At 47.2% G+C, this 1,153,433-nt stretch overlaps 3 protein-coding genes across 6 annotated transcripts; 2 read left to right on the forward strand and 1 right to left on the reverse strand.

Annotated features, from left to right (window-relative positions):
• The first annotated feature begins 256,454 nt into the window (after positions 1 to 256,454).
• Positions 256,455 to 921,169, forward strand: LOC138480711 (zinc finger protein 729-like). Of its 3 annotated transcripts, none has more exons than XM_069612417.1 (2): positions 256,455 to 256,853; positions 915,032 to 921,169. In XM_069612417.1, the coding sequence occupies exon 2, from the start codon at positions 916,493 to 916,495 to the stop codon at positions 918,965 to 918,967; it is 2,475 nt and encodes an 824-aa protein (XP_069468518.1). In that variant the 5' UTR covers positions 256,455 to 256,853; positions 915,032 to 916,492; the 3' UTR covers positions 918,968 to 921,169. The 3 variants fall into 3 exon arrangements, with proteins under 3 accessions (XP_069468518.1, XP_069468516.1, XP_069468517.1); XM_069612415.1 differs by lacking the exon at positions 915,032 to 921,169 and adding an exon at positions 285,970 to 292,728; XM_069612416.1 differs by lacking the exon at positions 256,455 to 256,853 and adding an exon at positions 822,117 to 822,516.
• LOC138480712 (zinc finger protein ZFP2-like) lies at positions 371,189 to 437,137 on the forward strand. Of its 2 annotated transcripts, none has more exons than XM_069612418.1 (2): positions 371,189 to 371,313; positions 431,253 to 437,137. In XM_069612418.1, the coding sequence occupies exon 2, from the start codon at positions 432,881 to 432,883 to the stop codon at positions 434,003 to 434,005; it is 1,125 nt and encodes a 374-aa protein (XP_069468519.1). In that variant the 5' UTR covers positions 371,189 to 371,313; positions 431,253 to 432,880; the 3' UTR covers positions 434,006 to 437,137. The 2 variants fall into 2 exon arrangements, with proteins under 2 accessions (XP_069468519.1, XP_069468520.1); XM_069612419.1 differs by lacking the exon at positions 371,189 to 371,313 and adding an exon at positions 423,090 to 423,535.
• On the reverse strand, positions 620,121 to 621,926 carry LOC138480482 (zinc finger protein 268-like). The gene is made up of 2 exons (XM_069612261.1): positions 620,574 to 621,926; positions 620,121 to 620,489 (listed from the first exon to the last, which is right to left on the reverse strand). Exons 1-2 carry the CDS (start codon positions 621,924 to 621,926, stop codon positions 620,121 to 620,123), a joined length of 1,722 nt encoding a protein of 573 aa, XP_069468362.1.
• Positions 921,170 to 1,153,433: the final 232,264 nt, after the last annotated feature.

The raw sequence follows: 1,153,433 nt of genomic DNA on the forward strand, positions 1-1,153,433 counted from the left end.
TGTTGGATCTTTCTGAGTTGAAAAGCAGGCACCCTAGATAGAGGGTATTGGAGTAGTCTAGGTGCCAGAGGATGATGGCCATGATTGCAGAGACTTTATAGGGGTAGAAGAGCTATGGAAAGATCTGCTTGAGAATGCAGAGGTCGACGGTGCATGATCTGGAGACAGCATAGAGGTGGTGCGAGATGTGGCGCGAGAGGGTCAAGTATGAGCTAAAGGTGCATTCTAGGTTTTTGACAGAGGGCGATGTAGTGGCAGGGGTCCTATGGAAGGCGGCCATGAGGTAGGTTGGGGAAAGAGAGCTGTTTGGCCACAGATTAGGATTTCAAGTTTCCCAGGATCGAGGAGGAGGTGGTTGTTCATCATCCAGCGGTCTACGTCTGAGAGGCAAGATGCAAGATCTGGGAGGGGTGAAGACGGGGAGTTGGGGATCTTGAAGGTGATTTGAGTGTCATCGGCATAGCTGTAACAGGGGAGATTGTGGGAGCGGATGAGCGCAGGAGGGACAAAATGTAGAGGTTGAAGGGGAGAGGGAGGCTCCCTGAAGGACTCTGTGGGGGGCAGAGGCGAAAGGAGGGAGGAAAATGATTTGGGAGAAGCCAGAGAGGAAAGAGGAGATGCATCTAAGGGCAGTGTCTCTGATGCCTAAGTCAAAGAGTCTGTTTGTGTAAATGGAGTGGTTGATCCTGCCGAACGCTGCTGAGATCTGTGTACTGCATTCCACAATCCCTAGGCACAGGTGGTCATAGTGGGCACTGCATGTGAAGGGCAACCAGTAACCATCCAGATGTTTTGGCCTACAACCCCCATGATCCTTCACCTATGACACTGCTGGTTAGGGCTGATGGGAATTGGTGGCCAAAACACCTAGTGGGTCCAATGGGCTAGCCTTTTACATACATTTTCCTCTCACAGAGAAACCAATATAGGTTCTCGTGTCCCCCCGCTGAGAGGATGAGTGGAAAGGCCCAGTGACTGTTGGAACTCAAATGAATGCATGGGGATAGATATCAGGAGCAGTATGAATCCTCAAATGCATAACACCTGGATTGGCCTTTGGTCTGATTTCCGAGCAATGCCTCAGCAAGAATCACTGTGAGGAAAGATGAAGCCCCAAGATTCACTCAACCTTTGCTGCAGGATGAGTGAGCACATGGAGTCTCAATTGGGTGACATAAGGTCCTTCAATCTTCAATCCTCACCAGAGGAGGGGCTTTAGATGTACAGGACATAGCTGAGGCAATGCTAGTTCCTGGGTTTTGCAACAGGACTAGATGTCAGAAGAAGGACCAAAGGCTCCCTACTAGCATACTTGCCAACCCTACCGATTTTTGTAAAAAAAAAAAAGAAAAAAAATGTTTTTTTTATTTTTTTTTTTTTACAAAAATCAGTATTTGTTGCCACTAAATCGGTAGGCGGTAGGACTGCTTAAAAAGCGGTATCCGACCGCCTAAATCGGTAGGGTTGGTAAGTATGCTTTCCTGTTCCTCAAAAACAATGTTGCTTAATACCTGAACTCGTACATAAACAAATATTCAGGGAAAAAACGTGATTTGCAAGGGCGTTAAGGTAATTCAGGCAAAGCTGCCGTTACTTTCTGCCCCCCTGTTGCACAGCATATGACCACAACGATGATATCAGGTAGGACATCATTGATTACATCACTGATGACACCACTGGTGACATCACTAATTATATCATATATGACATCACTGATTACATCACTGATGGCATCAGACATAACACCTTATATGGTTTAGCTAATGAAAGATTTGATTAAATAAATATAATTTTGAAATTGTAGGACTATTTTATTGCACATTATAATTTCTACTGTAATTATGAGGCACATTTTATTCAGCTGTAATTTCTTTAAATGTAGTGTATCCTCTACAGCATGAGGTATGTACAAAACTGAATGTATTAAAAAATAGGACAGTATTTAAAAATTCTTCTCCTTTTGCAGTTTATCTGTTTCTTTAATAGTAAGTTATCAATTTAGAGAATTAAAACGGAACATAATAAACATTTAATTGCATGTTAACAAGTAATGTTTTTATTTATAAACATAATTTCTTTTGTCTATATATATGAAAACATTTTGTTAAAGGGACGTTATATTTAAGTTGCACTAATAAAAACCTATGAAATTCAATGAAAAAACTTTATTAAAGGGATGTGTGACGCTCACCTGGTATCCACGGGACGCCACCCTGCCCTGGTTGGATGATTTGCATTCAAATCCTCTCCCGGTCCCTTGGTAAGGTCTCCGGTCAAAGATGGGTCTGCAATATAGGAGAGCTGGATTCAATACCAGATTGTCTTTATGTTTTCCCACCTCCCTTGGCCTCAACTCCTTCCTCCCCCTTGGGCCCTCTCTTCACATTAATATTGTAAAAGGTTGATTCTCTGTCCTGCTCCTCGTGGCAGGGGCGCATAGATGTGGGGGGCGAGCAGCGACCAAGTTACTTCACTGGTGCAAGCCCCTCTGCAGTAATCCAGGCCTGCTGCGACTCCTTAGGTTTGCTGCTTTACAGTCTTTATATGCAGTTCTTATGTTCCTCTTAGTTCGAATAATAATGTCTTGCTTCTTTCCTTTTAGGTATGGAAAGGTATTTTGGTGTTGTCATACAGTTTGAAGATGAGCATGGGCCGGTAGGCGAGAGCACGGTGTGTGTGATGCTGTCCGGTGAGTAATGCGCGATGTGCAGCGCTGTTTCACCTTTTATATTGCTAACCTGTGTCTTTTCTCTCCTTGCAGGTTGCGATGTTCCTTGCCGAGCGCTGTAATGTTCCAGCGATGATACTGACCAGGAGATGACTACCCAGGTAAGAATTGTGTGGCTTTCTTCGATCGGGAAGAAACGTGAGTAAATGCTTACTAATGCTGTCTTTCTTTCTCCTCTTTCCAGGTTATGGTATTCCAGGATGCATGCGGTGCCGGATGATGGAGTTCGTACCTCAGGTGAGTGGAACTGAAGTCGGCGATGGATTGAAGACAGGATACTGGTCCAGGTAAGTTTCGTAGTGTTCTTTCCCTCTCTGCAGGTCCTTGGTTTCAGGTAAGCTGGCATCAAAGAACTGGACACGGTGAACGTTACGCTGCCCACAGCGGAATAACGCAAAGCATTTTCTGCTGTTTGGGTGCGGTTTAAGTAGTCTCAGGTAAAGTAGTCCAGGTAAAATAGTCCCAGGCCTGCCACACCGAAAGTAGTCCATGTAAAGTAGTCCCAGGCCTGCCACACCCAAAAGACTAGACCGCATAGCTCAGTTCCTTGTAACTGAGCTATGTGTGTGCCTCCATGTTGGCTGAACCCCCCCAAGTTAAATAGTCTGAAGTACATAGTCCCATTCTAATGTTGGTCTTCATGATGGTCATGAGCCTGGCGCCAAAGGCACCAGGAATGACTCCAAGAGAGTCTTGGATGAGGTTTTAAGGCCTTTGACCTGGCCCTATCTGGAAGGCTGACTTGCCAGTGAGGGCCAGGGGTAAGGGTAATGACAGATGTTATGGTTATGGTTACAAGGAAAACCAAAAAACCTCAAAACTTGCCTGTTATGATAAGCTAAGCAACCATAACTCGCGCCACCACTGTGCACTGCTAAGACTAACACACAGGACACCAAAGATGGGCGGCTTATAATTTTGTTCCCCCGGATGAACCTCAGTCTCCATCTGGGATGACCTGAAAAGAACAGCTGATGCAGAAGGCTGCGCTGTACTCATCCTGCTGGACCTCTACGTAGCCTTCGATACCATTGATGACACCAACCTACTAAACAGGCTACAAACACTAGGAATCAGAAACACAGCTCTCTCTTGGATCTCCTCACATCCACATCACTACTGGTAAGGAAAGTGTCCCACAAGGAGCATCCCTATCTCCCCTAATTTTCAACATCTACCTAAAACCCCTGCCCGCAGTCAAACGCTCATACAATCGTACCTGCTACAACTACGCAGACGACACCAGATCTTCCTCAAAATCTCAAGGCTACGGCAGTCCGGACATGTCGCCATGCCTCTCAGATATTGACCAATGGATGACGTCCAACCACCACATCCTCAACCCTGGGAAAACTGAAATCCTAGATTGCGGGAAAACAGCCCTCATGCCCCAACCGATTCTGTGGCCTCAACCCCTAGGACAAGCACCAGCAATCTCTAGCATGGTAAAAAACCTTGGATGCACATTGGATTCAGATTTAGCCCTCACCCAACACACCACTACCATATCTAAAACCTGCTTCTTCCATCAACGGATTCTCAGGCGTATCTTCCCTTGCCTCACCTACCCCCACCATTTCTCGGCCATCACCTCCATCATCCTGTCCCCCCTAGATTATGCAAACTACCTCTACCTAGGTGCACCGGCATCGCAACTAAGGAAACTCCAAAGAATCCAAAAAGCGGTAGCGCACCTGCTCATTAGACTACCCGCCAGAGAACACATCAGCCCTACACTAAAAGTCTTCCATTGAAACTAGATTGGTCGACGCACCACCTTTAAAGGCTTGTGCATCACCCACTGCGCCATCCAAAACACCAGACCGGAATTCCTCTGAGACAAAACGTTCCCTACCAACCCTCAAGGGATCTCAGATCTCGCACATGCTAGTGGTCCCACCTCACAACTCCTCCAGGCTGGGTGGTTCCTCCCTTTCCGTCCATGCGCCAATCATCTGGAACTCCCTACCCCTACACATTTGCAACACTGAAAACCACCTGAAATTCAGAAAGGCCCTGAAATCATGGCTCTTCCCATAATATCCCCTTGAATCCTCCCATCTCGAAACCACACTGCCAAAGCCAACTTTCCCTTACACCGATTATAACAGAGTGGCCGGCAGCATATGTAGCGGCTCACTTGACATACTGTCGCACCATGCACAACAACGTTCCTCCCTAACGAACACACTAGGAAAGCCAGCAGCACCACAACAAATACTCCCGCCCTCACCACTCTGACCATCACACCAGAGGGACCATGAACAAGGAGACCACTCTGTCTGCACTGGACAAAGATGGTTCCGGACGAACAAATTCAGAGCATACGGTACATATACCTCACACCACGTCTGTGGACACAGGCCGCAGGCACGGCCAAACACTCAAACACCTGACGTAGCTCAACACCTCTGCCACTAGCATACAGCGGCTACCAACGAAAAGAAATTTGGTATAGATGGTCACACATCGACTCACTCAACAATAGCAATTTATCACCAACCACCAACAGCGCCCACCCATGTGCCTGACCGTTTTGGGGCCGCTAAGTCGAGCCTAGCCCGCCACCTAATTACTAGACATGGCAAAAATCCACACATGCATCTCCTAATCTAAAACTTGTAGCACTCCCAGCACATTGACTAAGGTCACTGAGGGCGTTCCAACCACAAAGCACATTGAGGCCATACAAATGTGGAAAGAGCGCTATATAAATAACCAAATACAATATAATACAATTTACAAAACAATACAAGTACATATTTCTTTATAATAAGCACATCTAAACATTTAAATCTGTACATTTAAGATGTATGAAACAATCATCACGACATATAAACGACATATAAACGACCACCTGCTCTCTTACTGCCCTGATGCTCCAGACCACTATGTTTGTAAATATGTACATTTAGGTTGTCACCTGTTTTGACGTAGACATCGGTCATGTGACAACCCACTCCTTGTATATAATATTGCCTATATTGTTCTTCTCTGTAAGTTATGCCTCCTTGGCATGCATTGTTTCCATGTTTACGCGTCCAGCACTGTAACCACAGCCGGACCGCGTACCTTGTATGTAACTAAGCTTTGCAAACCTCTTCTTGCCTCTGCGCCTTGCTACCTCCCGGTTAGGTGCACAATATAAATAAATAAATACTAAATACTAAATCAGGTTTCAACATCTTTCTATTTCTATTTAATTCTATTGATATTTTTGTACTAATGTATCTGCATATTATATTATCTTACAAATGTCTTACATATATTTGCCATAATCAGGTACATTCTATACAATGGACAAGTAAAGATATTTATGAAATAATACATATGTATACTTTAATTGTAGCATTTTACGAAATACTACAAATGAAAGCTTCACAAATAATGGTGTCATGCATGTGTAGACATTTTTTATACAATCTTCTCATTGTTATTAAGTACACTGAAAGCACATGTATAGAGAGGTCCTATAAATATTGTAACATAGCCAATGTCTGATGCCATCAGTGATATATGATGTAATTAGTGATGTCATCAGTTATGTCATATGATTTAATTATTGATGTCACCAGTAATGTCATCAGTGATGTAATCTCTGATGTCATCATTGTCTTCATATGCTGCACAACAGGGGGTGGCAAGTTAAGGTGGCTTTGCCTGAATTGTCTGCTGAATTTCAGGGGTTTTGTTGAATTTCATTTTCACCTTTACGTCCCTGCAGCAAACGTTTTTTCCCCCCATTTCAAAGGTTTTGCTACAATGTATTGCTCACTTTTACATCCCTGCAACTAAATTATTTTCCCTGAATTTCAAAAGTGTTGTTACAATTTATTGCTCACCATAACCACTGTGCAACTAAAGTTATTTGCCTGAATAATAATATAATTGTATATTGTAGTGGGACCGCCACACTGTAATATACAAAGAAGAATACTAACTAAGCATTTATGTACTTTGGAAGGTAATCTGTTATATTGGAATAAACTTTCCTAATTTATTTTCAAAAGAAATTACTAAAAATATTATAAGTACCATTTCTATGTCTATAATAAAATATTTACTTTCTAATCTACATTTCTTTACGTTGCATATTAACCAAACCTTGAATTCTTAGATTAATCACAATGCACACAAGGACATACTTTCTTTTGTATGAGATAATTTTTTTATAAAACTTGTCATTCAGAAAAGAATGTGTTCATGTAATGTTATTACAGTAAGGAGAATTGTAAATGTAAGCATTGACTATTTTCATAACACTTACTACTAAACATGCGTTACTTCTATCTATTCTTAATTTTATTTTTACTACTCGAAAAATGCATATTATATTATGTTTGAAATAACGGAAATAGATTTACCAGAATCAAGTTCTTTCCCTGCAATTAAGTATTGTAATGGTTTACTAATACCTGATATTCAAACCATGTGTATAACATTACATATTTTTATTTTAAACTTTATAAGTTGAGAAGTACTACAAATGACTGCTCCTCATGGAATCATATCATACTTCTCTCTCAGTGTATTGTTCCAAGTCATGTTATTATTTTAAGTGTAATAAAATAGAATATGTATCAAAAGAGGTCAACAAATATATTCTAACTTATTTAACCAGTAATGTCACATTTGATATAATTATTTATCTCATCAGTGATGTCATGTATGATGTAATTAGTGATGTCACCAGTGATTTTATCAGTGAAGGGGGCTTGCTTGAATGTTGATTGCTGAATTTCAGGGGTTTTGTTGCGTTAAGTCTGATCACCTTAACACTCTCTTCACCAAGGTTTTTATCAATGAATTTCAAAGGTTTTATTGCTATGTATTTTTCACACTAAATCTGATAACCTTAATTCTCTCCTAACTAATGTTTTTTCACTGAATTTCAAGGGTTTTGTTATACTATAGTTTCTTCAGGACCACTAGCAATGGCATTCGGTCATGGCCACTGTGCATGTTGCACCAATAGGTTTTTTTGGGGCCCACTAGCTGTGCCCTTGGGCATGGAGATCCATAGCCCCCTAACTGGGAGATTTGATCACTGCAGGTGTAAAATTACTTTGTTTTTCACTCTCTACTTGCTCCTGCAGGATTCCTCTGATGTTCCCCCAATAATGGCAACAAACTAAACATACAGCGGCATTGAACTACCCATGCCCATGGGATTTCGCCGGTTTTCCCCTGATAATGCTTGAAAATCTCAAACTATTCCCTGTTCTCACAGGCACTCGCCAAGTACCCCTCCTCTTTCCATGATCCATCCATTCCCCTCAACTGCCTTTATCCTCCCTGGCCCTCTTATGTCCATAAACCCCTATCACTGTTTGGTTCGTGTAACACATTTATTTCTCCGAGGTGACTTGAAATAGGAGTGCTGAATGTCAGGGGTTTTGTTGCATTAAATCTGATCACCTTAACTCTCTTAACTAATGCTTTTTCAGAGAATTTGAAGGGGTTTCCTATACTTTAGTTTCCTAGAGGCCCACTAGCATGGCCTACGGCTGTGGCCACTGCACATGTTCTACCAGTAGTTTTCTTTTGGGCCCACTAGCCATGGCCAGTGGCCACAGCCGAACGTGTTGCATAGTTTCTTGAGGTCTCACTAGTCATGGCCTTCGACCATGGCCTCTGTGCGTGTTGCACTAATATCTTTCTTTTGGGCCCACCTGCCATGGCCACTGGAAATGTCAAACCATTGCTTTGTTGCCAAACACTGATTGCCACCTGTCCAGTAGATCTAGGCACTGCAGATGTTAAAGGTTTTTTTTTCTAACTCCTTTGAGAAACCAAAGGTGTCTCACTGCCTAAACCTCGAGAATCTGTCATCCAGGTGACCAGGACACGGCCATCACTATTGAATCCAGTTCCTGGGGTTGGACCAGTGAGGGAGGATCACCAGGGAGTGGGACGCCGACGGGTGAGACGCGGTATCCCCCTTCGTTTAACACTTTATCCCCATCCTCTCACGTAGGACATTCTAAACCACTACCCCCCCTTTCTGACTCTGAACACTTTCGCCCAACACAAAAGACAACGGACTAATACTCAAACTGTTTCCCTGACATGTCCTGACACCAGGGTCAGGCAAAGTCAGTCAATTGATCAGAATCACACATATCTGATGACCGTTTCCCTTCCCCACAGGGATAAAAGGTGGAGCCAGAGAGCACAGTACGAGGAAAGCGAGTACGGCAGATGGCACGATGAGACGGCTACCAAGTGGCAGTTCAAGAGAAGGAGAAAGGCGGCGGGAAGTGAGAGGGTGGCGAGGAAAGAAGTGACCTTGCCCTTTTCGTCCCTGGCCCACTGAACCTTCGTGGAGGAGAATTTAAGACCGTGAACAATAGCACAAGTGTCCTGCTGCAGATGTCAACGGTACACGGGGCAAGCCTATGCAGATAAGGTAGAGCAGTGGAGACTCCCGTGTCCGTGGTACCGGCCTTGACTACAACGAAGCCAAAAGCCAAGTGGTTCATCACAGCCGGTGCGGCATTGCTGCTGTAATCTCGTGAGATTCCTACGGTCTTCCTTTGTGAACCAACCTTTTTCTACCCGTAACTGGCACCCCACCCATCCCCAAATCCCCAACTTCACATGGTGTCTTCTTTCCCACTCCCAACCTCTAACCTGATGTGATTGCTATTTATATAGCACCTACGGCCAGGCCATCTAAGCACTGTGGTTTAAAACAATCAGTGTTCCCATTTCCCGAGATATCACTGCTTTAAATGGGGATGCCACCCCCGCATGAAGCCAGGGTGGTGGGGCCACTTCCTGATAGTACAGCTGGGGGTGATATTTAGCGGGAGGACCTCATGGGGAGGGAGGACCCCATTGAGGGCAGTAACCACATAGGGAGAACACAGTAACCCTTTACCTGTCCCACCTTTTCTGAAGCCCCTTCTCCATACCCTCCACCAAGTACCACAATATACTGTTGTAGCATCTCTCTAATAGAGATAACTAAGGAAAAAGACACTCACACAATAACCAATAACAGTATTGGGACGAGGAAGAGGACGTGAGTAATGAAGATTACTAACCGGCATACACTCTAGCCTTTGTGACAACGTGATTGGTCCACCGTCATTCAAAAGGAGGCCGGGGAGAGAATGATTGCATCTTCATTCTCAGCTCGGTACAGATCGAGCACATTGTGAGTGCCGCAGAGACCCACATCAGGAAGAAGCGGGTGGCACGCAGGAATAAGGCAGACCTGCGGAGGACTGACAAAGCAGGTTGTGAACCAAGAAGAGGAAACTTACCTGCTGGTTACCGGGGCTGCAGTGCTGAAGCCAAACCAGTAGCAAACTGCAGGGCAGGTACGCGAAGGAACACAGAAGGTCCTGCTGAACCTGAGAAGCCGCCACAACTACTGGGAGAACCTCGAACAACCAGAGAGACAAGGCCAAGGCCATACAGGTACAAGGGCGTCTAGTCTCTAAGGTTGGGAAGACTCAGAGAGCATATGGGGCACAAAGTGAAGTGAAGGAAGAATAATCACCAGGGCAGAGATCCCATTGGAGCGGATCTGGGACCCAACACAGAAATACATACCCGAAATAGTAACAGGGGGAACTACGAACTTTGTAAATATAAAAAGCACCCACAGACCTTGTCAGGATAGTAAACCAAATCTGTGGACAGAAGGAAGATGGAAGCGAGATACCATTGTGAAGAACCAAGTGAAGGGGACTGGGACCCGTAACAGAAAGGCATACCCCAACCCATATCAGGGGAAAGTACGAACTTTGCGGAAATAAGTGAAATTCACATACCCTGCCAGGAGAGTAAACCAGGGCTGTGGAATAGAGTGAAATTCGATAAAAGGAACACTGTCAATGAGTACCTGAAGGGGGTCCGGGATCCAGGTTGGGGAAGTGCTCCCTAAATTATATTCAAGAGGAATACAATCTTTATATGTGACATCAACACTCAGAGACCTTGGCAGGAGAGTAAACCAAGGCTGTGGGTGAAAGTGAATGCAGAGAGGCAAAACCGAGAATTGAAGTCTACTTGGCAAGAGAGTGGACCAGAGAGAGGGGTATACACACCAGGGTCTGGGACCCACAAGAAGTGAGAGGAAATGTCACAGCCCAGTTTGGGAGAAAGAACCAGACTATTTTACTTTGTCGCAGCCCCTGGAAGGCGGGTCTGCTCACCAAGAACAAACTTTGGGCAACACTGGAAAGGCTCTGGGGAAAGGGAATCAACCCCCAAGCCTGGTGGAACTTTTGTTAGGTTTTCTAGACTGTTTTTTAACTTGAATTTTGGAACTGCAAAGCTGGGCTGCAGGGCGGCAGCCAAAAGACATTTCCCCTTTTCACCTTTTGTTAAGTTTAGCTTGTGAGGGATAGGCTAGGAATTGGACACAGGACGGTATATTTAATTTGGGCATTCTGACACTGATATCGCTAGTTTTGCTGAGGCAAAAAAAATAACTCTTAGAGATAGGGCTAGTCAGGATTTCCTCCAAACCCCTTTTTATTGTTGTGAATACATGTTTTTATCAATCAATATGCCACCCTTGTGCAAGTCTCTTACTCCCAGACCCTCACACTACATAAACAGAAGAGTTTTTGGTCACTTTGTGAAGTCAAGAACGTTATTAGACTCTTTAAGGTTGTGGGGAGTACATTCCAAAGTTTGATGGCATCTGTTTTCCTCCTCCAAATAGCATTTTGAGTTCTTTCATTTGCAGCTTCCCCCGGTAATATCGCGGGAATCGCTCACATCGGGCAAATAAATGGCCGCTCTTATATTCTCATATCTGAAAAGCATCTCTGCTGCAAAGCTCCAAGGCGGATTTATATAAAGGTTTTAAGGAACGGGGGGGCACCCCTATGTCTCTGTTGAATATATAAAAAACTACTGGATGGCTTGACCCAAAACCAGTCAAGTAAATTAAGTCAATGCTTTGTGCCCAAATTGTTTGTTTGTTCCAAATCTGCCAGTGGTTTTCACGCTACGACTGTCTCTATGGGAAAATGAATGTGAGCATGCAGAGAACAGCGTTGATTGGTTTCTAAATAACATTTTAATTTTTTTATTTTTATTTATTTGTATATAATCAAAAAACGATTTTTACAAAGGAAGTTAATGGTGAAAGTCCGTAGGTTCAATTTAACAAATACAGTTTGTTAATTCTTAATTCGTCTCCTTGTAGTTGAACTGATTTCAGAGGTGGTTGCTCGAAGTTGGAGCTACTGCGTCGAGGAATCTTGTAGAAACATCACTTTAATGATGTATTGCATGATGTTTACTGGTGCCAGTAGCCATGAAGTTCTAACACCTTCTATCAGTTTTTGCCAGCAAACCTCCTCATCCATAAGAACGAAGTTGGATAAGGTGCCTTTTAGATATTTGGAACGAATCTCTTGTGTAGCCAGGCAAGCTAGAAGCAGATGGCGGATGGTTTCTATATCCGTCGAGGGTCCACAAAAATGGCAGGTGTTCGTATTAGATAGACCTCTGATAGCCTGTATTTCATTAGTTTCAAGTAGAGTTAGGCGGATTCTCATGAGAAAGTTACGCGCCATTCTATTCGGAAATAGTTTGATGTAATTTTGGAGGGTCTCTAGTTTTTTGAAGTTCTGAGGTAGATGTATCGTGAGTTTATTTGTGCTTGCGGTTTCTAATGTCTTTATCCAGTCCAGTTCTCTGATTTTTTTTAGAACTTTTACAGGATTTGATTGGAGTTCTGTAAGAGGATTCAATTCAGCACTACAGCCAAGTTAACGCCTAGTCTAGAATACTGAATGAAAACCCTTATTGATATATCTTTAGGTCCAGTTCATGCGTCCTGGATGACTACCCTTGTATAACACCCCTCTCTTGGAATCCCCCTGACCCCACTGAGCCAAGAAGTAGTTCTGTTTTGCAAGTTTAAAAGGTTTATTTGATAAATTAAAATATATATATCACACTTTATAATAAATTAATAATTGAATATCACACTTGATCTGATATGGTAAATATTAACAACGGAGAATCTGGCACTAGCACACTTCTTTATAATGACTAATGAGTTGACCTGAAATGGATAAGGTAGCACACCGGTAAATAGGAACAAAAGTATAATGTGGTAGAGGATGCTTTATGTAGGCTCAGGTGGATGCAATATTCAATGAATACAGTACAGAAAATACGCAATATGATTTCAACCAAACAATGTAATCACTTTTCTCTGGCTACTCCCTCCCCCCCTCTTTATGCAATGCAAGGAAATGGAAGGAAAACACACAGTTCTCAGAAATGCAATCAACTGTAATTCAGTTCAATCCCAGCAAGCTTACAGAAAACAGATAGGAGTTTTGAAAACACAGGCAATGCTTGGATATGTGCTGGCAATGAATGAGAAATATGCTAAATTTGCTTTTAATTCCCTTATAGAGGTTCAGGGTGAGTGGTATCTAGTTAATATTAGTCCAGGCTCACACTAGCAATGATGCAGGGATAGTTAGCAGGTTAAACGAATTTCTGGCCAATGGAAAGCAAACAGCAGCAGTTTTTACATGTGAAGAAATTGCAAATCGCGGTAAAATTCGCGGATGCGCCGAGCGCTATTACAAAGGAACCGCAAGGACTATCTCTACCGTTTTGGGGTCCTAGAAAAGCCTGGGATCTCAGCTTCCAAATGAAAGTTATTGCAAGTCTCTAGCCCAAACGGTTGCGGAGATATGAGCAATTTAGTAAAGGTCGTTTTTGGTTTTGTAAATTTTAAACGCACACTTTTTCAAAATGACAAGTGACAAATTTTTGCAGCTAGAATGACAGGTGACAGCTAGGAGGCAGTTCTACTTAGGTTAAATAGATTGAATTAGATGAATTTAAACTAAGAGATGTGTTCTGAGTTTTGCTAAGTACTCACAAGAGATTTTGAACAGGAAAGCGACTTGGTCACGGACTTCAGTCTGGTCAGGTCTTTCCGGGTTCTGCTCACAGCGCCTGGCCTCTGGAACTGCTCACAGGGGTCTGGTCTCTGCTAGGCACCGGTTCTTTGGGTCTCTCTGCTCTGGATAGATTGAAGTCTCTAGTTTGGCTTTCTGGAGTTTGATGGAGGTAAGTATGGATTTTTCCGGCAGAGCGTCCCGCTGCATATGGATTTGGAAAGTCCCTATCTGTCCTGTCTGTCTGCTTTTATGTGTTTAGAATGTGGGTGTGTTCTAGCATCACTGACCCTACCTCTCTCTCAGCTTCTAATTGGTCAAACTTCCATTCCTCCGCTTGATTGGCAAACTGAACTGTGAGTCAGATTGATGTCATTTTACAGCCTGCAGAAAGTCCACTCCTCCTGTCAACTTACACACAAATCTAGATTTGAAACAAATACATATTTGCAGAGGTACATATTGTTTTAAAATCATATGCACCCATCATGCATTACAGGAGGTATCCCCTGTTCAAACTCTGCTCTTCCTGGGAGCTTGCATTCAGAACTGGCACATATTTCACTTTTTAACTGCTTTTTCAATTTCCGACATGGACCCAACTTTACATACATGTGTGCAGGGGGTAGGGACATTAACTGATGAAGTTTCAGATTTTTAACATGCACACATTTAGAGTAATATCCACTTTTCCGCTAAAACCCCCCTGAACATACCACCGGTTCCTACCACGTCTTAAACTGTGGGCAGAAAAATCACAAGAATTATGGTATCATTTATAAAAATTTTCACATGTCCGCTCTATGAATTATCCCCCTTTTTATAAAACCATATCCTTGCTGCAGGGGTGTGTCTTTTCAGGTCACATGGTACAGAAACCAGTCTTTCCAGTTTCTGCCAAGCCAGCTTGCTTCTCACAGGCAGTGCTCCTCCCAGCTTCTCCAGGAGGAAGCCACTTTTTACGACGTCTGTAATAAAAAACCTTTGCCTGAGTGGAGAGGGCTTTGTTCACTCTCTGGCAGAGCACAGGAAATTCAATTATCAGATAGATGGCATATCCTTAGCCTGGGCAGCAAAAGGAAGGTTGGCCTGGGAACACAGTGGTGACTCAAGTTTCACTGCTGATGGGTAGTTGCTAGGCAAAATCAAGTTCCTTAAGCCAGACTTTCAGCTAACTTTTTGTTGCTTTTAAAATAACTTGTAATTTTACACATGCAGCTAGAATGCTGATTCTAAGTGCAAAACTATGACATTTCAACAGTTACAAAGGCATGTGACACCAAACATAGGTCACTCATTTAATTTAACATTTTCGATTTTGGTGGTTTTAAATCCAGTTGTAGTTAGGCTTAAGCTGCTGACTCCATAGCATTTTTGTTATAAGCATTGTTTTTGGGCTCTTCATTTCCCAGATTTTGTAGGCACACAAAACTCCATTCTGCCAAATGTCTGCTGGTGTTCAGTGAATATTTTGCACATGTTGCAAGGTTTGAAATAGGCATTTTGCTTGCCTTCAGAAAAACACACAGAGTGGTTTTAAAACGCCGGCTTTTGGATAGTGGTGAGTACTGGTACTGCACTCATTTTTGGGATTTAAGAAATGAATTCCCCACACTTCTAGGTTGCATTTGGCAATCAGCATTGCCATTCCCAATGGTTTCAGACTACTGTGCGGGTAGTCCAATGGTGGTTTTAAAGCGCTTTGAAGCTAACCGGCGCTACTGTTTTTCCTTTGGCAACCCATTTCCCTCATGGCAACCCGGCCTTTCATTCTCGCACTGGTGGGTGGCAAGTGAGGCAACCATTTTGGTGGGCGCACAACTGCGCAGCTTTCCTGGATTTCGGCGCACATGTGGGTTTTCCGCCATCTTGAATTTCCTAAGCCCACAGCACCAAATGTTGTAGCAGGGTAGCTTAAACGTGGGTCAGGACACCCTACAAGCCCCCCCACGTGACTGCACTTTGAGTTTGGGTCGATGGGGAGTCGCGTGCCCAAGGGTTTTGACCCACGCACCGGTCTGTCCGCATAATCTTCTTCCTCTTCTGTAGATGGCACAGTTCAGCATCTTCTTCTCCATCCGGTCAGATCGATCAGTTCTCCTCGCCGGTCCTGATGGGAAGATTGGGCGGTACCCCGGGCCCGTTGTGTCTTTGCTCCCGGTCTCCGGATCGTCCTTCTTGGTCATCCTTCATGGTTTCATCTCTCCTAGGATGATAAAGCAAAAGCGGCAATATCTACTCATAGACGTTTTTCCACCACTGTTGAGGTAGTGGGGCAGCATATGCATTTTATCATAACGAAACATTACATTCTTATTTTGAGAAAAAAAAAACAGTATCACTAGAGACAGTTTCATGTAAATCACAATATTTTAGAGACTAGATGTGGTATGTTTTATGATTGGACTGAATTAGTCTGAGACAGTACCCGCTAGGATTCCAGAGGATTCCTCCAGTTGTTGCAGAGTGTGCCTGGGATGGCAACATTTCAACTGGTTTATGTGGACCCACTTGTCTTCCCCCTCTGCCGAACCGCCTTTGGGGATGCGGATCTTGTAGGCCACAGGGGAGATCTTATCGACGATCTCAAAGGGTCCCTTCGATGTAGGCAAAAATTTGCGCTGCTTGGCCTGGTTCCTTTGGAAGTTGTATAGATAGACCCGGTCTCCCACCTGATATTCCTTCCTGGAAGTTTTCAGGTCATAATGGGTCTTCATGCTATCAGCCGATCTTTCTAGATTCCGCTGAGCATAAGCAAAAGCATGTTGAAGGTGTTTCCTTAAATTCTCTACATACTCATGAGTAGTGGAGGCATTTATCAGTGTCTGCTCTTGGGTCCTATAGAGCAAATGCTGAGGAAGCACCATCTTGCGCCCAGTCATCAACTCAAATGGTGACATTTTGGTTGCAGATGAAGGGGTAGATCTGATAGCCATTAGGACCAGAGGTAATCGGATATCCCAACTTGGCCCAGAATCTGCCACAAACTTCTTTAATATGCTCACAATTGTCCGGTTATATCTCTCTACTGCCCCAGAAGAAGCTGGTCTATAAGCAATATGCAACTTCCTTTTGACCCCCAGTATCTCCCACATCTTTGTCATTACTTCACTGGTGAAGTGGCTACCTCTGTCTGACTCAATCCTTTGAGGTAGACCAAAACGGGAAAAGATGTGGTTAATCATCAAGGCAGCTGCAGTTTCTGCCTTGCAATTTGGGGCTGGGAGACATTCCACCCACTTGGTAAACAAGCATGTCACAGTCAACATGTACTTATTCCCCCTAGCCGAGCGAATCACAGGACCTACAAAGTCGATTTGTAAATCTGACCATGGCAGTGTCATTCCCCTCTTTTGTAAAGGCGCCCGGTGCGTGAGGGATGATGGCTGAAATTGTGCACACACAAGACACCCCTTCAAGTATTGGTCGAGGTCCTGCCCCATGTGTGGCCAGTAGGCAACCTCTCTTAAGATTTCCAATGTTGTGTGAAACCCCCTGTGACCGGCCGTGGCCGCATCATGGGCGTGACTTAACATCAGGCTTCGGAATGAGGTAGGAACCACCCACTGATCGTGGCCAGCTTTGGATTTCCTTACCAGCAAACCGTCTTGGATTCGGAACATTTTTGGACATTTCATCAACACTCTTAGGTCCTCTTTCCCAATGTAATCGGTATCCGTCAGGGGAAAGTTCTCAGGGTCCTCAAGGTGCTGGTAAAATTTACCAATTATTGGATCCCCCTTCTGAGCGGTAATCAAATCAGCATCAGGGGTCTCCTTACTCCATTGTGCAATTGAAAGGTCGTTGTTAGCATTTGTCTGGGACCTAGTGATAGCAGTGACCTGGATTTCCCCCAACAGGGACTCAATCTCAATTAGATCCCCTTGGATGGCCCCGGTTTTGGCCAGCTGATCAGCTAAGTCATTTCCAGTTTTGTCTGGTCCCTCTACTTTGGAATGACCCTTGATCTTCTTCCAATAGATGGTCATCCCATTCGAGGTGACCAGATCATCAATGTTTTGGATCAACTTCCCATGTTTCAAGGGTTTGTTGTTAGCACATAACATGCCTCTGGTTTTCCAATTAACCAGGTGCTCCACGAACCCGTTCCGTACATAATCCGAATCTGTGATTATGACCAGTTCGTGGAGTTGATGTTGGACAGCAGTGAGGATGGCCTGATGCACAGCCATCAATTCTGCCACCTGACTACTTCGGGGACCAATTTTGAATCCGGCGGAGGGTTCTGGGGACTCATTCACCCATGCATTCCCTACGCCGGCCACCAGTTCTTTCTCCCCGTTGTTGTCGACATGGTAAGAGCATCCATCCACATACACAGTGGGCATTCCCTCACACTTGTCTTCTTCAAAGACTTTGTGGGGGGAATTGAGGTATGCCTCCATGTTGTCCTTTATTTTTAGACTTTCGTCCTCGAGACAGTTTTCTCTGGCACAATCATGCAAGTCAGCCAGACCTTGCGCGAGGGGACTCTTCTTGTTTTGGCCATATCTGACCTCCACAGGAAAGCCTTGCATTGACAGAATCCAGGAAGTAATTCGGGAATTACTCACATTTCCGGCCCGGATTCTGTCACTTTGGAGATATTGCAGAGGCTGGTGTGGAGTCTCCACTATGATGTGTTCCCCCTGGATAAACGGGCGGTAATTCTTCAATGCCCACACCGTTGCCAGGAGTGCCTTCTCACAATCGTTGAATTTTTCCTCCACAGAGGATAAAGTTCTGCTCGCATAGGAGATTACTTTATTGACCTTGTCATGCTTTTGGTATAATACTGCCGTCAAGCACGTATTAGAGAACCCTGTCTCCAGGAAGAACTCCTTGTTTCTGACAGGGTAAGCTAGGCAAGGCGCTTGTGAGAGGCTTCTCTTGAGTTGTCTTACTGCCTCGGCTTGTTCTGGACCCCATTCCCACTTGACCCCCCCCTTCAGGAGATGAATCAGGGGTCTGGTGATCTCTGCGTAGCCCTCAATGAACTTTCTGCTGTAATTAGTCAGTCCAAGGAGGCTCCTTAGTTCCCGCAGAGTTGTGGGGTCTTTCAGTTTCTGAAGTGCTTCCACTTTCTTTTCCTGGGGACAGAGACCCTGAGGAGTAATCTCATGCCCCAAGAAATTAACACGGGTTCTACACCACTGTGCTTTCTGAAAGGAAAGTTTTGCTCCGGCGGCCCTCAACTGTGTCAGAACATAACGGATCTCCGCTATGTGTTCCTCAACAGTTGAGCTTTTGATGAGGACATCATCTACATAAGCCAGGTTACCCCTTGCACCCAAGTCGGGCATGGCCTTGTGTAGAAAAATATTGAATTCATTGCCGGAGTTGAGGTATCCGAAGGGAGTCCGGGTCCATGTGTACTGCTGGCCCCCAAAGGTAAAAGCCAGTTTGTATTGGTCCTCCCTACTGACAGGCACGGTCCAGTACCCATTGGTCAGGTCTATTGCAGTGAATACCTGTGACCCCTGGATCTGGGCCAGCCCTTGGTCAATGTAGGGCAGAGGCCATCGGGAAGTATGGACCCGTTTGTTGAGCTCCCTAAGGTCGGCGCAGAGTCTCCACTGGCCGTTTGGCTTCAATATTCCCAGCACCGGATTATTGAAGGTGCTGTGGACTGGACGGATTATTCCCCGGGACTCAAGGTTCTTAATTATTTCAGTAAGGGACTCCATTGATGCGAGAGGCAAGCGATATTGCTTCACAAACACTGGAGTCATGCCAGGGTCCGTGGGGATTGTTGTGGTGTGGATGTCGGTGCGACCACAGTCATATGAGTCTACCGCAAAGAGATCTTGGAAATCCAAGAAAACTTGTTTCAACTTTTGCTTTTGTTCCAGAGTCACACAGGCATCAGCTAGGTTGACTCTCTCTTCCACCATCTGCCTGAAGCCTGGAAAGACTTCTGGTTTGGCTATTTCAGCGGCCTCCTCCAGCTGGGTGGAGAAGTCCCTGGTCAGAGTGCTGATTTGGACCGGAGGCTTCAGGTGGGAAAGGCAGCCCTCATGGACCTGGAAAATCACCTCATCCCTCCTGAAGTCACAGGTCTAAGTAAAAGGCGGCAGTGACGTCTCGCACGACCCAACAATTATGGACTATGCTCTTGTTGCCAATGGAGATTTTGAGCATACACCTGCTTGGCAGGAGATGTTTGGAGTCAGGTGCTTCCAGGTCCATTTCCCATTTGTCTATCAGTTTGAAGGTGGGAATGGCTGGTTCTTTTGGGAGTTGGCGAAACATGGCTTCGCTGATGAAGCTCTTACCGTTGTTCACACACACTCGAGCGAGAACAGAGTCCTTCCCATCATTTAACTGAACAGGGATGAACAACTGCTCTCCAATTTGCTGAATATCAGCCAGGCTCTGAGCTGATTTCACATCTTTCTGGACTATAGGAGTGGGAGTTTCAGATTGTGGATTGGTATAGAATTTCAGAGTGTTTCCTTCCAGCGTGGAGTACCACTTTAGACTGGAAGGAAGGTTGATTTTCAGAAATAGAGAGGACCCCCCATCACCAGTCTGTTGTCCTACTGCTATTACTGTCACGTCTGGAATTTGGCTATTCTGGAAGTGAAATTCTACTTGGTCAGATTTTTGTTCAACCATGTGGCATGTGCCGTTTAAACTAACATGGTTGGCACTCCGTTTTAATTTTATGGGTCGGCTAGTCTGAGTCCAGAGGACCTTGTTTACGCAATCTATTAGGGGTGACAACCTTCTCAGGAGGTCATTCCCTAGTAACCAAGGGTTGCCCTCTGGGGTCACAACTATGACCGGGTGTTTCAACTTATGTCGCCCGATCTTAATGTCCAAGTCTGCCGTCCCCTCGACGGGAATTTCCTTCCCGTCAAAGTTCTGCAGTTGTCCAGGAAGAGAGGTGAGAGGAATTTGGTAATTCTCTCCCCTTCCTGCATTCAGTTCGTCAAAGGCCCTTCTGGACAGAAGGGTAGCTTGAGATCCAGTGTCCACCAGTGCTGAGATTGTACCCTGCCCCTGTACTTGTACCGGGGCATAATATCTTCCCTCCTTCTCCTCAAGGGGGCACAGATAATGTACATTTTTGGACAACTGGTGGGCTAATTTTCTGGTTTTGGACATCGCTAGCGAGGAGATTTGGGCAGAATTCTGTGGAGAGTCTTGGGAATCTGAAAGAAAAAATTTGCAACTGGAGATCAGAGCCATTGTGGGTTCCCCTGGCTCCGTTTCTGGGCCGCCCCCCCCTTTTTGGAGGCAGTCGCCAGGATGGGTTTGAACCAGGGGATTTTCTTGCTGTTGGTTCTGGGATGAGATGGTGGGCGGCGGTAGCTCAGTCTCCACATCTCCCCAGTCTGGATTTGCATCCCTAGGGACCCATTTTTCTTTGGGAGGAGTTCCCCCCTCTCTGAAGGAGAAGATCCTTTTCCCAGGATCCTCTGAGGATCCCTCTCCCTCAAATTGGAAGATCTGTACCTCCTCCTCAAACTGAGTCTGTTTGGGTCTTTTGTTTCTCCTACCCCCCCTCTGCTCCTTAGGAGGCAGACTTTCAGGGGCAAGAGATTTTGTTTCCGGTTCCTGGGTTTCCAGGGGCTGTTTACAAGTGAGGAAGGAAGCTTCCTCCAAGGCTTTACACCCCCCTTCCCTTTGTGCCTCCTCCCTGGGAACCGGTGAGTTATCGGGGTGCTGCCCCCGTCATTGTTCTGGAGCACCAGGTCCAGAGTTGGGTGCGTTCTGCGCCGGCACGCCCATCTGAGGGTTCTGCTGAGCCCTCAGTATGTGACCCAGATCCCGCGCCATGTTTTGAACCTGGCGCTCTAACTGGGAAACCCGCTCAGGCTGATACGGGGCCCTGTTTTCTCCCCTGGGCCGATCCCGGGAAGGGTAGCTGTCCCTCCTCTGGTAGTACCCCTGGTTGGGAAGATTTTGGTACCCCTCCACCCTTGGCCTCCCCTCTCCCGGATTCAGTGGTCTGGGCTCAGGGAATTGAGGAAAGAAGGATGGATGATTTTGGGGTTGGAAGTCGGGTGGATATCTGGGGAAAAAGTTCTGCCCAGGGTTTGGTAAATTTCTGCCCTCCTGTGGGAAGTTTGGAGGGAAGTTCCCTGGGTTAGGTGCTTGTCTGGATCCCCCCCCTTGGGCTGGAGGAGTCCACACATAACCCAGGATGGGTCGATTACCTTTGTAGCGAGGACTTACATAGTCAGGAGAGCGAGGGACCCCATTTGTGGGGCTGCCTCCCTGGCTCCCTGTCTGCGACTGGCCCGAGGACCTTCTGGGCCTAGCATTATTAGGTGCAGGTAGGTTTTTAGGCCCCCCCATCTCCAAATCCAAAACGGGGGTGACCTTTACCTCTGCCACCTTGGCAGCAGCAGGGGTGCTGTTGGCTTTGGGGTTTTTCTGGGCATTGCTTTTATTTTCTATGGGCTTCTGCACCTCATAGATGCGGGTAGCCTGTTCTATGACCCAGTCTAAAGATCTTTTCTCGTGAAAATCCCTCACGAGCTGGGTCATGATATATTTGGGCAAGGCATGGAAAAACGTGTTTATAAATTCACGGCTATCCGTGCGCACCCTTCTTGTGGTCTGTGCAAAAGCCCGCTTTAACTCCTGCACAAATTCTTGTGGGGCCTGATCCTCCCCACATTGCAAATTGTAGGCTGCCTTGCGAGCCTCTTGAGGATTTCTGTGAACAGAAAAATGTTTCAGGATGGCCGCCTTATATGTGGACCATCTTAAATGATTTTGATCCTCCAGCCCCGCAAAGAAACTGGAGTATTCCGGGGAGAATGTCCACTTTACATATTGAATACAGCTTTGGCTGTCCTTCAAATGGAAAGTCTCCATCATTTGTTCAAACAACTCTAAGTGCTCCCAAACAGAATACTTAGCGTTCTTATGGTAAGGCGTGATGACGCTCCTGATCGCCTTAATCTGCTTTAAGGGGTCCTTGAGCAAGGCCCTTTTTGCCTTATTGGCCTTTTTGGTTCGGGTAACCCTTGTCCATTCTTCGTCGGACTCAGAGGCACTGCTCCCAGAGGTTCCCGTCTGTTCTTCCAGGTTTTCCCGGATTCTGCGAGCCTGGGAATGGCTGGCAGAATGTGGGGACCTGGTCTCCTGTGTCCTGCGCAGTTCAGAGGAGTCTTCAGATTCCTCCTTGCTGTCAGGATTTGATGGGTACCCCCTCCACTGACCTAGCTGGGCAGAGGTTTTCAGGATGCCCTTAATGGGCCTACTCTCCTGGGGTTCCCCACTGAACTGTATTGTACTTGGGTGCCCATACCCGGATGCCCACCCCTCCATTCCTGGATGGTACTGGCCTATGAGCCCCATACTCTTAGCTGGATAGTAATCTGCCATCCCTGTGGCCCTGTGCTCATGTGCGCCAGGGGACACGGGGGTGGTAGAGTCCAGGGACTGGGGAAGATGAAGGCCCCTGGTGTTAGGGCTCCTGCGGTTATGGTCAGGAGTCTCTCTTTCCCAGCGGACCTCATCTCTATCCGCCCCTGCTCCCTGTTGCAATGCAAGAGCCTGCATTTGTGCTTTCAGTTCCTCTGTTAAGGCCTTACTCGACTCTATCAGTTTCTCCTGCATCGCTACCTGTTGCTGGAGCCTATCATTGTGTTGACAGAGGGCCTCATTTTCCCTCTGTGCTTCCTGGTTGGTCCTGGAGAACTGGGCCAGTCTTTGCTGCAGGAGGGTTACCTCCTGAGCTGTGTCCCTATTGGCCTGCTCCTTTCTTGCTAGAGCATCCTCCACCCTTCTGGTGTGCTCTACCAAGTTCTGGTTTTCTTTTTGGAGGTCACCCAGCCCCTGGTGGGCCAGGTGATTTTCTTCCATTTTCCTTTTTAAATGGCAGACTTCCTGGCCTAAGGCGTCTCTTTCCTGACTAAGAGCCTGCATTTGTGCCGCCAGGTCGTCCCTTTGCCGTTGAAGGGCACCAGCTTTTTGGCGCTCCTCATCAAACTCTGCCTGGGTATCCAGGTCTTTCAAGATCAGCTTGTTGCTCTCTACCTTCACTCTATCTAGATGACTTTGCAGGGTGGCTACCTGCTCCGTGCATGCCCTGTTAAAGTCTAATTGTTGCTCCAGCTTTTTCTGGCTCTGCAGTAAGGAGTCCAAACTGTCTTGGTGCTCCTTCTGTAGGGCCAGAAATCTGGTATCCTGTTCTGACTTTTCCTTTTGCAGCACATCCATATCCTCCTTTATTTTAGTGATGTACCGTCTGCTGTCATTTTCTGACTCCTGGCTCCTCTGCAGCCTCTGCTCAGAAGAGTCCAGATCAGATTGGGCCTTCTGTAATGCCATCTGTTGCCTATTTGCCAGATTTTGGCTTTCCGCACATCTATCCTGCATGTCTCCAACGTATAGGTACAGGTATGCTGCTATCCTGGCAATCTTATTGTGTTCCTCTTTGGCTTTAGGAGCCATATATAGTTCACTCAGGGCCACATGTAAGGGACCCTGATCTCTATATATATCTGACCCTATTTCAGTGACCTGTTGTGTGATGGCCTGCAACCACACATCCTGGCCCTGTTCGGTCCATTCACCTCTCACAAATAGCTTATGCAAGAGGTGCTCTCTGGCTATTTTCATGTCTACTAAGGTCGTCATTCTAGAGATTGGTCTCTGTCCTGACTACAGAAGTTTGTATTTTATTTTTGCAGAACAGAACTTTTCTTGGAGTGTCCCTTTTGAGGAATGCTTCACAGCGTAATGCAGCGTGGTGATCCGACCGGATGTATGTATCCCGTCAGTTAGCACACTGTATTAAGCTGCACAAGTGGTAAATCTAACCCCACGTCTCGGCTCGAGCCCCCACTTTGTAAGAGGATTCAATTCAGCACTACAGCCAAGTTAACGCCTAGTCTAGAATACTGAATGAAAACCCTTATTGATATATCTTTAGGTCCAGTTCATGCGTCCTGGATGACTACCCTTGTATAACACCCCTCTCTTGGAATCCCCCTGACCCCACTGAGCCAAGAAGTAGTTCTGTTTTGCAAGTTTAAAAGGTTTATTTGATAAATTAAAATATATATATCACACTTTATAATAAATTAATAATTGAATATCACACTTGATCTGATATGGTAAATATTAACAACGGAGAATCTGGCACTAGCACACTTCTTTATAATGACTAATGAGTTGACCTGAAATGGATAAGGTAGCACACCGGTAAATAGGAACAAAAGTATAATGTGGTAGAGGATGCTTTATGTAGGCTCAGGTGGATGCAATATTCAATGAATACAGTACAGAAAATACGCAATATGATTTCAACCAAACAATGTAATCACTTTTCTCTGGCTACTCCCTCCCCCCCTCTTTATGCAATGCAAGGAAATGGAAGGAAAACACACAGTTCTCAGAAATGCAATCAACTGTAATTCAGTTCAATCCCAGCAAGCTTACAGAAAACAGATAGGAGTTTTGAAAACACAGGCAATGCTTGGATATGTGCTGGCAATGAATGAGAAATATGCTAAATTTGCTTTTAATTCCCTTATAGAGGTTCAGGGTGAGTGGTATCTAGTTAATATTAGTCCAGGCTCACACTAGCAATGATGCAGGGATAGTTAGCAGGTTAAACGAATTTCTGGCCAATGGAAAGCAAACAGCAGCAGTTTTTACATGTGAAGAAATTGCAAATCGCGGTAAAATTCGCGGATGCGCCGAGCGCTATTACAAAGGAACCGCAAGGACTATCTCTACCGTTTTGGGGTCCTAGAAAAGCCTGGGATCTCAGCTTCCAAATGAAAGTTATTGCAAGTCTCTAGCCCAAACGGTTGCGGAGATATGAGCAATTTAGTAAAGGTCGTTTTTGGTTTTGTAAATTTTAAACGCACACTTTTTCAAAATGACAAGTGACAAATTTTTGCAGCTAGAATGACAGGTGACAGCTAGGAGGCAGTTCTACTTAGGTTAAATAGATTGAATTAGATGAATTTAAACTAAGAGATGTGTTCTGAGTTTTGCTAAGTACTCACAAGAGATTTTGAACAGGAAAGCGACTTGGTCACGGACTTCAGTCTGGTCAGGTCTTTCCGGGTTCTGCTCACAGCGCCTGGCCTCTGGAACTGCTCACAGGGGTCTGGTCTCTGCTAGGCACCGGTTCTTTGGGTCTCTCTGCTCTGGATAGATTGAAGTCTCTAGTTTGGCTTTCTGGAGTTTGATGGAGGTAAGTATGGATTTTTCCGGCAGAGCGTCCCGCTGCATATGGATTTGGAAAGTCCCTATCTGTCCTGTCTGTCTGCTTTTATGTGTTTAGAATGTGGGTGTGTTCTAGCATCACTGACCCTACCTCTCTCTCAGCTTCTAATTGGTCAAACTTCCATTCCTCCGCTTGATTGGCAAACTGAACTGTGAGTCAGATTGATGTCATTTTACAGCCTGCAGAAAGTCCACTCCTCCTGTCAACTTACACACAAATCTAGATTTGAAACAAATACATATTTGCAGAGGTACATATTGTTTTAAAATCATATGCACCCATCATGCATTACAGGAGGTATCCCCTGTTCAAACTCTGCTCTTCCTGGGAGCTTGCATTCAGAACTGGCACATATTTCACTTTTTAACTGCTTTTTCAATTTCCGACATGGACCCAACTTTACATACATGTGTGCAGGGGGTAGGGACATTAACTGATGAAGTTTCAGATTTTTAACATGCACACATTTAGAGTAATATCCACTTTTCCGCTAAAACCCCCCTGAACATACCACCGGTTCCTACCACGTCTTAAACTGTGGGCAGAAAAATCACAAGAATTATGGTATCATTTATAAAATTTTCACATGTCCGCTCTATGAATTATCCCCCTTTTTATAAAACCATATCCTTGCTGCAGGGGTGTGTCTTTTCAGGTCACATGGTACAGAAACCAGTCTTTCCAGTTTCTGCCAAGCCAGCTTGCTTCTCACAGGCAGTGCTCCTCCCAGCTTCTCCAGGAGGAAGCCACTTTTTACGACGTCTGTAATAAAAAACCTTTGCCTGAGTGGAGAGGGCTTTGTTCACTCTCTGGCAGAGCACAGGAAATTCAATTATCAGATAGATGGCATATCCTTAGCCTGGGCAGCAAAAGGAAGGTTGGCCTGGGAACACAGTGGTGACTCAAGTTTCACTGCTGATGGGTAGTTGCTAGGCAAAATCAAGTTCCTTAAGCCAGACTTTCAGCTAACTTTTTGTTGCTTTTAAAATAACTTGTAATTTTACACATGCAGCTAGAATGCTGATTCTAAGTGCAAAACTATGACATTTCAACAGTTACAAAGGCATGTGACACCAAACATAGGTCACTCATTTAATTTAACATTTTCGATTTTGGTGGTTTTAAATCCAGTTGTAGTTAGGCTTAAGCTGCTGACTCCATAGCATTTTTGTTATAAGCATTGTTTTTGGGCTCTTCATTTCCCAGATTTTGTAGGCACACAAAACTCCATTCTGCCAAATGTCTGCTGGTGTTCAGTGAATATTTTGCACATGTTGCAAGGTTTGAAATAGGCATTTTGCTTGCCTTCAGAAAAACACACAGAGTGGTTTTAAAACGCCGGCTTTTGGATAGTGGTGAGTACTGGTACTGCACTCATTTTTGGGATTTAAGAAATGAATTCCCCACACTTCTAGGTTGCATTTGGCAATCAGCATTGCCATTCCCAATGGTTTCAGACTACTGTGCGGGTAGTCCAATGGTGGTTTTAAAGCGCTTTGAAGCTAACCGGCGCTACTGTTTTTCCTTTGGCAACCCATTTCCCTCATGGCAACCCGGCCTTTCATTCTCGCACTGGTGGGTGGCAAGTGAGGCAACCATTTTGGTGGGCGCACAACTGCGCAGCTTTCCTGGATTTCGGCGCACATGTGGGTTTTCCGCCATCTTGAATTTCCTAAGCCCACAGCACCAAATGTTGTAGCAGGGTAGCTTAAACGTGGGTCAGGACACCCTACAGTTCCTCTTCACGACACTCAACAGAGAGTAGCAAAGAGACATTCGTTGCGTTCCATCTGGTCAGCATGGTGCAAGTAGAGGCCGACAATTCTTGGTTTATCAATCTATAGACATATGGATTCTCCTTTATTATGCATTTTCTGTATAGCATTAAGGTGCTGCAATCTACCGATGACTTTAATGATAAAAGACTAAGTTCTCGTCCGATCGTTGCTATAGATGTCAAGAGGGAGATTAGGCATGGCATCTGCGCCGTAAGTTAGAGAAGGAATAACCTTTTTTTGTAAAATTCTCTTACCGGAATTGCTGAAAATCGACCATATTTAATGTCAATTGCTTTCCCCTGAGCTGCAAGCTTTTTTGTTTTGTCGTAGAGGACTCCTTGCATAGCTTCTTCCTTCCCAGAACTATCCTGAGTCACCCCCAAATATTTCAGGTCACTCACTCTTTCTACTATGGCTGTTCCCAACCTAAGGGAGGTCTTTTCGTTCTTCATGATAGTTTTTTCAATTATCATAATTTTTGTTTTTCTTTCGTTGATGTCAAGGTTGTTGTCTGCCATGTAGGACTGTAGGTTATTTAATTGATGCTGGAGGCCTATTGGAGTATGGTCCAGCAGGATCAAGTTGTCTGCATATAGCAGGCGACTTATCTTTTCTCCTCGGATTTTTGGTGGAAAGGAACGGATGGTCTTTTCAGATTCTTGAAAGTCACCTAAGTACGCCCAAAACAGAGCCGGTGCCAGGGGACAGCTCTGTTTGACACCTCTTGCTGTGGTAATCTCCTCCGAGAGGGTCCCTTGACGGTTTAAACGGACTTGCATAGTGGTATTTGGGTACAGGACTGTAATTGGATTCAAGATCTCATTATGGCACTTCCAGGCTATGAGTTTCGACCATAATCTAGATCGATCCACTCGGTCGAAGGCCTGAGAGAGGTCAATGAAGGCAACAAAAATACTTGGACTGCCTTCTAGGACCTTACTTTAGGTTACTCAAGCTCAATATGTTTGCGCTTGTGCCCATGTTGTTTTTTAACTCTGTTTGGAGGTGATCTTGGCAAGGGGCTTTACTTGCCCATAGTGTAAAGTGGTGTAACAATAGGGGTCCAAATACTTTACCTATTGGATCCAAAAGGGCAATTGGGCGATAGTTTGCTGGATCGCTATGCTCCCCTTTTTGTGAATAGGTACCACATTTACTGTATTTCATGACGGCAGGATAGTTCTTGAATTGGCACATCGTTCGAAGATCTTGCTTAGCAGTGATGACCATGCTTCCGGATAGGTTTTCAAATCTAGATTAGTTATACCATCAGGTCCTGGGGCACGTGAGACTTTCAGTTTCTTTATTAGGTCAAAAATATCTATTTCGGAGTCCAACCTAATCCATGGAGAATCTGGCATCTTAATCTCAATTTGGGACTTTTTTGGTTTTTGGAAAAGGTTTTCAAAGTAGATCTCCCATGTTGCTTCGCCTATTCCGTTTTGTTGCGATGGTAGGGCTCTTGTCGATGTTGAGTGTAATAAGGACCAGAAATCTTTAGCGTGGTTACCATTGATTGCTTTCAGGATATTTTCGGCATCTTGTTGCTAGAGGACTGCTCGATGAGCACGTATCCATGCTTTATAAGATCTTGTCACTTCTGTAATGACATTTCCGGCAGCAGACGGATCAAGTTTTTTAGTGTGTCTCTCCTTACTTTGCGTCTTTTGTCTACAACCAGCTTGTCAAAGGCGTGTTTAGTTTGAGAATGTAGTGCCGTCTTCTTCCGAGATGGTACTTTGTAGGTGGTTAGTAGAGAGATGTAATCAACCTGTACATGGCCTTCACTGGCTGCTAGAATGCTACAATTAGCTGTCAGGGCTCTTATTGCGGCCTCTGTCATTTTTAATCATGTTCCTTGGTTATTTAGCTCCAGGTCGGGGGTCATTTTCTCATAAGAGGGTGTTTTTGAAGACCAGCAAGTTAATAGAAGATTGTGATCACTTGCTGCCGTCCTCACCACTTCAAAAGCCGTTATCAATTCTAGTAGCGGGCATGTCACGAAGATATTGTCGATTGTTGATTGTGAATCTGCTCGTTCCCAGGAAGGGATTCGATTAGCATCAGGGAAAACTGCGTCAAGGTGAAGAAAGTCTCTTGATTTCATTAGTTTCATCCATTGAATGGCACGTTGATCTGCCGGTGTTTTATTACTCTTTAGTTTGTTTTCAGCTCCTTTGTTTTTGCACCCAATGTTTAAATCGCCACATATAAGAATGTGGTCCACCTGATAGGTAAATTGCACTGAATCAATTTCAGTCTTTATCATTTCCAAACATTTTTTGGTTCAATTGAAGCTGGATTCCAATATGTATTGATGATTATAAGAACCTTTGTCTTGTTGTCTTTTTTCTTAGCTATAGCTACTGTCCAATTTAATTTTACCACTAGCATAGATTGATTTTCTTTCAGTTTTTGGTCGAGCATGATTCCACAGCCTTTGCAGATGGCCATCAATAAGCCCGAGGTAGGGCGACCTGCAATGCCTTTTTTAGCCGGTGCTACTGCAATTTCGTAGCCATCCAGGGAAGGACTTTGTAAGAGCCATGTCTCCTGGAGGCATATGATTTCGTAGTCCCCTAGCTGTATGTCCCCAGGGATGGTTAGATGCAGAAATCCATGAGTGTTCCATGAGCACATCCTAATTAATTGTTGATCAGTTGGCGGGCGAAGTTTGCTTTCCTGGGTGTGCTCTTGGAGCCTGAGTGGCTATCTTTGTCGTTGGAGGGTCAAGGCTTTCCGAAGCCAGGACCACATGGCCTGAAGTGAGAGGCCGGTTTCCGCTCTAGTTGTTGCTGGGTGCATGTCATTCCACACACTTCTTGAAAGTTTAGGGGATGACCCATTGTTTAAATCTTGAGTTTGCTTGCTCAGCATCTGTGTCTCCTCTTGAATGTCTTTCATATTAGGTTTAGGTTTGTTTTTATTGCCCACAGTGTGGGGCCTTGTAGGTTCCTTGGAGTTTACTGCAGATGGCATGTAGAGGTCGTTCGAGGCAAGGTTTGCTCTACCGGACGAAGAATTTATGGTTTTCTTGTTCGATCTACTATGTTCAGATGGGTTCTCTTTAAACCCGTTATGACGTGAATGTATTTTCAGGTCGTTTTCCTTTTCTCTGGGTCTGGTCTCTCTGATATTTCTGGTTGATTCGGTTAGGTCATAACCCATAATTAGCAGATCTTCAGTTGCTGCTCTCAAGAGATTGTTCACTGTAAATGATGTGATGTAAAGATGGCTAATGGCCTTTTGATGATGATGACTTGAATCAACAATTTTCAGGTCCAATGTCTTTACTGAGCGCAGTTTTGGGATATGATGGAATAATTCTATCACCGCTCTTCTGTTTAAAGTGACTTCATAACGGTTTCCAGGAATCTGTTCCAACTTGAGTATCCATCTTGTTTCTCATTATGTTTTTTTTTATGGTAGACATCTGTTCTTGATTTATACTGGACTATTTTCGCTGCCTTATCTTGCTCCAACTGGTAGTTTCATCTACTTGACGCTACTTCTGGGGGTAGTTGTTTAGATCTGGGAAGCCTGTTGTAGTTGGACTCAACTAGGCGCTTTCTTACGGTGTTTGATTTTTTTGTCACTTCATTTCGATGGGCACCTACAGATTCAGAGGAATTCGGTGGGGAGTGTTTCCGGGATTGAAACTTTTTTTTGTGTATCTCCATTAGGTGGAGTCTCTTTTCCTCCAAAGTGCAAAATATGGGCTCTGTTAGAGCTGAACCATCCATGCTGGACTGTACAGGTTGGAGGACTGTGTTATGTGTTTCCAATTTTCCACTAGGGCCCGGCTGAAGACTAGGTATGGCGTCACTTATGTGTTGCGTAATGTTCATCATATCTGCGTTTCAAAGAAAATCATCTATTGATCTAGGAGACCAGGTATCTCGGTCCGTTGACCTTTGTTCGAATTTCTAATACTTCTTTTGGGATTGTTCTTGGTGTAGGTTCAATCGTTTGCACCTTTAAGAGGAGTGGAGGTGAAGTAGTTTTGCATTTTGTTTGCCCCAACTGCTGAAAGATGGGCTCTAATAATGGTTTAGCACCGCTTGATGCATTCATTCCAGACGTGTGGTTAGCAGATAAGATGCTTACAGTTGTTGATGGCGGGGTGGCTGTTGAGTCAATGAAGGGTAAGGTTTGTGTTCCTTCTGTCTTATATGTTTTCTCCACGTCGGCAAAGTCTTTTGGGGCTGCTAGGCCTTCTTGTGAGTTGAGGGCCAAGCAAGGCTGTTGGTTAGCAGGGGTATAAGCAGACTTTGTTTTTGACTCAACAGCCATAATGTACCCTTCTAAGAAGATGAGTTTGGTTAGCATCATTGCTTGAATCGATGTATGATCCTTAAGAGAGTCGCTGATTGACTCATATAGTTTAGTGAAGAGTGGGAGGGCAATGGTTATTGCAGACATCAATGTGCACATGTCCGTTTTTTTCGATGGCGTTTCTCTTGCAGGTGTGAAGTTTTGAGGTATGGGTCTAGTCATGGGAGATGGAGATGTCCGGGAAGTTGCTGATACTCTCCCTTGATGGCAACTTCTGTTGGGCAAGTCTCTTGGAGGTTTTTGAGGAGGGCTATAATGAGAGGGGTTTGAAAGTGGAGAGTCGATCGCTTTACCAGGTAGTTAATTGATTCCAAGGATGCTTTTCTCAGGTGTATTTCTCTTCCTCCCAGGATGGTAAGAAGAGCAAGGGTCTTCCTGGCTTTCGTCGTTGATTTCTTTTGTCAGGTCTGGGTCCAGATCTATTAGGTGGTCGACAAAATCACATTTAGAAGGAAGAAGAGTTTCTGGGATTTTTTGACATTGACCCGGCTTTCTTATAGATGTTGGGGTCTTCTGCGCTTGAGGTTAAGTTGCAAGGCTCTTTGACAAGAGCGTCATAGTGCTATTCCCTTGTGGGTTGTCATCATATACAGTTCTTGTTTCATGTTGAGCAACTTGACTGTCCATATTATTATAACAATGTATTTCAGTTTTGGAGCTTTCAGCAGTGCATTGGGCCCCTGATTCTTTCGTGGTCTTAAGGAATGCTGAAAGATTCATAGGTGATTGGCTCGACGCTATTTCTTCCTCCATAGGAGAGGAATCCCTTGTTGGAGGGGCCAGAGGAGCCAGTTCTCCGTCACTAGACTGCCTTCTCAGCCTTTCTGTGGGCAAGTTCAATGGGTCCGGCCTTTGTTGGATGTAAAGGTTAGACTTCCGAGTGGCTACAGCAAGTTTACGCTGTTTGCACTGCTTCAAGCATTTCGGCGTCTGTACGTTCTTTGGATCTTTCTTGAATGACTTTAGAATGTTTGGCAACAAAAATCTGATAAAGGTTTTAGCGGTGGAAGCATTTTTTCCCACTTATTTTTGCTGAGGTAATGCTCGTACCACGACCTCTATGAGTATTAGAAGATTTGGTACTGTGGGCTTGCCTCAGAGAGGACTTGGCTGGTTTCTTAATGATTAACTGTATTTCATCAATTTCTTGTAAGGCATCTCTCAAGTTTCTTTGTCTTTTTTTGTGTTAGGGAAATCACTTAAATCTTCCTCTTCTTGGACAGAGTCCAAGCTGTAATTTCTGCCATTTTTTGCTAAGTGGCTAGATCGCTCAGTTGGGGAATCAGCGGGTTAACATATATCAGCGCTTTTACTGAGACAAAGTTTGGGGGCGGGGCCACAAGTTGTGGGCTCAGCGTTGTCCGGATGGTCTCTTGAGAGGACTCGCACAAGCTTAGCTGCCGCTCAATCTGAGGCAGCCCATCGGATACTCTGTCCCTATCCTCGCCCCCCTCCTGCACCTCCGAGCCTCTCGCAGGATCGTTCGACTCGCCGCCATCGAGGGCAGCGTCCCGCAAAGCGCCATGCGGGGAATCGGCTCCACCCCCAGCGGACGCCACAGACGCCAGAGCCGGCCGAGCCGAAGGACCCAGAGCCGTCCCCCCTCCGGGAGACGACGGTGAATTTGGCTGGGCGGGACAAACTGGGGTCTGCTTAAAGGCTGGGGGGTCAGCATTGTTGTAATGAGTAGCCCATTGTGGGGGTGACTAGAGAGGGGTTTTGGCTCCAAAAACTTGTCATTGATACCATCAATTGACCCTGGTTTACAGTGGGGTGGGTCTAAATTGCTCTCCGGATAACTGGCAGCCTCCAAGGCACAAGGCCTTGATTGGTCTGGGCTTACTACGGTAGTGACGCCCGTCTCTGGGGTAATGGAGCAACAGGGGGTTTCAAGTACCTGGTGAAGTTCCGCTGGTTGATGCTGCCAGAGACGGGAGCTTTTTAAACAGCGTTGGGCATCTTCTTCCAATAGGGGTGCAGGAATAGGCGAGAGGGCCGTCTTAGCAGTCTTTGCCGTCTTGCCTGTCATGACTGCAAGACTGCCACTCTCCGCCACTCCATGTCCGCTCCGCAGACTGAATAGGCTTATGTAGGTTCTAGGCACACCTCCTCTGTGCTAGCAAGGGACAACAGACTCTGGATAGCGGACTGCAAGACTGCCACCCTCCGCCACTCTGCGTCCGCTCTGCGGACTGAATAGGCCTTTGTAGGTTCCAGGCACACCTCCAGGCACACCTCCTCTGTAGTAGCAAGGGACAACAGACTCTGGATAGCAGACTGCAAGACTGCCACTCTCTGCCACTCCGCGTCCGCTCCGCAGACTGAATAGGCCTTTGTAGGTTTTAGGCACACCTCCTCTGTAGTAGCAAGGGACAACAGACTCTGGATAGTGGACTGCAAGACTGCCACCCTCCGCCACTCTGCGTCCGCTCTGCGGACTGAATAGGCCTTTGTAGGTTCCAGGCACACCTCCAGGCACACCTCCTCTGTAGTAGCAAGGGACAACAGACTCTGGATAGCAGACTGCAAGACTGCCACTCTCTGCCACTCCGCGTCCGCTCCGCAGACTGAATAGGCCTTTGTAGGTTTTAGGCACACCTCCTCTGTAGTAGCAAGGGACAACAGACTCTGGATAGCGGACTGCAAGACTTCCACCCTCCGCCACTCTGCGGACTGAATAGGCCTTTGTTGGTTCCAGGCACACCTCCAGGCACCCCTCCTCTGTAGTAGCAAGGGACAACAGAGTCTGGATAGCGGACTGCAAGACTGCCACTCTCCGCCACTACGCGCTTTAATTATTTAACAAATTGGTCCCAGAATTACTAGTTTGTGGGGAGAGGGGTCCCTGAGAACCCTTTGGTTTAGAACTGTTCATCCAAATCCAACCAACAAGTGAAAAGTTAGTAGCCTCTCTCAACCCCACCGCTGCAAAGCACCAACCCCCATATTAAGGTTTTAAGGCGCAGGGGGCATCCCCTTCTCTGTTGAATATTTTTAAAGCAACTGGATGGATTTACCCCAAACCAGTCAAGACATTTAAGCCCACACTTTGTGCCCACGTTGTTTTTTATCTGGCCCAAATCTATCCAGCAATTTTCGCGCTACTGCTGTTCAAAAACAGCACTTTTTCTCTATGGGAAATTGATTGGGCTAAAAACTGTGAAACTGTGGCATTTTGTTTTCTTTATAATTTTTCCATTTCAAAAGTTTTGTTCCCAAAATGTGCCTTGGCAAACTTTACGTTTTGAAATATTTCATTCAAATCCATGCAGCAAATGAAAAGCTTTTAGCAATCGAATTTTGGGAGAAAATGGCTGCTTTTTCACTTCTGAAATGCCTTTCAGCATCTCTGCTGCAAAGCACTATAGAAGATATCTCTATAAATGTTTACTTTGGGAGAAGGGGACACTGCCTTCTCCATTACATTTAAAAAAAGTGCTGGAGACAGTAACTCCAGACTTCCAATTGATCGTGAGTCAATGCTTCGTACCGAAGTTGTTTCGGACCTAGTCCAATTCCGTACATGACGAAAATTGCCCTTTTTTGTCTATGGAATATTTAATGGGGAATAGGCCGAAAATCCTTTTTTTTGTTTCCTTTATAACTTTTTACTTTTTAACGGATCTTTCCTAACATTCCTGTATGGGTGTATATAGGGGGGGGGGGCGTTAGGGCGGGGCTTGTGCGTACAAGCATGAATGTTCTTGCCGTTTGAAACTGCTAAGCGTTTTGCTATAATGTAAAAGGCAACATGTATTCAATGTAAGGTCTAACACATACATGAGGATGCTTTGAATATAAGGCTAACACAGGGAAGTGGAAGTGCTTTGAGTACATCTCTGCTGTTTGAGACACTATGTTGCTATGCAGTATAGACTGGCCTTTTATCTAGGCGTTATATTCTAAGTATGCCATGTTGCGCTGCTATTTAAGCGTACAGCACATTGCTTGCGTGCTTCTAACCACTATATTGTAGCACTGCTTTCTACTTGGCCTTGTCAGGTCAAAGCTAGATCACTGATATGAGGGGAATACTGACATGAAATGGTATCTCATGCGCTAATTTTACCCTGCAGAGGCAGAATGGGTCCTACCAGGACATCCCCCCTAGATGCCAGGCGATGGGAAAATGAGCTGCATCATCCCTCTACATCTACTGCCACCACAGTTTACCGCTTCTCCCCTTGGCAAGGGATACCACTTTTTCTAGGCAATTTTTGAAATAAATCAGATCTCTTTGGGGTATTCAGTGGTGCTCAGATCGGTCACTATTTAGTGCTTAGATTTCTATGAAGCTTTACACATTCTACCAATTACACACTTTAATGTGTGTCTGTCTGACGTGTGTTATAGACATGCTTTATACATGATTCATCAGGCATGTGTGTCTCTTGTCCTGATTCTTCAGGCAAGGTCATCAGTTGGCCATTTATATCCCATTGCACATTCACAGGATTATCAATAGGGCTTCCCTCTCCTCTTAAGTCCGAGGAGGACAGGGTGTCCACAGTGGCATTAAGATGTCAGAAAACAGGCCATGTTCTACTTTGAGATCTTGCAATATATCCCCTGCATCTGGTGTCCAGGGGACCCTCTGAGCCTTCAGTTCATCCTCAGCAGGCTGGCGTAGGGGTGGGCCATGCCTCCTCTGCGTAGGGGTGGGCCATGCCCCCTCTGCGTAGGGGTGGGCCATGCCCCCTCTGAGCCTTCAGTTCATCCTCAGCAGGCTGGCGTAGGGGTGGGTCATGCCCCCTCTGAGCCTTCAGTTCATTCTCAGCAGGCTGGCGTAGGGGTGGGTCATGCCCCCTCTGAGCCTTCAGTTCATCCTCAGCAGGCTGGCGTAGGGGTGGGCCATGCCTCCTCTGCGTAGGGGTGGGCTATGCCCCCTCTGAGCCTTCAGTTCATACTTAACAGGCTGGCGTAGGGGTGGGCCATGCCTCCTCCTTCAGTTCATCCTCAGCAGGCTGGCGTAGGGGTGGGTAATGCCCCCTCTGAGCCTTCAGTTCATTCTCAGCAGGATGGCGTAGGGGTGGGTCATGCCCCCTCTGAGCCTTCAGTTCATCCTCAGCAGGCTGGCGTAGGGGTGGACCATGCCTCCTCTGCGTAGGGGTGGGCCATGCCCCCTCTGAGCCTTCAGTTCATACTTAACAGGCTGGCGTAGGGGTGAGCCATGCCTCCTCCTTCAGTTCATTCTCAGCAGGCTGGCGTGGGGGTGGGCCATGCCTCCTCTGAGCCTTCAGTTCATTCTCAGCAGGCTGGCGTAGGGATGGGCCATGCCCCCTCTGCGTAGGGGTGGGCCATGCCTCCTCTGAGCCCTCAGGCTGGCGTAGGGATGGGACATTCCTCCTCTGCGTAGGGGTGGGCCATGCCCCCTCTGAGCCTTCAGTTCATTCTCAGCAGGCTGGCGTAGGGGTGGGCCATGCCCCCTCTGCGTAGGGGTGGGCCATGCCCCCTCTGAGCCTTCAGTTCATTCTCAGCAGGCTGGCGTGGGGATGGGCCATGCCCCCTCTACGTAGGGGTGGGCCATGCCTCCTCTGCGTAGGGGTGGGCCATGCCTCCTCTGCGTAGGGGTGGGCCATGCCCCCTCTGCGTAGGGGGGGGCATGCCCCCTCTGAGCCTTCAGTTCATCCTCAGCAGGCTGGCGTAGGGGTGGGTCATGCCCCCTCTGAGCCTTCAGTTCATTCTCAGCAGGCTGGCGTAGGGGTGGGTCATGCCCCCTCTGAGCCTTCAGTTCATCCTCAGCAGGCTGGCGTAGGGGTGGGCCATGCCTCCTCTGCGTAGGGGTGGGCCATGCCCCCTCTGAGCCTTCAGTTCATACTTAACAGGCTGGCGTAGGGGTGAGCCATGCCTCCTCCTTCAGTTCATTCTCAGCAGGCTGGCGTGGGGGTGGGCCATGCCTCCTCTGAGCCTTCAGTTCATTCTCAGCAGGCTGGCGTAGGGATGGGCCATGCCCCCTCTGCGTAGGGGTGGGCCATGCCTCCTCTGAGCCCTCAGGCTGGCGTAGGGATGGGCCATTCCTCCTCTGCATAGGGGTGGGCCATGCCCCCTCTGAGCCTTCAGTTCATTCTCAGCAGGCTGGCGTAGGGGTGGGCCAGGCCCCCTCTGCGTAGGGGTGGGCCATGCCCCCTCTGAGCCTTCAGTTAATTCTCAGCAGGCTGGCGTGGGGATGGGCCATGCCCCCTCTGCGTAGGGGTGGGCCATGCCTCCTCTGCGTAGGGATGGGCCATGCCTCCTCTGCGTAGGGGTGGGCCATGCCCCCTCTGCGTAGGGGTGGGCCATGCCCCCTCTGAGCCTTCAGTTCATTCTCAGCAGGCTGGCGTAGGGATGGGCCATGCCCCCTCTGCGTAGGGGTGGGCCATGCCTCCTCTGCGTAGGGATGGGCCATGCCCCCTCTGCGTAGGGGTGGGCCATGCCTCCTCCTTCAGTTCATCCTCAGCAGGCTGGCGTAGGGATGGGCCATTCCTCCTCTGCGTAGGGGTGGGGCATGCCCCCTCTGAGCCTTCAGTTCATTCTCAGCAGGCTGGCGCAGGGGTGGGCCATGCCCCCTCTGCGTAGGGGTGGGCCATGCCCCCTCTGAGCCTTCAGTTCATTCTCAGCAGGCTGGCGTGGGGATGGGCCATGCCCCCTCTGCGTAGGGGTGGGCCATGCCTCCTCTGCGTAGGGATGGGCCATGCCTCCTCTGCGTAGGGGTGGGCCATGCCCCCTCTGCGTAGGGGTGCTCCATGCCCCCTCTGAGCCTTCAGTTCATTCTCAGCAGGCTGGCGTGGGGATGGGCCATGCCCCCTCTGCGTAGGGGTGGGCCATGCCTCCTCTGCGTAGGGATGGGCCATGCCTCTTCTGCATAGGGGTGGGCCATGCCCCCTCTGCGTAGGGGTGGGCCATGCCCCCTCTGAGCCTTCAGTTCATTCTCAGCAGGCTGGCGTAGGGGTGGGCCATGCCTCCTCTGAGCCTTCAGGCTGGCGTAGGGGTGGGCCATGCCTCCTCTGCGTAGGGGTGGGCCATGCCCCTCTGAGCCTTCAGTTCATTCTCAGCAGGCTGGCGTAGGGGTGGGCCATGCCCCCTCTGCGTAGGGGTGGGCCATGCCTCCTCTGAGCCCTCAGGCTGGCGTAGGGGTGGGCCATGCCTCCTCTGCGTAGGGGTGGGCCATGCCCCCTCTGAGCCTTCAGTTCATTCTCAGCAGGCTGGCGTAGGGGTGGGCCATGCCCCCTCTGCGTAGGGGTGGGCCATGCCCCCTCTGAACCTTCAGTTCATTCTCAGCAGGCTGGCGTGGGGATGGGCCATGCCCCCTCTGCGTAGGGGTGGGCCATGCCTCCTCTGCGTAGGGATGGGCCATGCCTCCTCTGCGTAGGGGTGGGCCATGCACCCTCTGCGTAGGGGTGGGCCATGCCCCCTCTGAGCCTTCGGTTCATTCTCAGCAGGCTGGCATAGGGGTGGGCCATGCCTCCTCTGAGCCTTCAGGCTGGCGTAGGGGTGGGCCATGCCTCCTCTGCGTAGGGGTGGGCCATGCCCCCTCTGAGCCTTCAGTTCATCCTCAGCAGGCTGGCGTAGGGGATGGGCCATGCCTCCTCTGCGTAGGGGTGGGCCATGCCTCCTCTGCGTAGGGGTGGGCCATGCCTCCTCTGCGTAGGGGTGGGCCATGCCTCCTCTGCGTAGGGATGGGCCATGCCTCCTCTGAGCCTTCAGGCTGGCGTAGGGGTGGGCCATGCCCCCTCTGAGCCTTCAGTTCATTCTCAGCAGGCTGGCGTAAGGGTGGGTCACCAGCCGCTTCTGCTGGCTCTTGTAGCATTTCTCACAACTTTACGAGACTAGAGGATGCTGACATATATGTTTGTCTTGCACCCCTTGGCACCAGCCCCCTTTAGAACACAGCCTACAATGTAGTATCAGATGGGCAAAGGGTCCCTTGTTTGTCCACTTTCATCCAGTTTTTGAACCTAGACGCATGTCTTTTACCAATTAAATATAGACAATGCCACAACTTGATTTTTGTATCAAAATATATCACCATTTTATTTTCGTATAAAAATATGTAGCAACTTTCTGTTTTTTTACATATACATGAACAAAATATACACGTTTCTTTAGAAGAAAAAAATCATAAGGGAGTATTTACTTTTCACTTGTTTTTTCTCACTATTTTTCCATATTCAAGTAAAACAATTATTCTATTCTGACAACCATTCTCTAGGGCAAGTCATTCGGAAGCAGTTCATTTTCAATCTATTGTGCTATCTAAATTTCACCCCAAGATCTTCTCTGTCGATCCCATCTACTGTATGAAAGACGACCGATAGTCTGCTTTTTGTTTTCACATAGATGGTATTTCATTCATCCATTCTCCCATTACACCAACATACATACCCGACATGTTTCATTCCTCATGTCCACTCTCATACTTATTACCAGGAAATTCTTCAGGCGAAGAAAAAACACAATACACAACACACAAATCGTGTTTCAAAATTGCTGCTTGTCCTCAATATTCGCCTGGTTTCAGGTTCCTTTCTTGTCCCTTTCAAGTACTCTAGGTCAATCTCTGGATGATATTTCTGTGAAAAAACAAGATATATAAAGATGGTTCTTTTCGTAACCAGTCTTTTAAATGTAGTTCAACTCCTATATTTTTTTTTAGAAACATATTTCCTTTAATAGGTTCATTAGTCCCTATCCATCTTCTTTTTCACTATTACATCCCTTTTAAACTTGTTCGGCAAACCGTCACAACATTTTGCTGATACAGTTCTCTCTTCGTTATCATCCTCACGCTAATATTTGAAAAACGTCTAAGGGGAATCTTAAGAACACCAACTTTTTTAATTCTATATTATACTTCTGTCTCCTGAGTTTTGAATCCTGGAAAATGCTTATCATGTAATCTGTGGCTATTCTTGATGTTACACTATCACTGTAATGGACTCGTACAGCTCTCTCTTATAAGTTCCCGTTCCCCAATATTTACACCATCCTATAAATACCTGTAGGGTGCTTTTCCGATGGATTACTCGTTCACCTCCTAAGTTTGCCAGGTCTTATTCTTGAGCCTGCTTTTCTTGTTATTCAAAGTTTTTCAGGGGTATTTCACTTCTTCTTATACCTGTGTGGTAATTTGGGGAACAGAGTATCACTTGTCGTTCTAGTTAATTATTAATAACATCAATCACATTCCCTTGTTGTATCATTGTATTTTTTACCTCTTTATGAGCTATTCTTTGTCACAATGCTTAATTCCAGGGATTTATAGCCTTCCTTTTGGAGTTGTAATGGTTGCAGCAGCTCTTTAATGTCTTCTCATTTAATCTGCCGGCACGGGCTGTGGGATGGTTTTTGTATTACCTGTGTAGGTGAGATATTTAGATTTACTTAAAGAGTGTCTGTCTCTCTTATACTTTTATCATTCTAATTTGCTGGCTACCTCTAGTCATACGATTCATTCAGCTTACAATGGTTATCTCTGTGGTTCCCGTTCTTTTTTCTGTGCAGTCTCCTGCGCTCCCAAAATTTCCGCTCCTGTGTACTTTTTCATCACGCTCAATCCCGATCGGGATCCGGGTTAGAGGAGGCGAATCTTCCTCTCTCCTTGGGTCCTTCTTCCACGTCCTACTCCCGCTGCCTGCTGCTTTCCATCTGTCTAGCCTTCCGTTTGCTGTATTCTTTGTCTTCCATGTTTTCTAATCATAGTGACATCATCACGTCTCTTCCGCGTTTTTTAAGGTCCTTTCCTCAAAATATGTCCTATGTTATTCCTGTTCCCTTGGTGATTTTTTTCGGTGCTGTGCTCCCGTTCTGTGCTAGTATTCACTTACCTTTTTCTCTCTAATCAGCGGTGGGCGACGTTATACATCAGGGATTGCTGTATAATACTCCTTCTCCCTTCTCTGCATAAGGCACTCCTGATGGTTTCTAACAGAAAACTGTGTTTTCTTCTTTTTACACTTATGTTTGTTTACCGTTTCCTCGCTGCTCAGTGATGAGTAGAATACCAACACGGGATCGCCGTGTGTCATTCATTATCTTTGCCATCCCCCAGCTCATCTGTATGCTCCATATTATTCGATGTATCTGTAACTTGATGGTAACACAGGGACGCGGGTTCTTTTGGTTGATTCCTACATTACTCGGGTCTTTCATTTAGTCTGATTTCCATGCTTCTTGTCAGGAAAATGAATTCTTTTTCCTTTTTTAGAAGTCTCTTGCGGTCCATGTTGGTATCATTACTTACTTTCAGTTTAAAAATCACTGACCATCTCAACTCTTCGGCTTTGTGTATTTTTTCTATAAAGTGTCCCACTAATGGTGCTGCGTGAACACGGTTCTTGATACAGCTCTTATGTTCTGTTATCCTTGTTTTCACCTTTCTTTCTGTTTTTCCCACATATGTTTTCTCACACGGGCACCAAATGCAATATACCACAAATGTGGAATTGCAATTTGTCAGGGCTCCCTTGTTTCCATTTTGTCTCCAAGCCTAAGTCAATTCCTACTGTTTTTCTGGTCTGTTGACAGCATGTACAGCTTCGACACGGGTAATGACCCATTGGGGACTTCAATCCCCACTTTTCTGTTAATGTAGGTTGCTTTTTCTTTTGTGATGTGATGTCATTCCTCATCACTTGGTCCTTGAATGTTTTACTCCTTCGAAATGAAAACAGAGATTTCTCTTCTGGACTATTACTTTTTTCCAGGATCTTCCAATTGCGATAGATGATTTTTCTAATTCTATTTGATAGATTACTGTGTGTTAGCAAATACTATGCTACTTTTTTCATTTTTCGTTGGTTTTTGTTGGTACTCAAGGAGGGCCTCTCGGTTATTGTTATCTGCTCTCTTCATTGTTTTTTTTGTCAAGTTTGCCGGATATCCTCGATTTTGCAGATTTTTTCTCAATTTTCTCTCTCCTTCTCTGTAGTCTTCTCTATTGGTATTGTTCCGCTTGAGCCTTTAGAAATTGGCCGAAAGGCAAGTTGTCTCGTATATGGACTGGATGAAAACGTAGTGCAGAATGGCATTACGATTGGTGGGTTTTCTGTATGGTTTCACAAATAGTCTTCCGTTCGTAGCATCCACTTTTATTGTGATGTCCAAGTAGTTGATCTCTTCTTTGCTGTAGTTGTAGGTAAATTTCAGATTTTGATTTTGTAGATTTACCCATGCAAAGAACTCTAACATCGTATTTCCAAATTAGCAGCACATCATCTATATGTCTTTTCCATAATTGGATGTTGTCTATGAATGGATTACTTACTATCTTGATGATGCTTTTTTCAAATGCCTCCATATACAGGTTGGCTATACTGGGGGCTAGTGTGGCCCCCATTGCCGTTCCCTGTATTTGCTTGTAATAATTTCCATTGAAAAGTAAATAGTTCTCAGTGAGTGCTACTTCTGCGCACCAAAGGATAAACGAGCTCGGGGTCTTACTGTCTCTTGTTTCGCTCAGCAGTTTTTCCTCTACGACTTCCAATGATGCCCTCTGTGGTATGTTTGTATAAAGAGCCACCACGCCTAAGAATATTAGAATTTCTTCTTTGGGATTGAATGGTCTCCCCTCTATTTCTTTTATTAGCTGTGTCGTATCCTTTACGAAGGACTCCATCTTTTTAACCATTGGTTGCATGAATATATCCGCAAACTTAGAGAGGGCTTCTAGAACCGAATCACATCCTGACCCGATTGGTCTCCCTGGTGGTCTAGTGAGGGATTTATGGATCTTAGGGAGAACATAGAATTGCATATCTCCAGCACCTCTCTTATATGCCCCCTCTGAGCCTTCAGTTCATTCTCAGCAGGCTGGCGTAGAGGAGGGTCACCAGCTGCTTCTGCTGGCTCTTACAGCATCTCTCCAGCACCTCTCTTCTGTGCCCCTCTGAGCCTTCAGTTCATTCTCAGCAGGCTGGCGTAGGCGTGGGTCACCAGCCGATTCTGCTGGCTCTTCTAGCATCTCTCCAGCATCTCTCCAGCATCTATATTTCAGGGTCCAGGATTTCTCTTCTCATTCCATTGGTGCAGAATTACTCCATGGTTGAACTGGACATGGGGGTCCAGTATATCTCTCCACTCATGTCTCCTTTGTACTCAGTATTTGGGAGAATACCGAAGCCCTGATATCAAGGATATTCTGTGTGGGCACATGCCACAACTGCCACGCCCATAAAACCTCTGGCAACTGCTCCGTGCTGCAATGCCATGGGGTGGGTTATCTGGGTTCTCCTGATCAGGCCCCCCCCCCAAGTTCTGCATTAACCTGTTCCAAGCTGCAGGGGAAGGGCTGCCATTGCAGGATTAGCTCCATGCATTGGCAAAGCTGTGGAAAGGAGAGGTCTTTTGCAAAGTGGGCCTCAATGCACACACGTGTGTTTCTTGACTGCGTCAAATAAAAAGAAGCCCTTTCCCCTGTAAGCCTCACATCAAAGTGTAAAGAGACCACATTCTTTCGGTGTGAAACGTAGGAAAGCTCAGCTGCTTTTTTACTTGGCACACACGGATGAAGCTCATTCTCGCAGTGGTACCAACGTAACGGGGGGCAGCCTTTTCACGATGAAGGCAGATACATGCGTTGAGCAGCTTCAACGCATGGACCTGCTCACCCTGCCACCCTCCCGCACTGCCTCCGGGCCACCCCTTGCACTGGGGTGTGTATCTGTACCCATACAGCCCCCCTTTTTTCTTCCTGTACTTATCAGACCTACCCTGTCTGCTGCCTTAAACATAGGACTTGCAAATTGCTGGCTGCATTACCACTGTTTGTTGCCTTTATTATTTATTTATTGTTATTTATCTGTTTCTCCTCTGCTTTGCACTTTCCACTTCTCCCTCCTTCCGTGCACTTTTCCCCTTCCCCTCTCCCATGCACTTGCGCGTTCTCAATCTCACTGGGCCTAGTAAGATCGCTGTTTTGTTCTCCCCTGTTCCCCTCCTTTGCCTTGTCGCGCTCTGAAACACTTGTGTATGAGCGCGATAGAAATAAAATATCAATCAATCAATCAATCAACGGATGGCGATGCTTCCTTTGCCACAATGCCTTGCTTCTCGGCACTATGCTTGTTCCAATGCAGCAGGTGCTTTTCTTTTTATCACTGGTCTGGTCTGGGGATGCTCAGGCAGAGCTTGTCAGGATGCAGTCGTCTAGGTGTCTTCTGACACTGCAAGGCCTTGCTTCTTGGCGCTGTGCTTCTCAGCGCTATGCTTATTCCGATGCAGCAGGTGCTTTTCTTTTTATCACTCATCTGGTCTGGGGAGGCTCAGGCAGAGCTTGTCAGGATGCAGTCGTCTAGGAGTCTTATGACACTGCAAGGCCTTGCTTCTTGGCGCTGTGCTTCTCGGAGCTGTGCTTATTCCGATGCAGCAGGTGCTTTTCTTTTCATCACTCGTCTGGTCGGGGGATGTTCAGGCAGAGCTTGTCAGGATGCAGTCATCTAGGAGTTTTCTGACACTGCAAGGCCTTGCTTCTTGGCACTGTGCTTCTCGGAGCTGTGCTTATTCCGATGCAGGAGGTGCTTTTCTTTTCATCACTCGTCTAGTCGGGGGATGCGCAGACAGCGCTTGTCAGGATGCAGTCGTTTAGGAGTCTTTTGACAATGCAAGGCCTTGCTTCTTGGCACTGTGCTTCTCGGCGCTGTGCTTATTCTGATGCCGCAGGCGCTTTTTTTTTCATCACTCATCTGGTCTGGGGATGCTCAGGCAGGGCTTGCCAGGATGCAGTCGTCTAGGAGTTTTTTACACAATCATTTCTTTGAACTGCAGAGGCTTTACCCACTTATTGTCCCCCACAGGTTCCCTTGCACGTATAATGACCCATACTGGTTTATGTCTCCAGGAAACCTGGCTGATCTCCCCTGTTATAATGAACGGATATTCGATATATCAGTCATTAGCTAAAAAAGGCCTACGAGGGAGGCCCTATTGGGGTTTGATCATAGGAGTACTGCATGTCGTAAAAACACCAATTGCGACGATATTCTTGTTGCTGTTGAAGTGGAAAGTTATTATGGTGGTGTTATGGAAAGAATTCTGGTAATCAGCCTATCCAATCTGCCGGGGGCCAACCGAAGAGAGAGTATTTAGGAGGCCATGCATGATCTACTGGTCTTATGGACCCTGGTCCCCGGGAATACAGCTATCATAGTTACTGGTGACTTTAATTGCCACATTATAGGGGGCAAGGGGACCCTGTTAATCCTCATCTAATACCCAAGAGTGCTATGACTCACTCTCTTGATGACCCAGAGGGCCTTTGTTGGTTGGACATTTTCTGTAGTTGGGATTTGGAAATGGTAAATGGAAGGACTCTTAGTGATTGCCCCGGGAATCATACCTGGAAAAGTGGCAAAACCCAGAGGACACTTGATTATATTTTTGTCAGTCCTGAAATTGCGCCCCGAGCTAAGGATATGAAGGTAAATCCTAACTTGTGGAGTGACCACGATTCACTAACTCTAACGTTTGTTGCTGACGAAGTTTATCATAATCTTAAACCTATGGGTAATATGCGAGTTAACCATGCTGCGACTTGTATATATTGGTCGGAAAGAAATATAGCTAAATCAGGTCTGGCAGTACCAGCAGAGCCTATTCTTGATTGTAATCCATTTATGAAAATGTTGGTAAGTGCTATTGAGAAATGGTTTTCCTTATTTACTAGAACCCATGCTACTTCAATCGTGGGGATTATTGTTAAAACTAAACCCTATGATAGGAGCATAAGAGATGCCAAAAGGGAACTTAGAGCGGAAATACGTAGGGCAAGAAAAACTTGCGCTACTCATGATGCCTTCCATTCCATCTGCAGGACAATCAAGAATAGGTTTAGATCTAGTACGAAATCAAAGAGATATTTAAGAAAATCACACGATAGCAGGAAACAATCCAAGTGCTGCGCTCCAAGAACAACAGAAGTATCTGGGAGTTATTGGGGAACGCCAGGGGCAATGAGGAAATTCCTTTGATTAACTCCATTTGCGAACAACAATGGACGAGCTTCTTGGAAAGCCATAACATTCGGGCTAGTCAAGAAGGCGTGGTTGTAGTAAACTCTTCTCCCATCTTGCCCTCCTATTAAAGTGACCTGCGATCTGCTAATCTCAAAGATCAAGAGTTTAAAATCTTCTCGAGCACCAGCTCCTAACGGTTTAGCTAATATTGTACTTAAGAGCAAACTGGAATTCTTGGCAGGCCTATTAAAAATCCTCTTTGAAAAAGTATTGGCTGAGGGGAAAATACCACTATCATGGCAGAAAGCCATATTAATAGCAGTATTTAAGAGGGGTAACAAGATGGAGCCGGGTTAATTTAGACTACTGTCTATGTTAGATTGCACTGGCAAACTCTTTGCAACACTTTTATTGAAAGAGTTACAACTTTGGGTGGATAACTCAGGCCTGCTTAGTCGATTCCAGTGTGGATTCAGAAAAGGATACTGCACTACACTCAATCTTATAATTATGGATACCCTACGCATGAGAGCTAGAACAAGTAGTAATCCACCACTGTATGCTCTTTATGTGGATTTCAAAGCAACTTTCGATTCGGTATCTAGAGATAAACTATGGTTAAAATTAGAGTCAGTTGGCTGCCCAGATGCATTGCTATACTACCTGAGGTTATTACACCAAAACACTTAAGTATCCCTTAAACTTGACTCCCAGAGGAATATGACCAGACAGAGTACAAAACAGGGGAGTTAAACAGGGTTGCGTGACTGCACCTTTACTCTATAACCTGTTTGTTCATGACCTCCCTGTGACCGTATCAATTGTACATAATTGTCCCCCAATGATTGGTACTATCCATTGCCCAGTTTTGGCTTATGCTGATGATCTGATACCCAGTCGCGCCCCTGGGAGGAATCCCCAGGGTGACTGACATTCAAGCGACCATCAGACAGGCGTAACCTTGGGCCACAAGGTGCGTTCGAAGTGTCGATGAACAATGTGTCCTGCAATTCACACTAATTCTTGCAGCTAGGTGTTCTTCATGGACACGTGAGCCGAGTGATCCACTGCCAAGTCACAGGCAACGTTTTCTTTGTTCCAAACGTCAGTCTGAACCTACTGGTGCTGGAGAGGCCGTGGGAGGCAGCGCAGCTTGTCCCACCCACGGCGAGACAGCCCAGCGCCCCTCTAGCTTCCCCACTTGGGAGTCTGCCAAGACCATTGCGGTTTCAAAACAAAAACAAAATCCAGGGGCTCAGCCCGGGAAGCCTGCCCGCCGCCTGCAGCAGCATGGTGCTCCCCACAGTGATGGAGTCAGGCCGCTCTGCTGCCGGCCCACCCAGCCCAATCCACTCATCCTTCCCGACCACCTGTGGTCCCCTTTCGGGGGCAGGACGGAGAGACGGGCCAGAGACAGCATGAGCAGGGGGTCGGGTGGGACCGCTAGAGTCTTCAAACCCCAACCCGGTCACACAAGTGCTCCAGCCCTCACTCAGACCCACATGCTCCATCATTCCCTGACATGCCCCCATTATATGCCCTGTCCCTCCATTCCAGATCCACAATGCCCCCGCCGTTCCGGAATCCACCAAAAGGCCACATCCCTTCCTCCAGACCCATACCATGAAGTCCCATCCTCCCTCTACACAGCAATATAACCCATCCCGCCCCACAACCAATGAGCCCCCATTCTTCCCTCCAGACCCACACTAATGTGCCCCATCCCTCCATCCAGACGCACAACAATGTCCCCATCTCTCCCTCCAGACCCATAGCCATTTGCCCCATTCCTCCCTCTCAGAGCCTCACCAATATGCTCCATCCACCCTCTCAGACCCACACCAAGATGTGCCATACCTCCCTCTCAGATCCACACCAAAATACCACCATGCCTCTAGACCCACACCAAGATACCGCATCCCTCCATTCCAGAGCCCACCAAGATGCCACCAGCCCTCCATGCCAGACCCCACCAAGATGCCACCAATCCCCCTAGAGAACCATACCTTGATGCGCCATCCTCCCTCCACACAGGAAGATGCCCCCATCCAGCAGTCCAGACTCAAACCATGATATCCATCTCCACACACCAAGATGCCCTATCCCACCCTTCATACCCAGATACATTTGCCCCATCCCTCCCTCCAGACCAATGTGCCCCATCCCTGCCAGACCCACACCAAGATGTCCCCATCCCTCGCTCCTGGCCCACACAAAGATGCCCTATCCCACCCACACCAAGATGCCCCATCCCGCCCTCCCAACCAACACCTAGATGACCCCTGCCACCCTCAAGAACAGATGCCTCATACCTGTTCCAGACCGACACCAATGTGCCCTCATCCATTGCAGACCCCCCAGGATGCCACCATCAGTCCCTCAACACCCAGCAAGATTCCCCCATCCTGCCCTCCAGAACCACACTGTGCCCCCATTCCTCCCTCCAGACCCACATTGTGCCCCCAGACCCAAACCAATGTCTCTCATCCCTCCCATTAAACCCACACAAATGTGTCCCCTACCTTCCCTTCAGACACACACCAAGATGCCCCAGCCCACCCTCCCAGCCCACACCTAAATGACTCATGCCACCTTCCAGACCAACAGATACCCCATTCCTGTTCCCGACTGACACTAATGTGATCCATCCATTGCAGACCCCACCAAGATGCCACCATCGCTCCATCCACACAGCAAGATGCCCCATCCCGTCCTCCAGACCCACACCTAGATAACCCATCCCTCCCCCAGACCTGCAATGTGCCCCCATCTCTCCCCCAGACACAGACCAATGTCCCCATCCCTCCCATCAAACCCACACCAATTTGCCCCATCCCCTCCCTCCAGACCCCACCAAGATGCCACCATCCCTGCCTCTAGACCCACCCCAATATGTCCCATCCCTCCCCAGACCCACACCAATGTGCCCACATCCCTCCCCAGACCAATGTGCCCATCCCTTTCATCAAACCCACACCAATGTTCCCACCACCTCCCTCAAGACCCACACTGATGTCCCCATCCAAACTAGGATGCCCCATCGCTCCCCACAGACCCACACCAATGCATCCCTCCCATCAAACCGACACCAATGTGCCTTCATCCACTCACTCCAGAGCCACACCAAGATGTCCCATCTCACCCTCCAGATGCCCACAGATGTCCCCATCCCACCCACACCAGAATGCCCCATCCCACCTTCCAGACCATCAGATGCCCCATACCTTTTCCAGACCAACACCAATGTGACCCCATCCTTTGCAGACCCCACCAAGATGCCACCATCCCTCTATCCACACAGCAAGATGCCCCCATCTCGCCCTCCAGACCCACACCTAGATAACCCATCCCTCCCCAGACCCGCAATGTGCCCCCATTCCTCCCTCCAGACCCACATTGTGCCCCCAGACCCAAACCAATGTCTCTCATCCCTCCCATTAAACCCACACAAATGTGTCCCCTACCTTCCCTTCAGACACACACCAAGATGCCCCAGCCCACCCTCCCAGCCCACACCTAAATGACTCATGCCACCTTCCAGACCAACAGATACCCCATTCCTGTTCCCGACTGACACTAATGTGATCCATCCATTGCAGACCCCACCAAGATGCCACCATCGCTCCATCCACACAGCAAGATGCCCCATCCCGTCCTCCAGACCCACACCTAGATAACCCATCCCTCCCCCAGACCTGCAATGTGCCCCCATCTCTCCCCCAGACACAGACCAATGTCCCCATCCCTCCCATCAAACCCACACCAATTTGCCCCATCCCCTCCCTCCAGACCCCACCAAGATGCCACCATCCCTGCCTCTAGACCCACCCCAATATGTCCCATCCCTCCCCAGACCCACACCAATGTGCCCACATCCCTCCCCAGACCAATGTGCCCATCCCTCTCATCAAACCCACACCAATGTTCCCACCACCTCCCTCAAGACCCACACTGATGTCCCCATCCAAACTAGGATGCCCCATCGCTCCCCACAGACCCACACCAATGCATCCCTCCCATCAAACCGACACCAATGTGCCTTCATCCACTCACTCCAGAGCCACACCAAGATGTCCCATCTCACCCTCCAGATGCCCACAGATGTCCCCATCCCACCCACACCAGAATGCCCCATCCCACCTTCCAGACCATCAGATGCCCCATACCTTTTCCAGACCAACACCAATGTGACCCCATCCTTTGCAGACCCCACCAAGATGCCACCATCCCTCTATCCACACAGCAAGATGCCCCCATCTCGCCCTCCAGACCCACACCTAGATAACCCATCCCTCCCCAGACCCGCAATGTGCCCCCATTTTTCCCCAGACACAGCCCAATGTCCCCATCCCTCCCATCAAACCCACACCAATTTGCCCCATCCCCTCCCTCCAGACCCCACCAAGATGCCACCATCCCTGCCTCTAGACCCACGCCAATATGTCCCATCCCTACCCAGACCCTCACCAATGTGCCCCCATCCCCCCCAGACCAATGTGCCCATCCCTCTCATCAAACCCACACCAATGTGCCCATCCCCTCCCTCAAGACCCACACTGATGTCCCCATCCAAACTAGGATGCCCCATCGCTCCCCACAGACCCACACCAATGCATTCCTCCCATCAAACCGACACCAATGTGCCTTCATCCACTCACTCCAGAGCCACACCAAGATGCCCCATCCCACCCTTCAGCCCTACAGATGCCCACAGATGTCCCCATCCCACCCACACCAAAATGCCCCATCCCACCTTCCAGACCATCAGATGCCCCATACCTTTTCCAGACCAACACCAATGTGACCCCATCCATTGCAGACCCCACCAAGATGCCACCATCCCTCCATCCACACAGCAAGATGCCCCCATCTCGCCCTCCATACCCGCACCTAGATAACTCATCCCTCCCCAGACCCGCAATGTGCCCCCATTTCTCCCCCAGACACAGACCAATGTCCCCATCCCTCCCATCAAACCCACACTAATGTGCCTCCATGCCCCCCCTCCAGAGCCACACCAATGTCCCCATACCACCCAAATCAGGATGCCCATCCCTCGACAATGTGCCGCATCCCTCCCATCAAACCCACACCAATGTGCCCCATCCCTCCCATCAAACCCACACCAATGTGCCCCATCCCTCCCATTAAACCCACACAATGTCCGCCATCCCTCCCATTAAACCCTCACCAATGTGCCCCATTGCTTCCCTCAATGACCCACACCAAGATGCCCTAAAGCACCCGCCCAGCCCACACCTAGATGATCCACATGCCACCCTCCATACAAACAGATGCCCCATACCTGTTTCAGACCGACACCAATGTGCCCCCATCCATTGCAACCCCATCAAGATGCCACTATCCCTCCATCCACACAGCACGATGCACCCATCCTGCCCTCCAGACCCATACCTAGATGAACCATCCCTCCCCCCAGACCCACAATGTGCCCCCATCCCTCCCAGAGACCAATGTACCCAATCCCTCCCATCAAACCCACAACAATGTGACCCCATCCCCTCCCTCGAGAGCCACACTGATGTCCCCATCTCACCCAAACCAGTATGCCCCATCCCTCCCCAATGTGCCCCATTACTCCTATCAAACCCACACCAATGTGCCCCATCCCTCCCATCAAGCCCACACCATGTCCGCCATCCCTCCCATTAAACCCTCACCAATGCACCTCACCCCCGCCCTGCAGACCCATACCAAGATGCCCCATCCCACCCTCCAGACCAACAGATGCACCTTACCTGTTTCGGACCGACACCAATGTGTCCCCATCCATTGCAGACCCCACCAAGATGCCACTATCCCCCATCCACACAGCAAGATGCCCCATCATGCCCTCCAAACCCACACCTATATGAGCCATCCCCCCAGACCAACAATGTTCCCGCATGTCTCCACCAGACACAGACCAATGTCCTCCATCCCTCCCATCAAACCCACACCAATGTCCCCTATCCCCTCCAGACCCACACCAGGATGCCCCATCCCACCCTCCCAACCCACACCTAGACGACCCATGCCACCCTGCAGACCAACAGATGCCCCATACCTGTTTCAGGCCAACACCAATATACCCCCATTGTTAGGCAAGATTTCCACAGAGCTGGTAAATCTTCCTTTCCTGGTTCAACCCCAGAACTTTTTGCTTTTCTAGTGATATTTTTCATTAATACCTCAGTGAGTGGGAACCTTTTTCCACACTCACCCAATCTTTAACTCTTTTTATGGGTGTCATTTTTAAGACTCTCCATAGTGTATTTTTAAAGTTATCATTTTTAACAACTTATTGGCAATAAGTGCCTGTTGTTGCTGGGTTGCCCTAGGGGCTCCCCATTTAACTTTCCTGTGCTAACCTTGAGTGAACTACAGTTCCCAAAGGGAGAAAGGATCTTTGGATCCCTTTTACATTGTGTTAGGTGAAACCAGCACACCCCGCATTATGTGGATCCCCTTTCACACTAAAGCTGTAACAATTCTGTTACAGTGACAAGCTTACCTTTAATGGCTGGTGGCAGTGATACCTTTTACTAATTTTGTGCACCTTTACCGTGGGCTGTAATCACAGCTGCAGTAAAGGCACCTAAGGGTTCTCATTTTACCATAATGGCCCCTGTCTTCTTTTTCTGCCATTTTAGTGTTTCTTGTCGTTACTTGTTCCTTCCCCTTAGATCCAGGGCGCGAAATTCCTTTGTGTGAGTTTTGTCTTCGGTGGGAGTCCCCTAGACACCCCGCCCAAGCTCCAGTCAGTCTGTATGCACAGGAAGTGGGGGAGGAGTCCAAAAGTCCCCCTTCCTTTGTCTTACGCCTTGCTTCAACTGGGACAAATCCCAGTGGGGGGCTGGCTGTCCTAAGTGGACAACCAGACGCCCCTTTATTGTAAAATGCGGGGAGAGAATGCAGAGGTTGTGCTGTAGTTCATGATAAATACTGGTAACCTGGAAGCTGAAGTCATGTCCACCACTGGAACAGAAGAGGATGACGAAGGAAAAGCGGCAGAGATGATTTCCAGCGACCGGAGAGCTTGCTGTATAACCGGAGCCTGCAGCAGCCCTTCCTTCCAATCGACCTGGGGTCTCTGAAAAAGATGACCCGAACCGAGAGCCTGGTGAGACCCACTAGACTCAATAAGACCTGCATTTTGAGCCGTCCCACGGGTTGCTGCGACCTTGCGTTCTTGCAATACCCCAGTATCCTGAGACCTCCAGCCACTGTGTGGTGCAGTCTTCCGAGTTTCGAATCTCGCTGAAACTTCGTGGGCATCTTGGTGTATCTCCAGAGACACGAATGGAGTCCGAAAGGTCCCCTCACAAAAGTGCTGGACCTTTAAAATGACGAGAATTCAACCGCAATGTTCTGTCTTCTTCTGTGCTCCTTGAAAAGGTGCCAAATAAGCAGCACCACATTCAGCGATGAGGGAAATCTTGCCTAGAACCTTCTTCATCGATCCCTGCTGCAAAGTCCCTTCTGAGGTCTTGTGTTCAGTCTCCAGGACAAGGAACCCACTAACCGGGTATTTGGCTGCAGTCCCTGAAGTTATCCTGCTGGAATATCTTCTTCATTGCTGAGGTACTGTGTTGGCTTGGGTATATACTTACCTTAAGCCTTTTGGGATTCTGTGTAGTCCTGGGGTGTTTTCCGTGATTGGGAGGTCCCTCATCCAGTGCACCCAGCACCACTGCTAGAATCCTGCTGGGGTGTTTTCTGTGAAGCCCCTGGACCCTTTTCTAACCCTAGAAGTAAAGTACTCACCTGTTTGCCCAGTTTTCCTAAGGAACTCTGACTTTTGCTACTAAAGAACTTATTCTAACACTGCCTGTTGGTCACTAGTCCTAGTGACCCCCCTTCTGCCACTGAGAACACTCATGCTCCAAGAATAAGGGAAAGACTTTGAAGGGACTGGGACTTCTGCCTAGAAAAGAAATCAAGTGTTTTACTTACTTGTAAAGAGTTGGTTGGTAACTGTAATTCTAAGAGTGAACAGTTACAAAAGTTCTTACTGATCTTGAATGTGTGATGCACTATTCTTAAAAGTATGGTTAACATCTTTTCTTCCTTAACCACTGTTCTGCCAGTCTAATAGAAAGTAGATGTGAAGGTATTTTACTCTCCTGCGATTAGGTTGTGCCTCTTTACAAAAGTAATGTGTTGGTTTCACCAGATTATTCCTGTAGGGTAATTGTATGAGTGTCCTCCAACTGTTGGTATCACCAGGTTAGTTCTATTAGGATAACTGTATGAGTGTCCCCCAACTGGGTCTTGCCTCCCCTGACTTGCTGCTAGCCTGTTCTTAATAAGTCTACATTAGGTTGTTGCCTACCTAGAATAACTATTCAGTAAAGTGTGACATTGGGTTTTACTTTCCCTTCGTTTTGAAGTATGTGGGTTTTACTTACCTTGTGTTAGCTGTGTGCCATCCAAAACAAGTTACCAGAGTTATTGCTTACCTCAACCTGGGGTTCCCTGATTTCAAAAGCATCTGTAATTGTATTTTACATCCTTAGGTTTTACTCACCTAGTATAACTGTGTGTTATGACAAAAGTAGTTATATATTTTTACTGCACCTAGGATAAGTGTTTCACTATTCACCAAAAGTATATTGTCCAGTTGGCTGTTTATGTGATTTGTTCCAAGAGTCACTGTACAACTGGAAGGGCCTACTGCCCTTGTATTACTGAATGTAATCTGAAAGTAAACATTGCTCTTTTACTCCCAAAGAATAGGCTTGGCCTATACTTAATGTGTATAACAAGGTTTTGACTTCCCTAGAATTACTGTTAGGTGTTCCAAATAAGGTCTATACTTGGATCTGTGGATTTCAAGTGTAGTGTTGTGTTTTTATACTGTGATTTAATATAAGGGCCCTCATTACGACCCAGGCGTTGGACCATGGTGCTAATAGCACCATGGTCCATGCCGGTAACTTACCGACTCCACCATGGCGGAATGGGGAATTACCGCCCCATTCCGAGGTTGGCGGGGTGGTAATTCCCCATGCCGCCATGGCCCTTCCCCATTCCCATTTTTGCCCCATAGGGCTCAATGGGACTGGGGAAGGCGCTAATTACGGCACCGTAAACAACGGTGCCGTAATTAGCTCCTAGGTCCCTTTGCGGGTTGGTTTTTTAACGCCTGCTAAAGTGCCACCCGCAAAGGGACCTCGTAATCAGGCGTTAAGGGTTTAATGGCGCTGCCACCTTTTACGGCGCTGTTAACCCCTTAGCGCCTGGGTTGTAATGAGGGCCAATGGGCCTCATTCCGACCCATGCGGTAAGTTACCGCCTGGGTCGTACCTTTACCACCATGGCGTAAACTACGTTTACGCCATGGTGGTTGGCGGACTTACCGCCCCATTCCGAGGTTGGCGTAATTAACATCAAGGTCCCTTAGCGCCATGGATTTTAACACCTGCGCTAAGGACCTTGTAATCAGGCGTTAAGGGTCGGCGCTGTTTACGCTGCCGTAAACCCCTTACCGCCTGGGTCGTAATGAGGGCCAATGTGTTAATACTTACTTACCCCTAGATTTATCTGGGCCTACCTGTATTTAAATAAATTGTTTATTTTTACAATACATAGTGTTTCAGTGTTTCTTTGGATCATTTGTATTTTTTTTATTTATTTGTATTTACCAAAAACTATTTGGTTTTAACAAAAGTGAAGATAACTCTTGTCCTTATAAACATTGATCATCTGTTTGCACTTTCTTTTTTCATTGTAATCGCGCAACATTTGCTTTATCATTGTCCTTCTCTTTGCGCTATCAGCGTAAAAGCATGTTGCAGAATTTTTACCGTAGCAATTGTCCATGAAGTTCAGGCGTGGCCACCATGTCTCTTCCTCGCGAAGTGAAGAAGGTTCCAGGACAGTTGACAGATAAGATTGTCTCATGTTTTGTAATGCTGAGCATGATGTGAGAAGGTGTTGGACTGATTCCACGGCCTACGCGTCTTTGCACAGCCTGCAGATGTTTGTTGAGCTTAAGCCTCTAATGTGTAAGATCTCATTAGTCGGCAGTAAATTCAGCTTTGCTTTTATAAAAAGCTGTCTCAAGGGTCTGCTAGGAAATTATTTGTATATTTCCCATGGGTCATTGTATTTCCTTTGCAGAGGTGGCAGACGGCTCAGGAGTTTGTTCTTTTCAGCCATCTCTAATGTGGTGATCCAATCCAGTTCCTCTGGTTTTCTTTCTATTTTGAGCGGGTTTGAGAGCAGGTCTTCGTGTGAGCAGGCAATTGATTTTAGTTGTTCCTTTTTTTTGTACCCCAAGGTGTTAACATTTTTGAGCCGCCTGTTTTGATTTCAGTGGCCATCAGGTTATACAAGGTTGGTGACTCTGGAAGAAGGATTTTTCTGTACAAAGACTTACTGTTGTTCACTAGTGCTTTTAAAGAGATCAGCCCCAATTCTTTCCTAATTGCAGGTAGTGAGGTAGATTTGGGGACGGAGAGCAGTGATCTCCAGAAAAAGCCTTCAATCTTTGGCCAGATTTTATCTGGCAACATGGGCAGTGCCTCGACGCCGTACGTCAGGCCAGGGATGACTTTTGTTTTGTAGTATTTTAGTGCCGGTAACAGCGAAAAGCACCCACATTTATTGTCCAACATTCTCGCTTGTGTCGTCATAGTGCATGCTTTAGACCAGATGAAGCTTTGCATACCCGTTTCTTGTCTGGTATTGTCAAGCATGACTCCCAAATATTTGAACATTGGGACTGTTTCGATCAACGTGTTTTCCAAATGCCACATAGCTCTGGGGGCGCACTTGTTCTTTTTGCCCAGGATCATTATCTTCGTTTTTCCTGTGTTAATTTGGAGCTTATTTTTATTGATGCACTCTGATAAGTTTGTTAATTGGCGTTTGAGGCCGATCAGAGTCTGGTCAATCACAGTGATGTCGTCCGCATAGAGGATTCCTTAGGTGGAAATGCCTTCACGGCGTCCATTGATTCCTTGTAGTCTCCAATAAAGGCAGTGAAGAGTGCCGGAGCCAGGAGGCATCCCTGTTTTACCCCCCTTTTTTATTGGAATACTTTCCGATAGGGTGCCATTTCCATTTAGCTTTACCTGCATCGATGTTTTCGCGTATAGTGCTTTTATCGGATCCATGAAGTTTTATGGGCAGTTTCCACCTTATCGAAAGCCTGGGTAAGGTCTATGAAGGCTAAATAAGTTTTTGAAGTCCCTTCTATTGCTTTACTTTTTAAAAGGCTGAGGATCATGATGTTGATTGAGGCCCCTGAGTTCTTCTGAAAGCCAACTTGAAAAGGGTCATGTAGTGGTGCCGACTTTGGCCATGCTTGAAATTCGTGCAGTATTAGCATGCCGAAGACTTTCCCTATGCAGTCAAAAAGCGCGATCGGTCTGTAATTTGATGGATCTGCTCTGGCGCCCTTTTTAAAAATTGGGACCACCACGGATGAGGTCCATGAACTCGGGACTGTTTTTGCATCGGTACAATTTTCAAAGACTTTGCTGATGAAGGGTGCCCACTCATCTGGGAAGGTTTTAAGGTCCATATTTGTCACTCCATCCAGCCCTGGTGCACGTGAGGCTTTTAGTTTCCGTATGATTGACTTAATGTCCTCTTCGTTTGAAAGATTGCACCATGGAGCATTGCTTTCATGGACTGGTGTTTGCATCTGCCCATCTGAGCCTTGGAAGAGGGCTGAGAAGTGTGCGATCCAAGTTTCTTCGTTCACGCAATTTGCTTGTGACAGTGCTAAGTGCGCCCCTGAAGTTTTGATGAGAGACCAGAATTCTCCTGGGTTTTTACTTCCCAGTTTATTTAACATCTCTTCCGAATCTTTTTGGTACATAAAGATCCAATGGTTTCTCAGCCACACGCTATACGATTTCCCTTCATTGCTTGCTTCCTTTAAAGCTGTTGGGGTGTTGATTTTTTTTGCTGTTCTTTTTAGGCGTCTTACCAAGGCTCTTTTTGCAACTAGAATCTTGTCATATTGGTGGATGTTGGAGTCCATTCCAGTAGGTTTTTTTCTAGTCTTGATTTTATATAGGCTCAGTAATGGCTGGTAGTCAGGGGTTACTACTGTCTTCGGTCCATTGCTCTGCATTTTTTTTTGATAATTGAGGTTTAAAGTTTTTATTCTCTTTGTTGTCAATTTGAGGCGGTTTCCTTGAACGTTTGGCTCAATTTGAGATTCGCAATAGAGGGGCGCACGGTTTGGGATTTCCCATGTGGCTTTCAGAAGATTATGGTCGCTTGCTGCTGTCTTTATGATTTCGAAAGACGTTGCCAGTTTTAGCAAATTGTCTGATGCGAAGATGTGGTCGATGGTGGCACTGAAGGTGTCTCTTTCCCAAGTTGGCAATCGATTACGGTTTGAGAATGCCTTGTCAAAATTATAGCAGCCACGTGACGCCATTAGCTCTGACTATCTCGCACCTCTTTTTTCAGCTGGAGTTTTGGGTTGTTGCTGTGTAGCCAGAATAGGAGGACATCTGGCATTTAGATCACCGCATATTATAATATGCCCCACTTTTAGTTCAATGAGTAGGTGGTCGAGTGTTTTTTCGATGGTCTTGAGAAACTCATCATCTGAGATGTTTTTGGGGTTTCAGTACACAGAAATTATTGCAACTGATAACTCTTTTGTTGCCTTAGTATTCTGGTCAAACATGGTCCAATTCGTTAATACTGCCAGATGGTTTAGGGATGCTGCCAGCATTTTTTTAATGCTGACCCCGCTGCCTGATTGAACCGCCAGAAGAATCCCAACCGATGGACGGCCCAAGGCACTTTTTTTGCAGGCGAGAATTCGATGGCAAAACCATCAAGGTGGGGTTTTTCCATTAGCCACGTTACCTGTAGGGCTAAGATATCAAAGTTGCCCAAATTTACATCGCCCTTTTTCAGTAGGTGTTGGTGGCCCCGCGTATTCCATGAACCCATCTGCAAAGAGGTGAGTGGCTGCGTGTGCTCCTTCATCCTTCCTGTCACTCGAACCTCGTTGCCATGGGTTGCGGGTTGCGATTTCTTGGCATAGGCTGATAATGTTTTGGGTAACCATGCCCATAGTTGTTTCATAGGGGAGAGGGCTGTTTCTGTTTTGGCAGACTTTTGTAGGTTTGTGGCTGGTACAGATGGATTGGCTCGTGATTTGGAGATTGTTGGCGTAGGTAGCGCTCTTTCCTCCCTATTTTTAGAACTCCTGTCCATGCTCCTGGGAGTAGTTGTGGGCCCCTTTGATGAATCGTTCTGTTCCTCATTTCTTTATTCCTTTGCATACATGGCTCTGACGGGTTTCTGGTTTCTTTGATGCTTCTATCTGAGGGCTTGGCCCTGTGTCGGGGTAATCTTTGGGCGCTATATAAGTCTTCAGTTTTGGACATATAGCGAGTTGGTTTGTTGCTTGGTATATTCATCGACCCACAGTCCCTTCTGTCCGATTTGGGGCTAGCGTTGGCTATTATTGATAAATAAAAGCCACGTTGTAGGAGCTCTTCTAAAGCCTTGTTGATCGAAAAGGGCATGGCAGCCAACTTTATGGGGATATAAGCCTTTGCAATCGGCCTTCTGTGGTACGGTTCCACCCACGCGTAGTCCTCTGCTCTCAAGCAATTCAGTGTGGTGATGTTACTGAAAATGTTTCTTACCATCCTCCTATTAAGCACCATCTTCTCGTAGTTTTTGTGCGATTGTTCTAATTTCAGGGTTAAAATTTCCCAAATTGGCTCTTTCTTGCGTGATTTGTATGGGGTCTCTTGATCCTTTGATCTATATCTCCTCTGATTATGTTCTTTCACGGTCGATTCGGCCTCGCTTCGCTGGTTGATTCGTGCATGGTCGCGATTGGCCGGCATACCTATCGTCTTATTGTTATGATTGCAATGTTCTTTATGCCCTTCCTTTGAGTTCTGTGTTCCCCTTCTCCTTGGATTTGTCAGAGAGTGTGACTGATTTCGCTGCTTTTCTTTTGCTAGCTGTCTACTCTGGAGCTTTGATGAATTTTCTTGCAATTCAACCCTTTTCTCTTTGGAAATTGAGTTTTTTCTACTGTCTTCTTTTTTTGGCATCGGGTTTGATTTAAATTTTCTTGCTTTTTTCGCTTTGTGAGTAGTCAATTTCATCTTCCAAGTCGCTGTGTGAATACTGCGAATAGTTCATGGCGGTTTGATCCGCTAGAAAATGGTTAATTGTTCAAGTGGAGTTTATCACTGGTTTTCGCTGACCTTTCTCCATGATGGCCCCATTTGTGTCGTTTCTAGTTTGGGGCGTCTCTTTCTTTTTTTTCCTTTCTTATTCTGTTTCCGAAAGTGATTCTGTAATGATTTCTGATGTTGAGCACAAAGGCTTCTCTGTCCTCTTGGATAGTTTCAACAGGACTTCTTTGTTTGTCGTTTCCGGTTTGCTTATTTCTCTGTTACCTTTTTCAGATAGCCTTTCAGTGTTTTCTGCTGTAGAGCTCTTACAGAGGGTGGCTCCTTCCCTCTGACTCTTTGCCAATGTAGTGCACTTCTTGGGAGAGCTTGCTTTGAAGAAAAAGACCTTGGGTAGGTTAAACTTGGCGCCCTTGTTGTTTTGGAGGGGATTGAATATGCTAAAATTGCTTCTGTTCTGATCCTTCCGGGGAGCTGACTTAGATTGAGTTTGCTCCGTTTGCATTGATTGCGAGATCTGCAGCACCATTTTTACCGTCTCTTTGATTGTGCTAGATTTAGTGACTTTGGTTGGGCTCACTCGTTCGCCTGTCACGGTATGTCCAGGAATTTTCTCTTTGTTGCCCATAGGTTTTTTCTGGTCTGTAGCTACTATATACCCTTCTAGGTATATAAGTTTGGTATGCATCATGGCTATCATCGTCACGTGATCTTTCAAACTTTCATTTATGGCCTCGTAGAGTTTGCAAAAGGGGGCCAGCGCTATGGTGATTGCAGACATTATTGTAGTCATGTCAGGTTTCTTTGTCGGGGTCTCCTTTGTCATTGATGGCCATTGATCTCCATGGCTCTGACACCTCTGTGATGAATTTAGGGAGGAATCCTGAGAGCTCACCCTCCTAGGTGAGTAGTGTTTTGAGTAAGTTGTACTGCTCTTGCGTGGTTGCAGTATGATTTCCTCTAGGGTTCTTTCCCTCCTTTGTCTCTGTGGCGTCACGGTTTCTCTCCACTTGTGTGTTTCTTCCACGGTTGTAGGTGTTCATTACTACTCAATTCTGGGCCTATAGAGCCGGCCTTCGGATCCAAGGTTTCATTACTTGTCCTTTTGACCGGCTGAAGATCAATGTGTGGTGATTCCTGCACAGATAGTGCCTCATTTGGCTTAAGATTTGGTTCAGTCTTTTTCAGTAGCGGATCTTGAGGACTCATGGTTTCGCTGGTTAAGGTCTCTTCTGTGTTCGCGTTTAGTGAGTTTGTAGTCACAGCTGAGCTGTTTTTGCTATTTTTTGGGGAGGCGTGGCTCGCCGCTTCAATCGATGGAGTGACCCTAAACTGTTTGACTGCAGTTTGTTTAGCGACCACTGGGGCGCCTTTGTTTGCATTTTTGGGGCCGGCGAAGGTTCCTTTATGGCTTCAAGAATCTCGGCGTCAGAAAGCTCATCAAAGTGGTCATGATTTCTCTTTCCCTGATTCTTGGAGGCAAGATTCGCTGAGGTGCTTTGCACCATTTTTTGAAAGAATTTTTTGATTGAAGACACTTGTGGTTTTTTGTGCTTAGTCAATCGCCTGTGAGCTGAGTTTATTCTCCCTGACACCTGGGCGCTTGGGGCTGGTATTTCTGACGTTGGGGACTCTCTGTAAATGCCCTTTGTTGAGATCTTGCTTTCCGCCGTTAGGTTGTTTATTTTTTGGGAATGTTTCAAGATAGCCGCCTCCGGTGTCGTGTCTTGAGATTTATTAATAGCGCTGTGGATTTCTACGTCGCCATCTCCAGACTCGGACTCGTGTATTGTTGGCGAGTCTGGAGCAGGGATGCAACCGTTTCTAGACGCCTTACGGTCCTCTTTACAGTTGCTGGCCCCTCCCTGCAGACTAGAGCCGCGCTCGCTGGATGAACTCGCAGCTTGTGGAACAGCTGCAAGGGGCTGCAGAGCGGAGACCTGCGCTTCGGTGAGCAGAAAGCTTGAGCTGGTGAGTGTGGCGTCGGCGGCCTCTGGGATGTCAGGGCTCATGTTTTGCTGAATCTCCGATATCTCCGAAGTCGGAGGTAGCTTTGCTGGATTGATTGAGTGGGTGGTAAGTTCAGAAGAGAAAGCGTCCTCGGTGATCACAAATGCCTCAGCTGAGTCGGCCTCAGGGTTTCTCCCCGTCGACAGCCCTCTGGCTGCCGATGGAGAGGATTTACCCGCTGCTTGATTTCGCGGACAATCGTTTGACGCATAGTTTTCTTCCTCTTCTTCCGCACATTGTAAGGGCTTCAGCTGAATTTCAACTTGGCTGTTCGTGGCTGCCAAGCCGCCATTGATCTGTGCCGTAGTTTGTAGTTTTATGTGCGGCTGTGTTGAAAACGGAACTTCTCCATTTTGTAGATGCCGATTTTCGCAGAGCCTTGATGATGCCGACTGAAGTTGGTTTCTGGCAGCTTGCTGTCCCGCTGGCGGTTCTTTCATGTCCAATTGTATTTTGGAGCTGCGTAGGTGCCGTTTGTCGCCCTCCCCTTCAGTGTGTAAATTCTCTGGATTTTCAAGTGGGGTAGTCACGGTCGCGGTTGGAGACATGTCTAGTAGTCCTGCCGGCCTGACAAAGACTGCAAAGTCTTCTCCAACCTCAGCGACAAGCTCTGCGGCCGCTCCGCCGTTCACAGCAGTTTTTATGGGTCCTCCCACAAAAACTAGACAAAGTAGAAAGCAGACTCAAGGCTGGAAAGGAGCTGGGACACGAGGAAGAGTGCTGACTGCAAAGACAGCCTCCAACCTCAGCGACAAGCTACCTGTATTTAAATAAATCCTTTATTTTTACAATACATAGTGTTTATAGTGTTTCAGTGTTTCTTGGGATCATTTGTATTACAATTTCACTTGTACTGTGTCTACTGCCCTTTCTCCCTCCTAATATAAGCCTGGCTGCTCTGTCTACGCTACCCTGAACTCAAGTGGTACAGCCTTATACTAAGAGTGGAGTCCTGTACTGCCTCAGTTGAATGGTTTTGCTAAGCCCTTAGTTGGACTTCAGAAAAACTGTCCTAACACCCATCCATTGCAGACCCCACCAAGATGCCCCTATACCACCCTCTAGACCAATACCATAGTGCCCCAGCCTCCCTCTACGTAGCAAGATGCCCCTTCCCCCTTGCAGACCCATACCAGGAAGCCCAGGTGCCCCTCCCGAACCACAGCCGACCCCCCCTAAAACCACCCATCCTAAACACACACTCACCATACATTACACGACCCTATTAGCCCCCTTTTATCAGTTAAACAGCACCACCCAGTGTCCCTGTTCCCTTTCCTAGCCCTCCATACCTGTCACGGTGAAGGGATGAACAGTATTGTTAAAGTCCATGTACTTTTCCGCTCCCCGTCTCCCTCTGGAGTCTTGCAGAAACTTTCCCAGTATCCCGAATAAAATTCCCACCGTTACCGCTGCAGATTCCGTGGCACTCGCAGTGGCAGCCGAAGCCTTCCCTTGCACTAAAAGTGCTCACATAAATCACAATGATGACGTCGGAAGTCACGTGAAGAAGAGTAGGAGTGGCCTTGCATTGCTCCGTTCCTCGATTGGTAACTAGACACTACCCTGCCCGCTCCCGGGTGTGGCGCTGCCCGATGACGGGACGCACATGCGGCGGCATGACATTGCACGCTGCCGCGTGCAGTATAAATAAACGGGGCGTTCCCGGCCGCGGGAGTGCGACCGGGAAGCCCGAGCCCGAAGGACGTGTGTGTGTGTGTCCTTTGTGCGCTGGGGGCTTACGGGAATCGCCGGGGGTCTGGACACACCCCCAACAGTGGCGACGAGTGGGGAGATGATGCCTGGGCCCGGCGGTGACGAATCTGCAATTTTTCTCTCTGAAACGGAGTATTGCTGAAACTTCATTTCGTGCCGTAGGCCGTGCATCACCCACGCGGCTGGCGGCCATTTTGAATACAAGGCCGTGGAACTTCACAGAGCTCCGGTTTGGGCGATGAGTGGCATCCAGGCCTAATTTTTGGACACACTGCTAGCAGGCAGTTATACCTGCATGCCTATGCCCTAAATTTTGCGTCGAGTGCAAGCAAGAAGGAGGGCTACAATGGCTGGGCCTGCATAGCCCACAATTCCTTCTTGACTAAATTTTTGGGCCAGCTGAAGGCTGGGGCCTTCTATATCCTCTTCATCATCAGATTGGTGGCCCTGGTGGCCCTGTTCTTCTTCATCTTCTTCATCTTCTTCATCAACACGGAGGTGTGTTGCAGTGGTGTTTTTTTTCACTCATCAGACTGGTGGGTCTGCTGTTTTTGGTCCTCTTCATCATCACGAGGTGTGTTGCAGCTGTTTTCTTCATTGTGCATCCTGGGAATCGTCAAGCCCGGTGGCTGGGGCTGGACTGTTGGTGTTTGCTTGTGAGGGGAGAAATGTACTCCTTCCCATCTTTACTCCACTGGTGAACTTTCCTTTCCCTGGATGGGGTCGAAGTTTGAGTTGCAGCCCCCATTTCACATGCTGGGGGTGCCTGTGCGCTCAGACTCATGAGTGACACTGAGGATTTAGACGGCGGACAAGCAGCAGCGGTGCAGCAGCCTCCCATTCAGCAGCCTCCAGTGGTGCAGTGGCCTCCAATTCAGCAGCCTCCACGTGCTCAAGCAGGCTACCTCCAGCGCAGCCGGCGGTTGCACCTATTGTCCAGCCAGGACTTCCTGCCATGTCCCAGGTACGTGCTCATGCGGCTTTGCAGCCCATCCCGGACTTTGATGTCTCGGACCCGCCTTCTAGCTTGGGGCCCAGATGGAAGAGGTGGGTGGACCTCCTGGACATGTACTTTCGAGCTGCTCAGGTGGCAGATGACGACAGCATGCTGGCAACCAGGCTGTACTCGGCAGGGCCCTCAGTCCAGGAAATCTTTGAATCACTTCCACCAGGGGATGGGTCATACGATCAGGCAAAGGCCGCGCTTCAAGCTCATTTTCTGCCTCTTGCCAACGCGGACTATGAACGTTTCGTGATGTTGTCCACCAAACAGAAAGAGGACGGAACTTTGGACACTTTTTATGGATGCCTGCGGCGTCTGTCGCTGGCCTGTGCATGGGGAGATGCGGACCACATGGTTAGGACCATGCTCATTCAGGCGTGCTCCTCAGGCAAGCTCAGACGCCAGGTATTAAGGGAGCCCGGACTCACGCTCCAACGTATCCTCGAACTGGGGCGGTGCCATGAGGTGTCTGAGGCAAGGGCAGCCAGAATGGAGGCTGGGTCGCGCTCCATCAAGACCGAGGAGGTGTGTGCCATGTGACGTGGCGGCAGAGGTACCAGAAGGCCTGGCAGTGGACCCCGTGACAGAGCTGGAAGGACAGGGCAGGGGAGCCTGCCAAAAGTGTGGGTATGACCTGCCCCGCGGCAGGAAGAACATGCGGAAGGTGTGGGCTGCGGATCACTTCTCGAGGGTATGCAAGGTGCCATGCCTGTGATGGAGCCGCGAGGCCCGCCCCGATCCGGGCTTCTTCGTCAGGGTAGACCGCCGAACGTTGACCAGGTGGACCAGGGTGAAGAGGATGCCCAGGCAGAAGAAGCAGACGAAGAGGAGGAAGAGAACGTTTTCTTCGTCTCCAGTGTGGCGGTCCTGAAAGGAAAGAACAGGAGACAGCCGAGGTGCATGGTGGAGGTCAACCGGTCTCCAGTCCCAGTCTTGGTGGACACAGGGGCGTCAGTCAACGTAATGGCCCGGGGAAACTACGACGCCATGGTCATGCCCCCCAAGCTGGTTGCACCGAAAGCGCGCATATTCGCCTTCGGTGGTCTGGACCCCATCCCTCTGGACGGTGCTTTTGTGGCGAAAGTGGAACACGACGGCTCGCAGATCATGACACGCTTCTACATGAGCACCAACACCCTGCTAAGCTGTGCAGCGGTGGAGGCCCTCGGCATCGTAAGTTTTGCGTACTCCGTCTATCTGGAGGACATTAATGACCTGCTGGAGAAATATGCTGCATTGTTCAGTGGGATTGGACAGATGGCTGGTGATCCAGTAAGACTGCATATTGATGAATCTGTGCAGCCCATCGCCCTGAAACATCGCAGGGTACCCTTTCACCTTCGTGAACATGTGGACAAGGAGCTGGACAACTTGGTCGATTTGGACATAATTGAGAAGGTGGAGGGTCCAACTCCCTGGGTGTCCCCGATTGTGGTGGCACGGAAGCCCAAACAACCAGATGCCGTCAGAATCTGTGTCGCCATGGGGCTGCCGAATAAAGCGATCAAGAGAGAGAGACACCTCACCCCGACGATTGACGACATCATTGCGGAGGTGCAGGGCGCTTGCTTCTTTTCGAAGCTGGACCTCCGTGCAGGCTATCACCAGGTGGTTCTTCACCCCGAGTCGAGGTACATCACCACCTTTACCACACACTGAGGGCTTTACTGCTACAAAAGACTGAGCTTTGGTGTGTCCTCGGCGGCAGAAGTTTTCCAAAACATCATCCGGGGCGCCCTGGCAGATCTGCAGGGCGTCTTGAACATCAGTGATGACATCCTGGTGTTTGCAAAGACTGAGGTGGACCACCTGCGGCGGCTGGCGAAGACGTTTGAGAGGTTGCAGTTACTGGGCCTCACCCTCCACAAGGAAAAATGCGAATTTCTGCGACCATCGATAGAATTCGTTGGCTTCGTGTTTAAAGAGGGCTGGGTGTCACCAGATCCAAAGAAGGTCCAAGACATTAAAAAGGTGCAGCCTCCGGAATCCGTGTCCGATGTGCGGAGCTTCCTGGGTATGGTTACATACTGTGGACGGTTCATCCAGAATCTCGCCTCCAGGTCAGAACCGCTCAGAGCACTGACAAGGAAAGAGTCCACCTGGAACTGGGGCCTGCTTGAGCAGGCGGCCTTTGACGACATCAGGGGTGCGCTAACTGCAGAGGACACCATGTCATTCTTTGACCCTGTGTTACCATCGGAGATCATTGTCGACGCCAGCCCGTTTGGCCTGGGAGCCGTGCTGATGCAGATTGATCGCGATGGGGGTGTCCGCCCGGTGGCCTATGCCAGCAAGGCACTGTCGGATACCGAGCAACGATATTCGCAGATTGAGCGTGAGGCAGAGGAGACCGCATTGTTGTGCCTCAAGCCAAGGTGAATGATGTGATCACTCTTGCCCACCGTGGCCACCAGGGTGCCGCCAAGACCAAGGCCCGCCTCAGACTGAAAGTATGGTTCCCAGAACTGGAACGGAAAGTGGACGACTTTGTGACGGCCTGTGTCTGGTGTCAGGCAGCGTCTCCTCTGCAACGTGAGCTAGTCATCGAAGCGATGCCTCGAGGGACGCGACCATGGGAAATCGTTCATGCGGACTTTGGCTCCACCACGATGGAAACCCACTTCCTGGTTTTGGTCGACGAATACTCTCGATACCCGGAAGTGGAGTTTGCGGAGTCAGTGGCATTTGAACACGTCGTGATGGCCGTGGAAAAGGTGTTTGCGGCCCATGGATTCCCCCACACACTGTGCTCGGACAACGGGGCACCGTTTCAGAGCGAGCGGTTCTCGGAGCTGATGGAGAGCTGCGGGATAATCCACCGGAAGATCACACCCCTCTGGCCAAGGGCCAATGGAGAAGCCGAGCGGCTAATGAGGACTCTAAACAAGACCTTTAGAATCGCCCAAGGCCAGGGACAGTCCCTCCATAGAGCTCTCTATCAATTCCTGAGGGTATACCGCACAACTCCACATGCCTCCACCGGGGTGGCACCGGCTTAGGCGTTATTCAAGCGGTGCCCTCGTGGACTGTTACCAGAGGTGGGTGAGAAAGAACCGGGGGTGATAGACAACCAGCAGGTCGAGGCAGACCGGCGAGTGAGGATCGAGCAGGAAAAACATCCAGCGAGGGCTTCGACCGCAGCGGCTGGAGCCGGGCGATGAGGTCCTCATTCGAAATAGACACCCCCATGGAAAGCTGTCCCTTCCATATGAGCCGGAACCGCTGGACGTCATTGCAGTCAAGGGATCTATGGTGACTGCCTCCGACGGAAGGTCCGCAGTAACACGCAATGTGAGCTTCTTCAAGAAGCTAGGGGACCCAAGGACTGACCCGCCCCCAATCCGGACTTACTGGTGGTCCCTGAGGACGGAGGAGATGCACCTTGCCTGCCTGAGTCCCTGGCCCGGGAAAGGCCATGGACAGATCACCCGTGCCGCAGGTGAGCGGGAGGTACCCCCAGAGGGCTGGGCGAGGGAAACCCGCTCACCTCAGCGACTACGTGTTGGGATACTTATTTGGTCGGCCCGAGGCTGATGACAATTAAGTAAGGGGACCCGGGGGGATGCGAATAAAGGGGTGTTTTGAAGTTGGGTGTTAAAGTTGTATTGTTGTTTTGGTTTGCAGTGTGTAGTTCTTAAATGCTTTGTTGTTTGTCCTCCCGAAAAAGGAGGAGTGTGGCGCTGCCCGATTGGGGTACAAATAAACGCGGGAGTGCGACCGGGAAGCCTGAGCCAAAAGGACGTGTGTGTGAGTTCTTTGTGCACTGGGGGCTTACGGGAATCGCCGAAGGTCTGGACACACCCCCAACACCGGGGGTCAGACCCCATGAACCAGCCTCCCACAGACCCCCGCCCTGCATGCCACCCCCACAGTGATCCCAGGCTGGGGGTCCTGAATGCCCGCACTCTGGGCTGAGGAGACCCTCTATCCTGCTGCCCCTCCCCTTTTCCTGCCTGAGCCTGTGTGCCCGGGTCTAGCTGCCTGCTGCTCCTGATCACTGTGTTCCTGCCTGTGTGCCCGGGTCTAGCTGCCTGCTGCTCCTGATCACTGTGCCTGCCTGTGTGCCCCGGGTCTAGCTGCCTGTGTGCCCCGGGTCTAGCTGCCTGCTGCTCCTGATCACTGTGTCCCGCTGCCTGTGTGCCCCGGGTCTAGCTGCCTGTGTGCCCCGAGTCTAGCTGCCTGCTGCTCCTGACCACTGTGCCTGCCTGTGTGCCGGGGGTCTAGCTGCCTGCTGCTCCTGATCACTGTGTCCCTGCCTGCGTGCCCCGGGTCTAGCTGCCTGCTGCTCCTGATCACTGTGCCTGCCTGTGTGCTGGGGGGGTCTACCTGCCTGCTGTTCCTGATCACTGTGTCTGCCTGTGTGCCCGGGTCTAGCTGCCTGCTGCTCCTCATCACTGTGCCTGCCTGTGTGCCCTGGGTCTAGCTGCCTGCTGCACCTGATCACTGTGCCTGCCTGTGTGCCGGGGGGTCTAGCTGCCTGCTGCACCTGATCACTGTGTCCCTGCCTGTGTACCCCGGGTCTAGCTGCCTGCTGCTCCTGATCACTGTGCCTGCCTGTGTGCCGGGGGTGTCTAGCTGCCTGCTGCTCCTGATCACTGTGTCCCGCTGCCTGTGTGCCCCGGGTCTAGCTGCCTGTGTGCCCCGAGTCTAGCTGCCTGCTGCTCCTGACCACTGTGCCTGCCTGTGTGCCGGGGGTCTAGCTGCCTGCTGCTCCTGATCACTGTGTCCCTGCCTGCGTGCCCCGGGTCTAGCTGCCTGCTGCTCCTGATCACTGTGCCGGGGGGGGTCTACCTGCCTGCTGCTCCTGATCACTGTGTCTGCCTGTGTGCCCGGGTCTAGCTGCCTGCTGCTCCTGATCACTGTGCCTGCCTGTGTGCCCTGGGTCTAGCTGCCTGCTGCACCTGATCACTGTGTCCCTGCCTGTGTACCCCGGGTCTAGCTGCCTGCTGCTCCTGATCACTGTGCCTGCCTGTGTGCCGGGGGTGTCTAGCTGCCTGCTGCTCCTGATCACTGTGTCCCTGCCTGTGTGCCCTGGGTTTAGCTGCCTGCTGCACCTGACCACTGTGTCCCTGCCTGTGTACCCCGGGTCTAGCTGCCAGCTGCTCCTGATCACTGTGTCCCTGCCTGTGTGCGGGGGTCTAGCTGCCTGCTGCACCTGATCACTGGGTCCCTGCCTGTGTACCCCGGGTCTAGCTGCCTGCTGCTCCTGATCACTGTGCCTGCCTGTGTGCCGGGGGTGTCTAGCTGCCTGCTGCTCCTGGTCACTGTGTCCCTGCCTGTGTGCCCTGTGTCTAGCTGTCTGCTTCACCTGATCACTGTGTCCCTGCCTGTTTACCCCTGGTCTAGCTGCCAGCTGCTCCTGATCACTGTGTCCCTGCCTATGTGCCGGGGGTCTAGCTGCCTGCTGCACCTGATCACTGTGTCCCTGCATGTGTGCCCGGGTCCAGCTGCCTGCTGCTCCTGATCACTGTGCCTGCCTGTGTGCCGGGGGTATCTAGCTGCCTGCTGCTCCTGGTCACTGTGTCCCTGCCTGTGTGCCCTGTGTCTAGCTGCCTGCTGCACCTGATCACTGTGTCCCTGCATGTGTGCCCGGGTCCAGCTGCCTGCTGTTTCTGCTGCTTCTTCCGCACATTTCCTGCTCTGCAGCTTGATGAGCTGCTCTTCCAGAGACCAGCGAAGTCGCCCCGCAAAGGCTCGCCAACTATATCACCCCCCTCCCCAGAACTCCGGTGTACTTAAAATGTCCCGCGCGATTTCTGATGGGTTTATATGCAGTTTAACGAAATTAGTCATAACATTTTCACACACGCACCATTTGGATAGTTGCCAACATGATACATTCCAATTTTCTTTGCATTCTGGGACTTGTAGTCCGAGTTTTATAATGGGAAAATCTGAACTACAAGCCCCAGAATGCAAAGAAAAAACCAGGACTGGATAGGCACCTACAGATTGGAATTGCTCATTTTGGCAACTGTGCATGTGTGCAAAATGCAAGTACTTGCCACACTTCAGGGAAACGCACTTGGAGTTGGCATTTGAATTATAAAGAAGCTGCATCACCCAGGATGGTAGGGAGGGGGCGGGGGTGTGCTGGGGGTTCACCCTCACCATGTGCCTGTGTGGGGGATACCTGGGGGGTTTGTGCCACAACTACTTCCTTAGTGGGCGATGTAAAAGGGGCACTGACTCGTGGGGTCCATTTCCTTTTTCCAAGTGCTTGCACCCCCCACCCCGCTCGCCCCCTCCTCCCCCAGGCACAGCCTTTTATAATGCAAGGCTGCCCATCTGTGTCATGAGACAGCTACAGGGCGTCGCCCACCCACCATTTATGTTTATATAGCTCCATTAAAACTTTCCCATGGATAATCTGTAGCTCCTAGCAGATAAGGGGTGCATGTTGGTCTCCTATTTTATCGGAACGTGCAAGTGCTGAGCAAGAAGTGCTGTGGGGGGGGGGGGGGAGTCCCGGTCTGCGCTAAAAGAAGTGCTAAGTAGGGAAGGAAAAGGGGAAGAGGCAAAGTGCAAGTGCTAAGGGAAGACCAGGGGCAAGTGCTAGGGAATGCAGGTAAGTGCAGGGAAGGGGGGACTGGACTGGTGGGGGGGGGGGAGGCTGGAGCCCTGTAGTACTCAGGGGGAACCAGACAACAAGTCAATGAGACAGAAGAAGGTATTGGCAGGGGAGGGGGAGAGTGAAGGAGGAGGTGAAAAAGAGGGTCTTGCGGAGCTTCCAGAATTTAACGAGATCCGGCTCAAGCCTGAGAGGGGCAGGGAGACAATTCCAGAGAAAGGCTCCTGCAGAGGACAGACATCTGCCCCCCCGCCCTCCATCCCCTGCGCTGTCTGCCTGGAGAAGCATCTGATTAGCAGAGAGTTGGAGCTAGCAGACCGAAGGGACCCAGCGGCTAAGTATTTAGGGAAAGAGAGTTGGATGTAGCGGGGTCCCAAGAAGCAGAAAGCCTTGTAGATGATGCAGAGGGTCTTGAATTTGATCCTAGCAAAAACCGAGAGCCAGTGGAGAGAAATTAGGGCTGGTGAGATGCCGTCATATAGTGGCATAGATATAAACATAGCACAGCGAGGAAAAGGAACTATTGACTCACAAAAATATGCATGCAGGGGTGGACTGGCCTACAGAGGTGCATGCAGGGGTGGACTGGCCAACAGGCATACATGTGATGAATCAGCTTCCAGGGCATCAGTGGTCCAGGGATGAATATCGGTTTCTAAACCATCAATCAGCCCCACACCTCTAGTACACCAGAAGCGATCCAAACAGATTGGAACACAAGTCAATTATAAACCTCTTTGTCTAATTTTGGTAACCTGGACGGAACGGCAGGCTTATCTCTGCTTGGTTGTGGATTGGTGGTTAGTTGCAACACAGCGAAAAAATGCAATTATTACCCAATGATAAAAAAGACTGTCCAGTCAAGGTTGTATAAAAATATCTACTTTATTATTATCACAACAGACAGTTCTAGCACACTACAAAATACAACCCACCCTGTAAAGGAACACAGAGGACAGAAAGTTTCACGAAGGAAAGGGTGGCACTCTGGACACTGACAGGAGGGTAATCGGTAAAGAAATCGGTCTTAATTGTTCAAGGTTATTTGGTTTCAGCACCAAGGGAGCAAGGGGTCGTAAATGTGACTAGTGGCCTTCGAAGAAGGACCAGGGGGACAGAACCACAATGTACCTGGTGATTCGAATGTTTGTGATGCTCGACAACATTGAGTCGGTTCCTGGACGCTTTGCAGGTTCTGCGACAGAGTTCAAGATGGAAGACAGCTGCGAGTATCAGGCGGCAGGCAGTTCTGAAATCTATGCTGGATGGTCGGCTGCAGGCTGGCCTACACGGCGGCTCAGCGTCAAGAATCAGTGCCTCTGTGCTGGTTGGCAGATCTGCAATGCTGGTCGACACGTCTCGAACGGCTTGAGTGACTGCAGCGTGACAAGTCAGTGGTGCCGCCACTCGCGGTTCGAGGGCTCGACTGCCTCGAAAATGTCCTTTAAAGATGGACGCTGGTTGAGGCTTTTGTGGCACTCCTCCTCCTAGCTTCTTCAAAGGGCTTGTGTCGTCCTTTCAAGGCGGACAGCCCAAAGCTGAGGAGAGTGTTTGCAGGCAATGGCTTTGTCCTTTGTTTAGAGACTCTCTGGCACTTCCCACCTAGGAAGCTTGCTAGCAGAACCTAGCAGGGCACGCTGTGTGCTGGCTGGCTACTGCTTCTGCAGCTGCTGGATGGGTCCTCTGAGTTTGGTATCTCCCTCTGTTCGCTGGGAGATGTTTAGGGGAGGAATCTTGCTTCCCTCTTGGAAATCCTGGCCTTCCTTCACTGCTGGAAGATGTAAGGTAGAGTGTACCACATGGGCCCCAGTGATTGGTGCAGGCTAAGCCTACCATAATGAACCAGTCCTGGATCCCCACCAACAATCTTCTGTTATGCATGAGGTCAGACACAGAGCGCTCTGCAACAGGAAAGGTAAGGGTTGCCAACATATACTCCTAAATCCCACCCATCTTCTTGTCTGTTGTAGATCAAAGTGGCTCTCTGGTTAAAGGAGCCCTCTGAGACTCTTGATCAAAGCACAGGTCCCCCTTGAAGTTTTTGATGAGAGCAGACTTCCTGTCTACCTTAAATCACATACTTCTCCCTCTGAAAGGGGTCCACTCTGCAGGGGTTGCTTACGGTATTAGTGTACCAAGACATTCAATTCACTATCCTCCATAAAGAGGGGTTTGAACTAGCTTCAAGTTGATACATTATGTTTCAAAGAGTTGTTAGCCGTGCCTTCCTGTTGTCTGTCCTGCGACCAAGCCCCTTTCACAGGCGTGCCTTAATTATTTCTCATTAGTATGCACTGCCACCAGCCCATCTAGACTAGGAGGCAGATCCATGGGGCCTTTTGATATTTTAATTAGTCTGCCCATGGCCAGCGGAAGATGTGCCTTTCCCCTTCTTGAGATGCTTTGATGTACCCGTGTCTGTCACATTCCAGATGAACATGACATGGGAGGATGGCGCCTGTAGGCTGTGCCCTCCTGGAGTACACGTGACTATGTGGTTTGTGCAGTGAGCAGGGAAAATGTGTGCAGAATGGCCTCACACATATTCGGAGGTTGAACTCCCATCATTCAGTTTCATTTAAAAAAAATCAAAACGCCAAGGCGAGCGCACACTCCCCGTGCAGCTGGTCGAATTCCTCACAGTGCATGCAGGGGTGGACTGGCCTACGGATGTGAATGCAGGGGTGGACTGGCCCTCAGGGCACTCTGGTGATTTCCCAGTAGGACTCTGCGTCGCGGGCCTCTTTTTAGTGTGGTTCTTGGGAAAGGGCATGGGATGGCTCAAAATGTATAATATGGGGCCCTTTGAAAATGGTTTCCAGACCCTCTTTTGCTTCCCAATGCACCCTGTGTACGTGTTGCCGCATGTGTGTTCGATTAAAAGGATGGACCTTAGAGCTTCCAGGCATTCTGCACTTGGGGCATATAGTATTTGTTGCATTAGGGGAGTTCTATAGCACATAGGTAGGAACCAGCAGAGTGCTGTACATATCATGGAGGTTAGCATATGAGGCGGTACTGTATGTGGCATGGGATGTTCTAGCCATGTGGGTGGGGTGTCATGTGGGAACGCAAGGAGCCTATGTGGCTGCTGTGTCCACGTGAATCTGTGCTTTGTAAATCATTTATGCTTAATTAAGAAAGATAGCAATTCCTTCCTTCACATTTTTAAGAAACCAAGCACGCATATATGAATGCAATTTGTAAAGCGTAAGCCTCGCTGAGCAGAAACAGAGCGTTGTACATAGGGTGCGCCCCAGGGGTTACAGGTGGGGTCCTACACATCTAGGGTAGCCAGTCATAATGTCGAATGCAAAAAGTCGAATCCAAAAATGTCGAAAAAATAAAAATGTAGAAAAAATTAAAATGTCGAAAAAAAATGTGAATGTGTTTTTTTTTTATTTGTATGTTTTTTGGGCTTTAGCTAGTAAAAAATGAACGGGGGGGGGGGAGGTGGGGGAACCCACCCATTAAAAAAAATAAAATAAACATTCAAAAAAAAAAATTCCGACATTTTTGCATTCGACTTTTTGGAATTCGACTTATTCACTATAAACCCACATCTAGCAATGCTGCACCACTGGCTGTATTGGGGCCATGGACACACCCTAGTGGGGGCACTGTTCATCCCGTGGGGCTGACGAGAGTCCGGGGTTCGGAGACCATTTTTTGACATTTTTTGACTTTTGTCAAAGGGCACTCCTCCTTCTCAGTAGGTCATTCGCCTCCTTATTCGGTCATCAGTATATGCATCATTAACACCAGTGTTGCCAGGGTCATTCCACTGCTGGTGTTGCCAGGGTCATTCCACTGCTCGTGTCTCGGGGGTCATTCCACTGCTGGTGTTGCCGGGGTCATTCCTCTGCTGGTGTTGCCGGGGTCATTCCACTGCTGGTGTTGCCAGGGTCATTCCACCGCTGGTGTTGCCAGGGTCATTCCACCGCTGGTGTTGCCAGGGTCATTCCACTGCTGGTGTCGCCAGGGTCATTCCTCTGCCGGTGTTTCAGGGGTCATTTCACTGCTGGTGTTGCCAGGGTCTTTTCACTGCTGGTGTTACCAGGGTCATTCAACCGTTGATTTTGCCAGAGGCATTCCACCACTGGTGTTGCCAGGGCCATTCAACTTTTGGTGTTGCCAGGGTCATTCCACTGCTGTGTTGCCATGGTCATTATTCTGCTGGTGTTCCCAGGGCCATTCCTCTGCTGGTGTTGGCAGGGTGATTTCACTGCTGGTGTTACCAGGGTCATTCAACCGTTGATTTTGCCAGAGGCATTCCACCACTGGTGTTGCCAGGGCCATTCAACTTTTGGTGTTGCCAGGGTCATTCCACTGCTGTGTTGCCATGGTCATTATTCTGCTGGTGTTCCCAGGGCCATTCCTCTGCTGGTGTTGGCAGGGTGATTTCACTGCTGGTGTTACCAGAGACATTCAACCGTTGATGTTGCCAGAGGCATTCCACCGCTGATGTTGCCAGGGCCATTCAACTTCTGGTGTTGCCAGGTTCATTCCACTGCTGTGTTGCCAGGGTCATTTCACTGCTAGCTTTACCAGGGTTTCTGAGTTGGCCTTAGAATGGTTTATATCTTTTCTGAAACTTAGAGTTGAGGTGGTGAAACTAGAAAACGTGACCTCTTTCCCAACTACATGCAAAGGTGACTTGCCACACCCAACAGAGTTCATGGCATCACTCATGCCACACAAGACAAACCAATGCAACATCACCACACTTCACACTGCCACTCCCTAACAGGATAATTTTGAAAATGTAGTTGCTACACAACTACTCGCCAGAATCAAACAACTCCACCTCCTGAATGACTATCAGTCAGTGTCTGCCAAAAGTTTTAGCATCGAGACAGCCCCCATCCAGGTGGTGGCTGATGCCCTCCAAATCATGGATAAGGGTGACCCATGCCTCCTCGTCCTCCTTGACATCTCAGCTGCATTCAACACCGTCGACCACTGCATCCTTCTGTGATGCTGGAAATGTATTGGAGGGACAGGGCCTCCCTGTCCTTGTCCTGTAGTCCTTTTTCATTTGTGTTCTGTATTATTTTCAGCACAGGAGTCCATGTGGGACTCCTGGCAGTGCAGCTCTTCCTGTTTTTGGTTTGGTGTACAGACCCATGGGATACCCTTATGGCACCCATGGGTGGGGGTGCAACCCGGTACCTCTGGTGTATGTTTTTGGGCACCTGTGTGTAGCCCACAGAGCAGGGTATGGGCTGGTGGCACCTCCATGCTGAATTTGACAGGTGCTCTGAGTATCCTTGATTTTGGGATACCCAAGCCCTGCCATTGGAATCAGTTGATTCCTGATAGGAAACAAGATGGCCCCTGTGGTCCCTTGCCTTCTATTGCCTGTTACCTTGTTTTCCCAAAGTCCTGGGAAGCCCTGACTCTGTCCCTCCCCCCTGTCTGGCTGTTAGGTGGAAGTTCCATATATGGTGTTGTTGTGAAGTCCAGGCCAGACTGGCTGGAGCCTTCCCAGTGACTGTATGTTGTGGGTACACCCTGTGGGTGGGAGCTGGGTGAATGAAGTGTGTGACCAATATGCACTTCTTGTTGTGGATGTCTGGTTTCTGGTATGAGAGACACAGACTGAGACAGCCCTGCTCAAAACTGGCATGAGTGCAGTGTGTAGTGTTGAATGGCTGGGTACTTGTCCCAATCCACATTCCTTGTTGTGAGTGTCTGAGAGGGAGGCGTATGGCCTGAATGCACTGTATGCCTGATTGGCTGACTGACTGCATGAATGCCCTTCTGTATGATTGGCGGCTGAGTGTGACCCAGAAGTGTCAATGAGAGACAGAATAGTATATCTGGGACCTCTCATCACTCGAAATAGTTCAGAAGCTGAGTTGACACTTGAAGAGTAACTGGAACTGATTATCCTCAACACCCAGCCGGAAGAAGAAGAACTGCTGCTGCATTTGCTTCGACCCGATCCGAAAGCTGTCAAGTTCGTCGAGGACTGATCCGAAAGAGGACCTGGGCATGCGCCCTCTTCCTGTGTTCCGAGGGACCATTGAGCACCGCCAACCTACGCCAAAGCTCCCTGGAAGTCAGAACCTCGAAAGGCTGCCGACCGGAGACGGGGACCGCAGAGGAGAACGAAGTGAAGCACCCAGATATCGACGCTGTCGAAGTCCATTGCCGTCGACCAGGGTTCAGAGTATCGCCGTAACCGCTGGAGGCCCGTCAAAGCCGTGTTGCCTAGAAGAGGGGACCGCTTGCCACCGTGCCGCCGACAACCGGAGCCGCCTGCTCCTTTGCCCAAGACTGTTGAATCGACTCCCTTGTCCGCACAACGTCGACCGCTTTATCCCGCTTTATCGAGAAAGTCAAGGACGCCGACGCCCTGAGGAGAATCCGCCAGCGGGTTTTCCACCACCCAAAGATCACAAAGGCTTCAACGACTCGATGCCCTTGTCGGGCCACAGTTCTTCAGAAACTCTTTGCGGTCCTGACCTATCAAACCCCGAGGTGCCCCGCACACATCATCCTGGCAAGACGTCGCCGACAAGTACCGCCTGGACCGATGCTGGGGTCTCAGCACCCTCGAACCTTTCATCAATGCTGTCGACGCCAAGTTCACCTTCTTCAACGCCTCTTGAAGATCCGTGGCTCCTGCTTTAAAGGGAGTCACACAAGAAGGATCCATCAATGCCTCTTCGAAGAATTCTGCTCTACCAGGTTCATTGGGGGGGGGTAGAAACATTATAGAAAGAAATAAGACTTATAGAACAATATATGGACTGGGCTTGTGATACATCTTTATTTTACAGGTTGCCCAGGTGGGGGGATCTCCACACAGAACTGTGTCTAGTGGTAGGGGCCAGTATTCTGCCCATTGTTCTCACCAACTGCTTTCCTCCTATGTCTATTGTTGGTTGCCTTTATTAAGTGATCTGTGTGACATTTGACCAGAGTATAGTTGATGCACTTTAATGAGATCTGATAATAATTGTGTTACCACTTTCGAACTGTATATATCTACCATTGTTGATTTTCTGAGCACAAAGTGAGTTATTGTGATAGTGTACATAACCTGGAATATTAATTATATAAAGACTGTGGTTTAACTAATACAGTGTGTGGACATTCCTTTGTGGGGGCTTGGGGACTACACTGTACTTGCATCACCTCCTGAGAATCTAGGCCTTGATTGCTCGACTACGTTACCAATAATAGAGAATCTTGGCTGGGGTCCTCTTGTTAAACGGAAATCATATAGTGCCTCCTTTTGATTTATATTGGCCTAAGCCTAGTCGCTCTATGGGGAAAATCGCATTGCAAAGTTCCGATTTTGGATCGACTTCGCCACCATTTTAAGAGTCATCTGCCATTTTGATTTCTGTTTGTATATTCTCTGTTCTAAAATGGTGGACTGTGTTTTCAACTTGCAATCAAGCCTCCTGACCTTTGAGTTCTGTTAATGTTTAGACAGTCCAAGGGCCGACTGTTTAGACTAGGTAATGAGGCCTTGTACTATACATGAACTGTTGTCCTAGCATTGTCTACGCTAACAAGCCTCATCCATGAATACACATCTGGAACAATGTAATGTAAACTCCAAGCGCGGACATAGGCTGAATTCGATTGAATGCAACTTGTAAAGGGAGCTTGCTGTAGGATTTGGGAACATACGTTGCCATTGTATCACTGTGGAAATACAAACATGTATAATCTTTTGTAAAATATTATGTGAACCGAATGTGAACTAGGCACACACTCTCGACCGCAGATTATTAACGTGAAGAGGGGCTGGACAATATTACTCAAAACTGTATAAAAGCACGAATGTTTAGATGTCCAGCACTCTCTCTCCTCTCTTTGACGGGCTGGTACTCATTGCGGGGTGTTGAGAGCCAGATAGCTATCTGTGTTTCTTTGTAACTGTGCAGAATAAAAGATCTGTGAATCTTTTCAGCCCGTGATTGGTGTATTTCATTTGTGCTACTCAGCCTCGATATTTCTTTAATCTTACAGATGGCACCCAAATAGGGACCCTCAAGATTGATGCCATCTCGTTGAAAAGTTGACACGGCTATCGGACCGGGATCTGACAGTGAGAAAGGGGGCCCCTTCTTGGATGAGACGCGACACCTCAACAGTACTGCACGACCCGATCCCTGGACGGTGAGCATGCGGTCCGAGACAGCATCTTGACGAGGGTCCATAAATCGAGACGGGCAGTTTTGCCAAAATCACCAACCACGAGGGTCCTTTGTTGTCCTTAGTAATCTGATCGGAACTCCTTTGTCCTTTGATCACGTGAGTCGTGCCCCGATTCCTAAGTATCCTGATATTTGATTTGGCACATTGTTCTCGCGAGTACAATTATTGACCAGGTAACACCAGTAATCTGACATGCCTGGGAAAATAATTTGGCCATCCGGCACCACAGGAGGGGTAGCCGGCATGTACTATGTACTGTAAGTACGGTATTGGTAGTATAGTGTTCAGCGATATTTGGCACAGACAAACTAGACATGCTTCCGAACTTCAGTGGCCAATCAATGGTAGCTTTGAGGTTTCTCGTATAGAATATTTAGAATCTATATTGTTAAAGAAAAAAGCTAGACCTGCATCATTTGATATATTACAAAATTGGAAAAAAGAAGCTATGAAGCAGCTTAAAAGTAGAGAGAAACATGCGCACCGACATATGTTGAACACCGAGAAAGCGTTATTGTATGATCAACAAAAACATTCAGAGTCAGTTAGAAAGATGGATAGGGCTTTTCAATTTGGTATACAGAAAATATACCCATCTAAAGATTTTCATGCATCAGATGAATTGATTGATAAACCTTTAAATGAACGAAGACCTGATGCTACTGCACCTCCACCTTATGTACCTATTCCTGTTGCTTTACCTCTTCCTGCTATTGTTCCTCCTCCCGTAGTAATTCCTGCTCCTCTTATTACTCCTTCGTCACTAGCTATTGCTCTACTTCCTATTGTTGCTCCTCCACCTTTGCCTGCTGCCATGGGTCCGGTAGATTTGTCTTTGACACCAGTAATAGCACCTTTGTTACCTATTGTACAAGATTTGTCTACTCTTTCTCTTCCAAGTGGTTCTGTTCCGCTTGTAGTTGATAAGGGAGCGGAATTGAAAATTGTAACTCGCAATACAGTTTCTAAAGAAAGAAAGCGAGATCTGAATGCATGGGCTAGACAGTGCATGGAGAAAGGTGAACAATCTGATGTCTTAGCTACACTCTCTAACCTAGATAGTTTTTCTGAGAAAAATGTCTTTATTGAAGGGGTGGGAGTTCATTTATCCATAATGTGGAACAGACTGAATGATGTAGATATCCCACAAGGGTTAAGGGATCTGAATGTTTTAGCATATTCAAGAGATACTGCAGAGAAAGTATATGAGCACGTCGAGAGGGTATTTGAGTTTATAAGGGAGTTAGAAAGGTTACAGAATGATGAAATAAGTGGTGATAGTTTGGGTGCTATTTTTGTACAGAAACGGTTCCTTCCTCTTTATAAATCGATGAGTGAAGAAACGCGAATTTGCACTAGAGATGCACTTAGGTGGATTTCAGACATGTCGATATCTCCCGTAGAAGTATATGACACATACTGTCAGTATACGCCAGAAATAAGTGATACAGGTAATGGTAGAATACCTATAGGATGAATGTATAAAAAGAAAGATTTGTTGTCCCACAGAATTATTGAATATCTATAAGAGAGCTTTTTCGTCTGACACTCCTTCCGCTGCTTTAGCACTCGATTTAGCTCTGTTGCTCAGTAAGCGTTCGGAGTTGCCTGTTTCTCAGTTACCTATGAGAGTAGTTCCTCCGACATTTGTTCCTAAAGTTGAAGTTCCGGCTAATGCCGCAACAGGCATTGCCGCCTATGACATTGACGCACATTATGTATCGCAGTTTGTTCACGTCCTGTTCTCAAGACAGGAAGTGAATACCATTAGACAATCCATCCCAGATATTAGAAAGAATCCAACAGGGTTTTATAAAGAGATAGAATCTGTCTTACAGTTGTCAGTGTTCACTCTGGGTGATATAGATTTGCTATTTCCTGTGCTCCTACCTGCTGATTTGTGGAAACAGATTAGGACTGTAGACGATGCAGCAGGGCTGGGTGACACATGGGATAATTTGGTCAGACAAGATAGAGATAGGCCAGCTTGTGAAAGACCACCGCAGGTAATACTGACTTTGCCTGATAGAATAGTGGCAAAATTAAAGACTTTAATTCCCGAAAGAAGGATAGTTTGGGACAAACTTACTGCTTGTGTTCAAGGAAAATCTGAAGGTGCTACCGAATTCTTTAATCGGTTCGAACAAGTATTTTCAGATTTTAGTGGACAAGATTTAGGCTCAGAGTCTGGAAAACTATTATTTGTGGACACATTTGTACGTGGATTGCTATCTGACATCTAGTCGCAAATTATGACTTCAGAGAGCGCATGGCAAGCTAAGTCTCAGTCTGAAGTGTTGCATATGGCTCAGTATTATGAAAACCGAGTCAATAATGAGAAGGAAAGGATTGAAAAGAAAAAGGGAGACTTGAAAACTAAGGTGTTGCTGCAACAGATTGTTAGAGGACCTAGAGGGGGTAGTACACTGTTTCAGGGTCAGTATGTCCCACAAGGTACTGTGCCGTTGGCTCCTGTACACGCAAACCAATGTGCTTATTGCAGACAAGAGGGTCATTGGCGAGCACAATGCCTTATCCTCCAGCAGAGGTCGAATAACACATATGGTATCATGGGTAGATGATCCAGAGGCCACCCTGGGGCAGGGGGTCCTGGAAGAAGCCAGTTTTCTCCGAATTCTCAGTCCTTTTCGCAAAACAATCAGCCACTGAGCGTGGATAATAGAAACATTTTTTGATAATCCTCTGCTGCTTATCTCTCTGGAGACCTTTCCTTCGATGATATATTGTTCCGCTAGGATTGCCCGAAGCAGGGCCTGGAACCAATGCCTATTCCCGTTAATCAGAGAGGTCCCTACGTAGAGATTATGGCGGGAAATAGGAAACATCTATTTTTGATAGATACAGGAGCACAGAAGTGTTCCATTGATCATTCATGGGTTCCAGACATTCCACTGTCAGGGCAGACTAACGTTTCTGTAGGGTTTTCTGGTACGCCAGTGGTTAGTCCGGTTTCTTTGCCAGTACTGATTTCACTGGGTCCATTCACAGATCACTGTCCGTTTCTTTTGACAACAAACTGTGGAGAGAATTTGTTGGGGTTGAATCTGTTGAAGGAATTAAATGTAGTAATTCATTGTTCTTCGGATGGAGTGCATTTGATGATTTCACCACAGCAATTTTCTGCCTCACAGTTTCTGACTAGACTTTTGCCGCCGGAATTTAGTGACGTTCGAGTGTTTATGGGCGATTGATGACAATGATGTCGGTGTTTTACAGATTGAGCCTGTTAAAATCATTTTTAAACCAGGAGAAAAGCTGCCACGAATTCCACAATATAAGATTTCGGTTGATGGTGAGCAAGCTTTGAAGTGTATAGTTTCTGATTTTGTACACCATGGGGTAATTGAAGATATTGCAGGTAGTTTGTGCAATAGTCCGATTTTACCAGTGTATAAGAAAGGGGATAATGCAATTCCTTTCCGTTTTATTATTGATTTACACGCTATCAACAAGATTGTCGCTCCACAATTTCCTATTGTGCCTTATGTGACGACGATATTAACGATGATCCCAGCTTCTGCTACTCATTTTAGTATCGTAGATCTTAAGAATGGCTTTTTTAGCATTCTTATACACAAGGATAGCAGATACCTGTTCGCGTTCACCCTAGGGGGACGCTCGTATACATTCACCCGTGCGCCACAGGGATACATGGAAAGTACGAGCATTTACAGTAGGGCTTTGAAAGAGCAGCTCGATACACTTGAGCTGCCTACTACTTGTACATTGCTTCAATATGTCTCTGACCTTCTTTTAGCTGCAGATTCAGAAAGTGCTTGTAAAGAAGGCACTGTGTTATTGCTTATTCATCTAGCAAAACATGGACATAAAGCTTTGTTGAAAAAGTTTCAATATTGTCGACAGGAGTTCGCCTATTTAGGCTATCTCCTGTCAAAGGAGGGAAGAAGATGGACACCTGAATGAATTAAAATCATTTCTAGCATGTCTGTCCCAAATACACAGAAGGAAGACAGAGCCTTGATAGAAATGGCTTCTTACTGTAGACAGTGGTTCCCAAACTTTTCGCTAGTGATCAAACCAATGTTGGCGTTGACAAAGAAGGGCATTTCTTTGCCATTGCCGTGGAACTTGGAACACCAGAAAGCTTTTGATTTACTCAAGACTGCATTGTATTCAGCATCGGTTTTGGGCACACCAAATTAGGAAAAGGCATTCAAGTTGTATGTGCATGAACGTGATGGATGTGCTTTGGCTGTGTTAACGCAGGAACATGGGGGGAAGAATAGGCCGGTGCAGTTACTTTTCTCCACCCTTGATCCTGTTGCATGCGCTTTGCCTAGATGTCTGAGAGCGGTCGCTGCTGCGTCTGTAAAACAGAGCGAGGGTATGGTCCTAGGCCATGCTTTAACATTGTTGGTACCTCACTCTGTAGACGTTCTATTAAACAGAACGCAAATGCCACATCTCACTTCCCCACAATTAACGAGATACAAATTGATCTTGTTTGCCCCGCATATTCAAATTAAGAGATGTTGTGTACTGAATCTGGCTGAATTATTACCTCTTCCGCAAGATATCGCTTGCAGTGACGAAATGTCACATGACTGCCTTTATTCCACAGAGCAAGAAACTAAAGGCAGGATTGATTTGAAAGATACACCTTTGAGCAATCCTCAAGGGGGGCTGTTTTGCGATGGCTCCTGTTTCAAACTTCCGGATGGTACATCCACTGCTGCTTATGCCATCACTACACTAAGAACGATTGTGGAAACCAAAAGAATTTCGCATAACTCCGCACAGGCCGCAGAGATTATTGCATTGACTCAAGCTTGTCAACTTTCTGAAGGGCTTAGAGTAAATATATATACTGACTGTCAGTATGCCTTTGGGGTTGTTCACAACTTCGGTAGACTTTGGGCAGAATGAGGTTTCTTGACCTCACATGGAACGAAGATACAATATGGCACCTTGATAGTTCAGCTACTCTCAGCGCTTGCACTTACCACTCAGCTAGCAATTATGAAGTGCGCGGCACATCAGAAAATCATAGACGATGTAGGAAAAGGGAACGCTTTCGCTGACCAGATAGCTAAACAGACTGCTACTGATCACTATTCAGATATGTACACTACAAGGGAAGCCACAAATGTCTGTACTATAGATGAAGGAATGGATTCCATAAAGAATATCCAAGCAGATGCCACTCTAGAGGAAACTAAGCAATGGGCTGAGGGCTTGGCGAGGTTGGATGATGATGGGTGCTGGGTGGATAACTTAGAGGGAAAATGGATGTTGCCAGACGCATACATGACTATTATGGTTTCAATGGCTCATGGTCCCACTCACATATGCGCTAGGAAAATTTGCAAAATGTTAGAAACTGTTTGGGTAAATGTTAACATCCCGAAAACTGCTGAGCGTTTTGTCCAGACTTGTATGGTCTGTCTACAGCACAATGTAGGGAAGGGTACATCAACACCAAGGGGATGTTTTGGTCCACCTTCTGTCCCTTTTGAGATAATCCACTTTGACTTTATTGAAATGGAGTGTTGTAACAACCTCAGATATGTTCTGGTAGTTATTTGTGCTTTTAGTAAATGGTCGAAGCCTTTCCTGTGAAAGATGCCTCAGCATTGACGACAGCGAAAACCATGCTCAAGGAATATTTTCCTAGGTTTGGTTTGCCGAGGGTCATCTGGTCGGACAATGGTCCACATTTTATCGCTGCTGTTATCCTACAAATATGTGTGGGATTACAGATCGATAAACGGTTCCATTCAGCCAGACATGCTCAGAATGCTGGATTGGTATAGCGGCACAATGGAATTTTGAAAAACAAACTCGCTAAAACGTGTTCCGGCACCAATTTGAAATGGCCGGACGCCTTACTGATAGTGTTACTCTCTATGCGCACAACCCCACAGACTAGGACTGGGCTCTCCCCGTATGAGGTTGTGATGGGGAGGCCAGCTAACATTTGGAATCTTCCTAAGCCTAGGGCTTTGAGGGATATAGAGCATGTACTTCTTTCTGAATATTGTGTACGGTTAACTCAAAATCTGTATTTGATTCATTAAAAGGTGCGAAAAGCCCTCCCAGCCAAATACGAGGGGCCAGGTCACAGCATCCGACCTGGTGACTGGGTGCTGACTAAATCGTTTGAGAGAGCATCCTGTCCTGCACCACTTTGGAGAGGGCCCCACCAGGTCCTATTGGCCACACAGACTGCCGTATGAGTAGAGGGGAAGCGTCATTGGATCCACGCTTCACATGTCAAGAGGATACCTTTCCCTTTGCCACACGACGAAGAAGACAAGGAGAAATTTACTTGCTCTGTTACCAGCGATCAACCAGCATTACGCAGCACAGAGGGTTTTTCGGAGACACTCCCCGAGCCCGCAGGACCTGGGGAAACTGCTGCTTCGTCTCCACACTCTTCTACAGATCCTTTTGCACCTTTGTCTGGTTCTGTTGCAAATGCATCTCTTCCTTCAGGAAGAAACGACACACTGTTCGCAGATCACATGGTACCATGAGTCACAAGGTACAATCTGCGTCCACAGCACTAGTCACACTGCATGAATACGACTGTGCCCACTGAGGAACAACTTTGCCACTTTCTCCACTGAAAGAAAGTAGGTGGCTGGGGACTGGGAAAGACTAAGAAATCACGTGATCAGGAGATCACCAGCAAACGGACTATGGAGATTTTCTCAGGAACTTTTCAGAGGAGAGCTTCAAGGAACAATGCCTGTTATCGACGCTACTCGTGCAGTACAAACAATCACTTATGTGGCTATCAATGACAATAGACAATCAAACACATGGTCTTTTAAGACGTATTGGCCCTCATTACAACACCGGCGCTAAACCATGGCGCTATTAGCACCATGGTTGCTGCCGGTATTGTAACGAGTCCGCCATGGTGAAATGGGGAAGTACCACCCCATTCGAAGGTTGGCGGGGCGGTACTTCCCCATTTCACCATGGCCCTTCCCCATTCCCATTTTTTCCCCATAGGGCATAATGGGAATAGGGAAGGCGGTAATTACGGTACCGCAAATTGCGGTACTGTAATTAGCACCAAGGTCCCTTTGCGGGTCCATTCCTTAATGGCTGGTAGAACCAGCCGTTAAGATGGGAACCCGCGAAGGGACCTCGTAATCAGGCGCTAAGGGATTACTGGTACCGGTACCGGTAATCCCTTAGTGCCAGGGTCGTAATGAGGCTCATTGTCTTCTTGTAATTGTGTTAACCAGTTTCATAGTATTAGCTGCCTTAGGATTTTGGTAGATGGAAGAAGTATGCTCACTTGAAACATTCTTGCCGACTGAGTATGTTCCTACTGTATCCACACCTTTTGTGCACCTGCACACTCTATCTCCTAGGGACTCTCAACATAGACAGAGCTATCATAACAATACATTACTGCTAATAATGAATGCAACTCATGCCATTTTGAACAGAACGAACTTCTGGATATGCTCTCATTTGCCGCAACATGGGGGAAAAGGGTTGGGCTGGTTGATTCATCCTTTGCCTTTAACTACTGCATGTTATGCTTCTCTACGGGCACTATTCTTTGGCCGGTGGAATGATAGCATCTCAGGGAATTTTGATGGGACGAATTTGAAAGGGGAGTCCTAACGCCTCTGGGATGCTCACTCTTCGCAAATAGGAGCAAGCTTAATATTGCTTCTATTAGGCCTTCTGATAGACTGTCCCGACCTTTTCAATCTCTGATTTCTTTTAAGATGCTCCTATAGGTAATAGGGATGCCATGCCACCTTCTTACACTGTTAACCATAGCCCCATCTCTATTTCCTTCTGCATACAAAGGAATGGTACTCAGTCAATGGGCGATTTCAAGGGTTGCACCAGTGTTGCAAACTTGACCAGTGAGGACAGACCTTTGTATGTAGGCGAACCTGTCTACTTCGTTTGCGGTAATTAAGCTTATCCATGGCTACCTAGGGATTGGCAGGGAACTTGTTATTTGGGAATACTGCTACCAGGGGTATATGTCACCAGTACCACTGAAATCTCTAGGGCTCGTCCTAGGCGGGACGAGAATGGCGATATGCCTTAACAAGTTCTGGGCAATGTAGCAAAATCCTTTGTACCTTTTTGGGGGCAGATTATGAATTCCGAGGACATTAGAAGACTAGCAAGAGTACTGGAGAGAACCATCAACCGGACCACTGACATACTTTATAACATGACTCTAGAACAAAAGGCAATCAGATTAGTGGCGCTACAAAACCAGATGTGGATAGACGTCATCTTGGCTGAGCGTGGTGGAGTATGCAAATTAGTGGGGTCCACTTTTTTGCGTTTTCGTACCAGATTCCTCCCCGATCAACTTTAAGGCAATACATAATCTGCACGTCCTGAGTTCAGAAGTACATGTTCCTGAGGGAAATTGGGATCTTAGTGCTTGGTTCTGGGACTTCTTACGATCTTGGGGATGGAAGCTTCTCTCGGTCTTATTGATAATTCTGGGTATTCTTTTGTTTTGCTGTTGCTGTATACTATGTCTTCCTGCCATATGTTCAATGTTAGGGGGATGTTGTGCACAGACTATGGGAACATTAGGATCAAAGGTACACGCACCGGGAAGAATGACCAACAAATTTGTGATGAAGGAAATTTCCGCCGCAGATCTTATGGTGATTGATATATCTGATGAATGTGATTCAGGATGTATGGACATTGAAACGTGGTGTTACTCGTGAAGCGACTAATTTTTAGTTTAGCACTTGGCTTAGGCCAAAAGGAGGGTTTGTTAAACAGAAATCATATAGTGCCTCCTTTTGATTTATATTGGCCTAAGCCTAGACGCTCTATGGGGAAAACTGCATTGCAAAGTTCCGATTTTGGATCGACTTTGCCGCCATTTTAAGAGTCATCCGCCATTTTGCTTTCTGTTCGTATATTCTCTGTTCTAAAATGGTGGACTGTGTTTTCAACTTGCAACCAAGCCTCCCGACCTTTGAGTTCTGTTAATGTTTAGACTATCCAAGGGCCGACTGTTTAGACTAGGTTATGAGGCCTTGTACTATACATGAACTGTTGTCCTAGCATTGTCTACGCTAACAAGCCTCATCCGCGAATACACATCTGGAACAATGTAAAGTAAACTCCAAGCGCGAACATAGGCTGAATTCGATTCAATGCAACTTGTAAAGGCAGCTTGCTGTAGGATTTGGGAACATACGTTGCCATTGTATCACTGTGGAAATACACACATTTATAATCTTTTGTAAAATATTATGTGAGCCAAATGTGAACTAGGCACGAAGTCTAGACCGCAGATTATTAACGCGAAGAGGGGCTGGACAATATTACTCAAAACTGTATAAAAGCACAAATGTTTAGATGTCCAGCACTCTCGCTCCTCTCTTTGACGGGCTGGTACTCATTGCGGGGTGTTGAGAGCCAGATAGCTATCTCTGTTTCTTTGTTACTGCGCAGAATAAAAGATCTGTGAATCTTTTCAGCCTGTGATTGGTGTATTTCATTTGTGCTACTTAGCCTCGATATTTCTTTAATCTTACACTCTGTGCCTCGCCTCTACAATATAGAGAGCAGAAGTACAGACCCCCCCTCCCGTCTTTACACCTTCTCTCCCTCGTTGCTGACAGGATGGGATTCTCTGGCACTGTCCTTAATTGGTTTACCTCCTCCCTCTCGGGCAGACACCATGCTGTCTAGTTGAACTCTTTGCATTCTAAATGCCTCCAGGTCTCCTGTAGAGTCCCACAAGGCTCCATACTCTCACCAATCCTTTGCAACCTTTACATGGAGCATCTGGGTACTCTCTTCAAAGATCCAATATAGCCATCCACAGATACGCAGACGATACTCAGTTGTACATGAGAGTAAATTGCGTGCAGGACATCATTTATCTCCGCGATTACCTAGCCATCATCCCAGTCCTGGATGTCGACTGCCTACCTCAAACTAAACCCATCCAAGACTGAATTCGTCCTCATCGGACCGCATGCTCAAAAACAACTTATGCACCTAGGATTTGATCTACAACTCTCAGACTCAGTAAATTTCTTTGGCTTCACAATTGACAGAAATCTGCCCTTCCAGAAACACATAGCCAAGAAGGCCCAAATAGCCTGGCTCAGAATCTCTACCCTTCAAAACATCAAACCCTTCATCCCGACTCAGGACATCTGGACCGTAATTCAGGCCCTTGTGTTTTTGCACATCGAAAGGGGAAATGTTCTACTGACAGGGCTCCCAGCTGCTCACTTAGCTTCCCCAAAAGCAGTCCACCACGGTGCAGCACGTCTTGTTACGGGAGCATGGAAATTTGACTGAATTACCCTCGTCCTACGCGAACTGCATTGGCTTCCACTCCAAGCCAGGATACTGTTCCAGACTGCATCCATCATCTCCAAAGCAGTCACGAGTAGTACACCAGCGTGCTTGGTGGCTAAGCTCCCCAAATCTGGTGGCGCAAGCTCCTCTTGCAGCAAAACGATCAACCGCCTTGAATCACGACTCGTCCGCAAAGAGAGGACCCGCAAACAATCCTTCTCTTGCCATGCACCCACCCTCTGGAACTCGATCCCGGTGTTGGCTGGGAATGCCCCCCACAATTCTCCAATTTCACAAATCTCTGAAAACATGGCTCTTTCAATAACACCTGACAAAGGACTAATTCCAATGGATACACATACTGTTGTGATCCTGATTTCATGCATATCTTCCATAACATTAATGATGACGCTGAGACATGGATTAGGTCTTACTTCTTTTAATGTCTCATATTAACTCTCTCACAGCTGTCCCCAGCCCTACCTTCCACATTCCATTCTCCAGGCTCCCTTGCCTACATTCCACATTCTATTCAGCCACAACATCCCCCCCTTACGTATCATCTGAATTCATCATACCCAACTGTTCAAGGTGTCCACAATTCACAGTCTACTTCTGTTAACTAATAGACCGTTGAATAATACACAATTTGTGCTCTGCAAATAAAATACTCCCATCAGAGCCAGGCCTCTCACATTCCTGTGTCATTGAATCGCCTCTGTTATTCTCTTGTGAAGGTTCCTTCCTCACAAGGCACATTGTGATGTAAAGTTAATGCTGTGACAGTCAACCAGCGTGCTTCCACTGACAATATACCCACCCTGTACACTTTTACCTTGGCATCCCTTTTTTCTTGGTATCATTGTATGGTACAGCATAACCAATGTGTTTCTCCTTATTTCCAGTTCTGTTTGAGTTTTTTTTAATGCAGTCTGTGCCTGAATTTCTCCTTCTCAGTTATTCCTTAATCTGCCTCCATGTTCTCCACTCAGCTGGGTTATTGTATCTGGAATGAGTTGTGTTGTCATCGTTATTCAGTCACAGTTTATCACATCCTGCTCTCCATACAGGTAGTGAGAGCTACTGTCACTGTAAACTCATTACTGCTGACTTCAGGAGCCTCCCTGTTACACCCCTCACACTTTCCACTGCATCCTTCACTTCATCATATCTCCCCTTTCCTTCTCTTTTTCCTTTTTTGTTTTTTTTTTAGTCTTTCTTCGTTGAGCTTTTGCAGGCTGTCATTATTGCTTTGTTTTATTTTGTAATGTATTCCACGACTTTCAAATTACTCTGTCATTGCAGAAGCAATCTCCAAAATTCTGAACATCCATCTTGTATTACATACCAACATGCATCTAGACGGCTGTCACCCATTTGAGAAGCACGTTGCCAATAACACACAAGTTCATCTGCCAGAGATGAGAAAATTGAGTCATTTGGCTTTCCATCCACCAACATTTGACATTTCGGAAATGTATCATAGAAGTTCGAGAAAGAAGTTGACACAGAGAAGGGAAAGCAGCATTCAAACTCGTCTCCTCTCCCCCAAGTGGATGTTTTTTTGTGAACCGCTGGATGTCTTTGAGTGGGGATGAAACACACGTGAGGAACTCCAGTGTTTGTGCAGTATTTCAGCAGAGGAGTTCTTTGGCATGAAAGGGCTCAACTTCTCAGTGCTGGCACTTCTCATATTGTAGTCCTTGCACAGCCTGTGTCTATTAAAGTATTGTTTCAGATTATTAAAGTGACCTAGACTGTGGCATGCCATCTGTTATATTTCATCACTGTTTCTTCCTTCTTTTGATGTTTCTCCTCCAACTCATCCTGGAACATTTCATGGAAGAGCGAAGCATCCCCTGTTGCTACGCCAACACCTTTCACATTAAACTGCAGCCCTCTTCTCTCCATGCCCCCCCCCCATTTTTAAAGTTCTTTGTGGTTAGACCTTCTTTCATTTGGCTTTACTGCCTTGACAGACTCTCTTTGATATAATTCTCTTCTCTTTGTACAACAGCATTTACATTTGCACCCTTTGTATTCCTTTCATTTCCCATTATTGCTCATTTTAAATTGGCAGTTTTGCCCTGCGTTGAAACAGTGCTGCTATATTGACTTCTTTATTGTTCAGGAGCAAGTGCCACTATTTTATCCTCTTTCACACTTCGTTCCTCCCTCTTTCCTGCTTTGATGTGGTGTGCATTATTACATCCTCTATCTCACTGCATTGCTATGCCAACCTTTCATTTCCTTGTCATTTATTTCCTCTCATTTCATTCTCCACTAGTGTCTTTATTTTGTATTATTTCCATTGAATTCACTTTCATTTCATTTTCATTTGTATTTTGAATCAGGTGACCTTTTGCCTTTAATTACTTTGCTATGTTTTCTTTTCAGATTACTGCATTAATAGATTGAACACGCTAACACCAAACACGCACGACCTTTACAGTTCAGGGTCCATAACAGTTCACCAGCTGTGCCGCATCTTCACATTGCAGCAATCTTACGTTTTCAATTTGTACCCTCTCTTTATTTAGCAGGTAGTCCTAATGCTGATTGCACCAAATGGCAGGTTTGAGTCAAAGTTGTAATTTTTAGTTAGGCAACACATAACTCAAAATGGTGCATTGGCATTAATGTAAACGAAAAATACATGTTACTGTTCAAAACACGGTGGCAAGTTTTCAACGTTTTGTTTATTTGCCAGATGATCGAGTGCAGTGGACTCTCATGTATTCCAACATTATTTCCCTTTCTTCATGTTAACCTGTTCAAGTTGGCAGGAACACTGTTAGTAAATGTAACATTACAGTTTCCTTTAATCTTGTAATGTTATCATGAAATGTTATCTTTCATCACAATATTGTAATATGTGATTGTTTGGGCCGTATACTCCAGATTACAATAGCATTTTGTTTCTAACTTCATTCACCTCATTTCATAATATGGTTAGGAAATTGCTTGTATTTGCACTTGCTGGGTTGCCATGGTAACCTTTATGACTTCACTCAATGTGGCCATGCTTCCTTATGACCATTATCTTTTCAAGCAAAACAAATACAAAACAAAACACTGGTCCTGCGCTCAGTGAGGTTTGTTTACATTCAATTTTAATTTAAAATAAAATGCTTTCCTGATGGAGCGGCTCTTTCCATTAATGAATATACAGCACCATACACAGTGTTACTTAATAAATTGCAGGTTTCAATGGCCACACACCAGCTTACTATTAATCACAACCATACACACGCTGCATCGGCATAAATTCATAAAAGCCAGCTTAATACATTGCAGCATAATGTTCATTTCTCCTTTGGGTTTGTTTACTCTATGGGCTTAAAAGCGCAGCGCATCTTACCTTCTCCATGACTGCTGCAGTTTTCTTTTCCCAACTGATGTCACTTCCAACTTTGTCACGTTACCTTTATTTTGCTTGTTCCTTGTTGTTTTTCTTTATTTTATTTTTTTGTGCAACCTCCTCCTCAGGTCACTTTGGCCCCTTCCTTGGGCAATATTTCTTTTGGCCTCCTCCTTGGGCAATCTTTCTTTTCCTTTGGCCCTCTCCTTGGGCAACATTTTTTTCTTAGGCCCTTCCTTGGGCAACCTTTTCCTTGGCCATTCCTTGGGCAACCTTTTTTCCTCTGGCCCTTCCTTGGGCAACCTTTTCCTTGGCTCTTCCTTGGGCAACATTTTTTTTTCCTTTGGCCCTTCCATGGGCAACCTTTTTTCCTTTGGCCCTTCCTTGGGCAACCTTTTCCTTGACAACCTTTTTTTTTTTCTTCTTTGGCCCTTCCTTGGGCAACCTTTTTTTTTTCCTTTGGCCCTTCCTTGGGCAACCTTTTTTCCTTTGGCCCTTCCTAGGCCAACCTTTTTTCCTTTGGCCCTTCCTTGGGCAACCTTTTCCTTGGCCCTTCCTTGGCCAACCTCTTTTTTTTTTCTTTGGCCCTTCCTTGGGCAACCTCTTTTTTTATTTCTTTTTTTATTCCAGCCATCTCCTTGGGCTCATCAGTGTCCTTTCAGCCATCTCCATAGGCTGATCATTAGTTCCTTATTGTCCAGCTCTTTGAGCCATACTTTTTTTTAATCATATGCATGGGTCGGTCATCTCCTCGTCGCCAACTGTTGTGATCCTGATTTCATGCATATCTTCCATAACATTAATGATGACGCTGAGACATGGATTAGGTCTTACTTCTTTTAATGTCTCATATTAACTCTCTCACAGCTGTCCCCAGCCCTACCTTCCACATTCCATTCTCCAGGCTCCCTTGCCTACATTCCACATTCTATTCAGCCACAACAGACCTCAGACCTCACAGTACTGCGCTACTGTTAAAAGATGCCAACCCAAATGCCAACTACCCACACTCTGTACAGCGCTTCGCTGCTCTCGAGCTAGGTCCAGGCTTTAAACAATAAAATAAAATGAAAATAAATCAAGCACTCCCGTAGCTGTGTACACAGATCACCGCCTTCCCTCCATACCACATGCAGCACCCAAGGCAAACGCATTGAACTGACCCAGCTCCCTCGCGTTGCTGAAGGTCACTCAATAATCTGCTCAACTGCACCCACATTTGACTGGCAAAGCCACCAGTCCTGACCTTCCCAAAACACCTCTCAATACACACCACACACACCTCAGTCGATCCCAAAGACGCTGTCAGTGGTAATCCTTGATGCCACCATCCACCTTACAGAACCGGGTGGCCCCAATTAACGTGCAGTCCTTTCTTGATGTTCATTAAGTGAGACCAACCATTGCTATAGTTACCTAGACACCGTTCCAGCGTCTTGGAAGTTTCCTAGGAAACTGCGACCATTGTGAGGGATGCCTCGCCCGCATCCAGACACTCGCAGCCGCAGCCTCCCACCTTCTAAATCCATGAAAGACAGAACGCTAATACATTCTGTGACCGCAGCTTTCGACTCTGTAAATCCATGAACCGCGGATTACTGACTTCGTGTGCAGCACGGACATCAGTATCAATACTAGGTAAGACCAAAATCAAAGAATCCATTTCTATTATTGAATCCGATAGTGCCCCGTCATGGCGTTATCACGATACATTGCATGACTGTGAACCACATTATCTCTTTAGGCTCCAGTCTTGAAAGCACCGCAAGTTATGACTGCGTTTCTAGGACACATGAACCGGTGAACACTTTCTTCGGTACGCGGCGCGACATTTACAACTACGCTTCCTACGCGGTCCCTGTTTCGCGTCCATTGAGAGGTATGCTTGGCGCATTAACTTTTGTAACTTTTCTTCCTATTATACTCGCCTGACCATAATTCTAACCATTTCAACATGTTACCGATCTGATACTTACCATCTGTAACCCTTTTGAAACACTCTGCCTGAGCAAACCTCCATACTCGCATTAATCACATGTATTCTTTGCTCCCATGTAGGTTGCCGACCTGGCAACAGGGAGGTTGACAACCTCATTGAAGTTTGAAGACCTATATTATCACTACACGCCTCACATGCTGTCACGTATCTGTTTTCACGAGTGTCATTAAGGTATGTAAGTTTCCACCTCTACTGAATATGCCGTGTTTGGCAACAATATTCGTTCAAAATAATAACCAGTCATATTTGGAGATTATGCCCGGGTTATTAGCACTTCTTAAATGCAGATTTACTGATGGGGAGGATTATATATTGGTCATAATGACGATTCCCCGTGTGGGGTAGGTGTTTATTGGATTAAATGAAACCTTAATAATGATCATGAACCATCCTTTTACTTGTGATTAGGTAGTTTATCAACCTGCATCAAGGGGTGTTGCCTATTCGTATTGAATTCATGCTCCACGAGCACTTAATCTATGATTATTTACTATTCAGAAATTTGATATGCTTTTTCATTTTACTGTTTTGCAGTTTACACTTTGTTTGGCTCAAGAAGAAGGGATTTGGATCTCGAAACGCGTCAGCCATTTTACTTGAATTGTAATTGTATATACTGTATACTCATAATGTACATAACACTTGGCATTTAACTTTGCTCTCAGCATCGTAAGATTCATTGACAAAGATTGAGCCTTAGTAATTCAACTTTTTGTTTTTTAAATACATGACTGCTATAAACATTGTTTGATTGAATATTTACCTTACCAAGTACTCTACATCTATATGTTGTATGAAGACTTATACTTAACCGTTACTACACGGTATACCAATAGTGTGCAGGGGACGGCAGGCTCCTACCTTCAGATCCTCTTTTCTCTCATTACGGATAGGTATTTGTGGTCCAGTGCCAGGGTCACGTTTCTTCCCCCGCACCATAGGTATTTGTGGTCCAGTGCCAGGGTCACGTTTCTTCCCCCGCACCTTAAAAGAATATTTATTTTACTTACATATGTTTCTAATAACTTAACATACTAGGCGAGTGCATCTACAACCCTTCCTACCCATAATCTAAAGAACACACCCAGCTCTACACCTGGCACCCACACTCTCCCCACCAACAAATACTTCACACCGCATGGGACATACACACAGATCACTTCCCCCTCTCCAACACTACGCAGCACTTACTACACTGTACAATACTTTAATATGTAACACAACTCACCACACAAGACACACATCTCCCCCATCCTTCCACACCACCCAGGTGAGCTCTCTTGATAGCATCTCTTCTACACAACCACCCCTTTCTACCATCAATCAGAAGGCTCTACTTGCTATTCACCTCCACACTAAACATTTTCCTCTCATCAACCCTGCACTGCACCTACCGAACCTTAAATATTCAAATATGTAAAATTTTCACCATTCCCTACCATCCTCCACACACAACACACGCACACTCACGCGTGCACACACACACGCTCAAAATAATACTTCTTCTCTATTACATTTGTATTTGAATTGCGTTTTATTTCTTGGTTTGGGGGACATTTACATCAGAGATACTGTGCATATAACACATACAGTTTGTAGAGGGACTTCATAAGGAGGGTGCCCTGACCAGGTTACAGCTAACACCCAGAAATGGATTATCAGTGATGCAAAGAGGGCCCTACGCTTAGACAGGGACTACTTGATTATGTGCAACACACGAGCAATGATAGTTGCATAATACATAACTACATTTAAGCCATAAACTGATTTCATAATTCAGTGTTTATTACACAGTATGCCAAAAAGTGTTTCGCACCCAGCGAGCTTTCTCAAGGCCCTACATGCAAAAAGACAAGCATTTGTAACATGAAGACCAGTGCATCATTGAATGGAATGAAAATCTAGCCCTGTAGTGTAACATATAGCAACAGTAGACGTGTAACCGGATTTGCTAAGAGGAAACACTAACACATGTTATTCAAATTGCTTAATAGTTTTGTACAAAACAAAATGATCTTTGCCAGCCAGACTGCAATAAGGTTCTTCAGCTGCATATACATGTTCCCTTTCAGTGCCAGTGTCCTTTTGCATAATCATTATACCTCCTATTCTAGCTGAGTGGGTTCTGCAGGTGCTGTGGGACACATGAGGCAGCAACCAAAGTATTCCAGCACATGTTGGAGCGGAGCAGAGGGGTCTCATTGCTTAGCACCTGTGAGTCTTTCATATATATTTTGCTTATAGTTGGGTAGTGGTTGTTCATGTGCCTCTTTTTACCAGAGTTAAATTGCAAGTAAAGCACACATGTTTTACAGGTATGATTGTAGCCTGTGGGTCATCCTCAGCCCTATTCTGATGTACATTATAGATGGTGGGTAGCTAGGTGGTGAGGGCTAATGCCTACGAGGGGGATGGGGACAGTGACTGAAGGCCAAATATAAATATTATAGAGCTTTTTTTAAATTATTGTTACTGTGTTTCAGCCAAAAATAAAAAAATGTACTTTTCATTAAGTTGACACTTTACAAAACAAAGTCCATTTCATCATACATAAATGAAACATGATTTACCGCAAGTTTCAGTCCACCAATCCTCGGGTAATCCTGCTTGCCACTTCACCCATTAGGTGGCAAGCTCAAGAGTTGTCAGTACTTTTAAGACTTCGATTGATATAAATGTCTCATTACCCGAGGAAAGTCTCTGCCAGAATTCCTGTGTCTCTAACCATTTTTCACAGTGTACAAAGCGAGAAAAGGAAGAAATCGTCACATCTCTAATCCCCAGACATCCATAAACAGGGGGCGTAAGGACTGTTTTCTGGAGCGCCCACATGCTGGACAGGTATCGATTGAATCTTTCTGCTTGAGTCTGCTGGTTATGATTTCTCTCATTGGTAATCGGTTTAGACGAAATCTTATTAAAGTATCTCTTCCGCACGGATCTGGGAATTTTACTGGAACAACTCCTTTAGGTTTGTCCAAGAGAGAATGACTCTTATGGAGTTTTAAGCCACATACTTTGTCCATGGTCTTGATCCAGTCAGACTCCATTAGAGCTTTCTTCATCTTGGCAGGATCATCCATTAAGTCTTTCAATGTTTTAGAGGTCTCTGCCAGGATGTCACCAATGGTCTTCTACAGTTTCTTCAGATAGATATTTGGATGGTTTAATTCGTCCATTGATATCTCTTCAAACAGTGTGTTTAACATCAGGCTCTTAATGCAACAATACAGCTGTATTAGTCTCCAGTGCATAAAGGCCCTTAATGAGTTTAGGCCCAGAACGTAACGGAGGGCAGCCAATTGTAGTGTTAGGGAGAATTCTCTTCTAGAGCTAATTTCCCTTACCTATAGAGTCCCCCAGCAGCTTTGCTGGATTTGAGGGGTTTATTTTTTTCTCCTGCTAAGAGTGAGACCCTTTTTTTGCCACTCTTAGACAGATTGCTAGTGTATGTTTTAGGTTATCTTATGTGCTTATGGTCTATGGGGTTTTCTCACCCTCATAGGAATCATCTTTTTAACATGTGTGTTACACACCACCCTCCGTGCCGTACCACAGGGATGTCGTAGCGACCCCCAAACATAGACTCCATACCCTGGGACTGACTACTGTCTCGCAGGGCATGTCAAGTCCCCATCGACTTTACTAGTCAATAATTATGAACTAAACCAGTACAACCCATTTTACTATGGAGGTACTGGGAAGGGTTAATAGTTTTTGCCTAGTGTTTATTTCGAGGGGGTACCGTACAGTCCCTCTCTCAAAAGTTTCTGGCTGGTGGCAGTGGTTACTACCGTAAATATTCGACCCCAAATATTTCCTTATGGGATTTTCCCAATTATTCGAGGCTACCACTTTTAAAGACATTCTCTAACGTACCGCCGGTTTATTTTAATATTAACTTTACTCCAGTAGGCTTTTATTGCCAGAACTTTAATAATATTTCTTTCTCGTGTCTTTCTCTGAAATCCTAACCCGGGTCGGGAATCCTTTGTTCGTCCTTTTGGCAGGCTTCTCCACAGAAGCCCTCCTCTCGGCACCACTGAGTCTGGGGTAGACAGGATGTGTGGGTGGGGGAATAGACACCCTGGACAGGGTTACCTACGCAATCCAAGTTGCACTCTGCACTGTGTGAGTGACAGCTAGGCTGTATGAATGGGGGTCTTGCTGCATAAAAGCAGGGTCCTGAGGACTGGAGGACAAGACGTCATCCCTGGAACTAAGAAGCTGAAGAGGAGAGAAGCCAAAGACATCTGCAATGACTGAACCACCAGTGAAGCCCTGCTGCAGATCCTCACCACTTTTCTCCAACGACTCGAGAAGATCCTCACCTGCAAGAGTCTTCTTCCCTTGAGCTGGTGGGGTCAACCAGTTCGCCAATGGTCTTCGAGGACCTACTTTGGTCGAATCGCCAGTGCCAAGCACTAGGAGACCGGATAGCCAGGCACCCGTCCACCACGACTGCGATTTAAAGGAGCGTACCTTTTTTTCCGTTTGGGCAGCACCGCGGCTGATTTCATCTCTGGGCAGTGCAGTAACTCGAACCTTCCTCCACGACGAGAGCCTCTCTTCCTCTGCTGGATCTCCCGAACTGCAGGAACTGCCAGGAACCACCGCCACCGTAGGAGCCTCTTCCACGTTTTAAGGTACATTGTTCCGCCAGGCCTCCCGTTTCATTGGGTATTGCTAAAGGTGTTTTAAATCCTTTACTTACCTTCTGGGCTGGCCGCCTTTTCGTCTAACATTATCTTTCTACGTCCTGCAACCGCCTTTTCAATTGTTTAACAAAGACTTGACTGCAGCTACTAGAACATTTTGAACCTAGGCACTTTGCCTTGTACCACTGAGTCTGGTACAGGCCTATTGACTTTGGCAAAATCTGTTACAAGTGCCTTCTCTAGATTGTTTCTCTTCAGGAAATGTGTTGGTGCACCTGAAACTCTTATAACCACCTTTTCTTCCCCTATATGTATTGCTGAAGTGCCATTTTGCTCGGTTTTCACCAAAGTATTGCTGATGCTAAAGTACTGCCTTGCTTAACTTGTTCACAATCCAATTGGGAAGTGTTGCTGGTGTGTTTAGGAGTCTAACCCTGTATAACTTGTTCTTTCCCTCCCTCTGAAGAAATTGTTAGAGTGCCATTTCTGCTTGGTTTTCACTGTGCCGTTTTGCTCGGTTTTCAATCTTGCTCAAACTTGTCTACAATTTAAATAAGGGAGTTGTGTATACTATTCCAGAGTGTTTTAACTCACTTTATGAATAGTGATTTGTGTGTGAACATCAGAGTGTGTAAAATAAATATATATATTCTTTTTGATACAAAGCTTTGGTCAGTGTTTCCTTGTTCCATAGTACTGTTGTCCTATTGTGTAAACCCTGTATACTGCTCATCTCCCTCTTGAGATAAGTCTGACTGCTTAGCCATAGCTACCAACTAAATCATTGTGGTACAGACGGATACCAAAGGGGATTTATTGCATATACCTGTAGTCTTAATCGTCTGTAGTGCTCCCTAAGGGAACTGCAACGGATTCTGCCTAACAGGTAGTGACAGTAGAAGGCTCAACAACTTCTTCCATAGTCTACCTTCTAGCCGTTCCCAGTTCAGTCCCCAGGCCTGCGACTCAATGCCCATGCCGTACAGCAGAGATGGTATCGCTTTGCCCTTGTAATACCTAATGAAAGGCAAAATTGAAAACTTACAATGCAAATTCTTAATCAGTTTCATTTGGGATAGAGCTTCATCCACATTTGCTTCCAGAACATCTTCCACCCATTTCTTATTAGGGCCAGCCAATATGCAGAATCCAAGGTAGATGAAATCCCCACTCTGTTTTATTCTCTGCTTTTGCACAGACCAGCAAAGATCAATCTTGTTTGATTTGAGAACCTCATAAGCTGGATTTTCCCAGGGTTGATGAGATGTTTGTTGCCCTCTGCATACAAGCGTATGACTGACATCAATTGCTGTATTCCTCTAGGGGTAAAATCAAGCAAAACAATGTTGTCAGCATATGCCAACCAAAAGATCTTTTTCCTACCAATTTTAGGGCTCGCCTTGTCCCCTTAAGAACCTATCTCTGTCCGCAAGATAAAGGTTAAAAAGGAAGGGGGCTAGGAGGCATCCCTGCCTTACACCCCTCTCTGTGTTTATCATAGTAGATAGGTGACCATCAGCATCCAGTTTTACCTGGATCGATGTATTCTCATGCAGATAAATAATTGCTGCCCGGAGTCCTTTAGAGAAACCCCAATATCTCGACTTAGCCCCTGGGGCGGGACCTATTTATGATGTCGAAAGTCTTATAGAGGTCCACCATGGCCATAAACAATGTGCTCTTTCCTACTTCCCATACGTTCTCTTGAAGCATATTTACAATTAAACCATTGGGGAGAGTGGACATGCCTTTCCTAAATCCTATCTGACATTTTTCCAGAATATTATTCTTTTCAGCCCAGTTCTCCAGTTCCAAAAACGATCTTACTATCTGTGTCTAGAAGGGCAATTGGACGATAGTTGGTAGGATCGGTCAAATCACCCTTCTTGTGTATTGGTACAATGATTGCAGTCTTCCAACTTTCAGGGCACTTTCTTAGGGCAATGATGTTTTCAAAAAGGGTGTGCAGGACATCCTTCCAATTGCACGCATCCGATTTCAGAATTTGGTTTGTCAACCCATTAGGACCCAGAGCTCTCGACAAAGATGACTTTATCAAGAACGCCACTGTTTCCTTTGTCAAAATCATATTTATGATTACTTGAGCATATGGTCGTCTCCATCAGGGGTTTATTTAGTTCTCATATGAATGATTTGAAATGGACTGGGTCGCAGTCAATACTTAGCTGTACTTCTGTTATCGACCCGACCATTCCTTTTACTCTACTATTGAATTTTCATCCACTCCTTTTGAACCTTACCAGTCTATTCCCACTCTGATTCAACTCTAGACTGCAGGAATATACAGGCTTGCACTCCTCCCCAGGGAACATTAGTTCTGGAGTTACCATATTATGATCACCTTTATTTGTGGTTTTTACAACCATTTTGCCACATTTCTCAAAGATATCTCGAGATACAATTATATAGTCAATAATCGAACATTGGTCCCCATTCTTCCATGTAGCCACTGGTAATAAATCCCCCTTTACACTCCCGTTGCAAAGGAGAAGGTCTTGGTCGGCCAGAAATTGTAACCACTTTTTCCCATTCTCATGTGCAAAGGAGTTTTTAATTACCGACCTTGATGTAGGCAGAAGGTTTCAATTTGGATCTCCAGCTGTTAATATATATGTGCTGTTTCTTCATTATCTAAATCCTTGTCAAGCTCATTAGAGATCTTCCTCAAAAACTCTCACAGCGCTCGGGGTTGTAATACAAATTTACCACCAGCAGGCATCTTCTCTTCTCCCTCCTACCCTTCCTTTCGCTCTTCTCTAAAATCTTATCTTTTCCACTCCCCTCCCTAACACCCTTCGCTTCCACTCCTTCTTCTCCCACCCCCTCATTCCTCACCTCTTACTCCTTCTCTCCCTTACCCTCTCCATCCTCTCTAACTCCTTCCTCCCCACCCCCTTGCTCTCATCTAGTCTTACTCTTTCCTCTCTTCTTCCTTACACATTCTTGCCTTGCCTCTTACTTCCGCTCTTACCGCCACTAATACCTCCCCCTCCCTACTCCCTACTGCCTCCTCACCTCAGCAATATGTAAATTGTCCTTTATACGGTTTTCGAGTTGTGATTCAATTGCCATCTTATCCTTGTTCTATTTTTCCTTGTTCTCATGTAAACCACTTTGGATTGAAGGGCTATATAAATTCAATCAAATACAAATGCATCTCAGGACTCCTTTTGAATTAAACTATAATTTGGCTGCTAATATACCACGCTGCTCACACTTTAGGCTAGTCACTTTTTTAATTTTAGCCTTTCTAGTGGCCATGATAAGGCCTCCAGAGGGCTGACCCATCGCATTGTCAGTTGCCAATTGCTCCAGTGTATTGAAACCATCTAATCTTAACTTATCCAGCAGCCATGTCTCTTGCAATAAAACTATATCGAAAGTGTCAGAGATATCTTTCCTGGTGGCTTCGTTTGTAAAACTCCTGAATCCTCTGTTGTTCCATCTAAGAACATTTATATTAACATTTGCTAAATATTTCAGTCCGGATCTCTGGCAGCATTGACCACACATTGCTACTAGTTTTCTGTGAGTTTTTTTAGCCTTGTGCGCTCCAACTTCCAACCTTTCCAAATCTGTGTCTACCGAGCCACGCTGCCCCCACTTCTAATGTTATCAATGCCTCTGAACATTGTTTTTTTTGTAGTCACTTTATAACCTTTAGCTAAAAGATTGTTTTGTGCGGCTAGGAATGCATTCACCCCTAGATGCCATCATAATCCTATTTCCACTATGTTTGTGCAACGTTCATAAGGGAAATGAAGAAAGTCTAGATAGTGAGAAGATAACAGATATAAGTCTGGTTTCTCTTCTACTAGCTTCAGGATGGCGTTTCTATTTAAAGTGCATTGTTTGATTTCCAGGTCACTCTGTTCCCCCCAGGCGTGTGGACGTGTGAAAAAAGAGCTGGAAAATTCCTCATCGACTGGAATCGCTCCTGATTCTTTTGGAGCGCTAGCTTCAGGGACCCTCCATTGCTGAAACCTGCTCATTTCCATTGTGATCTCCCCGTTGCGAAGTCAGTGTGTTCTCTGATAAGGGAACGGGGTCCTCAGATGCTCGCGATGTTTGTAAAGGATTAGTTGTGGTTATTTCTTGGGGAACTTTTCCTGTACATGGTGTACTTTTTGTTTTTTTCCCGTTTGGAAGATCGAGGCCCAACTAACCACTGTTTTTATCTGTTGTTGGTGAGTCTTCATATTCTTAGAAGATTGTCCCGCCTGGGTTTCAGCGTTGGCCCTCCCAATGTCTTATGAAGAGTGCATTATTTGAGGTTCACTGTCGGTTTGTTGCCCTGCGTTCCTTGTCGTTGGCATTTATCTGTTTTGATATTCTGATTTTCTTTTGCGCTCGATGGTGTATCTATATTTAGTCTCAGGGGAGGAGACGCTGTACAGGTGTCCGCTTCCACAAAGTTTTCTTTCATAACCTTATTTTCCAGTAGATCCTCCACTTCATTTATGGCCGTTGAACGACCCCTTATGTCATTGTTTCTATCTGGTGTGACATTAGAATCCGCTGAAGGGGGTGCATCTGGGACTCTAATTCTTCTATAGGAGGTATTTTGGGCACCGGTTGTTCTTGCGGTCCCCTACCTGTGTCTGGATTTAAGGGTGGGATATGTAAAGAGCCCTCCTCTGTCCTAAATTCGGGTGGCAATTGGTTCATGCTTTCATTGTTTCCCTCTTTTTGGACCTTTTGATGCTGCTGTGTTGCACTGTATTTCTGCAGGATAACGAGTATTATTGATGCAAAGTCTCCAACGAGTCTGACGTTGTTTGAGGGAAGTTCAGGGTTGATCTGCTCTGTTTTTTCAAATATTCCTGCAGCATACACACTGATTTTTTTTTTGTAAAGTATTTTATTGGCATTTATATAAATACAACACAACCATCAAACGGTAACACAACAAACAAACTAAATCAAATTAACTAATTAACTACCACAGTCTTCATAGGTCAATATATTGTTCGTAATTGTGGGGGCGGGCGAGGGGCTGGTGTGCGGCACACCCAAGTTCACGGGGGCTTGGTTATCAGGTTGACCATTCTTGGGGTAAGTCAAAAGCTAGTCTATAGTGACGGTGAAAGCTCAGGGGGGTTTTTGGTCGGAGGCAAATTGGATGTCACGCACCAGGGCCTTCCATGAGTCTAGGGTGTCGTTGGAGTCATCATCGTTTGAGCGGGTTCCATCCTGCCAGGCCCTGGTCTCTGCCTCCGTCCACTTTTCCAGGTCCATAAGCCAACGTCCGTGCCTTGGGCCCCTTGGGGATTTCCATGCCATTGCAATGGAACGTTTTGCAAGGATGCAGGCTAGGTCCATTAGCTTGACCAGGTGTTTGTGTTTGCTAGGCCTGGGATGAGCTCCCAATAGGCATTCCTTTGGGTTCCACTCATATCTCGTGAGTCCCGCTGCGGTGCAGGTACGTTCCACCATGGACCAGAAATTTGCTGTTTTGGTGCAAGTCCAAAACATATGGACCATGTCCGCTTTGTCATTTCCGCACCAGGGGCAGTTCGGCGGTGCATGTTTGTTGAAGGTAGCAACTCTTAGTGTGGTCATGTATGTCCTGTATAGCACGTTCAATTGAACCTGTTTAAATCTAATGTTCCTCGACACCTCCTTGGGGTATAGTAGTATTCGCTCCCATTCACTGTCGGTTAGCGCGATCCCTAGTTCGGATTCCCATTTCTGTCTCAGGGACGCGCTTTTCGGGTTGGGTCTATCGTTTAGTTTGGTGTACAAGCGGGAGACCGGTTTCCAACCGTCTGCTAGATCGTACATCTCCTGGAGGAGGGGGTCCGGTGGGGGTTCTTCTGGCCAGTCAGGCCACTGTGCCTTTGCTGTCCGCTTGAGGCGGTGGTACCACAGGAACTGGGTGTTCGAGATGCCTTCGTTGGCTTGTAGCGATTCGAGCTCTCTGAACGTGCCGTCTTCAAACAGATCTCCCCATGTATAGATTCCGGCTCTCTCCCACCTCCTGGCTGTCGCCAAGTCCGCCTGAGTTTTGCACACATCCGCCAGGATGGGAGTATTGGGATTATAGGGATGTTGCAGTTGTCGAAGGAAGCCAATTCTGGCCCATACCTGCCTGCCCAGGTTGACAATCATGGGGACTCCAGAAGTTTGTTTCGTCGGGTTCCAAAGCATTTCTTTAGGGAACAGTTTGGGAGTCGGATGTCGCAGGAGCCCTACTTCTGCTGAGAGGTCGTCAGAGAGCCATTTCGTTGTGTGGCTGAGCTGCGCGGCTAGGTAGTACCTTTGCAGATCGGGTAGTTGTATCCCACCTTCTTTGTACGGGAGCGTGAGTGTGGGTAGGGAGATCTTGTGTCTAGACGACCCCCATATAAAGTCCTTGATCAAAGAGTCTAGTTTTTTGAAGAAAGGAGGTCTGATGTAGAAACATAAGTTCGTGAAGTGGTATAAGAGACGGGGGAGAACTATCATCTTGACTATTGCCGCTCTACCCATAACTGCCAGTGGTAACTTCGACCAGAAGTTCATAGATTTACGGAGGGCTCCTACTGCTTTTTCGGTGTTGTGATCGTGCGTGAGCGCTGGGGTATGGCACACCTTGATTCCCAGGTATTTGAACTGCTCTGGTTGCCATTGTATCCCAACATCTGGGAGGTCGGGCGCATCTAGACCCCTGAGTCTGGCCAGTGGAAACGCACACGACTTTAGTTTGCTGAATGTTATTCCAGAGTATCGAGCATAGTTGTCGAGGATGTCCAATGCGACTTGTGCATTGAGCTGGGGATTATTCAGATATAGGAGGACGTCGTCCGCATACATGGATATTATGGCGTAATCACTGCCCAGTCCAATGCCCGCGTCGAAGTGTTGTGTCCTGAAATAAGCAGCCACTGGATCCAGGCCCAGTATGTATAACATTGGGGATAGCGGGCATCCTTGCCGCGTGCCCCGCTGTATCGGCCAGGCTTCGGACAATATCTTGCCAGTCTTCACTCTCGCTGTCGGTGTGTTATACAGTACCTCGACCCACTTTACAAAGCTCTCGCCAAAGCCGAATTCTTTTAGCACTTTGATCAGCCACTCCCAGTAGATTGAATCGAAGGCTTTTATGGCATCCAAGGAGAGCACCGCTAGGTCCTCGTCCCGATCATAGGTCTCTGCCATGATGTGTTGGAGCCTCCTCAGGTTCGCGGTGGTGTTGCGTCCTGGCACAAAGCCGTTCTGGTCCTCATGAATCAAGGTTCCAATCACCCTCGCCAGCCTCTTAGCCAGGATTGTCGTCAGGATCTTGCAGTCGTAGTTTAGCATGGCAATCGGGCGGTATGATTCGCAGTTATTGGCGGGTTTGTTGGGTTTGAGTATAGGGATGATAATTGTCTCTTTCATGGTGTTGGGTAAGTTTCCGTTTTCGTATGCCTCCATACACACCTTGTGGAGGGTCGGGGCAAGGGTCGCATCATACGCTTTGTAAAATTCAGGCGGGAGCCCATCGCTCCCTGGGGTTTTTGCAGGTGGTCAGCGATTTAATCGCGTCTGTCACGTCCTCTATAGTGATTTCCGCATCCAGTAACTCTCTTTGGGCCTCCGTCAGTCTTGGGAGCTCAATCTCGGCCAGTGTGGCCTTTATGTCGTCCACTGGTATTTTGGTGTCGTGGGCGTACAATCTGGAGTAGAAGGCCGCAAAAGCTGAGTTGATGTCTAGCTGCGTCCGGTGAGTTATCCCCCTTTCATCGGTTATTTCAGTTGGGAGATGTCTTGGGAACTCGCGCCTACATAGCCAGGCCAACATTCTACCAGGCTTATCCGCTTCTTTGTGAGCTCTGGCCGTGTAGGTCGCGTAGTCAAATTTGGACAGTCTGTTCCCGGCCAAAAGGCACTCCTCCCGGGTGCTCTTTAATTCTATTTCGGCGTCCGGCTTGATATTGATTCCGGATTCCAGGTGGGTGATCTTGTTCTCCAGTTCCTCCAGTTCCAGTCTCAGGAGCTTACGGATACCAACGGCACCTGATATTACTTCACCCCTTGTTACAACCTTCATGGCCTCCCATAGTGTGTTCCAGCTTGACACTGAGCCTTTGTTAATGTCTAGGTATTCCTCAAGTTTGGTGCCAAGTTCCTCCCTAAATGCGTGGTCTGTGAGTGCTGCGGGTGGCATTCTCCATAGGGGAATAGGCGGTCTGGGACCTCTCGGGGCCCATTGCATGATCAGCGGTGAGTGATCGGATATGGTTCTGCCTAGGTAGAGTGTGTCGTCCACTTGTTGAGCCAGCTCACGATCTATGAACAGATAGTCTATCCTCGTGTGGACCTTGTGCAGGGCAGAGTAATAAGAGTAGCACCTCTCGGTGCGATGTTGTTCCCTCCAAATGTCCACCAGGTCGAGCTGTTCTATTGCAGTGTTTAGCGCGTTGGATGCAGGGCTGTTTGAGAGACGGGGGGGTCTGATCTGTCCACAGCGCCGTTTCTGATGGAATTGAAGTCGCCACCCCATATGAAAGCGCCCTCTCTCCGAGGAATCATTTTGGCACTGAGCATTGAAAGGTGTGAGGGTATTCCATGTTGCGGAAAGTATGAGTTCACCAGGCAGATTGGCGTGGATTCAATGGTACCCCATAATATTAGGTATCTGCCCTCTTTATCAGCTTCATAGCCCAATAGGTGGAAGGGCACAGTCGGACTCACCCACGTAAACACTCCTCTGGCGAATTTGGAGTATGGGGCCCCTTTCCCCATACCTCCCCATCTATCAGATAATTTGGCCGTGGTTTCTTCCGTGAGGTGGGTTTCTTGAAGCATCGCTATTGACACCTTTTTCCTACGCAAGTAGGAGTGGATCCGGTTCCTTCTCAGATACGTGCCCATGCCCCTCACATTCCACGTAATCACCTTAAGTTGGAGTGCCATTGGGCCTGCGTCTTGGTTTCATCTTCCCTGCCGCCCCCATCTCCAGGTGGTGTGGCTTTCCCTCTAGGTTCTGATGTTTTCTCTTCCGCCTCCCCCAAGGGCCTCCGGCCCCATGTTTCTTCTCCGCTGATATTCTGAAGACTGTGGTGTGAACAAAAACAATTAACAAAACTGTAACTGGTGCGCCCAGCAACAACAGGGTCTTGCTGGTGCTCAGGCGCTCTCGTACCGTCAGGACCCATCCGGGTGTCGGGCACGAGGGGGGTCGGTCAGGCAACGGGCCTGACCTGTACTGTTCGTGGGAGGCGGGGCCCTGTGCCTGGCGTGGGCCGAGCGAGGGCCGTATCATCATTGCTAGCTGTTGGGTGATTTTACCTTCTCTTAGGTCATTTGCGTTACGTCCAAGTTGGGTTTATGAGTCACGGTATCTTCGATGTCTCAGGCGCGGGGGGTTCATCAATTTTCAGTAGGTTGAGGGTCTTTATCTGCAGCTAGATTGTTGTCTTCTAGCCACATGTTTGCGGCTGCCGGGGATTCCAAGAAGATCGCCCTGCCCTTGTGGATCACTTTCAGTCTAGAGGGGCATAGTAACATATACTTCAGGTTCAGTTGCCTGAGTCGGGCTTTAATCGGCACAAATGAGTTCCTTTCCCGCTGGACTTTCGGGGTGTAGTCGGGGTAGATCGTGATCTTCGAGCTCCCACGTTCGATGGGGCCCTCCTCTCTGGAGTGCCGGAGGATGGTCTCTCTGTCCTGGAAGTTGAGGACTTTAGCAATTATAGGGCGAGGGTGTAAGCCTGGCGGGGGTCTCTTCTGTAGCGATCTGTGCGCCCTTTCAATCGAAAATCCTTGCGTCAGTTTTCCAGCGCCCACCTCCTGTTGTATCAAGGATTCTATATAGGCCGTCGGGTTCGGGCCTTCAATTCCCTCCGGTACCCCCAGTATTCTGATGTTGGCGCGTCTGGCTCGGCCCTCGGCCTCCTCAGCCCTGGCCTCGAGTGTGAGCACCTTCCGTTCTAAGTCCAGGACCTTGACTTTCAGCTCCATTGTATCTCCCGACGTCTCCTTTATGGTTGATTCGGCGGAGGTTACTCTTTCTGTCAGATTGCGGGCATCCTGGCGCATGAGTTGTAGCTCGGATTTGAACTCTCCGATTCTGGAATCTATAAATGCGCGCAGTGATGCAATTGCCTCCAACACTTGGGCTTGATTTTCGGGAGGGTCTGCCGGTTTTGTTCGGGGAGGTTCGGGAGTGGAAGCGCATGGCTGCGGAGGAGCTGTAACTTTAGCGGACACATACGTGTCCATGGTGGTTGCCTTCGTCTTGTTCCTGGCCGCCATGATGGGCGTCACTCGGTCGTGTGAAGGCGAATGACGGCGGGCGAGGTTGGGGAGCTTATGGTTCCGAAAGCAGGGTGATCCGGTTCGGGCAGAGTTAGTGATCAAGTTCTCGGGGGAATATACAATGGCACATGTTCAATTAGTTTACGCCCTCGCCCAGCGCTCTCCTCACCTCTGCCTTCCTCCGCTGTCGATGGCAGGGGTCCCCCGCACCGGGGGTCGGGGCGGCCTCACTCGGTGCCGTAGTCCAGGGCACGGGCCCGGTCGGGAGCCCCCAGTTGGCTCCCCGCTGCAGAGGTGGAGGCTCTTCTTCCCCGCGGCAGCAGTTTACAAGCCGGTTTCACTGCGAAAGCGGCTGGCGTTCTCCTGCGACATCAGCTCCGAAAGATGGCCGCCATCTTGGGTCCCGCCATGGGGGGGACCTTTATCGGGAAGAATCCGTGGGTTTGGAAGTCCGGGTCCAGGGGAGGACCACAGCAACGTATTCGGGGTCGGTTCCCCTTCCCTTGGAATCGGTTCTTTCCGTCTCAGGTGCAATTTTAGGCAGGCAAAAGGATCAGGATACGGCACCTCGGCCAGAGCACGGCGACTCAGCTCCCACTCGCCATGAGCTCCAGGCCACGCCCCCTGCAGCATACACACTGATATTTGTATTTCACTGGATTGGAAGATATTGGCAGAGATAATATCCTTGATATTGTCATAAAGTTTCACAAAAGAACTTATCACTGTATTTAAGGCCGCGATAGAAGGAGTTGTCAACTTAATCCTATCATGCATTCCTTTTAAGCTTTCATGCAAGGTTTGCCTCGATGAATCTCCGGAAATAGAACAGAACTATTCACTGGGTGTTCGGTCAAGATGGAGTCATGATCTGTTTTAAAAGCACCCCGTGAATCTCCTCTGGTATTTAGCTCAATGGGGTTGATAAGGCTTAAGCCTGGAAGAAGCAAAATGGGAACGTCCATTCTTGGCAAGGCTTCCAGTATGCTTCTGTCTGAAATATCCACGTCTGAGCCGCCTTTTCCATTCTTTAAGAATTCCCTCCCTGTAGTTGAAAGTGTTCCTAATTTTTGGAAAAAGTTCTTCATTTACTTTTGGGATCTTCTCATATCCTAGTTCACATCTTGGTAGGAAAGCTTCGTAAGAACATTAGTATGAATGACAGCCGAGGGAGGGAAAATAAGAAAACTATCGTCATCGAGCGGTTCTGGCGCCGCTCAAGAACTTTTCCCCATGTTCTGTGGGGTTTCCTTTGGGGGTTGAAGTAGAAGTTTTCTCCCTCTCTTTAACTCCAACAGCTTTTCCCAATTTAACCAATAGATCTTTATTTTCTGAGGTTTGACTTGCTAAGGGGCAGACCGTTCTTGTAGCCTCCTCCGTGCCATGTCTATCTAAAATTGATCCCTGGGGCAGGGAGGCAGCGGCCTCTGAAGACATCATGCCGCTGACATCCGCCCACCTACACTGGTGAGTAGATTGGCATTACACGATGACAACAATACCAGCGGTTCTTGCTGGGCAGTGGGTAATTCATTTAGAGCATTTGAATTGCTTACATCACTGTTCCTCTCCTCATGGAACTCCATAAATGCCGGCTCTGGACCTGAACAGTAGGGCGCTGTCTTCCTTGTTACTTGTGAGCCGCCCTCCGACAGATCTTTGCTACTTCGAAGATTGTACATGTGTGCATACGAGAGCTTTTACTGATGTTTGAAATATTCGGATTGCCAATTCTCGTGCACTTTATTCAGGAGTTCAAAGGAAGATCCCGCAGTCACCCGGTGACAAAGATAGGACCCCAACTTCAAAGGTTAATTGACAGCAACTCTGTTAGTTAGAGAAGATCAAATTCTGGTGCTCACACAGACCGCAACATACTTGGGGGAGACAACATTGCCACGACTCCCACAGCCAACACTTTCGCCTGCTTACCACTATGTGTACTATGAACACCCTTGGTGTGCCAAAAGTGGTCGACAGAACTGTTTCACTGCAGCAGTAGTAGTATAAGCCTGCAAAGGGTCACGTGATCCGTCACGTGACCAGGGCAGGCACCGCCTCCTCCAGGAAGTCTTTAGCGCCCAGCAAGAGCCTCACGCTGCTCGAAGTGCTGAGGAAAACAATAGCTGCCAAATGAACGTTCTGCACACAAAAGCACTCCTTTCAAGACTGGTAACACTCTTTCAAGAGTCTGTACCTCCAGCAGAGAGGGACCAAGGATGGCACTCCTCTTACTTCTTGATTCCCAAAAAGGACAGAGGACTGCGATCCATCTTGGACCTGAGAGGTTTGAACAAGTTCCTCAGGAATGACAAGTTCAAGATAGTCACTCTTTTGCAGATCCCCCAGGCCCCTCAGCCCCAGGATTGGATGGTGTCATTAGATCTTCACGATGAATTCTTCCATGTGCCAATACATCCAAAACACAGGAGGTACCTGAGGTTCGCCGTTAGCAGTTCTCACTATCAATTTTCAGTTCTGCCTTTCGGGCTCACCTCCTCCCTGAGGGTCTTTACCAAACAGATTGCAGTGCTGACAGCAAATCTTAGAAGGGGAGGGTTTTGCATCTACCCCTACCTGGATGATTGGCTGTTCAGGGCTTGATCAAGTTCTGGAACATTTCAGCAGCACCTGCCACTCCCTTCACAGACTAGGCTTCTTCTCCAATTTCAAGAAGTTCCACATGACAACTTCCCAAAAACTTCATTTTATCAGAGCGGTCCTGAATTCTTCCTCTGGGAACGCTTCGCCCCCCGAGGTAAGGGCTCAGCGTATTCTGCAGATGGTCATGAAGTTTCAAAATGCCCACCATCTCAGGGCCTTCAACCTTCCAAGGTTGCTCAGTCTCATGGCATCCTGCATTTTTCTGGTGTCCGAAGCCCATCTGATGATGAGATCCCTTCAGTGGGCCTTCGGGTCGCAATGGTCAGTTCTCTGGCAGGATGACAGATCTTCTTCAGGTTCTGAGAAAGGTTGCGCAGAATCTTCAGTGGTGCGCCTACAGGGAGAATGTGATGAAGGGGGAATCTTTTTGGAAACCATGGTCGGAGGTGACGGTAGTCATGAACGCCTCTCACAGGATGGGGAGCCCACATGAACAAACAGACAATCAGCGATCCTTGAACTCCATCGTAGTCCTGACTTTATAGACACCTTTTGGAGCAGAGAGCAATCAGACAGGCGCTGATGGCCTTTCTGCTTTGTGTACGGGAAAAGAACGTCCTATAAATGATGGACAACACAGTGGCAATGCATTACCTCAACAAGAGAGGAGGTGTAGGGTAACTACTACTGTGCAGAGAGGCAATGCAAGAAGGAATCTCTCTGGCAGCCGTTCACCTAGCTGGAGAAGAGAACACAGTGGCGGATGCTCTGAACAGGCAGAGGACAGCCTCCCACGAGTGGGAGATGGCTCAGGAAGCCCTGCAAGACATCTTCAAACCCTCAAGTGGATCTGTTTGCGCCCAGTAGGAACAGGAAGTGCAACCTGTTCTGCTTTAGGGAATTTCCTCAGAAAGGTGCTCTGGGGTACGTGTTCGTAGTTGAATGGGAATTTCCACTCCTGTATACGTTACAACCAGTCCCCATCATTCCTCAGCTGGTTCAGAAAGTCCACGATCCTGATTACTCCAGGTTGGTCCGGGAGGATGTACCCCCAACTTTTGCACATGTCCACCTGCCCTCCCATTCGTCTTCCTCAAAGAGCAGAGAAGGAAGACTGCCTTCTCCACCCAGAGATCAAAACCCTGAACCTTCATGCCTGCTTTCTGGGAGGTTAGGTTCAGAGATTGGGATCTCCTGGAGGATGTAATGGAGGTGTTGCTTTCGGCCAGAAGGCCAGTAACAAAGGCTCTATAGCGCTGCCGTTGGAACCGATTTTGCAGCTGGTGCAGATCTAAGGATATGGTCCATTCTACTTGTGACACTATCGGTGTTCTCTTTCTTGCTACATCTGGCCCATCAAGGGCTACAGGTTTCCACTGTGAAAGGATATCTAGCGGCGCTATCCATTTTCAAGCACTTGCCTGAGCAGGGTTCTTATTTTAATGTTCCCATTCTTGTCCAGTTGCTGAAGGGACTGCCAAACATCTTCCCAGCGATTCCTTTTAAAGTTCTGCTTTGGGACCTTAAATTAATGATGCCATTCTTAATGGTGGCTCCTTATGAGCCTCTTCATTTGTGTCCGCTTAGGATGTTGACTCTGAAGATTGTCTTTCTGACAGCGATCACTTCGGCTTGCATGGTGAGCGAGCTTCTTTGAGTTGCAAGCCACTGTTTACTACATTTTATAAGGAGAAGGTTGTTTTGGGGGCTCGCCCTTCTTTTCTGCCTAAGTTGGTGTCAGAGTTTCACCTGGCACAGAAGATTATCTTGCCATCATTCTATCTGCCCCCTCATTCTTCCAAGGATGAAGAGAGGCTTCATCGCTTGGACTCCAAGAGAGCGTTGGGCTTTTACATTAGCAGGCTCGCTAAAGTTAGACAGGAGGTCAGCTCTTTGTGGGATATGCTGGTCATAGGTCAGGACAGGCTGTTACTAAACAGGTGCTGTCTCGGTGGATCATTTTGTGTATTACAGAATGTTACACCTTGACTGGTAAAGAGGTCCCTGGTGGTCTGAGAGTGCATTCCACAAGAGGTGTGGCTTCCTCTTCAGCTCTTCAGAGAGGGGTGCTGGTGCAGGACAGTTGCAGTGCTGCAACCTGGTCTTCACTGCACACGCTTTACAAGACATAACTGCCTTGATTCTGTATCGGGTACGGAGGCTACATTTGGCAGAGCTGTTCTTCACGGCATAAATCAAAAGTACATTCTCTTTCCCCACCTCCTTCTGCATGCTGCTATGGAAGTCTATCAATTTATTTTAACTTCTTTTTATTAGCATTTATATAGACATATCACATTTGTGTCCGATTACATTGCCACTGTTTCAGAACATTTACACATGTTGTATTTCCGCCTCCATGGGACAATGTTAGCTTGACAACCACAGCAAATCAAAAAAGAAAAACTAAACTATAACAAAAACAACAACAAAAACAAAAACTTCTACTCATGTAGTGGATCCAACTTCACCGGATCCAACTTCACAGGATCCAGCTTCACAGGATCCAGCTTCACAGGATCCAGCTTCACAGGATCCAACTTCACAGGATCCAGCTTCACAGGATCCAGCTTCACAGGATCCAACTTCACAGGATCCAACTTCACATAGCATTAACACATGCTCAGGTCAGGGCCATGGTGTGGCTTTTTAAATGTTTCTGCTCCCCCCCTCCATGGTGAACAATCCAACTGTGTGGTGCAATCAACCATTGCTGGGCGCCGACTTGGGTGCACAGCCACAACCAGTTCAGATGTTAGCGTTATAGTGTACAGTGGTTCTTTGCTTTCAAGGGGGTTCATCATCCGAGGGGTGCAACATATTGCATACCAGTGCTTTCCAGGACTCCTATGTAGCACTGGCCAGCACCTCCTGCCCGTTAATTTCATTTATCCATATTGTAGTCTCAATTTCAGACCAGGACTCAAACTCCCTGTACCATCGAGTATACTGTGGACCACCTGCACGCTTCCACGCCATGGCAATGCTTCTTTTGGCTAGGATACAGACCATGTCTATGAACTTTACTATATGTTTACATTTACTAGTCTTAGGATAAGCGCCCAATAAACAAATTTTTGGGGTCCAATCATACCTTGCGACATCCGCACTCCTACAGGCTTGTTCAATTTGTGCCCAGAAACTCTGAACCTTCCCACAACTCCAAAACATGTGCATCAAATCTGCCCCCATGTTGCCACACCAAGGACATAGTGGTAGGGCTTTGCTGTTGAAGCTAGCCACCCTGCTCGGTGTCATGTAGGTGCGGTGCAACACATTTAGTTGGAGCAATCGGAAGCATGGATTCCTAGACGCCTCCCCAGGGCAGCCCATCATCAGATCCCATTCTTTCTCTCCAAGTTCCTCCCCAAGATCTAGTTCCCATCTGGCCCTCAACTCAGTGCTCTTAGAATTGGGCCTATCCACCAAATTGCTGTACAGTCTAGACACTGGTTTCCAACCGTCTTCTAAGGTATACATCAGGGTCCAGAATGATGTTGCCCCCGCCTACTCCGGCCATTTCGACCACTTCCGCTTCGCAACTGCCCTCACCTGTAAATACCACAGGAACAGACACTTAGGCACCCCCACCTGTTTAGTTAAGGTGTCCATTTCCTTGAACACACCATCCATATACATGTCTCCCCCACTTTGTGAGGCCCCTGTCCTCCCAACGCCTTGCCATCATAAGTTCACTGTTAGTTTTGCAGACATCTACTGCCATTGGGACATCGGGCGAATATGGGTTCTGCAATTTTAGTAGTTTCTGTGTTCTATGCCACACACGACGGCCCAGAGTCACTAGTGCAGGCACACTGCTGAAGCAGCCTACTGGTAGCCATAAAATCTCCTTCAGTTATGCGGGGGCCACCAGTTGTTGCAGTACCAGTGATTCCGACGTTGGTTCGTCAGAGAGCCATTTGGTGACGAAGCTAAGTTGCGCTGCCAAATAGTATCTTTCCATGTCTGGCAGCTGCACCCCACCGCCTTGTAGGGCAGGCGTAGTATTGTTAGTGCCATTTTATGCCTCTACATGCCCCAAAGGAATTCCCTGAGCATTGCTTCTAATGTGCAGAAAAACGGGTGTCTAATGTAGTGGTGGACATTTTGGAAAAAGTACAAAGATCTCGGCAGGATTATCATTTTCGTTATGGCAACCCTGCCCATTAGTGACAATGGTAATTTCGACCAGCATGTCATAGACCTTCTCAGTCGCTGTACCACACCCCCTGTGTTGCAAGCGTGCATGGCATCAGATGTGTGCATAATGTGCACCCCTAGATATCTGAAAGATTCCAAGCACCAAGGGAGTCCCAGTTCCGGCAGGTCACACTTGTTAATCCTATCAGCCCAGCCAATGGGAACAAACAGGAGTTCCCTCTGCTAAAGCATATTCCCGATAACCTAGCAAAATTATCAAGTACATCCAGTTCCAGCGGTTGTGTTGCGGGTTCCGAAGAGAGCAGGAAGTCGTCCGCATATAGCGAGATCAGGTGACCAACACCTCCACGCATATGCCTGCCTCCAGGAACTCCTTGCGGAGATAGATTGCTATTGGTTCAAGCGCTAGCACATATAGCATGAGTGACAGAGGGCACCCCTGCCTCGTACCTCTCTGTATGTCCCAAGCCTCAGACACCTGCCTACCCATTTTTTACACGTGCCACCTCCGAAGCCTTGAGTAACCTCACGTTGATGAATTGTTCCCCAAATCTGAATGCCCAAAACACTTCGAACAACCACTCCCAGTACAAGGAGTCGAAGGATTTAATAGCGTCTAGTGACACCACCGCGTACTGTTCGTGGCCATGAGCGGTCTGTGCCACAATGTGTTGCAAACGCCTCGGGTTTAACGCAGTACTGCTGCCCGGTATAAAGCCGTTCTGGTCTCCATGAACCAATCCTCCAATCACTCTGCAAAGCCACCTAGCCAATATTGTCGTTAGAACTTTCATGTCATAGTTGAGCATGGCTAATGGGCGGTAGGAATCGCAGCTATCAGTGGGTTTCCCTGGTTTGGGGATCAGGATCACTAGCGTCTCCCTCATGGTTTGAGGAGCACACCCTTTGTATAAGCCTCTGTGTATACTTTGTGCAGCACTGGGGCCACCACCTCCGCGTATGTTTTATAGAATTCTGGGGGCAGACCATCGCTGCCGGGGGTTTTACTAGTGGTCAGCGAGCTGATTGCCTCCTTCACCTCATTTAACGCCTCTTGCTGCACGGTTCCCAGCCTAGGCAGTCCTATCTACTTAAGGGTGCCTAATACTTCTACCTGGGGTACCAAATTCTCATGCCTGTACAACTTAGAGTAAAAGTTAGCGAACACATCGTTGATGTCTGTCTGCGTTCTGCATAGATTGCCTTCCCCGTCCCTCAATTCTGTAGTTGGGTGCCTAGGGTTTTCCCTTTTGCATAGCCACGATAGGAGCCTACTAGGTCTGTCCCCTTCTGCGTGGGCCCTGGTGCTCTTAACTCTGTGGTCACATTTCGATAGCCTGTCCCTTGCCTCCCGGCAGCGTCCCCTAGCATCTGCTAATTTAGTTTCTCCAGCCTGCTGCCCATTCTCCCGCGCCTCCAGCTGCTGGATTTCCTCCTCCGGCCTATCCAGGTCCGCCCTCAGAGTCTTTCGTATGCCTCCCGCGCTAGCCATTACCTCCCCTCTAACGACGACTTGTTTCCCAGATAGCTCCCCACTCCTTCACACTACCCATATTGTGTTCCAAGAACTCCACTATTTTCACTTTCAGCTCATCTTTGATCTGTTAAAGCGTCATTGGGCATGCGCCACATTGGACGGGAGGGGGTCGGGGTCCTCTCATGGTCCATTCCATCACCAACGGGGAGTGATCTGAGATTGATCTGCCCAGGTAATGGACTGCTCCCATTTCCATCATTTGGGTCCTGTCCACAAAGAAATAATCTTTCCTAGTATAGAGGCCATGAGGCGAAGAATAGTATGAATAGCTCCTATCCTAAGGGTGAGTTTCCCTCCACAAGTCCACTAGGTCCAAATTCATTAGTGCTGTGGTGAGCGCTAGGGATGCAGGTCCCGCATTGCTTTTGGTGGGATTGATCGGACCAGCAGCGGGTCCCTGGCACAATTAAAATACACCCTGCCCCCATATGACAAAACATTCCCTGTGTTGTGCAATTCTAGCCTAGCGCTTACCATGTGGACATGCGACTGGATACTGTGGTTGGGGAAATAAGAGTTTACTATGCATACTTCAACCTGATCTATGTGACCTCGCAGTATCAAGTACCTCCCATCAGTGTCTGCTTCCATGCCCAGCAATCAAAACGGCACACTAGGATGGAACCATGTGAACACCCCTCTAGCATGCCTGGAGTATGCCACCCCCCCATCTCTCATTAATCTTTGTGAGCTCCTCTGCCGCCAGGTGGGTCTCTTGCAGTAATGCAACGGATATTTTTTTCCTATCTAAAAAGGATTTGACTCGGTTTGTGCGTAGGTACGTGCCTAGTCCCCTCACATTCCACGTCAGTACCTTGATGTCAGACGCCATGTGATTGCTTAGTGTACGTGCACCACCCACCACTTTCTGCTACCCAGCATTGCGCTATGGCATTCACAGTGTCCCCCGCCCTTCTGCATGAACCATATTTACTAGTGTGCGACCATCCGCAGGAGGACTTTACAGACAACAACTCAACAAACAAAACTACCAACTTTTGCCCAGCGACTGCAAATTGTAGATAGTTCTCGGGCGCAACCGCACCTCTGGAGCCTGTCCAGGCCATTGGTTGCGGTTTAACAGATGCCGGCAACAGGCCAACACCTACCTGTGTATGGGATTGGTCTATGAACCCAAGACAGGAAGGTAAACATTGCTCCCATCTAAGTTGGTCAGCAAGTGGTACCGTGCCACTCACAGCCTGCACACATTCACAAAACACCTGCTGCCATATCAAACAAGTACATGGTTACCCCTTCTTGTGGTTCTTGTGCACCCCCACCCCACTCCATCAGGCAGTAACTCAAATGATGGGTTCTGCTCCATCCCTAGATTGTTGTGTTTCAGTCACATGTTGGCTGCAGCCGGCGTTTCCAGGAATTGTGCTTTGCTCTTGTGATAACCTTAGCGTGCCGGATACATAAGCATGTACTTAATGTTAAGGTGCCGAAGCCTGGCTTTGATTGGTACAAATGAATTTCTTGCTCGCTGTGCTGTGGGCGTGTAGTCCGGATAAATGGCAATTTTTGAATTATCACGTTGAATCTCACCTCCCTCCCTGGAAAACTTCAAGATTACTTCCCGGTTTTGATGTTTTGAAAGTTTAAGATTTTTGCTATCATTGGGCGCGACACCGGGGTGGGCGGGGAGGGGGGCGTTTCTGCAGGGACCCACTGTGGGCCATCTTCACCACAAATCCATGCGACAGGTTGCCTGCTCCAACTTCTTGAAGTAGTAAGTTCTCTACGTATCTAGTAGGGTTCGGGCCTCCATTCCTTCTGGTATTCCCAGCAGACGCATGTTGTTCCGTCGGGCTCTCTCCTCGACGTCCTCAGACCTCGGCTCCAACACAGTGTTTCTCCTCTCCAGCTCTTTCACCCTAGATTCAAGGTCTCTCGTGGACTCTTGGGTTTCCTTCAGGCTCCACTCTGCTGTTGTCGCCAGGTTGCGGACATCCTGTTGCAGCAGCTGCACATCTGTTTTCACTTCGGCTTTTTTGGTTTCCACTGAGGTTCTTAACGCTGCTACTGTCGCCAATACCTGGTCCTCCTTCCCACCAGGATCCGTCGACTCTGTTTCCTTCTGCACGATGCTGGTACTCTGTGAGGAGTCGCTGCGCCTACGAGATCCATTAAACGAGTCCATGATTGTTGGCTTGTTTTTCCCTTTGGTGGGGGACATTTTCTGTGGCTGTGAAATTGCTTCCTATCCGCCTTAGCAGCACAGCACCAGATTTTGTTTGGTGTGTTTATGCAGAGAACACTATCGAGGGAGTCTGCAAATTGCACTTGTCCGCACCTTGGTCCTCCAGCCGAGGTCGACTGTGTGACTTAGAAATCTATATCCGTGGGGCAGTCACCAATCTGCCTCCCCTGTGTTGCACAGTCTGGTATTCCTGTAGTGACCAGTGGCCCTGTTTCGGAGCACTCCTTTTCTAATTAAGCGCTTGGATTTACGTAGTTGCTTTGGAACCACACTTCTGTACACCACATTTGGTTTCCTGCGTAAGTCCACAGCTCTAATGTGGATGTACCAATTTATACTGTTAAGTTCAGTGCTTTTTTAGCTGGTCAATCAACTAGCGGTTTCCGGCTTTTGTGCACCCCTGTCAGCACTATTATACTTTGCAGTGTCTTCGGTATCAACAGGTGAGCTTCCCCACAGTGCTCCTGTGTGCCCCCAGTGCTTTTCAGCCGTGCGCCTCCCGGGCACCGTTTCTGCAAAAGTTTGTATCAGTGCTCCATTGATCGGGGGGGAGGGTCTCCTGATGGTGTTGTCCACCTCGACTGGCAATACTCCAAGTCTCAGAGTGAAGCTCATGCCAGTCTTCCTTGATCTACTCAGGCAATGATGTTATCTTCCAGGTTCACCCCCTCTTTTGCAGTCGTGTGGCGCAACCCGCTGCAGTTTGCCTGATTTACGCTGTCCTCACCCCGTTCCGCCGTACTGTATAGCTCTTTGTCCGTATTAATGTTTCAAGGGCAAATCGCCGTTCTCCCAGCACTTTCACCATGACTGCAGGCAGCCAGAGCCATAGTGTTTTCTGGCCCTCCGAACAGCCATGCCGTTTCTATTATTCTAGGGCTCCCGGGCTGCTTATCTGGTGCGTGCGTTCCTTGTTGATGGGCCCTGACCACGTACCTTCTGGAGCCGCCTCCTCCGTATCACACTGCAGCCCTTCCTGCTGTAGTCCGTTGTGTCCTTGTGCCTCCTCACGGTCGCGACCTGACAGCGTAGCTGCTGCTTCACTGCTCGTCTGTCATCGGCTGGGCTTTACCTCGCACTGTTGAGTGTTCTCATCCTCCTCACGAGTCCCACCGGCACCGCTGCTGCGCCAATCTCTCCGTTTTTCTTGGTGGTCGGTCAAAAGGCCGAAAAAAAAATCTCGAATAACAAATCTCGAAAAAAAAGGCCGAAAAAAAAATATCGAATTTTTTTTTATTTTTTATATATGTATTTTTTGGGTCAGGTAAGTAAAAAAAAGGGTTACAATAAAAAAAAATAGAAAAAAGGGGCGTTGGGGGGGAACCCCCCCATTTCGAAAAAGAAACGTCAAAAAAAAATTCGATATTTTTTTTTTTGGCCTTTTTTTTCGAGATTTTTTTTTTTAGTTTTATAAGTTCGGTATTATGACTATAAACCGTTTTTCTTGCCATCAGGATCTTTGCCGGCACTCCACTGCTCTGCTCCCTGTTGGGACTTTATGCTGGCACCCTGCGTTATCAGCGCTAGCCTGCCACTGTACTCTGCTGTTATCCCCTGCCATTCAGGGAACAGCCTACTACAAGTGTGCCTTGTCTCATTGCTTCCCACAGCTGCAGGCTCAGCGTGCTGTACCGCTGATCACAGCCCCTCCTCTTCTTCAGCATCGATCTGCGGCTGCATCTGCCATCTTTTAGCGCTGGGTCCCCTGCATATAACCGTTGTTTTCCCTGCAAAACTACTCCAATTCTCGCTGGTGTCTCGCTGCGGGGCTGGGGAAACGCTTCCTACGTTTGCAGATGTGTTTCAATTCTTGCAGTTCGAAGCAATCTGCTGCATTTCAGGATCTTTGGTAGGATCACGAAGAGAACACCATTCAAACTCTTCCTCACTCCATGGGCTCAGGCCACGCCCCCATGGGAGTCTATTAAAGGTGAGGAATCCGTGGGAGGACACGATCCATTGTAGGAACACATTTCTTACCCCAGTAATGTTCTTTCTACTGAATGTTCCTCCCACAGATTCCTCATCACCCTCCCAGCCTGCCCCTCCATCTTTGGGAAAATGTCCTTATCTTACATCTTCCTCTGTTTCAACATCTTGGTTCTGTAATCTTCAAGACAGCAGTGCATTAAGAGGGGAACAGCATGAACCGAGTCAATGGGTGCAGTCTGTGCTACTTATACCAGTGTCAACGTCATGGGCGAGAGCGGGATGGGAGCCGCCAAGGAATAACGAGTCGACGACGCACAGCACCCTCTGCTGTCAAAAAGATCTCCGAAGCTGCAAGTACAGTATTGTATATATAAAAGATGAGGAATCCGTGGGAGACATCCAGTAGAAAGAACATTTCTATGGGTAAGTGATTTGTCTCGATGTTGCTGTAATGGGATGGCTAGCAGTTGTTCTATGTACTCCTCTGAGTAACCTTATTCCTTCTCAGAGAAAATCACAAGCTGCAGGGAAAGTGGCCTGGTGTTTGCCTCTGGTTTTCCTCTGCAATTACTATTCTCTGGTGACACTGGTTCCATTTTGGTTTTGTAGAGTTCCTCTGTTTGTGAGATCTTGGTCTCCTATTGGGGGTTTCCTCTTTTGTTCTCATCAAGGGTGGCCTTCCTGCTTCCACCTGACCCCCTCATCCGTAAGTCCCTTGCGTCCTGGATTTTACAGGTGTGGTCTCTGGTTCTTCCTCTTGTCTGGTACGGGCACCTGACTCTCTGCTCCATAGCTGCCAAATTAGCCACCTCCTACCATGCTTTCCTGGGGTCAAGCCTTCTGGGAAACCTTCAGATTCTTATGCTCTAGCCCAGGCCCTGGACTGACTTCTCCCTAGTGGTGGCCATTAGTTTTCAGAGATGTCTCCTCTCTTTCGCATTTTGGAGCTGAACGGGTTCGGGAGATTGTTTTACCATGAGCACCTGGTTGTTACTGGGGTGCTTCGGATGACTGATCACAGTGAATAGTTTGTATAGTAAACTTTTATGGTTTCGTTGTGCAGGGAGAAATGACACAATGCAGACGCTGGGTAGGTCCACTCGGAGATCTGGCGCTGCCATCACTTTCTTGTTTGTGGAGACCCAGTAAATATGTGTGTGCCTCACCTCATTAACGCTTTCCCACGGAGACCGTGGTCGTGATATCAAGGCCTGCTGAAAGTATAGAAGACCATTCCTGCGACTCATGTTTTTGGTGGTAGTTCCTGGGTGGTGAAACCCCCGATGTTCATCTTCTGCTCTCATGTTCCCATGTCATTGAGACAATGGGTGATATACATATTACACGGTCTGCGGTACACGGCCCTGTAGTTATGGTTAAGTTGCTCAACTCCTAGAAAGAGTACTTTTTGGGTGACTTATAACGTGCCCCCCCCTGAACGAATCCTCATCAAACTTTGCAATAAAAGTACATATGGCCCACTCAGAATGATTTTGGGATGTTTGGTGCTGTGTCGACCTGGGGGGAGGGGGTTACTGGAGGTATCCCAACATTTTTTAAATCCTCATAAACGCAATGTAAAAAAGATTTTCCTCGCACCTACAGCCCAAACCGCTGGACCGATTTTCATCAAATTTGCGCCAGGAGTGGTGACTTGGTCCCGAAAGCGTGCTTTTGTAAACTTGGTTTAAATCGATCCAGTCATTTTTTTAAAAATGGCTAAAAAGTAGAAAAAGTAAATTAGTGATAACTGGGTCTGGTCTGCGGACTCATTTCCTGATTCAGAGTGATATGGACACCCCCTGGACCAATCAGAGAGCAGCGTGATATTCGCGGACATAATATACACCCGCTAACTGGATGTTTAAAAACATGAGGTGGGTCATATTTTTTTAAACGTCACTATATTGGATCCGCGGGCAGCTACCATTTTCTGCAGACATTGCGGTAAAAACATATTAAATAACACAACATTGCACTTGGTAAACTAATCAAACAGTCTCTGGGGAGGTGATGGATGATTATGTGGATGGGATATGGCATTAAATGTCCGTGAACACCCGCAAAAACACATTTCTTTTGTATGCTTCACGTGCATGTTTGCTACAATCCTGTCCAGCACTTCCGGTTGCAGATGCACGCAGATTTTTTTTCCCATTTAAACCTAGGGCTTCGGCCATGCCTCATGCCCCAATAAGCAAATTGGAGTACACATTTGTCCTTGCTCAGGGCCAGGCACACTGCCCAGGCACCAAAGTTATATCACAATTTGTTGTACTTACGTTTTGACACTTTTGAAAAATAAAACACATGACAGATTTGCAAATCCATGCTTTGAGGTCCTTGCTGATGCTCCTCGTGAATGTTTGCTGCAATCCTGTCCGGCACTTCGGGCTGTAGCCACGAGCCCATTTTATTTCCCCATTCAAACCTATCCTGATTTCCATAAACTTTACCACATAGCCTGTCCCTAGTGGCCATGCCCACTTAAGCCCCATTGCCGGTTCCAAGTGTCAAACTTTACGTACAAACAATAGTCATATTGCTTAGCCCCCACTTGACAAAATCCATTCAGACTATGCACAAACATTCAAGGTTGGGTCTATAATCTTTCGTAAGACTTTTGTGCAACAAAGTTATAAGCCATCTAAAAATGATGACACCCCCCTCTAATTTTGCCCCTCTTGAAATAATCTCACCAAACTTTGCAAAAACATTAAAATCTGGGTCTAAAATATTTTTGCAACTTTTGTACTGATTCGTCAAACAGCACTACATTTATAAGCCTTTCAAATATTTTGGGACCCACCCTCTAATTTTGCTGCCTCTGGCCGAAACAACGGCAAACATTGCATAACCGTTTAGGGTCTGATCTAAAATGATGTTGCAAAATTCCATGGAGTAGTAGTCGCTGGCGCCAAAGTTATAAGCCGTACAAAAACTGCTTTTTACCAAACCTGTAATGCAGAAATATGCATGGATGTCCCCTAACATGAGTTGTTTGCCAACATCTGAGATGGTCGTGGACATCGGAGAAGAAAAACCCTGATTTTGGTATTTTTATGGCCATATTCCATCCCATCCTCATCACCCCTGACCTCCACAGAGATAGTTTCATTTGTTTGACAAGTGCAATGTTGTGTTTTTTTATGTTTTTACTGCGATGTCCACAGACTACAGGCTATATCTGCGAATCCAACATGGCGTCCGTTTCCAAGGTTTTGATGCACCCCCCGTCTTTAACTGACCAATTAGCGGACCCATACGATGTCCGCAAACGTCACACGGCTCTCTGATTGTTCCAGAGGTGTCTGCATACTCTGAATCAGGAAATTAGTCCACAGACTGGACTCAGATATCACTATTTTTTTAACCTACTTTTTTGACATTTAAATAAACCTACTGGATGGATTTACACCAGATTTACAAAAGCACACGTTTGGGACCAAGCCGCAGCTCCTGGTGAAAATTTGGTGAATATCTTTACAGCGGTTTGGGCTGTAGGCACAAGCAAAACATGTTTTCCATTGCGTTTATGAGGCTTTCCACACATTCCCTAAAACATTACCCCCTCCGGACAAAACCGCACCAAAGTTCAGAAAATCATTCTAAGGGGGCCAGATACTTTCTTTGCAAAGTTTGGGGAGGATTCATCCTGGGGGGGCAAAGATATAAGCCACCCAAAAAGTGCTTTTTCTATGAGTTGAGCAACTTAACCATAACTACAGGGCTGATACCGCAGGCCCTGTAATATCTTTATACCCTGTGCCAGCGTACGGGCCTTGCCACACACCTCCTCCCTTTGCCTGAAGTCCTCCAGTTCTGGAAGTGGAGAGAGAGTACAGGGGTCTATGTAGATGGACAAGTTGAGGGCGAGTGTGAGGCCTGTATGCGTATAGTTCTGCCCACCTCCCTAGTGGACATCAACTCATCTTGATACTGTATCAGTTACACATTAAATATTGTTTTCGTGCTTGTAAATCTGGTTTGTTTTATTATTTTGTAGTTGAGCTGGAACTCTTTCAATGTGGTATCGTGTTCCTCGTGTTGCCATTTATAGGTCTGCTACACGGATCTACCATGAACCTCTATCCTTAGGAGTTGCTGAAATAACTCCTCAGACCTTTTTTCATTTGCTGTTTTAATATTGGGATTAGCCACTCCCTCTCTTACCTGTCCAAAACAAAACCCCAATCCTTTCTGAACTCTGTGGGGTCCTGAAAGATTCTGGGTTCTGTTAAGTTCATAAGACCCTTTTCCTCTGTGGACTAAGGCTTGGGCACAAGAAACCAATCTCCAGACAAGCCAAGCTCTCTAAGACCAATAGGTTAGTGATTTGATGCAATATAAAAGCATGGTCATTTAACCTAACATAACTCTCCCACAGCAAATCGTTTAAGAGAGATTGCATGTATCATGTGCCTGTGCTGTTGCCATAAAGTAACTTTTGTGGGGGTGGGGGGGAGAGGATCCTTGTTGTTGCTAGAGAGCCTTGTGGTCTATGTCATCCTATATTTTAATTGTATTACATTACCTATAAGCTAAATATGCATTAATGGTGTTCCACATAATAATTATGCATTTTATGTCTTGCTCATAAAACATTAAATCCAGGATTCTTTTCTTCAATCCAACAGGAAAACTATCCACAGTAATGGAACTTTTTTGAATGGAGTCCTGTGTAGGAATAGATCTGGAAAAGTTTGTGCAAGAAGCCTTTTCCCAGGACACCTAATGGCTCAGGCTGCAGAGAATCATTCCACATTCTCTACCTTTTGGAAAGCTTATTGTTGTCAGAAATCTTTGAAAGCAAATAACCTTTGCTAGACAGTCGATGATATTAACCGTCATAACAGGGAATGACTCACTGTTTCTGTGAATGCAACCCAAAGGCCAAAAAACTACAAAGGAGTGGAAAAGCCACAGGAGAGGACTTGTAAATGTAGAAATGGCCACATAAAGACTCACAAGCCTATCCCTCAGAACTCTGCATGGTGGGAATCCTGGGAGAAACTGATCCCCAAGTGTCAGCAAGTTGAAGCCACTGGTACCCTGTGTCCAGCATAACCAGCTAACCTCCACCTTCTCTGGCACCGGGGATGGCTGACGTGGTTGCTGAAGTTCATGGTAAATGTTGACGACGGCACAGCAGCACCTGCCAGAGTAGCATCTGAAGACACTGAGCTGCACTTACAAAGGCTAACAGGGAAGTGTGTGATCATACAGAGCGTTGTGCTGGCATGACCTGCCATCTTAATAATGTACATTAAAGTCATTCCTGTTATGCAAAGAAATACCTGCCCTAGTGATGCACTGTCCTGTTGAGTGAATTTACTGACTGTATGAAAGTGTTTTTTATAAGGAGAAAATGATTCTGGAGCCATTAGCTAATGAGATCGTTCTACTGACTGTTGAGATATGTATACATTCTAAAGGACACAGATTGGAATCCTGGCAAGGCCAACTCAGTCTCTCAGTATTCCAAGGTTATCAAGTGAAAATCAACTTTATATGGGTAATATTAATTATGTATATAAATGTCCTATGTGCAGTGCTTTAGTGAAAAAAACTATATAAATATCAAATTATAATTATTACCCCAAGGAGTGAACACATGAACTCCAGTTGTGGAATGATTTTGTTAGGATGAAATAGCTTTATGAGCCGAATGCCCACTCAATGGAGTAGACTGTATATATGTTCCGAATGCAGCAAAGGATTTTGTAACACTTCCCATTTAAAGAGGCATCACTCAGGACACACCACACCGGGAGAACTTAATTGCACTAGAGCAAATGATACAGCTTTAATAACGCAGGAAAATGAACCAGAGGCATCACACTGAGAAATAACAATGCCCCAACGCAACACCATCATAGTGACACCAGGAACACTGGAGGCGTCAAGGCTTTCATTATAAATCAAAGGTGATCAGACACCTCACAACTCACACTGTGGAAAATCCATACAAAGGACAGAGTGTGGCAAGGATTTCTTTTCAGATAGAAAGCTGAGGCTACATCAGCCAACGCACATTAGTGTGAAACACTACACATTCACTAAGTGTGGCAGTGCTTTCATTACAAACTCAAACCTAATGTACATCAAAACCCTAGTACTGGCGAAAAACCATTTAAAGGTACTGAGTGTGACAAGACATTCATTACAAATAAACAGCTCATCATGGACCGCAGAAAACAAACCTGCGAGGGACCACACAAATGTACAGAGTGTGACAAGAATTTAATTAAAAAGTCACACCTGAAGCGCCATCAGGCAGCACACACTGGAGTGAAACCATATAAATGTACGGAGTGTGACAGGGCTTTCCCTACAAAGCAACACCTGAAGCACCATCAGGCAGTACACACAGCATGAAACCATTTAAATGTACAGAGTGTGAAAAGGTTTCACTACAAAGACACGCATAAAGGTACACCAGGCAGCACACACTGGAGTGAAACCACATGAATGTACAGAGTGTGACAAGGCTTTCATTACAAAGAGGGATCTGATGCTACATCAAGCAGTACATGCTGGAGTGAAACCATATGAATGTACAGATGTGACAAGGCTTTCATTACAAAGATGGCGCTGAAGCGCCACCAGGCAATACACAATGGAGTGAAACCACATGAATGTACAGAGTGTGACAAGGCTTTTGCTATAAAGAGTCAGCTGACACTACATCAGGCAGTACACACCGGAGTGAAACCATATGAATGTACTGAGTGTGACAAGGCTTTCATTACAAAGATGGCGCTGAAGCGCCACCAGGCAGTACACAATGGAGTGAAACCACATGAATGTACAGAGTGTGACAAGGCTTTCATTACAAAGAGAGAGCTGATGCAACATCAGTCAGTACACACTGGTGTGAAACCCTATAAATATACTTAGTGTGGCAAGGCTTTCATTGCAATTAACCTGATCAGACACCAAAGAACTCACACTGGTGAGAAACCATACATGTGTTTTGTTTGTGGCAAAGCTTTCGGTCATTCAGAGGGTCTCTCAATGCATCAAAAATACCACACGTGTGAGAATCTATATACATTTACTGAGTGTGAGAAAGATTTCATTACAAAGAGACAGCTGATCAGTCATCAAAGAATTAATTTTAACTAGAAAACATATATTTGTGCAACGTGGAAAATCTTTCTGCTAAAAACGTTCTATCATTACATCAGAAATGCTTCACTCTGTGAAACCATATATGTGTTCTGAAGTGCAGAAAGACTTTCATTTAAAACAGTAACTAATACAGCACCATCACGGCCACACTGGTGAGGATGAATGGGAATGTTATGATGTGATGAGGTTTACAAGAATAATATATTGGTACATCAGAGTATTCATAAAAGTGAGACGCCATGTGAATGTTCGCACAGTAAAAAAAACTTTTCAGAAAGAGTTGACTGCTAAGCCTTTACCATATAAATCTACTGAGTGTGTCCAGGCTTTCATCTAAAAGGAGATCTGAATCGACATCAAAACGCTGCTGTAGCAGAACATTATACATTGTCTGGATGTTCCAAAACTTTCTGGCAGAGGTTTGTTCTATTGCAACATCAGAAATACTGCACTGTGTTATGGCAGAAGAGGAAATAGGGCTGTATCAGATTAGGGATTTGAGAAAGTAAAGTGTAGGTAAAGTGGTGAGCGACAGGTAGTGTTTCTTAATTCTATTGGTCCTCTTGCTAGGTGGCTATTTTATGACTGATACATTCTGAACTATGCTGGGCATGTTCTGCCGCTCTACCTGCTTCTCATCGTTTTCCGGAAGCCCTCACTAGATTCATTCCTGAAAGATGTTCATGAGAGCACAAGGTTATGAGGGTGCCGTTGAGTATATTCATTTCTGAGCAAGGTTCATGACACCATGTGGTTCTGGCTGCCCCGTGGGTGTAATATTGCAGTATCTCCCAGAAGCGCATACATATCTTCCTGGGTATGTGTTGTAGATTTCCTGTGCTTTGCTGTTGGAAACAAAGAAACAGCAGATTCTAAAAGATTTGAATATGGGCCATAAACCAATATTCAGTGATTGGGTCAAAGTGATCCAGTATGCAAAGTGCAAACAAAGATGCAACATTAGTACCTGGCACGCGCGGCTGAACAGGAATACTGTGGTGATTGGCACATTTGCGAGCCATACCACACGGTATTCCCGTCCACACCGTGCGTGCCGGCTACGCTGTTCCTGGCGGGGGCGTGGCAGCCCCTCAGCCAATGAGGAGGCTCGAAACGGGGCAATCCCCGCTCCGAGCTTCCACACGGCTGGAGGCTTCCATCGTCCCCCGCCGGAGACTGCGGGAGGTTTATTTATTTATTTTTTTCTTCCTCCCCATCCCCTCCCTTCCGCCCTCCCGACCCCACTTACCTTCTTTTTTCTTCTGCTCTTGGAAGCGAACGCGCTGGGAAGACTTCTGTTTCCAGCGCGTACGCTCCTGATGGCCACCATGGAAAGGGAAAACGGACTACGTTTTCCCTTGCGGCGGTCATTTTGTTTGCCGTTTTTTTTGTTTTGTTCCGAAACGTGTTTCGGAACAGAAAAAAAAGCAATTAGTACCCCGGTCTAACGGGCCAGGGTACTAATGGCAATAAGCCCCTCGGTGGCAGGCCAATACCGCCCAAGTTAATGGCCCCGGGGGCATTACCTGGGGCGGTATTGGCCCGCCACCTCGTGGCTTATTGCCACAGTATTTGTTTTTCCATTAATTAGCTCTGTATTTGATGATACACTGTGTGTCCTTCTCCCTTTGTACATTTATCTCTTGTGCATCTTTTTACTCAAAACATAAGATTTTTAAACTGTGTTTATCCTCCTGAGTAGACAGGTTTTCATTTTAGGAATGGATTTAGGATGTGTATTGTATTCATTTTATTTGGCTTTCTATGTGGATTCACTTTGTATTCAGCCGTGTTAGCTCTTAAATATGGAATTAAGAAATCCTACACTGGTGTGAAACCATATCAGTTTTCTGAACTGTATGCGGGACATCTGTCGTTACAGCCAGGAGACACAATTTCATTGTATGAAGTGTGACACAGCTTGCATTAACACAATCTACACCACAGAGAATCACTTTAAATGTACTGGGTGCAACAAGTCTTTCATCATCCAGAAACATCTCATGATGAGGTTGAAGCACCTTCCTGGTGAGAAAGCATGAGGGTGTCCTGGATGTGATCAGGCTTTTTCAAGCAAAAAACTATTCTGTAGTAGCCGCATTCAAACTATTTAGTGCCCCAGTGGGTGGGGGGAGAAAAGTATGGCTTTCTAGCCACGGTGTCAACATTCCAGTTAAACCAAAAATGGATAATTTGGGCTACTGCTGCACTCATTGCAGCGAGGCAGCCCAATGCAACATGGCCCCTGCCGCACATGCTCAGTGTGATGAGACAAAGTCTCGGGGGGTGGGGCTCACCCAGGAAATACACACAGCCTGGAATCATGTTCTCTCTAGCACTTGGATCCTGCTTCCATGCAGTTTCCATTGGAGGAGTGGAGTGCATCTTGATGGGAAATGGCACGGAGCAGGTGAGTGTTGTGAAGTGCTTGGTGTGAGTGTCTGGTAAGGAAGGGATGTATATTGTGAAGTACTTGGCTCACTGGCAGACTTACACCTCCTGGGAGCCTCGCAATCTGGGACAGCACCTTTCCAGGCCCATTTCAGTGCCAGCGAATATCGCGAATCAAGACAGGCACCTCAGGTACCTCTTGCCCCCTGGCACTCATCTCGGGCAGCCACTCTTTGGTGCCCTGCAGTCCAAACAACAGTGCAGCACCTGGCACAGCAGCTTGACCTTTTGCCCTGAGTTTCATGTGCCTTCATTTAACCATACAGCAGGGCCTTACTTATTTCCTTCCCTCCTCCTGTGGTCCGCTGTGCAGGAAGCCCTGGGTGATGGGTCTACTTTTAGGAGCAGTGTGTCCTCTCTCTGCACCCCCCACTGCAGCTTACTTGTGTTTCTCTGCTTCCTGTTCCAGATCGGGAACAGCGCACTTGAGTCCTTCTCCGAGACCAACTCGTCGCCAGTGTTGTAAAGGGCTCTCCATGACACTTCTGGTGTGTTTCTCCAGAAGATCCTTTATTACTTAATAGGAACCCACTAGCTCCCACCACCTAGGACCACATCTTTCCAACTGTCTGTGCTGGAACCCTCACACAAACAATCCCTCACTCTTACACAGGTGTCCAGATAAGCATTGTTGTGTACGTGGTACACGAAGCGCGCATGCGCGGCCCAGCGGGCCGGCGCATGCGCGCCAGTTAATAAAGGCGGCGCCCGGGGCAGTTCGCGCCGGAGCACCGGAACAGGCAGACGTCTCCGGTGTGTGTTCTTGCGCGCCGCATACGCGCGCTGGTGCCCAGACCCAGGGGGGCCCACACTCCACCACAGTGCCTCCCCCAGGTTACAACACTGGCGACGAGGAGGTACGGTCCGCTTCCGTGCCCGACTACCTCGGAGAGACGGAAGTCTGCCGTATTACGGACCCGCGGAGCGCCGGCGGCCATCTTCTTTTCACTCGCTCCCCTTCACACGTGGCGACAGTGGTTGCGGCCCGACTGGGTGCTCGTGCGCCACTCGCCAGCGGTGTTGGAGAACACAGAAAAATAATTTTTGGAAAGCCCACAGTCCTGCAGGCGCAGGGCTGTGGCAATTAAGAAGAAAGAAGTGGGTTTTACACCCCAACCCTACTACGAGACCAGGACAAGCCACCCTTCCCTCAAGACAGCCAACTGTGAGTACGTGGCGCTGAGATGGGTGAAGAAGCTGACGATGAGGGTGCCGCCGCCCCAATCCCTCGCAGAGCTCGTAGCTCCCTAGCCCCCATGCCGGAATTCGACACTACTGGCCCCCCTTCCAAGCTGGGCCCGAAGTGGCTATTGTGGGTCAAAGGACTAGATATGTTCTTCAGGGCAGCTGGGGTGGACGATGATGACACCAAAATCGCAACCATGATCTACTCGGCAGGCGCAGAAGTCCACAAGATCTACGACTCCCTCGTCATCCCCGTGGTCACGTATGACGCAGTCAAGCAGGCACTCAAAGACCATTTTCTCCCCATGGCTAACGTGGATTTTGACAGGTTTGTCATGGGCGCTGAGAGACAATTGGACGACGAGCCCCTAGACAAATTTTGCGCCCACCTGAGACACCTGGCGACCTCCTGCAGATGGGCCAACGAGGAAGAAATGGTCCGCAACCAACTACTGCAGGGGTGCAGCTCCGGTAAACTTCGGAGGCAGGTATTGAGAGAGCCTGGCCTGACCCTCCAGCAAATTTTGGACCTGGGTAGAGCACATGAGCTGGCGGAAGCCAGAGGTGCGAAAATGGACGCTGCCACGTGACCAGGGAATAACGAGGACGCATTTGCAGTAGGACGGTCAGCTGCGGGTAGGTCAAGATGGGCGCCGAGAAGGCCCGATGCCACTCCCACACCAGGCAACGCCCCATCGTGCTCGTACTGTGGGTATGACCTCCCCCACAGCGGTGACTGCCCGGCAAAGTCGAGAACATGCGCCCGGTGTGGCACACCGGGGCACTATGCCAGGATGTGCCGAGCTGCTTCTCCCGTTGCAGCAGGAAGGGGACCAGAGAGAGTTGGACGAGGAGGCACTCGCAGAGTGAGAGGCATCTCCTCGATCGATCAGGGCCTGCAGGACCTGGATATCGCAGAAGAAGAAGAGGAGGAGGAAGAAGTTTTCTTCATCTCCAGCATCGCGAAAGGTCCCGGCACGAGGCGCCAACCCACATGCACTGTCAACATCGCTGACGTTCGCACCCCCATTCTCATCGACACTGGGGCTTCGGTCTGCGTGCTAGCCACCAAACATTATGTGGCCCTGCCAGGCCCGCCGGAACTGTCAGCGTCCACGGCAAGAATATATGCATTCGGCGGGGAAACACCCTTACCCATCCAAGGCGTGTTTGTTGCCCCAGTCTCTCATGGACAAAACGCCATCAAAGCAAGATTCTTCGTCACCAACGTCAGCCCACATTCCTTGTTGAGCTGTGCGGCGTCAGAAGCGCTCGACATTGTCCATTTCACGTTTGGGGTATACCACGCCGATCTGAAATGCATGCTACACAAGTTCGAGTCTCTCTTCAAGGGCATTGGCAAACTGAACGCAGAGCCCATTCGCCTGCACATCGACAAGTCCGTGAGGCCGACAGCCCTCAAACACCGCCGGATCCCTTTTCACTTAAGGGCCCAAGTAGAGGAGGAGCTGCAACAGTTGGTCGACCGAGACATCATCGAAAGAGTGGAAGGCCCCACCCCTTGGGTTTCGCCTATCGTAGTAGCCCCAAAGCTGAAACAGCCGGGGGCAGTACGCATCTGCGTGGACATGAGGCTCCCAAATGCCGCCATCAAAAGGGAGCGTCACCTCACACCCACTCTAGATGACATCGTCGGAGAACTTCAAGGCGCCAAAGTCTTCTCCAAACTGGACCTCAGGTCTGGGTACCACCAGCTGGAACTGCACCCCGAGTCGAGGTACATTACGACGTTCACTACGCACGAGGGGTTGTACCAGTACAAGAGACTTAACTTTGGGATCTCGTCCGCGGCTGAGGTCTTCCAGAATGCCATCAGAGGAGCCTTGTCCGGTCTGAAGGGTGTCATTAACATGTCCGACGACATCTTGGTCTTCGCCAGGTCGGAAAGTGAACACCTTAAACGGCTAGAGTGCACGTTTGAGAGACTACAGGCGGTAGGCCTAACCCTGCACCAAGAAAAGTGCGAATTCCTCAAAGACCGGCTGGAATTCTTCGGGTTCACCTTCCATGCGGGAGGCATATCCCCGGACCCTGGAAAAGTGAAAGACATAAGAGATGCGCCGCCACCCACTTCACCGGCGGAGGTTCGGAGCTTCTTGGGGATGGTCAACTACTGCGGCCGATTCATCAAAGACCTGGCCTCCGTGTCAGAACCACTGAGGGCACTTACGAGAAATGACGTGGCTTGGCAGTGGACGGTGACTGAACAAAGATCCTTCAATGCCATCAAAGAAGCCCTGTCAGAACAGGAGACAATGGCCTACTTCAACCCCAGCCGGGAATCAGAGATTGTGGTCGATGCCAGCCCAGTAGGACTGGGGGCAGTCCTCATGCAGGCAGACGAACTAGGGGCCATGAGACCCATAGCATACGCCAGCAAAGCCCTCACCGACACGGAAAGGCGGTATTCCCAGATTGAAAGAGAGGCCCTTGCCATCCTGTGGGGGTGCAAACACTTCAGAATCTACATCCTCGGCAAACCCGTCGTCGTGGTTACAGATCATAAACCCCTGATTCCTATCCTGTCTGGAACATCTTCCAAGCCGCCTCCCCGTATCGAGAGATGGATGCTGTCCCTCATCGAATACGGCGTCAAGCTGGTATACCGCCCAGGCACTCATAACCCCGCTGACTACCTGTCTCGCCACCCAGGCACGAGGAACGCCCAGAGTCCTGTAGAGGTGTCAGACGCTGGGGACGCTGTGCATCTCGTCGTTGAATCAGCCCTGCCAGTGGCCCTGTCAAGAGAGGACATTGCGGACGACTCGAACTCTGACGAGGCATTCCTGAGAGTGAAAAAGGCGGTGGCTACAGGGGAGTGGCGGGACGTCCTCCTAAACAATGCCAGAAGAAACCCAGAGGTACAAAGGGACCTACAACTGCTGTGGAAAGCTCGACACGAGCTCTCGGTGTCCACGGACGGCCTGCTGCTGCGTGGGGACCAGATCGTGATCCCTAGATCACTGGTCACGAGAGTCCTCCAGTTGGCCCACACAGGGCACCAAGGCATGGCGAGGATGAAGGCGCGCCTTAGGCTGAAGGTCTGGTTCCCCGATCTGGAACGCAGGGTGGCCGAATTCGTGAGGACCTGCATCCCCTGCCAGGCCACGAGTCCTGCGGAAAAGGGTCCGCCCATTCAGGCCATGGAACGGAGCGACGTGCCATGGGGAACAGTGCAAGCAGATTTCGGCTCGACCGGGAGAGGTCTACATTTCTTGGTAGTCACAGACCAGTGGTCGAGGTACCCGGAAGTGGAACTCGTGGAATCCACCGCCAGCGATCACACCATCCTGGCCATGGACAAAATCTTCGCCACCCATGGTTTCCCACTTGAGATCTGCTCAGACAATGGAGCGCCGTTCCAAGGGCAGCGGTTTGCCAGATACTGCGCGGAACGAGGCATCAAGCACCGAAAGGTGACCCCGCTGTGGCCAAGGGCCAATGGAGAGGTTGAGCGTTTCATGCGGACGCTTAACAAAATTTTTCGTATCTCTGTCAATGGAGGGGAGGACCTGCGCCACAACTTAATCGACTTTCTCCGGGAGTACCGGTCCACCCCACATCGGTCCACCGGAATCGCACCCGCCGAGGCGCTGTTCAGGCGAATACCCAGAGGGCTGATACCAGAAGCGGGAGACCGACGCCCAGGAATGATCGACGGCGCACAGGTGGCAGCAGACAGAGCCGCGAGGAACGAGAGCGAGACAACAACACGGAGGCTGCCGGAGAAAGAGATAGCAGTAGGAGACACCGTCCTTGTCCGGAACAGGAAACCGGAAGGAAAACTCTCAATGACTTACGAAACCCAACCAATGGGAGTAACTCACGTCAAAGGCTCCATGGTCACGGCGGCGAACGCGCGAGGGGCGGTGACCAGAAATGTGTCCTTCTTCAAGCGCATAGGACCCGTGGCAACGGAGGAAGATCCCGATCCTGACCAAGGACTAGCGGCAGAGGCGCCGCCGGAAGGCGTTGAACCGCCCGAAGATCCTGGGAGGCCAGAGAACCTCGAGAGGAGCTCGCCCAGGTACCCATGCAGGGAAGGGCGCCGCCCCCCACAAAGATTCCAAGACTTCATCATGGACTCGGCAGCCTGAGTAACTAAGTCTGTTAAGTATAAGTTGTTTTGAGCCATGTTGGCTCCCCATGTTTAATGTGTTTGTTGTTTGAGGGGGAAAAGGAGGGATGTTGTGTACGTGGTACACGAAGCGCGCATGCGCGGCCCAGCGGGCCGGCGCATGCGCGCCAGTTAATAAAGGCGGCGCCCGGGGCAGTTCGCGCCGGAGCGCCGGAACAGGCAGACGTCTCCGGTGTGTGTTCTTGCGCGCCGCATACGCGCGCTGGTGCCCAGACCCAGGGGGGCCCACACTCCACCACAGTGCCCCCCCCAGGTTACAACAAGCATCATGTCAGGCCTTCTTACGCTTTCAACACCTTCCTCTAACATGCGCCTTGCGTTAGGCAACACGCTCCACACCTTTTACTCCAGTTTTCCCCCAGTGTTGGCTTGGCTCCCACTCAATCCATGCCCATGCTTTCCTGATGTGGATGTGTTGGATCATAATCAAGAATGTCTTATTTTATTATACAGGAGGCGGGTGTTTGGGGGTGCAGACGGGTATAATTAATGCTGAAGGCGATATCTGACTATAAAAGGGACTGGTGCATTCTTGGGCATTTCGCATTTTTAGCAATTGGCTGCTCCCTAACTCACATGGCTAGTCTGGGCATCAGGCTCCAGTGGCGGCTGCTATCATGGGGCGGCCGGGTGCCGCCCCCCAGAAAAAAAGAGAGAAGCTAAAAGAGATTCAATCAGAGAACTTCTCTGATTGAATCTCTTTTAGCTTAGAAGATGCTGCATTTCCGTTGCCAACAGCACGGGGGAGCTGTGGCAAGGAAACAATAGCGTATAGGCCGGCCCGGCTTTCACAGCGGGGCACGTCCCAACTTAGCATATTTATTTCTATAGTAGAGTGCGTGGAGCTCCTAGCTCCACACACTCCACGTAGCCCCTTTAATTAGAAGCCTGGTGGGGCGCTTCAGGGGTGGTCCCGCCATTATAAAAAATGTGCGCAAACAGCGCACTTATTCCCTCGCCTGCCATGGATACAGTAATGTCATTGGCCTGCAAACAGCCAATGACATTACTATATCTATGACTGGCGGCGCAGGGTGTGTGCGTGCGCCTGCACCGCCTTCACACGTCTGTTGACTGTTTCTCTTTCTTTTCTTTCAGCCCGACGACGAGTCAACAACAACACACGAGTGTGCTGCTGCACAGTGACCAGCCCAGCGGCGGCGTGGTAAGTACCCCATTGTTTCTTCTCTGTTTGGGCCCGGGGACTCGGGAGTGTTACACTTACACTCCCCTCTCCGGGCCCAAACTATGTGGTTCACCATGGCCCAGGCCCAGTCAACACTGAACGACGTGTAGGCCAGGGCCTGCACGTCGTCCAGTGTTGCTGCCGAGCTGACTGCCGTCAACTTGGGGCGAGCCTTGGTGGTAGCAGGTCACCCGCTACCACCAAGGCGGGGGCCACCTGGGCCAGGCGGCCCCCGCCTTGGTGGTAGCGGGTGGCCCGCTACCACCAAGGCCTGGGCCTAGCCTACTTTGTTTAACCCCGGTCCGTGCGTGGCCCAAGGGCCTTGCCTTGGGCCACGCCGGACCAGTACGCAAGCAAGGCCCAGGGCAGACAGGTGTGCGCTGCTGCTGCCCATACTGCAGTAGCGGCCCGCGACCACTCCCACATCTGCTAATTGTGCCGTTTTATATTTTCTGCATTTTTCGACAAAAAATGCAGAAAATATAAAACGGAAAACGGCACAAGTCACCAGGGAGAGCGCTGGCAGGGAGGGGGCCTCTCCCTGCCAGGGGTCTCCCTGGTGACTTGTGCTGTTTTATATTTTCGGCATTTTTTGTCAAAAAATGCAGAAAATATAAAACGGCACAATTAGCAGATGCAGGAGTGGTCGCGGGCCGTGGCTGCTCAGGACCAAAAGGATCGTTTGAGGCAGCCCTTGGAAATGGGGTCAGTGTTGGAGCAATGACTGCATCAGTTTACCTCGCTGAAAGGGCTGCAAATTGGATTGGCCAACGTCTTGGCTTCCGATCCCTGTCTGAGGACATGATTGGTTATTTATAATGCACGTAATACCCAGAGGTTTCTAAGCGCGGACCTGGGGATCGAACCTGTGTTGCTCCACTCGTCTTGCTTTTAAGACGAGCACGGTGTCCCTGAGCTATCCTCCCGAGACAACTTCTCTTGGACTTAATGAACTTGCTCCACACTGATTGAGTCTGGTTGATCAGAATGCAATAGAGATGTTGGTCGACAGGCGATTAATTCTCTGGGAAGTCTGGACCCGAGCGCAGGAGAGCAGCGTAAGGGGAGCGCATGCAAGCTGCTAGGCGCACATGCACAGAATATCTCACAAGAGCTCTGTGAGGTGGGTGAAAAATATAGGAAGTGTGAGAAATTCACCTCAGAGGTTACGGGCTTTTTTGCGGTGCCAGAGGTCTTTGGTTAGTTGCTCAAATGCGGGGGGCACGGTTTGTCATGGATGTCCTTTTCTTGTTGGTTTAATCTGTTAAAGGTGGGGTGGCATGTTTCCCTACTCTGCACTTCTGAAGTCAGAGCCACGTGGCTGGGATCCCCTCAGTAATTAAGCAGCAGAACAATTTGCAAGTTCATGGTCCTTACAATGAACATTTGCAGTGAGTAATGTGTGATTAACATGTGGCCCAGGAATGCTTAAAACCCGTCAGTGTGTATTATTTACTGGGCTGTTTCTGTCACGATGCACTGCTGACAGATACACCTCAGACACCCCAACAATGAATGCAACCAAACATTGCCATCCTCATGGTAGATGCATCTGCTCATGTGCGTGTGTGCATAAGCAGAGCTCAGATGTCTCCCATGGCCATGCAGTGAGAAGGCCATTGAGTCCTGTTTTTGCTTGGAATTCTGGGACTTGTAGTTTTCGTACATTTCAAATGGGTAAGAAAGACAATTTCCAGAATCCAAAGGGAAAACGCAAGACTGGTTGTCCTTCTCGTGCACAATCACACGGAAGCTTGAGAACGAAGTAGAAGAGATGCTCATCGTCGTTTTATTTTGTGCATTTTTGTCTTGTGGTATGTTTTTTCCACCAACCATACATCTGTAACTAAAAGTCCCAGAATGCAGAGCAAAAGCAAGGACTAGATGAGCAATTCCAAAACAAGATGGCAGATGTTGACGTGTATGTTGTAAGTGCTTGTTTGGTTGCTTGTGAGCATCCCTCTGTTACTCGGGGGCGATGTAATGCGAGGTGGGAATTTCCACACCACCACAGTGGGAGAGCATCACCCCTCAACAGTCACAGGCGACAGACTGGATCAGTTGCTTGGGGCAAACATTTTACAGCGTGCATGTAGGTTTGTTTTCTTCCATAGATATTTGCGTACAATTCATATCGGAGGCGTAGTGAGGGGAACACGAGATCCAGAAGGGGCGATTTCTCCGCCAGTGCAGGTGGCACACATTTCACTTGGGGACTCTCGCAGACTCTTTAGAGAGGATGCGTTTTCTCTGCCGCGTGAAATGCTAGCAGGGAGCGGGGTAGTCCCTATGAAGCATGCGTCCTCCAATGAAAGAATGCCCTGCACTTCAGGAGCAGTGGCTGCCTGCCTGGGGCACGGAGGAATGTCATGTTTTCGTGGTACCATTAAGGGTTCAGGCAGGTACTTCCTCCAGAATTCAGCTGTAAGGGATGCCCGAGGGGGGTTGCGGCGGGGTTGTCCCTTTGGAGGCGCAGCTCATCCACCACTGATGTCACATATTTTGCTGCTGAATTGTCAATTACTAGCATAACCTGAGAACAGTGGGCTAAGTCTGTGAAAAGACATACAATCTTATTGCATAAAAGTACCTCTAGGGACATTAAAAGTGACTGTGTCAGCCGCTTCTGTTTACTTAAGCCCTTGTCCTCTAGACAATAAGAAGCAGGCCCTATAAGGATGAGACAACAGTATCAGGGCAGACATGAGTGAGCGCAGGAAGCTTAGACAATCAGCCTGCCCTCCCTAACTGACAGCTGATATCATTTTTAAGGACGCTTGCTGAGAGCGGTGAGTCTGAAACGCTTGAGTGGTAGCCTGCTGCTCGTGCTCTATGGTAGCTTGTGAATGCATGGTTTTTTAATGTTCTGGGAGTGTTTGAGGCACATACAGAGGAGAGCCTTAAGGTTGCTGATTAGGTGGGCACAGCGTAGACTCTGCTACTGCTATTGTAATCGACAGCCACAAACTTTCCGTCAATGGACCCCAAATGCCAGGGTGACGCAATGGCTGTGTAGAGTATGGATGCTACTGTCCAGGCTGGCCATTCAGACCTACAAGAAAATCATGTTACTGCCGCCATACTCAGCGCATCAGCCATCCATCCTGCATGTGCAGAGACCTTTAGGGCCTAATTCACAGAAGCGTTTCATAATGGCAAAACCCCATTGGAAAACGTTCTGTGAATCAGGGCCTTAGAGTAAGTGGCTGTGTGTGTGAATGCTTCAGATGAGTCTAGTCAGCATGCAAGTCCGTTATCTCTCTCTTTGGAACACAATGTTTAAATGGCTGCGCCCCAGAAGCAGCCTGTGATCAGGTATTTCTCTGCAATAAATAGCCTGTTTAAAAGTTGATGAAACACACTTTCCATTTGCAGGCTGCCAGCCACTCCCAGTAAAGGGGCAGCGAATGTGCATACCACGTGTTGCACAACTTTGAGCAACTGAAGCAATGGCAACTCAGCAAGGCATACAGCCATTAGAGGTAGGACAAATGTCGCATTAATTAAGTGGTTAAAAACTAAAGTAATATTTTAGCTTAGTTTCCCCCTTTCAGAAAATGCCTAAAATCCCACCTTACTAAGAGGATGAACGCATGTGAATGCCAGTAACAGCATGACAAACATTTGTTTCCATCATTACTGACTATATAATGAATGTCTTTATGCATGCACCATAGTACCAGCTATTCTCAATACAAGCTGCTGTAAAATACACCATCACACGTAAGAATAGAGTACCACCATTAATATGTAAAACCGAATGCTTTTTTCATATTTCGGTGGGTTTTTGGACAGTAAATTGCACATTTTGTAGGCCATTTTTCCAAAGATTTTGCGGGGGGAAAACCCCCCCGCAGCCTCCTTGGGGAGGTGGGCTCGGGAAATTTACACCCCACCAGCTTTCAAACTCACCAGCCGCCACTGTCAGGCTCTCTGGGGGCTCTGTGCCACAGTGGCTGGGCTCGGCTGATTGGCATTGTGTGCCCTCTGGCTGGCAGAAGTCTGCATTAATCCCCTGGTGGCCTGGCATTCTAGCACATCTGTAAAAATAGGCTGTTTCAGCCCCTGCAAATGGCAAGATGTCGGCCAAGAACCGCATTCATAAGTGCTTCTGGGTTCTGCGTTTATTTTGTTTCAGTATATAATGTGCAGTTGCCTCTTTTAGTGTCATCCCTTCGTGCAGCACGAGAAGGTTTGGAATATAAATGTATGCAGTCTTCGCTTGATCTAGTGTTCATTGTGTGCATTGCTGTCTCTAGGCGCTACACCAAGGAAGGTGCCGCTGTACTATGCGTCCATGTGCATCAAATTCATCATGCTCTCCCTTCCATGTCACCTGTCCATGTGGCCAGGCTCCTCACACTGCCTATGTGCCCAGGGGCCCTCACACTGCGCTCAGCTCCACACCCTCTGCTTTGTCTACAAGTATGCCCCATTAGTCCTCAAGTTGTATCAATGTCCACCCCAGCCCAAATACACCCCCCCCACATGCTCCAGACTCGCTCCTTGACCCCAAATCTGGCCATTCTCCCCCTATTATCACGACCCTCAAGGTACGCACATGGCACTGCCCCAAAGGGCTTGAAGCGCCAAGGCATAACAGGGCAGAGGAGCTGAGCCCCCACCCCGCCTGCTCCGTCACTAGTGAGGCATGGGCAGGAAAAGGTAGTGGGGCCATATACCCAGATAGCTAGTAATTATAATTTTTTTTATTGTGATACAGTCAAAATTAGACATTGAATTATACTAAAACGTTCATTACATCCTTGTAAAATACAATACATAAAATAGGAGACCAACATATATTTCACAATCAGTAGGTCCCTTCAACATACAAATGTTCTCGTATGAACTATTGCTCAGTCTCTTATAACATAAAACCATTCAACTGGTTCGCAACCCGTTTTTATACATTGAGCCAAAACATATTCAAATCTTAATCAGTTTATCGTTCTCTTTCAGAAATGTCAAAACTTCCAGCAACAAGACGTCTCCTTCCCTTACCAAAGTCTCAACCAAAAATCATCCAATGACAACCAAGGATTGTTACGGACAAATCTAGGCAGGGTCAGACTGGTCCATAACATTGTCTTGGCACCAATGAAAAAGTGGCCCACAGTTGCAAATGGCATGTCTGAATAGTACCCAAGTGTGACGTCCCAGTGGTGTTAGTGCACATGCGCGGGCCTCGTTACGGTCCCGCGCATGCGTGGTTGAATAAAGTGCGCCCATGCGGCAGTTCCCGCCGGGACGCGGAGCAAGCAGCATCGCGTCCCGTGTCTTCTTGTGTGGGTCTTGTGGCTGCGTGTGTGTGAGGGCCCCGCGGCCATATACAACATCTGGCGACGAGGCGGGATCGGCGCCACAGCGCTCGCCCCACGAACGGGGGCGTGTGACACACGCCTCCGGCAGCACGAGAACGCAGGACGAAAACATTCGGTTGTTTCAAGGCAGTAGCGGCCTGCACAGGTGCTCGTGCGCTGCCACGAAAAACAAAATCAATTTTTGGAACTCTTGTTATTCCCAGCAACCTGGGGACAACCCGAAAAAAAAAAAGAAGAACCGGACACGCGGCCAGTGACGGGACACAGCGGAAGGTGTGCGGAACAGTGCGTCAACCAGGTTAGCGGCCTCTATTACACCGAGAGGTGCCTGTGCGACCTGTGAAAATGTCAAGCAGTGAGGACGATGCAGCAGTGGCGACAAGAGTGGCGAGGACACAACGGGGTTCGCTGCTGCCCATGCAGGAGTTCGACATGTCGGGGCCCCCGTCCAAGCTGGGTTCCAGGTGGCTCCTATGGGTCAAGAAGTTGGAAATGTACTTTACTGCGACGGGGACGTCGAATGACGACGCAAAAAGGGCGACCCTTCTGTATTCAGCTGGCCTGGACGTTATGCGAATCTATGAATCATTTGCCCTACCGGTGGTCACGTATGACACGGTCAAGACCGCGCTGGAGAACCACTTCATCCCACAATCAAACGTCGACTACGAAAGATTCCTCTTCTGCAAGGAAAGGCAGAGGGAGGAAGAATCTCTCGATCAGTTCTGCGCCAGACTGAGAGTGATTGCCAGCACGTGTCGCTGGGACAACGACGAGCTGATGATAAGAAACCAGGTGCTCCAGGGCTGCAGTTCGGGCAAATTGCGACGTCAAGTGCTGAGGGAGCCAGGATGGTCACTACAACAGATACTTGACAGTGGGAGGACGTACGAGCTAGTAGAGTACAGAGGTGCGAGCATGGACGCAGCGGTCAGGCCAAATGTGAGGGAGGAGGCCTTTGCCATATCCAAGAGAACAAAGCAGAAAGAAAAGTGGGCCTCGAAGACATCGGAGACCAGGCATCCGTCCGTGCCTGGGACGATTTGTCCGGACTGTGGATATGATATACCTCACGTGGAGGAGTGCCCCGCCAAGATGTGGTCGTGCGGGCGATGCAATGGTCTGGGGCACTATGCTCGAATGTGCCGCGCACCGGCCCCTGTTCCCACGCAGAGAGGCCCCGCAAGAGCGAGAGGCGGCGGATTCAGAAGGCAGCGCAATATTGCTGCCCTCGAGCAGGAGATACGGAGACTGCAGCTCGCGGAGGAAGAGGAGGAAGAGGACGGGGACGAGGAAGAAGTTTTCTTCATCTCTAACATTGCCTCAGGGAACAAAAGAAGGAGGCAGCCCAGGTGCGTGGTGGACATATTGGGTGTGCCGACCCAGATACTGATAGATACAGGCGCGTCGGTGTGTGTGCTGGCCGAGGAAGACTATCGGAAACTTCCAGGCCCGCCGCCACTGGACATGTCCACGGCGAAGATATTTACTTTTGGAGGGGACACCCCGCTACCACTCAAGGGTGTGTTCGTGTCACCGGTGTCAAAAGGGGGCAGAAACATTAAGGCCAAATTCTTTGTTACGGATGTGAGTCCCCACTCACTTCTCAGCTGCGCGGCGTCGGAAGCCCTTAACCTGGTTCATTTTGCATATGGGGTGTACCAGATTGACATTGAAACACTGCTGGACAGGTTCTCGAGCATCTTCGAAGGCATTGGGAAACTCAAAGCACCCCCAGTGCGCCTCCACATCGACGAGTCGATCAGACCGACAGCCCTCAAGCACCGCAGGATCCCATTTCACCTGCGGGAGAAAGTGGAGGAGGAGCTCCGATCACTAGTGGAGATGGACATCATTGAGAGAGTGGAGGGGCTAACGCCCTGGGTGTCCCCGATAGTGGTGGCCCCCAAGCCAAAACAACCAGGGGCCGTGAGAATCTGCGTGGACATGCGCCTCCCAAACACCGCTATTAAGAGGGAGAGGCACCTTACACCCACTCTGGATGACATCATCGGAGAGCTTCAGGGGGCGAAAGTGTTCTCGAAGTTAGACCTACGAGCGGGCTACCACCAGCTCGAACTACACCCGGACTCTAGTTTCATAACGACGTTCACAACGCATGACGGCCTCTTCCAGTTCAAACGTTTGAGTTTCGGCATCTCATCAGCCGCCGAAGTTTTCCAGAACACCATTAGAGGAGCGTTGGCTGGTCTCAAAGGGGTGCTGAACATGAGCGACGACATTTTAGTCTTCGCGGACTCGGAACCGGAACACATGAAGAGGTTGGAGGACACGCTCCGGAGGTTGAAAAACTTGGGGCTCACCCTCCATCAGCAAAAATGTGAATTCTTCAAAGACCGCATTGGGTTTTTCGGGTTTATATTCCACGCAGCTGGTGTGTCGTCCGACCCAGCCAAAGTGAAGGACATCAAGGAAGCACCCGCCCCCCAGTCACCTACGGAAGTGAGGAGTTTCTTGGGGATGGTAACTTATTGCAGGCGCTTCATCAAGGGGCTGGCGTCGCTGGCGGAGCCACTCAGGATGCTGACAAGGAACGATGCTGAGTGGAAATGGGGGGCCAACGAGCAGGAGGCGTTCCAGACTCTAAAGAATGCTCTGTCGGATGGAGACACCATGGCCTATTTCAACCCCAAAGTAGAGTCCGAGGTGGTGGTGGACGCTAGTCCGGTGGGAGTGGGGGCGGTGCTTATTTCAACCTGACGCACGTGGAGACATGCGCCCCATCGCGTATGCGAGTAAGGCCTTCTCGGACACGGAAACAAGATACTCACAGATTGAACGGGAAGCGCTAGCCATCCTGTGGGGCTGTCGCCACTTCCGTTTGTACATACTGGGCAAACCCGTAGTGGTGGTGACGGACCACAAGCCACTCCTGCCCATTCTGGCAGGGGGAGCCTCCAAACCTCCCCCCAGGATCGAGAGGTGGATGCTGGCCCTAATGGAGTACGGGGTGAAACTCGTATACCGACCAGGCACAAACAACCCGGCCGACTACCTGTCGCGCCATCCCAACAAGGAGAGCGCTGTCACCGACATCGGTGCGAATGAATGCCACGGGCTGCTGTGTCAGGTGGTGGAAGGGTCCCTTCCGATGGCAATATCGAGGCTAGAGATGGCAACGGAATGTTCCAAGGACGAAGTATTCACCATTGTCAGGAATGCCGTGAGAAGCGGCGAGTGGAGGGAAGTGCTGCAGGACAACTCCCGCCGGCAAGCGGAGGCGCAGAGTGACCTTCAAGCGCTCTGGAGGGTCAGGGATGAGCTCTCAGTCGCGGACGATGGACTCATTCTTCGAGGGCGGCAAATTGTAATTCCGCGAGCACTGCGGTCAAGGATCCTCGAACTTGCCCACATTGGACATCAGGGGATTGTCAGAATGAAGGCTCGGCTGAGAAACAAAGTCTGGTTCCTGGACCTGGAGGGGCGAGTGGAGAGTTTCGTAAGGAGGTGCATCGCATGTCAAGCGGCGGCCCCGGGGGACAGAGCTCCGCCGATAAGGTCGATGGAACGCAGTTGCCGTCCGTGGGAAACCGTCCATGTGGATTTTGGCTCGACCGGTCGGGGGATGTACTTTCTGGTGGCAGTGGACCAATGGTCCAGATATCCCGAGGTGGAGGTGGTACACTCGACGGCGACAGAGTTCACAACGAAGGCACTGGACAAAATGTTTGCCTCCCATGGATTCCCAGACCTCCTGTGCTCGGACAATGGACCACCTTTCACTGGCAGCCAATTCGCGACCTACCTCCATGAAAGGGGAATCAGGCATCGCAGGGTGTCCCCGCTCTGGCCGCGGGCCAACGGGGAGGCCGAAAGAATGATGAGGACTCTCAACAAGGTCCTGAGGATCTCCGCCTGCGGCGGTGAAGACCTGGAGAGGAAGCTCGTGGAATTTCTCAGGGAATACCGCACGACGCCCCACCAGTCCACGAGAGTGGCCCCAGCCGAGGCACTATTTGGGCGATGCCCACGGGGAATGTTGCCGGAGGAGGATGGCCGGCTGCCCGGAGCAATAGACGATGATGATGTCCGGGACGTACGGGCCAGGCGCAATGATAAAGAAAGTGAAAGGAGGGGCCTGCAGGAAAAGGAGGTGCAAGTAGGGGACGCAGTACTGGTCTGGAACAGGCACCCCGAGGGGAAGTTGTCCCTGCCCTTCGAGCCGCGCCCGTGGAAGGTAACACACGTGGTGACGGCAGCCTGCGACCGAGGGACAGTCACGCGCAACCGGTCGTTCTTCAAACGCATTGAAAGACCGGCAGAGAATGGACCAGCAGAGGAAGGCGCAGGGCAGGCTGGTCCACCAGAAGATCTGGAGAGCGGGCAGGCGGGCCCGACAGGCGGTCCAAAGAGGGGGAAAGATGAGGAAACATCGAGGCGGGAACATGGAGACTCTCTTCCGCCCCCCGCCCCACCAAGATACCCCACCCGCCGTGAAAGGCGATTGCCCGGGCACCTCAAGGACTATGGACTATGTCCTGGACTCACGTGACTGGACTGAATGAGGCAAGGTGAGACTCAGGTGGTCATGTGGCCGCCCGGAATACCTGGCGTGCAAGGTGATGTGAGTTTGAACTGTTTACGTTGTTTTGGTTAAAGTTAAAAAGGGATGTGACGTCCCAGTGGTGTTAGTGCGCATGCGCGGGCCTCGTTACGGTCCCGCGCATGCGTGTTTGAATAAAGTGCGCCCGTGCGGCAGTTCCCGCCGGGACGCGGAGCAAGCAGCATCGCGTCCCGTGTCTTCTTGTGTGGGTCTTGTGGCTGCGTGTGTGTGAGGGCCCCGCGGCCATATACAACACCAAGGTTTTTTTTGGATACAATGTGATGCAAATTGGCCATTTTAAAGAATATTTGTTCAGCAACACTGGTCAAACCTACTAACTGCAGAGTGAAGTAGTTCATCAAACTGGCCCACATTGGACAAAAAAGTGGCCCGCAGCGGAGGTGCTTTATAGTGGCTGGGAACAGGGGTTTCTGATCGAGCGCTGTTTTTTCCTGAATTTGAGTGCATGCATGTTAGAATTGGTCTAGTGCAGGTCAAGTTTTTCCTGTGTAGTTTTGCACCTCTCCAGTTGTGCTGTTGTCGGAAGTGTGGCTGTACGTTGTAACAGCGCTGGGGCGTAGGAGACACATAAAATCTGGGTGGGACAGGGGGCACCGTGGGGACTTTGCTAATGTGAATATTGGAGAGGTGGCTCAAGACAGACACCCAGCTCATCTATGCAATTCGGGATGCAAGCGATGCAAAAGACAGACCAATGAGAGTTTTAACATGATGATCCCACATCGCATAAAACAGGTGTTTCAATTGCCAAAGGTTATTCACGTTCGCAATGGCGGTGTGTTTTTAATCAGAGCACATGCAAATTGCACATGGAATAAAGTATATTGCAAGTCACCGACCGGGGAGAGCCATAACCACATACAGGAAAGTAGTCAAACCTCGAATCAAGGTCAAGAAACATGCACTATACTTTTCCTTTGTGTCGCGGCAGAGTAACAACCGCTTAAAAAGCGTGGCCACTGTACTATCTGCTTTAATATTTGCCAACAAATTTTAATGGTGGCAGAGAATCTGGCAGGTAGAGCCAGAGCACATTGGGGTCTTGAGGGGTGGGCGTGGGGCGGGGGTCAGTTCCTCCCTGCCGTATTCTCATGGGTCACTGCACGAGTGAGTGACAGGCAAGGCAAGCAATTCAGGTGGACCCGCCAGCATGCTTTCACTAGTACCTGAGGGGGATGCAGTACCCGTCCCCGGGTCATATGGGAGCACCATTTTAAAATGTTTAAAAAACTAAAATTAGGTGAGAAGTTTAAAAATGCCACAGATGTGCTAGTTCTTTCCACCTGAATATTTAGGAGGGGTTTATCTACTATTTCAATCCAGTCCTTGTAATGTGGGAAATTTGTATCGCAGGGGGTCGGGTGCCATGAAGTACCCAGAGGAACTTTTGAAAGAATACCATACTAAATTGTAGTGGCACTGTCCGGAGGAGAAAGCAAACATTATCTGCAACTTTGGTTGTAAGTAACTTGTAAGAGGAGCTTCTCTGCGATTTAACTGAACATTATGATGCTATGAACTTCTGTCCGCCTTACCAGAAAATATAAATGTAGAGCTCCCTAGGACACTGACATTATGATGCTATGAACTGCCCCTCCACCTTACCAGATAATATAAATGCAGAACTCACTAAGACACTGGACATTATGATGCTATGAACTGCCTCTCCGCCTTACCAGAAAATATAAATGCAGAACTCACTAAGACACTGGACATTATGATGCTATGAACTGCCTCTCCGCCTTACCAGATAATATAAATGCAGAACTCACTAAGACACTGGACATTATGATGCCATGAACTGCCTCTCCGCCTTACCAGAAAATATAAATGCAGAACTCACTAAGACACTGGACATTATGATGCTATGAACTGCCTCTCCGCCTTACCAGAAAATATAAATGTAGAGCTCCCTAGGACACTGACATTATGATGCTATGAACTGCCTCTCCGCCTTACCAGAAAATATAAATGTAGAGCTCCCTAGGACACTGACATTATGATGCTATGAACTGCCTCTCTGCCTTACCAGACAATATAAATGTAGAACTCACTAAGACACTGTACATTATGATGCAATGAACTGCCTCTCCACCTTACCAGATAATATAAATGTAGAACTCACTAAGACAGTGGATGGTATAGTGCTATGAACTGCTTCTCCGCGTTACCAGATAATATAAATGCAGAACTCACTAAGACACTGGACATCATGATGCAATGAACTGCCTCTCCACCTTACCAGATAATATAAATGTAGAAATCACTAAGACACTGGACCTTATGATGCAATGAACTGCCTCTCCACCTTACCAGATAATATAAATGTAGATCTCACTAAGACACTGGACATTAAGGTATCAAAGAAATAGAAGCTAATAAGAACTATGACCAGAACACCAACAAATGATTCAGTGGCAAACATGCCGCACTCAAAGGGCAGGTCGCAACCTAGAAGGCACACATAGAAGCTCTCCCAATGACAAACTAGTCTGTAAAATTTATAACAAGTGCAACCGTAAAACTATTGGAAGAAAGTGAAAGATATACTATCAAAACTGCATCCATGTGGCACAACGGAACACTAAAGAAGTCATCATTTACAAGGGGATAAACCCACAACAAACCATTAATCAAGCAAAACCCCCAGAGGACAGGCCTCACACTTGCTAAGGCCTCCGAGGATAGTATAGCTGCTATCCAACCCAACATTAACCACTAGAAACAAAGGCAGAAAACCCCAAACCCCCCAGAGGACAGGCCTCACACTTGCTAAGGCCCCGGAGGATAGAATAGCTGCTATCCAACCCAACATTAACCACTAGAAACAAGGGCAGAAAACCCCAAACCCCCAGAGGACAGGCCTCACACTTGCTAAGGCCTCCCGGGATAGAATAGCCGCAACCAAAACCAATATTAACCACCAGAAACAAGGGCAGAAAACCCCAAACCCCCAGAGGACAGACCTCAAACTTGCTAAGGCCTCTGAGGATAGAATAGCCACAAACCAAACCAACATTAACCTCCAGAAAGAAGGGCAGAAACCCCAAAACCCCCAGAGGATAGGCCTCATACTTGCTAGGGCCTCCCAGGATAGAATAGCCGCAACCCAACTCAACATTAACCACCAGAAACAAGGGCAGAAAAACCCCAAACCCCCAGAGGACAGGCCTCACACTTGCTAGGGCCTCCCAGGATAGAATAGCCACTATACAACCCATTAACCACAAGAAACAATTAGATATGGCAGAAAAGCCAAAACCCTAGTCACTCGCCAAGGTTTCTGGAGTTTAATTGTTGTGGTCTAGGAACTCATAGTTAATCTGACAGAATCACAGACCATAGTGCATCATTAGAATGAGGTAACATCCTTGAGTACATCACTAGCACGTCACTATGACAGCCCTCCTAGAAACCCCAGCACTGCCCTGGAAATACCTGAAAACTTCAGACCAATATCTAACAGTCCTTTCATAGCTAATACACTGGAAAAGACAACTGCCAATCAACAGGTCCATTACAGTCAAAACAATCGTATACTTCATGAACACCAGTCTGGTTTTTGCTCGCATGGGAGTATAGAAACAAGTTTCCTTGCATCCTTTCCAAAATAAAGCAACAAGACGTATTCTGGGACTCCAACCCTGGGGTCCACGTCTCACCAGGTCTGAAATCTGCTGCACTTGCCGATTCCTCGAAAACAACATTCCCTAATATCTGAACTCACACATAATCAAATATGTACCAATACAGTCCCTTCTCATTGCACTTAAGAGCCACCCACTGGCAGCACTTACTGAGACACCTGCACTTCTAGTCACCCCCTAAACCCCCTTGGCACTTCTTCCTTTCCCTCTTCCCCGCACTTGCACGATCTGATTGACACAATGCCTAGTAAAATCGTTGTTTGTCCTTCTTCTGTTTCCCCCTCCTTGTCTTTTCGCGCCTAGGAACACTTGTGTACAGGCACGTTATAAATGACTTATATCATATAAACCATTGTTGGAATTTGCAGGTATATTTAGGTTTAAGACAACCCTTTCTTGTAAAGAAAAGAGCCATCGTCTCCACCGCTTCATTATGAAAGTCGATGTAAGAGTGTGTAGTGGTGGAGACGATGGCTCTGAGCTGGCAAATTATTCTGAATCCACCACTACACACAGTGGTGGATTCAGAATAATTCGCCAGCTCAGAGCCATCGTCTCCACCACTTCATTATAAAAGTCAATGTGAGAGTGTGTAGTGGTGGACTCAGAATAATCCGCCAGCTCCAAGCCATCGTCTCCACCACTTCCTTATAAAAGTCGATGTGAGAGTGTGTAGTGGTGGATTCAGAATAATTTGCCAGCTCAGAGCCATCGTCTCCACCACAGTATAAAAGTCGGTGCGAGTGTGTGTAGTGATGGACTCAGAATAAATCACCAGCTCCAAGCCATCGTCTCCACCACTTCATTATGAAAGTCGATGTGAGAGTGTGTAGTGGCGGACTCAGAATAATCCTCCAGCCCCAAGCCATCGTCTTCACCACTTCCTTATAAAAGTCGATGCGAGAGTGTGTAGTCGTGGACTCAGAATAATCCACCAGCTCCGAGCCATTGTCTCCACCACTTCCTTATGAAAGTCGATGTGAGAGTGTGTAGTGGTGGACTCAGAATAATCCACCAGCTCCGAGCCATCGTCTCCACCACTTCATTATAAAAGTCAATGTGAGAGTGTGTAGTGGTGGACTCAGAATAATCCGCCAGCTCCGAGCCATTGTCTCCACCACTCCCTTATGAAAGTCGACGTGAGAGTGTATAGTGGTGGATTCAGAATAATTTGCCAGCTCAGAGCCATCGTCTCCACCACAGTATAAAAGTCGGTGCGAGTGTGTGTAGTGATGGACTCAGAATAATCCTCCAGCTCCGAGCCATCGTCTCCACCACTTCCTTATAAAAGTCGATGTGAGAGTGTATAGTGGTGGATTCAGAATAATCCGCCAGCTCCGAGCCATCGTCTCCACCACTTCCTTATAAAAGTCGATGTGAGTGTGTGTAGTGGTGGATTCAGAATAATTTGCCAGCTCAGAGCCATCGTCTCCACCACAGTATAAAAGTCGGTGCGAGTGTGTGTAGTGATGGACTCAGAATAATCCGCCAGCTCCAAGCCATCGTCTCCACCACTTCATTATGAAAGTCGATGTGAGAGTGTGTAGTGGCGGACTCAGAATAATCCTCCAGCCCCAAGCCATCGTCTTCACCACTTCCTTATAAAAGTCGATGCGAGAGTGTGTAGTCGTGGACTCAGAATAATCCACCAGCTCCGAGCCATTGTCTCCACCACTTCCTTATGAAAGTCGATGTGAGAGTGTGTAGTGGTGGACTCAGAATAATCCACCAGCTCCGAGCCATCGTCTCCACCACTTCATTATAAAAGTCAATGTGAGAGTGTGTAGTGGTGGACTCAGAATAATCCGCCAGCTCCAAGCCATCGTCTCCACCACTTCCTTATAAAAGTTGACGTGAGAGTGTATAGTGGTGGATTCAGAATAATTTGCCAGCTCCGAGCCATCGTCTCCACCACAGTATAAAAGTCGGTGCGAGTGTGTGTAGTGATGGACTCAGAATAATCCGCCAACTCAGAGCCATCGTCTCCACCACTTCCGTATAAAATTCGATGTGAGAGTGTATAGTGGTGGACTCAGAATAATCCGCCAGCTCCGAGCCATTGTCTCCACCACTCCCTTATGAAAGTCGACGTGAGAGTGTATAGTGGTGGATTCAGAATAATTTGCCAGCTCAGAGCCATCGTCTCCACCACAGTATAAAAGTCGGTGCGAGTGTGTGTAGTGATGGACTCAGAATAATCCTCCAGCTCCGAGCCATCGTCTCCACCACTTCCTTATAAAAGTCGATGTGAGAGTGTATAGTGGTGGATTCAGAATAATCCGCCAGCTCCGAGTCATCGTCTCCACCACTTCCTTATAAAAGTCGATGTGAGAGTGTGTAGTGGTGGATTCAGAATAATTTGCCAGCTCAGAGCCATCGTCTCCACCACAGTATAAAAGTCGGTGCGAGTGTGTGTAGTGATGGACTCAGAATAATCCGCCAGCTCCGAGCCATCGTCTCCACCACTTCCGTATAAAAGTCGATGTGAGAGTGTATAGTGGTGGACTCAGAATAATCCGCCAGCTCCGAGCCATTGTCTCCACCACTCCCTTATGAAAGTCGACGTGAGAGTGTATAGTGGTGGATTCAGAATAATTTGCCAGCTCAGAGCCATCGTCTCCACCACAGTATAAAAGTCGATGTGAGAGTGTGTAGTGGTGGACTCAGAATAATCCACCAGCTCCGAGCCATCGTCTCCACCACTTCATTATAAAAGTCAATGTGAGAGTGTGTAGTGGTGGACTCAGAATAATCCGCCAGCTCCAAGCCATCGTCTCCACCACTTCCTTATAAAAGTTGACGTGAGAGTGTATAGTGGTGGATTCAGAATAATTTGCCAGCTCCGAGCCATCGTCTCCACCACTTCATTATGAAAGTCGATGTGAGAGTGTGTAGTGGCGGACTCAGAATAATCCTCCAGCCCCAAGCCATCGTCTTCACCACTTCCTTATAAAAGTCGATGCGAGAGTGTGTAGTCGTGGACTCAGAATAATCCACCAGCTCCGAGCCATTGTCTCCACCACTTCCTTATGAAAGTCGATGTGAGAGTGTGTAGTGGTGGACTCAGAATAATCCACCAGCTCCGAGCCATCGTCTCCACCACTTCATTATAAAAGTCAATGTGAGAGTGTGTAGTGGTGGACTCAGAATAATCCGCCAGCTCCAAGCCATCGTCTCCACCACTTCCTTATAAAAGTTGACGTGAGAGTGTATAGTGGTGGATTCAGAATAATTTGCCAGCTCCGAGCCATCGTCTCCACCACAGTATAAAAGTCGGTGCGAGTGTGTGTAGTGATGGACTCAGAATAATCCGCCAACTCCGAGCCATCGTCTCCACCACTTCCGTATAAAAGTCGATGTGAGAGTGTATAGTGGTGGACTCAGAATAATCCGCCAGCTCCGAGCCATTGTCTCCACCACTCCCTTATGAAAGTCGACGTGAGAGTGTATAGTGGTGGATTCAGAATAATTTGCCAGCTCAGAGCCATCGTCTCCACCACAGTATAAAAGTCGGTGCGAGTGTGTGTAGTGATGGACTCAGAATAATCCTCCAGCTCCGAGCCATCGTCTCCACCACCTCCTTATAAAAGTCGATGTGAGAGTGTATAGTGGTGGATTCAGAATAATCCGCCAGCTCCGAGCCATCGTCTCCACCACTTCCTTATAAAAGTCGATGTGAGAGTGTGTAGTGGTGGATTCAGAATAATTTGCCAGCTCAGAGCCATCGTCTCCACCACAGTATAAAAGTCGGTGCGAGTGTGTGTAGTGATGGACTCAGAATAATCCGCCAGCTCCAAGCCATCGTCTCCACCACTTCATTATGAAAGTCGATGTGAGAGTGTGTAGTGGCGGACTCAGAATAATCCTCCAGCCCCAAGCCATCGTCTTCACCACTTCCTTATAAAAGTCGATGCGAGAGTGTGTAGTCGTGGACTCAGAATAATCCACCAGCTCCGAGCCATTGTCTCCACCACTTCCTTATGAAAGTCGATGTGAGAGTGTGTAGTGGTGGACTCAGAATAATCCACCAGCTCCGAGCCATCGTCTCCACCACTTCATTATAAAAGTCAATGTGAGAGTGTGTAGTGGTGGACTCAGAATAATCCGCCAGCTCCAAGCCATCGTCTCCACCACTTCCTTATAAAAGTTGACGTGAGAGTGTATAGTGGTGGATTCAGAATAATTTGCCAGCTCCGAGCCATCGTCTCCACCACAGTATAAAAGTCGGTGCGAGTGTGTGTAGTGATGGACTCAGAATAATCCGCCAACTCCGAGCCATCGTCTCCACCACTTCCGTATAAAAGTCGATGTGAGAGTGTATAGTGGTGGACTCAGAATAATCCGCCAGCTCCGAGCCATTGTCTCCACCACTCCCTTATGAAAGTCGACGTGAGAGTGTATAGTGGTGGATTCAGAATAATTTGCCAGCTCAGAGCCATCGTCTCCACCACAGTATAAAAGTCGGTGCAAGTGTGTGTAGTGATGGACTCAGAATAATCCTCCAGCTCCGAGCCATCGTCTCCACCACTTCCTTATAAAAGTCGATGTGAGAGTGTATAGTGGTGGATTCAGAATAATCCGCCAGCTCCGAGCCATCGTCTCCACCACTTCCTTATAAAAGTCGATGTGAGAGTGTGTAGTGGTGGATTCAGAATAATTTGCCAGCTCAGAGCCATCGTCTCCACCACAGTATAAAAGTCGGTGCGAGTGTGTGTAGTGATGGACTCAGAATAATCCGCCAGCTCCAAGCCATCGTCTCCACCACTTCATTATGAAAGTCGATGTGAGAGTGTGTAGTGGCGGACTCAGAATAATCCACCAGCTCCGAGCCATTGTCTCCACCACTTCCTTATGAAAGTCGATGTGAGAGTGTGTAGTGGTGGACTCAGAATAATCCACCAGCTCCGAGCCATCGTCTCCACCACTTCATTATAAAAGTCAATGTGAGAGTGTGTAGTGGTGGACTCAGAATAATCCGCCAGCTCCAAGCCATCGTCTCCACCACTTCCTTATAAAAGTTGACGTGAGAGTGTATAGTGGTGGATTCAGAATAATTTGCCAGCTCCGAGCCATCGTCTCCACCACAGTATAAAAGTCGGTGCGAGTGTGTGTAGTGATGGACTCAGAATAATCCGCCAGCTCCGAGCCATCGTCTCCACCACTTCCGTATAAAAGTCGATGTGAGAGTGTATAGTGGTGGACTCAGAATAATCCGCCAGCTCCGAGCCATTGTCTCCACCACTCCCTTATGAAAGTCGACGTGAGAGTGTATAGTGGTGGATTCAGAATAATTTGCCAGCTCAGAGCCATCGTCTCCACCACAGTATAAAAGTCGATGTGAGAGTGTGTAGTGGTGGACTCAGAATAATCCACCAGCTCCGAGCCATCGTCTCCACCACTTCATTATAAAAGTCAATGTGAGAGTGTGTAGTGGTGGACTCAGAATAATCCGCCAGCTCCAAGCCATCGTCTCCACCACTTCCTTATAAAAGTTGACGTGAGAGTGTATAGTGGTGGATTCAGAATAATTTGCCAGCTCCGAGCCATCGTCTCCACCACAGTATAAAAGTCGGTGCGAGTGTGTGTAGTGATGGACTCAGAATAATCCGCCAGCTCCGAGCCATCGTCTCCACCACTTCCTTATAAAAGTCGATGTGAGAGTGTATAGTGGTGGACTCAGAATAATCCACCAGCTCCGAGCCATTGTCTCCACCACTCCCTTATGAAAGTCGACGTGAGAGTGTATAGTGGTGGATTCAGAATAATTTGCCAGCTCAGAGCCATCGTCTCCACCACAGTATAAAAGTCGGTGCGAGTGTGTGTAGTGATGGACTCAGAATAATCCTCCAGCTCCGAGCCATCGTCTCCACCACTTCCTTATAAAAGTCGATGTGAGAGTGTATAGTGGTGGATTCAGAATAATCCGCCAGCTCCGAGCCATCGTCTCCACCACTTCCTTATAAAAGTCGATGTGAGAGTGTGTAGTGGTGGATTCAGAATAATTTGCAAGCTCAGAGCCATCGTCTCCACCACAGTATAAAAGTCGGTGCGAGTGTGTGTAGTGATGGACTCAGAATAATCCGCCAGCTCCAAGCCATCGTCTCCACCACTTCATTATGAAAGTCGATGTGAGAGTGTGTAGTGGCGGACTCAGAATAATCCTCCAGCCCCAAGCCATCGTCTTCACCACTTCCTTATAAAAGTCGATGAGAGAGTGTGTAGTCGTGGACTCAGAATAATCCACCAGCTCCGAGCCATTGTCTCCACCACTTCCTTATGAAAGTCGATGTGAGAGTGTGTAGTGGTGGACTCAGAATAATCCACCAGCTCCGAGCCATCGTCTCCACCACTTCATTATAAAAGTCAATGTGAGAGTGTGTAGTGGTGGACTCAGAATAATCCGCCAGCTCCAAGCCATCGTCTCCACCACTTCCTTATAAAAGTTGACGTGAGAGTGTATAGTGGCGGATTCAGAATAATTTGCCAGCTCCGAGCCATCGTCTCCACCACAGTATAAAAGTCGGTGCGAGTGTGTGTAGTGATGGACTCAGAATAATCCTCCAGCTCCGAGCCATCGTCTCCACCACTTCCGTATAAAAGTCGATGTGAGAGTGTATAGTGGTGGACTCAGAATAATCCGCCAGCTCCGAGCCATCGTCTCCACCACTTCCTTATAAAAGTCGATGTGAGAGTGTATAGTGGTGGACTCAGAATAATCCGCCAGCTCCGAGCCATTGTCTCCACCACTTCCATATGAAAGTCGATGTGAGAGTGTATAGTGGTGGACTCAGAATAATCCGCCAGCTCCGAGACATTGTCTCCACCACTTCCTTATGAAAGTCGATGTGAGAGTGTGCAGTGGTGGACTCAGAATAATCCGCCAGCTCCGAGCCATTGTCTCCACCACTTCCTTATGAAAGTCGATGTGAGAGTGTGTAGTGGTGGACTCAGAATAATCCGCCAGCTCCGAGCCATTGTCTCCACCACTTCCTTATGAAAGTCGATGTGAGAGTGTATAGTGGTGGACTCAGAATAATCCGCCAGCTCCAAGCCATCGTCTCCACCACTTCCTTATAAAAGTTGACGTGAGAGTGTATAGTGGTGGATTCAGAATAATTTGCCAGCTCCGAGCCATCGTCTCCACCACAGTATAAAAGTCGGTGCGAGTGTGTGTAGTGATGGACTCAGAATAATCCGCCAACTCCGAGCCATCGTCTCCACCACTTCCGTATAAAATTCGATGTGAGAGTGTATAGTGGTGGACTCAGAATAATCCGCCAGCTCCGAGCCATTGTCTCCACCACTCCCTTATGAAAGTCGACGTGAGAGTGTATAGTGGTGGATTCAGAATAATTTGCCAGCTCAGAGCCATCGTCTCCACCACAGTATAAAAGTCGGTGCGAGTGTGTGTAGTGATGGACTCAGAATAATCCTCCAGCTCCGAGCCATCGTCTCCACCACTTCCTTATAAAAGTCGATGTGAGAGTGTATAGTGGTGGATTCAGAATAATCCGCCAGCTCCGAGTCATCGTCTCCACCACTTCCTTATAAAAGTCGATGTGAGAGTGTGTAGTGGTGGATTCAGAATAATTTGCCAGCTCAGAGCCATCGTCTCCACCACAGTATAAAAGTCGGTGCGAGTGTGTGTAGTGATGGACTCAGAATAATCCGCCAGCTCCGAGCCATCGTCTCCACCACTTCCGTATAAAAGTCGATGTGAGAGTGTATAGTGGTGGACTCAGAATAATCCGCCAGCTCCGAGCCATTGTCTCCACCACTCCCTTATGAAAGTCGACGTGAGAGTGTATAGTGGTGGATTCAGAATAATTTGCCAGCTCAGAGCCATCGTCTCCACCACAGTATAAAAGTCGATGTGAGAGTGTGTAGTGGTGGACTCAGAATAATCCACCAGCTCCGAGCCATCGTCTCCACCACTTCATTATAAAAGTCAATGTGAGAGTGTGTAGTGGTGGACTCAGAATAATCCGCCAGCTCCAAGCCATCGTCTCCACCACTTCCTTATAAAAGTTGACGTGAGAGTGTATAGTGGTGGATTCAGAATAATTTGCCAGCTCCGAGCCATCGTCTCCACCACTTCATTATGAAAGTCGATGTGAGAGTGTGTAGTGGCGGACTCAGAATAATCCTCCAGCCCCAAGCCATCGTCTTCACCACTTCCTTATAAAAGTCGATGCGAGAGTGTGTAGTCGTGGACTCAGAATAATCCACCAGCTCCGAGCCATTGTCTCCACCACTTCCTTATGAAAGTCGATGTGAGAGTGTGTAGTGGTGGACTCAGAATAATCCACCAGCTCCGAGCCATCGTCTCCACCACTTCATTATAAAAGTCAATGTGAGAGTGTGTAGTGGTGGACTCAGAATAATCCGCCAGCTCCAAGCCATCGTCTCCACCACTTCCTTATAAAAGTTGACGTGAGAGTGTATAGTGGTGGATTCAGAATAATTTGCCAGCTCCGAGCCATCGTCTCCACCACAGTATAAAAGTCGGTGCGAGTGTGTGTAGTGATGGACTCAGAATAATCCGCCAACTCCGAGCCATCGTCTCCACCACTTCCGTATAAAAGTCGATGTGAGAGTGTATAGTGGTGGACTCAGAATAATCCGCCAGCTCCGAGCCATTGTCTCCACCACTCCCTTATGAAAGTCGACGTGAGAGTGTATAGTGGTGGATTCAGAATAATTTGCCAGCTCAGAGCCATCGTCTCCACCACAGTATAAAAGTCGGTGCGAGTGTGTGTAGTGATGGACTCAGAATAATCCTCCAGCTCCGAGCCATCGTCTCCACCACTTCCTTATAAAAGTCGATGTGAGAGTGTATAGTGGTGGATTCAGAATAATCCGCCAGCTCCGAGCCATCGTCTCCACCACTTCCTTATAAAAGTCGATGTGAGAGTGTGTAGTGGTGGATTCAGAATAATTTGCCAGCTCAGAGCCATCGTCTCCACCACAGTATAAAAGTCGGTGCGAGTGTGTGTAGTGATGGACTCAGAATAATCCGCCAGCTCCAAGCCATCGTCTCCACCACTTCATTATGAAAGTCGATGTGAGAGTGTGTAGTGGCGGACTCAGAATAATCCTCCAGCCCCAAGCCATCGTCTTCACCACTTCCTTATAAAAGTCGATGCGAGAGTGTGTAGTCGTGGACTCAGAATAATCCACCAGCTCCGAGCCATTGTCTCCACCACTTCCTTATGAAAGTCGATGTGAGAGTGTGTAGTGGTGGACTCAGAATAATCCACCAGCTCCGAGCCATCGTCTCCACCACTTCATTATAAAAGTCAATGTGAGAGTGTGTAGTGGTGGACTCAGAATAATCCGCCAGCTCCAAGCCATCGTCTCCACCACTTCCTTATAAAAGTTGACGTGAGAGTGTATAGTGGTGGATTCAGAATAATTTGCCAGCTCCGAGCCATCGTCTCCACCACAGTATAAAAGTCGGTGCGAGTGTGTGTAGTGATGGACTCAGAATAATCCGCCAACTCCGAGCCATCGTCTCCACCACTTCCGTATAAAAGTCGATGTGAGAGTGTATAGTGGTGGACTCAGAATAATCCGCCAGCTCCGAGCCATTGTCTCCACCACTCCCTTATGAAAGTCGACGTGAGAGTGTATAGTGGTGGATTCAGAATAATTTGCCAGCTCAGAGCCATCGTCTCCACCACAGTATAAAAGTCGGTGCGAGTGTGTGTAGTGATGGACTCAGAATAATCCTCCAGCTCCGAGCCATCGTCTCCACCACTTCCTTATAAAAGTCGATGTGAGAGTGTATAGTGGTGGATTCAGAATAATCCGCCAGCTCCGAGCCATCGTCTCCACCACTTCCTTATAAAAGTCGATGTGAGAGTGTGTAGTGGTGGATTCAGAATAATTTGCCAGCTCAGAGCCATCGTCTCCACCACAGTATAAAAGTCGGTGCGAGTGTGTGTAGTGATGGACTCAGAATAATCCGCCAGCTCCAAGCCATCGTCTCCACCACTTCATTATGAAAGTCGATGTGAGAGTGTGTAGTGGCGGACTCAGAATAATCCTCCAGCCCCAAGCCATCGTCTTCACCACTTCCTTATAAAAGTCGATGCGAGAGTGTGTAGTCGTGGACTCAGAATAATCCACCAGCTCCGAGCCATTGTCTCCACCACTTCCTTATGAAAGTCGATGTGAGAGTGTGTAGTGGTGGACTCAGAATAATCCACCAGCTCCGAGCCATCGTCTCCACCACTTCATTATAAAAGTCAATGTGAGAGTGTGTAGTGGTGGACTCAGAATAATCCGCCAGCTCCAAGCCATCGTCTCCACCACTTCCTTATAAAAGTTGACGTGAGAGTGTATAGTGGTGGATTCAGAATAATTTGCCAGCTCCGAGCCATCGTCTCCACCACAGTATAAAAGTCGGTGCGAGTGTGTGTAGTGATGGACTCAGAATAATCCGCCAGCTCCAAGCCATCGTCTCCACCACTTCCTTATAAAAGTTGACGTGAGAGTGTATAGTGGTGGATTCAGAATAATTTGCCAGCTCCGAGCCATCGTCTCCACCACAGTATAAAAGTCGGTGCGAGTGTGTGTAGTGATGGACTCAGAATAATCCGCCAGCTCCAAGCCATCGTCTCCACCACTTCCGTATAAAAGTCGATGTGAGAGTGTATAGTGGTGGACTCAGAATAATCCGCCAGCTCCGAGCCATTGTCTCCACCACTCCCTTATGAAAGTCGACGTGAGAGTGTATAGTGGTGGATTCAGAATAATTTGCCAGCTCAGAGCCATCGTCTCCACCACAGTATAAAAGTCGATGTGAGAGTGTGTAGTGGTGGACTCAGAATAATCCACCAGCTCCGAGCCATCGTCTCCACCACTTCATTATAAAAGTCAATGTGAGAGTGTGTAGTGGTGGACTCAGAATAATCCGCCAGCTCCAAGCCATCGTCTCCACCACTTCCTTATAAAAGTTGACGTGAGAGTGTATAGTGGTGGATTCAGAATAATTTGCCAGCTCCGAGCCATCGTCTCCACCACAGTATAAAAGTCGGTGCGAGTGTGTGTAGTGATGGACTCAGAATAATCCGCCAGCTCCGAGCCATCGTCTCCACCACTTCCTTATAAAAGTCGATGTGAGAGTGTATAGTGGTGGACTCAGAATAATCCGCCAGCTCCGAGCCATTGTCTCCACCACTCCCTTATGAAAGTCGACGTGAGAGTGTATAGTGGTGGATTCAGAATAATTTGCCAGCTCAGAGCCATCGTCTCCACCACAGTATAAAAGTCGGTGCGAGTGTGTGTAGTGATGGACTCAGAATAATCCTCCAGCTCCGAGCCATCGTCTCCACCACTTCCTTATAAAAGTCGATGTGAGAGTGTATAGTGGTGGATTCAGAATAATCCGCCAGCTCCGAGCCATCGTCTCCACCACTTCCTTATAAAAGTCGATGTGAGAGTGTGTAGTGGTGGATTCAGAATAATTTGCAAGCTCAGAGCCATCGTCTCCACCACAGTATAAAAGTCGGTGCGAGTGTGTGTAGTGATGGACTCAGAATAATCCGCCAGCTCCAAGCCATCGTCTCCACCACTTCATTATGAAAGTCGATGTGAGAGTGTGTAGTGGCGGACTCAGAATAATCCTCCAGCCCCAAGCCATCGTCTTCACCACTTCCTTATAAAAGTCGATGAGAGAGTGTGTAGTCGTGGACTCAGAATAATCCACCAGCTCCGAGCCATCGTCTCCACCACTTCATTATAAAAGTCAATGTGAGAGTGTGTAGTGGTGGACTCAGAATAATCCGCCAGCTCCAAGCCATCGTCTCCACCACTTCCTTATAAAAGTTGACGTGAGAGTGTATAGTGGCGGATTCAGAATAATTTGCCAGCTCCGAGCCATCGTCTCCACCACAGTATAAAAGTCGGTGCGAGTGTGTGTAGTGATGGACTCAGAATAATCCGCCAGCTCCAAGCCATCGTCTCCACCACTTCATTATGAAAGTCAATGTGAGAGTGTGTAGTGGCGGACTCAGAATAATCCGCCAGCTCCGAGCCATCGTCTCCACCACTTCCTTATAAAAGTCGATGTGAGAGTGTATAGTGGTGGACTCAGAATAATCCGCCAGCTCCGAGCCATTGTCTCCACCACTTCCTTATGAAAGTCGATGTGAGAGTGTATAGTGGTGGACTCAGAATAATCCGCCAGCTCCGAGACATTGTCTCCACCACTTCCTTATGAAAGTCGATGTGAGAGTGTGTAGTGGTGGACTCAGAATAATCCGCCAGCTCCGAGCCATTGTCTCCACCACTTCCTTATGAAAGTCGATGTGAGAGTGTGTAGTGGTGGACTCAGAATAATCCGCCAGCTCCGAGCCATTGTCTCCACCACTTCCTTATGAAAGTCGATGTGAGAGTGTATAGTGGTGGACTCAGAATAATCCGCCAGCTCCGAGCCATTGTCTCCACCACTTCCTTATGAAAGTCGATGTGAGAGTGTGTAGTGGTGGACTCAGAATAATCCGCCAGCTCCGAGCCATCGTCTCCACCACTTCCTTATAAAAGTCGATGTGAGAGTGTATAGTGGTGGACTCAGAATAATCCGCCAGCTCCGAGCCATTGTCTCCACCACTTCCTTATGAAAGTCGATGTGAGAGTGTGTAGTGGTGGACTCAGAATAATCCGCCAGCTCCGAGCCATTGTCTCCACCACTTCCTTATGAAAGTCGATGTGAGAGTGTGTAGTGGTGGACTCAGAATAATCCGCCAGCTCCGAGCCATTGTCTCCACCACTTCCTTATGAAAGTCGATGTGAGAGTGTGTAGTCGTGGACTCAGAATAATCCGCCAGCTCCGAGCCATTGTCTCCACCACTTCCTTATGAAAGTCGATGTGAGAGTGTATAGTGGTGGACTCAGAATAATCCGCCAGCTCCGAGCCATTGTCTCCACCACTTCCTTATGAAAGTCGATGTGAGAGTGTGTAGTGGTGGACTCAGAATAATCCACCAGCTCAGCTCCGAGCCATCATCTCCACCACTTCATTATGAAAGTCGATGTGAGAGTGTGTAGTGGGGGACTCAGAATAATGCGTCAGCTCTGGAAGCAAGCCCTTATAAATTGAGGGAAGACATTTTCTTGAAACCACAGAGGACCAATGCTGACCCCCTACCATTTGCAAATTCTCAGCGCTATAGCAGAAAGAACCCTGAGTGCTCCCGTCCACCCCATAGAATTCGAATGAGATATGTTCCAACCCTTAGAAAGAGACTAGGGCATCCCAATGAGTCATAGATATCCGAATATAACCCATACGACTGCTCCAATGCTGAGGTAGAAAAGTAACATGAGCCGGTGACTCCTCAGCGAACCTCCCATTGCAAGCTCGCAGGCCTTGAAAATATAAAATAGAAGGCACCCTACCTGCCAGGGTATAGGAAGATGAGGGAGGAGGAACAACAGGCGCTGGGATGCCCCAATGTTCATCCTCACCTATTAGATCACCTGGGAGTTGATTTGAAGCCTCAAACTGACAATTAAGATCGCCAGGCAGACGACAAACCGTAGTCGAGGACCCAGCAATACCAGTGCATTCATCATGAACGCTAGCTGAGCAACATGTTACCTTAAATATACATTCAGTAAGGGTATGCTGGGGCCTCCATTGGGGCCTCCCTTGGGCCTCAGCACCATACAAAACATCTCTGGGGATCCCAATTCCAAACAACTGCAAGAGACCTTCAGACTTATATGCACCAAAATTAGGAGACCCCCCTTCGGGCGCCCACCTTTGGATTGCTCTGCTGGCTTGACCAGTAAGCCACGTTTCCTGCAGGCGGACGACCTTATAGTTCTCAGTCAAAGCGTGCCAATCAGGATCCGGTAGCTTACTAGCCAGACCACTCACATTCCAGGACAGAATAGCACACAAATCAGCAGGCGGGGCCCTTCCTGATTGAATAGAACCCCCACCCTCAATGTAACGACTAATACAAGGGAGGACTGGGGAATTAATCACTTCAGAGCCCAAGCCCAAATCCCCCCCTGGCTCACTTTGCCCGGCAGGTCACCCTCAAGAGGGGGGATCACATTCATGCAGAGATAAACACTCCCTAGAGCACCCCTTGAAATAACTCTTGCAGCATCCAGAGGTGGAGCCTTTAGTACTGAGTCTATGGTTGCACTAGGTCAATCCACAATCAGGTTCATGTCCCCAGACTGTGGACCACGGCCCCCCTTTCCGGCCCATCCAGGGCCACTAATGCAGAAAACTGGCCCAAAATTGGATCATGGCAGGATTCACAAAGATGCCAAGTTTTAAATGCTGCATCTAAGCACACCACAATCCCTTTGCTTGCCAGAGCAGCCTTACAATTCAATATACAAGTTCTGACGAAAGGATTGATCAGTTCAAACCTAACATTACACCCCTCCCCCCGCAGAACAAACATACCAAGAGTATTCGGCAAGTCGAAAAAATAGCACTAGTGATGTCATTAACTTCTAGACTTCCGAGAGAGCTTCCACCAGAACGCGTTTATACGCACTCTTGTTCCCAGGGGTCCTGCCCTTGAAGGTAAATATAAGGTTTGTGGACCGCCATCCCTGTAGCGGATCCGATGCAGACTCCTTAAGTGGGGCGGCCCACAGCACCACAGGCAGATACTTCTCCAGTGGGCTCCCACGCAGTGCCTCATCAACTTCAAGATGGAGAGCTGGTTTTGCGACCAGACCACTCCCATTCACAGACTTGCTGGTCTCGCGAGCTTGGTCACCCACCTGCCAAAGATGAAAGCTCCACAAAGGGGATACTCAAGTCTCTTCCTGCGCTCACTGGAGTTGGAACTAGTGGCAACTGGTTTGCCTGGCTCACCGGCGACCGAATAATCACCTCTTGAACTGTTCGGCGGACTTCAGCCCTAAACCAGTCACCTGGATTTTGTGATGCTCTGTCCACCGTTTGGTGCCTTGAACGAGCAGGTTCCATTATCTTGGTCATTAAGGGGCAAGAACCATTATTGGAGCAGGGTCCCATTTAAAAGTCTCTCAATAATACTCAGACATTTATCAGCACGACCCCCACCATGCCTCCTGGCTTCACTCTGCTCCCAGACCACATCCTCCAGTTCCTGTAAACGTTGCCCAATGTTCACCATAAGGGCGAAAAAAGGCGATAAAGAAATGACCCTTGGGCTCCCTTGTGCTACACCAGAGCCTGAACCAGGGCCATCCTCCCCATCACAACCATACGGAGCATGGTGAGCATGCCAAGCTCAGCCTGGGCAGCTCCACCCCTGGGCTCAAGGCCTCTGGCAGGGGATCCATGCTACCCCCATTATTAGGTCGAGGGAGACCATCGTGAGGGCCGTAAGCAAGTCCTCAACACTATACCCCTGGTGTGAGCCACAGGCCTCTGTAATTATTTCTCTAACCACAGGGATATCCCTAAAAACTCAACAGTGGGGCACCATTCACACCAGAGTAACGAGCAGTAGAACAAGCAGTCGCTACATGCAACAGTGGACCCTCGCAGGCAATGCAATCCACCACACCATTCTCCTCCCTAGACTCCGTAGCCTCCATTGGATCTCCTTCCAATTCAGTCAGACGATGCCATGACCAGAGTTTGAGTTGACAGTTATCCAACTATAGATGATCAATTGGGCGCTCAAGAGCCTCCAGAGTAGATCGATCTGAGGGCTCAGGAGATTCTAGATGGGTTATAGCCCGTTGCAGTTGCACCCTTCGGCGCAACACTACTGCTGATGCTACTGGCACTACATCCTGGCAACATAAGCAGCTCCTCAACTGGACCTGGGTACCCTACTGGCACCCCCTGAGAGCTTACCTGGGCCTCCCTCAAATGTGCATTGAACGTGACACCGGCATGATTCCTGCCCCACACGGGGCCCAGAACGTCACTTGAGTCTCTAACATTTCCATTCACACCCCTGGTGGGATGTTCCAACAGCCACAAAAGTGAGTTATTAGCAGCCTCCAGAGGCACTCCTTGGACTGGAGCCAATACTTTCTGGCGTCTCAGGGCCCACCTTGCGGTAGATTGCAAACGTTTATTCACCCCTTGTGTGCTCTTAACTTCCCAAGACCTGCCCTTTTGGTTTTTGACATGGAGAACCATCTCGGCCTATTCTAGGCCAAGACCACGGCTAGAGGAAACTCAGCGCCCTTGCAGAGAGAAGTAGGTGGTAGGCTCAACCGTATCTAGGCATATTTTTTGTAGGTGCACATATTCCAGACCCAACGACCTCAAGGCCTACCTCGGCCCACCAGTAACAAGACACCCTCAGAGGGTTTGATCTCGTAAAACCATAGCTGAAGAGGAAAAGAGGGAAAGTGGGAACAGAGGAAGGAGCAGCTCCACAACACAGGGAGCGCCCCACGTCCCACCCCTCGTCACCCTGTGCCTGTGCCCTTGAAGGCTGAGGTGTGCAGCGGTGGCGGATGCCCTAATAATGCAGTTTTGATGCTGCTACTGGAGTGATAATTGCAGCCAGTTTAGTGAGCCACACTGAAACTCACAGCAGCTCATACTATTGCAATTCTGTCACCGCTGTCACTCCTATCTCCTGCGATGAATCCTACAGATCCCTCACTGAAACTCTGCCTAACGTCTCCTCCCAGGTGGCCAGGGAAAGGCAGGTGCTTCCTGATCCTGACTTCGGGGGCCAAGGAAAGGCAGGCGCTTCCTGATCCTGACCTCGGGGCCAAGGAAAGGCAGGCGCTTCCTGATCCTGACCTCAGGGGCCAAGGAAAGGCAGGCGCTTCCTGATCCTGACCTCGGGGCCAAGGAAAGCAGGCACTTCCTGATCCTGACGTCGGGGGTGGTGTACTGCAAGAGGATCACCTGGGAGGAGACAGGGCCCAGGGTGGTGAGGAGATGCCGTGGCATGAGACGCTGTATTTCTCATTGAAAGGGGATAATCTTTCAAAGATGCCAACATGTCATGGCCTATTGCTGTTGTGATATATTTGAACCCCATATTAAATCTATGGATGTGGGCAAAGTGGGTGTGACATCTTTAAATGCCACCAAGAAGAGAAACCATATGTCTTGTACGGTTAAACCTCCCCTCCCCCCATTCCCAAAGGTGCAGTGAAAGGACAGCTGTAAAATAATAGTATAAATGAACTGCCTTCCCCTTCTAAAATAAAACATGGTGAAGAATCCCTAAAAATACATGAAGGAAGGGATTCTGCAGTTAAAAGTAGCAAATTACCAATGGAACCTCATTTTGCTACTTGGGCCTTCAAGTCCCATAATCGCAAAGGTACTGGGACGAGGAAGAGGGCTAAAGGGCAATGCAGGCATGAAGGTCAGGCAATTACGCCTAACAGCCCACACCTGAGAGAGGCTGAGAGGCTCAACAAGCTCCCTCAGGGGCAGGCTTTTAGTAGCAGTTGGAGTAGCAGTTGCAGTCGTTGTTGGAGATGGAGCAGTAGAAGCAGTTGGGGCAGAAGGAGAGTGGCAGAAGCAGGAACGTGGCCATCAGAGTCAGCAGAAGTGGGATGAAAGAAAGGGCGCCGGGACTACAGACCAGCAAATTCCAATTGCCAGTCCTATGAGGTCCTTTTCCGCCAAAGTCTCAAGTGCAGAGGTTGTGCAGCGGGAAGCGTGAGAATCAAAGGATTTCCCATCTGTGAACCTCATTGCAGAGATCTCGCAGCTAAGAGCGTACCACAGAACGTGCCCGGAAGCTGGGATGCTCCAGAGGGTCGTGAGCTGCAAACTCAGTGCTCCTGTGGCCAGGCTGAAGACCGCTTGTGATGAAAAGTGTGTCCATTCGGGAGAGCCAGCAAAGAAGTCCTGCATTGTGTAAATGGATTTCAGAGAAACCGGTGTGTGTTACTGAACATTCTGTTCCCTTTGCGTATTGTTAAAGCAGGCAACAGTAGCAGCTGGGTTCACTCTCGGAGTGAAACTGAAGGAAATACCTGGGGTACTCTGGTGTGAGAGTACCCCGGGTAGAAGTTGAATATGCTGTGAAGTTATCCTTACAAAGAAGCATTTGTTGTTCACGGTGTTAAGAAGGAAACACTGTGCCATTACTCTGAAGCAGTTGTTGTCCATGGTGCTAAGAGGGACACACTGTGACATAATGCTGGCAGAGAGTCAGTTGTTGTTTGTGGTGCTTAGTAGAAGAAAGTGGAGTAAGCCAATATCAACAAATAACGTTCTATGAATCTTATAATTTGTGGCAAAACTCATCCTGACCGAGAACATCATTGGTGCTATTTGGTGAACTTAAACATATGCATTTCAAGGTGAAGAAGGATCTTTTCTGTGTTTAAGCGTGGATTGTTGGAACCTTTCTTTAACAAACTGACTTTGTCAAGAACTATATTAGAATCTGGATTTTCTTGTTTCTTTTTTGTTGAACAGTGGAACTGAATCCATCTTAAAACCTGGGAAAGGGAAATTCACCTGGGTTGTAAAGAGAGACTATGAATGTGTCATCAGTACAAGTGGTGTTGTTTTGAATTGCCATATTTTTTCTTTTGTATTTTATGTATAAGTGTGACGGCCAGATATCCATTTTTAGAGTGTTTTCTGTAGTTTATGTTAGGCAGGGTATGGATAGTGAGGTGTTTGTTGAACTTTGTATTTAAATAAAATTACATGTTTGGAAAAATCATCTAAAAGTTGTCCGCCTCACATTTCTGACCCCTCACATATGGTGTCAGGGTGGGATCGGAATCAGTTGATACAAACTGGGGTTCCACTATGTATAGGGCAGATTCTGATCAGACGGAAATTGAGTCAGAAGAGGATTGGCCTGGCCATGCTCCTCTTTTTCTTGAAGCTTATACTTCCCCTCATGCCCCTGGTTCTGTTACCTCCCTTACTGGGGAGGAAATTAATTAGAACACTTTTTCCATCAAAGGAACTGGGGGGATAAGAGAAATTCCTTGTAATCAGTGGCCTCATAAGATGAATGGAGGAATGCAAAATTTTAAAATCTCAGCCCAAGCTATTTTTTCAAAAAGACACCCAGTAGAGGGAAATACCTATTTTTTGTATTTTCCCCAGAATTACATTATACCTGGGAAAGATAAACATTTGTGAGTAGTTAGATGGTGTTGCAGGACCAAACTATCCCAAGTCTCAACAATACAACATCAATTGGCAGCTTATGTACTTTTTGCAACAATTTAAAACACTACCAGATACTTCATTACAACTGTAACAAAGGCATGGTATCAAACAGTAAGAAAGACACAAGTGACCACAGTTCAAGGGTGTTTATTGAACTTCAATTGGGTTTGAAAAACGCTTATCTATTCCTAAATCTAAAGATGGGAGCAAGCTACAACCCTCAAATAATAATAACGCAGTCGTAGTGGTTCTTGTTAAAAATAAAAGGGCCTATACTATTAAACCTTCTGCCAATCCTTACCTCTAAATACAAATAGTGTGACAAACAATGTTTATGCAAAAGAAAAGTGTTCAAGAAATGATATGTCAGGATATTCAAGCCGTTGGCTTCCCTTCCCCACGTTTTCAGCACGGGACAAGCCGGGACACTCAAGCTTAGCACAGTCTCTTGCTTCTCTAGCACATGAATGCCATTCAAAACTTCAACATCAGAGGACCTTATGTGCCAACGTCTCTTTGCCATTTAAAGTGTCTTATTTCAGGGGGCCTGATGCAACATGACAAACATCAAAGTTCCTTTCTTCATAGGATTTCACATGTACAACTTCTCGGGTGATTTACTGTTCACCCCGGGTCCCCCTATGCAGGGTTCAGACCCACTTTAACACAAAACCTTCAATTGGTCTCCCTCTGCCGGGCTCGGACCAAATTCACGTACTTTTCCAAACGTTCTCTATTTCATCAAAATCAAAGGCTTTCGATTGTGCGCAGGATTTTGCTTGACCCGTCACAGGACTACTTCGATTCACATTTATTCGTTCTCTTTTATTTTATTTATTTTATTTTATTTTGTATTTATAAAGCACAGAAAGCCCTGAGGCATATAGGCGCTGGTTACACAAAGTGCATGGTACAGTACATAAAGTGCAAGAGCAGTCATGTGGTTACATTGTCGAAGTAGGTGGTGTAGGCCACACCTCAGGGAATGGGGGCAACATCAGGCATGCATTCAGCATTACAGACAGAGTAGGTATGTGTGCGAATACTGGAATAGCCTCATCTCATGTTACAGGGGGCTACATCCGGCATGCAAACCGCATTAGTGACAGAGTAGGTATGTGTGCGCAGACTGGAAAAGCCTCACTTCATGTTACGGGGGCTACATCAGGCATGCAAACAGCATAAGAGACGAAAACCAGAAGGACATCATTACAGCAAGGATGCTACGTAAGGTCAAATCAGGAAGTACAAATCAGGTACATAAGGTCAAGTCAGGTGAGTTGCAGGAAGCATCCATTTGCAGTAAGATGCTACTTAAAGTCAAATCAGGTATATATGTATTAACAGCTGGATTGCAGCAGTGTTCTAGAATACAAGGATACATAATAAGCTTTGCGATGAAAAGCATAAGGAGGCATGGAAACAGTAGGAGCACATGGAGCGTTAATCATTTGTGGATTGAGGTTAGCCCATCTACAACAAGATCAACATTTTCAATTGGTCTCCCTCCGCCGGGCTTGGACCAAATGTATCTAATGTTATTACTTCTCAGCTGGATACCTTACAGAGGCCTTCAATTGAGCACCCACGCAGTGTCGGTGTACCGCTCACCTTGTATCCACAGGGACGCCTCTCGACAGGTCTGGGACTTCTCTGGGAACACTGCACCTTCTCCGGGATTCGTGATGCCAATGGTCAGTTCTAGAAGACAGGAGGTGGGTTTTAGCTACTACACTTTCCCTTCGAGGCCCACCTCTCCGTGCTCCCCTTGCGGTTCCCCTTGGGACTTCTCTCACCTTGGTTTTTGTTAAGGTGCGCTCTCCGTCCTGCCGTGCTGGGCAGGGGCGTGTCATCGCTGGGCACGGTGCCGCCGAGTTATTTCACTGGTGTGGGCCTGGAGTCCAGACCGGCTGCGACTCCACTTTTGAGCTAAGTCTTTCGTATTAAGAATGAATGCCTGTAATTGTAGATGTCCCAAATAACCTTCACCTTCTTTATTGCAGATGCCTAAGGGATGATGGTGAAATCGAGCTGATACAGGAGGCTGAGCTCGAGAAGGTGAAAAGTGCGCAAAGCGCAGCGCTATGAGCGTCCTTGAAAGTTGGCTAACCTGTGCTGTTGTTCCTTGCAGGTCGCGGGAGGAATCCTGGAAGAAGGTGATCGAAGGGACCAGACGCCGGATGGACGATGTTGGCGTGGTGATGGACTTCCAGGAGAGCTTGGTAAGTAAGCTTACTTAATGTCTTATTCTCGTCCTTCTTCCCAGGGATGTTGCTGGAGGAAGATAGCGAATGTCCAAGAAGACTCCGGGCGGATGGCGGAGCTGGAAGCTGGGCAGGTAAGGATGACTGTGGTTCTTCTTCGCCTCTCACCCGTGCACGCCAAGATGCTGAGCAGGACCCGGTGAACGTCACGCTGCAAGAGCACAAATAACGCGAAGCCTCGGGTCGGGCGTGGTTTAAATATCCAGCAGGTATCCCAGGTGTCTTCGGCGCGGGCCCCGCCCTGGATGCTAGACTGCTTGTTGCAGTTCCCCATTGATCCTTGTGGGGGCAGCCATGTTAGTCCATTGTCCATTGAAACCCATACCTGCCATGTGAGCCTGATGCCAACGGCACCAAGACTGACTCCAAGGGACCCGAGAGGGGCAGAATTGGGCCCTTCGGGCCTTGTTAAAATACTGTGGCGAGGGCCAGGGAGCCCGAGTTCCTTGGCCTGGTGCTCGGGTCGTGACAGCTCTCCACCCTAAGTCCCCTCTCAAGGTGGTTCTCCTGTCAGGTCCCGGTTTGGTGGGGTACTCTTGATGGAAACGCTGAAGCAGACGTGGAGCATGGATGTACTCACTGGGTTCCCATGTCCTGTCCTGTGGACCGTATCCCTTCCAGTCCACTAAATAGTAGAGTTTTGGTCTCACATACTTGAAGTCCAGGATGTCCTTTACTTCGTATACGGGTTCCCCATGAACGATTACGGGCCCTGGTGGAGTAGTTAGTTAAGTTCCCAGCTTCACTGGCTTTAGAAGAGATACGTGAAACACCGGGTGTATCCGCATGTGGGCTGGCAGTGTCAGCTTTACTGCAGCTGGGTTAATGATGGACTCAACAGGGTACGGTCCTAGAAACGGTGGGCGAAATGTCCGAGTACCCTTTAGAGGTATATGTTTGGAGGCTAGCCACACCATATTCCCTACTTGGTAGTCAGGGGCTTTGGTGCAGTGCTGGTCCGCGTACCTCTTCTGGCGCGCCTTAGCTTGTTGCAGGTGTTCGTGAAAGCCTGCGAGTTGGTCGTGTGGAGGGTTGTGACGGCCGGCATTTCTAGGGTCGTAGGGACGTCTAGCTCGGAAGTGCGAAGGTGCCTCCCATATGCCGTAAAGAACGGCGTTTGCCCAGTGCTGCTGTGCAACAAGTTATTATAGGGGTACTCGGCGATCCATAAGAGATCCTTCCAGTCTCCTTCCACCCGGTGAAGCATGCAGCGCAGGTATTGCTCGAGAGTCTGATTCGTTCTCTCCGTTTGACCGTCTGTTTGGGGGTGATGGCTAGTGGACAATCGAATGTCTATTTGGGCCAACGAGCAACACTTTCTCCAGAAGTTTGACACAAATTGGGTACCACGATCCGAGATTAAAACTGATGGGAATCCATGCAATCGCACCACGTGTTCGAGGAAGACTCTGGTGAGACCGGAGGCATTAGGCAGACCCTTGAACGGGAAGATGTGGGCCATCTTAAGTCCACGATCACCAGGATGGTGTTATAACCTTGACAGGTGGGTAGATCGGTAATGAAATCTAGTGATAGCGATATTGTAGGAGTCCAGCAGGTCTTTGCTTGGAGGATTTGTTCTGGGCACAGATACCGCAAGAAGAAATGAAATCAATTACATCCTTACGCCACGTTGGCCACCAGTAACTTATTTTCACCTTAGCCAAGGTTTTAGCAATCCCCGGGTGGCCTTCCATTAGGGAGTCATGATACTCCGAGATGACCTGTTTTTGAAGTTCTTTCACCGGCACAAACAGCCGGTTTCGGTAACAAGGCAATTGGTCCTTAATACAGTACTGTTCTCCTCTGGAACCCCATTCTCGCAGTTGCTCCTGGGTTAAAACTTGCCAGACTTCGTATAGCAGCTCGTCCTGAGTCATGGTGGTTGTGATGCCCAAGATTCTGTCCCCTGGAATGATGGCCACGGGGTCCAGAGTTATATGCGCCACCTCATCGGTGCCCATGTGAGAGAGAGGATCAGCCTTGCCATTTTTACGGTACATGATCACATAGTCGTAATCTGCAAAAAAGGGCCCAGCATAGCTGCTGAGATGATTGAGCCTTTGCATCCTTCAGATATTGGAGATTTCGGTGATCCGTTATCACGGTGATGGTGTGTCTGGCTCCCAACAGGTAGTGTCGCCAAGCCTTGAAGGCGGCCTTAATGGCCAGTAACTCTTTATCTGTGATGGCGTAATTGAGCTCCAGTGGCAAGAACTTTCGTGACTAAAAGGCCACTGGATGCAGTTGGCCAGTTGTCAAACGGGAAATTATATTGTGCCTCCTATTGCAATGAATATATGTATATTGGCCTACGCCAAGCTGCTTGTAATCCACTTGCAAAGAAATCCGTGTTGCTTCAAATCAATGTAAACCTTAGAATCAATGTAAACCGCCATTTTAGGTCAATCCGCCATTTTAGGTTCTCTCTGTAAAGTCACCCTGTGAGTTAAAATGGTGGACGATGCCATCCCGAAATACAACATGGCCGTCTTGACCTCTGCGTACAACTAATATGTAACTTGCCTGCAGGCCACTTGTTGGGGTCGTGAACTGAGACCTTGTCCTTCGTTGACCTGTGCGTAAAGGATTACTCGTGCCAATTAAACTAATCCGCAAGCATATGTTAAGAACAATGTATCCAAATACTGAACTGAGAACACTTGTTTAACTACATTGTATTAATGTTTGAGAAGACTCTTTAAGGAATCCTAAAATACACTGTTACTGTGTAGACTTGTTGGCGAATGCATTAAAGGCAAACCCTAAGCATATAGATGTGTGAACTCGGCATGAACCCTAGATCAGTAATGTATTAGAGGAATATTAACCCACAGTAGTGTTGGACATCATGTTCGCAAAGGGTATAAAAGTGCGACTAATTCTAATGTACAGTCCCACTCGCTGAGCACACCAAACCATGCTGGAGTTCGCTGTGTTGTACTGAGGGCCGATAGCGATCTGATTGTTTTGTCCTTTGAAACTGTTCAATACAAATTAAAGATCTTTGTATGTTCCTTTGTAACCTGTGTTCGATGTATTTCCTTTTGGGGTACGCAGCCCCAATATTTTCTCTTTGTTTTCACAGTTGGTGCCCGAATAGGGACCCTCAAGATTGATGCCAGACTGTTGAAGGTTGACACGGGCTATCGGACCGGGATCGGACGGTGTAGGGGGCCCCTTCTGAACGAGACACGACACCTCAGCAGCGCTGCATGACCCAATCCCTGGACGATTAGCTTGTGGTCTGAGGCGGCATCTTGACGAGGGTCCACTTATCGAGGCGGGCAGTTTTGCCGAAATCACCAAACACAAGGTAGTATTTGTTAGAAAAAGAATTTGAAATCCGATCGGACCTCCTTAGGATCGATCAGGTGAGTCGTGACCCGATTCTTAAATATCCTGATTATTTGATTTTGGTGTATTGTATCTGCAGACACAATTATTGACCAGGTAACACCAAACATTTGATATGCCTGGGAAATTGTCTACCTGCTACAGGGCATTATTCCGCAGCGATAGACAATCTTTGGAATTTAGTCGTCCGGCACCACAGGAGGGGTCGCCGGCTTGTACTATGTACTGTAAGCATGGCATTGGAAGTATAGTGTTTAATGATATTTGGCACAGACAAACCAGACATGCCTCCGAACTTCAGTGGCCAATCAATGGTAGTTTTGAAATCCCTCATATTGAGTATTTAGAGTCAATTCTATAAAAGAAAAAGGCTAGACCTGCAGCCTTCGATGTTTTACAGAATTGGAAAAAAGAAGCGTTACAGCAACTTAAGAGTAGGGAAAAATATGCACGCCGTCATAAAACGAACGCCGAAAAAGCATTGTTGTATGACCAAGATAAACAGTCTGAGTCAGCGAGGAATATGGATAGGGCTTTCTCACTTGGCATTCAGAAAATCTATCCTTCTAAAGATTTCCATGTTTCTGATGAATTCATTGACAAATTGTTAAATGAGCGAAGGCCTGGTGCCACTGCGCCACCTCCGTATGTTCCTCTTCCTGCTGTTGTGCCTCTTCCTGCTGTTATTCCTGCTATTCCTGCTCTACCTGTTGTTCCTGCTCCTCCTAATGTTCCTCTTCCTCCAGTTGTTGTTCTTCCACCTGTTCCTGAACCTCTTACTATTGCACCAGTAACAGTACCTCCATTGACTTTTGCCTGCTCCCCCTCTTCCAAGTGGTCTTGTACCGCTTGTAGTCGATCAGGGTACGGGGTCAAGGGTTGTCACTCGTAATACTGTACCTCCAGAGAAGAAACATGAATTGATTGCATGGTCTAAGCATTGTATGGAGAGAGATGATCAAGCTAACGTTTTCGCCACACTTTCTAATATGGATAATTTTCCTGAGAAAAATGTTTTTATTGAGGGGTTAGGGATACACTTATGTGTAATGTGGGGCAAATTAAATAATGCAGATCTTCCACAGGGATTGCGAGATCTAAACACTTTAGCGTTTTCAAGAGACACTGTGGAGAAAGTAAATGAGCATGTTGAGAGGATATTTGAGTATAGAAAGGAGTTGGAAAGGTTACAGAATGAGGATGACAAGGGGGAAAGTATCTATGTACAGAAACGGTTCCTTCCTTGTCGAAAACCGATATCTGAGGAAGTACGGATGTGTACGAAAGACACGCTTAGATGGATCTCAGATATGTCGATAACTCCAATTGAGGTATATGACACATACAGTCAGTATACGCCAGAAATGCAGAGGAAAGTGATACAGGTAATGATAGAGTACCTGCAGGATGAATGTGTAAAGAGAAAGATTAGTTGTCCCACAGAGTTATTGAGCATTTATAAGAGAGCTTTTTCACTTGACACTTCGACTGCTTTAGCGCTCGACTTGGCTCTGTTGCTTAGTAAGCGTTCGGAGTTGCCTACTTCTCAGTTGCCTATGAGAGAGGTTCCTCCGACATTTGTCCCGAAGGTTGAGATTGCGGCCGATGCTGCGGCGGGTATAGTTGCTGTGAACATTCCTGCACATTATGTATCACAGTTTGTTCACGTCCCGTTTTCAAGACAGGAAGTGAACACTTTTAGACAATCTATTCCTGACATTAGGAAAAATCCGACAGGATTCTATAATGAAATAGATGGAGTCTGTCTTGCAGTCCTCAGTATTCACCCTGGGTGACATTGATTTATTATTTCCTGTACTCCTGCCCGTAGATTTGTGGAAACAAGTTAGGACCATAGACGACATACCAGGGTTGGGAGATACATGGGCTAACATAACTAGACTCGATGGAGAAAGGCCAGCTGGTGAGAGACCGCCCCAGGTGATACTAACTTTGCCTGATAGAATCATTGCAAATTGAAAACCATAATTCCCGAAAAAAGAATTATTTGGGACAAGCTTACGGCCTGTGTCCAAGGGAAGTCTGAGGGTGCTACTGAGTTCTTTAATCAGATCCAACAGGTATTCTCGGATTTCAGCGGACAAGACTTAGGCACAGAGTCTGGGAAAAGATTATTTGTGGACAAATTTGAGCGTGGATTGCTGCCTGACATCCAGACACTGATTATGTCTTCTGAGAACGCTTGGCAGGCGAAGTCCCAATCAGAAGTACTGCACATGGCTCAGTACTACGAGAATCGTGTCAATAATGAAAAAGATAGAGTTGAGAAGCGAAAAGGTGATTTGAAGGCTAAAGTATTACTACAGCAAATTGTTAAAGGCCCCAGAGGGGGTAGTTCGCAGATTAGAGGTCAGTACGTTCCACAAGGAAATGTGCCCTTGGGTCCTGTGAACATTAACCAGTGTGCCTATTGTCGACAAGAGGGTCATTGGCGTGCACAATGCCCCATCCTTTGACAGAGGTCGAATAACACATTAGGAAATATGGGTAGACGATCCAGAGGTCGCCCGGGTGTCGGGGGCCCTGGTAGAGGTCAGTTTGCACAGGATCCTCAGCAAACTTTTTCGCAGGATAATCAGACTCTGAGTGTGTATACTAGAAACATATTTGATCATCCTTCTGCTGCATATCTATCTGAAGAGCTTCCTTTTGATGACATTTTGTTTCGGTAGGATTGCCCGAAGCAGGGTTTGGAACCTATACCTATTCCCGTTAATCAGAAAGGCCCCTACGTCGAAATGGTAGTGGGAAATAGGAAACATCTGTTTTTGATAGATACTGGAGCACAGAAGTGTTCTATTGATCATTCTCGGGTTCCAAACATTCCACTGTCAGGGCAAACCAATGTTTCTGTAGGGTTTTCAGGCACACCAGTTGTTTGTCCAGTTTTTTCGCCGGTACCTATTTCTTTGGGTCCCTTCATGGACCACTGTCCTTTTCTGTTGACTTTGAATTGTGGAGAGAATTTTATGGGGTTGAATCTGTTGAAAGAATTAAATGCGGTAATTAATTGTTCTTCTGATGGAGTGCGTTTGACGATTTCACCACAGCAACTTTCTGTCTCTCAATTCCTAATCAGACCTTTGCCGCCAGAATTCATTGATGTACCAGAGTGCTTATGGGCAATTGACGACAATGATGTCGGTGTTTTACAGATTGAGCCTGTTAAAATAGTCTTGAAACATGGAATTGAGCTGCCACGCATTCCACAGTATAAGATTTCAGTTGAGGGCGAGCAAGCTTTGAAATGCATTGTTTCCGATTTTGTGCATCGCGGGGTGACTGAGGAAATTACAGGTAGTTTGTGCAATAGTCCGATTTTACCCATGTACAAAAAAGGCGATAATGCAATTCCATTCCGTTTCATAATTGATTTACATGCCATGCAGAAAGTCGTTGCTCTGCAATTTCCAATTGTGCCTGATGCGACAACAATATTAACCATGATTCCAGCTACAGCTACTTACTTTAGTGTTGTGGATCTGAAGAATGCTTTCTTTAGTATTCCTATACACAAGGACAATAGATACTTGTTCGCGTTCACCTTAGGGGGACGCTCGTTTATATTTACTCGTGCACCTCAAGGTTACACAGAGACTCCTAGCATCTACAGTAGGGCTTTGAAAGAACAGCTTGATACTCTTGAATTGCTCTCTACTTGTACATTGCTTCAGTATGTTGATGACTTGCTTTTAGCTGCAGACTCCGAGAGCGCCTGTAAGGAGGACACTGTTTTGTTGCTTATTCATCTAACTAAACATGGTCACAAAGCTTCGCTTAAAAGGTTTCAATATTGTTGCCAGGAGGTCGCCTATTTAAGCTATCTCCTGTCAAAGGAGGGAAGAAGATTGACACCTGAAAGAATAAAACACATTTCTGGCATGTCTGTCCCAAATACACAGAAGGAAGTTAGAGCCTTGATAGGTATGGCTTCTTACTGTAGGTTGTGGATCCCAAACTTCTCACTAGTGATTAAACCAATGTTGGCTTTGACAAAGAAGGGCATTTCTTCGCCATTGTCGTGGAACACGGAACACCAGCAATCATTTGATCTGCTCAAGACTGCATTGTGCTCGGCACCGGTTTTGGGCACACCAAACTATGAAAAGGCCTTTGTGTTGTTTGTGCATGAATGTGATGGATGTGCTTTGGCTGTATTAACGCAGGAACATGGAGGGAAGAATAGGCCGTGCGGTTACTTTTCTTTCGCCCTTGATCCTGCGCTTTGTCAAGATGCTTGCGAGCTGTCGCTGCTGCTGCTGCGTCTGTAAAACAGAGTGAGGGAATGGTCCTAGGCCATGATCTAACCCTGATGGTACCTCACTCTGTAGATGTTCTTCTGAACAGAACCCAAACGCAACACTTCAATTCCGCAAGGTTGACGGATATGAATTGATCTTGTTTGCTCCTCACATCCAAATGAAGAGGTGTTGTGTTCTTAATCCGGCTGAACTCTTACGTTTCGCGCAAGGTACTGCTTGCGGCGACGAAGAGTCACATGACTGTCTGTATACTACCGAACAAGAGACAAAGGGTAGAATTGATCTAAAAGACACTCCTTTGAACAATCCACAAGGAGAGCTGTTTTGTGATGGCTCCTGCTTCAAACTTCCGGATGGTACATCCACAGCTGCTTATGCAATCACCACATTGAGCACGGTCGTGGAAACCAAAAGAATCACGCATAACTCTGCGCAGGCCGCAGAGATTATAGCATTGACCCGAGCTTGTGAACTTTCCGAAGGGCTTACAGTAAACATATATACTGATAGTCAGCATGCCTTTGGGATGGTTCACAACTTTGGGCAGAGAGAGGGCTCTTAACTTCGCATGGCACAAAGATCCAACATGGCTCCCTAATAGTACAACTGCTCTCAGCGCTTGTGCTCCCTACTCAGTTAGCTGTCGTGAAATGTGCAGCACATCGAAAGATTATAGATGATATAGGAAAAGGGAATGCTTTCGCTGATCAGATAGCTAGACAAACTGCCACTGATCTCTTTACAGAGATGTATGTTTCAAGGGAGACTGTAAATGCTTATGCAATGGACGAAGGTGTTGGGTCTGTACGGGATATCCAAGCCGATGCCACGTTAGAAGAATCCAAGAGGTGGGCTGAAGGCTTGGGGAAACTCGATGAGGATGGGTGTTGGGTGGACATAGTTGAAGGGAAATGGCTACTCCCTGACGCATATGTGATGATATGGTCGCTATGGCCCATGGCCCTACACATATATGTGCCAAGAAAGTTACTAAAATGTTAGAGAAAGTTTTGGCAAATGACAACATTTTGAAAATTGCCCAGCGCTATGTTCAGGACTGCATGATGTGCCTACAACACAATATGGGAAAGGGGACACCAACTCCAAGGGGAAGTTTTGGGCCACCTTCGGTCTGCTTCGAAGTCATTCACTTCGATTTTATTGAGATGGAACGTTGTAACAATATGAAGTATGTGTTAGTTGTCATCTGTGCTTTTAGTAAATGGGTCGAGGCTCTCCCTGTCCAAGATGCTACAGCCATGACTACTGCGAAAACCATGTTAAAGGAATGTTTTCTTCGGTTCGGGCTACCTCTGGTCGGACAATGGTCCACATTTTGTCGCTGCTGTAATTCTGCAGATATGTGCGGCATTACAGATCGACAAACGGTTCCATTCGGCCAGACACGCTCAGAGCGCCGGACTAGTAGAAAGACACAATGGTATCATCAAGAACAAGCTCGCTAAAACATGTGCCGGCACCAAACTAAAATGGCCGGATGTTACTCACCACTCCGAATAGGTCGAAGATGCGGAGAACACGACCTTGGAGGAGTTGGTAGTATAGAATTCCGAATTCAGCCTTCCATCCCAGCTCCCCTGAGTACAAGACTCAGGCTTCCTCAAAGAGGGGCTCTTTTCCACAATGTACCTCTCTGCTGTTTCAGTTAGAACAGACAGAGATGTCAATTGAGTAAAAGAGCGGGGAGAACACACACCGCCAATACCAATGCTGCAAAAGAATACCAAGATATTAGACAGTGTTGATGTGTTGATGTTAAACAAGTGATTAGAACAGTTAAAATGATTGGACAACTACCTATATGGATATTGGAGTGGAGTTGCGTTTCCCCGGGATAATCCACAAAGAATAACACGAATGAGTGGAATAAATCTAAATCAGTATCGGTTCCCACTTTAGCTATAGAATTGATAACAACTGACCTGAGTAAAGATAAATGGAGTAAGAGGAGTCCAGGATTGTAAGAGGAGTCCAGGATTCTGAAGACAACGACAGGAGAAAATAAACAGGGAAGTTAGTATAGGTAAGTAACCCCGAACGGCACGAGGGACGCACTAGGGTCGGGTTGGTGCAGTTCAGGAAAGCGTTCATATGCACTGAAGAGCGAAGAGCAATCTCACAGGAAAGTCACTCAATGTCCCAGAATCCAACAGAAAACAATGTTCATGGAAGACAGTAGATATGTACCTGAGTACACGAGTATAGTTGAGTAGTTGTTGAGATGATCCGGATGTAGACAGCAAAATTGATGTGCAGAGCGGCAACCAGGGGAGAACCGCAAGACACAGAAGAGAGCCGTGTCCAGTAGCGTTCCTGAGTCCAACAACCAGACGATCACAACAAGAACAAGGGAGAAGACGAAGCAATCCAAAATTCAGGCAAAAAGGTCAAAACCAGGAGTTCAGATAAGGATTCGTGTAGGGAGACACGAAGAGGAAACGGATGAAACCGCGTGTAGCTGGTAACGCTAATTAGCAGCAACGAGCCCCTTGGAAGACGGTGGTTTTATAGTTGTAAGAGGGGCGTGGCTTGCTGTACGTCTTCCACGTACAAGGCGTGTCAGGTGACCTGGAGTGCGTCGACGTTTGTACAGACGCCATGGTAGCTTGTACCTGGACCATAGAGGAGCCTTTAAAGAAGTTGTATTCTGCAAGGATGCTGGCGGGGAAGTCTGAAGTGTAACAGCGGACGCCTTACCGATCGTGTTACTAGCCATGCGTACAACCCTTCAAACTAAGAATGGGCTCTCTCCATTTGAGGTGGTAATAGGGAGACCTGCCAATATCTGGAATCTTCCGAAATGTAGATCCTTTAAAAATGTTGAAAATGTACTTCTTTCAGATTATTGCAGCCAGTTGACTAAAAACCTGTATTTGATTTATCACCAAGTGCGAGAGGCTTTACCTGTGCGATACGAGGGCCCGGGCCACAGCATTCGGCCTGGGGACTGGGTGCTTACCAAGGCATTTGAGCGTTCTTCTGCCTTGCACCTCGTTGGCGATGTCCATTCCAGGTCCTGCTGGTCACACAAACGGTGGTGCGTGTCTCAGGCAGAAAACATTGGATCCATGCGTCGAACCTCAAGAAACTTCTTCACCCAGTGCCACACGATACAGAAGAAGCAGAACCCCTCGCTAACGCTGCAACCAACGATCCCAAAGCAATAAATAGCGCTGAGAGTGCATCAGAGAATCTCTCTGAGCCCGTGAGGCTTGGGAAACCCGTCATCTTGTCTCCACACTCTCCAAAAGTTTCGCTTCCGGAAACTGTCATTTCGAATTCTGCATCTTCACTTGCTCTTGATACGTTGCTTCCAACGGGAAGTGACGACACATTGTTTACGGATCAATTAGTAGCGGGAAAAGCAAGGTACAATCGGCGTCCAAGGAAATAGACTTACGGCACGGTTTTGCTGTGCATCTGATAGACTTACGGCACAGTTCGGCTGTGCATTCGGAGAAGGAAAAGAATTATCGAGGGCTTGCTTTTTGCCCAAATAATTGTTTGAGAAAAGGGGATTCTGTTGGCTAGGGTTGTAGAAGGACTAAGAAGTCGCGCGGCCGGGAGGTCGCCAGCAACGAACATTGGGGGTTTCTGTTTGAAGACTACAATGCCTGCCACCGCTACCGCTCGTATGGGACTTGTAAATGATCGTGTGACCAGCCGGAATAATGGACAAAGCACTTGGGCCCCAAAAATGTATTGCTGTGTTTTTATAATAATATTTGGTTTTATAATAGTCAGTGTCTTAAGCCTATGGTACCTCAAGGAAACTCATCCTTTAGAGTCCTTGTTACTGACTGAAAATGTACCCACTGTTTCTACTCCCTTCGTACATTTGCATACTCTGTCCCCTAAGGACTCCCAGCATAGACAAAGGTATCATAACAATACTCTGTTACATATCATGAATGCTACGCATGCCATTTTTAATAGGTCCAACTGTTGGGTCTGTTCGCATTTACGGCAACACGGGGATAAGGGGCTAGGTTGGTATATACATCCTTTACCTTTGACAACTGCTTGTTATGCTTCTCTTAGAGCACTGTTCTTTGGCCGTTGGAACAATAGCACCTCTGGGAACTTTGATGGCACTAATTTGAATGAGTTTGAGAAACGTGTTCTGACTCCCCTGGGATGCTCGCTTTTCGCAAATAGGAGTAAGCTCAACGTTGCTTCTATCAGGCCTTCTGATAGACTGTCTCGTCCCTTTCAATCTTTCATTTCCTTCAAGAAGGCTCCAATAGGCAATAAGGATGCCATGCCGCCTTCCTACACTGTTAACCATAGCCCCGATTCAGTTTCCTTCTGCATACAGAGGAATGGTACTCAGTCAATGGGAAATTTTGAAGGTTGTGCCAACGTTGCAAATTTGACTGGGGAAGACAGACCTTTCTTGGCATATTTGTATGTAGGCGAACCTGTCTACTTTGTTTGCGGTAATGTAGCATTTCCATGGTTACCCAGGGATTGGCAGGGAACCGGTTATTTAGGGATCCTGTTGCCTGGGGTGTTCATAGCTAGTACAATAGAGGTTTCAAAGGCTTGTCCACAGTGCGATGAGAACGGTGATACTCCAGCACAGGTTTTGGGAGATGTGGCAAAATCATTCGTGCCATTCTGGGGACAGATAGCGAATGCCGAAGATATCAGAAGACTAGCGAGAGTACTGGAGAGAACATCAACCGGACCACGGACATACTCTATAATATGACATTAGAACAGAAAGCGATAAAACTAGTAGCGCTCCAGAACCGCATGACATTAGGGGGGTAATTCATAGAATGCAGCGCACAAGTGGCGCACGCGGCTGGCGCACAGTGTGCGCGTGTGAATCCCTGCGCCACCCGTGTGCGCTAAAATCCATTTCCGCGCACAGCGTATTCATGAATTCCAGCCACCAAAACCAGCCGTGGCGCACAGTGGCGCAGCGACCCTGCAGCAGCGCCAGTTACGCCCCCAAGAACGCCTCTCGTGCAGGGAAAAGCCATCAAAATCCCCAATCCAGCGCAAAGGGCTGCGCTAACCCTGTACCAGCACGGCAAGCGGGCTACGTGTATCACTGGGGTGCGCGGGAAGTACCTCACGCGATTGACCCCGTGCGAGCAGGATACGCGTATTTCAGGGGTGCGCGGGAAGTTCCACATGCGATTGCCGCAGGGTATGTGTATTTCAGGGGTGCGTGGGAAGTTCCACACGCGATTACAGCAGGGTACATGTATTTCAGGGGTGCGCGGGAAGTTCCACACGCGATTGGCCCCGTGCGAACAGGGTACGTGTATTTCAGGGGTGCGTAGGAAGTTCCACACGCGATTCCAGCAGGGTATGTGTATTTCAGGGGTGCGCAGGAAGTTCCACACGCGATTGGCCCCGTGCGAGCAGGGTACGCGTATTCCAGGGGTCCGCGGGAAGTTCCACACGCGATTTCAGCAGGGTACGTGTATTTCGGGGTGCGGGGGAAGTTTCACACGCGACATCAGCAGGGTACGTGTATTTCGGGGTGCGGGGGAAGTTTCACACGCGACATCAGCAGGGTACGTGTATATCAGGGGTGCGCGGGAAGTTCCACACGCGATCTCATCAGGGTACGTGTACTTCGGGGTGCGGGAGAAGTATCACACGCGACATCATCAGGGTACGTGTATTCCAGGGGTGCGCGGGAAGTTCCACACGCGATTCCATCAGGGTACGTGTATTACAGGGGTGCGCGGGGAGCACCACACGTGAATTGCACATGTGGGTCCTCCCAGGTGTTCCCTCTACACCCTCCACGGCCCCTGCAGGTGGCTCACACCACAGGGGCCTACCCTGCACATGTCCTGCAGGCACCCCATCCACCATGGCCATGCCCCCCAGCCAACCCACATGTCAACTTGCACTACTGCCCACCAACGCATGTCCCCCTGCACCCCCAGCCACCAGGGGCACCCTCCACCAGGCCCCCACCCATGTCTCCCACCCCCCCACCCCCCAGCAGTGCAGGGGCACCCTCCACCAGGCCCCCACCCATGTCTCCCACCCCCCCCCCCCAGCACTGTGGGGCACCTGCCAGAAGGCCCCCAACCATGTCCAACTCATGTTCACCACCACCCCCACCCCCCAGCACTGTGGGGCACCTGCCAGCAGGACCCCACCCATGTCTCCCACCCCCCCACCCCCCAGCAGTGCAGGGGCACCCTCCACCAGACCCCCACCCATGTCGCCCACCCACCCACCCCCCAGCAGTGCAGGGGCACCCTCCACCAGGCCCCCACCCATGTCTCCCACCACCCCCACCCCCCAGCAGTGCAGGGGCACCCTCCACCAGGCCCCCACCCATGTCTCCCACCACCACCCCCCCCAGCGCTGTGAGGCACCTGCCAGCAGGCCCCCACCCATGTCCAACTCATGTTCCCCACCCCCCCCACCCCCCAGCACTGTGGGGCACCTGCCAGCAGGCCCCCACCCATGTCCAGCTCATGTTCCCCACCCCCCCACCCCCCAGCACTGTGGGGCACCTGCCAGCAGGCCCCCACCCATGTCCAACTCATGTTCCCCACCCCCCCACCCCCCAGCACTGTGGGGCACCTGCCAGCAGGCCCCCACCCATGTCTCCCACCCCCCCCCCACCCCCCAGCACTGTGGGGCACCTGCCAGCAGGCCCCCACCCATGTCTAACTCATGTTCCCCACCCCCCCACCCCCCAGCACTGTGGGGCACCTGCCAGCAGGCCCCCACGCATGTCCAACTCATGTTCCCCAGCCAACATGTCATCACAATCTAGATCCCTGGTCCCTATGGTCAGCCTCCAAATGCAAAACACCCACCCGAATATTGCATCCACCCACTCATAATTGGCAATTACATCACAGAACACCAAGTTCCGAAACAAACACATTTCCCTCAAATACACCCAATGGGTATCAGTGAATCTCAAAACCCATATCATGAAATGCATGAAACCAATGAGATACCACACATTGAAGTTCACTAAAAAAAATATGTATTAAAGGAAACATAAATAGAATCAAAAATAAAGAAACAGAAATGTGAATGTACAAAAATGAAAAGAAGCATGTCCGTGAAAAAAGCAAAACCAAAAATCAAATTCCAAAGTAATGGTGTCCAAAGTCACTGTCCACAAAACAAAATCCAATGGGAAATAAAAAAGAAAGCCATTGCCCCATGGTTAAAATGTGAAAGAAAAATACAATCCAACAGTGAACTATGTACATGGAAACAAGCCAGGGTCCATTATCCCAACAAAAGAAAGGAAACCTATCTAACTACACTAACTAATAAAATAAACTATATACACAAATGTGGCCAATGTCCGAAAGGTCCAAAATAAATCCCAAAAAAAATGAAACCTAACACTACCTACATAACTATGTACAAGGGCAACGGGCTAGTTTGACGGCTCACTTGTGGATGTCCCGGGCCAGGGCATCATCGAACTCCTGCTCAATGTCCCGGAGGCGGTCCTCCTCCATGGCCCTGAGGGTCCGCAGGGCCGTCGCCGTGTCCACCTCCAAACCCCTCCGGATTGCCCTGAGGCACTCGGCCCGCCTCAGGGCCCTCCGCATGGAGTTCTCCGCCCTGACCATTGTGAGCCGTGCCTCTTCCGCCCGCTGCTGCTCAGCATCTATGGCGTGGCCCAACCGCTGCCACACGGAAGACACTCTCTGTCCTGGGTCCTCCTGCCCTCCGGCCGATGCCTGCCCCTCCGATGTTGAAGGCCCCGAGCCTTCATGGCTCCCACCACATTGCTGCTGCTGCTGTGCCTCTGCCCGTGCACTGCCTCCTGCTGCCTGCACATCCTCCGCCGGCTGTGGTGCAGTCGTTGATGTGGCCACCCCTGCTGGACGTCCGACTCCCGACTGTGGCAGGGATGCCTCCTCCACCAGCCTGGCCGCACCGTCAGAGGCAGCTCCACAGGGCACCCAGGTGACTGATGGGTGGGAAGATGGCACGGAGGACGACTGGCGCGTAGGGGGTTCAGTTGAGGAGGGGGTTGTAGCAAGCCCCAGCAAACGGAGGAATCCGGCCTGGGTGACCTGTCCCAGCAGGCTGACGTGGTCAACGAGCCATTCGAGATGACGTGCAGTCTCCTCATGAAAAGACTGCAGGTCACCTCGCATGGCCCGTTGACGCAACGCCACACCAGTCAGGACAGGCTCAACCCGGACCCGGATAGCCACATCCGCAGGCAGAGGAAGGCCAGTTGACGTGAGCTCATCCCCTGCCTGAAAAAGTGTCTGGACATAGGCATCCCTGCTGGTGCAAGATGATGCAGGGACAGGATCAGGGACAGGATTGCACACAGGCACCTCCGCGGCGGCCTGTGCTGCCTCCTGTCCCTGGTCCTGCACTGCACCACTAGCACCAGTGGGATCCCCACCTCCAGACCCCGTCTCTGGTGCTTGCACGGCCTCCTCCTCCACCAAACCCCCCACCAACCTGGATGACTCCGTGCCATCTTCCCCTGTTGGGCCCTGTGGGGTCCCAGCTGCCCCTTCTGCTGCCGAGGAGTCCAACTCCAACCTTCGCCTCTTGGACCTCCCCCCGGCAGCTGTGGCCTGGGACGCAGCACCGGACTCCTCACTCCCCGACAAGATGACAACATGGGAGGGGAGCCGGGCCTTGCGTCTCCGGCTGGCGGTGGGGTCCCCGCCGCTGTGCTCCACAGCACCTTCTCCGCCCTCTTCATCAGTTGACGCTGCAGACAGGGAGAAATAAAACACAGGCATCAGGGCACTGTACAATGGACACATACACACATGACAGTTGTACATGAGTGGCATTGGCAAACCTCAGACATGTCATCACAATCCCCAACACACATGTCATTTCAACTCGCGCACAAGAGCCATACCACAGTCATATCGCAACTGCCAGCACCATCCATACACATACAACAGCATGAGCAGGCAAAGGTGAGCCAGACATCACATGCAACACAGGAAGTGCACCACACATGTACACACACCACCACACTTGCATGCATGTGTACACCTCTGCCAAGTGTCGCAGTGTTCAGATGGGCATCCATGTCACATCTGCCGATCAGGCTTCCACATACCGCTGTCACATGCATCCATGTTGCATCACTGTTGCACCCTTGTCAAATACACACACATGCACATGTACACAGTGCTGATACATGCAGCCAAAAACAACATACATGCGTGACTTCACGGACATGTCTACTTACATACACATTCATCCAAACATGTGTGCCCACACAACTGCATTTGGCATGCAAGCCTACACACACAAGCACCATCCATGTCTCACACATTCCAGCCCTCGCATGTGTTAGCCCCACGGCCCTGTACACCCCCACCCATACTCGACCCCATACAAACAGATGTGTAACCTGCACACTACTGAAAAATCACCACACGCACATCTCACAATCAGGATGCATGTACACTTACCGCTCGACTCCAGACGGGTCTGCTTCTCTAGGACCTGGATATGGAGCGCTGGGGATATGCGTTCCAGGACCCTCATCTGTTCTTCTGACAAGTGGCCCCGGCGCCCCTTGACATCCGCTGCCTTCAAGAGGCGCCGGGCCTTGTTCAGGGTCCTGGACCTGAAGTCCTCCCAGCGCTTCTTGACATGTTGTAAGTCGCGGACTGCCACCCCCTCCGCGTTGATGGCAGTCACGATGTCAGTCCAGATCCGAGTCCGTCCTTCCTTGTCGGCGCGGGAACTTCCGAAGAGGGCATCATACTGCCCCAGGACTTGCTCCACCAGGACACCAACTTCAGTGGCACTGAAGCTGGTGCCCCTCTGCCTCTCTGGCCAGGGGTTGTCAGTGGTCTCAGATGGTGTTTGCCCCGACATGACAACCCCAGAGGCAGGAGTGGGTGGGCAACTGGGTCCTGGGGCTGGTCTGTGGAGCGATGGAATCCCAGTCGGGAGTCTTCGGTTCCAGCAGGGGTGGTCACAGCAACAGCACCCCTGGCTGATGTGCAGGCAGCAAATGGCAGGGCACGTGGGCAGCAGGCAGTCAGGCAGCAGCAGATGGCAGGTGGGAGTGTGCTCGGGCCTCTGGGGGGCAGTAGTTCGGCCTTCTGGGCAGGAGCGTGGTCTTCCGTGTGCTTAAGCGTGGCCAGCTTGATACGGAGTGATTTGGCATGTGAAAAATCTGCACGTCAGTGTGTAATTTGAGGAAAGGCCCTTAGCGCGTAAGCGCGTCTGCACGCATACGCATTTTCATTGGACAGAAGGCCCCTCAAGCGCAAGCGCCCCTGTGACGTGACGCGTACAGGCGTGCATGGGCATTTCAGCGCGCGTGAAAAACTGCACGTCCGCGTGTAATACGAGGAAAGGGCCCATGCGCGTAAGCGCGCGTGAAAAACTGCACGTCCGCGTGTAATACAAGGAAAGGGCCCATGCGCGTAAGCGCGCGTGAAAAACTGAACGTCCGCGTGTAATAGAGGAAAGGGCCCATGCGCGTAAGCGCGCGTGGAAAACTGCACGTCCGCATGTAATACGAGGAAAGGGCCCATGCGCGTAAGTGACGTGATGCGTGCGTGTTAAAGGTGAGCGGGCCCAGTAGTTCGCTGTACGTGCCTTTCGTGGAGACTGACGTGTGTTGCTGCTTCCTGTTGTTTCGCGCGCCATCACAACTTCACAGCTATCAAGGACGTATCTCTTCTTTTGGCGGGGGTATTGGCTATGCGTGTTTTTCTGCATCGCGCTAGTCAGACGGTGAGTCGCACACGCTCTTTTTCCCACTGCGGGTGCCCCTGTGTATCGCACCCATTTTCGATGTCATAGTAGCCTGCGTGTCCCACGCGTACGCGTTATTCGTGTTACTGGGTGCCACCGCGTACTGTGGGAGGTTGAATCCACGCACGTAGGCTGCAGGGTTGCGTGCACGGTTTTACTGCAGTTTTGGGGTGCCTGAGCATTGCGTGACCCGTCACCACATCACCAGGGTCACATACAGCCTTGCAGGTGCAGGGGGGCTGTTAACATCTTGCTTCCCACCCCTTCACCCCAATTGCCCAGGTCAATTGTGGTGTACACCTCCCATTGGCACCACTCCATCTGTGCCAGCACTTCTACATCAGTGCCATGGTTGGGAGGCCACCAAAGGTGAGGGGCGCCTCAGCTGGGCGTCCTCCTTGTGGCGGACGTGGTCGGGGATGTGGCCGTGGTGACCAGGGAGTAGGGGGACTCCAGGGTATCCAGGGCAGCCACAGAGGGGGAAGAGGCAGGGGTGCGCCACTTGAGCACAATGTTGTGCCATGTGTCGGTGCAGTCATGCCACCACCCCCTGTGGTTCCGGGGGATGCAGCTCCTGCATCTGGCACTGGCACCCGTTCGACCCGGCAGTCTGTTCCATCGACTGCCACGGGCCCAAGGGTAGTGGTAGCTGCAGGTGCAGCTGTGGACACCGACACCCAGGCTCAGGGTCTGCCAGCGCACCCTGCTGATGTTGCTGCGCAGGGTCCATTAGTGGGCACCCAGCTGCCACTGACATGAGTCAGGCCTTTGGTCATCCCTCCACCTGCCACTCCCTTGGCTCAATCCACCGAACCCACTGGTCATACTGGTCAGGGCGGCATTAGCAAGGCAGGGTCTGCGCCACAGTCCAAGAGGAGGAAGGTTGCACCTGCAGCACAGGCTGGGACCCCACACACAGCCACGACCTCCTGCACGTCGAGGAAGAAGCCTTTCTGTAAGCAGGAACTGGACTTCCTCGTGGACTACGTGCGGGGCCACAGCCGTGACATGCTAGTGGGTGCCAATAGTCAGACTACGGCTGCCCAACATGACACCCACTGGAAGAATGTTGCGGAACATGTCAGTTCATTCGGCCATGAGGTGCGCACAGCGCAAGAGTGCAAAAAGCGTTGGAATGACATCAAGCGCAGCACTAAGGCTAAGCTTGCCTCTAATTACAACTTGACTCTGGTGACTGGCGGTGGGCCTGCACCAGAGGAGGAAGAGCTCACTCCGCATGAGGCTCTCGTTGCGGAGTTCATACCACCTGAATTGGTCAAAGGAGTGGGAGAGATGCTGGACTTTGATGCGCAGTCCAGTGAGTGTTGATGCGTGTTTGTTGAGGACGTGTGTGTTTCACTTGTGAGATGTGTTGTGCATGATTGCTGCTACATGTGACGTGTACATGGTTCTGAGGTGTAAGTAATGCTTCCGTCATGCATGTCTCCTCTGCCTGCATGCGGGACTCCATGTAGGCATGCTCCCTTGCCCCTCCTCAGCCACTCTGCACCCCAGTTCCACCTTTGCACTGGTCTGCTTCAATCTTGCCAATGTGTAGTTTCTTGTTCATGTGTCCTGTGTAGATGCTAACTTCCAGCGTAGAATCTGCCAGACATATGCCGTGTGGTACAGCCTTAGTACTTGATGCAGGGTATCTCACTTGTACTGTGCATGGGTCAGATGTCCCGCAGGGATATGAGTGCCCATTCATGCTCCATGTGCATTGCACGCATGCCCCTATGTGTCCTTGACTGGATGATCACTGTAATATAAGTCCTTGGTTACATACATTGCCTGCCATCTCATCAGCCTTCCCATGTCAACTGTGGCTCAGTCCTGCGTTGCACACATGTTTAGGCTCTGACAATCTGTGTGGCTCACAGGCCTCAGCCTGTTCAATGGCCAATGACTCTGTCCAACTCTTGTTGTGTCTTCTTCACACGTGGGCGGCCTCCAGAGTTTTCATCATGTGTCCTGCCTACTGTCCCAGCATCATTTGCAGTGTTGTCATTTGAATCACATTAAGCTGTTGATGCCAGTCAACACTGCCTGTCAATACACAAGTGTATGGTCAGCCTTTTCATACCATGCTAGGCATCCCTGCTTTGGTACTGGGGTGGAGGGGTGCTTGGCTTCTAGATATCGTACACATTGAATGCACAAATCACGTGATGCGTGAATTTCACATTGCACTGCCTTCACATTTCCTGGCACACACCATGGAGTGCTTGTACATGTAGGTAGTGAGTGGCGTACACATTTTCTGCACTGCATAGACCCACTTCCATGGAAACTGCCACCTTTCAACAGGTCTGATCACAGAAGCTATTCAAAGTAGACCCAGCATGCATGCCAGGTTATATGTTGTGTGTCACATGTCTGCCGGATGCGTTTGCTGTTGGTGTGTGTGTGTGTCATGTGCTTCTGACATGTGTAGTGACCTTTTTTCTCTCTATTTTTCAGGTGATGACGCAATGGAGGCAGAGGATGGTGTTGTCATGCCAGACACAGGGTTGGTAATACCACATCAACCCGGCACTAGTGGGGGTTGTGGGGTGGTAGGCCACGAAAATCCCCAAGTGCTGCAGTCCATCTTGTCTCTGGCTGCCTATGAGTCCAGCCCTGATGACGACTCTGACGTCCATGTTGAGTTGGATGAGCATCAAGTCCATGTGTCAGGGGTGAGTGATTCTGATGTGGACACTCCTCTGTCTGCGACACCTGCACTGAGGGATCAGACAGTCTTGGTTCCTCCGCCCGTGGTGGATCAGGACGCAGGGTCACCCTCCACACCAGTCACTGATGTGCCTGGGACATCACGTCGACGGGGGCATGTAGTCGTGCAGCCGCGGGCGGTGCCAACACAGCGAGGACCCCCGGTCCTTGGGTCCCACAGGGGTCAAGCCCGGCAACGCGGTCGCCGCGCGCAACCGCTGTATACTGAGTGGGAGCAAGACATGACTGCCAATTCCGAACGGCAGGGGGCAGCAATGGAGAACATCGCTGAGAGCATGGAGCATGTGGCCCGATCTGTGCTCCCCCCTGCTAGGCAGGTGCTTCTCCAGCAGCAGGCGGCACAGTCCATGGCCCGCTCGCTCAGGTTGGGCATGTTGGCCTCAGATAGGGCACGCCAGGCTGAAATGTCGTCTCTGCGTCAAGCAATTGCTGCTCATGCACAGGCGCACATGGATGCCCTGAGATAGGAGTATGCTTCCCTCAGATCCACTCTGGGTGTCCTTATGATGTCCCAGAGGCAGCAGGCAGAGGAGAGGTTTGCACAGCTTGAGCGTACCATCTCGGCTGAGCTACAGGCTTGCCGGGAGGTGCAGCGGTTGTCCATCCAGGCGTTGCAGGAGGAACTCCGTGTTACACGTGCTACCTTGCAAGAGGAAGCACGTGTATCACGTGAGGTTCTGCATGCAGACCTATGTCACATCGCCACACAGAACCAGGCTCACCCGTCCGACAGACTTGCTGCCGACGAGGGGCAAGCTGTGGCTAGGCGTGGCCAGGCTACTGTGCCACGTCCTCCTTTACAGGATGAGCCAGACTCGGACGACCATCTATCTCCCACATAGGTCGGGCTGTGCAGGCGTTGAGCCCATGGAGTTTTTTTTTTGGCTCAGCATCATCGCATGTGGATGTTGAGCAGCACCCTGTACCTCCCCCCTCCTGGGTGCCTCCCCTCCCCCCCGGGTCGTATGTGGCCATTTTTGATTTTTCTTTTAGTTTACTTAGTTAGGTTTCTGTTTGATAGTTAGTTTAATTAGGTAATGTAGGTTTTCCATTGTTAGTGTAATTAGTTAATAGTTGATTTAGTTTAAAATTGCTAGTCTATTGTGCTTTCATGTGACGGTGCGGTGCTTTGTGGCTTTTGAAGGCATCCACTGTCTGTTCCAGCTGGGCCCTTCAGGCTTGTCTTGTGTATGTGTTTGCTGCTTGGGGTCCTTGACTCACATATGCCACTCCTGCCTCCCTTATCCATGGGCTCGCAAGGATGGTTTGGTGTTACAGAATATTACACAAGGGCTTTGGACTGTCATATCTGTGGCATGTCTGGTGCTGTGTGACTTGTGTTGACACCCCTAGTGGGGGTGATTTTGGTGTTATTGTCCACTGTTCAGCTTTTGCTAGATGGGGTGTGTCATGATTAATGTGTACATTGATTGCTATGCATTGTGTAGCATGTTTCATATCTTTCCTGTACATGTGCTTGTTGCAATTCATGCTGTAGATAGTGTTCCACACTTTGGATGTGAAAGACGGACTGATGGTGTGATTTGTGATGTGACTCTCTGACATGGTCAAGTAATGAGATGCCTGATGAGACACACAGAGATGACTTTGAAGCATTAATCATGTGTTTCATGCCCTTTCTGCAGGGGGGATGTGCCTCCAGGGCACCTTTGCCAGCAGACATGGTTCATTGGACTACGGAATTCTGGACCCGTTTGTTGGTGCCCACATGCACATGTGTGCACAAGCAGATGCACAGGGATTGCAGACCCACATCCTAGAACTGCTGACATGTTCCAAGGAACTCCAGGCAAGGTGAGCAGCACAGGGGGGCCACGACACAGCAAAGCTTGCACCAGGCGAGTTGCACATGCAGGCTTAGTCACAGCACTGAGGGTGATCTTAGACGAATATTGGTGTTGGAGCACACAATGCAGCTCAGATGTGTTGGTGGACTGATGGCTGTTGATAGTAGGGTTGTCTGGGACACATGCAGGGGCAGTGGCACATACCCTCCGGTACACCAAGGTCCATTGAGGCACTTGTATCAACCATGTAGCCTTCCGAGACATGGAAAGGGGCAGCTCACAGGAACATACAGCAAGGGACATACTCGGGTGCAGTGCATGTCTTTTCCATGTACTTTATGATAAATGCACTGCCAACTTTGTTTCGGTCATGGTGGTACGCAACTTGCTCTGAAGTCATGGCTTGCTATATGGGTCTGTCTGCTTACCCAGGGAACATTGCATGTTGTGTGAATTGTGACACATTGGTGTTCCATTTGCCACGCACCCACCAGCGGCTGACTTCCTGCATTGACTGTGTATGACCCGTCACAGGGGTGATGTTATATATGGGTACGAAGCATCGACACCAGATTGTCTGTTTGTAGAGTAATTTGTTGCTATGGGGCATGTTTGGTGTTGTGTTTTTGTGTAACTGGCCCGTACAGGTTGTTGACTGTGGCTCTCTCTTTGCAGCATTGCAGTGCTCCTGTAACCGGACCTGAGAGTGCGCAGGCAGGAGGCCAGCACTCAAAACCAGAGCTAAGTGTCTTGTTTTTCTTTCGAACTGCTCTGCATAGGCTTGCTGGGGAGTGTACTAATGCATGGATGTATGTGTGGTTCAATTTGGTATGTTTTTTCTCCCTAATCACCCGTGATCCTATGCAATTTTGAACCCTGTACCCTCTACCCGGTGTTCCTGCTTCCCGTACCTATCCAAGCAACGTTCCCTGACCCTCTTTCCCCACTGGGGTTGCGGATGCCTGTGTAAGCCCCGAACTTGCAGGTGCCAAAACCCTAGAGGGGGTGGTTGGTTCGTACCACTCCTGAGCCTGGACTACAGAAGGCCATGACAATGATGTCCAAGTTTGTTTGGATTGTGTATGTGTTCATGCAGGTAGTACATTTTCGTGCATTCCCTAGTTTCATGTGTCATTCCTCCTCCCCTCTCCTGCCACTCATTCCAGTCATCCAGTGTGTCAACACCTGTCCCGACTGCATATCCCTGAACCTCCTTCCCCACCAGGGTCTCAGGGGCCTGTGTGAGTTTGACCTTGCAGGCACCCGGGACATGGTGTGGGTGGTTGTTTTGTGACACTCCCGCGCCTGTACAGGGGACCTGTGACAGTACACATCCGTTCATGGTGCATCATCCTATGTCATGTACCACACATGTTTCACATCCTGTCGTGACATTGTTTTGCTGTGCTACCTTGGTTGTTGCATCATTGTGGTAGTACTTGGCTTTTGTGAGGTACTGCTATGTCAAGTCATCTACTGGAGGGTGTTCTGGTTCGTTTTTCTGGCTTGGGTTTTGTGATTTTGGACATTGAATATGAGGGTGCAGGCACCTTTTTACACACAAGGTGGGAGATGGTGACGAAGGGTAAAGGTGATCCTGTGGCCAGGTGGAATTGAGGTTTGAAGGCTCCATGACCCAGGTGTAGTTGTTCAGTGGGTCATGGTCATTTGTGAGGGAGGGGGGGTTGTTGTTGATAGTTGCCTTGCCCTGCAGTGTGATGGGAACTCTGACATTGTAATGGTGGTATCCTATGTACATGTTGTGTTCTGCTGATCAATGCCTGTTCATGTGTTGTGTTTTCCTTTCAGGTGCGAGGGGATAGTTGTGGTTTGACATGCTGGGGTGTACACATGGTGAATGTTCACATGTGATGTGTAGAGAACACTAATGGTCACTTGAGTGCACATGCATATGTGGGGTGCATGTCCTTGCAGAACCACACACTTGCACTCTGATTCACTACATGTACTCCCACCCTTGCATATCCACATGTACACTGTTTGCCTTCTGGTGCCCACTGTGTCCCTGCAGCACATGTTCTGTGACCGATTATGGATCCTGTACATGCCTAATTTGCTGTTTGATGTGGTCTGTCACTTAGATGTGATGCTCAGGGTGTGCATCACACACAATGGCTGTTCACTGTGCTGTGCGCTAAGCAGTGTGTTGCAGGAGTAGGACACTGCACACCTGAGCTGCAGGGTTGATTTAGCAATGCACAATGTGCATGTAGACAGGCATTCATTGTTATGTTACGTCTACGACTCTTGTAATGCATTTGGAAATGACTTATTTTGGGTGGGAGATTTTGTTGGTCTGTCATTTCATCTGATTCCGGGTCAGGCATCATTGTCTGATGCCACTGTACATTTAGGACATGGCAATGTGTACCTTATCGTTACTGTGTTGGTGTATAGGTATTGCTTGCCATGTCATGTTGTGGTTTGGGAGGGTTTGAGTGACATGACAGTGATGGCCATGGCCTGTTTTGCAGGTGTGTGTGATGCACACCTTGCATGTCAGGGTCATCCGCTTCTCAGAGCAACTAGCTGGGGGTAGATCTCTCTCCGCGGCAGGGCCCTCCCTCTGGAACAGACTTCCTGCCTCACTTGAACTTGAGGGGAACCATCTCCAGTTCTGGAAGCACCTCAAGACCTTCCTCTTTGCTTCTGCTTTCTCTCTGCCTCTCTCTTGCAGAATTCTTCACTGGAACTGCACTGGAGCTGCAACTGGGCCACTCTCACTGACCTCGGTCCCTGGCCCAGCCACTCTCCACTTGCACTGCCTCCCTGGCAACCCCTGCACTGCGGTACTTTCTCTCTATCCCTACAGCCCACCCTTCCCAGCACTTGTCTGCACTTACCATTGCAGTTGCCACCAGCCGACCTATGTATTTCTTTTTTGGGCTACTTCCCCTGTACTGCACTCCCCCCCCCCTTGCCCTTGCACTTTTCCCTTCCCCCTACCCCTGCACTTGCACAATCTCAATGACACCTGGCCTAGTAGTACCGTTGTCTGTCTTCCCTTGTTCCCCCCTCCTTGCCTCATCGCGCCTTGAAATACTTGTGTATAGGCCATATCATGTCATATGTCATATGTGTGCCTTTTGGTCACACAGGATAGCTTGTGTTTAAGTAGCTAGGGATGCAGACGATGTGGCACTTCCATGGCAACTACCTCAGGGTGGTAGGGTTGTGACAGTTGACTGTCTCTTTGTCATCATCGATTGTCACCTGGTATGTGCCAGGCCTGTGTGCACTCCGCAGGGGTGGGAGTTTAGGTGAAAAATGTGGCCACAAGCTGGGTCCGGGCTTCCTCGCCACGTGCCCTGTCCCCTCCCATGAGCAGCGCCTGTGCCTGTGGTTGGGGATGTGGGGGCACCACCATGTCCACCGGGACGCCCTGCCGTGTTGCAACATTGTGCAGGACACATGCTGCCACAATGATCCTGCACACTACTGGTGGTGCATAGAGTAGTTGCCCACCAGAGCGGTCAAGGGAGCGTAAACGTGACTTGAGCACTCCGAATGTGCGCTCCACTATGCCCCTGGTTGCAATATGGGCGGCGTTGTATCTTACCTGGGGTGGTGTGGTGGGGTTCCGGATTGGCGTCATCATGTGGTTGCTCAGAGGGTAGGCACTGTCCCCTGGGGAGGTGATAATAGTTGAGATTATTAGGGTTTGGATATTTGTCTGTGTGTGACTTGCATGCATGTGCAAGGGCATTTGTACTGACCTAGGAGCCATGTGTCGCCATGCTGCCCAGCTTCCAGGGCCCGGCTCAGGGCGGACATTCTGTATATGAAACTGTCATGGGTGGAGCCTGGGTAGTTTGCATAGACAGAGGTGAGGATTCCCTTTGCATCGCATACCACCTGTACATTGATGGAGTGCCAGTGCTTGCGGTTTCGGTAGATGTGCTCAGTGGCCCTAGGTGGACGTAAGGCCACATGGGTGCAATCTATGGCACCGAGCACTTTGGGGAAGTGTGCCACCCTGAAAAAATCCAGGACAACGGCCTGCGTTTTGCGGGTCTTCAGGGCATGTATATGTGCCTGCGGACTGAGGGGCGCGCTGTCATGATTGCCAGTGCCTGGTGTAGGCAGCGTGACTGCGTGGCCTTTGAGACCCCCCCACTATGGCAGTGGTCCGCTGAAATGACCCAGTGGCCAAAAAATGCAGGACATTGAGCAGCTTCTCCAAGGGGCTCAATGCTTGGGAGCAAAGGGTGGGGGATGTAAGGTCATCTTCCTACTCCCTGACCAGGTCTAGGATGATATGGGGTGGAAACCTATACCTGCCGTAGACCTGGTCATCAGGCATCCCAAAAAGGCTTGTCCGTGGTGCGAAAATGCGTGCCCTGGCTATTCTCCTCCTCCTGCGGTGTCCCACGATCAGTGCTGCGACAAATGGGGCATTCATCATTGCTGTATATACGCGTTTGTTGTTTGCGCGCACTTTTATGCTGTGCGTGGGGACGCTTCCGCCTGCCTTCATGTGGCGGACGCGTTGACGCCTGTGCACGTCTTTTGCCGTGCGCGGGTTTCCCGTATTCGGATACGTGGTAAAACTGTACGTCCGAGTGTCATCGCGTGTAATCGGAGGGAAGTGAGCGTACACGCGATTGGCCTGGGCACGTGGTTTCGGGGTGCGCGGGAGCTTTCACACGCGATTGGTGGAAATCCACGTGTGCTCTGTCATCACGTGTAATGAGGGAAACACCCGCGCGCGTCACGTCACAGACATGCTCACGCACTAAGGTCCGTTGGTCCAATGATATTGCATATGCGTGCTGCCGTGCATACGCGCTAAGGGCCTTTCCTCGAATTACACGAGGACGTGCAGTTTTTCACACGCGCTGAAATGGCCATGCACGCCTGTACCTGCCACGTCACAGGGGCGCTTGCGCTTGAGGGGCCTTCTGTCCAATGAAAATGCGTATGCGTGCAGACGCGCTTACACGCTAAGGGCCTTTCCTCGAATTACACGCTGACGTGCAAATTTTTCACGTGCCAAATCACTCCGTATCAAGCTGGCCACGCGTAAGCACACGGAAGACCACGCTCCTGCCCAGAAGGCCGAACTACTGCCCCCCAGAGCCCCGAGCGCGCTCCCACATGCCATCTGCTGCTGCCTGACTGCCTGCTGCCCACGTGCCCTACCATTTGCTGCCTGCACATCAGCCAGGGGTGCTGTTGCTGTGACCACCCCTGCTGGAACCGAAGACTCCCGACTGGGATTCCATCGCTCCACAGCCCAGCCCCAGGACCCAGTTGCCCACCCACTCCTGCCTCTGGGGTTGTCATGTCGGGGCAAACACCATCTGAGACCACTGACAACCCCCGGCCAGAGAGGCAGAGAGCACCAGCTTCAGTGCCACCGAAGTTGGTGTCCTGGTGGAGTAGGTCCTGGGGCAGTATGATGCCCTCTTCGGAAGTTCCCGCGACGACATGGAAGGACGGACTCGGATCTGGACTGACATCGTGACTGCCATCAACGCGGAGGGGGTGGCAGGCCGCGACTTACAACATGTCAAGAAGCGCTGTGAGGACTTCAGGTACAGAACCCTGAACAAGGCCCGGCGCCTCTTGAAGGCAGCGGATGCCAAGGGGCGCCGGGGCCACTTGTCGGAAGAACAGATGAGGGTCCTGGAACGCATATCCCCAGCGCTCCACGTCCAGGTCCTTGAGAGGCAGACCCGTCTGGAGTCGAGCGGTAAGTGTACATGCATCCTGATTGTGAGATGTGCGTGTGGTGATTTTTCAGTAGTGTGCAGGTAGCACATCTGTTTGTATGGGGTCGAGTATGGGTGGGGGTGTACAGGGCCGTGGGGCTAACACATGCGAGGGCTAGAATGTGTGAGACATGGATGGTGCTTGTGTGTGTAGGCTTGCATGCCAAATGCAGTTGTGTGGGCACACACGTTTGGATGAATGTGTATGTAAGTAGACATGTCCGTGATGTCACGCATGTATGTTGTTTTCGGCTGCATGTATCAGCACTGTGTACATGTGCATGTGTGTGTATTTGACAAGGGTGCAACAGTGATGCAACATGGCTGCATGTGGCAGCGGTATGTGGAAGCCTGATCGGCAGATGTGACATGGATGCCCATCTGAACACTGCGACACTTGGCAGAGGTGTACACATGCATGCAAGTGTGGTGGTGTGTGTACATGTGTGGTGCACTTCCTGTGTTGCATGTGATGTCTGGCTCACCTTTGCCTGCTCATGCTGTTGTATGTGTATGGATGGTGCTGGCAGTTGCGATATGGCTGTGGTATGGCTCATGTGTGCGAGTTGAAATGACATGTGTGTTGGGGATTGTGATGACATGTCTGAGGTTTGCCAATCCCACTCATGTACAACTGTCATGTGTGTATGTGTCCATTGTACAGTGCCCTGATGCCTGTGTTTTATTTCTCCCTGTCTGCAGCGTCAACTGATGAAGAGGGCGGAGAAGGTGCTGTGGAGCACAGCGGCGGGGATCCCACCGCCAGCCGGAGACGCAAGGCCCGGCTTCCCTCCCATGTTGTCATCTCGTCGGGGAGTGAGGAGTCCGGTGCCGCGTCCCAGCCCGCAGCTGCCGGGGGGAGGTCCAAGAGGCGGAGGTTGGAGTTGGTCTCCTCGGCAGCAGAAGGGGCAGCTGGGGCCCCACAGGGCCCAACAGGGGAAGATGGCACGGAGTCATCCAGGTTGGTGGGGGGTTTGGTGGAGGAGGAGGCCGTGCAAGCACCAGAGACGGGGTCTGGAGGTGGGGATCCCACTGGTGCTAGTGGTGCAGTGCAGGACCAGGTACAGGAGGCAGCACAGGCTGCCGCGGAGGTGCCTGTGTGCAGTCCTGTCCCTGATCCTGTCTCTGCATCATCTTGCACCAGCAGGGATGCCTACGTCCAGACCAGTTTTCAGGCAGGGGATGAACTCATGTCAACTGGCCTTCCTCTGCCTGCGGACGTGGCTATCCGGGTCTGGGTTGAGCCTGTCCTGACTGGTGTGGCGTTGCGTCAACGGGCCATGCGAGGTGACCTGCAGTCTTTTCATGAGGAGACTGCACGTCATCTCAAATGGCTCGTTGACCACGTCAGCCTGCTGGGACAGGTCACGCAGGCCGGATTCCTCTGTTTGCTGGGGCTTGCTACGACCCCCTCCTCAACTGAAACCCCTACGCGCCAGTCGTCCTCCGTGCCATCTTCCCACCCATCAGTCACCTGGGTGCCCTGTGGAGCTGCCTCTGACGGTGCGGCCAGGCTGGTGGAGGAGGCATCCCTGCCACAGTCGGGAGTCGGACGTCCAGCAGGGGTGGCCACATCAACGACTGCACCCCAGCCGGCGGAGGATGTGCAGGCAGCAGGAGGCAGTGCACGGGCAGAGGCACAGCAGCAGCAGCAACGTGGTGGGAGCCATGAAGGCTCGTGGCCTTCAACATCGGAGGGGCAGGCATCGGCCGGAGGGCAGGAGGACCCAGGACAGAGAGTGTCTTCCGTGTGGCAGCGGTTGGGCCACGCCATAGATGCGGAGCGGCAGCGGGCGGAAGAGGCACGGCTCACAATGGTCAGGGCGGAGAACTCCATGCGGAGGGCCCTGAGGCGGGCCGAGTGCCTCGAGGCAATCCGCAGGGGTTTGGAGGTGGACACGGCGACGGCCCTGCAGACCCTCGGGCCATGGAGGAGGACCGCCTCCGGGACATTGAGCAGGAGTTCGATGATGCCCTGGCCCTGGACATCCACAAGTGAGCCGTCAAACCAGCCCGCTGCCCTTGTACATAGTTATGTAGGTAGTGTTAGGTTTAATTTTTTTTGGGATTTATTTTGGACCTTTCGGACATTGGCCACATTTTTGTATATAGTTTATTTTATTAGTTAGTGTAGTTAGATAGGTTTCCTTTCTTTTGTTGGGATAATGGACCCTGGCTTGTTCCCATGTACATAGTTCACTGTTGGATTGTATTTTTCTTTCACATTTTAACCATGGAGCAATGGCTTTCTTTTTTATTTCCCATTGGATTTTTGGACAGTGACTTTGGACACCATTACTTTGAATTTGATTTTTGGTTTTGCTTTTTTTCACGGACATGCTTCTTTTCATTCTTGTACATTCACATTTCTGTTTCTTTATTTTTGATTCTATTTATGTTTCCTTTAATACATATTTTTTTAGTGAACTTCAATGTGTGGTATCTCATTGGTTTCATGCATTTCATGATATGGGTTTTGAGATTCACTGACACCCATTGGGTGTATGTAAGGGAAATGTGTTTGTTTCAGAACTTGCAATTGGTGTTCTGCCAATTATGAGTGGGTTGGATGCAATACTCGGGTGGGTGTTTTGCATTTGGAGCCTGACCATAGGGACCAGGGATCTAGATTGTGATGACATGTTGGGGAACATGAGTTTGATATGGGTGGGGGACATGGGTGGGGGCCTGGTGGAGGGTGCCCCTGCACTACTGGGGGGTGGGGGTGGTTTGGAACATGAGTTGGACATGGGTGGGGGCCTGCTGGCAGGTGCCCCACAGTGCTGGGGGTGGGGAACATGAGTTGGACATGGGTGGGGGCCTGCTGGCAGGTGCCCCACAGTGCTGGGGGGTGGGGGGGCTGCAGAACATGAGTTGGACATGGGTGGGGGCCTGCTGGCAGGTGCCCCACAGTGCTGGGGGGTGGGGGGGGGTGGAAGACATGGGTGGGGGCCTGCTGGCAGGTGCCCCACAGTGCTGGGGGGTGGGGGGTGGGGAACATGAGTTGGACATGGGTGGGGGCCTGCTGGCAGGTGCCCCACAGTGCTGGGGGGTGGGAGGGAACATGATTTGGACATGGGTGAGGGCCTGCTGGCAGGTGCCCCACAGTGCTGGGGGGTGGGGGCGGTGCGGAACATGAGTTGGACATGGGTAGGGGCCTGCTGGCAGGTGCCCCACAGTGCTGGGGGGTGGGGGGGAACATGAGTTGGACATGGGTGAGGGCCTGCTGGCAGGTGCCCCACAGTGCTGGGGGGGGTGGTGGTGGTGGGTGACATGGGTGGGGGCCTGGTGGAGGGTGCCCCTGCACTGCTGGGGGGTGGGGGGGGTGGGAGACATGGGTGGGGGCCTGCTGGCAGGTGCCCCACAGTGCTGGGGGGTGGGGGGGGGTGGGGAACATGAGTTGGACATGGGTGGGGGTCTGCTGGCAGGTGCCCCACAGTGCTGGGGGGTGGGGAACATGAGTTGGACATGGGTGGGGGCCTGCTGGCAGGTGCCCCACAGTGCTGGGGGTGGGGGGTGGGGAACATGAGTTGGACATGGGTGGGGGCCTGCTGGCAGGTGCCCCACAGTGTTGGGGGGTGGGGGGGGTGGGGAACATGAGTTGGACATGGGTGGGGGCCTGCTGGCAGGTGCCCTACAGTGCTGGGGGGTGGGGAACATGAGTTGGACATGGGTGGGGGCCTGCTGGCAGGTGCCCCACAGTGCTGGGGGGGTGGTGGTGGGTGACATGGGTGGGGGCCTGGTGGAGGGTGCCCCTGCACTGCTGGGGGGTGGGGGGGTGGGAGACATGGATGGGGGCCTGCTGGCAGGTTCCCCACTGTGCTGGGGGGTGCGGGGGTGGGGAACATGAGTTGGACATGGGTGGGGGCCTGCTGGCATGTGCCCCACAGTGCTGGGGGGGTGTGGGACATGAGTTGGACATGGGTGGGGGCCTGGTGGATGGTGCCCCTGCACTGCTGGGGGGTGGGGGGGTGGGAGACATGGGTGGGGGCCTGCTGGCAGGTGCCCCACAGTGCTGGGGGGTGGGGGTGGTTTGGAACATGAGTTGGACATGGGTGGGGGCCTGCTGGCAGGTGCCCCACAGTGCTGGGGGGTGGGGGGGGGTGGGGAACATGAGTTGGACATGGGTGGGGGCCTGCTGGCAGGTGCCCCACAGTGCTGGGGGGTGGGGGTGGTGGGGAACATGAGTTGGACATGGGTGGGGGCCTGCTGGCAGGTGCCCCACAGTGCTGGGGGGTGGGGGGGTGGGAGACATGGGTGGGGACCTGCTGGCAGGTGCCCCACAGTGCTGGGGGTGGGGGTGGTTTGGAACATGAGTTGGACATGGGTTTGGGCCTGCTGGCAGGTGCTCCACAGTGCTGGGGGGTGGGGAGTGGGGAGTGACCAACATGAGTTGGACATGGGTGGGGGCCTGCTGGCAGGTGCCCCACAGTGCTGGGGGGTGGGGGGGTGGGAGACATGGGTGGGGGCCTGGTGGAGGGTGCCCCTGCACTGCTGGGGGGTGGGGGTGGTGGGAGACATGGGTGGGGGCCTGGTGGAGGGTGCCCTGCACTGCTGGGGGGTTGGGGGGGTGTGAGACATGGGTGGGGGCCTGGTGGAGGGTGCCCCTGCACTGCTGGGGGGTGGGGGAGGTGGGAGACATGGGTGGGGGCCTGGTGGAGGGTGCCCCTGTACTGCTGGGGGTGGGGGGGTGGGAGACATGGGTGGGGGCCTAGTGGAGGGTGCCCCTGCACTGCTGAGGGGTGGAGCGGGGTGGGAGACATGGGTGGGGGCCTGCTGGCAGGTGCCCCACAGTGCTGGGGGGTGGGGAACATGAGTTGGACATGGGTGGGGGCCTGCTGGCAGGTGCCCCACAGTGCTGGGGGGTGGGGGGTGGGAGACATGGGTGGGGGCCTGGTGGAGGGTGCCCCTGCACTGCTGGGGGCTGGGGGTGGAGGGAGACATGGGTGGGGGCCTGGTGGAGGGTGCCCCTGCACTGCTGGGGGGTGGGGGGCGGTGGGAGACATGGGTGGGGGCCTGGTGGAGGGTGCCCCTGCACTGCTGGGGGTGGGCGGGTGGGAGACATGGGTGGGGCCTGGTGGAGGGTGCCCCTGCACTGCTGGGGTGTGGGGGGGTGGGAGACATGGGTGGGGGCCTGCTGGCAGGTGCCCCACAGTGCTAGGGGTGGGGGAGTGGGGAACATGAGTTGGACATGGGTGGGGGCCTGCTGGCATGTGCCCCACAGTGCTGGGGGGGTGTGGAACATGAGTTTGACATGGGTGGGGGCCTGCTGGCAGGTGCCCCACAGTGCTGGGGGGTTGGGGGGGTGGGAGACATGGGTGGGGGCCTGGTGGAGGGGGCCTCTGCACTGCTGGGGGGTGGGGGGATGGGAGACATGGGTGGGGGCCTGCTGGCAGGTGCCCCACAGTGCTGGGGGGTGGGGGTGGTGGGGAACATGAGTTGGACATGGGTGGGGGCCTGCTGGCAGGTGCCCCACAGTGCTGGGGGTGGGGGGGGTGGGAGACATGGGTGGGTGCCTGCTGGCAGGTGCCCCACAGTGCTGGGGGGTGGGGGTGGTTTGGAACATGAGTTGGACATGGGTGGGGGTCTGTTGGCAGGTGGCCCACAGTGCTGGGGGGTGGGGGGGTGGGGAACATGAGTTGGACATGGGTGGGGGCCTGCTGGCAGGTGCCCCACAGTGCTGGGGGTGGGGGGGGTGGGAGACATGGATGGGGGCCTGGTGGAGGGTGCCCCTGCACTCCTGGGGGGTGGGGGCGGTGGGAGACATGGGTGGGGGCCTGGTGGAGGATGCCCCTGCACTGCTGGGGGGTGGGGGGGTGGGAGACATGGGTGGGGGCCTGGTGGAGGGTGCCCCTGCACTGCTGGGGGGTGGGGGGGTGGGAGAAATGGGTGGGGGCCTGGTGGAGGGTGCCCCTGCACTGCTGGGGGGTGGGGGGGTGGGAGACATGGGTGGGGGCCTGGTGGAGGGTGCCCCTGCACTGCTGGGGGGTGGGGGGGTGGGAGAAATGGGTGGGGGCCTGGTGGAGGGTGCCCCTGCACTGCTGGGGGGTGGGGGGGTGGGAGACATGGGTGGGGGCCTGGTGGAGGGTGCCCCTGCACTGCTGGGGGGTGGGGGGGTGGGAGACATGGGTGGGGACCTGCTGGCAGGTGCCCCACAGTGCTGGTGGGTGGGGGTGGTTTGGAACATGAGTTGGACATGGGTTTGGGCCTGCTGGCAGGTGCTCCACAGTGCTGGGGGGTGGGGAGTGGGGAGTGACCAACATGAGTTGGACATGGGTGGGGGCCTGCTGGCAGGTGCCCCACAGTGCTGGGGGGTGGGGGGGTGGGAGACATGGGTGGGGGCCTGGTGGAGGGTGCCCCTGCACTGCTGGGGGGTGGGGGTGGTGGGAGACATGGGTGGGGGCCTGGTGGAGGGTGCCCTGCACTGCTGGGGGGTTGGGGGGGTGTGAGACATGGGTGGGGGCCTGGTGGAGGGTGCCCCTGCACTGCTGGGGGGTGGGGGAGGTGGGAGACATGGGTGGGGGCCTGGTGGAGGGTGCCCCTGTACTGCTGGGGGTGGGGGGGTGGGAGACATGGGTGGGGGCCTAGTGGAGGGTGCCCCTGCACTGCTGAGGGGTGGAGCGGGGTGGGAGACATGGGTGGGGGCCTGCTGGCAGGTGCCCCACAGTGCTGGGGGGTTGGGAACATGAGTTGGACATGGGTGGGGGCCTGCTGGCAGGTGCCCCACAGTGCTGGGGGGTGGGGGGTGGGAGACATGGGTGGGGGCCTGGTGGAGGGTGCCCCTGCACTGCTGGGGGCTGGGGGTGGAGGGAGACATGGGTGGGGGCCTGGTGGAGGGTGCCCCTGCACTGCTGGGGGGTGGGGGGCGGTGGGAGACATGGGTGGGGGCCTGGTGGAGGGTGCCCCTGCACTGCTGGGGGTGGGCGGGTGGGAGACATGGGTGGGGCCTGGTGGAGGGTGCCCCTGCACTGCTGGGGTGTGGGGGGGTGGGAGACATGGGTGGGGGCCTGCTGGCAGGTGCCCCACAGTGCTAGGGGCGGGGGAGTGGGGAACATGAGTTGGACATGGGTGGGGGCCTGCTGGCAGGTGCCCCACAGTGCTGGGGGGTTGGGGGGGTGGGAGACATGGGTGGGGGCCTGGTGGAGGGGGCCTCTGCACTGCTGGGGGGTGGGGGGGATGGGAGACATGGGTGGGGGCCTGCTGGCAGGTGCCCCACAGTGCTGGGGGGTGGGGGTGGTGGGGAACATGAGTTGGACATGGGTGGGGGCCTGCTGGCAGGTGCCCGACAGTGCTGGGGGTGGGGGGGTGGGAGACATGGGTGGGGGCCTGCTGGCAGGTGCCCCACAGTGCTGGGGGGTGGGGGTGGTTTGGAACATGAGTTGGACATGGGTGGGGGTCTGTTGGCAGGTGGCCCACAGTGCTGGGGGGTGGGGGTGTGGGGAACATGAGTTGGACATGGGTGGGGGCCTGCTGGCAGGTGCCCCACAGTGCTGGGGGTGGGGGGGGTGGGAGACATGGATGGGGGCCTGGTGGAGGGTGCCCCTGCACTCCTGGGGGGTGGGGGCGGTGGGAGACATGGGTGGGGGCCTGGTGGAGGATGCCCCTGCACTGCTGGGGGGTTGGGGGTGGGAGACATGGGTGGGGGCCTGGTGGAGGGTGCCCCTGCACTGCTGGGGGGTGGGGGGGTGGGAGAAATGGGTGGGGGCCTGGTGGAGGGTGCCCCTGCACTGCTGGGGGGTGGGGGGGTGGGAGACATGGGTGGGGGCCTGGTGGAGGGTGCCCCTGCACTGCTGGGGGGTGGGGGGGTGGAAGACATGGGTGGGGGCCTGCTGGCAGGTGCCCCACAGTGCTGGGGGGTGGGGGGGGTGGGGAACATGAGTTGGACATGGGTGGGGGCCTGCTGGCAGGTGCCCCACAGTGCTGGGGGGTGGGGGTGGTTTGGAACATGAGTTGGACATGGGTGGGGGCCTGCTGGCAGGTGCCCCACAGTGCTGGGGGGTGGGGAACATGAGTTGGACATGGGTGGGGGCCTGCTGGCATGTGCCCCACAGTGCTGGGGGGGTGTGTGGAACATGAGTTGGACATGGGTGGGGGCCTGATGGAGGGTGCCTCTGCACTGCTGGGGGGTGGGGGGGTGGGGATCATGAGTTGGACATGGGTGGGGGGCTGCTGGCATGTGCCCCACAGTGCTGGGGGGTGGGGGGGAGGGTAGGAGACATGGGTGGGGGCCTGCTGGCAGGTGCCCCACAGTGCTGGGGGGTGGGGGTGGTTTGGAACATGAGTTGGACATGGGTGGGGGCCTGCTGGCAGGTGCCCCACAGTGCTGGGGGGCGGGGGGGTGGGGAACATGAGTTGGACATGGGTGGGGGCCTGCTGGCAGGTGCCCCACAGTGCTGGGGGTGGGGGGGGGGGTGGGAGACATGGATGGGGGCCTGGTGGAGGGTGCCCCTGCACTCCTGGGGGGTGGGGGCGGTGGGAGACATGGGTGGGGGCCTGGTGGAGGATGCCCCTGCACTGCTGGGGGGTGGGGGGGGTGGGAGACATGGGTGGGGGCCTGGTGGAGGGTGCCCCTGCACTGCTGGGGGGTGGGGGGGTGGGAGAAATGGGTGGGGGCCTGGTGGAGGGTGCCCCTGCACTGCTGGGGGGTGGGGGGGTGGGAGACATGGGTGGGGGCCTGGTGGAGGATGCCCCTGCACTGCTGGGGGGTGGGGGGGTGGGAGACATGGGTGGGGGCCTGGTGGAGGGTGCCCCTGCACTGCTGGGGGGTGGGGGGTGGGAGAAATGGGTGGGGCCTGGTGGAGGGTGCCCCTGCACTGCTGGGGGGTGGGGGGTGGGAGACATGGGTGGGGGCCTGGTGGAGGGTGCCCCTGCACTGCTGGGGGGTGGGGGGGTGGAAGACATGGGTGGGGGCCTGCTGGCAGGTGCCCCACAGTGCTGGGGGGTGGGGGAGGTGGGAGACATGGGTGGGGGCCTGGTGGAGGGTGCCCCTGTACTGCTGGGGGGTGGGGGGCGGTGGGAGACATGGGTGGGGGCCTGGTGGAGGGTGCCCCTGCACTGCTGGGGGTGGGCGGGTGGGAGACATGGGTGGGGCCTGGTGGAGGGTGCCCCTGCACTGCTGGGGTGTGGGGGGGTGGGAGACATGGGTGGGGGCCTGCTGGCAGGTGCCCCACAGTGCTAGGGGTGGGGGAGTGGGGAACATGAGTTGGACATGGGTGGGGGCCTGCTGGCATGTGCCCCACAGTGCTGGGGGGGTGTGGAACATGAGTTTGACATGGGTGGGGGCCTGCTGGCAGGTGCCCCACAGTGCTGGGGGGTTGGGGGGGTGGGAGACATGGGTGGGGGCCTGGTGGAGGGGGCCTCTGCACTGCTGGGGGGTGGGGGGGATGGGAGACATGGGTGGGGGCCTGCTGGCAGGTGCCCCACAGTGCTGGGGGGTGGGGGTGGTGGGGAACATGAGTTGGACATGGGTGGGGGCCTGCTGGCAGGTGCCCCACAGTGCTGGGGGTGGGGGGGGTGGGAGACATGGGTGGGGGCCTGCTGGCAGGTGCCCCACAGTGCTGGGGGGTGGGGGTGGTTTGGCACATGAGTTGGACATGGGTGGGGGTCTGTTGGCAGGTGGCCCACAGTGCTGGGGGGTGGGGGTGTGGGGAACATGAGTTGGACATGGGTGGGGGCCTGCTGGCAGGTGCCCCACAGTGCTGGGGGTGGGGGGGGTGGGAGACATGGATGGGGGCCTGGTGGAGGGTGCCCCTGCACTCCTGGGGGGTGGGGGCGGTGGGAGACATGGGTGGGGGCCTGGTGGAGGATGCCCCTGCACTGCTGGGGGGTGGGGGGGTGGGAGACATGGGTGGGGGCCTGGTGGAGGGTGCCCCTGCACTGCTGGGGGGTGGGGGGGTGGGAGAAATGGGTGGGGGCCTGGTGGAGAGTGCCCCTGCACTTCTGGGGGGTGGGGGGGTGGGAGACATGGGTGGGGGCCTGGTGGAGGGTGCCCCTGCACTGCTGGGGGGTGGGGGGGTGGGAGAAATGGGTGGGGGCCTGGTGGAGGGTGCCCCTGCACTGCTGGGGGGTGGGGGGGTGGGAGACATGGGTGGGGGCCTGGTGGAGGGTGCCCCTGCACTGCTGGGGGGTGGGGGGGTGGGAGACATGGGTGGGGACCTGCTGGCAGGTGCCCCACAGTGCTGGGGGGTGGGGGTGGTTTGGAACATGAGTTGGACATGGGTTTGGGCCTGCTGGCAGGTGCTCCACAGTGCTGGGGGTGGGGAGTGGGGAGTGACCAACATGAGTTGGACATGGGTGGGGGCCTGCTGGCAGGTGCCCCCACAGTGCTGGGGGGTGGGGGGGTGGGAGACATGGGTGGGGGCCTGGTGGAGGGTGCCCCTGCACTGCTGGGGGGTGGGGGTGGTGGGAGACATGGGTGGGGGCCTGGTGGAGGGTGCCCTGCACTGCTGGGGGGTTGGGGGGGTGTGAGACATGGGTGGGGGCCTGGTGGAGGGTGCCCCTGCACTGCTGGGGGGTGGGGGAGGTGGGAGACATGGGTGGGGGCCTGGTGGAGGGTGCCCCTGTACTGCTGGGGGTGGGGGGGTGGGAGACATGGGTGGGGGCCTAGTGGAGGGTGCCCCTGCACTGCTGAGGGGTGGAGCGGGGTGGGAGACATGGGTGGGGGCCTGCTGGCAGGTGCCCCACAGTGCTGGGGGGTGGGGAACATGAGTTGGACATGGGTGGGGGCCTGCTGGCAGGTGCCCCACAGTGCTGGGGGGTGGGGGGTGGGAGACATGGGTGGGGGCCTGGTGGAGGGTGCCCCTGCACTGCTGGGGGCTGGGGGTGGAGGGAGACATGGGTGGGGGCCTGGTGGAGGGTGCCCCTGCACTGCTGGGGGGTGGGGGGCGGTGGGAGACATGGGTGGGGGCCTGGTGGAGGGTGCCCCTGCACTGCTGGGGGTGGGCGGGTGGGAGACATGGGTGGGGCCTGGTGGAGGGTGCCCCTGCACTGCTGGGGTGTGGGGGGGTGGGAGACATGGGTGGGGGCCTGCTGGCAGGTGCCCCACAGTGCTAGGGGCGGGGGAGTGGGGAACATGAGTTGGACATGGGTGGGGGCCTGCTGGCATGTGCCCCACAGTGCTGGGGGGGTGTGGAACATGAGTTTGACATGGGTGGGGGCCTGCTGGCAGGTGCCCCACAGTGCTGGGGGGTTGGGGGGTGGGAGACATGGGTGGGGGCCTGCTGGCAGGTGCCCCACAGTGCTGGGGGGTGGGGGTGGTGGGGAACATGAGTTGGACATGGGTGGGGGCCTGCTGGCAGGTGCCCCACAGTGCTGGGGGTGGGGGGGGTGGGAGACATGGGTGGGGGCCTGCTGGCAGGTGCCCCACAGTGCTGGGGGGTGGGGGTGGTTTGGAACATGAGTTGGACATGGGTGGGGGTCTGTTGGCAGGTGGCCCACAGTGCTGGGGGGTGGGGGTGTGGGGAACATGAGTTGGACATGGGTGGGGGCCTGCTGGCAGGTGCCCCACAGTGCTGGGGGTGGGGGGGGTGGGAGACATGGATGGGGGCCTGGTGGAGGGTGCCCCTGCACTCCTGGGGGGTGGGGGCGGTGGGAGACATGGGTGGGGGCCTGGTGGAGGATGCCCCTGCACTGCTGGGGGGTGGGGGGGTGGGAGACATGGGTGGGGGCCTGGTGGAGGGTGCCCCTGCACTGCTGGGGGGTGGGGGGGTGGGAGACATGGGTGGGGGCCTGGTGGAGGGTGCCCCTGCACTGCTGGGGGGTGGGGGGGTGGGAGACATGGGTGGGGGCCTGGTGGAGGGTGCCCCTGCACTGCTGGGGGGTGGGGGGGTGGAAGACATGGGTGGGGGCCTGCTGGCAGGTGCCCCACAGTGCTGGGGGGTGGGGGGGTGGGGAACATGAGTTGGACATGGGTGGGGGCCTGCTGGCAGGTGCCCCACAGTGCTGGGGGGTGGGGGTGGTTTGGAACATGAGTTGGACATGGGTGGGGGCCTGCTGGCAGGTGCCCCACAGTGCTGGGGGGTGGGGAACATGAGTTGGACATGGGTGGGGGCCTGCTGGCATGTGCCCCACAGTGCTGGGGGTGTGTGTGGAACATGAGTTGGACATGGGTGGGGGCCTGATGGAGGGTGCCTCTGCACTGCTGGGGGGTGGGGGGGTGGGGATCATGAGTTGGACATGGGTGGGGGGCTGCTGGCATGTGCCCCACAGTGCTGGGGGGTGGGGGGGAGGGTAGGAGACATGGGTGGGGGCCTGCTGGCAGGTGCCCCACAGTGCTGGGGGGTGGGGGTGGTTTGGAACATGAGTTGGACATGGGTGGGGGCCTGCTGGCAGGTGCCCCACAGTGCTGGGGGGCGGGGGGGTGGGGAACATGAGTTGGACATGGGTGGGGGCCTGCTGGCAGGTGCCCCACAGTGCTGGGGGTGGGGGGGGTGGGAGACATGGATGGGGGCCTGGTGGAGGGTGCCCCTGCACTCCTGGGGGGTGGGGGCGGTGGGAGACATGGGTGGGGGCCTGGTGGAGGATGCCCCTGCACTGCTGGGGGGTGGGGGGTGGGAGACATGGGTGGGGGCCTGGTGGAGGGTGCCCCTGCACTGCTGGGGGGTGGGGGGTGGGAGAAATGGGTGGGGGCCTGGTGGAGGGTGCCCCTGCACTGCTGGGGGGTGGGGGGGTGGGAGACATGGGTGGGGGCCTGGTGGAGGGTGCCCCTGCACTGCTGGGGGGTGGGGGGGTGGAAGACATGGGTGGGGGCCTGCTGGCAGGTGCCCCACAGTGCTGGGGGGTGGGGGGGTGGGGAACATGAGTTGGACATGGGTGGGGGCCTGCTGGCAGGTGCCCCACAGTGCTGGGGGGTGGGGGTGGTTTGGAACATGAGTTGGACATGGGTGGGGGCCTGCTGGCAGGTGCCCCACAGTGCTGGGGGGTGGGGAACATGAGTTGGACATGGGTGGGGGCCTGCTGGCATGTGCCCCACAGTGCTGGGGGGGTGTGTGGAACATGAGTTGGACATGGGTGGGGGCCTGATGGAGGGTGCCTCTGCACTGCTGGGGGGTGGGGGGGTGGGGATCATGAGTTGGACATGGGTGGGGGGCTGCTGGCATGTGCCCCACAGTGCTGGGGGGTGGGGGGGAGGGTAGGAGACATGGGTGGGGGCCTGCTGGCAGGTGCCCCACAGTGCTGGGGGGTGGGGGTGGTTTGGAACATGAGTTGGACATGGGTGGGGGCCTGCTGGCAGGTGCCCCACAGTGCTGGGGGGCGGGGGGGTGGGGAACATGAGTTGGACATGGGTGGGGGCCTGCTGGTAGGTGCCCCACAGTGCTGGGGAGTGGGGGGGTGGGGTATATGAGTTCGACATGGGTGGGGGCCTGCTGGCAGGTGCCCCACAGTGCTGGGGGGTGGGGGGTTGGGAGACATGGGTGGGGGCCTGGTGGAGGGTGCCCCTGCACTGCTGGGGGGTGGGCGGGTGAGGAATATGAGTTGGACATGGGTGGGGGCCTGCTGGCATGTGCCCCACAGTGCTGGGGGGGGTGTGGAACATGAGTTGGACATGGGTGGGGGCCTGGTGGAGGGTGCCCCTGCACTGCTGGGGGCGGGGGGTGGGAGACATGGGTGGGGGCCTGGTGGAGGGTGCCCCTGCACTGCTGGGGGGTGGGGCGGGTGAGACATGGGTGGGGGCCTGGTGGAGGGTGCCCCTGCACTGCTGGGGGGTGGGGGGGTGGGAGACATGAGTTGGACATGGGTGGGAGCCTGCTGGCAGGTGCCCCACAGTGCTGGGGGGTGGGGGGGTGGGAGACATGGTTGGGGGCCTGGTGGAGGGTGCCCCTGGTGGCGCAGGGGGACATGCGTTGGTGGGCAGTAGTGCAAGTTGACATGTGGGTTGGCTGGGGGGCATGGCCATGGTGGATGGGGTGCCTGCAGGACATGTGCAGGGTAGGCCCCTGTGGTGTGAGTCACCTGCAGGGGCCGTGGAGGGTGTAGAGGGAACACCTGGGAGGACCCACACGTGCAATTCACGTGTGGTGCTTCCCGCGCACCCCTGTAATACACGTACCCTGATGGAATCGCGTGTGGAACTTCCCGCGCACCCCTGATATACATGTACCCTGCTGATGTCGCGTGTGAAACTTCCCCCGCACCCTGAAATACACGTACCCTGATGGAATCGCATGTGGAACTTCCCGCGCACCCCCGAAATACACGTACCCCGCTCAATCGCGTGTGTAACTTCCCGCGCACCCCCGAAGTACACATGCCCCGCTCAATCGCGTGTGTAACTTCCCGCGCAACCCCGAAATACACGTACCCCGCTCAATCGCGTGTGTAACTTCCCGCGCACCCCCCGAAATACACGTACCCCGCTCAATCGCGTGTGTAACTTCCCGCGCACCCCCCGAAATACATGTACCCCGCTCAATCGCGTGTGCAACTTCCCGCGCACCCCCGAAATACACGTACCCCGCTCAATCGCGTGTGTAACTTCCCGCGCACCCCCGAAATACACGTGCCCCGCTCGCACAGGCCCAATTGTTGTATGTTGCCACTTTTGTAATGCGCAGGGAAGCTACCGCCTGCCTTTGTGTGGCGGACGTGTTTCGGCTTGTGCGTGTCTTTGGCTGTGCGTGGCTTTGCCCTATTCGATTCCATGAATACGTGTGGTTCGAGTGCATGTGGGCGTTCCGTCTGCTTCCCTGCAGTACATACCCAGTTACGCCCTTATTTTTGCGCGTTGCTCCCCATTCCGCGCGTTACGCCCCGTGTTCCGCCCACTTTCTGGTGTATGCGCCGAGGTTGTGCGCTTTCACTGTGCGCGTCCCTGCACGGGTTTGGCGCACATCCCGAGGTAAACACGCGCAGGGACTTCCATGAAACGCACGCGTGCGCGTGCGCCTCTTTTTTTGCGCTTGCGCCTGCTTGCGCAAAGATTTTCCCCGCACGTTTGGTCCATGAATCGGCCCCCGAATGTCATTCTGGCTGAACATGGTGGAGTGTGTAAATTAGTGGGGTCCACTTGCTGTGTTTTCGTGCCAGATTCCTCCCCAACTATCTTCAAAGCAATACAGAATCTGCAAGTCCTTAGTTCAGAAGTGCATTTTCCCGCGGGAAAGTGGGATTTTAGCGCTTGGTTCTGGGACTTCTTGCGATCTTGGGGTTGGAAGGTACTTTCGGTCTTACTGATCATTTTGGGAATTCTGTTGTTTCTTTGTTGTTGTATCCAGTATATGTTCAATGCTAGGGGGATGTTGCGCACAAGCGATAGGTACAATAGGACATAAAGTGTATGCCCCAGATAAAACCTCCAAGGAAAATGTGTTAAAAGAAATTTTAGCGAATGATCTGATGGCAATAGATATTTCTGACAGTGATTCAGGGTGCATGGACGATGATGCAAGGAGCTCAGAAGTAGTTTAGCACTTGGCATATGCCAAAAGGAGGGTTTTTCAAACGGGAAATTATATTGTGCCTCCCATTGCAATGAATATATGTATATTGGCCTAGTCCAAGCTGCTTGTAAGCCACTTGCAAAGAAATCCGTGTTGCAAGGTCCTGACCTTAGAATCAATGTAAACCGCCATTTTAGGTCAATCCGCCATTTTAGGTTCTTTCTGTAAAGTCACCCTGTGAGTTAAAATGGTGGACGATGTCATCCCGAAATACAACATAGCTGTCTTGACCTCTGCGTACAACTAATATGTAACTTGCCTGCAGGCCACTTGTTGGGGTCGTGAACTGAGACCTTGTCCTTCGTTGACCTGTGTGTAAAGGATTACTCGTGCCAATGAAACTATTCCGCGAGCATATGTTAAGAACAATGTATCCGAATACTGAACTGAGAACACTTGTTTAACTACATTGTATTAATGTTTGAGAAGACTCTATGAGGAATCCTAAAATACACTGTTACCGTGTAGACTTGTTGGCGAATACATTAAAGGCAAACCCTAAGCATATAGATGTGTGAACTCGGCATGAACCCTAGATCAGTAATGTATAAGAGGAATATTAACCAGTAGTAGGGTTGGACATCATGTTCGCAAAGGTTATAAAAGTGCGACTAATTCTAATGTACAGTCCCACTCGCTGAGCACACCGAACCATGCTGGAGTTCGCTGTGTTGTACTGAGGACCGATAGCTATCTGATTGTTTTGTCCTTTGAAACTGTTCAGTATAAATTAAAGATCTTTGTATGTTCCTTTGTAACCTGTGTTCGTTGTATTTTCGATATTTTCTCTTTGTTTTCACACAGTATGTGAGTCCCTTTGCGATAATACTGCACCCATTGCCATACTGGACGCATCCGTTCCCACTCCATAAGGAAGATCTGGGCGTGGATGTCACAAGATTGGAGCAGAGGTAATCTTCGCCTTGAGTTCCTGGAAGGCCTTTTCAGCCTGTTCTGTCCAACAAAACGTCTTGTTGCACTTCCTCAATAATGAAGTAATCGGGTGTACTATTTGAGAGAACCCGGGAATAAAATGGCGGTAAAAGTTCGCAAAGCCCAACATACTCAGGACTCCCTTGATTGAATTCGGCGCTGGCCAGTTGAGGACGGCGTCGACCTTGTGAACGTCCATTCGTATGCCTTTAGGGGAAAGGATGAAGCCCAGGAACTCTACTTCCGTAACATGGAACAAACACTTCTCCGGCTGGCGTAGAGATGGTGTTGATGGAGCTTGGTCAGAACTGCCCGGACGTGCTTAACGTGATCTTGTTCTGATGCCGTATACACCAGGATGTCATCGATGTAAACTAAGGCACAGACATCAATTAGCTCTCTCAGAACATTGTTCATGAAGTATTGGAACACGGCTGGGGCATTGCACAGGCCGAAAGGCATCACTTGATATTCGTATAAGCCGTACTTGGTACGGAACGCCGTTTTCCACTCGTCCCCTTCTTTAATACGCACTAGATGGTAGGCACCTCTAAGGTCCAACTTGGTGTAAATCTGGGCTTCCTTGACCTGATCTAATAACTGTGGGATCAGAGGCAGGGGATAACGGTTCTTGACGGTGATTTGGTTCAATGCACGGTAGTCGATGCACATTCTCAATTCTCCTTCCTTCTTCGGTACGAAGAATAACAGAGCCACTGCCGATGACTTAGACGGGCGGATGAAGCCGTGGGCTAGGCATTGTTTCAGGTACGTTTTCAGGTATTGGTTTTCAGGTTCAGTGAGCATGTAAAATCGCCCACATGGAATTCGGGCTCCAGGTAACAGATCGATCTGGCAATCGTAGGGCCTGTGGGGTGGCAAGGTGTTCGCTTGCTCCTTTTGGAAAACATCTTGAAAGTCCTGGTATTGCATTGGTAGAGTAGCGACCCCCCCAAGGACACTTACAGTACCCTCTCGAACGGAAGAACTAGCATGCTTCCCCTTCCGTCCTTTTGGATAGCAAGTGTGCGTGCAGCCATGGGCGAAGACCAATTCGCGAGCACGCCAGTTGATCCGTGGGTTATGTGCGACTAGCCACGGCATTCCAAGGAGTAATCAGAACTGCAGTGCTTTCATAAAATCAAAGGTGATGATTTCGCAGTGACCATCTTCACACAGGAGAGTGAGTTCTGTGGTGCATTCGGACACAGGATCTGAGGCGATCTCAGTGCCATCGACAGTGGTTACAGTCTCAGTGGTTGGCTTAGGGCAGAGTCGTAGCCCCATCTTTGCTGCAAGCTCCTGATCTATATAATTCCCCACTGCTCCGCTATCAATATAAGCTTCCAATGAGTGAATGTTTGATGGCTGCTGGTGGGTGATTAAGATCACGGGTAGAGCAAAATGGGAGATCTGTAGTAACGCTCACCTGGTATCCACGGGGACGTCACTCAGCCTGTTCTGACCTCTTACGACCTCAAACCCTTCCCTGGAGCCTACTCGACTGGAGACTGGGACTGAAACACAGGATTGGTAGAGTTTAACTCCCTATTGTCTCTGTGTGCTTGAACCCCTTCTTCCCCAGGGTCCAACCCTTCCCTTTGATCCACAGCTCACCTTGTTTTCTTGGAAAGTGTGCTCTCCATCCTGCTTTCAGCGCAGGGGTGCGTTGATTGATGCAGGCTCGTTGCTGCCTAGTTACTTCACTGGCAAGAGTCCAACAGGTAAGTATAATGAGTCTTTTGAACAGTTCTCCAACTTCGTTTCTTTCCTTCCTTAGATGATGGCCGGCATCCGGGGATGGTGACCTGCTGCTGAGATGAGTAGCGCTGAAGGTGAGTGAGAGCGCGATGCGACCCTTTCGTATTTGTATTGAACTGAGTTCTTTTTCTGTGTCTTTTAGGTGCCGCGACGTTTTCAGCATGGATGCCGGTTATGAAGAAGAAATGAGGTGAGTAAGCGCGGTATGTGGCGCCTCTAGATGTTTCCACGTAACCTGGAATGTCTTTTCCCTCTTGCAGATGGATGAGAAGTTCCGGAGACAGAGTTCCCCCAGAGCGGCTGGGATTCAGGTAAGCGTTTGAAGCTCGTACAGTCTTTAAAAATAAGCAAAGATTTGCTGAATGCTTACTAATGCCTTTTTTCTGTTCTTTTCCCTTTTTCTTAGGAAGCGGCGTGCCAGGATGGGAATGACACCGCCGAAGATGCCCGCAGAACAGAAGAAGCGATGAATGATGAGCAGAAGCGCTGCAAGGTAAGGCTGTTCCTAACAGTGTTCTTGTTCTTGCAGGAGCTGAGCGCAGAAGAAAGATGCAGGCCTACTGGAGACCGATCCGAACACGGTGAGTGTCACGCTAGAGGTGCAGAAAACACAAGGCATGTTTCTCAGCCTGGGCGTGGTCTAAATAGTTTCTGGGTATCCCAGCTGTCTCTGGGCTGAACCACACCCAAAAGACTAGACTGCACATGCAGTTCTGGGAACCGAAATATGTGGGGGCATCCATCTTGTCCCCATCAATGCACTACAAGTCCAATCCCCAATGTTATCCTATGGGAGTGAGTGAATCTGGTGCCACAAGTGCCAAGTCTGACTCCAAGTGGGTCTTTGGAGGGATGGAGAGGCCCTTGAGGGCCATGTAGATGATCGTGGCTGGCTCCAGCCTGACATCTTGGAGGGCTGGGGACATGAGGGGCAGGAATCATGACAGTAGTTGAATCTCCTCGCTCGACAATTGGACCCCTACAATTGCCGGGCTTGGCAGTTTTCCGACTCCTCACTAGGGGTCTCCTTATCTGTAGCTCTGACGGTTCTTCTTAGCGGCTTGACAGGACATTCCTTAAGGAAGATTCTGGCTTTCCCACAGTACAAGCACAACTGCTGCTTTCTCCTCTTTTCTCGTTCTGCCTTGGTCAAGGGAGGCCTAACTCCTCCTAGTTGCATGGGTTCAGTGGCACCTTCGGATCCCCGCTGGGCTTGATCTTTGGGCCGCACGAACATGGGACGAGAATCCGGCTTACTACGGTCATTTTTCTGATCTTGCAATCGCCGGTCCAGTTGCACCACCAAGCTAATGAACTCGGCACAATCCCGGGGTGGATCCACCACTTGGGCCAAAATGTCCTTTAGCTCCCCTCGCAAACTCCGGTGGAACAAGGTGGTCTGTTTGTCCTCCGGCAAATATGCTTCGACCACCAGTCTATTGAAAGTGGCGATGTACGCCAACAGATCCTGGCTTACTTGACGAAGGGAAAAACGTTCGTTATCTAAAGCCTGCCCATGGGAGCGCCGGGCGAAGAGCTTTTCCAGTTCCTGCTGAAAACCTCCGAAGTCTTGTAACAGGGGATCATCCCAGCTGATAAACAGCACTTCCACTCAGGTAGGATAAAACGAAGGCCACACGCGATTGGTCATTGGGAAACGCCCCAGGTCTGCACAGAAAATGGAGGCGACACTGATTCATGAAGGTCGTGTATCGTCGAGGGTCCCCCGAGAAACGCTCCGGTGGAGCTAGTGGTACTGTTCCAGGTAGGTTGATCTGGACCGGATTATTTGTTGGAGTTGGCGTTGAAGAGTCGATTCCCGGCAACGGGGCTTGCCCGGCTTGCGATTGAAGGAGTTGTCTGCCAAGATCATCAGTTCGTTCTTTGGCCACAATTAGTTCTCTCCGCAAGGTGTTGGTTTCTTGTCGGGCTGAGTGGACCTCTGCACATAACTGCCCCAACAATTGGGCCAACTGGTCTGTTTCCGAGGTTTCCATACTAGGCGCCCGGGTACGGCTTCGCGTTCTGTAACGTTCACCTTGTATCCACAGGGATGCCTCTCGACAGGTCTGGGACAGTTCTGGGAACACTGCACCTTCTCCGGGATTCGTGCAGCCAAGGGTCAGTTCTAGAAGACAGCAGGTGGGTTTTAGCTACTACACTTTCCCTCGACGCCCACCTCCCCATGCTCCCCTTGCGGTTCCCCTTGGGACTTCTCTCACCTTTGTTTTCGTTAAGGTGCGTTTCCATCCTGCCGTGCTGGGCAGGGGCGAGTCGGCGCAGGGCACTGTGCCGCCGAGTTACTTCACTGGCTTGGGCCTGGATTCCAGACCGGCTGCGACTCCACTTTTGAGGTAAGTCTTTCATATTAAGAATGAATGTCTGTAATTGTAGATGTCCCAAATAACCTTCACCTTCTTTATTGCAGATGCCGAAGGGATGATGGTGAAATTGAGCTGATACAGGAGGCTGAGCTCGAGAAGATAAAAGGTGTGCAAAGCGCAGTTCTATGAGCGTCCTTGAAAGAAGGTGATCGAAGGGACCAGACGCCGGATGGACGATGTTTGTGTGGCGATGGACTTCCAGGAGAACTTGGTAAGTAAGCTTACTTAATGTCTTATTCTCATCCTTCCCAGGGATGTTGCTGGAGGAAGATAGCGAATGTCCAAGAAGACTCCGGGCGGATGGCAGAGCTGGAAGCTGGGCAGGTAAGAATGACTGTGTGTCATGCGATGAAGTAGTAGTGGCTTGACAAATACCCTCTTTGGTTCCCTTCTCCTCACCTGCACTTGGTTCTTCTGATGAACTGTCTGTGTCTATGGCTCTCCTTTCTCTCCACAGGTCCAGTCCTTTCCTGTTGAGTTTGGGACGAGCTCCACTGGAAGCCACCCTGCCCGCTGTCAAACAGCAAGGCAGAAGGGACCCTCAGGGAGTCCGCCCCCGATCCCAGGGAAAAGCGTGGCTGAAAAACCCTGGTGTGCTTGGATGTTGTAGCACTACGAATATCGAGGCTGAAGGCTTTCCGTTGATTAGGATGAGAGGACTTCAATTCCCAGAAGACACCGCTGGAGTCAAGCTAACGTACGTAGCTCTGTTTGGATGAAGACCGTAGCCGAGGAACGAGGAAGAGGTCTGCAGAAGGCTGCGATGGGAAGGAGCATACAATCGTAGATGTATGTACAACAAGTTAGTAAAGAGCATTAGAGTGGTAGAAGGATCAAGGACGACAAGGTGGGAGGAACTGAGGAGTAGAGGAATCACCAAGAGAGATCAAAGGCTCAAGTGGGGAAAAAACAAGGGGAGTCAGGGAGGAGCACTAGCGTACAAAACCTGGCGAGGAAAGCAAGGTTGCAACGCCACGATTACCGCGAATGACGCCTATATATATGCGTCATGACGTTAACGTGCAGTACGTGGGAAACTAGACCGCTGGTGGAGGAACGGAATCAGCCCTTCCATCGGCTCCATAGCTTCCATGGAGCGCGCGTCATGACAGTATAACCCCTTCGCTAAGGCCGTCCTCCAGGCTTGCCCGGATGGTGTCTGTGGAATATGCGTAGGAGTCTGGAGGCATGTAGATTTTTGGCTGGTTCCCAAGATCTTTCTGTCCAAGGGTATCCTTTCCACAGTACGAGGTATTGTAGGACTCCGTGTTTGTAACGTGAGTCTAAGATGCGTGAAACCTCATACTCTTTGGTGTCATCATCCACACTGGGTATCCTTCTTCTGGAGGTTCTCAGAAAAGGATCAGGTATATATTCCTTAAGAAGCGAGGTATGGAACACTGGATGTATTCTTCGAAGAGAGTGCGGGAGGTTTAGCCGAAAGGCCACAGGATTGATCCGTTGATTTATGGAAAACGGTCCAATATATCTCGGAGTGAATTTACCTGAGTGGACTCTCCGGGGAAGGTATTTAGTGGATAACCATACCTTGCTTCCTTTCTTCCAATCAGGATTAGGTCTTCTGTCTTTGTCAGCCCATCTCTTGTAAGTCTGGCGACTGGCTAACAGGGTTTCTAGAGCAGACCTATGAGTTTGTTTCAGAGTGTCCAGTAGTAGGTCTATAGTAGGGACATTAGTGGGTTGAATAGCAGGAAATGGGATGTGTTTGGGTTCGTACCCATATGTACATTTGAAAGGACTCATTCCTATTGCAGTATGCTTGGTGTTGTTATACGAGAATTCTGCAACCGATAAGAGATGATACCAGTTATCCTGAGTCTGGTTGCAGTAACATCTTAGGTACTGTTCAAGTGTCGCGTTGAGCCGTTCGGTCTGTCCGTTTGTTTCTGGGTGAAAGCCAGAAGACAACGCTCTCTGAATCTGCAACTGTTTGCACAAGGTTGTCCAGAACCTGGAGGTGAACTGGGTTCCTCGATCAGACACAATTGAGGAAGGCAAACCATGGAGACGGACTACCTCCTTTAAGAACACGTCTGCTGTGGTAGTGGCAGAAGGAGTGCCTTTAAGAGGAATGAAATGAGCCATCTTACTGAAGGAGTCGACCACTACCATGATGGCAGAACATCCTCCCGATCTGGGTAACTCAACGATAAAATCCATAGATATGTGTTGCCAAGGCCCAGCAGGTGGTTCCTCTTGTTGTAGCAGCCCCAATGGTTTAGCCGAACTGTGTTTGCTTTGAGCACAAACTGGACAGGAAGAAACGTACTCCACAACATCCTTATTCATCTTTGGCCACCAGAAGTTCCTCTTCAATAGTTCTAGTGTAGCAGTACGGCCTTTGTGACCAGCCATGGGAAGATCATGGCACCACGAAAGAGCTTGGTTCTGGAGTTCTTGGGTGGGTAGGTAAAGCAAGTCATTTTTAAACAGGTATTCTCCTTTGTAGGATAGAGAGGGGTCTCTTGGAAGAGAGGTGGCTTTCTGGGCTTGCAGAACCTGTTGTAAATAATTATTTACTGTTCCTATGAATCTCTTCCCATTGAGCAGCCATTCCTGTTCGGGGTGATTCCCTGATCCTTCTTGATGGCTGCGGGAGAGTGCATCAGCTAAGTGATTGTCTTTACCCGGTAGGTATGTGAGTATGAAATCAAATTGGGAGAAGTAGTAAGCCCAACGAGCATGACGTGAGTTCTTGCATTCCATCTGTTGGAGAATACTTAGGTTCCTGTGATCTGTTCGTACCTGAAACGGGTATTTCGCTCCTTGCAACAAATGGCGCCATTCCTCACAAGCCTGTTTAATTGCTAACAGTTCCTTCTCGATCACCGAATAGTTTCTTTCACTGGAGGTGAGTGTCCTGGAATAATAGGCAATGGGATGTTCAAGTTGATCCTCCTTCCTTTGTAGCAGAGCTGCTCCAATAGCCCCTTGTGAGGCGTCGGCTTCTACGATAAAGGGTTGAGACTGATCTGGCTGCCTGAGGATAGGTGCCGAGGTAAATGCTTGTTTGAGCTGATGAAAAGCGTAATCTGCTTCTGACGTCCAACGGAACTTCACCCCTTTCTTTAGCAAAGCTGTGATAGGTAGGACTATGTTGGAGAAGCCTGTGATGAATTTACGATAGAAATTTGTCAGCCCCAAGAACCTCTGGATGTCCTTGACAGAGTTGGGAACAGGCCAATTGTTAATAGATGTAGTCTTGTTAGGGTCCATCTCAATGCGGTTTTTTGACAGTATAAAGCCCAGATATGAAACCGTAGAAACCTCAAAAAGACATTTCTCTGGTTTGACTAATAGGTGGTGGTCTCGAAGTCTCTTGAGCACTTCTATTACGTGTAGACGATGTTGTTCAATAGTGTGAGAGTACACTAAGATGTCATCCAAGTAGACTACAGTGGATTTGAACAGAAGATCACAAAAGACCTTGTCCATAAATCTTTGGAACTGGGCTGGCGCGTTAACCAAACCAAAGGGCATTACCTTGTACTCGAAATGACCTAATGGAGTACGAAAGGCGGTCTTCCATTCGTCCCCTTGTTTGATTCGTAGGAGATGATAAGCCCCTCTGAGGTCTAGTTTGGTGAACCATCTTGCCCCTTGTACTGCTTCCATGATCTCCTTTATCAGAGGCATCGGGTATCGATCTCGGATGGTTTGACTATTCAGGCCCCTGAAGTCAATACAAGGTCTGAGTTCCTTGGTTCCCCTCTTTGGTATAAAGAACAGAGAAGCACCAGCTGAGGAAGTAGATTCTTGTATCAAGCCATTCTGGAGATTGCTGGCTAGGTAGTCTCTTAATGCTTCCTTCTCCGGGAGGGATAAGGGATACATTCTCCCAAATGGAACTACCGCATTAGGTATAAGGTCGATCTTACAGTCCTCGGCTCGATGTGGGGGAAGAGGTCTAGGAATAGTGTCAGCAAATATGTCGGTAAATTCTTGATAGGCTACAGGAATGGAGTTAATACTCCTCGCTGGCACTGTGTCACCCTGATGTGAATGTGGCCCTTCCTCCCTCAAACAGGACTGCATACAAAGGTCAGACCTGAACTCTATAATGTTAGTTACCCAGTCAATTCCCGGATTGTGTTTTCTTAACCAGGGTATCCCGAGTATCACGGGAAAGTGGGCAGCCTTAATCAGATCAAATATCACGGTTTCATGGTGAGTCTTCATCTTAACCTTGACTTCTGTGGTTTCTTGTCGGATAAGACCGGAAGACAAGGGGGTACCATCCACTCCTTCTACCGGTATGGGTTGAGGCTTTTCTCTCCTAGGAATAGCGTATTTACTGGCCCATTGGTCGTCCATAAAGTTCCCAGCTGCACCACAATCAAGCATTGCCAGACACTCCACTGCTTGGGTAGAGGTCCATTCCAGAACGATCTTTAGGACCATAAGTTGGTTTGAGGGAGTACATGTTATAGGTGGATTTGTAACACAGGGATTAGCAAGAGAAGCCCCTTCCGTGTCCCTGCTCAGGGTCGGGGTCTGTCGTTTCCCGATCTTCGGGGAGGTACTTCCGGACAATCTCTTAGAAGGTGCTTCTCAGAACCGCAATACATGCACAAGTGCAGGTCTTTTCGTCTCTTTCTTTCTGCTGCACTGAGGGGACCCCTCGCTGCACCTATTTGCATGGGCTCTTCAGTCTGGGAAAGAGATCTGTCTGGAGTGGCAGGTGTGTATGAGGACGGTGTAAAAGGCGGATTGGATCTGGTCTTCCTTCGTTCTGCTCGTCTCTCGGAAATTCGAAATTCCATCTGGAGAGTCAGAGCGACCAGTTCTTGGAAGGAGGAGGGTCTTGATACTCGAGAGAGTTCATCTTTCAAGTCTTCATGTAGTCCTCTCCTAAAGAGAGTCTGCTTAACTGAGTCAGGCCATCCTGTCTCCAATGCTATCCTCTGGAAGTTTGAGGCATAGGTTTGAACATCAACAAGACCTTGTTTGAGGTCTAGCATGTTTTCATATGACGTGTACAAGGTCTCAGTCCTTTCAAAGCGTTCTCTGAATTGTAGTACAAAGGCATTGTAATCATTCAGAACAGGATCAGTTTCTGTAACTAACGGGGTAGCCCATGCTAGAGCGTTACCCCCAAGGTTTGAGACGAGGAAGCCTACTTTTGCTTTGTCGGATTCATACATCCTTGGGCGAAAAGTGTAGTATACTCTACAGGCATCGAGGAATTCCTTAATCTTCTTGGGGTTCCCTTCATACTTCCCACAAGGTATGGGCATAGGTGGGAGATCTCCCCGAACTTCTTCTCTCAGAATCATTTGTTGTCTCAGAGCGGTATTGTCAGCCTTAAGGGCGGTATTTTCTACCCTCATGGTTTGGAGCTCAGCAGTTATCCCCTGTATGGCATTGACCAATTCTTGATACTGCTCTAAGCTAGCCATCCTTTGGCGTTGCAAACTGTCATGCGATGAAGTAGTAGTGGCTTGACAAATACCCTCTTTGGTTCCCTTCTCCTCACCTGCACTTGGTTCTTCTGATGAACTGTCTGTGTCTATGGCTCTCCTTTCTCTCCACAGGTCCAGTCCTTTCCTGTTGAGTTTGGGACGAGCTCCACTGGAAGCCACCCTGCCCGCTGTCAAACAGCAAGGCAGAAGGGACCCTCAGGGAGTCCGCCCCCGATCCCAGGGAAAAGCGTGGCTGAAAAACCCTGGTGTGCTTGGATGTTGTAGCACTACGAATATCGAGGCTGAAGGCTTTCCGTTGATTAGGATGAGAGGACTTCAATTCCCAGAAGACACCGCTGGAGTCAAGCTAACGTACGTAGCTCTGTTTGGATGAAGACCGTAGCCGAGGAACGAGGAAGAGGTCTGCAGAAGGCTGCGATGGGAAGGAGCATACAATCGTAGATGTATGTACAACAAGTTAGTAAAGAGCATTAGAGTGGTAGAAGGATCAAGGACGACAAGGTGGGAGGAACTGTGGAGTAGAGGAATCACCAAGAGAGATCAAAGGCTCAAGTGGGGAAAAAACAAGGGGAGTCAGGGAGGAGCACTAGCGTACAAAACCTGGCGAGGAAAGCAAGGTTGCAACGCCACGATTACCGCGAATGACGCCTATATATATGCGTCATGACGTTAACGTGCAGTACGTGGGAAACTAGACCGCTGGTGGAGGAACGGAATCAGCCCTTCCATCGGCTCCATAGCTTCCATGGAGCGCGCGTCATGACACTGTGGTTCTTCTTTGCCTCTCGCCCATGCAGGCCAAGATGCTGAGAAGGACCCGGTGAACATCACGCTGCAAGAGCAGAATAACGTGAAGTGCGTGCCTCGGGTCGGGCGTGGTTTAAATACCCAGCAGGTATCCCAGGTGCCTTTGGCGCAGGCCCCGCCCTGGATGCTAGACTGCTTGTTGCAGTTCCCCATTGATCCTTGTGGGGGCAGCCATGTTAGTCCATTGTCCATTGAAACCCATACCTGCCATGTGAGCCTGATGCCAACGGCACCAGGACTGACTCCAAGGGACCCGAGAGGGGCAGAATTCGGCCCTTCGGGCCTTGTTAAAATACTGTGGCGAGGGCCAGGGAGCCCAAGTTCCTTGGCCTGGTGATAAGGTCGTGACAGCCGGACCACTCCGTCAAAGGTACTGTAGCTTGCTATAAAGTTCAATCACTTATGAGCAGTTTAACTTCACTAACGTCCATTATCACATGCGTTTTAACAATGTTCGTTTCAGCGCTCGCCATACAATGTTGCTACTTGCATTCTTGGCTTCAACACAGACCGGTCTTGTACCGGTCTCCCCAACTTAGCGGCTGTGTTGACTTCACTGATGCTGCTTTGTTCTTAGAGCCAAGGACGGTACCACATTGGCTGGCGAATCTCCCCACCTTGATTACTGACACGGGAGGGCCCCGGGTATCTCCGACACATAATGCAGGATTCTTCAGCCTGGATTCCTGGTCTTACGCTTTGTATTCTCAAGGTCTCGGGAAGAAATGGTTCCTTGTCGAAAAGGTCAAGGGAATTACTATCCTTGCAATGCCCTTCAGTTTTGCCATCTTTCCCCTCTTGCTCAGATGCCACCTTGAAACTGTTGTTTCCTCGTGTGCTTTGCCTCACTTAGCGTGTGCTCTCGTGCTCTGCTTTTTATCCGTGTGGGGGGGAAGTGCAATGGAAGTCAGGTGTGAGTGATTGTCGATAATTACCTGACACGGCTCGGTTGTTAGTCTGTTTTCCCTTGTAGCAGGCTGTCCATGAGAAAGTGTTCATGTTGTAAAAGGGGGTGGCTAGAGTTCCTAAATATCCTACTGGGTAGGATGGGGTAAAGGTGTTACAGGGATACGGTGAAGGTGATACTGCGTCTCACCGTCCGGTGTCCCACTCCCCGATGTCCCTTCACCCGGGTGGATTGCTCCACCCACAGGAACTGGATCCGAAAATGATGACTGTGTTCTGGCCACCTGGATGACAGATCCCCAAGGACTAGTGGATAAGACACCTTCTGATTTCTCACACAACCCACCCCCAAATTTGATTGGACAAACCCACTTCAAAGAAATCCCATCTTTTCCCAATTCTTCCCTTTTCAATGGCCAGTCTTATCTTGATTATCATCTTTAGATCAGATTCAAAACACACCTCTACTTGAGATTTGTCCGTAGTAGGTCATGATGTCAGTGCATGGTTAAATATTAGTATTGAAAATATAATTCATTGCTAGTAATAACTGGCCTAATGCCTTTATCTTTAAGAATGGTTGCACATTGTCCTGCTGATGTATTTTAGCAAATAGAGAAGGTCTGCATAAACAGGATTTCCTTTGAACTAGAGATTACAATCTCCATTCCACAGACTCCTGTCACTCAAAAAAGACCCAATTATTCTGGCCACATACAACCTCTGATGACCTGGAAAAACACTTGACCGTCCTATCCTGACCTCGGGCCTCATGTTTATTACCACCAAACAAATGACTAATCCACCTTAAAGGTTTGAATACAAAGGGCAAGATAACATCTGTTGCCTTGCAAGGACTGTAGACCATACCCTCTTTGTACAACCTTCTAACTAGGTAACTAATTCTCTTCTCCATCAAGAATGTTCCTGCTTCTTAGAATGCATGTGTAACAGCTAATTGTGGAGAAAAGCACCCATTGTGTGGATTTGTGCTTGAGTTGCATTTGCAGTTTTAATAGTGTATCTTTCTATGTGCGTGAAGATCTAATATGTATATATTCTAAATTAATATAATACTAAAAGTAACATCCCAGTTTGCGGCCATCCCCATCATCAATATGGTGTGCACAACATGAATCCCTGGTAATAAAGGGGCCCCGTCCTTGACCACCGCTACATTCCCCCCTTTAGTTAATACTTTAACTATCAAATCCCAATCATTTTCTTGGGGAACATCTCTACAACCATATCCCACCCCGGTCTCAATATGGGCATATTCCTCCGCTGAAACAATGCAACTCGTCCCCCCACTATTTCCGCAATCCTCCCGCTGAGCCACACAAGCATGTCAATTTGGTGGAGGAAGCAAAACAGCTTCAGTTTGAGTACCTTTATGGGATGAAGTAGTGGTGGCCCTAGACTCGGACAGGGTTACTATCATCATAAACATACCTATTAGTACCTGGGCAGAGCAACAACATAGGAAGAATTGGCAGGAACAAAAAAGAATAAGTAAAAAGACAAAAATAGGCATCAGAATCTTTTCATTAAAGTTCAACCAGGGAGGTACCAATGAAAATAAATCAATCCATGAGACGTTGGTGATTGCTGTGACACCTCAGGGAACCTGGCGACTTTGGACTAAATGGAAGCTGCGTCCGCCATTACTGGTTCCTTCACGTACAACGAAGCGCAGAGTACGTGTCTAGTCTTTTTCTACGCATTCCGACGCCCGTATATAAGCCACTCACTTCCGGGGTCGGATGCGTTGCAACTAACAGTTTTTCCTGATTGCCTGCGCTGCCGTACTCCTTGCACTTCGCTCCTCAGTGTTTTGCTCTCTTACTCGCCTCGTTTCCTCCCGGCCTTCCTCCTTGTTTTTCCATCTTAACCTCTCGCCTCCTATTCTTTGACCCTTCTCTTTCTACCTTCCGCTCCCATCTTCCTCCTGTCCCTTCCTCCCGTCTTGTGTTATTTTCCCTCTGTCTTGCTTTCTTTTCTTTACTTTCCTCCCCGTCTTTACCTTAGCCGTTCCTGTGTATCGACCACCTTCTGTTCAACGGACTGCCTTGCCTCACCCTCATTGGCGTTTATTCTTGTAATTCCTGTGTACCGACTCCTGCCTGCCTAACGGATTGCCTGCCTTTTCCTGAACTGTATTGTTGCTACCCAGATTTTCTACTGGACCTACACCCAGGTTAACCATCTCTGGACATTCCTCATCCACTCATCTCTTCAACTGAAGCATTCCTTTCTGGTTTTTTTTATGCCTCTGGCTTTTTCCCCACTGCTTAACGGCTGAGGAGGGTAGCCACAGTTCACCCACTGGGTGTCACTGTGGCGTCCTTTCACGGTCGTCCTTATCTGCAAAAAAAAAAGGGAAAGACTCGAACACAAGATAACCCGAAGCTTGCATTACATCGGAAAATCAGAGGTGAGGAGGAAGGGGAGGACAGGGGATCAGACTCTTCACAAGCAGAAGAGGATATAACAGATTTATCTGACAGATTGCAACGCCCGCAAATCATTATGGCCACTCCGCAACAGGTGCAGGAGTTCGTAGCAGCTGTCCAGAACTTGAACCTAGAAGTTCAAAACCTTAAAGGCGCTAATGCCGCTTTACAGCAGAGAGTTGCTGAACGAGACCCACCTACCACGGATCTCCCTCCATTACCCTTAGTCTCAGGGAAGTTTGATGGGACGCCCAAGAATTTGAAGGAGTTCTTGGATGCTTGTAACCTACATTTTTCATTCCGTTCCCATACATTTTCTTCGGGACATGCTAAGGTCGGGTTCATGATTACTCACATGTCAGGCAATGCACTGGCCTGGGCTACCCCGCTGGTCAACAGAGCAGATCCCGTGTTACAAGCCGTGTTACAAGACTACGAAGCATTCAAGACATTGATGAAACAGACCTTCCTACGTACTGGGAGTACGTATTTGGCCTCCGAGGACCTGTTGGACATCAGACAAGGGAACTCCGACCTAATGTCCTACATCACGTTGTTCAAACAAATAGCCGCAGAGGCGGGCTGGCAAGAACAGGCACAAAACGCCATATTCCAGAGAGGTCTGCGAGAAGAATTAAAGGACGAACTAGCACGCATAGAAAGACCTCTCACCTTCACAGATCTCATCACAGCCTCATTGCGGATAGATTTCCGATTAACCGAACGACGAGCAGAGCGTCGAAAGACAAAGATTGGGATCCCTATACCTCCTGTTTCCCTCCCTCTGACATCGCCTTCCTCGACACGCTCTACGTGAGAAGAACCTATGCAGATAGGTACTACCCGCGCCCCTCTCACGGTTGAAGAACGCAGAAGAAGGCGAGAAGGAAGTCTGTGTATGTACTGTGGATCTTCGACTCATTCACTTCGAGACTGCCCAGATGTACCCCCGGGACGCTCGGGAAACGGGTACCCTCGGTAAGTTTGGGGACTCACTACCGAGGGAATAGTCCTAGTCCCTTTGTGACCCTTTCAATCACTACCTTGGAAGGTAGTAACGATGATCGACTCATGGTGATGGCAGTTACCCTACTTATCGGCAAGACCTCTATTCAGACCCAGGCTCTCCTGGATTGTGGGGCCGCAGGAAATTTCATAGACACTCAGTGGGCCGAAAGCTACGGACTTATCCGAGTAGCCAAGACCGAAGATCAGAAGGTAGAGGGTGTTGACGGAGAACCTTTAAGCTCATGCCTGATTACTCATTCCACAGAGATCCTCACACTGTGCATTATGGAACATTCTGAACGTCTATCCTTTGACATTATCCGAGCAGCACACATCCCTCTCATCCTGGGCATAGGTTGGCTTCGTCGACACAACCCTTCTATATATTGGACCAGAAACCTTTTAAGCTTCCACTCAACCTTCTGTAAAAAGAACTGTCTGCCCAAACCTACCTTTACTACTATCCAAACCGCCAACGGTATAGAATCGAAGACAATACATTGTTTACCCTCCTTTCTCAAGGAATACACTGATGTAGTGACAGAGAAGATACCTCTTGAACTTCCTCCTCACAGACCTGAAGATTGCAGGATCGATCTACATCCTGGGGCTTTGGTCCCCTTTTGTCGGATGTTTTCTTTGACACTTCAAGAAAGAAGATATCTGCGAGAATATCTAGATAAGAATCTGGCCAATGACTTGATTAGGCCTTCTAGATCTCCTGCAGGGGCCTCTTTATTCTTCATCCCCAAGAAAGACACACTGGAACTGCGTCCGTGTATCAATTACAGGGGACTAAACAAGGTAACTACAAAGGACAGATATCCCATGCCTCTCATCTCAGAAATCATTCACGCCGTTCAGTCGGCCACAATATTTACCAAACTAGATCTACGGAACGCTTATCATCTGCTTTGTATCCATTCTGGGGATGAGTGGAAGACTGCGTTTAGGACCCCCTTTGGACTTTATGAATATCAAGTAATGCCATTTGGCCTTGTCAATGCTCCTTCCATTTTTCAACGCTTCATGGACAGACTCTTTTCTGATCTCTTGGGTCACTCAGTAATCATTTACTTAGATGATATCCTTGTTTTCTCTCGCACCCAAGAAGAACATTTTACCCACGTCCTGGAGGTATTTCACAGATTGCAAGAAAACCATCTCTCGGTCAAACTTGAAAAATGTGTCTTTTCGGCTAAGTCCATTTCCTACTTAGGTTACATCCTTTCCTCTGAGGGCATTGCCATGGACCCTCAAAAGGTCAATTCCATCCTTGACTGGCCGTCCCCTAAGACGGTTAAGGACATCCAGAGATTTCTTGGCCTTTCTAACTTCTATCGAAAATTCATCCCAAATTTCTCCCTACAGGTACTTCCTATGACCACTCTTCTGAAGAAATCCTTCTCTCCATTTCAATTGTCTCCTCAGGCGGAGAAGAGTTTTCAACAGCTAAAACGGACCTTTTCTTCGGCTCCTGTCTTAAGACAACCCGATCAGCACAGCCCTTTCATCGTGGAAACTGACGCCTCTTCAGCAGCTGTAGGAGCGGTCTTACTACAAGAACATCATAGTAAGGAACACCCGGTGTCCTATTTTTCCAAAACCCTAAACATCAGTCAACGTAATTACTCTGTTATAGAGCGAGAGTTACTCGCCATGAAATTAGCCTGTGCTGAATGGCGTCACCTCCTCCAAGGTGGGGAACATCCTTTTACCCTTCATAGAGATCACAAAAATCTGCAAGTTTTACGTCAATTTGAGTGCTATAATACCAGGCAGGCGAGATGGGCACATTTCTTCACCCAGTTTGACTTCGAGATCACCTATATCCCGGGCGAACAAAACCTGGTAGCTGATGCCCTGTCCCGGCGCAGCGACTATCTGTCTGAATCGGAATCCACGACGGAGTTGATGTTTCCTAGGTCCCAAAGAATTGGAGTTATTTCTACCTTTTTACAACGAGTCAGGGACGATTCAGGAGGAAGATTCGAGGACGAAATGCATGACAACCTGACGGAGTACGTCATTAAAGACGGACTTTATCTAGTAAACGACAAATTGTACTTACCCACGCCAGCTTTGAGGAAGACAGCGTTATCCTGGTGTCATGACTCAAAGTTTGCCGGACATCGTGGTATTCGTTGTACTCAGGATTTTCTAGTACGACACTTCTTTTGGCCCAACATGAGGGAAGATACCAAACAATATGTCCAGTCTTGTACCACCGGCCTTTGCAACAAATCCACCTCGCAACGACCACTGGGATTTTTGGAACCCTGTGCCATTCCTACTGGGCCTTGGTCCACTGTATCTACTGATTTCATCGTTGATTTACCAGAGTCACAAGGTTGTACCTGTATCATGGTAGTGATTGATTCTTTCACAAAGTTGGCGCATTTCTCACCCTTACCCAAAGTACCTTCTGCCTCCAGTATGGCAGAAATATTCTTGAAAGACATATTCAGGTTACACGGTCTACCTATTAAGATCATTTCGGACCGAGGCAGCCAGTATACATCCCATTTCTGGTCCGCTCTCTGTAAAGGCTTGGGTATAGAGAGAGCTCTCACCTCGAGATTCCATCCACAATCCAACGGACAGACGGAACGCCTTAACAGTACATTAGAGCAGTATCTCCGGTGTTTCGTTAACCAACAGCAAGACAATTGGGTCCAGTTACTTCCTATGGCCGAATTTTCTAACAATCACGCCAAACACTCCGCCCTCGGAATTAGTCCTTTTTTCTGTACATATGGTTACCATCCCCGCACCGTACTTCCATTAGTTCGCATAGAGAGCTCAGTTCCTTCGGCCAAAGCCTCATTGACGACCATCCGGGAGGCTCATAACCAGGCTAGGCTGGGATTGAAGGAAGCCCAAGAAAGAAACAGGACCCAAGCGGATAAACACCGCAGACCAGTTCCAGAATGGGGGGTCGGTTCTAAGGTACTCCTGTCGACCAAATTCCTACCACGTTGGGTACGTCCCTCAAAACTGTCCCCTAGATATATTGGGCCCTACAAGATCACTCGAGTCATAAACCCTGTGGCCTTTCGTCTACAGCTACCATCAAGCTTATGCCGAGTTCATCCGGTGTTTCACACTTCTCAACTAAAGTCCTTTTTTGAAGATAGATGGACCCGTAAGACAAGCAGCAACTCTGTACCCAAAGACGCTTCTAAAGATGTCTATGAGGTGGCCCAGATATGTGACTCCCGGTATCATAGAGGACGCTTAGAATACCTGATTCGTTGGAAAGGATACCCTATTTCAGAAAACACCTGGGAACCTAGATCTCATTTGAATACCCCCTTACTGTTGTACAAGTTCCATCGTAATAATCCGAGCAAGCCAGGAGGAGTGGACATTAGGAGGAGGCATACTGTCACACCTCAGGGAACCTGGCGACTTTGGACTAAATGGAAGCTGCGTCCGCCATTACTGGTTCCTTCACGTACAACGAAGCACAGAGTACGAGTATAGTCTTTCTCTACGCATTCCGACGCCCGTATATAAGCCACTCACTTCCAGGGTCGGATGCGTTGCAACTAACAGTTTTTCCTGATCGCCTGCGCTGCCGTACTCCTTGCACTTCGCTCCTCAGTGTTTTGCTCTCTTACTCACCTCGTTTCCTCCCGGCCTTCCTCCTTGTTTTTCCATCTTAACCTCTCGCCTCCTATTCTTTGACCCTCCTCTTTCTACCTTCCGCTCCCATCTTCCTCCTGTCCCTTCCTCCCGTCTTGTGTTATTTTCCCTCTGTCTTGCTTTCTTTTCTTTACTTTCCTCCCCGTCTTTACCTTAGCCTTTCCTGTGTATCGACCACCTTCTGTTCAACGGACTGCCTTGCCTCACCCTCATTGGCGTTTATTCTTGTAATTCCTGTGTACCGACTCCTGCCTGCCTAACGGATTGCCTGCCTTTTCCTGAACTGTATTGTTGCTACCCAGATTTTCTACTGGACCTACACCCAGGTTAACCATCTCTGGACATTCCTCATCCACTCATCTCTTCAACTGAAGCATTCCTTTCTGGGGTTTTTTATGCCTCTGGCTTTTTCCCCACTGCTTAACGGCTGAGGAGGGTAGCCACAGTTCCCCCACTGGGTGTCACTGTGGCATCCTTTCACGGTCGTCCTTATCTGCAAAAAAAAAAGGGAAAGACTCGAACACAAGATAACCCGAAGCTTGCATTACATCGGAAAATCAGAGGTGAGGAGGAAGGGGAGGACAGGGGATCAGACTCTTCACAAGCAGAAGAGGATATAACAGATTTATCTGACAGATTGCAACGCCCGCAAATCATTATGGCCACTCCGCAACAGGTGCAGGAGTTAGTAGCAGCTGTCCAGATCTTGAACCTAGAAGTTCAAAACCTTAAAGGCGCTAATGCCGCTTTACAGCAGAGAGTTGCTGAACGAGACCCCACCTACCACGGATCTCCCTCCATTACCCTTAGTCTCAGGGAAGTTTGATGGGACGCCCAAGAATTTGAAGGAGTTCTTGGATGCTTGTAACCTACATTTTTCATTCCGTTCCCATACATTTTTTTTGGGACATGCTAAGGTCGGGTTCATGATTACTCACATGTCAGGCAATGCACTGGCCTGGGCTACCCCGCTGGTCAACAGAGCAGATCCCGTGTTACAAGACTACAAAGCATTCAAGACATTGATGAAACAGACCTTCCTACGTACTGAGAGTACGTATTTGGCCTCCGAGGACCTGTTGGACATCAGACAAGGGAACTCCGACCTAATGTCCTACATCACGTTGTTCAAACAAATAGCCGCAGAGGCGGGCTGGCAAGAACAGGCACAATACGCCATATTCCGGAGAGGTCTGCGAGAAGAATTAAAGGACGAACTAGCACGCATAGAAAGACCTCTCACCTTCACAGATCTCATCACAGCCACATTGCGGATAGATTTCCGATTAACCGAACGACGAGCAGAGCGTCGAAAGACAAAGATTGGGATCCGTATACCTCCTGTTTCCCTCCCTCTGACATCGCCTTCCTCGACACGCTCTATGCGAGAAGAACCTATGCAGATAGGTACTACCCGCGCCCCTCTCACAGTTGAAGAACGCAGAAGAAGGCGAGAAGGAAGTCTGTGTATGTACTGTGGATCTTCGACTCATTTACTTCGAGACTGCCCAGATGTACCCCAGGGACGCTCGGGAAACGGGCACCCTCGGTAAGTTTGGGGACTCACTACCGAGGGAATAGTCCTAGTCCCTTTGTGACCCTTTCAATCACTACCTTGGAAGGTAGTAACGATGATCGCTCATGGTGATGGCAGTTACCCTACTTATCGGCAAGACCTCTATTCAGACCCAGGCTCTCCTGGATTGTGGGGCCGCAGGAAATTTCATAGACACTCAGTGGGCCGAAAGCTACGGACTTATCCGAGTAGCCGAGACCGAAGATCAGAAGGTAGAGGGTGTTGACGGAGAACATTTAAGCTCAGGCCTGATTACTCATTCCACAGAGATCCTCACGGTGTGCATCATGGAACATTCTGAACGTCTATCCTTTGACATTATCCAAGCAGCACACTTCCCTCTCATCCTGGGCATTGGTTGGCTTTGTCGACACAACCCTTCTATAGATTGGACCAGAAACCTTTTAAGCTTCCACTCAACCTTCTGTAAAAAGAACTGTCTGCCCAAACCTACCTTTACTACTATCCAAACCGCCAACGGTATAGAATCGATGACAATACATTGTTTACCCTCCTTTCTCAAGGAATACACTGATGTAGTGACAGAGAAGATACCTCTTGAACTTCTTCCTCACAGACCTGAAGATTGCAGGATCGATCTACATCCTGGGGCTTTGGTCCCCTTTTGTCGGATGTTTTCTTTGACACTTCAAGAAAGAAGATATCTGCGAGAATATCTAGATAAGAATCTGGCCAATGACTTGATTAGGCCTTCTAGATCTCCTGCAGGGGCCTCTTTATTCTTCATCCCCAAGAAAGACACACTGGAACTGCGTCCGTGTATCAATTACAGGGGACTAAACAAGGTAACTACAAAGGACAGATATCCCATGCCTCTCATCTCAGAAATCATTCACGCCGTTCAGTCGGCCACAATATTTACCAAACTAGATCTACGGAACGCTTATCATCTGCTTTGTATCCATTCTGGGGATGAGTGGAAGACTGCGTTTAGGACCCCCTTTGGACTTTATGAATATCAAGTAATGCCATTTGGCCTTGTCAATGCTCCTTCCATTTTTCAACGCTTCATGGACAGACTCTTTTCTGATCTCTTGGGTCACTCAGTAATCATTTACTTAGATGATATACTTGTTTTCTCTCGCACCCAAGAAGAACATTTTACCCACGTCCTGGAGGTATTTCACAGATTGCAAGAAAACCATCTCTCGGTCAAACTTGAAAAATGTGTCTTTTCGGCTAAGTCCATTTCCTACTTAGGTTACATCCTTTCCTCTGAGGGCATTGCCATGGACCCTCAAAAGGTCAATTCCATCCTTGACTGGCCGTCCCCTAAGACGGTTAAGGACATCCAGAGATTTCTTGACCTTTCTAACTTCTATCGAAAATTCATCCCAAATTTCTCCCTACAGGTACTTCCTATGACCACTCTTCTGAAGAAATCCTTCTCTCCATTTCAATTGTCTCCTCAGGCGGAGAAGAGTTTTCAACAGCTAAAACGGACCTTTTCTTCGGCTCCTGTCTTAAGACAACCCGATCAGCACAGCCCTTTCATCGTGGAAACTGACGCCTCTTCTGCAGCTGTAGGAGCGGTCTTACTACAAGAACATCATGGTAAGGAACACCAGGTGTCCTATTTTTCCAAAACCCTAAACATCAGTCAACGTAATTACTCTGTTATAGAGCGAGAGTTACTCGCCATGAAATTAGCCTGTGCTGAATGGCGTCACCTCCTCCAAGGTGGGGAACATCCTTTTACCCTTCATAGAGATCACAAAAATCTGCAAGTTTTACGTCAATTTGAGTGCTATAATACCAGGCAGGCGAGATGGGCACATTTCTTCACCCAGTTTGACTTCGAGATCACCTATATCCCGGGCGAACAAAACCTGGTAGCTGATGCCCTGTCCCGGCGCAGCGACTATCTGTCTGGATCGGAATCCACGACGGAGTTGATGTTTCCTAGGTCCCAAAGAATTGGAGTTATTTCTACCTTTTTACAACGAGTCAGGGACGATTCAGGAGGAAGATTCGAGGACGAAATGCATGACAACCTGACGGAGTACGTCATTAAAGACGGACTTTATCTAGTAAACGACAAATTGTACTTACCCACGCCAGCTTTGAGGAAGACGGCGTTATCCTGGTGTCATGACTCAAAGTTTGCCGGACATCGTGGTATTCGTTGTACTCAGGATTTTCTAGTACGACACTTCTTTTGGCCCAACATGAGGGAAGATACCAAACAATATGTCCAGTCTTGTACCACCGGCCTTCGCAACAAATCCACCTCGCAACGACCTTTGGGATTTTTGGAACCCTGTGCCATTCCTACTGGGCCTTGGTCCAGTGTATCTACTGATTTCATCGTTGATTTACCAGAGTCACAAGGTTGTACCTGTATCATGGTAGTGATTGATTCTTTCACAAAGTTGGCGCATTTCTCACCCTTACCCAAAGTACCTTCTGCCTCCAGTATGGCAGAAATATTCTTGAAAGACATATTCAGGTTACACGGTCTACCTATTAAGATCATTTCGGACCGAGGCAGCCAGTATACATCCCATTTCTGGTCCGCTCTCTGTAAAGGCTTGGGTATAGAGAGAGCTCCCACCTCGGGATTCCATCCACAATCCAACGGACAGACGGAACGCCTTAACAGTACATTAGAGCAGTATCTCCGGTGTTTCGTTAAGCAACAGCAAGACAATTGGGTCCAGTTACTTCCTATGGCCGATTTTTCTTACAATCACGCCAAACACTCCGCCCTCGGAATTAGTCCTTTTTTTCTGTACATATGGTTACCATCCCCGCACCGTACTTCCATTAGTTCGCATAGAGAGCTCAGTTCCTTCGGCCAAAGCCTCATTGACGACCATCCGGGAGGCTCATAACCAGGCTAGGCTGGGATTGAAGGAAGCCCAAGAAAGAAACAGGACCCAAGCGGATAAACACCGCAGACCAGTTCCAGAATGGGGGGTCGGTTCTAAGGTACTCCTGTCGACCAAATTCCTACCACGTTGGGTACGTCCCTCAAAACTGTCCCCTAGATATATTGGGCCCTACAAGATCACTCGAGTCATAAACCCTGTGGCCTTTCGTCTACAGCTACCATCAAGCTTATGCCGAGTTCATCCGGTGTTTCACACTTCTCAACTAAAGTCCTTTTTTGAAGATAGATGGACCTGTAAAACAAGCAGCAACTCTGTACCCAAAGACCCTTCTAAAGATGTCTATGAGGTGGCCCAGATATGTGACTCCCGGTATCATAGAGGACGCTTAGAATACCTGATTCGTTGGAAAGGATATCCTATTTCAGAAAACACCTGGGAACCTAGATCTCATTTGAATACACCCTTACTGTTGTACAAGTTCCATCGTAATAATCCGAGCAAGTCAGGAGAAGTGGACATTAGGAGGGGGCATACTGTCACACCTCAGGGAACCTGGCGACTTTGGACTAAATGGAAGCTGCGTCCGCCATTACTGGTTCCTTCACGTACAACGAAGCACAGAGTACGAGTCTAGTCTTTTTCTACGCATTCCGACGCCCGTATATAAGCCACTCACTTCCGGGGTCGGATGCATTGCAACTAACAGTTTTTCCTGATCGCCTGCGCTGCCGTACTCCTTGCACTTCGCTCCTCAGTGTTTTGCTCTCTTACTCGCCTCGTTTCCTCCCGGCCTTCCTCCTTGTTTTTCCATCTTAACCTCTCGCCTCCTATTTTTGACCCTCCTCTTTCTACCTTCCGCTCCCATCTTCCTCCTGTCCCTTCCTCCCGTCTTGTGTTATTTTCCCTCTGTCTTGCTTTCTTTTCTTTACTTTCCTCCCCGTCTTTACCTTAGCCGTTCCTGTGTATCGACCACCTTCTGTTCAACGGACTGCCTTGCCTCACCCTCATTGGCGTTTATTCTTGTAATTCCTGTGTACCGACTCCTGCCTGCCTAACGGATTGCCTGCCTTTTCCTGAACTGTATTGTTGCTACCCAGATTTTCTACTGGACCTACACCCAGGTTAACCATCTCTGGACATTCCTCATCCACTCATCTCTTCAACTGAAGCATTCCTTTCTGGGGTTTTTTATGCCTCTGGCTTTTCCCCCACTGCTTAACGGCTGAGGAGGGTAGCCACAGTTCACCCACTGGGTGTCACTGTGGCGTCCTTTCACGGTCGTCCTTATCTGGCCAAAAAAAAGGGAAAGACTCGAACACAAGATAACCCGAAGCTTGCATTACATCGGAAAATCAGAGGTGAGGAGGAAGGGGAGGACAGGGGATCAGACTCTTCACAAGCAGAAGAGGATATAACAGATTTATCTGACAATTGCAGCCTCAGTTTTCATGATCACTTTCAGTTTAGGCAGAGCAGCAATAGTTCTGGTGAGCATTTGTCATTGGAGACACAAATGTACAGCAGGTACTCCCGATTGTCTGGCATACTCCACCCTCCATTGCTGTCAAGACGTCCAGTATGTACCCATGGTATTCCAACTAGTTATTTTTCAAATTCACTGTGGTACCTCTGGTTTCTGCACAGGAAATGTCCCAAACCAGGTCCATCCCACATCATCGCCCAGTGCAATCGCCTTTCCACCCACCCCCTTGTTGTGGCAGGCATTTCTGTAGTCTTAGTAATCACTGGCTGCTGGACGATCAAGTGTGTTGGACAGTCCACCACATATCCTACATTCCAGATAGAGTTCTAGTGGGCACATATGAGCGTTGTTACCTCAAGGAAAAAACAATGGACTTTAAAGTTGCATTTGTCAATCTTCACTGGTTGCACAAAACTAAAGTCAGCAGATGATAGCACTCTCAGTGATGGTATGGTCGTACAGACCTTGAGCAAGTCTGACCTATTAGTGCGATTCCCAGTAAATGTAAGGGGTCCCCTGCCCAGAGTAAAGATGATTGGGTCCTTCATGGGGCTAGTTGAGTTGTGGTCTGTTTCACGTCCAGGTCTTGTTGGTTCTACTTTAGCCATGACTCCAACTTCAGGGCCCAGTAGGTTGTGGACCTCTAGCAACTTTGAACTGTTCGGCCTGTTTTGTCTGCATTCGATGGGGGCTCATCCACTAGCAACAAGCTGGTTAGTGTCCCCGGCGGCTTTGGACCCCCCCCTTTTCTTTGTTGAATTCCTCTGTGTTTCCTTTGTCTGTTTTTGATCCAGCATGATTGATGTAGAGTTTAAGGGTTATGTCAATTCCTTTTGCCCTTTGTTTAGACCTTTTCTGCTTTTTACATGTTGTCTCATTTTTGCCATTTTCTCCATATGTCTTTCCTTCCGTGTTTTGTAAACTGACCAGTCGTTTACCTCATCTACTCCGTCCTGAGAGGTTGTTGCTGAGGGGATAATAATTGCCTCCTGCTCAGCCCCTTCTTGGGTTTGCTCTCTGATTGTTTCAAGCGCAGTCCCTTCAGTACTAGTTTCTGGTGTCTCATTGTTTAGGGGATAGTTGGACATTTGGTCCAGCACTAGCCCCTGTTTTTTCACCTGCTCAAGGATCACCACGCATAATTTTAGCAAGATTTTTACCACAATGTGTAACACTCCGTCGGCCGCCGAAATGCTATTGCTGGTGTTCAAGTTGTTTGACTCCCTCATCTCATCAAATAATGCCTCTTCGTAATCCTCTGGTTCCTTCACTGTCTCAGGTTGAGCGATATTTACAGCCTCTGAGAGATTAAGTGGACGGGATGGGTATTACCTGTTTTTCTCCTCAGTGTGCCTCCTGGCAGGTCAACTGAAGGTTTCTCACACTGTCCAGGAAAATGAAATCTAGGTGTACTCCATTGTACTGTTTTTTATGCTGAAATGTCAGGCCTTTTCTCCCACTATCCAAGAAAATCAAATCCAGGTGTACTCCATGGCACAGTTTTTTAATGCTGAAATGTTAGGCCTTTTCTCCCACTATCTGGGAAAATCAAATCCGGGTGTACTCCATTGCACTGTTTTTTATGATGAAATTGTTGAAATGTTAGGCCTTTTCTCCCACTATCTAGGAAAATCAGGTCTTGATGTACTTCACTGCACTTTTTTTATGCTGAACTGTTAGGCCTTTTCACCCACTATCCAGGAAAATGAAATCTGGGTGTACTCCATTGCACTGTTATTTATGCTGAAATGTCAGGCCTTTTCTCCTGCTAGCCAGGAAAATCAAATCTAGGTGTACTCCATTGCACTGTTTTTTCATCCTGAAATGTCAGGACTTTTCTCCCACTATCAAGGAAAATCGAATCTAGCTGTACTCCATTGCGCTGTTATTTATGCTGAAATGTCAGGCCTTTTCTTCCACTATCCAGGAAAATCAAATCTGGGTGTACTCCATTGCACTGTTTTATATGCTAAAATGTTAGCCCTTTTCTCCCACTTCTCAGGAGGGTCAGATCTGGGTCTGCTCTCATTCACTGATGTGCTCTGCGAGCTTGGGTCCTAAAACTTGGGTCCTAGAACTCTGATTTCCCCCCACGTCCCAACTGGGAAATTTCATTGGGCGCATCAAATTCACTGCTGCCCCTGAAATTCAGCCAAGAGCCCTCCCATATACTCCCAGACTCCAAGATAGTCTAGCCAAAGAGAAGGACACCAAAGATCCAACACCATAAATGTATCCTGGGCCCATACACCTAACCTCTGACCCCCACAACCCAACCCCCAAAATACCCCAGACCACAACTGCTAACCGCCAAACAATAACTAACCTAAGGACACCCTTAGCAAAAACCGGAAGCTGTTGCCGGTAACTGGCAACCAGAACCAAAACCAAAAATGTAAATAAAGCACAAATTCTTAACTTACACAACAAAGGACAGCAACATGTCACGTCACAGAACAGCATGGCGTGAAAGAAAAACTGGAGAAGAAACAAATCAAAATTTACTACACCACACCACATCCTCAACACCTGAAATAATCAAGACGACGGAACATACTCCTACAAAAACAACCGAAAACAGAACAAATTCCAAGAGAAGGGAAACATCACTATACCTAACACTGTGGGCCTCATTACAACCCAGGCAGTAAGGGGTTAACGGCGCCGTAAAAGGTGGCGGCGCCGTTAACCCCTTACCGCCTAATTATGAGGTCCCTTTGCGGGTCCCTACCTTAACGGCTGGTTTTACCAGCTGTTAAGGATTGGACCCGAAAGGGACCTTGGAGGTAATTATGGTACCGCAATTTGCGGTACTTTAACTACCGCCTTCCCCATTTCCATTGAGGCCTATGGGGGCAAAAATGGGAATGGGGAAAGGCCAATGGTGAATGGGGAATTACCGCCCCGCCAACCTTGGAATGGGGCGGTAATTCCGCCATTCACCATGGCAGAATCGGTAAAATACTGGCGGTAACCATGGCGCTACTGGCGCCATGGTTACCGCATGGGTCGTAATGATGCCCCTTATCTTGCGACAGGCCAAAAACCAGAACAACCCAACACCACCTACAATGCCATACGTCACAGCAAGACACCAGGACGGCACAGAAAAGGAACAGAAGCAACAAGTAGGAACAGAACAGAAAACAACGTCCTTACTCCATACATCATCAAAACCTCAGGACACGCACACCAGCCACAACAAAATACATAAGAGGAACTGGAAGAAACCAGCAACTCAACACTCAATTTTGCGGACTTACTCATCAATGAAACTGACCCCACTGTACAAACCAGACAACCTAAGACCAACGTGGAAACCGACCTACGGGACGGAACCATTAAAAACAACAAAACAAAAACAGACTTATACAATCCACTGCAATCTAATAAACGGAAGATCTGTGTCCAAATACACCTCAGAGATCTACGGCCTGCTCTGCGATGGTTGAATCAACATCCTATTCATCACAGAAACCCTGTTGGATGACAACTACAAGATTACACTCCACAACTGCCTGCCAGACAACTTCAAATCCACACAGGAAAGAAAAAGAGGAGGAGGACTCACAATAACCTACAAGGAGCACATGAAAATAAAAACAGACGACCCACTAAACATCAGAGGCTACGAATCCCTCATCCTTCGCCTGACAGTGAACTCCAAAATGAACCTCACATTCATATTGATCTACAGACCACAGACCTACAATGCCACCTTCATCATCACTAATTCTTCACCAAAACTGCACTGATCCTGCAACTGGGCCACTCTCGCCGACCTCGGTCCTGGACCCAGTCACTCTTCACTTGCACTGCCTCCCTGGCAACCCCTGCACTGCGGGACTGTCTCTGTATCACTACAGCCCCCCCACCCCCTCCCCAGCACTTGTCTGCACTTACCTTGCACTTGCCACCAGCTGGCCCTATTTATTTATTATTTTATTTCTATTCTACTATTTGTATTGCACTCCCCCCTCCCCCTTCCCCTTGCATTTTTCCCTTCCCCCTACCCCTGCACTTGCGCGGTCTGAATGACACCTGGCCTAGTAGGATCGTTGTCTGTCTTCCCTTTGTTCCCCCCCTCCCTGCCTCGTCGCGCCTTGAAACACTTGTGTATAGGCGCGTTACAAATGCCATATCATATCATCATATCAACACCTTCATAGAAGCAATTGCAAACCTGGCCATCAAACATGAACCCCTAATCATCTTCAGAGACTTCAACATATGGCTCGATGAACAGAACGCAAACTCAGAAAAATCACAAATCGAGCAACTTGAAACAATGAAACTACGCCAGATGGTAAAAGGAGCAACACACAGAGCAGGACACACGCTCAACGCAATCGTCGCCAACAAAAAACTCATCACGATCGCACCACCAATACAGATCTCTGGAGCGACAACCTCATCATTCCCTTCATAATCAAAATACCAACAAAAACACGGGTTAAGCCCAAAAAACTTCCCACAGTCTTGAAAAGAAATTGGAAAACCATCAAAGGTAGTAATTTAATAGAACAACTGGAACTCACAAAACCACCAACCAACAGCCTGGACAAAGCAGACCTGAATGAAAAAACTGACCTAATCCAGAAATGGATCACAGAAACAAATGACAGTATCTGCCCGGAAAAAAACGTTCAAAGCAACACGCAAGCAGGCAACGGCAAGAAGGTTTACGCCCTTCCCCAATGCTATGCAAAGAACCAACAAGAAGCTTGAAATATAATGGAGGAAAAATTATGACCAGACCAAGAAATCAGAATACCAACGACAAATCCGAGCACACAATACGGAAATTCGCAAAGCCAAAAAGAATTAGTACGAAAACTGAATCAACAAAGCCACCAACACCCAAAGGGAACTGTTTAAGCATCATAAACGAAATAAGGAACCCACCTGGATGTAACAACACACCGGTACCTTCTCAAAAACTCTGCGATGATCACTTCAAAAATAAAATCACTGACATTCATCGGATCATCTTAAAGGGATAGTCCAGTAAAAAAATGTATTTTTAAAATAGATAGGCAACATAAAAAAAAATAATACTAGCACTTTTTTTAAAAAAAACTTCCTATGTAAAATTTTGAGCTATTCAAGCTCTAAATTCGCAAAAGCAAGCACATGGGCGCATCCATTTTGTGAAATGGATGCCCGCCTGTGCTGGCTTTTGCTTTTGCAGCACTAATGAAGGAAAAGCCAGCCAGCTGTAGTAAACAAAAGCTACCGCTGGGTGGCTTTTCCTTCATTGGTGCTTTACGCTGGAGGACGGGGACCGGAGACCAGAGCAGGAAAGCTGCAGCTGAATCTCAGTAAGTGCTATTTATTTTTAAAATGAAATAAGCACTAGCTGCAGTTTTTTTTCTAAGTTTTCCGGGATGGAGGAGCCCGGAAAACTTAGAAATAAAACCGCAGCTTTAAAAACGTTGTATTTATGTTTGCGGTCGCTTTTGAAGCGACCGCAAACATAAATACAACGTTGTGTTTGAAAACGCTGGGGTTTTTCTTTCCAAGTCTCTCAGGCTCCTCCGGCTCAGAGGAGCCTGAGAAACTCGGAAAGAAAAACCGCAGCGTTTTCAAACACAACCGCGTTGTGTTTCTGCCTGCTGTGGCTATCACTTTGGGTCTCCGGTGCTCCCCCAGGGGAGCACCGGAGACCCAAAGTGAAAGCCAAGGCAGGCAGAAACACAACACGGTTGCATTTACATGCCGCAGTGTTTCTGCCTACAGCTGATTTCCCATTTGAGGCTCTCGGGCTCCCCACGGGGGGCCCGAGAGCCCCAAATGGGAAATGCTAAATGCTGCAGTGTTTCTGCCTAAATTTGATTTCCCATTTGGGGCTCTCGGGCTCCCCACGGGGGCCCGAGAGCCCCAAATGGGAAATGCTAAATGCTGCAGTGTTTCTGCCTAAATCTTTCTTCCCATTTGGGGCTCTCGGACCCCCCGTGGCGAGCTCGAGAGCCCCAAATGGGAAAGCAGATTTAGGCAGAAACACAACCGCGTTGTGTTTCTGCCTGCCTTGGCTTTCACTTTGGGTCTCCGGTGCTCCCCTGGGGGAGCACCGGAGACCCAAAGTGATAGCCCCAGCAAGCAGAAACACAACGCGGTTGTGTTTGAAAACGCTGCGGTTTTTCTTTCCGAGTTTCTCAGGCTCCTCCGCGCCGGAGGAGCCTGAGAAACTTGGAAAGGAAAACCGCAGCGTTTTCAAACACAACGTTGTATTTATGTTTGCGGTCGCTTGAAAAGCATCCGCAAATATGAATACGTTTTTAAAGCTGCGGTTTTATTTCTAAGTTTTCCGGGCTCCTCCAGCCCAGAAAACGTAGAAAAAAAACTGCAGCTAGTGCTTATTTTTTAAAAAAAATAAATAGCACTTACCGAGATTCAGCTGCAGCTTTCCTGCTCTGGTCTCCGGTCCCCGTCCTCCGCGTACAGCACCAATGAAGGAAAAGCCACCCAGCGGTAGCTTTTGTTTACTACAGCTGGCTGGCTTTTCCTTCATTAGTGTCGCAAAAGCAAAAGCCAGCACAGGCGGGCATCCATTTCACAAAATGGATGCCCCATGTGCTTCCTTTTGCGAATTTTGAGCTTGAATAGCTCAAAATTTTACATAGGAAGTTTTTTTTAAAAAAAGTGCTAGTATTATTTTTTTAATGTTGCCTATCTATTTTTTAAAAAAAATGTTTACTGGACTATCCCTTTAAGCAGACCAACAAATCTGAACAGACTAAATACTCTGCCAACATTGGAACTACACAACAAACTCCGAAGCTTTGCCCAACTATCAGTAGAGACAAACTGGTAAAAAAATCTCATCCTGTAGCATGGAAAGCATTTATCTCTAGATGGTGTGACCTACAGAACTATCAAATCTCACCTTGTAGCATGAACACCGTTTAACTTGCGACTCTTCGAGCATGTACTAAAGAAGGGGGAGATACCAGATTCTTGGAAAAAAGCGATTATAGTACCGATCTACAAGAAAGAAAACAGAACAGACCCAAACAACTATCGACCGATCGCTCTGCTGGATGTGCTCGGAAAACCTTCTGCAGCCATATTACTGAAACACCTGCAGGCATGGCTCACCAAAATGGGAAAAAGAGATCCTCGGCAAGCTGGCTTTACCATGGGAGTAGGAACAGATCCTAATCTGATCTTGATCAACCTCCTAAAAATGAAGGCAATTAAAAAAGATACTGAAATGTATGTGGCCTTCATAGAACATAAAAAAGGCATTTGACAGTGTTGAGAGGCAACTCTTATGGAACAAGATGGCAAATTGGGAGCAATTAAGGCTCTTTACACAAACACCAAAATCCAGGTAAGAGTGAGTTGCGATGGATTGCTACCAAGAGAAATTCCCACCCAGAGAAGGCTAAAGCAGGGCTGCCCCTTAGCTCAGACGCTGTTTAACCTTTTACTTTCTGATCTATATGAAGACCTAAATGAAGTCAGGACATTTCCACCTTGAATCAATGGGCTTCCCTTAGCATGGTCTCTCTATGCCGACAACCTACTCCTGATGGATGTCACTGATAGGCTTACAGAGGAGACTGGCCAGTCTGCAGAAGTATGTCCTCAAAAACAGCCTGCAAATTAACAAGGGAAAAACCAACATTGTGGTTCTGAAAGAAATGAGGGGAAAATCGAAGAAACCTTTTAGATGGTCCTTGAACCAACTCGAACTTCCTTTGGTAAAGGAAATGGTCAACTTGGGGGTCTCCATAAGCTCAAGTATTGAGGACAAGCCCAGACAGCTGGAACTGAGGACTCGTGTCAATGTCCTAGCATCTCAGGGCGCAATAATTCATCAAAAATATGGCAAGTTCTCGTTACGGACGATTCTGGACTTCTATAAGATGAAAGTCATGCCAATAATCACATATGGAGCGGAAGCGTTGCTATGACTCCCTTGGAAAATGTGGAATGTACTGGAAGGCTTATTCTGGAGACGGGCTGTAAGGCTACCAAGAAGAACCCCAATAACAGCTATAAGGCATGAAATGGCCTTGATTTCTATTCATGGAATGGTAGTATGGAAAACACGGGCCTTTTATAGAAAATGCATCATGCGTGATACCCCAGACCCGTATTTGATACTAAAGCATCATGATTCCTCTGAAGATTTACCATTAAAGGCCTGGAAAGAAAAGGGAGTGCAAGGATATTATGGGCAATTCAGGAATTACAGAAAATACTTTGATTACCAACCCGAATCTAGCAAAGCGAAAGCTGTGGCAGCAGGATTGGATCCGAACAAAACAAGCAAAACGCAAGCATAACCTCTGGCTCGAATGAAACCATTCAATCATCCTCCAAAGTATTGAACAACATTTCCGAACGTGCAACATGGAAATGTCCTTCTGAAATTCCGTCTGAGCATTCTACCCACGCGGGAACCACTGGGAATATTTGCTACTACAGCCGCGGATATCAGCTGCAGATTCTGCAAAGTCAAGGAGCAACAAGAAACTCTGAAACATTTGGCCACAACCTGCGCAAGGCTCACGGCCCAAAGAACGAACTATTTGGGCAAGATCATAACGACTAAAATGTCGTATTCTATGGAGGAGTGGTGGAGGACAGTCTGTATGGGTGAAGACGTCAGACTAACCTGCGCGATATCAAACTTTATGAAAGAAGTCTTCCTTTTCACTCCAAATTCTACCAAATCGAACAAACACAGACCTTGAAGGAACCAGTAGTACTGCATGGACCAAATGGGGGACATCTCTTTCTTTCTACCTTCATCTTGACCCTGGCTGTACCTCAGTCACCAGCTCTCCTCTACTCCCTGACCACCTTTTTTGTATTCATGACAGTGTGGGACAGTTGTTTATATGTGACTAGGATGATTATCAAGGATAAAGGTTTTCTTTTGTACAAACCATAAATCTTAATTTTTTAAAAAAAGATGTTTGGTGTTGCGCCGCATCTGGATAGAATTGTGAAGGTAAACGTGCCTCACATCTGGAAAGGATTGTGGCATTTGGCCTTGAGCCATGTCTAGATAGGTTTGTGATGTTTGGCCTTTCACCACATCTGGACAGAGTTGTGAGGATGATCATGCGTCACATCTGGATAGGAATGTGAAGGTAAACGTGCCTCACATCTGGATAGGATTGTGGCATTTGGCCTTGAGCCATGTCTAGATAGGTTTGTGATGTTTGGCATTTCACCACATCTGGACAGATTTGTGAGGATGATCATGCGTCACATCTGGATAGGATCGTGAAGTTAAACGTGCCTCACATCTGGATAGGATTTGGGGCTTCGGCATTGCACCGCATCTAGATAGGATGGTGGGGTTTGGCCTTTCACCACATCTGGACAGCGTTGTGAGGATGATCATGCGTCACATCTGGATAGGATTGTGAAGGTAAACGTGCCTCACATCTGGATAGGATTGTGGCATTTGGCCTTGAGCCATGTCTAGATAGGTTTGTGATGTTTGCCCTTTCACCAGATCTGGACAGAGTTGTGAGGATGGTCATGCGTCACATCTGGATAGGATCGTGAAGGTAATCATGCCTCACATCTGGATAGGATTTGGGGCTTCGGCATTGCGCCGCATCTAGATAGGATGGTGGGGTTTGGCCTTGTGCCACATCTGCTCAGAATTGCAGAGGTGGTCATGCATCACATCTGGATAGGATTGTGCTGTTTGGCATTTCATTACACCTCTACAGGACTTTGGTGTTTGGCCTTGCGTCAGGGCCATCTTAAGCACTTTGGGGGCCCTGGGCATGGACATCTTTGGGGCCCCCTCCACCAAACCAAAGGAATGAAGGGATCAAGAATACTGGTCACGCATCCCCCCACCTCCACCCATCGCGCTCACAACCTATAGGTTGATATTCTGTCTCACAGCATAATGAGCATGTTTATTCCCTTTAGGTCCCCTTACCCTCTTCATTCTTGCTCTAATCAGAATGATAAACAAGTAGCATTTGAAGACCAAAATTAGCAGTATACAAAGAGGTTACTGTTCTAGTACATGCAGGATACTTTTTATCAATAACATCCAGGAAGGTAGATGTCGTATTAATGCAGGGCTGTATGTAAAAGGTACATGTAACCCATAATAGACAGAGAACTCACATTAGCTGCATCACAGAACGCAAATGTGCTCGTGCATGGATAGAGGAGACCAATTGAAAGGAAGGAGAAAGCATGAATAGTGGATGCAGATTAGAAACTACTAGGAAGATGTCTTTACCCAGACAGACTGAGATTAGAAGTGGGATATGGTTTTCTAATAGTGTTGCCATTAGATATCAAAGGAACAAATGCCTGTGGTGTGCGATATAAATATGCTCACTATTAAAGTAGAAGCAGCCCTATAGCCAGTTAAACAATGAATATGTCTTTTATGAAGATCATACCATGAGAAGAAAATCACTCCTGAAGGGCTGTCAATTTTGAAAGGTTTAGGGACTGGCAATATAAGACTAAATGTGATGCCCAGGATCACACACTGGTTAATGGCTGAAGGGGTGAAGCTGGAATTTGTGCCAACTCTGCAATTTCAATATTTAAACACTTTCTTTTCCAGTTCTTAACATGAACTAAAACAATTTCATTTTATAAAAACGAAATTGGAAAGTACACAAATCACATTACCAAACATTACAATTTTTTAACAAAATATTATAGAAGGGTATTATGCAAAATGGGAATGGTTCTAGCTTGATTCTCTCCGTCATCAAGGATAGTATATAAGTACCGACGTACCAATGTAATTTAACACATTTTATCTGGGTTTGTCTTTTGTATTTTAAAGCTTTAAATACTTCCAAAACAATGGCTTGTGACATTTTCATTTATAAACGTGCATAAAAACCTTTGACTTTTACCAAAAAGCAAACAGTTATTTTAATCAAACAAGCATACCTTAGAATATGCTTGCCTGAGGCCGGCAACATCTGGTTCGCTCTCTTCTGTCTACCAACCCTTCCACTCAATTGGCCTACATAAGAAGACAGATCAAGTAATGGGCTAATGCAAGAAGGCAAACCTCACAGAAGACATCAAAGTAATGTAAGATATATATTTGATGATTTGACCAGGATCACTTTATCGTCTGCTGGCAAATCCAGGATACACGCATGAACACTTTTGTTCCATAGTCTTGAATTTGGATGCTTATTCACCTCTTGGACTAACAGTTTATGCCACTGTTGGAGGCAATTGCCTAGGTTTTACAACAGCCCATCTTAACAAACCAATTTCTAGACCTTCACCATATGGAAGATATGTTAGTTTTTATAGCATTCACTATCTGGTGCAGGTACATTTGGTGATACCACCAGATTTTGTTCTGCAAAACCAAGTAAATATGTAGGCAATTTTATAAACTTCAGACATAGGAAAGGCTCAGCCAGCCTTGCTGGAATGTGATATTCTAATTTTGCATATGAACACATATCTCTGCAATGGGTGCTTCACACACTGAGCTAACTTCTGAAACATTGTAGAACTCAGTTTATCAATATGCATTCCACCATTGCCTATTGCACATGATCAACATAATTCTCACAGGAAGGAAAGAATGTTAGAGAGTTGTGCCGTAAGGAACACACAAACTATGTGTACACTATGTGTGTACCACAGTGAACACAGAAAGCAATACATGATGAATTGATCGAGGCAGAATGTTCTTGTCAAAACAGAAAGGCAATGAGTTTAGAGCCTCAGCAGCACCCCATAAAATATCCGGATGTGTGCTATTTAAGTTTGGTGAACAATGGAATCTTACTTCTTCAGATCAGGCAGCCTTGTGGGGCCCCCGTCCAAGGTGGGGGCCCAGGGCAAGTGCCCCTTTCGCCCTCCCATAAAAACGTCTCTGCCTTGCGTCACGTCCGGATAGGTTTGGGGTTTTGGCTTTTCGTCACACCTGGAAAGGGTCGTGGGGTTTAGACTTGCGTCACATCTGGATAGGGTTATGATGACTGGCCTTGCGCCGCGTCCAGACAGAATTGTGGGTGTTGACATGCGTCACATCTAAACAGTGATGTCACTGATCCTACTACAAATCTCACCTCTGCATAGACCTCTCAAACTCTAACCAAACACAACCATACCTGTAAAACCCAGCAAACCACACGCACTTCACTACAATGCAACAACAAAACAAACCACACATAGCCTCACACAACAGCACATGACGGCAACAAACCACACATAGCCTCACACAACAGCACATGACGGCTATCAACCGAAAAGTGCACCTAAGCTCAGCGAACGGTGTTAACCGAACTGATGCTGCCAACAGCACATCACAGCTTTCTTGCTCTTTTCCCGCTGAGTCCCACTAACCCATCCCACCCCCTTTCCTTTCAGACCCGCCAGAGCGCCAGGGAACCACTTTGGTGGTGATAATGCGCGGTATAAATATCCTTTAACATAACATTGAAACAGCTTGAAAGGTGGTTGGGAAATGGGCAGTTCCTCCAGTGGAGTGCATGAAATGACATGGACACTAGAGGGCGCTCGCCACTAAGCCTTGATGAAAAGCGCCGCATGCAAAATTGTAAAAAGAGGAAGAGGAGCAGTAGCAGAGGAAGGAAGCGCCTGGCCTTGCCCATGAGCCAGCCTCCCCCAGACCCCTGCCCTGCTGCCCCCCCCCCCCACAGTGATCCCAGGCTGGGGGTCCTGAATGCCCGTGCTCTGGGCTGAGGAGACCTGCCCACCCTCTCTCTTGCTGCCCCTCCCCTCTCTTCCTGCCCCTCCCCTCTCATCCTGTCCTCTGCCTCTCTTCCTCCCTCAGTCTAATCATCGTGTGCCTCTCTGTGTGCCCCTGGCATAGCTGCCTGCTGCTTCTGTACCCTGCTGCCTGCTGCTCCTGCTGCCTCTGCTGCAGGACCTGGCTGCACTTTCCCTGCTCTGCAGCTTGATGAGCTGCTCTTCCAGGGACCATCGAAGTCTCCCCAGAAAGACTCGCCAAGTAAGTCACCCCCAACCCCCCCTCCCCAGACCCCCGATGTACTTCAAATGTCCCGCGCGATTTCTGAGGGGTTTATATGCATTTTACCCAAATTAGTCATAACATTTTCACACACGCACCATTTGCGTAGTTCCCAACATGACACATTCCAATATGTAGGGGTTTATCCAGTCCTGGTTTTTTCCTTGCATTCTGGGACTTGTAGTCAGAGTTTTGTAATGGGAAAATCTGAACTACAAGTCCCAGAATGCAAAGAAAAAAACAGGACTGGATGAGCACCTACAATGTGTGCAAAATGCAAGTACTTGCCACAGTGCAGAAGCACGTGCCTGGAGTTGACATTTGAATGAAAAAGAAGCACGTGACGTGCTGCAGTTTTATTCTTACTGCAGCGCCCAGGTCAGTAGGGTGGGGGCGAGGGTGTACTGGGGGTTCATCCTTCTCATGTGCCTGTGTGGGGCATACGCTGGGGGGCTTGTGCTACCCCTACTTCCTTAGGGGGCGATGTAAGTGGGGCACTGACTCGTGTGGTCTATTTCCTTTTTCCATGTGCCCCTCTCCCTCCCGCACCCCCCCCCCCCAGGGACACCCATTATAATGCAAGGCTGCCCATCTGTGACATGAGACAGCTACAGGGCATCGCCCACCCACCATTTATGTTTATATAGCTCCATTAAAACGTTCCCATGGATAATCTGTAGCTCCTAGCAGATAAGGGGTGCATGTTGGTCTCCTATTTTATTTATTGAATATTTGTAAGGCGCCTATACAAAAAATGGTGTTTCAAGGCGCCACAAGACAAAAAAGAGGGGATGGGAAAAAGATTCCACAGCGATCCTACTAGGCCTTGTGACATTCAGAACGAGCAAGTGCTGAGCAAGAAGTGCTGGGGGTGGGGGGTGGGGGCGGAGTCCTGGTCTGCGCAAAAACAAGTGCTAAGTAGGGAAGGAAAAGGGAAAGAGGCAAAGTGCAAGTGCTAAGGGAAGGCCAGGGGCAAGCGCCAGGGAATGCAGGTAAGTGCAGGGAAGGGGGGACTGGGCTGGCAGGGGGCGCTGGAGGCGTGTAGTACTCAGTGGGAACCAGGCAACAAGTCAATGAGACAGAAGAAAGTGTTAGCAGGGGAAGGGAGAGTAAAGGAGGAGGAGAAAAGGAGGGTCTTGAGGAGCTTCCAGAACTTAACGAGATCTGGCTCAAGCCTGAGCGGGGTAGGGAGACCATTCCAGAGGGAGGCTCCTGCGGAGGACAGACATCTGCATCCCCTCCCCACCCCCCTGCTCTCTGCCTGGAGAAGCATCTGATTCGCAGAGAGCTGGAGCTAGCAGACCGAAGGGCTCTAGCGGGGAAGTATTTAGGGAAAGAGTTGGCTGTAGCGGGGTCTCCAGGCTCCAGAAAGCCTTGTGGATGATGCAGAGGGCCTTGAATTTGATCCTAGCAACAACTGGGTGCCAGTGGAGAGAAATTAGGGCTTGGAGAGATGCGGTCATATAGTGGCATAGATATGAAAATAGCACAGCGAGAAAAAGGAACTATTGGCTCACAAAAATGTGCATGCAGGGGTAGACTGGCCTACAGGCGTGCATGCAGGGGTAGACTGGCCTTCAGGTGTCCATGCAGGGGTGGACTGGCCTACAGGCATGCATGTGACGAATCAACTTCCGGGGCACCAGTGGTCCAGGGATGAATATAGGTTTATAAACCATCAATCCGCCCCACACCTCTAGTAGACAAGCAGGGATCCGAACAGATTGGAACACAAGTCAATTATAAACCTCCTTGTCCAATTTTGGTAACGTGGACGGAACGGTAGGCTTATCTCCGTAAGGTCATGGATCGTTGATTAGTTGCAACACAACAAAAATTATTTCCCATTGATAAAAGGTACTGTAAATCAAGGTTGTATCCAAATATCTACTTTATTATTATTACAACAACAAACAGTTCTAGCACACTCCAAAATACAACCCACTCTGTAAAAGAACACAGAGGACAGAAAGTTTCACGAAGGAAATGGTGGCACTCTGGATACTGACAGGAGGGTAAACAGTAAACCAATCAGTCTTAATTGTTCAAGGTTATTTGGTTTCAGCACCAAGGGAGCAAGGGGTCATACATTTCACTAGGGGCCTTCGGAGAAGGACCAGGGGGACAGAACCACAATGGACCTGGTGTTTCAGATGTTCTTGATGCTCGACAGCGTTGAGTCGGTTCGAGGACGCTTTTCAACTCCTTCAACAGATTTCAAGATGGGAGACAGCTGCAGGTATCAGGCAGCAGGCAGTTCGGAAAGCGATGCTGGACGGACGGCTGCAGGCTGGCCTACACGGCGGCTCAGGGTCATGAATCGTCTCTGTGCGGGTTGGCGGATCTGCAATGCTGGACGACGCACCTCGAATGGCTTGAGTGACTGCAGCGTGACAAGTCAGTGGTGCAGTGGGTCGTGGTTCGAGAGCTCGACTGCCTCACAAATGTCCTTAAAGATGGATGCTGGTTGGCTCTTGTGTGGCACACCTCCTAGCTTCTTCGCAGGGCTCATGGCTTTCTTTAAAGGCGGACGGCCCAAAGCTGAGGAGAGTGTTTTCATTCAACAGCCTTGTTCAGAGACTCTGTAAGTTTGCTGGCAGAAACTATCAGGGCATGCTGTGTGCTGGCTGGGTACCGGTTCTGGAGCTGCTGGAAGGGTCCTCTGAGTCGGGTACCCCCCTCTGGTCCCTAAGAGATGGTTAAGGGAGGGATCTTGCTTCCCTCTTGGAAATCCTGGCCTTCCTTCAGAGGCCGAAGATGTAAGGTACACTGTACCTTCAGCCAGGATCGAAATGAGTCCTCCTTCTTACTCATTTCAAAGTCACTGGATGATCTGCTAAGTGAGGGGTTCAGCTCTCTATTAAAGCCAAATGGGCTCCATTGATTGGTGCAGGCTAAGCCTACCTTAATGAACGAATCCTGGGTCCCCACCAACAATCTTCTGTTATGCGTGAGGTCAGAAACAGAGTGCTGTGCAACAGTAAAGGTAGAGGGGTGAAACATGTCACATCTTTCTGTCTGTTGTAGATCAAAGTGTCTCTCTGGTTAACAGGGCCCTCTGTGATCAAAGCGGAAGTCTATCTTGAAGTTTGTGACAAGAGCAGACTTCCTGTGTCCTTTAAATCACATACTTCTCCCTCTGAAAGGGGTCCGCTCTGCAGGGGTGCCTACAATACTAGTGGACCAAGACATGCCATTCACTGTCCTTCATACTGAGAGGTTTGAACTAGCTTCAAGTTGACACATTGCGTATCAAAGAGGTGTACGCCCTGCCTTCCTGTTGTCTGTCCTTTCACAGGCTTGCCTTAATTATTTCTCATTTAGTATGCAATGCCCCTAGCCGAACTAGACAATAGGAAGGCAGATCCATGGGGCCTTTGATACTTTAATTAGGCTGCCCATGGCCGGAGGAAGGTGTGCCTTCCCCCTTCTTGAGATGCTTTAATGTACCCATGGCTGTCACATTCCAGATGAACATGACAGGGGAGGACGGCACCTGTAGGCTTTGTCCTCCCGGAGTACGCGTAATTTTGCGTTCCGTGCGGTGAGCAGGGAAAATGTTTGTGGAATAGCCTCACACATTTTCAGAGGTTGATCTCCCATCATTCAGTTTCATTTTTAAAAAATCAAAATATTCCTCACAGTGCATCATGCAGGGGTGGACTGGCCTACGGATGTGAATGCAGGGGTGGGCTGGCCTACAGGGCACTCTGGTGATTTCCCGGTAGGCCTCTGCATTGCGGGCCTCTTTTGTGTGGTTACCTTATTCCAAATATGCTTGGGAAAGAGTTGGGATGGCTCAAAATTTATATTATGGGGCTCTTTGAAAATGGTTTCCAGGCCTTCTTTTGCTTCCCAGTCCAACCCGTTTACATGTTGAAGCATGTGTGTTCGATTTAGAGGATGGACCTTAGAGCTGCTGGGAGTTCTGCACTTGGGGCGTTTAGTATTTATTGCATTAGGGGAGTTCTACAGCACACAGATAGGTAGGAACCAGCAGAGCGCTGTACATGTCGCGGAGGGTAACATATGAGGGGGAGGTACTGTATGTGGCATGGGATGTTCTAGCCATGTGGGTGGGGTGTCATGTGGGAACGCAAGGAGCCTATGTGGCTGCTGTGTCCTCATGAATCTGTGCTTTGTAAATCATTTATGCTTAAATAAGAAAGATGGCAACTCCTACCTTCACATTTTAAGAAACTAGGCCTGGATGTATGAATGCAATTTATAAAGCGTAAGCCTCGCTGAGCAGAAACAGAGCGCTGTACATAGGGGGCGCCCCAGGGGTTATAGGTAGGGTCCTACACATCTAGCAATCGTTTACCACTGGCTATATTGGGTCCATGGACACACGCTAGTGGGGGCACTGTTCATCCCCTGGGACTGACGAGAGTCTGGGAGTAGGAGAACATTTGTTGACTTTTGTCAAAGGGCACTCATCCTTCTCAATAGGCCATTCGTATCTGCAGCATTTAACACTGGTGTTGCCAGGGCCATCCACTGCTGGGGTTACCAGTGTCATTCCACTGTTGGTATTGTCGGGGTCATTCCTCTGCTGGTGTTGCCAGGGCCATCCGCTGCTGGGGTTACCAGTGTCACTCCACTGTTGGTATTGTCGGGGTCATTCCTCTGCTGGTGTTGCCAGGGCCATCCGCTGCTGGGGTTACCAGTGTCATTCCACTGTTGGTATTGTCGGGGTCATTCCTCTGCTGGTGTTGCCAGGGCCATCCACTGCTGGGGTTACCAGTGTCATTTCACTGTTGGTGTTGCCAGGGTCATTCCTTTGCTGGTGTTACCAAGGTCATTCAACTGCTGCTGTTGGCAGGGTCATTCAACTTCTGGTGTTGCCTGGGTCATTCCTCTGCTAGTGTTGCCAGGCTCATTCAACTTCTGGTGTTGCCATGGTCATTCCTCTGCTAGTGTTGCCAGGGTCATTCACTGCTGGTGTTGCCAGGGTCATTCAACTTCTGGTTTTGCCAGTGCCATTCCACTGCTGGTGTTGCCAGGGTCATTCAACTTCTGGTTTTGCCAGGGTCATTCAACTTCTGGTTTTGCCAGTGCCATTCTACTGATGGTGTTACCAGGGTAATTCCACTGCTGGTGTTGCCAAGGTGATTTCACTGTAGCTTTGCCAGGGTTTCTGAGTTGGCCTTCGAATGGTTGATATCTTTTGTGAAACCTAGAGTTCAGGTGGTGAAACTAGAAAATGTTACCAGGTTCCCAGCTAAATGGCAAGGTGACTTGCCACACCCACAAGAGTTCATGGCATCACTTAAGGCAACACAAGGCAAACCAATGCAACACCATCTCATCAGCACAATTCACACCGCCACTCCCTAAAAGGATTATTTTGAAAATGTAGTTTCTACACAACTTCTAGCCAGAATCAAACAATTCCACCTCGTAAATGACTATCAGTCAGGGTCTGGCCAAAGTTTTAGCATCGAGACAGCCACCATCCAGGTGGTGGCTGATGCCCTCCAAATCATGGATAAGAGTGACCCATGCCTCCTCGTCCTCCTTGACATATCAGCTGTATTTGACACCATCGACCTCTGCATCCTTTTCTCCCTCGTTGCTGACAGGAAGGGATTCTCTGGCACTGTCCTTAATTGGTTTACCTCCTACCTCTCGGGCAGACACCATGCTGTCTAGGTGAACTTTTGCATTCTGACCGACTCCAGGTCTCTTGTGGAGTCCCCCAAGGCTCCATCCTCTCATCAGTCCTTTTTAATATTTACATGGAGCATCTGGGCACTCTCCTTAAAGATCCCAATATAGCCATCCACCAATACGTGGTCGATACTCAGTTGTACATGAGAGTACTTTGCGTGCAGGACATCATTTATCTCCGCGATTACCTAGCCATCATCCCAGTCCTGGATGTCGACTGCCTACCTCAAACTAAAACCCATCCAAGACTGAATTCGTCCTCATCAGTCCGCCTGCTCAAAAGTAACTTGTCCAACAATGGCTCAATGATATGCACCTAGAAGGATTTGATCTACAACTCTCAGACTCAGCAAAATCCTTAGACTTCACCATTGACAGCAACCTGCCCTCCCAGAAACACATAGCCAAGAAGGCCCAAATAGCTTGGCTCAGAATCTCTACCCTTCAAAACATCCAAACATCAAAGCCTTCATCCCGATGCAGGTCATCCCGACCGTAGTTCAGTCCCTTGTGCTCTCGCACATCGATGAGTGAAATGCTCTCCTGACAGGGCTCCCAGCTGCTTACGTAGCTCCCCTAAAAGAATACCCCGACGCTGCAGCACATCTTATGACGGGAGCACGGACATTTGACAGAATCACCACCATCCTACGCGAACTACATTGACCTCCACTCTAGGCCAGGATACTGTTCAAGACTGCATGTATCATCTACAAAGCAGTCATGAGTAGCACTCCAGCGTACCTGGTGGCTAAGCTCCCCAAATCTGGTGGCACATGCTCCTCGTGCAGCAAATCGACCAACCAGATTGAATCACAACTCATCCGCAAAGAGAGGACCGGCAAACAATCCTTCTCTTGTCATGCACCCACCCTCTGGAACTCGATCCCAGTGTTGCTTCGGAATGACTCCCACAATTCTCCAATTTCACACATTTCTGAAAACATGGCTCTATCAATAACACCTGACAAAGTACTCATTCCAATGGATGCACATACTGACGCACAGACCTCACAGTACTGCGCTACTGTTAAAAGATGCCAGCCCAAATGCCAACTACCCACACTCTATTCAGCGCTCCGCTGCTCTCGAGCTAGGTCCACGCTTTAAACAATAAAATAAATCATGCACTCCCGTAGCTGTGTACACAGATGACTGCCTTCTCTCCCTCCCACATGCAGCACCCAAGGCAAACACATTGAACTGACCCAACACCCATTGGCGCTGCTGAAGGTCACTCACTAATCTGCTCTACTCCATCCAAATGTGACTCGCAAAACCACCAGTCCTGACCTTCCCAAAATGCCTCTCATTACACACCACCCGCACCTCAGTCGATCCCAGAAACGCTGTCACTGTTAATCCTTGATGCCACCATCCACCCAACAGAACCCGGGAGACCCCAATAATGGGTCTGACGGGGCCCGTAATCTAAAGAACACACCTAGCTCTACACAGGGCACCCACACTCTCCCCACCAACAAACACTTCACACTGCATGGGACATACGCACAGATCACTTCCCCCTCTGCAACCCTACGCAGCACCTACCACACTGTACAATACTGTAATATGTAACACAACTCACCACACATGACACACATCTCCCCCCATCCTCCCAAACCACCCAGGTGAGCTCTCTTGATAGCAACTCTTCTACACCACCCAATTTACCATCAACCAGAAGGCTCTACTTGCTACTCACCTCCATACGAGACACACATCTCTCCCCATCCTTCCAAGCCACCCAGGTGAGCTCTATATATAGCAGATCTTCTACACCACCCCTTTTACCATCAACCAGAAGGCTCTACTTGCTATTCACCTCCACACTAAACATTTCCCTTCTCTCAAACCTGCACTGCGCAGACCGAACCTTAAATACTCCAATATGTACCGCAGCGCGCACAGCACAAATCTTCACCATTGCCTACCATCCTCTTTCTGACCCCACACCACCCAGGTCAGCTGACACACACACCCACACACTTACACACACAGGGTTAAAATAAAGATTTTCTTAGCAGGAACTTAAAGCAGCGCTTGGGTGTTTGGCATTCAGCATGGGATGCAAAATAATACTTCTTCTCTATTACATTTGTATTTGAATTGCGTTTTATTTCTTGGTTTGGGGGACATTTACATCAGAGATACCGTACATATAACACATACAGTTTGCAGAGGGACTTCATAAGGAGGGTGCCCTGACCAGGTTACAGCTAACACCCAGAAATGGATTATCAGTGGTGCAAAGAGGTCCCTACGCTGATCCAGGGACTACCTGATTATGTGCAACACACGAGCAGTGGTAGTTGCATAATATATAACTACATTTAAGCCATAAGCTGATTTCATAATTCAATGTTTATTACACAGTATGCCAACCGGTGTTTCGCCCCGAGCAAGCTTTCTCAAGGAGCTACATGCAAAAAGAAAAGCATTTGTAATATAAAAACCAGTGCATCATTGAATGGAATAAATGAAAATCTAGCCCCTTAGTGGAACATATAGCAACAACAGTAGACATGTAACCGGATTTGCTAAGAGGAAACACTAACACATGTTATTCAAATTGTTTAATTGTTTTGTACAAAACAAAATGATCTTTGCCAGCCAGACTGCAATTAAGTTCTTCAGCTGCATATACGTGTTCCCTTTCAGTGCCAGTGTCCTTTTGCATAATCATTATAACTCCTATTCTAGCTGAGTGGGTTCTGCAGGTGCTGTGGGACACATGAGGCAGCAACCAAAATATTCCAGCACATGTTGGAGCGGAGCAGAGGGGTCTCATTGCTTAGCACCTTTGAGTCTTTCATATATATTTTGCTTATAGTTGGGTAGTGGTTGTTCATGTGCCTCTTTTTACCAGAGTTAAATTGCAAGTAAAGCACACATGTTTTACAGGTATGATTGTAGCCTGTGGGTCATCCTCAGCCCTGTTCTGATGTACATTATAGATGGTGGGTAGCTAGGTGGTGAGGGCTAATGCCTACGAGGGGATGGGGACAGTGACTGAAGGCCAAATATAAATATTATAGAGCTTTTTTAAAAATTATTGTTACTGTGTTTCAGCCAAAAATAAAAAAATGTACTTTTCATTAAGTTGACACTTTACAAAACAAAGTCCATTTCATCATACATAAATGAAACGTGATTTACCGCAAATTTCAGTCCACCAATCCTCAGGTAATCCTGCTTGCCACTTCACCCATGAGGTGGCAAGCTCAAGAGTTTTCAGTACTTTTAAGACTTCGATTGATATAAATGTCTCATTACCCGAGGAAAGTCTCTGCCAAAATTCCTCTGTCTCTAGCCATTTTTCACAGTGTACAAAGCGAGAAAAGGAAGAAATCGTCTTATCTCTAATCCCCAGACATCCATAAACAGGGGGCGTAAGGACTGTTTTCTGGAGCGCCCACATGTTGGACAGGTATTGATTGAATCTTTCTGCTTGAGTCTGCTGGTTATGATTTCTCTCATTGGTAATCGGTTTAGACAAAATCTTATTAAAGTATCTCTTCCGCACGGATCTGGGAATTTTACTGGAACAACTCCTTTAGGTTTGTCCAAGAGAGAATGACTCTTATGGAGTTTTAAGCCACATACTTTGTCCATGGTCTTGATCCAGTCAGACTCCATTAGAGCTTTCTTCATCTTGGGAGGATCATCCATTAAGTCTTTCAATGTTTTAGAGGTCTCTGCCAGGATGTCACCAATGGTCTTCTACAGTTTCTTCAGATAGATATTTGGATGGTTTAATTCGTCCATTGATATCTCTTCAAACAGTGTGTTTAACATCGGGCTCTTAATGCAACAATACAGCTGTATTAGTCCCAGTGCATGAAGGCCCTTAATGAGTTTAGGCCCACATCGTAATGGAGGGCAGCCAATGGTAGTGATAGTAGAAGGTTCAACAACGTCTTCCTTAGTCTACCCTCTAGCCGTTCCCAGTTCAGTCCCCAGGCCTGCGACTCAATGCCCATGCCGTAGAGCGGAGATGGTATCACTTTGCCCATATAATACCTAATCAAAGGAAAAAATGAGAACGCACAATGCAAATTCTTAGTCAATTTCATTTGGGATAGAGCTTTATCCACCTTTGCTTCCGGATCATCTTCCACCCATTTCTTATTAGAGCCAGCCAATATGCGGAATCCAACGTAGGTGCAATCCCCACTCAGTTATATTCTCTGCTTTTGCACAGACCAGCAGAGATCAACCTTTTTTTGTGTTTGATTTGAGAGCCTCATAAGCTGGATTTTCCCAGGGTTGATGAGATGTTTGTTGCTCTCTGCGTACGAGCTTATGACCGACTTCAATTGCTGTATTCCTCTAGGGGTAAAATCAAGCAAAATTATGTCGTCAGCATATGCTAACCAAGAGATCTTTCCCCCACCATGTTTAGGGCTCGCAAGCGCATTGTCCCTCAAGAACCTATAAATTAGAGCTTATTAGGCGTTGATGCTGTTACCTCTTTTCTATTTCACGATTCAAAGCTCTGATGGAGACCAAAGGGGGCAAAAAACAGGGGGGCGATGAATCATTCACCCAGACTGTATCTGTAGGGTCAATCTGTTGCCCTGTTTCCCGTGGTGTTCTCCAGTTCCAACAAAGATCTTACTATCTGCGTCTAGAAGGGCAATCGGGGGGATAGTTTGAAGGATCAGTTCAATCGCCCTTCTTGTGTATTGGTACAATGATTGCAGCCTTCCAACTTTCGGGGCACTTTCTTAGGGCAATGATGTTTTCAAAAATGGCATTCAAGACATCCTTCCAATTGCACGCATCCGATTCAGAATTTGGTTTGTCCCATTAGGACCCGGAGCTCTCGACAAAGATGACTTTATCAAGAACTCCACCGTTTCCTTTGTCAAAATCATATTTATGATTACTTGAGCGTATGGTCGTCCCCGTCAGGGGTTTATCTAGTTTCTATATGAATGATTTGAAATGGTCTGGGTCACAGTCGCTACTTAGCTGTACTTCTGTTATCGATCCAACCATTCCTTTTACTCTACTATTCAATTTTCACCCACACCCTTTGAACTTTACCAGTCTATTCCCACTCGGATTCACCTCTAGACTGCAGGAATATACAGGCTTGGACTCCTCCCCAGGGAACATTCGTTCTAGAGTTACCATATTATGATCACTTTTATTTGTAGTTTTTACAATCATTTTACCACATTTCTCAAAGACTTCTCTAGATACAATTATCTAGTCAATAATCGAACATTGGTCCCCATTCTTCCACGTAGCCACTGGTAATAAATCCCTCTTTACACTCCCGTTGCAAAGGAGAAGGTCTTGGTCGTCCAGAAATTGTAACCACTTTTTCCCATTCTCATGTGTAAGGGGGTTTTTAAATACCGACCTTGATGTAGGCAGAAGGTTTGAATTTAGGTTTCCAGCTATTAATATATATGTGCTGTTTCTTCATTATCTAAACCCTTGTCAAGCACATTAGAGATCTTCCTCAAAAACTCTCGCAGTTTACAGCGTTCGGGATTGTAATACAAATTTACCACCACCAGGCATCTCAGGACCCCTTCTGAATAAAAATATAATTTGGCTGCTAAAATACCACACTGGTCACACTTTAGGCGAGTCCCTTTTTTAATTTTAGCCTTTCTAGTGGCCATGATTAGGCCCCCAGAGGGCCGACCTATCGCATTGCCAGTTGCCAATTGCTCCAGTATATGGAAACCGTCTAAACTTAACTTATCCAGCAGCCATGTCTCGTGCAATACAACAATAGCAAAAGTGTCTGAGATGTCTTTCCTGGTGGCTTCATTTTTGAAACTCCTGAATCTTCAGGTGTTCCATCTAAGAACATTTATATTATCATTTGCTAAAGTGACACATTTGTGGCTTCTAACTTCTGAAATATTTTTGTCAGGATCTCTCAAAGCATTCACCACACATTGCTACTAGTTTTCCCTGCGTTCTTTTTAGCCTTGTGCGCTCCAACTTCCAACCTTTCCAAATCTGTGTCTACGGAACCACGCTGCCCCCACTTCTAATGTTATCAATGCCTCTGAACATTGTTTTTTTTTGTAGTCACTTTATAACCTTTAGCTAAAAGATTGTTTTGTGCGGCTAGGAATGCATTCACCCCTAGATGCGATCATAATCCTATTTCCACTATGTTTGTGCAACGTTCATAAGGGAAATGAATAAAGTCTAGATAGTGAGAAGATAACAGATATAAGTCTGGTTTCTCTTCTACTAGCTTCAGGATGGCTTTTCTATTTAAAGTGCATTGTTTGATTTCCAGGTCAATCTGTTCCCCCCAGGCGTGTGGACATGTGAAAAAAGAGCTGGAAAATTCCTCATCGACTGGAATCGCTCCTGATTCTTTTGGAGCGCATTAGCTTCAGGGACCCTCCATTGCTGAAACCTGCTCATTTCCATCGTGATCTCCCTGTTGCAAAGTCAGTGTATTTGCTGATAAGGGGACGGGGTCCTCGGCAATGTTCCCTCTAGGCTGTGCGCATATGCGCTTGCCCAACTTCCTTCGGGGTGCCGCTCAGAGGAATTTCAGCAACGCACACAGACAATTCCTACCTATTCAAAAAGATTTAATAATGCAAAAGGCACAGCAGGTAGCTAATATTTGCTTTCTCTCAAAATGAAGCTAAATTAGATGAGCTAGTATTGATATTCTGGTCTAGTGTATTTACATGCCCTACTATGCACGCTTCACCATTAAAAACCCCACACCCTAAAAGTAGAATACATCCACAATAGGGTAAACACTAATATGAAAACGTTACTGCATTAACAGAGGATATAATTAAGAGATGTCTGCACACATTAACCACAGTATCTTCCCTCCTCACCCATGGGTACTACACTTGACACTATCACAATTATATCTTATGACTCGAACTTCCACTAAAGGCCTCATTCAGATATATGACAACCTTGACTCTGCCTACCTTGGATCTACAGAAGGTTACCAGACTTTTACCTACATGCACTTGTTTTATGTTTGTAATATGAATGACGTTTAAGCATGGCACCTTAGCAAAAGCGTCACCCACACTACGTAGCCCAGCTGTCAGCTCAAACATCAGATACTGAGTGCAAGTAACCAGGCTACTTGAATGTGCAACCGCATCCCTTGATTCCTATTCTTTGTACATGTGAAACACAAGCACTTTAAGCGGACCACCTTGCAAGTTAATGCATTCTAAAACTGAAATATTAATTTGCCCTCTAAGGATTTTTTACAGGCAGTATCATTTACCTGGCCTGCAAGGGATAATGGGTATGGACTATGCCTGCCATTATTTGTATATAGTATTAGGGCTACGGATATACAGATTACTAGAATGCTTTTCACACAATCTGCCACCTTTCCAAGTTTTCAAAGTTCCATAGGGCATAGACCGTAACAAATTATATGCTAACTCGCTGCTATGCAAAAACAGTTTCACTGAGCATTTGTATAATCCTACCCAACAATTTAAAGGTGGGGTATGTTGCAAACAATCTTGCATACACTTCATAGTAATTTTACACTCGCAGATTCGTGGCATTTTCTTCAACTGGACATACTATCATGGTGAGGTTTTAAATATGTTTTGCATTACAAAGTATTGTGAGCATGCAAATATCCCAGTTAGTGTTTTACTGCTGCAATCCCTCACTTTTTACAGAGCCCTGTCAACTGGTCTTGGAGGCTAGCACAGGAGCCGGGTTGGGGTAGAGATGGAAGGGCACAGGAGAACACTCCTTTGGGGTGGAAAAAGAAATCAGAAACGTTCAAAAATCAAATCAGACTTTTTGGCAGGGCAGGGCAGTGAAGGAAATGTGTTTGTTTTCTGAAGGATAGGATACTCTAGGAACAGTCTAGGAAACTGTGCCTTCGGTTTCTTTCTCTGCTCAGCTGCTGAGGGCTTTCCAATATGATAATGTGTTTGTGTTTATTGCCTCTAGCATCCCCATGTATTTTGTCCAACTGATAACAGTGAATTTCATAAGAGGGGTCCCTAGTTAAAGAAGAAGGCACTCAGTATGTTGTACCTATAAACATTACTGCTATTAACTTAAAAGGCAAATATATGTGATTTTCTTCAACGGTGCTCCAGACAAAACCTCAGTCAGAATGTAGTGGAATTGTGTCTAGGCTGTGGTGAGAACGGGTGGGCAGAGCTGTAAGCTGTATTATGTATCCTGTCATATCACTTCCTATGTCAGGGTTACAAGGAGGGCTCTGATATGATATTACTCCCTACTCCGAATCAATTGATTATTCAGGGAGTAAGAAAGGAATTAGCTTTGCCAGAAGGGATATTTCATGTTTAGTAAAATATGTTCTTTCCCCTTAAAATTCCTCTTGAGATTGGGCAGTAGTATTATTTGAGTTTCTACCAATGCCACTGCTCTGCGGGTCACTGATTCAAAGACAAATATCAGTGGAACTTTGTGGGTAGAAGCAGGGGGTAGGTTCTTATATGTTCATGGTTTCCTGTTTTTGTTGGGCACATTTTCCTGTTTTTAGGGAGTAACAATGGATTGTGGATATGCCTATTCACTGTAAGGCACAGGACCACTTAATGTGGATAGCAAGCAGGAATTCTGATCATCATATTCTGCGGTGCAGTTATTCAAATGAAATTATCGTCCTTACACACATTCTCCTGGCCCTTGAATTACTTCATTAAAGTGTCACATGAATTCCTATTTGCATGTTTTCTGACACATTCCTTTCAGTTGCCATTATTACATTAGCATAAAAATGTTATCCTGTCTGAATTCTTTGACAGCCACATCGGTGATAAGTGATATTTGCTTTTTTGTAATAAACATGAGTATTTTTTTCAAAAGGTTTTACACACTTTCTGCCTTGTCCATAAGCCATGTCGACAAATGAATAGCTACAACTAAACCTATTGTTTATCCCGACCATACAAAGGTTTTTTGTGCATACACATTTTTTTCTCTGCACATGAGTCATTTTGGTAAGGAACGATGGCATATCTTGAAGTCTTGGACTGATTGATGAGCCCTCCTTATAACTATTAAAAATATTTTTTTCAAGCCTGTATGTTCGGAAACAGTGATTCAATATGCACCTTTTACACTGACTCGTAAAGAATTGCAGTGGTTGGAAAGGAGACATTCTGTTCCAAACACTTTGGAGATTTTAGCTCACCAACTACACATGCTCACAAAGTAGCTTACCTTCTAATTTAGTTGCGCACATCGAAAATAAGTTGCGCACGAAAGCTAGGCATTTACGCACTTAAAATAATGAGAGGGAACTTTGGTCCTCAGATGCTTGCGATGTTTGTAAAGGGTTAGTTGTGGTTATTTCTTGGGGAACTTTTCCTGTACATGGTGTACTTTTTGTTTTTTTCCCATTTGAAACACCGGGGCCCATCTAACCACTGTTTTTATCTCTTGTTGGTGAGTCTTCATATTCTTAGAAGATTGTCCCGCCTGGGTTTCAGCGTTGGCCCTCCCAATCTCTTATGAAGAGTGCATTATTTGAGGTTCACTGTCGGTTTGTTTCCCTGCATTCCTTGTCCTTTGGCATTTATCTGTTTTGATATTCTGATTTTCTTTTGCGCTCGATGGTGTATCTATATTTAGTCTCAAGGGATGAGATGCTGTACAGGTATCCGCTTCCACAATGTTTTCTTTCATAACTATGCCATTATTTTCCAGTAGATCCTCCACCTAATTTATGGCCGTTGAACGACCCCTTATGTCATTGTTTCTATCTGGTGTGACATTAGAATCCGCTGAAGGGGGTGCATCTGGGACTCTAATTCTTCTATAGGAGGTATTTTGGCCACCGGTTGTTCTTGTGGTCCCCTACCTGTGTCTGGATTTAAGGGTGGGATATGTAAAGATCCCTCCTCTGTCCTAAATTCGGGTGGCAATTGGTTCATGCTTTCATTGTTTCCCTCTTTTTGGACCTTTTGATGCTGCTGTATTGCACTGTATTTCTGCAGGATAACGAGTATTATTGATGCAAAGTCTCCAACGAGTCTGACGTTGTTTGACGTTGTTTGAGGGAAGTTCAGGGTTGATCTGCTCTGTTTTTTCAAATATTCCTGCAGCATACGCACTGATATTTTTATTTCACTGGATTGGAAGATATTGGCAGAGATAATATCCTTGATATTGTCATAAAGTTTCACAAAAGAACTTATCACTGTATTTAAGGCCGCGATAGAAGGAGTCGTCAACTTAATCCTATCATGCATTCCTTTTAAGCTTTCATGCAAGGTTTGCCTCGATGAATCTCCGGAAATAGAACAGAACTATTCACTGGGTGTTCGGTCAAGATGGGGTCATGATCTGTTTTAAAAGCACCCTGTGAATCTCCTCTGGTATTTAGCTCAATGGGGTTGATGAGGCTTAAGCCTGGAAGAAGCAAAATGGGAACGTCCATTCTTGGCAAGGCTTCCAGTATGCTTCTGTCTGAAATACCCATTTCTGAGCCGCCTTTTCTATTCTTTAAGAATTCCCTCCATAGTAGGTGAATGTTTTCCAAATTTTTGGAAAAGGTTCTTCATTTACTTTTGGGATCTGCTCATATCCTAGTTCCCCTCTTGGTAGGAAAGCTTCGTAAGCACATTAGTATGAATGACATCCGATGCGGGAGGGAAAATTTTAAAACAATCGTCATCAAACGGTTCTAGTGCCGTTCATGGATTTTTCCCCATGTTCCGTGGGGTTTCGTTTTGGTCGAAGTAGAAGTTTTTTCTCTCTCTTTAACTCTAATAGCTTTTCCCAATTTAATAGATAGATCTTTATGTTCTGAGGTTTGACTTGCTACAGGACAGAGCGTTTTTGTAGCCTCCTCCATGCCATGTTTATCTTAAACAGTTCACTGGAGTGTCAGAGTCATTTGTGGCCAAACCCTGAACTCAACACTGGCGACGAGGATGGGATCTGGCTGTGCTGGGGGGACAGCACAAAAGGGAGACACCCACCGCCCCCCCCCCCCCTCTGAGAAGTGATCCTCTCTCAGGTAAGAGCGCTGAATGGCTGTGAGGCAATTGAGGTCCAGACAGAGGTGCAACAGAGGCAGAGGGGGCAAGAAAGGCCCAGACAGAGGCGCTACGAAGGCACTGGAATAACAGAGCAGCTATGGATGTAAAGGTGCTGCATGAGGCAGTGGAGAGGTTCTGCCAGGGCAGTGAGGCGCTACAATGGGCAATGAGATGTTGCAGAGGCAGTGAGGCGCTGCATGAAGAGGTGCTGCGAGGGCAGTTAGGCGCTGCAACAGGCAGTGAAGAGGCGCTGCAGACACAGTGAAGCGCTGCTAGGGGCAGTGAGATGCTACAGAGGCAGTGAGGCGCTGCATGAAGAAGTGCTGCAAGGGCAGTAAGGTGCTGCGACAGGCAGTGAAGACGCGCTGCAGGGGCAGTGAGGTGCTGCGTTAGGCAGTGAAGAGGTGCTGCATGAGGCAGTGAAGAGATTCTGCAAGGGAAGTGAGGCACTGCAAGATGCAGTTAAGAGGTGCTGCAAGAGGCAGTCAAGAGGCGCTGCAAGAGGCAGTGAGTGGTCGCTGCAGAGGCTGTGAAGTGCTGCATGGTGCAGTGAAGAGGTGAGGCGCTGCGAGGGCAGTGAAGTGCTGCACGGGGCAGTGAAGAGGCACTGCATAGGGAGTGAAGAGGCACTTCAGTGACAAGGGTGTGCTGCAAAGGGCAGTGGGGACAAGAAGTTTTAGTGTTGAAAGGTACAACGGTCTGCTGTAAAGTGCAGTGGGCTCTGAGACTTATGGTTATTAGAAGGAGCTGTGAAGTTCATTGGAGCAGCAAGGTTCATTCATTCATTGGCATGGTGAAGTTCAAGGTGGCAGTCTCTCATAAAGCATTTAAGAGAATTGAGACTGTACAAACATTCAGAAGAGTTGGAAGTTGTTAATGGATCTAGGAGGGGCCTGGGGCCCATGGACTGTGCAAACATCTGTTGCGCCAAGGCTACAAGCTATTGGTCATAGTGAAGGCAGCTGAGATCACTGACAAAGTTATCCGATGTCAGCGCTTACCGTTGACTGGAACCGAAGGGCTGCGGTTGGCTTGAGTGGAGTCCTGGAGTTTGGCATGAGTGCTGCAGGGGGAGGCCTGACCCAGTTATGAAGTTTGATGGGGATGGGAGCTCTGTGTTCCTCCGTTACTCTCTATGCAATGGTGAAGTAGGAGAGAATGCAGAGGTGCTGGCGATTAGAGTTGAGATACTAGAGCTGATATATATTAGTTTATTAGAGTGATGTTGTAGGTACATGTCTCTCTCTTTAATTGAGTTATGTAGTTTAACATATTTCTCTCCACAGGCGGACTACTGTCCATTACATGTGTTGCATGTGTGAAAAAGGTGCAATGGTTGAGGTGAACCGTTGAGCGGACTACTGTCCATTACATGTGCTGCACGTGTAAAAAGGTGCAATGGTTGAGGTGAACCGTTGAGCGGACTACTGTCCATAACATGTGTTGCATGTGTAAAAAGGTGCAATGGTTGAGGTGAACCGTTGAGCGGACTACTGTCCATTACATGTGTTGCATGTGTAAAAAGGTGCAATGGTTGAGGTGAACCGTTGAGCGGACTACTGTCCATTACATGTGTTGCATGTGTAAAAAGGTGCAATGGTTGAGGTGAACCGTTGAGCGGACTACTGTCCATTACATGTGTTGCATGTGTAAAAAGGTGCAATGGTTGAGGTGAACCGTTGAGCGGACTACTGTCCATTACATGTGTTGCATGTGTGAAAAGGTGCAATGGTTGTGGTGAACCGTTGAGCGGACTACTGTCCATTACATGTGTTGCATGTGTGAAAAGGTGCAATGGTTGTGGTGAACCATTGAGCGGACTACTGTCCATTACACTGTCTGTATAAAAAGGGAAATGTTGTTCCTAGACTTTGGTGCCATTGTTTTGGCATATGTTGGTAGACATGTATGCGGTGATGTGTGAGTGAAATAAGATATTAAGGTTTTGAGTGTTTATTAAATCTTCATTAGAGTTATTAAGTTGATAACAGTGTTCATCATTAGCTGTTCTATGTAGGCATATTAATATGTTCTCTCCACAGGTGGACTTTTAATTTTAATCCACAGATGGACATTGATGTTAATGTTAATAGATTTTGAAGTGGTGACAGGGTCTAAACCTTTTGGAGTTGGTTATGGTTATATATGAAATGCTTTGAATAATCTTTTGTTTTTCAGGTGGGACTTTACTGGACAAATCTTTTGATGAAATATTGATCTTGCCACCGATACTTTACTGTTCTTGTTGTTGTCCCTATAGGGGAAAGATGTGTTGTGATTAACTTTGCATTCATCCGGTGCAAGTGACTAGAATCTTGAGATGGAATGCAGGGCTTAGAATGTTTATCTATGAGGGAGTTCCAGGTTTGTTAGTTGCAAGGATGTAAGCCCTGAGAGAGGATGCCGGTGGGTGTCCTATGTCCCCTTTTACTTACCTGACTCTAAGAACTGTATTTGGTGTACCTAAACTTAAGTAAATAAGTTAACAGTTCACTGGAGTGTCAGAGTCATTTGTGGCCAAACCCTGAACTCAACAAGTAGATTGGCATTACACGATGACAACAATACCAGGGGTTCTTGCGGGGCAGTGGATAATTCATTTAGAGCATTTGAATCACTTACATCACTGTTCCTCTCCTCATGGAACTCCATAAATGCCGGCTCTGGACCTGAACAGTAGGGCGCTGTCTTCCTTGTTACTTGTGAGCCGCCCTCCGACAGATCTTTGCTACTTCGAAGATTGTACATGTGTGCATACGAGAGCTTTCCCTGATGTTTAAAATATTCTGATTGCCAATTCTCGTGCACTTTATTCAGAGGTTCAAAGGAAGATCCCGCAGTCACCCCGGTGAAAAAGATAGGACCCCAACTTCACAGGTTAATTGACAGCGACTCTGTTAGAGAAGATCAGATTCTGGCGCTCACACAGACCGCAACAAACTTACTTAGGAGAGACAGCAGTGCTGCGACTCCCACAGACCACAGCCACCACTTTCGCCTGCTTACCACTATGTGTACTATGAACACCCTCGGCGTGCCAAAAGTGGTCAACGGAACTGATTCACTGCAGCAGTAGTAGTACAGTAACAGCACAACACAGTACTACCAGCGAGAGCTCTCCCACGCCCACCCTCCCTCACAAATTGCAACTCACTGCTTCGGCAGTCTTCGACAGTCCCACCGTGTAACTATGGGCTATGGCACAGTGGGCATACAGCAGGTGCAGCTCCGCTTTTCCACACCGTCACCACCTTCACCTCGGCCGCCAATTGTTTAAGTGTGATGTTGTTAAAAGTTGTTCAAACGTCCAAACAGCATCCACCGACCTCACACTCCAGCAGGGGTCCGACCCCTAGAACGCCAACCTCTAGAACGCCAAAGTGAAGATCAGAGGATAGGACTTAGAGGATAGACACACCATGACAATGTAAATCTTCTCTTGGTTATCCAACATCTACACTGCTGTGCATCCAATATGGGGTGTGCTATCCACCTATACAATGAGATAGGGCTTTCAGCCCGTCTTGCATTGTGTTGACGCATGTCACTCGACTGCATTGAGTCTCATTGACATCAGTCATACACTTGACTTGTCACAGGCGTTCCTTGATACTCCATGACATTGGGAGTCTTTTCTCTGTTATCCATTATTTAAAGTACTGTGCATCGAATTTGTGGTGTGCCACCCGTCTATACAGTCAGACAGGGCTTCCAGTCGGTTATGCATCATGTTGACTCATTGTTTACATCGGGTGGTCATCGCGTTTGCACGATGCCGTCACGCGTGATAGTCCCGTGCTTTCCCCACTTGCAAGCATCAATGTGAGATGCTGTAGCATGCGGTGACGGTGAGTTAACCCTTTTACTGTTTGGACATTTTACATTTACTAGCAGCATGTCAGAAGAGTGGTCTCCTTGGCTTTTTGTTTTTTGCGGTTGCTTTCCTGGCATGATTTCAGGAATATGTTATCCGCTGTTGACTTGATGCTTTATAATTTATAATATAATTTGACACCCTGGTAAAGTTTTCGGCCGGTAGCCTGGCACTAAGGTTATTAATGCTGCGTGTGCACTGGCCACGTTTTCTTACTCTATGGGAGGTTGAGGCAGTGGCCGCGGAACACATTCCGGAGGGTGAAGAAAAGGATGGTTATCTCAATATTGTGCAAGTTGGCAAAGATGCTATGTGCCAGTCTCTGCAGTCAGGTCTAGGCTCATTGGATTGCCTGAGTCACGCTATGGCAGCAAGCGCTGTAAGCAGGTGTTTTGCGTGGCTGCCAGGTCAGGTTCTGCCCCGGACATTTAGGCGAGGCTGTTGGATGTGCCTTTCAATGTCTCACAGCTGTTCAGCTCTAAGGCCACCTGAAAGTCTGGAGAAGCTGCAGGCTGCTTAGGCAGCTGCAAAGTCACTGGGAGCTGTGATTCGGCAACCACATCAAACTCATTCAACATATCATAATTGGAGCAGTAGTTCCTTTCGATTTTATTAATCGATTGGAAGGACGAGAGGACAATTCTCTCAGAGGCCAGAGGAGGCTGTCTCGTAGGTCGTGAGGGTGGGTAAAGCTACTCATGCAACCTCTACCTTTTTTCCGTCCGCATCAGCCACAACACCAAAACCTCTTGATGCTTGGGCACTCAAACTGTAGCCCATGGTTACTGTCTCCCATTCCTAAAAAGGCCTCTGCATTGTCCCCCGAGCAGTCAGTCATTGAAGGATCCAGATCTGTTCCCCTTACAGGAGATTGTCACCCTGTTGGAGAAAGGTGCAATAGAGTCTGTACCTCCAGCAGAGAGGGACCAAGGATGGTACTTCTCTTACTTCCTAATTCCCAAAAAGGACAGAGTACTGCGATCCATCTTGGACCTGAGAGGTTTGAACAAGTTCCTCAGGAATGACAAGTTCAAGATGGTCACTCTTTTTTGCAGATCCCCCAGGCCCCTCAGCTCCAGGATTGGATGGTGTCATTAGATCTTCACGATGCCTTCTTCCATGTGCCTGCACATCCAAAACACAGGAGGTTCCTGAGGTTCGCCATTGGCAGTTCTCACTATCAATTTTCAGTTCTGACTTTCGGGCTCGCCTCCGCCCTGAGGGTCTTCACCAAACGGATGGCAGTGGTGGCAGCAAATCTAAGAAGGGGAGGACTTGCATCTACCCCTACCTGGATGATTGGCTGTTCAGGGCTTGTTCTCCAGATCAAGTTCTGGGACATTTCAGCAGCACCTGCCACTCCCTTCACAGACTAGGTTTCATCCTCAATTTCAAGAAGTTCCACATGACACCTTCCCAAAAACTTCATTTTATCAGAGCGGTCCTCGATTCTTCCTCTGGGAACGCTTCGCCCCCAAGGTAAGGGCTCAGCGTATTCTGCAGATGGTCATGAAGTTTCAAAATGCCCACCATCTCAGGGCCTTCAACATTCCAAGGTTGCTCGGTCTCATGGCATCCTGCATTTTTCTGGTGTCCGAAGCCCATCTGATGATCAGATCCCTTCAGTGGGCCTTCGGGTCGCAATGGTCAGTTCTCTGGCAGGATCACAGACCTTCTTCAGGTTCTGAGAAAGGTTGCGCAGGATCTTCAGTGGTGGGCCTACAGGGAGAATGTGATGAAGGGGGAACCTTTTTGGAAACCATGGCCAGAGGTGACGGTAGTCATGGACGCCTCTCTCACAGGATGGGGAGCCCACATGAACGACCAGACAATCAGCGATCGTTGGCCTCTATCAGAGTCCAGACTACAGAGACACCTTTTGGAGCTGAGAGAAATCAGACTGGCGCTGATGGCTTTTCTGCCTTCTGTACGGGAGAAGAACATACTTGTAATGACAGACAACACAGTGGTCATGCATTGCCTCAACAAGAGAGGAGGTGTAGGGTGACTACTACTGTGCAAAGAGGCAATGCAGCTCTGGTTTTGGGCACTACAAGAAAGAATCTCTCTGTCAGCCGTTCACCTAACCGGAGAAGAGAACACAGCAGCGGATGCTCTGAACAGGCAGAGGACAGCCTCCCACGAGTGGGAGATGGCTCACAGGAAGCCCTGCAAGAGATCTTCGACCCCTCAAGTGGATCTGTTTGCGCCCACTAGCAACAGGAAGTGCCACCTGTTCTGCTTCAGGGAATTTCCTCAGAAAGGCGCTCTGGGGTACGTGTTCATAGTGGACTGCGAATTTCTACTCCTGTGCACGTTACCACCAGTCCCCGTCATTCCTCATGCCTTCAGGAGGTTCAGAAAGTCCATGAGCCTGATTACTCCAGATTGGTCCAGGAGTACATAGTACCCAGAACTTCTGGACATGTCCACCTGCCCTCCCATTCGTCTTCCTCAAAGAGCAGACCTGCTCTCTCTGGAGGAAGGTTGCCTTCTCCACCCAGTGATCAAAACCCTGAGCCTTCACGCCTGGTTTCTGAGAGGTTAAGGTACAGAGTTTGTGATCTCCCGGAGGATGTAATGGAGGTGTTGCTTTCGGCCAGAAGGCCAGCAACAAAGGCTCTTCAGCGCTGCCAGTGGAACCCATTTTGCAGCTGGTGCAGAGCTAAGGATATAAGCCCTTTGACTTGTGACTCCATCAGTGTTATCTTTGATGCTACATCTGGCCCATCAAAGGCTACAGGTTTCCACTGTGAAAGGATACCTACCAGCGCTATCCGTTTTCAAGCGCTCGCCTGAACAGGGATCTTATTTTAAAGTTCCCATTGTTGTCCAGTTCCTGAAGTGACTGACAAACATCTTCCCACCGGTTCCTTTTATAGTTCCGGTTTGGGACCTTAATTTAGTGTTGAAATTCTTAATGGGAGCTCCTTTTGAGCCTCTGCATTCGTGTCCGCTTAGAATGTTGACTCTGAAGACTGGCTTTCTGACAGCGATCACTTCGGCTTGAATGGTGAGCGAGCTTCAGTCTTTGAGTGGCGAGCCACTGTTTACTACATTTTATAAGGAGAAGGTTGCTTTGGGGTTCGCCCTTCTTTTCTGCCTAAGTTGGTTTCAGAGTTTCACCTGGCACAGAAGATTGTCTTGCCATCATTCTATCTGCCCCCTCATTCTTCCAAGGATGAAGAGAGGTTTCATCGCTTGGACCCCAACAGAGCATTGGGCTTTTAGATTAGCAGGCTCGCTAAAGTTAGACAGGAGGTCAGCTCTTTGTGGGATATGCTGGTCACAGGTCGGGACAGGCTGTTACTAAACAGGTGCTGTCTCGGTGGATCATTTTGTGTATTACAGAATGTTACACCTTGACTGGTAAAGAGGTCCCTGATGGTCTGAGAGCGCATTCCACAAGAGGTGTGGCTACTTCTTCAGCTCTTCAGAGAGGGGTGCCAGTGCAGGACATTTGCAGTACTGCAACCTGGTTTTCACTGCACACCCTTTCTAAGACATTCCCTTGATTCTGTATCGGGTCCGTAGGCTAAATTTGATAAAGCTGTTCTTCACGCCATAAATCAAAAGTAACTTCTCCTTTCCCACCTCCTTGTGCATACTGCTATGGAAGTCTATCAAAGGTGAGGAATCCGTGGGAGGACACGATCCATTAGAAGAACACATTTCTTACCCCTAGAAATGTTCTTTCTACTGGATGTTCCTCCTACAGATTCCTCATCGCCCTCCCAACCTGCCCCTTTATCTTTGGGAGAATTTCCATATCTACATCTTCTGCTCTTTCAACATCTTGGTTCTGTAATCTTCAAGACGGCAGTGCATTAAGTGGGGAACAGCATGAACCGGGTCAATGGGTGCAGTGTGTGCTACTTATACCAGTGTCAACGTCATGGCCGAGAGCAGGATGGGAGCCGCCAAGGAACCACGAGTCGAAGACGCACGGCACTCTCTGCTGTCAAAAAGATCTCCGAAGCTGCAAGTACAGTATTGAATATATAAAAGATGAGGAATCCGTGGGAGACACATCCAGTAGAAAGAACATTTCTATGGATAAGTAATTGGTTCTTCTCGATGTTGCTGTAATGGGATGGCTAGCAGTTGTTCTATGTACTCCTCTGAGTGACCTTATTCCTTCTCAGAGAAAATCACAAGCTGCAGGAAAAGTGGCCTGGTGTTTGCCTCTGGTTTTCCTCTGCAATGATTATTCTCTGGTGACACTGGTTCCATTTTGGTTTTGTAGAGTTCCTCTGTTTGTGAGATCTTGGTCTCTCATTGGGGGTTTCCTCTTTTGTTCTCATCAAGGGTGGCCTTCCTGCTTCCACCTGACTTCCTCATCCGTCTGTCCCTTGCGTCCAGGATTTTACAGGTGTGGTCTCTGGTTCTTCCTCTTGTCTGGTACGGGCACGTGACTCTCTGCTGCATAGCTGCCAAATTAGCCACCTCCTACCATGTTTTCCTGGGGTCACGCCTTCTGGGAAACCTTCAGATCCTTATGCTCTGGCCCAGGCCCTGGACTGACTTCTCACTGGTGGTTGCCATTAGTTTCCAGAGATGTCTCCTCTCTTTCGCATTTTGGAGCTGAACGGGTTCGGGAGATTGTTTTACCATGAGCACCTGGTTGTTACTGGGGTGCTTCGGATGACTGATCACAGTGAATAGTTTGTATAGTAAACTTTTATGGTTTCGTTGTGCAGGGAGAAATGATGCAATGCAGACGCTGGATAGGTCCACTCAGAGATCTGGCTCTGCCATCACTTTCTTGTTTGCTGAGACCCAGTAAATATGTGTGTGCCTCACCTCATTAACGCTTTCCCACGGGAGCCGTCATCATGGTATGTAGGCCTGCTCAAAGTATAAAAGATCATTTCTGAGACTGAGGTTTTTGGTGGTAGTTCCTGGGTGGTGAAACCCCTGATGTACATCTTCTGCTATTGGGTTCCTATGTCATCGAGGCTATGGGTGATATATTACACGATCTCCGGTAGAAGCCCTTTAGTTATGGTTAAGTTGCTCAACTCATAGAAAAAGGACTTTTTGGGTGGCTTATAATTTCGCCCCCCCCGAACGAATCCTCCACCAAACTTTGCAAGAAAAGTATATGGCCCCCTCTGAATGATTTTGCAAAGTTTGGTGCAGTGTCGTACAGTGGGGTGGGGGGTGGGGGGAGCAGAGTTATTGTGGGTGTCCCAACATTTTTTAAATACTCTTAGATGCAATGTAAAAAAGATTTTGCTCGCACCTACAGCCCAAACCGCTGGACAGATTTTCATAAAATTTGAGCCAGTAGTGGCGACTTGGTCCCGAAAGCGTGCTTTTGCACATTTGGTGTAAATCGATCCAGTTGTTTTTTTTAAAATGGCTAAAAAGTAGAAAAATAAATTAGTGATCTCTCGGTCCGGTCCACTGACTCATTTCCTGATTCAGTCCACGGACACCCCCTGGACAAATCAGAGAGCAGAGTGATATTCGCATACATCATACACGCATGGTAATTGGATGTTTAAAAACATGAGGTGCGTCATATTTTTTTAATATTGGATCGGCGGACAGCCACCCTTTTCTGAGGACATTGCAGTAAAAACATATTAAAAAACACAACATTGCACTTGGCAAACTAATCTCTGGGGAGGTGGGAGATGATGATGGGATGGGATATGGCCATAAAATGCCAGCGAACATCCACGAAAACAATGTTTATTTGATGCTCCTCGCGCATGTTTGCTGCAATCCCGTCCAGCACTTCCGGCTGCAGATGCAAGCAGAATTTCTTTTCCCATTCAAACCTAGGGCTCCGGCCATGCCGCATGCCCCAATAAGCAAATCAGAGTAAGTTTTTGTCCTTGCTCAGGGCCAGGCACACTGCCCAGGCATCAGTTATATCACAAATTGTTGTACTTACATTTTGACACTTTTGAAAATAAAACACAGGACAGATTTGCAAAGCCATGCTTTGAGGTCCTTGCTGATGCTCCTCGTGAATGTTTGCTGCAATTCTGTCCAGCATTTCGGCCTGTAGCCACAAGCCCATTTTGTTTCCACATTAAAACATATCCCCATTTCAAAAAACGTTACCACATAACCTGTCCCTGGTGGCCATGCCCATGTTAACCCCATTGCCGTTCCCTCGTGGTCATGGCGAGTAACCAGATTGTCCGGGTCATGGCCCGGACAATCTGGCCACTTCTATACCTCATTCACCAATGGTCTATCACTATTTCTTGTACCTACATTATGACAATTTTCAAAAAATAAAACACAGACACAATTGCAAAACCATGCTTTCGGGTCCTTGTTAATGCTGCTTGCCTGAGTTCGCTGCAAATCCGTCCATGTTTGATTTTTGAAAATGGTCAAAATGTACATACAAACAATAGTCACATAACTTAGCCCCCACTTGCCAAAATCCATTCAGACTGTGGACAAACTTTCAAGGATGGGTCTATAATCTTTCTGAAAACATTTGTGCATATTCGTCAAACGGCAACAAAGGTATAAGCCATCTAAAAATGATGAGACCCTCCCTCTAATTTTACCCCCTTGTGACAAAATCCCACCAAACTTTGCAAAAACATTCAAATCTGGGTCTAAAATCTTTTTGCAACTTTTGGACAGTTTCATCAAACGGCACTAAATGTATAAGACTTTCAAATGTTTTGGGATCCCCACCTCTAATTTTGCCCCACTGGGTGAAACAGCACCAGACATTGCACAACCACTTAGGGTCTGATCTAAAATGATAATGCAACATTTAATGCAGTACATTGGGTGGCGCCAAAGTTATAAGCCACCCAAAAACTGCTTTTCACCAACCCTTTAATGCAGATATATGCATGGATGTCCCCGAACATAAGATGTTTGCGAACATCACAGGAATGTCCCTGAACATCTGAGATGTTCGAGGACATCGGAGAAGAAAAAAACCCATATTTTTGGATTTTATGGCCATATCCCATCCCATCCTCATTCCCCCTCACCTCCCCAGAGATAGTTTCATTTGTTTGACAAGTGCAATGTTGTGTTTTTTAATATGTTTTTACTGCGATGTCTGCAAACTTTGGGCCCTGACTGAGAATTCAACATGGCGTCCATTTAAAAAATGTTGACGCACCCCGTGTTTCTAACCGAACAATCAGCGGACCCATATGATATCCGCAAACGTCACATGGCTCTCTGATTGGTCCAGAGGTGTCTGCATACTCTGAATCCGGAAATTAGTCCGCTGACCGGACCCAGATATCACTATTTTGTTTTACCTACTTTATGGCCATTTTAAAAAAAAGCATTGAACAGATTTACACTAAATTTGCAAAAGCACGCGTTTGGGACCAAGTCGCAGTTCCTGGCACATATTTGATGGAAATCAGTCCAGTGGTTTGAGCTGGAGGCGCGTGCTTGCGTTTATGAGGATTTCCACAAATGTTGGGACCCCTTATAACGTTGCCCTTCCTGGAGGAAAACGCACCAAAGTTCAGAAAATCATTCTGAGGGGGCCAGATACTTTCTTTGCAAAGTTTGGGGAGGATTCATCCTGGGGGGGCAAAGATATAAGCCACCCAAAAAGTGCTTTTTCTATGAGTTGAGCAACTTAACCATAACTACAGGGCTGATACCGCAGGCCCTGTAATATCTTTATACCCTGTGCCAGCGTACGGGCCTTGCCACACACCTCCTCCCTTTGCCTGAAGTCCTCCAGTTCTGGAAGTGGAGAGAGAGTACAGGGGTCTATGTAGATGGACAAGTTGAAAGCGAGTGTGAGGCCTGTATGCGTATAGTTCTACCCATCTCCCTAGTGGACATCAACTCATCTTGATACTGTATCAGTTACACATTAAATATTGTTTTCGTGCTTGTAAATCTGGTTTGTTTTATTATTTTGTAGTTGAGCTGGAACTCTTTTCATGTGGTATCGTGTTCCTCTTGTTGCTATTTAAAGTTCTGCTACACGGATCTACCATGAACCTCTATCCTTAGGAGTTGCTGAAATAACTCCTCAGACCTTTTTTCATTTGCTGTTTTTAGTATTGGGATTAGCCACTCCCTCTCTTACCTGTCCAAAACAAAACCCCAATCCTTTCTGAACTCTGTGGGGTCCTGAAAGATTCTGGGTTCTGTTAAGTTCATAAGACCCTTTTTCCTCTGTGGACTAAGGCCTGGATGCCCAAGGCCTGGGCACAAGAAACCAATCTCCAGACAAGCCAAGCTCTCTAAGACCAATCGGTTAGTGATTTGATGCAATATAAAAGCCGTGTCACTTAACCTAACATAGCTCTTCGACAGCAGCATGGTTAAGAGGGATTGCATGTAATATGTGCCTGTGCTGTTGCCATAAAGTAACTTTTGTGGGGGTGGGGGGGAGAGGATCCTTGTTGCTACTAGAGAGCCTTATGTTCTATGTCATCCTATATTTTAATTGTATTACATTACCTATAAGCTAAATATGCATTAATGGTGTTCCACATAATAATTATGCATTTTATGTCTTGCTCATAAAACACTAAATCCAGGATTCTTTTCTTCAATCCAACAGGAAAGCTATCCACAGTAATGGAACCTTTTTGAATGGAGTCCTGTGTAGAAATAGATCTGGAAATGTTTGTGAAAGAAGCCTTTTCCCAGGACACCTAACGTCTCAGGCTGCGGAGAATCATTCCACATTCTCTACCTTTTGGAAAGCTTATTGTTGTCAGAAATCTTTGAAGGCAAATAACCTTTGCTAGACAGTCGATGATATTAACCGTCATAACAGGGAATGACTCACTGTTTCTGTGAATGCAACCCAAAGGCCAAAAAACTACAAAGGAGTGGAAAAGCCACAGGAGAGGACTTGTAAATGTAGAAATGGCCACATAAAGACTCACAAGCCTATCTCTCAGAACTCTGCATGGTGGGAATATTTGTAGAAACTTGTCCCCAAATGTCTGCCAGTTGAAGCTTCTGATACCCCATGTCCAGCATAACCTGCTGAACACCACCTTCTCTGGGCCTGGGGATGGCTGACGTGGTTGCTGAAGTTCATGGTAAATGTTGACGACAGCACAGCAGCACCTGCCAGAGTAGCATCTGAAGACACTGAGCTGCACTTACGGAGGCTAAAAGAGAAGTATGTGCTCATACAGAGCGTTTCGCTGGCATGCCCTGCCATCTTTATAATGCTCATTCCAGTCATTACTGTTATGCAGAAACATACCTGCCCTAGTGATGTACTGTCCTGTTGTGTGAATGTACTGACTGTATGAAAGTGTCTTGTATAAGGAGAAAATGATTCTGGAGCCATTAGCTAATGAGATCGTTCTACGGTTTACGCACTGACTGTTGCGATATGTATACATACTAAAGGACACAGATTGGAATCCGGCAAGGCCAACTCAGTCTCTCAGTATTCCAAGGTTATCAAGGAAAAACTAACTTCACATGGGTGAAGAAAACTATATAAATAACACATTATAATTATTACCCAAAGGAGTGGACATATGAACTCCAGTTGTGGTAGGATTCTGTTAGAATGAGAGAGCTTTATAAGCCAAATATCCCATCAATGGAGTAGACTGTGTACATGTTCCAAATGCGGCAAAGGATTTTGTAACATTTCCCACTTAAAGAGACATCACGCAGGACACACCACACCGGGAGAACTTAAATGACCTAGAGCAAATGATACAGCTTTAATAACGCAGGAAAATGAAGCAGAGGCATCACACTGAGAAATAACAATACCCCAATGCAACACCATCAGAGTGACACCAGGAAGAACCAATTTAAGTGTACTGGAGGCATCAAGGCTTCCATTATAAATCAGAAGGTGATCGGGAACCTCACAACTCACACTGTGGAAAATCCATACAAAGGACAGGGTGTGGGAAGGATTTTTTTTCAGGACAGAAAGCTGAGGCTACATCAGCCAATGCACATTCACTAAGTGTGGCAGTGCTTTCATTACAAACTCACAGCTGATGCTACATCAGAACGCTCATACTGGTGTAAAACCATTGAAATGTACTGATTGTGACAAGACATTCATTTCAAATAAACAGCTCATCATGAATCGCAGAATGCAAACTTGCGGAAGAACATACAAATGTACAGAGTGTCACAAGGATTTTATTAAAATACACACCTGAAGCTACATCATGCAGTACACACTGGCATGAAACCATTTAAATGTACAGTTTGTGACCAGGCTTTCATTCCAAAGAGATAGCTGATGCTATATTCGGCAGTACACACTGGAGGGAAACCATTTAAATGTACAGAAGGTGACAAGGATTTTGTTACGAAGAGTCATTTTTTGTTACATCAAGTAGTTCACACTGGAGTGAAACCATATAAATGTACAGAAGGTGATAAGTCTTTCATTGCAAAGAGCGAGCTGATGCTACATAAGGCAGTACATACTGGTGTGAAAACATTTAAATGTACTGAGTGTGACAAGGCTTTCACTAGAAAGACATACCTGAGGCTGCATCAGGTACTACACACTGGAGTGAAACCATTTAAATGTACAGTTTGTGACCAGGCTTTCATTACAAAGAGAGAGCTGATGATACATTCGGCAGTACACACTGGAGTGAAACCATTTAAATGTACTGAGTGTGACAAGGCTTTCGTTACAAAGAGTCAGCTTATGTTACATCAAGTAGTTCACACTGGCATAAAACCATTTAAATGTACTGAGTGTGACAAGGCTTTCACTAGTAAGACAAACCTAATGTGCCATCAGGCAATACACACTGGAGTGAAACCATATGAATGTTCAGAATGTGACAAGGCTTTCAGTAAAAGGTATTTACTGACGCTCCATCAAGCAGTACACACTGGAGTGAAACCATATAAATGTATGGAGTGTGACAAGGCTTTCATTAGAAAGAGAGACATGATGCTACATCAGGCAGTACACACTGGAGTGAAACCATATATATGTACAGAGTGTGACAAGGCTTTCACCAGAAAGACACGCCTGATGCAACATCAAGTAGTTCACACTGGAGTGAAACCATATAAATGTACAGAGTGTGACAAGGCTTTCAGTGGAAAGGAATACCTGAAGCTCCATCAGGCAGTACATACTGGAGTGAAACCATATAAATGTACTGAGTGTGACAAGGCTTTCATTACAAAGAGAGATCGGATGCTACATCAAGAAGTACACACTGGAGTGAAACCACATAAATGTACAGAGTGTGACAAGGCTTTCATTGCAAAGAGCGAGCTAATGCTACATCAGGCAGTACACACTGGAGTGAAACCATGTAAATGTACTGAGTGTGATAAGGCTTTCAGGAGAAAGAGTGATCTGTTGCTACATCAGCGGGTACACACTGGAGTGAAACCATTTAAATGTACAGTTTGTGACAAGGCTTTCATTACAAAGAGTCAGCTGATGCTACATCATGCAGTACACACTGGCGTGAAACCATTTAAATGTACTGAGTGTGACAAGGCTTTCACTAGAAAGACATACCTAATGCAGCATTGGGCAATACACACTGGTGTGAAACCATTTAAATGTACAGACTGTGATATGGCTTTCACTAGAAAGAGTCATTTGATGCAACATCAGACAGTACACACTGGAGTGAAACCATTTAAATGTACTGAGTGTGACAAGGCTTTCACTAGCAAGACACACCTAATGCACCATCGGGCAGTACACACTGGTGCAAAACCATTTAAATGTACTGAGTGTGACAAGGCTTTCATTACAAAGAGTCAGCTGATGATACATCAGGCAGTACACACTGGAGTGAAACCATATAAATGTACAGAGTGTGACACAGCTTTCATTACAAAGAGTGATCTGATGCGTCATCAGGCAGTACACACTGGAGTGAGACCATATAAATGTACAGAGTGTGATAAGGCTTTCATTGCAAAGAACGAGCTGATGCTACATCAGGTAGTACACACTGGAGTGAAACCATGTAAATGTACGGAGTGTGATAAGGCTTTCAGGAGAAATAGTGAACTGTTGCTACATCAGGCAGTACACACGGGAGTGAAACCATTTAAATGTACAGTTTGTGACAAGGCTTTCCTTACAAAGAGTCAGCTGATGCTACATCATGCAATACATACTGGGATGAAACCATTTAAATGTACTGAGTGTGACAAGGCGTTCACTAGAAAGACACACCTAATGCAGCATTGGGCAGTACACACTGGAGTGAAACCATTTAAATGTACAGACTGTGATATGGATTTCACTACAAAGAGTCAGCTGATGCTACATCAGACAGTACACACTGGAGTGAAACCATTTAAGTGTACTGAGTGTGACAAGGCGTTCACTAGAAAGACACACCTAAGGCAGCATTGGGCAGTACACACTGGAATGAAACCATTTAAATGTACAGACTGTGAAATGGATTTCACTAGAAAGAGTCAGCTGATTCTACATCAGACAGTACACACTGGAGTGAAACCATTTAAATGTACTGAGTGTGACAAGGCATTCATTACAAAGAGTCAGCTGATGCTACATCAGGCAGTACACACTGGAGTGAAACCATATGAATGTACAGACTGTGACAAGGCTTTCATTACAAAGAGAGATCTGATGCGTCATCAGGCAGTACACACTGGAGTGAAACCATATAAATGTACAGTTTGTGAGAAGGCTTTCATTACAAAGAGTCAGCTGATGCTACATCAGGCAGTACACACTGGCGTGAAACCATTTAAATGTACTGAGTGTGAGAAGGCTTTCACTAGAAAGACACACCTAATGCAGCATTGGGCAGTACACACTGGACTGAAACCATTTAAATGTTCTGAGTGTGACAAGGCTTTCACTAGAAAGACACACCTAATGCACCATCGGGCAGTACACACTGGCACAAAACCATTTAAATGTACCTAGTGCAGCAAAGCTTTGAGTTCAAAAGAAGGTCTGAAGCAACATCAAAGAATTCACACTGACGAGGATTCGTAGAAATATACCAAGTGTATAACCAGACAGCTGATGCTACATCAGGCTGCTCACACTGGCATGAAAACCTTTAAATACTCTGAATTAATGTTAAAGGATATTTGTACCGCACACTGGTCCCCTGGTGTTCTGGTGGATCTGAAACAAAGGCAGGTAGGTTAGGCGTGTTAGTAGGATAAAGTTTGGAGAAGAGCAAGGGAGCTGTAAAGTACTGTTGGCAGCTTCGGTTCGGTTAACACCGTTCGCCAGGCATATTGGTGTGTTGTTGGGTTCCGAGTCCGTCGTGTGCTGTTGCTTGCAGGTCTGTGTGGTGTGGTTGTTGTTACAGTGTGGTAAAGTGCGTGTGGGTTTCTGCAGTTTTAAGGGGTCTGGTTGTGTTTGATTACAGTGTTAGAGGTGTGTGAGGAGTGGTGAGGTTTTTAGTAGTTTTTGGGATTGGTTAGGATCATGAGATATGCATATTCCTATTGCGTCTCCTTCATGATTTAGAGAAGGTAGCTTCCTTTCGGTGATTAAGTTTCAGCGTCATAAGGCTGTCTCATCTCTCTGTCGTTATGCTAAGTTATTTACTTTCGTGTTTCCATCTTTGTATTTGGCCAGCCCTTTTATCCCAGTTTGTCCTTGCTGTGACTTAGTTTGGAGTGATTTATTTGCAAGCTAGGCCAGTATCCTATGTCCTTTCTCAGTGGGTAAGGTTGTTGGTAGTGTTGGGCATGTATGCTAATTTTGTTCTCTTGGGGTTGTTGCATATGTTCTATTCCACCTAGCGCTGTCTCTCTTGTTCTTGTAGGGGTTACCCTTAGTCGGGCTTGGGTGTTGTCTGTGCCATCATATAGTCAGTCAGTCTGACAATACTTTCATTACAAACACAAACACATATAATACAACATCTGAGCACTCACACTGGTGTGAAAGCGTACAAATGTACCGAGTGTGACAAGACTTTTATTACAATTAACAACCTGATCAGACACGAGATAACTCACACTGGTGAGAAACCATACATGTGTTCTGTGTGCGGCAAAGCTTTCGGTCATTCAGAGGGTCTCTCAGTGCCTCTAAAATACCACACGCTTTAGAAACTATATACATGTACTGAGTGGGACAATGATTTCATTACAATGAGACAGCTGATCAGTCATCAAAGAACTCATTTTAACTAGTAAACATATATTTGCAATGTGGCAAATCTTTCTGCCAAAAGTGTTCTAACGTAACATCAGAAATGCTTTACTCTGTGAAACCATATATGTGTTCTGAAGTGCAGAAAGACTTTCAAATAAACAGTAACTAATACAGCACCATCACGGCCACACTGGTGAGGATGAATTGGAAGGTTATGATGTGATCAGGTTTACAAGAATAATATATTGATATGTCGGACAAATCATACACGTGAGACGCCATGTGGATGTTCTCACAGTAAAAAAGACTTTTCACAAAGAGTTGAATGCTATGCCCGTACCATATAAATCTACTGAGTGTGTCCAGGCTTTTATCTACTTATGACGCTACATCAGAACTCTCCCGTAGCAGAACAGTATGCATTTTCTGGATGTTCCAAAGCTTTCCGGCAGATGTTTGCTCTATTGCAACATCAGAAATACTGCACTGTGTTATGGCAGAAGAGGAAATAGGGCTGTTATCAGTTTAGGGATTTGAGAAAGTAACGTACAGGTAAGGTGGTGAGCAACAGGTAGTGTTATTTGATTCTATTGGTCCTCTGCCTAGGTGGCTATGTTATGACTAATCCATTCTGAACGGTTCTGGGCATGTCCTGCGGCCCTTCGTGCTTCTCATCTTTTTTAGGAAGCCCTCAATAGATTCATTTCTGAATGAGGTTCATGACAGCACAAGGTTCTGGCTGCCCCATGGGTGTAATCCTGCAGTATCTCCCAGAAGCGCACACATATCTTTCTGGGAATGTAGATTTACTGTGCTTTGATGGTTAGAACTAAAGACGCAGCAGATTCTAAAAGATTTGAATATGGACCATAAACCAAAATTAAGTGATTGGGTCTTTAAACAAAGTGATCCAGTATGCAAAGTGCAAACAAGGATGCAACAGTATTTGTTTTTCCATTAATTAACTCTGTATTTGATAATATATGGTGTTTCTTCGTTTGTGTCTCTCCTCTATCTCTTGTGCATCTTTTTTTTCATAACTTAAGATTTTTAAACTGTATTTATCCTCCTAAGTAGACAGGTTTTCATTTTAGGTATGGATTTAGGATGTGTATTGTACTCATTTTATTTTGCTTTCCATGTGGATTCTCTTTGTTTATTCAGTCGTGTTAGCTTTTAAATGAAAGTTATACTTTGGAATAAAGAAATAACGGACAGCTGTTGTTGCAGCTAGGAGACACAATTTCATTGTATGAAGTGCGACGCAGTTTGCATTAACACAATCTATACCATAGAGATTCACTTTAAATGTACTGGGTGTAACACGTCTTTCATCATCCAGAAGTAAAGGTTGAGGCGCCTTCCTGGTGAGAAAGCATGAGGGTGTGCTGGATGTGGTCAGGCTTTTTCAAGCGCAAAACTATTCTGTTGCAGCCGCATTCAAACTATTAAGTGTCCCAGTCAGTGGGGTGGGGGGGTAGGGGGTTAGGCTTTCTTAACAGGGTGTCAAAATTCCATAGTTAAACACATACTCAGTGTGATGAGACAAAGCCTCAAGAGGTGGGGCTCACCCAGGAAATAAAAACAGCCTGGAATCATGTTCTCTCTAGCACTTGGATCCTGCTTCCATGCAGTTTCCATTGGAGGAGTGGAGTGGCTCTTGATGGGAAATGGCACGGAGCAGGTGAGTGTTGTGAAGTGCTTGGTGTGAGTGTCTGGTAAGGAAGGGAGGTATGTTGAGAAGTACTTGGCTCACTGGCAGACTTACACCTCCTGGGAGCCTCCCAATCTGGGACAGCACCTTTCCAGGCCCATTTCAGTGCCAGCGAATATCGCGCATCACAACAGGCACCTCAGGTACCTCTTGCCCCCTGGCACTCATCTCAGGCAGGCACTATTCGGTGCCCTGCAGCCCAAACAGCAGTGCAGCACCTGGCACAGCAGCTTGCCCTTTCGCCCTGGATTACATGTGCCTTTGTTTAAACCATACAGCAGGGCCTTACTTATTTCCTTCCCTCCTCTCTTTCTCTCTTTCTGCAGCCCCCACTGCAGCTTACTTGTGTTTCTCTGCTTCCTATTCCAGATCCGGAACAGCGCACTTGAGTCCTTTTCTGAGACCAACTCGCCGCCAGTGTTATAAAGGGCACTCCTTGACACTTCTGGTGTGTTTCTCCAGAAGGTCCTTTATTGCTTAATAGGAACCCACTAGCTCCCACCCCCCAGGCCCACATCTTTCCAGCTGCCTGTGCTGGAACCCTCACACAAACAATCCTTCAATCTTACACAGGTCTCCAGATAAGCATCGTACCAGCTCTTTTTACGCTTTTAACCCCTTCCTTTAAAATGCGCCTTGCGTTAGGCAACACGCTCCACACCTTTTACTCCAGTTTTCCCCATAGTGTTGTCTTGGCTCTCACTCAATCCATGCCAATGCTTTCCTGGTGTTGGATCATAATCAAGAATTTGATTGGGATAAACATGCCAGACTCATGTTGGGGCGGGCCCTTAAATGCGGTGGTAATAGCGTTAGCGCCGTATTTGAGGGCTACCGCCCAACTCGTAATTAGGCTGACAGTCTTTTAGGTGGCGCTTGGCACAGGCTGCTGCCAGTGGACTCTAAATTCAGAGGGGATAAGGATGCAAACACGCTGCCCCCCACCCGGGGTGTCCTCACTCAGACTGTGCAGTCCATGGCATGTGGTCATTGGGAAACATAGGGGTGTGGCTTGAGGCAATGAGGTACTGCTCCACTCTGATTGGTTAGAGGTGCCGGAAGATCTTGTATCAATGGAATGGTGCCGAAAGAACAAACAATACGCAAGTCTGATATTTTTGTGTGTGCTGAACCCCAAATCTGCAGCCGATTAGCACATTATCTAGGTTGGTCTTTATTTTTTGGCATTAATTTACACCCCTACTTGAGTAGCTCTGGGGTTTGGAGGCTTTGGCTCCTCAGATGTTCCTGACTACTTCTACCATCCATCCTAGCCAGTATAGTCGATGGTGGGGGATCATAGGAGTTGTAGTCCAAACCATCTGCAGAGCTGCAGTACACCGACCTTTGATCTTTCTCTGTGAAGATGATTCTCCAGTAAAATGCTTCGTATGTAGTGATAATTATTTCAGATCATGCGTGTGCATGACTAGCAAGCTGTAAAACTCTAAGTGTTGCATCAATTACTTCATATGTAAATCGGGGCCCAGCCGAGGCACCTAGGAGGACAGCCTCTTTTGCTCCCCTGTATCCCAGTACTAGCTGGGACAAGGCAAGGTGCCGTGAATTTTAAGTCTGACTGTATTCTCGTAGTCTGTGAGCCGGTTTGCAGCAGGCTTTCAGAAGTCATTTCTCGTTTTGGCTATAAGGTGGTGCTTTGCCCATGGCCAGGCTAATCCCTATGATTATTCCCACCCACCTCTGGCCCCCTCCCCCCCTAAAACACCTCCTCCTGGGATCTCTTTGAGCTACCTTTATCAAGACTTAAAGTCAAACTTTGCACTCAAAGTACCTGCCAGGGTTTTTTTTCAAAGCAGTCTTCTGTGAGCTAACAGTTTAATTGTTGGTTACTGGTGTAATAAACATGTCTTAACCAGTTCTGCCTTTTGCCATTTGATTTATAAGCAGTATGCATGTATTTCAAAGAAGTTCTTTTGAAAACAAGCATTACCAAAGCCAACAGTTTTGGCTTGTGCATGGGTATTAGATAGGCATTTGCCAGCCACTAGTCTTATATACCCAGGTACGTGCACCACTCTCAAACTGCTACTATTCATCTACGGTTAGTACCATTATGGCAGTGCCTGGAAATACCTTTCCCATATCTACACAAAAGCCAAAACTGTTGGCACTGCCAATGCTTGTGACTCCCTTGAAGTTGCATTTACTCTCACAGTTTAAATGGGGTGTAAAATAATCTGACTTGGAGGACTGCTCATGCATCAACATTCTCATATCACAGCATCTCTCTGACCTCACACATTCCATCCATCCATCCATCCAAGCACTTCACCTTCACAACAGTAAGCAAACCCAGTCCTTTCTGATTTTAGTCTGCTCCCTAGAACCATTACCACAAAATCCCTGTACATGCACAAAGTGTGACAATACTTTCATTTCATAAGGACATGTGATGCTGAACCAGAAAGATTCTACACAGAGAAATCATATAAGAGATCTTATGATCAAGGCTATATAGAGCGCAGCATTAACCACCAGAGTGATCTCAACTCTGTGACCAAAAAGAAGGGAAGTGGCCGGACCGCTATTGTTTGAAGAGCCAGGTTATCAGCACCTCTTCTGTATGTGATCAAGCAGAAATGCTATGAACTGCCTCGCCACCTAGAACTCACTAAGATACTGGACATTATGGTGCTATGAACGTCTTCTCCGCCTTACCAGACGATATAAATGTAGCACTCACTAAGACACTGAACATTATGGTGCTATGAACTGCCTCTCAGCCTTACCAGATGATATAAATGTAGAACTCACTAAGGCACTGGACATTATGATGCTATTAACTGCCTCTCCACCTTACCAGATAATATAAATGTATAAGTCACTAAGACACTGGACGTAATGATGATATAAACTGCCTCTCTGCCTTACCAGATAATATAAATGTAGAACTCACTAATACACTGGATGTTATGATGCTATGAACTGCCTCTCCACCTTACCAGATAATATAAACGTAGACCTCACTAAGACACTGGACATTAAGATGTTATGAACTGCCTCTCCAACTTACCAGATAATATAAACGTAGACCTCACTAAGACACTGGACATTATGAATCTATGAACCGCCCCCCCACATTACCAGATAATATAAACGTAGAACTCACTAAGACACTGAACATTATGGTGCTATGAACTGCCTCTCCGCCTTACCAGATGATATAAATGTAGAACTCACTAAGACACTGGACGTTATGATGCTATGAACTGCCTCTCCGCCTTACCAGAAGATATAAATGTAGAACTCACTAAGACACTGGACATTATGATGCTATGAACTGCCTCTCCGCCTTACCAGATAATATAAATGCAGAACTCACTAAGACACTGGACGTTATGATGCTATGAACTGCCTCTCCGCTTTACCAGACAATATAAATGCAGAACTCACTAAGACACTCGACGTTATGATGCTATGAACTGCCTCTCCGCCTTACCAGACGATATAAATGTAGAACTCACTAAGACACTGGACATTATGATGCTATGAACTGCCTCTCCGCCATACCAGACGATATAAATGTAGAACTCACTAAGACACTGGACATTATGATGCTATGAACTGCCTCTCCACTTTACCAGACGATATAAATGTAGAACTCACTAAGACCCTGGACATTATGATGCTATGAACTGCCTCTCCGCGTTACCAGACAATATAAATGTCGAACTCACTAAGACACTGGACATTTTGATGCTATGAAATGCCTCTCCACCTTACCAGATAATATAAATGTAGAACTCACTAATACACTGGATGTTATGATGCTATGAACTGCCTCTCCACCTTACCAGACAATAGAAATGTAGAACTCACTAGGACACTCAACATGATGACGCTATGAACGTCTTCTCCGCCTTACCAGACGATATAAATGTAGCACTCACTAAGACACTGAACATTATGGTGCTATGAACTGCCTCTCAGCCTTACCAGATAATATAAATGTATAAGTCACTAAGACACTGGACGTAATGATGATATAAACTGCCTCTCTGCCTTACCAGATAATATAAATGTAGAACTCACTAATACACTAGATGTTATGAAGCTATGAACTGCCTCTCCACCTTACCAGATAATATAAACGTAGACCTCACTAAGACACTGGACATTAAGATGTTATGAACTGCCTCTCCACCTTACCAGATAATATAAACGTAGACCTCTCTAAGACACTGGACATTATGAATCTATGAACCGCCCATCCACTTTACCAGATAATATAAACGTAGAACTCACTAAGACACTGAACATTATGGTGCTATGAACTGCCTCTCCGCCTTACCAGATGATATAAATGTAGAACTCACTAAGACACTGGACATTATGATGCTATGAACTGCCTCTCCGCCTTACCAGACGATATAAATGTAGAACTCACTAAGACACTGGACGTTATGATGCTATGAACTGCCTCTCTGCCTTACCAGACGATATAAATGTAGAACTCACTAAGACACTGGACATTATGATTCTATGAACTGCCTCTCCGCCATACCAGACGATATAAATGTAGAACTCACTAAGACACTGGACATTATGATGCTATGAACTGCCTCTCCGCCTTACCAGATGATATAAATGTAGAACTCACTAAGACACTGGACATTATGATGCTATGAACTGCCTCTCCGCCATACCAGACGATATAAATGTAGAACTCACTAAGACACTGGACATTATGATGCTATGAACTGCCTCTCCGCCTTACCAGACGATATAAATGTAGAACTCACTAAGACACTGGACATTATGATGCTATGAACTGCCTCTCCGCCTTACCAGACGATATAAATGTAGAACTCCCTAAGACACTGGACATTCTGATGCTATGAACTGCCTCTCCGCCTTACCAGACGATATAAATGTAGAACTCACTAAGACACTGGACGTTAAGGATGCTATGAACTGCCTCTCCGCCTTACCAGACGATATAAATGTAGAACTCACTAAGACACTGGACGTTAAGGATGCTATGAACTTCCTCTCCACCTTACCAGTTAATATAAATGTAGAACTCACTAAGACACTGGACATTATGATGCTATGAACTGCCTCTCCGCCTTACCAGATAATATAAATGTAGAACTCACTAAGACACTGGACGTTATGATGCTATGAACTGCCTCTCCGCCTTACCAGATAATATAAATGTAGAACTCACTAAGACACTGGACGTTATGATGCTATGAACTGCCTCTCCACCTTACCAGATAATATAAATGTAGAACTCACTAAGACACTGGACGTTATGATGCTATGAACTGCCTCTCCGCCTTACCAGATAATATAAATGTAGAACTCACTAAGACACTGGACGTTATGATGCTATGAACTGCCTCTCCGCCTTATCAGATAATATAAATGTAGAACTCAATAAGACACTGGACGTTATGATGCTATGAACTGCCTCTCCGCCTTACCAGCTAATATAAATGTAGAACTCACTAAGACACTGGACGTTATGATGCTATGAACTGCCTCTCCGCCTTACCAGCTAATATAAATGCAGGACTCACTAAGACACTGGACGTTAAGGATGCTATTAACTTCCTCTCCACCTTACCAGATAAAATAAATGAAGAACTCACTAAGACACTGGACATTATGATTGTAACGCTCACCTGATTCCCACGGAGGCGCTGATCCCGGCTGGGCTGCTATCGTTTCTTCAATTGAGAAGCGTAGAGCTCGGATGACTCTCAGGTCTGGGCTTCCTCTTATCGAATGTCTGACTTGCAGGGTAAGTTTTCTGCAGGTGGAAGAAAAAGGGTTAATCACCGTTTGATGGGATTCCTTCTCCCACCAATCGCCAGTTTCTCCCACAGCCTAGCTTTCTACTTGTCTCGGCGAGCTCTCACCTTAGGCGTATAAATGCTGAGCTCTCCATCCTGCGTCTGGTGCAGGGGTGCGTGGATTCCAGTTACGTCACTGGATGAGTTCAGTGTTGAGGCTCAAGTCTTTTGCGGCCTTAGTTGTGGATCTGGTGCTGGGATGCCGAAGAGCGATGCCGCCGTTACTGCACGAGCGGATGCCTGTAAGTATACTGTAGTCTTTATGCTTTAAAAGATGGGCACCTCAATAATGTCCCTTTTCCTTTGTTTCAGGCCTCGGGATGCTGTGGGCGTAGTTTTCCGTTGCCGCTGCACGTGCCGATGCACGTAAGTATAATGTTCGTTGGCCGCTTTTAATGGCACCTCTAATAATGTCCTTTTTCTAGTTTTCAGGTGCCGGGATGCTGCGGTTGAAGCGGCCGCTTCTGCGCGTGCAAAAACTGGTAAGTTAAGATGAATGCGACTGCCTTCACCCGAACCCCTTTTTAATTATGTCCTTTGCCTTTCAAGTGCAGAGAAGCGGCCGAAGAGAAGGCCGCGGTTAGCTCCATTGCAATCACGGATGGATCAGGTAAGCGGGTGCGGCTGCGAGCGAGTTGCACTTTTCTAACCTTATGTTTATTCTTTGCAGGTTTTGCCGGTGACTGGATTCCGGGATCTGGTAAGTATTGTGCTGTGTCTTTCTTCATCCACAGGTTGCTGCGCGGAAGCTGAAGATGACTCTGGACCTGGAATGCAGGAGCCGACTCGGTGAGCGTCCTGCTGCTGCTGCAGAATAACGCGAAGCACGTGTTTTCCATCGGGCGTGGTTTAAATAGCAGAGAAGTGCTTCCAGTGTGTGTTCTTCCACCGGTTCCACCCAGGTAAGAAAAGAGCTCCTGAATGGAGGGAATAGTTCCTCCCAGCCCTGATGGCTGGGGACTTCAACCAGACTGGATTGTTCTGGGTAAATATGCAGCATGATCTGCCTCAGGTAAGTCCACCCAAGCATTATTACACTGTTTATCAATATGAGACAGGCGCCTATGGCGCCGGGACTGAAACCCTTCATGAGCCTGGCGCCAAAGGCGCCAGGACACGGTCCAAAGGGCCCCTGTAGGGGTCTGCTGGGTCCGGAGTAGTGGAAGACGGGTCTGCTTCCGAGGGCGCTGGGCCAGTCCTGGCCCCTCGGGAGTAGCGCCCATGACGGCACCCCCCTTCAAGGCCCCTACCAAACTTGTCCTCCCCGGGGGTTTTGGTTTATCGGGAAAGGTTCGGTGAAATTTCTGGACTAGACGAGGAGCATGGACGTGGTCATAGGGTTCCCATGACCTTTCCTGAGGTCCGTAGCCTTTCCAGTCGATTAGGTAGAATAGCTTCGATCTGATGATTTTAGAGTCCAAAATGTCTTTTACTTCAAATTCGGGCTCCCCATTCACTTGAATGGGCTCTGGAGGATTGGTCAATCTGGTTCCAGGTTGCATGGGTTTCAAAAGAGATACGTGAAATACAGGATGTATTCTCATATGGGTTGGCAATTCTAATTTAACGGCCACTGGATTAATTATGGCCGTAATTGGATATGGTCCCAGGTATTTGGGGTTGAAGGTGCGAGGCCCTTTAAGCGATAAATGTTTGGTGGACAGCCAGACTTGATCCCCAACCTGGTATTGAGGGGCATTGCTTCGGTGTTGATCTGCTCCTTTTTTGTACCTTTCTTTAGCTTGTAGATGTGCAGTCGCTTCCTTAAAAGCTTGGGTAATAACGGTGTGCAATTGATCCACGGCGGGTGTTCCAAGATCTTGAGGTGGATCAAGGTTGGAGGTTCGAGGATGAATCCCATACAAGATGTAGAAGGGACTCTTCCCGGTACCCGAATGAACTGAATTGTTGTAAGCATATTCAGCTATCCAAAGGATGTCCTTCCAGTTACTCTCCGACTGTTGTAGCATGCATCGTAAATATTGCTCGAGAGTCTAGTTTGTTCTCTCGGTTTGCCCGTCGGTCTGGGGATGATGGCTGGTCGAAAGTCTTACATCGATTTGAGCTAATCGACAACAGCTATGCCAAAAGTGGGAAATAAACTGGCTCCCCCTATCTGAGATTAGTACTGACGGGAAGCCGTGTAGCCGGACGATGTTTTCAAGAAATACTTTGGCTAGGACTGATGCTGAAGGTAAGCCTTTTAGCGGAATGAAGTGGGCCATTTTAGAAAACAGGTCCACAATAACAAGAATGGTATTGTACCCGGAACAGGAGGGTAAGTCTGTGATGAAGTCCATGGAAAGGGTATGCCAGGGACACGGTGGGATGTCTAATGGTTGCAGAAGACCAGCCGGCCTCTTCTTCTGACCCTTGTTTTGAGCGCACACACCGCAGGACATCACAAATTCCTTTATGTCTTTTCTCCACGAAGGCCACCAGAAGTGTCTCTTCACCCTTTCTGTGGTTTTGGCAATGCCAGGGTGACCCTCAATTAATGAATCATGATAGCAGGAGATTACCTGTCTTTGTAAATCGGCGTGTGGTAGGAACAATCGTCCTTGGAAATAAGGCAAGTCATTGCTTACGGTGAAATCTTTTCCTTTTTGTAACCAGTTCAGTAAGTCTGGTGAGGTTACAAGTTATTTAGTTTTTTCTTCAATATCCTCAATGGATTGTGAAGAAATCAGACCCACGATCCTTTGTTCAGGAATTATTGGTACAGGTTCTGGATTGGCAACGTTATCTCCCATTCCAATTCGGGAAAGAGCATCCGCTTTGCCGTTCTTGTTGCCGGGCCGATAAGTGATCACAAAGTCAAATTCAGCAAAGAATAGAGCCCAGCGAAGCTGTCTGGAGGATTGAGCCTTGGCGGTTTTCAGATACTGCAGATTTCGATGATCGGTGATCACTGTGACGGTGTGTCTGGCCCCGAGGAGATAATGCCGCCATGCCTTAAAGGCTGATTTAATCGCTAAAAGCTCTTTGTCTGTGATGGTGTAGTTGATCTCAGGCGCCGAGAACTTCCGAGACCAGAATGCCACAGGATGCAGTTGGTTAGTCTCTGGATCTCTTTGTGATAGGACTGCTCCCATTGCTAAGCTGGAGGCGTCGGTTTCAACAATGTAAGGGAGGTCCGGGCGTGGGTGTTTCAGTATTGGCGCCGAGGTGAATTTAGCCTTTAGCTCTTGGAAGGCTTGTTCTGCTTCTGCGGACCATTCAAGCGTTTATTTTTTCTTAAGAGGGCGGTGATGGGTTGTACCACTCGTGAAAACTCTGGAATAAATCTACGTTAAAAATTGGCAAAGCCTAGCATGCTTTGAACGCCTTTCACGGAAGTAGGAGACGGCCATTTGAGGATAGCGTCTACTTTTCTCGAGTCCATGTGGACTCCTTTGGGTGTCAGAATAAATCCCAGAAATTCGACCTCAGTGACATGAAAAACACATTTTTCGAGCTTGGCAAACAGTTTATGTTGGCAAAGTTTTTCAAGGACCGCCCTAACATGATTTCGATGTTCAGCTTCTGAAGATGAGTACACAAGAATGTCATCTATGTAGACGACAACGCAGACATCAATGAGCTCTCTGAGGACATCATTCATAAAATATTGGAAGGCGGCCGGTGCATTGCATAGTCCAAAGGGCATCACTTGGTATTCAAATAGCCCATACTTAGTGCGAAAGGCCGTCTTCCATTCATCTCCTTCCTTGACCCGTACCAAGTGATAAGCTCCCCGGAGATCAAGCTTAGTATAAATACAGGCGTTTTTTACCTGGTCAAGGAGTTCCGGGATCAGAGGTAAGGGGTACCGGTTTTTTACTGTTATCTGGTTCAGAGCACGATAATCTATACGGGTTCTGAGGTCACCTTCTTTTTTTGGTACGAATAACAGAGCCGAGGATGCAGGGGACTTCGACGGACGGATAAAGCCATTGGCCAGGTACTGGTCTAAATACTGTCGCAGATGAAGGTTCTCAGGCTCGGTAAGGGCGTAAATCCTACTGCAAGGGGGAGTTGCACCGGGTAGCAAATCTATCTGACAATCGTATGATCTGTGGGGTGGAAAGGTGTTAGCCTGTTCCTTTTGAAAACCATCTTGGAACTCTCGATACTCTAGAGGTAATTGTGGACCGTCAGCCGTTACTGACGCTAGGCCAATGTTGGGTCGTGGATAACAAGTTGGTGTGCACTCTGGGAACTTTATCGTCTTTGCTCGCCAATCAATCTGAGGATTGTGATTCTCCAACCAAGGAATCCCTAGAATTACTTGGAATTGAGGAGCCTTGATCACGTCGAACACAATTACCTCCTGATGCCCGTCTTGGCCTAGTATCGTCACTTCAGTAGTGGTATGGGTCACTGGTCCGGAGGCGATTTCCGTCCCATCCACAGTGGTAATGACGTCTTTAACCACCTTTGGACAAAGAGGTAAGTTCATCCTGGAAGCCAATTCGCGGTCCACATAATTTCCAACTGCTCCGCTATCAATGTATGCCTTAATTGCATGCAAACGATCCGGTTGCTCTGGGTTTACGAGGACCATTGGCATTATGAAGTGCGAGGTGAAAGAACTGGTTTTTACGCTCGGCAAGCGGACCTCTACACTTGTCGGGCGAGGTCGTTTCCCGGCTCAGGCTTTTCAGAACTCTTATCAGAAGCTCCCACTGTCTGCTTAGGTGGTTTCACCGGGCAATCTCGAAGAAAATGTCCTGAATTTCCACAATAGAGACATAGTTGCATTTGTCGTCTCCTGTCGCATTCTTTCTGGGTTAGGGGACCCTTTACAACCCCAATTTGCATAGGTTTGACGGCTTCAACTCCTTTGGTGTGACTTTGAGGCTTAGGGAACATTTGTGTTTCAAACATGGATCGATCCGCCTTTCTGTTTTGTAGTCTGTGATCCAATTGGACCACCAAATCAATGTACTCTGAACAATCCTGAGGAGGATTCACTACCTGGGCAAGGACGTCTTTGAGTTCGCCACGCAAACCCCTGTGAAAAAGCGTGATTCTTTTGTCCTCAGGCCATCTGGTTTCCACGATTAGCCTATTGAATGATGCAATGTAGGCCAAAAGATCTTGATTGCCCTGTCGTAGGGAAAGGAGTTTGTTGTCCAGGGCCTGCCCCTGGGAATGCCTTGCAAAAAGTCTTTCCATATTTGCCTGGAAGGTCGGGAAATCACGAAGGATCGGGTCATCCTGTGTAACCAGAGGGATCGACCAATCAGCGGCACTGCCGCTAAGATACGAAAGCACAAAGGCTACCTTAGTCTGGTCAGTTGGAAAGGCTGCAGGTCTACAAAGAAAGTGCAATCGGCATTGATTTATAAACACAGCAAACCTTTTAGGGTCACCAGAGAAGAGTTCAGGCGGTGCCAATGGCACATTTCTGGGTAGGTTGAATTGAACAGGATTGGCTGAAGCTGCTGGGATATAGCTCCGTCCTGAATTAGGTAGCGGGTTTGCCCCGCTTGCGTCTGTAATAACTGTCTGGCGAGATCATCAGTTTGTTCTTTTGATATTATCAATTCCCTCCTAAGGGCATTCGTTTCCTGGCGGGCAGCATGAACTTCAGCTCTTAATTCCCCTAATAACTGGGCCAGTTGGTCTGTGTCGGAAGTTTCCATAGCGCCTGGGTAGGAGGTTATTGACGTGCTTCGCGTTCTGTAACGCTCACCTGATTCCCACGGAGGCGCTGATCCCGGCTGGGCTGCTATCGTTTCTTCAATTGAGAAGCGTAGAGCTCGGACGACTCTCAGGACTGGGCTTCCTCTTATCGAATGTCTGACTTGCAGGGTAAGTTTTCTGCAGGTGGAAGAAAAAGGGTTAATCACCATTTGATGGGATTCCTTCTCCCACCAATCGCCAGTTTCTCCCACAGCCTAGCTTTCTACTAGTCTCGGCGAGCTCTCACCTCAGGCGTATAAATGCTGAGCTCTCCATCCTGCGTCTGGTGCAGGGGTGCATGAATTCCATTTACGTCACTGGATGAGTTCAGTGTTGAGGCTCAAGTCTTTTGCGGCCTTAGTTGTGGCACTGGTGCTGGGATGCCGAAGAGCGATGCCGCCGTTACTGCACAAGCGGATGCCTGTAAGTATACTGTAGTCTTTAGGCTTTAAAAGATGGGCACCTCAATAATGTCCCTTTTCCTTTGTTTCAGGCCTCAGGATGCTGTGGGCGTAGTTTTCCGTTGCCGCTGCACGTGCCGATGCACGTAAGTATAATGTTCATTCTCTGCTTTTAATGGCACCTCTAATAATGTCCTTTTTCTAGTTTTCAGGTGCCGGGATGCTGCGGTTGATGCGGCCGCTTCTGCGCGTGCAAAAACTGGTAAGTTAAGATGAATGCGACTGCCTGCACCCGAACCCCTTTTTAATTATGTCCTTTGCCTTTTAGGTGCAGAGAAGCTGCCGAAGAGAAGGCCGCGGTTAGCTCCGTTGCAATCACGGATGGATCAGGTAAGCGGGCGCGGCTGCGAGCAAGTTGCACTTTTCTAACCTTATGTTTATTCTTTGCAGGTTTTGCCGGTGACTGGATTCCGGGATCTGGTAAGTATTGTTCTGTGTCTTTCTTCATCCACAGGTTGCTGCGCGGAAGCTGAAGATGACTCTGGACCTGAATGCAGGAGCCGACTCGGTGAGCGTCCTGCTGCTGCTGCAGAATAACGCGAAGCACGTGTTTTCCATCGGGCGTGGTTTAAATAGCAGAGAAGTGCTTCCAGTGTGTGTTCTTCCACCAGTTCCACCCAGGTAAGAAAAGAGTTCCTGAATGGAGGGAATAGCCCTGATGGCTGGGGACTTCAACCAGACTGGATTGTTCTGGGTAAATATGCAGCATGGTCTGCCTCAGGTAAGTCCACCCACGCATTATTACACTGTTTATCAATATGGGACTGAAACCCTTCATGAGCCTGGCGCCAAAGGCGCCAGGACACGGTCCAAAGGGCCCCTGTAGGGGTCTGCTGGGTCTGGAGTAGTGGAAGACGGGTCTGCTTCCGAGGGCGCTGGGCCAGTCCTGGCCCCTCGGGAGTAGCGCCCATCACAATGATGCTATGAACTGCCTCCCCACCTTACCAGATAATATAAATGAAGAACTCACTAAGACACTGGACATTATGATGCTATGAACTGCCTCTCCGCCTTACCAGATAATATAAATGCAGAACTCACTAAGACACTGGACATTATGATGCTATGAACTGCCTCTCCGCCTTACCAGATAATATAAATGCAGAACTCACTAAGACACTGGACGTTATGATGCTATGAACTGCCTCTCCACCTTACCAGATAATATAAATGCAGAACTCACTAAGACACTGGACGTTATGATGCTGTGAACTGCCTCTCAGCCTTACCAGATAATATAAATGCAGAACTCACTAAGACACTGGACGTTATGATGCTATGAACTGCCTCTCCGCCTTAACAGATAATATACATGCAGAACTCCCTAAGACACTGGACGTTATGATGCCATGAACTGCCTCTCCGCCTTACCAGATAATATAAATGCAGAACTCACTAAGACACTGGACGTTATGATGCCATGAACTGCCTCTCCGCCTTACCAGATAATATAAATGCAGAACTCACTAAGACACTGGACGTTATGCCATGAACTGTCTCTCCGCCTTACCGGATAATATAAATGCAGAACTCACCAAGACACTGGACGTTATGATGCCATGAACTGCCTCTCCGCCTTACCGGATAATATAAATGCAGAACTCACCAAGACACTGGACGTTATGATGCCATGAACTGCCTCTCCGCCTTACCGGATAATATAAATGCAGAACTCACTAAGACACTGGACATTATGATGCCATGAACTGCCTCTCCGCCTTACCGGATAATATAAATGCAGAACTCACTAAGACACTGGACATTATGATGCCATGAACTGCCTCTCCGCCTTACCGGATAATATAAATGCAGAACTCACTAAGACACTGGACATTATGATGCCATGAACTGCCTCTCCGCCTTACCAGATAATATAAATGCAGAACTCACTAAGACACTTGACATTATGATGCCATGAACTGCCTCTCCGCCTTACCAGATAATATAAATGCAGAACTCACTAAGACACTGGACATTATGATGCCATGAACTGCCTCTCCGCCTTACCAGATAATATAAATGCAGAACTCACTAAGACACTGGACATTATGATGCCATGAACTGCCTCTCCGCCTAACCAGATGATATAAATGCAGAACTCACTAAGACACTGGACATTATGATGCCATGAACTGCCTCTCCGCCTTACCAGATGATATAAATGCAGAACTCACTAAGACACTGGACATTATGATGCCATGAACTGCCTCTCCGCCTTACCAGACACTGGGCATTATGATGCCATGAACTGCCTCTCCGCCTTACCAGACGATATAAATGTAGAACTCACTAAGACACTGGGCGTTATGATGCCATGAACTGCCTCTCCGCCTTACCAGACGATATAAATGCAGAACTCACTAAGACACTGGACGTTATGATGCCATGAACTGCCTCTCCGCCTTACCAGGTAACATAAATGCAGAACTCACTAAGACACTGGACGTTTTGATTCCATGAACTGCCTCTCCGCCTTACCGGATAATATAAATGCAGAACTCACTAAGACACTGGACGTTATGATGCCATGAACTGCCTCTCCGCCTTACCGGATAATATAAATGCAGAACTCACTAAGACACTGGACGTTATGATGCCATGAACTGCCTCTCCGCCTTACCGGATAATATAAATGCAGAACTCACTAAGACACTGGACATTATGATGCCATGAACTGCCTCTCCGCCTTACCGGATAATATAAATGCAGAACTCACTAACACACTGGACATTATGATGCCATGAACTGCCTCTCCGCCTTACCGGATAATATAAATGCAGAACTCACTAAGACACTGGACATTATGATGCCATGAACTGCCTCTCCGCCTTACCAGATAATATAAATGCAGAACTCACTAAGACACTTGACATTATGATGCCATGAACTGCCTCTCCGCCTTACCAGATAATATAAATGCAGAACTCACTAAGACACTGGACATTATGATGCCATGAACTGCCTCTCCGCCTTACCAGATAATATAAATGCAGAACTCACTAAGACACTGGACATTATGATGCCATGAACTGCCTCTCCGCCTTACCAGATAATATAAATGCAGAACTCACTAAGACACTGGACATTATGATGCCATGAACTGCCTCTCCGCCTTACCAGATAATATAAATGCAGAACTCACTAAGACACTGGACATTATGATGCCATGAACTGCCTCTCCGCCTAACCAGATGATATAAATGCAGAACTCACTAAGACACTGGACATTATGATGCCATGAACTGCCTCTCCGCCTTACCAGATGATATAAATGCAGAACTCACTAAGACACTGGACATTATGATGCCATGAACTGCCTCTCCGCCTTACCAGACACTGGGCATTATGATGCCATGAACTGCCTCTCCGCCTTACCAGATGATATAAATGCAGAACTCACTAAGACACTGGACATTATGATGCCATGAACTGCCTCTCCGCCTTACCAGACACTGGGCATTATGATGCCATGAACTGCCTCTCCGCCTTACCAGACGATATAAATGTAGAACTCACTAAGACACTGTGCGTTATGATGCCATGAACTGCCTCTCCGCCTTACCAGACGATATAAATGCAGAACTCACTAAGACACTGGACGTTATGATGCCATGAACTGCCTCTCCGCCTTACCAGACAATATAAATGCAGAACTCACTAAGACACTGGACGTTATGATTCCATGAACTGCCTCTCCGCCTTACCAGATAATATAAATGCAGAACTCACTAAGACACTGGACGTTATGATGCCATGAACTGCCTCTCCGCCTTACCGGATAATATAAATGCAGAACTCACTAAGACACTGGACATTATGATGCCATGAACTGCCTCTCCGCCTTACCGGATAATATAAATGCAGAACTCACTAAGACACTGGACATTATGATGCCATGAACTGCCTCTCCGCCTTACCAGATAATATAAATGCAGAACTCACTAAGACACTTGACATTATGATGCCATGAACTGCCTCTCCGCCTTACCAGATGATATAAATGCAGAACTCACTAAGACACTGGACATTATGATGCCATGAACTGCCTCTCCGCCTTACCAGATGATATAAATGCAGAACTCACTAAGACACTGGACATTATGATGCCATGAACTGCCTCTCCGCCTAACCAGATGATATAAATGCAGAACTCACTAAGACACTGGACATTATGATGCCATGAACTGCCTCTCCGCCTTACCAGATGATATAAATGCAGAACTCACTAAGACACTGGACATTATGATGCCATGAACTGCCTCTCCGCCTTACCAGACACTGGGCATTATGATGCCATGAACTGCCTCTCCGCCTTACCAGATGATATAAATGCAGAACTCACTAAGACACTGGACATTATGATGCCATGAACTGCCTCTCCGCCTTACCAGACACTGGGCATTATGATGCCATGAACTGCCTCTCCGCCTTACCAGAGGATATAAATGTAGAACTCACTAAGACACTGGGCGTTATGATGCCATGAACTGCCTCTCCGCCTTACCAGACGATATAAATGCAGAACTCACTAAGACACTGGACGTTATGATGCCATGAACTGCCTCTCCGCCTTACCAGGTAATATAAATGCAGAACTCACTAAGACACTGGACGTTATGATTCCATGAACTGCCTCTCCGCCTTACCAGATAATATAAATGCAGAACTCACTAAGACACTGGACGTTATGATGCCATGAACTGCCTCTCCGCCTTACCGGATAATATAAATGCAGAACTCACTAAGACACTGGACGTTATGATGCCATGAACTGCCTCTCCGCCTTACCGGATAATATAAATGCAGAACTCACTAAGACACTGGACATTATGATGCCATGAACTGCCTCTCCGCCTTACCGGATAATATAAATGCAGAACTCACTAAGACACTGGACATTATGATGCCATGAACTGCCTCTCCGCCTTACCGGATAATATAAATGCAGAACTCACTAAGACACTGGACATTATGATGCCATGAACTGCCTCTCCGCCTTACCAGATAATATAAATGCAGAACTCACTAAGACACTTGACATTATGATGCCATGAACTGCCTCTCCGCCTTACCAGATAATATAAATGCAGAACTCACTAAGACACTGGACATTATGATGCCATGAACTGCCTCTCCGCCTTACCAGATAATATAAATGCAGAACTCACTAAGACACTGGACATTATGATGCCATGAACTGCCTCTCCGCCTTACCAGATAATATAAATGCAGAACTCACTAAGACACTGGACATTATGATGCCATGAACTGCCTCTCCGCCTTACCAGATGATATAAATGCAGAACTCACTAAGACACTGGACATTATGATGCCATGAACTGCCTCTCCGCCTAACCAGATTATATAAATGCAGAACTCACTAAGACACTGGACATTATGATGCCATGAACTGCCTCTCCGCCTTACCAGATGATATAAATGCAGAACTCACTAAGACACTGGACATTATGATGCCATGAACTGCCTCTCCGCCTTACCAGACACTGGGCATTATGATGCCATGAACTGCCTCTCCGCCTTACCAGATGATATAAATGCAGAACTCACTAAGACACTGGACATTATGATGCCATGAACTGCCTCTCCGCCTTACCAGACACTGGGCATTATGATGCCATGAACTGCCTCTCCGCCTTACCAGACGATATAAATGTAGAACTCACTAAGACACTGGGCGTTATGATGCCATGAACTGCCTCTCCGCCTTACCAGACGATATAAATGCAGAACTCACTAAGACACTGGACGTTATGATGCCATGAACTGCCTCTCCGCCTTACCAGATAATATAAATGCAGAACTCACTAAGACACTGGACGTTATGATGCCATGAACTGCCTCTCCGCCTTACCAGATAATATAAATGCAGAACTCACTAAGACACTGGACGTTATGATGCCATGAACTGCCTCTCCGCCTTACCAGATAATATAAATGCAGAACTCACTAAGACACTGGACGTTATGATGCCATGAACTGCCTCTCCGCCTTACCAGATAATATGAATGCAGAACTCACTAAGACACTGGACGTTATGATGCCATGAACTGCCTCTCCGCCTTACCAGATCATATAAATGCAGAACTCACTAAGACACTGGACGTTATGATGCCATGAACTGCCTCTCCGCCTTACCAGATCATATAAATGCAGAACTCACTAAGACACTGGACGTTATGATGCCATGAACTGCCTCTCCGCCTTACCAGACAATATAAATGCAGAACTCACTAAGACACTGGACGTTATGATGCCATGAACTGCCTCTCCGCCTTACCAGACAATATAAATGCAGAACTCACTAAGACACTGGACGTTATGATGCCATGAACTGCCTCTCCGCCTTACCAGACAATATAAATGCAGAACTCACTAAGACACTGGACGTTATGATGCCATGAACTGCCTCTCCGCCTTACCAGACAATATAAATGCAGAACTCACTAAGACACTGGACGTTATGATGCCATGAACTGCCTCTACGCCTTACCAGACAATATAAATGCAGAACTCACTAAGACACTGGACGTTATGATGCCATGAACTGCCTCTCCGCCTTACCAGACAATATAAATGCAGAACTCACTAAGACACTGGACGTTATGATGCCATGAACTGCCTCTCCGCCTTACCAGACAATATAAATGCAGAACTCACTAAGACACTGGACGTTATGATGCCATGAACTGCCTCTCCGCCTTACCAGACAATATAAATGCAGAACTCACTAAGACACTGGACGTTATGATGCCATGAACTGCCTCTCCGCCTTACCAGACAATATAAATGCAGAACTCACTAAGACACTGGACGTTATGATGCCATGAACTGCCTCTCCGCCTTACCAGACAATATAAATGCAGAACTCACTAAGACACTGGACGTTATGATGCCATGAACTGCCTCTCCGCCTTACCAGACAATATAAATGCAGAACTCACTAAGACACTGGACGTTATGATGCCATGAACTGCCTCTCCGCCTTACCAGACAATATAAATGCAGAACTCACTAAGACACTGGACGTTATGATGCCATGAACTGCCTCTCCGCCTTACCAGACAATATAAATGCAGAACTCACTAAGACACTGGACGTTATGATGCCATGAACTGCCTCTCCGCCTTACCAGACAATATAAATGCAGAACTCACTAAGACACTGGACGTTATGATGCCATGAACTGCCTCTCCGCCTTACCAGACAATATAAATGCAGAACTCACTAAGACACTGGACGTTATGATGCCATGAACTGCCTCTCCGCCTTACCAGACAATATAAATGCAGAACTCACTAAGACACTGGACGTTATGATGCCATGAACTGCCTCTCCGCCTTACCAGACAATATAAATGCAGAACTCACTAAGACACTGGACGTTATGATGCTATGAACTGCCTCTCCGCCTTACCAGACAATATAAATGCAGAACTCACTAAGACACTGACGTTATGATGCTATGAACTGCCTCTCCGCCTTACCAGACAATATAAATGCAGAACTCACTAAGACACTGGACGTTATGATGCTATGAACTGCCTCTCCACCTTACCAGACAATATAAATGCAGAACTCACTAAGACACTGGACGTTATGATGCTATGAACTGCCTCTCCACCTTACCAGATAATATAAATGCAGAACTCACTAAGACACTGGACGTTATGATGCTATGAACTGCCTCTCCACCTTACCAGATAATATAAATGCAGAACTCACTAAGACACTGGACGTTATGATGCTATGAACTGCCTCTCCAGCTTACCAGATAATATAAATGCAGAACTCACTAAGACACTGGACGTTATGATGCTATGAACTGCCTCTCCACCTTACCAGATAATATAAATGTAGAACTCACTAAGACACTCAACATGATGACGCTAGAACGTCTTCTCCGCCTTACCAGACAATATAAATGTAGCACTCACTAAGACACTGGACATTATGGTGCTATGAACTGCCTCTCAGCCTTACCGGATAATATAAATGTAGAACTCACTAAGACACTGGACATTATGATGCTATGAACTGCCTCTCCACCTTACCAGATAATATAAATGTAGAACTCACTAAGACACTGGACGTTATGATGCTATGAACTGCCTCTCCACCTTACCAGATAATATAAATGTAGAACTCACTAAGACACTGGACGTTATGATGCTATGAACTGCCTCTCCACCTTACCAGATAATATAAATGTAGAACTCACTAAGACACTGGACGTTATGATGCTATGAACTGCCTCTCCACCTTACCAGATAATATAAATGTAGAACTCACTAAGACACTGGACGTTATGATGCTATGAACTTCCTCTCCACCTTACCAGATAATATAAATGTAGAACTCACTAATACACTGGACGTTATGATGCTATGAACTGCCTCTCCACCTTACCAGATAATATAAATGTAGAACTCACTAATACACTGGACGTTATGATGCTATGAACTGCCTCTCCACCTTACCAGATAATATAAATGTAGAACTCACTAATACACTGGACGTTATGATGCTATGAACTGCCTCTCCACCTTACCAGATAATATAAATGTAGAACTCACTAATACACTGGACGTTATGATGCTATGAACTTCCTCTCCACCTTACCAGATAATATAAATGTAGAACTCACTAATACACTGGACGTTATGATGCTATGAACTGCCTCTCCACCTTACCAGATAATATAAATGTAGAACTCACTAATGCACTGGACGTTATGATGCTATGAACTTCCTCTCCACCTTACCAGATAATATAAATGTAGAACTCACTAATACACTGGACGTTATGATGCTATGAACTGCCTCTCCGCCTTACCAGACAATATAAATGCAGAACTCACTAAGACACTGGACGTTATGATGCTATGAACTGCCTCTCCGCCTTACCAGACAATATAAATGCAGAACTCACTAAGACACTGGACGTTATGATGCTATGAACTGCCTCTCCGCCTTACCAGACAATATAAATGCAGAACTCACTAAGACACTGGACGTTATGATGCTATGAACTTCCTCTCCACCTTACCAGATAATATAAATGTAGAACTCACTAATACACTGGACGTTATGATGCTATGAACTGCCTCTCCGCCTTACCAGACAATATAAATGCAGAACTCACTAAGACACTGGACGTTATGATGCTATGAACTGCCTCTCCAGTTTACCAGATAATATAAATGCAGAACTCACTAAGACACTGGACGTTATGATGCTATGAACTGCCTCTCCACCTTACCAGATAATATAAATGTAGAACTCACTAAGACACTCAACATGATGACGCTAGAACGTCTTCTCCGCCTTACCAGACAATATAAATGTAGCACTCACTAAGACACTGGACATTATGGTGCTATGAACTGCCTCTCAGCCTTACCGGATAATATAAATGTAGAACTCACTAAGACACTGGACATTATGATGCTATGAACTGCCTCTCCACCTTACCAGATAATATAAATGTAGAACTCACTAAGACACTGGACGTTATGATGCTATGAACTGCCTCTCCACCTTACCAGATAATATAAATGTAGAACTCACTAAGACACTGGACGTTATGATGCTATGAACTGCCTCTCCACCTTACCAGATAATATAAATGTAGAACTCACTAAGACACTGGACGTTATGATGCTATGAACTGCCTCTCCACCTTACCAGATAATATAAATGTAGAACTCACTAAGACACTGGACGTTATGATGCTATGAACTTCCTCTCCACCTTACCAGATAATATAAATGTAGAACTCACTAATACACTGGACGTTATGATGCTATGAACTGCCTCTCCACCTTACCAGATAATATAAATGTAGAACTCACTAATACACTGGACGGTATGATGCTATGAACTGCCTCTCCACCTTACCAGATAATATAAATGTAGAACTCACTAATACACTGGACGTTATGATGCTATGAACTGCCTCTCCACCTTACCAGATAATATAAATGTAGAACTCACTAATACACTGGACGTTATGATGCTATGAACTTCCTCTCCACCTTACCAGATAATATAAATGTAGAACTCACTAATACACTGGACGTTATGATGCTATGAACTGCCTCTCCACCTTACCAGATAATATAAATGTAGAACTCACTAATACACTGGACGTTATGATGCTATGAACTTCCTCTCCACCTTACCAGATAATATAAATGTAGAACTCACTAATACACTGGACGTTATGATGCTATGAACTGCCTCTCCGCCTTACCAGACAATATAAATGCAGAACTCACTAAGACACTGGACGTTATGATGCTATGAACTGCCTCTCCGCCTTACCAGACAATATAAATGCAGAACTCACTAAGACACTGGACGTTATGATGCTATGAACTGCCTCTCCGCCTTACCAGACAATATAAATGCAGAGCTCACTAAGACACTGGACATTATGATGCTATGAACTGCCTCTCCGCCTTACCAGACAATATAAATGCAGAACTCACTAAGACACTGGACGTTATGATGCTATGAACTGCCCCTCCACCTTACCAGATAATATAAATGCAGAACTCACTAATACACTGGACATTATGATGCTATGAACTGCCTCTCCGCCTTACCAGACAATATAAATGTAGAACTCACTAAGGCACTGGACGTTATGATGCTATGAACTACCTCTCTATCTTAGCCAAATTGCCATGGGTTCAATGGCCAGGGTGAATACGAGTAGGGAGAGAGTAGATCTCTTTTCTAAATGCAGTCTTAGGCACCCAGCTTGCTGCTTGACCTTATAGGCACAGTGTAGGAGATATAGCCCCCAGCATGCATCTTAACTCTCAAACACAGTCTTTGACACCCAGCCTGCTTCTTGACCTTCTAGACACACCCTGGGAGATATAGCACTGAGCATGTTTCTTAACCCTCAAAGTCTCAGACACCGAACCCGCTTCTTGACCTTCTAGACACACCCTGAGAGATATAGCACCCAGCATGCTCCTTAACCCTCAGACACAGTCTTTGACACCCTGCCCCGCTTCTTGGCCTTCTAGAAACATCCTCACAGATATAGCACAGAGAACGCTCAACCCTCAAACACAGTCTCAGACACCCAGCCCGCTTCTTGACCTTCTAGAAACACCCGAGAGATATAGCACCCAGCATGATCCTTAACCCTCAAACGCAGCCGCAGGCACCCTCCTCATTTCTTGACCTTCTAGACACACCCTGAGAGCTATAGCACCCAGTATGCTATGTAAGGGGGGCATGGTATCACAAGTATGACATTGACACAAATGTTACAAGTTTCAAAACCTTTATTAGATTCTTGGGGTTTGGAAAAAGGTCTACCTTGCCCATTAGATATGATGGGAGTAGCCTCTACCATCAAATAATAAAGAAAACACAGTCCTAGTCGGTCTATGTCAAATCAAAAATGGCATATACTAACAAAACCTAATGCCTGCCCTATCTCATATACAAAAAGTGTGTAAAGCGGAATGAGTATGCAAAGAAAAGTCAATGTTATAAGATGCATGTGATTAAGGTCAAGTGCCTGACTTTGCCTCACCTGATTAATGGGACATGTCCAATGTGATATGTAAGGGTTAGCCTCTTTACTCTCAGTTTCCCTTTTACTCGGCCCAGTGTTTATGTAGAAAGGGGGGGGGGTTGAGACATTGGAGAATCCTGTAGGGGTATGGGCACAGGAAAGGGGCAATACCCCATTGCACCATCTGTTGCCTCACCCCCAGTCCCTGAAGATGCCCCACACAGGTGATCCTCTCATACTGGTCCACCCCCAGGGTCTGGATCAAAAGGTGATGGCCGTGCCCGGGCCACCTGAGAGAGAGATCTGTGGGGACTAGCAAATGAGACACCCTGGGGTTTCTCACAAATCCTTAACCCTCAAAAACGGACACCCTCCTCATTTCTTGACCTTGTAGACACAGGCCCAGAGATTTAGCACCCAGCACACTTCTTAACCCTCTAACACAATCTTGGGTGACCAGCTCGTTTCTTGACCTTCCAGACATAGGGCCTCATTAGGACCCTGGAGGTAACCTTGACGCTTTTTGCGGCATGGCTACCCCCATTCCCTGAATGGGGAAATACCGGGCCATTCCGACATTGGTGGGCTCAGTATTTCCCCATTCAAGGAACCCGGACCCGGTACATCCTTCATTCCCATTTGAGCCCCTATAGGGCTCAATGCGAATGGGGAGGATGCTAACAACAGGCCCGTTAATGATGGGCCCGTTGTTAGCATCCTGGTCTGCTCCCGGGACACGCTAATGCGGGTCCCGCGAGCAGACCTCGTAATGAGGCGGTAGGGGGTAAACAGGGTCAGCAGCTCTACTGGCCCCGTTAAAACCCTACCACCAGGGTCATATTGAGGCCCATAGTCTCAGAGGTACAGCAATGAACACACTTCTAACTCTCAAACACAGTTGCAGGCACCCAGCTCACTTCTTGACCTTCGAGGCAGTCTCAGTGTTATAGTGCCCCAGACACGTCTTAACTCAAATACAGTATAACGACCCAGCTCGTTATTTGACCTTTTAGACACATTCTCAAAAATATAGCACTCAGCATAGCATGATTTTTATCCCTCCAGCACAGTCTTGGCACCCAGCTCAGTTCTTTACCTTCTAGACATAGCCCCAGAGATGTACCACCCACACTTAACCCTCAAAAACAGTCTCAGACACTCTCCCCACTTCTTGATCTTATTTACACAGTCTCAGACACCGGCTCATTTCCTGACCTTCTAGAGACAGCCGCAGAGATATACCACCCACACTTAACCCTCAAACACAGTCTCAGACATGCAGGCTGCTTCTTGATCTTCTAGACACAGTCTCAGACACTGGCTCACTTCTTGACCTTCCAGACACAGCCCCAGGGATATACCACCCACACTTAACCCTCAAACACAGTCTCAGACACCCAGGTCGCTTCTTGATCTTCTAGACACAGTCTCAGACACCCGGCAATCATTTGTCACATCCCAGATTTGGCAGCACTCCATCTGGAATAGGTGGAGAAGGATCTGCTCGATCTTCCAATCCCCTCCCAAGATGGCGTTTTGGTGTTACAATTAGAGGTCTGGTCTCCAGGCACCTTTGTGACTCCTTCCTCTTTCCTCCCACAACTGATGCCAGCAAGGGATTTATGCAGCTACAATCTGGACATCAGCGCGTCGCTACTCTGCTTTCTAGACGCTGCATGAGTTTGTGTCTACACCCATTTCTACCATTCCGAAGACTACCACGATAGTTGGCCATATACAAAGCATACCAGAACCATATCCGGAATTCCAAGATGTCTTTGCAACAATTCTCTGAATTACCCCCTCATCGAAGAGACGATTGCGTTATCAACTTGTTTCCAGACTATCCTATTCCGTTCAGAAGAATGTATATTTTCTCTGAAAAGGAAAAGAAGGTTCTTAAGGAATATTTACAGTCTAATATACAAAATGGGTTGATCACAAACTCAACTTCACCCACGGGATCGTCCTTATTTTTTATTCCAAAGAAAAACACGGACAAACTCTGTCCTTGCATAGACTTTCGTGGACACACAAAATCACAGTCCCGGACCCATACCCCATGCCATTGATGCCCGACCTCTTGGAGGCAAGATATGTATATCTTCTATATGTATGAAACTGGATCTCCGGGGATCATGTTATGCACGTCAAAGCTGGTGATGACTGGAAGGCGGAAGGCGGTGTTTCGTACTCCCTTTGGTCATTATGAGTACGGAGTAATGCCCTTCGGTTTGTCAAATGCTCCTGCCATCTTTCAATGTTTCACGGACCACGTCTTTGCCGATTTCCTCCTACATTCAGTCATTGTTTATCCAGCACGTCCAGATGGTCTTGATACGACTAAGGGAAAAATCACAGTTTTTGTAAATTGGAAAAGTGCGAGTTCAATCAGAAGAAAGTCACTTATCTGGGATACTTTCTGTCTGCTAAAGGCACTTCTATGGACCCAGCCAAGGTGTCAGCAGTTTTGGATGGCCTCCCCCCTCGACGGTACAGGAACTGCAACGATCTTTGGGATTTGCACATTGTCATAGAAAATGTATCTATCACTTTCCATAACCATCTTTCCTATAACCGCTTTACTAAACAAGGGAGCAGTCTTTAAATTGAGTGATGAGGCAGAGCAGTCCTTTACCGAACTAAATACCTAGTTCTCTCCTGCCCCAATTTTGCTTACTCCCGATCAAAACAAAGGATTTATAGTGAAAAGGGGTGCCTCTCATCAAGCATTGGGAGCGGTACTAATGCAGCTATATGACCAAGGACAGGAAAGTCCAGTGGCATATCTTTCCAAGACATTTTCACTACCAGAGCTAAATTATTCCATCCTGGAAAAAAAGACTTGCGGCCAATTAAAAGAGCCTTTGAAGAGTGGAGGCATCTTCTGTTGGGTGCTAAATTCCCAGTGGAGGTTAGAACAGACATTAGAACCTGAAAAGCCTGCAGTATGCTGAAACCCAGAATAGCCGTCAAGCCAGATGGGCTCATTTCTTTTCACCGTATAATATTACTTTTACCTTCATCCCAGGCATGGTTAATCTTAAGGCAGATGCCTTATCTAGAAAAGACACCCTTGTCTGCCACTATTTCATTCCAAACTGGTTTTTCCGAAAGCTGTATTCATTCATGTGATAAATTACTTTCTTCAGTGCATCCACAGGGAGACTCAAGCCCAGGATGCCCTGCGTCGGGTAATGGCTGACAAATAAAATATCATGCAAGAAATGGTTTACACTTTCATGGTCAAAGAGTGTATATTCCTACAGCCTCCCTCCAACAAGAGGTCCTGAGGATATGTCGTGATTCAAAAGCAGCAGGGCATCAGGGGGTTGCCAACACTCTGGATCTTATACAGACACACTTCTGGTGGCCTACTGTTACCACCGAGGTACAGGGTTATGTCCATTATGCCCAGGAGATCCCCCTTAGGACACTTGGTGAAGATGGCAAATCATTTCAACCAATTTTATTGTGGATCTGCCACCCTCTCAAGGATCAACAGCAGTTATAGTCACAATTGATTTCTTCACTAAATTAGCACATTTCCTTGCCTACCTGGAGTCCCCTCCACTGCCAGAATGGCAAGATTGGTCATCAAGACTGTCTATTTTCATCACGGTTTACCCAACACCATTCTATCAGATAGGGGTCCACAGTATACGTCATGTTATTGGCAACAGATCTGCTCCACTCTTAACATCAAGAGGGCATTGAGCTCTGGGTTTCACTCCCAAACCAAGGGCCAGGCAGAGAGTCTGAATCAGACGCTAGAGGGCTATCTCCGTTGTTTCATCTCTGCATTCCAGGATAACTGGGTGGAGCTGTTACTCTTGGCAAAATTAGTTTATAACAACGCAACTCATGCAGCCTTAGGGTTTAGTCCCTTTCGGTGCACTTATGGGTTTCATACTTTGTGTTTTCCTATGGTCTCTCCTACTTCCACCCAGTTTCCAGATATCAATGCCTTGGTATCAGACATCCAACAGGGGCACACGATTGCTCGTACAGCTCTCAAGGAGGCACAAGACTGAGTCAAGCATTTTGCTGATCGTCATCGCACCCCGGCACCTGACATTTCTCCAAGAGACATGGTGTGGCTGTCTTCCCGCTTTCTCACATGCCATCTGGTGCCTTCTAAACTGTATCGCAGGTATTTTGGTCCTTTTGAGGTTTTACACAACTGGAGGTCAGCAGCGTCTGTGCTCCAGCTTCCTCCTTTTTGGGCCAGGATTCTCCCTGTTTTTCATGTGTCCCAATTGAAGCCTGCTCTATGTGATCAGTTTCTTCATCATGCAGTCCCTCATCCTCCGGTGTTCATGGCCACTGGTCCGGAGTTGGAAGTGTCTGGGATATGTGACTCTCGTTATTTCCATTGTCATCTGCAGTACTTGGTGGACTGGGAGGGATATTCTCCTGCTGACCGTACCTGGGAGCCGTGCGACTTCAGTTCATCCCCCCTGTTGGTTCAGCGCTTTCCCTGGGAGGGAGCATACTGTCACATCCCGGATTCGGCAACTCTCCACCTGGAATAGGTGGAAAAGGATTTGCTCGATCTTCCAGTCCATTCCCAAGATGGCATCCGGTGTTCCAATTAGCAGTCTAGTCTCCAGGCACCTTCGTTACTCCTTCCAATACTGATGCCTGCAAGGAATTTATGCAGCTACAATCTGGACATCAACGCATTGCTACACTCCTTTCTAGACGCTCCATGAGTTTGCTTGTTTCTATTCTTTCTTCTGTACTTCTATGTCCCTCCTCCTATTCTGGCTTCAACTGCATACTCTAATTCTGCCTTAGATTGCAGCGAGAAAGCACAAGCATCTGTGCGCACACTGCATACCGACCTGCGCTCCTCAGTAAGGAGAATTCCTTACCGGTACATAGTGCCCTGCGCTCTCACTGATCCATACAATTACACACAGAACAATTACACTCAGGCCCTGTCCCTCTCCTCTCTCCTTCTTGTAGTGCGGCAGCTTCCAGCATCCTTTTCCCCGGAGGTTTCCGCTTCCTCATGCTTACGCATCACAAGACTAACTTGCACTTGGCAACGTAGCTGCCAACAAGCTGTTCCGTGCCTGCCCGAGAGACGGACCGAAGACAAACTCAGCGATCGGCACGCCATGGTTTTTTTCCCCAGTGGGTTTCCCTGGAAGCTTTGTTTATCCCAGATCATTATGCTTTAGGGAGAGTGGGGTGAAAGAGTTCCCAGGGAGCTTATTTTCCACCTCATGCTGTTGCATCAGATCATGTTAGTTACTAACTATTGCTTATTGTATGTTATATTATTGGCTTTTGTTGCATATCGGTTTCAGGATTGTTGACAGCATCTTGATCTTCTAGACACAGTCTCAGACACCTGGCCCACTTCATGATCTTCCAGACACAGTCTTAGACACCTGGCCAACTTATTCATCTTCTAGACACAGTTTCAGACACCCGGCCCACTTCTTGATCTTCCAGACACAGTTTCAGACACCCGGCCCACTTCTTGATCTTCTAGACACAGGCTCAGACACCCGGCCCACTTCTTGATCTTCTAGACACAGGCTCAGACACCCGGCCCACTTCTTGATCTTCTAGACACAGGCTCAGACACCCGGCCCACTTCTTGATCTTCTAGACACAGGCTCAGACACTCAGCATGCTTCTTGATCTTCTAGACACAGTCTCAGACACGTGGCCTGCTTCTTGATCTTCTAGACACAGTCCCAGACACCTGGCTTGCTTCTTGACCTTCTAGACACAGTCTAAGGCACCTGGCCTGGTTCTTTATCTTCTAGACACACTCGCCCCACTTCTTGATCTTCCAGACACAGTCTCAGACAGACGGCCCACTTCTTGATCTTCTAGACACAGTCTGAGACACGCGGCCCGCTTCTTGATCTTCTAGACACAGTCTCAGACACCCGGCCCACTTATTGATCTTCCAGACAGAGTTGAGACACTGGGCCCGCTACTTGATCTTCTAGACACAGTCCCAGATATACCAGCCGCACTTAATCCTCAAACACAGCTTCAGACACTTGACCCACTTCTTGATCTTCCAGACACTCTCAGACACCACTGGCCCGCTTCTTGATCTTCCAGACACAGTCTCAGACACCCGGCCCACTCCTTGATCTTCTAGACACAGCTTTAGACACCTGGCTTACTTCTTGATCTTCTAGACAGTCTCAGAAACCCGGTCTGGTTTTTGATCTTCCAGACACAGTCTTAGACACCCAGCCTTCTTCTTGATCTTCTAGACAGAGTCGGAGACACCCAGGTCGCTTCTTGATCTTCTAGACAGAGTCTCAGATGGCGGGCATGCTTCTTGATCTTCTAGACACAGTCCGAGAGGTATACCACCCACACTCAACCCTCAAACACAGTTTCAATCACTCTCCCCACTTGACCCTCTGGACACAGCCACAGAGATATATCACCCACACTTAACCCTCAAACACATTCTCAGACACCGAGCTCGCATCTTGTTTTTCTAGACACAGTCTCAGACATCCGGACCACTTCTTGATCTTCAAGACACAGTCTCAGACACCCGGCATGTTTCTTGATCTTCAAGACACAGGGCCTCTTTACAACTCCGGCGGTAGCCATGCTGGTAAACACAGCAGGCTGCTGGCGGAGTTGTGCTTTTTTCTGGCGCCTGGCTTTGGGGAATCGCCGGGCATTACAGCCCTGGCGATCCGTGAAGCCAGGCACTGTACAAAATGTTACTCCCCATTCCCATTGAGTCCCATAGGACGCTTACAGACTTCCGTCAAAGTCTGTAAGCGGCTGCTGTCCCACCTGCTAGGACCTGGAGGGCGGGATGGCAGCCGCTAACAGAACTCGGAGTGTGCCGATCTGGTAACAACAGTGCCAGTACGCTTACCGGAACCGTTGTCACAGGACCGGCACACTCTTTATGAGGCCCACAGTCTCAGACACCCGGCCCACTTCATGGGTTTCTTTTCTAGACAGAGTCTCAGACACCCGGCCCACTTCTTGATCTTCCTGACACAGTCTCAGACCCCCAGTTTGCTTCTTAATCTTCTAGACAGTCTCAGACACCTGGCCTACTTCATCTTCTAGACACAGTCGCGGACACTCGCCCCGCTTCTTGATCTTCTAGACACAGTGCCTCATCATGAGTTGGGCAGTATCCTGGCGGTGTTACCGCGGGATACCACATGGGCTAATAGTGTTACCGCCACCCAGTCAGGCGCTATTAGCGCTGGATCAAGGGTTGGGCGGTAATGGGTATTCCCCAATCCCCATTGTGTCCATTTGATCCAATGGGGCATTTTCGGTGCAATTAGCGTGCACTAATAGCGCCGCACTATGTACACCCGAAAATTGGCATTATGTTGGTGCATTTACCGCCACCTTAGAGCTAGGGGTAAATGCTGCCAGACTAGTGATAGGGCAAACCCTTAAATGCGGCAGTAATAGCATTACCGCTGCCTTTAAAGGCTACCACCCAACTCGTAATGAGGCCCACAGTCTCTGAAACCCAGCCCGCTTCTTGATCTCCTAGACACAATCTCAGATGGCGGCACGCTTCTTGAACTTCTAGACAGTCTCAGACACTCCCTTTCAGGACCTCCCTCAGAAATTCTAATAATTAAGGTGAAAGACTGTTTTTGTTTTAGCTCTGCTGCCATTTCTACAGAACAGAGAATGCCTCCTGTGTTATCTGACTGCTAACATGTATAATATTAAAGCATTTCTTATGGCTATGGGCAAAGTATTAAAGCGCTTTAAGTGTATGATTTGCTGCTCTTTAATGTCTCACATTAAATACAAATTGGAAAATGGTGTAATTGTTGATATTATACGCAATAATTATTTGAACAACCACAAGCCAGAAATTGATATAGAGTTACTTGTGGATGCTGCCTGCGTCTGTGTGGGGTAAATGTGGCAAGTGGGAAGTATTCAGGCAAGCTCCACCTTTAATAGGGGAATGGTTTTCCACACACTGGCAAGTCAGGCACCATTGGCTTACTCAGTTGCCCAAAATCACACATGGTGCCCTAGTGTTAGGCAGAATGACATGCAGTACCCTTTGGGAACACTACACACAATTAAGACTACAAGTGTCAGTACAATTTCACCTTTGGTACAAGCCTGTACTACACAGTAATGTGGTAGCAGTGGCTGAGCAGCCAAACGTATCTCAAGAGTAAAGTGAGCAGTACAAGTGGTTACACAAAAGGGGCAGCAATCACAGTGGTTCAAGCAAACACTTACTCAAGGTTTCTTGGTAAAAGAATATACATTTATTTACACAGTCAGTTGGAAAACATTCCACTAGCAAGAGCAGCTCAATATCACAATCTAATATACTACAATAGGCAACCAAACAGTTTCTGAACAAGTTCAGCTCTTCTGAAGCGGGAGCAAAATGGCTCTTCAGTTACTTTAGAAAGGGGTAAAAAGACAAGGTTATAAGAATCAACAGCATAAATACTTTCAGATGTAGGGCAAATAGTTTCAATTCACTACAACCAGCAATTCAATTCAATAGGCATGGGCCAAAGTCAATGTTTCAGAGTCTTGGATAGGATAGCACAGTTCTGGTAGTAAACAGATCAGCCTTTGCCACGGTTTTAGAAGTAGTTGGTCAGACGAAAAGTTAGGTGTTGGTTTAGGGAAGGACAAGCCTTCAAAGTCGGGAAAGTTTTGCAAACTTTCACTGCAGCCGAACGGAGCTCTGAACCGTACTTGCACAGTACCTTAAAAATGAAGAAGAGCTGTAGCTGAGGCAGTTGTTCCTGGCAGTTCCTGCAGATTTCGCTGTTGGCGAGCCTCAGTCATGGGGACAAGAAGGAGGACATCGGGAGGTTCCTGCACTGCCCAGGGAAGAGGCCACAAGCTTGGCAAAACGTCGGTTTAAGGTGTGATTGCCTTAAAGACCACAAACTGGTATCCTTCCCACTGGCTATCTGGTTTTCAACAGCACTCTGAAGAAAATTCAACCAGTATAGGGACGGTGTCCAGGTGACTTGCGAGTTGGTTGTTCCCACCAAACTCAAGGGAAGAAGTCATCCTTGAAGGGCTTCTCTGTCGAAGGAGTTTCAGGCAATTCGGACCTGCAGCAGGGCTTCACCGGTGGACCAGGAGTTTCAAAAGTCGTCTTCCTTCAGCTCGTCTTCGGTTCTCTCGTTCCAGTGGTCGACTCTGCTTTCCAAGTCCCAGAGGCCTGCTTTTAAACAGTTTTCCCCCAATTCATTCCAGCCTGGCTGCTTTCACACAGCAGGGTGGCTGTCCTTGCCGGACAGCCAGCCGGCCAATAATGCCAGAGAGCATTCAGGTCTCCTAGGAGACTAAGCCAGGGAGTTTCAGGCACCTCCCTCACATCCTGTCCACTCCAGACACTCAGGCGCCAGAGGAGGGCTTCAGCACTGAAGCCCGCCAAAGGCCAACAAACAAAGGGACCAAACCTGGTTTGGCGCGCAGAGTTAAACACAAGAAGGGAGTCTGTTTTTACAGATAGGTCTTGGGCGCCCTATAGGAAAACATGGCTGACCCGATTTTTAGCTACCGGTGTTCGCGGTCGGGAAAAAATCATGGTAGTTTGTTCAAAACCACTGCCACCAGCCATTTTAAGTAGAAAAGGGTAACATTTGACTGTTGCATAAGTGTTTAGACTCCGGGGATGCTAGGCAACCCCTCCAGCACTATATAGGAAGATAGTGTGTGCTGGGTCTGTAAATTTAAAAAGACTAGTAAAGTCAATTTAACTTTACATGCTCTGGGAGACAGTAGTCAGTCTGAGCGAAGGTATTTAAACCTTGGGGAGTCTGAAAGACACCCCTGTGCCACTGCACTGAAGGTGCTATGTGACACACAAGAACAAGATTATGCCTATGGAGTTGTTTAAAAACTCCATATCCAAAGAAAACAAAAGTAAAACACACATCAAAATACATGAAAGAGTGGTAATAAAGGCTCAAACTCTTTCCAGGTAACAATTAAAATCCTAGAAATCCAGCAAAGTTGCTGGGGGTCTGAAAAGGTAAAGGAGATTAGCACATTCTTGAGGATTCTCCCTAACACTCGCCCCCCCCCAGACTAAGGGACAGGAGGATTTAATCCACTCCTGGATGAATTTCCTTACTCCAGTCGGTCAAACATCCTGGAGAAACCATCAGCATTTTGGTGGTGACACCCAGACCTGTGTTCATTGGTAAGATCAAACCCTTGCAGGCTGATTGACCATCTCAATAGTTTAGGGTTTTCCCCTTTCATTTGCAACAACCATCTCAAAGGTTAGTGCTCAGTCTGAATCACAAAAGTAGATCCATACAAGTATGGCCTAAACTTCTTCAGTGACCACACAATAGCAAAACATTCTCTTTCAATGGTTGCCCACCTTGTCTCCAGTTGCTTCAGCTTCCTGCTGATGAAGCAAATGGGGTGCTCCCTACCTTTCTCATCCAGCTGACTCAGAACTGCACCTATACCTGTATTTGAAGCATCTGTCTGCACAATGAAGGTTTGGTTATAGTCAGGAGCTCTTAGGACTGGAGCTTGACAAAGGGCTCTCTTTAGGCCTTCAAATGCTTGAGTGCACTCCTCCTTCCACCTGACCTGTTACGGAATTTTGGGTGAGGAGACTACATTCAAGGGAGAAGCTACGGTCCCATAGTTCTCTATGAAGTTCCTATAGTAACCAGGAAGGCCTAGGAAGGCTCTCACCTGGGTTTGAGTAGTAGGTGTGGCCCAGTTTTGCACAGCTTGTACTTTACTAGGCAATTGTCATGAACCGCCGATTACGTCCGTTCTGGACTTCATGGTCCCTGACCCATAGAGGACTGAATTCAGTGATCCTTCCAGCATGGCCGTTGGATACGAAACGTAACTTACCAACCTTTACGCATTATGTTCAACTTCCTACAAAACAGTCACGCCCCGCGGCTCCCGCTTAGTGTGTTCAGAGGTGTGTTGTAGGAGTTTGCTCGGGTCTCCTCCTGAGTCCCGTTGTCCCATATCCTTGATTATCTCCTTTTCCCATTCCATTCCCTGAACTACCCCTTCTGTGCCTTTCTTCCTGGAATCCTCCGGTGCTCGGATCCAACTCCCGATCCTAAGTGGGGCACTGTTTCGGGAGAAGGATATCTGCTTCTCACCAATTCCTTCCTTGAACTCCCCAGGACAGAACAATCTTGTGATTTTACAGGCATACCTGTCACCTTCCAAGAAAGAGTCATACCCCATACTGGCTTTAGTGGATTGCGTAGCCATGGGCATATTCATAGACCATGATTGGGTCATCAGTCATCACATTCCCCGCAAAACAAAAGAGACAATGCAACCTGTTGAAGCCATCGATGGGAGACCCCTGTCTTCAGGACCCATAACCAAAGAGATTCTTCTTTCGATAAACAACCACCAAGAGAGGATCAGATTCGACATTATAAGATCTGCCCACTATCCCATGGTTCTAGGTATGCCCTGGCTGAAAAAACACAATCTCTTCATCAATTGGGCAGCAGGTTCCTTATTTCTTGGTTCAGAACATTGTATATCCCATTGTTTGTCTCCTACCACCTTACCAAGTCCCTTAGAAGACTTCCAAGAAACTCAACAACTTCCAGTAACTGTCTCCAACATTATCCGGATTCCCCAAGCTTACCAGACATACTCGGAATAATGTTCATCATATCCGAACCTGAAAAAAGGGCCCTCCGGGAGTATCTGGACACCAACCTGACAAATGGAACGATTCGACCATCCAAGTCCCCAGCGGGAGCTTCCCTCTTCTTCGTTCCTAAGAAAGATTCCAAGGAGCTTAGGCCATGTTTGGAGTACCGTGGCCTTAACCAATGCACTCTTAAGGACCGTTACCCATTGCCTCTCATCTCGGACATCCTGGAAGCAGTGAGAGGTGCAGTCATCTTCACAAAACTTGATCTCAGGGTTGCCTACCATCTCATTCGTATAAAGGAAGGTGATGAATGGAAAACAGCCTTTAGAACACCCTTTGGCCACTTTGAGTATCTGGTTAGGCGCTTTGGACTTGCTAATGCCCCCACAATTTTCCAACGTTTCATGGATCGGGTCTTTTCTGACATGTTGTTCCTTTTCGTCATTGTATACCTAGACGACATACTGATTTACTCCAAGGAACCTCAGAAACATGAACACGTTAAGGCAGTTTTACAGAGTTTACAAGAACATAAACTCCTGGCCAAACCTGAAAAATGCCTTTTCCATGTACAAACTGTTCACTATCTTGGATTTGTTCTTAGCCCAAATGGTATTGGAATGGATTGTTCCAAAGTTGATTCCATCTTATCTTGGCCTGTTCCTACCACTGTTAAACAAATCCAATCCTTCCTGGGGCTTGCTAACTTTTATAGGAAATTCATACCTGCATTTTCTGATATTGTGCATCCCATTGTCATGCTATTAAAGAAAGACACCCCCTTCCAGTGGTCCTCAGCTCAAGACTCGGCGTTTCAATGGTTAAAGACAAAGTTCACAAAAGCCCCCATCCTGGCTCAACCTAACACAGACCGTCCCTTCCTTGTCGAGACTGATGCATCCAACTACGCCATCGGAGCGGTTTTGAAACAAGAACTTGATGACAAGATAGAACACCCCATTGCCTAACTCTCCCGCACCTTGACTCCCAGTGAAACTCATTATTCCGTCCTGGAGAAGGAGTTGCTAGCCATTCGACAAGCCTTCACTGACTGGCGCCATCTCCTTCTGGGAGCCAAACACCCGGTACAAGTCCGTACAGACCATCGGAATCTTCAAGTCCTACAATCCCTGGAGTGCAGACACAGCCGTCAGGCCTTCTTTTTTGCCCAATATCAATTTCAAATCCATCACTTTCCTGGAGCACATAACATCATAGCTGACGCCCTGTCAAGACGTCCTGATTATGAACCCCTTGAGGACCAGACCTTTCCCAAGATGTTTCCCAACACAATATTCGTTGCTCAAGCCATTACTCTCCTGGAGGATATTCGAGCCAAAACCCAGTCCTCTGAACTTTGGAAGGAGTTTAAAGGAAACAATCGATGGAATCTCAAGATAAAAGACGGATACCTATTTAAGGAAACACGGCTAGCCATTCCCACTCCAGGGCTCAGACATAAGATCACAAACCTATGCCAGGATACCCTTCATTCTGGACACTGTGGAATCTCCAGCACCCTCCTTCTTGTACAGAGACAATTCTGGTGGCCAAGGATGAAAACCTGTGCAGTTTGTAACCAGAATAAGCATGACAACAGAATACCAGCAGGTCTCCTACACCAACCAGCATTACCAACTAAACCCTGGGAAATCATTGCCACAGATTTTATCATGGAATTGCCTTCTTCCAGAGGCTACACGACCATAATGGTTACCATTGATTTGTTCACGCATTTGGCTCATTTCACCCCTCTATACAAATTACCATCCTCATCTGAACTAGCTGGAATTTTTTTAGAACTCATATTCAGGCTTCATGGCCTACCCTCCAAGATCATTTCTGACAGAGGGCCTCAATACATATCCCAGTTTTGGAAGCAACTATGTCGGATATTGGGGATCCAACGTACCTTGTCCTCGGGATATCATCCACAAACCAATGGAGCTACAGAATGAGTAAACCAAACCCTGGAACAGTATCTTCGCTGCTTCGCCACCAAAGTCCAGGATGATTGGTCACTTTTGATACCTGTGGCCGAATTCGCTTACAACAATTTGGATCATTCAGCCATCAAGACCAGCCCTTTCTTCTGTAGCCAAGGATTTCACCCTTCAGTTCTACCATCCATTCTCCCACATCCTACCCCAGTTCCTATGGATGATTCCTGGATTGAAACGCTGATCAATGTACACAAAGAAGCAAAGGAACACCTAGAAAAGGCCCGAAAAGGTGTTAAACAATATGCAGACACCAAAAGAAGGCCTAGTCCTTCTTATTCAATAGGAGATAAAGTCTAGCTATCTTCAAAACTCCTTCCTCATCACCTACAACCAAATAAATTGGCTCACAGTTATTATGGACCTTTTTCCATAAAGGAAATTGTTAATCCAGTGGCCTTTCGACTCCAACTACCAGAGTCGTGGAAAAAGATTCATCCAGTCTTCCACACTTCTCTGTTAAAACCATATGTACAGTCCACTCGAACTGCCCCAAGATCTGATCCAGTGATTGTCGATAACCAACTTGAATACGAGGTCTCTAGGATTTGTGACTCCAGGTACCGACGAGGGCAACTACAGTATTTGGTCCAATGAAAGGGATATCCTCCCAGTGAACGCACCTGGGAACCCGTCTCTAACATGAATGCCCCCCCGGCTAATACGAAGATATCATCTTATCCACCCAGGCAAACCCAGAGGTGCGAGGATTCAGAGGAGGCATACTGTGATGAACCGCTGATTACGTCCGTTCTGGACTTCATGGTCCCTGACCGATAGAGGACTGAATTCAGTGATCCTTCCAACATGGCCGTTGGATACGAAACGTAACTTACCAGCCTTTACACATTATGTTCAACTTCCTACAAAACAGTCACGCCCACGGCTCTGCGCGTCTCAACGCTACCGCTTAGTGTATTCAGACGTGTGTCGCTCGGGTCTCCTCCTGAGTCCTGTTGTTGCATATCCTTGATTATCTCCTTTTCCCATTCCATTCCCTGAACTACCCCTTCCGTGCCTTTCTTCCTGGAATCCTTCAGTGCTCAGGTCACGGCGTTCTGTGCCTCCGACCTTGGTACTGTTTCCTTCCTGGTTCCCGGTCCTGGATACTTGAATGCTACTTGGCGTAGGATTTGCAACCCTCACGCTGGAATACGAAGACCTGCACATGGGCTTGTAAAAATCCCGGACTGTGCGAAAGAACACATCCAAGAAGGTCGCAAGCAAAGAGAAACAGGTGAGAAGTGGAGAGACTTGTGACAGCAATGGCCTGATTTCACCTCCTCCTGCCTCATGTCCTAGGTAGACCACTTTACTCTGACCAATTTGGCACTTACTCACCTTTATGGTGAGATGGGCCTGCTCAAGAGCCTGCAAAACATATCTTAAGTGGTCAACATGTTCTTTCCAAGTAGGGCTGAACACTGCAATGTCATCCAAGTATGCCATGCAGAAGTCCTCAATCCCATTCAGAACCTGGTTAACCATCCTTTGGAATGTTGCAGGTGCATTCTTTAGTCCAAAAGGCTTTACCTTAAACTGGTAGAGGCATGCTGGGGTTGAGAATGCAGTTTTCTCCTTGGCATGGTCTGTCAGTGCTATTTGCCAATAGCCTGAAGTGAGATCAAATGTACTGGGGTGAAACAGGTTTGTCCACCAGTTCATCTGTCCTGGGTAAAGGGTGGGCATCAGTCTTTGTGACTGCATTAAGAGCTCTATAGTCCACACAGAATCTCAACTCCTTGGATCCCACTAGTACAACTGGACTAGACCATGGACTGATAGAGGGCTCTATTAACCCGAGATCAAGCATCTTGTTGACCTCCTCCTTTATGTGGGTTCTTACATGATCTGACATCCTGTAACCTCTGTCTTTAACAGGTAAACAGTCACCAGTGAGAATATCATGCTGGCCCCAAAGGGTCAAGCCTGGTGGTAGTGAAAACAGGGAGGCAAACTGATTTAACAGAAACTTGCACTCCACCTGTTGTTCAGGTGTCAAATTAGGAGAGATTGACTCCTTCTATCTTCTCATCTAAAGACTGTCCTCTGAGGAGGTCAGGCAGAGGTGTACTCTCCTCCTCCTCTCGAGCTGAAGCTAGAAGCAAAGCTTCTACTTCTCGTCTTGAGACATATGCTTTTAGACGGTTGGTGTGAAAGACTCTGGGAGCCTCCTTAGGATTGCATAAGTCTACCAGATAGTTGACCTCTCCATGTTTTCCCACAACCTTGAAGGATCCTATCCACTTGTCCTGTAAGGCCCTCTGCCTTGTAGGTACCATAACGAGAACTTGCTGGTCTTGAGTAAACTCAACCATGTTGGCCTTCTGGTCATGCCAATGCTTCACCAGAGCCTGACCTGCTTTCAAGTTATCTGATGATTCTGCCATCATGTCTGACATTCTCCTTTGGAGACCTATCACATAGTCAGTGACTCAATGGCTTGGGGGAAGGAACACTCTCCAAACCCTCCTTAATCAGGGCCAAGGGGCCTCTAACTGGATGGCCATAGAGAAGCTCAAAGGGACTAAATCCAACTCCCTCCTGAGGGACTTCTCTATAAGCAAATAGAATGCATGGCAGTAGAAGGTCCCACTTTCTTCTAAGGGGCTCCTCTATAGCACATATCACGCTCTTCATTGTACAATTAAACCTCTCTACCAATCCATTCGTCTGAGGATGGTAGGCAGTTGAGAACTTGTAAGTTACTCCACAGTTTTTCCACATGGCCTGCATGGAGTGGGACATACAATTGGATCCCCTGTCAGAGATAACTTCCTCAGGAAAACCTACCCTGGTACAAATATCAAGTAGGGCCTTAGCAACCGCCTGAGCTTTAACAGTCCTCATTAATATTGCTTCAGGATACCTAGTAGCATGGTCTACTACAACCAGGATAAACCTGTTTCCTGAAGAGGTTGGAGGGTGTAAGGGACCAACAATGTCGATTCCTACCCTCTCAAAAGGGACTCCCACCACTGGGAAAGGCACCAACGGTGCCACATTCTTGGCTCCACTCTTGCCAGAGGTTTGGCAAGTGTGACAGCTTCTACAGAACTTATCTACATCAGACCCCAACTTAGGCCAGTAGAAATATAAAGAGAGCCTTTCCTTTGTCTTCGTGAAACTCAAGTGACTAGCCAAAGGTATCTCATGGGCTAACTGTAGGAACTGGAGTCTGCTTTCTAGAGGCACTATAGTCTTCTATAGTCCCCTGGGATAGACTCAGTAGGTTCACTGTAGAAGAGACCATCTTCCCAAAACAACCTATGCTTCCCTGGCTCTTGCCCATCCAGCTGGGAAGCTGCCTGTTGGCGAAGACCTTCAAGAGTAGGACACTCTCTTTGACCTCTGCTGAAGTCTGCCCTACAGGGTCCACCTTCTGCCAGTAAAGTCTGCAGCTCAGGATGGTCTGCAGGATCCATATCTCCAACAGAAGCAAGGTTATCTCCCAGCTCCAATTCCTCCGCAGCTTATTCAGCCACAATAGGTTGTTCCACACACTCAGCCTCAGCTGGTGGAGGAGTCACAGGTGTGATTTTGGGCAGTCCTCTCTGGGATGCCCTTGTTGGTAGCACAGGAGTGCTGGCTGTTTTCTTCCTGGAGGTTTTAGGTTTCCTCTTTTCCTCCTTTCTCTTAGAGATTGCAGTCAGTAAGTCCTGTGGACTGGGGGTTATAGCTTCCTCAATAATCTCCCCTTGAGAACCCTTTAAGGTACTCTCTCTGGCCTTCCTCGTCTGCTCCTGTTTCCTTTTGATGGGAGGCCTGGGGGTGCTTGATACAACTCCCAGAGTGTTTAAGTCATTCCCCAACAGGACTCCCCCAGGTACTTCGCACTGCACACTTGCAGGTATCTTGACAGTCATGTCATTGCACTGGATGAGAGCTGGTAACTGTGGAAGCATTTGGACCGGGCCTCCAGCAAGTTTTGTGAGGAATTTGGGTGCCTTAGCAACATCCTCTACCTTGAGAAAAGATTAATCACCTACAGTAATGCTGGCACCAGTGTCTCCTGACCATTCACAAGAACACTGTCTTTGTAATACTCTTTAGTATTGTCTGGGATGGAATTGTAGACATCTAAGTTCTACTGTTCCCACAGACCCAGGGACACTAAAGAAACACTGGCTGAGACTTTCATGGGTTCCTCAGCTAGTAAGTGAAAGTCTCCACTTGCCACTGGTACTTCATCCTCCGGAGAGAAGGCTAAGGAGACAGTGTGGATCCCTAAAGGTTAACCCTTACAACTGTGATCCCCTTTCACATGGTCATTTAACCCACAAGCATAACATTTTCCAAATGTCTTTATGAATCGGGGTTTGTTCTGACCTCCTTTTGGTTTAGCACCAAGAGGTACACTAGCCTGATTTGGTTTTCCTTGTGGCTTACCATTGTTATGTTTGGGGCCCTGTTTTGGAGTGGAGGTGTTAGAATTCTCTTTGTTGTCTTTCTTGTGCTGCTTTCCCTCATCCTTCTTCTGAGTTTCCCCAGACTCCTTTTGAGTGGCCCTGTTGGCAACACACAAGTCAGCAGCCCTTGCTAACTTCTTGGGATCAATTTCCTTAGAGTCCGCCGAGTGCTGTCTCAGCTCAGGAGAGCAGGCACCATAAATAGACTCCAACATAAACCGATTTCTCATACCTTCATAAGTGTTAACTTTGTTACACTTAACCCACCCATCTACGTTTTTCAAACAGTCACACACCCGGTAGCCCAAGGGGTACCATCATGCTTTTTGATGGTTCTAAATCTCTTAAAATACTGGTAAGGGTCTTCCCAAACCTAGCTGTTAAAGCTAGTTTCACACTTTCATAATCCATTCTATCAACTTCTCCCATTTCCATTACATCAGATGCAACAGGGGGTAGCCTAGAAAAGAGCCAAGGAATCAACTGATTCCTTGTAATGTTCTGAATCCCATGGTTATATTCAAAAGTTGCCAGCCAATCCAAAATATCAAGCTTAACCTCATACCTACTTACTGCATCTTTGGGCATGTGAGGCCTCTTAGGACTGGAAGATCTAGAAGACTCTGGGAGAGAACCATTCTGAAGAGACAACTTTTTCATTTCATGTTCATGATGCAACTAGTTTTCTTTGAGTTTAGGTTCTTGGTGCTTACTTTCAGTTTGGGCTTGGATTCTTTTAATTTCTAACTAAAGTCTCATTCTTTCAAGAGAGACACATTCAGGACTTAGTGTTGGACCTGATGGCTCCCTGTGGTTAAAGGTTGGGGCCTATGAGCAGGTAGAGTTAAAACAGGGCCTACATTTGGAGCCTCCTCTGCCTCCTCTAACTCATACATAACATTGGAGTTAGACTCTGAAACATTATCATCCTCATCATCATTTTACACATTTGCTGCAGGGGTAGGTGTTTCGGACCCACTCCTCAGACTTTGGTATTCCAACAATTTTTCTATCAATTCAACCTTTTTGCCTTTTACAGTGAGATTCCTAGCTTTACACATTTCTCTCAATTGATCAACTGTTAAAGTGACTAGGGTCTCCTGTCTGTAGCTATCCATATCAGACATGATAAAACAATTGCTTCTCTAGTGGTGCTTAGCCTGGGAAGGTTATTTGATCAAAGGTAAGAACAGCACTCACAGTGTAACAACTATACTTTATCCTCACCAATGTAAGGCAGAATCACATGCAGTACCCTTTGGGAACACTACACACAATTAAGACTACAAGTGTCAGTACAATTTCACCTTTGGTACACGCCTGTACTACACATTAATGTGGTAGCAGTGGCTGAGCTGCCAGACTTATCTCAAGAGTAAGTGAGCAGTACAAGAGGTTACACAAAGGACTAACAATCACAGTGATTCAAGCAAACACTTACTCAAGGTTTCATGGTAAAAGAATATACATTTATTTACACAGTCAGTTGTAAAACATTCCACTAGCAAGAGCAGCTCAATATCACAATCTAATATATTACAATGAACAAGATCAGCTCCCCTGAAGTGGGAGCAAAATGGCACTTCCGCTCCTTTAGAAAGGGGTAAAAAGACAAGGTTATAAGAATCAACAGCTCAAATACTTTCGGAGGTAGGGCAAATAGTTTCAGTTCACTACAACCAGCAATTCAATTCAATAGGCCTGGGCCAAAGTCAATGGTTCAGAGTCTTGGATAGGATAGCACAGTTCTGGTAGTAAACGGTTAGGATCTTTGCCACGGGTGACACCTCATCCTAACCCTTGACATGGACTTTATGGCTGTCACGGAAACCTGGCTTCATGCAGCCTCTGGACCTCTACTCTCACTAGCCATTCCACCAAGCTATAATATCATCAGACATGACCGCTCTACTAGCCAATCCAAAGGTGGTGGTATTGCCATCATCCACACAAATTCCCTCAACTTTCGCCTCTCCACTGTTCACCAAATCACATCTATGGAAGCCCTAACAGCCAAATTCACCCTCACTCCCAACCGCACCATCTCCTCCCAATGACACGGCTGTCCTGTCGATTGATGACTTGCTTACCAACGCAGGCTTTATCCAGCACGTCAACACCCCTACACATTCCAAAGGTAGAATCCTTGACTGGATAGCTGACCTTAACTGTGGACTCAATATCGTAGCTAACCAACATTGTGTCTGGACTGACCACCATTTAATCACATTTAACATCCCCGCTAAAACCACCAGCCCCTCTCCTGACGTGGCACCTGCCATCGCCACACGCAATAAGCGCAATATAACTTGTGACAAACTCCTCCCACTCATCTTCCCAATCCTGAATGAAGAGGCGCTATTAGGCACAGACCCCACTGTCCTGGTCGACAGCTTTAACCACGTTATGCTCAAAGCCCTTGACCTCATTGCCCCCTCCAAACTGAGAAAACCTAAACCACAAGCTCACCTCAACTCATGGTTCACACCCCAATTAAGAACTCTTCGTAAAGAAAAACAAACCGCTGAATCCCATTGGAGGAGTAACCCTACAGAAGACAATAAATCTAGTACCACTCTAGCTACCTTAAACTATAAGGAAGCTATACTCGAGGCAAAGTAACTTATAATAAACGCATTGAGCAAGCCAAATCCAATACCAAAGAACTCTTCAGAATCTTGAAAGAATTGGGAAACCCCTGTCACTGCATCAGACCCTTCCATAAAAGACAGTACCTGGTGCTTGAATATCCAAAATGCTCTCCTTGGTAAGATAGCCACTCTTCAAGACAAAATCAACAATAAACAGACTAGCCTACAATCCAACTTGCAACCTAACTCTCTCCCCACCATAGACAATTCTATCCCAGATTCACTAACTGACAATATTATCAAGAGCCTCAAACCTTCTAACTGCCAAGGGGACCTCTGTCCAGCACCCATCATCAAGGAAGCGGCCCACGAGCTAGCTCCTTTCATCACAACTCTCATCAATTCCTCATTCAGCACAGGGATTGTACCGGACAATTTGAAGGATGCCTGGGTTATCCCGCTCCTAAAAACCCTAACCTGGATGCTAATATATCCACTAACTACAGGCCCATTACCACGGTGCTGTTCCTACTCAAAATACTTGACCGAGCAGCCTACCTACAGATTCAAGACTATCTTGAAGCTAATAAACTCTTGGGTCTAAGGCAATCTGGATTTCGACCCCGCCATGGAACTGAAACTGCCCTTATCGACCTTAAAAGACAAATAGAAGATCTAAGAGATAAGGGCAAACTTGCCCCACTACTTCTTCTTGATCTCTCTGCTGCCTTTGATCTCGTCAATCATTGAATTCTGTGTCGGCACCTTAAACTAGCCGCTCACTTTTCTGATAAAGCCACAGCTTGGATAGCCTCATTCCTGGACAACAGATCGATGCGTGTCTTCTCTCCACTAGCAGCAGTATCGCCGGCACCCGTCTCCTGCGGGGGTACCACAAGGTTCTTGTGTCTCTCCCACGTTGTACAACATATTCACAAAACCTTTATTTGATATTTTGGACTATCTCGGTGTCACATATACTAATTATGCTGACGACACCCAGATACTCATCCCCATCTCTGGAGACTACATCGCCGACTCTCTCTCTCTGTGAATGCCATCTACCTAGTCATCCAAGCCTGGATGGCGCAACACGGACTCTGTCTGAATGACGAGAAGACAGAGCTCCTCATTCACGGCTCCCCTCAAAAATTATCTAAACTGGCCCCCGAGTTCAACTCCTTCATGATCGACGGTAACACCATCAAAGCCTCCAAGGACACCAAAACGCTAGGGATCTATCTTGACTCTACTTTATCCTTGGCCAGACAAACAAATGCAGTTTCCTCTGCAGCGGCTTACACCTGTGAGCTTATTACAGCTAGCCGCCCTTTCTTATCACCAGCCAATTGTGTCACACTTGCCAGGTCTCTCGTGCTGTCAAGAACTGACTACTGTAATTCCCTCTATCTAGGCACTAACAAATGTAACTTAAACAAGCTACAAATCATCCAAAATATATATCAGAGCTGCCCTCAACATCCCTAGGAACTGAAACATCTCAGCCACCAGACGCAACTTACGCTGGCTCTCCGTCACTCATCAAATTACACTGAAAACTCTCGCCCTCACCCACAAATGCCTTTCTTTTTTTTTTATTTTTTATTATTGTTTGATCAAAATGTGATTTTACAATACTGAAACTTTGTAGTAAACTACAATAAACATGTCTTTGTGTTTTCTGTTTTGGAGGCTTATTCTTTACTGTTCGCTGTTAACATTTAGTAGATTCGAGTCAATGTGTTCTAGCATTTTTGCAGTTGTTATTTGCCACGTTGTTTTGTCTCCCCCAATGAGTCTGCACCACCACAATTGCTCTTCTGGCAGTGTGCTGAAACCCGGTATCATTGGCAGATAGCACTGTCTAAGTGCTGCAGTCGCTGTACATGCCATAAGTAAATGTCTTATTGTCTCCTTTGGAGGTTGTGTGTCGTTGGAACAGAATCTGCAGGTGTTTGACTGTGCTTGCCCTCGAACATATCTTATTTCATTTGTTTTGAACAGGTTGAGCCTAGCTCGTAGAATTAGGTTCTGTGCTTGCCTATTTGGAAATTGCTTTATGTAGTTTTGCAGTTCATTTCTTTTTACAGTGAAACTTGGTAAATGAGCAATGAGTTTTAATGTCGCGGTATCGTCAATCGTTTTGGCCCAGTCCATATCTTTTATTTTCTTTAGCACTTTACATGGATTTGTGATGAGTTCGTCTTCATCTGAGATGATTGCATCTAATACTTTTTGATTTTGCTTTTGCCAGTTGGTTATCATATCACAAGTATTGTTGTTCATTTCTTGTTTAATGATACTGAAGATTTTGTTTTTGCTGTCCATTTTGCATTTGCGGTATAACATGATGGCATTGCAAGTTGCGGCACATTCTAGAGATTGTAAACTTAATTCGCGTCGTATTGCTACCCCAGGAGTCGAATTTGGTAGTTTAAGAACTTTGCGCCAGAAATGTGCTTCTAATTTGCACCAAACTTTCTGTGGAATCATCGGCATGGCTTCTATGCCATATATGATGGTGGGTACGACCTTCATCTTGTAGAAGTTTATTATTGGTTTCAGGGAGAATTTTCCAAATTTGCTGTCAATTGTTTTTGCTTGAGCTGCTAGTTTACTCATTTTTGTATGTAGTTCCTGCTGCATTGTGGTTTCATGGAGGGAACTATCCATGTAGACTCCTAGATATTTAAAGTTTGAGACCACTTCAATTTTGGTCTTGCCCAAATGCCACTGAAAGTTTTCCTTTCTTGGGTGACATTGGAAAATCATGATTTTTGTTTTATTGATATTGATTTCCAAATGATTGCTGTTGGCGTAGATTAGAAGGGCGTCAAGTTTGCGCTGCAGCCCAATTTGGGTCTGGTCAAAAATTGTTAGGTCATCTGCATAAAGTAGGTGTCCGATTTGCGTTTTCCCCAGTGTTGGTGGGAAGACTCGTGTTTGACTTCCCATATTTTGAATGTCGCCGATATAGGTGATAAAGAGTGCTGATGCCAGTGGACAACCCTGTTTGACTCCTCGTGTGGTGTTTATTTCGGCTGATAGGTCTCCTTCACGGCTGAGTCTGACTCTTATGGATGTGTCATGATGCAATGCTTGAATTGGCTCTAACAGAGCGTGGGGACATTTCCATGCTTCAAGTTTGTTCCACAAGAGGGATCTTTCAACTCTGTCAAAGGCTTGAGAGAAGTCAATATAAGCTGCGAACAGACGGTGCTTCTTTTCTAGGGTTTTTGCTTTTAGTATACTGCACACTAGTATATTGCATGTTGTACCTGTGTGTTTCTTGAACCCTGTTTGCATTTCATCATTACATTCTGCAGAGGCCGCCCATCTTTGAAATCTCGTCAAGAGTAATGAGGCGTATACTTTCCCCATGACATCTAGTAGGGCGATCGGTCGAAAGTTTGTTGGATCCGTGAGGCTGCCTTTTTTATAAATCGGTACCACGATTGCTTTGGTCCATGATTGTGGCACTGATCTCGTTTCAGTGCATCGCTTGAAGATGACGCTTAGCAAGGTAGCCCATTCTTCTGGATTACTTTTTAGTTCTTCATTACTGATGCCATCTGGGCCTGGTGCACGCAGGTTTTTCAATTTTTTGATGATGTCGATAATATCCTCTTTTCTATCTAGGTTCGACCATTGTACAGCTTTTAGTTGTTGCGCCTGTGGTTTTACATTTAAATCAGATTTGAAGACTTTGCTGAAGTGACTTTCCCAAGTGTGTTGACTGATGTTTAAGGTTTGATTGTCCTGTGATTGTTCAACGTTATGTATTAAGGACCAGAAATTCCTACTGTTGTTGTTAAGCGCTTTTGTTATTTGTTCGGCGTCCTCTTGGTACAGTTTATGTCTATATGATCTTACCCAGGCTTTGTATTTTGTTTTGATACTTTGAATCTCTGATGTACCGTCTGTGGCAATTTGCTTGGAGGCTGTTCGAAGAGCTCTTCTATACTCGCGCCTTTTATCAATTAGAACTTTATTGTATGCGTGTTTAGTATTTCTGTTTGTTGCGTTTCCTTTTCTTTTTGTTGTTTGTATATACGGCAACAGTAAAGGTTGGTAGTCGATGCTGGGGCATGTCGCTGAGGTGGTGATAGCCTTGTATTTTGCTGTGATTTTGAGAATTTCAGCAGTACTTAGTTTGATTCTGGTGCCTTTCGCGTTTGCCTCAATTTGTGTGTTCATTTGACAGTTTTTGTTGGTTTTGAGGTTCCATGCAGTTTCAAGCAGGTTGTGGTCGCTTGTTGGAGTGTGCCGCACTTTAAAAAGTTGTAGGCAGTGCAACATGGATTTGGATACATAGATGTAATCGATCGTGGAGGCCGAGGATGCTCGCTCCCAAGTTGCTATTCTGTCTGTTTCCACGAAAACACTTCATCCAAGTTGTATAGCTCACGCGAGTCGGTGAACTTTCGCCAAATTGTGCCACGGTGTACGGACGCCTTTTGTAGTTCCACTGCATTCATACTAGTTGTTTGGGTGACATTTAGATCTCCACATATCAAAATGTTCTCTATGTCATGTTCGGTTCTTACTGCATCAATTGTCCTTTCACAAAAGTCTATGAATTTTTTTGCGATGATTGCAGCTGGGTTCCAGTAAAGATTTATTATAACAATTTTTGGTAAATCTGTTTTATGATTTTCGTCGCCTTGCCAGGCAATCTCTACTGCCAAAATTGATTGATTTGCAATTATCGTTTGTACGATGGAGGCTCCAGAACCGTTTCGGCAGGCTATCAGGAGACCTGAAGTTGGACGACCCTTGCAGCAGGGGATAGAATGATCTGATATCCTTCTAGTGTGGGGGTTTGCTGAAGCCAAGTTTCCTGTAGACAGATTATGTGAAATTCTCCAAGATTGGGGCCTCCTGGAGCAGTCAGATGTATATGCCCTTGCGTATTCCATGAACATAACTTGATGTCATTGATGACTTCTATGGGTTCATTACATGTGACTGCTTCCGCCTGCTTCAGTGGCTATTGTTTGCGATGTAGGTTTAGTGCTTTTGGCAACCAAGCCCAGATTCCTGTTTTACTGCTTGTATTTGGGCTTTGCTTGAATTGAGCCATCGGTGTTGAGCCGACTCTTTGCGTGCAGGTTATTTTTGTGGTACCATCTATGATTGGTGTCCGTTGTGGCTATACCATCTTTTCTTTCTCCGTTGTTTTGTTGTTTACTGAGTCATTCTTGGTTTTGTAGTGCTCATTTTTGCTCTTATCATAATGTGATCTCTGATATTTCTTTGATGTTTCAAGTCCCTTTGTTACTTTGTGGTCTTTCTGAGGATAATCCTCTGTATCTTTCTTGGCATGCGTCTTGTACTTCGTGGTTAAGGGTTTGTTTTCCGTGGCGTCAGTCTCTCTAGTTTTAGCTGATTCGATGCGTTCTTCGTTTCTGGGTACTGTGAGGTCTTCCACGTAGTAACCAGAATTGTAGATGTCTCTTCTATGTTTTAGAATTTTTTTGAATATCGTTGAGGACGTTAGATGCAGTATTGTGACTGCCCCATGTTGCGTATGCTATGGTTCAACGATTTTCAAGTCGTCTGTGTGAAGTCTCTGCAAATCTTTAATTTGACGCAGTATTTTCAAGACCGTTCTTCGATTTAAAATAGTCTCTTCTTTGATGCAACTTCGTTGGGTCATTCTAATTGAATATTTTGAAACATTTTTTGTGGGGTATCTCCCGTCGTTTTCTTCAGTTTCTGTGTTTCTTGTGTTTGGAGCGTGAGATGCTTGTTTGTGTGGATCGTTCTGTTGTTTATGTCCTGAGCTGGGATCATGTTTGGTATTGTTGTTAGTTTTTCTTACTTCGTGTTCTCGTTTCTTGGGTGTATCTTTGTACACCTTTAGCGTTAGTTTTTTTTCTCCTTGAGGTTCTTGTGTTTTGTTTTGTGTTCGTACAGTGGTTGTTGACTCTCTGTCCGTTGTTGTTTTCTTTTTTGTAAGGCGTTCTTCTGATTTGTTTCTGATATATTTTGTTTTATTGATGTTCTTACTTTGGATAGTCTCCGTACATCTATCTGCGATATGGATTTGCTTGTGCTCTTTTTTGTTCTCACGGTATGCTGCACACTTTGTTAGACGATTTCGGTTTTGTTCCAGGGTTTCGAAGTCACGTTCTTGCAGCATTTCCGCATGTTTTTCTTCTGTAGTTGCTGCAGTCTTTTGTTTCGGTGATTATGTTTGTTCCGCCTTTTGATTGACTGCAACTAATGCTGTCGGTGAATCAATTACTTCATCCGAATATGTGCTCAGGTTCGTTAGGGGATCCGTTAAGTCCAGTTTATCCTTGGAGTTCCGTTCTTTGGTCAGTTTGTTTTTATAGTTTTTTACGTTTTCTGAATTTTCTTTTTCCCTCATTGTGGTGGCCGTTGAGCTATTCGCATTCCATTTTGGTACTGCGACTGGTGCTCTTATTTCAAGACTTGAGTTCGATTCTTTTTCTATGTTTTGTTTACTGGAGGTATTTTTTGGGACATCCTTTTTAGTGCGGGATGCAGCTGTTTCTAAATCGTTATTCGGTTTGTCTTTCCGGCCAGTTACCTCGAGAATGCCATATGAGGGGGTTGCAACTCTGATTTCACCTTTGTCTTTGAATCCATGCTCCCAGTCGGGATTTAACACCAACATTACCGGTGGCGTTTGTTGTCCCGTGGTCACATTGTTTTTACTGTTTGTTATCTCGTTATTGCTTATTGTGTTTTGCTGGGGTTTTTCTTCGTCAGTTGCTTTTATATCGACTGTTAAGTCAATGATGGTCTCTGTTTGTGTTCCTACTTGATTTGTATTGACTGACTTGCTCAGTCGATTGGACAGTGTTGTTTCATTTGTCATTTCTGTGCAGTTGTTAATCGTCTCATCGATGCGTAACTCAGTCGTACCTTTGTTGTTTATAGGATTTTCTTTTGCTGTAATGTAGCCTTCCAAGTATACTATTTTCATCAGAAGCATTGCTAGGATGACTTGTTGATCTTTTACTGCATCATTCATGGTCTCGTATAGTTTGCAAAAAGGATTGAGTGCAATGGTTATGACGGACATGATTCCTTGTAAGTCCGTTTTTTTCGAGGATGCCTCTTGTACTGCATTTGGCGTTTGTGGGCATGAAGTTCTGCCTGATTGATGTTCAAACTCACTATGACTTCTCCTGGGTGTTCGTGGTTGCTGTGAGCTTCTTGATTCCGTTTGTATTATTTTTTCTGTCGGAAGAATCCATTGGGGTCTGTCTTTTGTTTTATTCACTTGAATGTCGAGTTCCGCTATCTTTGGTCGTTTATGTGGTTCTCTTACATCTGCCACGTGATGACTGGTTGAGCATGGACTGAGATTCTGACTGGATGCAGCTGGTGATGTAGATGCTTCTGACGCAGAGGTCTGGGGCAGGCTTTCTCGTTCTTGTGTTTTGGCCGTGACCGCAGTGGCCTTTTGGGGCTCTTTGGATTCTTTGCTGCCTTGAATCAGTTGTTCGTTGCTCGTCGTGCTCTCCTGGTCCACGTTAAACGGTGTTGAGGGCTCACCTTCTACATTGTCTTGGTTAGGTGCGTTTTTTCCATTGGGTATGTCTTCGCCTATATTCTTGGAGAGGTTGGCTTTTAACATTTGTCTTATTGCATTCTCATCGCTTTCGTTTGTTTTTTCGCCTTCCTCAAGACTAGAGTCTGTTGATATGAGCCTTTGAGCTCCGGATTTGTCTGCTTGTGACGAACCTGCTTCAGGTGGGAGGTCCATTCTTCGTTGTTTTGCATGTGGTATGTTTTCGCTTATGGCTGTTAACATATCTGCATCAGAAATTTCCGCGAAGTTTTGTGATTTCTTTAGTAGCTGGAGTTCAAAGAAGTCAGTGAACATACGCATGGTGTTTGTTTTTTTCGATTTCGCGATGTTTGTGCTATTAATCATGCGCTCTTTCACAGTGTGTGATGCGTTTTTGGTGGATCGATTCATTTTGGTTCTTGCATGCATGTTCGATTTGTTATTCTTCTGATTGGTGAATTTATGCGAGCTCGATTGTCCGAGTATGGTTTCACAACAATCTCTGCTTCTTTTTTTCATGTTTCGCGCTGATGTTAGTGTGCTTTCTGCGCAGTTCTTCTCTGGTGGAGCGTGTTCCATACAGTTTACACTTTCTTGGAGATCTTCTTCATTGTTTGAGGCGTGTACTAGGACTTTTACTCGTTGATGAGCCCTCGTTGGTGATTGCTCCTCAGTCTGTTTTTCACATTTTTTTCCTTTCCGTTTGCACGATTCAGAGCTCTCTACTTCGGTTGCGAGTCGCATCTCCTTCATGTGCGCACAATCTTCCTCATCCGACGGCAATTCAGTGGTAACTGTTGACAGTCGAAACTTGGTGGGGCTCGATTGCAACGTTTCTTCAACGTCTTCATGTCGTGGGCATGTGTTTATTTCCTCACTTTGCTCTAGGCTCTCGTCATGCCTGCACTCCGACCCTCCTCCGGGGGTTGACGGTGTGGCTAGCTTGAGAGTGCCGAGTTGTGGGGAAGTTGACGTCTTGCCGTCCTCGCTCTTTTCATTATCCAACTGTTTACGACTTTTGACGCTAGTTGTTGTTTCCTCGTTTGCAGTAATTTCTGTAATTGTGGTGGGAGTGTGCACGGTTTTGTAGTTTTTTTCAAGATTGACTATCAGCGGGCTGGTGTGTTCACAACTCGTTTGCATGAGGGGTGCTAAAGGTGCATTGATGACTTCAGAGGGAGCGTCATTCTTCTTTGTTGGTCTATTTGTTTCGTTACTTTCAATAGCCACACCGGTTCGGAGCCCTCCCGCTCCTTTCCTCGAGCTACGGAGGCGACGCCCGTCTTCTACGTCCATGCTTGGAGTAAGCTGATTTTGTGCGCTAGGAACTTAAGTGCGTGTGTTTTAAGTTAATGAACTGCAATGTTAATGATTTCCACAGGGATGGGTGTTGGATTTGGAGCTTGTGGGGCTGGGTTCAAAGAAAGCTTAAGAGATCTTACGGCATGAGTTGAGCTTGTGTTTGTGGATGAGGGCACCGACCCAACCGCGGCCCTCCGCCGGACCATGCCAGACCACTTAGACACCACTTCGCACAGCGCGCGCTCCGCGCCACGGATGGTGTTTTATAGTTGTTGCAGCTCCTCCTTCAAAACAGTGGCAATGAAGAACAGACTCCGACCACGCCAGACCACTTAGACACCACTTCGCACCGCGCGCGCTCTGCGCCGCGGATGGTGTTTTATAGTTGCTGCAGCTCCTCCTTCAAAACAGTGGCAATGAAGAACAGACTCCGACCACGCCAGACCACTTAGACACCACTTCGCCAAATGCCTTTCTAATCAAGCACCACTCTACTTAGCCAATAGATTCACTCTACACAATTCTAACAGACCTCGCAGAATGGCTCAGACTAACTGCCTCGTCATACCACGCTTTAACCTGCAAAGATCGGGTGGAGCCAGCTTCCCAGTTATGGCGGCGAAACTGTGGAACTCGCTTTCCCAACTTAATAAGATCTGAACCGTACTTCCACAGTTTAAAAAATATGGCCAAAGCCTGGCTATTCGCACAAGACCCATCACCCATCTACCAATCACCTTCCTTGCGCTTACCAGCAATCATCACTCATGGTACATAGGTTATGCCCTTTCGCTCTCCCGTAACTTCTTTTTGTATTTATGTTTGCTTTATGTATATTTGTCTATGGTCTCTCTCGTAACTTCTATTTTGTAACATAAACTGTCAAATTGTATTGCCATGTTTTGTCTTATGATGCTGTAACTAAAACACGCGTCTGGATGCCCTCGGGCCTGGTGCGCTCTATAAATAAAATAAATACTAAGTACGGTTTTTAGAAGTAGTTGGTCAGACGAAAAGTTAGGTGTTAGTTTAGGGAAGGACAAGCCTTCAAAGTCGGGAAAATTTCACAAACTTTCACGGTGGCCGGTCAGAGTTCTGAACCGCACTTGCACAGTACCTTAAAAATGAAGAAGAGCTGTAGCTGAGGCAGTTATTCCTGGCAGTTCCTGCAGATCTCGCTGTTCCTCAGCTTCAGTCGTGGGGACAAGAAGGAGAACATCAGGAGGTTCCTGCACTGCCCAGGAAGAGGCCACAAGCTTGCCAAAACGTCGGTTTAAGGTGTGAGTGCCTTAAAGACCACAAACAGGTATCCTTTCCACTGGTTATCCGGTTTTCAACAGCACTCTGAAGACAATTCGACCAGTGTAGGAACGGTGTCCAGGTGACTTGCGAATTGGCTGTTCCCACCAAACTCAAGGGAAGAAGTCATCCTTGAAGGGCTTCTCTGTCAAGGGAGTTTCAGGCAATTTGGACCTGCAGCAGGGCTTTGCCGGTGGACCAGGAGTTGCAGCAGTCGTATTCAGCTCGTCTTCGGTTCTCTCGTTCCAGTGGTCGACTCTGCTTTCCAAGTCTCTGAGGCCTGCTTTTAAACAGTTTTGCCCCATTCATTCCAGCCTGGCTGTCACTCACACAGCAGGGTGGCTGCCCTTGCCGGACAGCCAGCCGGCCAATCACGCCAGAGTGCATTCAGGTCTCCTAGGAGACTATGCACAGGGAGTTTTGGGCACCTCCCTTACATCCTGTCCACCCCAGACACTCAGGCGCCAGAGGAGGGCTTCAGTACTGAAGCCCGCCAAAGGCCAATGAACAAAGGGACCAAACCTGGTTTGGCACGTAGAGTTAAACACAAGAAGGACATTTTCTAATAGAAACAGCGAAAAATATCAACCGGAGTCTGTTTTTACAGATAGGTCTTGGGCGCCATATTGGAAAACATGGCTGAGACGATTTTTAGCTACCAGCGTTCGCGGTCAGGAAAAATCATGGTAGTTTGTTCAAAACCACTGCCACCAACCATTTCAAGTAGAAAAGGGTAACATTTGACTGTTGCATGAGTGTTTAGACTCAGGGGATGCTAGGCAACCCCTCCAGCACTCTATAGGAGGATAGTGTGTGCTGGGTCTGTAAATTTAAAAAGACTAGTAAAGTCAATTTAACTTTTCATGCTCTGGGAAACAGTAGTGAGTCCCAGAGAAGGTATTTAAACCTTGGGGAGTCTGAAAGACACCCCTGTGCCACTGCACTGAAGGTGCTGTGTGACACACAAGAAAAAGATGATGCCTATGGAGTTGTTTAAAAACTCTATATACAAAGAACACAAAAGTAAAACACACATCAAAATACATCAAAGAGTGGGAAAAAAGGCTTGCACTCTTTCCAGGTAAAAATGTAAATCCTAGAAATCAAGCAAAGTTTCTGGGGGTCTCAAAGGGTAAAGGAAATTAGCACATTCTTGAGAATTCTCCCTAACACCTAGTACTTGGAGGAGCACCTTCTGCTCAGTGTTGACGGGACAAGGTGATATCGATGAAATGGCACAGCACAGAAAGTGAAAAATTGCACAAGTTTGCATGCTGGTATCTTGTGTTCACTGAACTACCTCCATTCACAGATGTTGGCGAGTGACATGGCTAGTACAGTAAAATCAGAAATTGTGCATCCTGAAAGAGTATTTATTTATAGGCAAAATAGGATATTGTAGAGCGTAATCTCGCAAGAGTTCACCCGACCTTTCGAGAGAGAGGACGCAATGAAATAGAAAGTACGGGCGCACGAAAGGCATTCACGGCATGGGTTAGTGAGGAACAGCACCGGAGCCCTAGAGCTCCGACCAGCCGGCCAAGCCCCATCTCCTGCCACCCTACCAACCCTATGACAACCCCTCTTAAAGACTCACCAAGTAAGCCATGGACTAGAATTACCACTGTGAGGCAACTGCGTGCAAGCAATATTAATTTATTGGCAATAAAGGCATTGTCACACTAGAAAGTGTCTGTGTGATAATTGGGAGGCCACAACATAATTGGTGACGAGGACAGAAGTGATGACCCACTGTGGACATCATGCAAGGCGCCACACCACCACCAGAATTTCTCCAGTCCCCAGGTAGGCCAACCATACCATGGCTGCAGTGGGAACCCATGTTTGTGATGTAAGTGGAAGCATTGGGTGGTGCAAGCTTTGAGCAGCATAGAAGAGGGCCATGCTGCTGAACTCACATGGGGTGGAAGGCCAGAGAATATTTGCAGGATTGAAACCCGAGGCGGCAGAGGTTGATAACCACAATGTCTATAAAGAGGCGCTGAGGCAGATTGTGAAGAGGTTTTCGTCTAGTGAGAATGTCATACTGCACAGAATTAGGTTCTACAGTAAGAAACAAGAGACGGCTGAGCCAATGCATGATTATGTTACGAAACTGAGAGAACTGGCTGCATTGTGTGCCTTTGGAGATACGTCGAAGAGAGTATATGCGACATGTTGACCCTGGACACCAACAGCCGCAAGATACAGGATAAATTAATCCTGGAAAAGATGCTGCAGCTGGTTATGGTGATACAAATAGCCAGAGCAGTGGAGGAGAACTCTGGGAGGCAGAAAGAATTTGGGGGGAGCTGCACCGAGCCTGAAGGTACAAGCTATTTAATTCAAGGGGAGATGGGAGAGATGGCAGCCGAACACCAAGGACAGCAGATCATGGAGAAGAAAACCGGCAAAATGCTACAGGTGTGCCAGAACCAGTCACCTTGCCAATGACAAGGAGTGTCGGCCAGGAACAAAGAGTGCTCAAAGTGCCGCAGATTTGGACACGTGGCCCCGCCTGCACGTGGAAAGGTAGGAAAATGGCTGCAGCGATACTCGGCGACACAGCTAGGATGGAAGAGTCATCGGAAGACGAGGGATGTCCTACCATAATCATGGTTAACAGCATTACTGCTCGCAGGGAAAAGTTGCACTGCATCATTAAAATAGACAGCAAGGAAAGAAGGGTCATAGCCGACTCTGGTACTGATCTAACTATACTACCCCTCGCTGTGTACAAAGAAATGGTATGGAAAGACTGAGTGGAAGTACGCACAATGAAGCACAGACCAACGGTCTTTGGCGGAGCCACAGTAAACTTGCTGGGCTGCATACGTTGCACCATTGAATTTAAAGGGAGGGTAACCAAGAGCAAAGTATACCTTTCCAAAAGAGGATCAGCCGTGCAGGGTTGGGACGATCAAGCAAAATTGCTGATGCGACTTGACGACAGCATGTAAGGACAAGTGCTATCACTCACCGCGGACGGCCCACCAGTATCGTCAGAGAACATTTTCGAGAGCTGTTCTCTGATGAAGCAGGAAAAATAAGGAATTATGTACATAAAATAAAGCTAAAGCATTGAGCCGTCCAAGTCAAACATAAAGTGAGGCCAGTCCCTGCAACGACAAGAGAAGCACTACAGGAATAGCTAGCCAGGATGCTCAAAGACGGGACAATAGAAATTGTAGAGTCGTCCGAGTGGTTGAGCCTGGTGGTCCTGATCAAGAAACAACATTCTAATGACCTGTGCATATGCATTATGCTCTGCGGCCTGAAACTCCAGGTGGTAACAGATTGCTACCCACTCCCCAGTATTAATGAATTACTCCTCCTAACGAAAGAGGCCAACGTTTTCTCAAAACTTGACCTGAGGGACACATACCACCAAATTGGCCTACACAAAGAGTTGAGGCTCCATACGGCATTTATAACCCCATTCGGCACATACCAGTTCACCTGCATGCAGTTTGGTCTGTCGTTAGCTGCTTCAGTTTTCCAACGCATGACGGACTCGCTACTGAGGACAATTGGAAATGTAGTGTACTTCCAGGACGATGTTCTGGCTTATGCAGCCGACATCCGAATGCACAATAGGGTGCTTTGTGAAGTGCTGACACGTCAACAAGAAGTGGGAGACTGTCTACGATTTGATAAGTGCGTCTGATGAAGTAGAGTACTTGGGCTACAAAATCTCAAGAGCGGGCATCAGCCCGAAGAAGGACCTGATCGAACCTATTGTGAAAGCACCTGATCCATCCAACGGGGATGAAATTAGATTGTTTCTGGGAATGGCCGAATACTATGCTAAGTTTGTACAGAACTTTTTGGAAGCCACAGCTCCTATCCGCAAATTAATGAAAGAGGTGTCTGAGTACAAGAGGAGAGATGAGCAGAAGAAGGCGTTTAAAAAAGTGGAGGATTGCATCACACATGCCCGCTGCCTACAGCCTTTCAACCCACAATGGAAGACCATCATAACCACAGATGCCAGTTCCTATGGCCTAGAAGCGACACTGACCCAAAGGAAGGGTGACGTGGAACAGGTAGTGGCATTTGCCTCAAAGGCGCTGTCACGAGCAGAGATTAACTACGTTACGTTTTCTAAACGGAATGACAGCGCCGGCTCATCCGTGGCGTTCACGCGAAGGACAGCACACTCATGGGCTCCCCTCTGGAATCGATATAGGTTGCCATGGCGCTTGTTTACACGCCAGAGCGTCTCGTGTCAGCTGACACCTTGCAGGCGTAAGGAACGCGCACCTAAACCACGCCCCCCTGTACTTTAAAGTACCGCTACTCGTACAGCTCTCTGCTGCTAATTTTAGCATTACTCTCCTTGCGGTTACGTTCCGTATTCCCTTCTGACATCCAGTCAGTGCTCTATTTTGATCTTCTGGTTCTCGATGCTTGGCTATTCTATTTGGACTGCATTTGGATACTCCTTTGGTTTTGGTTACGCCCGCTCCTTTACTGACCCGGACTCCTTCACGGACTGCCTGCCTTTTTCCAAAGTGACTTCCTGGTTCTACGGCCCACTAAGGTAATTGGTTGTCCTCTGTACTTGTCCACGGTCTCTTACTTGTTCCTGAGCCATTTCACTTGCTATTATCCTGAACTGTTCATACTAGATAAAACCGTCTCTGCTGGATTCCACCGTTAGCCTTTACTTTTGAACTTGGTTGCTACATCCTTTGAGACTTTAACATACAGTGAACTACTCACCAAGTGCATATTGACGCTTTCCGGTACATGCACCAACCCGTCACTAGTGCGACCCTCGTGCCGCCCAGGTTACTCTCCTGTACTAACCTTCCTTTTTTTTATTTTATCCTTTCGTTGTTTTCCTCCATTTGGACTTCATTCATTCCTGCCAGTTCTTCCTTCAGGTCTGTGTTTAAATTACTTACCCATTTATTTCTGGAATGCTCTGGTTTATTACATTGACGTATAGCGTAATAGTTTATTTTCTTTTATAGGTCAATCCTATAGCAGATTCCATTCCTCAAACCCCGCCTAGGTACTCCTTAGTACTATTGTTTTCTTGCATTCCTTCATACCTCCTCTAACCATCTTTGTATTCCTTTGCAGCATTGGTTGGCGGCGTGTGTTCTCCCCGCTCTTTTAGGCGATTGGCAATTCTGCCTGTTCAGGTTGAAACAGCAGAGAGGCACATCGCAGAAAAGAGCCCCTCCTTGAGGAAGCCTGAATCATAGAATTCAGGGGGTGTCAGGTTACCAGAGGCTGTCTTGTGAATATCTGTGGAAACTACCATCTCCAAGGTCATCTATCTACAGGCAGTGATCGATTACCGGAGCGGTGAGTAACAGAATTAGCAGCCTTATAATGTCCACAGAGGCTAGCGATGCCTTGACACAAATAGTGCAAATGGTCACGGATCTGAGAACCGACCTGACCAATGCTCAAGAGGCACTACACCAGCTCATGGACGCTATCCAGGCCTTGGTGACCACTCCGGCCCCGCAGGCAACCGGTGATGGGGCTATGGCTTCGGGGTCCGGTTTTCCAGCCACTACTCAGGAGTCGGTACCCATCATGTTTACCACACAATTCCCTCTGGCACCCCCAGAACGCTTTCTGGGGGATACTAAACAATACAGGACTTTCATTAATCAGTGTAAATTACACTTCTTGTGCCGTTCTGCTTCTTTTCCCACTTCTACCACTAAGGCTGCGTTTGTCTTGTCACATTTGGGTGGCACTGCGGCCGCCTGGCCAAACCCATTATTAGAATCCAACAGTCATGTGCTTTACAATTGTGATGCTCTTCTTACGATGATGAGTAAAGTATTTGATACACGCTACACTACTCAAGCTACCGATCTGGAGTTACTAAAGCATAGACAAGGGAACCATTCCCTCTTGGTTTATTTAGCTCGCTTTAATCAGCTTGCAGCTGAGACAGATTGGCCCGAAGAGAAGAAGACTGCAGTCTTTTATCAGGGTCTCTCTGACGAATTGAAGGACATACTCTCCACTGTTCCTATCATTCCTACTGTTTTCGGAGAATTGGTTGATTTAGTCCTCCAAATCGGCGCTCGCAAAGCTGAACGACGAGGCGAGAAGAAATCTGCCCCGTTTGTCTCAGCACCTGCAGAAACCTCTTCCACTACACTACCTGCTCCTGAACCAATGCAGATTGGTGTTGTCAGGGGTCTGCTCACTCCCGCTCAACGTGAAAATCGCAGGTCAAATATTCTGTGCATGTATTGCGGGGCCTCTGATCATTTGTTGGCCGAATGTCCTAAAAAACCCAAAAGAAAGGCGGGAAACGCCAAATCCCGACAGTAGACGGAGTCCCTACGTCGGGAAGAGCTACTCTGGACTCTCCTTTGTCTAGTTCTACTCAGTTGATTCAGCTTCCTGTCCTTTTTACTGTGAACCAGGGAGGGACATTCAAAGCAATGGCAGTGATAGATTCAGGAGCAACGCGTAATTATGTGGACCAATGCTTTGTTTCTATGTCTGGAATACCACTAATTCGCAAACCTACTCCTGAACTGGTTAATGCAGTTGACGGGTCAGTTCTTGTCTCTGGTATGGTGACACATCAGACGATCCCTTTGGTCATGTGCACCGACGAAGGCCATACAGAAGAGATAACTTTTGACGTTATTAAAGCTCCTGCCTACAAGGTAATTCTGGGTATCCCATGGCTGCATTACCACAATCCTGCCATCGATTGGTCAACCCACTTGATCCAGTTTCCTTCTAATGTCTGCAATACTCGCTGCACTTCATTGCCTGGAATCAGCCAGGACAGCCCCGCTAGAGCGCTAGAGTCCTCCACTATGCATGTTGGGGCCATTTCTAACACAGTTACCTCAGTGGTCCCCACTCAATATGCAGAATTCGCAGATGTGTTTGACAAAGGGATGGCGGAGGCCCTACCTCTGCATCGGATCTATGATTGCCCAATAGACCTAATACCGGGAATGAAGATACCCACTGGTAGAGTGTACTCGCTCACCCTAAAGGAAGATGCTGTATTGAAGGAGTACATCGACAAGGCACTTACTATGGGCTTTATCCGACCTTCGAAGTCTCCAATGGCGTCTCCGCTCTTTTTCATCCCCAAAAAAGAAGGGGATTTACGTCCCTGTATTGATTATAGTGCACTAAACGCAGCTACCATTAAAAATCAGTATCCTCTTCCTCTGCTTTCGGTCCTCCTCGATCAACTGGGCTTGTATAAAATCTTCACTAAGTTAGACCTCCAAGGGGCCTACAACCTGGTGCGCATGAGAGAAGGGGACGAATGGAAAACTGCATTTAAAACACGCTATGGCCTATTTGAATACCTGGTGATGCCTTTTGGTCTCTGTAACACCCCGGCTACCTTCCAGGCATTCATGCATTACCTATTTCACGACATCTTAGATCAATATGTCGTTCTTTATCTGGATGACATATTGATCTATTCACAGAACCTGACGGATCATATCCAACACGTCAAGACAGTTCTTCAGCGTCTAAGAGACCAACATTTATTTGTAAAGGCAGAAAAATGCATTTTTCATGCATCTGAAGTTCAGTTTCTGGGATACGACCTTACTGATCAGGGAGTTTGTATGAGTCAGTCTGACATTAAAGCTGTCTTGGAGTGGCCGGTGCCCAGGAATATCAAAGCTTTACAATCATTTCTGGGTTTCTCCAACTTTTACCGGCGTTTCATCAATAGCTTTTCTGACATCTCTGCACCTCTCACCTCGTTGACCAGTGCTAAGGTGCCGTATGTTTGGTCACCGGAGGCTCAAAAGGCGTTCGATCAGCTGAAATCTGCCTTTACTACAGCTCTGGTTCTTAAGCATCCTGACCCGGATTTCCGTTTCTTTGTGGAAGCGGACGCTTCAGGCTATGCAGTTGGCGCTGTTTTATCACAACAATGCCCACACTCAGGCGAAGTGCATCCCATCGCCTATTATTCCCGCGAGCTGACGCCCTATGAAAGAAACTATTCTATCATGGAACGTGAACTTCTAGCCATTAGAGATGCCTTCCTGGAATGGAGACACCACCTTCTGGGGGCTAAACACCCTGTTACGGTCTACTCTGATCACAGAAGTCTTCTGGCCTTCAAGTCAATGAAGTGTCTCACTGCCAGACAAGCGCGTTGGCACTTGTTCGTTTCACAATACCGGTTTGTTATCACCTATCCTCCTGCTAACGCTCAGATATCTGCTGTGGCTCTCTCCCGCCTTCCTACGGGGAATCATTGCCTACGGTCCGAGCCATTGCTTCTACTGCCAAACAAAGTCATCTGTGGGTGTTCAGTTCAGCCTTCCTTGCGTTCCATCATTACTGATTGGGTTTCTACCCATTCTACGGAGATCAATGAACTCAACTTGGAACTGGTGCAAGGATTGCCCTTTATTCAGGGGCGGGTCTTTATCCCACCGGGACAGGCCTGGACCTTGGCTCTTCAGTGGTCCCATGACTCTCTGATTGCAGCGCATCGAGGGGCTCAGAAGACATTGGAGGCCTTACGGCGTTGGGCCTGGTTGTCCACCATGTCTAGAGATGTACAAGACTACATCACGACCTGTGCCATCTGTGCTCAATGCAAGTCTTCGAGAGCTAAACCTATGGGTTTGTTACAACCTTTACCAATCCCGTACAAACGCTGGCAGATGGTGTCAATGGATTTCATTGTCGACCTACCGGATATACAAGGACGCAACACCATATGGGTAGTTGTTGACTATTTTACGAAGTATGCCTTGTTCGTGCCTTGTTCCAGATTACCGTCTGCCCCCGGGTTGGCTAGATTGTTTATGATGAATGTATTTCGCTTTTTTGTACTGCCTTCTGTCATCGTTTCCGAACGGGGTACGCAATTTACCTCACGGTTCTGGAAAGCTCTTACTGCTTCCCTTGGTATTGAGGATAGGCATTCGTCAGCGTACCACCCTCAAGCGGATGGCCAGACTGAAAGAACCAATTCCACCATTGAGCAATATCTACATTGTTTATGTCTACAGTTTCAGCAGTCTTGGCTCACGTCCTTGCCACAAGCGGAATTTGCATATAATTATTCTATGCACACGTCCACTGGGGTCTCTCCATTTTTTGCTCTGTATGGCTGTCATCCTAGGACGCTTCCTCTTGATCCGGCTCTGCCTGGTTCCAATCCAGCAGCGCGTGACTGTGTACATGATCTGGACCAAATACATTGTGATGTCCAATTACATTTGCTTCGTGCTCAGGACCGTGCCAAGAAATCTGCGGACCTGCATCGTTCTCCAGCACCAGCCTACCAAATCGGCTCGAAGGTGTGGCTTTCCTCCCGTAATTTGCAGATAGCAGGGAAGCGTTCTCTACTGCCTTGATTCGTGGGTCCTTTAGTTGTCTCTGCCGTCATTAACCCTGCTGCGGTCCGATTGTCTCTGCCCCATTCCTGGCGCATTCACCCTGTTTTTCATGTCTCTCTGGTTAAACCCTTCATCCGCTCTACTCAGTTGTCGAAACAGCCTCTTCCCATTCTGGTGGATGGTGAGGAGGAGTATGAGGTCTCCCACACACTGGACTGCCGGTTTTCTGGGGTTACTGTGCGGTACTTGGTGGTTTGGAAGGGTTTCGGTCCCGAGGATCGCGCTTGGGAACCTTTGGCCAACTTGCATTGTCCCGATCTATTGAGGGAGTTCCACTCCGCCAGGGGGTTGCCGGTGTCTTTGGGGGCGGATGCTGTTACGTTTTCTACACGGAATGACAGCGCCTGCTCATCCGTGGCGTTCACGCGAAGGACAGCACACTCACGGGCTCCCCTATGGAATCGATACAGGTTGCCATGGCGCTTGTTTACATGCCGGCGTGTCTCGTGTCAGCTGACACCTTGCAGGCGTAAGGAACACGCACCTAAACCACACCCCCCTGTACTTTACAGCACTGCTACTCGTACAGTTCTCTGCTGCTAATTGTAGCGTTACTCTCCTTGCGGTTACATTCCGTATTCCCTTCTGACATCCAGTCAGTGCTCTATTTTGATCTTCTGGTTCCCGACGCTTGGCTGTTCTATTTGGACTGCATTTGGATACTCCTTTGGTTTTGGTTATGCCCGCTCCTTTACTGACCCGGACTCCTTCACGGACTGCCTGCATTTTTCCTCAGTGACTTCCTGGTTCTACGGCCCACTAAGGTAATTGGTTGTCCTCTGTACTTGTCCACGGTCTCTTTCTTGTTCCTGAGGCCATTTCACTTGCTATTAGCCTGAGCTGTTCATACTAGATAAAACCCTCTCTGCTGGATTCCACCGTTAGCCTTTACTTTTGAACTTGGTTGCTACATCCTTTGGGACTTCAACATACAGTGAACTACTCACCAAGTGCATATTGACGCTTTCCGGTACATGCACCAACCCGTCACTAGTGCGACCCTCGTGCCGCCCGGGTTACTCTCCTGTACTAACCTTCCTTTTTTTATTTTATCCTTTCGTTGTTTCCCTCCATTTGGACTTCATTCATTCCTGCCAGTTCTACCTTCAGGTCTGTGTTTAAATTACTTACCCATTTATTTCTGGGATGCTCTGGTTTATTACATTGACGTAGAGGGTAATAGTTTATTTTCTTTTATAGGTCAATCCTATAGCAGATTCCATTCCTCAAACCCCGCCTAGGTACTCCTTAGTACTGTCGTTTTCTTGCATTCCTGCATACCTCCTCCAACCATCTTTGTATTCCTTTGCAGCATTGGTTGGCGGTGTGTGTTCTCCCCACTCTTTTAGGCGATTGGCAATTCTGCCTGTTCAGGTTGAAACAGCAGAGAGGCACATCGGAGAAAAGAGCCCCTCCTTGAGGAAGCCTGAATCTTAGAATTTAGGGGGTGTCGGGTTACCAGAGGCTGTCTTGTGAATATCTGTGGAAACTACCGTCTCCAAGGTTGTCTATCTACAGGCAGTGACTGATTACCAGATTGGTGAGTAACAACTCGACAATTGAAAAAGAAATGCTGGCCTGCGCATTGGGCAGCCGATTATTCCCGGAACTCCAGGAAAATTTCATTTTTTCTAGACATACGTCTGGGGCACCAAATTCCAACTGGCGACAGTAAAGACTGGAGGGGGGGGTCTGCACTTCTGCTCTCTATATGGTAGAGGAGAGGCACAGAGGACCCCAGCAAGATTCTCTATGATGGTAGCAATGGATGAGCAATCAAGGCTTAGCTTCTCAGGAGGTGATTCAGGGTGGTTCTTAAGTACAGTGTAGTCCCCAAGACCCCCCACAAAGGAATGTCCACACACTGTATTAGTTAAAACACAGTCTTTATATAATTAAGTTCAAGGTTATGTACACAATCACAATAACTCACTTTGTGCTCAGTAAATCTACAATGGCAAATATATACAGTTCTAAGTGGTACCACAATTATTATCAGATTTCATTAAAGTGCATCAAATGTACTCTGGTTAAATGTCACACAAATCAATTAATAAAGGTAACCAACAATAGACATAGGAGGAAAGCAGTTGGTTAAAACAATTGGCAGAATACTGGCCCCTACCAACTAGACACAGTCTATGTGGAGATCCCCCCACCTGGACAACCTGTAAAGTAAAGATGTATCACAAGCCCAGTCCATATATTGTTCTATAAGTCTTATTTCCTTCTACAATGTTTCTACCACCCCAATGTACCTGGAATAGCAGATTTCGGCGTTGGGTCGTCGACGGATCCTTCTTGAGTGGCTCCATTTAAAGCGGGAGCCACGGATCGTCGAGATCCCACAAAGAAAGTGAACTCGCCGTCGAGGCGGCAGCTTCGGTCCCAGCAGTGCTCAACGACGACGGAGTGAAGACGTCCTGCAAGGAAGAGGCGTGCGGGGCACCTCGATGTCGATAGGTCTGGTCCGCAAAGAGTTTGTGAAGAACTGTGGCAAGGGTGTCGAGTCGTCCGGCGTCTCTACGGTCTTTGGGTGGCAGCAAACCCACTGGCGGATGCTCCTCTGCACGTCGAGGGCCTGGCCTTCTCCGGCGGAATAAGGCGGGCGGCGGTGCGGACGAGCGAGCCTGTGAATCAAACGTCTTAGGCAAAGGAGCGTGCGGCTCCAGTCGTCAGTGGCACGGCGTCAGGCGGTCCCCTCTTCTGGGCAACACGGCTTTGACGGGCCTCCAGCAGTTACAGCAGACTTGCCAACTCTGGTCGACGACGGTGGACGGAATGTCCGGTGCTTATCTTCGTTCTCCTCCTGTGTCAAAGACCAGAAACCAGACATCCACAACAAGAAGTGCATATTGGTCACACACTCCATTCACCCAGGTCCCACCCACAGGGTGTACCCACAACATACAGTCACTGGGAAGGCTCCAGCCAGTCTGGCCTGGACTTCACAACAACACCATATATGAAACTTCCACCCAACAGCCAGTCAGGGGGAAGGGACAGAGTCAGGGCTTCCCAGGGCTTTGGCAAAACAAGGTAACAGGCAATAGAAAGCAAGAGGCCACAGGGGCCATCTTGTTTCCTATCAGGAATCAACTGATTCCAATGGCAGGGCCTGGGTATTCCAAAATGGAGGATACTCAGAGCACATGTCCAATTCAGCATGGAACTGCCACCAGCCCATACCCTGCTCTGTGGGCCACACACAGGTGCCTAAAAACATACACTAGGGGCACATGATTGTACCCCCAACCATGGGGGCCATAAGGGTATCCTGTGGGTCTGTACACGAAACCAAAAACAGGAAGAGCTGCACTGCCAGGAGTCCCACATGAACTCCTGGGCAGAAAACAATACAGAACACAAATGAAAAAGGACTACAAGACAAGGACAGGGAGGCCGTGTCCCTTCAATGAATTTCCAGCATCACAGTCGCCTTCCCAGACTGAGGTTAGGAAGCCTAATCTCCCACGAGATAGACACCCTCATCCAGACGGTCAGAATACCTTCTGGAAAGGCCATCTGCCTTATCGTGACTCTTCCCTGGTCTATGCTCTATGGTGAAGTCTAGCCCTTGCAGGCTAATGGACCACCTGAGCAGTTTCGGGTGTTCACCCTTCATCTGCATAAGCCACTTCAGGGGCTTATGATCTGTTTGGACCTTGAAGGTAGACCCCGTAAGGTAGGGCCTAAAACACCTAAAGTTCCAAACTATACTTTAAAAAAAAAATGTATATTTCAACAGTAGCCCACCTAAGTTCTCTACCCTTGAGTTGTCTACTGATGAATATTATGATCGGGTGTTCCCTCCCTTTGTCATCTAACTGGGACAAGCCAGCTCCAACACCGGTGTCGCAGGCATCCGTCTGGACGATAAAGGGTTTTCTGTAGTCAGGCGCACGCAACACAGGTGCCCTACACAGACTTTCTTTCAAGTCATCAAAGGCCCTCTGACAGTCTTCAGTCCAATTAACCTTCCTAGGCTGTTTGGGTAAAGTCAGAGCTGTCAGCGGTGCAGCTATGGTTCCATAGTCTGCCATGAAATTGCGACAATACCCAGTGAGGCCCAAAAAGGCTCTCACCTGGGTTTGAGTAGTGGGAGTCTCTCAGTCATGTACATCCTGTATTTTACTGGGGAGAGGTTGGATTTGACCCCCTCCTACCTCATGACCAAGATACGTGACTTTCCCCTGAGCTATCTGGCACTTGGTGGCCTTGATAGTGAGGTTAGCCCTTTTCAAGGCCTGCAACACCTTATCCAGATGTGTCAAATGCTCTTCCCAGGTGGAACTGTCGACGGCAATGTCGTCTAAGTAGGCCACACAAAAGGACTCCATCCCACTGAGCGCATGATTGACCAATCTCTGGAAGGTGGCAGGGGTATCCTTCAGCCCAAAAGGCATGACCCTAAACTGGTAGAGTCCCTCAGGTGTTGACGTCGCCGTCTTTTCCTTGGCATGGTCCGTCAGAGCTATTTGCCAATAGGCTGAGGTAAGGTCAAAGGTGCTCACAAATTTGGCAGCAGCTATGATGTCCACGAGCTCATCAGCCCTGGGCAATGCGTACGCGTCAGTTTTGGTGACGCCATTGACTCCTCGGTAGTCCACACAGAACCTCCAATCCTTGGTACTTGCCTGGGAACTTGCCTTGGGCACAAGGACCACGGGACTGGACCAGGGACTGGTTGAGGGTTCAATTACAGGCTCCAATTTGGAAGACCCACCAGCTAACCTGGTGGTTCTCAGAGTAGCACCTACATAGTCCTCCGGCTTGAGCAGGTCCTGTCCACCACTGTCGTACTTGCCCCAGTGTCTCTCAAACCAGTAGAAGGCTGGCCATTCAATCGGACACTTCTCAAAAACCTACAGGTGATCTGTGGGATAGTCACCAGTACTTTTGCGTACTGACCAAGTGAAACAGAGGAAATCTCTACAGGAGCACCGAATGTGATTCCGGTAGAGGAGGGGAGGACAGTGGCCTCCACCTCAGACATGGGGTAAGGGTAGCTCAGTCTGACAGCCTGGACTCCAAATGCCTTACCTTTACACTTGAGGTCACTCCTCTTGTGATCCAAAGCCCCACAGTCCCAACAAGTGCCAGGAACGCGGGGTACGGTACTGGAACCACTGGGAGCCTGCTTTGCAGCAGGTGGACCACTACTCTTATTCCCACCCACAGATGACTTATCCCCACTAGATTTGTGGGTCTTAGGAGAGGAAGGTTTTGGTTTACCCGACTGTGATTGCATTGGGGACTCCTCAGCTTTCTGATAGGTCCCCTTTTCTTTGTCCCTGTCCTTCCCACTGGAGTACTTAGGGGACACCAGGCTGGAGACCCACTTGTCAGACAGCCTCGCCAGCTTAAAGGGATCCAAAATGTTCTGGTCAGCAACATACTGACGCAGCTCTGGGGAACAGGATTCAGAAAAATGCTCAAAAAACAAAAGGAGGGACAATTCAACAAACGTTTTCACTTTGTATCCATCAATCCACCCCATCATGTTCATGTGTGCAGCACTCACCCAGTCAACCCAAGACACATTCTCTCTTTTCTTAAAATCCCTGAACCTTTTAAGGTATTGGGTAGGTGTCTTGCCAAACTTGGCAATCAAAGCAGACTTCATGCTCGTACTGACCCCTTTCTTCCACACTCAGTTTCAGAATACAGTCATATCCAGTCTGAGGCATTCTGCTTAACAAACACTTAGCCCAATCTCTCTTATCTACATCATGAATTGCACAAGCCATTTCAAACGCTTCAATCCACTGGAGGATATCAGAACCCTCCACAAACACACCAACCAAATCTTTCATAAACTTGGTGGCTGGAGACCTGCCACTCTCAACTGGTTTAGCTGATGTCTCCACTCTAGCTTTCTCTAGCTGGATTCTTTGGTGCTCAGTGTCCCTATCTTTGAGTATCACTTGCTGTGCCAACTCCTCTTTCTTCAACTCAGCTTCTGTTTCCAACTTTTTGTATTGAAAGGCTAACTGTTCCCGTTGTAACTCCAATTTTAAAAGTTCAATCTTCAGGGCTTCCCCCTGAAGAGCAGTCCATATTGGTTGCATCCCCCCCTTCACGGGTTTCACCGTCAGTCTGGTAGTCCACCAGGGCAGCTATCAGCTCAGCCCTAGACTTATCTTCAAAGTCTAACTCCCTGGCTTCACAAGCACTCTGGAGAGCCTCTAAGCTCATCCTAGTCAATTTACCATTTGCAATAGACTCCATTGCTTGTAATGCAGTTATCTTGTACACAACTAAACCTCAATTTAACAAAGTGCAGATATTTTGTAAGTGGCACGGTTATACACTGATTCTTAAAAGCATAAGCATCCCACAGCTGCCACCAGTGTAAAGACTGGAGGGGGGGAGGGGGTGTCTGTACTTCTGCTCTCTATATGGTAGAGGAAAGGCACAGAGGACCCCAGCCAAGATTCTCTATTACGGTAGCAATGGACGAGCAATCGAGGCCTAACCTCTCAGGAGGTGATGCAGGCTGGTTCTTAAGTACAGTATAGTCCCCAAGCCCCCCACAAAGGAATGTCCACACACTGTATTAGTTGAAACACAGTCTTTATATAATTATGTTCAAGGTTATGTACACAATCACAATAACTCACTTTGTGCTCAGTAAATCTACAATGGCAAATATATACAGTTCTAAATGGTAACACAATTATGATCAGATTTCATTAAAGTGCATCAACTGTACTCTGGTTAAATGTCACACAAATCACTTAATAAAGGTAACCAACAATAGACATAGGAGGTTATTTAAGATAACCGCATTATAAAAAATAGGGTAGTTACCACTGCCACCAGCCAAATCTTGATGAAAAGGGAGCGAAACAATGCTCCAAGGGAAACAGACAAAAAGGGATAAGAGTTAACCCTTTCCAGTACTCCATGTAAGATGGGGTGTACTGGGTCTGTGGTTTAAAGTGACTAAATAAAGTTAATGGCAACTTTATCTTTTCTGGGGGACAGTAGTCAGCCCCAGAAAATGGAGTCAGTGGGAAGTCTCAAAGACAACCCTGTGTCACTGCACTGAAGGTGCTGTGTAACACACATTAAAAATATGATGCCATGGAGTAGGTGATGCTCCATTGCCCAAGATCACACAAAAAGTAGAAACAGACACAGCAAAACACATGCAAGAGTGGGAAAAAGGCTCACACTCTTACCAGGTGAAAAAAATAAATCCTAGAAAACCAGCAAAGCTGCTGAGGGACTCAGTAGGTAAGGGAAATTAGCCATTCTGGAGAATTCTCCCTAACAGATGCAATGAAATAGAAACATACTTGCCAACCCTACCGATTTAGGCGGTAGGATACCGCTTTTTAAGCAGTCCTACCGCCTACCGATTTTTTTACACCAAATACCGTTTTTTTTTGTAAAAAAAAAAAAAATGTTTTGTACATTTTTGCCCACGCCAGCTCGGGGGAGTCTTTCAAGGGCTCCCCCGAGCTGACGTACCGGGAGAATGCGCGGCATGCAGGCTGTTAATGTCAAAGGCACCCACGGCGGTGGGCTAAAAGCGCCCCTCCGCCGTGGGTGCCTTTGGCAAAAGGCGCCATTAGCCCCCCACCACGCCAGCTCGGGGAGTCTTTCAAGGACTTCCCCGAGCTGGCGTAGCGGGAGAAGGCGTGGCATGCAGGCTGTTAATGTCAAAGGCACCCACGACTGTGGGCTAAAAGCGCCCCTCCGCCGTGGGTGCCTTTGGCAAAAGGCGCCTTTAGCCCCCCACCACGCCAACTCGGGGGAGTCTTTCAAGGACATCCCCGAGCTGGCGTAGCGGGAGAAGGCGCGGCATGCAGGCTTTTAATGTCAAAGGCACCCACGGCGGTGGGCTAAAGCGCCCCTCGCCGCGGGTGCCTTTGGCCAAATGAGCCATTATCCATTAGCCCCACCACGCCAGCTCGGGGGAGTCTTTCAAGGACTTCCCCGAGCTGGCGTAGCGGGAGAAGGCGCAGCAGGCAGGCGCCTCATTGTCATTGAATGCACCCGCCGCGGCGGGCTCATTCAATGACAATGGGCTGCTGACACGCCCTATTCCTATCACTACCTCCTCGCCTGACTATTTTTGAAACGTTAAGATTCCTACAGATTTTTGGTCACAGAATGTTGGCATGTATGTAGAAAGTGCGGGTGCGCAAAAAGGAATATGCGGAACAGGCTAGTGAGGGACAGCACCGCAGCCCCAGTGTTCTGACCAGCAGGCCCGGCATCATCTCCTACCAGCCCACCACCCCTATGACAACCCCTCTTAAAGAGTCACTCATAGCTCTCAACCATTTATGTCGCAAAGGCGGGTGAAAACATCCGTTTTTATTTTTGGCGGGTGAGAGGCCCATTGAAACGAATGGAAATGCAGGAGGCTTGGCGGGTGAGTCAGCTGTTTACAAGGTGGGTTTCGCCATAGCTCTCAACCTTTTTTGTCAGCAAGGCGGGTGAAAACACCCGATTTTCTTTTTGGCGGGTGAGAGGCCCATAGAAGTGAATGGACGTATGAGGGACTTGGCGGGTGATTCACCTGCTTTCAAGGCGGGTGAGTTGAGAGCTATGGCTTTTGCTCCTAATTGTGGTGTCACGTGTCCCGAGACGCAGGGTCACGGGACACACGACAGCAGGAAGTAGAAATAAAGGTATCACCGGAACTGGCGTCTTAACGCCAGTCCGGATTTATGCATCTACGAACGTAGTCGTGTGTTTACTTGCTGCGCCGCCCCCGCGCACTGCGACCCCAGCACGATCCCTGCGCGAGGGCCTTGCTCCGCATCTGCCACGCCTGCCGTGCCGGCAGGCGAACATCACACTGGCGACGAGGCGGTAAGTGGGTTGCGAGCCCCGACAACAACGGGAGTCATCGCACCCACGGACCCGCGTTTACACTATCGCGGAGCCGGCAAGACAGCGACGCCGGCCCCGCCCACCATCGGAGTCACCCTCCAGCGGCGGCGAAGAGTGGCCCCAGTACCCCAGGGCCCCAACAAGAAAAAAAAATATATATATAAATCATATTAAACAACACCCCAGGGAGCAGCCTCCTCAACCCTGGCAGCCGCATCCAGCAGTAATCACCGCCCCACGACAAGTGAGAAGCAATCCACGCAGGCCACACACAGCCTAGCCTGCCAAGACGCCGCACGTGGGACCATGCGCCGCACGCTCACCAGGCCCAACTACCACCACACGGTAAGATGCAACACAGCGCCCCAACACTGCACAACGCAACATGTCCGACCCGACGTTCAGCCCATCAGAGACCAGTGCCAGGTCCACGTCGAGGAGGAGCCTCACCGAGGAACGCACTGACCCCTCGCTAACCACGTTCATGCCACCTTTTGACCCGTTCACCAACGGAGCGGCCATCAGATGGGAAATATGGCTACAACAGTTCGAGATGCATCTTGATGCGAGAGACATTACTGCGCCCAAAAAAATGCGCACCTTTCTATGTTTCTCCTCAACATAGGATCTGCCGCCCTGCGCCTATTCAACGCCACGCCAAACAGAGGTAGCGATGCCAACTACGCTGCAGCTAAAGCCGCCCTTTCCAATATGTTTAAACCGGACCTCAACCCCGACTACGAGCGGTTTCACTTTTGCATGACGAGACAACGAGAAAAGGAGACAGTGGACAAGTTCCACGCTCGCCTTCGCGAAATGGCTGTAGGCTGCGAATTTCCAGACGAGGAGTTCGCCATCCGCCTCCAAATCATCAATGGCATCTCATCTGAGAAGCTGAGGAGGGCGATACTATCGGAGAAGAATGTACGGCTATCACGCATCCTCGAGATGGCACGACTCTGCGAACAAACTGAGGACCAGGTAGCAGTAATGGAAGCAGCCATTCAGAGGCTACCGCTAGACAACCCGGGACCGACAGAAGACGTAGCAGCCATCTCCCGACACCAGGGCACCCGCCCGAAACAGAACCCGAGAATGCAACCACCACAAAGGCGCGACCAATCGTGCAAGTGGTGCGGAGGTCCATGGCATAAAGGAGATTCCTGTCCGGCATGGGGGTCAACATGCAGAAAATGCAACCGCCTGAACCACTACGCCGCAGTCTGCCTAAATCCACCGAACAAAAACGACCGAGACGCAGACCCGCGGCCATCACAAGAACCACGAAGGAGATTCGCGCCCAAGGAACCCCGCCAACCAACGCGGAGAGGGAAAGCTAGGGCAGTCGACGAACCACAAAGATCCCAAACCACGAGCGAAAGCGACGAGAGTAACAGCGACTCGTCCCCCGAAAGGCAAGGAAAAGAAAGGAGAAAGAAGGGGAAGAGGCGAATACACCGAGTGCACCTAATATCAGCAGTGGACCCACGGAAGTCACGACAGAAGAGGAGACCAACATGCACCATCCTCTCCAATGGAGACCCACTGAAAGTAATCATTGACACCGGTGCCACAGTAAACGTCATGCCAGTGACCGCATTCAACAGTCTCAACCCCAGACCAGAGCTCCTCAAGAGGAAAGTCAGGCTGTACGCCTATGGATCAAAGAAACCCCTGCCTGTGCGAGGATCGTTCAAATCCAACTTCGCTCACAGTAACGCCAGCTGCCAAGCCCGAATATACGTGGTAGACGCCGGGTGCGAAACCCTCCTAAGCTGCAAAACAGCCGAAAAGCTGGAGCTGATACACTTCGCATTCAGTGCGCAACACGATGAACTACACGACCTCTTAGGGCGGCACAAAAAGCTATTCCAAGGCATCGGGCGCCTAAAAGGGAGAACGGTCAAGCTACACATAGACCCCTCCATCGAACCCAAAGCAGTACGGCACAGGCGAATCCCATTCCACCTGAGAGAGGCTGTAGAAAAGGAACTACTCAAGCTCGAAAACGCAGGAATCATCGAGAAGACGTCTGGACCAACCCCGTGGGTTTCGCCGATGGTAGTAGCCCAGAAACCAAAACAACCAGGCGCGGTAAGGATATGTATCGACATGCGGCTCCCCAACATAGCTATCGGCCGGGAGCGCCATGTCACTCCCACCATCGACGAGCTCATTGTAGACCTCACGGGAGCGACGATCTTCAGCAAGCTCGACCTCCGGTCCGGCTATCATCAGCTAAAACTATCAAAAGAATCCAGATACATCACAACATTTTCGTCCCATCTTGGCCTGATGCGATACAAGAGACTCAACTTCGGGATATCCTCGGCGGCGGAAGTATTCCAGCATGAGATCCGGAAAGTCATCACGGGCCTCGAGGGAACCACCAACATCAGTGACGACATCCTTGTATATGCATCGAACAAAGACGACCACCACCAACGCTTAGCAGCAGTCCTAAAGAGACTCGAGGATGCCGGACTGACCCTCAACGCAGACAAATGCAAATTCAACAAAAAGGAACTCTGTTTCTTCGGATACATATTCAGTGCAGCAGGAGTGTCCCCAGACCCATCGAAGGTACAAGACATAAAACAATCTGAACCACCACAATCAGCCTCGGAAGTGAGAAGCTTTATGGGCATGGCCACCTACTGTGCACGGTTCATCCCTGATCTTGCAAGCATCGCCAGCCCACTCAGGGAGCTAACCAAGAAAGACCAAAAGTGGGAGTGGACGGAGGTTCACCAACAGGCCTTTCAACAAATAAAAGACTCCCTGTCCGCCTCCACCACCATGGCGTTCTTCAACGTAGACCGACAGACCGAACTTCTTGTCGACGCCAGCCCAGCTGGCCTAGGAGCCGTGCTGACCCAAACAGATAAAGACGGCACGATATTTCCAATCGCGTTTGCCAGCAGGGCCCTCACCAAACCTGAACAGAATTACGCACATATCGAAAAGGAAGCCCTGGCCATTCTGTGGGGATGTCGCCATTTTAAAGTCTACCTGTTAGGGAAACGGGCGAAAGTTTTCACCGATCACAAGCCCCTTGTCCCGATATTCTGAGGCTCCGCCCCACATCCTCCCGCCCGTATTGAAAAGTGGATGTTGCAGCTGCAACCCTACAACATTGAAGAAGAATACCGCCCAGGATCGGATAACCCGGCGGACTACCTTTCCCGCCATCCGCGGCCAGCCACTGACAAAGAACAACACCACGCAACAGAAACGGACGAACACGTCTGTCACGTGGTAGCGTGCGCCCGACCACGAGCCTTGACACTGCAGGAAGTAGTGCAAGAAACAGCAGATGACACAGTCCTAAAACATACGGCCGCAGCCATACAGTCAGGTAACTGGAAAACTTACCTCATGTCAATGTCCCACCGAACAACCACTGCCCAAGCCAAACTCAGGGCCCTGTTCGGCATCAGACATGAACTATCTGTAGCCCCTGAAGGAGTAATACTGAAAGGACACAGGATCATATTACCGGAATCCCTCGAGAACAGGGCGCTCAAGCTGGCCCACAGTGGACACCAAGGGATTGTCAAGTCGACCGCCTACCTAAAGTCCCGAATGTGGATGCCAAACATGCACCAGAGAATTACTGAACTCGTAGAATCCTGCACAGCATGCCAAGCATCACGGAGACCAGCAAACCCCGAACCAATCAGCTGCGCCCCCCGAAGCCAAAAACGATGGGAGGCCGTCAGTATGGACCACTGCACCATCGCTGGAGAAGGATACCTGCTAGTAGTAATAGATGAGTTTAGCAGATAACCGGAAGTAGAACATGTTGCCTCGACAAACGCAGAAACCACCATCCTCACATTGGAGAAAATATTCGCCACACATGGCATTCCCAAGAAAATGAAAAGTGACAATGGCCCATCGTTTGCCAGTCAAGAACTAAGGGAATTTTTCAAAGAGGTCAACGTTAAACATCAACGCATCACCCCAAGATGGCCTCAGGCAAACGGTGACGCAGAACGCTTCATGTGATCACTGAACAAGATCATCAGGATCACCAAGGAACAAGGACACCCCTGGTTGAAGGCTGTATACCGATTTCTGAGGACACACCGACAAACCCCACACTCAGCCACAGGGGTCAGTCCGGCGGCCCTCATGTTTGGAGTTCCCATCCAGGCAGAGCTACCGATACACCCAGACTGGACAGCGCCAGACCCAGACATCATCGAGATAGAAGCAAGACGGGAAAGACAACGAGCGAGAAAGCATTGCTCGACGAGCACACCACAGAGAAATAAACCCGGGTGACACGGTCCTCGTCAGGAACCGGGAACCACCGAAGAAAATGTCCCTCAATTTCGAAGCACGCCCGTGGACCGTCACGACCACCAACCACAGCATGATTACGGCAACCCGCGGAAAGGAGACGGTAACCAGAAACGTCTCCCACTTCAGGAAAGTGCCCCAAGAAATGTGGGAAGAGCAACGGTCACCCCAGAGGGGAGGAGTAATGCACTCACCCCAAACACCCACGCCACAGCAGACCACAGAAGCGCCGGAAGAAGCAAATGGTGAAGTGGAGGCCGCCACGGAAAACGCGCCACGAGAAAGAAGCACCCGATACAGTCTGAGAGAAAAGCCCAGACCATCTTCCCGCCTTCAAGGGTTTGTAGTGGACGAAATATGCCAAAGAAGACGGCAGCAGAGACAGAGACATTCACCTATTCAGAAGTAAGACTCAATATAAAATGTTATGTTAACCGTGGGAGTTTTGCCTCCAAGTTGGGGAGGAATGTGGTGTCACGTGTCCCGAGACGCAGGGTCACGGGACACACGACAGCAGGAAGTAGAAATAAAGGTATCACCGGAACTGGCGTCTTAACGCCAGTCCGGATTTATGCATCTACGAACGTAGTCGTGTGTTTACTTGCTGCGCCGCCCCCGCGCACTGCGACCCCAGCACGATCCCTGCGCGAGGGCCTTGCTCCGCATCTGCCACGCCTGCCGTGCCGGCAGGCGAACATCACACTAATGACTAGAGGCAGGTTGCTACACAGCCTCTTTTGGATCGTGCCTTTAACTCTTTGAAGTAACAGGAGTATTTGCAGAATAACGTGTTGAGCGTGAGCTGTTAAAGCAGTGCTGGCTTTAAAGCAGCTTAAAATAAGTTAGCACCACTTTGCATTCTGGTAAATGATGTCCTACATTTATAAATGGCAAAATAACAATTCGAGTTTATAAAGTGAATGCACAATGACACCGGGGCTAAAAGTCACGGCCTGCTGAACAGCTTTTGTGAGCCCCTGTGCTGTACATGGAGAAGCCATTCTTTTTGACTAAGAAGCAACATCCACCACTAAGATGGCCGCCGCGCGGACTAGAAACTTTCACCGAGTTTCTAAAGCAAAGTTGGCGCACTCCGATTGGACGAATCGGGAGCCAATCATCACGGGCCCCGGGCCCGCAAGCCGGCTGCTCCCAGATGCCGGCACGCAAGGCCTCGCGAGCCCTCTGCCGGCACGCCGCGTGACCTACCGGAAGTCGGCAAAAGACGACCCCCAGGCTTGCGCTCGTTCAGGTAAGCGTGACGCAACTGTGCGTCACATTGGGTCTTATAAGGAAGATGCGTAGGAACGTAGGACCCCACGCGCCCAACCAAATCACTTCCGGGGCTCCCCCTCCCTCTCCTGTATAGCGCCACCTAACCTGCCCAATGGTCCACACAGGGATACTACCCCGCTGAGTATCCCCAGTCCCCGAGGTACACTGCCGCCCTCCCTCGAATGCTCGCCCACCACCCCCTCTGCCCCGCCCCACCCCCTGCTGTGGCCCTCGCCCGAGCCGCTTACCCGCCTATGAAGTCCAGTGGTGCAAATGGAAACAATGTAACTAATGGGGGTGTGGGAGGAGGACACAAGGGCCCCACAAACACCGAGGAGGGGTGGGGTACTGTGGAGGCGAAGCTGGCAGCGGTGCTCTGCTCAAAGGACATTTTCAAATTAATAACTTAAACATTATGCTGCTTCTTTCCAAACTCTGCACTGTTCATCACTTCCAGGGCAGTGGTGCACCCAAAGTAATGTTCATAAGGCAGTGATTTCCAGTACATTCAGGGATCCATAGACACGCTCTAGAGTAGAACCCTAGCAGGGTAGCTCAGTAGGTTTAGAGACCGATGCTGATATATTATATATTAAAAACGTGTTAATCGTGTGACTTTTTACAATTCCTTAGTAACACGTTTTATAAAATTATAAAATGTGTTTGGCCAGAGGATGGGTTGGACTGGGTATGGGATGGGTTGCTTATATTTAAGGTGGTCGTGTTGGAGAGGGGGGGGGGAGAGTTTAATTTCCCAATAACTGCCTGCACAACACAAGCATTGATTCCCGTGGTGTATATTTCAAGGCAGAAGAAAATAAAACGAGCTAAGCAAATGGAGCCAGGAAACGTGCAAGTGACATGAAATTAAGTCCCTCCTTAAAAATTAGGGGCTTGTTGGGGACACTGCTCTGAAGATCATTCTCTCGGAAGCCATCTCTGCAATGGCCACAAAAATAACGGTGGAGGGAGTGAGGAGTCCGGCCCCCTCTCTTCCTGAGAAGCCGAGCACTGATGTGATCCATTTGAAAGCATATCTCCAGGAGCACTCCTCACTGGAGGCGATTATCTGCATGCAATCTTTCATTAGAACGGAGGGGAGGGGAGAAACCTGGAAGGAGGGAGTTGGGGAAGCCAAGATTCCTCCCTCCTGGATAAACCCCTGGATCTGGAAGAATTGCTTCGCCTAGGAGTATTGAAGGAAGAATGTGGAGCCGCGATTACGATCTATGTTTCCTCTGGTGACTCCATCTCAGACCAAGGATAGGCCCAGGAGAAAGAAGGAAAAAACACAAAATGGGCTTATGCACAGATGAAGGGCCCGATACCAAGGAAACTGAAAAATCAGAGATCTAAGAAAATAAACAGCAGTAACTCAAGTTTTGCCAAATCCTTAACAATCCCTCAGGAAAACCTGTCCCCCCCAAGGTTAAAGTGACACCTAAAGAGGCCCAGAAGATGGCCCCGATCTTCTCCAAGTGTGGTCCGGTGAGAAAGTCCAATCACCAGACAGAAAGGGCCTCGCAATATTCACTAAATGATATAGAGGCAAGAGGAAGCTCGCTAGCAGTCTTAATGGCATCCTTCCCTACTGATCAAGAAAGAACTGATAGAAAAGCCCTTCATAGAGATCACAAGGTTGGTTTACTTGGTGAAGCGGCCAGGGGCCAAAACCTGGCACCCTTGAAACGGGGGCAAACTAGCCCGGAACTCCAGGAAAAATTCATTTTGGAAGCAATCTTTTACGATGCTGAGCTCAAGTATCTAAATAGAAACAAGGTTTTGGCACTTCTACAGGACAGTCCTAGTCTGGAAAAGTCGGTTTCAAATGATATTGACAGAATTGAGTTTAGTGATTTGGAAAGATGGGGTGTAGTGTGCTTAACTGTGCTTTCTATGCTAGTTAATAGGGGATTTATGCCGCAATTGATCAAATTCCACAAAGAGCTTTTGATGTGCGTAATAGGTCAGTACTGCGGGGCCACCCCTTGGGCAAGGGCCTAGGTGCCCTGCAAAGATATCAGTTGGATGGGGGTGATTGACAGGGGGGAGCGGGGTGCAGAACCTCCTCAAACGAGATGAGAGTAAAAAAATAGTGATTGGCATTGGCTCCTTAAACCCCAGATACATCGGAGTGATGTCCATGAGTTTAGGACCGATTTTTAACATCTGCTCATGGAAAACCCGGGGATTCCAGCATCTGCTTAGTCCGGGAGAAAGTTGTAAGTTCTTAAAAAAATACGACCTGGTGATCCTACAAGAGACCTCCCTTAATAGAAAGGTTAATATGGATGGTTACTACTGGCTTTACAAGGACCAGTTGGACGTCCAAAAGGCAGTCTCTTCATAGGAATACGAAAGCATGCTATCTCTCTTCAAATAACAGTCCGCGGTATACTAGCAGTGCATGCTTTCATGAAGTCAGAAGATAAGACACATGATGATAAGACATGTATACTGCAACTATACTGATAGGACTATGAAGATTGCTTGGACCCAAAATCTTAAGTACAAAGTATGGCGAGCGGATTGGTGAAGAACTTGTGACAAATAAGGGTCATACAAACATTTTCAAAAGCCAACTCAGGATCATAAGAAACTAGGAGTCTGTGCGCAGTATCTCTTCAGATTTCCGACATGGAAGGTGGGTTATGCCTTGTTAAGATTCAGGCTGAATGTTAAATGGAAAAGTGGGGATACCCAGTCTGAAATCTGCAGACACTGCTCATTAGTGAAACCATTGACCACCTTCTTCTCGTTTGTCATCCTTTGACTCTGCTGAGGGTGCTCTGCTTTGAAAAGTTTATATACTTGTGTGGGAGTTCTACAGGAAGGGTGCTATGGAACTCTTGCTGGGAAAAGCTTCCGTACACCCTCAGTAAATTTCTGTACCAATTTTTGGAAATGATAAAGTTAGTGGACTAAGAGGCGCCCTCTTCTAAGAAGTTGTTGAGATTCAGGCTACCTCCTCTGACTGGGTCCTCTTTCTTTCTTTCTTTCTTTCTTTCTTTCTTTCTTTCTTTCTTTCTTTCTTTCTTTCTTTCTTTCTTTCTTTCTTTCTTTCTTTCTCCCTCCTTTTCTTTTCTTTCCTAATTTCGTGGTAGGCTCCACAACAAAAATGCAGTAATTCTGAGTGTTGCATTTTAAAAACAAATTGTAAAAAATCTGTTATCTGTATTTTTAATTATATTAGAAAGAATATTGATTGTTGATGAAATTTTGTATAGATTTTAACTAAGGTATTGTTGTTTTATGATGAATTTGTGTAAGGTTTATAACGGTTTGAAAACTATAAGCACAATTAAGAAATTTAATTGGATTTTGGCCCCATGCCGCTCTCGGTGTCCAGCCAAAGGATCGAAAAAAAAAGGATCGAATGCCCTTTTTCTCGAATCCAAAAGGACAGAGAAAAAAAAAGTCGAATGCTTTTTTATTTATTTATATATATTTTTAAGTTTAGGATGCATAAAAAGTTTTTTATAAAGTTTCGGTCCTTTTGGTGTCGAAAAAAATGCATTTGAGCCTTTTGTTTTCGATCCTTTCACCTATAACTGCCGCTCTCCATACGTCTGTACCTTCCCCATTTTGGTGTGATTGTTGAGTCCCCGCACATTCCCACTGAGGATGGTGCACTGCTCACGCCCCACTCCCCTGATCACTGTATCCGTGTTATAACAAATGCTGTGTGCCGCGATTGGCAGTTGCCATGGCGTATACTGCAGCAAAGAGCAGCAAGCAGAAAACCACAACGCCCAGCTTCCCTAGAGCGCTGTGCACCGCGTCCCGTTGTACCTTCATACGTACGTTCTGTCACGGGACGCAGCGTCACCAGGAAGCAGCTGATTGTTCACCGCCCACGATAAGAGCCGGCATTAGCAATTCTCCAGTGCTTCACAGCTGACCGTTTTGCCATTGTGTTTCCGTGTATCTTGTTGTTCTCAGCTGTTACTCTGTTTAATTGACCCTGGACCTTCTTGACCTTCTTCTGGATTAGCGTTTTTTTGGATTGTTGAACTGATATCTCTGCCTGACCTTGCTCTCGGATTGTGATTTGGATTTTGTTCGCTTGGATTACCTTTGTTTCTGTCCTTTTTTTGGGGTATGTGAGATCAAGACTGCCTTGTTGCTCTAGGACCCTGTCCTATTGGATTGCTTCAGCTCCTCCTTTTTTAGTTTTGGTTATTTTTTGTTGTTTTTATGTTGTTGATACAAACACCAAGACTTCCTTGCTGTTACTTTGGGATACCAAGTTAGTCTTTCTTGGACACTTTCCTATCCTTAAGGCACGGGTCCCCAACCCAGTGTTGCCAACTCCTCAGTAAGAAAAGTAGCTATTGGCTATCCAAAAAGTAGCTAGAAGTAGCTAAATGACGTCATCGCCTAATTTGCATAATTGGACAGGTGCATGATGGGTGATTGATAATCAGAGAGGCAAACAACTGTGAATTTCACTTTAAAAAATCACCCTTCTACGAATGCACCAGTATGTCTGAAAACAAGAAGAATGTACTAGGTGTGACTCCAGGTGGCTTAAGGTTGCCTGTCCTGGCGCATAGAGCCCCAGAGAATTCATTACTTTCCCGGATCGAGCTGTATACTGAATTATGTATTGATATTTTATCATAGTACTTCTGGAATAAAAAGTTTGACATTTATGTTTTGCTATTTTCAATAACATGGTTGACTCCAGCCTTGTGGGTTTATTCTGACAAAATGCACCAATGGAGCTTTCTAAAATACACAACTGACCGCACACGATGGAAAGATGTTCAAATCTGTTAAATATTCTTAATGCAAGTGAATATTGAATTCACTTTCTAAATTCACTGGGGAAAAACCACAGAGCCGAAAGGCAACGTTTGCCAGTGCCCTGCATCAGCAGCCTGATCAGTGCAGCACTGCACGAAATGGAGCCTGACAGGCTGCGGGATGGGGTCACGCTCTGCTGTTGCATACACTGGTGACCCGACAGCTGTCAAGTCAAGAGTTACGTCCGCATTAGGTCAGTTGCTAGTGAGAAATCTAGCTACTTTTTTTTCATTGGTTTGGAAACCAATAGAAATAAAGTGTAATTCCCAAACCGATGGAAGAAAGTAGTTAGATTTCTCGCTAGCCGCTTTTTTAGCAGAAAGTCGCTAGGGGGGCACACTTTCTCGCTAAATATAGCGAGAAAGTCGCCAAGTTGGCAACACGGCCCCAACCTTTTGTGCACAATGAGCCAAATGTGCATATGAAATGAAATGGAATCATTCGAAAAATTAATGTTGAACATATCGGTGCTCAGTTGGCGGACAATTGATTGCAACAGAAATTAGAAATGTGATACACTTACGGCTGCTTATAGAACATTTTAATTAGCAGTACTTAGTTACTGACCACATGCAATTCTAGTTAAGGAAATGTTGAAAGCCTTTAACTTCGTTTGATGTTAACGAGTTGTTTACAGAAAATGTGGAGGAAATTCAGTGGTCAGTATTACATTTTTAGACACATAGGACCAGTCAAGTAGTGCAACAATATAGTAGGACTAAATAAACATTACCAGGGGTTTCAGCTACTCAAGCAAAATATTTTGAAGAAATTTAGTGCAAATGTTTGTACTTTGGGGTTCTGCCTGGGGATTTTATGGGATCTGTAGTGGCAAATGGTGAACTCCTAAGCATACAAGATCAGCAATACTGTTCAACAGTCATCAATTACTGTATTGTGGTTGGCTATTTCTTCCGGAATGCTTTGAAAAATTTACATTTCTGTTGGAACAAAGAGTTAACACTATCCTCTTGATTACATTTTCTAAAGGCCAGGGTAGGCACCACAAAGAAGATGTAACAGCCAGAGGGGCTGTTTGGCGATGCCTACGCTTGACAAGGAGGCATTGGAAAGAATAACTAACTCACAAGAAATTCAGATATTCTCTTAAAACAGTTCAGCGGCCACAAAGGAAAGGGTCAGTTTGAGTCTTTGGTTGAAACTAGCGAGGACAGAGCTATTGGCAAACAGCATACCCAAGTTTAGGAAGTCCAGATTATAAAAAGGGATGCGCCTTGGTTCAATGCAGAATATAGAATCTTGAAAAGAAAATTCAACCACGATTTAATGAGTGGTGTGTACTTGCCTGGTCAGAATTATATTTTCAAATTGGCATATAAAAACTGCCAAAAGACAAACATTCATTTTATTGAGAAACAATGGGAGCTTTTTTGAAGGACACCAAAATGTTTTATGTTGAATGCAGTTGTGGAGACGGGCATCATGCTATCTCCTTGGACAAGTAGTCCTTGGTTCACCAATCCCCCACGGTTATAGGCCAATTTCCTCCCTGGACCTTACCAGTAAGATATTCTCCCAATGTTTGTTGCACAGACTGGAGGAGTGGACTCAAAGTAACAATATATTGAAACCCTCCGAAATGGGGTTCAGGTGAGGGCCTACTACAGTTAATCACTGCTTCACTCTGAGCACCATCGTAGAGAAATACGGTAAGGTTAAGGGAGGGAGATTATTTTGGGCTTTTTTCAGATTTGTAGAACACAATTGATTTGACTGATAGGAACATAGTGTAGCATCATTTACATTTTATTGGGGTCCCTAGTGTTTTATTACATCTTATCCAACTGTGATATGCAGACATTTCAGCTTCTTTCATAATCTACAAGATCGGGGAATTATTGTTTTCCGCACCAATAAAGGTGAAAGACACAGATGCCAGCTGGCCCCAATGTATGCCTCCCAGATGGTGATTCTAGTACTTCTCTTGGGAAAGTCTCTCTACCCTCTCTGAAGGGTACATTTTATAGCATGCTTCTTTATGCCGAAGACACAGCTATTTTGGACTTGACCCCGGCAGGTCGCCAACAGGACCTGGTAAACACAAATGACTATTTTGGGAACTATAGTTTAAAATTAAATATGAGCAAAACAAAAATGATGGTGCTCAATAAAAGGGTGAAACATTGTTGCTGTTTTTTAAATGAATGCCAGATGAGGGGCAGTCTCATTTCTATTTGAGCTTACTCTTCTCAGAGTGTTGCTTGTCAATCATTTTATGAAGACAGCTGAAAGGGCATTATTAAGGAGTAAAGGTCAATTTATGTTTTTATTTCAAGTTGGGGGCATTCTGATTGGACAAGTGCTTGGAGGTATATAAGGCAAAGGTCTGTTCCGTTATGGAAGCAAAATCTAGGGTGGTTTAAACTGTTATATCCTGGAGGGGTTGCAAAATAAATTCATGTTTCAAATAGCAGGTCTCCCTGCAGATACACCTGATAGCGCCTTATGAGCTGAATTGGGGGTTGTTCAGTTTAAAGGTGTCGAGCAGTTAAGCTTTTTGTATTTTAGTGTTTTTTTATATAGCGCCTATACACTTGATAGTGTTCTAAAGCGCTCACGCACACTTCTTCTTTAAAAGAACATCTGGGATTTTCTGCTAATCATAAAATGAATTTCATTGCAATTGCAGCCTCCCATGGTAAGGAAAAATACTTGTGGTACAGGGGTTGTAAGGAACTGTCCATTTGTATATTGGGTGGGATATAACTGAATTTGGCACATTAAGTCAACTCAAAACGGCTCTTAGATCAAGAGCTTGTCCAATGGGGAGAGAGGCAGATGTCCTAAATATACATAGGCTGCACTCTAGCTTTATATGCAGATTTGTGTACACACATAAGATGGCAAGGAGAAATCTGTGAAATGAGATCCCCAGAATGCAGGCGTCTGATGCTAATGGTACGTTTACATTTACTCACCTCTCAATAAATTAAGGTGTGCAGGAGGAAGCACAAAGTGTGCCTGCAAAGAAGGAATCCATGAAGATGTGGTTCATTTTCTGTTTATTTGTCGTTGTTTCTGTGTTTTGTGTAAGCGTGGACACACTTGGGAGCTATGTTTTATTTAATTAATTGTAATGAACAGGGTTAAGTAGATGGCGTGTTTGAATATGTCAAAGCTGCTACTTTATGTGGTGTTTGTTCTATGATAATGTATGAAATATGATACTTGTTATTAAATGTTGCTAACTTAATGGAGTAAACAATTAAATACATATTATTAATACTAGTCATTACATGGTAGGCTTTAAAAATCACTTCACTGGTGGCTTTGGAGGTTACCTCCTAAGAATTATCTTGACATGTAAGAGTAAATGGTGCATTTTAAGGCTACTGGGGCTGTTACACTGATAAAAAAAGTGCTTAGGAATAAAAATAATACTTTTCTGAAGGGTTTGAAGCCACTTTTCTCTGCCCAAAAGGGATTTTACACAAGACTTGGTGGCAAACATTGGTCAAAACATGTGTGTGGCGGTGTTAACTAAGTATGTGGATTCCTTAATTGGCTTATTAATTAAAATTAACAATATAGGGGAAATGAATTTGGAAAATGTGACATCCATTATCCACGTGCCAGATGGGCAGAGTATCAAACAATGACAATTTTTCCACTATGACACTATGTAATAATAAATATAGGTGACACTAAAATTAATATTTCCGATACATATAATGCATGGTGGCATCAAACCAAAACCAAACAAAGCAGTGCGTGCAAATTATTTAATAAAGGAAAGTTGGCAATGCGTGCCGCTTATTTGCTCATTATGCTCGTACTCACTGCATAAAGGAACAGAATATGACAATTTTCTCAGGATACAAAACTGGTTCAATTATTTTACTCCTTCATTTGTCAGCTGACCACATTTTCTGAAGAGGACATCGTTTTAACAAGCAAAATGATAACATTTACCGAAACATAATTTGCATGGTGGCAACAAAAACAAAGATTGCGTGTATAAAAATAAGCCAGTTGGAACCACAGCAGGCTTATTGACCAACATCCTTACACAGTCCAGGACTATGTCCTAGCTATATTGCTACTGAGGTCTCATCCCTTCAGCACCTCCTTCTAGGCCTCCACGCCATGGAGGCCCGTAGCAACTGGCGAGCAACATTTTAGGGTGCTGCAAGCAACATGTTGCTCCCAAGATCCATGTTGGGGATCACTGCCTTAAGGCGTTCCTCGTGCCGTTCGCGATAGTTACCTTCCTACTTCCTGACTCCCTCTTGGAGATCTGGCCTCTCCATACCTTCAAGAACCCAACTGGAAAACAATCGGGTATGTTAGGCAGAAACCTGTGCAGTTCCCTCTGGGACCACTGCAAAAGATTTAAGACTACAGGTGTTGGCAGTAAACCCACTTGGTAGCAGTCTGCACCGCACAGATTCACTGTGGTAGCTGTGGCTGAGCAGCCAGACTTCCCTCAAGAAGAGTTAGGCAGTATACAGAGGATACATAATAGGTACAGAGGCACAATAGCACAAGCAAACACTGACCAGAGCTAGGTGTAAAAGTATAAACTTATTTATTAAAGGTACACTCATAAATTACACTAGCACATTAGAAAAGGTAAGAAAGTCAAACACAGTTACTATTACTCTTATGTACATCCCTAATCGTTTGTTGGACAATTCTAAGTTAACACCACTTATTTCCAACCAGAGGTGAGCGCTTAACGTTAGATGGTACTCCAACAAGTATTACCAAAAGGGAGGGAAAAGGCAGAAATAAAGAGAGCAGTAAGGTAAAACACTTTTCACATAAGGTTAGCAAAGGCAGTCATTGGTGGAACAAGGGGAATTAGTTTGGGGCCCGCTTTAGAGGGAGCCAGGCGAAAATGTGCCCAAGATCACACAATGTCACAAGTCTTTGCAGGTGAATAAAAAAGGTTTTACTACGGTTCTGAAAAGTTTAGTTAGGGTGTCCCAGACCTACCCAGGTTCGAGAGCCGAGGGCTAAATCTACCCCGTACAATCGGTGGCAAGGGAGGCCGGGCGGAACACAGTACCTTTAAAAGTGGAAGGATTCCTCCAGCGGTGGTAGTCGTTCCTGGTAGTGGGTGCAAGTTGCGGCGTCGTCCCGAGGAAGAGGTGATCTCGACGTGGAGGAAAGCTGCAGGTCGTTGCACTACCAGGGATGAGGCCAGCCGTGGAGTTCTCCGGTCACAAAGGATTTTTACCCCTCTTTCGCGGTTGAGGTAAAAAGTGGTATCCCGGTTGCCGGGGTGCTTGGCACAGGCAAGGCGGCCACGAGATGCTTCGGGACGGCGAAAAGAAGGCAGCAACTGGTTGTCCCCACCAGTTAAGGGAAGAAGACTCTCCGGCGGGAGATCTCCTCTGTCGTCGGGAAAAGTGGTGAGACGATTCTGCAGGGCTTCACCGGTGGTGTCCTCTTGGCAGGTCGGCTCGGCTTCTCCCTCTTCGGCTTCTTAGGTCCTGTGGCGACTTCTGAAGAACCAGTCCCAAAAACCCTGCTTTTATGCAGCAAACCCCCATTCATACAGCCTAGCTGTCACTCAAACATGCTAAGTGGTGAGCATGGTGGCTCACCACTTGGGCCAATCACACTAGAGTGCGACATGAGTTGGCAAGGCAACTCAGTCCAGGGTGCCTAAACCCCCTCCCACACCCCCTGTGGTATCCAGACAGAATGGCACCACTTTGGAGGGTTTCTGTGCAGAAGCCCGCCAAAAGTGGAACAAAGGCTCGACTCGGGTTCAGGGTTACTGAAGTGAACCTAGACGCCATTTTGGCGGTGAGTTCCGGCAAAAGATCCCAACCGGTGAATTTATATTAATTAAATAAACCGGCGGTATCTTTAACATTGCACCAAAAAGTGGTGCATCAAAAAACAATGGGAAATCCCATTGGGAAATATTCCGGTGGAATATTTCCGTGGTATCCACTGCCACCAGCCAGAACTCGGCGAGGGGGGACGGGACAGTACCCCCTCGACAACAGACCCAGGGGCAATCTAATTGCCCCTACCAGTACTTCCACAGTAAGATGGTTTGTACTGGTTAAGTTCCTAAGCTAAGACTAGTAAAGTCAATGGTAACTTTACAGACCCAGGGAGACAGTAGTCAGTCCCAGGGTGTGGAGGCTATGTTTGTGGGTCTCTAGGACACCCCTGTGCTACTGCACTGAGGGTGCTGTGTAACACACATTCAAAAACCAATGATGGCCTATGGGGAAAATTACCCCCTAGCCCATAAGCACATAGCAAGTCACAGAAAACTCTCTCAAGTCCTGTCCAAAAGTGAGGGTAAAAGAGTCTCACTCTTGGCAGGAGAAAAAATAAACCCCAGAAAATCCAGCAAAGCTGCTGGGGGACTCACTAGGTTAGGAAATTCAGCCTAAACAGAGAATTCTTCCTAACACTCGCCCCCCCCCCCAGACTAAGGGACAGGAGGATTTAATCCACTCCTGGATGAACCTCATACCTCTAGTCGATGACATATATCCTAGAGAGTCCATCAGCATTTTGATGGTGACACCCTGACCTGTGCTCAATGGTGAAATCAAACCCTTGGAGGCATATTGACCATCTCAATAGTTTTGGATTTTCCCCTTTCATTTGCATTAACCATCTCAAGGGTTGGTGGTCAGTCTGAATGACAAAAGTAGAACCATACAAGTATGGCCTAAACTTCTTCAGTGCCCACACAATAGCAAAGCATTCTCTTTCGATTGTTGCCCACCTTGTTTCAGGATCCTTCAGTTTTCTACTGATGAAGCAAATGGGGTGTTCCCTACCCTTCTCATCCAGTTGGCTAAGAACTGCACCTATACCTACATTGGAAGCATCAGTTTGTACAATGAAAGTTTGGTGGTAGTCAGGAGCTCTGAGTACTGGAGCTTGGCAGAGAGCTTTCTTCAGGTTTTCAAAGGCCTGATTGCATTCCTCAGTCCATTTGACCTTCTTAGGGAATTTTGGAGAGGAGATCACATTCAGAGGAGAAGCTATGGTCCCATAGTTCTCAATGAAATTCCTGTAGTACCCAGTGAGGCCTAAGAAGGCTCTCACCTGGGTCTGAGTAGTAGGTGTTGTCCAATTTTGCACAGCTTCAATCTTGCTGAGCAAAGGCCTTATTTCTCCACCTCCTACCTCATGTCCAAGGTAGACCACTTTACTCTGACCAATTTGGCACTTGCTCGCCTTTATGGTCAGATTGGCCTGCTCAAGAGCCTGCAAAACATATCCTAAGTGGGTCACATGTTCTTCCCAGGAGTGGCTGAAGACTGCAATGTCATCCAAGTATGCCATGCAGAAGTCCTCCATTCCAGCCAGAACTTGGTTCACCATCCTTTGGAATGTTGCAGGTGCATTTTTCAGTCCAAAAGGCATAACCTTGAATTGGTATAGGCCAACTGGGGTAGAAAATGCAGTTTTCTCCTTGGCATGGTCTGTCAGGGCTATTTGCCAATAGCCTGACGTAAGGTCCAGTGTGCTGAGGTACTTGGCTGCACCAAGTTTATCCACCAACTCATCTGTCCTTGGCAACGGGTGGGCATCAGTCTTGGTGACTGCATTAAGAGCTCTATAGTCCACACAGAATCTCAACTCTTTGGATCCTGCCTTTGGTACTAACACCACTGGGCTAGACCATGGACTAGTAGAGGGCTCTATTACCCCGAGATCAAGCATCTTCTTGACCTCACCTTTGATATGGGTTCTGACATGTTCTGACATTCTATATCCCCTGCTTTTGACTGGCAGACAGTCACCAGTGAGTATCTCATGCTGTCCCCAAGGGGTCAAGCCTGGTGAAAGTGAGAACAGGGGGGCAAACTGATTTAACATAGCTTTGCACTCCTCCTGTTGCTCAGGGGTCAGATCTGAAGAGAGATTAACTCCTTCAACCTTTTCGTCCAAAGGTAAGCCTCTCAGGAGGTCCGGTAGAGCGTCACTCTCCTCCTCCTCCTCCGATGAAGCTAGAAGCAATGCTCCTACTTCTGGTCTAGAGACATAGGCTTTGAGGCAGTTGGTGTGGAAGACTCTGGGAGCTTCCCTGGGTTTGCCCAGATCCACCAGATAGTTGACCTCTCCAAGTTTTCCCACAACCTTGAAGGGTCCCATCCATTTGTCTTGCAAGGCCCTCTGCCTTGTTGGGAGCATAACTAGAACTAGCTGGTCTTGAGTAAACTCAACCATGTTAGCCTTCTGATCATGCCAATGTTTGATCAGAGCTTGGCCAGCTTTCAAGTTGTCACTTGCTTCTGCCATCATGTGTGACATTCTCCTTCGGAGACCTATCACGTAGTCAGTCACTCTGACTGGCTTGGGGGAAGGAGCACTCTCCAACCCCTCCTTAATCAGGGCCAAGGGGCCTCTGACAGGATGGCCATAGAGAAGTTCAAAGGGAGAATAACCCACTCCCTCCTGAGGGACTTCCCTATAAGCAAATAGAAGGCATGGCAGTAGAAGGTCCCACTTCTTCTTAAGGGGTTCTTCTAAGGCACCTATCATGCTCTTCATGGTTCTGTTAAATCTTTCTACCAACCCGTTTGTCTGAGGGTGGTAGGCGGTTGAGAACTTGTAGGTGACTCCGCAGGTTTTCCACATGGCTTTCATGTAGTTGGACGTAAAATTTGTCCCCCTGTCAGAGATCACCTCCTTAGGAAACCCAACCCTGGTAAAGATACCAAGGAGGGCCTTAGCCACAGCCTGAGCTGTAACAGTCCTCATAGGAATTGCCTCAGGGTACCTAGTAGCATGGTCTACTACATCAAGGATAAACCTGTTGCCTGAGGAGGTTGGGGGATCAAGGGGACCAACAATGTCAATCCCTACCCTCTCAAATGGGACTCCCACAACTGGGAGAGGCACTAAAGGTGCCACATTCTTGGAACCAACCTTACCAGAAGTCTGGCAGATATGGCAGCTCCTGCAATACCTATCTACTTCAGCCCCCATTTTTGGCCAATAGAAGTAGAGAGAGAGCCTTTCCTTGGTCTTCTTGAAACTCAAGTGACCAGCCAAAGGAATCTCGTGGGCTAGTTGCAAGAACTGTTGTCTGTTCTCTTGGGGCACTACCAGGCGTTGGTATGCTCCAGGTTCCGATTCGGTTGGTTCACTGTAGAAGAGGCCATCTTCCCAGTGTAACCTATACTTCCCAGGCTCTTGCCCATCAGCCTGAGAAGCTGCCTGCTGGCGGAGACCCTCCAGAGTTGGACATTCTCTTTGTCCCTTACTGAAAGCTGTCCTGCTGGGTCCACCTTCTGCCAGTAAAGACTGCAGCTCAGGGTGGTCAGCCGGGTCCAGGTCTCCAATAAGTTCTGGACCTCCTACTAGCTCTTCTTCAGAGTCTAGTTCAACCAAACAGGGTTGTACCTCCCTCTCAGCCTCAGCTGGAGGTGGAGTTACAGGTGTAACTTTGGACAACCTCGGGGAAGTCCTTGTTGGAAGCACTGGAGTGCTTGCTGTAGGCTTTTTCCTAGGAGTCTTGGGTTGCCCCTTTGCTCCTGATCTGGTTGTTACTGCAGTAAGTTGCTCCACTGGTAGAGGAGTGATTTCTGTCATCTCCTGAGATAAACCTTGCAGGGTTTTCTCTCTTGCAGATTTGGTGAGCTCCCGTAACCTTTTACTAGGAGGTCTGGGGGTATGTGACACAACTCCAAGAGCTTTCGGGTCATTTCCCAGCAGAACTCTTCCTGGCACTTCACATTGTATACTGACAGGTATCTTCACAGACATATCATTACACTGGATGAGAACTGGTAACTGGGGACACATCTGCACAGGCCCTCCAGCTAACTTGGTGAGGCATTTGGGTGCCTTAGCAACATCCTCTGCCTTGAAAAATGATTCATCCACCACAGTTATGCTGGCCCCAGTGTCCCTGATGGCAGGAGTCTCCTGACCATTTACGTGGACACTGTCCTTATAATACTCTTTAGTATTATCTGGGATAGAATTATATACATCTAAATTCTGCTGTTCCCACAACCCCAGAGAGACTAAAGAAACACTGGCTGAGACTCCAGTGGGTTCATCAGCCAGTAGTAGAAAGTTTCCACTTGCCATAGTGACTTCCTCCTCTGGAGCGAAGGCTAAGGAGACAAGTTGGACCCCTGAAGGTTTACCCTTACATCTGGGATCTCCTTTCACATGGTCAGTAGCCTTACAAACATAACAGGCCCCAAAGGCCCTTTGGAATGGAGGCTTGTTCTGACCTCCTTCTGGTTTAGCACCAGAAGGTATACTACTCTGCTGTGGTTTCCCAGGTGGCTTACCCTTATGGTTTTGTTTGGGGCCCTCTTTGGAATTAGGATTATTAGAATTCTCTTTTGAGTCTTTCTTAGGCTGTCTTCCCTCATCCTTCTTCTGAGTTACCCCAGAATCCTTGTGAGTAGCCCTGTTGGCAACCCACAAGTCAGCAGCCTTAGCTAGCTTCCGAGGATCTAATTCCTGTGAATCAGCCAAGTGCTGTCTGAGCTCAGGAGAGCAGGCATCATAAATTGACTCCATCATTACAAGATTTCTCATTCCTTCATAAGTGTTCACCTTGTAACCCTTAATCCATCCCTCTAAGTTTTTCAACCCTTCACACACCCAGGTAGCCCAAGGGGTACCATCATGCTTTTTGAGGCTCCTAAACCTCTTAAGATACTGGGAAGGGGTCTTCCCAAACCTAGCTATCAAAGCTAGTTTCACACATTCATACTCTTTCCTATCCTCCTCCCCCAACTCCATTACCACATCAGTTGCAACAGGGGGAAGCCTAGAGAACAACCAGGTGAGTAACTCATTACCTGTGATGTTCTGGAGCCCATTATTATACTCAAACATAGACAACCAATCCAACACATCCAATTTAGGCTCATACATACCAATCAATTCCTTAGGCATCCGGGGTCTTTTAGGACTGGAACTTCTAGAGGAGCCAGAGAGAGAAGCATTCTCAACAGACAATTTCTTCATTTCTAGCTCATACCTGAGCTCCATTTCCCTTAGCCTTAGTTCTTTGTCAGTTTGAGCATTAAGTTTCTTGTACTCTAATTCAAGTTTCATTTTCTCTAGTTCAAAGTATTGAGGGCTAAATGTGGGACCTGGCAAAGGTCCAGTAGGTACAGCTGGTAGAGCAGACAGAGGCCTAGAGGGACTATCTACAACAGTTTCATCCTCCTCTTCTGGTTCTGACCCAAGATCATCAATACTTTGTTCCATACCAAGATCATTGCTGCTTTCTACATTTGCTGGAGTGATAGGTTCCTCTGGACCATCCTCCAGACTTTGGTTTTCTAACAGCCTTTCTATTAGCTCTATTTTCTTTCCTTTAGTCATGAGATTCTTATGCTTACAGAGAAGTCTTAGACAATCAGCAGTTTTTGTAGCAAGGGACTCTTGACTATAACTTTCCATAGTAGACAGGTTAAAAATGACTTTTTCTTTCTTGTGCTTAAGCTTTGTGGTTAGTTGCACTAAGGTATCTCAAAAGTACTCTAAAGTGTATACTCAATACAGATCCCACCGCTGTACACCAGTGTTAGGCAGAAACCTGTGCAGTGCCCTCTGGGACCACTGCAAAAGATTTAAGACTACAGGTGCTGGCAGTAAACCCACTTGGTAGCAGTCTGCACCGCACAGATTCACTGTGGTAGCTGTGGCTGAGCAGCCAGACTTCCCTCAAGAAGAGTTAGGCAGTATACAGAGGATACATAATAGGTACAGAGGCACAATAGCACAAGCAAACACTGACCAGAGCTAGGTGTAAAAGTATAAACCTATTTATTAAAGGTACACTCATAAATTACACTAGCACATTAGAAAAGGTAAGAAAGTCAAACACGGTTACTATTACTCTTATGTACATCCCTAATCGTTTGTTGGACAATTCTAAGTTAACACCACTTATTTCCAACCAGAGGTGAGCGCTTAACGTTAGATGGTACTCCAACAAGTATTACCAAAAGGGAGGGAAAAGGCAGAAATAAAGAGAGCAGTAAGGTAAAACACTTTTCACATAAGGTTAGCAAAGGCAGTCAATGGTGGAACAAGGGGAATTAGTTCGGGGCCCGCTTTAGAGGGAGCCAGGCGAAAATGTGCCCAAGATCACACAATGTCACAAGTCTTTGCAGGTGAGTAAAAAAGGTTTTACTACGGTTCTGAAAAGTTTAGTTAGGGTGTCCCAGACCTACCCAGGTTTGAGAGCCGAAGGCTAAATCTACCCCGTACAATCGGTGGCAAGGGAGGCCGGGCGGAACACAGTACCTTTAAAAGTGGAAGGATTCCTCCAGCGGTGGTAGTCGTTCCTGATAGTGGGTGCAAGTCGCGTCGTCGTCCCGAGGAAGAGGTGATCTCGACGTGGAGGAAAGCTGCAGGTCGTTGCACTACCAGGGATGAGGCCAGCCGTGGAGTTCTCCGGTCACAAAGGATTTTTACCCCTCTTTCGCGGTTGAGGTAAAAAGTGGTATCCCGGTTGCCGGGGTGCTTGGCACAGGCAAGGCGGCCACGAGATGCTTCGGGACGGCGAAAAGAAGGCAGCAACTGGTTGTCCCCACCAGTTAAGGGAAGAAGACTCTCCGGCGGGAGATCTCCTCTGTCGTCGGGAAAAGTGGTGAGACGATTCTGCAGGGCTTCACCGGTGGTGTCGTCTTGGCAGGTCGGCTCGGCTTCTCCCTCTTCGGCTTCTTAGGTCCTGTGGCTACTTCTGAAGAACCAGTCCCAAAAACCCTGCTTTTATGCAGCAAACCCCCATTCATACAGCCTAGCTGTCACTCAAACATGCTAAGTGGTGAGCGGGGTGGCTCACCACTTGGGCCAATCACACTAGAGTGCGACATGAGTTGGCAAGGCAACTCAGTCCAGGGTGCCTAAACCCCCTCCCACACCCCCTGTGGTATCCAGACAGAATGGCACCACTTTGGAGGGCTTCTGTGCAGAAGCCCGCCAAAAGTGGAACAAAGGCTCGACTCGGGTTCAGGGTTACTGAAGTGAACCTAGACGCCATTTTTGCGGCGAGTTCCGGCAAAAGATCCCAACCGGTGAATTTATATTAATTAAATAAACCGGCGGTATCTTTAACATTGCACCAAAAAGTGGTGCATCAAAAAACAATGGGAAATCCCATTGGGAAATATTCCGGTGGAATATTTCCGTGGTATCCACTGCCACCAGCCAGAACTCGGCGAGGGGGGACAGGACAGTACCCCCTCGACAACAGACCCAGGGGCAATCTAATTGCCCCTACCAGTACTTCCACAGTAAGATGGTTTGTACTGGTTAAGTTCCTAAGTTAAGACTAGTAAAGTCAATGGTAACTTTACAGACCCAGGGAGACAGTAGTCAGTCCCAGGGTGTGGAGTCTATGTTTGGGGGTCTCTAGGACACCCATGTGCTACTGCACTGAGGGTGCTGTGTAACACACATTCAAAAACCAATGATGGCCTATGGGGAAAATTACCCCCTAGCCCATAAGCACATAGCAAGTCACAGAAAAGTCATGTCCAAGAGTGAGGGTAAAAGAGTCTCACTCTTGGCAGGAGAAAAAATAAACCCCAGAAAATCCAGCAAAGCTGCTGGGGGACTCACTAGGTTAGGAAATTCAGCCTAAACAGAGAATTCTTCCTAACAGGGTATATCAAGATACATTGGGGTATTGGGTTCATATACTCATCTTGTGCTAATTGTACCTTTCTCTATCTTTTCAGCTTCTGTAAGAAGGTGCCTTGCATCTTCTTAGGCCTTTTGCTCAATGATCTCTTCAGGGCTTATATTTAAGGTCTTGACTGGGCTATCGACCTGCCTGAGATTTCCGTCCATTATTTGGTAAGCCTAACCGACTGTGAAGCCTTCATTCTACCACAGATTGACAACATGGAGCAAGCCCCTGACCTACTGCACAATTTAGTTCAGTCTATTACAGCCCAAAGGGCTGAGACGGTTGCGGCTAATAACCTTCTGCATCAAAGGCTTAATAATTTACAAGCCGCGCAACATCAATTACCCAATGAGGATCACCAGCCTGCCCCTAAACCCCCAGCTGTCGCAGCCCCTCAAGCGACTGCCCCTCTATTCATTCCCACTCCATTTCCATTAGCACCCCCTGAGAGTTTTTTTGGGGATCCGCAGAAATACCGTACCTTTTGTAAACCAAGGTAAGTTGCACTTTCTCTGTCGTCTAACCGCCTTTCCTGAAGCCACCACTAAAGCAGCATTTATTCTTTCTCATTTAGGCGGTATCGCTGTAGTCTGGGCTAATCTGTTAATGGAGACCAATAGTCCCGTTCTGTATGATATTAACACTTTATTTGAAGAAATGAACAAGGTCTTTGACACATGTTTCAAGGCACAAGCCAGATTATTGGAATTGACGCAGGGCAAGGTGACTCTACTGGAATATGTCACACGTTATCAACTAGTAGCTAAAACTGCCTGGCCCGAAGAAAAAAAAGCTGCAGTTGTTTTTTACAGGGATCTGAGCGAACAACTCAAATATGCCTTCTGTAGTTCTGCTATTCCTGTGACTTACTCCGAGTTTTACAAGTAGAAGCTCGGAGAACAGAATGAAAGGGTGAAAGCACCAGATTCGTTACTCCCCCCCCCCCATGTCCAAACCAGCCCTGCACATCCATACCTGAACCCATGCATGAGTTTTATGAGGGCCCCTTTATCCCCTAGAAGGAGAAAGAAGACTTGCCTCCAACCTTTGTCTCTAGTGTGGCCAAGCAGTGTATTTTATATGAGAATGCCCTAAAAGACCAAAAACGCCCTCTGGTTTTTTGAAGGCTCGTCCCTAGAGAGGGGTCATTTACCAGACCCCTCGATTCTGCTCCTATGCTTCTCTTTCTGAGTGCCCATTTAACCGCTCCTGGTTCAGCCCCTGTGCCGACTCTGGTGCAACGGGCAACTATATGGACATCGAAACAGCCGAAATGTTAGGGCTACCCAAACTAAGAAAGGCCAAACCAGAACCCATTAGAGCTTTTGATGGGACAGACCTGTAGTCCTCCATCAAACCGTGCTTCTATCTGACATTGCATCCGGATCACCAGGAGGAGATCATCGCAGCCCCACATTTTGGTATTATACTGGGCCTTCCCTGGCTCCAACTCCATTTCCCCCATATAGATTGGGTTACAAGAACGGTGGAATTCAAATCCTCTTACAGTCTCAATCAGTGTCTCATACCATCCACTTCCCCTTCCTCTCCTTGTCACGGTCTTTTGTCTGCAAGGCATTCTTTAGGTGCCATATTGCCTTGCTTACCCGCAGAATATGAAGGCTACCAGGATGTATTTGATGAGAAAAAACAAGACACCTACCTCCTCATTGCTCATACGGTTGTCCCATTGACTTTGTTGGAAATGCTGTTATACCAACGGGTAGAGTGTATTTCCTCACTAAACAAGAGGACCAGATATTGAAAGACTACATCGATACAGCCCTCCTCAATGTTTTCATCCGTGCATCATCGTCTCCTGCTGCCAGTCCTCTTGTTTTTTGTCATAAACGAGAAGGTGAACTTAGAGCATGCATCGATTACCGGAAAATCAATCAAATCACCATAGAAAATAATGACCCCCATTCCTCTCATCTCTGTTCTCTTCGACCAACTTCATGATGATGCATTATTTACCAAGTTAGATCTACGAGGGGCCTCCAATCTGGTTCTCATGAGAAACAGAGATGAGTGGAAGACAGCCTTTTGCTCTTGTTACAGCTTCTACGAATGCCTTGAAATGCCTTTTTGGCTTATGTAACGCACCAGCCACTTTCCAACGTTTCATGAACGAGATCTTTCAGGACATTCTAGACATATATGTAATATATGTAGTCGTATATCTGGACGTTATTCTCATATTTTCTTCTTCCTACCAAGAACATGTGAAGCATGTTCGGAAAGTTCTAAAAAGATTGCAGCAACACTCCCTCTATGTTGAACTAGAAAATTGCATATTCGATATCCAGGAAGTTGCGTTTTTAGGATTCCTTCTTACAGCACAAGGCACCCACATGAGCACCACCAAGGTAAAAGCTGTGTTGGACTGACCGGCTCCCTGTAATCTAAAGAAACTGCAAGGCTTTCTTGGTTTCTTCAATTTCTGTGGACGGTTCATTAGAGCTTTCTCTTCTACAGTGCCTACCTTAGCACGGCTTACTAGTCCATCAGTGTCTTAAGTTTGGTTTTCTGAAGCACAAAGAGCTTTTGATACACTAAAGGAAGCATTTGTTTCTGCGCCCATGTTGCAACTCCCAAATCCGTAAATGCCTTTCTTCATGGAAGCGGATATTTCTTCCTTTGCTGTGGCAAGAACAACACTACACAGTTCCTGAAAAGTAACTTTTGGCATGAAATAAAGACCCATTTCGAGTCTGGAGACACCATTCGTTGGGTGGGAAATTCCCAGTCACTGTTTACACAGATCATTTAAATTTACGTGACAGCCTCTTTGAAATGCACAAACATTAGACCAGTACGATGGCATCTCTTCTTTTCTGCCTTTGACTTCATCATTAAGTACCACCCCGCTTAAGAAAATGGAAATGCTGATTCCCTGTATAGAAGTCAAGGGGGTGGGGGATGTTACCTGTCACCCCTGAGTACATTTTAAAAAGGAACACTTTTTCTGTGTCTGTACCACCCCCAAACACCATAGTCTCTAACATCCGCTCCTGGGTCCTCACACATGAGAACGATCTTGCCGAATGGAATGCAGAAATACTGGAGGGGCTACCGTACATACACAGGCGCTTGTATATTCACACGGTCCCACTTAGACATCAAGTGTTAAATGGTATCATGATGTTTAAATTATTGAGCATCCAGGGCAACAGAAAACCTTATCTCTGTTACAACGCTGGTGCTGGTGGCCAAAAATGGCCAGGGACGTAACGACTTATATTTCCACCTGCTCTATCTGCACTCCTAGCAAGACAGGCAAAGCTCCTCCTCTGTGTAAAATACTAGCACTACCCGTACCTCACAAACCATGGTATATGGTATTCATGACCTACCACCTCGACTCCATTACGACACAATATGGTTTGTTGTTTATTTATTTTGGAATTTATATAGCGCACCTAACCCAAGGGCATCTAGGTGCTTTTCTTACATATGGAGTCAACTGGTATTAACTGGCATAACATATTAGTTATTTTCATACTTGCATATATACTTAGCCGTGGCATTTACATATCATGGCAAAAGGTAATACAGTTATTTACATAGTTACGTACATACAGATCCAGGCCCTAGTGCATGAAGATGTGAAGGAATAGGGGTGATTATGTATCTGAGGCAGGCTAACTGGAGGTTTGGGCATGAGTTAGTTACACGGTCCCCTTGTGAAGAGTAGGGTTTTCAGTTGTTTGCGGAAGATCCAGAGGGAGTCTTCTGCCCTGAGTTTGGCTGATATGGTCTTCCAATGTTTGGAGGCTACAGTAGGGACGCTACTGCCTCCTGCTTTCTGGAGTTTGAATCTCGGTGTGGCTAGCAAGTTCATGTGCTGAACACGTGGGCCTGTTGGATTGAGATATGGCAACTTTGTCTGCAAGGTAGGTGGGAGCAGACTTGTGGAGGCATTTATGTCAGGATACGTTTTTTGAACACAATGGCGTTCATGAACCGGTAACCAATGAACATTTTGTCTTGTATTGGAAATGTGCATATTTTTGGGAATATTGAGTGCTGCTCTTAAGGCGTTGTTTTGTATTACCTGAAGTTTCTGGATGTTTTGGTTCTTCGTGCCAGCATAGCAGTAGTCCAATCTGGTCAGAATGAGGGCTCTGGCCAGAGTGATACAGCTGTCGGGAGACAGGAAGGGTCTGCAAGCATTAATGAGTTTAGAGGTGTAGGCTGCCGCTGATGCAGTGGCATTGACTTGTTTAGACAGTGTGAGTGAGGGGTCCAAATAGAAGCCAAATGTTTTTACTTCTTTGGACACTTTCTTCAGGTTGCCGTCTATGTTGAAGGTTTTAAAGGTGTCGTTTAGTTTGAGCTGAAATTGTGACCCTATGACGAGAATCTCTGTCTTTTCGTCATTTAGGCATAGCCCATGGTGGGCCATCCAGGCTTGGATGGTTAGATAGATTGCGTTAAGAGTGGCAGAGTCTACGTCATGGGAGCCTGTGTTGGGGATGAGGATTTGAGTGTCATCTGCATAGATAGTGTAGGTGACACCCATGGTACATCACAAGTGACCGGGGTTGGTTGTGCTTCAGCGCTCAGAGAAAAACCTCTCATTGGTCTACCTGTCAGGAATGATTGTATCCATTGAGTGGCATTAGTGGAGAAATGGGCCGCAAAGGCTAGATGTTTGCATAGAACCTTGTGGTTGACAAGATCAAATGCTGCAGAGAGGTTGAGTAGCAGTGGTAAGGCTAATTTTCAATTGTCTTTGTTTCCGTCCCATGTCTTGGGCGAAATCCAGGTTTTCGAAGGCCGATGAGGTTAGATTAGACGCGTTATGAAAGGTGAGAGTTATAGGACGTAATCCTTGATGATTGCTGCCGGGCAATGGTCGCCGTGGCACCTAGACGTTTGAAGCTGGTGATGATTGTGATGCTGGAAATGCATCGGGGGGACAGGGCCTCCGTATCCTTGTCCTTTACTGCTTTTATCGTGTGTTCTGTCGTGTTTTCCACTCAGGAGTTTGTGTGGGACTCCTGGTGGTGCAGCTGTCTCTTTTGGTTTGGTGTACAGACCCATGGGATACCCTTATGGCACCCATGGGTGGGGGTACAACCCTGTGCCCCTAGTGTATGTTTTTGGGCACTTGTGTGTGGCCCACAGAGCAGGGTGTGGGCTTGTGGCAGCTCCATGCTGAATTTGACAGGTAGTCTGAGTATCCTCCATTTTGGGATACCCAGGCCCTGCCATTGGAATCAGTTGATTCCTGATAGTAAACAAGATGGCCCATGTGGCCTCTTGCTTTCTATTGCCTGTTACCTTGTTTTCCCCAAGTCCTGGGAAGCCCTGACTCTGTCCCTTCCCCCTGACTGGCTGTTGGGTGGAAGTTCCATATATGGTGTTGTTGTGAAGTGCTGAACAGACTGGCTGGAGCCTTCTCAACGACTGTATTTTGTGTGTACGCCCTGTGGGTGGGACCTGGGTGAATGGAGTGTGTGACGAATACACATTCTGTGTTGTGGATGTCTAGTATCTGGTGTTTGACACAATGACTGAGACAGCCCTGCCCGAAACTGGTATGAATGCAGTGTGGAGTGTTGAATGGCTGGGTACTTGTCCCAATACACAAAACGTTTTATGAGTGTATGGAGAGAATTGAATGGCCTGAATCCACTATGCACCTGATTGGCTGACTGCCTGCATGAATAGCCTTCTGACCGATTGGTTGCCTGAGTGTGACCCAGCAGAATGAATGGGAGATCAACTAGTATATCTGGGGGCCTCTCAGTGCTAGAATTCGTGTTCACAAGCTGAAGTCCACTAGGAAGAGTAACTGGAGTGAAACTGAAGCTTGACCTTGAAGCCCTGCTTGAAGAGAAGAATTGCTGTTGCCCTTCTTCATCAATCTGAAAGCTGCTGTGTCTCCAAAGACCGACCCAGAAAGGACCTAGTAAGGCGCCCTCTTTCCGAGCTACGAGGGACCATCGTGCACCAGCTGATCTTTGTCAATGCTCCCTGGTAGACAGATGTACGACAGGCTGCCGACTGGAGACAGTGACTGCCGCAGAATCCCAAAGAGAAGCGCCCGGACTGTTGTCTGCCACCGTCGACGACCGCCGTCGCCGACCGGAGCCGCCGTGCTCCCGTTGCTTAAGAACTTAATTTGATCTAAGGACGCTCTCGCCTGCACCGCCGCCTGCCTTATCCCGCCGGAGAAGGCCAGGCCGCCGACGCGCCGAGGAGCATCCGCCGGTGGGTTTCCCGCCACCCAAAGACCACAGAGACGCCGACGACTCAACGCCCTTGCTGGGCCACATTTCTTCAAACTCTTTGCAGTCCAGAACTATCGACACCAAGGTGCCCCGCACGCCTCTTCCTTGCAGGATGTTTACACTTCCCCATCGACGAGCACCGCTAGGAATGAAGCTGCCACTTCACCGCCGTAGTTCATCCTGTTCTCCGTCGGACGTTCGGCGACCCGTGACTCCTGCCTTTAAGGGAGTGCACTCAAGAAGGGCCGTCGATTTCCCGACGAGGAACGCTACAATGCCAGGTACTTGGGGTTGCAGAACTATTTTAAAGTCTCTTGTGAACAATATATGGACTGGGCTTGTGATATATGTTTATTCCACAGGTTGCCCAGGTGGGGGGATCTCCACACAGAACTGTATCTAGGTATCGGGGCCAGTATTCTGCCAATTGTTCTAACCAACTGCTTTCCTCTTATATCTATTGTTGGCTTCCTTTACGAACTGATTTGTGTGACATTTAACCGTACAGTTGATGCACTTTAAAGAGATCTAATAGTAATTGTGGTACCACGTAGAACTGTATATTTGCCATTATAGATAACCGAGTACACATTTATCGTGATATTGTACATAACCTTGAATATTAATTATATAAAGTCTGTGTTTTAACTAATACAGTGTGCGGACATTCCTTTGTGGGTGCTTGGGGACTACACTGTACTTAAGAACCAGCCTGCATCACCTCCTGAGAAGCTAGGCATTGATTGCTCGTCCATTGCTACCTTATAGAGAATCTTGGCTGGGGTCCTCTGTGCCTCTCCTCTACCATATAGAGAGCAGAAGTACAGACCCGCCCTCCAATCTTTACACTGATTTGTAGCACTTCTGCGTTAGAGATGGATGTGAATTCAAATTGGGGCACTGTATTGTTGTCCGACAATGTAAGGGGCATATGGGGTGGTTGGGTGTGCAGGATAGTCATTTATTTAAATTCAGTTTTGGATTGAAGTAGTGCTATTTTGTTCAGAGAGTGCATTCTGAATGTTGGGGCACCAGTTAGCGTCCTTGTTGCAGATTTCTGCAGGTGGCACAGGGGACTCCAGTTCTCTCAGGATGGCAAAGAGCTCCTTAGTTCCTGATTAGGCATTTGTTATTCTCTCATATATGGAACTTTTTGTCTGGAAGACCGCTCGTTTGTTTTGCTTGGCAGCTTCACAGTATTTTACTTTGTTTGGTTCACTTGGGAATTTCTTCCAGGTAGTCTCAGCTTTTCTCTTGGAACTGCGTAAGGCTTTCACAGTAGGGGTGAACCATGTGTTAAGGTGTGCTACTGGCTTAAGCTTGCACATGGAGAGTGGGGCTATTTTGTCAATAACTGCAAGTACTGTTTCATTGTATGATTCTACCATACTAGGAGGATCTTTGGTTCCTGCATTTTGGGGTGCCAAGATAGGTTGTAGTAGTTGTAGCATATTGTTGGCCGTTATGTTCCATTTGTTTCTAGATGGGGCGGCATGGGCCACCAGTGGGAGGTTAATGGGACCAGGATTCTTGATGATATTGAATGTTATGAGGTGATGGTCTGACCATGGACAGTGGGTCATTGAGGTTATGACAGAGTTGCAGTTAAGGTCTGCTATCCAGTCAAGAATACGGCCATTGGTGTGTGTGGAGTTCTGGATCCTGTGCGAGAAGCCTAATGCTGAGATAGTGTTGGCAACAGGAAGTGCACTCTAGGATGGGATTGCTGTGCCTGTGCCAGGATGGGTTTGCTGTGCCTGTGCCAGGATGGGTTTGATGTGCCTGTCCCAGGATGGGTTTGCTGTGCCTGTGCCAGGATGGGTTTGCTGTGCCTGTGCTGTGCCTGTCCCAGGATGGGTTTGCTGTGCCTGTCCCAGGATGGGATTGCTGTGCCTGTCCCAGGATGGGATCAATGTGCCTTCCCTTATGGGATCAGTGTTTCTATCCCTGTCCACAGTTGGTGTAGACCCATGTTGGGTCAGCTTTACACCATTCCCTCCTATTTTTGAGGGGACATTATTACATGGAACCTCCTTATTCCCGTCTTTCACACATACATTTCAATCTTTCATTAAACTGTTCATTAACATGTACATTAAGGGCACGGTTAGTTACAGGGGCACCATCAGAATTCCATCAGCTTTTTACACTTTCATCCTCTCCCTTCCTGGTCAGGTATTCATCCCTAGTCAGTGGGAATACCTAAGGCCTTGTACTCCCTTATCGCACCAATTGCCATTGCTAAGCAACCAGTTAGGCTTTAGCAAAAAAAAGCCATTTACTCAGGCCTTTTATAAATATGGGTACTGTCATGTCCACCAATAAACTTGCTTTTGGGCTTTGGACTTACTGAGAGTCGCAGAGACATGGTTCATTAACATCTATACCAACTTTGTTTATCCAATGTAGTCTACAGTCTACAACATCCATGTTATGAACAGATTGCAAAACATTGGCTCATTATCTCCCTAGTCTGTGCTGCCACTTTGATGATTCTGCCCTTTAAGCCCACACCCGTTGAATGCTCGGCTTCCAAGTGTCAGATTGACCCTAATCCATCTCTCACCTTCACCCGATGGTCTGAACTCATGACCCACTTGCAGACTTCTTCTAACTAAATCTTCATGTTAAAGGACTTTATTATTTGGCTCGACTGTCCTGAGAACAGCTGCAACTGGATATTTATTATATAAGAGAATGTAATTCCATTTATTTAATTACTACTCCTCTTTAGTTTGAAGCACTTGCTCGCTTAGGTTAATGTTTTATCTTTGTTATTCACCTTTATTTTTAATATACATTTTGTTTCTGTTTGTTTTGTCCCTCGTATATGTCCTAATATTTTTATACCATCACAGACGGGCTCGCTACTTGTTCTCTTCTTTATGATAATTTTAGGCGGTATCAGGTAATATTATCCCCATATATATGGTCGCCGTAAATAATATCGCCGGGAAAAGGTTGTGGCGATATTATTTGGGTGACCATATATGTGGGGACAGGGGCACAAAAAAAAGATTTTAAACAAAAAAAAAAATGTAAAACAAAAAAAAAAGGTTTAGAGGTTGCGGGGGTGTCCCCCGCATGTTCCATGCTATAATGTCACCACAAAAAAAGGCAATTTTTCGGCGATATTTTTGCATGGCCATATTTTTGTGGCGACATTATTGCATGGAACCGTTTAGGCACCCTTCATGGCAAGGCTTCCACCATCTGTAAATATTTTGTCATTTCCGTAATGGACATCCCTGTTCTTCAAATCACAAATAGAAATATTTCAGTCTGCTCCTCTGGTCCTTCACATTCGGAGTGTCTTTCAGTTATGGGTCTCTCTTCTGCCTTGTTTGAACCACCACCCATGCTTGAGAGCTCAGCTGTCCCTTCAGGCATATCAGAAAATGTGCTGCCCGGACTATGCAATGAGATTTCAAGAACTCTTGGCCTTCTGGCTCCTAACAGCCCTTTGAGGCAAAACAGCACATAAAAGGAATAATTGATATGATACACAGCTGCCCCTTCTGAAGAAAAAAAAGGGGGAAGTTGAACTCGCATGGTGTAAATACCACCTACATGTAGGTAAGCTGAACCGTTACCGTAGATTTTACCGAATACCATTTTACCTTATAAGATTTTACTGAATTTATTTCACCGAAAATGGTAGGTGAAGTGGTATATGTTTAATGCATAATAGGTGGGGTAAGCGTATAAATTAGGTTAGAGAGGGGTTGAGGGGTGGCTGCGGGGGTCAGGGGTGTTTATTCAATTTTTCGGTGAAATGGATATAGTGAAATCTCCATTAGGTCAAATATTTTTCTAAGAAATAACATACATCCAAACTGTACTGCCTACAGCATAGTAGAGGGTTCTACAATGCAATTTATCTAAAGAAGGACACATGCTTGCATAACCACATCTTGTACGCACCTCTCAGCTGAAGTGCTCAAGATCTACAAAGAATCTTCATTTCCACCAGAAGGTTCATGTCCTTGCGTCTCTGAAGATCTCCCTGACCATCTGTCCTTTTTCTGTGAAAAAGTAAAATCCTACTCACCTCGCATTGTCACCAGGATATGCTCCGCTGACCCTCGGGTGCCTATTTCTTACCCTGCCTCCATTTTTGCCAACTTCAAACGTGATGTCAGCAAAGATCACCAATACTGTGGAGAAGAGTCTCATTGGCACAGCTTCTCCCAGCCCGACATCCACAATCAAAGGGAAACATGTCTTTGGATCACATATTGGCTGTTCTTGCTAGTAGCTCTTTCATCATTGGGCACTTCCGCATCACCCTCACCCTCATCTAAAGAGACCGGCAGATGGCTAACTTCCATTCTATAACCAACACCCTATTCCTGGGAAAATAGTTGACACAAGGCAACTCATCAATTCATTTGTTACAGCAAGTCTAACCACTTACTACAGAACAATCAATCCTGCTTCCGCCCACCAGAGGGACAGAGCCTGCCTTACTATTTATGAGGGACAGGCTGCTGCATTCTCTGGGCCCTGGTGCCCCAGCACTCCTCATCCTCCTTGACTTGGCAACGCTGTTCAACACTGTAAGGCATTCCACATCACCAAAATAGCTTGCTGGACCTTCTGGGCATCAAAAGTTTAGTTCTGAGGTGGGTTATCCCCTTCCTCTGTAAGAGGCAGCCACAAGTGTGAGGTCAAGCCACTTTCCAGTCCATCAGCATTGGCTTGTGGAGCTCCCTAACCCTCTGTCCTTTCACCTTGACTTTTAAATGTCTACCTCAAACCACATGCTGGACCCATTGCTGCCTTCTCTACCACCATTCAAACCTATGCTAGTGATATCCGTATTGCCTTAATTCTGGGTAATCCATCACACAAAGTAGCCTCTCTATCGGTCCAGCATAAATGATATATGATATGATAGGGTATTTATAATGCACTAAATATGCAGAGTTTTCTAAGCGCAGACCCGGGGATTGAATCTGTGTTGCTCCATGCTGTTTTGCTTCCATGGCAAGCACTTTGCCATGAGCTATCCTCCCGAGACAATGACTGATGCATGCCTGTGCCTCAACACCTTCCAAATGAAGATCATTTCTCCATCATTGGATCTTTCATGGATTCACATGCTGTGAATATTTCCTGTCGTCAGGCTGGTAAAACCGTGTTAACTTTAAGATAGCGTTTTCCTATGGAAAACGTCAACACTGAGTGTCCTATCAACGTCTTTATGGGTGCTTTATGCTGCACCAATAGGACGTCTATTATAAATCGCCCTGCCCTTGCAGCTTCCCTTCAGATTTCAACCGTTGCCAAACTGTTGGGATCACCTCGTGTTTTCTCTTGAGAAATTGCTCTTCGTGTTTTACATAGCCTCTGCTATTTCAGGCCCCATCGTGTCATCTGTGGACCCGAAGAAATCGTTATTTCGGCCGTGTGAGACCTGCGGCCTCAAGAACGTCTACGAAGGGGATGGCCATGCGGATTGTCTGTATTGCCTGTACCGCAATCATTCTGTGGAGAACTGTGAGATTTGTCAAGGGTTCTCCAAGGAAAAAGCTCAAAGACCGTAAGCAGCGATTGATTTTCTGGTTGAACGGTGGAACCTATGCGGGTTCGGAAGTTGGTTCGGCCGGCAAGGGCAAGTCCTGTACTTCGGTGGAGAAAGGGTTGTCTTCACACCAGAGGGCAAGGTCGGCAGAGCCACCGGCTAAAAAGCAGCACACGGGGACAGGCCCTGCATCGGATTTAGGGAAAGGCGGTGAGTTGTATGTGACAAGGCCTGTGCACCATCGAAGGGGTCGGGAGGCCCCTCTCAGGACAAGGCACTGAGGGCTGAGAAGTCAAAGGTGGCGAGTGACCGGCCAGAGAAGTCTGCGGCACTGTCGCGCAAGCCCTCAGCATTTGATAAGGAGAAGTCGAAGTTACGTGCGTTGTCCTTGTTGACGAAGAAGTCAGTGCCATTCTTCATCTGGCCATGAGTCTTTCAAAACATCGCTCCAGCTCGGTCCTCTTGGCCGGAGAAAGCTAGGTCGCCGGCGGCTTCAGTTCTGATGACGACGAGTTTGTCTACGGGAGACCCTCTGCCGACGATGATTGTATTGCTTTCTATCCTTTCGCCGACTATGATGATGATGATGATGACGGCTCCATCGTCGACCAGGCTGGCTGCCTCGTCGACGACCACTTCGGCAAGTGTGCAGCTAATGAATTCCTCTGCTCCTCTGGTGGCCGAGGGTGGTCTGTTGGCGTCAGAGGAAGTGTCGTGGCAGTCTGGGCTCGGCTTTGCGCCTTTGCTCCCGTTGGAGATTCTTCAGCAAGACCCCTTGACATTTCACTTCGACTCGAGTCCGGAAGAGGAGAGTCATCTGTTTCTCTATCCTTCGGCGTTGGGTCTGCAGCCGGCGGATTAATCCACACCGGGAGTCTTGGTGGCTGTCCTCCTCAGTATCCGTTGGTTAATCAGCACTTGTTTCTTTCAATGCAGGTGCTGAATACGTTGTAGTCGCTCCTGGGACAGTTGGATGCACGGCTCCCGGTACCTCAAGCCCCTGTGGGCACCCGTGGGGCAGGATTTGCCGGTTGTTCCTCAACAGAAGGAAGGTTTGGGTGCCACTCGCCAGGGCCTCCTACGGAAGTCTCTAACGGTTCGACCGCCTGTTCCATTTCCTATAAGCTTCACCCCTCCCCGTGGGAATCCGGAGGAAGGAGAACTTGGGGATTCTGAGCCTGATAATGTTCCACAGGACACTGTCGACGGGGGAGGGCAGATACATGGGATACTGACCCAGAGATGAATCCCCCGAGTAGCCTGGCACAGCCTTCTCCGTCAGATGATGTGGGTGCCTTTCATGCCATGATGGCAAAGGCTTGTCAGGAGTTTGGCCTTGCTCCGGACGAGGAGACAAAGGACTGTTTTTTATTTGATCATATGGTGAAGAGACGGAACGCGGTCTTCTTTATCCCCATATTGGACCACGTGTGGCAGGAAGATCTTCGCATGATGCGCCATCTGTTTTCAGAGCCTGTGGTCAATGGCCGCTTGGAGAAAAAGTTCAAGGCGCCAGATTCTTCGCCCAAGTGCCTCACGTCGCAACCCACTCCGGAATCTGTGGTATAGTCGGCAGCCATTAGAAGGGCACGTAGCCATTACATGTGTGCAACTCCTCCGGACAATTAGAGCCGTAAGCTGGATGCTTTTGGCAAGAAGGTGCTTACGGTTGGGGCTGTGCCGGTCAAGGCGGCCAACTCGTTGGCGATTATGGCTCGCTACGACAGAGAAATGTGGCACAGATTGGCTCCACTGTTGGATCATCTGCCTGAGCAACAAAGGAAGGAGGCAATACTTCTGGTTCGAGAGGGGGAGGTAGCCTCCAATCATAGCATTAATATTGCTGTGGACCTGGCGGAATCCGGGTTCAAACAAATCAACAATGGAGTGGTCCTCCGGAGGCAGGCCTGGCTGCACTGTACCAATTTTAAGCCTGAGGTGCAACACAAAGTGGTGGACATGCCTTGCGAGTGGGAGCAGCTGTTTGGGGAGAAAATTGACGCGGCATTGAAAAATATGAAGGAGGACTCTTGATACGGCAAGATCGAAGAGTAGACGCTCTTTTCGCCCCTTTTGTGCGTTTCGAGGAGCCTCTGGGAATGACAGGTTTGCTGGATCTCGCGACAAAGGCTTCGGTCGTACAGTTATTCCTCCCAAGGTTTCCGACGGTCTTTCCAGTCTGCGCAGAGGAACAAGGACTATCAAGCTCAGCGTAAGTGGGGTCCAGCCACCTCTGCTAGTAGGGGCCGGCAGTTCAAGCCTCAGCAATGACTGCCATATGGGCAGTCAACTGGGAGGGAGAGTGGCGCAACATGTCGACGAGTGGCGTTTAATTACGACGGACTGATGGGTGCTGGATGCAGTCCAATACGGGCACACGTTGGAGTTTCGGCATCCGCAACTCCCTATTCCACCAGTGAAGGTGTTGCAGCCGCATCTACAGGTCTTGCGGCAGGAGGTGCGTCTGATGCTGCAGAAGGGGGCGATCGAAAAGGTCCTGGTGTCGGAAAGAGAAAGTAGGGTTTACTCCCGATATTTTGTAATAAAAAAAACAAATGGAAAATGGTGCTCCATTCTGGAACTGAGGCCTCTAAACAACAATCTGAAATGCCAATAATTCCGGATGCTAACGTTGCAAGACCTCATACGAATGGTCTGGCCACGAGAATGTTTGGCATCATCGGACCTCGAAGACGCTTATTTCCACATCCTGATGCTTCCCAAACATCGCAAGTTCCAAGGGACATGGTCGGCGACGAGCATTACCAGTTCTGGTTTCTCCCCTTTGGCCTCAAGTCAGCTCCCAGAACGTTCACCAAGTGCCTGGCTTACCTCCGCAGGGAGGGACACCATGTTTGTCCCGTACCTGGACAACTGGTAGGTGAGAGGGGCAAATCATCAGAGGATGTCGCAGTCTCTCCAAGCAGCAATGCTCCTTTTACAGCGTCTGGGCTCTGCGGTCAACTTTGCAAAATCTTGTCTGACACCCTCCGGGGACTTGGTTTTCCTCCGCACCCAGTTTCACATGAAGCTCAATCTGGTACAGCCATCCGTCGACAGGATACAGAAGCTGCTCTCCATGGCAGGCTTGTTTGGCCTGGGAACTTCGGTCACGGTCTGCGTTTACATGTATCTTCTCGGCTCCATGGCGTCCTGCATCCCACTCATCCCGAATTCTTTTTGCCTTTTCATGCCGTGGAGGATTCACTCCGACAACATAGTGAGCGGCATGCCCCTGGTGGAACCAGATTTTCAGTACACTATCGTGGCAAACGCTTCCCAGGTGGGTTGGGAAGTGCCCCTCGACCAGTTTCAGGTCCAAGGCCTATGGTCCCTAAAGGAGGCGTCATTGCACATCACCATTCTGGAGTTGAAAGCAGTACACTGGTCTCTGAAGTCTTTTCTGCCCCTCATTTGGGGTACAGTGGTCCGAATTCCAACGGACAATACAACCACAATGTTTTATGTGCGCAAGCAGGGAGGGACACATTCACATCCTGTCCCGTGAAGCTCAAGCAGTCTGGCATTTGGCCATTGCTCACAGGATTCACATTATCGCTTACCATTTGCCAGGAGTTCAGAATGTTCAGGCGAATGCTCTCAGCAGAGACACCATTCAGTTGCACGAATGGAAACTGAAGGACACCCAGGTGGCGAGGATATTCAAGAAGTGGGGGTCTCCCCCACTGGACTTATTCGCCAGCCCAGAAAACAAGCAGTGCGCTCTCTTTGCCAGCAGGGTGGCTCATCCAGACTCGAGGGGGGACACGTTCTCATTCCCATGGACAGGCCTGTTCGCGTATGCATTCCCTCCGATCTGAAAAACAATCCAGATAGTGTGTAAGTTCCAGTGCAAGGTGATCTTGGTGGCCCCATTCTGGCCCCAGCAGACCTGGTTCGCGGACCTTCTTCACCTAACTGTGGACGACCCTCTTCATCTGGTGTCAGAGCTGGATCTGCTGTCACAGGACGAAGGAAAGGTGTGGCATCCCCATGCGCTGCTTCTTAGACGGTGGCTCCGCCGATCTCGCTCTCTGGTGCGAAGACGACCCTTTCTGCACCACCGAAGTAGAGGACTTGCCACCGCGGGCCGAACCAACTTCCGTACCCGGATAGGTTCCCTCGTTCAACCAGCAAATCAACAGCCGGTTACTGTCTTTGAGCATTTTCTCTTAAGAACCCTTGACAAATCTCACAGTTCTCCACAGAATGATTGGGGTACAGGCAATACAGACAGTCCGCATGGCCATCTCCTTCGTAGACGTTCTGGAGTCTGCAGGTTTCACACGGCTGAAATAACCATTTCTTCGGGCCCACAGATGACATGATGGGGCCTGAAACACCGAACAGAAAAGGCTACGTAAAACACAAAGAGCAATTTCTCAAGAGAAAACACGAGGTGATCCCAACAGTTTGGAGACGGTTGAAATCTGAAGGGAAGCCGCAGGGGTGGGGCTATTTATACTAGACGTCCCATTGGTGCAACCTAAAGCACCCATAAAGACATTGATAGGACACTCAGTGTCGACGTCTTCCATAGGAAAACGCTATATTAAAGTACCAAGGTTTTCCCAGCCTGACGACGGGAGATATTCACAGCATGTGAATCCATAAAAGATACCAACGCTGGAGAAATGGGGTTACAGGTAAGAAACTACTCCCTTATCTCGGTATTCCTGGCTTTGGATGCATTCTATTACTCCGAAAGATGTCTCACAAAGTGGAAGTCACCCTTGGATATGTCTCTTTTATGTCTCAATTACTGCCATAGCTTGAACTGAGTTCTCATTAAAGTACTTGGGATCCAAAAGAAAATGCTGCTAGGCTGATCCTGAGCCTAAAACAACAAGACCACTGTCAGACCTTTTGTGGCTTCAATTATAGATGTCACCAATTGTAGATGTCACTGAGGTGCATCCCTTAATTTAATGCCCACTGATATGCAATCCTACCCAACAATTTGTGGACAAGGAGCAGGCTGCATTAGGAATCAACATTTAATTTTTAAATCACTTTAATCCCATAACTGCCAGTGGTTTCCCCTCCCAGTGCCAAGCCTTTTTTTGGTGATTTTGGTATGTCGCAATTCAATCCCTTGTAACTCTTTTGTTACATGTGATCTCTCGGTCAAATTTGGCCCCTTTTCTTCCCACAGGTGAGCGGTCATAACACCACCAAGGAATCAGAGTTTGTTGTATGGGGGTGAGAGAAAATAACCAAAAAGTGAGCAAATGTGTTTTTTCAGAAAATGCCAATAAATTGATGTACAAAGAAGCCTGTGGCTTTTTCCTTGTAAGAGCTAGGAACAAATGGTTTGTTCTGAATTCACCATTTTCCATGCTTTCAAGAAGAGGTTGAGTGGGAAAGCAATTTTATAAGGTTACCATTCGTTTTGTGAGTGTTACGCAATTTTACACTTTTTTCCCAATAGGACATGGACGGAATGGAAGAGGCGGGTAGGAAAGCTGAATGGGAAGACAGAAAGGCATACATTTCTGAAAAGTAGACAACAAGCCAAGTTTAGGAAGGGGTCATTTGCACAGGTTAGACAACAACTATGTAGGTAACATGCCCATAGTTTGTGCTGGACATGGTTGGACTTGTAAGCTAATGGCTTCTGTGAATATTGAGAAAAGCAATGCACCGCTACATTCCCCCGACTCTTCTAGTTAGGAAATCACACATTTTTCATAATGTTTCACAAAACGAGCAATACCGCAAGCCAAAAACGGAGCCATGGACGCAGGATTTCTATGCTGACGGCCTAAACAGACATGCTTAGCATGTGTAAATAAGGAAAACAAATGTGGTGAGGAATGGGAAGCATACATTTTTTGAAAGAGAACAGGCAGACCTTTTGAAGGGTAGGTGACTTGTGCAGGTTACAAAAGCATACAGTGCCTAAAGGAGCGACTAAATGTAGGTCACATTTGGGAAATGAAAGGGTTGTGTACCAAAGTGCAATAGCAAATGTATGAAAACAACAAATGTCCTACCTTCCCACAGGTGTCCCTATGAAAACGGTATCTCAAATGTGGGGTGCACCGACCTTATTGCAAAGGTAGAAGGCCAAAACCCTGGTACATCAAATGCCCTGGGGAAGACTGGATTTGGCTTCGTGGACAACCCACAGATTTGGGTTTGGGGTGTTGCAGCCACCAAGGAAAGCAGGGAACCCCATGCATTTCTGAAAGACACCCGGGGCTCGTCGGGACTGCCACTGGACTTGGGGACGGTCAACCCACATGGGAGACAGATGCCCAAGGCCGGAGACATCACCTCCGGCCATACTGGAATTCTGGCTGGCCTGCGTTACAGCTTTTCCCTCCGGGAAGGGATTGGCACACTCCATGTGAGTCAACCATCCTCAAGCACAGTGGCAGTCCCAGGGAGCCCCGGCAGGCACCCCGACCTTTCCCAGAGGGAGAAGCAGTAACGCAGGCCAGCCAGAGCTCCAGGATAGTCGGGGGTAATGTCCCTGGCCTTGGGAAGCTGTCTACCAACTGTGTTGAACGTCCCCAAGCCCAGCAGTGGTTCCAGGGAGGCCCAGCAGAGTTCCCATCCCTTCCTTGAGTGAAACTCTAATGCAACCTAGCCAGAGCTCTCTGCCGTTTTGATCGAGAGAGGTGTCATTGGAAAGGGGAGATGCTCCTTTCCTTGAAGCATTGATGGGCGTGGATGGCTCGATTTGCACCCAGCAATGCCACTAGACCACCAGGGATCTGTTTTTGAAGTGGGGGGGGGATGAGGAAGCTTCTTACTATGTAAGCAACCCTCGCCCCACCCGCCCCCTAAAGTATGGGGCAGTAGGTTTTGCCCACCCTGTAAAAACAAAATGAGTCTTTTTATTTTATGGGGTTGTTGTGGGGGGGCACTAGACCACCAGGGATTTGTTTGGAATGGAAAGGGTGGTTGCCCTCCCTGGATCTGCCCCTAGGAAGGAGTACATGTGTATTTACTGGGGGTCACTAGACCACCAGGTATGGTTTTTATAAAAGTGGGGGAGTGGCCCTAGAAAGGGGTTAATGTGTATTTACTGGGGGGTCACTGGTTTTCATAGAAGGGGAGAGTGGCCCTCTCCCCGCCCCAAATGGATGGGGCATGCAATTTAGCCCTCCCTAGGGACTGATTGCTAGTACAATCGGGCAATCTGCCCCTAGGAAGGCAAATGTGTATTTACTTGGAGGTGGGGGGTCACTAGACCACCAGGTATGTTTTTTTATAAAAGGGGGGGCTTTGCAGCGATCACACTAAGAAGTGCCGCAAAGGAAGAGGTATCTTGTCCTTGCCACTGCATAGTGCTAAGGACGAGATTCCTTGGCACTAAAGGAGTTAAAAAATACGCAACTAACTAAAAGGTGGTCCCATATCCTTATGCTGGGGAAATCACCACAATAAAATATTGCTATATTTATAACTGCTTTACAGAAAAAAAAATGGGCTTGCCTGTGCAATTCTCACTAATAAACCATGTACACACGAGGTCACACAATAGATCCGATAATTTTGTTTTGTAATCTAATCGTAATAAGACAATGCCATTTCCAAATAACCTTATCTAAGCCCATAACCATATTGCTGCTTGTCGGCCAGTGTTTCCAACGAGACCGAAACATGTTTGGGGATGCTCGTGCAGAAGGAATGTGGTCAAGCAGTTCAGACTGGACTGCCCCTTTTCGGGTGGGACCAAGCCTGATTTGCATGTTGCCTTCCCCTTTCTATAAGGGCTTGGCAGGTGAAGAACGATGGTCCGGAGGGTTGCCCAGAGCAATGGCAGAGGTTAAGATTAATTCTAAACCTTCCAGCCGTCACCTCTTTTGTTTTGCTGCAGTCGCTCCGAGTGGGACAGGTATACCCAAACATGGGTCTTGTGCTTGCTAGGCCTAGATACCCAAGCTACTCCTCACTGATGAGGCTGAAACATGTTTGGGGATGCTTCGTTTCTCATGCAGAAGGCATGTGACCAAGCAGTTCAGGCTGGACTTCCCCATTTTGGGTGTGTGAAAAACCAGAAGGTGGCTCACCCGCTAGTCCCCGGGGATCTGTCATTCAGGTGACCAGGACACGGCCATCGCTTTTGGATCCCTGGGGGTGGACCAGTGCGAGAGGATCACCTGAGTGAGGGGTTCTCTGGGAGTGGGACACCGGATGGTGAGATGCAGTATCCCTCGCTTTCCTGTAACTTTGTTACCCAATCCTACACAATGGGATATTTAGAAGCTCAACCCCCCCCCCACACACCTTTTCCTGCACAAACGCTTTTACACAGACCACCGCTCTGGCAGAAAACACTCACCCCGAGCCATGAACCTGACATAGACCAATACTATGGTCAGGCAATTATTGAGAATCCCTCACACCTGACTTCCATTAGCGCACTCACACAAAGGTACAGCAATTTCAAGTTGGCAGCTGAATGAGGGGAGGATCATGGCCAGACACGAGATATTCATGAGCGGGGCAACACCCTTGACCTCTTGGCAGGAAGCTGTTATTTTCAAAAAACCTTCAAGGCGGAAAACGTAAGACCAGGAAACCAGACTGAAGAATCTTGCATTGTGTGTCGGAGATAGAAAGGGTCCTCCTGAGTAACTGACCAAAGCAGGGAGGAGCAGCAGGCGCCATGGTATCATCCTTGGCTCCTAGAAAAGAAGTGACGGAGAACAACTCAGCCGGTGAGTTGGGGAGACCGATCCCAGACCGTCTGTGTTGAAGTCAAGGTTGCAAGCAGCAGTGCTGGAACGAACATTGTTAAACGCGTGTGATGAGACGCGAGTGAAGCTAAATTGCAGGTGAATATTTGAACATTTGAAGGGAAGATCCGATACCATGGACAGTGGTCCGGCACTGTGAATGTGAGTCGAAGGTCTCTGTACGGTATCCTAACAAGAGAAACGAAAGTGTGAAGTGAATCGAAGTGGTCCTGCGACGGTTTAAGCAAAACCCATCGCATGTTTGAAAGTCTTTGATTCTGGTGGAAAAGAGGATCTGTGCCCGAACGAGGGTGACCCGTGGTCTGAGCCCTAAGGAGGGAGACCAGTCTTGAATATGTAAAAGTGAGAACCCTGACAAAGGAAAGGAACATTTGTGTTTTGTTTGTTACATCAGGCCCATTAAGAGACTGTCATTGTGAGAGATACTTTGGCGGAAGACCCTGATTCCTATGTGTTGAACTGTTACCTCGTGTCCAAGAAAACAGAGTGTGTGCGAAGCCCGCACATGCTGCCTTGCCGTGCTGACAACGTGGGAAAGGGAAGCCAACTGCTCAACTATTCTGACATATAATTTCATGTCTTTTGCATACATTGTTATCCCACCAGTTTGTATTTAGAAGTTAGGATTGACAATGGGTTTATTAGTATAGGCCCTTTTATTTTGACAGACTCCACTAGGACTGCATTATTATTATTTGATGGTCCTAGCTTGCTCCCATCTTTGGATTTAAGTTTAGATCTGCGTTCTACCAACCCATGGAAGTTCACTAAACACCCTTGAACTTTGATCACTTGTGTCTGTCTTCACTGTTTGATACCATGCCTTCCTTACAGGTGGGACCAAGCCTGATTTGCATATGGTCTTTCCCCTTTTCTAATAACTTGTCAGGTAATGAAGGGTGGTCTGTAGGGTTGCCCAGAGCAATTATAAAATGTAATATGAGCAGAACACACTTTTGTGCTTGTTATGTGCAACCTCTCAATCAAACGTATTAGGGAGAGGTGATCATTTTGATCTCACTCTGGACACTCGTGCAGGAAAAGGCCAGGGAACAGTTTCTCTACTATACCCTACTTTCCCTAGTTTTCGCTGCCGTGCCGTCTGTCTAAAAGTGTATAGGTAAAGAACAATTTGGCAAGCACTTTGTATTAGAAAAAAGCACAGTGCTATCTCGTCACCATGTGTCCAGTCTCACTCATACCAGCCTCACTTCCATACTTTGTTTTACACTTCTAACTACAAGTAGGACCCGGAAATTCTGTCTGTGGCAATGACTCTTTACTGGCCGATAGTCTGGGTTCACAGGTTAATCTACCAGGTGGGTGGCCCTCCTGGCCTCCTTCTACTCCTCTAAGGTCATCATTAATGTTTACTTGAATGGTACCGTCTTGGTCCAAGGCCCTCAGGCCAATCTTCTCCTCTTTGATAGACGCTTCCCGTGCCTCATCAATTTCCTTCCTTCTCCTGCTGTCCCCTCTCTTCCCTCCACGGCTTCCTCGCCTTCCCCCGCTGTCTCCTCCTTTGCTACCTTGCTCTCGCTTCCTTCCTCTTCTACACCTCTGCAGGGCGTACCTCTGATTTGTACCCCTCTCGGGAAGTCTTTCAAGGACGGCAATCTTCTCCATATTGCCACTCTTCACTCTCGCTCAGCTGTCAAACACTCCTTTGACATCTGCTGCCTCCTAGAGGAACTTGACCTCGATGTCGTCGGTCTCAACCAGACAAGGTACATGGCCAGCTCTGTCACAAGCTTTGACACTCTCCTCCCTAACGGCTCCAAGATCCTCTCTGCGCCCAGGTCCAACCACTCCGGAGGGGGTGTAGCCCTGATCTTCCCCGAGTGGATTCCTGCCTCTGTCATTCCTACGCAGACCTACTCATCTTTCGAATGCCGCGTCTGCAGGCTCTCTATCTCACCTAGCCATTCCCTTACTGTGGCTACAATCTATCAGCAAGCTAGTCAGATCTCCTCCTTCCTCTCTGAATGGGCAGACCTTTCCTCTTCCCTCCTGGTCTCAACCACTCACCTCCTCCTTCTTGCAGACTTTAACATCCACCTGGAGCTTCCTGTCCTTCCTCTGGACTCTTTCATGACCTCTGTGGCTCTCTCTCACTCTCTATTCTCCCCTCTGGCCTGGCTCATTCTGCAGGGCACACTCTGGATGTTCTGATCTCCTCAGACGTTCCCCTTTCTATCCCTCTCACCACTCCTCTCTCCTGGAGTGATCACTTTATCCTTTCCTCCCAGCTCACCCTCTCTTCCCCCCAGGCTAAGCCAATTCCAGCATTGCCACCCACCTTCTTGATTATCCGACCCATGAAGCATATGTCAGTTTAGGCTTTCGCCGCCACTTTCTCACACCCTGACACAGCCCTTTCCATGCTCCACTCTGCTATATCTGATACTCTCAATGTTCTTGCCCCTGTCATGAGATTCTGCTTGAAGCACAAAGCCAAGTGCAATTCCTGGTACGACTCAGACCTCGTCGCCCTCAAACGCAAGTGCAGGGTGGCTGAGCGGAAATGGCGTGCTTCTGGTACATCCCCTGACAAACTGGCCTGCCGCCTGCTCCAAAGGCAATACCGGCACTCTCTCAGCACCATGAAGAGAGCTCACATCCAAGCCCGCGTCTCTGCGGCATCTAACAACTCGGCCAAGCTCTTCAAAATCTGCAAGGAACTGGCCAATTCTGCTGCAGTCGCTACCTCTCCTGTCCCTTCCCAGGGCCCTCTACACGGCTCTGGCTTCTCATTTCATCTCTAAAACTCAGGACATCCTGTCCACTCACTCTTCCTCTTCCCCTCCACCCTCTACTCCCTGCTCCTCCTCTGGCCCTTTTTCGGCCACCTCTCCTCCCTCCATCTCTGCCGTTCCCTTGTTCTCCCCAGATGAGGTTTCTAGGCCAGTCTGATCTATGAAAGTCTCATCAAAACAGGTTCATCCCGGTTCCTCCAAAACAATCAAGGACCACATTGACTCCCTGGCTCCAGCATTGGCTGATTTCTGTAACCACTCCTTCGCCACTGGAGTCTTCATATCTCCCCTGAAGCACTCCTTTGTGCACCCACTTAAGAAACCCTCTGCCGACCCGTCCTGTCCGGCTAACTATCGGCCAATCTCCATCACTCCCTTCCTGGGCAAACTCCTGGAAAAGCTGGCCATCTCCCAGCTTAATCTACACACTGAATCTGTTAATTGCCTTCATGACCATCAGTCTAGCTTCAGAGCTGCCAGAAGCACGGAAACTGCTCTCCTGAACATCTGTGAAGACCTGCTCTCCAACTTTTACTCCAACAACCCCTGTGTCCTCATCTTACTTGATCTCTCTTATGCCTTTGACATGGTCAACCATGCCATCCTGCTCATCCATCTCCGTGATAACCTGGGTATCACCGGTCAGGCCCTGGCGTGGCTGACTTCTTTCCTCTCTGATCGACCCTCCCAGGTCCAACTTGGGTCCTTACTCTCCTCTATCTCTACCTGTGGTGTCCCCCAGGGGTCTAACCTCTCTCCCTGGCTGTTCAACCAATACCTGGCACTTCTTGCCCACCGCATTGCTGCTCTCTGCCCCAACATTCAGTGCTATGCGGATGAAAGTCAGCTAATTTTCAGGCTACCTTCGGCCACCTCTTCTCCGTCTCTCATTTCTGACTGACTATGACTATCCAGGAGTGGTGTGCCGCCAATGATCTCTGCCTTAATGCCAGTTAGACTGAGATTCTCTTCATCGGCACACCTGCTCCCTCCTTTCCTGTCACTCTCTGGCTGGCCTCTCTTGGCCCTCTTCCTGTTCCCACCTGCGAGGCTAAAAACCTCAGGGTCATCTTCGACTCCGCACTCTCCTTCTCTCCTCACATCTCTGACGTCTCTAAGAAGTCACATTACCAGCTGCATCTCCTCAGAGGTATTCTTTCTTTCCTTTCCTCTGCTTCCCCAGAAGCTCACTGTCTCCAGAGCTCTGGTTCTCTCTAGGCTGGACTATTGCAACAGCCTCTTTCTAAATCTATCTGCTTCCACTCTCCGCCCTCTTCAACTCCTCCAGAACAGGACTGCAAGACTTGTCCTTGGCCTCAAGCCCAGGGATCGTATCTCTCCAGGACTGAAATCTCTGCACTGGCTCTCAGTGGCTGCGAGGATTAAGTTCAAAACCCTCTGCATTGTCCACACGGGCTTCTGGGGCCTCAATACCTTCAACTCTCTCTTCCTAAATATCTTCCTTCTCGAGCTCTTCGCTGATCCGCCTCCAACTCCATCAGTGTCAGCCGCTTCTGCAAGCAACACATTGGCAGTAGATCTCTTTCTTTAGCTGGGGCCTCCCTCTGGAACAGCCTCCCTGCCTCTCTGAAACTTGAGGAGAACCACCTCCGGTTCTGGAAGCAGCTCAAAACCTTCCTCTTTGCTTCTGCTTTCTCTTCTCCTCTCCCCTGCTGAATTCCTGGCTGAAACTGTACTGGTTACCTGGCCACCCTCTGATCTCGGGTCCACCACCCCTCCCCCTGCCAGCTACACACTTGCACTGCCTCCCTAGCAACCACTGCATTTGGGGACTGTTTTCTGTATTCCTACAGTCCCCCACCAGCACTTGACACCTGATGTCTGCACTTGCCACCAGCTGGCCCTACTTGTGTTATTGTTTTTATTTATTCTATTACCCCATGCACTGCTCTGTCCCCACCCCCACCACACTTTTCCACTTCCCCCTTCCCCTGCACTTGCACGATCTGAATGACTCTTTGCCTAGTATGATCATCTTCCCTCTGTTCCCCCTCCCTTGCTGCGTCGCGCCTTGAAACGCCTTGTCATTACCACCTCAAAATCCTTAGATGCATTTTTTCCTACCTCTCCTTTCCGAACAGACTTGCCGCTGTTATGTCTATTGTAATGTCGAGACTGGACTAGCTAACTCCCTTTATCTCTGAATCTGGGCATACCACCTCATTAAATTGCAAAGAGCACAAAACGCTGCTGCGAAAATGCTACTCTCCACTGGACGAAGGGCCACCTTCAAAACCCTGCGCATCACCCACCATGCAGTACACAAGACCGGCCCTCTATACCTGCAAGACAAGCTATAACCCTACCTCCCACCCGCACCCTAAGATCAAGCTCCACCCTCCTATTAGTGATCCCACCCACCAACTCGGTCAGGATAGGAGGTTCCTCGTTCTCTGCCTTGACCCCCCACTCTATGGAACTCGCTTCCATCCCACATCCGACACACCGAAGACTGTCATTCCGCAAACTACTAAAAACATGGCTCTTCCCATAACACCGGTGACCACATAAAGATATGTCTGAATCCCCCAACAACCCGACGACAAAACACACAATGAATCCCCCAGCAACCCTATGAGGAAACACAATGAAGCTGTCCTACCTGGTGTTCAAAACCTCTGATCGTACCCATATGATAGGATAGAAAGGATCGAATAGAAGGAATAGCTGAGTGGATGGTATTGATGGATGGAGTAATCTGATTGGGTGGACAGAATAGAAAGAATGACAGAGTTGATGAGTGAAGGAAATCAAGGAGTTAATGGAGTGGATGCAACTAATAGAGTGGATGCAACAGATAAAATGAACGGAACAAATAGAGAAATGGAACAGAGTGGATGGAACGGATAGAAGAGATAGTGGATGGAGCGGAAGGGACGGATGGAGCAGAAGACACAGATGGACTAGATGGCACGGATGGAGTGGACGCCATGAATGGAGTGGATAGCACAGACGAAACGGATGGAATAGAAGGAACGTATGGAATAGAAGGAACGGTTGGCACGGAACAAATGGAGTGGATGGGAACGAATGGAGTGAATGGTACGGATGGAGTGGATGGTACCGACGGCACAGATGGAGTGGATGGCACAGATGGAGTGGAGGACACGGATGGAGTGGGTGGTACGGATGGAGCGGATGATGCGGATGCTATTTATCCGTATGTCAATTTGTATGTCCCGACCGCCCTGTCCACGCGCCTTGTATCAGACGCCTCTACAGATAACTACCATATCACACCACTACGCTTACTCTCTACTATACATCCATCATTCAACTATAACCCTGATAATTCGGCCTGGCTGTTCACTTCCGAATACGACCCCATGAACACCTCATCACCCTAATAAAACGCAGCTGGCTGAGCACAGCCTAGTTGTTCACATAGGCTTTCCTCAGGCCTAACGCAGCCAGAAGCCAGTCTGAGTGTCCACCCACCAGACTGCACACATCCAACTGATTTCATCAGCACCACACCTATCGCTAGAAAGCAGCTCTCATCCTACAACTACACCAGCTGCACACATATCCGGTGCACCCACGCACCATACAACACTATCTCTACTGACTTGAACTAAGGTTCCCGAGGGCGTTCAACCTACCAGCACTTTGAGGTCATAGCAGTGATATATAAGGCGCTATATAAATGCCAAGTAACATAACATAACTTGTGTATATGCACGTTTATAAATGCCACATAATATATCATAAAAAGAACTCTAATAATAGAGAGTTAAAAAATACCATACCTAACCACCTCAACAGGTCTACTTAAGTTAGCCTCTGGAGATTGGGTTCAAATGTAGCTCCTGGCAGTTAGTCAAGAGTCGTCTCTATCTTCTGCTCACTTTCCTCAGGAGGGTCTTACTCAATTCTGTGTCTTATACTCACATATGATGTTGGTCGAGGCTTTGTCACAGCACATCTTACCACATCATTATTACTGTGTAGGTGCTGTGTATTTCATCAGTGACTCTGTGTGGCAAGAGATCAAAACAGAAGGTCACGTCTAGTTGTAGACCCAAAAATGTCATTTGGTGTATCATTTTGGTGCAAGGCTTGATTAAAAGACGAACAGCTCTTTTTGTTCAGCTGAGTTACCACTTTTTAGACTCCGCCCCTCCGACCCCCCCTGTGTCACTTCTATGGCTGGTCCCATTGAGGAGCCTCTACTGGCTACTCCTGACATGGGAAGCAGGTCACTCTTATTGTTGGTATTAGCTCCAGGTCAACTAACCTGTAATTCAGTTATTACTGGAGCCTCTGTGTCACAGATGCTGTTTGTGCTCAGGCGCTGCAGCCTCTCACGTCGCGCATGTGTAACCAAGCACAGAAGATGCACTTGTTCGAGTTCTGTAAAAAAAGACACCCAAGTGCATTGTTAGCCTGCTTCCAAATGCTGTGCCTGGCTGCTCGTAGATCTAATGCATAGTTTTCATATCGAAAACAATCCTGCCAAGTGTGGGTAATTCTGCTTAATGGCCGCACAACTGCTTGGGCATACCTTATACTCTGTGATAGAACGCCTCTGTTGTGGGCTTCTCGCAATGTCAAGAGGTGACCGCTGATCAGAAGTGTTAAGTCGTTCCGAGCTCCCGGCCTCAATGGCTTTATTGCCATGGTGCCATGATGTTGACATCACCTACCTGGGTGCCAAACATCATGTGACTTGTTAATGTATGTGGGATTAAGTAGTTGTTGAGTGGTGTGGGCACCAAGTACTGACGTAAAAATGTGCGTCTGCAAAAAAATCTCCTCCCATCATCCTGTCCTGTGTCGTTTGTTGCAACACTACACAACGGGAGCTGCTTGTGCGCACGTAGTTTTGCTCACTTGCTTTTACTGTGTAGTGTTGGAACCCACATATCCAAACGCCCCTCTTTGATCATTTACATCTTGTAATGGAGGAGTATGGCTGATGCATTATGGGAGATTGAGTTCTCCAATAGATGGTGTATGGATTTTCCATATTACACGAACAAGCTTGGCTATTTAGCAGGTTCGTTCTATGCTGCCAGGCAGAGCTTTATTATGGCTTAATGGAAGACTTACTCCTATGTATGTTCACTTCCCCTGAATCTGTGTATATGGCAAATGAAGCACTGATGGTGCCTTCCAGAAAATGGAACTCCTCTTTAGGTGGTATATATGTTAACCACTTTGTTGGAAAAAGCAAGCTATGTAGCAGGTTAGTTCTATGTCTCCCAGCGGAGTGATTTTCTGACTGAATGGCAAGCATTTTCATCTATGTGCCCACATACCCTAGATCTATGTGTCTGGCACAAGAGGTACAGTTGTGTCATTATTATGAGATGGCACAGGACTGAGGGGAGCAAACCATGTGCATACCGTCATTATTTTGTTTCCTCCTGTAGTTTAGAATAATGTGGCCAAAGTTTGCCACGGTATGGCCTCATTCAGGCCAGTATGGTCTGTGTTTAACCTGAAGATCCACCATTCATTTCTTTTTAGCAATAGGGCACCCATATCATCTCCCCTGCATGCTGATTGAGAACTTCTCAATGGTGAGCCATTTGAGATCTTTGGCTGAATTATGGTTAATCAGAAAAGGCTCCACAAGGGGTGTGTTGGCTCTTCTGCTACGGATACAAGACCAATCTTTTTGTATTCTTTTTTCACTGGTCTACTCGTCATTCCTATGTATCTAGGATCGCACAGACAGGTGATCAGATATATCACGTTGTCCGTATTACAGTTCATGAATGTCATTTGTCTCCGTGGATATCTCCACCCCAGCTTGATGGTCAGAGTACGGCACATGAGTGGGCAGACAGAGCATTGACCACATGGGCAACGTCCCTGCTCTCTTTTGGTCCCCCAGAGGGTTCCTTGATGGTGAACTGAGTCTGGTGGTTGATATGATTGTACAACTGTGTCACATAGGTTTCTCCTTCTTTTCATAGTGAATCGTGGTTTTCCAAGATTTGTTGTACCCACTTTGTGCAGCAGCAATAGTTTTAAAATCTCCTTTTTGATCTTATTTGCTTTGGTGGAATAGCTTATGACTCCTGTTATCTGTTAGTCTTCTAGTTGCCTCTTATTTTCCTGCAAGATGATGTTCTGTGCACGCTTCTTGGCATGTGTACCTCACTTTTTAGGGTATCCTCTTTCTTTTCGATGCCCTGCGAGGGCTTCAGTCTAGAGGTCAAAGTCTGCCACTTCGGAACAGTTTCTCCTGCACCTTAGGAACTGTCCGAAGGGCAGGTTGTCCCGTAGTCGCCTCGAATGGAAGCTAGTGGACCGTAGCAGTGAGTTGCGGTCTAAGACAGATGTTGTCAGTTTTCCATTCAGAGAGTGAATCACCACATCCAGAAAGTGTACACATTCTTTACCTATTGAGTGGGTGCACCTTAGATACCTATTCCTGATGTTGAGGCAGTTCACAAATTCCACTTGATTGCCAGTGATTATGATAAAAATGTAATCAATGTATCTGGTCCACAGAGAGATGCTTTGTTTGAAGAGGTTCTCAGTGCCATAAATGTGACTGTTCTCAGAATTGGCCACATACAAATGTTCTAGTGATGGCACAAAGGTAGCACCCGTAGCTGTCCCTGATTGTTGTTTGTAGAAGTTTTCTTTATACAAGAAAGACATTCTTTGCCAAAGCAATCTCAGCGAGTTGGATAATGAGATGCTGTGTGATTTCAATTGTGGAGTTATTTCGTCCAACACTTTGTCAATGATTAGTAGTGTCTCCATCTGAGGTATACTCGTATATAGAGATTCTATATCAATTGTTGCCATTATTTGTGTGTCTGGATCGAATGGCAGGTCTTTAACCATATGCAAAAACCCTGTGGTGTCTTTGAGGTATGATCGGATTTTGAGTACCTCAGGTTTTAAAAAGAAATCAACAAATTGGGATAGAGGTTCCAAAATGCAGTTGATCCCTGCCACGATTGGTCAACCTGGGGGAGGGGATATCCCTTTATGCACCTTTGGGAGTGCGTACAAAACTGGGATCTTCGGAAAAGTGGAACTTAAGAATGCAGCTTCCTTTGAACTTATGTGACCTTCACTCACTGCTTCCTTTATTACCCTAGCAATCATCTGTCTCAGATTTCTGGTGGGGTTGCTTGGGAAAAGCTGGTAGTTTTGTCTGTTATCCGGAAGGGATGTCACCATCTGATCTTAATCTTTCATGTTCATGACTACGATAGCTTCTCCATGCACTTGCGCGTTCTCAATGTCACTGGGCCTAGTAAGATTGTTGTTTTGTTCTCCCCTGTTCCCCTCCCTTGCCTTGTCGCGCTCGAAACACTTGTGTATGAGCGCGATAGAAATAAAATATCAATTCAATTCAATTCCCCCCCTTTGTTTGCAGGCTTTATGGTGATTGTTGGGTTCTTATTCAAGTTTTGTTAATGTCACCCATTCTTTCTTGGGTATATTCTGGAAATCGTGATCCCCTTGTGTTTCAATCTCTCTCAGCTACTTCAAGAGGGCCTTTCCGAATGTAATCGATTCTGCTGTAATATTACTAGGATAAAATGTTGATCTGGCATGAAGTCCCGTAACATCCCCTCGATCCGATTGACTGTCCAGACTATCTTGATCGCCCAAGTGTTACTTAACCCTGATTTTTCGTAATAGTTGGGCTATTTTGACCTGTGTTTCAAAGGGATAGGTTGTTGTTGGCCCAAAGCTTGGTCCCTTCTGTAGTAATAATAATAATTTATTTCATATATAGTGCTACACACCCATAGGTCTCAGAGCGCTCACAGAGTACTTGCAATTCAGTGACAGGCAGCAGGTGATTTTAACTCTGGGGATGGGGAAAAATCTCCTGCTCCCCATCTCGGCTCCTGAGGGAATTAGGGGGGCGGGGGAGGGGTGCTTGCCCTCTTCCATGACCCGTCCCCTCTCGTCGATCTAAAAAAGGACGAGATTGTCGTTCTTGTACTTGCTGATACGAATGGTCTAAGTAGCGGACCGTGCGATCTGTTGATTGGTCTCTATCCCTCAGGGTCTCACAGGTTCCTATCAGAGAGGTACTAAGTTATGCTTCTTCAGAACTGGCACAGGAGAAGCTCCAAGCTGCAGGGGTGTTCCTTCTGTGCTTCCTTCTTGGTTGGAACCAGCTGCAACCTGCACCCATTGTTGCCTCTGAGATGTGTGTGTCTTCATAATAGCTCTCTGTGTAAGGATACGTACACTCTTGGGAGAAGGTTGTAATTTCTTTAAGTTTTTGTATTTTCTTATTGAGGTTGAAGTACTTGCATTTTTGCTCAATCTCATTCATAAGTATCATCGAGACTGTTTTTGCCGTATTGATAATCGCGATGAGCCAGTCTAGTGGGAATTTTATTTGTTATATAGCTCCAGTCATTGCGTAACTGGAGCTGATACATAAGGATTTGTGCCTCTATCCTGATTATTAGGCTGTCCGGTGCGGCCTGAGATCTGAGATATTCAGTCATGAGCAAGCCGTGTAGCTCAGTCACAATACGTTTTTTTTCGCAAGTCTTCTGGTTAAATTCCACTCTTCTTCGGTGGAGTTCATCTCCATTACAGGGATGTCCTCTGTGAGTGAAGGTGCTGCTAGTATGTTCTCCACTAGCTCTTGGGCAAATGCGAGTAATTTTATTCAGCCATCTTGGTGAATCATATGGCTGTCTCCCTTTTGTTTGGATAAAGGCCAAAAAAGGGGAGGGCAGAGAAAGGGAAGAACAACACAAACATTGCTGATTGAGTTTATAGTTGTTCATCGACATATTACGTTGTCGTCAAATTATATGAATAAATCCAGTAGTAGGACCCACAGCTTTTTATTTGCTGCAGTGTTTCCAACTACTTCACACAGAAAAGTTTAACATATTGTTCTCCACTTTCAGTAGCAAGTATATGTATCAAAAATAGGTTGCATAGAATAATGACATTAGTGAAAAACACCTTCAAATTACTCTCCCTTTATGAAAATGTGGTGCTTTGGGTTTGTTATCGTATGCATGGAAGTTGAATGCAAGCTGTGGTGAGTTGCATCAGACTCTTAAGGACACTGTGCTATCAGTTTAGAATGCCCAGTATGGGGGTTCACCCACTGAACAGTGCAATATAGTTTTATGATGTTCTTATGAAGGAATAAATACCTCTTCCGTTTTACTTCACAGATTGTGTCCCACTGGAGCAGGGTCCTAACCCTACTATGTGATGGGATTTGTGAGGAGTTAATTAAATTTACTTTGGCATCATTTTCAATGGAAATGACACAGCTAAGCTGTCATGATGCCCGCTCCCGGGGAGCCGGTTCAAGCCCTGCGTCCCCGAAAGCGGACATCCAGTCCCCAAGGAAGGACCCAGCAACCCCATATAGGGGCCCTTTGGACAGTGTCCTGGCGCCATAGAGGCTCATAAAAGACATCAGTCCTGGCGCCATAGGCGCCATGCTCATTATGGGAGTGCTTGGGTGCACTTACCTGATGCAGACCATGCTGCAGGATCCCGGCCTCCTTGAGGCCTGAAAGGAACTACTTTACCTGTGGGACTAATTTACCATCCGGGCGTGGTCGGGGAAGGATACATACCTGATTGGAGGAAGGATACATACCTGGAACTTCTTCCAAGGCTATTTAAACCCCACCCGAACAGCCACACGTGCTTCGCGTTGTTCTGCATCTAGCAGCTGGATGCTCACTGTGTCTGCTCCTGCATCCTGACTTCTGCCACGCCTGCCAGCATCCTGGATCGCCTGCAAAGGAAGAGAAGAAGAGAACAGAAGAAGGAAAAGTCCTTACCTGCTAAATCCGCATCCCGGAGACATCTCGCCGACAATCCTGAAAAGGAAGACTTTTATTTAAAAGCTCATCGCGTCGATCGCTGCAGCGCCGCATTCCACTCACCTTTACAGGGCGCCTCCATGTTCAGCAGCGATCATCCGGATTCGCAGTCACGCCCCAGCGCCTAGAGAGAAAAAAACCAGAACAAAAGGTGAGAGAGAGAAGGGAATAAGGAAAGCTAAATCTCCATGTTAAAACTTACCTGTTGATTCATTCCCTCTTCATTTCGGGTCCGCGCCGCATCCTGGCATTTCCGGACCCCAGCCCCTAAGGGGAAAAAGAGACATCAGCGTTAATGAGCGAATGAAAAGACATTACCAAAAAACGCTCATTAAAGACTTACCTGATTTCTACAAGGATTTCACCTCTCATCTTGGGTCGGTGCCTGTTCGCCGGCATTCCGTACCCCGGCCCCTATGGGGAAAAAGACACTAGCATTAGTACATTAATGCATGGACACAAGGGGAACCTCTTATCAAAAAACTTACCTGGAAGCCAAGCAAGTTTGGTTCTCACCAATCCGAAAATCCAGTGAAGTAACTGGATACCAACGCACCCCTGCATCAGAAGCAGGATGGAGAGCTCGTCCTTCCAGACAAGCCAGATTTGGGGGGCCCAGTCCAGTCCGTCTTCCGAACCCTGTGCATCACCTTAGAAGAGGTTACAGCAGCGCGAACCAGGCCAGCGCCTCCAAGGGAGTCAGGTGAGCGTTACATAAGCTTCCTTTCATCCCAATGTGTCTTATTAAAATATCTTTCTCGGGTCACAAATTATCAATCAATCCTGGAGATGTGGAAATGTGGACCCTTCCACAAATCCAGTGTATTTGTGAAATGGTGGGATTGGGATATTTTCATAATGTTTATGCTCATTTTTTAATAATTCTTTAAGGCACACAACCAGCAGAGCCCTAATGCGTTCCCAGGAAATTCCCAGTCATCTGTCTCCTTCTGATCTCTTTCTCCATTTTAGGAAAATATGCCAGCCTCAGGTACAAGTTTCCTCTTGGATAAGGCCCATCACATCCAGACAATATTGAAGCGCTGCTTTCATCCATTTGGAATTGGTGCTTTTCTTCTCTTCTTCTCTGCAAATTTCAATTTCGGAGCTCTCCTCATTCACTGTGTGTTTCTACTGTTATAATTGGAATTATTCCCATACTATGTCATCATGACCAACATTTTTGAATGGTCAAATCTTTTGGTTAATAGGCAGGCACTCCCAAAGAACACAACCCATAGTTTCCATAGGTTCATTCTATTTCTGAACTTGTGAAAAGGTGGGGGCTTTATGCTCTGCACACCTTTGAATTCAAAATCATATTTTATTCCATATTTCATTGTTGCAACATGATACGTTAATGAAATCTGGATTCCCACGGTCCTACAAATGCAGGAAAATGTGGCATGAATTTATGCAATGAAATATGATTTTTGATTAATATCTATATTAATAGTTAATAAAAATACTCATGTTGTGTTTATACTGATTTTATAGAGGAGGATCTTTTGATTATAGGTCATATGGCTGGGTATTTATGGGCACAATTATATTTCAATCTATTTCTGAGGCTATCTTCAAATGAACGTCATATCCTTGAACTATGAAATCGTGTCCAGGCATGCCTTTCAGTTAATGATTAATAAGGTATTTGACATCCGTCCTTTTTTTAAAAGCTTTTCATGGCTCATCTGAAGAATTTATTAGCAGGCCTAGTTCATGATTTAAAGCTTATGGCAATAATCTTTATTTGATGCTCGGGAACTTGAAAAACATGGCTCTGGCCATGTGGTTAGTTCAGGTTTTTCTCTTTGCAGAAAACCTTGCATTCAGACTTGCTGGAATGTAAACATATTTATTTAAAAATATGTCCCATGAGATGGGTCCAAGTGAGTAGGAGGCATCTCATTAACCAGGGGCCTTAAACAGATGGTCTTTGTAATATGAATGTTTATTGGATTTATCGGATGGCTTTAATTATATAGGTCAGTTTTCTCATGATGGCCACTAATCCCCTGGAAATGTAACCCTACACATATTCAACCATGTATGCAGTGCTGAGGCTGCAAAATGACCTTGTCGGATTCTCTGGAAAAGCCAGCATTAGCAAAGCTATATTAAAATATACCATTGATTTCCTACACATTTAAACAGTAATATATTCCATATTTGAAGGTGTTGCATACGCTACTATTCGTATATTTACAACTGTCTTCTTTTTACATTTAAAAGGCATCATTTTTATATTTAATATTATTTCACATATTCTGAATGATGTGCCCTGCAAGCTAAATTTCATGGAACAATGTGAGGCTGGCTTCCTTTGAAGTTGCATTGTTATTGTTATTGTTATTTTGCACTTATATAGCGCCTTATATACCATTGGTATGGTCTGAAGGCGCAGGTAGGTTGAACGCCCTTGGGAACCGAAGTTCAGATCAGTAGAGAGAGTAGGGAGAGTCAAAAGGTGCGTGTGTGCACCGGATATGTGTGCAGCTCGTGTGGTATACGTGTAATAGCTGATTCTTATTGGTAGGTGTGGTGGTTGAGAGATCAGGAGAATGTGTTCGTTCTGGCAGGATTTATCCGGAACGGATGTGGCTGCGTTAGGCCTGAGGAAGACGCCTGGCTGGGGTTGTGAGACCAGCAGTGATTACATAGAATGATGTGGAGTAAGCGGTGGATGTTCGTATGAGAACAGTTATACCGAATGGTGTCATAGTATCTCTGTGTTCTAGTTGAGTGGTGATGTAAAGGAGAGAGTAAGCGTGGGGTGTGGTAAGAATGGTTATATGCTCTTTCAATGTGCAAACTTCTAAAATCAACTTTCCCAGAGAGGCTACCGGGCGAATATCTAAGTACAATTTTCCATACAGAGGCTATTGGGAAAATGTCTAAATTCAGTTTATCAGCGAGGCTACTTGGTACACTTCTAGGTGTAACTCTCGCGGAGGCTATTGGGTACACTTTATGAAACTAAAAGATTGTGCACTGTGATTCGCTGTTTTTGAAACAGATAATCATTTTGGTTCATAAAATTACAGGCGAATGCGTTCATCTCTGTTGAAACGTATCAATATTTTCTGGGTAATATAGGAGCTGACAGTTAGGGAGAATTCTCAAGAATGTGCTAATTTCCCTTACCTTTTGAGACCCCCAGCAACTTTGCTGGATTTCTGGGATTTAATTTTTTACCTGGGAAGATTGTGAGCCTTTTTTCCCCACTCTTCCATGTATTTTGTTTGTGTTTTACTTTTGTGTTCTTTGGTTATGGAGTTTTCAAACAACTCCAGTGGCATCATCTTTTTTTCTGTGTGTCACACAGCACCCTCAGTGCCGTGGCACAGGGGTGTCTTCAGACTCCCCAAGGTTTAAATACCTTCTCTGGGACTGACTACCATCTACCAGAGCATGTAAAGTTAAATTGGCTTTACTAGTCCTTTTAAATTTACTGACCCAGCACACACTATCTTCCAAAAGAGTGCTGAAGGGGTTGCTTAGCACCCCCTGAGTCAAAACACTCATTTATCAGTAAAATGTTACCTTTACCTATTTTAAATGGCTGGTGGCAGTGGTTTAGATCAATTACCGTGATTGTTCGTGACCGCTAACAACGGTAGCTTAAAATCAGGGGCAGCCATGTTTTTCAAAATGGCGCCCCAGACCTAACAGACTCCTGTCATCTTTTTTCACCATTTCTTTTAGGAAAAGTCCTTCTTGTGTTTAACTCTGTGCACCAAACCATGTTTGGTCCCTTTGTGCATGCCCTTTGGCGGGCATCTGTGCTGAAGCCCTCCTCTGGCGCCTGAGTGTCTGGGGTGGACAGGATGTGAGGGAGGTGCCCGAAACTCCCTGTGCTTAGACTCCTAGGAGACTTGAATGCACTCTCGTGTAATTGGCTGGCTGACTGTCCGGCAAGGGCATCCACCCTGCTGGGTGAGTGACAGCCAGGCAGAATGAATGGGGGAAAACTGTTTAAAAGCAGGTCTCTGGGACTTGGAAAGCAGAGTCTACCACTGGAACGAAAGAACCGAAGAGGAGCTGAAGGAAGAGGATTGCTGCAACTCCTGGACGACTGGTGAAGCCCTGCTGCAGGTCCGAATTGCCTGAAACTCCAATCGACAGAGAAGCCCTTCAAGGTTAACTTCTTCCCTTGAGTTTGGTGGGAACAACCAACTCGTAAGCCACCTGGACACTGTCCCCGACTGGTCGAATTTTCAGCAGACTGCTGCTTGAAAACCAGATAGCCAGTAGGAAGGGAACCAGCTTGTGGACTTTAAGGCACTCGCACCTTAAACTGACATCTTGCTACAGCTTTTGGCCTCATCCCTGGGCAGTGCAGGAACCTCCCGACGTCCTCCTTCTTGTCCCCACGACTGTGAAGCTCAGGAACTAAGACCTGCTCGGACCTGCCAGGAACAACTGCCTCAGCTACAGCTTTCTTGGTTTACAAAGGTACTGTGCAAACGTGGTCCGGAACTATTTTCGGCCATCGAGAAAGTGCGTGAAACATTTCTCAACTTCGAAGGTTCGTCCTTCTCTAAACATTCGTCAAACTTTTCGCCTAGCCAAATCCTTTAAAAATCTGTGGCAAAGACTTAACCGTTATATACCAGAAATGTGCTATCCTATACAAAAGACTCTGAACCATTGACTTTGGCCCAGGCCTGTTGAGAAGAATTGCTGGTTGTATTTAACTGAAACCCTTTGCCCTGCCTATGAATGTATTTGGGCTGTCTATTCTTATAACCTTGTCTTTTCCTCCCTTTTCTAAGTATTTGAAGTGCCATTTTGCTCCCACTTCATTTTGGAGCTACACTTGTTCATTTACTTTCCGGTTGGATTTTTGTGGTTTATTAGCATGTGATATTGAGCTGCTTGTGCTAGTGTAATGATTTCTAAGTCAATGTGTAAATACATGTATATTCTTTTTCCAAGAAACCTTGAGTAAGTGTATATTTGAATCTCTGTATTATTGGTCCTTTGTGTAATTTGTTCTACTGCTCACTTAAACTCTTGAGATAAGTCTGGGTGCTCAGCCATCGCCACCACTTTACTGTGTAGTACGGGCTTGTACCAAGGGTGAAATTGTGTTTACACTTGTAGTCCTAATTGCCTGTAGTGTTCCCAAAGGGAACTGCAGGTGATTCTGCCTAACACTGGCACCAGGTTTTCTTTTGTGCTTGTCGATCTTTTCAAACTAACATATAAACCATGGCAGCCCTTTGTCTTTAAATGCATTGTTCCAGTGCAACAAGGCACCAGTATTGATGACTTTTAGAACATTTTATTTTAACCACAAAGTGATTTTAGCATTTCTTGTAGTGAGTTTAAAGTTAATCACGCAGCCTTTTGGCCTTGACTACATTTTCGTCCATGCAGTTCGAAGGAATGTTCTATTATGTGGAGAATCCCTGCCATCTGTTGGGTGCTGTACCCCAGGTGAGCAGGTAATTAACTACCTGTATCCCACAGGGGCATGCTTTTCAGGGTAATTGAAGAAAATAACAATACATGAAAGAAGCAAGGCATTATTGTGGCACCTCTCACTTTAGATTCAGGTAGTCTTTAGTTCTCTTTTATGCGCCCCTCTACTCCCCATCACCAATCCCTCCTGTGCTTGCACTGTCTACCAGTGGAGAGGTGAATTGCCTTCAAAAGTCTGTGCACTATATATAGAGCTTATTTGGAAGGTAGACCATGCTACATCCAACCTAGACTTATGAAACTGTGTCCATCCTGTGCAAAGGGCCGCTAATTCCTCCTCCTCTCAACATCCCGTGCCAGGAAAAGAAAAATGGGGGCAAGTTATTGAAGCTGGCTGGTGCTGCTCTATGGAAGAAGCTGCCTTTCATGTTGGGTTCACTGGACAAAAACCTCCTGTTCCCTTAAGCCTCTGAATTAATTCCCCTTGTGAATTGAACTGAATCCACTTGAGGCCTAAATTACCTTGCTGAGGAGGAAAGGTGGGCATCACAACTTGACTTAATTAAGGTTTATAATTTTCATTAGTAATGACGTTAGCATTTTTTCCGAGGAGCAGACCCTAGGAAATTATCCCGTGATACCAGGATCCAAAAGGTCTAAAATGTAGGAAGAACTGAGTGGAAACCACACAGTCAGCCAGTCGCTCTCACTTTGCTCTTCAAAAGGAGCTGCTTGTGGATCGGAATAGATTCCAAAGGAAATTATTGTACTCAAAAAGGCTTTTGTATAGCTGATTGTTCACTATTGGACTCCGCTGAATCAATCACAGGATCCTCTTGTGTAAAAAGATATGAATTGTTAATGTCAAAAAAAGTGAGGCCAGCTGTTGCCTCATCAGTAATGGTTCATTAGCCAATGTACCTCGAAGTTGGCCTCCTTCATCAGGGCCGAGCCCTACTTAATGCAGTCAGAAATAACTAATTTCAGCATTGTAGTTAGTGTAAACCAAAATCCAATACACTAATGGAATCCTCGAATATCAGTGCAATATGACAGGGACAGAAAATAAATACATACCCGGTTGGGTAGAATAGTATGTTCATGTGGAAACAAAAGCAAAATAAACAAAATAATGGCATACAATGTCACTAATGAAACATACAACACAACTGTAACCAAGAAACTCATGAGTGTATACCTTAATTGCCAGACCAACAGTCTATCACTTTGCGATCTAGAAAATCCGAAGTGAAGAGTGTGGTAAAAATTCATTGGTAAAATCATTGAGGAAGTAGTTGCCAACCAACACCATGTTTGGATCAACAAACCTGGCCTGCTTCATGACTACCAAGTTGGATTTGGACCTATATGCAAAACCTAAACTGCCACCATCCAGATCAAAGATGATGCTCTCAAAATAATGGATAAAAGTGATCCCTGTCTGTTGGTGCCCTTGACGTGCCCACAGAGCTTGACACGGTTGACCACTTTAAACTTATAAGGCTATTCATAGATGGAACTGTGTTCATCTCATATGTCCTGTACTTCATAAACCAATCTGTCCAGATGGGTAACCTCAGATATGAACATCGCAGAACGCCTGCGGAATCCCAAAGGGATCAGTATCTGAGAGTTGCAAGTCTGAGCAGTATGGAAAGTAGAACCTACCAACCCCGCCCCAGGAAGACCCACAATCAGCAGGCAGCGCTCTGCTACTGCCCTAAGACAACTATCCAAACCAAAACATTGAATATCTGAACAGGGTTCTGCCTTAGTACACTAATGCAACCACTACAGGGATCTGTTGACCTCATTAGCCACCGGTTCAAATCCCGGGAGGTCCACTCAGGCCTTCAACCTTCCGAGGTTGATAAAAAGAATACTATTGAGTTGGGTAACAATAAACATCTGTTATCTGTCTACAGCGCCAAGATGCTCCTGCAGTGGTGAACTTGCATTCTGCAGATGCACCTATTATGTTATGGTAACTCTCAGAAGACGCGCTTTATAAAGGCTGCACAGCACGCCACGCAATAAACCCTTTATATGTTCATTGCCATGAAAGACAAAATTAGGTCCCGCCTTCCTTTTTTAATAAGGTTGTAGTGAATAAGTGGAGATGGGGGAGCGGGAGTTAAGGGGATGAACACATCCTGGTACAGGTTTTCAAAGAAATGAAACTGTTCCTTAGTTAATTAAGGGAAAAATGGTAGGCACTATAAAAGATAACAAAGGGGGGACTTGGGAGGGCAAAAGCAGAAACGTGAACATGGAAATAATCCTGAAAGTCAAAAAAAGATACTTGGGAGTGGCAGCATCCTCCTGTGTTGCTGCTCCCATTACACTGCTGGCTTTTTTACCTTCTTTGTTGTTTGTAACTACTGTAATACATGCTATTCACTGCCATTTGCTTATCCAAACCACTTCACGTGGCAAACACGTTCAGAATATATCTTCCTTTCTGCAATCCTGATCTACGACCCTCCTTTATGGACCCACACATGCAAGCTATCACAGACCATTACTTTCCCCCTTCTGAAGCCTTCTATGTCTGTGGCATTTCACTCGCTTTCCCATCCTCTTATCTTCCACTTACTCTTTTTACTCTGCAGACAAAGGTCTGTGAACCACGGGACTGGACGCAATACACCAATCACTGGACAAGCCAAGCACTCTATACTATAGTGATTTGGCACAATATAAAAGCCTTGTCACTTAACATAACCTAACATCACTCTCCTACTGCAATAAGGTCAAGTGTGACTGCATATAATATGTGCCTCCGCTGTTGCCATAAAATCATTTTTGAGAGGATAAGAGGATCCCTTATGCTACTAGACAGTCTGGTGGTCAATGTTTGATATAGATTTTAATTGCATTACAAGTTTTTACTGGTTCAGTACCATAGCAATATATGCATTTAAGGCAACCCGTATAATAATTACTTATTTTTTCTTGCTCTAAAAACACTAATTACAGGTTTCTCTTTTCAGTCCTACAGGACAAAGTATTTTTGAAAGGAGTCCTGTGTAGGAATATACGGGCAAATGATTTTCCAAGAAGATTTTTCCCATGACGGCTAACGCCCCAGTGACACCTTCTCAGGATGCAGAGAATCATTCCCACTTTATCCACTGCAGCCTCTGGAAAGCTTATAGATGTCAGAAGAGCTTAGAAGGCACATAACCTCTTGTATCCACTGGGTACCATACACTGAAGATATTAACCATCTAATGAGTAGGACCTCATTTACCGCAGCAGGGAATGGAGATGTGCACAGGAAACATACCAGGTAAATGTACTGAATGTGGCAAGGAGTTCATTGATTGTCTGTAGAAAGGGATATAAGAGAACCACAAAAGAAACGGGCACACACTACATTGAATGTGACGCAGCTTTCTATATGAAGTGAGCTGCTGGGCGCAATCTTAAGATCAGCACGGATAACCCTGATCCTGTGAAGGCAACTTAAAGGCCAAAAAACTACTGAGGAGTGGAGAATCCACAGGAGAAGGACTGGAACAGCTCTCAAGCCTAACTTTGCATGGTGGAAATCCTGGTAGAAACTCGTCCCCAAATGTCGGCAAGTTGAAGCCACTGATACCCCATGTCCCGCATAACCAGCTAAACACCACCACCTCTGGCCCTGGGGATGGCTGACGTGGTTTCCGAAGTACATTGTAAATGTTGATGACGGCACAGGAGCACCTGCCAGAGTAGCATCTGAAGACAGTGAGCTGCACTTACGGAAGCTAAACGGGAAGTGTGTATTCATACAGAGCGTTGCGCTGGCATGCCCTGCCATCTTAATAATGGTCATTCCAGTCATTACTGTTATGCAAACACATACCTGCCCTAGTGATGTACTACCCTGTTGAGTGACTGTATATGAGTACTGACTTTATGAAAGTGTCTTTTAAGTAGAAAATGAATAAGACTTGCAACAATGTATTCAGGAGCTATTAGCTAATAACCCAGCTCAGCGGGTTATGCATTCACTGTTGAGCTATGTGTGCATTCTTCAGGACACAGGTTAGAATCCTGTCAAGGCCAACTCAGTCTTACATTCTGAGGTTGTTAAATGAAAACCAGCTTCACATGGGTAATATTAATTGTATATAAAATGTTTCTATGTACAGCACATTAGTGAAAGCAGTATATAAATAACACAATATAATTACCCGATGGAGAGAACATGTGAGCTCAATTGTAGAAGGATTCTGTTAGAATGAGTGAGACTCAATATTTGAATTGGGCAAAGTTGTTTGTAACACATCCCACTTAAAGAGACATCACATAGGCCTGCCACACACAGACCACTTAGATGTACTGCAGCAAATGATAAAGCTGTAATGACAAAGGAAAATGAAGCAGAAGAATCCCACTGAGATAAAATAATAACTCAACACCATCAAAATCATGCCAGTGAGAATCCATTTAAATATACTGAAATCATCAAGGCTTTCATTATAGATTGAAAGGTGATTGGGCACCTGACAAGCAATTCAAATGTTGTATGGCTAGGCAAACGTAATCAAGTAGGGAGCTGAGACTAGATCAGGCAACTCACAACACATGTATAAAGTGTGACAAAGTGTTCATTACAAATAAACCGCTCATCATGGATCGTAGAATGGACGCTTGCGAAAGAACACACGAATGCACACAGTGTCAAAAGGCGTTCATTAATAAGAGAGATCTGGTGCGACACCAGGCAGTACACACTGGAGTGAAACCATATAAATGTACAGAGTGTGAAAAGGAGTTCATTAGAAAGAGCGGGCTGATGCTACATCAGGCAGTACACACTGGAGTGAAACCATTTAAATGTACAGAGTGTGACAAGGCATTCATTACAAAAAGAGTTCTGATGATGCATCAGGCAGTACACACTGGCGTGAAACCATATACATGTACTGAGTGCGACAAAGCATTCATTGCAAGGAGAGAGCTGTTGCTACATCAGGCAGTACACACTGGAGTGAAACCATATAAATGTACAGAGTGTGACAAGGCTTTCGCTAGAAAGACACGCCTGGTGCTACATCAGGCAGTACACACTGGTGTGAAACCATATAAATGCACAGATTGTGACGAGGCATTCACTAGCAACACATCCCTGATGATACATCAGGCAGTTCACTCGGGCGTGAAACGATTTAAATGTACAGAGTGTGACAATGCTTTCATTTCAAAGAGGCAGCTGCTGCTACATCAGGCAGTACACACTGGCGGGAAACCATTTAAATGTACAGAGTGTGACAAGGCTTTCATTATAAAGAGAGAGCTGATGCTACATCATGCAGTACACACTGGAGTGAAACCATATAAATGTACCGAGTGTGACAAGGCTTTCAGTAGAAAGAAACACCTGACTTTGCATCAGGCAGTGCACACTGAAGTGAAACTATATAAATGTACAGAGTGTGACAAGGCTTTCATTACAGCGAGAGAGCTGATGCTACATCAGGCAATACACACGGGTGGAAATCTATATAAATGTACAGAGTGTGACAAGGCTTTCATTACAACGAGAGAGCTGATGCTACATCAGGCATTACATACGGGTGGAAATCTATATAAATGTGCAGAGTGTGACAATGATTTCACTAGAAATGCACAGCTAATGCTACATCAGGCAGTAAACACTGGAGTGAAACTGTTTAAATGTACTGAGTGTGACAAGGCTTTCGTTATCATACCACCCTGTGCTACCTTGATGTTCTATGTTTCTACGGCTCTGTGAGTGCCCTGAGGGCGTGTTGGCGCTATACAAAAAACCAATAGAATAGAATTACAAAGAGAGAGCTGATGCTACATCAGGCAGTACACACTGGAGTGAAACCATTTAAATGTACAGAGTGTGAGAAGGATTTCACTATGAAGGCACAGCTAATTCTACATCAGGCTGTACACACTGACCTGAAACCATACAGATGTACGGAGTGCGGCAAGGCTTTCAATACAAAGCAACAGTTGATGCTACATCAGGCAGTACACACTGATGTGAAACCATATACATGTGCCGAGTGTGACTAGGCTCTCATTGTAACGGCACGGCTAATGCTAATGCTACAGCAGGCTGTACACAGTGGCCTCAAACCATATAAATGTTCAGAGAGTGACAAGGCTCTCTTTCATTAGTAGAGGACAGCACATGGTACATCACACAATATACACTGGTGTGAAACCAAAGAGTGTGACAAGGCTTTCGTTACAAATAGTCTATTGAGGCAACATCGGGCTGTACACACTGGCCTGAAACCATAAAATGGTGCAGAGTGTGACAAGGATTTCACTAGAAATATACAGCTGGCGTTACATCAGGCAGTTCACACTGGTGTGAGACCATATGCATGTATAGAGTGTGACAAGGCTTTCTTTACACAGAGAGAGCTGATGCTATATCAGGCAGTACACACTGGCTTGAAACCATATACATGTACAGAATGTGATAAGGCAAGGCTTTCACTAGAAAGACATTCCTAATGTACCATCAGGCATTACAAACTGGCATGAAACCCTGTAAATGTAGAGAGCGTGGCAAGACTTTTGTTACAAAAGGGTACCTGATCAGGCATCAGACAGTACACACTGATGTGAAACCATATAAATATACTGAGTGTGTCAAGGCCATCACTGTATATCCAAACCTGGTCAGCCACCATATCACACTGGTCAGAAACCATTTAAATGTACTGATTGTGACAAAGCTATGCTTTAAGACAGCATCAAAGAACGAACAGTGATGAGAAGCCATATAAATGAATCCAGTGTGGTAAGGCTTTCACTACAAAGACACAGCTGATGCCACATCAGGCAGCTCAAACTGGCATGAAACCCTTTAATTGTTCTGAGTGTAACAAGGCTTTCATTACAGAGAAGTGCCCAGACTGGCGAGAAACCCTATAAATGAACAGAGTGTAACTGCTTTCATTACAAACCAATAACTGGCCAGGCATCAAATCACTCACACTGGCCTGAGACGATATAAATTTATTGAGTGTGACAAGGGTTTGTTATCAAATAAAGAGCTGACGTGACATCAAGGAACTCACACTGGTGAGAAACCATTTAAGTGTGACAAGGCTTACAATACAGATAGCCAGCTGGTGCTACATCAGAGAGTGCACACTGGCCTGAAACCCTATAAATGTTATGAGCTAGAAAAAGCTTTCATTACAAAAACTGTTAATGCGCCATCAGAACGTAAACACTGGTGTGAAACCATATAAATGTACACAGTGTGACCAGTCTTTCTTTACAATTAATGACCTGATCAGGCACCAGAGAACTCACACTGGTAAGAAACCATACATAGGTTGTGTGTGGCAACATTTGCAGTCATTCAGAGGGTCTCTCAGTACACCCGAAATACCACACTGGTGAGAAATTGTATACATCTACTGAGTGTGGCAAAGCATTCACTCAATCCGGTCATCTCTTAGTGCATCTAAAATACCACACTGGTGAGAAACTATACAAATGTCCTGAGTTTGACAAGGCCTTCATAGTTGGTCAGTCATCAAAGAACTCATACTAGCTTGAAAACGCATAGTGCGGAATGTGGCATATTTTCTGCCAAAAGCATTCTATCATTACATCAGAAATGCTGCTCTCTGTGAAACAATATAAGTGTTCAAAAGTGTAGCAAGACTTTCAAATCAAACAGTTAATTAATACAATACCATCTTGGCCCTACTCATGAGAATGAATGTGAATGCTCTGATGGTGATCAGGTTTAGAATAATATATTGATGCATCAGAGAATTCATCCAAGTGGGACGCCATAGGAATGTTCTCACTGTAAACATGTCTTTTATCACAAAGATTCAACTGCTGCGTCTGCGAGGTTATTAATGTGCGCCGTCATATACAAGTGAACTCTCCCAGAGCGGAACAATGTATGTGTCCTGGGTGTTAAAGCTTTGAGGCGGACATTTGCTCTATTATAACATCAGAACTACTTTACCCTGTGTATGGTAGAAGAGAGAATAGGGTTATTATCAGGGATTTGAGAAAGTACATAGGCTGATGACTGTAAGTAAAGTAGGTGAGCAACGGGTAGTATTCTTTGACTGTATTGGTCCTCTGCCTCGGTGGCTAATTCAGAACGAATCCATTCTGTATTATGCTAGACTTATTCTAGGGCAACACACCCCTTCCCACCTTTTTGAGAATACCCTCGAGTAGATTTATTCCTGAGCGAAGTCCATGACAGCACAGGGTTGTGGGTGCCCCTTGGTTGCAATCTTGCAATATCTCCAAGAAGCACATACATATACTCCGACCTTTGCAAAAAAGAAGCAGGTTTTGAAGATGGACAGTAAACCGATAACAAGGTCTCAAATGCAGCTGTCAAAAAATGAAGAGATCCAGTACACAAAGTGCAAAGAAAGATGTAACCATGTTTGTTCTTCCAGTAATGAACTCTGTATTTTATGATTGGTTGTGTGTTCCTGTTCCTTCTGCATTTGTGGCTCTCATGGTTTCCTTGTGTATCTTTTTTTAATTTTAAATGTTAAGATTTTTTAAATGTGTTTATCCTTCTAAGTAGAACGTTTTCAATTTAGGAATGGACTTAGGGTATGTATTGTATTCATTTTATTTACTTGTCTTTATTTTAATTAAGTTTGTTTAATCATCTGTGTGTGCTCATACATAAAAATGTTAATTTTGCAAAATAATACTACACTGGTGTGAAACCATATCAATATTCTGAACCGTATAAGGGACAGCAGTTGTTACAGCCAGGAGGCACGATTTCATTGTATGACGTGTGACACAGCTTGCATGAAAACAATCTATGTCACTGAGAATCACTTTGAATATACTGAGTGTAACAAGGCTTTCATTATAAAGGAACATCTCATGCTAAGGTTGATGGGAAATTTCATGGAGCAGGTAAGGAATCCCAGAACATTCTGCTTTCATGCTGCCTCTCCCCCACAACTTAGGTGGGCAAGGTGGCCTTCACTGAAACTCCGTATCTTACTGGCCTGTATTCTGTTGGAGTGCAAGCCTCATCGCCCAACCCAAATATTTGCTTTGGGGGTAGGAATCCCCCAGCACAGGACCCCCCCACTCTGTAAATGAAATGGTTGTGGCGCAGAGGCACTGCATCAACAACGCTGCACAGAGCAAAGCCTGTATAAATGTAGCAAATGGCAGAAGGTGTTCATTGTAAAGGTGAATCTGACTAGATGCTGGAGAAAATACACTGCTGCCAAATCCATATGAAAGTATCAGTTTGGCAGCATATGAGTTTGGCAGCAGTTTCTTTGCAATAGAACAACTGATATTACTTCCAAGCCCTTGCATTACCACAAAAACCCTATACATGCACAAAGTCTGACAAAGCCTTCGTTTCATAGGGACATATGATGCTAGACCAGAACGATTCCACACAGAAAAATCCACAAAATGTCCTTATGATTATGGTTTATAGAGCACAGCAATAGCCACCAGAGTGATCTCTTAATTCTGTGACCGAAAAGGGGAGTGGAGGCGGCACGACCGCTATTGTCTGAAAGAGCCACGTGTCAGGAGCCAGGAATGAGATTTGGACACAAAGGTTCATAGTTTTGGTCAACGACTTTTATTTTAAATTTCGGGGGTAGGAAAAGGCCTCTATGTACCTGCACTGGAGATGTTTTCCTACCTGAGATCAAAACTAAGAGTCTGGCAATGTCAGAATGTCCAAAGCAAAACTGTCCCGGGTCCAAAGTACTATTCTCGCCCACACACTCTAACAAAATAAACTCTAATGTCAAAATGGTAATGTCTTTGGCCTCAAGTGGTTTATAAATGTCAAGTGAAGAATGCGTAACTCCAACACAAAAGTTCCAGAAGGGCAGAGTTCCTTATTCCAGAGGGTGGTCCCTTCCCCTGTATTTCTCTTCCCTCTGTTGTATGTTTAAAGATATCAGTTCCTTGAATTTCTCTAAATCCACAATGCAACTGTTCCACAAAAACAACTGGGTTCTTTATCCTTATCTCGTTAGGATGCCTGGTGTGCTCTCCTACCAGGTTTTCACTTCTTGTTTCTTTGGTTTCGCATAACCTTAGTTAGGTCCTAATATATCTTTCTCAGGACCTCTCTTGCTGATATACTTCATGTATACTGTTCAATTTGTCTTTGCCTGGTGCATTTCTCTACCAGGACATTCCTGTGTAAACACTCTTACCTGGTATATTCTCCTGCCAGGGCTTTCTTCGGTACACTTTCAATTGCCTGTTATACTATCCTGCCAGGGCCTTTCTCCAATGTGTATTGCATACACCTGCAAAATCTAAAGCCTCTTCCTGTTTGCTTTCACTTTTTTTATAAAGGGTTCAGTTTTTCCATCTCCATCAAAGCTTTCATTCGCATGTTTTAGATTTATTTGCTGTCAGCACCTCGGCTGGTACGCCCCGGTATCACTACTTCCCTTTAGGGAACTTACCGATCTTGCTGGCTTTTTTTTCTTGTCCTGTGGGTAGCCAGAGGAGGTTGTTCAGTTTCTCTCTCTGCTTCTCCTCCTCATCCAGTACACTCCCAGCGGCTCCTGCTGGGCTCTTCTGCTTTCTATTTGGCTTTGGTAAGTACAATGCTGCCGCTCTGCACCTGTAAACGCCCAGGAGCCATGTGCTGGTTTCTGGCGTTCTCGCAATCTTATCAGTCTCGCAGTCAGCTTCCCACCTCTGCCTTCCTGAGCTGGATGGCTCCATGACAGCCTATGCAGCTCCACTGTCTCTCGGTGCGTCCTGAGAGTAGCACCCTTCCAGCAGCGTGCCCTGATCAGCTGTGGCTGGGATTTCAATCCCCCGGCTACAGGACTGTACTCACAACAAGTAGAGCGCAGCCTGCACTCTTGGTCCTTTCCACTCTGCATTACTCGGCTCCTCTTCCTCGTCCCAGTACTCTCGCAGTTATAGGAATGGAAGTCCCTTCTTGATGTTGAATCTGTATAAATGTCTTTCAAGGTGTTTGAAGGCAAGGTAGCTCTTTCTAACTTGTAAGTAAAGTCTGGGAAGACATTTTTCTGAAGGGTATGTTTGTTCTGGATGGTTTATACACTGATCTTGTTGGATGGTTTTCCGTACCCTTCCTAGGTGGATGAGGGGAGGTGTAACAATATGCCATTAAGGCATTGGTCATGAATGGGGTATCCTCAAAAGAAGAAGGGCAATACCATGTCTCATCCAATGGTGCTCTGCTACTCCGCCAGATGTTATCTCCCATCATGTGATCCTCCCTCCTATAGATGCCCCCTGGGTCAGGATAAGGTAGCGTCTGCCATCCCCTGGCCACATGGGGAGAGGTTGTTGCCAGGAAACAAGTGATGGTACCATTGGATTCATAACACACGTCATCAGCATCTGTTCTGAATCTGAATTATGATACCTTGAACTGCTTCTCTGCTTTACCAGATAATATAAATGTAGAACTCACTAAGACACTGGACATTATGATGCTATGAACTTCCTCTCCACCTTACCAGACAATATAAATGTAGAACTCACTAAGGCACTGGACATTATGATGCTGTGAACTGCCTCTCCGCCTTACCAGATAATATAAATGTAGAACTCACTAATACACTGGACGTTATCCTATGAACTGCCCCTCTGCCCTACCAGACAATATAAATGTAGAACTCACTAAGACACTGGACGTAGTGATGCTATGAGCTGCCTCTCCGCCTTACCAGATAATATAAATGCAGAACTCACTAAGACACTGGACATTAAGATGCTGTGAACTGCCTCTCCGCCTTACCAGACAATATAAATGCAGAACTCACTAAGACACTGGACATTATGATGCTGTGAACTGCCTCTCCACCTTTTCAGACAATATAAATGCAGAACTCACTTAGACACTGTACATTATGATGCTGTGAACTGCCTCTCCACCTTACCAGACAATATAAATGTAGAACTCACTAAGACACTGGACATTATGATGCTGTGAACTGCCTCAGGGCCTTACCAGACAATATAAATGTAGAACTCACTTAGACACTGGACATTATGATGCTGTGAACTGCCTCAGGGCCTTACCAGACAATGTAAATGCAGAACTCACTAAGACACTGGACATTAAGATGCTATGAACTGCCTCAGGGCCTTACCAGACAATGTAAATGCAGAACCCACTAAGACACTGGACATTAAGATGCTATGAAATGCCTCAGGGCCTTACCAGACAATGTAAATGCAGAACTCACTAAGACACTGGACATAATGATGCTATGAACTGCCTCTCCGCCTTACCAGACAATATAAATGCAGAACTCACTAAGACACTGGACATTATGATGCTATGAACTGCCTCATGGCCTTACCAGACAATATAAATGCAGAACTCACTAAGACACTGGACATTATGATGCTATGAACTGCCTCTCCGCCTTACCAGACAATATAAATGCAGAACTCACTAAGACACTGGACATTATGATGCTATGAACTGCCTCTCCGCCTTACCAGACAATATAAATGCAGAACTCACTAAGACACTGGACATTATGATGTTATGAACTGCCTCTCCGACCTTACCAGACAATATGAATGCAGAACTCACTAAGACACTGGACATTATGATGATGATGCTATGAACTGCCTCTCCACCTTACCAGACAATATAAATGCATAACTCACTAAGACACTGGACATTATGATGCTATGAACTGCCTTGCTGCCTTACCAGATAATATAAATGTAGAACTCACTAACTCACAGTGTTATGATGCTATGAACTGCCTCTCCGCGTTACCATATAATATAAATGTAGAACTCACTAAGACACTGGACATTACGATGCTATGAACTGCCTCTCCGCCTTACCAGATAATATAAATGTAGAACTCACTAAGACACTGGACATTAAGATGCTATGAACTGCCTCTCCACCTTACCAGACAATATAAATGCAGAACTCACTAATACACTGGACATTATGATGCTGTGAACTGCCTCTCCGCCTTACCAGACAATATAAATGCAGAACTCACTAAGACACTGGACATTATGATGCTATGAACTGCCACTCCGCTTTACCAGACAATATAAATGCAGAACTCACTAAGACACTGGACATTATGATGCTGTGAACTGCCTCTCCGCCTTACCAGACAATATAAATGCAGAACTCACTAAGACACTGGACATTATGATGCTGTGAACTGCCTCTCCGCTTTACCAGACAATATAAATGCAGAACTCACTAATACACTGGACATCATGATGCAGTGAACTTCCTCTCCGCCTTACCAGACAATATAAATGCAGAACTCACTAAGACACTGGACATCATGATGCTGTGAACTGTCTCTCCACCTTACTAGATAATATAAATGCAGAACTCACTAAGACACTGGACATTATGATGCTATGAACTGCCTCACGGCCTTACCAGACAATATAAATGCAGAACTCACTAAGACACTGGACATTATGATGCTATGAACTGCCTCATGGCCTTACCAAACAATATAAATGCAGAACTCACTAAGACACTGGACATTATGATGCTATGAACTGCCTCTCCACCTTACCAGACAATATAAATGCAGAACTCACTAAGACACTGGACATTATGATGCTATGAACTGCCTCATGGCCTTACTAGACAATATAAATGCAGAACTCACTAAGACACTGGACATCATGATGCTATGAACTGCCCCTCCACCTTACCAGATAATATAAATGTAGAACTCACTAAGACACTGGACATTATGATGCTGTGAACTGCCTCTCCGTCTTACCAAACAATATAAATGCAGAACTCACTAAGACACTGGACATTATGATGCTGTGAACTGCCTCTCCGCCTTACCAGACAATATAAATGCAGAACTCACTAAGACACTGGACATTATGATGCTGTGAACTGCCTCTCCGCTTTACCAGACAATATAAATGCAGAACTCACTAAGACACTGGACATTATGATGCTGTGAACTGCCTCTCCGCCTTACCAGACAATATAAATGCAGAACTCACTAAGACACTGGACATTATGATGCTGTGAACTGCCTCTCCGCTTTACCAGACAATATAAATGCAGAACTCACTAAGACACTGGACATCATGATGCAGTGAACTTCCTCTCCGCCTTACCAGACAATATAAATGCAGAACTCACTAAGACACTGGACATCATGATGCTGTGAACTGTCTCTCCACCTTACCAGATAATATAAATGCAGAACTCACTAAGACACTGGACATTATGATGCTATGAACTGCCTCATGGCCTTACCAGACAATATAAATGCAGAACTCACTAAGACACTGGACATTATGATGCTATGAACTGCCTCATGGCCTTACCAGACAATATAAATGCAGAACTCACTAAGACACTGGACATCATGATGCTATGAACTGCCCCTCCACCTTACCAGATAATATAAATGCAGAACTCACTAAGACACTGGACATCATTATGCTATGAACTGCCCCTCCACCTTACCAGATAATATCAATGCAGAACTCACTAAGACACTGGACATTAAGAGGCTATGAACTGCCTCTCCACCTTACCAGATGCCATGAACTGCCTCTCCTCCTTACCAGATAATATAAATGCAGAACTCACTAAGACACTGGACATTATGATGCTGTGAACTGCTTCTCCGCCTTACCAGACAATATAAATGCAGAACTCACTAAGACACTGGACATTATGATGCTGTGAACTGCCTCCCCACCTTACCAGACAATTTAAATGCAGAACTCACTAAGACACTGGACATTATGATGCTGTGAACTGCCTCTCCACCTTACCAGACAATATAAATGCAGCACTCACTAAGACACTGGACATTATGATGTTGTGAACTGCCTCAGGGCCTTACCAGACAATGTAAATGCAGAACTCACTAAGACACTGGACATTATGATGCTGTGAACTGCCTCAGGGCCTTACCAGACAATGTAAATGCAGAACTCACTAAGACACTGGACATTAAGATGCTATGAACTGCCTCAGGGCCTTACCAGACAATGTAAATGCAGAACCCATTAAGACACTGGACATTAAGATGCTATGAACTGCCTCAGGGCCTTACCAGACAATGTAAATGCAGAACCCACTAAGACACTGGACATTATGATGCTATGAAATGCCTCTCCGCCTTACCAGACAATATAAATGCAGAACTCACTAAGACACTGGACATTATGATGCTATGAACTGCCTCTCCGCCTTACCAGACAATATAAATGCAGAACTCACTAAGACACTGGACATTATGATGCTATGAACTGCCTCTCCACCTTACCAGACAATATAAATGCAGAACTCACTAAGACACTGGACATTATGATGCTATGAACTGCCTCTCCGACCTTACCAGACAATATAAATGCAGAACTCACTAAGACACTGGACATTATGATGATGATGCTATGAACTGCCTCTCCACCTTACCAGATAATATAAATGCAGAACGCACTAAGACACTGGACATTATGATGCTATGAACTGCCTCCCCACCTTACCAGACAATATAAATGCAGAACTCATTAAGACACTGGACATTATGATGCTATGAATTGCCTCTCAGCCTTACCAGACAATATAAATGCAGAACTCACTAAGACACTGGACATTATGATGCTATGAACTGCCTCTCTGCCTTACCAGACAATATAAATGCAGAACTCACTAAGACACTGGACATTATGATGCTATGAACTGCCTCTCCGCCTTACCAGACAATATAAATGCAGAACTCACTAAGACACTGGACATTATGATGCTATGAACTGCCTCTCCGCCTTACCAGACAATATAAATGCAGAACTCACTAAGACACTATGATGCTATGAACTGCCTCTCCGCCTTACCAGACAATATAAATGCAGAACTCACTAAGACACTGGACATTATGATGCTATGAACTGCCTTGCTGCCTTACCAGATAATATAAATGTAGAACTCACTAACCCACTAAGACACTGGACGTTATGATGCTATGAACTGCCTCTCCGCGTTACCATATAATATAAATGTAGCACTCACTAAGACACTGGACATTATGATGCTGTGAACTGCCTCTCCGCCTTACCAGATAATATGAATGTAGAACTCACTAAGACACTGGACATTATGATGCTGTGAACTGCCTCTCCGCCTTACCAGACAATATAAATGCAGAACTCACTAAGACACTGGACATTATGATGCTGTGAACTGCCTCTCCGCCTTACCAGACAATATAAATGCAGAACTCACTAAGACACTGGACATTATGATGCTGTGAACTGCCTCTCCGCTTTACCAGACAATGTAAATGCAGAACTCACTAAGACACTGGACATTAAGATGCTATGAACTGCCTCAGGGCCTTACCAGACAATGTAAATGCAGAACCCATTAAGACACTGGACATTAAGATGCTATGAACTGCCTCAGGGCCTTACCAGACAATGTAAATGCAGAACCCACTAAGACACTGGACATTATGATGCTAAGAACTGCCTCTCTGCCTTACCAGACAATATAAATGCAGAACTCACTAAGACACTGGACATTATGATGCTATGAACTGCCTCTCCGCCTTACCAGACAATATAAATGCAGAACTCACTAAGACACTGGACATTATGATGCTATGAACTGCCTCTCTGACCTTACCAGACAATATAAATGCAGAACTCACTAAGACACTGGACATTATAATGCTATGAACTGCCTCCCCACCTTACCAGATAATATAAATGTAGAACTCACTAAGACACTGGACATTATGATGCTATGAACTGCCACTCCGCTTTACCAGACAATATAAATGCAGAACTCACTAAGACACTGGACATTATGATGCTATGAACTGCCTCTCCGCCTTACCAGACAATATAAATGCAGAACTCACTAAGACACTGGACATTATGATGCTATGAACTGCCTCTCCGCCTTACCAGACAATATAAATGCAGAACTCACTAAGACACTGGACATTATGATGCTATGAACTGCCTCTCCGCCTTACCAGACAATATAAATGCAGAACTCACTAAGACACTGGACATTATGATGCTATGAACTGCCTCGCTGCCTTACCAGATAATATAAATGTAGAACTCACTAAGACACTGGACATTATGATGCTATGAACTGCCTCTCCGCGTTACCATATAATATAAATGCAGAACTCACTAAGACACTGGACATCATGATGCTATGAACTGCCTCATGGCCTTACCAGACAATATAAATGCAGAACTCACTAAGACACTGGACATCATGATGCTATGAACTGCCCCTCCACCTTACCAGATAATATAAATGCAGAACTCACTAAGACACTGGACATCATTATGCTATGAACTGCCCCTCCACCTTACCAGATAATATAAATGCAGAACTCACTTAGACACTGGACATCATGATGCTATGAACTGCCCCTCCACCTTACCAGATAATATAAATGTAGAACTCACTAAGACACTGGACATTATGATGCTATGAACTGCCTCATGGCCTTACCAGACAATATAAATGCAGAACTCATTAAGACACTGGACATTATGATGCTATGAACTGCCTCATGGCCTTACCAGACAATATAAATGCAGAACTCACTAAGACACTGGACATTATGATGCTATGAACTGCCTCTCCACCTTACCAGACAATATAAATGCAGAACTCACTAAGACACTGGACATTATGATGATATGAACTGCCTCATGGCCTTACCAGACAATATAAATGCAGAACTCACTAAGACACTGGACATCATGATGCTATGAACTGCTCCTCCGCCTTACCAGATAATATAAATGTAGAACTCACTAAGACACTGGACATTATGATGCTATGAACTGCCTCTCCGCCTTACCAGATAATATAAATGCAGAACTCACTAAGACACTGGACATTATGATGCTGTGAACTGCCTCTCCGCCTTACCAGACAATATAAATGCAGAACTCACTAAGACACTGGACATTATGATGCTGTGAACTGCCTCTCCGCTTTACCAGACAATATAAATGCAGAACTCACTAAGACACTGGACATTATGATGCTGTGAACTGCCTCTCCGCCTTACCAGACAATATAAATGCAGAACTCACTAAGACACTGGACATTATGATGCTGTGAACTGCCTCTCCGCTTTACCAGACAATATAAATGCAGAACTCACTAAGACACTGGACATCATGATGCAGTGAACTTCCTCTCCGCCTTACCAGACAATATAAATGCAGAACTCACTAAGACACTGGACATCATGATGCTGTGAACTGTCTCTCCACCTTACCAGATAATATAAATGCAGAACTCACTAAGACACTGGACATTATGATGCTATGAACTGCCTCATGGCCTTACCAGACAATATAAATGCAGAACTCACTAAGACACTGGACATTATGATGCTATGAACTGCCTCATGGCCTTACCAGACAATATAAATGCAGAACTCACTAAGACACTGGACATTATGATGCTATGAACTGCCTCTCCACCTTACCAGACAATATAAATGCAGAACTCACTAAGACACTGGACATTATGATGCTATGAACTGCCTCATGGCCTTACCAGACAATATAAATGCAGAACTCACTAAGACACTGGACATCATGATGCTATGAACTGCCCCTCCACCTTACCAGATAATATAAATGCAGAACTCACTAAGACACTGGACATCATTATGCTATGAACTGCCCCTCCAGCTTACCAGATAATATAAATGCAGAACTCACTAAGACACTGGACATTAAGACACTGGACATTAAGAGGCTATGAACTGCCTCTCCACCTTACCAGATGCCATGAACTGCCTCTCCTCCTTACCAGATAATATAAATGCAGAACTCACTAAGACACTGGACATTATGATGCTGTGAACTGCCTCCCCACCTTACCAGACAATATAAATGCAGAACTCTCTAAGACACTGGACATTATGATGCTATGAACTGCCTCCCCACCTTACCAGACAATATAAATGCAGAACTCACTAAGACACTGGACATTAAGACACTGGACATTAAGAGGCTATGAACTGCCTCTCCACCTTACCAGATGCCATGAACTGCCTCTCCTCCTTACCAGATAATATAAATGCAGAACTCACTAAGACACTGGACATTATGATGCTGTGAACTGCCTCCCCACCTTACCAGACAATATAAATGCAGCACTCACTAAGACACTGGACATTATGATGTTGTGAACTGCCTCAGGGCCTTACCAGACAATATAAATGCAGAACTCACTAAGACACTGGACATTATGATGCTGTGAACTGCCTCAGGGCCTTACCAGACAATGTAAATGCAGAACTCACTAAGACACTGGACATTAAGATGCTATGAACTGCCTCAGGGCCTTACCAGACAATGTAAATGCAGAACCCATTAAGACACTGGACATTAAGATGCTATGAACTGCCTCAGGGCCTTACCAGACAATGTAAATGCAGAACCCACTGAGACACTGGACATTATGATGCTGTGAAATGCCTCTCCGCCTTACCAGACAATATAAATGCAGAACTCACTAAGACACTGGACATTATGATGCTATGAACTGCCTCTCCGCCTTACCAGACAATATAAATGCAGAACTCACTAAGACACTGGACATTATGATGCTATGAACTGCCTCTCCACCTTACCAGACAATATAAATGCAGAACTCACTAAGACACTGGACATTATGATGCTATGAACTGCCTCTCCGACCTTACCAGACAATATAAATGCAGAACTCACTAAGACACTGGACATTATGATGATGATGCTATGAACTGCCTCTCCACCTTACCAGATAATATAAATGCAGAACTCACTAAGACACTGGACATTATGATGCTATGAACTGCCTCCCCGCCTTACCAGATAATATAAATGTAGAACTCACTAAGACACTGGACATTATGATGCTATGAACTGCCACTCCGCCTTACCAGACAATATAAATGCAGAACTCACTAAGACACTGGACATTATGATGCTATGAATTGCCTCTCAGCCTTACCAGACAATATAAATGCAGAACTCACTAAGACACTGGACATTATGATGCTATGAACTGCCTCTCCGCCTTACCAGACAATATAAATGCAGAACTCACTAAGACACTGGACATTATGATGCTATGAACTGCCTCTCCGCCTTACCAGACAATATAAATGCAGAACTCACTAAGACACTGGACATTATGATGCTATGAACTGCCTCTCCGCCTTACCAGACAATATAAATGCAGAACTCACTAAGACACTATGATGCTATGAACTGCCTCTCCGCCTTACCAGACAATATAAATGCAGAACTCACTAAGACACTGGACATTATGATGCTATGAACTGCCTTGCTGCCTTACCAGATAATATAAATGTAGAACTCACTAACCCACTAAGACACTGGACGTTATGATGCTCTGAACTGCCTCTCCGCCTTACCAGATAATATGAATGTAGAACTCACTAAGACACTGGACATTATGATGCTGTGAACTGCCTCTCCGCCTTACCAGACAATATAAATGCAGAACTCACTAAGACACTGGACATTATGATGCTGTGAACTGCCTCTCCGCCTTACCAGACAATATAAATGCAGAACTCACTAAGACACTGGACATTATGATGCTGTGAACTGCCTCTCCGCTTTACCAGACAATGTAAATGCAGAACTCACTAAGACACTGGACATTAAAATGCTATGAACTGCCTCAGGGCCTTACCAGACAATGTAAATGCAGAACCCATTAAGACACTGGACATTAAGATGCTATGAACTGCCTCAGGGCCTTACCAGACAATGTAAATGCAGAACCCACTAAGACACTGGACATTATGATGCTAAGAACTGCCTCTCTGCCTTACCAGACAATATAAATGCAGAACTCACTAAGACACTGGACATTATGATGCTATGAACTGCCTCTCCGCCTTACCAGACAATATAAATGCAGAACTCACTAAGACACTGGACATTATGATGCTATGAACTGCCTCTCTGACCTTACCAGACAATATAAATGCAGAACTCACTAAGACACTGGACATTATAATGCTATGAATTGCCTCCCCACCTTACCAGATAATATAAATGTAGAACTCACTAAGACACTGGACATTATGATGCTATGAACTGCCACTCCGCTTTACCAGACAATATAAATGCAGAACTCACTAAGACACTGGACATTATGATGCTATGAACTGCCTCTACGCCTTACCAGACAATATAAATGCAGAACTCACTAAGACACTGGACGTTATGATGCTATGAACTGCCTCTCCGCCTTACCAGATAATATAAATGCAGAACTCACTAAGACACTGGACGTTATGATGCTATGAACTGCCTCCCCGTCTTACCAGATAATATAAATGCAGAACTCACTAAGACACTGGACATTATGATGCTATGAACTGCCTCTCCGCGTTACCATATAATATAAATGTAGAACTCACTAAGACACTGGACATTATGATGCTCTGAACTGCCTCTCCGCCTTACCAGATAATATGAATGTAGAACTCACTAAGACACTGGACATTATGATGCTATGAACTGCCTCTCCGCGTTACCATATAATATAAATGTAGAACTCACTAAGACACTGGACATTATGATGCTCTGAACTGCCTCTCCGCCTTACCAGACAATATAAATGCAGAACTCACTAAGACACTGGACATTATGATGCTATGAACTGCCTCTCCGCGTTACCATATAATATAAATGTAGAACTCACTAAGACACTGGACATTATGATGCTCTGAACTGCCTCTCCGCCTTACCAGATAATATGAATGTAGAACTCACTAAGACACTGGACATTATGATGCTATGAACTGCCTCTCCGCCTTACCATATAATATAAATGTAGAACTCACTAAGACACTGGACATTATGATGCTCTGAACTGCCTCTCCGCCTTACCAGACAATATAAATGCAGAACTCACTAAGACACTGGACATTATGATGCTATGAACTGCCTCTCCGCGTTACCATATAATATAAATGTAGAACTCAGTAAGACACGGACATTATGATGCTCTGAACTGCCTCTCCGCCTTACCAGATAATATGAATGTAGAACTCACTAAGACACTGGACATTATGATGCTGTGAACTGCCTCTCCGCCTTACCAGACAATATAAATGCAGAACTCACTAAGACACTGGACATTATGATGCTGTGAACTGCCTCTCCGCCTTACCAGATAATATAAATGCAGAACTCACTAAGACACTGGACATTATGATGCTGTGAACTGCCTCTCCACCTTACCAGACAATATAAATGCAGAACTCACTAAGACACTGGGCATTATGATGCTGTGAACTGCCTCTCCACCTTACCAGACAATATAAATGCAGAACTCACTAAGACACTGGACATTATGATGCTGTGAACTGCCTCTCCACCTTACCAGACAATATAAATGCAGAACTCACTAAGACACTGGACATTATGATGCTGTGAACTGCCTCAGGGCCTTACCAGACAATATAAATGCAGAACTCACTAAGACACTGGACATTAAGATGCTATGAACTGCCTCAGGGCCTTACCAGACAATATAAATGCAGAACTCACTAAGACACTGGACATTAAGATGCTATGAACTGCCTCAGGGCCTTACCAGACAATATAAATGCAGAACTCACTAAGACACTGGACATTATGATGCTATGAACTGCCTCTCCGCCTTACCAGACAATATAAATGCAGAACTCTGCCTTACCAGATAATATAAATGTAGAACTCACTAAGACACTGGACGTTACGATGCTATGAACTGCCTCTCCACCTTACCAGATAATATAAATGTAGAACTCACTAAGACACTGGACGTTATGATGCTATGAACTGCCTCTCCGCGTTACCATATAATATAAATGTAGAACTCACTAAGACACTGGACATTATGATGCTCTGAACTGCCTCTCCGCCTTACCAGACAATATAAATGCAGAACTCACTAAGACACTGGACATTATGATGCTATGAACTGCCTCTCCGCGTTACCATATAATATAAATGTAGAACTCACTAAGACACTGGACATTATGATGCTCTGAACTGCCTCTCCGCCTTACCAGATAATATGAATGTAGAACTCACTAAGACACTGGACATTATGATGCTATGAACTGCCTCTCCGCGTTACCATATAATATAAATGTAGAACTCACTAAGACACTGGACATTATGATGCTCTGAACTGCCTCTCTGCCTTACCAGACAATATAAATGCAGAACTCACTAAGACACTGGACATTATGATGCTATGAACTGCCTCTCCGCGTTACCATATAATATAAATGTAGAACTCACTAAGACACTGGACATTATGATGCTCTGAACTGCCTCTCCGCCTTACCAGATAATATGAATGTAGAACTCACTAAGACACTGGACATTATGATGCTGTGAACTGCCTCTCCGCCTTACCAGACAATATAAATGCAGAACTCACTAAGACACTGGACATTATGATGCTGTGAACTGCCTCTCCGCCTTACCAGATAATATAAATGCAGAACTCACTAAGACACTGGACATTATGATGCTGTGAACTGCCTCTCCACCTTACCAGACAATATAAATGCAGAACTCACTAAGACACTGGGCATTATGATGCTGTGAACTGCCTCTCCACCTTACCAGACAATATAAATGCAGAACTCACTAAGACACTGGACATTATGATGCTGTGAACTGCCTCTCCACCTTACCAGACAATATAAATGCAGAACTCACTAAGACACTGGACATTATGATGCTGTGAACTGCCTCAGGGCCTTACCAGACAATATAAATGCAGAACTCACTAAGACACTGGACATTAAGATGCTATGAACTGCCTCAGGGCCTTACCAGACAATATAAATGCAGAACTCACTAAGACACTGGACATTAAGATGCTATGAACTGCCTCAGGGCCTTACCAGACAATATAAATGCAGAACTCACAAAGACACTGGACATTATGATGCTATGAACTGCCTCTCCGCCTTACCAGACAATATAAATGCAGAACTCTGCCTTACCAGATAATATAAATGTAGAACTCACTAAGACACTGGACGTTACGATGCTATGAACTGCCTCTCCACCTTACCAGATAATATAAATGTAGAACTCACTAAGACACTGGACGTTATGATGCTATGAACTGCCTCTCCGCCTTACCAGACAATATAAATGCAGAACTCACTAAGACACTGGACGTTATGATGCTATGAACTGCCTCTCCGCCTTACCAGACAATATATATGCAGAACTCACTAAGACACTGGACATTATGATGCTATCATGGCCTTACCAGACAATATAAATGCAGAACTCACTAAGACACTGGACATCATGATGCTGTGAACTGCCTCCCTGCCTTACCAGCTAATATAAATGCAGAACTCACTAAGACACTGGACATTATGATGCTATGAACTGCCTCTCCGCCTTACCAGATAATATAAATGCAGAACTCACTAAGACACTGGACATTATGATGCTATGAACTGCCTCCCCGTCTTACCAGATAATATAAATGCAGAACTCACTAAGACACTGGACACTATGATGCTATGAACTGCCTCTCCGCCTTACCAGACAATATAAATGCAGAACTCACTAAGACACTGGACATTATGATGCTATGAACTGCCTTGCTGCCTTACCAGATAATATAAATGTAGAACTCACTAACCCACTAAGACACTGGACGTTATGATGCTCTGAACTGCCTCTCCGCCTTACCAGATAATATGAATGTAGAACTCACTAAGACACTGGACATTATGATGCTGTGAACTGCCTCTCCGCCTTACCAGACAATATAAATGCAGAACTCACTAAGACACTGGACATTATGATGCTGTGAACTGCCTCTCCGCCTTACCAGACAATATAAATGCAGAACTCACTAAGACACTGGACATTATGATGCTGTGAACTGCCTCTCCGCTTTACCAGACAATGTAAATGCAGAACTCACTAAGACACTGGACATTAAGATGCTATGAACTGCCTCAGGGCCTTACCAGACAATGTAAATGCAGAACCCATTAAGACACTGGACATTAAGATGCTATGAACTGCCTCAGGGCCTTACCAGACAATGTAAATGCAGAACCCACTAAGACACTGGACATTATGATGCTAAGAACTGCCTCTCTGCCTTACCAGACAATATAAATGCAGAACTCACTAAGACACTGGACATTATGATGCTATGAACTGCCTCTCCGCCTTACCAGACAATATAAATGCAGAACTCACTAAGACACTGGACATTATGATGCTATGAACTGCCTCTCTGACCTTACCAGACAATATAAATGCAGAACTCACTAAGACACTGGACATTATAATGCTATGAATTGCCTCTCCGCCTTACCAGACAATATAAATGCAGAACTCACTAAGACACTGGACATTATGATGCTATGAACTGCCTCTACGCCTTACCAGACAATATAAATGCAGAACTCACTAAGACACTGGACGTTATGATGCTATGAACTGCCTCTCCGCCTTACCAGATAATATAAATGCAGAACTCACTAAGACACTGGACGTTATGATGCTATGAACTGCCTCCCCGTCTTACCAGATAATATAAATGCAGAACTCACTAAGACACTGGACATTATGATGCTATGAACTGCCTCTCCGCGTTACCATATAATATAAATGTAGAACTCACTAAGACACTGGACATTATGATGCTCTGAACTGCCTCTCCGCCTTACCAGATAATATGAATGTAGAACTCACTAAGACACTGGACATTATGATGCTATGAACTGCCTCTCCGCGTTACCATATAATATAAATGTAGAACTCACTAAGACACTGGACATTATGATGCTCTGAACTGCCTCTCCGCCTTACCAGACAATATAAATGCAGAACTCACTAAGACACTGGACATTATGATGCTATGAACTGCCTCTCCGCGTTACCATATAATATAAATGTAGAACTCACTAAGACACTGGACATTATGATGCTCTGAACTGCCTCTCCGCCTTACCAGATAATATGAATGTAGAACTCACTAAGACACTGGACATTATGATGCTATGAACTGCCTCTCCGCCTTACCATATAATATAAATGTAGAACTCACTAAGACACTGGACATTATGATGCTCTGAACTGCCTCTCCGCCTTACCAGACAATATAAATGCAGAACTCACTAAGACACTGGACATTATGATGCTATGAACTGCCTCTCCGCGTTACCATATAATATAAATGTAGAACTCAGTAAGACACGGACATTATGATGCTCTGAACTGCCTCTCCGCCTTACCAGATAATATGAATGTAGAACTCACTAAGACACTGGACATTATGATGCTGTGAACTGCCTCTCCGCCTTACCAGACAATATAAATGCAGAACTCACTAAGACACTGGACATTATGATGCTGTGAACTGCCTCTCCGCCTTACCAGATAATATAAATGCAGAACTCACTAAGACACTGGACATTATGATGCTGTGAACTGCCTCTCCACCTTACCAGACAATATAAATGCAGAACTCACTAAGACACTGGGCATTATGATGCTGTGAACTGCCTCTCCACCTTACCAGACAATATAAATGCAGAACTCACTAAGACACTGGACATTATGATGCTGTGAACTGCCTCTCCACCTTACCAGACAATATAAATGCAGAACTCACTAAGACACTGGACATTATGATGCTGTGAACTGCCTCAGGGCCTTACCAGACAATATAAATGCAGAACTCACTAAGACACTGGACATTAAGATGCTATGAACTGCCTCAGGGCCTTACCAGACAATATAAATGCAGAACTCACTAAGACACTGGACATTAAGATGCTATGAACTGCCTCAGGGCCTTACCAGACAATATAAATGCAGAACTCACTAAGACACTGGACATTATGATGCTATGAACTGCCTCTCCGCCTTACCAGACAATATAAATGCAGAACTCTGCCTTACCAGATAATATAAATGTAGAACTCACTAAGACACTGGACGTTACGATGCTATGAACTGCCTCTCCACCTTACCAGATAATATAAATGTAGAACTCACTAAGACACTGGACGTTATGATGCTATGAACTGCCTCTCCGCGTTACCATATAATATAAATGTAGAACTCACTAAGACACTGGACATTATGATGCTCTGAACTGCCTCTCCGCCTTACCAGACAATATAAATGCAGAACTCACTAAGACACTGGACATTATGATGCTATGAACTGCCTCTCCGCGTTACCATATAATATAAATGTAGAACTCACTAAGACACTGGACATTATGATGCTCTGAACTGCCTCTCCGCCTTACCAGATAATATGAATGTAGAACTCACTAAGACACTGGACATTATGATGCTATGAACTGCCTCTCCGCGTTACCATATAATATAAATGTAGAACTCACTAAGACACTGGACATTATGATGCTCTGAACTGCCTCTCTGCCTTACCAGACAATATAAATGCAGAACTCACTAAGACACTGGACATTATGATGCTATGAACTGCCTCTCCGCGTTACCATATAATATAAATGTAGAACTCACTAAGACACTGGACATTATGATGCTCTGAACTGCCTCTCCGCCTTACCAGATAATATGAATGTAGAACTCACTAAGACACTGGACATTATGATGCTGTGAACTGCCTCTCCGCCTTACCAGACAATATAAATGCAGAACTCACTAAGACACTGGACATTATGATGCTGTGAACTGCCTCTCCGCCTTACCAGATAATATAAATGCAGAACTCACTAAGACACTGGACATTATGATGCTGTGAACTGCCTCTCCACCTTACCAGACAATATAAATGCAGAACTCACTAAGACACTGGGCATTATGATGCTGTGAACTGCCTCTCCACCTTACCAGACAATATAAATGCAGAACTCACTAAGACACTGGACATTATGATGCTGTGAACTGCCTCTCCACCTTACCAGACAATATAAATGCAGAACTCACTAAGACACTGGACATTATGATGCTGTGAACTGCCTCAGGGCCTTACCAGACAATATAAATGCAGAACTCACTAAGACACTGGACATTAAGATGCTATGAACTGCCTCAGGGCCTTACCAGACAATATAAATGCAGAACTCACTAAGACACTGGACATTAAGATGCTATGAACTGCCTCAGGGCCTTACCAGACAATATAAATGCAGAACTCACAAAGACACTGGACATTATGATGCTATGAACTGCCTCTCCGCCTTACCAGACAATATAAATGCAGAACTCTGCCTTACCAGATAATATAAATGTAGAACTCACTAAGACACTGGACGTTACGATGCTATGAACTGCCTCTCCACCTTACCAGATAATATAAATGTAGAACTCACTAAGACACTGGACGTTATGATGCTATGAACTGCCTCTCCGCCTTACCAGACAATATAAATGCAGAACTCACTAAGACACTGGACGTTATGATGCTATGAACTGCCTCTCCGCCTTACCAGACAATATATATGCAGAACTCACTAAGACACTGGACATTATGATGCTATCATGGCCTTACCAGACAATATAAATGCAGAACTCACTAAGACACTGGACATCATGATGCTGTGAACTGCCTCCCTGCCTTACCAGCTAATATAAATGCAGAACTCACTAAGACACTGGACATTATGATGCTATGAACTGCCTCTCCGCCTTACCAGATAATATAAATGCAGAACTCACTAAGACACTGGACATTATGATGCTATGAACTGCCTCCCCGTCTTACCAGATAATATAAATGCAGAACTCACTAAGACACTGGACATTATGATGCTATGGACTGCCTCTCCGCCTTACCAGACAATATAAATGCAGAACTCACTAAGACACTGGACATTATGATGCTATGAACTGCCTCTCCGCCTTACCAGACAATATAAATGCAGAACTCACTAAGACACTGGACATTATGATGCTATGAACTGCCTTGCTGCCTTACCAGATAATATAAATGTAGAACTCACTAAGACACTGGACGTTATGATGCTATGAACTGCCTCTCCGCGTTACCATATAATATAAATGTAGAACTCACTAAGACACTGGACATTATGATGCTATGAACTGCCTTGCTGCCTTTCCAGATAATATAAATGCAGAACTCACTAAGACACTGGACATTATGATGCTATGAACTGCCTCATGGCCTTACCAGACAATATAAATGCAGAACTCACTAAGACACTGGACATTATGATGCTATGAACTGCCTCATGGCCTTACCAGACAATATAAATGCAGAACTCACTAAGACACTCGACATTATGATGCTATGAACTGCCTCATGGCCTTACCAGACAATATAAATGCAGAACTCACTAAGACACTGGACATTATGATGCTATGAACTGCCTCTCCACCTTACCAGACAATATAAATGCAGAACTCACTAAGACACTGGACATTATGATGCTATGAACTGCCTCATGGCCTTGCCAGACAAAATAAATGCAGAACTCACGAAGACACTGGACATTATGATGCTATGAACTGCCTCTCCACCTTACCAGACAATATACATGCAGAACTCACTAAGACACTGGACATTATGATGCTATGAACTGCCTCATGGCCTTACCAGACAATATAAATGCAGAAGACACTGGACATTATGATGCTATGAACTGCCTCATGGCCTTACCAGACAATATAAATGCAGAACTCACTAAGACACTGGACATTATGATGCTATGAACTGCCTCTCCACCTTACCAGACAATATACATGCAGAACTCACTAAGACACTGGACATTATGATGCTATGAACTGCCTCATGGCCTTACCAGACAATATAAATGCAGAACTCACTAAGACACTGGACATTATGATGCTATGAACTGCCTCTCCACCTTACCAGATAATATAAATGCAGAACTCACTAAGACACTGGACATTATGATGCTATGAACTGCCTCTCCACCTTACCAGATAATATAAATGCAGAACTCACTAAGACACTGGACATTCTGATGCTATGAACTGCCTCTCCACCTTACCAGACAATATAAATGCAGAACTCACTAAGACACTGGACATTAAGAGGCTATGAACTGCCTCTCCTCCTTACCAGACAATATAAATGCAGAACTCACTAAGACACTGGACATTATGATGCTATGAACTGCCTCTCCAACTTACCAGACAATATAAATGCAGAACTCACTAGGACACTGGACATTATGATGCTATGAACTGCCTCTCCGCCTTACCAGACAATATAAATGCAGAACTCACTAAGACACTGGACATTATGATGCTATGAACTGCCTCTCCACCTTACCAGACAATATAAATGCAGAACTCACTAAGACACTGGACATTATGATGCTATGAACTGCCTCTCCGCGTTACCAGATAATATAAATGCAGAACTCACTAAGACACTGGACATTATGATGCTATGAACTGCCTCTCCACCTTACCAGATAATATAAATGCAGAACTGCCTCTCCGCCTTACCAGATAATATAAATGCAGAACTCACTAAGACACTGGACATTATGATGCTATGAACTGCCTCTCCGCCTTACCAGATAATATAAATGCAGAACTCACTAAGACACTGGACATTATGATGCTATGAACTGTCTCTCCGCGTTACCAGATAATATAACTGCAGAACTCACTAATACACTGGACATTATGATGCTATGAACTGCCTCTCCACCTTACCAGATAATATAAATGCAGAACTCACCAAGACACTGGACATTATGATGCTATAAACTGCCTCTCCACCTTACCAGATAATATAAATGCAGAACTCACCAAGACACTGGACATTATGATGCTATGAACTGCCTCTCCACCTTACCAGATAATATAAATGCAGAACTCACCAAGACACTGCACATTATGATGCTATGAACTGCCTCTCCGCCTTACCAGATAATATAAATGCAGAACTGCCTCTCCGCCTTACCAGATAATATAAATGCAGAACTCACTAGGACACTGGACATTATGATGCTATGAACTGCCTCTCCGCCTTACCAGATAATATAACTGCAGAACTCACTAATACACTGGACATTATGATGCTATGAACTGCCTCTCCACCTTACCAGATAATATAAATGCAGAACTCACCAAGACACTGGACATTATGATGCTATAAACTGCCTCTCCACCTTACCAGATAATATAAATGCAGAACTCACCAAGACACTGGACATTAGGATGCTGTGAACTGCCTCTCCGCCTTACCAGATAATATAAATGCAGAACTCACTAAGACACTGGACATTATGATGCTGTGAACTGCCTCTCCACCTTACCAGACAATATAAATGCAGAACTCACTAAGACACTGGGCATTATGATGCTGTGAACTGCCTCTCCACCTTACCAGACAATATAAATGCAGAACTCACTAAGACACTGGACATTATGATGCTGTGAACTGCCTCAGGGCCTTACCAGACAATATAAATGCAGAACTCACTAAGACACTGGACATTAAGATGCTATGAACTGCCTCAGGGCCTTACCAGACAATATAAATGCAGAACTCACTAAGACACTGGACATTAAGATGCTATGAACTGCCTCAGGGCCTTACCAGACAATATAAATGCAGAACTCACTAAGACACTGGACATTATGATGCTATGAACTGCCTCTCCGCCTTACCAGACAATATAAATGCAGAACTCTGCCTTACCAGATAATATAAATGTAGAACTCACTAAGACACTGGACGTTACGATGCTATGAACTGCCTCTCCACCTTACCAGATAATATAAATGTAGAACTCACTAAGACACTGGACGTTATGATGCTATGAACTGCCTCTCCGCGTTACCATATAATATAAATGTAGAACTCACTAAGACACTGGACATTATGATGCTCTGAACTGCCTCTCCGCCTTACCAGACAATATAAATGCAGAACTCACTAAGACACTGGACATTATGATGCTATGAACTGCCTCTCCGCGTTACCATATAATATAAATGTAGAACTCACTAAGACACTGGACATTATGATGCTCTGAACTGCCTCTCCGCCTTACCAGATAATATGAATGTAGAACTCACTAAGACACTGGACATTATGATGCTATGAACTGCCTCTCCGCGTTACCATATAATATAAATGTAGAACTCACTAAGACACTGGACATTATGATGCTCTGAACTGCCTCTCCGCCTTACCAGACAATATAAATGCAGAACTCACTAAGACACTGGACATTATGATGCTATGAACTGCCTCTCCGCGTTACCATATAATATAAATGTAGAACTCACTAAGACACTGGACATTATGATGCTCTGAACTGCCTCTCCGCCTTACCAGATAATATGAATGTAGAACTCACTAAGACACTGGACATTATGATGCTGTGAACTGCCTCTCCGCCTTACCAGACAATATAAATGCAGAACTCACTAAGACACTGGACATTATGATGCTGTGAACTGCCTCTCCGCCTTACCAGATAATATAAATGCAGAACTCACTAAGACACTGGACATTATGATGCTGTGAACTGCCTCTCCACCTTACCAGACAATATAAATGCAGAACTCACTAAGACACTGGGCATTATGATGCTGTGAACTGCCTCTCCACCTTACCAGACAATATAAATGCAGAACTCACTAAGACACTGGACATTATGATGCTGTGAACTGCCTCTCCACCTTACCAGACAATATAAATGCAGAACTCACTAAGACACTGGACATTATGATGCTGTGAACTGCCTCAGGGCCTTACCAGACAATATAAATGCAGAACTCACTAAGACACTGGACATTAAGATGCTATGAACTGCCTCAGGGCCTTACCAGACAATATAAATGCAGAACTCACTAAGACACTGGACATTAAGATGCTATGAACTGCCTCAGGGCCTTACCAGACAATATAAATGCAGAACTCACTAAGACACTGGACATTATGATGCTATGAACTGCCTCTCCGCCTTACCAGACAATATAAATGCAGAACTCTGCCTTACCAGATAATATAAATGTAGAACTCACTAAGACACTGGACGTTACGATGCTATGAACTGCCTCTCCGCCTTACCAGATAATATAAATGTAGAACTCACTAAGACACTGGACGTTATGATGCTATGAACTGCCTCTCCGCCTTACCAGACAATATAAATGCAGAACTCACTAAGACACTGGACGTTATGATGCTATGAACTGCCTCTCCGCCTTACCAGACAATATATATGCAGAACTCACTAAGACACTGGACATTATGATGCTATGAACTGCCTCATGGCCTTACCAGACAATATAAATGCAGAACTCACTAAGACACTGGACATCATGATGCTGTGAACTGCCTCCCTGCCTTACCAGCTAATATAAATGCAGAACTCACTAAGACACTGGACATTATGATGCTATGAACTGCCTCTCCGCCTTACCAGATAATATAAATGCAGAACTCACTAAGACACTGGACATTATGATGCTATGAACTGCCTCCCCGTCTTACCAGATAATATAAATGCAGAACTCACTAAGACACTGGACATTATGATGCTATGGACTGCCTCTCCGCCTTACCAGACAATATAAATGCAGAACTCACTAAGACACTGGACATTATGATGCTATGAACTGCCTCTCCGCCTTACCAGACAATATAAATGCAGAACTCACTAAGACACTGGACATTATGATGCTATGAACTGCCTTGCTGCCTTACCAGATAATATAAATGTAGAACTCACTAAGACACTGGACGTTATGATGCTATGAACTGCCTCTCCGCGTTACCATATAATATAAATGTAGAACTCACTAAGACACTGGACATTATGATGCTATGAACTGCCTTGCTGCCTTTCCAGATAATATAAATGCAGAACTCACTAAGACACTGGACATTATGATGCTATGAACTGCCTCATGGCCTTACCAGACAATATAAATGCAGAACTCACTAAGACAATGGACATTATGATGCTATGAACTGCCTCATGGCCTTACCAGACAATATAAATGCAGAACTCACTAAGACACTCGACATTATGATGCTATGAACTGCCTCATGGCCTTACCAGACAATATAAATGCAGAACTCACTAAGACACTGGACATTATGATGCTATGAACTGCCTCTCCACCTTACCAGACAATATAAATGCAGAACTCACTAAGACACTGGACATTATGATGCTATGAACTGCCTCATGGCCTTGCCAGACAAAATAAATGCAGAACTCACGAAGACACTGGACATTATGATGCTATGAACTGCCTCTCCACCTTACCAGACAATATACATCCAGAACTCACTAAGACACTGGACATTATGATGCTATGAACTGCCTCATGGCCTTACCAGACAATATAAATGCAGAAGACACTGGACATTATGATGCTATGAACTGCCTCATGGCCTTACCAGACAATATAAATGCAGAACTCACTAAGACACTGGACATTATGATGCTATGAACTGCCTCTCCACCTTACCAGACAATATACATGCAGAACTCACTAAGACACTGGACATTATGATGCTATGAACTGCCTCATGGCCTTACCAGACAATATAAATGCAGAACTCACTAAGACACTGGACATTATGATGCTATGAACTGCCTCTCCACCTTACCAGATAATATAAATGCAGAACTCACTAAGACACTGGACATTATGATGCTATGAACTGCCTCTCCACCTTACCAGATAATATAAATGCAGAACTCACTAAGACACTGGACATTCTGATGCTATGAACTGCCTCTCCACCTTACCAGACAATATAAATGCAGAACTCACTAAGACACTGGACATTAAGAGGCTATGAACTGCCTCTCCTCCTTACCAGACAATATAAATGCAGAACTCACTAAGACACTGGACATTATGATGCTATGAACTGCCTCTCCAACTTACCAGACAATATAAATGCAGAACTCACTAGGACACTGGACATTATGATGCTATGAACTGCCTCTCCGCCTTACCAGACAATATAAATGCAGAACTCACTAAGACACTGGACATTATGATGCTATGAACTGCCTCTCCACCTTACCAGACAATATAAATGCAGAACTCACTAAGACACTGGACATTATGATGCTATGAACTGCCTCTCCGCGTTACCAGACAATATAAATGCAGAACTCACTAAGACACTGGACATTATGATGCTATGAACTGCCTCTCCACCTTACCAGATAATATAAATGCAGAACTGCCTCTCCGCCTTACCAGATAATATAAATGCAGAACTCACTAAGACACTGGACATTATGATGCTATGAACTGCCTCTCCGCCTTACCAGATAATATAAATGCAGAACTCACTAAGACACTGGACATTATGATGCTATGAACTGTCTCTCCGCGTTACCAGATAATATAACTGCAGAACTCACTAATACACTGGACATTATGATGCTATGAACTGCCTCTCCACCTTACCAGATAATATAAATGCAGAACTCACCAAGAAACTGGACATTATGATGCTATAAACTGCCTCTCCACCTTACCAGATAATATAAATGCAGAACTCACCAAGACACTGGACATTATGATGCTATGAACTGCCTCTCCACCTTACCAGATAATATAAATGCAGAACTCACCAAGACACTGCACATTATGATGCTATGAACTGCCTCTCCGCCTTACCAGATAATATAAATGCAGAACTGCCTCTCCGCCTTACCAGATAATATAAATGCAGAACTCACTAGGACACTGGACATTATGATGCTATGAACTGCCTCTCCGCCTTACCAGATAATATAAATGCAGAACTCACCAAGACACTGCACATTATGATGCTATGAACTGCCTCTCCGCCTTACCAGATAATATAAATGCAGAACTCACCAAGACACTGGACATTATGATGCTATGAACTGCCTCCCCGTCTTACCAGATAATATAAATGCAGAACTCACTAAGACACTGGACATTATGATGCTATGAACGCGCTGGACATTATGATGCTATGAACTGCCTCTCCGCGTTACCAGATAATATAAATGCAGAACTCACTAATACACTGGACATTATGATGCTATGAACTGCCTCTCCACCTTACCAGACAATATAAATGCAGAACTCACTAAGACACTGGACATTATGATGCTATGAACTGCCTCTCCGCGTTACCAGACAATATAAATGCAGAACTCACTAAGACACTGGACATTATGATGCTATGAACTGCCTCTCCACCTTACCAGATAATATAAATGCAGAACTGCCTCTCCGCCTTACCAGACAATATAAATGCAGAACTCACTAAGACACTGGACATTATGATGCTATGAACTGCCTCTCCGCCTTACCAGATAATATAAATGCAGAACTCACTAAGACACTGGACATTATGATGCTATGAACTGCCTCTCCGCGTTACCAGATAATATAAATGCAGAACTCACTAATACACTGGACATTATGATGCTATGAACTGCCTCTCGACCTTACCAGATAATATAAATGCAGAACTCACTAAGACACTGGACATTATGATGCTATGAACTGCCTCTCCACCTTACCAGATAATATAAATGCAGAACTCACTAAGACACTGGACGTTATGATGCTATGAACTGCCTCTCCACCTTACCAGATAATATAAATGCAGAACTCACTAAGACACTGGACATTATGATGCTATGAACTGCCTCATGGCCTTACCAGACACTATAAATGCAGAACTCACTAAGACACTGGACATTATGATGCTATGAACTGCCTCTCCACCTTACCAGATAATATAAATGCAGAACTGCCTCTCCGCCTTACCAGATAATATAAATGCAGAACTCACTAAGACACTGGACATTATGATGCTATGAACTGCCTCTCCGCCTTACCAGATAATATAAATGCAGAACTCACTAAGACACTGGACATTATGATGCTATGAACTGCCTCTCCGCGTTACCAGATAATATAAATGCAGAACTCACTAAGACACTGGACATTATGATGCTATGAACTGCCTCTCCACCTTACCAGATAATATAAATGCAGAACTGCCTCTCCGCCTTACCGGATAATATAAATGCAGAACTCACTAAGACACTGGACATTATGATGCTATGAACTGCCTCTCCGCCTTACCAGATAATATAAATGCAGAACTCACTAAGACACTGGACATTATGATGCTGTGAACTGCCTCGCCGCCTTACCAGATAATATAAATGCAGAACTCACTAATACACTGGACATTATGATGCTGTGAACTGCCTCTCCGCCTTACCAGATAATATAAATGCAGAACTCACTAAGACACTGGACATTATGATGCTGTGAACTGCCTCTCCGCCTTACCAGATAATATAAATGCAGAACTCACTAAGACACTGGACATTATGATGCTGTGAACTGCCTCTCCGCCTTACCAGATAATATAAATGCAGAACTCACTAAGACACTGGACATTATGATGCTGTGAACTGCCTCTCCACCTTACCAGACAATATAAATGCAGAACTCACTAAGACACTGGGCATTATGATGCTGTGAACTGCCTCTCCACCTTACCAGACAATATAAATGCAGAACTCACTAAGACACTGGACATTATGATGCTGTGAACTGCCTCTCCACCTTACCAGACAATATAAATGCAGAACTCACTAAGACACTGGACAGTAAGATGCTATGAACTGCCTCAGGGCCTTACCAGACAATATAAATGCAGAACTCACTAAGACACTGGACATTAAGATGCTATGAACTGCCTCAGGGCCTTACCAGACAATATAAATGCAGAACTCACTAAGACACTGGACATTATGATTCTATGAACTGCCTCTCCACCTTACCAGACAATATAAATGCAAAACTCACTAAGACACTGGACATTATGATGCTATGAACTACCTCTCCACCTTACCAGACAATATAAATGCAGAAGACACTGGACATTATGATGCTATGAACTGCCTCATGGCCTTACCAGACAATATAAATGCAGAACTCACTAAGACACTGGACATTATGATGCTATGAACTGCCTCTCCACCTTACCAGATAATATAAATGCAGAACTCACTAAAACACTGGACATTACGATGCTATGAACTGCCTCTCCACCTTACCAGATAATATAAATGCAGAACTCACTAAGACACTGGACATTCTGATGCTATGAACTGCCTCTCCACCTTACCAGGCAATATAAATGCAGAACTCACTAAGACACTGGACATTAAGAGGCTATGAACTGCCTCTCCTCCTTACCAGACAATATAAATGTAGAACTCACTAAGACACTGGACATTATGATGCTATGAACTGCCTCTCCACCTTACCAGACAATATAAATGCAGAACTCACTAAGACACTGGACATTATGATGCTATGAACTGCCTCTCCGCGTTACCAGATAATATAAATGCAGAACTCGCTAAGACACTGGACATTATGATGCTATGAACTGCCTCTCCACCTTACCAGATAATATAAATGCAGAACTGCCTCTCCGCCTTACAAGATAATATAAATGCAGAACTCACTAAGACACTGGACATTATAATGCTATGAACTGCCTCTCCGCCTTACCAGACAATATAAATGCAGAACTCACTAAGACACTGGACATTATGATGCTATGAACTGCCTCTCCACCTTAGCAGATAATATAAATGCAGAACTCACTGAGACACTGGACATTCTGATGCTATGAACTGCCTCTCCACCTTACCAGACAATATAAATGCAGACCTCACTAAGACACTGGACATTAAGAGGCTATGAACTGCCTCTCCTCCTTACCAGACTATATAAATGCAGAACTCACTAAGACACTGGACATTATGATGCTATGAACTGCCTCTCCAACTTACCAGACAATATAAATGCAGAACTCACTAGGACACTGGACATTATGATGCTATGAACTGCCTCTCCGCCTTACCAGACAATATACATGCAGAACTCACTAAGACACTGGACATTATGATGCTATGAACTGCCTCTCCACCTTACCAGACAATATAAATGCAGAACTCACTAAGACACTGGACATTATGATGCTATGAACTGCCTCTCTGCGTTACCAGATAATATAAATGCAGAACTCACTAAGACACTGGACATTATGATGCTATGAACTGCCTCTCCACCTTACCAGATAATATAAATGCAGAACTGCCTCTCCGCCTTACCAGATAATATAAATGCAGAACTCACTAAGACACTGGACATTATGATGCTATGAACTGCCTCTCCGCCTTACCATATAATATAAATGCAGAACTCACTAAGACACTGGACATTATGATGCTATGAACTGCCTCTCCACCTTACCAGACAATATAAATGCAGAACTCACTAAGACACTGGACATTATGATGCTATGAACTGCCTCTCTGCGTTACCAGATAATATAAATGCAGAACTCACTAAGACACTGGACATTATGATGCTATGAACTGCCTCTCCACCTTACCAGATAATATAAATGCAGAACTGCCTCTCCGCCTTACCAGATAATATAAATGCAGAACTCACCAAGACACTGGACATTATGATGCTATGAACTGCCTCTCCACCTTACCAGATAATATAAATGCAGAACTCACCAAGACACTGCACATTATGATGCTATGAACTGCCTCTCCGCCTTACCAGATAATATAAATGCAGAACTGCCTCTCCGCCTTACCAGATAATATAAATGCAGAACTCACTAGGACACTGGACATTATGATGCTATGAACTGCCTCTCCGCCTTACCAGATAATATAACTGCAGAACTCACTAATACACTGGACATTATGATGCTATGAACTGCCTCTCCACCTTACCAGATAATATAAATGCAGAACTCACCAAGACACTGGACATTATGATGCTATAAACTGCCTCTCCACCTTACCAGATAATATAAATGCAGAACTCACCAAGACACTGGACATTAGGATGCTGTGAACTGCCTCTCCGCCTTACCAGATAATATAAATGCAGAACTCACTAAGACACTGGACATTATGATGCTGTGAACTGCCTCTCCACCTTACCAGACAATATAAATGCAGAACTCACTAAGACACTGGGCATTATGATGCTGTGAACTGCCTCTCCACCTTACCAGACAATATAAATGCAGAACTCACTAAGACACTGGACATTATGATGCTGTGAACTGCCTCAGGGCCTTACCAGACAATATAAATGCAGAACTCACTAAGACACTGGACATTAAGATGCTATGAACTGCCTCAGGGCCTTACCAGACAATATAAATGCAGAACTCACTAAGACACTGGACATTAAGATGCTATGAACTGCCTCAGGGCCTTACCAGACAATATAAATGCAGAACTCACTAAGACACTGGACATTATGATGCTATGAACTGCCTCTCCGCCTTACCAGACAATATAAATGCAGAACTCTGCCTTACCAGATAATATAAATGTAGAACTCACTAAGACACTGGACGTTACGATGCTATGAACTGCCTCTCCACCTTACCAGATAATATAAATGTAGAACTCACTAAGACACTGGACGTTATGATGCTATGAACTGCCTCTCCGCGTTACCATATAATATAAATGTAGAACTCACTAAGACACTGGACATTATGATGCTCTGAACTGCCTCTCCGCCTTACCAGACAATATAAATGCAGAACTCACTAAGACACTGGACATTATGATGCTATGAACTGCCTCTCCGCGTTACCATATAATATAAATGTAGAACTCACTAAGACACTGGACATTATGATGCTCTGAACTGCCTCTCCGCCTTACCAGATAATATGAATGTAGAACTCACTAAGACACTGGACATTATGATGCTATGAACTGCCTCTCCGCGTTACCATATAATATAAATGTAGAACTCACTAAGACACTGGACATTATGATGCTCTGAACTGCCTCTCTGCCTTACCAGACAATATAAATGCAGAACTCACTAAGACACTGGACATTATGATGCTATGAACTGCCTCTCCGCGTTACCATATAATATAAATGTAGAACTCACTAAGACACTGGACATTATGATGCTCTGAACTGCCTCTCCGCCTTACCAGATAATATGAATGTAGAACTCACTAAGACACTGGACATTATGATGCTGTGAACTGCCTCTCCGCCTTACCAGACAATATAAATGCAGAACTCACTAAGACACTGGACATTATGATGCTGTGAACTGCCTCTCCGCCTTACCAGATAATATAAATGCAGAACTCACTAAGACACTGGACATTATGATGCTGTGAACTGCCTCTCCACCTTACCAGACAATATAAATGCAGAACTCACTAAGACACTGGGCATTATGATGCTGTGAACTGCCTCTCCACCTTACCAGACAATATAAATGCAGAACTCACTAAGACACTGGACATTATGATGCTGTGAACTGCCTCTCCACCTTACCAGACAATATAAATGCAGAACTCACTAAGACACTGGACATTATGATGCTGTGAACTGCCTCAGGGCCTTACCAGACAATATAAATGCAGAACTCACTAAGACACTGGACATTAAGATGCTATGAACTGCCTCAGGGCCTTACCAGACAATATAAATGCAGAACTCACTAAGACACTGGACATTAAGATGCTATGAACTGCCTCAGGGCCTTACCAGACAATATAAATGCAGAACTCACAAAGACACTGGACATTATGATGCTATGAACTGCCTCTCCGCCTTACCAGACAATATAAATGCAGAACTCTGCCTTACCAGATAATATAAATGTAGAACTCACTAAGACACTGGACGTTACGATGCTATGAACTGCCTCTCCACCTTACCAGATAATATAAATGTAGAACTCACTAAGACACTGGACGTTATGATGCTATGAACTGCCTCTCCGCCTTACCAGACAATATAAATGCAGAACTCACTAAGACACTGGACGTTATGATGCTATGAACTGCCTCTCCGCCTTACCAGACAATATATATGCAGAACTCACTAAGACACTGGACATTATGATGCTATCATGGCCTTACCAGACAATATAAATGCAGAACTCACTAAGACACTGGACATCATGATGCTGTGAACTGCCTCCCTGCCTTACCAGCTAATATAAATGCAGAACTCACTAAGACACTGGACATTATGATGCTATGAACTGCCTCTCCGCCTTACCAGATAATATAAATGCAGAACTCACTAAGACACTGGACATTATGATGCTATGAACTGCCTCCCCGTCTTACCAGATAATATAAATGCAGAACTCACTAAGACACTGGACATTATGATGCTATGGACTGCCTCTCCGCCTTACCAGACAATATAAATGCAGAACTCACTAAGACACTGGACATTATGATGCTATGAACTGCCTCTCCGCCTTACCAGACAATATAAATGCAGAACTCACTAAGACACTGGACATTATGATGCTATGAACTGCCTTGCTGCCTTACCAGATAATATAAATGTAGAACTCACTAAGACACTGGACGTTATGATGCTATGAACTGCCTCTCCGCGTTACCATATAATATAAATGTAGAACTCACTAAGACACTGGACATTATGATGCTATGAACTGCCTTGCTGCCTTTCCAGATAATATAAATGCAGAACTCACTAAGACACTGGACATTATGATGCTATGAACTGCCTCATGGCCTTACCAGACAATATAAATGCAGAACTCACTAAGACACTGGACATTATGATGCTATGAACTGCCTCATGGCCTTACCAGACAATATAAATGCAGAACTCACTAAGACACTCGACATTATGATGCTATGAACTGCCTCATGGCCTTACCAGACAATATAAATGCAGAACTCACTAAGACACTGGACATTATGATGCTATGAACTGCCTCTCCACCTTACCAGACAATATAAATGCAGAACTCACTAAGACACTGGACATTATGATGCTATGAACTGCCTCATGGCCTTGCCAGACAAAATAAATGCAGAACTCACGAAGACACTGGACATTATGATGCTATGAACTGCCTCTCCACCTTACCAGACAATATACATGCAGAACTCACTAAGACACTGGACATTATGATGCTATGAACTGCCTCATGGCCTTACCAGACAATATAAATGCAGAAGACACTGGACATTATGATGCTATGAACTGCCTCATGGCCTTACCAGACAATATAAATGCAGAACTCACTAAGACACTGGACATTATGATGCTATGAACTGCCTCTCCACCTTACCAGACAATATACATGCAGAACTCACTAAGACACTGGACATTATGATGCTATGAACTGCCTCATGGCCTTACCAGACAATATAAATGCAGAACTCACTAAGACACTGGACATTATGATGCTATGAACTGCCTCTCCACCTTACCAGATAATATAAATGCAGAACTCACTAAGACACTGGACATTATGATGCTATGAACTGCCTCTCCACCTTACCAGATAATATAAATGCAGAACTCACTAAGACACTGGACATTCTGATGCTATGAACTGCCTCTCCACCTTACCAGACAATATAAATGCAGAACTCACTAAGACACTGGACATTAAGAGGCTATGAACTGCCTCTCCTCCTTACCAGACAATATAAATGCAGAACTCACTAAGACACTGGACATTATGATGCTATGAACTGCCTCTCCAACTTACCAGACAATATAAATGCAGAACTCACTAGGACACTGGACATTATGATGCTATGAACTGCCTCTCCGCCTTACCAGACAATATAAATGCAGAACTCACTAAGACACTGGACATTATGATGCTATGAACTGCCTCTCCACCTTACCAGACAATATAAATGCAGAACTCACTAAGACACTGGACATTATGATGCTATGAACTGCCTCTCCGCGTTACCAGATAATATAAATGCAGAACTCACTAAGACACTGGACATTATGATGCTATGAACTGCCTCTCCACCTTACCAGATAATATAAATGCAGAACTGCCTCTCCGCCTTACCAGATAATATAAATGCAGAACTCACTAAGACACTGGACATTATGATGCTATGAACTGCCTCTCCGCCTTACCAGATAATATAAATGCAGAACTCACTAAGACACTGGACATTATGATGCTATGAACTGTCTCTCCGCGTTACCAGATAATATAACTGCAGAACTCACTAATACACTGGACATTATGATGCTATGAACTGCCTCTCCACCTTACCAGATAATATAAATGCAGAACTCACCAAGACACTGGACATTATGATGCTATAAACTGCCTCTCCACCTTACCAGATAATATAAATGCAGAACTCACCAAGACACTGGACATTATGATGCTATGAACTGCCTCTCCACCTTACCAGATAATATAAATGCAGAACTCACCAAGACACTGCACATTATGATGCTATGAACTGCCTCTCCGCCTTACCAGATAATATAAATGCAGAACTGCCTCTCCGCCTTACCAGATAATATAAATGCAGAACTCACTAGGACACTGGACATTATGATGCTATGAACTGCCTCTCCGCCTTACCAGATAATATAACTGCAGAACTCACTAATACACTGGACATTATGATGCTATGAACTGCCTCTCCACCTTACCAGATAATATAAATGCAGAACTCACCAAGACACTGGACATTATGATGCTATAAACTGCCTCTCCACCTTACCAGATAATATAAATGCAGAACTCACCAAGACACTGGACATTAGGATGCTGTGAACTGCCTCTCCGCCTTACCAGATAATATAAATGCAGAACTCACTAAGACACTGGACATTATGATGCTGTGAACTGCCTCTCCACCTTACCAGACAATATAAATGCAGAACTCACTAAGACACTGGGCATTATGATGCTGTGAACTGCCTCTCCACCTTACCAGACAATATAAATGCAGAACTCACTAAGACACTGGACATTATGATGCTGTGAACTGCCTCAGGGCCTTACCAGACAATATAAATGCAGAACTCACTAAGACACTGGACATTAAGATGCTATGAACTGCCTCAGGGCCTTACCAGACAATATAAATGCAGAACTCACTAAGACACTGGACATTAAGATGCTATGAACTGCCTCAGGGCCTTACCAGACAATATAAATGCAGAACTCACTAAGACACTGGACATTATGATGCTATGAACTGCCTCTCCGCCTTACCAGACAATATAAATGCAGAACTCTGCCTTACCAGATAATATAAATGTAGAACTCACTAAGACACTGGACGTTACGATGCTATGAACTGCCTCTCCACCTTACCAGATAATATAAATGTAGAACTCACTAAGACACTGGACGTTATGATGCTATGAACTGCCTCTCCGCGTTACCATATAATATAAATGTAGAACTCACTAAGACACTGGACATTATGATGCTCTGAACTGCCTCTCCGCCTTACCAGACAATATAAATGCAGAACTCACTAAGACACTGGACATTATGATGCTATGAACTGCCTCTCCGCGTTACCATATAATATAAATGTAGAACTCACTAAGACACTGGACATTATGATGCTCTGAACTGCCTCTCCGCCTTACCAGATAATATGAATGTAGAACTCACTAAGACACTGGACATTATGATGCTATGAACTGCCTCTCCGCGTTACCATATAATATAAATGTAGAACTCACTAAGACACTGGACATTATGATGCTCTGAACTGCCTCTCCGCCTTACCAGACAATATAAATGCAGAACTCACTAAGACACTGGACATTATGATGCTATGAACTGCCTCTCCGCGTTACCATATAATATAAATGTAGAACTCACTAAGACACTGGACATTATGATGCTCTGAACTGCCTCTCCGCCTTACCAGATAATATGAATGTAGAACTCACTAAGACACTGGACATTATGATGCTGTGAACTGCCTCTCCGCCTTACCAGACAATATAAATGCAGAACTCACTAAGACACTGGACATTATGATGCTGTGAACTGCCTCTCCGCCTTACCAGATAATATAAATGCAGAACTCACTAAGACACTGGACATTATGATGCTGTGAACTGCCTCTCCACCTTACCAGACAATATAAATGCAGAACTCACTAAGACACTGGGCATTATGATGCTGTGAACTGCCTCTCCACCTTACCAGACAATATAAATGCAGAACTCACTAAGACACTGGACATTATGATGCTGTGAACTGCCTCTCCACCTTACCAGACAATATAAATGCAGAACTCACTAAGACACTGGACATTATGATGCTGTGAACTGCCTCAGGGCCTTACCAGACAATATAAATGCAGAACTCACTAAGACACTGGACATTAAGATGCTATGAACTGCCTCAGGGCCTTACCAGACAATATAAATGCAGAACTCACTAAGACACTGGACATTAAGATGCTATGAACTGCCTCAGGGCCTTACCAGACAATATAAATGCAGAACTCACTAAGACACTGGACATTATGATGCTATGAACTGCCTCTCCGCCTTACCAGACAATATAAATGCAGAACTCTGCCTTACCAGATAATATAAATGTAGAACTCACTAAGACACTGGACGTTACGATGCTATGAACTGCCTCTCCGCCTTACCAGATAATATAAATGTAGAACTCACTAAGACACTGGACGTTATGATGCTATGAACTGCCTCTCCGCCTTACCAGACAATATAAATGCAGAACTCACTAAGACACTGGACGTTATGATGCTATGAACTGCCTCTCCGCCTTACCAGACAATATATATGCAGAACTCACTAAGACACTGGACATTATGATGCTATGAACTGCCTCATGGCCTTACCAGACAATATAAATGCAGAACTCACTAAGACAATGGACATCATGATGCTGTGAACTGCCTCCCTGCCTTACCAGCTAATATAAATGCAGAACTCACTAAGACACTGGACATTATGATGCTATGAACTGCCTCTCCGCCTTACCAGATAATATAAATGCAGAACTCACTAAGACACTGGACATTATGATGCTATGAACTGCCTCCCCGTCTTACCAGATAATATAAATGCAGAACTCACTAAGACACTGGACATTATGATGCTATGGACTGCCTCTCCGCCTTACCAGACAATATAAATGCAGAACTCACTAAGACACTGGACATTATGATGCTATGAACTGCCTCTCCGCCTTACCAGACAATATAAATGCAGAACTCACTAAGACACTGGACATTATGATGCTATGAACTGCCTTGCTGCCTTACCAGATAATATAAATGTAGAACTCACTAAGACACTGGACGTTATGATGCTATGAACTGCCTCTCCGCGTTACCATATAATATAAATGTAGAACTCACTAAGACACTGGACATTATGATGCTATGAACTGCCTTGCTGCCTTTCCAGATAATATAAATGCAGAACTCACTAAGACACTGGACATTATGATGCTATGAACTGCCTCATGGCCTTACCAGACAATATAAATGCAGAACTCACTAAGACAATGGACATTATGATGCTATGAACTGCCTCATGGCCTTACCAGACAATATAAATGCAGAACTCACTAAGACACTCGACATTATGATGCTATGAACTGCCTCATGGCCTTACCAGACAATATAAATGCAGAACTCACTAAGACACTGGACATTATGATGCTATGAACTGCCTCTCCACCTTACCAGACAATATAAATGCAGAACTCACTAAGACACTGGACATTATGATGCTATGAACTGCCTCATGGCCTTGCCAGACAAAATAAATGCAGAACTCACGAAGACACTGGACATTATGATGCTATGAACTGCCTCTCCACCTTACCAGACAATATACATGCAGAACTCACTAAGACACTGGACATTATGATGCTATGAACTGCCTCATGGCCTTACCAGACAATATAAATGCAGAAGACACTGGACATTATGATGCTATGAACTGCCTCATGGCCTTACCAGACAATATAAATGCAGAACTCACTAAGACACTGGACATTATGATGCTATGAACTGCCTCTCCACCTTACCAGACAATATACATGCAGAACTCACTAAGACACTGGACATTATGATGCTATGAACTGCCTCATGGCCTTACCAGACAATATAAATGCAGAACTCACTAAGACACTGGACATTATGATGCTATGAACTGCCTCTCCACCTTACCAGATAATATAAATGCAGAACTCACTAAGACACTGGACATTATGATGCTATGAACTGCCTCTCCACCTTACCAGATAATATAAATGCAGAACTCACTAAGACACTGGACATTCTGATGCTATGAACTGCCTCTCCACCTTACCAGACAATATAAATGCAGAACTCACTAAGACACTGGACATTAAGAGGCTATGAACTGCCTCTCCTCCTTACCAGACAATATAAATGCAGAACTCACTAAGACACTGGACATTATGATGCTATGAACTGCCTCTCCAACTTACCAGACAATATAAATGCAGAACTCACTAGGACACTGGACATTATGATGCTATGAACTGCCTCTCCGCCTTACCAGACAATATAAATGCAGAACTCACTAAGACACTGGACATTATGATGCTATGAACTGCCTCTCCACCTTACCAGACAATATAAATGCAGAACTCACTAAGACACTGGACATTATGATGCTATGAACTGCCTCTCCGCGTTACCAGACAATATAAATGCAGAACTCACTAAGACACTGGACATTATGATGCTATGAACTGCCTCTCCACCTTACCAGATAATATAAATGCAGAACTGCCTCTCCGCCTTACCAGATAATATAAATGCAGAACTCACTAAGACACTGGACATTATGATGCTATGAACTGCCTCTCCGCCTTACCAGATAATATAAATGCAGAACTCACTAAGACACTGGACATTATGATGCTATGAACTGTCTCTCCGCGTTACCAGATAATATAACTGCAGAACTCACTAATACACTGGACATTATGATGCTATGAACTGCCTCTCCACCTTACCAGATAATATAAATGCAGAACTCACCAAGAAACTGGACATTATGATGCTATAAACTGCCTCTCCACCTTACCAGATAATATAAATGCAGAACTCACCAAGACACTGGACATTATGATGCTATGAACTGCCTCTCCACCTTACCAGATAATATAAATGCAGAACTCACCAAGACACTGCACATTATGATGCTATGAACTGCCTCTCCGCCTTACCAGATAATATAAATGCAGAACTGCCTCTCCGCCTTACCAGATAATATAAATGCAGAACTCACTAGGACACTGGACATTATGATGCTATGAACTGCCTCTCCGCCTTACCAGATAATATAAATGCAGAACTCACCAAGACACTGCACATTATGATGCTATGAACTGCCTCTCCGCCTTACCAGATAATATAAATGCAGAACTCACCAAGACACTGGACATTATGATGCTATGAACTGCCTCCCCGTCTTACCAGATAATATAAATGCAGAACTCACTAAGACACTGGACATTATGATGCTATGAACGCGCTGGACATTATGATGCTATGAACTGCCTCTCCGCGTTACCAGATAATATAAATGCAGAACTCACTAATACACTGGACATTATGATGCTATGAACTGCCTCTCCACCTTACCAGACAATATAAATGCAGAACTCACTAAGACACTGGACATTATGATGCTATGAACTGCCTCTCCGCGTTACCAGACAATATAAATGCAGAACTCACTAAGACACTGGACATTATGATGCTATGAACTGCCTCTCCACCTTACCAGATAATATAAATGCAGAACTGCCTCTCCGCCTTACCAGACAATATAAATGCAGAACTCACTAAGACACTGGACATTATGATGCTATGAACTGCCTCTCCGCCTTACCAGATAATATAAATGCAGAACTCACTAAGACACTGGACATTATGATGCTATGAACTGCCTCTCCGCGTTACCAGATAATATAAATGCAGAACTCACTAATACACTGGACATTATGATGCTATGAACTGCCTCTCGACCTTACCAGATAATATAAATGCAGAACTCACTAAGACACTGGACATTATGATGCTATGAACTGCCTCTCCACCTTACCAGATAATATAAATGCAGAACTCACTAAGACACTGGACGTTATGATGCTATGAACTGCCTCTCCACCTTACCAGATAATATAAATGCAGAACTCACTAAGACACTGGACATTATGATGCTATGAACTGCCTCATGGCCTTACCAGACACTATAAATGCAGAACTCACTAAGACACTGGACATTATGATGCTATGAACTGCCTCTCCACCTTACCAGATAATATAAATGCAGAACTGCCTCTCCGCCTTACCAGATAATATAAATGCAGAACTCACTAAGACACTGGACATTATGATGCTATGAACTGCCTCTCCGCCTTACCAGATAATATAAATGCAGAACTCACTAAGACACTGGACATTATGATGCTATGAACTGCCTCTCCGCGTTACCAGATAATATAAATGCAGAACTCACTAAGACACTGGACATTATGATGCTATGAACTGCCTCTCCACCTTACCAGATAATATAAATGCAGAACTGCCTCTCCGCCTTACCGGATAATATAAATGCAGAACTCACTAAGACACTGGACATTATGATGCTATGAACTGCCTCTCCGCCTTACCAGATAATATAAATGCAGAACTCACTAAGACACTGGACATTATGATGCTGTGAACTGCCTCGCCGCCTTACCAGATAATATAAATGCAGAACTCACTAATACACTGGACATTATGATGCTGTGAACTGCCTCTCCGCCTTACCAGATAATATAAATGCAGAACTCACTAAGACACTGGACATTATGATGCTGTGAACTGCCTCTCCGCCTTACCAGATAATATAAATGCAGAACTCACTAAGACACTGGACATTATGATGCTGTGAACTGCCTCTCCGCCTTACCAGATAATATAAATGCAGAACTCACTAAGACACTGGACATTATGATGCTGTGAACTGCCTCTCCACCTTACCAGACAATATAAATGCAGAACTCACTAAGACACTGGGCATTATGATGCTGTGAACTGCCTCTCCACCTTACCAGACAATATAAATGCAGAACTCACTAAGACACTGGACATTATGATGCTGTGAACTGCCTCTCCACCTTACCAGACAATATAAATGCAGAACTCACTAAGACACTGGACAGTAAGATGCTATGAACTGCCTCAGGGCCTTACCAGACAATATAAATGCAGAACTCACTAAGACACTGGACATTAAGATGCTATGAACTGCCTCAGGGCCTTACCAGACAATATAAATGCAGAACTCACTAAGACACTGGACATTATGATTCTATGAACTGCCTCTCCACCTTACCAGACAATATAAATGCAAAACTCACTAAGACACTGGACATTATGATGCTATGAACTACCTCTCCACCTTACCAGACAATATAAATGCAGAAGACACTGGACATTATGATGCTATGAACTGCCTCATGGCCTTACCAGACAATATAAATGCAGAACTCACTAAGACACTGGACATTATGATGCTATGAACTGCCTCTCCACCTTACCAGATAATATAAATGCAGAACTCACTAAAACACTGGACATTACGATGCTATGAACTGCCTCTCCACCTTACCAGATAATATAAATGCAGAACTCACTAAGACACTGGACATTCTGATGCTATGAACTGCCTCTCCACCTTACCAGGCAATATAAATGCAGAACTCACTAAGACACTGGACATTAAGAGGCTATGAACTGCCTCTCCTCCTTACCAGACAATATAAATGTAGAACTCACTAAGACACTGGACATTATGATGCTATGAACTGCCTCTCCACCTTACCAGACAATATAAATGCAGAACTCACTAAGACACTGGACATTATGATGCTATGAACTGCCTCTCCGCGTTACCAGATAATATAAATGCAGAACTCGCTAAGACACTGGACATTATGATGCTATGAACTGCCTCTCCACCTTACCAGATAATATAAATGCAGAACTGCCTCTCCGCCTTACAAGATAATATAAATGCAGAACTCACTAAGACACTGGACATTATAATGCTATGAACTGCCTCTCCGCCTTACCAGACAATATAAATGCAGAACTCACTAAGACACTGGACATTATGATGCTATGAACTGCCTCTCCACCTTAGCAGATAATATAAATGCAGAACTCACTGAGACACTGGACATTCTGATGCTATGAACTGCCTCTCCACCTTACCAGACAATATAAATGCAGACCTCACTAAGACACTGGACATTAAGAGGCTATGAACTGCCTCTCCTCCTTACCAGACTATATAAATGCAGAACTCACTAAGACACTGGACATTATGATGCTATGAACTGCCTCTCCAACTTACCAGACAATATAAATGCAGAACTCACTAGGACACTGGACATTATGATGCTATGAACTGCCTCTCCGCCTTACCAGACAATATACATGCAGAACTCACTAAGACACTGGACATTATGATGCTATGAACTGCCTCTCCACCTTACCAGACAATATAAATGCAGAACTCACTAAGACACTGGACATTATGATGCTATGAACTGCCTCTCTGCGTTACCAGATAATATAAATGCAGAACTCACTAAGACACTGGACATTATGATGCTATGAACTGCCTCTCCACCTTACCAGATAATATAAATGCAGAACTGCCTCTCCGCCTTACCAGATAATATAAATGCAGAACTCACTAAGACACTGGACATTATGATGCTATGAACTGCCTCTCCGCCTTACCATATAATATAAATGCAGAACTCACTAAGACACTGGACATTATGATGCTATGAACTGCCTCTCCGCGTTACCAGATAATATAACTGCAGAACTCACTAATACACTGGACATTATGATGCTATGAACTGCCTCTCCACCTTACCAGATAATATAAATGCAGAACTCACCAAGACACTGGACATTATGATGCTATGAACTGCCTCTCCGCCTTACCAGATAATATAAATGCAGAACTCACCAAGACACTGGACATTATGATGCTATGAACTGCCTCTCCGCCTTACCAGATAATATAAATGCAGAACTCACTAAGACACTGGACATTATGATGCTATGAACTGCCTCCCCGTCTTACCAGATAATATAAATGCAGAACTCACTAAGACACTGGACATTATGATGCTATGAACTGCCTCTCCGCGTTACCAGATAATATAAATGCAGAACTCACTAATACACTGGACATTATGATGCTATGAACTGCCTCTCCGCCTTACCAGACAATATAAATGCAGAACTCACTAAGACACTGGACATTATGATGCTATGAACTGCCTCTCCGCGTTACCAGACAATATAAATGCAGAACTCACTAAGACACTGGACATTATGATGCTATGAACTGCCTCTCCACCTTACCAGATAATATAAATGCAGAACTGCCTCTCCGCCTTACCAGATAATATAAATGCAGAACTCACTAAGACACTGGACATTATGATGCTATGAACTGCCTCTCCGCCTTACCAGATAATATAAATGCAGAACTCACTAAGACACTGGACATTATGATGCTATGAACTGCCTCTCCGCGTTACCAGATAATATAAATGCAGAACTCACTAATACACTGGACATTATGATGCTATGAACTGCCTCTCCACCTTACCAGATAATATAAATGCAGAACTCACTAAGACACTGGACATTATGATGCTATGAACTGCCTCATGGCCTTACCAGACACTATAAATGCAGAACTCACTAAGACACTGGACATTATGATGCTATGAACTGCCTCTCCACCTTACCAGATAATATAAATGCAGAACTGCCTCTCCGCCTTACCGGATAATATAAATGCAGAACTCACTAAGACACTGGACATTATGATGCTATGAACTGCCTCTCTGCCTTACCAGATAATATAAATGCAGAACTCACTAAGACACTGGACATTATGATGCTATAAACTGCCTCTCCGCTTTACCAGATAATATAAATGCAGAACTCACTAAGACACTGGACATTATGATGCTATGAACTGCCTCTCCACCTTACCAGATAATATAAATGCAGAACTCACTAAGACACTGGACATTATGATGCTATGAACTGCCTCTCCACCTTACCAGATAATATAAATGCAGAACTCACTAAGACACTGGACATTATGATGCTATGAACTGCCTCTCCACCTTACCAGATAATATAAATGCAGAACTCACTAAGACACTGGACATTATGATGCTATGAACTGCCTCTCCTCCTTACCAGATAATATAAATGCAGAACTCACTAAGACACTGGACATCATGATGCTATGAACTGCCTCATGGCCTTACCAGACAATATAAATGCAGAACTCACTAAGACACTGGACATCATGATGCTATGAACTGCCCCTCCACCTTACCAGATAATATAAATGCAGAACTCACTAAGACACTGGACATCATTATGCTATGAACTGCCCCTCCACCTTACCAGATAATATAAATGTAGAACTCACTAAGACACTGGACATTATGATGCTATGAACTGCCTCATGGCCTTACCAGACAATATAAATGCAGAACTCACTAAGACACTGGACATTAAGAGGCTATGAACTGCCTCTCCACCTTACCAGATGCCATGAACTGCCTCTCCTCCTTACCAGATCATATAAATGCAGAACTCACTAAGACACTGGACATTATGATGCTGTGAACTGCCTCTCCGCCTTACCAGATAATATAAATGCAGAACTCACTAAGACACTGGACATTATGATGCTGTGAACTGCCTCTCCACCTTACCAGACAATATAAATCCAGAACTCACTAAGACACTGGACATTATGATGCTGTGAACTGCCTCTCCACCTTACCAGACAATATAAATGCAGAACTCACTAAGACACTGGACATTATGATGCTGTGAACTGCCTCTCCACCTTACCAGACAATATAAATGCAGAACTCACTAAGACACTGGACATTATGATGCTGTGAACTGCCTCAGGGCCTTACCAGACAATATAAATGCAGAACTCACTAAGACACTGGACATTAAGATGCTATGAACTGCCTCAGGGCCTTACCAGACAATATAAATGCAGAACTCACTAAGACACTGGACATTAAGATGCTATGAACTGCCTCAGGGCCTTACCAGACAATATAAATGCAGAACTCACTAAGACACTGGACATTATGATGCTATGAACTGCCTCTCCGCCTTACCAGACAATATAAATGCAGAACTCTGCCTTACCAGATAATATAAATGTAGAACTCACTAAGACACTGGACGTTATGATGCTATGAACTGCCTCTCCACCTTACCAGATAATATAAATGTAGAACTCACTAAGACACTGGACATTATGATGCTATGAACTGCCTCTCCGCCTTACCAGACAATATAAATGCAGAACTCACTAAGACACTGGACGTTATGATGCTATGAACTGCCTCTCCGCCTTACCAGACAATATAAATGCAGAACTCACTAAGACACTGGACATTATGATGCTATGAACTGCCTCATGGCCTTACCAGACAATATAAATGCAGAACTCACTAAGACACTGGACATCATGATGCTGTGAACTGCCTCCCCGCCTTTCCAGCTAATATAAATGCAGAACTCACTAAGACACTGGACATTATGATGCTATGAACTGCCTCTCCGCCTTACCAGATAATATAAATGCAGAACTCACTAAGACACTGGACATTATGATGCTATGAACTGCCTCCCCGTCTTACCAGATAATATAAATGCAGAACTCAATAAGACACTGGACATTATGATGCTATGGACTGCCTCTCCGCCTTACCAGACAATATAAATGCAGAACTCACTAAGACACTGGACATTATGATGCTATGAACTGCCTCCCCGCCTTACCAGACAATATAAATGCAGAACTCACTAAGACACTGGACATTATGATGCTATGAACTGCCTTGCTGCCTTACCAGATAATATAAATGTAGAACTCACTAAGACACTGGACGTTATGATGCTATGAACTGCCTCAACGCGTTACCATATAATATAAATGTAGAACTCACTAAGACACTGGACATTATGATGCTATGAACTGCCTTGCTGCCTTTCCAGATAATATAAATGCAGAACTCACTAAGACACTGGACATTATGATGCTATGAACTGCCTCATGGCCTTACCAGACAATATAAATGCAGAATTCACTAAGACACTGGACATTATGATGCTATGAACTGCCTCATGGCCTTACCAGACAATATAAATGCAGAACTCACTAAGACACTCGACATTATGATGCTATGAACTGCCTCATGGCCTTACCAGACAATATAAATGCAGAGCTCACTAAGACACTGGACATTATGATGCTATGAACTGCCTCTCCACCTTACCAGACAATATAAATGCAGAACTCACTAAGACACTGGACATTATGATGCTATGAACTGCCTCATGGCCTTACCAGACAATATAAATGCAGAACTCACTAAGACACTGGACATTATGATTCTATGAACTGCCTCTCCACCTTACCAGACAATATAAATGCAGAACTCACTAAGACACTGGACATTATGATGCTATGAACTGCCTCATGGCCTTACCAGACAATATAAATGCAGAACTCACTAAGACACTGGACATTATGATGCTATGAACTGCCTCTCCACCTTACCAGATAATATAAATGCAGAACTCACTAAGACACTGGACATTATGATGCTATGAACTGCCTCTCCACCTTACCAGATAATATAAATGCAGAACTCACTAAGACACTGGACATTCTGATGCTATGAACTGCCTCTCCACCTTACCAGACAATATAAATGCAGAACTCACTAAGACACTGGACATTAAGAGGCTATGAACTGCCTCTCCTCCTTACCAGACAATATAAATGCAGAACTCACTAAGACACTGGACATTATGATGCTATGAACTGCCTCTCCAACTTACCAGACAATATAAATGCAGAACTCACTAGGACACTGGACATTATGATGCTATGAACTGCCTCTCCGCCTTACCAGACAATATAAATGCAGAACTCACTAAGACACTGGACATTATGATGCTATGAACTGCCTCTCCACCTTACCAGACAATATAAATGCAGAACTCACTAAGACACTGGACATTATGATGCTATGAACTGCCTCTCCGCGTTACCAGATAATATAAATGCAGAACTCACTAAGACACTGGACATTATGATGCTATGAACTGCCTCTCCACCTTACCAGATAATATAAATGCAGAACTGCCTCTCCGCCTTACCAGATAATATAAATGCAGAACTCACTAAGACACTGGACATTATGATGCTATGAACTGCCTCTCCGGCTTACCAGATAATATAAATGCAGAACTCACTAAGACACTGGACATTATGATGCTATGAACTGTCTCTCCGCGTTACCAGATAATATAACTGCAGAACTCACTAATACACTGGACATTATGATGCTATGAACTGCCTCTCCACCTTACCAGATAATATAAATGCAGAACTCACCAAGACACTGGACATTATGATGCTATAAACTGCCTCTCCACCTTACCAGATAATATAAATGCAGAACTCCCCAAGACACTGGACATTATGATGCTATGAACTGCCTCTCCACCTTACCAGATAATATAAATGCAGAACTCACCAAGACACTGGACATTATGATGCTATGAACTGCCTCTCCGCCTTACCAGATAATATAAATGCAGAACTCACTAAGACACTGGACATTATGATGCTATGAACTGCCTCCCCGTCTTACCAGATAATATAAATGCAGAACTCACTAAGACACTGGACATTATGATGCTATGAACGCGCTGGACATTATGATGCTATGAACTGCCTCTCCGCGTAACCAGATAATATAAATGCAGAACTCACTAATACACTGGACATTATGATGCTATGAACTGCCTCTCCACCTTACCAGACAATATAAATGCAGAACTCACTAAGACACTGGACATTATGATGCTATGAACTGCCTCATGGCCTTACCAGACAATATAAATGCAGAACTCACTAAGACACTGGACATTATGATGCTGTGAACTGCCTCTCCACCTTACCAGACAATATAAATGCAGAACTCACTAAGACACTGGACATTATGATGCTGTGAACTGCCTCAGGGCCTTACCAGACAATATAAATGCAGAACTCACTAAGACACTGGACATTAAGATGCTATGAACTGCCTCAGGGCCTTACCAGACAATATAAATGCAGAACTCACTAAGACACTGGACATTAAGATGCTATGAACTGCCTCAGGGCCTTACCAGACAATATAAATGCAGAACTCACTAAGACACTGGACATTATGATGCTATGAACTGCCTCTCCGCCTTACCAGACAATATAAATGCAGAACTCTGCCTTACCAGATAATATAAATGTAGAACTCACTAAGACACTGGACGTTACGATGCTATGAACTGCCTCTCCACCTTACCAGATAATATAAATGTAGAACTCACTAAGACACTGGACATTATGATGCTATGAACTGCCTCTCCGCCTTACCAGACAATATAAATGCAGAACTCACTAAGACACTGGACGTTATGATGCTATGAACTGCCTCTCCGCCTTACCAGACAATATAAATGCAGAACTCACTACGACACTGGACATTATGATGCTATGAACTGCCTCATGGCCTTACCAGACAATATAAATGCAGAACTCACTAAGACACTGGACATCATGATGCTGTGAACTGCCTCCCCGCCTTACCAGCATATATAAATGCAGAACTCACTAAGACACTGGACATTATGATGCTATGAACTGCCTCTCCGCCTTACCAGATAATATAAATGCAGAACTCACTAAGACACTGGACATTATGATGCTATGAACTGCCTCCCCGTCTTACCAGATAATATAAATGCAGAACTCACTAAGACACTGGACATTATGATGCTATGGACTGCCTCTCCGCCTTACCAGACAATATAAATGCAGAACTCACTAAGACACTGGACATTATGATGCTATGAACTGCCTCTCCGCCTTACCAGACAATATAAATGCAGAACTCACTAAGACACTGGACATTATGATGCTATGAACTGCCTTGCTGCCTTACCAGATAATATAAATGTAGAACTCACTAAGACACTGGACATTATGATGCTATGAACTGCCTTGCTGCCTTTCCAGATAATATAAATGCAGAACTCACTAAGACACGGGACATTATGATGCTATGAACTGCCTCATGGCCTTACCAGACAATATAAATGCAGAATTCACTAAGACACTGGACATTATGATGCTATGAACTGCCTCATGGCCTTACCAGACAATATAAATGCAGAACTCACTAAGACACTCGACATTATGATGCTATGAACTGCCTCATGGCCTTACCAGACAATATAAATGCAGAGCTCACTAAGACACTGGACATTATGATGCTATGAACTGCCTCTCCACCTTACCAGACAATATAAATGCAGAACTCACTAAGACACTGGACATTATGATGCTATGAACTGCCTCATGGCCTTACCAGACAATATAAATGCAGAACTCACTGACACTGGACATTATGATTCTATGAACTGCCTCTCCACCTTACCAGACAATATAAATGCAGAACTCACTAAGACACTGGACATTATGATGCTATGAACTACCTCTCCACCTTACCAGACAATATAAATGCAGAAGACACTGGACATTATGATGCTATGAACTGCCTCATGGCCTTACCAGACAATATAAATGCAGAACTCACTAAGACACTGGACATTATGATGCTATGAACTGCCTCTCCACCTTACCAGACAATATACATGCAGAACTCACTAAGACACTGGACATTATGATGCTATGAACTGCCTCATGGCCTTACCAGACAATATAAATGCAGAACTCACTAAAACACTGGACATTATGATGCTATGAACTGCCTCTCCACCTTACCAGATAATATAAATGCAGAACTCACTAAGACACTGGACATTATGATGCTATGAACTGCCTCTCCACCTTACCAGATAATATAAATGCAGAACTCACTAAGACACTGGACATTAAGAGGCTATGAACTGCCTCTCCTCCTTACCAGACAATATAAATGCAGAACTCACTAAGACACTGGACATTATGATGCTATGAACTGCCTCATGGCCTTACCAGACAATATAAATGCAGAACTCACTAAGACACTGGACATTATGATGCTATGAACTGCCTCTCCACCTTACCAGATAATATAAATGCAGAACTCACTAAGACACTGGACATTATGATGCTATGAACTGCCTCTCCACCTTACCAGATAATATAAATGCAGAACTCACTAAGACACTGGACATTAAGAGGCTATGAACTGCCTCTCCTCCTTACCAGACAATATAAATGCAGAACTCACTAAGACTCTGGACATTATGATGCTATGAACTGCCTCTCCACCTTACCAGATAATATAAATGTAGAACTCAGTAAGACACTGGACATTATGATGCTATGAACTGCCTCTCCACCTTACCAGATAATATAAATGTAGAACTCACTAAGGCACTGGACATTATGATGCTATGAACTGCCTCTCCACCTTACCAGTTAATATAAATGTAGAACTCAGTAAGACACTGGACATTATGATGCTATGAACTGCCTCTCCACCTTACCAGCTAATATAAATGTAGAACTCAGTGAGACACTGGACATTATCATGCTATGAACTGCCTCTCCACCTTACCAGATAATATAAATGTAGAACTCACTAAGACACTGGACATTATGATGCTATGAACTGCCTCATGGCCTTACCAGACAATATAAATGCAGAACTCACTAAGACACTGGACATTACGATGCTATGAACTGCCTCTCCACCTTACCAGATAATACAAATGCAGAACTCACTAAGACACTGGACATTATGATGCTATGAACTGCCTCATGGCCTTACCAGATAATATAAATGCAGAACTCACTAAGGCACTGGACATTATGATGCTATGAACTGCCTCTCCACCTTACCAAACAATATAAATGCAGAACTCACTAAGACACTGGACATTATGATGCTATGAACTGCCTCTCCACCTTACCAGACAATATAAATGCAGAACTCACTAAGACACTGGACATTATGATGCTATGAACTGCCTCTCCAATTTACCAGACAATATAAATGTAGAACTCACTAGGACACTGGACATTATGATGCTATGAACTGCCTCTCCACCTTACCAGACAATATAAATGTAGAACTCACTAAGACACTGGACATTATGATGCTATGAACTGCCTCTCCACCTTACCAGATAAATGCAGAATTCACTAAGACACTGAACATTATGATGCTATGAACTGCCTTTCCACCTTACCAGATAATATAAATGCAGAACTCACTAAAACACTGGACATTATGATGCTATGAACTGACTCTCCACCTTACCAGATAATGTAAATGCAGAACTCACTAAGACTCTGGACATTATGATGCTATGAACTGCCTCTCCACCTTACCAGATAATATAAATGCAGAACTCACTAAGACACTGGACATTATGATGCTATGAACTGCCTCTCCACCTTACCAGATAATATAAATGCAGAACTCACTAAGACACTGGACATTATGATGCTATGAACTGCCTCTCCACCTTACCAGCTAATATAAATGCAGAACTCAGTAAGACACTGGACATTATGATGCTATGAACTGCCTCTCCACCTTACCAGCTAATATAAATGTAGAACTCAGTAAGACACTGGACATTATCATGCTATGAACTGCCTCTCCACCTTACCAGATAATATAAATGTAGAACTCACTAAGACACTGGACATTATGATGCTATGAACTGCCTCATGGCCTTACCAGACAATATAAATGCAGAACTCACTAAGACACTGGACATTATGATGCTATGAACTGCCTCTCCACCTTACCAGATAATATAAATGCAGAACTCACTAAGACACTGGACATTATGATGCTATGAACTGCCTCATGGCCTTACCAGATAATATAAATGCAGAACTCACTAAGGCACTGGACATTATAATGCTATAAACTGCCTCTCTGCCTTACCAGACAATATAAATGCAGAACTCACTAAGACACTGGACATTATGATGCTATGAACTGCCTCTCCACCTTACCAGACAATATAAATGCAGAACTCACTAAGACACTGGACATTATGATGCTATGAACTGCCTCTCCACCTTACCAGACAATATAAATGCAGAACTCACTAAGACACTGGACATTATGATGCTATGAACTGCCTCTCCAATTTACCAGACAATATAAATGTAGGACACTGGACATTATGATGCTATGAACTGCCTCTCCACCTTACCAGATAAATGCAGAATTCACTAAGACACTGGACATTATGATGCTATGAACTGCCTCTCCACCTTACCAGATAATATAAATGCAGAACTCACTAAAACACTGGACATTATGATGCTATGAACTGCCTCTCCACCTTACCAGATAATATAAATGCAGAACTCACTAAGACTCTGGACATTATGATGCTATGAACTGCCTCTCCACCTTACCAGATAATATAAATGCAGAACCCACTAAGACACTGGACATTATGATGCTATGAACTGCCTCTCCACCTTACCAGATAATATAAATGCAGAACTCACTAAGACACTGGACATTATGATGCTATGAGCTGCCTCTCCACCTTACCAGATGATATAAATGTAGACACTGGACATTATGATGCTATGAACTGCCTCTCCACCTTACCAGATAATATAAATGCAGAACTCACTAAGACACTGGACATTATGATGCTATGAACTGCCTCTCCACCTTACCAGACAATATAAATGCAGAACTCACTACGACACTGAACATTATGATGCTATGAACTGCCTCTCCACCTTACCAGATAATATAAATGTAGAACTCACTAAGACACTGGACATTATGATGCTATGAACTGCCTCTCCACCTTACCAGACAATATAAATGTAGAACTCACTAAGACACTGGGCATTATGATGCTATGAACTGCCTCTCCACCTTTCCAGACAATATAAATGCAGAACTCACTAAGACACTGGGCATTATGATGCTATGAACTGCCTCTCCACCTTACCAGATAATATAAATGCAGAACTCACTAAGACACTGGACATTATGATGCTATGAACTGCCTCTCCACCTTACCAGATAATATAAATGCAGAACTCACTAAGACACTGGACATTATGATGCTATGAACTGCCTCTCCCCCTTACCAGACAATATAAATGCAGAACTCACTAAGACACTGGACATTATGATGCTATGAACCGCCTCTCCACCTTACCAGACAATATAAATGTAGAACTCACTAAGACACTGGACATTATGATGCTATGAACCGCCTCTCCACCTTACCAGATAATATAAATGCAGAACTCACTAAAACACTGGACATTATGATGCTATGAACCGCCTCTCCACCTTACCAGACAATATAAATGTAGAACTCACTAAGACACTGGGCATTATGATGCTATGAACTGCCTCTCCACCTTTCCAGACAATATAAATGCAGAACTCACTAAGACACTGGGCATTATGATGCTATGAACTGCCTCTCCACCTTACCAGATAATATAAATGCAGAACTCACTAAGACACTGGACATTATGATGCTATGAACTGCCTCTCCACCTTACCAGATAATATAAATGCAGAACTCACTAAAACACTGGACATTATGATGCTATGAACCGCCTCTCCACCTTACCAGACAATATAAATGTAGAACTCACTAAGACACTGGACATTATGATGCTATGAACCGCCTCTCCACCTTACCAGACAATATAAATGTAGAACTCACTAAGACACTGGACATTATGATGCTATGAACTGCCTCTCCACCTTACCAGATAATATAAATGTAGACACTGGACATTATGATGCTATGAACTGCCTCTCCACCTCACCAGATAATATAAATGCAGAACTCACTAAGACACTGGACATTATGATGCTATGAACTGCCTCTCCACCTTACTAGACAATATAAATGTAGAACTCACTAAGACACTGGACATTATGATGCTATGAACTGCCTCTCCACCTTACCAGATAATATAAATGTAGAATTCACTAAAACACTGGACATTATGATGCTATGAACTGCCTCTCCACCTTACCAGACAATATAAATGTAGAACTCACTAAGACACTAGGCGTTATGATGCTATGAACTGCCTCTCCACCTTACCAGATAATATACATATAGAACTCACTAAGACACTGGACGTTATGATGCTATGAACTGCCTCTCCGCCTTACCAGATAATATACATATAGAACTCACTAGGACACTGGACGTTATGATGCCATGAACTGCCTCTCCACCTTACCAGATAATATAAATGCAGAACTCACTAAGACACTGGACATTATGATGCTATTAACTGCCTCTCCACCTTACCAGACAATATAAATGTAGAACTCACTGACAATGGACTTTATGATGCTATGAACTGCCTCTCCGCCTTACCAGATAATATAAATGTAGAACTCACTAAGACACTGGACATCATGATGCTATGAACCTCCTCTCCACCTTACCAGATAATATAAATGTAGAACTCACTAAGACACTGGACATTATGATGCTATGAACTGCCTCTCTGCCTTACCAGACAATATAAATGTAGAACTCACTAAGACACTGGACATTATGATGCTATGAACCGCCTCTCCACCTTACCAGACAATATAAATGTAGAACTCACTAAGACACTGGACATTATGATGCTATGAACTGCCTCTCCACCTTACCAGATAATATAAATGCAGAACTCACTAAGACACTGGACATTATGATGCTATGAACTGCCTCTCCACCTTACCAGACAATATAAATGTAGAACTCACTAAGACACTGGACATTATGATGCTATGAACTGCCTCTCCACCTTACCAGACAATATAAATGTAGAACTCACTAAGACACTGGACATTATGATGCTATGAACTGCCTCTCCACCTTACCAGACAATATAAATGTAGAACTCACTAAGACACTGGACATTATGATGCTATGAACTGCCTCTCCACCTTACCAGATAATATAAATGTAGACACTGGACATTATGATGCTATGAACTGCCTCTCCACCTCACCAGATAATATAAATGCAGAACTCACTAAGACACTGGACATTATGATGCTATGAACTGCCTCTCCACCTTACCAGACAATATAAATGTAGAACTCACTAAGACACTGGACATTATGATGCTATGAACTGCCTCTCCACCTTACCAGATAATATAAATGTAGAATTCACTAAGACACTGGACATTATGATGCTATGAACTGCCTCTCCACCTTACCAGACAATATAAATGTAGAACTCACTAAGACACTGGACGTTATGATGCTATGAACTGCCTCTCCGCCTTACCAGATAATATACATAGAGAACTCACTAAGACACTGGACGTTATGATGCTATGAACTGCCTCTCCACCTTACCAGATAATATAAATGCAGAACTCACTAAGACACTGGACATTATGATGCTATGAACTGCCTCTCCGCCTTACCAGACAATATAAATGTAGAACTCACTGACAATGGACTTTATGATGCTATGAACTGCCTCTCCGCCTTACCAGATAATATAAATGTAGAACTCACTAAGACACTGGACATCATGATGCTATGAACCTCCTCTCCACCTTACCAGATAATATAAATGTAGAACTCACTAAGACACTGGACGTTATGATGCTATGAACTGCCTCTCCGCCTTACCAGATAATATAAATGTAGAACTCACTAAGACACTGGACGTTATGATGCTATGAACTGCCTCTCCGTCTTACCAGATAATATAAATGCAGATCTCACTAAGACACTGGACGTTATGATGCTATGAACCGCCTCTCCACCTTACCAGACAATATAAATGTAGAACTCACTAAGACACTGGACATCATGATGCTATGAACTGCCTCTCCACCTTACCAGATAATATAAATGTAGAACTCACTAAGACGCTGGACATTATGATGCTATGAACTGCCTCTCCACCTTACCAGACAATATAAATGTAGAACTCACTAAGACGCTGGGCATTATGATGCTATGAACTGCCTCTCCGCCTTACCAGACAATATAAATGAAGAACTCACTAAGACACTGGACATTATGATGCTATGAACTGCCTCTCCACCTTTCCAGACAATAGAAATGTAGAATTCACTAAGATACTGGATATTATGATGCTATGAACTGCCCCTAAGACGCTGGACATACTTATGCTATGAACTGCCTCTCCGCCTTACCTGAGAATATAAATGTAGACACTGGACATAATGATGCTATGAACTGCCTCTCTGTCTTATCTGACAATATAAATTTAGAACTCAATTAAGACACTGGACATTATGATGCTATGAACTGCCCCTAAAATGCTGGTATGAACTGCCTCTCTGCCTTACCAGATAATATAAATGTAGAACTCACTAAGACACTGGACACACTTATGCTATGAACTGCCCCAAAGATACTGGACATACTAGACAATATAAATGTAGAACTCGCTAAGAGACTGGACATTATGAAGCTATGAGCTGCCTCTCCGCCTTACCAGATCATATAAATGTAGAACTCACCACCCGCTTTGCCACTCATGCTGCCAGACTCTACTCCGACTTTACAGGTGTTTTTTTTTTTAATGTGTTTGGTTTATTCAATTAAACCTTTACAAAAATGATTTCAGTATATAGACGACAGTTCAGACTTTAAAAACTCATAAATCTACAGCCATATAAACCAATTTCAAATATACCTTAAAGAGAAGAAAACACTAGTCAATAAAACACTTAAAAGACTTAAAACACTCCCTATAATCCTGTCACAGTCAGGTCATCTCCCACAATTTGATTTCCCAATGTGTACAATTGCTGCAAGACATCTTAGATGTTAAGGCTTTGACACATAAAGTAATAATTTCCTTGTAGATGTTGGGATATCATAGCTGACATATTAGAAGGAATCAAATATAGACATGATACATAAAAACAACTTTCATTGAAAAAGAAAACAAATACATAATTCATATATGTATGGCATATGCCAAGAGGGTCAAGTAATCTCAGAAAATTAATCGTTAAACTTTCTTATTTTTAAGATTTAACAATTTCTTTCTTTTGTTTCAACATTTCTGTTAATTTCTCATCAATTGGAATCAAAATGGTAGTGATAGGACCACAGCTTGACTATTTTCCCTCATATCTATTCCAAAGACTTCCCCTGGATAGATTTGAGTTGATTTTCAAATATTTATCAAATATCCGAATCCGAATGTTTTCAAAGTAAGGGCAATAAATAACCAGGTGGTTTAAGGTTTCCAGCATTTGTATAGAATACAAAAAAATGACAACACCCAGTTTCACTCGATACAGTATCGTGATACCAATATTGCAACCATCCGTTCGTTGGAAATTGATTTAACTTACAGCGCAAATACAACATTCTTAATTTTTCACAGGGAATTTTTAATAAGTACAGTGCTAGCTCCCCACGTTTCCTGATATACTTGGAGTATTCATAATAAGACTTATAGCCCTCAAGTTTTTCAACTAACATGAACCATTCATAATCTAAAAATGTTTGTTTACAGCTAGGGAGCTGCAAACAGAGATCTTCAGATGTAACGTTTATCTTTGCAAGTATTTTATCAATTTTTTCAATAAAGCTAACTATGGATGGAGGTTTGCCATCCTTGACCATTTCACCCAAATCCTCATACGAGTTCCTCACGGATTCATACTTTTAACATAGTTATTCATCATGCCCCAATGCCATTTTGAGGAAAGTTGTAATAAGCCAAGTTCATGACAAATAAGGGAATTTGGCAGTGCTGATGCTAATCCCAAAGCTCTTTTCCAAAGTTTTCCCTAAAGAGTATCAAAAATACTCTCAATCATAAGAAGACATATGTCCAAACCATATAATATTGTAGGTTCCACCTTTAACAAGTAAAATTGAATAAGCAGAAGCAAAAGAGAATGTATAATATTTTCGATGTATGATCTTCATTTGAGACATGAAGGGTTTTGTTCTAGTGGTCAAGATCTCCTTCCACTTGGTTGCTGAATTTACATCTGTGAACGTATACCCCAGGTAGCGTAGAGATAAGCTACGCTCAATGGGTGCATCATCAATTGAACATGTGAATCTGCATATTTTCTGTTTCCTGTTCGCAAAGATGACCATATACTATTTGAAAGAATTGGATCGGTAAGAGTCCCTTCTCTATTCAGCCTAATCCTATAATAGGTGTTAATATGTAGCATCGCTATGATAGCTACAAGATGTGATGGAATTCCAAGATTAAGCATTTTATTCCACAATTGGTTTCTAATGAATCTGTCAAATGCGGCTGACATATCAAGTGAAGCCAAGTAGACTGGACCAGAGTTTGAGTATTTTGTTTGATGTCATACGTGGGCAATGATTGTAGCATTGAGTGGACATCCCATATACTTACGAAAGCCCACCTGATGGTGAGAGAGTATGTCGTGTAAGGAAATACATTGTTGTAGTTCCTCTAAAATAAGTATTGAAAAGTTTAGCTGAGGCATCCATTAACGCTATTAGCCTAAAGTTTGCTGGATTTGCAGCATCACCCTTCTTACATATAGGGATTATATTAGCTGAACACCAAGAAACAGGAATCGATCTAGATTGAAAAATATGGTTGAATTTTAATTTCAATATTGATGCCCAAAACTCTGGATCCAATTTTAAAACACAGGGCAGGATCCCATTAGGACCAGCAGACTTGGAATTCTTAAGCTTGCTAATGGCCCATATTATATCCTTATGCGACCATGGAGACACATCACAAATCAAAGTTACAAAATCAACGCTTTAGATATCGGCATACTTACAAGGCATTCGATATTTATCAGTTATATATGAGGTCCACACATTCGCAGGGATGAATGGTTCAGTAGGGGTAAGGGGGTCACCAGTTAATGCTCTCAAGGTGGTCCACACATCCCTAGAGTTATGTTTTATCAAATTAAACATCAAGTACAAATCCCTTTTCAAGGTTTTTAATTTATTTTTGTAAGCCTGACAAATGCCTCTTTTTTCATTTAACATGAAAGCAGGCCAGTATTCATATTTCTTTAAGTCTCTTAGGTGTTTGTTTTTTATCCTTTTTATTTTCGCAATCGCCATGTTAAAACAATGGTGATGATTCACTATTTGATAGTCCTTCCTCGGCGAGTTTGTTCAGATGAGATTTAATAAGTATTGCATTATTCCCCTCTATCTGGGATGTTGAATGGCCTTCGAAAGCAAAGGAAGTCTTAATTCGATTGCCAAGTTTTAACTCATGAATTAACCTCATACAAGTCTGTGGATTCCATCTCACTGACAGCTGGACCCGATCCAGTTCAAACAGTGAGAGAATAGGTTTGATATAAAAACACTTATTTAGTAATTTAAGAGTTAGTTTAATGACTTAATTACTGATGTTTGGAGTTTACGTGTGGAAATAAGGAGATAAAAGAATAAGCCACATCCCCATTTGGCGTCCTACCTATATAACCAGGAGCTCGCGCGCACTGGAGCAAGTACCCGCTTTGCCACTCATGCTGCCAGACTCTACTGCGACTTTACTGATGTTTGGAAATAAGGGGCTAAAAGGTGACTACATAAAAGGACTCTATCCAGATATACTTAGAGATTTTGTAATTACTTATATACACCTTTTTATCCCTTTTTTAGAATAAGCCACACCCCCTTTTGGTGTTATACCTATATAACCAGGAGCTTGTGCACACCAGCTCAAGTACCTGCTTTGCCACGGTGCAGCGAGTAGCGGTAAACCTTTGATTCTCCTCGTGTTGTTAGAGTAACACCATTATTTGTTACAATTGATGTTTAGCAAATTGTATACGCTAAAAACGAATATGCCTGCCTCAAACAGTTTATGTAATGTAAGCTTGATTCAAGCATGCCGTAGAGAAAAACTCTGGCTCATATAAATCTAACCCCAAAAATGCTACCCAACCCAAAAAAACAACTAAATGTCGATATTCAGCGGTTTTGCAAAGATAATACGGACCAGATCTACCCTGTAGCACCATCTCTGGTGCCTCAGAGACTGCCCTTACCTGACAAACCCGTAGGTCGAACGGAAGAAATCCTAACAGACTCGATCTTGACCGCAGGCTTCGAAGGCACTCCCTGTGATGTGATACCAATCGAAGCTAACTCGGAGAGATAGCCCTCGAGGCCGCGGTATGGAGAAAGTCTGACCGTTTGAAAGGGTTGATTGAGCCCATCGAGCCACTGTGCCAAATAGCCCCAAATAAAGAAGTCTCAGCCATACTATCAATTGATACGAGTCTTGAACACCCTGTGAAACACTCAACCTGCTCAACAAACAAACCCTGCAATTTAACTACTAAAATTTACAACACATGTTCTAAGGATGCTGTAGTAGATTTACAAGCTAACGAATCATGCTTCTCACTATATGATGGTTCAACTAATTTATCAGAATCGCCAATAATGTTCGCAACTGAACCACAGGAAAATTAAATGTTAGAGGTCTCGTATGCAGCCCCAACACCGAGAAAAATGATCAAAAGCGATGATCATAGAAAAATATCATCAGAGTCAAAGAATACACTAGGTCTGAATGAGACAACTCTAACCGCCATGAACATGGCTATTTCATCCTTGGTGAAACTTATTTGAAACGCTTGATTTGAAATAAATTAAACAAGAAAGGCAAATAAATAGAATTTTAGGAAGGCAGAATTCATATAATTTAAAATCGAACAAACGTACTAACTATACTTTCACCCAGGGTGAAGATAATTCATGTCCGACTCTTCACCATCCACAAAATAGTGCCCCCCATAAGTGCTTACCTTTTATTGACAAAATAATTCAGCCTATTACAATGTCAAAGTCTGCTAAGTAAGGAAACCATAGATGCTATTGTGGAACCCTCCAAACGTGCATACACGATATTTGCCGCTCTCCTACCAAAATTAAAACCAAGAATAAAAATGGGAATCAAGAAAGTCAAAAAATATAAAAACAAAACAGCCACCTTCTCACTCTGCGACATTTTTAATCAAATCCATCAACATATCCATCAATATATAAAAAAACAGATTCTATGAAAGCATCTGAAGCCGTACTAAAGAAATATTCACAGTTAGCACTAACTACAAAAAAAAAGACTGCACATTGGTAAAACGCAAGACCAACTAACCCTATGGCCCACTTGACAATTTAGTTGCTGTGGTATCAGACTTTGAAGAAGTGCAAAAAGTTTCTACTTCAGCTACTTCACGAAAAAAAGAAGAGTCAATATTAACACAAATAGATGCGCAGACTATTGAACGGAGGCGACATGAAATTAGAAAAGAAATTGATAACTGCATGACCGCACAGAATAGACAACAATTAAATCCCAAACCATTGACAGATAGTTCTTTAACACAAACATGTGCGTTTAAAGCCCATGTTGAAAAAGTACTACCCACTGAACTTCTTCGACTGGAACAACAAACGAATGGGAAGTCTGCAATACGAACTGATATCTTTATTAAAGAGAGAAAAATAACTAGCGATACGGGATGACAAATGGTCTCGGCTAAACTAGTGACCTCAGTAGATATATAGGATGATATTCGTTTAGCGGTGGAACAATTTATGCTGTTGCATAAAACATGACGGTTAACTGGTCAACAACAGTGCTCTCATAAAACAGACAACAATATGGGTTCGATCTTAATCAAACAAAGGTCATGTTGAAATCTTCACAACTGCACATATCAGAACTAAAAAACCTTATCAATTTGAATACAGCATTTCCGCCAGAGATTGGAACCAGAGCGCAAACCATACCTCAAATGACACGAAAATTAAACAAACATTACTCAATCATTGTCCGTTGTAGAACCGCTCCTTATCTGAGCTACGACTTAAACAGAGCTAGTATTTTAGCAATATTTGCAGATGTCCTGCATTAGAAGATCTAAGCTCCATTGATATAGAGCAAGTTGAATTCATTGATGATTGGAACCTAACCCTCTCAAGATTATCGGTGCGCTCTCGAATAGTGTTAAATACGATTTGGTTAGCGAAAGCTGAACTTTTTGTTTTTGGTTTTGAAATTTCTTTAACAACAACCCCCATGAACATTGTGCTTACCAGAGAATATGTAGCAAATGAACATAATCACCATCAAATAGAGCAGTTAAGAACTGGTGAACATTGCACAATTATAGAACAACCAATAACTAAAACGACTTGTCCGTGCTGCAAATCAAATGCGTAACATGAACTAAATAATCTGAACTCGTATGTAACTATAGTAAGCTGGAACACTAGAGGGTTCACCCACTTACTGAATAATCAAGAATCCATATTGGAGCAATATGATGTAGTGATACTACAGGAAACTTGGCTGACGGTTTGTCTGTTGTGGAACGATTCTGACATCCTATTTCACCCAGCGAAACGAGGAAATAAAGGTCGGCCGGTGTCCGGATTAATGATTGCCACTAAAGAAGCTCTAATATTACAATGAAACCATGGATAACACCTAACCTATTCATGCAACTAGTTAAAATTAAGATTGGTGATATATTTATTGCCTAGATAAATATATATTGGAATCCGGCTGGAATCTCTTACGATCAATTTCTCAGAGAGATTATAGCAATATTAGATTTGATTAACTTAACTCCCCAAATAACACACACCATACTGGCGGGTGATTTAGACAAGTTGATTCCTCTGGCCGAGTCGAGACTAATCAGATGGAATGATCTGATGTCCACAAGGAATATGATTATGCTAAATGGCGCTGTAGAAGGTGATAATCCACCAAAAAAAACTTGGAAAGGAGGTAACTTACATGCTTTAATTGATTACATTTATGTTGATGCCATACTATTCTCCAGTATAGTTGAATTCCATGTACTTGATACTAAAAAAAGTGACCACAATTAATTAACCCTGAATATGAATCTGTGTAGAAAAAACTAAATTTGCTTACAAAAGAAATATCAGGGTACAATGACTACAACTGTGAGTAAAAATAGATTATGATGGACAGAACTCATTAGAGAACTCATCCGACTGGAACAAAAACCTTACATCAAGAAGAAACTCGGAGGCACCGCTTTCTACCACTTAGCCATGAAAACCTGGAACAACATCCCAAAATTGATAAGGAACACCAAAGACCACCTTAAATTCAGAAAATTACTAAAAACCTACCTCTTCAACACCGGAGACTAAAACCGAAACAACAATAAGACAAACGAATCATCAAAAAAGGACAGTGACAAACCGCTAGAACCGACAGAAGTACCCTGGGCACCAGCAGGGCTGACGCTGGACACAGGGGTCCACCCGCGAGACCCAGAGAAACGGATACAACTACTCCAGCCAACCCTTACCATCCCCCACCGCCCTCACAGCCACAACTAGGTCCCACGAGGCTGTGGAACAGACAAGATACCACCAATCACCACACAACCGGGTGTATGGACACTAGCAGCGGCGCTAGTCACGTGGAGGGGGGGAGGAGCATGCAAGGTTATTAAGGGAGCGGGCGGAGGGGACAGCTAGATCCTCAAACGGCCTCGAATGGAAAATCGGGCACGTACCTCCTGAGGCTCAGGGTGTACAAGCATCCCGTCGGGTAAGATTACACGAGCCCAACCGGTTCAGTCCAGGATAGAGATGACTAACGAATACCATTAACAATTTCCTTCTCTGCATACACCTCTCAAACTCTAAACCAAACACAACCACAAACCTCTAGCGCAGCAAACCGCACGAACTTCACTACACTGCAACAACAAAACAAAAAACACATAGACTCGCACATCAGCACACGACGACTACCGGCCGCATACACCCCAGGCCCAGCCGACGGAACCACCGGGCTGAGGCTGCCAACAGCACATCACTGCAATCTTGCACTTTTCCAGCCTCCACCCACTAACCCACCACCCCCCCCCTCTTTCAGAGCGCCAGGGGACCACTCCGGTGGTCATAGTGCGCGGTACAAATGACCTTTAACATTAACATTAACATTAACTTACATTATAGATTGATAAACGGCTGTAACAAGTGTTCAAACTCTTAGTTAACACAACATTTTGAATTTAAAGATTTGCTTCAACTATTTCAAAATGATACAAATCTGAAAAACAAAAAGAAATGCAAAACTACGTATCAATTTGATCTAGCAGTCAAAGAAAGTAAAGCATTCTATCGTTCTGAGAGAAAATATGCTATGTCGTTACCTTTGGAGACTTGATGGGCTTCACTACGACTAATAAAGACAAGGGGCCTCATTATGAGTTTGGAGGTAGCCAGGGTGCTATTGGTCCGGGTCCGGGTTCTTTGAATGAGGAATTACCGGGCCATTCCAACCTTGGAGGACCAGGTAATTCCTCATTCAAAATACGCATCCCCATTCGAGCCCCCATAGGGCTCAATGGGAATGGGGAGGGAGCTAATAACGGGCCTGTTAATAACGGGCCCGTTATTAGCTCTCTGGTCCTTTTAGCGGCTCCCGCTAAGGGACCTTGGAATGCAGCGGTAAGGGGTTAACGGCACCAGCATCCTTACCGACGCCGTTAACTCCTTACCGACACACTCGGATTGAGGCCCAAGGTATCGAAATTGGACTTGCATGCGAAAAGCCACTTTATTCCAAAAATGTGGTCACTTATTAACCAAGTTTCTGCAGACTCTCAACTCTCTACACAAATAAATGGAGTATCAGAAACTCAATGGATAGCCCATTTCTCCAAACTGTATACATTACCAGTAAATAATCTACCATTTCAAAACGATGATATAAAAGAACGCTCTGGACTACAATTTTCATGAAACTACATATTATATTAAGTCCAGTCGCTTGAGAGCCCCTGGCCCTGATGGCCTATCAAACTATATGTTTAAACAGCATCTGGAAATTTGGGCCTCTATCCTTTTTGTACTGTTTTCGCATATTGTTAAAACTCAACAAATCCCAAGATCTTGGTGTCATTCCATAATCATCCCTGTATTTAAGAAGGGATCAGCAAAACCCATCTAATTATAGGCCAATCGCTCTTCTAGATGCTGCTGGAAAGATTTTTACATGTTTAGTATTAAAGGAAATGAATGAATGGACCCTAAAAGCGAATGTTCGAGATCCATATCAAACAGGATTTGTCGCCAGGATGGGGACGGCGATAGATATTACTGCTATTAATACAATAAAGGCACAGTGTATAGCTCAGAAACAACCGCTGTTCCTTGCATTTGTTGATTTCCCAACAGCATTCAAATCTATTGACTGTTTGTTTGTGTTTATTTTATTTGTATGCCCTTAGGCATCAGGGCGCATTGCTTAGTTACACAGAATGTATTACATTTACATACAGGAATGGATACAAGGGAAAAAACAGATATATAAATGTATACAATAATATACAATGTGTGGTAGCAAAGCAAGAGTCATTTACAAATGAGGCATTCATGGTTGAGTTAAGGTAGAAGAGAGTGGAAGCAGTGAATACAAGGAAAAAAACAGATATATAGATATATACAATAGTATACAATGGGTGGTGGCACAGCAAAAAGTAATTTACAAATGAAGCAGTAATGGTTGAGATAAGGTAGAGGAGAGTGGAGGAGTGAATATCGTGATGGGGAGTGATAAGTAGCATTTTTGTGTTTCTTAGTAATCTTTCGGGAGTATACATGTTTTGGAGTTTTTTCTAAAGAGATGGAAGGATGATTCTCTTCTGAGAGTCAGCGGTAGAGTGTTCCATAGTTTGGAGGCAGGCACAGGGAAACTGGTGCATACTGCTTTCTGGAGTTTGAACCTAGGGACTTTCAGACAGTGGGCTTGTGCTGAGCTTGTAGGTCGTGAAGTGGTATTACAGGTGAAGTTGTCAGCTAGGTATTTTGGTGCTTGATTGGCCAAGTATTTATGGGTAAGAGATAGGACTTTATGCTCTATTCTTTGCGGAACCGAGAACCACTGGGTGTTTCGTCTCAGATCCGAGATGTGATGAGATCTTGGGACGTTCAAAGCTGCTCTTAGAGCATTGTTTTGAATCACTTGCAGTTTACTGAGGTTGTGTTGACTAGTGCCCAGCTAGAGAGCGTTGCAATAGTCAATTTTAGAGAGTACTAGTGCTATGGCTATAGTTGTGTAGTTGGTGGAGGATAGAAAAGGTCTACAGGCGTTAATGAGCTTACAGGTGTTGCCAGTGGATGAGGAGATAGTGTTGATTTTTCTATTCAGAGTGAGGGCAGAGTCGAGGTAAATTCCTAAGGTGTAATGTTGAAAAGAAAATTAGAAGAATATCACTGTCCTTCCTCCTTGTTGATTTTAATTGAACTATTGCACTTAAACACCTCAATGCAAGTGATGATGACTTTAGACGTTTTTTTAACAGCCTCCTTCCCAACGCAGCGTGGTCTTAAACCGGGATGTATTTTGGCAGCTATTCTTTTTAAAGTATTTATACTGAATATGAAAGATATATTTTTACCTATTGTATTCGATGCACCGAAAATAGGAGCCAATAGAATTCCCGATTTATTGTACGCTGATGATCTTGTCCTGCTTTCCAAAACAGAAATTTGCCTACAAAGATACCTAAATGGGTTGAGCTATTTTGCAAAAATGAACCACATGAGCATAAACCTACAGAAAACTCAAATCATGGTATGCTCAAACTCAAGAGTTAGAAAAAGAAAATCCTTTTTGTGGTTTCTACAAGATAATAAGCTCTTAATTACCCAACAATATAAATATCTGGGCGTTAACATAAATAAATACCCAAATGACAAATTGTATTTGATTAGCTTGGAATCTAAATTAACCTCGGTAAGTTCACAAGCTAAAATACTGTTATATAAATTTGGAAAATTTACATGCAGTCCTGTATTAACATATTATAATCAAAAAGCAGTGCCAATTATTCTATACAGAGCCAAAACGAAGGAAATACGCCTCCAAAGCTTTTGGGACAAGATCAAAGGCAAGTTTTGGGAAAATGTACTTAATCTTCCTAAATGCTCCTCAATTGCAATAATTCAATTTGAGCTCGGTGCTCTCTCACTTTTTGTCATGTATCTTTGTAAATTATGTACTTTTTTAGAAAATGTTTACTTAATAATAATTCTTATAACGTTTTATACATTTTATCAACTTATCTTTAAACTTCAGAACATGATTTTCCAGCAAAATGGAGACATTTTATTTTGAACACTCTAGGGGATGCTGATGTCTCAATTGAACTTTTAGTTCAGAATCTAATTCGAGCTCAAATTAAGATATACCAATATGATTGGGTACATACTTTGAGTAAGACCGAAACTCTTATAGATTTTGATCAAAATGTATTTGGACACAAAAAAATATCGAGAAATGGCAGATTACCTGAAGAAGTATCCATCTCCCCACTTCAGAAACCAATATTTGAGGTTCAGGTTAAATTTATGGCCAATGGGAGACATCTTGGCCAGACGTAACCTTACTGAAAAAAATCTAAATATATGTTGATTCTGTCTTAATGGAACACAAAAAGAGACATTGCAGCATCTCCTAGATAGCGCTAGTTAGCTGTACAGGATTAATAGAAAGACGATGTAAATATCTTAAATGGCTGTTTGATGATCAGGAAATTATACTAACTGGTGACTTGTGGTTTTATCTATGTAATACAAAAAGGATGAGAGTTACATTTCTTGAATCCCTTAATTTGAAAGAATATGATAAATGATGGAGACCAACAGAACCTACGTTAGTTAATTGTGTTGCACAGAATGGAATTCATGACAGAGGAAAAATAACTGAGATGTCTAAGTTGAACAAGGTAATAGTTAAAAGAACTATATAGATCTGTATTATATTTAGTGTATTATATTTATATATTTACTAAGCTCCAGATTCTGAACTCACCTTATCAATAAATGTTATTGTGGTTGTAGTAATTTAGTTCAGTTGCTTATAAGATGAATAATGTGTTTTAGGAAATGTTTTTACTTTATTCTTCTCTGTGTTTTTAATCTTGTACGATATTAGTTTGATTATATGGAAATGTATGTATAGCGATTCATATTGTAAGTATGTATGAACAGAAATTGAAAGGTTGATTTATCAGCCAAACAATAAAAAAATAAAATAAAGAACTCACTAAGAGACTGGACATTATGATGCTGTGAACTGCCTCTCCACCTTAGCAGACTGCCTCTCCACCTTACCAGACAATATAAATGTAGAACTCCCTCATACACTGGACATTATGACGCTCTGAGCTGCCTCTCCACCTTACCAGATAATATAAATGTAGACCTCACTAGGATACTGGACATACTGAACTACCTCTCCGCCTTTTCTTAGAATATAAATGTAGATACTGGACATTATGATGCTATGAACTTCCTCCATTCCTTATCTGACAATATAAATGTAGAACTCACTAAGACACTGGACATTATGGTTCTATAAACTGCCTCTCCACCTTACCAGATAATATAAATGTAGAACTCACTAAGACACTGGACATTAAGATGCTATGAACTGCCTCTCTGCCTTACCATCTCAAATAAATGTATAAGTCATGAACTTGGGGCCCTTGGCTGGTAGCGTGTCATGCAGTTGGATGGGAAGCTGTTGCGCTCACCTGGTATCCACGGGGACGCCACCCAGCTCTGGTTGGAAGATTTGCACTCTCGAACCCTCTCCCGGTCCCTTGGTAAGGCCTCTGGTTAAAGATTGGTCTTAATATTGTGAAAGGTGGATTCTCTGTCCTGCTCCTCGTGACAGGGGCGCGTAGATGTGGGGGGCGAGCAGCGACCAAGTTACTTCACTGGTGCAAGCCCCCCTGTGGGAATCCAGGCCTGCTGCGACTCCGTAGGTTTGCTGCTTTACAGTCTTTATATGCCGTTCTTATGTTCCTCTTAGTTCGAATAATAATGTCTTGCTTCTTTCCTTTTAGGTATGGAAAGGAATTTTAGTGTTGTCATGCAGTTTGAAGATGAGCATGGGCCGGCAGGTGAAAGCGCGGTGTGCGCGATGCTGTCCGGTGAGTAATGTATGATGCGCGGCACTGTTTTGCCTTTTATATAGCTAACCTGTGTATTTTCTCTCCTTGCAGGTTGTGATGTTCCTCGCCGAGCGCCGTAATGTTCAAGCAATGATACTGACCAGGAGATGACTACCGAGGTAAGAATTTTGTGGCTTTCTTAATTCTGGAGGAAAAGTGAGTAAACGCTTACTAATGCTGTCTTTCTTTCTCCTCTTTCCAGGTTATGGTATTCCAGGATGCATGCGGTGCCGGATGATGGAGTTCGTACCTTCAGGTGAGTGGAACTGAAGTCAGCGATGGATTGTAGACAGGATACTGGTCCAGGTAAGTTTCGTAGTGTTCTTTCTCTCTCTGCAGGTCCTTGGTTTCAGGTAAGCTGGCATCAAAGAACTGGACACGGTGAGCGTTACGCTGCCCACAGCAGAATAACGCAAAGCATGTTCTGCTGTTTGGGTATGGTTTAAATAGTCTCAGATAAAGTAGTCCAGGTAAAATAGTCCCAGGCCTGCACACCCAAAATAGTCCAGGCAAAGTAGTCCCAGGCCTGCCACACCCAAAAGACTAGACCGCATAGCTCAGTTCCTTGTAACTGAGCTATGTGTGTGCCTCCATGTTGGCTGAACCCCCCCAAGTTAAATAGTCCCATTCTAATGTTGGTCTTCATGCTGGTTATGAGCCTGACGCCAAAGGTGCCAGGACTGACTCCAAGAGAGTCTTGGATGAGGTTTTAAGGCCTTTGACCTGGTCCTAACTGGAAGGCTGATTTGCCAGTGAGGGCCAGGGGCAAGGGTTATGACAGCAGCAGAGTAACTCTTTACACCGAATAATCAAACCAACTCAGGAAGACAGCGAAGTTTGTGCCCGGTATACAGAAGTGTTAAGCCAGTCAGTAAAATGAAGACCCCAAGGGGTAACAAAAAAGGGAGCCAGTGGATAGACATGTTAAGAGAATGGGGCATGTTGATGTGCAATGGGCGGACACTGGGAGACATCCCACGTCAGAACACCTGAACCATGAGGAAGAAACAAGCAACACTGGACTACTTTTTTTACACCAATTTCTGCTCTGAAAGAGTGCAGGGAGTGGAAGCCAGAGAGACCCAGTTCAGTGATCATCACATGCTGATTTTATCGATAGCAGTCAAACTGACTCCAAGGTTAAAGGGGGGTGTGTGGGAGGTGGAGATAAACCATGGGAGAAACAGCATAAGTTGTACACCTAAAAACATACATCTCTAGGGCGTCCAGATATATGAATCTAAATTGTGAACGGGACTCTGCATGCTGGGGAGGGTGCTCTGTTGGTCAGTTTGGAGTATGGCTGGAAACACTGTCGGTTGAAACAGGAACGGTGAGGGCTAAGCAGGTGACCATGCAAGAAGGAAAAGAGGGTAATATCTTTCACATCAATTACGGAAGATGCGTAGAGCATCGAGGAACGTTAGAGGAGAGGAACAGTCTACTCTTATTCGGGAGGCAAAATAAGGAAAATAAAAAGAGGATATAAGCGCGTGTTGAAAAGGAGATGGTACTCAGAGCTAAATGGCCTTTGGCAGCAGGTGTTTGCAGCACTTTGTAGTGGAAACACGAGGACCCTCAGGCAAATGCTGGAAAAGGCTAAGGGAGAGACCAGATGTAGTATAATCAACCCTATCCCGGGGAGTAAATGAGCCAAGTTCATAGGGGCTAACTTTGTTACTAAAGTAGAGCAGTAAATAAAGGTTGGTGAGAAGGGGGAATGGCCGCTCACCCTAGGACTAGATGACATATACTTGGCAATACTAAAACGAAAGGGATCACGGGCATCAGGACCAAATGGACTATCGAACGCTGTACTGAAAGACAACCCTAAAGCATGGGCAGTGGTTCTGAAAATTCTTTTTGAAAAGGTGTGCAAAGAAGGCACAGTACCTGACACATGGTTGAAGGCCTTCCTTTTGCCAATCTACAAAAAGGGAGACAGAGAGAGTCCGGAAAACTATAGATAATTATTATCCCTGTTAGATGTAACAAGTAAACTGTTCTCTGGCTTTGTGCTCCAAGCCCTACAGGATTACACACAAACTGGCTTTTGCCAGGGGTCTGCAACTTGATCTAGGTGGATTTTAGTGCGGCCATCGATACTTTTAATCAGGATCATCTATGGCTAAACTTGCGAAGATGGGGCTTGTGATGCTGGAAATGCATCTGAGGGACAGGGCCTCTGAATCCTTGTCCTTTTTCTGTTTCTACCGTGTGTTCTGTCATGTTTTCTGCCCAGGAGTCCATGTGGGACTCCTGGCAGTGCAGCTCTCTCTTTTGGTTTGGTGAACAGACCCATGGGATACCCTTATGGCACCCATGGGTAGGGGTACAACCCTGTGCCCCTAGTGTATGTTTTTGGGCACCTGTGGGTGGCCCACAGAGCAGGGTATGGGCTGGTGGCAGCTCCATGCTGAATCTGCCAGGTGCTCTGAGTGTCCTCCATTTTGGGACACCCAGGCCCTGCCATTGGGATCAGTTGATTCCTGATAGAAACAAGATGGCCCCTGTGGCCTCTTGCTTTCTATTGCCTGTTGTCTTGTTTTTCCCAAAGTCCTGGGAAGCCCTGACTCTGTCCCTTCCCCCTGACTGGCTGTTGGGTGGAAGTTCCATATATGGTGTTGTTGTGAAGGCCCAGCTAGACTGGCTGGAGCCTTCCCACTGACTGTATGTTGTGGGTACCTCCTGTGGGTGGGACCTGGGTGAATGGAGTGGGTGACCAATATGCACTCCTTGTTGTGGTTGTCTGGTTTCTGGCATGTGAGACAAAGACTGAGACAGCCCTGCCCGAAACTGGCCTGAATGCAGTGTGTAGTGTTGAATGGCTGGGTACTTGTCCCAATCCACATCCCTTGTTGTGAGTGTCTGAAAGGGAGGAGTGTGGCCTGAATGCACTGTGTGCCTGATTGGCTGACTGACTGCATGAATGCCCTGCAGTATGATTGGCTGCTGAGTGTGTGCCAGCAGCATGGATGAGAGAGAGGATAGTATATCTGGGGACCTCTCACCACTGGAAAAGTGTTCAGAAGGGACCTTTGGTTGAGAAGCGACCATTGTGCTCCTAAAGCAGCCAGGGAGTTGAGTCTCCACTCTACGAGTAACTGGAACTGCTGATCCTCGACGTCCAGCTGGAAGAAGAAGATTTGCTGTGGCATTTGCTTCGACCGATCCGAAGGCTGACGAGATCGTCGAGGGCTGACCCGAGAGAGGACCTGGTAAGGCGCCCTCTTCCCGTGCTCCGAGGGACCATCGAGCACCGCTCCATCTTCGCCGAAGCGCCCTGGAAGACAGATCCTCGAAAGGCTGTCGACCCGAGACGGGACCGCCGAGGAAATCGAAGTGAAGCACCCGGACATCGACGCCGTCGAAGTCCATTGCCGTCGACCAGGGTTCGCAGGTTTGTGGAACCGCTGGAGGCCCGTCGAAGTTGTGTTGCCCAGCCGTGGGAACCACTTGACGCCGTGCCGCCGACGACCGGAGCCGTCCGCTCCTTTGCCTAAGAACATCCAATCGAAGGACTCTCTCGACCGCTTCGTCGACCTCTTATCCTGCCGGAGAAAGTCGAGGACGACCAACGCGCCGAGGAGAAACCTGCCGGTGGGTTTCCCGCCACCCGACGACCTCAAAGACTCGGACGACTCGACGCCCTTGCTGGGCTCCCGTCTCTACAATCTTTGCGGTCCAGAACTATTGTCATCGAGGTGCCCCGCACACCTCCGCCTTGCAGGACGCCGACGCCCCGACGCCGACGAGCACCGCTCGGACGAAGCTGCCGCCTCTTCGACATCGTTCTACCTCGTTTGTCGACGGACGTTCGACGCCCCGTGCCTCCCGCTTGAAAGGGAAGGCATTCAAGAAGGGCCGTCGATTCCCCGTCGCCGAACAGCGAGTCCCTTGACGTTTGTCGACACCTTTTCGAGGAACTCGACTCCACCAGGTACATTGGGGGGGTAAAAACATTATAGGGGAAAATAAGACTTGCATAGCAATATATGGACTGGGCTTGTGCTATATCTTTCTTTACAGGTTGCCCAGGTGGGGGGATCTCCACACAGAACTGTGCCTAGTGGTAGGGGTCAGTATTCTGCCTATTGCTCAACCATCTTATTTTCTCTCCTCTCTCTATTGCTGGTTTCACTCTATTGGTCTGTGTGATATTGTACAGTATTGTTCATGCACTTCAATGAGATCTAGGGTGGTACCACTTTAGAATTGTAAATATTTGTCATTGTAGATTTTGCCAGAGTACAAAGTGAGTTATCATGATAAATGTACATAACCTTAACTTTTGATTATATAAAGACTGTGTTCTAACCAATCCAGAGTGTGGATATTCCTTTGTGGGGGCTTGGGGATACACTGTACTTAAGAACCAGCCTGCATCACCTCCTGAGAAGCTAGGCCTTGATTGCTCGACCATTGCTACCGAATAGAGAATCTTGGCTGGGGTCTCCTGTGCCTCCCCTCCACCATATAGGGAGCGGAAGTACAGACAGCCCCCACCGGTCGTTGAGATCCGTTCTCTCACACTGGTGGCAAGCGGTGGGATGCTTATGGTTTTAAGAATCAGTGTATAACCGTGCCACTTACAAAGGATATTTGCCCTTTATTGAATTAAGGTTTAGTTGTGTACAAGGTAACTGCATTACAAACAATGGAGTCTATTGCGAATGGCAAATTAACTCGGATGAGCTTGGAGGCTCTCCAGAGTGCTTGTGAAGCTAGGGAGTTAGACTTTGTGGATAAGTCTAGGGCTGAGCTGATAGCTGCCCTGGTGGACTACCAGACTGATAGTGAAACTCTTGATGAGGGGGGGAATGCAACCAATGAGGACTCTGCCCCTGGGGTTTCAGCTGAATCTGTTTCTGGGAATGCCACCATTCCTGCTGCCTCTGTTCCAAACTCCAGCAATTCCTTAGAACTTGAGTTATTAAGGATGAAATTGGCCTTTGAATAACGCAAGTTGGAAATAGATGCTGAGCTTAAGAAAGAGGAATTGGCTCAACAAGTGGAGCTCAAGAATAGGGATCTTGAACTCAAGAGCCAGGACACTGAATGTCAGAGGATCCAGCTAGAGAAAGCTAGAGTGGAGACTTCAGCTAGATCCAGTGAGAGTGTCAGGTCCCCAGCCACCAAGTTTATGAAAGATTTGGTTGGTGTATTTGTGGAGGGTTCGGATATCCTCCAATGGATTGAAGCGTTTGAAATGGCTTGTGAGATTCATGATGTGGATAAAAGAGATTGGGCAAAGTGTTTGTTAAGCAGAGTGCCTCAAACTGGGTATGACTGTATTCTGAAGCTGAGTGTGGAAGAAAGGGGTCAGTACGAGTGTATGAAGTCTGCTTTGATTGCCAAGTTCGGCAAGACACCTACCCAATACCTTAGAAGGTTCAGGGATTTTAAGAAAAAGGAGAATATGTCTTGGGTTGACTGGGTGAGTGCTGCGCACATGAACATGATGGGGTGGATCGATGGATACAAGGTTAAGACTTTTGTTGAATTGTCCCACCTCTTGTTTTTTGAGCATTTCTCTGAAGCCTGTTCACCAGAGCTGCGTCAGTATGTGGCTGACCAGAACATTTTGGACCCCTTTAAGCTGGCTAGGTTGGCTGACAAGTGGGTCTCCCACCGGGTGTCCCCTAAGGACTCCAGTGGGAAGGACAAGGATAAAGAGAAGGGGGCCTCTCAGAAAGCTGAGGAGTCCCCCAAGCAATCACAGTCGGGTAAACCAAAACCTTCCTCTCCTAAGACCCAAAAATCTAGTGGGGATAAGTCATCTGGGGGTGGGAATAAGAGTAGTGGTCCACCTGCTGCAAAGCAGGCTCCCAGTGGTTCCAGTACCGTACCCCGCACTCCTGGCGCTTGTTGGGACTGTGGGGCTCTGGATCACAAAAGGGGTGACCCCAAGTGTAAAGGTAAGGCACTTGGAGTACAGGCTGTCAGCCTGACCTACCCTTACCCCGTATCTGAGGTGGAGGCCACTGTCCTCCCCTCCTCTGCCGGTATCACATTTGGTGCTCCGGTGGAGATTTCCTTAGTGTCCCTTGGGGCCTGGGACCAGTACGCAGAAGTACTGGCGACTATCCCACAGAACACCCGTAGATTTTTGAGAAGTGTCCTCTTGAATGGCCAGCCTTCTACTGGTTTGAGAGACACTGGGGCAAGCATGACAGTGGTGGACAGGACCCTGCTCAGGCCAGAGGACTATGAAGGTGCTCCTCTGCAAACCACCAGGTTAGCTGGTGGGCCTCCCAAATTATCCCCTGTAGCCTTAGTCACACTCCTGATTGGCGACAAGACAGCGAAGCTTCCTGTCCTGGTTCAGGACAATGTCCCTGCTAACATTTTGTTAGGGAATGATCTAGTAGAGTTGGGGTTGATCTCGGATGGTCTTCCCATGACTGCTGCTGCCGTCACTAGATCACAGGTGACATTGGGTCCGGCTGTGGGTCAGATACCCGAGCCAAAGGCGAGGCCTAAGGCAAGAAGGCGGAAGACCAAGAAGGCCACCTCTGTGGAGGGAGCCCCTTCTCTTCCTGCTGCACCCATTGGGATCCATGCTCAGGACGGGCTGGGTCCAGTGGAAAACCCCAACTCAACTCCTTTGGGAGAAGAGGCAGAAGACTCTCCTGTGGGAGAGGTTCTTAACCCGGAGGATCATCCCGACCTTCAATGCTTGTTAGCTGAAGGGGGACCCTCCCGGGCGGACTTCTGTAAGGGGCAGAGAGAGTGCCACTCTCTCGAGGGACTGAGGAAACAGGCCCTGGCCCAGGCACAAGGAGAGGTGCCTAGGAATTTCCGGATTTATTGGGAGGGTGAGCTCCTTGTTAGTGAGCCCACTAAGCCTGAACCTGGTGCCCGCAAGAGGTTGGTGGTACCCCAGGTTTACAGGCCCTTCCTACTGCAGTTGGCGCATGAGGTGCCCTTGGCTGGTCATCTTGGGACCAAGAAGACTAAGCAGAGGCTCTCTGCCCATTTCTACTGGCCACGGATGGGAGTAGAAGTGGAGTCCCACTGCAGGACCTGCCCAACTTGTCAGTTGTCTGGCAAGACTGGAGGCAGTGTCATTGCCCCACTGCAGCCGTTGCCAGTGGTTGGCACCCCATTTGAGAGGGTGGGCATCGACATCGTCGCTCCCCTTGACCCTCCCACTTCAGGTGGACATCGGTTCATCCTGGTCTTGGTAGATCATGCCACCAGGTACCCTGAGGCGATACCCCTTCGGACGGTTACGGCCAAGGTGGTTGCCAGGGCTCTCCTGGGCATTTTCACCCGTGTTGGATTCCCCAAGGAAGTTGTCTCTGACAGAGGATCCAACTTCATGTCGAGTTACATGAAAACCATGTGGAAAGAGTGCGGGGTAACCTACAAGTTCTCCACCTCTTACCACCCCCAGACCAATGGTCTGGTTGAGAGATTTAACAAAACTCTCAAGGGCATGCTAGGTGCTTTGGAAGAGCCCCTAAGGAGGAAATGGGATCTCCTCCTGCCATGCCTGCTGTTTGCTTACAGAGAGGTACCTCAAGAGGGTGTTGGTTTCAGCCCCTTTGAGTTACTCTTTGGACATCCCGTGAGGGGGCCCCTCGCCTTGATCCGAGAAGGCTGGGAAGCCACCCCTCCAGGTCCCGCCAAGCAAGTGGGGGACTACGTGTTAGGCCTCAGGCGGAGGATGACACAGATGATGGGTCAGGCAACAGCAAATCTCAAGGCCAGCCAGGAATTGAATAAGTACTGGCATGACCTTAAAGCCTCGCAAGTGGATTGGACTCCGGGACAGGAAATCCTTGTGATGGAGCCTACCAAGCCTAGGGCTTTGGCAGACAAGTGGACTGGACCCTTCAGGATCATCTCCAAGATGGCTCAGTGGAGGGAGTACATCTCTCTCCAGATTTGACAACAGAGCAACAGAGGGCCTGTAGGGCTTTGCTCCAACAGTACGCCTCTCTGTTTTCACTGAAGCCAGGCCTTACACCGTGGTGTAAGCACGAAATTGACACTGGTGACAGTGTGCCTGTCAAAAGCAGGTGCTACCGTATGTCAGATACCGTTAAGAACCACATCCAGGCTGAGGTCGCCAAGATGTTGGATCTGGGTGTTATTGAACCCTCAACCAGTCCCTGGTCCAGTCCAGTGGTCCTTGTCCCCAAGGCAAGTTCCCAGGCGGGTACCAAGGATTGGAGGTTCTGTGTGGACTACCGAGGAGTCAATGCCGTCACCAAAACTGACGCGCACCCATTACCCAGGGCTGATGAGCTTGTGGACACCATCGGTGCTGCCAAGTTTGTGAGCACCTTTGACCTCACTTCAGGCTATTGGCAAATAGCTCTGACGGACCATGCCAAGGAAAAGACGGCCTTCTCAACACCTGAGGGACTCTACCAGTTTAGGGTCATGCCTTTTGGGTTGAAGAATGCCCCTGCCACCTTCCAGAGATTGGTCAATCATGCGCTCAGTGGGCTGGAAGCCTTTTGTGTGGCTTACTTAGACGACATTGCCGTCTACAGTTCCACCTGGGAAGAGCATTTGACACATCTGGATAAGGTGTTGCAGGCCTTGAAAAGGGCTAACCTCACTATCAAGGCTACCAAGTGCCAGATAGCTCAGGGGAAAGTTACCTATCTTGGTCATGAGGTAGGAGGGGGTCAAATCCAACCTCTCGCCAGTAAAGTACAGGATGTACAGAACTGGGAGACTCCCACTACTCAAACCCAGGTGAGAGCCTTTTTGGGCCTCACTGGGTACTATCGCAATTTCATGGCAGACTATGGAACCATAGCTGCACCTCTGACCGCTCTAACGTCACCCAAGCAGCCTAGGAAGGTTAATTGGACCGAAGACTGTCAGAGGGCCTTTGATGGCTTGAAAGAAAGTCTGTGTAGGGCACCTGTGTTGAGTGCGCCTGACTACAGCCGACCCTTTATCGTCCAGACGGATGCCTGCGACACCGGAATTGGAGCTGTCTTGTCCCAGTTAGATGACAAAGGGAGAGAACACCCTATCATCTTCATCAGTAGACAACTCAAGGGTAGAGAACTTAGGTGGGCTACTGTTGAAAAGGAGTGTTTTAGTATAGTTTGGAGCCTTAGGCGTTTTAGGCCCTACCTTACGGGGTCTACCTTCAAGGTCCAAACAGATCATAAGCCCCTGAAGTGGCTTATGCAGATGAAGGGTGAGAACCCGAAATTGCTCAGGTGGTCCATTAGCCTGCAAGGGCTAGACTTCACCATAGAGCACAGACCAGGGAAGAGTCACGATAATGCAGATGGCCTTTCCAGAAGGTATGTTGACCGTCTGGATGAGGGTGTTGTTAGGAAAGATTTCGTAATTGTAGGGAATTTTCCTTCCATGTGGCAACCCCTAAACTTTTTGCTATTGTTTTTAACCTTGTTGTTGACTTTGCCAGAGAAGTACAGCCTTCTGCCGCACTTCTCTGGGCTTTCGCTCCTTTCTTACGGGGAAACTGACATGCCCTTAAGACAGTCAGTACCGGGGAACGTGGTTTCCCGTAGTTTCTTTTATCGTGTCGCAGCTTTAGTGCAACACGACACAAGAGGGCACTGTAAGCTAAGTTACAGCTCTCTTGGGTCTCTAGCCTTCTACAGGCCCTAGATACTCTTTTAGGATGGTATTTGATCGGTGCAAGTCATTCAGGGACTCGAATGGTGGCAGCGATCGCTTTGTTTATTTTGAGCTCCTTTTGGCGTTCTGAGCACGTTTTTGCCCTGAACCCAAAATGGTGGCCTGGCTCCCAAAATGGCCAGGCCGCGAGGCTCCTTTGTCTTGTCCACTGACCGGCTTGCTCCCTTCACCTTCCCCAGGTCAGACGACCCGGGGCCTTCCTTATTTGGGCATGTACTTTCCCGCGAAACGTGGTTGCTTTCGCGGGCTTCTACATGTCGTTTGCGTGCCTCCAGGGTGTGGGCTGGGATGTCTGGTCCCAATACACATCCTGGGTGCCAGAGAGTCTGGGGTGGTGTGAATGCCTGGGACCACCGTGGTCCGTGATTGGTCCACGTATGGTATGTGTGTTGATGTGCGGATCTCCCATTGGCTCCCCTCCGTTTTGGCGCAAAGGGAACCGTGGATAAGAGGGAGCTGGAAACACCACTGCCATGTCGATCTCCTGAGTTCTCACGAACGAAGGAATACAGGAGCCAAGTATCCTGCAACCAAGAGGCTGGACCGAGGAATCGCTGGTGACCCGCTGAAGGAATCCTCCTTTGCACTGCTGTCGTCCTGTGAAACCCTTTCCTCCTTGGATCGAACCAGAAGGCCTGTACTGGTGCTTCGACCTTTGGAATAGCAGGAACAGCTATTCCCGGCATCTTCAACCATCTCCTGCCAAGTAAGCCTTCGGAAGCGTCTCTGGGCCATCCAGTTGACTGACCAGCTTACAAAGGAGGTTGGCTCTGCAACCGCCGCCAGGTTGTGTTGTATTGCGAGTCCTTGTCCCTCTCCCACGCTTCGTACGCTTGGCGTCCCCAGGTCTGAAGGGAGGAGGGTTCATTTGGCTCGAATACACACGGCCGCTCCGTTGTCCTGTGCGGCAACAAAACTGTGCTGGTTTCGTCGATTGGGACGTCTTTTTGCTCTACACGACTACGAGGCGTTCCCTGCTCTTCTGAACCTGCCAGCTGCTGAAACTAACGTGGAGAAGCCTGGGTCTGCTTGCTTCGGGGACCGGTGAGTAGCTTAGCTAGGATCTGGTCGCCCTCCTGCAGTATCCCATTGCTTTTCCCTGCTGTGTAAAAACAGCACCCTTTTGGCCGTACTCGCGCTCTGCTTCTGCCCGCTGTGGAGGCTGCGCTTGAGTTGCGGAACCTGTTCTCCTTCTGCTGTGCACTAACCCGAACTGCCCGACTTCCTCCGAAGAGCTTCCCCTTTTGCCCGTTGGCACCGGCGTGGCAGGTACTTTGAGCACAAGGCTCCACTCTTCGCAGGGCTCGGACTTCCATCTAGTTAGGTGCCTCTAAAGGCGAACTGAGGCTAAAGCGTTATCGCACTGCCTGTTTTCCTTCCCTGGCAGGTGGACTACATATTTCGTGCTTTAAACGCTTGCGACTGTGTATTTGTATATATATTGTGTTGATTTGGTATGTGTTGGCTTAATACTGTGTTATTGTGATTTTCTCGCTACGGTCGTTGTTTTAAAGGCCTTAAAATAAATGTGTTTATATTTTTGATATAACAACTGTTTGGAGTAGTTTGTAAGCGCTCTTGCTTTGTGTGCTCATTGCGGGCTTTCAGTCACCCTCACCCCTCTTGAGACCTAGTCTTGACCGCCGCGATCGCTACCTTGATTGGTCTGGCTTGTCCAGAGGTTACCCTGTTCCAAGTAATTAGGTTGGCCTTCTGAACTTCTGCGCCACCAGGACAGAGTTCAGAAATCCGTCTTAACAAATTGGTGTACAGCGGTGGGATACGACTGAAGGTATCCAGTGTTGCGCTCGAACTAAGGCATTTCAGGTTATTCCAAACAGTACACGTAGTGAATTGTTGTAATATAACTTTAAAAAGGCCATAGTCCTATCAAACAGTATGGAAACAAATACGTTGTTAAATGCTTCCAAATCAGAAACGCTGAAAAAGATGTGTGCGGAGAGAGGTGTTTCCTCTCAAGGCACAAAATTGGAAATGATCCAGAGAATCGTGGCGTGGCAAGAAGCGCAGCTTGACGCTATAACTTCCGAGGACAGTGCAGAAGGTGGTGGGGCTGCTCTCACTGGCAGAACCGATGGTTCTGCCGCTGCACTGATCCATCGCGACCACGAGGACAGGGAGGATGTAATGTCTAATGTTTCCTCTGCCAGTGTTGATGGGGAGGCTATGCTTGAATTCAAGAAGCAAGAGCTGCGGTTTAGGCAGCAGGAGCTTGAATTCAGCATAGCCAAACTAAAAATCGAACAGGCAGAAAAACAGAAAGACAGGGATCACCAGTTGGAACTGGCCAAGCTTCAGGTTGCAAATGGATCCAAGGGTCCTAGACATGGGTCTGGGGCTTCCTCTCATCCACGGTTTCCAAAAGATCTGCTCAGTGTGTATGAAGAGAGGAATGACATTATGGACTGGCTGAATGCGTTTGAGTATGCATGCGAGGTCCAGGAAGTTGACAATGCTGATAAGATTGCGTGGTTGCTCAATAGACTGCCCCATTCTGGCTGTAGTGCCATTATGGAAATGTCGAAGGCTGAGCGGGCTGATTTCGCAATGTTAAAGCAGACTCTCATTTTAAAGTTTGGGAAGACTCCGGCCCAATATTTAAAGCGTTTTCGAGAGTATAAGAAAAAGGAAGGTGGTACTTGGGTATCTTATGTCGCTGAATCTTTGAAAAACTTAACTGGCTGAGTCGAAGGTTATAAGGTTTCTACCTTCGAAGGCATGATCAATCTGGTCATGCTGGAACACATTTTTGCTTCTTCTTCCCCGGAGCTTAAGCAGCATTTGGCCGATTCGAAGGAGATAGATCCTAAGAAGCTGGCCATTGCAGCAGACTTATGGGTGTCACATCGAGTGTCCCATAAGGACAAAACTCATCCTGGTAAGCAGGAGGAAGGGAAAAAGTCCAAAGATATGGAGGGTGGGGAATCTGCTAAATCTTCTTCCCATAAGGGCCACAAAAAGAAAAACAAGGGTAAGACACAAGAGAACTCACAGGGTAGTGGAGGTTCGCCTCCAAAACAGAACTCTGGTTACAATAAGCCTCCCTACGTAAACAGACCCACTGGGGCTTGTTTTTCTTGTGGAGCAACTGACCATGTGAAGGGGGACCCCCGTTGTAAGGTTAGACCTTTGGGGGTCCACTCCGCTAATCTGGCCTTCTCCTCCTACGAGGAAGAAGAGATTACAGGAGCATCCTTCTCCTCAGACTCATTTCCCAGCGGAATAGAGGCTGAGGTAGTTTTAGTGTCCCTGGGTTCCTGGGAGCCTAAAGTCGCAGAGGCTTATGCTAGGATTCCGGATAATACCAAGCACTACTTTAAAGACAGTGTGCTGATCAATGGAGTGGATACTCCAGCTCTTAGGGATAGTGGGTGCAGTCGAACTGTAGTGGATTCTACCTTGGTAGACTCAGAGGAAGTTGCCAGAGCTACTCTGATGCCCACTAAGTTGGCTGACGGCCCCCTCCGTATGTTTCCCGTGATCCCTGTTAATCTTACTTTAAATGGTACAGCAGTCAGGATTCCAGTGAGCATTCAGAGAAACGTCCCGGGAAAGGTCTTGTTGGGCAATGATCTCAGAGCTTTAGGGCTCGTAGGAGACACTGCCGAAAGACCCTACACACGGTCTCAAGCACGGGCAGCATTGGCCAAGTCCAATACGCCGCCCCAGCCGAAGGGGAAACCCAAGGCGAAAGGAGTCTACAAGTCAAGACGGGGGAAAGAGAATATTCCCCCGAGCTCGCCTACCACTGCGGTGGAGGAAGTTGGTCAATCGCCCGAGCCTGACGAGGAGGTGGCGATGCCTGAAGTATTCGACCCCAACGATCATCCTGAACTAAAAGACTTGTTAGTTGAAGGAGGTCCTGATAGGGATGAATTCAGTAAAGGCCAACGTGAGTGCCCATCTCTGGAAGGCCTAAGGAGACAGGCCTGCTCCCAGCTTGAGGGTGAACCTCCTGGGAAGCATAGGATTTATTGGGAAGGTGGACTCCTGTATAGTGAGCCCACAGAGTCTACAGAAGGAGACCATAGGAGGTTGGTGGTTCCCCTTGCTGTTAGACCCTTCCTCCTGCAGTTGGCGCATGAAGTTCCCCTTGCTGGTCACCTTGGTATGAAGAGGACCAAGCAAAGGTTATCCATGCACTTCTACTGGCCCAAGATGGGGGTGCAAGTAGAAAGTCACTGCAGGAGTTGCGCCTCCTGCCAGTTGTCTGGTAAGGTTGGCGCGACAATCCAAGCTCCGTTGGTACCGCTCCCAGTTGTGGGGGTACCATTTGAAAGGGTAGGGATCGACATCGTTGGTCCCCTTGACCCGCAAACATCCTCGGGCAATAGGTTTATCCTGGTGCTGGTCGACCATGCAACCAGGTACCCTGAGGCCATCCCATTGAAAACTGTAACTGCCAAGTCAGTTGCAAAAGCTTTACTCGGCATATTTACTAGGGTTGGCTTCCCTAAAGAAGTTGTGTCAGATCGTGGCAGCAACTTTATGTCGAAGTATATGCAGGCTATGTGGAAAGAATGTGGGGTCACCTACAAGTTCTCTTCTGCATATCACCCCCAGACCAATGGTCTGGTGGAACGTTTCAACAGAACGTTAAAGAGCATGATTGGGGCTCTGGAGGAGCCCCAGAGAAGAAAATGGGATCTTCTTTTACCATGCTTGCTGTTTGCCTACCGAGAGGTACCACAGGAGGGTGTTGGCTTCAGCCCCTTCGAACTTCTGTTCGGTCATCCCGTACGGGGACCCTTAGCCATCGTCAAAGAGGGATGGGAGATGCCCACTCCCCCTGTTACTACCAATGTAGTTGACTATGTGCTAGGGCTCAGAAAACGGATGGTACTTCTGATGGGCTTGGCTAGTGATAAATTGAAGGCAGGGCAAGCGCTGGTGAAACATTGGTATGACCAGAAAGCTTCCCTCATCAACTTTACACCTGGTCAGCAAGTCCTGATCATGAATCCAATAAGGCCTCGCGCTTTACAGGACAAATGGTCAGGCCCTTACACAGTGGTGGAGCCCCTGGGTGAGGTGAACTATTTAGTGGACCTTGGAAGGCCTGGACAGGCTCCAAAAGTGTTCCACGTGAATAGGCTGAAGGCTTTCGTCCCAAGAGTCGAAATCGCAGCACTGCTACTGGCTTCAGATGTTGAGGAAGAGGAGTCAGAACCTCTCCCCGACCTGTTCCAAAGCGGTCCTTCAGATAGCTCCGTTGAGGGTGTCCGAGTGGCCCCTCACCTGACTTCTGATCAGCAGGCTGAGGTGAAAAGTTTGCTTAGGCAGTTTTCCCCCCTGTTTTCACAGTCCCCTGGTTTGACACCTTGGTGCAAACATAACATTGACACAGGAGACAGTGTACCTACCAAAAGTAGGGGATACAGGATGTCGGATAAAGTACGGTCTTATATTAAGACCGAGGTCAACAAGATGTTAGACCTTGGGGTGATTGAACCCTCTAGTAGTCCTTGGTCCAGTCCTGTGGTTTTGGTTCCAAAGGCAGGCACTTCTGAATTGAGGTTCTGCGTGGATTACAGGGCTCTGAATGCTGTCACCAAGACAGATGCACACCCCTTGCCTCGAACGGATGAGCTGGTGGATACTTTGGGTGCCTCCAAGTACCTCAGCACGTTTGACCTCACTGCTGGCTATTGGCAAATAGCTTTAGCAGAACATGCCAAGGAGAAGACAGCATTTTCTACTCCAGACGGCCTTTACCAATTCCGGGTAATGCCGTTCGGGTTGAAGAATGCACCTGCCACTTTCCAGAGGCTTGTGAATCATGTGTTGAATGGGTTGGACGAATTCTGCCTTGCATATCTGGACGATATAGCAGTTTTCAGTGCCACCTGGGAAGACCATGTGAAACACCTCAAGATTGTGCTCCAGGCTCTTCAGAAAGCCCACTTGACCATAAAGGCTAGTAAATGCCAGATTGGACAAGGCTCAGTGGTTTACCTTGGACATGAAGTAGGTGGAGGGAGGATACAGCCTCTACCCAGTAAAGTACAAGCAGTACAAGACTGGCCTACCCCCACTACGCAAACCCAAGTGAGAGCCTTCTTAGGACTCACGGGGTATTATCGCAATTTTGTGGCAGACTATGGTACCATAGCTGCTCCTCTGACTGCCCTCACAACTCCGAAGAAACCCAAGAAGGTAACTTGGACCGACGAGTGTGAGAAGGCCTTCAATGGCTTAAAAGACTCCTTGTGCCAGGCCCCTGTGCTCAGGGCCCCTGATTATCAAAGACCTTTTATCGTGCAGACGGATGCCTCTGACACTGGGATAGGAGCTGTACTATCACAAGTAGATGAGAAGGGTAAGGAACACCCTATCGGTTTTATTAGTCGCCAGCTTAAGGACAGAGAGCTCAGATGGTCCACGGTAGAGAAAGAATGTTTCTCTGTTGTGTGGGCCCTAAGGAAGCTGAGGCCCTACCTCTATGGGACCCACTTCACTGTGCAGACTGACCATAAGCCGTTAAAGTGGCTAATGAACATGAAGGGGGAGAATCCAAAGTTGCTTAGGTGGTCCATAAGTCTTCAAGGCTTCGACTTCACTATTGAGCATAGACCAGGTGTCCAACATAGCAATGCTGATGGGTTGTCCAGAATGTTTTACCGACCTGAACAAGAGACTCATCCAGGGGTGGATTAGTTCCCCCTGTCCATAGTCTGGGAGGGGCGAGTGTTAGGAAAGATTTCGTAATTGTAGGGAATTTTCCTTCCATGTGGCAACCCCTAAACTTTTTGCTATTGTTTTTAACCTTGTTGTTGACTTTGCCAGAGAAGTACAGCCTTCTGCCGCACTTCTCTGGGCTTTCGCTCCTTTCTTACGGGGAAACTGACATGCCCTTAAGACAGTCAGTACCGGGGAACGTGGTTTCCCGTAGTTTCTTTTATCGTGTCGCAGCTTTAGTGCAACACGACACAAGAGGGCACTGTAAGCTAAGTTACAGCTCTCTTGGGTCTCTAGCCTTCTACAGGCCCTAGATACTCTTTTAGGATGGTATTTGATCGGTGCAAGTCATTCAGGGACTCGAATGGTGGCAGCGATCGCTTTGTTTATTTTGAGCTCCTTTTGGCGTTCTGAGCACGTTTTTGCCCTGAACCCAAAATGGTGGCCTGGCTCCCAAAATGGCCAGGCCGCGAGGCTCCTTTGTCTTGTCCACTGACCGGCTTGCTCCCTTCACCTTCCCCAGGTCAGACGACCCGGGGCCTTCCTTATTTGGGCATGTACTTTCCCGCGAAACGTGGTTGCTTTCGCGGGCTTCTACATGTCGTTTGCGTGCCTCCAGGGTGTGGGCTGGGATGTCTGGTCCCAATACACATCCTGGGTGCCAGAGAGTCTGGGGTGGTGTGAATGCCTGGGACCACCGTGGTCCGTGATTGGTCCACGTATGGTATGTGTGTTGATGTGCGGATCTCCCATTGGCTCCCCTCCGTTTTGGCGCGAAGGGAACCGTGGATAAGAGGGAGCTGGAAACACCACTGCCATGTCGATCTCCTGAGTTCTCACGAACGAAGGAATACAGGAGCCAAGTATCCTGCAACCAAGAGGCTGGACCGAGGAATCGCTGGTGACCCGCTGAAGGAATCCTCCTTTGCACTGCTGTCGTCCTGTGAAACCCTTTCCTCCTTGGATCGAACCAGAAGGCCTGTACTGGTGCTTCGACCTTTGGAATAGCAGGAACAGCTATTCCCGGCATCTTCAACCATCTCCTGCCAAGTAAGCCTTCGGAACCGTCTCTGGGCCATCCAGTTGACTGACCAGCTTACAAAGGAGGTTGGCTCTGCAACCGCCGCCAGGTTGTGTTGTATTGCGAGTCCTTGTCCCTCTCCCACGCTTCGTACGCTTGGCGTCCCCAGGTCTGAAGGGAGGAGGGTTCATTTGGCTCGAATACACACGGCCGCTCCGTTGTCCTGTGCGGCAACAAAACTGTGCTGGTTTCGTCGATTGGGACGTCTTTTTGCTCTACCCGACTACGAGGCGTTCCCTGCTCTTCTGAACCTGCCAGCTGCTGAAACTAACGTGGAGAAGCCTGGGTCTGCTTGCTTCGGGGACCGGTGAGTAGCTTAGCTAGGATCTGGTCGCCCTCCTGCAGTATCCCATTGCTTTTCCCTGCTGTGTAAAAACAGCACCCTTTTGGCCGTACTCGCGCTCTGCTTCTGCCCGCTGTGGAGGCTGCGCTTGAGTTGCGGAACCTGTTCTCCTTCTGCTGTGCACTAACCCGAACTGCCCGACTTCCTCCGAAGAGCTTCCCCTTTTGCCCGTTGGCACCGGCGTGGCAGGTACTTTGAGCACAAGGCTCCACTCTTCGCAGGGCTCTGACTTCCATCTAGTTAGGTGCCTCTAAAGGCGAACTGAGTCTAAAGCGTTATCGCACTGCCTGTTTTCCTTCCCTGGCAGGTGGACTACATATTTCGTGCTTTAAACGCTTGCGACTGTGTATTTGTATATATATTGTGTTGATTTGGTATGTGTTGGCTTAATACTGTGTTATTGTGATTTTCTCGCTACGGTCGTTGTTTTAAAGGCCTTAAAATAAATGTGTTTATATTTTTGATATAACAACTGTTTGGAGTAGTTTGTAAGCGCTCTTGCTTTGTGTGCTCATTGCGGGCTTTCAGTCACCCTCACCCCTCTTGAGACCTAGTCTTGACCGCCGCGATCGCTACCTTGATTGGTCTGGCTTGTCCAGAGGTTACCCTGTTCCAAGTAATTAGGTTGGCCTTCTGAACTTCTGCGCCACCAGGACAGAGTTCAGAAATCCGTCTTAACAGGTGTCTATCCCGTGGGAGATTAGACACCCTCCACCTCAGTCTGGGGGGGGCGACTGTGATGCTGGAAATGCATCTGAGGGACAGGGCCTCTGAATCCTTGTCCTTTTTCTGTTTCTACCGTGTGTTCTGTCATGTTTTCTGCCCAGGAGTCCATGTGGGACTCCTGGCAGTGCAGCTCTCTCTTTTGGTTTGGTGAACAGACCCATGGGATACCCTTATGGCACCCATGGGTAGGGGTACAACCCTGTGCCCCTAGTGTATGTTTTTGGGCACCTGTGGGTGGCCCACAGAGCAGGGTATGGGCTGGTGGCAGCTCCATGCTGAATCTGCCAGGTGCTCTGAGTGTCCTCCATTTTGGGACACCCAGGCCCTGCCATTGGGATCAGTTGATTCCTGATAGAAACAAGATGGCCCCTGTGGCCTCTTGCTTTCTATTGCCTGTTGTCTTGTTTTTCCCAAAGTCCTGGGAAGCCCTGACTCTGTCCCTTCCCCCTGACTGGCTGTTGGGTGGAAGTTCCATATATGGTGTTGTTGTGAAGGCCCAGCTAGACTGGCTGGAGCCTTCCCACTGACTGTATGTTGTGGGTACCTCCTGTGGGTGGGACCTGGGTGAATGGAGTGGGTGACCAATATGCACTCCTTGTTGTGGTTGTCTGGTTTCTGGCATGTGAGACAAAGACTGAGACAGCCCTGCCCGAAACTGGCCTGAATGCAGTGTGTAGTGTTGAATGGCTGGGTACTTGTCCCAATCCACATCCCTTGTTGTGAGTGTCTGAAAGGGAGGAGTGTGGCCTGAATGCACTGTGTGCCTGATTGGCTGACTGACTGCATGAATGCCCTGCAGTATGATTGGCTGCTGAGTGTGTGCCAGCAGCGTGGATGAGAGAGAGGATAGTATATCTGGGGACCTCTCACCACTGGAAAAGTGTTCAGAAGGGACCTTTGGTTGAGAAGCGACCATTGTGCTCCTAAAGCAGCCAGGGAGTTGAGTCTCCACTCTACGAGTAACTGGAACTGCTGATCCTCGACGTCCAGCTGGAAGAAGAAGATTTGCTGTGGCATTTGCTTCGACCGATCCGAAGGCTGACGAGATCGTCGAGGGCTGACCCGAGAGAGGACCTGGTAAGGCGCCCTCTTCCCGTGCTCCGAGGGACCATCGAGCACCGCTCCATCTTCGCCGAAGCGCCCTGGAAGACAGATCCTCGAAAGGCTGTCGACCCGAGACGGGACCGCCGAGGAGATCGAAGTGAAGCACCCGGACATCAACGCCGTCGAAGTCCATTGCCGTCGACCAGGGTTCGCAGGTTTGTGGAACCGCTGGAGGCCCGTCGAAGTTGTGTTGCCCAGCCGTGGGAACCACTTGACGCCGTGCCGCCGACGACCGGAGCCGTCCGCTCCTTTGCCTAAGAACATCCAATCGAAGGACTCTCTCGACCGCTTCGTCGACCTCTTATCCTGCCGGAGAAAGTCGAGGACGACCAACGCGCCGAGGAGAAACCTGCCGGTGGGTTTCCCGCCACCGACGACCTCAAAGACTCGGACGACTCGACGCCCTTGCTGGGCTCCCGTCTCTACAATCTTTGCGGTCCAGAACTATTGTCATCGAGGTGCCCCGCACACCTCCACCTTGCAGGACGCCGACGCCCCGACGCCGACGAGCACCGCTCGGACGAAGCTGCCGCCTCTTCGACATCGTTCTACCTCATTTGTCGACGGACGTTCGACGCCCCGTGCCTCCCGCTTGAAAGGGAAGGCATTCAAGAAGGGCCGTCGATTCCCCGTCGCCGAACAGCGAGTCCCTCGACATTTGTCGACGCCTTTTCGAGGAACTCGACTCCACCAGGTACATTGGGGGGGTAAAAACATTATAGGGGAAAATAAGACTTGCAGAGCAATATATGGACTGGGCTTGTGCTATATCTTTCTTTACAGGTTGCCCAGGTGGGGGGATCTCCACACAGAACTGTGCCTAGTGGTAGGGGTCAGTATTCTGCCTATTGCTCAACCATCTTATTTTCTCTCCTCTCTCTATTGCTGGTTTCACTCTATTGGTCTGTGTGATATTGTACAGTATTGTTCATGCACTTCAATGAGATCTAGGGTGGTACCACTTTAGAATTGTAAATATTTGTCATTGTAGATTTTGCCAGAGTACAAAGTGAGTTATCATGATAAATGTACATAACCTTAACTTTTGATTATATAAAGACTGTGTTCTAACCAATCCAGAGTGTGGATATTCCTTTTTGGGGGCTTGGGGATACACTGTACTTAAGAACCAGCCTGCATCACCTCCTGAGAAGCTAGGCCTTGATTGCTCGACCATTGCTACCGAATAGAGAATCTTGGCTGGGGTCTCCTGTGCCTCCCCTCCACCATATAGGGAGCGGAAGTACAGACACCCCCCACCGGTCGTTGAGATCCGTTCTCTCACAGGGCTGCCCAGAATGGCTATTGGGGACGCTGATCTTACTACACACAAGGAACAGTGTACAAGTGCGTCTGAACAGTATGGGTGACTTGTCTAACCCAGTGGAAGTAAACCGGGGTGTTAGACAAGGGTGGAACCTGGCACCCCTGCTGTTCTGTCTGTAATTGGCTGACCTACCCGCCAAGCTACTAGAGAGCACGGGATGCCCTGCCAAGATCTGTTCGAAACCACATAGCTAGCTTGCTGTACGCGGATGACCTTGTCTTGCTCGATCGCACATAAGAGGTGCAAAACATAAATTTAAGACATTACTAGAATATGCTAAGCAGAATAATGGCAAGACCAAGATGGCGGTTGTTTCGGGAAGTAAGATTACGAGGGTGGCTCTGCAGATAGACTCACATAAGCTGGAGTAGGTCGACAGCTAACCCTATCTGGGTCTCGACCTATCGATAGATGGGGGCCATAGAGCCATAGTCGAGAGTAAAAAGAGAAAAGCTCGACAATTAACATGTCTGATCAATAAATGTGTTAAACAAACAGCAGGCTACTCGCTGGATGGTATTCTAAAGCTATATAAACAGAGCTTCTCACCTGCGATCCTCTGTGGTCTCGATGCACTGGCCATGAGGGACATGTCCTGGCTAAATGTGGTGGAGGGAAAATTCTTGAGGAAACTCTTGGGTCTCCCGACTACCACGCCAATGGCCTATCTAAGATTAGAACTGGGATTAAGGTCCCTCATGAGCCAAGCCCTAATAGAAAGGGGTTCACTGTATATGAAGGCGAGAAGTAGACCAATGTGTAAATTATTGAACCTAATGGGAACAAAATATGAAAAGGAAAGCAACCATGATTACATCATCTTAAATGAGGCTTGCTTCCCAAACATGTATTGGTCCCCTGATTTCGACAGAGGAATGAGGTTTGAGACGCTAAAGGTTTTGTTTAAAAACAAAGTGAAACAGGTGAAACAGTGTGGTTGGGTGGGAAATTTCACACACCTGGAAAAGCTTCACAACTTCAAATATGTACCTGGCTAGCTCACTGCTATTTTCAGACCCAAAAATATCTCTTGTGCCCAAGTCTGGCGTGTCGAATGTTTATGTTGAAACTACGGACAAACCTGTTGCCACTTCTGGCACTGCAGCGGGCACAAGCCAAAACACCGGCTGACCAGAGAATATGCTGTATGTGTGGGTTAAAGGCGCAGATGGAAACACTGAGACACGCACTGACACGGTGCAAAAGATGGGGTCCCATGTACATGACAAGGCTGGGGGAGTTTGTAGGAAGCTATGAGTCAATCAAAAGCGATTGAATTCTGGTGTTACTGTTTAAACACAGACCTTGAATCTGTGCACATGACTTTGTTTTCCGTCTGGCAAGTGATCTTAGAATGCCCAAATAAGATGACATAGTGGCAAAAGTAAAGGGGCACCCCCAGGGTACTGAAACCTGATGTGACCTCTTGGTGAACCCACAGTCTCTATGAATGAAAGGGGAGAACCTAATTAATGGGTACATGTTCATACTCTTGTTGAGATATCGTATATTTTATAAACTTGAATTGTATGAATTTTTAAATATTAATTAAGCTTCAATGATTATCTGAATTTACAAGGAAAACTTCATGAACAATTTTTAAAGTGGAAAAATTGTAACTGTGTTGTTTTATAGTCCAAAGGATGACTGGACATGTTGTTGTTGTTGTTAAATATATGTTATATTTTGTAAAGGTTCTTTTGAATCAATACAAATACATACAAATGAAAGAAATAAAACATTACATTAAAAAACAGTTCAATGGAGTAAACCTATATTTGATTTTCCTGGATAGCGAGAGAAAAGGCCTAACATTTCAGCATAAAAAACAGTACAATTGAGTACACCTAGATTTGATTTTGCCCGATAGTGGGCGAAAGGCCTAAGATTTTAGCATTAAAAAAATGTGAAATGGAGTACACCTGGATTTGATTTTCCTGGATATTACTGTGGACAAGATCTTACCACACATAATCCCTATCCTCATCTCGTTGACTTACACCGCTGACCCAGACACACTAGTAGATGTCTACAACTCCACGATGACCAAAGCACTAGATACCATTGCCCGCTTAAAATGTGTAAAGGCAAACCTAGAGCTCACCTGAACTCATGGTTTACACCTCAACTAAAAGCCTTGCGGGCTGAGAAAAGGAAACTGAAAGGCCTATGGAAACACCGCCCCACTGTGGAGAATAAAACTAACCTGCTGAATATCTCAGCTAAATTCAAAAGAGAGATTCTACTCACTAAACGTGAGAGCCTCTGACAAGAACAGGGATGCAGATCCTTTGGCTGAACATTGCAGTTTTGAATTTCAGATGTCTTGAAACCTCATAGAAATACAGCTTCAAGCTTTTAGTAAGTGCTTCCGTGCTTTCACTTCCATCAGGCAGAGCCGGTGACTGCAGGCCCCCAGATAAGGTATTGAGCCCTCCGTGGGCCGTGTGTTTGTTTTTCTGCCCATTCTTGGGCTGCTGCCATTGTTTTTCCCCGTGTGTTCTCCCCAGCCCCCCTCCCTCCCCTTCCGTGTTTCTCCTTGGTCCCCTCCCTCCCTCCCGCCTCCAATCCTCCCAGCTCCCCCCTGATTGGCTGCCGGCCCGTGTGTTGTCGAGGCTAGGCTGCCTGCAGTCCACCGCGCTCGCCACTTCCATCAGGCAGAGCCAGTGACTGCAGGCCCCCAGATAAGGTATTGAGCCCTCCGTGGGCCGTGTGTTTGTTTTTCTGCCCATTCTTGGGCTGCTGCCATTGTTTTTCCCCGTGTGTTCTCCCCAGCCCCCCTCCCTCCCCTTCCGTGTTTCTCCTTGGTCCCCTCCCTCCCGCCTCCAATCCTCCCAGCTCCCCCCTGATTGGCTGCCGGCCCGTGTGTTGTCGAGGCTAGGCTGCCTGCAGTCCACCGCGCTCGCCACTTCCATCAGGCAGAGCCGGTGACTGCAGGCCCCCAGATAAGGTATTGAGCCCTCCGTGGGCCGTGTGTTTGTTTTTCTGCCCATTCTTGGGCTGCTGCCATTGTTTTCCCCGTGTGTTCTCCCCAGCCCCCTCCCTCCCCTTCCGTGTTTCTCCTTGGTCCCCTCCCTCCCTCCCGCCTCCAATCCTCCCAGCTCCCCCCTGATTGGCTGCTGGCCCGTGTCTCCTCCTCCTCTTATTGGTGCTACCAGGGCAGCCCCTGCCCGGCAGCCCCAGCGGCTAGGGCCCCCTTAGGCAAAGGGCGGCTCCCTCCTTTGTGGCTCCCGGTGTGTCTGCAGGTGTCCGCAGGGGACGCAAGGGCCATTCCACCGCTTCATCTTGTGAGCTCCACCTGCTCCCCCGGCCCACCCCACCCCTATCTGTTCACTTCCTCGCAGTGTGGCTACACTTCTTTGTGTTCCGAATTTGTGGTAAACTAGGGTTTTTCTCCCTCTGCAGGATTTTCAAACTTAGGTGGCCTCTCCACTGTGTACCTGATACCCCTTACTGTGTTCACGGTGTTCCGAATTTGTGGTAAACTAGGGTTTTTCTCCCTCTGCAGGATTTTCAAACTTAGGTGGCCTCTCCACTGTGTACCTGATACCCCTTACTGTGTTCACCGTGTTCCGAATTTGTGGTAAACTAGAGTTTTTCTCCCTCTGCAGGATTTTCAAACTTAGGTGGCCTCTCCACTGTGTACCTGATACCCCTTACTGTGTTCACCGTGTTCCGAATTTGTGGTAAACTAGTGTTTTTCTCCCTCTGCAGGATTTTCAAACTTAGGTGGCCTCTCCACTGTGTACCTGATACCCCTTACTGTGTTCACCGTGTTCCGAATTTGTGGTAAACTAGGGTTTTTCTCCCTCTGCAGGATTTTCAAACTTAGGTGGCCTCTCCACTGTGTACCTGATACCCCTTACTGTGTTCTGAATTTGTGGTAAACGAACGCCTGCCGCTCTCTTCCTATCCACTTGCGCTTGTCCTGTCTTCCCCCACCCACTCCCTCCTATTCTATGGTGCTCTCTATCTCACCAATCTTTTCTAACTGCTTCTCCATTGACTATCCTGCTCTCCTCACTAAATCTGGTAGGAAAAAGTTTAAAAAGGACATCCTGGTCTCCAACCCAGGCCTCCCTATCGCTGAGACCTACACTAGTGCCTCCTCCAAGGAAACTCTCACTGACATCCTCTTTTTCGTGCCTTCTCCTGACCTATGGACGCTTCATATGGTCTCTGTGCTCTCTCCTTTCTCCTCTTCCCCCATTAATGGTGGCACCCGTTGGGATGTCCTCTTGGCTTCCTTCCACTCCTCTAAGGCCATCATTAATGTCTATGCTAATGGGACCGTCTTGGTCCAAGGCCCTCAGGCCAACCTTCACCTCTTCGATAGACGCTTCCCACGCCTCATCAACTTCCTCTCCTCTCCTGCTGTGCCCCCTCCTCTGTCCTCGACTAACTTGCCTCTTCCCTCCCTCCCCACCCCCTCTCATGCTCCTTCTTCACCTCCGCAGGGCGTACCTCTGATCTGTACCCCTCCCCGGAAGTCCTTCAAAGATGGCAAACTTCTCCACATTGCCACTCTTAACTCTCGCTCTGCCGTCAAACATTCCTCTGATATCTGCCGCCTTCTTGAGGAACTTGACCTTGACGTACTCGGTCTCACTGAGACATGGTTCATGACCAGCTCTGTCACCAGCTTTGACACACTCCTACCCGACGGTTACAAGATCCTCTCTGTGCCCAGGCCCAACCGTGCGGGGGGAGGTGTGGGCCTTATCTTCCCTTAGTGGATTCCTGCCACTGTTACTCCCATGCAGACCTACTCCTCTTTTGAATGTCTTGTCTGCCGACTCTCTCTCTCTCCTAGCCATTCCCTTACCGTGGCTACTATCTATCGGCCACCTGGTCAAATTTCCTCCTTCCTCTCCGAGTGGGCGGACCTCTCCTCCTCACTCCTGTCCTCAACCACTCAACTCCTCTTTCTTGGAGACTTCAACATCCACCTGGATGCCTCCTGTCCCCCCTCTGGACTCTTTTGCAACCTCTGCGACTCTCTCTCACTCTCTATTCTCCCGTCTGGGCCGACTCATTCTGCAGGGCACACTCTTGATGCCCTGATCTCCTCTGACCTTCCCCTCTCGGTCCCTCTCTCCACTCCTCTCTCCTGGAGCGATCACTTTCTCCTCTCCTCCCACCTCACCCTCCCTACCCCACAGGCAAAGCCACCCCCATCACTGCCACCTTCCTTCTCGGTCATCCGACCCATGAAGCGCGTGTCAGTTGAGGCTTTCGCTGCCACCTTCTTGCCCCCTCCTCCCCCTTCGGCTGACTTCCACCCTGACACAGCCCTCTCCACTCTCCACTCCGCTATATCTGATACTCTTGATATCCTTGCCCCTGTCATGAGAATCCGCCTGAAGCCCAAAGCCAAATGTAACTCCTGGTATGACTCGGATCTCGTCACCCTTAAGCGCAAGTGCAGGGTGGCAGAGAGGAAATGGCGTGCTTCATGCTCATCCTCTGACAAACTGGCCTGTCGCCTGCTCCAAAGGCAATACCGGCTCTCCGTTCTCACCAAGAAGAGAGCCCTTATCCAAGCCCGCATCTCTGCGGCATCTAACAATTCGGCCGAACTCTTTAAAATCTGCAAGGAGCTGGCCAACCCTGCTGCAGTCTCTACCTCTCCTGTCCCCTCCCAGGCCCTCTGCACGGCACTGGCCTCTCACTTCATTTCAAAAACTCAGGACATCCTGTCCTCACTCTCCTCCTATAACCTCCCCCCTCTATTCCCTGTCCTTCCTCTGGCTCTTCTGCAGCCACCCCTCCTCTCTCCTTCTCTTCCTTTCCCCTTTTTTCTGCTGACGAGGTTTCAAGACAAGTCCGATCTATGAAAGTCTCATCAAAACAGGTCCACCCCTGTTCCTCCAAAACTATCAAGGACCACATTGACTCCTTGGCTCCTGCCCTTGCTGACTTCTGCAATCACTCCTTCGCCTCTGGAGTCTTCCCATCCCCTCTCAAGCACTCCCTTGTGCACCCCATTCTTAAGAAACCCTCTTTTGACCCTTCCTGCCCAGCTAACTATCGGCCAAACTCTATCACTCCCTTCCTGGGCAAGCTCCTGGAGAAACTGGCCATCTCCCAGCTTAATCTCCATGCTGAATGTGTTGGTAGTCTTCATGACCATCAGTCTGGCTTCAGAGCTGCCAGAAGCACGGAAACTGCTCTCCTGAACATCCGTGAGGACCTGCTCTCGAACCTTGACTCGAACATTCCATGTGTTCTCATTTTGCTTGATCTCTCTTCTGCCTTTGATACTGTCAACCATACCATCCTGCTCAACCGTCTCCGTGATAACCTCGGTATCACTGGTCAGGCTCTGGCGTGGCTGACCTCTTTCCTCTCAAATCGACCCTCCCAGGTCCAACTGGGGTCTTTCCTCTCTGACATCTTCTTCTCTACCTGTGGTGTCCCCCAGGGATCTAACCTCTCTCCCTGGCTGTTCAACCAGTATCTGGCACTTCTCGCCCACCACATCGCCGCTCTCTGCCCCTACTTTCAGTGCTATGCGGATGATACCCAACTCATTTTCAGGCTACCCTCGGCCTCCTCTTCTCCTTCCCTCATCTCTGACTGTCTTTCTGCTATCCAGGAATGGTGTGCCGCCAACAACCTCTGCCTTAATGCCAGTAAGACTGAGATTCTACTCATCGGCACTCCCACTCCCTCCTTCCCTGCTGCTCTCTGGCCGGCCTCTCTGGGCCCTCTTCCTACTCCTACCTACAAAGCAAAAAACCTTGGGGTCATCTTCGACTCCACACTCTCCTTCTCTCCTCACATATCCGACGTATCTAAGAAGTCACACTACCAGCTACACCTCCTCAGAGGTATCCTTCCTTTCCTCTCCTTCCCCCAGAAGCTCACTGTCTCTAGAGCCCTGGTTCTCTCTAAGCTGGACTACTGTAACAGCCTCTATCTTAATCTGCCCGCCTCTACTCTCCGCCCTTTGCAACTCATCCAGAACAGGACTGCAAGACTTGTCCTTGGCCTCAAGCCCAGGGACCGTATCTCTCCAGGACTGAAATCACTACACTGGCTCCCAGTGACTGCGAGGATCAAGTTCAAAACCCTCTGCATTGTCCACAAGGCCGTCTGGGGCCTTGGGCCAAGATACCTTCAACTCTCTCTTCCTAAATATCTTCCTTCTCGAGCTCTTCGCTCATCCGCCTCCAACTCCCTCAGGGTCAGCCGCTTCTCCAAACAACGAGTTGGGGGCAGATCTCTTTCCACTGCTGGGGCCTCCCTCTGGAACAGCCTTCCTACCTCCCTGAAACTTGAGGAGAACCACCTCCGGTTCCGGAAGCACCTCAAAACCTTCCTCTTTGCCTCCGCTTTCTCTCCCCCTCTCCCCTGCTAATACTACTGAAACTGCACTGAATCTGCAACTGGGCCATTCACCGTTCTCGGCCCAGCCACTCTCCCCTGCACTGCCTCCACGGCAACCCCTGCACTACGGGACTGTGTCTGTATCCATACAGCCCCCCTTCCCAGCACTTGTCTGCACTTACCTCGCACTTGCCACCAGCTGGCCCTTGTTATTTATCCTGTATGCTGTATGCTTATAACCCTGTACTGCACTTTCCCCTCTCCCTTTCCCCCATGCACTTTTCCCTTCCCCTCTACCCTTGCACTTGCGCGATCTGAATGACACCTGGCCTAGTAAGATCGTTGTCTGTCTCCCCTTGTTCCCCCCCGCCTCGTCGCGCCTTGAAACACTTGTGTATAGGCGCGTTACAAATGCCTTATCATATCATATCATATCATATCATACCTATAATGAAAGGATTAACAACGCAAGTTCAAGCACCAAGGAACTCTTTGTTATCCTAAGAGAAATGGAAGCTCCCATCTCCCCGACTGACACCTGCCTGAAGGATAAACTCGGGTGTACTACCATCCAGAATGCTTTAACCAACAAAATTGCCCTCATCCAAACCAAAATTGCTGATAAAAGATCGAGCCTACCGAACATAAGTACGCACCATAGAACCCATGCAAACTCCTCTAAACCTCATCAACGCTTCATATTCTCCCAAGTTACCATCCATGAGGTAGAACATATCATTGCTTCTCTCAAACCCTCAAAGTGGCAGGGAGATATCTGCTCTGCTCAGGTAATTAAAGATGCCGCCAGAGATCTGGCGGCCTTTATCTCATGGGTCTTACCCTGGACCCCACTATCCTCACAAACTATAGTCCTATTACAACCGTCCTGTTCCTACTAAAGATATTCAACTAAATGGTCTGCCTACAGATCCAATAAACTTAGCAACAAATACGCCTCATTCAACATTGACGGAAATAACATCAAAATGCTAAAAGAAGTAAGAACGCTAGGCTTCTACCTAGATTCTGCTCTCAAACTAAGTAAACAAGTCAATGCCGCGGCCTCTCCAACAGCATACACTTGTACGCTGATACAGGCCTGCAAACCCTTTCTCTCTAAAGAAAGCTGTATTATCCTAGCCAGAGCCCTCATACTTTAAAAATTGGATTATTGCAATGCCCTATACTTAGGTGCAAGTAAGTTCATTGTCAATAAACCCCAAATTGTCCAAAATAATGCACTTAGAACTGCCCGAAACATTTCAAGGAGAGAACATATCTCTGAGACTAGGAGACAGAATAAATGGCTATTCATCAAAGACAAAATCCATTTTAAAACAGTCTCACTAACCCACAAATGTCTTAATCATGCGGCCCCACTATACCTAACTGAGGAAATGGTCACAAAATCTTCATCTCATCCCACCAGGTCGGCTAACTCATTCTGCCTGGTAGTTCCTACATACAAACTAAAGAAAGCAGGGGCAGGAGCTTCCCGGTTATGGCGGCTCAGCTTTGGAACACCCTCCCTCTCTCCCTGAGATCAGATCATTCCTTCCCCAACTTTAGGAGAAACAGCATAAGCTGGCTTTTGGCGAAGCACCAATGACATGCCTAGGATAGCTTTTGACTCACTGCCAATTGCTGTACACTGTTCTTTTAGCGTTTCACCAACAGCAATAACTACCAAATGTACACTTCTGTATCATACTGTATCATACTTTGTCTCGTGATGTATATTTTACCTGTATTGTCTGTAACTACGATTATGTAAACTTGTAACCTTATGCAATGCGCCCAGATGCCTTCGGGTTTGGCGCGCTACGTAAATCAATACACAAACAAACAAACAAAAGTGGAAGAAAAGGCCTGACATTTTAGCATAAAAAAACAGTGCAATCGTGTACACCTAGATTTGATTTTCCTGATAGTGGGAGAAAAGGCCAGATATTTCAGCATAAAAAACAGTGCAGTGGACTACACCTAGATTTGATTTTCCTGGATAGTGGGAGAAAAGGCCCAAGATTTCAGTATAGAAAACAGTACAATGGAGTACAACTAGGTTTGATTTTCCTGAATAGTGGAGAAAATACCTAAGATTTCAGCATAAAAATAGCGCAATGGGGGGGGGGGGCGCTAGAGAGCCCGAACAAGATGGCTGCAGGCTGACGGTGCTCCTGCCAGCGATGGAGCCGAGCAGCAAAATAACAACGTCCACAAGATCCAAATCGCCTTGATAATGGAGGAATAAGAAATCTAATATAAGCAGGATCACCAGGGTGCAACGATTGCAGCTGGTGTCCTCTGTGTGTGCCGCGCAGAACTCGGAGACCGGCAAAGGAGACCTCAGCACAGAGCAGCAGGTGGCGGATCCCCCTGCCACCGCTCAACAAAAGGGAAACCGAACCCAGTACCCCCGCAACAATGCCATCAGGTGACGTGCAGTGGCGCCGCAGCCACATTCAGGGAGAGAACGCTTCAGCGGGGGGCAGGAGTGACCAACGAAAGAAGCGAGGGGCCATCGCCCGTGCCAGAGGGGGCCAACAGCGCCGTATCACAGCTCTACATCGCTGCAAAAGAGCCCCCCTCCACAAAAGGGTGCTGACAAGTTAAAAAACATTGCAGGGCCCCCAAAGCGTGGCAGCGCATCGGCCGCACATATGCACACCCGCATAACCCTGGGAGTGGGGCCTCATTCACTCCCCAACCGAGCTGAACAAAAATCGACCACCAGGCCCTTGTGGATGGAGGGGGAGCGCAAAAATGCTGGCCACAGGACGGAAGGCAATAGCCGAGGCACCAAACAAATGTGACGGCAAGCAGGTGCCACGGCAAGCAAAACTCCCGCCCCGCTATAACGACAGCTTCACTGCAAGGAGCCGGGGGCCCTACTACCAGTGTAGAGTCGCGCCATCTCATGGTTTAGCGGGCCAAAGGCAGCGACCCAAGCAAAGACAAGGAAGCATACCGAAGCGCCACTCTGATTTACAAGGGGTGGTCCCTAACCGGCAAGGTATACAAACAACCACCAAGGGGCACAGAAACGTGGCAGAGATTGCACCACCCAGAGGTGAGCGCACCCCAAGGCGCGGCACGCAGGGTCGGACCAGCCCGTCCTCTAACAGCCTTTGGTAGCTTTCAACAGACCTGCATGGACAGACCGCACCGCAGGAGCAAAAATGAGCAGGGCATGATGTCACTCTACAGAGGTCCATAGGAGACCACACACCTTGCAAAGCATTGCAACCCCAAAAAGAACTACACTGAGGCTTCACCTCTCAGCCTACCATAACAGCACAGCAGGGATCGACGCCCCCCGACCAGCGCTCGGATGCGATAGGACGACATACAGCCCCAAAATTGGCCCACATTCCACATAAACCATGGGCACACAGACAAGCAGGTGAGCACCACAAACTCCGTGTCCCGATTAAGCGGCATCAAGGGCACAACAACCACAGCGCAGAAGAGACAACAGTATCACCCATTGGAGGCTAGGTCGCACAGCAAACCTGCAGGGGGGAAGCGCACTTGGCTGGGTAATTCAGGTTGGCCCAAGTACATCGGACAAAGGAACTATGACCTAAGGCAGCGGACCAACGCAGACACAACCACACCCTCCTCTCCACCAAGCAAGGCACAACAAGGAGGGCACAAGGAAGCTGACCTGAAGGGCATGCACCCAGGAGAACAGGCCCCAGACCTGAAGGATCCAACCCTACTCACACAAAACTGCCTACCTAGGAGGTCCAACCGCAAAAAGACAGAGATGGACGTTCCGTCGCAGCTCCAGGCCATACTGGCAGAAATGTGTATAGAATGCATATAATAGGGCACCAGACCCAGGAGAGGAACACCACAGCGCTAGGCATAAAAAAAAGACTTGCAAGATGTACAGATCCGCTTGACCGCTCAGGCGGAGAGAATCATTGACAATGAGCAGTGAAGCAGCACAATCGAGGACAATCAGACGAGGGCCATTCAGGAAGTGCGACGCCTAGAGCAAAATCTTGACAACCAAAAGAATCACTCTTGACGCAATAACCTACGGGTCCTTGGCCTCCAAGAGAATGCTGAAGGGCCAAACCTGGAAACATTTATATACAACTTCCTCCGGGACACCCTGAAGATAGAAAAATCGCTGGATCTCACCATCGAAAGGGTGCACAGGGCACCTGTACCACAACCTTAGTCAAACGAACGACCAAGGATCATAACCATGCGCCTCCTCAACTTTCAACACAAAATGGTCATATTAAAGGCTTACAGAGCAGTGGGCCCATTCGTGTAGCAGAGGTGGACATAAAAATCTTTAACGACTACTCTATGGAAGTCTCCCGATGGCGTGAAAACTTCAACCCGATCTTTGAAGCACTAAAGGCATCGGACTGCTGGCGCTACCTAAAGTTCCCAGCAACATGGTGCATTCAGCTGAATAAACAATGGCACACATTCGAAGTACCGGAACAGGCATGGCGCTTGCTCCAGCAGCATGATCTGGTCACATCGGACTTTGAGAGGCCACCTTCAGAGGCCCACCAACCGGTATACCACTCCTCGACCAGTCCAGAAAGACAGCAAGCGAGCGGAAAGTGGAACAAAAGCGCCAGAAGACCCAAAGGCTGGGGTGAACCCGCAGATAAGAGGGCACCAATAACACTAAACTGCACAGCATTATCTGATAACAGGCACCCTTCCGTGTGTCAAAGCACAAGAAACTGGACACCCAGGATCCTTGTACCTGCCGCAATGAACTCCCCTCCATTCGACCAATGATCAATAATGACCAGACCCTGGACGGCAGCTCCTATCCGACCGAGGCAGCCCGGCGCCTATAAGGGAGCATATGGCTGTGAGGAGCACCCTGACTGGGGTGAGACTGGGGGGGGCATCCCACTCATGAGCTCCCTCCGCCCCCCTGCGAGGACACAGCTACTCCGTGTTTGGTATAGATGGTCAGATAGATCAACCCAACATTTCAGTGATGGTTATGTTTTAGAGTTTACCTGGGGCTCACGTTCGAGCCCACATGGGGAGTGTGCTCCTAGAGGCAGGCAATATCAGTGCTCCCCTACTACTAACCGCCACTTAGATGCCCTCCAGCGTGCTTACAACAGACAAAGCGCCAGACCAGCACAAAAATCCCATAAAGGCCCATATCACATTTGTGACCCTTAACATACAGGGGCTGGGACACCCAATCAAACGGAGGAGAATGCTCAATAAGATGCGTGACCTACAAGAGGACATCATCCCATAAACTGCAGAGGGGGTGGGAACCGCAATACACTCACCGCACCATGGGAAATGAGGTGTATCCATCCTCATTAACAAGCAGATCCAATTCCAGATTAGACATGTCTGTACAGACAAGGAGGGCAAGTATGTACTGGGCCAAGGTCTACTTCACCCGCACCTCGTAACCCTGCTCAATATATACGCTCCCACCACAGACACCCCTACATTCTATACCCACACCTTCGCAGCATGCACCCCATATATGAGCAACATTACACTAATAGGTGGCGACCTCAACGTTGCCCTCAACCCCTCCCTCGACCACCAAGGCATAAATCCGGGAACTCCTGCCACTCTAAAGTAACGGACTGCCCTCCTAACTTTAATGGCTGATCTCCACTTAAAAGATGTCTGGCAAAGCCCACCTGGGCAAAACCAGGACTTTACATTCTACTCGCACCCGCACGACAGCTACTCACGGCTAGACTATAGGATGGTGTCATGATGCCTACCCCCAGGGACCCAGACCAAGTCCAGCAACCCCAGAAGCAGGCATCAAGTTACCCCAAGCAAGCCCAACAACCCCCGCTAGGGGCTATTTGGGTGCAGTCCTGGCGCCTATGGCGCCAGGCTCATATGGAGAGTCAGTCGGCGCCAGGCTCATAGATTAAAACTTACCTGATGCAGACCATGCTGCAAGAGCTCCAAGCCAAACGAGGCTTGGAAGGGACTATTTTACCTAGGGATTTATTTTTTACTCGGGTGGGGCTTCGGATGAATACTTACCTGGGACTACTTTGGAGGCTATTTAAACTACGCCCGAAGAGCAGCACACGCTTCGCGTTATTCTTCATCCAGCAGCGTAATGCTCACCGTGCCTGCAAGTCTGCATCCAGTCTTCTGCCACGCCCGCCTCGAGTTTGGAGCTCCTAGAAAAAGGGAGAAAGAAGGAGAAAAGGTTAGAACAAGAGCAATACCTTTGATCCTTACCTGAATTCCCGATCCATCGCGCCTTCGATCTGGAAGAAAGAAGTGATTTTATGCACGTCGCCTCGCCTGCTGCAGCGCTGTGCTCAACTCACCGGCCTTCGCAGCATCTTCACATTTCACCGCATCCTCCTGCATGTTACCGCCACACTCTGGCACCTAAGGAGAAGACAAGAACAGCAAGGTGAGCCAAGGGAATACACAGAGGAATACCCCCCATAGACTTACCTGATTTTACCAACGGGGTACTATTCTTCACGGGTCGGCGCAGCTTCCACTGCATCCTAGCCGAACCCCGGCCCCTAAGGGGAAACAAAAGGACAGCAAGGTGAAACAAGGAACTAACAAGGGGAACCCTCCTCACCACAAAAGACTTACCTGATTTTACCGCCGGAGGCATTATTCCCCGAGACTTCATACTTTCTCTCAGTGCCTGAATAAGGGAGAAAGCAACAGGTTACATATGGACATTATTTTATCGAACTGTGTTGGATAATACAAATCCTTACCAGAACATTACCGGTTGCCACGAGGAACTCTTCAGTAGGGTCAAGCTGCAACCTGCAAGGAATCGGACAAGAGTGAAAGTCAGGCATTTGAATTCTTACGAACTACATACTTACGGCGTCTTGCCGGGGATATCAGAGTCAATATTGTCCTGCAACTCACCAATTCCTTCGAGCCAGTGAAGCAACTGGTTATCTACGCGCCCCTGCGCTCAATGCAGGATGGAGAGCTCATCTTTTCAAATCATCAGGTGAGACTATAAGAGGGAACATCCAAGGTGATCAGTGGGGAGAACAGCGGGGTGGGGGGAATTACCCTCAACTCCACGGGTCGCTAATTCCCTTTCTCCACTTGCAGAAGAATATTCCTGCGGGACAAGCAAACGAAGCTAGGTGGGCCAGTCCAGTCCGTCATCTCGGCCCTACTCGTCACATTGGTGGAGACCGCAGTAGTCCAGTCCAGATCGACGCCTCTGTGGGAGCCAGGTGAGCGTAACAGATGGCCCCAACTAACATGCTCAACCTAGTCACGGAATGCACAATCCTCGCGTCCACACTCTTTGATCACGCCCTGGTTCTATTATGTATCATTCTCCCAGACACGATACGTAGACCCCCCCTCAAATACGAATGCTGGAATGCCCTCAAAGCATATTTAAGGTGACAATGCATATCCTGCTGGGCGCACAAAAGGGAAAAAATGGGGGGAAAAAAAAACCCAACTGACAGCCAAACTCAATAAGGTAGAAAGGTGCCACAAAGAAATGAGGGACAAACAGCTAAGCCCGGAACTGACTAAATTGAGGGCTAAGATCAGACAGTTAACAGAGGAAAGGGCCCAGAAATCATATACCAGCTGGTCACAAGCATATTATGCAGAGAGTGACAAACCAATGCGGCTGATGGTTTTGGCCTTAAAGCAGAGCCAAACCGCGCAAACCATCCCCTCAGTCAGGGATAGGGCAGGAAATTTAATGGTCAGAGATGACAGAATTAAAACTCGAATTCTATCAAGATCTGTACACGTCATCGGACGCATGCATGGCCTCAGACATTGAAACCATCTTGAACTCCATAATGATACCAACAATCCCACCAGACCACATAGAAGGGCTAGAAGCCTGTATTACGAGCGCAGAAGTGCTATAGCGGCGCTCACGGCCGGTAAGGCTTCAGGCCCTGGCGGGATCCCCATCTACCTCTATAAAAACATGGAAGAAAAGATGGCGCCTAGACTAGGGGAGGTATTCAACGAAGCAGTCACACTGGGCCGGCTCCCGCAATCAATGCTTGTGGCAAACATAATCGTATTTCACAAGGGCGGGAGGGACCCTGATCTCTGTGGCTCCTACAGGCCTATCTCATTGATAAATGCAGACGCCAAGATACTGTCAAAATGCCTGGCTATGTGCATTGAAAGCAGCCTCCCACATATTATACATATGGACCAAACAGGGTTTATTCGCAACTGACACTTGAGCGATAATGTCAGACGACTACTGCATCTGATTGCCAGAAAAAGAGACCCAGAAGATATAATACTGACAGTAGACGCAGAAAGGCTGTTTGACAAGGTGCAGTAGGAATTCATATTCAGGGTCCTGCCCCGATACGGCTTTCCCCATATCTAGTCCAGCTGATCAAATTATTATACACTAGCCCCACCGCCTCAGTGGTTACAAACGGTATGACATCTCCGCATTCGAACTACAATCAGGCACATGTCAAGGGTGCCCGCCATCAACCCTCATATATGCCCTCTCCATAGAGCCAATAGTGATAAGACTCAAAGCGGACGACGGTTGGGCGGGCATACGTCAGGACGGGAAGGAGCATTTCATGTCCCTCTACGCAGACAACATGCTGCTCTACATAAGCAGGGGACCCACCGCACTCCCACATATCCGAGCGATAATGTTAGAGATAGGCCCAATGACAGGCTACTTGATTAACTGGAGCAAATCTGAGGTCATGCCCTTGCGACAATACATCCCGTGGGACCCCATTGGGGTGCACCCATTCACGCTCCAAACGCAGCATATTAAGTATTTAGGCATTAAGGTAAGCGCCTCATTAGACAACCTCTGGGATCTGAACTACCCACAGACTAATCAAAACATCTGCCAGGACCTACGTAGATGGGACGCTCTGGCCCTCTCCCTGACAGGGAGGATAAACGTGCTGAAATTTAATTCTTTCCCTAAACTAATTTATATCGCAATGATGATCCCAGTCAGTCCATCGCCCGAATCAATGAAGGACCTCGACAAAGCAGTTGCAAAATGTATATGGAAGGGGAAGAAGGCGAGAATCCGCCTTCCAATACTGCAGTTGACCATGGCTCGCCATCATGAGAGCCTATTATCAAGCGGCGCCGATGGGCTGGATGAAGCGGTGGCTGGACACAACTGACGACTCAAGCTGGAGGGCAATGGAATGTGCCCTAATGAAACCACTGAATCCCATAGAAATCATGGCCATAACCCCAAACAAACTCCTGGCAAAAAATTTAAAAACATCCGATTATCGGACCCACGATCACTCAATGGCATAAACTAAGGGCTACGCAGGGAATATCCACCCAGTACACGCCAATATGGTCCAGTGTAAGGGCAATCCTCTCATGCAGGATATCACAAACAGTGCATTGTAAACAAAAGCTAGATTGGGCAGACATAAGGCTGATGGATATTTGTGAGGAGGGGGAGCTTGTACTACTTCAGCCCGCATGCAAGAAACTAGGACTCGACCTCGGAAACTGGCTAACATAGCAATCAATACAAGCCATGATACACGCTCAGACGATGCAAGACTCCCGACTCCTGGCCCCGGCCCCATGTGAGAAAGAGTCCTTCCTGCACCTGTGCACCTTTTATCAGATGGCGATCCCCAGCAACCAAGCAGGAACCTAACACTGGCGATGGCTTGGTCCAAAGACCTAGGGGCCCAAATAAGCTTACCAAATATTCTAGAATTCTACACAGCTATACTGAAAACCTCAGTGAATCTCAGAAACAGAGAAATTCAATACAAAATCTTGCAACAGCTGTACTACACCCCCGCAAAACTCCACAAGATTTCTATTGCCCCCACTAATGAATGCTGGAGGGGCTGCGGCACTTTGGGCACACTGGGCCATACACTGTGGCAATGCCCAGATCTCACATCCTTTTGGCGGGGAGTACACAATCAAGTCACAGACATCAGGGGGGCGGACGTTGCCTTTACGCCAGAGATTATGCTTTTGGGAGCTAACTCTGAAGAATGGCGCGCAGACACACTCACCCACAAAATCATTAGTCTCATCCTGTTCACGGCGAGGAAACTCCTGGTCATCCACTGGAAGGCCAAAGCCCCTCCCTCCACTACGAAACGGGCTACACTCTTCTCAAAAACATGCCTGTTCAAAACCGTGGCATTCTCGAGGCAGTCCACATTCAACCCGGCCAGGGCGATCAAATACCAGGAAATAATTGACCCATATATATAGAACATGACGGGGAAGCAAGGGGCGCAGAGTCAAAATAGTGGAAACACCTGTAGAGGCACGCAATGAGCAGCCAGTAAGACACTGCCCCCAATAGGCCACAACCCACTGAGGTTCAGATACACGCGGAGCACACTCACACAGTTTTAGGGGGGGAGGTGAGGGTGGGAATTACACCGGTTTAGGGAGTAGGGTTTTGTTGGGATTCGCATTAATGTATTCTAATGTAAACATCTTTGGCGGGAGCGTGTGATATGGTTAACTGATGCTTGCTTGTAATTGCAACCTATGCCGGTTTTGTTTTGTTATACTTTGTAAAACTGAATAAAAAGAAGTTTAAAAAAAAATAGTGAAATGGAATAAACCTCGATTTGATTTTCCTGAGTAGTGGGAGAAAAGCCTGATATTTCAGCATAAAAAACAGTGCAATGGAGTACACCTAGATTTGATTTTCCTGGATAGTGGGAGAAACCTTTAGTTGACCTGGCACCGAGGTGCACCGAGAAGAAAAACATGTAATACCCATCCCGTCCTCTTAATCTCTCAGAGGCTGTCAATGTGGCCCAACCTGTGTCCAGAGATGGCGAAGGAACCAGAGGATGACAAGGGGGCATTATCTGATGAGATGAGGGGGTCAAACAACTTGAACACCAGCAATAGCATTTCAGCGGCCGACTGAGTGTTGCACTTCGCTGTAAATATCTTGCTAAAATTATGCGGGGTGATCCTTGAAGAGGTGAAAAAACAGGGGATAGTGGTGGACCAAATATCCAACTATCCCCTAAACAAGGAGACACCAGAAACCAGTACTGAAGGGACTGCGCTTGAAACAATCAAAGAGCAAACCCAGGAAGGCGCAGAGCTGGAGGCAATTATTATCCCCTCAGGAACTACCTTTCAGGAGGGAGTAGATGAGGTAAACAACTGCTCAATTTACAAAACACTGAAGGAAAGACGTATGGCGAAAAGGGCAAGAATGAGACAAATAAAAAGCAGAAAAGGTCTAAACAAATGCCAAAAGAAAACAACCCCTAAACTCTACATCAATCACACTGGATCAAAGACAGACAAAGAAAACACAGAGGAAATCAACAAAGAAAAAGGGGGTGGGGATCCAAAGCCGCCGGGAACACTAACCAGCTGGTTGCTGGGGGATGAGCCACCAAAGAATGCAGACGAAACAGGCCAACAAGTTTGTGGGGGAACTGTCAAAGTTACTAGAAATCTACGACCTACTGGGCCCCATAGTTGGATTTGTGGCTACAGTAGAAACAACAAGACCTGGACATGAAACAGACCATAACTCAACTAGCCCCACAAAGTCTTTACTCTGGGCAGGGGACCCCTTACATTCACTGGAAATCGCACTAACAACTCAGACTTGCTCAAGGTGTGTACGACCATACCAGCACTGAGAGTGCCATCAGCTGCTGACTTTAGTTTTGTGCAACCAGTGAAGATTGACAAAGGAAACTCTGTGAAAGTCCATTGTGTTTCCCTTGAGGTAACAGCGCCCATACGAGCCCACCAGCACTCTATCCGGAGTGTAGGATATGTGGTGAACTGTCCAACACACGTGATCGTCCAGTAGCCAGTGATTACTAACACTATAGAAATGCCAATTCCCCCACAAGGGGGTAGGGGGAAAGGCGATCGCACTGGATGATGATGTGGGAGGGTCCTGGTTTAGGAAATGATTATGAAGAAACTATAACTAGAAAAATAACTTGTTGGAATACCAGGGGTTATATGCACCTATTGAATGAAAATTGTTCTCTCCCTCTACTTCTTGAATTCGATGTGGTATTTTCCCAAGAAACGTGGCAAGCAACTAAGATCCACATAGAGGGTTGGGGAGAACCCCCAGGTATGCCAGGGCGATAATGGAAGTTTGCAGGCTTGGAGGGCCCAACTCCCTCCCACAGAACACACGGAGGACTCAGTGAACGGCAATTTGAAACTGTGGGTTATTACAGCCAAAACCAACAGGGATCGATTTAAGAACTCCGAAAGATTCCAGCATGTCACACAGTAAATGGCGCACAGGCCACTTTTGTCTAATAAACACATCACTGCCCTGTCATTAATTGGGCCTCTCTCCAGAAACCTATTGCGGCATCTGATTGGCCGTCAGGCACATTGCAACCTATATAAGTACCTATACATGCTATTCCACTGGCTTTCCCATGTCAGGTGGCTGGCCTGTTCCACCCCAATTCACTAACTATAACATTGTTACGGCCTTACCATTGGTTCCAAAGTAGTAGGGATGGGGACCAGAAATTCAGGCACAGATTGAGCATTTTTGTAAGAGAAGACAGGAAAAAGAGAGGAAGAATGTAATGCAGGCACAAAAAGCAGAGGCTAAGCTCATTCAAAGGAAATTGGCAAAGATCCGTTTAGAAGGGGCAGTAATTACAAATTCTATAGAGGGACAGCAGGGGCAACCGGGACAACAGGGACACAGTGAACCGGGTATGACACAGGGCTGGGTGGGCGGTATGTTCACAGTGCAAAGCCAATGAGAGGGCTTCTAAGGGGCAGAGGAAGATTTCCACAGTGAAGTGGGTCATTTGGTGGGTTTGGTGGAACGGGTCCCCGGTTTAATGGGACAACAGGAAATAATGATGGAGGGTTTAATAGGATACATTGTTGGTTTTGTGGAAGTTTGGGCCACGGGTCACAGGATTGTTGTGAATGGCCACAGTACTTTAAAATGGGAGCTCAACAGATGCAGGTCCGGCCCTGCCATATGCCACAGGTTCTGTGCACTTGCAGCAGGCACGGGTTGATTGAACAGAACCCAGCGACTGTGGGTGCACAGACCTTTGGGATCTCACCGAACATGCCGGCACAAGCATCAGTGCAGACATGGGACAAGAATCCTTTACCCCAAGGAACAGTAGCAGATTGAATTTTCTCTCCCAGTTGCTAAAATGTACCAGGAGTAGGACAGCCCACAGGGATCTCTGATGTGTCATGTCCTGTCTATTACAACTGATCTGAAAGAGGAACCCCGGATAGGTGTGCAGGTAGGTGACCAAACATTTTAATTCATAGTTGACACAGGAGCTACCAAGTCTTATATTAAGGAAGGTGAGTTCCCCTTGTCAGGCAAAATGATGGACACACAGGAACTCTCTGGGGTTGTCCTGTGGGTTCCTTATACTGAAGATCTTCGTATCAAGGTGGGTAATCAAAATCTATTAGCCCCTTTGTTGTATTGTACAGATACCACAGCAAATCCTTTGGAAAGGGACATCCTGAGCAAGTTTCAGAGGAAAGTATTGTTGCTTGAGCATTATATCGGGTAAGGGAAGCAGCACATTTTCAGACCTATTATAGCAACAGTGCGATTAGGGGGGTTCCTGTGCATACAGCATTGTTTCTCTATGGAGTGATGGCTTTATTGAGTTGGGTCCCACGTGATGTGCCACAGGAAGTAACGCCAGGCTACATTGTCACAATTCTCTTAGAGGCTGTAGTGATTAAGAAGAACAGGGAGGTTCTCTCAGGCACAGATGAGGAAGGCAGAGAGTGGCGCACAGTTCTGTGCATTGATCCAACCTTATCGCTAAGGGATGTGTCTGACGAGCAATAGTTCAAAGACACTGAAGACAGTCTTTGAAATTGGGGTGCCTTGCCAGACAGTGATAGAGCAAAGGGAAGTATCACAGTCCATGCTCATCACTAAGGATACATCGTCATTTTGGAAGGAGGATTTTGGAAACGTGCTGCACCATTTGTGGACCAGCAATCCTCATGATGTGGGGCTGCTAAAAAGTGTTGGATCAGTGAGGTTAAAATTTAAACCTACTGCAATATTACAAGAGGTTAAGCAGTACTCTATGTCTAAGGAGGCAGACAAAGGAATTCATGAGACCCTTATGGCGTTGTTAAAGCAAGGCGTTATGCAGCCCTCTGTGTCCCCATGCAATACGGGTATCTATTTTATGAAGAAGGCAAAGGGACCCAGTTTTAAGGATGGTCCAGTATTTGCACCCCCTCAATAATATTGTTGAAGCAGAATTTCCAGTGGTACTGAATCCTGCCACCATTCTCTGTAACATCCCTACTGAATCAACCCACTCCACAGTAATTGATTGTCATGACCGCAGCCTCCAAGGAGTCAGGTTTAGCCCAACTGCCTCGGAAGCTGGGTCACAACTTCATTTCCAGGCACCCATCGGCTCCCATAGGGGCCTTATGGACCTTGTCCTGGCGCCAGTGGCGCCAGGCTCATAAGGGGACCCAGTCCCGGCACAGGACGTGCCGGGCTCATGATGTAAGGAATGGTGCTTGGGTGGACCTACCTGCTGCAGACCATGCTGCTCACTCACCTGCAGGATGAAATCCTCATCCATCCATGGCTGGAACTACTTTACCTTCTGGGTGTGGCCAGCACCACTCCCTGGGACTGGATACTGGAACTATTCTGGAAGCTGGGACTTCTTACCTGGGCGAGGCTGCTGTGGAAGGAGACACCTAAGCACTCCAGTAAGCTATTTAAACCACGCCCGATCAGAGCAACGTGCTTCGCGTTATTCTGCAATAGCAGCAGGACGCTCACCGTGTCAGCTCCAGAGAATCTTCAACTTCTGCATCTGGGGAAGAGAAATCCGCAATCTTACCTTCCGAAATACCATCTTTGTCTCCAGCAGCATCTGAAAAGGGAAAAGAACACCAGGTTAGCACGAGATAAAAACCAGCGCAGCACTTACCCAGTCCATCGGTGCATCTCAAGCCACGGGCTGCAGCTTTCCATTTTTTCCGGCACCCTGTGGAAGCAAAGACATTGGTTAGTAAACCTCCGTGAAACTTTCCTTACCTGCGCTGGATTCTTCTCGCCTCCGCCGACGCTGCTACTCGCATCTGCAAAACAAAAGTACATCATTAAGAAATACAAAACTCCATCTATACGCACGTGTTTTGGGCAGCGCTCATCTTTCTCACTCCTCGGTGCATTCCTCGACATCCATTTTTCTACCCAGCTGCTTCTGCGACCTGAAAAAGGAAAAGAAACATTAAGAAGTGCTTTTAACTTCGAATTGACATTTTCTACTTACTTGCCTGCAATACCTTCGCCATTCCATCGCTCTCCGGATCCCCATATTCAAGCAACCGCCGTTCGTGCTGCTAACAACGGCCTAGCTCCAAATCTTCATCCTCTGCAACCAAGAGGCTGGACAATTAACCAGTGAAGTAACTGGCTTCGGCGCCCCTGCACAGACGCAGGATGGAGAGCTCCGCTTTCACCTACATAGGGTGAGCACATTTAGCCTACGAACTACTAGGGAGTACCAGGAAGGGGAGGCAGCTTACCCAGTCAGGCTTATGTCTCCATATTAACCCCTTGCTCTCATAATTGCAGACACCTCACCCTTCAGATCAAGATCTCAGTGAGGAAAGGGCCTTTCCAGGGTGGCATTCGAGGCCTGCGCGTGACTCTAGAAGACTCCGAGAACCCCCAGCCCAGACCTGCGCCTCCGATGGATTTAGCTGAGCGTTACAGAACGCGAAGACTACCGCAATTTTCCCACCCAGACGCAATGGAAACCTCGGACACAGATCAACTGGCTCAATTGCTTGGGGAACTAAGGGCAGAAGTACACGCATCTCGCCAAGAAACAAACGCTTTACGAAGGGAGTTGATCATTGCCAAGGAACGGACGGATGATCTGGCCAGACAGTTGCTACAGGCTCAAGCGGGACAGACGCCACTGCCTCCCTATGGAGGGGGCGGCACTCCTACAACCTCAAGTAATCCGGTGCAAATTAATCTGCCAGGGAATGTGCCTTTGGCCCCGCCCGAACGTTTTTCCGGTGATCCAAAGCGATATGCAGTATTCATCAATCAATGCCGCTTGCACTTTCTGTGTAGACCCGCCGCATTCCCAACGGACCAAGCCAAGGTAGCGTTTGTACTTTCCTATCTTAGCGGTAGTGCTGCAGATTGGTCCATTCCTCTCGTGACACAGGATGACCCGCTCCTCTATAACTTTCAAGACTTTCAGACCAGTATGGAAAAGTTGTTCGCAAGACATTCACAGGGGCAGGCCTTGGACAATGAACTCCTGTCACTCAGACAAGGTAATCAGGATCTCCTGGCTTACATAGCGTCCTTTAATAGACTGGTGGTTGAGACCAGGTGGCCTGAAGATAAGAGAATCACGCTCTTCTACAGAGGTCTACGTGGGGAACTTAAAGACGTTTTAGCACAGGTGGTTAATCCGCCGCAAGACTGTTCAGATTATATCGACCTAGTAGTCCAATTAGATCATCGGCTACAGAGCAGGAAGACCAATCGATCCAGATTTGAAACCCGGGTACTTTCAAGACCTCAGAGCTCCGCTAAAGGGAATGACTCCGTGGAACCAATGCAAATAGGAGTAGTAAAAGGACCATTAACTCAGAAAGAACGGGAAAGAAGAAGGCAATTACAGCTGTTCCTATACTGTGGGAATTCTGGACATTTCCTTCATGATTGCTCAGTGAAACCGGTCAAGAAGACCGTAGGAGTTTCTGATAAAAATGCTGAGAAACTGGAATCGGGAAACGACCTCGCCCGACAAGGGTAGAGGTCCGCTTGCCGAGCGTTAAAACCAGTTCCTTGACCTCGCATTTGGTAATGCCTATGGTCCTCATAAGTCCCAATAGAACAGATCGCATGCATGCTATCAAAGTATACATTGATAGCGGAGCAATCGGTAATTATGTGGACCAAGACTTGGCTATCAGGATGGATCTTCCCCTACGTCCCAAGATGGTAAAGGACGTAATCACTACAGTGGATGGTACTGAAATAGCTTCCGGACCAGTTTCTCATACCACCATGGAGGTAACGTTGTTATGTCAAGAAGGACATCGGGAGAAGATTGTGTTTGATGTAATCAAGGCCCCGCAGTTTCAGGTGATTCTGGGAATGCCTTTGTTGGAAAAGCACAATCCTCAGATAGACTGGCGAGCCAAGGTAATTCGGTTTCCAGAATGCGCTTCAACCTGTTATCCTCAGCCCGAAATCAAGCTAGCAGCCATCACTTCCGAGGACCCCCGATTACCTCTGGAATACCAAGAGTTCAGCGACGTCTTTCAGAAAGATGAAGCCAACACCCTGCCTCCGCATCGGTCATACGACTGCCAGATAGACCTAATACCTGGGTCCACCCCTCCGTGCAGTAGAATATATGCCCTCACTGAACCAGAAAACCTCCATCTCAGGCAATACTTGGACCAGTACTTGGCTAACGGATTCATCCGCCCCTCGAAATCCCCGGCTTCCTCAGCTTTGTTCTTCGTCCCGAAAAAGGAAGGTGACCTAAGAACTTGTATCGATTATCGCGCCCTGAACCAGATTAGTCAAAAACCGATACCCGTTGCCCTTGATTCCTGAATTATTGGACCAGGTAAAAGGCGCCTGCATACACACAAAGTTAGACCTCAGAGGAGCTTACCATTTGGTACGCATTAAGGAGGGCGACGAATGGAAGACGGCCTTTCGCACTAAATATGGATTATTTGAGTATCAAGTAATGCCCTTCGGACTATGTAACGCACCGGCCGCTTTCCAGTTTTTCATGAATGATGTCCTCAGAGAACTTATTGATGTGTGCGTAGTCGTTTATATTGACGACATCCTGGTATACTCAGCCTCAGAAACTGATCATCGTAGACACGTCACAGCGGTTTTACAGAGACTTCGCCAACACCGCTTGTTTGCTATACTGGAGAAGTGCACCTTTCACGCAAAGGAAGTGGAATTTTTAGGGTTCATCTTGTCACCCAAGTGAGTTCACATGGACTCAAGAAAAGTGGATGCTATCACCAAATGGCCTTCCCCAACTTCCGTGAAAGGTGTACAGAGCATGCTGGGCTTCGCTAATTTTTACAGAAGGTTCATTCCTGAATTCTCTCGGGTAGTCCAACCTACCACGGCTCTTCTGAAAAAGAATAAAAAATTCGAGTGGACTCCAGAAGCCGAACAAGCCTTCCAAGAATTAAAAGCCAAATTTATCTCTGCTCCAGTCTTAAGGCATCCCCGTCCAGAACTTCCCTACATCGTCGAGACAGACGCTTCCAGTCTTGCAATGGGGGCGGTGCTGTCACAAAGAGACCCCGAAACGCACCAGTTACACCCTGTAGCCTTTTGGTCTCGCAAATTTTCGGCTCCTGAGATCAACTACACAATTACGGACAAAGAACTCTTGGCAATTAAGTCCGCCTTTAAGGCCTGGCGGCATTATCTTTTGGGAGCCCGGCACACAGTAACTGTAATCACGGATCACCGTAACCTCCAGTACCTGAAGTCAGCTAAAGCTCAATCTTCGAGGCAACTACGCTGGGCTTTATTCTTCGCAGAATTCGATTTTGTAATCACATATCGACCAGGCATTAGGAACGGAAAAGCAGACGCCCTTTCCCGGATAGGGGTAGACGAATTTACAGCTAATCCGGAGCCGGTGCCAATAATTCCTGAACAAAAGATACTAGGAGCAATCAACACACTATCCCTCGAAGAGATTAAAGCAAGGGTCAATCAACTCATAACTCCCAAAGATTCATCGAATTTGCAATTGAAAGGAAAGGATTTTACAATAGATCAGAACCTATTGTATTTCCAAGGAAGACTGTTCTTACCCTGCGTTGACTTACAAAAACAGGTCATCACCTGCTACCATGATTCTCTAATGGAAGGACATCCTGGAGTTGCCAAAACCTCAGAGAAAATTAAAAGGCATTTTTGGTGGCCATCTTGGAGGAAAGATGTTAAAAAGTTTGTGGCTTCTTGTGGTATCTGCGCACAAAACAAGAGTCAGAAGGAAAAACCAGCAGGATTACTACGTCCAATAGACATTCCACCAGGCCCTTAGCACACGCTCTCGATGGATTTTATCACGGATTTACCCCCTTGCTCCGGATACAACACAATTCTAGTGATCGTGGACCTTTTTTTAAAAATGGCTCATTTTATCCCACTGAAGGGTTTACCTACAGCTTCCATTCTAGCCCGAGAATTTCTTGAAAACATTGTCCGGTTGCACGGTTTCCCTTCAGTACTAATCTCTGACCGAGGGAGCCAATTTATTTCCCATTTTTGGCGGAGTTGTTGTCGTTTAGCACAAATTGATGTACGACTTTCCACCAGCCATCACCCTCAAACCGACGGGCAGACTGAGAGAACTAACCAAACTTTAGAACAATATCTGCGCTGCATGTTGCATCAATCCGAGGGTACTTGGAAGGATGTCCTTTGGATTGCTGAATACGCTTACAATAATTCCATCTATTCTGGGACGGGAAAAACCCCTTTTTTCCTGCTGTATGGAAGTCATCCTCGAACCTCAAATCTGGACCCACCTCAAGCTCTCGGAACACCTGCTGTTGACCATCTGCATTCGACGATAACTCAAGCATTTAAAGAAGCCACAGCTCATCTTCAACGAGCTAAAGAATCATACAAAAAAGGAGCAGACCAACATCGAAAAGAGGCTCCTCAATATCAAAAAGGAGATCAAGTCTGGCTGTCCACTAAACATTTATCTTTAAAAGGGCCACGCACCTTCAACCCAAGATATTTAGGACCCTACTCGATCACGGCCGTGATTAACCCAGTGGCTGTCAAACTAGAATTACCTACTCGAATGAAGATCCATCCTGTCTTCCATGTTTCTCTCCTGAAACCTGTGCAACCCGGAACCCGGTTGACTAAACCTCCTGAGCCAATCCAAGTTGACGGAGAATCCGAATTTGAAATTCGAGACATCTTGGACTCCAAAATTTCCAAATCAAAACTATACTACTTGATTGATTGGAAGGGATATGGACCCCAGGAGAGATCTTGGGAACCCTCAGAATATGTACATGCACCTCGTCTAGTCCGAAAATTTCATCGGGCTTTTCCCAACAAGCCAAAACCTCCGGAAAAGACAAGCTTGGGAGGGGCCTTGAGGGGGGGTGCTGTCATGACCGCAGCCTCCAAGGAGTCAGGTTTAGCCCAACTGCTTTGGAAGCTGGGTCACAACTTCATTTCCAGGCACCCATCGGCTCCCATAGGGGCCTTATGGACCTTGTCCTGGCGCCAGTGGCGCCAGGCTCATAAGGGGACCCAGTCCCGGCACAGGACGTGCCGGGCTCATGATGTAAGGAATGGTGCTTGGGTGGACCTACCTGCTGCAGACCATGCTGCTCACTCACCTGCAGGATGAAATCCTTATCCATCCATGGCTGGAACTACTTTACCTTCTGGGTGTGGCCAGCACCACTCCCTGGGACTGGATACTGGAACTATTCTGGAAGCTGGGACTTCTTACCTGGGCGAGGCTGCTGTGGAAGGAGACACCTAAGCACTCCAGTAAGCTATTTAAACCACGCCCGATCAGAGCAACGTGCTTCGCGTTATTCTGCAATAGCAGCAGGACGCTCACCGTGTCAGCTCCAGAGAATCTTCAACTTCTGCATCTGGGGAAGAGCAATCCGCAATCTTACCTTCCGAAATACCATCTTCGTCTCCAGCAGCATCTGAAAAGGGAAAAGAACACCAGGTTAGCACGAGATAAAAACCAGCGCAGCACTTACCCAGTCCATCGGTGCATCTCAAGCCACGGGCTGCAGCTTTCCATTTTTTCCGGAACCCTGTGGAAGCAAAGACATTGGTTAGTAAACCTCCGTGAAACTTTCCTTACCTGCGCTGCATTCTTCTCGCCTCCGCCGACGCTGCTACTCGCATCTGCAAAACAAAAGGACATCATTAAGAAATACAAAACTCCATCTATACGCACGTGTTTTGGGCAGCGCTCATCTTTCTCACTCCTCGGTGCATTCCTCGACATCCATTTTTCTACCCAGCTGCTTCTGCGACCTGAAAAAGGAAAAGAGCCATTAAGAAGTGCTTTTAACTTCGAATTGACATTTTCCACTTACTTGCATGCAATACCTTCGCCATTCCATCGCTCTCCGGATCTCCATATTCAATCAACCGCCGTTCGTGCTGCTAACAACGGCCTAGCTCCAAATCTTCATCCTCTGCAACCAAGAGGCTGGACAATTAACCAGTGAAGTAACTGGCTTCCGCGCCCCTGCACAGACGCAGGATGGAGAGCTCCGCTTTCACCTACATAAGGTGAGCACATTTAGCCTACGAACTACTTGGGAGTACCAGGAAGGGGAGGCAGCTTACCCAGTCAGGCTTATATATCCATATTAACCCCTTGCTCTCATAATTGCAGACGCCTCACCCTTCAGATCAAGATCTCAGTGAGGAAAGGGCCTTTCCAGGGTGGCATTCGAGGCCTGCGCGTGACCCTAGAAGACTCCGAGAACCCCCAGCCCAGACCTGCGCCTCCGAGGGATTCAGGTGAGCGTTACATTGATTTAAAAAATTAATTTTTCTCTGTTCCCTCTCACCCCGATTCTCAGTAACTCCCTGTTTTTATGTATCGTGGTCAGAGATTCAAACACACAAGGTTGCCCCAGGGATATTGCGATTCTCTGTGTATTTGTAACAGGGTGGTCCAGATGGATTTGTGGAATTTACATGTGTCTAGTACCGTAATTCAGCACATGGACGATTTATTAGTCTGCAGCCCCAGGAAGGAAGGTAATGCTAGAGAGAGCAACTGCAGTTCAAAATACGCATCAGCCAATCATGGCGAAACAAATGCAGCAGTGTTTGGGGCTCTGTAACTATTGTAGGTCATTGATTTTTGATTACTCTAGTTATGTGAGTCCTTACTGCAGGGTCTAAAGGAAGCACAGAAGGCAAAAAGTCAGATAGAGTGGTCTGAGAAAATGGGGACTTCTTTCCGGAATCAAGGCTGCAATCAGCAATGCTCCAGTCCTGGTGACCCCATATTACAAGAAACCATTCTTTCTGTTTTCCGATTCAAACAGGCAGGTGATGACAGCAGTCCTGACCCAGCAAACATCACTAGGCCATAAACCTTTAGAATATCACAGTGGACTCTTAAACCCAGTGATGCAGGGACAATTCCCTTGTGAACAGGCTTGATGGCAGCTGCTTTTGCAATTAAAAAGTCTTCAACCATTACTATGGAGAGGAAGCAGTGTATTTTCCTTTCACAGATTCCCAGAAAAAGGAAATTGTTTCTGAACAAGTACAGTCACCAGCTCCATACACTGTAGTCCCGGTGCGCCAGATAATATAAATATAAGGGAAAGCCCCTAGAGAAGAAGGGGAGCTCTGGAGAAATAGAGGAGGTGCTCTTTCCCACACAGATTTGCTTTGGAGACAGGAAGTGACAGGGAAGGTAGTCATGCCTGTAGAGATGCTTCTTTTGGCCCTAGAGCAACTACATAACATGTCATATACTTCTCAGTGAAAAATTGCAGCAGTGCTCTTGGAGGATTGGTTTATCCCTAACTTACAAGAACAAGTAAGTAGATTCATAGGGAATTTTTTAGTGTGCAAAGAGTTAAATTCCACAATAATACCATGAGTTCAGTGAGTGAGGTCTTGCTCAGGCCCTCTGGTCCTTTCCACAAGCTCTATATCAATTTTGTGGACATAATAACTGTCAAGGGCGCACACTGATCCCAGGCGCAGGAGAGGATTTTACCAACTACCCCCACACTGGTCTTGATACCTGCAAGTCGAAGCTTACACAGGCGTTCGCGACCAGGGCAGGGAAAGAGGGTTAGGGTCTTGTTGATTGGATGGGTTGGGGGATTTAGGAAAACCGGAAAAAAGGGTAAGGAAGAGGTTATGGGCAGGTAGGGGGAAATTGGGTGAGGTTCAACTGCTGCACACCTTCTTCACACGCCAAGTGGTAGTTCCTGCATTGCCTGCATGCTGGCCAATCTACAGTGGAACTCTCTAGGAAACCTTGCGCTATGTTTATACAATCACTTAGACATAAGCTTAACCTACTTTTGCGCTGTACATTTTAACAGTGGGTAACCACTGACACATTTAGTCATGCATGCAACAATTAGCTTTGGTTCATTGTCCTGTTGATTGCACGGTCCTTGGTAAGCTGTCAGTTTGTGCTGCGTTTCGGAAGTCGTGCAGGGCTGATTTATTTTCCGCTATAAAGAAAGAATATCATGTTATTCTTTGTCACACACTCACACGGTCATTCATTCCATGCTGCATTCATGCTTTCTTTTCTGGATCAAAAACGTGGCTTCCCATGAACTATGTTGTTCGCTGTACTTGTCTTCTAGCAAACAAGTCGTTACTAATGATGCCAGTGCAAACTTCGCCGCTCGTGGCATTAAACATTTTCTGTTTCCGTAATGCCAACGTTACGTTCCTCTAGTACGCACTACACGCGCTGTTAAACGCGTTTTTCTCCCAGATCTAAGACCCTCCGGAACAGGAAGGCTTCCAAAACAACTGGTTACCAATTCCCAGGACTGTTACTTATCTAATATGCCGGGGCAGGGGCGAGCGATATGGGCTGGGGCACTGTGCCCCCTGCGCTTCGCCAACTCCCTCTGCGTGGCTTCCTTGGGCCTCTGCGTTGCGCGTCCCCACTCCCCTTGCAATGCTTCCCAGACTTATCTGAATGTTGGGGAGGGGCCGGATTCTCAATCTGGTGGGGCAGGGCCCCTCGCACGTGTTTTTCGGCAGAGCTCTTTCCCACACGTCCTTCTCCTCGGCGATCTCGAGCACAAGCCCCGTGCTGAGAGATTCGCGCATGCGCGATGATGCATGCCACGGCCGGCCTGGCTCCTGATTGGTCGCCCATGCGCAAGGCATGCTGGGCCATGTGGTCCCGGTGTGCTTGCAGCCTACAGGAAGGACAAAGCAGTCTCCTGTAGGGCAGCACCTTTCCTCTGCTTAATTTTACTGTGTGCTTTTTATAAACACTTGGTCCATGACGCAGGGCACATACATGTTTAATTGTTTTAGGTCCTATTACACGCCTTATCTGTGTTCCCTTGGGTCTGCCCCTGACATCATTCCCCCCCCACGGAAGGCCGGTGGAGGCCGGGGTTTGTCCGGGAAATTGCGGTGGAAGGTGCGCAGCAGTCTTGCGGCATGTACATGAGTGGAAGGCTCCCAGGAGCGATCCTCAGGCCCATACCCAACCCAATCTACCAGATATGAAACCCACCCCGTCCTATCCTTTTTGGAATTTAAGATTGCTCGAACCTCATATTTGGGTTCCCCTTGCACTAGAATGGGTGGTGGCTTTTGGGTCTTGATGGTCTTGGGGGCCAGCTTCAATAATGAAGTATGGAATGTTGGGTGGATTTTCATTTGGGGGGGGGTAATTTTAGACGCATGGCCACAGGATTAACGATCCGTTCTATAGGGAACTGATCCAGGTATCGTGGTTGTAATTTTCGCGGTCCATGCAAGGCAATATTTTGAGTAGAGAGCCACACCATGTCTCCTACTTGGTATTGGGGACAAGCTCGACGATTTTTGTCGGCATAATTGTTGTAGGTGGTTTGGGATTGTACAAGATTATCCTGCACCTCTTTCCATACTATTTCCATGCACTTCATCCGCCCCGTTATGGCTGGAAGGGTTGCCTCGGAAGTGACCAGTGCAACAGGAAGTACCCTGGGGTGGTAGCCATAAAGGCAGTAAAAGGGTGATTGCTTAGTGGAAGCATGGCTTGTGTTGTTTTACGCCAGTTTTGCTAACCACACATGCTGTACCCATGATGCTTCCCTACTGGCTATGAAACAGCAAAGGTACTGTTCTAGCCCCTGATTTACTCTTTCTGCTTGGCCATCGGTTTCTGGATGATAGCCCGACGTCAAGCTTGCATCCATCTCTATGACTTACAGAACTCTCGCCAAAACCGAGAGGTGAATTGCGGTCCTCTATCCGTTACAATGCGGTATGGCAGTCCATGGAGACACACTACATGCTGAAGAAACAGCTCTGCGACCTGACCTGCTGTTGGTACTCCAATACAAGGGATAAAGTGTGCCATTTTAGAAAAGGTGTCTACAACCACCAATATGGAAGTAAATCCCGGTACTGCAGGTAATTCCACTATGAGGTCCATGGTGATGGAGTGCCAGGGTGCAGAAGGTGTAAGCAACGGGCGCAACAAACCTGCAGGTTTGCAATGGTCTGCTTTGTTACGTGCACAAGTATTGCAGTCACTCACATATTGTTGTACATCCCGTCCCTACGTAGGCTACCAAAATATCGTGATACCAATTCTTGTGTCTTATTTCTGCCCGGATGGCCTGCCAGAGGCGAATTGTGGCACCAAAATGTGGCCTTTCTTTGGAGTTCTTTAGTGGGTAAGAAAAGTTGCTGGCCATGATACGGGAGTCCAGCAATTACCTGATGTTGCGGGTCTTCTGCACACCACTTGTGCAAATTCTGCACAGTTAATTCTTGTTGTACCGCTTCAAACAACCCAGTTGTGGCGCCCACAATACGTGCCAGAGGAACTATGGTCTGGGGTGCGTTTTCTGTGTTCTTGACAGGATCAGGATACTGTGACAATATGTCGGCTTTCCGATTATTAGTGCCCGGCCTATATGCGATAATAAAATCGAACTCTGCGAAGAACAGGGCCCAATGCAATTGCCGTGGGCTTAAATTCTTAGCAGTCCTGATAAATTGCAGGTTTCGTTGATCAGTTATCACGGTCACTGTATGCCGGGCCCCCATCAGGTAATGCTGCCACTCATCGAAGGCGGCCTTGATGGCAAGTAGTTCACGATCCGCAATAGTGTAATTTGCTTCAGCTGGAAGCAGCTTTTGCGAATAATAGGCCACCGGGTGGAGTAGGCCAGACTCTGGATTCCTTTGGGATAATATGGCCTCTAAAGCATAGCTAGAGGCGTCGGTCTCCACTATAAAAGGTTGGGCTAAGTCAGGGTGCCTCAGGACAGGTGCTTTGGTGAAAGCGCTCTTGAGCTGTTGGACGCCTCATTCTGCGGCTTGATCCCACACGAAGGTACATCCCTTACGTAGTAATCTGGTAATTGGTGTAACCAGTTCGGAGAAGTTTTTAACAAAACGCTGATAAAAATTGGCAAATCCCAGAAAGGATTGGACCTCTTTTACGTTAGTAGGGGATGGCCAATCTAATATCGCTTGCACCTTTTTCTGGTCCATTTGTACCCCGGTGGGTGTCAGATAATATCCCAAAAATTCAACGGTGGTACGATGGAATTCGCATTTCTCTAACTTAGCGTAGAGATGGTGTTCTCGTAACTTTGATAGTACGGCGCGAACATGCTGGACGTGTTCCTGAGGACTACGAGAGTAAATTAAGATGTCATCTATATAGACAACAGCACTGAGGTCCAGATACTCTCGGAGGACTTCATCCAAGAAGTGTTGGAAGGCTGCAGGTGCGTTGCAGAGGCCGAATGGCATAACCTGGTACTCATACATTCCAAATTTTGTACGGAAGGTGGTTTTCCATTCGTCCCCCTCACACACCTGCACTAGATGATAAGCGCCTCTACGCTCCAACTTAGTGTAGATGACCGCGTCTCGCACCTGATCTAACAGAACAGGTATGAGAGGTAGGGGGTATCGATTTTTGATGGTAATCCGATTTACCAATGCACAGAGAGAGGGGGGAACCCCAATTTTACTACTAGAGTAGTAGCTCTACCTTTTATTGGGTGGGGTAGTATTATAGACGTAGGAGGTAGTTAGCTCATATCAAGAAGTCTACAGTCAGTATACATTAAATCAATGCTGTAGGTAGTGCACATTTCATCATTTATTAATATTCAATTACTTAAGAAAAATACAATTCAATATTTAAAAAAAAATTGATGGGAGATTCCCAGTCAATTCACATAGTAAATCAATTACACACTGTCTAAAAACAGACAATTTAGTTGTGACACATAGATTGTAATACGATCTGATAGCAAATATCTAATAGGCTAGACGTAGATTTTATGATCTCTGCAGGAGCCAGTTGCTACCTTGCCCTGATCTAGTATGCCCTTTTAGGGGGTAATTATTTTTTACTAACTAGTGGATGTTGAGCTAGTTAGGAAAGACTTGACATGTTTCAGTTCCCTGATTATTCTCGGAACTTTCTTCAGGAGTAGTGTCACTGTATCTAAAGAGTTACAGTAAAAAACAGTAAAAAACAGCCAGCGAAGTACAATATCAGCAGGAAATGTTCTAAGTACATATATCATTTGATAATTGTTCCTGTTGGCAGTGTTAAATGACACACTTGGATGGTCTTTCTGTAGCTGTTGATATGGGACAAAGGAGACAAAAAGAAGAACATAAGCTATAAATGCTATAAGGACTTCTAAAATAATTAGATTTTATATGACAATGCTAGGTTTGTTAATTACCTAGTCTTGTCGAGACGAGTAGTAGTTGTGGAGGTATGGTCCTGAATCTAGCAGGGGTTAATCCTCTTGGTCAATAGTGGACACAAAATTGAGTTTCAAAAGACCTGCAAATTATATTTGCATAGTTTAGTTTACATATTGATCTCGAGGTTGGGCTCGAGCGATACAGTGCATAACATACATAAGTAATAGCATACCATTCATTTAAAGGTACTTAGTCCTTGTGGAAATAGTCCGTTAGCATGGAGACTCTTAAGAATTATAAGAATGATGAATCGTCTGTCTAGATAGACATCTGACACCAAATTGTGCCTGTAATAAACTACAGGGAGGGGTTCATTAGTGTCATTTCTGGATTATTAAATTGGTCAGTGGCTATGCTGTAGTTAAAACCAAAGGTAATAAGTATAGACGCCATAAAGGGGCTTACTTTACGCTAGAGAACGTTTGCCTAGATGGTAGGATTCCTTAATATGTTTAATCTGGTTAGTTCTTCCATTAACTGCAGTAGTGGCGATCAGTGCAGATAAATGGGTATGGTGCACTAGAAGGAAAAAGCGGAGAATGCATAATTTAAAGAGGTTTCTCCCTTTCCTGTTAATTTTACAGCAGGCTCAATTTCATTAAATATATGTAGAACCACGCGTAGTTATTTTAAAAAAGCGCTCATTCTTAGTGGACTAAAGTTAGTTACATAAAGTGCACGGGAAGACCGCGTAGTTCTTAACTACTCTAGAAATATAGTTTCTAAGAGTAGTCCAGGGCGAGGACTTACCTAGGTATTCTTCGCTCTCGTTCAACGGCTGTTTCCACACAATGGGGTCTACGCGTCGTTGTGATCCAAGTGGCGGTTGCCATCTTGGATGGGGAATGTTATAAAGTAACAGGAGTCCGTTTTTAGTATTTACTGTTTGTCTATGATATTCGTGTGCTCGCTGTAATGCCGTATGAGAGGAGTCTAGTTGATTCAGCAATTAGTTATTATAGTAGTTTGACCCTCGCATAGTGCTTCGTGAGTGTGACTAAATTTCTGGTTACATAGCGTATTTCGGTACTAGCAGTCGAATAGTGAACGTATTTTGAGTCGGATTATTAACATCTTTTTTAGATTGTTACGTGGGAGAGTATCATGGCTATGTTAAAATAATTATTAAAATAATTATTACTGCAACATTGGTATAATGTACATCGTGAGGCCCGCTTTTATGTATGGTTATTTTGACATGGGCAGGTTGTAAATTATGTTATCGGGACTGCGTCGGTCTAAATATTTATTTTGGTAATGTAGCAGTACGCCTTATACTCTCGTCATCGTAAAGCCTTCAGATTCATCACTTCTAATTAGATTTTATGCCATTCAGTTGCTTCATTTAGACCTCTTTGGTCACTTTTAGTTTGGAAGATGAGTCTCTGTTATTTTTCTAATAGAAGTTTTTTCTTTTTTATGATATCTTTCCCTTTTAAAGTTAGTAATACTGTCCATTTCAGGTCGTCGTTTGAATGATTATATTCAGAAAAATGTTTCACCATGGGTGCTAGTAGGGTGTTGTTTCGTATACAACTCCTTTGTTCTATAATTCGAGTTTTTATTTTTCGAGTTGTTTTTCCTATATAATTAAGACCACATGGACATGTTATCATGTAAACAACGAACTCTGAATTGCAGTTCGTGAATTGCAATTGTTTCCAGGGTGTAGGTAAACCTATTTCAATTTCTTTAGATTTTATAGTGTATTTGCACACTGAACAAAGTCCACATGTGTAGTGGCCAAACACCGGATTCATTCCCCAGGCTTTAGTTAGATTGTCTTGCTCTGGTTTTTTGCCTTTAAATTTACTGCTACTCACCCTGTTGCCTATGGCCGTAGATTTTCCATAGGCAAAAAGTGGGCAGGGGAGTTTGTTGGTAGATTGTTAAAAAATCTTCCATTCTTTCTGTACTATGTTAGTGATGGATAGGCTTAGGTTGGTGAATGTATTTACGCTCACTATTCTTGTGTCTGTTTCCTTTTTGGCCTTATCTTCGAGCAGCGCTTCTCGGTTATTATTATATGCTCTTTTAGCTGCCTTTTTGATCCGTTTTTTGGGGTATTGTCTGTCTCTTAGCTTTTTAGCGAGAGTTCCTGCTTCTTCTTCGTAGGCTTCTTTAGTGCTACTATTCCTTTTTAGCCGTAAAAATTGTCCATAAGGCAAATTATCTTTTAGTTGTTTTACATGGTGGCTGCGATAGTGTAGGAGGGAATTTTTGTCGGTGGTCTTGTGGTAAGGTCTGACTAATAGGGTGCCTTGATGGTGAAAGATAGTGAGATCTAGAAAGTTGATTTCTTCTCTTTTGATGGTCATGGTAAATTGCAGATGGCGATTTTGTTGATTCAGCCATGTTACGAAATTATTAGCTTCTTCTACTGTACCTGTCCATATGACGATAATGTCGTCTATGTACCTTGCCCATGATTTAAGATGGCTCTCGAATGGATTGTTAGCATAAATATGCTTTTTTCAAAACATTCAACGTATAAGTTTGCTACGCTGGAGGCCATGGTGGCTTCCATGGCCGTACCTTCCACTTGCTGGTAGAATTGGCCTTTAAATTCAAATTTTTTTTTAATTAGAGCAACTTCTATGCACCAGAGAATAAATGACATGGGCACCGGATCGTTGTCTATTTGTGTCAGCAAGATTTCTTCAAGGGTTCGATGGTTTCCTGTTGAGGTATGTTGGTATATAATGAAACGATATCTAAGGTTATTAAAAACTGATTATTGATATCAAAAGGATGGTGTTCGTAACGTTTAATCACCTCTTTTGTATCCTTGAGGTATGATTCCATTTGGGTCACATCATTTTTCAAATAGTGGTCAGTGAATTTAGAGAGTGGTTCTAAAATTGAATTTATACCCGCCACTATAGGGCCTTCTGGAGGTTTATTTAAGGCTTATGTATTTTTGGTAAACAGTAGGTCGGGGTGGATGAATCTGAATTCATGAGGAATTCGCTTTCTTGTCGGCTTATCCATCCGCGTTCTTTAGCTTTTTCGGCTTTAAGTTCAATCATTTTTAAAAGTTCTTTAGTTGGATTTTCAGGACGTTTCTTGTAGTATTTTGGTTATCCAGCTGATTTTGGCATACATTGTACAGGACCACTATTCCTCCTCCTTTATATGCTCTTTTTATTATAATGCCGTCGTTTTTAGAAAGGTTGTTTGAAGCATTTTGTTCTTGACGACTCAAATTTTGGAAAACGGAAAGGTTTTGCTTTTCTAATTTTTCTATCTCTATTAGGACTCGTTTTTCAAAAATTATGTATTCTGGAGAGTGAGAAGAGCTGGGAGGGCAAAAATGCAATGGATTTTTTAGACCCGTGGAGTTGATGACATAGCCCAAGCCTTTATTAAGGACTTCTTCTTCTATATCTGTGAGTTTGTATTTGGATAAATTCACTAGGAGCGATTGCCGCTCCTGGTTTGGCGAATGTCGTTGTTCCAATTGCCCCGGTTAGGGCCTTGTTGTAAAAAAATCCTCTATTTGTTTCCCTGATTGCTTTGTCCTCTTTTGTTATTTCCTCGTCCTCTTTGAGGTGTGGTGCTTCTTGTAGCAGCATTATCTGGATCGCTACTGCTGTTACTGGAGCTTAATGATGTAGCTCTAAATCTGACTCTACGATTTTGATTACTCTTTTGTGGTCTACCTCCTTGTTGTCCTGTAGTTTTATAACCATCTTTGATATAGGGATAGGCTTTTTCATGGGAATATTTAGTGAGGTCTTTTTTTAAATGTCGTATCCGTTCTTGAGTGTTAATTTGTTTAAACTCTTTCATGTCCTTTTCTATTTCTTCAAGTTTCTTTTTTAAGGCTTCTATGGATATAGTTTTTTTTATATCTTCTTCCATTTTAGTTAGGTCTATTTCTATTTTTTGTGCCATCTCTTTTGCCGTAACTATAATGAGAATTAGCCAATCTCGGCCGCGACGATTTGATATGTAACTCCATTGGAGTTTAAATTTGGAGTTATCCAGGAAGAGACGGGGTTCGTTTAGCACTGTCAAACCTTGTGGCAGTGCTTTGTTTTTTAGATATTCAAGCATTATCGCCCCATGGAGTTCCGTTCTTATTAATCTTTTGCGTAATTGTACCATCTCGTCCCAATCGTTATTCTGTTCTTCTATATTTTCTAGCTCACTATTGTTAATAATAGATATTGCGTCCATGAGTGCCGTGGCGTAGTCATCACTATAGCCTAGCGTTCTATCCTCTGCCATCTCGAAACTTTTGAATCTTCCAAATCCGATCTACCCCGCGGTAATCAATACAGGTCTGGAGCTCCCCGGACTTCTTGGGAATGAAAAATAAGGGGGAAGAGACTGGCGAGTTTGAATGGCGAATAAAACCATTCTGCAAATTCGTAGCGATGTACTCGCGCAGGTGTTCATTTTCCGCCTCCGTCAACGCAATGATACGACTGCATGGGAGGACAGCTCCCGGTTCGAGATCTATTCTGCAGTCGAAAGATCTATGCAGGGGCAAGGTCTCCACTGCCTTTTTATTGAACACGTCCGCAAAGTCAGCGTATTCTTTGGGCAGATCTTTGGGACAAACCTTGATCGATTGGTTCTCTAAAGCACCAATGGCACAAGAGGCCATGGTGGGTTTCGGCTTACAATGTACTTGGCAATAAGAGGAATTCAATACCACCTGACCAGTGATCCAGTGAATGTCAGGATCATGTTTTCGCAACCAGGGCAATCCGAGAATAATCCCTAACTGTGGGGCGGCAATCACATCAAAGGTGATATCTTCCCAATGTGAGTCCCCACACTGTAGGGTCATTTTCTGGGTACTATGGGTGACAGGACCTGAACAGAGAAGGGTGCCATCAACAGCCTGAACCAGCTCTGGTGTTACTTTTGGGTGAACAGAGATCCCTAGTGCAACAACACACTTGGCATCAATAAAGTTTCCTGTTGCTCCCGAATCCACCAGCATAGATACCGACCTCTGGTGTCCTGAATAGCTCAATTGACCCTATACCTTAATATGGGAAGCATAATTGGGATTGTCAGTGACTGGGGCCCTATCTTCCGGAAAGCTCGGTCGGGTGACCCCCACTACTGCCGAGCAGAGACGTTTCCCTGGCCCTTGGGTTTAGTAGGGCACTCTCGCACAAAATGCCCGATTAAACCACAATAAAGGGAAACATCTTCTTTCCTCCTTCGCTCCTTTTCCTCTTTAGATAAAGGTCCTCAGACGGAACCTATTTGCATGGGTTCGTCCCCACCTGATCTTTCCGCCGGTCCACGGAACCCCCGAGACTGGTCTAACGGACCATCGGACGGGGCTCTCCTTTTCTTTTATCGCCTCGCCTCTCAGCCTGACGATGATCTAACTGTAAGGCAAGACAAAGCAGTCTCCTGTAGGGCAGCACCTTTCCTCTGCTTAATTTTACTGTGTGATTTTTATAAACACATGCTCCATGGCGCAGGGCACATACATGTTTATTTTTTTAGATCCTATTACACGCCTTATCTGTGTTCCCTTGGGTCTGCCCCTGACAATAACGAGGTGCAGTAATTAGTCTTATTGTGGTGGCTTGTCCATTCTCCCGGTGGCTTGAGGTTGGTCCCTGTGTACACCCTGATGCTAAATCTGCGGCAGGATTTTTGGTGAGAGAGGTATTTCCGAGGTGGGGAATTTGTTCTAAAATCCAACAATGGAGCCCACTTGTTTAATGCCTTATTTGCAGAAATAATTTCACTGCTAGGAATAAACCATCGGTTGTGCTTGTCAGAGCACTCTGGTCCTAGGCGCAGGAGCGACGCAGTACCAACCACCCCCACTATGGTCGTGGAGCCTGCAAGTCGAAGCTTACGCAGGCTACCCGGACCAGAGCAGGGAAGGAGGGTTAGGGTCTCGTTGATTGGATAGGTTGGGGGATTTTAGGGAAACCGGATTGAGGTTTGGGTAGAGGTTGTGGATAGGACGGGGAATTGAAGGGTTGATTGTTGCACACTTTAGATTGTACTTGGTACCAAGTAGTTATTTGCACACCACCTCCACATAGTCAGACTTAGGCCCCCTCACTGCTCAATCTAACGTACAAGTCTAAGCCATGCACCTAATTCTGTCCACAACTAATTAGCATTGTTTCAGCATGCAAACTTAGCTCTGGGTTTCAGTGTCCTGTCCATGATGAAGCCGTCAAGTCTTGCGGCAGGTCCGTAATGTTCAGTGCTGGTCCAAGAAGCTAAAAGAAATAACACAAGTTAGGGTGTTGCCTCCGCATTCCCATAACCTTCTCATTCATTCCTCACACACACAAACACACAACATTCTAGCTGCCACCCGGGCTCAAATCACGGGCTTTAGAGTGTGCCAAAGTTCGCCACTCTTTGGGGCTTTTCCACTTGTTCCTGATGTGGAAAAAATGCCAGTGTTAACTCCCATGGGGGTCTTCCTTCAGACCGCCACGGTAATTTTTGCCCATGTGTTTTCGCCTCCCGTGCGCCGAGTTTTCCCTGGTTCCAGGAGGCGGGAACACACGCACTAGTGTTTCGTAGGGTTCAGCTCCCCACTACAAATGCAAGCGCGGATTAGCAACGCGCCTAGGACACGCCCACTTATCTTTCCTGTAGGCGCAGGGGCTAGGAATGGGCGGGCTAAAGCCCCCTGCGCTTCTCCCCCGATCCCTCTGATCCCCAAGATGGGTTAAAAGACTTATCTTGCGGGAGCGAGGGGCCGAACTGCTTCTCCGGCGGGGCGGGGCCCCTCGCGAATGATTCTGGAGGAGGTGGGCTTTGCACGTCCTCTCCTTCCGAAGTCTCAAGCGCAAGCCCCGTGCCTCGGGGCTTGCGCATGCGCGTTGATGTGCCACACCCTGAGGGACTCCTGATTGGCCCGTGGCACCCCCGAGCATGCTGGGAGTTGTAGGCAGGAGACTGCTTCTGCTGGGAGCTGTAGTTTTTGAAGGCTGCTTTTCTGCAAAAGGGGCACAGCAGCCTTTTAAATGGATACAGCTTTCTGGACCCGACTTGTACGTGCATCACAGCCCCCACCATGCCCCTCTGCACCCCTTGTCTTGGTTTGGTCTTGGCTTTGGTCCTGACAGTGCTTGGTGTACCACCTGCAGACCAACGGAATCATGGAAGGGCTGAATGGGGTCCTTAATGCCCAGTTAACAAAATTGTATGCTGAGTTAAATAAAAATCATAGTTGGTTTGCCTCCACTAGCTTTATTTTACATATGAAATAAGACAGTGAAGGACCACCATTTGCGCCCTCATGAAATCGTGACTGGGCGTAGGCTCCACACACCTCGATCACATAAACATATGACATCAGACGCACACAAGACCGCAGCAGTTTTAGGAGAGGAGTTCAAAGAGTATCTTACAGCATAAACGCAAAGTGTTAAGATTATATCGTCACAGGTTGTGTCTGCTCACCAACAGACAACAGGAGAAAGCGGCAAGACTACCAATGATCAGCACAAAATACAGCTACTCCCTGGGACAGAGTCTTTATTCACACCTTCGTGCATCACTGGAATGAGCACTGTTTCCATGGGCCACATACAGTGGTCTACACAACTCTGACTGCCGTGAAGGTTGAGGGCAATAACAGTTGGATCCACCTGAAAGACACTCGAAGGAATACTGGCAGCCCTCCACCTGAACAGGAACAGGCATATAAGTTAAGTATACCCTAAGGATTCAAAGTTTGTTTCAGTGCAAAGGGTGTGTAAATGGAGATCTGGAGTTTTAATAATTTTTGTATAAATAAATGAATGCTTTTGTGTTTTTCTTGGTCCTTGGGTCATCATCTCTGAAGATGACTAACAGTACAACTGGAAACAAATCAAAATGGTCTAATCTTATCAGGTCTGAGGAGAAAATGTTCAGAGGAAAAGGAAATGTTGATAACATTTTTGTCGATAATGATAATGATAATGATAAATTAAATGAATGCACATGGTTTTGCAGCGGATAACGTATAACCATATGAGGAAGGTGGGGAGAGAGAGATCCGTAGGATATTGCTACATCTGCTCTCTCATCCCGCATGCTTCTGGCATTCTTAGGGTGTTTATCCCAAGTGAGATAGAGGTAGCAGATGCGCTGTGTATGGTACACCTAACCCTGTGTAGGGTTCGAGGGCAGTTTAAAGGGCAGTCAACTACAGCATCAATCAGACCAAGGGACAAGGATTGTTCCGTGGCCGAGTAGCAGAGCACAAACATATTAGGTGTATTCAAAGAGTCCTATTGATCTTGGAAGGAGCTTTATTTTCTAAAAAATCGATGGAGCAGGGGGTGAAGTGTTGCAGGGCTGGAGGAATGGGGGGATTCTCAGAAGAAAGGGTGGCACAAATAAACTAACAATGCAGACAGTATGGAGAAATCATTTGCATTATCTGACGTGACTCAAAGAGCCAGAAAAACCTGTTAAGATACAGACATCCATGTCTATGTTTTAAGGGCGATGGCACGGTTCCTATTGGCAAAAACAAAGAGGTGATGGCTGGTAGGTTTAGAATGAATCTGGGCAATCTTCCAGACTATCGTTTTTCACCTGCCAAGCCATTACAAAAGGAGAAAGACCATATTCAAATAAGGCTAGGTCCCACCCCAAAAGGGGCACTCCAGCCAAAACTGTAGGTCACATCCCTTCTGCACGAGACCAGAAGCATCCCCAGAACAGTTTCAGCCTTGTTGGGCCTCATCAGGAATAGCTTGGGTCTCTAGGCCTAGCAGGCATGTGACCGATGTCTGGGCATACCCGTCTCACTCAGGGTGACAAAGCAAAAACAAAGAGGTGATGGCTGGACGGTTTAGAATGAATCTTAACCTCTGGCATTACTCAGGGCAACCTTCCACACCATTGCTTTTTGCCTGCCAAGCCATTACAGAAGGGGAAAGACCATATGCAAAAAGGGCTTAGTCACACCCCAAAAGGGGCAGTCCAGCCTGAACTGCTAGGTCTGACGTGGCTCAACGAGCCAGGAATAACTGTTAAGATACTGAGACTTACCCATTTTTCTATATGTTTAAAGCGAGATGGTACGGTACCTTTTGGCACAAATGGGAACTACAGTAACACTCTAGGCATTGCATATTTGGTTGGAGGTATGGCTGCCCTTCTTGTAAACTTTTTCGGTCAGTGGACAGAATGCATACAGGCAGTTGCCTCCAGTCTGGCAAGGTGTATGCAGTCTCTCTACCCTTCATGTGCCCATCTTAGTGATCCCTGAAGAGCACCTAATTTTGGCCCATTCAATGCCCAAAATTACATCTGAGCCCCCTTCGTCCCCTGTGCCCTTTGCATCCTCTTCACCACTGTATATTGACAAATCAGAGACTGATGGCATAAATCCTGGACAATTACAATGAAGGAAAAGGTCCAACTACCTCTCAGCAGTATCATCACATGCCTCTGCAGACATTCTTGATCAATATCGACTGTTTAGCCACAACAAAACATTGTTTACCTCCCTCCTGGCACCAGGCATCCAAGCAGCGGCAAATGCCAAATGGCTCCAGGTGACCAAGTATTCATTCTTGCTCTTTGTGAACACTTCCGAATCAGCATTTAGTGCCATTAAGGAAGAATTACAGGCACTGAGGCTCATAACTTTGTAAAACCGGTACATACTGGACCTCTTGACAGCAATGGAGGGCAGAGTATGCCAGAAAATTGGGAGTACCTGCTGCACATTTGTGTCTCCAATGACACAGAAAATGGCATGCTCACCAGAACTATGGTTGCTCTGCCTAAACTGAAAGTGATCATGAAAGCTGAGGCTGGGATCACCAACAACTCATAGATTGACTCTTTATTTCCATGGGTACCTCCCTGGTTGAGCCTTGCTGAAAAGATTCTGATGCCTATTCTTGTCTTTTTACTTATTATTTTTGTTCCTGCCAATTCATCCTTTGTTGTTGCTCTGCTCAAGTACTAACAGGTGCAGGTTTGATTATAGTAACCCTGATTAAGACTAGGGCCACCACTACTGTATCGAATAAAGGTACTCAAACGGAAGCTGTTTTGCTTCCTCCACCAAATTGGCATAATTGTGTGGCGCTGCGGGTGGATTGTGGAAATGGTGAGAGGACGAGTTGGGCTGTTTCAGTGGAGGACTATGCCAGTATTGAGACCGGGGTGAGAAATGGTTGTAGAGATGTTCCCCAAGAAGATGATTATGATTTCATAGTTAAAGTCTTAACTAAAGGGGAGAATGTCAGGGTGGTCAAGGAGGGGCCCCTTTATTACCAGGGATTCATGTTGCGCACACCATATTGATGATGGGGGATGACAGCAAACTGGGATGTTACTTTTAGTATTATAATCATTTAGACTGTATATATATTCGATCTTAGCGCACATAGAAAGATAAACTATTAAAACTGCAAATGCAACTCAAACACAAATATACACAATGGGTGCTTTTCTCCACAATTACCTGTTACACATGCATTCTAACTAGCAGGGACATTCTTGATGGAAACGAGAATTAGTTACCTAGTAAGAAGGTTGCATGAACAGGGCAAGGTCAACAGTCCATGCCAGGTAACAGAGGTTATCTTGCCCTTTGTATTAAAACCTTTAAAGGGAATTAGTCATTTGTTTGGTGGTAATAAACATGAGTTCCGAGGTCAGGGTCAGACGGTTAAGTGTTTTTCCAGGTCATCAGAGGTTGTATGTGGCCGGATAAATTAGGTCTTTTTTAAGTGCCAGGAGTCTGTGAAATGGAGATTGTAATCTCTAGTTCAAAGAAAATTCGGTTTATGCAGACCTTCCTCTATTTGCTAAAATAAGTGAGCACGACAAGGCGCAATCATACTTAAAGATAAAGACCTTAGGCCAGTTATTGCTAGCAATGGATTATGTTTTCAATACTAATATTTAACGATGCACCGACATCATGACCCACTACGGACAAATCCCAAGTAGAGGTGTGTTTTGAATATGAACTAAAGATGATAATCAAAATAAGACTGACCAATCAAAATGGAAGAATTGGGAAAAGATGGGATTTGTTTGAGGAGGATTCGTCCAGTTGTATTTGGAGGTGGGTTGCGTGAGAAACCAGAAGGTATCTCACCCACTAGTCATCCAGGTGGCCAAAACACGGCCATCACTTTTGGATCCAGTTCCTGGGGGGGATCCAGTGCGTGAGGATCACCTGGTTGAGGGGACTTTGGGGGGTGGGAGTGGGACACCGGATGGTGAGAAACGGTAGCCCCTTCCCTATAAACACCTTTACTCTATCCTACCAGGTAAGATATTTATGAACTCTACCCCCCATGTAAAACCATATATGGAATAAAGGCACAATAACCATATACTAATGATACGCCAGTCGTGAGGTTTGTTTCCCAAACAAGTCTGGTTTATTTTCAGAGTATCTCAGTCAGCCGACCGGATCTCAATGCCTCACGACGTGTGTTCACAGACACCGTGAGAGGAGAGCGAGCGAGCATCCGTAAAAGCAGTTATATATATATACATAACACATCATCATTGTACAGTATTATTCGGTCTGCCCATATACCTGACATATGCATGACAACCCAGCTAGGGTTCAGTAATTGACAAGTCATGTACGTACTTCATTCAGTCTAAACATTCAGTATTTCTAGCCGATGCTGCAGAGACAGCTTACTGTTTTGGGGAACACGGGGCACTGGCACGGGGAAGGATATAATGTTCCAGCAGGGAGACATTCCAACTAATATTATCTATTTGCTACGCTCATGGGCTAAGGGTCAGACAGTTCTGAAGCAGAGAAAATACCATCTTTCATGAGGAGCACCGTTAGTCGTATATAATTCTTATTTAACTGCCTTCTACAACAGCGTTTGCAAGACAGGCTGGCACCTGGGTTGCTGATTAGTCGATGCTTATGTACAGCTTCAAGGCTTTACAGAATAAGGAAAACAATGTATTTCTGCAGGATTTCACATTCCTGCCTACGTTAGCATTCAAAGTTCAAGCTGTGGTCTCGCACCGTGTGTAGACTTGAAGCACAGAATATATTTGCAAAAGCTTTCAGAAAAGAAAATGGCGGACAATTACAAAATGGATTCCCAATGGTCACATTCAGGTTTCATGGTTTGCAATCTTTGTCACATGATGCGATTTGCTTCTGGCCAACATACTATTCATACCATTCGGGCTGTACGATTGCATTACGGTCCCCCCCCCCTTTTACAACACAAACACTTTCTCATGGACAGCCCGTTATAAGGGAAAACAGACTAACAGCCGAGCTGTGTACCTGATATGTCTCAATACTGTGGTCATGCAATGATCGATAATCACTCACACCTGACTTCCATTACAATTCCCCACACGGCTAAAAGGCAGAACACAGGAGCATAGTCTCAGCGAGGCAAAGCACATGAGGAAACAGCAGTTTCGAGGCGTCAGCTGAGCAAGAGGGGAAAGACGGCAAATCCAAAGGGCATCGCAAGGAGGGAAATTCCCTTGACCTTTTCGACAAGGGACCATAACTTTCCAGACACCTTGAGAATAGAAAACTTAAGACCAGGAATCCAGGCTGAAGAATTCTGCATGGTGTGTCGTAGATACCGGGGCCCTCCCGCATCAGAAATCAAGGTGGGGAGAATCACCAGCCACCGTGGTACTGTCTTTGGCTCCAAGTACAAAGCAGCATCAGTGAAGCCAACACAGCCAGTGAGTTGGGGAGACCGGGTCAAGACCGGTCTGTGTTGAAGCCAAATGCAAGTAGCAACATTGTATGATGAGTGCTGGAATGAAAATTGTTAAACCGGAAGCAACGGTGCCGCTGCTTCCATGAAACTCTGCCTACCATGGCTGCTGTGTCCGACAGAGTCTGCCCTGTCGGGTACAGTGACTCCGGCAGGCAGACACATAGTACCGGCACCATTGTTTCCGGACCGGCAAACTCCTAATTAGGCCCTATGTCTCCTCGTATTCCAGTACTCTACTGCAATCCAGCTATTAATACATATATATCTGATTTGACGTTATGTAGCATCTTACTGTAAATGGATGCTTCCTGCAACACACCTGACTTGACATTATGTACCTGATTTGACCTTCCTGATTTTACCTAATGTAACATCTTTGCTGTAATGATGTCCTTCTGGTTTTTGTCTCTTATGCTGTTTGCATGACTGATGTAGCCCCCCGTAACATTAGGTGAGGTGTTTCCAGTCTGCGCACACATACCTACTCTGTCTCTATTATGGTTTGGATGCCGGATGTAGCCCCCCGTACCATAAGGTGAGTCTTTTTCAGTCTGTGCACACATACTTACTCTGTCTCCAATGCTGAAAAAATGTGAATCGAAGTAGTCTTATGACGGGTCAAGTAAAATCCCACATACAGTCGAAAGTCTTCGATTTTGATGAAATAGAGAACATTTGGTAAAGTACGTGAATTTGGGCTGAGCCGGCAGAGGGAGACCATTTGAAGGTTTTGTGTTACAGTGGTTGGCAAAGGGGGAACAAGGGTGAACAGTAAAACACCAGAGAAGTTGTACATGTGAAATCTTATGAAGAAAGGAACTTTGATGGTTGTTTTGTTGCATCAGGACCTCTGAAATAAGAGACTTTGAATGGCGTAGAATCTTTGGCACAGAAGGCCCTGATGTGGAAGTTTTGAACTGCATCCTCGTGCTAGAGAAGCAAGAGACTGTGCTAAACTCGAGTGTGCTGGCTTGCCCTGTGCTGAAAACATGGGGAAGTAAAGCCAACGTCTTGAATATCCTAACATATCATTTCTTGTACAGTTTTCTTTTGCATAAACATTGTTTCCCACACTATTTGTATTGTGGTAAGGATTGGCAATAGGTATTATAGTATAGGCCCTTCTATTTTGACAAGACCCGACTAGGACTGCATTATTATTATTGATGGTCGTAGCTTGCTCCCTTCTTTAGATTTAGGATTAGATAAGTGTTTTTCAAACCCAATTCAAGTTCAATAAACCCCCTTGAACTGTGGTCATTTGTGCCTGTCTTACTGTTTGATACCATCCCTTCCCTACAGTTGTAATAAAGTATCTGGTAGTGTTTTAAACTGTAGCAAAAATTATATAAGTTGCCAATTGATGTTGTTTTGTTGAGACTTTGGTTAGTTTGGTCCTGCAACACCATCTAACTACTCCCAAATGTTTATCTTTCCCAGGTATAATGTATTTCTGGGGAATATACAAAAAAATAGGTATTTCCCTCTAGTGAGTGTCTTTTTTGAAAAATAGCTAGGCCTGAGATTTTAAATTTTGCATTCCCCCATTCATCTTAAGAGGCCACTGATTACAAGGAATTTCTCTTATCCTCCCAGTTCCTTTGATGGAAAAAGTGTTCTAATGAATGTCCTCCCCAGTAAGAGAGGTAACAGAACCAGGGGCATGAGGGGCAGTATAAGCTTCATGAAAAAGAGGAGCATGGCCAGGCCAATCCTCTTCTGACTCAATTTCCATCTGATCAGAATCTGCCCTATACATAGTGGATACCCAGTTTGTATCAACTGCTTCCGATCCCACCACTGACACCATATGTGAGGGGTCAGAAATGTGAGGCAGGCAACTTTTAGATGATTTTTCCAAACATGTAATTTTATTTAAGTATAAAGTTCAATAAACGCCTCACTATCCCTACCCTGATGAGGATTTACCTGCCTAATAAACTAGAGAAAACACTCTAATAAAGGATATCTGCCCCTCACACTTACACATAAAATACAAAAGAAAGTATATGGCAATTCAAAACAACACCACTTGTACTGATGTCACATTCATAGTCTCTCTTTACAACCCGGGTGAATTACCCTTCCCCAGGTTTTAAGTTGGATTCAGTTCCACTGTTCAACAAAAACGAAACAAGGACATCCAGGTTCGAATATAGTTCTTGACAAAGTCAGTTTGTTAGAGAAAGGTTCTAAAAATCCACACTTCAACACAGAAATTTCACCTTGAAATAAATTTGTTTAAGTTCACCAAATAGCACCAATAATGTTCTTGGTCAGGATGAGTTTTGTCACAACTTATATGATTCGCATAACACTGTTTGTTGATATTGGCTTTCTCTACTTTCTTCTACTTAGCACCACAAACAACAACTGGCTCCCTGCAGTATTATTTCACAGTGCTTCCCTCTTAGCACCATGAGCAACAACTGCTTCTTTGTAAGGATAAGTTGACAGCATATTCAAATTCTACCTCGGGTACTCTCACACCAGGTCTACTACTCCTAAAGACACACCATGCAGATCTACTTCTCTGCTCCACAGTGTTCCACTATTGATAATGTTTCTGAAGTTTTAGATCTACTGACAATTTAAAGTTCACCACGTCTTCAGTGCTTCATAGCTTAACAACTGCTTAACAACTTCTTAACAAATACAACATTCACCTCAGTGCCCTTTTGGGCAATCTTCAACTTAACTTCTATTAGCTTTGGCAATGTGAGTTCATGATTGTTATTTTCAAGTTATAGTCAATCACCGACAAGCTGTACCTTTGGTAATGTTATATTAGCCCCTCTTCCTCTGTTAGCAACAGTCATTTAATTGTAAGGCTTAGTATTAGCTTTTTTTGGCTTAGGGTAATGCTTGTTTAATTCTTGGCTTCAAGCAATGCTCAGGCAATGCTTGTTTGTTATCTTCGTCTCACAGTATTAAAGCTGAACAACTTTGTTTTAAGGGCTACAAAGTTATTGTTGCTGTAATGTGATTCTGTCCTCTTGTTAGAATCACTTGTAGGCACACGCAACCATTAGTTAAGTTGTTATAGCTATTTCTGTAAGTTCGCTATCATACGCGAGTGTTAGATGTGGTATATTTGTTGCACTCCATTGTCCAACAATCGCGGTCGGGTTTTACTTCAGTTTCACTCCTTCGCGAGTGAACCCAGCTGCTACTGTTGCCTGCTTTAAAAAAGCACAAGGGAAGGGAACGCTTGGTAACACTTATTGGTTTCTCTGAAATCCCTTCACACGCTGCAGGACTTCTTTGATGCTGGCTTTCCCGAATGGACACACTTTCCAACATAAGCGGTCTTCGGCCTGGCCACAGGAGCACTGAGTTCGCAGCTCACGACCCTCTGGAGCATCCCAGCTTCCGGGCACGGTCTGCGGCACACTTTTTGCTGCGAGATCTCTGAAATCAGGTTCAAGATGAGAAAGCCTTTGATTCTCACGCTTCCGGTTGCGGAACCTCTGCACTCGAGACCAGTGTTGCCAACTCCTCAGTCCGGAAAGTAGCTAGAGGCTGTCCTAAAAGTAGCTAAAAGTAGCTAAATGACATCACTGCCTAATTAGCATAATCTCGCAGCATTCTCGTGCCTCTCGCGGCTGGACGGGGACATCAGTGACATGACGTGACTTGTTGTGCTGGAGCCTGGCTACAAGGACGGGTGCATTGATCGGGGGTACTGCTATTGTTTTGTTGACATACACCCTTTTCTATTGGTTTGGGAACTTGCAAGTCTCCAAACCAATAGAAAAAAGTGTACGTCTTCAAACCAATGAAAGTAGCTAGATTAGTCGCTAGTCGCTTTCCATGAAGAAAGTCGCTAGGGGACTGCCGTTTGTCGCTAAATATAGCGACAAAGTCGCTAAGTTGGCAACACTGCTCGAGACTTTGGCGGAAAAGGACCTCGTAGGACTAGCAACTGGAATGTGCAGGTCTGTAGTCCCGGCAACCTTTCTTTCCTCCCACTTCTGCTGACTCTGCTGGCCACGTGCCTGCTTCTGCCACTCTCCTTCTGTCCCAACTACTTCTACTGCTCCATCTCCAACTGCTACTCCAACTGTTACTAATGGCTTGCACTTGAGGGAGCTTTTCGAGCCTCTCAGCCTCTCTCAGGTGTGGGCTGTTAGGCGTAATTGCCTGACCTGCATGCCTGCATTGCTCTTTAGCCCTCTTCCTCGTCCCAGTACCTTTGGGATTATGGGACTTGAAGGCCCAAGTAGCAAAATAAGGTTCCATTGGTCATTTGCTACTTTTAACTACAGAAGCCCTTCCTTCATGTATTTTTATGGATTCTTCACCATGTTTTATTTTAGAAGGGAAAGGCAGTTCATTTATACCATTATTTTACAGCTGTCCTTTCACTGTACCTTGGGAATGGGGGGAGGGGAGGTTTAACCATACAAGATTTATATGGTTTCTCCTCTTGGTGGCATTTAAAGATGTCATACCAACTTTGCCCACATACATAGATTTAATATGGGGTTTAAATATATCACAACAGCAATAGGCCATGTGTAATGCTCACCTTGTATCCACAGGGACGCCACCCGACTGGTCTGGGATGCTTCTGGGACCACTCCACCTTCCGCGGGGACTCGCGCTGCCGAGGGCTCGTTCTGGAAGACAGGAGTTCGGTTTTAGCTACAACACCTTCTCTCGGAGCCCACCTTCCCCGTGCTCCCTTTGCGGCCCCCCTTGGAGCCTTTCTCAACCTTGTGTTTCGATAAGGTGCGCTCTCCGTCCTTCCGTGCTGAGCAGGGGCGTGTCGTAGCTGGGCACCGTTCCACCGAGTTACTTCACTGGCGTGGCCCGGGAGTCCAGACCGGCTGCGACTCCACTCTTGAGGTAAGTCTCTAGACTGGTTAAGAATAATTGTCTGTAATTGTAGTTGCCCCGGTTGACCTTCATCTTCTTTCTTGTTGATGCAGAAGGGATTATGGCGACGTCGAGCTGATATAGAGGGCTGAGCTCGAGAAGGTAAGAGAAAGTGCAGGGCACGGCACTATGAGCGTCCTTTGAATGAGGCTAACCTGTGCTGTCTTTCCTTGCAGGTCGCCGAAAGATTCCTGGAAGAATGTGGCCAGATGGAAACAGGGCGTTGGATGGAAGATGCCCGTATGACGGTAGACTTCCAGGAGAGCTGGGTGAGTAAGCGGAGCCTGGAGGCGATGGAGCAACTGGATGATCGCTTACTAATTGTCCTCTTCTCGTCTCTCCTCTATAGGATGTTGCTGGAGGAAGATAACGAATTCCAAGGAAGATTCTGGATTGACAGAGGAGCAGGATGCGGAGCAGGTAAGGTCGAATAACGTGGTTCTTCTTCTTCTCTCGAAAAAAAAACCCTCCAGGAAGACCAATTGTGGCTGGCATGGAAAGTATTAATCAACCACTGGGCGTCTACGTCGATTTTTTCCTACAGCCTTTAATTCAGAAAACATCCACATATACTCGTGACACCACCCACTTTTTACAGAAACTTAGCTCCATTATTCCTGAACAAGGCGATTGGTTGTTTACTATAGATGTTAGAAGCCTCTACACATCTATACCACATGATCTAGGATTAGAAGCTGTGGAATGGCTACTGCTACAAGCACCTGACATACGAGCACAAAAGGAGTTTCTATTAGCCCTCTTACAATTCATATCAGAAAATTCCTACTTTCAGTACCGTAATCGGTTCTACTTACAAACCTCTGGAACATCTATGGGGGCAACAATGGCACCCTCATACGCCAACAGCTTTATGTATAAATTTGAGACTGATAATGTGCTGAGTAATCAACTTTGGAAAAATGACATCCGCCTATGGACTCGCTACATCGATGATATCTTTGGAGTGTGGAGGGGCACCAAGACGGCCTTTGACACCTTCTTTGAATATCTCAACAGTATTGATCAACGCATCCAATTCACTAGAGAGGTTTCACAGGATACGATTACCTTTTTGGATGTCTGCATCAAGAGAGAGACTACATCTTACAGTACCTCAATCTTCCGGAAACCGACAGACCGTAACAATCTGTTACACCGCTTGAGTTTTCACCAGCCCAGTTTACTCAAGAACCTTCCATACAGTCAACTGCTTAGGGTTAAGAAGATTGTTAGCGACCCCGAGGATTGTGCAGTCCAACAACAGATTATGAAAGAGAAATTTCTAGCCCGGGGCTATAAACAAACAGAACTCGACATAGCATCAAATAGGGTCAGTACCCTGACACGAGAAACTTTGTTATCTACCCAAAATCCCAGAAATAAGAGAGAACTAAAAACACCAGTATTTGTTTCTAAATTTTCAACTCAGAGCAGCAGGATTAAGAAAACCATTAGTAAGCACTGGGGGATTTTGAAGAATGATGTCCGAGTACAAAGTTTATTCACTGAATTACCGGTATTTGCCTATCAACGTAGCAGGAACCTGAGAGATGAACTGGTATATACTAGACCCCCCTTGAAAGAATCTGTAACCCAACGCACTGGGACATACCCTTGTCTCCACTGCACCAATTGTAATTCAGTAATTAAAGGAGACTTTATCAACCATCCCAGAACAGGGGAAAAGATTCCGCTCAAGAACTATGGTACTTGTGATAGCACCAATATAATCTACGGCATTAAATGCCCGTGTGGAAAATTCTATGTGGGACAATCCACAAGAATGGCTAAAATGAGGTGGAATGAGCATCGCTCATGCATCCGGACTGCTAACACCAACTCTGCTGTAGCCCGCCACTGGATGGAGAATGGTCATAATTTGACCCAAATCAGATTTGTGATCTTGGAGGTACTGACTAAGAATAATCCTCACGAAGATTTGAACCAGCGGTTGAACCGAAGAGAGACATTTTGGATCGACAAACTTGGGAGTTTGGTTCCCCATGGAATGAACGAGGAGATTAATTATCACTGTTTTCTATAATTTTTCTTTGATTTTATGGACATGTTTCTAGCTATTATATACTGTGAATTTCCATGTGACTGATCTATTTGTGTCCTCCCCGCTACGTCTCCTGGACATTTGTCTGGGACCCAAGGTGGCGTTTTGCGCCACCATAGCAGTGGGGAGGCTTGTGCCATCAGTGTTACTCTCTTTGGTGTCGTCACTGTTCGACACTGCATATTGTATGTCGATTGTAATTTCAGAGTGTAATTCCACAACTATGTGTTACTAATATCATGTATACTGTGCTTAACATATTTAGTAGCCCGTTCCTAGATTGGGCACCTTATTAGTTGCCATCTTACTTTCACACCTCTTGCCATCGCTTGTCTTTACTCTTCTTTTCTTCTGCTTCAAATGTCAGTATTTCTTCTGTTTCCATGTTTTCCATTAATTACATTATTATATTTTTGAGTCACCATTATTCCGTGATCACCTTTTGATAGAAAGATAATTAATTTTTTACTTTGCACTCCCTTCCGGAGATCCACACACAGTCTGTTATTTCTAGCCGCGTGTCCTTCGGGAGCGCGGTCACGTGGAATATTTAAGAGGCGTTGTCTAGACAACGCGCCGATGCGTGCACCGCAGTTTCAGGCGAGCTAGCGAGAGGGACAGTTCCACCGCTCGCTGGTCTCACGGTAAGCCTTCTTAAAGATTTTTCTACACTGATCGTACCTGTCTGCTTCTATAGCTCATGGTACTTTTATTACATTTCAGCCCATTCCGAAGGCTGCGCTACGGCGCTGACATTTTCCCGGGCAGTTCACTGCCGTCTACATGTTTTCGCACACCAAGCCACCACGTATGCAAGCATTTTATCACTCAGTCAGGTAAATGCTATTCGAACTTCTTACTTCTGTCAATCTCATATGCATCAGCCTTCTCACTGCTGGTTTCTTCTTTTTCTGTTTCCTGTTATCCGCATCTATCAATCTTGACCTTTTCCACCACCACAACTATTGGTATGTTATTTACTTTATTCATATGATTATTGTCAATACACTAATTTTGGAATATTATGGAATGACACATGTACTATTTGCAGACTCGCCCTGAAGAAGGATATATGAATCCGAAATGCATTGGCAAATGTTTTGGTCTGATATGAGATGCTAAGTGGCTTTTCCTTCCTCGCTAAATAAACATTAGCAACGCCTCACACCACGAGGCGGATTATTATGCTTTTACGCAACTACTTGTTGATAAAAACTCTTTTTTTGAAAAATCAATGGACCATCGTGGTTATTATATGTGAACATATATTTTCGGAAATACATTAAACTTTTGAAAAATTTGCATTATCAATTTACCCGGATTGGGTTTTTTGGAGAGCGGCTGAGTGACCTTGTTGCGTACTTGGTCTTTTGCTTTTTTAGTTGAATTTGAATTTGGGTGTCTCCTTATTTATCTCAGCTGGCTCCCTTTTACAATCTTTGGACAAGAAATCACATAAGAAACTAATTTTTTGAAAAATCAATATTTGAGTAAGGATTATATCCTTGAGTGGTGCCCACTTCTTTGCTGCTATTCGCTTTTTTGTTCCCCATTTTTGGCGAGACACATCACAGTGGAGGCACACGTTTTCTGAAACATCTCCAAGATTTAAACTACATTACTATGTCATATGAAGATATAGAAGGATTATCGAACAAATGCGCAGAAACCTTAGGGTTTTCATCAGAGGAAGCAAACGCCATTTTGAAATTAATCAGTGATACATCAATTGGCACACATGGGACTGCACCTAAAGATCCTGCGAAACAGATTAGACAGCTAGAATACTTGATACGTAAAGAAATCAACAGAAAATTACATGCAATTACATTAGGACGCTACTTTAAGAACCAGCGCATTCCTAGAGGCCTACGTATACAACTTCGGCCAACCTTGTGCAAGGAAAGTAAGGAGTTTGTCCGTAAATGGGAGGCTATTTTAAACAAATGTTCATTGGATCTGATTCTGTTAACCATCCAAGAACTCTCCAAGAATTTGACGACATTAAAGACAGAGATTGAAGATATTGAGAAAGAACTAACCGCTTCATTAGGAAAAGAGGAATATGATACCATCTTGCTAGATGTCAATACTAAGCTTGAAGACTACAAAGCAGAACTAGAACAGAAAAAAGTCAAAAAATTTAAACGTGATACTTACGATTACATTAATGATGAAGTATATACATGGATGGAACGGTATGGTTCTGTAACACCTAAGAAACCATTTAAATACACGTCAGATAATACCAGCAGCTCCGATTCGGAAGCTCAGAGAGAATCTGAAACTTCCGCAGAACGGACCACGGAGGAGCTTAATACAGCTACCGGCTCCACAACACAAGCACCTTCCTCTTTGCCTTTTTTGGGCGCCCGCCCAAAAGAACGCGCAGGGGGAGGAGGAAACCAAAAGAACAGACCACAAACCAGATTTCAACTAAGGAAAACTTAGTGATCAACATATCTAGCCGACCACTGACAGGAGCAGAGGAAGACACGTTACAAAAAGGTTTGAGTTTTGTACCCACTTACGGTACCACTCTCTTCAACACGAAAATTGAGCTCTATAAATTCGTTAGAAAATTGAAATTGAAGGTCTTCTTCGAAGAACTAGAAGTTCAAGAAAAACCACCCATTGGTCCAGATTTTCAAGAATTCAGAGAAAAGAGCGACTTTGTGCCACCCATCACGGTTCCTTCCATCGATATTTTTCAGAAACTAGTTACCCGTGACTTGGAGAGAATTAGCTATAAGAATCCTCCCCATAAGAATCTGAAACCTCACGAAATGAGACTCATTAGAGACCTGTATGGAGATAAGAAAATAACTATTCGCCCAGCGGACAAAGGTGGAGCGTTAGTTATCCAAAACACGGTGGACTATGACGCAGAGTGCAACAGGCAACTTCAGGACAGGACAATTTATGCCACCCTAGACCGTGATCCTACTGTTACGATTAAACAAAATCTCAAGACTCTATTAGACAAGGCCTTCGAACTAGAGTGGATAAACGAACACACCCAGAAGTTTTTGCTTAAAGATCATCCAAGGATACCAAATTTCTATACTTTACCTAAGATTCATAAGCACCCCACCAACCCTCCAGGAAGACCAATTGTGGCTGGCATGGAAAGTATTAATCAACCACTGGGCGTCTACGTCGATTTTTTCCTACAGCCTTTAATTCAGAAAACATCCACATATACTCGTGACACCACCCACTTTTTACAGAAACTTAGCTCCATTATTCCTGAACAAGGCGATTGGTTGTTTACTATAGATGTTAGAAGCCTCTACACATCTATACCACATGATCTAGGATTAGAAGCTGTGGAATGGCTACTGCTACAAGCACCTGACATACGAGCACAAAAGGAGTTTCTATTAGCCCTCTTACAATTCATATCAGAAAATTCCTACTTTCAGTACCGTAATCGGTTCTACTTACAAACCTCTGGAACATCTATGGGGGCAACAATGGCACCCTCATACGCCAACAGCTTTATGTATAAATTTGAGACTGATAATGTGCTGAGTAATCAACTTTGGAAAAATGACATCCGCCTATGGACTCGCTACATCGATGATATCTTTGGAGTGTGGAGGGGCACCAAGACGGCCTTTGACACCTTCTTTGAATATCTCAACAGTATTGATCAACGCATCCAATTCACTAGAGAGGTTTCACAGGATACGATTACCTTTTTGGATGTCTGCATCAAGAGAGAGACTACATCTTACAGTACCTCAATCTTCCGGAAACCGACAGACCGTAACAATCTGTTACACCGCTTGAGTTTTCACCAGCCCAGTTTACTCAAGAACCTTCCATACAGTCAACTGCTTAGGGTTAAGAAGATTGTTAGCGACCCCGAGGATTGTGCAGTCCAACAACAGATTATGAAAGAGAAATTTCTAGCCCGGGGCTATAAACAAACAGAACTCGACATAGCATCAAATAGGGTCAGTACCCTGACACGAGAAACTTTGTTATCTACCCAAAATCCCAGAAATAAGAGAGAACTAAAAACACCAGTATTTGTTTCTAAATTTTCAACTCAGAGCAGCAGGATTAAGAAAACCATTAGTAAGCACTGGGGGATTTTGAAGAATGATGTCCGAGTACAAAGTTTATTCACTGAATTACCGGTATTTGCCTATCAACGTAGCAGGAACCTGAGAGATGAACTGGTATATACTAGACCCCCCTTGAAAGAATCTGTAACCCAACGCACTGGGACATACCCTTGTCTCCACTGCACCAATTGTAATTCAGTAATTAAAGGAGACTTTATCAACCATCCCAGAACAGGGGAAAAGATTCCGCTCAAGAACTATGGTACTTGTGATAGCACCAATATAATCTACGGCATTAAATGCCAGTGTGGAAAATTCTATGTGGGACAATCCACAACAATGGCTAAAATGAGGTGGAATGAGCATCGCTCATGCATCCGGACTGCTAACACCAGCTCTGCTGTAGCCCGCCACTGGATGGAGAATGGTCATAATTTGACCCAAATCAGATTTGTGATCTTGGAGGTACTGACTAAGAATAATCCTCACGAAGATTTGAACCAGCGGTTGAACCGAAGAGAGACATTTTGGATCGACAAACTTGGGAGTTTGGTTCCCCATGGAATGAACGAGGAGATTAATTATCACTGTTTTCTATAATTTTTCTTTGATTTTATGGACATGTTTCTAGCTATTATATACTGTGAATTTCCATGTGACTGATCTATTTGTGTCCTCCCCGCTACGTCTCCTGGACATTTGTCTGGGACCCAAGGTGGCGTTTTGCGCCACCATAGCAGTGGGGAGGCTTGTGCCATCAGTGTTACTCTCTTTGGTGTCGTCACTGTTCGACACTGCATATTGTATGTCGATTGTAATTTCAGAGTGTAATTCCACAACTATGTGTTACTAATATCATGTATACTGTGCTTAACATATTTAGTAGCCCGTTCCTAGATTGGGCACCTTATTAGTTGCCATCTTACTTTCACACCTCTTGCCATCGCTTGTCTTTACTCTTCTTTTCTTCTGCTTCAAATGTCAGTATTTCTTCTGTTTCCATGTTTTCCATTAATTACATTATTATATTTTTGAGTCACCATTATTCCGTGATCACCTTTTGATAGAAAGATAATTAATTTTTTACTTTGCACTCCCTTCCGGAGATCCACACACAGTCTGTTATTTCTAGCCGCGTGTCCTTCGGGAGCGCGGTCACGTGGAATATTTAAGAGGCGTTGTCTAGACAACGCGCCGATGCGTGCACCGCAGTTTCAGGCGAGCTAGCGAGAGGGACAGTTCCACCGCTCGCTGGTCTCACGGTAAGCCTTCTTAAAGATTTTTCTACACTGATCGTACCTGTCTGCTTCTATAGCTCCTGGTACTTTTATTACATTTCAGCCCATTCCGAAGGCTGCGCTACGGCGCTGACATTTTCCCGGGCAGTTCACTGCCGTCTACATGTTTTCGCACACCAAGCCACCACGTATGCAAGCATTTTATCACTCAGTCAGGTAAATGCTATTCGAACTTCTTACTTCTGTCAATCTCATATGCATCAGCCTTCTCACTGCTGGTTTCTTCTTTTTCTGTTTCCTGTTATCCGCATCTATCAATCTTGACCTTTTCCACCACCACAACTATTGGTATGTTATTTACTTTATTCATATGATTATTGTCAATACACTAATTTTGGAATATTATGGAATGACACATGTACTATTTGCAGACTCGCCCTGAAGAAGGATATATGAATCCGAAATGCATTGGCAAATGTTTTGGTCTGATATGAGATGCTAAGTGGCTTTTCCTTCCTCGCTAAATAAACATTAGCAACGCCTCACACCACGAGGCAGATTATTATGCTTTTACGCAACTACTTGTTGATAAAAACTCTTTTTTTGAAAAATCAATGGACCATCGTGGTTATTATATGTGAACATATATTTTCGGAAATACATTAAACTTTTGAAAAATTTGCATTATCAATTTACCCGGATTGGGTTTTTTGGAGAGCGGCTGAGTGACCTTGTTGCGTACTTGGTCTTTTGCTTTTTTAGTTGAATTTGAATTTGGGTGTCTCCTTATTTATCTCAGCTGGCTCCCTTTTACAATCTTTGGACAAGAAATCACATAAGAAACTAATTTTTTGAAAAATCAATATTTGAGTAAGGATTATATCCTTGAGTGGTGCCCACTTCTTTGCTGCTATCTTCTTCTTCTCTCGCCCATGCTTCTCTCGCCCATGCAGGTCAAAGATGCTGAGCAGGACCCGGTGAACGTCACGCTGCAAGAGCAGAATAACGCGAAGCGCGTGCCTCTACCCGGGCGTGGTTTAAATAGCCAGCAGGTATCCCAGGTGCCTTTGGGGCGGGCCACGCCCTGGATGCTAGACTGCATGCTGCAGTTCCACATTGATCCTTCTGGGGGCAGCCATGTTGGTCCATTGCCCAATGGAAACTTCACCTGCCATATGAGCCTGGCGCCAACGGCACCAGGATTGGCTCCAGGGCACCCGAGAGGGGCACGATTGGGCCCTTGGGGCCTTGTAGAAATACTGTGGCGAGGGCCAGAGGCCCCGAGTTCCCTGGGCAGGGGTTAAGGTCGTGACAGCACTCCCCCCTAAGGCCCCCCTAGAGGTGGTTCTTCTGTCCGGTCCTGACTTGGTGGGGTATTCTTGATGGAAGTGCTGAATCAGGCGCGGAGCATGAATGTAATCACTGGGCTCCCATGTCCTATCCTGCGGACCATATCCCTTCCAGTCCACTAGATAGTAGAGTTTCGTTCTCACATTCTTGGAGTCCAGGATGTCTTTTACTTCGAATTCTGGTTCCCCATGAATTATTACTGGCTCTGGTGGGGTAGTTCCAGGCTGAACTGGCTTCAGAAGGGATACATGAAACACCGGATGAATCCACATGTGGGCTGGCAGTGTCAGCTTTACCGCGGCTGGATTGATGATGGACTCGATGGGGTACGGCCCTAAAAACCGTGGCCGAAAGGTCTGAGTTCCCTTTAGGGGTACATGTTTTGAGGCTAGCCACAGCATATCTCCTATTTGGTAGTCAGGGGCTTTGGTGCGATGCTGGTCTGCATATTTCTTCTGGCGAGCCTTGGCCTGATGCAAGTGTTCTTTGGCTCTCGTGAAGGCCTGTGAAATGGTCGTGTGGAGGTTCGCGACGGCCGGCATTTTCAGGGTCGTAGGGACGTCCAATTCGGAGGTGCGTGGGTGTCTCCCATATACTGTAAAGAACGGAGTTTGCCCAGTGCTGCTGTGTAGTGAGTTGTTATAGGCATACTCAGCGATCCATAAGAGATCCTTCCAATCCCCTTCCACTTGGTGAAGCATGCAGCGCAAGTATTGTTCGAGTGTTTGGTTCGTCCTCTCAGTTTGACCATCTGTTTGGGGGTGATGGCTAGTGGATAATCGAATGTCTATTTGGGCCAACGAGAAACACTTTCTCGAGAAGTTAGACAAGAATTGGGTACCCCGATCCGAAATTAAGACTGATGGGAACCCGTGCAATCGTACCACATGTTCAAGGAAGGTTCTGGCGAGACCAGATGCGTTAGGTAGACCTTTGAACAGGAAGAAGTGGGCCATCTTGGAAAACAAGTCCACGATCACCAAGATGGTGTTGTACCCTTGACAGGAGGGTAGATCGATAATGAAATCGAGTGATAACGTGTGCCACGGAGCCGGTGGAATGTCCAAAGGTTGTAGGAGTCCAGCGGGTCTTTGCTTTGAGGATTTGTTCTGAGCACAGATACCATAGGAAGTGATGAATTCAATTACATCTTTACGCCACGTTGGCCACCAGTAACTTCGTTTCACCTTAGCCAAGGTTTTGGCAATCCCCGGGTGGCCTTCCATGAGGGAGTCGTGATACTCCGAAATGATCTGTTCTTGAAGTTCTTTTACAGGCACGAATAGCCGATTTCTGTAGTACGGCAGTTGGTCCCTAACACTATAGTGTTCACCTCTTGAACCCCACTCTCGTAGTTGTTCCTGAGTTAACACTTGCCGACCTTCATACAGCAACTCGTCCTGAGTCATCGTAGTTGTAATGCCCAAGAGTCTGTCCCCCGGAATGATGGCCACGGGGTCATGAGGTGTATGCACCACCTCGTCTGTGCCTATGCGTGAGAGGGCATCAGCCTTGCCCTTTTTAACACCAGGCCGGTACGTGATCACATAATCATAAACCGCAAAAAAAAGGGCCCAGCGTAGTTGCCGAGAAGATTGAGATTTGCATTTTTCAAATATTGGAGATTTCGGTGGTCCGTTATCACGGTGATAGTGTGTCTGGCTCCCAACAGATAGTGTCGCCAAGCCTTGAAAGCGGCCTTAATGGCCAGCAGCTCCTTATCCGTGATGGCATAGTTGAGCTCCGGTGGCAAGAATTTTCGTGACCAGAAAGCCACCGGATGCAGCTGGCCAGTGTGCGGGTCCCTTTGCGATAATACAGCACCCATCGCCATACTGGAAGCATCCGTCTCCACCACATAGGGGAGGTCTGGGCGTGGATGTCGCAAGATTGGTGCAGTGGTGAATTTTGCCTTGAGTTCCCGAAAGGCTTTTTCATCCTCCTCAGTCCATCGAAACGTCTTGTTGCACTTCCTCAACAGCGAAGTGATCGGGTGTACTATTTGCGAGAACCCGGGGATGAAATGGCGGTAAAAGTTCGCAAAACCTAGCATGCACTGGACTCCCTTGATTGAATTCGGAGCTGGCCAATTAAGGACGGCATCGACCTTGTGTACATCCATCCGTATGCCTTTAGGAGTAAGGATAAAACCCAGGAACTCTACTTCCGTAACGTGGAACGTACATTTCTCGAGCTTGGCGTAGAGATGATGTTGACGGAGTTTGGTAAGAACAGCCCGTACATGCCTAACATGATCTTGTTCTGACGCCAAATGTACCAGGATGTCATTGATGTAAACTAAGGCACAGACATCAATCAGCTCTCTTAGAACGTCATTCATGAAGTATTGGAATGCAGCTGGGGCATTGCACAGGCCGAACGGCATCACTTGATACTCGTATAAGCTGTATTTGGTATGGAATGCCGTTTTACACTCGTCCCCTTCCTTGATGCGCACCAGGTGGTAGGCATCTCTAAGGTCCAGCTTAGTGTAGATTTGGGCTTCCTTGACCTGATCTAATAACTCCGGGATCAGGGGCAGGGGGTAGCGGTTCTTGACAGTGATTTGGTTCAATGCACGGGAGTCGATGCAAGTCCTCAATTCTCCTTCCTTCTTCGGTATGAAGAATAAGGGAGCCGCTGTCGATGACTTGGAAGGACGGATAAAACTGTTGGCCAGGTATTGCTTCAGGTACGTCTTCAGATGTTGATTTTCAGGTTCAGTGAGTGCGTAAATTCGCCCACATGGAATTCGGGCTCCAGGTATCAGATCGATCTGGCAATTGTAGGGCCTGAGGGGTGGCAAGGTGTTCGCTTGCTCCTTTTGGAATACGTCTTGAAAGTCCTGGTATTGCGTTGGTAGGGTAGTGACCACCCCTAAGACACTTATAGTGCCTTCTTGAACGGGTGAACTGGCATGCTTCCCCTTCCTTCCTTTTGGATAGCAGGTGTGCGTGCAGTCATGGGCGAAGACCAACTCGCGGGCACGCCAGTTGATCCGTGGGTTGTGCGCGACCAGCCACGGCATCTCTAGGATTAGTCGGAACTGCAGTGCTTTGTGTCATGATCTCTGCTTCCAAAAGGTCAGGGTTTTCCCAACTCCCTTGGAAGCAGATCCATAACCCAGGTTCCGAGTGCCAACCAGTCCCAATTGGGACCTTTTGGACCCAGTCCTGGCGCCAGTGGCACCAGGCTCATAAATATGTCCAGTCCCAGCGCTGGAAGCGCCGGGCTCATAATGCTTGGGTGGACTTACCTGCAGCTGACCATGCTGCTTACTTGCCTGCCAGTTGAGCCTCTGATCCTCTTCTGTTTGGAACTACTTTTCCTGTTGGGTGGGGCAGGAGCCACTCCCTAGATTCAGAACACTGGAACTCTTCTGGAAAGCAGGAACTCTTTTCTTACCTAGGCGTGGCTGTGGAAGGAGACACCTAAGCACTACAGGAGGCTATTTAAACCACACCCGATGGATGAATCTTGCTTTGCGTTATTCTGCATCCTCTGCAGCAGAACGCTTATCGTGTCTTCTGCATCTGATCCTGGGCCTAAGGAAAAAGGCTTACCATCCTGAATCCAGTCTTCAGCAACACCTATAAAGACAAGAAAGAACAGGTTAGCATTACGGGCTTCAGTGACAGCTCTTCACTTACCTGGTCCATCGGCTGTCACCAACGCCTCGCGCTGCATTCCGGCATCTGAAAGACACAGGCTTACCTACTCTTCGTGCGCTCCGGAGGTCTTCACACTGCATTCCGGCATCTGAAAGACAAAAGCTTACCAACTCTTTGCACGCTCCGGAGGCCTTCGGCGCTGCATCCCGCATCTGAAAGACAAAACAAGGTGCGTTTAAAGACATTGGGGAACTTTAATACTCATGTGCCATTACTCCTTTCCCCATCTAACCCAGTGGGTATTCCGGCACCCTGCAGCCGCTCCGAACTTGTACCTGCAAAATAAAAAGACAGTTAAAGCTCATTGTGAAGCAGGCAACAAGCGCTTACTTACGTGCTTCCAGGCGCTTCTATTCATCACACGGGCTCCATCTTCAACTCACTTCAACCCGTTATCCGCCATCGCCGGAGCCCTGCAAAACAAGAAACATCATTACTAAAGACTTTAAAGACATTAGAATTACTCGAAACTTACCGTTCGTGCAGTAAACGACGGACAGCAGTCCTCTGAAGTCAAGAGGCCTGCTCCCCTTATCCAGTGAAGAAACTGGTTACAGCACCCTGCCCCGAGGCAGATGGAGAGCACGGCGTTCACTTACCTAAGACATCTTACCCTTCAAGTCAGACATACAGTGCACAGAGGTCCAGCCCAAAGAGCCAGCCGTGTGTTACACATCACCTTTGAAGATACGGTATAGACCGGCGCCTCTACGGGAATCAGGTGAGCGTTACAGAACGCAAAGCCTACCACAAAACTCCCGTCCAGGCGCTATGGAAACCTCGGATACCGACCAGCTAGCCCAGTTACTTGGGGAACTAAGGGCAGAAGTGCATGCAGCCCGTCAGGAAACGAACGCTCTAAGAAGGGAACTGATTATTTCCAAGGAGCGAACAGATGATCTCGCTAGACAATTGCTACAGTCACAAGCCGGACAGACCCAGTTACCCGCATCTGGGGGAAATCTTCCTTCTACATCCTCTATGAATCCAATGCAGATCAACCTACCTGGGAATGTACCTCTGGCTCCGCCCGAACGATTTTCTGGTGACCCAAAGAGGTTTGCAGTATTTATCAATCAGTGCCGGTTGCATTTCTTATGCCGGCCAGCAGCCTTTCCAACTGATCAAGGTAAAGTAGCTTTCGTGCTTTCGTACCTTAGTGGCAATGCGGCAGACTGGTCGATCCCTCTAGTAAATCAAGATGATCCGGTCCTCCATGATTTTCAAGCTTTTCAGCTCAGTATGGAAAAACTGTTCGCAAGACATTCACAGGGGCAGGCCTTGGACAATGAGCTTCTTTCGTTGCGACAAGGTAATCAAGACCTTTTGGCTTATATTGCGTCTTTCAACAGACTGATAGTGGAAACTCAATGGCCTGAGGACAAAAGGATTACGCTGTTTTATAGAGGTCTACGTGGAGAGCTCAAAGATGTGTTAGCCCAAGTAGTGAATCCCCCACAAGATTGTTCGGACTATATAGACTTAGTCGTTCAAATAGATCACAGACTGCAGAACAGCAAGGCCGATCGTTCCAAGTTTGATGCTCGAGTATTTTCCAAACCGCCAACTCCTTCCAAAGGAGTAGACTCCGGGGAACCCATGCAAATAGGGGGTCTGAAAGGTCCTCTAACACAAAAGGAGCGGGAAAGGAGAAAACAGTTGCAATTATGCCTCTATTGCGGAAACTCAGGGCACTTTCTTCGAGACTGTCCGGTGAAATCTGCCAAGAAGGCAGTAGGAGCTGCAGTTACCAAAGTTACAAACTCTGAGCAGGGAAACGACCTCACCCGACAAGAATAGAGGTCCTCTTGCCGAGCGTGAAAACCAGTTCCGTGACCTCGCATTTCGTGATACCTATGGTCCTCATTAGCCCTGATAATCCGGATCGATTACATGCAATTGAAGCTTACGTCGACAGCGGTGCCATCGGCAATTATGTGGATCATGAAATGGTTTTGAGGATGAATCTAACTCTTTGTCCCAAGGCTGTAAAGGACGTCATTACTACGGTGGATGGTACAGAGATAGCCTCCGGGCCAGTAACGCATACCACTCAAGAGGTGACGCTAGTAAGTCAAGATGGACACCATGAGAAGATCGTGTTCGATGTGATCAAGGCCCCTCAGTTTCAGATTATTCTAGGAATACCTTGGTTAGAGAAACACAATCCTCTGATCGATTGGCGAGCAAGAACGGTCCAGTTTCCAGAATGTGTCTCTACTTGTCACCCTCCACCTGGTGTTGCACTGGCAGCAATTTCTTCAGAGACTCCCCAGTTACCTCCCGAATACCTAGAATACCAAGATGTTTTCCGGAAGGATCAGGCTAACTCTCTACCTCCTCATAGGTCTTATGACTGCCAGATAGACCTGATACCTGGATCTACTCCTCCTTGTAGTAGAATTTATGCCCTCACCGAGCCTGAGAACCTTCACCTTCGACAATACCTGGATCAATACCTGGCAAATGGGTTTATTCGTCCTTCCAAGTCCCCTGCTTCTTCAGCTTTGTTCTTCGTTCCAAAAAAGGAAGGAGACCTTAGAACTTGTATAGATTATCGCTCCCTGAACCAGATCACCGTTAAGAATAGATATCCGTTACCTTTGATCCCTGAACTCCTGGACCAAGTCAAAAAAGCATGCATATATACAAAGCTGCATCTTAGAGGAGCTTACCACTTGGTACGAGTAAAAGAGGGCGATGAATGGAAGACGGCCTTCCGCACCAAGTATGGGCTATTTGAATATCAGGTCATGCCCTTCGGACTTTGCAATGCCCCGGCCGCCTTTCAATATTTTATGAACGATGTCCTCAGAGAGCTCATAGATGTGTGTGTTGTTGTTTACATTGACGACATCCTCGTTTATTCTTCATCGGAATCTGAACATCGGAAACACGTGAAAATGGTCCTCGAAAGATTGCGTCAACACAAAATTTTCGCTAAGTTGGAAAAATGTGTTTTCAACGTGACTGAAGTTGAATTCTTGGGATTCCTATTATCACCTGGCGGAGTGCGTATGGATTCAAAGAAGGTCGATGCAGTTCTCAAATGGCCATCACCATCCTCCATAAAAGGTGTGCAAAGCATGTTAGGCTTCGCTAACTTTTACAGCAGGTTTATCCCCGAATTCTCTCGAATAGTCCAGCCCATCACTGCCTTGTTAAAGAAAAACAAACGTTTTGAATGGTCTACCGAGGCGGAACAAGCTTTCCAGGATTTGAAGACTAAATTTATCTCTGCACCAATCTTAAAACACCCTCGCCCCGAACTCCCCTACATCGTGGAAACTGATGCTTCAAGCCTTGCCATGGGGGCAGTTCTATCACAAAAAGGACCCGGTAACCAATCAGTTTCATCCCGTGGCATTTTGGTCCCGCAAATTCTCGCCTCCTGAAATCAATTACACGATTACTGACAAGGAACTTCTGGCTATCAAGTCTGCCTTTAAGGCTTGGCGGCATTACCTGCTGGGGGCCCGACACACCGTTACTGTGATTACGGATCACCGAAACCTGCAATATTTGAAAACCGCAAAAGCCCAATCCTCTAGACAACTCCGTTGGGCATTATTCTTTGCCGAGTTTGACTTCATAATTACCTATCGACCTGGTACAAAGAACGGTAAAGCTGATGCCCTTTCTCGGATGGGAGTGGAAGAACACTTGATCAACCCTAAACCTGTACCAATCATTCCCGAACAAAGAATTCTGGGTGTAATCGCCACAGAATCCATAGAGGAAGTTAAGGATAAAGCCAGGCAACTTGTAACTCCAGCAGACATACAGAATTGGCATCTGCAGGGAAAGGACTTTGCAGTAAAGGACAACTTATTGTATTTCCAAGAACGATTATACCTACCCAGCACAGATTTACAGAAAAAAGTAATCTCTTGTTATCACGATTCTTTAATGGAAGGACATCCCGGTATGGCCAAGACCTCAGAAAAGATCAAACGCTACTTCTGGTGGCCGTCTTGGAAAAAAGATATCAGAGACTTTATAATGTCCTGTGGAGTATGCGCCCAAAACAAGAGTCAAAAGGAAAGACCAGCAGGCCTCTTACGCCCTATTGACATCCCACCTCGCCCTTGGCATAAGCTTTCTATGGACTTCATCACCGATCTACCTCCATGCTCCGGATACAATACGATTCTAGTAATCGTGGACTTATTCTCCAAGATGGCGCATTTCATTCCGCTCAAAGGCTTGCCAACAGCAGCAACTCTGGCCCAAGAATTTCTCGAAAACATCGTCTGACTGCACGGTTTTCCTTCGGTTCTAATTTCGGATCGAGGTACTCAATTTATTTCTCATTTTTGGCGAAGTTGCTGTCGGTCGGCTCAAATTGATGTGAGACTATCGACCAGTCACCACCCTCAGACCGACGGACAAACCGAGAGGACCAATCAAACTCTGGAACAGTATTTACGCTGCATGCTGCAACAAACTGAAAAAACTTGGAAAGACATCCTTTGGATAGCCGAATATGCCTACAATAACTCTGTCGATTCGGGAACTGGGAAAACCCCGTTTTTTCTTTTGTACGGCAGTCACCCTCGAACCTCGGAGTTGGATCCCCTCCAAGATCTTGAAACACCAGCAGTAGACTACCTGCATTCTACAATCACCCAATCCTTTAAGGAAGCTGTTTCTCACCTTCAAAGGGCTAAAGAACAATACAGGAAAGGAGCAGATCAACATCGGAAGGAAGCCCCTCAATATCAAGTAGGGGATCAAGTCTGGTTATCCACCAAATATCTACCTCTAAAAGGGCCACGCACATTCAACCCAAGATACCTTGGTCCCTATTCCATCACTACCATAGTAAACCCAGTAGCGGTCAAGTTGGACTTGCCCCCGCACATGAAGATACATCCGGTCTTCCACGTCTCTCTATTAAAACCCGTGCAACCTCAAACCCGACTAACTAAATCTCCAAAACCTATCCTAGTTGATGGAGAACTCGAGTTTGAAGTCAAAAGCATTCTGGACTCCAAGATCTCCAAATCTAAACAATTTTACCTAATTGACTGGAAAGGCTACGGCCCCCAATAGAGATCCTGGGAACCTGCTGAATATGTCCACGCTCCTCGCCTAATCAAAAGATTTCACCGAACATTTCGTGACAAGCCAAAACCCCCGGAGAAGCCCGGTTTGGGAGGGGCCTTGAGTGGGGGTACTGTCATGATCTCTGCTTCCAAAAGGTCAGGGTTTTCCAAACTCCCTTGGAAGCAGATCCATAACCCAGGTTCCGAGTGCCAACCAGTCCCAATTGGGACCTTTTGGACCCAGTCCTGGCGCCAGTGGCACCAGGCTCATAAATATGCCCAGTCCCAGCGCTGGAAGCGCCGGGCTCATAATGCTTGGGTGGACTTACCTGCAGCAGACCATGCTGTTTTCTTGCCTGCCAGTTGAGCCTCTGATCCTCTTCTGTTTGGAACTACTTTTCCTGTTGGGTGGGGCAGGAGCCACTCCCTAGATTCAGAACACTGGAACTCTTCTGGAAAGCAGGAACTCTTTTCTTACCTAGGCGTGGCTGTGGAAGGAGATACCTAAGCACTACAGGAGGCTATTTAAACCACACCCGATGGATGAATCTTGCTTTGCGTTATTCTGCATCCTCTGCAGCAGAACGCTCATCGTGTCTTCTGCATCTGATCCTGGGCCTAAGGAAAAAGGCTTACCATCCTGAATCCAGTCTTCAGCAACACCTATAAAGACAAGAAAGAACAGGTTAGCATTACGGGCTTCAGTGACAGCTCTTCACTCACCTGGTCCATCGGCTGTCACCAACGCCTCGCGCTGCATTCCGGCATCTGAAAGACAAAGGCTTACCTACTCTTCGTGCGCTCCGGAGGTCTTCACACTGCATTCCGGCATCTGAAAGACAAAAGCTTACCAACTCTTCGCACGCTCCGGAGGCCTTCGGCGCTGCATCCCGCATCTGAAAGACAAAACAAGGTGCGTTTAAAGACATTGGGGAACTTTAATACTCACGTGCCATTACTCCTTTCCCCATCTATCCCAGTGGGTATTCCGGCACCCTGCCGCCGCTCCGAACTTGTACCTGCAAAATAAAAAGACAGTTAGAGCGCATCGTGAAGCAGGCAACAAGCGCTTACTTACGTGCTTCCAGGCGCTTCTATTCATCACACGGGCTCCATCTTCAACTCACTTCAGCCCGTCATCCGCCATCGCCGGAACCCTGCAAAACAAGAAACATCATTACTAAAGACTTTAAAGACATTAGAATTACTCAAAACTTACCGTTCGTGCAGTAAACGACGGACAGCAGTCCTCTGAAGTCAAGAGGCCTGCTCCCCTTATCCAGTGAAGAAACTGGTTACAGCACCCTGCCCCGAGGCAGATGGAGAGCACGGCGTTCACTTACCTAAGACATCTTACCCTTCAAGTCAGACATACAGTGCACAGAGGTCCAGCCCAAAGAGCCAGCCGTGTGTTACACATCACCTTTGAAGATACGGTATACGCCCAGTCAAGACCGGCGCCTCTACGGGAATCAGGTGAGCGTTACAGAACGCAAAGCCTACCACAAAACTCCCGTCCAGGCGCTATGGAAACCTCGGATACCGACCAGCTAGCCCAGTTACTTGGGGAACTAAGGGCAGAAGTGCATGCAGCCCGTCAGGAAACGAACGCTCTAAGAAGGGAACTGATTATTTCCAAGGAGCGAACAATGGCTACAGTCACAAGCCGGACAGACCCAGTTACCCGCATCTGGGGGAAATCTTCCTTCTACATCCTCTATGAATCCAATGCAGATCAACCTACCTGGGAATGTACCTCTGGCTCCGCCCGAACGATTTTCTGGTGACCCAAAGAGGTTTGCAGTATTTATCAATCAGTGCCGGTTGCATTTCTTATGCCGGCCAGCAGCCTTTCCAACTGATCAAGGTAAAGTAGCTTTCGTGCTTTCGTACCTTAGTGGCAATGCGGCAGACTGGTCGATCCCTCTAGTAAATCAAGATGATCCGGTCCTCCATGATTTTCAAGCTTTTCAGCTCAGTATGGAAAAACTGTTCGCAAGACATTCACAGGGGCAGGCCTTGGACAATGAGCTTCTTTCGTTGCGACAAGGTAATCAAGACCTTTTGGCTTATATTGCGTCTTTCAACAGACTGATAGTGGAAACTCAATGGCCTGAGGACAAAAGGATTACGCTGTTTTATAGAGGTCTATGTGGAGAGCTCAAAGATGTGTTAGCCCAAGTAGTGAATCCCCCACAAGATTGTTCGGACTATATAGACTTAGTCGTTCAAATAGATCACAGACTGCAGAACAGGAAGGCCGATCGTTCCAAGTTTGATGCTCGAGTATTTTCCAAACCGCCAACTCCTTCCAAAGGAGTAGACTCCGGGGAACCCATGCAAATAGGGGGTCTGAAAGGTCCTCTAACACAAAAGGAGCGGGAAAGGAGAAAACAGTTGCAATTATGCCTCTATTGCGGAAACTCAGGGCACTTTCTTCGAGACTGTCCGGTGAAACCTGCCAAGAAGGCAGTAGGAGCTGCAGTTACCAAAGTTACAAACTCTGAGCAGGGAAACGACCTCACCCGACAAGAATAGAGGTCCTCTTGCCGAACGTGAAAACCAGTTCCGTGACCTCGCATTTCGTGATACCTATGGTCCTCATTAGCCCTGATAATCCGGATCGATTACATGCAATTGAAGCTTACGTCGACAGCGGTGCCATCGGCAATTATGTGGATCATGAAATGGTTTTGAGGATGAATCTAACTCTTTGTCCCAAGGCTGTAAAGGACGTCATTACTACGGTGGATGGTACGGAGATAGCCTCCGGGCCAGTAACGCATACCACTCAAGAGGTGACGCTAGTATGTCAAGATGGACACCATGAGAAGATCGTGTTCGATGTGATCAAGGCCCCTCAGTTTCAGATTATTCTAGGAATACCTTGGTTAGAGAAACACAATCCTCTGATCGATTGGCGAGCAAGAACGGTCCAGTTTCCAGAATGTGTCTCTACTTGTCACCCTCCACCTGGTGTTGCACTGGCAGCAATTTCTTCAGAGACTCCCCAGTTACCTCCCGAATACCTAGAATACCAAGATGTTTTCCGGAAGGATCAGGCTAACTCTCTACCTCCTCATAGGTCTTATGACTGCCAGATAGACCTGATACCTGGATCTACTCCTCCTTGTAGTAGAATTTATGCCCTCACCGAGCCTGAGAACCTTCACCTTCGACAATACCTGGATCAATACCTGGCAAATGGGTTTATTCGTCCTTCCAAGTCCCCTGCTTCTTCAGCTTTGTTCTTCGTTCCAAAAAAGGAAGGAGACCTTAGAACTTGTATAGATTATCGCTCCCTGAACCAGATCACCGTTAAGAATAGATATCCGTTACCTTTGATCCCTGAACTCCTGGACCAAGTCAGAAAAGCATGTATATATACAAAGCTGGATTTTAGAGGAGCTTACCACTTGGTACGAGTAAAAGAGGGCGATGAATGGAAGACGGCCTTCCGCACCAAGTATGGGCTATTTGAATATCAGGTCATGCCCTTCGGACTTTGCAATGCCCCGGCCGCCTTTCAATATTTTATGAACGATGTCCTCAGAGAGCTCATAGATGTGTGTGTTGTTGTTTACATTGACGACATCCTCGTTTATTCTTCATCGGAATCTGAACATCGGAAACACGTGAAAATGGTCCTCGAAAGATTGCGTCAACACAAACATTTCGCTAAATTGGAAAAATGTGTTTTCAACGTGACTGAAGTTGAATTCTTGGGATTCATATTATCACCTGGCGGAGTGCGTATGGATTCAAAGAAGGTCGATGCAGTTCTCAAATGGCCATCACCATCCTCCGTAAAAGGTGTGCAAAGCATGTTAGGCTTCGCTAACTTTTACAGCAGGTTTATCCCTGAATTCTCTCGAATAGTCCAGCCCATCACTGCCTTGTTAAAGAAAAACAAACGTTGTGAATGGTCTACCGAGGCGGAACAAGCTTTCCAGGATTTGAAGACTAAATTTATGTCTGCACCAATCTTAAAACACCCTCGCCCCGAACTCCCCTACATCGTGGAAACTGATGCTTCAAGCCTTGCCATGGGGGCAGTTCTATCACAAAAGGACCCGGTAACCAATCAGTTTCATCCCGTGGCATTTTGGTCCCGCAAATTCTCGCCTCCTGAAATCAATTACACGATTACTGACAAGGAACTTCTGGCTATCAAGTCTGCCTTTAAGGCTTGGCGGCATTATCTGCTGGGGGCCCGACACACCGTTACTGTGATTACGGATCACCAAAACCTGCAATATTTGAAAACCGCAAAAGCCCAATCCTCTAGACAACTCTGTTGGGCATTATTCTTTGCCGAGTTTGACTTCATAATTACCTATCGACCTGGTACAAAGAACGGTAAAGCTGATGCCCTTTCTCGGATGGGAGTGGAAGAACACTTGATCAACCCTAAACCTGTACCAATCATTCCCGAACAAAGAATTCTGGGTGTAATCGCCACAGAATCCATAGAGGAAGTTAAGGATAAAGCCAGGCAACTTGTAACTCCAGCAGACATACAGAATTGGCATCTGCAGGGAAAGGACTTTGCAGTAAAGGAAAACTTATTGTATTTCCAAGAACGATTATACCTACCCAGCACAGATTTACAGAAAAAAGTAATCTCTTGTTATCACGATTCTTTAATGGAAGGACATCCCGGTATGGCCAAGACCTCAGAAAAGATCAAGCGCTACTTCTGGTGGCCGTCTTGGAAAAAAGATATCAGAGACTTTATAATGTCCTGTGGAGTATGCGCCCAAAACAAGAGTCAAAAGGAAAGACCAGCAGGCCTCTTACGCCCTATTGACATCCCACCTCGCCCTTGGCATACGCTTTCTATGGACTTCATCACCGATCTACCTCCATGCTCCGGATACAATACGATTCTAGTAATCGTGGACTTATTCTCCAAGATGGCGCATTTCATTCCGCTCAAAGGCTTGCCAAAAGCAGCAACTCTGGCCCGAGAATTTCTCGAAAACATCGTCCGACTGCACGGTTTTCCTTCGGTTCTAATTTCGGATCGAGGTAGTCAATTTATTTCTCATTTTTGGCGAAGTTGCTGTCGGTCGGCTCAAATTGATGTGAGACTATCGACCAGTCACCACCCTCAGACCGACGGACAAACCGAGAGGACCAATCAAACTCTGGAACAGTATTTACGCTGCATGCTGCAACAAACTGAAAAAACTTGGAAAGACATCCTTTGGATAGCCGAATATGCCTACAATAACTCTGTCCATTCGGAAACTGGGAAAACCCCGTTTTTTCTTTTGTACGGCAGTCACCCTCGAACCTCGGAGTTGGATCCCCTCCAAGATCTTGAAACACCAGCAGTAGACTACCTGCATTCTACAATCACCCAACCCTTTAAGGAAGCTGTTTCTCACCTTCAAAGGGCTAAAGAACAATACAAGAAAGGAGCAGATCAACATCGGAAGGAAGCCCCTCAATATCAAGTAGGGGATCAAGTCTGGTTATCCACCAAATATCTACCTCTAAAAGGGCCACGCACATTCAACCCAAGATACCTTGGTCCCTATTCCATCACTACCATAGTAAACCCAGTAGCGGTCAAGTTGGACTTGCCCCCGCACATGAAGATACATCCGGTCTTCCACGTCTCTCTATTAAAACCCGTGAAACCTCAAACCCGACTAACTAAATCTCCAAAACCTATCCTAGTTGATGGAGAACTCGAGTTTGAAGTCAAAAGTATTCTGGACTCCAAGATCTCCAAATCTAAACTATTTTACCTAATTGACTGGAAAGGCTACGGCCCCCAAGAGAGATCCTGGGAACCTGCTGAATATGTCCACGCTCCTCGCCTAATCAAAAGATTTCACCGAACATTTCCTGACAAGCCAAAACCCCCGGAGAAGCCCGGTTTGGGAGGGGCCTTGAGGGGGGTACTGTCATGATCTCTGCTTCCAAAAGGTCAGGGTTTTCCCAACTCCCTTGGAAGCAGATCCATAACCCAGGTTCCGAGTGCCAACCAGTCCCAATTGGGACCTTTTGGACCCAGTCCTGGCGCCAGTGGCACCAGGCTCATAAATATGCCCAGTCCCAGCGCTGGAAGCGCCGGGCTCATAATGCTTGGGTGGACCTACCTGCAGCAGACCATGCTGCTTACTTGCCTGCCAGTTGAGCCTCTGATCCTCTTCTGTTTGTAACTACTTTTCCTGTTGGGTGGGGCAGGAGCCACTCCCTAGATTCAGAACACTGGAACTCTTCTGGAAAGCAGGAACTCTTTTCTTACCTAGGCGTGGCTGTGGAAGGAGACACCTAAGCACTACAGGAGGCTATTTAAACCACACCCGATGGATGAATCTTGCTTTGCGTTATTCTGCATCCTCTGCAGCAGAACGCTCATCGTGTCTTCTGCATCTGATCCTGGGCCTAAGGAAAAAGGCTCACCATCCTGAATCCAGTCTTCAGCAACACCTATAAAGACAAGAAAGAACAGGTTAGCATTACGGGCTTCAGTGACAGCTCTTCACTCACCTGGTCCATCGGCTGTCGCCAACGCCTCGCGCTGCATTCCGGCATCTGAAAGACAAAGGCTTACCTACTCTTCGTGCGCTCCGGAGGTCTTCACACTGCATTCCGGCATCTGAAAGACAAAAGCTTACCAAATCTTCGCACGCTCCGGAGGCCTTCGGCGCTGCATCCCGCATCTGAAAGACAAAACAAGGTGCGTTTAAAGACATTGGGGAACTTTAATACTCACGTGCCATTACTCCTTTCCCCATCTAACCCAGTGGGTATTCCGGCACCCTGCAGCCGCTCCGAACTTGTACCTGCAAAATAAAAAGACAGTTAGAGCGCATCGTGAAGCAGGCAACAAGCGCTTACTTACGTGCTTCCAGGCGCTTCTATTCATCACACGGGCTCCATCTTCAACTCACTTCAGCCCGTCATCCGCCATCGCCGGAACCCTGCAAAACAAGAAACATCATTACTAAAGACTTTAATGACATTAGAATTACTCGAAACTTACCGTTCGTGCAGTAAACGACGGACAGCAGTCCTCTGAAGTCAAGAGGCCTGCTCCCCTTATCCAGTGAAGAAACTGGTTACAGCACCCTGCCCCGAGGCAGATGGAGAGCACGGCGTTCACTTACCTAAGACATCTTACCCTTCAACTCAGACATACAGTGCACAGAGGTCCAGCCCAAAGAGCCAGCCGTGTGTTACACATCACCTTTGAAGATACGGTATACGCCCAGTCAAGACCGGCGCCTCTACGGGAATCAGGTGAGCGTTACACTTTGATAAGATCAAAGGTGATGATTTCTCAGTGACCATCTTCACATAGGAGAGTGAGTTCTGTGGTGCATTCGGACACGGGACCAGAGGCGATCTCTGTGCCATCTACAGTAGTTACAGTCTCTGTGGTAGGCTTAGAGCAGAGTGGCTGCCCCATCTTTGCTGCAAGATCCTGGTCTATATAATTCCCCACTGCTCCGCTATCAATGTAAGCTTCCAACAAATGCATATTTGATGGCTGTTGATGGGTAATTAGGATCACGGGTAGAACAAAATGGGAGGTCTGTAGTTGGATCACTTCGCTCGACAATTGGACACCTACAATTGCCGGGCTTGGTAGTTTTCCGACTCCTCACTAGGTGTCTCCTTGTCTGTAGCTCCAACGGTTCTTCTTGGCGGCTTGACAGGACATTCCTTAAGGAAGTGGCCGGCCTTTCCACAGTACAGGCATAGCTCCTGTTCCCTTCTCCTATCTCGTTCAGCTTTGGTCAAAGGAGGCCTAACCCCTCCTATTTGCATGGGTTCAATGGTGTTTTCTGATCCCCGCTGGGCTTGGTCTTTGGGACGCGCAAACATGGGACGTGAATCCGGTTTGCTTCGGTCTATTCTCCCATTCTGCAACCGCCGGTCCAGTTGCACCACCAGGTTGATGAACCTCGACACAGTCCCTGGGTGGATCCACTACTTGGGCCAGTACATCTTTTAACTCCCCTCGTAAGCCCGGTGGAACAAAGTGGTTTGTTTGTCCGCTGGCCTTTCAGCTTCACCCACCAGCCTGTTAAAGGTGGCTATGGATGCCAACAGATCCTGATTCCCTTGTCGGAGGAATAAAAGTTCATTGTCCAAAGCCTGGCCATGAGAGCGACAGGTGAAAGGTTTCTCCAGCTCCTGCTGGAAGCCCCTGAAATTGTGTAACAGCGGATCATTCCGGCTGATAAACGGCACCGACCAGTCTGCTGCACTACCACTCAAATAGGACAAAACAAAGGCTACTCGCGATTACTCATTGGGAAACCCCCCTGGTCGACACAAAAAGTGGAGGCGACACTGATTCATGAAGGTCGCATATTTTCGGGGGTCCCCCGAGAAACGCTCCGGAGGGGCTAATGGCACTGTCCCAGGTAGATTCATCTGAACCGGATCACCCGTGGGCCTTGGCATCGATGGGTTAGCTCCGGGCAACGGGGCTTGTCCGGCCTGCGATTGAAGGAGTTGTTTGTCAAGATCATCAGTTCGCCCTTTGGCCACTATTAATTCTCTCCGCAAAGCGTTGGTTTCTTGTCGGGCTGAGTGTACCTCCGCACGTAACTGCCCCAACAACTAGGCCAACTGGTCAGTCTCCGAGGTTTCCATACTAGGCGCCCGGGTGGAATATTATGTTTTTTAGGCTTCGCATTCTGTAACGCTCACCTTGTATCCACAGGGATGCCACCCGACTGGTCTGGGATGTTTCTCGGACCGCTGCACCTTCCCCGGGGACTCACGCTGCCGAGGGCTCGTTCTGGAAGACAGGAGTTCGGTTTTAGCTACAACACCTTCACTCGGAGTCCACCTTCCCCGTGCTCCCCTTGCAACCCCCTTGGAGCCTTTCTCACCTTGTGTTTCGATAAGGTGCGCTCTCTGTCCTGCCATGCTGAGCAGGGGCGTGTCGTAGCTGGGCACCGTTCCACGGAGTTACTTCACTGGCGTGGCCCGGGAGTCCAGACCGGCTGCGACTCCACTCTTGAATTAAGTCTCTAGACTGGTTAAGAATAATTGTCCGTAATTGTAGTTGCCCCGGTTGACCTTCACCTTCTTTCTTGTTGATGCAGAAGGGATGATGGAGACGTCGAGCTGATATAGAGGGCTGAGCTCGAGAAGGTAAGAGAAAGCGCAGGGCGTGGCGCTATGAGCGTCCTTTGAATGAGGCTAACCTGTGCTGTCTTTCCTTGCAGGTCGCCAAAAAATTCCTGGAAGAATGTGGCCAGATGGAAACAGGGCGTCGGATGGAAGATGCCCGTACGGCGGTAGACTTCCAGGAGAGCTGGGTGAGTAAGCAGAGCCTGGAGGCGATGGAGCAGCTGGATGATCGCTTACTAATTGTCCTCTTCTCGTCTCTCCTCTCTAGGATGTTGCTGGAGGAAGATAACAAATTCCAAGGAAGATTCCAGATTGACAGAGGAGCAGGATGCAGAGCAGGTAAGGTCGAATAACGTGGTTCTTCTTCTTCTCTCGCCCATGCAGCCCAAAGATGCTGAGCAGAACCCGGGGCCACATTACGAGTATGGCGCTAACCAATGGCGCTATTAACGCCTTGGTTGACGCCGTACCCGGACCGGCAGCGCCTTGGTGAATGGCGGAATTACCGCCCCATTCCAAGGTTGGCGGGGCGGTAATTCCCCATTCACCAAGGCTCTTCCCGATTCCCAAATGAGCCCCCATAGGGCTCAATGGGAATGGGGAAGATGCAAATAACGGTGACCGTTCATTACAGTCACCGTTATTGGCTTGGAGGCCCCTTTGCGCCCTCGACTTTAACACCTGCTCAAAGCAGGCGTTAAGGGCGAGGGCGCAAAGGGAACTCGGAGTATGGCGGTAAGGGATCACCGCCACCGGTCTCGTTACCGGTGGCCGCTATCCCTTACCGCCATACTCGGAATGAGGCCCCCGGTGAACGTCACGCTGCAAGAGGAGAATAACGCGAAGCGCGTGCCTCTACTCTGGCATGGTTTAAATAGCCAGCTGGTATCCCAGGTGCCTTCGGGGATGGCCACGCCCTGGATGCTAGACTGCATGCTGCAGTTCTACGTTGATCCTTGTGGGGGCAGCCATGTTGGTCCATTGCCCAATGGAAACTTCACCTGCCATATGAGCATGGCGCCAATGGCGCCAGGACTGGCTCCAGGGCACCCGAGAGGGGCACGATTGGGCCCTTGGGGCCTTGTAGTAATACTGTGGCGAGAACCAGAGGCCCCGAGTTCCCTGGCCAGGGGTTAAGGTCGTGACAGCATGGCATGTTTTGGCATCTTAGAAAGATTATTCCCTTTCAATGAGAAATACAGCGTCTCATCCCACGGCATCTCCTCAGCACCCTGGGCCCTGTCTCCTCCCAGGTGATCCTCCTGCAGTACACTACCCCCAAGGTCAGGATCAGGAAGTGCCTGCCTTTCCCTGGCCTCCTGCAGTACACCACCCCCAAGGTCAGGATCAGGAAGCACCTGCCTTTCCTTGGCCAAGTGGGAGGAGACGTTAGGCAGGGTTTCAGTGAGGGATCTGTAGGATTCATTACAGGTGACAGCGGTGACAGCGGTGACAGAATTCCGATAGAATGAGCTGCTGTGAGGTTGAGTGTGGCTCACTGAACTGGGTGCAATTATCACACCAGTAGCAGAGTCAGGAGGGCCTTATTAGGCTATCCGCCGCTGCTGTACACCTCAGCCTTCAAGGGCGCAGGCACAGGGTGACGAGGGGTGGGACGTGGGGCGCTCCCTGTGTGGTGGAGCTGCTCCTTCCTCTGTTCCCACTTTCCCCCTTTTCCTCTTCAGCTATGGTTTTACGAGATCAAACCCTCTGAGGGTACCTTGTTACTGGTGGGCCGAGGTGGGCCTTGAGGTCGTTGGGTCTGGGTTATGTGCACCTACAAAAAATAGGCCTAGATAAGGTTGAGTTTACCACCTACTTCTCTCTGTAAGGGCGTTGAGTTTCCTCTAGCCGTGGTCTTGGCCTAGAATAGGCCTAGATGGTTCTCCATGTCAAAAACCAAAAGGGCGGGTCTTGGGAAGTTAAGATGAAATAAGCCGCTGCTTGATCTTTCGAGTACTCAAGGCGCGAATAAACGTATGCAATCTACCATAAGGTGGGCCCTGAGAAGCCAGAAGGTATTGGCTCCAGTCCAAGGAGTGCCTCTGGAGGCTGCTAATAACTCACTTTTGTTGCTGTGGGAACATCCCAGCAGGGGTGTGAATGGAAATGTTAGAGACTCAAGTGACGTTCTGGGCCGAGTGGGGCAGAAATCATGCCGGTGTCACGTTCAACGGCACATTTGGGGGAGGCCCAGGTAAGCTCTCAGGGGGTGCCAGTAGGGTCCCCAGGTCCAGTTGAGGAGCTGCTTATGTTGCCAGGATGTAGTGCCAGTAGCTTCAGCAGTAGTGTGGCTCCGAAGGGTGCAACTTCAACGGGCTACATCCCATCTAGAATCTCCTGAGCCCTCGGATCGATCTACTCTGGAGGCTCTTGAGCGCCCAATTGATCATCTATAGTTGGAGAACTGTCAACTCAAACTCTGGTCATGGCATCGTCTGACTCAATTGGAAGGAGATCCAATGGAGGCTACGGAGTCTAGGGAGGAGACTGGCGTGGTGGATTGCATTGCCTGCGAGGGTCCATTGTTGCATGTAGTGACTGCTTGTTCTACTGCTGGTTACTCTGGTGTGAATGGTGCCCCACTGTTGAGTTTTTAGGGAGATCCCTGCAGTTACAGAAATAATTATAGAGGCCTGTGGCTCACACCAGGGGTATAGTTTTGAGGACTTGCCTTACGGCCCTCACGATGGTCTCCCTCGACCTAATAATGGGGGTAGCATGGATCCCCTGCCAGAGGCCCTGAGCCCAGGGGTGGAGCTGCCCAGGCTGAGAATGGCCTTGGTTCAGGCTCTGGTGTAGCACAAGGGAGCCCAAGGGTCATTTCTTTATCGCCTTTTATCGCCCTTATGGTGAACATTGGGCAACATTTACAGGAACTGGAGGATGTGGTCTGGGAGCAGAGTGAAGTCAGGAGGCATGGTGGGGGTCGTGCTGATAAATGTCTGAGTATTATTGAGAGACTTTTAAATGACCCCTGCTCCTCTAATGTTTCTTGCCCCTTAATGACCAAGATACTGCAACCTGCGCGTTCAAGGCACCAAACGATGGACAGAGCATCACAAAATCCAGGTGACTGGTTTAGGGCTGAAGTCCGCCAGGCAGTTCAAGAGGTGGTTATTCGGTCGCAGGTGAGCCAGGCAAACCAGTTACCACTAGTTCCAACTCCAATGAGCGCAGGAAGAGACTTGAGTATCCCCTTTGTGGAGCCTTCATCTTTGGCAGGTGGGTGACCAAGGGCGCGAGACCAGCAAGTCTGTGAATGGGAGTGGTCTGGTCGCAAGCCCAGCTCTCCATCTTGAAGTTGATAAGGCACTGCGTGTGAGCCCACCGGAGGAGCATCTGCCTGTGGTGCTACGGGCCGCCCCACTTAAGGAGCCTGCATCGGATCCGCTACAGGGATGGCGGTCCACAAACTGTATATTTACCTTCAAGGGCAGGACCCCTGGGAACAAGAGTGCGTATAAACGCGTCCTGGAGAAAGCTCTCTCGGAAGTGCTAGAAGTTAATGACATCACTAGTGCTATTTTTTCGACTTGCTGAATTCTCTTGGTATGTATGTTCTGCGGGTCAGGGGGGGTGTAATGTTAGGTTTGGACTGATCAATCCTTTCGTCAGAACTTGTATATTGAATTGTAAGGATGCTCTGGCAAGCAAAGGGATTGTGGTGTGCTTAGACGCAGCATTTGAAACTTGCCATCTTCATGAATCCTGCCATGATCCAATTTTGGGCCAGTTTTCTGCATTAGTGGCCCTGGATGGGCCGGAGAGGGAGGGTGTGGTCCACAGTCTGGGGACATGAACCCGATTGTGGATTGACCTAGTGCAACCTTAGACTCAGTACTAAAGGCTCCACCTCTGGATTCTGCAAGAGTTATTCAAAGGGGTGCTCTAGAGAGTGTTTATCTCTGCATGAATGTGATCCCCCCTCTTGAGGGTGACCTGCTGGGCAAAGTGAGCTGGGGGGAATTTGGACTTGGGCTCTGAAATGACTAATGCCCCTGTCCTCCCTTGTATTAGTCATTACCTTGAGGGTGGGGGTTCTATTCAATCAGGAAGGCCCCAGGCTGCTGATTTGTGTGCTATTCTGTCCTGGAATGTGAGTGGTCTGGCTAGTAAGCTACCGGATCTTGATTGGCACGCCTTGATTGAGAACTATAAGGTCGTCCGCCTGCACGAAACGTGGCTTACTGGTCAAGCCAGCAGAGCAATCCAAAGGTGGGCGCCCAAAAGAGGGGGGGCCTCCTAATTTTGGTGCATATAAGTCTGAAGGTCTCTTGCAGTCGTTTGGAATTGGGATCCCCAGACATGATTTGTATGGTGCTGGGGCCCAAGGGAGGCCCCAAGGGAGGCCCTAGCATACCCTTACTGAATGTATATTTAAGGTAACATGTTGCTCAGCTAGCGTTCATGATGAATGCACTGGTATTGCTGGGTCCTCGACTACGGTTTTTCGTCTGCCTGGCAATCTTAATTGCCAGTTTGAGGCTTCTAATCAACTCCCAGGTGATCTAATAGGTGAGGATGAACATTGGGGCTTCCCAGCGCCTGTTGTTCCTCCTCCCTCATCTTCCTATACCCTGGCAGGTAGGGTGCGTTCTATTTTATATTTTCAAGGCCTGCGAGCTTGCAATGGGAGGTTCGCTGAGGAGTCACCGGCTCATGTTACTTTTCTACCTCAGCATTGGAGCAGTCGTATGGGTTATATTCTGATATCTATGACTCATTGGGATGCCCTAGTCTCTTTCTAAGGGTTGGAACGTATCGAAAGTGACTATGATCCCCTTATTGTGTCCCCCTCATTCGAATTCTATGGGGTAGATGGGAGCACTCGGGGTTCTTTGTGCTATTGCGCAGAGAATTTGCAAATGGTAGGGGGTCGGGGTTGGTCCTCTGTGGTCTCAAGAAAATGTCTTCCCTCAATTTATAAGGGCTTGCTTCCAGAGCTGACGCATTATTCTGAGTCCCCCACTACACACTCTCACATCGACTTTCATAAGGAAGTGGTGGAGACGATGGCTCGGAGCTGGCGGATTATTCTGAGTCCACCACTACACACTCTCATGTCGACTTTTATAATGAAGTGATGGAGACGATGCTCGGAGCTGGCGGATTATTCTGAGTCCACCACTACACACTCTCACGTCGACTTTTATAAGGAAGTGGGGGAGACAATGGCTCGGTGCTGGCAGATTATTCTGAGTCCACCACTACACACTCTCACGTCGACTTTTATAATGAAGTGGTGGAGACGATGGCACGGAGCTGGCGGATTATTCTGAGTCCACCACTAGACTCTCTCAAATCGACTTTCATAAGGAAGTGGTGGAGAGGATGGCTCGGAGCTGGTGGATTATCCTGAGTCCACCACTACACACTCTCACGTCGACTTTTATAATGAAGTGGTGGAGAGGATGGCTCGGTGCTGGCAGATTATTCTGAGTCCACCACTACACACTCTCACGTCGACTTTTATAATGAAGTGGTGGAGACGATGGCACAGAGCTGGCGGATTATTCTGAGTCCACCACTAGACTCTCTCACATCGACTTTCATAAGGAAGTGGGGGAGACGATGGCTTGGAGTTGGCGGATTATTCTGAGTCCACCACTACACACTCTCACGTCGACTTTTATAATGAAGTGGTGGAGAGGATGGCTCGGTGCTGGCAGATTATTCTGAGTCCACCACTACACACTCTCACGTCGACTTTTATAATGAAGTGGTGGAGACGATGGCACAGAGCTGGCAGATTATTCTGAGTCCACCACTAGACTCTCTCACATCGACTTTCATAAGGAAGTGGGGGAGACGATGGCTTGGAGTTGGCGGATTATTCTGAGTCCACCACTACACACTCTCACGTCGACTTTTATAATGAAGTGGTGGAGAGGATGGCTCGGTGCTGGCAGATTATTCTGAGTCTACCACTACACACTCTCACATCGACTTTTATAATGAAGTGGTGGAGACGATGGCTCGGAGCTGGCGGATTATTCTGAGTCCACCACTACACACTCTCACATCGACTTTCATAATGAAGTGGGGGAGAGGATGGCTCTTTTCTTTACAAGAAAGGGTTGTGTTAAACCTAAATATACCTGCAAATTCCAACAATGGTTTATATGATATGATAAGTCATTCATAACGCGCCTGTACACAAGTGTTTCTAGGCGCGAAAAGACAAGGAGGGGGAAACAGAAGGAGGACAAACAACGATCTTACTAGGCCTTGTGTCAGGCAGATCGTGCAACTGCGGGGAAGAGGGAAAGGGAGAAGTGCCAACGGGAGTTAGGTGGTGAGTATAAGTGCAGTTGACTCAGTAAGTGCTGCCAGTGGGTGGCTCTTAAGTGCAACAAGAAGGCGCTGTATTGGTACATATTTGATTATGTGCAAGTTCAGATATTAGGGAATGTTGTTTTCGAGGAATCGGCAAGTGAATTAGATTTCAGACCTGGTGAGACGTGGACCCCAGGGTTGGAGTCCCAGAATACGTCTTGTTGCTTTATTTTGGAAAGGATGCAAGGAAACTTGTTTCTATACTCCCATGCGAGCAAAAACCAGACTGGTGTTCATGAAGTATACAATTGTCTTCACTGTAATGGACCTGTTGATTGGCAGTTGTCTTTTCCAGTGTATTAGCTATGAGAGGACTGTTAGATATTGGTCTGTAGTTTTCAGGTATTTCCAGGGCAGTGCTGGGGTTTTTAGGAGGGTTGTCATAGTGACGTGCTAGTGATGTACTCAAGGATGTTCCTTTATACTAATAATGCATTACGGTATGTGATTCTTTCAGATTAACTATGAGTTCCTGGACCACAAACATTTAACTCCAGAAACCTTGGTGAGTGACAAGGGTTTGGGGTTTTCTGCCGTATCTAATTGTTTCTGGTGGTTAATGAGTCGGATAGTGGCCTTTCTATCCACGGAGGCCCTAGCAAGTGTGAGGCCTGTCCTCTGGGGGGGGGAGGATTGGGGTTTTCTGCCCTTGTTTCTGGTGGTTTTGTGGGGTTGGATAGTTGCCATTCTATCCGCGGAGGCCCTAGCAAGTGGGAGGCCTGTCCTCTGGGGGGTTTGGGGTTTTCTGCCCTTGTTTCTGGTGGTTTTGTGGGGTTGGATAGTTGCCATTCTATCCTGGGAGGCCGGAGCAAGTGTGAGGCCTGCCCTCTGGGGGGTTTGGGGTTTTCTGCCCTTGATTCTGGTGGTTAATGGGTTGGATAGCAGCTATTCTATCCTGGGAGGCCCTAGCAAGTGTGAGGCCTGTCCTCTGGGGGGTGGGGGTTTTGGATTGCTGTGCTATCTAATTCGTTCTAGTGGTTAATGGGTTGGGTTGTGGCTATTCTATCCTCGGGGGCCCTAGCAAGTGTGAGGCCTTTCCTCTGGGGGGTTTGGGGTTTTCTGCCCTTGATTCTGGTGGTTAATGGGTTGGATAGCAGCTATTCTATCCTGGGAGGCCCTAGCAAGTGTGAGGCCTGTCCTCTGGGGGGGGGGGGGGTTTGGGGTTTTCTGACCTTGTTTCTGGTGGTTCTGTGGGGTTGGATAGTTGCCATTCTATCCGCGGAGGCCCTAGCAAGTGGGAGGCCTGTCCTCTGGGGGGTTTGTGGTTTTCTGCCCTTGTTTCTGGTGGTTTTCTGGGGTTGGATAGTTGCCATTCTATCCGCGGAGGCCCTAGCAAGTGTGAGGCCTGTCCTCTGGGGGGTTTGGGGTTTTCTGCCCTTGTTTCTGGTGGTTTTGTGGGGTTGGATAGTTGCCATTCTATCCGCGGAGGCCCTAGCAAGTGTGAGGCCTGTCTTCTGGGGGGGTTTTGGGTTTTCTGGCCTTGTTTCTAGTGGTTAATGTTGGGTTGGATAGCAGCTATTCTATCCAGGGAGGCCGGAGCAAGTGTGAGGCCTGTCCTCTGAGGGGTTTGGGGTTTTCTGCCCTTGTTTCTGGTGGTTTTCTGGGGTTGGATAGTTGCCATTCTATCCTGGGAGGCCCTAGCAAGTGTGAGGCCTGTCCTCTGGGGGGGTTTGGGGTTTTCTGCCCTTGTTTCTAGTGGTTAATGTTGGGTTGGATAGCAGCTATTCTATCCAGGGAGGCCGGAGCAAGTGTGAGGCCTGTCCTCTGGGGAGTTTGGGGTTTTCTGCCCTTGTTTCTGGTGGTTAATGGGGGGTTGGATAGCAGCTATTCTATCCTCAGGGGCCTTAGCCAGTGTGAGGCCTGTCCTCTGGGGGGTTTGGGGTTTTCTGCCCTTGTTTCTGGTGGTTAATGGGTTGGATTGTGGCTATTCTATCCTGGGAGGCCTTAGCAAGTGTGAGGCCTGCCCTCTGGGGGTTTTGGATTGCTGTGCTATCTAATTCGTTCTAGTGGTTAATGGGTTGGATTGCGGCTATTCTATCCTCGGGGGCCCTAGCAAGTGTGGGGCCTGTCCTCTGGGGGTTTTGGTTGGTTAATGGTTTGTGGGTTTATCTCCTTGTAAATGATGACTTCTTTAGTGTTCTGTTGTGCCACATGGATGCAGTTTCGATAGTTTATCTTTCACTTTCTTCCAATAGTTTTATGGTTGCACTTGTTATGAATTTTTCAGACAGGTTTGTCATTAGGAGACCTTCTCTGTGTGCATTCTAGGTTGCGACCTGCCCTTTGAGCGCAGCGTTTGTCTCTGAATCATTTGTTGTTGTTCTGGTCATAGTTTTTATTAGCTTCTGTTTCTTTGATAGCCTAATGTCCAGTGTCTTAGTGAGTTCGACATTTATATTATCTGGTAACGTGGAGAGGCAGTTCATAGCATCATAATGTCCAGTGTCTTAGTGAGTTCTGCATTTATATTATCTGGTAACGCGGAGAAGCAGTTCATAGCACTATACCATCCACTGTCTTAGTGAGTTCTACATTTATATTATCTGGTAAGGTGGAGAGGCAGTTCATTGCATCATAATGTACAGTGTCTTAGTGAGTTCTGCATTTATATTATCTGGTAACGCGGAGAGGCAGTTCATAGCATCAAAATGTCAGTGTCCTAGGGAGCTCTACATTTATATTTTCTGGTAAGGCGGACAGACGTTCATACCATCATATTGTCCAGTTAAATTGCAGAGAAGCTCCTCTTACAAGTTACTTTCAACCAAAGTTGCATATAATGTTTGCTTTCTCCTCCAGACAGTGCCACTGCAATTTAGCATAGTATTCTTTCAAAAGTTCCTCTGGGTACTTCATGGCACCCGATCCCCTGCGATACACGATTTTAAAAAGCATACAATTTGAGGGCTGGTGGGGCATACTTTCAGACAAAGCAGAGGGTGTGGAGCTGAGCACTGTGCGAGGGCTCCTGGGCACATAGGCGGTGTGAGGAGCCTGGCCACATGGACAGGTGACATGGAGGGGAAAGCATGATGAATTTGATGCACATGGACGCATAGTACAGCGTCACCTTCCTTTGTGTAGCGCCTAGAGACAGCAATGCACACAATGAACACTAGATCAAGCGTAGACCGCATACATTTATATTCCAAACCTTCTCGTGCTGCACGAAGGGATGACACTAAAAGAGGCAACTTCACATTATATACACTGAAACAAAATAAACGCAGAACCCAGAAGCACTTATGAATGCGGTTCTTGGCCGACAGCTCGCCATTTGCAGGGGCTGAAAAGGCCTATTTTTACAGATGTGCTAGCATGCCAGGCCACCAGGGGATTCATGCAGACTGCTGCCTGCCAGAGGGCACACAATGCCAATCAGCCGAGCCCAGCCACTGTGGCACAGAGCACCCAGAGAGCCAGATGCCAGACTGGCCACACAAGGTGTGTGGTGAGTTACGGAGCAGCCAACGCCAAAAATGCGAAATGCCCAAGAATGCACCAGTCCTGTTTATAGTCAGATATCGCCTTCAGCATTAATTATACCCGTCTGCACCCCCAAACACCCGCCTCCTGTATAATAAAATAAGACTTTCTTGATTATGATCCAACACATCCACACCAGGAAAGCATGGGCATGGATTGAGTGGGAGCCAAGACAACACTGGGGGAAAACTGGAGTAAAAGGTGTGGAGCGTGTTGCCTAACGCAAGGCGCATGTTAGAGGAAGGGGTTGAAAGCGTAAGAAGGCCTGACATGATGCTTATCTGGAGACCTGTGTAAGAGTGAGGGATTGTTTGTGTGAGGGTTCCAGCACAGGCAGTTGGAAAGATGTGGTCCTAGGTGGTGGGAGCTAGTGGGTTCCTATTAAGCAATAAAGGATCTTCTGGAGAAACACACCAGAAGTGTCATGGAGTGCCCTTTACAACACTGGCGACGAGTTGGTCTCGGAGAAGGACTCACGTGCGCTGTTCCCGATCTGGAACAGGAAGCAGAGAAACACAAGTAAGCTGCTGTGAGGGGGTGGGGGTGCAGAAAGAGAGGACCCACTGCCCCTAAAAGTAGACCCATCGCCCAGGGCTTCCTGCACAGCGGACCACAGGAGGAGGGAAGGAAATAAGTAAGGCCCTGCTGTATGGTTAAATGAAGGCACATGAAACTCAGGGCAAAAGGTCAAGCTGCTGTGCCAGGTGCTGCACTGCTGTTTGGACTGCAGGGCACCAAAGAGTGGCTGCCCGAGATGAGTGCCAGGGGGCAAGAGGTACCTGAGGTGCCTGTTGTGATGCGCGATGTTCGCTGGCACTGAAATGGGCCTGGAAAGGTGCTGTCCCAGATTGCGAGGCTCCCAGGAGGTGTAAGTCTGCCAGTGAGCCAAGTACTTCTCAACATACCTCCCTTCCTTACCAGACACTCACACCAAGCACTTCACAACACTCACCTGCTCCGTGCCATTTCCCATCAAGATCCACTCCACTCTTCCAATGGAAACTGCATGGAAGCAGGATCCAAGTGCTAGAGAGAACATGATTCCAGGCTGTGTGTATTTCCTGGGTGAGCCCCACCCCTTGAGACTGTCTCCTCACACTAAGCATGTGCGGCAGGGGCCATGTTGCATTGGGCTGCCTTGCTGCAATGCGTGCAGCAGTAGCACAAACCATGTGTTTTTGGATTAACTGGAATGTTTACACCAAGACTAGAAAGCCATTCCTTTCTCCCCCCACCCACTGCAGTTTGAATGCGGCTGCTACAGATTAGTTTTGTGCTTGAAAAAGCCTGATCCCATCCAGGACACCCTCATGCTTTCTCACCGGGAAGGTGCTTTAACCTCATCATGAGATGTTTCTGGATGATGAAAGACTTGTTGCACCCAGTACATTTAAAGTGATTCTCTGTGGTGTAGATTGTGTTAATGCAAACTGCGTCACACTTCATACAATGAAATTGTGTCTCTTGGCTGTAACGACAGCTGTCCATTATACGATTCAGAAAATTGATCTGGTTTCACACCAGTGTAGTATGTCTTTATTCCAAATTATAACTTTTATGTAAGAGCTAATACAGCTGAATAAACAAAATGAATCCACTTAGAAAGCAAAATAAAATAAGTACAATATACATCCTAAATCCATTCCTAAAATAAAAACCCTTCTCCTCGGGAGGATAAACACAGTTTAACAATCTTAAGTTATGAAACAAAAGTTGCACAAGAGATAAAGGAGAGACATAAATGGCAAAGGGAGAAGAACACACAGTAAGGATGTATGTGCTTCTGGGAGATACTGCAAGATTACACCCACGGGGCAACCAGATCTACACACAGTCATGATCCTCACTCAGAAATGAATCTACTCAAGGGGACCCTCAAAACCATGTGCTATCATGAACTTCTTTCAGGAATGGATCTATTGAGGGCTTTCTAAAATAGATGAGAAGGCACCAGAGCCGCAGAACATGCCGAGGAACCGTTCAAAATGGACCAGTCATACAATAGCCACCTAGGCAGAGGACCAATAGAATCAGATAACACTACATGTTGCTCACCACTTGACCTGTACGTTACTTTCTCAAATCCCTAAACTGATAACAGCCCCATTTCCTATTCTGCCATAACACAGTGCAGTATTTCCGATGTTGCAATAGAGCAAACATCTGCCAGAAAGCTTTGGAACATCCAGACAATGTACATTGTTCTGCTACGGGAGAGCGTTGATGTCGCGTCAGATCTCCTTTTAGATAAAAGCCTCGACACACTCAGTAGATTTATATGGTAAAGGCTTAGCAGTCAACTCTTTCTGAAAAGTTTTTTTACTGTGAGAACATTCACATGGCGTCTCACTTTTATGAATACTCTGATGTACCAATATATTATTCTTGTAAACCTGATCACATCATAACATTCCCATGCATCCTCACCAATCATGATGGTGCTGTATTAGTTAATGCTTTAATTGAAAGTCTTTCTGCACTTCAGTACACATATATGTTTTCACAGAGTAAAGCATTTCTGATGTAATGATAGAACGTTTTTAGCAGAAAGATTTTCCACGTTGCACAAATATATGTTTTCTAGTTAAAATTAATTCTTTGATGTCTGATCAGCTGTCTCTTTGTAATGAAATCCTTGTCACACTCCATACATGTATATAGTGTCTCACGCATGTGGTATTTTTGATGCACTGAGAGACCCTCTGAATGACCGAAAGCTTTGCCACACAATAAAAGCTCATGTATGGTTTCTCACCAGTGTGAGTTCGCTGGTGTCTGATCAGGTTAATTGTAATGAAAACCTTATCAAACTCAGAATATTTATACGTTTTCAAGCCAGTGTGAGTGCTCTGATGTTGAATTAGATGTGTGTTGGTAATGAAAGTATTGTCACACTCGAGAGCATTTAAAGGTTTTTATGTCAGTGTGAGCTGCCTGATGTAGTATCAAATGTCTGGTTATACAGTTCGTATATTTCTATGGTTTCTTGTCAGTGTGAATTCTTTGATGTTGCTTCAGACCTTCTTTTTAAATTCAAAGCCTTGCCACACTCTGTTCATTTACATGGTTTCACGCCAGTGTGTACTGCCTGATGGCGCGTTAGTAGTGTCTTTCTAGTGAAAGCCTTGCCACACTCTGTACATTGATATGGTTTCACTCCAGTGTGCACAGCCTGATGTAGCATCAGATCTCTCTTTGTAATGAAAGCCTTGTCACATTCTGTACAGTTATATGGTCTCATTCCAGTGTGTAGTGCCTGATGGCGCATCAGGTGTGTCTTTCTAGTGAAAGCCTTGTCACACTCTGTACATTCATATGGTTTCACACCAGTGTGTACTGCCTGATGGAACAATAGATGTTGCCTTGTAATGAAAGCCTTGTCGCACTCAGTACAACTAAATGGTTTCACTCCAGTGTGTACTGCCTGATGTAGCATTAGATCTCTCTTTGTAATGAAAACCTAGTCACACTCTGTACAGTTATATGGTTTCACTCCAGTGTGAACTACTTGATGTTGCATCAGGCGTGTCTTTTTGGCGAAAGCCTTGTCACACTCTGTACATTCATATGGTTTCACACCAGTGTGTACTGCCTGATGTAGTATCAGAGCGCTCTTTGTAATGAAAGCCTTGTCGCACTCAGTACATTTAAATGGTTTCACTCCAGTGTGTACTGCCTGATGTAGCATCAGCCGTTGCTTTGTAATGAAAGCCTTGTCGCACTCTGTACATTCATATGGATTCACTCCAGTGTGTACTGCCCAATGCTGAATTAGGTATGTCTTTCTAGTGAAAGCCTTGTCACACTCAGTACAATTAAATGGTTTCATGCCAGTGTGTACAGCCTGATGTAGCTTCAAGTATTGCTTTCCACTGAAAGCTTTGTCACACTCTGTACATTTATATGGTTTCACTCCAGTGTGTGCTCCCTGATGGCGCATCAGATTTCTCTTTGTTATGAAAGCATTGTAACACTCTGTACATTCATACGGTTTCACTCCAGTGTGTACTGTCTGGTGTAGCATCAGCTTTCTCTTTCTAATGAAAGCCTTGTCACACTCTGTACATTCATATGGTTTCACTCCAGGGTGTACTGCCTGATGTAGCAACAGTTCACTATTTCTCCTGAAAGCCTTGTCACACTCTGTACATTTATATGGTTTCACTCCAGTGTGTGCTCCCTGATGGCGCATCAGATTTCTCTTTGTTATGAAAGCATTGTAACACTCTGTACATTCATACGGTTTCACTCCAGTGTGTACTGTCTGGTGTAGCATCAGCTTTCTCTTTCTAATGAAAGCCTTGTCACACTCTGTACATTCATATGGTTTCACTCCAGGGTGTACTGCCTGATGGAGCTTCAGGTATTCCTTTCTAATGAAAGCCTTGTCACACTCAGTACATTGAAATGGTTTCATGCCAGTGTGTAGTGTCTGATGACGTATCAGATCTCTCTTTGTAATGAAAGCCTTGTCACACTCCGTACATTCATATGGTTTCACTCCAGTGTGTACTGCCTGATGGTGCTTCAGGTTTTGCTTTCTAGCGAAAGCCTTGTCACACTTTGTACAATTATACGGTTTCACTCCAGTGTGCACTGTCTGATGTAGCTTCAGGCTTTGCTTTATAGGGAAAGCCTTGTCACACTCGGTACATTTATATGGTTTTATGCCAGTGTGTACTGCTTGATGCAGCATCAGTTGTGTCTTTCTAGGGAAAGCCTTGTCACACTCTGTACATTTATATGGTTTCACTCCAGCGTGTGTTGCCTGATGGCGCTTCAGGTGTGACTTTTTAATGAAACTCTTGTCACACTCTGTACATTTGTGTGGTCTCTCGCAGGTTTGTTTTGTGCGGTCCATGATGAGCTGTTTATTTGTAATTAATGTCTCGTCACAATCAGTACATTTCAATGGTTTTTCACCAGTATGAGCGTTCTGATGTAGCATCAGCTGTGAGTTTGTAATGAAAGCACTGCCACACTTAGTGAATGTGCATTGGCTGATGTAGCCTCAGCTTTCTGTCCTGAAAAAAAATCCTTCCCACACCCTGTCCTTTGTATGGATTTTCCACAGTGTGAGTTGTGAGGTTCCCAATCACCTTTTGATTTATAATGAAAGTCTTGATGCCTCCAGTACACTTCAATCCGTTGTTCCTGGTGTCACTTTGATGGTGTTGCTTTTGGGCATTGTTATTTCTCAGTGTGATGCTTCTGCGTAATTCTCCTCCGTTATTAAAGCTGTATCATTTGCTCTAGTGCATTTAAGTTCTCCCGGTGTGGTGTGTCCTGCGTGATGTCTCTTTAAGTGGGAAGTGTTATGAAATCCTCTGCCACATTCGGAACATGTATACAGTCTACTCCATTGAGTGGGCATTCGGCTCATAATGCTATCCCATTATAACAAAATCCTTCCACAACTGGGGTTCATATGTTCACTCCTTGGGGTAATAATTATAGTATGTTATTTATATAGTTTCCTTCGATAAAGTGCTGCACATAGAACATTTATATACATAACTAATGTTACCCATGTGAAGCTGGTTTTCACTTGATGACCTTGGGACACTGAGAGACTGAGTTAGCCTTGCCAGGATTCTAATCTGTGTCCTTTAGAATGTATACATATCTCAACAGTCAGTAGAACGATCTCATTGGCTAATGGCTCCAGAATCATTTTCTCCTTATAAAAGACACTTTCATACAGTCAGTACATTCACTCAACAGGACAGTACATCACTAGGGCAGGTATGTTTTTGCATAATAGTAATGACTTGAATGTATATTATTAAGATGGCAGGGCATGCCAGCACAACGCTCTGTATGATCACATACTTCCCTTTTAGCCTTTGTAAGTGCAGCTGAGTGTCTTCAGATGCTACTCTGGCAGGTGCTACTGTGCCGTCGTCAACATTTACCATGAACTTCAGCAACCACGTCAGCCATCCCCAGTGCCAGAGAAGGTGGTATTCAGCAGGTTATGCTGGACATGGGGTATCAGAAGCTTCAACTGGCAGACATTTGGGGACAAGTTTCTACAAATATTCCCACCATGCAGAGTTCTGAGGGATAGGCTTGTGAGTCTTTATGTGGCCATTTCTACATTTACAAGTCCTCTCCTGTGGCTTTTCCACTCCTTTGTAGTTTTCTGGCCTTTGGGTTGCATTCACAGAAACAGTGAGTCATTCCCTGTTATGACGGTTAATATCATCGACTGTCTAGCAAAGGTTATTTGCCTTCAAAGATTTCTGACAACAATAAGCTTTCCAAAAGGTGGAGAATGTGGAATGATTCTCCGCAGCCTGAGCCATTAGTCGTCCTGGGAAAAGGCTTCTTTCACAAACATTTCCAGATCTATTCCTACACAGGACTCCATTCAAAAAGGTTCCATTACTGTGGATAGCTTTCCTGTTGGATTGAAGAAAAGAATCCTGGATTTAGTGTTTTATGAGCAAGACATAAAATGCATAATTATTATGTGGAACACCATTAATGCATATTTAGCTTATAGGTAACGTAATACAATTAAAATATAGGATGGCACAGACCACAAGGCTCTCTAGTAGCAACAAGGATCCTCTCCCCTCCACAAAAGAGATTTTATGGTAAAAACAGTGGCACATATTACATGCAATCTCTCTTAACCTTGTTGCTGTAGGTGAGTTATGTTAGGTTTAGTGACAGGGCTTTTATATTGCATCAAATCACTAATCACTAGATTGGTCTCAGAGAGCTTGGCTTGTCTGGGGATTGGTTTCTTGTGTCCAGGCCTTAGTCTACAGGGGAAAAGGGTCTCATGAACTGAACAGAACCCAGAATCTTTCAGGACCCCACAGAGTGCAGAAAGGATTGGTGTTGTATATTGTACAGGCAAAAGAGGGAGTGGCTAATCCAAATACTAAAAACAGCAAATGAAAAGAAGTCTGAGGAGTTATTTCATCAACTCCTAAAGGCAAAGGTTCATGATAGATCCGTGTAGCAGACCTATAAATAGCCACTAGAGAAACACAATGACACAGTCAGAGTTCCATCTAAACTACAAAATAATAAAACGAACAAGATTTACAGAACTACAAGAATGAAAGAATGAATCCAAATGTAACTGATACACAGTATGAGGGTGAGTCCTCAGTTAATGCCCACTAGGGAGGTGGGGAGAACTATACTCATACAGGCCTCACGCTCGCACTCAACTTGTCCATCTACATAGACCCCTGTACTCTCTCTCCACTTCCAGAACTGGAGGACTTCAGAAAAAGGGAGGAGGTGTGTGGCAAGGCCCGTACGCTGGCACAGGGTATAAAGACATTACAGGGCCTGCGGTAATAGCCCTGTAGTTATGGTTAAGTTGCTCAACTCATAGAAAAAGCACTTTTTGGGTGGCTTATATCTTTGACCCCCCAGGATGAATCCTCCCCAACCTTTGCAAAGAAAGTATGAGGCCCCCTCAGAATGATTTTCTGAAGTTTGGTGTGGTTTTGTCTGGAGGGGGGTAAAGTTTTAGGAGGTCCCAAAATGTGTGGAAATCTTCATAAACGCAATGGAACATGTTTTGCTTGTGCCTACAGCCCAAACCGCTGTAAAGATATTCACCAAATTTGCACCAGGAGCTGCGGCTTGGTCCCAAAAGCGTGCTTTTGTAAATTTGGTGTAAATGTGTCACGTAGGTTTTTTTAAATGTCAAAAAAGTAGGTAAAAAAAAATAGTGATATCTGAGTCCGGTCCGTGGACTAATTTCCTGATTCAGAGTATGCAGATACCTCTGGACCAATCAGAGAGCCGCGTGACGTTTGCGGACATCGTATGGGTCCGCTAAATGGTCGGTTAAAGACGTGGGGTGCATCAAAACTTTCGAAACGGAGGCCATGTTGGATTTGCAGATAGAGCCCATAGACTGCGGACATCGCAGTAAAAACATATTAAAAAACACAACATTGCACTTGTCAAACAAATGAAACAATCTCTGAGGAGGTGAGGGGTGATGAGGATGGGATGGAATATGGCCATAAAAATCCCCAAATCAGTGTTTTTTCTTCTCCGATGTCCGCAACCATCTCAGATGTTGGCAAACATCTCATGTTCGGGGACATCCATGCATATTCCTGCATTACAGGGTTGGTAAAAACCAGTTTTTGTATGGCTTATAACTTTGCCGCCACCGAATAAAACTGCATGTAATTTTGCAACATCATTTTAGATCGGTCCCTAAATGGTTATGCAATGTTTGCCGTTGTTTCACCCAGAGGGGGCAAAATTAGAGGGTGGGTCCCACATTTTTAAAAAGGCTTATAAATGTAGTGCTGTTTGACGAATCAGTACAGAAGTTGCAAAAAAGATTTTAGACCCAGATTTTAATGTTTTTGCAAAGTTTGGTGGGATTTTGTCAAGAGGGGGCAAAATTAGAGGGGGGTCTCATCATTTTTAGATGGCTTATAACTTTGTTGCCGTTTGACGAATCTGCACAAAAGTCTTATGAAAGATTATAGACAAAACCGGGAATGTTTGTGCATAGTCTGAATGGATTTTGTCAAATGGGGGCTAAGCTATATGACTATTGTTTGTACGTAAAGTTTGACACTTTGGACCGGCAATGGGGCTAAAGTGGGCATGGCCACCAGGGACAGGCTATGTGGTAAAGGTTATGGAAATCAGGATAGGTTTGAATGGGGAAATAAAATTGGCTCGTGGCTACAGCCCGAAGTGCCGGACAGGATTGCAGCAAACATTCACGAGGAGCATCAGCAAGGACCTCAAAGCATGGATTTGCAAATCTGTCCTGTGTTTTATTTTTCAAAAGTGTCAAAACGTAAGTACAACGAATTGTGATATAACTTTGGTGCCTGGGCAGTGTGCCTGGCCCTGAGCAAGGACAAATGTCGACTCCGATTTGCTTATTGGGGCATGAGGCATGGCCGAAGCCCTAGGTTTGAATGGGAACAAATATTATGCTTGCGGATACAGCCTGAATTGCTGGACTGGATTACAACAAAACTGCGCGAGGAGCATCAGCAAGGACCTGAAAGCATGCTTTTTGCAAACCTGGCTTGTGTTTTATTTTTTCAAAGTGTCCAAATGTAAGTACAAAAGATAGCGCTATAACTGGAGCACGGACAGTGGGCCTGGCCCTCTGCAAGGATGAATGCCTACTCTGATTTACTTATTGGGGCATGCAGCATGGTCGAAGCCCTAGGTTTAAATGGGAAAAAAAAATTCTGCTTGCATCTGCAGGTTTAAATGGGAAAAGAAATTCTGTTTGCATCTGCAGCCGGAAGTGCTGGACGGGATTGCAGCAAACATGCGCATGGAGCATACAAAATAAATTTGTTTTCGCAGGTATTTGCGGACATTTTATGGCCATATCCCATCCAATAATCATCCATCACCTCCCCAGACACTGTTTGATTAGTTTACCAAGTGCAATGTTGTGTTATTTAATATGTTTTTACCGCAATGTCTGCAGAAAACGGTGGCTGTCCGCGGTTCCAATATAGTGACGTTTAAAAAAATATGACCCACCTCATGTTTTTAAACATCCAGTTAGCGGGCGCATAGTATGTCCACGAATATCACGCTGCTCTCTGATTGGTCCAGGGGGTGTCTGCAGACTCTGAATAAGGAAATGAGTCCGCAGACCCAACCCAGATATCACTAATTTATTTTTCAGCCATTTTTAAACAAATGACTGGATCGATTTACACCAAATTTGCAAAAGCACGCTTTCGGGACCATGCTACCGCTCCTGGCGCAAATTTGATGAAAATCCGTCCAGTGGTTTGGCCTGTAGGTGCGAGCAAAATCTTTTTTACATTGCGTCTATGTGGATTTAAAAAATGTTGGGATACCCCCAGTAACTCTGCCCCTTTTGCCCCCCCCGGACGACACTGCACCAAACATCACAAAATCATTCTGAGTGGGCCATATATACTTTTATTGCAAAGTTTGATGAGGATTCGTTCAGGGGGGGCCAAGTTATAAGCCACCCAAAAAGTACTCTTTCTAAGAGTTGAGCAACTTAACCGTAACTACAGTGCCGCTACCGCAGACCGTGTAATATATATATCACCCACAGCCTCAATGACATGGGAACAGGAGAGCAGAAGATGGACATCAGGGGTTTCACCACCCAGGAACTACCACCAAAAACATGAGTCGCAGGAATGCTCTTCTATACTCTGAGCAGGCCTACATATCATGACCACGGTTTCCGTGGGAAAGCGTTAATGAGGTGAGGCACACGCATATTTACTGGGTCTCAGCAAACAAGAAAGTGATGGCAGAGCCAGATCTCTGAGTGGACCTACCCAGCGTCTGCATTGCATCATTTCGCCCTGCACAACAAAACCATACAAGTTTACTATACAAACTATTCACTGTGATCAATCACTGAAGCACCCCAGTAATAACCAGGTGCTCATGGTAAAGCAATCTCCCGAACCCATTCTGCTCCAAAATGCGAAAGAGAGGAGACATCTCTGGAAACTAATGGCCACCACTAGGGAGAAGTCCGTCCAGGGCCTGGGCCAGAGCATAAGAATCTGAAGGTTTCCCAGAAGGCGTGACTCCAGGAAAACATGGTAGGAGGTGGCTAATTTGGCAGCTATGGAGCAGAGAGTCAGGTGCCCGTACCAGACAAGAGGAAGAACCAGAGACCAGACCTGTAAAATCCTGGACGCAAGGAGCAGATGGATGAGGGGGTCAGGTGGAAGCAGGAAGGCCACCCTTGATGAGAACAAAAGAGGAAAGCCCCAATAAGAGACCAAAATCTCACAACCAGAGGAACTCTACGAAAGCAAAAGGGAACTAGTGTCACCAGAGAATAATCATTGCAGAGGAAAACCAGAGGCAGAGACCAGGCCACTTTTCCTGCAGCTTGTGATTTTCTCTGAGAAGGACTAAGGTCACTCAGAGGAGTACATACAACAACTGCTAGCCATCCCATTACAGCAACATCGAGAAGAACCAATTACTTATCCATAGAAATGTTCTTTCTACTGGATGTTTCTCCCACAGATTCCTCATCTTTTATATATTCAATACTGTACTTGCAGCTTCGGAGATCTTTTTGACAGCAGAGGGTGCTGTGCGTCATCGACTCGTGGATCCTTGGCGGCTCCCATCCTGCTCTCGGCCATGACGTTGACACTGGTATAAGTAGCACAGACTGCACCCATTGACTCGGTTCATGCTGTTCACCTCTTAATGCACTGCCGTCTTGAAGATTACAGAACCAAGATGTTGAAATAGAGGAAGATGTAAGATAAGGAAATTCTCCCAAAGATGGAGGGGCAGGCTGGGAGGGTGATGAGGAATCTGTGGGAGGAACATTCAGTAGAAAGAACATAACTAGGGTAAGAAATGTGTTCCTCCAATGGATCGTGTCCTCCCACCGATTCCTCACCTTTGATAGACTCCCATGGGGGCGTGGCCTGAGCCTATGGAGTGAGGTAGAGTTTGAAGGGAGCTCCTATCGTGATCCTACCAACGATCCTGAAACGCAGCAGATTGCTTTGAACTGCAAGAATCCAAACACATCCGCATATCTAGGAAGCGTTTCCCCAGCCCCGCAGCGAGACACATGCGAGAATCGGGATTAATTTTGGGGGGAAAACAACGGTTATATGCAGAGGGCCTAGTGCTAAAAAGATGGCGGATGCAGCCGCAGCTCGATACTGAAGAAGAGGAGGGGGCGTGATCAGCGGTACAGCACGCTGAGCCTGCAGCTGTGGGAAGCGATGAGACAAGCCGTGCTTGTAGTAGGCTGTTCCCGGAATGGCAGGGGATAACAGCGGAGTACAGTGGCAGGTGAGCACTGATAACGCAGGGTGCCAGCATAAAGTCCCAACAGGGAGCAGAGCAGTGGAGTGCCGGCAAGGATCCTGATCGCAAGAAGAATGGAGAAACTGGCGCAGCAGGTGGTGCCGGTGGGACTCGTGAGGAAGATGAGAATACTCGATATGGCTGAGGTAGAGGCAAGCCAATGACAGGCAATCGGTGAAGCAGCAGCAGCTATGCCATCAGGTCGCAACCGTGAGGAGGTGCAAGGACACAAACGACTACAGCGGGAAGGGCTGTAGTGTGAAACGGAGGAGGCGGCACCAGAAGGTACGTGGTCAGGGCCCATCAACAAGGAACGCACGCACCAGATAAGTGGCCCGTGAGCCCTAGAATCATAGAAACGCAGCGGCTGATCAGAGGGCCAGAAAACACACTGGCTCTGGCTGCCTGCAGTCACGGTGAGAGTGCTGGAAGAATGGAGATTTGTCCTTGAAACATTAATACAGACAAAGAGCTACACAGTACAGAGGAATGGGGTGAGGACAGCGTAAAGCAGGCGAACTGCAGCGGGTTGCTCCACATGAGTACAAAAGAGGGGGTGAACCTGCAAGATAACATCATTGCCTGAGTAGATCAAGGAAGACTGGCATGAGCTTCACTCTGAGACTTGGGGTATTGCCGGTCGAGGTGCACAACACCATCAAGAGACCCTTTCCCCCCGATCAGCGGAGCACTGATACAAACTTTTGCATAAACGGCACCTGGGAGGCACACGGCTGAAAGGTACCCGCTGTAAAGCACTGGGGGCACACAGGAGCACTGTGGGGAGGGGCACCTGTTGATACCAAAGACACTGCAAAGTATAATAGTGCTGACAGGGGTGCACAAAATCCGGAAACCGCTAGTTGATTGAACAGCTAAAAAGGCACTGAACATAACAGTATAAATTGGTGCAGCCACATTAGAGCTGTGGACTTACGCAGGAAACCAAAAGCGGTGTACAGAAGTGTGGTTCCAAAGCAACTACGTAAACCCAAGTGCTTTATTAGAAAAGGAGTGCTCCGAAAGAGGGCCACTGGTCGCTACAGGAATACCAGACTGTGCAACACAGGGGAGGCAGATTGGTGACTGCCCCACAGATATAGATCACTAAGTCGGCCTCGGCTGGAGGACCAAGGTGTGGACAAGTGCAATTTGCAGATTCGCTCAATAGTGTTCTCTGCATAAACAATCTGATGCCGTGCTGCTAATGCGGATAGGAGGCAATTTTACACCCACAGAAAATGTCCACCACCAAAGGGAAAAACAAGCCAACATTCATGGACCCGTTTAATGGAGCTTGTAGGCGCAACAACTCCTCACAGAGTACCAGCGTCGTGCAGAAGGAAACATAGTCAACGGATCCTGGCGGGAAGGAGGACCAGGTACTGGCAGCAGTAGCGGCACTAAGAACCTCAGTGGAAACCAAAATAGTCAAAGTGAAAACAGATGTGCAGCTGCTTCAACAGGATGTCCGCAACCTGGCGACAACAGCAGAGTCGAGCCTGAAGGAAACCCAAGAGTCCACGAGAGACCTTGAATCTAGGGTGAAAGAGCTGGAGAGGAGAAACACTGTGCTGGAGCTGAGGTCAGAGGACGCTGAGGGGAGAGCCTGACAGAACAACGTGCGTCTGCTGGGAATACCAGAAGGAATGGAGGGCCCAAACCCTACTACATACGTAGAGAACTTACTAATTCAAGAAGTCGGAGCGGGCAGGTACTCCCCTGCTGTCGCGCCCAATGATCTTAAACTTTCAAAACAGGGAACTAGTCCTGAGGTTTTCTAGGGAGGGAGGTGAGACTCAACTTGATAGTTCAAAAATTGCTATTTATCCGGACTACACGCCCACAGTACAGTGAGCGAGAAATTCATTTGTACCAATCAAAGCCAGGCTTCGGCACCTTAACATTAAGTACATGCTTATGTATCCGGCACGCTAAGGTTATCCACAAGGGCAAAGCACAATTCCTGGAAACGCTGGCTGCAGCCAACATGTGGCTGGAACACAACAATCTAGAGGATGGACAATCTAGGGGATGGAGCGGAACACGTCATATAAGGAACTGCCTGATGGACCGGGGGGGGGGTGTGCAAGAACCACAAGAAGGGGTAACCATGTACTTGTTTGATATGGCAGCAGGTGTTTTGTGAATGTGTGCAGGCTGTGAGTGGCACCAAACTGCTTGTTGACCAACTTAGATGGGAGCAATGTTTGGCTTCCTGTCTTGGGTTCATACACCAATCCCATACACAGGTAGGTGTTGGCCTGTTGCCGGCATCTGTTAAACCGCAACCAATGGCCTGGACAGGCTCCAGAGGTGCGGTTGCACCCGAGCGCTGCCTACAATTTGCAGTCTCTGGGCAAAAGTTGGTAGTTTTGTTTGTTGAGTTGTTGTTTGTAAAGTCCTCATGCGGATGGTCGCACACAAGTAAATACGGTTCATGCAGAAGGGTGGGGGACAATGAGAAGGCCATAGCGCAATGCTGGGTAGCAGAAAGTGGTGGGTGGTGCACGTACACTAAGCAATCACATGGCGTCTGACATCAAGGTACTGACGTGGAATGTGAGGGGACTAGGCACGTACTTAAGCATGAACCGAGTCAAATCCTTTTTAGATAGGAACAAAATATCTGTTGCCATACTGCAAGAGACCCACCTGGCGGCAGAGGAGCTCACAAAGATTAATGAGAGATGGGATTGGGGGGTGGCCTACTCCAGACATGCTAGAGGGGTGTTCACATGGTTCCATCCTAGTGCCGTTTTGATTGCTGGAGATGGAAGCAGACACTGATGGGAGGTACTTGATACTGCGAGGTCACCCAGATCAGGTTGAAGTATGCATAGTCAACTCTTATTTCCCCAATCACAGTATCAAGTCGCAGATCCACATTGTAAGCGCTAGAAATGTCCAACACAGAGAATGTTTTGTCAATAGGGGGGGTTTAATTGTGCCAGGGTCCCGCTGCTGGACCGATCAATCCCACCCAAAGCAATGCGGGATCTGCAACCCTAGTGCTCGACACAGCACTAACGAATTTGGATCTAGTGGACTTGTGGAGGGAAACTCACCGTGAGGATAGGAGCTATTCATACTATTCTTCACCTCATGGCCTCTATACTAGGATAGATTATTTATTTGTGGACAGGACCCAAATGATGGAAATGGGAGCAGTCCATTACCTGGGCAGATCAATCTCAGCTCACTCCACGTTGGTGATGGCATGGACCATGAGAGGACCCCAACTCTCCCCATTCCAATGTGGCGCATGCCCAATGACGCTTTAACAGATCAAATCTTCAAAGATGAGCTGAAAGTGAAAATAGTGGAGTTCTTGGAACACAATTTTATTTTTAAGTTTGTTTATTGGCATTTGTCATAAACAGTCTCAATGGCTGATCTCTCAAGCCATGTATTGCAAAACTCTTTGAAATAATAAAATAGTGAACAGAGGGGAGGGGAGGACGGGATGGAAGGAGAAGAAGAAGGAAAAAAAAGAAAAAAAAAAAGAGAGGAGGGGGGAGGGAGGGGATAGAGAGGAGATAAGGATCTTAAGAAAGAGAAAACATTTCGAACAATAAACAGTTAACATTAACATGAACTGTCTCCATATCTTGCTTTCATCAAGCATATAGCAAGTCTTTAGCGGGGGGTATTGTGGGGAAGGGGGGGACTCCTGGACGCATCGATTGCTTCAGGTGTTTGGGGATCACCCTTGTGGGTTACTAGGTGTCTGCAGTTTAGTATGGTCCAGATGGTGATTGTTCATGGGGGTTTGTCGTCTGAGGGGTATGTTATAGTTCTGACTATCTCCCGCCATGCTTCTAGGGTGGAGCTGGACTCATCTGTGGATCGGGTAACGTTATCCTCCCACGCCTTAGTCTCTGCATCAATCCATCTAATAGGTTCGCTGTGCCAGGCGTCACACCTAGGTCCTGCTGGCTTTTTCCAGGACATAGCGATATGTCTTTTGGCCAAAAGGCATAATAGATCCATTAGCTTCACTCGATGTTTAAGTTTGGCCGGTCTGGGATACGTTCCTAGGAGGCATTCCTCAGGAGTCCATCTGTAGTTGGAGGTTCCCGTCCTTTCAGATGTCAGCTTGACTCTTGCCCACAGGGATTGCACTGTGGTGCACTCCCAAAACATATGTATGAGATCAGCTCCGTCCGCTTTACACCATGGGCAGTTGGAGCTTGCATTTTTGTTGAATGTCGCAATCCTGTGTGGAGTGAGATATGTCCGGTGTAGGACATTCAGTTGTATAAAGCGGAATCTGTGGTTTCTTGATACAGCTTTAGGGAATGCCAGCGCTCTGGACCATTCCGTCTTCGAGAGTTCTCGACCAGTGTCTGTTTCCCATTCGCTTTTCAGGGTCTCTCCCTTTGGATTGGGGTTGTCGGTGAGGTGTCTGTATATTTGGGAGACCAGTTTCTGTCCTTCTCCTAGGTTATACAATAGTGTTGTAAGAGGATCTGACTCAGGTTCTCCAGGCCAGGTGTCCCATTTGTGTCTTGCTATTTCGCGTATTTTACGATACCACAGGTATTGACTAGTGGGTATTCCATCCATGGTCTGTAGTGTATCGAACTCTTTAAAGGAGCTGTCATCGTATAGATCTCCCGACATGTAAACCCCTTTCTTCTCCCAGGCCCTGAGGTGTAGTAGGTCTGAATCTGATCTGCATAGATCCCAGATCATCGGTATTTCTGGGGAGTACAGGTGTGTTTGATTTCTTAGTGACTTTGTTCTTTGCCATATTTGTTTCCCCAGGGTAACTATGAAAGGTGTGTCATTCAGCAGGCGTTGGGGAGCCGAGAGAAGTTCTTTAAGTTGTAGTGGGGAGATCAGAGATTGTAGCAGGGGGGTCTCGGATGTGTTCTCGTCAGCCAGCCATTTGGACACAAAGCTGAGTTGGGCCGCCAAATAATATTTTTCGAAGTGCGGGAGTTGGATTCCGCCCTGGGCGTATTGTAAGACTAGCGTAGAGTGTGCTATTCTGTGCCTTCTCTGCCCCCAGATGAATTCTCTAGTTAAGGACCTTAATAGGCGGAAGAACGAATTCTTGATGTAGTATTGCACATTTTGAAACCTATACAGGAGCCTGGGGAGGACTATCATTTTGATTATCGAAATTCTCCCCATTGCCGACAGTGGGAGTTTTGCCCAGAAGGACATTGATCTGCGCAGCGCGGGTATTGCTGCATTCGTGTTATGCTCATGCATCAATTGGGGAGTGTGCATGATCTGAATACCCAGATAGCGGAACTTGGTGGTCTGCCACTGTATCTCCAGTGTTGGAAGCTCCTCCAAGCATTTGCCCTTAAGGCCTGATAGTGGAAATAGGCAGGACTTTGCCTTGTTGAACTGGATGCCTGAGACTTTGGAGAAATTGTCAAGGACTTCCATCATAGTTGGGACATTGAGTTGCGGGTCTCTGACGTATAAAAGCACATCATCTGCATAAAGTGAAATTATGTGATCTATCGTCCCTAGCCTTATCCCAGCGTCAAAAAATTGTTTCCGAAAATAGATGGCTATGGGTTCTAATCCCAATATATAAAGCATGGGGGATAGTGGGCAGCCTTGTCGAGTACCTCTGCATATCTCCCAAACTTCTGCCACGTGTCTCCCAGTCTTTACCCGTGCTCTTGGTTCGGTGTAGAGTACTCGGATCCACCTAATAAATCGTGGGCCGAACCCGAATTCCTTCAGGACCGCCAAGAGCCACTCCCAGTATATGGAATCAAACGCCTTGGTGGCGTCTAGTGATAACAGGGCGTAAGATTCGGTGCTCGCATCTGTTTGTGCAATAATGTGTTGAAGTCTGCGTAGATTCATGGTCGTGTTTCGACCTGGAACAAACCCACACTGATCAGAGTGTACGATGTCTCCTATCTGTCTGGACAGTCTCTGGGCTAGGATTGTGGTTAATAGCTTAACATCTTGATTAAGCATAGCCAGCCGGCGATATGAATCGCAGCGTTCGGCCAGCTTGTTTGGCTTAAGTACTGGGATCACTAGGGTTTCCCTCATGCTGTCAGGTAGGATACCTCGTTCATATATTTCTTGAAAGACCTCGTGTAAGAGCGGTATCAGGGAGGAACTATATGTTTTGTAAAATTCCGAGGGTAACCCATCGCTCCCAGGGGTCTTGGCCGTAGCTTGTGCTTTAATCGCTTCGGCAATGTCTTCTGTTGTAATATCTGCTTCTAGTTCCTCTGCCTGTGTCGGGGTGAGCCTAGGTAGCCCTATTTCTTCTAAGGTATCCGCTATTTGGTCCCCAGGTATTTCCGTTTCGTGGGAGTATAAATGTTTGTAGTAATTCTTAAAAGTGTCATTTATTTCCTGTTGTGTCTGGTGTGTAATGCCTTGCTCGTCCTGAATCAGGGTGATAGTGTGTCTGGGATGTTCCTTCTTGCAAAGCCATGCCAGGAGCCTACTGGGTCTATCCGCTTCTGTGTGCGTCCTGTTTGTTCTAGCGGTGAAATCGAACTTAGCGAGTCTGCTCCAAGCGTCTGAGCATTTCTCGCGAAGTGTTCGAAGTCTGTCCTCGTGCCTTTCTGGGTCTATGGGGTCTGTGCTAAGCCTCTCAATTTCTGCTTCTCCCTGCTCTAGTTCCTTGCGCAGCGATCTTCTGATGCCGCCTGCTTTTGCCATGACTTCCCCCCTGGTCACTACCTTTAGGGTCTCCCATACCGTGCTTATGTAGTTCACGCTTCCCCTGTTCAGTTCTATATAGTCGTCTATCGTGTCCTGCAGTTGGTCTCTGAATGCCTGGTCCATCAGGGCCACCGTTGGCATGCGCCACATAGGGATGGGGGGCGAAGGGCCGGCATGGTTCCAGTTCACCGTTAATGGGGAGTGGTCTGAGATCGTTCTTCCCAGGTATTCTGCTCCCTCCATCTGGGGTAGGTGTTCCCTTCCGACAAGGATGTGATCTAGTCTCGTATGGAGGCCATGTGGGGACGAGAAGTAGGAGTAGTGACGTGTGTGGGGGTGGAGTTCCCTCCACACATCAGCCAGTTCTAGACTGTCTATCAGCGTGTTTAGTGCCGTCGTGGCAGCCATAGTGGTGGTAGGCGGCGGTAGCGACCTGTCTAGTATGAGATCCCGTACACAATTGAAATCTCCTCCCCAGATGAAGAGGCAGTCCCGATGTGGAGTGGTTATGTTGTACATCGAGGCCAAGTAGGCCGGGATGTTGTTGTTGGGTAGGTATGTGTTCACTATGCATAGCTCCTGTTGCTCGAGATGTCCCCATACAATCACATATCTGCCCTCTGGATCACTAACAGATTTGGATAAGCGGAAAGGGAGCTGGGGGTGTATCCATGTGTACACCCCTCTGGCATATTTCGAGTAAGCAGTCCCAAATCCCTGTCCTCCCCAATGTTCCTGGAGTTTACCCATATGTATCGCTGTGCAGTGTGTTTCTTGTAAAAGCGCTATTTCAACCTTTTTCCTGTTTAGGTATGACTTAATTCTGTTCCTTCGGAGGTAGGTGCCAAGGCCCCTCACGTTCCATGTCATTATTTTCACGTTCCCTGCCATGTTGTTTTTGGCTGGAGGTCTCTGGTTACAGTGTTCCAGAGGAAGTTTGCCCTCCAGGTGTCCCCTCCCCTGACCCGTTCCCCCTCTTTCGAATTAATGCATTCTGGAGACTTACCAACTGTTGTAACTTTCATCTGAACGGATGAATAACCAAAAACGTTCAACTGCAAACTGCCCCTAGCAGTTGCTTCTAACTTGCAGCGCTCAGGGGCTCCCGAGCTTTCTGGGCCTCTCCAGGCCTTTCGGTGCGGGTGGAGTGTAGGCATTTGGCCTGCACTTTCCGTGAGGGGGTGTGTCAGCGGTGTTTCTGCTCGTGGTTCTTCGTGGTCTTGCCCGATATAGCCATATTCTCAGTGTGGTCCCTTGCAATATCTAGTTAAGCGTCTCATCTTCAGTGTGGGACCATCCATAGGTGTTCGTTTTGTTATTATTCACTTTGTTTCTATTTGTTCTTCTGAGGGTCCTCTCCGTTGTCCGCTAAATTATTGTGCTCCATCCACATGATCGCCGCCGCTGGAGTCTCCAAGAAGGTTGTCTTCCCCTTGTATAAAACTTTAAGGAGAGATGGGTAGAGCAGCATATATTTTATGTTGAGTATTCGTAGTCTAGCCTTCACCGGTATGAAAGAATTCCTGGCTCGTTGGACCGTTGGGGTATAGTCGGGGTATATGACTATTCTGGAGTCCTGTCTTCTAATCTCACCGCCTTCTCTGGAGTGTCGTAGTATTATTTCTCTATCTCGGAAGTTGAGGATTTTCGCTATTATCGGGCGTGGGTGCGACCCTGGCGGGGGGCGCTTTTGAAGAGATCTGTGGGCACGCTCCACTGAGAACCCCTGGGAGAGTTTTCCCGCCCCTATTTCTTGTAGGAGCAAGGTTTCTATGAAGTCCGTAGGGTCCGAGCCCTCCATGTCTTCCGGGACCCCCAGGATCCTAACATTATTGCGCCATGCGCGGCCCTCCGCATCTTCAGATCTCACCTCTAGCCTCGCTACTTTCATTTCTAGGTCCGTTACCTTTATTTTCAGGTCTGTGGTATCAGCGACGCTGTCTCGCAAGGTAGCTTCATTTGTGTTCACTCTTTCCTTTAGGTTACGGGCATCTTGCCGCATGAGCTGCATATCTGACCTTATCTCTTCAATTTTTGTTTCGATAGAGGTGCGTAGTGCTGCGATGGCTTGTAGGACTAGTGTATCTTTAGGTTCCGTTTCTGGCTGCGGTGGCGCCACATTGGGATTGGGGTCCTGGTGTAGCGTCTGCTTGGGTCTGACCGTCGTGTAGGAGTCCATTGTCGTTGACGTTATTGACTTTGCTTTGGTTGGGGACATCTTTGTATTCAGGTCCAGTGTACTGTTCTCGCAATAGTTGATTCAGCGGACGACACTAGTTAGGCGGGTGTCCTACCTCTCAATTGCTGCAAGGAAGAGCTGTGCTGTGGGTGTTGCTGATCTCTCACCCGGTCCGAGGTGTTGTCGTGGGTCAGTTCCACTTATAGGTTCTTATGGCACCCAGGGTGATGCTTGTGGGGTTTGATCTTAGTTATTTGTGCCCACCTTCTCAATTGCAGCGCAGGGATGCTGTGTCACAGGCGGTATAAGTCTTTCACCCAGCCCACGGCGAGCAAGCGATCCGGCGCGGTATTATCAGCACGTCTGCCCACAAGGTGGCCTCGCCGGGGCAGGGGAGGCAGGAGCTGTTGTCTGTCCCGCTCCTGGGTCTGTCCGTAGTTGTGTACAAGGGCAGGGAGGGGGAATCAAGTCCGGGACTCACCCCTTTGCTCTGCTGGCCTTTGCGTGTTCCCCAGTCTATGTTTTTTCCCCCCGGTGCCATGTGTCTCTCGAACTCTTCATCTGGTTCTGCGCGGCGGGGATCGCAGTATTGTGTCTCCCGTCTCACGCCGACTGCTTCCTCTGTCCGGGCAGGATCTTCCTAAGTTGCTGACTGGCGGAGGAGGGAGCCCGCTTCCACGGCTTCCGTTCGTCCGGGAGGCCGCCTCTTCTTCCTCGTTCGCACCCTCGTGTTGGACCGTGTGTTGCACCACCGGGTCCTCAGCTGATCTAGGGCATGTCGGCACCCCTCTGCAAACAGCGCGAGGGAGGATCAGACGTGAGGAGTTCCGTGTCAGTCGATCGAAGTCCCAGAGCCGCGTTGCTTGGGAGCTTCAGTTCCCCTCCCCCATTGATACAGTGGGGACTGCCATCTTGTAGGGCCAAGGGGCGCCTCTTCTCTGGTCTCGTTTTTTGGGTTGCTGGGCCCGTTTTTTTTTCGGAGCAGCTGCCGAGTGTTGGGAAGGGGTCCCTCTGTTCAGAATCGTTGTTCTGGGCTCACGCGAAGTTATTTAACTAGCGCGATTTCACCCGTAGCAGGATCAAGGGCAGGAGCTTCTAGAGCTCGCGTCCTCACGGCATGCGCGCTGGCCACGCCCCCCCTTGGAACACAATATGGGTAGTGTGAAGGAGTGGGGAGCTATCTGGGAAACAAGTCGTCGTTAGAGGGGAGGTAATGGCTAGCGCGGGAGGCATACGAAAGACTCTGAGGGCGGACCTGGATAGGCCGGAGGAGGAAATCCAGCAGCTGGAGGTGCGGGAGAATGGGCAGCAGGCTGGAGAAACTAAATTAGCAGACGCTAGGGGACGCTGCCGGGAGGCAAGGGACAGGCTATCGAAATGTGACCACAGAGTTAAGAGCACCAGGGCCCACGCAGAAGGGGACAGACCTAGTAGGCTCCTATCGTGGCTATGCAAAAGGGAAAACCCTAGGCACCCAACTACAGAATTGAGGGACGGGGAAGGCAATCTATGCAGAACGCAGACAGACATCAACGATGTGTTCGCTAACTTTTACTCTAAGTTGTACAGGCATGAGAATTTGGTACCCCAGGTAGAAGTATTAGGCACCCTTAAGTAGATAGGCCTGCCTAGGCTGGGAACAGTGCAGCAAGAGGCGTTAAATGAGGTGAAGGAGGCAATCAGCTCGCTGACCACTAGTAAAACCCCCGGCAGCGATGGTCTGCCCCCAGAATTCTATAAAACATACGCGGAGGTGGTGGCCCCAGTGCTGCACAAAGTATACACAGAGGCTTATACAAAGGGTGTGCTCCCCAAACCATGAGGGAGACGCTAGTGATCCTGATCCCCAAACCAGGGAAACCCACTGATAGCTGCGATTCCTACCGAGTGATTGGAGGATTGGTTCATGGAGACCAGAACGGCTTTATACCGGGCAGCAGTACTGCGTTAAACCTGAGGCGTTTGCAACACATTGTGGCACAGACCTCTCATGGCCACGAACAGTACGCGGTGGTGTCACTAGATGCTATTAAATCCTTCGACTCCTTGTACTGGGAGTGGTTGTTCGAAGTGTTTTGGGCATTCAGATTTGGGGAACAATTCATCAACTGGGTGAGGTTACTTTTATGCTTCGCCGGTGGCACGTGTGAAAACGGGTGGGCAGGTGTCTGAGGCTCGGAACATACAGAGAGGTACGAGGCAGGGGTGCCCTCTGTCACCCAAGTTATATGTTCTAGCGCCTGAACCAATAGCAATCCATCTCCACAAGGAGTTCCTGGAGGCAGGCATATATGTGGGGGTGTTGGTCACCTGATCTCGCTATATGTGGACGACGTCCTGCTCTGTTCGGAACCCGCAACACAACCTACCGCTGGTATTGGAAGTACTTGATAATTTTGCTAGGGTATCGGGAATATGCTTTAGCAGAGAGAACTCCTGTTTGTTCCCGTTGGCTGGGCTGATAGGATTAACGAGTGGTGACCTGCCGGAACTGGGGCTCCCTTGGTGCTTGGAATCTTTCAGATATCTAGGGGTGCACATTATGCACACATCTGATGCCATGCACGATTGCAACACAGGGGGTATGGTACAGTGACTGAGAAGGTCTATGACATTCTGGTCGAAATTACCATTGTCACTAATGGGCAGGGTTGCCATAACGAAAATGATCATCCTGCCGAGATTTTTGTACTTTTTCCAAAATGTCCACCACTACATTAGACACCCGTTTTTCTGCACATTAGAAGCAATGCTCAGGGAATTCCTTTGGGGCATGTAGAGGCATAAAATGGCACTAACAATACTATGCCTGCCCTATAAGGCAGTGAGGTGCAGCTGCCAGACATGGAAAGATACTATTTGGCAGCGCAACTTAGCTTCGTCACCAAATGGCTCTCTGACGAACCAACGTCGGAATCACTGGTACTGCAACAACTGGTGGCCCCCGCATAACTGAAGGAGATTTTATGGCTACCAGTAGGCTGCTTCAGCAGTGTGCCTGCACTAGTGACTCTGGGCCGTCGTGTGTGGCATAGAACACAGAAACTACTAAAATTGCAGAACCCATATTCGCCCGATGTCCCAATGGCAGTAGATGTCTGCAAAACTAACAGTGAATTTATGATAGCAAGGCGTTGGGAGGACTGGGGACTCACAACGTGGGGGGGACATGTATATGGATGGTGTGTTCAAGGAAATGGACACCTTAACTGAACAGGTGGGGTTGCCTAAGGGTCAGTTCCTGTGGTGTCTACGGGTGAGGGCAGTTGCGAAGTGGAAGTGGTTGAAATGGCCAGAGGAGCCAGAGGCAACATCATTCTGGACCCTGATGTATACCTTAGAAGACGGTTGGAAACCAGTGTCTAGACTGTACAGCAGTTTGGTGGATAGGCCCAATCCTAACAGCACTGAGTTGAGGGCCCAGATGGGAACTAGATCTTGGGGAGGAACTTGGAGAGAAAGAATGGGATCTGATGATGGGCTGCCCTGGGGAGGTGTCTAGGAATCCACGCTTCCGATTGCTCCAACTAAATGTGTTGCACCGCACCTACATGACACCGAGCAGGTGGCTAGCTTCAACAGCAAAGCCCTACCACTATGTCCTTGGTGTGGCAACATGGGGGCAGATTTAATTCACATGTTGTGGAGCTGTGGGAAGGTTCAGATTTTCTGGGCACAAATTGAATAAGCCTGTAGGAGTACATGTGTCGCAAGTTATGCTTGGACCCCAAAAGTTTGTTTATTGGGCGCTTATCCTAAGACTAGTAAATGTAAACATATAGTAAAGTTCATAGACATGGCCTGTATCCTAGCCAAAAGAAGCATTGCCATGGCGTGGAAGCGTGCAGGTGGTCCACAGTATACTCGATGGTACAGGGAGTTTGAGTCCTGGTCTGAAATTGAGACTACAATATGGGGAAATGCAATTAACGGGCAGGAGGTGCTGGACAGTGCTACATAGGAGTCCAGGACAGCACTGGAATGTGGCATGTTCCACCTCTTGGATGATAAACCCCCTTGAAAGCAAAGAACCACTGTACACTATGACGCAAACATCTGAACTGGTTGTGGCTGTGCACCAAAGTCGGCGCCCAGCAATGGTTGATTGCACCACACAGTTGGATTGTTCAACATGGAGGGGGGGAGCAGAAACATTTAAAAAGCCACACCATGGCCCTGACCTGAGCATGTGTTAATGCTATGTGAAGCTGGATCCTGTGAAGCTGGATCCTGTGAAGTTGGATCCTGTGAAGTTGGATCCTGTGAAGCTGGATCATGTGAAGCTGGATCCTGTGAAGTTGGATCCTGTGAAGCTGGATCCTGTGAAGTTGGATCCTGTGAAGTTGGATCCTGTGAAGTTGGATCTTGTGAAGTTGGATCCACTACATGAGGAGAGGTTTTTGTTTTTGTTGTTGTTTTTGTTACAGTTTAGTTTTTCTTTTTTGATTTGCTGTGGTTGTCAAGCTAACATTGTCCCATGGAGGCGGAAATACAACATGTGTAAATGTTCTGAAACAGTGGCAATGTAATCGGGCACAAATGTGATATGTCTATATAAATGCTAATAAAAAGAAGTTAAGATAAATTGAGAGACTCCTATAGCAGCATGCAGAAGGAGGTGGGGAAAGAGAATTTACTTTTGATTTATGCCGTGAAGAACAGCTTTACCAAATGTAGCCTCCGTACCCGATACAGAATCAAGGCAGTTATGTCTTGTAAAGCGTGTGCAGTGAAGACCAGGTTGCAGCACTGCAACTGTCCTGCACCAGCACCCCTCTCTGAAGAGCTGAAGAGGAAGCCACACCTCTTGTGGAATGCGCTCTCAGACCATCAGGGACCTCTTTACCAGTCAATGTGTAACATTCTTTAATACACAAAATGATCCACCGAGACAGCGCATGTTTAGTAACAGCCTGTCCCAACCTGTGACCAGCATATCCCACAAAGAGCTGACCTCCTGTCTAACTTTAGCGAGCCTGCTAAGGTAAAAGCCCAACGCTCTCTTGGAGTCCAAGCGATGAAGCCTCTCTTCATCCTTGGAAGAATGAGGGGGCAGATAGAATGATGGCAAGATAATCTTCTGTGCCAGGTGAAACTCTGACACCAACTTAGGCAGAAAAGAAGGGCGAGCCCCCAAAACAACCTTCTCCTTATAAAATGTAGTAAACAGTGGCTTGCAACTCAAAGCCTGAAGCTCGCTCACCATGCAAGCCGAAGTGATCGCTGTCAGAAAGCCAGTCTTCAGAGTCAACATCCTAAGCGGACACAAATGCAGAGACTCAAAAGGAGCTCCCATTATGAATTTCAACACTAAATTAAGATCCCAAACCGGAACTATAAAAGGAACCGGTGGGAAGATGTTCATCAGTCCCTTCAGGAACTGGACAACAATGGGAACTTTAAAAATCAGAACCCTGTTCAGGCGAGTGCTTGAAAACGGATAGTAACGCTAGGTATCCTTTCACAGTGGAAACCTGTAGCCCTTGATGTGCCAGAAGTAACAAGAAAGATAACACTGATGGAGTCACAAGTAAAAGGGCCTATATCCTTAGCTCTGCACCAGCTGCAAAATGTGTTCCACCAGCAGCGCTATAGAGCCTTTGTTACTGGCCTTCTGGCCGAAAGCAACACCTCCATTACATCCTCCGGGAGATGACAAACTCTGTACCTTAACCTCTCAGAAACCAGGCGTGAAGGTTCAGGGTTTTGATCTCAGGGAATGGGGACTAACATTTTCCGGAATTTAGCTTCCCGGTCCGCCAGGACTTGTAATGTCCCGGTGGCACTAGAAAGCTAGGTGCCGGTAAAATGTTACGAGTCTGGTGGCAACCTGCCGGAAGCGCCGGCAGGGTTACCAACAGACTCGTAATGAGGCCCATAGTTCTTCTGTTAAAAACCTGAAGGGAATTCAATCTACCATTACAAACAATTAGTTGAAAAACCTAACTTTATTAGAAGAAACTACAAGTCCCAGAATCCTAGAGGTACTGAGGCGAGGAAGAGGGCTAAAGAGGCATTTAGATGTAGTAGTCAGACAATGAAGAAAAGTAATCATTGCAATAGCTAGGCAATTAAGGCTAATAGCTCACACCAGAAGACAATTACGGAACCTGTGAGGCATAAAATGCCCCATCTGGAAAGGAGGTGCAGAAGGAGCTGGAACAGGAGCTGAAAGGCTGACTGTAGCAGTAGCGGCAGAGGAGAAGAACTAGGCTGGCAAATTACAAGAAAGTAGAAGAACAGAAGAGACGCTGGAATGTGGAGACTGCAGATTTCACATGCAAGTTCTGAGAGAGTCCTGTTCTCCCAAGATCTTAAGTGCAGAGGCTGCACAACATAAGACATGCAGGAGACCATGTTTTCCACATGTGAGCCTCACTGCCGTGATTGCAGAGCTGTGGAAGTGCAGGCCAGAAGCAGAAGGAGGGTCTTGCGAGGAAAAGGAAGCCCAAGTCAAGTGGCTGGACTGAAGACACCCGTGCTGGGGAAGGGTTTTGGGGCCCAGCAAGCCAGAAGCAGTAGAAGTGGTAGGGGAAGTCGGGGAAAGCAGTGCAAACCACAAAACCAGTGTCTATGAAGCCGCTGAGTGAAGCATGGCGTTCAAATACAGTGTGCGAACCTTGCTGGTAACTGTAGCCAGCTCCTAAGTGACTTGCGTATTACTTAATGCTAGTGAAAGCTGTTAGTTATATCATAAGTAGTATTAACAATGGAATTGTAGCACTTGCGTAGACCGTTAAAGATCGACACTCGCGTGAGAAGCTAAAATCATTTAAAACAATATTTGAACTATTTAAAGACTGTACATGCCTAACGGAGTGGTCGCGCGTCCCTAATTAACAAGAGAGATTGCTCCTTAAACCATTACCGAATACCTAACATTGTCTATATACGAGTTACAAGTTACAAAGAGTGAAAACTACATTAAAAGGAGGTCACGTGGCCTAAATCTAATTCCCAAAGGAAGACAGAACTTCATCCTTTCCAATTCTTTACACTTTAAAGAGGGATTGTGTGTGCCTAATTGTGTTTTCACCTGAAAGACTGAAATCAATACTGTATCCAGAAGAGACATTCTTTCCATTTCAAAGACATAAATAGTCTAAGTTGTTGAGAAGAACAAGCATTACCCAAACCAAGAGGCACCGCTTTTCATAGTGAAACCTGTCTTGCCAAGAGTTAAAGAGTTATCCAACTACACGTGAAGTTGTTAACAGTTAAGTGGCCTGGGAAACAAGTATACCATTGTTACCTAAAGCTAAGAGTGCGGCACCAAGACTTCTAGGTAACTACTTGGGCTGATAACTCGCAGAAAGGTGAGAGTAAAGCTGGACAAGGGGAGCTAAATGTGTGTGATGGATATTCAGAAGTAAAATACAACCTGTGGTGCTGAAGCTAGAAAGAAGGGAGTCTTATGGGCAGAAGACGTTTGTTCTTGTGGCAGTCAGACAGACGGAAGAGGCAGCCCCATTTTTCAGAAAGTCATTAAAAGGGAGAGTGCCTTGCCTACCTGAAGAAGTTGAAGTGTCTCGTCAAAGCTCGACTAACAATTCAAAAGTACTGAGCAGTAGTAGTAATATTTGAACTGTGGTGGTATATTAAGTTGTCAGCCAATGTCACATTGAAGTGGCTTGAAGCAGTAACGTACTGTGGGACAAAGGTGACTGTTCTCATAGTACCAACAGTAGAAATGTGGTTGTTGAAAATAGAAGCAGCAGCCCAAGGAAAGCATCCTGACAAATATAGCAAATGTAAAGATGTAACTGAAGAAGTCCCAAAGAACTGCGTATTATGACATTGGGGAATATGACACTTTATTTTGAACTTTCACCATTTATCTGAAGGAAGAGACAATATATCATGACCTGGATTATGTTAGGGAGAATTCTCCAGAATGGCTACTTTCCCCTACCTACTGAGTCCCTCAGCAGCTTTGCTGGATTTCTAGGATTTATTTTTTTCACGTGGTAAGAGTGTGAGCCTTTTCCCCACTCTTACATGTGTTTTGCCGAGTGCATTTTTACAATTTGTGTGATCTTGGGCTATGGTGCCTCACCTACTCCATGGACATCATTTTTACTGTGTGTTACACAGCACCTCAGTGCAGTGACACAGGGTTGTCTTTTAGACTTCCCACCTCTGACTTCATTTTATGGGGCTGACTACTGTCCCCCAGAAAAGATAAAGTTGACATTAACTTTATTTAGTCTCTTTAACCACAGACCCAGTGCACCCCATTTTACATGGAGTATTGGAAAGGGTTAATATTTATCCCTTCTGTCTGTTGCTCTTGGAGCATTGTTTCGCTCCCTTTTCATCAAGACTTGGCTGGTGGCAGTGGTAACTACCCTAATTTTCATACCGCGGTCATCTTAAATAACCATGGTATTGTTTATTTCTTATTTGTTTATTTGTTCATGGTTTATCACAAACCATTACAAAATATTCACAAAAAACAGAAAAATAAACACCACTGAAAAATTTCACATTCACAATATAAACATTTCTTCTTTAAAAATGTCTAAGAAAACGAAAACAAGAAATAAAACAGACTACCAAAACCAAGACATATCTAGCTTAGTTCACATATTGTTTTTAAAAAGGAAATAACACGAATAATCAAAATAGGTGAATATCCATTTCTCATTCTATACCAAATATATTTAGGATCCATACATAAACTATTATCAAATAGATCTGCAAAATATTCTGTTCTTTGTTTGAACAGCAAAGGACATCCTAAAATAATGTGTTCTAAGGTCTCCTCTATTTCAAACTCATTGCAGAATCTACACCATTTCTTTTCCTCCAAAGGATTTCTTATATTTAGAATACAGTAAGTATGCATGACATTCAATCTAAATTTCATGTAAGAGTTTCTAAAATTTCTTGATGGATATTTTGTCAAGTACATCTCCATAACCGGCAGAAATTTCCAAAAAGAGTAGCCTGATTATACAATTTTGACGCTAGGACTTTGCTCTTTGTTGGGACCAATCCATTCCGCTTATAATTTGTTTACATTTGTTGGGCTTATTCATTACAGTGCACTATGCAATCCCTATTACTTCCATCATCTTTTCAGTTTCATTATTTAAAGAAATCATGAATGGACATGTAAGATCCGCACCCGCTTCCGCACAGAAATTACTACTCCCAGATAACTTGCATTTTCTCCATAGCATAAGCCTCTTATTGCAACCACCGAGTGAAGGGATTGCAAACCCAATTCATACCTCAGTACTTCCATCGGGATACAGTTAGGCAAGAAGAATAATAACCCCCTCCATATGATTCCTTCTAGAGTTTTCAGAAAATCAGCAATATCTGTTGGAAAAATCTCCAGACCATAAGTGATCCTTGGGACCACTTTCCTTAAATAAAACTCCCTAATGGGTTTCATCGTAAAGCCTCCAAACTTCCTTTCCAACATTCACATCTGCCTTAATACCACTTCGGCTTTAGCCCTGAGTTGGTTTTTGAACAGGGTAGCAGATTCCGTACCAGTAAAGCAGTATCCCAGATATTTAAAAGCTTTCTGGGGCTTGATGTGTTTGCCCTCACAAAACCATGAAAAGGACTCCTGCTTCTTATTGGCACGTCCCATTCGAATTATGATCATTTTGGAAGGATTGATTTTTAGGTATAGGTTGCGTATAAACAATTCGAAGATCTTAATTAGGCACTGAAGACCCACTTTTGTATTGTCCATAAGCTAAAAGTCATCGGCGTAAGCCAACCATGAAATGACCCTCCCGTTCAGTTTGGGTGACACCAAACCCCCATTAGGAGAGGCAAATTGCGCTCCACTAACATGGAGATTAAAGATCGTAGGGGCCAGCATGCACTCTTGTCGTAACCCATTGTTGGTTACAATCTGGGAGGAAAGGTCCCCGACAGAGTTCATTCGTACAACTAACCTGGTATCAGTATATAGCTCAATGATGATGTCCAGAAAATGATTAGGAATATTTAAAGATTTTAATTTATACCACAGAGTTGGCCTATCAACTAAATCAAACGCCTTGCTAAGGTCCATTGATGCCACAAAGGTGGGTCTCATCCCCTTGATCCAAGTTTTACTTTGTAGGCATCGCAGGACTAGGCCACCACAGTCCGTACCACAATTGTTTCTGAAACCCAATTGGTTTATGCTGAGAAGATGATTGTCGTCAATCCATCTCTGAACATCTATCAATACCAGGGATGCGAATATTTTGGAATCAGAGTCTGCAATAGCTATAGGTCCGTAATTACAAGGCATCAATCTGGAGCCCTTTTTAAATACCGGAATCACTACCGACACCCTCCAGGATTGGGGGATAGTTTTAAATATACACACGTCTTTGAAAAGAATACATTGAATTCTTGCCCATAGGAGAGGATTAGATTTTAATACCTTATTAGTGAGATTGTTTAAACCAGGGACACCCGTGTTTTTAGATTTGATTATCAGGCTTTTTATTACATCTACCTCGCAAGACAGTGTCCAAGAAGTGGAGGTCACTGTCATGACCACTGCTTCCAAAGAGTCAGGACCTACCCAACATCCTTGGAAGCAGGCTCATAACATATACTATCGGCACCAGCAAGTCCCAATAGGGACCTTTTGGACCTTGTCCTGGCACCGGTGGTGCCAGGCTCATAGCATGGACCCGTCCCGGCACAGGAAGCGCCGGGCTCATAACAAGTGTGAGAGTGCTTGGGTGGACCTACCTGCAGCAGACCATGCTGCTTACTTACCAGCAAGATGATGTTTCACTCTCTTCTGGCAGGGACTACTTTTCCTTCTGGGTGGGGCAGGCACCACTCCCTGGATCATTGATGCTGGACCCCTTCTGGAAGCAGGAACTCTTTTGTCTGGGCGAGGCTGTGGAAGAAGACACCTAAGCACTCCTATGGACTATTTAAACCACACCCGATTGATGCAAGGTGCTTCGCGTTATTCTGCATCTGCAGCAGGACGCTCACCGTGTCAGCTCCAGTGAATCTTCAGTTCCGGATCCTGTGAATACGAAAATTACCTGCTGGGAACCAATCCTCAGTCTTCAGCAGCTCCTGCAAAACAAAAGGCACAGGTTAGGCAAAGGCAAAGTTAGCGGTTCAACTTACCCGATCCATCCGCAACATTCAAGGTGTTTTTCCTGCACATCTCGTACGGCATCGGGCCTGCAAAGACAAAGAACATTGGTTAGTAACGCTTAGTTACAAAACTGCTTACCTGTGTTACGCTCGCTCCAACTCTGCTCGCGCTGCATTCCGGCACCTGTAAAGACAAAAGAGACATTAAGGTGCATTCTACAGCCCTAGAGCAGCCTTTCTACTTACGTGCCTTCGTATGCACCATGTTCTTGTTACGCTCTCTGCCACGAACCTGGGGGGAGCATCTTCTTCGGCAACGACAGTATCTGAAAGGGAAAAGACAGACATTAAGGAGATAAGACATTTGAAGAGAGCAATCTAAAGGGAACTTTTATACTTACAAGTCACGCTCGTGCAGCACACGGCGGCATCGCTCTCAACTTACCCTCTGCAATTAAGAGGCTGAACTCATATCCAGTGAAGTAACTGGACCCAGCGCCCCTGCATGAGACGCAGGATGGAGAGCCCAGCATTCACCTATTTAAGGTGAGCACAACCATCGACCGAGTACCACTGGGAGAGAGGGAGAGAGGGGCTTGGAACTTCTCCCAATCTTCCAGGCACTAATACCTTGATTTTCCACTTGCAGACACCTCACCCTTCAGGTCAAACTTTCGGTGAGAAAGGGGCCAAATCCGGGAGCCCAACGAATCCTACGCCTGACATTGAAGACGGTTTCACCGCCCAGTCAAGACCCGCGCCTCCGAGGGAACCAGGTGAGCGTTACAGAACGCGAAGCCTTACCACATATTTCCCGCCCAGGCGCAATGGAAACTTCAGACACGGACCAATTGGCCCAGTTGCTCGGGGAGTTGAGAGCAGAAGTACACCCAGCGCGCCAGGAAACAAATGCCCTAAGGAGGGAGTTAGTGGTTTCTAAGGAACGAACAGATGATTTGGCTAGACAATTGTTGCAAACCCAAGCGAGACAAACTCCTCTGCCTACCCCTGGGGGGAGCCATGCTCCAACGACTTCCTCTAATCCGGTGCAAATTAATCTACCCGGAAATGTACCTCTGGCCCCGCCCGAACGCTTTTCAGGTAATCCGAAAAGATATGCTGTGTTCATCAATCAGTGTCGTTTGCACTTTTTGTGTAGACCTGCCGCTTTCCCAACGGACCAGGCTAAGGTGGCCTTCGTGCTCTCATATCTTAGTGGCAGTGCCGCAGATTGGTCTATTCCTTTAGTGACTCAGGATAACCCAATTCTTTACAATTTCCAGGACTTCCAAGCTAGTATGGAAAGATTGTTCGCAAGACATTCTCAGGGACAGGCCCTGGACAATGAACTTCTTTCACTACGACAGGGCAATCAAGATCTTCTGGCCTACATTGCATCATTCAACAGACTAGTGGTTGAAACTGGATGGCCTGAGGATAAGAGGATCACCCTTTTCTACAGAGGTCTGCGTGGAGAACTCAAAGACGTTCTGGCTCAGGTTGTGAATCCTCCACAAGACTGTTCCGAATACATCGATCTGGTGGTTCAATTGGATCATAGAATACAAAATCGAAAAGCCGATCGTTCCAGAATTGAGACTCGAACTTTTTCAAGACCACAGAGTTCCGCTAAAGGAAATGATACCGTGGAACCCATGCAGATTGGGGTTGTGAAAGGACCTCTAACTCAAAAGGAAAGGGAAAGGAGAAGACAACTGCAATTGTGCCTCTATTGTGGAAACTCAGGGCATTTCCTTCAAGATTGCCCCGTGAAACCAAGAAAGAAGATAGTAGGAGCTTCTGATAAAGGTGCCAAAGGTTCAGAGTCGGAAAACGACCTCGCCCGAAAAGTGTAGAGGTCCGCTTGCCGAGCGTTAAAACCAGTTCTTTGACCTCGCATTTCATCATGCCCATGGTCCTTGGGTGTCCAGAACAACCCAATCGTATGCATGCCATTAAAGCATACATTGATAGTGGCGCAATCGGCAATTACGTGGACTGTGAATTGGCCGCCAGGATGAATCTATCTCTTTGTCCTAAGACGGTGAAAGACGTCATCACCACCGTGGACGGTACGGAAATAGCTTCCGGACCAGTAACTCACACCACCATGGAAGTGACGTTGGTAAGCCAAGATGGACATCAAGAGAAGATCGTGTTTGATGTGATCAAGGCTCCGCAGTTTCAAGTTATCCTAGGAATCCCTTGGTTGGAAAAACACAATCCCCAGATCGATTGGCGAGCAAAGACAATCCGGTTTCCAGAATGCGCTCCTACCTGTTATCCTCAGCCTACCACTAAGCTAGTAGCAACTACTTCTGAGAGTCATCACCTGCCTCCTGAATACCGGGAATTTCAGGATGTCTTTCGAAAAGATCAAGCTAATTCGCTGCCTCCTCACAGATCATACGACTGCCAGATAGACTTGGTTCCGGGATCCACTCCTCCGTGCAGTCGAATTTATGCCCTCACAGAACCTGAAAATCTTCACCTGAGGCAGTATTTGGACCAGTACCTGGCTAATGGATTTATCCGTCCTTCGAAGTCCCCAGCCTCTTCAGCTTTGTTCTTCGTTCCAAAAAAGGAAGGAGACCTGAGAACATGTATAGATTACCGTGCCCTGAACCAGATTACAATTAAGAACAGATATCCGTTACCTTTGATCCCTGAACTTCTTGACCAAGTTAAAAGTGCCTGTATCTACACAAAGCTGGACCTCAGAGGAGCTTACCATTTAGTACGAATAAAAGAGGGCGACAAATGGAAGACGGCCTTTCGTACTAAATATGGACTGTTCGAGTATCAAGTAATGCCCTTTGGGTTATGCAACGCACCGGCTGCTTTTCAGTATTTTATGAATGACGTCCTCAGAGAGCTCATCGACGTATGTGTAGTTGTCTATATTGATGACATTCTGGTCTACTCGTCCTCTGAAGCGGATCATCGAAAACACGTCACAGCAGTACTGGAGAGGCTCCGAAAACACAGACTTTTTGCAAAGCTGGAGAAATGCGTTTTTCATGTCACGGAGGTCGAATTTTTGGGATTTATTTTGTCACCTAATGGAGTCCACATGGACTCAAGAAAAGTGGACGCTATCATTAAGTGTCCCTCACCAATGTCTGTGAAAGGAGTTCAAAGCATGTTGGGCTTCGCCAACTTTTATCGTAGATTTATTCCTGATTTTTCTCAAGTAGTCCAACCCATTACTGCCCTTCTCAGAAAGAATAAACGTTTCGAGTGGTCTACGGAGGCGGAACAAGCTTTTCAGGAACTAAAAACAAAATTCACCTCGGCTTCAGTTTTAAAACATCCTCGCCCGGAACTTCCCTATATCGTGGAGACTGATGCTTCCAGTCTCGCAATGGGAGCAGTGCTCTCGCAAAGAGACCCAGAAACAAACCAGTTACACCCAGTAGCATTCTGGTCCCGCAAATTTTTGGCTCCCGAAATCAACTACACTATTACAGATAAGGAACTTTTGGCTATTAAGTCCGCCTTTAAAGCCTGGCGGCATTATCTCCTGGGAGCCCGACACACAGTCACCGTCATCACGGATCATCGTAATTTACAGTACCTTAAATCAGCCAAAGCTCAATCATCTAGACAACTTCGCTGGGCATTATTTTTTGCCGAGTTCGACTTTGTGATAACTTACCGACCAGGCAACAAGAATGGTAAAGCAGATGCTCTCTCCCGAATTGGAGTAGGTGAACTCACGACCAATCCTGAACCAGTACCCATAATTCCGGAACAGAGAATCCTAGGTTTGATAAGTGCACAAACCATTGAAGATCTTGAAGCTACAGTTAAAGAACTTCTGACTCCAGCAGAAGTGCAAGACTGGCAACTCAAGGGAAAAGATTTCACAATGGATAAGAACTTACTATACTTTCGAGGAAGATTATATCTACCATGCACCGATTTACAAAGACAGGTGATCTCTTGTTACCATGACTCCTTAATGGAAGGACATCCCGGCATTGCCAAAACGTCGGAAAAGATAAAAAGACATTTCTGGTGGCCGTCTTGGAGAAAGGACATTAAAGATTTCATAAATTCCTGTGGTGTGTGCGCTCAAAGCAAAAGCCAGAAGGAGAAGCCAGCAGGTCTCTTACATCCAATAGACATTCCTCCACACCCATGGCATACTCTCTCCATGGACTTCATCACGGATTTACCACCATGCTCCGGATTTAATACAATCTTAGTGATTGTGGACCTGTTCTCGAAGATGGCCCATTTTATCCCATTGAAAGGGTTACCTACAGCTTCAATTCTGGCTCGAGAGTTCCTCGAAAACATCGTTCGGTTGCACGGCTTTCCTTCAGTTTTAATCTCAGATAGAGGAAGTCAATTTATTTCCCACTTCTGGCGGAGTTGTTGTCGCCTAGCCCAAATTGACGTAAGGCTTTCAACCAGCCATCATCCCCAGACCGACGGGCAGACCGAGAGGACCAACCAAACTCTGGAACAGTATCTGCGCTGCATGTTACAACAGACGGAGGATACTTGGAAAGACATTCTCTGGATTGCGGAGTACGCTTATAATAATTCAGTCCATGCCGGAACCGGAAAAACTCCTTTTTTTCTTTTATATGGACTCCACCCTCGCACTTCAAATCTTGATCCACCTCAAAATCTTGTGACACCCGCTGTAGATCATCTGCATTCTACAATCACTCAAGCCTTTAAAGAGGCCACGTCTCACCTTAAGCGGGCCAAGGAACAATACAAGAAGTGTGCGGACATACATCGAAAGGAAGCTCCTCAATATCTTGTGGGAGATCAAGTCTGGCTATCCACCAAACATTTACCGCTAAAAGGACCGCGTACTTTCAATCCACGATACCTGGGACCTTACCCAATCACTGCCATAATTAATCCAGTGGCAGTTAAATTGGGCCTACCTGCCCATATGAAAATACATCCAGTTTTCCACGTTTCTCTACTAAAACCCTTGCAACCTGGAACCCGTTTGACGAAATCTCCAGACCCTATTCTTGTGGACGGAGAACTGGAATTCGAAATACAAGACATCTTAGACTCCAAGATTTCCAAATCAAAATTATACTATCTGATTGACTGGAAAGGTTATGGCCCCCAGGAACGATCTTGGGAACCGTCGGAACATGTTCATGCACCCCGTCTGGTTAAGAAGTTTCATCGAACTTTTCCTGATAAACCGAAACCCCCGGAGAAGACAAATTTGGGAGGGGCCTTGAGGGGGGGTGCTGTCATGACCACTGCTTCCAAAGAGTCAGGACCTACCCAACATCCTTGGAAGCAGGCTCATAACATATACTATCGGCACCAGCAAGTCCCAATAGGGACCTTTTGGACCTTGTCCTGGCACCGGTGGTGCCAGGCTCATAGCATGGACCCGTCCCGGCACAGGAAGCGCCGGGCTCATAACAAGTGTGAGAGTGCTTGGGTGGACCTACCTGCAGCAGACCATGCTGCTTACTTACCAGCAAGATGATGTTTCACTCTCTTCTGGCAGGGACTACTTTTCCTTCTGGGTGGGGCAGGCACCACTCCCTGGATCATTGATGCTGGACCCCTTCTGGAAGCAGGAACTCTTTTGTCTGGGTGAGGCTGTGGAAGAAGACACCTAAGCACTCCTATGGCCTATTTAAACCACACCCGATTGATGCAAGGTGCTTCGCGTTATTCTGCATCTGCAGCAGGACGCTCACCGTGTCAGCTCCAGTGAATCTTCAGTTCCGGATCCTGTGAATACGAAAATTACCTGCTGGGAACCAATCCTCAGTCTTCAGCAGCTCCTGCAAAACAAAAGGCACAGGTTAGGCAAAGGCAAAGTTAGCGGTTCAACTTACCCGATCCATCGGCAGCATTCAAGGCGTTTTTCCTGCACATCTCGTACGGCATCGGGCCTGCAAAGACAAAGAACATTGGTTAGTAACGCTTAGTTACAAAACTGCTTACCTGTGTTACGCTCGCTCCAACTCTGCTCGCGCTGCATTCCGGCACCTGTAAAGACAAAAGAGACATTAAGGTGCATTCTACAGCCCTAGAGCAGCCTTTCTACTTACGTGCCTTCGTATGCACCATCTTCTTGTTACGCTCTCTGCCACGAACCTGGGGGGAGCACCTTCTTCGGCAACGACAGCATCTGAAAGGGAAAAGACAGACATTAAGGAGATAAGACATTTGAATAGAGCAATCTAAAGGGAACTTTTATACTTACAAGTCACGCTCGTGCAGCACACGGCGGCATCGCTCTCAACTTACCCTCTGCAATTAAGAGGCTGAACTCATATCCAGTGAAGTAACTGGACCCAGCGCCCCTGCATGAGACGCAGATGGAGAGCCCAGCATTCACCTATTTAAGGTGAGCACAACCATCGACCGAGTACCACTGGGAGAGAGGGAGAGAGGGGCTTGGAGCTTCTCCCAATCTTCCAGGCACTAATACCTTGATTTTCCACTTGCAGACACCTCACCCTTCAGGTCAAACTTTCGGTGAGAAAGGGGCCAAATCCGGGAGCCCAACGAATCCTACGCCTGACATTGAAGACGGTTTCACCGCCCAGTCAAGACCCGCGCCTCCGAGGGAACCAGGTGAGTGTTACAGTCACGCCTCGAGGTGAGTAGCGTTGATGATTTGTCTTATACACCTTAGCAAAATGACTTGCCCAAGTAGCTTCGGGAATAGGGTTTACCATTGTTAGGGTTTGGGTCGAGTCCACATTATTAATTAGTTGCCAAAAATTTGAGAATGTAGCCCCCCTCATTGCCCCCAACATCCGTTCCCCGTCACGTTGAGCAATGATACATCTGTGGCTAATCAACCAGTTTTTATAAGATTACTTTAATTGTTTGATTACGCCCCCAATACCAGGATCTAGCATACTCAGTTTCCGCAGTTTGCGGAGCTCTCTATTAAGTTCTCTTTTTCTCTCGTATACTTCAGGATCCATTGAGCGTTTATGATAAGTCATTTGGGCTGGTCTACAGGGCCTATGTTCAAACTCTTTTACAGAGAACATAAGCAATCGCTGTTCCAACTTAGTATTTTCTTATTCAGCTATCAAAGTCGAGGTAAATTTATTTGTAGAGTTAAAAGACCATTTAATTCTATTCTTTGCGGTATTGAGCAAAAGATCCTTATTATAACTCTGTTGAGCCCTCACACAGATTATAAATTCAAACTCAACCATCAACATACAGTGATCACTTGTCAAGACAGTCTTCACTTCGAAATTTGACACAGAGCAACTTAATTTTGCAGTTAAAAAAATATAATCAATAGTAGACAAACAGCTCCTCGCATTCCATGTGTAGTGATTATTTACAATCAACTTAAGACCCCACAATTCAGAAAAACGTAACCATAGAAATCCTCTAAGTTTCTGGTTGCCATTACAACAGGTCGCCATCTTAAAATACACAACTTCTCCCCATATACCTATCCACGCTAGAATCTGCATTTAAATCGCCCGCTATGATGATTTGACCATATTTGTTATCCATGGACCACAGATCTATTTGTTTACCTAAGTCAATTAAATCAATTTCCAGCTGTTGATTAGATAGTTCATTTGCGTTCCAATAAACATTTATCACCAGTAGGGGGAAGACATGCTCACTTTCTCCAACCAAGTAAGCAGCAATGAGGAACGATTGACCTTGTTTCAAAGTACTTTTATTTAACAAGCCTGAGGACTCTTTAGTGGCTGTAAGCATGCCACCCTTTGGTCTACCCCTCGGTCCTTTTGTAGTGCATAAGTCCTCCACTACAAAGCCTTCCCAATCCACATGTGCGATCAACCAAGTTTCCTGCAGCAAAATTAAATCAAAAGACTGTAACTCTATCATAAGTGACTCATTATTAAAAAGATTGAAATTGCCGCGAGAATTCCAGCAAATCAATTTCAACTTATGACTACTAGCTATGCAGGTTTACCCAATTCTTTTAAATTACTGATTGCATCACGCAAAGATAAGGCCAACCATCTCCAATCCTGTTTCTATGGACCTCTTCAACTCTATGATTCGTAGGATAGTTAGCCTGTTCATGACTGTCCTGCACTGTCAACCCACCTCTGTCAGGGGCTTGCACCGGAATAGTCTGGTCTTTGAAAGGGAAGAGGTCGAAACCCATACGTTGTAGGGCTTACGCCTCCTTCAATAACATCGATCGAACCAAGGGAGATGGAATAATCAATCTTACAAAATCCAATCTTTCTTTGTGTATGAAATCCACGAGGTGGATGTCTGCATAAGTAATAAGTTTCAGTTCAGATATCGCCGCAAATAGAGATAGAATATAGGGTCTATTTAGCGGTTGATTTCTCTCGTCCTTGAATAGGGAGCATAATATCAGACCCGGTAGATTTGCAAACGCTGGAGGTCTGAGCTCCTGTGCATTTTTAGTGTCGTACAGAGCATTTTCATTACACACCCTCTCCTCCCCCCTTACATAGGAGCAATAGTCATGTTCATTCCTCTCTTCATCCGAAATTTCTTCATCTTTTTTTCGACAATTAACCAAGATATCTTTATTCCTCAGCCTTTTGTTTTCTTCCAAAATCTCATTAACATTTCTCAGTAATTCACCCATTTGACCCTGTTAATTGTCCTTCAAGTCTTTGCTTACATCAATGGGTTCTTTCTGTATGATTGCATCATCGGTTACCATAGCATTGGGCATTTCAGTAAATACTACTGTTCCCATACCATTTGTACACCAACTCTTATTTGTTTGATCAGTTACTCTATCCTTTTCTTTCAGCCTTTTATTTTCATTCATCAAATCCTGCACATTTCTAAGACTATCCTCCACATTTGTCTGAGTCGTGATTGAACTGGGATTATGAACTCCATCTTTGCCTCCCTGCGACAAAACACCCTCATCTGTTTTTCTACAGGAATCTTTAACTACTGTGTAATTTATAAAAGGCAAGGTATTACCAATTGTAGGATCTTTACAGTATAGGCCCGTATTTACAGATTGTACAACCGGTCTTGTTCGAGGTTTAGCTAGACCCCCAGAATCATTAAGTGAATGGTTGATTTTGACCTGATCTATACAGATGTTCTTTCTAGCTGATGTAATAGGCTCATTTGTCCCTAGGGGATCAGGATCCTTTACAGAGTTGCTCATTGAGCCCTTAATGATCTTGAAAATGTCACTCAAACCATTTTCAAGTCTGTTCGTATTCTCCACAACAGAAAGCCTTTTTTTTCATAGCTTCATACATTCCATCCACCCCATCTTCATATTCACTCTGAGTAGCTTGGTCAACAGATGCTTTCTCAATTTGAGCAGCCTTAGTCTCTATAGTGACTTTATGAGACACCACGTAAACAACAGCATCCGAAGCATCCTCATCAATCATGTGTTTCATGTCCAGATCTCTCATGAATTTTCTAGAGGTTTTATTTTTTAAGTCAGTTTTTTTAGCTTTGTTGTTGTTTTTCTTGGCTTGTTTTTTTGCTGCTCTGGATTGCGGGATGTCCATCAAGGGACCTTCAACTGTACCATTACCCTTCGGTATAGTGTAAGACCTAGTCTCCTTTGGTACAGGTAGACCTTTTTTGACCGTATTTGCCACAATTTCAGAAAATATTTGTGCCGCCTTTTTCTCTTTAGCTATTATATCATTTGGCAAAATGGGTGAAGCAGCATAACTCCTCCCTGCTCCATACCCTTCCAAATTACGTGTAGATTTCAATTCAACCTCCCATACTTCCGTAGCCTCCTTGGCTATGGGCACTAGTATATCAGATAAACCTTTAGGAAGTACCTCTATACATTTAACAATAGGCATAAGTGAAACCTATAAAGCTTTCAGAATGTTCTCAATAGATTTTACCATTGTCGCCAATAGATCATTCTGTTTTCTAAGTTCAACCAGAATAGCACCGTTAAAGATGCCTAACACCGTTGACAAGTCATCCCCTGGCGGAAATTCATTTAGACCCCCTGTCAGGATATCATATATGGGGTCAGAGAGCGTGTCATCTGGGATAAAAATAGCCGGCGTGTCTGGTTCAAGGACATCCAATTCAACCACGTTGTCCCCCTGATGTAAATCATTATGAGCGACTTCATTCTCATAGTCCCCAAACATAGGTTGGGAGGGGTCCATGTTCTCATCTATGTTCTTAATTTCAGCTGAGCAATCCTGTGCACATTGGAGCAGTTCCTCTTCATCCACACAGGGAGCAGGAAGAGGAAGCGCCGCCGCACGTGCTAGGCTGGCCCTGCGAGTACTGACTGCAGTAAAGAAATCAGCCCTGTGATCTTTACGAAGAACAGCTAATTTGGCTTTGCCCATAATGGGAGTATTTAAATCACGCTCAGCCACAAGATTTTCACAAAAGCAAAATAGGTCACCAAAAAAAGAAAACTCCACAGTCAACGAATGACCTTACAGTAAACTACAAATAGAGTTACAAAAGCCAGTAGCAAAAACACACCTTTTCACTTCAAAAACAACTGTATCACCGTTCAAATCTGTTCATTTTACTTCATACCTGAACACACAGCCGGTCCCCCTGAAAGCACTGGCCCAAAAACCCAAAACAAATAGCAGCCCAAAGACGCCCCCCGCGCACCGCGAACAGCAAACAGCGTACTTTCGCATACTTCCGTGGCTGCGTGCGTGGTGCGCTACACACTCTATTTTCAAACAGGAGGGGGTGGGAGCGGGGGCGTGGAATCGCTGCTCCTAGCCAATCAGTCCAGCACTACAAGCAAGGAGAAGTAAGGATTTAAGGCGCGTGTTCTTTAAATATCAAAGAGAAGAAGAATGTTGTAAAGCATTAATACCCCTGTCCACCTTAGAGTCCCAATTGAGTATCCCAATTAGAGTCCCAATTAAAGACACAGTTATTAACGTTCTGCGACTAAACTGTAGTCCCAAATTAGAGTCACTTTAGTAATTACTTCAGTCTGCGAGGTCAGGCAGCTTCCGTGCAGCCTGGATAGACGTCCGCTCCTGGAGGCACCGTAGCACAGATGAGGAGAGATGCAAGGCGAAAATGCTTCCAACAGCATTAATGATCCGTCCGCTCAGCAGAGACCGTGACAGCAAACAGCGTACTTTCGCGTACTTCTGTGGGTGCGTGCGCGTTGCACTACACACTCTATTTTCAAACAGGAGGGGGCGGGAGCGGGGGCATGGAATTGCCGCTCCTAGCCAATCAGTCCAGCATTCAGTCTGCGAGGTCAGGCAGCTTCCGTGCAGCCTGGATAGACGTCCGCTCCTGGAGGCACCGTAGCACAGATGAGGAGAGATGCAAGGCAAAAATGCTTCCAACAGCATAAACGATCCGCCCGCTCAGCAGAGACCGTGACAGCAAACAGCGTATTTTTGCGTACTTCCGTGGGTGCATAAATCCGCTTGAACAAATATATTTTATTTCAGTTCCGACTGTCTTCATTCGCCATTTCTTTTTGTGAAAGTCTTTCTCGTGTTTTACTCTGCGCACCAAACCAGGTTTGGTTCCTTTGTTCGCCGTCTTTTCGCAGGCTTCTGCACAGAAGCCCTCCTTAAGGCGACTGAAAGTCTGGGTAGGAAGGATGTGAGGGAGGGGTCTTAGGACCCCTGCCATGGGTTCCCTTGGTAACCCAAGTCACACTCCTGTTTGATTGGCTGGGTGACTGTCCTTGCCAGGACATCCACCCTGCTGTGTGATTGACAGCCAGGCTGGGTGAATGGGGGAAAACTGCATAAAAAGCAGGTCTCTGGGACTGGAAAGGCAGAGTCACCACTGGAAGAAAGAACTGAAGAGGAGCTGACAGAGGAGGACCCCTACCATGACTGAACCACCCGGTGAAGCCCTGCTGCAGGTCCGAATCTCCAACGACAGAGAGGATCCTCCAGGAATCTTCTTCCCTTGAGGTGGTGGGACCAACCAGTTCGCCCAAACTTCAAGCCAGGACCCCTCCTCTGGCCGAATTCGCTGTACAGAGCTACAGCGGGCCGGAAAGCCAGGAAGGTAGGACCCTGCTTGGGTTTTAAGGAGCGCACCTTTTATTCGTTGTTTTGCTCTGCTGCTGGTTTCTTCCCTGGGTAGTGCAGGACCCTCCAGTCTTCCTACTTCTTGACAGTCCGACTGTCACTTCAGGAACCGTGACCCTGCAGGAACTACCAGGAACGTCCGCCTCAGCTACAGCTCCCTCTCCGTTTTAAGGTACTCGGCAAATCCAGGTGTTCGTTTCGTTCAGCCGCGGGGAAAGTGTGTGAAATCTTTCTCCAATCCGAGAGCTTGTCCTTCTCTTCTTTTAACACTAACCTTTCTGCCGACCACCTTCGTCCGGAACTCGTGGCACAAACTTTACTGCGAACTACCCTGAACTGTGTTATCTTGAGCAAAAGACTTTAGTCCTATTGACTTTGGCCCTAAGCCTTTTCTACCTGATTCTATCACTGTAGTTCCTCTTGCTCAATTGCCCTAAGTACTTACCTGTTGGTGTGGTTCAATTTCTACTTAACTTTGTCTTTCATTCCCTTTTAAATTGCTGGAGTGCCATTTTTCACCCACTTCATTTTGTGAGCTTAACTTGTCTGGAACTTATTGGGAGTGGTGTGGTATATTAAGAGTGTGCCTTTTAGGCTGCTTTACTTTAGTGAAATGTTATACAACTGATGTGTAAATAAATGTATATTCCTTTACTCAGAAACCTTGAGTCAGTGTTTGTTTGAATCATAATAATTGCTGTCCCTTGTGTAACTATTTGATACTGCTCACTTACTCTTGAGATAAGTCTGGCTGCTCAGCCATCGCTACCACTTTACTGTGTAGTACAGGCTTGTACCAAAGGTGAATTTGTACTGTCACTTGTAGTCTTAATTGTGTGTGGTGTTCCCAAAGGGTACTGCATATAATTCTGCCTAACACTGGTGTACAGCGGTGAGGATCAAGTATAGTGATTACACTTAGAGTGCTGCTATTACCTTGCATCAGCTAACCACAAGGCTAACATCACTAAAAAGCAATATTAATCATGTCTGATATGGAAAGCTACAGTCAGGAGGCCCTCCTTAGTTATACTGTGGAGTATCTGAAAACTCTGTGTAGAGCTAGGAATCTCTCTGGTAAAGGCAAAAAATCTGAATTGGTTGAAAAGTTGTTAAAGAACCAAAGTCTGGGGAGTGGGTCTGAAATACCTGACTGTCTAGCAAATGTGGAAAGTATTGAGGATGATGCTATGTCTGTTAATGATGAGTTGGAAGAGGCAGATGTGTCTCCTAATGTAGGCCTCACAGCTCCCTTGCCTGCTCAGCAACTTCAACCCTTGTCCACTGGGACCCCCACAGGTCCTACACTCAGTCCTGAATTCATTGCCCTAGAGAACATGAGGCTTGAACTGGAATTCAAACGTTTAAATGCTCAAACTGAACAAAAACACCAAGAACTTAAACTCATAGAAATGGAGTTGAATCATGAACTAGAAATGAAAAGATTATCTCTTGAAAATGCTTCTCTACCAGAGACTTCTAGGTCTTTCAGTCCTAAGAGATCCCGTATGCCTAAAGAAATTGTGGGTATGTATGAGGTTAAGCTTGCTATTTTGGATTGGTTGGCAATGTTTGAATATAACCATGGTATTCAAGGTCTTACAGGGAATCAATTGCTTCCCTGGCTCTTCTCTAGGCTACCCACTGTTGCATCTGATGTTGTGATGGAGTTGGGGGAGGTGGATAGGATGGATTATGAGTGTGTGAAGCTTGCTTTAATTGCTAGATTTGGGAAGACCCCTTCCCAGTACCTTAAGAGGTTTAGGACCCTCAAAAAGCATGATGGTACCCCTTGGGCTACCTGGGTATGTGAGTGTTTGAAAAACTTAGATGGTTGGATTAAGGGTTACAGAGTAAACACTGATGAAGGAATGAGAAATCTTGTTATGTTGGAGTCTATTTTTGATGTCTGCTCTCCTGAGCTCAGACAGCACTTGGCTGATTCAAAGGAGATAGATCCTAAGAAGTTAGCTAAGGCTGCTGACTTGTGGGTTACCAACAGGGCTACGCACAAGGATTCTGGGGATACTCAGAAGATGGATGAGGAAAAGCAGCCAAAGAAAGATAACAAGGAGAATTCTAATACCTCCAATCCAAAAGAGGGCCACAAACAGCAACATATGGGTAAACCACAGGGAAACCCAAATCAGGCTAGTGCACAGTCTGGACCCAAACCAGATGGAGGTCAGAACAAACCCCCATTCATCAAGACATTTGGGAAATGTTATTTTTGTGGGTCAACTGACCATGTGAACGGGGATCCCAAATATAAGGGTAAACCTTCAGGGGTCCACACTGTCTCCTTAGCCTTCTCCCCAGAGGAAGAGGTACCTATGGCAAGTGGAAACTTTCACCTATTGGCTGATGAACCCATGAGGGGATCAGCTAGTGTTTCTTTAGTGTCCCTGGGCTCGTGGGAACAACAGAATTTAGATGTCTATAATTCCATCACAGATAATACTAAAGAGTATTATAAAGATAGTGTTCTTGTGAATGGTCAGGAGACTCCTGCCACAGAGACACTGGAGCCAGCATAAATGTGGTGGATGAATAATCTTTCAAGGTGGAGGATGTTGCTAAGGCATCCAAACGCCTCACCAAGTTAGCAGGAGGCCCTGTGCAAATGCTTCCCCAGCTACCAACTCTCATCCAGTGTAATGATGTGACTGTCAAAATACCTGTTAGTGTGCAGAGTGAAGTGCCTGGGAGAGTCCAGTTGGGTAATGACCTGAAAACTCTTGGGAGTTGTGTCAAGCACCCCCAGGCCTCCCAGTAAAAGGAAACAGGAGCTCAACAGGTCTGCAAGGGAGAGAACCTTGAGAGGCTCTCCAGAGGAGTTAATAGAGGAAACTATCACTCCCGCTCCACAGGAGTTGCTCACTGCTATTCCTAGGAAAACAGAGGCAAAGGGGAAACCCAGGACCTCCAGGAAAGGTCAGACAGCACCCCTGTGCTACCAACAAGGATATCCCCAAGATTGTCCAAAGTCACACCTTTGACTCCTCCACCTGCCGAGGCCGTGTGAGGTGCAACCTTGTGTGGTTGAGCCAGTTTCTGAAGACTCAGATCTGGAAGAAGACACTGTGTTAGTTGGAGATCTTGACCCTGTTGACCATCCTGAGCTGCAGTCTTTACTGGCAGAAGGTGGACCCAACAGGGCAGACTTCAGCAGAGGACAGAGAGAGTGTCCTACTCTTGAAGGTCTTCGACAACAGGCTGCTAACCAACTTGATGGGCAAGAAGTTGGAAAGCACAGGTTAAGCTGGGAAGATGGCCTCTTCTACAGTGAACCGACTGAGTCTACCCTGGGGACTACAAAAGAATTACAGTGCCCCTTGCTAACAGACTCCAGTTCCTGCAGTTAGCCCATGAGATACCTTTGGCTGGTCATTTGAGTATCAAAAAGACCAAGGAAAGGCTCTCCCTCTACATCTACTGGCCTAAGATGGGTTCAGAAGTTGACAAATTCTGTAGGAGCTGTCACACTTGCCATACCTCTGGCAAGAGTGGAGCCAAGAACGTGGCACCCCTGGTGCCTCTCCCAGTGGTGGGAGTTCCTTTTGAGAGAGTGGGCATTGACATTGTCGGTCCCCTTGACCCTCATACATCTTCAGGGAACAGGTTTATCCTGGTTGTAGTAGACCATGCTACAAGATAACCAGAAGCCATACCTATGAGAACTGTTACGGCTCAGGCTGTGACTAAGGCTCTACTTGGTATTTTTACAGAGTAGGGTTTCCTAAGGAGGTGATATCTGACAGGGGATCCAACTTTATGTCCCACTAAATGCAAGCCATGTGGAAAAACTGTGGTGTCACTTACAAGTTCTCTACAGCCTACCATCCACAGACAAATGGACTGGTAGAGAGGTTTAATCATACTATGAAGAGCATGATAGGTGCTTCAGAAGAACCCCGTAAAAGAAAGTTGGACCTTCTACTGCCATGCCTTCTCTTTGCATATAGAGTAGTCCCTCGGGAGGGAGTGGGTTACAATCCCTTTGAACTTCTCTATGGCCATCCAGTCAGAGGTCCATTGGCCCTGATCAAGGAGGGGTTGGAGAGTGCTCCTTCCCCCTAGCCAGTCAGAGTGACTTACTATGTGATAGGTCTCCGGAGGAGAATGCCACACATGATGGCAGAAGCAAGTTATAACGTGAAAGCAGTTCAGGCTCTGGTCAAACATTGGCATGACCAGAAGGCCAGCATGGTTGAGTTTACTCAAGACCAGCTTGTATTAGTTATGGTGCCAACAAGGCAGAGGGCCTTGCAGGACAAATGGATAGGACCCTTCAAGGTTGTGGGCAAACTTGGAGAGGTAAACTATTTGGTGGACTTAGGCAGACATAAGGAGGCTCCCAGAGTCTTTCACACCAACCGTTTAAAGGCATATGTCTCGAGACCAGAAGTGGGAGCTTTGCTTCTAGCTTCAGCTCAAGAGGAAGAGGAGAGTGAACCTCTACCTGACCTCCTCAGAGGCCAACCTTTGGATGAAAAAATAGGAGTTAATCTCTCTTCTCAGCTGACTTCTGAACAACAGGAGGAGTGAAAAGTTCTGTTGAATCAGTTTGCCTCCCTGTTTTCACTATCATCAGGCTTGGCTTCTTGGGGCCAGCATGATATTCTCACTGGGGACCGTTTACCTGTGAAAAGCAGAGGTTACAGAATGTCAGAACATGTGAGATCCCACATCAAAGGAGAGGTCAAGAAGATGCTTGATCTTGGGGTTATAGAGCCATCTACAAGTCCATGGTCTAGTCCAGTTGTTCTAATACCAAAGGCAGGATCCAAGAAGTTGAGATTCTGTGTGGACTATAGTGCTCTAAATGCAGTCACTAAGACTGATGCCCATCCTTTGCCAAGAACAGATGAACTGGTGGATAGACTTGGTTCAGCCAAGTACCTCAGTACATTTGATCTAACCTCAGGCTATTGGCAAATAGCACTGACAGACCATGCCAAGGAGAAAACTGCATTCTCAACCCCAGCAGGCCTCTACCAGTTTAAGGTTATGCCTTTTGGACTGAAGAATGCACCTGCTACATTTCAAAGGATGGTTAATCAAGTTCTGAATGGGATGGAGGACTTCTGCATGGCATACTTGGATGACATTGCAGTGTTCAGCCCTACATGGAAAGAACATATTGATCACCTGGGATATGTTTTGCAGGCTCTTGAGCAGGCCCATCTGACTATAAAGGCAAGCAAATGTTAAATTGTTCAGAGCAAAGTGGTCTACCTTGGTCATGAGGTAGGAGGAGGTGAAATAAGGCCATTGCCTAGCAAAGTACAAGCTGTACAAAACTGGGCCACCCCTACTACTCAAACCCAAGTGAGAGCTTTCCTATGTCTCACTGGGTACTACAGGAATTTCATAGAGAACTATGGGGTCATAGCTTCTCCCTTGAATGTGATCTCCTCTCCAAAATTCCCTAAAAAGGTTAGATGGAATGAGGAGTGTACTCAAGCCTTTGAAAACCTGAAGAAAGCCCATTGTCAAGCTCCAGTCCTAAGAGCTCCTGATTATCACCAACCCTTCATTGTGCAGACAGATGCATCCAATACAGATATAGGTGCAGTCCTTAGTCAACTGGATGAGAAATGTAGGGAGCACCCCATTTGCTTCATCAGTAGGAAACTGAAGGAACCAGAGACAAGGTGGGCAATCATAGAGCGTGAATGTTTTGCCATTGTGTGGTCTTTGAAGAAGTTTAGACCATACTTGTATGGATCTACTTTTGTGATTCAAACTGACCACCAACCCTTGAGATGGTTAATGCAAATGAAAGGGGAAAACCTAAAACTTCTAAGATGGTCAATCTGCCTGCAAGGGTTTGATTTCACCATTGAGCACAGAGCACGATGTCACCACCAAAATGCTGATGGTCTCTCTAGGATGTTTTTAACCGACTAGAGGTAGAGGTTCATCCAGGAGTGGATTAAATCATCCTGCCCCTTAGTCTGGGTGGGCCGGGGGGGACAGCGAGTTTTAGGGAAAATTCCCCAGAATGGCTAATTTCCCTTACCTACTGAGTGCCTCAGCAGCTTTGCTGGATTTCTAGGATTTATTTTTTTCACCTGGTAAGAGTGTGAGCCTTTTCCTCACTCTTACATGTGTTTTGCTGTGTGTGTTTTTACAATTTGTGTGATCTTGGGCTATGGAGCCTCACCTACTCCATGGACATCATTTTTACTGTGTGTTACACAGCACCTTCAGTGCAGTGACACAGGGTTGTCTTCCCACCTCTTACTCCATTTTCTGGGGCGGACTACTGTCCCCCAGAAAAGATAAAGTTGCCATTAACTTTATGTAGTCTCTTTAACCACAGACCGAGTACACCCCATCTTACATGGAGTATTGGAAAGGGTTAATGTTCATCCCTTTTTGTCTGTTTCTCTTGGAGCATTGTTTCGCTCCCTTTTCATCAAGACTTGGCTGGTGGCAGTGGTAACTGCCCTATTTTTCATACCACGGTTATCTTAAATAACCATGGTATTGTTTTAGGCTATTATATTAGCCTCAAACATAAATCTGCTTGACCAAATATATTTTATTTCGGTTCCGGCTGGGTTTATTCGCCATTTCTTTTTGTAAAAGTCTTTCTTGTGTTTTACTCTGTGCGCCAAACCAGGTTTGGTTCCTTTGTTCGCCATCTTTTTGCGGGCTATTTGTGCAGTTGCCTGCTGTTGGTTGCGCTTGTGAACCTCTGCGGTCTGCATCAGGGCTTTAATGTCACCAGACGCGGCTCCCTTCGATTTCGTTGTTTGTTTGGACATAGTGAACTGTACTGTGGATGACAAGGAATCTTCTTCCCTTGAGCTAGTGGGACCAACCAGTTCGGCCAAACTTCAAGCCAGGACCCCTCCTCTGGTCGAATTCGCTGTACAGAGCTACAGTGGGCCGGATAGCCAGGAAGGTCGGACCCTGCTTGGGTTTTAAAGGAGCGCACCTTTTATTCTTTGTTTTGCTCTGCTGCTGGTTTCTTCCCTGGGTAGTGCAGGACCCTCCAGTCTTCCTACTTCTGATCAGTCCGACAGTCGCTTCAGGAACCGTGAGCCTGCAGGAACCACCAGGAACATCCGCCTCAGCTACAGCTCCCTCTCCATTTTAAGGTACTGTGCAAATCCGGTTGTCCGTTTCGTTCAACCGCGGTGAAAGTGTTTGAAATCTTTCTCCAATCCGAGGGCTTGTCCTTCTCTTCTCTTTGAACTAATTTTCTACCAACCAACCTCGTCCGGAATCTGTGCCACGAACTTTACCGCAAACTACCCTGAACTGTGTGATCTTGAGCAAAAGACTTTTGACCCATTGACTTTGGCCCTAATCCTTTTCTAGCTGATCTCCTCACTGTAGTCTCTCTTGTTCAATTGCCCTGAGTACTTACCTGTTGGTTTTGCCTAATTTCTAATAACTTTGTCTTTCCCTCCCTTTTAAATTGCTGGAGTGCCAATTTGCTCCCACTTCATTTTGTGAGCTTAACTTGTGTGGAATTTAAGGGAAGTGGTGTGGTGTATTTATGATTGTGATTTATAACTTGCTTAGAATAGTGAAATGTTATACAACTGTTGAGTAAATAAATATATATTCTTTTACTTAGAAACCCTGAGTCAGTGTTTGCCTGAATCATAGTAATTGCTGTCCTTTGTGTAACTATTTGTACTGCTCACTTACTCTTGAGATATGTCTGGCTGCTCAGCCATTGCTACCACTATAACTGTGTAGTACAGGCTTGTACCAAAGGTGAAATTGTACCGTCACTTGTAGTCTTAATTGTGTGTAGTGTTCCCAAAGGGTACTGCATATAATTCTGCCTAACATAGCGTAAGCTGCAATGGCGGAAAGAGGGAAGGTAATAGCTCTGAAGAAAATGAATGGGGGGTTGACGGGGGTGGGAGGGTGTTCGGATCCCAAAATTCCCAGGGAACACAAACCCGGTGATCCACTGTGGCAACTATGGTGGAAGTTACTGTTAAAGTTCGGGGAGGGGGTTGTTATAATTTGGGGGACTAGGGGAGGAGCAAAGCATATAGGTTGAAGGCATGCATGACACTGGCAACACTCACAGCCACTCCTAATGACAATACATACAGACAAGCCCTAGCCCGATTCCTCAGAGAACTACACCTAATCGAGACCTGGCTGTTCTTTCACCCTCCAGAAAAAGCCTATACTCATTACTGAGCCGCGCATAAAGGCTTTTCGCGGAACTACATGGTGCTAACCTCGGACACCATGGTCACGCAAATCACGGGGATAGACATTGGGGTACGATGCTTGTCTGACCATGCACCGGTCTCCTTGACGATAGAGCTGATTACTCCACTCCCGCAGACCCGGAAGCGATGGCGTCTAAACAAAATAATTTTAAAAGATCTGGCACTGAGGGCGGATATAGAACGGACCCTAAGAAATTACTTTCAAGAAAACACCACACAAGGGGTCGACTGGGGAACCATTTGGGATGCTAGCAAAGCGGTGGTGAGGGGCGAGTTCTTTGCTCATACAGCACACTTTGTCTGGGTAAAAGAGAGAGTGAGGCGGGAACTGCAAGCTGAAATAGGGGTCGCAGAGGCACATTATAAGAACAAAGGGTCACAGAGGGCATGGCGGGAACTCAAAAAAGCAAGGGCAACCCTAGAGGCACACCTGGCAGACGAATCAGCACAGCTCCACCCACTAATAACATCATCAAGGATAACAAGTGGTGTCAGGGCATTCATGATGCCTTTCTTCTCAAGATTGATTCTCACAAAGAAAAAATCAGTAAAGCCTTCAAAGCCCACAATCCCTTACCGATACCACTTCACTTAACACCCATGAAAAACCATGAAAACATTTTCGTTTACGCACTATACGGAAGACGAAGTATCCAAAATCATACAGGACCTTAAAGCCACGTCCTGTCCTGCTGACGACCGCCCCACTAGTATTCTTAAGGAGTCCTTGGACTCCCTGGTTCCATGGATCACCAAACTGGTTAACCTTTCCTTGTATGAGGGTCTGGTGCCAGACATGCTAAAGTCAGCATGGATCACTCCTCTACTGAAAAAGGAAAACCTTGACCCAGCCAACAATGACAACTACAGGCCCATAACTAACGTGCCCTATGTGCTCAAGATACTTGACAAACTTGCCTATTTACAGCTACAGGCCCATGTTGAAAAACACAACATCTTGGGTACCCGTCAGTCGGGATATAGAGCTCGTCATGGGACCGAGACAGCTATGTTGGATCTCAAATCTACACTAGCCAGCATAGCTGATAAAAACCAAGCTGCTTTGCTCATGCTATTGGACCTCTCCGCAGCCTTTGACCTGGTTGATCAAAGCTTACTCGTGTCAAGGCTCGGAGAGGTCGCCAACTGCTCTGTGATTGCATTCAAATGGATTGCTTCCTTTCTGGGTCCCAGAATGGTAAGGGTTTGCGTTGGTGATAATCAATCTTCTCCAATCTCTCAGACTTGCGGAGTTCCTCAGGACTCCTGTCTGTCGCCGCTGCTCTTTAATCTTTACATCCCGCCCCTTCTTGACCTCTTGAACAAACTAGGAGTGCAATATACAAATTACGCCGATGATACTCAGGTTGTTATACAGTTGAGTGGCTCATATTCCAGTGACACGGAAACCATCAACAAAATATACAAAGCCATACAAGATTGGATGGCCTGCAATTCTCTTGCCCTGAACGATAAAAAGACCGAACCCCTTATCGTGGCATCAAAAAACACTCGGGCGAAACTGGATTCTAACTACAACAGTTTCCACATAGCCAACAAAACCATTATCGTTCAAAAGAAAGTTAAGACATTAGGAGTAGTTCTTGATGAAGAACTATCCATGAAATCCCATGTGTCCAGCATTAAATCCAGTTGTGGTGTTTGAAGGGTATCCTATGTGACCAGGCATGGGGCCAAGATTTGAGGAGACAGCTGACCCCCTTTGAGAAGCTACTTGACACAGTGTCCTCTAGGAAGGGGGCGGTATCAGGGATGTATAAAATCCTGAACACTGTTAACTTGGGGGAGAGGAGGCGTTTCCGTTCTTTTTGGAACGACTTGGCAGGGGAAGAGATTTCGGAGGACGCATGGTCCAGGATATTCAAAATAGCTTTCCATGGGAACTTATTTACTGCGGACATGGAACACAACTTCAAGATCCTTCAGGGATGGCACAGAGACCCCGCAAAGTTGTCAAAAATGTTCCCGGGTGTGTCCCCCGCATGCCCAAGGGGTTGTGACCAGGCTGGATCGAGGGCACACATGTGGTGGCACTGCCCAAAAGTACAGGCATATTGGGAGAAGGTAAGGGGCTGGATCGCTGAAGTCTCTGAGGAATTACTTCCCCAGAATCCTCTGACCATGTTGTTGGGCCTCCCCTCAGAGGACATGGACATACTGAGGTTCCCTAGAATGTGGGAAACAATGTTGCGGGCGGGGAGGGTTGCCCTGGCCCAGAAGTGGAAGAGCCCAGAGACCCCCTCGAAGGAGGACTGGTTACAGAAGGTTAAAAATATGTTTTTGATGGACAAATCAACAGCAGTGGTGAACAAGGACTCTGCCTCATTTCAAGCGAATTGGTACAGGGTGCAACAGACTTGGGGATGGGATGTCCACTGATCCTCCGGGGGGAGACAGGGATGGATTGGGCACCCGTGGCCCAGGAAATGGCAGACGAAACATAGCCATACAGGAAGTCAACGCTCACGCTCATTCCCAAGCTCCGGACTAACAGAGCTTGCAACGCAACTCCCCAATAAGGGGGATCGATGGGGACTAAGTTGTTGGGGGGGAGGGGTCGTATTGGGGTGGTGGGAGTGGGAGGGGCGGGGGCCTGTCATCTGTACATCATTTGAATATGCATAGTGCCCTATTGTTTGTTTAAGAAAATGTCAATAAAACCAAAGTTTAAAAAAAAAATCCAGCTGTGGTCTTGTAAACAAGAGAATAAGATATATTCGACCATTCATCTCAGAAGAGAACTGTGCTCTTTTGTCCACTGCCCTGGTTAATTCAAGATTGGACTATTGTAACAGTCTCTTGGTGGGCACCTCAGCTTCTAATATCCAATCTCTACAGGTGGCGCAGAATAATGCTGTGCGTAACATTTTCAATCAGTCCCGTCATACACACATTTCCACCTTTAGGAAAAAACTACACTGGCTTCCCGTCAAACACCGCATAACGCACAAGATGCTTACCACGACCCACAAATGCCTCAGTCTAAGCAGCCCCATCTATCTGTCATCCCGCATTAGCACCAAACCTAATGTGAGAAACCTTCGCTTTTCCTCTGTGATTATTCTCAAACATCCAAAATTCAGGACAGCCAAATATCGAGGTACTACCCTTGATGCTCAGGGCCCTTTTCTCTGGAACACAATTCCAGCAAAGATACGACAGATCCAAAGCTATACCGTGCTCAAACGTGCTATAAAGACTCACCTCTTCAACTTGGAATAATCCTCTGACTCTTCCATCCTTTCTGTTTTATGCCTGTTGTTTTTGTCCTTGTTTTGTTCTGTGTGCGCCCTGAGGCCCACAGGCATGTTGGCGCATTACAAAAATTAAAATAAATAAATAAATAAATAAGCTCCTCCTAAGAACTAAACAGTCCTATTATATAAATGGGGATAAAGCTAATCGATTTCTTGCGGCCAAACTAAGAAAGCAGAAAACCAGGAACTGCATCACGCAACTCAGACACCAGGGAGGCGATCTAATGAGGGGGGGGAAGAGATAAGGGAGATTATGCACTCATACTATACAAGAAACCTGAGGGGGGACGAACTAGACAGATGGGCACAGGAAGCGTTCCTAAAACAGATGGCGCTACCACAAATCACAGAATCGGATAGACAAATGCTAGAAGCGCCTATTTCGGAGGAAGAGGTAGGAAAGGTAATAAGCGCCCTGAAGGGACATATATCCCCTGGCCCGGATGGGCTATGTAACGCGTACTATAGAACGTTCAAGACTATCCTGGTAGGCCCCTTAACGAAACTGTTTAATCACATAAGAGACACGGGGCGAACCTCGGGAGACACGGGCCCAGCCACCACCGTTCTCCTACTAAAGCCGGATAGGGACTCTTCGGACTGCGCAAGCTATCATCCCATTTCATTATTGAACGGGGACACAAAAATGTACTCTACAATTCTGGCCCAGAGGTTAGCAAATATTCTTCCGAAAATAATCCACCCGGATCAGGCAGGCTTTGTGAAAGGGTGCCACACATACGACAATATCCGTAGGGCCATAAACCCCATTGAATTGGAGCGGAGGACAGGGCAGCAGTTCTCTGTGCTGGCTCTAGACGCCTCTAGAGCCTTCAATAGCCTAAATTGGGAGTTCCTACAACTGACCCTTGAGAAATTTGGGTGCGGACCAATTTTCACCCGTATGATCTTAGCCAACTACGGGAACCCCACCACACGACTAATGGTTAACGGCCAACTCACAGATTACATCCCGATCCATAAAAGGGACAAGGCAAGGGTGCCCACTGTCACCATTGATCTTCGCCATGCCATGGAGCCCCTAGCGCAGAAAGCTTGTAACAATCAGGGAATCCAAGGGGTGGAAGGGGAACCGGTGGGCCACAGAAAATTGCACTCTATGCGGACGACTTCCTGATGTTCCTGAAAGATACAACTCATTCACTCCCTGCAACCATAAAACTGCTCGACAGTTTTGCTTAAGTTTCCGGGTTCCATATTAACTACCCCAAATCCAAGGCCCTCAACATTACGGAGGACCCAGAACAAGTGTCAGAATGGGAACGCCGCTACTGACTGAAATGGGAAGGAAAGTCCATGAAATACCTAGGTATACACTTAGCATCTAAATATGGGAGGCTCTATGGGGCAAATGTTCCAGAATTGCTGAAAACGTTAATAGTGGACCTTAAACGTTGGGATATGCAGGAGTTATCCTGACTCGCTCGTATAGCAGCAGTCAAGATGTGCCTCCACCCCAGGTTTCTATATGTTATGGGGGCGCTCCCAATACGTATCCCAGGCCCAGCGATGAAAAATCTACGAAAAGGAAGTTATGTCTTTCATCTGGAACAAGAAAAAACCCTGGGTTCCCAGAAAGGTCCTGTACTGGCCACAGGCACTAGGGGGGCTAGGGGTACCAGAACTCTGTAGGTACTCATGGGCAGCACAAGTGACATTGATGCTGCAATGGGCGCCTAGAGAAAACCAAAACAGGTGGGCAACCCTAGAAAGGGAGGCGACTAAGAACCCCCTGGAAAGTCTGGGATTCCTACCAGCAAGGCATAGAGGTAAAGGAGGAACACTTTTGGAAACAACTAAAGCCACACTATGGTACTGGGACAAGGCGCTGCAGGGAAAAGGGATAGAAAAATAGGGGGAGGCCCCCTCACGCCAATGGCACATAACCCTGACTTCACACTGGGACTGCAGCCTGGATTTTGGACACATTGGGGAGGGGGACAACCCCTGACATTGAGGCAGTTGTACACAGAAAGGACACCCTTAACATTCGAAGGATGCAAGGACAAACTCCAAATCCCAGAGAGGGAACAATTTCGCTATACCCAAGTCAGACATTGGATCACAAACACCAAAACATGGGAAGGGGCAACCCGGGACCCAATAGGCCTAGAACTCGCCATAAAGGAGGGGAGACCGGAGAAAGGGGTGTCAAGACTCTATAAGCTGATGAGTGTAGTAGACCCGGAAGAGAGCCTACCGCACAGGCAGAAATGAGAGCTAGATGTGGGGAAACCAATACCCGGGGAGATACGGAGTCAAATATGGCGATGGGCCACAAAAGGCTTCAAAAGTGCCTCAATCAAAGCAGCGGCGTACAAAATGCACTTGAGTTGGTATAGGACACCACAGCGGATGCACTCCATTAACCCAAAATACCCCCAACATGCTGTGGGCAACTCAGGGACTTAATCCATATGTGGTGAGGATTGCCCACTAGCAGAGACATATTGGAAAGAAATGCTAAGTCATATCAAGGAGGTGGTGGGTGTACAACTGCCCCTTGATCCAATGGTAGTCCTGCTGGGGGAGGCGGTAGAGGGAAGCTATGCAAACACTGGGAACAGGGCCGCTCTCATCACCCACATGTTGAGTTCGGTCAGAATCAATTTAGCACAAGCATGGAAAAATAAACAGGGGCCGGTAGTGGCCAGATGGTGGGTGAGACTATGGGGAGTGATGGCCATGGAAAAGGTGACGGCACTGGCATACGGCTAACCCCCTTAATACCGGAACATATGGTTGTTATTCCACGGGTTTATGGAGGATAGAGAACAAATGTACTTTAAACCTAAGTCTCTCCGCAAGATTTCTATCCTGTGAACTTTGTGTCTTAGGAAGATGAACTGGCCTGCAATGCACTTATTCGCACTGAACAAGGTCCTATCACCTCAATTAAATACCAGAAATTACATGACGAAAGGGGGTTGGGGGTAGGAGGAGGGTTGTTATAACAGTTAAACTCATGAGTACTCAGGTAACAGAATTGGGACTTGACCAGGAGAATAACGATGAGAATGTGGTACAATGTTTCCCATATGCATATCTGTAACCTGTGCTCTTGAGAAATAAAGTTTGTAAAAAGAATTAGTGATTCACAGTGCACAATGTTTAATTTCATAAAGTGTTGCATCCAACTTCAAATGAAGCCTCACGTGGTCCCAGGCAAGTCAAGCTTGCAACGTGTTTCATTCAGAATATGTTGAATAATATTAAATATAAAAAATATGCTTTTTAAATGTAAATAGATGACTACTGCAAATATACTTTGAAATTATAGTGTATGCAAAACTTTAAAATATGGAATACATTACTGTTTAGATGTGTAGGAAATCATTGGTATATTTTCATATAGATTTACCAATGCTGGTTTTCCAGAGAATCTGACAACAATGTCATTTTACAGCCTCAGCATTGCATACATGGTTGAATATGGGCAGGGTTAAATTTCCAGGGAATTAGTGGCCATCATGAGAAAACAAAAGCCATCAAATATATCCATTAAAAATGTATATAACAAAGACCATCTGTTCACAGCCCCTGGTTAATGAGATGCCTCCTTCTCACATGGACTTGTCTCAAGCGACAACTTTTTAAAGAAAAATATGTTTAAATTCCAGCAAGCATGAATGCATGCTTTTCTGCAAAGAGAAAAATCTGAAATAACCACATGTCCAGTGCCATGTTTGTCATGTTTCCCAGCATGAAATAAAGATTATTACCCATAAGCTTTACATTTGAACTAGGCCTTCTAATATAATTCTTCATATGGAGCCATGAAAGACGTTTCAAACAAAGGAGGCATGACAGAAAACCCCAATAATCATTACCTGAAAGTCACACCTGGACACAAGGTTTTATAATTGAAGGAAATTAAGTTCATTTGAAGATAGCCTCAGAAATGCATTTAAACATGATGTTTTCCACAAATCCTCAACCATATGACCTACAATCGAAGGATTCTCCTCTATGAAATGATTATAAACACAATATGAGTAGTTTTTGTCATAGTTAATACAGTTATGAAAATGAATGAAAGGTCACATTTCATCGCATAAATTCATGCCAGATATTCCTGCATTTATAGGACCATGGCAATCCAGAAATTCATATTTCATTAATTTATCATGTTTCTCCAATGAAATATGGAATAAAATAGTATTACACGCATTATTTTGAATTCAAAGGTGTGCAGAACATAGAGCCACCACAATCCTGGTTCCCCACCAACAATCTTCTGTTATGCGTGAGGTCAGAACCAGAGTGCTCTGCAACAGGAAAGGTAAGGGTTGACAACATTTACTCCTAAGTCCCACCCATCTTCCTTTCTGTTGTAGATCAAAGTGTCTCTCTGGTTAACTGAGCCCTCTGTGACTCTTGATCAAAACGCAGGTCTCCCTTGAAGTGTGTGATGAGAGCAGACTTCCTGTCTCCCTTACATCATATACTTCTCCCTCTGATAGGGGTCCGCTCTGCAGGGATTGCCTACGGTACTAGTAACGCTCTCAGGGCTGCCACAGGCACCTCGAGGAAAGACCATATCTCCGAGATACAGAGACAGGCTCACTGGCTCCCAGTCAAAGAGTGAATCATCTTTAAGACACTCTCACTTACACGTGAATGCCTTCATGATCTGGCACCACCCTACCTCGCCCAAAGAATCATCAAGCACACCTCCACAAGTCCCCTCAGAAAGGGTTATGCCAACACTATCATCACTCCTAAGTCGTTGAAAGTCCGCGCTGGGGGATATAGCTTTCCCACACTGGCCGCTTCACATTGGAACTCTCTTCCTTCTCACTTAAGAATGATCGATTACCACCAAGCCTTCCGTAAAGCCATTAAAACCAAGATTTTTGTATAACTGCCACCCTAACTCCTTGACTTGTTATTGCTGAAGTATCACTGACTAATTGTTTAACCACCTGATTATGTTTCTCAAGTCACCTAACTGTCATGTATTAAGTCATCTATTTTTATGCATTTGTACCTAAGAGACCAATTTTGGTCACCTGTAACCCACTCAATTGCACTTTCTTGCAAGATTTCATGTAACAGCGCCTCGATGCCCCAGGGCTGTAAGAGCGCTATACAAATGCAAATAAATAAATAAAAAAGAAATAGTGCACCTAGACATGCCATTCACTGTCCTTCATCCAGAGGGGTGGGAACTAGCTGCAAGTTGACACATTGCATATCACAGAGGTGTTAGCCCTGCCTTCCTGTTGTCTGTCCTGCGACCAAGCCCCTATCGCAGGTGTACCTTAATTATTTCTCATTAGTATGCACTGCCACCAGTCAAACTAAACAATAGGAAGGCAGATCCATAGGGTCTTGAATATTTTAATTAGGCTGACTTTGCCTTCCCCCTTCTTGAGATGCTTTGATGTACCCGTGGCTGTCACCTTTTGGGGGTTGGGGGTGTGGTGTGTGTGTGTGTCCGTCCACCACGTGCCTGGGTGTTGCAGAGTCAAAAGAGGATGGTAGGGAATGGTGAAGATTTGTGCTGTGAGTGCTGCATTACATATTTGAGTATTTAAGGTTCAGTAGGTGCAGTGCAGGGTTGATGAGAGGAAAATGTTTAGTGTGGAGGTGAATAGCAAGTAGAGCCTTCTGATTGATGGTAATAGGGGTGTGGTGTAGAAGAGATGCTATCAAGAGAGCCCACCTGGGTGGTGTGTGGCTGGAAGGAATGGAGAGATGTGTGTATTGTGTGGAGGCGAATAGCAAGTAGAGCCTTCTGATTGATGGTAGAAAGGGGTGGTTGTGTAGAAGAGATTCTATCAAGAGAGCTCACCTGGGTGGTGTGGAAGGATGGGGGAGATGTGTGTCTTGTGTGGTGAGTTGTGTTACATATTAAAGTATTGTACAGCCTAGTAGATGCTGAGTAGGGTTGGAGAGGGGGAAGTGATTTGTGTGTATGTCCCATGCACTGTGAAGTATATGTTGGTGGGGAGCGTGTGGGTGCCAGGTGTAGAGCTGGATGTGTTCTTTAGATTATGATCTCAGCTAGGCCCATAATTGGGCCTCCCGGTTCTTCTTTTAGGTGGATAATGGCATAAAGGATTACCAGTGACAGCATCTTTGGGATCGACTGAGGTGCACGTGGTGTGTAATGAAAGGTGTTTTGGGAAGGTCAGGACTGAGGGATTTGCGAGTCACATGTGGGTGCAATTTTGCAGATTAGTGAGTGACCTTCAGCAACGCCAGGGAGCTGGGTCAGTTCAATGTGTTTGCCTTGGGTGCTGCATGTGGTATGGAGGGAAGGCGGCGATCTGTACACAGCTAAGGGAGTGCTTGATTTATTTTGTTTTTATTGTTCAAAGCGTCGACCTAGCTCGAGAGCAGCGAAGCGCTGTACAGAGTGTGGGTAGTTGGCATTTGGGTTGGCATCTTTTAACAGTAGCGCAGTACTGTGAGGTCTGTGCGTCAGTATGTGTATCCATTGGAATTAGTCCTTTGTCAGGTGTTATTGAAAGAGCCATGTTTTCAGAGATTTGTGAAATTGGAGAATTGTGGGGGGCATTCCGAGCCAACACCGGGATCGAGTTCCAGAGGGTGGGTGCATGGCAAGAGAAGGATTGTTTGCGGGTCCTCTCTTTGCGGACGAGTCGTGATTCAAGGCGGTTGATCGTTTTGCTGCAAGAGGAGCTTGCGCCACCAGATTTGGGGAGCTTAGCCACCAAGCACGCTGGTGTACTACTCGTGACTGCTTTGTAGATGATGGATGCAGTCTGGAACAGTATCCTGGCTTGGAGTGGAAGCCGATGCAGTTTGTGTAGGACAGAGGTAATTCGGTCAAAATTCGGTGCTCCCGTAATAAGACGTGCTGCAGCGTGGGGCACTTCTTTTAAGTGAGCAGCTGGGAGCCCTGTCAGTAGAACATTTTCCCTTTCGATGTGCGTAAGCACAAGGGCCTGAACCATGGCCTGGATGTCCTGCGTCGGGATGAAGGGTTTGATCTTTTGAAGGGTAGAGATTCTGAGCCACGCTATTTGGGCCTTATTGGCTATGTGTATCTAGAAGGGCAGATTTCTGTCAATGGTGAAGCCTACGAAATTTGCTGAGTCTGAGAGTTGTAGATCAAATCCTTCTAAGCGCATATCATTGAGCCATTGTTGGGCAAGTTGTTTTTGAGCATGGGCACTGATGAGGACAAATTCAGTCTTGGATGGGTTTAGTTTGAGGTAGGCAGTCGACATCCAGGACAGGATGGTGGCTAGGTAATCGCGGAGACAAATGAAGTCCTGCATGCAATTTACTGTCATGTACAACTGAGTATCGTCCGCGTATTGGTGGATGGCTATATAGGGACCTTTGAAGAGAGTGCCCAGATGCTCCAGGTAAAGGTTAAAAACGATTGGTGAGAGGATTGAGCCTTGGGGGACTCCACAGGAGATCTGGAGTCGGTCAGAATGCAAAGAGTTCAACTAGACAGCATGGTGTCTGCCCGAGAGGTAGGAGGTAAACCAATTAAGGACGGTGCCAGAGAATCCCATCCTGTCAGCAACGAGGGAGAGAAGAATGTGGTGGTCGATGGTGTCAAATGCAGCTAAGCTGTCAAAGAGGACGAGGAGGCATGGGTCGCCTTTATCCATGATTTGGAGAGCATCAGCCACCACCTGGATGGTGGCTGTCTCGATGCTTAAACTTTTGGCAGACACTGACTGATAGTCATTCAGGAGGTGGAGTTGTTTGATTCTGGCGAGTAGTTGTGTAGCAACTACATTTTCTAAATTATCCTGTTAGGGAGTGGTGGTGTGAAGTGTGGTGATGTTGGATTGGTTTTTCTTGTGTGACATGAGTGATGCCATGAACTCTGTTGGGTGTGGCAAGTCATCTTTCCATGTAGTTGGGAAAAAGGTCACGTTTTATAGTTTCACCACCTCAACTCTAAGTTTCAGAAAAGATATAAACCATTCCAAGGACAACTCAGAAACCCTGGTAAAGCTATCAGTGAAATGACCCTGGAAACACCAGCAGAGGAATGACGTTGGCAACACAGCAGTGGAATAAACCTGGCAACACCAGAAGTTGAATGGCCCTGGCAACATCAGTGGTGGAATGACCCTGGCAACACCAGCAGAGGAATGACCCTGGCAACACCAGCAGAGGAATGACCCTGGCAACACCAGCAGTGGAATGACCCTGGCAACACCAGTAGTGAAATGACCCTGCCAACACCAGCAGAGGAATGACCCCGGCAACACCAGCAATGGAATGACCCTGGCATGACCCTGGCAACACCAGCAGAGGAATGACCCTGGCAACACCAGCAGTGGAATGACCCTGGCAGCACCTGCAGTGGAATGACCCTGGCAACACTGGTGTTAATGATGCATATACTGATGACTGAATAAGGAGGCAAATGACCTACTGAGAAGGAGGAGTGCCCTTTGACAAAAGTCAAGAAATGTCAAAAAATGGTCTCCGAAACCCGGACTCTCGTCAGTCCCACGGGATGAACAGTGACCCCACTAGCATGTGTCCATGGCCCCAATACAGCCAGTGGTGAAGCATTGCTCGATGTGTAGGACCCTACCTGTAACCCCTGAGTGCGCCCCCTATGTACAGCGCTCTGGTTCTGCCCAGCGAGGCTTACGCTTTATAAATTACATTCATACATCCAGGCTTAGTTTCTTAAAAATGTGAAGGTAGGATTTGCCATCTTTCTTAATTAAGCATAAATGATTTACAAAGCACAGATTCATGAGGACATAGCATCCACATAGGCTCCTTGCGTTCCCACATCAGACCTCACCACATGGATAGAACATCCCATGCCACATACAGTACCTCCGCCTCATATGTTACCTTCCATGACATATACAGCGCTCTTTTGGTTCCTAGCTATGTGCTATAGAACTCCCCTAATACAATAAATACTATACGCTCCGGGTGCAGAATGCCCAGCAGCTCTAAGGCCCATCCTATTGATCTAGCACAAACGCTGCAACATGTACACGGGGTGGACTGAGAAGCAAAAGAGGGCCTGGAAACCATTTTCAAGGGGGCCCATATTATACATTTTCAGCCATCCCTTACCCTTTCCCAAGAATATTTGGAATAAGGTAACCATACTAAAAAGAGGCCTACCGGGAAATCACCAGAGTGCCCTGAGAGCCAGTCCACCCCTGCATTCACATCCTTAGGCCAGTCCACCCCTGCATGCACTGTGAGGAATTCGACCATCCGCACGGGGAGTGTGCGCTCGCCTTGGCTTTTTGATTTTTTTTTAAATGAAACTGAATGATGAGAGTTCTACCTCCAAAAATGTGAGTCCATTCTGCACACATTTTCACTGCTCACCGCACGAAACGCATAGTCACGTATACTCCAGGAGGACACAGCCTACAGAAGCTATCCTCCCCTGTCATGTTCATCTGGAATGCGACAGCCACGGGTACATCAAAGCATCTCAAGAAGAGGGAAGGCACACCTTCTGCTGGCCATGGGCAGACTAATTCAAATTTCAAAGGCCCCATGGATCTGCCTCCCTATTGTCTAGGTCGGCTGGTGGCAGTGCATACTAATGAGAAATAATTAAGGCACGCCTGTGAAAGGGGCTTGGTCGCAGGACAGACGACAGGAAGGCAGGGCTAATACCTCTTTGAAACATAATGTGTCAACTTGAAGCTAGTTCAAACACCTCTTTATGGAGGATAGTGAATGCAATGTTTTTGTACACTAGTACCATAAGCAACCCCTGCAGAATGGATCCCTTTCATAAAGAGAAGTATGTGATTTAAGGTAGACAGGAAGTCTGCTCTCGTCAAAAACTTCAAGGGAGAAATACGCTTTGATCAAGAGTCACATAGGGCCCAGTTAACCAGAGAGCCACTTTGATCTACAACAGACAGGAAGATGGGTGGGACTTAGGAGTATACGATGGCAACCCTTACCTTTCTTGTTGCAGGGCACTCTGTTTCTGACCTCACACATAACAGAAGATTGTTGGTGGGGATCTAGGACTGGTTCATTGTGGTAGGCTTAGCCTGCTCCAATCACTGGGGCCCATGTAGCTTTAAACCCCTCACTTAGCAGATCATCCGATGACTTCGAAAGGAGTTAGAAGAAGGGCTCATTTGGGCCCTGGCTGAAGGTACAGTCTACCTTACATCTTCCGGCAGTGAAGGAAGGCCAGGATTTCCAAGAGGGAAGCAAGATCCAACCCCTAAACATCTCCCAGGTAACAGAGGGAGATACTGGGCTCAGAGGACCCATCCAGCAGCTCCAGAAGCAGTAGCCAGCCAGCACACAGCGTGCCCTGCTAGGTTCTGCCAGCAAGCTTCCTAGGTGGGAAGTGCCAGAGAGTCTCTGAACAAAGGACAAGGCCATTGCCTGCAAACACTCTCCTCAGCTTTGGGCTGTCCACCTTGAAAGGACGCCACGAGCCCTGCGAAGAAGGTAGGAGGAGTGCCACAAAAGTCTCAACCAGCGTCCATCTTTAAAAGGAAATTTTCGAGGCAGTCGAGCCCTTGATCCGCGAGCAGCTGCACCACTGCAGTCACTCAAGCCGCTCGAGACACGTCGACCAGCATTCCAGATCCGCCAACCCGCACAGAGACACTGATTCTTGTTTGTTTGTTTGTTTGTTTATTTATTTATAAAGTGCTCCATACCCAGAGGCAGCAGGGCGCAAACAGAAAGAATATGCAAGGTTTACAATGTTACCGAAATATACAGTTGTGACAAATTATAGACATATACAATTAAACATTACAGACATGTAAAATATACAAAATCCTCAACCATAAAAAATATCAATATCTATACAGCGGTATGTAAGTATACAATTATGTACAGAAGAAGGAAGTGGGTATGATTTTGTGTGGAGAAGATGGTGTAGTAATAGTGCAGTGTCATAAGCTTGGGTAGGCAGGTTAGTATGATACTGTAGGGTAAGTGGTACTACTAGGAGGGTGACTAGGGTTGTTGGAATTCAGGTGATTGATGAAGTTCCTTCTAAAGTGAAAGTGGGGTTGGTCTGCTCTCAGGTTATGTGGCAAGGAATTCCAGAGTGTAGCAGCTTTCACAGGGAAGCTATTGCCTCCAATGGTGGAGAGTTTGAATCTGGGAATTATCAGACAATTGGAGTTGATGGTTCTAGTCTGTCTAATGGATGACTTTCTCTTTAATTTGTCCATCAGATAACTGGGGGCAGCATTGTTGAGGGCTTTGTGGGTTAGGGAGGCCATCTTTAGTTTGATTTTGTTGTTGGTGGAGAGCCATTTATGTTGGCGTCTGATAGTGGAAATATGCTCTCTTTTATTTATGCCGAGCGCAGCTCTCAGGGCATTGTTTTGTAGGATTTGTAGCCTTTGGGTAATAGTTTTGTTAGCACCACTATATAGAGCATTACAATAATCGAGTCTGGAGAATATGAGGGCTCTCGCCAGGATCATGCAGCTATCATTGGACAGGAATGGTCTGCCTGCTCTTATTAATTTACAGGTACACGCAGTGGTGGATGCTAGTGAATTGACCTGTTTAGTGAATGACATAGTGGAATCCAGGTAAAAGCCAAGAGTTTTTACCTCCCTGGATACTTTGATAATGCTACCGTCTATATTAAACTCGGCGTATTCAAGGCCTAATTTGTTAATGTTGGCATGTGTACCCAGGATGATAAGCTCTGTCTTGTCATCATTCAGGCATAGGCCATGAGATGCCATCCATGCCTGAATGATGAGATACACCCTGTTCACCAGCTCTATGTCCTTGCTGTGATCCCCTGAAAGTGGGAGGAGAATCTGAGTATGATCTGCATAGTTGGTGTAGAGGTTTGTTGAAGATGTTGTATAAAGTGGGGGAGGTGCATGAGCCCTGGGGAACTCCACAGGTGATAGGTGAGGGGTCTGCTGCTGCTGAGGGAGAGAAAACTCTCATCGTTCTTTCGCTCAAAAAGGATTCAATCCATCTGATGGCTTCAGATGAGAAGTGAGCTGCTGAGTCCAGGTGTCTGCAAAGGACCTTATGGCCCACAAGGTTGAATGCCGCAGAGAGGTCAAGTAAGAGGAGGAGTGCTGTCTTTCCCTTGTCTCTCAGATCATCTATTTGGGTCTTCAGGTCAATAAGGGCTGTTTCCGTGCCGTGTAGTGGGCGGAAACCCGATTGTCTGGAGCCTAGTAGTTTGTGTAATTCAAGGTATTTTTGGATCTGGACGTAGGCCACTTTGTCCAATATTTTCAGTAGAAAGGGTACCGAGGTGATGGGAGGGTAATTGATAGGGATGTGAGGATCTAGCGTCTGCTTCTTGAGGAGGGGGAGCACCTAGGATTGTTTTAAGTTGGAGGGGATGTTGCCCGAGGAAAAAATTGCATTTATGAGTTTGGAAATGAAGGGCGATAGGTCTCTGGCTGCATCCTTGATTATGTGTGCAGGGCAGATGTCGCCTTTGCAGTTCTCGGGTTTAAGTGAGAGTATGATTTTCTCAACCTCCAGGATGGTAGTTTTAGTAAAGGAGAATGTGTTGGTCTGTGTGCTAGGTGTAGCGTTGGGCGGAGGTGTGGGCGGGTTGGTAAGGTTTAAGGAGTCTTTTTTTAGTTTAATTTTATTTTGTAGGGTATTTATTTTGTTTGCTAATGCCTGTTGGATATCTGCACACCAGGTCTGATCCTTGGTGCAGGTGTCAGGTGTGGCAATGGGTGACTCAAGTTCCTTCAATATGGAGAAAAGCTCCTTCATGCTTGAGTTGGAGTTGGCAATGCGGTTGTTGTAAGAGTTCCATTTTGCTAGACAGATTTCAGCTTTATACTGATGTGAGGTGGTGGGTAGAATGGCTTTCTTTTCGCTAGATGGGCATAGCTTCCAGGCGGATTCACATTTTCTCTTTTTTAAGCAGAGGGCCTTGAGTTTGGGTGTGAACCATTTGTTTACATGAGTTTTGGGCTTACTGGTACGAAGTTTAAGTGGGGCAATTTTGTCCATAGTATTTAACATGATTTTGTTGTATTCGTGAACTAGTGTGTTAGGATCTAGATTGTCTGGCAATGCGTTTAACGTTGGAAGGATAGCTGGGATAATTTTTTCCACTGTTATGTTTTTCCTATTTCTTGTTAGGCAAGGTGGTGCCAGTGGCACAGTTATGGTGGGTGGTCTGGAGGTCAGTAGATTAAATGAGACCAAGGAGTGGTCAGTCCAGGGTAGTGGTGTGATGGAGGAGATGACCGCTGAACAGTTAACATCGGCGACCCAATCTAAGGTTCGTCCCTTCAGGTGGGTGGGTGAATTGACTTTTTGTGAGAGTCCGAGTGAGGAGATAGTGTTGGCTATGGTAGATGCATGCGTGTCTGCTGGATCGTTAAGTCCTAGGTTGAAATCACTTAATAGCAGCAGTTGTGAGGTTGTTTTGACATTGTTGGTTAGTAAGCTGTGCAGATCCTCCTCAAAAGTCCCAAGCGGGCCGGGTGGTCTGTAGACCAGGTGGATGGTGAGAGATTGAGTGTTATTTATGGGGAGTTTGGCGGTGAGGGATTCGCACGATTGCGGGGTTTGGGTGGGGGCAAGCCTAAGAGCTAAGCTTTCTTTGGATATGATGGCAATGCCACCGCCACGGTTACCCACCCGGTCCTGCCTGGATATAGTGTAACCGTTTGTGATGGCCAACATTAGTGACGGACCTGCTGCATTGTGTAGCCATGTTTCAGTTAGAGCAATGAAGTCTAATTTAGCTTCAGTGATTAGATCTGCTATATCAAGGGCATGTGCGACTAATGATCTTGTGTTGAGGAGAGCTCCTTTGTAGGAATGTGCCTCCGTTTTTAATATGAAATTCGTAGGAGAGATTGGTTTAGACTTAGTTCTGGGAATGGTAGGACTTTTGGTGGCAGGAGGGACAGACGGGTAGTTTGGGGCATTAAGTTCTCTAGTATAATAGCCTTTGGTTTCATGTTTGGAGTCGGAGAGGAGTCTTCGAGGCGGCTCATACAATTTAGTGAGTCTAGCACGTAGTTTGTTGTTTCTCTCAGTAGTGGAACTAGGCTGGGAAGCCAGGGTTGCTGGTCCTGACCTGCAATAATGCCTTGAACAGGAGGGGTCAGAATGATAGTTGGCTATATTTGATGCATTGGGTGGAACGGATACTATCACAAAGGGGGAGGCTCCTAAATAGGTATCCTGACTGAGAATATCAGGGGATGCGAGTGTGGCCATCGCACAGAAGGTGAATAATACAGTTAGCATTTTCTGCAGATCAACTAGAGTTGTATAAGGAGAGCAGGTATAGCAATATACATACTATCTAAATTAGGATGATGGGGTCTAGGCATATCAGGTGGGGGGAGGATGACAGCCTATATATCAAATTGCAAATAGGTGAAGTTCAAAGCGCAGTAATGGGTCAGTTCAAGGCGCAATAACAAGGCAATTCAGAATGCAACAACATAGAAATTCAGAGCGCAATAATATGGCAGTTCAAAGCACAATAACATGGTAGTTCAACTCGCATAAACAAGGCAATTTGGCGCTGTGACTATATGCTAGGACCGCCAGTTTTTACAGAGAAGTAAGTTCTATGCATCTATGCTGCATTCATGGGGAGGATACACAGTCATTAGGCACGAGTCAGTAGTCAGTGAATCGCGATTGGCTGCACGCTCCACTGCAAATCGTGGTGGGTGCTCGTGAGGACTACCGTGGCATGTTGGTGCCGCAGGCCGAAGCCGATGGTGCGCAGCAGTGATAAAGAGTTGCTCAGTAGGGCATGGTTCAATGGAGCCTGCAATTGGGAGCACCACAGTAGTTACTCGCGTGCAGAGAAGGTCAAGAAATGCACTGAGAGAAGGCGTATGCAGTACATATATGGTGAGAGCACAGGTACAGAACACAGAACACAAGTAGGTGTATTTACGAGTAGCTCATGGAACGTTAGTAATAGCATTGGTGTAGTGTGGTTTTACAAGCACGCACAGATATTAAGGTAGCTTGGAGGGCGTAATGGTACATGAAAGCAGTGTACAAGGCTCCCGGAGATCATGCACCAGGCTGTTCAGGGTGGGTACTTGCACTCATGGAAATAGTGGGTAGCAACTTAGATCTACTAATGTAGTTGAAACAGTTATAGATATGTCTCTGAGGTTAGTTACCTTGAAGAGGTCTAGCAAAGTCTGGAGGTAGCCGGCCAGGGGTTCTGTCTAACGGCGTAGGCGGCTTAGGACAGGCACAGGACAGGTGTAGTCTTTAAAACGCAGTCCTTCGAACGTAGGACGGCTCGCGCCTCACGGTTCCTCATAGGATGGAGAAAAAGGTGCAGACAGCCAATCACATGGCTGCTTGTTCGTGTTAATTCTCAGGAGCTCGGAGGCAGCTCACACTGGGATAGGGGCGGCCATCTTGGAACGGTGGATGCCACATGCACTGTAATGGTGCCACAGCATAGAACAAAGGTGACTGGCACCGTCAAAATAGCAGGCGGATTCCAAGAAGAGCGGGCAGCAATCCGTGCTATTTGGGCACGATCCTCTGTCTTAGTGGGAGTTGGCAGAAGAATAAAGAAAATGCGAAGGTTAAGCCCTATGGCTTACCTACTGTAGCGTGAGCAAGCTGGTAGCCTGCATCATGATGGCTCCGTCGGTGGGGCCAACACTGCTCCTGCAGTGATCAGGGAAATGCTCCTGTTCCTCTGGTGCTGGGCTGAAGAGGATTCTTGACACTGAGCCGCTGTGTAGACCAGCCTGCAGCCGTCCGTCCAGCATTGCTTTCCGAACTGCCTGCCTCCTGATACCCGCAGCTGTCTCCCATCTTGAACTCTGTCGCAGGAGCTGCAAAGCGTCCTGGAACCGACTCAACGTTGTCGAGCATCAAGAAAATCTGAAGCACCAGGTACATTTTGGTTCTGTCCCCCTGGTCCTTTTCCGAAGCCCTCTAGTCAAATTTACGACCCTTGCTCAATTGGTGCTGAAACCAAATAACTTTAACAATTAAGACTGATTGCGTTACCGATTACCCTCCTGTCAGTATCCAGAGTGCCACCCTTTCCTTCGTGAAACTTTATGTCCTCTGTGTTCCTTTACAGGGTGGGTTGTGTTTTGTAGTGTGCTAGAACTGTCTGTTGTAATAATAATAAAGTAGATATTTTTTATAAAACCTTGACTGGACAGTCTCTTTTATCATTGGGTAATAACTGCATTGTTTCGCTGTGTTGCAACTAACCAACGATCCACAACCAAGCAGAAATAAGCCTGCCGTTCCATCCACGTTACCAAAATTGGACAAGGAGTTTTATAATTGACTTGTGTTCCAATCTGTTCGGATTGTTTCTGGTGAACTAGAGGTGTGGGGCTGATTGATGGTTTAGAAACCGATATTCATCCCTGGACCACTGATGCCCTGGAAGTTGATTCACCACATGTATGCCTGTGGGCCAGTCCACCCCTGCATGCACATCTGTGGGCCAGTCCACCCCGGCTTGCACACCTTTGTGAGCCAATAGTTCCTTTTTCTCGCTGTGCTATGTTTATATCTATGCCACTATATGACCGCATCTCTCCAGCCCTAATTTCTCTCCACTGGCTCCTGGTTGTTGCTAGGATCAAATTCAAGACTCTCTGCATCATCCACAAGGCTTTCTGCGGCCTGGGACCCCGCTACATCCCACCTTCTTTCCCTAAATACTTACCCACTGTATTTCTTCGGTCTGCTAGCTCCAACTCTCTGCGAATCAGATGCTTCTCCAGGCAAAGAGCGGGGGAAGATGTCTGTCCTCTGCAGGAGCCTCCCTCTGGAATGGTCTCCCTGCCCCTCTCAGGCTTGAGCCGGATCTCGTTAAGTTCTGGAAGCTCCACAAGACCCTCCTTTTCTCCTTCTCCTCCCCTCTACCCCTCGCCTGCCAAAACCTTCTTCTGTCTCATTGACTTGTTGCCTGGTTCCCCCTGAGTACTACAGGACTCCAGCGCCCCCTGCCAGTCCAGTCCCCCCTTCCCTGCACTTACCTGCATTCCCTGGCACTTGCCCCTGGCCTCCCCTTAGCACTTGCACTTTGCCTCTTCCCCTTTTCCTTCCCTACTTAGCACTTCTTTTTGCGCAAACCAGGACTCCTCCCCCACCCCACAGCACTTCTTGCTCAGCACTTGCACGTTCCGATAAAATACGGGGTCGAACATGCACCCCCTTATCTGCTAGGAGCTACAGATTATCCATGGGAGTGTTTTAATGGAGCTATATAAACATAAATGGTGGGTGGGCAATGCCCTGTAGCTGCCCCCATTACAAAACTCGGACTACAAGTCCCAGAATGCAACGAAAAAACCAGGACTGGATAAGCACCTACAGATTGGAATGTGTCATGTTGGCAACTATGCAAATGGTGCGTGTGTGAAAATGCTGTGACTAATTTGGTAAACTGCATATAAACCCCTCAGAAATCACGTGGGACATTTGAAATACACCGGAGGTCTGGGGAGGGGGGCTCAGGGGTGACTTACTTGGCAAGTCTTTCTGGGGGAGACTTCGCTGGTCCCTGGAAGAGCAGCTCATCAAGCTGCAGAGCAGGCAAAGTGCAGCCAGGTCCTGCAGCAGGAGCAGCAGGCGGCAGGAGCAGCAGGACCCGGGGCACACAGGCAGGCACAGTGATCAGGAGCAGCAGGCAGGTAGACCCGGGCACACAGTGATCAGGCAGGAAGAGAGAGGGTCTCCTCATCCAAGAGCATGGGCATTCAGGACCCCCAGCCTGGGATTACTGTGCAGAGTGGCATGCAGGGCAGTGGTCTGGGGGAGACTGGCTCATGGGGTCTGACCCCGGGCCCAGGGCAGGGTAGTGTCTAGTTCCCTTCTTCTTCTTAATTATCGGATGCGTGGGCGGACCCACGCAGGCGCTTCCCCATCCTAAAGGATGATGTGCACCAGACCCACCAATCAATACTTAGCTCACATAAACTCACAACTCCTCCCACCGCCCGTCTGCCTCACAAAATCCAACATCACACTGTTCCTCCTCCTGCCTCTCACCCCGTCATCTCCCAGCAAAGCCTTCCCACTCAGCTCAGCCACACCCAGCACAGATAACCAAACCCTCATCAATTCTCTCTCCTCAACATGTCTCTCACACCTAAGCAGAAAATGTCCCACAGTCTCAGGCACCCTACACACCGCACAATCCCTCGTCTCACGCTTCCCCACTCGATACAGTCATTCAGCCCCACATGCCCTATCGTCAATCGATTCAGCATCACCTCCTCCCCCCTCCTCCATTCCAGACTCCCCGCATCCACCTTCACCGACACTTTCCCACGAACACCAAACATCCACCTGCCCTTCACCCCACTCACCCACCTCTCCTGCCACTCATCCATGACCCGTCTCACCACCACAGTCTTTACCTCATCCACACTCAAAGGCAGCCTCACATAAACCGCTCCTCTTCTCATACCCTCACCCGCCGCCAGATCCACCAACTCATTACCCAAAATGCCACTGTGACTGGGGACCCACGCCAACTCCAAATCCATTCCCCCACGCACACACTGATCAATCTTCCTCCTGATGTCCAAAATCACATCCTTCCTATCACCATCCCCTGCCACAATCGCCTGCAACCCACTCAATGAATCTGAAAACATCACCACCTTCTTTAACCCCAACTCGCACACCCTATCAATCTCCAATGCAATCGCCACCAACTCAGCCGTACAAATCGACACATCATTCGTCAATCGTCCCACTTTATACTCCCCAGTGCTTTCCAGATAATACGCCATACCCACTCTCCCAGACACAGGATCCTTCTAACCATCCGTGAACACCTTGCATCCTTCCTTTCCTGCCACATACGCCTGACCCAAAGCTTTGATCTCGCCCCGCAATCCTCTCTTCTTCGACACCACATTCACCAACCCCAAACACACCTTTGGAGACCCCATCATCCACCTCTGCCATCTCTTCAAATCCGTACCCGTCACAGTCATCAAATCGCCCACACCCCACTGCACTCCCTTCTCCCACATGTGAAACCCAAAAGTGCCCCCCTTCCTCCTCCACCGGTCCCTATAATAGTCAAACCTCCAATTATACTTCAAACATTCACGCACCGGATGAGCCATACTCTTCGAACTGCACTTCACCCACCATCTCATATTCAACGCATCCCTCCTCAACCCTAACGGCATCTCCCCCACAAGCAACTGAACCGCATACACTGGAGAGGACCTCATCACACCCGAACACACCCTCAATGCCCTCGCCTGTACCCTATCCAAACGCAACATCTGACTCGCCGTGAAACCCACTGACACCTGGCATCCAAAATCCATCACACTCAAAATCAACCCCTTATACAAAATTTGTAGACACTTCTGCTGCGCACCCCACTCTTTCCCAGTCACCGCCCGCAGCAAATTCAACCTACGCTTACACTTATCCACCATACCATTCACCTGCAAATTCCAGTTTAACTTCCTATCCAAAATCACCCCCAAGTACCGAAACTGTTCCACGCTTTTTACCCTCTCACCTTTCAAAACCAGTCCAACCCTCGCTGCACTCTTCTCCTTGAGAAAACCATATTCACACTTTTATCCACAGACACCGAAAAGCCCCATTTCCCACACCACTCCTCCATACGCACTATCGCAGCTTGCAGCCGACTCTTCACCAACAACAAACTCCGCCCTCTTCCCATACCACACCATCATCTGCAAAGAAATCCATCTGACACCCGAAACCCGCCAAAGCTCGAATCAACCCATCCACCATCACATTAAATAGCACCGCACTAATCACACTCCCCTGCGGCGTCCCATTCTCCATCTTCCAAACCTCAGACATGACCCCCCTCACTCTCACCTGAAAGGACCTGTCAGCCAAAAACGCCTTAATCCACCAAAACATCCCCCTCTTCACACCCATCTCAAACAGTCTCACCAGCAACCCATTCTTCCACACAATATCATACGCCTTCTCCAAATCCAAAAAGAACGCCCCCACCATCTCTCTATCACACAACGCCTCCTCCACTCCAGTCACCAACCTCACTAACGGATCTGCCACTGACCGATTCTTCCTGAACCCACTCTGAAAATCACTCAAACACCTATTTGACTCCAAATAAAACCCCAAACGCTCAACTACCATCCATTCCATAACTTTACACAACACAACAGTCAGCGCAATCGGTCTATACTACTTACACTCTGTCGGGACCTTGCCACTCTTCAAAATCGCCACCACAATCGCTCTCTTCCACAACCTCGGTAAATCTCCACTCTTCCAGATCTCATTGAACAATGCTAACACCTCCAACTTACATTCCACTGACAACTTCTCCAAAAATACATACATGACCCCATCCACCCCTGGACTAGACCACTTCCCCTTCCGAATCGCCCCATCCAACTCCACCATAGAAAACGGAACCTCATACTGCTCTTCCCAAGGCCCAACATTCGCCAACAACTCCCACATCTCCTCCTCAACCACTCCCATACTTAGTCTCACCGCCTCTGGGAAGTTCCCTAAACTGTGCACTCCCGCAAAATGCTCCCCCAACAAATTCACCTTCTCCCCATCTTCACTGACCACCTCCACCCCTTTCAACAACACAGACATACCACCCTGCGGCCTCATCAACCCGGACATCCGCTTGAACTGCTTCCAAACCTCACCCACGCCAGAATTACTCCCCAGAGACCCAAAATAGCCCCTCCAATATCCGCGCTTTCTTTCCCTAATCACCCTCTGCACCACTGCCTTCGCCTTCTTGTATGCCAACAAATCCTCCAACATTCCCGTTCTCACTGCCCTGGCCCTCGCCTTCTTACGTGCTGCCACAGCCCGTGAACATTCCACCGACCACCAAGGAACCTCAACCTTCCCACCCTTCCCCTTCTCAACCTCTGGAACCGCCGCCACCGACACCGCTCTCATTCCCTGCACCAAATGCTCATTCCATTCATCCACCCCCCATCCCTATCCCAAGGAACAATCAATTCCTGACACAATCTCTTATACAACTCCCAATCAGCCTTCCTAAAATTCAACCGACTCCCAAGCATCCGGGACCTGACCCCCACCTCACCCCTCACAGTCACCAAAATGCCAGAATGATCACTCCCCGTATCCCCATCCTCACGCACCGTCCAGTCACATTCACTCGCAATCGCAGCAGACACCCAGGTCAGATCTAAACATGACAACTTCCCAGTCCTCACATCCAACCGCGTGCCCGAACCATCATTCAGCAAAAACAGACTCAATTCATCCGCCATACCCTCAAACAGTTCCCCATTCGCATCGGTCCGATCACTACCCCATAACGTATTGGCACTGTTGAAATCGCCACATAAAACTCAAGGTCCCACATGTCCCCTTATCACTACAGACAGCACATCCACCTCCACCACCTCACACGGATTATAATAATTCAACACCAAAACTTCTGATCCCCCTACCCGAATCCCCGCCCCGATAATCTCCACTGCTCCATCTACCACAATCTCCCTTGCAACCAACCCCTTCTGAACTGTCACAGCTACACCCCCCCCCCCTCTCCCCTCCATCCTATCCTTATGAAACATCTCGAAACCCGGAATCACAAACCTCAGATCACCCCTTAACCACGTTTCCTGGATACAAACCACATCAACATTCAATTCCCCACACAACACCGCTTTCAACTCCTGCCCATTCCTCAACAAGCTCCTCGCATTCCACTGCAAAATTCTCAGGCCGACACCCCACTCTTTTTCCGCACTTTAGCAACCTTCTTAAACACATCTTGTTCCAACACACCCACAACATTCAAAAACCTCCTCCCTGCTTCCACCACTCCTTTCATAAGATCCGACACAATGACTGACAAATTCCCCTGAACCAGCTCCAGCACACTCACTATATCATTTCTACGCCTTTCACCTCTCCCACCAATCTCTTCCTTCCCGCAGCCTCATCCACCACCGACTCACTCCTACACACCTCATTCACTACTCGTACCGGTTTCACCTTTGCGACTGCCTCCGCATAAGACAAACCTTCTGCCGCCCTCACCTGCACCACCTCTCTCGCCACCCTGTGGCTCTCACACCCCCTAAACGCAGTAGAGTGCACCCCCCCACAATTCACACACTTCTCCGGGGTCTCCACCTTGCATTCCTTAATATCATGATCTCCACCACACCTCCCACAGTGCCTCTCATTCCTGCATACTCTCGCCACATGTCCAAACTGCTGACACTTGTAACATCTCAAAGGCAACGCTACATAAGCTTTCACACGGAACCTCTGGTAACCAAACTCTACTACCTCTGGACACTCCGCCCTCGCAAACCTCACTGCCACAGTGTCATGATGCCTACCCCCGGGCATCCGGACCAAGCCCATCAGCCCCGGGAGCAGGCATCTAGACATGTAGTAAAACCTCATTCAGACATTCACAGGGACAGGCCCTGGATAACAAACTTTTATCATTACGACAAGGTAACCAGGATCTACTAACCTATATCGCCACTTTCAATAGGTTAGTAGTGGAAACCGGATGGCCAGAGGTAAAACGAATTACATTATTTCATCATGGACTTCGGGGTGAACTCAAAGACGTTTTGGCCCAAGTTGTGAACCCACCTCAGGATTATGCAGAATATATAGACTTAGTGGTCCAGTTAGACCACCGACTTCAGAATAGAAAGGCTGATCGAGCTAAGTTCGAGAATCGGGTATTGGTTAAACCCAATGTTACCCTCAAAGGAACAGATGTATCAGAACCGATGCAGATCGGGGGGCTCAAGGGACCCTTAACTCAAAAGGAAAGAGAAAGAAGACGGCAGATGCAATTGTGTCAGTACTGTCGGGCCTCAGGACATTTTCTACGGGATTGCCCTATAAAAACATCTAAAAGAGTAGTCGGAGTTGCTGATAAAAATCAAACAGAGCCTGATTCGGGAAACGACCATGCCCGACAAGCATAGAGGTCCGCTTGCCGAGCTTGAAGAAGGATACTCAGACCTCGCACTTCATCATACCAATGGTACTTATAGATCCAAGGCAGCCATCACGTATGCACGCAGTGAGGGCATACATTGATAGCAGGGCCATAGGAAACTCTGTGGACCACGAGTTGGCTTCTTGGATGAATCTATCTCTCTGCAAAAAGATCACTTCGGATGTCATCACCACAGTCGATGGAACTGAAATTGCCTCTGGGCCTGTAACTGATTCCACCGCAGAGATGACACTATTGGGTCAGGATGGGCATAGAGAGACTATTGTGTTTGATTTAATCAAAGCCCCGCAGTTCCAAATAATACTGGGGATACCTTGGTTGGAAACACATAATCCTTGTATTGATTGGCGAGAGAAGAGAATAGCCTTCCCGGATTGTGCACATACTTGTTACCTGAAAAAATCCTTGAACCAAGGTCTGGCCACAGTCGCTACTCCAGTCGTGCAGTTACCTCAGGAATATCAAGAATTCCAGGATGTTTCCCAAAAGGAACAGGCAAACACCCTACCACCTCATAGATCATACGATTGTCAAATCGATCTCATACCTGGTGCACAACCTCCATGTAGTAGGATCTATGCCCTTACGGAACCCGAAAACCTTCACCTACGACAATACTTGGACCAATACCTTCCTAATGGCTTCATTCGTCCATCCAAGTCCCCTGCATCTTCAGCTTTGTTCGTCGTGCCTAAAAAGGAAGGTGACCTCAGAACGTGCATAGACTACCGCGCATTAAATCAGATCACGGTTAAGAACCGATACCGATTGCCTCTGATCCCCGAATTACTAGACCAAGTAAAGGACGCTTGCATCTACACTAAATTAGATCTCCGAGGGGCATATCATCTGGTACGTGTAAAGAAAGGCGACGAATGGAAGACTGCTTTTCGCACTAAGTACAGGTTATTCGAATACCAGGTGATGCCCTTCGGGTTGTGCAATGCACCAGCAGTCTTCCAGTATTTTATGAACAATGTCCTTCGTGAACTCATTGACGTCTGTGTTGTTGTATACATTGACGATATTCTAGTGTACTCTTCAGAATCAGACCATGTGAAGCACGTTCGTGCAGGCCTTGAGAAACTAGGCCAGCACAAGTTATATGCAAAATTGGAAAAATGCGTTTTTCATGCTACGGAAGAGAAATTCCTTGGATTTATCCTGACTCCAAAAGGAGTCCGAATGGACTCTCGAAAGGTGGATGCAATCCTCAAGTGGCCATCACCCAGTTCAGTTAAAGGGGTACAAAGCATGCTCGGATTTGCTAATTTCTACCGCAGATTCATTCCGGATTTCTCACATGTTGTACACCCTATCACAGCACTTTTGCAAAAAAACAAACGCTTCTTGTGGACCGAAGAAGCTGAAAAGGCCTTCCAAGAGCTGAAAGCGAAATTCACGTCTGCACCTGTCTTAAAGCATCCACGCCCCGAACTTCCATACATAGTTGAAACTGATGCATCCAGTTTAGCCATGGGAGCTGTCCTGTCCCAGAAGGATCCTGAAACCGGTCAACTTCACCCAGTAGCATTTTGGTCCAGAAAGTTCTCGGCACCCGAGTTAAACTATGCGGTTACCGATAAAGAATTATTAGCCATCAAATCCGCCTTCAAGGCTTGGCGGCATTATCTTCTCAGTGCCAGGCATACCATTACGGTAATCACCGATCACCGGAACTTGCAGTATTTAAAACAGCCAAGGCCCAATCGTCGCGTCAACTTCGATGGCCATTGTTCTTTGCCGAGTTCGATTTTGTGATCACTTATTGACCAGGTTGTAAAAATGGCAAGGCAGATGCCTTATCCCGAATAGGGATGGAAGAAGCATATGCGAACCCGGAACCGGTGCCTATAATTTCAGAACAAAGAATTCTTGGCATAACCACTCTACAGACACTAGAGGATATTCAAGTAAAGATCCAACAACTCTTCGATCCAACAGCCCTGCAGGACTGGGTGAAGAAAGGCTCGGACTACTCACTCATGAATGACCTACCTTATTATCAAGGGCGACTATTTCTACCACACAAGGAACTACAAGAATTAGTCATCTCCAATTATCATGACACCCTGATGGAACGACACCCAGGGATCGCAAAAACTGAAGCTAAAATTAAGAGACAATTCTGGTGGCCCACCTGGCGAAAAGACGTAAAATCATTTGTAATGTCTTGTGGCATTTGCGCCCAAAACAAAAGTCAGAAGAAAAAACCAGATGGCCTCTTACAACCTTTGGATATTCCACCTACACCATGGCACACCTTATCGTTAGACTTTATTACAGATCTACCTCCATGTAATGGATTTAACACCATTCTAGTTATTGTGGATCTTTTTTCCAAGATGGCCCACTTTATTCCTCTAAAGGGATTACCTTCTGCTTCAATTCTGGCCAAGGAGTTCCTCGAAAACATTGTTCGAATACACGGATTTCCTTCCGTATTGGTCTCTGACTGAGGTAGTCAATTCATTTCACATTTTTGGAAGAAATGTTGTCAACTGGTGCAAATCGACGTGAGGTTATCAACCAGTCACCATCCCCAGACCGATGGTCAGACGGAGAGGACCAACCAGACCCTTGAACAGTACCCACGTTGCATGCTACACCAGACCGAAAGTAATTGGAAAGATATTTTATGGATTTCCAAGTATGCATACAATAACTCTGTACATTCAGGAACCGGACACAGCCCCTTTTATACCATATGTGGACATCACCCTCGAACCTCAGAACTAGATTCGCCTCAGCATTTAGAAATGCCTGCAGTTAGTCATTTGCATTCTACTATTACACAAGCCTTTAAAGAGGCAACAGAACATTTGAAACAAGCAAAAGAGAAATATAAGAAAAATGCTGATCAACATAGAAGTGAAACTCCACAATACCAGATTGGGGATCAAGTTTGGCTGGCTACAAAACACATACCTCTGAAGGGAACTCAGACTTTTAACCTTAGATATTTAGGACCTTACACTATTAAGGCCATTATCAACCCGGTAGCCGTCAAATTGGAATTACCCTCTAATATGCGCATTCATCCTGTCTTTCATGTTTCACTTTTAAAACCAGTTCAACCAGGAACAAGATTAACCAAACCACCCGACCCCATCTTGATAGATGGTGAACCTGAATTCGAGGTAAAAAATATCCTGGACTCCAAGATGTTTAAATCAAAACTTTTTTATTTAATTGATTGGAAGGGCTACGGACCACAAGAAAGGTCATAGGAACCTAGTGACCACGTCCATGCACCTCGGTTGGTGAAAAGATTCCATCGGAACTTCCCAGACAAACCGGGGCCCAGGGGAAGAACAACTTTAGGAGGGGCCTTGGGGGGGGGAGTGCTGTCATGATGCCTACACCCAGGCATCCGGACCAAGCCCATCAGCCCCGGGAGCAGGCATCTAGACATGTAGTAAAACCTCAGCAGCCTATCTGGGTTCAGTCCTGGCGCCTTAGACGCCAGGCTCATAGTAGAAATCAGTCCTGGCGTCTAAGGCGCCAGGCTCATAGTCATTACTTACCTCAGGCAGACCATGCTGCAAATGACTCCAATCCAACATGAAGCCTGAAAGGGACTATTTTTCTACAGGGACTATTTTTTACTCGAGTGTGGTTCTAGGGACTTCATACCTGGGACTACTTTTGAGGCTATTTAAACCACGCCCGACCAGCAACACACGCTTTGCGTTATTCTGCATCCAGCAGCGTAACGCTCACCGTGCCTGCAGCCTGCAACCAGTCTTCTGCCACGCCCGCCTCGAATCCGGAGCTCCTAAAACAAAGAGGAAAGAAAGGGACAAGGTTAGAAAACAAACTTATTTCTATTCCACACCTGATTCTGGATCCATCTCGTCTCCGGACCTGTAAAGAACATCATTTCTGCACGTGCCGCACCTCCAGCTGCAGCGCAGCGCCATACTCACCAGTCTTCACAGCATCCTTCGGGTCGGCGCTGCCTCCATCATTTCTTCGACGAACTTTGGCACCTAGGAGACAAAAGAAAACCACAAGGTGAGCCGAGGGAACCAACAAATATAATTCTTACCACCATAGACTTACCTGATTTACCACCAGAGGCATCCTTTTGTGACTCTCCATATTTTCACGTGCCGCATCTGTAAAGAGAGACAAAACAACACGTTTTCCACGTGCGAAATTTACCGGACAGCACCAGGTAATACAGACTCTTACCTGAGCGCCACCAGCTGCCACAAGAGCATATTTTCACAAGCCAGCTGCAAGACAAGAAAGGAAGTGGGGAACAAGAGTGAATATCGGACATATTGAACTCTATGAACTTAATACTTACTGGTCCTCACCAGGAACCTCAGAGTCAATAATCTCCGGAACTCTCCTGAGCCTTCAAACCAGTGAAGTAACTGGAATTGGCGCGCCCCTGCAAATCCACGCAGGATGGAGAGCTCATCTTTCAAGAATATAAGTTGAGATTGCTGTGAGGGCATTTCGGAGGTGATTAGTTGGGGAGGACTTTGGGGGTGCCATCACTTGAATCCACAAGTGGCTAAATCCATCTCTCCACTTGCAGGGAAATATTTCTACGGGTTAAGCAGAGAAGATTAGGAGGGCAGATCCAGTCAGTCATCGCTGCACTACGCATCACGTGGGTGGAGACCGCTGCTGTCCGGGTCCGACCGACGCCCCTGTGGGAGCCAGGTGAGCGTAACACACAGTCGTTGACACCACATCCCCTTGTGCATCTCTCCTCCCCAGCCTCCACGCCTTCACTACCCCCACATCCGCCAGCTGCTCCTCCACCTCAGACATATTCACGGACACCGGCACTCCATACAACACCCCCTTACACGACACACCACTTTGATCAAATACTCGCACCGCATGTCTACCCAGACAACCCACCTCCAGAATCTTAGCCTTACTGCCAGTATCCGTCCCCTCCACCAACAACCGGTCCCCAGTCACCACTTGCACCCGAGTGACATCTCCCACAGCCTCTTTCACCCATCCAGCAATCACCATCAGATTCTCCCCCTGAAACGTCTTCACACGACTATCAGGCTTCAACACCACCTTCCACACACTGTTACACTGCATCTGCTCCACCCCATGCACACCGCTCCCTCAGGCCCCCAGCCCCTCCAAAACGCACTTTTCCTGAGTCCCCGACCCTGAGATGCCCCAGACCAGCCCCCCTCCATCATCCCTCTGTGGAGATCTGCTGCGATGCCATCCCTCACTTCCCCCTTTCCCCCCTCCACAGGTGTAGATTTCACAGACAGCGTCTTCCCCCTCTTCTCCCCTTCCTCCACCCCCCCTTCTTTTCAGCCTTGCCACCCCCCTTTGCCATCCTTACTCCTCCTCCAGGCACACTCTCCCCCTGCACCCGCCTAAAGAGACCGCTCTGCCTCCTCAAGCCCAGCACCCTCCTCCCAGACACTGCTCCGCCCTGCCTGAGTCCGCCCGGATCTCAACCGTGATGTCTAGTTCCCATCGAGGAACGGAGCATAGCAAGGCCGCTCCTACTCTTCTTCACGTGACTTCTGATGTCATCATTGTGATTTTCGTGGGCACTTTTAGTGAAAGGGAAGGCTTCGGCTGCCAGTGCGAGTGTCCCGGAATCTGCACCGGTGACGGGGGGGGGCATTTTATTCGGGATACCGGGAACGTTTCTGCAAGACTCCAGAGGGAGACAGGGAGCGGAAAATCAAATGTACTTTAAAAATCCTGCTCATCTCTTCACCGTGACAGGTATGGAGGGCTAAGAAGAGGGAACAGGGACCACACTGGATGGTGCTGTTTAACTGATCAAAGGGGGCAAATAGGGTCATTTAATGTATGGTGAGTGTGTGTTTAGGATGGGTGGTTTTAGGGGTGGGGTCGGCTGTGGTTCGGGAGGGGCACATTGGCTTCCTGTTATGGGTCTGCAAGGGGGAAGGGGCATCTTGTTATGTAGAGGGAGGATGGGGCATTATGGTATTGGTCTAGAGCAGTGGTCTTCAAACCTTTTTGGCAGGGGCCCCCCCTGAGCAACAAAATTTTGGCAGGTCGGGACCCCCCAGAAATGCCAAATAGACAGTATGTATTGCGCGCCGTCACCTGCTCCCATCACAGTCGCTGGGCTCCCTCATCCCTCTCCTACCCAGTCAGTGGTCTCTCCCCACCCCATCACACACCCTGGGCTCTTCCCACTCTGCTCCCACCACTATCCCATGGTTCCCACCCATTGTGCTACCACCAAAGTCCCTGGGTTCCCCCCATCCCGTTCCCAACACAGTCTGAGGGCCAGTGGTGGCTGATGATTTTTTTAAGTGGAGGGGCATAACTATTTCCCCCAAAAATGCCATAGCGACTGAGCATAATGAGGGAGCCCAAACCAATAAAGGGGGGGGGGTTCCCCCCTGTGAATTTTTTTTAAATAATGGGTTAAAATGTTGCACTGTAGAGCATACTTTAAAAAAAGAAATGGGTAAATAGCCAAACAGTTTGCAATTGGTGCTTGGGGGCCCAGGAGGCAGGCATGACATTTTTTACTGGACATCTATGATAGATGTCCAGTAAAGAAATACCATCCCTGTCCCGTGGGCCCCACTGGTCCTAACACAATCAGCATGATTATGTGTGTATGCAAGGTGCTGCACATTCATACAGCAATCACTCTATCATTCACACGAGCATCCATCACCATACACTCACTCATAACATAAGCATACACGCATCAAAAACAATGAACATAAACGTACCTTCTGCATTGGCCTGCGTGTGGGTGCTGAAATGCCCTGCTCCAGGCTGCTCTGTCCGTATGTGCGAGGAGGTGCAGGAGCGCCCCTTCGGACATACAAACATGCAGTGCCCCAGCCAGCATTTCCAATGAGCTATGCAATGCTGGCGAAGCAAAACTCCCCAGCACTTACATGGGTCAGTGAGCATGTGCGGCTGGGGAACTAAACTGAACTGTCAAAGGGAACAGTGTTTCTCTTTGATAGATCAGCCAGCCCAGGTGCACTCCCTCAGCTGGAAAAAGCAGCTGAGGGAGTGCTCACTGTTTCACTGGGCTGGCTCCTTAGTTCCTCCATAATGGGTGAGAGGCCACTGGGTGGGCGTCCCCTCGCCATTATGGATGAGCCGCCAGGCTCGGACTGGCCTTATAGGGCAATGCCTGTACCAAAAATGTAAAATGCTAATGTGGGCCAGTCAAAATGGGCCACCATTTTGGCCAATGTGGACCAGTTTGATGAGTTACTTAACTAGGCAGTTAGTAATTTTGACCATTGTTGCTGAATATATCACAATTTACTTACATTTTAACACAAAGCAGCTTGGGTACTATTGAAACAGTGGGCCTCATTACAACCCTGGCGGTAGCTGTACCAATAAAACCGGCACGGCTGCCACCGGATGTTGCATACGGGTGCAGCACCCGCGAATGGGCATTTACTGGGTCATGCCGAGTTTGGCAGACCTGATAATTGCCCTTTCGTGGGTGCCGGTACCGGTAGATCCCCATTCCCATTTGAGCCCTATAGGGCTCAATGGGAAAGGGGAGCTCGGATGCACCGGCACCGTTACAACGGTGCCGGTGCATCCAACGAGCTGTGCTCGCGGGTGCCGCACGGCCTGCCAGGTCAGACCTGGCGGGCTGTCAGGCACCCGCGAGCACAACTCGTACTATGGCGGTACGGTAGCAACGGTGCCGGTAGCTTACCGTCACTGTACCGCCATAGTTGTAATGAGGCCCAGTCTGTGACTAAATGAATGAATATCCATTTACAACTGCGGGCCACTTTTTCATTGTTGCCTGAGACAGTTTCATGCTTCAGCCCTACCATGTGAGTCACCCCTGCCCATTTCTTCCAATCTGAAAAGAAAAAAAGATTTTTTTTAAAAAATATTTCTTGCTGAGCTCTCAGGGCCCCCAGGGATGCACCTGCGGACCCCTTGGGGGTCGCGACCCACAGTTTGAATACCACTGGTCTAGAGTGTGCAGAGCACACTTTAAAATGAGCCTGGCGCCAGAGGCGCCAGGACTGGGTCCAATGGGATCCTGGGGATGAGGGAGGACTGGCCCCTTGTCTAGTGGCTATGACAGATGAAGACAAAGACAAGATATGCTATGGGTTTAGATGGGTGGCGATACTTACAGTCCACTTTTAGTTTGGAATTTTGGACCATCAAGGGTTCTGGTCACTACACGGCAGGACGCCTGGCAAACAGCTGGGCAGTTCTGATCACCGAATGGCACTTCTGGACTGGCAATACTAGTCACTGGATACTAAAGGTCAAGTGGATGGCGGGATGGCAAGATGGCAGGATGGCAGGATGCATGCATCCCCAAAACACCACAGCTTTCCCCTTAATGCCTAGTGACATCATCAAAGTATATGACTGGGGCAGGCTTAACTAAACACGCCTCTAACAACAGGATTGGACAAGGGTGATAGTCTCTGCCTCGCTCTCAGCTGGTTGGATTTCGGGAAAATGATGTCAGATTTATGGTGTGAGTTTTACAATGTCCAGAAACCTCCCACAGTTACTTTAACTTAAATCCAATTTTGCCACAAACATACATTTATACAATTGCAATCTCTTAGCAAACTATATACACAGGTTACATATTTGAGCAGCACATTGCAGCCCAATCCTCCAGTCCGTGAGACCTTGTTTCACCCTTCCACCAGTTTTTCATGCTTTTCAATGGGATTTATATTACTCAGAATTCTAGAACTGTATACATGGATGTGGATTATCATGAGGGATGTATGTACAAAAATTCTCATTTGCAACATGGATGCTTTTCTTGTAATCTGCCATATTTTACCATTTCTGTCCCCAAGGTGTCAATGAATTATACCAAGACTTAGAAGAAAGCCCCAAAAAGCACTTTCAAACTGCGTAAATTCTACATTTTTACAAAGTTTTGCTGCAGAGATAAAAGTCTTTACAGTTTATTTATGAAATAGTCTTTGGAAACAAATGGCAGTCCTTGTCACTGGATCCATTTTTTTCCCTTCCTTCAACTTCTGCCAACTGTCATTTCCTTCAAAGCAAGGTGGGGGTTTCTCGGTCTTTAGTGAAGGTTTATTGCCCCTTCACTTTTCAAACTTCCTGGCCCTGGAGCTCCATTGTCAGTGGGTTCACTGAGCCTAGATTCTTTCCAACCTAGCCATTATCATTTAGGTGTTAGTATCTGCTGAGAGTTTATGGTGTGTCTCCCTTCCTTAGGGGGGAAGCTTTTAGCTCTGCCATCTGGAATAACTGTTTTTTGAGAGCTTGCAAATTCAGCCCAAGTGTTTTAAAATCTTTATTTTTTATTTTGGCTCCTGAATTAAAACAAACCTGTGAAAAAAATAGCCCCTGTATGTATTTTCACCAGCCACACACCCCTTCACATTGCTAGGTAATGCCAGGCTTTCCTTCAATAGTTTCCTTTTTAAATGGGCATGTTTCTCCTTCAGTTTTGCAAAAGCCCATTTTTACACGTGTTGAAAACTGCATTTCTTTCTTTTAATTTGGGTTGGCTGTTCCTTCAGATTCTCACTCTGTCTTTGCAGCCAAAGTCATTTTCTTGAAAGCAGGAGTTTTGTCTGAAGCACAGATATATTGAAACTGAGCAAAGTCTGTGAAACACACCATAGCTGCGCAACCGAAATCTAGTTGGCTCCAGAAATAATTTCCCTTAATCACTATGATTGCAGTCAGCAAAGATTTAATTATTTCATTGCCCCTTCGGTTGTTTACACTCTTTTTTCAGCCTCTCAAGGGCCTTTGTCAAAACAATTTTTTTTTAGGGCAAGTTACATCATATTCATGCTCAATTTGAGGTCGGATGAATCACGGTTTCATCCCTGTTCTGAGCTGCGGACCTGTTTACTCACGTCGGCACCAGTGTTCGTGTTCGTCATTCACGAACACTGGTCCCGATGCAAGTAAACAGGTCCGCAGCTCAGGTGCCACCAGTACAAATCTATGAAAGAGAACACAAACCAGTTACTACCATTTCCCTCCAATCCGGTTGACAGCAGTGGGATACGCAGGCATTCAATAACAACAATTGATAATGAAGAACAATACTCCCTGTTACATAATTATACCAAAACCTCTATCTGTTCCCTTCTGGTTCTTCTTTTTCTTATTCTAATTTTTCAGATGTCTCCTCTATTTGATTCTCTCTGGGCTCCTCAATTTGTTGCAATTGAAGTTCAAAAATGGAGAAGAGGTCACCATCCCAGGACTAGCCTACAGAATCCGCATCCCCAAAGGCGAACCGACAGAAGTGAAATGGGTCCATATTAATCAGTTAAAAAGTTGTCACCCTAGGCACACTTTGCAACAAATCGAGGAGCCCAGAGAAAATCAAATAGGGGAGGCATCTGAAGCATAAGAACAAGAAGGAGATATATTTATAGGTATAATTATGTAACAGGGAGTATTTTTCTTCATTATCAATTGTCATTATTTAATGCATGCTTGTCTCACTGCTGTTAACCTGATTGGAGAGCAGTTAGTGGGAAATTGTAGTAACCGGTTTGTGTTTTCTTTCATATATTTGTACTGTTTGCGCCTTCCCTACCAAGGAGGGCCTCCCCGGGTACATGGAAAGGAGAAACCGAAGAGAACCTGGGGTTGTCGCTCAACACCATAAAGGAAGATCGAAGAGAAAGCTGTGGGTGTCGTTCCACGTTCCAACGAGATACAGCGAGAGGATCGTGGCGCACCGCTCTCTGATGGAAGAAGGACTCATACCTGATGTATCCTGCGTTGCCCCATTGAGGAATCCCATTTGCCCGATTCTCCCTCGACTTGGAATCTCTGAAGAGTCAGGGGGGGGTTATGTGGGATATATTGACCCAACTCAGCTGTGCTTCCACACATCACAAAGCTGCATTTCAGCAGAAACAGCAAAATAGCTGTGCTGGTTTCTGTGAGCTCCATGGCCTCAAAACTGCGTTTTGCAGCAACAAAAAGATGGCTGCACTGTCTTGCCAAGCACACATTGGGCAGGATGGAACAAGGAGACGTACTGAGGGAGCGTGCCAGTGTGTTCTGACATATACAAATGGAATAAAGTGAAAAAGCAGCGTTGCCTTGCTGCCAGGCCAAAATCCCCATTACAAAGGACACTTTGTCACCTTTAAAATAATACTGCGACCCTATTTTCATCTGCTCTTCCTTAAACTACTGTTATTAATAAGTGTAAGGCCCTGCCATGCCCAGTATATCCCATTGTGCTTCAGCAAAACCAAGCATGATTTTTAATTGACAGGCCCTGTCAAACCAAAAAATCAACAAAGGAACTTCACTTTTACCCGCACGGCGAAACGCGTTCATTTTCTTCACAAAGTATCAAAGATCAGTAGTTCAAAGGAACTCCAGCTATCTGGGCCATGTCGATTTCAATACATCTGTGCTTCAATCAAAACTCTGGCATACAAGAAAATAACTATGGCTGCAAAACAGTGTGGGAATCTGATGGAGATGTAAAACTGAATTTAAAAAGAAACGTGTAAACTTATCCGCACAGCCAAACCATTTCTCTCTGACATTAGTTGCACTACCCTGGCCATAGCCCTCCTCGCTTGGACTATTGTAATGCCCTCTATCTTGGGTCAACCAAAGCTACCATTAGAAAAATCCAAACCCTACAAAATAATGCCCTTAGAGCGGCATTGGGCATCTCCAGAAGAGACCACATCTCTGTGAGTAGCCGACAGAATAACTGGCTCCCAACCAATGATAAAATCCTCCTAAAAACCTTGTCACTCACCCACAAATCCCTTAATAACGCTGCGCCCTCTTACCTGGTCAACAGATTCCATAGACAGATCTCCCTGAGACCCTTTAGAACAGCCTATAAAGACTGCCTCTCTATCCCTAATTTCAATCGCTCCACAATCGGTGGAAACAGCTTCCCGGTGAAAGCAGCGAAACTGTGGAATCCCTAACTCCCGCGCCTTGAAACACCTGTGTATAGGCGCGTTACAAATGCCATATCATATGATATCATAACTCCCACATTGAGAACTGACCTTCCCTACCAAAACTTTAGGACCAACACTATCCTGTGGTTGAAAGCGAATGATCATTAAAGGTAGTAAGCAGTTAGGATCCTCTGCAAGGAGCCATAACTACCCCTCCCCCCTACTGTATACCTGTACACACCCCCACTTTACAATCACCTATACATGTATATTTTGCTATTGTAAGTAAGCCGTATGTATCTTTTGAATTTTTGCTCCTGTACCATCCATCTATAAATATGATCTATCTGTATATACCTTTTGTATTTAATACCTGTATGTAAATATTAATGCTGTTGTAACTAAGCTTTGCATATTCATGTAACTGCTGCACCCTGTTACGCTAGGGTATGTTGCGCATTATAAATAATAAAACAAACAAACAAACAAATGCCAGCTTGCACCTCACGTGGAAAAAATGAACTTTGCAAACTTAAGGAGGAAAATGCCCGTTTTAAAAAGTACAACTGTTGAATGAAAGCCTGCCATTACCTAGCAATGTGAAGGGGTTTGTTGCTGGTGAAAATGCACACATGGGCTATTTTATTCCACGGGCTTGGTTTAATTCAAGACCTAATATAAGAAAATAAAGGTTTTAAACTGCCTTGGCTGGAGTTTGCAAGTTCTCAAAAACAGGTTATTTCAGTTGGCAGAGCTAAGGCTTCCCCCAAAGAAAGGGAACCACCATAAACTCTCAGCAGATACTAACACCCAGTGATAATTACTAGGTTGGACAGAATCTGGTCTGGGCTGAACCCCCTGACAATGGAACTCCCAGGACAAGGAAGTGTGAAGTGGGGAAGGGGCAATACAACCTCAATCAAGCTGGGAAACCCCCACCTACCTCTGGCGGAAATGACAGTTGGTGGCAGCTGAAGAAAAAATAAATGGTCCAGTGACGGACAAAGGACTGCCATTTGTTTCCAAAGACTATTGATGAATACAATTGTAAAGACTTTTATCTCTGCAGCAAGACTTGGTAAAAATGTAAACATTTTTGCAGTTTTAAAGTGATTCTGTGGGGTATAATTAGAGACATTGTAGAATTAACTGACACCTTGGGGACAGAAATGGCAACGAAAAGGGGATTATAAGAAAAGTATCCATGATCCCATTGTGAATTTTCATACTTACCTCCCTTACAATAATCCACACACATGTATAAAGTTATGGAATTTTAGGCCGAATCTTTCATACTCAAAATTACTAAAAAGTATTAACCGGACAAAACAATGTCACACGGATTGCAGAGTTGGTGTGCTATGCTCTACGTAAAATATGTAACCTGTTTATGTAAGTTGCTAAAAGACTTCAACTTTATAAATGTACCATTTGTGGCAAAATCGGATTTTAGCTAAAGTAACTGTGGGAGGTTTTTGAACATTGTAAAACTCACATCATAAATCTGACATGTTATCCTGAAATCCAACCAGTTGAGAGCGAGGCGGAGACTAGCACCCCTGACCAATCCAGTTGGTGTGCTTAGTTAAGTGGGCCCAGCCATCTACTTTGATGATGTCACTATGCATTATAAATAAGAGTCCCTGACAAGACTCTAGACAGACACTCTTCCTGATTTTTCTGTGCCGGCGTTCCTGTTCCATTCATCCTGCTGAGTCCAGATTCCACCTACAAGGCCTTAGCATTGCTGACCCTTCCAGCAAGGCCTCAATTCTAAAATCCCAAATAACCAAAGGGAGAAAGCTGTGGTATTCTTTGGAGAGCATCCTGATACCACTAATTGCTGCCCAGTAATTGCTGCCCACTCACTGCTGCCCACTAACTGCATCCAGTGGTACCTGTGCCATCCAGCGACCAGATTACCATCCAGTGACTCGACCTTGCCCAGCTGTCTTTTGCCCAGCTGTCCTTTGCCAGGCGCGCTGCCGTGTGGCGAACAGAACATGTTGACGTTCCAAAAATCCCAAACTAAAAGTGGATTGTAAGTATAATCCCTAGCCCATAGAAATCCATAGTCTATTTTGTCTTGCATTTGTCCTTATCCCACACTCTAAGCCATCCTATCCTTATCCTGATAACTTGTTAAAATTGTCAGAATTATTTGTGCAACCCTGCCCTTGATTCTAGTGCTAGCGCCATCTCTCTTTTCATTTTTGTATGGTGTAAACTGTAACCCCTTAGTTATATTTCAAGTAATCCGACTCATTTCCATATATTTTATTGTTGGGGTTGAGCACTGGGGTGGTAAGGTTGACCTTGTGAATAAACCTTGGTGCTTACTGTGTTCCTCTTCAACAATATAGTCTAGATAATTCATTTCAAGTAACATTTGCCTTTCTTTCAAAACTGAAGTCTTCATTTTGACCGCTTTGTTTTCCGAAAACTGAACCCCATTTCAACCTGACAATCTCATTCAAAACATCCGCTACCCCCATTCTTTCACTTCTGTAATATCCCTGTAATGTACCTCTGTTCCCCAGACTAGAAACTGCATCACGATTTGCAATATTTCACCCGTTTTTTAAAGAAACCGTTTGAGTAAATTTACACGGCAATTGAAAGGAAATGCAACTTTTACACATGTCATTTGGCTGCAATCCATTCTGAACTTTCCACTTGTTTTTCAAATTGTATGCTCTTGGTAATCCATTGTTTGTGATTGTATCTTTGCATTGTTGCTTTCGTGAGGAATTGTATTTGTTTCAAGGTTTTTAACACACATGAATTATTTATTCGTCCATTTCCAAGTGTCATTTCATAACATTGCAAGGGGTTTAAAATCCCTCTTACTTGGGGAGGAAAAGTTGGATTTTGATTCTGTTTCCTGACTCTTGTTCCTGATTACCTGCTGCTTCTTTATATCAACTCATGAAAATATTATTTGTGGGTTGAGGGAACATTGCAGGGGGAAATTGTAACTTGGATGCTATCTTTCCTTAATCAAAAAGTGCTCCTATTCTCTGGTGATTTGTATATGTTCCACTAGAAGGTTAAACCAAGTGCATTGTTGACCCTTATTAAAAATTGTATGATTTCTTTTGAATTTTAAAATAAATAAATATTGTATTTCACCAACCAGCCTGGTTCATTGTCCATTGTGACCCGGGGTATTTGAAGAGGGGGTGTGATACGAGTTGTGTACCATTTCAAATTGAATCTGCAAAAAATAAGGAGAAAAGCATCTCAGTTGTGTGCTACATACTAGGCTGAGACCAAGGTGTGTGTCGCCTGATTGAAATCCTTAACAGACTTGGGGGCTCATTAGCCGGGATTTGAGTTTGGTTGCCACCCGTGGTAGTCTAACACAGCAGACAAACCTGCAAGGTAGTGATACTTTGTGTGGTTGGAATACTGCGTTACACTGTACAAGCGCCCCACATAAACAAATACTCTAAGTACCAGGCCTGTGTCTAGAAAACTAAAGCTAAATCAACCCTAAAATAGAGAGAAAGCAATGGAATACACATTACCCTTACATAAATAAATAAATTAATAATGAAAGCACATGTCCAAAATGACCACAGTAGAAATCAATATGGCTAGGGAGCACCTTCTGTACAAGCTATTTGTCAGAGGTGAATGACCAGAACAGGATGAAAAAGTCTGGCTACAAGAAATAACACAACAGGTCACTGCCATGAACCGGGATATGTGGCAGGATGGTGGTCTATTACACCAAGCATTGAGTGAGCTATATATGACCCCAAAGTAAAGAGGAGCAAATCAAAATTGTTAGAATTGTGGCCTACATGTATCTCCACATGGGAGTGATATGGGAAAAGCATGAAGAAAATATGACTCTTGCACAGAATCAATCTAAACTATTAAATAAAATTCAGACTGATCTAAATTTACCAGAACAAAAATTACAAAAGAGCCAAGAGTTGGAGGTAGAAGCTGGAAATTACATCATAAAATTAAAAGAGGACTTTGCTCTCCAACAGCAGAATAATGTAGACATGGAGGCCCAACTAGAAGCAGTAAAAATAGAGTGTCAGGAAAAGGTTGACTCTCTGGAGGAGGCTCAACTGAAATTAAAACAACAAATAAAATATAACAGAGCCTGTTCAGAGCAAGTAATCGCTTTACAAAAACAGTTTGACAAATTGGAAGAGGAGAGTAAGGAATTAATAGATAGAGAGATTCACCTCCAGACAACCTTTAATCAAGAACGCCAAAAACTAAATACCATCAAGAAACAAAGGGATGACCTGGCTGAACAGAGGGGCACCCTAAATCAGGAAAAAGACGCCCTAGGCCAGGAAGTAAGCAATTTAAAAACAGAATTACAGGGAAGTGAGTTAGCCCTCCAAAAACTAAACAAACTCAAAACAGAGTATGGGAATCTACTGGAGCATGCCAGACAGGTAGAAGGTGCTCTGGAAGAGAACACCCAAAGCAAAGATGCACAAACTCAGGAGGTGAGTCTCCTGCAACAGAAATTGTCTCATTATTCCCAAAACATGCAGTTAGGGCAGAGAGACAATGAGGCCCTCTCTGAGGAGAAAGAGGGGCTCCGCCTGCAGGTGGTAGCTCAAGAGCGGGTCATAGAGGCCAGTAAAGCCTTGAAAGCTGAACAAAGGTCTAAGATCTTTGCTTATTATCAAGAAGTAGGGGCTGAGAAGGAGAAACTAGCAAGGTTGGAGAAAGAGGGTGCTAGATTTAATCCTAACTGGACGGACCCTGAACAGGTAGAGAGGGACAGGGCAACCCCTGATCATAGTATAAGGACCTCTGTACTAAGGGACTCAAACCCATTTAACACTTTGTGTACTGCTGACTTCATGGCTGCCGGTTCACATGAGGCCATCAGAATTTAATCGACCAAGCATGATGGAACTGACAGGTCAGCGCCCCCCAGAAATGGATGGACGGGCGTCCCTGTATAGATACCCAAACATTAAGGCTGATGTCTCTGACAAGGAAGTCTCCTATGAGGGGAGAGTCAGGGAATTAGATTCACAGAAATACTACCTTCCAAGGGACCAGTTGGTTCAATTTGATGAAAACCCAAATGAAATGAGGCCCAAAAAGAGCATCCTGAAGACCTCTACCCAAGTAGGGCAGTGGGGGGAATACTCTGCCAACCCAGAAGACGACTCTCCTGTGCACCACAGAGTGGAGAAAATAGGCCCCACCATTCTGCAAGTCCCTCTTAAGCTTGCAAAATCAGGGAGCGCCTAGATGATCATGAGGGGAACTCAAGTAGTAGTGCCTCTGAGGGCGAGTGGACTCGGGTGACTAAGCCAAAGAAGGCAAACAAACTCAAGAGTGTTATGACAAAAGACCCCACTAGGCAGATTAAGGCCATTAGGAGTTTCATAACCCCATACCATAAAAACAAAAAATAGTTTGTTTGGGAACACTTGAACTCTACACTTGGAACTCTATGAGCAGATGATAGATACTTTTCACCTTAAGGATAACCAGAATGGCATACAGTATGTTAAATGGACATTCTCCGCTGAGTACTCCAGCCTCTTTGCTGGACTGGAGGACCAGAACCATTCAAGATGGTCCAGCTACAGGATGGCCATCTTGAAACACTTTTCCGCCAACAGAAACCCCCAAGAGGCTCGCAAAGCAGCCTACAATCTGCAGTGCGGGGAAGATCAGGCCCCACGAGAATTTGGTGTATGTGTAAAGAGCCTTAATTGCTCCCAATAAGTGTGGAGGGTAGTCCCAATTTGCCATCTTGTTCCATAATAGTTTCCTCTCAACACTGTCGAATGCCTTCTTGATGTCTATGAAGGCCACATATATTTCAGTATCATTTTTAATTTCCTTCATTTTTAGGACGTTGATCAAGAACAGAAGGATCTGTTCCTACTCCCTTGGTGAATCCTGCTTGCCGAGGATCTCATTTTTCCATCTTGGTGAGCTATGCCTGCAGGTGTTTCAGTAATATGGCTGCAAAATGTTTTCCCAACACATCCAGCAGAGCAATTGGTTGATAGTTGTTTGGGTCTGTTCTGTTTTCTTTCTTGTAGATCGGTAATATAATCACTGTTTTTCAAGAATCTGGTATCTCCCCCCTCTTCAGTACATCCTAGAAGAGTCGCAAGAGAAAACTGTGTCCGTGCTAAAGGGTGAGATTTGATAGTTCTGTAGGTCAGACCATCTGGGCCCAGAGCCGTTGCTTTGTTTGCTTTTTTAATGAGTTCATCCAAATCCCCCTCATCAAAGGGGATAATCGAGTATCTGGCCTCCTGACAAGTGCGGTCTTGTTCCATTGGCTCCCTGGATCCAACTACGTTCTGATAGAAGACTACCCAGTTCTCTTCCGTCACTGCATTTGTCAACATTTCATCCTGGGGGGGTCAATGTTTTGTTGATTCGTTGCCAGATGGCGCTGGTGTTTCTTGATGTCATTTCTTTCAACATTGCCTCTGCATCATCCTGGTTTTGTTCTGCTTTGTGGGCAATTAACCAATTTTTGTAAGTTTGTTTTCTTTTTCTCAGTGCTTCCGTATTTTGATCCATATTTCAGGATCTAATTTTCTGCAGGTCTGCTCTTAGATGGCTTTATTTCGCCTATGGCAACATCCTGTATATGTTTGTGGATGATTCTTATTTTTCCAGGGGCATTAGATAGAACCTTAAAGTCAAGCAGAAGGGGAGGTCATTTACTCCCCCTCCCCGCTCACACTGTAGGGTGCAACCAGAAGTGATTCTGTCAAAATACTTGGGCCTTTTGAGGAACCGGTGTCTGCCTTCCGATATCATTATGTGCCTTTGATCTCTGGCTCAAGGTTGTGTGCATTGTGAATCCCAAATGGAAATTAGCATGTTGTGTTGTTTTTGTCACTTCTAGGTATCTTACCTTATTTCTGATGTCCTGACAAGCAAAGATATAGTCTAATGTCTTAACGTTCATCCCGTTTGACCAGGTTGCTCTCCCTGGAATATCCCCTTTTCTTTGGCCATTTGGCATTTTGAGGTTCCTTTGGTTCCATGGCCATTGTCCATGTAGCAGCTTCATTGGAAGTGCTTTCAAAGTGTGTTTTAATATTACCCATTTCATCCAGGCAAGCAATATTAAGGTCCCCAAAACTTAATATTCGTGGGGATGTCCAGAATGTCAGTGATGGTTTCTATAAAGCTCGTGAGTTGCATGGCATCCGTGTTCCAGTACAAATTGTGTACAAGGAGGCTTTGCCGTGAAGTTATGGAATTTGTTGGGATTGATGACAGGGTCCGTTGTATGAAGGGATTTGAGTTCCAGGATGAAATAATCCCCATTCCAATTCCTGATTTGATTAGGGTGAGGAGGCCTGATGAAGGTCGCCCTTTTTCTACTTTATATGCAGGATTCAGATGGACACTATAACCATCCGCAGTCGGGAGGGTTGTTATCAAGGTCTCCTGAAAACATAGAATTTGATACGTTTTTAGGTTCATGTTCGTGATGTTGTATAAGTGTCTGAATCCTCTTGTATGCCACGAGATCAGTGTTAGTTGATTTCTCTTTTTTGGGCTGGTAAGCTATTTGTCATTTCCTTCAAGTTGTTTCTTGGAGCGTTGGCATCCATTGACCTTATAGGCCTCACCTTGTTTCCTTTCTGGATCTTTGTCGTGTCTGCTCTCGTTGGTATAGTTGAGAGTTATTGTTAGCGGTTGATAAAATCTCATGTTCCTCTCCTCCTTTGCTATACTATTTCCTGAGAGACCTATTTCCCTCAGGTACTGGGTTCCCAGCTCTCCTTTGGTACGGTACAATATGTCCCCTTATATTCCTTCCGGGTTCCATTTGTGATGGTGTGCTTATGTTCTCTTTGAGGACTCATAGCTGGTGAGCACTTTTGCTTTGCATTTCCTCCAATAACTCGAATCCCAGGGGAAGGAGGAGATTAGCCATTTCCAAAAGAGAGCTTTTAACTCCATTTGATTGTAGATGTAAGATTACATTATCTGAACACTCTTCAATTGGGAAATCTACCATTCCGGATGTCTTCTGAAGGCAAGGTAAGTATCAAGAAAAAAGGGGAATAGACACCAGTCTACCCCCCCTTAGGTGTGTGGGGGGGCCTATTAAAAAAAGCTAGTAATTTCTTAAACTAGCTATAGAATATCACACTTGAAATAATACATATAAAACAAAGTTTAATTGAGAGAACAACATGTTAAAAACATATACATTCATTTTAAATGTGTTTGGTATCTGTTACTACAAAGTAATTAATTTTTTCATGTTGAATTTCTTGCTTGACTCAATATAAATGTCAAGATACATGTCCTTTTGTCTTCTCTTTGGTTAACAACTGTAACCCTTTTTATGTATATGTTTTTAACATGTTGTTCTCTCAATTAAACTTTGTTTTATATGTATTACTTCAAGTGTGTTCTTCAATAGCTAGTTTAAGAAAGTACTAGTTTTTTTTAACAGGCCCCCCCACACGCGTAAGGGAGGGGTAGCCTGGTGTCTATTCCCCATTTTTTCCAGATCAGGGAATTGCCAGGTGCCCAAGAGTATATACCATTTGTTTCTGTGATCCATTTCCGGTTTAGGTCAGTTTTTTCATTTAAGTCTGCTTGGTCCAGGCTGTTGTTTGGTGGTTTTGTGAGTTCCAGTTGTTCTATTAGATTACTACCTTGGTAGTTTTCCAATTTCCTTTCAAGATTGTGGGGAGTTTTTGGGGCTGTATCAGTATTTATGTTGGTATTTTGATTATGAAGGGAATGATGAGGTTGTCGCTCCAGAGTATCTGTATTGGTGGTGCGATGGTGATGAGGATTTTGTTGGCGAAGATTGTGTCGAGCGTGTGTCCTGCTCTGTGTGTTGCTCCTTTTACCATCCGGCATAGTTTCATTGTTTCGAGTTGCTCGATTCGTGATTTTTCTGACTTTGCACTCTCTTCATCGAACCATATGTTGAAGTCTCTAAGGATGATTAGGTGTTCATGTTTGATGGCCAGGTTTGCGATAGCTTCTATGAAGGTGTTGATGAAGGTGGCATTGTAGGTCCGTGGTCTGTAGATCAATATAAATGTGTTGTTCATTTTGGAGTTCACTGTCAGGTGAAAGACGAGGGATTCGTAGCTTCTGATCTTTCCTGTGTGGATTTGAAGTTGTCTGGCAGGCAGTTGTGAAGTGTAATCTTGTAGTTGTCATCCAACCGGTTTCTGTGACGAATGGGATGTTGATTCCATCATCGCAGAGTAGGTCGTAGATCACTGAGACGTATTTGGACATAGCATAGATCTTGCCTTTATTAGATTGCAGTGGATTGTAGAGGCCTGTTTTTGTTTCATTGCTTTTAGTGGTTCCATCTTGTGGTGGTTCTGTAGGTCAGTTTCCAAGTTGGTCTTAGGTTGTCTGGTTTGTACATTGGGGTCAGTTTCATTGATGAGTAAGACTGCTAGATTGTGTGTTGGGTTGCTGGTTTCTTCCAGTTCCTCTTCTGTATTTTGTTGTGGCTGGTGTGCGTGTCCTGGGGTTTTGGTGATATATGGAGTAAACACGTTGTTTTCTGTACTGTTCCTACTTGTTGCTTCTGTTCTTTTTCTGTGCCGTCCTGGTGTTTTGCTGTGAACTATGGCATTGTAAGTGGTGTTGGGTTGTTCTGGTTTTTGGTCTGTCGCAAGATAAGCTGTTAGGTATAGTGATTTCTCTCTTCTCTTGGAATTTGTTCTGTTTTCGGTTGTGTTTGCAGGGGTGTGTTTCGTCGTGTTGATTATTTCAGGTCTTGAGGATGTGGCTTGGTGTAGTTAATTTTGATTAGTTTTTTCTCCAGTTTTCTTTCGCACCATCCTGTTCTGTGATGTGACATGTCGCTGTCCTTTGTTGTTTAAGTAAAAAATGTGGGATTTGTTTAGATTTTTGGTTTTGGTTTTGGTTGCCGGGGCTGTAGCCCACCGGCCACATCTTCCGGTTTTTGCTAAGGATGTCCTTAGGTTAATTATTGTTTGGGGGTTAGCAGTGGCGGCCTCTTGGTTGGGCTGTGGAGGTCAGCGGTTAGGTATATGGGCCCAGGATACAGTTATGGGGTTGGCTGTTTGGATCCATGTCATTTCATTGCGGGGTGTTTTTTCGCTGGATTTATTTCCACTCATTTTTTAATGAAAAAACCCATCAAATTTGTTTTAATTATTTTTTGGGGTTGGGGGGGGGGTTCCCCTCCAAACCCCCCATTCCCTTACATTTTGTATCTATTCCCAAACACCCACATCCCATTTATATAATTTTCTAACCCCCCAAAAAAATGAGATGGGGTTTTTTCGTTAAAAAACTCGCAGTAAAAAAAGCATGTGATGAAAGGACGTTGTACCGGCTGTTTGGTGTGCCTCTCTTTGGCTAGACTATCTTGGAGTCTGAGAGTATATGGCAGGGCTCTTGACTGAATTTTAGGGGCAGCAGTGAATTTGATTTGCTCAAAGTGAAATTTCCCATTTGGGGCATGGGGGAAAATCAGAGGTTTAGGACCCACGTTTTAGGACCCAAGCTCACAGGGCACATCAGTGAATAGGAGCACACCCAGATCTGACCCTCCTGGACAGTGGGAGAAAAGGCACAATATTTCAGCATAAAAACGGTGCCTAGATTTGATTTTCCCCGATATTGTGAGAAAAGGCCTAACATTTCGGAATACAAACAGTGCAATGGAGTACACCTAAATTTGATTTTCCTGGATAGTGGGAGAAACCTTCAGTTGACTTGGCAGGAAGTGCACAGAGGAGAAAAACAGGTAATACCCATCCCATCCACTTAATCTCTCAGAGGCTGTCAATGTGGCCCAACCTGTGTCCAGAGACGGCGAAGGAACCAGAGGATGATGAGGGGGCATTATTTCATGAGATGAGGGGGTCAAACAACTTGAACACCAGCAATAGCATTTTAGCGGCCGACGGAGTGTTGCACTTCGTGTTAAAAATCTTGCTAGAATTATGATGAGGTGAAAAAACAGGGGATAGTGCTGGACCAAATATCTAACTATCCACTAAACAAGGAGACACCACAAACCAGTCCTGAAAGGACTGCGCTTGAAACAATTAGAGAGCAAACCCCGGAAGGGGCAGAGCAGGAGGCAATTATTATCGCCTCAGGAACATCCTCTCAGGAGGGAGTAGATGAGCTATACGACTGCTCAATTTACAAAACACAGAAGGAAAGCCATATGGAAAAAAGGGCAAGTTTGAGACAACAATTAAAAAGCAGAAAAGGTCTAAACAAATGCCAAAAGAGATTGACAGAACCCCTAAACTCAACATCAAACACACTGGATCAAAGACAGACAAAGGAAACACAGAGAAAATCATCAAAGAAAAGGGTGTGTCCAAAGCCGCCATGGACACTGACCAGCTGGTTGCTGGGTGATGAGCCCCCATTGGATGCAGACAAAATAGGCCGAACAGTTTGTGGGGAACTGTCAAACTTGCTACAAGTCCTTGACCTACTGGGCCCCGAAGTGGAGTTGTGGCTACAGTAGAACCAACAAGACCTGGACGTAAAACAGACCATAACTAAACTTGCCCAACGAAGGACCCAATCGTCTTTAATCTGGTCAGGGGACCCCTTACATTCACTGAGAATCGCACTAACAGGTCAGACTTGCTCAAGGTGTGTACAACCATCACTGAGAGTGCTATCACCTGCTAACTTTAATTTTGTTGTGCAACCAGTGAAGATTGACAAAGGAAATTTTGTGAAAGTCCATTGTGTTTCCCCTGAAGTAACAGCGCTCATACGAGTCCAGCAGAACTCTATCCAGAATGTAGGATATGTGGTGGACTGTCCAACGCCTGTGATCATCCAGCAGCCAGTGATTACTAACGCTACAGAAATGCCTGTCCCCAATAAGGGGATGGGGGAAAGGTGATTGCATTGGACGATGATGTGGGATGGGCCTGGTTTAGGAAATTTCTTATGCGAAACTAGAAGTACCATAGTGAATTTTAAAAATAACTAGTTGGAATACCAGGGGTTATATGCACCTATTGCATATGAATGGTTCTCTCCCTCTACTTAATGAATTTGGCGTGGTATTTTTCCAAGAAACGTGGTTCACAACTAAGATCCACATAGAGGGTTTAACTCTTTCAACAGATGGCGGCTAAGGGCCCCAGAGGATGCCCCTTTAGTGGTCTGATTATAGGGATCAAACAAGGGGCCCACTTATGAATGTTAAATTGTTGTTGAGTTCTCCCAATGTTTTAGCCATAGAGGCAGTTGTTCAAGGGGTGGAGGACAAAAAGGCAATGCTGTATATTAATATCTATGGTCCCCTGGATAGGTAAAACTTAGACAAGATCCACAATTCCATTGATCAAAGTTGCTCAGATTAGGTAATAGCGGGGGACTGGGAATTTGTCTTGTTGGGGGGAGTTTTAAATGCCGGTGGTAGAGACAGAGAAGATTTACTGTTTTATTATCAATTGACTAAAACAGGGAGTTACAACGGACGTCGCACAGTGTTCTCTCAAAGCATTTCATGAAAAACAACGCTTTTGTAGTAAAAACTTTCATACGTTACGTCATGTTATGTGGCAAATAAGAAAAACCTACAAGGGGTTGTGGTTTGCTCAAGGGGAGCATGTAAGTATGCTTTCTATAAGGGGTCGGGTTGTGGTTAGGTCTCTACAGTTTGGTGGGCAACCCCTAGCGCAAGTAATATTCAAAAGTTATTAGTGACACCATACATAATTGGCTCTCATACTATAAGGCATTTTGTTATATGGCCCTCTATAATTGGTTGGCACACTTGTGCCCTACTGGAACATTCGGCTCACTAGCAGCACGTAAGCTCAAACCCCAGGTGCCAGGGGGTGGACATGACTTTACCTCCCCACCCAATTTGCCCAACATCTCTCATCACCCATGCCTTCTGCAATGAAGATTGTCTTTTTGAACTTGGCCTTGCAATGTGTTCTCGTCTCTGGGAATATAATGAGTGCGAGCACATGCTTATCATAGTTCTGGAACTGCATGCCCATCTCTATTTTCATCCTGGGCTCACGTGACAGGAGACCGCAATTCGGCCCATTTTTCAGCATTTAATTGTCTTGAATTAATAAAACTTGGCACTTGGTGTTGCTGCATCTGCACAGTTATTGAAAGATGTGCATTTTCTGCTGCTCTTCACACGTGCAATCTTCGTTTCGCATATGAAAGTTTACTCGATTCTTTACTTTGTCATCAGTTTCTATAGGGTCCATACATTCTCTTCTACAGCCAGTCTTCTCAGTGCGTAACTCTCGTCTTTCGTGACGTCACTAACTTCTCTTTCTCTCATTTTCATATTCCTTTGGGGATCTCCTCCAAGAGATTGTCATCTCTTTGGGAATATGACTGATAGGGTTTTGTTAGTGGATACCTTTTCTCGAAGATTCGATGCAGAATAGTCACAACTGCTGGTGTCAAGCATGGCACAATTTCAGGCTGCCAGCATACAGGTAGGGGGGTGGGACTTCCTGCAGGGGCATTTGGTCGCTTCTCTACACTCCCCCCCATCTGGTAGATTCATCAATCACACCTTCATCAGTCTCCACATCTTGACACTTCCTTTTGAAGAAGTGCTTCTTCGGGGTCCAAATCTTCACTCCTTTTAGGGATCCTGCTGATTTTACATGTGCATTCACACTCCAGGTCATGTAGCTGCACTGTCCATTCGGATGACAATATACCCATCGTCCCACATACTTCCTGTGATTCTTTGGGTACAGGAACTTGGTTCCCCTCAGGTGCTACAATGCTGACCTCTATGTATTTTCTGATATCTTCATCTGTCAACTCCTTGGCTCTCAACCCTGATTCGACATTGATCATTACTTCTGCCTTTTTTGCTGTTGTCTTGCACTGTGTAATTATTATCCTGATCAGACAGAATCCAAACATAACCATCACTAGTATTGCTCCAAGAAATTGAATATGTTTGCCATCCACTGTGGAACCCATGAGAAAAAAGACGCAAACCATCTGTCACCTGTGATGTCTTGTGTCTCGTCTACCACCTTGTTATGCAGATTTGTCAACTCGTTATGGCCTCTGTCAAGGTCCCATTTTCTTCATTGTGAGAAGGCATGAATGTGCAACACGATGGCCCAATTTTGGCACAAATTTCTCCATCCATCGCTGTGATCATGTAAAGGACATATCTGTTGTGCAGGGTCATTCATCTTATGGCCCTCAATTCTTCCTTGATAGCTTTGAAACCCTTTATGGTGGTGTTGATGGTCTGCAGAAGTTCCCATCTGTTAATCTGTAACCATTTGGCATTGGCCATCATCTGAATCCCAGTCATAAAGATAATCGTGAATATTGAGGCATTCTTGCTGAACAACCTGTGCTCATATGGAATAGCATCATATGCTTCTATTGATTTTGCTGAGAAATAATTCTCCCTCTTCGTTCGATTGAGAAATTTGAGCGCTCTTCTTTCTCTAAAATGGGCATCAGCTTACAGAAATTCTCCAATGTTCAGGTTGCTCTGAGAAATCACTAAAGCTGGAACATGGATGAGCACTAAGGAACATGTCCCTACCCAGTCCTTGAGCAGCTTCATGTAGGCTCTGGATCCACAAGCTCAAAAACTAGCCATCAGGACGGCTTTCCCTTCCTTCATGCCCGGTACATAAAAAATTCCACCACACTGGTGATTCTCGGCAACTTTCCTCGTACCATTATTTCTGAAACATAAGGACGCATCCTTCAGTGGTAGTATCTGCACTGGTCCTCCTTTATCGTTGACCCATGTCAATAAACTTGCAATCTTTGGCCATTGATCTTTGCATAAAATGTCTGCATTTGCCACAACTGCTTCCCACTGTCCAGTTAATGCTGTTGCTTTGCACACAACCAGTCCATCAGCCCATCTTTCGTGAGTAAGCACTGTTGCTTTGATTTGTAGTTGACCTCTTTCCCAACATTCTCGTATTTCCTTCCCATTCTTATCTTTGCATTGCAGAATCTTGTTTTCTTCAATCTTGATTCCTGCTCCATTTATCCCAGGCTGTTCATATTTTATTATTTAATGCTTTGTTTCTGGCTTCTCTCTTCTCTTTAAATCTTGCACATAATTGTCTTCTCTTTGAGATGTGGCTTTATCCATCCACCCTATGGATGCTGTTCTGCCTGGGAACTGTCCTCTTTTCAGGCAAATTGCAAGATGTGTCAGACAATGTGCTTTTTCCACTGATACTTCTGTGGCTATGAAAGTTTAAAAGCAAGGTTCCCAAAGCATATGGTATTAGGGAACACACATAGCCAACCTCCTTAGATGATCTCTCTCCCACCTTTTCCATGTGTTATTACCCAAATGTGCTGTATTATCTAGATACATTTTTATCCCTTCATTATCTTTCCCTGCATTTCTCCTAACTCTATCATTTGCAAGGTTTGTGTACTGACCACAAAGTGAATCAAAGGTGGTTTTCATAGTGGGAAGAACCAAAGGGACTTCTGCTTTATTTTGACTAATGTGATAAAGAGTGTTAAACAGGAGAAATGAAAGATAAAAAGAGAAATTGTACGTGCATAGACCATTGATATCCACCTCTCTCGCCATCCTGGTGCTGGCCATGCTCGTTCATTCCCTAAAATTGTACTACTTTCAACATTTCCCCTTCCTACTGTGATCATTTAAGGAAAAAATACTTTTTTACTCCTACAATTACAATATCTCCTCTATTATTGCTATGAGCAGTCTTTTTATTACAGGTCAATTTTTAGGATCCTGTAAAAAAGTGTGACTATCAACTTTTCTTCTAACAAGAGCAGAATAAGCTTGAAGGACAGATACAAAAACAGCAAATTTAAGCCTGTGTACATCCTCGTCAGTTAGGACCATAGGGCTAACCAAATAGATACTCAGTGAGAAAGGAATCTGGATACTGCTCTTGTTTCCAATCTTCGAAATTGAAATCCCGTTTAGGCATATTCGTGATACATTATATTTTTCTAAAGTTAATTTTCAAAGATTCCTGTGAATCCCAGTAAACGTTTGCACTCCTGCTATAATATATATAAGGAGTGTCCAAATGAGCCACATTCCAAATGCAAAATCTGCATTATCAGCTGGTTGGGTTGTCCTTCTTCGTCATTGATCTAGTCTGAACATGCTGAAATTATTCTTGTCTTGCTTCTGGATTGGCAACTGTAGGCAGGCAGTCTCGCTGTTGTACAATTTCAAGTCGTTCAAATGAAGCCAAGCTCGCCTGCCTTGGACTTTTACTGCAGATGGGGTTATAGTTTCATCGCAAAGGGGCTATTGAAACGTGGCATGTGCCACTTTCGGGTGAAGTTTTTAATCCGAACGGTGTCACCAACAAACAATGTAGGTGTCGATAAAAGTTCAGACAATTCGGTTGCTGGATTGTCTTCATCTGTGTTCTGAGACTGACCCATCTGACATGCGAGTTGGTCTGAAATTAGAGAAATGCTAGAGGTCATACATGCCAATTGTGCAGTTCATCCCCTTAAAGTTTCGCTGTTCTCTGGGCATCACTTCTACTCCTCGATGGAGGTGTAAGAAGCATTCTCATTCACCTCCCTGTCACTAGTTCATGTGGGGTGAGGTGGTGGTCTGAACCAGGCTGATTCCTTAGGTCATATAAAGCTACGGGCAGGCAATATAGCCATCCCTTCTTCAAAGTTAGCTCAATTTTGGCAATCCTTTCTTTAAGGAGGCCGTTGAGTCTTGCACGTATCCCGTTTGCTTGCAGGTGATGAGAAGAAGAAAACTTGTGTTTAGTGCTCAATAATAGTCCTATCTGTTCAAACACTTATTAACAAAATGTGGCCCATTATCGGATCTCAGCACTTCACTTAAACCCTATCTTGGAAAGAATTCACGTACTAAAAACTTTGCAGCGCAAGTGGCGGCTGGGTGTGTATACGGTCCTGCCTAGATCCACCTAGAGAAGGGACACACAACCACTATCAGATACCTGCACCCATTACATATTTGCAGCATGTCAACATAATCAATATGTAAATGCTGAAAAGGACCATTCGGTCAAGGTATTACTCCTCTAATCATTCTCAGTGTATGCCCAGCCATAAACTTTTGACACACAATACAATTCACTACGAAGAATGCAACAAATTTGGAATTAACCAATCTTCCGCAATAGTTGCAGCAAGACTTTCCCTAGTTACATGCGCGGGGTAATGCAGCTGTTCAAGCGCTATTTTCAACAATGCTACTGGCATCACTGGCTTTCCTGTGCTATCCTGTCGCCACACTGCTTCTGTGGGGGATAAAGAACACCCCTTTCGTTTCCATAACTCCTGCTCTTCCTATGGTGCACTTCCTTAAATCTCCATTAATTGGCTCTTTGGCAAATGAATAAACCCTACTTGCATCACCGTAATCGTGACTACTTTCTCTTTCATATTGGGAGCGTCAAAACTTGAGATATCTGGGGAATATGCAACCCTTTTGGCTTCTGCATCTGCGTCTTCATTCCTGAAAGAAAGAAAATCTGTTTGCTTAGTGTGAGCGGCGAATTTAATGACCGCTATGGCTACTGGGAGTTGTAGTGCTTTAATAAGCCTGTCCAATAAATATGCATGTTACACTGGAGTGTTGTCCGTTCAGAGGTAGCCCATCCTTTTCCTGCATCTACGGATGACGTCACATAGGTGGAGTCACTGTACACAGTCACTTCCTTCCTGTTTCTCGTGAGCGACAATAAGTGCTACCAATTCTGCTGCTTGTGCTAAAAAGTGAGATGGTAGTCTGGTACTTGCTACAGCTACAAATTGTCCATTTAATCTATGCCTCACTATAGCTGCGCCAGAATGCCTTTCTCTACTAGTCTGATACAGTTTCACAGAACCATCAGTAACCATCAATAAAGAGAATTTCTCCTCCTGACAAAGCATTTTCTTTCATGCGAGGTATATCATCATAAAATTCAACGTAATTTGCAGAGTCATGCACATGATCGCCTTCGGTTATTGGCTCAGCTGCAAATGTGGCAGGATTCACTATTTTACATCTGACAATCTTGATCGTTGGGTTCAAAATCATTACTTCATAGGCTGAGGCTTTCTGAGATGTCAATAGTCCTTTGGGTTTCTCTAAAATGGCAAAGAGAGCATGCGCCACAAAGAGGGTCATAGAGCAGCCCATGACAATACTTGTAGACTTCTCAATGATGTGATAGGTTATTTGTAACGCGCTTCATACCCAGAGGTTTCTAAGCACTGACTTGAGGATCGAACCCATGTTGCTTTGTGTCGTTTTGCTTTCAAGGCGAGCACGTTGCCCTTGAGCTATCCTCCCGAGACAATTGCGAACGTGTCGGCTGGCAATGACTATTTGCAAGGAAAGTGTCCTCTCATAACTGGGTCTAAAATCCCACTGTAATGCGCTAGAGGCTTGTACCCCAATATAATCCTCTGTATAAGCACTGCTGTCATGAATGTCCCATTTGTGTGTGAAAACAAAATAAATTCATCAGCATAATTGGGAATTCCTAAAACTGGCTGCACAAATTGTTTTCTTCAATTCCTCAAACCCTTCCTCCATCTCCTCAGTCCATTCTATTTTAACGTCATTCACCTGTGCTTTCTTTAAAGCCTGCAAAAGGGGTCTTGTGTACCACTGTAGTCAAACACCCAGGCAATAACATAAGTGCATAGTCCCAAAAATGGTTGCATCTTTTTTACTGTGTGCGGTTTTGCATTTTTCAAAATCGCCTCAGCTCCTTCAGGTGTCTCCTTTTTTTCCCTCATGTGAAGTCAACTGTCCAATGTTTCGTCTGTGCTGAAATGGTCTTGAATATACCCTCATCAGCCTCTCGAGACATGGGATACTGTCTTACTCGAGGTAAAATTGCTCCTGGCTTCAGCTTTATTTTAACTTTCGCTATTCCCATTAATAATCCTACATCATAAGAGCCAGCAGTCCATAGGATGCGGTTATGTTGTGATTTCTCGTACCGGAGTACAGCGCAACCGACACCCAAAGGCAACCTGGCGCTATGACTGAAAACAAAGAGAATAGGAGAGAAAGAGGCTAAAAGAGTAGAGTTTTCAGACCCTTCCTAAATTGCAGGTGAGCAGACACAGCGCAAAGGGCAACCGGAAGGGCATTCCACAAAATGGCAGCTTTGACCGAAAAAGTGCGGCCTCCGATTCTCGCACAACGGACTCTAGGGACAGCCTAAAGAAAGTGATTCACAGAGCGTAGCACGTGGGCAGGAACATAGGGTCAACATTTCAACTGCAGGTACTCCGGGCCCACAGCGTAAAAGGCCCTGTGCACCAAATGGAGGGATTTAAAGTGCACATGCTGTGCCACTGGTAACCAGTGAAGGGAACTGAGGACTGGCGAAATATGCTCCCGATAGGGAGTCCCAGTGGCAAGACGTGCAGCAGAATTTTGAAGAACCTGAAGACAGCGTAACAAATAATCCAGTTGAGCCAAATATAAAGAGTTACAATAGTCAATCTTGCTGAGGACCAAAGCAGAGACCACCGGGGCTCGCAGACGAAAAGGAATAAATTGCAGGACCTTCCTGAGTATTTTCAACTGGATATGACCAGCCTGACAAACTGAGCTAACCTGAGAAACAATGGAAAGAGAAGCAGATAGCTTAACACCCAGGTTTTTGACCACAGGGACCGCAGTAGGAAAGGTACCAAAAGAAGAAGGCCAGAAAGACGAGGTCCAGGGAGATGGGACAGTAGTAGAGCCTACAACCATGACCTCAGTCTTGTCTCCTTTTAGCATGAGCCAGTTTTCACTCATACAGCATCCCTTGGCTGACAGACAATCTCACAGCTCGGTGGCATGTGCTGGATGAAGGAGATCCAGCCGAACCAGAATCTGAGTATCATAAGCATACAAGTAGCATCTAAATCTGTGAAAGCGTATCAGAGCGATCAGAGGCTGGATGTAAATATTAAAGAGTGTGGGTGACAAAGCTGAGCCCTGAGGGACCACACACAACAGAGCGGTCGGAGAGAAAATAATTGAACCATGAAAGATCTGAGCCTGACATACCAGCAGCTGACAAGTGACTGATCAGGATGGAGTGATCGATAGCAAATGCAGCTGAAAGATCCAACACCACCCTGATCCTCAATATGCCTCAGGTCATCAATCACTGAGACCAAAACAGTCTTGGTACCCCGGCTTTGTCTAAAACCTGACTGAAAGGCATCAAGCAAGGATGTAGACTCACAAAACCACATCAATAGTGGAGATACCAGTGATTCAAGCTGTTTCATGAAAAAAGGCAAACAAGGAATAGGACGAAAATTGCCAAGACCTAGAGGGTCAAGAGCCGGTTTCTTCAGTAGGGGAATCACCGTAACACATTTAAGGACAGAAGGGATGGTTCCAATAGAGCGAGAATGATTAACTGCGGCTAGAACGTGAGGCAGGATTAAAGGGAAAATGACTTTCACCACAGACAGCGGAATGGCATCAGGAGGAGACGGTGACTTCATTCTTGCAACCGCTGTGTTGAGATCTGCAGCCATAAACAGTGGAAAAAATCCCAAGGGCAAGAGAAGATGGCATAAGCCCTAGAACTGAGACAGAAAAATGACCAGACGAACTACCACTGGGTTACGATTAACCAAAATGTAATTCCGGATAATGTCAATTTTACAAATAAAAAATTCAGCAAGAGAATCACATCGTTCTTGAGATGCAGGAATGGAATCATCAGAAGATTCTCTATCCGTCCAGGAGCGAACAACCCTAAAAATCTCATTAGGCTGAGCAATTGAATTTTCATTTTGAGAGGTATATTTTTGTTTGGCTTGCTTAACAGCCAAGTGATATGAAGAAGTAATGACACAAAAAAGCGGTACGATCCCTAACAGAGTAGGAGCAGCACAATTTGCATGCCGCCTGCTTACGTTTAAGGTGAAAATACTTAAGGTCCTCATTAAATGAAGGCTCAGATGGCCGCCTGCGGACCTGAATCTCCACCAAAGGAGCAAGCAGATCAGCCGCAGTGGTGAACATTTTAGAGGGAGCACCCAAGTCCAAAGAGGATGCAACACTGCAAGCAGTATTGATATGTGCTGCAAGCAGAGAAGTACCCACCGCACGCCAATTCTGCTTCTTAACTCTCTATTTATCAAAGACTAAAGTGCCGTCAAGATAATCCAACACAAAAGGTATCACAAAATGATCAGACCAGGTGATGCGGAAGGGGGTGGATAGCACCAGAAAGTCATATTTGGCAAACACTGAAATGAGCCGATTACCCAAAATATGAGTCAGCTCCATGACATGCTGTGACAATGAAAGATCACCCACAGCAGAAATAAGTTTGGCAGCAACTTTATCAGAAGGGTATTTGCACCTGTAATTAAAGTGACTAGCAACAATCAGATCAGAATATTGTAGCTGTAGTGACACTACAAGATCAGTAAATAAATCGAGAAAGGCCAAATCATAACCAGGGGGGTGGTAAAATATTAAAACATAAACAGTCTTGGAAGCAGAAAGGTCCATATGCGCCAGAAGTGTCTCAACACTGCAGAGAACGAGCAGAGGAATCATAGTGGATGCAAATATAGATTTGAAATGAAGGCAACGCCACCACCCGGGTGACTGGCTACTCGATCTGATCTCAAAGTATTATAGCCAGCAGGGAGCATAGCTACCACAGCTGGTCCAGAGGATTCAGAAAGCCAGGTTTCACTGACAAGTAAGCAAACAGGTTTTAAGTCAGATATTAGATCAAAGCAGTCGGCAGCGTGAGCAACCAGGGACCTAGCATTGCATAATAAGCAATTTAAATGATACAGATTAGATTTAAACGCTAGGCACCTTCTCCAAGCCCCCTTCAAAAAATGCTGGACGCTGACGCATTATTGCTATTCACTGTGGGATTGTCATTTTCTCTATTCTTATCCAGTATGTAATGCTCATAAAGAACACTACTTCATAGTCTATTGGGTCTTCTCTAAACATGTCATCATCAGTAATGTCATTCAACCTGTACCCTTCTTCAAGTGCTATTACTGTCCTCAATGGTCTACCCTCGTCATCCGCCCCCTCAAGCTTTGCCATTTCCCTTCGTACTATGGCTGCTTCTGACTCTCGAGGGATAGTCTGTCCACCCTCTTCGTCCATGGGTATCTGTGGTTTGAACAAGAATTTGTCAGGTATCCTCACAGTCTTCCCCACTAAATCAGGTAGCCATGCTAGCAGAATCGTCACCTCATAAAGAAAAACCTCTGACTGTACTGGAACGCCTCGCAGAGCCATTTGCTCTGTGTATGCCAGTATATATTCGCCCACATTTAAGTAGTGTATTCCTGGAGTGGAACACACTATTCCCTCGTCAGTAAATGAAATCATCTTATTACGTTTTGTCATCAAATCTCTTCCTAAAATGTTTGGTGTTTGTCGTGAATACAACAATGGAACAGACATGTCACACTCAACGATAGAGATTGGTAATTCATCAGTAAAAGGAACTCGACTCGTAGCTCCAGAGAACCCTTGAGCAGTTCCTGACATTGGATATTTACTTCCTCGTATTCATGAACGAGTAGCCCCAGTGCCTACTAGAAAAGAAAAGGATTTGCCTCCTATTTATTTTATTTTTATTTTATTTTTTATATTTATATAGCGCACAGACAGCCCAGGGGCATTGTGGCGCTGTTACTTGCAGTAGACTTAGTTACAGTAAGCATACGTTAGTGCATTGGAAAGCAGAGATGTTATACATGTTATGCATAAAAACGTACACAATTCGTAGTATCTCGGGGAAGGGATGGATGTCATACCAGATTGTCGCATCAACCCTTGGTTCCTCTTGGGGGGTCTGGTGTCACTGATAGTATTGAACACAAGTCGCCCTGTGAGCTGTCCTATTGTGGGTGCATGCATAACCCCGTACCTGGGAAAGAATTTTCTGTTAGCACAGTAGCACCTCCTATCCTACGTGTCAATAATTGTCCTGTGTTTGCATATTGTTGTGTCTGCATGGGGGGGGGTTGCGACTGCCCTTGCAGTAGATTTATTTGCACTGGCTCTGGTTGCTGTGCCTGTTGCATTTGCGGCGCTTGTGTCTGATACACTGTCTGATCTTGGGCAAACCCTTCCCAAGTTTGGGTGCTATATGGTGGAGGATAAGCTGTCCCCCCTCTTGAGAATAGGCCATTCTGTACATTCCTTTGGCTCCCACATACGCATGCAATGTACCATGTCATCCCGCAAGTCCAACATACAAGGGGAGGCCTCTATAGCCCATACCTCTGCCTCGTGGCATGAACACATTCGCTCCTTGGTCCATCGGGCATGGTTTATACGACTGTGATGCACCCACTGCTTGCTCCGTTCCCAATCCTCCATTTGTCAATACTGCCCCTTCAATGGCACATTTTCTGAACCAATTTGGCTTCAACAATTTTCCTTGCCTCAGCTTTCTTCTTGTTTTTCTCCTCTAGGAGCCAACAGTGATGCAGCTGTATTTCAGCCCATGGCTTCGCCTTCATTTCCACTTGTTTCTTCATTTGCCTCTGTACTTGCTCGGGCAACCCCTGACATAAAATGTGTAAAATAATGCCACCTTTTTTTTCATGGCTAGCGCGTTTCAAGTTGCCAATGCTTTTGAATGTCCTGAATGTAAGCATTAGGGTCTTCATCTTCCTTCATCTTGTGTGTCGTGATTGCACCTATCTGATGTGTCGGGATATTGCACCCTAAGAGCCCGTCCAAACATCTGCTATACATTTATTGAATGGCGCTCTGTTGTGAGCTGTGTTTTGTGCTGTCACACTTGAATAGCCTGCTCTCCTCCATATGTCATCATTTCTCTCCCCAAGAATAGCTGCCAATAGACCCTTAATGTCCCCTATGGACAGTGTTTTTCCTCCTGTCATTTTTTCTAACTCATGTATCAATTTTCCAGCACCCAATGTCAAACTCTGGAGCTTACACCTTAAATTATCCTTATCCATCTGGGGCCATGGAATATATTATTGTCTCGTTCCCCCTTTTTCCAATAAGGGAAACTGCATAAACACTAACCCGTAGTCGACTCCCATCGTCTGTCTATGCACGGCAAGTTCAATCGTCCCTGTCCACCTCCGTACTGTTGGCGATCTTAACCTGCTCACATATGGCAGTGATTCTCCTTTTTTGCTACACAATCTTACTCTGGGATGCGCTGGATATGCTATGGGATCTGGTGTCCTATCCTTAGGTTGCTCTAGATCGGACCATCTTACTTCTTTGTCCATCTGCAGGCCTCCCTCGGGGGCACACACGCTCCCTCCCGCTTCCCCAAGGAAGGATTCCCTTTCCTCATCTGACATATCTAGTCCCCAACTAGTGTGAATCTCATCCCCTTCAACCTTATCGAAGTTCAGTCTGCTTAAGGATAAGGCTCTGTGCTCGAGGCAAAATGGATTTTCTTCTTTGCTTCGCGTTTGGATTCTAGGGACTGATCTCCCTTCCCTTGGTTTCCAGATTTACTACCTTCCTTTAATTCCTGATAGGCTTTTCGATCCTGTCTCAGATACTTCCTATAACAAAGTGTTCTTCTTCTAATGCTACTCTAGATGCCCCTGATGTTGCTCCCTTTATTGGAAGGAACTCTTCTATTCTGTCCCATCGTATTGCTGGGCTCATCTCTACTGGTTCCTTATGAACAAGGCTAATATCAAAGTCCTGCTGTCTCCTTCTTCGTTCTAACTGTTGAACTAATTCTTGTTTTCACACCTCCCTTCTAATTCTCACCTCTTCTTGTCTTCGCTCTTCTCTCCTCACTTTTGCTCTCCTTTCCTCCTCTTCTCTTCGTATCTGTGTCCTTTTGTCCCTTATTTTCTGTGCTTCCTACTCTCTCTTCCTTTCTTTTCTATCCCTATCTTCTATTGCTCCCTGAATATTGTCGTACTTTGTTTTCTCCTCTGCCTGCTCCTGTTTTTCTCTTTGTTAAGGAGAATTCTCCATAATGCTATGTTCCCTTACCTACTGAGTCCCTCAGCAGCTTTACTGGATTTCTAGGATTGATTTTGTTCACCTGGTAAGAGTGTGAGCCTTTTTCCCACTCTTACATGTGTTTTGCTGTGTGTGTTTAAACGTTTTGTGTTCATAGACTGTGGAGCCTCACCTACTCAATAGGCATCATCTTTTTACTGTGTGTTACACAACACCTTCAGTGCAGTGACACAGGGTTGTCTTTTTCAGAATTCCCACTTTAAACTTCATTTTCTGGGACTGACTACTGTCTCCCAGAACATGTAAAGTTGCCATTGACTTTATTTGTCTTTTTAAAATCACAGACCCAGTACAAACTATCTTACAAAGAGTTCTGGAAAGGGTTACTAGTTATCCCTTTTTGTCTATTTCTCATTTACTTTTATTTGGTTCCGGCTGGGTTTATTCGCCATTTCTTTTTGTAAAAGTCTTTCTCGTGTTTTACTCTGCGTGCCAAACCAGGTTTGGTTCCTTTGTTCGCCGACCTTTGGCGGGCTTCTGCATAGAAACCCTCCTTAGGCGCCTGAATGTCTAAGGGGGACAGGATGCGAGGGAGGGGTTTGAGACTCCCTGCACAGGGTCTTCTTGGAGACCCATGTGGCACTCTGTGTGATTGGCTGTGGTGAATGTCCCGCCGGGACAGGCACCCTGCTGTGTGATCGACAGCCAGGCTGTGTGAATGGGGGAAAACTGCATAAAAAGCAGGTCTCTGGGACTGAGAAGGCAGAGTCGCCACTGGATCGAGAGAACCAAAAAGAAGCTTGTAGAGAAGGTCCCAGACATGACCTGCATGCCAGCCCCTCATTTCGAACTACCAGGAAGGTACTCGCCAAGTTACATGACATATGAAGAGCAAATGAACCAACAGAGAGCCGCACTGGGACTCTGCCCAGTGTACATTAGAAGATCCTTACCTGTTGAAGCGCCCATAACCAGACAACCCTGGGCAGCACGGTACCCTATCAGACAGCCATACCAGCCGCTGATACGGTCCACGAAGACACCCCAAGAGCCAGTAGAAATTACGTAAATGCCTGAACGGACTCGCAAATGAACAAAACGGCTATCGAAGATAACACGTCAGCGCAAGCAATTATGAAAATAGATGTATGGACACAGGAGAGAGACGATGCTAAAATGTAAAGAAACGTGTTTCAAGACAGGATGGAAGTAACCAACCAGTCAAAAGTAACCAACCAGTGTAAATAGGCTTGGAACACAAGAAGCTAAGAAAACGATACTGCTTGCTATGCTTAGTAGAATAATAGGAACGGCATGCGCAAAATATATATCTACCTCAAGAAGTACATTATACAAGTGCGACTCCATTTTGTAAAGCAGAAATGTGCCCAGGCTGCCCGAGGTCTAACAGGCCCAGTTTCACAACCCAGCCAGAACAGAGAGGAAGAGCGGAATCGAAACTCAACAGAGAGCGGCTCATGCCTGGGAAATCGAGGTCGCCCAGAGAAAGGGAGGAGAGCGTCAACTCGCAAGAATCAAACTCCGGACCATACCAGCTCGCCCGTGAAGGTCAAGATAAGAAGAGGCCCAGGCAGGTGGCAGGGCCGAAGCAGAATTAAATACAATAAAAGCTGGAAACTGAAGCGGATTCATGGTGAACAGACACGTGACTAGCCAAGCGCTGTAACGCTCACCTGGTATCCAGGGGAATGTCACTCAACCTGTTCTGACCTCTTACGACCTCGAACCCTTCCCTGGAGGCTATTCGACTGGAGACTGGACCTGAAATACAGGATTGGTAGAGTTTAACTCCCTATTGTCTCTGTGTGCTTGAACTCCTTCTTCCCCAGGGTCCAACCCTTCCCTTTGATCCACAGCTCACCTTGTTTTCTTGGATAGTGTGCTCTCCATCATGCTTCCAGCGCAGGGGCGCGTTGATTGATGCTGGCTCGTTGCTGCCTAGTTACTAGAGTCCGACGGGTAAGTATAATGAGTCATTTGAACAGTTCTCTAACTTCATTCCTTTCCTTCCTTAGATGATGGCCGGCGTCCGGGGTTGGCAGCGTGCTGCTGAGATGAATAGCACTGAAGGTGAGTGAGAGCGCGATGTGCGATGCACCCTTTCGTATTTGAATTGAACTGAGTTCTTTTTCTGTGTCTTTTAGGTGCCGCAACGTTCTCAGTGTGAATGCCGGTTATGAAGAACAAATGCGTTGGGTAAGCGCGGTATGCAGCACCTCTAGATTGTTTCCACGCTAACCTGGTGTGTCTTTTCCCTCTTGCAGATGGATGGGAAGTTCCGGCGACAGAGATCCCCCATAGCGGCTGGGATTCAGGTATGCGTTTGAAGCTTGTACAGTATTTAAAAATAAGCGAAGATTTACAGAATGCTTACTAATACCTATTTTCTGTTCTTTTCCCTTTTCCTTAGGAAGCAGCGTGCCGGGATGGGAATGGCACCGCCGAATATGCCCGCAGAACAGAAGGAGCGTTGAATGATGGGCAGAGGCGCCGCAAGGTAAGGCTGTTCCTAACGGTGTTCTTGTTCTTGCAGGAGCTGAGTGCAGAAGAAAGATGCAGGCCTACTGGAGACCGATCCGAACACGGTGAGTGTCACGCTGCAGGTGCAGAAAACGCAAAGCATGTTTCTCAGCCTGGGTGTGGCTTAAATAGTCTCTGGGTATCCCAGGTGTCTCTGGGCTGAACCACACCCAAAAGACTAGACCGCACATGCAGTTCTGGCTACCGAAATATGTGGGGGCATCCACCTTGTCCCCATCTATGCACTACAAGTCCAATCCCCAATGTTATACCATGGGAGTGAGTGAGTCTGGTGCCACAAGCCCCAAGTCTGACTCCAAGTGGGTCTTTGGAGGGATGAAGAGGCCCATGATCGTGGCCTGGCTCCAGCCTGACATCTTGGAGGGCTGGGGGACATGAGGGGCAGGAATCATGACAGCACTCCCCCTCCAAGGCCCCTCTGAAGGTGGCTCTTCTGTCTAGTCCTGGTTTGGTTGGATGGTTTTGATGAAATCATCTAAGCAAGCGAGATGCATGGATGTACTCACAAGGCTCTCATGTCCTGTCTTGTGGACCATAACCCTTCCAGTCTACTAAGTAGTATAATTTGGATCTGACGTACTTTGAATCTAGGATGTCCTTGACTTTGAATTCTAGCTCCCCGGCGACTACTACTGGATGCGGTGGCATTGTGTTACGCTCACCTGGACCCCACAGGGGTGTCGATCGGATCCGGACAGCTGCGGTCTCCTTCAACTTGATGCGTAGTGCAGAGATGACTGTCTGGACTGGCCCGCCTAGTCTTGTCTGCTGGACCCGAAGAAGTATTTTCCTGCAAGTGGCGACAGGGATTAACCACCTGTGGGTTTTAGTGATGGCCTCCCAACTGTTCTCGCTCTGCCCCACTAATCACCTCCGATATCCCCTTAGTAACCTCACCTTATGTCCGTAAAAGATGAGCTCTCCATCCTGCGTGTCTTGCAGGGGCGCGTAGATACCAGTTACTTCACTGGTTTGAAGGCGTTGGGAGAGTTCCGGTAAGTATTGACTCTGAAGTCCCTGGCAGGATTGGTAAGTATCAAGTTCAAAGAGTTCACTATTGTCCCCTTCCTTCCTTAAGTTGCAACTGAGTTTGTGAGAAGAAGGTCTCGTAGCTGCTGCTGGCGTTCAGGTAAGAGTCTGTGTTACCCAACGCTGTCCGGTAACCATTGCATGCGTTAACGTGTTGTTTTTCTCCCTCTTTACAGATGCGGCATATGAAAATGTGGAGAGTTATGGAATAATACCGCCGGTGGTAAGTCTATGGTGGTAAGAGGTTGTATTTGTTGATTCCCTTGGCTCACCTTGTTTTTTCTTGTGTCCCCTAGGTGCCGGATTACGGCGAAGAAATGATGGAGACAGTACCAGATCGAAAGATGCTGTGAGAACTGGTGAGTATGGCGCCGTGCTGGAGCTGGCGAAGCGTCACGTGCAGGACTGATGTACTTTCCAGGTCCGGAGATGAAATGGTTCCGGAATTAGGTGAGGAATTTGAAATAAGTTAGTTTTCAAACCTTGTCCTTTTCTTCATCTTTATTCTAGGAGCTCCAGATTCGAGGCGGGCGTGGCAGAAGACTGGATGCTGGCTGCAGGCACGCGGGCGTGGCAGAAGACTGGATGCTGGATGCAGGCACGGTGAGCGTCACGCTGCTGGATGCAGAATAACGCGAAGCATGTGCTGCTGTTCGGGTGTGGTTTAGATAGCCTCCAAAGTAGTTCCAGGTAAGAAGTTCCCTAGAGCCACGCCCGAGTAAAAAATAGTCCCTGTTAAAAAATAGTCCTATCCAGGCCTCATGTAGGCTTGGACTCTTTTGCAGCATGGTCTGCATCAGGTAAGTAAAGTCTATGAGCCAGGCGCCTATGGCGCCAGGACTGATTTCTATGATGAGCCTGGCTCCTAAGGCGCCAGGACTGAACCCAGACAGCCCCTAGCTGGGGCGGCTGAGGTTTAAACAAATGTCTGGATTCCTGCTCCCGGAGCTGAGGGCCTTGGTCCTGATGCCCGGGGGTAGGCATCATGACAGCACTCCCCCCCAAGGCCCCTCCTAAAGTTGTTCTTCCCCCTGGCCCCGGTTTGTCTGGGAAGTTCCTGATGGAATCCTTTCATCAATCGAGGTGCATGAATGTGGTCGCTAGGCTCCCATGATCTTTCTTGTGGGAAATCGAGTAGCCCTTCCAATCGATCAAATAAAAAAGTTTTGATTTAATCATCTTGGAGTCCAGGATATTTTTTATCTCGAATTCAGGTTCTCCATCTATCAAGATGGGGTCAGGTGGTTTGGTTAATCTTGTCCCTGGTTGAACTGGTTTTAGAAGTGAAACATGAAAGACAGGATGAATTTGTATATTAGAGGGTAATTCCAATTTGACGCCCACCGGGTTGATAATGGCCTTAATGGTGAAAGGTCCCAAATATCTAGGATTAAAAGTCTGAGTTCCTTTCAGAGGTATATGTTTTGTAGCCAGCCAAACTTGATCCCCAATCTGGCATTGTGGAGTTTCACTTCTATGTTGATCAGCATTTTTCTTGTATTTCTTTTTTTTTTTTAAAGTTTATTAGACGATTTTGTTTTTGACACATACGCATCATTACAAAATTCTTTTTCTCTTCTTTACAGCATACATCGTTTGACATCTTTACATACAACAAAAAAAAGAAATATTTACAAGGTTATAAAATACTTTTTACATTCATCCTAGGATGTTTTTGTGTTTTTCCTCCACTTGTGATTAAAAAAAAGACAAAGCGTATCCAGCATATCAATTGTATATACAAATATAATAAAGGTTTAACTTATAAATTCATACAAGTTCCTCACACAGGAAAAACAATTACCAGATGAACAAGAAGCAGCGCATAACGCGCATAGGACTGCGAATCTGTTCAGAAATAACAAGTTTCTACCATACCAATTAACATGTTTTACTTATAAAATGAAATGAAACCTTGGAGAGAAAAAAGAGTAAAACCACAACGCTTCACATGTTCACTAGCTCTCCACCTGCCGAGTGATTGCTTCATCAATGGTTTTCACTAATCGGACAGTTGCCAAAATTATCGCATTAAAAGATCCCCACATACAACGAGTCCAAAATAATTCTCTTGCATTTAAAGTGTTGGTGGAATTAAATAAAGTAATCATTTTTAGTCTCTCAGCTTCAAAAGTTGGACATATGAGAAAAAGATGTTTTAAAGTTTCATTGAATTCTGGTATTTTACAGAATCTGCAAATGGTATCATCTGAGTTGATGCCCTTATTAAACCAATGTCTGATTCTCATTTTGGTATGTAGCAAGTCTAAACGAAAACGCATATATAATGCGCGAGTTTCAGCGCTAGGGGAGAGCATAAGGTATTGCAAGCGGGGTACCTGAGCATGTCTATATGTCGCGTATTCTGCGAAGGAGGGATATTGCGATATTTGTAGACAAGTGGCCACCCAATCGTTCAAAAATAAGCGCCTATGAGCAATATTGAATTTGTTTTGTAAATCTTCTGCAGGAATATTGATGTTAGATAAAATAGTCCGTATGCGCTGCTGAAAACATGCAAACATGCAATAGACCTAGGATGGGATTCTCTCAACATAGTGAGAAAGTCTTCATATAATGAGTTTTCCACAGGGAAACTCATATTGAGGTAAGTTTTCAGGAGTCGCCAGTTGTGGCGCGAAGCCAAAGAGTTTAAACCTAGTTCATGGCGTAAAATCGCATTAGGAAGATATGCCGGAAGGCAAAGAGTTACTTTCCACAACTTCGCTTGTAATTTATTTAAAAATATTGATAGATCTAATAGATTTAAATCAAGTCCATATAAGATGATGGCTTCTACCTTTTTGGAATAGAATTCTAGCAGAGGAACTAGGGAGAATTTACAATATTTACGGAAAATGATTCTCATTTGATTTTGCAAAGGAAAAACCTTTTCAGCAATGGCTTGTTGCCAAAAGACTGCAGAAGAGTTATTTGCAAGATTTTATCCTAGATAAGTTGTCTGAGAGACAATTTGAAGGTATTTGAAATCTAAATGCCAATGAAACTTACGGACCTTTTTTTTGGAAGAAAGTACAAGAATGTTTGATTTGGAAGAATTTATGGTAAGGTTGTTTCCTCGCCAAAATGAATTGAATACTTCTAATTTATTTTGAAGACCCGAGTGAGTGCTGTCAAATAACATCACATCGTCAGCATATGCAAGCCAAGACAGGTGAAACTTACCCAGCTTAACTACATTAGATTTAGAGGGATCCCAAATACCTTCAATGTCAGAGAGGTATAAATTAAACAGAACTGCTGCAAGATTGCAGCCCTGTTTAACACCAGTGGCTGTCGGAATAGCTTGTGTCAAGAGGCCTTTGTTGTTAATGCGTACTCTGAAAGTCGTGTTGTGGTGTAAAAGCGCAATCAGTGCCACCAAACCAGGGGAAAAATTGAGTTTTGACATTTTATCCCAGAGTCTACTACGGATTACACAGTCAAATGCAGAAGATAGGTCCAGTGAGGCAATGAAGATCGGTCCATGTACTGGATTATGGGCTTCGGCAATTAAGTGTGCTAGTATGGTAGCATTCAGTTGCGTCCCCATGTTTTTTCTAAAGCCTGTCTGGACTTTGTTGAGAATGTTCCTTGCTTTGATATGTTTCTCCACCTCTTTAAGTAAAAGAAGGGCGAAGATCTTGGCAGCAACATCAATAAGGGCAATTGGACTAAAATTGTAAGGATCGTTCAAGGGGCCTTTTTTATGAAGAGGAATGATAATCGAACTAACCCAAGAAGGGGGAAGCGATTTAGTTTTGAAAATCGAATGAAAAATCTTCAAAAGTACATCCGCCCAAAATACCGGGTCATCTTTTATAACGCACGGAGGTAGTCCATCAGGGCCTGCACATTTTGAAGATTTTAACTTTGTTATTGCGACAAGAATATCTTCTACAACCCAAGGACAAGTCTCTGGAATATGTGCCACTAGATCAGAAATGTTCACTTGATTAAATCTCTCTGGAAGTAGGTATTTTTGTTCAAAGAATCTAAACCAGGAGGTACCGTCTATTGCAGATTCCAAAAGAGGCTGAGAAGAATTATTAGACCCCCTCAGAATTTTCCAAATATCACAAATGTTGCACGTACAAATTAAGCGGACTATGTTCTGATTGCCAATAAGATGAAACGCTGAACGAGCTGCTTTTAACTTGTTTTTATATTTTCTTTGAATCGCCTTTTTGGCTATCATCCAACTGTTCCAATTCATAATGCCAAAGTTCTTCCTCCCCATACGTAATTCAGAATTTCTTTCTTTTTTTAATTTAGCAAGGATAGTTGCTAAGATATTGGACGGTTGAGAAGGCTTATGCTGGCTCAGCGAGGAGTCAGCTAAAGCTATAAGATGGCGCTGTATCATGTGAATGTTCCAAGAAAGAATGACCTGAGAGTGTTTCTCAGCCGTACAGGAATCAGGCCACCAGTCTCGGTTGACTAAAAATGTCAGACGTCGACAAGTATGCATATTCCAACAAATAGAAAGAAACGGTCTATCAGAGTGGGCCAAGGCTAGCATTTTGACCCTCTCAAAGGATTCGGGACGTATCAGCAGAGTGCCCTCTAAGATGGCATGGTCTCCAAATGGAGGAAAATAAGGCTTAATCATAGATAGAAGACCAGAGAGGTTTTTTGAGGTAATTATGTAATCAATGGTCGAAAAAGCATTCCCCCTATGCCAAGTGATAGGAGACTTTGAACAAGGTGTTTTGCTTATACATAGATCCCAATTTGAAAATAAATTATTCCATCTTAGGCCATTTAGTAGGAGGATTCAGTAGGTAGAGCAGCATCAGGAGATGCATATAAATATGCATTGAAATCACCACCAATCATTAGCTCTGCCGGTGGTTGTGTATATAGAGTGTCCATTATAGAATCGTTTAATAAGTTCATGGCAGCGACAATAGGCAGAGTATGAGAATTCCAATAGAGTGATATCAACACTACTCTCCTTGGCTCAACAATGTTTATGGTGACATCTAACAATAGAAACAGTTGAGTTGAAACACTGTGATTTATTACAAATTAAGATCATTGTTAAGTAAAATACTAATTCCACCTATTGGGCGACCAACTAAAGGTTGTGAAGCTGCATTGTGAATGGCAGTAAAGCCATCTAATTGAAAGTTATGGACACACATGGTCTCTTGTAAAAAGAAAATCGATGGTAGGCTTGCTATGTCAATCTTTGAGAACCATGTTAGAAGATTATTGAAGCCACAACAGTTCCAAGATTGGATGATGAGGTTTTTACATTACGACTTTGTAGGAGGGATAGAGACTAGAGCAGCTGCCTGAACAGGAGAGTTTAATTTAGGCAGTACCCCCATTAAACCGCTCAGAGCTGAAGTTAGAGAAGCAAGTTGTGCTAAAATGTTTACATTCTCTGATGGATCAGTTAAGGCATCCTTTGTGATGTTATTTTGTTTTATCAACACAGGGGGTATAAATTCCAAAAATTGAATGGCCTTTTCAATGGAGGGGAAAGCTTGTAATTCCAGTCCCAAAAACAACAAGTCAGTTTTATGCTCCCAAATAAGTTTTGCGATAACACTTTGCAGAGCATCCAATTGTTGTTGATCAAAGGCAACTTTATCCAATCCACATTTTGTAGGATTAAATTACGCAAGGACGGGATTGTGTAAAGAGTGGTCATCAGGAAAGTGCGATTGATGGATGCCATACCATTAATTTGGGGATTACTCGACCATCCAATTAAGGTTTGAGTTTCCTCAGGGATGTCATTAAAGGAAGCAAGACTGCTGTTAATTATTATTGAAGGAGATGCTGACGAGCGAATTGCAGCAGGCTGCATAAGGACATCCTGTCTTTCCACCTGAGTTACTGTCGCCAGCATTGAGCCAGAACTTGAGGAAGTTACTATGGTCCCAGCCTGAGCAAGAGGTACTTCGGGCTCCAGACTAGGCAAATTAGGCCTATGTTCTGATAAGTTAGACGTAGAAGCAGGCATTTCGGGGTTCTGCATGGGAGACCCCTGCACATGTAACAGTGCGGCGCCAGGCAAAGATTGATGAATTATTGCTTGAGCTAAAGTCGAGTTCGAAGCATCAGAAGCAACATTAACTTTCTTAAGATTACTTATGCCTGCGTGGCAAGTTGTTTTTTTGTTCGCTATGGGAAGAAAGAACGTATTCAAATTTGCCTGACGCGTGGCAGCAGGTGGCAAAGCGCCTGCATCGCAAAAGGACGCACGCAATGCACCTTGATCTTCAAAAGTATTTTCCGAAATTGGTGAAAGAAGGGAACTACAAGAGCCTTTCTTCTTGCCTTTTTGCGTTTTTTTGGAAGATTTCAGTTGCAGTGCAATTTGACTCTCTTCAGTTAATTGACTAGAGTTCAGCTGAAGATCTTCGTTTCCAATATGCAAAGTGTTCACAAAAGCATTTTTTTTACACAATTTGAGGCCGACTTTTGGAAGGAGGAGGCTGCATTCGTGTTGGTAGCTAAGCAGTTCTTATTCTGTTGTGCCTTATTTTTGCGTTTTACCGCTCTCTGATAGGCTTTTTTCATTTTACGAGAAGGGTGATACATGTGATTAGGCCCCTGAATATCTTGGGAGGTCTCATGTGAGTCACCCAAGTGCAATAAGTTCGTGAGAACAGACGGACTATCAGGAGCGGAGTCAGCCGTGGTAATCGGAGGAGAAATACTCACAGATTCAAGCACTTCCAAATGAAATAATTTGGAGTTATACATAATTTGTTCGATTTGTAGAATTCTATCATGTTGTAGTTTGGCTATTTCAGCCAGCTCTGTCGGCGGAGAGATAGAGTGTGAGTGTGCCATTACTTCGGGTTTAGCAACTGCATTTGCAAATGAAGTAGGCATGCCATTCAACAATAGAGGGGCATCAATCGTTTGCATGGTTTGAGATATAGAAGCTTGCATTGAGGCGGACACAGGCAGACTCCTTCTTACAATTTCGGCCATCCGTTCAGGACAAGTTGCATGAAATTTGTGGCAGGCTTCTTGAGCCAACATAAATCCCTCGATCTTAGCAAGTTGAAGTGAATTAGAAAGCATCAAGTCTTTTAGATCTTTTAGAAGTACATGTGTGAATTCGTGACCTTTGTCTAATAGATTTAGAATTCGGGTAAGCACTGGGAAAGAGTGAAGTTCCTGTTCCACGAAATGGGAAGAATTCCCATTAATTGGAATAGGAGAAATTGAAGGTTGCGGATAAAGTGGCACAGTATTAAATTCCTGTGGCAACTGTTTGAATGTAGAGTCATGCATGGAAGGTTCTTCAAATTGTAATTCCCTATGTAATAGGAGCTCACTTATGGGAGAGCTACCTGGATTGCTAGGTGCACAATGAGTTTGAGCATTTATGTGAGAGGTAACAGGATTAGGGAGAGGAATGGTGTGAAAATGAACCTGTTCGCACGTACCACATGAGGCTCCAGCTGGGGCGGAAGGCCCCAAAGACAGACTTATACGTCTTTCTAGGGCAGCAATTATACCAGGAGCAAGCATTGAGGTATCAGAACTGGGAAGTGGAGCTTTATCAATCTCTCCTGGAAAGACCTCTACATTGAGGTCTTCATCATTAGCTGTTTTCAAAGAAATTAGAGTATTTACTTTTTCAGCCAAGGCTAGCTCAGGCAATTGTAAACTATTGGGCAGAGGCTCAAGGATCTGCGAATCAGGGTTCATTGTAAATTTTTGAAGGACAGCAACATGTGCGGAGCTTGAAGGAGGGGGTTGTTGGCTAACTTCTGAGGAAGGAATAACCACAGTTTTTGGTTTAAGTGGCTTCATAATCAGAGGTGTTTTTACTGACTCTTTCAGGTATTTTCCATTCCTAAGGGTGGTGGAGGTGGAATCCATCCGGAGCTAAGCCTGAATCAAGTAGACTCAGAAAAACAAAGCAACAACCAGAAATAAGCAGCAGGCAAAAAATACCCTGTGAACCCTCCAATAGCCTCGAATGTAAAGGAATCACACCTCAACCCAGGCTAAACACACAATGTCTACACAATGTCTACAGAAACGTATGGACATCCAGACACCAGGCGCCGCGCACTGCGAACAGCAAACAGTCCTTTGCAGTGCTTTGCAGTGCGCAGCCCGGGTGCACTGGAGGGCCGCGTCTAAATAGATGCAAAAAATGGGCGTCGCACAGCCAGGGGGCAGAGAGCAGAGTCCACAGGTCACCCTTTTGAAAAGAATATACAGTAAAAAAAAATGAATGAATATATTGGGTAATATTCGAATTACAAAACCCATCGCACACAGTCCCCTCGGCACACAGTCCTTAAGCCTTGCGTCTTGCGACGGATGCAGGAAGAATGCACAGTCACCTGATTCTGCTGAGAGTCAGGCAAGGAGCGGTGTCACACGTAAAGACTTCCTCCAGGCACGAAGGCAGCCAAAGTATAACAGGAGTTGAAGGCTGAAAGGCGAAGTCCTGGCGTGTAGACAGCGAGCGGTACAGCAACAGCAAACAGTCCTTTGCAGTGCTTCGCGGTGCACAGCGTGGGTGCGCTGGAGGGCCGCATCTAAATAGTTGCAAAAAATGGGCGTCGCACGGCCAGGGGGCGGAGAGCAGAGTCCACAGGTCACCTTTTTGAAAAGAATATACAGTAAAAAAAATGAATGAATATATTGGGTAATATTCGAATTACAAAACCCACCGCACACAGTCCCCTCGGCACACAGTCCTTAAGCCTTGTGTCTTGCGACGGATGCAGGAAGAATGCACAGTCACCTGATTCTGCTGAGAGTCAGGCAAGGAGCGGTGTCACACGTAAAGACTTCCTCCAGGCACGGAAGGCAGCCCAAGTATAACAGGAGTTGAAGGCTGAAAGGCGAAGTCCTGGCGTGTAGACAGCGAGCGGTACAGCAACAGCAAACAGTCCTTTGCAGTGCTTCGCGGTGCGCAGCACGGGTGCGCTGGAGGGCCGCGTCTAAATAGTTGCAAAAAATGGGCGTCGCACGGCCAGGGGGCGGAGAGCAGAGTCCACAGGTCACCTTTTTGAAAAGAATATACAGTAAAAAAAATGAATGAATATATTGGGTAATATTCGAATTACAAAACCCACCGCACACAGTCCCCTCGGCACACAGTCCTTAAGCCTTGCGTCTTGCGACGGATGCAGGAAGAATGCACAGTCACCTGATTCTGCTGAGAGTCAGGCAAGGAGCGGTGTCACACGTAAAGACTTCCTCCAGGCACGGAAGGCAGCCCAAGTATAACAGGAGTTGAAGGCTGAAAGGCGAAGTCCTGGCGTGTAGACAGCGAGCGGTACAGCAACAGCAAACAGTCCTTTGCAGTGCTTCGCGGTGCGCAGCACGGGTGCGCTGGAGGGCCGCGTCTAAATAGATGCAAAAAATGGGCGTCGCATGGCCAGGGGGCGGAGAGCAGAGTCCACAGGTCACCTGATTCTGCTGAGAGTCAGGCAAGGAGCGGTGTCACACGTAAAGACTTCCTCCAGGCACGGAAGGCAGCCCAAGTATAACAGGAGTTGAAGGCTGAAAGGCGAATTCCTGGTGTGTAGACAGTGAGCGGTACAGCAACAGCAAACAGTCCTTTGCAGTGCTTTGCGGTGTATTTCTCTTTTGCTTGTTTCAAATGTTCTGTGGCTTCCTTAAAGGCTTGTGTAATAGTAGAGTGCAAATGACTAACTGCAGGCATTTCTAAGTGCTGAGGCGAATCGAGTTCTGAGGTTCCTGAATGTACAGAGTTATTGTATGCGTACTCGGAAATCCATAAAATATCTTTCCAATTGCTTTCGGTCTGGTGTAGCATTCAGCGTAGGTACTGTTCAAGTGTCTGGTTGTTCCTTTCCGTCTGACCATCGGTCTGGGGATGGTGACTTGATGATAGCCTCACGTCGATTTGTGCCAGTTGACAACATTTCTTCCAAAAATGCGAGATAAATTGACTAACTCGGACAGAAACCAATACGGAAGGGAATCTGTGTAATCGAACAATGTTTTCGAGGAACTCTTTGGCCAGAATCAAAGCAGAAGGTAACCCCTTCAAAGGAATAAAGTGGGCCATCTTGGAAAAAAGATCCACAATAACTAGGATGGTGTTAAATCTGTTACATGGAGGTAGATCTGTAATAAAGTCTAAAGACAAGGTGTGCCATGGTTTAGGTGGAATATCCAAAGGTTGTAAAAGGCCAGCAGGTTTTTTCTTCTGGCTTTTGTTTTGGGTGCAAATGCCACAAGACATCACAAATGACTTTACATCTTTTCGCCAAGTGGGCCACCAGAACTGTCTCTTAATTTTCGCTTCAGTTTTTGCGATACCTGGGTGCCCTTCCATCAGGGTGTCATGGTAATTGGAGATGACTAGTTCTTGTATTTCCTTGTGTGGTAGAAATAGTCGTCCTTGATAGTAAGGTAGGTCATTGACGACTGAGTAGTCCGGGCCTTTCTTTACCCAGTCCTGCAGGGTTGCTGGATCGAAGAGTTGTTGGATTTTTGAATGAATATCTTCTAGTGTCTGTAGAGTAGTTATGCCAAGAATTCTTTGCTCGGGAATTATTGGCACCCTTTCCGGGTTTGCATATGCTTCTCCCATCCCTATTCAGGATAAGGCATCTGCTTTGCCATTTTTGCAGCCTGGTCGATAAGTGATCACGAAATCGAATTCGGCAAAGAACAATGCCCATCGAAGTTGTCGCGATGATTGGGCTTTGGCTGTTTTTAAATACTGCAGGTTCTGATGATCGGTGATTACGGTAATAGTATGCCTGGCACCAAGAAGATAGTGCCGCCAAGCCTTAAAGGCGGATTTGATGGCTAATAGCTCTTTATCGGTAACCGCATAGTTTAACTCAGGTGCTGAGAACTTTCTGGACCAAAACGCTACTGGGTGAAGTTGACCGGTTTCAGGATCCTTCTGGGACAGGACTGCTCCCATGGCTAAACTGGATGCATCAGTTTCGACTATGTATGGAAGCTCAGGGCATGGATGCTTTAAGACAGGTGCTGAGGTGAATTTCGCTTTCAGCTCTTGAAAGGCCTTTTCATCCTCTTCGGTCCACAAGAAGCGTTTGTTTTTTCGCAAAAGTGCTGTGATGGGGTCTACAACATGGGAGAAGTCCGGAATGAATCTGCGGTAGGAATTAGCAAATCCGAGCATGCTTTGTACCCCTTTGATTGAACTAGGTGATGGCCACTTGAGAATTGCGTCCACCTTTCGAGAGTCCATTCGGACTCCTTTTGGAGTCAGGATAAATCCAAGAAATTCAACTTCCGTAGCATGAAAATCACATTTTTCCAATTTTGCATATAACTTGTGCTGGCGTAGTTTCTCAAGGACTGCGCACAAGTGCTTAACATGGTCTGATTTGGTGTGATTCTGAGGTGGAGTACACTAGAATATCATCTATGTATACGATGACACAGACATCAATGAGTTCACGAAGGACATCATTCATAAAATACTGGAAGGCTGCTGGTGCATTGCACAACCCGAAGGGCATCACCTGATATTCGAACAATCCGTACTTGGTGTGAAAGGCAGTCTTCCATTCGACGCCTTTCTTGACACGTGCCAGATGATATGCCCCTCGGAGATCTAACTTAGTGTAGATACAAGCATCCTTTACTTGGTCTAATGATTCAGGGATCAGAGGCAATGGGTATTGGTTTTTTACCGTAATCTGATTTAATGCACGGTAATCTATGCACGTTCTAAGGTCACCTTCCTTTTTTGGCACGAAGAATAAAGCTGAGGATGCAGGAGACTTGGAAGGACGAATAAAGCCATTAGCAAGGTATTGGTCCAAGTATTGCCGTAGGTGACGATTTTCAGGTTCCGTGAGGGCATAGATTCTACTGCATGGGGGTTGTGCACCGGGTAGGAGGTCGATTTGACAATCGTATGATCTGTGAGGAGGTAATGTATTGGCCTGTTCTTTTTGAAAAACATCCTGAAATTCTTGGTATTCCTGAGGTAACTGCACGATTGGGTTAACGACTGTAGCCAGGCCTTTGTTCAAAGTTTTCTCCGGGTAACAGGTGTGTGCACAATCCGGGAAGGTTATTCTCTTCTCTCGCCAATCTATACAAGGCTTATGTGTTTCCAACCATGGCATCCCCAGTATTATCTGGAACTGTGGGGCTTTGATTAGATCAAACACAATAGTCTCTCAATGCCCATCTTGACTCAACAGTGTCATCTCTGTAGTGGAATGAGTTACAGGCCCCGAGGCAATCTCAGTTCCATCAACTGTGGTGATGACATCCAAAGTGGTATTTTGCAAAGAGGTAGATTCATCCTTGACACCAATTTGTGGTCCATATAGTTTCCTACGGCCCCGCTATCTATATATGCCCTTACTGCGTGCATACGTGAGGGCTGCCTGGGATCAAGTAGGACCATTGGGATGATTAGATGTGACGGCTGAGTGTCCTTCTTTAAGCTCGGCAAGCGGACCTCTACGCTTGACAGGCGTGGTCATTTCCCGAATCAGGCTCTATGTGGTTTTTATCAGCAACTCCTACCACCTTCTTGGGTGGTTTTGTAGGGCAATACCGTAGAAAATGTCCTGAGGTTCCACAGTACAGACACAACTGCATCTGTCGTCTTCTTTCTCTTTCCTTTTGAGTTAAGGGTCCTTTAACCCCCCCGATCTGCATAGGTTCAGATGCATCTGTTCCTTTGGGGGCAACGTTGGGTTTAACCAATACCCGGTTCTCGAACTTAGCTCGATCAGTCTTTCGGTTCTGAAGTCAGTGGTCTAGCTGGACCACTAAGTCTATAAATTCTGTGCAATCCTGAGGTGGGTTCACAATTTGAGCCAAGACATCTTTGAGGTCTCCCCGAAGTCCACGATGAAACAATGTAATTTGTTTTTCCTCCGGCCACCCGGTTTCCATTCCACCACCAACCTATTGAAGGTTGCAATATAGGTTAGCAGATCCTGGTTACCTTGTCGTAAGGATAAACGTTCGTTGTCCAGGGCTTGACCCTGTGAGTGTCTGGCGAATAGTTTTTCCATGCTCCTTTGAAAACTCTGAAAATCCCGGAGAAGAGGATCATCCTGGTTGACTAATGGAATGGACCAATCCGCTGCGCTGCCACTAAGATATGACAATACAAAGGCTACTTGGGCTTGGTCATTTGGAAATGCTCCCGGTCTGCATAAAAAGTGCAAGCAGCATTGGGTCATAAACATGGCGAACCTTTTGGGGTCCCCAGCAAAGCGTTCGGGTGGAGCTAACGGAATATTTCCTGGTAAAACCACTTGCACTGGATTGCTTGATGAAACGGGGTTGGTTTTCCCCCATATCCAGGTAGGGGCGTTTGCCCAGCTTGGTTTTGCAGTAGTTGCCTAGCCAGATTATCTGTGCGCTCCTTTGAGACAATCAGTTCTCTCCTGAGGGCATTAGTCTCTTGGTGAGCGGCATGTAGTTCCGCCCTAAGTTCCCCCAATAATTGGACGCAAAAATAGGGCTCCTGTTTGGGAACCTATTCTACCCAGGAGGGTAAACTAGAACAAAATATACAAATGAATAGGTCCAAAGGACGTTATGCTCAAAGATACACTCCCAGACAAAAACAACAGATTGACCTCTGCATATATAAAAAAGGAATCACTCTTCACTACTGTCTAGTAGAGATAAAAAACACTTGTTTTTATATTCAGAATTAATGATTCAGAAAAAAGACATCACAAACAGGTTGGCTACACCTGAACAAGGAGACAAGTTTTTTTGAAACCCACACTGAACCGAAACATTTCGGAACAAACTCCTAATAGTGTGTGTATAACATAGACCGAAAAACAAATGGAGGTTGTCAACAGATTCACATAACAATGTGTACAGATTTAACATACACTTCTAAAAACATGTAAAACAAAAATAGTAACACAGACGAATATTTTGCTTGTGTGAACAGTCTGAATAAGCTGTAGCTTAAGGGAGTGGTAAGTCTACACCAGGTGTTTCAGCTGTTTCTCAGAGGGCTAAGTGTGCCCCGTCTTTAAACACGGCCTTCATCAGGAAGTGGTTCAGGATAGACTGATGTCTTAACTGCAGGGAAAATAGTAAGGAAGAGGTCTGAGTATAAGGGTGATTAAGACTGACTAAATCAAACTGTGTGGATAATCAAAAAACACACAGCTTACCTGTGGAGCTATGAATGCCACAGGTATAGGGCTTATACTACAAAAGCCACGTAGGCTTGTCTCTGTGTGATCCTGCAATGACCGAGTCAGGCAAAGACAAAAGAGAGATAAGGGAATCGAAATTAGTACAATACCCTCACTATCATGTCCGCGAAACATAAAAACATTTTACATATATGTGCGCAGGTTTCTTACCTCACAGTGGAGGTGTACATCATCAGATAATAAATGGTTCCAACCGGTGAAATGGTCACATCGACTATTCACAGGATTTACGGCTGTTGGACAAAGATGTCAACATATCAACAACAACGGCCGGGTTGTAGAAACTTAAAACACTCGCTCCAAATGTGAACGAACCAACCCCAAGTTACCTTTCTGTTATTTTAGAGGGGGGTGCTGGCTGGCAGTGTTGTAGTTGCACGTCCTCCTCTCATGTCAGATCCGAAAAGACTGCGGACGTCTGGCGGAAAGCGTTGGAAACGCTGTTGCTAAGGCCCCGTAAGTTTATATGCGGTGGCCATTTTGGATGGGGAACGGATCGAGTGGTGACTAAAAAGAGTGCATCCACTTCATCCAAAGCGAGATAGATCAAGGCAAACAATTATGAGGGCCTAATTTTCCCAGGCCCGTGTTGGAAGTCAATTTAGAAACTTTTTTTCAGACGCCCGGTTGCCATGGTAACCGATGGCGTTGCAGGAAGGAAAAAACCCTCGGGAGAACATGGAGTGTTATACTTAACACAATTCAAATGGACACGGTGATGACAGGCCCCGGGGGGTTATGATCATAATCGAAAGTGGGTCCTGTAACTATTGATCCCCGGTTGAATTAGCATATTATAAAAGTCGATAAATTTGGACCATTGTCAATCACAAAAGGAACACACATGTTAATTGTTACAGACAAAAGAAACATTATTATGCATACCGGGGAAGAAGAAGTCAAAAGAAATTTCAAACAAGACCTCTGCATGTGTTCATAAATATTTGCCAAATGCATACAAGCGAGTGATAAAAAGACATAAATCTGGAAATGTTTTTACTGATGGGGACAATTCCCATGTGTATTTCACCAATGCACATCCTAGCCAAAATTGTGAATGCAGAACATCAAAATGTGGAGGCATAGGATGGTCATACTTGTGATAATTGACCCAAACGATACAACTACCACTATTCAAGTCCCGGGTTCTACAAATCACTTCAGTAGACTAAATAGTGTGTCTGATTACAGAAAAGACTTCCACTCTACTGAGATGTTTAAACCTACTTGTACAGTGTTCAGTCTATGCACCCAGCGTTGCTCTAATTGAGTGAGTGTTTTATTCAGATCTCCCCCACGTCTCGTCGCTTTTACTTTTTGCAAGACAAACCATCTTAGATCACTGTCACTGTGGTTTTTCTTCACAAAATGTTCAACTAGAGGTTTGTCAGCCACACGGTTCCTCATGCAGGAGCGGTGTTCAGAGATGCGCATTTTAATGGCACGAATTGTCTTGCCCACATAAATGAGTTTGCAGGGGCATTGTATTATATATATGACTCCCTTAGTGTTACAGTGAGTGAAATCCGTCATGTTCCATTTTACTTGTCCATGTTCGAAAGATTTCTTCTGTAGGGTCAATGGACATGCCACACACTGGCCGCATTTGTGGTGACATCAATCTTGGTGGTAAATTCCATAGTGTGTTCTGAGGTTGGGGTGGTGGTTCTAGAAATGTGTGTACAAGAGTATCCCTGAGGTTCCTGTTCTTCCTGAAGGCAAAACACGGCACATGTTGTAAAGTGCCAGGGTTTTTTACCAGGTGCCAGTTTTTTTTGATAGTTCTCTGGATCAGAAGACTCAGAGGTCCAAAAGTGGTCACACATACAAGTCTTCCCAACTCTTTCTTGGGTTTGTTTTCCAAACAAATTTCTCGAGGTGTGCGTCTAGCTCTTTTCCTCGCTTGGTTAATAGCCTTTTTTGGGTACCCTCTCTCTGCTAGACGTTGAGCCAACCCTTCGGCATGTTGGTTGTATTTTTACACATCGGAGCAGTTTCTGCGAACACGCAAAAATTGTCCATACGGTAAATTATATTTTAAACCCAAAGGATGGAAGCTTTGAAAATACAACAGGGTATTGCGGTCCGTGGGTTTACGGAATAACTCTGTCTTCAGCCGGTCTCCGGTCTTATAGATGTGTAGATTGAGGAAGTCTATTTGGTGATGATCCCATTGCATAGTAAACTTGATGTGCATGTTTCTAGAGTTAATCCAATTATGGAACTGTTGTAATTCAGAGGGCGTGCCCTGCCATATGATGATCACGTCGATTTTTTGAATACTAGAGAGGACCCAGACACCCCTACAAACTTCATCCTGGAGTGTACCAGGTTGGCCATGGCAGAAAATTTCTTCATTTTCGAGAACCAGATTTACAAGCAAATCAAAGGTGTAAGCATGGGCGCCACTTTCGCCCCGGAAATTTCTAATTTATACATGAAGAGAACCATGTCTTCACCCCAGATAACCCCTTTCGCGGTAACATTTTAATGTGGAAGAGGTATATTGACGACGTGATCATCATATGGCAGGGCACCTCTTCCTGATGAAGGCCGTGTTTAAAGACGGGGCACACTTAGCCCTCTGAGAAACAGCTGAAACAACTGGTGTAGACCCACCACTCCCTTAAGCTACAGCTTATTCAGACTGTTCACACAAGATTTGTCTGTGTTACTATTTTTGTTTTACATGTTTTTAGAAGTGTATGTTAAATCTGTACACATTGTTATGTGAATCTGTTGACAAACCCCATTTGTTTTTTGGTCTATGTTATACACACACTATTTGGAGTTTGTTCCGAAATGTTTCGGTTCAGTGTGGGTTTCAAAAAAACTTGTCTCCTTGTTCAGGTGTAGCCAACCTGTTTGTGATGTCTTTTTTCTGAATCATTAAATCTGAATATAAAAACAAGTGTTTTTATCTCTACTAGACAGTAGTGAAGAGTGATTCCTTTTTTATATATGCAGAGGTCAATCTGTTGTTTTTGTCTGGGAGTGTATCTTTGAGCATAACGTCCTTGGGACCTATTCATTTGTGTTTTTTGTTCCCCCAATAATTGGGCCAGTTGGTCGGTTTCCGAGGTTTCCATAACACCCGGGTGAGTATTTGTAGAGAGGCTTTGCGTTCTGTTACGCTCACCTGGACCCCACAGGGGTGTCGATCGGATCCGGACAGCTGTGGTCTCCTTCAACGTGATGCGTAGTGCAGAGATGACTGTCTGGACTGGCCCGCCTAGTCTTTTCTGCTAGACCCGAAGAAGTATTTTCCTGAAAGTGGAGACAGGGATTAACCACCTGTGGGTTTTAGTGATGGCCTCCCAACTGTTCTCGCTCTCCCCCACTAATCACCTCTGATATCCCCTTAGTAACCTCACCTTATGTTCGTAAAAGATGAGCTCTCCATCCTGCGTGTCTTGCAGGGGCGCATAGATACCAGTTACTTCACTGGTTTGAAGGCGTTGGGAGAGTTCCGGTAAGTATTGACTCTGAAGTCCCTGGCGGGATTGGTAAGTATCAAGTTCAAAGAGTTCAATGTGCCCGATGTTCACTCTTGTCCCCTTCCTTCCTTAAGTTGCAACTGAGTTTGTGAGAAGAAGGTCTCGTAGCTGCTGCTGGCGTTCAGGTAAGAGTCTGTGTTACCAAACGCTGTACGGTAACTATTGCATGCGTTAACGTGTTGTTTTTCTCCCTCTTTACAGATGCGGCATATGAAAATGTGGAGAGTTATGGAATAATACCGCCGGTGGTAAGTCTATGGTGGTAAGAGGTTGTATTTGTTGATTCCCTTGGCTCACCTTGTTTTTTCTTGTGCGCATAGGTGCCGGGATACGGCGAAGAAATGATGGAGACAGTGCCAGATCGAAAGATGCTGTGAGAACTGGTGAGTATGGCGCCGTGCTGGAGCTGGCGAAGCGACGCGTGCAGGACTGATGTACTTTCCAGGTCCGGAGATGAAATGGTTCCGGAATTAGGTGAGGAATTTGAAATAAGTTTGTTTTCAAACCTTGTCCTTTTCTTCTTCTTTATTCTAGGAGCTCCGGATTCGAGGCGGGCGTGGCAGAAGATTGGATGCTGGCTGCAGACACGCGGGCGTGGCAGAAGACTGGATGCTGGCTGCAGGCACTGTGAGCCAATAACTGGATGCAGAATAACGCGAAGCATGTGCTGCTGTTCGGGTGTGGTTTAAATAGCCTCCAAAGTAGTTCCAGGTAAGAAGTTCCCTAGAGCCACGCCCGAGTAAAAAATAGTCCCTGTAACAAAATAGGCCCATCCAGGCCTCATGTAGGCTTGGACTCTTTTGCAGCATGGTCTGCATCAGGTAAGTAAAGTGTATGAGCCTGGCGCCTATGGCGCCAGGACTGATTTCTATGATGAGCCTGGCGCCTAAGGCGCCAGGACTGAACCCAGACAGCCCCTAGCCGGGGCTGCTGAGGTTTAAACAAATGTCTGGATGCCTGCTCCCGGAGCTGAGGGCCTTGGTCCTGATGCCCGGGGGTAGGCATCATGACACGTTGCTACCCGGGTCCCAGGTTGAACAGGTGTAAGGAGAGACACGTGGAACACAGGATGAATCTGCATGTTTGACGTAAAGCTAGTCTGACCGCCACAGGATTTATCACAGAGGTGACGGTGAATGGACCCAGGTATCTTGGACGGAAAGTTCAGGTTCCTTTAATGGACACTTGTTTAGACGCCAGCCAGACTTAGTCTCCCACTTGGTAGTTGGTGGCCTTTGCTCGGTGTTGATCAGCAAACTTCTTTTGGCGATTCTTAGCTTGAAGTAGGTGTTCAGCTGCCCTTTTAAAGGATTGAGTAATAGTTGTGTGCAAGGTTTTGACTGCTGGCATTTCCAGGGTTGTAGGAACATCCAACTCAGAAGTACGTGGGTGCCTGCCATACATGGTATTAAAGGCTGTCGTCCAGTGCTGGTGTGTAGGGAATTATTATAAGCATATTCAGCTATCCATAATAGGTAAAAGCAGCTTCCTTCAGCTTGGTGTAACATGCAACGTAGATACTGCTCGAACATCTGATTTGTCCTCTCAATTTGACCATCTGTTTGGGGATGGTGACTGGTGGATAGCCGGATGTCTATCTGGGCCATAGAGCAGCATTTTCTCCAGAAGTTAGATACGAATTGAGTACCTCGGTCTGAGACCAAAAGTGAAGGAAACCCATGGAGCCGTACAATGCCTTCAAGAAATACCTTTGCCAGAGTGGAAGCATTTGGGAGCCCATTAAGAGGAATGAAATGTGCCATTTTTGAAAATAGGTCCACGACCACAAGAATAGTGTTAAACCCTTGACTGGGTGGTAAGTCAGTAATATAATCGAGGGACAACGTGTGCCAGGGTGCTGGTGGGATTTCCAATTGTTGTAATAGCCCAGCCGGTTTCTGCTTGGATGACTTGTTTTGAGCACACACTCCACAGGATAGGATGAATTGGATAAAGTCTTTACGCCACGTGGGCAACCAATATTTTTTTTTACCTTGGCTAGGGTTTTAGCGATTCCGGGGTGGCCCCCGATCAAGGAATCATGATAACTGGACATGACTTGTTCTCGTAGTTCTTGGTTTGGTAAGAATAAACGATTCCTGAAGTAGGGCAATGTTATGATGCCTACCCCCGGGCATCCGGATCGAGTCCATCAGCCCCGGGAGCAGGCATCCAGATACTCATTAAAACCCCAACAGCCCCGGCTGGGGGCTGTTTGGATTCAGTCCTGGCGCCCTAGGCACCAGGCTCATCATAGAAATCCGTCCTGGCGCAATAGGCGCCAGGCTCATAGACTTTACTTACCTTATGCAGACCAAGCTGAAAATGAGTCCAAGCCAACATGAGGCCTGGATGGGACTACTTTATTACAGGGACTATTTTTTACTCGGGTGTGGTTCTGGGGAACTTCTTACATGGGACTACTTTGCAGGCTATTTAAACCACGCCCGAACAGCAGCTCATGCTTCGTGTTATTCTGCATTCAGCAGCGTAACACTCACTGTATCTGCAAGTTAGCATCCAGGCTTCTGCCACGCCCGCCTCGATCCGGAGCTCCTAGACAAAAGGAAAAGAAAGGAGAAGAGGTTAGATCACGGACATTATTTGATTCCTTACCTGATTCCGGACCCAGCACATCTCCGAGCCTGGAAAGGACATTATTTCAGCACGCGTCGCTTCGCCAGCAGCAGCTCCGCGTTATACTCACCAGTCCACCGCATCTTTCAACTCGGCGCTGCCTCCATCATTTTCTTCGTCGAAACCCAGCACCTGGGGGGAAAACAAAAGGAATAACAAGGTGAGCCGAGAAAACCGACAAAGACAATCTCTTTGCCACCATAGGCTTACCTGCTTTACCACCGGAGGTATTATCCTTTAATTCGCTGCATCTTTCGATGCCGCACCTATAAAGGGAGAGAAAACAGCAAATTAAACTCATGCAACTTTTGCCGGACAGTGTTTGGTAATACAGACTCTTACCTGAACGCCATCAGCTGCCTCCAGGCAATATTCTTTTGGACCCAGCTGCAACAAGAGTGAACATCTGACATATTGAACTCTTTGAACTTTATAGACACTGGAGTCAATATTCCTCCGGAACTCCTCCAGTACCTTCAAACCAGTGAAGTAACTGGTATCTACGCACCCCTGCATGCCTTGCAGGATGGAGAGCTCATCATTTAAAAACATAAGGTGAGGTTACCAAGAGGGGATATCGGAGGTGATTAGTGGGGAGAAGGAGAACAGTTGGGGGGGGGTCATCACTAAAATCCACGGGTGGCTAAATCCCTTTCTCCACTTGCAGGAGAATACTTCTACGAGTCCAGCAGACAAGATTAGGTGGGCCAGTCCAGACTGTCATCTCTTCACTACGCATCACGTTGGTGGAGACCGCAGCTGTCTGGGTCCGATTGACGCCCCTGTGGGAACCAGGTGAGCGTAACAGAACACGAAGCCTATCTACAAATCCCCACCCGGGCGTAATGGAGACCTCAGAAACCCACCAACTAGCCCAATTGTTAGGAGAACTTAGGGCAGAAGTGCGCTCCGCGCGCCAAGAAACTAATGCCCTCAGGAGAGAACTGATTGTGTCAAAGGAGCACACTGATGATCTTGCCAGACAACTGCTGCAAAACGAAGCCGGGCAAACACCACTACTTGGACTTGGGGGGAATTCAACCCCCGTTTCATCGAGCAGCCCTGTGCAAGTGGTTCAACCAGGGAGCATTCCTTTAGCTCCACCCGAACGCTTTGCTGGGGACCCGAAAAGGTTTGCCGTGTACATGAACCAATGCCACTTGCACTATTTATGCAGACCAGGAGCTTTACCAAACGACCAAGCCAAAGTAGCCTTTGTACTGTCATATCTTAGTGGCAGCGCAGCGGATTGGTCAATTCCATTAGTCAACCAGGATGACCCTCTTCTTCGGGATTTTCAGGGTTTTCAATTGAGCATGGAAAGACTATTCACCAGACATTCACAGGGACAGGCCCTGGATAACGAACTTCTATCCCTACGACAAGGAAACCAGGACCTGCTAACTTATATCGCAACCTTCAATAGGTTGGTGGTGGAAACCGGATGGCCAGAGGTAAGGCGAATTACATTATTTCATCGTGGACTTCGGGGTGAACTCAAAGATATTTTGGCCCAAGTTGTGAACCCACCTCAGGATTGCGCAGAATATATAGACTTAGTGGTCCAGCTAGACCACCGACTTCAGAATAGAAAAGCTGATCGAGCTAAGTTCGAGAATCGGGTATTGGTTAAACCCAATGTTACTCCCAATGGAACAGATGCATCAGAATCAATGCAGATCGGGGGTTAAGGGACTCTTAACTCAAAAAGAAAGAGAAAGGAGATGACAGATGCAGTTGTGTCTGTACTGTGGGGCCTCAGGACATTTTCTACGGGATTGCCCTATAAAACCATCCAAGAAAGTAGTTGGAGTTGCTGATAGAAATCAAACAGAGCCTGATTCGGGAAACGACCACGCCCGACAAGCGTAGAGGTCCGCTTGCCGAGCTTAAAGAAGGACACTCAGACCTTGCACCTAATCATACCAATGGTCCTTATTGATCCAAGGCAGCCATCACGTATGCACGCAGTTAGGGCATACATTGATAGCGGGGCCGTAGGAAACTATGTGGACCACGAATTGGCTTCTAGGATGAATCTACCTCTCTGCAAAAAGACCACTTCGGATGTTATCACCACAGTCGATGGAACTGAAATTGCCTCTGGGCCTGTAACTCATTCCACCACAGAGATGACACTGTTGGGTCAAGATGGGCATCGAGAGACTATTGTGTTTGACGTAATCAAAGCCCTGCAGTTCCAAATAATACTGGGGATACCTTGGTTGGAAACACATAATCCTTGTATTGATTGGCGAGAGAAGAGAGTAACCTTCCCGGAGTGTGCACACACCTGTTACCCGGAAAAAACCTTGAACAAAAGCCTGGCCACAGTCGCTAATCCAGTCATGCAGTTACCTCAGGAATATCAAGAATTCCAGGATGCTTTCCAAAAAGAACAGGCAAACACCTTACCACCTCATAGATCATACGATTGTCAAATCAACCTCATACCCGGTGCACAACCTCCATGCAGTAGGATCTACGCCCTTACGGAACCCGAAAACCGTCACCTACAACAATACTTGGACCAATACCTTGCTAATGGCTTCATTCGTCCATCTAAGACCCCCGCATCTTCAGCTTTATTCTTTGTGCCCAAAAAGGAAGGTGACCTCAGAACATGCATAGACTACCGCGCATTAAACCAGATCACGGTGAAGAACCGATATCCATTGCCTCTGATCCCCGAACTACTAGACCAAGTAAAGGATGCTTGCATCTACACTAAATGAGATCTCCGAGGGGCATATCATCTGGTACGTGTAAAGAAGGGCGACAAATGGAAGACCTCTTTTCGCACCAAGTACAGATTATTCTAATATCAGGTGATGCCCTTCGGGTTTTGCAATGTGGAGCCTTCCAGTATTTTATGAACGATGTCCTTCGTGAACTCATTGACGTCTGTGTTGTTGTATACATAGACGATATTCTAGTGTACTCCTCCTCAGAATCAGACAATGTTAAGCACGTTCGTGCAGTCCATGAGAAACTACGCCAGCACAAGTTATATGCAAAATTGGAAAAATGTGTTTTTCATGCTACAGAAGTTGAATTCCTTGGATTTATCCTGATTCCAAAAGGAGTCTGAATGGACTCTCGAAAGGTGGACGCAATTCTCAAGTGGCCATCACCCAGTTCAGTTAAAGGGGTGCAAAGTATGCTTGGATTTGCTAATTTCTACCACAGATTTATTCCTGACTTCTCATATGTTATACACCCCATCACAGGACTTTTGCGAAAAAACAAATGCTTCTTGTGGACCAAAGAGGCTGAAAAAGCCATCCAAGAACTGAAATTGAAATTGAAAAGACAATCTCTTTGCCACCATAGGCTTACCTGCTTTACCACCGGAGGTATTATCCTTTGATTCGCCGCATCTTTCTATGCCACACCTATTAAGGGAGAGAAAACAGCAAGTTAAACTCATGCAACTTTTACTGGACAGTGTTTGGTAATACAGACTCTTACCTGAATGCCATCAGCTGCCTCCAGGCAATATTCTTTTGGATCCAGCTGCAACCTAACAAGGGAATGGAACAAGAGTGAACATCGGACATATTGAACTCTTTGAACTTTATAGACACTGGAGTCAATATTCCTCCGGAATTCCTCCAGTACCTTCAAACCAGTGAAGTAACTGGTATCTACGCGCCCCTACATGCCATGCAGGATGGAGAGCTCATCATTTAAAAACATAAGGTGAGGTTACCAAGAGGGGATATTGGAGGTGGTTAGTGGGGAGAACGAGAACAGTTGGGGGGGGCATCACTAAAGTCCACGGGTGGCTAAATCCCTTTCTCCACTTGCAGGAGAATACTTCTACGAGTCCAGCAGACAAGATTAGGCGGGCCAGTCCAGTCTGTCATCTCTTCACTACGCATCACGTTGCGTTGGTGGAGACCGCAGCTGTCTGGGTCCGATCGAAGCCCCTGTGGGAACCAGGTTAGCGTAACAGGCAACTGATCTTTTATCATGTAATGTTCTCCTTGTGCACTCCACGCTTGTAATTGCTCCGGACTCATCAGGTTTTGGATTTCTTCATGTAATTCTTTCTGAGTTATGGTTGCTGTGATTCCTAGGAGCTTGTCACTCGGGATGATTGCAATTGGGTCAGGGGTCTGATACCCTTGCTCTTCCACCCCTATACAGGAAAGGGCATCGGCCTTCCCGTTTTTCACCCCTGGTCGAAATGTAATCACGTAGTCATATTCAGCAAAAAAAAGAGCCCAATGAGGATTGGGCCTTTGCCGTTTTTAGGTACTGGAGGTTCCGGTGGTCAGTTATTACGGTGATTGTGTGTCTGGCACCCAAGAGGTAGTGCCGCCTGCCTTAAAGGCTGACTTAATGGCCAGGAGTTCTTTGTCTGTGATAGCGTAATTGAGTTCAGGGGGTGTGAATTTACGCGACCAGAAGGCAACAGGATGTAACTGGCCCGTTTCGGGGTCCTTTTGTGAGAGGATGGCTCCCATAGCCATGCTTGAGGTGTCCGTTTACACCAGGTATGGGAGATCAGGGCAAGGGTGGCGAAAGTATGGGCAGATGTGAATCTTGCTTTGAGTTCCTGGAAAGCCTCCTCGGCTTCTGTTGTCCACTGGAATTTTTTGTTGCTTTTCCTTAGTAATGACATGATAGGATGCACGATTTGCAAAAATCCTGGGATGATCCGGTTGTAGAAGTTTGCAAAACCCAACATACTTTGAACCCCCTTGAATGAATTTGGGGATGGCCAGTTCAGGATAGCATCTACCTTGTGTGCATCCATTTGGATTCCATCGGGCTGAGAATAAAGCCCAGGAATTCCAACTCAGAGACGTGGAATGAGCACTTTTCGAGCTTGGCGTAGAGCTGGTGTTGATAGAGTTTCTCCAATACGGATCGAACGTTTTTAACGTGGTCCTGCTTTGATGCAGAATATAATAGGATATCGTCGATGTACATTAGAGCACAGACATCAATCAATTCCCGTAGGACATTGTTCATGAAGTATTGAAATGCAGCAGGAGCGTTGTAAGGCCAAAGGGCATTACTTGATATTCGTACAAGTCCTATTTGGTGCAAAAAGTGGTTTTCCATTCGTTCCCCTGTTTTACGCGAACAAGGTGACATGCCCCCCTCAGGTCTAGTTTTGTGTAGATTTGGGCATCTTTGACTTGATCAAGCAATTCAGGGATCAGTGGCAGGGGGTAGCGATTTCTTACGGTAATCTGGTTCAGTGCACAATAGTCGATGCACGTTCTCAAGTCCCCCTCCTTTTTCGGTACGAAGAATAGAGGACTAGCTGCTGGAGACTTCGAGGGACGGATGAACCTGTTGGCCAGGTATTGGTCAAGATAGGCCTTCAGGTGCTGGTTTTCTGGTTCAGTGAGTGCGTAAATTCGCCCACAAGGGATTTGTGCGCCGGGTATCAGGTCGATTTGGCAATTGTATGGTCTATGCAGTGGCAGGGTATTAGCCTGTTCTTTCTGAAAGACATCTTGAAAGTCCTGGTATTCACTTGGTAGGGTGCCGATTGCCATAGTCGCAAGCATGGAGGTTCTGGTGTCTATTGGTTGTTTCTCTTGGTGATAACATGTGTGGGCGCAAGTCTCGGGAAAGGCCAATTCTTTTGCTCGCCAATCGATTCGAGGATTGTGAGCTACCAACCATGGCATTCCCAAAATCAGCCGGAACTGTGGTGCCTTAATGAGGTCGAAAACGATAGATTCTTGGTGTCCATCCTGGCACAGAAGGGTTAAAGCTGCAGTGCATTGGGATACTGGACCAGAAGCTATTTCCGTGCCGTCGACAGTGGTAACAGTGTCGGTGGTTGATTTAGGGCGTAACGGAAGCCCCATCTTTGCCGCAAGATCCTGGTCAATGTAATTCTCAACAGCTGCACTGTCTATATACGCTCTTACTGCGTGCATCCAGGATGGTTGTTGGTGATTGATCAAGACCACAGATGCAAAATGGGAGGTCAGTAGTTCACTTTCTTCGCTCAAAAAGTGGACCCCTACACTTGCCGGGCTGGGGAGTTTTCCGATTCCTTGATGGTATCTTCCTTGTCCGTGGCCCCACCCGTCCTCCTCGGTGGCTTCACAGGGCACTCTGTAAGGAAATGACCTGACCTTCCACAGTACAGACATAACTGCTGCTGTCTCCTTTTATCCCTTTCCACTTTAGTCAAGGGGGATCTGACCCCCCCGATTTGCATTGGTTCTCCTGAACCTTCCGTTGTTCGGGCAGTATTGTGCTTTGAACGCACATACATAGGGCGAGGGTCCGATCTGGTTCGATCTGCTCTTCGGTCCTGCAACCTATGATCCAGTTGAACAACAAGGTCAATGAATTCTGAGCAGTCTTTCGGGGGGTTCACTACTTGTGCAAGAACATCCTTGAGCTCCCCCCGCAACCCCTGATGAAATGACGTGGTTCTCTTCTCCTTTGGCCATTCTGCTTCAACTACATGTCTATTGAACGTGGTTATGTATGTTGATAGGTCTTGATTCCCTTGGCGTAGGGACAGAAAGTGTTTTGTCTAATGCCTGCCCATGAGTACGGCGGGCGAACAGCTTTTCCATCTCCTGAAAGCCCCTGAAGTCATGCAGCAAAGGATCGTCTTGGGCCACAAAGGGTACAGACCAGTCTGCGGCGTTACCACTCAGGTAGGATAGCACAAAAGTGACCCGTGATTGGTCATTCGGAAAGGCCCCTGGCTTACAAAGGAAGTGCAGGCGCCACTGGTTATTGAATGTTGCAAACCTCTTGGGATCCCCCGTAAATCGTTCGGACGGGGCCAAGGGAACTGCTCCAGGAAGGGTTATCTGAACGGGAGTGGCTGATGGCGCTGGCATTGAGGGCACGCTTCCCGGCAATGGTGCATGCCCTGCTTGTGACTGGAGAAGTTGCTGGCTTAAATCATCAATGCGTTCTTTGGCTACTATCAGCTCTCTCCTCAGGGTGTTGGTCTCCTGCCTGGCTGCATGTACTTCGAAACGTAGCTGCCCAACATGTGGGCTAACCGGTCGGTTTCTGACGTTTCCATGACGCCCAGGTGGATTTTGATGTGAGGCTTTGCGTTCTGTAACGCTCGCCTGGTATCCACGCGGACGTCACTCAGCCTGTTCTGACCTCTTACGACCTTGAACCCTTCCCTGGAGGCTATTCGACTGGAGACTGGGCCTGAAACACAGGATTTGTAGAGTTTAACTCCCTATTGTCTCTGTGTGCTTGAACCCCTTCTTCTCCAGGGTCCAACCCTTCCCTTTGATCCACAGCTTATCTTGTTTTCTTGGATAGTGTGCTCTCCGTCCTGCTTTCAGCGCAGGGGCGCGTTGATTGATGCGGGCTCGTTGCTGCCTAGTTACTTCACTGGCAAACGTCTGACAGGTAAGTATAATGAGTCTTTTGAACAGTTCTCTAACTTCATTCCTTTCCTTCCTTAGATGCTGAGCGGCGTCCGGGGTTGGCGGCGTGCGGCTGAGATGAGTAGCGTTGAAGGTGAGTGAGAGCGCGATGCGCAATGCACCCCTTTCGTATTTGTATTGAACTGAGTTCTTTTTCTGTGTCTTTATGTGCCGCAACGTTCTCAGCGTGGATGCCAGGTATGCGGCGCCTCTATGGAGTACTGGAGTGCACGCTAAGCTGGAGTGTCTTTTCACTCTTGCAGATGGATGAGAAGTTCCGGAGACAGAGTTCCCCCAGAGCGGCTGGGATTCAGTTAAGCGTTTGAAGCTCGTACAGTCTTTAAAAATAAGCAAAGATTTGCTGAATGCTTACTAATGCCTTTTTTCTGTTCTTTTCCCTTTTCCTTAGGAAGCAGTGTGCCGGGAAGGTAATGACACCGCTGAAGATGCCCGCAGAACAGAAGAAGCGATGAATGATGGGCAGAAGCGCCGCAAGGTAAGGCTGTTCCTAACGGTGTTCTTGTTCGTGCAGCAGCTGTGCGCAGAAGAAAGATGCAGGCCTACTGGAGACCGATCCGAACACGGTGAGTGTCACGCTGCAGGTGCAGAAAACGCAAAGCATGTTTCTCAGCCTGGGTGTGGCTTAAATAGTCTCTGGGTATCCCAGGTGTCTCTGGGCTGAACCGCACCCAAAAGACTAGACCACACATGCAGTTCTGGGAACCGAAATATGTGGGGGCATCCATCTTGTCCCCATCAATGCACTACAAGTCCAATCCCCAATGTTATCCTATGGAAGTGAGTGAGTCTGGTGCCACAAGCGCCAAGTCTGACTCCAAGTGGGTCTTTGGAGGGATGGAGAGGACCTTGAGGGCCATGTAGGTGATCATGGCCTGGCTCCAGCCTGACATCTTGGAGGGCTGGGGGACATGAGGGGCAGGAATCATGATAGGCGCAAAGAGGTACCATCGCCTGATGTCATCCAGAACCCGAGGATGCCATAACTTTTCCTGATAAGGGGCTACAGTTCCGAGGCCATACCCAGCCAACTAATTGACACATAGCCCTAAGATACTGATTGATGGAAGGGAGGCAGGGTGAAACTTGGGACACCAGGCACCTGGGTGTCTACTCTGGATGCTGCAAATTAAAATGGGGATTTATGTCTAGGGGTGTAACCTGCCCAATCACAATGGACCAAGTTATCTATGGTCCTATAGATCGTAGAGCCAATGGGACGTCGTAGGTATAATGACGTCTAGCACACGTGATGTAGAGGGTTGGACGTAGACGCCCACCCGATAAGAGTTATCCAATCCGTATGCTCTGTTACCATATACAGATATAGCACCTATACTAAGTTACCTTTCCTAACCAATTATATTGCATGACAAGTTTTGTAGAGTTAGACATCAATGATGACGAGTTTTATGCATAAAAGTTGCTGTTCAACTGAAGTTCGAGGAAGTCGGAGCGAGACAGGTGATCACAATGCTGCTGATTTCCATTTGTTTCTCTGTTTGATGTACTTGTCATTAAACAGACTTCCCTTTGCCAACTTACTGAGTCCTCATTATTGAGTCGTGTTGGAGTATGTGAATCCTGCACCCCCATTGCTCACATGGTGCAGCTATCTTGTTTTACAAGTTCTAGAGGGTGAGTGCTGACCTATGGGCCCGTCAGTGAATTCCTCTCCCCGTGAACACTTGGTAGTGTGAGGATGGTTTCGGCCATCAATTATTGATTATCGATTGACATAGTTATAAGACACCTTTAGACCGACGGCACAAAGTAACTCTAGGCCTTTGGTAAGATCACGAGTCCTTTCACCATTCCGGCTGAGTAGACTGAGAAGCTCCCCGTGGATAATGATAGAGTAAAATTTCAAAAATCTGCAGTGGGTCGGAAGGAACCCACCTTTCCAATGATAAACCTTCTCATTCCCACGGGCAGCGGATCGGACGAAAACCTTAAAAGCAAAAAGAGGAAGGGGCAGTGATCCCGAACTTCCAGAGAGGAAAAGATGCGATCGGTGAGTGAAACAACAAACGTGTTACTTTGGCAAATGTCTTGTAGGCATTAGAGTAAGCAAGGGAAAGGTAACGGAGGGTGGCACAGAAAAAATAAAGTAGTTAGAAGTACAGAAGACTGTATATATATATATATATTAATAACTCAAGCATAAAAAATAAAGAGTGGATAACGGGGGGAGACACGAGATATAATGTAAGGAATACCAGGGGGGCACCTGAAATAAAACATAAGGAATACAAGGGGGCACCTGAGATAAAACGTAAGGAATACCAGGGGGGCACCTGAGATAAAAACGTAAGGATTCGCCTTATTCCTGCGCCTTAAAGAGTGGTCAGAAGAAACTTGAACTCATAGCCCACAGTGGGGGGACAATTAGGCTACGGTGACGTTTAAAGATGTCATCAAGGGAGTTTGTTTACATCCCATGACGGGGTATTGATTAGAAGGCAGGTACACGTATGAGCAGCTGGTGTCCGTATAGTCTGTCAAATGTCTGTCATATGTGTCCTGTTTATGTCAAATGTAAAATAACTGTATTGATGATTGTTTGAAATGCATTATGGCTTTACGCGATTCTGTAACTGAGAGGGAATCGCCATTGGTGGGTTTTGAGTAAATTGTTGGTATAAAATTTGGCAGGAAAAGATTGGATTGGAGCTTGCGTATCTGGTGCTCGCTCATACTATTGAGAGGTCAAAAAATTGCATAAATACTGTTAGTGACGAAATTAAAAATGGAGGAAGTTACGCCGCTTGCGCATTTGTGCAAGCAGCTACCCAAGCATGCACCAAAACTAAAAAAATACAGCACGGAGTGGGTCAAGGGTACCGCCAATAAGATGTTTATGCTGTGGCCCCAGAACGGGTCACTCTCTAAGGCTGTTTTACAGCATATGACCACCTTCCTACATGCCACATATACATGCAAGAAGCTAGAGAAACGTCTTGCTCTTCTAGAATTGTGGAAAATGTTTGAAGAAACGAAGGTGGAAGAACCACCCACAGACAGGATACTAAATGTATGTACGGAGGGGGGTGAGAGCCTACCGTGCCACCAGCCCCGCCTGAGCCAGTCAATGAAGGAAGCACGTCAGAGGGTCTTTACCCACTAAGAGAATTTAAGGCAGCCACAGGGTATAGCAACCCCGTATATGAGTCGCCTACGTACAGTAGTAAAGATAATAAGGGAAAAGAACAGGAAAACAATTTCGCCTCCGCAGTCTCAAGGGACAAAGAGAGATGCGAAGATGAAGGGAAAGATTGGGCACAGAGTTGTGCACCTCCAGATAAGGAGAGAGAGGGAAATAAACGTAAAGGAAATTAAGGTAGAGGTGACGAGATAGCATTCGCGAAAGACGAATGGATGGGAGGTCAAATATTACTGAAGTTGGAAGGAAAAGGAAGTGATGATTTGAGGCAAAGGGAGAGGTCTGACGAGATGCAAAGGGAAGAGAGAGAGAAAGGGATGGAAGAAAGAGATGAAAGGACTAGAAAGAAAGATAGGCTAAGGCGAGAACAACTATATCACGAAGTGCAAGGAATACAGCTCAGTCGCACACAGTACGCAGCCTATAAAAAAGTACAGGTAGAACATGCTAAAGTTAGAGGAAGAAAGGAGAGTGCACAAAAGGAAAGTAAAAAAGTGGGAAGACGAGGAAAGTAGAAGGGCAAAAGAACGTAGAAATTAACGTATGAGGGAAGTATATAAGTCTAGAGAAGACGTGAAGAAGCGAAAGGAAATAGACGAGGAAGTAGAACGTAAGCACAGACGAGGGCACGGGATCTTGAATATTTGGAGCGGGAAGTGATTAAACCCAATCCTACAGTAGAATGGGAAGACATAGAAGAATTCTTTCCTGCAAGCGATACAGTACCAGGTACGAGCGGGACAAATATTGAAGATGACTTCGACACCAGAAGCATCGGGAAAACGATCGATAAAATATACAATGAGATGGGGCTAGAACAGATATCCGATGGGGAAGGGAAGATGAGCGCTTAGAGAGCACTCAACTATATGACACTGAGGATGTCATCTGAAGTAGTGGGAGCAGGGGACTGTCCCTAGACAGGCTGGAGATTGGGCAGAACGAAGATGCTAGGAGTTCTGTGAACTGGGAGTATTCAGAATCTGACTCCGGTGGGGAAACGGACGATGTGGCACATGAAGAAGGGAGACGGTGTGAAAAACGGCTCCCAGGGGACAGATGGGTACGATGATCAGACGCTAGTGGGTCCACAAGTAGGGCACCGAAGTTTGCCGCGCAATCCGGCCGACATGAAGGAACACCCCACAGTCAGAGGGGGGCGTCAGCACCTGCCTATGCAGACAGATTAAGGGCATTGCCAGGTAGACGGCAAGGCGGGAATGCCACCCTGGCGATAGACCGGAGAGCTATGGGGAAAGAGAAGGAGGGCTCTGCATTCCAATTCCCGTTGCTAGAAAAAGGTAGCAAGACCACAATATATTCCATGGCCACACATGGACCAAGAGAACCTTAAAAATAAGCTTCCAATGCTGACATCGGGAGCCGGAAAGTGGATACATGAGTTAGAGAAAATGACGGGGGGTGTCACCTTAGCTACAGGGGACATTAAGGGCCTCCTAATTGCCATACTTGGTGAAAGAGCTGACAATGTATGAAAACGGGTAGGCTATCCTAGGGTAACCCTAACTAACACCTCCCATGACAGAGCACCATTTAATAACTGTAGGGCAGCAGTGTGGAAAGCCCTGCAAATGCTATATCCAGACCCTTCTGATATGGGAGCTATAATGACTCATAAAATGAAAGAGTCAGAGGATCTGTTGATTTATATCCAGAATTTTCAAGACGAATGGGTGCTCGAAACGCATGAGTCTTGGACGAAATCTATCCCTGTATTCTACCATATATTGTGCCAAGGGTTACCTGAACCGGTGCAAAAACAGCTCAAGAAATTGGTAGGAATAGAAGCAAAACCATGGGCTGAAATACATTTGAGAATTGCACACTATTGTAGATTGTTGTAAGAAAAGAATCGGAAAAAGGAGGCAACTCGTAAGGGAGAGGCGGCAAAGCTGGTGCAAAAGAAGCTCTCAAAGTATGCTCTTGAGGGAGCCATGCTCACCAGCCCAGTCGAGCCAAGTGCACAGCAAGTGACTAAACCATCGCAGAGTAATCAAGGTAATACAGGATTTTAACCGAGGGGAAGGGGTTTTGGAGGAAGAGGATGGCAGAGTAATCAGGGAGGGTTTCGAGGTAACCAAGGAGGTTTTCAGAATGTTCAAGGTGGCTTCCAGAATGCGCAGATGGGCAGTCCAGCTATGCCAGATGGACAGATGGCCCGACCACCGCCAGTATGTTGGCTGTGTGGAATGACAGGACATGTGGCGCTCATGTGCAGAAGCCAAGGCATTTGGCAAAACAGCCAAGGGATGGGGCAGGCATGGTGAATCAACCTGCCGTCCCGCAATAGGGCGGTGCACAAAATTACGCAGTGCAGCTGCAGACGTCAGGTGTGCAGCAAGGTGCACAGCAAGCGGTTCAACCACCGAACATGGGGAATTTGCCACAGGGACACCCCAGCAGGCACCGCCACAGATGGCACAGGGTACTAATTCCGGAGTGGGAATTAACCCTGGAAATGGGGGGAACACACAAATATACAGTGGACCAAACCTATATATGAAATAGGACAGCTCACGGGAGACTCTGATGTGCTCTATCCTATCAGTGACAGCAGACCCTAATAGGGAACCTAGGGTGAATGTCACCGTAGGGGGTAAAGAATATTCCTTCTTAGTTGACATGGGAGTGACGCGTTCGTGCATACGAGAAGGCAAGATTTCCTTTTCCGGCGAGGCTATAGATCCTCAGTTTCACTGGAGCTCATAGTAGAGTTCCCTTTACAGATGTACTCCCAGTCTCAGTGGGAGAGCGCGAAATGAACATACCCCTATTATATTCGCGTCAGACCCCAGTAAATATTCTGGGCCGGGACCTGATGACTGAATTAAACATGACCATCTTTTTTACCGAGAATGGTATAGTCGGTCTAAAGGTGTCTTATAACTATATCAATCGATAATCAATAATTGATGGTCGAAACCATCCTCACGCTACCAAGGGTTCACGGGGAGAGGAATTCACTGACGGGCCCATAGGTCAGCGCTCACCCTCTAGAACTTGTAAAACAAGATAGCTGCACCATGTGAGCAATGGGGGTGCAGGATTCACATACTCCAACACGACTCAATAATGAGGACTCAGTAAGTTGGCAAAGGGAAGTCTGTTTAATGACAAGTACATCAAACAGAGAAACAAATGGAAATCAGCAGCATTGTGATCACCTGTCTCGCTCCGACTTCCTCGAACTTCAGTTGAACAGCAACTTTTATGCATAAAACTCGTCATCATTGACGTCTAACTCTACAAAACTTGTCATGCAATATAATTGGTTAGGAAAGGTAACTTAAGTATAGGTGCTATATCTGTATATGGTAACAGAGCATATGGATTGGATAACTCTTATCGGGTGGGCGTCTACGTCCAACCCTCTACATCACGTGTGCTAGACGTCATTATACCTACGACGTCCCATTGACTCTACGATCTATAGGACCCTAGATAACTTGGTCCATTGTGATTGGGCAGGTTACACCCCTAGACATAAATCCCCGTTTTAATTTGCAGCATCCAGAGTAGACACCCAGGTGCCTGGTGTCCCAAGTTTCACCCTGCCTCCCTTCCATCAATCAGTATCTTAGGGCTATGTGTCAATTAGTTGGCTAGGTATGGCCTCGAAACTGTAGCCCCTTATCAGGAAAAGTTATGGCATCCTCGGGTTCTGGATGACATCAGGCGATGGTACCTCTTTGCGCCTATCATGATTCCTGCCCCTCATGTCCCCAGCCCTCCAAGATGTCAGGCTGGAGCAAGGCCACGATCACCTACATGGCCCTCAAGGTCCTCTCCATCCCTCCAAAGACCCACTTGGAGTCAGACTTGACGCTTGTGGCACCAGACTCACTCACTTCATGCATTATTCAAACGTGTGAGAAATGATCAGAGCCTACTCAGGACATATAGCTATGAGAGCTATACCGTTAGAACCAGAAGTCTTTGCATATGGCATGCGGGTGCTTATGGCGGGATTGCCAGGCCTCGCAGACAAAACTATGAGAACCCCTGATGAGTTTCTATTCAGACCAAGAATACCCATGCACGAAGAGGAGGGACAAGTATTTCCCTTAATGATACAATCTGTTGCAGTGTGAGGGAAAGTGGTATTGGTCGACGGATATGACGATGAAGGCAGACAATGGTGTGCGATTATCGTCATTGAAGAAGGGTATCGAGTGACTGACGTCACTGATGACGATCTGTTCGAAGAGCACCCTGGCCTAGAGGAGACGAGGGTGGAAGTGAGTCTCATATTTTGGGTCAAAATGATCAAATGGGAGGTGCCACAGAGAATGATGTTGGCGCTGGTACGTCCAGAATACTTTGATGATGACATGGCCCAAGTGCCAGCCGCAGTATGGACTTCAGGGCCCTATGACCTAGGTCTCCTGAAGGGGGAAGTGAAAATTAAACTGAAACCAGGAGCGATTTTACCACGAGCACAACAATATCCCATGTCCAGAGAAGGAGACGAAGGGATCGCAAAGACAATTTCCGCCATGATGGAGCAGGGCATCCTAGTGACGTCAGAATCACCTTGCAACACGGTTATTTACCCTGTCAAAAAATCAAAGGGAGGTTCTTGGCGTTTAATCCAAGATTCAAGAGTATTAAACGATATTGTTGAAGCCGAGTTCCCTCTAGTCCCAAACCTCTATACAATTCTATGCAATATACCCACTGAGGCAAAATATTTCACGGTGATCGATTTGAAAAATGCTGATTCCGTTGCACCGTGACTCACAAGACCTGACGTCATTCACTTTCAGACAAATGCGCCTGAAACGCACAAGGTTGCCACAGTGGTACTGCGAGTCCCCGTCTATTTTCAACAGAGTCCTGCAAACGGACCTAAGCAATATTGCGGTGGACAGTGCTGTTTTGCAGTATGTAGATGACATTCTGATTTGCAGCACCACTGAAGAGCAATGCAGGCGCGACTCCATCCAGCTACTAAATATACTGGCTGAGAAGGGATACAAGGTTGATAAGGAAAAGTTGCAGTACTGTCAACAAGAAGTGTTGTACATAGGGCAACTGATATCACATGAGGGGAAAAAGGTAACCCCAGAAAGGGCTGAAGCTATCATGAACACGGCCAAGCTGCGCACGATAAAACAAATGCAAAGCTTCTTAGGCCTATGCAATTATGTCAGAGCATGGGTCTTTGACTACAGCTCATATACCAAGCCCTTGCTACAGGCCCTAAAAAAGGCCCAGGCGACAAGGGAAGATATCGAATGGACTGAGGCAATGGAGAAGGGGTTTACAGAACTCAAAGGGGCAATTTGTAAGGCCCAAGTTCTCAGAATACCTAATTATGCAGAGGAATTCTATCTGTTCTCACATACCAATGGTAATTTTATGACGGAAGTGCTCGCGCGGGGAACCTTGCTGGGATACAAGCCCCTAGCATATTACAGCGGGAGTCTAGACCCGTTCATGAAGGGCCACTTCCCATGCGAACAAAACCTAGCTGCTGCTGCATTCGCTGTCGAAAAGGCGTCATCCATTGTGATGGGGTGCTCCATGACATTGTATGTTGAGCACTCACTGTTCGCCATACTAGAAAAGCCAAAGGGCACACTGACATCTCAGAGAGCATCCGCCTATGAGGTGATTATCTCTAATCCATCGATCAAAATAGTGCGATGTAAAACTGTAAACCCTGCTACGTTCATAGCTGAGCCAGTCCCAGAGGGAGAACCTATACACGACTGTGCGAACTATGAGGAATTCTATGATGAGATCCCCAGGGTAAAGGAAAATGCCCTGGCAAGTGGAGAGATCAACTTCATTGACGGGTCTTCGAGAATCGACCAAGAAGATGGACAAAGGTATACAGACGTGGCCGTGGTAAAACACCTAGCGAATGGGGAGTTTCGAGTACTCGTTAGTGCACGAATACCATCTCACTGTTCGGCACAGGCTGCAGAACTATTGGCATTGATGCTCGCCATTGAGAATCATGCAGAGCAAGAAGTAACGGTGTATAGTGACTCCGCCTATGTGACGCCCACAGTGCACGCAGGACTAGTGCACTGGGAGAGGAGGGGCTACCTCTGAGCAGACAGCACGCCAGTGCAACATGCAGCCTTATTGGACAGGCTGATAAACGCACTACAACTCCCATTCGGCATAGCGGTCGTGAAATTGTCATGATGCCTGCCCCCGGGAAGCCAGACCAGGCCCAGCAACCCCGGAAGCAGGCATCATGCCATTTGGAGCATGCCCAAAAACCCCAGTTAGGGGCTGTTTGGGTGCAGTCCTGTGGCGCCAGGCTCATAAGGATAAAATCAGTCCTGGCGCCATGGGCGACAGGCTCTTTTCAGAAAACCTACCTAATGCAGACCATGCTGCATACTCACCTGGTGCAGACCATGCTGCACGAAGCCACAAGCCAAATGGGGCTTAGGAGGGACTATTTTACCTAAGGGACTCCTTTTTTCTCGGGTGGGGGCTGTGGAAGAATACTTACCTGGGACTTCTTCCTAGGCTATTTAAACCACGCCCGGACAGCCACACGTGCTTCGCGTTATTCTGCATACTGCAGCGTAACACTAACCGTGCCACAAGCATCTTCCAGTCTTCAGCCACGCCCGCTTCAGTCCTGGACCACCTGGAAACGAAAAGAAAGAAGGAGAAGAGGTTCAAACTTGAAACCTTACTTGAATTCTTGAACCATCGCGCCGTCAATCTTGAAGAAGGAGTCATCGCACGCGCATCGTCACGCACCTCGCAGCACCACGCTGTACTCACCATCCAGTGCAGCTTTTCCTCACTCCATCGCGGACTCTGCATTTCCAAACCGCTCTCCGATATCTAAGGGGATAAGAAAAGCCAGGTGAGCACGGGAATGCAAAAGGGCAATACAAGCTACCCCCAAAGACTTACCGGATTACCACGGGGGGTACTTACCTCATCTCGGGTCGGCGCAGTTAACTCTGCATCACCGCCGCACCCCGGCCCCTAAGGGGAAACCATTGGACACTACAAGCTACCCCCCAAAGACTTACCTGATTTACTGCAGGGGGTACTCACCTCATATCGGGTTGGCGCAGTTAACTCTGCATCATCGCTGTACCCCGGCCCCTAAGGGGAAAACCACTATAGACTTAGCTGACTCTCACCAACTGCCCTTTGGACTCTTCGTGGTGGTTAAGTCGGCAACCTACAATGAATCGGAAAGAGTGAAGATCAGACATTTGAACTCTTACAAACTATTGGATCCTAGAGTCGATACTGGAACTCACCAATTCCTCCATGCCAGTGAAGTAACTGGTCGTCTACGCGCCCCTGCGCCCGATGCAGGATGGAGAGCTCACCTTTCTAAACCATCAGGTGAGAACAAGAGGGAACATCGGGAGTGGTCAGTGGGCAGACAACGGGAGTGGAAGGTGGGTTAACGCTCGAATTACGGGAGGTTAATTCCCTTTCTCCTTTGCAGAAAGATATTCATACAAGCCGACAAACTAAGTAAGTGGGGGTGTCCAGTCAGTCATCTCGGCTCTACGTGGTACCAGGCCAGTCCAGATCGACGTCCCCGTGGGAACCAGGTGAGCGTAACAGAACGCGAAGCCTACCCACAAATACCCACCTGGGCGTCATGGATACCTCGGAAACGGATCAGTTGGCCCAATTATTAGGGGAATTAAGGGCCGAAGTGCATTCTGCCGTCAAGAAACCAATGCCCTCAGGAGAGAACTGATAGTATCAAAAGAACGAACCGATGATTTAGCCAGACAACTATTGCAAAGCCAGGCTGGACAAACACCTCTACCGGGACTCGGGACAAGTCCAGCTCCTGTACCACTGAGTAACCCGGTGCAGATAAATCTACCTGGAGCCGTTCCCTTGGCTCCGCCTGAACGCTTTGCCGGAGACCCAAAAAGGTTTGCTATATTCATGAATCAATGCCGCTTGCACTTTTTATGTAGACCTGGAGCCTTCCCGAACGATCAGGCCAAGGTGGCCTTTATGCTGTCATATCTCAGCGGCAGTGCGGCGGATTGGTCCATTCCACTAGTCAATCAGGATGACCTGATTCTTCGAGATTTCCAGGGTTTTCGAACAAGCATGGAAAGACTATTCGCCCGACACTCCCAAGGACAGGCTTTGTATAACGAACTTTTATCCTTACGGCAAGATAATCAGGATCTTTTATCTTACATTGCAACCTTTAACAGATTAGTAGTGGAAACTGAATGGCCTGAAGCCAAGCGAATCACATTATGCCATTGAGGGCTTCGAGGAGAACTCAAAGATGTTTTAGCCCAAATAGTGAGCCCGCCTCAGGACTGTGCTGAATATATAGATTTAGTGGTCCAGTTGGATCACAGACTTCAAACCAGAAAGGCTGATCGAACCAAGTTTGAGAATAGGGTGTTGATTAAAACCCACGTAAGCTCCAAGGGAGCAGATGCCCCAGAACCTATGCAACTTGGGGGGGTTAGAGGACCCCTAACGCAGAAGGAAAGAGAAAGAAGACGACAACTGCAATTATATCTCTATTGTGGAGCTATCGGTCATTTCCTTCGGAATTGCCCAGTAAAATCACCCAAGAAAACTATAGGAGCAGCAGACGAAAGCCATTTAGAACCTGACTCAGGAAACGATCAAGCCCCGCAAGTGTAGAGGTCCGCTTGTGAGCCTAAAGAAGGACACTCTGACCTTGCGTTTCACCATACCCATAGTCCTTGTAGATCCAGAGCAGCCATCACGCATGCACGCGGTAAAGGCATACGTTGATAGTGGAGCCATAGGAAACTATTTGGACTGTGAATTGGCTTCCAGGATCAATCTATCTCTCATCCGAAAGACCACTGCCGATGTCATCACCACAGTGGATGGAATGGAAATTGTCTCTGGGCCCGTAACTCATTCCACTGCAGAAATGACATTGCTGGGTCAAGATGGGCACCGAGAGGTTATTGTGTTTGATTTGATCAAGGCCCCACAGTTCCAACTGATACTGGGAATACCTTGGTTGGAAAAACATAATCCCTTGATTGATTGGCGAGAGAAGAGACTAACCTTCCCAGAATGTGCTCACACCTGCTACCCTAAGAAAACTCAAAACTCAGTCCTGGCCCCAGTAATCCCAGCTGCCACGCAATTACCTACTGAATACCAAGACTTTCAGGATGTCTTCCAAAAGGAACAGGCAAACACTTTACCACCTCACAGATCGTATGATTGTCAAATAGATCTTGTACCGGGAGCACAACCACCTTGCAGCAGAATCTATGCCCTTACGGAACCCGAAAATCTCCACTTGCGCCAGTACCTTGACCAGTACCTTGCTAATGGTTTCATTCGCCCGTCCAAGTCCCCTGCATCTTCAGCTTTGTTCTTCGTACCTAAAAAGGAAGGTGACCTTAGAACATGCATAGACTATCGTGCTCTGAATCAGATAACCATCAAGAATTGATACCCATTGCCTTTGATCCCTGAACTACTAGACCAGGTGAAGGACGCTTATATATACACTAAACTAGACCTTCGAGGGGCATATCATCCGGTACGTGTCAAAGAGGGCGATGAATGGAAGACTGCTTTTCGCACCAAGTACGGATTATTTGAGTACCGGGTGATGCCTTTCGGACTATGCAATGCACCAGCAGCCTTCCAATTCTTCATGAATGATGTCCTCCGAGAGCTCATCGATGTTTGTGTGGTCGTTTACATCGACGATATCTTAGTATACTCCTTATCAGAATCTGATCATGTAAAGCACGTTCGAGCAGTCCTAGAGAAGTTACGCCAGCATAAATGATATGCTAAACTGGAAAAGTGCGTCTTTCACACTACGGAAGTGGAATTCCTTGGATTTATTCTGACCCCGAGAGGAATCAGGATGGATACACATAAGGTGGACGCAATTCTTAATTGGCCCTCGCCAACTTCAGTCAAAGGCGTCCAAAGCATGCTTGGCTTTGCCAATTTCTACCGCAGGTTTATCCCGGAATTCTCACACATTGTACATCCCATTACAACGCTATTGCGAAAGAATAAACGCTTTGTATGGACAGAGGAAGCCGAAAACGCCTTCCAAGAGTTAAAAGCAAAATTCACATCTGCCCCTGTATTAAGACACCCGTGCCCTGAGCTTCCATACATAGTGGAAACGGATGCATCCAGTTCAGCCATGGGAGCAGTGCTCTCCCAAAAGGATCCCAAAACTAACCAGCTTCATCCAGTGGCATTCTAGTCAAAGAAGTTTTCGGCGCCCAAATTAAACTATGCCATTACCGACAATTAGCTGTTAGCCAGCAAGTCCGCCTTCAAGGCTTGGCGGCACTATCTGCTGGGTGCCAGACATACCATCACGGTCGTCACCGATCACCGAAACTTGCAATACCTAAAGACAGCTAAGGCCCAATCTTCGCGCCAACTCTGTTGGGCATTGTTCTTCGCCGAGTTTGATTTTGTAATAACCTATCGACCAGGTTGTAAAAATGGTAAAGCAGACGCCTTGTCCCGAATTGGAATGGGAGAAACAGAAATAGCCTTAGAATCTGAACCCATAATTCCCGAGCAAAGGATCCTTGGCCTGACGTCCATACATTCACTGGAGGACATTCAAGAAAAGATCCAACAGCTCTTTGATTCAGTTGACTTACAGGACTGGGCCAAGAAAGGTCCAGAGTATTCTGTCACCGATGATTTACCTTATTACCAAGGCCGGTTATTTCTGCCACAAAAGGAACTACAAGAACTTGTCATTTCACGGTACCATGATAACTTACTGGAAGGACATCCTGGTATTGCAAAAACTGAAGCCAAAATTAAGAAACAATTCTGGTGGCCCACCTGGCGCAAAGACATTAAATTGTTTGTCATGTCTTGTGGCATATGCGCCCAAAATAAAAGTCAAAAGAAAAGACCCGCTGGACTATTGCAACCTTTGGATATCCCACCCACTGCTTGGCATACCTTGTCATTAGACTTTATAACAGATCTACCCCCGTGCAATGGCTTTAACACCATTTTAGTTATTGTAGACCTTTTTTCCAAAATGGCTCACTTTATTCCTTTAAAAGGGATACCTTCAGCTTTAGTCCTGGCCAAAGAATTCCTTGAAAACATTGTTCGCCTACACAGCTTTCCATCCGTGTTGATTTCGGACCGGGGCAGTCAATTAATTTCGCATTTTTGGAGAAAATGTTGCCAATTGGCGCAGATAGATGTTAGGCTTTCCACCAGTCACCACCCTCAGACCGACGGTCAAACAGAGAGGACCAACCAGACTCTTGAGCAGTACTTGCGTTGTATGCTACATCAGTCTGAGGGTACTTGGAAAGACATTCTTTGGATTGCCGAGTATGCGTACAATAATTCCATACACTCGGGAACCGGCCAAAGCCCTTTTTTTTACCATCTATGGACACCATCCTCGAACCTCGGACCTTGATTCGCCCCATCACTTGGAGATGCCTGCGGTGGACCATCTCCACGCTGTTATTACGCAAGCCTTTAAGGAAGCAACTGCACATTTGCGAAAGGCTAAGGAAAAATACAAGAAAGATGCGGATCTGCACAGGAGTGAAGCACCGCAATACCAAATAGGGGACCAAGTATGGTTGGCCACTAAGCACATCCCACTCAAGGGAACACGGACCTTTAACCCTAGGTATTTAGGACCTTACTCCATCAAGGCCATCATTAACCCGGTGGCTGTCAAGTTGGACCTACCTGCTCATATGCGGATTCATCCCGTTTTTCACGTATCCCTTTTGAAGCCAGTACAACCAGGAACAAGACTAACCAAACCTCCGGACCCCATCCTGATAGACGGAGAGCCCGAATTTGAGGTTAAGAGCATCTTGGACTCAAAAAAAGTGAGATCAAAAATCTTTTATCTAATCGACTGGAAAGGCTACGGTCCTCAGGAAAGGTCTTGGGAACCTAGTGACCACGTGCATGCACCTCAATTAGTGAAGAAGTTCCACCGAGAATTTCCTAACAAACCAAGGCCAGGGGGAAGAACGACTTTAGGAGGGGCCTTGAGGGGGAGTGCTGTCATGATGCCTGCCCCCGGGTAGCCAGACCAGGCCCAGCAACCCCGGAAGCAGGCATCATGCCATTTGGAGCATGCCCAAAAACCCCAGTTAGGGGCTGTTTGGGTGCAGTCCTGGTGCCTATGGCGCCAGGCTCATAAGGATAAAATCAGTCCTGGCGCCATGGGCGCCAGGCTCATTTCAGAAAACCTACCTAATGCAGACCATGCTGCATACTCACATGGTGCAGACCATGCTGCACAAAGCCACAAGCCAAATGGGGCTTAGGAGGGACTATTTTACCTAAGGGACTACTATTTTCTCGGGTGGAGGCTGTGGAAGAATACTTACCTGGTACTTCTTCCTAGGCTATTTAAACCACGCCCGGACAGCCACACGTGTTTCGCGTTATTCTGCATTCTGCAGCGTAACGCTCACCGTGCCTCCAGCATCTTCCAGTCTTCAGCCACGCCCTCTTCAGTCCTGGACCACCTGGAAACGAAAAGAAAGAAGGAGAAGAGGTTCAAACTTGAAACCTTACCTGAATTCTTGAACCATCGCGCCATCGATCTTGAAGAAGGAGTCATCGCACTTGCATCGTCACGCACCTCTCAGCGCCGCACTGTACTCACCATCCAGTGCAGCTTTTCCTCACTCCATCGTGGACTCTGCATTTCCAAACCGCTCTCCGATATCTAAGGGGACAAGAAGAGCCAGGTGAGCACGGGAATGCAAAAGGGCAATACAAGCTACCCCCAAAGACCCGCCGGATTACCACGGGGGGTACTTACCTCATCTCGGGTCGGCGCAGTTAACTCTGCATCCTGCCGCACCCCGGCCCCTAAGGGGAAACCACTGGACACTACAAGCTACCCCCCAATGACTTACCTGATTTACCGCAGGGGGTACTCACCTCATATCGGGTCGGCGCAGTTAACTCTGCATCATCGCCATACCCCGGCCCCTAAGGGAAAAACCACTATAGACTTACCTGACTCTCACCAACTGCCCTTTGGACTCTTCGTGGTGGTTAAGTCGGCAACCTACAAGGAATCGGTAAGAGAGAAGATCAGACAACTCTTACAAACTATTGGATCCTAGAGTCGATACTGGAACTCACCAATTCCTCCACGCCAGTGAAGTAACTGGTCGTCTACGCGCCCCTGCGCCCGATGCAGGATGGAGAGCTCACCTTTCTAAACCATCAGGTGAGAACAAGAGGGAACATCGGGAGTGGTCAGTGGCCAGACAACGGAAGTGGAAGATGGGTTAACGCTCAAATTACGGGAGGTTAATTCCCTTTCTCCTTTGCAGAAAGATATTCATACGAGCGGACAAACGAAATAAGTGGGGGTGTCCAGTCAGTCATCTCGGCTCTATGAGGTACCAGGCCAGTCCAGATCGACGTCCCCGTGGGAACCAGGTGAGCGTAACAGAAATGCGCTGCTCATACCAAGGGGACAGATTTTGTGTCACGTGGAAACCATGAAGCGGATACGGAAGCCAAGCGCATGGCATCCAAAACTGAAACAATCATGGATGTGGATGTTGCACGTACCCATGAACGGATGATGGTAGCGCGAGCCCCACCAGAAGCCTATAGCAATATGGGACAGACTCAGCTAATGGAGCTCCAGGTGGAGGCACCTCAGGAGAAGAAAAATTTGTGGAAGCGTCGAGGGTGTTCTTTAAACCCCTCTGACGGATTGTGGAGGCAAGACAGCACTGGTAAACCAGCAATGCCTGTCGCCCTTCTAAAAGTAGCTCTAGACAACTTCACTACCCCATCCACATGTCAAAAGAAAACCTGGCTGCAACGCTCACAGAAGACTGGTGCACACCGAATTTAGCAGAGCATGTTGCATTTTTCATGCTGAACTGCATAATCTGCCAGCAATTCACCGTTGGGTGCCCATTAAAAGTAGTGAGAGGAATCATTCCCAGACCAAATGGCCCATTCCAGCACTTATATATCGATTACGTCGATGTGATTCAAGTATGCAATGGGTACAGGTATTTAACTGTGGTGGTGTGTCCATTCTCTAGATGGATAGAAGCAGGTCCCTGCACACACAACAACGCTAACTGTGCTGCCAAGTTCCTGGTGAGGGAAGTGTTCCCTAGGTGGGGGATTTGCAAGGTAATGAGATCAGACAATGGGGCTCATTTTGTAAATTCAGTTTTCAAACAGATTAGCTTGTTGCTTGGTATAAAGCATAAGTTCTCGGAGTATCATCCTGAGGGAAATGGCATATGTGAGCAACTCAACGGCCTGTTGAAGGAAAGGATAGCCAAATTAAAGCTCACATTAAAAAAGGGATGGTTGCACTGTCTACCACTGGCATTGTATGCACTTCGGAACCAACCCGGCTCCGACCATCATCTCACGCCGCACAAGTTAGTTACAGGCAGAAGGATGAGGACCCCTCTTACCCCCCGAGATAGAGCTATGTGATGCCCAGCCGACTAGGGAGGTTCTGGGAACAGAGGAGCAGGAGTATTTGCACTGCCTGACATCCAGCACCTCTGTCATTACAGGCCAGCTGCAGCGACGACAAAAAAGGGGACAGCACAGCACAAAACACAACAGGAAGTGCTGAAGCAGGCGCAATTCAAGGTCTATGTTCGCCCCTCATCTTCCCTGGTGATGCAGTATTGGTGAGAAACCACACAAGAAAAAGGTGGGACAAGCCAAGATTTAATGGCCCCTTCATCGTAGAGGACTGCACCCCGTCCGCCATCAAGCTCCAGGGCAGAAGAGCATGGATCTTCCTAAATGACATTAAACCCTATATAGGAGAGAGCCCTCCAGCTGCATCCAACTGCGAAGAATCTACAGCCAACGTGGAAGAACCTCAGCAGACAAGATCCATGGTGCGGAAGAAGGACGCATGAGCAGAAAAGACAAGATGAGATAGCTCTTTGTGAAAATCTTGGCCTTACACTGAACATTTCCTCTAAGCACTGAAAGGGATAAAAAGACAATAAAACTGACCCTCTGTGCAGCCAAAGGTGCAGGGTAAAGAAGAGAATCGTACATCCAAAGCTGCAGTAACGCTACTCATATGAACGTTTAAAGCACACAATGCATTGGAAAAGCCCTAAGACTTTGATAAGCGGAAAATAAGACATTTCTGAGAACCAAAAACGATATCCTGAAGCAACCAGTACAAAGACTTTGTTCATAGAACTTATGATATCCCCCAGTAGAAATATTACAAAGGATGTGCTTTCCTGTTTTCGGCTAGTATTAGAAACATATCCATCACTTGTAGGGAGAGACACCAGTATCACAGTTTTCATTCAAAATCCAGCTAACAGGAAGATAATACGGCAACTACTGACTGTCCTCGCGGAGGCTTTTGCCGAAGTGCCAGAGTACGGAGAATAAGGACACCAATGCTTCCACCTCAAGTGATCATCGATGAACTGACATACACTTTGTTTTTCCGCATCATAGAGGAGTTCCCAGGACTCGTCGGGAGAACCACAGATACCTTATCCTTTATCAGAGATCCAAGAAACAACAAATTCCTAAACCGAGTGTGGTACAAACTGAACTACGTGGTCGCAATCCACGCAGCAGGAAAGTGTAAAGACTGTTCACGTCACAAGAAAGGCCTGTGATCTAGAGACCAGGAAATCAGAGTGAATGTCGTTGTCGCCAGAAGATAGCAGATATGCATACCATGTCTTCTTCCACCTCATCGAGAACTTTCCAGAACTAGTGGGTAGACCCAACAATGTTGACTTACCCACATTCCTCAGAGACCCAGTAAGAACGCACAATTAAACAAGCTCCTGAGAGCCATCATAGCGCAACTGAGAAGTAATTATGTTCATCAACTGCTGAGGAGAGCCTTGTAAAGAGGAGATCCCAATAAACTTCCTGCCGAGGACAGATCGAGAAGGGCAGAAACAAGGATTATGAAATCTTAATCCTAGTTTATTTTTATTTATTTTTCTTCTATTTTCCTTAATATCCTTTTCGTCATCCTTCCGCTGTGGAGCAGATTGAGGAGAGAGACACTGTTCTTCAACTTGTCGCTGAGAGACCGAGCGAAAGGACCGGACACAAGAACTTCATCATCTTATTTTTCTTTTTCTTCTTCTTCATTTTTCTCATTTTTTCCTATTTTATTCATATGTTCACTTTTGTTTTTATTTTTTTTCTTATTTTTACAACATTTTATTTTTGTGTGATTTTTAGCAGTTCCATCCCTTCATTCCTTCGCATTGAACAGGTTCCAACATGTCCTCAGGACCGAAGCAAATTCGAGGGGTTCACTGGGACCTCACCTACTATAGATACGCATAAATGAATGTGATGTACCAAAGTTGCTAGCCTAACCTTTTTCCATAGTCTAGCAAACGGAACTGTGCTGCAGACCCAGAGACTATCGTCATCACCCGCAAGAGGGGGGACACTTGAAAAGCACTCAAGACTTTAGCAATAATAAACTTTTGGACTGTGAGATCGGAGCAAGAAAAGAATAAATAATTGACTATGGACTCGGTCGAAATGGGGGCCCAGAACAGTAACATAGTTTTACCCCCAGCAGAAGGGCGCCCCCACATCACTGGAAGTAAATTCTGGAAACTTTCATTCCGAACGATGATGTGCATATGTACAGTGATTATTATTGTTTTTCTGTCATTTACAATCAGAACTGATTTCTTTATTGGTGCACGAAGTGTCTCACTATCAGTAGGCCCACAGGATAATGAACGCCTGGGCCCTACCAATGCACCCAGACCCTATATAGTGATTCCAGTTCCCAGAAAGGCTGATGACAAAACAAACAAACTAAAACTAAATGTAATTAGCAGTGATACATACACACTTGAGGTGATGAATGGAGAGAAAAGATGGAGACAGGGTCAGCATGAAATGAATGATAATGTAGCACTAACCACGGCACACACCCACACACAGAATGCACACAAACAAGGGCAAGTGTCAATGGTTACAAGGCCTCCAACGAAGGCAGCAGAGAAAGAGAGACTGCCTGCTGAACATTCAATCCCAGAGAATAGTGGAAATGACCAAGAAAAGCCAAGTGAAATACCAAAGACGGAGGGAATAGCAAAATCCCTCAAAAGAACAGAAGTGGCCACGAAAGAATTCCCAGAGAAGACACAAATTCTAATAGATTATTTGCGGGCCTACAACACAGCCACGCGTTGGGAGGTTGGCGAACAAATGGTGGTTAGGGGAAGTTTATGAAAGACTACAAAAGGAAAGGAAGCACAAAAACCGTCTCTCTACCACAGCGATGCAGTCGAGGCAGCCTGCTCCACTGAGATACCCGAAGTGGAAAAGCAGCACAGATGCATTTAAAGACATAGTCATAGCAAACTACAGAAGAACGCTAAGGATCAAGAGAAGCCCTCACGAAGATAACAATGAACTTAACGATTACCTGGACAGCACAGCCCATCTTGGAAACAACATATGGTACCAGCACATGAAGGAAGTAGGGCAAAGGCAATCAGAAGGAGAATGTTTCGTCTGTGCACTCCTGCCATACAGTATGGGCAAATCCAAGATCTTTGTGGCTGTAGAAATTGATGTCCAGACAGCACACTGTATGTCACACGTAGCAATGTGCAAGACCAGAGGCCAGTTCATGGGCAGTGATGCCTCCCTGAAATGGGCAACTGAAGTAACAGACCACGACGAGGATGATTATGTTCAAGACATAAAGACAAGAAACAGAGCCCATACCAAGAATCATGTAATCAGGTACGAGAACCCTGGAGTGAGAGGGGCTGGAATTAGATGGGAAGTGAATCAGAAGTTAAACGTTCAAGGAAAAACTCCAGAGGAGGCTCGAAGTTGGAAGAACAGAGGCCAAATGCAGATTTGGGGGACAGGGCTTTCACCAGACGGATGGGAGAAAGGAGTGGTGATCTGCAGAGCCTGGATGGTCATTGGGCAATACGAACCTACCATCAACATAGTGCGAAACGGATGCAAGACATTATGGCCAAAACATGCAAAATTACTCACATGGGTCGAAGACAGAGGGGGACCCCTGCAGATAGTACCACTGGAGAACCCAAAATTATGCTTCAGAAAAAATGGTACGAGGAAGATGGGAGAAAATCAGAACTGCAGACGAGTCTTTGATGCCCCAGGAACGGTACATGGAACCGCAGTGATTATGGACCATTACTGGGTGTGTGGATCCAAGGCATATATAAGACTACCAAAGAATTGGGGAGGTATATGCACACTGGTGAACGTCCATGTTCCTGCACTAGTGATCCCCAAGAATTACCTAAATTTGGACAGTTTCCCGAAAGCAGATGCTCATCTAAGGAGAAGGAGATCTGCGGAACTGGTATCCAGGATGAAAAGAGAAAATTACTTTTCTGCCAAATCAGAAGAGGCATTTCATGCAATCCCATACGAACACAGGCTATTCACCCTCACCTCAACAGTTAACATGGCTCCTGCCCCACATCCAAGTTGGAGTGAATACTAAATGGTTGCAGATAACCTGATGGGAGTTATTACAGACCATCAATACCACAATAAAAGGATTCAACGCAATCAAAGAAGAGCTGAGAGCAATCAGACTGATGACCCTCCAGAACAGATATGTGCTTGACATGATCACTGCAATGGATGGAGGTGTTTGTGCAAAAATCGTAGAATCATGTTGCACATTTGTACCATCACACGATGAAGAAAACTGAACCCTGACAGAGGCCATAAGCATGTTGACAAGCCTGAAAAACCAGATGATCGATGAAAGTGATGAAGTGGACGATGACAGCTGGTTTGGAGACCTATTCTCGTGGGTCCCACAATAGATGGCAGATATATTCAAGTTTCTGGGAGCTCTACTAGCAATGGTATTGCTAGGATTCTGTGTTATCAAGATAATCATTACACAGTGCCAGAAAACAGCGAAGAAAGCCATAGGGATGAAAATAATGGTCAATGTTGAACCAGGATGGAAGCCCAGAGACCTGACTGATGAAGAAATAAGAGACTTTGTGAAAGCCAGCAAATTTGCGCCAGAGGGAACAAAGTTCACATACCCTAAGAAACGAAGAAGATATGAAGGAAAATTGATCTACTGAAGCCCAAATCAACAATGTCAGCTAATGACCTGGAACAAAGACGAACATGTGAAGACCGCAGGGAGTTTGAAAGGTGTGATAAAAATATGGACTCCAAAGATGCACATGTTCATGCCATCGTGTACCAACCCTGAAGACGATGAGCAAAACAGTGAAGAATCAAAAGAAATAGAGACGAAAAATGAAGCAGAAGTGGTCGATGAACCGAACAGAGGGGGGAGTGTAGAGAAGGTCCCAGACATGACCTGCACCCCAGCCCCTCATTTCGAGCTACCAGGAAGGTACTCGCCAAGGTACGTGACGTATGAAGAGCAAATGATCCAACAGAGAGCCACACTGGGACTCTGCCCAGTGTACATTAGAAGATGCGTATCTGTTGAAGCGCCCATAACCAGACAACCCTGGGCAGCACAGTACCCTATCAGACAGCCATACCAGCCTCTGATACGAAATGAGGAGTACCTACATACGGTCCACGAAGAGGCCCCAAGAGCCTTAATGGAAGGCCAGTAGAAATGACATAAGTGCCTGAACTGACTCGCAAATGAACAAAATAACACGCCAGCGCGAGCAATTATGAAAATAGATGTAATGGACACAGGAGAGAGACGATGCTAAAATGTAAAGAAACGTGTTACAAGACAGGATGAAAGTAACCAACCAGTCAAACGTGTGTAAATAGGCTTGGAACGCTAGAAGCTAAGAAAATGATACTGCTTGCTATGCTTAGTAGAATAATAGAAGCGGCATGCGCCAAATATATATCTACCTCAAGAAGTACATTACACAAGTGCGACTCAATTTTGTAAAGCAGAAATGTGCCCAGGCTGCCTGAGGCCTAACAGGCCCAGTTTCACAACCCAGCCAGAACAGAGAGGAAGAGCGGAATTGAAACTCAACAGAGAGCGGCTCATGCCTGGGAAATCGAGGTCATCCAGTGAAAGGGAGGAGAGCGTCAACTCGCAAGAATAAAACTCCGGAGCATACCAGCTCGCCCGTGAAGGTCAAGATAAGAAGAGGCCTAGGCAGGTAGCAGGGCCGAAGCAGAATTAAATACAATAAAAGCTGGAAACTGAAGCGGGTTCATGGTGAACAGACACGTGACCAGCCAGGCACGAAGAGGTACCATCACCTGATGTCATCCAGAACCCGAGGATGCCATAACTTTTCCTGGTAAGGGGCTACAGTTCCGAGGCCATACCCAGCCAACTAATTGACACATAGCCCTATGATACTGATTGATGGAAGTGAGGCAGGGTGACACTTGGGACACCAGGCACCTGGTTTTCCATTCTGCATGCCGCTAATTAAAATGGGGATTTATGTCTATGGGTGTAACCCGCCCAATCGCAATGGACCAAGTTATCTAGGGTCCTATAGATCATAGAGCCAATGGGACGTCGTAGGTATAATGACGTCTATCACGCATGATGTAGAGGGTTGGATGTAGACGCCCACCCGATAAGAGTTATCCAATCCGTATGCTCTGTTACCATATACAGATATAGCACCTATACTTAAGTTACCTTTCCTAACCAATTATATTGCATGACGAGTTTTGTAGAGTTAGACGTCAATGATGATGAGTTTTATGCATAAAAGTTGCTGTTCAACTGAAGTTCAAAGAAGTCGGAGCGAAACAGGTGATCACAATGCTGCTGATTTCCATTTGTTTCTCTGTTTGATGTACTTGTCATTAACCGGACTCCCCTTTGCCAACTTACTGAGTCCTCATTATTGAGTCGTGTTGGAGTATGTGAATCCTGCACCCCCATTCCTCACATGGTGCAGCTATCTTGTCTTACAAGTTCTAGAGGGTGAGTGCTGACCTATGGGCCCGTCAGTGAATTCCTCTCCTCGTGAACAAGCTGACAGACGATGACCTCTACCACAACTGAACCTCCCGGTGAAGCCTTGCTGCGGGTCCAAATCTCCAAACTTCGATGACAGGGAAGATCTGTAAAGAATCGTCTCCCCTTGAGCTGGTGGGAACAACCAGTTCACCCAAACTGCAAGCCAGGTCTTCCTCCTCTGGTCGAATTTGCTGTGCACAGCTACAGTGAACCGGATAGCCAGTAGGACTGGACCCTGCTTGGTTTTTAAGGAGCGCACCTTTTATCCATTGCTTTGCTCTGCTGCTGGTTTCTTCCCTGGGTAGTGCAGGACCCTCCAGTCTTCCTAATTCGTGTCAGTCCGACAGTCGCTTCAGTAGCCGTGAGCCTGCAGGACCTGCCAGGAACGTCCGCCTCAGCTACAGCTTTCTCCATTTAAGGTACGGTTCAAATCCGGTCATTCGTTCCGTCCAACAGTGGTAAAAGTGCTTGAAATCTTTTGCCAATCCGAGGGCTTGTCCTTCTCTATTCTTTAAAGTAACTTTTCGTCCAACCAACTTCGTTCTGAACACTTGGCAAAGACTTGACAGCAAACTATTCTGAACTGTGTGATCCTCTGCAAAGACTCTGGTCCATTGACTTTAGGCCAAGCCTCTTGATTTGATTTCCTCACTGTAGTTACTTTTTCTAGATTGCCCTGATTACTTACTTGTTGCTGCTGGTCAACTTTTGTCTAACTTTGACTTTCCCTCCCTTTTAAATTACTGGAGTGGCATTTTGCTCACACTTCATTTTGAGTTTAACTTGTCCAGAATGTATTGGGTGTGGTGTAGTGTATTAAGATTGTGATTTTTTAACTGCTTGATAATAGTGAAATATTATATAACTGATGTGTAAATAAATGTATATTCTTTTACTCAGAAACCTTGAGTCAGTGCTTGCTTGAACCATAGTAATTACCGTCCTTTGTGTAACTATTGATACTGCTCACTTTACTCTTGAGATAGGTCTGGCTGCTCAGCCATCGCTACCACTTTACTGTGTAGTACAGGCTTGTACAGGCTTGTACCAAAAGTGAATGTGTACTATCAATTGTAGCCTTAATTGTGTGTGGTGCTCTCAAAGGTACTTCATATGATTCTGCCTAACACTCTTGCTCTTCCTGATACATCTGTTCTCGTTGCGACCCTGCTCTTTCTTTTATGCTCGTCTTCCTTCAACCTCTTTTCTCGCTCTGTCTTTTCTATCCTCTTAGTCCTTATCTTCTCTTCGCCTTACTTCCTCAATGCTTTTCCCATCTAGCTTGATTAATATCTGTCCTCCCATCCATTTGTTCTGCACGAGGGTTCTCATCAGCTTTGTCCTTTTCCCATTTCCATCTCTTAATCTTCCTTTCTAATTCTTTCAATACGTTCAATTGCTCACTCTTCTCTTCCATATCTTGTATGATCTTAAAGATCTCTTCTCTTCTCTTACTCTACTCTGGACTATCGTCACTGCTATAAGCGGGTGGTTCATATATCGGATTACGATACCCTGTCGCCACTTTCAGTTCCTTTAGAGGATACAACCCTACTACTTCCGGACTATCGCCTTTTAGTTCATGCAAGGTAAGGCTAGCTGATGGCTCAACACCTTCCTCCTTACACTGATTAAGCATCCACGCCTCAGGTGGTGGATCTTCCCTTTCTTCCTAGTAAATTTTCCAGAGCTCTAGAATCCCTAATCTTTTCTCTAATTTCTTTCCCGTGTATGCAGCATGCAAGTATGTAGCCATGTGTTGCAATACTGCTTTTGTCAGAGATCCCCCTTGTGGCCACGGCATGAACATCTTATCTGCCATGCCTTTCACCCATTCCGCACTATACTGTTTGAGCTTGGGTATTGCTTTGGCAATGTCTTAAATACATTCATCAGAGAAGTGTCTCCCATTGTGACAGGCTCCATTTGAGTGACAATACTTAGCAGATTGTATACAATACTTTGGCCACTTTTCAGTATTCTTAAAACAACAAATATGAGCACGCTCCAACAATCGCCGCTTAAACCTCTACCTTTTAAATGATCTCTGCCTATCTCTGGATTGATACCAACCACTTCCCTAGATAGTCTTTTTAGCTCCTTAACTTCATTTCAATTCCTTCACAACTTTTGGCACTCTTCAACACCTTAACTCAATACATAACACAGACAGACTAGTCGACTTTACACATTTACTAAAAATACTCCATGATCACCCTTCTTCTCCTCGCCCCTATTCAAATATCCTGTCACAGGATTTAACGTGTCTCCTTATGTGAACCTGTTCACACATAGCCTAGTGACTCCCGCTGGAGTGTGAGATGACTTCTTCTAGACACCCTTGGGTCAGGCTTCTGGGCACTTCTGTCTCTATCTCCAAACAATATTTGCCGTTAATTTTAAATTACCACAACCCCGGCCCCTTAACTTGCCATTCCACCCCATCTACTCACCATTCGGTCGTTATTTGACTCAAGGCCTTCGGTATCATCTCCTTCTGCAACCGACCACTTTCGCCTTCCATCTGCAGAGCACCCATGGAAACCAGGTAGGGATTTTGTCAAAGAGGGACCCTGCCCACCGTCGAATAATCAAACCAACTCAGGAAGACAGCAAAGTTTGTTCACTGTTTTATTATCAATTTTCTAAATCAGGGAGTTACAACGGACATCAACGGACGTCGCACAGCGTTCTCTCAAAGCATTTAATGAAAACCTATAGTAAAAATGCATCATACGTGATGTCATACTATGTGGCAAAAAAGAAAAACCTATGGGGGGTTGTGATTGGCTCAAGGGGAACATCTAAGTATACTTTCTATAAGGGGTTGGGTTGTGGTTGGGTCTCTACAGTCAAGTGGACAACTTATGCCCACCCCTAGTGCAAGTCATCTCCAATAGTTATCAGAGCCACGGTAGATCATTGGCTCTCAAACTATAAGGCCCTTTATTATATAGCCCTCTACAATTGGTTGGCACGCTCATGTCATTCTGGAACATTCGGCTCACTAGCAGCGCGTAATTGCATACACAGGTGCCAGGAGGTGGATATGAATTTACCTCCCCACCCAATTTGCCCAACATCTCTCATCACCTATGCCTTCTGCCATGAAGGTTGCCTTTGAACTTGGCCTTGCAATGTGTTCTCGTCTCTTGGAATATAAGGGAGTGAGAGCACACGTTTATCATAGTTCAGGAACTGCGTGCCCATCTCTATTTTCATCCTGGGCTCACGTGACAGGAGGCCACAATTCGGCCCATTATGCAGCATTTAATTGTCTTGAATTAATAAAACTTGGCACTGATGGTATTCTTTCTTTGCACCATGAAAAGGGATGATTTGGTTTCTCATGTTCTCTTCATTCAGGAATAGATAAACAGTCTTGGCTGCCTTCGGTCTTGACCCCAGACCAGACAGCCTTCTCGATTCTTCTATGCTCCCAGCTAATTCTCTGCTGCGACACAGCTTTCAGCCCTTCTCCTCATTGATTGAACTTACTAAAATTGTGACACTGATGTCCAGCTTCTATATGATGCCAGCTCTGCCTGCAGTCTATTCACTACGTATAGCTAGCTTTTATGATTACCTGATCAACTTGCATTGCAGAATCTGTATGGTTATTGAACGATTTGCATTTTCTGCTGCTCTTCACACATGCAATCTTCATTTCGCAAGTTAAAGTTTACTCAATTCTTTACTTCCTCATCAGTTTCTATAAGGTCCATTTAGTCTCTTCTTCAGCCAGTCTTCTCAGTGAGTCACGCTCGTCTTTTGCGACGTCACCATCTTATCTTACTCTCATTTTCATATTCCTTTGGGGGATCTCCTCCAAGAGATTGTCATCTCTTTGGGAATACATCTGAGAGGGTTTTCTTAGTGGATACCTGTTCTCGAAGATTCAACGTGGAATAGTCACAACTGCTGGTGTCACGCATTGCACATTTTCAGGCTGCCAGCATACAGGTAGTAGGGGACGGGACTTCCTGCAGAGGCATTTGGTCGCTCCTCTACAGTCACTAAAATACTGCTCATAATGATGCTGTGAACGGCCTCTCCGCCTTACCACATAATATAAACACAGCACTCCCTAAGACACTGGACGTTATGATGCTATAAACTGCTTCTCCGCCTTACCAGATAATATACGGATAAATGGGGGTGTCCTTGCCTGGGCATTTCACTGTTTTACTGTCAATTTGGTAAACCAGACTTATGTCCTTGTCATGAGGGGTACACTGGAGAACAATTCAAGTGTAACATATACATTATTTGTAACCTTATTAAACATTAGAATACACAGGTTTTCATAAATCTGACCAGTATTTATTAGTGGTCTTGAGCTGTTTATAAACTTAAAACAAAGTATTGTAGGTGGTATAAGCAGCAAGAACTCAATGGTATAAAGTGCTATTTGTGAGAAAATCCTTCACCTCCAGTGACTTGTGTAGTACAGTAGTTTCAGTGGATATCAGTCACATTACAGCAATATATATAGGTACGTAGTTGCAGAAGCTGGGCACAAAAGGGTGGCCTAATCAAAGGTCAATGTCTGGGTTTAAATTGATAGTTCGGATGTAGTGAGGGGTAGCCTCAATGAAGACAGTAGAGAGACCCCTGACGTTTCTGAAAAATTCTGTTCAAGAGCCTTCTTCAATGGACTGGGAAGGTCTCCCTTCAGCGAGCTGGGACCAGGATCTCTCTCCAGGGTACAGTTAAAGGACTCTTAATTTCTATGGGGACCAAGGGTAGTAGAGACTCCCAATTTGGTAATGTAGCACATGCGTATTTGGTAGAGTCGAGTTCCCAAAGCGCTGGTAAGCGAGCTGATGTCGCCCCTTCAAAAAGGTAGGGGAGTCTTGCAGGCAATCTGTGGCTGGGCTCCTAATGTGTGGAGGGTTCAGTAGTCAGGTGCGAGATCCTGGACGGGCTGTGTATCTTGGCCGCTCGAGTAGATAATATAAACATAGCACTCCCTGAGACACTGGACGTTTTGATGCTATGAACTGCCTCTCCTCCTTACCAGATAATATAAATGCAGAACTCACTGACAATGGACATTATAATGCTATGAGCTGCCTCTCCTCCCTACCAGATAATATAAATGTAGAATGCACTAAGACACTGGACATCATGATGCAACGAACTTCCTCCCCGCCTTACCAGATAATATAAATGTAGAACTCACTAAGACACTGGACATTATGATGCTATGAACTGCCTCTCCACCTTACCAGATAATATAAATGCAGAACTCACTAAGACACTGGACATTAAGATGCTATGAACTGCCTCTCTGCCTTACCAGATAATAGAACTCACTAAGACAGTGGATGGTATAGTGCTATGAACTGCTCCTACGCCTTACCAGATAATATAAATGTAGAGCTCCCTAAAACACTGGACATTATGGTAGCAAAGAAACAGAAGCTAATAAAAACTATGACTAGAACAACAAGTGGTTCTGTGACCAACTTGCCTGACTCAAAGGGCAGGTCACAACCTAGAAGGCACACAGATAAGGTCTCCTAATGACAAACTAAATTCGTAACAAAGGCAACCATAAAACTATTGAAAGAAAGAGATAACTATACTATCAAAACCGTGTCTGTATGGCGTAATGGAACAATAAAGTATCATCAACATCTACAAGGAATTAAACCTACAAGACACCATGAAACAGCTCAAATCCCCAGAGGACAGGCCTCACACTTGCTATCGCCTCCGAAGATAGAATACCCGCAATCAAACCCAGTATTAACCACCAGAAACAATTATATAAGACAGCAAGCCCAAAAACCATGGCCACTGGCCAAGCTTTTCTGGAGTTTAATTCTTCTATCCAGGAACTCATAGTTAATCTGGCTGAATCACAGACTTATTTCTGTAGTGCATCATTAGAATGAGGTAACATCCTTGAGTACATCACTAGCACGTCACTATGACAACCCTCCTGAAAAACCCAGCACTGCACTGGAAATACCTGAAAACTGCAGACCAATATCTAGTAGTCCTTTCATAGCTAATACACTCGAAAAGACAACTGCCAATCAACAGGTCCATCACTCCTCTTCTAAAGACCCTGTAGTAGTTAACAACTATCACCCCATTACCAAGGCGCCTTACCTCCTGACAATCCTTGATTCTATTGCATACCTTCAGTTTCAGAAGTCTGTTGGAAAGAACAACATGCTTGGCACCCGTCACGCGGACCATAGGGCCTTGCATGATACCGAAATGGCTTAATGGGACTTTAAGTCCAATATTACCAATATCAAAGAGAAGAAGCATCCAGCCAGCGCTGCTCATGCTTCTCGATCTATCAGCAGCGTGTGATCATGTGGACCATGTTCTACTCACTTCCAGGTTAGTGGAAATCGCTCATTGCTCTTTGAGTGCAGCAGAGTGGATTAAGTTGTTCCTCGGCCCACGCTCCTCAAGTGTGGTGGCAGACAACTTTCAAGCTCTTCCCATACATACATTCTGTGGAGTCCCCCAGGGCTCTTGCCTATTGCCCTCTATATTCAACATCTATACCGGACCATTGTTCGATCTTTTAGATAGCCTTGACATTCATTATATTAACGACACTGACGATACGCCCTCTGCAAGGTTTCTGGCAACTACACATAAGACTCTGAGGTTGTGACCAAAGTTTACTCTGCAATTTAATCATGGATGTCCTCCAATTCTTTGCCCCGCAATGATAATAAAACAGAGCTCCTCATGACGGATCAGGGCCATTACTAAAGAAACGGGATCCCTGTTATAATTCCTTCTCCATCTCAGGCTGTATGATCCCGGTATCTCATCAGGTGAAGACATTAGGAGTTTTGTTGGATTCAGAGCTACCCATGAAATCTCATGCCTCCCACCTCCGCTCATTCTTTCCATACGTCACGAGGTTGCTTAACCAAATGAAGCCTTACCTCGCTCTATAGAATACTGCACTTATCAAATCAATGTTGGACTATTGCAATGTTCTTTTTTTAGGACCATCTCGGGCTAATTTGCAGGCTCCGCAAACTGTGCAAAATCGTGCAGTGAGGGCGGTCTGTGGTCTTTCTAAATATGACCACGTGGTATCTTCTAGACGTGCCCTGCATTAGCTCTGCGTTAAATATAGGATTACCCACAAATTGCTCTCATTAACATTTAAATGGCAGTCATGTAAAGCACTACAATATTAGACGACTCACCTGAAACCCGTGAAAACGACAAGACTCCTGCATTCCAACGATGACAACCACGTTTCAGGCTGGAAATATGTGAGGGCACGAGCTCTGATGTCTGTGCTCTGGGCCTGGAATGGCCTTCAGTCTCTTTATCTGCCCTTCTTTAAGAGAGCTATCACAACACAGTCCCCTTAATATAAGCCCCAGCTCATTTTACTGCTCGCCCTCGGCTTCTCCTATTCCCCCCCAGTCTTCTTCTGTGTGCCTGTTTGTTTTGTTATGTGTGTGCACTGAGGCCTGTGTGCGCATGGCGTGTTAGAAGCGATACACAATGATAATAGTAATAATTACAGCGAAGACAATTGTATACTTCATGAACAGCAGTCTGGTTCCTGCTCTCGCAGGAGAATGGAAACAAGCTTCCCTGCATCCTTTCCAAAATAAAGTAACAAGACGTATTCTGGGGCTCGAACCCTGGGGTCCACGTCTCACCGGGTCTCAAATCTGCTGCACTTGCTGATTACTCGATAACAACAAACCTTAATTCCAGAACTCATACATGAACACATATGTACCAGAATGGGTGATAATATGATCATAGGGTAACTGCCAAATAATTCCCATGTTCAAAAGACTGAACCACGGAGGGAGGTTGCAGGCTGTGGGGGTCTCAAAACTCTAGAACAACTTCCTTTCACCCCAACAAACAGAACACAACCTTGTGAGTTCTAGAAGGAATGTGCATTCCTGGATCTTTGAACAGAACATCTACTGTAAATACCTTCACACACATGAGCGGGCTAGTCTTTCTCACTCCTTTTCTGGCTATTTTATTTATTTATTTTTATTGTGTATCTGGTTAACTACAAACCTTAGACACAGCACAAAATGCAAAAATACATACATACATTCATTAAATTCTAAGAAAATAAAGTGCATATGCATAGATACAATACCTCTAGGGCATATTATGAACAATGTACTAATAATGATTAATAGCTCCAATTCTTTTAAGAATGGTTAAGATCTAGGCATTAATCAAATGTCCACTCTTTAATAAATATTTACCTAAATCCATAATGGCCATCTCATAATCTCATACTAAACATCAAACTAAACCTATGAATATCTAACAAATTCACCGAATACTTTTAAAAACTCTTTCCAGATGTAAAATAACAACTAGAGAATCAGTTTTGCCCATTCTAGACATGGCCATGTTAAAAAACATATGAATAGCGAATCTGCCTCCTGGTCCATGTCTAATAATTTTAAGTAACATCCCCCAGGCATGATCATCCAGGATGTGTGAAGTGACCTCAGACCAGTCTCACAACAGATCACTTCCGTGGGAGCACAATTAGGCAAACCCAGGAAACACCTCCAAACGTCCGCTTCCAAACTGGGCAATCACTGTGTTTCTTTATCTCTAAATACGTCTAATCCATAGAGGAGTCCTAGGACGATGCAGCTTTTTTATAATTTCATCAGTCCTGCTACAGAGTATCCACAGTTATGAGTAATAAAGGATTTCATGACTGTGATATTTCTTCAAAGATTTTAGCCTCAATGAAGCCATGGAGTATGTCGGTCTTTCATCTATAGTTCATTGGTATTCATTCCCAAGTAGATGTATTCCAGGGCTGCCTCAATGGGAGACTCATTTATTTTCCAGACACACTCTTCTGCCTTATCCTATTATCATTATCGTGGAGGCCATTAGCTCCGGAAGATATGCTGAGCGCATCAATGCTCCGCTGCAATCCTATTGCTGCCTTGTCCATCAATAGGGTATCATCGGCATAGGAGAGCCAGGCCACTAAGGTAGCACCCGTTTTAGATGGAAAGTTCTTACAATTGTTCCAAGTCTGCTGCATATCAGAGAAAAACAGGTTATAAAACAGGGGTGCCAATCTGCACCCCAGCTTTACTCCAACATTGGTCTCAATATTCTCAAATGTCATCCCGTTTGCATCCAACCATGTGCATACAAACTTATGCATACCAAGGTCCCTTGATAGAGTTGCATAATCAAGTTTAGCATTGATCCATTGCACCCCAATTTCAACAGATTTTGCCACAATAGGTACCTAGATACTAAATTCAATGCCTTTGAGTCGTCAACGTAACATGTATACAATCGGCGTTCTTTAGTGTCCAGAGCAGTGTGTATATGTTACACATTGGACTCATTCCTTTTCTAAACCCAGCTTGTTGATATGCTCTGACCTTATACATCTTTACGCACTCATTTATTTTTCTAACAGGCACAAGGAGAACATTTTAGACATCGCATCAGTTAAAGCCAAGAAGAGTCTAGAATGATTAGGCTCTGTACGTCTCCCCTTCTAAAATATAGGCACTATACTTGCCTTCTTCCAGGATAAGCAGAATCCTCCTGGAGGTAATAATGTTTATAAATAACCTATGAAGAATTTCCACCCACAATTGGCTGCGCTTTTGTCCCCACATTTGGGACCCACTCCGGCGCAGGTGCGCTAGAGTCTTTCAGATTCCATATGATTCTGCAAATATCATCCACCTCAAAAGACACCATTAATTATTCCTAAAATCATTTCTGGCCACCCTCAAATTCATATTTGATCCATCCACATTGGCATCTATCTTCTTATAATAAAGTTTCTTAATGTAATCGACCCACATCATTTCTGATGAGAAATTGGCTGAGGTCTTCACTCTTGTCTTCATTAACCTATCAACATAGTGCCAAACTTTACAGCTGCCTTCGTTATTCACAGTCTCATAGACAATAGCCCAGTTGGCACTATATTGACATTGTTTATGCTGCCTAATCCAATTGTTAAACTTGGCTTGAATGCTTGCCATAGTGTCAGGAATGGCACTCTGTCAAGAGTGGCACAGGGTACCCAGGTAGGTTTTGGGTGGCTGTGCTGAAGTAAGGTAGCAGATAAGCACACACAGCAGGGAGTTCAACGAGAAAGAAGAGTAGGAAACTGTAGCTGTGAGCCAAAAGGGGCAAAAGATACAAAGGTACAAACAAACTGGATTCCCTCTTGGGGCGTATGCTGAAATGGGAAAGAGTGTTCCACGAACCTTAGGAAACTCCAGCCTTCTGCACAGATTGCTATAACAGAGGCCCACGCTGTATGCTCATGGCTGGGAACAACAGCATTGGGTGTCTGTAACACTGAAAACGCGACAAGGGAAGGGGCAGAGGTTGCCTGCCGGAAACCAACAGGCAAGCTCTGTACAAAGGGATTACATAAGACACATGAGAAGACAAGAACAGATATATCCAGCGAAAAGGAAGTCAATGAGCAATCTAGCAGAAGGAAATGAAGGAAAGGCAGTTAGCCTGAAGTAGATAATCTAAGGTGGAGTATAGAGGACTCAAGGAAGAGAACAAGGGAGCAGCAGTCAGGAAAACAGAAGGGCTGCAAAGTAGGAAGCAGGTCTGCAGTCAAGAGTGGGACTAGGTGCAGGCAAACTGTAGTGGACTGCGGAGGAATGTAGTAGGCTGCAAGGCAGGGAGCAAAGAGGACAAGGGCTCTAGGCAGCCGGAGTGAGGCAGGGTGCAGGGCAGGGAGCCCAGAGGACAAGGACAGTAGGCAGCCGGGGTGAGGCAGGCTGCAGGGCAGGGAGCCCAGAGGAAAAGGACCGTAGGCAGCCGGAGTTAGGCAGGCTGCAGGGCAGGGAGCCCAGAGGACAAGGGCCGTAGGCAGCTGGAGTGAGGCAGGCTGCAGGGCAGGGAGCCCAGAGGACAAGGACAGTAGGCAGCCGGAGTGAGGCAGGCTGCAGGGCAGGGAGCCCAGAGGACAAGGACCGTAGGCAGCCGGAGTGAGGCAGGCTGCAGGGCCGGAGCCCAGAGGACAAGGACTGTAGGCAGCTGGAGTTAGGCAGCGGGAGTGAGGCAGGCTGCAGGGCAGGGAGCCCAGAGGACAAGGGCTGTAGGTAGAAGGCAGCGGAGCGTGATCGGCTGCAAGGCAGGGAGCCCGGAAAAGGCACTGGATCAAAACAGGATAATGCAGCAACAGGCACAGCATACAAAGTAAAGGGTCAAGGCAAACAGGAGTGGGGGGGAACTCAAGATGCAAGACACTGTGCTCCTGCAGACAGCTGCTTATATACAGCCCTGCCCTGTTCTGAGGCAGGCTAATTGACAGCACCTGGAGCAGCACACCTGAAGACAATCTGCCTCCTCCCTCTCTGCTCCTGAGCAGGTGGAAGCAGCACTGGCCGCTAGGGCTTCTGGGGATTGTGGTCCCAATAACGATGAATGAGAATAGCCAGGAATTGAGGACTGTAGCAAGGTGCATTGTGGTAAATGTAGTTAGTTGAATAAAATAAGAAAGAACCAAAGTCGAGCAAATGGAAATTAAAGACCAAGGCGTGAATAGGAGTACCAAGTAGTCCATGATGGTTGTCAATGCGTGTGCCAGCGGTGCGGGCATGACACATAGTCATAGATTTTAAAAGTACATCCACGTACAGCTATTTTTTGGCATCCCTCATTTCCACATAAAACAATTTTCTTCTAGTAATAATTTGTGCGTCAAACACATTATTTTGTACGCTGGAATAAATCATTTTCCGCCCCCATCATGAATAATATTCATCGCCATGTTATTTTTACGTACGATTATATTCATAATCTCCCCTATCATAAAATGGTCTTCTGTGAACTATGGTTGATTCCTCCCATTAATTTATTCATCTTGTGTCTAGTATATAACTTAAGTTCGCAAGACAATACAACATAATCATTCAGATTAGTAGCCATTTGGGTATATCCCCTGATAAACCCTTTCAATAGATGAGCGACAGATATATATAATCGATATTTGATGTCTGCGTATTCCTAAACCATGCATAGGTAGGTAATATCCTGTCCCTTGACAAATCTTCACTCAGGTCAAGGAATTTGCAACCCCACCCATCTAAGAGGATTGACCAATCATTATCAATTTCAAAGGTATAGCCAGTAGTTCGACATAGCTGTTGTCAACCATATAACATTTTACATTAAAATCACCCACTGACATAAAAAGCTGCCCTCTTTCCTCAATTACACAAGAATGCCAGATGATGTTGATATAATTCTGTATCATTGTTGTGCAGGACCTACCCGGAGCATCATATAAATTGGCCAGCGGTCGCTTGAGCCGTTGGTTCTCTTTAAACCCAGATACAATCACAAAGAGAGCAGTCACAATACGTAGATGAGGTAACTATTCAACCCTGTTTAAATCTGCACTCACACCAATCAACAACCTACGCCCCCCACAGGTTTGCCAATATGCTTCTGAATACAAAATATATTAGCGTTTAAAAGTATATTCTGTCAATCCTGGCATCTTAAAAAGAAATGGAAATCCAGAGATTTACATGAAATGAAATGAACTGAAATTCACTGATGGATTCAGGGCTATCACTTTTCTACTCCAATCAATTATTTTTGCTTAGAGTTGCCGGTACCAACTCCAGTCGCCCTGCTTTGTTCCAAGTTCGACATTCTTAACATTAGATTGGAGTTGTTGGATATCACACCCTGCAACAGATTTCACAATTTCTAGGTTAATCAGCCCTCTAAGATGCCAAGATGGTGATGTGACTTGTATCACCCGTACCTCCAGAGCTTTGCATCCGCCCCCAGGGCTGTGGTAGGTATAGGGGTAGGGGAAAGCATGTACCTGTCACTGTGCAACAGAGATGAGAGCAGGCAATGACCCCTGCAGTAGGCGGCTGCTCGCCATTCCCAACACAGGAGAGGTTTCCCAATGTCACATATTTTTTTATCAATAGTCCATTGCTCACACCAACCATTAACTCTTGGTGTGTATTAAATGACAAGAACCTTATATAACAGTAGTTCAAATAGATGCCCCTCACGTAATATTCATGCTCACAGTCATCTGACAACATTCAGTAATGAACACCCAATTAATGTGTCTTACATTCTTATGTCAAAATGAATATTTTAATTATGAGAATTTTGTAATAAAGAAAGCTCATCATTATCACCATCACTATTCACAACACACTTAAAATGCAATAAACCATTAATGGAAAAGTTGAACCTACACCCCAAATCAAGACTAAGACCAATCAACCTTCTCCAAGAACTCAAAGTTGCCTCAAAAACCAACTACCTGCCTCACAGTGATAGGCAACCTCACAGAACATCTAGTCCATCTAGCACCTGCCTCACAGAATATGCTGGGCAATCTAGCACCTGCTTCACCAAATCATGCTAGGCAATTCAGCACCTGCTTCACCAAATCATGCTAGGCAATCTAGCACCTGCTTCACCAAATCATGATAGGCAATCTAGCACCTGCCTCACCAAATCATGACAGGCAATCTAGCACCTGCCTCATCAGCTCATGATAGCTAATCTCATAGAATATGCTAGGGAATCTAGCACCTGCCTCACCAAATCATGATAGGCAATCTGACAGAACATGTTAGCCCATCTAACACCCACCTCACATAATATGCTAGGGAATCTAGCACCTGCCTCACCAAATCAGGGTAGGCAATCTAGCACCTGCCACACCAGGTTATGATAGGCCATCTCATAGAATATGCTAGGGAATCTAGCACCTCCCTCACCAAATCATGCTAGGCAATATAACACATGCCTCACCAAATCATGATAGGCAATCTAGCACCTGCCTCACCAGCTCATGATAGCTAATCTCATAGAATATGCTAGGGAATCTAGCACCTCCCTCACCAAATCATGCTAGGCAATCTAGCACCTGCCTCACCAAATCATGATTGGCAATCTAGCACCTGCCTTACCAAATCATGATAGGCAATCTCACAGAACATGTTAGCCCATCTAACACATGCCTCACAGAATATGCTAGGCAATCTAGCACCTGCCTCACCAAATCATGATAGGCAATCTAGCACCTGCCACACCAGGTCATGATAGGCCATCTCATAGAATATTCTAGGGAATCTAGCACCTCCCTCACCAAATCATTCTAGGCAATCTAGCACCTGCCTCACCAAATCATGATTGGCAATCTAGCACCTGCCTAAAAAATCATGATAGGCAATCTAGCACCTGCCTCACCAAATCATGATAGGCAATCTCATAGAATATGCTAAGCAATCTAGCACCTGCCACACCAGGTCATGATAGCTAATCTCATAGAATATGCTAAGCAATCTAGCACCTGCCACAGCAACTCATAATAGGCAATCTAGCATCTGCCACACCAGGCCATGATAGGCTATCTCATAGAATATGCTAGGCAATCTAGTACCTCCCTCACCAAATCATGATAGGCAATCTAGCACCTGCCTCACCAGCTCATGATAGCTAATCTCATAGAATATGATAAGTAATCTAGCACCTGCCACACCAGCTCATGATAGCTAATCTCATAGTATATGGTAAGTAATCTAGCATCTGCCACACCAGCTCATGATAGGCAATCTAGCACCTGCCTCACCAAATCATGCTAGGAAATCTAGCACCTGCCTCACCAAATCATGAAAGGCAACATCATAGAGGAATCTGCCTCAATCAATCAATACCTCACAGAATATGCTAGTCAATCTAGCACCTGCCTCACCAAATCATGATATGCAATCTCACAGAGGAATCTGCCTCAATCAATAATCAACACCTCACAATATAAGCTAGGCAATATAGAACCTACCGCAAAAAGGGATGATAGCAATCTCATAGAATATGCTGGTCCATCTAGCACCTGCCACACCACATCATTATAGGCAATCTCATAGAAAATGCTAAACAATCTAGCACCTGCCACACCAAGTCATGATAGGCAATCTAGCACCTGCCTCACCAAATCATGATAGGCAATCTCATAGAATATGGTAGCTAATCTAGCACATGCCTCACCAAATCATGACAGGAAACGTCATAGAGGAATCTGCCTCAATCAATAATCAATACCTCACAGAATATGCTAGGCAATCTAGCACCTGCCACACCAAGTCATGATAGGCAACCTTATAGAATATGCTAGGCAATCTAGAAACTGCCTCACCAAATCATGAAAGGCAACCTCTTAGAGGAATCTACCTCAACCAATAATCAATACCTCACAGAATATGCTAATCAATCTAGCACCTGCCACACCAAGTCATGATAGGCAATCTAGCACCTGCTTCACCAAATAATGATAGGCAATCTAGCACCTGCCTCACCAAATCATGATAGGCAACCTCATAGAGGAATCTGCCACAATCAAGAATCAATACGTCACAGAATATGTTAGGCAATCTAGTACCTGCCACACCAAGTCATGATAGGGAATCTCATAGAATATGATAGGCAATCTAGCACCTGCCACACCAAGTCATGATAGGCAATCTAGCACCTGCCTCACCAAATCATGATAGGCAACCTCATAGAGGAATCTGCCACAATCAAGAATCAATATGTCACAGAATATGCTAGGCAATCTAGCACCTGCCTCACCAAATCATGATAGGCAACCTCATAGAGGAATCTGCCACAATCAAGAATCAATATGTCACAGAATATGCTAGGCAATCTAGCACCTGCCACACCAAGTCATGATAGGGAATCTCATAGAATATGATAGGCAATCTAGCACCTGCCACACCAAGTCATGATAGGCAATCTAGCACCTGCCACACCAAATCATTGATGGGCAATCTAGCACATGCCTCACCAAATCATGACAGGAAACCTCATAGAGGAATCTGCCTCAATCAATAATCAATACCTCACAGAATATGCTAGGCAATCTAGCACCTGCCACACCAAGTCATGATAGGCAACCTTATAGAATATGCTAGGCAATCTAGAAACTGCATCACCAAATCATGAAAGGCAACCTCTTAGAGGAATCTACCTCAACCAATAATCAATACCTCACAGAATATGCTAATCAATCTAGCACCTGCCACACCAAGTCATGATAGGCAATCTAGCACCTGCCTCACCAAATCATGATAGGCAACCTCATAGAATATGCTAGGCAATCTAGCACCTGCCACACCAAGTCATGATAGGCAATCTAGCACCTGTCTCACCAAATCATGATAGGCAATCTAGCACATGCCTCACCAAATCATGATAGGCAACCTCATACAGGAATCTGCCCCAATCAATAATCAATACCTCATAAAATATGCTAGGCAATCTGGCACCTGCCACACCAAGTCATGATAGGCAATCTAGCACCTGCCTCCCAAATCATGATAGGCAATCGCATAGAATATGCTAGGCAATCTAGCACCTGCTTCACCAAATCATGATAGGCAATCTAGCACCTGCCTCCCAAATCATGATAGGCAACCTCACAGAATATGCTAGCTAATCTAGCACCTGCCACACCAAGTCATGATAGGCAATCTACCACATGCCTCACCAAATCATGACAGGAAACCTCATAGAGGAATCTGCCTCAATCAATAATCAATACCTCACAGAATATGCTAGGCAATCTAGCACCTGCCACACCAAGTCATGATAGGCAACCTTATAGAATATGCTAGGCAATCTAGCACCTGCCTCACCAAATCATGAAAGGCAACCTCATAGAGGAATCTGCCTCAATCAATAATCAATACTTCACAGAATATGCTAGTCAATCTAGCACCTGCCTCACCAAATCATGATATGCAATCTCATAGAGGCCTCTGCCTCAATCAATAATCAACACATCACAGAATATGCTAGGCAATCTAGCAGCTGCCGCACCAAGTCATGATAGGCAACCTCATAGAATATGCTAGGCAATCTAGCACCTGCCACACCAAGTCATGATAGGCAATCTAGCAACTGCCTCACCAAATCATGATAGGCAACCTCATAGAGGAATCTGCCTCAATCAAGAATCAATACGTCACAGAATATGCTAGGCAATCTAACACTTGCCACACCAAGTCATGATAGGAAATCTCATAGAATATGCTAGGCAATCTAGCACCGGCCTCACCCAATCATGATAGGCAATCTAGCACCTGCCTCACCAACTCATGATAGGCAACCTCATAGAGGAATCTGCCCCAATCAATAATCAATACCTACAGGCCAATCACCACTGTCCCTTTTCTCCTGAAGATAATTGACAGAGTGGCCTATCTACAAATTCAAAAGTACCTTGAGACTAACCAACTATTGGGCTCTCACCAATCTGGGTTCAGACTCCAGCATGGCACGGAGACAGCTCTAATAGACCTTAAAGCCCAAATCTATGAACTCAACAACAAAGGAAACGCAGCTATGCTACTCGTCCTTCATCTGTCGGCGGCATTTGACTTGGTGGACCACGCAGTATTATGCAAACACCTAGCATCGGCCGTCCACTTTTCAAGTGAAGCTATAGCTTGGGTGCAATCATTTCTTAATAATAGAAGCATGAGAGTCTTCTCCACGGCAGCATCTGCAGTCCTGGTCATACCAACATGTGGAGTCCCCCAAGGCTCATGTGTCTCGCCCCCATGTAGAATATCTTCACTAAGCCTTTATTTGACAAATTGGACAGACGGGGTGTCACCTACACAAACTACGCAGATGACACCCAGATCCTCATTCCCCTTTCGGGCAATTTCCCATCAGATACAGCCTTAGTGAATGAGATTTACATCCTCATTCGGGCATGGATGGCCACCCACGGCCTCTGCCTGAATGACGATAAAACAGAGATCCTGATCCTTGGCTCAGCTGACAACTTAGAAAAACTTGACACTAACTACAGCGTCTTCAACATCGACGGCAACATAATTACAGTTGCTGAAGAAGTGAAGACCCTATGCTTCTACCTGGATTCCACGCTCTCTCTAAAAAAAACAAGTAAACTCACTGGCCTCATCTACCGCCTACACTGGTAAACTCATCAAAGCATGCAGACCTTTCCTCTCACCAGCTAGCTATATAATCTTAGCCAATGCCCTCATCCTTTCTAAATTGGACTACTGCAATGCACTGTATGCAGGAGCTAACAAATATATCACTAACAAACTGCAAACATTGCAAAACAATGCGCTCAGAACGGCCCTGAACCTCCCTACCAGAGAGCCCATATCCAATACCAGAAGAAATCATAACTGGCTAAAAATCAGTGATTGGATCCTCTTCAAAACGGTTACCTTAACCTTCAAATGCCTAAATAATGCAGCACCCCCATACCTGAAGGAAAGAATAACCAGAAAATGATCTACACGACCAACTAGAACAGTCAATTCCTACTGCCTCCAAATACCCAGATTCCGATAAAAAAACAGGTGGAAATAGCTTCCCTGTAAAAGCAGCTCAGCAATGCAATGTCCTACCAGTCGAGCTAAGAAGGGAGCAGTCCTATGATAGCTTCAGGCGCAACATCCGCATCTGGCTACACCACAATGATCACTAGACCCATGGCCACAAATGCTCACTCTCACTTCTTTCCTCTCAGTCATTAACTATGTAACTGTAACTGTAACTTATACATGCATTTGTTTACAGCTGTGATTGTGCAAACTGTCAAATATCTATGCACATGTATGTACCTGTATATAAGCAAATTGTAACCAAGCTATAAGTATTCTTGCCATGCTGTGCACCCAGCTACCTAAGGGTTTAGGGCGCCCTACAAATAAATAAACAAACAAACAAACAAACCTCATAAAATATGCTAGGCAATCTGGCACCTGCCACACCAAGTCATGCTATGCAATCTCATAGAATATGCTAGCTAATCTAGCACCTGCCACACCAAGTCATGATAGCCAATCTAGCACCTGCCTCCCAAATCATGGCAGGCAACTTCATGGAGGAATCTGCATCAATCAATAACCAATACCTCACAGAATATGCTAGGCAATCTAGCACCTGGCACACCAAATCATGATATGCAATCTCATAGAATATGCTAGGCAATCTAGCACCTGCCTCACCAAATCATGATAGGCAATCTAGCACCTGCATCCCAAATCATGGCAGGCAACTTTATGGAGGAATCTGCATCAATCAATAACCAATACCTCACAGAATATGCTAGGCAATCTAGCACCTGGCACACCAAGTCATGATATGCAATCTCATAGAATATGCTAGGCAATCTAGCACCTGCCTCACTAAATCATGATCGGCAACCTCATAGAGGAATCTGCCTCAATCAATAATCAATACCTCAATACCTTTCTCAATGCAATTCCAAATGCAGGTTAAAAAAGGCCTCACCATGCTCACTAACTGCAGAAGGTAGGGAGTTGAAGAGGCCTGGAAAAAACAGAATGCCTGGAAAATATCCAAAATTCAAAACACAATTGAAAAAATGGAAAAAGTAAAAATTAGAACAAATCCTCCAAAGACACCAATTAATGCAGCATGGCCTTTTTCATCAAAAATGCAGAAAATTAGGATAACATGCTTTAAAAAGAATTAAATGTCCATTGGACTTTCTGGTGCTCAGCATATAGCCAATCCAGAATAAGGTGTCTGCTCTTAGTCCTTCAGGTTGTGAGCTGAATAAGGTGCCTTGGGGGGAAAGCAAATATCTTTCTCCAAAAGCTCAAAAGAAATGTGAATTATGTTAAAAAATAAATCAAAACAGCCAGAACCCAGATTGAGTCTTCAAAGATCCCGAAAAAAGAATTAGGTCCCATCCCGGCAACAAATCCAGTTTGTAGGGGATCTCTGGCACCCGATTGAACAGTCCATTAGTTAAAGTCTCTAAGGATGAATTTAGAGTGTATTATGTAGTGCGGTTTGCTTCTAAGGCATTGCTATAAATAAAGTATTATTTAAGCACATGAAATGCAAAGAAAAACTTTAATAAATATCTATATCTATATCAACTAAACCTGTTGCTTAAATTGTCCACATCCCGGTTTCACCATTTAACCTAAGTGTTTGATCCTGGGCAAATCATTTAATCACCCTGTGTCTTATCTGCAGCTCTGTAAGTGATTCACTTCATAGCCTATATTAATATGTCATGCTATCATAAAATAAATCCTAATGCTGATAGAGTTGCTCAACATATAATAATAGTGGGATTCTGGTATTTTGCACCACAGTTATTTGCCACTTGTCGTACTTATGGCAACTTATTCTAAAGTCACTTCCACGGTGCCTCCAAGTATCAAAGGCCCTCATTACGACCCAGGCGGTAAGTGAAAAACGATGCCGGTAAATGATTACCGGCATCGTTTTCTGCTAGGTCCGATCATGACCCGTGACCGTTAACTACGATGCCATTAGCGTCATCGTAGTTAACGCTGCCGCTAACTGCACCAAGGACGCGCGCACGCGACCTGCCACACCGTAAATACCGGCATGGCGCAAAGCTACGCGAATGACGACCCAAGCGGAAATGCACCTAACGCCATCACCCAACCCGTTAAGTACCTTACCGCCATGGTGCTAATTACGCCATCGCGAACCAACCGTAAAGGGCCTTGTGCAGTGAATCCAGCTGCCACAGGTGCACAGAATCAGCACAGGTGGAGGCAATACAGACTCAGGAGGTACAAAAAGAGCACACCCACCCCTTCCCACACCCAGTCACACTCCACAATGATTCCAATAGGACTAGCAATGTTGGGGCTGGAGGACCTGATAGCAATGCAAGTGCTACAACTTCAACTACAACAACAACAACAACAACAACAGGCTGCACAGAGGAGACGCAGGAGGAGAAGGAGGGCAAGGCGTGGCCAGCAAGCCCGACCAGCACAGCCAGTGGCACCACGCAGGCAGCCCACAATCCCACGCATCAGAGCCAGTCCATTCAACCTCACCGCTGAGCAGATCCACACCCTGTACCATTTGGACCGGCACACCATCACCGCCATCGTAGACATGACACACAACGACATCGTCAGCATGATAGAAACACCAACCACCATCCCACCCCTACTGAAGGTAGTGTCTGTACTCCACTTCCTGGCGACAGGCACCTACCAGCACACAGTGGGACACTTGCATGGCATTTCACAACCATTATTCTCACGTACACTGATCCAAGTGCTCGATGCCCTCCTCAAGCACACAGACGACTACATCTCATTACCACGGTCTGCCCAGGAGATTGCAAACACCAAGGTGGGTTTCCACGCACTAGCCGGCATACCTGGTTGCATTGGTGCCATCGACTGCACCCATGTGGAATTGGTGGTCCCACATGCCATGGAGGTACCGTACCGCAACCGTAAACTATTTCACTCAATCAACGTGCAAATGGTCTGTGACTCCAACAGGATCATCACACATTGCTGTGCCCGATTCCCCGTAGCAACCCATGATTCAATGGTCCTTCGGAACTCCACAATACCACGCTACATGGAGCGACATGCAGGGCCAAGATCCTGGCTACTCGGTGAGTCTCATGCCATCACCATGGAAATGTGAAGTGGGTAGGCGAACGACGTACAAATGCATACTCCACCTGGCTGAAAGGGGGGGGATGATGCATACTCCACCTGGCTGAAGGGGGGGGGGGAATGATGCATACTCCTCCTGGCTGAAAGGGGGGGAATGATGCATACTCCACCTGGCTGAAAGAGGGGGGGAATGATGCATACTCCACCTGGCTGAAAGGGGGCGGGGGAATGATGCATACTCCACCTGGCTGAAAGGGGGGGGAATGATGCATACTCCACCTGGCTGAAAGGGGGCGGGGGAATGATGCATACTCCACCTGGCTGAAAGGGGGGGGAATGATGCATATTCCCCCTGGCTGGAAGGGGGGGGATGATGCATACTCCACCTGGCTGGAAGGGGGGGGAATGATGCATACTTCACCTGGCTGTGAGTAGCAGAGACAACGGAGTCAGATCATACCCTAAAGCAGCACAAACTTCAGCTGACACCACTAAACCTAATGCCCGATGTATGCAGCCCTACCACGTGAATGAAGGTGTGTCCCAACCATGACACAACCATCTGCAAGTGCATTGTACCAATTCACACCACATTGACTTCAACGAAATGCACCTACATGCATGTCACCAAACACCATCAACTGAAAGGCCTGTCCCCCATAACTGCGCACGAAGGAGGCACATGACGGACAGAAACATCAACACACCATCACACAGACAGCAAGGCCCACAAAATGTCCCTATCAACATCAGTATTGCTCAGTGGGGTCATGATGAGGCTGACAGCAATGTTGCAATGATGTGAGCGTTGACATCACAGGACACGTGCCAGGCCACCAAAACAAACGGCATGAACGAACACAGTGGATGGGCACTCACAAGGCACTTGACCCCCCTGCATACATTGGTTGATGGCATGCAAAACAGGCCATGAGAGCCATGAGCATATACCGGTCGCATAGTGTGAATCAATTAGTGCATTTAGAAGTGGTCCGAAGTAACAGTTGGATGCAAGCCATGGTGGCACGTCATGTTTTGAAATAGACGTCATGACTGACACATACATTCTTGCCCACATACAGGTGATGCAGGCTATCCCCTGAAGAGGTGGCTCTTTACACCAGTCCGGAACCCACAGAACCAGCACAAGGAGGACTTCAACCGTGCACATACACGTACCCGTGTGGTGATTGAGCAGGCATTCGGCCTATTGAAGGCACAGGTTCGCTGTCTCAGCAGGTCTGGTGGGGCACTCCTGTACCGCCATGAGAACGTGGCAAAGATCGTCATGGCATGTGTCATGCTACACAATATGTGCGTCAGACCAAATGTGCCCCTGCCCCCTGACGCAGAACTGCAACCACCTGACGATGAGGATGATGAGGGTGGGGATGGGGCAGCACCTCATGGAGGCGGCGATGCACAGGAGGGGCGTGAAATTGTAGTACTCTGATCAACCAATTATTCTAGCACACGCGGATGGGGGTGTCACCTGGAGATGACGATTGTGGCACTGTGTGCATCTGTTATATAGACACTGGGGACTGTTTACCAATAAATCACACATCCGCAATGAGCAATGTCCACACATGTGATTTGTGCAAATAGGAAAAGTGTATTGTAAAAGTGATTTTGTTGAACACACCCACTCCCCTCTCCCCCCTGAACTCCCCAACACACCCACTCCCCCCTCACCCCTCCCCCCTGAACTCCCCAACACACCCACACTCCCCTCCGCCTCCCCCCTGAACTCCCCAACACACCCACTCTCCCCTCCCCCCTCCCCCCTGAACTCCCCAACACATCCACTCCCCCCTCATCCCTCCTCCCTGGAATCCCTACAAAGGTGTGAGAAAGTCTGTGATGCAGTGTTTGATGTTGGATTTCTCCACTGTGCGGCCACTATTGGCAGCCCCCTCCCCTGGCTCCCGGGGCACCCCTGCCTGTGCTACACAGGTTCCTGCCCGATCGGCGGATGGGGCTGCTTGGTGTCGAACTGGCACCCGAGGAGGTTCCTGCCTGCTCATTTGGACGCATGTCCCGAATTGTCTGAACTAGTTCAGAGATGACGTGCCGCACTGTGGCGAGTTCTGCGCAGATGTCCTTTGTGGAGGACTCTATTGCAGCCTTCACTGTCTCCGCGCATTTATCCATTGCTGCCCTTGCCCCCCCACATTCGGCAACATGCTCAGTAAGGAGCGAGGAGAGTTGCTGCTGCCGGGTGACGATCTCCTCCAGCGTTTGTTGGTTTCTCTGGCCCATGGATAATGGCAGTGGTATTCCCATTGGGCTGCTCACCTCCTGCACCCGAGCATGGAGAGCCTGGCCAATCCTCATCCTCTAACTGCCCCTGTGTGGCATCCGCATGCGGGCTGCTTTGGGACAGGTAGGGGAAATGAGGGTGGGCAGTGAGGCTTCCGACATCAATCTCCTCAATAATCCCTGCATCGCTGTCAGAGGAGGCTGCAATGGCAGCAGTTTCCCCAATAGTGCTGCTTGCAGCAGAGCCTGTCCCTTCTGTGGCCACCATTTGGGTAATGTCTGCTGCTGCTGCTGCTGCTGCTACTGTGCTGCCTGCTGGGGTGGCTGTCAGTGCCCTGTCCTGTTTTCTTGGCACGGATTTTGGCTGCTGTGGGGTTTTCCTCGGTACGGCAGAGGTGGAGGGTTGTGGTGTTGGCACTGTTGTCCTGGCCCTCTTGGCAGGTGTGGAGGCAGTGGTGTCCTCATCCTCAAGGTTGGAATTTGAGCCTGTGGTGGAGCAAAGGAGGGAAAGTGTTATTGATGGGTCTGCGGACATTGGGCGGGCATTGTGACGACTGACATCTTATCAGTTAGTACATGCGGCACATTTGAGGCAGGGGCATACAGGTTGTCTCCCTTTTGTGTGGAAGTAGCATGGAGGTATGTGGGTGCCTGCAGTTAGGGTGTGCATACTGCATGTGCACAGGGTGGAGTTCGGATGTGTCTGTGGGCAGTCTCCTGCTGATGTGTTGCATTTACACTATAGGGCAACATTGTACTTCACATGAATGGACTTTGGTGACTTTTGCATGGCCTGATTTGAGCCACCTACCTGCATCGCCTGATGTCGGGGCTCCTCTCTCCATTCCTCCTACTCCTTCTATGCTCTCCATGCCGATTGTGGAGGCACAGATTTCCTCCCAGGGCTGTAATTTAATTGGGGACTCCGATCCTCCCCCGGTTGCCATGCCCAGGTTACTGTTTGCCGAAAGGATGCTCCTGACGCGGAGCCGGAGATCGTCCCACCGCTTGCGGCACTGTCTCACGTTGCGGGGTACTGTTCCCACAGCACTGACCCGCTGAGCTACTACGGCCCATATGGCCTTCTTCTTTGCTATGGCCGGTCTGGTCATTTGGTTTGAGAATACCACTGCAGCGTTCTCCTGGAGGGTCTCCGCCAGCATGTTAAAGGCATGGTCTAGTAAAAATGTTTATTGTTCCTACAGGTCAGCCATGTTTTTTTAAGCCTAAGTGGCTCGATTTTAGAAAACTTTCCTATGGACCTTACCCGAGTTTTCATCCATTAAACGCACGCGAAAACAGGCACCAGGGAGCCGCCATTTTGTGATAATCCTATCACTTGCCGCATCGCCCTGGCTGACCTGCTTCTGCGGCACTAAATCAATTCCCCGCCCCTGGGCCTGTCATCAGCAGACTCGTACCGCCCATTTCCCAACGCCAAAGCACGTCTTGTGTCAACATTTGCTGCGCTTCAGCTAATGACGTGTCACCATGGAAATGGCAGGACGCCTCTTTCCTCAATAAGTATAAACAGACCGTTTCCCAACACACAGCAGCAGATTTTCGATTCCATTCCTCTCTCTGTGTTACTTAGAGTATTTTGTGACTCGTTTCTGTGCTCCGGTCAGCTACCTTCGCCGCTTGTAGCCCGTGTGAACACCTGTACCATCTCGGTAAATTATTTTAGTTTGTTTACCACACAATGGCTACAATAATGCCCTACATGTACGAGCCCGAGTATACCGAGGAGCAACTACTGGAAAGGGAAGCACGCGAAAACGATGGGGATTCGGACGGCAGTTGGCAGGACGAATCAACAGATGAAGAGCCTGGGCCTAGTCGCATGGACGGCGTCTCCACCTGGTGCACATGCAATCGGTGCAAGCTAATGCCAACCGAGGAGGAGAACTGCTGCTGCCGAGAAAACTCGGGATGCCTGGCCTACATTTCGGAAGGCGAGCCACGACTGCAATGCATCACCGAGCTGCCAGACTTCAGGGCAGCCTGCCTCACACGGGCCGTGTTGAGAATAATGATGGTGCTTATGCACGAACTTCGCGCAACTGTTCGTCCTCGTAATCCGAGTAACGAGTAAGTATACTCTGCTTGTCATGCCACTCCTATTTCATGTTCTTCTACTATATCCAAAATGACATCTACATATCATTGTAACGCATGTAAGTCGTTCAATAGTGTGCATTGTCTAGATAGCATTTGTCCGTGCAGAATGCCATTTGTTACAAGAATTGTCATTGACAACAAACGTTTATTAAACTTATCTTGGTCATTTAAAAACAGTTTGTTTCATTCCTTTTCACAGGTGGTGCAGGCTGGTGACCTATCGTTCCTTTACATGGTGGCTTAACGGGAGGCTTGGACACCGCGTTCGAAGAGTGATACCCGCCTGTGCCGTTCGTGCCATTAGAGAAGCGGTCAGTACAGGGGATTTTCTCTCGCTGTGCTGCAACCTGACCTGTATAATCTTTAAAGTCTTGTATTTTTGTGTCATGAAAATAAGATACAAAATAAAACACCACATATATTTTAACAACGGTTGTTTCGATTTTTTTAAATGAATCAAGTGTGTCTCCATTCAAGGGTGGTCTCAGACATCGGTGCTCCGAATGGGTGAAGGTCTGGTCGCTGTGAAGCAGAGTGGTCATTATCTAAGCTACCATAAAATATTCTCGATAATGCATGCACTAAATAACACTTGTTCAAAGTCTTTCAGTAGGTTATGTCTCTATAAAAGTCACACATATATCTATACTAACAATTAACATTGGATTATACAGGCCTTAGGTTAAGGGTCTTGACCACTGTAATACACCGATTGAAGTGTGGGTCTGTGCTCACAAGAATCTCTGGTATGTGGCATTTGTTATTGATAAGCAACGATATACTGCAGTAGGGGTCTAATGTTAATTGGGGATCTGCTAGGTGGGCATCATGTTGTGGTCAGTGGTCTGGCACTTGAAGAGAATACCTTGCAGGTACACAGGGTCACAATGGCAGTAAGTTTCCACTGGCGAGGGTGTGTGGGCAAGGACACGTTTATGGAGATGAACGAGCGATGTGCTTAGTTCAGGCTGGTTCACATGCAGGACAGTGATCTCAGAGGAAGAGTCATGCTCAGTGGTCCCATCTACGCGATTGTCAACCAAAGTTATCACATAAGGGCAAGGGGTGAACCCACTACTGGAGGCACTTGGTCCGAGTTTCTACTGAGAAGTAAAGCATGAGAGGGGCCATCGAGAGGGGCCTGATGGCCCCTCGTTCCCACACACTTATCTGCACGCCCACCGGCCCATCCATCCACCCCCCACCTATCAAAGGCAGTTCGCACCCGTGGATGAGCGCTGGCATGTGGGGCTGTCTGGGGCGCGAACGGCCAAGGTGCCAAACAACATGTACACTTCAAAAGGTATCTTACGCCCAGGGGCCATCGTTCACATGGCCTCCTCAGACCCCGTGTCTCCAGGCAGGCCTCCCCCGAGGTAGGCCACACCCCTGCAATCCATATAAGTGTGTCTCCATTCAGCAGTCTTCCTGTGCCTTATCTGCACGCCCCAGGCCCATCCAGCCCACCCCCTCTATCAAAGGCGGTTCGCGCCAGTGGATGCGCGCTGTCAGTGGCACGAAAGGCCAAGGTGCCAAACAACATGTACACTTCAAAAGGTATCTTACGCCCAGGGGCTATCGTTCACATGGTCTCCTCAGACCCCGTGTCTCCATGCATGCCTCCCCTGAGGCAGGCCACCCCCCTGCAATCCACATAAGTGTGTCTCCATTCAGCAGTCTTCCTGTGTCTTATCTGCACGCCCCAGGCCCATCCAGCCCAACCCCTCTATCAAAGGCGGTTCGCGCCAATGGATGCGCGCTGTCAGGGGCGCGAAAGGCCAAGGTGCCAAACTACATGTACACTTCAAAAGGTATCCCACGCCAAGGGGCCATCGTTCACATGGTCTCCTCAGACCCTGTGTCTCCAGCCAGGCCTCCCCTTGAAGCAGGCCGCCCCCCTAATACCACGACATACATACGTCATTCATTCACAAACACACCCCTGTTTCTAATACTTTATAAACCACTTGATATGTCTCATGAGAACATCTTTGTGCTTTGCAAGTCAACTCCTGAACGTGCCACCTGGCAACCACTGAGATCTACGCTAATCTACTCGTTGTCGTGCTATCCGTGAACTTCTGTGACCGCTTAGAGCAAACCCATCAGTGTGCTACCTGTGGCCACCCACCTATTCTCCTGCAACATATTGCTCTGCTTGCTGAATCCAACTGTTTGTTGGTCAAGGTAAGGCCATGTATCCTAGTCATATTTCCCAGATTTTTAAATTTCTATCTATTTGCGAGTAGAGTACACAATAGTGCTATGTTCATTGGTCTCATTGCTATTGACTTGAGTTTCCATTGCTATGTTATCAATAGATCTATTTATTTTCATCTTTGTCTATTGTCATCGAATTGCATCCTTCGGGGGTCCAGTCTATAATGTAAGCATGTTTCCTTCTCGTGCAAGACAGAACATTCAAGGGACGAGTCACATGTTCAGTTTTTAGTGACATCAATTATACATTTCTGCAACTTATGCAAATACTAAGCAGCACATAATGAACTGGTATAGTTCCTGCGACCAAAACAAACCTTGCATTGATCATTGTATGATTCATTTACTTTTGTATCAAATCTTTATTCTTGAAGATTGTTTAATAATGTCAATATTTACTTTTCAGATTTATCAACAATGCCTGCCTGTTCGATTAGCGGTTGCCCTTCGAAGACCCATGCGAAATCTGAAGGCACTACAATGCATGTATTCCCAAAAACTGTTGATCGAATAAGAGAATGGGTCAGACATTGCGGATATCCACTGGATGAGCTGGAAAGTAGAGTCCAACAAGTCTTACAGGACAAGAGGGGTGATCGATACCGCATCTGCAGCCGGCACTTTTCCTTGGACATGTACACAACATCTTGGGTAACAAAGAAGAATAAACGGCGAACGACACGGAAATTGATCGAAAACGCTATTCCCACTCTATTCATCCACATTCCGCCACTGGTGAGTCAAGTGTCCAGATTTAGCTTTAGGCCTTGCGGTCGTGTGTAGGTAGCCGAATGGATTAATTGATATTGTAGGTGTTCTATCCCTTGTAATAATTTCAATATTGATATGAGTGTATAGTTTTTTGAATAATGACATTTATCATATATTCTTTTTCGATTTCATAACCCACAAACACAATGTATATATATGGGAACAGTGAACTGTGCTGTATTGAGCATTTTTCAAGTATTCTGTCGCCTTACATGGCTATTTTTAATATTGGCATTTCATTATCAATCATTAATTTACCTTTACAACTTCTTGACTATCCCTTGAATCTGAAGCAAGAACATTCTACATCCTTGACGTGGTCGCAGTTATCAACCACTTCTAGCGCGTATCAGGTAATCTTACTAGGCTAATCCGCTACATACTTGTTTTATGCATGTCAAGTAATAGTTTTATTTTATTGTGTAATTATTTTACCGAATGTTTGGTTAGTGCTTTCCAATTCATATACACCTTAGTTATCGTCCACTGGTGTTTGTTTTCAGTTATAATTAGTGTTATCCATACTAATGCAAGTACTGTCTTTCAGGGAGATGCTGAAGCGTCCGCCACATCTACAACATTTCTAGATGTTCTTCACCAGCAGGAGGTATAGATACTGACAGCTCCATCGAGCGTCATCATCAGAGCTGGAATTCTTGTCGTTTGATTGTTCTACACAATGTTTCATTCGTGGTTAGCCGTTGATATGTACCTGTGCTGTCGACCACAGGTGTGTGTTATGTTTTCACTATTGTAATCCTCACTAATGCAAGTACTATGTTTCAGGCAGTTGATGGAGCGTCAACCCCTGCACTTGATGCAGAGCCTGACATTCAAGTAATTCCAGGGAAGTGGAAGCGGGACCATGCGTATACGAATCTGCGCAACAGCTTTCGGAAGTGCGCACTACATTTGCAACATCCATAGATATTCTTCAGCAGCACGAGGTATGGATACTGACAGCTCCATCATGCGTGATCATATAACGTGATTCCATTTGCTATACTTTCTTCCCTATTAACGCAAGTGCTGTGTTTCAGGGAGACGACGGAGCTTCCACTACAATCACAACATCTCATTTTGATGCAGATGTAAAGGAATCAGAGAAATAAGTCGATGAAATCTGCATACTTTTCCTTGATTGTTTTAGACAATGCATCATTTGTGGTTATCTCTTTATATGTACCTGTGCCGTCGACCCCAAGTGTGTGTTATGTTTCCAATATTAAAAACCATACTAATGCAAGTGCTGTGTTTCAGGGAGACGACGGAGCTTCCACCACAATCACAACATCCCATTTTGATGATGCAGATGTAAAGGAATCGGAGAAATAAGTCGATGAAATGTGATCATATTTAGATTTTCCTTGATTCTTTTGGACAATGCATCATTTGTGGTTATCTCTTTATATGTACCTGTGGCGTCGACCCCAAGTGTGTGTTGTGTTTCCAATATTGAAAAGCATACTAATGCAAGTACTGTGTTTCAGGGAGATGCGGATGCCTCCTCTCCAATACAACCATTCATGGCAGTCCATGCAGAGCCAGAAGTATGGATACTGACAGCTCCATCGAAATAGATCATCACTGGTCAAATACTTGTCGTTTGATTGTTGCACACAATGTTTAAATCATGTTTGGCTATTGAGATGTACCTGTGTGTTCGTCCTCACGTGTGTTTTATGCTAACAATATTTTGATACATAGTAATGAAAGTACTATGTTTCAGGGAGACGATGGAGCCTCATTCTGTGCTGTCTATGCGGATACAGAAAATATAGTCGTTGCAGCGCAAGAGGAAGGGAGGACATGCGGAAACGAATCGGAGCTACAGCGTGCAAATGTTGAAGGTCGAGTCAAAAAAGTTGCAAAAAAAAACAAACAAAAAAAGGTTAGTTACAAACAGTTCATAATTTTAAAAAAATGTTTGTGCTGGGGACTATTTTATGTTTTTTCCCAGTCAATTCTACTACACTCCATCTTGTGTTTAAACTGAACATCCCTTTTCCAATCTCTCCTCCAGTTACACGTGGGTGTCAGAACTATACATACACAGACAGTGAAGCGAATGAGAGATGTTGCTTGCCAGACCATTTTTTTATAAAACCATTATGTGATAGTTGGATGCAGGAAACTTGATTTTTGAGGTAAGCCCTAACTGAGAGTGCAAGACCACCCTTTTGCTTTCCCAATCAGGATTAGATCCGCACAGAGGAAAGACGGATTTATTTCGCCGTCGGTTTCTCTTGTGTGGATTTTTAAATAACGTAATTAATGTTCTCTCTGTAAAGGACCGGTGGGGGGTGTCTGTACTTCTGCTCTCTATATGGTAGAGGAGAGGCACAGCAGTCCCCAGCCAAGATTCTCTATTACGGTAGCTATGGTCGAGCAATCAAGGCCTAGCTTCTCAGGAGGTGATGCAGGCTGGTTCTTAAGTACAGTGTAGTCCCCAAGCCCCCACAAAGGAATGTCCACACACTGTATTGGTTAGAACACAGTCTTTATATAATCAATATTCAAGGTTATGTACACTTATCATAATAACTCACTTTGTACTTAGGAAAATCAACAATGGCAAATATATACAATTCTAAAGTGGTACCACCCTTTGTATTAGATCTTATTAAAATGCATCAACAATACTGTAACAATGTCACACAGATCAATAGAGTGAAACCAGCAATAGAGAGAGGAGAGAAAATAAGATGGTTGAGCAATAGGCAGAATACTGGCCCCTACCACTAGACACAGTTCTGTGTGGAGATCCCCCACCTGGGCAACCTGTAAAATAAAGATATAGCACAAGCCCAGTCCATATATTGCTCTGCAAGTCTTATTCCCTCCTATAATGTTTTTACCCCCCCAATGTACCTGGTGGAGTCGAGTTCTTCGAAGAGGCGTCGACAGATCCTTCTTGAGCGACCCCCTTTCAAGCGGGAGTCACGGATCGTCGAGAGGCATCGAGAAGCTTCGAGGAACTCGGCGTTCGGCGGCGGGGAATCGACGGCCCTTCTTGAATGCCTTCCCTTTCAAGCGGGAGACACGGGGCGTCGAACGTCCGTCGACAAACAGGGTAGAACGGCGTCGATGAGGCGGCAGCTTCGTCCGAGCGGTGCTCGTCGGCGTCGGAGCGTCAGCGTCCTGCAAGGAAGAGGAGTGCGGGGCACCTCGGTGACAATAGTTCTGGACCATAAAGATTATGGAGACGGGGTCCCAGCAAGGGCGTCGAGTCGTTCGAGTCTTTGTGGTCTTCGGGTGGCGGGAAACCCACCGGCAGGTTTCTCCTCGGCGCGTTGGTCATCCTCGACTTTCTCCGGCAGGATAAAGCGGTCGACGATGCGAGCGAGGGAGTCCTTCGCTTCGAATGTTCTTAGGCAAGGAGCGGACGGCTCCGGTCGTCGGCGGCACGGCGTCAAGTGGTTCCCACGGCTGGGCAACACAACTTCAACGGGCCTCCAGCGGTTACACAAACCTGCGAACCCTGGTCGACGGCAATGGACTTCGACGGCGGCGATGTCCGGGTGCTTCTCTTCGATCTCCTCGGCGGTCCCGTCTCGGGTCGGCAGCCTTTCGAGGGTCTGTCTTCCAGGGCGCTTCGGTGAAGATGGAGCGGTGCTCGATGGTCCCTCTGAGCACGGGAAGAGGGCGCCTTACCAGGTCCTCTCTCGGGTCAGTCTTCGACGATTTCGGCAGCCTTCGGATCGGTCGAAGCAAATGCAGCAGCAAGTCTTCTTCTTCCAGCTGGACGTCGAGGATCAGCAGTTCCAGTTACTCTTAGAGTGGAGACTCAGCTCCAGAACGCTTCTGAACAATTACCAGTGGTGAGAGGTCCCCAGATATACTATTCTGTCTCTCATCCACACTGCTGGCACACACTCAGCAGCCAATCATACAGAAGGGCATTCATGCAGTCAGTCAGCCAATCAGGCACACAGTGCATTCAGGCCACACTCCTCCCTTTCAGACACTCACAACAAGGAATGTGGATTGGGACAAGTGCCCAGCCATTCAACACTACACACTGCATTCAGGCCAGTTTCGGGCAGGGCTGTCTCAGTCTTTGTCTCTCATGCCAGAAACCAGACAACCACAACAAGGAGTGTATATTGGTCACACACTCCATTCACCCAGGTCGCACCCACAGGAGGTACCCACAACATACAGTCACTGGGAAGGCTCCAGTCAGTCTAGCTGGGCCTTCACAACAACACCATATATGGAACTTCCACCCAACAGCCAGTCAGGGGGAAGGGACAGAGTCAGGGCTTCCCAGGACTTTGGGAAACAAGGTAACAGGCAATAGAAAGCAAGAGGCCACAGGGGCCATCTTGTTTCCTATCAGGAATCAACTGATCCCAATGGCAGGGCCTGGGTATCCCAAAATGGAGGACACCCAGAGCACCTGTCAAATTCATCATGGAGCTGCCACCAGCCCATACCCTGCTCTGTGGGCCACCCACAGCTGCCCAAAAACATACACTAGGGGCACAGGGTTGTACCCCTACCCATGGGTGCCATAAGGGTATCCCATGGGTCTGTTCACCAAACCAAAAGAGAGAGCTGCACCGCCAGGAGTCCCACATGGACTCCTGGGCGGAAAACATGACAGAACACATGATAAAAAGCAGTAAAGGACAAGGATTCAGAGGCCCTGTCCCTCTGATGCATTTCCAGCATCACACTCTCACAGAGCGGATACAAAATAGAATTAACTTTCACATAATGGTTTTATAAAAAAATAAAATAAAACTTACACTGATTAAAAGTAGATTTTTCATTAAATACAAATGCATTAATCAGATGTTTAGATATATAGCGAACGCAAATATGGCAATGTACGAAGGGAAACGAACACATTCCCTGCCTTTTTATTTACCAAACAAGCACCAACAACACCTACGAGTCTGATGGGACTCCATGCTTCTACTTTTCCAAATACGTTAATAGAGCTTTTTCGAACAGCCAATGATAGGTAAGCCCGATTTGGAGATAACTTGTATTTTCTGTAGTAGAATATATAACTAATTGACACTTTTTGCCCTGACTCCATCCTTACATGTTATCATTACTTTTTCTTTTTCTTTCTCCTCACCCCTACCCCTTTCTCTTCCCCACGCTACCTCGCTTCGCTTTCCGACCCTTACCATTATTTCTTGGAATGTATCAACACTACAACTGGCTACCATAATGGTATGTGTTAACGTTTTATTTTATGAACATTTGTATTATTTAAACTTTTCCAATTGTGAACCCTTCATTGTTCCTAATGGTTTAAAATAATCTGTTTTACACGGGGAAATAAATGTAATACATATGCTGACTAATATGTTTACCTTACACTGTAAAAATCTTTTGTGTTGTTTTTGTACATGTTTAAATACAGAAATGTGTACCAAGCTGATTGCCCAGATTTGAAAAGGCACGCTAAGGGTGCCGAAACACGTGTTATCACCATGGGCTACTATATATCTTAAAATATGAAAGACAACAGTTTTGATTGATACTCGAACCGTATCTGTGGCGCAGTAATAGATGTGTGCAGAATTCATTTTTCTCCTGTTTGTGAGCAATGCTTAGAGAATATATCCACTGCTTATCGAAGAAAAATGCTGCTCACTGCTTGTGAGCTTTTATTCAGACGGCTTGAAAGGTGCTGGGGAAATGTTGAGCGAGCACTGACAGGTCCTCCAGTGGAGTGCATTAAATGACACGGACACTAGGGGGCGCTCGCCACTAAGCCTTGATGAAAAGCGCCGCATGCAAAATTGTAAAAAGAGGAAGAGGAGCAGTAGCAGAGGAAGGAAGCGCCTGGCCTTGCCCATGAGCCAGCCTCCCCCAGACCCCTGCCCTGCTGCCCCCCCCCCCCACAGTGATCCCAGGCTGGGGGTCCTGAATGCCCGTGCTCTGGGCTGAGGAGACCTGCCCACCCTCTCTCTTGCTGCCCCTCCCCTCTCTTCCTGCCCCTCCCCTCTCATCCTGTCCTCTGCCTCTCTTCCTCCCTCAGTCTAATCATCGTGTGCCTCTCTGTGTGCCCCTGGCATAGCTGCCTGCTGCTTCTGTACCCTGCTGCCTGCTGCTCCTGCTGCCTCTGCTGCAGGACCTGGCTGCACTTTCCCTGCTCTGCAGCTTGATGAGCTGCTCTTCCTGGGACCATCGAAGTCTCCCCCAGAAAGACTCGCCAAGTAAGTCACCCCAACCCCCCCTCCCCAGACCCCCGATGTACTTCAAATCTCCCGCGCGATTTCTGAGGGGTTTATATGCTGTTTACCCAAATTATTCACAGCATTTTCACACACTTAGTCCGCACCATGTGTGCAACATGCTGGCACTTGCCACACTTCAGAAGCACGTGCCTGGAGGTGGCATCTGAATGATAAAGAAGCACGTGACCTGCTGCAGTTTTATTCTTACTGCAGCGCCCAGGCTGGTAGGGGCGGGGCGCGGGATGTACTGGGGGCTCATCCTCTGTATTTATCTGCGGGGGGGGGGAGGGGAGATACAATAGGCCACATACGCCACTCCTACTTCCTTAGTGGGCGATGTAAGGGGGCAGTGACTCGTGGAGTCCAATCCCTTTTGTCTAGTGCCCCCCCACAGTCCTGCATAATGCAAGGCTCTCCATCTGTTCTCATGAGACTAACATCCACATGTCTGTGAGACTGGCCCAGGGGGGTCTAGGAGGGGCTTCTTAGCGGCTACAGAACATCGCCCACCCGCCATTTATGTTTATATAGCTCCATTATACGGTATAAAACCGGGCTCATCAGTTAAAGATACTTTAAAATGTAATATACTATAAATGGATAATCTCTAACTCCTAGCAGATAAGGGAGTGCATGTTCGACCCCTAGATATAAACACAGGCCAGCGAGAAAAAGGAACTATTGGCTCACAAAAATGTGCATGCAGGTGTGGACTGGCCTACGGGTAGGCATGCAGAGATGGAGTAGCGTATGGATGTGCATGCAGCGGTGGATTGGCCTACAGGTGTGCATGAAGGGGTGGACTGGCCTACACATGTGTATGCCGGTGTGGACGGACCTACAGGTGTGCATGCAGGAGTGGACTGGCCTACAGGTGTGCACACAGCTGTGGACTGGCATATGGATGTGCATGCAGTGGTTGATTGGCCTACAGGTGTGCATGCAGGGGTGGACTGGCCTACAGGTGTACAATGCATGGGTGGACTGCCCTACAGGTGTGCATGTCGGTGTGGACTGACCTTCAGATGTGCATGCAGGGGTGGACTGGACTTCAGGTGTACATACAGGGGTGCATGCATGGCAAGACTGGCCTACAGGTAGGCATGCAGAGATGGACTAGCGTATGGATGTGCATGCAGCGGTGGATTGGCCTACAGGTGTGAATGCAGGGGTGGACTGCCCTACAGGTGTGCATGCAGGAGTGGACTGGCCTACATGTGTGTATGCTGGTGTGGACTGTCCTACAGGTGTGCATGCAGGAGTGGACTCGACTTCAGGTGTGCATGCAGGGGTGGACTAACCTACAGGTGTGCATGCGGAGTGGACTGACCTACAGGTGTTCATGCAGGGGTGGATTGGCCTACATGTGTGCATGCAGGGGTGGACTAGCCTACAGGTGTACATGCAGGGGTGGACTGTACTACAAGTGTGCATGCAGGGGTGCACTGGCCCACAGGGCACCCTGGTCATTTTCCGGTGGGCCGCTGTATCGTGGGTGTCTTTTGTGTTCCTTATTTACTCTATTCCAAATGTTCTTGGGAAAGGGGTTGGGCTGTGGGGCCCCTTTGAAAATGATTTCCATGCCCTTTTTTGCTTCCCAGTCCACCCCGTGTACGTGTTGCATCCTTTGTGCTAGATTAAATGAATAGTGCGCTCAAAAATATTATTGCCTTAAAAGATGGCAATAATCCAAAACATACATTAAACATATTTTTAATGAAAGTTCCTATGTAAGCTTTTGTGCAAATGAGGCTCACAGCGTTTAGATGGGAGCATCCATTTTGCCATTTCAGGCAGCCTCCTCAGCTATGCCCTGGCAGCACTAAACAAGCAGCAAAAGCCCCCTACTGGGAGCTTTTGCCTACTGCAGGTAGAGCAGAGCTCAACATGAGCTGAGGAGGCTACCTTCACTTTCATTTTACGTTTTCGGTGCTCCCCAAGCCCAGGGAAGCACAGAAAACGTAAAATGAAAGCAAAAAGCAAAGGCGCAGCAATTACAAATACAACATTGTTGTATTTGTGATTTCAGTGGTTGGAAACCCACGGAAATCATAAATACAACAACGTTGTATTTCTGACTACGGCGGCTTTCACGTGGAGTCTCCTGGGCTCCCCCAACCCATTCTATTGCTGGTGTTTCCAAGGCCATTCCACAGCTGGTGTTGCCAGGGCCACTCCACTGCTGGTGTTGCCAGGGCCACTCCACTGCTGGTGTTGCCAGGGTAATTCCACTCGTGTGTGAAGGTCGAGTGCATTTTTACAGCGGCTGTTTGGCGTTTGCGTGACTGACTCCCAGTCACTGCTGTTCCTCGACGCTTTGTCCTCCTGGTTGCCTGGTTGCCGTGGAGCAAGTCGGCGTGCGGCGTGTGGCGTGGATCTAAGCCCCGCCCCCTTCAGGAGGGAGCCTACATAATCAAGACCCAAGCGCCCTCGCGGCGTTAAGCCCTCGTGTGTGAAGGGCGAGTGCATTTTTACAGCGGCTGTTTGGCTGTTTGCTGGTTCGCTGGTACGCTGCTGGAACATGGTCGACTCCCCAAAGGTAGCGGCGCCCTCTCCGGCTCGTGGTCCTCAGACAAGACACAAAACACTACAACAGCGACGAATGTTGAACCCCTGGACTGCCATTCCAGGCAAAATTAAGACTGGTGCAAAGGTAAGCAAGCAAGTGGTTGACCTAAACGCACCTGTTGTTTCTCACAAAATAACCGCTCAAGTACATCTTGCAGCAAACCATGACCTTGTCCTCGGTGATTCAATTCCCTCAACTACCGACACCCCACTGAGTAATACGCACAGCGATGCAATTCAAGAAAAGGTATTACGCCCAATACCGCTACTCTCTCTCGCAAATTTAAATCCAGCGCCGCCTGTGGAGGAAGACCCGGAAGATGCACTCCCCTCCATGCAAATTATTTCTAGTGACATCCCCTTTTTCCCTTTTGATTTAACGGATGCGGAAATCATGTGTGCAGATACTTTAGATCAGGAACAACCATCTATTGCTCCTTTTCTTGCCCCTTCTCGAGCGGCGAAATCGAACGAAGTCATCCTTCCGACAAAACATGCAGAAAATATTGAAGCGTCATCTTCCATCACGCTCTGTCCACAGAATTCTGCAATTCACTTTGAAGGTCCACGTGCAAAAGACGACTCAACCCAAGAGTCAAGAATGCTCTTGCAAGCTTCTGCCTCTAATATTCATTGGATGCCACAGCCAGATCCACGTTGTGGCACAATCACTTCAGTAAACACTAACTGTGTATACTCACTTACCGCCAGTTCTGGCTCTGCTCGCTCATCTCAATATGAGTGCCCGCAGAGGCCCAATGCTCCTCATACAAGCCATACTCCTAAAGTGCCACCAAAAACCTTCCCTACCAACAGGTCCGATGCATCTCTGCAAGCTCCCCTGATGAAGGACACACCCAGTCTAACAGTGCGGATCCCAGCACTGAACCTGAGTGGTCAGCCTTTAGATCCTGACATTAGTGCACTCTCAGCTCCGGCACGGCTGTCGATGCAGTTTTCGCCTCAGAAGGGACAGCAAAAGAAATCTCATATACCGCAACAAGCGGGCATCTGTTTAGATGGGAAATTGAGCAAAAAAAGAGTGAGTGCTAGTACGACTCCTGTGTCTTTACCTGCACTGCACACTCCAAGCAAAGACCTATCACATGACTCAAGCTTTGCCAATGAATCCTGTAAAACTCCAAGCTCCAAATCCAGTCTATCAGTTGCCGCTGCAATTCAAATTCACAACAACGTGCTTGCTGCCTCTTCGCAAGCAATGATTCCTTTTGTAAAACTGTATGAGTCTATAAATGAAACCCTTCGCGATCAAGGAGCGATGCTATTGAACCTTATGACAAAACTTGAAAGAATTGATAATTTCATCACATTTTCAAAAGATCAAATGCAAGCTGAAGAAGGCTTAGGAGTTCGTTGGCAATCGCATATTAGCGAGGTCATCTCAACTAATCAAAAGAAGAATGAAACTCTGTTAACAGATCTCATGGATGTAACTGCAGATATAGCCAATAGATTATTACCACCTACCACAATCGGAAAAGCTAATGTGTGTAAGCACACTTGTTCATTGGCTAAGAATACTCATTTGATGCATCCTTCTTTGGCTGTAAGCTCACAGAACTCTGACTCAAAAGATGCAGCAAATACTTCTATATCCAGTGCACGTACAGCAAATTCAAGCACAAATGACTTGGCAAAGGTAATCCCACAACCTTCATTTGATGCAAGTCAACCTTTACTAGAAAGTGAGTCATCTGTAGTTACCGACGCTGGCCCTCCAAAGGACACTGACTCTTCAAAGCCTCCAGCGCTTCAATTAGCTCCTCTGAATAATCCATTCTCATCATTCTGCATTTTCTCAGGTCCAGCCAAAACAGGTGACCTGGGTGCGGTGCCAAAAAGGAATGTTGGTACGCAGAATGCAAAATCTACAATCCCTTTGAGAAAGGGAAAAACCATGACATCATGTCCTAATCCAAAGCAAGCCATACGTTCATCCACCAAAAGCTTCATCAGGAACTTATCCACCCCACCTAGATTAGGCCTATTTAAGCGTAACATGAAATCTTGTACTGAAAATGTAAAGACACAACGCATTGGCCAACCTTCCTCCTTGAAACCTGGAGTGAAGCGGCGGCGTATAATTTCAGAAGACCGTTCTTCCGCCGCGTCAGTTAATTCTCCTTCGATTGACCTATGTGACTTGTCAACTTATTCGATCTCAGGTGATGACGAAAGGTCAAAATTGTGCGGCGAGGCAAGCCTGCCCTCGCCTCAGCCTTCACGCCATAAGTCTTTTCTGGCTAAGAGTGTTATATCCAATCGGCGAAATGTTGAGCTCTCTTCAAGGCGGAGTGCGACGGAAGGAGGGCCTGCCGACTCTGCCCTAGCGAGTTTCAGTCTCAACCCAAAACTAACGCTAAATCAGCGCAAACTGCAGCTCACTTCTAATTTCAAGGATGCTGAGAAAAGTTCCCGGCAAACATCATAAAGTAATCATAAATTGAGATTACAAAACATTCTGGGCGATGACAACGAGTTAAATTTGAACCGGACTAATGTGCTAAGGTTGTTCAAACACATTCCTCCTCTGCGGCTGATTGTCACTGAGGACATCCAAATAGTTGAATATGTAACAGAGCAATGCTCTGATACCGTTCTGCTGCACATCGCTTCATGGGGAGTTCGTAATACTCTATTGAAAGCTTCAGATGACCTCTTGATGTTTGGCTTCGAAATTTCAAGTGAACCTGAGACTGACATCGTAAATAATTCCGATAAGAAGACGACAAGCAACTGCTCGCTAAACAAGTTGAAGACGTTGCAAATTTCCGAAAGCTTCTAACTACAGTAGGTACCCACGGCCACATAAAGCACCAAAAGAAGAACTATGTGAGCCGTTCGAGAGTACATGCTCAAGTTTAGCCATGATTGTCAACAGTGGAGGCTCCTCATTCAATTCTCTCTTGGAACACTCGAGGGTTCAACCACTTATTTAATGACTTTGAATTTCCACTCGAAAAGGTGTTTGCCATCTGTTTACAGGAGACATGGTTGTCTGAGGCCCCCCTGAGAGATGGCTTTACTACCTTAATCAATCCAGCCATCAAAAATGCCCATGGGCGCCCAAGCGCAGGACTTATAACTATGGTTCGCCTGTCCCAAAACTGGTCCACACCAGAAGCATTTAATCCCAATCCTTTTGTTCAAGGTACACTCATGCACGCAATGTGCGACAATGCTGATTCAATAAGGACATCGCTTCTAATCATAAACTGCTACTGGAATGCGGCTAATATCAGTTCGAAGGTACTCATAGATGCTGTATGCTCTATAATGGATAACGCAATTTTAAAACACAGCAATTTAACAATTATTTGCTGTGGAGACTTAAACTGCACCAAAGGATCTTACTTACCATCTGATTCCTAAAGATCAGATTGGAGTCAGAGCTCAACAATGGTCAAAGGCAATGAAAATACGTGATTGTATAATGGTTATTGGTGCGGGCAAAGGTGATAATCCAGCACAACCAACTTGGCATAGAGATCATCTACATAGTATCATCGATTATTTTTGGATTTCAAGAGTGTTTGAGCCAAAGATTAACTCACTGCACGTCCAACAAATGTCCAATAGCGACCATAGACTATTAAATCTTGAATGTCTTTTGTCAACTGCCATTTCCATAGATTTATACAACGTACCCGTCGAAACAAACAGGAGCAGAAATCGGCTGCGGATTAGTCTTAACCAGATTGGCTGCTTAACTGAGAAGCTCATGAGATTGCCTATTGAGATAGATTATACACCCCTTCTATCGATACATACAACCGATTCTAATGGTTCGAAAATACAACAAAAAAGTCATAAACATCTGTTCTGCAAGCTCTTGCATGAGAAAAAACAAGAGCTAAGAAGAGACTTGAGGTGTCTAAAAAAAAAAAAAGAAACATGTCAAAGCAAAAATTATCAGTGGAAGTGAGAAACAGACGTACACTGTTTAGAAATTGGGTTACTTCCAACCGTATGATAATAGAGCAAGACCGCGCCGAATTAATGATGAAATATATGCTGACTAAAAACACACGTGACATATGGCAAATTTTAAATATAGGCCATGCAAATAGCATGAATTCGACACAGAACATCATTTCAGCCGACGTCTGGTGCGAACATTTCTCTAAAGTTTTTAACAGCCAGATTTTTGAACCGGAACTACAGTCTAGGTCCAAAGGTGAGCCATGGAGCACAGAAATGTCGCTTGATGACATAACCTACGCTATTAAATTGCTAAAGAACTCACGTGCAGCCGGCCCAGATTTGATCAGTAACGTAATGCTAAAAAAAAACACGCAGCTATGGGCGCCTTTCATTGAATGTCTGTTCAAGAATATCACCAAACATAAATCATTGCCTGAGTCTTGGTTAACTGCAATTGTTGTTCCCATCCACAAAAAGGGGCGTTGGGATTCTCCTGATAACTATCGCCCGATCGCCCTACTTGATTCGATCGGTAAAATCTTTGGATCAAATCTGAGATCAAAATTGGCAACCTGGGCTTGTGAGGTTGGTATTCTAGATGACCGTCAAACTGGATTCTCAAAGGGCGTCGGCGTTGATGTAAACATCTCAATATTAAACATCTTGAAATTAGAAGCCTTAAAAGCAAATACCAAGTTACATCTGGCCTTCATTGACATGAAGCAAGCCTTTGATGGTATAAATCGTAATCTGCTGTGGCTAAAATTATTAAGATGGAAATGTCCAGCAGGTATACTCAATCCTATCATGGCCCTACATTCAAATACTTCAATTCGAGTTCGTCTAAATAAGGCTGGGGAACTATCCGATAAAATCATAACAACAAGAGGGGTAAAGCAAGGATGCCCATTGGCAGCTGATCTGTTTAAATTATTTTTAGCAGATCTACAGCCCCACTTAGATCAAGCCCACTGCTTCCCTCCGAAATTACATAGGACTTCTGTACGATACATCGCCTATGCTGATGACCTGGTGCTGCTGGATCGAACTCAAGTTGGACTGCAGCGACTACTTCACTGTCTGTACGATTACTTATCGTCTAATGAGCTTCAAATAAACACTGAAAAAACAAAAATCGTGACAATTGGCCATGTGAGAAGCAAGAAAGATAAAGCCTTTAAGTGGGCGGTCGGTGGCCAACTCTTGTCATCAGTAAACTCAATACGGTACCTTGGAGTACAGTTCAACAATTCGCTCTGCGAAAAGTCATGGGTGGACGCCTTGAAAGTAAAATGTCTAGGATTGGCTCTTCAAGCGGCCAAAATAAACAAAAGCTTCGGCAAATTTTCGCTAACTCCAATCATAATGTTCTATCTTCAAAAGGTGGTACCGATTTTGACCTTTGGTGCAGAAGCTAGCTGGCACATAAATGAATACACCTGGAACCAGCTTGAAGGTTGCTTCTGGAAACATGCATTAAACCTTCCGAAGTGTGTCCCTGTTATCACTTTAAGACATGAACTGTCCTTGAATTCTCTTTATAGCCATATGATCTGGAAATCTATTGCTCTGATGCGAAAGATGACAGAAAACAGCAAACCAGCGGCATACTGTATCTTCTCAGGTGAGGACGACTCCACCAGGGCCTGCTTACTAGACCTATGGCGTTCAAGAGTCCAACATTGGGTTGATGCTGCGGAAATTGGCAATTACGATCTGTTCAAACGACCACACCATGCAAAACGAAAATTTGATATCTGGGCATGGACTATCAACCTGGAAGCACACGAGAAATTGGCCTCTTCAAAATGGCTGAGTCCGGATCACAAAAAATTAAACGTACAATCTTCCTATCTTTTGCGATGCTATTCGAGACATTATCGCGAGCAATTTCTAAGATTTCGTTTAAATATTTTGAAAACAAAGGAAATTCTATGGCTAAGAAAGCATGCCTCGCTGAAGGACAATTTATGCCGTTTTTGTCGAGGGTCCACTGAAACCTTAAAACATCTAATTCTTGATTGTCTAGCCACCTGCGACTTACGTTCAAAGCATCTGAGCCAATTTGCGCCTTTAGATGGAGATATGGAGGCTTGGTGGCGACTAATTTCCAGTGGCAATAACGTTAAACACGTATGTGCCATCGTAAATTACTTAAATATATTGCTTCAGTCTACATGCTAACCGTGCTTGCAAGTTGGGCGTGCCCCACGAGGGCTTGTGGCGTGACTTCGTCACTTTGTGACTCGAATCTGTTGAGAGCATTTGTGCTTAGGCTTTTAATAGATTAGAAATTGGGCTGTTGGCAGTTTGAGACTAAGCTTGTTTATGTTGCATTTGAATTTTGCTCTTTATCCTTGTATTTTCCTTCTGTCGACCTCAGTCTACTCACGAATGAAGAATCGTGCTAGTTATAGTTCTAGAAAATTCAAATTAATCACCTCAAAGAAATCTCTGAACCTTTGAACCTCAAACTAATTGTGATGAATCCTTGGGATATTGTTTTGTGTTGTCTGAATCTTCGAAGTGACCATCTGAAACAAAAGTTTTCTCTATATGTTAAAACTGTAGTTTTCAAAAGAAAAAAAAAAAAAAAATTCCACTGCTGGTGTTTCCAGAGCCACTCCACTGCTGGTGTTACCAGGGTCATTCCACTGCTGGTGTTTCCAGGGTCATGCCACTGCTGGTGTTGCTAGGGTCATGCCGCTGCTGGTGTTTCCAGGGCCACTCCACTGCTGGTGTTGCCATGGTCATGCCACTGCTGTTGTTTCCAGGGCCACGGCTGGAGTTGCCAGGGCCATGCCACTGCTGGTGTTGCCAGTCATTCCTCTGCTGGTGTTGCCAGGATCATGCCACTGCTGGTGTTGCCAGGGTCACGCCACTGCTGGTGTTTCCAGGGACACTCCACTGCTGGTGTTGCTAGGGTCATTCCTTTGCTGGTGTTGCCAGGCACATTTCGCTGCCGGTGTTGCCAGGGCCACTCCACTGCTGGTGTTGGCAGGGCCACTCCACTGCTGGTGTTGCCAGGGACACTCCACTGCTGGTGATGACAGGGTCATTCCACTGCTGGTGTTTCCAGGACCACTCCACTGCTGGTGTTTCCAGGGTCATTCCACTGCTGGTGTTTCCAGGGCCACTTCACAGCAAAACACATGAAAGAGTGGGAAAAAGACTCACACTCTGACCAGGTGAAACAACTAAAGCTTAGAAATCCAGCAAAGCTGCTGGGGGACTCATTGGGAAAGGGAAATCAGCCATTCTGGAGAATTCTCCCTAAAACTCGCCCCCCAGACTAAGGGACAGGAGGATTTAATCCATTCCTGGATGAATCTCTACCTCTAGTCGGTTATAAACATCCTAGAGAGACATCAGCATTTTGTGGTGACATCCTGCTCTGTGCTCAATGGTAAAATCAAATCCTTCCAGGCAGATTGACCATCTTAGAAGTTTTGGGTTCTCCCCTTTCATTTGCATTAACCATCTCAAGGGTTGGTGGTCAGTTTGAATCACAAAAGTAGATCCATACAAGTATGCTCTAAACTTCTTCAAAGACCACACAATGGCAAAACATTCACGCTCTATGGTTGCCCACCTTGTTTCTGGTTCCTTCAGTTTCCTACTGATGAAGCAAATGGGGTGCTCCCTACCTTTTGACTACAGACTTCACCTATACCTATATTTCTAGGCATCTGTCTGCACAATGAAGGGTTGGTGATAATCAGGAGCTCTTAGGACTGGAGCTTGACAAAGGGCTTTCTTCAGGCTTTCAAAGGCTTGAGTGCACTCCTCATTCCATCTAACCTTTTTAGGAAATTTTGGAGAGGAGATTACATTCAAGGGAGAAGCTATGGTCCCATAGTTCTCTATGAAATTCCTGTAGTACCCAGTGAGACCTAGGAAAGCTCTCGCTTGGGTTTGAGTAGTAGGGGTGACCCAGTTTTGCACAGCTTCTACTTTGCTGGGCAATGGCCTTATTTCACCTCCTCCTACCTCATGACCAAGGTAGACCACTTTACTCTGACCAATTTGACATTTGCTTGCCTTTATGGTCAGATGGGCCTGCAAAACATATCCCAGGTGATTAATATGTTCTTTCCATGTAGGGCTGAACACTGCAATGTCATCCAAGTATGCCACGCAGAAGTCCTCCATCCCATTCAAAACTTGATTAACCATCCTTTGAAATGTAGCAGGTGCCTTCTTTGGTCCAAAAGGCATTACCTTAAACTGGTAGAGGCCTGCTGGGGTGGAAAATGCAGTTTTCTCCTTGGCATGGTCGGTTAGTGCTATTTGCCAATAGCCTGAGGTTCGGTCAAATGTACTGAGATACTTGGCTGAACCAAGTCTATCCACCAGCTCATCTGTCCTTGGCAAAGGATGGGCATCAGTCTTAGTGACTGCATTTAGAGCTCTATAGTCCACATAGAATCTTAACTCCTTGGATCCTGCCTTTGGTACTAGGACAACTGGACTAGACCATGGACTTGTAGAGGGCTTTATAACCCCGCTGATCAAGCATCTTGTTGACCTCTCCTTTGACGTGGGATCTCACATGTTCTGACAGTCTGTACCCCCTGCTTTTGACAGGTAAACAGTCACCAGTGAGAATATCATGCTGGCCCCAAGGGGTCAAGCCTGGTGAAAGTGAAAAAAGGGAGGCAAACTGATTCAACAGAACTTTGCACTCTTCCTGTTGTTCAGAAGTAAGTTGAGAAGAGGGATTAACTCCTTCTATTTGTTCATCTAAAGGTTGGCCTCTGAGGAGGTCAGGTAGAGGTTCACTCTCCTCTTCCTCTTGAGCTGAAGCTAGAAGCAAAGCTCCTACTTCTGGCCTGGAGACATAAGCCTTTAATGGTTGGTGTGAAAGACTCTGGGATCCTACTTAGGTCTGCCTAAATCCACCAAATAGTTCACCTCTCCAAGTTTACCCACAACCTTGAAGGGTCCTATCCACTTGTCCTGCAAGACCCTCTGCCTTGTTGGCACCATAACGAATACCAGCTGGTCTTAAATGATCTCAACCATGTTGGCCTTCTGGTCATGCCAATGTTTGACCAGCGCCTGACTTGATTTTAAGTTATCACTTGCTTCTGCCATCATGTGTGACATTCTCCTCCGGATGTGAAAACAAAAATCAAAATATCGAGGCTGAGTACCCCAAAAGGAAATACACCGTACACGGGTTACAAAGGAACATACAAAGTACTTTAATGTATACTGAATTCAGTTACAAAGAACAGAACAAAATCAGATAGCTATCGGCCCTCAGTGCAACACTTCGAACTCCAGCGTGGTTCGGTGTATTCAGTGAGAGACGCTGTACATTAGAATTCATTGCTCTTTTATACTATTTGCGAACACGATGTCCAACCCTACTTCAGGTTAATATTCCTCTAATACGTTACTGATCTAGGGTTCATGCCGTGTTCGCATATCCACATGTAACTGGTTTGCTTTTAATACATATATCAACAAGCCTACACGGCAACTGTGTATTCTGGGATTTCCCATGCAGGTCTTCTCAAACATTAATACAATGTAGTTAAACAAGTGTTCTACGTTCAGTATTTGAATACATTGTTCTCAACATATGCTCACGGATTAGTTTCATTGCACGAGTAATCCTTTACACACAGGTCAACGAAGGACAAGGTCTCAGTTCACGACCTCCACAAGTGGCCTGCAAGCAAGTTACATATTAGCTACATGCAGAGGTCAAGACGGCCATGTTGTATTCTGGAATGACATCGTCCACCATTTTAACTCACAGGGTGACTTTACAACGTGAACCTAAAATGGCGGATTGACCTAAAATGGCGGCTTACATTGATTTTAAGGTCAGGACCTTGCAACACAGACTTTTCGCAAGTGACTTATAAGCAGCTTGGCGTAGGCCAATATACATATATTCATTGCAATAGGAGGCACGATATACTTTCTTATTTGACAAACCCTCCTTTTGGCCTATGCCAAGTGCTAAACTATTTCAGATCTCCTTGCAAATAACTCCATGCATCATCGTCCATGCACCCTGAATCACTGTCGGAAATATCTATTGCCATTAGGTCATTCGCTAGAATTTCTTTTAACACATATTCTTTGGAAGTTTTATCTGGGGCATACACTTTATGTCCCATCGTACCTATCGCTTGTGCGCAAGATTCCCCTAGCATCGAACATACACTAGGTAGACACTGAATACAACAACAAAGGAACAACAGAATTCCCAAAATGATCAGTAAGACCGAAAGTACCTTTCAACCCCAAGATCGCAAGAAGTCCCAGAACCAAGCGCTAAAATCCCAGTTTCCCTCGGGAACGTGCACTTCTGAACTGAGGACGTGCAGATTCTGTATTGCCTTGAAGATGGTTGGGGAGGAATCTGGTACGAAAACACAGAAAGCGCACCCCACTAATTTACACACTCTACCACGTTTAGCCAGAATGACATAAAATGCCATCCGGTTTTGAAGCGCTACTAGTCTTATCGCCTTCTGTTCTAATGTCATATTATAGAGTATGTCCGTGGTCCGGTTGATGGTTCTCTCCGATACTCTCGCTAGTCTTCTGATATCTTCGGAATTCGCTATCTGCCCCCAAAATGGCACAACTGATTTTGCTATATCTCCCAAGATTTGTGCTGGAGTGTCACCATTCTCGTCCCGCCGTGGACGAGCCTTTGAAACTTCTATTGTACTAGCTATAAACACCCCAGGTAACAGGATCCCTAAATAACAGATTCCCTGCCAATCCCTGGGCAACCATGGGAATGCTACATTACCGCAGATAAAGTAGACAGGTTCGCCTACATACAAAGGTCTGTTTTCCCCCAGTCAAATTTGCAACGTTGGCACAACCTAGAAAATCTCCCATTGACTGCGGTGCCATTCCTCTGTATGCAAAAAGAAACTGATTCGGGGCTATGGTTAACAGTGTAAGAATGAGGCATGGCATCCTTATTGCCTATCGGAGCCATCTTAAAGGAAATCAAAGATTGGAAAGGACGGGATAGTCTGTCGGAAGGCCTAACAGAAGCAACGTTAGGTTTACTCCTGTTTGCGAAGTGCGAGCATCCCAGGGGAGTCAAAACACGTTTCTCAAAACTATTCAAATTAGTGCAATCAAAGTTCCCTGATATGCTATCGTTCCAACGGCCAAAGAACAGTGCTCTAAGAGAAGCATAGCATGCAGTTGTCAAAGGTAAAGGATGAATATACCAACCTAGCCCCTTATCCCCGTGTTGCGGTAAATGTGAGCAGACCCAACAGTTGGACTTATTAAAAATGGCATGCGTAGCATTCATGATAAGTAGCAGAGTATTATTGTGGTACCTTTGTCTATGCTGAGAGTCCCTAGGGGATAAAGTATGCAAATGTACAAAGGGAGTAGGAACAGTAGGTACACTTTCAGTAGGTAACAAGGACTCTAAAGGATGAGTTTCCTCAAGGTACCACAAACCTAAGACAGTGACTATTATAAACTCAAATATTATTAAACAAACACAGCGATACATTTTTGGGGCCCAGGTGCATTGTCCTTTGTCCTGGTTGGTCACCCCATCATTTACAAGTCCCATACGAGCGGTAGCGGTGGCAGGCATTGTAGTCTTCAAACGGAAACCCCAATGTTCGTTGTTGGCGACCTCCCGGCCGCGCAACTTCTTAGTCCTTCCACAACCCTAGCCAACAGAATCCCCTTTCTCAAATTTGGGCAAAAACAAGCCCTCGATGATACTTTCGTTGTCCGAATGCACAGCCGAACCGTGCCGTAAGTCTATCAGATGCACAGCAAAACCGTGCCTTAAGTCTATTTTCTTGGACTCAGATTGTACCTTGCTTTTCCCGGTACTGATTGATCCGAAAACAATCGGCCTCATTACACGGTAGGTGGTAAACCATGCCGCTATTAGCGCCATGGTTCATGCTGGTAATTTACCGGTACCGCCTTGGAGGAAAGGGGAATTACCGCCCTATTCCAAGGTTGGGAAGGCGGTAATTCCTCCTTCCTCCATTGCCCTTCCCCGTTCCCATTTTTGCCCCATAGGGCATAATGGGAATGGGGAAGGCAGTAATTACGGTACCGCAAATTGCGGTACCGTAATTATCACCCTGGTCCCTTTGCGGGTTAGTTTTTAACGCCTGCTAAAAGCAAGCGTTAATGTACCAACCCGCAAAGGGACCTTGTAGTAAGGCGGTAAGGGTTTACCGGTACCGGTAAAATACTGGTACCGGTAAACCCTTACCGCCTACCGTGTAATGAGGCCCAATGTGTCGTCACTACCTGTTGGAAGCAACGTATCAGAAACAAGTGACAATGCCGAATTTGAAACAACAGTTTCCGGATGCAAAACTTTTGGAGAGTGTGGAGACAAAATGGCTGCTTCCCCAAGCCTCACGGGCTCAGAAAGATTCTCCGACACACTCTCGGCACTATTTACTGCTTTGGGATCGTTGGTTGCATCGTTAGCAAGGGGTTCTGTTTCTTCTGTATCGTGTGGCACAGGGTGAGGAAGTTTCTTGACGTGGGACGCGTTGATCCAGTTCTTTCTTCCAGAAACCCGCACTGCTGTTTGGGTGACCAACAGGACTTGGAACGGGCCCCGCCAGCGAGGTGCAAGGCAAGAAGAGCGCTCAAATGCCTTGATGAGCACCCAGCTTCCAGGCCGTATGCTGTGGCCCGGGGCCTCGTATCGCACAGGTAAAGCCTATCGCACCTGGTGATAAATTAAATACAGGTTTTTAGTCAACTGGCTGCAATAATATGAAAGTAATACATTTTCAACATTTATTAAAGAGCTACATTTAGGAAGGTTCCAGATATTGGCAGGTCTCCCCATTACCACCTCAAATGGAGATAGCCCAGTCTTAGTTTGAGGGGTTGTACGCATGGATAATAACACGATCGGTAAAGCGTCCGGCCATTTCAATTTAGTGCCGGCACACGTCTTAGCGAGCTTGTTCTTGATGATACCATTGTGTCTTTCCACTAGTCCGGCGCTCTGAGCGTGTCTGGCCGAATGGAACCGTTTGTCAATCTGCAATGCCACACATATCTGCAGAATTACAGCAGTGACAAAATGTGGACCATTGTCCGACCAGATAACTCTTGGTAGCCCGAACCGTGGGAAGTACTCCTTTAACATGGTTTTCGCAGTAGTCATGGCTGTATCATCTTTAACGGGGAAAGCCTCAACCCATTTACTAAAAGCACAGATGACCACCAGCACGTGCTTCATATTATTGCACCGTTCCATTTCAATTAAAATCAAAGTGGATAACTTCAATGGGGACAGAGGGTGGCCCAAAACTTCCCCTTGGAGTTGCTGTCCCCTTTCCCAAATTGTGTTGTAGGCAAATCATGCAATCCTGGACATAGTGCTGGGCAATTTTTGAAATTGTGTCATTTGCCCAAACTTTCTCTAACATTTTTGTCACTTTCTGGGCACATACATGCATAGGACCATGGGCCATGATGACCATCATTAATACATACGCGTCAGGGAGTAGCCATTTCCCTTCAACTATGTCCACCCAACACCCGTCATCATCAAGTTTCCCCAAGCCTTCAGCCCACCTCTTGGATTCTTCTAACGTGGCATCAGCTTGGATATCCCATAGAGACCCAACACCCGCATCCATTGCATAAGCATTTATAGTCTCCCTTGAGACATACATCTCCGTAAGGGGATCAGTAGCAGTTTGTCTAGTTATCTGATCAGCAAAAGCATTCCCTTTTCCTATGTCATCTGTAATCTTTCGATGTGCTATACATTTCATGGCGGCTAACTGAGTAGGGAGCGCAAGCGCGGAGAGCAGTTGTACTATTAGGGAGCCATGTTGGATCTTGGTACCATGTGAAGTTAAGAACCCTCTCTCTGACCAAAGTCTCCCGAAGTTGTGAACCACCCCAAAGGCATACTGACTATCAGTATATATGTTTACTGGAAGCCCTTCGGAAAGTTCACAAGCTCGGGTCAATGCTATAATCTCTGCGGCCTACGCAGAGTTATGCGTAATTCTCTTGGTCTCCACGACTGTGCTTAATGTAGTGATTGCATAAGCAGCTGTGGATGTACCATCCGAAAGTTTGAAGCAGGAGCCATCACAAAACAGCTCTCCTTGCGTATTATCCAAAGGAGTGTCTTTCAAATCAATTCTACCCTTTGTTTCTTGTTCGGTAGTATACAAACAGTCATGTGACTCTTTATCGCCACAAGTAGTATCTTGTGGGAAAGGTAATAGTTCAGCCGGATTAAGAACACAACACCCCCTAATTTGAATGTGAGGAGCAAACAAGATCAATTCATATCTTGTCAACCGTGCAGAAGTGACGTGTTGCATTTGGGTTCGGTTCAGTAGAACATCTACAGAGTGAGGCACCATCAGGGTTAGATCATGGCCTAGGACCATTCCCTCATTCTGTTTTACAGATACAGCAGCAGCAGCAACAGCTCGCAAACATCCTGGCAAAGCGCATGCTACAGGATCAAGGGCGGAAGAAAAATAACCACATGGCCTATTCTTCCCTACATGTTCCTGCGTTAATACAGCCAAAGCACATCCATCACATTCATGCACAAACAACACAAAGGCCTTTTCATAGTTTGGTGTGCCCAAAACTGGTGCAGAGCATAATGCAGTCTTGAGCAAGTCAAATGATTGCTGGAGTTCCGCGTTCCACGGCAGTGGCGAAGAAATGCCCTTCTTTGTGAAAGCCAACATCGGTTTGATCACTAGTGAAAAATTTGGGATCCACAACCTACAGTAAGAAGCCATACCTATCAAGGCTCTAACTTCCTTCTGTGTATTTGGGACAGACATGCCAGAAATGTGTTTTATTCTTTCAGGTGTCAATATTCTTCCCTCCTTTGACAGGAGATAGCCTAAATAGGTGACCTCCTGGCAACAATATTGAAACTTTTTAAGCTAAGCTTTGTGACCATGCTTAGCTAGATGGATAAGCAATAACACAGTGCCCTCCTTACAGGCGCTCTCAGAGTCAGCAGCTAAAAGCAAGTCATCAACATACTGAAGCAATGTACAAGTAGAGGGCAATTCAAGGGTATCAAGCTGTTCTTTCAAAGGCCTACTATAGATGCTAGGACTCTCTGTGTACCCTTGAGGTGCACGAGTAAATGTGAACGAGCGTTCCCCTAAGGTGAACGCGAACAAGTATCTACTATCCTTGTGTATAGGAATACTAAAGAAAGCATTCTTTAGATCCACAACACTAAAGTAAGTAGCTGTAGCTGGAATCATGGTTAAGATTGTCGTCACATCAGGCACAATTGGAAATTGTGGAGCGACGACTTTATTAATGGCACGTAGATCAATTATGAAACGGAATGGAATTGCATTATTGCTTTTCTTGTACACGGGTAAAATCGGACTATTGCACAAACTTCCTGAAATGTCTTCAATCACCCCACGATGCGTAATGTCGGAAACAATGCATTTCAAAGCTCGCTCGCCCTCAACTGAAATCTTATACTGGGGAATGCGTGGCAGCTCAATTCCATGTTTCAAAACTATCTTAACAGGCTCAATCTGTAAAACACTGACATCATTGTCGTCAACAGCCCATAAACTCTCCGGTACATCAATGAATTCTGGAGGCAAAGGTCTAGTCAAGAATTGCGAGACAGAAAATTGCTGTGGTGAAATCGTCAAGCGCACTCCATCAGAAGAACAATACATTACTGCATTTAATTCTTTTAACAGGTTTAACCCCAGCAAATTCTCTCCACAATTCGAAGTCAACAGAAATGGACAGTGGTCCGTAAAGGGACCCAAAGAAATGGGTACCGGCGAAGAAACCGGACAAACAAATGGCGTGCCAGAAAACCCTACAGAAACATTGATTTGCCCTGACAGTGGAATGTTTGGAACCCGTGAATGATCAATGGAACACTTCTGTGCTCCAGTATCTATCCAAAACTGATGTTTCCTATTTCCCACCACCATTTCAAAGTAGGGACCTTTCTGATTGACGGGAATAGGTGTAGGTTCCAAACCCTGTTTCGGGCAATCCTAACGAAACAGAATATCATCAAAAGGAAGCTCTTCAGATAAATATGCAGCAGAAGGACGATCAAATATGTTCCTAGTGTCCACACTTGGAGTCTGATTATCCTGCGGAAAAGGTTGCTAAGGATCCTGTGCAAACTGACCTCGACCAGGGCACCCTAAACCCGATCCACCTCTGGATCGTCTACCCATATTCCCAAATGTGTTATTTGACCTCTGTCAAAGGACGGGGCATTGTGCACGCCAATGACCCTCTTGACGACAATAGGCACACTGGTTAATGTTCACAGTACCCAAGGGCACATTCCCTTGTGGGACATACTGACCTCTAATCTGCGAACTACCCCCTCTGGGGCCTCTAACAATTTGCTGTAATAGTTCTTTAGTCTTTAAATCACCTTTTCGTTTCTCGACTCTATCTTTTTCATTATTGACACGATTCTTGAAGTACTGAGCCATATGCAGTACTTCTGATTGGGACTTCGCCTGCCAAGTGCTCTCAGAAGACATAATTTGTGACTGCATGTCAGGCAGAAATCCACGCACATATTTGTCCACAAATAACCTTTTCCCAGACTCTGTGCCTAGGTCTTGTCCGCTGAAATCCGAGAATACCTGTTCGAACCGATTAAAGAACTCGGTAGCACCCTCAGACTTCCCTTGGACACAGGCCGTAGGTTTCTCCCAAGTAATTCTTTTCTCTGGAATTATAGTTTTCAATTTTGCAATGATTCTATCAGGCAAAGTTAGTATCACCTGAGACGGTCTTTCACCAGCTGGCCTTTCTCCATCGAATCTAGTTATATTTGCCCATGTAGCTCCCAACCCTGGCACGTTGTCTATAGTTCTAACTTGTTTCCACAAATCTACGGGCAGGAGTACAAGAAATAAAAAATCAATATCCCCTAAGGTGAACACTGAGGACTGGAAGACAGACTCTATTTCTTTATAAAATCCTGTCGGGTTTTTCCTAATGTCAGGAATAGATTGTCTAATAGTATTCACTTCCTGTCTCGAGAATGGGACGTGAACAAACTGCGATACATAATGTGCAGGAATGTTCACAGCAACTATACCCTGTGCAACATCGGCCGCAACCTCAACCTTCGGGACAAATGTCGGAGGAACCTCTCTCATAGGCAACTGAGAAGTAGGTGACTCCGAACGCTTGCTAAGCAACAGAGCTAAGTCGAGCGCTAAAGCAGTCGAAGAAGTGTCAAGTGAAAAAGCTCTCTTATAAATACTCAATAACTCTGTGGGACAACTAATCTTTCTTTTTACACAATCATCCTGTAGGTACTCTATCATTACCTGTATCACTTTCCACTGCATTTCTGGCGTATACTGACTATATGTGTCATATACTTCAACTGGAGTTATCGACATATCTGAAATCCATCTAAGCGCGTCCTTTGTACAAATTCGTGCTTCCTCAGATATCGATTTTCGACAAGGAAGGAACTGTTTCTGTGTTACACTTCAGACTTCCCCGCCGACATCCTTGCAGAGTACAACTTCTTTACAGGCTCCTCTGTGGTCCAGGTACAAGCTACCATGGCGTCTGTACAAACGTCGACGCACTCCAGGTCACCTGACACACCTTGTACGTGGAAGACGTACAGCAAGCCACGCCCCTCTTACGACTATAAAACCACCGTCTTCCAAGGGGCTCATTGCTGCTAATTAGCGTTACCAGCTACACGCGGTTTCATCCGTTTCCTCTTCGTGTCTCCCTACACGAATCCTTATCTGAACTCCTGGTTTTGACCTTTTGCCTGAATTTTGGATTGCTTCGTCTCCTCCCTTGTTCTTGTTGTGATCGTCTGGTTGTTGGACTAGGAACGCTACTGGATACGGCTTTCTTCTGTGTCTTGCTGTTCTTCCCTGGTTGCCGCTCTGCACATCAATTTTGCTGTTTACATCCGGATCATCTCAACAGCTACTCAACTATACTCGTGTACTCAGGTACATATCTCTTGTCTTCCATGGACATTGTTTTCTGTTGGATTCTGGGACATTGAGTGACTTTCCTGTGAGATTTCTCTTCAGTGCATATGAACACTTTCCTGAACTGCACCAACCCGACCCTAGTGCGTCCCTCATGCCGTTCGGGGTTACTTACCTATACTAACTTCCCTGTTTGTTATTTTCTCCTGTCGTTGTCTTCAGAATCCTGAACTCCTCTTACAATCCTGGACTCCTCTTACTCCATTTATCTTTACTCAGGTCAGTTGTTATCAATTCTATAGCTAAAGTGGGAAACAATACTGATTTAGATTTATTCCACTCATTCGTGTTATTCTTTGTAGATTATCCCGGGGAAACGCAATTCCACTCCAATATCCATATAGGTAGTTGTCCACTCATTTTTAACTGTTCTAATCACTTGTTTAACATCAACACATCAACACTGTCTAATATCGTGGTATTCTTTTGCAGCATTGGTATTGGCGGTGTGTGTTCTCCCCGCTCTTTTACTCAATTGACATCTCTGTCTGTTCTAACTGAAACAGCAGAGAGGTACATTGTGGAAAAGAGCCCCTCTTTGAGGAAGACTGAGTCTTGTACTCAGGGGAGCTGGGATGGAAGGCTGAATTCCGAATTCTATACTACCAACATCTCTAAGGTCGTGTTTCCGCATCTTGGACCTATTCGGAGTGGTGAGTAACATTCTGTACATACATACTTTCCCCCTCGTCCTCCTCATTCTGTAACCTTCCCAACTCCTTTCTATACCCAAATACCCTCTCGACATGCTCATTTACTTTCTCCACAGTCTCTCTAGAAAACACTAAAGTATTTAGATCCCTTAACCCTTGCGGGAGATCTGTATTATTTAATTTACCCCACATTACACATAAATGAATCACTAAACCTTCAATAAAAACATTTTTCTCAGGAAAATTATCCATATTATAAAGTGTGGCAAAAACATTAGCTTGATCATCCCTCTCCATACAATGCTTAGCCCATGCAATCAACTCACGTTTCTTCTCTGGTGGTACAGTATTGCGAGTGACAACCTTTGACCCTGCACCTCGATCTACTAAACTGGCTCAGGACCACTTGGAAGAGAGGGAGCAGGCAAATTCAATGGGGGTACTGTTACTGGTGCGATAAGAAGAGGTGGAGGAGCTGGAGGAAGAGGAACATTAGGAGGAGCAGGGACAACGGGAACAACAGCAGGTAGAGCAGGAATAGCAGGAGGAAGAGGCAAAGCAGCAGGAAGAGGAACATACGGAGGTGGCGCAGAGGCACCAGCCTTCATTCATTTAACAATTTGTCTATGAATTTGTCGGAAGCATGGAGGTCTTTAGAAGGATAGATTTTCTGAATTCCAAGTGAGAAAGCCCTATCCATATTCCTAGTCGATTCAGAATGTTTATCTTGGTCATCCAATAATGCTTTTTCAGTGTTTGTCTTATGACGGCGCGCAGGTTTTTCTCTACTTTTAAGTTGCTGTAACGCTTCTTTTTTCCAATTCTGCAAAACATCGAATGCTGCAGGTCTAGCCTTTTTCTTTAATAGAATTGACTCTAAATACTCAATACGAGGGATTTCAAAACTACCATTGATTGGCCACTGAAGTTCTGAGGCATGTCTGGTTTGTCTGTGCCAAATATCATTAAATACTATACTTCCAATGCCATGCTTACAGTACATAGTACACGGTGGCGACCCCTCCTGTGGTGCGGGATGGCTAAATTCCAAAGATTGTCTATCGCTGCGGAACACCGCCCTGAAGCAGGTAGACAATTTCCCAGGCATATCAAATTATTGGTGTTACCTGGTCAATAATTGTGTCTGCAGATACAATACGCCAAAATCAAATTGTCAGGATTATATTAAGAGTCGGGTCACGACTCACCTGATCAAGCCTAAGAAGGTCCGATCGGATTTCAAAGAATCTTACCTAACTAATCTTACCTTGTGTATGGTGATTTCGGCAAATCTGCCCGCCTCGATAAGCCCTCGTCAAGATGCCGTTCTCGGACCACAAGCTAATCATCCAGGGATCGGGTCGTGCAGCGCTGCTGAGGTGTTGCGTCTCGTTCAGTGGGGCCCCTTTTTGTCACACCGTCCAATCCCGGTCTGATAGCGAGGGTCAACCTTTGATAATCCGGCATCAATCTTGAGAGTCCCTATTCAGTCGCCAACTTTGAAAACAAAAATCAAAATATCGAGGCTGAGTACCCCAAAAGGAAATACACTGGACATGGGTTACAAATGAACATACAAAGTACTTTAATTTATACTGAATTCAGTTACAAAGAACAGAACAAAATCTGATAGCTATCGGCCCTCAGTGCAACACAGCGAACTCCAGCGTGGTTCAGTGTATTCAGTGAGAGACTCTGTACATTAGAATTCATTGCTCTTTTATACTATTTGCGAACACGATGTCCAACCCTACTTCAGGTTAATATTCCTCTAATACGTTACTGATCTAGGGTTCATGCCGAGTTCGCATATCCACATGTAACTGGTTTGCTTTTAATACATATATCAACAAGCCTACACGGCAACTGTGTATTCTGGGATTTCCCATGCAGGTCTTCTCAAACATTAATACAATGTAGTTAAACAAGTGTTCTACGTTCAGTATTTGAATACATTGTTCTCAACATATGCTCACGGATTAGTTTCATTGCACGAGTAATCCTTTACACACAGGTCAACGAAGGGCAAGGTCTCAGTTCACAACCTCAACAAGTGGCCTGCAGGCAAGTTACATATTAGCTACATGCAGAGGTCAAGACGGCCATGTTGTATTCTGGAATGACATCGTCCGCCATTTTAACTCACAGGGTGACTTTACAACGCGAACCTAAAATGGCAGATTGACCTAAAATGGCGGCTTACATTGATTTTAAGGTCAGGACCTTGCAACATGGACTTTTCACAAGTGACTTATAAGCAGCTTGGCATAGGCCAATATACATATATTCATTGCAATAGGAGGCACAATATACTTTCTTATTTGACACGGAGACCTGTCAAATAGTCAGTCACTCTGACTGGCTTGGGGGAAGGAACACTCTGCAACCCCTCCTTGCTCAGGGCCAAAGGGCTTCTGACTGGATGGCCAAAGAGGAGTTCAAAGGGACTGTAACCAACTCCCACCTGAGGGACTTCTCTATATGCAAAGAGAAGGCATGGCAGTAGAAGGTCCCACTTTCGTTTAAAGGGGTTCTTCTAAAGCACCTATCATGCTCTTCATAGTATGATTAAACCTCTCTACCAATCCATTTGTCTGTGGATGGTAGGCTGTACAGAACTTGTAAGTGACACCACAGTTTTTCCACATGGCTTGCATGTAGTGGGACATAGAATTGGATCCCCTGTCGGATATCACTTCCTTAGGAAACCCTACTCTGGTAAAAATACCAAGTAGAGCCTTAACCACAGTCTGAGCCGTAACAGTTCTCATAGGTATGGCTTCTGGGTATCTTGTAGCATGGTCTACTACAACCAGGATAAACCTGTTCCCCTAAGATGTAGGAGGGTCAAGGGGACCGACAATGTCAATGCCTATCCTCTTAAAAGGAACTCCTACCACTGGGAGAGGCACCAGAGGTGCCACATTCTTGGCTCCACTCTTGCCAGATGTTTGGCAAGTGTGACAGCTCCTACAGAATTTATCAACTTCTGAACCCATCTTAGGCCAGTAGAAGTAGAGAGCCTTTCCTTGGTTTTCTTGAAGCTCAAGTGACCAGCCATAGGTATCTCATGGGCTAACTGTAGGAACTGGAGTCTGTTGGCAAGGGTTACTACAATTCTTTTGCAGTCCCCAGGGATAGACTCAGTTGGTTCACTGTAGAAGAGGCCATCTTCCCAGCTTAAACTGTGCTTTCCACCGTCTTGCCCATCAAGTTGATTAGCAGCCTGTTGTCGAAGACCTTCAAGAGTAGGACACTCTCTCTGTTCTTTGCTAAAGTCTGCCCTGTTGGGCCCACCTTCTGCCAGTAAAGACTGCAGCTCAGGATGGTCATTAGGGTCAAGATCTTCAACTAAGACAGTGTCTTCTTCCAGATCTGATTCTTCAGAAACTGGCTGAACCACACAAGGTTGCACCTCACACTCTGCCTCAGCAGGTGGAGGAGTCACAGGTGTGACTTTGGACAATCTTGGGGATGTCCTTGTTGGTAGCACAGGGGTGCTGTCTGAATTTTTCCTGGAGGTCTTGGGTTTCCCCTTTCCCTCTGGTTTTCTAGAAGTAGCAGTGAGCAATTCCTGTGGAGTGGGAGTGATAGTTTCCTCTATCAACTCCTCTAGAGAGCCTCTAAAGGTTCTCTCCCTTGCAGGCATAGTGAGCTCCTGTCTCCTCTTACTGGGAGGCCTGGGGGTGCTGGACACAACTACAAGAGATTTCAGGTCATTACCCAACAGGACTCTCCCAGGCACTTCACTCTGCACACTAACAGGTATTTTGACAGTCATACCATTACACTGGATGAGAGCTGGTAACTGGGGAAGCATTTGCACAGGGTCTCCAGCTAACTTAGTGAGGCGTTTGGGTGCCTTAGCAACATCCTCCAACTTAAAAAATGATTCATCCACCACAGTTATGCTGGCTCCAGTGTCTCTGATGGCAGGGGTTTCCTGGCCATTTACACTTTTTGTATAATACTCTTTAGTATTATCTGGGATTGAATAATAGACATCTAAATTCTATTGTTCCCACAAGCCCAGGGTCACTAAAGAAACACTGGCTGAGACTCTCATGGGTTCATCAGCCAGTAAGTGAAAGTTTCCACTTGACATAAGTACTTCTTCCTCTAGGGAGAAGGCTAAGGAGACAGCGTGGACCCCTGAAGGTTTACCCTTACATCTGGGATCCCCTTTCACATGGTCAGTTGACCCACAAACATAACATTTCCCAAATGTCTTGATGAATGGGGGTTTGTTCTGACCTCCATCTGGTTTGGGTCCAGATGGTGCACTAGCCTGATTTGGTTTCCCTTGTGGTTTACCCTTATGTTGCTGATTGTAGCCCTCTTTTGGATTGGAGGTATTAGAATTCTCTTTGTTATCTTTCTTTGGCTGCTTCCCCTCATCCTTTTTCTGAGTAGCCCCAGAATCTTTGTGAGTAGCCCTGTTGGTAACCCACAACGTCAGCAGCCTTAGCTAACTTATTTGGATCTATCTCTGTAGAATCAGCCAAGTGCTGTCTGAGCTCAGGAGAGCAGACATCAAAAATAGACTCCAACATAACAAGATTTCTCATTACTTCATCAGTGTTTACTCTGTAACCCTTAATCCAACCATCTAAGTTTTTCAAACACTCACATACCCAGGTAGCCCAAGGGGTACCATCATGCTTTTTGAGGGTCCTAAACCTCTTAAGGTACTGGGAAGGGGTCTTCCCAAATCTAGCAATTAAAGCTAGCTTCACACACTCTTAATCCATCCTAGCCACCTCCCCCAACTCCATCACAACATCGGATGCAACAGTAGGTAGCTTAGAGAAGAGCCAGGGAAGCAATTGATCCAGTGAAAGACCTTGAATACCATGGTTATATTCAAACATTGCCAACCAATCCAAAATGTCAAGCTTAACCTCATACATACCCACAATTTCTTTAGGGATACGGGGTCTCTTAGGGCTGGAAGACCTAGTAGACTCTGGGAGAGAAGCATTCTCAAGAGACAATTTCTTCATTTCAAGTTCATGATTCAACTCCATTTCTCTGAGTTTAAGTTCTTGATGTTTTTGTTCAGTTTGAGCATTTAAACGTTTGAATTCAAAGTTCAAGCCTCATTTTCTCAAGAGCAATGAATTCAGGACTGAGTGTAGGACCTGTGGGGGTCCCAGTGGAAAAGGGTTGAGGTTGGTGAGCAGGCAAGGGAGCAGTGGCTTCTACATTAGGAGACACATCTTTCTCGTCCAACTCATCATTAACAGACATATTATCATCCTCAATACTTTCCACATTTGCTAGAGAGTCAGGTATTTCAGACCCACCTCCTAGACTTTGGTTATTTAACAGCTTTTCAATTAATTCTGACTTTTTGTCTTTAGCAGAGAGTTTCCTTTCTTTACACAGATTTCTTAAATGATCAGCAGTGTAACTCAGGAGGGTCTCCTGATTGTGGCTTTCCATATCAGACATGATTAATATTGCTTCTTAGTGATGTTACCCTTGCGGCTTGGTGATTCAAGTTAATAGCAGCACTCTAAGTGTAATTACTAAACTTTTATCCCACCCCTGCCACCAGTCTTAGGCAGAATTATATGCAGTACCCTTTGGGAACACCACACGCAATTAAGACTACAAGTGACAGTACAAATTCACCTTTGATACAAGCCTGTACTACACAGATACAGTGGTAGCAGTGGCTGAGCATCCAGATTTATCTCAAGAGTAAGTGAGCAGTATCAAATAGTTACACAAAGGAAAGCAATTAATATGATTAAGGCAAACACTGACTCAAGGTTTCTAAGCAAAGAATATATACTTATTTACTCAACAGTTGTATAACATTTCACTATTATAAGCAGTCTAAAAATAACAATCTTAAATACATCACATCACTCCCAAAGGTTCCAGACAAGTTAAGCTCACAAAATGAAGTGGGAGCAAAATGGCACTCCAGCAATTTAAAAGGGATGGAAAGACAAAGTATAGCAGAAATTGAACCACACCAACAGGTAAGTACTCAGGGCAATGAGCAGTAAGGACTACAGTGATAGAATCAGCTAGAAAAGGCTTAGGGCCAAAGTCAATAGGACAAAAGTCTTTTGCTCAAGATTCACAGTTGAAGGTAATTCGCGGTAAAGTTCATGCCATGGGTTCCGGACGAGGTTGGTCGGCGAAAAAATTCATGTTAAAAGAAGAGAAGGACAAGCCCTCGGTTTGGCGAAAGATTTCACACACTTTCACCGCGGCTGAACGAAACGAGCAACCGGGTTTGCACAGCACCTTAAAACGGAGAGGGAGCTGTAATCTGAGGTGGTAAGCACAATTTCTTTTAATGTATCGTGCCTGCGCATTGGTCCCCAAGGATGCTTCAAGCATCAGACCCAGGGTTTTGACCTTACTCAAGACCTGAATCTGTGTGTCTGTAATTTTAAAGAATTTGTACAGGGTAGATAGTTTAGCTCTGACTGCTGGGGAGCCGAATATCATAAGCTCTGTTTTTTGCCCATTAAGGCACATCCAATTGGAATCCATCCAATGTTCCACATTGTTGTATATCATGGTGAGCTGGTCACTATCTTTCTGGTAATCTCCACTTAGCTCAAACACCATCTACGTTTCATCAGCGTAGTTGGTAAAGAATGCGTTGATATGATCGAGGACAAGGCATAAATATCTCAAGTAGATGAAAATAGTAACGGTGACATGCTAGCGCCTTGGGGAACTCAGCATAGAATTTCCTTTTCTATGGAGAACTGGTCGCCCCAATGGACCTTGGATAACCTGTTTTTTAGGAACGACATTATCCAGCCAATGGCTTCCTCTGAACAGTTTACTGTTTTCTTCAGAGTGGCCTGAAGTAAGTTATGGTCCAATAGGTCGAACGCAGAGCTTAGATCGAGAAGGATGAGGAGGCCTGCCTTTCCTTTGTCAATGAAGCTAAGCATCTTGGTCTGTAGATCAAGCATGGCCGATTCCGTGCTATGAGCGGGCGAAAACCTGATTGTTGAGGGTGGAGGGAGCTTGTTGATTCCACATGTGCCTGTAACTGACTAGTGGTGATCCTGTCCATGATTTTTAATATAAGGTTACAGTTAGTAATGGGTCTCAGGTTGTTGGGATCTCTTTGGTCGAGGTTGGGTTTCTTGACCAATGGTGTTACTGTAACTTTTTTGATGGCCTTAGGTACTTCCTGATCTATAAAAGATGCATTGATGATTTTGGTTAGCATCAGTGCGAAGATGTCTATGTTGTCCAAGATTATTTTAGGAGGAAGAATGTTCTCTGCACAGGTGGTAGGTTTCATATAGGTGAGCGTTTTAGTCATGTCCTTTACCGTGATTTCTGAAAACTTAAAGGTTTCAGAGAGTGTAAGTGAGATCTCTGGGGGCATGGTCATAGACGTCTTTTTTTTCGTCAATAAGTTTAAAATAGTATCCCTGGCTTTGGAGATTTTATTGAAGAAGGCGGTCTGGGTGGCATCACATTCTTCTTGTGTTGGTGAAAAAGGGGGAGTAATGGCGATGGGTTTTTCCACTGATTTTAAGATGTTAAAGAGTTTACTGGTGGAGTTGGCTGCTGCTGTTATTTGGTCATTGTAATAGTTTTTCTTGGCTTGAAGTATCATAAGTTTGTATTTAGTTTCACTTTCCTTCCAGGAAGCTTTGTTGTAGCTCTGTACAGCGGATTCGACCAGAGGAGGGGTCCTGGCTTAAAGTTTGGGCAAACTGGTTGGTCCCACCAGCTCAAGGGAAGAAGATTCCTGGAGGATCTTCTCTGTCGTCGGATTCTGAAGATTCGGACCTGCAGCAGGGCTTCACCGGGCGGTCCAGTCATTGTAGGGGTCCTCTTCCATCAGCTCCTAATTGGTTCTTTCGTTCCAGTGGCGACTCTGCCTTTCCAGTCCCAGAGACCTGCTTTTTATGCAGTTTTCCCCCATTCACACAGCCTGGCTGTCAATCACACAGCAGGGTGGCTATCCTGGCAAGGACAGTCACCCAGCCAATAAAACAGTAGTGCGACTTGGGTTACCAAGGGAACCCATGGCAGGGGTCCTAAGACCCTTCCCTCACATCCTGCCTACCCAAACTTTCAGGTGCCTAAAGAGCCCGCGAAAAGACGGCGAACAAGGGAACCAAATCTGGTTTGGTGCGCAGAGTAAAACACAAGAAAGACTTTTACAACAAGAAATGGCAAATAAACCCAGCTGGAGTAATATTAAAATCAATATGGTCAAGCGGGTTTAAGATCGAGGCTACTATAATAGCCTAAAACAATACCATGGTTATATAAGATAACCGCGGTAGAAAAAATAGGGTAGTTACCACTGCCACCAGCATAGTCTTGATGAAAAGGGAGCGAAACAATGCTCCAAGAGAGAGACAAAAAGGGATAAGAATTAACCCTTTCCAATACTCCATGTAAGATGGGGTGTACTGGGTCTGTGGTTTAAAGAGACTACATGAAGTTAATGGCAAATTTACATGTTTCTGGGGGACAGTAGTCAGCCCCAGAAAAATGGAGTCAGTGTGAAGTCTAAAAGACAACCCTGTGTCGCTGCACTGAAGGTGCTGTGTAACACACACACACACAAGTGGTGCTCATGGAGTAGGTGAAGATCACACAAATGGTAAAAACACACACAGCAAAACACATATAAGAGTGGGGAAAAGGCTCACACTCTGACCAGGTGAAAAAAATAAAACCTAGAAATCCACCAAAGCTGCTGGGGGACTCATTAGGTAAGAGAAATCAGCCATTTATGAGAATTCTCCCTAACACATTCCACTGCTGGTGTTTCCAGGGCCACTCCACTGCTGGTGTTGCCAGGGATATTCCCCTGCTGGTGTTGCCAGGGTCATTCCTCTGCTGGTGTTGCCAGGGTCATTCCTCAGCTGGTGTTGCCAGCTTCATTTCACTGCCGGCATCGCCAGGGCCATTCCTCAGCTGGTGTTGCTATCATCATTCCACTGTTGGTGGTGCCAGGGTCATTCAACTGCTGATTTTGCCAGAGTCATGCCACTGCTGGTGTTTCCAGGGCCATTCCTCAGCTGGTGTTGCTATCATCATTCCACTGTTGGTGGTGCCAGGGTCATTCAACTGCTGATTTTGCCAGAGTCATGCCACTGCTGGTGTTTCCAGGGCCATTCCTCAGCTGGTGTTGCTATCATCATTCCACTGTTGGTGGTGCCAGGGTCATTCAACTGCTGATTTTGCCGGAGTCATGCCACTTCTGGTGTTGCCAGGATCATTCCGCTGCTCTCGTTGCCATGGTCATTCCATTGCTGTCGTTGCCAGGGTCATTCCACTGCTGGTGTTGCCAGGGTAATTTCACAGCTTGTATTACCAGAGTTATTCCACTGCTGGTGTTGCCAGGGTCATTCCACTGCTGGTGTTGCCAGGGCAATTCCACTGCTGGTGTTGCCAGGGCAATTCCACTGCTGGTGTTGCCAGGGTCATTCCACTGCTGGTGTTTCCAGGGTCATTCCACTGCTGGTGTTGCCTGGGTCATTCCACTGCTGGTGTTGCCAGGGCCACTCCACTGCTGGTGTTGCCAGGGTCATTCCACTGCTGGTGTTGCCAGGGCCACTCCACTGCTGGTGTTGCCAGGGTCATTCCACTGCTGGTGTTTCCAGGGCCACTCCACTGCTGATGTTGACAGGGTCATTCCACTGCTCGTGTTGCCAGTGTCATTCCACTGCTGGTGTTGCCCGGGCCATTCCACTGCTGGTGTTGCCAGGGTCATTCCACTGCCGGTGTTTCCAGGGCCACTCCACTGCTGGTGTTGCCAGGGTCACGCCCCTGCTGGTGTTTCCAGGGCCACGCCCCTGCTGGTATTTCCAGGGCAACTCCACTGCTGGTGTTGTGAGGGTCATTCCACTGCTGGTGTTTCCAGGGTCACGCCCCTGCTGGTGTTTCCAGGGCCACGCCACTGATGGTGTTGCCAGGGTCATGCCACTGATGGTGTTTCCAGGGCCATGCCATTGCTTGTGTTGGTAGGGTCATTCCTTTGCTGGTGTTGCCAGGGTGATTCCATTGCTGGTGTTGCCAGGGTCATTTCACTGCTGGTGTTGCCTGGGTCATGTCACTGCTGGTGTTTCCAGGGCCACTCCACTGCTGGTGTTGCCAGGGTCACGCCCCTGCTGGTGTTTCCAGGGCCACGCCCCTGCTGGTGTTTCCAGGGCCACTCCACTGCTGGTGTTGCCAGGGTCATTCCACTGCTGGTGTTTCCAGGGCCACCCCACTGCTGGTGTTGCCAGGGTCATGTCACTGCTGGTGTTTCCAGGGCCACTCCACTGCTGGCATTGCCAGGGCCATGCCACTGCTGGTGTTGCCAGAGTCATTCCACTGCTGGTGTTTCCAGGGCCACTCCACTGCTGGTGTTGCCAGGGTAATTCCACTGCTGGTGTTTCCAGGGCCACTCCACTGCTGGTGTTGCCAGGGTCATGCCACTGCTGGTGTTGCCGGGGCCACGCCACTGCTGGTGTTGCCAGGATTTTCTGAATTGGACATGGAATGGTTCATATCTTTTCTGAAACTTAGAGTTCAGGCGGTGAAACTATAGAATGTTACCTCTTTCCTAGCAAAACAGAAAGGTGACTTACCACACCCAAGAGGGTTAATGGCATCACTCATGCCACACAAGAAAAACCAATGCAATACCATTCCATCTTCACACCACCAGCCCCTAACAAGATTACTGAACCAAGCACTCCATTAGCTGTGTACATACATCACCACCTTTCCCCCATACCACATGCAGCACCCAAGGGAAATGCATTCAAGTGACCCAACACCCTTGCGCTGCCGAAGGTCACTCACTGTGCTCTACTCCAACCACCTGTGACTCACAAAGCCGCCAGTCCTGACCTTCTCTAAACAGCTCTCATTACACACCACCCCATGCTCTAGCACCTTGAAGCGTCTCTTGTGCTCGATGGAATTACTAATAAAGATCTCAGACCAAATAACCAGACAAAATCAAAGAACATGGCAAAGTACTACTTTATTCTGAATTTAATAAAGCAGGGTTCTTAGGGAGAATTCTCAGAAATGTGCTAATTCCCTTCTACCGTAGAGACCCACAGCTCTTTGCTGGGCTTTAGGACTTTTCATTTCTAACCTGGAGAGAGTGAGACCTTTTTCCCACTCTCTCATGTATTTTTCTGTGATTCGGAATGTGTTTCTTTTTCTAACAAACTCCATAGGCATCATCTTTACATTGTGACTCACAGCACCTTCAGTACAGTGGCACAGGGAAGTCTCTTAGATTTCCCGAAGGTTTAAATACTTTCTCTTGGAATAACTACTGTTTCTAAGAGCAGTGAAGTGAAATTGACTTTACTTACATGTTGTACCTTTCTGGACCCAGCACACACACTATCCTACAATAGGGTGCTGGAGGGGTTACTTAGTATCCCCTTTGTCTAGTTTCTCATGTAACATTTTATGTTACCCTTTCTATGATTAATGGCTGGTGGCAGTGATTTACCTTTTCCTACAATTGTGTGTTTCTACCACTGACTGCAATTGCAGCTGCAGTAAAGCACCCATGGGTGCCCATTTTGTCAAATGTGTTGGAAAGGTCATTCTTGAGATTTGTTCTGTGTGCCAAACCAGGTTTGGCCCCTTTGTTCATTTTGTCTTTGGCGGTGTTCATGAGTGAAGCCCGCCTCTGGCTCCAGCGTGTCTAGCAGGTGCAGTAAGTGGGGGAGGTGCTCAAAACTCACTGTGCTTAATGCCCTTGGTTACAGGAATGCACTCAAAGGTGATTGGCTGGCTGGCATACCCAAAGGTGATTGGCTGGCTGTCCGGGAAGGACAGCCACCCTGCTGTGTGATTGACTGCTCGGTTGCAAATGAATGGGAGAAATCTTCATAAAAGGCGAGGCTTTTTGCTTGGAAGGCAGAGTTGACCACTGGACTAAGGAATCCGAAGAAGAACTTGGAAGAGATGCCTGCTGCAACTCCTGGACCGTTGGTTTGCCCGATGAAGCCCTACTGCTGTGCTGAATCAGTGAATTTGCCTCGACTAGAGAAGCCCTGCAAGGACGACTTCTCCCCTTGGGTTGGTGGAACCAATCCACTCCAAAGCAAACTCGTCTGGACATCCTCTCGGAGCTGGCTGTACTTCCATTGCGGCCGCAGGAACCGAATGGCAGGGAGAGGAACACTAGATTTGAGTGTCTCGTTTTCAAGTCAGACCCGAGCTCCAGGAAGATCCTCTGCACCCCCATGAAGCAGGACTGACCAAGCCTGAGCCACATCAACAGAGTGCTTGACCCCATATGCGAGCAAAGTCCATTAAGTCCATTGAGCGATAAGACATAAGACATTAAGAAATTAAGACATAAGGCATAAGACATTAAGTCCATTGAGACATTGAGACATTGAGACACCCAGCGAGACATGATCCAATATTGAGGCATCTGTCCAGCTGAAACCTCAGGGACCTCAGATTCTTTTACTCGAGATGCAACCTGACTGCTGAGCCCATGGATGTTGTAATTGTTGGTTCATAAGGCTACAATGGTCTACTGATTTGTGCTATCCTGACTGTAGCTTGGTTCAAATGCATTTGGGTGATTGTGAGGCTGCCTGTTGGCCTTCAAGCTTTGTTGGTGCTCGTAACGCCTCCCTTGAAGTTCACTGTTTGATCACTAGGGATTGTAACACTTAGAAAGAGCACTGCCCGAGTCCCTCCAGATGTCGAGGATGCCATCCTCTTTATTATTAGATTCCATGGTCCTAACACTTAAGAAAGAGCACGGCCAGAGTCCCCTCCAGATGTGGAGGGTGCCATCCTCTTTATTATTAGATTCCACTGTCCTAACACTTAAGAAAAATACTGCCCACGTACCCTCCAGATGTGGAGGATGCCATCCTCTTTATTATTAGATTCCATGGTCCTAACACTTAGAAAGCGCACTGCCCGAGTCCCATCCAGATGTAGAGGATGCCATCCTCTTTATCATTAGATTCCATGATCCTAACACTTAGAAAGAGTACTGCCCGATCCCCTCCAGATGTGGAGGATGCTATCATCTTTATTATTAGATTCCACTGTCCTAAAACTTGAGAAAGAGCACTGCCCGAGATTCCACGGTCCTAACACTTAGAAAGAGCACTGCCCGTGTCCCCTGCAGATTTGGAGGATGTCATCCTCTTTATCATTAGATTCCAGTGTCCTAACACTTAAGAAAGAGCACTACCTGAGTCCCCTCCAGATGTGGAGGATGGCATCCTCTTTATTATTAGATTCCACGGTCCTAACACTTAGGAAAGAGCACTGCCCGAGTCCCCTCCAGATGTGGAGGATGTCATCCTCTTTATCATTAGATTCCAGTGTCCTAACACTTAAGAAAGAGCACTATCTGAGTCCCCTCCAGATGTGGAGGATGGCATCCTCTTTATTATTAGATTCCATGGTCCTAACACTTAGAAAGCGCACTGCCCGAGTCCCATCCAGATGTAGAGGATGCCATCCTCTTTATCATTAGATTCCATGATCCTAACACTTAGAAAGAGTACTGCCCGAGTCCCCTCCAGATGTGGAGGATGGCATCCTCTTTATTATTAGATTCCACGGTCCTAACACTTAGGAAAGAGCACTGCCCGAGTCCCCTCCAGATGTGGAGGATGTCATCCTCTTTATCATTAGATTCCAGTGTCCTAACACTTAAGAAAGAGCACTATCTGAGTCCCCTCCAGATGTGGAGGATGGCATCCTCTTTATTATTAGATTCCACGGTCCTAACACTTAGGAAAGAGCACTGCCCGAGTCCCCTCCAGATGTGGAGGGTGCCATCCTCTTTATTATTAGATTCCACTGTCCTAACACTTAGGAAAGAGCACTATCTGAGTCCCCTCCAGATGTGGAGGATGGCATCCTCTTTATTATTAGATTCCATGGTCCTAACACTTAGAAAGCGCACTGCCCGAGTCCCATCCAGATGTAGAGGATGCCATCCTCTTTATCATTAGATTCCATGATCCTAACACTTAGAAAGAGTACTGCCCGATCCCCTCCAGATGTGGAGGATGCTATCATCTTTATTATTAGATTCCACTGTCCTAAAACTTGAGAAAGAGCACTGCCCGAGATTCCACGGTCCTAACACTTAGAAAGAGCACTGCCCGGGTCCCCTGCAGATTTGGAGGATGTCATCCTCTTTATCATTAGATTCCAGTGTCCTAACACTTAAGAAAGAGCACTGCCCGAGTCCCCTCCAGATGTGGAGGATGGCATCCTCTTTATTATTAGATTCCACGGTCCTAACACTTAGGAAAGAGCACTGCCCGAGTCCCCTCCAGATGTGGAGGATGTCATCCTCTTTATCATTAGATTCCACGGTCCTAACACTTAAGAAAGAGCACTATTTGAGTCCCCTCCAGATGTGGAGGATGGCATCCTCTTTATTATTAGATTCCACGGTCCTAACACTTAGGAAAGAGCACTGCCCGAGTCCCCTCCAGATGTGGAGGATGGCATCCTCTTTATTATTAGATTCCACGGTCCTAACACTTAGGAAAGAGCACTGCCCGAGTCCCCTCCAGATGTGGAGGATGCCATATGCTTTATTATTAGATTCCACGATGGTGTGGGATATATTGACTTACTCAACAGTATTTCACCACATCACCAAGCTGCCTGTTTGCAGAAAACAGCAAATGGCTTCGCTGGCTCCTGTGCGCACCAAGACCTCAAAACTGCATTTTTGCAGCAACAAAAAGATTGCTGCACCGTCCTGCCAGGCACACTTCAGGCAGGATGGAACAAGGGGACACACTAACGTAGCGTGCCAGTGTGTTCTGAAACAAATAAATGGAATAAAGTGAAAAGACAGCACTGCTTTGCTGAAAACCCAATATTCCCTTTCAAAATGAAACTTTTTTCCCTTTAAAAATGCTGCTTTGACGCTAATTCCATCTGTTCTGTCGTAAACTACTGTGATTAAAAAGGCCCTGCCATGCCCAATATATTTCATTGTGTCTCAGCAAAACCAGGCATGATTTCTGAATGACAGGCCCTATCAAGCCAACGCTGAGAGAAATCAACAAGCAACCCCACCTTTACTCGCACGCATTTATTTGTTTCCAAAAGTATCCAAAAGCTCAGCAGTTCAAAGAGACTCTAACTCTTTGAGCCAGGTCAGTTTCAATATATCTGTGATTCAGACAAAACTCATGCTTTCAAGAAAATGACTTTGGCTGCAAAGACAGTGTGATAATCTGAAGGAGCTGCTGAACCGAATTAAAATAAAGAAATGCAGTTTTCAACACGTGTAAAAATGGGCATTTTGCAAAACCTAAGGAGATAAATGCCCATTTAAAAAGGAAACTGTTGAAGGAAAGCCTTCCATTACCTAGCAATGTGAAGGGATTTGTGGCTGGTGAAAATACATACGGGGGCTATTTTATTACACAGGTTTGTTTTAATTCAGGACCCAAAATAAGAAAATAAAGATTTTAAAACACTTGGGCTGAATTTGCAAGCTCTCAAAAACTAGTTTTTCCAGATGGCAGAGCTAAAAGCTTCCCCTTAAGGAAGGGAGACACACCATAAACGCTCAGCAGATAGTAACACCTAAATTATAATTGCTAGGTTGGAAAGCATCTAGCCTAGGCAAACCCACTGACAATGGAACTCCCACGGCCAGGGAGTTGAAGTATAAAGGGGCAATAAACCTTAACTTAAGACTGAGAAACCCCACCTTGCTTTGAAGGAAATGACAGTCGGCAGCAGTTGAAGGAAGGGAAAAAAATGATCCAGTGACAAGGACTGCCATTTGTTTCCAAAGACCATTTCATAAATAAACTTTAAAGACTTTTATGTCTGCAGCAAGAGTTTGCAAACATGTAGAATTTTCACTGTGTGAAAGTGATTTTTTGGGCTTTCTTTTAAGACTTGGTAGAATTCATTGACACCTTGGGGACAGAAATGGCAAAATATGGCAGATTACAAGAAAGGCATCCATGTTGCAAATGCACATTTTTGTACATACATCCCTTATGATAACCCACACCCAGGTATAAAGTTCTAGAATTTTGAGTAATATAAATCCCATTGAAAAGCGTGAAAAACTGGTACAAGGGTGAAACAAGGTCTCACGGACTGGAGGATTGGACTGCAATGTGATGCACAAAATATGTAACCTGTGTATATAGTTTGCTAAGAGATTGCAATTGTATAAATGTATACTTGTGGCAAAATTGGATTTTAGTTAAAGTAACTGTGGGAGGTTTTTGGACATTGTAAAACTCACACCGTAAATCTGACATCATTTTCCTGAAATCCAACCAGCTGAGAGCGAGGCAGAGACTATCACCCTTGTCCAATCCTGTTGTTAGAGGCATGGTTAGTTAATCTGCCCCAGTCATATACTTTGATGATGTCACTAGGCATTATAAATAAGAGTCCCTGACAAGACACACAGACTCTTCCTGACCTTCCAGCGCTGCGTTCCTGTTCCATCTATCCAGATTCCCGATCCCAACTATAAGGCCAAACCATTGCTTACCCTACTCCAGGGCCCATTGCAAACCTAAGCATTGCTGATCCTGCTCCAGCAAGGCCTAATTTCTGAAATCCCACTAAAATTCCCAAATAACCAAACGGGAAAGCTGTGGTGTTTTTGGGAAGCATCCCGATACCACCGACTGCATGCATCCTGCCATTTTGCCATCCCGCCATCCACTTGACCTTTAGTATCCAGTGAACAAAATTGCCAGTCCAGAAGTTCCATACGGTGACCAGAACTGCCCAGCTGTTTGCCAGGCATCCTACTGTGTAGTGACCAGAACCCTTGATGGTCCAAAATCCCAAACTAAAGTGGACTGTAAGTATCGCCACCCATCTAAACCCATAGCATATCTTGTCTTTGTCCTTATCCCCCTCTTTAAGTCATCCTAACCTTATCCTGATAACTTGTTGAAACTGTCAGAATCATTCTTGCCACCCTGCCCTTGATTTCTAGTGTGAGCGCCATCTCTTTAGTAATTTTGTCTTGTGTAATCCTAAACCATTAGTCATATTTGGAGTGATAGGACTGGTTCTGCCAAGGTTGGGCGCTGGGGTGAGAGGGTTGAACTCGCAAATCACCCCTGGAGGTTACTGTGTCCCTCTTTGGTGGCCTAGCCTGAATACTCTAGTGTAAAGTAAAACTGTTCTTGCCACAACTGATTTCCTTTCCTATTTACGTGCCTTCATTTGACTTGAAGTGCACCTTTCTAGATCTTGCATCACTCATCCAACTTACCAGCTAGAGACTTACTTTCACTTCCATATTGTACCTGTGATCTACAGCTATTCCCCAACCAAAAAATCGAATTGGTGCATTTCACCCGTTTTTATTATAAACCGTTTGGTTAATTTTAGGTGGGAATGAAAAAAATGCAACTTTCACCCATATCATTTTGCTGCAACATGTTTTAAGCGTGCTACTCATTTTTGAATCGTATGCTTTTGGTAATCCATTCTTTGTGATTGTTAGTGTCTGTGCACTGTTGCTTTAGTGAGGAATTATATTTGCTTTAAGATTTTTAACACACATTCATTATTTATTTGTCCATTTCCGAGTGTCATTTCATAACATTGCAAGAGGGTTGAAATCTGTTTTTCTCTCTTATTTGGGGAGGGAAGATCAGATTTGGATTCTGTTTCCTATTTCTCATTCCTATTACCTGCTGCTTCTGTTTATCCACACAGAATTAATTATTTGTGGGTTGAGGGATAATTGCAGGGGGAAATTCTAACTTGGGTGCTATCTTTCCTAAACCAAAAAGTTCCCCTATTCCGCTGTGCTGTGTATATGTTTCACTAGAAGGTTAAACCCAGAGCTTGCTCACATTCTCATTGTAATTATCACCACATTGGTGATTGCTGCCCCATATTAAAAGTGTATGATTTCTTTTGAATTTTAAAATAAATAAATATTGTATTTTACCAACCACCCTGGTTCATGGTCCATTATGACCCGGGGTATTTGAAAAGGGGGTGTGATATGAGTGGTGTACCCTCTCAATATTGAATCTCTATCATATTAAAAAGATAAGCATTTCAGTCGTGCGCTGAATACTAGGCCGAGACCAAGGTCTGTGTCGCCTGATTGAAGTCCTTAACAAATTTGGGGGCTCGAGTTCGGGATTGAGTTTGGTTACCACCCGTGACAGTCTAACACAGCAGACTAACCTGCAAGGTAGTGATACTTTGTGTGGTAGGAATACTGGGTTACACTGTACAAGCCCTCCCCAAAAACAAATACTCTAAGTACCAGGCCTGTGTCTAGAAAACTAAAACTAAAATCAACCCCAAAATAGACAGAAAGCAATTGAATACAGGTTACCCTTACATAAATAAATAAATTAATAAAGAAATAACATGTCCAAAATGACCGTAGTAGAAATCAATATGGCTAGGGAGCACCTTCTGCACAAGCTATTTGTCAGAGGTGAGTGACCAGAACAGGATGAAAAAGTCTGGCTACAAGAAATAACACAACAGGTCACGGCCATGAACCTGGGCACATGGCAGGACGGGGGCCTATTACACCAAGCTCTGAGTGAATTATATATGACCCCAAAAATGAAAAAGGAGCAAATCAAATTGCCAGAATCACAGCCTACATGTATCTCCACATGGGAGTGTTGTGGGAAAGGCATGAGGAAAATACTACTCTAGCGCAGAATCAATCTGAACTATTACATAAAATCCAGACTGATCTAGATTCAGCAGAACAAAGATTACAGAAGAGCCAAGAGTTGGAGGTAGAAGCTGGAAATTACATCATAAAATTAAAAGAAGATTTGGCTCTCCAACTGCAAAATAATGCAAATCAAGAGGCCCAATTAGACACAGCAAGACTAGAGTGTCAGGAAAAGGTTGACTCCCTGGAAGAGAGTCAGCAGAAGCTGACTCCACAATTAACTTATAACAGGGTCTGCCCAGGACAAATAACCATTTTGCAAGATCAGGTCGAAAGAGGAAAATAATAAATTAATTATGAGAGACCTCCACTCTCAAGCAGAATTTGATGAAGAACGCCAGAAATTCAATACCATTAGGAAACAAAGGGATGAACTGGCTGAACAGAGAGGCACCCTAAATCAGGAGAAAGACGCCCCATGCCAGGAAGTAAGCAAATTGAAAATAGAGTTACAGGGAAGTGAGTTAATCCTCCAAAAACTGAACAAACTCAAAACAGAGTATGGGAATCTACTGGATCACGCCAGACAGGTAGAAGGTGCTCTGGAAGAGAACACCTAAACCAAAGATGCACAAACTCAGGAGGTGAGTCTCCTGCAACAGAAATTGTCTCATTATTCCCAAACCATACAGGAAGCGCAGAGAGACAATGAGGCCCTCTGTGAAAAGAATGATGGGCTCCACAAACAAGTGGCAGCGCAAGAGCAGGTCACAGAGGCCAGTAAAGCCTTGATAGCTGAGCAAAAGGCTAAGACCTTTGCTTATTATCAAGAGGTAGGGGCTGAGAAGGAGAAACTAGCAAGGTTGGAGGAAGAGGGTGCTAGATTTAATCCTAACTGAAGGGACCCTAAACAGGTAGGGAGGGACAGGGCAACCCCTGATCATAGCATAAGGACCTCTGTACTAAGGGACTCAAACCCATTTTATACTTTGTGCACTGCTGACTTCATGGCTGCCGGTTCACATGAGGCCATGAGAATTTAATAGACCAAGCCTGATGGAACTGACAGGTCAGTGCCCCACAGCAAGTGATGGACGGGCGTCCCTGTACAGATACCCAAACATTAAGGCTGATGTCTCTGACAAGGAAGTCTCCTATGAGGGGAGGGTCAGGGAATTAGATCCACAGAAATATTAGTTTCCAAAGGACCAGTTGGTCCAATTTGATGAAAACCCCAATGAAATGAGGCCCAAAAAGAGCATCCTGAAGACCTCTACCCAAGTAGGGCAGTGGGGGGAATACTCTGAGTAGGGCGGGGTTAGAAGACTATTCTCTTGTGCCCCACAGGAGTGGAGAAACTAGGCCCCACCATTCTGCAAGCCCCTCTCAAGCTGACAGAATCCAGAAGAGCCTAGATGTTCATGAGGGGACCTCAAGTAGTAGCGCCTCTGAGTCTGAGGACAAGTGGACTCGGGTGACTAAGCCAAAGAAGGCAAACAAACTCAAGCGAGTTATGACCAAAGACCCCATTAGGCAGATTAAGGCCCTTAGGAGTGTCACAACCCCCTACCATACAAATGCAAAATATTCTGTTTGGGAACACTTGGCACTCTATAAGCAGATCATGAACACTTTTCATATGAAAGACTACCAGAACTGCATAGAGTATGCAAAATGGACATCCTCCCCTGAGTACTCCAGTTTCTTTGCTGGACTGGAGGACCAGAACCATTCAAGATGGGCCACCTATAGGGCGGCCATCTTGAAACACTTTTCCGCCTACAGAAACCCCCAGGAGGCTCGCAAATCGGCCTACAATCTGCAGTGCGGGGAAGATCAGGCCCCACGAGAGTTTGTGCAGGAGCTCAAACGCGCTTTTGCACAAACCACTAGGAGGGTGCGCACAGATAGCAGGGAGTTTGTAACCACCTTCTTCCATGTACTCCTCAAGTATATTATGACCCAGCTGGTGAGGGACTTCCACAAGAAAAGATCTCTGGACTGGGTCATAGAGCAGGCGACCCGCATTTATGAGGTCCAAAAACCTGCAGAAAATAAAAATCTGAACAAAAACCCCTAAGCAGCCAATACCCCTGCTGCTGCTAAGGTGGCGGAGGTGAAGGTTGCCCCCATTTTAGACCTAAAGTTGGGGGGGGCCTAAAAATATCCCTGCACAAAATCAGCAAAATCGAAGACCCAGAAGGCCTTGATGCCAATCACAAACAGGTGGCAGTCAGGGAGGTAATCCCACTAATGGCACACCTAATTCTCCTGAGTATATAAGTCCCAGATACAAGGGCAACCGACCAATCCTGGGGTACGTATGGACTCCCCCAGCCCAAGGGCGGGGGTCCCATCAGGTAAACTTCCCTCCTAACTTCCATCAGTAGGGCAGTAATTCCTCAAATGTTTGGTTAAGTTTCTTCCCCCGATACTCACAAAACCCCAACCTGCAGGACAACCCTCCTTTCATTCCCCAATTTCAGGAACCCAGAGAACCCAATCCAGGAGAGGGGAGGCCAAGGGTGGAGGATTACCAAAATTCACCATATCCAGGGTACTACGGGAGAAGGGATAGTTACCCTTCCCCTGATTCACCTAGGGTTGACCAGAGACCCCCGTACCAGCCGGAATGGGTGTCCCAAAAGGAGCGCCAGGTCCAAAACCTTACCCAGGATCTGGGCCGCATGTGGAGGGCTCAACAGAACCCTCAGATGAACATGATGGCTCAGAACCCTACCAACCAAGCGTCTGGCACCTCAGAACAATGACGGGGCGAAAACCCTGACAACTCACCGATTCCAGAGGAGGAGGCACTGAGGGAAGTGGGGTGTAAAGCCCTAGTGGAAGCTTCCTTCCTTACTTGTGAAAAGCCCCTGGACACACAGGAACCGGAACAAAAATCTACTGCCCCCGAAAATCTGCAACCCAAGGAACAGAGGGTGGGTAAGAGAAATAAAGAACTCAAAAAGGCCCATTTTGTGGAGGAAGTCACTGTCCTCCAATTTGAAGGGGAAGAATCCTTAGAGGATTCTGGGGAAAAGATCTTCTCTTTCATGGGAAAAATGGGTCCCAAGAGATCTGAATGAAGACTGGGTTGATGTGGGGACTGAGTCAGAATCGCCCATCCTGGAACCCCAGAATGAGCATCCAGGAAACTCAATAGTAACAGAGGGATCCCAAACCTCACAAACCGATTCTGGTGACTGCCTCCAAGAAGGGGGGGCAGCCCACAATCAGAACAAGAGGATTCCCAAACTTCCCAAATCAATTCTGGTGCCTGCCTCCTAGAAGGGGGGGGGCAGCCCAGAACCAGCACAAGAGGATTCCCAAACGTCCCAAACCAATTCTTTTGACTGCCTCCAAAAAGGGGGGAGACAGCCCCGAATCAGAAAGATGGGAGCCCGAAACTCCCCAAATAGCAGAATGTAAACATTTTCTTTCAGATCCCCAAACTCCCACACAGAATTATGCCCAAACTAACCCTGTGTTGGAGTCGAAAATAAGGAAATTGACCACCCAGCTTGCCCAAAATGCACATTATCTTTGCCCCCTTAAACAGAAGGATTTTATGCCCTGGTCCAGGTGCAAGGGCAGTGTACATTTGTGGTGCTGGTGGACACTGGATCCCAAGCCACTCTTGTGTCAAAAAGGGCCTTTGATCAGCTAAATTCAGGAAGGGGGGAGGGATACCAGATCCCTCTCACCCCTCTTCCTGGACAACTCCAGAACTTCGATGGGAATTAAATTCCTGTTGAGGGGACCGCAGAGCTGGAAATTAAAATAGGGCGACACAAGATGAAGCACCCGGTCATAGTCGTGGCTCCAGAGCGAACCACCTGTCTATTAGGGAATGACATCCTTCGTAGGTTGTCTCCCCTAATAGACTTTGTGAACAAGATACTCTGGACCCAGACTCACAGGTCAATAAAATTAAAACATAGGGCCTGATTCATGGAAGTGTTTTATATAATGGCCAAAGCCCATAGGAAAACGTTCCATGAATCAGGCCCAGAGTGTCAACCATGTTAGTCTAAATGGCACATGCCACAGGGTTGAACAAAAACCAGATCAAATAAAGTTTAATCTTCAAAACAATGAAATACTCAACGTTACCATAATTGCTGTGGGACAACAAACTGGTGATGGGAACTCCTCTCCATTCCTGAAAATCAACCTTCCTTCCGGTTACAAGTGGCATTCCACACTGGAAGGAAATACTTTGAAATTCTCCCGATTCTATAGCCAAAATTGATAATAAACCAGCACAAAGTGTAGCTGGCATTCAGAAGAAGGGTGAACAACTTATCTTCCCGATTCATTTAAATGACGGGAAGGATTCTTTTCTTGCCCGAGTTCACTTGAATATCGAAGAAAGCTTCATCAGAGAAGTATTATTCAGGAAACTCCCAAAAGACCAGACCCTGCCCGCTGTGGAGTCAGTTTATCAATGAGTATGGGGCCTGGAAATTCCCCGTTCCAAACATTTTCTGCTTAGCAGTTGTGTGATACAAATTTCTAGAGGTGACAAAAACATAGAACACAATTGTTGGGTCGTGCAAGGTGTTCCTTCTGCCTTTTACATGGCAGTCACATCCTCAACCGACTTGAGATTCATTTGGATCCCAGTTATTGCCAAGCCTGGTCCCAACAGGGGAGTACATCTCAGGGCCCTGGAGTCCTAAAGAAAGCCTTCCGGTCAACCCCAGTGCTACCGTAGGAATTTGAAGTTACAAAATGGAGACGAGGTCACCATCCCAGGCCTAGCCTACAGAATCCGCATCCCCAAAGGCGAATTGACAGAAGAGAAATGGGTCCATATTAATCAGCTAAAGAGTTGTCACCCTAGGCATACTTTGCAACAAATTGAGGAGCCCAGAGAGAATCAAATAGAGGAGACATCTGAAAAATTAGAATAAGAAAAAGAAGAACCAGAAGGGAACAGATAGAGGTTTTAGTATAATTATGTAACAGGGAGTATTGTTCTTCATTATCAATTGTTGTTATTGAATGCCTGCGTATCCCACTGCTGTCAACCGGATTGAAGGGAAATGGTAGTAACTGGTTTGTGTTCTCTTTCATAGATTTGTACTGGTGGCACCTGCGCTGCGGACCTGTTTACTTGCATCGGGACCAGTGTTCGTGAATGACGAACACGAACACTGGTGCCGACGTGAGTAAACAGGTCCGCAGCTCAGAACAGGGATGAACCCGTGATTCATCCGACCTCAAATTGAGCATGAATATGATGTAACTTGCCCTAAAAAAATTTTTTTTCACAAAGGCCCTTGAGAGGCCGAAAAAAGAGTGTAAACAACCGAAGGGGCAATGAAATAATTAAATCTTTGCTGACTGCAATCATAGTGATTAAGGAAAACTATTTCTGGAGCCAACTAGATTTCGGTTGCGCAGCTATGGTGTGTTTCACAGACTTTGCTCAGTTTCAATATATCTGTGCTTCAGACAAAACTCCTGCTTTCAAGAAAATGACTTTGGCTGCAAAGACAGAGTGAGAATCTGAAGGAACAGCCAACCCAAATTAAAAGAAAGAAATGCAGTTTTCAACACGTGTAAAAATGGGCTTTTGCAAAACTGAAGGAGAAACATGCCCATTTAAAAAGGAAACTATTGAAGGAAAGCCTGGCATTAACTAGCAATGTGAAGGGGTGTGTGGCTGGTGAAAATACATACAGGGGCTATTTTTTTCACGGGTTTGTTTTAATTCAGGAGCCAAAATAAAAAATAAAGATTTTAAAACACTTGGGCTGAATTTGCAAGCTCTCAAAAAACAGTTATTCCAGATGGTAGAGCTAAAAGCTTCCCCCTAAGGAAGGGAGACACACCATAAACTCTCAGCAGATACTAACACCTAAATGATAATGGATAGGTTGGAAAGAATCTAGGCTCAGTGAACCCACTGACAATGGAGCTCCCAGGGCCAGGAAGTTTGAAAAGTGAAGGGGCAATAAACCTTCACTCAAGACCGAGAAACCCCCACCTTGCTTTGAAGGAAATGACAGTTGGCAGAAGTTGAAGGAAGGGAAAAAAATTGATCCAGTGACAAGGACTGCCATTTGTTTCCAAAGACTATTTCATAAATAAACTGTAAAGACTTTTATCTCTGCAGCAAAACTTTGTAAAAATGTAGAATTTATGCAGTTTGAAAGTGCTTTTTTGGGCTTTCTTCTAAGTCTTGGTATAATTCATTGACACCTTGGGGACAGAAATGGTAAAATATGGCAGATTACAAGAAAGGCATCCATGTTGCAAATGAGAATTTTTGTACATACATCCCTCATGATAATCCACATCCATGTATAAAGTTCTAGAATTCTGAGTAATATAAATCCCATTGAAAAGCATGAAAAACTGGTAGAAGGGTGAAACAAGGTCTCACGGACTGGAGGATTGGGCTGCAATGTGCTGCTCAAATATGTAACCTGTGTATATAGTTTGCTAAGAGATTGCAATTGTATAAATGTATGTTTGTGGCAAATTTGGATTTAAGTTAAAGTAACTGTGGGAGGTTTCTGGACATTGTAAAACTCACACCATAAATCTGACATCATTTTCCCGAAATCCAACCAGCTGAGAGCGAGGCAGAGACTATCACCCTTGTCCAATCCCGTTGTTAGAGGCGTGTTTAGTTAAGCCTGCCCCAGTCATATACTTTGATGATGTCACTAGGCATTAAGGGGAAAGCTGTGGTGTTTTGGGAAAGCATCCTGATACCACTAACTGCATGCATCCTGCCATCCTGCCATCTTGCCATCCCGCCATCCACTTGACCTTTAGTATCCAGTGACTAGTATTGCCAGTCCAGAAGTGCCATTCGGTGATCAGAACTGCCCAGCTGTTTGCCAGGCGTCCTGCCGTGTAGTGACCAGAACCCTTGATGGTCCAAAATTCCAAACTAAAAGTGGACTGTAAGTATTGCCACCCATCTAAACCCATAGCATATCTTGTCTTTGTCTTCATCTGTCATGGCCACTAGACAAGGGGCCAGTCCTCCCTCATCCCTAGGGTCCCTTTGGACCCAGTCCTGGCGCCTCTGGCGCCAGGCTCATTTTAAAGTGTGCTCTGCACACTCTAGACCAGTGGTATTCAAACTGTGGGTCGCGACCCCCAAGGGGTCCGCGGGTGCATCCCTGGGGGGCCCTGAGAGCTCAGCAAGAAATATTTAAAAAAAAAAAAATCTTTTTTTCTTTTCAGATTGGAAGAAATGGGCAGGGGTGGCTCACATGGTAGGGCTGAAGCATGAAACTGTCTCAGGCAACAATGAAAAAGTGGCCCGCAGTTGTAAATGGATATTCATTCCTTTAGTCACAGACTGGGCCTCATTCCAACTATGGTGGTACGGTAACAACGGTGCTACCGTACCGCCATAGTAAGAGTTGTGCTCACGGGTGCCTGACAGCCCGCCAGGTCTGACCTGGCAGGCCGCGTGGCACCCGCGAGCACAGCTCGTCGGATGCACCAGCACCATTATTAACGGTGCCGGTGCCTCCAAACTCCCCATTCCCATTGAGCCCTATGGGGCTCAGATGGGAATGGGGATCAACCGGTACCGGCACCCGCGAAAGGGCAATTATCAGGTCTGCCTAACTCGGCATGACCCGGTAATTGCCCATTCGCGGGTGGCGGACCCGGATACAACTCCGGCGACAGCCGTGCCGGTTTTACCGGCACAGCTACCGCCAGGGTTGTAATGAGGCCCACTGTTTCAATAGTACCCAAGGGGGTGCTTTGTGTTAAAATGTAAGTAAATTGTGATATATTCAGCAACAATGGTCAAAATTACTAACTGCATAGTTAAGTAACTCATAAACCTGGTCCACATTGGCCAAAATGGTGGCCCATTTTGACTGTCCCACACTAGCATTTTACATTTTTGGTACAGGCATTGCCCTATAGGCCAGTCCGAGCCTGGCGGCTCATCCATAATGGCGAGGGGACGCCCACCCAGTGGCCCCTCACCCATTATGGAGGAGCTAAGGAGCCAGCCCAGTGAAACAGTGAGCACTCCCTCAGCTGCTTTTTCCAGCTGATGGAGTGCTCGTGGGCTGGCTGAACTGTCAAAGGGAAACACTGTTTCACTTTGACAGTTCAGTTTAGTTCCCCAGCCGCACATGCTCACTGAGCCATGCAAGTGCTGGGCTGTTTTGCTTCGCCAGCATTGCATAGGTCATTGAAAATGCTGGCTGGGGCACTGCATGTCTGTATGTCCGAGGGGGAGCTCCTGCGGCTCCTCGCACATATGGAGAGAGCAGCCTGGAGCAGGGCGTTTCAGCACCCACACGCAGGCCAATGCAGAAGGTACGTTTATGTTCATTGTTTTTATTTAAACATGAGTATGGATGCGTGTATGCTTATGTTATGAGTGAATGTATGGTGATGGATGCTCGTGTGAATGATAGAGTGATTGCTGTATGAATAATCATGTTTATTGTGTTAGGCCCAGAGGGGTCCAGGAGACAGGGATGGTATCTTTTTACTGGACATCTATCATAGATGTCCAGTAAAAAATGTCATGTCTGCCCCCTAGGCCCCCCAGCACCAATTGCAAACTGTTTGGCTATTTAACCATTTTTTTTGTTAAAAGTATGCGCTACAATGCAACATTTTAACCCATTATTTAACAAAAATTCACAGGGGGAAAACCCCCCTGAAACCCCTTTATTGGTTCGGGCTCCCTCACTGTGCTCGGTCGATATGGCATTTTTGGGGGAAATAGTTATGCCCCTCCACTTAAAAAAATCACCAGTCGCCACTGGCCCTCAGACTGTGTTGGGAACGGGATGGGGGGAACCCAGGGACTATGGTGGGAGCACAATGGGCGGGAACCATGGGATAGTGGTGGGAGCAGGGTGGGGAGAGCCCAGAATGTGTGATGGGGTGGGGAGAGACCAGTTACTGGGTAGGAGTGGGATGAGGGAGCCCAGCGACTGTGATGGGAGCAGGTGACAGCGCTACATTACATACTGTCCATTTGGCATTTCTGGGGGGTCCCGACCTGCCCAAATTTTGTTCAAGGGGGCCCTGGCCAAAAATGTTTGAAGACCACTGCTCTAGACCAAGAGCGTGTGCAGCTGGGCTGGGTGTGGCCATGGAACAGAACTGGAAGGCACGTGCTACAGTCCCAAAGAAGGGCAAGGTGGAGTTTGTAGGCAGAGCTAAAGGGAGGGGCCTGAACCAGCCTATATAAGGCCAGCCCATCCACGTGCCCTCGCTTTGCGTTATTCTTCTCCCAAGCAGCGTAACGCTCTACGCTGTGCTTACCTGCGCATCACTGGATTTCAACAGCCTCATCCTGAAGATACTCCTGAGAACGCTTCTTACCTGCAATCTACCGCTACATCACTGGGCGCGCATCCTACCTGCTAACAGCCACCACATCGCTGAGCGCGCAGCTACCAGCCACCACATCGCTGAGCGTGCATCTTACCTGTTGCCAGCCGCTACATCGCTGAGCGTGCATCTTACCTGCAACTTGTCGCGGCCTGTGCCAGACTCTTCTTCTTACCTGCATTCCATTATGGTCGGTGTCAGAGTCGTCCTCCTGCAACCGCGAATCTTCATCGAGAATTCAGATGCTAATCTTCATCGTCGGCCTGCACCTACGAGGAAATAAGAACACAACAGGTATCGATCGCACGGCCGCATTATCAAGAGACTATAGTTCCCTTATAAAGACCAATTTACCTGTCACTTTTGAAACTCCATAAGCCTCTAAGGTCTTCCGAACTCTCTTCGATCCAGATTTACTTTTCCGTACCTATGGAAATGGAATGGGACATTGCAAGGATTACTATTAGAATACAGACAGTTTAATCGAACTATAATCATAACAAAGACTTACCTTATCCGTGGCTTGGTCGCAGCTGGTCTGGATCAACACTCCCACGGGCCAGTGAAGTAACTTGGTCCATTCTATGCGCCCCTGCTAGGAAAAGTAGGACGGATAGCTCAAAACTACAGGTGAGCTTCTATGGGAAAGCGCTTGCCCACCATATTTTGGCACGGAAAGGCTGGGGGAAGTCACCATATCCCCACTCCATTCTCATTGCCTCTCCTCTTCACGCAGGGGCAGCACCCATCTCCTGAGCCACAGATCCAACCACTATCTGAAAGGGAAGGTGATTTCGCGAAGCCAAGTCCCAGGTGAGCGTAACATTATCCCCCTCTCTAAGTCATCCTAACCTTATCCTGATAACTTGTTGAAACTGTCAGAATCATTCTTGCCACCCTGCCCTTGATTTCTAGTGTGAGTGAAGGGGCCCCTAGGGGATCCTCACGTAGTGGAAACAAGGCAAATCACCGCACACGAACTGACACGCCAGACACAAGGTTGTATTCCCAAAAGCTAGGGTTTATTGCAAAGCAAATAGTCTCAGTTGGCCAACTCGGTCTCACGCCCCGCGACGTGTGTCTCCAGACCCCGAGAGACGCAAGAGAGCAAATAACGTAATCAGTTACATATATACAAAATGGACATCCTGCAATCAGTCATGACATGTTCATTACGCCCATTGTACAGTTTCTTTGAACTGGGTCTGATGAATGACGATTTCAACGAATATGACACCATCAAACATCTATTTTAGCAACAATATGCAACATTGCGAGTCTAGAGACATATTTCTTTGTTGAACAGAACACAGTGCTTCTGTTCTTGCAGGCAAGCTGCGTACGGGGGAAGAGTCACATTCCAGGCCCTGCTATCTCCTATTTGCTATTCGTGTCCTGGGAGTCAGCACGCTCTGCTGGGTTTAGGAAAGGGGGGGCTGTAAGAAAAGCATAATTCAAGCCTTTAGCTGTTTCTTTCTAGCATTTCTACCATATTAACGAGACTGGCTGGCATCAGTGAAATGAATAAATGCCGTGTTGCTCTCCTCCAAAGAAACCCTCTTCTGACCCTTCTGACCCTTCCTGCCCAGCTAACTATCGCCCAATCTCTATCACTCCCTTCCTGGGTAAGCTCCTGGAGAAACTGGCCATCTCCCAGCTTAATCTCCATGCTGAATCTGTTGGTAGCCTTCATGACCATCAGTCTGGCTTCAGAGCCGCCAGAAGCACGGAAACTGCTCTCCTGAACATCCGTGAGGATCTACTCTCGAACCTTGACTCTAACATTCCATGTGTTCTCATCTTGCTTCATCTTTCTTCTGCCTTTGATACTGTCAACCATACCATCCTGCTTAACCGTCTCCGTGATAACCTGGGTATCACTGGTCAGGCTCTGGCTTGGCTGACCTCTTTCCTCTCAAATCGACCCTCCCAGTTCCAACTGGGGTCTTTCCTCTCTGACATCTTTTTCTCTACCTGTGGTGTCCCCCAGGGTTCTAACCTCTCTCCCTGGCTGTTCAACCAGTATCTGGCACTTCTTGCCCACCGCATCGCTGCTCTCTGCCCCAACTTTCAGTGCTATGCGGATGATACCCAGCTCATTTTCAGGCTACCCTCGGCCTCCTCTTCTCCTTCCCTCATCTCTGACTGTCTTTCTGCTATCCAGGACTGGTGTGCCGCCAACGACCTCTGCCTTAATGCCAGTAAGACTGAGATTCTACTCATCGGCACACCCACTCCCTCCTTCCCTGCAGCTCTCTGGCCGGCCTCTCTTGGCCCCCTTCCTGCTCCTACCTGCAAGGCAAAAAACCTCGGGGTCATCTTCGACTCCACACTCTCCTTCTCTCCTCACATTTCCGACGTTTCTAAGAAGTCACACTACCAGCTGCACCTCCTCAGAGGTATCCTTCCTTTCCTCTCCTTCCCCCAGAAGCTCACTGTCTCCAGAGCCCTGGTTCTCTCGAAGCTGGACTACTGTAACAGCCTCTATCTAAATCTGCCTGCCTCTACTCTCTGCCCGCTGCAACTCATCCAGAACAGGACTGCGAGACTTGTCCTTGGCCTCAAGCCCAGGGACCGTATCTCTCCAGGACTGAAATCGCTACACTGGCTCCCTGTGGCTGCGAGGATTAAGTTCAAAATCCTCTGCATTTTCCACAAGGCCTTCTGGGGCCTTGGGCCAAAATACCTTCAACTCTCTCTTCCTAAATATCTTCCTTCTCGAGCTCTTCGCTCATCCGCCTCCAACTCCCTCAGGGTCAGCCGCTTCTCCAAGCAACGAGTTGGGGGGAGATCTCTCTCCGCAGCAGGGGCTTCCCTCTGGAACAGCCTTCCTGCCTCCCTGAAACTTGAGGAGAACCATCTCTGGTTCCGGAATCACCTCAAAACCTTCCTCTTTGCTTCTGCTTTCTCTCCCCCTCTCCCCTGCTAAATCACTGAAACTGTACTGAATCAGCAACTGGGCCACTCGCCAATCTCGGCCCTTGGCCCAGCCACTCTCCCCTGCACTGCCTCCCTGGCAACCCCTGCACTACGGGACTGTCTCTGTATCCCTACAGCCCCCCTTCCCAGCACTTGTCTGCACTTATCCTGCACTTGCCACCAGCTGGTCCTTATTATTTATCTTCTATTTTACTAATCACTTTGTACTGCACTTTCCCCTCTCCCTTTCCCCCTTGCACTTTTCCCATCCCCCCTACCTAGGCACTTGCGCGATCTGAATGACACCTGGCCTAGTAGGATCGCTTGTCTGTCTCCCCTTGTACCCCCTCCCTGCCTCGTCGCGCCTTGAAGCACTTGTGTATAGGCACGTTACAAATGCCATATCATATCATATCATATCAAGGCTATATGCGGGAGGGGATTGGGCATTCCTCTCGGTGGCTGCCTACGTTATGTTTCAACAAATAACTCCCAGCCTCGCGGCCTTGCTCTTTCGCTTTGAACAAAAAAGTAATCAGTGAAGCAGAATAATCAGAATAAGCAGAATCAGCTGTCAGCTAAGCAGTTTAGAACAAAAAGCAATGAGCAAACGTTAGAGAGCAAAATGGCGATTCTAGCTACATCAAAATGGCCACACATTGGTCAAACTTATGAGTCTGTATTTCTGATGTTTAGTTCACGAGACGGTTGGTCGTCGGCCAATATGATACATTGCCATTGATCGTGAGAGGTATCTATTTTTCTAGACTGACAAACCCCTCCTTTTGGCCGATAGCCAAACGCCTTATCCATACATTGCATCCTCCTCTGCTGATGTGTCTGAAGTATCTGAATTTGAATTTGAACCTGAATCTTGCATGCTACTATATGCGCCTTCATTTCCACCAATATTTATGGTCATGAATTATTTTATTGTTTTCATTTCATGAGTATCTTTATGATCTTGGCCATATGTTTGTTTTTGGGTTACCATATGCATACACTCTTCACTTATCTCAGTGCAAACTAGGGGCAGATAGTGTATGCAACAACAGCAAGACACAAATATTCCGAACACTACTACTAGTATTCCAATTAACTTCCATCCCCACGCATGTAATATCTCCCAGAACCAGGACCCTGCCTTCCAGTTCCAATTCATGGTATGGAGTTCAGAACTCAGGACGTGTAAATTTCTTATTGCTTCAAAAATCGTAGGGGAGGAGTCATTTATGAATACGCAGCACGCTGATTCCATAATTTTGCAGCCCCCCCACGATCAACAAGGATTACATCAAGAGCATTCTATTTTGCAATGTCATTAATCTAATCCCATTTTCTTCTAGCGTCATGATGTATAGTATATCTGTTGTTATGTTTATTGTATTCTCTAATATTCTGGACAGTTGCCTTATGTTATAGGAATTTATTGCTTGGGCCAGAAATGGTACGAATGATTTTGCTAAGTCTTCTGTAATCAAAGCGCCTTCTGTACTTCTTCGCGGCCTAGATCTGGATAGCCTAGCTACATCTGCTGTCTCCAAGAAGAACACTCCTGGGAACAGTAGACCCAAATAACATGTGCCTCCCCAGTTTCTGGGTAACCAGGGATACGCTTTTTCTCCGCATATAAAATAAACAGGATCACCTGCCTACAGAATATAGGGTTAACATCTCCTTCCATCGGTAACGTAAAAATCAATTGGTTAGCATACGCCGATGATATAGTAGTCTTGGACTACTCACAAGTGGGGTTGCACCGTTTGTTAACTGCTTTAGAATCTTATGCCAGGACTAATCAATTAAAAATAAATCCCTCAAAGTCCAAGATTCTTGTATTTAGGAGGCCTAACAAAATAGTGAAGACTTTGATCTGTAAGTTAGATTTCGCCCTGGTAGAGGTTGTCTCCGAATTAACCTATCTGGGAGCTGAATTAAGATCCTTCCCATCTAGGCTTACTTTGATGGCCTCTATTGATTTAAAGGTGATCAAATTGGGAGCCCAGATGAAAAAAATCTACTCTAAGTTTGGCAGATTTAGCATCCTCCCTCTTATAAGATTTTATATCGGGAAGGTAGTTCCCATAATCCTATATGGCATGGACTACAATCCTTTAGCCTTCCAACTATACTGGGATGCTATTGAATCAAAGATTTGGAAACGTACTTTGGGCCTTCCTGATTGTGTTCCGATTGTTTCTTTACGATATGAGCTTGGCTTGTCTTCACTTAGATCATGGCTAGCCTGGAAGTGGCTTACTCTCTATAGGTCAATTCTTGATCCCCCTAGGAACTCACTTTTTGAGGAAATTGATGTAGAGCAGGAACAAGGAAATAATGTTTTTTTGTGTAGGCTAGAACTAACTTGCTTAGCACTATTGTCTGGCTGTGACTCTGATGTAGAGTCCCTTTTACAGAATCCTCTAAAAGTAAAGGAAAAATTGAAAGTGACTGATTGGATTCACACGATTGATAAGATGCGGAGAACTACAAGATCAGCCTCACTGACACTGTTAGATAAGCGTTTATCGTTTCTTCCGGCTTATCTTAAGAAGTCCCCCAGTTTTTGGTTTAGATCTGCTTTTTTGAGATTTCATTTAAATTTACTCCCTACCCTGGAATTACTTGCTATAAGGGATAAAGAAGGGGTACTGCACCAATATGTGTTAGATGCTTAACTATGGAAGTGCAGACTACTAAGCATTTACTTTCTAAGTGTATCGGGACTTGGAGTATCAGGGCCAGTTCTTTTGGCAGATTTGTTCATGAGGAGTCTCATTTGAATACTGATGATTTCTGGGTGAGACTATCCTCCGGTAATGAGATGGCTTTATCAATTGAAGTGGGTAGAGTTTTAAAGGAATTGAAGTTAGTAACAACTTGATTTTTCGTTTTATGAAAAAAATGTGTTGGTTAGATCTTTTACTCTTTTCTTTTCTTTTATTATGATATATGTTTTTATCTAGAAATTGCAAATGTTTGTTTTTTTATTGTTTATGTTAATACATTGTGTATGAAATGTGTTAAAAGTCAAATTTTGGCTAATGCACTTTAAATAAATTAAAAAAAAAAAATATCTAGTTGTTCCTTCAATGCCCTGCTGTAAATACTCAGACTTTCCGTGTATCCTTGTGGAATGCGCGTGAATGTGAATGACCGTCCTCCTAAAGTGAACGCGAACAAATATCTACTGTCCTTGCTCACTGGAATGCTAAAGAAAGCATTCTTTAAATCAATCACGCTAAAGTATTCTGCTGATGCAGGTATCATTGTCAAAATGGTGGTGACGTCTGGCACTAAGGGAAATTGAGGGTCGACTATCTTGTTTAACGCGCACAGATCAATTATGAAACGATAGGGTACCTCGTTATCTCCTTTCTTGTATACCGGAAGAATGGGGCTGTTGCATGTACTACCTGCAATGTCCTCAATTACTCCTAATTTCACCAAATCTGAAACAATCCTTTTCAATCCTTGCTCTCCGTCAGCTGAAATTCTGTACTGTGGAATACGTGGCAGCGTGACCCCTTCTTTCAAAATCACTTTTACTGGCTCTATCTTTAAGCATCCCACATCATTGTCATGTATTGCCCATATACAGATTGGCACCTTACTCAACTCTCTTAGCAAGGGTTTAGAAAAAAATTCAGACACCTGTGCATCTTGTGGCCAAATTGTTAAAAACACAACATCGGGAGTGCAATGAATAACTGCACCTAGTTTTTTCAATAAATTCAATCCCAAAAGGATTTCTCCACAATTATCTGTTAAGAGGAATGGACAATGTTCAGTGAATGGACCTATTGGTACTGGGACATGATCTATTGAACACTTCTGCGCTCCCGTATCTACAAGAAAACAGTGCTCTGCATCCCCGACTCTCATCTCTACATAGTGTCCTTTCTGATCCACGGGAATAGACACTGGTTCCGACCCCTGTCTTGGGCTGTCCTATTGAGGGAATAACACATCGTCCGATGTGTAATCACTGCTATTGCTGTAATACACATTTGTTTGTATATCGAAGATGTTCCCATCCCTTCCTCTAGCTCCCCCATTCTGGGTATTCCCATGTTGTTGGTTACTCTGGCCCTGACTCCGGTTGGTAGTGTTCTGATGCTGAGCTTGATTCTGACCTCCTTGGTTACTTTAGTGCTGCTGCATATTATTTTTATTCGGTCCATTTGCTCCTAGGTGCCCCCGGTGCTGTCTTCTCTGACCACCCCCAGTTCTATTTTGCAAATGAGGGCATTGCGCTTTCCAGTGTCCTTCCTCTTTGCAGTATGCACACTGATTCTGCCCCAACGGTCCTCCGTGCATATTTGAATTACTCCTTCCTTGTGCGTTTCCCCTCCATCTGTTGTGTCCCGCTACTTGCTGAAGTAGCACTCTCGTCTTCAAAGTTACTCTATCTTTTGCCTCTTTTTCTTTCTCTGCATTTACCTTGTTCTCATAATATTGTGCCATATGTAATACTTTGCCCGGCGTTTTTGCTTGCCACGCACTTTCGGATGTCATTATCAAATTTTGAATTGGAAGAGTTAACCCCCTCACATACTTATCAACAAATAATCTTTTCCCCGCTTCTGAGCTCACATCCTGCCCTCTGAAGTCTGTGAATATTTCCTCAAACCTATTAAAATAGTCTGTAGCTAACTCATCCTTGCCTTGCACACATGCATTGTGTTCTTTTCTCTGGAACAATCTCTTTTAATCTTTGTATAATTTGTTCTGGTAATGCTACCATGTTCGCCCCTGGCTTCCCTCCAACCTCTTTATCCCTGTCTTCTTTTACTAAATCCGCCCAAGTGGCGCCATAGGCCGTTATATCATCCACTTTTCTTATCTGCTTCCATATGTCTGCTGGCAGGATCACTGGGAATATTAAATCTATGTCACCCATGGTAAGCACGGATGATTGCAGACAGGATTCTACCTCTTTGTAAAATCCTGCGGGATTCTTTCGTATATCAGGAATCGTCTGTTTTATGTTATTCACTTCCTGCCTGGAAAAGGGGACATGTACATATTGGGCAGTATAATGTGCTGGCGTCACCTGCGCCACTAGGGTGCCTGCTGCAGGAATTTCTACTTTGGGCACAAAGGTAGGTGGGACCTCTCTCATCGGAAATGCCACACTCACTGTCCCTCCCCCTTCTCTCATTTGCAATAATATCCCCAAGTCAAGTGACAAGGCTGTTTCCCCTGTCCCTCGTTCTAGTGCCCTCTTATATATCGCCATTATTTCGGGTGTGCTGACCTTAACTTTTTTTTATATCTTTATCTATTAAAAGTTCAGCCATTGCCTGCAGTGTTTTTCTTTTCATGTGCATGGTATATTGTTAAGACGGATTTCTGAACTCTGTCCTGGTGGCGCAGAAGTTCAGAAGGCCAACCTAATTACTTGGAACAGGGTAACCTCTGGACAAGCCAGACCAATCAAGGTAGCGATCGCGGCGGTCAAGACTAGGTCTCAAGAGGGGTGAGGGTGACTGAAAGCCCGCAATGAGCACACAAAGCAAGAGCGCTTACAAACTACTCCAAACAGTTGTTATATCAAAAATAGATACACATTTATTTTAAGGCCTTTAAAATAATGACCGTAGCGAGAAAATCACAATATCACAATATTAAACCAACACATACCATATCAACACAATATATATACAAATACACAGTCGCAAGCGTTTAAAGCACGAAATATGTAGTCCACCTGCCAGGGAAGGAAAACAGGCAGTGCGATAATGCTTTCGACTCAGTTCGCCTTCATAGGCACCTAACTAGATGGAAGTCCGAGCCCTGCGAAGAGTGGAGCCTTGTGCTCAAAGTACCTGCCACGCCGGTGCCGACGGGCACAAGGGGAAGCTCTTCGGAGGAAGTCAGGCGGGTCACGTTAGTGCACAGCAGAAAAAGAACAGGTTCCGGAGCTCAAGCGCAGCCTCCACAGCGGGCAGAAGCAGAGCGCGAGCGCGGCAAAAGGGTGCTGTTTTTACACAGCAGGGAAAAGCAATGGGATACTGCAGGATGGCGACCAGATCCTAGATATACTACTCACCGGTCCCCGAAGCAAGCAGACCCAGGCTCCTCCACGATAGTTTCAGCAGCTGGCAGGTTCAGAAGAGCAGGGAACGCTTTGTAGTCGTGTAGAGCAAAAAGACGTCCCAATCGACGAAACCGGCACAGTTTTGTTGCCGCACAGGACAACGGAGCGGCCGTGTGTATTCGAGCCAAATGAACCCTCCTCCCTTCAGACCTGGGAACGCCAAGCGTACGAAGCGTGGGAGAGGGACAAGGACTCGCAATACAACACAACCTGGCGGCGGTTGCAGAGCCAAACTCCTTTGTAAGCTGGTCAGTCAACTGGATGGCCCAGAGACACTTCCGAAGGCTTACTTGGCGGGAGATGGTTGAAGATGCCGGGAATAGCTGTTCCTGCTATTCCAAAGGTCGAAGCACCAGTACAGGCCTTCTGGTTCGATCAAAGGAGGACAGGGGCTCTCCGGACGACAGCAGTGCAAAGGAGGATTCCTTCAGCGGGTCACCAGCGATTCCTCGGTCCAGCCTCGTAGTTGCAGGATACTTGGCTCCTGTATTCCTTCGTTCGTGAGAACTCAGGAGATCGACATGGTAGTGGTGTTTCCAGCCCCCTCTTATCCATGGTTCCCTTCGCGCCAAAACGGAGGGGAGCCAATGGGAGATCCGCTCATCAAAACACATACCATACGTGGACCAATCACGGACCACGGTGGTCCCAGGCATTCACACCACCCTAGACTCTCTGGCACCCAGGATGTGTATTGGGACCAGACATCCCAGCCCACACCCTGGAGGCACACAAACGACATGTAGAAGCCCGCGAAAGCAACCACGTTTCGCGGGAAAGTACATGCCCAAATAAGGAAGGCCCCGGGTCGCCGGACCTGGGGAAGGTGAAGGGAGCAAGACGGACAGTGGACAGGACAAAGGAGCCTCGCGGCCTGGCCATTTTGGGAGCCAGGCCACCATTTTGGGTTCAGTGCAAAAACGTGCTCAGAACGCCAAAAGGAGCTCAAAATAAACAAAACGATCGCTGCCACCATTCCAGTCCCTGAATGACTTGCACCGATCAAATACCATCCTAAAAGAGTATCTAGGGCCTGTAGAAGGCTAGAGACCCAAGAGAGCTGTAACTTAGCTTACAGTGCCCTCTTGTGTCGTGTTGCACTAAAGCTGCGACACGATAAAAGAAACTACGGGAAACCACGTTCCCCGGTACTGACTGTCTTAAGGGCATGTCAGTTTCCCCGTAAGAAAGGAGCGAAAGCCCAGAGAAGTGCGGCAGAAGGCTGTACTTCTCTGGCAAAGTCAAGAACAAGGTTAAAAACAATAGCAAAAAGTTTAGGGGTTGCCACATGGAAGGAAAATTCCCTACAATTATGAAATCTTTTCTAACACTCGCCCCTCCCAGACTATGGACAGGGGGAACTAATCCACCCCTGGATGAGTTTCTTGTTCAGGTCGGTTAAACATTCTGGACAACCCATCAGCATTGCTATGTTGGACACCTGGTCTATGCTCAATAGTGAAGTCGAAGCCTTGAAGACTTATGGACCACCTAAGCAACTTTGGATTCTCCCCCTTCATGTTCATTAGCCACTTTAACGGCTTATGGTCAGTCTGCACAGTGAAGTGGGTCCCATAGAGGTAGGGCCTCAGCTTCCTTAGGGCCCACACAACAGAGAAACATTCTTTCTCTACCGTGGACCATCTGAGCTCTCTGTCCTTAAACTGGCGACTAATAAAACCGATAGGGTGTTCCTTACCCTTCTCATCTACTTGTGATAGTACAGCTCCTATCCCAGTGTCAGAGGCATCCGTCTGCACGATAAAAGGTCTTTGATAATCAGGGGCCCTAAGGACAGGGGCCTGGCACAAGGAGTCTTTTAATCCATTGAAGGCCTTCTCACACTCGTCGGTCCAAGTTACCTTCTTGGGTTTCTTCGGAGTTGTGAGGGCAGTCAGAGGAGCAGCTATGGTACCATAGTCTGCCACAAAATTGCGATAATACCCCGTGAGTCCTAAGAAGGCTCTCACTTGGGTTTGCGTAGTGGGGGTAGGCCAGTCTTGTACTGCTTGTACTTTACTGGGTAGAGGCTGTATCCTCCCTCCACCTACTTCATGTCCAAGGTAAACCACTGAGCCTTGTCCAATCTGGCACTTACTAGCCTTTATGGTCAAGTGGGCTTTCTGAAGAGCCTGGAGCACAATCCCGAGGTGTTTCACATGGTCTTCCCAGGTGGCACTGAAAACTGCTATATCGTCCAGATATGCAAGGCAGAATTCGTCCAACCCATTCAACACATGATTCACAAGCCTCTGGAAAGTGGCAGGTGCATTCTTCAACCCGAACGGCATTACCCGGAATTGGTAAAGGCCGTCTGGCGTCGAAAATGCTGTCTTCTCCCTGGCATGTTCTGCTAAGGCTATTTGCCAATAGCCAGCAGTAAGGTCAAACGTGCTGAGGTACTTTGAGGCACCCAAAGTATCCACCAGCTCATCTGTTCGAGGCAAGGGGTGGGCATCTGTCTTGGTGACAGCATTCAGAGCCCTGTAATCCACGCAGAACCTCAATTCAGAAGTGCCTGCCTTTGGAACCAACACCACTGGGCTGGACCAAGGACTACTTGAGGGTTCAATCACCCCAAGATCTAACATCTTGTTGACCTCGGTCTTAATATAAGACCGTACTTTATCTGACATCCTGTATCCCCTACTTTTGGTAGGTACACTGTCTCCTGTGTCAATGTTATGTTTGCACCAAGGTGTCAAACCAGGGGACTGTGAAAACAGGGGGGAAAACTGCCTAAGCAAACTTTTCACCTCAGCCTGCTGATCAGAAGTCAGGTGAGGGGCCACTCGGACACCCTCAACGGAGCTATCTGAAGGACCGCTCTGGAACAGGTCGGGGAGAGGTTCAGACTCCTCTTCCTCAACGTCTGACGCCAGTAGCAGTGCTGCGATTTCGACTCTTGGGACGAAAGCCTTCAGCCTATTTACGTGAAACACTTTTGGAGCCTGTCCAGGCCTTCCAAGGTCCACTAAATAGTTCACCTCACCCAGGGGCTCCACCACTGTGTAAGGGCCTGACCATTTGTCCTGTAAAGCGCGAGGCCTTATTGGATTCATGATCAGGACTTGCTGACCAGGTGTAAAGTTGATGAGGGAAGCTTTCTGGTCGTACCAATGTTTCACCAGCGCTTGCCCTGCCTTCAATTTATCACTAGCCAAGCCCATCAGAAGTACCATCCGTTTTCTGAGCCCTAGCACATAGTCAACTACATTGGTAGTAACAGGGGGAGTGGGCATCTCCCATCCCTCCTTGACAATGGCTAAGGGTCCCCGTACGGGATGACCGAACAGAAGTTCGAAGGGGCTGAAGCCAACACCCTCCTGTGGTACCTCTCGGTAGGCAAACAGCAAGCATGGTAAAAGAAGATCCCATTTTCTTCTCTGGGGCTCCTCCAGAGCCCCAATCATGCTCGTTAACGTCCTGTTGAAACGCCCCCCAGACCATCGGTCTGGGGCCAGTATGCAGAAGAGAACCTGTAGGTGACCCAACATTCTTTCCACATAGCCTGCCTATACTTCTACATAAAGTTGCTGCCATGATCCGACACAACTTCTTTAGGGAAGCCAACCCTAGTAAACATGCCGAGTAAAGCTTCTGCAACTGGCTTGGCAGTTACAGTTGTCAATGGGACGGCCTCAGGATACCTGGTTGCATGGTCGACCAGCACCAGGATAAACCTATTGCCTGAGGATGTTTGCGGGTCAAGGGGACCAACGATGTCGATCCCTACCCTTTCAAATGGTACCCCCACAACTGGGAGTGGTACCAACGGAGCTTGGATTGTCGCGCCAACCTTACCAGACAACTGGCAGGAGGCACAACTCCTGCAGTGACTTTCTACTTGCACCCCCATCTTGGGCCAGTAGAAGTGCATGGATAACCTTTGCTTGGTCCTCTTCATACCAAGGTGACCAGCAAGGGGAACTTCATGCGCCAACTGCAGGAGGAAGGGCCTAACAGCAAGGGGAACCACCAACCTCCTATGGTCTCCTTCTGTAGACTCTGTGGGCTCACTATACAGGAGTCCACCTTCCCAATAAATCCTATGCTTCCCAGGAGGTTCACCCTCAAGCTGGGAGCAGGCCTGTCTCCTTAGGCCTTCCAGAGATGGGCACTCACGTTGGCCTTTACTGAATTCGTCCCTATCAGGACCTCCTTCAACTAACAAGTCTTTTAGTTCCGGATGGTCGTTGGGGTCGAATACTTCAGGCATCGCCACCTCCTCGTCAGGCTCGGGCGATTGACCAACTTCCTCCACCGCAGTGGTAGGCGAGCTCGGGGGAATATTCTCTTTCCCCCGTCTTGACTTGTAGACTCCTTTCGCCTTGGGTTGCCCCTTCGGCTGGGGCGGCGTATTGGACTTGGCCAATGCTGCCCGTGCTTGAGACCGTGTGTAGGGTCTTTCGGCAGTGTCTCCTACGAGCCCTAAAGCTCTGAGATCATTGCCCAACAAGACCTTTCCCGGGACGTTTCTCTGAATGCTCACTGGAATCCTGACTGCTGTACCATTTAAAGTAAGATTTACAGGGATCACGGGAAACATACGTAGGGGGCCGTCAGCCAACTTAGTGGGCATCAGAGTAGCTCTGGCAACTTCCTCTGAGTCTACCAAGGTAGAATCCACTACAGTTCGACTGCACCCACTATCCCTAAGAGCTGGAGTATCCACTCCATTGATCAGCACACTGTCTTTAAAGTAGTGCTTGGTATTATCCGGAATCCTAGCATACGCCTCTGCGACTTTAGGCTCCCAGGAACCCAGGGACACTAAAACTACCTTGGCCTCTATTCCGCTGGGAAATGAGTCCGAGGAGAAGGATGCTCCTGTAATCTCTTCTTCCTCGTAGGAGGAGAAGGCCAGATTAGCGGAGTGGACCCCCAAAGGTCTAACCTTACAACGGGGATCCCCCTTCACATGGTCAGTTGCTCCACAAGAAAAACAAGCCCCAGTGGGTCTGTTTACGTAGGGAGGCTTATTGTAACCAGAGTTCTGTTTCGGAGGCGCACCTCCACTACCCTGTGAGTTCTCTTGTGTCTTACCCTTGTTTTTCTTTTTGTGGCCCTTTTGGGAAGAAGATTTAGCAGATTCCCCACCCTCCATATCTTTGGACTTTTTCCCCTCCTCCTGCTTACCAGGATGAGTTTTGTCCTTATGGGACACTCGATGTGACACCCATAAGTCTGCTGCAATGGCCAGCTTCTTAGGATCTATCTCCTTCGAATCGGCCAAATGCTGCTTAAGCTCCGGGGAAGAAGAAGCAAAAATGTGTTCCAGCATGACAAGATTTATCATGCCGTCGAAGGTAGAAACCTTATAGCCTTCGACCCAGCCAGTTAAGTTTTTCAAAGATTCAGCGACATAAGATACCCAAGTACCACCTTCCTTTTTCTTATACTCTCGAAAACGCTTTAAATATTGGGCCGGAGTCTTCCCAAACTTTAAAATGAGAGTCTGCTTTAACATTGCAAAATCAGCCCGCTCAGCCTTCGACATTTCCATAATGGCACTAAAGCCAGAATGGGGCAGTCTACTGAGCAACCACGCAATCTTATCAGCATTGTCAACTTCCTGGACCTCGCATGCATACTCAAACGCATTCAGCCAGTCCATAATGTCATTCCTCTCTTCATACACACTGAGCAGATCTTTTGGAAACCGTGGATGAGAGGAGGCCCCAGACCCATGTCCAGGACCCTTGGATCCATTTGCAACCTGAAGCTTGGCCAGTTCCAACTGGTGATCCCTGTCTTTTTGTTTTTCTGCCTGTTCGATTTTTAGTTTGGCTATGCTGAATTCAAGCTCCTGCTGCCTAAACCGCAGCTCTTGCTTCTTGAATTCAAGCATAGCCTCCCCATCAGCACTGGCAGAGGAAACATTAGACAGCTCGTCCTCCCTGTCCTCGTGGTCGCGGTGGAACAGTGCGGCGGCAGAACCGTCGGTTCTACCAGTGAGAGCAGCCCCACCACCTTCGGCACTGTCCTCAGAAGTAATAGCGTCAAGCTGCGCTTCTTGCCACGCCACGATTCTTTGGATCATTTCCAATTTCGTGCCTTGAGAGGAAACACCTCTCTCCGCACACATCTTTTTCAGCGTTTCTGATTTGGAAGCATTTAAAGTTAACAACGTACTTGTTTCCATACTGTTTGATAGGACTATGGCCTTTTTAAAGTTATACTATAACAATTCACTACGTGTACTGTTTGGAATAACCTGAAATGCCTTAGTTCGAGCGCAACACTGGATACCTTCAGTCGTATCCCACCGCTGCCACCAATTTGTTAAGACGGATTTCTGAACTCTGTCCTGGTGGCGCAGAAGTTCAGAAGGCCAACCTAATTACTTGGAACAGGGTAACCTCTGGACAAGCCAGACCAATCAAGGTAGCGATCGCGGCGGTCAAGACTAGGTCTCAAGAGGGGTGAGGGTGACTGAAAGCCCGCAATGAGCACACAAAGCAAGAGCGCTTACAAACTACTCCAAACAGTTGTTATATCAAAAATAGATACACATTTATTTTAAGGCCTTTAAAATAATGACCGTAGCGAGAAAATCACAATATCACAATATTAAACCAACACATACCATATCAACACAATATATATACAAATACACAGTCGCAAGCGTTTAAAGCACGAAATATGTAGTCCACCTGCCATGGAAGGAAAACAGGCAGTGCGATAATGCTTTCGACTCAGTTCGCCTTCATAGGCACCTAACTAGATGGAAGTCCGAGCCCTGCGAAGAGTGGAGCCTTGTGCTCAAAGTACCTGCCACGCCGGTGCCGACGGGCACAAGGGGAAGCTCTTCGGAGGAAGTCAGGCGGGTCACGTTAGTGCACAGCAGAAGAAGAACAGGTTCCGCAGCTCAAGCGCAGCCTCCACAGCGGGCAGAAGCAGAGCGCGAGCGCGGCAAAAGGGTGCTGTTTTTACACAGCAGGGAAAAGCAATGGGATACTGCAGGATGGCGACCAGATCCTAGATATACTACTCACCGGTCCCCGAAGCAAGCAGACCCAGGCTCCTCCACGATAGTTTCAGCAGCTGGCAGGTTCAGAAGAGCAGGGAACGCTTTGTAGTCGTGTAGAGCAAAAAGACGTCCCAATCGACGAAACCGGCACAGTTTTGTTGCCGCACAGGACAACGGAGCGGCCGTGTGTATTCGAGCCAAATGAACCCTCCTCCCTTCAGACCTGGGAACGCCAAGCGTACGAAGCGTGGGAGAGGGACAAGGACTCGCAATACAACACAACCTGGCGGCGGTTGCAGAGCCAAACTCCTTTGTAAGCTGGTCAGTCAACTGGATGGCCCAGAGACACTTCCGAAGGCTTACTTGGCGGGAGATGGTTGAAGATGCCGGGAATAGCTGTTCCTGCTATTCCAAAGGTCGAAGCACCAGTACAGGCCTTCTGGTTCGATCAAAGGAGGACAGGGGCTCTCCGGACGACAGCAGTGCAAAGGAGGATTCCTTCAGCGGGTCACCAGCGATTCCTCGGTCCAGCCTCGTAGTTGCAGGACACTTGGCTCCTGTATTCCTTCGTTCGTGAGAACTCAGGAGATCGACATGGTAGTGGTGTTTCCAGCCCCCTCTTATCCACGGTTCCCTTCGCGCCAAAACGGAGGGGAGCCAATGGGAGATCCGCTCATCAAAACACATACCATACGTGGACCAATCACGGACCACGGTGGTCCCAGGCATTCACACCACCCTAGACTCTCTGGCACCCAGGATGTGTATTGGGACCAGACATCCCAGCCCACACCCTGGAGGCACACAAACGACATGTAGAAGCCCGCGAAAGCAACCACGTTTCGCGGGAAAGTACATGCCCAAATAAGGAAGGCCCCGGGTCGCCGGACCTGGGGAAGGTGAAGGGAGCAAGACGGACAGTGGACAGGACAAAGGAGCCTCGCGGCCTGGCCATTTTGGGAGCCAGGCCACCATTTTGGGTTCAGTGCAAAAACGTGCTCAGAACGCCAAAAGGAGCTCAAAATAAACAAAACGATCGCTGCCACCATTCCAGTCCCTGAATGACTTGCACCGATCAAATACCATCCTAAAAGAGTATCTAGGGCCTGTAGAAGGCTAGAGACCCAAGAGAGCTGTAACTTAGCTTACAGTGCCCTCTTGTGTCGTGTTGCACTAAAGCTGCGACACGATAAAAGAAACTACGGGAAACCACGTTCCCCGGTACTGACTGTCTTAAGGGCATGTCAGTTTCCCCGTAAGAAAGGAGCGAAAGCCCAGAGAAGTGCGGCAGAAGGCTGTACTTCTCTGGCAAAGTCAAGAACAAGGTTAAAAACAATAGCAAAAAGTTTAGGGGTTGCCACATGGAAGGAAAATTCCCTACAATTATGAAATCTTTCCTAACATATATTCATCGAATATGTCATGTATCTCCATTGCAGTAGTACTAGGATCCGACATCCATTTTAGCACCTCTCATACACATACTTTTAGTTTATCGCCTATCTGTATTGATGATGACGAATGTCGTCGCTGTATGTAAGGTGATGCTGCATTCTTCCTATCCCTCCTGATATTCCTACTCCCGTACCCAGGTGTGGTAAACATTTCAGCATATTCATTATCAAGTTCATTTTTAAGCTCAAAAAGTCCATATACATGTTCCCTTACTTCTTCATCTCTTTCTCTACAACGTGCTAATGCATTTAAATCTAACAATCGGTGTGGCGGTAATTTCCCAATTAACTGTTTCCATCTTCCCACTAAATATTCATCCATGCATTCCAACACTACCTGTCTTTCATTGGTTTTTCGGAAGTCATACATCGAGGCCAATGCTGTCATCCCATCGTTCCCATCTATATACATCTCTGCCTGAACTTGCAATTCCCGCTTCCTCTCCTTGCTGATCGCACTGCGGGTCACTCTTGTGCATCCACTTTGTACAGTCCCATCTCTCGCCTCCATAGTTTCAAGTTCAACCGCGAGTGGGACGGACGGGACTGTGTCTGTTTCTAGGGCTGGAGGTGTGGATGGGATAACAGGAACGGGAAGTGACTGTTGTGGTACTGGCTGGCTAATGGGAGGTGCTATGTGCGCAGTCTGCGGCTGTGCTAGGATTTGAACAATTAGGAGGGGTGCGGGGGTTTGGGCAACAGGAGGGGGCGGAACAGTGGTTCCTGATGTGTTTGTTTTACTTTCTGGTCTTAGACCCCGCTTTGTATCGGTCAACATTTTTTCTATTAAATCATCTGCTACATGCAATTCTCGTTGTGGGTATATTCTTTCTATGTTCAACTGTTCGCGTCTACCTGTCCTTCTCAGACTCTCAGTCCATTCCTCCTCTTCCTTTTCTTCTGCTATATCAGTGTTTGATTTATGCCTGCGCGCATTTTTCTCTCTACTTCCCCAACGAAGCATAGCTTCCCTTCTCCAGTCCCTAAGGATATCGAATGCTGCGGGACGTGCTTTCTTTCTTATCAACACCTTCTCCAAGTTATCTATTCTCTCAATCTCAAAACTCCCATTAATCGACCACTGAAAATCTTCTTGGTTTCTGGTTTGCTTATGCCAAATCTCACAGAACATTATCGCACCCACACCATACTTCACATACATCTCGTACGCCGGCGTTCCCCCAGGTGGCGCAACTTGGCCATCTTCCAAAGATTGTCTACCGCAGCGGAAAACCCCCGCTAGGGTGGACAATACCCCAGGCATGTTTTAACCTTACCCTCGGCTAATCAACCTTACACTGGGCGTTTGATTTTGCAAAGTCAACTCTCAACCAATATCAGGGCTATTTCGAATCGGGGTACGACTCACCTTATAAGTGAAATTGTCTTCCAAGGCACAATTCGTCCGTAATCTGATGCAACCAATGACGTCGTGTCTGCGTCTCTTGGCACTGCCTCGTTTCGGGACCCTCGCCTCCTTGTTCTCTGGCCGGGTACGTCGATCAGGGATCAGATGTGTGCAGATCTGCATAGGAGTCTCATCGCTTACACAGGGGCGCCCCAAACACCTCTTGATCCTGGTTCGATCATCCAGTCCTCGCCGTTCTCTCCGCCTTTCTTATCTTACAACGTACACGATGGAACAAGTGGGGGAGGGTCCCTATTCAGGTGTCATCTTAAAGGGGCCTCTAGGGGACTCTCGTGTAGTGGAAACAAGGCAAATATGTATACCACACACAAACTGACACGCCAGGCACAAGGTTGTATTCCCAAAAGCTAGGGTTTTTTGCAAAGCAAATATCTCAGTTGGCCAACTCGGTCGCACGCCCCGCAGCGTGTGTCTCCAGACCCCGAGGGACGCAAGAGAGCAAATAACGTACATCAGTTACATATATACAAAAGGGACATCCTGCAATCAGTCATGACATGTTCATTGCGCCCATTGTACAGTTTCTTTGAACTGGGTCTGATGATTGACAATTTCGACGAATATGACACCTTCAAACATCTATTTTAGCAACAATATGCAACATTGCGAGTCTAGAGACATATTTCTTTGTTGAACAGAACACAGTGCTTCTGTTCTTGCAGGCAAGCTGCGTACGGGGGAAGAGTCGCATTCCAGGCCTTGCTATCTCCTATTTGCTATTCCTGTCCTGGGAGCCAGCACGCTCTACTGGGCTTAGGAAAGGGGGGCCATAAGGAAAGCATAATTCACACCTTTAACTGTTCCTTTCTAGCATTTCTACCATATTAACGAGACTGGCTGGCATTAGTGAAATGATTAAATGCCGTGTTGCTCTCCTCCAAGGCTATATGCGGGAGGGGATTGGGCATTCCTCTCTGGGGCTGCCTACGTTATGTTTCAACGAATAACTCCCGGCCTCGCGGCCTTGCTCTTTCGCATTGAACAACAATGTAACAGTGAAGCAGAATAAGCAGAATAAGCTGTCGGCTAAGCAGTTTAGAACAAAAAGCAATGAGCAAACGTTAGAGAACAAAATGGCGATTCTAGCTACATCAAAATGGCCACACATTGGTCAAACTTATGAGTCTGTATTTCTGACATTTAGTGCATGAGACGGTTGGTCATCGGCCATTGATCGTGAGATTTATCTATTTTTCTAGACTGACATGAGCGCCATCTCTTTAGTAATTTTGTCTTGTGTAAGCCTAAGCCATTAGTCATATTTGGAGTGATCGGACTGGTTCCGCCAAGGTTGGGCGCTGGGGTGAGAGGGTTGAACTCGCAAATCACCCCTGGAGCTTACTGTGTCCCTCTTTGGTGGCCTAGCCTGAATAATCTAGTCCAAAGTAAAACTGTTCTTGCCACAACTGATTTCCTTTCCTATTTACGCGCCTTCATTTGACTCAAAGTGCACCTTTCTAGAACTTGCATCACTCATCCAATTTACCAGCTAGAGACTTACTTTCACTTCCATATTGTACCTGTGATCTACAGCTATTCCCCAACCAAAAAATCGAATTGGTGCATTTCCCCCTTTTTTATTATAAACCGTTTGGTTAATTTTAGGCGGGAATTAAAAAAATGCAACTTTCACACATGTCATTTTGCTGCAACATGTTTTAAACTTGCCACTCATTTTCGAATTGTATGCTTTTGGTAATCCATTCTTTGTGATTGTTAGTGTCTTTGCACTGTTGCTTTAGTGTGGAATTATATTTGCTTCAAGGTTTTCAACACACATTCATTATTTATTTGACAGTTTCCGAGTGTCATCCCCTAACATTGCAAGAGGGTTGAAATCTGTTTTTCTCTCTTATTTGGGGAGGGAAAATCAGATTTGGATTCTGTTTCCTATTTCTTATTCCTGATTACCTGCTGCTTCTGTTTATCTACTCAAAATTGATCATTTGTGGGTTGAGGGATCATTGCAGGGGAAATTCTAACTTGGGTGCTATCGTTCCTAAATCAAAAAGTGCTCTTATTCCGCTGTGCTGTGTATATGTTTCACTAGAAGGTTAAACCCAGTGCTTGCTCACATTCTCATTATAATTATCACCCCATTGGTGATTGCTGCCCCATATTAAAAGTGTATGATTTCTTTTGAATTTTAAAATAAATAAATATTGTATTTTACAAACCACCCTGATTCATGGTCCATTGTGACCCGGGGTATTTGAAAATGGGGTGTGATATGAGTGGTGTACTATCTCAATATTGAATCTAATATAAAAAGATAAGCATTAGTTGTGCGCTGCATACTAGGCCGAGACCAAGGTGTGTGTCGTCTGATTGAAATCCTTAACAATAGTTAACATTATTGCTGACAAAATAGATGTATTTTTTGCTAAAAACGATGGATCTTTTGTATCTCATTCGATGGTTTAGGGGGCATTTAAGGTCTGCATGAGGGGTCAGATGATGGCTAAGATAATGGCTGTATCGTGGGGATCTCAGAACACTCCACGCAGAGCTCAATGGTCTAGTAGGGCAAATCAGAAGATGTGAAAATGAATTTGGACTGACTAAAGACAAAGAAGTATTGGGCAAGAGTACCAGCAACATCCTGGCATTCCGTTCCTTGGCTGATTGGCAGACGTGTTATATATCCATGCCAGTTTTGGCTCAAACATATGGGGAGGCGGACAGGCCTCGGAGGGCTCCAGCTCGTATGATCAGGGTTGACGGAGGGATTCGGGAGATAGCAGGAATTAGCACACCAAATGGTATTGTCATCACGGATAGTGAGAACATCATTAAGGAATTTATGGCATATTATAGTAATCTGTCCGGTAATATTGACACATGCACGGTCGAGGAGACTGATGCATACTTACATGGCACTGGCCTCCCTCAGCTGCAGGATGAGACTCGGACTGCTTCAGATGAGCCGGTGACAATTGAGGAGATCGTAGCAGCGAACTTGGATCTCTCTTCCGGGAAGGTGCCTGGGTTGGATGGGCTGAATGCAGGATTCTATAAAGAATATAGACAAGTACTGGTCCCTCAGCTGCTTAAATTGTGGGAGGAATCGCTTTTTGCGTGGTACCTGCCAATGACGTTACAGGACGATTATCACGGTTTTCCCTAAGCCCAACAAGCGAGAGGATGAAATGGCGCAGTACAGGCTGCTGTCATTAATCAATGCTGACGCCAACATTTTTGCAAAGCTCCTTACCATGTGAGTTCTTCTCAATATGAAATCACGTATTCATCCTGATCATTCTGGATTTATACCTACTTTGTCGACTGCATTAAACCTTAGACGTCTGTTCTGTGGTATTGCACAGATCGATCCTAAGGCTAAGGCTGTTGTGGCTTTGTTAGATGCAGAGAAGCTTTTCAATTCTGTTTTGTGGCGATATCTCTTTGCGGCTATCAGGCAATTCTGATTTTGCCCATACTTCCTCAATTTTTGTGCAGCTGTTATACTCCTCCCCTTTATTCCAGCAACCATCCCCGGCACCTCCGGGACAATTTACCTTATGGACAGTTCCTACGTATATGTAGGAACTGTTCCAATTTAGATGACTTCTATGAACAATCAGACAAACTGAGCAGTCGTCTGAAAGAGAGAGGTTATCCCAAAAGATTGATTACTCAGGCGTTCAAAAGAGCCAGATTTACTGATCGGGATATTTTGCTAACGCTTAAACAAAACCTAAATTCAAAATCTGATATTAACAACACACAAATGACGTGTGTACTAACTCATGGGCCCCAAACCTTCGAGATTAAAAAACGTATCTCTAAATATTGGCCTATTGTTAAAATCAGTCTACCTGAAATGCCCCTACCACGTTTTGCCTTCAAGAGAGCCAGCAACATTCGCGACAAACTTGTCCATTCCTCTCTCAAATAAGACTCACCCAGAATGGGACTTTGGGACCTTAGGACCACTGTAGGCCATTTTCCGTGTGGTTCCTGTTCTGTCTGCCAATTCACCAAAAAACTAAAGGAGTTCAAAATTGGGCAAAAAACTTGGACTCTTTCCACTATGACAAACTGTAAAACAAAACAGGCAGTGTATTGCATCCAATGTCCCTGCGGACTCCGCTACGTCGGACAAACCTCTCGACCTGTTCACATCAGAATCTCGGAGCACCGCTCAAGAATCCGGTGCAGAACAGCATCTGCACCTCTGGTTAGCCACTACCTTGAACTACAACATTCCGCCAATTATATATTCTGGTGGATACTGGACGTAGTAAAGAATACCCCAAATGTCTCTCAATGTCTCCTTCAGAAGGAGGCTCGATGGATTTACCGCTTATCTACTCATACAAGCGGACTCAATGAAGATTATACTCCATTCTAAACCACTGTTGCTTCCTTTTCATTCATATCCCGCTCTGCTTTGTGCTCCCTTTCTTTCCAACATGATTCCAGTCTTTGATTCATTTCCCAGGGTTACCTTTATGATCACTATTTGGGAACCCCATCCATTCTCATTCTTTAGCCTTCCTCATTAGGCTTTTTATCTCCTGTTTTCCAAGGAAGATGCACGACTCCTTCACAATTTGCGGCTTACCCCACTTTTCCTATTGCATGAGGGTAGGTCTGCCAGACTCTTTTTTTCTTATCATTTAATTATTTTTACTCCTTCACGTTTTGTGCAAAAATATACGGCTCACCCCATTTTTCTCATCCCACGAGGGTAGGCCTGCTAGACTTTTTAATTATACACCTTTTTTTAGTCATGAACCAGACGTGATTCTCTTACTCACCTGTTTTCTGGCTGTCCCACCTGCACCAGCTATTCCCGCTTACGCTTCATTTTCCAGGCGGTCTGTAACATGACTTAGCTTTTATAGCAGCAGCCGCCCGTGAGTCAGCCTTCAACTTCACCGTTTGATCGTTACACAGGTATGGCAACCCCCACCGTATTACTACGTTTCCTCTCGTAGACTGCCCTGTTACTAAACGTTACAGGAGCAGCCGTAACGAAGACATTTTATTCACACCCGGTGACTGACACAGAGGCACGTCTATCCGTAGCCAATCCGTGAGCCTCTAGGACCTAGCTCGTGCGATTGACATGGAGGCATGGCTACCTCCAGCCAACCCGTGCACTCCTAGGACTCAGCTCCAATGGAACTCGGCTACACGCCCCTGTTGCCACCACTAGAAAAAGCGCACACGCGCACATCTCATAAAGCTCCATTCAAGCTTCAGTAGCAGCAAGGAAACAAGTGTTCCCGGGCTTATGTGATTTATGAGGCAATTTAGGTAAGACACAGTGAATAATTCGAGCTGACACCAAACCATTTTTTCCGTGGTTGAACGCATTCAGCATTTTTTGCCTTCATTTCTCTTTCCCCTTTTCTTAGAGGCAGCATCCAGCGCCTTTTTCATGCAATCTGAGGTGACAACACAGCGGTTGTTGCCCTCGTGCAGTTTCAAGTGATCACTGGGCTCAAAATCCTCCCGGTCACCGCACACCACGGACCTCATTGAGCTATCCGCATGCCACTGTGCTCGATCAACTGCTTTGGATACTCCATTGTGAGTACTTTCCCTTAAAGATAGCGCCTTTTCTACACGCTTTCTTTTAACTATTCACATTCAGCTTCACACACTAATTCTATCCCCTTTCTCCATTCTTTTGTGAGTGCTTTCTCCAATGTGACCTCAACTTTGATGCAGTCTCCCCGTGGGTTTACCCTGGTTCCACTCCTCCAGGCGTCCATCTCTGGGCTCCCGAGCCCTCCACTCGCCTGGTCCAATTTACCCACAGTCTACCCACTAGGTAATTCGTTTCCTTTCTCTTTTATGAAAGCAATAAGGGCAATTTTATTTCATGAACAGGGGACTGTCCCTATCATGTTTTGTTTCATTTATTCTTTTCATGTCTGCTTCCCCACAGGGTCAAGTTTTTGTGAGGTATCTCGCCATGAGGAAGGCAATCTTCAACTATGTTATGAACCAATGGCCAGACAGGTGGCACTTTTGCCGAAACGTTGTTTGGTGATGTCTACTTGAGCTTTCTTTAGTCCAGTATTTTTGTGACACACACGCGTAGGCAGACCTGTCATTGGAATATGGGAAACAGAGCTAATTTGGACTTCACTATTTTTAGTAAAGAAAATTCCAACTACCTAATTTTGTTGGCTTATAATTAGTAAATTTTTTCACTATTTGCAGTCCATGTATCTAGTTTCCACGAGTATTTCCTCTTTTGCAACTAAATTGATAACTGAACTTTATGTTTGCTCTCTCTCTAATACTAAGACGAATTGAAAATTGAACTTTTGTGATTTCTTGTCTTTTTGCTTGACTAACATGTCTAAACTATGAAACCATTTGCATTTGCAGCTATTTGTTGTTTTTTGTTTTATGCTTTTCATTATTAATAAACCCTTTATACTTAGTCTATTTAAATTTCTCTTTGTGAAATCAACACACATATATTTTATTACAAACTTGCCCTCATTGTTTTCAGAGAACCTTTTTCAAAAAAATGTGTGATACCGATTCCGGTACACCTTTAGAAAGAATTTATGATCAGAATTCATGCAAATTGTGTTTACAGCAGTAGGGACTCTCTTGTTATAAAAAAAATACTCCTCCCCTATGGCAAGGGTCTGTATAACTGATACATTGTCCTTGCGTATACTCCTGGGTAGGGGGAGCCGTCAAGATGCCCCCTGTCCCCATTGTTGTTTGCCCTCTCGATTGAGCCGCTTGTGGCTCTAGTAAGAACTATGCATGGACAGCGGCGCATTCAGACCTTCAGGCCATCCCAGGTCATCTCATTGGACGCTGATGATACATTATTGCATGTCCGTATTCCCAAGGTTAATATGGGCCCAATGATACTGGAGGTATATGAATTCTACAAATACTCTTGATACAAGGTAAATAAAGCAAAATCCGTACTGTTCCATCTGACTGAGGCCACTCTCCAGATCCCTGACTTAATGGGGTTTAGGTGGATCCACTCGACATTCACATATCTGGGAGTTAAAGCATACAGAGCGCAACAGTCCTTGTATGCTGACAACCATGCAGGGTATCTCTCATGTCTCGCCGCGAAACTGAAGGTGTGGAGTGGGCGTCCTATCTCATTGTATGGTCGCTTTTCCCTATTACAAATGGTTGTCCTTCCCAAGCTACTGCACTACTTCATGAATATTCCAATTCGGCCTGGAAGGGTGTTCTTCAATACCCTCCAGAGCTTAGAGGTGGGGTATCTTTGGGGGGCGGTGTTGGCTAGACTGAGCGGGAAGCAAATGGTGCACCCTATGATCACGGCGGAATTGAAGTCCCAGATTGTGAACTGTACTTTTTGGTGGCACAGCGCATTTTGTCCACTACTGGTACAATACCTCCCATACTGTAGTACATCTGCTGCTTGAAAAGTACAGCGCAATCACGCTTAATTTGAATGGCCATTTATAGTGACAAATACCTTGACTCTTGTACCTTTGACCCGGGGAGGACCTCAGTGAACGCATGGGCCAGACTGTTCCAGAGATTGGATGTTCCGGTTTCCTATAGTAGAGGGGTTCCGTTATGGATCTTCCCAGAGATCGCCCCCACTTCTCATGTGGATATCTGTTTAGCGTGGGATCAAGATGGCCGGTTGGTAATGGGGGATATGTTCCCCAAGGGGGTCTTCATTTCATTAGAAGATTTTACGTCTACATTGGGTAACTCGCCTAAATTGATGTTGCAATATTTTCACATGAGAACAGCATTTAGGAAGAAATGGCCGTCGTTCCCCCGGTAGCCTGAGTCACATCCGCGTATAGAGGTAACCGCGGGCTATGGAATGCCAGAGGTGGATCTCTACCAATGATGTCTCCCTATGTGCTAGAAATAGGCTGATTCCATTTAAGATTCCGAATAGGCTGCCTTATGCCCCAGCTCAATGTGGTCGCTCCCCAGCAGATTTCCTGCATATGTTCTGGTTATGTCCTCATATTACAAGGCTTTGTATATTGAGGCACTGGAAATCCCACACTGGCCCTACTCAGGCTTAATGGTTGAGAGACCTGGTATACACAAACGAGAGGGAAGAAACCTACATTTCCACTGTGACTGTGCCATGGTTGCCTAAAGATATTTGGGGCAACTTTAAGACATATATGTTGACTAACGAGTGTTAGGGAGAATTCTCTGTAAAGGCTAATTTCCCAAACCTAGTGAGTCCCCCAGCAGCATTGCTGGATTTTTTGGGGTTTATTTTTTCTCTCCTGCTAATAGTGAGACTCTTTTCCTCCCACTCTTAGACATGATTTGAGGTCTTCCTTTGACTTTGTATGTGTTCTATGGCTATGGGGTCCTTTACCCCATAGGGCTTCATGTGTTTTTGGTATGTGGGTTACACAGCACCCTCCATGCCGTAACCGAGGGGTGTTGCAGCGACCCCCAAACATAGACTCCATACCCTAGGACTGACTACTGTCTCCCAGGGCAAGTAAAGTCATCATTGGCTTTACTGGTCTTAAATTGTGAACAGAACCAGTGCAAACCATCATATTGTGGACATACTGGTCGGGGCAATTCGATTGCCCCGGGGTCTGTTGTTCGAGGGGGCACTGTCCAGTCCCCCCCGACCGAGTTTTGCCTGGTGGCAGTGGATACTACTTTTTATATTCGACCGCGAATATATTCCTATGGAATTTTCCCATTGTTCGAGGCTACCACTTTTTAATATAGCCTCGAACATACCGCCGGTTTATTAAATTAATATAAATTCACTGGTTGGTATTTTTTGCCGAAACTTGGTTCCAAAATGGCGTTTGTGTTCGCTTCTGTGACTCCAACCCAAGTCGAGCCTTTTGTTCCACTTTTTGGCAGGCTTCTCCACAGAAGCCTCCAAAAGTGGTGCCACTCTGTCTGGGTACCACAGAGGGTGTGGGAGGGGGTTTAGGCACCCTGGACTGAGTTGCCTGGGCAACTCAAGTCACACTCTTGTGTGATTGGCCCAAGTGGTGAGCTGCCCGGCTCACCACTTAGCATGTTTGATTGACAGCTAGGCTGAATGAATGGGGGTTTTCTGCATAAAAGCAGGGCTTTGGGGACTGGAACTTCAGAAGTCGCCACAGGACCTAAAGAATCTGAGGAGGGAGAAGCAGAGCCGGCCTGCAACGATGACACCACCGGTGGAGCCCTGCTGAACCGTCTCACCACTTTTCCCGACGACAGAGGAGATCTCCAGCCCGGAGAGTCTTCTTCCTTTGACTGGTGGGGATAACGAGTTTGCCCGTCTTTTCGCCTTCCTGGACCATCTCGTGGCTGCCTTGCCCGTGCCAAGCACCCCGGCAACCGGAATACCACAGATCACCACTACCGCGAAGAAAAGGGTGGTACCTTGTAAACGGGAAACTCTGCGGCTGGTTTCTTCCCTGGCAGTGCAACGACCTTCAGCTTTCCTCCACGTCGAGACCTCCTCTTCCTCTGGACGAAACACTGACTTGCACCCGCTGCCAGGAACAACTGCCCCCGCTGGAGCGTTCTTCCCACTCTCAGGTACTGTGTCCCGCCTGGCTTCCCTTGTGACAGATCGTTCGGGGTGACAGTAAATCCTCGACTTTCTAACCTGGGCTAGCCTGGGACCTGTTAACTAACTTTTCCTGACTTGATCTCAATCTTTTGAGAACTTTCTACAAAGACTCTTTGGGCATAACTCCACTGTGTGATCCTGGACACATTTCGCTTGCTCTTTCTAAGAGTGGGGCTGGCATTTGAACTTCCTTGCTCCCCAGTAGACTTTGCCTAACCTGCCTCACTGTGGTTCTTTGAAAAGTATTGAAATTTGTGTGCTTTCATAACTCTGCCTTTTTCCCTCCCTTTTTAATAACTTATTAGAGTGCCATCTTAAGTTAAGCGCTCACCTCTGTCTGAAAATAAGTGGTGTTTCTCACTAAGACTTGTCTAATAAGTAATTAGGGCTTTATATATATAATAGTGACTGTGTGTTGAATTTACTTATCTCTTTTTGTGCTAGTGTAATTTACAAGTGTGTCTTTAAATAAATAATTATATACTTTTACACCAAAGCTCTGGTCAGTGTTTGCTTGTGCTACTGTAGCTCTGTACCTATTGTGTATACTCTATATACTGCCTAACTCATCTTGAGAGAAGTCTGACTGCTCAGCCACAGCTACCAGGTAAATCTGTGTGGTACAGACTGCTACCAATTGGGTTTACTGCCAACCACCTGTAGTCCTAAATCTTTTGCAGTGGTCCCTAAGGGAACTGCACAGGTTTCTGCCTAACAATGAGAATTATTGGAGCCCATGGGGTGAAATGACGAGCTGGGTAATATTGGGGTTGCAACAGTCTGATGCTCTCTCTTCTCTTAGCTTGGACGGCTGATATCGGTATGCCGAACAGATCATACTTATGGACATTTTTTCAAGCCATTATTGTTGTCTGCTAAAATGAATAAAGGTGTAAAGAAATAAAACCCTTATCGTTCACCTCCTGCTTGACTCGCCAGATAGTATCCCTGGAATCCGCCTTCAGGCTGATACCCGTCTCACGCTGTTCCCATGCAGCTTCCTCTGTTTTCTCTACGCATGTCAGGTCTTCTTTGTGTTCCTTTCACTTACTTTGCAAAAGGCACCCATTAGTTCTCCCTTCATGCTGGCATTTCAATGACTCTCTCTCTGTTAAACCTACTCTGTCTGACTTCTCCACTTTTCTCCAATCTTATGTCTCATCCAGACCTCGCTCTGCTGCACTTTACCATTATGCTTCTTTCTTCTTGGGGAACCTCCTTGGTCCAAGTCTCCCAGGGTCGACTGCTCCCTCTGGCTAGGTCTCCCCAGCTCTGTACTTCAGTTATTAAGTTTCCTCATTTGGTGTCTCGATGGATCTGCTTCCCTCCAAGCTCTTCACAAGACTCACTTCCTCAAACCAAGCCTCCTAGCTTGTGGTCTCTCTGTACTCCCACCGCCCTGTTTTTCTGGGTGCCGTCTTCCACAAACCACGCCCCCTTTGATTGGATGCTCCTTCCTCCAGAACTAATGAAAGCTGACAGGGCTGGCAGATTTCGATTTGGAACTAATAGTTACTCCTTCCCATGCCTGTGTGTTAGGCTGATAGTCTGCACCTGTGTAATGGGGCTTCATACTGTTCCCTGAATGCAACATGTGTTCATAATCATATCATCTCTCAGGGGGCTGGCCCAAAGCTATATAAGGCTTAGCTGGTACTTTGGGTTTTGTGCTGCCCTGTGTTAACAGTTTATCTCCATCCCCCTTCTCTAGACTGCCTGTTACCATCTGTGTGTATAGGTAAGCCCAACGGCACAAATAAATAAATAAATAACGCCTGTTTTTCATAGATATACATACATCAGTAAGCTAGGGAATGTGAGTAGCACATTTGGTTCCCTTGATGAGTATGAGTACATTTTTACTCCTGTGATGCTTCCCAGAGCAGATACATTTTATCTTGTGTATTTCAGTTTCTTTTCCCTCATCAGAGAGAGAAATTGATGCAATATATTACCATGGATTGGATGGGCTTTTGTATTGATTTTCTTTGGCAGATCTGCCCACTAACTCAAAGTTACGCACTCATGCGGCCTCATTATGAGTTGCAAGGTGTGGTAAAAATGTGGTGGTAATACCATTACTTCCCCGCCCAACTATGAGTATGGGGGTAAGGTGTGGAAAAACCTCCCAAGAAGCTCCTTACCACCAATACTGCTGTAATCCCCCATGGAGTCCTATGGGCTCAACTAATGGGGACCAACACTGCTTTTAGTCCAACGGTGGCACTTACAGTGATACCGTTTTCAGTGGAATCTCAACAGCTTTATTGCCGAGATAACACTAAACCTGTATTGTGGCCCCATGGTCTGTGTTTCCGTCCTGCCTACCCTTCAGTAGTTTAAAATGGACCTGGCCTCTCTCCCTCCCTTAGTTCAATAGACTTTATCTGCCCTTTGGAATCCTGGGTCTTGTCAGGTTGGACCCATAGTTAGAGACCTAAGGATGACTAGGCCCTGGCCTAGCAGAAGTGTTATTTTTATAGCAATGCATTTTCAATGTTGTCAATTTTTAGATATAACATCAATGTCGTTTTTCATAGTTGGGCTGAACCACAACAATGCTTTAGTGATTTTGAGCTCTTAGCAGTCATTCCACTCAGACAACCAAATTGTTTGCTCTTCAAACTTGTATATATGCTTGATATTTACAAAGGCTTTATTGTTAGGGTGACTTTTGTTTATAAATAGGAAATGTGTACCAATCCCAGCGTGCATTAGGTATTTAGTAATTCAGTCATACCACTCTCACAGACATATATGACGGATATAAAGCTCTTTGGTCATTCTTATGGCCCCAAAATGCACTTTAATATGCAAAACAGCCAGAACCTCATTGGCTTTATTGGTGTCACCCCCCATTACCATTGGAGTTCATTGTAATCAACACACACACACACAATGTGTTAAGCAATCACTTTTATGTTCAAATACACATGACATGCATCTTTTAAACAGTTGTTAAAGGTTAAACATTCTGCAATATGTTACAGTATTTAGCACATGCCTATGCTTAAGTCAAGCACAGAGTTCTCACAGGAGGCACTAAAATGATGTTCATAAACTAGAACTACTTTCCCTCCCTGACGCCACATTTTGGAACTCTGTGGCCGCCCAAACAGCGCAAGCATAAAGAGATCATACAGAAGGTAAAATGGTGAAGAGTAAATCTGAATGTGCAAGTGCATCAAGACACCTGTGAAAGGAAACCCAAAGCTACAGAAGGGGAGAGAGAACACACACTGTGTGCCTTCTTTATTGTATATATTGGCCTAAGCCCAGTCGCTCTGCAAAGAAAAACGTGTTTCAAAATTCCGATCTTAGATCGACTTAGCCGCCATTTTAGGTCCATCCGCCATTTTGATTTCTACTCCAAAGTAATTCTGTGTTCTAAAATGGTGGACAGTGTTTCCCGCTTGTAACTGAGCCGTCCTGAACTTTGTACGTGAGTTAATGTATAAACTGTCCGTTGGTCGAATGTTTGGGTCGAGTAAAGAGACCTTGTCCCATGCCTGACTTGTAGACAGAGGATTATCTACGCCAACAAGTCCGATCCGCGGACATACATCAAATACAATGCTGTCTAAATACTGAACGTGGACACTAGCTGAACTACATTGTATGGGACATGTGTTAAGGCTTAATGTTAAATCCGAGAATACACTGTTGCCTTTGTGACTTGTTGATATGCAAACTGAAGATGATCCACATGCATATAGTTGGACAAACTAGAAGTGAAGTCGGCACAAACCCTAGACCGAGTATCATTAACCTGTAGAGGGGCTGGACATTATGATTGGAAATGTATAAAATGAACAACTGTTTAGACGTCCAGTACCTCTCACTTCTCACACCGAAAGGGCTGGAATTCGCTGTGATGTACTGAGGGCCAGATAGCTATCTGATACGTTGTTTCTTTGTAAACTGTACAGTTATAGAATAGAGATCTGTGACTCTTTATAAGCCCGTGTTTGGTGTATTTCCTTTTGGGGTACTCAGCCTCGATATTTCCTTTTGCTTTTACAGATGGTGCCCGAATAGGTACCCTTAAGATTGATGCCATCTCATTGAAGGTTAACGCGGCTATCGGACCGGGATCGGACGGTGTAAAAGGGGGCCCCTTTCTTGGATGAGACGCGACACCTCAGCAGCGCTGCACGACCCGATCCCTGGACGGTGAGCCTTCGGTCCAAGACGGCATCTTGACGAGGGTCCATATATCGAGGCGGGCAGATTTGCCGAAATCACCAACCACGTGGGACCTTTGTTAGTACTCCGAGAAATCCGATCGGACCTCCTTAGGATTTGATCAGGTGAGTCGTGACCCGATTCTTAAGTATCCTGATAATTTGTTTTGGCGTATTACACTCGCAAGTGCAATTATTGACCAGGTAACACCAGTATTCTGATATGCTTTGGAAATTGTCTGCCTACTTCAGGGCGTTATTCCTCAGTGACAATCTTTGGAATTTGGCCGACCAGCGCCAATGGAAGGGTCATCTTCTTGTACTATGTACTGTAAGCACAGCATTGGTAGTATATTGTTTAATGATATTTGGCACAGACAAACTAGACATGCTTCCGAACTTCAGTGGCCAATCAATGGTTGTTTTGAAATCCCTCGTATTGAATATTTAAAATCCATATTATTAAAGAAAAAGGCTAGACCTGCAGCATTTGATGTATTACAGAATTGGAAGAAAGAAGCTATGCAGCAATTTAAGAGTAGAGAAAAACATGCGCGCCGTCATATGACCAAAGCCGAAAAAGCGTTGTTATATGACCAGAATAAACAGTTTGAGTCAGTTAGAAATATGGATAGGGCTTTTTCACTTGGTGTCCAGAAAATGTATCCTTCTAAAGACTTTCATGTATCTGATGAGCTGATTGACAAACTTTTAAATGAACGAAGGCATGGTGCCACTGCGCCACCTCCTTATGTTCCTCTTCCTGCTGTTATTCCTCCTCCCGTAGCTCCTCCTTCTCCTCCTATTGCTCCTCTTAATGTTCCTCTTCTTCCGGCTGTTGTTCCCCCTCTCGTCGTCGCTCCTCCATCTGCTCCTCCACCTTTGCCTGATGTTACAAGTCCGGTGGGTTTGCCTGCTGCACCAGTGATAGCACCTCTGTTTCCGAATGTACACAATTTGCCTACTCTCCCTCTTCCAAGTGGTTCTACACCGCTTGTAGTTAATCGGGGAGTGGGATCGAGGGTTGTAACACGTAATACTGTGTCTTCAGAGAGAAAGCATGAATTGACTGCATGGGCTAGACATTTCATGGAGAGGGGTGAACAAGCTGATGTTTTTGCCACACTCTATAATTTAGACAATTTTCCTGAGAAAAACGTTTTTATTGAAGGATTGGGAATTCATTTATATATAATGTGGAACAGGGTAAATTATATAGATCTCCCACAAGGGTTAAGGGATCTGAATACTTTAGCATTTTCTAGAGATACTGCGGAGAAAGTACATGAGCATGTCGAGAGGGTTTTTGAGTATAGAAGGGAGTTGGAAAGGTTATGGAATGAAGATGTAGATGGTGATAGTTTGGACACTATGTTAGTACAGAAACGATTCTTTCCTTGTCGTAAATCGATAAATGAGGAAACATGGATTTGTACAAAAGATGCGATTCGGTGGATTTCAGACACGTCGATAACTCCCATTGAAGTATATGACACGTATAGTCAGTATACACCGGAAATGCAGAGGAAAGTGATACAGGTAATGGTAGAGTACCTGCAGGATGATTGTATAAAAAGAAAGATTTGTTGTCCCACAATATTACTGAATATTTATAAGGGAGCATTTTCGTTTGTGCATTTCTTCAGCTGCTTTAGCGCTCGATCTAGCTTTGTTGCTTAGTAAGCGTTCGGAGTTGCCTACTTCTCAGTTGCCTATGAGAGAGGTCCCTCCGACATTTGTCCCAAAAGTCGAGGTTCCAGCTGATGCCGGAACAGGTGCAGCTGTCTATGACATTCCTGCACATTATGTGTCGCAGTTCATTCATGTCCCATTTTCGAGACAGGAAGTGAACACCATTAAACAATAAAGCTTTGATTGCTTGATGGTTTATGGTCTACCAAATGGTTCCTTTTAGAAGAACCAAACGCAAGTGGTGTTAACATGCCAATCGCGCGGGTCACCTGATCATCAAGGGCAGCCATGTTTCTCATGGTAAGATCGTACTGAACGTTAGGTAATGGATTGGCCAATGGTGATTCAGAGCAACTTCCGAATACTTCGGCAGGTTGCTGTTGTGCTGAACTGTTCGCATTCATATGCAAAGGAGATTTTGTGGATATGGGGGTATATGGATAGCTCGCTTCAGTGGTGTGAATTATGGCTACGTGAGAGGCAAAGCTTGTGCAACCCGTAATCTCCCCAGAATTGCCTGAGGTGATTGCATCTAAAACAGCAGGTTCAATATATGAAGTGCGGCCATGACAAACAAGCGAGTCAATGCTAGTGGACGTAAGGGGGGTTGCACCTAGATCATTACACCACTAACTGCGCAGACAGCTAGCCATGTTAAAAAATGCAGTAAATATTACAAGAAATGGACAGAAGGTGAGGAAAAGGGGAAGAAGTGGGGTTCAGCTAATTGGTTGGCAGCGAGTTGGACTAGGTAAATGCACGTATGCAGATGAACCAGTTCAAAACGAGTTCGCAGGGCAGGGAAAAAAGGAAAAGGACAACTCACCCTGCTGTACTGGGTGCAAGCACCTATTAAGTTTGACCCATTCAAAAGATGAGTCAGATTTTTAAGTTTTGCCACCAGAACAACGAAACAGCGAACAGCAAACAGCGCTACTTAGAGCGTGTACTTCAATGCGCACGCAGGTCAGGTAATAAAGGCTTCTCGGTAGGGGGGGCGGAGGCACCTAGAGAAATGCAGATATATGCTATATTAGTGACATATATATATAGTATATAGTTCCTAAAGTCCATATGCCACATAAAGCATTTAATACCATGCAAGTCCAGTTGATGAGAGCAAGTGAAGCAGGTTTGACAATCTTGCGGCGTCCTGGAGCAGCGTCCTCTGACAGCAAACAGCGCTACTTAAACAATCTATTCCCGGTATTAGGAAGAATGCTACAGGGTTCTACAAAGAGATAGAATCTGTTTTGCAATCATCAGTATTTACCTTAAGCGATATTGATCTGTTAGTTCCCCTACTCCTGCCTGTTCATTTGTGGAAGCAGATTCGGACTATAGATGATGTACCAGGGTTAGGAGATACATGGGATAATATGATTAGAGTCGATAGAGAAAGGCCAGCTGGCGAGAGACCACAGCAGGTAATACTAACTTTGCCTGATAGAATAGTTACAAAATTGAAAGCTATAATTCCTGAAAGAAGGATTATTTGGGACAAGCTTACTGCCTCTGTCCAAGGAAAGTCTGAGGGTGCTACCAAGTTCTTTAATCGGTTCAAACAAGTATTTTCAGATTTCAGTGGGCAAGACTTAAGCACACAGTCTGGGAAATGATTATTCGTGGACAAATTTGTGTGTGGATTGCTGCCTGACATCCAGTCATACATTATGTCCTCAGAGAGCGCTTGGCAAGCGAAGTCTCAGTCAGAAGTATTGCACATGGCTCAGTACTATGTGAATTGTGTCAATAACGAAAAAGAAAGAGTTGAAAAGAGAAAAGGTGACTTAAAAACAAAAGTACTATTGCAGCAAATTGTTAGAGGCCCTAAAGAGGGGGTAATTCGCAATTTAGGAGTCAGTATGTTCCACAGGGAAATGCGCCATTGGGTCCTGTAAACATAAACCAGTGTGCTTATTGCAGACAAGAGGGTCGTTGGCGTGCACAATGCCCGATCCTCCAGCAGAGGTTGAATAATGCATTTGGTAATATGGGTAGCCGATCCAGAGGCCGCCCTGGGGCAGAGGGTCCTGGTAGAAGTCAGTTTTCGCAGGATTCACAGCAACCTTTTTCACAGGACAATCAGGCACCAAGTGTGGATAGTAGAAACATTTTTGATCATCCTTCTCCTGCGTACCTCTCTGAAGAACTTCCTTTCGATGACATTCTGTTTCGCTAGGATTGCCCAAAGCAGGGTTTGGAACCAACGCCTATTCCTGTTAATCAGAAAGGTCCCTACGTTGAGATGATAGTGGGAAATAGGAAACATCTATTCTTGATAGATACAGGGGCACAGAAGTGTTCCAGTGACAATTCACAGGTTCCAAACATTCCACTGTCAGGGCAAACCAATGTTTCTGTAGGGTTTTCTGGCACACCAGTTTTTTCTCCAGTCTCTTTAGCCGGTACCTATTACTTTGGGTCCATTTACGGACCACTGTCCATTCCTCTTGACTACGAATTGCGGAGAGAATTTGTTGGGGTTGAATCTGTTGAAGGAATTAAATGCAGTAATTCATTGTTCTTCTGATGGAGTGCGTTTGACGATTTCACCACAGCAACTTTCTGTCTCTCAATTCTTAACCAGACCTTTGCCGTCGGAATTCAGTGATGTTCCGGAGTGTTTGTGGGCAGTTGACGACAATGATGTCGGTGTTTTGCAAATTGAGCCCGTTAAGATTATTTTGAAACATGGAGTGAAGTTGCCACGTATTCCCCAGTATAAGATCTCGGTCGATGGTGAGCAATCTTTGAAATGCATAGTCTCCGATTTTGTGCATCGAGGGGTGATTGAGGAAATTGCAGGTAGTTTGTGCAATATTCCGATTTTGCCAGTGTATAAAAAAGGGCGATAATGCAATTCCTTTCCGTTTCATTATTGATTTACGTGCTATCAATAAGATTGTTGCTCCACAATTTCCCATTGTGCCTGATGTGACAACAATATTAACCATGATTCCGGCTTCTGATACTCACTTTAGTGTTGTGGATCTAAAGAACGCCTTCTTTAGTATTCCTATACACAAAGACAGTAGATACTTGTTCGCGTTCACCTTAGGGGGACGCTTGTTTACCTTTACCCGTGCGCCGCAAGGTTACACAGAGAGTCCTAGCATCTACAGTAGGGCTTTGAAAGAGCAGCTCGACCCACTTGAGTTGCCCACTACTTGTACACTGCTTTAGTATGTCCACAATCTACTCTTAGCTGCTGACTCAGAAAGCGCTTGTAAGGAGGGCACTGTGTTGTTGCTTATCCATCTAGCACAACATGGACACAAAGCTTCACTTAAAAAATGTCAGTATTGTCGACAGGAGGTCGCCTATTTAGGCTATCTCCTGTCAAAGGAGGGAAGAAGGTTGACGCCTGAACGGATAAAAATCATTTGTAGCATGTCTGTCCCAAATGCACAGAAGGAAGTTAGAGCCTTGATAGGAATGGCTTCTTACTGTAGGCAGTGGATCCCGAACTTCTCCTTAGTGATTAAACCAATGTTGGCTTTGACGAAGAAGGGCATTTCTTCGTCATTGCCGTGAAACTTGGAACACCAGCGAGCATTTGATCTGCTCAAGACTGTATTGTGCTCGGCACCAGTTTTGGGCACACCAAACAATGAAAAGGCCTTCGTGTTGTATGTGCATGAATGTGATGGATGTGCTTTGGCTGTATTAACGCAGGAACATGGAGGGAAGAATAGGCTGTGCGGCTACTTTTTTTCCACCCTCGATCCTGTTGCATGCGCTTTGCCAAGATGTTTGAGAGCGGTCGCTGCTGCTGCTGCGTCCGTAAAACAGAGCGAGGGAATGGTCCTAGGCCATACTTTAACCCTGATGGTACCTCACTCTGTAAATGTTCTATTAAACAGAACACAAACGCAACACCTCACCTCTGCACGATTAACGAGATACGAATTGATCTTGTTTGCACCGCACATCCAAATGAAGAGGTGTTGTGTTCTTAATCCGGCTGAACTTTTACCTTTCCCAGAAGGTACTGGTTGCAGTAACGAAGAGTCACATGACTGCCTCTACACTACAGAGCAAGAGACAAAAGGCAGAATTGATCTAAAAGATACTCTTTTGAATAGCCCACAAGTGGAGCTGTTTTGTGATGGCTCCTGTGCAAACTCCCGGATGGTACATCCACAGCTGCTTATGCAATCACCACATTGAGCACGGTCGTGGAAACCAAAAGAATCACGCATAACTCAGCGCAGGCCGCAGAGATTATAGCATTGACCCGAGCTTGTGAACTTTCTGAAGGGCTTACCGTAAATATATATACTGATAGTCAGTATGCCTTTGGGGTGGTTTACAACTTCGGCAGCCTTTGGGCAGAACGAGGTTTCTTGACCTCACACGGCACTAAAATCCAGCATGGCTCCTTGATAGTATGGTTACTCTCAGCGCTTGCACTCCCTACTCAGCTAGCAATTATGAAATGCGCAGCACATCAGAAGATTACAGATAATGTAGGAAAAGGAAACGCTTTCGCTGACCAGATAGCCAAACAGACTGCCACTGATCTCTCTTCAGAAATGTATACTTCTAGGGAAGCCACAAATGCCTGTACTTTGGATGAGGGTATTGAATCTGTGAAAAACATTCAAGCTGATGCCATGTTAGAGGAATCTAAGAAATGGGCTGTGGGTTTGGCAAACTTGGATGATGATGGGTGTTGGGTGGACAAAGTAGAAGGGAAATGGATACTGCTTGACACGTATATTACAATGATGGTTGTTATGGCTCATGGTCCCACCCACATCTGTGCATGAAAAGTCACGAAAATGTTGCAAAATGTGTGGCTAAATGATAAAATCCCTAAGGTAGCCGAGCGCTTTGTCCAAGGGTGTATGATTTGTTTGCAGCATAATGTTGGAAAGGGCACACCGGCTCATAGGGGTAGTTTTGGTCCACCTTCTGTCCCCTTTGAGGTAATTCACTTCGATTTCATTGAAATGGAGCGTTGTAATAACTACGATTATGTACTAGTTGTTATCTGCGCTTTTAGTAAATGGGTCGAAGCTTTTCCTGTGAAAGATGCCACAGCAATGACCACGGCAAAGACCATGTTGAAGGAATATTTTCCTAGATTTGGTCTGCCAAGATTTATCTGGTCGGACAATGGTCCACATTTTATCGCTGCTGTAATTCTGCAGATAAACGGTTCCATTCGGCTAGACACGCTCAGGGTGCTGGTTTAGTAGAAAGACACAACGGCATCTTCAAGGACAAGCTTGCTAAGACGTGTGCTGGCACCAAACTGAAGTGGCCGGACGCCTTACCGATCATGTTATTTATCTATGAGAATGACCCCTCAAACTAAGACTGGGCTCTCTCCATTTGAGGTGGTCATGGGTAGGCCAGCTGACATTTGGAACTTACCGAAGCCCCGTTCTCTACACGAGGTTGAAAATGTACTTCTTTCTGACTATTGTGGACAGTTAACTAAAAATCTGTATTTGATTTATCCCCAGGTACTAGAGGCTTTACCTGTTAAATTTGAGGGCCCAGGTCACAGCATAGGGCCGGGAGACTGGATCCTGACCAAGTCATTTGAGCGATCTTCTTGTCTCGCACCTCGTTGGCGGGGCCCCCATCAAGTCCTCCTGGTCACACAGATGGCGGTGCGAGTGGGGGGCAGGAAGCACTGGATCCACGCATCTCACATCAAGAGGATTCCTTACCCTTTGCCACACACTACTGAAGATACAGAACCCCTCACCAATACCGTAACCAACAATCACGAAGCATCAGACAGCATTGAGAGTGCGTCGGAGGCTCTCCCTGAGCCTGTGGGGCCCGGGGAAACAGCCACGTCATCTCCACACACTCCAACAGTTCCGTTCTTAAAATGCGTCAAATCTTGCTTTGTATTGGCCGCTTCCATCAGGAAGTGACGACACGTTGTTCACAGATCACTCAGTACCAGGGATCACAAGGTACGATCTGCGTCCGAGGAAGTAGACTTACTGCACGGTTCGGCTGTGCCATCAAGGAAAATCATCGAAGGGCTTGTCTCTTTGGCCCGATCTTTTGTACATAAGGGGATTCTGTTGGCTAGGGTTTGTGAAAGGACTAAGAAGACGCTCGATCAGGAGATCGCCAGCACATTGACTCTGGTGTAATTGTTTGAAGAAACAATGCCTGCAACCGCTCCCATTCCTACGGGACAGATAAGAGACTGTGTGACCAGTCGTGAAAATGAACAATCGAATGCATGGGCCCCGAAAACATATTGTTGTCTTGTGATAATGTTAACTGGTTTTACAATAGTCATTGCTTTAGGATTCTGGTATTTGGAAGAAGGACATCCGCTTGAAATTCTGTTACCCACTGAAAATGTACCCACTGTTTCTACGCCTTTCGTGCACCTGCACACTCTATCTCCTAGAGACTCTCAGCACAGACAGAGTTACCATAACAATACTATATTACTAATTATGAATGCTACACATGCCATTTTCAATAAGTCTGTTGGGTTTGCTCGCATTTACCGCAACACAGGGATAAGGGGCTGGGTTTGTATGTTCATCCTTTACCTTTGACAACTGCATGCTATGCTTCTCTAAGGGCACTATTCTTTGGCCGATGGAACAATAGCATCTCGGGGAACTTTGATGGAACTAACTTGAAAGATTTTGAGAAACGTGTCCTAACACCCCTGGGATGCTCACTCTTTGTGAATAGGAGCAAGCCTAATATTGCTTCTATTAGGCCTTCTGATAGACTGTCCCGTCCTTTTTACTCTTTGATCTCTTTCAAGATGGCTCCTATAGGCAATAGGGATGCCACATACCTTCTTATACTGTCAACCACAGCCCCGATTCAGTTTCTTTCTGCATACAGAGGAATGGTACTCAGTTAATGGGTGATTTCAAGGGTTGCGCCAACATTGCGAATTTGACTAGTGAGGACAGACCTTTGTATGTAGGCGAACCTGTCTACTTTGTTTGCAGTAATATAGCATTTCCATGGTTACCCAGGGATTGGCAGGGAACCTGTTATTTAGGGATTCTGTAACCCGGGGTTTTCATTGCTAGCACTGTAGAAATTTCAAAGGCTCGTCCACGGCAGGACGAGGATGGCGATACTTCAGCATAAGTTCTGGGCGATGTAGCTAAATCCTTTGTGCCATTTTGGGGGCAAATACTGAACTCTGAAGATATCAGGAGACTAGCAAGAGTACTGGAGAGGACCATCAACCGGACCACTGACATACTCTATAATATGACTTTAGAACAAAAAGCAATAAGGTTAGTAGCACTTCAGAACCGGATGGCATTAAATGTCATCCTGGCTGAGCGTGGTGGGGTATGTAAATGAGTGGGGTCCGCTTGCTGTGTTTTCGTGCCGGATTCTTCCCCAAAAATCTTTAGGGCGATTCAAAATCTGCATGTTCTCAGTTCAGAAGTGCATGTTACTGAGGGAAACTGGGATCTTAGCGCTTGGTTCTGGGACTTCCTGTGATCTTGGGGATGGAAGCTACTTTTGGTCTTGCTGATTATTTTAGGTATTTTGTTGTTCTTTTGTTGTTGTATACAATGTCTTCCTGGTATGTGTTCGATGTTAGGAGGATGTTGTGCACAAGTGATGGGTACATTAGGGCACAGGGTATACGCCCCAGAGAAAATATCTAATGAATTCCTGCTGAAGGAAATCTCAGTATCTGACCTCATGGCAATCGATATCTCTGATAGTGACTCAGGATGTATGGACATTGATACTTGGAGTCACTTGTATAGTGACTAGGAGTAGTTTAGTGCTTGCCTTAGGCCAAAAGGAGCGTTTGTTAAACGGGATATCATATTGTGCCTCCTTTATTGTATATATTGGCCTAACCTCAGTCGCTCTGCGAAGAAAACCACGTTTCAAAGTTCTGATCTTAGATCAACTTAGCTGCCATTTTAGGTCCATCCGCCATTTTGATTTCTACTCCAAAGTAATTCTGTGTTCTAAAATGGTGGACAGTGTTTCCCGCTTGTAACTGAGCCATCCTGACCTTTGTATCGAAGTTAATGTTCAAACTGTCCGTTGGCCGAATGTTTGGGTCGAGTAAAGAGACCTTGTCCCATGTCTGACTTGTAGACAGAGGATTACCTGCGCCAACAAGTCCGATCCGCGGACATACATCAACTACAATGCTGTCTAAATACTGAACGTGGACACTTGTTGAACTACATTGTATAGGACATGTGTTAAGGCTTAATGTTAAATCCGAGAATACACTGTTGCCTTTGTGACTTGTTTACATGCAAACTGAAGATGATCCACATGCATATAGTTGGACAAACTAGAAGTGAACTCGGCATGAACCCTAGACCGAGTATCATTAACCTGTAGAGGGGCCGGACATTATAATTGGAAATGTATAAAATGAACTGTTTAGATGTCCAGTGCCTCTCACTTCTCACACCGAAAGGGCTGGGATTCTCTGTGATGTACTGAGGGCCAGATAGCTATCTGATACTTTGTATCTTTGTAAACTGTACAGTTTTTAGAATAAATATCTGTGAATCTTTATGAATCTTTATAAGCCTGTGTTTGGTGTATTTCCTTTTGGGGTACTCAGCCTCGATATTTCCTTTTGCTTTTACAGGTACGTAACCTATCATAACGCTCAGGTTAAGAGAGATTGCATGTAATATGTGCCTTCGCTGTTGCCATAAAATTACATTTGTGGAGATAAGAGGATCCCTGTTGGTACTAGAGAGTCTTATGGTTGATGCCGTCTATATATTTTAAATATATTCCAGGTTTTTATTGGTTCAGCACCCTATAAACCAGGGTCCTGCAACCTTTGGCTCTCCTGATGTTTTGGACTACAACTCCCATCAGCATTAGCCAGCATTTTCAAGCATGAGGGATCATGGGAATTGTAGTACGAAACATCTGGAGAGCCGCAGTTTGCAGACCCGTGCAATAAGGAATACATGCATTTATTGCGTTCTGCATAATATGTATGTATTTTATTTCAATTTTCCTGCTATTAAAACACTAATTTACGGTTTCTTTTTTCAGTCCAACAGGTGAATGATCTGCAGTAATGAAGCATGTTTAAAGGAGTCCTGCGCAGGAATAGATGAGTTGGACCTCATTTACGATAAGACGGAAGGGGCGTGCAAAGGAAACAAACCATGTAAATTTACTGAATGCGTCAAGAAGTTCATTAATAGCATGTAGAATGCAGTATAAGTGAATCACAAAAGAAACTCTGATCCTGGGACAGGCACATGCGTGCATTGAATGCGACACAGCTTTCTATATGAAGTGAAGTGTTAGGCACAATCTTAAGATCAGCACGGCTATCCCTAATCCTGAGAGATACCACCTACATACCTGAATTTTACACCACGGGTTCTGTGAAGACAACTCAAAGGCCAAAAAACTACAAAGGAGTGGAAAGCCCAGAGCAGAATGATTGTGGAAATCCTTGTAGCAACTCATCCCCAAATGTCAGCAAGTTGAAGCCTACTCGGACCCCGTGTCCAGCATAACCAGCTAAACACCACCTTCTCTGGCCCTGGGGATGGCTGACGTGGCTGCTGAAGTTCATGGTAAATGTTGATGATGGCACTGCAGCACCTACCAGAGCACCTGAAGACACTGAGCTGCACTTGCGAAGGCTATGTGATCATACAGAGCATTGTGCTGGCATGCCCTGCCGTCTTAATCATGTATATTCAAGTCATTACTGTTATGCAAATACATACCTGCCCTAGTGATGTACTGTCCTGTTGAGTGAATGTATATAAGTACTGACTGTATGAAAGCGTCTTTTTTAAGGAAAACTTAACAAGACTCTCAAAAATCTATTCAGGAGCCATTAGCTAGGATAACTCTACGGGTTACGCACTGACTGTTGAGTTATGTACGCATTCTTCAGGACACAGGTGAAAATCCTGGGAAGGCCATCTCAGTCTCTCAACATTCCCAGGTAATGAAGTAAAAAACAACCTCACATGGGTAATATTAATTATGTTAAAAAAATTCTATGTGAAGTGCTTTAGTAAAACCAACTATGGAAGTATATTATAATTATTACCCCAGGGAGTGAACATATGAACTCAATAGTGGAAGGTTTTTTATTAAAATGATAATGCTTTATAAACCTAGTGCCCACTCAATGGAGTAGACTTTTTACATGTTATAAATGAGGCAAAGGTTTTTTGTAACACTTCTCACCTAAAGAGACATCAGATAGGTCACGCCACATCAAGACCATGTAAATGTACAACAGCAAATGATAAAGCTTTAATAATGCAGGAAAATGAAGCTGAGGCATCACACTGAGAAATGACAATGCCCCAATGCAACACCATCATAGTGACACCAGGAAGAACCAATTGAAGTGTACTGGAGGCATCAAGGCTTTCATTATAGATCAAAAGGTGATCAAGCATCTGACAACTCACACTGTTGAAAAACCATACAAATGAACATAGTGTGACAAGGCATTAATTTACAAATAAACAGCTCATCATGAATCGAAGAACGCACACTTGCGGGAGACCACACAAATGCCCAGGGTGTGACAAGACTTTCATTGCAAAGAGTCACTTGAGGCTGCATGAAGCAGTACACACTGGCGTGAAGCCATATAAATGTTCAGATTGTGACAAGGCTTTCATTACAAAGACACAGCTGATGGTACATCAGGCAGTACATGCTGGCATGAAGCCACTTAAATGCACAGAGTGTGACAAGGATTTCATTACAAAGAGTCAATTGAGGCAACATCAGGCTGTACACACTGGAGTGAAACCATATAAATGTACAGAGTGTGGCAAGCCTTTCACTAGAAAGACACACCTAATGCACCATTGGTCAGTACACACTGGAGTGAAACCTTATAAATGTACAGAGTGTGACAAGGCTTTCATTGCAAAGAGAGATCTGATGCTACATCAGGCAGTACACAGTGGTGTGAAACCATTTAAATGTACAGAGTGTGACAAGGCTTACATTATAATGAGTAGGTTGATTCTACATCAGGCAGTGCACACTGGTGTGAAACCATTTCAATGTACAGAGTGTGACATGGTTTTCATTACAAAGAGAAATCTGATGCTACATCGGGCAGTACACACTGGCGTGAAACCATTTAAATGTACAGAGTGTGACAAGGCTTTCACTAGTGAGACAATCCTAATGCACCATCAGGCACGACACACTGGAGTGAAACCATATAAATGTACAGAGTGTGACAAGGCTTTCATTACAAAGGGAGAGCTGATGCTACATCAGGCAGTACACACAGGTGTGAAACCTTATAAATGTACAGAGTGTGACAAGGATTTTGTTACAAAGGGAGAGCTGATGCTACATCAAGCAGTACACACTGGTGTGAAACCCTACAAATGTACTGAGTGTGACAAGGCTTTCACTAAAAAGAGTCTCCTGATGCGTCATCAGGTAGTACACACTGGAGTGAAACCATTTGAATGTACAGAGTGTGACAAGGCTTTTGTTACAAAGAGTCAGTTGATGCTACATCAAACTGTACACACTGGCATGGAACCCTATAAATGCACAGTGTGTGACAAAGCATTCATTGAAAAGAGTCAGCTGATGCTACATCAAGCAGTACACACTGGGGTGAAACCATATAAATGTACTGAGTGTGAAAAAGCTTTCCTTAGGAAGGGACACCTGACGCTACATCAGGCAGTTCACACTGGGGTGAAACCATATAAATGTACAGAGTGTGACAAGGCTTTCACTAGTAAGACACTCCTAATGCGCCATCAGACAGTACACACTGGAGTGAAACCATATATATGTACTGAGTGTGACAAAGCTTTCATTACTAAGAGGGAGCTGATGCTACATCAGGCTGTACACACCGGAGTGAAACCATATAAATGTAGTGAGTGTGACAAGGCTTTCAATACAAAGAGAGATCTTATGTTACATCAGGCAACTCACACTGGTGTGAAACCATTTAAATGCACAGAGTGTGATAAAACGTTCATTACAAAGGGACCACTAATACTACATCAGTTTGTACACACCGGCGTGAAACCATATAAATGTACAGAGTGTGACAAGGCTTTCATTACAAAGAGAGACCTTATGTGTCATCAGGCAGTACACACTGGCGTGAAACCATTTAAATGTACAGAGTGTGACAAGGCTTTCATTACAAAGAGAGACCTTATGTGTCATCAGGCAGTACACACTGGTGTGAAACCATTTAAATGTACCGAGTGTGACAAGGCTTTCACTAGAAAGAGCGTGCTGATGCTACATCAGGCAGCACACACTGGCATGAAACCATATAAATGTACAGAGTGCGATACGGCTTTCACTAGAAAGAGCGTGCTGATGCTACATCAGGTAGTACACACTGGAGTTAAACCATTTAAATGTACAGAGTGTGACAAGACTTTCAGTACAAAGAACCTAATGATGCTACATCAGCCAGTACACACTGGTGTGAAACCATATAAATGTACTGAGTGTGACAAGGCTTTCACTAGAAAGAGCGTGCTGATGCTACATCAGGCAGTACACCGTGGCGTGAAACCATATAAATGTACTGAGTGTGACAAGGCTTTCACTAGAAAGAGTCAGCTGATGCTACATCAGGCAGTACACACTGGTGTGAAACCATATAAATGTACTGAGTGTGACAAGGCTTTCACTCGAAAGAGCGTGCTAATGTTACATCAGGCAGTACACAGTGGCGTGAAACCATATAAATGTACTGAGTGTTGCAAGGCTTTCACTAGAAAGAGTCACCTGATGCTACATCAGGCAGTACACACTGGTGTGAAACCCTTTAAATGTGCTCAGTGTGACAAGGCTTTCATTACAAAGACACAAGTTTTGCGACATCAGAGAATTCACACTGGCGTAAAACCCTATAAATGTACGAAATGTAACACAGCTTTCATTACAAATCAACAACTGGCCAAGCATCAAAGCACTGCTCACTGGCCTGAGTCCATATAAATGTACTGTGTGTGACAAGGATTTCTTATCAAATAGAGAGCTGACGCAACAACAAAGAACTCACACTGGCCAGAAACCATTTAAATGTGTGGAGTGTGACAGGGCTTTCATTACAAAGGGCCATATGATGCTTCATCAGAGAAGGCACACTGGTTCGAAACCCTATAAATGTTCTGAGTGTGAAAAGGATTTCATTACGAAATCTCTGTTAACGCGACATCAACACGTTCACACTGGTGTGAAACCATTTAAATGTACAGAGTGCAGTAAGGCGTTCACTAGAAAGAGCGTGTTGATGCTACATCAGGCAGTACACACTGGTGTGAAACCATTTAAATGTACAGAGTGCAGTAAGGCGTTCACTAGAAAGAGCGTGTTGATGCTACATCAGGCAATACACACTGGTGTGAAACCATATAAATTTACAGAGTGTGACAAGGCTTTCTTTACAATGAACCACCTGATGAGCCACCAGAGAACTCACACTGGGGGGAAAAGATACATGTGTTCTGTGTGTGGTAAAAATGTCAGTCATTCAGAGGGTCTCTCAGTGCATCTAAAATACCACACTGGTGAGCAACCATAATCATCATATACTGATTGTGTCAAGGATTCCATTACAATTGAGACAGCTGATCAGTCATCAAATAATTCATTCTAACTATAAAAGATAAATGTGTGCAATGTGGCAAATCTTTCTGCCAAAAGCGTTCTATCGTTACATCAGAAATGCTTCATTCTGTGAAACCATAGAAGTGTTCTAAAGTGCAGAAAGACTAATAAAACACCCTCATGGACACACTGGTGAGGATGAATGGGAATGTTATGATGTTATCAGGTTTACAAGAATAATCTATTGGATAATCTATTGGTACAAAGAATTCATACAAGTGAGACCCCATGGGAATGTACTCACTGTAAAAATGGGCCTCATTACGAGGTCGGTGGTAACCCGCTGCTGCCAACCCTGAAGCACCGTATCTGGCGCCTGACTTCCCAGTGCCACTGGCGTCAGATTTGGTAAGTCCCCCAAAGGAATGATGATTCCATTGCTAACGGTGCCAGTGCTTCCGTTCCAACTCTGCCTACAGTGGCCCTTGCACGTGGCAAAGGTCAGACCAGCTGGTCGCAACGGCCCCTGCAGGCAGACTTGTAGTGTTGCGGTCCGGAAACTATGGTATCGCTAAGCTTACCAGCAGCCTTGTTTCCAGACCGCCACACTCGTAATGAGGCCTAATGTCTTCTATCAAACAATTCGACTGCTACGTGGGTGGTTATTAATGCGAGACGTTATATAAATGTACCGAGTGTGTCCAGGCTTTTATTCTAAAGGGAGATCAGACGCTACATCAGAACTCTCCCAGAGCAGAACAATATATGTGTTCTAGGTGTTACAAGGCTTTCAGGTAGACATTTGCTCTACTGCAACATCAGCACCTCTTTACCCTGTATATGGTAGAAGAGGAAATATGATTATTATCAGTCTTGGGATTTGAGATAGTACGTAGGCTGATTACTGCAAGTGAAGTAGGTGAGCAGCGGGAAGTATTCTTTGATTGTATTAGTCCTCTGCCTGGGTGGCTAATTCAGAACTAATCCAGTCTGAATTATCTTGGGCTTGTTCTAGGGCAACACACCCCTTCTCATCTTTTTGAGGATACCCTCCAGTAGATTAATTCCTGAGTGAGGTTCATGACAGCAGAGGATTGTGGGTGCCCCTCGGTTGCAATCTTGCAATATCCCCCAGAAGCACATACAGATATTCCTGGGCAACTGTTTTAGATGAACTGTGCTTTGACTTTTGCAAAAAAAGAAGAAGCAGATTCCAAAGGTTTTGAAGATGGACAATAAACTGATAATAGATGATTGGATCTCAAATGTAGCTGTCAAAAAATGAAGAGATCCAGTACACAAAGTGCAAAGAATGATGTAAACATAATTATTCTTCCATTAATGAACTCTGTATTTTATGTTTTTTTGTGTGTTCCTGTTCTTTATGCATTTGTGGCTCTCCTCGTTCTCTTGTGTATTTTGTTTTTATTTTGAAAGTTAAGAATTTCTAAAATGTGTTTATCCTTCTTAGTAGAAAGTTTCATTTTGGATTTAGGATGTGTATTGTGTTCATTTTATTTTGCTTTTTTGGATTAGCTTTTCTTTATCATCTGTGTGATCTCTAAATAAAACATTTAATTTGGAAAAAAATACTACACAGGTGTGAAACCATATCAATATTCTGAACGGTATGAGGGACAGCTGTTGTTACAGTCAGGAGACACAATTTCATTGTATGAAGTGTGACACAGCTTGCATTAACACAATCACTTTGAATAGATGGAGTATATCAAGGCTTTCATTATAAAGAAATATCTCATGCTAAGGGTGACACGTGGTACTGGCGAAAAGGCATGAGGGTGTCCTGGCTGAGAACAGACTTTTTGAAGCCGGAGTCAAATCTGTGAGAGCCGACTTTAAACTGTTGAGGGCCCCAATGGAAGTGGGGAAGAGCAAGGAAGGTAAGGCTTTCTAGCCAAGGAGCCAACAATCCACATTTAAAAAAAATCATAGTTTGGGCTACTGCTGCACCTATTGCAGCAAGGCAGCCCAATGCAACATGGCCGCTGCCGCACCTATTACAGCAAGGCAGCCCAATGCAACATGGCCACTGCCACACATGCTCAGTGTGATGGGGCCAAGTCTCGGGATGTGGGGCTCACACAGGAAATACACACAGCCTGGAATCATGTTCTCCCTAACACTTGGGTCATGCTTCCGTGCAGTTTCCATTTGAGAGGTGGAGTGGATCTTAATGGGAAATGGCATGGAGCAGGTAAGGAAGCTTTCATGCTGCCTCTCCCCCACAATTAAGGTGGGCAAGGTGGCCTTCACTACAAGCCCGTATCTTACTGGCCTGGATTTTGTTGGAGTGCAAGCCTCATCGCCCAACCCAAATATTTGCTTTAGGGGTAGGAATCCCCCAGCACAGAACCCCCCCCTGTATAAATGTAGCAAGTGGCAGAAGGTGTTCCTTGTAAAGGTGAATCTATATATGCTGGAGAAAATACACTGCAGCGAACCCATATGAAAGTATTGAACCGAATCCATGTTGCACAACGGAACACTAAAGAAGTCATCATTTACAAGGAGCTAAACCCACAAGACACCATTAATCAACCCAAACCCCCAGAGGACAGGCCTCACACTTGCTAAGGCCCCCGAGGATAGAATAGCAACAACCCAACCCATTAACCACCAGAAACAAGGGCAGAAAACCCCAAACCCCCCAGAGGACAGGCCTCACACTTGCTAAGGCCACCGCGGATAGAATAGCCGCAACCCAACCTAACATTAACCACTAGAAATAACGGCAGAAAACTCCAAACCTCCCAGAGGACAGCCTTCACACTTGCTAACACCTCCCAGGATAGAATAGCAACTATCCAACCCCACATTAACCACCAGAAACAAGGGCAGAAAACGCCAAACCCCCCAGAGGTTAGGCCTCACACTTGCTAGGGCCTCCCTGGATAGAAAAGCTGCTATCCAACCCAACATTAACCACTAGAAACAAGGGCAGAAATCCCCAAACCCCCGAAAGGATAGGCCTCACACTTGCTAATGCCTCCAAGGATGGAATGGCCACTATCCAACCCCACATTAACCACCAGACACAAGGGCAGAAAACCCAAACCCCCAGAGGACAGGCCTCACACTTGCTAGGGCCTCCCATGATGGAATGGCCACTATCCAACCCAAAACTAACCACCAGAAAGAAGTGCATAAAACCCCAAACCCCCCAGAGGACAGGCCTCACACTTGCTAGGGCCTCCCAGGATGGAATGGCCACTATCCAACCCAAAACTAACCACCAGAAAGAAGGGCAGAAAACCCCAAACCCCCAGGGGACAGGCCTCACACTTGCTAGGGCCTCCCAGGATGGAATGGCCACTATCCAACCCAAAACTAACCACCAGAAAGAAGGGCAGAAAACCCCAAACCCCCAGGGGACAGGCCTCACACTTGCGAGGGCCTCCCAGAATGGAATGGCCACTATCCAACCCAAAACTAACCACCAGAAAGAAGGGCAGAAAACCCCAAACCCCCAGGGGACAGGCCTCACACTTGCAAGGGCCTCCCAGGATGGAATGGCCACTATCCAACCCAAAACTAACCACCAGAAAGAAGGGCAGAAAACCCCAAACCCCCAGGGGACAGGCCTCACACTTGCGAGGGCCTCCCAGGATGGAATGGCCACTATCCAACCCAAAACTAACCACCAGAAAGAAGGGCAGAAAACCCCAAACCCCCGGAGGACAGGCCTCACACTTGCTCAGGCCTCCCTGCATAGAATGGTCACCGTGCAACCCAACATTAACGACCAGAAATAATTAGATATGGCAGAAAACCCAAAACTCTGGCCACTCGCCAAGATTTCTGGAGTTTAATTCTTTTGATCAAGGAGCTCAAAGTTAATCTGGCAGAATCACTGACTAATTTCTGTAACGCATCATTAGCATCATGTAACATTCTTGGGTACGTCACCATGACAACCCTCCCAAAAAACAGCACTGGGCTGGAGAGCCCTGAAAACTGCAGACCAATATCTAACAGCTCTATTATAGCTAACGAGCAAAAGTACACGTTCTCCGAACGGGTTCTGTACACAGACATGATTGCAGTGTCATCAATTTTTGATATTGATATTTTATTTGCATCACTTTCATACACGTGTTTCAAAGCGCAACGAGGCAAGTGAGGGGAACAAGGGAGAACAAAAACAGCGATCTTACTAGGCCCAGTGACATTCAGAACGCGCAAGTGCAGGGGAAAGGGAAAGGGGAAAGCATATGAATGAAAAACAACAACAAATGGTAGTGCTGCAAACACGTGGCAAGTGCTAGGTAAAAGGTACAGCCCAGAGGCGTCTGATTAGTGCAGGGAAAGGGGGGGCTGTAGGGTTACAGATACAGCCCCAAAGTGCAAGGGTTGCCAGGAGGCAGTGCAAGTGCATGGCAGGGTGGGCAAGTACCTGGGCCAGTAATCAGAGGGTAAACCAGGTGCACAATGCCTCAGCAGAACAGATCAACAGGGGAAACAAGGAGAGAAGGCAGAAGCAAAGAGGAAGATCTTGAGGTGCTTCTGGAACCGGAGATGGTTCTCCTCAAGTTTCAGAGTGGCAGGGAGGCTGTTCCAGAGGGAGGCCCCAGCCGAAGACAGAGATCTACCACCAGCATGTTTCTTTGAGAAGCGACTGACCCTGAGGGAGTTGGAGGAGGAGGAGCGAAGAGCTCAAGAGGGAAGGTATTTGCAGAGGGAGAGTTGAAGATATTTTGGAACCAGCCCCCAGAAAGACTTGTGGACAATGCAAATGGTCTTGGATTTAATCTTTGCAGCCACTGGGAGCCAATGAAGAGATTTCAGGACTGGAGAGATACGATCTCAGGGCTTGAGCCCCAGGACAAGTCTTGCAGTCCTGTTCTGGATGAGTTGCAAAGGGCGGAGAGTAGAAGCAGGTAGATTTAGAAAGAGGCTGTTGCAGTAATCCAGCCTGGGGTGTACCAGGGCTCATACAGTGAGCTTCTGGGGAAAGGAGAAGAAAGGCAGAATACCTCTCATGAGGTGCAGTTGGAAGTGTTTTTTTTTAGAGACGTCAGAGATGTGGACAGAAAAGGAAAGCGTGGAGCCGAAGATGACCCTGAGGTTCTTAGCCTCGCAGGTGGGGGGTAGGAGGAGGGCCAATTTTTTTGTTGAAAATCAATGGTTCTGTAGGTCGTTGTTCCGATTCACTTATCGCTTGATGTGCTTTGCACCCTAAAGTAAACTGCACTGAAAATGGGCCTGCATGACTGGCTGACATACCCCAGAGCAAACGTTGGGGGAAGGTGAGTGTTGGTGTGCTGCTGCATTCTGGGACCTTCTGTGCTGTCTCACCCACCACCTGTCGTCTCATCCTGGCATGGTGCAGTTTGTTGTGGTGCCTTGCGGTGCAAATATCTCGTAAACTGTGCATCCTAGGGCCCTGAAACATGCTTTTTGAGGTGCCTGTTCCTTGTGTCAGGACAGGTCCTTGTACAACCCCATTGATGTTTCACCGATTTCAGACAACTATCTCATGTGCAAAGGGGCTGAAATCCAGGAAAAGGGGTGGGGTGCCCATATGTCATGTAGTCAGTAACGTCCGGAGGGTCCTAACAAGTAACTACGCAATATTTGGTGCAGACTGGTGAAACTGTGTGGAATTGTATAAGGAACAACGTTTCGCCAAACCACAAACCCACAAACAAATTCTGACTTTTGCTGAAATACAGGGAAGCAGGGTCGGGTGTCCAAATGTCATGTAGTAGCAATACCGGAGGTCCTATCAGGTAACTATGCAACATTTGGTACAGATTGGTGAAACGATGTTGAATTGTAAAAAGAACAACGCTTTGCCACAAACCCACACACAACCTTTGACTTTTATATATATAGATACACTGGGAGAGACAGCTCCCTATCAACGGGTCCATTAAAGAGAATACAATCGCATTCTTGGTGAAAACCAGTCTGGTTTTGCTCTCACAGGAGTACGTAAACATGTTTCCTTGCATCTTTTCCAAAATAAAGCAACAGGACGCATTCTGGGACAAACCCCGGGTCCATATCTCGCCAGGCTTAGCTCTGTTTTATTAGCACATATCACAGTCTTCTCAAACAATGCCCCATAATACCTGCACTCGTACATAAACAAATGTGTACCTACAAGAGTGTTAATATGAACATAAAGAACCGCCTAAAAGCATCCAGGTTCAAAGGGCAAACATGGAGGTAGATTACTGGCCATTCTAGGTTCAAACAACCTACTTTAACCCCTAAAAACAGAACACAACCTCAAGAGTTTCAGAAGGAATCTGAATTGCTGACTCCATGAACAGAACATCTACTGTAGAAATTTGTGCACATGTGAACTGGCCAATCACTTCCTTCCTGCCTCCTGCACATGACGCTGCACAGTTACCTGTAAATACTATTGCTCCGGGCCCAGGGCCACCTTTAGCCAATACCTGTTATCCTAGAATCTACCTGTCCTATCGCTCCAGCCCCAGGGACACCCTTAGCCAATACCTGTTATCCTAGAATCTACCTGTCCTATCGCTCCTGCCCCAGGGCCACACATAGCCAATGCCTGTTATCCTAGAATCTACCTGTCCTATCGCTCCGGCCCCAGGGCCACCCTTAGCCAATGCCTGTTATCCTAGAATTTTCCTGTCCTATCACTACAGCCCCAGGGCCACCCGTAGCCAATACCTGTTATCCTAGAATCTACCTGTCCTATCGCTCCGGCTCCAGGGCCACCCTTAGCAAATACCTGTTATCCTAGAATCTACCTGTCCTATCGCTCCGGCCCTAGGGCCACCCATAGCCAATGCCTGTTATCCTTGACTCTACCTGTCCTATCGCTCCTGCCCCAGGGCCACCCTTAGCCAATACCTGTTATCCTAGAATCTACCTGTCCTATCGCTCCGGCCCTAGGGCCACCCATAGCCAATGCCTGTTATCCTAGAGTCTACCTGTCCTATTACTTTGGCTCCTGGGCCACCCTTAACCAATACCTGTTATCCTAGAATCTGCCCCAGGGCCACCCATAGCCAATGCCTGTTATCCTAGAATCTACCTGTCCTATCACTCAGGCCCCAGGGCCACCCATAGCCAATGCCTGTTATCATAGAATCTACCTGTCCTATCGCTCCTGCCTCAGGGCCACCCATAGCCAATACTTGTCATCCTAGAATCTACCTGTCCTATCGCTCCTGCCCCAGGGCCACCCATAGCCAATACATGTTATCCTAGAATCTTCCTGTCCTATCGCTCCTGCCCCAGGGCCACCCATAGCCAATACATGTTATCCTAGAATCTACCTGTCCTATCGCTCCTGCCTCAGGGCCACCCATAGCCAATACCTGTCATCCTAGAATCTACCTGTCCTATTGCTCCTGCGCCAGGGCCTCCCGTAGCTAATACCTGTTATCCTAGAATCCTCCTGTCCTATTGCTCCTACCCCAGAGCCACCCTTAACCAATACCTGTTATCCTAGAATCTAACTGTCCTATCTCTCCTGCCCCAGGGCCACCCGTAGCCAATACCTGTTATCCTAGAATCTACCTGTCCTATCGCTCCTGCCCCAGGGCCACCCGTAGCCAATACCTGTTATCCTAGAATGTACCTGTCCTATCGCTCCAGCCCCAGGGCCACCCATAGCCAATGCCTGTTATCCTAGAATCTACCTGTCCTATCGCTTCTGCCCCAGGGCCACCTGTAGCCAATACCTGTTATCGTAGAATCTACCTGTCCTATCGCTCCTGCCCCAGGGCCACCCGTAGCCAATACCTGTTATCCTAGAATCTACCTGTCCTATCGCTCCTGCCCCAGGGCCACCCTTAGCCAATACCTGTTATCCTAGAGTCTACCTGTCCTATCACTCCGGCCCCAGGGCCACCCGTAGCCAATACCTGTTATTCTAGAATCTACCTGTCCTATCGCTCTGGCCCCAGGGCCACCCATAGCCAATGCCTGTTATCCTAGAGTCTACCTGTCCTATCGCTCCTGCCCCAGGGTCACCCATAGCAAATGCCTGTTATCCTAGAATCTACCTGTCCTATCGCTCTGGCCCCAGGGCCACCCTTAGCCACTACCTGTTATCATAGAATGCACCTGTCCTCTTGGCCCTGGAAAGGGTACCTGACCTGTACCCATGTCCACCTATTTATGATGTATTATAATGTCTGCACCCCAGAGGACATCACACTCTTGTAACTCATAACGGTGCAGCAAGAGCATCACACACATTATAAGATCCACCCTCTCCATGCAGATCTCGGGTACCACTGTGGTTAAGTAGTTACCTGGGTCTGTAGGGTCAGTGGCTTCACCCTGTCAGGGGGAGTCAGGGAGCCCTCCTGACCTGGGGAAGAGTGCCCAGCGGGGCGTATGCCGGAGAGAGTACTGCCCCAGAGGAAGAAAGCAGGAATTGGGGAGGGGGCAAAAGTCTGCCACTACCCTGCACGTGCCTTGAAAATTAATGCTGAAGCCATTTTCTATCACCTAATGACTGCCAATATATTTTCTGGCCACTCTTCTATCTTTTCTTTTCAGAACTACAACTTCCAGAAAGCACATGGGAGCAACTAAGAAAACCCGGACCAGAGCCAAGGGAACGGAATCCTCAGAGGAATGGAATGGTCAACCCCAAATGGTTACCAGATCACTGATGTGGCAATGGAAAATTAAGTGAGAGTTAGGAGAGACTGCAGGGTAACAGGGGTGACCTAGATACACCCTCCCACCCCCAAACTGAATTGACAACAAACCGCAACAGCACTGGAAGGAAGCCAGTGGAAAACTGAGCAGCTGGATCACTGGCTGCTTCCTTGAAAACAGAGATTGAAATGGGAACAGGGTTTGGAGGGGGTTTTAAAGCCTTGCACCTGTGTAACAAATCCCCTGGTGACAAAACAAGCACTGATTGGCCCACAAAGCAGTGGAACCAATGGAGAGCCTGGAGACCATGCAAATGGCAGCGGTGCGTGGTATGAATCGGCCGGGGAGTAGGTACTGGTAAGGCGTTTTGCCTGAAATTGGGCGCATTTTGTTGGAATTGGGAAAATCTGTGTGCCCCCAGGCCCTAATCCCCCTTGCCGTGCTCCTTGCCCCATCCCCGCACCCGCTTCCTGGTTCCCTCCCTCCTGCCTCCCGGACCGACCCCCCGCTCTGATTGGTCTGTGTCTCCCTGTGCGCGAGGTCTAGCGACCTGCGTGCCTCCGCGAGTGCCACTTCCATCGCAGCCGAGGAGTAGGTACTGGTAAGGCGTTTTGCCTGAAATTGGGCGCCTTTTGTTTGAATTGGGAAAATCTGTGTGCCCCCAGGCCCTAACCCCCCTTGCCGCGCTCCTTGCCCCATCCCCGCACCCGCTTCCTGGTTCCCTCCCTCCTGCCTCCCGCCCCCCCCTCTCCCGCTCTGATTGGTCTGTGTCTCCCTGTGCGCGAGGTCTAGCGACCTGCGTGCCTCCTCGAGTGCCACTTCAATCGCAGCCGAGGAGTAGGTACTGGTAAGGCATTTTGCCTGAAATTGGGCGCATTTTGCTTGAACTGGGAAAATCTGTGTGCCCCCAGGCCGTAATCCCCCTTGCCGCGCTCCTTGCCCCATCCCCGCACCCACTTCCTGGTTCCCTCCCTCCCGCCTCCTGGACCGCCCCCCCCCCTCTGATTGGTCTGTGTCTCACTGTGCGCGAGGTCTAGCGACCTGCGTGCCTCCTCGAGTGCCACTTCCATCGCGGCCGAGGAGTAGGTACTGGTAAGGCGTTTTGCCTGAAATTGGGCGCATTTTGTTGGAATTGGGAAAATCTGTGTGCCCCCAGGCCCTAATCCCCCTTGCCGCGCTCCTTGCCCCATCCCCGCACCCGCTTCCTGGTTCCCTCCCTCCTGCCTCCCGGACCGCCCCCCCCCGCTCTGATTGGTCTGTGTCTCCCTGTGCGCGAGGTCTAGCGACCTGCGTGCCTCCTCGAGTGCCACTTCCATCGCAGCCGAGGAGTAGGTACTGGTAAGGCGTTTTGCCTGAAATTGGGAGCCTTTTGTTTGAATTGGGAAAATATGTGTGCCACTGCCATTTAGTGTTTGTTGTCGTTTCTTGTTCCTTCACCTGACATCCAGGGTGGGAAATTCCTTTGTTTGAGTTTTGTCTTTGGCGGGAGTCCCCTGGACACCCCGCCCAGGCTCCAGTCAGTCTCTAAGCACAGGAAGTGGGGGAGGAGTCCAAAATTTCCCCCTCCTTTGTCTCATGCCTTCCTTCAACTGGGCCAAATCCCAGTGGGGGGCTGGCTGTCCTGATTGAACAGCCAGACGCCCCTTTCTTGTAAAATGCGGGGAGAAAATGCAGAGGTTGTGTTGTTGTTCCTGATAAATACTGGAAACCTGGAAGCTGAAGTCATGTCGACCACTGGAACAGAGAACCGAAGAGGATGACGAAGGAGAAGTGGCGGGAATGATTTCCAGCGACCGGAGAACCTGCTGTGTAACCGGAGCCTGCTGCAGCACTTCGTTCCGATTGACCTGGGGTCTCCGAAAACGATGACCCGAACCCAGAGCCTGGTGAGACCCACTAGACTCAGGACGATCTGCATTTTGAGCCATCCCACGGGTTGCTGCAACCTTGCGTTCTGGCAATACCCCAATACCCTGGGACCTCCAGCGACTGTGCGGTGCACAGTCTTCCGAATTCCAAATCTCGCGGAAACTTCATGGGCATCTTGGTGTATCTCCAGAGACACAAATCGAGTCTGAAAAGTCCCCTCACAAGAGTGCTGGACCTTTGTAATGACGAGAATTCAACCGCGATTTTCTGTCTCCTTCTGTGCTCCTTGAAAAGACGCCAAACCCGCAGAACCGCATTCAGCCACAAGAGAAATCTTGCCTAGAGCTTTCTTCATCGATCCCTGCTGCAAAGTCCCTTCTGAGGTCTTGTGTTCAGTCTCCAGGACAAGGAATCCACTGACTGGGTATTTGGCTGCAGTCCTGAAGTTATCCTGCTGCAATCTCTTCTTCATTACTGCGGTACTGTGTTGGCTTGGGTATATACTTACCTTAAGCCTCTTGGGATTTCTGTGTAGCTTTGGGGTGTTTTCTGTGATTGGGAGGTCCCTCATCCAGTACACCCAGTCTCACTGCTAGAATCCTGCTGGGGTGTCTTCTGTGAAGCCCCTGGACCCTCTTCTAACCCTAGAAGTAAAGAACTCACTTGTTTGCCAGTTTTCCTAAGGAAACTGTGACTTTTGCTACTAAAGAACTTATTCTATCACCGCCTCTTGGTCACTAGCCCTAGTGACCCCCCTTCTGCCACTGAGAACACTCATGCTCTAAGGGAAAGACTTTGAAGGGATTGGGACTTCTGCCTAGAAAAGAAATCAAGTGTTTTACTTACTTGTAAAGAGTTGGTGGGTAACTGTAATTCCAAGAGTGAACAGTTACAAAAGTTCTTACTGATCTTGAATGTGTGATGCACTATTCTGAAAAGTATGGTTAACATCTTTTCTTCCTTAGCCACTGTTTTACCAGTCTAAAAGAAAGTAGAAGTGAAGGTATTTTACTCTCCTGTGATTAGGTTGTGCCTCTTTACAAAAGTAATGTGTTGGTTTCACCAGATTATTCCTGTAGGATAATTGTATGAGTGTCCTCCAACAGTTGGTATCACCAGATTAGTCCTGTTAGGATAACTCTATGAGTGTCCCCCAACTGGGTCTTGCTTCCCCTGACTTGCTGCTAGCCTGTCCTTAATACGTCTACATTAGGTTGTTGCCTACCTAGAATAACTATTCAGTAAAGTGTGACATTGGGTTTTACTTTCCCCTTCATTGTGAAGTTAAAGTAAGTGGGTTTTACTTACCTTGTGTTAGCTGTGTGCCATCCAAAACAAGTTACCAGAGTTATTGCTTACCTCAATCTGGGGTTCCCTGATTTCCAAAGCATCTGTAATTGCATATTACATCCTGAGGTTTTACTCACCTGGTATAACTGTGTGTTATGACAAAAGTAGTTATAGGTTTTTACTCACCTGGTATAAGTGTTTCACTATTCACCAAAAGTATATTGTCCAGTTGACTGTTTATGTGATTTGTTCCAAGAGTCATTGTACAACTGGAAGGGCCTACTGTCCCTGTATTACCAAAAGTAATCTGAAAGTAACCATTGGTCCTTTACTCCCAAAGAATAGGCTTGACCTATACTAAATGTGTATAACAAGGTTTTGACTTCCCTAGAACTACTGTTAGGTGTTCCAAATAAGGTATATACTTGGGTCTGTGTACTTTCAAGTATAGTGTTGTGTTTTATATTGTGATTTCATATAATGTGTTAGTACTTACTTAACCCCTAGATTTATATGGGCCTACCTGTATTTAAATAAATCCTTTATTTTTACCATACATAGTGTTTCAGTGTTTCTTTGGATCATTTGTATGACAATTTCATTTGTACTGTATCTACTGCCCTCTCTCCCTCCTAAGATAAGCCTGGCTGCTCTGTCTACGCTACCCTGAACTCAGGTGCTACAGCCTTATACTAAGAGTGGAGTCTTGTACTGCCTCAGTAGAATGGTTTTGCTAGGCCCTTAATTGGACTTCAGAAAAACTGTCCTACCAAGCGCGCCATACAGGTAGTAGGATCTAGTACAGGAGGATGTAGGAGATGGAGCCAAAGTCACGTGAGGATCGAGGTCACAGAAGGGGGCCTCGCAGATTCGTGATTGTGGCGCTGAGCAGGTGAGTCAAAGTATTGCGAGGCTCATAACCGCATAATGAAAGAAGGCGGGGTAGATCGCTCACAGCTCTGGCAAGTTTCTGTTGATGTGGAAATGTGTTCAGGAGAGACATGATGTATTGTGATACAGCAGCGTATCGCAGAGGGTACAGCCAATCTGCTCTTCGATTACATCGCCACAGTTGAACGGAGTGATAGGACCTTGCAGCAGTCTCTTCAAGGGGCTGACTCTGTGAAGAGGACAGCAGGCCGGCACAGCAGCACAGCGAGGAAAGAGTCCAATAGTATGCAAGTGTGTCTGGGAGGCTAGAGCAGGTTGGATCGGGTTGCGGCAATTCAGGTAGGAAGGATATCAGCACTGGAGAAAGGGAGCCAAGCCTCGGGAGATAGTTATGCAGCTGTGGCATGGAGGCTAAGGCTGATTGGGGATGAGGGGAGGAACCACCCACCGCAGGTTTCTGGTGCCTTAAGTGTGGAATGGTCCGTTGTTCGTAGATATGTAGGCAAAGTTCTTTAATCACAAGCGGATTGAGACCAGATGAGAGTTGAGCAAGAGGTCGGGCACACGGCCACTGAGCCCGCAGAGCCCAAATACCACAAGACTCTGCTGCACGACTCTGCAGCCTGCTCCGTGGTCTGTTGGTGCTTTTAAGCACAATGGATAAAGAAAGGGGACTGGAGGTCCTCAGGAGCACACAAGAGCAGAGAGTTCCAGGCAAGTACTGGCAGACCACAAGACTCTGCTGCATGACTCCGTGGCCCGCTCCGCGGTCTGTTGGTGCTTTTAAGCACAATGGATAAAGAAAGGGGACTGGAAGTCCTCAGGAGCACACAGGAGCAGAGAGTTCCAGGCAAGTACTGGCAGACCACAAGGCTCTGCTGCACGACTCTGCGGCCCGCTCTGCGGTCTGTTGGTGCTTTTAAGCACAATGGATAAAGAAAGGGGGCTGGAGGTCCTCAGGTGCACACAGGAGCAGAGAGTTCCAGACAAGTACTGGCAGACCACAAGACTCTGCTGCACGACTCTGTGGCCCGCTCCGCGGTCTGTTGGTGCTTTTAAGCACAATGGATAAAGAAAGGGGACTGGAGGTCCTCAGGAGCACACGGGAGCAGGGAGTTCCAGGCAAGTACTGGCAGACCACAAGACTCTGCTGCACAGCTCCGCATCTATTATATAATAGTGGCTTTTGGGTATGGCCTAAAGGCAGAAGGCTCCCTACGGGGTTCTTTTATGGGTGCCCTGACCTAACACTCCCAAGGTCAGATAGCCATTGGTAACAACTACTGTATAATAGTGACTTTTGGTGATGGCCTAACGGCTATAGGCTCCCTCTGGGGTTCTTGTAGAGGTTCCCTGACCTAACACTCCCAAGGTCAGATACCATTGGTAACACCTACTGTATAATAGTGACTTTTGGTGATGGCCTAAAGGCAAAAGGCTCCCTCTGGGTTTCCTGAGCTAACATGCCCTAGGGTTCTCAACAGGAAACACAGACGGAAACACACACACACACACACACACACACACACACACACACACACACACACACACACACACACACACACTATGGTCCCCTGCTCAACCTCTAAGTATCTGGTGCACTGCTCACCCAGCTCACCCACCCGGATATAGTGCCCTAATTACCATAGAGGGACATGGTGCCCTGCTCACCCTTCTCTTCCATCTCTACTCGCCCCCTGGATATAGTGACCTAATTACCCTAAAGGGACATGGTGCCCTGCTCACTCTTCTCTTCTATCTCTACTCGCCCCCTAGATATAGTGCCCTAATTACCCTAAAGGGAAATGGTTCTCTGCTCACTCTTCTCTATCTCAACTCGCCCCCCTGGATATAGTGTCCTAATTACCCTAGAGGGGCATGGTACCCTGCTCACTCTTCTCTTCTATCTCTACTCGCCCCCCCTGGATATAGTGCCCTAATTACCCTAGAGGGGCATGGTGCCCTCCTCACTCTTCTCTTCTAGCTCTACTCGGCCCCTGGATATAGTGCCCTAATTACCCTAGTGAGACATGGTGCCCTGCTCACTCTTCTCTTCTATCTCTACTCACCCCTCTCCCTTCTGTGTCTTCTCACACACCGTCTGATCTTCTTTCTCTCCAACCTCTTTACTCTCTATCTTGTCCTCACTCTCTCTTCGCGACTTTCCTCTACACACCCCTCATCACCTCTCTACATAACCTTCTCCTCACCTCTCTAAACACCCTTCTGCTCTATCTACACTTCTCTGCCCTAATCTAACTACACCCTCTCCACCTTACTCTTCCAGCTACCTTACCCTTGTGCTTCACTCTGCTTTACCCTCTACTCCAACTACCATCGTGAACTCTTCTATCACTTCTCACCCTCTCTGTCTGACCTTCTTTCTTTCCCACCCATCTTTTACACCCTCGTTGTGTTATGTTATGTTATGTTATGTTATTTTGCATTTATATAGCGCCTTATATACCATTGGTATGGTCTGAAGGCGCTGGTAGGTTGAACGCCCTTGGGAACCGAAGTTCGGGTCAGCAGAGAGAGTATAGAGAGTCCAAAGGTGCGTGTGCGCACCAGGTATGTGTGCAGCTGGTGCGGAATTCGTGTGGTAGCTGCTTCTTAGCGGTAGGTGTGGTGGTTGAGAGATCAGGAGAATGTGTTCGCTCTGGCAGGATTTTCCAGGCCGAGTGTGGCTGCGTTAGGCCTGAGGAGAACGCCTGGCTGGGGGGGTGAAACCAGCAGTGTTTACTTAGAGTGATGGGGAGTGAGCAGGAGATGTTGATATGAGAACAGTTATACTGAATGGTGTCATAGTATCTCTGTGTTCTAGTTGAGTGGTGGTGTAAAGAAGAGAGTAAGCGTGGGGTGTGGTATGATATATGCTCTTACAAATGTTCCCTGCATTCCACTTTGTACAGAGAGGCTATTGTGGTCACTTCAAATGTAACTTTCCTCAGAAAGCACTGGGAGCACTTTCTAAGTTCACAGTGATGCGATTGGGTACACTTCTAAATGCAATTGTGCACACTTCTAAATGCAACTTTTCGGAGAGGCTATTAGGAACAACTTCTAAATGCGCTTGGGTACACTTCTAAATGCAATTGGGCACATTTCTAAATGCAACTTTTCTCAGAGGGACTATTGGGCACAACTTCTAAATGCAATTGGGTACACTTCTAGATGTAATTGGGCACATTATAATGCAGCTTTCTCAGGGAGGCTATTGGTCACAACTTCTAAATGCATTTGGGGATACTTCTAAATGCAACTTTCTCAGAGAGGCTATTGGTCAAACTTCTAAATGCAATTGGCGATACTTCTAAATGCAATTGGGCACACTTCTAGATGCAACTTTCTCAGAGAGGCTATTGGGCACAACTTCTAATGCAATTGGTGATACTTCTAAATGCAATTGGGCATACTTCTAGATGCAACTTTCTCAGAGAGGCTATTGGGCACAACTTCTAAATGTGATTGGGTACACTTCTAAATGCAATTGGGCATACTTCTGGAAGCAACTTTTCACAGAGAGGCTATTGGGCACAACTTCTAAATGCAACTTTCTCAGAGAGGCTATTGGGCACAACTTCTAAATGCAATTGGGGATACTTCCAAATGCAACTTTTCTCAGAGAGGCTATTGGGCACAACTTCTAAATGCAATTGGGCACACTTCTAGATGCAACTTTTCACAGAGAGGCTATTGGGCACTTCTAAATGCAAATTTTCTCAGAGAGGCTATTGGGCACAACTTCTAAATGCAATTGGGCACACTTCTAAATGCAACTTTTCAGCGAGGCTATTGGGCACAACTTCTAAATGCAATTGGGCACACTTCTAAATGCAATTGGGCACACTTCTAAATGCAACTTTTCTCAGAGAGGCTATTGGGTACAACTTCTAAATGCAATTGGGCACACTTTTAAATGCAACTTTTCTCAGAGAGGCTATTGGGCACAACTTCTAAATGTAATTGGGCACACTTCTAAATGCAATTGGGCACACTTCTAAATGCAACTTTTCAGAGAGGATATTCGGCTCAACTTCTAAATGCAATTGGGCACACTTCTAAATGCAATTGGGCACACTTCTAAATGCAACTTTTCCAAGAGAGGCTATTGGGCACAACTTCTAAATGCAATTGGGCACACTTCTAAGTGCAATTGGGCACACTTCTAAATGCAACTTTTCTCAGAGAGGCTATTGGGCACAACTTCTAAATGTAATTGGGCACACTTCTAAATGCAATTGGGCACACTTCTAAATGCAACTTTTCTCAGAGGGTCTATTAGTCACAACTTCTAGATGCAATTGGGGATACTTCTAAATGCAACTTTTCAGAGAGGCTATTGGGCTCAACTTCTAAATGCAATTGGGCACACTTCTAAATGCAGCTTTTCTCAGAGAGGTTATTGGGCACAACTTCTAAATGCAATTGGGCACACTTCTAAATGCAACTTTTCTCAGAGAGGCTATTGGGCACAACTTCTAAATGCAACTTTTCTCAGAGAGGCTATTGGGCACAACTTCTAAATGCAATTGGGCACACTTCTAAATGCAATTGGGCACACTTCCAAATGCAACTTTTCTCAGAGAGGCTATTGGGCACAACTTCTAAATGCAATTGGGCACACTTTTAAATGCAACTTTTCTCAGAGAGTCTATTGGGCAAAACTTCTAAATGCAATTGGGCACACTTCTAAATGCAACTTTTCTCAGAAAGGCTATTGGGCACAACCTCTAAATGCAATTGGGCATACTTCTAAATGCAATTGGGCACACTTCTAAATGCACCTTTTCTCAGAGAGGCTATTGGGAACAACTTCTAAATGTAATTGGGCACACTTCTAAATGCAATTGGGCACACTTCTAAATGCAACCTTTCTCAGAGGGTCTATTGGGCACAACTTCTAAATGCAATTGGGCACACTTCTAAATGCAACTTTTCTCAGAGAGGCTATTGGGCACAACTTCTAAATGCAATTGGGCACACTTCTAAATGCAACTTTTTTCAGAAAGGCTATTGGGCACAACTTTTAAATGCAATTGGGTACAACTTTCACATGCAAGGGACAGGGTTTATGAATGCAATTATAATGAATTTACGGTGGTGATGCTTTGTTAGATGAGTGGTAGGGTAGTATGGCCTGAAATCGTTGCTTCTGGCCCCGCCCTTGCCACACTTACTTGTTGTTGGCTTCTTGCTTCTCCTGCGGATACCTGCAGATACGATCTGGGGTTGTCCATGAAGGAGTTGTCCTTTGCCTCGGGTCCTTAGCCGCAGGGGCTGCCGGGCAGAGGGCTGCCCTAAGAGAACTGGTAATGGCGGGGGGTCCTCTCAGCTTGACCAATCAGAGCGGGGGGGGGGCGGTCCGGGAGGCAGGAGGGAGGGAACCAGGAAGCGGGTGCGGGGATGGGGCAAGGAGCGCGGCAAGGGGGATTAGGGCCTGGGGGCACACAGATTTTCCCAATTCAAACAAAATGCACCCAATTTCAGGCAAAACGCCTTACCAGTACCTACTCCTCGGCCGCGATGGAAGTGGCACTCGAGGAGGCACCCAGGTCGCTAGACCTCACGCACAGGGAGACACAGACCAATCAGAGGGGCGGGGAGGGGGGGGCGGTCCGGGAGGCGGGAGGGAGGGAACCAGGAAGCGGGTGCAGGGATGAGGCAAGGAGCGCGGCAAGGGGGATTAGGACCTGGGGCACACATATTTTCCCAATTCAAATAAAATGCGCCCAATTTCAGGCAAAACGCCTTACCAGTACCTACTCCTCGGCCGCGATGGAAGTGGCACTCGAGGAGGCACGCAGGTCACTAGACCTCATGCACAGGGAGACACAGACCAATCAGAGCGTGTGGGGGGCGGTCCGGGAGGCGGGAGGGAGGGAACCAGGAAGCGGGTGCGGGGATGGGGCAAGGAGCGCGGCAAGGGGGATTAGGGACTGGGGGCACACAGATTTTCCCAATTCAAACAAAAGGCGCCCAATTTCAGGCAAAACGCCTTACCAGTACCTACTCCTCGGCTGCGATGGAAGTGGCACTCGAGGAGGCACGCAGATCGCTAGACCTCACGCACAGGGAGACACAGACCAATCAGAGCAGGGGGGGGCGGTCCCGGAGGCGGGAGGGAGGGAACCAGGAAGCTGGTGCGGGGATGGGGCAAGGAGCGCGGCAAGGGTGATTAGGGCCTGGGCGCACACAGATTTTCCAAATTCAAACAAAAGGCACCCAATTTCAGGCAAAACGCCTTACCAGTACCTACTCCTCGGCTGCGATGGAAGTGGCTCTCGAGGAGGCACGCAGGTCGCTAGACCTTGCGCACAGGGAGACACAGACCAATCAGAGCGGGGGGAGCGGTCCAGGAGGCAGGAGGGAGGGAACCAGGATGCGGGGATGGGGCAAGGAGCGCGGCAAGGGGGATTAGGGCCTGGGGGCACACAGATTTTCCCAATTCCAACAAAATGCGCCCAATTTCAGGCAAAACGCCTTACCAGTACCTACTCCTCGGCCGCGATGGAAGTGGCACTCGAGGAGGCACCCAGGTCGCTAGACCTCACGCACAGGGAGACACAGACCAATCAGAGGGGCGGGGAGGGGGGGCAGTCCGGGAGGCGGGAGGGAGGGATCCAGGAAGCGGGTGCAGGGATGAGGCAAGGAGCGCGGCAAGGGGGATTAGGACCTGGGGCACACATATTTTCCCAATTCAAATAAAATGCGCCCAATTTCAGGCAAAACGCCTTACCAGTACCTACTCCTCGGCCGCGATGGAAGTGGCACTCGAGGAGGCACGCAGGTCACTAGACCTCGCGCACAGGGAGACACAGACCAATCAGAGCGTGTGGGGGGCAGTCCGGGAGGCGGGAGGGAGGGAACCAGGAAGCGGGTGCGGGGATGGGGCAAGGAGCGCGGCAAGGGGGATTAGGGCCTGGGGGCACACATATTTTCCCAATTCAAACAAAATGCGCCCAATTTCAGGCAAAACGCCTTACCAGTACCTACTCCTCGGCCGCGATGGAAGTGGCACTCGAGGAGGCACGCAGGTCGCTAGACCTCGCGCACAGGGAGACACAGACCAATCAGAGCAGGGGGGGGGCGGTCCGGGAGGCGGGAGGGAGGGAACCAGGAAGCGGGTGCGGGGATGGGGCAAGGAGCGCGGCAAGGGGGATTAGGGCCTGGGGGCACACAGATTTTCCCAATTCAAACAAAAGGCACCCAATTTCAGGCAAAACGCCTTACCAGTACCTACTCCTCAGCCGCGATGGAAGTGGCACTCGAGGAGGCACCCAGGTCGCTAGACCTCACGCACAGGGAGACACAGACCAATCAGAGCAGGGGGGGGGGCGGTCCGGGAGGCGGGAGGGAGGGAACCAGGAAGCGGGTGCGGGGATAGGGCAACGAGCGCGGCAAGGGTGATTAGGGCCTGGGCGCACACAGATTTTCCCAATTCAAACAAAAGGCGCCCAATTTCAGGCAAAACGCCTTACCAGTACCTACTCCTCGGCTGCGATGGAAGTGGCACTCGAGGAGGCACGCAGGTCGCTAGACCTCGCGCACAGGGAGACACAGACCAATCAGAGCGGGGGGGCAGTCCGGGAGGCAGGAGGGAGGGAACCAGGATGCGGGTGCGGGGATGGGGCAAGGAGCGCGGCAAGGGGGATTAGGGCCTGGGGGCACACAGATTTTCCCAATTCCAACAAAATGCGCCCAATTTCAGGCAAAACGCCTTACCAGTACCTACTCCTCAGCCGCGATGGAAGTGGCACTCGAGGAGGCACCCAGGTCGCTAGACCTCATGCACAGGGAGACACAGACCAATCAGAGCGGGGGGGGCGGTCTGGGAGGCGGGAGGGAGGGAACCAGGAAGCGGGTGCGGGGATGGGGCAAGGAGCGCGGCAAGGGGGATTAGGGCCTGGGGGCACACATATTTTCCCAATTCAAACAAAAGGCGCCCAAATGAGCACCCTTAGGTGCCTTTACTGCAGCTGTGATTACAGCCCGCGGTAAAGGTGCACCAAATTAGTAAAAGGTATCACTGCCACCAGCCATTAATGGTAAGCGTGTCACTGTAACAGATTTTTTTTAACGTGAAAGGGGATACCTTGTATCTCCCCAGCACTCCACATAAGGGGGGGTGTGCTGGTTTCACAGAATAAAATGTAAAAGGGATCCAAAGATCTTTTCTACCCTTGGGAACTGTAGTTCTCACAAGGTTAGCACAAGAAAGTTAAATGGGGAGCCCCTAGGGCAATCCAGCAACAACAGGCACTTATTGCCAGTAAGTTGTTAGACATGATAACTTTAAAAAGACACTATGGAAAGTCTTAAAAATGACACCCATAAAAAGAGTTGAAGATGAGGTGAGTGTGGAAAAAGGTTCTCACTCACTGAGGTATTAATGAAAAATATCCCACTAGAAAAGCAAAAAGATCCTACTACCTGTATGACACGCTGAGACCAACCCCTCTCCTTGAGTTCTGCACAATCCCGTAACCCCTGCTGAATGTCGCGTCTAGGAGACTTCAGTGGCCAGACCCTTTGATTCTGATTGATACGTGACTCACATTCCTATCTTTCTTAGACCTAGTGTGTAATGCTGAGCTTAACCTCATTTCCTCCTTTGTGCTTTGTGCAAGTCTGAGCCACTTGTTTAGCGCTGTGGTCAGGAGACTGCGGACTGAAATTCCAACCTCCTACAGAGCAAGTCTGCCACGCTGAGTCTAACCTCAGCACAACCTGTGAGATTGGTGCAAATCCGACACTTGGCTAATGTCGTGTCCAGGAGACTGCGGGGGCTTGCCCCTTTGATCCAGCCCGACACGTGACCCCATTTTAATCACTTTCAGTACACCTTCAGTACAGTAACTTTAATACAACCTGTGAGCTTGGTGCAAATCTCACCCTTTTGGCTAAAGTCACGCCCAGGAGACTGCGGGGGCCCTCCCCTTTGATCCTGCCCGACACGTGACCTCCATTTCAACCACCTTCAGTATAAGTGTGCCACGCTGAACCTAACCGGTCACAACCTGTGAACTTTGTGCAAATTTGAGCCATCTGGCTAGCGTTGTGTTCAGGAGACTGCGTGGGCTTGCCCCTTTGATCCTGACCGACGCAGGACCCCCACTCCACAATCTACCTGTCCCCAGGGCCACCCTTAGCCAATACCTGTTATCCTAGAATCTACCTGTCCTATCGCTCCTGCCCCAGGACATCACACTCCTGTAACTTATAACGGTGCAGCAAGAGCATCACACACATTATAAAATCCACCCTCCACATGCAGATCTAGCATACCACTGTGGTTAAGTAGCTACCTGGGTCTGTAGGGTCAGTCGCTTCACCCTGTCAGGGGGAGTCAGGGAGCCCTCCTGACCTCTGGAACAGTGTCCAGCGGGGCGTAAGCCGGTGAGAGTACTGCCCCAGAGGCAGAAAGCAGGAATTGGGGAGGGGGCAAAAGTCTGCGACTACCCCGCACGTGCCTTGCAAATTAATGCTGCAGCCATTTTCTATCACCTAATGACTGCCAATATATTTTCTGGCCACTGTTCTATCTTTTTTTTCAGAACTGCAACTCCCAGAAAGCACATGGGAGCAACTAAGAAAACCCGGACCCGAGCCAAGGGAACGTAATCCTCCGAGGAATGGAATGGTCAACCCCAAATGGTTACCAGATCACTGATGTGGAAGTGGAAAATTAAGTGAGAGTTAGTAGAGACTGCAGGGTAACAGGAGTGGCCTAGATACCCCCCGACCCCCCAACTGAATTGGCAACAAAACGCAACAGCACTGGAAGGAAGCCAGTGGAGAAATGAGCAGCTGGATCACTGGCTACTTCCTTGAAAACAGAGATTGAAATGGGAACAGGGCTTGGAGGGGGTTTTAAAGCCTTTCACCTGTGTAACAACTCCCCTGGTGACAAAACAAGCACTGATTGGCCCTCAAAGTCAAGTAAGCAGTGGAGGGCCCCCGAGCCCTGGTTCTCTCGAAGCTGGACTACTGTAACAGCCTCTATCTTAATCTGCCTGCCTCCACTCTCCGCCCTCTGCAACTCATCCAGAACAGAACTGCGAGACTTGTCCTTGGCCTCAAGCCCAGGGACCGTATCTCTCCAGGACTGAAATCTCTACACTGGCTCCCAGTGGCTGTGAGGATAAAGTTCAAAACCCTCTGCATTGTCCACAAGGCCTTCTGGGGCCTGGGTCCTAAATACCTTCAACTCTCTCTTCCCAAATATCTTCCTTCCCGAGCCCTTCGCTCATTCGCCTCCAATTCCCTCAGGGTTAGCCGCTTCTCGAAGCAACGAGCTGGGGGTAGATCTCTCTCCGCGGCAGGGGCCTCCCTCTGGAACAGCCTTCCTCCCTCCCTGAAACTTGAGGAGAACCATCTCCGGTTCCGGAAGCACCTCAAAACCTTCCTCTTTGCTTCTGCTTTCTCTCTCCCTCTCCCCTGCTGAACAGCTAATTTAATTCCTCACTGAAACTGCACTGATCCTGCAACTGGACCACTCTTAACGGCCTCGGCCCTGGGCCCTGCCACTCTCCACTTGCACTGATGCCCTGGAACCCCTTTGCACTGCGGGACTGTCTCTGTATCCCTACAGCCCCCCCCTCCCCCAGCACTTGTTCTGCACTTACCTCACACTTGCCACCAGCTGGCCCTATTTATTTATTTATTACGTTACGCCACTTACCTTGTACTGCACTTCCCCCCTCCCCTTCCCCTTGCACTTTTCCCCCTCCCCCACCCCTGCACTTGCGCGATCTGAATGACACCTGGCCTAGTAAGATCGTTGTCTGTCTCCCCTTGTCCCCCCCTCCCTGCCTCGTCGCGCCTTGAAACACATGTGTATAGGCGCGTTACAAATACCATATCATATCATATCATAACCAATGGAGAGCCTGGAGACCCTGCAAATGGCAGCGGTGCGTGGTATGAATCAACATAACATAACACGACGAAGGTGTAAAAGATGGGTGGGAAAGAAAGAAGGTCAGACAGAGAGGGTGAGAAGTGATAGAAGAGTTCAAGATGGTAGTGGGAGTAGAGGGGAAAGCAGGGTGAAGCAAGAGGGTAAGGTAGCTGGAAGAGTAAGGTGGAGAGAATGTAGTAAGATTAGGGCACAGAAGTGTAGGTAGAGGAGAAGGGTGTTTAGAGAGGTGAGGAGAAGGTTATGTAGAGAGGTGATGAGGGGTTTGTAGAGGAAAGAGGTGAAGAGAGAGTGAGGATGGAGGGACAGAAGTAGAGAGGGTGGAGAGAAAGAAGACCGGATGGTGTGAGAGAAGGTACAGAAGGGAGAGGGGCAAGTAGAGAAAAAGAGAATTGTGAGCAGGGCACCATGTCCCTCTAGGGTAATTAGGGCACTATATCCAGGGGGGCGAGTAGAGATAGAAGAGAAGAATGAGCAGGGCACCATGTCCCTCTAGGGTAATTAGGGCACTATATCCAGGGGGGCGAGTAGAGATAGAAGAGAAGAGTGAGCAGGGCACCATGTCCCTGTAGGGTAATTAGGGCACTATATCCAGAGGGCGAGTAGAGATTAAAGAGAAGAGTGAGCAGGGCACCATGCCCCTCTAGGGTAATTAGGGCACTATATCCAGGGGGGGCAGTAGAGCTAGAAGAGAAGAGTGTGCAGGGCACCATGTCCCTCTAGGGTAATTAGGGCACTATATCCAGGGGGGGCGAGTATAGATAGAAGAGAAGAGTGAGCAGGGCATCATGTCCCTCTAGGGTAATTAGGTAATTAGGGCACTATATCCAGGGGGGCAAGTAGATGTAGAAGAGAAGAGTGAGCAGGGCACCATGTCCCTGTAGGGTAATTAGGGCTCTATATCCAGAGGGCGAGTAGAGATTAAAGAGAAGAGTGAGCAGGGCACCATGCCCCTCTAGGGTAATTAGGGCACTATATCCAGGGGGGGCAGTAGAGCTAGAAGAGAAGAGTGTGCAGGGCACCATGTCCCTCTAGGGTAATTAGGGCACTATATCCAGGGGGGGCGAGTATAGATAGAAGAGAAGAGTGAGCAGGGCATCATGTCCCTCTAGGGTAATTAGGGCACTATATACAGGGGGGCGAGTAGAGATAGAAGAGAAGAGTGAGCAGGGCACCATGTCCCTCTAGGGTAATTAGGGCACTATATCCAGGGGGGGGCAGTAGAGCTAGAAGAGAAGAGTGTGCAGGGCACCATGTCCGTCTAGGGTAATTAGGGCACTATATCCAGGGGGGTCGAGTATAGATAGAAGAGAAGAGTGAGCAGGGCATCATGTCCCTCTAGGGTAATTAGGGCACTATATCCAGGGGGTGAGTAGAGATAGAAGAGAAGAGTGAACAGGGCACCATGCCACTCTAGGTTGATTAGGGCACTATATCCAGGGGGCGAGTAGAGATAGAAGAGAAGAGTGAGCAGGGCACCATGTCCCTCTAGGGTAATTAGGGCACTATATCCAGGGGGTGAGTAGAGATAGAAGAGAAGAGTGAACAGGGCACCATGCCACTCTAGGTTGATTAGGGCACTATATCCAGGGGGCGAGTAGAGATAGAAGAGAAGAGTGAGCAGGGCACCATGTCTCTAGGGTAATTAGGGCACTATATCCAGGGGGTGAGTAGAGATAGAAGAGAAGAGTGAGCAGGGCACCATGCCCCTCTAGGGTAATTAGGGCACTATATCCAGGGGGGGCGAGTAGAGATAGAAGAGAAGAGTGAGCAGGGCACCATGTCCCTCTAGGGTAATTAGGGCACTATATCCAGGGGGTGAGTAGAGATAGAAGAGAAGAGTGAGCAGGGCACCATGCCCCTCTAGGGTAATTAGGGCACTATATCCAGGGGGGGCGAGTAGAGATAGAAGAGAAGAGTGAGCAGGGCACCATGTCCCTCTAGGGTAATTAGGGCACTATATCCAGGGGGTGAGTAGAGATAGAAGAGAAGAGTGAACAGGGCACCATGCCACTCTAGGTTGATTAGGGCACTATATCCAGGGGGCGAGTAGAGATAGAAGAGAAGAGTAGCAGGGCACCATGTCCCTCTAGGGTAATTAGGGCACTATATCCAGGGGGTGAGTAGAGATAGAAGAGAAGAGTGAACAGGGCACCATGCCACTCTAGGTTGATTAGGGCACTATATCCAGGGGGCGAGTAGAGATAGAAGAGAAGTGTGAGCAGGGCACCATGTCCCTCTAGGGTAATTAGGGTACTATATCCGGGTGGGTGGGCTGAGTGAGCAGTGCACCGGATACTTAGAGGTTGAGCAGGGGATCATATTGTGTGTGTGTGTGTGTGTGTGTGTGTGAATATTTCCTGTTGAGAAACCTAGGGCATGCTAGGTCAGGGCACCCATAAAAGAACCCCAGAGGGAGCCTTTTGCCTTTAGGCCATCACAAAAAGCCACTATTATACAGTAGGTGTTACCAATGGCTATCTGACCTTGGGAGTGTTAGGTCAGGGCACCCATAAAAGAACCCCGGAGGGAGCCTTCTGCCTTTAGGCCATCCCCAAAAGCCACTATTATACAATAAATGTTACCAATGGCTATCTGACCTTGGGAGTGTTAGGTCACGGCACCCATAAAAGAACCCCGAAGGGAGCCTATCGCCTTTAGGCCATCACCAAAAGCCACTATTATACAGTAGGTGTTACCAATGGCTGTCTGGCCTTGGGAGTGTTGGGTCAGGGAACACTACAAGAGGCCTGGAGGGAGCCTTTTGCCTTTAGGCCATGTTAGGCATGACTGTTTGCAGTACCCTTTGGGTGCACTACAACAACCCTGACCTCCTGGCAATAGGGACCCAGCCTTTGGTATACGTCTGAACTACACAGGCTTATCTCAAGATGGGTCAATATGAGCAGTAATGTTGTGACACAGAGCTTCACAGTATCAGTTATTCAAATAAACACTTATACTCAAGGTTTCTTGATAAAACAATTATTAATTTATGTCACAGTCAGTTGTATAAGCCTTCTTCAGAAGGGAGCAAAACATGTAAATGTTATAATACAATTCAAAACACACCCTTAGTTTCTCTAAATCGGATGATACCCATTGGGGATGACACACAGACACTTCCTGCACCCTCGGGTGACTTAAATAACTAGGACACTGTGGACATGGATTTATCACTGGTACATTTAGAGCAATACTGAGTTTAGTGCAAAGGTTAGATAGGGGAATAAAACAAAGGTTAAACAATTATTCATAAGTACTTTTAAAAACCTTCCAATATCAAATAAGTTCAACCCATTCCTGGGGAAAAGGTAAAGCACAGAGTCAAAGGTAAGAAGAGTCTCTCGGGGAGCCAGGACAGCCTATGTTAATTGGACAATGTCTAGGGGAGCTGAAGGTCTTCTTTACAGGTAGGTAAAAAGTCTTGCACAATGTTTTTAGACCATTTTGTAGAAAATTGAATCACTTGAAGGGCCACAAGCTGGGAGGCTTGTGAGGGACAAAGCTATAGCAACTCTGCAAGGTAACCAAGACAGGTCTCAACTGAGAGCAAGCAAGGCTACACAACAAGTGGTAAGTTCTCTTAGACTTTACAGTACCTCTGGTTAGAAGAAATGGTTCCAGCTGGCTTCTGTTCCTGTACAGCTCTGAAGATCCTGTTGTTCCTGGGTCTCAGTCATGGGGACTAGAGGGGGGATGTCTGGGGACTCCTGCTCTGCAATGGGAAGTTCAGCGGCAGCAATGGAAAAACTTAAATTCTGCTTCAGCTCCTCACGTCTGACACCAAATAGCAACACCACGGTTCTCGGATACCACTCTGGGCTTTCCTCGCATCTGGGGTCCAGCACTATGTTAAGGTGGCTCAGGATTGGTCAGTCCTGCTTCAGGGAAGTCCGGAGGATCTTCATTGTGCTCAGATCCGACTTAAAAGCAATGAACACCAGAGAGCCTGTGAACTTTTCACTGGGAAGCCCTGGGTGTGTAGCGGGCACTTCTGAGAGTCTGAGGCTTTTTCACTGGGAAGCCCTGGGTGTGTAGCAGCCACACCTGAGAGTCTGAGGACATTTCACTGGGAAGCCCTGGGTACGTAGCAGCCACACCTGAGAGTCTGAGGACATTTCACTGGGAAGCCCTGGGTGTGTAGCAGCCACACCTGAGAGTCTGAGGACATTTCACTGGGAAGCCCTGGGTGTGTAGCGGGCACTTCTGAGAGTCTGAGGCTTTTTCACTGGGAAGCCCTGGGTGTGTAGCAGCCACACCTGAGAGTCTGAGGACATTTCACTGGGAAGCCCTGGGTACGTAGCAGCTACACCTGAGAGTCTGTGGACATTTTACTGGGAAGCCTTGGGTGTGTAGCAGCCACACCTGAGAGTCTGAGGACATTTCACTGGGAAGCCCTGGGTGTGTAGCAGCCACACCTGAGAGTCTGAGGACATTTCACTGGGAAGCCCTGGGTGTGTAGCAGCCACACCTGAGAGTCTGAGGACATTTCACTGGGAAGCCCTGGGTGTGTAGCAGCCACACCTGAGAGTCTGGGGACTTTTTACTGGGAAGCCCTGGGTGTGTAGCAGCCACACCTGAGAGTCTGAGGACATTTCACTGGGAAGCCCTGGGTGTGTAGCAGCCACACCTGAGAGTCTGAGGACATTTCACTGGGAAGCCCTGGGTGTGTAGCGGGCACTTCTGACATTTCACTGGGAAGCCCTGGGTGTGTAGCGGGCACTTCTGAGAGTCTGAGAGCTTGTCACTGGGAAGCCCTGGGTGTGTAGCAGCCACACCTGAGAGTCTGAGGACATTTCACTGGGAAGCCCTGGGTGTGTAACGGGCACTTCTGAGAGTCTGAGAGCTTGTCACTGGGAAGCCCTGGGTGTGTAGCGGGCACTTCTGAGAGTCTGAGGACATTTCACTGGGAAGCCCTGGGTACGTAGCAGTCATGTCTGAGAGTCTTAGGACCTTTCACTGGGAAGTCCTGGGTATTGTATTAGCAGACACAGCTGTCTGCAGACATGCACCGCGTGAAGGATGTCATGTTGTGGAAGGCGGTGATGTGGAGGGGGCGAGATAATAGGACGGACGGTTGGGAAGAGAGAGTTGGAGACTGGTGGGGCTCGCAGTCATTTCCACTTCCATTTATATTTATATGTGTGTAGATTCTCATGATAAACCCCTTCAGCAATATCCATCTGTGTCTGCCTCATCCTCTATACACTACAGGTGGCGACAAGGATCCTGTCGTGCAGCGAGCCCCACCGCCCTGCTGCCGTACCAGCCACCGAGCAACAACAGCGAGGTGAGAACGTGTAATTCCCTGCGGCACTGGCTGACCCCCTGCCTGGCACTGCGTTGAGACGCATTACTTTAGTCCTGTTCCCTGCATTGTATGGAAACCCATTAATTTAGCTGTGCACACTTTTAAGAACAAATAATACCCGCAAGAAGCATCACACAGTGTACCTTGCTAACGAGGAGAAAGTGGCTGAGCACAAGCAATATGTGTACCAATTTGAAGGCAGGCTGCATATAACTTCCTAGTTTGAGGAATAAACATAGACTGCATTGTCAGGTGTTAAAATAAATTATCAAATGACGTTATTCGTCTTCATGGAACTTTGACGTGTGATCTGCCACCCTTTCTGCACCGTTTAAAAGAACATTGCTTACCAGCTCAAGACGCTGCATCATTGAAGTCAGCCCAAGGTTCTTTTTCTGCCCCGAGGTTACGCCGTGACGCTCACATTAGAGGAGGCTTGTGAGGGACAAAGCTATAGCAACTCTGCAAGGTAACCAAGATACTTCGGAAAACGTGCAGCCGCCATACTTGTTTCCATTGAACTATTGATATTTATCAGCACCTCAATGCTGTATGCCTGATACACAAGTACATTCCTGTCAATTGTGGACGGCGCAGATCAAGAGTGATCTGTCGTCAATAACACCGCCCTAACAAACAGAAGCGTTCAACTTTTGGTGTTATTAAGTGTGAATCATTTTTTTTTGTTTAAGACATTACAAGCAAAGGAGGAAAGCCATTAAGTTAACATTTTCACCACAAATTAAGCAACTAAATCCCTATCTGCATCCTTCCTCGGATCACCTAGGATCCACATTCTGCATTCTACTACAGACCGCCCACCGACAATTCAAGATTATATGCTCTTGTATTTCCGTGATGTATCATATCTATGTACATAAGGAACACATACTGCTGGAAATTGACTTACACATTGTTGTTTGGACCAGCAATTAAAATAAAATAAAATATATATATGTTACGCTTACCTGGTCTCTGCGGGGACGTTGGGGCACGATTGCAGCCCTCCCAGGACCTGGCTTCTTTGGATCAGGCTTCTCCCCTTGCTTCCGTGTGGAACTGCCCCTGTGAGGACACAAGAGGTCGTGAGGATGCTGTGATATGGCTGTGATTCTCAAACCTTTCCTCCCAGAATGTGGTGAGCATGCGTTTGCCCATATAGTCTCACCTGTTTAACTGTGAGGATGAGCTCTCGATCCTGCTTCTCTAGTGCAGGGGCGCTTTAATTGGGCCTAGTTCCTAACTGGTCCGTGTGCGTGGCAGCCTAGACCGGCTGTGACTGATCCACTTCGAAGGTAAGTGTTCTTCAACAATGATTATTGTCCGTGCTCGTTTGCAATGTCTTTTTTCCATTGATTAGTGTTCGTATCCCTTGTAATGTCTTTCTTTCTCCCCAATAGGTGATGAAGGCCCAGCGGAGTCGCGGGGCTGGAAGTGAGCCCAAACGAAGCCCTGAGGAGTTTACAATGTCCCAAAATACATGGTAAGTTTGGACCCTAGGGTGAGCGCGAAGGTAGAATAGCACGCAACCTATTGTCTTTATGTGTATTCTGACCTTATTTGTCCTTTTCCCCTGCAGGTTTGGCCTGGCGACGTCAGATGAGGAGCTGCTGTCCGAGGATCTGTCGGCGAGTGATGGATGGCTGCACCCACGAGGATGCTGGTAGAGAAGAGCTCTCGCGTAAGTGTCGGACCTGCGGAACAGGTAAGGAGCGCTGCAGACGATCCTATTGCCGGAATCAGGTAAGATGCGCTTCAGGCGATGGTATTGCTGGAATCAGATAAGATGCGCTTCAGGCGATGGTATTGCCGGAATCAGGTCAGATGCGCTTCAGGCGATGGTATTGACGGAATCAGGTCAGATGCGCTTCAGGCGATGGTATTGACGGAATCAGGTAAGATGCGCTTCAGGCGATGGTGTCAGGTAAGATGCGCTTCAGGCGATGGTATTGCCGGAATCAGACAAGATGCGCTTAAGGCGATGGTGTTGCAGGAATCAGGTAAAATGCGCTTCAGGCAATGGTGTTGCCAGAATCAGGTAAGAAGTGCTCCAGGCGGTGGTGAGCGTTAAGCTGCATGAGAAGACTAATGCGAAGCGCTGGCATGCGGGCAGGGCTGCCTTAAATAGCCTGGTCCCAGCCACGACCCCTTTGCTCTGCTTGATGGCTCCACCTTGCCACTGCCAGAAGATGCTGAAGGTGTAGCCCAATGCATTCCTATTGCCACGCCCGGCCTGGATGCACATGGGGGCCCTGCAAGAGATGAAATAACATGTGCACTAGGAATAAAGTGTGCAGAGCACACTTTCTCGTGAGCCTGGCGCAAAGGCGCCAGGACTGGGTCCAACTGGACCCATTAAGTGATGTAACTTGTGGTCCTTACCCTGTGGCCATGACAATATATATATATTCAGTAAAAAATCTTTGTTAAAGGGACGTTATAGTTAAATTGCGCTACTAAAAACCTGTGAAATTCAGTAAAAGAAACTTTGTTAAAGGGACGTTATGGTTCCAAGTAAAACCGAAAACCCCCTGAAATTCGCTAGTTATGGTAAGCTAAGCAACCATAACTCGCACCACTGCCATGCATTGCTAAGACTAACACCCAGGACATCACTACAAAAACTACTGTACAAGTCTCCAAGATTTCTACTTGCAGCTGCGAGCATATCCATGCATATCCACATGCATTAATACAGGTATGCATATTTTATGCACAGTACATGTAAAACTCTTATAAATGCATATAAACAGAGTAACTGCCACTTAACCTGTATAACCTATAAAATGAACGTACTGTTATTTTTGCCATCTGCTATAATCATCTGTCACTTCCAAACATGTCTCCTATCTAAAAAAAAAAAATCCACAGACAGCTATCTAAAAAAGTCTAATTTAATATTAAAAGATGGGAGAAATAACAGTATAATTGTAGAAAAACACCTAGTAGTGTATTATAAAATTACACAGAGCCAGGAAAAGGTCATGCATCTTCATACTCTCACACAGATAGACACTATCATTGAAAACATCACAGCTGAAATAACACCACTGCCTGTACATCACATCCTTCTGCTTTATTACCCACACCTTCACAAATGCATACATTCCATGCTTTTCTATACAGTTTCTGCCAGTCACCATATAAAAATAGCAAAATAAGTATATCATTATTTATTCTATCTCCTAACATCCAATAACAGAGCCTTAAGAAACCAAGTGAGTTTCATACACTTAGGTCAACATGCTTTGCAAATGAGATACTAACAGATTGTAAGTAAAATATAAAGGCTGCACATAGTCAAAGGAAACTGCATGCACACACTACATTCAGTTATCAAACAACAATACTACTACAAAAACATAAAAATCAACGTCTAAATTAACAACAGTGCTATAAACACACAAAATTACTAACTTCTTTCTTTTACAATTGCAGTGGAGACCACTCTCCTGAAAAGCAGCAGCATCTAAACTACAAACAACAACTCAGAAGAAACCTGCTCATTCCAAACAAAAAAAGTAAGCACAATACTACCATAATGTTCTGTTACTCAAACACACTGTGGGGTTGATTCATGGAATTTGTGTGCCGAAAAACGGGGATGTGTGCGCCATTCTGCCCACAAATCCCCATTTGTTAAACAGGGATTTGCAGGCAGAATGGCACACAAACCCCTGATTTTCGGCGCACAAATTCCATAAATCAGCCCCTAGAATGTTAGCATTGCAGAACAAAGAACTGTTTTAATTCTACACCATTAGATTTAGTATTAGTACTTCTCTTCACCACTAGCTTACTTTGTACTGTCATCTGAACCCCAGTATAGTAACACACAAATACAAGAATAGCCTTCCCAACTAGTTGTAGCTGCCCATTGCACAATCACACATCTCAACATACATCCTTACCATCATACTCAGACACTAATGCACACAGCACACATACATTTCAGAACAGCCCAACCCATACCTTCTTTTTTTTCAACAGACCCCAACGAATGTCTACCAAAAAGCAAATCCGTAGAAAGCAACAAAGAAGTAGAGCAAATGAAAATAAAAGTGTCCAAAATAAGCATCCATCTCTAGCAGAATGTGTACAAAATGTTCAAACAAAAGATCTAATAGAGTCATTAAGCGAAACAAAACAAGCTTCCAGTACAAAAACCTTGCCTCCTCTTTCAAAATGTAAAACAAAACAGAAAGCGATTGACAAGAATTCAGCTACCACTACTGCTAACACTGCTCCTATAAATCTTGATGTAGTGGCAAGTAACCATACCAAAAAAAGTATTTTACAAAAAATGTTCCGTCACAGAGTCCTTCAGAATCTTATAAAAACAGGAGAGAAATCATGCACAACCCTTAAAACCTACCATAGAAAATTAATCTTAGAAGCTCTCATAGACAGTGCAATCCTTCTCAAAAGGAAGTTATTTATTTTAGTGTTAAAAAGAATGAAACCATGAACAAAACTAACTACTAAACTACAAAAAAGTCCTCTCAATAAACAGAATGTCAACAAAAATAACTTCTTAAATATCTGTGGAGGTGAATGGAGTCACAACACGAGCACAGACCAATATTTCAATGAAGAAGCATTTAAACAAAAGCAAACAAACACAATTGCCATACATAGCAGTGGACGAGGGTATGAAAAACTTAATAATACCATAATGGAACAAGAAATGCTGCTTACAAAAATGTCCCCAGAATCCTCAGTATCACCTCTCCATCCGACTAAACCAAAACGTCCAGTGTACAAATGGCCATGCACGTCAATGTGCAACATTGACAAAAAATCTTTCAAATCTTTACGCCAGTTCCTCAATCAGTATGTGAAAGGCAAAGACAAATTCAAAATGTAACTACTACAAAATATGGATACCTGTCCAGTGCGCAAATACCCAGGACTACAAAGACATTCATTAGCCTGCATTTCAGGACGTATTTGCAAAAGCACCTCGCATCATATCAAAATGATATCAACACATCATTCAACTATAAGAAATCTAGTCCATAAACTGTTCTATGCTAAAAGTCCAGCTTTAGCATTAGGCAATTTAAATAACAATCTTCTACAGGTACAGCCAAATACCTACTCAAAGAAATAGAGCATATCCAGAGAAAATATTTTGGAACTGAAAGCCACTTACAAAATTCAATAGCTTTACAATAGACTAGGAACAATTCTACAAATGGCAACCTTCTGCTACACACATACAAAAAAGAAATACTCAAATTTAAAAGTACATCCGCTGAAGTACCAAACCATGTGTGTGTGTTTTGCCGCATAACTTTTTGTAAAAGTAGCACAAAAACTGTAGACATAACATACAAAATAGAAGACAATGAAGATTCCAAATGGTTTGAATTAGCTCTCTACCTTTTAGCAGAAAACAAATGTGAAATAAATGACCCCTTAATACTTTGAAGTTACTGCACTGCAAAACTTGACAGCAACCAAACGCCTTCACGTGCTATCACAAATAGCTTGGAATTATTCCCACTACCAAAACCCTTCCAACTACTCAATTTATAAGAGAGCATCATAATTAAAACAGTGCACCCATTTCAAGCAATAATACGCCTTCAAACAAAAACAGCAAAATTACCTCCCTCTGAATTAGTGAAAGGCATTTGTGGCAAAGTAGTTTATTTACTAATAGATCTGAAAGAAAATGTACACACTCTGGGAGTGCAACGTCCAATAGATCAATCTTTAATTGTCTTAGTAAATGGTGTACCTACAAAGACAAAAAAAATTGACATCAACGCGTAGACTTACATAAAGTTAGACAAGCCTTGCAATATCTAAAAGACAATAATGAATACTACAAAGACATTTATATTGAAGAAAACCTGAGGGAAACCACTGAAATAATTCAAGAGTCACCAGAAACTGGGCAATTTGAACTTCTAAATCCTACTACAGAATCCAATATTTTAGACTATTATAAAATTCATCCTTTACACTCTAAAGACGCTATAGATGATGCACTTTAAACGTACCAAATGCGACAAGCCAAAGGATCTCCAATCAGCATATGGGAAAAAAGTATAGTAGCACAGGCCTTTCCATTACTCTTTCCTACTGGAAAAGGAGAAAGGTACGATGATAGACCCACACAGAAAACAGCATCAGAATATCGCTCTCTACGAATGTATTCTGACGACCCCAGATTCAGACAAAACGTGGAATACATATTCCACCTTCTCTTTGAAAGTGAACTACCAACTCTATGCTACGGAGTTGCACACACAGTAAAATCAGGTACGCAATTATTACAAAAAGTGCAAGAAAAAGATGAGGTTTTACAGTCAAATATTACAAATCTTCTAGCAAACATGTGTGGTACAAAAGAATAATGGTTTCGACGTCACGTAGATGTACGCTGTATGATAAGAAACCGTGGCCCACCCACTTGGTTTGTAACATTAATTTGTGCAGAATATGCATGGGAAGATTTACACGATTTCCTATGCATAGCAAACAAAAATAAAAAGAAGCATATATATGAAAACACCAGGAGAACTTTGCTCTCTAGATCCTGTAAATGTATCAAGATATTTCCATCATCGCTTCATTGCTATGCTACAATTTATTTGTAATAAGACTGCTCCTCCCCTCAGAGAAGTTCAACACTTCTTTTGGAGAAAGGAATACCAAGCCAGAGGAGCACCACACATCCACATGTTATTATGGATTAAAGATGCTCCTAAATTGGGTCAGGACAGTGATGCCACTGTTTTGCAGTTCATCCAAAAATATGTCACTTGTGATATCCCTTCACAAACAACACATAGTGACCTTCATGCACAAAATGTACTATTTCAGGGAAATATTGCCCTCGCAAATATTTTTAAAAAAGGGAAATATTAGACCAAAAGCCGCTTTGGTTTCCCTAGACCAGTTTCAGCAACAGTTCAAGTAAACAACTTCATGTCTTTAGTCAGACATAGGGCCTCATTACGAGGAAGGTGGTTGGGGGTTAACGGGCCGGTAGAGCTGCTGGCCCCATTAAGCCCCTACGACCTCATTACGAGGTCCGCTTGCGGGACCCGCTAAGGACGCCTGGTTTTACCAGATGTCCTTAGTGGGTCCTGCAAGCGGTCCTGCATGCTCACAATGGGCCCATCATTAATGGGCCCGTTGATAGCATTCTCCCCATTCCCATTGAGCCCTATGGGGGCTTAATAGGCCTGGGGATGGACAGGGTTCCCTGAATAGGGAAATACCGGGCCCTCCAAGGTCGGAATGGCCCAGTATTTCCCCATTCAGGGAACCCGGACCCGGTACCCGGAATGGGGGTAGCCATGCCGCAAAAAGCGGCATGGTTACCTCCTTCCTCGTAATGAGGCCCATAGTGTCAAAGGTAAATCACCTAAGAACACATATTACATCAAAAGTACAGAAGAATCAAAATACATCAATGATTACAATGCAATCATTGCCCTCGTATGGATGTGCAGTACATTGCAGACAATTCCACTGCAGTTGCACAATATGTCACAGCCTACTTAACCAAAGCAGAGAACACAGAGCTTCAGGACCTCTGGGATGACATATCATCTGATAAAACACTATAGCAGAAATTGTACAGCTTAGGCATAAAAATGCTCTCTCATAGAGAATGTGGCTGCTATGAAGCTGCAGACCGTTTAACGGGTACTGCCTTGTATGGAAAATCTGGCAATATAGTATGGCTAAGTCTTGGTCCTGCTAAATCTAGAAAATGAGTTCTCAAATCATATGAGGACATAGAAACAATAGTCACAAATGATCCCAACAGCCAAGACATTTTGAAAAACAATTTACTAGACACATACTACCCAAATAGGAGTACCACTTTGGAAACCATGTGTCTCTACCACGTAGCCCAAAACTTCACATACAAAAATAATGTTAAATCAGATAAAAAGAAAGGTAGATACAGAGTGGTAAATTGTGAAGTCAGCTTAGTGAAACTTACTAAACGCAGCTTAATTAATCATACCAAATTGTCATTAAAAACTCCTCAACATAAAGAACTATATTACATGTCCCTGCTACAACTTTTTAAACCATGGAGAAAAGAAGAAGAGTTACTGGATACATATGACTCCTGTGAAGATGCTTTCAAAGCAAATGAAAGCACTATAACAAAGGTAAACGTTACACAGTACCAAACAATCTTGCACAATGAACAGCAACATGAAGAAGAACTCCAGACCCAACTACAAGTGGACACTCCTGACAGTAGTCAAACTTCTGTAACAGGAAGCCAAGAACCACTTGGACAGCCACTAATAGCAAATGAGGCAAAATTAGCCATGACAGAAGTAGAAAACACCATGGGGGTAATTCATAGAATTCAGCGCACAAGTGGTGCACGCGGCTGGCGCACAGTGTGCGCGTGCAAATCCCTGCGCCAGCCGCGTGCGCTAAAATCCATTTCCGCGCACAGCATATTCCTGGATTCCAGCCACCAAAACCAGCCGTGGCGCACAGTGGCGCAGCGACCCTGCAGCAGCGCCAGTTACGCCCCCAAGAACGCCTCTCGCGCAGGGAAAAGCCATCAATATACCCATTCCAGCGCAAAGGGCTGCGCTAACCCTGTACCAGCACGGCAAGCGGGCTACGTGTATCACTGGGGTGCGCGGGAAGTACCTCACGCGATCGGCCCCGTGCGAGCAGGGTACGCGTATTTCAGGGGTGCGCGGGAAGTTCCACACGCGATTTCCGTAGGGTACGCGTATCTCAGGGGTGCGCGGGAATTTCCACACGCGATTGGGCCCATGCGAGCAGGGTATGCGTATCTCAGGGGTGCGCAGGAAGTGCCACACGCGATTTCAGCAGGGTACGTGTATTTCAGAGGTGCGTGGGAATTTCCACACACGATTGGGGGTACGCATATCTCAGGGGTGCGCAGGAAGTGCCACACGCGATTTCAGCAGGGTACGTGTATTTCAAGGGTGTGCTGGAATTTCCACACGCGATTGGGGGTACGCGTATCTCAGGGGTGCGCGGGAAGTGCCACACGCGATTGGGCCCGTGCGAGCAGGGTACGCATATCTCAGGGGTGCGCAGGAAATGCCACACGCAATTTCAGCAGGGTACGTGTATTCCAGGGGTGCTCGGGAAGTTCCACACGCGATTCCAGCAGGGTACGTGTATTACAGGGGTGCGCGGGGAGCACCACACGTGAATTGCACGTGTGGGTCCTACCAGGTGTTCCCTCTACACCCTCCACGGCCCCTGCAGGTGGCTCACACCACAGGGGCCTACCCTGCACATGTCCTGCAGGCACACCATCCACCATGGCCATGACCCCCAGCCAACCCACATGTCAACTTGCACTACTGCCCACCAATGCATGTCCCCCTGCACCCCCAGTCACCAGGGGCACCCTCCACCAGGCCCCACCCATGTCTCCCAGCACCCCCACCCCCCAGCAGTGCAGGGGCCCCCACCCATGTCTCCCACCACCCCCACCCCCAGTCACCAGGGGCAGCCTCCACCAGGCCCCCACCCATGTCTCGCACCACCCCCACCCCCCAGCACTGTGGGGCACCTGCCAGCAGGCCCCCACCCATGTCCAACTCATGTTCCCCACCCCCAGCACTGTGGGGCACCTGCCAGCAGGCCCCCACCCATGTCTCCCACCACCCCAACCCCCCAGCAGTGCAGGGGCAGCCTCCACCAGGCCCCCACCCATGTCTCCCAGCACCCCCACCCCCCAGCCACCAGGGGCAGCCTCCACCAGGCCCCCACCCATGTCTCCCACCACCCCCACCCCCCAGCACTGGGGGCACCCGCCACCAGGCCCCCACCCATGTCTTCTGGCACCCCCACCCCCCAGCAGTGCAGGGGCAGCCTCCACCAGGCCCCCACCCATGTCTCCCACCACCCCCACCCGCCCAGCACTGGGGGCACCCGCCACCAGGCCCCCACCCACGTCTTCCAGCACACCCACCCCCCAGCAGTGCAGGGGCAGCCTCCACCAGGCCCCCACCCATGTCTCCCACCACCCCCACCCCCCAGCACTGTGGGGCACCTGCCAGCAAGCCCCCACCCATGTCCAACTCATGTTCCCCACCACCCCCACCCCCCAGCACTGTGGGGCACCTGCCAGCAGGCCCCCACCCATGTCCAACTCATGTCTCCCACCACCTCCACCCCCCAGCACTGTGGGGTACCTGCCAGCAGGCCCCCACCCATGTCCAACTCATGTTCCCCACCACCCCCACCCCCCAGCACTGTGGGGCACCTGCCAGCAGGCCCCCACCCATGTCCAACACATGTTCCCGCCCACCCCCACCCCCCAGCAGTGCAGGGGCAGCCACCACCAGGCCCCCACCCATGTCTCTCAGCACCCCCACCCCCAGCCACCAGGGGCAGCCTCCACCAGGCCCCCACCCATGTCTCCCAGCACCCCCCAGTCACCAGGGGCAGCCTCCACCAGGCCCCCACCCATGTCTCCCACCACCCCACCCCCCCAGTCACGAGGGGCAGCCTCCACCAGGCACCCACCCATGTCTCCCACCACCCCCACCCCCCAGCAGTGCAGGGGCAGCCTCCACCAGGCCCCCACCCATGTCTCACATCACCCCCACCCCCCAGCCACCAGGGGCTGCCTCCACCAGGCCCCCACCCATGTCTCCCACCACCCCCACCCCCCCAGTCACCAGGGGCAGCCTCCACCAGGCCCCCACCCATGTCTCCCACCACCCCCACACCCCAGCAGTGCAGGGGCACCCACCACAAGACCCCCACCCATGTCGCCCAGCACCCCCACCCCCCAGCCACCAGGGGCAGCCTCCACCAGGCCCCCACCCATGTCTCCCACCACCCCCACCCCCCCAGTCACCAGGGGCAGCCTCCACCAGGCCCCCGCCCATGTCTCCCACCAACCCCACCCCCCAGCAGTGCAGGGGCAACCTCCACCAGGCCCCCACCCATGTCTCACACCACCCCCACCCCTCAGCCACCAGGGACAGCCTCCACCAGGCCCCCACCCATGTCTCCCACCACCCCCACCCCCCAGTCACCAGGGGCAGCCTCCACCAGGCCCCCACCCATGTCTCCCACCACCCCCACCCCCCAGCCACCAGGGGCAGCCTCCACCAGGCCCCCCCATGTCCAACTCATGTTCCCCACCACCCCCACCCCCCAGCACTGTGGGGCACCTGCCAGCAGGCCCCCACCCATGTCCAACTCATGTCTCCCACCACCCCCACCCCCAGCACTGTGGGGCACCTGCCAGCAGGCCCCCACCCATGTCCAACTCATGTTCCCCACCACCCCCACCCCCCAGCAGTGCAGGGGCACCCACCACCAGGCCCCCACCCATGTCTCCCACCACCTCCACCCCCCAGCAGTGCAGGGGCAGCCTCCACCAGGCCCCTACCCATGTCTCCCAGCACCCCCACCCCCCAGCACTGAGGGGCACCTGCCAGCAGGCCCCCACCCATGTCCAACTAATGTTCCCCACCAGCCCAACCCCCCAGCACTGTGGGGCACCTGCCAGCAGGCCCCACCCATGTCCAACGCATGTTCCCCACCACCCCCATCCCCCAGCAGTGCAGGGGCAGCCACCACCAGGCCCCCACCCATGTCTCCCAGCACCCCCACCCCCCAGCCACCAGGGGCAGCCTCCACCAGGCCCCCACCCATGTCTCCCAGCACCCCCACCCCCCCAGTCACCAGGGGCAGCCTCCACCAGGCCCCCACCCATGTCTCCCAGCACCCCCACCCCACAGCACTGTGGGGCACCTGCCAGCAGGCCCCCACCCATGTCCAACTCATGTTCCCCACCACCCCCACCCCCCAGCACTGTGGGGCACCTGCCAGCAGGCCCGCACCCATGTCCAACGCATGTTCCCCACCACCCCCACCCCCCAGCAGTGCAAGGGCAGCCACCACCAGGCCCCCACCCATGTCTCCCAGCACCCCCACCCCCCAGCCACCAGGGGCAGCCTCCACCAGGCCCCCACCCATGTCTCCCAGCACCCCCCCAGTCACCAGGGGCAGCCTCCACCAGGCCCCCACCCATGTCTCCCACCACCCCCACCCCCCAGTCACGAGGGGCAGCCTCCACCAGGCACCCACCCATGTCTCCCACCACCCCCACCCCCCAGCAGTGCAGGGGCAGCCTCCACCAGGCCCCCACCCATGTCTCACACCACCCCCACCCCCCAGCCACCAGGGGCAGCCTCCACCAGGCCCCCACCCATGTCTCCCACCACCCCCACCCCCCCAGTCACCAGGGGCAGCCTCCACCAGGCCCCCACCCATGTCTCCCACCACCCCCACACCCCAGCAGTGCAGGGGCACCCACCACAAGGCCCCCACCCATGTCTCCCAGCACCCCCACCCCCCAGCCACCAGAGGCAGCCTCCACCAGGCCCCCACCCATGTCTCCCACCACCCCCACCCCCCAGTCACCAGGGGCAGCCTCCACCAGGCCCCCACCCATGTCTCCCACCAACCCCACCCCCCAGCAGTGCAGGGGCAACCTCCACCAGGCCCCCACCCATATCTCACACCACCCCCACCCCCCAGCCACCAGGGACAGCCTCCACCAGGCCCCCACCCATGTCTCCCACCACCCGCACCCCCCAGTCACCAGGGGCAGCCTCCACCAGGCCCCCACCCATGTCTCCCACCACCCCCACCCCCCAGCCACCAGGGGCAGCCTCCACCAGGCCCCCCCATGTCCAACACATGTTCCCCACCACCCCCACCCCCCAGCACTGTGGGGCACCTGCCAGCAGGCCCCCACCCATGTCCAACTCATGTCTCCCACCACCCCCACCACCCAGCACTGTGGGGCACCTGCCAGCAGGCTCCCACCCATGTCCAACTCATGTTCCCCACCACCCCCACCCCCCAGCAGTGCAGGGGCACCCACCACCAGGCCCCGACCCATGTCTCCCACCACCCCCACCCCCCAGCAGTGCAGGGGCAGCCTCCACCAGGCCCCTACCCATGTCTCCCAGCACCCCCACCCCCAGCACTGTGGGGCACCTGCCAGCAGGCCCCCACCCATGTCCAACTAATGTTCCCCACCACCCCCACCCCCCAGCACTGTGGGGCACCTGCCAGCAGGCCCCCACCCATGTCCAACGCATGTTCCCCACCACCCCCATCCCCCAGCAGTTCAGGGGCAGCCACCACCAGGCCCCCACCCATGTCTCCCAGCACCCCCACCCCCCAGCCACCAGGGGCAGCCTCCACCAGGCCCCCACCCATGTCTCCCAGCACCCCCACCCCCCCAGTCACCAGGGGCAGCCTCCACCAGGCCCCCACCCATGTCTCCCAGCACCCCCACCCCCCAGCACTGTGGGGCACCTGCCAGCAGGCCCCCACCCATGTCCAACTCATGTTCCCCACCACCCCCACCCCCCAGCACTGTGGGGCACCTGCCAGCAGGCCCCCACCCATGCCTCCCACCACCCCCACCCCTCCAGTCACCAGGGGCAGCCTCCAACAGGTCCCCACCCATGTCTCCCAGCACCCCCACCCCCCAGCCACCAGGGGCAGCCTCCACCAGGCCCCCACCCATGTCTCCCAGCACCCCCACCCCCCCAGTCACCAGGGGCAGCCTCCACCGGGCCCCCACCCATGTCTCCCACCACCCCCACCCCCCCAGTCACCAGGGGCAGCCTCCACCAGCCCCCCACCGATGTCTCCCAGCACCCCCACCCCCCAGCACTGTGGGGCACCTGCCAGCAGGCCCCCACCCATGTCCAACTCATGTTCCCCACCACCCCCACCCCCCAGCAGTGCAGGGGCAGCCACCACCAGGCCCCCACCCATGTCTCCCAGCACCCCCACCCCCCAGCCACCAGGGGCAGCCTCCACCAGGCCCCCACCCATGTCTCCCAGCACCCCCACCCCCCCAGTCACCAGGGGCAGCCTCCACCAAGCCCCCACCCATGTCTCCCACCACCCCCACCCCCCCGTCACCAGGGGCAGCCTCCACCAGGCCCCCACCCATGTCTCCCACCACCCCCAGCAGTGCAGGGGCAGCCTTCACCAGGCCCCCACCCATGTCTCACACCACCCCCACCCCCCAGCCACCAGGGGCAGCCTCCACCAGGCCCCCACCCATGTCTCCCACCACCCCCACCCCCCCAGTCACCAGGGGCAGCCTCCACCAGGCCCCCACCCATGTCTTCCACCACCCCCACCCCCCAGCCACCAGGGGCAGCCTCCACCAGGCCCCACCCATGTCTCCCAGCACCCCCACCCCCCAGTCACCAGGGGCAGCCTCCACCAGGCCCCAAACCATGTCTATCACCACCCCCACCCCCCCAGTCACCAGGGGCAGCCTCCACCAGGCCCCCACCCATGTCTCCCACCACCCCACCCCCCAGCCACCAGGAGCAGCCTCCACCAGGCCCCCACCCATGTCTCCCACCACCCCACCCCCCCCCAGTCACCAGAGGCAGCCTCCACCAGGCCCCCACCCATGTCTCCCACCACCCCCACCCCCCAGCAGTGCAGGGGCACCCACCACCAGGCCCCCACCCATGTCTCCCAGCACCCCCACCCCCCAGCCACCAGGGGCAGCCTCCACCATGCCCCCACCCATGTCTCCCACCACCCCCACCCCCCCAGTCACCAGAGGCAGCCTCCACCAGGCCCCACCCATGTCTCCCACCACCCCCACCCCCCCAGTCACCAGGGGCAGCCTCCACCAGGCCCCCACCCATGTCTCCCACCACCCCCACCCCCCCAGTCACCAGGGGCAGCCTCCACCAGGCCCCCACCCATGTCTCCCACCACCCCCACCCCCCAGCAGTGCAGGGGCACACACCACCAGCCCCCCACCCATGTCTCCCAGCACCCCCACCCCCCAGCCACTAGGGGCAGCCTCCACCAGGCCCCCACCCATGTCTCCCACCACCCCAACCCCCCCAGTCACCAGGGGCAGCCTCCACCAGGCCCCCACCCATGTCTCCCACCACCTCCACCCCCCAGCACTGTGGGGCACCTGCCAGCAGGCCCCCACCCATGTCCAACTCATGTTCCCCACCACCCCCACCCCCAGCACTGTGGGGCACCTGCCAGCAGGCCCCCACCCATGTCTCCCACCACCCCCACCCCCCAGCAGTGCAGGGGCCCCCACCACCAGGCCCCCACCCATGTCTCCCACCACCCCCACCCCCCAGCAGTGCAGGGGCAGCCTCCACCAGGCCCCCACCCATGTCTCCCACCACCCCCACCCCCCAGCACTGTGGGGCACCTGCCAGCAGGCCCCCACCCATGTCCAACTAATGTTCCCCACCACCCCCACCCCCCAGCACTGTGGGGCACCTGCCAGCAGGCCCCACCCATGTCCAACGCATGTTCCCCACCACCCCCACCCCCCACCACTGTGGGGCACCTGCCAGCAGGCCCCACCCATGTGCAACTCATGTTCCCCAGCCAACATGTCATCACAATCTAGATCCCTGGTCCCTATGGTCAGCCTCCAAATGCAAAACACCCACCCGAGTATTGCATCCACCCACTCATAATTTGCAATTACATCACAGAACACCAATTGCAAGTTCCGAAACAAACACATTTCCCTCACATACACCCAATGGGTGTCAGTGAATCTCAAAACACATATCATGAAATGCATGAAACCAATGAGATACCACACATTGAAGTTCACCAAAAAAATATGTATTAAAGGAAACATAAATAGAATAAAAAAATGAAGAAACAGAAATGTGAATGTACAAAAATGAAAAGAAGCATGTCCGTGAAAAAAAGCAAAACCAAAAATAAAATTCCAAAGTAATGTTGTCCAAAGTCAATGTCCACAAAACAAAATCCAATGGGAAATAAAAAAGAAAGCCATTGCTCCATGGTTAAAAAGTGAAAAAAAAATACAATCCAACTGTGAACTATGTACATGGGAACAAGCCAGGGTCCATTATCCCAACAAAATAAAGGAAACCTATCTAACTACACTAACTAATAAAATAAACTATATACAAAAATGTGGCCAATGTCCGAAAGGTCCAAATAAAATAAAAACAAAAATGAAACCTAACACTACCTACATAACTATGTACAAGGGCAGCGGGCTAGTTTCACGGCTCACTTGTGGATGTCCCGGGCCAGGGCATCATCGAACTCCTCCTCAATGTCCCGGAGGCGGTCCTCCTCCATGGCCCCGAGGGTCCGCAGGGCCGTCGACGTCTCCACCTCCAAACCCCTGCGGATTGCCTCGAGGCACTCGGCCCGCCTCAGGGCCCTCCACATGGAGTTCTCCGCCCTGACCATTGTGAGCCGTGCCTCTTCCGCCCGCTGCCGCTCCGCATCTATGGCGTGGCCCAACTGCTGCCACACGGAAGACACTCTCTGTCCTGGGCCCTCCTGCCCTCCGGCTGATGCCTGCCCCTCCGATGTTGAAGGCCCCGAGCCTTCATGGCACCCACCACGTTGCTGCTGCTGCTGTGCCTCTGCCCGTGCACTGCCTCCTGCTGCCTGCACATCCTCCGCCGGCTGGGGTGCAGTCGTAGATGTGGCCACCCATGCTGGACGTCCGACTCCCGACTGTGGGAGGGATGCCTCCTCCACCAGCCTGGCCGCACCGTCAGAGGCAGCTCCACAGGGCACCCAGGTGACTGATGGGTGAGAAGATGGCACAGAGGATGACTGGCGCGTAGGGGGTCCAGTTGAGGAGGGGGTCGTAGCAAGCCCCATCAGATGGAGGAATCCGGCCTGGGTGACCTGTCGTGGTCAACGAGCCATTCGAGATGACGTGCAGTCTCTTCATGAAAAGACTGCAGGTCACCTCGCATGGCCCGTTGACGCAACGCCACACCAGCCAGGACAGGCTCAACCCAGACCTGGATAGCCACGTCCGCAGGCAGAGGAAGGCCAGTTGATGTGAGCTCATCCCCTGCCTGAAAACGGGTCTGGACGTAGGCATCCCTGCTGGTGCAAGATGATGCAGGGACAGGATCAGGGACAGGATTGCACAGAGGCACCTGCGCGGCAGCCTGTGCTGCCTCCTGTCCCTGGTCCTGCACTGCACCACTAGCACCAGTGGGATCCCCACCTCCAGACCCCGTCTCTGGTGCTTGCACGGCCTCCTCCTCCACCAAAACCCCCACCAACCTGGATGACACCGTGCCATCTTCCCCTGTTGGGCCTTGTGGGGTCCCAGCTGCCCCTTCTGCTGCCGAGGAGTCCAACTCCAACCTCCGCCTCTTGGACCTCCCCCCGGCAGCTGCGGCCTGGGACGCGGCACCGGACTCCTCACTCCCCGACGAGATGACAACATGGGAGGGGAGCCAGGCCTTGCGTCTCCGGCTGGCGGTGGGACCCCGCCGCTGTGCTCCACAGCACCTTCTCCGCCCTCTTCATCAGTTGACACTGCAGACAAGGAGAAACAAAACACAGGCATCAGGGCACTGTACAATGGACACATACACACATGACAGTTGTACATGAGTGGCATTGGCAAACCTCAGACATGTCATCACAATCCCCAACACACATGTCATTACAACTCGCACACATGAGCCATACCACAGCCATATCGCAAATGCCACCACCATCCATACACATACAACAGCATGAGCAGCCAAAGGTGAGCCAGACATCACATGCAACACAGGAAGTGCACCACACATGTACACACACCACCACACTTGCATGCATGTGTACACCTCTGCCAAGTGTCGCAGTGTTCAGACGGGCATCCATGTCACATCTGCCAATCAGGCTTCCACATACTGCTGTCACATGCATCCATGTTGCATCATTGTTGCACCCTTGTCAAATACACACACATGCACATGTACACAGTGCTGATACATGCAGCCAAAAACACCATACATGCGTGACATCACAGACATGTCTACTTACATACACATTCATCCAAACATGTGTGCCCACACAACTGCATTTGGCATGCAAGCCTACACACACAAGCACCATCCATGTCTCACACATTATAGCCCTTGCATGTGTCAGCCCCACGGCCCTGTACACCCCCACCCATACTCGACCCCATACAAACAGATGTGCAACCTGCACACTACTGAATAATCACCACACGCACTGCTCACAATCAGGATGCATTTACACTCACCGCTCGACTCCAGGCGGGTCTGCTTCTCAAGGACCTGGACGTGGAGCGCTGGGGATATGCGTTCCAGGACCCTCATCTGTTCTTCCGACAAGTGGCCCCGGCGCCCCTTGGCATCCGCTGCCTTCAAGAGGCCCCGGGCCTTGTTCAGGGTCCTGAACCTGAAGTCCTCCCAGCGCTTCTTGACATGTTGTAAGTCGCAGACTGCCACCCCCTCCGCATTGATGGCAGCCACGATGTCAGTCTAGATCCGAGTCCGTCCTTCCTTGTCGGCGCGGGAACTTCCGAATAGGGCATCATACTGCCCCAGGATTTGCTCCACCAGGACACCAACATTGGAGGCACTGAAGCTGGTGCCCCTCTGCCTCTCTGGCCGAGGGTTGTCAGTGGTCCCAGATGGTGTTTGCCCCGACATGACAACCCCAGAGGCAGGAGTGGGTGGGCAACTGGGTCCTGGGGCTGGGCTGTGGAGCGATGGAATCCCAGTCGGGAGTCTTCGGTTCCAGCATGGGTGGTCACAGCAACAGCACCCGTGGCTGATGTGCAGGCAGCAAATGGCAGAGCACGTGGGCAGCAGGCAGTCAGGCAGCAGCAGATGGCAGGTGGGAGCATGCTCGGGGCTCTGGGGGTCAGTAGTTCGGCCTTCTGGGCAGGAGCGTGGTCTTCTGTGTGTTTACGCGTGGCCAGCTTGATACGGAGTGATTTGGCACGTGAAAAATCTGCACGTCAGCGTGTAATTCGAGGAAAGGCCCTTAGCGCGTAAGCGCGTCTGCACGCATACGCATTTTCATTGGACAGAAGGCCCCTCAAGCGCAAGCGCCCCTGTGACGTGATGCGTACAGACGTTCATGGGCATTTCAGCGCGCGTGAAAAACTGCACGTCCGCGTGTAATACGAGGAAAGGGCCCATGCGCGTAAGCGTGCGTGGAAAACTGCACATCCGTGTGTAATACAAGGAAAGGGCCCATGCGCGTAAGCGCGCGTGAAAAACTGCACGTCCGCGTGTAATACGAGGAAAGGGCCCATGCGCGTAAGCGTGCGTGGAAAACTGCACGTCCGCATGTAATACAAGGAAAGGGCCCATGCGCGTAAGCGCGCGTGAAAAACTGCACGTCCGCATGTAATACGAGGAAAGGGCCCATGCGCGTAAGTGACGTGACACGCGCGTGTGTTTCCCTCAGCACGGGTTAAAGGTGAGCGGGCCCAGCAGTTCGCTGTACGTGCCTTTCGTGGAGACCGACGTGTGTTGCTGCTTCCTGTTGTTTCGCGCGCCATCACAACTTCACAGCTATCAAGGACGTATCTCTTCTTTTGACGGGGGTATTGGCTACGCATGTTTTTCTGCATCGCGCTAGTCAGACGGTGAGTCGCACACGCTCTTTTTCCCACTGCGGGTGCCCCTGTGTATCGCACCCATTTTCGATGTCATAGTAGCCTGCGTGTCCCACGCGTACGCGTTATTCGTGTTACTGGGTGCCACCGCGTACTGCGGGAGGTTGAATCCACGCACGTAGGCTGCAGGGTTGCATGCACGGTTTTACTGCAGTTTTGGGGTGCCTGAGCATTGCGTGACCCGTCACCACATCACCGGGGTCACATACAGCCTTGCAGGTGCGGGGGGCTGTTAACATCTTGCTTCCCACCCCCTTCACCCCAATTGCCCAGGTCAATTGTGGTGTACACCTCCCATTGGCACCACTCCATTTGTGCCAGCACTACTACATCTGTGCCATGGTTGGGAGGCCACCAAAGGTGAGGGGCGCCTCAGCTGGGCGTACTCCTCGTGGCGGGCGTGGTCGGGGACGTGGCCGTGGTGACCAGGGAGTAGGGGGACTCCAGGGTGTCCAGGGCAGCCACAGAGGGGGAAGAGGCAGGGGTGCGCCACTTGAGCACAATGATGTGCCATGTGTCGGTGCAGGCATGCCACCACCTGTGGTTCCGGGGATGCAGCTCCTGCATCTGGCACTGGCACCCATATGACCCGGCAGTCCGTTCCATCGACTGCCACGGGCCCAAGGGTAGTGGTAGCTGCAGGTGCAGCTGTGGACACCGCCACCCAGGCTCAGGGTCTGCCAGCGCAGGCTGCGTTGTCACTTGAAGAGCCCTTGGTAGATCTCCAACAGGCCAGGGGGGAAACCATAGGGGCAGGCCGGGCTGCTCAGACCAAGACACGTGTCCCTGGGGCAGTCATGTCATCTGCTGCCCCGAACAGCCGGGTGTTGGCAAGTGCAGGGGCAGATGCACCCAACAGCACCCCGGTTGTGAGTCTGCCAACCAGGACCGTTGCGGTCAATGACCCTGTCACAGCTGATGTTGCTGCGCAGGGTCCATTAGTGGGCACCCAGCTGCCACTGACACAAGTCAGGCCTTTGGTCATCCCTCCACCTGCCACTCCCTTGGCTCAATCCACCGAACCCACTGGCCATACTGGTCAGGGCGGCATTAGCCAGCCAGGGTCTGCGCCACAGTCCAAGAGGAGGAAGGTTGCACCTGCAGCACAGGCTGGGACCCCACACACAGCCACGACCTCCTGCATGTCGAGGAAGAAGCCTTTCTGTAAGCAGGAACTGGACTTCCTCGTGGACTTCGTGCGGAGCCACAGCCGTGACATGCTAGTGGGTGCCAATAGTCAGACTACGGCTGCCCAACGTGACACCCACTGGAAGCATGTTGCGGAACATGTCAGTTCATTCGGCCATGAGGTGCGCACGGCGCAGGAGTGCAAAAAGCGTTGGAATGACATCAAGCGCAGCACTAAGGCCAAGCTTGCCTCAAATTACAACTTGACTCTGGTGACTGGCGGTGGGCCTGCACCAGAGGAGGAAGAACTCACTCCGCATGAGGCTCTCGTTGCGGAGTTCATACCACCTGAATTGGTCGAAGGAGTGGGAGAGATGCTGGACTTTGATGCCCAGTCCAGTGAGTGTTGTTGCGTGTTTGTTGAGGACGTGTGTGTTTCACTTGTGGGATGTGTTGTGCATGATTGCTGCTACATGTGACATGTACATGGTTCTGATGTGTAAGTAATGCAATGCTACCGTCATGCATGTCTCCTCTGCCTGCATGCGGGACTCCATGTAGGCATGCTCCTTTGCCCCTCCTCCGCCACTCTGCACCCCAGTTCCACCTTTGCACTGGTCTGCTTCAATCTTGCCAATGTGTACTTTCTTGTTCATGTGTCCTGTGTAGATGCTAACTGCCAGCGTAGAATCTGCCAGACATATGCCGTGTGGTACAGCCTTAGTACTCGATGCAGGGTATCTCACTTGTACTGTGCCTGGGTCAGATGTCCCGCAGGGACATGAGGGCCCATTCATGCTCCATGTGCATTGCATGCATGCCCCTATGTGTCCTTGACTGGATGATCACTGTAATATAAGTCCTTGGTTACATACATTGCCTGCCATCTCATCAGCCTTCCCATGTCAACTGTGGCTCAGTCCTGCATTGCACACATGTTTAGGCTCTGACAATCTGTGTGGCTCACAGGCCTCAGCCTGTTCAATGGCCAATGACTCTGTCCAACTCTTGTTGTGTCTTCTTCACGCGTGGGCGGCCTCTGGAGTTTCCATCATGTGTCCTGCCCACTGTCCCAGCATCATTTGCGGTGTTGTAATTTGAATCACATTAAGCTGTTGATGCCAGTCAACACTGCCTGTCAATACACAGGTGTATGGTCAGCCTTTTGATACCATGCTAGGCATCCCTGCTTTGGTACTGGGGTGGAGGGGTGCTTGGCTTCTAGACATGGTACACATTGAATGCACAATGCACAATGCCTGAATTTGACATTGCACTGCCTTCACATTTCCTGGCACACACCATGTAGTGCTTGTACATGTAGGTAGTGAGTGGCGTACACATTTTCTGCACTGCATAGACCCACTTCCATGGAAACTGCCACCTTTCAACAGGTCTGATCAGAGAAGCTATTCAAAGTAGACCCAGCATGCATGCCAGGTCATATGTTGTGTGTCACATGTCTGCCGGATGCCTTTGCTGTCGGTATGTGTGTGTGTCGTGTGCTTCTGACATGTGTATTGACCTTTTTCTCTCTATTTTTCAGGTGATGACGCAATGGAGGCGGAGGATGGTGTTGTCATGCCAGACACAGGGTTGGTAACACCACATCAACCCGGCACTAGTGGGGGTCATGGGGTTGTAGGCCACGAAAACCCCCAAGTGCTGCAGTCCATCTTGTCTCTGGCTGCCTATGAGTCCAGCCTTGATGATGACTCTGACGTCCATGTTGAGTTGGATGAGCATCAAGTCCATGTGTCAGGGGTGAGTGATTCTGATGTGGACACTCCTCTGTCTCCGACACCTGCACTGAGGGACCAGACAGTCTTGGTTCCTCCGCCCTTGGTGGATCGGGACGCAGGGTCACCCTCCACACCAGTCACTGATGTGCCTGGGACATCACGTCGACGGGGGCATGTAGTCGTGCAGCCGCAGGCGGTGCCAACACAGCGAGGACCCCCGGTCCTTGGGTCCCGCAGGGGTCAAGCCCGGCAACGCGGTCGCCGCGCGCAACCGCTGTATACTGAGTGGGAGCAAGACATGACTGCCAATTCTGAACGGCAGGGGGCAGCAATGGAGAACATCGCTGAGAGCATGGAGCGTGTGGCCTGTTCTGTGCTCCCCACTGCTAGGCAGGTGCTTCTCCAGCAGCAGGCGGCACGGTCCACGGCCCGCTCGCTCAGGCTGGGCATGGCGGCCTCAGACAGGGCACGCCAGGCTGAAATGTCGTCTCTGCGTCAAGCAATTGCTGCTCATGCAGAGGCGCACATGGATGCCCTGAGGGAGGAGTATGCTTCCCTCAGATCCACTCTGGGTGTCCTTATGATGTCCCAGAGGCAGCAGGCAGAGGAGAGGTTTGCACAGCTTGAGCGTACTATCTCGGCTGAGCTACAGGCTTGCCGGGAGGTGCAGCGGTTGTCCAGCCAGGCCTTGCAGGAGAAACTCTGTGTTACACGTGCTACCTTGCAAGAGGAAGCACGTGTATCATATGAGGTTCTGCATGCAGACCTACGTCACATCGCCACACAGAACCAGGCTCACCCGTCCGGCAGACTTGCTGCCGACGAGGGGCAAGCTGTGGCAAGGCGTGGCCAGGCTACTGTGCCACGTCCTCCTTTCCAGGATGAGCCAGACTCGGACGACCATCTATCTCCCACATAGGTCGTGCTGTGCAGGCGTTGAGCCCATGGAGGATTTTTTTTTGGCTCAGCATCATCGCATGTGGATGTTGAGCAGCACCCTGTACCTCCCCCCTCCTGGGTGCCTCCCCTCCCCCCGGGTCGTATGTGGCCATTTTTGATTTTTCTTTTAGTTTAGTTAGTTAAGTTTCTGTTTGATAGTTAGTTTAAATAGGTAATGTAGGTTTCCCATAGTTAGTGTAATTAGTTAATAGTTGAGTTAGTTTAAAATTGCTAGTCTTTTGTGATTTCATGTGACGGTGCGGTGCTTTGTGGCTTTTGAAGGCATCCACTGTCTGTTCCAGCTGGGCCCTTCATGGTTGTCTTGTGTATGTGTTTGCTGCTTGGGGTCCTTGACTCACATATGCCACTCCTACCTCCCTTATCCATGGGCTCGCAAGGATGGTTCGGTGTTACAGCATTTTACACAAGGGCTTTGGACTGTCATATCTGTGGCATGTCTGGTGCTGTGTGACTTGTGTTGACACCCCTAGTGGGGATGATTTAGGTGTCATTGTCCACTGTTCAGCTTTTGCTAGATGGGGTGTGTCATGATTAATGTGGACATTGATTGCTATGCATTGTGTAGTATGTTTCATATCTTTCCTGTACATGTGCTTGTTGCAATTCATGCTGTAGATAGTGTTCCACACTTTGGAGGTGAAAGACGGACTGATGGTGTGATTTGTGATGTGACTCTCTGACATGGTCAAGTAATGAGATGCCTGATGAGACACACACAGATGACTTTGAAGCATTAATCATGTGTTTCATGCCCTTTCTGCACGGGAATGAGCCTCCAGAGCACTTTGCCAGCAGACATGGCCCATTGGACGACGGAATTCTGGACCCGTTTGTTGGTGCCCACATGCACATGTGTGCACAAGCTGAGGCACAGTGATTGCAGACCCACATCCTAGAACTGCTGACATGTTCCAAGGAACTCCAGGCAAGGTGAGCATCACAGGGGGGCCACGACACAGCAAAGCTTGCACCAGGCGAGTTGCACATGCAGGCTTAGTCACAGCACTGAGGGTGAGCTTAGACGAATATTGGTGTTGAAGCACACAATGCAGCTCAGATGTGTTTGTGGACTGATGGCTGTTGATAGTAGGGTTGTCTGGGACACATGCAGGGGCAGTGGCACATACCCTCCGGTACACCAAGGTCCATTGAGGCACTTGTATCAACCATGTAGCCTTCCGAGACATGGAAAGGGGCAGCTCACAGGGACATACAGCAAGGGACATACTCGGGTGCAGTGGATGTCTTTTCCACGTACTTCATGATAAATGCACTGCCAACTTTGTTTCGGTCATGGTGGTACGCAACTTGCTTTGTAGTCATGGCTTGCTATATGGGTCTCTCTGCTTACCCAAGTAACATTGCATGTTGTGTGAATTGTGACACATTGGTGTTCCATTTGCCATGCACCCCCAGCGGCTGACTTACTGCATTGACTGTGTATGACCCGTCACAGGGGTGATGTTATATATGGGTACGAAGCATCAACCACAGATTGTCTGTTTGTAGAGTACTTTGTTGCTATGGGGCATGTTTGGTGTTGTGTTTTTGTGTAATTGGCACGTACAGGTTGTTGACTGTGGCTCTCTTTGCAGCATTGCAGTGCTCCTGTAACCGGACCTGAGAGTGCGCAGGCAGGAGGCCAGCACTCAAAACCAGAGCTAAGTGTCTTGTTGTTTTTCTTACGAACTGCTCTGCAGAGGCTTGCTGGGGAGTGTACTGATGCATGGATGTATGTGTGGTTCAATTTGGTATGTTTTTTTCTCCCTAATCACCCGTGATCCTATGCAATTTTGAAACCTGTACCCTCTACCCGGTGTTCCTGCTTCCTGTGCCTATCCAAGCAACGTTCCCTGACCCTCTTTCCCCACTGGGGTTGTGGATGCCTGTGTAAGCCCCGAACATGCAGGCGCCAAAACCCTAGAGGGGGTGGTTGGTTCGTACCACTCCTGAGCCTGGACTACAGAAGGCCATGACAATGATGTCCAAGTTTGTTTGGATTGTGTATGTGTTCATGCAGGTTGTACATTTTCGTGCATTCCCTAGTTTCATGTGTTATTCCTCCTCCCCTCTCCTGCCACTCATTCCAGTCATCCAGTGTGTCAACACCTGTCCCGACTGCATATCCCTGAACCTCATTCCCCACCAGGGTCTCAGGGGCCTGTGTGAGTTTGACCTTGCAGGCACCCGGGACATGGTGCGGGTGGTTGTTTCGTGACACTCCCGCGCCTGTACAGGGGACCTGTGACAGTACACATCCATTCACGGTGCATCATCCTATGTCATGTACCACACATGTCTCAAATCCTGTCGTGACATTGTTTTGCTGTGCTACCTTGGTTGTTGCATCATTGTGGTAGTAATTGGCCTTTGTGAGGTACTGCTACGTCAAGTCATCTACTGGAGGGTGTTCGGGTTCGTTTTTATGCCTTGGATTTTGTGATTTTGTAAATGAGTGTGGATTCTGAGGGTTCAGGCATCTTTTTACACACAAGGTGGGAGATGGTGACGAAGGGTAAAGGTGATCCTGTGGCCAGGTGGAATTGAGGTTTGGAGGCTCCATGACCCAGGTGCAGTTGTTCAGTGGGTCATGGTCATTTGTGAGGGAGGGGGGGGTTGTTGTTGATAGTTGCCTTGCCCTGCAGTGTGATGGGAACTCTGACATAGTAATGGTGGTATCCTATGTACATGTTGTGTTCTGCTGATCAATGCCTGTTCATGTGTTGTGTTTTCCTTTCAGGTGCGAGGGGATAGTTGTGGTTTGACATGCTAGGGTGTACACATGGTGGATGTTCACATGTGATGTGTAGGGAACACTGATGGTCACTTGAGTGCACATGCATATGTGGAGTGCATGTCCTTGCAGAACCACACACTTGCACTCTGATGCACTACATGTACTCCCACCCTTGCATATCCACGTGTACACTGTTTGCCTTCTGGTGCCCACTGTGTCCCGGCAGCACATGTTCTGTGACCGATCATGGATCCAGTACATGCCTAATTTGATGTTTGACGTGGTCTGTCACTTAGATGTGATGCTCAGGGTGTGCATCACACACAATGGCTGTTCACTGTGCTGTGCGCTGAGCAGTGTGATGCAGGAGTAGGACACTGCACACATGAGCTGCAGTGTTGATTTTGCAATGCATAATGTGCATGTAGACAGGCATTCATTGTGATGTTACGTCTACGACTGTTGTAATGCATTTGGAAATGACTTATTTTGGGTGGGAGATTTTGTTGGTCTGTCATTTCATCTGATTCCGGGTCAGGCAGGAGTGTCCGATGCCACTGTACATTTAGGACATGGCAATGTGTACCTTATCGTTACTGCATTGGTGTATGGGTATTGCTTGCCATGTCATGTTGATGTTTGGGAGGGTTTGAGTGACATGACAGTGATGGCCATGGCCTGTTTTGCAGGTGTGTGTGATGCACACCTTGCATGTCCGGGTCATCCGCTTCTCAGAGCAACTAGCTGGGGGTAGATTTCTCTCCGCAGGTGGGCCCTCCCCCTGGAACAGACATCCGGCCTGACTTGAACTTGAGGGGAACCATCTCCAGTTCTGGAAGCACCTCAAGACCTTCCTCTTTGCTTCTGCTTACTCTCTGCCTCTCCCTTGCAGAATTCTCCACTGGAACTGCACAGGAGCTGCAACTGGGCCACTCTCACCGACCTCGGTCCCTGGCCCAGCCACTCTCCACTTGCACTGCCTCCCTGGCAACCCCTGCACTGCAGTGCTGTCTCTCTATCCCTACAGCCCTCCCTTCCCAGCACTTGTCTGCACTTACCTTTGTAGTTGCCACCAGGCGACCTATGTATTATTTTTTTGGGCTACTTCCCCTGTACTGGACTCCCCCCCACCCTTCCCCTTGCACTTTTCCCATTCCCCCTACCCCTGCACTTGCAAAATCTCAATGACACCTGGCCTAGTAGTACCGTTCTCTGTGTTCCCTTGTTCCCCCCTCCCTGCCTCATTGCGCCTTGGAATACTTGTGTATGGCCCATATCATGTCATATGTCATATGTGTGCCTTTTGGTCAGACAGGATAGCTTGTATTTAAGTAGCTATGGATGCAGACGATGTGGCACTTCCATGGCAACTATCTCAGGGTGGTAGGGTTGTGACAGTTGATTGTCTCTTTGTCATCATCGATTGTCACCTGGTATGTGCCAGGCCTGTGTGCACTCCGCAGGGGTGGGAGTTTAGGTGAAAAATGTGGCCACAAGCTGGGTCCGGGCTTCCTCGCCAAGTGCCCTCTCCCCTCCCATGGGCAGCGCCTGTGCCTGTGGTTGGGGATGTAGGGGCACCACCATGTCCACCGGGACGCCCTGCCGTGTTGCAACATTGTGCAGGACACATGCTGCCACAATGATCCTGCACACTACTGATGGTGCATAGAGTAGTTGCCCACCAGAGCGGTCAAGGGAGCGGAAACGTGACTTCAGCACTCCGAATGTGCGCTCCACTATGCCCCTGGTTGCAATATGGGCGGCGTTGTATCTTACCTGGGGTGGTGTGGTGGGGTTCCGGATTGGTGTCATCATGTGGTTGCTCAGAGGGTAGGCACTGTCCCCTGGGGAGGTGATAATAGTTGAGATTATTAGGGTTTGGATATTTGTCTGTGTGTGACTTGCATGCATGTGCAAGGGCATTTGTACTGACCTAGGAGCCATGTGTCGCCATGCTGCCCAGCTTCCAGGGCCCGGCTCAGGGCGGACATTCTGTATATGAAACTGTCATGGGTAGACCCAGGGTAGTTTGCATAGACAGAGGTGATGATTCCCTTTGCATCACATACCACCTGTACATTGATGGAATGCCAGTGCTTGCGGTTTTGGTAGATGTGCTCAATGGCCCTAGGTGGACGTAGGGCCACATGGGTGCAATCTATGGCACCGAGCACTTTGGGGAAGTGTGCCACCCTGAAAAAATCCAGGACAACGGCCTGCCTTTCTGCGGGTGTTCTGGGCATGTATATGTGCCTGCGGACTGAGGAGCGTGCTGTCATGATTGCCAGTACCTGGTGTAGGCAGCGTGACTGCGTGGCCTGTGAGACCCCCCCCACTATGGCAGTGGCCCGCTGAAATGACTCAGTGGCCAAAAAATGCAGGACATTGAGCAGCTTCTCCAAGGGGCTCAATGCTTGGGAGCAAAGGGTGGGGGATGTGAGGTCATCTTCCCACTCCCTGACCAAGTCTAGGATGATATGGGGTGGAAACCTATACCTGCCATAGACCTGGTCGTCAGGCATCCCAAAAAGGCTTGTCCGTGGTGCGAAAATGCATGCCCTGGCTATTCTCCTCCTCCTGCAGTGTCCCACGATCAGTGCAGCGACAAATGGGGCATTCATCGTAGCTGTATATACGCGTTTGTTGTTTGCGCGCACTTTTATGCTGTGCGCGGGGACGGCTCCGCCTGCCTTCGTGTGGGCGGATGCGTTGACGCCTGTGCACGTCTTTTGCCGTGCGCGGGTTTCCCGTATTCGGATACGGTCCGAGTGTCATCGCGTGTGATCGGAGGGGAGTGAGCGTACACGCAACTGGCCTGGGTACGTGTGTTTCGGGGTGCGCGGGGAGTTCCACACGCGATTAGCCTGGGTACGTGTGTTCCGGGGTGCCGGGAACTTTCACACGCGATTGGTGGAAATCCACGTGTGTTCTGTCATCACGTGCAATGAGGGAAACAACTGCGCGCGTCACGTCACTGACGCGCTCACGCGCTAAGGGCCTTTGGTCCAATGAAATCGCATATGTGTGCTGGCGTGCATACGCGCCAAGGGCCTTTCCTCGTATTACACGCGGATGTGCAGTTTTCCATGCGCGCTTACGCGCATGGGCCCTTTCCTTGTATTACACGAGGACGTGCAGTTTTCCACGCACGCTTACGCGCATGGGCCCTTTCCTCATATTACACGCAGACGTGCAGTTTTTCACGCGCGCTGAAATGCCCATGCACGTCTGTACGCGTCACGTCACAGGGGCGCTTGCGCTTGAGGGGCCTTCTGTCCAATGAAAATGCGTATGTGTGCAGACGCGCCTACGCGCTAAGGGCCTTTCCTCGAATTACACGCTGACGTGCAGATTTTTCACGTGCCAAATCACTCCGTATCAAGCTGGCCACATGTAAACACACGGAAGACCACACTCCTGCCCAGAAGGCCGAACTACTGACCCCCAGAGCCCCGAGCACTCTCCCACCTGCCATCTGTTGCTGCCTGACTGCCTGCTGCCCACGTGCCCTGCCATTTGCTGCCTGCACATCAGCCAGGGGTGCTGTTGCTGTGACCACCCCTGCTGGAACCGAAGACTCCCGACTGGGATTCCATCGCTCCACAGCCCAGCCCCAGGACCCAGTTGCCCACCCACTCCTGCCTCTGGGGTTGTCATGTCGGGGCAAACACCATCTGGGACCACTGACAACCCCCAGCCAGAGAGGCAGAGGGGCACCAGCTTCAGTGCCACTGAAGTTGGTGATGCCCTCTTCGGAAGTTCCCGCGCCGACAAGGAAGGACGGACTCGGATCTGGACTGACATCGTGACTGCCATCAACGTGGAGGGGGTGGCAGTCCGCGACTTACAACATGTCAAGAAGCGCTGGGAGGACTTCAGGTCCAGGACCCTGAACAAGGCCCGGCGCCTCTTGAAGGCAGCGGATGCCAAGGGGCGCCGGGGCCACTTGTCGGAAGAACAGATGAGGGTCCTGGAACGCATATCCCCAGCGCTCCACGTCCAGGTCCTTGAGAAGCAGACCCGTCTGGAGTCGAGCGGTGAGTGTACATGCATCCTGATTGTGAGCAGTGCGTGTGGTGATTATTCAGTAGTGTGCAGGTTTCACATCTGTTTGTATGGGGTCGAGTATGGGTGGGGGTGTACAGGGCCGTGGGGCTGACACATGCGAGGGCTGTAATGTGTGAGACATGGATGGTGCTTGTGTGTGTAGGCTTGCATGCCAAATGCAGTTGTGTGGGCACACATGTTTGGATGAATGTGTATGTAAGTAGACATGTCTGTGATGTCACGCATGTATGTTGTTTTTGGCTGCATGTATCAGCACTGTGTACATGTGCATGTGTGTGTATTTGACAAGGGTGCAACAGTGATGCAACATGGATGCATGTGACAGCGGTATGTGGAAGCCTGATTGGCAGATGTGACATGGATGCCCGTCTGAACACTGCGACACTTGGCAGAGGTGTACACATGCATGCAAGTGTGGTGGTGTGTGTACATGTGTGGTGCACTTCCTGTGTTGCATGTGATGTCTGGCTCACCTTTGGCTGCTCATGCTGTTGTATGTGTATGGATGGTGGAGGCAGTTGCGATATGGCTGTGGTATGGCTCATGTGTGCGAGTTGTAATGACATGTGTGTTGGGGATTGTGATGACATGTCTGAGGTTTGCCAATGCCACTCATGTACAACTGTCATGTGTGTATGTGTCCATTGTACAGTGCCCTGATGCCTGTGTTTTGTTTCTCCTTGTCTGCAGCGTCAACTGGTGAAGAGGGCGGAGAAGGTGCTGTGGAGCACAGCGGCGGGGATCCCACCGCCAGCCGGAGACGCAAGGCCCGGCTCCCCTCCCATGTTGTCATCTCGTCGGGGAGTGAGGAGTCTGGTGCCGCGTCCCAGGCCGCAGCTGCCGGGGGGAGGTCCAAGAGGCGGAGGTTGGAGTTGGACTCCTCGGCAGCAGAAGGGGCAGCTGGGACCCCAGAGGGCCCAACAGGGGAAGATGGCACTGAGTTATCCAGGTTGGTGGGGGGTTTGGTGGAGGAGGAGGCCGTGCAAGCACCAGAGACGGGGTCTGGAGGTGGGGATCCCACTGGTGCTAGTGGTGCAGTGCAGGACCAGGGACAGGAGGCAGCACAGGCCGCCTCGGAGGTGCCTGTGTGCAATCCTGTCCCTGATCCTGTCCCTGCATCATCTTGCACCAGCAGGGATGCCTACGTCCAGACCCGTTTTCAGGCAGGGGATGAGCTCACGTCAACTGGCCTTCCTCTGTCTGCGGACGTGGCTATCCAGGTCCGGGTTGAGCCTGTCCTGGCTGGTGTGGCGTTGCGTCAACGGGCCATGCGAGGTGACCTGCAGTCTTTTCATGAAGAGACTGCACGTCATCTCAAATGGCACGTTGACCACGTCAGCCTGCTGGGACAGGTCACCCAGGCCGGATTCCTTCGTCTGATGGCGCTTGCTACGACCCCCTCCTCAACTGGACCCAGTCGTGCCAGTCGTCCTCTGTGCCATCTTCCCACCGATCAGTCACCTGGGTGCCCTGTGGAGCTGCCTCTGACGGTGCGGCCAGGCTGGTGGAGGAGGCATCCCTGCCACAGTCGGGAGTCGGACGTCCAGCAGGGGTGGCCACATCTACGACTGCACGCCAGCCGGCGGAGGATGTGCAGGCAGCAGGAGGCAGTGCACGGGCAGAGGCACAGCAACACCAGCAACGTGGTGGGAGCCATGAAGGCTCGGGGCCTTCAACATCGGAGGGGCAGGCATCGGCCGGAGGGCAGGAGGACCCAGGACAGAGAGTGTCTTCCGTGTGGCAGCGGTTGGGCCACGCCATAGATGCGGAGCGGCAGCAGGCGGAAGAGACACGGCTCACAATGGTCAGGGCGGAGAACTCCATGCGGAGGGCCCTGAGGCGGGCCGAGTGCCTCGAGGCAATCCGCAGGGGTTTGGAGGTGGAGACGTCGACGGCCCTGCGGATCCTTGAGGAGGAGTTCGATGATGCCCTGGCCCGGGACATCCACAAGTAAGCCGTGAAACTAGCCTGCTGCCCTTGTACATAGGTATGTAGGTAGTGTTAGGTTTCATTTTTGTTTTTATTTTATTTGGACCTTTCGGACATTGGCCACATTTTTGTATATAGTTTATTTTATTAGTTAGTGTAGTTAGATAGGTTTCCGTTATTTTGTTGGGATAATGGACCCTGGCTTGTTCCCATGTACATAGTTCACAGTTGGATTGTATTTTTTTTTTCACTTTTTAACCATGGAGCAATGGCTTTCTTTTTTTATTTCCAATTGGATTTTGTTTTGTGGACATTGACTTTGGACAACATTACTTTGGAATTTTATTTTTGGTTTTGCTTTTTTTAACGGACATGCTTCTTTTCATTTTTGTACATTCACATTTCTGTTTCTTCATTTTTTATTCTATTTATGTTTCCTTTAATACATATTTTTTTTGGTGAACTTCAATGTGTGGTATCTCATTGGTTTCATGCATTTCATTATATGTGTTTTGAGATTCACTGACACCCATTGGGTGTATGTGAGGGAAATGTGTTTGTTTCGGAACTTGCAATTGGTGTTCTGTGATGTAATTGCAAATTATGAGTGGGTGGATGCAATACTCGGGTGGGTGTTTTGCATTTGGAGGCTGACCATAGGGACCAGGGATCTAGATTGTGATGACATGTTGGCTGGGGAACATGCGTTGCACATGGGTGGGGGCCTGCTGGCAGGTGCCCCACAGTGCTGTGGGGTGGGGGTGGTGGGGAACATGAGTTGGACATGGGTGGGGGCCTGCTGGCAGGTGCCCCACAGTGCTGGGGGGTGGGGGTGGTGGGGAACATTAGTTGGACATGGGTGGGGGCCTGCTGGCAGGTGCCCCACAGTGCTGGGGGGTGGGGGTGGTGGGGAACATGAGTTGGACATGGGTAGGGGCCTGCTGGCAGGTGCCCCACAGTGCTGGGGGTGGGGGTGGTGGGGAACATGAGTTGGACATGGGTGGGGGCCTGGTGGAGGCTGCCCCTGGTGGCTGGGGGTTGGGGTTGGTCTTAGACATGGATGGGGGCCTGGTGGAGGTTGCCCCTGGTGACTGGTGGGGTGGGGGTGGTGGGAGACATGGGTGGGGGCCTGGTGGAGGCTGCCCCTGCACTACTGGGGGGTTGGGGTGGTGGGAGACATGGGTGGGGGCCTGGTGGAGGCTGCCCCTGGTGACTGGGGGGGGTGGGGGTGGTGGGAGACATGGGTGGGGGCCTGGTGGAGGCTGCCCCTGGTAGCTGGGGGTGGGGGTGGTGGGAGACATGGGTGGGGGCCTGGTGGAGGCTGCCCCTGCACTGCTGGGGGGTGGGGGTGGTGGGAGACATGGGTGGGGGCCTGGTGGAGGCTGCCCCTGGTGACTGGGGGGTGGGGGTGGTGGGAGACATGGGTGGGGGCCTGGTGGAGGCTGCCCCTGGTGACTGGGGGGTGGGGGTGGTGGGAGACATGGGTGGGGGCCTGGTGGAGGCTGCCCCTGGTGGCTGGGGGGTGGGGGTGCTGGGAGACATGGGTGTGGGCCTGGTGGTGGGTGCCCTTGCACTGCTGGGGGGTGGGGGTGGTGGGAGACATGGGTGGGGGCCTGGTGGAGGCTGCCCCTGGTGGCTGGGGGGTGGGGGTGGTGTGAGACATGGGTGGGGGTCTGGTGGAGGCTGCCCCTGCACTGCTGGGGGGTGGGGGTGGTGGGGAACATGAGTTGCACATGGTTGGGGACCTGCTGGCAGGTGCCCCACAGTGCTGGGGGGTGGGGGTGGTGGTGAACATGAGTTGGACATGGGTGGGGGCCTGCTGACAGGTGCCCCACAGTGCTGGGGGGTGGGGGTGGTGGGAGACATGAGTTGGACATGGGTGGGGGCCTGCTGGCAGGTGCCCCACAGTGCTGGGGGGTGGGGGTGCTGGGAGACATGGGTGGGGGCCTGGTGGAGGCTGCCCCTGCACTGCTGGGGGGTGGGGGTGGTGGGAGACATGGGTGGGGGCCTGGCGGTGGGTGCCCCTGCACAGCTGGGGGGTGGGGGTGGTGGGGAACATGAGTTGGACATGGGTGGGGGCCTGCTGGCAGGTGCCCCACAGTGCTGGGGAGTGGGGGTGGTAGGGAACATGAGTTGGACATGGGTGGCGGCCTGCTGGAAGGTGCCCCACAGTTCTGGGGGGTGGGGGTGGTGGGGAACATGAGTTGGACATGGGTGGGGGCCTGCTGGCAGGTGCCCCACAGTGCTGGGGGGTGGGGGTGGTGGGAGACATGGGTGGGGGCCTGGTGGAGGCTGCCCCTGCACTGCTGGGGGGTGGGGGTGGTGGGAGACATGGGTGGGGGCCTGGTGGAGGCTGCCCCTGCACTGCTGGGGGGTGGGGGTGGTGGCAGACATGGGTGGGGACCTGGTGGAGGCTGCCCCTGGTGGCTGGGGGGTGGGGGTGCTGGGAGACATGGGTGGGGGCCTGGTGGAGGCTGCCCCTGCACTGCTGGGGGGTGGGGGGGTGGGAGACATGGGTGGGGGCCTGGTGGAGGCTGCCCCTGGGGAGTGGGGGGTGGGGGTGCTGGGAGACATGGGTGGGGGCCTGGTGGAGGCTGCCCCTGGTGACTGGGGGGGTGGGGGTGGTGGGAGACATGGGTGGGGGCCTGGTGGAGGCTGCCCCCGCACTGCTGGGGGGTGGGTGTGGTGGTCGACATGGGTGGGGGCCTGGTGGATGCTGCCCCTGGTGGCTGGGGGGTGGGGGTGCTGGGAGACATGGGTGGGGGCCTGGTGGAGGCTGCCCCTGGTGACTGGGGGGGTGGGGGTGCTGGGCGACATGGGTGGGGGCCTGGTGGAGGCTGCCCCTGGTGGCTGGGGGGTGGGGGTGGTGGGAGACATGGGTGGGGCCTGCTGGAAGGTGCCCCACAGTGCTGGGGGGTGGGGGTGGTGGGTAACATGAGTTGGACATGGGTGGGGGCCTGCTGGCAGGTGCCCCACAGTGCTGGGGGGTGGGGGTGATGGGGAACATGAGTTGGACATGGGTGGGGGCCTGCTGGCAGGTGCCCCACAGTTCTGGGGGGTGGGGGTGGTGGGAGACATGGGTGGGGGCCTGGTGGAGGCTGCCCCTGCACTGCTGGGGGGTGGGGGTGGTGGGAGACATGGGTGGGGGCCTGGTGGAGGCTGCCCCTGGTTGCTGGGGGGTGGGGGTGCTGGGAGACATGGGTGGGGGCCTGGTGGTGGCTGCCCCTGCACTGCTGGGGGGTGGGGGTGGTGGGGAACATGAATTGGACATGGGTGGGGGCCTGCTGGCAGGTGCCCCACAGTGCTGGGGGGTGGGGGTGGTGGGGAACATGAGTTGGACATGGGTGGGGGCCTGCTGGCAGGTGCCCCACAGTGCTGGGGGGTGGGGGTGCTGGGAGACATGAGTTGGACATGGGTGGGGGCCTGCTGGCAGGTGCCCCACAGTGCTGGGGGGTGGGGGTGGTGGGGAACATGAGTTGGACATGGGTGTGGGCCTGCTGGCAGGTGCCCCACAGTGCAGGGTGGGTGGGGGTGGTGGGAGACATGAGTTGGACATGGGTGGGGGCCTGCTGGCAGGTGCCCCACAGTGCTGGGGAGTGGGGGTGGTAGGGAACATGAGTTGGACATGGGTGGGGGCCTGCTGGAAGGTGCCCCACAGTTCTGGGGGGTGGGGGTGGTGGGGAACATGAGTTGGACATGGGTGGGGGCCTGCTGGCAGGTGCCCCACAGTGCTGGGGGGTGGGGGTGGTGGGAGACATGGGTGGGGGCCTGGTGGAGGCTGCCCCTGCACTGCTGGGGGATGGGGTGGTGGGAGACATGGGTGGGGGCCTGGTGGAGGCTGCCCCTGCACTGCTGGGGGGTGGGGGTGGTGGGAGACATGGTTGGGGACCTGGTGGAGGCTGCCCCTGGTGGCTGGGGGGTGGGGGTGCTGGGAGACATGGGTGGGGGCCTGGTGGAGGCTGCCCCAGCACTGCTGGGGGGTGGGGGGGTGGGAGACATGGGTGGGGGCCTGGTGGAGGCTGCCCCTGGTGACTGGGGGGGTGGGGGTGGTGGGAGACATGGGTGGGGGCCTGGTGGAGGCTGCCCCCGCACTGCTGGGGGGTGGGTGTGGTGGTCGACATGGGTGGGGGCCTGGTGGATGCTGCCCCTGGTGGCTGGGGGGTGGGGGTGCTGAGAGACATGGGTGGGGGCCTGGTGGAGGCTGCCCCTGGTGACTGGGGGGGTGGGGGTGCTGGGAGACATGGGTGGGGGCCTGGTGGAGGCTGCCCCTGGTGGCTGGGGGGTGGGGGTGGTGGGAGACATGGGTGGGGCCTGCTGGAAGGTGCCCCACAGTGCTGGGGGGTGGGGGTGGTGGGTAACATGAGTTGGACATGGGTGGGGGCCTGCTGGCAGGTGCCCCACAGTGCTGGGGGGTGGGGGTGATGGGGAACATGAGTTGGACATGGGTGGGGGCCTGGTGGAGGCTGCCCCTGCACTGCTGGGGGGTGGGGGTGGCGGGAGACATGGGTGGGGGCCTGGTGGAGGCTGCCCCTGGTGGCTGGGGGGTGGGGGTGCTGGGAGACATGGGTGGGGGCCTGGTGGTGGCTGCCCCTGCACTGCTGGGGGGTGGGGGTGGTGGGGAACATGAATTGGACATGGGTGGGGGCCTTCTGGCAGGTGCCCCACAGTGCTGGGGGGTGGGGGTGGTGGGGAACATGAGTTGGACATGGGTGGGGGCCTGCTGGCAGGTGCCCCACAGTGCTGGGGGGTGGGGGTGCTGGGAGACATGAGTTGGACATGGGTGGGGGCCTGCTGGCAGGTGCCCCACAGTGCTGGGGGGTGGGGGTGGTGGGAGACATGAGTTGGACATGGGTGGGGGCCTGCTGGCAGGTGCCCCACAGTGCTGGGGGGTGGGGGTGCTGGGAGACATGGGTGGGGGCCTGGTGGAGGCTGCCCCTGCACCGCTGGGGGGTGGGGGTGGTGGGAGACATGGGTGGGGGCCTGGTGGTGGGTGCCCCTGGTGGCTGGGGGTGCAGGGGGACATGCGTTGGTGGGCAGTAGTGCAAGTTGACATGTGGGTTGGCTGGTGGGCATGGCCATGGTGGATGGGGTGCCTGCAGGACATGTGCTGGGTAGGCCCCTGTGGTGTGAGCCACCTGCAGGGGCCGTGGAGGGTGTAGAGGGAACACCTGGGAGGACCCACACGTGCAATTCACGTGTGCTGCTCCCGGCGCACCCCTGTAATACACGTACCCTGATGAGATCGCGTGTGGAACTTCCCGCGCACCCCTGGAATACACGTACCCCGCTCAATCGCGTGTGTAACTTCCCGAACGAAATACACGTACCCCGCTCAATCGCGTGTGTAACTTCCCGCACGCCCCCAAAATACACGTACCCCGCTCAATCGCGTGTGTGACTTCCCGCGCACCCCCGAAATACACGTACCCCGCTCAAACGCGTGTGTAACTTCCCGCGCGCCCCCGAAATACACGTACCCCGCTCAATCGTGTGTGTAACTTCCCGGGCGCCCCCGAAATACACGTACCCCGCTTAATCGCGTGTGTAACTTACCACGCACCCCCGAAATACACGTACCCCGCTCAATCGCGTGTGTAACTTCCTGCGCGCCCCTGAAATACACGTACCCCGCTCGCACAGGCCCAATTGCTGTATGTTGCCACTTTTGTGATGCGCTGGGACTCTACCGCCTGCCTTCGTGTGGCGGACGTGTTTCAGCTTGTGCGTGTCTTTGGCTGTGCGTGGCTTTGCCCTATTCGATTCCATGAATACATGTGGTTCGAGTGCGTGTGGGCGTTCTGTCTGCTTCCCTGCAGTACATCCCCAGTTACGCCCTTATTTTCGTGCGTTGTTCCCCATTCCGCGCGTTACGCCCCGTTTCCCGCCCACTTTCTGGTGTATGCGCTGAGGTTGTGCGCTTTCACTGTGCGCGTCGCGCACGCCTTTCGGGATGTTGCAGTGACTTGTGCGCCATGCACGGGTTTGGCGCACATCCCGAGGTGTACACGCGCAGGGACTTCCATGAATCGCACGCGTGCGCGTGCGCCTGTTTTTTTTCCGCTTGCGCCTGCTTGCGCGAAGATTTTCGGCGCACGTTTGTTCCATGAATCGGGCCCCATGTGTCAGTATGAACAAGCTGCTGAAGACTTTGCTGTACTGAAATCACAACTGAACAATGAGCAGCGTAGCATTTTCCAAGAAATAACAAAACAAATTGAACATGCTGTGGAACATGAAAATAAAAACTGTACCTGCCAAGACTACAAACCTATACTGCTATACGTGAGTGGTGAAGCTGGTTCAGGCAAAACATTCTTAATCAAAATCATCAGCAAGTTCCTTCAACAATTGACAAACAACAAACTGTCAGCTGTTGTAACTGCCCCCACAGATTTAGCTGCCTGCCACATAGGCGGTGTCACATTACACCGATTACTACTCCTTCTAGTAGAACACCAAAACAAATTAGACTATTACAAACTTTCCACAGAAACTGCAATAATAATAATAATTTGGCATTTATATAGCGCTACGAACCCTCAGGTATCTGAGCGCTGCTTATTATTACCCACGGTGTGTGGTGCTCATTTATCGACCTCAGAAGGATGAAAGGCTGAGTTTTGCCCCACCGGGATTCTAACTTGTGTTACCAAGCTCTGCAGGGATGTCAAAGCGAGCGCTCTACTCGCTGTGCCACTTGACGGGCTATGGAACTACGCAGAGTTTTCAAACAAATTAAAGTGCTGCTAATAGATGAGGTGAGCATGGTCTCCAACTTAATGTTGGCTTTGATTCACCTCAGATTACAAGAGGTCTTCAAAACAGACTATGACCAGCTCTTTGGAGGAAAACACATTATTGTTTTCGGAGATCTTCTTCAATTGACACCAGTGAAAGCTGAACCTATTTTTAAAACCTTAGGGCACAAACTGTGCTGTAAAACTCTTGGCAGGATAGGAAATGTCAACCTTTGGCAACTTTTCCAATACAGAGAATTAACTGAAAACATGCGCCAGTCTGCAGACCTCACATACGCCAACATTTTAAAAAGTATTAGAGTTGGTGTACTATCTCAAGAACCACAATCAATATTAAAAACCCGGCACATTCATGCACTCTATGGCCATAACTCATGTGCTTCTGATGTCGTGCAACAATCAGCACACAAAAATGTCAATTGTATGTCCTTGATGCCAACTCTTGCAAGCTGTTCCAAATACAATGAAACAATGTTGAAAAAAGAAATGCAACCAATAATTGAAATTTGCTCCACAGACAAACTGGACGTACATGGTATGACACTACCCATGTGTCAACAAACCACAACAAGACTAAATACCTTAGAAAATTCTATCTCCAACCCAGCTAGTTTGGAGAAAATAATAAAATTATCTTTAAACTGTAGAGTAATGCTTAAACGTAACCTTGACATGGAGCAAGGACTAGTTAATGGAGCACTGGGTACAATTGTTGGCTTTCAAACATACCCACGTGACAACAACATTCAGTTTATCAATATTCTCTTTGACAAACTTTCAGAAGTAAAAAGGATAGGGCGCTCAACAGCTCGATTCTTTCTTTTCAAAGACATGTATGTACGTAGAGAACAATTTTCTCTAACTCTAGCATACACAGTCACCATTCACAAATCACAAGGTCTTACCCTAGACAAAGCAATGATAGACATTGGTAACACAGTCTTTAAAGAAGGCATGAGCTACGTAGCACTATCACGCTTACGTACACTTGACAGTCTATTTCTAATCAACTTTGATGCAAGTAAAGTAAACGCTGATATTCCTTGCATTTTAGAATATAATAGACTTCGCTCACTATACACTCCCCATCTAAACACATATTCTGTTCCACAAAAACTAAAATGTTGTAAAAGAAAACTAAATCAAACAGAAATGCAACAGGACGTCACTGCAAATCCTCCAAAGAGAGTAAAAGAAACTAATACTTCATCAAGTACCACAAACAAAAAAGAATCAATTAGAGAAAGTAAACCAGGTACTTCTTTAAAGAAGGAAGACAAACTCCAAAAAAAGCAGTTAGATACAGAACTACCTGGACCATTTAAATTCTCAAATATAGTTGGTGTAAGATGCTATGCAAATGTAGCAATTAATATTCTATTTCAATTACCACCAATTGTTGACAAAATGTACTTACACAGTACAGACCCATTGTGTATGCAAATGTTAGTACTTCACAGAAATGCAGCACACAATCCTGACAACACATATAGTGTTCATGCAATAAGACAACAATTGGACTACTGTGCTGGAATGGTTAAATTCATTATAAACTCACAGGAAGATCTAAGAGAATTTCTAATGTACTTACTACAAGTACTGGAAAATAAAAACATACCTGTGAATGAAATCTTCCAGATTTCATACATGTGGAAACATACATGCACTCTCTGCAACAATGTGACACAAGAAGAAATCCCTAATGAGCGCTTTGTGTATGTATCCATACCTAACTGTGAATCCATTCCATTTCAGCAACTTGTACAAAATCCAAACCATGGGAGATTATGTACTACCTGCAATTCAGATAATCGCTCCACCTTACAAATACAGACACATAGTAAATACGTAATAGTAATGCTTTTACGTTACAATGTAGATGGTACCAAAAACAACTGTAAACTGACTGGATTCACACATGGTCAAGTATCACTTGGTGAGAAAACCTTTTCAAAAACGGGTATAATCTACTACGCAGGAGCCACAACCAATGCAGGTCACTACACTGTATATATAAAAAACAATTGTGGATGGTTCAAATGTAATGATAGTACCATTACTCTAAAGCAGAGATTGCCAGCAAATCTTGTAAACGTTTACTTAATATTCTTAAAACCAAAATTTAATACATAATCTGTGTATGAACATAAGCAAAACTTCAATTTCAAAACTGTGCACAGTTAGAGTACACCAACATGTATCTAATTGCCTCAAGATACTGCAACAAGCAAACACATAAATAAATACCACTAAAATCAAACAAGGAATATACAGTTAGAATACGCCAACAGGTATCTAACTGCCCCCAAAATCTGCAACAAGCAGAGAAACAAATACTACTAAAATCAAACAAGAAATATACAGTTAGAATACGCCAACAGGCATCAAACTGCCCCAAAAAATCTGCAACAATCCAACAGATAGATGAATAGCATAAAAGAAAAAAATAAACAATTAGAATACTCCAACAAGTATCTAATTGCCCCAGAAATCTGCAACAAGCCAAGAGATAGAAGATTATCAAGAAACAAGAAATAAACAATAAAACAATGAAAGAAATATATTGTACCACAACATATGAGTTTTTCTTTTTAATCCAGCATGGTTTTCTTTTCCCACAGACCCAATGATTTAGAAAACAAACACAGAAACTGAGCAAATTGCTCAGTACACTGGTTTGATCTACAGTACTTGGAAATAACTAAATATGAGGGTAAAATAAATACAGAAATGTCTATTATGCAATGAAAAACTCATTATGAACTACCTGCTCTAACATATGATCTTTTCTTTTATCACAGAGATTGAAAAAGTATGTCTGGTCCAGTTACCCATGTCATGAAAAAACTGCCTACAACCACAAAAAACTCAACCAGTAAGTATCCAGGGAGGGTGGGAATGACAAAGTGAACATTGTGTTTTTTCCCCATCAAATATCACTGTGAAATTGGCCGGAAATGAAGACAATTCTCAGACATTTCGCTCTGGCCACCCACCGAAACACACTTTGCGGGGATGTCTGGGTAATAAATTCTGGGGCGATGTGAGCAAATCATACCTCTGCGGATTCCCACAGGTGTCCTCTTTTCGGAAATGCATGGGGTTCCCTGTTTTCCTTGGTGTCTTGGACACCCGAGGCCCATATCTGTATGTTGTGCCGGTCGGCAGAATGGCTGAGATTCCCCTCTGCAAACAGACTGGCGGTTGCTTGCGTTTTCGGCTTGCCCCTTGCCAGCCAGGTAGGTGCACCCACACATGTGAGGTACCGTTTTCATCGGGACACCTGTGGGAATGCGTGACAGTAGGCCATGTGTTGTTGGGGGTGTGTTTTGATGGGTGCGCCGAGCGAAATGTGCTGAAAATGCGTTTTTTTCCCCACATTTCGGACTTTGCGGGGGTGTCTGGGTAATACATTCTGGGGCGATGTGCGCAAATCATACCTCTGCAGATTCCCACGGGTGTCCTCTTTTCGGAAATGCATGGGGCTCCCTGTTTTCCTTGGTGGCTTGGACACCCAAGGCCCATATCTGTATGTTGTGCCGGTCGGCAGAATGGCTGAGATTCCCCTCTGCAAACAGACTGGGGGTTGCTTGCGTTTTCGGCTTGCCCCTTGCCAGCCAGGTAGGTGCACCCACGCATGTGAGGTACCGTTTTCATCGGGACACCTGTGGGAACGCGGGACGGTAGGCCATGTGTTGTTGGGGGCGTGTTTCAATGGGTGCGTCGAGCGAAATGTGTGGAAAAAGCGTTTTTTCCCCGACTTTTCAGACTTTGCGGGGCTGTCTGGGTAATAAAATCTGGGACGATGTGCGCCAATCATACCTCTGCGGATTCCCACGGGTGTCCTCTTTTCGGAAAAGCATGGTGTTCCCCGTTTTGCACGGTGGCTTGGACACCCGAGGCCCATATCTGTACGTTGTGCCGGTCGGCAGAATGTCTGAGATTTCGCTCTGAAAACAGACTTGGGGTTACTTGTGTTTTAGGCTTTCCCCTTGGCGGCCAGGTAGGTGCACCCACACATGTTAGGTACCATTTTCATCGGGACACCTGTGGGAACGCGTGATGGTAGGCCATGTGTTGTTGGGGGCGTGTTTCGATGGGTGCGTCGAGCAAAATGTGCGGAAAAAGCATTTTTTTCCCCACATTTCGGACTTTGCAGGGCTGTCTGGGTAATAAATTCTGGGGCGATGTGCGTAAATCATACCTCTGCGGATTCCCACGGGTGTCCTCTTTTCGGAAATGCATGGGGTTCCCTGTTTTCCTCGGTGGCTTGGACACCCGAGGCCCATATCTGTACATTGTGCCGGTCGGCAGAATGTCTGAGATTTCCCTTTGAAAACAGACTTGGGGTTACTTGTGTTTTAGGCTTTCCCCTTGGCGGCCAGGTAGGTGCACCCACACATGTGAGGTACCGTTTTCATCGGGACACCTGTGGGAACGCGTGACGGTAGGCCATGTGTTGTTGGGTGCGTGTTTCGATGGTTGCGTTGAGCAAAATGTGCGGAAAAGGCGTTTTTTTCCCGACATATTTCGGACTTTGCGGGGCTGTCTGGGTAATAAAATCTGGGGCGATGGGCGCCAATCGTACCTCTGCGGATTCCCACGGGTGTCCTCTTTTCGGAAATGCATGGCGTTCCCCGTTTTCCTCGGTGGCTTGGACACCCGAGGCCCATATCTGTACGTTGTGCCGGTCGGCAGAATGTCTGAGATTTCACTCTGAAAACAGACTTGGGGTTACTTGTGTTTTAGGCTTCCCCTTGGCTGCCAGGTAGGTGCACCCACACATGTTAGGTACCATTTTCATCGGGACACCTGTGGGAACGCGTGATGGTAGGCCATGTGTTGTTGGGGGCGTGTTTCGATGGGTGCGTCGAGCAAAATGTGCGGAAAAAGCATTTTTTTCGCCACATTTCGGACTTTGCAGGGCTGTCTGGGTAATAAATTCTGGGGCGATGTGCGTAAATCATACCTCTGCGGATTCCCACGGGTGTCCTCTTTTCGGAAATGCATGGGGTTCCCTGTTTTCCTCGGTGGCTTGGACACCCGAGGCCCATATCTGTACATTGTGCCGGTCGGCAGAATGTCTGAGATTTCCCTTTGAAAACAGACTTGGGGTTACCTTGGCGGCCAGGTAGGTGCACCCACACATGTGAGGTACCGTTTTCATCGGGACACCTGTGGGAACGCGTGACGGTAGGCCATGTGTTGTTGGGTGCGTGTTTCGATGGTTGCGTCGAGCAAAATGTGCGGAAAAGGCGTTTTTTTCCCGACATTTCGGACTTTGCGGGGCTGTCTGGGTAATAAAATCTGGGGCGATGTGCGCCAATCATACCTCTGCGGATTCCCACGGGTGTCCTCTTTTCGGAAATGCATGGCGTTCCCCGTTTTCCTCGGTGGCTTGGACACCCGAGGCCCATATCTGTACGTTGTGCCGGTCGGCAGAATGTCTGAGATTTCACTCTGAAAACAGACTTGGGGTTACTTGTGTTTTAGGCTTCCCCTTGGCTGCCAGGTAGGTGCACCCACACATGTGAGGTACCGTTTTCATCGGGACACCTGTGGGAACGTGTGACGGTAGGCCATGTGTTGTTGGGGGCGTGTTTCGATGGGTGCGTTGAGCGAAATGTGCGGAAAAAGCGTTTTTTTCCCGACATTTCGGACTTTGCGGGGCTGTCTGGGTAATAAAATCTGGGGCGATGTGCGCAAATCATACCTCTGCGGATTCCCACGGGTGTCCTCTTTTCGGAAATGCAAGGGGTTCCCCGTTTTCCTCGGTGGCTTGGACACCCAAGGCCCAGATCTGTACGTTGTGCCGGTCGGCACAATGTCTGAGATTTCCCTCTGAAAATAGACTTGGGGTTACTTGTGTTTTAGGCTTTCCCCTTGGCGGCCAGGTAGGTGCACCCACACATGTGAGGTACCGTTTTCATCGGGACACCTGTGGGAACGCGTGACGGTAGGTCATGTGTTGTTGGGGGCGTGTTTCGATGGGTGTGTCGAGCGAAATGTGCGGAAAAGGCGTTTTTTTCCCGACATTTCGGACTTTGCGGGGCTATCTGGGTAATAAAATCTGGGGCGATGTGCGCAAATCATACCTCTGCATATTCCCACGGGTGTACTCTTTTTGGAAATGCATGGGGTTCCCTGTTTTCCTCGGTGGCTTGGACACCCGAGGCCTGTATCTGTATGTTGTGCCGGTCGGCAGAATGTCTGAGATTTCGCTCTGAAAACAGACTTGGGGTTACTTGTGTTTTAGGCTTTCCCCTTGGCGGCCATGTAGGTGCACCCACACATGTGAGGTACCATTTTCATCGGGACACCTGTGGGAACGCGGGACGGTAGGCCATGTGTTGTTGGGGGCGTGTTTCGATGGGTGCGTCGAGCGAAATGTGCGGAAAAAGCGTTTTTTCCCCACATTTCGGACTTTGCAGGGCTGTCTGGGTAATAAATTCTGGGGCGATGTGCGCAAATCATACCTCAGGGTATTCCCACAGGTGTTCTCTTTTTGGAAATGCATGGGGTTCCCCGTTTTCCTCGGTGGCCTGGACACCCAAGGCCCAGATCTGTACGTTGTGCCGGTCGGCAGAGTGTCTGAGATTTCCCTCTGAAAACAGACTTGGGGTTACTTGTGTTTTAGGCTTTCCCCTTGGTGGCCAGGTAGGTGCACCCACACATGTGAGGTACCGTTTTCATCGGGACACCTGTGGGAACGCGTGACAGTAGGCCATGTGTTGTTGGGGGCGTGTTTCGATGGGTGCGTCGAGCGAAATGTGCGGAAAAGGCGGTTTTTTCCCGATATTTCGGACTTTGCGGGGCTATCTGGGTAATAAAATCTGGGGCGATGTGCGCAAATCATACCTCTGCGTATTCCCACGGGTGTCCTCTTTTCGGAAATGCATGGGGTTCCCTGTTTTCCTCGGTGGCTTGGACACCCGAGGGCCATATCTGTACGTTGTGCCGGTCGGCAGAATGTCTGAGATTTCGCTCTGAAAACAGACTTGGGGTTACTTGTGTTTTAGGCTTTCCCCTTGGCGGCCAGGTAGGTGCACCCACACATGTGAGGTACCGTTTTCATCGGGACACCTGTGGGAACGAACGCGTGACGGTAGGCCTTGTGTTGTTGGGGGCGTGTTTCGATGGGTGCGTTGAGCGAAATGTGCAGAAAAAGCGTTTTTTTCCCCACATTTCGGACTTTGCAGGGCTGTCTGGGTAATAAATTCTGTGGCGATGTGCGCAAATCATACCTCTGTGTATTCCCACGGGTGTGCAAATCATACCTCTGCGTATTCCCACGGGTGTCCTCTTTTCGGAAATGCATGGGGTTCCCTGTTTTCCTCGGTGGCTTGGACACCCAAGGCCCATATCTGTACGTTGTGCCGGTCGGCAGAATGTCTGAGATTTCGCTCTGAAAACAGACTTGGGGTTACTTGTGTTTTACAAAGGTAGCGGGCGCCCCTCTCTCGCAAGAACAGACATGATAACCTGTTCAGTGGTTATTAACCACTTGAGAGTTCGCAGCCACTGCTTTTACTCACTGTGCCTTTCACAGATGGGAAATATCCATTTGCATATCAGTCTTTGTCCTGCCCAGGGGCAGTCCAGCACCGAAATACAATGACAATTCCAATCTGAACGAGAGTACCACCAGCAACCCCATACACGTGTTTCACCCTTGTTGGGGATCATCAGTGAGGTGAAGCTGATGCCTCTCTAAGCACAGTGAGAGGGAGACCACGTCTGGTTGCCCCCAGGAGACCTAGGGTTACCAATCCCAGGTTCCTTAAAAAATAGTTTTACAAAGGTAGCGGGCGCCCCTCTCTCGCAAGAACAGACATGATAACCTGTTCAGTGGTTATTAACCACTTGAGAGTTCGCAGCCACTGCTTTTACTCACTGTGCCTTTCACAGATGGGAAATATCCATTTGCATATCAGTCTTTGTCCTGCCCAGGGGCAGTCCAGCACCGAAATACAATGACAATTCCAATCTGAACGAGAGTACCACCAGCAACCCCATACACGTGTTTCACCCTTGTTGGGGATCATCAGTGAGGTGAAGCTGATGCCTCTCTAAGCACAGTGAGAGGGAGACCACGTCTGGTTGCCCCCAGGAGACCTAGGGTTACCAATCCCAGGTTCCTTAAAAAATAGTTTTACAAAGGTAGCGGGCGCCCCTCTCTCGCAAGAACAGACATGATAACCTGTTCAGTGGTTATTAACCACTTGAGAGTTCGCAGCCACTGCTTTTACTCACTGTGCCTTTCACAGATGGGAAATATCCATTTGCATATCAGTCTTTGTCCTGCCCAGGGGCAGTCCAGCACCGAAATACAATGACAATTCCAATCTGAACGGAAGTACCACCAGCAACCCCATACACGTGTTTCACCCTTGTTGGGGATCATCAGTGAGGTGAAGCTGATGCCTCTCTAAGCACAGTGAGAGGGAGACCACGTCTGGTTGCCCCCAGGAGACCTAGGGTTACCAATCCCAGGTTCCTTAAAAAATAGTTTTACAAAGGTAGCAGGCGTCCCTCTCTCGCAAGAACAGACATGATAACCTGTTCAGTGGTTATTAACCACTTGAGAGTTCGCAGCCACTGCTTTTACTCACTGTGCCTTTCACAGATGGGAAATATCCATTTGCATATCAGTCTTTGTCCTGCCCAGGGGCAGTCCAGCACCGAAATACAATGACAATTCCAATCTGAACGAGAGTACCACCAGCAACCCCATACACGTGTTTCACCCTTGTTGGGGATCATCAGTGAGGTGAAGCTGATGCCTCTCTAAGCACAGTGAGAGGGAGACCACGTCTGGTTGCCCCCAGGAGACCTAGGGTTACCAATCCCAGGTTCCTTAAAAAATAGTTTTACAAAGGTAGCGGGCGCCCCTCTCTCGCAAGAACAGACATGATAACCTGTTCAGTGGTTATTAACCACTTGAGAGTTCGCAGCCACTGCTTTTACTCACTGTGCCTTTCACAGATGGGAAATATCCATTTGCATATCAGTCTTTGTCCTGCCCAGGGGCAGTCCAGCACCGAAATACAATGACAATTCCAATCTGAACGAGAGTACCACCAGCAACCCCATACACGTGTTTCACCCTTGTTGGGGATCATCAGTGAGGTGAAGCTGATGCCTCTCTAAGCACAGTGAGAGGGAGACCACGTCTGGTTGCCCCCAGGAGACCTAGGGTTACCAATCCCAGGTTCCTTAAAAAATAGTTTTACAAAGGTAGCGGGCGCCCCTCTCTCGCAAGAACAGACATGATAACCTGTTCAGTGGTTATTAACCACTTGAGAGTTCGCAGCCACTGCTTTTACTCACTGTGCCTTTCACAGATGGGCAGGACAAAGACTGATATGCAAATGGATATTTCCCATCTGTGAAAGGCACAGTGAGTAAAAGCAGTGGCTGCGAACTCTCAAGTGGTTAATAACCACTGAACAGGTTATCATGTCTGTTCTTGCGAGAGAGGGGCGCCCGCTACCTTTGTAATATTACTTGTGTTTTAGGCTTTCCCCTTGGCGGCCTGGTAGGTGCACCCACACATGTGGGGTACCGTTTTCATGGGGACACCTGTAGGAACGCGGGACGGTAGGCCATGTGTTGTGTTTGTGTGGTTTTCATAACGTTTTGACCCATTTTCTGGTGCCCCTTGTCTCACAACCCTTTCTTTTCCCAAATGTGACCTGCATTTAGTCGCTGCTTTAGCCACCATACACTTTTGTAACCTGCACAAGTCACCTACCCTTGAAAAGGTCTGCCTGTGCTCTTTCAAAAAATGTATGGCTGCCATTCCTCACCACATTGGTTTTCCCAATTTACACATGCTAAGTGCGTCTGGTCAGGCCGTGAGCGTAAAACTCCTGTGTACCATGACTCAGTGTTTGGCTTGTGGTATTGCTTGTTTTGTAAAAACACTACAAAAATTGTATGCTCTCCTAACTGCAAGAGTCAGGGGAATGTAGCGGAGCATTGCTTTTCTCAAAATTCATAGAAGCCGTTGCCGTACCAAGCCAACCATGTCCAACACATACCTTTTTTTTCAGTCATTTTCCCGCTTTTCCCCCATTCGATGGCAGTTTCCCCTACCTAGTTGTTGCCTGACCTATGCAAATCACCCCTTCCTAAACTTGGAATTTTGTCTACTTTTCAGAAATATATACCTTTATGTCCTCCAAATTGGCTTTCCTGCCCTTTTCTTCCATTCCGTCCATGCATGTCCAATTGGCAAAAATGGCAAAAATCGCCTACCTCTCACAAAACGATTGATAGCCACATCAAAATAATTGTTTTCCATTTCCACTCAACCTGTTCCTGAAAGCCACGAAATTGTGGAACTCAGCACAGCAAACCATTTGTTGCTAGCTCTTACAAGGAAAAAACCACAGGCTTCTTTGTACATCATTTTATTGGCATTTTTTGAAAAAACCCAAAATTTTCGCACTTTTTCCTTCTTTTCTCTCATCCCCCTACAGCAACCTCGGATTCCTGGATGGCGTTACGACCGTCTACATGTGGGAAAAAAGGGAGCCAAATTTGGCCGAGATATCTCATGTAACAAAAAAGTTACAAGCCATTGAATGGCCACATACCAAAATCACCAAAAAAGGCCCTGGCGCTGGGGAGAAATACCCATGGCACTTAAAGGGTTAAAAAAAACCCGACTTGATGGATTTACACCAAATTAACTAAAGCACGCTTTCGGGACTAAGCTACCGCTCCTGCTGCAAATTTGGTGGAAATCCGTCCAGCGGTTTGAGCTGTAGGTGTGCGCAATGTTTTTTCCCATTATGTCTATGGGAAATACATACATTTTGGGACCCCCCCTTATAACTTTGCCCCCCCCCAACCAAACCTCACAAATAGTTGCAAAATAATTCAGAGTGGCCATATACTTTTTTTGCCAAATTTGGCGAGGGTTCGTCCAGGGGGAGCGAAGTTATAAGCCACCCAAAAAGTGCTCTTCCTATTGGATTAGCAACTTAACCAAAACTACACAGCCACTACCGTGGCTGTGTAATACGTTCAGCATCTTGCAATAGTTACATCAATATGTCTTTTGTCAGTGTACCCCCACCTGCATTTTTCCTGCCTGAAATAGGTGAAGCTTTCATACCATCGATGAGATGGATTAAGTCCTTTGAGCACTATGCCAGGTTTGTTTGTGGCCAGAATTGCAGCACTGCAAAGAGGAAGTTCCTTTTGTTGCACTGTCTATCTATGTCCCGCTGGACAAGTAAAGTTTGAACACTTACCAGACCTTCCTGCGAACGAAGACATCGACCTTAATGAATACAAAAGAAGCGTCAGGAAAATTAGTAAACACTATGAGAAAAAGCTTTGTACTTTGCTAGAGCACTATAAGTTTGGAAAGATAGCACAGGAAGAAGAGGAAAGCGTAGTTTGAGAAGACAAGCAAGGACTTGCAATTTTAATGAACAGCTTGATGAACATTTGAGGGACCAGTTTATGTTAGAATGCAATAATGCTAAAGTAAGAGAGACATTATGGTCGGAGGACGTCCTGTCTTATATGTGTAGCAAAAGAAGAAGTGTGAAACTATTAGAAGATAGAGTTAGAACACTGGATATAAAAGCGGAGGTTGTTAAAGCAAATGCAATACCCTCGAGTACGCCCAACATAAATAACTCAATTGTTCAATTTAGCAGTACAGCTACAAAAGGACACACAGATCATCTTGGAGGGACAATAGAAGAGGCAGGACATCCTTTCGGGGATGCAGAGTAAACAGCCAGAGAAGAAGAAGTCCAGGTAGATGCTTCAGATGTGATAGTGCCAATCATTGGGCAGATGACATTGACTGCCCTGCTTTAAAGATTATTTGCAGCAAATCTAAAGGGAAAGGCCATTTCTCAAGGTATTGTAGGATCAAGAATACATCCACGAATTGGATAGGAAGTGGACCCAGTGATGAAGAAGGAGAGGAATGTGTTTTCATGGTTATGGATGATAACGATGAAGAGGAGATGGAGAGTCCCAAAGCTACAGTATGCATAGATGGTGTGAAACTACGTATGATGATAGATTCTGGAGCCAAATATACACTAATACCACAGAATCATTGGGACAAAATGATGCATGAATTTCTGCATGAGGTTGACTTCAACCCCAAAGCATATGGAGGAGCGGAAATCAAGATAATTAGATGGTTCTGGGAAACACTTGAATTCAAAGACAGAACCGCTAATGGAAAGATATATGTCACTAAAGCAGGGAGTACACCATTGTTGAGTTGGACACATCAGCGTAATTTTAAAGTAAAGCTGGATCCCAACGCCGATGAGTCAGTGTTTTCAGTGGAAGATACCAATACAAAGGACAATGAGATGCATAAAGTCATGAAAGAAGTGTTCCGAGAGGAGATTGGATGTCTTCGTGGATTTGTTCACAAAATTAAGATGAAGACAGATCACCGACCTGTGGTGCAAAAGTTGCACAGGATCCCTTTGTCGATGAGGGAAGAGATCAAGGAGGAACTAAAAGCATTGGAGGATCAGGAAATCATAGAAAGTATTGATGTCAGTGAATGGGTTTCTCCACTGGTTGTACTAAGGAAGAAGACAGGCAAACTCAGAATATGCGTAGATATGAGAGAGCTCAACAAATGCGTGATTCCAGATAGACATCCACTTCCAAATATACAAGAAATTATATCCACGATAGGCCCAGCAAGATATTTCTCTACTTTAGATTTAGCGTCAACTTACCATCAAGTCAAATTGCACAAGGAGTCTAGAACGTTAACTGCGTTCATTACACCTGAAGGTTTATATCAGTACAAGAGGATGTCATTCGGACTTGTTTCTGCTGCCTCTGTATTTCAGAAAGTCATGCACAATTTGTTTGAAGGAGATGAAGGCATCATATGTTTCCAAGATGATATTTTAATATATGCAGACAACTTAAAGCTTCATAATGAAAGATTAGAATATGTGTGTCGGAAATGACATGGAGCAGGGATAGCCCTGAGCAAGGAGAAATGTAGAATCAATAGGTCTGAAATTGAGTATTTGGGCCACATCATTTCGGCGGAAGGCATACGCCCCAAGAAACAATTAGTGATTGCAAGACCATTATAACCACTGATGCCAGTAATGTGAGCCTAGGGGCTGTAGTCAGGAAGATAATGGGAAAGAAATTCTCATAGCTTTCGCTTCCAGACTACTGAAAGGGGCTGAGAAATCATACGGTGTCATAGAGAAGGAAACGTTGGCCATTAAGTGGGCAGCGGATACCTTCAGAAATTTCCTCTGGGGAATGTATATTGAATTTCATACTGACCATAAACCATTAATCGAGATAATTATGACTAAGGACCTGATAAAGTCTTGAGTTGAATCAGGAGAAGGGTGACTCTGCTACAAGAGTTCAATTGTACGATTAAGCATGTACCAGGAGTCAGGAATGTCACTGCTGACTGCTTGTCCAGACTCACAAATAGTTCTGAATTGGTCAGCAGTAAAGAGGATGACTCAGAAGTGGTTCTCAGAGTAGATGCAGTGCCTGTGCCACGAGAGGAATGGGAAGACGCGATAGCACAAGATATTTCACATCATAAACTACAACAAATATCAGAAAGTCAGTGTTCTACTAAGAAGTCCCAATTTCGAAGAGTCAGATTTGCTGCATTATTGGAGAGTAATCGATGAATTAAATGTGAAAGGACAGATGGTGATGCGAGGCGACAGAATCATTCCAGCAGTGGGTGTGAAATATTAAAGAATATCGAGGCTTAATACCACATAATAGAAGTAAGCCAGTCACGAGGTCAAAGTATAATGTACATTTATTAGCAGGCAGCTGTCTGGCTCTCAACACCCCGCAATGTGTGCAAGCAGACACTGTGAGATGAGAGAGTCATGGACATTTGATAAACACAAGTATTTATACAAGATTTCCACAATCCTGGACACATCGTCCAGCCCCTCTCCGTGTAATACATTTACATAGGGTTCATGGCCTATCCACATAACTAAGTCATGCTTAAACATCTTTGAATAGTTTGTTGTTTTCCTTCAAACATTTGACATGTTTTCCAAATATAAGACACAAAGGTTCATTCCTTATTTTTCTTGCTTATATTTGTCTATAATTTGTTCTTGAGTTTAAAGTCAGTTTAGTTTCAAGGAACGAAAACAAAGATTTCTGCAGAAAAGCATGTACAACTATTTGTTATTTTACTGTGCTGTTTGAACGGGATAGGCACTGTTGGAACAGATGGTATCTAAATTATTGATTAGTATGGCTTTTGTTTTACTCCAAGGTTTCTCAGTGTAGGACAAACAATCCACTTTAGCAGCTTCAACATTCTTATCTACGTTGACATCATGGAAACAGTACAAAGTTCATTTTGCTCTGCTGGATCCGAAAACACAATTCTAATCATGGGACTGAAAACAAGAGGCAATCAAAATGGAGGATAACTCAAAATGGCAGCGCAGTCAGTCTGTTTCAGGTTCATTCAATGCGATTTACAGTGCAATGCGAATGTGCTTAGGCCAATCGTTTACTATCTGGTGGTGTTCATGCAAAACATACTTTTACAAACCCCCCTTTTGGCCTAGGCCAAGAGCATTACGCAAACATTAGCATCATTCGAAAACCGTGTATCATCGTCAGAACATCCTGAATCGCTATCTTCAAAAACATTGATCGCCATTAATTCTTTTATGGTGATATCCTGCATTACTGAGGCATTAGTAATTTTTCCGTGCATGTGTGTCTTAGGTTCTAGTTTACCAACCGCTTGTGCACAACTTCCCCTACCATGGAACAAATGACAGGAAGACACTATATACAACAGCAGCAAAAAAGTTCAGTGCCAAGGATCACCATCATAACTGCAAAGATTTTCCAGCCCCAAGATCATAATAAGTGCCAGAACCATGTGCCAATATCCCAGTTTCCCTCGATAACGTGTACTTCAGTACTCAAGATGTGCAATTTCTTAATTGCCTCAAATATGGTGGGGGAGGAATCGGGTTTAAAAATACAACTCACAGATCCCACCATTTTGCACACCCCACCACGCTCAGCTAGAATGATGTCTAGCACCATCCTATTTTGGAGAGTCACTAATCTAATAGCCTTTTGCTCTAGCGTCATGTTATATAGTATGTCAGTAGTTTCATTGCTGTTTTTTTCTAAAACCCTTGCCAATTTTCTAATATCTTGAGAGTTTATTATCAGCCCCCAAAATGGCACAAAGTATTTAGCAACGTCACCCAGAATCTGTGAAGGAGTGTCACCATCCTCATCCCACCTGGGACGAGTTCTAGAAACATCAGCAGTAGTGGCGACATATACACCTGGTAACAGTATCCCTAAATAACAAGTACCCTCCCAGTCTTTTGGCAACTATGGATATGCTTCATTACCGCATACAAAGTAAACAGGATCTCCTAGGTGCAGTGGTCTATCCTCACTGGTTAGTAGAGTAGTATTCGAACATCCCTCAAATGTACCCATTGGTTGGGATCCCTCTCATCGTATGCAAAATGGAACAGAGTTTGGACTATGGTTAATGGCATAGGAAGGAGGCATGGCATCCCTATTAACTACGGGAGCCATTTTAAAGGTAATCATAGATTGGAAAGGTCTGGAGAGTCTATCAGAAGGCCTAATAGAAGCAACATTTAGCCTGCTTCTATTTGCAAACAGAGAACATCCTAAATATGCTAAAACTCATTTTTCAAATTCGTTAACGTTAATCCCATTAAAATTCCCAATGACACTAACGTTCCATCAGCCAAAGAATAATACCCTATGTGAAGCATAACGAGCAGTAGTGAGAGGGAAAGGATGTATACACCAGCCCAATCTCTTTTCCCCATGTTGTGGCAGATGTGAACATATCCAACAATTGGTCTTATTCAGAATGGCATGTGTGACGTTCATGATCATCAAGAGGGTGGTGTTGTGATTACCTCCTCTATGTTGGAGGTGTCGAGGATGAAGAGTGTGCGAATGTACATATGGTGGAGACATAGTGGAGACACTTGCAGTTGGCAATAAAATATCAAGCGGATGTGCACCCTCCAGATACCAACATCAGTATGTCAATGTAATTACAATACAAGCTGTTATTGTGATCAGTACCCATTTGGTCCTCGGGGACCATGGCCCTCGATGGGCGGATTCATCATCAGCAAAACGATCAGTATCCTTATTAGTATGAGTAGCCCTTAAAATAGGCATATTTTCTCAGCGTCAGTTAAGAAGCCTCACTGTTAGGCTTTTTTTAGTTCATCTGCGGGTGGCACCTGACCACGTGGCCTATCTTGATTGAAGGTAACTTTGCCGGTCCCTGCCTCTTATTGTATGCAGCAGACGAATGGCGAGGGACTGGCTCAACGTTGGTTTCTTGTGTGTACAGAATCCTAGCTGCACTTTCCTATTCTATTTACATTCATGTAATATCAGCAGGCCCTGAATCTAAATCCTGTTCTGTGGTCACAGATTGTACCTTAAAGCTCCAGGTACAGAATGATCAGGGAACAAAGTGTAATCGTTTCCTGAAGAAGATGAAGAAGCAGAGACAAGATCGATCGACAGTGAAAAAGAAATTGAAAAAGAAGCAATCTCCCCAGGCCCAAAAGGCTCAGGAAGGACTGTCGAAGAAGAAGCAACAATCTCCCCGGGCCTCACGGGCTCAGGAAGAATTTTCGTGTCACCCTCGGTGTCGCTGAAAGCAGGCTCGTTATGAGCGTCAGGATCATCAATTCCCTTCTTCTCCCCTTGGTCATGGGACAGAAGAAAAGGAATCCTCTTCACATGTTTCACATGGATCCAGTGTTTCTTTCCAGTCACTCGTACTGCAGTTTGCATAGCCAAAAGGATCTGATGGGGTCCCTTCAATGACATTTTTCACCAAGACCCACTGACCAGGTCGGAGTCAGTGACCTGGACCCTCGTATTTTACAGGGAGGGCTGCTCATACCTGTTGTGAATCAAACGCACGTTTTGAGTCAACTGGTCACAATAATCAGACAAAATCAGGTATTCAATATCTTTTAACTGCTTGGGTCTCGGAGCATTCCATACATTGGCTGGTCTCCCCATGACAATCTCATACGGGGAGAGCCCTGTCTTTGACTGTGCGGTCATCCGAATCGATAGTAAGGCTATTGGTAAAGCGTCCAGACATTTCAGATTGCTGTGTGCACAGACTTTAGCAAATGTATTCTTTAAGATACCGTTATGGCATTCCACAAGGCCGGCACTCCTATCATGTCTGGCCAAGTGGAACCATTTATCGATCTGTAAACCCGCACAAACTTGCAGGATGACAGCAGCGATAACATGTGGGCCATTATCAGACCAAACGACTCTCGTCAAACCAAACCTGGGAAAATATTCCTCAAGCATGGGGGAAAGCCTCAATCCATTTACTAAAGGCACAGATCACAACTAAGACATATTTATAGTTTTGACAGCGTTCCACCTCAATTAAATCAAAATGGATCACCTCAAAAGGCATGGAGGGGGGACCAAAGCTGCCCTTCGGTGTCAGTGTTCCCTTCCCAATGTTATGTCATAAACATATCATGCAACTCTGGACCAGACGTTCAGCAGTGTTCTGAATATTAGTGTTATACCAGACGGGATCTAACTGTTGGCAAATCTTTTTATCACATATGTGTGTTGGACCATGAGTCATGGTGACCATAGCAGTACCATAGGCATTGGGTAGCATCCATCTTTGCTTCTCATTATCCACCCAACAACCCTCATCATCTAGATTCGCTGGACCCTCAGCCTATTGGTTAATTTATTTTAGAGTAGCTTCAACCCAAATTTCTTTTATACAGCTAATCCCTTCGTCCATCATGCAAGTGTCAGTGACACATCTTGCTGGATCGAGCACATACATTTTTGAGTGCAAATCAGTAGTAGTCTGTTTGGATATTCTGTCAGCAAAAGTGTTTCCTTTTCCTACATCATCTGTCACTTTCTGGTGTGCGGCGCACTTCATTATTGATAATTAATCAGGCTTCAGAGCAGGCTCTTCAACCACGCACAACATAGTTAATCTTGTAACTGCAATAGAATACTCACGTAAGGTACGTGGATTGTCAGTATATGCTGCCTTTATAGACTTTTCTGTGGCATTTGATACCATTACTCGGAGTAAACTATGGGCCAAGTTAACCGAATGGGGAATTCCTGCAGGACTATTGTATATGATACAACTGTTATATACCGACACATCGGTCCGTGTTCGTCTAGACCTTGAAGGAAGACTATCTGATGCGATCTCAACCATACGTGGAGTCAAACAAGGCTGTACATTAGCAGCCACACTTTTTAACTTATATCTGGCAGACTTTCTAAATGAGGTTAGCAATGATTCAACTTTTGACATTAAGATCGGCCATACTAAGCTTGGGTGGCTAGGTTACGCTGATGACCTTGTATTGATTGACTACACACCCAAGGGCCTCCAAGTAAAATTAGATGAATTAGCTAAATTTGCATAAGAACGATTTGGTCATCAATACTGATAAGACTAAAGTGATGACATTTGACTCCAAAAACCTAACTAGAAACCATAAAGCAAAATGGACGGTAGAACTAAGATATCTTGAGGTTGTAAATGAATACAGATATTTAGGAGTGTTTATAGACAATAAGCTCGATTGGAAAAAACATTGGTGGGAAACAAAGCGAAAATGTATCATAGCCGTTATGGCTCTAAGTAAATTTATTGGTACTCAAGGAAATATCTCTGTGAACACTGTGACCAAGCTATACTCTGCTAAAATTGTTTCCTGTTTACTGTATGGTGCGGACATATGGGGTAGCCACTTTAAAAAAGAGTTAAAAGTATTCGAAGCTAAAATGCTTAAGATATTACTGAGAATGCCAAAAAATGTGTCTAATGAATACTTATTGTTGGAATGTGGATTGACAGGTGTGAATAGTCGGATAGAGATAATGGTGGCTATTTTATATGTTAAGCTTCGTCGTCTCTCTAATGGCACATTTCTAATAAAAGTTATGGATCAATATGCCAGATCTCCTACCAAACAAAATTTTGTCACCATAAATAAGTGGCACACAATCTATGATAAATGGACAAAAAGTGACAATGATGACTGGCTGCTGTTCTCCATTGCACACATCAAGTGTAAACTAAAAAGGCTAATTAGTGAGCAAGATAAAGAACAGATGACAGTGAATCTGGGTGAAAAAGTAAATAGTGGTCCTTTCCTAAAGCAATTGATGCCCAGGGATGGTATACCCTCCTACCAGCATGCATTCCCAGAAAGTATAACGATCAGATGGTATCTAAAGTTTAAATTTAACATCTGTAATGCACTAGTTATATTAGGTGCAAAAAATGGTATCCACAAGGATAGTCGATACTGTAGATTATGTGGGAATAACACATTAGAAACTGCCTACCACATAATATGCGAATGTGAAAGTATCGAGGGAATACGTAGAAAATATCTGATGAAATATAACAATGATACATCCACGTGCAAAATGTCTGAAATATGGACGTGTTTGATGGTTGGAAATTATATCAATTTAATATTTTATATGAAGAAGTTTTTTTGTGAAAATATTAGAGATTTTAACTGAACTGTCAAATGGTGTTTTAACATTTTTATAGCGATATCCTTTAAGTAGAGAAGTTAAAGTGAATGACAGATAACATGATTTGTGATAAAGATGTGATTTTATGTACAATATATGTAAAACTATTATGTTATATGCATATTAAATCAATAAATAAATATTAAATATTATTGATAGTTGTGTAGGAAGTGCAAGTGCTGATAGCAACCGAACTATCAGAGTGCCATGTTGAATTTTTGTTCCATGTGAGGTCAAGAATCCTCTCTCACCCCATAGTCGGCCAAAATTATGAACCACCCCAAATGCATATTGGCTATCTGTATATATGTTTACACTAAGCCCTTAAGAAATTTCACAAGCTCTGGTTAATGCAATAACCTCTGCAGCTTGCGCAGAGTTATGCAGAATTCATTTACTCTCCCTTGCAGTGCTTAATGTGGTGACTGTATAAGCAGCAGTGGATGTACCATCTGGTAGTTTAAAACAGGAGCCATCATAGAATAGCTCCCCTTGTGGATTTTTTAAATATGTATCAATTAAATCAATTCTGCCCTTTGTTTCTTGTTCTGTAATAAAGAGACAATCATGTGACATCTTGTCACTGCAATTTGTCTCTTGTGGAGAAGGTAATAGTTCAGCCGGATTCAATTAACAACATCTCTTAATTTGGATATGTGGTGCAAATATAATCAGCTTGACCTTGTTAATCGGGCTGATGTGAGATGTTGCGTCTGCGTTCTGTTTAACGTTCTGTTAACGTTCTGTTGACTGTTCTGTCTACGGAGTGGGGTACCATCACGGTTGAAGAGTGACCTAAAACCATGCCCTCACTTTGTTTCATGGATGCAGCAGCAGCTACAGCTCTCAAACATCTCAGAAAAATGCACGCAACAGGGTCTAACGTGGAGAAGAAATAGCCGCACAGCCTATTCTTGCCCCATTGTTCCTGTGTCAAAACAGCCAAAGCCCATCCATCACGTTCATGCACGTACAAAACAAAGCCTTTTTCGTAATTAGGTGTGCCCAAAACTGGCGCTGAACACAACGCAGCCTTATGCAAATCAAAAGCATTCTGTCAATCCATGTTCCACGGTAAAGGCAAAGAAATGTCCTTCTTTGTCAGTGCCAATATAGGTTTTATCAACTAAGAAAAATTCGGGATCCACTGTCTACAATATGAGGCCATGCCTATTAAAGCTCTGACCTCCTTCTGTATATTTGGAACAGACATATCAGAGATGCTTTGTATCCGTTCAGGTATCAGTCATCTTCCCTCCTTCGACAGGAGATAGCCCAAATAGGCAACCGCCTGTCGACAATACTGAAACTTATTCAATGAAGCCTTATGCCCATTCTCTGTTAAATTAATTAGCAGAAACACAGTGCCCTCCTTGCAGGCATCTTCAGAATCAGCAGCTAGAAGTAGATCAGCAACATATTGCAACAACGTGCAAGTGGAAGGCAATTTGAGCGTATCAAGCTGCTCTTTCAACGCTCTTCTATAGATACTTGGACTCTCAGTGTACCTTTGCGGCACACAAGTAAATGTGAACAAGCATCCCAATAGGGTGAACACAAACAAATATCTGCTATCAACATGCACAGGCATACTAAAGAAAGCGTTTTTCAAATCCACGACACTAAAATGTGTAACCGTGGCTGGACTCATAGTCAGAATTGTGATGACATTGGGTGCAATCGGAAACTGTGGAGCAACAACCTTATTAATTGTGCGCAAATCAATAATAAAACAAAAAGGAATCGCATTATCCCCTTTCTTATAGACTGGTAAAATTGGATTATTACACACACTCCCCGCAATTTCTTCAATTACACCTCGGTGTACGAAATCAGAAATAAATACTTTTCAAAGCCTGTTCACCTTCGACTGAAATGTTATACTGCGGAATACGCGGCAATTTAACACCTGGTTTAAACACAGTTTTAACTGGCTCAACCTGTAAAATTCCAACATCATTGTCATGAACTGCCCATAAACATGTGGGAACCTTATTCAATTCAGTTGGTAAAGGCATAGACAAAAATTGTGGAACGGAAGCTTGTTGGGGCGAAATCGTTAAGTACACTCCATCTGGAGAACAGTAAAATACCAGAATTCAATTTCTTTAATAAATTCAATCCCAACAAATTTTCGCCACAATTTGCCCTCAATAGAAATGGACAAGAATCAGTAAATGGTCCCAGTTAAATTGGTACCGGCTGAGAGACCGGACTAACCACTCGCGTACCAGAGAACCCTACAGAAATGTTGTTCTGCCCTGACAGTGGAATATCTTGAACCCGTGAATGATCAATAGAACACTTCTGTGCTCCTGCATCTATCAAAAAGAGATGCTCCCTATTCCCCACCTTCATCCCAACATAGGGCCCTTTCTGATCAATGGGAATAGGCATCGGTTCCAGACCTTGCTTCGGGCTGTACTAACGGAACAGTATATCATCAGATGCAAAATCCTCAGAAAAAGATATTCGAAGGATTATCAAAAATATTGTCACTACTAACACTCTTTTGCTGATTATTTTGTGATGGTGTCTGTTGGTTCTGTGCAAACTGATTTCTACCAGAACCCCCTATCCCAGGACGGCCACTGGATCGTCTACCCACGGCACCATACGTACTATTTGATCTCTGCTGTAGGATCGGGCATTGTGCTCGCCAATGACCCTCCTGTGTACAATATGCACACTGGTTTATGTGCACAGGACCCAGTTGTGCGCCACCCTGTGGTGTAAATTGGCCTCTGAACTGTGTATTCCCAGCTCTGGCTCCTCTAGCTATCTGCTGCAATAACACTCTAGCCTTCAGGTCTCCTTTCTTCTTTTCCACCTTCTCCTTCTCGGTATTAACACTATTTTCATAGCACTGAGCCATGTGTAACACTTCAGATTGTGATTTCGCTGCCCACGCACTCTCAGAAGTCATGATTTGTGATTGGATTTCAGGCAACAATCCATGCCCAAACCTATCAACAAATAGCCTCTGTCATGGCCCTGTACTTAAATCTTGACCACTAAAATCTGGAAATACTTGGTCAAATCTGTTAAAATACTCAGTTGCACTCTCTGACTTCCCTTGCATGCAAGCCGTAAGCTTATTCCATATAATTCTTTTTTCAGGAACCAGTGTTTTTAATTTAGTCAATATTCTGTCTGGCAACATCAATATCACCTGTGGCGGTTTTTCACCGGCATTCCTTTCCCCATCTGCTCGTACTAAGGCATCCCATGTATCACCCATCCCTGCCTGATCATCTACAGTTCTAATCTGCTTCCATAAATCAGCAGGAAGGATCATGGGAAACAGCAAATCTATATCACACAGCATGAAAACCGATGAATGCAAGACAGATTCAGTTTCCTTATAAAATCTTGTTGGATTCTTCCTAATATCTGGAATTGATTACCTAATGGTATTCACTTCCTGTCTAGAAAACGGGAATTGAACAAACTGTGAGACATAGGGGGTCATTACGAGTTTGGATGTTTGGAGGTAGCCATGGCTGCCTCCAAAGTCGTGTCCGGGTCCGGGTTCTCTGAATGGGGACTTACCGGGTCATTCCAACCTTGGAGGACCCGGTAAGTCTCCATTCAAAATACCCTTCCTCATTCCCATTCAAGCCCCCATAGGGATCAATGGGAATGGGGAGGGAGCTAATAACGGGCCTGCAAATAGCGGGCCCGTTATTAGCTCCCTGATCTCTTAGCGGCTTGCGCTAAGGACGGCTGGTTTTACCAGCCGGCTTTAGTGGGACCCGCTAAGGGACCTCGGAATGCGGCGGTAAGGGGTTAACGGCACCTGCATCCTTACCGGCTCCATTAACCCCTTACCGCCGCACTCGAAATGAGGCCCATAATGTGCTTCAATAGTAGTGGCCGGTGTTCCTGCTGAAGCATTAGCTGGAATCTCTATTTTGGAAGAAATGTCGGAGGAACCTCCCTCATCGGCAATTGTAAAGTAGGCCAATCTGAGAGTCTATTAAGCAATAAGGCTAAATCAAGTGACAAAGAAGTCAATGCAGTATCGGGTGAAAATGCTCTTTTATAAATAACCATAAAATCTGCGGGACAACATTCCTTTCTCTTCAAAAATTAATCTTGTAAATATTCAACCATCACCTGTAAAACTTTCATTTGCATTGCCTGAGCATACTGACTAAACGTGTCATGCACTTCAATGGGAGAAATTGAAACATCCAAAATCCATCTAAGAGCGTCTCTTGTGCAAATGCGCATTTCTTCACTCATTGGTTTCAATGGAGGAAGAAATCGCTTCTGCACATATGAAGCTTGCCGTTCATTACCATCATCTCATCTTTCTGTAACTGATCTAGCTCCCTTTTAAACTCAAATACCTTCTCTACATGCTCATATACTTTCTCTGCAGTGTCCCTTGAGCGGGCAAGGACATTCAAATCCCTCAACCCCTGTGGGACATTCATGTCCGTCAAATCACTCCATATATCAACTAAATACCTTCCCATCCGTTCTATCAAAATATTCTGTTCAGGAATAACCCCTTGATCAGAAATCGCGAATAAAACAGTCGATTCATCACCCTCTTCTATGTACTTTTTAGCCCACGTATACAATTCTCTCTTTCTGTCGTTAGATACTGTGACACGAGTCACTATTCTTGGATCAGCTCCCACCCATTAAACCACTACAGGTGGAGCAGAACCACCTGGCAAAGAGAGTTCATACAAATCTTGTACAATAGGTAGCAGAGGCAATACCGCTGGCGGTGCAGATGGAATTATGGGGACAGCAACTGTTGGCACGGTTGGAGGTGCAGGAGGAGGAACAACAATGGGAAGAAGAGGAGCAACAATGGGAGGAGAAGGAACAACAATGGGAGGAGGCACAGAAGGAGATGGTGCAATTGAAAAAGTCCTACGTTCATTCGATAATTTATTAATTCATCTGATGTATGAAAATCCTGAGAGTGATATATATTTTACACATCTAGTTGAAAAGCCCTGTCCATACCTCTAATGGATTCTGACTGATTCTGCTGATCATGCAATAATGCTTTTTCTTCATTCGTCATGTCTCTACGTGCATGCTTTTCTCTACTTTTGAGTTGCTGCATAGCTTCCTTTCTCCAATGTTTAACTGCATCAAATGCTGCAAGCCTAGCCTTTTTTCTCAACATTACAGATTCTAAATTTTTAAACTTTATTTTTGAGATTTTCATAACAACAAAAAAAAACACAAGTACACCATCAGGGTGCGTTAACGTAACAAGGCGAAACAGAGAGGAGGAAAGGGACGAGTTGAAGAAAGGGCAGGAAAGGAAAGGAATAGAATAAAGCGAAAAGAAAACATAACATTTCCCTCTCACGAGTTCGACCGCGAAGCCGCCCCACCCCACTCATGTCCACAACAACAAGCATCAGGACTTTCCTGGTTAATTGTCAGTCACCATTAAGGCACAAATATACAGTGTCTTTCAATCTCACAGATCTATTTCGGAGTCAGGAGCTCTCAGTAGCAGAAGGAGCTGAACTGTTTAGCAGATATGTAATATACGGCCCACAGATGTCGGGGGGTCGAGCATGCAGTGGTAGAGTTCTTATAAATTCGCTCTCTACATCCTGACAATAGGTAATGTCTTTTTTCCAATCTTCAATTTTGGGTAAGGGGCCCCGGCTCCAGGCCATAGCGATTCGCCTACGGGCCAGCACCAGGAGGAGAGCTGCCAGTCTGCGGGATGTGGGGCGTAATTATTTTCTGAGGCCGATAAGGGCCGCCAACGGTAGCGGAGCTACTTGTTCCCCAATAATATCGGCGACGATCTGCAGGACTGAGACCCAGAATCGCTGGATTCCGGGGTACTCCCATGTCAGGTGGAAAAAGTCGGCATGCGCTGCTGTACAACGTTCACATTGGGCCGATACTTCAGGGTGATGTCGGTGTTTCTTGGCAGGGGTGTAATACGTTTGGTGCACGTAATTAAAGTGTATTATTTTATATCGTGTATTCACTGCGACATTTTGGGTTTGATATAGAATGTAGGACCAGTCCCCAGCATCTATCGACATCTGGAGGTCCGATTCCCATCTTTGTTGAGTTCTGGCATTGGGTGACCCGGTGTCTGCCACTAGGGACCTGTAGAGTGCCAAGACCAGCCTCCCCTCTCCCTCTTTCTGGATGGTTTTGTGCAGCAGATCCCATGTAGGGGGTTGTTCAGGAAAAGAGGGCAGTAAGCTTGTCGGCCCATATTAAGAATACTTTTTCATTCGTGAGCGGAACACCCAGGATGAACCTGATCGGTTGCAAAGGGGAGTATCTCACGGTCACCCCATACTTAGCAGCCATCTTCTTCCAGACTGCGTACGCAGAGAGGACCGTATTTAGAGTGTTGTACGGAACAGGGATTTGACTAATGATGACGGCACTGAGCAAGTCGGGAGAAGCCAGAGCACGTTCCACCTGCACATGCGGACGCACGAAGTGGGTCGTGTACCAGTGGCTTAGAAACTGTGCCTGAGATGCCCAATAGTACTTCTCAATGTCTGGGAGCGCAAGGCCTCCTTTTGATATCGGCAGAACTAGGGTGTCGTAGGCCACGCGCGCCGGTTTACCGGCCCATAGCAGTTCCAGGACTGCAGAATTGACTTTCAGGAGGAAGGATTTGGGGAGGAGTAACAGGATATTGGTAAACAAGTACAGAAGCTTGGGGAGTATAACCATCTTCGTAAGAGAGGTCCTGCCCCACAGCGTTAGCGGGAGCCTTTTCCACCTGTGCACTCGTTCCTGAATAGAGGTGAGCGTGGAGACATAGATGTCTTTATATATCTTGTGATGGTTTCATGACATATATATACCTAAGTAGCGTACCCTTGAGTTCTCCCATTTAAAGCCATGGTCATCGGCAAATTGCACCGTGTGAGGGGTCAGGGGGAATATCACAGATTTAGAATGATTGATTTTCAGTCCCGACATTTGCCCAAATCTTAATACCTCCCGCATTACCGGGTTAAGGTTCTCCTAGGGATTGCTGACAAATAATATAACATCGTCAGCATAGAGGGAGACAATCAATTTGTGGGGGCCTAATTTGAGGCCTCTGTGTATTTGGAATTCGCGTAGTCTGGAAGCCAGGGGTTCCATAATAGGAGCAAAGATCAAAGCTGAAAGTGGGCATCCCTGCCTTGTTCCGCGTTCAAGTGAAATGCACGTGGATCTAGTGTTCCCTAGTGTAATGTAGGATCGGGGGCTGTTGTACAATAATGACACCAATTTAATAAAGAAGTTGCCAAAACCCATTTGTCTAAGCATTGCTAGCATGAATGGCCATTCCACAGAGTCAAATGCCTTCTCGGCGTCAAGAAGCACCGCTATTGCCTGTTGCGATGGATCCAGGGCCTCCATGACGCCAAACAGACGCCTGATGCCATAGGTGGTGCTGCGCCCTGGGATAAATCCGGCTTGGTCTCCAATCACTAGTGCTGGCATAAGGGGAAGGAGCCTGGATGCAAGAATTTTGGCCAGGATTTTATTGTCAAGGTTGATCAGAGAAATTGGTCTATAGGATGCACATTCATCAGCGGGTCTGCCGGCTTTGTGTAAAAGAATTATATTGGCTTCCCGTAGTGTTGGGGGAAGGCATCCGCTTTCAATTGATTCTTCATATACAACGCCAAGAGAGGGGCAAGGGAAGTTGCGTAGGCCTTGTAAAACTCTCTGGTAAGTCCATCTGGACCTGGTGCCTTGGAGCTCGGGAGGGATTTTATTGCTTCCAGTATTTCTTCTGTCGTTATCGGAGCATTAAGAGGTTCTCGTAGGTCTGCTTCCACCCAGTACAGCTCAGTGTCGTCTAGGTATTCTTGCAGAGATTCAGAGTCCGAATTTCCTCTAGAGCTGTACAGGTCCTGGTAGAATTCACGAAATGCCTTGGCGATGTCCACTTCTGCATAGACACGTTGCCCTCGTGCGTCTTTAACACATTCCACCCGGGTCGGGGCTTTGTCCACCGATAGTAATCGGGCGAGCAGGGCTCCTGGCTTCTGACCCTCTCCATATTGTCGGATCTGGTGTTTCTGCCCCAGGAATTTTAGCTCTCTTTCGGCTGTGTCCCTGAACCTCTGAAGCTCCTCCTTCAGCTCTGCCTGGATTTACAGGCTTGGGGCTGAGATAGTCTTCATTTCTAGTTCCTTCAGCCGGGTTTCGCTGTCGGAGAGTTCACTGCGTATCAGCTTCAGTACACCATTTTCCTTACCCAAACATATTCCGCGCACAAAGCACTTTAGCGTTTCCCAGATGGTGCTGGTCGCCTTGACTGAGCCTTGATTTCTCTCAATGAAGGATATTTCCTCACGCAGTTCCTCTGCGAAAACAGTGTCCGAAAGCGCACCCGGCTTGAATCTCCAGTTCAATCCGGGGACTGTTGCGCCCACCATGGAGGCGTCAAGTGTGACCATTGAGTGGTCGGATAGCGTGCGTGGTAGGATTTGGCTCGCTCCCCAGGCAAACGGACAATGGGTGGAGGCCATGATGTAATCTATCCTGGAGCTGGTGTTGTGAACGGGCGAGTAGAATGTGAAGTCTTTCGCATCTCGTATGTGATGCCGCCATGTGTCAGACAGGTCAAATGTTTGACATATCTCACGAACTTGACTACTGGCTTTGGACCGATTCCCAGTAGTGTTATGGGATTTGTCTAGAGTAGGGTCCATCGGTGTGTTAAGGTCAGCACCCCATATGATTGTTTCTGCGTTGGTCCTCCCTAGTTGGGACATCACCCAGTTGAAATTGTCAGGTCCATCAGTGTTGGGAGCGTAGGAATTTACAATCACCACTTCTTTCCCTGCAATTATTCCCCTCACCAGCAGGCCCCTACTTCAGTGTCCTTCACCGATTTAATGAGACTGAAGTTTGCCCTTCTATCAATCAGAATAGCGACCCCTCTGGCAAAGGACGAATACGATGAAAAATACCTGTGACAGCCCCAGGACTTGGCCCACTGTGATTCCGATGCCGGCAGGAGATGGGTTTCCTGGAGAATGGCGATGTTAACCTTATGCCTACGGAGACATTGAAGGATTTTCCTGTTCTTTGCCAGCTGATTGCCGCCACGGATGTTCCAGGTGGCTATTCTAAATGCTGTGGCTGACATTCCGAAGGCCGGGTGGATTCTCGCCTGTCAGGACGTGAAAGTGATAATGGTGCCTTGAAGTATTGGAGTGACTGATGGGCTTGGCTTCCGGGTTATCAAAGTTATATATCATCAACGTTGCGGAATGAGAGCGGGGTGAGTAAAGCGGCTGCGTCTGGCCCGAGTCCCTCCCTTGTGTGGACAACCCCCAACTGGCCCACAGTAATCACCCCATATAGAACAGAGTTGCAAGCGTAGCCGCGCTAGGGCCGCTAGTAGCCTGCCAAGAGGGTACCGGCTTCCTATAGCAACATAGTTTCGTTCCTGTGATGTACATTGAGGATGGAAGAAGGAGGCGTGCTGGTCATGTCCGCCCATTACTGGAGTTGTAGATTACGGAGGGTCTCTTCTCACTCGCTCTTCCCGACGGGGTCTCGGATTGTTCCCGCCATGTCTGCAGCCAGTCCGGTCCAGGTAATCGTTGGCTTCTTCGGGGGTATTGAAGAATTGGGCCTTCCCCTCGTGTTGGATACGCAGTTTCGCTGGATATAGCATGGAATAAAGGATATGATTGTCCTGTAGGCGTTGCTTGACTGTTGTAAAAGATATCCTCTGCGTTTGCACCGCCTGCGAGAAATCTGGGAAGACTTGAATGGAGTCGCCGTCGTCTTGAAGTTTCCTCTTGTCTCTGGCTGCCCTGAGCATGGCGTTGCGATCCTTGTAGTTTAAAAGTCTTGCAATGATTGGTCGAGGGTGCGCGCCGGGCGCCGGTCTAGTGTTCGGAATTCTGTGCGCTCTTTCTACCACAAATAGCTGAGACAGTGTTTCTCTACCGAAGAGAGCTATGCAGATCTGTTCCACAAAGTCTTCCATTTTACCTGGGATTTGTCGCTCCCTCACCCCTATGATCCTGATGTTGTTCCTACGGGAGCGGCCCTCCAAATCCTCATTCTTGGCGCACACCACCTTCATCTGGGTTTCGAGTGCAGAGACACGGGATGTCAGTGCCGCTGATCCATCGTCCAGGTCGGACACGCGTTGTTCGACATTGTTGAGTCGATCGGCTTGTTTATCGAGCCTGTGTTGAAGCTGATCTACCTTCGTCGATAGGGTGTCCAATTTGCATCCCAGGCCGCTGTTGCCAGCTTTCAGGTCCATCAGAATCTCCCTTATATCCAGGTGTGGGGTCTGGTCCTCAGTTGACATTGTGTCAGGTGACGGGGAGTTGGGTCTGCTGCTGGTCGTGGGCTTGGCCTGTGAGCTGGCTTCGAAAGTCAGTTTCTTCTGGTTCTTATCTACTTTCCCCATGGTAGCTTGGGGAGAGTGTCCGTGGAACCTGGCTAAGTTGTGTCTGTCTTGGTTTATAGCGGTGGTGGACCCAGACGGCAGCCGCAACGCATACTTTTCTGAATGTTAGCACGATGCCTTCGGTGCTTGATGCGGAGAGTCCGTGCACCGAGCGTGGGGCCTGCACGGCACACTGCTGCTTACACAGCCTCACTACTGTAACTGCGGTTGCTTTGAAGGAGTTTGTATACCAGTGTTTGCCACAGGTCGCACTTTGGGTCGCCGTGCTCTCCGCCGAGGGCGGCGGCACACGGCGCAGTCAGCGGGGGGGTGCGTGCACATGGTTCATGCAGCGTGTATCAGAGCGGCAGGCCCCCAAGGCCAAGGCCCAGCCACCTCGGGTCGGCCGCAGCTTCTTGTTCCCAGGATCGATGCCGCCGGTATTTACTAGCTTTCAGATATCTGGTTAACTGAGACAGGCCTCTCCGCGTCTGCAGCTGGACGGATGGGCGCCGTGGGAGGCCTCACCGGGTCGCGTGTCGTGCATCAGGTTTCTAGGAAGCGGCCTTGAGCGTGGATTGCTCCCCTGCGCTGCGTACCAGGTCCGCGCCACAGCGCGGACAGCTGTTGGCGGGAGCCGCGCGGATTATGCTGTGTCCGGCGGCGGGACAGGGCGGGACAGGGCGGGACAGGGCGGGACAGGGCGGGACAGGGCGGGACAGGGCGGGCCCACCCAGCGGCCGCGCCGCAGCCCGCCCGTGCTATAGTCTGCTCCTACTTGGGCTGTCTCGGGACTACGGCACCCCGACTCGTCGCTCCTCTGCCCTCGCGACGGGCCGCCGTGGGGACGGAGACCACCTCGTCTCACAGGTGCAAGTACGCACACGTCCACCCGCCTTCTTGATCGGCGCTGCTCCTGGTCCCGCCGCTGAGACTCCCGCCAAGTGCCTGCCCCCGCCGCTCCGCTCACACGCAGGGGCCGCGACCACTCAATCCGTCAGCCAGCAGGCCTCAGATCTGAGAGCGAGTATCTCGGGCTGTGGTCAAGCGTCTGGGTCGAGATGTATCTCAAAATGATCAGTAAAGCTCCGTGAATGTGCACAGTTGTAGGATGGGTCAGTCCAACCATCACAGGAGCATCGATGTTACAGGATTCATTAGAGCCCCACGGAGCACTCTCAGGAAGCGGCCATCTTGGGTGGCTCTCTAGTGCCCTCTCTTTCAAAACTACCATAAACTGGCCACTGAAGTTCGGCAACATGTCTGGTCTGTCTGTGCCAAATTTCATTAAATACGATAGCTCCCAGGCCATATCTATAATACATTAAATAAGTTAGCGACCCTTCGGGTGGCGTCGGTTGGCCTTGTTTCGAAGATTGTCTTTCCCTGCGGAATAATACCCTGAAATAGGATGACATTTTCCCAGGCATAGTTAAATCGCGATCTTACCTGGTTACGTTTGTTTCTGCAGAGACAACACTTGCAAAAAATAGCAGGATTTTTAGGAATCGGGGTACGACTCACCTGATTTCAATCAATCAAAGGGTCCGTTCGGACATCATATCGTCGTGGCTAGCGTTTTTTTCGACAAACAGGCCTTGATATGGGGACCCTCGCCGTAATGTCCTACTAAATGCTGCTCACGGTCCAGGGATCGGGGAAGCTGTACTGCGGAGGAATCGCATCTCACTTTGCAGGGGCCATTGTCACTCTCCGATCCATTTGTCTAGCAATGTGAATCAATCTTGAGAGTCCCAATTCGGGCGCCATCTGAAAGATTAAAGAATATCGAGGCTTAATAGCACATAATAGAAGTACACCATTCCCAAGGTCAAAGTATAATGTACATTTATTAACAGGCAGCTGTCTGGCTCTCAACACCCCACAATGTATCGTGAGATGAGAGAGTCCTGGACATTTCACAAACAAAATTATTTATACAAGTTTTCCACAATCCCGGACACATCGTCTAGCCCTTCTCCATGTAATACATTTACCTAGGGTTCATGGCATATCCACATAACTAAGTCATGCTTAAACATCTTTGAATAGTTTGTTGTTTTTCTTCAAACATTTCACATGTTTTCCAAATATAAGACACAAAGGTACCATTCCTTATTTTGCTCGCTTATATTTGTCTATCATTTGTTCTTGAGTTTAAAGTCAGCTTAGTTTCAAGGAGCGAAAACAAAGATTTCTGCAGAAAAGCATGTTCAACTATTTGTTATTTTACTTTGCTGTTTGAATGGGATAGGCACTGTTGGAACAGATGGTATCTAAATTACTGATTAGTACGGCTTTTTTTTAATTCCAAGGTTTCTCAGTGTAGGACAAACAATCCACTTTAGCAGCTTCAACATTCTTATCTATTTTGACATCATGGAAACAGTACAATGTTTATTTTGCTCTGCTGGAGCCGAAAACACAATTCTAAACATGGGACAGAAAGCAAGAGGCGATTGAAATGGAGGATAACTCAAGATGGCGGCGTAGTTAGCCTGTTTCAGGTTCATTCAATGCGATTTACACTACGATGCGAATGTGCTTAGGCCAATCGTTTACTATTAGGAGGTGTTCATGCAAAATATACTTTTACAGGTGTACGCTAGAGATTGATAGACCTTGGCCATGAGGGTCACCAAGGAATGGTGAAGACAAAGCAGAGTATAAGAAGTGACTATTGGTGGCCGGGATGTGACCTTCAAATTGAAAGATCGACTCGTAACTATATCCTTTGCAATAGAAGCGATAAAGTATGTGTGAGTATGAAGTATCCCATGCTCATGACGGAAATTCCTGAAGGACCATGGGACAAGTTAGGAATGGATGTGCTAGGCCCATTGTGGAGTGATGAGAAGCAACATTTATGTTTGGTTGTGATTGATTTGTTGACCAAGTGGGTGGAAGTTTTGATTAAACCCTGCATCACCACAAGAACTGTCATAGAGTTTTTGGATGATTTGTGGGAGAGAGAGAGAGAGAGAGGGTTTTCCCAAGACCATCATCACTGATAATGGGACACGGTTTCGCTTTAAGGAGATGGAAGAGTATTGTAGAAAGAATTCCATCGAGCATAAATGGAGTGCTATATATCACCCTCAGACAAATGGTGTGGTGGAGCGTTTTAACAAAGTACTTAAAGAGGCATTTTGTTGGGCGTGGTCGAATGGGTTGGATTGGGAGAGGGCTGTCAGAGATGTCATTGTCGCACACCGGTTTACCCCACATTGCACAACTGGAGTGTCCCCATTTGAGTTTAGTAGGGGTCGCAAGGCCAATACGAAATTGGTACCATCCTGGTTGGGGAAGGACACCAATGTGGGGGAAAAGCTTAAGAATGTGTATGAAAATATAATGAGCAGCCAGCTGGGGAACAAAACAGCCCATGACAAATCAGGATCTAGAGGTATCAAGAATACTGTCCCTTTGGTTGGAGACTTGGTGAGGATCAAACTTCCCCCTAATCTCATATGTGACCTGTCCAAATGGTCCAAACCCACAGGGGTAGTTGATGTGTTTAGGCACGCCATTAAAGTAGAGGATGGACGTGTTTGGAACATGGAGAGGGTGTTGATAGTGAAGACAAAGAAAGAGACAAGTGATGGTGGAGTAGGTGGTGGTGCGTGTACAGGCGGTACTGATTGTATGGGTGAAGAAAGTCTCTATGGAGAGAGAGAGGAATGTCTCAGGCAGTACTGATGTAAGAGTGAAGAAAGTCTCTGCGCAGAGAGAGGAATGTCTCAGAATTGTCCTTGCCTAGTGAGATCACAGGAGGACTATGCCAATCAAGATTGGGAAGGACCTGCCACAGACCTCGACATTTGGATGATTTTGAGTAGAAGGCAAAGCAATGAACTTTGTGTGACAGTGCTTTTGCGAAGAAGGGAAGATGTGCAGTAGCGGACTCAGCTGTCTGCAGACATGCACCGCGTGAAGGATGGCGTGTTGTGGAAGGCAGTGACGTGGAGAGGGCGAGATAGGACGGACCATTGGGAAGAGAGAGTAAGAATCTGGTGGGGTTCGCAGTCATTCCCCCTTCCATTTATATTTATTTGTGTGTCTATCTGTACAATAAACCCCTTCCACAATATCCATCTGTGTCTGCCTCATCCTCTACACACTACAGGTATGTAGCAGTCATGTCTGAGAGTCTGAGGACATTTCACTGGGATGCCCTCGATGTATAGCAGTCACGCCTGAGAGTCTGGGGACTTGTCACTGGGAAGCCCTGGGTGTGTAGCAGTCATGTCTGAGGACTTTTCACTGGGAAGCCTTGGGTGTATAGCAGCCACGCCTGAGAGTTTGGGGATTTGTCAATGGGAAGCCCTGGGTGTGTAGCAGCCACATCTGAGAGTCTGGGGACTTGTCACTGGGAAGCCCTCAGTGTGTAGCAGCCATGTCTGAGGACATTTCACTGGGAAGCCCTGGATGTGTAGCAGCCATGCCTGAGAGTCTTGGGATTTGTCACTGGGAGGCCCTGGGTGTGTATCAGACACACCTGAGAGTCAGGGGACTTGTCACTGGGAAGCCCTAGGTGTGTAGCAGTCATGTCTGAGGTCTTTTCACTGGGAAGCCCTGGGTGTATAGCGGTCACACCTGAGAGTCTGGGAACTTGTCACTGGGAAGCCCTGTATGTGTAGCAGCCACACCTGAGAGTCTGGGGACTTGTCACTGGGAAGCCCTGTGTGTGTAGCAGCCACACCTGAGAGTCTGGGGACTTGTCACTGGGAAGCCCTGGGTGTGTAGCAGTCATGCCTGAGGGTCTGAGAACTTTTCACTGGGAAGCCCTGGGTGTGTAGCAGCCATGTCTGAGGATATTTCACTGGGAAGCTCTGTGTCTGTAGCAGCCATGCCTGAGAGTCTAGGGACGTGTCACTGGGAGGCCCTGGGTGTGTAGCAGCCACACCTGAGAGTCAGGGGACTTGTCACTGGGAAGCCCTGGGTGTGTAGCAGCCACACCTGGGAGTCTGGGGACTTTTCCATGTGATGCCCTGGGTGTGTAGCAGCCACACCTGAGAGTCTGAGGACTTTTCACTGGGACGCCCTGGGTGTGTAGCAGCCACATCTCAGAGTCTAGGGATTTGTAACTGGGAAGCCCTGGGTGTGTAGCAGCCACACCTGAGAGTTGGCAGAATTTTCACTGGGAAGCCCTGGGTGTGTAGCAGCCACATCTCAGAGTCTGGGGATTTGTAACTGGGAAGCCCTGGGTGTGTAGCAGCCACGCCAGAGAGTCAGAGGGCTTGTCACTGGGAAGCCCTGGGTGTGTAGCAGCCACACCTGAGAGTCAGGGGACTTGTCACTGGGAAGCCCTGGGTGTGTAGCACCCACACCTGAGAGTCGGGGGACTTTTTACTGGAAAGCCCTGGGTGGGTAGCTCCCACGCCTGAGAGTCGGGGGACCTTTTACTGGAAAGCCCTGGGTGTGTAGCACCCACGCCTGAGAGTCTGAGGACTTTTCAATGAGAAACCCTGGGTATATAACTGCCATGTCTGAGAGTCTGAGGGCTTTTCACTGGGACGCCCTGGGTGTGTAGCAGTCACGTCTGAGGATTTTTCACTGGGAAGGCTTGGGTGTGTAGCCACTGCTTAATTTGTGCCGGTGTTGAACACTGGCACTCTTTTTCGGGCACCGTCTCTTATCAGCTGAGATAGGCCTTGCCGCGCAGTGCCTCATTAGCATTCTTTTGGTTTTTATCAGATCAAGGCAGGCAGGCTGCAGTCTACTCCATGCCTCTGCCTTTTCTGTGTGGCTCACTGGCTCCCTACACCCCCCACCCATCCTCCCCTCACCTCCTCCAAGATGATACATCTTGGAGGAGGACAGTCTGAGGACTTTTCACTGGGAAGCCCTGGGTGTGTAGCTGCCACGTCTGAGGGTCTGAGGACTTTTCACTGGGAAGCCCTGGGTGTGTAGCTGCCACGTCTGAGGGTCTGAGGACTTTTCACCGGGAAGCCCTGGGTGTGTAGCTGCCACGTCTGAGGGTCTGAGGACTTTTCACCGGGAAGCCCTGGGTGTGTAGCTGCCACGTCTGAGGGTCTGAGGACTTTTCACCGGGAAGCCCTGGGTGTGTAGCTGCCACGTCTGAGGGTCTGAGGACTTTTCACTGGGAAGCCCTGGGTGTGTAGCTGCCACGTCTGAGGGTCTGAGGACTTTTCACTGGGAAGCCCTGGGTGTGTAGCAGCCATACCTGAGATTCTGAAGACGTTCACTGAGAAGCTATGGGCGTGTAGCAGTCACGTCTGAGAGTCTGAGGACTTTTCACTGGGGAAATGGAGGATCAGACTCAACGGCTATTCTCCTCGCTCTCCTCTGCTGGATCTCTAGTAAGGCAGGCACCCATTTCCTCCTTGCTCCGTGCGGTCTCTGAGCTGCTCCGTGCGGTGTCAGAGGTGTCGTCAATTTAGACCTCTGCAGGGTCATTCACTGTGTGTCGGGGGAGATTAACAGTGGAGGGTAGTGTTCTGAACAAGAAGCTCTAAAGCAAGCGGCTGAAAAGTTAAAGCTCTTTTTGGGATGTCTTACATACAGTTCCCTAGTCAAAATGAACTACCGTTTTTAAGCATTAACTAAAAAAGACCTTTTTTCTTCAGAACTGACGTGTTTAAACCTAACTAGGCCATGAACAATGTTAATTAGCTAAACAGTCAGTGAACATTTAGTAAGCCGTTTAGTTTACTCAGTGCCTAGACCCTAGAGCAGTGGTCTTCAAACTTTTTTGACCTGGCCCCCCCCTGAGCAAAGTTTGGGCAGGCGGGGCCCCCCCAAAAATGTCAAATGGACAGTATGTGCAAATCGCTATGAAATATTGCGCGCCGTCACTGCACCCTACTCCCAGTATAGTCCCTGGGATCCCCCATATGCTCCCATCACGGTTGCTGGGCTCCCTCATCCCACTCCTACCAAGTCACTGGGCCTTCCCATCCTGCTCCCACCACAGTCCCTGAGCTCCCGCCCATCCTGCTCCCACCACAGTCCCTGAGCTCCCGCCCATCCTGCTCCCACCACAGTCCCTGAGCTACCCCCCACCCTGCTCCCACCACAGTCCCTGAGCTCCCGCCCATCCTGCTCCCACCACAGTCCCTGAGCTCCCGCCCATCCTGCTCCCACCACAGTCCCTGAGCTCCCGCCCATCCTGCTCCCACCACAGTCCCTGAGCTCCCGCCCATCCTGCTCCCACCACAGTCCCTGAGCTCCCCGAGGGCCAGTGGGATCTGTTTTTTTTTTAAGCGGAGCGGCATAAATATTTCCCATACAAATGCCATAGCGACCAATCAAGGGAGGTTCGGGGGGTGTCCCCCGTGAATTTTATTAAAATAATGGGTTCAAATGTTGCATTTTAGAGCATAGTTTAAAAGAAATGGGTAAAAAGCCAAACGGTTTGCATTTGGCGCTGGGGGGCCAAGGGGGAAAGCATGGTATTTTTGACTGGACATCTATGATAGATATCCAGTAAAACAAATACCATCCCTGTCCCTGTCCCCTGGGCTCCACAGCGCCTCAGAAGGAGAGCTGATTTTAGCAGGTGGGCAGGGGGATTGTGCAACAAAGGCCTTTTTAAAATGCCTTTGTTGTACAACCCTCCGTCTCCACTCTACCCCCAATCCCAATCCCCAAAATCTGCTCTTTGGACCAAAACAAACACACAGGGCCTCATTCCGAGGTTGGTGCCAGTCAGGCGCTATTAGCGCCATGACTAGCACCAATTCCGGTACCGCCACCGACCTGCTGGTATGGGATTTAACGGTCTATCCGACCTTTGCGGGACCGGTAAGTCCCCATTTGAAAAGCCATTGCCCATTCCCATTTCAGCCCCCATAGGGCTCAATGGGAATGGGGAAGGCGCTAATAACGGTACCGTAAATTACGGTACCGTTATTAGCTCTGAAGTCCCTTTCCGGGTCCCGACCATAACGCCTGGTAAAACCAGGCGTTAAGGAAGGGACCCGCTAAGGGACCTCGGAATAGGACGCAAAGGGATTACCGGCACCGATGTCCTTACCGGTGCCGGTAATCCCTTTGCGCCCACCTCGGAATGAGGGCCACACACTTTAGCCAGCCCAGGAGAACTCCCTCAGCTGGAAAATGCGTTTCCAAATCTTAATGAAAAGCGCCACAAATTCTAAGAGGAAAAGGAACATAAACCCATGAAGGAATCCCCTGCCCTTGCCCCGGGGCCAGGTCACATGAGCCAGCCTCCCCCAGACTCCTGCCCTGCGTGCCCCCACCCACAGTAACCCTCTTCCTGCCCTGCCCTCTCTTCCTGCCCCTCCCCTCTCATCCTGCCTGAGTCTTATCATCGTGTGCCTGCCTGCTGCTCCTGCTGCCTGCTGCACCTGCTGCCTGGACCTGGCTGCACTTTTCCTGCTCTGCAGCTTGATGAGCTGCTCTTCCTGGGACCATCGAAGTCTCCTCAGAAAGACTCGCCAGGTAAGTCACCCCCTCCCTCAGCAGCTCCAGGGCCACGTGATCTCCAGCGTCTTTCAAATGCCCCACTTTCCTGAGGGGTGTATATGCTCTTTACTGACATTAGTCTTAGGATGTTCACATGTGTGCACAATGCAGGTACTTGCCACACTGCAGGGAAACGCACGTGGAGTTGGTATTTGAATTATGAAGAAGTTGCAGCACCCAGGAAGGTAGGGGCGGGGAGGGGGTGTACTGGGGGTTCACCCTCACCATGTGCCTGTGTGGGGGATACCTGGGGGGTTTGTGCCACAACTACTTCCTTAGTGGGCGATGTAAAAGGGGGGCACAGACTCCCATTTCCTTTTGTCTAGTACCCCCCACAGTCACAGACCTGCATGATGCAAGGCTCTCCATCTGTTCTCATGAGACTAACATCCACAAATCTGTGAGACTGGCCCAGGGGAGTCTAGGAGGGGCTTCTTAGCGGGTACCGAACATAGCCCACCGTCCATAGCAGAAAACTAATGTGCATTCAGGGGTGGACTAGCCTACAGAGGTGCATGCAGGGGTGGACTGGCCTACTTGGAACTCTGGTGATTTCCTGGTGGGCTTCTGCATCGTGGGCCTCTGTTCCAAATGTTCTTAAGAGAAAGGGATTGGGCTTGCTCAAAATGTATAAAATGGGGCCACTTTGAACAGTATTTCCAAGGTCTCTTTTCTTTGCCGCCAACCCCTGTGTAAATGTTGAATTCTTTGTGCTAGATTAAGAGGATAGAGCTTCGTAGACCTACGGATCAGTGTGATTTGGCCGTGGCAGAATTGTTTGTGGCGGAATTGACCGTAATCAATTTCATTGTGAAACCAATTTTGCCTCTGCCAAATTCCGCAAATCTATGCCCCCCACCCACCAATTCATCCCCTCATCCCCCAGCACTTATGATATGTTATGATATGGTATTTATAACGCGCCTATACACAAGTGTTTCAAGGCGCGACGAGGCAAGGGAGGGGGAACAGAGGGAAGACAGACAACGATCCCACTAGGCCAGGTGTCATTCAGATCACATAAGTGCATGGGAAGGGGAAGGCGGGAAGTGCAGAGGGGGAGGGGAGAGGGGACAATGCAGTACATGGGATAATAAGATAAATAGCAAAGTAAAAGTACACCCATCAGGTGGCAAGTGCAAGGGTAAGTGCAGACAACAGGTGTCAAGTGCTGGTAAAGTGACTGTAGGGACACAGAAACAGTCCCCAAGTGCCGGGGTTCCCAGGAGGGCAGTGCAGAGTGTGACTGGTGGGGGAGGGGGCCTGAGCCCAGGATCAGAGGGAGGCCATGTAACCAGTATCAGCCAGGAAGTCAGCAGGGCAGAGGAGGAGAAAAAGCAGATGTAAAGAGAAAGGTTTTGAGGTGCTTCCGGAACCAGAGATGCTTCTCCTCAAGTTTCAGTGAGGCAGCGAGGCTGTTCCAGAGGGAGGCAACAGCCGAAGAAAGATCTACCACCAACTCGTTGCTTGGAGAAGCGTCTGACCCTGAGGGAGTTGCAGGTGGATGAGTGAAGAGCTCGTGAAGGAAGATATTTAGGAAGAGAGAGTTGAAGGTATTTAGGACCCAGGCCCCAGAAGGCCGTTTGGACAATGCAGAGGGTTTTGAACTTAATCCTCGCAGCCACTGGGAGCCAATGCAGAGATTTCAGTCCTGGAGAGATACGATCCCTGGGCTTGAGGCCAAGGACAAGTCTCCCAGTCCTGTTCTGACTAAGTTGCAGAGGGCGGAGAGTAGAAGCAGGCAGATTTAGAAAGAGGCTGTTGCAATAGTCCAGCCTAGAGAGAACCAGAGCTCTGGAGACGGTGAGCTTCTGGGGGAAGGAGAGAAAAGGAAGAATACCTCCTGAGGAGGTGCAGCTGGTAGTGAGACTTCATAGAGACGTCAGAGATGTGAGGAGAGAAGGAAAGTGTGGAGTCGAAGATTACCCCGAGGTTTTTGGCCTCACAGGTGGTAGCAGGAAGAGGGCCAAGAGAGGCCAGCCAGAGAGTGACAAATAAAGGAGGGAGCAGGTGTGCCGATGAGGAGGATCTCGGTCTTACTTGCATTAAGGCAATGATCATTGGCGGCACACCACTCCTGGATAGCAGACAGACAGTCAGGGATGAGAGAGGGAGAAGAGGTGGCTGAGGGAAGCCTGAAAGTGAGCTGAGTGTCATCCGCATAGCACTGGAAGTTGGGGCAGAGTGCGGTAATGCGGTGGGCAAGAAGTGCCAGGTATTGGTTGAACAGCCAGGGAGAGAGGTTAGAACGCTGGAGAACACCACATGAAGACATAGAGATAGAGGAGAGGAAGGACCCAAGTTTAACCTGGGAGGGTCGATCAGAGAGGAAAGAAGTCAGCCACGCCAGGGCCTGACCGGTGATGCCCAGGTTATCACGGAGACGGTTGAACAGGATGGCATGGTTGACCATGTCAAAGGCAGAAGAGAGATCAAATAAGATGAGGACACGGGGTGTTGGAATCAAGGTTGGAGAGCAGGTCTTCACAAATGTTCAGGAGAGCAGTTTCCGTGCTTCTGGCAGCTCTGAAGCCAGACTGATGATCATGGAGACAACCAACAGATTCAGTGTGAAGATTGAGCTGGGAGATGGCCAGCTTTTCCAAGAGCTTGCCCAGGAAAGGAGTGATGGAGATTGGGTGATAGCAAGACGGGTCGGCAGAGGGTTTCTTAAGGACCGGGTGCACAAAGGAGTACTTCAGGGGATAAGGGAAGACTCCATTGGTGAAGGAGTGGTTGCAGAAGTTGGCCAGGGCAGGAGCCAGGGAGTCAATGTGGTCCTTGATGGTTTTGGAGGAAGAGGGATGAACCTGTTTTGACGAGAATTTTATAGCTTGGACTTGTCTAGAAACTTCGTCTGGGGAGAACAGGGGAAAGTCAGAGGAGGGGGGATAGGTGGCTGAAGAAGGGCCAAAGGAAGAGCAGGGAGCAGAGGGAGGAAGGGGAGAGAAGGAGAGAGAGGACAGGATGTCCGGAGTTTTAGAAATGAAATGAGAAGCCAGTGCCGTGCAGAGGGCCTGGGAAGGGATAGGAGAGGTAGAGACTGTGGCAGGATTGGCCAGTTACTTGCAGATTTTGAAGAGTTCAGCCAAGTTGTTAGATGCCGCAGAGACGCAGGCTTGGATGTGAGCTCTCTTCTTGGTGCAGAGAGAGTGCCGGTATTGCCTTTGGAGCAGGCGGCAGGCCAGTTTGTCGGAGGATGTACATGAAGTGTGCCATTTCCTCTCAGGCACCCTGCACTTGCGTTTAAGCGTGACTAGGTCTGAGTCGTACCAGGAGTTGCACTTTGCTTTGGGCTTCAGGCGGATCCTCATGACAGTGGCAAGAACAGCAAGAGTATCAGATATAGCAGAGTGGAGCATGGAAAGGGCCTTCTCAGGGTATGAGTCAGCCAAAAGGGGGAGGGGAGGTGAGAAAGTGGCAGCGAAAGCCTCAGCTGACATGTGCTTCATGGGTCGGATGACCCAGAATGTAGGTGGCAGTGCTGGAATTGGCTTGGCCTGAGTGGTAGAGAGGGTGAGCTCGGAAGAAAGGAGAAAGTGATCGCTCCAGGAGAGAGGAGTGGTGAGAGGGATAGAAAGGGGAAGGTCTGAGTAGATCAGAACATCCAGAGTGTGCCCTGCAGAGTGAGTCGTGCCAGAGGGAAGAATAGAGAGTGAGAGAGATTTGCAAAGGTCGCAAAAGAGTCAAGAGGAAGGACTGGAAGCATCCAGGTGGATATTCAAGTCTCTGAGAAGGCAGAGTTGAGTGGTCGAGACAAGGAGAGAAGAGGAGAGGTTTGCCAAATCAGAGAGGAAGGAGGAGATCAGACCAGGTGGCTGGTAGATTGTATCCACAGTAAGTTAATGGCTAGGAGAAAGAGAGAGCCTGCAGACGAGGCATTAGAAAGAGGATTAAGCCTGTGTAGGAATGACAGAGGCAGAGATCCACTCTGGGAAGATCAGGGCTACACCCCCTCCGGAACGGTTGGACCTGGGAGTGGAGAGGATCTTGTAGCCATCAGGGAGGAGAGTGTCAAAGCTCGTGACAGAGCTGGCCATGAACTATGTCTCGGTGAGACCGAGGACATCAAGGTCAAGTTCCTCCAGAAGGCGGCAGATGTTGGAGGAGTGTTTGACAGCTGAGCAATAGTTAAGAGTGGCAACATGGAGAAGGGTGCCGCCCTTGAAAGACTTCCGGGGAGGGGTACAAATCAGAGGTACACCCTGCAGAGGTGTAGAAGAAGCCTGAGGGGAGGCAGAAAAGAAAGGAGCAGAGGGCAAGGTAGCCAAGGAGGAGGCAGCAGGGGGAGGCAAGGAAGCTGTCGAGGGGGGAAGGAGGACAGCAGAAGAAGAAAGGAAATTGATGAGGCATGGGAAGCGTCTATCAAAGATGAGAAGGTTGGCTTGAGGGCCTTGGACCAAGATGGTACCATTCACATAAACATTAATGATGACCTTAGAGGAGTGGAAGGAGGCCAGGAGGGCATCCCACCGGGTGCCACCATTAATGGGAGAAAAAGAGAAAGGAGAGAGCACGGAGACCATATGTAGAGTCCATAGGTCTGGTGAGAGAACGACAAAGAGGATGTTGGTGAAAGTTTGCCTGGAGGAGGCACTGGTATGGGTGTCAGCGATAGGGAGGCCTGGGCTGGAGACCAGGATATCCTTTTTAAACTTCTTCCTACCAGATTTAGTGAGGAGAGGAGGATAGTGGATAGAGAAGCAGTTAAAGAAAATAGGAGAGACAGCGAGCACCATAGAGTGGTAGGAGAAGAGAGAAGAGGAAGGGGAAAGGGGAGAACACTAGGGAAGGACACAGGACAGGGTGGAAGTAGACGAGCCAAAGAGAGGCGAGACAAGTTGAACAAGTGGACAAGAACGACAGACACTCAGATTAAGAGGACAATCACAATGCAATTTGAAAACAGGAGAGAAACACCCTAAGTTTGAGAGTCCTGAATAGAGGAAAAAAGGCATAGGTTTCACAGAGCGATGTTAAATACTTTCACAATGCAATTTTAAGAACACAGTAGAAAACCACCTAAGTTTGAGAGTTGGGAGAATTAGGCAGCTGCCTGTTGCACGTCCGCTTCCTTCCCCTGACCATGCAGCGTCAGTTCCATCTCTCATACATGGGTCGGATCCGATGCTGCAGGGTCCCCTTTTATCTTTTTTTTTCTTTTTCGTCCCCCGTCTTCAATCCACCGGAAGCGAGAGACACCCCTTTAAACCCCCCAAGGCCATCAATACTGAACATGGGGAGCAGGGAACACCCCAGAATCGCCCGCTCCCCATGTTCGGTATTGATTACCCAATTTGATCGAATCAAATCGATTGAATGATACTGGCCGAATTCAGCCAGATGTACCATTCGATCAAATACATGTGATGAAATTGGGTAACACCTAGGCCTGCAGGACATTCTACACATTGGGCAGATAGTATTTCTCTATTGATTTAGGGGGATTCTTTAGCAGGCACACAGGTAGGAACCAACAGAGCACTGTACATGTTGCTGAGGGGAACATATGAGGGGGATACTATATGTGGCATGGGATGTACCAGCCAAGGCAGGGCGGGATGTGTTGCAGGAACACAAGGAGCCCAGGTGGCTGGTCTCTCTACATGAACCTTTACTTTATAATTCATTTATGCTTAAATTAAGAAAGTAGGATAACTCATTGGAGCCAAGTCACACATGCCACAACACTATCGCTGTAAGTCCACCTCCTATTAAGAACCCCATCAGCAAGGCATTTCGGGTATGCAAAATAGCCGAATGCAAGCTTTTCCCCTGGCAGGAAGACAGTGCTGCTTTAGCCATAGTTTTGTCAAGCAAGACCGACATTCCTCAAGGCTGCCAGAGAACCACATGCTGGTTCACCCTTAGTAGGGATCATCAGTGTACTATAGTCTTGACAGTGTTCTTCTTCTTCTTGGGACGGCTCCTCAACGGCCGGAGCGATTTCACCACGCACCTCTGCTAAAGCCCCTCCCACTTCCCCATCTCCCTAACATACTGAAGGAGGAACCTGCACAGCTTATCCTCTGACCCCCACCTCTCACTGACACTCCGATGCTTCTCATCCTGGCTATTAGCAGTTCCCTCTGAAGTACAAACTTTTCACATCCCATCATATAGTGATCCACCATTTCTGGGCTTCCAATAAAACCAATAAAGTTATGGTAGGTATAAAAAGGCTTGAAAAAAAACTTTATCCTGAAATGTGAAAGTAGGATAATTCGTTTGAGGCAAGTCACACATGCCACAATTCCACCTAATAGCCATCGCTGAAAGTTCACCTCCAGTTAAGAGCCACATAACCAAGGCCTTCTGGGTATGCAAATTAGCCCACCGCCAAGCCTTATCCTACTTTCACATTTCAGGTCAAAGGGTTTTTCCCCGCACCGCCATACTGGCAATGAGGCCTTGGTATTTAAATGTTGTAATTATTTCTTAGTTAGGGGGGCAGTTGTATCAAAATTGCCGTACACATGATAGATACAGGAGGGCGTCTTGCCAAGGTACCAGCTTACACCTGGAAATGGATTATCAGTGGAGCTGAGAAGGCCCTGAGCCGATCCAGGGACTACATGATTATGTGCAACACACGAGCAATGGCAGTTGCATAATACATAACTACATTTAAGCCATAAACTGATTTGATCATCCATTGGGGGGTTATTTATAAGTTTATCATCACGTTTTCGGATCCGTAATCGGCAAGCTTGCCTGTGGATTGGCCTGATTTACCGCCAGCCAAGAGCTGAACGTAAATCAGGCACCCCCCCGGCAAAGAACAGCCAGTATTACCGGTGTCGGTAATACCGGCATCCCCCCATGGGGTCCTACGGAACTCTGTGTAATGGGGATTAACGTTCCCTTACTGGCACCTGTAATCTGCAGGTAATTCAGGCATCCCCCCCATGAAGCCCTGCGGGACTCCTTGTACTGGGGATTAACTTTCCCTTACTGGCACCTATAACTGCTGGTAATACCGGAACACCTCCCCCCCGTGGAGTCCTGCAGGACTCCATGTAATGGGGATTAACCTTCCCCTACTGGCACCTGTAATCTTCAATTAATACCGGCAACCCCCCCCCACCCGTGGAGTCCTACGGGACTCCATGTAAAGGGGATTACCCTTCCCTTACTGGCACCTGTAATCTGCTGGTAATACCGCAACCCCTCCCATAGAGTCCTACGGGACTCCATGTAATGGGGATTAACTTTCCCTTACTGGCACCTGTAATCTGCTGGTAATACCGGTAACCCCTCCCATAGAGTCCTACGGGACTCCATGTAATGGGGATTAACTTTCCCTTACTGGCACCTGTAATCTGCTGGTAATTCCGGCAGATCAGGTGCCGGTAACAGTATAACCGTCTGGTGGTATCCCGCCAGATTTACCTGCAGGATACCCCCAGATTTGTAATGAGGCCCATTGTGTTGATTACACAGTATGCCAACAAGTGTTTCGCACCGCGCAAGCTTCCGCAAGGCGTTACATATAAAAAGGCAAGCATTTGAGCACTCGGAGACCGTGAAAATGGCAGCAGCGCACAGTATAAATCAACTCATCATAACATAGCATTTGTCAGATAAAGTCCAGTGCATCTGTAGCGTAACATATAGGAGAAAAATGAAAAACAGATTGACTACCTCTCTCGTTTTGCGGACTAAAAGGTAAAATAGGCTTGCGCCTTTAGAAACTTCAGCATGAAAACGTTAATCGTTTAGTTTCTTGTCTTTTGACTTTGCACGAGGAGACACAGTCTGGGTGTGTAATCAGTTTAAAGGTTACAAAAGGTTTAGATAACCTAGCAGGGGTGTCCTTCCCTTTATAAGACTGTTGTTCACAGCATCTCGGCTAGCGCACAAGCGTACAAGGTTCAATAAAACATGACGAGATTGCAAATAGTTTAATGGTGTATTTAAATCTAACGGCAAAAAACCGAAGCGCTGTGGTATTTTAACAATGAGGCTTAAAACAGTAATAGTGAAACGTGACAAAATAGCGTGTTTCACAGCTCGAACAGAGCTCAAATGTATGAGCATTATTCTAACTGGCACATCACGCATTTATGTGCTCTCAGGCTCACTAGGTTTCGTTTCCATTGACACAGGAAACAAACCCATTCACGGCCTTTTGGTTCATACTAATCCATCAAAAGGAACCTGGCAGTATTCAACAATGGCATTAACGACCTTTCACGCACAAACAGCTGATGCCAAACTGTAAGTTATTATTATTTTTCCCCCTATCATCTAAGAGTTATGAGATAAACATTGTTATATCTAAACAGTGGTTTTGAATCAACTACAGGTGCCATATCTAAACAGGTGTTTAATTAACTGCAGGTGCCAACACCGCAGAGGTTAACTCAAGTTACCTTTGAGAGGAGGTTTGAGTATAACAAGCCCAGACAGCGAGACAATCGCAGTTCATTCAAGAAAGAATCCTAGTCACACAACTACAAGATGTGGACATGTAAGTGCATTTAATATATGTAGTCATTTTGCAAAATGTTCAAAAAAGTTAGATTATAGGGTTTCCCATTTGTGACGAAAACCTGAGACTAGGGTAGCTTCACAGTTAGTGACACCCAAAGTCTGATCATTCTCAATAGTCTAAACTGTATAACATGGACTTAGTGGGGTGAAGGCAGGTTTAGAATAACATAAAACTAGCCATCGCTCTTAAATTCAGTTAAAGTTGAGATACACAATTTGTTCTGTCTTTTTTTAAACAAATGTTTTACAGTAGAGTTTTATATGAGATTAATACACGTACACTTATGTATGTATTTTTTTCAGATGTGTGTGTGTACTAAAAGGGGAACAAGATTGATCAGCCACAAAGCAATTGGTGTCCTGAAGATGGCCTATACTTATTCTAGTGACCACTGCTGACAAAAGTGGTATATTATAACGGACCGAAACATATGTCGACTGTTTAAGGAAAATCCAGTGTTTTTTTCCCATGTCAAAAATGCATACTCAGACTGAAATGTTATGCCAACATAGATTTATATTCACTTTAGAACTCCCCTGTTAGATGAGATGAATGTAGAATGAGTGATATGATTGAGTATCAATTTAGAAATGTTTTTTAAGATGTTTTATAATCATTAAAGAGATAGAACTTTTGTTACAAGTTGCAGCGTTCAGTGCAATTTTTCTCCACCGGCGACTTCCTAACCAACGATACAGTTAGGAGGCCTTTAACTCTCACTTAAGATCCATATAAGACTAAAAGGGAGGGGTAGTCAATCTGTTTTTCATTTTTCTCCTTTATAGATTGTCCCTTCCTTCAGATTAGACCCCCCGTTAACAAAAAATAGGGATTACCCATTACTTAAAACCGCGTAACATATAGCAACAACTGTAGGCGTAGAACTTGATTTGCTAAGATGAACACTAACACACGTTAGCTAGGAGCACCAAATTGCTTAATAGTTTTGGAGAAAAAATGATCTTTGCCAGCCAGACTGCAATTAGGTCCTTTAGCTGTGTCTACATGTTCTCTTTAAGCACCAGTGGCATTTTGCATAATCATTGCAATCACTCTCTAGGCCCACAGCCCCCATACCCCCTTAACTCCCCCGCCCAACCCCAACAACTTCCACTTTGGTGAACAACCTCAGATGCATGCCTCTCCCAACACATCAACTCCGTACCCAGAAGCTGCTTCTTCCACCTGCGCCTCATCATACAAATCTTCCCGTACCTCATCTATCCCCATGAAATCTCTGCCATCCTCCCCATAATCCTATCCTGCTTAGATTATGCAAGCGGCCTCTATCTAGGCGCACCGGCATTCCAGCTCAAGAAACTCCAAAGAATCCAAAACACTCCTGCCGTCTCCTCATTGGCCTCTCAACTAGAGAACACATCAGCCCTGAAGTCAGAAGCTACACTGGCTCCCTATTGGTCGACTGACTAACTTTAAAGCCAAGTCCATCACTCATCGTGTCATCCACAACACCGGTCCCAAATTCCTCCAGGATATACTTGTATGCTCCCAACCCACCAGAAACCTCAGATCCAGCGCAGTGCTCCTCCCCGTTATCCCCCATTGCAACTACGCCAGATTCGGAGACTCCTCTTTCTCCATCCAAGCTCCCACTATCTGGAACGCTCTCCCTCTCCACATCAGCCACATTGACAACCACTTTGCATTCAGAAAGGCCCTCAAAACGGAGCACTCAGAATGCTCGACTCGATCCTTCACTAGAAAATGAGGTGCGCCTAGTTGGGTTATGGGGATAGGATCTGTTATGAATTCAGATGGTTTGTCCTATCTAATAGCAAAAGGGCATGCCAAGCATTCAGAATGCTCGATTCATAGGTTCATTGGAGGTAGAAATGAGGGGCGTCTAGTTGGGTTACGGGAATAGGATCTGTTATGCATTCAGATGGTTTGTCCTATCTAATATGAAAGCGGGTCGCTCAAGCACTCAGATTGCTTGATTCATAGGTTCATTGGAGGTAGAAATGAGGGGCGCCTAGTTGGGATACAGAGATAGGACCTGTTATGAATTCAGATGGATTGTCCTATCTAATATCAAAAGGGCTCGCCGAGCACTCAGAATGCTCGATTCATAGGTTCATTGGAGGTAGAAATGAGGTGCGCCTAGTTGTGTTATGGGGATAGGATATGTTATGCATTCAGATGGATTGCCTTATCTAATATGAAAGGGGCTCGCCCAAGCACTCAGAATGCTCGATTCATAGGTTCATTGGAGGTGGAAATGAGGTGCACCTAGTTAGGTTATGGGGATAGGATCTGTTATGCTTTCAGATGGATTGTCATATTTTATATAAAAGGGATTTGCCCAAGGACTCAGAATGCTCGATTCATAGGTTCACTGGAGGTAGAAATGAGGTGCGTTTAGTTGGGTTATGGGGATAGGATCTGTTATACAGTCACATGGATTGACCTATTTAATTTGAAAGGGGCTCGCCAAAGCACTCAGAATGCTCGATTCATAGGTTTATTGGAGGTGGAAATGAGGTGCACCTAGTTGGGTTATAGGGATAGGATCTTTTATGCATTCAGATTGATTGTCCTATCTAATATGAAAGGGGGTCACTCAAGGACTCAGAATGCTCGATTCATAGGTTCATTGGAGGTAGAAATGAGGTAGAAATGAGGTGCACCTAGCTGGGTTATGGGGATATGTTATGCATTCAGATGGATTGTCCTATCTAATATCAGAAGGGCATGCCAATCACTCAGAATGCTCAATTCATAGGTTCATTGGGGGTAGAAATGAGGTGCACCTAGTTGGGTTATAGGGATAGGATCTTTTATGCATTCAGATAGATTGTCCTATCTAATATGAAAGGGGGTCACTCAAGGACTCAGAATGCTCGATTCATAGGTTCATTGGAGGTAGAAATGAGGTAGTAATGAGGTGCCCCTAGTTGGGTTATGGTGATAGGATCGGTTATGCATACAGATGGATTGTCCTATCTAATATCAAAAGGGCTCGCCCAAGTGCTCAGAATGCTCGATTCATACGTTCATTGGAGGTAGAAGTGAGGTGCGCCTAGTTGGGTTATGGGGATAGGATCTGTTATGCATTCAGATGGATTGTCCTATCTGGGCAGTTTTCATTTTATTTTATTGATTCTTGTGCCCGCTTGACCCACTGTTCATTCTCCCTTCCTTGTTCCATTCCGCTTTCTTCCCCTCCCCTCCCTTCCGCCTCCCAGCCGGCCCACCACCGTGATTGGCCAGTCCGTCTGTGTGTTCGGGTCTAGCGGTCTGCTGCACACCACGCTCACCAATACACCCGGGCAGAGCGGGTGATTATTTGCACGAGATCCGTCGTGGTGAGGCCCACCAGGGCCATTTTCATTTTATTTTATTGATTCTTTGTGCCCCATTGCTCTGCTGTTTATTTTCCCCTCCCTCCCGACTCCCACCCCACCCACCACCCTGATTGGCATTCCGTTCTATCATTACAAGGCAAAAATTAGTTTTCAAAAATTGATTAGCACAGTTTGCTATTTGAACTTTTCTTGATTAGCGAATAAAGCTATTTGATTAGCAATGTTTTACTAATATTTTTAATGTCGCCAAAAATTATTTGTACCCTAGACATAAAATGAGTAATAATACAGCATTATTGTGTACCGCTGAAGACATTCGTAAGACGAGTGTCTGTAAAATGTAAATGTGAGCTGTATGAACGGGCAAGCGCGAGACTCTTTGCAGCAGTGCTGTGGGACGGTGTTGCACAGGGCAGTGTCCCACATACTGCATGCTTGACCTATCATTTGCTGCGTAAGAAGAAGTTCAAAAGTTACATTAATCAAAGTTTACAATGTTAAAGGAAAGCTATAGCTTTAGACTAAGGACGTAGCATGGTGTTGCAGCAGGCAGGGATGGGTAATTTTCAACTCAGATGGCCAAGTGAACCTTGTCTGTCATTGATATGAACTGTTTTCAGCATAGCGTTAAATACCACTTTCGGGGGAGGGCAGGCCTGACAATGGCCCTCAAGCCCCAGCCAGGTAGGCCCAAGCACAGCACTCCTGCCCAAGCACCTGTGAAAGCTGTATATATCGTTATTGGCACTCATCTGGGGTGTTGATACTCCAGCTATTAAGGAAACCATGATTTGCGCAATTCATGCATCCCTTAAAACAAAACTAGATATATGTCTGCGATTGGAAATAACTATTTTCAGGACCTGCAGGGAGTCCAGGAGGTGCTCAGGGGAGTGAGCAGGAGGTTTGAGGAGTGGCACTCAAGTGGAAACTGTGCCTGGGGCACTGACTCCGAGGACAAGGTCAGGGCTGGGCAGACGCAAAGCTGGCTGGTAAGAAATGTGGGCAGCTACTTGTCAATACTGCTTGTGTTCCCGGCCTCTGGACTGGCCAGCTGTCTCCAAATGATGCTAATTTAAAATGCATTCATAATTGTAGAGCAAAGCAAGCTCTGGAGGACAACTACAGTATATGGTGTTGCAGCAGATACGTATAACCAGAGACTGGATGGAACTATTAATCACTACTTTGCGTGTAAACATCTAGTTAGCTTTTTGTAATCACTATGTAAGAGGAAAGAAAGTAAGACTAAGCAGAATGGATGAAGTAGCAGGCAGAGAAATGGGCAAACCAAGTGGAATATTGTAGTTTGCAGCCATGCCACTTTCAGGGTATCTGCTACAAAGCAAAAGGCGAAAATATAGGATGACAAGGAGTTTGGGATCAGCTCATGGGTAGCACAAGTTGCACAGATGTATGCTATGTTTGCCCCAAAAGCATTAGGCTGTGTTATCATGTACATTTTCCAAAGTGTGCACCTTTTCAAAATGAAATATCGTTGGCACTATGGGGTTTAGATACACTAACCTAATGTTACTGAAAAACATGGAAACAATGCAATGTTTTACAGTGGCAATACTGTAATTCTCCATTATGCAAGAACATTTTTTTAGGGATGGAATTACAAAACTGCCTTTTAAATAATGCATGCTGGTTTTTGACAAACAGGATATAGCTAGGTTAATAAAAGTATCATCCCAATTGCTTCTGGTTTAAAATCATTTGAAAACGAAAGAACCTTTCTTGGCTAGCACTTCCACACAGGAATTTGGCACTTTTAAGAGTGAAAGAAATTATTACTGCTGCTTTGTCTCCCCATTAGCCCCTTTGTATTGAGAAAAGAGGCTGTGACGGCAAGATATGAATGCAGGGCGAGCTGGGCTTTAACTTAACAGGCCAATTTAAATAGCAAACTGTGCTACACAAGTGTCCATTTAATTAGAAAACCTACCGAATTGCATAGCAAACTGCTATGTGACACTGCTTATTTTATGCCTTGAATTACTGACATTCCCTGGGCAGCCCTCTGCCCGTGCAGCCCCTGTGGCTCAGGGCCCCAAGGCAAAGGGTGTCTTCCACAGCGTTGGCTCCTGGTTGTGTCTGCAGGTGTCAGCAGGGAAAGCCAGGGCCAGCCGTCAACCAGCAGCGACCTATTAAGATAGGAGTGGCTCGGGTTAGGAATAGAGCCTTCACTGTACCCTAATAACCTGGCCACATAGCAGACTCAGACTTAGGTGTGTTTTTCTCCTGTATTTCAAAATTGCATTGTGAAAGTATTTAAAATTGCATTGGAAACCTAGGCCTTTTTTTCCCACTATGCAGGACTCTCAGAGTTAGTTGTGTTTTCTCCGGTATTTAGAATTGCATTTTGAAACCTGGGCTTTTTTTCCCACTTTACAGGACTCTCAGACTTAGGTGTGTTTTCTCCGGTATTTAAAATTGCATTGTGAAACCTAGGCCTTTTTTCCCACTTTACAGGACTCTCAGACTTAGGTGTGTGTTTCTCTGGTATCTAAAATTGCATTGTAAATGTATTGCCGTCCTATGGTCTTGCCTCCTTGCAAAGCATTCATCTGGCAAACTTTTTATACCATTATCTAAGCTCCTGTCATCTTGTCTAATTTGTCTACATGTCTCGTGTCTCTCTGTCTCGTCTGCTTGCGCTCTTCCCTTGTGCCCTTCCCCAGTGTTCTACCCGCCCCTACCTCCCCTCTTCCCCCCTTCCCCTTCGCTCCTCTCCCTACCTACTCTATGGTGCTCTCTGTTTCTCCTATCTTTTTAAACTGCTTCTCTATTGACTATCCTGCTCTCCTTACTAAATCTGGTTGGAAGAATTTTAAAAAGGACATCCTGGTCTCCAACTTAGGCCTCCCTATCGCTGACACCTACACCAGTGCCTCCTCCAGGCAAACCTTCACCAACATTCTCTTTGTCGTTTTCTCACCAGACCTATGGACTCTATATATAGTCTCTGTGTTCTCTCCTTTCTCCTCTTCTCCCATTAATGGGGGCACCCGGTGGGAGGCCCCACTGGCCTCCTTCCACTCCTCTAATGTCATCACAAGGTTTTCTTGAATGGCACTGTCTTGGTCCAAGGCCCTCAAGCCAACCTTCTCCTCTTAGATAGATGCTTCCTGCGCCTCATCAATTTCCTTTCTTCTCCTGCTGTCCCCTCTCCGCTCTCGACGGCTTCCTCGTCTCCCCTTGCCTTCTCCTCCTTGGCTACATTGCCCTCTCCTTCCTCTTCTGCCCCCCCCCCCCTCGGGCCTCTTCTACACCTCCACAGGGCGTACTTCTGAATTGTACCCCTCCCGGAAGTCTTTCAAGGATGGCATCCTTCTCCATATTGCCACTCTCAACCCTTGCTCTGCTGTCAAACACTCCTCTGAAATCTTCCGCCACCTTGAGCAATTTTACCTCAATGTCCTCGGTCTCACCAAAACATGGTTCACGGCTAGCTCTGTCACAAGCTTTGACACTCTTCTCCCCCTATGGCTACAAGATCCTCTCTGTGCCTAGATCCATTGGTTCCGGAAAGAGTGTAGTCCTGATCTTCCCTCAGTGGATTCCTACCTCTGTCATTCCTACGCAGGCCTACTCATCTTTCGAATGTCTAGTCTGCAGGCTCTCTCTCCTAGCCATTCCCTTACTGTGGCTACTATCTATCGACCACCTGGTCAGATCTCCTCCTTCCTCTCTGATTGGGCGAACCTCGTCTCTTCCCTCCTAGTCTCAACCGCTCAACTCCTCCTTCTCGGAGACTTCAACATCCACCTGGATGCTTCGTGTCCTTCCTCTGGACTCTTTCGCGACATCTGCAACTCTCTTGACCTCTCTATTCTCCCCCCTGGCCCGACTCACTCTGCAGGGCACACTCTGGATGTTGTGATCTCTTCCGATCTTGCCCCTTTCAATCCCTCTCACCACTCCTCTCTCCTGGAGTGATCACTTTCTCCTTTCCTCCCAGCTCACCCTCTCTACCCCTCAAGCCAAGCCAACTCCAGCACTGCCACCTACCTTCTTGGTTATCCGACCCATGAAGCGTGTGTCAGTTGAGGCTTTCACTGCCACTTTCTCACCCCTGCCCCTCCTCTGCTGACTCATACCCTCACACCGCCCTCTCTATGCTCCACTCTGCTATATCTGATACTCTGGATGTTCTTGCCCCTGTCATGAGGATCCGCTTGAAGCCCAAAGCTAAGCGCAACTCCTGGTATGACTCAGACCTTGTCCCCCTCAAACGCAAGTGCAGGGCTACTGAGAGGAAATGGCGTGCTTCCTGTTCATCCTCTGACAAACTGGCCTGCCGCCTGCTCCAAAGGTAATACCTCATCCAAGCCTGCGTCTCTGCGGCATCCAACTACTCGGCCGAATTGCAAGGAGCTGACCAATCCTGCTGCTGTCTCTACCTCTCCTGTCCCCTCCCAGGCCCTCTGCACGGCCCTGGCTTCTCATTTCATTTCTAAAACTCAGGACATCCTGTCCCCTCTCTCTTCCTCTCATCCTCCTACCTCTACTCCCTGCTCCTCCTCTGGCCCATACCTTGGCCACTCCTCCTCCCTCCATCTTTGCCTTTCCTCTGTTCTCCCCAGATGAGGTTTCTAGACAAGTCCGATCTATGAAAGTCTCCTCAAAACAGGTTCTCCCCTGTTCTTCTAAAACCATCAAGTTCCACATTGACACCCTGGCTCCTGCTTTGGCTAACTTCTGCAACCACTCCTTTGCCACTGGAGTCTACCCTTCCCCTCCGAAGCACTCCCTTGTGCACCCTTTTCTTAAGAAATCCTCTGCCGACCCCTGCTTCCTGGCTAACTATCGCCCAATCTCCATCACTCTTTTCCTGGGCAAACTCCTGGAAAAGCTGGCCATCTCCCAGCTTAATCTTCACACTGTATCTGTTGGTTGTCTCCATGATCATCAGTCTGGCTTCAGAGCCACCAGAAGCACGGAAACTGCTTTCCTGAACATCCGTGAATACCTGCTCTCCGAACTTGATTCCAACACCCCCTGTGTTCTCATCTTACTTGATCTCTCTTCTGCCTTTAACATGGTCAACCATGCCATCCTGCTCGACTTTCTCCGTGATAACCTGGGTATCACTGATCAGGCCCTGGCTTGGCTGACTTCCTTCCTCTCCGATCGACCCTCCCAGGTCCAACTTAGATCCTTCCTCTCCTCTATCTCTATCTCAACCTGTGGTGCTCCCCAGTAGTCTTACCTCTCTCCCTGGATGTTCAACCAATATCTGGCCCTTCTTGCCCACCGCATTGCCGCTCTCTGCCCCAACTTTCAGTGCTATGCGGATGACACTCATCTCATTTCCAGGCTCCCTTCAGGCACCTCTTCTCCTTCTCTCATCTCTGACTGTCTGTCTGCTATCCAGGAGTGGTGTGCCACCAATGATCTCTGCCTTAATGCCAGTAAAACTGCGATTCGCCTCGTCCGCACACCTGCTTCCTCCTTTCCTGTCACTCTCTGGCCAGCCTCTCTTGGCCCTCTTCCTGCTCCCACCTATGAGGCGAAACCTCAGGGTCATCTTCGACTCCACACTCTCCTTCTCTCCTCACATCTCTGACATCTCTAAGAAGTCACACTACCAGCTGCACCTCATCAGAGGTATTCTTCCTTTCCTCTACTTCACCCAGAAGCTCACTGTCCACAGAGCTTCTGATTCTCTCTAGGCTGGACTACTGCAACAGCCTTTATCTAAATCTGCCTGCCTCTACTCTCCGCCCTCCGCAACGCATCCAGAACAGGACTGCAAGACTTGTCCTTGGCCTCAAGCACAGGGATCGTATCTCTCCAGGACTGAAATCTCTGCATTGGCTGCCAGTGGCTGCGAGGATTAAGTTCAAAACCCTCTGCATTGTCCACAGGGCCTTATGGGGCATGGGGCCTAAATATCTTCCTTCTCGAGCCCTTCGCTCATCCGCCTCCAACTCCCTCAGAGTCAGTCGCTTCTCCAAGCAACGAGTTGGTGGTAGGTCTCTTTCTTCAGCTGGGGCCTCCCTCTGGAATAGCCTCCCTGAACTAGGGGAGAACCATCTCTGGTTCTGGAAGCACCTCAAGATCTTCCTCTTTGCTTCTGCTTTCTCTCATCCTTTCCCCTGTTGAACTGGCTCAATCTGAAATTGCACTGGTCACCTGGCTACCTTCTGTTCTCGTGCCCAGGTCCCCTCCCCGCCAGTTGCACACCTGCTCTGCCCCCCTGGTACTCCCTGGCACTTGGGGGCTGTTTCTGTATCCCTACAGCCCCCTACCGGCACTTCACACCTGATGTCTGCACTTACCCTGCACTTGCCACCACTTGCCTGCACTTCTTATTTATTGGATTCATTGTTTTTTATTTATTTTATTGTTATCCTATGTACTGCACTGCCCCCTCCCTTTTCCCCCTCGCACTTTTTCCTCTCCCCCCTCCCCTGCACTAGCGCAATCACAATGTCACCTGGCCTAGTAGGAACGTTGTCTCTGTCTTCCCTCTGTCCCCCCTTGCCTCGTCGCGCCTTAAAACACTTGTGTATAGGCGCGTTATACATGCCACATCATATCATAATATGAAAGGGGCTCGCCCATGCACTCAGAATGCTCGATTCATAGGTTCATTGGAGGTAGAAATTAGGTGCGCCTAGTTGGGTTATGGGGATAGGATCTTTTATGCATTCAGATGGATTGCCCTATCTAATATCAAAGGGGCTCGCCCAAGAACTCAGAATGCTCGATTCATTGGTTCATTGGAGGTAGAAATAAGGTAGAAAATGAGGTGCGCCTGGTTGGGTTATGGAGATAGGATCTGTTATGCATTCAGATGGATTGTCCTATCTAGTATGAAAGGGGCTCGCCCAAGCACTCAGAATGCTCGATTCATTGGTTCATTGGAGGTAGAAATAAGGTAGAAAATGAGGTGCGCCTAGTTGGGTTATGGAGATAGGATCTGTTATGCATTCAGATGGATTGTCCTATCTAGCATGAAAGGGGCTCGCCTAAGCACTCAGAATGCTCGATTCATAGGTTCATTGGAGGTAGAAATGAGGTAGAAATGAAGTGCGCCTAGTTGGGTTATGGGGATAGGATATGTTATGCATTCAGATGGATTGTCCTATCTAATATGAATGGGGCTCTCCCAAGCACTCAGAATGCTCGATTCATAGGTTTGTTGGAGGTAGTAATGAGGTGCCCCTAGTTGGGTTATAGGGATAGGATCGGTTATGCATTCAGATGGATTGTCCTATCTAATATCAAAAGGGCTCGCCCAAGCACTCAGAATGCTCGATTCATAGGTTCATTGGAGGTAGAAATGAGGTGCACCTAGTTGGATTTGGGGATAGGACGTGGCATGTACTTAGATGGATTTTGGGGGTTGGAATGGCTAGCAACCCCCTTTGCACCTATAAACGCACAGTGGTTACAGGCAAGTATCCCTTGACATTGCGCCTATTAGATGACTTGTTTGGCTTCTTTACAACTTGGAAGACATGTAGTAACTATGTCCAGCCCTGCAGATAACGTGCGTATTGAGCCTTTTTACGCATGAAATTATGACAAATACACATGATTTCATTTTCTACTGCGTACCGCTTTGATTTATTCATTAAAAAAAACCACTAGATGGCACTGTAGCGTTTCTTTTGTCAGCAGCATAGCCTTTCTTACACATGATGGTGAATTTCCAACTGAAAGACCAAATCTGTGACAGCTAAGCGAGCAACACAATAAAGCATGCCCCCTTTTAAAATGTGTTCATACCCATAACGTCTAATAGCTTGATATGCCAAAAAGTAAAGTTTGCTTTGATGTCCTAAATTGAATATTCTTTAATAACCATACATAACACGCTGGAAGTTTGTGACGAATCTCCGAACCTACGTGAGTTTATGGCACAACTTATTTTTTGGGGCGTATTAAAGCGCTGAAAATGAAGTGGGTAAATCCAGGATGTTTTGCCTTGTGCATCTTCTAGTTTCCCATGCAGGATGTGGAAAATAAAGGTAAAGTGATATTATTTTGGCACAAAATGCTGCTGTAAGGATTTACATTTTTTGATGGTTTACTATGCAAGTAAACTCTATAGGACAGTATTATTGTAGGTCTTGACACCCAAAACTAAAAGTTTTGTTCCAAGTAAAGCGCGGAAGAAGGTGGCCATTCCCCAAATTGAAAGAGCGGGTTAAAATCCCAGCTTCGCTGTTTAGCGTAAGTGTATGATGCTGGGCAAATAATGTAATCTCACCCTGACTTCAATTGCAAAAATTGGAGTGCATATAAGTTTACACCCTTACAAAAGGATAGTTTTAATAAGTGTAGGGACACATTGGTGTATACTGGTGCTCCTCTGCTAGTGGCTCCAATACTGCTGCATAGAATTTCATTATTGCTGCACTAGCCCTCCCCCATTCTTGTAACACTGGATTTGACAGGCAGACATAGTGTCACCAACCAGTCAGTGCACCAGAGATTCTAGTATAGCGGACTGTGGTAGAACCAACATTACATTCTCTCCCCTGTTGCTCCCAGCCACTGAAGGTGCTTGGGCTGTCCAGAGTACTGCCCCACACTCTGCAATGCCCCGTTATGCTAGGATATTGAGTCTTTCATTGCACACCATCTGCCATTTTCACACTTTCTAGGACCTTCAGGTTCTGCAAGAAGTGGGTGTTTCAAACTCAAAGGAGAGAGCAGTTAACTGATTGTAACATTGAAGCTGCACTAGAATATTCTTATTACAATGAGTAATGAAATTAGAAATTAGATGCCCCTACACAAGTAGGTTTGCCTTTCCTCCACAGTCTCCAAAGTTAGTGCCCCTCCCAACATTTGAAGGGTTAGCCCAAGCCTACATTTTAGCCTAGGTGCAACCCTGGATGTGCGCACTTGCATTTTGATAGGCAGGGAGGTGTGGGAAGTCTTTTCCCCAAACTGGCGGTGTTAAAGTTTTACTGTGTGTGCTCAGAAAAATGTACTTGAACAAACGCAGTAAAACTTTAAAGCTGTTACTTTCAAGAAAGTATTCCATCACCTCTGCATATTGTGCTTTAAAACATACTATTCAATAGTTCTTCCCCACACCAGACCATGGGAGGAGTTGGGTAGAACAGTGGGGGCAGAGCTTCCAAGTTTGCCCTGCCTATTTTTTGAAGTGGCCCCTCCCATCACAACTTAATTCTCCTCCTGCCCCCCAAAATGTAGGTTTTTTTTGTGCCCCTGCATGGGAGAGGGGTCAGGTAGGTCGGCTTACTCTCACAAGCCACCAGCCACCCCCACCGCTCCCCTCACAGTGCTGAAATAAAGGGGCGGGAGCCAACACATCTGCAATTATTCCTTTACTTGCTGCCTGTTGTAAACCTGCTCTGTAATGTATAATTTATGAAGTTATGCTGGCTGTAGTAAGACGTGCGCTTGCTGTTGGGCTATACCATGAGGGATGGGGCGTTACCCCATGTAGGGATGAACGGTTCCATTAGCCTGAACGGAATATATTTGCCAATAGCACATGTAGGGAGGTCATGTGCCACTGGCGCATGCAGAAAAGAGATGCTAAGTTAGCATGTGCAGAGAGGAGATGTGCTGCTGCATGTGTAAGGAAGCTATGCTAATAACAGGTCGAAAGGGAGTATGTGTTCTTACATAGCGCTTTTAGCCAAATTCCTTCTGCTTTTAAGCACTGTGGTAACGGTTATTATCCCATTTCGAATGGTACTTAATTTATTACAGCAAAACACAGCAGAATGCCAGGGGAGCACTGTTGGGCATTGTGGTGGGGGCTGCCGAGGACATATTCGAGTCAGGCTGAATAAGGTAAGGGGAGGGGGAAAATCGGGTACATTTGGCCCCAGTACTTTTTGTCAATTTCCAGCACTGATAGTAACTTGTGTGAACGGTCATTCTTCATTATTACATTTCTTGTAAGAAAGAAGTGACTCCTCTGCGGTCTTCCCTCTGTGCCACACCCATCAAGGCTACGTCACGTAATTGGAACTTGGGAAGTGCAGGCCACCCTCCTGCCCAGTAGCTTTCCACCCTTTCTTTGGATGCAACGTTTTAGCCTCTGCAGAAGGGAGCCCTGCCGTTAAGACTGGCAGAGAGGAGATGTGCTGTTATAGCATGGGCAGAGGAGATGCTACGTTAGCACTCACAGAGAAGAAATGTTCCCATAGTACGTACTTAGTAAAGATGTGTCATTTGCACGTGCCATGGAACAGAAGGGCAATTAGCATGCAGAGCCGAGATGTGCTGTTAGCATGCAGAGCCGAGATGTGCTGTTAGCATGCATAGACAGAATGTGGAGGTTGCACATGCTAATTGCACATCCCGTCGCTGCACAGGATGTGCAGTTAGTACGCGCAGGCATGGGATGTGCAGTTAGCATGTGCAGAGAGCATACGTCCCATTAGCATGTGCGTAGAAGGCATGTTGTTAGCATGCACATCTCCTCTGTGCACATGGGCGCAGTTATCACACATGTACAGAGAGTTGTCCCACTAGTATGTGCGCAGAGAAGATGCACCATTAGCAGACCGGGAGGATAGCTCTGGGGCAACGCACTCGCCTTGGAAGCAAGACGACGTGGAGCAATACAGGTTAGATCCCCGGGTCCGCGCTTAGAAACCTTTGGGTATTAAGCACGTTATAAATAACCGATTCCAATTCCAATTCCAGACGAGAAGAGATATGCCAATAGCATGCACAGAGAAGAGATTGGAGGTCATTATGGGTAGAGATATGTCCTGTTAACGTGTACAAATATCAGGCTTGCTAAACAGAACGTGTTCTATCAATACGTGAAAACAATGTCTGCCATTAGCATATGCATAGAGATGTGCTGTTAGCATGCTCACAGTGTAAAGGTGCAATTTACACATGCAAATGACACACATTTGCTCTTCAAATACTAACAGCACATCTCTGAAAATGCTGAAAGGAGATGTGCCTTTACCATGTGCACAGAGTACATGGCATACTCGTTAGTATGTGTCAAGAGGAGATGCTTAGCTAGCATGTTCAAGGAGGATATATGCCATTATCAAGTGGAGTGATGTGCTGTTACTGTGTGCCCAGACGGGATGTGCCGTTTGCATGTGGACTGAAGGACTCTGCACAAGCCAGACAACTTTGATCTACAACGCTTTTGGTCTATGGGTCTGATTTTACGTATGCATTGGATGTATGTGTTGGATAAGTTTTACTCTCTTGCAGAGGAGAAAACTCATTTTTACTCTCTTGAAATTGCATTTACTCTCTAATTTGAAAAATCATGCGTAAAATACTCCCACCTCAAAATATTATCTGGAGCACTGGTTATGTCTATTTAATTTATTTGCCTATTGCACTCACAGAATCCCATTAGCCTGGTCCTTTCCATGGTAACATGTCTACCCCTACTAGAAGATGCTCTTGGACAACCATCCTATCGCCTTGACAGACTTAGGGGTAGCAGGCCCATAGTGTCAGATATATCGGACACAGCGAAATCGAAGATAAACTCCATGCGAGTTTAAGTTATGCATAAACGCACCACTTCTGTGGAATCTGCCACAGGCACGACTTTCCATCCACGCACTCTAGAATAGAGCTACGGCTATGACAAATTCAGTCTAGCTGGTCACATAACTTCTCGCACTGAAAGCCCAGACCGGCCTCAACACCCCTGCCATTAGAATACAGCGACAACCAACGACAAGTTTGGTCTAGCTGGGTACACATCGAATCTCCTGGACTAGCGCTCTTTTGTGACCACCGACAGCACCACCCACGTACCTCACCTCTTGGGCTGCTTACTAGGGCCTAGCCAGCCCTACTAAGTCTTCATCTCGGCCAAATGCACACAAGCATCTTAAATTATACTCTTCAAACGTTTTGTATACCTGGACTTCGGTCCTCCAGGGCATTCCCACCACAAAGCGCATTGAGGCCATACAAATGGAAAAATGACGCTATATAATTGACTACAATACAATAGAATATTCTAGCTGAGTGGGTTCTGCAGGTGCTGTGAGACACATGAGGGGCCAAGCAATGTATTCTAGCACATGGTGGAGTAGGGCAGAGGGGTCTCATTGCTTAGCACCAGTGAAGATGTCATATGCACTTTGCTTATGGTTGGGTAGCGTTTGTGCACATGCCTCTTTTTACCAGAGTTAAATTGCGAGTAAACCACACATGTTTAACAGGTAAGCCTTTAGTCTGTGGGTCACCCGCAGCCCTATTTTGATGTGTGTTTAATATGAGAGGTAGCCAGATGGGGCGGGGGTAATGCCTACTGGGGTGGGGGAGGGATAAATGACTAAAGAGCACATATAAATATTATAGTCTCACTTGGTTGTACTGTCGCTCTAATGTCTCGATTACTGGGGTCTCCCTAAAGGCCTTGAAATATAAAACAAGACTGCTAGCCTGATCCTGAGCCGGCAAACCCAGGACCACATCGCCAGGTCCTCCCGGCTTGCACTGGCTACTGAAATGGAGGTACGTTGCCTTCAAGACTCTGTGCACTGTATATCAAGCATATTGGGGAGTTAGTCAAAGCTACTTCCAGCAAAATATTATGAAACATTGTCCTTCCAGCATAAATATCTGCTTATTCCTTCTTCCTCTTAACCCCTTAACTGCTGAGCTTTATGCAAGTCTATGCAAAAAGGACGAGCATACTCGTCCTTAGCACTCGGGCTGTGACAGGAAAAATCTAGGGGGGCAAGTTATTAGAGACAGCTGGTGCTGCTCTAAGGAACAGGCTTCCTATCACACTGAGTTCCCTTGACAAATACCTCCTGTTCCCTTAACCCACTGAAGACCTGCCTCTTTAAACTCTCGCTTGCACCACAGCCATGCTGGCCTTGACCTGCAGTGCCTCATTTTTACGTTGCACTTTTCCCAGCACCTCCTGGGTCTTGTTGATGTCTGCTCCGTATGCACTTTATGCATTGTGTAGTCAGAATATTCTCACTTGCTTGTACTGCACTTCTTGCTATCCCTCAAGCTTAGCACTATAAGGCTCCTGAATGTTTTGAGGCTTTGATCGTTCAGACTCCACCTTCCCTCCACCTTTTTCACTCCTTTTCATTTGGAGGAGTACGACGACACTGTGTTCCTCACAGACGCCTTTTAAGACAAAAAATGAGTACACCATCTGTCTATCTATTGCAGCTGGAAATCTGTCCCAGGAAGAGGTTCTATTAGGCATAATGGTTTATATAGAAGTGCTCAGGGCTAGGAGCAAATGTAGCCCCTTGGCTTGCCCACTTAGTTGCATAAAAAACATGGCCCCAATATGCATATTAATCCTTTGCAAGGGCCAGGGCAAGTCACAAGATGAAAATAGAGGGTATATTCTGATTGCCTCTAGGACCTGAACCATTCCAGTTTACCATTGAGGTCTGCCCTTATTACTGCAAGGCCTCACTGTGTGGACGGTGAACTTGCTACTTCCTCATTTTTTTAATCAGAAATAGATGGCCAAACACACATTTGTTTTTGCACTTTACAGTGTTGTGGTCTTGTTAAGGCATGCAGGCAGGAAGTTGTAGTTATAAGGATTTACTTTCTCTGCATACACTGCACAGGCTTCTCTCCTAATATGTAGACTCTTAGCATGTATGTATATATTAATTATGTGCACAGTCACTGCTGGGTTCACCTGTATGCAGGGTAGGAGAATATGTCCATGGCATGGAGTCTGCAGGGAGAGCATTGGGCTGCCGTGCTTCCAGCTGGAGCGCAACACTCGTAGTGATCTTAGCGGGAAGTCCTGCTTCCGATCTCACCAGACTTTGCGCGGGACTTCCTTGAAGTCCTTTACTCTACATACCTCCTTTTGTTGGAAGACTTGCATTACTCCATCACGTAGTCGGTGTACCTTCCTGGCCTTCTTTTTTCTCTCTGTGGTCGACGGCTCTCTGCATTCTCTTCTTGCGGTGTTGCGCTTGTTTCACTGCATCTCTCTTGTCTCACTGCACTCCTCTTGGGACTGACTTCCGCTCGGGAATTTGTCCATTCATCCTGCTCCTCTTCATGTTCAGGTTGTTCTCTCGTTGTCGTTTTCTCCTTGGCCAAGCTCTTCTCTTGGTTACTATGCTCTTGTATTGTGGGGCTGGATGCTTCTCCTGTCCCCTTTTCGTACAGTGCCGCCCTCTCCAAGTTCTATCGCTGGCCGTCTTGGTTGCGTATATGGTTTGTCCCTCGCTGCACCACCCTCACTGGTCTGCTGAACTTGGAGCCAGTCACGGGATCACTATGTAGCAGTTTAATCTTTATCGAATCCCCCTCTCAAACTGTGCTTTGCTGTCACCATATCTCTTCATGTTTTCTTTGCTCTTCTTCACTCACCACACCAATTCTTCCATGTCTACTTTTTCATCCTCTCTTATGTTTGCCAACCATAGCGGAACCAGCATGGATGCTGCCCTGCGTCCTCTGAGGAGATGGAACGGCGATATGTTTGTGACCCCATTAGGGGTAAGGCGATGGGCAGCCACTGCTCCTTGACTGTCCTGAGCGGATCGAGACCTGCTGCGGTAGATAACTGAAAGGCTCCCTTGATGAACCTGTTGGTGCGTTCCACCAACCCATTTGCTTGTGGGTGGTATAAAGCAGCTTTAATCTGATGGATATTGTTCTCCTTCATAAACTTTTCCATTGCTCTAGATACAAGTTGAACTCTGTTGTCGGTGACCAGTTCTCTAGGCAACCCTTCTCTTGAAAAATGTTCTTGAGGAACTGAATCACAGTAGCTGTGGTTATGTTGGATACAAAGTCAACGTCCACCCATTTGGATAAATAATCCACTAACACTATGACATACTTGTGTTCATTTTCCATTAGTTCTAGCGGGCCTATGAAGTCCATGCCCAATTTTTGCCACACCCCCTCTGGCACTTCTGTAGGGTGTAGTGGTGCCTGTCTTCATTTAAGTCACTTGTCACTATTCACACATTCATGACACCTCTCTATCCTCTGTCCTTGTCCGTATTTCTAAGTCCATTCCTGGCCACCAATATGATTCCCTCACTTTCCTTGTTTTCATGTTGTTCCTCAGATGACAGGTGTGAGCCCTGCATATAATGGTTCTTCTCGTTGCTACAGGTGGGATTACTTGGTCGCCTCTCATGAGCATCACCTCACATTCGAAGATTTCATCTGCTACTTTCCAATGGGGATGCAACCCCTCTGGGAAGGACTTCTCATCTGGCCACCCTTTCCTGACCAATTCTGTGATTTTTTTGTGGTGCCATCCTTGGCTGTTTCTTCTTTCCAGGGCCCTTCGCTCATTTAGAGGAATTCTCGGCTTCTCAGATCCATGAATGATGTGACCACACATTCATCTTGTAGGAAGCTGCTCTCTGTGTCTTTACGCACTGGCAGTCTGAACATACAGTCCGCTTGGGCATTTTTCCAATCTGCTATGTGCTGTATTATGTATGTGTATTCTTTCAAATGTGCTGCAATGCAGCAAGGGGGGTGTCGATGTTCGGGTCCCTCCCAGTTTCAGTAATTGTACTAGGGGTTTGTGGTCTGTAACCAGCAAACGGTTCATGCCCCAGATGTATGTGTGAAAGTAATCTACAGCCCACGCACATGCCAACATCTCCTTTCTATAGTGGAGTCATATCTTTCTGTGAGAGTGCTTTGAACGCGAAAGCAACAATGTGTTCATCATCGCCTTTCTTTTGGGGAGTGTTTCCCCTATCCCATACCCGCTGGCATCAGTAGTGATCATAGTTTTCCATTGAGGATTGAATGGTTGTAGGCAGGGCGCATGCATGATGCCCTCTTTGACCTCTTTGAAAGAGCTTGCTTGCCCTGCATTCCACTGGTACTCTGCACCTTTCTTGAACAATGCTCTCATGGGGGCGGTAGTGTCCAAAAAATGTGGCTCAAATTTTGCATAATATTCGGATAGTCCATAAAATGATCTAAACTCTTCTTTACTGTTTGGAAGAGGCAGCTTCACAATGGCTTGCAGTAGATCCTTCTTGTGGCTCATGCCTACCTTGGATATGGTGTAATCCAGATACTCTTCTTCGTCAGCCTGCAGTACTCACTTATTATAGCATAGCCACACTCTGCTACTTGCAACTTTGCCAACATTTTGCAGAGCGCTGTATCATGTGTCTCCTTGTCTGCCGCGTAAATTAATAGGTCGTCTTGGAAGTATGAGACATTTCCAATATTTTTCAAGTCTGGAACGCGCAGGCCGCTGAAGACAACCCAAAGGGCATTCTGGTGAATTAATACGTTCCAAAAGGGGTTATGAATGCAGTGAGCAGTCTGGATTCCCGATGCAAGTTGATCTGGTGGTAGGCGTCTATCATATCTTGTTTTGAAAAGACCTTTGCCTCCTTCATCAGCAAAATCAGCTCATTTATGCTCAGTAACAGGTAACTATCCGCCACCACCTCCAGGTTCAGACTGCGTTAGTCAATGCAGATGCGTAACTCACCAATGTTCTGTTTCTTTATGAGTACCACAGGGCTGAGACATTCTGATGACTCCACAATCTCTATGGTTCCTTCTTCTAGCATCTTGTTGAGTTTCTCTTGTAGTGCGACTCTCGCCGTCGCCAGCACCGTTCTCACCCTGTGCTTGACTAGTACCGCTCCTTGTTTTAACTTTATTTTGTGTATGCAGTTCTTAATATGGCTAGGCGTGTCTGAAAATAATTCCGTAAATTCTTTATGGACAGCACTTGTCCCTCCACGCTGGGGTCCAGCCTAATTTGCAGTTTGGCCTAGTCATCCCACCCTAATACTGGTGGTCAGTTTTCTGCAAAGTACACTTTGGTTTTAGTGACTCTTCCCTTGAACTCCACTGTCACCCTGATGTATCCTAGGAGATTCACACTAGCACCTCCATAAACTGTGGGACTAATGTTTGTCTTGTGCGCCTCCACTCTTTCTTTCCCCACCATGATTTTATACAGGTTCAATGGTAGTATGGTGAGGTCTGAGCCTGAGTCTGCCATTACCCTTGTTTCATGACCGTCGGCTTTAATGGTACAATTAGTTTTTTCCTTCCAGGTTGTGAGGCTGCTAATAGGTATCCTTGCTTTAGGTCACAAAAAGTCAGTATATTTTGAGTAGGTTCAGACCACATCCTACTCCTTTGAAAAAGCCTGTTTGTCTTATATCATAATGGGCGGAGGTCAAGAACCAGTCTTTAAGTCTGGTTAAGATTATAGATGGCAATATTTTCCCCAATATATCTAGAAGAGCTATTGGACGGTAATTCTTAGGGTCAGATCTCAGCCCCTTCTTGAAAATGGGAATCACAATAGCTGTCTTCCAAGAGTCTGGGATTTTCTTTTTGTAGAGGATTTCTTCAAATAATACCAAGCAAAAGCCTGCCCACTCTTCAGTGGCTTCTTTCAGCAGAGTACGAAAGCCCATCCGGGCCGGGGGCACGCAAGATACTTGCTTTATTAATTAGTCCGATGATATCCTGTCTATCATATTCTAGTTCCCATCTGCCTGATTGTGGCAAGATTTCATGAAGAGTATCTGCAGGAGCCTTGACGAAGAGCAGACTAAAAAGATGTATCCAAACGTCCTCTTCCACTGCGTTATGTTGCAGAGGTTTTTGGTTTCCACCTATTTCGTTCAAGACCATCCACAAAGATCTACAGTCATTTAATGCTAAGATTTTCAGCATCGTATCCAGTTTTTGTATTTCTGCTTGCGTTATTTTATCAGGGTTTCCTTATGGATTTCTTGTCAAAGGCTTATGTTTCTTATGTCCCGATACAGCTCTCTTTTCTACAATTTCTTTATCGTATATATGTTTGGGGGTAAAATGCATATTTTGTCCAGGCATACTTGTCGTGGATGAAATCACTGAACAAGGGGGGAATAGTTGAGGCTGGTCTCGGTTTCTTGTAGAGCTTTTTTGAAAGTCTTGTTAACTAACTGGACCTCTTGAGCCTTCATTCGCAGCCTGTTTCTGCCTGGTCTTACTTCGATGCGGTGCGTCCACGCCTCTCTCTCTTCCAAGTTCGGGGCATGCAAGGACAATTTCACTAAGTCATGATCACTGTGATCTGTTTGGATTATTCTTAGTGATCTAATCAGGGCACGCATATTATTGGATACAAGAAAGTAGTCTAGGGTTGATGATGGATTCCCTCTTCGCCAGGATGAAGCCGCTGGAATGTCTCCCGTGGTTTGGCCATTCAGAAGGTGCAGGTTTCGCTCTTTGATTTCCTTCATCCAATTATTGACTCTAGGGAGATTCTTGGAGATCTTTCTTCTTTTCTCTGCTAACAGGTTCCCAGGGGAGTGTCCAAGACAGTTCATTGTTTAAATCACCACATATTATTAACATGAGTTCATGATGTTGGATTCTACAGCTGTCAATAATCGCCATTACTTCCTCGGTAAAACGTTTCGTCCTGCCGCAGCACCTTTATGCCTAGTCCCGATTTTATCAGGATCTCCCTTGTCGATTTTATTTTGCCGGATTTAACAGTACTGTATATCCTTCCACTAATGGTGGAGATGAGATCCATGTTTCTTGGAGACACAGAATATCAACTTGTTTTTATTTCACAGTTTATAGAGGTGCTTAAATCCTCGTGTATTCCAACTTCCAATTGTGATCGTTTTTTCTATCTGGGGATTTAAGCGTTATTGCATGTTGTTTGTATTTAGAGATTTAGATAAACATCCCCACTTCATCTCTGTAAGAGTTGATGTGTTTTTGGGTACTTGGGGGTTTATTTCCATTTTGCTCTCATGGAAGCTATTGATGGTGATCTTCATGGGAACTAAGGAATCTTGTCTCTGATCTTCACATTCTACGGTGCCTTGAAATGTAGGTCTACATGTGATTAAGTTTACGTTGGGGGTGTCAATCCTCTCAGTGTCCTTTACAGCAAATATCTTCGTTTCCATAGTTTGTCGGATCATATGTTTGTTGGCTCTCTGAAACTCTGCTGCATCAGAACTTAATTCTTTTATGATATGATATGATATGGCATTCGTAATTCGCCTATACACAAGTGTTTAAGGCATGCCGAGGCACGGAAGGAGGAACAGAGGGAAGACAGAGACAATGATCCCACTAGGCCAAGTGATATTGAGTTTGCCCAAGTGCAGGGGAGGTGAAAAGTGCCAGGGGAAAAGGGAGGGGGCTGTGCTGTACATGGGATCAAAACATAACAAGAGGTGCATCCAGTAGGTGGCAGGTGCAAGGGTAAGTGCAGACAGCAGGTGTCCAAAACTGTAGGTAGGGGGACTGTAGGGTTACAGTTACAGACCCAAGTGCAAGGTCTTGCGAGTCTGGGAGGGTCATCCACACCAGAAAGGGATGAGTTAACACCTATCTGTGTTTAACACTCGTTTTCTTAAGCGGAAGCGCCAAATGCAAAAGGCATGCACCTCAGCTGGGCTGAGGGCTTCCATGTTAGTGAGTCTGTCTCTTTCTCTTTTCCATGCAGGATACTTGGTGTCGTAGATCTGAAGTTGAAAAGAACGCTCACAGCAGTTCTCGTGTCACGCACTGAAGGTAGTTCAGCACTATCTTCAGGGTCTTGGTCTTGGGCTGTTTCGAGTTTTTCATCAGCTGCTTCAGAGCAGCTTTGTGGAGAGCGAATCTTGGAGCTGGCGGCAATTGTAGAGGGTTCAACTACAGAGGGTTCAGGGGGTTCCAACGTCCTCTATGACACACATCCGCTCAATTAAGGCTTTTTTCCGTTCTATTTTGCTAACAGCTCAGAGGGTGCACTTTTTGCAGGAAAGCAGCCTCCGCAGCGGTGTTGGATGGCCCAGGTTTCTTGTGTTTACTTTCACGCAAGCTTACATCATACGGTGGCTCATAGTCACGGTACCTCTCTCGTCTATTGTGACTGAAGAGAGATCTTCTGGCTGTTGCATTTAAAGGGGTTGGCTGCTCTTGGTACGGCACGCCCCGGCGAAGAAAACTAGTCTCGCTCTGAACTCTAGAGCGGGCAGGTAGGTCGCACGATTCCAAGGCGTCTTAGCGCTACTGAGAGGGGGTGGTGCACTTTGGCTGTGATAGAAGTAAGTGTCAGGGGCGCGCCATTGTTTGTTTGTAGTGGACGTTTGTCTATATTGGGCAGCTGCAACACTATTTCATTCTCAGAAACCGACTTCATTCGCATTTGTGTGCCATACCGGGAAAGTGTCCATGCTTGGCTACGGGTGCACTATAGAGTATGTCTATAGGTTGTGCATGCAGCTTTGCAGCAACATATGTTGCCAGGTTCAGAAACTGGGAGGTGCCCGTGTGCAGCAAACACGCACTGAAATCACCAGACCGAGAACTTCCAAAGTTGTATGACTGTAGTGAATAAACGTCACGCCAGAGTGAGCTAGGGCTCAGCTCAGTGTGTGCGCCATGCATGGGAAGGTATCGGAATTCATTGAGGGGATGACCCATCTGTGTTCCATTCATGGGACATACCTCGTGAAAACGTAAACATGCACCCACGATGCCGTTTAATAAATAACGTTTTCTTTCTGGTTCTCCCTGAAGACATCTTTCCACACCCTTGCGTGCCGAGGAAGGCTGGAGTGGGGATGTGTGTGTGATGGTGCAGGAGGGCGGGGGTGTAAGCGGCCTCTAAGGCGTTGGAGTCCACAACCCACCCTCTTTACAGGTAAAGTTTCAGGTGTGGAGGCGTTGCTGCAGGGGACTAGGCACGCGCATGCATGCATTTTCGAATAGAAGTGTGTTGGAGGCTCTGCAGAGAGTGACGCAGGAAGAGCTGCAGGGAACCCTACAGGCAGTGGAGTAACTTTGCTGAAAATGTTGGGGGGGACATGCCATCTGAAGAAAAGGTGCCCCAGCCAAATGAATGGGGACAAAATGGTGTGCCATGAAAGTTGGGGGGACAAACACCCCTGTCCCCCCCCCCTAAAATTACGCCCATGCCTACGGGAGTGCAAAGGGTGCTGCAGGAAATGGCACAAGAAAATAGACGGCTCTACAGGGAATTAAACAAGAGCCACTTCATGGTGTATGGAACAGTCATCCTTGTGTGGGGTGGGGGGGCTTCCTGCTGGGAATTCGGACACGGGTGACACAGGGGCGAGCCTTGGGGCAGGGAGTTCTGCTGCGTGCAGTGCTCGGCTCTCTTTGTAGGTGACCCCTAAATGTTAGAAACAACCCCTAACACCTCCCTGGTTGGGCTTATTCCACAAAAGCACAGTGATCCCTCGCCTTCAGTTCCTGGTGTAACTCAAAGAGAAAGTCACCAAGTAACCTTAGTTCTACAAATCTGAAGTGTTCCACAGTGGATGCAAAGCTACCTCGCACAATATAAATGTGCTTTTCAAATGTATATAATGTATATCCGACAACCAACGCTAAAAGCAGAGCTCGGAAGTTGCCATTGGCCGTGTGCAAGAAGGCATACCAATCCTGTTTTTTCCCTTGAATTCTGGGACTTGTAGTTTTTTTTTCTAATTTAGGAAAACTTCCAAGTCCTAGAACTCTTAGCAAAATCGGGAATGGATGCCTTTCTCACGCATGGTCAGGGGAATCATTTCCAGGCTTTTTGCAAAAGGAAAATATGTGCAAGACTGTTCTGTGTCTTATTGTTTAGGCCTTCTAGATTTTAGTACCATCAGAATACTTTTTGGCTTCTCCTTGTAACGTGGAGATGTGGAAAGGCAGAGTGCCCCTTAAACGGGAATCCTAAACCATCTATTGGAGTCAGAGAACTCAATGGGGGTGAGATTCACATCATTTATACCATGGTTGTTACTCCAGAAAAAGTAATGTTTTACATGTGTACATTACACCAGAGTCACAAACGCGGATCTCAAGTCCCCCCTGCCATGCCTGAGCCCACCCAGTCCAAAAAAAATAGGAGTGAAGGACTGTTCTCACACATGGCACGGGAAACTAAAGTCCTGAGTAGGAGTGCTGAACGGCCATACATTCCCACCATGGGTCAGATTGCAGAAACCTTTCACTGGTACAAGTGGATTAGAAGATTAGATTAGATTAAGGAATTAGTTAAATGGGCATGACTGTTCATTTAGTGGATAAGAGGCCAGGTCTGCAATGGCAGCCTGCAAGTGAGATTGGGATGTTACCAAGGATATAGAAGCCTAGAAGCGCACAGTTTAATTTTTTAACAACATCTTAAAGCTACTGTCTGTTTATCAAGCATTCTCGCATGACGTAAGCGCCGTGCTTTATTGTAATGGGGGCATGTAGGTGGAGATGTGCCCACATATGGACAGTGTTGTAGGGTGGAGGCACAAGTGAAAATTATGGGCAGTTCTTTCACACCTTTGTCTTGATTTATGGTCTTGAAAACAGAAGGATTCCAACACGACATATTGCTTTCCCGGGAAGCATTTTATGCTATAGGTGGCATGGTATATAAGCTTCAAGTTAGTTCTCCTGGCGGGGGAAAGTGTGTTTGAACATGTGTTCATGGAGAGCAACTAGTTAATAACGGAGCCAATGGTCCTGTAGTTGTGGGGGCAGCAGAGTTGTAGTGCTCATGAAATGTGTGCCATATGCTGCAAGCATGGATGCGTACCATGCGTGTTGTGGGGTGAAGTAAGGTAGCTCATTGAGATGGGCACTTTCTCAAACAGTTGTGCATGATCTGCAAACACAGGTTCGAGCCTAGAGCAAACCCAGACTTGTATCAGTCCAATGTTAATAAATGATGTACATCTGATGATAATAATAATCAGGTGTTATAGAGTAAAGGTAACTTAGGTGGGAAGTGAGTTGGGCGCTTATGTGTCATGTGTGTAGATAGAAATCCATTTCCTGACTGTTTTCTCACATGGAGCACTAGAGATTGATCTTTCTGGTGTGCACATTGCTTCACAATTCATCTCTTGGGCCCCCTATTCTCTCCTCCCTCTCCCCTGTCACACCTGATGAGGTCTCTAGACCACTCCTGGTACCTGCTCACCGTGCCACCCACCCGGCCTCAGGGCAACCCCTTGCACTGGGGTCTATATCTGTACCCATACAGTCCCCCCCTCCCTTTATCTTTATGCACTTATCAGACACACCCTGTCTGCTGCCTTATCCCAGCACTTGCCACTTGTTGGCTGCACTACCACGGTTTGTTGCCTTCGTTATTTATTTATTTTCTATTTATCCGTTTCTCCTCTGCTCCGCACTTCCCACCCTCCCTTTCCATGCACTTTTCCCCTTCCCTCGGCCCCTGCGCGATCTCAATGTCACCTGGCCTAGTAGTCTGTCTTCCCTCCGTTTCCCCTCCCTTGCCTCGTCGTGCCTTGAAACACTTGTGTATAGGCGCTTTATAAATGCCATATCATATCTATGTTTTAGCACTATCTGAAATGTCGTCAGGCCGAGTACGATAGTTAATTTCACATCCTTACTGTTCTGGTCTGTAAGAATGTCATTGTATTTTCCCTTGTTCCCTCCCTTGCCTTGCAGCGCTGTGAAACACATTGTGTATCAACGCTATATAAATAAACGATCATATCATGAACCGCTTTGCTCATATAGCCTGCATTACTAGTTGCTATATTTCATAAAGTTTATATCGGCGACTAGTTGTACTTTGCTTGCTCTTTTCAAACTTTTTACACAAATCTTTTTTTGCATTTCAGAATTTATCCATGTAAAGCCAGGGAAATGGGCTTTCCAGTATTCTCTGCATCCGAGTACAGAAAAGCCCTTCAAAATAAAATTGGGAACTACCGGATGAAGAAGGAGCCAGACCTGGTCTTTTCTACACCAGTGTAGTTGGGCATTCCCTTGCTCCCTGGGCTGGACCCCACCGGACTCGCTTGCTCCCCGGGCTGGGCCTGGATTCTCGTGCGACTTCCTGGACTGGTTCTGGGTCCCCTCTCACCTTTGCTCCCTGGGCTGGGCCCCACCGGATACTCGTGGGACTCCCTGGACTGGTTCTGGGTCCCCTCTCACCCTGGCTCGACCCCACCTGACTCAGTTGCTCCCCGGGCTCGGCCCCACCAGACTCACTTGCTCACTGGGCTGTTCCTGGATACTCGTGTGACTCCCTGGACTGGTTCTGGGTCCCCTCTCACCCTTGCTCGGCCCCTCCGGACACGCTTGCTCCCTGGGCTGGGCCTGAATACTTGTGTGACTCCCTGGACTGGTTCTGTGTCCCCTCTCAACCTTGCTCCCTGGGCTAGGCACTGATACTCGTGTGACTCTCTGGACTGGTTCTGGGTCCCCTCTCACCCTTGCTCGACCCCACCGGACTCGCTTGCTCCCTGGGCTGGGCCTGGACTGGTTCTGGGTCCCCTCTCACCCTTGCTCTCTGGTCTGGACCCCACCGGACTCGCTTGCTCCCTGGGCTGGGCCTGGATACTCGTGTGACTTTCTGGACTGGTTCTGGGTCCCCTCACCCTTGCTCCCTGGGCTGGGCCCCACCGGACTCACTTGCTCCCTGGGCTGGGCCCCGCCGGACTCACTTGCTCCCTGGGCTGGGCCCCGCCTGACTCACTTGCTCCCTGGGCTGGGCCCCGCCGGACTCACTTGCTCCCTGGGCTGGGCCCCGCCGGACTCACTTGCTCCCTGGGCTGGGCCCCGCCGGATTCACTTGCTCCCTGGGCTGGGCCCCGCCGGACTCACTTTCTACCTGGGCTGGGCCCCGCCGGACTCACTTTCTCCCTGGGCTGGGCCTGGATACTCGTGTGACTCCCTGGACTGGTTCTGGGTCCCCTCTCACCCTTGCTGCCTGGGCTGGACCCCACCGGACTCACTTGCTCCTTCGGCTGGGCATGGATACTCGTGTGACTCCCTGGACTGGTTCTGGGTCCCCTCTCACCCTTGCTCTCTGGACTGGACTCCACTGGACTCGCTTGCTCCTTCGGCTGGGCCTGGATACTGGTTTGACTCCCTGGACTGGTTCTGGGTCCCCTCTCACCTTTGCTCTCTGGACTGGACTCGCTTGCTCCTTTGGCTGGGCCTGGATACTCGTGTGACTCCCTGGACTGGTTCTGGGTCACCTCTCACCCTTGCTTGACCCCACCGGACTCGCTTGCTCACTGGGCTGGGCCTGGATACTGGTGACTCCCTGGACTGGTTCTTTGTCCCCTCTCAACCTTGAACCCTGGGCTGGACCCCACCGGACTCGCTTGCTCCCTGGGCTGGGCCTGGATACTCGTGTGACTTTCAGGACTGGTTCTGGGTCCTCTCACCCATTTTTTAATTGTAAAGCACCCATGTTTGCGATTGCTACAGTCGTGTTTTTGTGCTATGCACACAGTGTCCGATTGAATCTCTGCCTCATTTTAATAAATATAGTGGGGGAAAAAAATGTGTCGCTTCTTTTTAAATATAGTTAATATGCCATTACATGGTCTTGACTTTCATGGCCATTTTACCTAAATGACTGACCTAATAAGCCATCACTATAGTTCTTAAAACAATTCAAAATGCAACTCTCTAAAATGGGCAGCAGTTAAGCCACAGTGAGGCTTTTAAAGCCCAATTCAACAAGGTGTGCCAAATGTGTTTTTTAAGCGTTTCCTTTCAGGATTATAGTAAACATTATTTTTGTTAAACTCCAAAATGTATTTCCAGCTCATAAACCGAAACAATGCCTATATTGTTAAAGGATATTTTTGGGATTGCTTTGTTTTTTTGATTTGTAAAGTATTATTTGGTGACTACATTAATTGCTTTTGGATTTCAAAAGGTTTATTTGGGGATTGCATTGCATTGCTTTTGGATCTCTACGAGGGTGCATTAAACCAAAAGGAAGCCAGATGTAATCCGTTGCTTTTGTATTTATTTAGGGATGGCACTGCTTTTGGATTTTTATAGGATTGTTTGGGGATTGCATTGTTTTGGGATTTTTGCTGGATTGTTTGAGGATTGGATTGCTTTTGGATTTTTATACGATTGTTTGGGGATTGGATTGCTTTTGGATTTTTATAGGATTGTTTGGGGAGTGGATTTTTAGTGGATTGGATTTTGGATTGCTTGTGGATTGGATTGTTTTTGGATTTTTAGTGGATTGTTTGGGGATTGGATTGTTTTTGGATTTTTAGTGGATTGTTTGGGGATTGGATTGTTTTTGGATTTTTAGTGGATTGTTTGGGGATTGGATTGTTTTTGGATTTTTAGTGGATTGTTTGGGGATTGGATTGTTTTTGGATTTTTAGTGGATTGTTTGGGGATTGGATTTTTAGTGGATTGTTTGAGGATTGGATTGCTTGGATTGTTTTGGGATTGCATTCCACTGAGGATTGCTAATTAACATATTTCAGGGTGCATGAAGCCAAAAAGAAGCCAAAAGCAATCCTCTGAGTACAATAGGAGTTTCTGCAGTTAAAGAGGATTTAAAGAGGATTTAAATGTTTGGGAAAATCCAGTAGCAATCCACTTTCAATCCAGATTTTTTTGGTAGGGTTAGTTGTGAACACAGCTCTCAAGTCCATCTGCAATTCCTCTTGTCTTGGCATGACGTCGGGCAAGTGGACACCGTGGGCACCACGGAGAGCACAGACAATCACTCTCTGCCACTCCGTGCCCCCCCGCGGGGTGGATGGTGGTTTTAAAGTAATACTCCTCCTCCAATCCGACAAAGAGAACAGACTGCTCAGCACAGGCAGCCACTCTCCGCCGCTCTGCACCGCTCCACTGGGTGGATGGTGGTTTTAAAGTAATGCTCCTCCTCTAATCCAACAATCAAAGACAACAGACTGCTCAGCACAGACAGCCACTCTCTGCAGGATGAATGGTGGTTTTCAAGTAATGCTCCTCCTCTAATCCGACAAACAAAGAGAACAGACTGCTCAGCACAGACAGCCACTCTCCGCCACTCTGCGCCGCTCCACTGGGTGGATGGTGGTTTTAAAGTAATGCTCCTCCTCTAATCCAACAATCAAAGACAACAGACTGCTCAGCACAGACAGCCACTCTCTGCAGGATGAATGGTGGTTTTCAAGTAATGCTCCTCCTCTAATCCGACAAACAAAGAGAACAGACTGCTCAGCACAGACAGCCACTCTCCGCCACTCTGCATGAGCACTGAAGTGAAACCACATTCACTGAGGATTCTGCATTATTAACCACTGTGGAGTACATTGTGGATACCATTTGCCCATTTGTCACTGCATTTCAAGCCCCTACAGCTGATTTTGTGGTGCTGACCCTTCATTCCACCCAAAAGTGTGGGGCTAGGAAGAGATGAACAGGGAAGGAAGGGAGGCCCATGTTTTCTTACACCAGCACTCCCTCCAAGGACCCACCTGACATAGCAGAAGCAGGAGGCTGCTCAGGGGCTGGTGCTGTGATTTCCTGTCAGTTAGACCCGATCATGATGGTGGTGCAGAGCAGGTTTGCGGAGGTGAACTCCAAGCTGGACTATATTGTGACTAACATCAACTCCTGGCAAGCCAAGTTAGATAAAGAAAGTGGACGTATCACATTGTCTGCGTCTCATATGAGTGGCCTCGAAGACAAGGCGGATGCCGCTTGAGGATCTGCAGTTTTCATCACAATTCCAAGTAGAACTGGTGCACCGGGCGCTGGCACTGGCATTGGTGCCTAAACTGGGAGCACCACCTTACATGATCTGTAAAATTATAGGGACAAAAACTTGATTCCCAAGGTGGCGAGGAAATGTGCTGCATTGCAATATGATTACTCTTCAGGGTTTCAGAGGGCCCGGAAGACCTTCGGCTCGGTTAAGTGGATGCTGCATGAGTGCCACGTCCCTTATGCCATGCTGTTCTCAGTTAAGCTCTGCATACAGCATGGAGGGCGGACCCATTTCTTTAAGACAGCCAGCGAGTCATGATCCAATATTGAGGCCTCCGTCCTGCTGAAACCATCAGGGACCTCAGATTATTTGACTCCAGATGCACCCTGACTGCTCACCCCATGGGCGTTATAACTATTGTTTTATTCATTTAAATGTATTTGTTTAGTTTCATCAAGAAAAACTTTACACATTTATATGACATCATCTAAAATCTTACCCAAATAACATTACACGTTTGCGTTTGAATTACATATACGTTCACTATTATTTCATCATTCTCTTAATGTACTCCTTCACATCTCATATACAACAGTATCATGTTATACATCTATCATCGTATTACATCATTCCTTTTTGAGCAGCAACATCACCATTATCCAGTGCATGCTTGGATCTGTGTGTGTATATATATATATAGCCTAATATTTACACCTCATAGAATCAATACAATACTAACATCTAAAAACATCTGGTCTAGTTAAAACCATTAATCACCTGTATGTAGTCTCTCTTTACCACATGTAACTATGGATTCCTAAGGCTACAATGGTCTACTGATGCGTGCTATCCTGACTGTTGCTTGGTTCAAATGTAAATGGGTGATTGTGGGGCAGCCTGTTGGCCTTCAAGCTTTGTTGGTGCTTGTAACGCCACCCTGGAAGTTCACTGTTGGGACACTGGGGATTGTCACTATCAAGTTGGGGTGGATGCTGAGGGAGGGCAGGTGTTTTTTAGGGTCATTTTTATTAAAAAGATTGGCAGAATTTTGGTGTTATGAAATGCCATCGCTGCTTGGAAGGAGGATCAATCGGGACAGTCGCATTGTTCATTGGATGTGGCGAGATTCCTGGGAAGATGCGTGAGGCAATAAGATTCCTTATGTGGAACGTTCGAGGGCTGAATAGCCCTGTTAAAGCTCGGACGACTCTAGCGTAAATAGACAGGCATGCTCCTAAGGGGTTAATGTTGCAAGAGACACATGAGCTGGGCAGTGGGCTTTCGACAGGAAGTGGGGGAAGTACAGATACTACACTGAATATTCTTCTCAGGCTTGGGGGTACTTACTCTAATTCACCATTCTGTTGCGCTTTAGTTTACAGAGGCACGTATTGATTCACAGCGGACGTATGTTATAGTGTAGGGCAGATTGGCAGGTAAGGATCCAGTGCTGGTAAACACATATGGGCCCAACCTGTATGATCCAGATGTCTACAAAGAATTCCTGGCCTTTCTGTCTACAGACGTCCCCGTGATGGGAGGTGGGGGTAGCTTCAATACCATACTGGACATTTATCTCGATCATTCCAGTAGCACACCACAGGTGCCCTCACCAGCTGCGTCCACAATATTGCAGGCTATATCCCAGTTACAGTTAATGGATGCTTGGAGGTGTGTACACCCGGACTGCAAGGCGTATACATGATACTCCACGGACTGTGACTCCATATCAAGAATTGATTATTGGTTGATTCTGGCCATGAATTGGTTAGCCAAAGATGGAGCGTACTTGGCTCCCATGTCCACCCCCTTTGTTTGAACATAGTATGCGTCATCAAACTTGAAAACATTGTTAATTGGAGTCAATCTCAAAAACATTTTCAGCATTTCTATGTGCATGCAATAGGATGCAGAAAGCCTGCGATAGGTTTAATCTACTGCTCTTATTGCGAATTCGTGATCGATACTCATATATAGAGAGCTCTTACGTCCAAAGTTGCCAGGAGATAACCTTCCTACCATGGCATGCCTGATAAAAACTGCAATACCTCTGTGTTATCTCTGATATAGGATGGCATCTTTAGTACATGTTGTTTCAGTGCATTGTCCAAATTCTGTGAAATGTCTCCTGTGGTCCAACCTATTCCGCTCATGATGGGTCTGACATCAGGAAGAGTCTGAAAGGGTTTATGTATCTTTGGTAAGAAATATAAGGTGGGCATTGTAGGCTCCAGGATACACAAAAATCCCTTTCCTTTATCTGTAAGGTAGCCTAGAGTGTGCCATTCGTGGATCAGGGTGTAGGTCCTGTACAATCCTCTTAGTTGGGTTAGAGGCTAGGCTTCTATAACAGTCTGGTGTGGCCAAATGCTTCTTGCCCATATCTATTTAGTCCTGTGTGTTATGGACAACGACATTGCCTCCTTCATCTGCTTCCTTAATAACAATATTGGTATCGCTCGCTAACCTTTCCAATGCTCTGTGTTCCTCTAAACTTAGATTCATTCTCAACCTCTTCTTCCTGGCAGAATTCCTGTCTAAACATGAGTGTATCTCTTGAGTTAGAGCTCGATGAAATGTCTCTATGAGGTTTTCATTTCCCAATTGTGGAATGAACTTAGATCCAGGTTTCATTTCTTCTATTGTGGGAAGTCTAGATTGTACTCCTAATTCAGAACAGATCGTTCCCAAATTCTGGTGTGTGTCATCTTGCAAAGACATCAGAAGGTTGGTGTCTTCAATCTCTCGCATGGTGAGAGTACTCAAGGGGTTGAACAATGGTCTTGGAACAAATGGCTGCACTTGATTTGCAAAAAATGTCATTAATTTCAACTTTCTCACAAATGTGAATATATAAATTTGAAAATCTACAAAATGTGTGGTTGCGCTTGTTGCAAATGATAATCCTTTGTTAAGAACTTCCCGTTCTGACTCCTTAAGTGTTCTACTTGAAAGATTAATTACCAAACCAGTGTTGGCCATTTCCCTAGTTGCTTCCTTGTGTTGGATCTGGTTAGAATGCCAATGGGCCGTGGGTCCTCGTCTGAGCTTCCGCTCCCCCCCTGTGCAGTGTTTTGTGTTAAATTATTTAGTACTAGAGGGCTTTAGAATCCTACTTGTTTCATGCTCCTTTGTGTACATTTCTTGTATCACCGAAACTGGTCTAAAAAAAACTTTGCCTTTGCTAGAAACTGTATCTGCAGTGTTTGAACTAGATCCTGTTATGTTAGTATTCTCCCCCTCGGATTCCGGATCAGAGCTGCCTGGAGTGGTGTTCGGTGTGTAAACCCCTTGATTTAGAACCTGCCTCATCATATTTCATCTGGAAGGTATACACACTATCCTCACAGTAATCCCTATCATCCCTGAAATACTTTCTGAACTTCCTTAATTTTATTTCATCTTGATATTCCCTCAAAATGTCATGCATTTTATCATAATTGTTTTGTTTGGTTGTTTCAGCATTAGACATTGCCTTAATCTCTTGTTTCAGTTGTTCAATTTGTGGCATTACCCTATGTGTTCACACAGATACACTCTGTTAAGCAATCATGTTTATGTTCAAATACACATGACATGTATTTTTTAAACAGTTGGTAAAGGTTAAAGATTCTGCAATATGTTACAATATTAAGCACATGCCTATGCTTAAGTCAAGCACAGAGTTCTCACAGGTGGCACTAAAATGATGTTCAGCAGCAAGCACTGATTTCCCTCCCTGGCCCCACATTTTAGAAATCTGTGGCTGCCCAAAGAGCGCAAGCATAACGAGATCATACAGAAGTTAAAATGGTGAAGAGTAAATCTAAATGTGCAAGTGCATCAAGACACCTGTGAAAGGAAACCCAAAGCTATAGAAGGGGAAGAGAGAGAGAGCACACACTGTGTGCCAGAGGTGCACACTGTCTCACAGCTGTAAAGAAGACAGTCTGTGGTGTCCCATCAAGATATGTGCTCAGTCATCTTAACAGAAGCTGCCCAGTGCTAAGCAGGCAAATGGCCGCTAGTTAAGGGCACAATGGGAGGAATCATACAAGGAAACAAAGGGGAGAAACACGACCATGGAAATGACCCAGGAAGCGAGAAAAAGGAACTTGGGAGCAGCAACATCCTCCTGTGCTGCCGCTACCATCACACTGCTAGCATTTGTATGAATCACCTTTTTGTTTTTTGGAAATACTTGAATACATGGCTCACCACGCAGCCAAACACTACGTCTGATTCACTGCCAATTGCTCCTCTAAACTGCTTCACATAGACAATCCATTTGCTGGCAAACACGGTTAAAATATAGCTTCCTTTCTGCAATCCTGATCTACGAACCTCCTTTATGGACCCACATATGCCAGCTATCAGAAAACATTTCCTTTCCGCTTCTGGAGCCCCCCATGTCAGTGGCATTTCACCCGCTTTCCCAACCTCTTATCTTCTCCTTACTCTTTTTCCTCTGCAGACTAAGGTCTGGATTCCCAGGCCTGGGCGTAATAGGCCAATCTCCGGAGAAGCCAAGTGCTCTATACGGTGGTGATTTGATGCAGTATAACAGCCTTGGCACGTAACCCAACAGATCTCTCAGGTTAAGAGAGATTGCATGTAATATGTGCCTCTGCTGTTGCCATAAAATGACTTTTGTGGAGATAAGGGGATCCCTGTTGGTACTAGAGAGTCTTATGGTCAATGCCATCTATATATTTTAATTATATTCCAGGTTTTTATTGGCTCAGCACCCTATAAACCAGGGTCCTGCAACCTTTGGCTCTCCTGATGTTTTGAACTACAACTCCCATCAGCACCAGCCAGCATTGTCATTCATGAGGGATCATGGGAATTGCAGTACAAAACATCTGGAGAGCCGCAGTTTGCAGACCTGTGCAATTAGGAATACATGCGTTTATGGCCTTCTGCATAATAATTATGCATTTTATTTCAGTTTTCCTGCTATTGAAACACTGATTTCCGGTTTCTTTTTTCAGTCCAACAGGTGAATGATCCGCAGTAATGAAGCATGTTTAAAGGAGTCCTGCGCAGGAATAGATGTGGAAATGTGTGTCCAAGACGGCTGATCCCATGACAGCTAGTGCCCCAGAGAAGCCTTCTCATTCCCAATTCCTCCACCCCAGCCTCTGGAAAGCGCATTGCTGTCAGAAGAGCTTCCAAGGCAAATGACCGCTTGTCCACAGTGGGTCCCATACAATGAAGATATTAACCATCTAATGAGTTGGACCTCATTTACCATAACATGGAAGTGGCGTGCAAAGGAAACAAACCATGTAAATGTACTGAATGTGGCAAGAAGTTCATTAATTGCATGTAGAATGCAGTATAAGTGAATCACAAAAGAAACTCTGATCCTTGGACAGGCACATGGGTGCATTGGAGGCGAGACAGCTTTCTATCTGAAGTTAACTGTTAGGCACAATCTTAAAATGAGCACGGCTATCCCTGATCCTGAGAGATACCACCTACATACCTGAATATTACACCACGGGTTCTGTGAAGACAACTCAAGGCCAAAAAACTACAAAGGAGTAGAAAGCCCAGAGGAGAATGATTCTGGAATTCCTTGTAGAAACACATCCCCAAATATCAGCAAGTTGAAGCCACTGATACCCCGTGTCCAGCATAACCAGCTAAACACCACCTTCTCTGGCCCTGGGGATGGCTGACGTGGTTGCTGAAGTTCATATCAAATGTTGACGACGGCGCAGTAGCACCTGCCAGAGTAGCATCTGAAGACACTCAGCTGCACTTACAAAGGCTAAAAGGGAAGTATGTGATCATACAGAGCATTGCGCTGGCATGCCCTGCCATCTTAATTATGTACATTCCAGTCATTACTGTTATGCAAAAATATAACCTGCCCTAGTCATGTACTATAATATTGAGTGAATTTATAAAAGTGTCTTTTATAAGGAGAAGTTAACACGACTTTCAAAAATGTATTCTGGGGCCATTAGCTAGGATAGTTCTACGGGTAACGCACTGACTGTTGCGATATGTGTGCATTCTTCAGAACACAGGTGAAAATCCTGGCAAGGCCAACACAGTCTCTCAACATTCCCAGGTATTTAGGTAAAAAACAACTTCACATGGGTAATATTAATTATGTATAAAGATGTTCTATGTGAAGCGCTTTAGTGAAAATACCTATGTAAATAATAAATAATAATTATTACCCCACAGAGTGAACATATGAACTCAATTGTGGAAGGATGTTATTAAAATGATAATGCTTTATAAACCTAGTGCCCACTCAATGGAGTAGACTTTTTACATGTTATAAATGAGGCAAAGGTTTTTTGTAACACTTCCCACTTAAAGAGTCATCACGCAGGAATTGCACTAGAGCAAATGATACAGCTTTAATAATGCAGGAAAATGAAGCAGAGGCATCACTCTAAGAAATAACAATGCCCCAATGCAACACCATCAAAGTGACACCAGGAAGAACCCATTTAAATGTATTGAAGGCATCAAGTCTTTCATTATAAATCAAAAGGTGATCGGACACCTGACAACTCACACCGTTGAAAAACCATACAAACGGACAGAGTGTGGCAAGGATTTATTTTTTGAAATAAAAAGCTGAGGCTACCTCGGGCAACTCATAATGGTGTGAAACAAATGTACAAAGTATGACAAGGCATTAATTTAGAAATGAACAGCTCATCATGAATCAAAGAACGCACACTTGCGGGAGACCACACAAATGCCCAGGGTGTTACAAGACTTTCGTTGCAAAGAGTCACCTGAGGCTGCATAAAGCAGTACATGCTGGTGTGAAGCCATATAAATGTACAAAGTGTGACAAAGGTTTCATTACAAAGCGAGAGCTGATGGTACATCAGACAGTACACACTGGCCTGAAACCCTATAAATGTACAGAGTGCAACAAGACTTTCATTACAAAGAGTCAGCTGATGCATCATCAGGTAGTACACACTGGAGTGAAACCACATAAATGTACTGAGTGTGACAAGGCTTTCATTACAAAGAGAAATCTGATGCTAAATCAGGCAGCACACACTGGAGTAAAACCATTTAAATGTGCAGAGTGTGACAGGGCTTTCATTACAAAGGACCATATGATGCTACATCAGAGAAGGCACACTGGTTTGAAACCCTATAAATGTTCTGAGTGTGAAAAGGCATTCATTACCAAATCTCTGTTAACGCAACATCAACACATTCACACTGGCGTGAAACCATATAAATGTACAGAGTGTGACAAGGCTTTCTTTACAATACATGACCGGATCAGACACCAGAGAACCCACACTGGCGAGAAACCATACATATGTTCTGTGTGTGGCAAAGATTTCAGTCGTTCAGAGGGTCTCTCAATGCATCTAAAATACCACACTGGTGAAAAACCGTATAAATGTACTGAGTGTGGCAAGGATTTCATTGCAAAGAGGCAGCTGATCAGACATCAAAGAACTCATGCTAGCTAGGAAACATATATGTGCAAAATTGGCAAACGTTCTGATAAAACATTCTATTGTTACATCAGAAATGCTTCACTCTGTGAAACCATATATGTGTTCTGAAGTGCAGAAAGACCTTCAATTAAAACAGTAACTAATACAGCACCATCATGGCCACACTGGTGAAGATGCATTGGAATGGCATGATGGTGGTCAGGATTACAAGAATAATATATTGGTACAGTAGAGCATTCATACAAGTGAAATGTCATGTGAATGTTCTCACTGTAAAAATGGGCCTCATTATGAGGTCGGCGGTAACCTGCTGATACCACCGGCGGGTTGCCACCATCCCCGAAGCACCGTTTCCGACACCTGACTTCCCGGTGCCACAGTCGTTGGATTCGGTAAATCCCCATTCCTGTGGAGTCCCATGAGACTCCATGGGAATGGGGACTTGTAAGCAACGGCACCATTGCTAATGGTGCAGGTGCTTCCGTGACCTCTGCCTGCATGGGCTGTTGCACCTGGCAGGGTCAGACCTGCCGGGCGCAACGGCCCCTGCAGGCAGACTTGTAGTGTGGCAGTCCAGAAACAATGATGCCGCTAAGCTTACCGGCAGCCTTGTTTCCAGACCGCCACACTCGTAATGAGGCCTAATGTCTTCTATCAAACAATTCGACTGCTACCTGTGGGTGGTTATTAATGCGAGATGTTATATAAATGTACCGAGTGTGTCCAGGCTTTTATTCTAAAGGGAGATCAGACGCTACATCAGATCTCTCCCAGAGCAGAACAATATATGTGTTCTGGGTGTTACAAGGCTTTCAGACAGACATTTGCTCTACTGCAACATCAGCACTTCTTTACCCTGTATATGGTAGAAGAAGAAATATGGTTATTATCAGTCTTGGGATTTGAGAAAGTATGTAGGCTGATTACTGCAAGTGAAGTAGGTGAGCAACGGGTAGTATTCTTTGACTGTATTGGTCCTCTGCCTTGGTGACTAATTCAGAACTAATCCATTATGTATTATGCAGGGCTTTTTCTAGGGCAACACACCCCTTCACATCTTTTTGAGGATACCCTTGAGTAGATTAATTCCTGAGTGAAGTTTATGACAGCCCAGGGTTGTGGGTGCCTCGGTGTCAATCTTGCAATATCTCCAGAAGCACATACAGATCTTCCTGGGCAACTGCTTTAGATGAACTGTGCTCTGACTGTTGCAAAAAGAAGAAGCAGATTCCAAATGTTTTGCAGATGGACAATAAACTGATAATAGATGATTGGGTCTCAAATGTAGCTGTCAAAAAATCAAGAGATCCAGTACACAAAGTGCAAATAATGATGTAACCATATTTATTCTTCCATTAATGAACTCTGTATTTTATGGATTGTTGTGTGTTGCTCTTCCTTCTGCATTTGTGGCTCGCCTCGTTCCCTTGTGTACCTTTTTTAAAATTTTGATTTTGATTTTGAAAGTTAATATTTTAAAAAACGTGTTTATCCTTCTTAGTAGAAAGTTTCATTTTAGGAATGGATTTAGGATGTGTATTGCGTTCATTTTATTTTGCTTTTTTGGATTAACTTTTCTTTATCATCTGTGTGATCGCTAAATAAAACATTTAATTTGGAAAAAAATACTTCACAGGTGTGAAACCATATCAATATTCTGAACCGTATGCGGGACATCTGTTGTTACAGCCAGGAGACACGATTTCATTGTCTGAAGTGTGACACAGCTTGCATTAATTGAAGAATTGATCGTGATCTATTGTGGCAGAAGTTGGTTTCGTGGGGATGTCCCGCGGGCCTACTAGCGGCAGTAAAAGAACTACACAATGACACGTCTATTTCTGTCCGGTTGGATCAATCGGGACTGCTTACAAGACAAATAAAAACATTCAAAGGCGTTAAACAGGGATACCCCTTGGCAGCAGCAATCTTTAGTCTCTTTATTTCTGACATTGGAGACTCTATTCAGTCGGTTAGAGCTTTCCCGCCGACACTCAACGCATCAAAGATAAGTTGGTTACTCTATGCCGATGATTTGGTGATTATAGATCTAACGCCAATCGGTCTTCAGCGTAAATTAGACGCCGTCCAAAAATATGTGGACCAGAATAACCTAAAGATAAACACTAAGAAGTCGGAAATACTTATTTTTGAAAATCTAAAAACGAAACGAATACATAACAGCCCAAGACAGGTGTGGCTGCTGAACCACGAAAAATTGAAAATTTCTAAAAGCACTAAATATCTTGGCATGCTGTTAAATTCGAGCTTATGTGACGAACCATGGGTGGCAGACTCAAAACGAAAATGTGCCCAATTAGCATGCCAAGGGCTGAAGATACATAGGAAATTTGGGAACTTTTCTGTTCAGCCTTTACGAAACTTTTATGAACAAAAAGTGGTTCCGATTCTGTCCTACAATGCAGAAAATGCCTTTGGATGCTCGTCATCACACTGGTCGTCACTGGAACATATGTTTTGGTCAAAGACCTTAAGCTTGCCTCCAGGCATTGCAACAGTATGCATAAGATACGAACTGGCCCTGATCTCTTTACATGCAAGGATAATCTGGAATCAAATCAGCTTGTATCGGAAATCAAGGCCAGAAGTTGGAATACTTCAATTTGAACTCTTACACAACGCCTCATCCAAAGGTTCAACGTTGCTCGCACAATGGGTAAAACGATGTGAAAACCTGTTAAAGGACTATAATATCACGATGGAAACTCTCCTGACAAATCCTTCAGCTGCCAAGATTGCAATATGGCGCCTTGATTGGATACACACATGTGACGAGCGCAAGGAAGCCCACGCAATGAATCATTCACCGGGAGAAGCAAGAAGCTACGGAACCCTTCAACCTTACCTCAGGCGTTTTCCATCCACGAAATCAAGAAGAGCTTTTATGTTGTTCCGCCTCAATGCAATGAAAACAAAAGATAGAACCAGTCATTGGGCGAAAAATGTGGATAAATCGACGACGTGCCGGTTGTGTGGCAAGGACCCAGAATCTATAAAACACCTGGTGCTTTTCTGCACAACATTGAAAGACTCACGATCAATCCACTTAGGTGGTTGGTACAGTGCCCACCAGTCGGTGTGTGCTGATGAATGGTGGAAGCATATGTGGAATGGTTCAGATATGAAACTGATTCTACCTCTGACCTCCTTCCTTGCCGCTATTGAAGAAAGATTAGAAGCAAAACAGGACATGCCTTGGAACGGGAATGAAGGAGGTAATTGATGAAAGAAGTAGTAGTCAATGTAATGATGTAACGAAGGGTTTCGTGTTACCTCAGGCAAACATTTTAAAGGTTTAATGTAAACCAATAAAAAATAATAAAAAAAAAAAAAAGAAAGTTTCATTTTAGGAATGGATTTAGGATGTGTATTGCGTTCATTTTATTTTGCTTTTTTGGATTAACTTTTCTTTATCATCTGTGTGATCGCTAAATAAAACATTTAATTTGGAAAAAAATACTTCACAGGTGTGAAACCATATCAATATTCTGAACCGTATGCGGGACATCTGTTGTTACAGCCAGGAGACACGATTTCATTGTCTGAAGTGTGACACAGCTTGCATTAAAACAATCACTTTGAAAAGACGGAGTGTATCAAGGCTTTCATTATAAAGGTACATCTCATGCTAAGGGTGACAGGTGGTACTGGCGAGAAGGCATGAGGGTGTCCTGGATAAGATCAGGCTCTTTGAAGCAAAAGGCTAATCTGTGGCAGCCACATTCAAACTGATTAGCACCGCAGTAGAAGGGGGAAGAAGGTATGGGCAGAGAGAAGGAGGAAGAGAAGAGAAAGGTCTTGAGTAGTTTCCGGACTTAAGAAGATCTGGCTCAAGACAGAGGGTGGCAGGGAGGCTATTGCAGAGGGAGGTGCCTGCTGAGGATAAGGATCTCCATCCAAATGTCTGCTTGGAGAACCGGCTCACTCGCAGAAGGTTGGAGGTAGATGAGTGGAGGACTCGAGAGAAACAGTATTTAGGTAGGCATTGATGCAGGTAAGTAGGTCACGGGCCCCACAAAGCCTTGTGGACAATGCAGAGGGTCTTGAACTTGATCCTTGCAGCCACAGGGAGCCAGTGAAGGGATTTTAGCACCAGAGAGATGCTGTCCCTGGGCTTGAGGCCAAGGATAACTCTCGCGGTTCTGTTCTGGATGAGTTGCAGAGGGCGCAGGGCAGAAGCAGGTAGGTTGAGAAAGAGACTGTTGCAGTAGTCTAGCCGAGAGAGAACCAGGGCTCTGGAGACAGTGAGACGCTGGGGGAAAGTGAGAAAAGGTAGAGTGCCTCTGATGAGGTGTAGTTGATAGTTAGACTTTTTTGAGATGTCTGAAATGTGAGAAGAAAAGGAGAGAATGGAGTCGAAGATGAACCCAAGGTTTTTGGCCTCGCAGGTGGGCATGGGCACGGGACCATGGGAGGCCGGCCAGAGTGAGAGTGGGAAAGCGGGAGCAGGGGTCCCAATGCAAACAATCTCAGTTTTCCTGGCGTTGAGGCAGAGGTCGTTTGCAGCACACCATGACTGAATGGCGGATAGACAGTCAGATATAAGTGAGGAGGAGGTAGCGGCTGAGGGTAGCCTGAAAGATAGTTGCGTGTCATCCGTATAACAATGGAAATTAGAGGTGAGAGTGGCGATCACACGTGCCAAGGTAGCCATATAGATATTGAATAACCAGATGGATAGGTTTGATCCCTGGGGAACACCGGAGGTTGAGAGAGTGATAGTCGAGAGAAAGGCTCCAAGTTCCACCTGGGATTGGCGGTCGGAGAGAAAAGAGCTTAGCCATGCCAGAGCCTGACCTGTGATTCCCAGGTTGTCACGGAGACGTGCGATCAAGATGTTGTGGTTCACTGTGTCAAAGGCGGAGAAGAGATCAAGGAGAATGCGGACGGAAGGAGTGTTAGTTTCAAGGTTTGAGAGCAGGTCTTCACAGGTTTTCAGAAGAGCAGTTTCCATGCCTCTGGATGCTCTAAAGCCAGACTGATGGTCATGGAAGCATCCAATTGATTCAGTGTGGAGGCTCAACTGAGAGATCGCCAACTTCTGCAGGAGTTTGCCCAGGAAGGGAGTGGTTGAGATCGGGTGGTAGTTTGCCAGAATGGAGGGGTTAGCAGAGGGTTTCTTTAGCAGAAGGTGCACAAGGGCGTGCTTAAGAGGAGTTGGGAAGACTCCAGTGTAAAATGAGAGATTGCAAAGATCAGCCAAGGCTGGAGCGAGGGAGTCAATGTTGTCCTTAATTGTTTTGGAAGGGCAGGGGTCCAATTGTTTGGATGAGGCCTTCATAAACCGGACTTGTCTTGTCACCTCATTGGGTGTGACGGGAGAGAGAGAGGAGAGGGGGAGTAGAGGAGGGGCCAAGGGAGGCTCTGGAGTTGGTGTGTGCTGTGATGTGGGGGGAATGAAGCAAAAGATGTCTTGGATTTCTGTGGTGAAGTGTGCTGCCAGGGCTGTGCAGAGGTCCTGGATGGGTGTAACAGAAGATGAGGCTGCTGCAGGATTGGCCAGTTCCTTGAAGACTTTGAACTTTGGCCAGTAATGTCCAGAGGGTCCTAACAGGTAACTAAGCAAAATCTGGTGCAGATTGGTGAAACTGTATGGAATTGTCAAAAGAACAGCGCTTTGCTACAAACCCACACACAACGTTTGACTTTTACATATATAAATACACTGGGAAAGACAGCTCCCCATCAATGGGTCCAATACAGCGAATACAATTGCATTCTTTCTGAAAACCTGTCTGGTTTTCCTCTCACAGGAGTACGTAAACAGGTCTCCCTGCATCTTTTCCAAATAAAGCAACAGGGCGTATTCTGGAACTCCAACCCCCGGGTCCATATTTCGCCAGGCTTAGCACTGCTTTATTAGCACATCACACAGTCCTCTCAAACAATGCCCCATAATACCTGCATTCGATATAAACAAATATGTACCTACAAGATTGTTAATATGATCCTCAAGAACCGCCTAAAAGTACCGAGGTTCAAAGGGCAAACATGGAGGGAGGTCACTGGCCATTCTAGGTCCAAAGCCATTCTAGGTCCAAACAATCTACTTTAACCCCTAAAAACAGAACACAACCTCAAGAGTTTCAGAAGGAATTTGAATTGCTGGCTCCATGAACAGAACATCTACTGTAGAAATCTATGCACATGTGAACTGGCTAGTCTTCCTCACTTCCTTCCTGCCTCTTGTACTTGACGCTGCCGCATTTACCCGTAAATACTATCACTCCGGCCCCAGGGCCAGCCTTAGCCAATACCTGTTATCCTAGAATCTACCTGTCATCTTGGCCCTGTAAAGGTGACCTGACCTGTACCCGTGTCCACCTATTTATGTTGTATTATGTCTGCACCCCAAAGGTCATCGCACTCTTGTAACTCATAGTGCAGCAGCCAAAGCATCACACACATTATAAACTCCACCCTCTCCATGCAGATCTAGGATACCACTGTAGTTAAGTAGTTACCTGGGTCTGTAGGGTGTCAAGTGACTTCAAGTCAGCAATCCCACTAAGTCAGTGCCTCGTCTGTTTTATGACAAGTTATACTCTGGATGATAAACCCTTATATAACGCCCCTCTCTTTGAATCCCCCTGACCTCACTGAGCCAAGAAGTAGGTTTGTTTTGCAATTTAAAAGATTTATTGGAAAAATTAAACAATATATATATATATTACACTTTTATAAATAAATTAATATTTGATCGCACACTTATGAATATTACCGTGATCAACAATGGATAATATGACAATTGTATGCTTACTTAATTTCTTAGGAATTGGTATAGAAAGGGTAAAGTAGCAGAGAATACCTTTATGGTTTCAAGGAAAAACAATGATGGAAAAGAATGCAACACAGGAATAACCTTGATTTGATTTCAACAAAAGACAATGTAATCACTTTTCCCCTTTTGGAAATTCACCACCCCCTTTCCCCCTTATGCAATATAAAAAGATGGAAAGGAGAGCACACAGTTCTCAGGAATACAATCAAATGTAGTTCAAAGTTCCAGTTCCCCCCAGCGAGCTTAGAGGAAAACAGATATGATTTTAAAGCAGGCAAGATCCCTTTATATGTGGTGGCAATGAAGTGAAAAATATGCTAGAGGTTCAGGGTGAGTGAGAGATACTTTAAATCAGTTCAGGTCAGCCCTACCAATAATTCAGGGATGGTTATCAGGTTGAAAATGGGATTCAGTAATGGAAGCAAAAGACAGATATTTTTACACGTGGTTGAAATGAAGCAAACTGTCAATTCGTGGCACTTTTTCCCGAGTGTGTCGATCGCGATTACTGAGGAACTAAAAGGAGTAGCAAGTCGGTTTTAGGCTTGTTGGAAAGCTTATAATGTTAGCTTTAAGATGTAAGTTAAACCATGTTCCTAGCACCTACGATTCCAAAGATATGAAATAATGATTCAAAATGGCCAAATGACACTTTTACAGGTTTAAAATCGGAGAAGGGACACACGATTCTATGATGCAGTTCTGGACAGGTTAAAATGGTTTGAATCAGATTATTTTAACTAAGAGATTGGTTCTGGCACAGTTCTAGCTGAGTACTCACACTATAAATTGAAATAGGCCGTCAAGGTCTGATCAGGTTTGGACTGGACTCCTGGCGGGTGGTTCTGAAGTCACAGCTCTCTGGGTCAGCTCTGCTCTGCACTTCACAGCGGTCTGGTCTCTGGTTCTGGCAAAAGTTCTTGGCACTGCAGAGTGGTCTGGTCTCTGGTTCTGGAGATGGTCCTTCTGGATATTGTCTTGTCCGGCAAAATGCGTCACAAGAAAGTGAAAAGTGAATGTCTCTACCTGGGTTTTGGTGTTCCTTTTATGTCTTTAGAAAATGGGTGTGTGCGTGGCATAACTAAGCCTGCCCCTCACAACTTATCATTGGCCAAGTCCTCCTCTCTCCCTTGATTGGGGAAGGAAATGGAGTGTCATGGTGATGAGGTAGTTTATGGGTCAGAGGATCCACCCCTGGTCAATTTGCACACAGATCTATTCTTGATCCAAATACACATTTATCTATGTACCATTTTTCTAATATTATATGTCCAGTTAACATATTTTCTGTAGCACCAAACATCCGATCCCTGTCTTTGTAAGATGTTGTGTCCACTTCTGACAGACTTCTGCCCTTTTCATCCAGATAACGACCTCTAAACTTTTCCAGATTTTACACAAATGTGCAGAAGGAATATGGGTATCAGATGATAAGGTGTCAGATTTTTAACATACATACATTTGGAGTAACAACCTATTTTCCGCTACTATCCCCCAGAACATACCACAGAGTCCTAATACCTCTTAAAATGTGCACAGAAAATCACAAGAATAATGATATTAATTATATAATTTTGACAAGTCCGTACTATGAATTATCCATCTTTTTAAAATTATGCTCTGGCCCAGACGGGTGTGGATTCCCAATACACATGGTGGAATTTCTGGTTTGTCCACTTCCTCCAACTCAAGTTGCTCACAGAGGCACTGCCCATCCACGTTTCTCTCAATAGGAAGCCATTTACGACCCCCCCTAATTTAACATTTTCCTGAGCCAAGGAAGGCTCATTGTTCTGTTTCCCTCCAGTCCTAGGGGCTCCTCCCCTGATTCAATCAGGGAGGTGTCATCTGCTTTTGGTGGGAACAGCAGAAGGCAGCCAGGCCTGCGAATGCAGTGGCTGAGCAAGTTTCAACTCCTGTCGGGGGTAGTTGCCGGGCAAAATTCACTCTCTTCAAGCCAGGCTTCAGCCAAATGTCACTTTTGTTCCCAGTTTTTCTTCATTCAAATCAAATTTACAATTTCTACACATGCAGCTAGAACGCTGATTCTAAGTTCAAAACGATGACCTTTAAACAGTTGCAACCTATGTGACACTCAAAGTAGGTCACTCATTTATTTTAAACATTTCGATTTGAGTGGCTTTAAGTCCAATTTCACTTCAGCTGCTGACATCCACAGCTCAGCCAGTTTTGTTATAAACATTGTTTTGGGCTCTTCATCTTTCTAGATTTTGTACGCACACAAGACTACATTCTGCCAAATGTCTGCTGGTGTTCAGTGAGATTTTTGAATATCTTGCAATGTTTAAAATAGGCATTTTTAGCTTGCATTTCAGAGAAACAAAGGGGATTTCAAAGTGCTTTTTGATCTAACAGGCACTGCTGTTTTTCCTTTGGCACCACGTTTCACTCATGGCGCTTCTGGCCCACCACGCTCGTACTGGTGGGTGGCAGGTTAGGCGACCATTTTGGTATGCGCAAAAACTGCACGGTTTTTCTGGATTCTGGTGCAATGTGGGCTTTTCGGCCATCTTGGATTTTCTAAGCCCACAGCACCAAATGTTGCAGCATAATAGCTCGACGTGGGACAAAGCCCCCCCGCCCAACTGCTCTTTGATTTCGAGTCGAGGGGGAGTCGGGTGCAAAAGATGTTTTGATCCACGCGCTGGGATGTCCACATCATCTTCTTCCGATTCCGCAAATGGCAATGTTCAGCATCTTTTCAGATTCCGCAGATGGCACAGTTCAGCATCTTTTCCTTCATCAGGGTGGATCAATCAGTTCTCCTTGCCGGTCCTGATGGGAGTATTGTGCGGTACCCCGGGCCCCTCGGATCTTTTCTCCCGGTCCCCGGGTCGTCCTCCTTGGTCAGTCTCCATGGTTTCATCTCTCCTAGGATGACAAAGCAAAGCGGCAATACCTATTCGTAGACATTTCTCCCCCACTATTGATATAGTGGGGCGGCATATACATTTTATAAATCAAAAGACATGAACATATACATTTTTTTTCAGGAGACAAGAACATATACATTTTTTTTAATCAGGAGACAATTTGTATTCAAGAATCATAGAATTTTATAGGCTATATGTGGAATATTTTAGGGTTGGAACTGAATTACTCTGGAGCGGCCCCCTCTTGTATTGCAGAGGACTCCTCCAGTTGCTGCAGAGTGTGCCTGGGATGGCAACACTTTAGCTGATTAATATGGACCCACTACCTTTGGGGATGCGGATCTTGTAAGCGACTGGGGAGATCTTGTCTACAATTTCAAACGGTCCCTTCCAGGTAGGCAAACATTTTCGCTGTTTGGCCTGGTTTCTTTGGAAATTGTATAGATAGACCCGGTCTCCCACATTATATACTTTCCTGGAAGTTTTCAAATCGTAATGGGTCTTCATGCTATCAGCTGATCTTTCTAGATGTCGCTGAGCATAGGCAAAAGCATGTTGGAGGTGTTTCCTTAAATTCTCCACATACTCATGAGTTGTGGAGGCATTTATCAATGTTTGCTCTTGGGTTCTGTAGAGCAAATGCTGGGGAAGCACCATCTTGCATCCAGTCACCAGCTCAAATGGTGACATTTTAGTTGCAGAGGAAGGGGTAGATCTGATGGCCATTAGGACCAGAGATAATCGGATATCCCAACTTGGCCCAGAATCTGCCACAAACTTTTTTAATATGCTCACAATGGTCCGGTTGTAGCGTTCTACTGCCCCAGAAGAAGCTGGCCGGTAAGCAATATGTAGCCTCCTTTTGACCCCCAGTATCTCCCACATCTTTGTCATTACCTCGCTGGTGAAATGGCTACCTCTATCTGACTCAATCCTTTGAGGTAGACCAAAACGGGAAAAGATGTGGTTAAACATCAGGGCAGCTGCTGTTTCTGCCTTGCAGTTTGGGGCCGGGAGACATTCCACCCACATGGTAAACAAGCATGTCACCGTCAACATGTATTTATTCCCCCTAGTGGAGCAAATCACGGGGGCCTATAAAGTCGACTTGTAAATCTGACCATGGCAGTGTCATCCCTCTCTTCTGGAGAGGCGCACGGTGTGTGAGGGATGTTGGCTGAAATTGTGCACACACAAGACACCCCTTCAAGTATTGGTCGAGGTCCTGCCCCGTGTGTGGCCATTATGCAACCTCTCTTAAGATTTCAAGTGTTGTATGAAACCCCCTATGACCGGAGGCCGCATCATGATCGTGACTTAATATCAGGCTTTGGAATGAGGTAGGAACCACCCACTGATCATGGCCAGCTTGGGATTTCCTTACCAACAAACCGTCTTGGATTCGGAACATCTTTGGACATTTCATCAACACTCTAAGGTCTTCTTTCCCAATGTAATCGGTATCCGTCAGGGGAAAGTTCTCAGGGTCCTCAATGTGTTGGTAAAACTTACCAATTATTGGATCCCCCTTTTGAGCCGTAATCAAATCAGCATCTGGGGTCTCCTTACTCCATTGTGCAGTTGAAAGATCATTGTGAGCATTTGTCTGGGACCTAGTGATAGCAGTGACCTGGATTTCCCCCAACAGGGACTCAATCTCTATTAGATCCCCTTGGATGGCCCTGGTTTTGGCCAGCTGATCAGCTAAGTCATTTCCAGTTTTGTCTGGTCCCTCTACTTTGGAATGACCCTTGATCTTCTTCCAATAGATGGTCATCCCATTCACGGTGACCAGATCATCAATATTTTGGATTAACTTCCCATGTTTCAAGGGTTTGTTATTAGCACATAACATGCCTCTGGTTTTCCAGTTAACCAGGTGCTCCACAAACCCGTTCCGTACATAATATGTATCTGTGATTATGACCAGTTCGTGCAGTTGATGTTGGACAGCAGTGAGGATGGCCTGATGCATAGCATTCAATTCTGCCACCTCACTACTTCGGGGACCAGTTTTGTACCCAGAGGAGGGTTCTGGGGACTCATTCACCTATGCATTCCCTACGCCGGCCACCAGTTCTTTCTCCCCATTGTTGTCAACATGGTAAGAGCATCCATCCACATAGACAGTGGGCATTCCCTCACACTTGTCTTCTTCAAATACTTTGTGTGGGGAATTAAGGTATGCCTCCATGTTGTCCTTGATTTTCAGACTTTCGTCCTCGAGACAGTTTTCTCTGGCACAATTATGCAAGTCAGCCAGACCTTGCACGAGGGGACTCTTCTTGTTTTGGCCATATCTGACCTCCACAGGAAAGCCTTGCATTGACAGAATCCAGGAAGTAATTTGGGAATTACTCACATTTCCGGCTCGGATTCTGTCACTTTGGAAATATTGCAGAGGCTGGTGTGGCGTCTCCACTATGATGTGTTCCCCCTGGATGAACGGGCGGTAATTCTTCAATGCCCTCACCGTTTCCAGGAGTGCCTTCTCACAATCATTGAATTTTTCCTCCACAGAGGATAAAGTTTTGCTCGCATAGGAGATTACTTTATTGACCTTGTCATGCTTTTGGTATAATACTGCCGTCAAGCACGTATTAGAGAACCCTGTCTCCAGGAAAAAGTCCTTGTTTCTGACAGGGTAAGCTAGGCAAGGCGCTTGTGAGAGGCTTCTTTTGAGTTGTCTTACTGCCTCGGATTGTTCTGGACACCATTCCCACTTGACCACCCCCTTCAAAAGATGAATCAGGGGTCTAGTGATCTCTGCCTAGCCCTCAATGAACTTTCTGCTGTAATTAGTCAGTCCAAGGAGGCTCCTTAGTTCCCGCAGAGTTGTGGGATCCTTCAATTTTTGGAGTGCTTCCACTTTCTTTTCCTGAGGGACAGAGACCCTGAGGAGTAATCTCATGCCCCAAGAAATTAACACGGGTTCTACACCACTGTGCTTTCTGAAAGGAAAGTTTGCTCCGGCGGCCCTCAACTGGGTCAGAACATAACGGATCTCTCCTATATGTTCCTCCACAGTTGAACTTTTGATGAGGACATCATCTACATAAGCCAGATTACCCCTTGCACCCAAGTCGGGCATGGCCTTGTGTAGGAAAATGTTGAACTCATTGCCGGAGTTGAGGTATCCGAAGGGAGTCCGGGTCCATGTGTACTGCTGGCCCCCAAAGGTAAAAGCCAGTTTGTATTGGTCCTCCCTACTGACAGGAACAGTCCAGTATCCATTGGTCAGGTCTATTGCAGTGAATACCTGTGACCCCTTAATCTGGGCCAGCCCTTGGTCAATGTAGGGAAGAGGCCATCGGGAAGTATGGACCCGTTTGTTGAGCTCCCTAAGGTCGGCGCAGAGTCTCCACTGGCCGTTTGGCTTCAATATTCCCAGCACCGGATTATTGAAGGTGCTGTGTACTGGACGGATTATTCCCCGGGACTCAAGGTTCTTAATTATTTCAGTAAGGAACTATATTGATGCAAGAGGCAAGCGATATTGCTTCACAAACACTGGAGTCATGCCAGGGTCCGTGGGAATTGTTGTTGTGTGGATGTCGGTGCGAAAACAGTCATATGAGTCTACCGCAAAGAGATCTTGGAAATCCAAGAAAACTTGTTTCAACTTTTGCTTCTGTTCCAGAGTCACACAGGCATCAGCTAGGTTGACTCTCTCTTCCACCATCTGCCTGAAGCCTGGAAAGACTTCTGGTTTTGCTATCTCAGCGGCCTCCTCCAGCTGGGTGGAGAAGTCCCTGGTCAGAGTGCTGATTTGGACCGGAGGCTTCAGGTGGGAAAGGCAGCCCTCATGGACCTGGAAAATCACCTCATCCCCTCTGAAGTCACAAGTCACATCTTCCTTACCATAAGGGCAAGAAGTGTACGCCAGGAAGTTCCCCCCATGCCGGGTAAAGATCCTATCTAGTGTTGTATTGTCATCACTGTCACTGTCAAAACAGTCCTTGGGGATTGGTCCTAACAGTTCATTTTCTAAATCAATGGATAAATGTCGGTCATCAACCGCCATTCCAATAATGGTGCCTGCGGCTAGAGTAATACTCTCTAAGTCACTTTTATCCACCTCTATTGGAATGGTGTCATGTTCTGTGTTGACTAATGGTGTTGGGTTTACCCCCAACCCTTGCTGTTGGAGAGAAGCATTTAGATGAATATAAGCATCAGGGTTTTTCAATTTTTGTCCTCTTTTAACTTTCACTTCCAGGGAAAATTGTCGGGCCCTTTCTGGGATGGTGACTTCCTCTTTAATCTGAATTTCAACTGCATAAGGTAGCAATTGAGCTGACCTAAATGCTTTTTCTGGATCATCAAAGCCCATGGGATTATCCGCTAATCGGGACCAAGCTTTGAAGTTTATTAGGTCCAAACTAATGGCAAAGCGATTGAGAATGTCACTGCCTAAGTAAAAGGCGGCAGTGACGTCTCGCACGACCCAACAATTATGGACTATGCTCTTGTTGCCAATGGAGATTTTGAGACCCAAGCTACTCCTCACTGATGAGCCCCAACAAGGGTGAAACATGTTTGGGGATGCTTGTGGTCTCGTGCAGAAGGGATGTGACCTAGCAGTTTGGGCTGGACTTCCCCTTTTGGGGTGGGGCCAAGCCTGATTTGCATATGGTCTTTCCCCTTCTGTAATGGCTTGGCAGGCGAAGAACGATGGTCTGGCGGGTTGCCCCGAGCAATGCCAGTGGTTAAGATTCAGTCTAAACCTTCCAGCCATCACCTCTTTGTTTTTGCGTTGTCACCCCGAGTGGGACGGGTATGCCCAGACATGGGTCCCGTGCCTGCTGGGCCTAGAGACCCAAGCTACTCCTCACTGATGAGCCCCAACAAGGGTGAAACATGTTTGGGGATGCTTGTGGTCTCGTGCAAAAGGGATGTGACCTAGCAGTTTGGGCTGGACTTCCCCTTTTGGGGTGGGGCCAAGCCTGATTTGCATATGGTCTTTCCCCTTCTGTAATGGCTTGGCAGGCGAAGAACGATGGTCTGGAGGGTTGCCCCGAGCAATGCCAGTGGTTAAGATTCAGTCTAAACCTTCCAGCCATCACCTCTTTGTTTTTGCGATTTTGAGCATACACCTGCTTGGCAGGAGATGTTTGGAATTAGGTGCTTCCAGGTCCATTTCCCATTTGTCTATCAGTTTGAATGCGGGAATGGCTGGATCTTTTGGCAGTTGGCGGAACATCGCTTCGCTGATGAAGCTCTTACCGTTGTTCACACACACTCGGGCGAGAACAGAGTCCTTCCCTTCATTTAACTGAACAGGGATGAACAACTGCTCTCCAATTTGCTGAACATCAGCCAGGCTCTGAGCTGATTTCACCTCTTTCTGGACTATAGGAGTGGGAGTTTCTGATTGTGGATTAGTAAAGAATAGAGAGTATTTCCTTCCAGTGTGGAATACCACCTTAAACTGGAAGGAAGGTTGATTTTCAGAAATAGAGAGGACCCCCCATCACCAGTCTGTTGTCCTACTGCTATTACTGTCACATCTGGAATTTGGTTGTTTTGGAAGTGAAATTCTACTTGGTCAGATTTTTGTTCAACCATGTGGCACGTGCCGTTTAAACTAACATGGTTGACACTCTGTTTTAATTTTATTGGTCGGCTAGCCTGGGTCCAGAGGACCTTGTTTACGCAATCTATTAGGGGTGACAACCTTCTCAGGAGGTAATTCCCTAGTAAACAAGGGGTGCCCATTGGAGTCACTACTATGACCGGGTGTTTCACCTTGTGTCGCCCAATTTTGATGTCCAAATCTGCAGTCCCCTCGACGGGAATTTCCTTCCCGTCAAAGTTCTGGAGTTGTCCAGGAAGAGAGGTGCAAGGAATTCAGTAATTCTCCCCCCTTCCTGCATTTAGTTCATCAAAGGCCCTTTTGGACAAAAGGGTAGCTTGGGATCCAGTGTCCACCAGTGCCAAAATCGTACCCTGCCCCTGTACTTGTACCGGGGCATAGTATCTTCCCTCCTTCTCCTCAAGGGGGCACAGATAATGCACATTTTTGGACAACTGGTGGGCTAATTTTTTGGTTTTGGACATTGAGAGAGAAGAGATTTGGGCAAAATTCTGTGGAGAGTCTCGGGAATCTGAAAGAAAAAGTTGGCAACTGGATATGGTTTTGGGTTCCCCTGGTTCCGGTTCTGGGCCGCCAACCCATTTTTGGAGGCAGTCACCAGGATGGGTTTGAACCAGGGGTTTTCGGTCTTGTTGGTTCTGGGATAGAATGATGGGCGGCGACAGCTCAATCCCCACATCTACCCAGTCTGGGTTGGAATCCCTTGGGACCCATTTTTCCTTGGGAGGAGTTCCCCCATCTCTGAAGGAGAAGATCCTTTTCCCAGGATCCTCTGGGGATCCCTCTCCCTCAAATTGGAAGACCTGTACCTCCTCCACAAAATGGGTCTGTTTGGGTCCTTTGTTTCTCCTACCTCCTCTCTGCTCCTTGGGTGGCAGACTTTCAGGGGTAGGAGATTTTGTTTCCGGTTCCTGGGTTTCGAGTGGCTGTTTACAAGTGGGGAAGGAAGCTTCCTCCAAGGCTTTACACCCCCCCTTCCCCTTGTGCCTCCTCCCTGGGAACCGGTGGGTTATTGGGGTGCTGCCCCCGTCATTGTTCTGGAGCACCAGACCTAGAGTTTGGGGCATTCTGCGGCGGCATGCTCATCTGAGGGTTCTGTTGAGCCCTCAGTATGTGACCCAGATCCCGTGCCATATTTTGGACCTGGCGCTCTAACTGTGAAACCCGCTCAGGCTGATACGGGGTTCTATTTTCTCCCCTGGGCTGATCCCGGGAAGGGTAGCTATCCCTTCTCTAGTAGTACCCCGGGTTGGGAAGATTTGGGTACCCCTCCACCCTTGGCATCCCCTCTCCCGGATTAGGTTGTCTGGGCTCAGGGAAGTGGGGAAAGAAGGATGGATGATTTTGGGGCTGGAAGTTGGGTGGATACCTGGGGAACAAGTTATGCCCAGGATTTGAGGAATTTCTGCCCTCCTGTGGGAAGTTAGGAGGGAAGTTCCCTGGGTCAGGTGCTTGGCTGGATCCCCCCCCTTGGGCTGGAGGAGTCCACACGTAACCCAGGATGGGTCTGTTTCCCTTGTAGCGGGGACTTACATAGTCAGGGGAGCGAGGGACCCCATTTGTGGGATTACCTCCTTGACTCCCTGTCTGTGGCTGGCCCGCAGGCCTTTTGGGCTGTGAATTATTCGGTGCAGGCAGGTTTTTAGGCACCCCCCATCTCCAAATCTAAAACGGGGGCAACCTTTACCTCTGCCACCTTGGCAGCAGCAGGGGTGCTGTTGGTTTTGGGGTTTTTGGGCTGATTCTTATTTTCCACTGGTTTCTGCACCTCATAGATGCGGGTGGCTTGCTCAATGACCCAGTCTAAAGATCTTTTCTCGTGAAAGTCTCTCACGAGCTGGGTCATTATGTATTTGGGTAAGGCATGGAAAAACATATTAACAAATTCTTTACTGTCGTGCGTACCCTTTTGTAGTCTGCGCAAAAGCACGATTTAACTCCTGCAGAAATTCTTGTGGGGCCTGATCCTCCCCACATTGAAAATTGTAGGCTGCCTTGCGAGCCTCTTGGGGATTTATGTGAACAGAAAAATGTTTCAAGATGGCCGCCCTGTAGGTGGACCATCTTGAATGATTTTGGTCCTCCAGCCCGGCAAATAAACTGGAGTATTCTGGGGAGAATGTCCATTTTACATACTGAATGCAGCTACTGCTGTCTTTCAAATGGAAAGTCTCCATCATTTGCTCATAAAGCTCCAAGTGTTCCCAAACAGAATACTTGGCGTCCTTGTGATAAGGGGTGATGACACTCCTTATTGCCTTGATCTGCTTTAAGGGGTCCTTAAGCAAGGCCCTTTTTGCCTTATTGGCCTTTTTGGTTCGGGTAACCCTGGTCCACTCATCCTCTGACTCAGAGGCACTGCTCCCAGAGGTGCCCGTCTGATCTTCCAGGATTTCCCAGATTCTGCGAGCCTGGGAATGGCTGGCAGAATGTGGGGACCTAGTCTCCTGTGTCCTGGGCCGCTCAGAGGAGTCTTCAAATCCCTCCTTGCTGCCAGGATTTGATGGGTACCCCCCCACTGACCTAACTGGGCAGAGGTTTTTAGGATGCCCTTAGTGGGCCTACTCTCCTGGGGTTCCCCACTAAATTGCACTGTGCTTGGGTGCCCATACCCGGATGCCCGCCCATCCATTCCTGGGAGGTACTGGCCTATGAACCCCATACTTTTGACTGGATAGTAATCTGCCCTCCCTGTGGCCCTGTGCTCATGTGCACCAGGGGACATGGGGGTGGCAGAGTCCAAGGACTGGGAGAGATGAAGGCCTCTGGTACTAGGGCTCCTGAGGTTATGCTCAGGTGTTTCCCTTTCCCAGCGAACTTCATCTCTGTCAGCCCCTGCTCCCTGTTGCAATGCAAGAGCCTGCGCTTTCAGTTTCTCAGTTAAGGCCTTACTAGACTCTATCAGTCTCTCCTGCATGGCTACCTATTGCTGGAGCCTATCATTGTGCTGACAGAGAGCCTCATTTTCTCTCTGCGCTTCCTGGTTGGTCCTGGAATACTGGGCCAGTCTTTGCTGCAGGAGGGTTACCGCCTGAGTCCCATCCCTACTGGCCTGTTCCTTTCTTGCCAGAGCATCTTCCACCCACCTGGTGTGCTTTAACAAGTTCCGATGCTCTTTTTGGAGGTCACCCAGTCCCCGGAGGGCCAAGTGCTTTTCTTCAATTTTTTCTTTTAATTGGCAGACTTCCTGGCCTAAGGTGTCCCTTTCCTGACTAAGAGCCTGCATCTGTGCCGCCAGGTCGTCCCTCTGCCTTTGAAAGGCACTAGCTTTCTGGCGTTCTTGATCAAACTCTGCCTGGGTATCCAGGTCTTTCAAAATCAGTTTATTGCTCTCTGTCTTCTCCCTATCTAGGTGGCTTTGCAGGGTGACTACCTGCTCTGCGCATGCCCTATTGAAGTCCAGTTGTTGCTCCAGCTTTTTCTGGCTCTGCAGTAGGGCAACAAAACCATCATGGTACTCCTTTTGCAAGGCCAGAAATCTGTTATCCTGGTCAGACTTTTCCTGTTGCAGGATATCCATATCCTCCTTTATTTTAATAAAATACTGCCTACTATCATTTTCTGACTCCTGGCAGCCTTTGCTCAGAAGAGACCACGTCAGATTGGGTCTTCTCTAATGCCATCAGTTGCCTATTTGCCAGATCTTGGCCTTCAGCACATTTGTCCTGTATGGCTCCCATATATAAATATAAATATGCTGCTACCCTGGCAATCTTGTTGTGCTCATCCTTGGACTTAGGGGCCATATATAGTTCACTCAGGGCCACATGTAAGGGACCCTGATATATCCATATATCTGACCCTGTTTCAGTGATCTGGGGTGCGATTGCCTGAAACCAGACTGCCTGGTCCTGATGAGCCCACTCACCTCTCACAAATAGCTTATGTAAGAGGTGTTCTCTGGCTATTTTGATATCTACCAAGATCGTCATCCTGGAAATTGATTTCCTTCCTGACTTACAGAAGTTTGTATTTTATTTTGCAAAACAGACCGTTTCCTTAGAGCGTTCCTTTGAGGGGTGTTTTTACAGTGTAATACGGCGTGGTGATCCAACAGAATTTATATATCCTGTCAGTTAGCACACTGTATTAATCTGCACAAGTAATAGATCTAATCCAGAATCCCCGGTTCGAGCCCCCAATCTGTCAAGTAACTTCAAGTCAGCAATCCCACTAAGTCAGTGCCTCGTCTGGGACGCCCCATGGAAGCCCTTATTTATATATTTTTATGACAAGTTATACTCTGGATGATAAACCCTTATATAACGTCACTCTCTTTGAATCCCCCTGACCTCACTGAGCCAAGAAGTAGGTTTGTTTTGCAATTTAAAAGATTTATTGGAAAATGTAAACAATATATATATATATATATTACACTTTTATAAATAAATTAATATTTGATCGCACACTTATGAATATTACTGTGATCAACAATGGATAATATGACAATTGTATGCTTACTTAATCACTTAGGAATTGGTATAGAAAGGGTACAGTAGCAGAGAATACCTTCATGGTTTCAAGGAAAAACAATGATGGAAAAGAATGCAACACAGGAATAACCTTGATTTGATTTCAACAAAAGACTATGTAATCACTTTTCCCCTTTTGGCAATTCACCCCCCACCCCCTTATGCAATATAAAAAGATGGAAAGGAGAGCACACAGTTCTCAGGAATACAATCAAATGTAGTTCAAAGTTCCAGTTCCCCCCAGCGAGCTTAGAGGAAAACAGGTATGATTTTAAAGCAGGCAAGATCCCTTTAAATGTGGTGGCAATGAAGTGAAAAATATGCTGAAAATGCTTTTAATTCCCTCTAGAGGTTCAGGGTGAGTGAGAGATACTTTAAATCAGTTCAGGTCAGCCCTACCAATGATTCAGGGATGGTTATCAGGTTGAAAACGGGATTCAGTAATGGAAGCAAAAGACAGATATTTTTACACGTGGTTGAAATGAAGCAAACTGTCAATTCGCAGCACTTTTTCCCGAGTGTATCGATCACGATTATGGAGGAACTAAAAGGAGAAGCAAGTCGGTTTCAGGCTTGTTGGAAAGCTTAGAATCTTAGCATTAAGATGAAAGTTAAACCACTTTCCTAGCACCTACGATTCCAAAGATACAGACGATTTTATGAAGGTAGTTTTTCAGAAATGAAATAATGATTCAAAATGGCAAAATGACAATTTTACAGGTTTAAAATCGGAGAAGGGACACACGATTCTATGATGCAGTTCTGGACAGGTTAAAATGGTTTGAATCAGATTATTTTAACTAAGAGATTGGTTCTGGCACAGTTCTAGCTGAGTACTCACACTATAAATTTGAAATAGGCCGTCAAGGTCTGATCAGGTTTGGACTGGACTCCTGGCGGGTGGTTCTGAAAACACACCTCTCTGGGCCAGCTCTGCTCTGCACTTCACAGCGGTCTGGTCTCTGGTTCTGGCAAAAGTTCTTGGCACTGCAGAGTGGTCTGGTCTCTGGTTCTGGAGATGGTCCTTCTGGATATTGTCTGGTCCAGCAAAATGCGTCGCAAGAAAGTAGAAAGTGAATGTCTCTACCTGGGTTTTGGTGTTCCTTTTATGTCTTTAGAAAATGGGTGTGTGCGTGGCATAACTAAGCCTGCCCCTCACAACTTATCATTGGCCAAGTCCTCCTCTCTCCCTTAATTGGAGAAGGAAATGGAGTGTCATCGTGATGAGGTAGTTTATGGGTCAGAGGATCCACCCCTGGTCAATTTGCACACAAATCTATTCTTGATCCAAATACACATTTATCTATGTACCATTTTTCTAATATTATATGTCCAGTTAACATATTTTCTGTAGCACCAAACCATCCGATCCCTGTCTTTGTAAGATGTCGTGTCCGCTTCTGATAGAATTCTGCCCTTTTCATCCAGATAACGACCTCTAAACTTTTCCAGATTTTACACAAATGTGCACAAGGAATATGGGTATCAGATGATAAGGTGTCAGATTTTTAACATACATACATTTGGAGTTACAACCTATTTTCCGCTACTATACCCCAGAACATACCACAGAGTCCTAATACCTCTTAAAATGTGCACAGAAAATCACAAGACTAATGATATTAATTATATAATTTTGACAAGTCCGTACTATGAATTATCTATCTTTTTAAAATTATGCTCTGGCCCAGAGGGGTGTGGTTTCCCAAAGCACATGGTGGAATTTCTGGTTTGTCCACTTCCTCCAACTCAAGTTGCTCACAGAGGCACTGCCCCTCCCTGTTTCTCTCAAGAGGAAGCCATTTATGACCCCCCCTAATTTAACATTTGCCTGAGCCAAGGAAGGCTCATTGTTCTGTTTCCCTCCAGTCCTAGGTGCTCCTCCCCTGATTCAATCAGGGAGGTGTCATCTCCTTTTGGTGGGAACAGCAGAAGGCAGCCAGGCCTGCGAATGCAGTGGCTGAGCAAGTTTCAACTCCTGTCGGGGGTAGTTGCCGGGCAGAATTCACTCTCTTCAAGCCAGGCTTCAGCCAAATGTCACTTTTGTTCCCAGTTTTTCTTCATTCAAATCAAACTTACAATTTCTACACATGCAGCTAGAACGCTGATTCTAAGTTCAAAACTATGACCTTTAAACAGTTGCAACCTATGTGACACTCAAAGTAGGTCACTCATTTATTTTAAACATTTCGATTTGAGTGGCTTTAAATCCAATTTCACTTCAGCTGCTGACATCCACAGCTCAGCCAGTTTTGTTATAAACATTGTTTTGGGCTCTTCATCTTTCTAGATTTTGTACGCACACAAGACTACATTCTGCCAAATGTCTGCTGGTGTTCAGTGAGATTTTTGAATATCTTGCAATGTTTAAAATAGGCTTTTTTAGCTTGCATTTCAGAGAAAAAAAGGTGATATCAAAGTGCTTTTTGATCTAACAGGCACTGCTGTTTTTCCTTTGACACCACGTTTCACTCATGGCGCTTCTGGCCCACCACGCTCGCACTGGTGGGTGGCAGGTTAGGCGACCATTTTGGTGTGCGCAAAAACTGCACAGTTTTCCTGGATTCTGGCGCAATGTGGGCTTTTCGGCCATCTTAGAATTTCTAAGCCCACAGCACCAAATGTTGCAGCATAATAGCTCGACGTGGGTCAATACACCCGACAAGGGTCAGTGGCTTCACCCTGTCAGGGGGAGTGTCTTGAAAAGGGGAAAATCTTCCTCGGGACCAGCCCTTGAGAGCAAAAATTACCAAAATCAGCCATAAATACAGGTTCTATTGTGCCGAGCAGTGAACTCATGCTAGTGACAAATGACACCTTCAAAATGTTTACCATTTATTAGAAAAAAGCATAAACAGTAAAATTTAGCAGCACCTTGGGATTCAAGTTAGAGAAGATTACAAAACACAAAACTTAGAGAAATACAAAATATAGAGAAACATAGAACTTAGAGAAACATAGAGAAACACAGTCTTACGCCCCTTCAATCAGAGCTGGGAGACCATGGCCCCCATAAGCTAGCTGGTGCCAGCCCCGCTCAGATGACAGCGCTGCAGGGTGCCGACAGAGCATCAGGTTCCGGACACTCGATCTTGCTCGAACCAAGTCCACGGATCGATCTCCCACCTGATCCATGTAGGCATGCATTTTTGTAATCTCGTGCTGTCAGTCCATGACGCACAGTTCCAGAACTTTCCCTGTGCAAAATATAGGATTGCTCATGGAAAAACCCAACTCTCTCTGAGATGCTCCCTCCTCGCTCCTACCCCTCCCTTGGAGCCCTCTCTGCGAAAGCACTGGAATGTCCTTATCAGCGTGTGGGCAAGGCCGTACCAGGCTCTCAGGGAAACAGGATTTGTTTACGAAGCCATGCAGGGCTACAGTTAGAAAGGCAGAATATTCTAAGAGAAGCCGAGATGAATTAACCCCATGTGAGCAAGCTCTAAAATGCATGCACTCATAGCTTAGTGTCCATAGCGCTTAAGATTGGCTATCTAAGCGCTATATAGGTGCCATAATGCTCCAAACACTCCAATAATGTCTCTATTAGCTACAGAACTGGGGCCTCCACCCTACCTGTCTATCTACAATGCATAATGTGACCTACCACCCCTACTAGGCCTGCATATTCCTTGTAGCTCACTACTGCGTAATGGAGGTGCTACAACAGATTACCGTCAGCATATAGCACATACTTTGAATAAACTATTGGCTTTTAGCTGCTAATGCTGTCATCTAAAGCCCTGATTGGCAAATTGTCACTTTTGTGTATCACGACATTCCACCCCTTTTCAAAGTGTGGGCGACAATGCTGGCTAATACCCATCAACATAGTATGTAGTGCAGTGATAAATGAGGTGGTGAAAGACCTTGGGGCTTTGCAAGAGGTTTAAGCAAACTATCTTCTAGCGGTTAGTCAGCGTGGCATGCAAGGTTAGTAAAAACACTACCTAAATAAAAATGTACACAAAGTGAATAGTGACATATACCCTTGCCAAAACCTGGCCTACACAAAAATACCTACACAAAGTGAACATGGACATTTACTCTAGCCAAAACCTGGCCTACACAAAAATACCTAAATAATTATCGTATAACTGATTGTCAGTTAAAAAGCAGCATGCAGTTAGAATATCAAGGCAATCCGGTGTAGTCTAATCTACAATGCACTATTTCATTTATGTATGGTTACCAATTATAAACCTGGCATCCTCCCACTCTAAGGGCCTACCCCTTGCCCCTGATCCCAGGGGATTCAGATGTGACTATGGGCTGTGTGATTAGACACTTCCCCCATGTATGTGGAACCCAACCAAAAACCATCTAATTTCATGAGCAATGTGAACCCATGTGAACCCATGTCACATATACCAATTACGCGGACGACACCCAGATACTCATTCCTATCTCGGGGAACTATGAAACAGACAGCAAAACCCTTAATGAAATCTACTCAGTAATTCAAGCATGGATGGCACATCATGGACTTTGTCTCAATGACGAAAAAACCAAGTTGATCATCCTTGGCACTCACGCCAAACTCAAAAATCTCAATCCCGCATTTAAATCCTTCACCATAGATGGCAATCTCATCCCCGTGTCAAATAACACCAAAACCCTTGGGGTTTACATCGATGCCACCTTATCCTTCTCCAAACAAACTAATGCAGTAGCATCATCAGCCGCTTACACCTGCAAGCTGATCACTGCATGTAGGCCGTTCATCTCCTCACCCAATTGCATTACTCTTGCTAGAGCATTAGTCCTATCCAAGATAGACTATTGTAATGCCCTTTACTTAGGCACTAGCCACAAAAAATATCAACAAACTGCAAGTAATTCAAAATAATGCCATCAGAGCTGCCCTCAACATCCCCAAAAAGATGCACATCTCGGAGACCAGACGCAAACTACGTTGGCTTCCAGTCAAGCACAGAATATCCCTTAAAACTCTGGCCCTTATACATAAAGCCAGGGCCAACCTTGCACCAGCCTACCTCACCAACCAACTTACACCTCACACTTCTTCAAGACCACTTAGAGCAGCACAAGTTAACACTATGTCCATACCGAGATTTAAACTTCATAACTCGGGTGGTGCTAGCTTCCCTGTACAAGCCTCTAAATTATGGAACACAATACCTGCGCTTTTGCGTGCAGAACCTTCATTTAACCTATTTAAACATAACACGAAGTGTTGGCTTCACAACATGGACTCTATGACACCCTAACCGCCTGATCCCAGCATGATCGACTGTCACTGGCACACTTTTGTAATTAATGTACTTATACTAGACTATGTATATATGCATTTGCATGACTAAGTTTGTACCCACCTGTAACTGCAATGTAACGTAACCCTTATTGACTGCTTTCAATTGCAACTGTAACCAGATCTAACTAATGCGCCCGTATGCCCCTGGGCCTGGCTGCGCTTTATAAATAAAATAAATACAAATACAAATGGGCACCAGGTTATCTAAATAAAAACAATTCTACTAATTTGCTTTAAAGCATAGCATGTGTTATTCATGCAATCAAAAGCAAGCGGTTTAATCCATATGTTTGCTGGTAACTGTAGCTCCGTGTGCCAGTGGGTTGAGGATGGTCGCCCCCACTCGGAGCGAAAAGCCAACACCTGCTGATTTAACAATGTTTGCCATAAAATGCATCGTGTGTATTTAGCAGTCTTGTTGACCTGCCCTATGGCAGAAAAAATTTCTTCATAACTAAAGTTTTGCCATTTGCAGTGGTGGCCAATACTTGTAGCAGTGTTGGGCTTATCAATGGGCCCCACTAGGCCAGAAGGTTTATAGCAGAGCTGGCATCAGAACCCATAGTGGCTAGCTTATTGCGCACAGTTTCTATGTCAAAAGCGTATAAAGCTCCTGTTACCCCCCGCTGCTCCCGCAATTAATGAATCTAGCTCCTTAGCTACGCGCACTTTGGTGATGGGCCATAGAAATTGACTCCATTTGTAGCAGCTTGGTAGTACTAAGGAAACATTGCTTCGTGATAAATCTATGTCTAAGTGTATCACTGTAATAATAGAGGTGTGCATTACAAGCCTACAATTTAAATGTTGCCTTACTACTGGAAAATCTAGCATGTTCACAGTTTCTACCTTGTGTGACCTGGAGAATACCCTTCTCCAAGTGGGATGCCTACCATATACAATATTAGTTTTAGATACAAACACCATACTACCATCCGGCAGTGGCTGTTTCATCGTACAATTGTATGAAATGCATATAGTCAAGTTATAGTCCAAAAAATCTTGGCGAGAACACTCGCTGCAGTTCTTGGTCAGAAAAAACATAAAACATCAAACAAATTGTTGGACCAATTCACTGAAACATTTGGGCCTAGGATTTCATAAGCACCAGTCATATGAGTCAGTGACAAAAGATGCCCGACAATGTGCCAGGCCAGTACGTTAGCAGTTCCATGTGGATACTCATTTGTAGCGCTTTTCCAATGAATTACTCTAAATGTCTACAATCAAAAGGTGACTCCTTGCATCAGTGTGCTGGAGACAGCCGTCCCCATAAAAACATGAAACTTGTTGGTTTAACAAAAACCGTGTGCACACACTGTGTCATAAAATCAAAAATCAAGTCAGTCTTGGTTTCATTTACCCGCCTTAAGGCTGGCTGTAAAAGTATCCAGTGTTTCAAAGGTTACCATCTCAAATTAGAGCTCATATACTCAGCAGCATTTCTTCAAATTAAGAACCTTAACCTACGCACAGCTAACTTTGGTGTGCGCACTCATTTTATCTAAAAAATATTACGCTCTGGCTTGCATAATCCTGCTGCCCTAACAATTCATAAATCATTTTCCTGGCTACGTGCAACGTAGTAGTTTTAGAAAAGGCAAAACATCTCTGGTTAAAGCAATTAAGTTGGAACAGCAAAACATTTGGTTTTTTCAGATTCATCTCAAAAATGCATTTGAAAACCATTTTTCAATGTGTTAGCATTCAAGTGCTGTGTCACACAGCTGTTTGTGGTGCATGATGTCACAGTCCACAACCCATTGTCCACAGTCCTTTAAACAAGAAAGGCAAAACATATCAACCAGGTTATTTCCAGCAACTGAATCATTTGAATGTGCAGCATCAAATGTTTGATAACTAGCCAAGTCTGCACCGTGCCAGTTCAGCAAAAGTTATTACTCTGTTGGACACTTCTCGCAGATTGCAGAACAAATGTCCTCATACGTCATGCATGTTAGCAGCATTGAGTGTGGTGCCGGACAGGTTCAAGGTTCACATATCACCCCGCAGTGACTTGCATTCTCTGAGAATGCGTCTGCTTGACTGATCAGTGTCACCCGCAAATTGCACACATCTACCCCAATCATGGCACGCAACTGTCTTGGTTTCTTGCCTAGGCAAAATACAAACAGAAATGTTAGGATTTCATCAAAAGTACAATGTCAGTGTTATCCACCTCTTCCCTTAACACCACCCCCACCTTAGAAGTCTCATCAGGTAAGTACACACTTTATCATTGCTACTATAGCTACTGCTACTGGGGGCTTATTTACACTCAACCATACGGGGTGTAACTGCCTAATCGCCAACTCATTTGTGCAATGCGATCATAGTTGGTCAATGGTACTTCAGACTGATCTGTGATTTTACAAAAGCCATACAATAAGTACCCAGGTCGCACTTCTCAATGGACCAATGCTTTTCTTTGTCACCAGAGCGATCACGAATGCCAGGCACCAACTTGCTTCCAGTGTTTCATGATCTTGATTTAGGTTGCCCTGCTGGCATCACTCCATATTTCAAAGATAAAGTTCTTCAGTCCAATACCGCCTGCACAAGCAGCTTTGTTTATTTTTCTCCATACAGCTAGTGTCTTTCAAGCCTCTGGTTTTCCACTTGTCATTTTACCAAAGGGTGTCTGCTGATTTCTTGGGCCACCCCTTTGAGAGCGATAGTCTAAGTCAGTTTCTTTATTTGCTTCAACAAATCATTCATTCTTGCACTAAGCCGTGAGGCTTCTGGATCATGGCTAATGTGCAGTGTTCATGTTATACTCAGTTCTGCATGTTGTTTCTTGCAAAACGGCTACCTTTGTCAGTTTTGCTTCCATCTGGAACGCCATAATGTCTTTGTCAGTTACTCCAGCCCTGGCAATGTAGCTTGCATTTTGCCAGCTGTGTATTTTCACTTCTCAAAGCGCTTAGAGGTTTCTTCTCCAGTGCACAGTGCTTTACTTCAGTTCACATCACATGGAGTACTGGGATGCAGCTTGCACGGCAATGTCTCTTCACTTCAAATCACATGGGGCACGGGGATGCAGCTTGCACGGCAATGTCTCTTGAAATTTGCAGCTGTCTTTTCTTAGCCCATTCACAGATGCACAGTTTCACCAAATGTTCAGATGCGTGATGCGCCCAGCCTGCCATCTGCATGCAGCATTTCTTTTTTCTTCCAGTGTTGATACTGGGCAAATTACTTGCTTCTGATCAGCTCTGTTATTGCATGCCAGTGTCAGAAAGCATGCGTACATCAGCATGTGTAAGGTAGATTGCGCTCTTTTTCATCTTCTCACTCACGGCAATTATTGCCTTCAGTCCAGTTTCAGCATTCTGTCTTTGCACCCCCTCCTCAGTCTTTGCTCACACTGACGGTGTCTCTCACAGGTGATGGAATGCAGGAATGTCATTGTTTATCTTTCCTGTGCCCATGGCAGCGCCATACGCACGCAGCAAGCTTGTCTCTTTGCCTATAACTCATAAGCTGGGGCGGCTTCAATGGAAGGCACTCGTTTCAGACAGTTCACCCAGATTAACTGTTTTCTGCACTGCTTTAGCAACTCAGAAAAACTCCCATATCTGCCAGCTTCTGTAAACGCCATTTTACTGAACAGGAGCGCGGCATTCTGCTTTCCTGCCTTACTCCAACAGTTCATGCACCTCGCCCAAGACAGTTATCTTCAAGGCACAAGCTCTGCACAGCAAGACTCTTATTTTCAAAAGAGCCATTTTTTCTTGTCATCAGATTCAACTCCATGTAATTCTGCAAATCTGCAAAGTGTCTTTTAGCCTGTTTAAAAGCAGGCTACTGATCAATGTCCCATGTAAAATCATGTTTCTTTCTGGTGGCTTTGTAGTTTGGCTTCACAAACCATTCCAATGCAATGTGCGATCTTTCAAAAGAACCCACAACCCACTAAATCTTTGAGCTGTCTTATCACACACAGATTTTTCATTCTGTTGTACCATTGCCAAAATGTAACCACTTATTTCAGTGCATTAAAAACATGTCATGTGTAGTGCAGCTCCCTGCACGTTTTCTGCAAGAGCAACCCATACTCTATATTGCTTGTGGGCTGTTAATTTGTCAACAACTTTTTTCACCATGTATCACAGTCAACAGGTCACTATTTCCAAAACATACATCACTTAATAGCAACAGTACTTTAATCCATGGCATAGCGTGGGAACAGTCACATACTCTAGGGGCAATTTAGGGGCAGTTTAAAAAATATAAATTGTCTTTTCCCCCCAAACCATTGCAAACTGATTCTGCAATTCCAAATCAATACACAAAAATCGAAAATCCAAATACCATTCACTCACTTTCTTTTTTAAGTGAGTCTCTCACCCATTGTAAGCATGGCAAAGCTAAAATGCAATGTAGCCATTTTAGTGTGTTTCTTTAAACAGAATGCCCCACCAGCACATGGAATTTACAGTTGCCAAAAAACAAACCCTTTAGGCTCTCAACACAGATGTTACTCTTTCTCCTAAACTCCGCTCATTCCCACGTTATCTTCAGGAATGTCAACACTTCAAAAGCATACATTTAAAAAGTGAACCTTCGCCTCCTTATATTACAGCCCCCCCACTCGCTAGCACACTGGGGCTGGATCTCAATGTTTAAATCACTATTCACAATTTGCATGTCAAATCCTCGCAACTATTTTTCCTTTTCTCTGCCCTCATGACAAAATAGAGTGAGCTTTCGTCTCACTTTGCAATCCAAATTACAACTTTAACTGGGGAAACCGCATGAAAAAAAATTCTTTCCTAATTGAACATAAATCTTTCTTCACCATTCATCGGAGCGCTTTAAACATAGCCATTTCCTGCTTGTTTATCGCCCTGTGCTCCCTGGCTCTGTTCCCAAGCAGTAAGTCAGCCACAACTGATTTACTGAAGGGGAAAGTCTTAACCACACAAGCTATCGGCCGCGGCAAGCCAATACAAAAATGCTGTCTATTTGATGTCTCAGAGCTGCAGTGAGACCACCAAGGAAATGTTACAGCCTGCTCCTCACTCTGCACTGTGTTCCCTCACACAATTTGTCATTTCCCAGCAAGGCACTGCTCTGCACAAATCCCACCGCTGCCACCAAATGTCTTGAAAAGGGGAAAATCGTCCTCTGGACCAGCCCTTGAGAGCAAAAATTACCCAAATCACCCCAAAATACAGGTTCTATTGTGCCGAGCAGTGAACTCATGCTAGTGACAAATGACACCTTCAAAATGTTAAACATTTATTAGAAAAAAGCATAAGCAGTAAAATTTAGCAGCACCTTGGGATTAAAGTTAGAGAAGAATACAAAACACAAAACTTAGAGAAATACAAAATATAGAGAAACATAGAACTTAGAGAAACATAGAGAAACACAGTCTTACGCCCCTTCAATCAGCGCTGGGAGACCCTGGCCCCCATAAGCTAGCTGGTGCCAGCCCCGCTCAGATGACAGCTCTGCAGGGTGCCGACAGAGCATCAGGTTCCGGACACTCGATCTTGCTCGAACCAAGTCCACGGATCGATCTCCCACCTGATCCATGTGGGCATGCATTTTTGTAATCTCGTGCTGTCAGTCCATGACGCACAGTTCCAGAACTTTCCCTGTGCAAAATATAGGCTTGCTCATGGAAAAACCCAACTCTCTCTGAGATGCTCCCTGCTCGCTCCTACCCCTCCCTTGGAGCCCTCTCTGCAAAAGCACTGGAATGTCCTTATCAGCGTGTGGGCAAGGCCGTACCAGGCCTTCTCAGGGAAACAGGATTTGTTTACGAAGCCATGCAGGGCTACAGTTAGAAAGGCAGAATATTCTAAGAGAAGCTGAGATGAATTAACCCCATGTGAGCAAGCGCTAAAAGGCATGCACTCATAGCTTAGTGTCCATACCGCTTAAGATTGGCTATCTAAGCGCTATATAGGTGCCATAATGCTCCAAACACTCCAATAATGTCTCTATTAGCTGCAGAACTGGGGCCTCCACCCTGCCTGTCTATCTACAATGCATAATGTGACCTACCACCCCTACTAGGCCTGCATATTCCTTGTAGCTCACCACTGCGTAATGAAGGTGCTACAACAGATTACTGTCAGCATTTAGCACATTCTTTGAATAAACTATTGGCTTTCAGCGGCTAATGCTGTCATCTAAAGCCCTGATTGGCAAATTGTCACTTTTGTGTATCACAACAGGGAGTCAGGGAGTTTTCCTGACCTGGGGAAGAGTGCCTAATGGGGTGTAAACCTAAGAGAGTACTGCCCCAGAGGAAGAAAGCAGGAGTTTTTCACGGGCCTTTATACTCAAATCTATGCAGTCCCATGTGCCTTTTAGGGATCGCAAGTTCGCCGGCTCGGGTTTGTTTACACATTACGTCATGCACGCGCTAACGTGATGACGTCATGTTATCAACATCCCGGGCCACCCGTTACTCTGCCTCGCACTTTTCCGCAACAATTACTTACTTTGCGACAGTGACAATAGTTCCACTATTGTGATGTCCTCCCCAGATAATGCTTATGGCATATCTTCTAATTATACTCTAATTTGAGTACCCCGCGTCACACGCATCCGCGTGATGACGTCACGCCTTAGAACACAATATAAACACGCACGGTGTTTCAAAAGGCGTCGGCTTACCTTCTGGGCTCTGGTCTCCATTTGGCAGCACTATTGTTAAACAGGTAAGATCTTCCCTACCCAAGAGAATTCTTGATATGCACAGGAGCCCTCACTGTGCAGTACCTCCTTCCCACTAAGTCCTTCACCTCTTTAGTTACACTCTTCCCAATTTTTTCCCGCTAAGATTTGTACCTTTTTTTCCACTCTTCCCATTGTTATTTCTTTTAGTGACAGTGGATACCTGCTGAACATTTGAAAAAGTTATTGGCTACAATCTGGGTTTTTCAAGCCACCTCCTTGGACCACTAAGAACCTTGGGAACTATACCATGGCTAAAACGATTATTCAGTGTCCAGATAGATCGCCATCAGTTGTAAGTTTATTTTTTATTATTTTAGCCTTAGTTTTCTCTTCCTGCACCCTCTTACTAGCTTCTGATACTCACTCCTCTTTTACAGATATGAGTCCGTTGACAATACTCATCTTGTACTGTCTCATCGATTACCTGGGATCCTCTTTGCGGACCTACTACCTCTTCGCTTGAAGATATTTTACTAAATTCACAAGGTTAGAGCGACTTCTATCTGCTGTTACTCTTTAGTCCACACTTGTTATATCTATTCCATGATCATATAGCCCACCTTTTGCACAGCACAGTTTATAAAGTAATCCCATGACACGGATCTACTGCTTTTATTCTAATAGAAATATTATGGTAGCTGTCCAGTTAAAACATTTTATTTATTGCGTCAATGTACCCAGAACTTGGGATATCTAGTGTTAATTATGCTCATTCAATTACCCTATATACCAGTTGACGTTTGTTGAAACGACTTGTTTTGCAAAATTGTTGTTAATGGATAATATCACTCTAATGTAAATTTTGTACATATCTTTACTTAGAATTTTTGATTTGCCCCGATGAAGAGTGTTGTACCACTCGAAACGCGTTGGGCCAGCCACAGTTTCAACATCAAGAATAAATATGAATTTTGGTTCTTGTTACCTACTTTGCCTGAATGTTGATTTCTTTAATAATTGACCTTCTTGAGCTTGGTTTAATGCAAAGGTTTCAAAAGATATTATTAGAAACACTGTTTAGAATACAAACTAATTGTTGGTGTGGTTTTCCAGATATTGGAAAGTGTGCAGGGGACGTGAGTTCCTTAATTGGGAACCTATCTTGTTTCTTATTATTTTGTGCAACCTAGGTGTCAAGGTTGCCTATCTCTCCTCTGCATCTCATATTTATTTTCTATTTTCCTTACATTTCCTACTTAGACAATAATCCAATACACTATTACCCACATTAATAGGGTGTGCCATATCCGTCCAATTTTCTCTTTTTCATGGGAAAGAAAGAAGGTCAGACAGAGAGGGTGAGAAGTGATAGAAGAGTTCAAGATGGTAGTGGTAGTACTGGGGAAAGAAGAGTGAAGCACACGGGTAAGGCAGTTGCAAGAGTAAGGTGGAGAGGATGTAGTAAGATTAGGGCAGAGAAGTGTAGATAGAGGAGAAGGGTTTTCAGAGAGGTGAGGAGAATATTATGTAGAGAGGTGATGGGAGGGGTGTGTAGAGGAAAGAGGTGAAGAGAGAGTGAGGACAATGGAGGGACAGAAGTAGAGAGGATGGAGAGAAAGAAGACCAGACCGTGTGAGAGAAGCTAGAGGGGCAAGTAGAGATAGAAGAGAAGAGTGAGCAGGGCCCCATAACCCTGTAGGGTAATTAGGGCACTATATCCAGGGGCGAGTAGAGATAGAAGAGAAGAGTGAGCAGGGCACCATGCCCTCTAGGGTAATTAGGGCACTATATCCAGGGGGCGAGTAGAGATAGAAGAGAAGAGTGAGCAGGGCACCATGCCCCTCTAGGGTAATTAGGGCACTATATTCAGGGGGGGCAAGTAGAGCTAGAAGAGAAGAGTGAGCAGGGCACCATGTTCCTCTAGGGTAATTAGGGCACTATATCCAGGGGGGACAAGGAGAGCTAGAAGAGAAGAGTGAGCAGGGCACCATGCCCCTCTAGGGTAATTAGGGCACTATATCCAGGGGGGCGAGTAGAGATAGAAGAGAAGAGTAGCAGGGCACCATGCCCCTCTAGGGTAATTAGGGCACTATATCCAGGGGGGCGAGTAGAGATAGAAGAGAAGAGTGAGCAGGGCACCATGCCCCTCTAGGGTAATTAGGCACTATATCCAGGGGGGTGAGCATAGATAGAGAAGAGTGAGCAGGGCACCATGCCCCTCTAGGGTAATTAGCGCACTGTATCCAGAGGGGGCGAGTAGAGATAGAAGAGAAGAGTGAGCAGGGCACCATGCCCCTCTAGGGTAATTAGTGCACTGTATCCAGGGGGGGCGAATAGAGATAGAAGAGAAGAGTGAGCAGGGCACCATGCCCCTCTAGGTTAATTAGGGCACTATATCCAGGGGGGGCAGTAGAGCTAGAAGAGAAGAGTGAGCAGGACACCATGCCCCTCTAGGGTAATTAGGGCACTATATCCAGGGGGGCGGGTAGAGATAGAAGAGAAGAGTGAGCAGGGCACCTTGAACCTCTAGGGTAATTAGGGCACTATATCCAGGGGGGGCAAGTAGAGATAGAAGAGAAGAGAGAGCAGGGCACCATGCCCCCCTAGGGTAATTAGGGCACTATATCCAGGGGGCGAGTATAGATAGAAGAGAAGAGTGAGCAGGGCACCATGTCCCTCAATGGTAATTAGGGCACTATATCCAGGGGGGCGAGTATAGATAGAAGAGAAGCGTGAGCAGGGCACCATGTCCCTCTAGGGTAATTAGGGCACTATATCCAGGGGGGTGAGTATAGATAGAAGAGAAGAGTGAGCAGGGGACCATGTCCCTTTAGGGTAATTAGGGCACTATATCCAGGGGGGCGAGTAGAGATAGAAGAGAAGAATGAGTAGGGCACGACGTCCCTCTAGGGTAATTAGGGCACTATATCCAGATCCGGGGGGGCGAGTAGAGCTAGAAGAGAAGCGCGAGCAGGGCACCATGTCCCTCTAGCGTAATTAGGGCACTATATCCAGAGGGGTGGGTAGAGATAGAATAGAAGAGTGAGCAGGGCACCATGCCCCTCTAGGGTAATTAGGGCACTATATCCAGGGGGGCAAGTAGAGATAAAAGAGAAGAGTGAGCAGGGCACCGTCTTCCTCTAGGGTAATTAGGGCACTATATACAGGGGGGGGCGAGTAGAGCTAGAAGAGAAGAGTGAGCAGGGCACCGTCCCCTCTAGGGTAATTAATGTACTATATCCAGGGGTCGAGTAGAGCTAGAAGAGAAGAGTGAGCAGGGCACCATGTCCATCTATAGTAATTAGGGCACTATATCCAGGGGGGCGAGTATAGATAGAAGAGAAGGAAGCGTGAGCAGGGCACCATGTCCCTCTAGGGTAATTAGGGCACTATATCCAGGGGGGTGAGTATAGATAGAAGAGAAGAGTGAGCAGGGGACCATGTCCCTTTAGGGTAATTAGGGCACTATATCCAGATCCGGGGGGGCGAGTAGAGCTAGAAGAGAAGAGTGAGCAGGGCACCATGCCCCTCTAGGGTAATTAGGGATCTATATACAGGGGGGGCAAATAGAGATAGAAGAGAATAGTGAGCAGGGCACCATGCCCCTCTAGCGTAATTAGGGCACTATATCCGAGGGGCGGGTAGAGATAGAAGAGAAGAGTGAGCAGGGCACCATGCCCCTCTAGGGTAATTAGGGCACTATATCCAGGGGGGCAAGTAGAGATAGAAGAGAAGAGTGAGCAGGGCACCATCTTCCTCTAGGGTAATTAGGGCACTATATCCAGGGGGGGCGAGTAGAGCTAAAAGAGAAGAGTGAGCAGGGCACCGTCCCCTCTAGGGTAATTAATGTACTATATCCAGGGGTCGAGTAGAGCTAGAAGAGAAGAGTGAGCAGGGCACCATGTCCCTCTAGGGTAATTAGGGAACTATATCCAGGGGGCAAGTAGAGGTAGAAGAAAAGAGTGAGCAGGGCACCATGTCCCTAGGGTAATTAGGGCACTATATCCAGGGGGCGAAGTAGAGATAGAAGAGAAGAGTGGGCAGGGCACCATGTCCCTCTAGGGTAATTAGGGCACTATATTCAGGGGGTGGCAAGTAGAGCTAGAAGAGAAGAGTGAGCAGGGCACCATGTTCCTCTAGGGTAATTAGGGCACTATATCCAGGAGGGACGAGTAGAGCTAGAAGAGAAGAGTGAGCAGGGCACCATGCCCCTCTAGGGTAATTAGGGCACTATATCCAGGGGGGCGAGTAGAGCTAGAAGAGAAGAGTGAGCAGGGCACCATGCCCCTCTAGGGTAATTAGCACACTGTATCCAGGGGGGACGAGTAGAGATAGAAGAGAAGAGTGAGCAGGGCACCATGTCCCTCTGGGGTAATTAGGGAACTATATCCAGGGGGCAAGTAGAGATAGAAGAGAAGAGTGAGCAGGGCACCATGTCCCTAGGGTAATTAGGGCACTATATCCAGGGGGCGAAGTAGAGATAGAAGAGAAGAGTGAGCAGGGCACCATGTCCCTCTAGGGTAATTAGGGCACTATATTCAGGGGGGGCAAGTAGAGATAGAAGAGAAGAGTGAGCAGGGCACCATGATCCTCTAGGGTAATTAGGGCACTATATCCAGGGGGGACGAGTAGAGCTAGAAGAGAAGAGTGAGCAGGGCACCATGTCCCTCTAGGGTAATTAGGGCACTATATTCAGGGGGGGCGAGTAGAGATAGAAGAGAAGAGTAGCAGGGCACCATGCCCCTCTAGGGTAATTAGGGCACTAAATCCAAGGGGGCGAGTAGAGATAGAAGAGAAGAGTGAGCAGGGCACCATGCCCCTCTAGGGTAATTAGGGCACTATATCCAGGGGGGTCAGTATAGATAGAGGAGAAGAGTGAGCAGGGCACCATGCCCCTCTAGGGTAATTAGCGCACTGTATCCAGGGGGGGCGAGTAGAGCTAGAAGAGAAGAGTGAGCAGGGCACCATGCCCCTCTAGGTTAATTATGGCACTATATCCAGGGGGGGGCAGTAGAGCTAGAAGAGAAGAGTGAGCAGGGCACCATGCCCCCCTAGGGTAATTAGGGCACTATATCCAGGGGGCGAGTATAGATAGAAGAGAAGAGTGAGCAGGGCACCATGTCCCTCTATGGTAATTAGGGAAAATATATCCAGGGGGGCGAGTATAGATAGAAGAGAAGCGTGAGCAGGGCACCATGTCCCTCTAGGGTAATTAGGGCACTATATCCAGGGGGGCGAGTAGAGATAGAAGAGAAGAATGTGCAGGGCACCATGTCCCTCTAGGGTAATTAGGGCACTATATCCAGATCCGGGGGGGCGAGTAGAGCTAGAAGAGAAGAGTGAGCAGGGCACCATGCCCCTCTAGGGTAATAAGGTATCTATATCCAGGGGGGGTCGAATAGAGATAGAAGAGAATAGTGAGCAGGGCACCATGCCCCTCTAGCGTAATTAGGGCACTATATCCAGAGGGGCGGGTAGAGATAGAAGAGAAGAGTGAGCAGGGCACCATGCCCCTCTAGGCTAATTAGGGCACTATATCCAGGGGGGCAAGTAGAGATAGAAGATAAGAGTGAGCAGGGCACCATCTTCCTCTAGGGTAATTAGGGCACTATATCCAGGGGGGGCGAGTAGAGCTAGAAGAGAAGAGTGAGCAGGGCACCGTCCCCTCTAGGGTAATTAATGTACTATATCCAGGGGGGCGAGTAGAGCTAGAAGAGAAGAGTGAGCAGGGCACCATGCCCCTCTAGGGTAATTAGGGCACTATATTCCGGGGGGGGGGGTGAGTAGACATAGAAGATTGAGCAGGGCACCATGTCCCTCTAGGGTAATTAGGCACTATATTCAGGGGGGCCAAGTAGAGCTAGAAGAGAGGATTGAGTAGGGCACCATGCCCCTCTAGCGTAATTAGGGCACTATATCCAGGGGTCGAGTAGAGATAGAAGAAAAGAGTGAGCAGGACACCATGTCCCTCTAGGGTAATTACGGCACTATATCCAGGGGGGGAGAGTAGAGATAGAAGGGAAGAGTGAGCAGGGCACCATGCCCCTCTAGGGTAATTAGGGCACTATATCCAGGGGGGCGAGTAGAGATAGAAGAGAAGACTGAGCAGGGCACCATCTCCCTCTAAGGTAATGTCATGCATGCTGGACGTGGTCCTACCTCCTACGCTCGTAGAACAGCTAGACCGTTCTATTCCAAATGGCGGTTGTTCGATACGTTGCCGGGAAAACGACGTTTGCACTTTTCACGTCGCTAACTTCACGTGTATTCTGCTTCGTCACGTGAACTACGGCATTACGTATTTAAGCAGCGTGGAAACTTCACTCGCTGCTTCTGATCGAATCATTTGGCGTTGTGTAGCTGAACCTCCGGTCTGCATCCTTGCAGGTTACTACAGCTACTTTTTGGGCCTTCTATAGCGTGTTTTCCGTCACACGCTGATTCCTGGAGCTGTTTGGTTGCGTTATCTTCAAGCGCTGCTGGCCTGGGCTGCGTGAATCCTGTTCGCGTGTAAATCCACACGCGCACGCTATCTTCAAGCGCTGCTGGCCTGGGCTGCGTGAATCCTCTTCGCGCGTAAATCCACACGCGCACGCTATCTTCAAGCGCTGCTGGCCTGGACTGCGTGAATCCTGTTCGCGTGTAAATCCACACGCGCACGCTATCTTCAAGTGCTGCTGGACTGGACTGCGTGAATCCTGCTCGCGTGTAAATCCACACGCGCACGCTATCTTCAAGCGCTGCTGGCCTGGACTGCGTGAATCCTGCTCGCGTGTAAATCCACACGCGCACGCTATCTTCAAGCGCTGCTGGACTGGACTGCGTGAATCCTGCTCGCGTGAAATCCACACGTGCACGCTATCTTCAAGCGCTGTTGGTCTGGACTGCGTGAATCCTAATCGCGTGTAAATCCACACGCACACGCTCTTTTCTTCGCGGCTGTACAGAACCGCATGAACTTTGTTTATACCTTAAAAGGAGCGCTATTTCCAACTCCTGCACCTGTGATATTAACAGGGGGATTGATTCATTTCTATACTTTACTCTACGTGGGAAGGAAGCTTTTCAAGGATAATTGGAAGGTGACAGTGAACAGTACTTTGGACGCTATCCTGTGGTGCATCAACCCGGTATCTAGCGTGAGCCTCGTTCCGTTCGGGATAAGTCTCCCTTACTAATCTTCCCTTCCTTGTTGTTTGTTCTACCTTGGATTCCTCAAGAGACTCTGCTGGATTCGTCTGCCCTAGACTCAAGGTCAGTGTGTGCATTCATGACATTTTCTATTCCATCATATCCAGGTTGGGGCAGTTATTCATGATACTTTATTTTGTTCTAGGCTGACTTCCTATACCTTACCCACGCCCTTTCCAGTGATCCATCGTCTGCCTGTTTTACCGGTCAGAGAGTTGTATCATTTGGAAGGTCTTAACTTGACTTCACAACTATCAAAACGCGTGAACAGGGATCCGGAAGACCCTACCACCTGTATCCTTTTGAGTACCGTATCCTTTTCAGTTAATACTTTGGTGCTTTCTGACAGGTAATTAGGGCACTATATCCAGGGGGCGAGTAGAGATAGAAGAGAAGAGTGAGCAGGGGACCATGCCCCTCTAGAGTAATTAGCGCACTATTTCCAGGGGCGAGTAGAGATAGAAGAGAAGAGTGAGCAGGGCACCATGCCCCTCTAGGGTAATTAGGGCACTATATCCAGGGGGGACGAGTAGAGCTAGAAGAGAAGAGTGAGCAGGGCACCATGCCCCTCTAGGGTAGTTAGGGCACTATATCCAGGGGAGGTGGATAGAGATAGAAGAGAAGAGTGAGCAGGGCACCATGCCCCTCTAGGGTAATTAGGGCACTATATCCAGGGGGCGAGTAGAGATAGAAGAGAAGAGTGAGCAGGGCACCATGCCCCACTAGGGTAATTAGGGCACTATATCCAGGGGGTGAGTAAAGATAGAGGAGAAGAGTGAGCAGGGCACCATGCCCCTCTAGGGTAATTAGCGCACTGTATCCAGGGGGGCGAGTAGAGATAGAAGAGAAGAGTGAGCAGGGAACCATGCCCCTCTAGTGTAATTAGCGCACTGTATCCGGGGGGGGCGAATAGAGATAGAAGAGAAGAGTGAGCAGGGCACCTTGACCCTCTAGGGTAATTAGGGCACTATATCCAGGGGGGGGCCAGTAGAGCTAGAAGAGAAGAGTGAGCAGGACACCATGCCCCTCTAGGGTAATTAGGACACTATATCCAGGGGGGCGGGTAGAGATAGAAGAGAAGAGTGAGCAGGGCACCATGCCCCTCTAGGGTAATTAGGGCACTATATCCAGGGGGGGCAAGTAGAGATAGAAGAGAAGAGTGAGCAGGGCACCATGTCCCTCTATGGTAATTAGGGCACTATATCCAGGGGGGCGAGTATGGATAGAAGAGAAGAGTGAGCAGGGCACCATGTCCCTCAAGGGTAATTAGGGCACTATATCCAGGGGGGTGAGTATAGATAGAAGAGAAGAGTGAGCAGGGGACCATGTCCCTCTAGGGTAATTAGGGCACTATATCCAGGGGGGTGAGTATAGATAGAAGAGAAGAGTGAGCAGGGGACCATGTCCCTCTAGGGTAATTAGGGCACTATATCCAGGGAGGCGAGTAGAGATAGAAGAGAAGAATGAGCAGGGCACCATGTCCCTCTAGGGTAATTAGGGCACTATATCCAGATCCAGGGGGGCGAGTAGAGCTAGAAGAGAATAGTGAGCAGGGCACCATGCCCCTCTAGGGTAATTAGGGCACTATATCCAGAGGGCCGGGTAGAGATAGAAGAGAAGAGTGAGCAGGGCACCATGCCCCTCTAGGGTAATTAGAGCACTATATCCAGGGGGCGAGTAGAGATAGAAGAGAAGAGTGAGCAGGGCACCATGTCCCTCTAGGGTAATTACGGCACTATATCCAGGGGAGGCGAGTAGAGATAGAAGAGAAGAGTGAGCAGGGCACCATGCCCCTCTAGGGTAATTAGGGCACTATATACAGGGGGCGAGTAGAGATAGAAGGGAAGAGTGAGCAGGGCACCATGCCCCTCTAGGATAATTAGGGCACTATATCCAGGGGGCCGAGTAGAGATAGAAGAGAAGAGTGAGCAGGGCACCATCTCCCTCTGGGGTAATTAGTGCACTATATCCAGGGGGGCGAGTAGAGATAGAAGAGAAGAGTGAGCAGGACACCATGCCCCTCTAGGGTAATTAGCGCACTATATCCAGAGGGCAAGTAGAGATAGAAGAGAAGAGTGAGCAGGGAACCATGTCCCTCTAGGGTAATTAGGGCACTATATCCAGAGGGGCGAGTAGAGATAGAAGAGAAGAGTGAGCAGGGCACCATGTCCCTCTAGGGTAATTAGGGCACTATGTCCAGGGGGGCGAGTAGAGATGGAAGAGAAGAGTGAGCAGGGCACATGTCCCTCTAGGGTAATTAGGGCACTAGATCCAGAGGGGCGAGTAGAGATAGAAGAGAAGAGTGTGCAGGGCATCATATCCCTCTAGGGTAATTAGGGAACTATATCCAGGGGGCAAGTAGAGATAGAAGAGAAGAGTGAGCAGGGCACCATGTCTCTAGGGTAATTAGGGCACTATATCCAGGGGGCGAAGTAGAGATAGAAGAGAAGAGTGAGCAGGGCACCATGTCCCTCTAGGGTAATTATGGCACTATATTCAGGGGGGGGCAAGTAGAGCTAGAATAGAACAGTGAGCAGGGCACCATGTTCCTCTAGGGTAATTAGGGCACTATATCCAGGGGGGACGAGTAGAGCTAGAAGAGAAGTGTGAGCAGGGCACCATGCCCCTCTCGGGTAATTAGGGCACTATATCCAGGGGGGGCGGGTAGAGATAGAAGAGAAGAGTAGCAGGGCACCATGCCCCTCTAGGGTAATTAGGGCACTATATCCAGGGGGGCGAGTAGAGATAGAAGAGAAGAGTGAGCAGGGGACCATGTCCCTCTAGGGTAATTAGGGCACTATATCCAGGGGGGCGAGTAGAGATAGAAGAGAAGAATGAGCAGGGCACCATGTCCCTCTAGGGTAATTAGGGCACTATATCCAGATCCAGGGGGGGCGAGTAGAGCTAGAAGAGAAGAGTGAGCAGGGCACCATGCCCCTCTAGGGTAATTAGGGCACTATATCCCGGGGGGGCGAATAGAGATAGAAGAGAATAGTGAGCAGGGCACCATGCCCCTCTAGGGTAATTAGGGCACTATATCCAGAGGGCCGGGTAGAGATAGAAGAGAAGAGTGAGCAGGGCACCATGCCCCTCTAGGGTAATTAGCGCACTATATCCAGGGGGCGAGTAGAGATAGAAGAGAAGAGTGAGCAGGGCACCATGTCCCTCTAGGGTAATTACGGCACTATATCCAGGGGAGGCGAGTAGAGATAGAAGAGAAGAGTGAGGAGGGCACCATGCCCCTCCAGGGTAATTAGGGCACTATATCCAGGGGGGCGAGTAGAGATAGAAGAGAAGAGTGAGCAGGGCACCATGCCCACTAGGGTAATTAGCGCACTATATCGAGAGGGCAAGTAGAGATAGAAGAGAAGAGTGAGCAGGGAACCATGTCCCTCTAGGGTAATTAGGGCACTATATCCAGAGGGGCGAGTAGAGATAGAAGAGAAGAGTGAGCAGGGCACATGTCCCTCTAGGGTAATTAGGGCACTAGATCCAGAGGGGCGAGTAGAGATAGAAGAGAAGAGTGAGCAGGGCACATGTCCCTCTAGGGTAATTAGCGCACTATATCCAGGGGGAAGTAGAGATAGAAGAGAAGAGTGAGCAGGGCACCATGTCTCTAGGGTAATTAGGGCACTATATCCAGGGGGCGAAGTAGAGATAGAAGAGAAGAGTGAGCAGGGCACCATGTCCCTCTAGGGTAATTATGGCACTATATTCAGGGGGGGGCAAGTAGAGCTAGAAGAGAAGTGTGAGCAGGGCACCATGCCCCTCTCGGGTAATTAGAGCACTAAATCCAGGGGGGGCGGGTAGAGATAGAAGAGAAGAGTGAGCAGGGCACCATGTTCCTCTAGGGTAATTAGGGCACTATATCCAGGGGGGACGAGTAGAGCTAGAAGAGAAGTGTGAGCAGGGCACCATGCCCCTCTCGGGTAAATAGGGCACTATATCCAGGGGGGCGGGTAGAGATGGAAGAGAAGAGTAGCAGGGCACCATGCCCCTCTAGGGTAATTAGGGCACTATATCCAGGGGGGCGAGTAGAGATAGAAGAGAAGAGTGAGCAGGCCACCATGCCCCTCTAGGGTAATTAGGGCACTATATCCAGGGGGGTGAGTATAGATAGAGGAGAAGAGTGAGCAGGGCACCATGCCACTCTAGGGTAATTAGCGCACTGTATCCAGGGGGGGCGAGTAGAGATAGAAGAGAAGAGTGAGCAGGGCACCATGCCCCTCTAGGGTAATTAGCGCCACTGTATCCAGGGGGGCGAATAGAGATAGAAGAGAAGAGTGAGCAGGGCACCATGTCCCTCTAGGGTAATTTGGGCACTATATCCAGGGGGGGCCGGTAGAGCTAGAAGAGAAGAGTGAGCAGGGCACCATGCCCCTCTAGAGTAATTAGGGCACTATATCCAGGGGGGGCAAGTAGAGATAGAAGAGAAGAGTGAGCAGGGCACCATGTCCCTCTAGGGTAATTAGGGCACTATATCCAGGGGGGGCGAGTATAGATAGAAGAGAAGAGTGAGCAGGGCACCATGTCCCTCTGTGGTAATTAGGGCACTATATCCAGGGGGGGCGAGTATAGATAGAAGAGAAGAGTGAGCAGGGCACCATGTTCCTCTAGGGTAATTAGGGCACTATATCCAGGGGGGACGAGTAGAGCTAGAAGAGAAGTGTGAGCAGGGCACCATGCCCCTCTCGGGTAATTAGGGCACTATATCCAGGGGGGCGGGTAGAGATGGAAGAGAAGAGTAGCAGGGCACCATGCCCCTCTAGGGTAATTAGGGCACTATATCCAGGGGGGCGAGTAGAGATAGAAGAGAAGAGTGAGCAGGGCACCATGCCCTTCTAGGGTAATTAGGGCACTATATCCAGGGGGGTGAGTATAGATAGAGGAGAAGAGTGAGCAGGGCACCATGCCACTCTAGGGTAATTAGTGCACAGTATCCAGGGGGGGCGAGTAGAGATAGAAGAGAAGAGTGAGCAGGGCACCATGCCCCTCTAGGGTAATTAGCGCCACTGTATCCAGGGGGGCGAATAGAGATAGAAGAGAAGAGTGAGCAGGGCACCATGTCCCTCTAGGGTAATTTGGGCACTATATCCAGGGGGGGCCGGTAGAGCTAGAAGAGAAGAGTGTGCAGGACACCATGCCCCTCTAGGGTAATTAGATCACTATATCCAGGGGGGCGGGTAGAGATAGAAGAGAAGAGTGAGCAGGGCACCATGCCCCTCTAGAGTAATTAGGGCACTATATCCAGGGGGGGCAAGTAGAGATAGAAGAGAAGAGTGAGCAGGGCACCATGTCCCCCTAGGGTAATTACGGCACTATATCCAGGGGAGGCGAGTACAGATAGAAGAGAAGAGTGAGCAGGGAACCATGTCCCTCTAGGGTAATTAGGGCAGTATATACAGGGGGCGAGTAGAGATAGAAGGGAAGAGTGAGCAGGGCACCATGCCCCTCTAGGATAATTAGGGCACTATATCCAGGGTGGACGAGTAGAGATAGAAGAGAAGAGTGAGCAGGGCACCATGCCCCTCTAGGGTAATTAGGGCACTATATCCAGGGGGGTGAGTATAGATAGAGGAGAAGAGTGAGCAGGGCACCATGCCACTCTAGGGTAATTAGGGCACTATATCCAGGGGGGCGAGTAGAGATAGAAGAGAAGAGTGAGCAGGGCACCATGCCCCTCTAGGGTAATTAGGGCACTATATCCAGGGGGGTGAGTATAGATAGAGGAGAAGAGTGAGCAGGGCACCATGCCACTCTAGGGTAATTAGGGCACTATATCCAGGGGGGCGTGTAGAGATAGAAGAGAAGAGTGAGCAGGGAACCATGTCCCTCTAGGGTAATTAGGGCACTATATACAGGGGGCGAGTAGAGATAGAAGGGAAGAGTGAGCAGGGCACCATGCCCCTCTAGGATAATTAGGGCACTATATCCAGGGTGGACGAGTAGAGATAGAAGAGAAGAGTGAGCAGGGCACCATGCCCCTCTAGGGTAATTAGGGCACTATATACAGGGGGCGAGTAGAGATAGAAGAGAAGAGTAGCAGGGCACCATGCCCCTCTAGGGTAATTAGGGCACTATATCCAGGGGGGCGAGTAGAGATAGAAGAGAAGAGTGAGCAGGGCACCATGCCCCTCTAGGGTAATTAGGGCACTATATCCAGGGGGGTGAGTATAGATAGAGGAGAAGAGTGAGCAGGGCACCATGCCACTCTAGGGTAATTAGCACACTGTATCCAGGGGGTGCGAGTAGAGATAGAAGAGCAGAGTGAGCAGGGCACCATGCCCCTCTAGGGTAATTAGCGCCACTGTATCCAGGGGGGGCGAATAGAGATAGAAGAGAAGAGTGAGCAGGGCACCATGTCCCTCTAGGGTAATTTGGGCACTATATCCAGGGGGGGCCGGTAGAGCTAGAAGAGAAGAGTGTGCAGGACACCATGCCCCTCTAGGGTAATTAGATCACTATATCCAGGGGGGCGGGTAGAGATAGAAGAGAAGAGTGAGCAGGGCACCATGCCCCTCTAGAGTAATTAGGGCACTATATCCAGGGGGGGCAAGTAGAGATAGAAGAGAAGAGTGAGCAGGGCACCATGTCCCCCTAGGGTAATTACGGCACTATATCCAGGGGAGGCGAGTACAGATAGAAGAGAAGAGTGAGCAGGGAACCATGTCCCTCTAGGGTAATTAGGGCAGTATATACAGGGGGCGAGTAGAGATAGAAGGGAAGAGTGAGCAGGGCACCATGCCCCTCTAGGATAATTAGGGCACTATATCCAGGGTGGACGAGTAGAGATAGAAGAGAAGAGTGAGCAGGGCACCATGCCCCTCTAGGGTAATTAGGGCACTATATCCAGGGGGGTGAGTATAGATAGAGGAGAAGAGTGAGCAGGGCACCATGCCACTCTAGGGTAATTAGGGCACTATATCCAGGGGGGCGAGTAGAGATAGAAGAGAAGAGTGAGCAGGGCACCATGCCCCTCTAGGGTAATTAGGGCACTATATCCAGGGGGGTGAGTATAGATAGAGGAGAAGAGTGAGCAGGGCACCATGCCACTCTAGGGTAATTAGGGCACTATATCCAGGGGGGCGAGTAGAGATAGAAGAGAAGAGTGAGCAGGGAACCATGTCCCTCTAGGGTAATTAGGGCACTATATACAGGGGGCGAGTAGAGATAGAAGGGAAGAGTGAGCAGGGCACCATGCCCCTCTAGGATAATTAGGGCACTATATCCAGGGTGGACGAGTAGAGATAGAAGAGAAGAGTGAGCAGGGCACCATGCCCCTCTAGGGTAATTAGGGCACTATATACAGGGGGCGAGTAGAGATAGAAGAGAAGAGTAGCAGGGCACCATGCCCCTCTAGGGTAATTAGGGCACTATATCCAGGGGGGCGAGTAGAGATAGAAGAGAAGAGTGAGCAGGGCACCATGCCCCTCTAGGGTAATTAGGGCACTATATCCAGGGGGGTGAGTATAGATAGAGGAGAAGAGTGAGCAGGGCACCATGCCACTCTAGGGTAATTAGCACACTGTATCCAGGGGGTGCGAGTAGAGATAGAAGAGAAGAGTGAGCAGGGCACCATGCCCCTCTAGGGTAATTAGCGCCACTGTATCCAGGGGGGGCGAATAGAGATAGAAGAGAAGAGTGAGCAGGGCACCATGTCCCTCTAGGGTAATTTGGGCACTATATCCAGGGGGGGCCGGTAGAGCTAGAAGAGAAGAGTGTGCAGGACACCATGCCCCTCTAGGGTAATTAGATCACTATATCCAGGGGGGCGGGTAGAGATAGAAGAGAAGAGTGAGCAGGGCACCATGCCCCTCTAGAGTAATTAGGGCACTATATCCAGGGGGGGCAAGTAGAGATAGAAGAGAAGAGTGAGCAGGGCACCATGTCCCCCTAGGGTAATTAGGCACTATATCCAGGGGGGGCGAGTATAGATAGAAGAGAAGAGTGAGCAGGGCACCATGTCCCTCTAGGGTAATTAGCGCACTATATCCAGGGGGCGAGTAGAGATAGAAGAGAAGAGTGAGCAGGGCACCATGTCCCTCTGTGGTAATTAGGGCACTATATCCAGGGGGGCGAGTATAGATAGAAGAGAAGAGTGAGCAGGGCACCATGTCCCTCTAGGGTAATTAGCACACTATATCCAGGGGGCGAGTAGAGATAGAAGAGAAGAGTGAGAAGGGCACCATGTCCCTCTAGGGTAATTACGGCACTATATCCAGGGGAGGCGAGTACAGATAGAAGAGAAGAGTGAGCAGGGAACCATGTCCCTCTAGGGTAATTAGGGCACTATATACAGGGGGCGAGTAGAGATAGAAGGGAAGAGTGAGCAGGGCACCATGCCCCTCTAGGATAATTAGGGCACTATATCCAGGGTGGACGAATAGAGATAGAAGAGAAGAGTGAGCAGGGCACCATGCCCCTCTAGGGTAATTAGGGCACTATATCCAGGGGGGTGAGTATAGATAGAGGAGAAGAGTGAGCAGGGCACCATGCCACTCTAGGGTAATTAGGGCACTATATCCAGGGGGGCGAGTAGAGATAGAAGAGAAGAGTGAGCAGGGCACCATGCCCCTCTAGGGTAATTAGGGCACTATATCCAGGGGGGTGAGTATAGATAGAGGAGAAGAGTGAGCAGGGCACCATGCCACTCTAGGGTAATTAGGGCACTATATCCAGGGGGGCGAGTAGAGATAGAAGAGAAGAGTGAGCAGGGAACCATGTCCCTCTAGGGTAATTAGGGCACTATATACAGGGGGCGAGTAGAGATAGAAGGGAAGAGTGAGCAGGGCACCATGCCCCTCTAGGATAATTAGGGCACTATGTCCAGGGTGGACGAGTAGAGATAGAAGAGAAGAGTGAGCAGGGCACCATGCCCCTCTAGGGTAATTAGGGCACTATATACAGGGGGCGAGTAGAGATAGAAGAGAAGAGTAGCAGGGCACCATGTCCCTCTAGGGTAATTAGCGCACTATATCCAGGGGGCGAGTAGAGATAGAAGAGAAGAGTGAGAAGGGCACCATGTCCCTCTAGGGTAATTACGGCACTATATCCAGGGGAGGCGAGTACAGATAGAAGAGAAGAGTGAGCAGGGAACCATGTCCCTCTAGGGTAATTAGGGCACTATATACAGGGGGCGAGTAGAGATAGAAGGGAAGAGTGAGCAGGGCACCATGCCCCTCTAGGATAATTAGGGCACTATATCCAGGGTGGACGAGTAGAGATAGAAGAGAAGAGTGAGCAGGGCACCATCTCCCTCTAGGGTAATTAGGGCACTATATCCAGGGGGGCGAGTAGAGATAGAAGAGAAGAGTGAGCAGGGCACCATGCCCCTCTAGGGTAATTAGCGCACTATATCCAGGGGGCGAGTAGAGATAGAAGAGAAGAGTGAGCAGGGAACCATGTCCCTCTAGGGTAATTAGGGCACTATATCCAGAGGGGCGAGTAGAGATAGAAGAGAAGAGTGAGCAGGGCACCATGTCCCTCTAGGGTAATTAGGGCACTATATCCAGGGGGGGGGGGGCGAGTAGAGATAGAAGAGAAGAATGTGCAGGGCATCATGTCCCTCTAGGGTAATTAGGGAACTATATCCAGGGGGCAAGTAGAGATAGAAGAGAAGAGTGAGCAGGGCACCATGTCCCTAGGGTAATTAGAGCACTATATCCAGGGGGCGAAGTAGAGATAGAAAAGAAGAGAGAGCAGGGCACCATGTCCCTCTAGGGCAATTAGGACAACATATCCAGGGGGGGCGAATAGAGATAGAAGAGAATAGTGAGCAAGGCACCATGCCCCTCTAGGGTAATTAGGGCACTATATTCAGAGGGGCGGGTAGAGATAGAAGAGAAGAGTGAGCAGGGCACCATGCCCCTCTAGGGTAATTAGAGCATTATATCCAGGGGGGCAAGTAGAGATAGAAGAGAAGAGTGAGCAGGGCACCATCTTCCTCTAGGATAATTAGGGCACTATATCCAGGGGGGGCGAGTAGAGCTAGAAGAGAAGAGTGAGCAGGGCACCGTCCCCTCTAGGGTAATTAGTGCACTATATCCAGGGGAGGCTAGTAGAGCTAGAAGAGAAGAGTGAGCAGGGCACCATGCCCCTCTAGGGTAATTAGGGCACTATATTCCGGGGGGACGAATAGAGATAGAAGATTGAGCAGGGCACCATGTCCCTCTAGGGTAATTAGGCACTATATTCAGGGGGGGCAAGTAGAGCTAGAAGAGAAGAGTGAGCAGGGCACCATGCCCCTCTAGGGTAATTAGGGCACTATATCCAGGGGGGTGAGCATAGATAGAGGAGAAGAGTGAGCAGGGCACCATTCCCCTCTAGGGTAATTAGCGCACTGTATCCAGAGGGGGCGAGTAGAGATAGAAGAGAAGAGTGAGCAGGGCACCATGCCCCTCTAGGGTAATTAGGGCACTATATCCAGGGGGGCGGGTAGAGATAGAAGAGAAGAGTAGCAGGGCACCATGCCCCTCAAGGGTAATTAGGGCACTATATCCATGGGGGTGAGCATAGATAGAGGAGAAGAGTGAGCAGGGCACCATTCCCCTCTAGGGTAATTAGCGCACTGTATCCAGAGGGGGCGAGTAGAGATAGAAGAGAAGAGTGAGCAGGGCACCATGCCCCTCTAGGGTAATTAGTGCACTGTATCCAGGGGGGGCGAATGGAGATAGAAGAGAAGAGTGAGCAGGGCACCATGCCCCTCTAGGTTAATTAGGGCACTATATCCAGGGGGGGCAGTAGAGCTAGAAGAGAAGAGTGAGCAGGACACCATGCCCCTCTAGGGTAATTAGGGCACTATATCCAGGGGGGCGGGTAGAGATAGAAGAGAAGAGTGAGCAGGGTACCTTGAACCTCTAGGGTAATTAGGGCACTATATCCAGGGGGGCAAGTAGAGATAGAAGAGAAGAGAGAGCAGGGCACCATGCCCCCCTAGGGTAATTAGGGCACTATATCCAGGGGGCGAGTATAGGTAGAAGAGAAGAGTGAGCAGGGCACCATGTCCCTCTATGGTAATTAGGGCACTATATCAGGGGGGCCAGTATAGATAGAAGAGAAGCATGAGCAGGGCACCATGTCCCTCTAGGGTAATTAGGGCACTATATCCAGGGGGGTGAGTATAGATAGAAGAGAAGAGTGAGCAGGGGACCATGTCCCTTTAGGGTAATTAGGGCACTATATCCAGGGGGGTGAGTAGAGATAGAAGAGAAGAATGAGCAGGGCACGACGTCCCTCTAGAGTAATTAGGGCACTATATCCAGATCCGGGGGGGCGAGTAGAGCTCGAGGAGAAGAGTGAGCAGGGCACCATGCCCCTCTAGGGTAATTAATGTACTATATCCAGGGGTCGAGAAGAGCTAGAAGAGAAGAGTGAGCAGGGCACCATGTCCCTAGGGTAATTAGGGCACTATATCCAGGGGGCGAAGTAGAAATAGAAGAGAAGAGTGGGCAGGGCACCATGTCCCTCTAGGGTAATTAGGGACCTTTATTCAGGGGGTGGCAAGTAGAGCTAGAAGAGAAGAGTGAGCAGGGCACCATGTTCCTCTAGGGTAATTAGGGCACTATATCCAGGAGGGACAAGTAGAGCTAGAAGAGAAGAGTGAGCAGGGCACCATGCCCCTCTAGGGTAATTAGGGCACTATATCCAGGGGGGCGAGTAGAGATAGAAGAGAAGTGCAGCAGGGCACCATGCCCCTCTAGGGTAATTAGGGCACTATATCCAGGGGGGCGAGTAGAGATAGAAGAGAAGAGTGAGCAGGGCACCATGCCCCTCTAGGGTAATTAGCACACTGTATCCAGGGGGGACGAATAGAGATAGAAGAGAAGAGTGAGCAGGGCACCATGTCCCTCTAGGGTAATTAGGGAACTATATCCAGGGGGCAAGTAGAGATAGAAGAGAAGAATGAGCAGGGCACCATGTCCCTAGGGTAATTAGGGCACTATATCCAGGGGGCGAAGTAGAGATAGAAGAGAAGAGTGAGCAGGGTACCATGTCCCTCTAGGGTAATTAGGGCACTATATTCAGGGGGGGCAAGTAGAGATAGAAGAGAAGAGTGAGTAGGGCACCATGATCCTCTAGGGTAATTAGGGCACTATATCCAGGGTCGGATGAGTAGAGCAAGAAGAGAAGAGTGAGCAGGGCACCATGTCCCTTTAGGGTAATTAGGGCACTATATCCAGGGGGGGCGAGTAGAGATAGAAGAGAAGAGTAGCAGGGCACCATGCCCCTCTAGGGTAATTAGGGCACTAGGTGCCCTCTATGGTAATTAGGGCACTATATCCAGGGGGGCGAGTATAGATAGAGGAGAAGAGTGAGCAGGGCACCATGCCCCTCTAGGGTAATTAGGGCACTGTATCCAGGGGGGTGAGTATAGATAGAGGAGAAGAGTGAGCAGGGCACCATGCCCCTCTAGGGTAATTAGCGCACTGTATCCAGGGGGGCGAGTAGAGATAGAAGAGAAGAGTAGCAGGGCACCATGCCCCTCTAGGGTAATTAGGGCACTATATCCAGGGGGCGAGTAGAGCTAGAAGAGAAGAGAGAGCAGGGCACCATGTCCCTCTATGGTAATTAGGGCACTATATCCAGGGGGGCCAGTATAGATAGAAGAGAAGCATGAGCAGGGCACCATGTCCCTCTAGGGTAATTAGGGCACTATATCCAGGGGGGTGAGTATAGATAGAAGAGAAGAGTGAGCAGGGGACCATGTCCCTTTAGGGTAATTAGGGCACTATATCCAGGGGGGTGAGTAGAGATAGAAGAGTTGAATGAGCAGGGCACGACGTCCCTCTAGAGTAATTAGGGCACTATATCCAGACCCGGGGGGGGCGAGTAGAGCTAGAAGAGAAGAGTGAGCAGGGCACCATGCCCCTCTAGGGTAATTAATGTACTATATCCAGGGGTCGAGTAGAGCTAGAAGAGAAGAGTGAGCAGGGCACCATGTCCCTAGGGTAATTAGGGCACTATATCCAGGGGGCGAAGTAGAAATAGAAGAGAAGAGTGGGCAGGGCACCATGTCCCTCTAGGGTAACTAGGGCACTTTATTCAGGGGTGGCAAGTAGAGCTAGAAGAGAAGAGTGAGCAGGGCACCATGTTCCTCTAGGGTAATTAGGGCACTATATCCAGGAGGGACGAGTAGAGCTAGAAGAGAAGAGTGAGCAGGGCACCATGCCCCTCTAGGGTAATTAGGGCACTATATCCAGGGGGGCGAGTAGAGATAGAAGAGAAGTGCAGCAGGGCACCATGCCCCTCTAGGGTAATTAGGGCACTATATCCAGGGGGGGGAGTAGAGATAGAAGAGAAGAGTGAGCAGGGCACCATGCCCCTCTAGGGTAATTAGCACACTGTATCCAGGGGGGACAAATAGAGATAGAAGAGAAGAGTGAGCAGGGCACCATGTCCCTCTAGGGTAATTAGGGAACTATATCCAGGGGGCAAGTAGAGATAGAAGAGAAGAATGAGCAGGGCACCATGTCCCTAGGGTAATTAGGGCACTATATCCAGGGGGCGAAGTAGAGATAGAAGAGAAGAGTGAGCAGGGCACCATGTCCCTCTAGGGTAATTAGGGCACTATATTCAGGGGGGGGCAAGTAGAGATAGAAGAGAAGAGTGAGTAGGGCACCATGATCCTCTAGGGTAATTAGGGCACTATATCCAGGGTCGGACGAGTAGAGCAAGAATAGAAGAGTGAGCAGGGCACCATGTCCCTCTAGGGTAATTAGGGCACTATATCCAGGGGGGGCGAGTAGAGATAGAAGAGAAGAGTAGCAGGGCACCATGCCCCTCTAGGGTAATTAGGGCACTATATCCAGGGGGGCGAGTAGAGCTAGAAGAGAAGAGTGAGCAGGGCACCATGCCCCTCTAGGGTAATTAGGGCACTATATCCAGGGGGGTGAGTATAGATAGAGGAGAAGAGTGAGCAGGGCACCATGCCCCTCTAGGTTAATTATGGCAATATATCCAGGGGGGGCAGTAGAGCTAGAAGAGAAGAGTGAGCAGGGCACCATGCCCCTCTATGGTAATTAGGGCACTAAATCCAGGGGGGAGAGTATAGATAGAAGAGAAGTGTGAGCAGGGCACCATATCCCTCTAGGGTAATTAGGGCACTATATCCAGGGGGGCAAGTAGAGATAGAAGAGAAGAATGAGCAGGGCACCATGCCCCTCTAGGGTAATTAGGGCACTATATCCAGGGGGGACGAGTAGAGCTAGAAGAGAAGAGTGAGCAGGGCACCATGCCCCTCTAGGGTAGTTAGGGCACTATATCCAGGGGAGGTGGGTAGAGATAGAAGAGAAGAGTGAGCAGGGCACCATGCCCCTCTAGGGTAATTAGGGCACTATATCCAGGGGGCGAGTAGAGATAGAAGAGAAGAGTGAGCAGGGCACCATGCCCCACTAGGGTAATTAGGGCACTATATCCAGGGGGGTGAGTAAAGATAGAGGAGAAGAGTGAGCAGGGCACCATGCCCCTCTAGGGTAATTAGCGCACTGTATCCAGGGGGGCGAGTAGAGATAGAAGAGAAGAGTGAGCAGGGCACCATGCCCCTCTAGGGTAATTAGCACACTGTATCCAGGGGGGACGAATAGAGATAGAAGAGAAGAGTGAGCAGGGCACCATGTCCCTCTAGGGTAATTAGGGAACTATATCCAGGGGGCAAGTAGAGATAGAAGAGAAGAATGAGCAGGGCACCATGTCCCTAGGGTAATTAGGGCACTATATCCAGGGGGCGAAGTAGAGATAGAAGAGAAGAGTGAGCAGGGTACCATGTCCCTCTAGGGTAATTAGGGCACTATATTCAGGGGGGGCAAGTAGAGATAGAAGAGAAGAGTGAGTAGGGCACCATGATCCTCTAGGGTAATTAGGGCACTATATCCAGGGTCGGATGAGTAGAGCAAGAAGAGAAGAGTGAGCAGGGCACCATGTCCCTCTAGGGTAATTAGGGCACTATATCCAGGGGGGGCGAGTAGAGATAGAAGAGAAGAGTAGCAGGGCACCATGCCCCTCTAGGGTAATTAGGGCACTAGGTGCCCTCTATGGTAATTAGGGAACTATATCCAGGGGGGCGAGTATAGATAGAGGAGAAGAGTGAGCAGGGCACCATGCCCCTCTAGGGTAATTAGGGCACTGTATCCAGGGGGGTGAGTATAGATAGAGGAGAAGAGTGAGCAGGGCACCATGCCCCTCTAGGGTAATTAGCGCACTGTATCCAGGGGGGCGAGTAGAGATAGAAGAGAAGAGTAGCAGGGCACCATGCCCCTCTAGGGTAATTAGGGCACTATATCCAGGGGGCGAGTAGAGCTAGAAGAGAAGAGAGAGCAGGGCACCATGTCCCTCTATGGTAATTAGGGCACTATATCCAGGGGGGCCAGTATAGATAGAAGAGAAGCATGAGCAGGGCACCATGTCCCTCTAGGGTAATTAGGGCACTATATCCAGGGGGGTGAGTATAGATAGAATAGAAGAGTGAGCAGGGGACCATGTCCCTTTAGGGTAATTAGGGCACTATATCCAGGGGGGTGAGTAGAGATAGAAGAGTTGAATGAGCAGGGCACGACGTCCCTCTAGAGTAATTAGGGCACTATATCCAGACCCGGGGGGGGCGAGTAGAGCTAGAAGAGAAGAGTGAGCAGGGCACCATGCCCCTCTAGGGTAATTAATGTACTATATCCAGGGGTCGAGTAGAGCTAGAAGAGAAGAGTGAGCAGGGCACCATGTCCCTAGGGTAATTAGGGCACTATATCCAGGGGGCGAAGTAGAAATAGAAGAGAAGAGTGGGCAGGGCACCATGTCCCTCTAGGGTAACTAGGGCACTTTATTCAGGGGTGGCAAGTAGAGCTAGAAGAGAAGAGTGAGCAGGGCACCATGTTCCTCTAGGGTAATTAGGGCACTATATCCAGGAGGGACGAGTAGAGCTAGAAGAGAAGAGTGAGCAGGGCACCATGCCCCTCTAGGGTAATTAGGGCACTATATCCAGGGGGGCGAGTAGAGATAGAAGAGAAGTGCAGCAGGGCACCATGCCCCTCTAGGGTAATTAGGGCACTATATCCAGGGGGGGGAGTAGAGATAGAAGAGAAGAGTGAGCAGGGCACCATGCCCCTCTAGGGTAATTAGCACACTGTATCCAGGGGGGACAAATAGAGATAGAAGAGAAGAGTGAGCAGGGCACCATGTCCCTCTAGGGTAATTAGGGAACTATATCCAGGGGGCAAGTAGAGATAGAAGAGAAGAATGAGCAGGGCACCATGTCCCTAGGGTAATTAGGGCACTATATCCAGGGGGCGAAGTAGAGATAGAAGAGAAGAGTGAGCAGGGCACCATGTCCCTCTAGGGTAATTAGGGCACTATATTCAGGGGGGGGCAAGTAGAGATAGAAGAGAAGAGTGAGTAGGGCACCATGATCCTCTAGGGTAATTAGGGCACTATATCCAGGGTCTGACGAGTAGAGCAAGAAGAGAAGAGTGAGCAGGGCACCATGTCCCTCTAGGGTAATTAGGGCACTATATCCAGGGGGGGCGAGTAGAGATAGAAGAGAAGAGTAGCAGGGCACCATGCCCCTCTAGGGTAATTAGGGCACTATATCCAGGGGGGCGAGTAGAGCTAGAAGAGAAGAGTGAGCAGGGCACCATGCCCCTCTAGGGTAATTAGGGCACTATATCCAGGGGGGTGAGTATAGATAGAGGAGAAGAGTGAGCAGGGCACCATGCCCCTCTAGGTTAATTATGGCAATATATCCAGGGGGGGCAGTAGAGCTAGAAGAGAAGAGTGAGCAGGGCACCATGCCCCTCTATGGTAATTAGGGCACTAAATCCAGGGGGGAGAGTATAGATAGAAGAGAAGTGTGAGCAGGGCACCATATCCCTCTAGGGTAATTAGGGCACTATATCCAGGGGGGCAAGTAGAGATAGAAGAGAAGAATGAGCAGGGCACCATGCCCCTCTAGGGTAATTAGGGCACTATATCCAGGGGGGACGAGTAGAGCTAGAAGAGAAGAGTGAGCAGGGCACCATGCCCCTCTAGGGTAGTTAGGGCACTATATCCAGGGGAGGTGGGTAGAGATAGAAGAGAAGAGTGAGCAGGGCACCATGCCCCTCTAGGGTAATTAGGGCACTATATCCAGGGGGCGAGTAGAGATAGAAGAGAAGAGTGAGCAGGGCACCATGCCCTACTAGGGTAATTAGGGCACTATATCCAGGGGGGTGAGTAAAGATAGAGGAGAAGAGTGAGCAGGGCACCATGCCCCTCTAGGGTAATTAGCGCACTGTATCCAGGGGGGCGAGTAGAGATAGAAGAGAAGAGTGAGCAGGGAACCATGCCCCTCTAGTGTAATTAGCGCACTGTATCCGGGGGGGCGAATAGAGATAGAAGAGAAGAGTGAGCAGGGCACCTTGACCCTCTAGGGTAATTAGGGCACTATATCCAGGGGGGGGCCAGTAGAGCTAGAAGAGAAGAGTGAGCAGGACACCATGCCCCTCTAGGGTAATTAGGACACTATATCCAGGGGGGCGGGTAGAGATAGAAGAGAAGAGTGAGCAGGGCACCATGCCTCTCTAGGGTAATTAGGGCACTATATCCAGGGGGGGCAAGTAGAGATAGAAGAGAAGAGTGAGCAGGGCACCATGTCCCTCTATGGTAATTAGGGCACTATATCCAGGGGGGCGAGTATGGATAGAAGAGAAGAGTGAGCAGGGCACCATGTCCCTCAAGGGTAATTAGGGCACTATATCCAGGGGGGTGAGTATAGATAGAAGAGAAGAGTGAGCAGGGGACCATGTCCCTCTAGGGTAATTAGGGCACTATATCCAGGGGGGTGAGTATAGATAGAAGAGAAGAGTGAGCAGGGGACCATGTCCCTCTAGGGTAATTAGGGCACTATATCCAGGGAGGCGAGTAGAGATAGAAGAGAAGAATGAGCAGGGCACCATGTCCCTCTAGGGTAATTAGGGCACTATATCCAGATCCAGGGGGGCGAGTAGAGCTAGAAGAGAAGATTGAGCAGGGCACCATGCCCCTCTAGGGTAATTAGGGTACTATATCCAGGGGGGGTGAATAGAGATAGAAGAGAATAGTGAGCAGGGCACCATGCCCCTCTAGGGTAATTAGGGCACTATATCCAGAGGGCCGGGTAGAGATAGAAGAGAAGAGTGAGCAGGGCACCATGCCCCTCTAGGGTAATTAGAGCACTATATCCAGGGGGCGAGTAGAGATAGAAGAGAAGAGTGAGCAGGGCACCATGTCCCTCTAGGGTAATTACGGCACTATATCCAGGGGAGGCGAGTAGAGATAGAAGAGAAGAGTGAGCAGGGCACCATGCCCCTCTAGGGTAATTAGGGCACTATATACAGGGGGCGAGTAGAGATAGAAGGGAAGAGTGAGCAGGGCACCATGCCCCTCTAGGATAATTAGGGCACTATATCCAGGGGGCCGAGTAGAGATAGAAGAGAAGAGTGAGCAGGGCACCATCTCCCTCTAGGGTAATTAGTGCACTATATCCAGGGGGGCGAGTAGAGATAGAAGAGAAGAGTGAGCAGGACACCATGCCCCTCTAGGGTAATTAGCGCACTATATCCAGAGGGCAAGTAGAGATAGAAGAGAAGAGTGAGCAGGGAACCATGTCCCTCTAGGGTAATTAGGGCACTATATCCAGAGGGGCGAGTAGAGATAGAAGAGAAGAGTGAGCAGGGCACCATGTCCCTCTAGGGTAATTAGGGCACTATGTCCAGGGGGGCGAGTAGAGATGGAAGAGAAGAGTGAGCAGGGCACATGTCCCTCTAGGGTAATTAGGGCACTAGATCCAGAGGGGCGAGTAGAGATAGAAGAGAAGAGTGTGCAGGGCATCATATCCCTCTAGGGTAATTAGGGAACTATATCCAGGGGGCAAGTAGAGATAGAAGAGAAGAGTGAGCAGGGCACCATGTCTCTAGGGTAATTAGGGCACTATATCCAGGGGGCGAAGTAGAGATAGAAGAGAAGAGTGAGCAGGGCACCATGTCCCTCTAGGGTAATTATGGCACTATATTCAGGGGGGGGCAAGTAGAGCTAGAATAGAACAGTGAGCAGGGCACCATGTTCCTCTAGGGTAATTAGGGCACTATATCCAGGGGGGACGAGTAGAGCTAGAAGAGAAGTGTGAGCAGGGCACCATGCCCCTCTCGGGTAATTAGGGCACTATATCCAGGGGGGGGCGGGTAGAGATAGAAGAGAAGAGCAGCAGGGCACCATGCCCCTCTAGGGTAATTAGGGCACTATATCCAGGGGGGCGAGTAGAGATAGAAGAGAAGAGTGAGCAGGGGACCATGTCCCTCTAGGGTAATTAGGGCACTATATCCAGGGGGGCGAGTAGAGATAGAAGAGAAGAATGAGCAGGGCACCATGTCCCTCTAGGGTAATTAGGGCACTATATCCAGATCCAGGGGGGGCGAGTAGAGCTAGAAGAGAAGAGTGAGCAGGGCACCATGCCCCTCTAGGGTAATTAGGGCACTATATCCCGGGGGGGCGAATAGAGATAGAAGAGAATAGTGAGCAGGGCACCATGCCCCTCTAGGGTAATTAGGGCACTATATCCAGAGGGCCGGGTAGAGATAGAAGAGAAGAGTGAGCAGGGCACCATGCCCCTCTAGGGTAATTAGCGCACTATATCCAGGGGGCGAGTAGAGATAGAAGAGAAGAGTGAGCAGGGCACCATGTCCCTCTAGGGTAATTACGGCACTATATCCAGGGGAGGCGAGTAGAGATAGAAGAGAAGAGTGAGGAGGGCACCATGCCCCTCCAGGGTAATTAGGGCACTATATCCAGGGGGGCGAGTAGAGATAGAAGAGAAGAGTGAGCAGGGCACCATGCCCACTAGGGTAATTAGCGCACTATATCGAGAGGGCAAGTAGAGATAGAAGAGAAGAGTGAGCAGGGAACCATGTCCCTCTAGGGTAATTAGGGCACTATATCCAGAGGGGCGAGTAGAGATAGAAGAGAAGAGTGAGCAGGGCACATGTCCCTCTAGGGTAATTAGGGCACTAGATCCAGAGGGGCGAGTAGAGATAGAAGAGAAGAGTGAGCAGGGCACATGTCCCTCTAGGGTAATTAGCGCACTATATCCAGGGGGAAGTAGAGATAGAAGAGAAGAGTGAGCAGGGCACCATGTCTCTAGGGTAATTAGGGCACTATATCCAGGGGGCGAAGTAGAGATAGAAGAGAAGAGTGAGCAGGGCACCATGTCCCTCTAGGGTAATTATGGCACTATATTCAGGGGGGGGCAAGTAGAGCTAGAAGAGAAGTGTGAGCAGGGCACCATGCCCCTCTCGGGTAATTAGAGCACTAAATCCAGGGGGGGCGGGTAGAGATAGAAGAGAAGAGTGAGCAGTGCACCATGTTCCTCTAGGGTAATTAGGGCACTATATCCAGGAGGACGAGTAGAGCTAGAAGAGAAGTGTGAGCAGGGCACCATGCCCCTCTCGGGTAATTAGGGCACTATATCCAGGGGGGCGGGTAGAGATGGAAGAGAAGAGTAGCAGGGCACCATGCCCCTCTAGGGTAATTAGGGCACTATATCCAGGGGGGCGAGTAGAGATAGAAGAGAAGAGTGAGCAGGCCACCATGCCCCTCTAGGGTAATTAGGGCACTATATCCAGGGGGGTGAGTATAGATAGAGGAGAAGAGTGAGCAGGGCACCATGCCACTCTAGGGTAATTAGCGCACTGTATCCAGGGGGGGCGAGTAGAGATAGAAGAGAAGAGTGAGCAGGGCACCATGCCCCTCTAGGGTAATTAGCGCCACTGTATCCAGGGGGGCGAATAGAGATAGAAGAGAAGAGTGAGCAGGGCACCATGTCCCTCTAGGGTAATTTGGGCACTATATCCAGGGGGGGCCGGTAGAGCTAGAAGAGAAGAGTGAGCAGGGCACCATGCCCCTCTAGAGTAATTAGGGCACTATATCCAGGGGGGGCAAGTAGAGATAGAAGAGAAGAGTGAGCAGGGCACCATGTCCCTCTAGGGTAATTAGGGCACTATATCCAGGGGGGGCGAGTATAGATAGAAGAGAAGAGTGAGCAGGGCACCATGTCCCTCTGTGGTAATTAGGGCACTATATCCAGGGGGGGCGAGTATAGATAGAAGAGAAGAGTGAGCAGGGCACCATGTTCCTCTAGGGTAATTAGGGCACTATATCCAGGGGGGACGAGTAGAGCTAGAAGAGAAGTGTGAGCAGGGCACCATGCCCCTCTCGGGTAATTAGGGCACTATATCCAGGGGGGCGGGTAGAGATGGAAAAGAAGAGTAGCAGGGAACCATGCCCCTCTAGGGTAATTAGGGCACTATATCCAGGGGGGCGAGTAGAGATAGAAGAGAAGAGTGAGCAGGGCACCATGCCCTTCTAGGGTAATTAGGGCACTATATCCAGGGGGGTGAGTATAGATAGAGGAGAAGAGTGAGCAGGGCACCATGCCACTCTAGGGTAATTAGTGCACAGTATCCAGGGGGGGCGAGTAGAGATAGAAGAGAAGAGTGAGCAGGGCACCATGCCCCTCTAGGGTAATTAGCGCCACTGTATCCAGGGGGGCGAATAGAGATAGAAGAGAAGAGTGAGCAGGGCACCATGTCCCTCTAGGGTAATTTGGGCACTATATCCAGGGGGGGCCGGTAGAGCTAGAAGAGAAGAGTGTGCAGGACACCATGCCCCTCTAGGGTAATTAGATCACTATATCCAGGGGGGCGGGTAGAGATAGAAGAGAAGAGTGAGCAGGGCACCATGCCCCTCTAGAGTAATTAGGGCACTATATCCAGGGGGGGCAAGTAGAGATAGAAGAGAAGAGTGAGCAGGGCACCATGTCCCCCTAGGGTAATTAGGGCACTATATCCAGGGGGGGCGAGTATAGATAGAAGAGAAGAGTGAGCAGGGCACCATGTCCCTCTGTGGTAATTAGGGCACTATATCCAGGGGGGCGAGTATAGATAGAAGAGAAGAGTGAGCAGGGCACCATGTCCCTCTAGGGTAATTAGCGCACTATATCCAGGGGGCGAGTAGAGATAGAAGAGAAGAGTGAGAAGGGCACCATGTCCCTCTAGGGTAATTACGGCACTATATCCAGGGGAGGCGAGTACAGATAGAAGAGAAGAGTGAGCAGGGAACCATGTCCCTCTAGGGTAATTAGGGCAGTATATACAGGGGGCGAGTAGAGATAGAAGGGAAGAGTGAGCAGGGCACCATGCCCCTCTAGGATAATTAGGGCACTATATCCAGGGTGGACGAGTAGAGATAGAAGAGAAGAGTGAGCAGGGCACCATGCCCCTCTAGGGTAATTAGGGCACTATATCCAGGGGGGTGAGTATAGATAGAGGAGAAGAGTGAGCAGGGCACCATGCCACTCTAGGGTAATTAGGGCACTATATCCAGGGGGCGAGTAGAGATAGAAGAGAAGAGTGAGCAGGGCACCATGCCCCTCTAGGGTAATTAGGGCACTATATCCAGGGGGGTGAGTATAGATAGAGGAGAAGAGTGAGCAGGGCACCATGCCACTCTAGGGTAATTAGGGCACTATATCCAGGGGGGCGAGTAGAGATAGAAGAGAAGAGTGAGCAGGGAACCATGTCCCTCTAGGGTAATTAGGGCACTATATACAGGGGGCGAGTAGAGATAGAAGGGAAGAGTGAGCAGGGCACCATGCCCCTCTAGGATAATTAGGGCACTAAATCCAGGGTGGACGAGTAGAGATAGAAGAGAAGAGTGAGCAGGGCACCATGCCCCTCTAGGGTAATTAGGGCACTATATACAGGGGGCGAGTAGAGATAGAAGAGAAGAGTAGCAGGGCACCATGCCCCTCTAGGGTAATTAGGGCACTATATCCAGGGGGGCGAGTAGAGATAGAAGAGAAGAGTGAGCAGGGCACCATGCCCCTCTAGGGTAATTAGGGCACTATATCCAGGGGGGTGAGTATAGATAGAGGAGAAGAGTGAGCAGGGCACCATGCCACTCTAGGGTAATTAGCACACTGTATCCAGGGGGTGCGAGTAGAGATAGAAGAGAAGAGTGAGCAGGGCACCATGCCCCTCTAGGGTAATTAGCGCCACTGTATCCAGGGGGGGCGAATACAGATAGAAGAGAAGAGTGAGCAGGGCACCATGTCCCTCTAGGGTAATTTGGGCACTATATCCAGGGGGGGCCGGTAGAGCTAGAAGAGAAGAGTGTGCAGGACACCATGCCCCTCTAGGGTAATTAGATCACTATATCCAGGGGGGCGGGTAGAGATAGAAGAGAAGAGTGAGCAGGGCACCATGCCCCTCTAGAGTAATTAGGGCACTATATCCAGGGGGGGCAAGTAGAGATAGAAGAGAAGAGTGAGCAGGGCACCATGTCCCCCTAGGGTAATTAGGGCACTATATCCAGGGGGGGCGAGTATAGATAGAAGAGAAGAGTGAGCAGGGCACCATGTCCCTCTAGGGTAATTAGCGCACTATATCCAGGGGGCGAGTAGAGATAGAAGAGAAGAGTGAGCAGGGCACCATGTCCCTCTGTGGTAATTAGGGCACTATATCCAGGGGGGCGAGTATAGATAGAAGAGAAGAGTGAGCAGGGCACCATGTCCCTCTAGGGTAATTAGCGCACTATATCCAGGGGGCGAGTAGAGATAGAAGAGAAGAGTGAGAAGGGCACCATGTCCCTCTAGGGTAATTACGGCACTATATCCAGGGGAGGCGAGTACAGATAGAAGAGAAGAGTGAGCAGGGAACCATGTCCCTCTAGGGTAATTAGGGCACTATATACAGGGGGCGAGTAGAGATAGAAGGGAAGAGTGAGCAGGGCACCATGCCCCTCTAGGATAATTAGGGCACTATATCCAGGGTGGACGAATAGAGATAGAAGAGAAGAGTGAGCAGGGCACCATGCCCCTCTAGGGTAATTAGGGCACTATATCCAGGGGGGTGAGTATAGATAGAGGAGAAGAGTGAGCAGGGCACCATGCCACTCTAGGGTAATTAGGGCACTATATCCAGGGGGGCGAGTAGAGATAGAAGAGAAGAGTGAGCAGGGCACCATGCCCCTCTAGGGTAATTAGGGCACTATATCCAGGGGGGTGAGTATAGATAGAGGAGAAGAGTGAGCAGGGCACCATGCCACTCTAGGGTAATTAGGGCACTATATCCAGGGGGGCGAGTAGAGATAGAAGAGAAGAGTGAGCAGGGAACCATGTCCCTCTAGGGTAATTAGGGCACTATATACAGGGGGCGAGTAGAGATAGAAGGGAAGAGTGAGCAGGGCACCATGCCCCTCTAGGATAATTAGGGCACTATATCCAGGGTGGACGAGTAGAGATAGAAGAGAAGAGTGAGCAGGCCACCATGCCCCTCTAGGGTAATTAGGGCACTATATCCAGGGGGGTGAGTATAGATAGAGGAGAAGAGTGAGCAGGGCACCATGCCACTCTAGGGTAATTAGCGCACTGTATCCAGGGGGGGCGAGTAGAGATAGAAGAGAAGAGTGAGCAGGGCACCATGCCCCTCTAGGGTAATTAGCGCCACTGTATCCAGGGGGGCGAATAGAGATAGAAGAGAAGAGTGAGCAGGGCACCATGTCCCTCTAGGGTAATTTGGGCACTATATCCAGGGGGGGCCGGTAGAGCTAGAAGAGAAGAGTGAGCAGGGCACCATGCCCCTCTAGAGTAATTAGGGCACTATATCCAGGGGGGGCAAGTAGAGATAGAAGAGAAGAGTGAGCAGGGCACCATGTCCCTCTAGGGTAATTAGGGCACTATATCCAGGGGGGGCGAGTATAGATAGAAGAGAAGAGTGAGCAGGGCACCATGTCCCTCTGTGGTAATTAGGGCACTATATCCAGGGGGGGCGAGTATAGATAGAAGAGAAGAGTGAGCAGGGCACCATGTTCCTCTAGGGTAATTAGGGCACTATATCCAGGGGGGACGAGTAGAGCTAGAAGAGAAGTGTGAGCAGGGCACCATGCCCCTCTAGGGTAATTAGGGCACTATATCCAGGGGGGTGAGTATAGATAGAGGAGAAGAGTGAGCAGGGCACCATGCCACTCTAGGGTAATTAGGGCACTATATCCAGGGGGGCGAGTAGAGATAGAAGAGAAGAGTGAGCAGGGAACCATGTCCCTCTAGGGTAATTAGGGCACTATATACAGGGGGCGAGTAGAGATAGAAGGGAAGAGTGAGCAGGGCACCATGCCCCTCTAGGATAATTAGGGCACTATATCCAGGGTGGACGAGTAGAGATAGAAGAGAAGAGTGAGCAGGGCACCATGCCCCTCTAGGGTAATTAGGGCACTATATACAGGGGGCGAGTAGAGATAGAAGAGAAGAGTGAGCAGGGCACCATGCCCCTCTAGGGTAATTAGGGCACTATATCCAGGGGGGTGAGTATAGATAGAGGAGAAGAGTGAGCAGGGCACCATGCCACTCTAGGGTAATTAGCACACTGTATCCAGGGGGTGCGAGTAGAGATAGAAGAGAAGAGTGAGCAGGGCACCATGCCCCTCTAGGGTAATTAGCGCCACTGTATCCAGGGGGGCGAGTAGAGATAGAAGAGAAGAGTGAGCAGGGCACCATGCCCCTCTAGGGTAATTAGGGCACTATATCCAGGGGGGTGAGTATAGATAGAGGAGAAGAGTGAGCAGGGCACCATGCCACTCTAGGGTAATTAGCACACTGTATCCAGGGGGTGCGAGTAGAGATAGAAGAGAAGAGTGAGCAGGGCACCATGCCCCTCTAGGGTAATTAGCGCCACTGTATCCAGGGGGGGCGAATAGAGATAGAAGAGAAGAGTGAGCAGGGCACCATGTCCCTCTAGGGTAATTTGGGCACTATATCCAGGGGGGGCCGGTAGAGCTAGAAGAGAAGAGTGTGCAGGACACCATGCCCCTCTAGGGTAATTAGATCACTATATCCAGGGGGGCGGGTAGAGATAGAAGAGAAGAGTGAGCAGGGCACCATGCCCCTCTAGAGTAATTAGGGCACTATATCCAGGGGGGGCAAGTAGAGATAGAAGAGAAGAGTGAGCAGGGCACCATGTCCCCCTAGGGTAATTAGGGCACTATATCCAGGGGGGGCGAGTATAGATAGAAGAGAAGAGTGAGCAGGGCACCATGTCCCTCTAGGGTAATTAGCGCACTATATCCAGGGGGCGAGTAGAGATAGAAGAGAAGAGTGAGCAGGGCACCATGTCCCTCTGTGGTAATTAGGGCACTATATCCAGGGGGGCGAGTATAGATAGAAGAGAAGAGTGAGCAGGGCACCATGTCCCTCTAGGGTAATTAGCGCACTATATCCAGGGGGCGAGTAGAGATAGAAGAGAAGAGTGAGAAGGGCACCATGTCCCTCTAGGGTAATTACGGCACTATATCCAGGGGAGGCGAGTACAGATAGAAGAGAAGAGTGAGCAGGGAACCATGTCCCTCTAGGGTAATTAGGGCACTATATACAGGGGGCGAGTAGAGATAGAAGGGAAGAGTGAGCAGGGCACCATGCCCCTCTAGGATAATTAGGGCACTACATCCAGGGTGGACGAATAGAGATAGAAGAGAAGAGTGAGCAGGGCACCATGCCCCTCTAGGGTAATTAGGGCACTATATCCAGGGGGGTGAGTATAGATAGAGGAGAAGAGTGAGCAGGGCACCATGCCACTCTAGGGTAATTAGGGCACTATATCCAGGGGGGCGAGTAGAGATAGAAGAGAAGAGTGAGCAGGGCACCATGCCCCTCTAGGGTAATTAGGGCACTATATCCAGGGGGGTGAGTATAGATAGAGGAGAAGAGTGAGCAGGGCACCATGCCACTCTAGGGTAATTAGGGCACTATATCCAGGGGGGCGAGTAGAGATAGAAGAGAAGAGTGAGCAGGGAACCATGTCCCTCTAGGGTAATTAGGGCACTATATACAGGGGGCGAGTAGAGATAGAAGGGAAGAGTGAGCAGGGCACCATGCCCCTCTAGGATAATTAGGGCACTATATCCAGGGTGGACGAGTAGAGATAGAAGAGAAGAGTGAGCAGGGCACCATGCCCCTCTAGGGTAATTAGGGCACTATATACAGGGGGCGAGTAGAGATAGAAGAGAAGAGTAGCAGGGCACCATGTCCCTCTAGGGTAATTAGCGCACTATATCCAGGGGGCGAGTAGAGATAGAAGAGAAGAGTGAGAAGGGCACCATGTCCCTCTAGGGTAATTACGGCACTATATCCAGGGGAGGCGAGTACAGATAGAAGAGAAGAGTGAGCAGGGAACCATGTCCCTCTAGGGTAATTAGGGCACTATATACAGGGGGCGAGTAGAGATAGAAGGGAAGAGTGAGCAGGGCACCATGCCCCTCTAGGATAATTAGGGCACTATATCCAGGGTGGACGAGTAGAGATAGAAGAGAAGAGTGAGCAGGGCACCATCTCCCTCTAGGGTAATTAGGGCACTATATCCAGGGGGGCGAGTAGAGATAGAAGAGAAGAGTGAGCAGGGCACCATGCCCCTCTAGGGTAATTAGCGCACTATATCCAGGGGGCGAGTAGAGATAGAAGAGAAGAGTGAGCAGGGAACCATGTCCCTCTAGGGTAATTAGGGCACTATATCCAGAGGGGCGAGTAGAGATAGAAGAGAAGAGTGAGCAGGGCACCATGTCCCTCTAGGGTAATTAGGGCACTATATCCAGGGGGGGGGGCGAGTAGAGATAGAAGAGAAGAATGTGCAGGGCATCATGTCCCTCTAGGGTAATTAGGGAACTATATCCAGGGGGCAAGTAGAGATAGAAGAGAAGAGTGAGCAGGGCACCATGTCCCTAGGGTAATTAGAGCACTATATCCAGGGGGCGAAGTAGAGATAGAAAAGAAGAGAGAGCAGGGCACCATGTCCCTCTAGGGCAATTAGGACACCATATCCAGGGGGGGCGAATAGAGATAGAAGAGAATAGTGAGCAAGGCACCATGCCCCTCTAGGGTAATTAGGGCACTATATTCAGAGGGGCGGGTAGAGATAGAAGAGAAGAGTGAGCAGGGCACCATGCCCCTCTAGGGTAATTAGAGCATTATATCCAGGGGGGCAAGTAGAGATAGAAGAGAAGAGTGAGCAGGGCACCATCTTCCTCTAGGATAATTAGGGCACTATATCCAGGGGGGGCGAGTAGAGCTAGAAGAAAAGAGTGAGCAGGGCACCGTCCCCTCTAGGGTAATTAGTGCACTATATCCAGGGGAGGCTAGTAGAGCTAGAAGAGAAGAGTGAGCAGGGCACCATGCCCCTCTAGGGTAATTAGGGCACTATATTCCGGGGGGACGAATAGAGATAGAAGATTGAGCAGGGCACCATGTCCCTCTAGGGTAATTAGGCACTATATTCAGGGGGGGCAAGTAGAGCTAGAAGAGAAGAGTGAGCAGGGCACCATGCCCCTCTAGGGTAATTAGGGCACTATATCCAGGGGGGTGAGCATAGATAGAGGAGAAGAGTGAGCAGGGCACCATTCCCCTCTAGGGTAATTAGCGCACTGTATCCAGAGGGGGCGAGTAGAGATAGAAGAGAAGAGTGAGCAGGGCACCATGCCCCTCTAGGGTAATTAGGGCACTATATCCAGGGGGGCGGGTAGAGATAGAAGAGAAGAGTAGCAGGGCACCATGCCCCTCAAGGGTAATTAGGGCACTATATCCATGGGGGTGAGCATAGATAGAGGAGAAGAGTGAGCAGGGCACCATTCCCCTCTAGGGTAATTAGCGCACTGTATCCAGAGGGGGCGAGTAGAGATAGAAGAGAAGAGTGAGCAGGGCACCATGCCCCTCTAGGGTAATTAGTGCACTGTATCCAGGGGGGGCGAATGGAGATAGAAGAGAAGAGTGAGCAGGGCACCATGCCCCTCTAGGTTAATTAGGGCACTATATCCAGGGGGGGCAGTAGAGCTAGAAGAGAAGAGTGAGCAGGACACCATGCCCCTCTAGGGTAATTAGGGCACTATATCCAGGGGGGCGGGTAGAGATAGAAGAGAAGAGTGAGCAGGGTACCTTGAACCTCTAGGGTAATTAGGGCACTATATCCAGGGGGGCAAGTAGAGATAGAAGAGAAGAGAGAGCAGGGCACCATGCCCCCCTAGGGTAATTAGGGCACTATATCCAGGGGGCGAGTATAGGTAGAAGAGAAGAGTGAGCAGGGCACCATGTCCCTCTATGGTAATTAGGGCACTATATCAGGGGGGCCAGTATAGATAGAAGAGAAGCATGAGCAGGGCACCATGTCCCTCTAGGGTAATTAGGGCACTATATCCAGGGGGGTGAGTATAGATAGAAGAGAAGAGTGAGCAGGGGACCATGTCCCTTTAGGGTAATTAGGGCACTATATCCAGGGGGGTGAGTAGAGATAGAAGAGAAGAATGAGCAGGGCACGACGTCCCTCTAGAGTAATTAGGGCACTATATCCAGATCCGGGGGGGCGAGTAGAGCTCGAAGAGAAGAGTGAGCAGGGCACCATGCCCCTCTAGGGTAATTAATGTACTATATCCAGGGGTCGAGAAGAGCTAGAAGAGAAGAGTGAGCAGGGCACCATGTCCCTAGGGTAATTAGGGCACTATATCCAGGGGGCGAAGTAGAAATAGAAGAGAAGAGTGGGCAGGGCACCATGTCCCTCTAGGGTAATTAGGGCACTTTATTCAGGGGGTGGCAAGTAGAGCTAGAAGAGAAGAGTGAGCAGGGCACCATGTTCCTCTAGGGTAATTAGGGCACTATATCCAGGAGGGACAAGTAGAGCTAGAAGAGAAGAGTGAGCAGGGCACCATGCCCCTCTAGGGTAATTAGGGCACTATATCCAGGGGGGCGAGTAGAGATAGAAGAGAAGTGCAGCAGGGCACCATGCCCCTCTGGGGTAATTAGGGCACTATATCCAGGGGGGCGAGTAGAGATAGAAGAGAAGAGTGAGCAGGGCACCATGCCCCTCTAGGGTAATTAGCACACTGTATCCAGGGGGGACGAATAGAGATAGAAGAGAAGAGTGAGCAGGGCACCATGTCCCTCTAGGGTAATTAGGGAACTATATCCAGGGGGCAAGTAGAGATAGAAGAGAAGAATGAGCAGGGCACCATGTCCCTAGGGTAATTAGGGCACTATATCCAGGGGGCGAAGTAGAGATAGAAGAGAAGAGTGAGCAGGGTACCATGTCCCTCTAGGGTAATTAGGGCACTATATTCAGGGGGGGCAAGTAGAGATAGAAGAGAAGAGTGAGTAGGGCACCATGATCCTCTAGGGTAATTAGGGCACTATATCCAGGGTCGGACGAGTAGAGCAAGAAGAGAAGAGTGAGCAGGGCACCATGTCCCTCTAGGGTAATTAGGGCACTATATCCAGGGGGGGCGAGTAGAGATAGAAGAGAAGAGTAGCAGGGCACCATGCCCCTCTAGGGTAATTAGGGCACTAGGTGCCCTCTATGGTAATTAGGGCACTATATCCAGGGGGGCGAGTATAGATAGAGGAGAAGAGTGAGCAGGGCACCATGCCCCTCTAGGGTAATTAGGGCACTGTATCCAGGGGGGTGAGTATAGATAGAGGAGAAGAGTGAGCAGGGCACCATGCCCCTCTAGGGTAATTAGCGCACTGTATCCAGGGGGGCGAGTAGAGATAGAAGAGAAGAGTAGCAGGGCACCATGCCCCTCTAGGGTAATTAGGGCACTATATCCAGGGGGCGAGTAGAGCTAGAAGAGAAGAGAGAGCAGGGCACCATGTCCCTCTATGGTAATTAGGGCACTATATCCAGGGGGGCCAGTATAGATAGAAGAGAAGCATGAGCAGGGCACCATGTCCCTCTAGGGTAATTAGGGCACTATATCCAGGGGGGTGAGTATAGATAGAAGAGAAGAGTGAGCAGGGGACCATGTCCCTTTAGGGTAATTAGGGCACTATATCCAGGGGGGTGAGTAGAGATAGAAGAGTTGAATGAGCAGGGCACGACGTCCCTCTAGAGTAATTAGGGCACTATATCCAGACCCGGGGGGGGCGAGTAGAGCTAGAAGAGAAGAGTGAGCAGGGCACCATGCCCCTCTAGGGTAATTAATGTACTATATCCAGGGGTCGAGTAGAGCTAGAAGAGAAGAGTGAGCAGGGCACCATGTCCCTAGGGTAATTAGGGCACTATATCCAGGGGGCGAAGTAGAAATAGAAGAGAAGAGTGGGCAGGGCACCATGTCCCTCTAGGGTAACTAGGGCACTTTATTCAGGGGTGGCAAGTAGAGCTAGAAGAGAAGAGTGAGCAGGGCACCATGTTCCTCTAGGGTAATTAGGGCACTATATCCAGGAGGGACGAGTAGAGCTAGAAGAGAAGAGTGAGCAGGGCACCATGCCCCTCTAGGGTAATTAGGGCACTATATCCAGGGGGGCGAGTAGAGATAGAAGAGAAGTGCAGCAGGGCACCATGCCCCTCTAGGGTAATTAGGGCACTATATCCAGGGGGGGGAGTAGAGATAGAAGAGAAGAGTGAGCAGGGCACCATGCCCCTCTAGGGTAATTAGCACACTGTATCCAGGGGGGACGAATAGAGATAGAAGAGAAGAGTGAGCAGGGCACCATGTCCCTCTAGGGTAATTAGGGAACTATATCCAGGGGGCAAGTAGAGATAGAAGAGAAGAATGAGCAGGGCACCATGTCCCTAGGGTAATTAGGGCACTATATCCAGGGGGCGAAGTAGAGATAGAAGAGAAGAGTGAGCAGGGCACCATGTCCCTCTAGGGTAATTAGGGCACTATATTCAGGGGGGGGGCAAGTAGAGATAGAAGAGAAGAGTGAGTAGGGCACCATGATCCTCTAGGGTAATTAGGGCACTATATCCAGGGTCGGACGAGTAGAGCAAGAAGAGAAGAGTGAGCAGGGCACCATGTCCCTCTAGGGTAATTAGGGCACTATATCCAGGGGGGGCGAGTAGAGATAGAAGAGAAGAGTAGCAGGGCACCATGCCCCTCTAGGGTAATTAGGGCACTATATCCAGGGGGGCGAGTAGAGCTAGAAGAGAAGAGTGAGCAGGGCACCATGCCCCTCTAGGGTAATTAGGGCACTATATCCAGGGGGGTGAGTATAGATAGAGGAGAAGAGTGAGCAGGGCACCATGCCCCTCTAGGGTAATTAGGGCACTATATCCAGGGGGGCGGGTAGAGATAGAAGAGAAGAGTAGCAGGGCACCATGCCCCTCAAGGGTAATTAGGGCACTATATCCATGGGGGTGAGCATAGATAGAGGAGAAGAGTGAGCAGGGCACCATTCCCCTCTAGGGTAATTAGCGCACTGTATCCAGAGGGGGCGAGTAGAGATAGAAGAGAAGAGTGAGCAGGGCACCATGCCCCTCTAGGGTAATTAGTGCACTGTATCCAGGGGGGGCGAATGGAGATAGAAGAGAAGAGTGAGCAGGGCACCATGCCCCTCTAGGTTAATTAGGGCACTATATCCAGGGGGGGCAGTAGAGCTAGAAGAGAAGAGTGAGCAGGACACCATGCCCCTCTAGGGTAATTAGGGCACTATATCCAGGGGGGCGGGTAGAGATAGAAGAGAAGAGTGAGCAGGGTACCTTGAACCTCTAGGGTAATTAGGGCACTATATCCAGGGGGGCAAGTAGAGATAGAAGAGAAGAGAGAGCAGGGCACCATGCCCCCCTAGGGTAATTAGGGCACTATATCCAGGGGGCGAGTATAGGTAGAAGAGAAGAGTGAGCAGGGCACCATGTCCCTCTATGGTAATTAGGGCACTATATCAGGGGGGCCAGTATAGATAGAAGAGAAGCATGAGCAGGGCACCATGTCCCTCTAGGGTAATTAGGGCACTATATCCAGGGGGGTGAGTATAGATAGAAGAGAAGAGTGAGCAGGGGACCATGTCCCTTTAGGGTAATTAGGGCACTATATCCAGGGGGGTGAGTAGAGATAGAAGAGAAGAATGAGCAGGGCACGACGTCCCTCTAGAGTAATTAGGGCACTATATCCAGATCCGGGGGGGCGAGTAGAGCTCGAAGAGAAGAGTGAGCAGGGCACCATGCCCCTCTAGGGTAATTAATGTACTATATCCAGGGGTCGAGAAGAGCTAGAAGAGAAGAGTGAGCAGGGCACCATGTCCCTAGGGTAATTAGGGCACTATATCCAGGGGGCGAAGTAGAAATAGAAGAGAAGAGTGGGCAGGGCACCATGTCCCTCTAGGGTAATTAGGGCACTTTATTCAGGGGGTGGCAAGTAGAGCTAGAAGAGAAGAGTGAGCAGGGCACCATGTTCCTCTAGGGTAATTAGGGCACTATATCCAGGAGGGACAAGTAGAGCTAGAAGAGAAGAGTGAGCAGGGCACCATGCCCCTCTAGGGTAATTAGGGCACTATATCCAGGGGGGCGAGTAGAGATAGAAGAGAAGTGCAGCAGGGCACCATGCCCCTCTGGGGTAATTAGGGCACTATATCCAGGGGGGCGAGTAGAGATAGAAGAGAAGAGTGAGCAGGGCACCATGCCCCTCTAGGGTAATTAGCACACTGTATCCAGGGGGGACGAATAGAGATAGAAGAGAAGAGTGAGCAGGGCACCATGTCCCTCTAGGGTAATTAGGGAACTATATCCAGGGGGCAAGTAGAGATAGAAGAGAAGAATGAGCAGGGCACCATGTCCCTAGGGTAATTAGGGCACTATATCCAGGGGGCGAAGTAGAGATAGAAGAGAAGAGTGAGCAGGGTACCATGTCCCTCTAGGGTAATTAGGGCACTATATTCAGGGGGGGCAAGTAGAGATAGAAGAGAAGAGTGAGTAGGGCACCATGATCCTCTAGGGTAATTAGGGCACTATATCCAGGGTCGGACGAGTAGAGCAAGAAGAGAAGAGTGAGCAGGGCACCATGTCCCTCTAGGGTAATTAGGGCACTATATCCAGGGGGGGCGAGTAGAGATAGAAGAGAAGAGTAGCAGGGCACCATGCCCCTCTAGGGTAATTAGGGCACTAGGTGCCCTCTATGGTAATTAGGGCACTATATCCAGGGGGGCGAGTATAGATAGAGGAGAAGAGTGAGCAGGGCACCATGCCCCTCTAGGGTAATTAGGGCACTGTATCCAGGGGGGTGAGTATAGATAGAGGAGAAGAGTGAGCAGGGCACCATGCCCCTCTAGGGTAATTAGCGCACTGTATCCAGGGGGGCGAGTAGAGATAGAAGAGAAGAGTAGCAGGGCACCATGCCCCTCTAGGGTAATTAGGGCACTATATCCAGGGGGCGAGTAGAGCTAGAAGAGAAGAGAGAGCAGGGCACCATGTCCCTCTATGGTAATTAGGGCACTATATCCAGGGGGGCCAGTATAGATAGAAGAGAAGCATGAGCAGGGCACCATGTCCCTCTAGGGTAATTAGGGCACTATATCCAGGGGGGTGAGTATAGATAGAAGAGAAGAGTGAGCAGGGGACCATGTCCCTTTAGGGTAATTAGGGCACTATATCCAGGGGGGTGAGTAGAGATAGAAGAGTTGAATGAGCAGGGCACGACGTCCCTCTAGAGTAATTAGGGCACTATATCCAGACCCGGGGGGGGCGAGTAGAGCTAGAAGAGAAGAGTGAGCAGGGCACCATGCCCCTCTAGGGTAATTAATGTACTATATCCAGGGGTCGAGTAGAGCTAGAAGAGAAGAGTGAGCAGGGCACCATGTCCCTAGGGTAATTAGGGCACTATATCCAGGGGGCGAAGTAGAAATAGAAGAGAAGAGTGGGCAGGGCACCATGTCCCTCTAGGGTAACTAGGGCACTTTATTCAGGGGTGGCAAGTAGAGCTAGAAGAGAAGAGTGAGCAGGGCACCATGTTCCTCTAGGGTAATTAGGGCACTATATCCAGGAGGGACGAGTAGAGCTAGAAGAGAAGAGTGAGCAGGGCACCATGCCCCTCTAGGGTAATTAGGGCACTATATCCAGGGGGGCGAGTAGAGATAGAAGAGAAGTGCAGCAGGGCACCATGCCCCTCTAGGGTAATTAGGGCACTATATCCAGGGGGGGGAGTAGAGATAGAAGAGAAGAGTGAGCAGGGCACCATGCCCCTCTAGGGTAATTAGCACACTGTATCCAGGGGGGACGAATAGAGATAGAAGAGAAGAGTGAGCAGGGCACCATGTCCCTCTAGGGTAATTAGGGAACTATATCCAGGGGGCAAGTAGAGATAGAAGAGAAGAATGAGCAGGGCACCATGTCCCTAGGGTAATTAGGGCACTATATCCAGGGGGCGAAGTAGAGATAGAAGAGAAGAGTGAGCAGGGCACCATGTCCCTCTAGGGTAATTAGGGCACTATATTCAGGGGGGGGGCAAGTAGAGATAGAAGAGAAGAGTGAGTAGGGCACCATGATCCTCTAGGGTAATTAGGGCACTATATCCAGGGTCGGACGAGTAGAGCAAGAAGAGAAGAGTGAGCAGGGCACCATGTCCCTCTAGGGTAATTAGGGCACTATATCCAGGGGGGGCGAGTAGAGATAGAAGAGAAGAGTAGCAGGGCACCATGCCCCTCTAGGGTAATTAGGGCACTATATCCAGGGGGGCGAGTAGAGCTAGAAGAGAAGAGTGAGCAGGGCACCATGCCCCTCTAGGGTAATTAGGGCACTATATCCAGGGGGGTGAGTATAGATAGAGGAGAAGAGTGAGCAGGGCACCATGCCCCTCTAGGTTAATTATGGCAATATATCCAGGGGGGGCAGTAGAGCTAGAAGAGAAGAGTGAGCAGGGCACCATGCCCCTCTATCGTAATTAGGGCACTAAATCCAGGGGGGAGAGTATAGATAGAAGAGAAGTGTGAGCAGGGCACCATATCCCTCTAGGGTAATTAGGGCACTATATCCAGGGGGGCAAGTAGAGATAGAAGAGAAGAATGAGCAGGGCACCATTTCCCTCTAGGGTAATTAGGGCACTATATCCAGATCCGGGGGGGCGAGTAGAGCTAGAAGAGAAGAGTGAGCAGGGCACCATGCTCCTCTAGGCTAATTAGGTATCTATATCCAGGGGGGGGGGCGAATAGAGATAGAAGAGAATAGTGAGCAGGGCACCATGCCCCTCTAGCGTAATTAGGGCACTATACCCAGAGGGGCGGGTAGAGATAGAAGAGAAGAGTGAGCAGGGCACCATGCCCCTCTAGGGTAATTAGGGCACTATATCCAGGGCAGCAAGTAGAGATAGAAGAGAAGAGTGAGCAGGGCACCATCTTCCTCTAGGGTAATTAGGGCACTATATCCAGGGGGGCGAGTAGAGCTAGAAGAGAAGAGTGAGCAGGGCACAGTCCCCTCTAGGGTAATTAATGTACTATATCCAGGGGGGCGAGTAGAGCTAGAAGAGAAGAGTGAGCAGGGCACCATGCCCCTCTAGGGTAATTAGGGCACTATATTCCGGGGGGGGGCGAGTAGACCTAGAAGATTGAGCAGGGCACCATGTCCCTCTAGGGTAATTAGGCACTATATTCAGGGGGGCCAAGTAGAGCTAGAAGAGAGGAGTGATTAGGGCACCTTGCCCCTCTAGCGTAATTAGGGCACTATATCCAGGGGGCGAGTAGACATAGAAGAAAAGAGTGAGCAGGACACCATGGCCCTCTAGGGTAATTACGGCACTATATCCAGGGGGGGAGAGTAGAGATAGAAGAGAAGAGTGAACAGGGCACCATGCCCCTCTAGGGTAATTAGGGCACTACATCCAGGGGGGCGAGTAGAGATAGAAGAGAAGACTGAGCAGGGCACCATCTCCCTCTAAGGTAATTAGGGCACTATATCCAGGGGGCGAGTAGAGATAGAAGAGAAGAGTGAGCAGGGCACCATGCCTCTCTAGGGTAATTAGCGCACTATTTCCAGGGGCGAGTAGAGATAGAAGAGAAGAGTGAGCAGGGCACCATGCCCCTCTAGGGTAATTAGGGCACTATATCCAGGGGGGACGAGTAGAGCTAGAAGAGAAGAGTGAGCAGGGCACCATGCCCCTCTAGGGTTGTTAGGGCACTATATCCAGGGGAGGTGGGTAGAGATAGAAGAGAAGAGTGAGCAGGGCACCATGCCCCTCTAGGGTAATCAGGGCTCTATATCCAGGGGGGGCAAGTAGAGATAGAAGAGAAGAGTGAGCAGGGCACCATGTCCCTCTATGGTAATTAGGGCACTATATCCAGGGGGGCGAGTATGGATAGAAGAGAAGAGTGAGCAGGGCACCATGTCCCTCAAGGGTAATTAGGGCACTATATCCAGGGGGGGGTGAGTATAGATAGAAGAGAAGAGTGAGCAGGGGACCATGTCCCTCTAGGGTTATTAGGGCACTATATCCAGGGGGCGAGTAGAGATAGAAGAGAAAAATGAACAGGGCACCATGTCCCTCTAGGTTAATTAGGGCACTATATCCAGATCCAGGGGGGGCGAGTAGAGCTAGAAGAGAAGAGTGAGCAGGGCACCATGCCCCTCTAGGGTAATTAGGGCACTTTATCCAGGGGGGGGGCGAATAGAGATAGAAGAGAATACTGAGCAGGGCACCATGCCCCTCTAGGGTAATTAGAGCACTATATCCAGAGGGCCGGGTAGAGATAGAAGAGAAGAGTGAGCAGGGCACCATGCCCCTCTAGGGTAATTAGCGCACTATATCCAGGGGGCGAGTAGAGATAGAAGAGAAGAGTGAGCAGGGCACCATGTCCCTCTAGGGTAATTACGGCACTATATCCATGGGAGGCGAGTAGAGATAGAAGAGAAGAGTGAGCAGGGCACCATGCCACTCTAGGGTAATTAGGGCACTATATACAGGGGGCGAGTAGAGATAGAAGGGAAGAGTGAGCAGGGCACCATGCCCCTCTAGGATAATTAGGGCACTATATCCAGGGGGGCGAGTAGAGATAGAAGAGAAGAGTGAGCAGGGCACCATCTCCCTCTAGGGTAATTAGGGCACTATATCCAGGGGGGCGAGTAGAGATAGAAGAGAAGAGTGAGCAGGGCACCATGCCCCTCTAGGGTAATTAGGGCACTATATCCAGGGGGGCGAGTAGAGATAGAAGAGAAGAGTGAGCAGGGCACCATGCCCCTCTAGGGTAATTAGCACACTGTATCCAGGGGGGACGAATAGAGATAGAAGAGAAGAGTGAGCAGGGCACCATGTCCCTCTAGGGTAATTAGGGAACTATATCCAGGGGGCAAGTAGAAATAGAAGAGAAGAGTGGGCAGGGCACCATGTCCCTCTAGGGTAATTAGGGCACTATATTCAGGGGGTGGCAAGTAGAGCTAGAAGAGAAGAGTGAGCAGGGCACCATGTTCCTCTAGGGTAATTAGGGCACTATATCCAGGAGGGACGAGTAGAGCTAGAAGAGAAGAGTGAGCAGGGCACCATGCCCCTCTAGGGTAATTAGGGCACTATATCCAGGGGGGCGAGTAGAGGTAGAAGAGAAGTGCAGCAGGGCACCATGCCCCTCTAGGGTAATTATGGCACTATATCCAGGAGGGCGAGTAGAGATAGAAGAGAAGAGTGAGCAGGGCACCATGCCCCTCTAGGGTAATTAGCACACTGTATCCAGGGGGGACGAATAGAGATAGAAGAGAAGAGTGAGCAGGGCACCATGTCCCTCTAGGGTAATTAGGGAACTATATCCAGGGGGCAAGTAGAGATAGAAGAGAAGAGTGAGCAGGGCACCATGTCCCTCTAGGGTAATTAGGGAACAATATCCAGGGGGCAAGTAGAGATAGAAGAGAAGAGTGAGCAGGGCACCATGTCCCTCTAGGGTAATTAGGGCACTATATTCAGGGGGGGCAAGTAGAGATAGAAGAGAAGAGTGGGCAGGGCACCATGATCCTCTAGGGTAATTAGGGCACTATATCCAGGGGGTTGAGTATAGATAGAGGAGAAGAGTGAGCAGGGCACCATGCCCCTCTAGGGTAATTAGCGCACTGTATCCAGGGGGGGCGAGTAGAGCTAGAAGAGAAGAGTGAGCAGGACACCATGCCCCTCTAGGTTAATTATGGCACTATATCCAGGGGGGCAGTAGAGCTAGAAGAGAAGAGTGAGCAGGGCACCATGCCCCTCTAGGGTAATTAGGGCACTATATCCAGGTGGGTGTGTATAGATAGAGGAGAAGAGTGAGCAGGGCACCATGCCCCTCTAGGGTAATTAGCGCACTGTATCCAGGGGGGACGAGTAGAGCTAGAAGAGAAGAGTGAGCAGGGCACCATGCCCCTCTAGGTTAATTATGGCACTATATCAAGGGGGGGCAGTAGAGCTAGAAGAGAAGAGTGAGCAGGGCACCATGTCCCCCTAGAGTAATTAGCGCACTATATCCAGGGGGCGAGTATAGATAGAAGAGAAGAGTGAGCAGGGCACCATGTCCCTCTATGGTAATTAGGGCACTATATCCAGGGGGGCGAGTATAGATAGAAGAGAAGCGTGAGCAGGGCACCATGTCCCTCTAGGGTAATTAGGGCACTATATCCAGGGGGGCGAGTAGAGATAGAAGAGAAGAATGTGCAGGGCACCATGTCCCTCTAGGGTAATTAGGGCACTATATCCAGATCCGGGGGGGGTGAGTAGAGCTAGAAGAGAAGAGTGAGCAGGGCACCATGCCCCTCTAGGGTAATTAGGTATCTATATCCAGGGGGGGGGCGAATAGAGATAGAAGAGAATAGTGAGCAGGGCACCATGCCCCTCTAGCGTAATTAGGGCACTATATCCAGAGGGGCGGGTAGAGATAGAAGAGAAGAGTGAGCAGGGCACCATGCCCCTCTAGGGTAATTAGGGCACTATATCCAGGGGGGCAAGTAGAGATAGAAGAGAAGAGTGAGCAGGGCACCATCTTCCACTAGGGTAATTAGGGCACTATATCCAGGGGGGGTGAGTAGAGCTAGAAGAGAAGAGTGAGCAGGGCACCGTCCCCTCTAGGGTAATTAATGTACTATATCCAGGGGGGCGAGTAGAGCTAGAAGAGAAGAGTGAGCAGGGCACCATGTCCCTCTAGGGTAATTAGGGCACTATATCCAGATCCGGGGGGGGTGAGTAGAGCTAGAAGAGAAGAGTGAGCAGGGCACCATGCCCCTCTAGGGTAATTAGGTATCTATATCCAGGGGGGGGGCGAATAGAGATAGAAGAGAATAGTGAGCAGGGCACCATGCTCCTCTAGCGTAATTAGGGCACTATATCCAGAGGGGCGGGTAGAGATAGAAGAGAAGAGTGAGCAGGGCACCATGCCCCTCTAGGGTAATTAGGGCACTATATCCAGGGGGGCAAGTAGAGATAGAAGAGAAGAGTGAGCAGGGCACCATCTTCCACTAGGGTAATTAGGGCACTATATCCAGGGGGGGCGAGTAGAGCTAGAAGAGAAGAGTGAGCAGGGCACCGTCCCCTCTAGGGTAATTAATGTACTATATCCAGGGGGGCGAGTAGAGCTAGAAGAGAAGAGTGAGCAGGGCACCATGCCCCTCTAGGGTAATTAGGGCACTATATTCCGGGGGGGGGTGAGTAGACATAGAAGATTGAGCAGGGCACCATGTCCCTCTAGGGTAATTAGGCACTATATTCAGGGGGGCCAAGTAGAGCTAGAAGAGAGGAGTCAGTAGGGCACCATGCCCCTCTAGCTTAATTAGGGCACTATATCCAGGGGTCGAGTAGAGATAGAAGAAAAGAGTGAGCAGGACACCATGTTCCTCCAGGGTAATTACGGCACTATATCCAGGGGGGGAGAGTAGAGATAGAAGAGAAGAGTGAACGGGGCACCATGCCCCTCTAGGGTAATTAGGGCACTATATACAGAGGGCGAGTAGAGATAGAAGGGAAGAGTGAGCAGGGCACCATGCCCCTCTAGGGTAATTAAGGCACTATATCCAGGGGGGCGAGTAGAGATAGAAGAGAAGACTGAGCAGGGCACCATCTCCCTCTAAGGTAATAAGGGCACTATATCCAGGGGGCGAGTAGAGATAGAAGAGAAGAGTGAGCAGGGGACCATGCCCCTCTAGGGTAATTAGCGCACTATTTCCAGGGGCGAGTAGAGATAGAAGAGAAGAGTGAGCAGGGCACCATGCCCCTCTAGGGTAAGTAGGGCACTATATCCAGGGGGGACGAGTAGAGCTAGAAGAGAAGAGTGAGCAGGGCACCATGCCCCTCTAGGGTAGTTAGGGCACTATATCCAGGGGAGGTGGGTAGAGATAGAAGAGAAGAGTGAGCAGGGCACCATGCCCCTCTAGGGTAATTAGGGCACTATATCCAGGGGAGGTGGGTAGAGATAGAAGAGAAGAGTGAGCAGGGCACCATGCCCCTCTAGGGTAATTAGGGCACTATATCCAGGGGGCGAGTAGAGATAGAAGAGAAGAGTGAGCAGGGCACCATGCCCCACTAGGGTAATTAGGGCACTATATCCAGGGGGGTGAGTAAAGATAGAGGAGAAGAGGGAGCAGGGCACCATGCCCCTCTAGGGTAATTAGCGCACTGTATCCAGGGGGGGCGAGTAGAGCTAGAAGAGAAGAGTGAGCAGGACACCATGCCCCTCTAGGTTAATTATGGCACTATATCCAGGGGGGCAGTAGAGCTAGAAGAGAAGAGTGAGCAGGGCACCATGCCCCTCTAGGGTAATTAGGGCACTATATCCAGGTGGGTGTGTATAGATAGAGGAGAAGAGTGAGCAGGGCACCATGCCCCTCTAGGGTAATTAGCGCACTGTATCCAGGGGGGACGAGTAGAGCTAGAAGAGAAGAGTGAGCAGGGCACCATGCCCCTCTAGGTTAATTATGGCACTATATCAAGGGGGGGGCAGTAGAGCTAGAAGAGAAGAGTGAGCAGGGCACCATGTCCCCCTAGAGTAATTAGCGCACTATATCCAGGGGGCGAGTATAGATAGAAGAGAAGAGTGAGCAGGGCACCATGTCCCTCTATGGTAATTAGGGCACTATATCCAGGGGGGCGAGTATAGATAGAAGAGAAGCGTGAGCAGGGCACCATGTCCCTCTAGGGTAATTAGGGCACTATATCCAGGGGGGCGAGTAGAGATAGAAGAGAAGAATGTGCAGGGCACCATGTCCCTCTAGGGTAATTAGGGCACTATATCCAGATCCGGGGGGGGTGAGTAGAGCTAGAAGAGAAGAGTGAGCAGGGCACCATGCCCCTCTAGGGTAATTAGGTATCTATATCCAGGGGGGGGGCGAATAGAGATAGAAGAGAATAGTGAGCAGGGCACCATGCCCCTCTAGCGTAATTAGGGCACTATATCCAGAGGGGCGGGTA

This window comes from Ambystoma mexicanum, chromosome 5p, assembly GCF_040938575.1.
Source record: "Ambystoma mexicanum isolate Mex_15411 chromosome 5p, UKY_AmexF1_1, whole genome shotgun sequence".
Lineage (NCBI taxonomy): Eukaryota > Metazoa > Chordata > Amphibia > Caudata > Ambystomatidae > Ambystoma > Ambystoma mexicanum.

Bases quoted from the DNA above. Each gene is read 5' to 3' on its own strand.
- LOC138480482 (XM_069612261.1), bottom strand. From the start codon at position 621,926: ATGGACCGCACAAAACAAACCTGCGAGAGACCACACAAATGTACAGAG. The intron at 620,490-620,573 runs GTAGTTCACACT...ATGCTACATCAG, and splicing joins CACGCCTGATGCAACATCAA to GCAGTACACACTGGAGTGAA.
- LOC138480711 (XM_069612415.1), top strand. From the start codon at position 287,644: ATGCTATATTCGGCAGTACACACTGGAGGGAAACCATTTAAATGTACA.
- LOC138480712 (XM_069612418.1), top strand. From the start codon at position 432,881: ATGGATCGTAGAATGGACGCTTGCGAAAGAACACACGAATGCACACAG.